The sequence below is a fragment of the Heterodontus francisci genome, chromosome 6 (genome assembly GCF_036365525.1).
Source record: "Heterodontus francisci isolate sHetFra1 chromosome 6, sHetFra1.hap1, whole genome shotgun sequence".
Lineage (NCBI taxonomy): Eukaryota > Metazoa > Chordata > Chondrichthyes > Heterodontiformes > Heterodontidae > Heterodontus > Heterodontus francisci.
In genome coordinates, this window is record NC_090376.1 from 80,673,582 (window position 1) to 81,827,014 (window position 1,153,433).

The 1,153,433-nt window shown below is 44.1% G+C and overlaps 1 protein-coding gene and 1 long non-coding RNA gene across 3 annotated transcripts; both read left to right on the forward strand.

Annotated features, from left to right (window-relative positions):
• Positions 1-23,868: 23,868 nt before the first annotated feature.
• Positions 23,869-592,800, forward strand: tmem135 (transmembrane protein 135). Of its 2 annotated transcripts, XM_068033973.1 has the most exons (15): positions 23,869-24,046; positions 41,800-41,927; positions 44,448-44,540; positions 124,531-124,564; positions 248,782-248,847; positions 385,927-385,973; positions 531,323-531,364; positions 533,012-533,176; positions 546,638-546,707; positions 550,085-550,252; positions 560,666-560,729; positions 561,291-561,367; positions 575,407-575,505; positions 582,304-582,371; positions 588,766-592,800. In XM_068033973.1, the coding sequence occupies exons 1-15, from the start codon at positions 23,906-23,908 to the stop codon at positions 588,887-588,889; spliced, it is 1,386 nt and encodes a 461-aa protein (XP_067890074.1). In that variant the 5' UTR covers positions 23,869-23,905; the 3' UTR covers positions 588,890-592,800. The 2 variants fall into 2 exon arrangements, with proteins under 2 accessions (XP_067890074.1, XP_067890075.1); XM_068033974.1 differs by lacking the exon at positions 248,782-248,847.
• Positions 592,801-690,667: 97,867 nt separating this feature from the next.
• Positions 690,668-694,040, forward strand: LOC137371412 (uncharacterized). The gene is made up of 2 exons (XR_010975216.1): positions 690,668-690,748; positions 692,436-694,040. It is a non-coding gene; the product is annotated as an uncharacterized lncRNA (long non-coding RNA).
• The last annotated feature ends 459,393 nt before the right edge of the window (positions 694,041-1,153,433 follow it).

The following is a 1,153,433-nucleotide window of genomic DNA, read 5'->3' on the forward strand; positions in this document are numbered from 1 at the left end:
TTTTTTATTCTGGGTGTAGGATTCTACCCATTGATCACCGTGTTATATGTTTGGTTCTTTATGCTGCCACCGTATTGAGTCTAGCCAGAGAGATTCTGTACCTGTAGTATTTAAAAATTAATCTTTGTTTCATTACAACTATATACACTCCACACTAGCCTGTGTGGCTCCTTCAAAGGCTATGCTATATCTGTTCTCGAGTCTTTTCCACATGACAGTGTACATCATCATGGTGGGCAGTATTCTTTACAGTCTCTCAAGATTAACCTTTTCAGACTCATATACTACAGAATGGAGTCGTTACAGAAGGCGGGGTGTGAAGAAGTATAGTCAAGGTAGCTGTGGGAGTTAGTCTGCTTATAATGAATATTAGTAGACAGTCTATCCCCAGAAATGAGACAGAGATACCGAGGAAGGAATGGGAAGTGTTGGAGATGGACCATGTGAAGGTGAGTTCTGGGGATAAGCTGTCTATTAATATTCATTTTAAGCCCACCGACTCTCACAGTTACCTGAACTACACTTCCTCACATGCCGCCTCCTGTGCAACCTTCCACAATAGCGCTTCTGATATATTTTTCTTTTTCCTCAATCAAGAATTCCGCCCCCCGCCCACCTCGCTGTGGTTGACTGGGCCCTTGACCATGAATGATCCATTTCCTGCACTTCTGCTGTCGCCCCTTGCTCTCCCACCCCACCAGCCTCCACATTCAAAGGATCATCCTCTGCCATTTCCGCCACCTCCAGCATGATGCCACCACCAAAAACATCTTCCCCTCCCCTGTCAGCATTCCAAAGGGATTCACTTCCTTCAAATAAAAGGTATTGCTATGGGTACCCGCATGGGTCCTAGTTATGCCTGTCTTTTTGTGGGTGTTATGACCAGGTGAGAAGGGGTCGAGGGGTTCACTCTCAGCCTTTGCCTGCTTTAACCGTAACAGGGTTTAATTTTAAAAACACCGTGTTTCTGGCTCCACCTCAGTGAATCCTTGTTCACTGTTTTCCAATTGTAAGGCAAAGAAATCTGACAGGTTTTCTTAGATTTAAACAAGAAAGGTGGAAGTTTATTAATCTCAAATTCTAATTTGGTAAACGACTACAAATATGTGACGCAAACAGGCTAGCATGCATACATGATAAATACACATGCAGTGAGACAGAAAAAGTAGAAAGAATAAAGGGGAAAAGTTTGAGGCAATATCTGGTAGTTATTTACAGTCCTTTGAGTTCACTGTAGAGTCTTTGGTTGCCGGTAAGTCTTGCTGTTCACTGGGGCCCGGAGCACGCTTTAACTTGTTTCAATGTAGGAGTCGTTTCTCTTTTATCTATTTTATTTAGAGATGCAGCACTGAAACAGGCCCTTCGGCCCACCGAGTCTGTGCCGACCATCAACCACCCATTTATACTAATCCTACACTAATCCCATATTCCTACCACATCCCCACCTATACTATATTCCCCTACCTATACTAGGGGCAATTTATAATGGCCAATTTACCTATCAACCTGCAAGTCTTTGGCTGTGGGAGGAAACTAGAGCACCCGGCGAAAACCCACGCGGTCACAAGGAGAACTTGCAAACGCCACACAGGCAGTACCCAGAATTGAACCTGGGTCGCTGGAGCTGTGAGGCTGCGGTGCTAACCACTGCGCCACTGTGCCGCCCATACTAAATTGAAAGAACTACAAGTAAATCGCTGCTTCACCCGGAAGGAGTGTTTGGGACCTTGGATGGTGAGCAGGGAAGAGGTAAAAGGACAGGTATTGCACCTCCTGTGATTACATGGGAACGTGCCGTGGGAACGGGACGAGATGTCGAGAGTGATGGAGGAGTGGACCAGGGTGTCGTGGAGGGAACGATCCCTTCAGAATGCTGACGGGAGGGGAAGATGTTTTTGGTGGTGGCATGGTGCTGGAGGTGGCGGAAATGGTGGAGGATGATCCTTTGGATATGGAAGCTGGTGGAGTGGAAAGTGAGGACAAGGGGGACCCTGTCGTGGTTCTGGGAGGGAGGGGAAGGGTGAGGGTAGAAGTGCGGGAAATAGGTCGGACACGGGTGAGGGCCCTGTCAACCACGGTGGGGGTGGGGTGGGGGGGTTCCTCGGTTGAGGAAAAAGGAAGATTTCAGAAGCACTGTTGTGGAAGGTAGCGTTATCAGAACAGTTGCGTCAGAGGCAGAGAAACCAGGAGAATGAGATGGAGTCCTTACAGGAGGCTGGGTGTGAGGATGTGTAGTCAAGGAGGCTATGGGAGTCGGTCAGTTTATAATGAATATTGGTAGACAGCCTATCACCAGAGACGGAAACAGAGAAGTCGAGGAAGAGAAGGGAAGGGAAGTTTCGGAGATATATCATGTAAAGGTGAGAGAAGGGTGGAAATTGGAAGCAAAGTTGATGAAGTTTTCCAGTTCGGGGCGAGACCAGGAAGCGGCATCAATACAGTCATCAATGTACCAGAAAAAGAGGTGAGGGAGGGGGCCCCGAGTAGGACTGGAACAAGGAATATTCGACATATCCCACTGTGATGAAGACCCTGTGCGGAGTTTGCAAGTTCTCCCTGTGTCTGCGTGGGTTTTCGTCGGGTACTCTGGTTTCCTCCCACCGCCAAAGACTTGCAGGTGATAGGTAAATTGGCCATTGTAAATTGCCCCTAGTGTAGGTAGGTGGTAGGGAATATGGGATTACTGTAGGGTTAGTATAAATGGGTGGTTGTTGGTCGGCACAGACTCAGTGGGCCGAAGGGCCTGTTTCAGTGCTGTATCTCTAAATAAAAAAAAAAATACTGTATTCACTGCTCACAATGCGGTCTCCTCTACATTGGGGAGACCAAATGCAGATTGGTGATCATTTTGGAGAACACCTCTGCTCAGTTCGCAAGCATGACCCTGAGCTTCCAGTTGCCTGCCATTTTAATTCACCATCCTACTCTCACGCCCACATTTCTGTCCTCAACCTGCTGCAGTACTCCAGTGAATCTCAACACAAGCTCGAGGAACAACACCTCATCTTCTGATTAGCCACTCTATAGCTCTCTGGACTCAACCTTGAGTTCAACAATTTCAGACCATGACTGCCATTTTGATTGCTTTTGTTTCCCCATTTGCCAGTCTTGAACTTGGTTTTTCATGCTTTTGATTTTGGACAGAACTGTTAATTGTTCTGCCATTAACTCGCTCTCTGGACAAATGCTTTGTCTTTTACTACGGCTAATATACTCACTTTGCCATTTGTTCCATGACATCTTTGATACTTAACCTCTCCTGCCCTCTGCCCTAGCACAGACATTCTCTTTGGTTGTTCTTCCTCCCACACCCCCTACTTACTCAAAGCCTATTACATTTCTGGCCTTTGCCAGTTCTGATGAAAGGTCACAGACCTGAAACATTAACTCTGTTTCTCTCTCCAAAGATGCTGCCAGACCGCTGTGTCTTTGCAGCACTTTCTGTTCTTATTTCCAGCATCCACAGTATTTTGCTTTTATTATAGAAAGATATTTTTCTCTTCACAAACATTTTGTTTCATTTTTGGTGCCAAAAGACATTTATCTGTAATATGCAAATATGCACATTCCCCATCTCAGTAACACAGATTTTTCAATGCTTATTTCTGAAAACCTGTTTTTCCTCTTCCACTTCCTTTGCACATTTCTCCTCCTTTTGTTTTTCCATCACTCTGTGTCTTTGCTGTGTCAGTCTGTTGTTTCATTAATTTGTATCTCATCTTGCCCATTTTCAAGTTCTTTATATTTGTGTCACTCTCTTCATTTGTATTTCCATTCTCTTTCATTTCTCTGCATTTCCCTTTTCTCTCCCTTTCCATTTCTTCATAGTTCTCATGCAACTTTTCCTTATATCCTCTATTTGTTTCCTTTCATTTCTGCATATTTTTCTTTGCAGTTCTGTTTATCTAGTGTTCAAGCATCTCCCTCTCTTTTAATTTCACTAATTGAAATTGACTAATTGATTTCCTTTATTTCCATATGCTTCCTCAAATTAAGGCGGACACTCTAGTGCAGTACTGAGGGAGTACCGCACTCTTGGAGGTTTCATCTTTCGGATGAGATGTTAAACTGAGGCCGCATCTTCCTGTTTGGGTGGATGCAATAGATCCATGGCACTACTTCAATGTGTTACCCCGATGTCCTGGCTAATATTTATCCCTCAATCAATATCACAAACACATTACCTGATCATTACTACACTGCTGTTTGTGGGGGTTTGCTGTGTGCAAATTGGCTGCCATGTTTCCTACATTACAATAGTGATTACACCACAAAAAACTTACCTCATTGGCTGTAAAGCGCTTTGAGATATTCGGTGGTTGTGAGAAGTGCTACATAAATGCAAGACTCTCTTCTCTGTTTGAATGTTGAATATTGAAGTTTCTCTTTAATTTCACTGGATTTCTCACTGTCACTAATTTTTCTGTATATTCTAACATTCATGTGGGCTGGATTTTACAGCACCCCGATGTCAGGGGTTGGGGCGGGGGGTGCAGAAAATGCCTCCGGCAGAGGCTCACCATAGCCCTCGACACTGGGAAGGCTCAAACTGATATTGCCGGCCGCCCCCGCCGTTTGGCAATGGGAGCCCTATTTAAATATTAAAATGTATTTAAATAAATGAACTTATTAACTTCCTGCTCCTGCCATCCATCCTGGAGCGATACTAGTGCTGGTGGACGGCACTCCTGGACAGCCGAGGCAGAACATTGGTGAGGAGGGGGGAGCAGGTAAGTTTTGCAGTGTGGGCGGGGGACAGCAGCATTGGAGTGATTTCGTTGGTGTATGGGAATGGTGGGAAGGGGTAAAGATTAAAGTTCATGAACTTTGGGGGGTGGGGGAGGACAGGTGGGCAGGGCAAGTTTTTTTTGGGGTAGAGAAGGCGGCAAGGAATTAAATATATGGTTTTTGGGGGGGTCGGTGGGAGAGGGACAAGATCAATTAATTTTATTTTTTAAACCCATTCTCCTTTAAATATTTAAAGTTATGGCTCAAAGCCCTTTAAAAATGGAGTCAGCGCCTGTGCTAAAGGCAGCTGATGCCATTGCCGGTGACGGTCTGCTCGCCCCCTCCACATCATTGGGGGAGGGTCGCCATTGATAACGACTGATTTCAGCCCTGTATTTCTCTAAATTTCCTGTGCCTCTATCCTTCCATTATATAATTTCTCTTTTTCCTTGTAGCTCTCCCTGTATTCTCTGTAGCTTCCCTTATTTCTCTTCCCTCTATTTTATGCTATGTTTTTCCCTCCATTATATCCTTTCCCTGTATCTCTCCATATAATCGTTCTGTACTTTTCTAACATATCCAGTGTCAGAGTTGTATTTTACTTGCTAATGGGATACGGGTGGTGCTGGCAAAGCCACATTTATTGCTCATCCTTTGTTGCCGTAAGGCGATGGTGGAAGGCATGTTTCTTGAACTCCTGCATTCTCATCATGATGTAAAGTAGGGTGTTCCAGCTTTTTGACACAGCAACGATGAAGGAATGCAGATATCTGCTAGTTCTGAAGAAGGGTCACTGACTTGAAACATTAACTCTGCTTCTCTCTCCACAGATGCTGCCAGACCTGCTGAGTATTTCCAGCATTTCTTGTTTTTATTCTACTGACAGAATAGTGAATTGTTGGAAGTTTTTGCAGAAAAGTGCCTTTGACCATGTGTCCATCAGGCAGTGGGCCACATGTTATGTCCTTGAGGTCCTGCGGGAAAAGCAGATGGTTAATCCTTTCGAATGGTTTCCTGAGCAGACTATCAAAATCATTTGGCAGAATGCCTCATCACCAGAACTTTCAAACATGTACCAAGACGTAGCTTGGTGGTGAGAAGGGATCCCCATGTGACCCTTCATGCACACCTGGAGTCTCAGCATCACTGTAATATTATGGAGAGGTGATAAGTAGTGTGGGTGGCTTCCACTTTTCATCTCCTGACTGACCGCAGATAGTGATTTGTTAAAAATGGTGTGTTAGTCCCTGGGTGTTTTTAGGGTGAAATAAACAGACAAACAACAGGTTTTCTCATAGGTTTTTAAAAAAGAAAACAATTTATTTTTAAACAATTTCCGAAATGGTCGCAACCTCACCCACACACACATTCACATGCGTACACAAGAATAGATAGAGAGAAAAAGGTAGAATGCAATTAAAATGCAAATTATAGTACAAGAGTCTGTTGCTTAAGTAACCTTCAGAGTTTCTGTCGGGAGAAAATTTTATAACGGTGTTGCAGGCCTGAATGTTCCTTGTCTTGGAGTTGCTGAAGTGTTGTAGTCTTCTGTGGTTAAAACTTAGCCCAAAGTTGGTGGTGTGAATCAGGTTTACTTTCACAGGTGGAGAGTCTCAAAGTCACCTTGCAATTTCTCTGCGGCAAGATTTGTTCAAGTTATTATTCAGCAGGGTGCTTCTGCTTAGCTGGACTGTATCTCACAGCCTCTGGCTGGAATTGGCCTTCTGTGATCTTTGGTTGATCTCCCCTCTCTCTCCAGAGGGCTATCTTTTAAGGTAACAATCTGCCACATTTTGAGTATGTCAGGTGACAAAGGGTCCTCTCCCCGGGTGTGACCACACAATAGTCCAGGATATGTAAACTGTTGGTATCTGGATGGGGACCATTCTGTTACAATGGTGCTACTTCACACATATTCATCTTGGTTTGGGCCTTGGTATCAGTCTGTCTACAGAACCTTTGATAGTTCATTCCTGTAGCTAGGATTCATCAATATGTAATGGGCTCCTTTCAATTTCAATTAAATCTCCCCAGAGCTAATTCAGATGAGGTTAATGAGTTTCATCATCAACAGATGGATGTGTTTATTGACAGTACAGGAGGGTCACCTGACCTCTACTCCATTTTGTCTGTGGGACAAATGTGCCCATTTTCTTGTGGTTCAGTTCAACATTTGACTTTTATTTTATAATTCCCCAGTTTATTATTTATTTCTTTTTGTTTACCTTCTTCTGAGCATGACACCTCCCTAAAAAAGAGAAAAAATTAAATTCCCTGGTATTTCATTTTTTGTTGGTTGTTGTTTTTCAGAAGAAAGGAAAGTAAGATATAGGATAGCACACATTTGTACACATTCATCCCATGCACTCCTCAGGCTTTCAGTTCTTCCCAGCGATATGTATAACTTTCAGGTTGAATGGCTGTACAAGTAACCTTCATCGAAACAAACTGGCATTTTTAATTTTTAATTTTTCCAGGAATGTTGGGGTGTTGTGATCAGCGTAGCTTTGAATTTCTCGGTGTCTGTTATTGGCATAAAATTTGAAATGTTGAAGGGCTGGTAGCAGCTTTAATGCTTCCTTTTCTATTGTGTAATATTTTCTTTGATGCTTGTTTATTTTTTTGAAAAATAGACAATTAGCCTTTCGAGGCCCGAATCATCATCTTGGAGTAAGACTGCTCCCACTCCGACATCACTGGCATAAATAGTCATCTTAAAGCGCTTGTTGACATTTGGGGCTGCCAATACTGGATAATTTGTTAAAATTGCCTTCAACTTTTTGAAAGTTAGCTGGCACCACTCTGACGATACCACTTTTACACTTTTCTTTAACTAGTCAGTTAAAGGTGCAGCTGAAGTGCTGAAATTGAGAACATGTTTTCAGTAAAACCCACACATTCCCAGGAAACCCATTATTTCCCTCTTTGTTTTGGGCATGGGGAAATCTACCAGCTCTTGCACTTTTGCTGCCCTTGGCAACACCCAACCTTAGCCTACAATGTGGCCTAAATAGGTTACTTTAACCTTAGCAAATTTGCTCTTTGCTAAATTGGTCACTAGGTGAGCTCCCTTAAATGGTTTAAGTGGTCTTCTCAGGTATCACTGTAAACTAAGACGTCATCCAGGTAGATGACACAATTGCTTAAACTAGCTACCACCTGATTCATTAGTCTTTGGAAAGTTGCTGGTGCGTTCTTTAAACCAAATGGCATTACTTGATATTGAAATAAATCATCGGGGTGACAAATGCTGAAATTTCTTTTGCTTGGGTGGTCATCGGGACTTTCCAATATCCTTTCAGTAAATTGATTTGACGAATGTAAGTTGAGTTTCCTACTCGGTCAATGCAGTCGTCAAAACAGGGAATTGGATAGGAATCTATTCTTGTTACTGCATTGACTTTGCAGTAGTCAATGCAAAGTCTGATTGATCCACCAGGTTTGGGCACTCGTACAATAGGAGAGCTCTAGCTGCTTTGGCTGGGTTCAATTAAATTGTTATCCAGCATGTATTGGACTTCCTCGCGGACCTGAGCCAATTTATCGGGGAGGGCCTGTATGGGTTCTGTTTATCGGTGGGGCCTCTCCTACACCTAAATTGTCTATTGTTAAGGATGTGCGACCTGGTTTATCCCTGCAAATTTCCTGGAACTCTCTTCGCAGTGTTGATAGGTCCTGTCTCTGCTGGTCAGAGAAATAATTGAATATGGTGTCTAGTCTCCTTAATATTTCTGTATTTTCCAATTTTATGATGGGGGTTTAATTAGAGAATTTTCAGGGTTATCTTCCTCGCTTTGTTCGTCTTCGGTGGGGCTGTCTTCCTCAACTGCTCTCACTGCCTGACATACTGGTCGATCAGGTTCCCGGCTGTGGTATTGTTTTAGCATATTGATGTGGCACAGTCTTTGCTTTTTCCTCTAGACTGGGGTATTAATCAAGTAATTTACACCATTTACCACCTTCCTTATGGGCCACTAAATCTGGCTTTTAGAGTTTGCTTTGCAATGGTAGCAGTAGCGGAGTCTGGTCCCCTGGTTTGAATTCTCGGGCAGCAGCCTTTTCGTCTGCATGCCTTTTCAGGTTTTGCTGCACTGCTTTCAGGGGTTATTTTGCGAAAGCACGGGCTTTAAAAAGTCTCTCATGAAAAGTGGACATATAATTTAGTAACGAGGTTTCCTCCCTTTGATCGAACAATTTTTTCTTGATCAATTTCAGAGGGCCTCTCACCTCATGTCCAAAAACCAATTAGAATGGGCTGAAACCTGTGGATTCATCTGGTGAATCTTTGGTAATGAACAGCGAGAAAGCTACTCCTTTATCCCAGTCATGGGGGTAATCATAACAATATGCCCTTATCATGGTTTTCAGAGTTTGATAGTATCATTCCAGAGCCCATTGAGACGGTGGGTGATATCACAGAATTGTTACAGTGCAGAAGCAGGCCATTCGGCCCATCGTGTCCGCACCGGCTCTCTGAAACAGCAACTCCCTCAGTTCCATTCCCGTGCCTTTTCCCCGTAACCCTGCACATTCTTTTCCTTTTCATATAACTGTCTAATTCCCTTTTGAATGCTTCAATTAAACCAGCCTCCACCACGTTCTCAGGCAGCACATTCCAGACCATAACCACTCGCTGCATGAAAAAGTTTTTCCTCGTGTCACTTTTGCTTCTCTTACCAAATACTTTAAATCTGTGCTCTCTCATTCTCGATCCTTTCACGAGTGGAAACTGTTTCTCTCTATCTGCTCTGTCCAGACCCCTCATGATTTTGCATACCTCTATCAAATCACCTCACAACCTCTCTACTCCAAGGAAAACAGTCCTAACTTCTCTAATCTATCTTCATAACTGAAATTCCTCATCCCTGGAACCATTCTCATGAATCGTTTCTGTACTCTCTCCAATGCCCTTACGTCTTTCCTCAAGTGCGGCGCCCAGAATTGGGCAAAATACTTCAGCTGAGGCCGAACTCGTGTCTTATATAAGTTCAACATAACTTCCTTGCTCTTGTACTCTATTCCTCTTATAATAAAGCCCAGGATACTAGATGCTTTATTAACCGCTCTCCCAACCTGTTCTGCCACCTACACCTAGGTCCCTCTGCTCCTGCACCCACTTTAGAATGGAAACATAGAAAATAGGAGCAGGAGTAGGCCATTCGGCCCTTCCAGCCTGTTCGCTATTCATTATGATCATGGCTAATCATCCAACTCAGTAACCTGTTCCCGCTTTCGCCCCATATCCTTTGATCCCTTTAAACCCAGAACTGTACCCTTTATTCTATATTGTCTCTTCATGTTCTTCCTACTAAAATGGATCACTTCACATTTCTCTGCATTGAACTTCATCTGCCACCTGTCTGCCCATTCCACCAATCTGTCTATGTCCTTTTGAAGTTCTACACTATCCTCCTCACAGTTCACAATGCTTCCATGTTTCATATCATCTGCAAACTCTGAAATTGTGCTCTTTACACCAAGGTCCAGGTCATTAATATGAGGAAAAGCAAGGGTCTCAACATTGATCCCTGGGGAACTCCACTACAAACCTTCCTCCAGCCCAAACAACATCCATTAACCACCGTTTGTTTCCTGTCACTCAGCCAATTTTGTATCCATGTTGCTACCGTCCCTTTTATTCCATGAGCTACATGTTTGCTCACAAGTCTGTTATGTGGCAGTGTATCAAATCCCTTTTGAAAGTCCGTGTACACCACATCAACAGCATTGCCCTTATCAACCCTCTCAGTTACCTCCTGCTGGCTTTCCTTAATTAACTCGTATTTGTCCATGTGACTACTGATTTTGTCCCAAATTATTTTTTCTAGACGTTTTCCCACCACCGAAGTTAAACTGATTGGCTTGTAGTTGCTGGGCTTATCTTTACACCCTTTTTTGAACAAGGGTGGAATGTTTGCAATTCTCCAGTCCTCTGACACCACCCTAGAATCTGAGGAAGACTGAAAAATTATGGCCAGTGCCTCTGCGATTTCCACCCTCACTTCCTTCAGTATCCTTGAATGCATCTCATCTGGCCCTGGTGCTTTATCCATTTTAAGTACAGACAGCCTAACTAATACTTCCTCTTTATCAATTTTAAACCCCTCTAGTGCCTGACCTACCTCCTCTTTCAACATTGCCTGGGTTGCATCTTCTTGCTTGGTAAAGACAGATGCAAAGTATTCATTTCGTACCTCAGCTTTGCCCTCTGCCTCCATGTATAAATTTCCTTTCTGGTCCCTAATTGGCCCCACTCCTGTTACTATTTATATGCCTTTAGAAAACTTTCCTTTAATGCTAGCTGCTATGCTGAAGAGAAAGAGCAAGACTCAGAGAATTTAAAAGAGCAGTGGTGGTGGGAAGGAACGAGAGAGCGATCAGAGCATTTAAAAGAGCTGGCCAGTCCAATCCACCAGAGCGGACCGACTGCGTTCTGCAAAAAAAAATCAAAGTGTGACGTCACAGGAAAACAGGTAGTTAATTGGTTGGTGAGAGTTTTCTCATATCTTCCAAAACTTGGATAATTATAGTAATTGTAAGGTTTTATTTATTAATAGTAAAGCTTAATAGTTTGGTTGGTGAGTATTTCCTATTAATTAAGTAAATAATTAATTAGTTATTTAAAACACAATAAGGATGACAGAGCAGGTGATGCATTGCAGCTGCAGTATGTGGAAGTTGGTGGACGCCAGTGTGATCCATGGCAACTACGTCTGCAGTAAGTGCCTGCAGCTCGAGGAGCTTCGGCTTAGATTTGATGAGCTGGAGGCTGAGCTACATCAGGGAGGGGAAAGTTACTTGGACACTTTGTTCCAGAAGGCAGTCACACCCCATAGGATAGGATCTTCTGATTTGATCAGTGGTCAGGGACAGGAGGGTGTGACTGCGGGTGAGGCAGGTAAGAGGATCGTGACAGCAGAAGTGGAGGAGCCTCTGCTTTGCAATGGTCCAAAAGTTTTGAGGTTCTTTCAGCTTTTATGCATGAGAACGAGGGCTGCAGGGTGAATGAGCAAACTGACCATGGCACAAGAAGTCATTCAAGTGAGGGGAGTAAATAGGAATGTAGTGGTAGTAGGGGACAGTATAGTCAGGGGGATAGACACAGTTCTTTGCAGCCAAGAGCCAGAGTCCAGAAGGCTGTGTTGCCTGCCTGGTTCCAGGGTTTGGGAATATCTGCTTGGGGCTGCAGAGGAACTTGCAGTGAGACAGGGAGGATCCAGTTGTCGTGGTCCATGTGAGTACTAACGACATAGATAGGACTAGTAAAGAGGTTCTGCATGGGGAGTATCAACAGCTAGAGGCCAAATTAAAAAGCAGAACCTCAAAGGTAGTAATCTGGATTATTACCTGACCCACAAGCAAACCCCCTGGCGTAGGGTAAATAAGATTAGAGAGTTAAATGCATGGCTCAAAGATTGGTGTGGGAGAAATGGGTTTCGATTCATGGGGCACTGGCACCAGTACTGGGCAAAGTGGGAACTGTACCGTTGGGACGGTCTTCACCTGAACCATGCTGGGACCAGTGTTCTGGTGAGTTGTATAACTAGGGCGGTAGAGAGGGCTTTAAACTAAATAGTGGGGACGAGGTGTCAAGTGAGAGAAGATATGATAAATTAAAGAGGACAAGGCAACAAAGCAAGGTAGCAATAAGGGAAATAATAATCAGATCCTGGCAGGAAGAGACAAAATGTACAAAATTAAGAGTGTGCAAGCAGCTAAGGCTAGAGATGGAATAAATAGTAAAAAGACAGAACTAAAGGTTCTGTATTTGAATGCGCATCGTATTTATAAAAAAACAGATGAACTGATAGCTGAAATAGAAAGAAATATGTTTGACCTGATAGCCATTACAGAGACTTAGCTGCAAGATGACAAAGGCTGGAACCTGAATATTCATGACATTTCGGAGGGACAGAAAACTAGGAAAAAGTGGAATGCTAGCTCTGTTAATTAAGGATGACATTAGTACTTGAGAGAACCTAGTTCTAAAAATCGAGATGTAGACTCAGTTTGGGTAAGAGATAAGAAATAGTAAAGGTAGGAAATCACTTGTGGGAATAGTTTTATAGGCCCTCTAACAGTAAACACAGTGTAGGACGGGCTATATGGGAAGAAATAACGGGGGCTTCTGAGAAAGGTATGGTGATAATCATGAGTGATTTTAATCTACAGATAAATTGGATGAATCAGAGGCAAAGGTAGCCTGGAAGATGAGTTCATAGTCCGTTCAGGGCAGTTTCTTAGAGCAGCACCATTCTAGAGCCAACCAGAGAGCAGGCTACTCTAGCTCTGGTAATGTGTAATGAGACAGGATTAATTAATGACCTCATAATAAAGGCACCCCTAGGTAGCAGTGATCACAACATGATTGAATTTCGCATTCAGTTTGAGGGTGAGAAGAGTGGATCGAAGACTTTGTGTTTTAAACTTAAATAAGGGTAATTATGAGGGTTTGAAGACAGAGCTGGCTAAAGGAAACTGGGAAATTAGGTTAAGGAATCGATCAGTAGAGATACAGTGGCAGATATTTAAGGAGATATTTTATAACACTCAGCAAAAATACATTCCAGTGAGAAAGACTCTAGGGGAAGGACGCACCATCTGTGGCTAACTAAGGAAGTTAAAGATAGTATCAAATTGAAAGAAAAAGTGTACAATTCAGCAAAGAGTAGTGGCAGGTCAGAAGACTGGACAGAATATAAAAACAGCAAAGAATGACTAAAAGACTAATAAGACAGAAATTAGAGTAAGAGAGAAAGCTAGCTAGAAATATAAAAACAGATAGCAAGAGTTTTAACAGGTATTTAAAAAAGAAAAGAGTAAGTGAAGTGAGTGTTGGTCCTCTAGAGAGTGAGTGTGGGAAGTTAATAATGGAAAATAAGGAAATGGCAGAGGAATTGAACAGATTTTTTTGCATCTGTCTTAACTGTAGTGGATACAAATAATATCTCAGAAATAACTGTGAATCAAGAGTTGAAAGGGAGGGAGGAACTTAAAACAATTACTATCACCAGAGAAAGGGTACTGAGAGAAGTATCAGAACTAAAAGCTGACAAGTCCCCAGGTCCGGATGGACTTCATCCTAGGGTCTTAAAAGAAGTAGCTGCTGAGATAGTGGTGCATTGGTTTTGTTTTTCCAAAATTCTCTAAATTCTGGAAAGGTCACATCAGATTGTAAAATATCAGATGTAACTCCACTATTCAAGAAAGGGGGAAGATAGAAAGCAGGAAACTGCAGGGCAGTTAGATTCTAGCATTTTTCCCTATGACAAAATGTTAAGCTATCATTAAGGCTAGAGTAGGTCATTTAGAAAGTCTCAATGCAGTCAGGCAGAGTCAACATAGTTTTGTGAAAGGGAAATCATGTTTGACTACTTTATTAGCGTTCTTTGAGGAAGTAATAAGCAATGTGGACAAAGGGGAACCTGTGGATGTTGTGTTCTTGGATTTCCAGAAGGCATTTAACAAGCTGCCACATCAAAGGTTACTAAAAGTAAGACCCCATGGTATAGGGGGTGACATATTAGCTAGCCAATCCTCTATTCATGCTAACAGGAAACAGACAGTAGGCATAAATGGGTCATTTTCAGGTTGGCAAGCTGTAACTAGTGGATAAAGGCCTGCTACCCGACCCGAAACCAACGGGACCCGACGACATGTGTCGGGTTTGGATCGGTTGCACTTCCGGTCCGACATTCGGGCTTGGGTCGGGCCGGATTGGACACGCTCCACCACCACCTCAGGTAAGTGAATCTAATGTTAATTTACTTTTTGGACTTTAAAGGCGGTTTTGTTACAGTTATTTTAAGCTTTTGCAGGTAAGGAACAAAGTGAAAAATGGAAGGTAAGTTAACTGATGGTCGGGTCGGGCACGGGATAAAATGGAAGGACTTGGGCCGGGTCGGGTCTCATTTGCAGACCCGAGCCGACCTTTACCAGTGGAGTGCCACAGGGATCAGGGGCCTCAACTATTTACAATCTATATCAATGACTTGGATGAAGGGACAGAATGTATGGTTGCTAAATTTGCTGATGGCACAAAGATAGGTAAGAGAGTAAGTTTTGAAGAGGACATAAGGAGTCTGCAAAGGGATATAGATTGGTTAAGTGAGTGGGCAAAGTTTTGGCAGATGGAGTATAATGTGGGAAAGTGTGAACTTGTCCACTCTGGCTGGAAGAACAGAAAAGCAACATATTATTTGAATGGAGAGAGATTGCAGAACTTTGAGATGCAGAGGGATCTGAGTGTGCTAGTACACAAAACACCAAAAGCTAGTATGCAGGTACAGCAAGTAATTAAGAAGGCAAATGCAATGTTGTTATTTATTGCAAGGGGAATGGAATATAAAAATGGAGATGTTTTGCTACAGTTGTACAGGGTATTGGTGAGATCACATCTAGAATATTGTGTACAGTTTTGGTCTCCATACTTAAGAAAGGATATAATTGCATTGGAGCAGTTCAGAGAAGGTTCACTCGACTGATTCCTGGGATTAGAGGGTTATCTTATGAGGAAAGGTTAGACAGCGGGTCTGTATTCATTGGAGTTTAGAAGAATGAGAGGTGGTCTTATTGAAACATTTAAGATTCTGAGGGGACTTGACAGGGTGGATGTTGAAAGGATGTTTCCCCTTGTGGGAGAGACTAAAACTGGGGGGCACAGTTTAAAAATATGAGGTCTCCCATTTAAGACAGAGATGAAGAGAATTTTTTTCTCTTGGAGGGTTGTGAGTCTGTGGAACTCTCTTCCCCGGAAAGCAGTGGAGACAGGGTCATTGAATGTTTTTAAGGCAGAGACAAACATATTCTTGACAAACAAGTGAGTCAAAGAGTATCGGGGATAGCCAGGAAAGTGGAGTTGAGTCCACAAACAGATCAGCCACGATTTTATAGATGGCGGAGCAGGCTCTAAGGGCTGAATAGCCGACTCCTGCTCCTAGTGCGTCTGTGTCCAAATGCAGCAAGACCTAGACAACATTTAGGCTTGGGCTGATAAGTGGGAATTAACATTCGCGTCACACAAGTGCCGGGCAATGACTATCTCCAATAAGAGAAAATCTAACCATCTCCCCTTGACGTTCAACAGCATTACCATCACTGAATCCCCCACTATCAACATCTTGGGGGTTACCATTGATCAGAAACTGAGCTGGAATGGCTACATAAATATGGTGGCTATAAGAGCAGGTCAGAGGCTGGGAATTCTGTGGTGAGCAACCCACCTTCTGACTCCCCAACGCCTGGCCACCATCTACAATGCATAAGTCAGGAACGTGATGGAATACTTTCCACTTGCCTGGATGAGTGCAGCTCCAACAACAACCAAGAAGCTCAACATCATCCAGTACAAAGCAGCCTGCTTCATTGGCACCCCATTCAGCACCTTAAACATTCACTCCCTCGACTACCAATGCACAGCGTCACCAGTGTGTACCATCTACAAGATGCACTGCAGCAACTCACCACACCTCCTTCGACAGCACCTTCCAAACCCGCAACCTCCTCCACCTAGAAGAAAGAGGACAGCAGAAGCAAAACAAAAAGTGCTGGAAATACTCAGCAGGTCTGGCAGCATCTGTGGAGACAGAAGCAAAGTTAATGTTTCAGGTCTGTGACTTTTCATCAGAACTGGTAAAGGTTAGAAAATAATTAGGTTTTAAGCAAGTGAAGGGGAGGGGAGTGGGGAAAGAGAACAAAGGGGAAGGTGTTTGATAGGGCAGAGGGAGATTAAATAACAAAGCTGTCCTGGGACAAAGGCAATGTGTGTGTTAATCCTTGTGGTGAAAGACAAAGCATAAGTCCAGACAGAGTGTTAATAGTGGAATAATGAGCAGCTCTGACTGCATGAAAAGCAGGCACATGGTTAAAAAATTGAAAAAAGGCTCTGAAGTTATTGAACTCAATATTATAGAGTCATGGAGTTATACAGCACAGAAACAGGCCCTTCGGGCCATCGTGTCCATGCTAGCTATCAAGCACCTATCTATTCTAATCCCATTTTCCAGCACTTGTCCCGTAGCCTTGTATGCTATGGCGTTTCAAGTGCTCATCTAAATACTTCTTAAATGTTGTGAGGGTTCCTGCCTCAACCACCCCTTCAGGCAGTGTTCTCCAGATTCCAACCACCCTGTGGGTGAAAATGTTTTTCCTCAAATCCTCTCTAAACCTCCTGCCCCTTACCTTAAATCTATGCCCCCTGGTTATTGACACCTCCGCTAAAGGAAAAAAGTTCAGTCCGCAAGGCTGTAAAGTGCCTAATCGAAAGATTAGGTGCGGCTCCTCGAACTTGCGTTGATGTTCACTGGAATACTGGAGCAGGCCAAAGACAGAAATGTTGGCATGAGAGCAGGGGTTGTATTGAAATGGCCAGCAACCAGAATCTCGGGATCATGCTTTCAGACTGAGCAGAAGTGTTCCACAAACCCAATCTGCATTTGGTCTCCCCAATGCATTGTGAGCAGCGAATACAGTATACTAAATTGAAAGAAGTACAAGTAAATCGCTGCTTCACCTGAAAGGAGTGTTTGGGGCCTTGGATAGTGAGGAGGGAGGAGGGAAAAGGGCAGGTATTACATCTCCTGCGATGCATGGGAAGGTGCCGTGGGAAGGGGATGAGGTGTCGGGGGTAATGGAGTGGACCAGGGTATCGAGGAGGGAACGATTCCTTCGGAATGCGGACAAAGGAGGGAAAGGGAAGATGCGTTTTGTAGTGGCATCATGCTGGAGGTGGCGGAAATGGCGAAGGATGATCCTCTGGATGTGGATGCTGGTGGGGTGGATAGTGAGGACAAGGGGAACCCTGTCATGGTTCTGGGAGGGAGGGGCAGACGTGAGAGCAGAAGTGTGGGAAATGGGCCAGACACGGTTGAAGGCCTTGTCAACCACATTGGGGGGGATTCCTCAGTTGAGGGAAAAGGAAGACATATCAGAGATGCTGTGTCGAAGGTTGCATCATCAGAGCAGACGCATTGGAGACAGAGAAACTGGGAGAATGGAATGGAGTCCTTACAAGAGGCAGGGTGTGAGGAAATGTAGTCGAGGTAGCTGTGGGAGTTGGTGGGCTTATAATGAATATTAGTGGACAGCCGATCTCCAGAGATGGAAACACAGAAGTTGAGGAAGGGAAGTGTCGGAGATAGAGAGAAGGGTGGAAATTGGAAGCAAAGTTGAAGTTTTCCAGTTTGGGGCGGAAGCAGGAAATGGCACGGATACAGTCATCAATGTACCGGAAAAAGAATTGGGGGAGGGAGCCCGAGTAGAACTAGAACAAGGAATGCTCGACATATCCCACAAAAAGGCAGGCATAACTAGGACCCATGCGGGTCCAAGCATTAACACACGCTTTGCCTTTGTCCCAGGAAAGCTTTGTTATTTAATCTCCCTCCGCCCTATCAAACACCTTCCCCTTTGTTCTCTCCCCCACTCCCCTCCCCTTCGCTTGCTTAAAACCTAATTCTTTTCTAACCTTTGCCAGTTCTGATGAAAGGTCACAGACCGGAAATGTTAACTTTGCTTCTCTCTGCACAGATGCTGCCAGACTTGCTGAGTACTTCCAGCACTTTTTGTTTTGTTTCAGATTTCCAGCATCTGCATTATTTTGCTTTTAAGGACAGCAGAAGCATGGGAACACCACTACCTGCGAGTTCCCCTCCAAGTCACACACCATTCCGACTTGGAAATCTATCACTGTTCTTTCACTGTCACTGGATCAAAATCCTGGAACTCCTTCTAACAGCACTGCTGGCGTACCTGCACCAGATGGACTGCAGTGGTTCACATAGGCAGCTCACCGCCACCTTCTCAAAGACATATAGGGATGGACAACAAATGCTGGCTTTGCCAGGAAAGTCCACATCCCATGAAAGAATAAAATACAGCATTGAAAGGAATTGAACTGTATTACACTCTGTCAGCTTTGAAATGTTATGTAATGTACTTTTATAAATTATGAATAAAGTATATTTTTTCAAAAGAAAGGTGAATTGTGAGACATACCATCCTTCAAGTGAGATTATTACATTTTTCAGTTTCTTATTTCCTTCTACTCTAGATATTTTTGACTTCCCATGTTTCAGAGAATACTCATAAGTGAGGCTGAGTTCTTAACATTCTTGAAAATATTTTCATGTCCTAAAATTCAAGCAAGTTTAGTAGTGTGCCTGGATCAATGAATATTGAAATCTTTTTTAAAGATTACTTCAGCAACTGCTTCTATCCCATGTGTTGGTTAAGCTATATTTTGTGTATAATCTAGTTCTTTTTCTTTACCATTTTGTCATCAAAGAACAAACAAAGAACAAAGAGCAGTACAGCACAGGAACAGGCCATTCGGCCCTCCAAGCCTGTGCCGATCTTGATGCCTGCCTAAACTAACACCTTCTGCACTTCCGGGGCCCATATCCCTCTATTCCCTTCCTATTCATGTATTTGTCAAGATGTCTCTTAAACGTCGCTATCGTATCTGCTTCCACCACCTCCCCTGGCAGCAAGTTCCAGGCACTCACCACCCTCTGTGTAAAGAACTTGCCTCGCACATCCCCTCTAAACTTTGCCCCTCTCACCTTAAACCTATGTCCCCTAGTAACTGGCTCTTCTACCCTGGGAAAAAGCTTCTGACTATCCACTCTGTCCATGCCACTCATAACTTTGTAAACCTCTATCATGTCGCCCCTCCACCTCCGTCGTTCCAGTGAAAACAATCCGAGTTTTTCCAACCTCTCCTCATAGCTAATGCCCTCCAGACCAGGCAACATCCTGGTAAACCTCCTCTGTACCCTCTCTAAAGCCTCCACGTCCTTCTGGTAGTGTGGCGACCAGAATTGCACGCAATATTCTAAGTGTGACCTAACTAAGGTTCTGTACAGCTGCAACATGACTTGCCAATTTTTATACTCTATGCCCCGACCGATGAAGGCAAGCATGCCGTATGCCTTCTTGACTACCTTATCCACCTATGGAAATATCTGGCTTACAGCATAGAAAGAGGTCTTTCAGCCTCTCAAGTCCATGCTAGCTCTCTAAGAGCAACTCAGCTTGTCCCACACCCTGAATTTTCCCCATAGCCTTGCAAATTTTTTCTCTTCAGGTAATTACCCAATTCCCTTTTGAAAGGCATGACTGAATTTGCCATCACCGCAGTCTCAGGCAGTACATTCCAGATTGTAACCACTCGTTACGTAAAAAAGTTTTTCCTCATGTCGCCTCCAGTTCTTTTGCCATTCACCTTAAATTAGTGTCCTCTGGTTCTCAACCGTTCCGCCAATGCGAACAGTTTCTCCCTATCGACCCTGTCCAGACCCCTAATGATTTTAGCAAACACTCTTCAGAAGTGCCAGATAGATTCACTTCAAAGACTACTGATAGTCTCTTTGAAATTCCAGATACGCTCACTGATTTACATAGAATTTACAGTATAGAAAGAAGCTAGAAAGAATTTACAGTATAGAAAGGGGCGGCACAGTGGCGCAGTGGTTAGCACCGCAGCCTCACAGCTCCAGGGACCCGGGTTCGATTCCGGGTACTGCCTGTGTGGAGTTTGCAAGTTCTCCCTGTGTCTGCGTGGGTTTTCTCCGGGTGCTCCGGTTTCCTCCCACAAGCCAAAAGACTTGCAGGTTGATAGGTAAATTGGCCATTATAAATTGTCACTAGTGTAGGTAGGTGGTAGGGAAATATAGGGACAGGTGGGGATGTTTGGTAGGAATATGGGATTAGTGTAGGATTAGTATAAATGGGTGGTTGATGTTCGGCACAGACTCGGTGGGCCGAAGGGCCTGTTTCAGTGCTGTATCTCTAATCTATAGGCCTATGTCAATGCTTATTCTCCACATGAGGCTCCTCCCACTTTACTACATTTCTATTTGAATTGAGTGGCTTGGCTCCTCACTCAGTTAAACTTCTCCGTAGCCAACCGATTCACTGTTACCCCATTTATCAAGTTAAGCTGGGAAATGGGGCTGGATTTTCAAAGGGCTGCGGGGTCGGGACTCAATCCGGGTGCGATTTCAAAATCACGGGCCCAGAGGTCGTCTTGGGATCCTGATGCCTCTGGAACAGTTTCTAATTTTCAAAGGGCCAGCAGGGGGAGGGAATGGGAAATTCACCCACTACCAAATAACGGCTCCTTAAGGAACTTGTGATGGGGCCTGTACGGTGCAGAATGGAATTTTTAAACTTTATTTCGTGGAACCCGAACAGTCTGGTGCATGTTAGTGCGCAGCCGTCGGGTTCGCCATGGGGCCAAATAAAGGTTATTTATCTTTGTCTTAAACCTGTTTTTTAATGGATCTTCTCCCACACATGCTGGCCCTGGATCTTCATTTATCCTGCATGGCCCCTTTCATCCTCGTCGATGCTGCTGGTCCTGTAAGGAGCTGCCTTCTCTCTTTGGCAAGGTAGTGGCAGCCCCCTACGTGGCTGCCACCTGCCTTTGCTGCTGGTGGCAGGCAGGCAGCTGCCGCCTGTGAGCTATAGGGGTTTTTAACTCCTTATGTACGTTAACAGAAATAAGAAGCCAATACCATACTCTATCTTAGGAAAAATGCTTCATTTTTTCACAAAGGTAAGGTATGAAGGCTATGTCCACTAGTTCAGGGGGAAATGAAAGATCTAGGTCATAGTCATTTAGGGCACAGAAGGAGCCCATTCGGCCCATTGAGTCCATGCCAGCTCTCCATGGAGCCATCCAGTCTGTCCCACTCCCCTGCTCAATCCCTGTAGTCCTGCAAGTCTATTTCCTTCAAGTGGCCATCCAATTTCCTTTTGAAGTAATTGATTGTTTCCACTTCCACCACCCCTGTGGGCAGAGAGTTCCAGATCATCACCCGTGTAAAAAAAGTTCTTCCTCACATTCCCCCTGCATCTCTTGCCCAAAACCTTTAATCTGTGCCCCTAGTCCTTGTGCCTTTAGTTAATGGGAATAGCTTTTCCTTGTCTAACTTATGCAAGCCTGTCATAATCTTGTACACCTCTATTAAATCTCCCTTCAATCTCCTTTGTTCTAAGGAGAACAAACCCAGCTTTTCCAACCCAAACTGGTAACTAAAATCCCCGATCCTTGGAAGCATTCAGGTAAATCTCTTCTGCACCCTCTCAAGGACCCTCACATCCTTCCTGAAGTGTGGTGACTAGAACTGCATGCAATACTCCAGTTGGGACCTAACCAGAGCTTTATAAAGCTTCAGCATAACTTCCCTGCTTTTGCACTCAATGCATCTATTTATGAAGCCCAAGATCCCATATGCTTTACTAACCACACTCTCAATATGTCCTGTCACCTTCAAAGATCGATGCACATGCACCCCTCGGTCCCTCTGTTCCTGCACATTCTTTAGAACTGCACCATTAAGGTATATTGTCTCTCCCTATTCCTTCTGCCAAAATGCATCACCTCACACTTCTCAGTTTTAAATTCCATCTGCCACCTGTCTGCCCATTCTGCTAACCTATCTATGTCTTGTTGCAGGTGGTTTGTGTCATCCTCACTGTTCGCCACACTTCTAAGTTTGGCGTCATCAGCAAATTTTGAGATTTTACTCTGTATTCAAAGATCCAAATCATTTATATATCGCAGTGGTCCCAGCACTGACCCTTGGGGAACACCACTATCTACCATCCTCCAGTCTGAAAAACAACCATTTACAATGACTCTCTGTTTTCTGTCCTTAAGCCAATTTTTTTATCCAATTGGACACTGACCCTCAATTTTGTTAACCAGCCTTTTATGTGGTACTTTATCAAACACTTTAAAATCCATACAAAGAACATCCACCACATTCCCTTCATCAACCTTCTCTGTTATTGCATCAAAAAATTTAATTAGATTAGTCAAGCATCATCTGCCTTTTACAAATCCATGCTGACTATCCTTAATTAACTCAAAACTCTCCAAGTATCTTGATTTTTTCTACTGATTAGTGTTTCTAAACACTAATGGTAAACTAACTGGCCTGTAGTTGCTAGGACTATCCTTACACACTTTCCTGAATAAGGGTGTCACATTTGCCACTCTCCAATCCTCTGGCAACTCCCCGTATCCAGGGAAGATTGGAAGATTATGGCAGACCCTTCCGCTATCTCCATCACCACTTCCTTTAGCAACCGGGGATGCAAGCCATCTGGATCAGGTGACTTATCTCCCCTAAGCATAGCCAGCCTTTTTAGTACCCCCCCTCAATTTTTACCCTATCTATTGCCTCTGCTCTCTGCCTCTACCAATATTTTATCAGATTCCACTTCCTTAGTGAACACTGATACAAAGTACTCGTTAAGTACATTAACCTTGCCCTGTGTAATAAGCATATATTATCTTCTTTGTCCCTAATAGGCCCCATTCCACCTTTTACTACCTGCTTACTATTTACATGCTGGCGCAAGATTTTTGGGTTCCCTTTTATGTTGACTGCCATTCTCATTTTCTCTCCTTCCCAGTCTTCTTTTCCACTTCACTTCCCCTCTCAATTTATTGTATATGGCCTGGTTCTCACTTGAAGAATACACCTGACATGCATCATACACCCTCTTTTTTTGTATCATCATAATCTCTATCTCCCTTGTCATCCAAGGAGCCCTGTTTGTAGTTCCCTTAACTTTTGCCCTTTTTGGTATGTACCTAGCCTGTACCTGAACCACCTCTTCCTTAAAGATAACCCATTGATCCGATACAGCTCTTCCTGTCAGTCCTCGGTTCCTCTCATTGCGTTGAAATTAGCCCTCTTCCAATCTAGACGTTCTACCTTATATCGTTCCTTGCTTTACTAGTCTAAACCTTTGACACAATGCTTGGAGTGTTCTTTCATTTCATGTTAACATTCTTCCCCAATAAAGACCACAAAAACAGATTCACTGCTCATTTCACTGCAGTTTGTGGGACCCTGCTATGTAAATTAGTTGCTCCGCTTGCCTACAAAACAATAGTTTCTACTTTTCAAATCTGAACAATTGGAGCTGACGCGCTATAGGTTGTTCTGAGGCGGAGAAGGCGCTACATAAATGCAAACCCCTCCTTATCGAACTTCTTGCACACCTCTGTCATTGCCCTGTCTATCCTCCTACCTCACCTTCTGCAACTTCCTTGTACCGCTGAGACTTTGGGCTTTATCTGGATTTGACCGGGAGTAACCTCCGCCAGCGCCGCTGACCTTTGCACCGCTCGTGTGGCGCTGGCGATTCCGTCATCACTATGGCTGCCTTCAGTAAGAGTATCCCGCACAACTGCTATGAGATTGGTCACACATGGAGCACCTCTTGCATCATGTCCACGGTCCATGTCACTGTTGGGGCTTTTGAAGAGTCCCTGAAAATTTATGCGCCTCTATACATCGTGAGTACGGCTGCACTCTGTAAGAGAGCGGGGCGCAGAGAGGCGGAAGGCCCAACTGGCAGCAGAGGGTTGGGGGAGGCCTGCTGGATCCAAAAGGAAACAGATTCCGGAGGTGGAAAAGGGCAGTGAGGCTTTTTTTTAAAACCTTCAGTAAGCGACTTGCATACTTTAACAAACTCTCCCAGCTCCTCACTGAATCGACAACACTAGCGGGACTGCCATTAAAAAAGTAGAAGGCGCTGAGTTCAAAATAACATTAAACGCGACAAAAAACTGTAAGGCATTACGTGATCAGGTAGTAGGAATAAAATTGTCTTAGGAGAGATGACCTTTAACTAGCACTGTACAATCTCATTAAATATTAGCCAACATAATCTTGTTCCCATATATAGTACTTTTTTTTGTTCCATGTTGCTGTTCATTCCTTTAAGTTTTAATCCAAAGCTGGCACTGGCAGGTGGAAAGAGGATATGTAACTGGATGTGTGTACTGTTTTATTGAAATATTATAGTATTGTGAATGTTATGTGTACAGTAAATATGTAATGATTTTGGACAATGGAAAATGAACTGTTGTAGTGTAATTGTTTATCTGTGGGCTGTTTTGTGTTGGCTGAAGCCTTTTTAATAACAAACAATTGCATTATTGCTTATTTCCAATATTTATTTTTTTTTAGAGATACAGCACTGAAACAGGCCCTTCAGCCCACCGCGTCTGTGCCGACCAACAACCACCCATTTATACTAATCCTACATTAATCCCATATTCCCGACCACATGCCCACCATTCTCCTACCACCTACCGACACTAGGGGCAATTTACAATGGCCAATTTACCTATCAACCTGAAAGTCTTTGGCTGTGGGAGGAAACCGGAGCACCCGGCGGAAACCCACGCAGTCACAGGGAGAACTTGCAAACTCCACACAGGCAGTACCCAGAACTGAACCTGGGTCGCTGGAGCTGTGAGGCTGCGATGCTAACCACTGCGCCACTGTGCCGCCCAAATATTGTAAGCAGACTTGTAATTAGTACAGGATTGTTTGGTCTTGGTACTCGCACAAAATGTCAACAGTCTTTTTTTTGTACATTTCAGTAATTAAACAGTGCTGTATGTATTTCACTCCACTTCTATTTTGAATGTTTCAGTATTCTAAGCTTAGTCACATGTAGTCTTAGTCTTTGGCCTCCTTATCTCGAGAGACAATGGATACGCGCCTGGAGGTGGTCAGTGGTGTGTGGAGCAGCACCTGGAGTGGCTATACAGGCCAATTCTAGAGTGACAGGCTCTTCCACAGGTGCTGCAGAAAAGTTTGTTTGTCGGGGCTGTTACACAGTTGGCTCTCCCCTTGCGCCTCTGTCTTTTTTCCTGCCAACTGCTAAGTCTCTTCGACTCGCCACACTTTAGCCCTGCCTTTATGGCTGCCCGCCAGCTCTGGCGAACGCTGGCAACTGACTCCCACGACCTGTGATCAATGTCACAGGATTTCATGTCGCGTTTGCAGACGTCTTTAAAGCAGAGACATGGACGGCCGGTGGGTCTGATACCAGTGGCGAGCTCGCTGTACAATGTGTCTTTGGGGATCCTGCCATCTTCCATGCGGCTCACATGGCCAAGCCATCTCAAGCGTCGCTGACTCAGTAGTGTGTATAAGCTGGGGATGTTGGCCGTCTCGAGGACTTCTGTGTTGGAGATACGGTCCTGCCACCTGATGCCAAGTATTCTCCGGAGGCAGCGAAGATGGAATGAATTGAGACGTCGCTCTTGGCTGACATACGTTGTCCAGGCCTCGCTGCCATAGAGCAAAGCAAAGTACTGAGGACACAGGCTTGATACACTCGGACTTTTGTGTTCTGTGTCAGTGCGCCATTTTCCAACACTCTCTTGGCCATTCTGGACATAGCAGTGGAAGCCTTTCCCATGCGCTTGTTGATTTCTGCATCGAGAGACAGGTTACTGGTGATAGTTGAGCCTAGGTAGGTGAACTCTTGAACCATTTCCAGAGCATGGTTGCCAATATTGATGGATGGAGCATTTCTGACGTCCTGCCCCGTGATGTTCGTTTTCTTGAGGCTGATGGTTAGGCCAAATTCATTGCAGGCAGTCGCAAACCTGTCGATGAGACTCTGCAGACTCTCTTCAGTGTGAGATGTTAAAGCAGCATCGTCAGCAAAGAGGAGTTCCCTGATGAGGACTTTCTGTACTTTGGACTTCGCTGTTAGATGGGAAAGGTTGAACAACCTGTCTCCTGATCTTGTGTGGAGGAAAATTTTGTGGAGGAAAAGTCACTTGTAGTAGTTCACTGTTATGACAGTGAAACAAGAAGAGGATCCTTTTGTTTGACCTTTAATGGAATAGTGCATTTTGAATCATTATTTAGTAATCAAGTGCACTGCCATTTATAGAACTCATCATTATTTTTCACCTGAAAATTTCCTCCTTGTATCAGATGCTTCAGTGTTAAATATTTTTCTAGGTACTTGTATTGGTTGTGCATTTTTTGTTTGTTTTCAGGATGTGGGTGTTGTTGACAAGGGTGCCATTTATTGCCCATCCATAATTGCCCTTAAAAAGGTGGTGGTGTCCCTTCTTGAACTACTGCAGCCTGTGTGGTGAAGATACTGTCCATTAGGTAGAGATTTCCAAAATTTTGACCCAATGATGATGGAAGGGCAGCAATATATTTCCATAGCAGGACCGTGAATGGCTTGCAGTGGAGTTTGGAAGTGTTAGTGTAGCCATGCACCTGTTGCCCTTGTTCTCGGGCTTGGGAGACACAGTCGATGAAGCTTTTGCAGGCTGCTGCAGTGCATCCTGTGGATAGTACACAGTGAAACCACAGAGTGCCAGTGATGGAAGAGGTGAGTGCTTAGGGTAGTGGATGAAGTATCAATCAAGTGGACTGCTTTGTCCTGGATAGTGTCAAGCTCCTTGACTGTTCCAGCTGCAACCACTCAGGCAAGTTGAGAGTATTACAGCACACTTCTGATTTGTGCCTTGTAGGTTGTGGAGAGGCTTTGGGGAATCAGGAGGTGATCCTTTACAGCACATCTGTTCTCTCGTTCCTCTAATTTCTTGACTATTGCTCAAGGCAGATGTCTGTCAAACAGTTAATGTGGAAACTCTGAGGCTTTGAATGACATTTGCTGGAAAGCATTACCTGGAGACCAGGTATCGGAACGTGTGCTCATATGTTCAGGCTTTTGTGTCCTTGATTGGGTATAGAGGCAAGCAGTTGCTGCTGATGTTTTATAGCTTCAACTGGTGGAATTACCAATCAGTTGGTACAGTATGAGTTCGTACTGTGGTAAGGCATGTTGACAGTGCACTTACAGAAGTTATCATGAGTTCTGTTAATTTGCTGCTGAGGAAGAACTTTGTGTAGCTGAAGGGCTCAGACTTTTAGTAAGTAGTTTTTTTTGGGTACAGATGGGGGAGGTGAACACAAGATGGGGTCAAATTGGGAATTAAATTAGAACTGTAGACTAGTACCTGTGCCAAGCAGATTCGCGACCATTCTGCAAGCCTGTATAATTGATGAAACTAGGAGAGTAGATCTGTCATAGGGATGGGAATCTACCCAGAGTTGAAAAGTTTAGAAGTGGGAAAGCGCACGGATATGGAGGGTTTTAATAGGAACTGGAATAGGCACGTTTAGCTCCATGAACTTGTTTGCCATTCAGTGAGATCATGGCTGGTTGTTAACCTAACTCCATGTAACCACTTTGCTGCATATCCCTTATTACATTTTGGAAAACAAAATTCCTTTTGCGATTAGCTGAGGAGGGGGTCACAAAGCTCCCCTCTTGTCGTCCTCCTGGTTTGACCACAACATGGTCTATTACTTTTTAAACAGTGGTTGTGCTTACCACTTCATTGAGTTTTTTTACCTTTTACCTTTGTTGTGATCATAAAGAGCCAATTAGACAGGTTTTCTTGAGTTTAAACAAGAAAGAGGTGAGTTTATTGTACTTGAAAAAAAAACTAAACCCGATCTAGATCAAGGGGCGGCACAGTGGCGCAGTGGTTAGCACTGCAGCCTCACAGCTCCAGCGACCCGGGTTCAATTCTGGGTACTGCCTGTGTGGAGTTTGCAAGTTCTCCTTGTGTCTGCGTGGGTTTCCTCCGGGTGCTCCGGTTTCCTCCCACAGCCAAAAGACTTGCAGGTTGATAGGTAAATTGGCCATTATAAATTGCCCCTAGTCTAGGTTGGTGGTAGGGGAATATAGGGACAGGTGAGGATGTGGTAGGAATATGGGATTAGTGTAGGATTAGTATAAATGGGTGGTTAATGGTCGGCACAGACTCGGTGGGCCGAAGGGCCTGTTTCAGTGCTGTATATCCAAATCTAGATAAAATACTAAAATTACACTACACATTCACTCACGTATGCACACGAGAATCTCACACACACAGAGTACAGAGTGATAAGAAATAATTTGGCTTAGATTAGAGTCCCGAATAAGTAAAAATTAATACACAGTCTGTGGGGTTGGGTGATTCCGTTGTCTTCCGGCTGAAGTTGTGATCCTGAAGTTCTGGGTTGATAGTTGTTCTCAGAGACAGTTGAGCAGAGGGTATCCTTCCTGGGGTCTTTGTCTTGGATCTCGCAGCCAGCATGAGGTCTTCTGGAGAGAGAGACACACACACAACCTTTCTGGCTTCTGTACAGCGAGTCTCTGGCTTGTCTGCTGTGTGTAACAAAACTCCCAGTTTTAGAGAGTCTGGGGAGATGGTCACATGGTTCTCTCAATCCCCTTTGTTTTTAATGAGGTCCAAAGTCTAAAGCCTGAAACCTCTCAGGTGGTATCATTGTATACTCCTGGAGGGATGTCTCCACTTATGAATGCCTCAAGAAAGCTTTGAATGTCTTTCTCATGAAAGAAGTCTCAGGTAGTTCAATCAATAGGGCATGCCCGCGTTTTGGGTAAAGGCGAATCAGACATGTGTCTCCACTTTGATGCCTTGGTGTGAAAGGTATTCAAATGCAAATGGAGGTGGCTATTTTTAGCTGTGGCAAAGTCTTTGTAAAAGTTGAGTGTAATATTCCAACTTTCCTTTTTAATGTGGGTTTCCAATCGATGAATTAAAAAATCCTCATTTGGCATAGCAGGTTTTCTTGACACCCCACCCCATGCAGTATGCAATGTGAGCATGGGAACATTTCATTACAAGTTTGTAGATAAAAAAGAACACACGCCATCATTATCAAACACTTACTTCTCAAACTCTCTCTGCCATAGCTAGGCTGTGGTTTAAATTTTTGGAGTTTTGTCAGCAATCTTCCTTTGGATGAGGTACCATTTAAAATTTTTTATTTCTTTTGGGTTATTTGTTGTCAAATGGGCTTAAAGTTTACCAGCATCAATTTGTAGTACTCTGGGAATGTTCATCTCAATAAACATGTGGTTGTTGGTGAAGCTTGGAGTATGCAAATTTCCATTACTGCTTCTGGCAAGTTCTCCTGTACGTAAAAGCAAAATACTGCGGATGCTGGAAATCTGAAATAAAAACAAGAAATGCTGGAATCACTCAGCAGGTCTGGCAGCATCTGTGGAAAGAGAAGCAGAGTTAACGTTTCGGGTCAGTGACCCTTCTTCGGAACTGACAAATATTAGAAAAGTCACAGATTATAAGCAAGTGAGGTGGGGGTGGGGCAAGAGATAACAAAGGAGAAGGTGTAGATTGGACCAGGCCACATAGCTGACCAAAAGGTCACGGAGCAAAGGCAAACAATATGTTAATGGTGTGTTGAAAGACAAAGCATTAGTACAGATTAGGTGTAAATACACTGAATATTGAACAGCAGCAAGTGCAAACCTGAAAAAAAACAGTGGGTAAGCAAACTGAACAAACTAAGATGAAATGAAATAAATGCAAAAGAAAGATTGTAAAAAATGTAAAAAAGAATGTAAAAACAAGGAAGAAAAAATAACTAAAAATGAAAGTAAAATGGGGGGCTGTCTTGCTCTGAAATTATTGAACTCAATGTTCAGTCCGGCAGGCTGTAGTGTGCCTAATCGGTAGATGAGATGCTGTTCCTCGAGCTTGCGTTGATGTTCACTGGAACACTGCAGCAATCCCAGGACAGAGATGTGAGCATGAGAGCAGGGGGGAGTGTTGAAATGGCAAGCAACCGGAAGCTCAGCGTCCTGCTTGTGGATTGAGCGGAGATGTTCCGCAAAGCGGTCACCCAGTCTGCGCTTGGTCTCCCCAATGTAGAGGAGACCACACTGTGAGCAGCGAATACAGTATACTACATTGAAAGAAGTACAAGTAAATCGCTGCTTCACCTGAAAGGAGTGTTTGGGGCCTGGGATAGTGAGGAGAGAGGAGGTAAATGGGCAGGTATTACACCTCCTGCGATTGCAGGGGAAGGTGCCCTGGGACGGGGACGAGGTGGTGGGGGTAATGGAGGAGTGGACCAGGGTGTCGCGGAGGGAACGATCCCTTCGGAATGCTGACAGGGGAAGGGAGGGGAAGATGCGACTGGTAGTGGCATCACGCTGGAGGTGGCGAAAATGGCGGAGGATGATCCTTTGGATATGGAGGCTGGTGGGATGAAAAGTGAGGACAAGGGGAACCCTGTCAAGGTTCTGGGAGGGAGGGGAAGGGGTGAGGGTAGAGGTGCGGGGAATGGGTCGGACACGGTTGAGGGCCTATCAACCACAGTGGGGGGAAATCCTCGGTTGAGGAAAAAGGTCATATCAGAAGCACCGTCATGGAAGGTAGCATCATCAGAGCAGATGCGTCGGAGACGGAGAAACTGGGAGAATGGAATGGAGTCCTTACAGGAGGTAGGGTGTGAAGAAGTGTAGTCGAGGTAGCTGTGGGAGTTTGCACTTGCTGCTGTTCAATATTCAGTGTATTTACACCTAATCTGTACTAATGCTTTGTCTTTCAACACACCATTAACATATTGTTTGCCTTTGCTCCGTGACCTTTTGGTCAGCTATGTGGCCTGGTCCAATCTACACCTTCTCCTTTGTTATCTCTTGCCCCACCCCCACCTCACTTGCTTATAATCTGTGACTTTTCTAATATTTGTCAGTTCCGAAGAAGGGTCACTGACCCGAAACGTTAACTCTGCTTCTCTTTCCACAGATGCTGCCAGACCTGCTGAGTGATTCCAGCATTTCTTGTTTTTATCTCTTGTATGTACAAGCTTTAACCCTTCAACTGCTGTTTCTGCAACACATGGCTTTAACCATTCAGGTTCCAGCACCTTGATAATTTTCTCTTTATAGTGCCAGTGGGTAAGAAATTGTTTTTTAGTCCCTGTGAGGTGTCTGGAATTTCCTCTGGGCCCTTGTACTTGCTGAGTTCTGAATTGAAATTGTTGGGTTTGGTTCGGTTTGGATTTGGGACTGATCATTAGGTTCTTCAGTGGGGAGATCCACACTAACTTCACTTTTAGTTTTCTGATGAGTTGCACAGGTGCTGTTTACTTTAGGGCATTTTCCCTTCTCTTTTCCCTTTGTTGTGGGGAGGGTTTTTTTTCCGATCTGCCCCATGTCCTCTGGGACATTACTGCTCTAATGTGTCTGTCCAGCTTTAACTACATTCCACTGCGGCACTTCGACTAGGTGAGGCATCTCCCTCACTTTTGGCCTGCCCTTTTGAGAACTTTCCTTGTCCCTGCAGATTTCTGTAAATGTTGTTAGCAGCCTTTGTAGGGTGTTCCTTTGTCCTGCATTTCAGTATGATATCGTGGTGTCCACTTGTTCTAATATTCTGGTGTTGGCTAACCGGACAGTAGGGGGTTTGATTTGGGAACCCTCCAGGCCCCCCTCTAACTTGTGCTCTGTCTTTTTTGTCGTCCTCGGTCCTAACTGCCTGACAGACCTGGGTTTCGTTGTCCCCATCCCGACTGTGATAATGTTTTAACATGTTTCTGTGGCACAGCCTTTGCTTTTTCCTTCAGTTTGGGGTGTCAATTAAATAATTTACCTGGCTAATCCTTTTTGTTACTGTGTATGGGCCACTGAACCGGGGTTTTCAGGGGTTTATCCCGAATTGGGAGTAGTACTAGCACGTGGTCTCCAGGCTGAAATGTTCTGCCCTTGGCATGTTTACCTGCCGGCCTTTTCATAGCTGTCTGGGAGGTTTATAGCTGCTCCTGAGCCACTGCACAGGCTTTCATGGGCTGCTCCCAGAACATGGAGATGTAGTCTAACATGAAAGACTCATCCCTGTGTCCCAAAAACCTCTCCTTGATTAGTTTAGAGGACCTCTCACCTCGTGTCCATAAACTAATTCAAAGGGACTAAAACCAGTGGACTCATTGGGCGAGTTCCTGGTGGCAAACAGGAGAAATCCCAGCCCTTTGTCCCAGTTGTGAGGGTATGCTTAGCAGTATGCCCTTATCATTGTCTTTAGGGTCTGGTGGTACTGTTCCAAAGCCCCTTGTGACTGTGGGTGGTACTTTAGCTGGGTTATGCTCAGATTATCCATGACTTTTTGAAAGATCCCAGACATGAAGTTTGTACCCTGATCCGACTGGATCTCAGCAGGCAGCCCATATTGGGTAAAAAATTGGGTTACCTTGGCAGAGATTGTTCTTGGGGGAATGGCCTCTGGGAATCGGGTAGCTACATCCATAATGGTGAGAAGATACTGGTAGCTTCCTTTTGTCCTACACAATCCACCAGAATGCTGCTGAGGGTTCCCCAAAAGTCGGTATGGGAATTAAAGGTGCAGGTTTTATTGCAGGTTGGGGCTTCCCCATAACCTGGCACATGTGACAAGTTTTACTGAACTCCACCACATCTTTGTGGAGTTTTAACCAGTCAAAATGCTGTCTTATGCAGGCTTGGGTCTTTCGTTTCCTGACTTGTCTAGCCATTGGAAGTTTGTGGCCTATTCTTACGATTGCCTTATGGTACCTCGGCAGCACCACTATCTGGTGAACCACTGTCCATTCTTCATCTGCAGATCTGTGAGGAGGTCGCCACTTCCTCATCACCTCATCCTTTAAGTAGTAGCACTCTAGGACTTCCTCTGCTTCGGCTTTGGTTTGGGCAGCCTAGGCTAACTTTTTTAGGACTTCCTCTGCTTCAGCTTTGGTTTGGGCAGCCTAGGCTAACTTTTTTTAATACTGGGTTGGCTTGCTGAGCCTTGACCATGGAAGACCTGTTTACCCCATTCTTTGGGTCCTCTAACTTCCCAAAGAAGGTTTCAGAAAACCAGACAGTAGGGTCATCTGTCTGCAGTGCCAGTTCAACAATCTCTGTTGGAGTTTGTTTGACCATGGGCTGAGCCACCATAGTCAGGGAAAATGCCAGGGACTTTCCTGCAACTGCTGTCTCCCTGACCTTTTTCGGTCTCTCTAACACCACTGGGGAGACAACCACCTTTTCCCCCACCAGAACATTACCCAGGAGCAGGTCAACCCCATCCACCGGTAGACTAGGGACAATCCCCACGGTTACCGGTTCGAAACAAAGTCGCACTCCAGGTGCACCCGGTATATAGGTATGGGTGTATACTTTCCTCCGATACCATTCATTAGCACGCTAGCATACAATACACTCTCTGCGGGAAAGGTCATACCTTTTTCAGCAGAAGGGATTGGGTGGTCCCTGTATCCCTAAGTATGATTATGGGTTTGCTTGCCTCGCGCGAGGGCTATGGGGTTACTTTTCCTTGGAACACAAAATCCTGGTAACTTTCAGAGATTTTGTTAGGTTTTGTCACACTCTCAGTGATAGATTTACTGGGTCTTGCTGCCACAGCCTGCTCTGCTGTACTTTCCATCAGGTCTGCACTGGTCTGGTGTGCCCTGATTAATCCTGCAGGTTTCGCCCCATAATTTTCAGCAGTCAACTTGAAGGTGACCTGCCTTGTTACAATGGAAAAACACAGGTTTTCGGGCATTGCTCCTGCTCTCAGAACCATCCTTTTTGGCTTGAGGAGGGCCCCTGTGTGTCCAGCTTTCCCTTCTCTCCCATAACTGTTCAGGCTCCTACTGCCACCTGTTATCCTTTTCGTGTTTGTGGGGGTGACTAGGGAAGGGTTTCACTTGGCAAGGGCTTGTGTGCAAAGCATTAACTCATCAGGCGGGATTGCTGCCTGCCTGGCTATTGGAACGTTTTGTTCCTCTATGTGGGTTTTAATGGGAAGGGTAAGTGAGTTTTTAAATTCCTCGAGAAGGATCACCGCTCTGAGGTTTTCATATGTGGGCTGTATCTTGTGTGTCCATATCCACGGTCAAAAGTAAGCTGCTTAACTCTTTCAAACTCGAGGTAAGTTTGTTCAGGCTGCTTTCAAAGTGTTCGGAATTTTTGGCAGTACACCTCCGGTACTAGCTCATATGCGCCCAGGATAGCATTTTTAGTCATCTCATAATCTGATGAGCTCTCATCTGGCAACAGTGAATAAACCTTATGAGCTTTTCCTGTTAGTTTGCTTTGCAATACTAACATTCAGCTCTTGGCTGGCTATTTCAGCTTTTTTGCAAGCTTTTCAAAAGTGATGAAAAATGCTTCCACATCCCCCTCATTGAACATTGGAATCAGCTGGGAGAACTTTAAGAGCTCAGCACCTGGTCCAGAGCTAGGTGTAGCTCCCTCACTAGACGGGAGGTGTATTGCTGGGTGTATTGGGTCTCCCCTAGTTAGTTCCAGCCGCCTTAACTCCCTTTCCTCCTCCTCCTTCTGGAAAGCTCTTTCTTTTTCCCTTTCCTGATGCACTCCTCTTTCTCTCTCTGGAAAGTTCTTTCTCCTTTTTCTTGGAATTCTAACTCTAGTCTCCTCTCTTATAGTTGTATCTTAGTTAACATTACCCTGTCTGTTTCTGACTCTAAACTTGTTTGAGTCCTCAGGTTCAAGTGCAAAATGGCTGGCTACAAGTTTTAGGATTTCAGGTTCCCTCATTTTTGGATGTAATCTCGAAATGCTAAGCTGCATTCCTCAACTCTTCAATAGATTGGCCATTTAACCTGTCCCAAGTTACTTCACTCTGGTGTAGCAAGGTACTGGCCTTGAATGTGGGCATGTTAGTACTCCAGCAGTGAAACCACAAGAAAACCTGTATTTAAGTTTTTAAAGAGATCAATTTGGTTTCCTACTTCCAATTTATCGTTTGTCTTTGGGTACGACCATCGATTGGAAACCCACATTAAACTTAAAAAAAAAAGTTGGAATATTACATTCAACTTTTGCAAAGACTTTTCCACAGCTAAAAATAGAAGCCACCATTTGCATTTCAACGCCTTTCACATTCCAAGGCATCAAAGTGGAGACGCATGTCTAATTAGCCTTTACCCAACATGTGGGCTTGCCCTATTGATTGACATTGCTTTCATTAGCAAGACATTCAAAGCCATCTCAAGACATTCATGAGTGGAGACATCCCTCCAGGATGTAAACAATGACAAGTTCCAGTAAATGGTCATTTGCTGATAAATGTTGGAGTTCCATTACATCTGAGCCCAGATCACACATGCAAACATCTAGCAAGGGTATTGGATCAGGAGCTTGCCTGAGTTATTTCTTCCCTCAGCTTGATGTTAAAGCCAATTATAGATCCCTCAACAGTGATTATTTTTGTTTATGAAGAAGATAGGTTTGAAATGTACTCATAATTGACGTTAAAAATTGATGTGATTTCCCTGGTATCACCCAACAGTTTATCTTAACTACAAATCTAAGATTCGTCTGATGGCTCATGGGGCAAGTAGTGAGATACTGAGCCATACAAAGCTCCCTATTTTGATCCTTGGCCTGAGGTGAATTAGCTGATCTTAGCTGGGTAATCGCAAGGGTTTAATGTAGCTTCTGTATCTCTGGCTGTGAAAGGTTAAAATCAGCTAAGGTACCTGTGCCTGACTGCTGAACATCCACTTTCTCTTGTGAGGTAGGTATAGGTTTGGGTTTGGCTGTGTTGTGTCGAATGTATAAATAGCCTGCTGACACTCATTGCTATGGCTCACATATAATGAAAATCTACTTAAATAGGGTAGCGGAGAACTCTCAGCATCCATGAAACCGTACACTAGTATGAATCATTCTAGTCAGGAGGGAAGGGAAATGAAAATTTGTGGCAGATTACACCAATTTCAAAATAGCATCAAGATTTAATGGTGCATAAAACAGCACTGGAAAATAGAGGTGCAGTAATAATTACAATTGGCGAAGAGACAACAATGAGAAATTCCAGGTAATACACAGTTAATCAGCAGAACACCAGAATTACAATTTAAACCAATAAACACGATGAACTGCAATGTGGAAGGTATTGGAATCCCAAATACTGTCTATTGATATACCTGCAGAAGAAGTTAGTGACACATAACAAACTTGCCACAATTCTGTACCTTGAATCGATAAAAGGAGAAACACTGAAGTGGAATACTTTCTAAGACTTGTAAGTGCAACAGCCAGCTACCACAGGAAAAAAAGAAATCAAGCACCAAAATTGTAATGATTGGATTGGGGAGTGGTCAGGCCAATCAATCACTTAAGAGATTCAATTCTTCAACTACTGTAGACAGTCTCATCAAGATGATATCAGTGTGACTCAACAAGATGTAGCCTAGAACAGTAGTATGTCAAAGTATGTTAGTGAAAACTGAATATGAACTCCATTTTCTCAAAATTATCGCTTTCCATGGTATTTGGAGCTAAATTCAGCCTGCGGGGTGTTGGGAAGAGGTAACATTTGATGCCACACAAGAGATGCCTCTCTAAACAGTGAACACAAGATATTAATCAAATGCTCCATAGTGGGATGAATGGAATCCTGAGATTTGATAGGGGAGACTCGAGGCTGGAAAGTGAATTTAAGTTGATCAGTTAAAGCAACTCCGATTATAAATTTAATGCTCGTGCAATAGCATTCGGTTTAGCTGGAACAGAAGATTAGGAAGAAGCTGCTGACTCCAAAAACCCTGTTACATATATCAAATTATATGCGAGTCACTGGACACTATAAAAACTGTGTTCAATTCTCAACCTCCTTGAATATAGTCATATCGTACATGGCATCCCACTATTTGTTGGCCCAAGGTGCTGTTTTTAGGTGGTGGGTGCTTCCTGACTGCATGGAAAGTTAGAACAGAACAGCAAAACTAACTTCTCTTCACAGTTCTAAAGTGATTCAATGTTGGAAGCAACTGAGTAGGTTGTACTATTGTGGCGGACAGAAAATTATTTGGCAGAAATGAATCTTAACGATCAATGTTTGGGAATACTGGATTGAGATGTAGGTTTGTTCATAGGGATTTTATATGTGATACATAATGTAGCGCTTGAGTTAATTCACATTAACCAACTCAATTAAAAGGATTCATTTAACTCTTGGATTATCCCAGTGAAATTAAGGGCTGAACAGGGCAGGTTTAGGTAATGAATTATCATTACTCCTATCCAGGATAAAATGGTTGCCATGCGCCGAATAATAACTTGGTTTTGGAATTAGTTGTTCTATACTTAACAAAGCATTGCTCAGTTTAGAATTACTGCTGCAGCCATACTTTGATTCAACTTTTTTGAGGATTATAGTATGTGCTTGTAATAGTTTATATAGCAAAGTCTTGCATAGCAATTGTGCCATTTCTGTTTGTTCACATTTTGGGCATTACCACACAGTTGAACTAGTATATATTGGAAATATTTTTGTCTTCAGGAATAGGCCTTGGAATATGTTTGTGGTGCTCTCCCTTCCAGGTTTACTTTTCTCTTCTGACTTCATCCAGCATTTTACAAGTACTTGTACTATACTTTAAATTGCCTCAACTGTTGAATTTCTCTTTCTGACCTGAAACGAGTGAAGAATAATTCTGGATGCATTTTTAATTCAAACTCAACTTCACTTCTGAATTGAAGCTACTAGTCTAGTTTTGAAAATCAAGGCATAAAGATCGCTTTGGATCAAGGTTAAAATATGTATTGCAGGCAGTCTTGTCCATTTATTCACTTTTCACCAAGTCTGTAACTTCATTAAAACAATCTGTCCTTTTTCAGCCAATGTTCTTTCCACCCAAGACAGGATTTACTCCCATTTGGCAACAAACAAACTTATTAGTGAGAGGCAGCATGGTTTTGTGAAGGGGAGGTCGTGTCTCACTAATTTGATTGAGTTTTTTGAGGAAGTGATGAAGATGATTGATGAAGGAAGGGCAGTGGATGTTATCTATATGGACTTCAGTAAAGCCTTTGACAAGGTCCCTCATGGCAGACTGGTACAAAAGGTGAAGTCACACGGGATCCGAGGTGAGCTGGCAAGATGGATACAGAACTGGCTCTGTCACAGAAGACAGAGGGTAGCAGTGGAAGGGTGCTTTTCTGAATGGAGGGCTGTGACTAGTGGTGTTCCGCAGGGATCAGTGCTGGGACCTTTGCTGCTTGTAGTATATATAAATGATTTGGAGGAAAATGTAGCTGGTCTGATTAGTAAGTTTGCGGACGACACAAAGGTTGGTGGAGATGCGGATAGTGATGAGGATTGTCAGAGGATACAGCAGGATTTTGATCGGTTGGAGACTTGGGCAGAGAAATGGCAGATGGAGTTTAATCTGGAAAAATGTGAGGTAATGCATTTTGGAAGGTCTAATGCAGGTGGGAAGTATACAGTAAATGGCAGAACCCTTAGGAGTATTGACAGGCAGAGAGATTTGGGCGTACAGGTCCACAGGTCACTGAAAGTGGCAACGCAGGTGGAATGGCAGAACCCTTAGGAGTATTGACAGGCAGAGAGATTTGGGCGTACAGGTCCACAGGTCACTGAAAGTGGCAACGCAGGTGGATAAGATAGTCAAGAAGGCATACTGCATGCTTGCCTTCATCGGTCGGGGCATAGAGTATAAAAATTAGCGAGTCATGTTGCAGCTGTACAGAACTTTAGTTAGGCCACACTTAGAATATTGCGTGCAATTCTGGTCGCCACACTACCAGAAGGACGTGGAGGCTTTGGAGAAATTTACCAGGATGTTGCCCGGTCTGGAGGGCATTAGCTGTGAGGAGAGGTTGGATAAACTCGGATTGTTTTCACTGGAACGACGGAGGTGGAGGGATGACATGATAGAGGTTTACAAAGTTATGAGTGGCATGGACAGAGTGGATAGTCAGAAGCTTTTTCCCAGGGTGGAAGAGTCAGTTACTAGGGGACATAGGTTTAAGGTGAGAGGGGCAAAGTTTAGAGGGGATGTGTGAGGCAAGTTCTTTACACAGAGGGTGGTGAGTGCCTGGAACTTGCTGCCAGGGGAGGTGGTGGAAGCAGGTACGATAGCGACATTTAAGAGGCATCTTGACAAATACATGAATAGGAAGGGAATAGAGGGATACGGTCCTCGGAAGTGCAGAAGGTTTTAGTTTAGGCAGGCATCAAGATCAGCGCAGGCTTGGAGGGCAGAATGGCCTGTTCCTGTGCTCTACTGTTCTTTGTTCAGCCCCCCCAAACACTTTCCCTGAAGGTGTTCACTCCTTCCTTGGGTAAGGTTCACATGGGCATCCTCCAGTATATTGTTGAAGTAGCGATTCTTCATTTGAGAGACAACTCAGTTAATGCTAATGGACTTTTTGATCATGAGGGGCATCAAATTCTGACCAGTTCTTGTTCTTTCACGACATCCATAAGCAGGCACCTCCTGCCGGTAGAAGTGAGTTAATGAGGAACGGAAGTGGGTGACCATACATTGTGGTAGGAAGAGGAGACAGTAAAGTGACTGAGAGTCCTGAATTGGGAGAGGTGTCCTGGATTTATAAGAAAATTCTAACAGTTTGGAGTAGGGCAAATGCAACTTGACATCATGGAGCAGGTGGTTGCCAAGAAGGATTGGGCAGGAGTGGGTGGGGGGAAACATTGTAGAAGAATGAAGTGCAGTAGTAATAGGGGATTTCATGGTCAGAGGAATAGACGAGACACTTCTTTTTTTAGCTGCAGCCAAGAGCCCCAACTAATATGTTGCTCTTAGATGTCAGGCTAATGATATAATGGAATAGTTACAACAGATTTTGAAGGAGGTTTGATTCTATGACACCCTATCATGACGTATGTTCTATATTAAAAACATTAGATTAACTGATTTAAAAAAAAATTGCGTCATTAATAAAGTGACAGTATTTTTGAATGAAGAGAATTAAGTCTCTTTTTAGAATGTCTTTCTTCCTTCACTTTAACTTAACTTGTAGCTTCTGGTCCAATGGAAGGATGAAAACCTTGTAGCTACATGTGCAATGTTTTAATAAAAGCAAAATACTGTAGATGCTGGAAATCTGAAATAAAAACAAGAAATGCTAGAAATACTCAGCAGGTCTGGCAGCATCTGTGCAGAGAGAAGCAGAGTTAATGTTTCAGGTCAGAGACCCCCCTTCAGAACTGACCAATATTAGAAATGTAAAAGGTTTTAAGCAAGTGAAGTGGGGGTGGGGCAAGAGGCAACAAAGGTGAAGGTGTTGATAGGACAGAGTCTCAGAGAATAACTGACCGGAAGGTCATGGAACAAAGGCGAACGGCATGTTAATGGTGTGCTGAAAGACAAAGCGTTAGTACAGAGAGGGTGTGAGTGACTGTAAAGTACAGAGCACTCCAAGCACAATCGTAAAAAACCACATTAAAAAAAAAACAGTGGGTAAGCACAGTGGAAACAAACTAAACCAACTGAAAAACCTAAAATAAAATAACCAAATAAAAAAGGAAAAAGAAAAAAAGTAAAAATAACTAAGCATAAAAAGGGGGCCCGTCATGCTCTGAAATTATTGAACTCAATGTTTAGTCTGGCAGGCTGTAGTGTGCCTAATCGGTAAATGAGGTACTGTTCCTCAAGCTTGCGTTGATGTTCACTGGAACACTGCAGCAATCCCAGGACAGAGATGTGAGCATGAGAGCAGGGGGGTGTGTTGAAATGGCCAGCAACCGGAAGTTTGGGGTCATGCTTATGGACTGAGGGGAGGTGTTCCGCAAAGCGGTCACCCAATCTTGTTTTAACCTCGGCTGAATTAGAAAAGAAGCATGGCATAGAAGTGATTCTATCTGAATGATCCTATGAATCCTTCAACGTTGCTAGATATTTAATTGTAATCATAGATGAGCTGGCAAAAACTTGGTTTAATATTTCCATCAAACAATGTGCTAATTTTCTTGCTTTGTCTGTGTCATTAATTGTACAAATCCCGATGCAACACTTGCAACCAAACATGTGGGTTTATGTATGAGTACTGCCAGTTAAGTCATTTTGTCTAACTCTCCAGTATTGTGTGGCTGTGGTTGCCTAAAGTGTAATCACATGGGTAGAAGTAGATGGGCTATTGTTTGTCCAGTGTTTTCCCACTGTAACTTAGCAAAAATACAGTTTTTGTTAATATATTTAATTTACAAAATACTTCTAACTGCGCGGAATTATAATGCATCCTTGTTTTATTTCTTCTGTATTTGCCTTGGACTAGCTTATTTCCTGGTTTAATTGCCACAACAACATCTCAGTAAAGATGGATTGTTGAAGCATATTGCTGACTTTGCTCCTTTGTTCACAAACTACTGTGCACCCTTTATTTTGGGAATGTTTGCCCGTGAATGAGTTTAACAGGAAAGTACCAGTTATATTGACATTAATCTATTTCATTTATGTTTAATCTGAAGTTTTTAAGAACATTATTTTTGTTACTGTTATGGATGAACCTGAAAGATGTTACTTACAATTTCATGAAGGCTAAACAATGTAGTAATAAAAAGAATCAGATATGACATCAGTGAATGCACCTTATTCTCAATTTCTGTCATGTTTTAAAAAAGAAATCATACCATGTTTGTTTTAGATTGCAGCAATTCTTCGAAGGCGGAAGTTAGACTACTACATTCACAAACTGCTTCCAGAGATCCTCCAGTCGACCTCGTTTCTTACTGCAAATGGTGGCTTCTACATAATGTTTTTCTGTATCCTCAGGTGAGGGGTTTACTAATCCACAGATGACATTGATTTTGCAGGATCTGTCATGAAGTTGTCACAAGCTTTATTCATGTGCTTTACAATACTTTGTTATGTCCAATCAGTTACAGGCAATTGCTGCATTAAAATGATAGTTTTACAAGTGGAGCCAAATAGTGCCTATTAAACTTGTTGGAAATGTGTTAAATGCACTTGTTTGTGCACTATGCTGCATGCTACTTAGTTAATGTGACCTACATTCTCTACCTCCATTGAAATAAGAAGCAATGTGTTTAAACGGAGCAAGTGAAATTTATTTTGATTTCAGTGGCTGTGTTTGCTGCTTGTGGTTGAGTGAGTGAGTGTAAAAGTACAAGTGGAGTGACTGACATTCAGACATTACCAGTACTTTGGATCATCTCAATTCTGTTGCAAGAACTCCCTCTGTTCTAAATTGTATCAAATGCCATGATACATTATAAGGGTGATGCCTTGATTTTTGTATGTTGGCCATTTAGCTAAAATTCTGACCCTGCACAGTAAATATGAATACCTATTACTGATTTTCGAAAGAAAAATGAGGTAAAGGAGAAATAAAACACTGGCTCAAATATTTCTGTACACTGGCTCAAATATTTCTGTACACTGGCTCAAATATTTCTGTACATGCACCAACAACTTGCATTTATATAGCACCATTTACATAGTATAACATCCCAAGGTGCTTCACAGGAGGGCTCTCATACAAAATGTGGCACTGAACTATTATATTAGGACAAGTTCCCAAAAGCTTGGTCGAAGAAGTAGGTTTTAAGGATCTACCTTAAAGATGAGAGGTAGAGATGCCGAGAGGTTTAGGGAAAGAATTGTAGAGCTTAGAGCCAAGGCAGCTGAAGGGACAGCTGCTGTTGGAGGGACAAAGGAAATTGGAGTTACATGAGTCCAAAATTGCAGGATTGCAGAGCTCTGAGGGTTTTGGGGCTGGAGGAGGTTACAGACATTGAGAAGCTTCACATATAATACAGTCAAGTTGGCATAGTATTAAGTTGCCTATTCTTAGCTGCAGAATGTAATACTGGCAGCCAGTTCCTGCTATACTTGGTATGTTTTGTACATATTTAAGTTTGTGTATTGCAATAGGCATATGATATAATTTATCTAATGTTGCGCCAAGACCCTTGTTATCCCGCGTGCCTGCGTCGCTCCCAATGTACGCCAGCGTCCTTCGCTGTCTTGTGTGTGCACTGCCCCCTCCTCGACACCTCATTCGCGTGGGCGTGGCCCCCCTGCTTGTGCGGCCCCCCCCCCCCAGCCCCTCGCTCGTGTGTGTGTTTGTGGCATGTGAAAATTTCAATATCATGCTTCTTAAAGCAAGAAAGATTCTTCCGGCTTCTTATTGATCTTAAAATGTGCCTGAGAAATTGGTATCTAATTGACCTTGGGAAAGTGCAGCAATTGGACCTTGTGGCCTTGAAGGGACATCAGGTTACCACATCCGTACAGTAAAATATTATGCATGATGTCTTTTTTTTTTAAATAGCATTTCCTCTGGCTTACCATGACCATTACAATGGGAGCCTAAAATGGGTGCTATATTTTTTCCAAGTTCAGGTTATTTTGGGATGTACAGTTGTGGCATCATACAGCTTTAAAATAACACAGTTAAATGAAGTGAGTCTTTAGCTAACCTGAACATGCTGCCTTTTTTTCTACTTTGAATATTTCTTCCATCCTCCTTCTCTTTTCCCTCCTACCAAGGATGTTGACTCAAACTGCAGTGTATTAGCTCGATGAGCGCTCATTGTACTTTTGTACCTTTATGGTCATTCTTCATGTCTAAACTTGATTGTAAGTGTCAGCAGACTATGGAGGTTGGGTGAGATAGGATTAGGCTGGCCAGTGGGGGCCATTATGATAAAATAGCTTGCTGATGTGTGTTTATTGTCTAGGCTTGTTTGTGAAGAATGACCCCTTGGGGGAGGTGCAAAAAGCTTGCCAATTGCATGGGACCCATTCCCCCAGCATGAATGACTACCCTCAGGAAAGAATAGGGGGAATGTTTAGTCTTGTTGAAAAGGATATGTAATTTAAAAAAAAACTAGTTTGGTTTACATTAACCATTACTTTATATCTTGGTTTACCATATATTTTTATGCTAATTGTCGATCATGGAATTCAGTGGTATTGCATTAGTTGTTATAAACTTTTAGCAAAACAATACATTTTTCACTCATGAAATCATTCATGAACAAATGTAAAATCTTGCTGCATAAAATGTGTTTTGCGTATATTTTAGTAAGTCATATTTATCCTTTGGCTATAGAATTAAGGAGAAGTTGTAGCTTTGCAAGTAACAAAGCCCAACCAGCAGAGGCTTTTGTGAACTTTCACTTGGCAGCTAGACAGGAGCTTGCAATTCTCATGTTCTTCATTTTTATTTAATTCTGGTAATCGGTATGGCTGTGGAGTCAAGATAGATTATCTAACATTGCTAATAAAGCTAGTTTAAGTGTTGGCTTTTTTTTTCTCCAAATCCAGGAAACTTCTTGGGAAATTCTACATGTGGTCTGCAGGATTTGGCGCAGCTTTGCCTGCTTCCTATTTGGCTATTCTGATTGAGAGGAAAAGCAGGTAATTTTTTGAAATAGCTGTTCCTATAAACCAGTGCTTGATGTACAAAGGTGTAAAGTGCTTATGATACCTGCGCCTGTTTGCAGTCTCTTTCTTAAAATAAAAATATTACAATGGTATTCTGAAATATCGAATACACAACATTTTTGAATGGTTGTGCTCATCAAGGAATATTAATGCTGTGAAAGACTTTTTCGCTTTTGTGTTTTAGCTCCGTTTGCATCATTGTGTATTTTTCCCACTTTCTTCTTGACAACTTTCTCCCATCTCCTATCCTGGAAGCTTTTCCTCCTTGCTGCTGGTTGCTCTGGTGAATTTAGCTCACTCAGATCATGTGTGATGATAGGTGAGTGTCAGCAGACTGTTCAGCTGTGTAAGACATCAGCTGATGTCGACATGTGTTCTTATGGCAGGAGGAGTTGGTTAGCAGAAAGGATTGGAAACTCTGGCCTATTTTCCTCTCTCTACCCAGGGGTGCTGAGGCAATTGTAGCATTCCTATGAGCATCTGATCTGAGATCGGGCAACTCAGCAGGAATCCTGGGATGTGTTGAGTTGCTCTCAGGATAAGCTTGCTGAGCCATTAGGAAAGCTGTCACACACTCCTGAGTGTAATGTGGATTGAATCCACTATGCATGTCTGCACTATCACATTTTGTCTAAATCTTGCACCCTTAAATTCAGATGTTAATTGGGTGGTTTTGCGTACTGTGCATCCTCCTCTTCTAATTATTATTACAGGGTACTTTCTTGTAAAGAGAATAATTCTCTATCCCTGTTGTAAGAGGCTTGTGAGATTGGCTGTTTTCAGCCCCTATATTCTCAATTGCTGGTTTAATCAAAGTCTTCCTAACAAAATTAGAAAATTTGCTTTCCTGCTTTTCCATCTACTCAGCTATGCCAGCATACTACCTGGAATTAGTACAACTCGCCAGAATAAGTACCTTGATGTTTACAGTTTACAACATACAGAAATTTAGGAAAAGAAAAATGCTCTTAGTAAGGCTGGCATCTAGGCAGTAAGTAACTCATTCATCTTCAAATGTGAAGACGGTATATAAAACAAATCCTTACTCTAAATTACTAATAAAGTATTTTTAAGCACTATGAATGAAAAAAATTGAAATCTCACTTTTAAAATTAATAGTTTAATTTGTATTCTTGAGCTTGCATTTGGAAGTGTTATTCCTATTTGATTTTTTTTTTCATTTGTCTGAACATTTTATGTCCTTTTTCTGTTTATCATCTCAAACTGCATTCTTAAAAGTTTTGCTTCCATTGTGGGTTGAATAACCGAAATACAGTGTAACCAACAGTGTCCAAACTTGGCATATTTAAACATGGTTACTGAATCAATGCCTGTGGAACAGTTTGTCTGTTATGTGGTCATTTTGGAATAGATTCATTATGTATAATCAGCAGAGGGGATGGTAACGTGGTGATAGAGAAAAAAAGGGGCAGTGGTGATAAGAAAAGTCAGAATTATTTAAAGCTATACTGTGGTAAGGGAGCAATGCCAGATCACATAGATTGAACAGAAAGTTTGATCTTTTAGTGCTGATTATGATTTTCCAAAGTACAAGGAAAGATCATACATTGACAGCAGGCCAATTTCAAGTTCCATATAAGGTTCCATACACAGGTACAATGGGAGAAAAGGGAACATTATTATCTGTACCTGTTTTGCAAGAGAAACCAAAATTCAATTTTTAAAAAATTCTTTCATGGGATGTGGGTGTCCCTGGCAAGGTCAGCATTTGTTGCCCATCCCTAATTGCCCTTGACAACTGAGTGGCTTGCTAGGCCATTTCAGAGGGCAGTTAAGAGTCAACCACATTGTTGTGGGTCTGGAATCTCATGTAGGCCAGAGCAGGTAAGGACAGCAGATTTTCTTCCCTAAAGGACATTAGTGAACCAGATGGATTTTTATGACAATCGATGATAGTAATGATGTCATGAATCTGACTGACACTAGCTTTCAATTCCAGATTTTTATTAAATAATTGAATTTAAACTCCTCCGGCTGCTGTGGTGGGATTTGAACCCATGTCTCCAGACATTATCCTGGACTTCTGGATTACTAGTTTAGTGATATTACCACTACACCACCAGCTCCCCATGTTAAATCACATGAGGCCAGTCATGGTTCTGTTTTAAAAAAAGAAATGGAATTTGGCAATTAAAATGGACTGAGTGCTAACTGAATGTGAACTTAAAAACGTTTGGTACAGCAGTCCTGTAAAGCTCAGTTTAAGCAGGCTACTTTTTGTTTGCACTAAAACAACTTCAGGTTGGAGTTTGGCCAAGTTTAGATCAGTGGTTCAACTGCTTCAACCTTTAAAGTCATTAGAATTCTGGTACTACTTGAATTCTTCCACTGCACGAGTTGTTTAAAGTTCACATCATATGCTGAAGTGGAAGAAATGTGAATAATATAGCAATAATTCTACTAAGATGTTAAGAATAGCTTGGTTTCTACAATGTTGTATTAAAATATGTACTTGAGAATTTTTTTCAGAAATTAAAAGGCTTTGAAAAATTACTGCTGCTCTGCTTGTTTCTTTCCCTGCCATAATCTTTCATAGTAACCATTTTGTTATCTTTGTTTTACATTACCTTTACCTCCCATGATATATTGTCCATTTTGGAGGCAAGATGCATATCTTTAACACTTGGACTCTTGCTGCAAGCTAGCTTTGGAGGCTTTTTCCCCGATTAGGGAGCAACAACCCGGTCATGTTGGAGCAGTGTGGTGAAACTGTTTATCTTTCCTGTGCTGACCAAGCCCCTATTGAGCTTAACTCATTGGAAGTCTGGGTAGCTGCTTGTATCAAAACAAATTATTTAATTGGTGACACTTTTCAGTAAGATTAAAATGTAACATTTTATAACATGACATTTAATCTTGCAGGTTAGTATTGCAACTGTCTAGCATACTTGTGTGCTACGATTTAGTACATATTCCTCCTAAGACTAAAAATATTTCACATTTTAAGTTTGATTAAAAATTTTAATTAATTTTCCAATCTTCTGTCTGTCCTTTTTCTTCTCCAAGTGTCCATTCTTTGTGTTTTAAGTCTAGCTAGTGAATAATGGCAGCATATTGGTCATGGTAAGCCTGATCTTCACAAACCACTGACCACCTCCAGGCGCATATCTATTGTCTTTCGAGATGAGGCCCAAGGATTGGTCATGATAAGCCTGATCTTATTCCTGCTTAGTGGACCAAGTGGCTCTAGTACACAAAGTGCTTCAGTACCGGTCAGCCAGCTGGTTTCACTATCAATGGCCTGCAACTGGTCATTGAGGAAGTTACTTCTCTAGAAAAATGTTTGTGATTTACAACTGCTCATATATAAGCTTGTGTAGTCATTTTGAAAATCTACCTGCTGTAGAAATAGCCCTGCAATATAGATGTTGTAATTTCTATAGGAGCAGTAGCCAGTAATGCAGAACAATTTCAGGAGGTAGTTCTCCAGTATAATGCAGCATTAGTTTTTGTGATTGAAATGTTTGTGCTGAGCAAGGCATCTCTGCTGTCTTTCAGGGCAATGTATTATATGCACATTAACTTTCTTAAAATAAATACATTGCTGTTAAGCAACTGTAATAAAGTTGTGGCTTTTTCGATGTAGTGTTAGCAGAAAATTATTTATGTTACACGTGCAAATTCAAGTGGCATGTCTCATTTGTCAAAAATAGCACTCAGTTGTTGGGAATGATTGGAGAAATGGAGGCGCTTGCCATTTTTAGAAAGAAATACTCTTAATTATAGATTCTACTTCTTTCAAAGCTACTGTTTTATTTCTAATTTTACTAGGAGAGCCAAATGCAACAAATGTTTCATAGCACCTTAGTCTCTAAATGTTAATTTAAAAATTCTTAAAATGCCTATTTTGGGGAAGAGAGAAAATTCAGGAACTACAGGACTAGGCTGCAATTATATTTTTACTTCAAATGTTGATGAGCAGCATTTGCCATATGTTTGACTGATGATCAGATTTGCCTGGAAGCCATGTAACCTATTGGGAGAGGCAAAAACAAAATCAGAAGCTAACTCAGGCCAATTAGGGGAAAAAAAAATCTGGAAAATTCTCCTCCAACCCTCATAGATGATTAAAACTTGTTCAGACCACTTTCTGTCCATGATTATTGTTATATGGTACCTACTTCTTGCACGAGCTGATTTCTGCCTTAGCCAGAAACTTGCTTGAAGGAATTGAGTGAATCAATGTTCACTGCATATGCCAGCAGCCCGTTCCACAGGTCCACTATTCTCTGGGAAAAGAGCCACTTCCTAAAATGTAACATAGCTCTGCCTTTAAATAGCTTGAGATTGTGACCCCTGATCCTCTCTAACCTATTCAGTTGAAGCATGGTTTTAAACCCATTATTTAATCCCATTATCTTGTAAATGTTGAGCAAAACATCCTCCAAGTTTGTAGTTTATCTAAATTGTAGAGTTCCAGCTCTTTGAACCTATCTTGGTCATTAAGATGCTTTAGACGGTGAATTAATTCTGTGGCCCTGGATGCATATTTGAATAACCAGTGTGAGGCTAGAGCCAGTGAGGCTAGAAACAGGAGGATAGTGCAGCTAAACACGTGGCTGAACAGCTGGTGTAGAAGGGAGGGTTTCAGATATCTGGACCATTGGGATTTCTTCAGGGACAGATGGGACCTGTACAAGAAGGACGGGTTGCATCTAAACTGGAGGGGCACAAATATCCTGGCTGTGAGGTTTGCTACCGTCACTCGGGAGGGTTTAAACTAGTGTGGCAGGGGGGTGGGAACCAGAGCAGTAGGACAGCAAGTGAAATAAATGAGGGGGAACTAGTAAATAAGGCCAGTAAGACTAAGAGGAAGAGCAGGCAGGGAGATGTTGCGGAGCACAGCGGGACTGGTGGTCTGAAGTGCATTTGTTTCAATGCGAGAAGTATAAACGGTAAAGCAGATGAACTTAGAGCTTGGATTAGTACTTGGAACTATGATGTTGTTGATATTACAGAGACTTGGTTGAGGGAAGGACAGGATTGGCAGCTAAATGTTCCAGGATTTAGAAGCTTCAGGCGGGATAGAGGGGGATGTAAAAGTGGTGGGGAGTTGCATTACTTGTTAAGGAGAATATCACCGCTGTACTGCGGGAGGACACCTCGGAGGGGTCGTGCAGCGAGGCAATATGGGTGGAGCTCAGGAATAGGAAGGGTGCAGTCACGATGTTGGGGGGTTTACTACAGGCCTCCCAACAACCAGTGGGAGGTAGAGGAGCAGACATGTCAACAGATTTTGGAAAGATGTAAAGGTAACAGGGTTGTAGTGGTGGGTGATTTTAACTCCCTATATTGACTGGGACTCACTTAGTGCGAAGGGCTTGGATGGGGCAGAATTTGTAAGGAGCATCCAGGAGAGCTTCTTGAAACAATATGTAGATAGTCCAACTAGGGATGGGGCCGTACAGGACCTGGGATTGGGGAATGAGCCAAGCCAGGTGGTTGAAGTTTCAGTAGGGGAGCATTTCGGGAACAGTGACCATAATTCCATAAGTTTTAAGGTACTTGTGGATAAGGATAAGAGTAGTCCACGGGTGAAGGTGCTAAATTGGGGGAAGGCTAATTATAACAATATTAAGCAGGAAGATGGCAGGATGCCCAAAGACACATTGTACAGCGAGCTCGCCACTGGTATCAGACCCACCGGCCGTCCATGTCTCCGCTTTAAAGACGTCTACAAACGCGACATGAAATCCTGTGACATTGATCACAAGTCGTGGGAGTCAGTTGCAAGCGTTCGCCAGAGCTGGCGGGCAGCCATAAAGACAGGGCTAAAATGTGGCGAGTCAAAGAGACTTAGTAGTTGGCAGGAAAAAAGACAGAGGCCCAAGGGGAGAGCCAACTGTGCAACAGCCCCGAAAAACAAATTTCTCTGCAGAACCTATGGAAGAGCCTGTCGCTCTAGAATTGGCCTGTATAGCCACTCCAGGCGCTGCTTCACAAACCACTGACCACCTCCAGGCGCATATCCATTGTCTCTCGAGATAAGGAGGCCCAAAAGAAAGCAGGAACTGAAGAATTTAGATTGGGGGCAGCTGTTTGAGGGTAAATCAACATCTGACGTGGGAGTCTTTCAAACGTCAGTTGATTAGAATCCAGGACCAGCATGTTCCTGTGAGGAAGAAGGATAAGTTTGGCAAGTTTCGGGAACCTTGGATAATGCGGAATATTGTGAGCCTAGTCAAAAAGAAAAAGGAAGCATTCGTAAAGGCTGGAAGGCTAGGAACAGACGAATCCCTTGAGGAATATAAAAACAGTAGGAAGGAACTTAAGCTAGGAGTCAGGAGGGCAAAAAGGGGTCATGAAAAGTCATTGGCAAACAGGATTCAGGATAATCCCAAGGCTTTTTATACGTGTATAAAGAGCAAGAGGGTAACTAGGGAAAGGGTTGGCCCGCTCAAGGACAGAGAAGGGAATCTGTGTGGAGCCAGAGGAAATGGGCGAGGTACTAAATGAGTACTTTGCATCAGTATTTACCAAAGAGAAGGACTTGGTGGATGATGACCCTAGGGAAGGGAGTGTAGATAGTCTCAGTCATCTCATTATCAAAAAGGAGGAGGTGTTGGGTGTCTTGCAAAGCATTAAGGTAGATAAGTCCCCAGGGCCTGATGGGATCTACCCCAGAATACTGAGGGAGGCAAGGGAAGAAATTGCTGGGGCCTTGACAAAAATCTTTGCATCCTATTTGGCTACAGGTGAGGTCCCAGAGGACTGGAGAATAGCCAATGTTGTTCCTTTGTTTAAGAAGGGTAGCAAGGATAATCCAGGAAATTATAGGCCGGTGAGCCTTACGTCAGTGGTAGGGAAATTATTAGAGAGGATTCTTTGGGACAGGATTTACTCCCATTTGGAAACAAATGAACCTATTAGCGAGAGGCAGCATGGTTTTGTGAAGGGGCGGTCATGTCTCACTAATTTGATTGAGTTTTTTGAGGAAGTGACGAAGATGATTGATGAAGGAAGGGCAGTGGATGTTGTCTATATGGACTTCAGTAAAGCCTTTGACAAGGTCCCTCATAGCAGACTGGTACAAAAGGTGAAGTCACACGGGATCAGAGGTGAGCTGGCAAGATGGATACAGAACTAGCTCAATCATAGGAGACAGAGGGTAGCAGTGGAAGGGTGCTTTTCTGAATGGAGGGATGTGACTAGTGGCGTTCCGCAGGGATCAATTCTGGGACCTTTGCTGTTTGTAGTACATATAAATGATTTGGAGGAAAATGTAGCTGGTCTGATTAGTAAGTTTGCAGACGACACAAAGGTTGGTGGAGTTGCGGATAGTGTTGAGGATTGTCAGAGGATGCAGCAGGGTATAGATCGCTTGGAGACTTGGGCAGAGAAATGGCAGATGGAGTTTAATCTGGACAAATGTGAGGTAATGCATTTTGGAAGGTCTAATGCAGGTGGGAAGTATACAGTAAATGGCTATGAGGAGAGGTTGGATAAACTCGGATTGTTTTCACTGGAACGACGGAGGTGGAGGGGCGACATGATCGAGGTTTACAAAGTTATGAGTGGCATGGACAGAGTGGATAGTCAGAAGCTTTTTCCCAGGGTGGAAGAGTCAGTTACTCGGGGACATAGGTTTAAGGTGAGAGGGGCAAAGTTTAGAGGGGATGTGTGAGGCAAGTTCTTTACACAGAGGGTGATGAGTGCCTGGAACTTGCTGCCAGGGGAGGTGGTGGAAGCAGGTACCATAGAGACGTTTAAGAGGCATCTTGACAAATACATGAATTGGATGGGAATAGAGGGATACGGTCCCCGGAAGTGCAGAAGGTTTTAGTTTAGGCAGGCATCAAGATCGGCACAGGCTTGGAGGCCTGAATGGCCTGTTCCTGTGCTGTACTGTTCTTTGTTCTTTGTCTTATACGCGGACAAAATAGTATGCTTTGTTTTACAGTGAATTGTCCTGTAAATACAACTTAGCACTCCTGTTTGCTTCAGTTATTACATCACGATATTGGTCAATACCTTTAGAGCTCTGTGCATTAGAAGGCCTGGATCTGTCATTGTCCCTGAAGGGTGTATATGTAGCATTTAAGCATGCCCACATAAGTAATACTGAACTTTTTCCAAGTTTGCCTGTCATGAACCTAATCCCTGGTGCATCTATATCTGCCTGTCGTAATCATGGATTGTTTATCGTCCTGACTTTTGCAAACATTCTCCCAACAGCTGCATTTAGATAATTAGTGAAAATAACAATGGTCCAAACACTGATCCCAATCATCTACATATCCATCTAAAACTACTTCCTGCCTACAGGTTTTATGACTGTTCTCAAACCCGTGCAGTGTGTTACCACTAATATCTGAGGCTTCAGTTTTGTAGAGAAGTATCTTTAGTGGTGCCTTATCAAAATTTTTTTGAAAGTTTCATCCACTATCTTGATCATTGCTTCAAAAAGCATAATCAAGTTAAGAAAGACAGGATCTCCATTATCGCAAGCCATGTTGGGTGTCCCTGATATGCCCTTCTCTGGCTTAGTAATTATATCTGCATCCCTAATGATTCCCTGTAGCATCTTCCCTATTACTGACTTCAAGATAACGAGCCTATAGTTAGCTGGATTGGTCTTAGCTCCCTCCTTTAAAGATTGGAATTACATTAGCCTCCTTCCAGTCTAAGCGAACAGTCCCAAACTCCAGGAAGCTATGGAAGAGACAGACAAAGGTCTCCTGCAGCAGCTGACCCATTTCCTTGAGGACATTCTGGTGAATATCAAGCTTTTGGGGTTAGATTTGACTAGTCGTTGAGGAAGGTACATTCTCCAGGAAATTTCTTGTTTGTGAGTTTCAAACAATTGCATGCACAATGTGCAGACTTATGTATATGTTTATTATGTGGGGAGAGGTTTTTGAGAAAAATTATGATGCATTTTGTAGATGTGCTTTTGGTGACATTGATGGCAAAATGATGTTCAATGACATTTTGATACTTGGCTTGTTGCTTGTTAAATGGATGAACAAATGCTTACTAAAACCTGCATATTTACAAAATATTCATCTTAAATTATCTGCTGGTCTTAGTTAACAGTGTGTTGACCATAAAATATGTATTTGATTTGGACAGTACTTCTGTTCAAAATATTTTTACATCTAAGTATTTTAAAGAATCTAAGTGTAAGGGTGAATGTAGTGAGAAATCAGAAAATATCGGGAAGGACTTTTTCAGTACAAATGCATTTATGTGACAAAGCTGGCTGTCCCCTATCTGGTACCTCAGAATAAACTCCAAACTCTCCAAAACTGTCTAATTCCTCATGTTTTGCTTCTCTTATTAGTTTATCCTCAAGTTTATTGGCGACCACTAAAACTTCACGGTCCTGAAGACTTTTGCTTCTAGTTCTATTCCAAGACTGCTTTCTAGTCTTCGTTTCATTGTGGAATCTGCTCGCTCAAACTACGGCCGCTATTAGCACTTTGATGTCTTTTGGGACTACTGCTAGAAGATCTTCCTGGCACATTATCGGAGGCTCTTTCTCCAGTACGTGATCACTTGCTTATGCAAGAGTCACTTCCAGACCCACTATTAGAACTTGCACTGCGCTTTCTTCCCCTACACTCTTTCACCCCATTCTTCCAGTCTAGGGCCATTGCTTTTTGGTATTCATTTTGAACACCAATATTTAAACTTGCTTGTAGGTTTTCCTGCCTGTCCCACAATTGTTGCATCCCTCCAACTATTAGACCCATCTGGAATATATGTTTCCCTGAGTACCTACTTGGCACAATTGTACTTTGGATGCAGTAGCTCTTTGTTGAGCGTCATGGAGTCATAGAATTTTACAGCACAGAAACAGACCCTTCGGCCCAACGAGCCTGCGCTGACCGTCAAGCACCCGTCCTAACTAATCCCATTTCCCGCACTTGGCCCGTAATGATCCCTCATCTTACTATCCCACTCTTGATCCACCTCATTCTGTTCCTCAGGAGCTTCATCACTAAACACTTGAGTATTTGAGGTACAAGGTGCATCGTCTCCCTCTATCAGCTGGTCTGATTTTGAGATTTTGTAATCAACCCCGATCAGTCACGAGTAATGAACCTTAATAGTTTGCTTTCCATACTTGGTAACTTCTGTCTTACCATCATTTCTGATTACCTTACCAGGGCCCTTCCATTCCCTATGGCCCTCTCTTTTCCAATACACCATATCTCCAGAATTAAATTCTGCCTTAGATGGCCTTATACGATGCCTCAGAGCTCTCTGAATTTTCTCCGAGATCTCAGCCTTGATGAAAGTCCATCTCCCTGCATGTAAAGCATTCAAATATGCAGAAACAATTGAACTAATTGTCGTACCGTCTAGCGCAGGAGGACTGCCACATAGTAAGAAGGCAGTTTGGGATTCTGCCCATAGACCAATTGATAGGGACTATATCCTCCAACCATTTGAAGCGAATTCTTCACATGAACCACCCATGCCAGTTCACTTGTCAACTTATGATTTGGCTGGTTAGCTAAGATTTTATGCAACGTTTCATCAACCACTGCGTGATGCCTTTCACCGAGCCCATTGCTGAAAGGACTTTCAGCTGCAGTATTCATAGTCATAATGTTTATGTTTTCTCGCATGTCTCTGAACTCACCATTGGCAATTTCCCCACCATTATCAGTCAGTACCTTAGCTGGTGCCCCATGTCCAGTCCCTTTCTATTTCTCAATAATTTTGTCAATAATCACCCTTTGTCTTTGCCATTTATTATTGTAGAAATACTAAATCTAGTTGCTCGGCCTATAAATGTAGAATGAAAATATTCTTCTCTTTGTCCCCGACCTTTAAATCCATGGCATCTACCTTGTTAAAGTCCCATGCTAATGGAAGGCTGACAGTAGGACATGATGGTGTCCTCAGATACCTTTTACAGATTTCACACTTTTCACTAATCTCTTCTACTATCCGCGTATATTCTTCATCAATCAGACCTGCATCCTTTAGCAGGGTTTTTAATCTTTGACAGGAGGGTGAGCAAATTGTCTGTGTAACTTTAAGACAATTTCCTTTTTATCTCTCTGATTCTTAACACCTGATACCATTAATACTGTTCTAACACTCTTTGTTTAGGTTATACAATAATGCCCTGACGGGGTAAACTGCAAATTCACTGACTTTCCACAAAACAATTGCCTTATCATGCTGCATATCAAGTTTCATTTGTTCCTTTTTCATTGAAGGCTTTTTTTCTTCTTCTTTGGCCTCCTTGTATTGAGAGACATTGGGTAATCGCCTAGAAGTGGTCAGTGGTTTGTGGAGTAGCACCTGGAGTAGCTATAAAGGCCAATTCTAGAGTGACTGACTCTTCCACAGGCGCTGCAGATAAAATTGCTTGTCGGAGCTGTTACACAGTTGGCTCTCTTCTTGCACTTCTGTCTTTTTTCCTGCCAACTGCTGAGTCTGTTCGACTCGCCACTCTTTAGCCCCGCCTTTATGGCTGTCCGCCAGCTCTGGCGATCACTGGCAACTGACTCCTACGACTTGTGGTTAATGTCACAGGACTTCATGTCGCGTTAGCAGACGTCTTTCAAGCAGAGACAAGGACGGCCGGTGGGTCTGATACCAGTGATGAGCTCGCTGTACAATGCGTCCTTGGGGATCCTGCCATCTTCCATGTGACTCACATGGCCAAGCCATCTCGAGTGCCGCTGGCTCAGTAGGGTGTATATGCTGGGAATGTTGGCCGCCTCGAGGACTTCTGCGTTGGAGATACGGTCCTGCCACCTGATGCCAGGATTCTCTGGAGGGAGTGAAGATGGAATGAGTTGAGACATTGCTCTTGGCTGACGTACATTGTCCAGGCCTCGCTGCCGTAGAGCAAGGTACTGAGGACACAGGCTTGAACCACTCGGACTTTTGTGTTCCGTGTCAGTGCGCCATTTTCCCACACTCTCTTGGCCAGTCTGGACATAGCAGCGGATGCCTTTCCCATGTGCTTGTTGATTTCTGCGTCAAGAAACCGGTTACTGGTGATAGTTGAGCCGAGGTAGGTGAACTCTTGAACCACTTCCAGAGCGTGGTCGCCGATATTGATGGATGAGGCATTTCTGATGTCCTATCCCATGATGTTCGTTTCTTGAGGCTGATGGTTAGGCCAAATTCGTTGCAGGCAGCCGCAATCTTGTCGATGAGTCTCTGCAGATGCTCTTCTGTGTGGGATGTTAATGCAGCATCGTCAGCAAAGAGGAATTCCCTGATGAGGACTTTCCGTACTTTGGTCTCCGCTCTGAGGGGCAAGGTTGAACAACTTGACATCTGTTCTTGTGTGGAGGAAAATTCCTTCTTCTGAAGACTTGAATACATGTGAGAGCAGCAGGGAGAAGAAGATCCCAAACAGTGTCGGTGCGAGAACACAGCCCTGTTTCACACCACTCAGGATAGGAAAGGGGTCTGATGAGGCACCTCTATGCTGAATTGTATCTTTCATATTGTCATGAAATGAGGTGATGATACTTACTCAACAGTAAAGGTATCTCACTGGAAACAACATCAGTACTGATAAAGTGGCTTACTGCAGCTATTTTACATGGAATTATTACTATCTCCGGTGACTTCAATGTGTTGTCATCACCAAACCTAAAGCTGGTAGTACTTTTCTAGTCCTTAACCTTGCATCGATCCTCACTACTAAGTGAATCCAGATAACATTGTAACCAAACAGTTCCACATACTGTTGACGTGCAAGCACTATCCATTGCAGCACAGTTGAACAAATCCGCAATTAAAACATTCATCACAGGACTGAAACTCGTTGTGACTAGTACAATTCATTCAGATTCATCAGTATCTTCCTCTTCTACCTCACAATTTTCTGCATCGAGTGTTATTTTGAAGAGTCTGCCCCTTCGCTTAGGGCACTTTATTGCATAATACTTTTTGTCACATCTGAAGCACCTACTGTTCTTTGGACATTACTGGGATTCATTCGCCTATGATTGCTGTTACAATTCTGTCTTCCACTAATAATCAGACGTGCTAAAGGTGCTTTCATCCTCGTTCCTCCTGTCTTTAATTCTTCCATAGTACTTATGCCTGCTTCCAATATCTGGACCATTTTGAAATCTCGTAAACATTGAGTCCTCCATTCTTTGTGTTACAGCAGAATGCCTTGTTTGTTCTACCAGGGGGTGCAGGAAGTGAATGTTTCCCCAGGAACTTCTTTAAGGCAGCAGACATTTGATCCAACAGGGAGTCTTTGTCCAAGAACTGAACTCCAGTTAGAATCAGGAGCCTGTTCATATGTGACACCCAAGTGCAATCTAACAATTTAAATGCTAGCACTGAACCAGGGATCTCCAAATTGAATTTCTTCAGTCTTCTATACAGTCTGTTAAAGTCCATGATAGATTCTGGATATTCAATGCAGGAATATATCAAAGTCTGACCATGCCTCATAAACATTCAATAGGTCATCTTTCTTGTAAATTTCATCCACGAATTCTAACAGAAGATCCAACACTTCATCAGTATCCAACTGACGAGCATCCAGTTCACAAAATGCTTTACTTCTGATTTTACTTTTGGTAGAAAATGACAACGCCAAGGCCATACCTTGTTTCCTCTTTGGTAGAGATGTAACCCATGTCCATATATCCAATTCATTCTTCCACTGGTCATATGGTTAAGACTTAGAGAACATTGGAGGATATTCACACCCTGACAATTTACACTTGCTTTTTACCATATTTTCCACAATAGCCTGTGAGAGTTTAGTTTTCTGTGTTGTAAAAAAAAAAAAATTCCTACTTTCCAACCTTCAGCTTTAGGCAACCATCCTCTGCTACCATGCTAAACTCCAGAAAGCTTGTTATGGAAGGTTAATGCTGGAGGCTATCTTTACTCAGTTTCACATTTATTGTGCAGAGTAAAAGGATTACAAACATATAGCTCCTCACACAAAACCCTTCACTAGTCTCAGTATGTGTCTGCTTATAAGTGCTCAAGTAAGACCCCAATTAACACTTGCATATAATCAAACAATTGATACACAATTAACAGATTAACACATGGCACTATACTGAGGAAAAGCAATCCATACACAATAAGTTGAGAGGAGAAGTGAAGAGGAAAATAAGACTGGCAAAGAGAGAATATAAGAATAGAATGGCAGTCAATGTAAAAGGGAACTCAAATATCTAGTACCGGCATGTAAATGGTAAGCGAATAAGAGGTGGTGTGGGGCCTATTGGGGCAGAGAGGACATTTTTTGTTTAGGGTTGCAGGGCAAGGCTAATATACTTAATGTGTACTTTGTATCAATTATCACCAAGGAAGTGGAATCTGACAAAATATTAGCAGAAGCAGAGAGTAGAGTCAATGGATAGGATAAAAATTGAGGGAGGAGGTACTAAAAAGGTTGGCTATGCTTAGCAACCTATCCGGATGGCTTGCATCACCTGTTACTAAAGGAAGTGGGGATGGAGATCGCGGAAAGGCTTTCCATAATCTTCCAATCTTCTCTGGATACAGGGGGAGGTGCCAGAGTGGCAAATATGACACCCTATTTCAGAAAGTGTAATGACAGTCCTAGCAACTGCAGGCCAATTAGTTTAACATCAGTGGTGGGTAAGGTTTTAGAAACAATAATCATGGAAAATATCAATGGACACTGCGAGAGGTTTGAATTAATTAAGGAAAGCCAGTATGGATTTGTAAAAAGCAGATCATGCTTCACTAATTGAATTTTTTGATGAATGGGATGTGGTGGATGTTGTTTGTATAGATGTTAAAGTATTTGATAAGGTATCACATAAAAGGCTGGTTAACAAAATCGAGGCTCATGGAATAGGAGGGTCGTCCAATTGGATAAAAAAAATTGGCTTAAGACTGTAAAACAGCAAGTCGTAGTAAATGGTTGCTTTTCAGACTGGAGGTAGACAGCGGTGTTCTTCAAGTGTCAGAGCTGGGACCACTGCGTAATATATATATCTTGGAATACAGAGTAGAATCTCAATTTGCTGATGACACCAAACTTGGAGGTGAGGCAAACAGTAAGGATGATACGAACCACCTGTAACAGGACATAGATAGGCTAGCAGAATGGGCAGAGAGGTGGCAGGTGGAATTTAATACTGACAAATTTGAGGTGATGCATTTTGGCAGAGCGAATAGGGAGAGGCAATATATACCTAATGGTATAGTTCTAAAGAGTGTGTACGAACAGGGGGACCTGCATTTGCATGGATCTTTGAAGGTGGCAGGACATACTGAGAGAGTGGTTCGTAAAACATATGGGATCTTGGACTTCATAAGTAGGGGCATTGAGTACAAAAGCAGGGAAGTTATGCTGAACCTTAATAAAGCTCTGGTTAGGTCCCAACTTGAGTATTGCATCCAGTTCTGTTCACCACACTTAAGGAAGGATGTGAGGGTCCTTGAGAACGTGCAGAAGAGATTTACCAGAATGGTTGCAAGAGTGGAGGATTTTAGTTACAAGTTTAGGTTGGAAAAGCTGGGTTTGTTCTCCTTAGAACAAAAGAGATTGAAGGGAGATTTAATAGAAACTTATGACTGGCTTAGATAAGTTAGACCAGGAAAAGCTGTTCCCACTGACAAATCGTACAAGGACTAGGGGACACAGATTGAAAGTTTTGGGCAAAAGATGCAGGGGGAATACGAGGAAGCACTTTTTTACACGGTGGGTGGTAATGACCTGGAACTCGCTCCCCACAAGGGTGGTGGAAGCGGAAGCAATCAATGACTTCAAGAGGAAGTTGGATGGCCACCTGAGAGAAATAGACTTGCAGGGCTATGACGTTCGAGCTGGGAATGGGACTGCCTGGATAGCTCAGTGGAGAGCTGGCATGGGCTCGATAGGCTGATTGGCCCCTTCTGTGCCGTAAATGACTCTGTGACTATGAGTTATTCCCCAGTGTCCTGGCCAGTATGCATCCCTCAAACACCATCACCAAAACAGATTATCTGGCCAGTATCACGTTGCTGTTTGTTGTGTGCAAGTTGGCTGCCATATTTCCGACATTAGAACAGTGACTACACTTCAAAAGTATTTCACTGGCTGTAAAGAACTGTAAGATGTCTGGTAGTCGTGAAAAGCGCTATATAAATGCAAGTCTTTTTACTGAGTTGAATGAAATCTTGTTTACTGGGCAAGACAAATATTTGCCACACTCGAAACAAAGCAAGTGTGTGTTTACTTATATGCAACACAAGTTAGTGGATACCAGTGACCTGATTTGCAAAGAAAGTACTGAATTGTGCCAAAGTCCATGATGTTTAAGTAAACACTTATTGATAAGAACAATTATATCACTCTTTGGAGTTTTTCCTTTGACCAATGAAAAGCACTTCTAAGAATGTAGCTTTGTAAGAACATTCCAATCATCATACTTTTTCATTTGTTCATGGGATGTGGTGTCACGAACAAGGCCAGCATTTATTGCCCATCCCAAGTCATGATTTTCCCCCTCCTTCCATTAACCCACATATTATTTCAGTTGGGCAAACTAGTTTGACACCAGTTAGTAGCTGATTTTTAAATGCAGCTGAAAGGCCTCACATGATCTTTACTTTGAAGTGTTCCAAATAAAAAAAAATTCAGCTTTAACCTCAATAATTTAAAATGTTGCAGTGATGTTGAATTTGTTTGCAAATAATGGAAAGTTCAAATTGGTTAGTACGTAGGCTACACAGTCTGCCAACTTTCTTCTCAATTATAATGTTGCTCTGTGTTCTCTGCAGTTGACCCCAAAATTCTGCATTTACTATTGGCCATGGAGTGTGATTAGAGCTGGTTAGTTACTGAATTTTATATATATGTATGTGTCTTGTTATCTATTTGTAAAATCAGCACTATATATGCCTTGGATAGATTTTCATTGATACAAGAATCTGTAATTACGTTGTCAAAAACACAAAGTTTCCTAGTCCTTGGACTGGAGCGACAGACAGGTATTTATTGCATCTTTGTGTGATCTTTGTCTTAACTTTCTTTTGTGATTTCTAACCATGTCATTGCTTCATACAGTTTATATTTAGCTGGTTAGTGCTTTTAATTCTCCCTTTACTACTTCAGGTGTCCCTTCTTTATCTAATATTCCCTGTCCAAGAGTGTGAGGAGGTTGATTTCATTTCTGGCATTCTCTTAATGCTGGTTTATAACTGGCAACTGGAAAGCATTCAAGAAATGTTTGGGGTGAGTCCTCTTCAGTTTTCTTGCAACTATGCCTAGTGTCTTCCTGTTGAGGTAACTGCTGACAGGAAGTCATTGAGGAAATTGAAGGCTTGCTGTGGCATAGTGCGTTGGTGTTCCAATACACTGCCAGTGAATCACACACCATTTAAATTGTCATGAACATTCTTCTGTGATATGAACTTATAAAAACGAAAGACAGAAAAAGACTAACTGGTTCATTGACCCTGTCCCATATAGTCATGATGCAACTTATACACATCATGAACCCAGTCGGGTCCCACTATTTCCTGAACCCCACCTCAATCAACTAGCCAAGCCATCTGGGAGAGGTAAAATACCTTATGCCAAATTAGGGACATAGAACTCTGGGAAATTCCTCTTTGCCTACTAAAGGTGATCAAGCAAATTACAGGAGCCCATGATGACTAGGAGACACGTTTCCCGATACCCACTGATCATCTTTATGTGGTTATGTCAGGCACACTCAGGAACCCATCCAGCTGTGAATGATTGCAGTGAATCCACATTCGTTGCACGAACTCGCAGTTTGTTCCATAGACTAACGTCTTTGTGGAAAGAAATGGGCTAGCTTTTGTGGTCAGCAATGAAGCAACAGTGCTCGCCATTGACCTCGAAGAATCCTGCCCAAAAAGATCTCTGTGGCAGTTTACCAGTGTCAGTTTAAATCTGGTGCCAAGTCAAGGGGATCTGTAGGCCTGCAGCAGCAGTGATGTCCGTAGGCTGGGTAAGCAGCCAGTCACAGTGGATTATTCTCTCAGACAGCAAACCAGGAAATTAAAAGCAATTGGTCCTTCACTTATAATTTTTCAGTAGTGAAATAAATGGTTATGCTTGATTTTAGAAATATGTGGAATTTTTAGTCTTAATGAAGAAATTTGACATTCCACAAATATAAAATTAGCTTTTCAGGGCCAGTGCGCAGTAAATATGAAGGTTGTACACTGTTTAAAACAAAGTTACAGCTCATTCAACGAAGTGTGACTTTTTCAAGGGTTTTTACAATGAGACAAACAACGTAAAAGTGGAAGTTTAAGTTAATTCACTGATTGCTTAGGGATTGCACTCTGAGGGGATCGCAACAGCGAAACCAATGGAGGAGCATAGAATCACTGACAGCGATGTTAACGACCAGGTGAGAAATGTGCCTTCACCTGGTATTACCGTAACAGGGTTTAATTTTAAACACACCGTGTTTTCAGCTCCCCTTTGGTGAATCCTTGTTCACCGCTTTTCAATTATAAGGCAAAGAAGCCAGCACAAACAGGTTTTCTTAGGTTTAAAGAAGAAAAGTTGAAATTTATTAAACTTGAAATTAAACTCAAATTCAGTTGACGCCCAAGGATACACGGCGCGCCCACACTAGCTTGCATACGCGATGCACACGTGCAAATAGAGACAGAAAAGAGCAGAAGAAAAATAAAGTGGAAAAGTTTGAGGCAATATCTGAAGAGTTTTGGTTACGGTTCTTCGAGCTCACTATAGAGTCCTTGATTGTAGGTAGATCTTGCTTTTCGTTGGGGCCCAGTATTCTTCTTAAAGCTTTTTCGCTGTAGCAAACTTTTCTCTCTTGGGGTTCATTTGTTTTCAGTGGATTCAGAGGCTTGTGAGGAAGAGATGGGAATGGACAGGAGAGATCTTCTCAGTTCAGGAGTAAGCAAACTTTCTGCTTTCAAATTCTCTGTGGCCAGTTCAAAAGAAAACCCTGGAACAGCCAGGTAGTCATGTGACCAGCTGGTCTATCCAGTCCTGTTGATTGTATCCTCCTTAGCAAGCCCTGGAATGCACTTCCTCACCTTCAATGTCTGTTAGTATGTAAATGTTTTTTCCCAGCCAATGTTCATGATAAAATTGATGTGCCTCATTCTTGGCAGGTGAGGGCCTGGCATGACAGTGACTTTTGGATTTTTGTGTTGTTCCACGCTTGTTAGGGACTCCTGAAGTTGGTTTCAGTGAAGTAATAGCAGTGAACACTGATAATTTTGCCGTCATTACCACTGCAAAATCCCAGCCATTATCTCATGACGTTTAATGTAGTTCTGTGCTTGCATAACTTATACTCTTGTCCTTGGTTTTCCCTTGCCTATCTAACTCAATTAGCCTATCTATATGGACTGAATCATTGTTTTCAGAAACTCAATTGGATTTTTCTTGAATTCTGCACTTTTTAAGGTAAAACGCCTCAACTCAGTCAGTGTATCATGATAACTACGTGACTCTGCATTTGTTATCAATCTAGTGGTAGAAAAAGGCAAATGGTATGCTGGCCTTCATAGCGAGAGGATTTGAGTACAGGAGCAGGGATGTCTTGTTGCAATTATACAGGGCCTTGGTGAGGCCACACCTGGAATATTGTGTGCAGTTTTGGTCTTCTTATCTGAGGAAGGCTATTCTTGCTATAGAGGGAGTGCAGCGAAGATTTACCAGACTGATTCCTGGGATGGCGGGACTGACATATGAGGAGAGATTGAGTCGGTTAGGATTATATTCGCTGGAGTTCAGAAGAGTGAGGGGCTATCTCATAGAAACCTATAAAATTCCAACAGGACTTGACAGGGTAGATGCAGGAAGGATGCTCCCGATGGTGGGGGAGTCCAGAACCAGAGGTGATAGTCTAAGGATACGGGGTAAACCTTTCAGGGCTGAGATGAGAAATTTCTTCACCCAGAGAGTAGTGGAATTTGCTACCACAGAAAGCAGTTGAGGCCAAAACATTGTATGTTTTCAAAAAGGAGTTAGATATAGCTCTTGGTTCTAAAGGGATCAAAGGGTATGGGGCGAAAGCGGGATCAGGTTACTGAGTTAGATGATGAGCCATGATCATAATGAATGGCGGGGCAGCTCAAAGTCCGAATGACCTACTCCTCCTATTTTCTATGTAATGCTTCTGCTCAGAGCCATTTCCTTTGTTTCTATCACCCACTATGTGAGGTGACTGTTACGGCCATATAGTGCGGTGTGGGTGTTCCCATTGATCAACTCCTCACCTGACAGCAGCAAGTATGTTTTGTTATTAGAGTTTAACCCCTTTGGTGTTTTATTTTTCAAATAAACAGACAGCAACAGGTTTCCTTGTAGATTTACAAAACACAAAATCAGTTGTTTATCGATCAATATGCCTTATTCCAAAATTGTCACATTTGCTCACACACACACACACCACACACACACCCACACACCACACACCACACACACACCCATACACACACACACCCACACACCACACACCCACAAGAAGAGACAGATAGAGAGGGAAAAAGGAAAGTGATTTGTAATGGAGGGGGGGGGGGGGGGGGGGGGCGCGGCGGGCAGCGGGAGGAGGAGATCATGATTAACCTGTTGAATTCTCTTGGAAATCAAGTTTTCGATGGGTGCAGGCCTGAGATGATTGTACATTTCTCTCTTGATTTTAAGTTTAGTAGAAGATGGTGGATCACTTCTAGTTCACTGATGTCAAGTGTACAGCAGAGTGCATGCCTTCTGGCTGCTGGAAAACAAGCTGCTGAATGTTACTCTTTCTCTCTCTTTCTGTGTGGCTGTCTTTTTTTTTAACGGTAAAGCTGTGTTACTTCTCACCTCCTGTTGGGAGACGCTCTGGTCTCTTCCCCATAGTGATCGCACAATGGCCCAGGCCGTGGCTGCTTCACATCTTCTTTGTTTCAGAAGAAGACATTCAGTTCTGGAATGTTTTAGGATGGGTGTAGAATGGGTTCAGTTGGCACCTCTTAGCTGTGAAGATTTGTCCTGTGTTCTTGTCAGACAGTTTGAATACACATAGGCCAAGCTTTTTTCTTTGGCCATTTTGGATGCGTTATTGACTTTTAACAATGAAGGTTTTTTTTTAAAGTTAACGTCAGTTTTTATAACTCTCCAGAGTTTGTTAATGATTGTTATGTCATCACATTTCTGGTGTGCATGACATGACCAACACTGGACACAGAATTCTAAATAAGATCTAGCCAAGGCCTTATATGTATAGTGTTAAATAATGCTCTCTACATTTAAATCCAAACTTCTTTCTTTGCACCAAGTATCATTGTCAGAAACTGAAAATTATTTGTTTCATGTAAGTGGATCATTTATACATTTTCTTTTTTTTTAAACAGTGCCAACTTAGCTCAGTTGGTTGCATCCTTATCTCTGCATGAAATGTTGTGCGTTCACGTTCTACTTCAGTGTATGATTTAGGCTGATTCTGCAGTACAGTGCAGTACTGAGACCGTGCCACATTGACAAAAGTGCCATTTTTCAGCTGTTAAATAGAGGCCCTGTTTGTCGAATCAGGTGGATGTGAAGACCCTTTCGCAGAAGGGCAAGGGGTTCTTCCAATGTCCTGGTGAACATTTCTTTCTTAACCAATGCCATGGAAAAAAAGAGATCAACTTTCATTTGCTTTTTGTGCAGCCTCACTTTGTGCAGGTTGGTTGATGTATTCGTCTACAGAACATTAGTTGTAAAATACTTTGGGACATGTAGTAAGGCAGCATATAAATACAGGTTCCTTAATATGTGTTACCAAGTTTGGACAGTTTTTTAAAAAATTCAAAACTGAAGCTATTTCTTAAGACAGCACATTTCTGCAACCTGTGGTGTCCCAAATGTTAACTGCAAAAGAACTGACGGTGTAATTTGATTGTGTTTTTAATTGTATTGTTACGACCAGGCGAGAAAGGTGTGTAAGGGTCCCTCTCAGTGTTCACCTGGTCTTACCGTAACAGGGTTTAATTTTAAACACACCGTGTTTTTAGCTCCCTCTTGGTGAATCCTTTTTCACTGCTTTCTAGTTATAAGGCAAAGAAGCCAGCACAAACAAGCTTTCTTAGGTTTAAAGAAGAAAGGTTGAAATTTATTAAACCTAAACTTAAACTCTAATTCAGTTGACGCCTACAGATACACAATGCGTCCATGCTCGCATGCGTACCCGATACATGCATGCAAATAGAGACAGAAAAGAGCAGAAGAAAAATAAAGTGGAAAAGTTTGAGGCAATATCTGAAGAGTTTTTGTTACGCTTCTTCAAGCTCACTGTAGAGTCTTTGATTGTACATAGATCTTGCTTTTTGTTGGGGCCCAGTATTCTTCTTAAACCTTGTTTGCTGTAGGAGACTTTTCTCTCTTGAGGTTCATGTGTCTTCAGTGGATTCAGAGGCTTGTGAGAAACAGATGGGAGCGGACAGGAGAGATCTTCTCAGTTCGGGAGCAAACAGTCTTTCTGAGTTCAAACTCTCTCTGGCCAGTTCAGAAAACCCTGGGACAGCCACACATAGGCTTCTGACAGTCAGCTGGTCCAACCAGACCTGGATTGTATCACCTTAGTGGTCTCTGGAATGCTCCTCTTACACACAATACTTGGTGTTCAAGGTCCATTCTGGGTTGAATGTGTCAGGGAATGGGCCTTTGTCCTTCCAAGCACTGTCTGTTAATATGCAAATGTCTTTTCCAGCCTCAGCTGATCTGTTTAACAAGTCATTTCCTCGCTCCAGCAACAGTTTAAAATCAATGTTCATGACAAAATTAATGTGCCTCATTCTTGGCAGTTGTGGGGGCCTAGCATGACCGTATAAACATTACGTCATACATTTTACTAAGTGAAGTAAATTTTAGCTTACTGCCATCTGGAAATCCTTGCTCAAAATTGCAGGGATTTGGACATCAACTGAGAACAGGAGAAAGCATGTTTGTGATGCCACATGTAGGCTCCTGACATTCAGGCTGGATTTTTCAGCATCTGCATTTACCTGCCCAGGATTTTCCTTTCATTTTAATGGATATAAAATTGCATATTGGTGAGTGCAGAAGCAGAAAACCCCAACTTCACCACCTAGTCTTGTCGATGAAAAATAGATATTTCTTTGAATTGCCAGAAGGATTTTTGGTCTCACAGAGCTGCACTTCAGAATCAGTGCTGGTGTTCAGGATAACAGTTGAAAATAAGCTTGCCCAGAACAAATTTTGGAACCTATTTATTGGCAGTTATTGCAACAAATAGCATCCTGGCTGCTGTTCCCAACATGAATTTTGCTTTGAAAAGGTTAATGATTTTGTGTGTGATAAACATAAGAAGAAAAGGCCTTCTCCTTGAAATGCACAGTTCAAATGAATATGGTAGACGCTCACCATTATACTCTACTGAAATTGTAATATCGTAAAAACCAACTTACTATATGGTTGTGTGAATATTTTGAACATTCGTCATTAAAGGCTATTAAGATAACGTTATTTAAAAGGAAAGACTTGTTTTTTTATAGGAACTTTCATGACCTCAGGCTGTCCCAAAGTGGGTTACAGGCAGTGAAGTACTTTTGAAGTGTAGTTACTGTTGTAATGTAGGAATTGCGTAGTTGTTTCATACTAACTGTGGTAACAGTTTGAAGCCCTCATATTTGGTTCTATTTGTGATTATAGTGCCTTACCCAAACTATTCAGTGAAATTGTTTAAATTCGAAGTACAATTATTGTAATGCGGTAAGTCAGAGTAAAAATTGGCACAAATAGCAAATATTTGTCTCTGGAATTTTTGCAATTGTTTATTCCACTCTTTTCCTCCTCCCTTCCACTCTTTCCCCCTCCCTTCCACTCTTTCCCCCCTTCCCCCCTGCAGTGCCACTGATGCTGAGGGAGCATAATTTCAACATAAGTTTACATAGGTTTTTTCCCATATAAATATGATCAACACCAATAATTTATCTTTGCACTTCATAGACATTGGACAAAAAGTGACATAAGGATTTAGAATAAAGATATTTTAAAAAATTGTGGACTGAATTACATCTGTGTACCTTAGTCCAGTTATCTCCTGCCATCAAATATAGAAACATAGAAAACTTATGGCACAAAAGGAGGTCATTTGGCCTATTGTGTCTGTGCTGGTTCACCCTGCCTCACTTTAAGCTGACATTTGTTCTCGACTCCCTGGTATGCAACACTACAGTAGATTTTATTAGTTATTTCTTAATCTGCTGAATACCAATGAAATTTGAAATGATTTGTACCACCTTTTAAGTATTATTTTATTTCCTGAAGTCTTCTAACATCACACAGTTTTTCTGACAGTGGACCTGCTGTTAGGAATCTGCCTGGTTGCTGGCAAGAACAACCTGGGGAAACTGGCTGTATGATTTAGCCTCCATTCCTCCCGAAGGGAATTTTTTTTTTCAGTTTGCTTCTCCATGAAGAAATGGAGATCTAAAAATTTACTGTGAGGAATTATGGATTTGAATCAAAGCCCTGCAAAGGCAAGGAATAGTGTGCAATATATCCAGTGCTGTGAATCACTATCGTGACACTTCCAATGCTCCTTTTCCAGAAATAAAATGTATACAGGATTTAGAAAAGTTTATAGCGTCTTGACAAGACTTTTCCAATGGCTCAGCAGTTGAATATGCCCCATGCTTGGGACTGGGTAAGATCAGACTTTTCCAGTTCTGACAAAAAGTCATCGACTTGAAATGTTAACTCTGTTTCGCTCTCCACAGATGCTGCCAGACCTGCTGAGCATTTATAGCATTTTCTATTTTTATTTGATTTCCAGCATCTGCAGTATTTTGTTTTTGTAAGATTGCAATTCTTGATTCCTAGTCTGTGCTGCATTAACTGGGACAATGATGGGTTCATTATGATCGACCTCAGCGTATGAGGCTGGAGAGGTGAGATATAAGAAAGCATCTGCTCCTATCTGTTGCCTTGTAACTTCTAATATAAAGAGTGTGTGTGGACGTTGAGTGAGGCAGGATGAACCTCTGTTGTGATGCTTCATGTGACTGCACAATTTGTTGATACTGGCTAAGGTTTTCTCTTCCGTTGCTTAATAGCCTTTGACTTTCTGGTTGTTCACTTCAATATGCAGAAAATCATAGCCTGGTGAGTATGGAAGTAGGAAAATCCAGCTGTATGACCTTCTCTAAAAATCCATCTCCTTGATGAAGCATTTGGCCAGCCCTCTTAATATCTCCTTCTTTGGCTCTGTGTTTGTTTTGTTGATTTTGTCATTGTGAAGTACATTTGACCATTTTTCTACATTAAGGGTACTCCATAAAGATAAATTGGTATCTTACACCTGAAAAATGGCCACTTGGGTGAAGTACTGGAGGGCTCCTTGTGCCTACGGAACTGTACATTAACTTGAGTTTCGTATTCATTTTTGTTTAACTGGATACTTTCATCATTGTCCCTCTGATGCCAAAATGTTGAATTTTCTTTGTAATTTCAATGACTTTCTGTTAGGAGGCAGGCTTATTTTTCCCTTGTTTGTCAATATTTCTATATTTTCCAGTAGTTGATAGAGTACGATCAAAAATTGTACAGGTATTCTCTTTGACATTTAAATATCTTTCGGATCTGTAATTTTTCAGCAGTATTATTAATGAATGGTATATCACAGAACAGCACCATTCAGCCAATTGTACCTGTGGCAGCTCTTTGGTTACAAGGCTTTTGAATGTAAAAAGGAGGATTTAACAGTTTCCAGGTTTGACAAATGAATCTTTATAGATGTGTTAGGATAACACTGGTAAGAAGTGTGCTTGGTTCTGCACTATTTCTTGACCTGAGTAATCTGGTAGAAACATCAAATGTGATTGTTTTGGGGGTGATACCACCTGGTTATTACTTTCCATCAGGAAGATGATATCAGACTGAACCATTACATTGCAATTCAAAAGAAAATTGTCCAGCTTGTCAGAACAACCTCCATGTTCGCTAAGCTTATGCTCGCCCATTTCTTGAATTTCTCCAACAAAGAGCAGGTGCAGACACGATGGGCCAGTTGGTGATCTCCTGGTGTTGTAAACTTTTTTGGTACTGTTATTCAATGATGAAATGTTGCGGCTTTGTTCATCAGGTTGCAGAGAAAGTCCATCCTCTGCTCCAATACTGCTTGCTGTTCAAAGGTATCCAGACCAGCGGCATAATCAATGCCAACGTCCGCTCTGAACAACATTGGAGTGGTTTGATTGGGTTGTCAGTTTTCTACAGGAGGAATTTGCTTTTAAAACACCATGTTTTTCTAGGAGCACTAGAGGTACTGCAGCTAAACGTCGATGTTTTATATCAATATAAAAAGTCCATAAAGAATACAAGTCATTAAGCTCCCTGCCTATTCCAGATATTGTGCCTGCAGCTCTGTTCCTTGTACACATACATTGCTATCTGTCACATGCTGGAGTGTGCCTTAGGCTATGGGAAGTAGGTGATACGGTTCCAGCAACAGCCAGGATCAAATTTGAGATACATCTGTGCTTGGCAGTTATCTCTGGCTCCACCCTGCTTTTTCACCACACATACAATTGAAAAAAGATATTTCCTATGCTCTTAAACCTATTGAAGTGTGTTCATGTGGAGCCCTCCCAATCATAATGTCTCTTTTGCTTGATGAATCTGTTTAATTCATTCCCTACTTTAAATCCCCTGATGACAGGCAGAGGCTGGGTTGGAATTCTAGTGGAAAGTATGGCTGAAAAGTTAGTCTGGCACTGCAAAAATATAACACCAGTTATTCATAAAAGTTCTCCAAGGGTGTCATGGTGGAGTTGAAAGATTCAAGTAGAATCAAAAGCCTATGTCATATATTAACAGAAATTGTTAGCATTTTCCCTAAAATGACAACCTTAAAGTAAAGAGAGAGAACACCAGAACTTTTAAGGTTTATCGTGTGTTGAGGCCTTATTTTTCTTTCTGCAACTCTGTTTTTCTCTTTCCTTGTGTGAAGAATCTTGTCTCTATGCTGTGGTGTAGTAGTGTTACGACCAGGTAAGAAAGATATCTCGGGGTCCCTTTCAGCCTTCACCTGGTGTTACTGTAGCAGGGTTTTATTTTTTAAACACACTGTGTGTTTTGAGCTCCCCCTTGGTGAATCCTTATTCATCGCTTTCCATTTATACGGTAAAGAAATGAGAACAAACAGGCTTTCTTAGGTTTAAAGAAGAAAGGTGAAATTTATTCAAACTTAAACTCTAATTCAATTGATACCTACGGATACACGACACGCCCACTCTAGCATGCATACGTGATATGCACATGCAAATAGAGACAGAAAAGAGCAGAAGAAAGATAAAGTGGCAAGGTTTGAGGCAATATCTGAAGAGTTTGTTACAATTCTTCGAGCTCACTGTAGAGTCCTTTTGTAGGTTGATCTTGATTTTCGTCGGGGCCCAGTATTATTCTTAAACCTTGTTTGCTGTAAGAGACTTTTCTCTCTTGGGGTTCATGTGTCTTTAGTGGGTTTTTGGAGTTCCGTAAGAAAGAGATGGGAGCAGACAGGAGAGGCTACGGCGAGCCAGCCAGGAGAGATCTTTTCAATCCAGGAGCCAAGAGCTTTCTGTCTTCAAACATACTGTTTCTCCAAATTAAAACTCTCAGTTCAAAACTCTGCAACAGCCAGTTAGTCATGTAACTAACGTCCGTCCTGTGTATTGGGAGCAGGGACTGGTTCCTTTGTTCCAGCACTGTCTGCTGGTATGCAAAAATGTCTTTCCGGCTCGAGGCCTGGCAATTCCTTGTAATAGGCCCTCTTTTCTTTCCAGCGACAATTTCAAGTTTAATGTCCATGTGGCAAAATTAATGTGCCTCATTCTTGGTAGGTGGGGGCCTGCATGACAGTACAGATTGGGCACTAGTGAGGAGTAAAAGGCTGCCTTATTGTTTTAATTTCACAGCATTAGCTCTGATAACAATTGAAGATTTTTGATACTTGCTTTATTGTGAGTTCGCTCAGAAGTGTTTGTTCTTTTTCCCTACCTGTAATGTTCTTCCCTTCCAAAAATGATTTTCTTGTAAATAGTTCAGTGACTCTTAGTACCAATACTGAATCAGTATTACAATCTTGATAGGCTTTGAAAAATCTTGGTTGACATTAGCAATCAATGAGAACAATATTTTGTATATCCTGATATGTCTGCCTAAACAAGCTGTCCTGGAAATGAAGGGTGAAGGATGGAGCTTTATAATTTATTGGACTCCAAAATAAACATGCAAATAATAAAATACTTCATTGGACTAGCCTGTCTTGTTTAAAGTCTAGAATTATAAATCACTTGGGTCAATTCATATTGACATTTGAGATTAACAGTAGTAATATGTCCATCACCAAGAGTGGCACAGTAGCACCACGACTGACTAAACTGGCTGAGTGCTGAAGGGCGTATCTGCCAGACTGGGCCTGCGGCAGATGATGACAACAAGAAGGAAAAATCTGCTTGCCCTTGTCCTCACCAATCTACCTGTTGCAGATGCATCTGTCCATGACAGTATCGGTGGGAATGTCCACAGCACAGTCCTTGTGGAGATGAAGTCCCGTCTTCACCCTGAGGACATGCTTCATTGTATTGTGTGGTGCTACCACTGTGCAAAATGGGACAGACTCAGAACCAATCTTGCAGCTCAAAACTGGGCATCCATGAGGTGCTGTGCACCATCAGCGACAGCAGAATTGTATTCAACCGCAATCTGTAACTTCATGGCCCGGCAAATCCCTCGCTCCATCAAGCCAGGAGGTCAAACCAGGTACAATGAGGTGTGTAGAAGAGAGTGCCAGGCATGCCCAAAAATGAGATGCCAAATTCATGGTGAAGCTAACACAGAGGACTACATGCACGCTAAAAAGCAAGCAGCATGCCATAAACAGAGCTAAGCGATCCCACGACCAATTGATCAGATCAAAATGCTGCAGTCCTGCCACATCAAGTTGTGAATGATGATGGACAATTAAACAACTAAATGGAGGTGGAAGTTCCATCCTCAATGATTGGGGAACGCAACATGTCTGTGCATAAGGCAAGGCTGAAACATTTGCAACCATCTTCAGCTGGAAGTGCTGAGTGCATGATTCATCTCTGCCTCCTCCTGAGGGCCCCACCATTATAGATGCCAGTTGTTATGAGAGGCGTTTTAAAAAAAATATGTTTTTAAGGACTCATATTTAAATTGTGGAAATGGATTCATTTGGAAGCCTGAAGAAATGCTGGACTTTGTTTTTTTTTTATCACTGAGGTCATTGAAAGGACACTTGACTGAAAACAACTACTGGAAGAATCTAGGAGTGTTAAAAACAAACTGTACTGGAGATCATCTACTTTATGATAAATAAACAACAAGAACCTTGGACTAAGGGGTGATGTTTATAGAGAAGCCACATGTCAAGGTTTATGGAGGTCAGGAGGTTGACTTTCTGTTTTGGGGTTTGGATTGTTTTCAGTTCAGTTGGGGTGTGAACTGTTTTGAAGACATGTGTTTTGCCTGCCAAGAAAAATTAAGCTCCAAGCTCATTTTGCCTACATCTCCCAAAGAGACTCTGAGAAGTCCAGTGTGTCAGCTCCTCTTTCCTCCTGCCTTTGGGAAAAACTCTGCAATTCAAGTGTGTGCTGGCTGAAACCCCTGATGCCACATTTTCCTGAAAAAACCTGCCAGATTAATTCTCGACGCTGCCTGAAATAAATTGCTCCAGAAAAGATCTAATTGACCCGTCACCGTATACCCAGATGCCAGACCAAACGAGACAACTGACTTCCTTCCTTTTTTTTTTCTTCGAGAATTGGCAAGTATTTAGCCAAAGTTTTTTTTTTTTTTGTCTTTTTCTTGTAACAGACCTCTGTAGAGAGAATTTCTGTATTTTTTTTCAGTGTTTGTGTGTATGGGATTTTAAAAGGGAACTTTCATATTTCAATTTGTGTGTTAATGCTTTGCTTCGTTACTGGATAAGTCTTGTTTTATAATAAACTGATAATTTTGTTTATTAAAGAAACCTGGTTGGTGTAGTTTATTCTGGGATAAAGAGGAGAGCATATGATTGACCGCATTGGTAACAGGGTAACCATTTTAAATATATGCTGTAACCTATGGAGAAGTGGAACTAGATAAGACAGTGCACTCCTCCCACCTCGATCATAACACAGTGTTCAGATAATTCAATTCATTCTACCTGATATCAAGAAAGGGCTGAAGGCACTGAATACAGCAAATACTATGGACTCTGACATCTTGGCTATAGCACTGAACACTTGTGCTCCAGAACTAGTGCCCTTAACCAAGATCTTCCAGTACAGCTACAACACTGGCATCTACTCAACAATGTGGAAAATTGCCCAGGTGTGTCCCTTCCTTAAAAAGCAGGACAAAATCCAATCCGACCAATTACCGCCCCATCAATTTACTCTCAATCATCAGCAAAGTGATGGAAGGTGGTGTTGACAGACCCAACAAGTGGCACTTACTCAGCAACAACCTGTTCACCAAAGCTCAGTTTGGGTCCAAACAAGGATGAAAGAGCTGAATTCCAGACGTGAGCTGAGCATGACCGCCCTTGCCATCAAGGCAACATTTGACCAAGTGTGGCATCAAGGAGCCCCAGCAAAAATGAAGTCAATGGGAATCAGGGAGAAAACTCTTCACTGGTTGGAGTCATACCTAGCATAAAGGAAGAGGGCTTTGGTTGTTGGATGTCAATCATCTCAGTCCCAGGATATTACTGCTCAAGTTCCTCATGGCAGTGTCCTAGGCCCAAACATCTTCAGCTGCTTCATCAATGACCTTCCCTTTATCATAAAGTCAGATGTGGGGATGTTTGCTGATGATTGTACAATGTTCAGTACCATTCTTGACTCCTCAGATACTGAAGCAGTCTATGCAGTAAGAGCTGGACAACATTGAGGCTTGGGCTGATAAGTGGCAAGTGGCATTCATGCAACGCAAGTGCCTGGCAATGACCATTTCCAGCAAGAGAGAATCTAACCATCTCCACATCCCTCCTTGATATTCAACAGCATTACCACAGCTGAATCTTCCACCATCAACATTCTGGGGGTTACCATTGACCAGAAACTTAACTAGACCAGTCATATAAATACTGTGACTACAAGAGCAGGTCAAAGGCCAGGAATTCTGCAGCAAGTGACTCACCACCTGACTCCCCAAAGCCTGTCCTCCATTTACAAGGAACAAGTCAGGAGAGTGAAGGAATACTTTCCACTTGCCTGGATGAGTGCAACTCCAACAACATTCAAGAAGCTCGATACCGTCCAGGACAAAGCAGCCTGCTTGGTCAATACCCAATCCCCCACCTTAAACATCCACTGCCTCCACCACCAGTGCACAGTGGCAGCAGTGTGTACCAACTACAAGATGCATTGCAGCAACTCGCCAAGGCTTGTTCGACAGCACCTTCCAAACCTATGACCTCTACCACCCAGAAGACCAAGGGCAGCAGATGCATGAGAACACCACCACTTGCAAGTTCCCCTCCAAGTCACGCACCATTCCTGACTTGGAACTATATCGCCGTTCCTTCACTGTTGCTGATTCAGAATCCTGGAACTCCCTCCCTAACAGCACTGTGGGTGTTCCTTCACATGGACTGCGGCAGTTCAAGGCAGTGGCTCACATCACCTTTTCAAGGGAAATTGGGGATGGGCAATAAATGCTGGTCTTGCCAGCAACGTTCACATCCCCAGAACAAATTTTCAAAAAATGAATAGAATCAATCACTGAAACTAGTGTTGCTTTTGAACATGGGCTAAATTATGCGTCAGAGTAAAAGTTACGTGACCGAGAAGTGTTTGGCTTGTGCAGTAAACTGAAATCATGCCAGTTGGGTGTGCTTTTACTCCATTGCATGGGGAAATTTTTTTTTTCAAATTCTAATACTTTATTACTCTGATATTTATGCATTATATAGTCTAAGTGCTGAATCTTTTGTAATATATAAAGCATTTGGTAAAATAATGGCAAATTTTAAAATATGAAGTTGTGTTCATGAGCTAAAAATATCATGCCAGAAGGGTTGCTGCAATTGCTCATGTATTAAACCTGATCTCAGAGCCTGATTTTTTTTTTAAAAAGGAATTAAGCCTGAGTCAGAGGATTGTGGGTTCAGGTTTTATTCCAGAGAATTGAGCATGCAATCTAGGCTGGTACTTCAGTGCAGTACTGAGGGACTGCTGCCCTGTTGGAAATGCTGTCTTTTGGATGAGAGGCCTATGGCTCAGTCTGCCCATTCAGGAGCACATTAAAGATCCCATGGCACTATTTGAGGAAGAACAGGGGAGTCCTCCTGGTGACCTGGCCAACATTTATCCATCTGCCAGCATTATTAAAACAGATTATGTGGTCATTTATTTGATTGCTATTTTGGGGAAATCTGTAAGCAATTTTGCTGCTGCATTTTTTTACATTACCACAGTGACTGCTTCAAAATACTTCATTAGTTATAAAGTGCTTTGGGCCATCCTGTGGTCGTGAAAGGTGCTACAGAAGTGCAAGGTCATCTCGTGACATTCAGTGGGGCGCAGAGAAATAATGCATGTGTACGCTTTTGGAATCAGTCTATCTTTATTCAGGTCTGGATTGCTCAGAATATTACTAGACTATTACTATTTACCAAAACACAAACTTGTCACCACCACTTTACATGCAAAAATTTGTTGTCAGTTTGCTTTATGCAGTGCCTTAGATTATGGAGCCTATTTGTATGTTTCAAAGCACAGAAAGGGTTTTGCTGTTCCCTCCCAGCACAGAAATTGTGAAACAAGGCATCAAAATTGATGCACAGTCGTCTTCTCCAATAGAAATTTTTGGCAAGCTGAAACAGATCCCTGCTGTCACCCTCCCAAGCCTGGTCACCACTACTACCACCCAACCCCTGCCGCATTCCCAAGTCACAGAGGACCGTTCCTGGCAATGCCCAATATTCAAGACATCTTTTCCAGCAAGCTGTCTGGGGACCCGCAGCTTGCTGAGGCGCAGCACTCATTTTTGGGTGCAAACAAACTTCTCCCACTCGCAGCTTCAAAATCTTGATTATTCATATATTAATTCCATAATGCAACACCTTACAAAATGACCAGACTAAAACAGGATTCATCCTTTCTGCCCTATTGCATCCAGGAGTAGAAGGCCTTGCAGAAAAAGACTAATTCAGAAAAATTAAAGAAGCAATACTGGCCCTATTGAGTCCCAAACTGGATAAATCACATTTTCCTGTTCATTTGCAAATACATTTAATATTCATTTGTGGATTACTTGGTATCAACTATAAGAAAGTACAAAACACTTGTTTATTGTGTTCCCATTGCCTTGTTAGCAATCTTCACAGTTTGATTATACAGATATAGAATTTGTGATGACTTAAACATGTTTTGAATGGGAAGTACATAAATACACTCTAAGTAATTAAGTACCCATCAACCACCAGAATGCTCACCAAAACAAGCAACTTTTTTCCTAAATCTGAAGCGCTTCCACTCTCATCTGGCTGAAATTGGAACTGAAAGTGGGAAACTTTAGCCTCTTATTAAAGAAAAAAGTTATACAACATTATTCAGTTATCAGTGCAGGGATCCCCAGCATGTTTGCCCTATTTAGTCAGCGATGACTCCATTGGCTGGGTCACGTGAGCTGAATGGATGATGGCCGCATTCTCAAAGACATGCTCTATGGCGAGCTTACTATTGGCATGAGACCGATGCCTCGCCCATGTCTGGGATATAGGGATGTCTGCAAGCGAGACCTTAAGTTGACTTGGATCGGAGTCGATGCATGGGATGTCCTTGCTGCTGATCGGAGCGCCTGGAGGCAAGCAGTCAGGAAGGTCGTAGAAAACGCAGAGGACAAAAGAAATGACCAGCTGGCGGAAAAGAAAGCCCGGTGGAAGGAAGAACATCAGTTGACCTCAGGCAACGCTATTCATCTGTACCAGCTGCGGAAAGGATTTTAAAAATATTTGTTTATGTGATGTGGGCGTTGCTGGCTAGGCCAGCATTTATTGTCCATCCCTACTTTCCCTCGAAAAGGTGGTGGTGAGCTGCCTTCTTGAACTGCTGCAGTCCTTGGAGTGTAGGTTCACCCACAGTGCTGTTAGGAAGGGAGTTCCACGATTTTGACCCAGCGACAGTGAAGGAACAATGATATAGTTCCAAGTCAGGATGGTGTGTGGCTTGGAGCGGAACTTGCAGTTGGTGGTGTTCCCATGCATCTGCAGCCCTTTTCCTTTTTGGTGGTAGAAGTCACGGGTTTGGAAAGTGCTGTCGAAGGAGCCTTGATGAGTTGCTGCAGTACATCTTGTAGATGGTGCACACTACTGCCACTGTGTGTCGATGGTGGAGGAAGTGAATGTTGTAGGTGGTTGGGGTGGTAATCAAGTGGCCACTCACGAGTCGGTCTCTACAGTCACAACAGATGATGTTCAATCCAGAAGTGATATACACCCCGGGTGCAGTCCATCGTCTCCCGAGACAGACGGATGCCATGATTTGAGTGACTGACAGCTTCTACACTGTGACAGACAAACACAAAATAGATTCTTCACGTCATTTCACAAGCTGTTTGAGTCCAATCATCACTCCCATTTGATTGTGCTAGACTGCTAGTTCACATCTGGACTACCAGTCGATTCTCCATTTCAATGCTTGGGTGTGAAAACAACTCGAGGTATGAACTAGTGAGGAGAGAAAGTCAGTCAGTAAAAGACAATGGGCAGAATTTCTTTTACAGTTCCCTGCTCAGTGTCCTTCTTACAGTTGTTAGTGAAATAGAATACTGTAGATTGATATCCATCTTAAGAAGCCTCCCTACAGTGCAAAGCTGGAAACAAATGCTGACAGGATCAAAAAAGTAGTTAACCATTCTTATTGTCTTAGCACTAAATTAAAAATGTTTATGCATTGATACTTTTGGATTTCTGTTGGTAGATAGTATGATAATTGAAGCAGTATGGACAGGAAGCAGATTTGAAAGAGTGGCCTTCAGACATGTCATTGCTTGGAATTGTGGCCCCTGACCAAAAGTTAATGAGCACACTTGATTTAGCTCTATTTGCAATCATTAACTACTGACTAATGGACATAATGGCAGTGCTAATGTGTGCCTTTCAGATTATCTGAGTGGATTGTTACTCCACAATTTCAATACTTTTTTTAACTTCAGCTGAGGCCTAAACCATAGCTGATGATAGATGACTAATGCATGTGGTGTAGTTATAGACCTTTCTGTTCCGCTGTACGTGACAGAATAAGCTGTACTTGTCCAGAATGCAGTGAAGTGAGAAATCTATATGACTGGGGTTCATTGTGAAAAGGACTCATTAGAGGTTTTCTGTGTTTAACAAAAATGAAGTGTGATTGGACTTTGGCCAAAATCAAGGCACTGCACCTCACCAGTAAATTTCTGTAGTCGGTTTTCCCTGTGGGAGATGTTTTGCTGGTGAGAGCATCTGACACAATTAATGTTAAAAGAACAAAAAAAAGCCCAAATCACTGGAATTGCAGCATTGGACAGGGTTATTGCCTTTTTTTTTTGCTTTATGGAGGAGTCAAAGTAATTGAGTAAACTATTTCCACATCACCAATTTCAGAAAGGGAAAGCTAGTTAGCTGTGAAATAGTTCAAATATTTTGAATGCCTTTTGCAATTTTATGGGGATGAGAAGGCATCAGAAGTACAATCTAAAAAATGAAATGTTACTTTAATTACATTTATCCTACAACTAATTTTCTTCATTTCAAAGGATATCAGGGTTATACTGAATTTTCGTGCGCCCTTTACTGGTATCAGTTAATGGTTCAACAACTAGAAAATGTATCGGCTAGATTTGAGAAAGTCTAGGAAATTAAACTGTGTTTAAATTCCAATACTAAGTCATATTCTTGTACGAATTAGTGCCAACTGATTGTTTCCAGACTTTAGCAGTTTCCATGAAGTGCTATGAAAACTGATAACTGTTGTGTAGTGAGATTTTCAGTTTTCAATATGCAAAATAATTGCTTGCAAAGTTTTAAAAGTTAGCAAAGACAAAAAAGCTTAGTATTATGACAAGCAAAATAATTGTGATCTTGTTCCAATTTCAGTGATGGAAAAAAATACTGTCGGCCTTTAGAAAATGCAGAGAAACAGCCAGCTGGAAAAGCACAGATGATTGCAGTCATTACACGACTTTAAGTGTATAAAAGCATGAATTTGGTATAAGCTTTCAGTATTCCCTTTTGATAGGCTGTGCATTGCATGCTGAGCTCCTTAAAATCAGGGAGTACAAGCTCAAAGTTAACTTGCAGAGCAACTTTCCTGAAAAAAAATTAATGCAATAGATTGTTTCCTTTTGATTTGTTAACCATCTGTATGATGTATACCATTTACCTGAAAAATTGCTGAGTCAAAATCCGTCAGCGGGTGTTTGGGTTTCAGTTCTGCATACTAGTCTATTGACTAAAAATAATGAAGTTATGTAAAATTTTACCGAATCATTATTATGAGTGCTCGCTGCTAGAAGGCCTTTTTCGAAGTTGGGAAGGAAAATGAGATGGCAGGCCTCCCTAGTGCACCTGAATGAATATAGGTTACATGGCCCTCTCAGTGCAACATTAGTATATAATACTAAGGGATGGAAAGGGGGAAAAGAATCTTAAATGACAAATATCTCTTGAATTGCTACATCTGAAGATTACTCTGACATAGCTCGACTAGTTTCTGTTTAACCTTAAGCACCTAGAAATTGAAACTCTCACAAGAAATTCCTGCTAATGTACAGACCTTTAAATAGCACCACAGTATACAAGCTTGCACTTTAAACATTTGACAATATTCCCTTCAGTATATTAATGGTGCAGTTATCCTTTTTAAAGTCTAATTTCAGTTCTTTAATCAGATTTTGAACCACTAAGTAAAATTGGAAGAAAACGACTGTATTTCAACATCTTCTCATTACTCGCTTTTTAAAAACTTTTCCGAAGCAATGCTGCAGTGGTATTAATTTAATAGATGTATTTGATTAGTATATGGCCATTCTTTAGTAGTCTGTTCTTATTGCTGGCACATGAACTTTTGCACCAGTGACTTCACTGCTGGGGGCCAACTGTCTGTAGGAAATCAGTGAGTCTAACAGATTAACTGCAAATTAAACAGCAGCTACAGCAGGTTTGTTATTTCAGTGCTCTTAATCTGTGCCTGTAGCTAGGCCTTGTAAGAAATCCATCCACAGCTCTATGCATGTGTCAGTTGTGAAAAAGTGTGCTTTGATAGTTAACCATATATTTAGTTTTGTACTTTTATTATTGCATCTGCCATTGTTTGACAGTGTAGACAATGTAAAGAAATGGTTTCCTGTTTTTGCTGCTCTGGGATGCATTGGGATGTTATTGCAACTTCTTAGCCTCGTGCTGCTGAGAGGGTCCAAAACAGATCTTGACTCCAGCAGCAATATATTATTGATTGGCTCGTTGGATAGACACCAGCAATATGATATTGATTGCTTTATTTGATAGACATTGTTCTGCAAACTTGTAATAAAGCCAATGCAGTTTTGGGGGAACATGTTCCATTTTATGACAATGCTGCACACATCCCACATCGCTCTAAAATTTAATTTAACTTATATTTGATACATCAATTACTTAAATTAAAATGGCCAATTTATTTATGTTTTTATTCTGGAGCAGATTTAACAATGGTTAAAGACAGCTGTCTAGTGCGTTAGTGTACAATCATAACACATGATGGATGTAGCTATGCACTTGAGATTTCTTTACCCAGTCTCTATATTGTGCAAGGCCGTGGGGAGCAGTGTGGTTTTAGCTACACAAAATAATTTTAGTTGGCAGTTGTTGCAAATGTTTGCTTACAAGGGTTCTGGGATGTTGGAAGCTGTCAGGATTTAGGTCTCCAGGCCAGTAATTAGATTACATTTCCAGATGTGTAGAACAGGTTTAGGGTAACAGTTTTGTACAACTAAAATGTAAAATTTTTAAATGAGCAACGTAATCTTGAGATAATTGCATTGATATGGAATCATGACAATGTCTCATCTGCACAAGAACATGTAGGATCATAGGAGCAGGAGTAGGTCATTCAGCCCCTCGAGTCTGCTCCAGCATTCAATTAGATTATGGCTGATCATCTACCTCAACGCCATTTTCCTGCACTATCCCCATATCCCTTGATGTCATTAGTATCCAGAAATCTATCGATTTCTTTCTTGAATATGCTCAACGATTGAGCTTCCGTGGCCCTCTGGGCTAGAGAATTCCAACGATTCACCACCCTCTGAGTGAAGAAATTCCTCTTACTCTCAGTCTTAAACGGGCTACCTCTTATTATGAGACTATGACCCCTGGTTCTAGACTCACCAGCCAGGGGAAACATACTATCTACGTCCACCCTGTCATGCCCTGTAAGAAGTTTGTAAGTTCAATGAGATCGCCTTTCTTCGAAACTCCAGAGAATACAGGCTCAGTTTCCTCAGTCCTTCCTCATAAGACAATCCCGCCATCCTAGGGATAAGTCTGGTGACCGTTTGTTGCACTCCCTCTGTGGTAAGTATATCCTTCCTTAGATAAGGAGACCAAAACTGTACACAATACTCCTGGTGTGGTCTCACCAAGGCTCTGTACAATTGCAGCAAGACTTCTTTACTCTTGTACTCAAATCCCTTTGAGATGAAGGCCAACATACCATTTGCCTTTCTAATTGCTTGCTGCACCTGCATGCTAGCTTTTAGTGATTCATGAACAAGGACACCCAGGTGCCTTTGGACATCAACATTTCCCAACCCCTCTCCATTTGAGAAATACTCTGTCTTTCTGTTTTTTCGACCAAAGAGGATAACTTCACATTATATTCCATCTGCCATGTTCTTGCCCATTCACTTAGCCTGCCCACGTCCCTTGAAGCCTCCTTGCATCCTCCTTACAACTTATATTCCCACCTAGTTTTGTGTCATCAGCAAATTTGGAAATATTATATTTGGTCCTCACATCCAAATCATTTATATAGATTGTAAACAGCTGTGGCCCCAACACTCTTCCTTGCAGTATCCCACTAGTAACAGCCTGCCATCTTGAGAATGACCCATTTATTCCTACTCTGTTTTCTGTCTGTTAACCAATTCTCAATCCATATCAGTATATTACCCCAAATCCCATGTGCTCTAATTTAGTTTACTAGCCTTCAGTGTGGGACCTTATCAAAAGCCTTCTGAAAATCCAATATACCACATCCACTGGTTCTCCTTTATGTTACAAGTGCTTCAAAAATTGTTTTGTTTATATTTTGGTTTTCTATAATACTTCCATGAGTCTAGTTTAAAGCTGAAACAATTTGTGTGCATTTGTGCTTTTAATGAGCTTGGCTGCTGCGATTTTATTTTTGTGTGAATCAAATTTTACTTGAACCACAAGAAGCAAGGAAAGAATAGTATAAATGTTTCTAACCCATGTATAGTATCAGCATATGTAAATATGGTACAGTTGTTCTGCTGAAATGAAAGCCATACCCAGCCCTCCACCTTTCATGCAACCCAATAACCAGGGGGAGAATGCTCCTTTCCATCCTTGAATGGCTGCAATATCAACTATATGGATTCTGAGTACACTTCTGGTCTCGGGAAGGGACAGAGGTTATTTTCTGAAATAGTACTTCCCACCCTCCACCACCGCACCCCCCCACACACACACACCCCCTGAAAGTAAATCTCCACTCAGAACGAGATTCCTAAAAAATTTTCTTCAGATTTCTGAACTTTAATAGCACTACCACATCTTCCCTGCATTACTAAATTGTAGTTTCTTGGTATTCTAGAGGGTTGTATTTACCTAGTGATTGAATACAAGTGATTCTCTTAATAGGTCTGCCAGGAAAATAAGTCTGTGTGCTATTAAGAATGTTGTGAGAATCATTCTGTATGAATACTGTGGAACTTTAACTTTCAACCTTTTGATAATTGTTAGCATAATTTTCAATGGATAACCAATTTGTCCTGGCTGTAGTGCTCAATACTTCTTCCTAGCAGGGATAGATAAAAAAGCATCACAATATGTGGAGTTGTCTATCTTTGGCTGGATTATGCTAGCTGGGGCCCAAGCACTGATTCTTGCAGCAACCCTCTAATCACATCCTGCCAACCTGAGGATGATCTGTTTATTCCTACTCTCTGTTTTCTGTCTGTTAACCAATTCTCAATCCATGTCAGTATATTGCCCCCATTTCCATGTGCTCTAATTTTGTATACTAACCTCTTGTGTGGGACCTTATCAAAAGGCTTCTGAAAATCCAAATGCACCACATCCACTGGTTCTCCCTTATCTATGCTACAAGTAAAAAAACTCCAACAGGTATGTCACACATGATTTCCCTTTCATAAATCCATGTTGACTCTGCCCAATCATATTTTCGAAGTGTCTAGTTATCTTTATAATAGATTCTAACATTTTCCCTACTACTGACGTCAAACTAACAGGTCTGTAGTTCTCCATTTTCTCTCTCCCTCCCTTCCTTATATAGTGTGGTTACATTTGCTACTTTGCAGTCTGCAAGAACCTTTCCAGAATCTATAGAATTTTTGAAGATAACCACCAATGCATCCACTATCTTTATCGCCACCTCCTTGAACACTCTGGGATGTGGCTCATCTGATCCAGGGAACGTACCAACCTTCAATCCAGTTAATTTTTTGAATACTACCTCTTCATTAATACTAACTTCTTTCAGTTCCTCATTTTCACAAGTCCCTTGGATCCCTAGTATTTCTGGGATATTTTCTGTATCTTCCTCCATTTAGAAATATACCTCCACTCATAAACCCACTATTGTTAGCAAAGTGGAGTTTCCTATTTAATAGAAAAAAAGGATTTAAAAAAATGTCCCTATTGATGGAAGCTAATTGGGCAGTCTAATTGTATTTTCATCTTTCAGGAAAAATATTTTATGTAGCAAGGGTTAGAATCTGGAATGCACTGCTTGAGAATGTGATGAATTCAATCGTGGCTTTCAAAAGGGAGTTGGATAATTATCTGAAGAGAAACGATTTGCAGGGCCACATGAAAAGGCAGGGGAATGGGACTAACTGAATTGCTCTTAGAGCATGGACATGAAGGGCCGAAAAGCCTCCTGTACTGTAATCATTCTATGATTCTATTCTAACCATTCTAACTTCTACAAGTATATAAAAAATAGAGCAGCTGAAGTAAATGTTGGTCCCTTTGAGGCAGAGACACAAGAAGTAATCATGGGGAATGAGGAAATTGCAGCGACGCTGAACAAATATTTTAGGCCTGTCTTCACAGTAGCAGACACAAATTACATACCAGAAATAGGGGGTACCCAAGGGGCTGATAAGAGTGAGGAATTTAAATTAATTAATAACAGCAGAGAAAAAGTATTTGAGAAACTTAAGGGACTAAAAGCGTTAAATCTCCAGGACCTGATGGCCTGTATCCGCAGGTTGTAAACGAGGTAGTTGCAGAGATAGTGGATGCACTGATTATGATTTTCCAAAATGCCCGAGATTCTAGAACAGTCCGAGCAGATTGGAAGTTAGCAAATGTAACAATGCTATTCAAGAAAGGGGGGAGAGAGAGAACAGGGAACTACAGTCCATTTCGCCTGACATCAATTGTGGGGAAAATGCTGGAATCTATTATGAACGAAGTCTTAACAATGCACTAAGAAAGTCATAGTGTGATCTGGCAGAGTCAAAATGATTTTACGAAAGGAAAATTGTGTTTGACAAATTTATTTGAGTTTTTTCAGCATGTAACGAGTAGTGTAGATAAAGGGGAGCCAGTGGATTTGGTATACTTGGATTTCCAAAAGCCATAAGAAAGAGATTTAAATAGTAAAATAATTGAGACATTTGTATGCTGCGGTGCATTTTAAATAATTCTGTGGATATTGTGAAAAAGAAAAGGGATGCGTATATTTTGAAAACTAAACAGTCTTTAAGTATGGAGGTAGGATCAGTTTGGTTCTGTGGTAGCATTATTGCCTTTCAAGTCAGAAAGTCGAGGGTTACAACTCCATTCCAGTCACTTGACCACAAAATCTAGGCTGAAACTTCAAATATAATGCTGAAGGAGTGTTATATTGTTGATATCATCCTTGGTAGGTGAAGTTGAACCAAGGCTTCATCTGCCTGTTAAGGTAGATGTTAAAAAAAAAAAAAACCCCTGACACCATTTGAGAAAAAGCAGGGGAATTATCCTTGTGTTCTGCACAACACTTATCCCCCAACCACCACAACCACCAGATGATCATTTCCATCATTACTGTAATTGGTGCCTTGCTGTGTGCAAAGTGGTTGCTGCATTTGCTTGCATAATAGTGACTGCATTTCAAAACAAATCAGTGGATGTGATATGCTGACGATGTGCAAGGAATTATATTAATACAATTTGTTCATTTGTTCTTTTATTTTTTGACTAGCTAAGGTTTCTTGTCTGAAATAATAATTGTGGTGTCCCTCACTGTGGTGGTGAAAATAGCTTTCTACCTGATCAGGCACATTTCCTGAATTTGAAGGTTTGCTCAATACAATTTTAGTGCTTTAAAACTAAGATCTTTTATTTTAGATGATGTACATTTGGTTCACCAGAGTATCAACCTTTATGCTGAAAAACATGACCCTACTTGTAATTCTGTAAGTTGGCATTGACTAATTCTACATAATGCCTATTGCATTTATCATTTAAATACTGGTCATCAATTGGTCCTATACCTGGGGGAGCTTTACAAAATGTTGAGCTTAAAAAATTGTTTGTTGTAATGCAGTGGGAAAGCAGTGGTGATAGCCTTTTCTGTGAGTAGTTGTGAATTGCTTTTACTGTGAATGTTTTGTCATAGAACAGTAATTGGCAGAACTGGAGCTGACTTACTGGGCAGAATTTTTGATACCTGTTGGAGGCAGGACTGGAGACAGGAAGGCATGAAAATTGGCATTGGAAAGCAGCGTGCTGGGCTGTTGGCACGTTTCTGCCCTGAACCATGTTTGTTATGCAAGTGGCGGATAGCCAATTAGGTCAATTAGGTAGCCTATAATATTTTCCTTTTACTTCCTTTCCCCTTTTACCTCCTCTCTCCTCACTATCCAAGACCCCAAATACTCTTTTCAGGTGAAGCAGCAATTTACTTGTACTACTTTCAATTTAGTATACTGTATTCGCTGCTCTCAATGCACTCTCCTGTACATTGGGGAGACCAAATGCAGATTGGGTGACCGCCTTGCGGAACACCTTCGCTCAGTCTGAACAGGTGACCCCGAGCTTCCTGTCGCTTGCCATTTCAACACTTCCCCCTGCCCCCCCCCCCCCCCCCCCCCCTCAAGCTCTCATGCCCACATCTCTGTCTTGGGCTTGCTGCAAAACGCAAGCTCGAGGAACAGCATCTCATTTACCGATTAGGCACACAACAGCCTGCCAGACTGAACATTGAGTTCAATCATTTTAGAGCATGATTGGCCCCCCCCCTTTTTTCTTTTTCTTTTTACTTTTATCTTAGTTTATTTCATCACTTTTTTTTTTTACTATGTGCCTGCCCACTGTTTTTTTCATGTTTGTGCTTTTGGCCAGGGCTGTTCATTATTCTGTCATTTAACACCCTCTCTGCACTAATACTTTGTCTTTCACCACACCATCAACGTATCCTTTTCCTTTGCTCCATGACCACCTTGTCAGTTATTCTCTGTGACCCTCTGTCCTATCAACTTCTTCCCTTTTGTTATTTCTTGCCCCAGCCCTGTTTTATTTGCTTAAAACCTATTACATTTCTAACCTTTGCCAATTCTGATGAAAGGACACTGACCTGAAACGTTAACTCTGCATCTCTTTCCACAGATGCAGCCAGACCTGCTGAATATTTCTAGTATCTTTTGTTTTTATTTCAGATTTCCAGCATCTGCAGTATTTTGCTTTTATAAAATGTTCCAGTTGGCTTGTGGGCCTCCGCAGTGAGACCGAAGCACGGGCAGTGGATGGAGGCTGCCTCCTAGCGGTAGACCCGTGGGAGGCGGGGAAGCCAGCACTCCATCCCTCTAGGGTTCCCCGTCCGCCAGCACCTGCCATGGCAACAGGCCACAGCTGCGGCCGCTGGCTGCCCAGTGGAGGGGTTGCCTTTCCATGATGACAGCCTGCCAGCTGCAGCCTTTTTAAATTGAAAATTTTTTACCTTTTTCGCTCTTTCTTAAATGCATCGGCAGTTTCCACCTTGGACGATGGGGCTGCCGATGTCATTGCTCGAGTGTTCGCCTGCTGTCCTTAAGATGAACCCCTCATATCTGGAATCAATCTCGTGAACCTCCTCTGAACTGTCTCCAGTGCAACTACATCCCTCCTCAAGTAAGGGGACCAAAGCTGTACACAATACTCCAGGTGCAGTCTCGCTAATGCCTTGTACAATTGCAGCAACACTTCCCTACTTTTATACTCTTTTCTTTTAGCAATAAATGTCAAAATTGCATCTGCCTTCCTTATTACATGCAAACTAGTTTTCTGCAATTCATGCATGAGGACACCCAGACACTGAAGCACTCTGAAGTTTCTCTCCATTTAGATAATTTGCCTTTCTATTCTTCCGACCAAAATGGATAACCTCACACTTATCCACGTTAAACTCCATCTGCCAAATTTTGGCCCTTTCACCTAACCTATCCATATCCATTTGTAAATTTCTTATTTCTTTATTGCAACTTACTAACCCACCTATTTTAATGTCACCTGCAAATTTGGCTATAGTACCTTCTATCCCTGCATCCAAGTCATTAATATAGATTGTAAATAGTTGGGGCCAAGGACTGAACCCTGTGGCACCCCACTAGTTACATTCTGCCAACCAGAAAAAGACCTATTTATCCCGACTCTCTGTTTTCTGTTGGTCAGCCAATCCTCAGTCGGGGTGGCGCGGTGGTTAGCACCGCAGCCTCACAGCTCCAGCGACCTGGGTTCGGTTCTGGGTACTGCCCGTGTGGAGTTTGCAAGTTCTCCCTGTGACTGCGTGGGTTTCCACCAGGTGCTCCGGATTCCTCCCACAGCCAAAGACTTGCAGGTTGAGAGGTAAATTCGCCATTGTAAATTGTCCCTAGTGTTGGTAGGTGGTAGGAGAATTGAGGGAAGGTGGGGATGTGGTAGGGAATATCGGATTAATGTAGGATTAGTATAAATGGGTGGTTGATTGTCGGCACGGACTCGGTGGGCCGCAGGGCCTGTTTCAGTGCTGTATCTCTCCTATGACTCTATCCAAGCTAATAAATTGTCCCTAACCCCATGTAATCTTGCCTTGTGTACTAACCTTTTATGCAGCACCTTATCAAATGCCTTCTGGAAGTCCAGATATACTACATCTACAGGATCCCTATTATCCACTTCACTTGTTACATCTTCGAAGAACTCTAGCAAATTAGTAAAACACGATTTACCCTTCATCAAGCCATTCTGACTCCAATGGATTGCGTTTTGACTTTCTAAATGTCCTGTTATTACTTCCTTAATAATGGATTCTAACAATTTCCCAACGACAGATGTTAAACTAACTGGTCTACAGTTTCCTACTTTCTGCCTCCCTCCCTTTTTGAATAAAGGTGTTATATTAGCATTTTCCAATCCACTGGAACTTTTCCTGCATCCAGGGAATTTTGGAATATTATAACCAATGGATCCACTATCTCCGCTGCCACTTCCTTTAGGACCCTAGGATGTAGGCCATCAGGCCCTGGGGACTTGTCTGCCTTCAATCCCAATAGTTTGCTCAGTACTTTTTCCCTAGTGATGGTGATTATTCTAAGTTTCTCCCTTTCTATAACCTCTGCATTACCTGTTACTATTGGGATGGTACTAGTGTCCACCATGAAAACTGAGGCAAAATACTGATTTAGTGTCTCTCCCATTTCTATGTTGCCCACTATTAACTCCTCAGTCACATCCTCCAAGGAATCAACATTCACTTTAGCTACTCTCTTCCCTTTTATATACTTACAGAAGCCTTTGCTATCCATTTTTATATTTTGTGCTAGTTTTCTTTCAAAATTTTCCTTTGCTCTTATTACTTTTTTAGTAACCCTTGATTGATCTTTAAAAGTTTCCCAATCTTCCAGTCTACCACTGGCCTTTGCAATATGGTATGCCTTAGTTTTTGTCTTTGTTATCCTTAACTTCTTTGCTTAGCCATGGATGCTTTGTCCCCCTCTTACAATCTTGCTACTTCTCTGGAATATATTTTAGTTGGGAGGAATTGAATATCTCCTTAAACATCTGCCACTGATCATCAACTGTCCTACCTTTTAGTCTTCCTGCCCAGTCCACAAGGGCCATATATGTCTTCATGCCGATGTAATTACCTTTGTTTAACTCCAGAACACGAGTGTGGGACTCCAGTTTCTCGCCCTCAAATTGAATTTGAAATTCTAGCATGCTATGATCACTCTTCCCTAGAGGATCCTTAACTATGAGATCATTAATTAATCCCACCTCATTACATCATACCAAATCTAGAATAGCCTGCTCCCCGGTTGGTTCCACAACATATTGCTCCAAAAACAATCTCTAATACATTTATTGAAACACTCCCTTGAGGCTACCCTTGCCAATTTGATTAATCCAGTCTATATGCATAATTAAAATCACCCATGATTATTGCCTACCATTCTTACAAGCCCCCAATATTTCCTGGTTTATACTGTGCCCCACTGCGGAACTACTGTTTGGGGACCTATAGGTTCCTCCTACCAGGGTCTTCTTTCCCTTGTTATTTCTTATTTCTACCCAGACTGATTCTACATCCCTTGGATATTCAATTCCCAAACCTGGTTTCCCTGCAACCACGTCTCAGTAATTGCCACTAAATCATACCCATTCATCTCTATTTGTGCTGTTACCTCATTAATTTTATTCCGAATACTTCGTGCATTCAGATACAAAGCCTTTAAGTTTGTTCTATTATCAAATTTCCCTACTCTTGTATGATTCCTGAGTGCAATATGACGTTCACACGTTCTGTCCCTACCTTTTATTTTCTGGTAACAATCAGCCTCTTCACTAACCTGCAATCCTACCTTCTCCTTTAACTTTGACTTCCTAATTTTCCATGCAACTGAATCCTCCCCCCCACTATTTAGTTTAAAGCCCTATCTACAGCCCTAGTTGTGCGATTTGCCAGGACTCTGGTCCGAGCATGATTCAGGTGGAGCCTGTCCCATCGGAACAGCTCCCTCCTTCCCCAGTACTGGTGCCAATGTCCCATGAACTCGAACCCATTTCTCCCACACCAATCTTTGAGCCACGCATTTACCTCTTTAATCTTATTGACCCTGTGCCAATTAGCTCGTGGCTCAGGTAGTAATCCAGAGATTATTACCTTTTTGCTTCTGCTTTTTAATTTAGCCCCTAGCTGCTCATATTCCCTCAGCAGAACCTCTATCCTCATTCTACCTATGTCGTTAGTACTTATGTGGACCTTTCCCCTACCACTGCAAGTTCCTCTGCAGCCCAGATGAGCGATCCTGAACCCTGGCACCAGGTAGGCAACACAGCCGTCGGAACTCTCGATCCTGGCTACAGAGAACAGTGTCTATGCCCCTAACTATACTATCCCAGAATACAACTACATTTCTCTTTTCTCACCCCACTTGAATAGCTCCCTGTACCATGGTGCTATGGTCAGTTTGCTCATCCTCCCTACAGTCCCTGCTCTCGTCCACACAGGGAGCAAGAATCTCAAACCTGTTGGACAAGGACAAGGGCTGAGGCTCCTGCAACACTACCTCCTGGATCCCTCTACCTGCCTCACTCATAGTCATACCCTCCTGTCCCTGACTACTGGCCAAATTCAAGGTAGTTAATCTAAGGGGTGTGACTATCTCCTGCAACACAGCGTCCAGGTAACTCTCCCCCTCCCTGATGTGTAGCAGTGTCTGAAGCTCAGACCCCAGCTCATCAACTCTGAGCCAGAGTTCCTCGAGCAGCCAACACTTGCTACAGATGTGGTCATTAGGAATCACAATGGGGTCCACCAGCTCCCACATCATGCAGGTACAACATATCGCTTGGCCCTGCATCTCTATTTTATTTCATTAGATTTTAATTTGTTTTTAAATTTCCTACTGGTCTTTAGTTTGTAATCTGTAAAATATTTCTCCTGTTCACCTTTTAATCTGAAATCAACTTAGAATAGGTAATTCAAATTAGCAGTTACTTACCAACCAATGAACTTGCGATTTTCCTGCGATGTCACTCTTTGTTTTTTTTTCTCTCTGTTTTTACTCCCTTAAAATCCCCTCTCTCTCCCTCTGGTCTCCGACCAGTAGTGAGAAATTATTTGCGTGCTATATTTTAAATTTATAAAAGCAATCAGTAATGTTTTTTTCTAAAAGGGAAATTTGCTTGTTCACCTACTGCCCTTCTTATGTTTGAAAAGATTTTTAATGGCTGTTGCAATAACTATTGAAATAGATAACATTTAGATTGCTGATTAGTGTATTTGAATAATCAGTGGGTGGCGGCCAGATGGACATAAATAAATGTCTGCAGCAGTGCAAAATATGGAAAAGAAATAAAATGTTTGGTTTTCACTCGTATACGTAATATGAGTATGTTTGCTGAAGTTTTATGGAGGCCCTAATTTAGGACTGGGACTGGTTTAGCTCTTCCTGCTGTTTAATACCTTTGATAATCTACATCCAGGCTTGATATATGTAATAATAAACCTTTTAATTGATTTATAATTGCACACTCAGCTATGCCTGTTTTTTTTTTGAAGGATTCTTTATTCCAGTCCCAGTCTCCTAGACTTCCTCTTCCATTTCATTGATGACTATTGTGAAGTCTGCTTATTGGTCTTACTCTTGATCTTGCAAATTTCATCAGCAGTGTTTCCAATTTCCAACAACTCCCTTACCTTCACATGATCCATCTTTCGTCCTTCCTTCCCTTCCTGCACATCTGTCTTTTTATCTCTGGTGATGAGGTTTCCACTGACATCTATCATAAACTCAACAATTCCCACCACAACTTGGAGTATGTTTTTTTCCCATCCTGCTTCCTGTAAAGACTCTGTCTCTTTCTCCCAGTTTCTCTTATCTCTACTGCATTTGTGGTGATGACTAGAGCTTTTGAAAAATTATACTTCATCATCTTTAGTCAGACATTTCCTTCTGCAGACATTTCCATTGACCTCCTCCAGCACAATTCCTTCAATTTCTAGTTTTCTGCTCATTAAGGGCCAGTCGTCAATTTTTGAAATGAGGCATGGGAACCACGCTGGATCTTAAGCATGTCTACGAGGAGGAGATGGCAACACATTTGGGAGCGAGTCATAATCACGCCATTCAATGATATGAGCTCATAAAGGGTGGAAGGCTCAATGAGGCACTCATCTATTGGCATATAGGTGCCATCACATGAGCAGAGTTCTCTGAGCAAGTTGTCTGAGAGTGCTGTGACAGTTGGGTGGGGGTGGGTGGAAGGGTGGTTGTGAGCCTGCACGGGGCCATAAAGTGGGTTGGGGAGGTGGGGGTGGAGTCCAGGAAGCAGTGCTCGTGCAACTGACCACAAGCAAGGGAATTGCTGGACACGGGATTAAGCTACTCAGAGATGAGGGCGAGTAGCAATGAGGATCACTATCCTCACTCAGCAGCAAATATAGACCCCTGGGAATGAGGAGGCTACACGAGAGGAACGAGGGCCAGGAAGGCAATGAAGGCGATATTGTCAACATAGAGTATACCGCTGAAGAATAAACTACTTCAAAATGTCAGAGAATCAGTGCTGTAGGAGGCTGTGTCAATCCAGGCAGATACTTTCTGACATTTATGCCCTTGTTGAGGAGGACCTCTGCTCACAGGATTGGTGGCCATGCCCTGCCAGTAGCCATGAAAGTCACTGTGGTGTCATGTTAGGCCCCCACCTGCCAAGAATGAGGCATATTAATTTTGTCATGAACATTGATTTTAAACTTACTGGAGTGAAGAAAGGACTTGTTAAACAGATCAGCCGTGGCTGGAAAAGATATTTGCATATTAACTGACTGCGATTGGAAGGACAAAGGACCATTCCCTGACACATTCAACACACAATGGACCTTGATCACCAGGTATTGTGTAAGTGGAGCATTCCAGAGACTGCCTGATAAAGGGACCCCCGAACAGCACAAGCCTCCCCCGCCAGTGCACCTATCCCCACCGTCCTGATTGACCCCCACCCCCTTGCCAGGGCCCAGCTGATTGTCCCTGACAAGGCCCGAAATGCCACTTGCCTTTCTTGGGGCTGGCATCCATACTGCTCCTCACACTGTGTGCAGTCCCAGCAGTGGCCACTGCTCCCGGTGGCGCTGCTGGGACTGAAGAGCTTCAGGCCCGCTGATTGGTTGGCAGCTCTTGGAGGTGGGACCTCTTGCCTCAAAGGGGCAGAAGCCCCGCCCAACGCCAATTAAGGGCCTGGGCCGCGCAAAATCGCTGCGTGGCTTCCAGGCCCGGCAGAGTTGAGTTCATCCCCCACCAGCCCCACTGACTTCCAAGCTGGTGGGTGGGGCCTCCGCCTTCAAATAAAATTCTGGCCACGATTTCGTTGCTTTGGGTTGCACCGTCCAATACACTTCCTCAAGGGTGTTGAGAATAGCAGTGGTCGTCTGTGCTCTCCATAACGTGGCCCTGCAACTTTGAAGAGGGTGAAGCACTGGAGCGGCACAGTTCATAGGAGGAGGAGGAGGAAGATGCGGAGCAGAATTGTGAAACAAGCTGGGATTTGTTTTCTGGAATGGGAGAGTGCCAGCATTAGCTGATGGAGTGAGTAGATAAGAACTGGAGGCAGGGGTGGGGGTAAGGGGGAACAGTTGCTGGAAAGAAAGAGAAGAAAAAATGCCAGCTTGAGTTGGGCTGGAAAGGAAGAAGGAGTTGAATGGGGAAGGGGGGAATTGGATACTAGTGAGTCTGCGGAAAAAATGAGGTCTGGAACTAGTGAAGTGCCTCTTTGAACTGAGTAGGGAGGTGTGTAGTTTACCTTGAACTGGAGTAATGGAGTTGGATGTGGGAGAGTAATTGTTGGATAACCTTTGAGGAAGTTATGGCCTGTTGAAAATCCAAATGTCACTTTGTTTTTCTTTTTATAAGGTTAAAAATCTGACAATTGTGAAGTGTGTGCATGCTTACACTTAACCAGGATGCTTTATTTTCATGTTAAATTTCCAAGTGCCCCACTAATTTTGTGTCTTCATTTATAACTTCTCTTTCAGGCTTTTATGTCCTTTTGCTTTTCTTTCAATCGATCTGTTGAACGCTGGACTGAGTTCTGAGGTGGTTGTTAATATCATTTTAAAGCTGTACCTGGATCCACTCTGTCAGGGCATGGAAAGCAATGAAGTGTAACCATGGGCTGGATTTTTGAAGCCTGATGGGGGTGGGACCGGAGGGAGGGGGGCCTGGAATTTCCCGAGATAGTTTAAAAAAAAAAGGCTGGATATGGGAAATAGCTACCCACCCACAAGCGGCAGGTAGCCGATAAAGGTAATTAAGGGGCCTATTAATACCCCTCTTCTGCTATTTTCCAGTCGGTAGGCGGGCCCGCTGCAGTGGCTGAAACACAACCAGTGGCTCCAGTGGGCTTTTTACCCCGCTAACCCCCCACCATCAAGTGTTCAGAGGGTGCCTCAAGATGGAAGCGACCTCTCTTTCTCTCTGTCCTACATACATCAGCAGCTCCCACATTGAAATGGTGGGGCTGCTGATGAGCCAACAGGAGGCCCTCCAGAATTGGCACAACCGCCTCAGACACCCGACCGCCATCCTTTATTAGATGGTGCGCGTGCCCTATTGCCATTAATTGGTCTTGCACGAGAAAATCGTGTCGGTGTCTACTTCCGACGTGGTGGGGTGTGTCGGGACTCGGAAGTTCTCCTGACGTTGGGTTCGTGACCCTAGAAGGAAGATCCAGCATTCCAATTCTGCTGGCAGTTGGCACAATCGCCTTAAAATGCACACCACATATGCCTAGTTCCAGCTGTGTCTGTTAAACTATTCACTGTGTAATTTATAATTAGGCAAGCAGTCCTTACTGACTGTACCTTTTTATTAAAATAAATGGGATTACTGGCTTGACCTATGGCTGCAAATTGTAGAGTAATGTACTAAAACACACAAAATTGCACAATATGCTATTTGTTTATTATACTGTTGTCAAGTTAAATTACATTTAGCTTTAACTTGAAATGTTGTACAGAGCCATGTCCCTTTCCCCACCCCCTCCACCTGCACTAATAAGTCCAACTCTTAAATTTTAATCCCTGTTCGGAGAATTTTGTGACTGACTGTTCCTTGCTCTGAATTTTAAAAATAATGTATTTCACATCTCTGTGTGCCACCAGTTGTAAGTTTTAGTCTACATTGGGAAGAATTGAGAGCCAGTAACCCTGTGATGTTACAGTGCTGCCTACATGCCCAATGAACGAAATGCACTGGCCAGGCATAATTTCCTTTCCCCCACTACGTCAGACACGTTTTTGTGGCCTTGTGACACTCAGGCAGTTGGCATTTTAGTTTTTTCAGTTTGGCAAAATCATGCTTTGAATATCAAGTGAGGTTCAAAGTTTGGCTGATCTTTTATTTATCAACATTGGGAAATCATCACAGAGGCTGGGCACGGAGGTGGGTGGGTGTGGAATTTCACGCCATTGGCCTGCCTGCTGGTTCCCTGGCTCCATCCTGTCTCCAGGCCATTGTCCCAGTTAAAGGCCTATTGAAGCCAATTAAAGAAGACCAACTGGGGGTTTCAGTCGGCTTCCAGGTTCCAGGAGGCGGTGGGAGCCAGTTTAGCTGTCTGAAGGTAGCCCCTGGCGGGGTACAGCAAAAGCCACAGGCTGCCCTGCAGAGGGGCTCCCCCCCCACTCCAGTAATGGCCTGGCTGCAAATGTCATTTTTTAAAATTTCAGATTTTAAGAAGTTGGAAAGAGGGCGCCTCCGTATTGAAGGGCCCTCTCCCTCACTTACCTGCCATGGCATCCGGCTACTCCTTTCAAACTGGAAGGCCTTTGCTTGACCTTATAGCTTCCAAAGCCCGCCCGTCATCCTTAATTGGATGGCGAGCCCATCTCCAGGCCAACTAAGGGTGTGCGCCTCCATTTTAAAAAATTGGGGCTGGGTAATTGTTTTCCCTTTGGGGCTGTGAAACAGAGGTCAGGACACTTCTGAAATGGTCCTGACCTGTTTCCCAGCCTCAAAGGGACAATCCTGCCCTTGGTGTCTGCCATGTGCCTTCCACAACTTCAGTCACCTGCATTGTTCGGTGATTTTTGTTCCTAACCCTGTCGTACATCCTTTAAAATTGAATTTTTGTATGTGTCCTTTTGCCTCTAATTTTGGACAGCTGTCATTTACCCCATTTTGTCTGTGGCAGTGGTGATATTACCCAGGCAATTGGAGTCTTCAGTCATTTTTTTGAAGCCTCCAGTGTCCCACTGGATACTAATTGACCTGCTTTACATGTACAGCATTCATGGTTTTCTTATTTCTCCACTTACTGGTTTTTAACCAGACAATACTTTTCTAATCTGTACTCATGTCATGGCTTTTTGATCATGAATGCTTCCATTAAGTAGCTGGTGTAATACACGTTGCATTTATTAGCCTCTTGTTAGCAAAGAAGACTGGTCGAGTTTGAACAGTCATTACTGGGATCAAATGAAGAGTCTTTCTGAATTTTTTCATATCTTAAGAACCATGTCAAAAGACACCTATGATAGATCAGAACATATTTTTGACAATTCAGATGAATGAAAGGGTGACGTTTTAGGACAACCAGTACTCAAGTTTAAAGTACTAACGTTTTGAGCATGAGGTAATTTTAACTTTGATTCGCTATTACCAGTGATAAATCACTCATTTTACATCTTGCCTGATTTTCTTTTCTATTTGAAGGCAATAGAGGGGCTGTAAAAAGGGTGACAGTTTCCTTATTACTGTGTTTGGTCCGGTGATAAAAGATAAAATAATTCAGTTCTCCCATAATCTTGAATTAGTTAACAGCTCAAGATTATGGGAGAGAGTGAGTAAAATACCCTCTTTTAGCCAGAATGTACTATAACGCCTGTGTGAAGCACATTTCTGGCAGTCTCTTCAGTGGTTTTCCAGTTTGTGTGTAAATATAGGAAGTTATTCCTTCAGAGCAAAACAGTTTGTTTCGACAAGGAGTCTAAATGGATAGATTTGTTGGGACAGAGGAACTGTTTGCAGAATATTCTCCAGTTGTAGTGTTAACTTAATTGAGTTAGATTGTAACATCATAGAGCTTCCATTTTCTTTGTTTTAACATAGTATCATCTGTAGGCGACTTTTTTCCCCTTGTGTCGGTTGAGGAGCAACAAGATGCAGTTAATTTTTGGTCTGTTGCTGTTGGTATTATGCTTCAGTGCAAATTTCAGATTTCCCTAATGACCTGCAAATCAAGCTGTTTTCAGAGGTAAGGGTTTGTCTGCTTAACAGATTCAGGAAAAGCTGGAGTTAAATTTATTTCACTGCAGATTCAACCATTGTTTCCAAGTGCACTACCATTACTTAGTAATGACCTCTACTGTTTCCTTCTGGCTCCTGGTTATGATTGGCAGGAACCAGGATTGTAAGGCTGAGGTCAGCAAACCATATGCTTCCTGATATTATTTTCCTCCTATTCCAACTGGAAATGTGAAATTGCTTAAATAGGATTGAATTTTAACCATTTTTTGACAAGAAACTTGCCTAACTCATTCCTGACTGTGCAATAAAGAAAATAAATTATGTATGGTGGCATATTAAACACTAACCTTCAGGAAATGATTCTTGACTCTGTTGCATGTTTGGGTAGTCTGCCACCGTTTATATATTTATATATAGCTAGGCGAGATTACTGAGTCTTCAGTGATTCTAACATTGTCATTTATTACATGCCTATACACAGCTTAATATAAGCCCGTGTGACTCTTCTGAAGGCATGCTGCTTTCCCCCCCAGTCTCTCACGTGACCTCTTATATCATGATGGTGGGAGGTATTCCTCACATTGTCTCAAACATTAACCCTTTCAAACCCTTAAACTACATCTCCCCTCCCTCCAAGTCTTTATCCATATATATATTTATGCATTCACATGCCCCCAAGACCCTGACATCACGGATTCAATCTGTCAGGAGGCTTCACAACTCTCCTTGATTGTGTTGTTGTCAGATGCGGAATATACATATACATATTATGTGATATACATAAATGATTTGGAGGAAAGTATAGGTGGTCTGATTAGCAAGTTTGCAGATGACACTAAGATTGGTGGAGTAGCAGATAGTGAAGGGGACTGTCAGAGAATACAGCAGAATATAGATAGATTGGAGAGTTGGGCAGAGAAATGGCAGATGGAGTTCAATCAGGGCAAATGCGAGGTGATGCATTTTGGAAGATCCAATTCAAGAATGAACTATACAATAAATGGAAAAGTCCTGGGGAAAATTGATGTACAGAGAGATTTGGGTGTTCAGGTCCATTGTTCCCTGAAGGTGGCAACGCAGGTCAATAGAGTGGTCAAGAAGGCATATGGCATGCTTTCCTTCATCGGACGGGGTATTGAGTACAAGAGTTGGCAGGTCATGTTACAGTTGTATAGGACTTTTGTTCGGCCACATTTGGAATACTGCGTGCAGTTCTGGTCGCTACATTACCAAAAGGATGTGGGTGCTTTGGAGAGGGTGCAGAGGAGGTTCACCAGGATGTTGCCTGGTATGGAGGGCGCTAGATATGAAGAGAGGTTGAGTAGATTAGGATTATTTTCATGAGAAAGGCGGAGGTTGAGGGGGGACCTGATTGAGGTGTACAAAATCATGAGATGTATAGACAGGGTGGATAACAAGAAGCTTTTTCCCAGAGTGGGGGATTCAAATACTAGGGGTCACGAGTTCAAGGTGAGAGGGGAAAAGTTTAGGGGGGGATATGCGTGGAAAGTTCTTTACGCAGAGGGTGGTGGGTGCCTGGAACGCGTTGCCAGCGGAGGTGGTAGATGCGGGCACGATGGCGTCTTTTAAGATGTATCTAGACAGATACATGAATGGGCAGGAAGAAAAGAGATACAGACCCTTAGAAAATAGGCGACATGTTTAGATAGAGGATCTGGATCGGCGCAGGCTTGGAGGGCCGAAGGGCCTGTTCCTGTGCTGTAATTTTCTTTGTTCTTTGTTCTCCATTAGTAGTTTTTCTCTAAACTCTTCTTTCTTGATTTGGATGGCCTTCATTGCGGTTTGTAGTATCCGGTGATTTCTGAATTTCAGGTTGCACTTCTGGTTGGTCCAGTTGTATGATTGATTGATGCCTTTGATGAATAGAAATAAGATTTATCCTGTTTCTTGTTATAGTAACTTCTGAAGTATGTACTAAATAAGATGGTGCGAGGGGGAGCCGGGAGGGGGGCTGCATGGGGCAGGGGAGAGGGGTGTGAGGGGGGGAGCTGGGAAGGGGGTGCAAGAGGGTGGGGGGAGGGGGTGCAGGCAACAAAACACATCACCAGCTCCCACCATCGTCCCCCCACAATGATGCACCGCCACTGGGATCACTATCTCTGATGGTGGCGTCCGTGCGGTGGATGCGTGGGGCTGGGGGGGGGGGGGGGTTCGCTGCAGGGAGGGGGTGGACAGCTGGCTGTCCGGGGGGGAGGTGCTGGTGGGACCCTGCCTGTGGCTGCCGGGTTTGGCCGGCTGGATGGGGGGGGGGGCCGTCCGCGGCGGCGGTCAGGGGGAGGAGCGGCCGCGTGGTCCCGGTGGCGGCTTCGCTCACTTGGCGGCTCCGCGCCATCTTCCCCTGCACCCCTCTCCCCTACCCCCTGCAGCCCCCTTCCCAGCTTCCCCTCGCACCCCCTCGCTCCAGCTCCCCCTCTGCCCCCTGCAGCCCCATCTTCTCTCCCCCCCCCCCCCCTCCCCTCCCCCCCACCCACTGCGTAGTGGCCCTAACAACCCCATGCCTTGTGGGCATCTCGGGAGAGACCAAGGCTAATGGAATAAACCCTAACAGAAAATCCGGAGTAGAACCCCGAAGGTGGTCATGTGTCACCTTTGGCATGTTCCGGCAGTTCCTGCAGCCATACTGGTGCCAAACGTCGTGCTCTGCACTCCTTTGCACCCCACCAGGAAGGCCGAGAGGGGGGCTTTGACGCTTGGGCAACTCACAACCTCCATACATCCGCCCAGGCATGTGCCATGGAGAGGTCACTCCATAGTCGCCTCACAGCGACCAAATCAACACGGAAGGCAGCAGTTACGGGTCATAAGTCCAGCTCAATTGGCATAGAGATTGGGCGCCACGGGCTGCCTTTGCCAGTGGGAGAGGCCATCGTATCTCACTTGACAGCTACCGCCCGCCTCATACTGGGCAGCCCCCGGTCAGTAAGGTTCTGTCCCGCCACAGTCCACCTGCTTCAATGGGTGCTTGGAGCTCGGGGTCATTGCCCGACAAGTGGACTGCAACACCGCACCACACAGCACGACCAAAAAAGGAAAGAAGGTACCAGCCCTTCGTTTTGCAAGCTGGAACATCAGAACTATGTGTCCTGGCCTGTCGGAAGACCTTAGACAAATCAACGATTCTCGGAAGACTGCCATCATGAACAACGAGCTCAGTCGACTCAATGTAGACATTGCAGCACTTCAGGAGATACGCCTCCCTGCGAGCGGATCTCTAAGACAGCAAGACTACACCGCCTTCTGGCAGGGTAGGGATCCTGAAGAACCAAGACAGCATGGAGTGGGCTTCGCCATCAGAAACTCTTTGCTCAGCATGATAGAGCCACCCTCAAATGGCTCGGAACGCATACTGTCCATCCATCTGTTCACCGCCTCTGGTCTAGTACACCTACTCAGCATCTATGCTCCAACACTCTGCTCTGCACCTGAAGCTAAAGACCAGTTCAACGAGGAACTCCATAATATCATTTGTAGCATCCCCAACACCGAACACCTGTTCCTGCTGGGGGACTTTAATGCCAGGGTTGGGGCCGACCATGACTCATGGCCCTCCTGCCTTGGGCGCTATGGCATTGGAAGGTTGAATGAGAATGGACAGACTGCTTGAGTTGTGTACCTATCATAACCTCTGCATCACCAACTCGTTCTTTCACACTAAACCCTGTCACCAGGTTTCTTGGAGGCACCCAAGATCACGTCGTTGGCACCAGCTGGACCTCATCGTCACAAGGCGAGCCTCTTTAAACAGCGTTCAAATCACACGCAGCTTCCACAGTGCGGACTGCGACACCGAGCACTCCCTGGTGTGCAACAAGGTTAGCCTCAAACCAAAGAAGCTGCATCACTCCAAGCAGAAGGGCCACCCGCGCATCAACACTAGCAGAATTTCTCATCCACAGCTGTTACGCAAGTTTCTAAATTTACTCGAAAAAGCCCTTCAAATCACTCCCACAGGGGATGCAGAGACCAAGTGGGCCCACATCAGAGACACCATCTATGACTCAGCAATGACCACCTATGGCAAACGTGTAAAGCGGAATGCAGACTGGTTTCAATCTCACATTGAAGAGCTGGAACCTGTCATAGCCGCTAAGCGCATTGCACTGCTGAACTACAAGAAAGCCCCCAACGACTTAACATCCGTAGCACTTAAAGCAGCCAGAAGCACTGCACAAAGAACACCCAGGCGCTGCGCAAATGACTACTGGCAACACCTATGCAGTCATATTCAGCTGGCCTCTGACACCGGAAATATCAGAGGAATGTATGATGGCATTAAGAGGGCTTTTGGGCCTACCATCATGAAGATTGCCTTCCTCAAATCTAAATCAGGGGACACAATCACTGACCAACGCAAGCAAATGGACCGCTGGGTGGAACACTGCCTCGAACTATACTCCAGGGAAAATGTTGTCACTGAGACTGCCCTCAATGCAGCCCAGTCTCTGCCAGTCATGGATGAGCTGGACGTACAGCCAACAAAATCGGAACTCAGTGATGTCATTGATTCTCCAGCCAGCGGAAAAGCCCCTGGGAAGGACGGCATTACCCCTGAAATCATCGAGTGTCAAGCCTGCTATACTTTCAGCACTGTACGAACTGTTTTGCCTGTGCTGGGACGAGGGAGCAGTACCACAGGACATGCGCGCTGCCAATATCATCACCCTCTATAAAAACAAAGGTGACCGCGGTGACTGCAACAACTACCGTGGAATCTCCCTGCTCAGCATAGTGGGGAAAGTCTTTGCTTGAGTCGCTTTAAGCAGGCTCCAGAAGCTGGCTGAGCGTGTCTACACTGAGGCACAATGTGGCTTTCGAGCAGAGAAATCCACCATTGACATGCAGTTCTCCCTTCGACAGCGACAGGAGAAATGCCGTGAACAACAGATGCCCCTCTACGTTGCTTTGATTGATCTCACCAAAGCCTTTGACCTTGTCAGCAGACGTGGTCTCTTCAGACTACTAGAAAAGATTGGATGCCCACCAAAGCTACTAAGTATCATCACCTCATTCCATGACAATATGAAAGGCACAATTCAGCATAGCGGCGCCTCATCAGACCCTTTCCTATCCTGAGTGGCGTGAAACAGGGCTGTGTTCTCGCACCTACACTGTTTGGGGTCGTCTTCTCCCTGCTGCTCTCACATGCGTTCAAGTCTTCAGAAGAAGGAATTTTCCTCCACACAAGATCAGATGGCAGGTTGTTCAACCTTGCCCGTCTAAGAGTGAAAACCAAAGTACGGAAAGTCCTCATCAGGGAACTCCTCTTTGCTGACGATGCTGCATTAACATCTCACACTGAAGAGTGTCTGCAGAGACTCATCGACAAGTTTGTGGCTGCCTGCACTGAATTTGGCCTAACCATCAGCATGAAGAAAACGAACATCATGGGACAGGACGTCACAAATGCCCCATCCATAAATATCGGCGACCACACGCTGGAAGTGGTTCAAGAGTTCACCTACCTCGACTCAACTATCACCAGTAACCTGACTCTCGATGCAGAAATCAACAAGTGCATGGGAAAGGCTTCCACTGCTATGTCCAGACTGGCCAAGAGAGTGTGGGAAAATGGCGCACTGGCACAGAACACAAAAGTCCGAGTGTATCAAGCCTGTGTCCTCAGTACCTTGCTCTACGTCAGCGAGGCCTGGACAACGTATGTCAGCCAAGAGCGACGTCTCAATTCATTCCATCTTCGCTGCCTCCAGAGAATTCTTGGCATCAGGTGGCAGGACCGTATCTCCAACCCTGAAATCCTCGAGGCGGCCAACATCCCCAGCATATACGCCCTACTAAGCCAGCGGCGCCTGAGATGGCTTGGCCATGTGAGCCACATGGAAGATGGCAGGATCCCCAAGGACATATTGTACAGCGAGCTCGTCGCTGGTATCAAACCCACCGGCTGTCCTTGTCTCCGCTTTAAAGACGTCTGCAAACGCGACATGAAGTCCTGTGACATTGATCACAAGTCGTGGGAGTCAGTTGCCAGCGTTCGCCAGAGCTGGTGGGCAACCATAAACGCGGGGCTAAAGCGTGGCGAGTCGAAGAGACTTCGCAGTTGGCAGGAAAAAAGTCAGAAGCGCAAGGAGAGACCCAACTGCGTAACAGCCCTGTCAACCAATTCTATCTGCAGCACCTGTGGAAGAGTCTGCCACTCTGGAATTGGTCTTTATATACACTCTAGGCGCAGCTTCACAAACCACTGACCACTTCCAGGCGCTTACCCATTGTCTCTCGAGACAAGGAGGCCAAAGAAGAAGAAGACTAAATAAGCTCTCTGTCGATTCGTATCTCTCTGGCTAATTACTCCTTTGCCTTGGTCTCATACCCATACCTTTTCTCCTTCTATCAACTTAAGTAGGTTCCTGGTAAGATATTTTCTATTATATTTATAAGTTTTTTGCTTTTGTTAAGACTTTTCTCTGTCTTCAATTCTCTGATATATCTTGGACTTCTGGCCCTGGAAGGGAGGATAGGAAGTTGTGTTTTAAGTTTTCTCCCCATCAACAGTTCAGGTGGTGCTAGTCCACATAGCAGTAGAGTAGATCTCTAGTTCAGGAGTGCTGTTTGAAAATCTTCATTTTTCTTTAGCAATGCTTTGGTAGTTCTGACTCCTCTCTCAGCTTCACCATTAGATTGAGGATATCTAGGGGAACATGTAAGATGTACAAATCCACAGTTTTCAGCAAAGTGCGTGAAATAGTTATTTGCAAATTGTGTTCCATTTTCAGAAAGTGTCTGGTCAGGTGTACCATGTGTTGCAAAGATCTTCTGCAACACTCGAATGAAGTTTCAGTTGTTGTGTACAAATGTTTGACCACAATCCACCTTGATAATTAGTCGATGACACTCGGGTAGGATTTTCCATTAAACATGAATAGATCCATTGCCAGATGTTTTTATGGTATGGTTGGAAATTGGGTCAGTTGCAGAGATTCCCTCTGGATTGGTCTATGCACTGCGCATACCTGGCAATTTGAAATAATTTCTATTGTATGTTTCAATATTCCCGGCCACCAGATGGATGACCGAGCCTGTGCTCTGCATCAACCTTGCGTGCAATATTGGCATATTCAGATGCATTCCTCATCTTGCATCTGAACTGGACGAATTTCTTGGAGCTTTTTTGAACTTGCTGGCCATTTTGATGCAGTGAACTGAGAACATGACTCAATTTCATTAAAAAGTTAACCTCCTTTTGTGTAGAATGGTCAACAGTCGCTCTGGATAATGCATCTGCAGATGTTTGCTGTTTCGCCTGTACACATACCGTTTCATACATGTATTTCATTAGTCTCAACCGGAATCTCTAGATTCTCAGAGGCATCCTAGCAAGTTCCTTTTCATCAAGTGAGGAAACTAAGGGTTTGTGGTCTGTCTCTATGACGACCTTTAAACCGATGATATAATGAGAACTTTTTGCAAGCTCACGTTTTAGAATTTTAGAACATTACAGCGCAGTACAGGCCCTTCTGCCCTCGATGTTGCGCCGACCTGTGAAACCATCTGACCTACACTATTCCATTTTCATCCATGTGTCTATCCAATGTCCACTTAAATGCCCTTAAAGTTGGCGAATCTACTACTGCTGCAGGCAGGGCGTTCCACGCCCTTACTACTCTCTGAGTAAAGAAACTACCTCTCACATCTGTCCGATATCTATCACCCCTCAACTTGAAGCTATGTCCCCTCGTGTTTGCCATCACCATCCGAGGAAAAGGACGCTCACTATCCACCCTATCTAACCCTCTGATTATCTTATATGTCTCTATTAAGTCACCTCTCCTCCTCCTTCTCTCCAACGAAAACAACCTCAAGTCCCTCAGCCTTTCCTCGTAAGACCTTCCCTCCATACCAGGCAACATCCTAGTAAATCTCCTCTGCACCCTTTCCATAGCTTCCACATCCTTCCTATAATGCGGTGACCAGAACTGCACGCAATACTCCAGGTGCGGTCTCACCAGAGTTTTGTACAGCTGCAGCATGACCTCGTGGCTCCGAAACTCGACCCCCCTACTAATAAAAGCTAACACACCATATGCCTTCTTAACAGCCCTATTAACCTGGTTAGCAACCTTCAGGGATTTATGCACCTGGACACCAAGATCTCTCTGTTCATCTACAGTACCAAGAATCCTCCCATTAGCCCAGTACTCTGCATTCCTGTTACTCCTTCCGAAGTGAATCACCTCACACTTTTCCGCATTAAACTCCATTTGCCATCTCTCAGCCCAGCTCTGCAGCCTATCTATGTCTCTCTGTACCCTACAACATCCTTCGGCACTATCCACAACTCCACCGACCTTAGTGTCATCTGCAAATTTACTAACCCACCCTTCTACACCCTCTTCCAGGTCATTTATAAAAATGACAAACAGCAGTGGCCCCAAAACAGATCCTTGCGGTACACCACTAGTAACTAAACTCCAGGATGAACATTTGCCATCAACCACCACCCTCTGTCTTCTTTCAGCTAGCCAATTTCTGATCCAAAGCTCTAAATCACCTTCAACCCCATACTTGCGTATTTTCTGCAATAGCCTACCGTGGGGAACCTTATCAAACGCCTTACTGAAATCCATATACACCACATCCACTGCTTTACCCTCATCCACCTGTTTGGTCACCTTCTCGAAAAACTCAATAAGGTTTGTGAGGCACGACCTACCCGTCACAAAACCGTGCTGACTATCTCTAATGTACTTATTCTTTTCAAGATGATTATAAATCCTGTCTCTTATAACCTTTTCCAACATTTTACCCACATTTTACGTGATTGCGAGAGCTTCTTTCTGTATGACAGTGTACCTTGTCTCAGTCTCAGACGATGCTCAAGACGCATAATAAACCAGTCTTTGACATCCATCTGGCTGTTCTTGAAAAAGGACCACCCCTAATTCTTTCGAAGAGGCGTCTGCTGCAATTGTGGTTGGTTTTGAGGGGTTATAATGTGCTAAGATATCTGGCGAAATCAGCATCCCCTTGAACCTTTGAAATGCCTCTTCCTTAAGTGCATCCCAACACTATGCTTGAGCTTTCCTTAATAGTTGTCATAAGGGTTCAGTAACTTGCGCTAGATTGGGTGAAAATTTTGCCAACTGATTACCCATTCGAAAGGATTGTTGAAGATCTTGGACAGAAATAGGTAGTGGGAATTCACGAATGGCAGTTGTCTTTTGCGGGTCTGTCATTCTGCAGTTTTATTGACAATGTGTCCTAAGAAATGAATAGGTGATTCAAAACAGCTCTAACCCTCAGGTCATGTTCTTTAATGGATCCACCATGGACTAAGATGTCTTCCATATGGCATATTATTCCTTTAAGGCCCTGCAGGAATGTTCATCTTAGTTCTTTGGAATATTTCCAGTTCTGATATACCGAATGGTAAAAGATTAAAACAAAATCTTCTGAATGAAGGTCGTCAATAACCTTGACTTCTTATCCAACGGAACTTGCCAAAAGCCACTATTCGCGTCAAGCTTCATGAACATGGTACTTTTGGATAATTTTGCTAAGCTTTGGTCCGCTGAGGACATCGGTTGAACTACTCTTGCCACAGCCTTATTACGTTGAGTTAAGTCTCCACAATGATTACCGTTGGGTTTAGGAACTGGAACCGTTCCTGAACACCTGTCTGTAGGTTCAGTGGCAGGAGAAATGGCTCCCATCCTGGTCATCTCTTCTAGCTGAAGTTGGAATTTGTTCATTATTTATTTTATTTATTTATTTAGAGATACAGCACTGAAACAGGCCCTTCGGCCCACCGGGTCTGTGCTGACCATCAACCACCCATTTATACTAATCTTCCACTAATCCGATATTCCTATCACATCCCCACCTTCCCTATATTCCCCTACCACCTACCTATACTGGGGGCAATTTATAATGGCCAATTTACCTATCAACCTGCAAGTCTTTGACTGTGGGAGGAAACCGGAGCACCCGGCGAAAACCCACGTGGTCACAGGGAGAACTTGCAAACTCCGGTCGCTGAAGCTGTGAGGCTGCGTATCTTTCTAGGTATGAAAAGGCATATATTGGTTTAGCGTCTTTTCTCAAAGTAATGCTGTATTCGGTCTTCAGTCTTCCAGTTGTCTGATATAACCATTACACTTGCTGCAGTGTCCAGTTTAAAATTGGTGGACATATCTATCTGCATTCCAGAATGCATGATTAGGGTTATTGATCTCACCAAGGAATTTTTCTGATTTCTCTTCCAAAGGCGATAGTTCCACTTCATTAGTGGCTCTATATGTGAAGACTTTTTCTTTGAAACTTTTTAAATTAGAGATTTTACTTTGGGACATCTTCCCAAAATGGCCAACTTTCATGCAGTGAAAGCATTCTGCTTTGTTTGCAGGACCCTGTTCACTGTTTGTGCCTTTGGGTCTTTTTGGTGCCACATGCTGGCAGGATTTTAGTGGTGTGTTCCACCTTTTCTGGTGCTTCTTTTACAGCCCTGTGATTAAGGAACTGTATGGAGGGATGTGACTAGTGGTGTTCCGCAGGGATCAGTGCTGGGACCTTTGCTGCTTGTAGTATATATAAATGATTTGGAGGAAAATGTAGCTTGTCTGATTAGTAAGTTTGCGGACGACACAAAGGTTGGTGGAGTTGCGGATAGTGTTGAGGATTGTCAGAGGATACAGCAGGATATAGATTGGTTGGAGACTTGGGCGGAGAAATGGCAGATGGAGTTTAATCCGGACAAATGTGAGGTAATGCATTTTGGAAGGTCTAATGCAGGTGGGAAGAAGACAGTAAATGGCAGAACCCTTAGGAGTATTGACAGGCAGAGAGATCTGGGCGTACAGGTCCACAGGTCACTGAAAGTGGCAACGCAGGTGGATAAGGTAGTCAAGAAGGCAGACGGCATGCTTGCCTTCATTGGTCGGGGCATAGAGAATAAAAATTGGAAATTCATGCTGCAGCTGTACAGAACTTTAGTTAGGCCACACTTAGAATATTGCGTGCAATTCTGGTCGCCACACTACCAGAAGGACGTGGAGGCTTTGGAGAGGGTACAGAAGATGGTAACCAGGATGTTGCCTGGGCTGGAGGGCATTAGCTATGAGGAGAGGTTGGATAAACTCGGATTGTTTTCACTGGAACGACGGAGGTGGAGGGGCGACATGATAGAGGTTTACAAAGTTATGAGTGGCATGGACAGAGTGGATAGCCAGAAGCTTTTCCCCAGGGTGGAAGAGTCAGTTACTAGGGGACATAGGTTTAAGGTGCGAGGGGCAAAGTTTAGAGGGGATGTGCGAGGCAAGTTCTTTACGCAGAGGGTGGTGAGTGCCTGGAACTTGCTGCCAGGGGAGGTGGTGGAAGCAGGTATGATAATGACATTTAAGAGGCATCTTGACAAATACATGAATAGGATGGGAATAGAGGGATACGGTCCCTGGAAGTGCAGAAGGTTTTAGTTTAGGCAGGCATCAAGATCGGCGCAGGCTTGGAGGGCCGAATGGCCTGTTCCTGTGCTGTATTGTTCTTTGTTCTGGTTCTTTGTATGGTTGCTGGAGATTGACTGAACCAAGGTCTGTCTTCACCTCTCAGGATTGCTCTGATCTTCTTCCAGAACTCTGCATGTCTCACCTGCTGAATTGCTTTTGTCTGGGTGAGATCTTCCTTAGACTGCAGTAAATCTGAACGAGATTCATCAGTAATACTTACTACAATACGGTCTCTTATTAATTCTGCTTTTAGGTCTCCATATTCGCATCCTTCAGTGAGTCTGTAATGGTCATTAATAAAGGTATCAACTGTTTTACTTGGTTTCTGGACCCTTCTGTTAAATTATGCCCTTTCCAGAATCTTATTGCTCCTAAGGTTAAAATAGCTATCAAAGGCTTTTAAAACTTTGTCAAATGTTATCCCGCAGACTGCCGCGATAGTCAGTGTTTCTGCCTGTGAAATCTTGCTGCTAGACTCTATTTCTTTCTTTAAATGCAGTTTTGTAACGTTTTTCTGTACTCTTTTTGCTCCCTTCACTAGAGTATTGCGAATTTGCAGCCTTTTTTTTTGCTTGCTTGTGGTCGCCACGTGTAATGGCGCCAACCTCTGATTTGCCCTCGCTAAGGACTTTTGGTTTTCCCGGTGCTGCCTGCCTAGTGCCATTTGGAGCAAATTGTTTACCCTCTTTACGGGTTGCTCACCAGATCCCTGACCATTGCTCGGCTGTCCGACTTGAAGCTTGCGACCGAAGGACTGGAAGTTTTTCACAGACCCCCTGTCTTTGTGGTGCAGCCTGAGTGCCTCTGCACGCCGATTCCCCGACTGTCAGTGCCTCCTTTATCCACGGAGTAGCTCTGGAGCTTTTTCACAGCTTCTTCTCGAGTTCTGCAGTTCTGCTGCCTTTTTTTCCAGGTCAGCTTTCTTTAGAGTATTTTTCAAATTCTTCTGAGTGTTGTATGGTAAGAATCACTGCTGTTCACTATGTTGTATGTTTGGTTCGTCTGCCACCATTTGTATATTTGGTTAGTCTAGTTCGGAGAGATTACTGAGTCTTCAGTGATTTTAACATTAACTCATTTATTACATTTTAACTATATACAGCTTTACATAAGCCTGTGTGACTCCTCTGAAGCCACGCTGCTTCTCACCACCCCCTCCCGCAAGTGTCTCTCTCTCTCTCTCTCTCTCGTGTGATTTCTTAAATCATAATGGTGGGACATATTTCTCACATGGTCTCAAACATTAACCCTTTCAAACCCTTATACTACAGACTTCACTAGCTAGATCTTCAAAAGGTTACTGCACCAGTTTTTTTTTGGTGCTTGTGTAAATCAGGGTAATTTCTCTCACTGTTCATTCAAATTGAAGGTAACTTTTTATTAAGTGCTAAAATTTTATGTTAGGATTAATCATCTTGGTAACCGCTTATTGTATTCTTAAAGGATCTTGGCCACGTGATAAGCTAACCACATTTTACAAATTGAAAGTGGTAGTTTAATTGGGGGATCAGGAGGTGAGCTGACTCCTGGTATTCTTGCATTGCTTTGCATCAAGTGTAGGATAACTCCTTCCCAGTATGATGCCAAGTTTAAAGAGTCTCCAAGTGATCCTATGGGTCGCTTGGTAATTGTATAAACTTAGTTGGGGTTTTTGTAATGTAGTGAGAAAGCAGACACTATTATCTATGCTCTCTAAGAAAGAAATAACAAACCATCTACATTTTTATATTGTCTTATTCAGGTCTTCAGACTGTCCCAAAACATCTTGCAGTTAATGGGTTATTTTGAAGTGCAGTCACTATTGCTGCATAAGCAGATGTGGTTGTCGAATCCACATCATGGATTCAAACAGTAGATGAATGAATGGATGACCAGATTAACTGTTTTTGCTGATGTTGGTTGAAGCAACGCTGGGCCATCAGAAACTCCTTGCTCAGCATGATAGAGCCTCCCTCAAATGGCTCGGAACGCATACTGTCCATCCGACTGCTCACCACCTCTGGTCCAGTACACCTACTCAGCATCTATGCTCCAACACTCTGCTCTCCACCTGAAGCTAAAGACCAGTTCTATGAACAACTCCATAACATCATTAGCAGCATCCCCAACACCGAACACCTATTCCTGCTGGGGGACTTTAATGCCAGGGGTGGGGCCGACCATGACTCATGGCCCTCCTTCCTTGGGTACTATGGCGTTGGAAGGATGAATGAGAACGGGCAGAGACTGCTTGAGTTGTGTACCTATCATAACCTCTGCATCACCAACTCGTTCTTTCACACTAAACCCTGTCACCAGGTTTCATGGAGGCACCCAAGATCGCGTCGTTGGCACCAGCTAGACCTCATTGTCACAAGGCGAGCCGCCTCAAACAGTGCTCAAATCACACACAGCTTCCACAGTGCGGACTGCGACACCGACCACTCCCTGGTGTGCAGCAAGGTTAGACTCAGACCAAAGAAGTTGCATCATTCCAAGCAGAAGGGCCACCCGCGCATCAACACGAGCAGAATTTCTCACCCACAGCTTTTACAAAAATTTCTAAATTCACTTGTAACAGCCCTTCTAAACACTCCCACAGGGGATGCTGAGACCAAGTGGGCCCACGTCAGAGACGCCATCTATGAGTCAGCTTTGACCACCTACGGCAAAAGTGCGAAGAGAAATGCAGACTGGTTTCAATCTCATAATGAAGAGCTGGAACCTGTCAAAGCCGCTAAGCGCATTGCACTGTTGAACTACAAGAAAGCCCCCAGCGATTTAACATCCGCAGCACTTAAAGCAGCCAGAAGTACTGCACAAAGAACACCCAGGCGTTGCGCAAACGACTACTGGCAACACCTATGCAGTCATATTCAGCTGGCCTCAGACACCGGAAATATCAGAGGAATGTATGATGGCATGAAGAGAGCTCTTGGGCCAACCATCAAGAAGATCGCCCCCCTCAAATCTAAATCAGGGGACATAATCACTGACCAACGCAAACAAATGGACCGCTGGGTTGAGCACTACCTAGAACTGTACTCCAGGGAGAATGCTGTCACTGAGACTGCCCTCAATGCAGCCCAGCCTCTGCCAGTCATGGTTGAGCTGGACATACAGCCAACAAAATCGGAACTCAGTGATGCCATTGATTCTCTAGCCAGCGGAAAAGCCCCTGGGAAGGACAGCATTACCACTGAAATAATCAAGAGTGCCAAGCCTGCTATACTCTCAGCACTACATGAACTGCTATGCCTGTGCTGGGACGAGGGAGCAGTACCCCAGGACATGCGCGATGCTAATATCATCACCCTCTATAAAAACAAAGGTGACTGCGGTGACTGCAACAACTACCGTGGAATCTCCCTGCTCAGCATAGTGGGGAAAGTCTTTGCTCGAGTCGCTCTGAACAGGCTCCAGAAGCTGGCCGAGCGCGTCTACCCTGAGGCACAGTGTGGCTTTCGTGCAGAGAGATCGACCATTGACATGCTGTTCTCCCTTCGTCAGATACAGGAGAAATGCCGTGAACAACAGATGCCCCTCTACATTGCTTTCATTGATCTCACCAAAGCCTTTGACCTCGTCAGCAGACGTGGTCTCTTCAGACTACTAGAAAAGATTGGATGTCCACCAAAGCTACTAAGTATCATCACCTCATTCCATGACAATATGAAAGGCACAATTCAACATGGTGGCTCCTCATCAGAGCCCTTTCCTATCCTGAGTGGTGTGAAACAGGGCTGTGTTCTCGCATCCACACTTTTTGGGATTTTCTTCTCCCTGCTGCTCTCACATGCGTTCAAATCCTCTGAAGAAGGAATTTTCCTCCACACACGATCAGGGGGCAGGTTGTTCAACCTTGCCCGTCTAAGAGCGAAGTCCAAAGTACGGAAAGTCCTCATCAGAGAACTCCTCTTTGCTGACGATGCTGCTTTAACATCTCACACTGAAGAGTGCCTGCAGAGTCTCATCGACAGGTTTGCGGCTGCCTGCAATGAATTTGGCCTAACCATCAGCCTCAAGAAAACGAACATCATGGGGCAGGACGTCAGAAATGCTCCATCCATCAATATTGGCGACCACGCTCTGGAAGTGGTTCAAGAGTTCACCTACCTAGGCTCAACTATCACCAGTAACCTGTCTCTAGATGCAGAAATCAACAAGCGCATGGGAAAGGCTTCCACTGCTATGTCCAGACTGGCCAAGAGAGTGTGGGAAAATGGCGCACTGACACGGAACACAAAAGTCCGAGTGTATCAGGCCTGTGTCCTCAGTACCTTGCTCTATGGCAGCGAGGCCTGGACAAACTATGCCAGCCAAGAGCAACGTCTCAATTCATTCCATCTTCGCTGCCTCCGGAGAATACTTGGCATCAGGTGGCAGGACTGTATCTCCAATGCAGAAGTCCTTGAAGCGGCTAACATCCCCAGCTTGTACACACTACTGAGTCAGCGGCGCTTGAGATGGCTTGGCCATGTGAGCCGCATGGAAGATGGCAGGATCCCCAAAGATACATTGTACAGCGAGCTCGCCACTGGTATCAGACCCACCGGCCGTCCATGTCTCCGCTATAAAGACGTCTGCAAACGCGACATGAAATCGTGTGACATTGATCACAAGTCGTGGGAGTCAGTTGCCAGCATTCGCCAGAGCTGGCGGGCAGCCATAAAGACAGGGCTAAATTGTGGCGAGTCGAAGAGACTTAGTAGTTGGCAGGAAAAAAGACAGAGGCGCAAGGGGAGAGCCAACTGTGCAACAGCCCCGACAAACAAATTTCTCTGCAGCACCTGTGGAAGAACCTGTCACTCCAGAATTGGCCTTTATAGCCACTCCAGGCACTGCTTCACAAACTACTGACCACCTCCAGGCGCGTATCCATTGTCTCTCGAGATAAGGAGGCCCAAAAGGGAAAAAAAAGGAAAGGTTGAAGCAACACTGGGCCTACTGTTGTTTGAAAATTGCCATAGGATCCTTTATGTTAACTGAGAAGGCAGATGGGGCCTTGGTTTGATGTCTGATCCAAAAGACAGAACTTAGGACAGTGGAACATTCCCTCAGAACAGTTCCCCTAACAATAAAAATAATGCCTCCCCTCACCTCCAGGGGTTCCACCCTTTTGTGCAAACATGCATGTTGAGGATTCTATGTCGAGTTAATGCAAGCTGCAGCTGACAATGCACTCAGACCTTCCAGCTGTGCAGCACACTATATAGATACTGGTTTCAGCCCACTAATTTTGGTATAACAGCAGCCTTGGATTCATAACCATATGTGATTGGTTTTAAAAGTGATTGCTCTTGGTTTCTGTATTACATGTTGTCATTAAGTTTTGTTAATTGATCCATTAAGTTTCTTTTGGTTGGCTTGCATGTGCCTATAAAAGCAATTTAATCTAATGCAGCTGTTCTGTCTGTATGTTTATAGGTTCATCTACAAATGACTACTTGAACAAATTGGAATTTCTTAACCAGCGTTGTAGAGTGCCCCGACAAGTAGATACATGGCTATTTGTTTTGGAGGAAGTGTGTAAATTTCTAATGTTACATTTACATATGATCATCTGCAAAACTCAGTGTTACGACCAGGTGAGAAAGGTGTCTAGGGGTCCCTCTCAGCCTTCACCTGGTCTTAGTGTAACAGGGTTTTATTTTTAAACACTGTGTTTTGAGCTCCCCCTTGTTGAATCCTTGTTCACCGCTTTCCAATTATAAGGTAAAGAAATGAGCACAAATAGACTTTCTTAGGTTTAAGGAAGAAAGGTGAAATTTCTCAAACTCTAATTTGGTTAACGCCTACAGATACACGGCTCCCCACGCTAGCATCCATGCGTGATACACACATGCAAATAGGGACAGAAAAGAGCAGAAGAAAAATAAAATGAAAAAGTTTGAGGCAATCTCTAAATGGGGTTTGTCACTGTGCTTCGAGCTTGCTGTAGAGTCCTTGATTGTAAGTAGTCTTGCTTTTCATTGCGGCCCAGTATTCTTTTTTCCTTCTTTCTTTGCCTCCTTATCTCGAGAGACAATGGGTAAGCGCCTGGAGGTGGTCAGTGGTGTGTGGAGCAGCGCCTGGAGTGGCTATAAAGGCCAATTCTAGAGTGACAGGCTCTTCCACAGGTGCTGCAGAAAAATTTGTTTGTCGGGGCTGTTCCGGTGAGGTGCGATGACCTCTCCCACCGACAAAGGCAACCCGTGGCGCCCAATCTCTACGCCAATTTAGCTGTTTATATGTCTTCATTGGATTCCGAAGCTGATGAGAGCAGACAGGAGAGGCTGTGGCAAGCCAGTCACGAGAGGTCTTTTCAGTTCAGGAGCAAACCGCTTTCTCAGTCCAAGTTCAAATAAAAATCTCCAGCCAGTTAGTCATGTGACTAAACTGGTCTGACCACATCTTTTGTGTATTCGGCCATCTTAGCAGTCAACCTGGAATGCTCGCTCCTCCACCTTCAATGTCTGGTAATCAAAAATCCATAGTGGATTGAAAATGTCTCAGGGAATGGTCTTTTGTCCCTTTTAAGCACTGTCTGTAAATATGCAAATGTCTTTCCAGTCAAGGATCTGCTTTTTTAAAAAAACAAGTTCTTTCTTTACTCCAGTAACAGTTTAAAAATCAGTGTTCATGTGGCAAAATTAATATGCTTAATTCTTGGCAGGTGGGGGCCTGCATGACACTCAGCCACTGACGAACAGCCTCCAAAAAACTGACCCAGCCCCAAAAAAGCTGATCGCTCAAAAAACAATGTCGACCTAAAGTACTTTTAACTATTGCACTGGCTGATTTTGTTCATGGATTTCTTCTGTTCAGGGATTTTCTTTCTTTCAATCGATGGTGTTACCTATCACTGCTATGAGTAGAGATAAAGCTGTTTGGTCAGCCTTGTATTTTGTTAAGGCTTATTGGTCTCCTTTCTTTAGTTAAGCTAGTCTGCAGGTATTCCTGCTCTTGTGATCCACAACCACGCATTCATCTGCTCTTTGCTGCACAGCAGTTAGTCACTTTGGTAAAGAACTGACTATTGATTCAAATGCAGCATGTACTTTTCCTCATAAAAGGATATCTCTCCCACCCTTATGTAGCAAAAACTTGAATGGGATTTGCAAATGGGACTGAAAAGACTATCTTTGGTAGCAAAATATAAATGATGAAGTGCTGAATTATATACAAAAAAGGGTGAAAACTGAATAAAATTTTTAAACAGAAATTGGTTTAAGTACCTTTTAACTGATACTGTTCTTGAAATGTAGTTGGAGGGTATTGCAGCATTATTCTTTGGTAAAGCTTTAGTATATATTATATATTATAAATTATATTATTACCCACAAACTATTAGAATATATGTAATCCAACATTGTTCTCAATATAAGCAGTCCACCAGACCTGAGCCTGAAATGGGGTGAACTGGAGCCTAATTTAGGGCTTCATCAATAATTTATTTCAAATCTCTCAAGCTTAGTTACTTGACTAAGGTCTGGTTTGTGCCTGCTTTATTTCAATGTATCTTGTATGTTGTGGTTGGTTCAAGTATTTTGTAGCAGAAGCTTCATGATTGTAATTCCATCAATTGCCTTCAACCAGCAGCCTAAGGAATTTCCTGGACACATGCTAAATAGGGTGTTACGACCAGTTGAGAAAGGTGTCTAGGTGTCCCTTTTAGCCTTCACCTAGTCTTATTGTAACAGGGTTTATGTTTTTAAACACACTGTTTTTGAGCTTCCCTGGGTGAATCCTTGTTCACCGCTTTCCAATTATAAGGCAAAGAAATGAGCACACCAGGTTTTCTTAGGTTGAAAGAAAAATGAAATATATTAAAACTTAAACTCCAATTTGGTTAACGCCTACAGATACACGCTGCGCCCCATGCGAGCCTGCCTACGCGATATGCACATGCAAATAGGGACGGAAAAGAGCAGAAGAAAAAATAAAATAGAGAGGTTTGAGGCAATGTCAGAAGAATTTCTTGTTTACTGTGCTTTGAGCTCACTGTAGTCCTTTTATAAGTAGTCTTGCTTTTCGTTGGGGCCCAGTATTCTTCTTAAACCTTGTTCATTGTAGGAGACTTTTCTCTGTTGGGGTTTATGAGGGTCTTCAGTTTTGTAAGAAGGAGATGGGAGCAGACAGGAGAGAGGTGTTCTCAGACCAGGAGAAAAAAGCTTTGAGTTTCAAACACTCTGTGGCAAGTTCAAATTCAAGCAGCCAGTTAGTCATGTGACTAAACTGGTCTGATCAGGTCTTCTGTGTATTGGAGAAGCAAGGACTGGGTCCTTTTGTTCCAACATTGTCTGCTAGCACGCAAAAAAGGGCTTTCCGGCGAGGGGCCTGGCAATTCCTTGTGATAGGCCCTCTTTTCTTCCCAGCACCAATTTTAAGTTTTAATGTTGATGTGGCGAAATAATGTGTACCTCATTCTTGGCAGGTGGGGGGCCTGCATGACAAGGGTCATAGGAGATTTGTGCAGTACACACACTACATCTTGATGCATCACAGCTGAGAGTTTATTTTGCATGGGTGGATTTGTGCAAATATGCTTTTAGTCAGACCTGGTACCATTCAACTGGATTTGGAATGAAATTGATTGATTTACATTTGATTTGTTTTAGGAACAGGAAGGAGTAGGTTGCTTACCTCCTCTAGCTCGCTCCACCATTGAATGAGGACATGGCTGATCTGTGACCTAATTCTATATACCTGCCTTTGCCCCATATCCCTCAATACCTTTGGTCAACAAAACTCTTATCAATCTCTGATTTAAAGTTGATCTGGCATTAATTGCCATTTGTGGAAGAGTTTTCCAAACTTCTACCACGTTTTGCATGTAGAAGTGTTTCTTAACTTCAGTCCTGAAAGACTGACTCTAATTTTTAGTCTATGTCGCTTCGTTCTAGACTCCCCAGCCAGCAGAAATAGTTTCTCGCTAGTTACTCTATATATTTCCCTTAATATCTCGAAAATTTTAATCAAACCACCCCTTAAGCTTCTCAATCCAGGGAATACAACCCTAGTTTGTATAAATTTTCCTTGTAGTTTAACCATTGGGATTCAGGTATCATTCTGGTAAATCTACACTGCACTCCCTCTAGAACCATTCACTTAATCGATTAATGTCCCCTTATAATTTTAGGCTTCTATCTACACTGCTTACAATGCCTCCCATCATTGTGTGATCAGCAAACTTAGATATGTGGTGCTCTATCCTAGTATCTTAAGTCACCAATAAAAAGGTTGAATAGTTCGTGAATTTTCTTCTCGCTGTTTTAGCAGTGAGAAGTGGTGATTCCATAGAAAAATAGGAGCAGGAGTAGGCCATTCTGCCCTTTGGGCCTGCTCCGCCATTCAAAAAAGATCGTGGCTGATTGTCTAATTCAATACCCTGTTCCCCCTTTCTCCCTATATCCCTTGGTCCCTTTGGCATTAAGAAAGATATCTATCTCCTCTTGAATATATTTAATGACTTGCCCTCCACTGCCTTCTGCGGTAGAAAATTCCACAGGCTCACCACCCTCTGAGTGCAAACATTTCTCCTCATCTCAGTTCTAAATGGCATACCCCGTATCCTGAGACTGTGACCTCTGGTTCTGGACTCCCCAGCCATTGGGAACATCCTCCCTGTATCTAGCCTGTCTAGTCATGTTAGAATTTTATAGGTTTCTATGAGATCCCCTCTCATTCTTCTAAACTCTAGTAAATATAGGCCTAGTTGACCCAATCTCTCCCTATATGTCAATCCTGCAATCCCAGGAATCAACCTAGTTAATCATCTTTGCACTCCCTCCATGGCAAGAGCATCCTTCCTCAGATAAGGAGACCATAACTGCACACAATACTCCAGATGTGGTCTCATCAAGGTCTTGTATAACTGCAGTAAGACATCCTTGCTCTTGTACTCAAATCCTCTTGCAGTGAAGGCCAACATACCATTCGCCTTCCTAAATGCTTGCTTTCAAAGACTGGTGTACAAGGACACCCAGGTCTCGTTGCACCTCCCCCTTTCCCAATCTGTCACCATTCAGATAATCTGCCTTTCTGTTTTTACAACCAAAGTGGATAACCTCCCATTTATCCACGTTATACTGCATCTGCCATGCATTTGCCCTCTCACCCAACTTGTCCAAATCACATTGGAGCCTCTTTGCATCCTCCTCTTACTTTCCTCTCCAGCTTTGTGTCATCTGCAAACTTGGAAATGTTACATTTAGTTCCCTCACCCAAGTCATTAATATATATTGTGAATAGCGGGAGCCCAAGCACTGATTCCCTGCGGTACTCCACTAGTCACTGCCTGCCACTCGGAAAAAGACCTGTTTATTCCTGTTCTCTATTTCCTGTCTGGCAACCAATTCTCAATCCATGCCAGTATATTACCCCCATTCCCATGTGCTTTAATTTTGCACACTAACCTCTTATGTGGGACCTTATCTAAAGCCTTCTGAAAATCCAAATACACCATATCCTCTGGTTCTCCCTTATCTATTCTATTAGTTACATCCTCAAAAAATTCCAGTAGATTTGTTAAGCATGATTTCCCTTTCGTAAACCCATGCTGACTTTGCCCAATCCCGTTTATGCTTTCCAGGTGTTCTTCTATCGCATCCTTTATAATAGACTCTAGCATTTTCCCCACGACTAATGTAAGGCTAACTGGTCTGTAATTCCCTGTTTTTTCACCCTCCTTTTTTAAATAGTGGGGTTACATTTGCCACCCTCCAATCTGTAGGAACTACTCCAGAGACTATAGAATTTTGGAAGATTACCACCAATGCATCCACTATTTCCAGGGCCACTTCCTTTAGTACTCTGGGATGTAGATTATCAGACCCTGGGGATTTGTCAGCCTTTTAACCCCATTAATTTCCCTAGTATTTTTTTACTCTTATTGATTTCCTTCAGTTCCTAACATTTACGGGAGGTTATTTGTGTCCTCCTTTGTGAAGACAGAACCTAAGTATGTGTTTAATTGTTCTGCCATTTCTTTGTTCCCCATTATAATTTCCACTGTTTCTGAGTGTAAGGGACCTACATTTGTCTTCACTAATCTTTTTCTCTTCACATATTTATAGAAGCTTTTACAGTCAGTTTTTATGTTCCCCGCAAGTTTGCTCTCATACTTTCCCCTGCTTAATCAACCTCTTTGTCCTCCTTTGCTGAATTCTAAACTGCTCCCAATCCTCAGAATTGCTGTTTTTTCCGGCAATTTTATATGCCACCTCTTTGGATCTAATACTATCCCTAATTTCTTTTGTAAGCCATGTTTGAACCACCTTTCTGGTTTTATTTTTGCGCCAGACAGGAATGAATAATTGTTGTAATTTATGCCTACGTTCTTTAAATATTATCTATTGCCTATCCAACATCAACACTTTTAGTAAAGTTCCTCAATCTACCATAGCCAACTCGCACCTCATACCTTCGTTGTTTACTTTATTTAGATTCAGGACCCAAGTTTTGGGTTCAACAACACAGGCGGCACAGTGGCCAGCACCGCAGCCTCACGGCTCCAGTGACCCGGGTTCGATTCTGGGTACTGTCTGTGTGGAGTTTGCAAGTTCTCCCTGTGACCGCGTGGGTTTCCGCTGGGTGCTCCGGTTTCCTCCCACAGCCAAAGACTTGCGGGTTGATAGGTAAATTGGCCATTGTAAATTGCCCCTAGTGTAGGTAGTTGGTAGGAGAATTGTAGGAATATGGCAGGGAATATGGGATTAATGTAGGATTTGTATAAATGGGTGGTTGATGGTCGGCACAGACTTGGTGGGCCGAAAGGCCTGTTTCAGTGCTGTATCTCTAAGCTAAGCTACTTCACTGTCCATCTTAATGAAGAATTCTATCATGTTATGGTCACTGCTCCCCAAGGGACCCCGCACAACAAGATTGTTAATTAATCCTTTCTCATTGCACAATATCCAATCTAGGATAGCCTGTTTTCTAGTTGGTCCCTCAACGTATTGGCCTAAAAAACCATCATGTGCACACCAAGAAATCCTCCTCCACAGTATTATTGCTAATTTGGTTTGACCAATCTGTATGTTGATTAAAGTCATCCGTGATTACAGTTGTACCCATGTTGCATGCATCTCTAATTTCCTGTTTAATGCCATCCCTTACATCTCCATTACTGTTTGGGGGCCTATCGACAACTCCCACCAATGTTTTCTGTCCCTTGGTGTTTCTTAGCCCCCCCCATACAGATTCCACATCATGATTTTCCGAGCCAATATCCTTCCTCACTATTGCATTGATTTCCTCCTTTACTAACAATGCTACCCCACCTCCTTTCCCTTTTTGCTTGTTCTTCCTAAATGTTGAATACCCCTGGATGTTCAGTTCCCATCCTTGGTAACCCTGCAGCCCTCCATAATCACAATTCTATTATAACTGTTCATATCTATTTGTGTTGTTAATTCATCTACCTTATTGCGAATGATCCACACATTAAGACACAATGCCTTTAGACTTTTTAATGTTGTTAGTCATCTTGGCTTTATTTTGCACTATGGCCCCATTTGTTTCTTTCCCTTGTTTTCTCTGCCTTCCACTTTTGCTTCTTACCTTTCTGTCTTTCATTACTGCCTTTGTTTCCCCCTCCACTGTCTCCCTGCTCAGATTCCCATCCCCCTGCCATTCTAGTTTAAACCCTCCCTGACAGCACTAGCAAACACCATCCCCCCCCCCCCCCACCCCCACCCCGAGGAAATTGGTCCCGGTCCTGCCCAGATGCAACCCGTTTAGCCATTGTACGTAGCAGCAACCCATGGTACAATTACTTTTTAACCAGGATTCGGCAGGGTCTGATCACACGTGTACAATATAGCCATTTTATTTCTTTGTGACTGTAACTGAGAGGCTGGCTCATTCATTCATCTCAGGTATGCCTTAAATTCTCAGGCTTTTTCTCTTTTTTTAGCATTTACAATTGCTGGGCAACCATCTGAAAACAGAACTGTTAAGTTTAAAAACTGAACAGGTCATCCTCGTCACTGCCCAGTGTTGTGAATTATCCGTCGTAAACAGCACAGCCCACAACCTTGTCACACAAGCAGTCTGAATTTCACGCAAAAATCAGTGCATGTGCAAAAACTTTCGGTGCATCCTGGGGGAGATAGCTTGGGCTGATGGAAGCTATTAAAGAAAAAGATGACTTTAAAAGAGAACAGCTGATTAACAGCACTCCAAAGTCACTGACCATGCTAAACTTGAATGGTTGTCAACCATCAACATTTGATCAATTTAACAGCTTTTTGATGAAATGCAATGTTAGTTTCAGCCCTCACAGGAAATTAAAATTGACAGTAGAGAAGTAAAATCTTGATGAGATGTTGCCTGACTTAACGGCAAGGGAATCAGTGACCTTGTGATTTGGCTTTGTTTGAATGTCAAATATATATAGACTCATGCTGTTTGTATATTGTAGCTACCTTTTGTGCTGCTAGCTCATGTCTCTGTTATACTGTTGGATCTGCATTGTTGTGAAACTGGGAGAAGGTACAGCACTGTGTTTGTTCTTAAATGGACAGGCAGAGCACTGCTTGGTTGTGTCTGAAAGCCAGTGAAACTTCAAATTTTAGTAGGAGCTGAGGTGATGAATGAAGACATGAAATTTTCTTGAAGGGAATGAGCAACAGTTGAACCCATCACACACCTTGTAATGGCTGAATGTTGGGCACTTTTGACAGTGACAGGATCACAGCCTTACCCAGGCAAGGATTATGGGCATGGATGAAAATGTTATTTTTCAAATTTTATTTTTGTGTATTCATTTCCCCCTCCTCATTTGTCATATATTTTCTGGGCCAGAGAGCCCCTTCTACTGCGGTGCAAATGCGGCTGTGTAATTCTTCATTTAAAGGTACGCAAGAGTGATCTGGGTGACTAATCCTATGATTTTGCTTGTCGTCCTCCTTTCTGATCGGAAAGCCCCTGGCTTCAGCACCTCTCTGCAGTAATGTGATTCAGATTAGAAGCTTGCCAATGTTCATGACCTAGCCTGTACCCATTTCATGTTGCAGTGCCATCCAAAAAAACAAATTTAAAAAAGCCCTTGATGCTTTTGACTTTTTTCCAAGTATACTTGGCTAATACAGTGTAGTATTATATAGGAATATTTGCTAAATGTCTAATGCTTATGTGCCTTATTAAGTTTTTTTTTGGTTTACAGGCGAGGCCTATTGACAATTTATATGGCTAACTTGGTAAGTAATTTCTTATTCTGGAAATTATGTTTTGTCAGTGTTTTTTGCTGCAAACTCTTTGGTTGATTTTTATTTTCATAAGATTGCAAAATGTCATTTTGTTCCACTTATTTCCGAGCTAGTTTTGTGATAGGTGGTTGGCCATGCGCTCTGGAACATGGTGACACTGGTTGTACTAAACATGATCTTTGCCCCTCCTTTCCTGCATGCAATGTGTTAAACACCACTGAATAAAAGAAAAAAATACTTACAGTTGCAGCCACTTTGATAGCATTAGAATGAACATTAAAAAATAATCAGTTATATATATATTTCATCTTTTCATTTTCAATTTTATTTTGAAAATTGATTTCAATATAGTTTGGCTGTAATATCTAACCAACTAATAGTGTTCAGTTATTGAAAGGAAAAAGGCATTCTCCTTATTTCCTTGCTACCCAAGAATGGTCGCTTGCTTGGTTTGGTGTAACCTGCTTAAATTTAGGGCATGCTGTATATATCTTAAGCAGTATGGCATGGCTCTTAGCTGCCGTTGACCTGCACAGATTATGGCATGTTTTGTGAGTGGCCAGTTAACCCAGCAGTTGCAGAAAATTAGTGTATATTACTCAAATATACTGCACTGCCTTACAGATCAAGAAGGTGCTAAGTTTGATCCTTGATCAGTGCTGAGTTAACTAACTTCAGCCACATCATGGTGTGGGCAATATAATTGGTGTTGGTGCTCCTGGCTGAGAAAAGAATAATGTGCCAGTGCTCTTGTTTCCAATCACTTTTTGCAATGACTCCTGCTGGCAAGTGCTTATGTATTGATGTTGAGTGAGGACAGGATGGACTTTTCCACTCCACAGTTGAACAATCTGCCAACAACATCTCAGTCTAGGCTCTCATATCGGAGTACTGGAGGACAGCCAGTACAACATCTTCAGGAAGGGAATGTTTTTAAATACCCAGTTAAAATACTTTTATATTGAAACTGTATGAATTAAAATGAAAGAAAAAATTACTGGCCTAAATGAAATAAAGTTGAGAATTTGTTGAAATTAAGCTTGTACCTTGGGAAGTCAAATATTTCCATAAATATATGCGATATCCAGACCTGTCTAACCTGCTATGTTTTAATTATTCTAATTCTGCTAATTGAAGTTGAACTTGCATTCTTTTTAATGAGATACAAATCTGCAAACAAATCTTTTTTTTGGTGTGAGATGTCGTTTAATCCAGTGAACGTGTGAAGATTCATTCTTACTGGAAGTGAATGGAGAAGAGTGAGAGATCTCCCACGACTCCCAAACTAATTACTATGCCTCATTGCATTCACAAGTTATGTAGGATAATATTTCTCGTGCTAAATGATGTGGAAAGGGCAAAGCTTTTTAGTGTTGAAATATAGTTTTGTACAGAAATAAAGAGGGTGAAGCAGTTTGTAGTATTTGCCTTCCTTCTACCTCCAACCTCAACCCATCTGCCATTTTCTTGAAATAAGGATCGTAATTTTTCAGGATAGGAGATACATTGTTACTGACTTTTAAGATATTTTTAAAAATTGCCTTATGTACTGGGGTGATAGTGTAGAAATAGAAAAATTGCTCATGCATGTGATTATGCAACTTATGATAGGCAATTGATATTTGGTATAAAAGCACTTTTTACCTGAAGGTAGCAGTACAGGTTGATAGGTGGTGAAGAAGGCGCATGGAATCCTTTCCTTTATTAGCTGAGGTATGGAATATTAGAGCAAGGAGGTTATGCTGGAATGGTATAACTCATTGGTTAGGCCACAACTTGAGTAATGTGTACAGTTCTGGTCACCTCATTACAGAAAGGATGTAATTGCATCAGGGAGGGTACAGAGGAGATTTACAAGGAAGTTGCCAGGACTGGAAAAATGCAGTTATGAGGAAAGATTGGATAGGCTGGGGTTGTTCTCCTTGGAACAGAGAAGGCTGAGGGGAGATCTGTTTGAAATGTACAAAATTTTGAGGGGCCTGGATAGAGTGGAGGTGAAGGGTATATTCATCTTAACAGAGAGGTCAGTGCGAAGGAGCATAGATTTAAAGTGATTGGTAGAAAAATTAGCGGGGAGATGAGGAAAAACTTTTTCACTCAGAGGGTGGTGGGGGTCTGGAACTCATTCCTGAAAGGGTAGTTGAGGCAGAAGCCCTCAACTCATTCAAAATGAGTCTGGATGTGCACCTCAAGTGCTGTAATCTGCAGGGCTGCAGACCAAATGCTGGAAGGTGGCATTAGAATGTGTGGATTGTTTTTTGGCCGGCACAGACAGGATGGGCCAAGTGGCCTCTTTCTGTGCCTTTAAAATTTCTATGATTCTATTCTAAGTATTTCTTAGTGATGAGTAATGAGCCTGAATTATTCAAAAATCTGAATGGTAAGGGAACACCTAGAGGGGAAAGGGTGAGTCATGAATGAAGGTTTTAGTTTAGGTAAGACTGACATTGGAGGGATGAGACAGGAATTGACCACAATAGACTAGAGCGAACTATTAATCAGTAATATTATAAATAACCTGCAAGTTCCCCTCCAAGCCACACACCATCCTCACTTGGAACTATATCACCGTTCCTTCACTGTTTTGCAGGCTCAAAATCCTGGAACTCCCTTCTTAACAGCACTGTGGGTGAACCTACACCCCAAGGACTGCAGCGGTTCAAGAAGGCAGCTCACCACCACCTTCTCAAGGGCAATTAGGGATGGGGAATAAATGCTGGCCTAGCCAACTGCGCCCACATCCCATGAATGAATAAAAAAAAATCAACGCTAATATATTTTAATTCACCTGACAGCTTTTCCTAAAATGTTTTCATTAAAATCTAGTTATTCATTTTTAGCGCGCACAATAGCTTTCGAATAATAAGTACCCAAATAATTGTCCCTGCTATTTTGCCACACTTAACCAATTCCATCATCTCATCCATGCCTCTCATGTCATCCCCATGCCATCCCTGTGCCCCCCCATCCCCCGCCATGACATCCCCATCCCCCGCCATGACATCCCCATCCCCCGCCATGACATCCCCATCCCCCGCCATGACATCCCCACCCCTCCCATCAATCCATTTTCAACCCTCATGGAAGCAATCTCTCCATCCAGTGTAACTTTGTTGTTGGGCTCCCATTACTTTCTGCTGTTTATGTTCTCCACCAACCCCCACACCCCACTGCCAACAACTATTGGCAGCTGTACGAGCATCACATGCTCCAGTTTTCCACATGCCCCATGTGCCTCTGCGGGTGCCAGGCACAGCTCACCAAATAAACTCATCAACAGACGCACCCCTTAAAATTGACCAATCCAATAGTCCAGACAGACAGGGGATAACAGACTTACTAAATATCTACTTTGTATCAGTCATCACTGTAGAGGATGTGGATAAGGTACCATAAATGCAAGGAAAGCTAAAAATAAATCAAGGGGAGGAACTAACTAGATTGAATACATGTCAAAAAAATAGTGATGAAGAAATTAATTATTAAGGATAGACAAATCTCTGGGACTTGATAAATTCCCCCTGAGGTATTAAAAGAAGTAGGTGAAATTTTTGATGCATATACCCCCTCAATTCAGGAATTCATAGAATTGTTACAGAAGGAGGCCATTCGGCCCACCGTATCAGCGCCGGCTCGCCGAAAGAGCAGTTTACCTAGTGCCAGTCCTCGGCCTTCTCCTCGTAGCCTTTTTGCACATTTTTCTTTTTCAGATAATCCAATTCCCTCTTTAATGCCTCGATTGAACCTGCCTCGAGCATACACTCAGGCAGTGCATTCCAATGTCGTCGTTGCTGCTTTTGCCAATTACCTTAAATCTGTGCCCTCGTGTACTTGATCCCTCCATCTATGGGAACAGTTTTTCCATATCTACCCTGTCCAGATACCTTGGATTGGAAAACTGCCAATGTCACTCTATTATTTAAGAAGGGTAGGAGAGATAAACTAGGAAATTTATTGGCCTATTAATCTAACACCAGTTGTGGGGACGTTACTCGAATCTGATACTATAGGCAGAGTGCCTGAGCATTTGGACAAATATGAGCTGATCAGAGAGAACCAACAAAGATTTGTAAGTCATATCTAAAGAGCCTAGTTTAATTTTTTAAAGAGGTAATGAATGTGGTAGATACGCGAGTGCCTATAGATGCTGTTTATATGGATTTCCAGAAAGTATTCGTCAAGGTTTCCAATAAGAGACTGTTAACAAAAATAAGAGTGCATGCAATTGGAGACAGACTATTGACTTGGATAGAGAATTGGTTAGGAGGTAGGAGACAGAATAGGGGTAGTGGATATCTACTCAGATTGCCAGGATGTGACGATGGTGACCCAAGTTAATAGTATGGATGGAAGAATGAAATTGCAAAGGAATATTGATAGATTAAGTGAATGGACAAAACTGTGGCAGATGGAATTCAATGTGGAAAATTGTGAGATCATCTTTGGACCCAAGAGAGATAAATCGGAGTATTTTCTAAATGGTGAGAAGTTCAGAACTGTTGATGAGCAGAGTGTTTATGGGTTCAAGTACAGAAATCACTAAAATGTATTGGAGTCGTACAAAAAGTAATTTAAAAGGCCTTTATCTCAAATGGCTGGAATACACAGGGTTGGAAATAATGTTACAGCTGTACAGAGCTCTGATTAGACCCCGTTTAGAGTTCTGTTTTCCATTCTTGGTATCGTACTTTAAGAAAGATACACTGTCTTGGAGTGGATGCAGTACAGATTCACCCAATTGATACTAGGGCTGAAAAAGTTAAATTATGAGGACAGCTTGCACAGACTAGGCTTCTATTACCTTGAATATAGTTGATTCGGGGTGATCTAATTGAGGTGATTAAGATGATCAAATGAGTTGATGGGGTAGATAGAGAGGAACTATTTCCTCTGTTGAGGGAATCCAGAACAAGAGGGTGCAGCCTAAAAATAACAATTCTGCTGTTCAGGGGAGATGCCACTTTACACAAAGGGTAATGGAAATCTACTGGCCACAGTTCAGTCACTCCTGTGCGACATCCCAACATTAAATGTGGTTTAGTCACCCAATCATAAGTTAGTTTTGCAATACATATTTCCTCTGTGGCAGAGTGACTTTAATTTTAAGTTAAAAATGAATTTCCTTGTGGTTGCCAGCCCCAGAAATCAGTACCTACCTACGATGGAAAATTAAATAAATCACCATAATGCTGTTGTCCTTTGGCTCTGTAATACTGAAGTAAGTTTAAAAAAAAATCAGTCCTGAATGGGGAAAGCATCCAGCTAGATAACTTTGGCCTGCTAAGATAAATTAGTCACTGGTTGCTCCAGTGTTTTAATAAATCAATGAATTATTTATTTTATTTAGAGATACAGCACTGAAACAGGCCCTTCAGCCCACCGAGTCTGTGCCAACCAACAACCACACATTTATACTAACCCTACAGTAATCCCATATTCCCTACCACCTACCTACACTAGGGGCAATTTACAATGGCCCATTTACCTATCAACCTGCAAGTCTTTGGCTGTGGGAAGAAACCGGAGCACCCGGTGAAAACCCACGCGGTCACAGGGAGAACTTGCAAACTCCGCACAGGCAGTACCCAGAATTGAACCGGGGTCCCTGGAGCTGTGAGGCTGCAGTGCTAACCACTGCGCCACTGTGTCACCCATCCTAATATTGCTTTCTTTGGCTCAGTGCCCAGTTTTTGTTTACTGCTCCGTGGGGTGCCTTGGGATATTTAAATTAAAATCACTATAGAAACGCAAGGAGTGTTAGTAGTAACAATGTAGCTAATGTAAAAGCATTGGGCTGAATTACGGTAGTGGCCGTAAAAAATGGCAGCCCGCATATGCGGGCTTTACTCCACGGCACCGCCGTGATATTAAACACGGCGGCTCATTTACATGGCCGGGGCAGACCGTCCCCCACTGATGGTGCAACTCCGGCAACGCCATCAGGTGCCATTGCACAGGCACCGATGCCATTTTGAAAGGGCTTTGAGCCCTTACATTGCATTGGCATTTTTAAAAGAAATAGTGAGTTTGGTTTTATTAAAACAGTTAAATTAATTAAATTATACCATGTTGAATCAAAACTGGTGTAGGGCGCCACTGCATTTTTACAATATAATAACCAGTCTCTTGTGGCATTGCACATGGGTAGTAAAGACCAGTTTGAATTTTTCAGGTCAAGCAGGGTTACAGGGTATGAGATAAGGGTACTATTTAGTTTAGTTTAGTTTAGAGATACAGCACTGAAACAGGCCCTTCGGCCCACCGAGTCTGTGCCGACCATCAACCACCTATTTATACTAATCCTACACTAATTCCATATTCCTACCACATCCCCACCTGTCCCTATATTTCCCTACCACCTACCTATACTAGGGGAAATTTATAATGGCCAATTTACCTATCAACCTGCAAGTCTTTGGCATGTGGGAGGAAACCGGAGCACCCGGAGGAAACCCACGCAGACACAGGGAGAACTTGCAAACTCCACACAGGCAGTACCCAGAATTGAACCCGGGTCGCTGGAGCTGTGAGGCTGCGGTGCTAACCACTGCGCCACTGTGTGATAAGATGAGGAAAGGAGAGGAAGTGAATGGTGGGGAGGTGGAAAGGGAGAGGGGAGATGGGCAAAGGATGAGGGGATGGGAGGGAAAAAGGCGAGGGGACAGAGATTGAGAGATGAGAAGGAGATAAAGGGGAATGGTGAATGGCTACAGCAAAATCATTTCAGTTGGTTGTGGGTGGGCAGGGGACAGTGTTAGGGCTGCCAAAAGTTTGGTGGAGCTAAGCAAGTTTAAATGTGACCGCGTTGGACACAGTCTCAGGATTTTTACTGCACTGTTCTGCAGTGGGACTTTACACTGTGCTTGTGAGGCACTATCAGTTCACAGAGAGCTTTAAAATTGTAGTGAGTTCCTTAAAAAGGACATTGAAGTGAATGGAAAATTATGAATTGATTATTATTTGTTTTCTTAAAGTATCACATGACGTGACCATTGCAGCATCACCTATAGGTGCTATACCATTAGAATGCTGTAAGCACTCAATGATATGATATTTGCAGTGAGGTTGGGAAGGTGAGAGAGAGGTTGAAAATGGCAAAGGAACCTGGCGAGGCTGGGGATGCAGAGGTTCTGTCGAATTTAATTGCAGGATTTCAGTCATTTTCTTTTCCTCCATTTTCTGCCCAGCTGCTGGCCAAATTGACAGCCTGGCCACCTGCCAGGTGGAGAAGCTGGTGGTTCTTGGAAATAGTGTCTGGCATTTGGGGGTGATGGAGGGAGATGAAGTGATTATGGCATGGATAAAGAGGGCTTGGGGAGTGGGAATTTGGTTGTTGGGGGTGGGGGTGGTGGAGAAAGGGGCAAAGATCATGGGGGGGAGGAGAAATGTTCCCTTGAAGGGCATGGGGGGAGCAGTCCTGCTCCTCATAGCACACAATGAATGCCGAAAAAGGCTTACCTTGTGGAGCCAGCGGCTCCTGCCTCCCTTTCACTGCTGGGTTTCTCAACTGTTGGGAAATCTGTGCAACAACTATAAAATTTAAATCCAGTTGCTGATTGCACTGTGAGAGCCTGATCTAAATATATAATGAAGTGCACCACCTTTCCATGGGCGCATACCAGATAGATTGAGGACGTGTCCCTGTTTTTAAAAAATAATTTTTAACACCCTTTAATGCTCTTTGCAGACTGTCAGGAGGTTAGTGTTGAGGCCAGTGCTCCTGTGATGTTGCATATGTGCAGTTAAGGTAAAGGGCATGCTTCATTTCAAGATGAATTGCTGAGCAATAATGAGACAAAAGGTGAGGAGGCTGAGGAATAGTGAAGGTATGGAGTGGGGCAGAGGGCTTAGGAGGAATAGGAGTGGGAGGGTAGCAGAGCATTGGAGACTCCCTCACTACCTAGGAAATTCTGATAAGTTTAATGAGTGCCGGGGTGAAGGAAGGTGGGGGGGGGGCAGAGGGTTGGGGCTGGCACATTGCCAATGACCGGTACATTCAGCTTACGTGTGGGGCTGGGGGGGAAGGTGGAGGAAGAGGGTGGCAAGTTCAGTAGAATGCAGTCAATGGGAACCCAGCCTGGGGTGGGGGACAGTGGATATGTGGGCAATGGGTGAGGGGGGAGGGGAAGTAAGATCAGTAACTGGAGGGACAGCTAATCAGTGGGGGGGGAACAGTGCAATTTATGTTGGGAAGATGTTGCTCTGCATGGGAAGCGTTGTTACAGGGCACCGTTACTATGTCATGGGAAATGAAGGGCTATAGGGGTAGCCTGAGAGGGATATAATTGCAGCGGGTGGGGAGGTGAGGCATTGGCAGCCAGCTCATGCATTGGAAAGTAAACGGCTTCTTTGAGTAAAATGGGTGGAAGGGGAGGATGAGGATAAGATGCGAGAACCTATTGCCTCTGGTCCTTGAGAGCAAGTGAAGGGAAAGTTAAGGGTGAAATGAGTAATATCTGGATGGAGAATACTAGGACACAGAGGTTAAGCTCATGTTCTAATGGCATTAAGGTAGACGTAGCGATTGGAGTGAAGGGTAGTGGGAAGGGGCTGGTATTATTGTGAGGGCAATGGGTTAAAAGATGTAATAAAAGTGAATGGGGGGGGGGGGGGCGGGGCGGGGTGCGCGCAGTGCCCAATATGAGTGTTGGGGATAGTGAATTGATAAGAACTGCTGAGGGCTGCTGGCCACATTTTCCCCACAATCCCACCTATAATCTGAGAAGTTATGATTTGTCTTTCCTCTTTGCAGATGCTGACTAACATGCTGTGTATGTCCAGCATTTCTGTATTTATTTTGGAATTCTAGCATTTGTTTTCCTTTTTGTTGCTGGTCATTTGTTCAAGAAACATAACCTTGCAGTAACTAATATTTTTATGTTGGGTCATTCAAATACTTTAATTGTGTTTTTTGAAAATGCTGGGTGTCACTGAAGATTGATGATGGGACTTGAATTTAGATTGACCTTTTCTAATAGGATAAAAGTAATCGATGATCATAACCCATTAACAGGCAAATGGAGAAATTAAGAAAGAATTGGTTCAGGTGCTTTGTTTCTGACTGTTTGTATAGTTTAAGGTTTAATACGTAATTAGATAATTGGCTATTGAGAAAACAGCTACTTGGTTAATCTGTTGCAGGATATATGAGAGTCCACTATATATCATACAGAAAGCTATATGGTTATAGCAGTATTGTACTGATCTGTGTAGAGAGATGTATTTTTACATTCAAATTACATGACTGGTGACGAGTAAGCAGATAACTTCACTGAGTAATTTTGATGGTTCTTTTCTCTTGAGCACTGGAAATGCAAGTTTGAATTACTGTACTGCCTTTCAGCTTATTTAAGCTTCTGGTGGTGAGGGAGCATGTTGTAGGTGAAAAGGTTATAAAGAATTCAATTTGTTCTGAAGGTAAATGGCATTTTGTGACAGATGGCGTGGTATTGAGTGCCTAATGACAGTGGATTGGGCAGGGGCTATACCCATGCAGCTATGTTCTTCCAGTGTTTTTTTACTTGCTGGTTTTCTATTCTCCTCACCTGAAGACTTTGACCCTTTGGGAAAACAGCTTTGTTGGTACCAGACAGTTTTCAGGTCTTGTCCAAATGAGAATTATTGGTATGTGAGTTGTGGTGGTGAATACTGGCAAGATATTCAACTTGGGGGAAATAACAGCTGAAACAATCCTGGCTCAAATCAGTGTTTGCACGTGGGCTTTCCAACTGCATTATTAGTTGATAATCAAGCAGAATCTTGCATGATTGTTCTCTCCCTAACCCAACAATGCTGTGCCATTTACATCACACCATGTCACCTTGGCTAAGATTTTCTAACTCAAAACAGACTGGGCATCAAACCTGTGACCTTCCTGATCTATATTTATTAGCTACTCACTGGATAAATTTACTGAACTAACAGACGAGATGAGTTCTTTTATTCTTAATACAATTTTTAGGAAGGTAACATCTGTTTTTGGCCAGACCTGTAGATTTGTTTTTTTTCATACTCTTTCTATCGCTCCTGGGAGTGGAAAACATAGTGAACCTAATATTGTTTTTACTAACTCAATATAAAAACATTGGCTCAAAGCATTTCTATAAATTAAAGAAAATAAGCAAACTTATTTTGAGTTACATTGCTGACATGATTCAAGACCAGAGCATTTTTCAGTGCTGCTAACTCCATGTAAATTGACTAATGGCCCAAAAAATTTCTGTAACCGTTCAACGAATAGTGCCTCCTGTTAGTTAGACTTCGACTTGCCTGTCTGATGATGATGATGATAGCATCCATCTGACTTGGGAGATGATGGACTGTGCTGGGGGTGTATTTCACTTCTGGATTGAACATCATCTGTTGTGGCTGTGGAGGCCGACTTGTGTGTGGCAGTCCCTTCCAGATGGCACAGATGAATAACGTTGGCCCGAGGTTGACTGATGATTTTACCTTCTGCCAGACTCTCTCTTCTGCAATCCGGTTGTTTCTTTTGTTGTCTGTTCTTTCCACGCCCTTCCTGACTGCTGGTCTCCAGGCACTCCAGTCAGCAGTGATGACTTCCCATGCATCAACTCCAATCCCAGTCAACTTAAGGTCTCGCTTGCAGACATCCTTGTATCACAGACGTGGGCAACCCATTGAAGCTCACCGTAGAACAGGTCTTTGGGGATGCGCCCATCATCCATTCGGCTCACATGACCCAGCCAATGAAGTCGCTGCTGACTTAAGAGGACAAACATGCTGGGGATCCCTGCATGTTGGAGTACTTCCATATTCAGCACTCCGTCCTGCCAAGAGATGCCCAGTATTCCTCTGAGGCAGCGAAGTTGGAAGGTGCTCAGCCGTTTTTCTTGCATAAGTTGTTCATACTTTGCTACTGTAAAGGATGGTGCTGAGAACACAAACCTGGTACACGCAGAGCTTTGTATTTTCGGTTAGTTTGCTATTGGTCCACACTCGCCTTCTCAACTTTGACATGATATCAGTTCTGATGAAAGGTCATTGACCTGAAATGTTAATTCTATTTGCTCTCCACAGATACTGCCAGACTTGCTGATTGTTTCCAGAATTTTCTGTTTTCATTTCTGATTTCCAGCATTCACAGTATATTGCTTTTGTAACTGTATATCTCCTTAGCCAATCGATTGTGAAATTAACAGCACAAGCTATGAACAAGGAAGTGTAACTTAGAATGGTGAATTCAATGTCAAATCGAGTACAGAAAGAGAAATAGAGGGGGAAAGAAAAATTGAATTATGAGAGGCAGGAAAAAGAGACAGAGAATAAGCAAAACTTTTAATTTAATTTCAAAAAAAATTCCAACAGTAGTCAAAGCCTTGAAGGAATCTGTAATAGTTAATTTTCAGTGGCAGGAGGTTGACTGGCAGTAATTAACACATCACCTTTTTGAAAGCGTACTTAAGACTTGAAATGACTTGCTTAACTTTCTGTGATGAAGCTACTTCATATCTACTGTTATGACTGAGGTGGGAGGAGTGCACTGTTAAATCAGTCCCACTTCTCCACAGATCACAGCATATATTTAAATTTTCCCAGTTACCAAAACTGTTAATCAGATACTCTATTTTTCCCCTAGAATAAAGCACACCAACCAGGTTTCTTTCATAAATAACTAAATTATCCATTTATTATAAACCAAGTTTTAACTAATAATGAAGTAAAACATACAAATGGAAATGCTAAAGCCCCTTATCTATCCTAGACCGCTCGCATGCAGGCACGCGCAAACACAACTGGTTAACTGGGGGAAAAAAAGGGATTTTTGTTTACAGCTGTTACAAAGAAATAGAAGGAATAAAAAAAAAACCCAATTAGGCTTAAAAGAAGGTATGGAAGGAAGTCCTTTGTTTTGGCGAGGTGTCCCAAAGGTGAATAGGTGGCTGTCAATGGGATCTTCCTAGAACAGTTCTTTTCAGGTGATGTTGATGTTCAGTCTGGGTAGGCTTCCAAGAGATGCAGCATAGAAAGCTCCAGTCAGGCTTTCAAGCAGGAAGCAACAACAAGGATTTTCTTAGGTCTTAAGTAGCAGTAAAGGTTTCATCAAATACAGGAGGAAATAGTAAACACTTAATATAGGAATTGTTCAAAGATGCAGGGATTCTTCAGAGAGAGAAAGATATCAGCTGCCTTCTCCTGGCAGGCACACAACGACGTTTCCTCTGTTTTCAGGCCAAACATCAACTGGCCTTTTTAACAGTTCAAAATGAAACTAAAACTGTTCAAGTCGCATGACAATCATAAATCTTGGCTTGTCACTCCTCTGCAGCCCCTGTGTTTTTACTTGAAAACAGATGCCTTCCAGTAAGACTTGTTTATAAGCCAAACCTTCTGTTGACCATCCTTTTTTGAAAAAAACATGAAGTTCAGCAATCTCCAGATGACTCAATATCCATAATTCAAATATAAATTCTTTCAAACATATTTTACAAAAGAAACAGAAGAAATCTTATCACACTACAGTGCATGTACTGCAACTTCATGCAGCTCAATGCATTTCATTTTGGAGCCAGACAGCAAGATGCTGTTTTTTGCAAAGCTAGCAGTGGAGCAGCGAAGCTCAGACAGCAACTTTTGGATATCCATGTTTAATCATGTGTTAACTGTGCCTCTGCCATTCGCCTGAAGTTGCTGTGGCATTTGCTGTTAAATAATGGTGACCGCTATTAACCCTGCTGTTATTTTGACAGCAATTTTTGGGCCATTATCTTTTCAGATACAAAACTTGATACTCAAGGGATGCTGAAATAATGAGATATTGAAATGCTAAGAATTACGTTTTGTTCCCTGACCCCAGTGTCACACATTTGGAATCATTTAGTTGAGACATTTGCTTGTATTTGATCTATGATGTGAAATTTGTCTGCTTCAGTACTGTTTTAGACTGTAACTCTAAGGCTTGGCTCTGTTTCCTTTGTGGCTAATGAGCTTTCTCTTTTATTTGAATATTCTTGTGATGAATTTATATTATGTAGAGATTAGGCAGGGTCCATGTAATTTATTCCAGAGATCAGTATCTGTTTGCGTAAGTCACTTGGGTAACATTTTATTTTCAATACCTACCTGCACTCACCCGCCACCTCCCCCCCATCCCATTTACTTAGGTTTTTATTCTTTCTCCATAAGCCAGAAAGGTGGAGTGTGTTGGGAGACAGAATTCACCTCAGTTGGCATTAACATTGCTCTGTCATTGGTCATTCACAAAGTTTTGGGGCAGGGCAGTTTCTGCCAGATTGGCCTCTTCTGACTGGTTCTTTATTCCAGAAATTGAGTAATTGGTTGTTGTGAAGTACAGTGTGCAAGAGCTTGGCTGCAGACTGCTATTGAGGGCAGGCAGCAAAAGCTTGCTCACTCTACTCTTTGAACTGTGAGCAAGCAGGAAATTAAAAATGCATATACTTCTGAAGATTATAAAGTAGCGTGACCCTGCTAATGAAATTATGAACTTTAATAGTTTATTCATAATGCAAATCCTCTGCTCTCTGTCCTGAACTTTGTACAACTGTCACCTGTTGTAGAAAAATCCAGCTTGTAAAATTGAGGTTTTTGTTGGATTGTGATGTCTTCATGATGGAAAAGTTTGTTGGTAGAAAAAAAGTTCCCACATGGGACACATTTGAAATAATTTATTACAACTATTGGCACCAACTAGACCTAGTCATCACAAGGATGCACAATCTGCCCAGTGTATTTCACAACTACACCTACTGTAGCCCAGATTGCGACACCGACCACACTCTTGCCAGCAGCAGAGTGAAGGTGCACCTTGAAAGTTTGACAGCTCCAAAGTTGACGTCCCACCAATCATTGACACCCCTTGAAAATGCAGCGATGCCACATACCAGCACTTCACACTGTCGCTAGAACGCTTTCTACCCACCAAAGCCTTAACGGGAAGCACTGATGCTGACATTGCTGAAGCTTGGAAGTCACTAAGCTCAATTGTCTATGAAGCAACATTTGGTGAAGGAGGAACCCGCAACAAGGACTAGTTTGAGACTTACTCAGCTGACATGATATCTGTCATTGATGTAAAAAACAAAGCCTACATGAAGCACGACATAAACCCAACAGCAAAGACACTGTGTGACCTGAAAGTAGCCAAGACAGTTGTGCAAAGGACAGGGAGATACTGCATGTACAAACACTGGATCAGCTTATGTCAAGAAATCCAAACTGCATGTGACAAAGGAAATCTACGAGCTATGTACAAAGGGATCAAGAGGGCACTTAGAATGCTATCACCAAAGTTTCTCGCCTGAAGTCGGCAGATGATGAAGTACGCATCGACTGAAGTAAACTGATGTCTCGCTGGGCTGAACAGTACTGAGAGTTGTACTCCTGTGAGTCGGACATCTCCCAGTCCATGCTTGACGCTCTCCTGCAACTTCCTGTCATGATGAGTTAGATGAAGAACCCTCATCACTGGAGTTCGAGAAGGCCATAGACAGCCTAGCGAACAGAAGGACATCTGGCAAGGACAGAATCCCAGCCGAACTATTCAAGCATGGAAAGTCCACACCTTTATGACCACCTCCTCCTCTGCTGGAAAGTAGGCTTTTTTCCACAGGAGGTATGTGACACCAAAATCATCACGCTATACAAAAACGAAGGCAACAGAGAAAACTGCAGCAACTACACAGGCATCTTACTCTTAGCGTCACAGGGAAGGCCTTTGCTAGGGTCATACTTAAAAGATTCCATTTACTTGCAGACCGAGTGCACCCGGAAGCACAATGGTTTCTATGCCGGCAGGTCCACATATTAGCTTAGGGCCCCTGCTCAGGGGTACAATAACTCCACTGCCTTGTGGGCGTCTCAGGAGAGGCGAAGGGAATAAACCCTAACAGAAAATCTGGAGTGGAGCCCCTAAGGTCTTGTGTCACCTTTGGCATGTTTCTGACAGTTCCTGCAGCCAAACTGGTGCCAAACGTCATGCTCTGCACTCCTTTGGACCCTACTAGGAAGGCCGAGAGGGGGGTTTTGACGCTTGGGCAACTCATAACCTCCATATGTTTCGCCCAGGCATGCGCCATGGAGAGGTCACTCCATTGTCGCCTCACAGCGACCAAAACAACACAGAATGCAGCGATCTACTGCATACACTAGCTACAAGAGAAGTGTTGGGAACAGAGTTATACCCTTTTAATAAAAACAGAAAGCAGGTCTGGCAGCATCTGTAGAGAGAGAAAAAGAGTTAACGTTTCAGGTCTGTGACCTTTCATCAGAATGGCTACAGCAACTTGGTAACAGGCGCCAGCGTCAAAAACAACAACTCACAGTTTCATTTGGCAGCCTCACGTGCAGCACTTGTGGCAGAACCTGCCTCTCGAGGATTGGTCTTCAGAGCCATCAGCAAAGGTGCACCAAGAGAAGACACCCCACCTAAGTGGATTGTTTGCTGTATGTCCCTCATCTTTCATAGATGGAAGGCTGCCAACCATTTCAACTATTGTCGAAGCTTTTCATCTTGCACTCATCAGGACAATCACAAGAATAACCAATATAAGGGAAAACAACAACTTATACTGCATGAGAAGAGAATGCTGATTGGTTGGAACGTGAACTCTGGTAGAGGTGTTGCCATGGCAAATGCTGCAGTTTACAGTGACTGACAGTTAACTGCCAAGCTTTGTTTGAAATTTAACCCATTTCAAAGGTGAATTTGAGCGCAGGATGGAGCCCATTAAGAAGTGTAAGGAAATTATTGCATGTAGCTGCGGATTCAAATATAACAAACATATCATCTACATATTGGAAATATGCAAGAGATAGGAGGTTAGGTGTCATTCCATCAAAGACATGTTTCTCATGGAACCCAACAAAGATGTTTGCGAGAGCCGGGACTAGAGGGGATCCCATTCCTTTGAAAGGAGCAGTCAAATGCTCTCTCTTTCCTTGACCTACTCGTTGAGAAATCTGTTAAGGAGTTCTCTACCACGGTCTACCGCAAACCTACCTTCACTGGTCAATACACGTGTTGGGATTCTTACAGTTCCACACACTGTAAGGTTGGCCTTACCGGCAATCTCATAAATAGGGCCTGAGCCATTTGCTCACCATCAAGCTTGATGTTGAAATAGGGTGAATCAAAGACATCCTGCATGACAGTGGCTACCCTGATCAATCATTTCTCACTGTATATCGCGCAAACTTATGAATGGGCCTAAGGCTGTCTTTTTCGGCACTGAAAAGTGCCCAGTCTACCTCAAATTCCCTGGAAGAGTAATGTATCCCAAAAATTTGAGCAACAGGTAAAGCTAGCTGTTTCACACTGCTACTGTGCAGTAACAACAGGTGTGGTGTTTGTCACTAACAGGATGCTGCCGTCAAGCCAAAAAGACATTCTGCCTATCACACAAATGAGTAATGTGATATATAAATTTCAATGCCAGTGTGATGCTAGGTATATAGGCCGTACATCCCAAAGATTGGCGGATCGTATCAAACAACATGTCACTTCTGCTGTTCGCAACGGGTAAGGTATGGGCCATACCCAACCAGCCCGTGCTTGCAAAACTCAAAACAGTGTCCAACATTTGATGTGATTCCACGATTGGACAACATTTGCTAAATAATCCTCAGTGTGCTAAGAATTACGCTGACAGCCAATTTAAGATTGTCAGTCGGGCACATTTGTGCCTACTGGAAGCTACATATATTAATACACAGGGCCCTCTTTGCAGACAGAAAGACTATGTACAAACATTGTGCCTGTTTCAGCAGGACAAAATAAGTGACAGCCATTCACTGGTTCACTCCTCAGGGCAATGCCTTGATCAATCAGAGTTAAGCTGCCTGGTTTAAATTTTAAACAAAGCTTGGTAGTCAAAATTAAAGAAAAAGCATATAATTGCACAAAGATAGGAGGTAGGTCAGAAGATTGGACAGAATATAAAAAGCAGCAAAGAATGACTAAAAGATTAATAAGGAGGGAAAAATTAGAGTACGAGAGAAAGCTGGCAAGAAATATAAAGACAAACAGAGTTGAGGGAAAATAAGGAGATGGCAGATGAATTGAACAGGTATTTTGCATCAGTCTTCAAGGATCAGTCTTCTAGAGGATACAAGTAACATCCCAGAAATAGCTGTAATTTAGGAAATGGAAGGGAGGGAATGCAAGAAAATTACAATCACCAGGGAAGTGATATTGAGCAAATTGTTGGAGCTGCAGGCTGACATGTCCCTGGGTCCTAATGGACTTCATTCTAGGGTCTTAAAAGAAGTGGCTAGTGAGATAGTTGACTTCTCTTTTCACAGATGCTGCCAGACCTGCTGAGTGGTTCCAGCATTTCTTGTTTTTATTTCAGATTTCCAGCATCTGCAGTATTTTGCTTTGAGATAGTTGATGCATTGGTTTTGATTTTCCAAAATTCCCTAGATTCTGGGAAGGTTTCATTAGATTGGAAAATAGTCGATGTAACTCCTTTATTCAAAAAGGGGGAGAGAAAGCAGGAAACTATCGGCCAGTTAGCTTAACATCTGTCATAGAGAAAATGTTAGAAGCTATTATTAAAGACGTTATAGCAGGGCATTTAGAAAAATTGAAGGTAATCAGGCAGAGTCGACGTGGTTTTTTGAAAGGGAAATCATGTTTAATCAATTTATTGAGTTCTTTGAAGAAGTAACGTGCTGTGGATAAAGGGGAACCAGTGGACATACTGTACTTGGATTTCCAGAAGGCATTTGATAAGGTGCCACATCAGAGGTTATTGCGGAAAATAAAAACTCATGGTGTAAGGGATAACATTTTGGCATGGATAGAAGATTGGCTAGCTAACAGGAAACAGAGAGTGGACATAAATGGCAAGATGTAACATGTGGTGTTCCACAAAGAATGGTGCTGGGGCCTCAACTTTTTACAGTTTATATAAATGACTTGGATGAAGGGATTGAAGGTATGGTTGCTAAATTTGCAAATGACATAGGTAGGAAAGTAAGTTGTGAAGAGGGCATAAGGAGGCTCCAAAGGGATATAGGTAGGTTAAGTGAGTGGGCAAAGATCTGGCAAATGGAGTATAATCTGGGAAAATGTGAAATTGTCCATTTTGGTAGGAGGAATATAAAAGAAGAATATTATCTAAATGGTGAGAGATTGCAAGAGCTCTGAGATGCAGAGGGGTCTGGGTGTCCCTATTGCATGAATAGCAAAAGGTTAGTGTGCACGTACAGCAAGTAATTAGGAAAGCTAATAAATTTAATCATTTATTGCGAGGGAAATTGAATACAATAGGGAGGTTATGCTTCAGTTATACAGGGCATTTGTGAGACCACATCTGGAGTACTGTGTACGTTATTGGCCTGCTTATTTAAGGAAGGATGTAAATGCGTTGGAAGTAGTTCAGAGAAAGTTTACTAGACTAATACCTGGAATGGGTGGGTTATGTTGTGAGGAAAGGTTGGACTGGCTAGGCTTGTATCTGCTGGAGTTTAGAAGAGTAAGAGGCAACTTGATTGAAACATATAAGATTCTGAAGGGTCTTGACAGGGTGGATGTGGAAAGGATGTTTCCCCTTGTGGGAAAATCTAGAACTAGGGGTCACTTTAAAAATAAGGGGTCGCCCATTTAAGACAGATGAGGAGAAATGTTTTCTCTCAGAGGATCGTGTGTCTTTGGAATCCTCTTCCTCAAAAGGCGATGGAAGCAGAGCTTTTGAATATTTTTAAGGCAAAGGTGGATAGATTCTTGATCAGAAAGGGGGTGAAATGTTATTGGGGTAGGTGGGAATGTGGAGTTGAGGTTACAATCAGATCAGCCATAATCATATTGAAAGGCGGAGCAGGCTCGAGTGGCTGAGTGGCCTACTCCTGCTCCTAAGTGGTATGTTGATTCTAATTTTACATGTAAAAAAAAACATACCTTTTTGCTTGCCTCAGCACTATACAGTGAAATTAGATCAATTTAATTGGATTAAAATGCAGTGAAAAATCTCACTAAATCATTAGGTACAAATGTGAAAGTAAAAAGCTGATGTTTGCAAAATTTTTAAATAATTATGTTTCCATTTTGTGTAAGAACCTCTTGGACAGGATTGTAATAAGGGAAGCATTAAGTTATTAAACCTAGTATAAGGTCCATACCATCTAAAATAGGATTCCTATTTTATACCCAGTTGATGTATTCCTTCCAGATAAGTCCTGTCCACCTGTCTGGAACATTTAAATTGTTAGTAAATGGTAAAAGTAAGCTGACTGTTCCCTTTTATTCCCAAGTAAGAAAGATATCTAGTTTCTGCTTTGAAGAGTTAAAAGCATATTGAATATATAATTATTTGCCCAAATTTTGCTAGCTACATTTGAATTATTGTGATAACTTAGTTGACTTTTAATGAGATGAATGACATAACTAGGATATTAAAAATGTGTAACTTATGGAAAATACCATCAAGGTGTTTGTGCAAGAAAAATATGTTTTGGTGGGGGAAAGAAAGCGAACCCAAAATGTTTCATGGATCTCTATCTCTCTCATCATAAACCTATATTTTAGTTATTTTTTAAAGAAATTCTCCCCATCTCCTGAAGGCGGAATCTCATGTTGGTATTAGCACTAGCAAGCTCTCTAATACCTCAACTAAATAACCATTATTAGTGTGAGAACCTTGGAAATGAGCATCAGCAAATGTTCAAACATGGAGCCAATACACTAAAGTAGTGTACTTGATGCCTAGAACATGTAATTTCCAGTAGGGGGCACTGCAGAAGTTACAGCCCTGCCTATTTTATCTTCAAGGCAATTGTAATATTTATACCACTGCCTCGACGGAGATGAGCTAACTCAACATAAGGTTCGATTATGGGATATTCTTGATCTACATCAATGTCGCACATCAGATGAGTAGTTTTACCCACAAATCTTTATCAGTGAGTTTTGCATCTCATTAAAAGCTCTTAAAAGATTGAATCATGATCATGGGGCAGAAGTTTGCTTCCACCCTGCTTCAAGGGGAGAGATGTTGATCTCAGCCATGCTAATAAGAAGGCACCAACTAGAAGGCGGAAGTAAGGGAGAAAAGGAATAGCTGATTTCATTAGCAAAAGGTTGAAGCAAAAATTGTCAGGCCATTTTTAGACTGAATATTGCAGCTGTCTACCTGGCCCTGATACTACCACATTCAGATTTAGATTCAGAGTTAGTTTATTATAGTGGAGGTTTACCATAATATAAAGCTCGCGGCAGTATTATATGTAGATATTACAATCCAATGAATTTACAATGTTAACATTTTAAATAGTTTCTCAATGAAAATTTCCATTTGATTTGTGCTGAAAATTTACATCTTGATGGGGTTGCATATTAAAAGGGCAATATTAAAATGAGCCACAGTATTTCTAAATAGCCACAATTGGTTTCATGAAATTTTCGAGGGATCAAGATAATGGCCAAAATGCATGGAAGATCCACAGTGACTGCTACATACTTTCTTCCTAAAAGTTCCTTTTAGTGTTACAAAAATAAAATCTGAACTGGTGTAGTCACCAGGCTCCAACTCTCGGCTAAACTGGGGCTGATAATTTGCTTTTCACATTTCTCACGTGTTTTATATCCTTTTTATTCCACTAACAGTCAATTTAAAATATACAGATATATCTTGCAGCTGCACCTCCACCTTGGAATAGTGTGTTAAAATACTTCATACTTATGGGGTACCTTTTTTCTCAATAGAAATTGTCTCTTTAAATAGCCCGAGATTCTGTCCAGGCATCTTTCATTCTTCTTGCTGTCTTGGTAATTGCCTTTGAAAGATCTGTTGCTTTACTTATGGAGCCAACTCGGGGGGGCGTTTTGTATAGGTTCTGGAGACATTTTCTCTGCCAGCACAGCTGCAGTGGCTGAGTTGTGTCCCTGTAGTAATCAGTCTCCCAAAGATTTTGCCCCCTTGCTGTAATCAGTTTTCCTCTGTACACCAGTGATGAACTGAGTCTGAGTGATGTGTTATCAGAGGCATGTCAACTGCTTGAGTCAAGGAACAATAAACAACGAAGAACCAAGCAGTTTCATGTCAATTTACAGTTCACTGGTGATTTCTCAGTGAGTGGATATCAGGGTGGCTGGAAACTGGTAGTTATGAGGTTGTTTCTTGCTTCCTTTGTACGTTGCTCAAGCTGTCTGGCCTCCAGTGCCATATCTTCACCATCCATTGCTGCTTGCCCCTCTCCCTCCTCTGCGTTATCCTCGTTGGTATATGAGTATCGCTCAGGCATCTCATCGTCATGTAAGGCCTTCCCCCTCTGCAGTGCTAGATTGTGCAGACCACCACCACGATTGGCAAGTCGCTCACAGGGGCATACTGCAGGGCTCCACCAGATTGATCGAGGCAGCGGAATATGATCTTCAGTAGCCCGATGGTCTGCTTGATGGTCGCTCGGGTGGATCCATGGCAATTGTTGTACTTCTCCTCTGCTGCATTGCGAGGGTTCCTCATTGAAGCCAAGGTTTCAATGGGTAGCCCTTGTCCCTGAGAATCCATCCCTGAAGGCAAAGGCAAGCGGGGGGGACCCGAAAAGCTCTGGCACCTGGGACTGTCCATGTATGTAGACGTTGTGGCCGCTACCTGGGGAGCGGGCACACACCTGCAGGAAACATTTTTGGCGGTCACAGACCAGTTGAAAGTTGATTGAATGGAAGCACTTCCTGTTGATGGAGTTGGCTGGTTGGTCCATGGGAGCCTTGGTCACATGCATGCCATCTATCACACCTTGCAACTGGGGGAATCCAGCAATGGCCTGCTCAACTTGACTGTCAGCTTTGGTCCAGTAGTGCACACAGTCAAAGGCCCTCTAGTTAGGGCATTGGTCAGTGGTGGGCTGCTGCCTGGGAGACCCCACGCATGTCCCCGATGGATCCCTGTAAAGATCCAGACGCGTAGAAGTTTACCGCCACGGTGATATTCAGGGGCACTGGCATAGGGTGACCAAATCCCAGAGAACAAAGAACAGTACAGCACAGGAACAGGCCATTCGGCCCTCCAAGCCTGCGCCGATCTTGATGCCTGCCTAAACCAAAACCTTCTGCACCTCCGGGGACCGTATCCCTCTATTCCCATCCTATTCATGTATTTGTCAAGATGCCTCGTAAACGTCGCAATCGTACCTGCTTCCACCACCTCCCCCGGCAGCAAGTTCCAGGCACTCACCACCCTCTGTGTAAAGAACTTGCCTCGCACATCCCCTCTAAACTTTGCCCCTCTCATCTTAAACCTATGTCCCCTAGTAACTGACTCTGCCACCCTGGGAAAAAGCTTCTGACTATCCACTTTGTCCATGCCGCTCATAACTTTGTAAGCCTCTATCATGTCGCCCCGCCACCTCCATCGTTCCAGTAAAAAACACTCTTGAGTTTATCCAACCTCTGCTCATAGCTAATGCCCTCCAGACCAGGCAACATCCTGGTAAACCTCTTCTGTACCCTCTCCAAAGCCTCCACGTCCTTCTGGTAGTGTGGCGACCAGAATTACACATAATATTCTAAGTGTGGCCTATCTAAAGTTCTGTACAGCTGCAGCATGACTTGCCAATTTTTATACTCTATGCCTCGACCGATGAAGGCAAGCATGCCGTAAGCCTTCTTGACTACCTTATCCACCTGTGTTGCCACTTTCAGTGACCTGTTGACCTGTACGCCCAGATCTCTCTGCCTGTCAATACTCCTAAGGGTTCTGCCATTTACTGTATACCTCCCACCTGCATTAGACCTTCCAAAATGCATTACCTCACATTTGTCCGGATTAAACTCCATCTGCCATTTCTCCGCCCAAGTCTCCAGCCGATCTATATCCTCTGACAATCCTCATTACTATCCGCAACTCCACCAACCTTTGTGTCGTCCGCAAACTTACTAATCAGACTAGCTACATTTTCCTCCAAATCATTTATATATACTACAAGCAGCAAAGGTCCCAGCACTGATCCCTGCGGAACACCACTAGTCACATCCCTCCATTCAGAAAAGCACCCTTCCACTGCTACCCTCTGTCTTCGATGACTGAGCCAGTTCTGTATCCATCTTGCCAGCTCACCTCTGATCCCGTGTGACTTCACCTTTTGTACCAGTCTGCCATGAGGAACCTTGTCAAAGGCTTTACTGAAGCCCATATAGATAACATCCACTGCCCTTCATCAATCATCTTTGTCACTTCCTCAAAAAACTCAATCAAATTAGTGAGACACGACCTCCCCTTCACAAAACCATGCTGCCTCTCGCTAAGAAGTTTGTTTGTTTCCAAATGGGAGTAAATCCTGTCCCAAATAATCCTCTCTAATAATTTCCCTACCACTGACGTAAGGCTCACCGGCCTATAATTTCCTGGATTATCCTTGCTACCCTTCTTAAACAAAGGAACAACATTGGCTATTCTCCAGTCCTCTGGGACCTCACCTGTAGCCAATGAGGATGCATAGATTTCTGTCAAGGACCCAGCAATTTCTTCCCTTGCCTCCCTTAGTATTCTGGGGTAGATCCCATCAGGCCCTGGGGACTTATCTACCTTAATGCTTTGCAAGACACCCAACACCACCACCTTTTTGATAATGAGATGACTGAGACTATCTACACTCCCTTCCCTTGGCTCATCATCCACCAAGTCCTTCTCTTTGGTGATTACTGATGCAAAGTACTCATTTAGTACCTCGCCCATTTCCTCTCGCTCCACACATAGATTCCCTTCTCTGTCCTTGAGCGGGCCAATCCTTTTCCTAGTTACCCTCTTGCTCTTTATATACGTATAAAAAGCCTTGGGATTATCCTGAATCCTGTTTGCCAATGACTTTTCATGACCCCTTTTTGCCCTCCTGACTCCTAGCTTAAGTTCCTTCCTACTGTCTTTATATTCCTCAAGGGATTCGTCTGTTCCTAGCCTTCCAGCCTTTACGAATGCTTCCTTTTTCTTTTTGACTAGGCTCACAATATCCCACGTTATCCAAGGTTCCCGAAACTTGCCAAATTTATCCTTCTTCCTCACAGGAACATGCCGGTCCTGGATTCTAATCAACTGACATTTGAAAGACTCCCACATGTCAGATGTTGATTTACCCTCAAATACACCCAATCTAAATTCTTGAGTTCCTGCCTAATATAATTTGCCTTCCCCCAATTTAGCACCTTCACCTGAGGACTTCTCTTATCCTTATCCACAAGTACCTTAAAACTTATGGAATTATGGTCACTGTTCTCGCAATGCTCCCCTGCTGAAACTTCGACCACCTGGCCGGGGTCATTCCCCCAATTGCAGGTCCAGTACGGCCCCATCTCTAGTTGGACTATCTACATATTGTTTCAAGAAGCCCTCCTGGATGCTCCTTGCAAATTCTGCCCCATCCAAGCCCCTAGCACTAAGTGTGTCCCAGTCAATATAGGGAAAGTTAAAATCACCCACCACTACAACCCTGTTACCTTTATATCTTTCCAAAATCTGTCTACATATCTGCTCCTCTACTTCCCGCTGGCTGTTGGGAGGCCTGTAGTAAACCCCCAACATCGTGACTGCACCCTTCCTATTCCTGAGCTCCACCCATATTGCCTCGCTGCATGACCCCTCCGAGGTGTCCTCCCGCAGTACAGCTGTGATATTCTCCTTAACAAGTAATGCAACTCCCCCACCCCTTTTAAATCCCCCTCTATCCCGCCTGAAGCTTCTAAATCCCGGAACATTTAGCTGCCAATCCTGTCCTCCCCTCAACCAAGTCTCTGTAATAGCAACAACATCATAGTTCCAAGAGGGTCGCAACTCGTCCTGTAGCAGGGCGCATAGATCGGTGATGGCCTCCCTGGACAGCTGTAGTCTTTGCTGACAATGGCACTTGGACATTTGGAGGTAGCTGATCTAATTCTGGTACACACTGAAGCGTACACGGGCCCTATTGGCATGGCCGGCTGCTGTTGCTCTTGTCTTTGAGCTTCACAGACAGGCGCAGCTGCCTCTTGGCCCTCCCTCTGTCTCAGGCGCCACATCAGGCAACGGGGGTCCAAAATAACAAGGTGTATGAGACCTATGCTGTGGGCCTACAGATCACTGTTGATGCAGAGATGACCCTGCCTTGGCAACTGTGCTTTTGACAATTCTCTTGCCATAGTCCCTGATGGCCCTCAAAGCCCAACCTTGCGGCCCACCTAGCAGTGTGAGTGACCAAACACGTCTCACAACAGTTTGGTAACCCAGTACAGCTTCCCAAGCCCACACTGAGCCCTTTCAGAGCCCCCGAGACGCCGAACCCCCTTGCAGAACACGCAACAACACAGTCCAACAATGGCCTCCGAACCCCACTCTTCCCCTTTGCAGCAATGCTCAGGCTGCCTCCTCATCACATCAATGTGGCATCTCGCCTCGGTGTTGCCAGCTTTTCACAAAATTAAGGGCCAATCATTAAATTGGAAATAATTATATTTAAATGCGCTTAAACAGTTCAGCAATTTAAAATAGCTTCCAGTTGCATCAGAGTGTTGACAACACCGTGGTGCTTTCCCGCCGCTGGCAAAATCTGGAACTGACGTCACGATGCTGGATTTCTGGACGGATGGTTCCGACGCAGTTCTCCATCCCCCACATGCCTTTTTTGGCTGCATTAAATTCTGCCCTTGATGTGTAATGCAACTCTGGACTCAAGTTTTGCTGTGAAAAGAAACCAAAACAGTGCATTTTTGATTTTGTTTCTTGTAAGATATTGACTGTGTTGTAGATTATTAACTTTTGAGGAGCTTGAACGTCAAAATATTTTACATTACAGTATTGAGTATCCTTTTAATAAGCCATCCTACTCTCTTTCTTTGGCAGCAATTTAATGTACTCCTTCTAGTAGAACTTGATTGTCATGTATTCTGTTACTTCCCAAAGCACTTTCTGGCCACCTTGGTCAGTTATTATGTTGCCTTTTTACTCAAACTAAATGTCCATTTTTGCCCAGATCAAATGCATGTAAGACATAGGCTTCTGTTTCAGTTTATATTTCTGCAAAGGTTCATGTAGCCTAAACCAAATACTCTGTGTATGCATCATTGGGTAATTCAGCTTCTGAATTCTACCTGTATCTGCTGAAACTTCTTAAAAGAAATGCAACTTGATAATTTCAGTGGATGGAGAGCCACCACACCAAATCCTCTTCTGAGGTTTATGCAAACCAGTAGGTAATATCTGATGATCACTGCTTACTATCGCCATTTTATTAAGTGAACTAAAATGTTTCCTTCCTTAAGTTAAGGAAATCCTTTAAATTTGATAATTGTACACAGTCACTTTCAGAGATTGGATTTGCTGTACTCGGTATGTGGCTGTGTATCTCCTTTGTCTCATACATACGCTGTAAAAACATTTCCAATGTATAATTAAATGGACAATGGTGATGAGGCCAGCCTGACAAGATCTCAAAGTATAAACTTGCTGTATCTTCTGAAATGTTTGTTAGATACTATAAATAGATTTGATGAGTCATTGAGTGTAGAAAATGCTCACTGACCTCCTCTATATCCTGTTTATGCTATATCCCAGCAATATAGAGTCCTGGAACTTTCATTTCATATAAAAATTGAGAATTTTTAGAAGATTGGCCGACCCAGTTCTTTTCGATCTCCATATTCCTTGTTGAGCAGGTGACCTGTTTTGCTGCCTTCTGACAATGCTGTTGTTGAGCTATGAGAATACTGAATATGTTGATTTACTGCCGATTGTTTTTATTTAGCTTTTCCCTCCATGCTTCTGGAAGTTCCTTACTATATGACTTGGATCAAGAACTTGCTGTGTGGAAGATCTTAGCAATGAACTCCACCTCATCACTGTAGAGCCGTACATTAGTATAACCGGCAAACTGCCGTCGATTTTAAAAAAAATTTACAATCTTGCTTAGTGAAGTAAGAATTAGTTGATGGTGCAATTCAAATCATGCCATTGGGTCTGAGAGGATATTCTAAACAAATTAAATGGTTTTACAGCATTTTATACCTTTTGAAAAGATGCTCAGTAAAATGCAGCTAACAGGAATAAGTACAGAAATGAAGACAAAAATATCTTAGCATTTTTGTAATTCTTTTGTGCAGTTAGTTGTATGAAGCAGATAAATGTTTTCACCTTTCTAAGGTAGTGGCCATGGAGTATTTTGTTTTGCTCATGTGTAAATTTGAAACTTTTGTAAATACTGGTGAATTTGATTCGTTCAATCATTTGTTCAGCCTTTTGTTTGTGAAGGTTATCATGTTAGTTTAAGTATGCTTGAACAACAGCTAGCACCTAGAGCTCACTTACTTAGTTCAGAACAATGCAATCAAGAGTACAGATTTCCAAGTAAGGAATTTACATACTCAAGAATATGCTATGTTCAAAAGGAGGATGTAAATGGATTCACATCCATTTCTAGGTATCATACAATTGGATTTGTTATTGTGGCATTTAAGATGTTGTCAAGAAAATATGTTGTGCTGAATGAAGATTTTTAATTAATCGGTTGGAAACCTACATTAAACTTTTTTTGAAAAGCTGGCAGCTAAGATGGCCACCACAATTTGTCTTGAAATACCTCACATTCCAGGACATTGAAGTGGAGACGCATGTCTGAAATGGCTCCCATCCAGGGCATTGGCTTGAACAGTTGAGTAGATTATCTGAGATCACCCTTGTTAGCAGGACATTCAAAGCCATCTTGGAGCATTCACTAGTGGAGATATATCTCCAGGGGGTAAGCATTGACACAATACAACCGGAGAGAGATTTGGGTCTTAGACTTTTGACCTCATTAAAGAAAAAAAAAGGGACTGAGAGAACCATGTGACAGTCTCCCCAGTCTGTGTAAACTTGGAGGTTTTTTGTTGCACACAGCAGACAAGTTTTGGGAGCTAACACGTGCAAGACCCTGGTGAGTCTGTGTGTGTGTGTGTGTGTCTCTCTCTCCAGGTAACATCGCAAATTTGGAAATCTGTCGGCAACTGCAGACCATCCAAGTCTATCATTGCTCCAGACAGAGACCCCGGGGGAGAAAGCCACCTACATCACTGTCTCCAAGAAAACGCTGGACCAGGTGGACTAGTTACATGTGCCCTTCTACCAGCCAGAGACTTCGGAACCACTAATTCAGCCAGAAGACAACTGAATTACAAGACCCCACAGACTGTATATTATTTTTACTTGTTCTGAACTCCAATCCAACCCAACAATTCTTCATCACTTTGTAATCTATTTGTGTGTGTGTGTGTGATTCTCGTGTGAGTGTGAAAGTTGGAGCATAGTTTATTGTTTTACTTAGATTGGGATTTGGTTTCAAGTACAATAAACTAACCTCTTTCTTGTTTAAACTCAAGAAAGCTTGTCTGGTTGGTTCTTTTATGATGAGCACATAAAGGGTTAAACACTCACTGAATTGGTAAGCAGAATCACTGTTTAAAAGAAATAAACCCTGTTGCGGCCAAACAAGGAGAGGGACAAGAGGGTAGCCTTTCGACCACTCCTCACCTGATAGTAACAATGTTTAAAAGCATTCTGAATTTCTTCTGCATTAGTGTGTTTTGATGGTGATTGCAGTTTTCCAATTTTATTTGTAGAAAAGTTCTTTTGAAGAATATCCTCCTCTTTGTCATTACATTCACCAACCTGCTGTTATACTCCAGAAAGCCAGGTGGTGAAGGATAGAACTGGAGCCAATCTTTGCACACTATTATAGCATTTATTTACAAAGATGCACATTACAAGCATGCACTTGCTGACCTAACAGCCACAGTTTCTGCCTGTTCCTATTTATAATGGCACAAGTGAATCCCCAGTTAATGCCCACAGTTAAATACAATTAATATACAATTCACCTGCCTCCAGATTATGGTCTGGTTCTTGTCATACTCATGCAACCACTTTTCCAACCTTGGTATTGGTGCGAGTTCTGATTCTTTATATCACAATGCCAGGAAGTGCTGGTCTCCGCCAGATAAGTCAGCATATTTCAAGTGCAAGCATCAATCTGTACATTTAATCTGGCATAATTACTAAGTGAAATAGTAAGGTATTCGAACATAAGAACTAGGAGCAGGAGTAGGCTATTCAGGCCCTCGAGCCTGCTCCACTATTCAATACGATCATGGCTGATCTCATCTTGGCCTCAACTCCACTTTCCTGCCCGTTCTCCATAACCCTTCAACCCTTTACTAATTAGAAATCTGTCTATCTCCTCCTTAAATTTACTCAATGTTCCGGCATCCACCGCACTCTGAGGTAGTGAATTCCACAGACTCTGGACCCTTTGAGAGAAATAATTTCTCCTCATCTCTGTTTTAAATCTGCTACCCCTTATCCTAAAACTATGACCTCTCGTTCTAGATTGCCCCACCAGAGGAAGCATCCTCTTTGTCTACTTTAACAAACCCCTTAGTCATTTTATATACCTCAATTAGATCTCCTTTCATTCTTCTAAACTCTATAGAGTAAAGGCCTAAACTGCTCAATCTCTCTTCATAAGGCAAACCCCTCATCTCTGGAATCAATCTAGTGAACCTCTTCTAAACTCCTCCAATGCAACTACATCCCTCCTCAAGTAAGGGGACCAAAACTCTGCGCAGTACTCCAGGTGCGGTCTCACTAATGCCTTGTACAGTTGCATCAGCACTTCCCTACTTTTATACTCTCTTCCTTTAGCAATAAATGCCAAAATTCCATTTGCCTTCCTTATTACCTGCTGCACGTGCATACTAGTTTTCTGCGATTCACGCACAAGGACACCCATATCCCTCTGCACCGAAGCACTCTGAAGTTTCTCTCCATTTAGATATTTTGCCTTTCTATTCTTCCGACCAAAATGGATAACCTCACACTTATCCACGTTAAACTCCATCTGCCAAATTTTGGTCTATTCACCTAACCTATCCATATCCGTTTGTATATTTCTTATTTCTTTATTGCAATTTACAATCCCACCTATTTTAGTGTCATCTGCAAATTTGGCTGTAGTACTACAGCCCTGCATCCAAGTCGTTAATATAGATTGTAAATAGTTGGGGGCTGAGGACCGAACCCTATGGCACCCCACTAGTTACATCTTGCCAACCAGAAAAGGACCCATTTATCCCGACTCTCTGTTTTCTGTTGGTTCGCTAATCCTCTATCCAAGCTAATAAATTGCCCCTAACCCCATGTGATCTTACCTTGTGTATTGCATAGGGTCAGTCTAAGAGGAAATGCACCAAGATCTAATTCAGGTTTGCAGTGCATGAATGTCAATGCATAAAGCGTGGTAAATAAGGTTGGTGAGCTGCAGATGCAGACAGCCACATGGGAATATCATATTGTGGCGATAATCGTATATTCCAGTAAGAAAAAAAGAATCTAGGAGAAGGATGTACAGACTAACTAAGGAAGGTAAAGATGGTAACAAATTGAAAGAAAAAGGGTACAATTCTATGAAGATTAGTGGTATATCAGATGTTATGAAAGTGCTTTTATTTTTAAAAATATTTTTGAGGATTCATATTTTGGAATCATGGACATTGGTTTATTTGGGAAAACTGAAAAGACTCCATAGATGTGTTTTTTTTTTTACAAAGGTCACTGAGAGGTCTTGTTTGAAAGCAAATCTTTACTGGCTGTCACATGCCTTAAGCTTGCATAGAAACATAGAAAATAGGAGCAGGAGTAGGCTATTCGGCCCTTCGAGCCTGCTCCGCCATTCATTACGATCATGGCTGGTCATCCAACTCAGTAACCTGTTCCCGCTTTTGTCCCATATCCTTTGATCCCTTTAAACCCAAGAGCTATATCTATCTCCTTCTTGAAAACATAGAATGTTTTGGCCTCAACTCCTTTCTGTGGTAGCGAATTCCACAGGCTCACCACTCTCTGGGTGAAGAAATTTCTCCTCATCTCAGTCCTGAATGGTTTACCCTGTATCCTTAGACTATGACCCCTGGTTCTGGACTCCCCCACCATCAGGAACATCTTTCCTGCATCTTAATAATCAACAGAAATCTTGGTGACTTGGAGGATATATTTACAGAAAAATGACATCAGGATTTCTGAGGGGGGAGTTGATTTCGCTTCTGACATATTGTTTTGACTTTCTGATTGGGGTGTGGACTATGTTGAAAAGCATTTAGAGATCAATCTGCCAAGGGAGAAACACCCAGCTCATCTTTCCTGCACCTCTAAGAGACTGGAAAATTCCAGTGTGTGTCAACTCTTCTTTCTCTCCCTCTTTGAAAAACCTGTGAATCCAGAGAGGGATAATTGAAACCCTTGATGCCACATTTCTCCTGGAAAGCCTACCAGACTACTTCTCGACATCTCCAGAACGAACTACTCCAGAAAAGATCCCAGTGATCTATCTCCGTATACTCAGACGCTGGACCAAAAGGGACAATTGGCATCCTTCCATATCTTTTTTTTTTCTTCCAGAATTTACAAGTATTTGGCCCAAGTATTCCTTTTTTCTTTTTTGTACAAGATCTCTGCAGAGAAAATCTCTATTCTGCAGTTAACCTGTGTGTGTGGGGTGTTTAGAAGGGAATTTTCATATTTCCGTCTGCGTGTTGATGCTTTGCTTCGTTACTAGATAAGTCTTGTTTCATAATAAACTGATAGTTTTGTTGTTTATTGAAGAAACCTGGTTGGTGTATTTTATTTGGGGAGAAAGAACAGAGTATATGACTGACAACTGGGTAAACATTTAAATACAAATGAAAAAGGGAGAAATTAGAGTATGAGAGAAAACTAGCTAGAAGTAAAATAACAGATAGTAAGAGTTTCTACAAGTATTTAAAAAGAAAAGAGTAACTCTTTTCTAGAGAGTGAATCTGGGGAAGTAATAATGGGTAACAAGGAAATGGTGGAAGCGTTGAGCAAGTATTTTGTCTCTGTTTTCGCTGTAGAAGACAACATCCCAGAGATACTTGAAAATGAGGTAAAAGTGGGGGAAGAACTTAAAACAATTGCAATCATTAGGGAAAAGGTGCTGGGAAAACTATTCAAACTAAAGGCTGACAAGTCTTCAGGACCTGATGGCCTGCATCTTAGGGTCTTAAAAGAAGTGACAGCACAGATAGTAGATGCATTAGTTGTGATCGTCCAAAATTCCCCAGATTCTGTAAAAGTTCCAGTGGATTGGAAAATAACTAATGTAATACCTCTATTCAAGAAAGGAGAGAGATAGAAAGCAGAACACTATATGCCACTTAGCCTAACATCTGTCATAGGGAAAATTCTGTTATTAATGAGGTCATAGAGCATTTAGAAAGTCATAATGTAGTCAGGTAGAGTCAAAATGGTTTTGTGAAAGGGCAGTCGTGTTTGATTAATTTATTAGAGTTCTTTGAGGAAGTAACAAGCAATGTGGATAAAGGAGAACCTGTAGATGTGATGTACTTGGATTTACAAAAGGCATTCAATAAGGTGCCACATCAAAGGTAACTACATAAAGTAAGAGCTCAGGATGTAGGGGGTAACATATTAGCATGGATAGAGGATTGGTAAGGTAACAGGAAGCAGAGAGTAGGGATAAAGAGATCATTTTTGGGTTGGCAGGATGTGACTAGTGGAGTGCCACAGGGATCAGTGCTGGGGACTCAACTATTTACAATCTATATCAATGACTTGGATGAAGGGACTGAATGTATGGTGGCTAAATTTGCAGATGACAAAGATAGGTGGGAAGGTAAGCTCTCAACAGGACATATGGAGTCTACAAAAGGATATAGACAGATTAAGTGAGCAGACAAAAATTTGGCAGGTCGAGTATAATGTGGGAAAATGTGAACTTTTCCACTTTGGCAGGAAGAATAGAAAAGCAAAATATTATTTAAATGGAGAGAGACTGCAGAACTCTGTGGTACAGGGGGATCTGGGTGTCCTGGTACATGAATCACAAAACGTTCATATGCAGGTACAGCAAGTGACTCGGAAGGAAAATGGAATGTTGTCGTTTATTGCAAGGGGAATAGAATATAAATGTAGGGAAGTTTTGCTACAGGGTCTTGGTGAGACCACATCTGGAGTACTGTGTATAGATTTGGTCTCCTTGCTTAAGAAAGCATCAAATTGTATTAGAAGCAGTTCGGAGAAGGTTCACTTGACTGATTCCTGTGATGAAGGGCTTATCTCATGAGGAATGATTGAGCAGGTTGGGCCTATACCCATTCGAGTTCAGAAGAATGAGAGCTGATCTTATTGCGGCATATAAGATCCTGAGGGAACTTCACAGGGTGGATACTGGAAGGATGTTTCCACTTATGGGTGAAACTAGAACTTGGGCATAAAGTTTAAAAAAAATTTAAGATGGAGATGAGAATTTTTTTCTTTCTGTGGGTCATTAGTCTGAGGAATTCACATCCTCAGAGAGCAGTTGAGGCAGGATCATTGAATATATTCAGGCTGAGTTAGATAGATCCTTGATAGACAAGGGAGTCAAGTGTTATGGGGTGGGGGGGGAGACAGGAAAGTGGAGTTGAGGTAAGATATGGCTATAGGGAGGTGCCAGCGGATTGGAGAGTGGCAATGTGATGCCCTCATTCAAGAAAGCATGCAGAGACACACTTAGCAACTGCAGGCCAGTTAGTTTCACATCAGTGGTGGGTAAGGTTTTAGAAACAACCATCAGGGAAAAGGATCAACAGGCGCTTAGAGAGGTTTGAGTTAATTCCGGAGAGCCAGCACAGATTTGTACAAGGCAGATCATGCTTAACTAATCTAATTGAAATATTCACAGAATTGTTAAAGCACAGGAGGAGGCCATTCGGCCCTTTGTGTCTACACTGGCTATGAGTGAGCAATTCACTTTGTGCCATTCCCCCGTCTTCCCCCCATAGCCCTGTACATTCTTCCTTTTCTAGTAACTGTCTAATTCCCTTTTGAATGCCTTGATTGAACCTGCCTTCACCACACTTTCTAGCAGTTGTTAAGATAAGGTGAGGAAGGGTCACAAGGCTCCCCTCTTGACCTCCTTGTTTGACTGCAACAGGGTTTATTCCTTTTAAAACAGTGGCTGTGCTTACCACTTCACTGAGTGTTTTACCTTTTACCTTTGTAGTGATCGTAAAAGAACCAATCAGATGGGTTTTCTTGAGTTTAAACAAGAAAGCGGTGAGTTTATTGTACTTAAAAAAAAACCTAAACCTGATCTAGAAAAAAATAATAAAACTACATTACACTTTCACTCTCACACGCACATGAGAATCACAAACAGGTTACAGAGTGATAAGGGTTCATTGGGTTGGGTTGGATTAGAGTCCAGAACAAATAAAAATAATATACAGTCTTTGGGGTCTGGTAATTCCGTTGTCTTCTGGCTGAAATTGTGATCTTGAAGTCTTTGGCTGGTAGAAGTGCACTTTGTGGCTGGCCCACCTGATTCAGGGTTTTCTTGGAGACAGAGTTGTGGTGGCTTACCTCCCCAGGGTCTCTGTCTGTAGCAATGGTAGATTTGGGTGTCCCACAGTCGCAGATAGGTTTCAAACTTGCCATGTTATCTGGAGAGAGAGAGAGACATACGCACACAGCCCCCGCTGAGGTCTTGTTTTGTTAGCACGCCAAGCTTGTCTGCTTCAAAGTTTCAGGAGCTTGTCCTTATTGCAAAAGACTCCTGGTTTTCCACAGGTGGGGAGGCGGTCACGTGATTGTCTAGTGTCCTCGTTTGCAGTTTAATTAGATTCAAGTCTAGGTATTTTTCAATCTCTCTCGAGTCTCATTGTTTGTGTTCATTTCCTGGACGTATGATTCCACTGTAAATGTTCCAAGATGACTTAGAATGTTTTGCGATTAGAAGTGAAACTGCGAGCTGTTTCCAAATTCATGAGGTATTGTCCTGGATGCAACCTCCTTAGACATGCATCTCTGATTCGGTGTCCTGGAACGTGAGGTATTTCAATGCATATTGTGGTGGCCATCTTGGCTGCCAGCTTTTTTAAAAGTTAACTGTAGGATCCCAGCTCCTTTTTAAAAGTTTACTATAAGTTTCCAGCTGATGAATTAAAAATCCTCATTTGGTATAGCATGTTTTCTTGACATAGTACATTCACGATCGTAACCACTCACTGCGTGAAAAAGTTTTTCCTCATGTCGCCATTGCTTCTTTTGCCAATTACCTTAAATCTGTACCCTCTCATTCTTGATCTTTTCAGGAGTAGAGAATAGTTTGATGAAGTAACAGATAAGGTTGATAAACGGAATGTGGTGAATGTTGTCTATATGGATTTTAAGCAAGTATTCAATACTGGTATCAGACCCACCGGCTGTCCATGTCTCCGCTTTAAAGACGTCTCTGCAAACGCGACATGAAGTCCTGTGACATTGATCACAAGTCGTGGGAGTCAGTTGCCAGTGTTCGCCAGAGCTGGCGGGCAGCCATAAAGGCGGGGCTAAAGTGTGGCGAGTCGAAGAGACTTAGCAGTTGGCAGGAAAAAAGACAGAGGCGCAAGGGGAGAGCCAACTGTGTAACAGCCCCGACAAACAAATTTTTCTGCAGCACCTGTGGAAGAGCCTGTCACTCTAGAATTGGCCTTTATAGCCACTCCAGGCGCTGCTCCACACACCACTGACCACCTCCAGGCGCTTACCCATTGTCTCTCGAGATAAGGAGGCCAAAGAAGAATTCCATAAAGTACCACATAAAAGGCTGGTTAACAAAATTGAGGACCATGGAACAGGACGGTCAGTGTCTAATTGGTTAAATAAATTAGTTTGACAGTAAATAGCGAGTCATAGTAAATGGTTGCTTTTCAGACTCGATTATGGTAGACAGTGGTGTTCCCCAAGGGTCAGTGCTAGGACCACTACTTTTTTTGCTATATATAAATGACTTGGAATACAGAGCAGAATTTCAAAATTTGCCGATGATACCAAACTTGGAAGAGTGGCAAACAGTGAGGATGATATGAAACTCCTGCAACAGGACTAGGATAAGCTAGCAGAATGGGCAGAAAAGTGGCAAATGGAATTTAATACAGACAAGTGTGAGGTGATGCATTTTGGCAGAAGGGATAGGGTGAGGCAATATAGATTTAATGACAATTCTAAAGAGTGTGCAGGAACAGAGGGACCTGGGGGTGCATGCGCATCAATCTTTGAAGGTGGCAGGACATAGTGAGAGAGTGGTAAGCAAAGCATATGGGATCTTGGGCTTCATAAATAGTGGCATAGAGTACAAAAGCAGGGAAGTTATGCTGAACCTGTATAAAGCTCTAGTTAGGCCCCAACTGGAATATTATGTCCACTTCTAGTCACTCTGAATACCTCTGTCAAACATTAGGAAGGATGTGAGGGTCCTTGAGAGGGTGCAGAAGAGATTTACCAGAATGGTTCCAGGAATCTCAGAATCATTACAGTGCAGAAGGTGGCCATTCAGCCCATCGTGTCTGCACCAGCTCTCCGAAAGAGCAATTCCCTCAGTTCCATTCCCCTGCCTTCTCCCTATAACCCCGCGCATTTGTCCTTTTCATATAACTGTCTAATTCCCTTTTGAATGCTTCAATTGAACCTGCTCCCACCATGTTCTCAGGTAGCGCATTCCAGAGCTTAGCCACTTGCTGCGTGAAAAAGTTTTTCCTCATGTCACTTTGCTTCTCTTACCAAATACTTTAAATCTGTGCCCTCTTGTTCTCGATCCTTTCACGAGTGGGAACCGTTTCTCTCTATCTGCTCTGTCCAGACCCCTCATGATTTTGAATAGCTCTATCAAATCACCTCTCAGCCTCTCTTCTCCAAGGAAAACAGTCCTAACTTCTTCAATCTATCTTTATAACTGAAATTCCTTACCCTGGAACCATTCTTGTGAATCTTTTCTGTGCTCTCTGCAATGCCCACATGTCTTTCCTCAAGTGCGGTGCCCAGAACTGGACGCAATACTCCAGCTGAGGCTGAAGAAGTGTCTTATACAAGTTCAACACATCTTCCTTGCTCTTGTACTCTATGCCTCTATTAATAAAGCTCAGGGTACTGTCATGCTAGGCTCCCACCTGCCAAGAATGAGGCACATTAATTTTGTCATGAGCATTGATTTTAAGCTGTTACTGGAGTGAAGAAAGGACTTGATAAACAGATCATACATGGCTGGAAAAGACATTTGCATATTAACAGACAGTGATTAGAAGAATAAAGGACCATTCCCTGACACATTGAACCCACAATGGACCTTGATCACTGGGTATTGTGTGTAAGAGGAGCATTCCAGAGATTGCTAAGGTGATACAAGCCAAGACGTGGTCAGACCAGTTAGTCACATGGCTAACCTGCTTGGCAACCTGGGGTTTTCTGGATTGTACAAACAGTTAGAATTGACAGTGTTTTTTGCTCCTGGACTGAGAAGATATCTCCTACCTGCTCCTATCTCTTTCTTACAAGCCTCTAAATCCACTGAAGGCACATGAACTCTAAGAGAAAAGTCTCCTACAGTGAACAAGGTTTAAGAAGAATACTGGGCCCCAACAAAAAGCAAGATCTACCGACAATCAAGGACTCTATAGTGAGCTGGAAGAGCCGTAACAAAACGGTACTGTATACTTTATTAACTGCTCTCTCAACCTGTTCTGCCACCTTCAATGACTTATGCACATATACGTCTAGGTATCTCTGCTCCTGCACCTCCTTTAGAATTGTGCCCTTTATTCTATATTGTTTCGCCATGTTCTTCCTACCAAAATGAATCACTTCACATTTCTCTGCATTGAATTTCATCTGCCACCTGTCTGCCCATTCCAACAATCTGTCTGTCCTTTTGAAGTTCTACACAATCTTCCCCACAGTTCACAATGCTTTCATGTTTCATATCATCTGCAAACTTTGAAATTGTGCCCTGTACACCAAGGTCTAGGTCATCAATATATATCAGGAAAAGCAAGCGTCCCAACACTGATGCCTGGGTAACTCTACTACAACCCTTCCTCCAGCCCAAAAAACATCCATTAACCACCACTGTTTGTTTCCTGTTACTCAGCCAATTTCATATCCATGTTGCTACCATCTCTTTTATTCTATGAGCTACAAGTTTGCTCACAAGTCTGTTGTGTGACACTCTATCAGACGCCTTTTGAAAGTCCATGCACACCACATCAATAGCATTGCCCTCATCAACCCTCTCTCTTATCTCCTCAAAAGAACTCTAGCAAGTTAATTAAACATGATTTTCCCTTAAGAAATCCATGCTGGCTTTCCTTAATTAGCTCACATTTGTCCATGTGACTATTGATTTTGTCCCGAATAATTTTTTCTCCAAGTTTTCCCACCACCGAAGTTAAACGTGTGAGTCAGCAGGGATTGAGTGGGGGAGTGGATCTGACTGGATTGCTCTGTGGAGAGCCAGCATGGACTAGATGAGCCGAATAGCCTCCTCCTTTGCCATAAATGACTCTATGAGGAGGCACAATTTTGCAGGGAAATTACAGAGAGGTGCAAGAACTTTAGAGCTGTTATAATGGAGGACTTTAATTATCCTAATTTAGACTAGAATAGTAATAGTGTAAAGGGAAGAGAGGGGGAAGAGCTTTTGAAATGTGTTAGAGAATTTTCTCGAGCAATTGAAAGCGAGCACAGTGAGGGAGGAGGCATTGCTCGATCTGGCCCTGGAGAATGAGCTGAATCAAGATTCAGTAGGGGAACATTTAGGGAACAATGATCATTGTATCATGAGGTTTAGTTTCGCTGTAGAAAAGGGCAAGGAGCAATCTAGAGTAAAAGTATTTAGTTTGCGGCGGGCCAGTTTCAGTGGGTTGAGAATGGATCTGTCCCGAGTAAATTGGAATCGAAGATTGGCACGCGAAACTGTAATCGAACATTGGGTTGCCTTTAAAGAGGAGATGATTCAGGGACAGTTGAGGTGCATCCTCAAGAGGGGGAAGGTGGGGCTATCAAAGCTGGAGCTCCCTGGGTGAAGAATGAGATAAAGAGCAAGATCAAGCAGAAAAAGGGGACGTGTGACATATGTTAGGTTGTTAATACCAATGAGAACAAGGCTGAATATAGGAAGCTTGGACGGGAAGTGAAAAAGGAAAAGAAGGAGGCCAAGGAGAGAGTATGAGAAGAGACTGGCAGCTAATATAAAAGGGAATCCAAAAGTCTTCTACAGGCATATAAATAGTAAAGCAGCTGTAAGAAGAGGGGTGGGGATGATTAGGGACCAGAAAGGAGACCTACACGTGGAAGCAGAGGGCATAACTGAGGTACTAAATGAGCACTTTGCCATTGTCTTTACCAAGGAAGAGGGTACAATTAAAGCCATAGTGAAAGAGGAGATAGTTGAGCTAAAAATTGATTAAAACCAAGGTGTGAGAAAGACTGGCTGCACTTAAAGTTGATAAACCAGCAGGACTGGATGGCATGCATCTGAGCATGCTGAGGGAAGTACAGGTGAAAATTGCAGAGGTACTGGCCACAATCTTCCAGTCCTCCTTAGATACAGAGGACTGGAGAATTGCAAATGTTACTCTCTTGCTCAAAAAAGTGTGTATGGATAAACCCAGCAACTACAGGCCAGTCAGTTTAACCTTGATGGTGGGAAGTGTTTAGAAATGATAATCAGGGGCAAAATTAATAGTCACCTGGACAAGTGTGGATTTGTTAAAGGCAAATCTTGCTTTACTAACTTGATTGAGTTTTTGATGAAGTAACATAGAGGGTTAATTAGGGTAATGGTATGTGACTTTCAAAAGGTATTTGATAAAGTGCTACATAATAAGCTGGTTAGCAAAGTTGAATCCCATGGAATAAAAGGGAAAGTGGCAGCATGGATACGAAGTTGACTGAGTGACAGGAAACGAGCATAGTTCGGACTGGAGGAATGGATTCAGTGGTGTTCCCCAGTGCTTTGTACTAAGAACACTGCTTTTTTTGATCTATATTAATGACTTTATACTTGGGTGTACAGGCCATAGTTTCAAAATTTGCAGATGACGCAAAACTTGGAAGTATAGAGAATTGTGAGGAGGATAGACTTCAAGAAGACAAAGGCTATAGGAATGGACGGACAAGTGGCAGATGCAGTTTAATCAGAGAAGTGCAAAGTGATAGATTTTGATAGGAAGAACGAGCAGAGGCAATATAAAATAAAAGATACAATTGTGAAGTGGGTGTAGGAACAGAGAGACCTGGGGATATACGTGCACAAATCCGTGAAGGCAGCAGGGCAAGTTGAGAAAGTGGTTATAAAGGCATAGGGGAGCCTGAGCTTTATAAATTGAGGCATAGAGTACAAAAGCAAGGAGGTTATGATGAACCTTTATGAAACACTGGTTTGGCCTGAACTGGAGTATTATGGTCCAATTATGGGCACAGCACTTTGGGAAGAGTGAAGGCTTTAGAGAGGCTGCAGAAAAGATTTATGAGAATGGCTTTTGGGATGAGGTACTTCAGTTACATGGATGGACTGGAGAAGCTGAGGTTTTTCTCTTCAGAGAAGAGAAGGTTGAGAGGAGATTTGATGGAGTGTTCAAAATTATGAAGGGCCCGGACTGAGTAGATAGAGAGAAACTGTTCTCATTGGCGGAAGGGTCAAGAACCAGAGGGCACAGATTTAAAACAATTGGCAAAAGAGCTAAAGGTGACATGAGGAAAAACTTTTTTACACAACAAGTGGTTATGATCTGGAATATGGTGTCTGAAAAGGTTCTAGAGGCAGATTTAATCGTGACTTTCGAAAGGTAATTTGCAGGGCTACAGGGAGTGGGTCTATCTATAATAAAAACAAGAAATGCTGGAACCACTCAGCAGGTCTGGCAGCATCTGTGGAAAGAGAAGCAGAGTTAACGTTTTAGGTCAGTGATCCTTCTTCGGAACTGACAAACATTAGAAATTTCACAGGTTATAAGCAAGTGAGGTGGGGGTGGGGCAAGAGATAACAAAGGAGGTGTAGATTGGACAAGGCCACATAGCTGACCAAAAGGTCATAGAGCAAAGGCAAACAATATGTTAATGGTGTGTTGAAAGACAAAGCATTAGTACAGATGAGGTGTTAATGGACTGAATATTGAACAGCAGCAAGTGCAAACATGAAAAAAAAACAGTGGGTAAGCAAACTGAACAAACTAAGATGAAATGAAATAAATGCAAAAAAAAAAGATTGTAGAAAAAAAAAATAACTAAAAATGAAAGTAAAATGGGGGGCTGTCATGCTCTGAAATGATTGAACTCAATGTTCAGTCTGGCAGGCTGTAGTGTGCCTAATCGGTAGATGAGATGCTGTTCCTCGAGCTTGTGTTGATGTCCACTGGAACACTGCAGCAATCCCAGGACAGAGATGTGAGCAGGGGGAGAGTGTTGAAATGGCAAGCAACCAGAAGCTCAGCGTCCTGCTTGCGGACTGAGCGGAGGTGTTCCGCAAAGCAGTCACCCAGTCTGCGTTTGGTCTCCCCAATGCAGAGGAGACCACATTGTGAGCAGCGAATACAGTATACTACATTGAAAGAAGTCCAAGTAAATCGCTGCTTCACCTGAAAAGAGTGTTTGGGGCCTGGGGTAGTGAGGAGAGAGGAGGTAAATGGGCAGTGGGTCTAGCTAAATTGCTGTTACAGACAGCTGGCAAGGCCTTGATGGGCTGAATGGGATCCTCCTGTGCTGTAACCATTTTAAGATTCTTTGATCCTTACATCACACTGCAAAATCTGATCAAAGGTGAAGAACTTGTTCCATTACTTTTCATGTCCTATAGCATGCCTACTTGTGGGACTGACTTAAAACAAAATCCAATGAAGTGGATTATGAATGTATTCTTCTTTTCAACAACTGCCAACCTTTAGGTAACCTGAAAGATTGTTGTGCCAGAACTATGTTCACATCCCAGTTAATCTTGAAAGTTTACCTTCAGCTTCTGCAGAGCATCTTCACACAAATATCATCATGTCTTGGCTTAGCTGGCAGAACTATCTGCAGTTCGATAGATTTGTTTTTAAGAGGCCCAGTTCCTCCTCCAACTTCTCTTCCTGGATGTTATTAGCCTAGTTTTCTGTGGTATGTGGAAAATGCCATAAAGAAGAAATATAGATTACTTGCCTTGTATATTTTTCCTCATTCTTTGAGTGGAAGCATGTTTATTGTATTAAAATTGCCCCTTCTCCACACAGTGTTTTTGAAGAAATTTAACTGTTGTATTTTGTTTTCTGAATTCTGTCCCCTTTCTGCCTAATGTCACTGTGTATTACTCAAGTGTAGTCCCACAGATGGTGGTAACCTTCCTCTACTTGCCCAATGACCATTTTGAATGTGTGAGCCCAGACTGAGAGTTCACAGACTATTTCATTGAAGACATTGTAGCTGAACCTGTTCTTGTTCTCATCTCATGTTTTTGTTTGCAGTTTCCAACATGCATTGCTGGATAGTAATATCTGGATAGAGGAGTAGCAATATTGGGTTAGAAATTGGGATGGGGTGGGGAGAATGAGGAGGAGAACAGGGGACTGATAAACACAGTCCAGCAGCCCGAGGTCGTGCTTATATTAAGACAAGTTAAAATTGAGGCGCTTACCTTTTTGCTGGTAGCCTTTAACAGCCGCTGAAGTTGCAACAAGAAGTTGAAAAACTCAAGGGAACATGCTCAGCTCAGTGCTGACAAATTTCTGAGGTGGCCTGAAATGGGCATTGAGTGCCTCATTAGTATATTTAAGGGGCTTAACGTGTGTTTTGCATGGCCATCTGGGTTGCCTGTATATGATCTAAGGCAATATGGCATGGAGGTATTTTCGACGTCCCTTGGGCATAGGACATAGCCTCACAAAATTGTTCATTTTCTCCCCCATTTTGTTTCTGATAAATGGTCACAAATAGAAAAAAAATTCCACATAGTTTTTTTTTGCATTCCCTCTTCTTAGCCAAGAGCCACTGAGCTTAATTGTAGCACCCAGCTGCTGTCTTTAGTTGAGGTCAGCTCTCACACACACCAAGAATTGAAGCAGTAATGTTAACATTTAGTGTTAGATTTTTTTTTAACCCATTACGGTATTGCGTGTTTTAATACCACTTGATTTGAACCATTTTCATGCCTATTTTTACTGATATGGAGAAGAAAATGCCATAAGGATTCCTGGACAATTATACCGTCAAGATCTTTCAGACAAGTTTAGAAACCGATTAGTTTCAGCATACAAGGGACTATTTTAGTACAATAATAGCTCACCATTTGAGTTGCCTCAGGATAATTTTTCCCGTTAAAAATAAAAATGTGACATTTGAATATGTTAATTCCATTGTAACAAAGATGTATTTAATTCTGGTTCCTGCTTTTAAAGATTTAAAAAAACGGCATCACTGTCTGTGGATTTTGGCTTCACACTAAACAATCTGAAACTTTCAAATCGATGGGTATTGTCCATTAACAATTGATGATCCTTGCTCATTCCCTTTCCCATTTTTGTATGGGAGTCATTCTTGTTAACTGTGAATGAAATCATGCAATTTGTTTCAAATAATTTTTCTTGGAAAGGACAGCATCACATGAGACAATTGGTACTGTAAGTTATGATGCTTTGTATGGCCGATGGCAGCAACTGTGGTGCCTTGTTTACATTGCTGAAACTGCAGTTAGTACAAGCCAGCAATGTGAATATGGCATTAGAACAAATAGAACTGGAAGAAGTGACCTGATTGTATGCAAGCAGTTTAAAATCACGATATTTATGATTTTCAACATTTATTAGAAGAACTCTGACCCTTTTGTCGGGGTAAGCTTTGGAACCTGAGACTGGATGCTTGTGGAACATTGCACAGGCTTTCAAAACCTTGGGCTTCCATTTCTGTTTCTCATGGAGACAGTACAAACAGTCATACAAAATTATCAGCTTGGGCAGAAAAATATTACACAGTTGTAAACTGATGGAAGTGTGTGAAGAATCCGGTTTTATAAAATATGACTTTAATGAACTTCGTGAAGTCTTTGGTGGTAATGGCGTTGTGCGGATAATTAGAACGTGATGGTTATTGTGGCTTGCTGTTCAGCATCGAAAGAACTAATTTTGAGTATTTAAACAATTGTTTTTATTGGCCAGCTCAATTCTAACATGAAAATTTAAAAGTAGCCAAAATGGAAAAAGAAACCCACATTTAACATTAGATTTGTTTGCCTCTGTGCACTAACAGCTGAACTAGTTATTAATAGAGTTACCTGCTTAGCCACTTATTTATGCAATAAATGTAACTGATGACGGGATCGGGGTGGGGGGTGCGTCTTTACTCTTGAATATAAACATGATGACATACTAGCTTGAGCACTTTTTCTTAATAAATGTGTAATTAGTATTGAATAATTGAAATGGAGGAAATTTAATGTACATTTCCCCTGAATGGCTGCAAAGCTTTAAGAGCATATCTGTGATTTGTCAAAGGTCTGCACTAAAAATGTTTGTGACTGAATTCACAAAACAGCTCTAAAGTGATTTTATGTGTTCATAATTCCTAGGCAATTTGGTCCTAATTAATACCACCATATCTTGGTTTATGTTTAGTACTAGATATTATTCCTGAGATTAATCCTAATATGCTCAAGTTGCTGTAGTTTGATGTTTTCCAACGCCTGTTTTATTGGGCACAACTTTTTTTGAAATCCATTAGAAACTTTTGAAAAGGACTTAGCCAGGACTGTTTTTGTGAACATGGCCCGTTGTGGCCTCTATGCCCTCAAATCTTACAGTAATAAACCTATTTAAATTCTGGCAGCTGGTGTTCTTGTGGATTGACATGGCTAATTGGCTTTGGCATGTCAGTTCTAGGAAACCTCATCCATCACTCCAGGGCAGGAAGTTTGGCAGTGGCTGGGGGAAAAGTACACGGACTAGTACAGCTCTCTGGCTTTTACAATAAAGCTGATGTGATAGTCAACATGTCTGGAGACCTTTACGCTATGCAACAGTTAGTCGTATAAAGGAGATTGCAAAATTGCCTTTGCATTTTATTTCAGTATTTTTATCTGTAACCTGATTTATAGCTATGTAGACATCAACTTTAATGCAACAGTGTTTCACAAGTGTTTAGAGTAACACTTGTTAATATTTGGCTTGTAGAATAATTTTTCTACTGCATAGAAACAATTAAGCAAAACTTGATTTGTAAACAAGGATTTGCATTTATATAGTGCCTTTCATTACCTCAGGACATTCCAAAGCACTTGACAGCCAATGAAGTACTTTTGAAATTTAGTTACTGTTGCAATGTTGGAAACACGGCAGCCAGTTTGCGCACAGCAAACTCCCACAAACAGCAATGTGTTAGTGACCAGATAATCTGTTTTTTTTTGTGATGTTGATTGAGGGCTAAGTATTGGCTTGGACACTGGGGATAACTCCACTGCTCTTTTTAGAAATAGTGCCATGGAATCTTTTATGTTCATCTTAGAGAGCAGATGGGGCCACAGTTTAACATCTCATCCGAAAGACGGCACTTCTGACCGTATAGCACTACACTGGAGTGTCAGCCTAGATTTTTGTGCTCAAGCCTCTGGAATGGGACTTGAGCCCACAACATTCTGACTTGGGTGAGAATGCTACCAACTGAGCCACATCTGACACCTAACAGTTAAAAGTTAATGCTTTAAGGTTTTCTGATTAGAAATACTTTTTATGATTAGCGATTGAGACCAATTCATTTAGTACATTTTTTTATCCACAGGCTCTTATTTTAGATATGGCCTTTTGTTGAGGATTATTTTTGTTGTAGATAGAGCCACTTGAGTGAGAAGAAAACTTAAAATGGGGTGCAAAATTTAAGATCATGAAAATGCTGTTGGAAAGAATAATCAGTATATTTATCCAGTGCCTTTCACATCTCCGGGCCATCCAAAGTGCTTGCAGCCAATTGATTATTTTTGAACTCACAGTTGTTATGTCAGGAAATGTGGCAGTCAGTTTGCACACAGCAAGGCCCCTCAAATATTAAATGAGGTAAATGGCAGTGGTTGTTAAGGGATATATGTTGACCAGGACATTGGGAGAAAATTCCTGCTTTTCTTTATATAGGCAGACATTTGTTTATTATCTCATCTGAATGACATGTGTCAGCTGTGGCTCAGTTGGTAGCACTTTTGCCTCATAGTCAGAAGGTTCTGGGTTCAAGTTCCAATCCAGGACTTGAGCACAAAAATGTAGGCTGACACTCCATTGTAATACTTGAAGGAGTGCTGCACTGTCGGAGGTGCCGGCTTTCGGGTGAGATGTTAAACCGAGGGCCTGTCTGCCCTCTCAGGTGGTCATAGAAGATCCCATGGCACTATTTTGGGGAAGAACAGGGGAGTTATCCCCGGTGTCCTGGTCAATATTTATCCCTCAATCAGCATCACAAAAACAGATTATCTGGTTATTATCATATTGCTGTTTGTGGGAGCTTGCTGTGCACTTATTAGCTGCAGTATTTCCTACATTACAACAGTGACTACACTTCAAAAGTATTTCATTGGCTGTAAAGTGCTTTGAGGCATCTGATGGTCGTGAAAGACGCTGTACAAATGCAAGTCTTTCTTTGCAACAGCACCTAGTGCGCTCTCAGTACTGCAATGGAGTGTTAGCTGAAATTATGTATTCATATGTATTCGGGCGGCACAGTGGCGCAGTGGTTAGCACCGCAGCCTCACAGCTCCAGGGACCCGGGTTCGATTCCGGGTACTGCCTGTGTGGAGTTTGCAAGTTCTCCCTGTGTCTGCGTGGGTTTTCTCCGGGTGCTCCGGTTTCCTCCCACAAGCCAAAAGACTTGCAGGTTGATAGGTAAATTGGCCATTATAAATTGTCACTAGTATAGGTAGGTGGTAGGGAAATATAGGAATAGGTGGGGATGTTTGGTAGGAATAGGTGGGGATGTTTGGTAGGAATATGGGATTAGTGTAGGATTAGTATAAATGGGTGGTTGATGTTCGGCACAGACTCGGTGGGCCGAAGGGCCTGTTTCAGTGCTGTATCTCTAATCTAATCTAATCAAATGATTGAGTGGGGCCTTAACCTATGGCTCTCGGACTCCAAGATTTTTTTAAATTTCCAAAATATACTTTATTCATAAAAATCTGTTTAAAAAAAAAAAATACATTACCAAACAGTTTCAAACAGCACCAAGTCCAAAAAATACAAACAGTGCAAGGGAGATCAGTTTCCTTCAATACAATCATGAGTTGCCTCACAACCCTTCCATTTCATGTTTCATGTCAGATGCATTTGTACATTTTACAGCAAACGAAAAATTTCCCAATACAGTTCGAGGGGTTTCCCATGGATCCAGCCCCTCAGTTCAGCTTGGCAGGGGGACCTTACACAGTGGTCTTTCCCCATTGAGACTTTGCTGCAGCTGCCCCAAGCTTTAGTGCATCCCTCAGCACGTAGTCCTGTACCTGGGATTGTGCCAGTCTACAACATTCGGTCGTGGAAGACCAGTAGGTTTCGGGCAGACCAAAGGGCGTCTTTCACCGAATTGATAGTCCTCCAGCAGCAGTTGATGTTTATCTCGGTGTGCGTCCCTGGGAACAGCCCGTAGAGCACATACTCCTGTGTTACAGAGCTGCTTGGGATGAACCTCGACAAAAACCACTGCATCTCTTTTCACACCTGCGTTGCAAAGACACATTCCAGAAGGAATGCAACAGTCTCTTCCCCGCCACAGCCACCGCGGGGGCATTGTGCGGAGGGGGTGAGACTTTGGGCGTGCAGTAAGGATCTGACGGGGAGGGCTCTTCTCACCACCAGCCAAGCTACGTCTTGGTGCTTGTTTGAAAGTTCTGGTGATGAGGCATTCCGCCAAATGACTCTGGCGGTCTGCTCGGGGAACCATCCGACAGGATCCACCGTCTCCTTTGCCCGTAGGGCCTTGAGGACATTCCGTGCAGACCACTGCCTGATGGACCGGTGGTCAAAGGTGTTTTCCCGCAGAAACTGCTCCACGAAGGATAGGTGGTACGGCATGGCCCAACTGCATGGAGCGTTCCGCGGCAATGTGACCAGGCCCATCCTTCGCAACACCGGGGACAGATAGAACCTCAGCACGTAGTGGCACTTGGGGTTTGCGTACTGGAGGTCTACACACAGCTTGATGCAGCCGCACACGAAGGTGGTCATCAGGATGAGGGCCACATTGGGTACATTTTTCCTGCCCTTATCCAGAGGTTTGAACATCGTGTCCCTCCGGACCCGGTCCAGTTTGGATCCCCAGACGAAGCGGAAAATGGCTCGGGTGACCGCCACAGCGCAGGAGTGGGGTATGGGCCAGACCTGCGCCACGTACAGCAACAACGTGAGCGCCTCGCACCTGATGACCAGGTTCTTACCCACAATGGAGAGAGATCGTTGCCCCCACATGCTCAGCTTGTGTTGTACCTTGGCTACTCGCTCCTCCCAGGTTTTGGTGCTTCTGACTCCAAGATTTTTTTTTTATTTCCAAAATATACTTTATTCATAAAAATCTGTAAAAATTACATTCCCAAACAGTTTAAAACAGCATCACGTCAAAGAATACAGACAGTGCAAAGGTGATCAGTTACCTTCAATACAATCATGAGTTGCCTCACAACCCTTCCATTTCATTGTCATGCCATATACATTTTTACATTCACAGCACACACAATTTCTCCGATACAGTTCGAGGGGTTTCCCATGGATCCAGCCCCTCAGTTCAGCTTGGTGGGGGGACCTTACACTGTGGTCTTTCCCCATTGAGCCTTTGCTGCAGCTGCCTCAAGCTTTAGTGCGTCCCTCAACACGTAGTCCTGGACCTTGGAATGTGCCAGTCTGCAACATTCGGTGGTGGACAACTCTTTGCGCTGGAAGACCAGCAAGTTTCGGGCAGACCAAAGGGCGTCTTTCACCGAATTGATAGTCCTCCAGCAGCAGTTGATGTTTATCTCGGTGTGCGTCCCTGGGAACAGCCCGTAGAGCACAGACTCCTGTGTTAGAGCTGCTTGGGATGAACCTCGACAAAAACCACTGCATCTCTTTCCACACCTGCTTTGCGAAGACACATTCCAGGAGGAGGTGGGTGACCATCTCTTCCCCGCCGCAACCACCGCGGGGGCATTGCGCGGAGGGGGAGAGACTTCGGGTGTGCATGAAGGATCTGACGGGGAGGGCCCTTCTCGCCACCAGCCAAGCTACGTCTTGGTGCTTGTTTGAAAGTTCTGGTGATGAGGCATTCCGCCAAATGACTTTGACGGTCTGCTCGGGGAGCCATCTGATAGGATCCACCGTCTCCTTTTCCCATAGGGCCTTGAGGACATTCCGTGCTGACCACTGCCTGATGGACCGGTGGTCAAAGGTGTTTTCCCCCAGAAACTGCTCCACGAAGGATAGGTGGTACGGCACGGCCCAACTGCATGTGCTTCTGACTCCAAGATGAGTATGTGCCACTGAGCCATGCTGACACTTGAGGAATATTGACCATGACACCCTGAGTACTCCCTGCTCCACAAGACCTTTTACTGTCATCATGACAGACAGGTGAGTTAAACATACTTAAACTATTCTTGCCAACCACACTTTCAACCGCTGTGCTTTTTTGCTTTATTTTAAAGATGAGATGAGGTTGGAGCTGAGTAAGATATCAAGATAGAGAGTAGATTACAAATTTAAATTTGTGAATTTCACATTGTAGTTTTGCTAAATTAGCAAGAGTACAAGTTAATGATTTATTATATTTTACTGGATTGTGAGACCTTTGCAATATTCTATATGCAGCTGCCATGACAATGCAGGCTAGCTTTCTAAAATAAGCAACATATTGATTTCGTACAGTCTTCAAGTACATAATAACTACCACACCATTTAATGAGTTATTTAGCATGACAGAGGAAAAGAGAGTTTAGTTGTATAATTGACTGAAACTCTGTTTATTCACCTGGTCTTACCATAACAGGGTTTTATTTTTAAACACACTGTTTTTAGCTCCCCCTTGTTCATCGCTTTCTAATTATAAGGCAAAGAAACTAGCACAAACAGGTTTTCTTAGGTTTAAAGAAGGAAAGTTAAAATTTATTAAACTTGAACTTAAACTCTAATTTGGCCCATTAGGGAACAAATTTGCAATCTGTGTGTGGAGCCGGATGAAATAGGCGAGGTTTTAAATGATTAATTTTCATCTGTATTCACTATGAAGAAGGACGATGTAGGTGTAGAGATCAGGGAGGGGGATTGTGATATACTCAAACAAATTAGCATTGAAAGGGAAGAAGTATTAGCTGTTTTAGCGAGTTTAAAAGTTGATAAATCCCCAGGCCCAGATGAGATGCATCCTATGCTGTTATGTGAGGCAAGGGAGGAGATAGCAGGGCCTCTGACACAAATTTTCAAATCTTCTCTGGCTACAGGAGAAGTGTCAGAGGACTGGAGGACAGTGAATGTGGTACCATTATTCAAGAAGGGTAGCGGGGATAAACCAGGTAATTATAGGCCAGTGAGTCTGACTGACATCAGTGGTTGGGAAACTATTGGAAGAAGTTCTGAGCAACAGGATTAATCTCTACTTGGAGAGGCAAGGATTAATCAAGGATCGTCAGCATGGCTTTGTCAGGGGGAGATCGTGTCTAACAAACTTGATTGAATTTTTCGAGGAGGGGACGAAATGTGTAGATGAGGATAAAGCAGTTGATGTAGTCTACATGGACTTTAGTAAGGCTTTTGATAAGGTCCCGCATGGGAGATTGGTCAAGAAGATAAGAGCCCATAGGATCCAGGGCAAATTGGATCCAAAATTGGCTTAGTGGCAGGAGGCAGAGGGTGATGGTCGAGGGTTGTTTTTGCAAGTGGCAGCCTGTGACCAGTGGTGTACTGCAGAGATCGGTGCTGGGACCCTTGGGATACCCTATGGGATACTTGCCTTTATTAACTGAGGCATAGAATATAAGAGCAGGGAGGTTATGATGGAGCTGTATATAACGCTAGGTAGGCCTCAGCTGGAGTACTGTGTACAGTTCTGGTCACCACACTATAGGAAGGATGTGATTGCACTGGAGAGGGTGCAGAGGAAACCTGGGCTGGAGCATTTCAACTGTGAAGAGAGACCGGATAAGCTAGGGTTGTTTTCCTTAGAGCAGAGAAGGCTGATGGGTGACCTGATTGAAGTATGCAAAATTATGAGGGGCATTGATAGGGTAGATAGGAAGAAACTTTTTCCCTTAGCAGAGGTGTCAATAACTAGGGGACATAGATTTAAGGTAAGGGGCAGGAGGTTCAGAGGGAATTAGAGGAAACATGTTTTTACCCAGAGGGTGATAGGAATCTGGAACACACTGCCTGAAGGGTTGGGAGAGACAGGAACCCTCACATCACTTAAGTATTTAGATGAGCACCTGAAATGCCATAGCATACAAGGCTGTGGGCCAAGTGCTTCAAAATGGGATTAGAATAGATAGGTGCTTAATAGCTGGCATAGACACGATGGCCCGAAGGGCCTGTGTCTGTGCTGTATAACTCTGACTCTAATTTGGTTGATGCCTATGGATACACAACGCACCCACGCGAGCATGCATACGCGATACACACATGCAAATAGAGACAGAAAAGAGAAGAAAAATAAAGTGGAAAGGTTTGAGGCAATATCTGAAGAGTTTTTGTTATGGTTCATGGAGCTCACTGTCGAGTCCTTGATTGTCGGTAGATCTTGCTTTTCGTTGGGGCCCAGTATTCTTAAACCTTGTTCGCTGTAGCAGACTTTTCTCTCTTGTGGTTCATGTGTGTTCAGTGGATTCAGAGGCAGACAGGAGAGATCTTCTCAGTCCAGGAATAAACAGTTTTTCTCACTTAAAACTCTCTGTGGCCAGTTCAGAAGAAAACCCTGGAACAGCCTGTTAGTCATGTGACCAGCTGGTCTAACCAGTCCTTGCCCTTGTGGATTGTTTCCTCCTTCGTAGTCCCTGGAATGCGCTTCCTCACCTTCAATCCCTGGCAGTATGCAAATGTTTTTAGCCAGCCACGGCTGATCTGTTTAAAGTCATTTCTTCGCTCCAACAACAGTTAAAAATCAATGTTCATGACAAAATTGTTGCGCCTCATTCTTGGCAGGTGAGGGCCTAGCATGACACTGTCAAAGCATGAGGGCTCACATCAGATCTGTGGCAAAAATTCAACTTCTAATTAGAGTTTTGGAAATATCTTGCATTTTATTTCCGGTTGGTTTACAACAGTAAGTTGTTCAGAGGTGACTGAAAGATTATAGGCTTTTTTCCAGTATATTGTACTGATAACAACCTGACTGGTATTGTTTCCTATTCGACAATAGTATTTCCCTCTGCCCCCCCGCCTCACCCTTGACCTCTTCCAACAGTATGGCCATTTATATGCAAATATTATGCTCCTCGTGGATTACATTGAGAAAGTGTTCTTATTATGCTGCTTTAGATTCCTCAAGCTGAAGGGCAGCAGTCCTGTAGTAACTTCATTTCATTCTTTGGTGTAAATCCTTTCAGATGTTAGGTTCAGCATATGTCATGGCGTATTACTTATCATTATCAGACATTAATCGGAGATGGTTTTTGAATATGAGAATTTTGATCCCAAAGGTTCAAATCACAGCTTTGCAATTGTATCTGCGTACTTATTTTTCCCCTTCCAAATATAGTAAAGGGCAAATGTAGACTGTTGGGAAAAGTTGCCAGAAACATTTTTTGTGTGCATTTTATGCATCTAAATCTATCTACAACTAAAAAAAACTTGCATTTATGTAGGGCCTTTTAACATAGAAAAACACTCCAAGGCGATTCACAGGAGTGTAATCAACCAAAAATTGGTATGGAACCAAAGAAGACGACATTCGAAAAGGTGATTAAAAAGCTTAATTCGAGCTAGGTTTTAAGGAGTGCTTTAATGGAAGAGAGAGAAGCAGGTGGTTCAGGGAGGGAATTTTTGAGCTTGTGCCTCGACAACTGAAGACATAGCCGCCAGTAGTGTAGCGAAGAAGCAGGGATGCACAAAAGGCCAGAGTTGGAGGAATATAGAGTTCTTGGAGGATTGTAGGACTGGCAGAGGTTAGAGAGCTAGGGAAAGGCGAGGCCATGGAACAATCTGAACACAGGATGAGAATTTTACAATCCAGACATTGGTGGACCAGGAGCGAACATGAGTGATGGGTGAATGGGACTGGGTGCAAGTTAGGATACAGGCAGCAGAATTTTGTATGAACTTAAGTTGATGGAGGGTGATAGATGGGATGCCAGCTAGGAGAGCATTGGAATAGTCAAGTTTAGAGGTCACAGAGCATGGATATGGGTTTCAGCAGCAGATGTGTTGAAGTAGGGGTGGTGATCGGTGATTATTACGGAGGTAGCCAGTCATGGATGAGCTGGATGAACAGCCAACAAAATCGGAACTCAGTGATGCCATTGATTCTCTAGCCAGTGGGAAAACCCCTGGGAAGGACGGTATTACCCCTGAAATAATCAAGAGTGCCAAGCCTGCTATACTCTCAGCACTCCATGAACTGCTTTGAATGTGCTGGGATGAGGGAGCAGTACCACAGGACATGCACAATGCCAATATTATCACCCCCTATAAGAACAAGGGTGACCATGGTGACTGCAGCAGCTACCATGCAATCTCCCTGCTCAGCATAGTGGGGAAAGTCTTTGCTCGAATCGATTTAAACAGGCTCCAGAAGCTGGCTGAGTGTGTCTACCCTGAGGCACAGTGTGGCTTTCGAGCAGAGAGATCGACCATTGACATGCTGTTCTACCTTCGCCATCTACAGGAGAAATGCCACGAACAAGAGATGCCCTTTTACGTTGCTTTCATAGATCTCACTAAAGCGTTTGACCTCGTCAGCAGACGTGGTCTCTTCAGATTACTAGAAAAGATCAGATGTCCACCAAAGCTACTAAGTATCATCACCTCGTTCCATGACAATATGAAAGGCACAATTCAGCATAGCGGCACCTCATCAGACCCCTTTCCTATCCTGAGTGGCGTGAAACGGCTGTGTTCTCGCACCTACACTGTTTGGGATCATCTTCTCCCTGCTGCTCTCACATGCGTTCTAGTCTTCAGAAGAAGGAATTTACCTCCACACAAGATCAGATGGCAGGTTGTTCAACCTTGTCCTCCTTAGAGCGAAGACCAAAGTGTGTAAAGTCCTCATCAGGGAACTCCTCTTTGCTGACGATGCTGCATTAACATCCAACACAGAAGAGTGTCTGCAGAGACTTATCGACAGGATTGCAGCTGCCTGCAACGAATTTGGCCTAACCATCAGCCTCAAGAAAACAAACATCATGGGACAGGACGTCAGAAATGCTCCATCCATAAATATCGACGACCACGCTCTGGAAGTGGTTCAAGAGTTCACCTACCTAGGCTCAACTATCACCAGTAACCTGTCTCTCGATGCAGAAATCAACAAGCACATGGGAAAGGCTTCCACTGCTATGTCCAGACTGGCCAAGAGAGTGTGGGAAAATGGCGCACTGACACGGAACACAAAAGTCCGAGTGTATCAAGCCTGTGTCCTCAGTACCTTGCTCAACGGCAGCGAGGCTTGGACAATGCATGTCAGCCAAGAGCAACATCTCAATTCATTCCATCTTCGCTGCCTCCGGAGAATCCTTGGCATCAGGTGGCAGGACCGTATCTCCAACGCAGAAGTCCTCGAGGCAGCCAACATCCCCAGCATATGCACCCTACTGAACCAGCGGCGCTTGAGATGGCTTGGCCATGTGAGCCGCACGGAAGATGGCAGGATCCCCAAGGAGACATTGTACAGCGAGCTCATTACTGGTATCAGACCCACCGGCCGTCCATGTCTCTTTAAAGACGTCTGCAAAAGCGACATGAAATCCTGTGACATCGATCACAAGTCGTGGGAGTCAGTTGCCAGTGATCGCCAGAGCTGGCGGACACCCATAAAGGCGGGGCTAAAGAGTGGCGAGTCGAAGAGACTTAGCTGTTGGCAGGAAAAAGGACAGAAGTGCAAAGGGAGAGCCAACTGTGTAACAGCCCCGACAACCAATTTTATCTGCAGCACCCGTGGAAGAGTCTGTCACTCTAGAATTGGCCTTCATAGCCACTCCAGGCGCTGCTTCACAAACTACTGACCACCTCCAGGCGCTTACCCATTGTCTCTCGAGACAAGGAGGCCAAAGAAAAGAAGAGGTAACAGAAGCATGGATATGGGTTTCAGCAGCAGATGTCGGGGTGGTGATCGGTGATTATTACGGAGGTAGATGTAGGCAGTCTTTATGATGGAGAGGATAGAAGATCAGCTTAGGCTAATGTAGGAATCAGCCTGAGACAGTGGCCAGGGCAGGATATAAGAATCGGTGGTGTTGGAGCAGAATTTATGGCAAAGGCCTTAGAGACGATAGCTTCGGTCTTCCCAATGCTTATTTAGAGGAAATTGCAGTTATTTCAGGACTGGATGTCAGACAAGCAATCTGACAGTAGTGACGAGAGTGGAGGGGTAGTGGGTGAGGTAGAGCTTAGTGTATTCAGTGTATTTGTGAAACCTGACATCTATAGATGCTGTCACTGAGAGCAGCATGGAAATGAGAAATAGGGGTCTAAGGATAATTTGAATAGTGTTCTTGCGACCCATTCATGGCATTTGCCGATACACTCTGAGTGAGAATAACCTCAGAATGGATCTGGACTATCCCTCACTGACCTCCATCCCCTCCATCCAACCTCTGTCCTCACTCCAATTGGTAAGCAAAACTCATTGTCCTGGTTCACACATGAATAATGGCCGATGGTTGAGCTGCTGGAGCGTTGTTGCTCCTTATGGGACAGCATCTCATTGACAGGTTCTGGGTTAAGGAAAGGAGGTATAGGGATTTTTTTTCTGCATATTGGAGGGGTGGGTGTATAACGGAAAGAAAGTATGGTACAAGGATTATTTCACAGTTTTGTAACAAATCTCATGGAAAAAATGAACAGGTCTTCACATTTTGTAATGCTGTCAGCAGGATATTTGCCCTTTACAGGCAGGTTTGATGCTGACCTTTTCTTATGTTCGCATGCTCACACAAATAAGAAAGGGGTCGGGGATTTTGACCAGAAGTAAGAACATTGGCAAATTTTATAATCCTTCCTCTTGTTCAAAGGCTATTTGTAACACCTCCATTGCTATCCTGGCTAAGTTGATATATGTCAGAGACCGAAACTGGGAACTTTCTGATTTGTATTGCTAAACTTAGTTATTTGAATGCCCTGAAAGATTTTTCTCTTTATTATTGTGGCTTTCTATCTCGGTCAAGTAAAATTCAAAATATTCCAGCTCCTGTAGCTTGATTTCTAATTGAACCTGAGCCATACAGAGGAAGCATGTCCCACTTTCGGTTCCTGGTTTTTGCTGTCATAGAACCACGGTATTACTCGGTTAGAGATGGGAGAAAAAACAACCAGGGATCCAGCTTTTAAAAAAAATTTGTTATTTAAAAAAAAAGGTTTTCCAAATGTAAGTGTATTGAATCAAAAGGTGAAATTAAAGGAAGTGTATATTGGTGGTGTTGTCCAAGATGCTTCCTATGAAGTTTTCAAATGTGGGCCAGTTCCTAATGACTGTGGAATGTTTTTGTGGGAGTTGCGGAAATTGTTGCAAACGGCCTACAGGAGCCTTATAAATCAACTGTTTTTGTATGTGGAGCGAAAATCTCCAAACTTTGTTTTGGTTACTGGCATTAGCACTCAAACAATGAATCATCTTGCTGCAGAGAATTTGAGTCAAACTCTTGATACGAACTTTAAAAAAACACTTAGAATGGGAACAAACTCTTATGCATGTGGCCTTGATGAACACAACAAACAGAGCAGAAAAATTTAATGACAGAGTTTCCCTGGAACAAACCTGACAAGTCACTTTGTGCAACAGAAATGAATTTAAAGTATAAATGCAAGAAAGCACTGCTACAGCAACACAAAAGCAAAAAGCTGGAAACCGAAAATAAAATAGAAAATGCTCAGCAGATCAGCCAGCATCTGTGTAGAGAGAAACAGAGTCAATGTTTCAAGTCGATGACCTTTCATCAGAGCTAGAAAAGGTTAGAAATGTAATAGGTTTTAAGCAAGTGAAAGGGCGAGTGGAAAAAGAGCAAAAGGGAAGGTCAGTGATACGATGGAAGACAGGAGAGATTAAATGACAAAAGGGTTGGTGGTGCAGGGCTAAAGGAAGAAGTAATGGCACAAGTAAAGAAATAAAAGATGTGTCTAGATCAGGGTTGACCAATATATGGCCCGCGGGCCAGGATCCGGCTTGCCAAAGGATTCCATCCAGCCCGTGGTTGTAAACTGCACCCGGCCGTTGCTCATCCTCACCAGGGTTCCGTGACTGGAGATGAGAAATTTTCTATTGGCTTCTTCCGGACTGGCTTTTTGAAAAAATTGCGGTCAGTTTTGCAGCTGACAGATACTTGGAGCGAGAACGGCAGTTTTCCAACTTTGGGTAGATTTGGGGTTTTCCAGAGGGCTTTTATAAAATGCTATATCCTGTTACAACCTGCCGGAAAACCGCAAACCTGCACGAAGTTGGGAAACTGCTGTTCCCGCTCCAAGCACCTGACAGCGTGATTTTTAAAAAAGCTGACCGACCACAAAGCTGCTCTGCTGAGCATTCCAGCTCCCTACCACTTGCAGCTGTCAAAGAGAGAGAGGTGGCGGTGCGGACAGAGAGAGAGAGAGAGAGAGACGGTGCGGACAGAGAGAGAGAGAGAGACGGTGCGGACAGAGAGAGAGAGAGAGACGGTGCGGACAGAGAGAGAGAGAGAGAGAGAGACGGTGCGGACAGAGAGAGAGAGAGAGAGAGAGACGGTGCGGACAGAGAGAGAGAGAGAGAGAGACGGTGCGGACAGAGAGAGAGAGAGAGAGAGACGGTGGGGACAGACAGAGAGAGAGAGAGAGACGGTGGGGACAGACAGAGAGAGAGAGAGAGACGGTGGGGACAGACAGAGAGAGAGAGAGAGACGGTGGGGACAGACAGAGAGAGAGAGAGAGACGGTGGGGACAGACAGAGAGAGAGAGAGAGACGGTGGGGACAGACAGAGAGAGAGAGAGAGACGGTGGGGACAGACAGAGAGAGAGAGAGAGACGGTGGGGACAGACAGACAGAGAGAGAGAGAGAGACGGTGGGGACAGACAGACAGAGAGAGAGAGAGAGACGGTGGTGACAGACAGACAGAGAGAGAGAGAGAGACGGTGGGGACAGACAGAGAGAGAGAGAGAGACGGTGGGGACAGAGAGAGAGAGAGAGACGGTGGGGACAGAGAGAGAGAGAGAGACGGTGGGGACAGAGAGAGAGAGAGAGACGGTGGGGACAGAGAGAGAGAGAGAGACGGTGGGGACAGAGAGAGAGAGAGAGACGGTGGGGAGAGAGAGAGAGAGAGAGACGGTGGGGAGAGAGAGAGAGAGAGAGACGGTGGGGAGAGAGAGAGAGAGGGAGACGGTGGGGACAGAGAGAGAGAGAGAGAGAGAGACGGTGGGGACAGAGAGAGAGAGAGAGAGAGAGACGGTGGGGACAGAGAGAGAGAGAGAGAGAGACGGTGGGGACAGAGAGAGAGAGAGAGAGAGACGGTGGGGACAGAGAGAGAGAGAGAGAGAGAGACGGTGGGGACAGAGAGAGAGAGAGAGAGAGAGAGACGGTGGGGACAGAGAGAGAGAGAGAGACGGTGGGGACAGAGAGAGAGAGAGAGACGGTGGGGACAGAGAGAGAGAGAGAGAGAGACGGTGGGGACAGAGAGAGAGAGAGAGAGAGACGGTGGGGACAGAGAGAGAGAGAGAGAGACGGTGGGGACAGAGAGAGAGAGAGAGAGAGACGTTGGGGACAGAGAGAGAGAGAGAGAGAGAGACGGTGGGGACAGAGAGAGAGAGAGACGGTGGGGACAGAGAGAGACAGAGACGGTGGGGACAGAGAGAGAGAGAGACGGTGGGGACAGAGAGAGAGAGAGAGAGACGGTGGGGACAGAGAGAGAGAGAGAGAGAGACGGTGGGGACAGAGAGAGAGAGAGAGAGACGGTGGGGAGAGAGAGAGAGAGAGAGAGACGGTGGGGAGAGAGAGAGAGAGAGAGAGACGGTGGGGAGAGAGAGAGAGAGAGAGAGACGGTGGGGAGAGAGAGAGAGAGAGAGAGACGGTGGGGAGAGAGAGAGAGAGAGAGAGAGACGGTGGGGAGAGAGAGAGAGAGAGAGACGGTGGGGAGAGAGAGAGAGAGAGAGAGAGACGGTGGGGAGAGAGAGAGAGAGAGAGAGACGGTGGGGAGAGAGAGAGAGAGACGGTGGGGAGAGGGAGAGGGAGAGAGAGGGAGAGAGAGGGGGAGAGAGGGGGAGACAGCGAGAGAGAGGGGGAGACAGCGAGAGAGAGAGAGGAGAGGACAGCGAGAGAGAGAGAGGAGAGGACAGCGAGAGAGAGAGAGGAGAGGACAGCGAGAGAGAGAGAGGAGAGGACAGCGAGAGAAATGGGAGTTCCCACAGAGGGGGGGTAACAACACAGTCGTGGGGGGAGACACAGGGAGAGAGAGACAGACAGAAAGGGAGAGAGAGTGATCAAGATCATTCTTGACGGATGAACATCCATCCGGAATACTCTGCATCGCTACAAGTGTGCAGACAAACACTGACTACTTGTACAGGCAAAAAAATGCCAGGTATCTCACTAAATCCATGTCCAACATAGTGACGAGAAAGTAAGCCAATAAATTAATCTTCTCATTTAAAGCTTCGTTGCAAAAATGCATTTGTTGTTTTGATTAATAGTAAGATACATTTTTTATGCCTTTATCTTTCCAAAATTGTCTCACCGTCCCCCAATGTGAGACAAAAGTTGTAATATGCCCCCGCCCCCCCCTCCCGCCCACACGCACACAAAAAGGTTAGACAGTCCTGGTCTCGACGAAGTGTCAATAGAAGAATGCTGAAGAGCTGCCATCCAAAAGCAAAAATAAGAGAAAAGCAAGGGAGTAAAACCAAAATCAGCAAAGAAAGCGTAAACAAAATAGGGGCAGATGTTGTGGTCTGCAATTGTTGAACCCAGTGTTGAGTCTGAAAAGCTATAAAGTGCCTAATCAAGCCTCTGTTGAGCTTCATTGGAACACTGCCGGAGGCCAAGGACAGAGAGGTCAACATGAGAGCAAGGTGGAGAATTAAAATGACAGATGACCGGAAGCTTGGGGATCATGCTTGCGGACTGAACAGAAGTGTTCTGCAAAGCAGTCACCCAATCTGTGTTTGATCTCCCCAGTGTAAATCAGGCTGCATGGTGAGTGCGAATGCAGCATACTAAATTGAAAGAAGTGCATGTAAATATTTGTTTCACCTGGAAGGAGTTTTTACGGTCTTGGACAATGAGGAGAGAGGAGATAAAAGGGCAGGAGTTGCATCTCCTGCGCTTGGATGGAAAGGTACTGTGGGAAGGGGAGAGGGTGTTGGGAGTGATTGAGGCGTGGATCAGGGTGTTGCAGAGGAAAGCGAACAGGAGGGGAAGATGTGTTTGGTGATGGTCATGCTGGAGGTGGCAGAAATAGTGGAGGATGATCGGTTGTGGTGGGGTGGAAGGTGAGGACAAGAGGAACCCTATCATGGAAGGGGTGAGAGCAGATGTGTGGGAAGTGTAAGGACTCCATTCCATTCTTCCAGTTTCTCGTCTCCGTTGCAACTGTTCTGATGGTGTAACCTTCCACAGCAGTGCTTCTGATATGTCTTCCCTTTTCCTCAGCTGAGGATTCCCCCCCACCATGGTATTTGGGGCCTTCGACCATGTCCATTCTATTTCCTGGATTTCTGCTCTCACCCCTTCCCTTCCCTTCCCTCTCAGCACCATGATAGGGTTCCAATTTAGTTAGATTTTCTGCTGGTGTGTGAATTCAGAGCAAAGGGGCATAATTTTAGAATTCAAACTAAGCCTGTTAAAACTAAAGGCTGAAAAATGCCTTCATATTATGGGTTGCATATTGTGCAATGTACTGACTTAGAAAGCCAAGTTGTGGAAACAATTCAGATGTTTCAAAGGGAAATCAATGCTTACTTTGGAAGTAAGGGTAATAAGGGATGTGGAGAAGGGCGGGCAATTGGGATTAAAAAGATAAAGAGCTGCCATGGCCAATAAAAATTATAGAGTGGGCCAAATGGCCAAATCCTGTTTCTGTGTTCCCACAAGATAGTTACTTCAAACTCTGTTCATATCTCAAATGTTTCTGAAATCTTAAATATTCAAATCTCTATATATGTATTTTTCCCTTCTTGTCCAAAAGGTGCTGACATATGATGGGATATGCTTCCCTGGTGCCAGGCACCCTTGGTTATCTTGCTGAAGCCAATCTTCATGGGTGAGCTGAGGCAGCAAGTGTTACCAGGCTATTTAGTAGTTGGAGGGCATTACAGCTGAATATGAGCTTGTCATATAAAGACATGCACACTTTCTAGCATGAGCTGCAGGATAGTAATCAGGAGTGGCTGTCTTGACTGATGGTTTACTCTTCTCTACCCAAGTGATATTAAGGCCATCTCTAGTACACACTCTAACAGTCTAACTGAGATTAGCTGATTCAGTACAGTCTAGGCATCAAACCTGGATATTTCCTAGTATTTATGGCTCCATTCTACACTGCATAAGGACATTTATCAATGCAGCTACCAAAGTGCCTGTGGAGCTCTTTGTTTCCCCCATGCATTTGACCTTTGGCTGAGTGCAGACTATACTAACATCACTGTAAAGTTGGTTGCTAGATGAGCAAGAACATCTTGTAGTGACTCTTCCTTTAATACTTCCCTCCCATCCTGTAGGAAATAGGTGTGGCATCTACTTCATACTTCACTAGTTCCCAATCTTTCATAAGTAAGTGATTGAATAGCTTTTCTGTTGTGTGCAATTGTCCATTCATACCTTGCTTGGAATATTGCTGATTTTAAGAGTACAGTTATGAACAATTAAGTTCACTTTTGGTTACAATCCATTACTAACTCTTAATCTTATTCTGACATAGATTGTATACGTTGATAAGGAAAGGCCAGAATTACTGGTTTAAAAAAAAAATCAAATTAATTTTATAGAATCTTTGATTTTTTTTTCTGAACATGAAAACATTGATTCAAGCATAGTTCTGATCACGCATCAGTTAGAATCCTATGTTAAAATGCGACGTGCAAAGAGATGTCATTATTATTAGCATACCCCCATCCTGTTTAGGTAACTGCACAATGTACTATTCCCTGCAAGTAAGGAAAAGCAAGAGATCTACTTCTATATCTGTGTCAGTAGTGTTAATACATCTGTAAATTGTCCAAGGTGACTAGCTTTTGCATTTTTGTTCCTTGGGGCAACAGTCTAGCTTTTGTCTCCAAAATTAGCAACTTTTCTTACTCTTGTGCTCAGCAATTTTAACCAAGTTAATCCACCTTGAGAATGTACACCTTTGGGATTTTGTTGATTACTTTTTTTATGTCCCATAAAACTTTTAAGCCTGCATTCAACAGTTCCAGGTTCTATAAATTTGTCATTTTTATCTAATGCTAATGTAAATCCTGTTCCAAGCAGAAAACATCATGACAAAGTGCATATTTATCAGGATACAGCTCGTTAAAGAATTCATTTTGAATACTGTATATTGTTTTTGGCATTACAAATAGCAATGACTTTATGCCAAAGCTCTCACAATAAATCAGGTTTTAGGGTAGCTTGCAATATTGATGATTTTCAGCTGCAGGACCCTGTTTATTCTAGTTCTACTCATGAGACAGCTTCTGCAATCAATAACTGAAAATTTCCTTTTGGTTTTGCGAATATTGTTGATTTACTTGTGCTCACAGTATACCTCTGTATTGTGTGTACACTGCAAAAATGATCTTGGCAGAAAGAATATTCAATCCTAAATTGTAATACCTATTTCAGACGGGAATTTTCTTATTTTGATTGTTTTTTTTATCTTCAAAACTGAGTACATGCTGTCTCAATTAGTAATTCAAAGCAATATGAAAAGTATTGAGCCATGAAAATCTAAGCTTTAACCTTCTTTCAATGTGAGCCTCTCCAAAACTGTTGCTTTTTAAGTAAAGACTGACACACAGTATTGCTCCCAAGATATTTTCCATTATTTTGAGTTTTCTCAAATTTTGAAGATGATTGCAAGCATTATTGTGGAATGTAATTGTAAAAAAAAAAGTAGCGAGAAATAGGATTTCTTACAAATTGGGGCATGTGTTTGAAGAACTAATTATCTTGTATTCATGGTGAGTCGAAAGCAATACCATCGATTACGTCGTATAAGTCGACCTTTGAAGCCTCCAAATATCATTCCAAAAACAGGGGTCGACTTTTACACCCATTTTGAGAGAATCGGTGATACTTACATCATCCCTTACACTGATCTTGTAATTGTAGTACATATATCCTGGATAAAATCCAAGTTTGAGCCAAGCATTTCCATAGCTTCCAGCAGCCTCGAGAGCAGGATGAGGCACTCAGTTGAAAGTCTTAATGAAAATCATTGCAAATAACATAAGTGGCTTCCCACTGAGGTGTACAATTTTCTGTGTTCTTTATAAAGTCACAACCTGCCCATGCCTTCCTCTTGAGAAAAGAAAATCCAGTCAGTTCCTCTTTGGTTACACCACAGGCCTTTGTATCTGATATGCATCTGGTGACAGCCTAAAAAGCCACTTTAACAGCCATTGAGATCCCTTAAAAGCTTTCTGCTACTAGGATTCTCCCTTCATTAGGGTAGAAAATCATGAGTACTGAGGCCACTGAAAGTAAGATCAGGTGAGGGCATGAGAATTGATTCGACACAAGCTGCAAATGTTCTATATAAGTTTTTTGACTCAGCTTTTACCAAGGATAAGACAGGGGCTGGACTTAGCAGAGGTAGCAGGGGTCCTGCTCCCGGGGTCAAAAGCAGAGGATGATGCTGCATTTTGCTGGTGGCAGCCAATTAACTGGCTGGCGTCCCTATTAAGGATGGTGGCCCACCCCAAGAGCTGCCAGCCCAATCAAAGGGCCTGCAGCTCAGCAACCTCAGCAGTGCCACTGCTGGGGCTGTACCTGGAAGATAAGGGTGCATCAATGGCTGTGCGCCCTCAAAGTGAGGTAAGTGCGGTCTGGGGACACTGGGGCAAGTCAGGCAAGCCTCAGTGAGGGTCATTGACCTTGGGGGTGGCCATTGCCATCAGGGGGCTGCTTGTGGAGCAAAGAGTGCCCAAAAAGGATTCCCCCCCCCCCCCGCCCCCCCAGCTCCAAACCCCCCCCCCCCTCCACACCCTCCCTGGAGCCCGCTGGGAGGGTACCGGGGTTTACCTGGTGGTCTCCCCATACAGCAGTGGGCCCCACAGATGTTGGTAAAATGCCAGCGAAGGTGGGAAGAAGCCCTAATAGGTCACTTAAGTGGCTCAATTGGGCCCCGGGCAGGCGGGCCATCTGCCAGCTTTCCCGCTGTTGCTAAAATGGCAAGGTGGCAGGAAGATGTCAGGCATGCCATCCGATGCCAACCCGTACCATTTTGCCAGCCTTCCTGCTTCCCAGCCCAACCTCTAAGGGCTAGTAAATTTCAGCCCAGGTAACCTATTTGGTCCGGAAAGGTAGCGAGAGGGTACTGCGGAGGTACGTTGTGACACTGTTCACATTACTGCCAGCATAGTTGTCAAACATCTGTGAAAACTTAAAGTTAATAAATCTCAAGGGCTAGACAAGACACATCCGACAATCCTTAAGAAACTTAGGAAGGAAATTGCAAGAAATCTGGCATAAATCTTCCAGAAATCACTGAATATTGGAGAGATGCCTGGGAACTGAAGACAGGGAGATATTAATCCTATGTTTAAAAATGGTAGCAATGATGAACTTGACAGTCATTATGGAAACCCTTATTAAAGATAAGATCATGGACCTTTTGAATAGAAATAAAATCATAAAAGGTAGCCAATATGAGTTCATAAAAGGGAGGTCTTATCAATCTAATTTTCTGGTTTTATAAATACAAACATATGAAATCACTGGGCAGGAAAGGGCCAATGTATCCATTGAGCCTGTCACAGTCAACTATGATGCCTGGCGCATAATTATTAGGCATTCATAGTTAGCAGCATACACATCCACCATCAATCATGTAATCCGTTGGAAGAGACGTAAAAACCCAAGAACAGTTGAGTTTTCGGGGGGAGTGGGGGGAAGGTGTGTGCAGCAACGAACAACTTCCTTAGACAATCAAATCTAGTTCATGAAACCACATAGACCACAAATATAGCACTTGGTATTTTAACCTCCTATTATAAGACTTGATCTTTTCAAACAGGAATTAGTGCAAAGCTCTCTTGAAATCACAGAGTTTGTGCTCACCACATGAGCCACTAACTTGTTCCATAGGTCTATGATACACTGGGAAAAGAATAGTTTAACATCTAACCTATATTTGTTTCTTTGATAGTGTAATGAAAGAGCTTAGAAGAGTTAAGTTAGTAGATTTTTTTTTATGGGATCAGAGCGTATCTGGAAAGGCCAGCATTTGTTAACCTTGAGAAGGTTGTGGTGAGCCAACTTCTTCAACTGCTGCAGTCCATGTGGTGTAGGTACAACCACAATGCTGTTTGGAAAGGAGTTCCAGGTTTTTGACTCAGTGACAGTGAAGGAGTGACGATACAGACCCAAGTCAGGATGATGCGTGACTTGGATGGGAACTTGCAATTGGTGGTGTTCCCATGCACATGCTGCCCTTCTCCTTCTAGGTGGTAGAGATCGTGGGTTTGGAAGTTACTGTCGAAGGAGGCTTGGCGACATGCTGCAATGCATCTTGTAGATGGTACACACTGCTGCTGGTGTGGAGGGAGTTAATGTTGAAGGTGGTGGATGGGGTGCCAGTCAAATGGTAGATGGTGGACAAACTCTGGGGAGTCATGAGGTGAGTTACTTGCAGCAGAATTACCAGACTCTGACCCGCTCTTGTAGCCGCAGCATTATTTATGGCTGGTCCAGTTCAGTTTCTGGTCAGTGCTAAAGCCCAGGATGTTAATAGTGGGGGATCCAGCGATGGTAATGCTGTTGAATGTCAAGAGGAGATGATTAGCTTCTCTCTTGTTGGTGATGGACGTTGCCTGACACTTCAGTGGCGCAAATGTTCCTTGCCACTTCAGCCCAAGCCTGAATGTTGTCCATGTCTTGCTGCATGTGGACATGAACTGCTTCAGTATCTGAGGAATCGCGAACGGCACTGAACACTGTGCAATCATCAGCAATGGGGGCGGCACAGTGGCGCAGTGGTTAGCACCGCAGCCTCACAGCTCCAGGGACCCGGGTTCGATTCCGGGTACTGCCTGTGTGGAGTTTGCAAGTTCTCCCTGTGTCTGCGTGGGTTTTCTCCGGGTGCTCCGGTTTCCTCCAACAAGCCAAAAGACTTGCAGGTTGATAGGTAAATTGGCCATTATAAATTGTCACTAGTATAGGTAGGTGGTAGGGAAATATAAGGACAGGTGGGGATGTTTGGTAGGAATATGGGATTAGTGTAGGAATAGTATAAATGGGTGGTTGATGTTCGGCACAGACTCGGTGGGCCGAAGGGCCTGTTTCAGTGCTGTATCTCTAATCTAATCTAAGCATCTCCACTTCTGACCTTATGATGGAGGGAAGGTCATTGATGAAGCAACTGAAGATGGTTGGGCCTAGGACTGAGGAACTCCTGCAGTGATGGCCTGGGACTGAGATGATTGACTTCCAACAACCACAGCCACTTCCTTTGTGCTAGGTATGACTCCAGCCAGTGGAGAGTTTCCCCCCTGATTCCCATTGACTTCAATTTTGTAAGGGCCCCTTGATTCCACGCTCGGTCAAATGCTGCCTTGATGTCAAGAGCAGTCGCTCTCCCCTCACCTCACCTCTTGAATTCAGCTCTATTGTCCATGTTTGGACCAAGGCTGTAATGAGGTCTGGAGCCTAATAGCCCTGGCGGAACCTAAACTGAAAATTAGTGATCAGCTTATTGCTTTGTAAGTGCCACTTGATAACACTGTTGACCACACCTTCCATCACCTTGCTCATGATCGAGAGTAGACTGATGGAGTGGTAATTGTTTGGATTGGATTTGTCCTGCTTTTTTGTGGACAGGGAATAGCTGGGCAATTTTCCACATTGCCAGGTAGATACCAGTGTTGTAGCTGTACTGGAACAGCTTGGGTAGGCACACTGCTAGTTCTGGAGCATAAGTCTTCAGTTCTACTGCCGGAATGTTGTCAGGGCCCATAGCTTCTTTATATCAGGTGAAGTGAATCGAATTGGCTGAAGTCTGGTTTCTGCAATGCTGGGAACCTGAGGAGGAGGCTGAGATGGATCATCCAATTGGCAGTTCTGGCTGAAGATGTTGCAAATGCTTCAGCATTGTCTTTTTCACATGTGCTGGGCTCCCCCATCATTGACGATAGGGATGTTTGTGGTGCCTCCTCGTCTGATTAGTTGTTTAATTGTTCAGCACCATTCACGACTGGATGTGGCAGGACTGCAGAGCTTGGATCTGATCCATCGCTTAGCTCTGTCTATCACATGCTGCATCAGCTGTCCAGCATGCATGTAGTTCCCTGTTGTAGCTTCACCAGGTTGGCACCTTATTTTTAGGTATGCCTGGTGCTGCTCCTGGCATTGTCTCCTGCACTCCTCATTGAATCAGTGTTGATCCCATGGCTTCTTGGTAATGGTAGAATGAGGGATATGCTGGGCCATGAGGTTACAGATTGTGATTGAATACAATTCTGCTGCTGCTGATGGGGCACAATGCCTGATGGATGCACAGTTATGAGCTACTAGATCTGTTCTGAGTGTATTCCATTTAGCACGGTGGTAGAACCCCACAATACTTTGGATGGTATCCTCAATGTGAAGTCGGGTCTTCGTCTCCACAAGGACTGTGCGGTGGTCACTCCTGTCAGTACTATTCTGGACAGATGCATCTGCGACAGGTAGATAGGTGAGGACGGGATCAAGCACGTTTTTCCCTCTTCATTCCCTCAACACCTGCCGCAGATCCAGTCTAGCAGCAATGTCCTTTAGTTCTCGGCCAGCTCGGTCAGTAGTGGTACTACTGAGCCACTCTTGGTGATGGACATTGAAGTCCCCCACCCAGAGTACATTATGTGCTACCCTCAGTGCATCCTCCAAGTGGTATTCAACATGGAGGAGTATTGATTCATCAACTGAGGGAGGGCAGTAGGTGGTAATCAGCAGGAGTTTTCCTTGTCCATATTTGACCTGATGCCAAGAGACTTCATGGGGTCCGGAGTCAATATTGAGGACTCCCAGGGCAACTTTCTCCCAGTGTACAGTACTGTGCCACAAAATCTGGTTGGTTAGTCCTGTCGGTATGAAAGGACATACCCAGGATGGTGACAGAGCAGTCTGGGACATTGACAAAGATATGATTCAGTGAATATCACTGTCAGGCTGTTGCTTGACTAGGCTGTGGGACAGCTTTCCCAATTTTGGCACTGTATGCTTGGATTTAGTAAGGTTTTGATTGAGTACTCCTGGAAATTCTTGTGCTGAAAATAAAACAGGAATCAGTGGAAATATTTCACAATGATCATGCAATTGGTTGATTGATAGGACCTCGACGATGATGCTACAGGGTTGTCATCAACCTCTGATAATGTTACCGGTGGGGTCTGTTTTAAGGCTTCTTGTTTCGTGTCTTAAATGGGCAACCCCTTATTTTTAAACAGTGACCACTGCGCCCCCTCTTCCCCCCCCCCCCACCCACCCACAGTTGTAGATTCTCCCACAAGAGGAAACATCCTTTCCACGTCCACCCTGTTAAGACCACTCAGGATCTTGTATGTTTATATCAGGTCGCATCTTACTCTTCTGAACTCCAGTAGATATAAGCCTCGCCTGTCCAACCTTTCCTCATAACACAATCTGCCCATTTAATTTAGTCTAGTAAGTCTTCTCTGAAATGCTTCCAACACATTTGCATCCTTAATTAAAGAAGGAGGCCAATACTGTACACAGTACTCCAGATGTGGTCTCACTAATGCCCTGTATAGCTGAAGCATAACCTCCTTATTTTTGTATTTAATTCCCCTTGCAATAAACAATAACATTCTATTAGCTTTCCTAATTACTTGCTGTAACTGCATACTAACCTTCTGCGATTCATGCACTAGGACATCCAGATCCCTCTGCATCTCAGCTCTTCAATCTCTCACCATTTCGATAGTATGCTGCTTTTTTATGCTTCCTGCCAAAATGGACAATTTCACATTTTCCCACATTATACTCCATTTGCCAGATCTTTGCCCACTCACTTAACCTATCTATATCCCTTTGTAGCCTTCTTATGTCCTCTTTACTTTCCTACCTATCTTTGTGTCATCAGCAAATTTATTAACCGTACATCCGGTCCCTTCATCCAAGTCATTTATATAAATTGTAAAAAGTTGAGGCCCAGCACTGATCCCTGTGGCACACCACTCGTTACATCTTGCCAACCGGAAAATGACCCATTTATGCCTAATCTGTTTCCTGTTAGCTAGCCAATCTTCTATCCATGCCAATATGTTACCTTCTACACGATGTGCTTTTATTTTCCACAGTAACCTTTAATGTGACACCTTATCAGATGTCTTTTGGAAATCTAAAGGACACTACATCCACTGGTTCTCCTTTATCTACAGTACATGTTACTACTTCAAAGAACTCCAATAAACATGATTTCCCTTTCACAAAAGCATGTTGACTCTGCCTGATTACCTTAAATTTTTCTAAGTGCCTTGCTATATCATCTTCAATAATAGCTTCTAACATTTTCTCTATGACAGATGTTAAGCTAACTGGCCTGTAGTTTCCTGCTTTCTGTCTCCCTCCCTTATTGAATAAAGGAGTTACATTGGCTATTTTCCTATCGAATGGAACTTTCCCCAAATCCAGGCAATTTTGAAAAATTAAAACCAATGCATCAACTATCTCACCAGCCACTTCTGTTAAGACTCTAGGGTAAAGTCCATCAGGAACTGGGTACTTGTCAGCCCGCAGCTCCAACAATTTGTTCAGTACCACTTCCCTGGTGATTGTAATTTTCTTGCGTTCCTCCCTCCCTTCCATTTCCTGATTTACAACTATTTGTGGGATGTTACTTGTATCCTTTGTAGTAAAGACCGATGCAAACTACCTGTTCAGTTCATCTGCCATCACCTTATTTTCTCTTATTAATTCCCCAGTGTCACTTTCTATAGGATTAAGGCTCACTTTGTTAACTTTTTTAAGTATCTCGAACCTCTTGCTATTTGTTTTTGTATTTCTAGCTAGCTTTCATACTCTAATTTTTCCCTCCTTATTAATCTTTTAGTCATTCTTTGCTGTTTTTTATATTCTCTCCAAACTTCTGACCTGACGACCATCTATGTACAATTATATGCATTTTCTTTAAGTTTGTTGCTATCTTTAACTTTTTTAGTTAACCATGCATGGTGGGTCCTCACCTTGGAATTTTTCTTTCTCGTTAGAATGTATTTATTCTGTGTATTCTGAAATATCACCTTAAATGTCTGCTACTGCATCTCTGTTGCCCTATCCCTTAACCTAATTTGCCAGTTCAGTTTAGCTAGCTCTGCTTTCATGCTCTTATAGTTGCCCTTATTTAAGTTTAAAGTACTAGTCTTAGACCCACTCTTTTTCTCTCCCTCAAACTGAATGTATAATTCAATCATATGATCACTGCTGCCGAGGGTCACCTTCACAATTAAGTCATTAATTAATCCTATCTTGTTGCACAATACCAGGTCTAGTATAGCCTGCTGTCTGGTTGGCTGCAGAATGTGCTGTTAGCCATAGTCATACAACACCGAAACAGGGCCTTCGGCTCACCGAGTCTGCGCAGACCATCAACCACCCATTTATACTAATCCTACATTATTCCCATTATCCCTCTCACATCCCCACCTTCCGTCAATTCTTCTTCTGCCTACCTACACTAGGGGCAAATTTTTTTTTTACAATGGCCAATTTACCTATCAACCCGCAAGTCTTTGGCATATGGGAGGAAACCGGAGCACCCAGAGGAAATTCACACGGTCACAGGGATAACTTGCAAACTCCGCACAGGCAGTATCCAGAACCGAACCCGGGTCGCTGGAGTTGTGAGGCTGCGGTGCTAACCACTGCGCCACTGTGCTGCTGTTCTAAGAAACTATCCCAAAAATAGTCTATAAACTCCTCATCTAGACTACCTTTGCCCATCTGATTTTTCTAATCTATATGTAGATTAAAATCCCCCATGATTATTGCTGTACCTTTCTGATAAGCTCCCATTATGTATGTCTTTATACTCTGTCCTACCATATGGTTACTGTTAGGGGGCTTGAACACCACTCCCACAAGTGACTTTCTTGCCTTTATCGTTTCTCATCTTGACCCAAACTGCTTCTACATCCTGGTTTCCTGAACTTCGGTCATCGCTCTCTATTGTGCTGATACCATCATTAATTAACAGAGCCACCCCTCCACCTTTTCCGAGTTTGCAGTCCTTCCTAAATGTCATGTACCCTTCCATATTCAGGTCCCAATCTATGTCGTCCTGCAGCCATGTCTCTGCAATGGCTATCAGATCGTACTTATTTATTTATTCCTATTTGCTCCATCAGTTCATCTGTTTTGTTCAAATGCTACGTGCTTTCAGATACAGAGCTTTTAGTTTTGTCATTTTATTATTTTTGTACCCTTTAGCCTTACCTGCTGATTTACTCTTAGATTTGTACTCTCTGTCCCTTCCTGTTACAGTCTGTTTACCATTTCCCATATTAATAGCTTTCTCTCTTGCCTTGTCTCTATTCTTTGACTTACTACCTCTTCCCAAGTTTGATCCCTTGCCCCCACTATTTAGTTTAAAACCCTCTCTACTTCCCTAGTTATGCTGCTCGCTAGAACACTGGACCCAGCACGGTTCAGATGTAGTCTGTCCCAATGGTACAGTCCCCACTCTCCCCTGTACTGGTGCCAATTCCCCATGATCGGAACCCACTTCGACCATGCCAGTCTTTGAGCCATGCATTAATTTCTCTAGTCTTATTTGTCCTATGCCAATTTGCGCGTGGCTCAGGTAATAATCCAGATATTGTTACCTTTGAGGTTCTGTTTTTTAATTTAGACCCTAGCTGCTCAAATTCCCTGAACAGAACCTCTTTCCTAGTTCTACCTATGTCATTGGTACCTACATGGGCCACAACCATTGGATCCTCCTCTTCCAACTGCAAGTTCCTGTACAGCCCTGAGCAGATGAACCATTTAGACAATTGCAAAGGCTGAGGCTCTTCCGCTTCTACGTTCTGGGTCCCTATACCAGCCTTACTCACACTCTCCTGTGGGGACCAAATCAGAAGATGCTGTCCTAAGGTGGGGTGACTACCTCCTGGTACAAAGTGTCCAGTTAACTTTCCCCCTCCCTGATGTGTCACAGTGTCTGCAGCTTGGCCTCCAACTCATTAACTCTAAGCCTCGAGCCGCAGAGACTTACTGCAAATGTGGTTGCCGTGGATCATACTGGTGTCCACCAGCTCCCACATACTGCAGCTGCAACACATCACCTGCCCTGTCATCTTTATTGTGTTTTAAATAACAAATTCATTATTTAGTTAATTAATGTTTTAGTCAATGGCTGTCCTCACCAACACTTACTACGCCCATTTAAACCTTGGTAATAAAATAAATCTTACGGCTTAAAAGTAAACAGAACAGTAAACTCGCCAGCTTCTTACTTGTGTGCCTTAATTATTAATCAAGTTACATAAATTTCAATTTTTCTTTTTTTCTAATTTCTATGTATTAACTCTCAGCACTACATGAACTGCTATGCCTGTGCTGGGACGAGGGAGCAGTACCCCAGGACATGCGCGATGCCAACATCATCACCCTCTATAAAAACAAAGGTGACCGCGGTGACTGCAACAACTACCGTGGAATCTCCCTGCTCAGCATAGTGGGGAAAGTCTTTGCTCGAGTCGCTCTAAACAGGCTCCAGAAGCTGGCCGAGCGCGTCTACCCTGAGGCACAGTGTGGCTTTCGTGCAGAGAGATCGACTATTGACATGCTGTTCTCCCTTCGTCAGATACAGGAGAAATGCCGTGAACAACAGATGCCCCTCTACATTGCTTTCATTGATCTCACCAAAGCCTTTGACCTCGTCAGCAGACGTGGTCTCTTCAGACTACTAGAAAAGATCGGATGTCCACCAAAGCTACTAAGTATCATCACCTCATTCCATGACAATATGAAAGGCACAATTCAACATGGTGGCTCCTCATCAGAGCCCTTTCCTATCCTGAGTGGTGTGAAACAGGGCTGTGTTCTCGCACCCACACTTTTTGGGATTTTCTTCCTGCTGCTTTCACATGCGTTCAAATCCTCTGAAGAAGGAATTTTCCTCCACACAAGATCAGGGGGCAGGTTGTTCAACCTTGCCCGTCTAAGAGCGAAGTCCAAAGTACGGAAAGTCCTCATCAGAGAACTCCTCTTTGCTGACGATGCTGCTTTAACATCTCACACTGAAGAATGCCTGCAGAGTCTCATCGACAGGTTTGCGTCTGCCTGCAATGAATTTGGCCTAACCATCAGCCTCAAGAAAACGAACATCATGGGGCAGGATGTCAGAAATGCTCCATCCATCAATATTGGCGACCACGCTCTGGAAGTGGTTCAAGAGTTCACCTACCTAGGCTCAACTATCACCAGTAACCTGTCTCTAGATGCAGAAATCAACAAGCGCATGGGTAAGGCTTCCACTGCTATGTCCAGACTGGCCAAGAGAGTGTGGGAAAATGGCGCACTGACACGGAACACAAAAGTCCGAGTGTATCAGGCCTGTGTCCTCAGTACCTTGCTCTACGGCAGCGAGGCCTGGACAACGTATGCCAGCCAAGAGCGACGTCTCAATTCATTCCATCTTCGCTGCCTTCGGAGAATACTTGGCATCAGGTGGCAGGACTATATCTCCAACACAGAAGTCCTTGAAGCGGCCAACACCCCCAGCTTATACACACTACTGAGTCAGCGGCGCTTGAGATGGCTTGGCCATGTGAGCCGCATGGAAGATGGCAGGATCCCCAAAGACACATTGTACAGCGAGCTCGCCACTGGTATCAGACCCACCGGCCGTCCATGTCTCCGTTATAAAGACGTCTGCAAACGTGACATGAAATCGTGTGACATTGATCACAAGTCGTGGGAGTCAGTTGCCAGCATTCGCCAGAGCTGGCGGGCAGCCATAAAGACAGGGCTAAATTGTGGCGAGTCAAAGAGACTTAGTAGTTGGCAGGAAAAAAGACAGAGGCGCAAGGGGAGAGCCAACTGTGCAACAGCCCCAACAAACAAATTTCTCTGCAACACCTGTGGAAGAGCCTGTCACTCCAGAATTGGCCTTTATAGCCACTCCAGGCGCTGCTTCACAAACCACTGACCACCTCCAGGCGCGTATCCATTGTCTCTCGAGATAAGGAGGCCCAAAGAAGATGTATTAACTCACACACCCTAACAGCAGTGTACTGACGTAACTATTTACAGATACTCCCTAACAGCAGTTACTCACCAACCAATCACCTTACAGCTTTCCTGTCAGGTCACTGTTTGAATTTTCTTTCAAACTCAGTCAGTGCGCTGAAGCTGTCGAGGTACTCTCTTGCAGGTCCGACTGCTCTCCGCTCCCGGAGGTAATGGCAATATTGACTTAAAATAGGAACTTTGAAACATAGGAACAGGAGTAGGCCATTTAGCCCCTCTAGCCTGTTTGGCTATTGAATGAGATTGTGACTGATCTGCGACCTAACTCCATGTACTCACCTTTGCTCCATATCCCTCAATGCCTTTGGTTAATCAATCTGAGATCTAAAATTAACAATTGATCTAGGCACCAATTCCTATTTGTAGAAGAGATTTCCAAAGTTCTACCACCCTTTGTGTGTAAAAGTGTTTCCTAACTTCACCCCGACATGTCTGATTCTGATGTTTAGGCTTTTCACTCCCTGCGCCCGCCAGTCTAGGGCTCCCTAACCAGCGGAAATATCTACCCTATCTGTTCCCCTTAAGATTTGAAAACTTCACTCAAATCACCTCTTTACTATCTAAATTCCAGGGAATATGATCCTAGTTTGTCTAATCGTTCCCATAATTTAATCCTTGGAGTCCAGATATCGTTTTGGTAAATCTACATTGCACTCATCCTCAGGCCATTATATCCTTCATAAGGTGTGGTGCCCAGAAATGCTTCCAGTACTCCAGGTGTGGTCTAGCTAGGGCTTTGCATAACTATAGCATAACGTCCATCTCCTTGTATTTAGTCTTCTAGGTATAAAGGCCAGCATTCATTAGCATTTTTGATTTTTTTTGTAATTGTTCATGACATTTTATTGATCTATGTATCTGGACCCTCAACTCTCTTTTGACCTCCACTGTTTCTAGCATTTCTCTATTTAGATAGGACTCTGTTCTATCCTTTTTAGGTCCAAAGTGGATGACCTCACATTTGCCTACAATGAAATCCTTTTGCTACAATTTTGCCCATTCATTTAATATATTAATATCTCTTTGCAATTTTATGCTTCCATCTACACTGCTTACAACACTGCTTATCTTTGTATCATTGGCAAACTAGGACATGTGGCTTTTTATGCCGCCATCCAAGTCGTTGACAAATACAGTGAATAGTTGAGGCCACAACACCAAACCAGCGGGACACCGCTAGTCACATCCTGCCAATTAGAGTACCTACCCATTATCCCAACTCTCTGTCTGCTGCCATCAGCCAATTTCTGAACCAGATTTATAAAGTTGAAGTTCATGCAAACAGTCTCCTTTGAAAGACTTTATCAAGTGCGTGTTGGAAGTCCATATAAGTAATATCCATAGACATTTCTCTGTCCACTACGTAAGTCACCTCTTCAAAAAAAATTCATCAGAATCATCAGGCATGATCTACCCTTTAGAAATACATGCTGACTCTGGCTGATCAGCTGAAAAGTTTCAAGGTATAGATGCACCCTATCCTTAATTATAGACACTAGTAATTTCCCAACAGCAGATGTTAGGCCAATCTATAATTCTATGGGGTGGCCCCCCTCTCCCCCTCGCTTTTCTTAAATAGCGGAGTGACTTGCGCAATTTTCCAATCTAAAGGAATAGATTCCAAATTGAGAACTTTGGAAAATAATAGTTAGGGCATCTGCAATGTTCTCACCGACTTACTTTAAATCCCTGGGATGAAAACCATCTGGCCCTCGTGATTTGTCAGTCTTTTATCTTCTTCATTACTGTTATTTTGTTTGCATTAATTTTTCTGTGTCCCTTGATAATTTCCTTGACATCGGGCATATTACCCTCTTCCTCTACTATAAATACTGACACAAAGTAATTATTCAGCATGTCCGCCATGTCCTTATTTTCATTGACAATATCGCCATTACCAGTTTTCAAGGAACACACATTGCTCCTGACCATCCTCTTTTACCTGATAAAATCGTTAAAAAAAACTTTGTGTTAACTTTGACATCCCTTGAAGGTTTGATTTCATACTCCCATGTGTAGCTCTTACTACCTATTTTGTCACCCTTTGCTGTTCTTTGTATCGCTTCCAGTCACTAGGGGCTGTTATTTTTTGCTTTTTCATGCTTTCTCTTTTAGTTTTATGCTGTCTCTTACCTTTATCAGTTGTTGATGGTTGTTTTATTTTCGACAAAGTGGCGCTATTGCCCCTAGGGGTATAAACTGGTTCTGTATGTTATGTCCCACGGATCTTCTTTCGTTTGTACCCATTAAGAGATTTTCTCAGTTTACTAAGGCCATCTCAGTCTCATCGTGTTGAAGTCAGCCTCAGCTAAATCTAGAATCATAGTTGCAGTTTCTCTTTTCTCCCTTTCAAACATTACATCGAACTCGATCATGCTTGCTATTAAATAAATGCTTATGCACTGTTAGGCTGTGAATTAAATTTAATATGGCATGCCCCCTTGTTGGTTCTAGGACATATTGTTGCAGAAAACGATCCAGAACACACATGAAATTCACTACCTTTCTGACATGAGCCGGTCTGCCTATCCCAATCTATATTCACGTTAAATTCCCCATTAAAACCACTCTACTTTTGCTTCATGCTTGTCTAATGTTTGCATTTATGAAATTTACCACTTCACAGTTGCTACCAGGGGGCCTATACACAACTCCCACGACAGCCTTAAATCCTTATCACTTTCTTAATTCTATCCATAAAGTCTCCACTGCCTGCTTATCTCTCATTATATCCTCTCTTATCATTGAAGTGATTTCATTCTTAATCGCTAAGATTTCTCCTCTCCCTCTACCATTGTCACTATCTTTTCTGCAGACCTTATAGCCTGGTGTATTTAGCTCCTAGCCCTGACAGTTTTGCAACCATATCTCAGTAATGGCTAACATGTCATACCCTCCAAGTTGAATTTGTGCTTGCAATTCATTCAGTTTGTTCCTTATACTTTGTGTGTTTGTATAAAGAACACTTATTTGGGCCACACACCCTGCTCTAATGTTTTACTCACACGTTTCCTATTTCTCTCTCCTGGTTTAATTACTTTACATCTCTTAGTTTTCCCTTTACCTTTAGTGCCTAAAACACAATTTCTGACTGTTATTCTACTCTCTTCACTTTCATTTATTTTCAAACTATTATTTATATCACCTTTTCCACCTGAGCCTTCCCCTCCCCTCCTGTTACACCAATGTGTTTCGTTGAATTGTAATTTTCTTTAATCCGCTGGCTGGAAATCTGAATTTATATTTTTTTAAAAGACACTTTTAAAAGACAGTAAAGTCATCCTTTCAGCTTAAGATGATCACCTGATTTGCAACACTGTATCCTACACTGCAATGCATGTGAGGAGAGAGACAAAATGTCTGCTAAGTCCCCAGCAAGAACCAAGACCTAGGAAGTTTAAAGGAGCTATCTGGTTCTCTCAGCAAGCAGAGAAATACTGCTAACTGCTATGTTTGAATGACTAAGTGACTGTCATGTGACAAACCCCTCCCCATCTGTGGTTTTAAGCTGGTGTTTGCTCTGCAATAGAGGAGAAGCAGCTGTGGGGGGCCCCTCTCTCGTGTGTGTGAGTGAAAGTTGGCGTGTTGTTTGTTATTTTTATTAATTCAGTTTAGTTTAGGTACAATAAAGTTAACCTCTTTCTTTGTTAACTCAAGAAAACCTGTCCGATTGGCTCTTGTTATGATCATAGCAAGTAAGCAGTGAAACACCTGCTGAATTGGCCAGCACATCCACTTTAAGAAAGAATTAAACCTGTTGTGGTCAAACAAGGAGAGGGAAAAGAGGGAAGCCCTTCAACCCTTCTCACTTGACCGTAATACCTCTCAATTTATTAGTTTCAAATCCTCATGAACGGCCTATTCTGTTTGCTAGGACCCTGGTCCCAGCCTGGTTCAGGTGGCGCTCTTCCCAACGATAGAGTTCCTTTCCGCCCCAAAACCCTTCCAGAGGAAGCAGATAAATAAAAGTTAGATATTAGAAGCATTGAGCCCAACACTCAGCAGATCCAGTGGGAGCAAGGTATGAACCTGATTGGGGGAACCCAACTGGATTTTCAGTGCAACTCCTTAACCATGTGGCCATCACTGCTCCACACAGTGTCAATTTCATCCTGTCAATTTCTAAATTATTGCAATAGCACTTGAAATACTGTGTACAGTTCTGATAGAACAGGATATTGTAACTGTTGAGAGCATACTGAAGAGGGCAATCAGATTAATTGCAAGGATGGAGGGATTGGATTAGGAGCAGCAATTATGCAAATCAGGCATGTGGTCACTGGGAAAGTGAAAGGTATAGAGGTATATCATTGCTTTAGGATTCTAAAGGGACTAGATAGACCACGAAGTTATTTCATTTTGTTCAGAACAGTAGAACCAGAGGACACAGCAGGCATTTGAAGAGGCTTAAATACAAAACACATTTGCAGAAAGACGATTTCAGTGAACAAATGGTAAATCTATGGAATATGCTCCCAATGAAACAGAATTCTCTTCCAAAACCTCATTCAGGTAGCTCCATTGTAAATTGCCAGTTCTCACAATGGTCTCTGTGACTGTTTTTCCCACGTTGCTTAAAGCAGGCTTGAGAAATTTAGGTAAGAATATTGTCTGCATCTGTTATACTCCTATTAGTCAGGCAGCACTGTCCTCAAACTCCCAGAGAATTGGTTTATTTGCTGGCTTTTCCAACTTGGTAAAGTACTGCTTCCAGTCCCCTAAAGTATCCTTAGATTTGTTCAAGAATGTCAGTCTTAGGCAGTACTCCAGAGGAAGCATTCTGATTGACAACAGACTTTAGCCCCAAAACTGATCCTTGCAAATTATTTTCTTTCCATTGTCGTGTTTTTCTTTATCTGCTGCTGTTGAAAAAGCGTATAATGGGAGTGAAATGCACTGAATTTTTAGTGAATTATTAGTAGAGACCCACAAAACAATTTCAGTGAAATTAGTATCTCTATTGCAGCAGTACTTCTTTAAATCCCCGTCCCATGTTATTCCATCCTTCCTATGCATCCTCTCATGCCACACCCATCCCATTTTTTCATCCCTCTCATATTATCCCCATCTCATATCATCTCCAATTCCACCACTTCTCCCTATGCCAACCCAACCCCATTCCATGTCCCCCATGCCGTCTCTCTCATACCGCTGCCAATCCCCCAGCCCATGCCGCCCCCCCACTCGCCCATCCCATGCCGCCCCCCCACTCGCCCATCCCATGCAGTTGTCCTCAACCCTCCACTCCCCCATCACAAGCCGACCACCCCACCACCCCACCCAACCCCCCCATCCCATGTTGTCCTCCCTTCCCACCCACCCAACACCCTCCCCCCCCCCATCCCATGCTGTCCTCGAACTCCCCATCCCATACCGTCCTCCCTACCCAACCCCCCCATCCCATTCTGTCCACCCTATCCAACCCCCCCATTCCATTCTGTCCACCCCACCCATCCAAACCCACCCATCCCATGCCGTCCTCCTCACCCACTCAACCACCTCCCCATCCCATGCTATCCTCCCCACCCAAATTCCCCCATCCTATGCCGTCCTCCCCCAATCCACTCAGCCACCCACCCCCCCATCCCATGCCATCCTCCCCAACCCATCCGATACCGTCTCCCCCTCGTATCCCCCTCGTATCCCATACCGTTGCCCCCTCCCACCCAACTCCCCCATCCCATGTCGTTCCTTCTCTGTCCCACCACCCAACCCTCATCCCATGTCGTTTCACCCACCCACCCCCCATCCCATGCCATTGCCCCCCCCAACTCACTCCTCATCCTATGCCATTTCCACTCTCCCAACCCACCCCCCCCATCCCATGCCGTTTTTCCCCTCCCAACACACCCCCTCTTCCCCGCTTCCTGCGTCACCCCACGCCATCCATAATCCGTCCATACAGGATAACTTTGGGCTCCCCTTTCCTTCTGTTGTTTGTTTTCTTCAAGTTCCCCACACTGTCACCATAGCTGCCACCAACCTTTCCTCCCAGGATGTTCCCCCCCTTGGCTGGGCTAGTGTAGCACTGATGGGAAGCTTGTATTTACTGTGAGGCAATAACCTGATCTCTGTTCCACTTGGTGACACTATTGGTCCTGCAACTCACTGTGAAGAACTAGGCATCACCAGGTAACTTGTATCAGATGGATCAAAAAATTGTTATACTCATTAAACTTAGTACCAAAATGTTACAATAAAGTTTTAAAATATATAATTAACCAATTTTACTCTCACGGGTGCAGAACAGCAGAGCTAATTAACCCGCTGACCAATCAGAAAAGTGCAGACAAACAAAAATTGCATATTGTTCTAGATAGTGAAATTGACCATTGTCCATCTATTAAATGTGCACTGTTATAGGCAATTCATTAGTTGCTACTTAAGGAGGTTTAAATTGAAATCAAATTAATGTAATTTGGTATCGCAATCCAATCTCGTGAACCAACAAATTAGATGGATACTTTATCTAAAGTAGGACACAAATTGTGATAAATTTCAGTTATGGGTTTGTGCTGGAGCGTATGTTGTGTAGATGTAATTTGCGGAACCCTTCCCTATAAATCTGCATGCTGACCTCACTGTCTTTTATTTCTATAAAATATTTCGTGTTCTGGTGAAATTGGTTTCTGAAAGCATACTGAACAACAAATATTGAAAAAACAAGTCTTCAAAATGGTGAAATGTAATTGCTTTCCATTTAGGAATTATGTCCTGGTCCAACTGCATTGTTGTGCATATAAGAATGATGATTGAAAAGACTCTGCAGGTAAAAATCACTTTCGGCAGTGGCACAAAGCGGGTGATAGTGGATTGGCCGCTTGTTGTACAGCTCATTTACTTTTAATTTCCATTGACTTCATTTGAAAGTAAAATCAGGTGGGGGTATCATCCATTTTGTCAACCTGCCGAAGCTGAATTTTATCCCCTTTATGTTCAAGGTCAGCCCACTGACACAGTCTCTTAAAATCCGTCCTCAGCAGCTCTCAGCCATGTATCTGATGTAAAGCTTTACTTTTACTTCACTTATTTTTAAAAACATTTCGTAATATATATTTTTGTCTAGGTCTTAGTGAAATTGGTATTTCTGGAACTAAAATGTATCGGACATTATTTTGAAGGCACTTCCAAATTAAATTTCCAGAGTAATGTCAAAACAACCATTTATTGTCAGGTTGTATTTTCTGAAATTATGCAAAAAAATTCTTGTGGGGATTTAGCCAATGGCAATATTTTGCTAAAACCTTTAGTTCAGTTGATAGTTCTAATATAAAATGGCTTTTTCCAATTGAAAATAACTTACAAAAATTGAAGTAGACAGGACAGAATATAATGCATAACTGGTGAGGTAACCATAGCAATTACATAATAAAAACAGAATGTGCTGGAAATACTCAGAAGGTCAGATAACATCTGTAGAGAAAAACAGAAGGAAATAACAGGGGTGGAGAGCAAAGTGAGAAGGGAGCAAAGCAATTGAATCTGGTGTGTGGGGATCTGATTTGGCTGGAATTGGGCATGTGAACAAATGGAGCTAAGAGAGCAGGGTTCCAAAAGCTGAGTAGGTGACCAAAGCGAGTTGAACGAGATTGTGCAGTCCTGAAAACTCTTGTGGGGAAAACAAAGTTTCAACTAATAAAACAATTTGAGTTGATGGAAGCATAAGGAAAATGCTCATAGTGCCTGAAAATTAATCTTCCAATTCAGCAGAAGTTGACTACTACAGTGCACATTGTTGTTGCAACGGAACCATTCGCATTGCCAGGCTTTATGCTCCCCAGCACTGGAAAGAGCAGGAACAAGGAGCAAAGAGAAAATAATTTGGTTGGCGTATGTTGTTTGGGAATTGATGATGCTGTAGTACAGCCATTTGGAGATGAAAGTTTGGGAATGTCCCAGGTAGGGCAGGGCAGAGAAGAGGCTGGCTCAGCTACCAACAGGCAGGACAGAGAGGTTCGTTTTGGTCAGAGCTGAGAAGCTGGGTTTGGGTTGGGACTTCAGTGTGTGGCCATGCTCGTTGGAGAGATCTGGGTCCTGTGGAACAGTGGTGCTGGGGTCTGATTGCATGAAAAATTGTGAAGAATGCTAGAATATATATATTTAGAATAACTAAAAGTAATGGCACCCTGAATTGTTATTGTGAGGATCTGATTGATCATTGGACCACACTAAATACGTGACATCAATGTTAGGACCTGATTGATCTGTGGTTGGACCTATCAGCAATGCTGAGGGCTTGCTGTAATACTGCATTATACAGATATAAATATTTAATATTACAGGTGATTGTAATGTTTCAAATTTCTAGTTCAATTTAATTGAATAGATCATGTAAACTGATATTCACTAGTTTAATGCACATAATATGACCATAGCATCAAAATGGTCCTCAAAACGTAGTCTTGCAATGGCTATACATTTAGGGTTTAAATTTGGAAAGACTTCTCAGTTGTTAGAAAAGGAGTTAAGTTGCCTTTTCTTTGCTCCTCTTTGTCATATTTCAAGGGAGAACAGTTCTGTGCTGTGCTTGTAAAAATAACATCAAACTCCTTGATGAATTCTGTCATTTCAATTTCTGCCTGTATGATCCTGGTATCACAAGCTTGGTAGTACACTCATTTTTTTTTCTCTCCGTATTCTGTCCAATCTCGCTTCCATTTTCAGGGTGCTGTTCTGCATGTTAAAATTTCCATTTTCTCCCTGGGGTATAAGAGTAAATGACAAGAGTGCCAGCAATCTTATGGGTCATCCAAAATTATCATCCCACTGGGACTGGGGCATGACCAGTATTTGAAGCGAAAATGAGATCTGGAATAATTATCCTCACCTTCCCCCCCCCCCCCCCCCCCCCCCACCCCACCCCCGGTAGTCTAAATAAGCAATTCTCTAAAATCGTGTGCTCTTGCTTCGGATGGCAAGAGTGAAATTTATTTTTCTGTATAAGTGAGCACATGACCAATTTTTCAATAATAGAACTGTCTTAAATGCAGAGCAGGAAATATCTACGATGGGGAAAACCTTACCTAAGCCGATACTGTTTTCGTACATTTCCAAGTTGTCCCTCTGCTCCCCATACCCATGCATTCACATCTGGCTGGAACAGAACAAATAAGGATTGATTTTAAGTGTAAATCTGGTCTGCGATTGTTTAATTGGAGGCATGTGGGGAATTAAAATAAATAATTTTGTGGGTTTTTCCTTCATCGAGGCAGAATTGACAAATGAAGGATTAGGTTTTGATATTCCTGTACCAGTAGGGTTTGAAGAGTTTACGTCTCATGGTGCATTTACACAGCTGAGCTGGTTGCAGCTCCCAGTGCTTAAAAATTTATTTTGTTTATATTTTGGTCTTCTACAATCCTTCCATGAGTACAGTTTAAAGCTGAAACAATTTGTGTGCATGTGTGCTTTTAATGAGCTTGGCTGCTGTAATTTTTTTGTGTGAACCAAATTTTATTTGAACCACAAGAAGCAAGTAAAGAATAGTATAAATGTTTTTAGCTCATGTATACTATCCGCATCATAAAGTGTGGTACAAATGTTCTACTGAAATGAAAACCATACCCCAGCCTCCCACCTTTCATGCAATCCAACAACCAGGGGGAAAATGCTCCTTTCCATCCCTGAATGGCTGCAATATCTACTGTATGGATTCTGAGTATACCTTTTGGTCCCAGGAAGGGACAGAGGTTATTTTCTGAGATAGTACTCCTACACCAACTGCTACCACCCCCCCACCAACCAGAAAGCGAATCTCCACTCAGAACTATATTCCTAAAAGTTTTTCTTCAGTTTTCTGAATTTTAATAGCACTACCATGTCTTCCCTACATTAAAAAATTGGTATTCTAGACGGCTGCATTTACCAAGTGATTGAACAAGTGATTCTCTTAATTGGCTCAAACTGGGGTCTGTGGATTTCTGGGTGTCCGTGGAGTCTTTCTGGGAGTTCGCAAAATAAACCATCTCCATCACAAGTTTCATATGAAACTTATTGAAGTAAAAAGATTTCTAACCGGAAACCGGTTCAAAAACTCACCACCACTCACCACCAACCTTGCTAAGCACCACCACTCTCCGCACTGGTTCGAACGTTCCAGTCAGACACAGACTTTCACCATTCATTGGTTCTTGGGGAAACGTCGATCATAAGACATGCTAACATTCGGTTTGTGAAAAATAGATAGAATTATACTTTAAAACCAGCTTAGGTTTTATCCAATGGCAACAACTTTGGAGTGCATTGATCTATAATTAATTTTTAATTATTGTAATACACAAACTGATCCACACACAGCATTAATATGGTTTTTAAAAATCCATTGGTGAAAGACCAATCATTGGAAGCATTGAATAGACAAACTAGCTGTCAAAAATGAGTCATTTAAATGAGTCATTGTCAAACATCGTGCAAAGGACAGATGAACTCTGCAGTGAGAAGCAGGTACATGCTTCTCACTGATATCTATGTAAATACTGGCTTTCTTAAAGCATTATTAAAACATTCTTTACATGCAGCTCTTCTATATTGTGAATTTTAACGTATTGTAATTTAAATGGGGCTCAGTAATTACTAATCCATTTGAAAAGGGCCCTCCAACCCAAAAAGTTTGAGAACCATTGTTTTAGAAGTTGGTAATATTTTGCTATATGTCTGTTGATGTGTTAACTTGGATCGTGAATATTGTGCAACTCAATCATAGAAAGCTTCACAGTTGAGTCCAGTCTGGTCTGATCCTGTGATTACCAAAGATGCACGTTTCTATGGAATAGAAACTGATAGATTTTACCTTTTGCTCCCCGCCCCCAACCCCTCATCTCCACTGTAGTGTATTGTTTATTTATTGTTCATTTGATATGTAGTGTATTGTTTATTTGTGGCCACCATATATGCCTGGTGTAGCATACGGCGTGTGCCACTAGAGGGAGTCAATAATAAAGGTTCATTTTACAGCAGCAATCCAGAAGGTTGTGCCGTATGTTTCTTCCTGAGATTTACAAGAGCAGATCTACAATGTGAGATCTTACATTGGCTACGAGGATGGAATCTGCATTTATTTTATAGCCAGGTATAATTCACTCTGTTTTCAGTCATGAACTGCAGTTAATGCAGATTGTCAAATGCGGACAGTGTTGCGGTTTGTGCACAGCAGGCCTTGCATCTTTGTTCAGCTAATGCAGGACAGCCATTTTGTCTCAAACACCAATGTAAGAATTTAATGCAGGATTGTAGCACCCCACGAAATGTGCATTTGCTTCTTCCACCTGCCATTATTACTTTTGACAACGTCTGTGTGATTGTGTCTGCGGAAGACTATCCTGGATCCGTGATCACAAACTATCGATGCACTGATGATCAAGATGATGATGACGATGCCCAACCTATCACATTTTGACTTGCACTCTGAACCCTTGTTGGCAGAAGTGGCTGCGGCGATTCGAGGGCGCAATGGTAGGCTTTGGAATCACTGATGATAAGAGACAAAAAGGCCTTACTTCTCCACTTGATCAATATTGGACATGATTGAGACAACTGGCAACCAAATGTGACTTTGGTGACATTGAATATGTCGAATGGGAAATCAAAACTCAAATAATTGAAAATTGCCTCTTTAGTCAAATACGCAGGAAAATATTCGAGAAAGACAGAAAGCTATTGGAACTGCTGGAGTAAGCAAGATTGCTATCCCTTTGAGTCCAGAGCTGCTGAAGTTGAAGCTGCTAACAGCAACTGCCACACTTCAAGCTCAACTCTGTGAACAGTGTTCACCGCTCACGTGCCAGGCCACCATCTGCAAAGCAATTTCATAAACAGGATCATGACTTGGCGAAGCAATGCTTCCATTGTGGCGATACTTATCCACACCAGACAGTATGCCCTGCTGCTGGCAAACAGTGTAAAGCTTGTGGGAAATTCAACTATTTTACTCGCATTTGCCGCTCATCAGCAAAATCAACTGTTAGAACCAATACTACCAAAAGGGTGTCACACATGCATACCACACCAAAAGGGCGATACAATGTAGCCAATGTAGAGATAGACGACCCTGAATATACTTTTGTGCTTTCTTCCAGACACAGCAAGCAGCCACGTATGATAGTGACCATTGGCTACTCAAAAGTAGATGCTCTCATAGATACAGGAGCATGTGTCAACGTCATGGGAGATAAAATGTTCATCAAACTTCAGGACTGCCCCATCCTTTGCAAACGAGGGAATACAAAAATCTTCCACTACCATAGTAACAAACCACTGAAAGTTCTTGGAACTTTTGAAATGCCAGTCACATTTGAAGACACCAGAGCAAATGCTGTTCTATGTCATATCTGGAGAAAGTGACATGCTCGTCACTTTCCACACAGCAACAGATCTATGCATGATTGCAGTCACGTATACAGTTCCTACACATACCAGCAGTGTTCTTGAACTATATGCTGACTGCTTCACTGTTATCAGCAAACTGAAGGGTGCAACATACAAGCTGCATGTAGTTGCCAATGTCTTTCAGATGAGGAAGAGAGACAAATACTTTTTTGCTGTTAAACATTTGTACATGTTTATTTGTACAAGGTTGAGAAGTAAGTTTAATCTTTCTGGTATTACTTTGCTAATATGGCATTCCTGAGATCTATCCTTGCACCTGATCAATTTTTGAAAATGGAGCTCAGTCTCGTCTTGTTTGGATTATATTAACTCTCGCTCCATTTTGTGACTTGTAGAAATTAAAGGTAATGCTCATGTCAGTACTTACAGTTTTGGCTGCAAAACAAAAAATAGGTTGCAGTCAAGTTGCTTTAGTAATAAAAGCCCCATAAATGCTATATTTATGATTAATACTGTGTTCTGTAGTGTGTTCGCTGCTTATTATACTGACCAGAAATTCATCGGTACAAAAGACATTCTGTGCCTTTTTTAAATTTAATTTGAATTTTTAGGAACATAAAGCTTGTAACAAGATTCCATAACAAATGAAAATCTCCAGTTATTGCAGCTCCCTGTACGTTATAGTGAAGTGCCGTTTCTAGTGCAATCTGTGGTTCATGCATTCTGTTTTGCATGTGTTCCCCAAACAGTGACAATATAGTTGTTGAACAGTTTGATGGATAATTAGTAAATTGGAGGAGGAAATGTATATTTTCAGATGAGGCAATAAATCAAGAACATTTTAATAAATGGTGTAGCTGTAGGTCTAAATAACTTCTGTGACTTGAGTTTCTGGGAAATAAGCCTTAGGTCTAAGTGTTCTTTATGTTATCCTTTTACAATGAAATCCTTGCCTTTAAACTTAGTACTTACAGCAAGCACAGTCTGAATTGTGTAAATAGTCATCATTTTGGCATCTGAGGGGAGGCTGAGAGGGTGAAATCTCATTTCACTAATATGCTGTTGGTACACATAATGAAGTTTGTAAAGGAGTAGAGTGCAGAGATAACATGGCTTGTAAACGTCATTCTTGATGGAAGACAGCAGTAACAAGTATGCATGATAATGAGATCTGTGGGGGTAGGAAAGGAATGTTTCGTAATAGAACTATAGGACCGTAGAAGTTTACAGCACAGAAGGAGATCTGTCAGCCATTTTGTCTGTGCCGGCTTTTGGTTAGAGCAATCCGAAACATTGCCATCTGCTTGCTCCATGGCCCTGTATATTTCTTTGCTTCAAGTATTTATCCAATTTCGTCATAAAATAAGCAACCTCCCTGTGGCAAAGTAGTCCATGTTCCAAACACTCTTGATCAAAAATGTTCACCGAATTTCACCCTTCTCCTTATGCACTGAGGGACCATTTAAACTGATATTCCCTCATTATTGACTTCCCAACTGAAGGAAATGATCTTTTCATTCGCAAGAATGATACAGCACCTTAAAGTGTTAAATTATAACGAAAGATTGCATAAATTGGTTTACATTCTCATGAAGGTTGAAGGGTGATCTAATAGAGGTATTTAAAATGATAATGGAATTTGATAGGGAAGATAATGAGAAACTATTTCCTCTGGCGGGCGAAATAAAAATCAGATGGTATGATCTTAAAATTAGAGCTAGGCCTTTTAGGAGTGAAATCAAATAGCATATTTTCCCCACAAAGTGTAGTACAAATCTGGAGCTCCCTCCTGCAAAAGGGTGCGAATGTTGAGTCAATAGTGACTTTTTAAAGACGTAAATAGATTTTTGTTGGGTAAGGGTATCGAGGGATATAGAGAAAAGGCAGTTAAATGCAGTTGAGGTATGGATCAGTCATGAGCTAACAGAATGGCAGAACACGCTTGAGGGGCTGAATTGCCTTTCCCTGTTGCTATAGTTTAGTTTAGAGATACAGCACTGAAACAGGCCCTTCGGCCCACCGGGTCTGTGCCGACCATCAACCACCCATTTATACTATTCCTACACTAATTACATATTCCTACCACATCCTCACTTGTCCCTATATTTCCCTACCACCTACCTATACTAGGGGCAATTGCTAATGGCCAATTTACCCATCAACCTGCCAGTCTTTGGCATGTGGGAGGAAACCGGAGCACCCGGAGGAAACCCACGCAGACACAGGGAGAACTTGCAAACTCCACACAGGCAGTACCCAGAATTGAACCCGGGTCGCTGGAGCTGTGAGGCTGCGGTGCTAACCACTGCGCCACTGTGCCGCCTATCCTATCAAAACTCTTAATTTTAAGGAGATCTAGAAATTTCATTATAGCTTTCTCTGCTCCTTTAAAAATAGTCCTCGTATTTCTAGTCTCTTTTCATAACTATAGTGTCCAATCCCCGGCATCACCCTGTTGAATCTGTGCTGAACCCTCTCTTTGGCTTTAACTTCCTTTTGTATAATTGGGTACCCAAAATAGCATACAATAGTGGCTTAACCAATGGTACATATGAATTCATCATGACTTCTTTGTCTTTGTACTATGTGCCCCTACTTATAAAACCCCAAATTGTATTGACCTTTATTATATTTTTCTACCTGTGTTTTTCACTTTTAAAGAATTATGCATTTGAACCCCTAGGTCTGTTTATCCACATCCTTCAGTGTTTTTCATTAAATGTACAGCCCCATTCATTATTTTGTCACTCAAAATATATTGCCTCACACTATCCACATTAAATTGCATGAACCCCTCTATTTGCCCATTCTGCTAACTTGTTGATGTCTTCCTGGAGTATCTAAGTCTTTGCTGTTCACCAAACCTCATATTTTTGTGTCATCAGCAAATTTCGAGATTGTATATGTGGATAACAAAAGTGGGCCCAGTACTGACCTTGGGGTACACATCTCAAAATGCTGCTCTGGCCCAAAGAGTATATATTTCCTGTAACTCTTTGGTTCTTGTCTGTCAACTGTCTATCCATGCTGCTAGATTTTATCTAAGACCGTACACCTGAATGTTTCCAATAATCGTTGTGAGGCACCTTATCAAACATATTCAGAAAATCCATACAGTCTACATCTACTGGATTCCTTAAATTTGTCTAGGGTGAATTGCCTTCAAAAAAAATCTGTACCTTTCTTTCAAGTCTCAGTTTAATTTTAATCACTCCTTATCCACTGAACTTTGAAACCCATTTTCACCTTATAGGGATATATTTATTTTCGATATTGAATTCACATTTCCCACTGCTCATTGGTTGTCCTGTTTGCTAACTTTTCTGCATATTAATTTGGGCTCGATTCCCTTCAACTCCACTAAACGTTGCATTTTTTTCAGTCTAGCACACTTACTTGTGACTCTTCATTGCTATTTTCTTTTCTTATATTGAACTTAGCTTTATGCGACCACTACTTCCCAGTTGTTTTCTACTCTGAGCAATTATTTGTCCATTATAATGAACATAAAATGCTGGAAACACTCGGCAGATTGGGCAGCATCTGTGGAAAGAGAAACAGAGTTAATGTTTCAGGTCGATGACCTTTCATTAGAACTGGAAGAAGTTAAAAATTTAACAGTTTGCAAGCAAGTACAGAGCCAGGGAGAAAAGTAGGAGTGGAAAAAACAAACAGGAAGGTCTGTGATCTCATGGAGGGCAGGAGTGATTAAACTACAAGAGGGATGTTTGTGCAAAAGAGGGCAATAATTGGATAATAAAGAAACAAAAGATGGGCCCAGAGGAGGTCCAAATTGCTACCTGAGAAGCAGGAGTAGTCCATAGGGGCCCTCGAGCCTGCTCCACCATTTAATGGCTGATTCTCAACATTCGCTCCACTTTCACGCCTGATTCCCATATCCCTTGATTCCTCAGAGTACAAAAATCTATCAATCTCCGTCTTGAATTTACTCAACAACTGAGCATCCACAGTCCTCTGGCTAGAGAATTTCAAAGATTCCCAACCCTCTGAGTGAAGAGATTTCCCCTAATAGTCTGAAATGGCTGTCCCTTTATCCTGAGACTATGCCCTCTAGTTCTAAATTCTCCAGCCAGGAGAAACAGACTCTCAGCATCGACTTTATCAAGCCCTCTTAGATATTTTTATTCGTTCGTGGGATGTGGGCGTCGCTGGCTCGGGCAGCATTTATTGCCCATCCCTAATTGACCTTGAGTAGTTGGTGGTGAGCTACCTTCTTGAACCGCTGCAGTCCTTGGGGTGTAGGTACATCAGCAGTGTTGTTAGGAAGGAATTCTTATCTGTTTCAATTAGATCACCTTTCATTCTTCTAAGCTCCAGAGAGTATAGGCCCATTCTACTCAATCTCTCTTCATATGACAACCCTCTCATTCCCACAAATCAATCTAGTGAACCTTAATTGCACCTCTCTCAGGCAAGTCTTTCCTTCCTTAGGTCTTCTTTGGCCTCCTTATCTCGAGAGACAATGGGTAAGCGCCTGGAGTGGTCAGTGGTGTGTGGAGCAGCGCCTGGAGTGGCTATAATGGCCAATTCTAGAGTGACAGGCTCTTCCACAGGTGCTGCAGAAAAATTTGTTTGTCGGGGCTGTTACACAGTTGGCTCTCCCCTTGCGCCTCTGTCTTTTTTCCTGCCAACTACTAAGTCTCTTCGACTTGCCACACTTTAGCCCCGCCTTTATGGCTGCCCGCCAGCTCTAGCGAACGCTGGCAACTGACTCCCACAACTTGTAATCAATGTCACAGGACTTCATGACGCGTTTGCAAACGTCTTTAAAGCGGAGACATGGACGGCTGGTGGGTCTGATACTAGTGGCGAGCTCGCTGTACAATGTGTCTTTGGGGATCCTGCCATCTTCCATGCGGCTCACATGGCCAAGCCATCTCCAGCGCCGCTGACTCAGTAGTGTGTATAAGCTGGGGATGTTGGCCGCCTCGAGGACTTCTGTGTTGGAGATACGGTCCTGCCACCTGATGCCAAGTATTCTCCGGAGGCAGCGAAGATGGAATGAATTGAGACGTCGCTCTTGGCTGACATACGTTGTCCAGGCCTCACTGCCATAGAGCAAGGTACTGAGGACACAGGCTTGATACACTCGTACTTTTGTGTTCCGTGTCAGTGCGCCATTTTCCCACACTCTCTTGGCCAGTCTGGACATAGCAGTGGAAGCCTTTCCCATGCGCTTGTTGATTTCTGCATCTAGAGACAGGTTACTGGTGATAGTTGAGCCTAGGTAGGTGAACTCTTGAACCACTTCCAGAGCGTGGTCGCCAATATTGATGGATGGAGCATTTCTGACGTCCTGCCCCATGATCGTTTTCTTGAGGCTGATGGTCAGGCCAAATTCCATGCAGGCAGCCGCAAATCTGTCGATGAGACTCTGCAGACACTCTTCAGTGTGAGATGTTAAAGCAGCATCGTCAGCAAAGAGGAGTTCCCTGATGAGGACTTTCCGTACTTTGGACTTTGCTCTTAGACGGGCTAGGTTGAACAACCTGTCTCCTGATCTTGTGTCGAGGAAAATTCCTTCTTCAGAGGACTTGAACGCATGTGAAAGCAGCAGGGAGAAGAAAATCCCAAAAAGTGTGGGTGCGAGAACACAGCCCTGTTTCACGCCACTCGGGATAGGAAAGCGGTCTGATGAGCCACCATGTTGAATTGTGCCTTTCATATTGTCATGGAATGAGGTGATGATACTTAGTAGCTTTGGTGGACATCCAATCTTTTCTAGTAGTCTGAAGAGACCACGTCTGCTGACGAGGTCAAAGGCTTTGGTGAGATCAATGAAAGCAATGTAGAGGGGCATCTGTTGTTTGCGGCATTTCTCCTGTACCTGGCGAAGGGAGAACAGCATGTCAACGGTCGATCTCTCTGCATGAAAGCCACACTGTGCCTCAGGGTAGATGCGCTCGGCCAGCTTCTGGAGCCTGTTTAGAGCGACTCGAGCAAAGACTTTCCCCACTATGCTGAGCAGGGAGATTCCACGGTAGTTGTTGTAGTCACCGCGAGATTCCACGGTAGTTGTTGCAGTCACCGCGGTCACCTTTGTTTTTATAGAGGGTGGTGATATTGGCATCGTGCATGTCCTGAGGTACTGCTCCCTCGTCCCAGCACAGGCATAGCAGTTCATGTAGTGCTGAGAGTATAGCAGGCTTGGCACTCTTCCTTAGGTACAGAGACCAAAATTGCACAGTACTCCATGTGTAGTTTCACCAAAACTCTGTACAGTTGCAGCAAAACTTGCTTACGCTTGTGCAATAAAGGCCAACATACCATCTGTTATAGCAGAACTGTTATCAACACCTGCTGTTGCGAAAATGTGAGCAGTGGATAGGATCTGAAATTGTTAAACTCAGTGTTGAGTCTGGAATGCTGTAAAATGCTTTGTTGAAAGATGAGTTGTTGTTCCTTGAGCTTGCGTTGAGCTTCATTGGAACAGTGTACAAGGCCGAGGATAGAGGGGTCAGAGTGGGATGGAGAATTCAAATGACGAGCTATCGGAAGCTCGGGGTCATGGGGACTGAATGGAGATGTTCAGAAAAGTGATCACCCAATCTGCATATGATCATCTCATTGCAGAGGAGACCACATCGTAAGCAGCGAATACAGTATGTACTAAGTTGGAAGAAGCAATAACAAATCGCTGTTTCCCCTGGAAGGAGAGTCTGGGGCCGTGACGGTGGGGAGGGAGGAGGTGAAAGGGCAGAATGTTGCAGCTCCTGTTCTTACATGGGAAGGTGTTTTGGGGGGGAGGGGTGGGGGGCGCGATGGAAGAATGGACCAAGGTGTTGCGGTTGGGTCAGTGCCTTCAGAATGCTGGGAGGGGAGATGTGTTTGGTAGTGGCATCGTGCTAGAGGTGATGTAAATGGCAGAGGGTGACCTATTGAATATGAAGACTGGTAAGGTCAAGGAGGACCCTATCATAGTCCTGGGAGGGAGGGAGTGGAAGGAGTGAGGTCAGAAGTGTAAGCAATTGGATGGATACAGTCGAGAGCCCTGTCAATCACAGTGCAGGGGTATCCTCAGTTGAGGAAAAAGACCTATCTAAAGCACTGGTGTGGAAGGTGGCATTGTCAAAACAGATATGATGGAGAAACTGGGAGAATGGAATAGAGTCCTTCCAGGAAGCGGGGTGGGAGGACGTGTAATCAAGATAGCTGTGGGAGTCGGTGGGCTTATAGTAGATATTGGTGGAAAGCCTATCCCCAGAATTGGAGATCAGGAAGTCAAGGAAGGGAAGAGTTGGAAATGGACTGTGTGAAGGTGAAGGAGGGGTTTAAATTAGAAGCAAAGTTGATGACATTTTCCAGTTTGAGTGCAGCAAGGTGAGGGAGGGGACCTGAATCGAACTGGAACAAAGACCATTCCATGTACCCCATGGAAAGGCAGGCTTAGCTAGGACAAATATTGTCCTATTGTGACACCTTTTATTTGGAGGCAGTGAATGGAATCAATGGAGAAGTGGTACAATATAAGAACAAATTGAGCCAGGCAGAGGCAGGTGGTGATGGATGGGAACTGGTTGGGTTTCTGTTCAAGGAAGAAGTGGAGGGCCCACAGGCTGTCCGAGTGGGGGATACAGGTGTCCAGAGACTGGATGTTTCTGATGAAAAGGAGATTGTTAAGGCCAGGAAACTGGAAATCTTTGAAGTGGCGGAAGGCATTAGAAGAGTCTTAGATTTAGGTCGGTTAAAGTGATAAAGGGTTTCGGAAGACATTTGAATGTAGTTCTGAAGTGACTGAACAAGGGGAGAAAAAAAAGTCAAGATAGGAAGAAATAAGTTCCATGGGACGTGAGCATGCTGAAATGATCGGTCTACAAGGGCAATCCTGTTTGTAGATCTTGGGAAGGAAGAAGAAGCTGGTTGTGTGGGGCTGGGGAATTATGAGCTTGGCGATTGTGGAGGGAAGGACTCTAGAGGAGATGAGGTCAGTGGTGGTCTGAGAAACAATGGCTTAGCGCTTGCTGGTGTGGTCATGGTCCAGGGGAAGGTAGGAGGCGAGGTCGGAGATTTGCCATGCATCCTCCAAAAGGTCGAGGTCTGTTTGCCAAACAACAACAGTGCCACTTTTATCTGTGGACCATGACCTCATCACGAAACATCAAGCCATTGCTTAGATCCAAGGGATTCCACTAGTGACAGCCTATTACTAGCTATTACTAATTATGTCGTACCTAGTATTTCCTAAAGAAAATCGTTACACTTATTCTTGACTCTTCTCCCTGCTTATACTTTCTCCAACTCCTTGATGTCAGCAACAGCTGTATTGTTGTGCTACCCTGGTTAAACAATTTCTAAATATTTTAAACTTTTGTCTGGCAGTTATTATGTTCTCATACCACTGGGTGCTGCTTTATTTCTAATTTGTTTACTTTTAAATGAATTTTGTTATTTTCAGTGCAATATTTTCCAGAAAACATGAACAGTTTTGAATTTCAAAGGAACATTACTCGGGTGGAAGGTGTGCACATATTAAAAATAAATTGTTCTCAGAATGGAATGATGGCAAATCCTCAATTATTACACCTCTTTAGTTGTACTCAGAAGGGTGACGGGTGGGCCTTCTTGAACTACTTCAGTCCTTGTAATGATGGTGCTTGCACAATGGTGTTACATAGGGAATTTCAAGATTTGATGAAGGAGTTTGATGGATGGTATGTGACTTTGAGAGGAACTTGCAGGTGATGGGGTTTCCATTACAATGCTGGTCTTGTCCTCCTTGGTGCTTGAGGTCATCGGGGAGGGATGTGCTATTCAAGTAACCCTGGTAAATTGCTGCATTGCATGCTGTAGATCATACATACTGCATTCACAGCAAACTGGTGTTGGAGGGGGTAAATATTGAAGATTGCTAGTCAAGCAAATTAGTTTCTCTTGGACAGTGTTATGTTCCTTCAGTGTTATTGTGACTGCATTCATCCTGGCGCGTGGTGAGCATTCCAACACAATTATCATTTGAGCCTTGTAAGTGGTGGCGAGGCTTTGAGAGGTCAGGCAGTGAGCCATTGATCAGAATATCCAGCCTCTGTCCTGCTCTAGTAGCTATGATGTTGATCTGGTTGGTTCAGTTAAGTTTCTGGTCAATGGTGACCTGCCAGTTGTGGTTAATGGGGGAGTTGGCACTGGTGCTCCCTTTGAAAGTCAAAGCGAGATGGTTGGACTTTCATTCAACATGGTTATTACAATGAACTTATGTGGCATGATTATTACCTCGCTACTTGTTAGCCCTAGCCTGTATCATACCCAGGTCCTGCAGCATGGGGTGCTTCATAATTGCAGGAGTTAGAAAAAGAGTTAAATATGCTAGATTTGCCAGTGTGGATTTGAATAGTGCCAGTCCTGACCTTATGCCAGAGGGATGGTCCTTGATGAAGCAGCTGAAGATGGCTGGCCTGAAGATGCTTCCCTCAGGAACTCTTGGGACTTGCTGAGTAGTCTGTGACAACCAGCATCCATCTTTTTTTGCATATGCCTTCAGCCCCTGGAGGATTATCCCCTTGATCCCACTGACCTCTGTTTTGCTAGTACTCCTTGGTGCTGTATTTGGTTGAATACTGATTGATATCTCGTCTCTCTTTTGGCATTTAGCTCTTGCATTATGTTTGGATTAAGACTGTGATGAGATTTGGAGTTGCTGTCTCCTCGCCTGCTGTACAAGCAAAATATATCAGGCACAGGGTTGATATTGATATTTCTTCTAGTTTTCAACCAGAAAAGGGCTGATCTAGTGACTGGTATTGTAAGAAACAGAAAGGTTCAGTTGTGGCTGAAACTGAACTTTAAACTTTGTTGACACTGAAGTTGGCACCTGCGACCAAGTAAGATTGCACTGCTACTTTAGTTTTGTGATAACCATCTCTAGACATGTCTATCTAGCATGTTTTCTGGCTGTGAGATTGATATTTAATTCCCCATAATGTTGATTTCACTCTTAACATGGACTATACCTCCTCTAATGGAGGAGACACTTAGACTTACATTGATTTCCTCCGTCACCCCCACCCCTTTTGTGTTTTGCTTTATTAGCGTTATTGTTTGATCTTGGATGTTGCTTATTTATATTTTATTAACTTTATGCTGTCTAGCCTATGTTGAGGATGGACCACATTGCAGTGCTGTTTCCAGGCAAGATCACTTGATGCAGAAAAAAAAATTCTGTGAGGCATTGTTGGCCTCAGTAATTTCACCAGTTTGCCTGACCTAGCCAGGATAGGTGAAAGATAATTTCATTTGAACAATAAAAAATATAACAGCACATCTTAGGTTAAAAATAATTTTTTGATCTACTGGCCAATACCAATATATATAGAAAACTGCCTGTTCTGGAGCATAACAGCAGTGGCGTTTTTGATCCTTTTATGTTACTTTATCTGTGTCCTAAAGACATAATACACCATAGTGTCAGCCATGGCTGAGTTGGTACACTCTTGCTTCTGACTCAGAAGGTGTGGGTTCAAGTTCTGCTCCAGAGACGTGAACACAAAAATCTAGTCTGACACTCCAGTACAGTATTGAGGGAATGCTGCACTGTTGGAGGTGCCTTCTTTCAGATAAGATGTTAAACTGAGGTCCCGTCTGCCTATCTCAGTTGGACGAAGCACAGGGGAGTTATCTCTGGTGTCCTGGCCAATCCCTCAGTCAACATCACAAAAAAAGTTGTCATTATCATATTGCTTTTTGTGGGAGCTTACTGTGTGCAAATTGGATGCTGTGTTTCCTACATTACAACGTTGACTACACTTTAAAAAAAAAAAGTACTTTGTTGGCTGCAAAGCACTTTGAGGCGTCCTGAGGTCATGAAAAGCACTATATACATGCAAATCTTTGTTTTGTTGCCATTGATGTGGGCCTCTGACATGGTTACAGGGTGGGAGGGTAACTAGTCTGAACTAGAATCTGGGCCCAAACTAGTCAAAAGCATGAGGTGATAGCCAAAGTTCTAATTTTTGCATTGAGTACACCATCAACATTCTATGTTAGCAATCTGTCGAGATTGTAATTATGCTGAAGTTTTTACTTTTCATTTTTCAGCTGGTATGTCTTTTCCATGTTTTTGCCCACTTAAAAATATTTCCAGATGTGATTCCCAGAAGGATTTCATTTTCAATCCACATTTCACTAGCATCTTAGGGTTGTGAGCTCTAAGATAAATTCTCCTTTTTATCTCTAGAGAGTGCTCTCTGAGGTATAGTAGAATTTGCTAAACTGTGAAACATTGGGTTGGATTTTGCTGGAACAATAATGGTGTATTAACGATGCATGCTGTTGTTGATGTATAAATCGGCCACCTTGTTCAGAGGATTAAGAGATACAGCGTGAGTTGCGAATATTTAAAACTTGCTGGTTGATTTACACGAATGGAATCACCCTCTTTGTCTCCCTATTATTTTAAACAACTTGCTGGATTTATACCTTAACTGCCCATTAAATTTGCCACCGAAAATTCACTCTGGTAATTAAGAGTGTAAGTAATGATGTGATAATTGTTAGTGCAATGCCAATCAGGCCCTCTGGCCTTAAAAGGGAACAATTTAAATGGTTCAGTATCATTCCTGCATTTATCAATTATTAGTGATTTTAAAATTGTCACATTTAGAATTTTTTTTTTTACTTTTCCTTTCTGTCTCTTCACTGTGTGTCTCAATACAATCTTTCTTTCCCACTCTTTATTTCCCACTATTTCTGTTTCTGTGTAATACATCCTCCTTTTTCATGGTTCCTTAAATCTCATTGGTGAAGAAGTTACACTGTTGGTCCCACCATTCACTAAGGCCCCGGATGTCCTGTTGCCCTCACCATACTGTTATCTGTTTGTTACGGTGCAAAATACACTTGAGCTGAAGGGTGCAGAAAAAAATCTAACGGGGCATGCCATAAGATGCCCTACTTCAGCAACATCCAACCCAAAAACCTTTAGCCACAAACTACATTTTCTCTCAGTGTGGAATTTTGGGTGTCATTTTAACCAAACTGCACAGATGGGAAGTTGACGTGATTGGATTAGCCGTCTGGAAAGTAAAGTTGGGCAGTGTGTAAAATGGGCAGCTGATGTGATCATGCCAGCTTCCTGCCTGGGCGAGTTAGGTTAAACAACCCCCTTTGTTTCCACACTAATTATGCCTGAGGATTGTTTGAATGAGATTACAAATTAGCGCTAAATTATAGGTAGGCCTGTGCTCAGAATTTGCGACCATTAAGAAGTTGCTGGAAGCTTCATCAAATGTTTCAATTTGGCGTCTTTGAGCCAGCGCAGTGATTTTTACTTTTATTGGTCTGAGCTGGATTCAAGTCTAGGTTGCAGAGGTAAAAAGACATGGCCCTTTTGAAGTTTGATGTCATCAGTTACTTGGCTAAATCTCTGCTTTGTAACCCTCTGCAAGTCTTTCAGAATCTATTTCACATATACGGTACTGTTTAACTGCACATCCTGTTGCCAAACAGATTTAACCTGGAAAAAAAGGTTCGTGTACTCCATGTGATGAAACTAGCCAGATTGTACTAAAGCAAGCATGTCATTGCTAAAAGCTACAAATACTGAAGAGCTGCTTGGACATATGTTACTCATTTCTGTTTGATCAAATGTGGAAATCATTACCAAGACATCTGAAACTGAGGTATCAATAAAAGAAATTATCACAAATGGAGCAGTGGCTACAAATTATTAATCGTTTTTCAGTGGGTGGTCAATTTGAGTTATTGTAGCGCATGGTGGATTACTGTTACCTGTACATTATACATGGTTTTTAATTTTTAATTTAGAAATTACACAGTTCCAAAACATTGCAGAAATAACAATGGCTGAGTTTGTGAGTTTTTGTGCGATTGTGCAAGCAATATAGGGTCAAATAGCTAAATCTAATGACTGCTCTTGTATACTGCTCTAGAAGGGAGAGAGGGCCGCAAGGAAGTGAGAAGTTGGATTTGAGTGGAAAGCTTAAAAGTTCTCAGTCTAAAAGGGTGAAAATAATGTTAACTTTCATGATTGAACTTGAAGCATTTCTTTAGGCTGTTTATCCTGAAAATTGAAGAAAGGGTAGTACTTTCACACATGTAGAGTTTGAATGTTTTCCAGCATGCTGTCAACACTTTTTCTTCTCATTGTTTTACAGTCTCAAAACCGTTCACATCCTGGCGTGAAGTTATTTAGAGTCCTTGTATTTCAGAAATACTGTCTGGTCTATTTCTTGTCATCTAACTTGTCAGTCACCACTGCTTCGATTGCATCTTCCTGTTTAAATTTTTTTCTCATCATTTGGATAACATTCAGCATTCCACATGGGAACGAAGCTACAGCAACAAGAATTCCTGTTCTGGCCCTTCAGCAGCTCTGGTGACGTGTGTGTTTTTAACAACTTATTTTGGCATGCTATGTCTTCCCAGAATTAAAAGTTCACATCTGGACTTCTGACCACTGCTTAGGGCTGATTGCAACCTGGAAAAAAAATCTGTTTTTCATTGACCTTTTTTGAATGTGTAAATAAATACCTGAAAGGTTTGGTCATGTCTTGAAATGCTAGAACTACTAAAATGCATTGTCCCAATGCATGTATCATTAGCTATCTTATCCACTAAATTGTTTCAGTCAGTTGAACAAGATGTTATTGTTCAGGCATTTCACTTTATCTGGACTTCACAAAATGATGGATTTCAGGGGGGGAAATGGCAACAACAGTGACTGGCAGCCTTGCCCTGTTTTAATACTTAGATCCTTTTTTTATATAGAGAGTGCTAGGAAGCAATAAATTTTCTGTATCTTAACTGGGAACAAGTAGATTTAGTGTGCTTGCTGAACCAGGAATTTAGATGTTGACTATTTACAGCACATTTTATTCTCCATAATTAACCATTTTAATGACTCAGAAAATCATGTCATGACTTCAGAAACGGATGTGTTGAATATTTTATGGCTAATTGCTGAAAATTCTTTATGAAGTTCTCTGATGGAAATTATAAAACATTCAATACTCATGAGCCCTGAAGTCTTTGCAAATCTCCAAGTTCAGAAATCACTAGTGCATTGGAGAATTTGTGGTCAGTATTGGCGTGTATCCCATACATTACCATTCTTTGCAGCTGCTTTCTAGGTCAAAAAGTATAAAGAAGCTTTTGCACAGTTAGTTTAGCTCGAGCTGTTGTTAGGACTGTCAACTTTGGCTGGAAGAACTCCTGGAGTCTGATCATGTGACATCTGCAAAAGTTATTGCATTTACCTTAGAAAGGTTGATCAACCTTGTAGTTGTGTGTCGTTGCTCATACCTTTGCAGCAGTTGTGTGTGAAGTTCAGGAGACTGACTGTGAGCAGGCAAAGAAGAGAAACTGAAAGTAGGAAACCAAAACGAAGGAGAGATTTACAGGTGGGAACCAGAGATGGGAGGAACTTTGATTCCACCAGTAACTAGTAGTAACTTAGTAAAATTGCACTTATAATGAATAGTAATATTTGTACCACTCTGATTCCCCACATACCTAGGGTCCTACCAAATTCACAATCAAATTTTGCAAATTCCACAGTCATGGCATTTTAAGAATTGTGATTTTTCACAATTTCACAAATTTAAATTGTAAATTTCACAGTGTCGCAACAAGCCATGAAAATGATCTGTTTAAAACAAAAAAAAAAGGCAAAAGAGGTTTCTGGTATCAAATGGCATTTATTGTATACTCAAAAACTATTGTAAAAAGCTGACTATAAACAGGTCACATTCTTTACTCTCTGAAGTCACTGGTTGAATGTGAGCATGGAGCAACCTGCAACTGTCTCTTTCTTCATTACTTGTCTCTGTGCTGTGAACACCTGCCTGTGTTTAGACACAGTTCTCTGCGTGTACACAGAGTTTGTCAGAATTGTCCTCTCAATGTGTAGCAAAAACTTTAAATAGCTAGTATACTGTGGTAATTTATTTGCATTTGGCAAGTCACCATCATTTTGCACATTACATTGAATGAATACCGACTCATGATGAAAGGTCACAGACCTGAAATGTTAACTCTGCTTCTCTTTCCACAGATGCTGCCTGACCTGCTGAGTATTTCCAGCACTTTCTGTTTTTATTTCAGATTTCCAGCATCTGCATTATTTTGCTTTTAATTTATTGAATGAATACCTATAGTTTTGGGTGATCAAATTTTTCCAGTGATATGTTGGCGCTTGCAAAAGCATCGGCAAGTTCAATTGTAACCATCTGTTGACTTTGAGTTCTCTGTCGACTTAAAAAGAGATGAAATTGTTGCTTGGTTTTTTTTTGTGTTAGTTTTCCAGCAGTGCGGAGTTGGATACTCTGCAGCGATGGCTTTCAGACTCTTAAGTGACGCTGAACTGTTGCCCGCCGTGTGTAATCTAATAAAACATTGCAGTTTGTACAAAACAGTATACCGCCATCGGCATGCAGAATTTGGCCTCCAAATTCTTTCACTTGATGTGCTGCAGTAATGGTTGTGCCCGTTGTTCATTTGCTTATTTTGCCATTCTCACTTGTCTACTACTTCTTGAGACTGCTTCTCTCAAATTGCACTGGAATCACCCTCTCATCTACCAGTCAGCGAGTTGAGTCTTGTGTCAATCAGTAAAACGCGTGATGTTCGCAAATTGCCAGCAATCTGAGAGTTCAACCTTGTGTCAATCAATAAAATGCGCAAAGTTCGTGAAATGACCAATTTCACAGAGGACCTGAAATTTCACAGCCTGTGATACATTTTTCACAAGCGTGAATTTGGTAGGGTGCTGCTCCTAACCAACAGTTATACAACAACTTACTAATAGTTTTGTTTTAATTTGCCCATGGACTTTGGGCATTGCTGGTGAGGCCAGGGTTTATGGCCCATCCCTAATTGCCCTTGCAAAGGTGGTGAAATGCTGCAGTCCATCTGGTGTGGGTACACTCACAGTGCTGTTAGGAAGGGAGTTCCAGGATTTTGATCCAGTGACAATGAAGGAGCGGGGATATATTTCCAAGTCAGGAGGGTGTGTGATTTGGAGGGGAACTTGCAGTTGATGGTTACTTGCCACTTGACAGTCCAAGCCTAAATGATAGGTAACTGACAGTGCCTCAATATCCTACCTGTAACTAGTAGTAAGCCTATGACCGACTGATATAAGCTTTGTGTTCTCGTAGGGCACATCATCCTAAACTTAACTCAGCACCAACTCCCTAGGCTTGAACTTGGATAAAGGAGAGTTTTCATAAAAAGGTAGAAATTCAGCCCCCGGTGACAGTGGCCCCTCCTGTTAACCCATTTCCCCCTAGATCCCTTGAAACTTACTAAGGTCCTCAGCCTTCATTCCTTCCTTTACTGGCTGTTCTTCTTATGGCTTTGCTCCTGCTTCCAGGAACATTCCTCCCAATTTTTTTGGAAGTGTGCGGCCGGTTTATTTAAGCGTGCAGCCACTTTAAATTTTTTGCATGGCTACTCACGTGCAGTAATTTAAAGAGGCTGACTTGTGAGCGGCCTGCATGGGAGACTTCTGGGTTGCCGTGCGGCTGTGCAGCTTAAAAGGAACATTGGGTCCCACCCCATCCCCCATTCTGCAAGCCACCCCAATCCTGACCTGCTCGAGCCACAATCACTTTGATCCCCACTCTCATTATTGCTCCAGTCTCGAGCTTCTTCACTCTCCTACCCCTCATCCCAAGTCTCCATCACTCTCACTGATCCCACATCTCAGGCTCCCTCACTCCTTTTCCTGAGCTATCCTCAGTTTCACTCTCTCCCTGGCCAACCATCCTGCCTTCTTGTCTCCTCATCTCTCTATCTTTCCCTGACCCCTATTCCCCAGTTTCTGTCTTTCTCCTGAACTTCCCCATCTTCAACTCCGTGCCCCCTCTTTGACTTCCAAGTCCTGCCCCTGAGCTAAGCCTCCCATTGACCACCACTGACACTTGACTCCCACCCCACTGAGGCCCCCACTGACTCTCAGCCTATCCTCTTGCCCCTCCCCCGAGGCCCCCACTTTACATGATCCCTCTCATCTCCCTAACCCCTCTCCCCACCTCCACCAGGATGTCGCCAACTCTCCCCTGTAGTCCCCACTGATTTGCTCTCCCTGTGAGGCCTCCAGATTGTTCCCTGCACACTAGCTCTGCAGTAATGGGAATGACATTACAGAGGGGTGGGGGCGCTTCTTGCTGGGAAAATTTAAAGTGTGAAGATCTGGGTTGCCAGCAGCGGCCAAGAAACCTTGCCCCATTCCTGGCAGCACACAGGCAATTCAGGAGGGTTGGCAACCCTGGATGTCACTGGCCTCCCTTGAGTATATAAATGGCAAATTGGTTTAGTTTTGCATTTGAAGAGTATTTAGTGACGTGGAATGTAGCTATCAGCTTAACCTTGAGTGCAGTACAAGATCAGGTGGGCATTGTACTCTATTGACACTTTAAAATAAAAGGTTACTCCAGTTTTTTTCTCTGCCTCCAGGATGCATGACACACCATATCCTCCAAAAGTGAGCACAAGATTTTCTCAATTGGCATCAGGAAGGACAGAGCAAGTTATTTTTGCTTCTCAGATTTGAAATACCACTTTACTATGGTCTTTTGTGCTACAGCTGAGGTTGAAGCAAGTAGTTCGACTTTGAATAGCAGGGAACAAAATTAAAATTTATGACCTATTTTGCAGGAGAGTACTCAACCATGAGCTACCAGACAATTTATGTGCAGTGTCCTTTACTTGACCATGGTAGTCATTAATCTCTCTGGGAAAAGAGCCATATCTATGTTGTCACACTTTGGAAAAGGTGATCTTTTTTCTTGAAGAGACCTTAAGGATGAGTTATGTTTGAGATTGTGTTTTCAAACAAAGTACATTTACACAGGTTTAAAAAGATAGAGGCTGCAGCACTGAGGCAGGAAGGATTGAGGTGTTATTTGAGTCAAGAATCCCAATTATCTAAAATGACTGGGGCTCAAAGCAATTTGTTCTCACTTATTTGATAGTGTAAAAGCAACCACAATTGTTATGATGGGGATAATTCTATTCAAAAGAACCTAGCATGAGATGTGTGCTGAGAATATATCTGCCTTGCTTGGCAGGTCTGTTGGTGAATCCCTCACTGGGGAAGGAGTTTGAGTCTCTGCCCTTCTGCTTCCTGCAGATACTGGGGTGAGAAAAAAACACAACTGGGCAATCGGTCAGTTAGGCTAGAAGGAAGCTTGGCCTATTGAGGGAAACGTAGTCATCTTGAGCCCACAGCTGGTCAAAATCAGAAGCCTGGAAAAGTAATTAATGGGGATAATGCAGTGTATGACTGGAGGACGGTAGACAGTGGTATTCCCTAAGGGTCAGTGTTAGGCCCACTACTTTTTTTGAGATATAGAAATTAATTGGATATTGGAATAAAGAGTAAAATTTCAAAATTAGCTGTTGATGCTAACTTGGGGGTGTGGCAGACAGTGAGGATGATCCTAATCGACTGCATCAGGGCATAGATAGACTAGCAGAATGGGCAGACAAGTGGCAGATGGATCAATACAGAAGAGTGTGAGGTGATGCAATTTGGCAGAAGGTATAGGGTGAGGCAGTACAGACTTAATGGCACAGTTCTAATGAGTGTGCACGGATAGAGGGACCAGGTATTCATGTGCATAGATCCTTGAAGATGGGCGGACATATTGAGAGAGTAGTTAGCAAAGCACATGGGATCTTGGGATTCATAAATGGAGGTATTGAGGACAAAAGCAGGGAAGTTTTATAAAGCTTTGGCTAGGCCACTACTAGTGTTATGCCTAGTTCTGATCACATTTTAGAAAGGATGTGAGGGTCCTTGAGAGAGTGCAGAGGAGATTTACCAGAATGGTTCCAGGAATGAGGGATTTTAGCTACAAAGTTAGGCTGGAGAAGCTGGGGCTGTCCTCCTTGGAGCGAAGGAGATTGAGGGGAGATTTGATAGATACATGTGTACAAGATTATGACAGGTTTACATAAGGTAGACAAAAAAAGCTGTTGCCATGAAGGTGCTCATATTTAAAATGTTTTAAGGACTTGTGTTAAAGATTATGAACATTGTTTCATTTAGAAAACTGAAAAGATTCCTTGAATGTGTTTTTTTTTACAAGGGTCACTGGGAGGACACTTGAGGTTTTGTTTGAAAACAAACCTTTGCTGTTGTCACATCCCTTAACCTAAATAAACAATAGAAGCCTTGGTGATTTGGGAGAGTTGTTTACAGAGAAGTGACTTGTCAAGAGTTATGATGGTTGAATTGTTTTCGCTTTTGGGATATTGTTTTGGTTCAGTTGGGGTGTGAACTGTTTTGAAAGCAGTTGGAGGTCAGTCTGCCAAGAGGGAAGCACCCAGCTCATCTCTTCCCTCCTGTCTCTGAGAAGCCCTGCGTATCCAATGTGATATCTGAAACCCCTGATGCCACATGTCTCCTGGAAAGCCCACCAGACAAATTCTCGACCTCGCCAGACCGACATGGTTCTGCAAAGATCCCAGTGACCCGTCTCTGGGTACCTGGATGCCAGACCAAAGGACAACTGAGAGCCTTCCATGCCTTCTCTTTTTCCTTCAAGAATGAACAAGTATTTGGCCAAGGTAAATTTTTTTTGTCTTTTTGTAAAGTGAATCTCTGCAGAGAAAACTTCTTTATTTAATTAAAAGCAAAATACTGTGGATGCTGGAAATCTGAAATAAAAACAAGAAATGCTGGAAGCACGCAGCAGGTCTGGCAGCATCTGTGGAAAGAGAAGCAGAGTTAACGTTTCGGGTCAGTGACCCTTCTTCGGAACTGACAAATATTAAAAATGTCACAGGTTATAAGCAAGTGAGGTGGGGGTGGGGCAAGAGGTAACAAAGGAGAAGGTGTAGATTGGACAAGGCCACATAGCTGACCAAAAGGACATGGAGCAAAGGCAAACAATATGTTAATGATGTGTTGAAAGACAAAGCATTAGTACAGAAAAGGTGTTAACGGACTGAATATTGAACAGCAACAAGTGCAAACATGAAAAAAAACCATGCGTAAGCAAACTGAACAAACGAAGATGAAATGAAATAAATGCAAAAAAAAAGATTGTAGAAAAAAAAAACTAAAAATGAAAGTAAAATGGGGGGCTGTCATGCTCTGAAATTATTGAACTCAATGTTCAGTCCGGCAGGCTGTACTGTGCCTAATCGGTAGATGAGATGCTGTTCCTCGAGCTTGCGTTGATGTTCACTGGAACACTGCAGCAATCCCAGGACAGAGATGTGAGCATGAGAGCAGGGGGGAGTGTTGAAATGGCAAGCAACCGGAAGCTCAGGGTCCTGCTTGCGGACTGAGCGGAGATGTTCCGCAAAGCGATCACCCAGTCTGCGCTTGGTCTCCCCAATGTAGAGGAGACCACATTGCGAGCAGCGAATACAGTATATTACATTGAAAGAAGTACAAGTAAATCGCTGCTTCACCTGAAAGGAGTCTTTGAGGCCTGGGATAGTGAGGAGAGAGGAGGTAAATGGGCAGGTATTACACCTGCAATTGCAGGGGAAGGTGCCATGGGAAGGGGACGAGGTGGTGGGGGTAATGGAGGAGTGGACCAGGGTGTCGCGGAGGGAACGATCCCTTCGGAATGCTGACAGGGGAATGGAGGGGAAGATGCGACTGGTAGTGGCATCACGCTGGAGGTGGCGGAAATGGCGGAGGATGATCCTTTGGATATGGAGGCTGATGGGGTGGAAAGTGAGGACAAGGGGAACCCTGTCAAGGTTCTGGGAGGGAGGGGAAGGGTTGAGGGCAGAGGTGCGGGAAATGGGCCGGACACGGTTGAGGGCCCTGTCAACAACAGTGGGGGGGAATCCTTGGTTGAGGAAAAAGGAGGTCATACCAGAAGCACCGTCATGGAAGGTAGCATCATCAGAGCAGATGCGTCGAAGACGGAGGAACTGGAAGAATGGAATGGAGTCCTCACAGGAGGTAGGGTGTGAAGAAGTGTCGTCGAGGTAGCTGTGGGAGTCGGTGGGCTTATAATGGATATTGGTAGACAACCTATCCCCAGAGATGGAGACAGAGAAGTCGAAGGGAAGGGAAGTGTCAGAGATGGACCATGTAAAGGTGAGAGAAGGGTGGAAATTAGAAGAAAAGTTGATAAAGTTTTCCAGTTCGGGGCGGGAGCAGGAAACGGCACCGTTACAGTCATCAATGTACCGGAAAAAGAGTTGGGGGAGGGGGCCTGAGTAGGACTGGAACAAAGAATGCTCGACATATCCCACAAAAAGACAGGCATAACTAGGACCCATGTGGGTACCCATAGTGACACCTTTTACTTGAAGTGCGTGGAGTTGAAGGAGAAGTTGTTCAATGTGAGAACAAGTTCAACCAGGCGGAGGAGGGTGGTGGTGGATGGGGACTGGTTGGGCCTCTGTTCCAGGAAGAAGCGGAGAGCCCTCAAACCATCCTGGTGAGGGATGGAGGTACAGAGCGATTGGACATCCATAGTGAAGAGGAGGCAGTTGGGACCTGGAAACAGGAAATTGTCAAAATGTCGTAGGGCGTCAGAAGAGTCGCGGATGTAGGTGGGAAGAGACTGGACCAGCGGAGAAAAGATAGAGTCAAGATAGGTAGAAATAAGTTCAGTGAGGCAGGAGCAGGCTGACACAATGGGTCTGCCGGGACAGTCCCGTTTGTGGATTTTGGGAAGGAGGTAGAAGCGGGCTGTCCGGGGTTGCGGGACTATGAGGTTGGAAGCTGTAGGGGGAAGATCTCCGGAGGAGATGTTAGTGACAGTCCTTTGGACGGTGGCTTGATGTTCGGTGGTGGGGTCATGGTCCAGAGGGAGGTAGGAAGAAGTGTCTGTGAGTTGGCGTTGAGCTTCTGCAAGGTACGCCATACAACAACAGCACCACCCTTGTCTGCAGGTTTGATGTCCATGTCGGGGTTAGACCTGAGAGAACGGAGTGCCTCAAGTTCAGAGGGGAACAGGTTGGAGTGAGTGAGGGGGGCAGAGGAATTGAGATGACCAATGTTTCGCCGACAGTTTTCAATGAAGAGATCAAGAGCGGGTAAGTGGCCTGGGGGAGGGGTCTAGGTAGAGGGAGAATGCTGGAGGCAGGTGAATAGGTCTGCTGGTCGGGAGGAGGACTCCTGGTCAAAGAAGTGAGCCCAGAGGTGGAGGCGATGGAAGAAGAGCTCAACGTCATGCCGAGCGCGAAATTCATTGAGGTGGGGGCGTAAGGGGATAAAACTGAGATCTTTGCTGAGTACAGAACATTCAGCATCAGAGACTTCTTTATTTGTTTGTTTAACCGGTGTGTGTGTGTTGGGTATCTAGAAGGGAATATCTGTTTGAATTCATATTTCAAACTGGTGTGCTAATGCTTTGCAACTTTACTGGATAAGTCATGGTTTATAATAAACTGATAATTTTTTTGTTTATTGAAGAAACCTGGTTGGTATCTTTTATTCTGAAATACAAAATAGAGTATATGATTGACCATATGGGTAATTGGGTAAACATTTAAATATATGTTGTGACCTGTGGAGAAGTGGAATTAGCGAACTATAGAGCACTGACGCGGAACGCAAAAGTCCGAGTGTATCAGGCCTGTGTCCTCAGTACCTTGCTCTATGGCAGCGAGGCCTGGACAACGTATGCCAGCCAAGAGTGGCGTCTCAATTCATTCCATCTTTGCTGCCTCCGGAGAATACTTGGCATCAGGTGGCAGGACCGTATCTCCAACACAGAAGTCCTCGAAGCGGCCAACATCCCCAGCTTGTGTACACTACTGAGTCAACGGCGCTTGAGATGGCTTGGCCATGTGAGCCGCATGGAAGATGGCAGGATCCCCAAAGACACATTGTACAGCGAGCTCGCCACTGGTATCAGATCCACCGGCCGTCCATGTCTCCGCTTTAAAGACGTCTGCAAACGCGACATGAAATTCTGTGACATTGATCACAAGTCGTGGGAGTCAGTTGCCAGCGTTCGCCAGAGCTGGTGGGCAGCCATAAAGACAGGGCTAAAATGTGGCGAGTCGAAGAGACTTAGTAGTTGGCAGGAAAAAAGACAGAGGTGCAAGGGGAGAGCCAACTGTGCAACAGCCCCGACAAACAAATTTCTCTGCAGCACCTGTGGAAGAGCCTGTCACTCTAGAATTGGCCTTTATAGCCACTCCAGGCGCTGCTTCACAAACCACTGACTACCTCCAGGCGCATATCCATTGTCTCTCGAGATAAGGAGGCCCAAAAGAAAAAAGAAGAGCACTCCTCCCTCCTTGGTCGTAACACTGTTCCCATTAGCTGATGGTACAAGAGCTAGGCGGCACAGATTTATGGTTTGGTCAAGAGATGCAGGGTGGTGTGAAGAAGAACTTTTTACGTAGCGAATGGTAATGACCTGGAACTCGCTGCCTACAAGGGAGATAGATGATCAATGATTTCAAAAAGAAACTGGATGGCATTTGAGGGAAATAAACTTGCAGGGCTACGGGAATGGAGCGGGGGAATGGGACTGACTGAATTGCTCTACAGACAGCAGACATGGAGTAGATGGGCCGAATAGCCGCCTCCTATGCCGTAACAACTCTGTATTTTTAAATGATTTTTCTTGTTCTGGTGGAGCATTTTATAGTTAGGTAGATTTAAATAGGAATTGATTGTAGCTTTTAATCTGTATGTTCAGTTATTGCATTTAGTTGACTAAGTCCTAGCTCTGGAATTCCCTGTCTAAACCTCTCCACCTCTCTGCTTCTCTCCGCTTTTAGGTTGCATCTTTGATCAAACATTTGGCCATCTGTTCTAACATCTCCTTCTGTGGCTTGGTATCAAATTTTGTTTGATAGTGCCCTCCTGTGAACCATTTTGGGATATTTTACTATTAAATGTGTGATATAAATGCAAGTTATTGTTGTAATATCAAGCAACTTAATGATTTACATTAGACCTTGCTTCACTGAAGTTCTCCTCAGTCTGTCTAATGTAAGATTGCAGAAGTGCATTTTCGGGCACTTGACACTATCCAATTCAGATTTACACCCCAGGGATATATTATTACTAGTTACTGGGCAGCAAGGGCACACTTCTGAATGTAAGACACTTAACACTGCTTATGGGAGTAACCATCACTATGGACTTGCAGATCTGCAACTTTCAGCAGCTATGTAGACTGATGTTGTCTTAGTACTTTTGTGTTCCATCTGTAGGAAAAGAGCAGGGAAACTGAATTAATTAATTCTGATGTGCACAGTCACAGTGGTGTTGCCAATGTTTTGCAATTTCATTGATTCTAACTTTGAACATTATTGAGAGTAGTCTTAAGTAATTGTAAATACCACATGGGTGAAACAGACACAGTATAGTTTAACAAATTTCCATGAAAGTTTGTGGCATAATAAATTGTGGGCTGAATTTTCGCCACTGAGGCGGGTAACAGGAGCCGGGTTTGTTTTCACATCAGAAACCTGCCTCCAGTGAGAAACTCATTAAAGTTAAGATTTTCACATGGTGTGCCTTTAATTGGTATGGAGGCGGGTTTCCTGTCTAATTAAAGCCTGTGGGGCAGGAACAGAGGTGGGTCAGATGAAGTGTGGGACTGACTTAGACTCCCCATGGCAGCTGTCACTGAAGCTGCTGGTTGTCCTGAGATAGAGATCTGCAGATTTTGCCAAAGCTTTCCACAGTACCAGAAGGAAGTGAGATGTCACAGGAGAGCCGAAGACCTGGCACCTAGGACAGGGCTGCCCCTCGCTTCATCGGTGTGGACACTGATCTCAATGCTGGAGGCCGTGAGGGAGAGGAGGGTGGCAGGAGGAGGCCACCTTGTTGTGTAGAAGGGGCACCTTTCTGTTTAGTGTCATCACCCTCATCCTCCTCATCTCTTAGCTCTTGCTCAAGGTCCCTACCTTTCTGTAGGGCCATGTTATGGAGAGCGCTGCAGACCACCACAGTGACCGAGAAGACTTTTGCAGGAGGGTACTGGAGGGCGCCACCTGACCGTCCAAGCAGTGGAATCATATTTTCAGAGGTCCAATTGCTTGCTGTATGGTTGTCCTACTGAGCAGGTAATTGGTCGTATCGTCTCTGTGCCTCTGTCTGAGGCTCCCTTAGAGGGTGAGTAGCCATGTCTTCAAGAGAGGAATCGTCCCTCAGATCCATCCATGCCCTTTGGGGGTTGGAATGAAGATCTGGGGCTGCTTGGACTGCCAGAAAATGAAGGCGTCATGACAGCTGCCAGGAAAGCGAGCGCAGACATGGAGGAAGCGCTTGTGGTGGTCTCAGACCAGCTGAAAGTTGAGGAAGTGGAAACCCTTTTGCTTGATGAATCTGAGGGCAGTTGCTGGGTATCTTGATGGACACATGGGTGCAATTGATGATGCCCTGAACCATTTTCCTGGAGAGTCGCAGTCTATTGTGGCACTGGGCCTCAGTCATCTCTGGATACCTCCATCTCCGGCAGTAGATCCTGTGGCAAGAGTATGATCTCCATGGCTTTTCTGCACCTCTTTCCTCTCCTAGGCCCTCTAGCAGCTCTAGGTTCTGCCTTGTCTGTGGACGGTGTTGCCCCTTATTGTCATTGGGCTCAAAGTCTGCCAGTCGTACTTCCATTGTCAGCTGAAGCCTTCCTTTTGGACAGGTGGCTGCCCAATTGTCCTTGGCATCCTTGCTCCCTGCTCCTCCTGTCTTCACGGTCAGGGGGATGACGACCTTGTTCAGTGCCCAGGCACTGAGTGCCCACCTTCCCCACCTGTGGTACAGCACCAAGGGCATCTCCTTATCAAATTTTGAGTCCCCCTTTGCCCTGCTGACCCTCTTAAGGGGCAGGGGTGATGTCCTGGGCAGTCATGACTGGCTCCCCACTCTGTACTTGCCCCACTTTAGCAGATCTACAATGGACACTTCTTGAAACCTGTGCGCCCCCTTTAAAATTGCACCCTCCCCCTCCAACTGGGAATAAGAGCGCGATCCCTGTCCTGCCCTGGTACCAGGAATGGTGTCCTGAAACTGACATGCTCACCACACCGGTGTTTTCGGCCCCCCGCCCCCCCCCCCCGCCCCCCGCCTCCGTTCCTGATTTTGGTCAGCCTGTGATGTCACAAATTGCTAGTTGTTGTTCACCATGAGTAAATGAAAGTAAAGTCAACAATCCAGGGCGTGAAAGAAAGTTTAAAATTGGTGTAATACTTCATCTAGCAGTTAGTCTACAGATTAGCGTTGGCAGAGATATGGGAGAAGGATTTCTCAACTTGTGGAATGTTGCATGGGTTATGAAGGGAATGTGGAGGAAGAGGGAGGGAAGGGCAGTCTGTAAAGTCTCCACAGTATGTAATGTCTCCACAGAGTTACAAAATTTATTTCAGCTTGTTTAATAGTTTTAAATACAATTTCATACGCACCCAAACTCAGGATTGTTGAGAGCTTTTGACTAGGACTGTTAAAGAAATAACTTAAAAAAAAATTCTCCCATATATGTAACCCAGAGAGAAACTTATGTGTTTCACTTCCTTTGTGTAGAGCAGATGGAAACTTTGAAAACATTTTTCAAAATGTTAGAAAGTAAGCAATAGTGAAAACTGAAGCACAGAGTTTGCAGTAACTGTCTTGGGAGGAAATTCTTATCTTGATGTAAACAGTCACAGCATTCTTACATAAACTGCTTTTCTTTTGGCAAGGGAGGGGGAGTGAGGAAGTTTTGAATTTCTCAGAAGGGTTATAAATACTGTAATTGACAATTTCCTTTTTGTGTGAGGCAGGGTTCTTAAGTTGAATTTTTGAGTAAATTTGCTTAAATGTTGCCAGCACATACTTGAAATTCTGGAGGAAGAGACATTTATGAAATATGCCCTACTTCATCTCTCTCTCTCAACACACACTTCAAAAAAAATATTTATTCTATTGATTTTAATGGGTGCCATGCTTTTGACTAACCTCGAGGCCAAATTAAAACTGACTGACCTTTGCATCTGAACATACGAAGTACCCAGTAAATGGAGAGCTTTTAGGAGCCAGCCTCATAATTTGAAGAGAAATGGAGTAAGTACATAGTATAGAAAATGCTCTATTACCCCTTTTCTCCAACTTGAAAGACTTTGCTTCCTATTTGAAATTTGAAGGAAAATTAAAATTTGGTAACAACTAAGGAAGGAGCATTTGCCACCACATTGTTCACTTAAATTACACTTTTACGTGTGAAAACAAAATTTATGCACTAAATAGATATTCATTTGTTTGGGCTTTTGTTTTTAAATTGATTTTTTTCATATTGTCGCTAAATCCCTGGGTATAATTCTTTCAAAGTTCACAAAGGGGATAACTGGTTTACATTCTACCATTGGCAGGAAGGCCTTACAGCTTCTGAAATAGGTCTTCACACTTGTCAATCCTGCAGAAGTTATTCTGCCATAAGAGATTCCTGATAATCTGTAGCTTCATTGCATGAAGAGATTTGTATCCAGGAATGTGTCTAATTTTTGGGAAGAATAGGAATAATTTCCCATTTGAAATAGGTATCAAATTTTCATCATAAAAGCAAAATACTTCAGATGCTGGAAATCTGAAATAAAAACAAAAAGTGCTGGCACATACTCATCAGGGCTGGCAGCATCTGTGGAGAGAGAAGCAAATTAATGTTTCAGGTCAGTGACCTTTCATCAGAACATCAGATCAAATTTTCATCTTAATTATACCCTCCAGATAGGGAGTTCTTTGTACCAATTAACACAAGTGCATTTGCTAAAATTTGCTCTTTTGAATTTATATTTTAAGGTGACTATATGTTGATCAAGGGGAAGGTAATTTATTTTAGGGAATGTAACTCTGGTTCACTTTGCTTAATACTCCCAGGTAAGGTGCAGTATGGAAAAGATGCATATTAAACCTCTGTCCATTATGTCAATGAGAGTTTTCCTCTGTATATATGTTACAACATCGTAAACCTGTTGGTAAACTATTTTTGATTGTATTACACATAACGCATAGAGAAAATCTTACTTCCACGCCTCTTAACTTCAACAGCTCCAGTGTGTATTTTTCCTCATCAGTTATCTTAGTAGCCTCTGAGTAAGATCACCAATCTGTGCTCAATTGCTGACAATTTTGAGATTATCAACTCTTAAAGGTCCCTTACAGCTAGAAGAGGAAATCAGCTTGAGTTAAATTTGAATCCAGATGAATGGAATGGTAAATGGACCATTCCATTGCGATACCCAGTTCATTCTGATTTTATCACATAGGGTATTTTTAAGGTGGTTTTCACTGATAACTGGATGGAATTATGGTTTGTGTTTCATAAAGTTCCAGAATCTCATGCAGTGAACATAGTTTATGGTTGCTTTAATGAATCAAATTCTAACATCTTGAGAAGTGAGTGGACTGTGGCTCTCTGTGTTCACCTAGTCTGGGTTTCCATAGAACCATAGAAAAATTACGGCACAGAAGGAAGCCATTTCATATTGATTTAAAGGAGATAAAGGGGATTGAATAGAAAAAGCATTCTACCGAAAACATTTTTCCTCATAAAATCAGAGCGAATATTTCAGGTTCACGACTTGCCATTTTGAGCATTGTTTCTTCTCCTGTGTGATTCTCCGAGAAGCTCCTTGGATTTTCTTGCGACAACGTTTTAAACTGGTATGGGGCCAAAGCCTACAGGTGCATGGCCTGTTTTTTTCAGTGTGCGGATCCTTTAAGTTTTTTTTGCACAGCCTGGCACACGTGCTATTTCTCACAGAATAAGTCCTGTGCAGTACCTTTCAGGCTACTGCGCAGGTTTCGCAGGAACATTGTTCTCAACCTACTGTGGTTGACTTTACATTCAGTGCTCGTTCTGCCCCAACCCTATGGATGTCTTTCATTTTCATCTCCAATGTCCACTTTAAGCCTTGTTCAATGCCCTGCGATATTTATTTTCTGTGAGGCACACCATATACATGCAAGCTTTTGTCTTTTTTTCAACACTGCATTGTTTGATTAGATTATCTGCAAGGAAACAGGAACATAAGCCAAAGGGAGTAGAACTGGAAGAAATGTGTGGACTCTGCTGTTGGGTCTACAGCTAGGAAAATGCATTAATCAATTTTTTTTTCGTTCATGGGATGTGGGTGTCGCTGGCTTGACCAGCATTTATTGCCCATCCCTAACTGCCCTTGAGAAGGTGGTGGTGAGCTGCCTTCTTGAACCACTGTAGCGGTTTGATACATCTGAGCGGCTTGCTAGGCCATTTCAATAGGCATTTAAGAGCCAAACACATTGCTGTGGATTTGCAGTCACATGCAGGCCAGACCAGGTAAGGGCAGCAGATTTCCTTCCCTGAAGGGCATTAGTGAACCAGATGGGTATTTACAACAATTGATAATGGTTTCATGCTCACCATTAGACTAGCTTTTTTTAAAAAAATTCCAGATTTATTAATTGAATTCAGATTTCACCACCTGCCATGGTGGGATTTGAACTCATGTCCCCTGAGTATTTGCCTGGGCCTTTGGATTACTAGTCCAGTGACATTACCAGTATGCTACTGTCTCCCCATAATACTGGAGTTTCACAGCCCATGTAAATTTGCTAGATATTGACTTATGCCTGTTTAAAGTGAAAACTGCATTTACTTGCTATGGTTGAGGCATCATGACAGACCTCATTGTATGAATTATGTGTAAGCTGGAATGTTGATCTCTGCCAAGATTCAAACCATATAGATTGCAGACAAATAGCAACCAAATTACAGGGTAGCTCTGCCTGCTCCCCTACTTTGATGGTTTAAGGAAGGAGAATGGGTCTAATGCAGCGGTGTCCGACCTTGTCGTGTGAGGCGCCACATTACAATTTTGCCCTACAAAGGGGGCCGGTGAGCAAATTTCAGAAAGCTAAAGGCTTTGTAAAATTTTCTTACTATTAACCAAAACAATAAAAAAGTGCATTTTTGTGAACAAGCTTTAACTGAGAAGGCTAATAACCAACTTTCTCGTTACTGTGTTGAACACTGATTTCATGAGATATCTGGCATTATTTTTGCTTGCACATGTAGTCAGTGTCTGTCCCCAGACTTAATGTAGCAATGCGGAGTATACCGGATAGATGTCCATCTGTCAGGAATTATCTTGATCTTTTCCTCTCACCTCTCTGTCCATCCCTCTCGCCTCTCTGTGTCCATCCCTGGTGGAAGAGGTGGTGGAGGCAGAAACCCTCAATTCTTTTAAAAAGTACCTGGACATGCACCTGAAGTGCTGTAACCTGCAAGACGATGGACCAGGTGCTGGAAGGTGGGATTAGATTGGGCGGCTAGTTTTTTCAGCTGGCACGGACACACTGGGCTGAATGGCCTCCTGTGCCGTACTTTTTCAATGGTTCTATGTCACCAGGACAGAGTGGGATGCCCCCGAGGATACTGAGGGAAGTAAAGGTGGAAATTGCGCCAACAATCTTCCAATCCTGCTTAGGTACAGGGGTGGTGCCAGAGGACTGGAGAATTGTAAATGTTAGATCCTTGTTAAAAAACGGGTGTAAGGATAAACTAAGCTAGGATAAACTACAGGCCGTCAATTTAACCTCTGTCGTGGGAAAGCTTTTAGAAACGATAAAATGGGGACAGAAGTGACAGTCATTTGGACAAATGTGGATGAATTAAGGAAAGCCAGCACAGATTTCTTAAAGGCATCTAACTTGCTTGAGATTTTTGATGAGGTAACAGAGAGGGTTGATGAGGGTAACGCGATTGATGTGGTATATATGGACTTCCAAAAGTGCCACATAACAGGGAAAGTCAAAGCCCTTGGAATAAAAGGGACAGTAGCAGCTTGGATACAAAATTGACTGAGTAGCAGGAAACAGACAGCAGTGGTGAATGGTTGTTTTTCAGACTGAAAGAAAGTGTACTGTGGGGTTCCCCAGGGGTTGGTACTCTGACCATTGCTTTTCTTGATCTCTATTAATGACCTAGACCTGGGTGTGCAAGGCACAATTTCATAATTTGCTGATGACACCAAACTTGGAAGTATTGTGAATTTTGAGGCGGATGGTGATCGACCTCAAGAGGACATAAAAAGGCTGGTGGATGGGCAGACAAGTAGCAGATGAAATTTAATGCAGAAAAGTGTAAAATGATACATTTTGGTGGGAAGAATGAGGAGAGGCAGTATAAAACAAAGGGTGCAATTCTAAAGGGGGTTCAGGAGCAAAGGGACCTGGGGGCATATGTGCACAAATCACTTCAGGTGGCAGGGCAGGTTGAGAAAGTGGTTAATAAGGTGTATGGGATCCTGGGATTTATAAATAGAGGCATAGAGTACACAATCAAGTTCCCTCATTGTACAGACCCAGAGAGTCCACATATTCAGAAGATGGGTGGACCACTGAGGAAGATAAGTGTCCTTCAGCTCAGCAGCCACAACAGGAGGGACAGCATTCTCCACAGCCACATGCCACTGGCCGGATCAAACCAGATGACCACAGGGCAGCACCTAGAAGAAGAAGGCGATACCCTGAGCACTGGGTCTACAGGTCAAAGGTCAGCTTCCAAGACACCTCCGAGCAGCAGTGCCACTGAATGCGGCGGCTCTCGCAGCAGATGGTTGCAAACCTTATGGGCTCTTTTGGAGGATGACTTAAGGCCAATATGAGTAGGTGGCTACCCATTGCCCGTGGCAGTTAACGTGACCACAGCCCTCAATTTCTTGCATCTGGTTCATTCCAGGGATCAGCTGCTGACGTATGTAGGATCTCGCAATCTGCAGCCCACACATTTATCAGCCAGGCCACTGATGCATTGTTTGTGAGAGCTTCCGATTGTATCGGCTGTGAGACTGAAGTGGCCAGCCAAGTACAGAGGGCTGTCGGCTTTGCCTTTCTTGTTGTATTTCCACAGGTCCAGGGCATTGTAGACTGCATCAATGTGGTGATCAAGGTGCCATCGGAACAACCAGGTGTTCTTATCAATTTGAAGGGATTCCACTCCTTCACTGCAAGTGTGTGCAAAATTTCTAAGGAACTGCCATGACGTGTTCATCCTTTAGCATTCTCAGGTCCCGCAGCTCTTCTCTCCACCAGCATGCCTTAGTGGATGGCTCCTGGAGATGAGGTATACCCATTCTGACCCCAGTGAGGAACCCCACAACAGAGGCATAGGTAAGGTACAGCTGGAGCCATCTTGCCACCAGGTCCAGCCATCTTGTTGATCTCCGGGGCATCCTCTTCCATCGCCGTCAGGATGACCATGAATGCACCTCCACCCCAGCTTCTCTGTCTCTCCCAGCAGTTGTAGGCTGTCTTGTCCTGCAATAAGAAAAGGCAGAGTTAGGGCTGTGAGGTGTTAAGAATGAAGTTAAGATATTTGAGAGGGATGACCCTGGGGTTGGGGAGTGAGAGGGCAACAGGTTGTAGGTGAGTGTTAGTGCTTGTCTGTTGAGATGGAGACTTGAGGAGGAGCCTGGGGGGGAAATGAATATATGTGGCAACAGAGTGCATGGCTCAGATAATAGCTGAGCAGAAGACTGGAAAGGAGGTGAGAGAGTGATGACTGTCAGCTGGGAGTTGCAGAGCACTTGCCTTGCTGGACCTCAGGGGGCCATTTAAACATTTACGGCACTGGATCCATGACCTCCGCACCACACTCCAGCTGCTCACTTCCTCTGCAACCTCACCTCTGGAAAGAGAACTCCTTTGTGTGTCCTGACTGCTTTCAGCATTACTGTCAGGGAACCGGAGGGCAGCCTTTCCACGCCTTCTGTCCATTTTTCCTTCTCTTTATGGCCTCATACTGAGTGAATCACACCACACAGTGCTGCCACTGCGACTGCTGTGGGGTCCCTTTAAGTAGAGATCCTTCATTGCTGTTATTGAGCAGCCATCCCACCCGCTCCCCGTAATTGGACGGCAAACCTGGAGGTGGACTGTTAACTGGTTGGCTCTGGAAAAGAGCAACTGGAAGGCCCACTATTCGGTAAGTTGGGTTTGTGACTCGGAAATGGACCTGCTGCCGTTGCTCCAGAGTCTAAGGTGATAAGGTTCCACCCTCTATCTGTGTAATCTCCTGCATCCTTACAACCCCCTGTGATATCTGCACTTCTCCAATTCTGGCCTTTTTACCATCCCCAATTTTAATTGCTCCTCCATTGGTGGCTGTGCCTTCAGCTGCCAGGATCCTAGGCTCCGGCATTCCCTCCCGAAACCTTTCTACCTCCTTTACTCTTTTAAGACGCTCCTTAAAACCTATCTCCTTGACCAAACTTTTGGTCATCTGCCCTAATATCTCCCTAATGTGGCTTGGTGTCTTTATTTTATTTGTTAACACTCCTGGGAAGTGCTATGGGATGTTTTACTATGTTAACAGTGCTATATAAATACAAGTTGTTATTTTTTTTTATTTAGAGATACAGCACTGAAACAGGCCCTTCGGCCCACCGAGTCTGTGCCGACCAACAACCACCCATTTTATACTAACCCTACAGTAATCCCATATTCCCTACCACCTACCTATACTAGGGGCAATTTTATAATGGCCAATTTACCTATCAACCTGCAAGTCTTTGGCTGTGGGAGGAAACCGGAGCACCCGGCGAAAACCCACGCGGTCACAGGGAGAACTTGCAAACTCCACACAGGCAGTACCCAGAATCGAACCCGGGTCCCTGGAGCTGTGAGGCTGCAGTGCTAACCACTGCGCCACTGTACCGCCTCTGAATGAAGATTAATCACTGTGCCAAATTGCTGCACACAATGTTTATATTCTGTGTAGACTCTCTTTCCGATTCAACTTCTGATACAATTTGCCCCACGCAGCGCTAACTTTTTCATCCACCTCATTACAAGTAAGTTTTTAAAAAAAACTTCCCTTTGTTCACAATCCAGCTCATCCACAAAGATAGTCGGTGTTTATTTGCAGTAATGTGTTGGTATGCAATCACTGCACTCAAAGTCTTTTTTTAATTGCTGGAAGTATAGGTTTGCATTTGAGTGACTGAACCAAAAGGTAATTCATGAATAAAATATAGGCAAAGAAGATTGTGAATACTCAAGATGTTGTTGTTATAGAACTATTTTGCTTTCGCCCTTCAAAATGAATGATTTTTGGTTAACTGTAAACAGTCACTGAACAGGAAATTTCTCTGAGGCTGACCTTGTCATATGCAGGAAAGTTTTATTGCCTATTCATTTGCTTGCTTGTTTTCTACATATCAGAATTTTATGCCACTCCCTTTGACCTAATGAAGTTATCACAGCCGTTAGATGCTTATCCTTTGTCAGCTTGTAATGGGTCCAGGTGGCCTCTTCTCTCTCTCTTTTCAGAAAGGAAGCTATACTTGTTGTGTTAATCTTCTTAGTGACACGGAACACATCAAGTGTGCAGTTTCTATCAAGAATCTGTGGTACCAACCTTTCAAGGGCTGCGGATTCGCTTTGTATTTGAATGGCTTTGACATGTGGTGGGGTTGTATAAGTACCAGTGTATTAAAAAGATCTCTTGCTTGTGCAGAAAGAAAAGCCCACACATCAGTGATTCTCAATAGAAAAAAGAAGCTTAACTGGATTCACAGACTACTCTGTTTGGCTGCTGAAACATCCTTAAAAATGTTAGTGGGAAGACTGATGAAAGAAAGCAATTCCAAGGAATACAAAAGCTTGTATAACATACTCCCTCCCCTTTTCTGTTGCGGAGGGTATGTAAGAGAAATAGAGCTTGAAGTTGCTATGGATGTTGGATAATTTAAGCGAGTTCACATCAGCCCCATTAAGATTAGCTGCCATTGTATAAGGAGTGTTCTGCCCTCAGACAGGTGTATAATTACTTGTGTTATGTTACTTAGATTCAGTAGAAAACAATTGTTCTTCTGTTTTCAGTTGCTGCATTTACTTGGTGTGACCCTTCTTCATGTTCCGTTTGTTTTTAGTTGTGAGGTTGCCTATGTCATAGTTACAATTAAGAAGAACCAATGAACCTTAAATTAGACAAATCTGGGAACATGACCTTAAACATACAGTCGTGCTTTTTGTGACCTCATGTGCTGTGTATTAACTTCTAAAGAGCTGCAATGAGAATACTTAACAATGAAATCCTATTGTAAGTCCCAATCAGTTCACCCTATTTTCTTCCTTTTCGTCAATTCATGCTAATGTATATTGTCCATCCTATATCTTTATGGAAGTTATTCAAGAACTAACTGATGATGACGACAAACTTCCCTTCTTGGTGAGGCCTAAGCATGATTGCCTGCCAGTCAAGATTTGTATTCAGATTTGTACTTTTAATTGGGTCCCTATAATGGTTACATTTATAGATATCTTTCTGTGTCTAAATTGAGAACATTTTAACTTCAATTATGATGCAGAATAATTTTGTGTATTTAGCAATGTGCAAAGTTACAGATATATGCAGATGAGCATTTATTCAAATTATTTTTAACTGACTTAAAAGTTTAATGAAAGTTGTTACCTTAATCCATTCCAGAGAAGTTAGTTATTAAACTGTCAGAAAATCACTTGTTCAAAATGACAGCATAATTTCTGTAGGTAAATGAATTTTTAAATCAGAAAAAAAATTAAGTTCTCAGGAGGTCCCAAAGTGGTCTGATGGTTTATAACAATAAATACGTGGAGTACTGTATTTTTTAAATTAACTAGTTGAATCATGACTTGTTCTTCATATTGTTCAGAAATGTGAACATTTATCTTGTAGTTGCATTGCTTCTCTCCACCTCCCATTTCATCTTCGTCTTGCTTCAAGAAACCAAATCTAACGGGCATAGGTTGCAAGTTGAAGTAGGAAAGCTAGCTAAAATATAACAAAGATCCAGCATAAAATATTATAATGTTTCGGTGCCCCATTATAGAAGGAACATTAACTGTACACAGCATGGATTCACCTGGATGATGCCAGGGATGGGGAAGACTTGATATATATGAACTATTTCTACTGAAGCATAGAAGGCTCAAGAAAGGTTTTTAACATATTGCCCAGAGTTTCCAATTGTCATAACTGAAAGTCTGTCAGCGCTCACCGTTATTACTGGGTAAAACTGACAGCAACTTCTGGCATCGGCATATGCGCAATTAAATGTGGGAATCCAGAAGTTGCTGTCAGAAATAACCCGTTCCTCTACCGGGTGTTTTGGTCTTCGATGATTGAAAAAGCATAGAAATCATTGTTAAGACGCGAACTTCAACTAATTATCCACTATTCTCACTGTAAAGACCGGTATAAAAAGTCAAGCCTTGTTCTATCAGGAATAACTGAATTTTTCATGGCCTAGTAAGTCATAGTGATGAACAACCTTTCTAGCCCTGAAAGTGTCGAAATCTATTCCTTCAAAAAATAATTTTAAACTCTGCAGTTTGAAAAAAAATAATTATATTTGTGTTTTGCTATTTAAGTTTCAATTTTTTCCCCATGTATTTGTCTTAATTCTTATTTCATTTTCTGTACACTGATTTAAATGTGATTTCTGTTCTCAGCTTTTTATTTCCAGCTTTGCCTGTGAGAATTCTTCAATATAATTTGTTGTTCAATTTCCCTGCTGCCTTTCCTGTTCCTTGGTGCCACAGAACTCCTGCAGAAGGGGCGAAATTCAAACTGACATTGGAATGAAAAGGGGAAGTCTGTGCTCTGGAGCCTGCTAAAACTTTGTGGGAAGCTTTTTTCGAGGTCAGAGGCGAGCCCTGTTCCTTTGCCACTGACAGCAAAATCTAGGCCATTATAGACTTGGAATGAATAGGAAAATACTTTTCCCTCAGGTTGGGAAGTCACTAATGAGGTGTGAACAATTTAAAACTGTCAGCACGAGAGTGAGATGATGTTTGGAGAACTTACTTTATGAAGAATATCGTTGGAGTGTGGAATGCTTTTCCATGTGGAGTAACAGTGGCAGGAACTATTGCATTGCATCTTTTAAGGGTAAAGTGGATAAATATTTGAGAAAGGAAGATTACAGGGTTATGGGGAGAGTGCAGAACAGGTGGATTAGTCCTAAGAGCATTCTAGATGCATAAAAACATAGATCTAAAATTCTGCCATCTGGGCGAGAGCCAGTTTTTCTGTTGAGGGGAATCTGGCCCTGTTCATTTGAGTTCCTTGTTGGTCTTCATAGTCAAGTTGGACTCTCAGACCTTGCTTATGGAGACTGACTCTCCACTATGAATGTACAAGCAGGAGAGCAATACGTGCTGTTGTTCTTCTGAAACAGGATGAGGTGTCTGGCACAAATATATAAGTACCTGTATCCTAATTAAGAGTGTTCTAATAATCCCTGGTGGCTGCACTATGATAGGGAATGTTACTATCATTGTATGTGTAGTTCTAGAGTCGTTAATCAAGTTTATTTTAGTGGGAGGGGAATGGAAATTTTAAAAAGTTTTTATAAAATACGTAAGATTTCTGGAAAGTGTTCGTAGCAACATGCAGGGGGGATTATGAAGCTTTTAAAATCTGGTTTATCCTTCACCCACTGAACAATCAGAATTTCAAAAAAAAAACTTTTCTCATCATTTAAGGGCAGACATGTGTACAACATGAGAATTTTCTTGCTAAGAAGGTTGTTTCTAAGACATAATTAAAGTGCCTACTATTGAAAAGTTGCTGAGTGCCGTGAGTACTATTTTAGAATGGTACCTATTAAATATATGTGCATTCTTAAAATTGTCTTTCTTTACAGGCAACTGAGAGTATATTTCGAATGGCTTTAACAAGGGGTCTTGTCACACCAGTTAAACATGGAGAGGTGAGAATTTATTACAATATCTGTCTATTATCATTGAAAATTAAAATTTAATTATTTTCATCTGCCAAAGATGTTGCATCATTAACTAAGATAAATTATAAAGCAAAACTCAAAGTGGGTAAAACTAATTACCCTCGATTTACACAGAGGGGTGGGGGAGTGTTAATAATGTTAGAAATGAGGAATATGACAATTTGGGAGTGGCATTTTGATTTTCAAGATTTTAAACCCTTGCCTGACCTTTTTCTGCCTGATGGGGATAGTGTTCAAATCAAGGCCGTGGCATCCTCAACCATTATGTTGCAGACTTTTGTGTGATCATTTCATGTATCTAGTTCACCGACAGTTTATGTGCAGCATGTCTTTAATTCAATCCTATATGATCAGAATTACTTTGGTTTCCAACAAGAGCAATGAATATGAGCTGTATCGAAAATCCGACAGGCAGTAAATAGATGTAGCCACATTTTATGGACTAGGTTGTGTTAGAGCATGAAACATTTCTGTAAAAATGATGTGGTGGCTGGCTTTCCCAGGGTGAATTCAATTGGGTATCATTCTTTACTTAATTCTGAGCCTTGTGCCATGCAGTCTCTGAATGATACCTGTACAAGTTGGACATGAGGAAGTCTAATTTGATTTATTAATGCATGTCATTAAATTACAAATAATGGGTGGATTGACCACAGTCTTGACGGAACAGCATCAGAATTGTGGTTGCAGTGTAAAATATGGCAGAGGAGTTAAAAGGATTTAGCAGACCTGCGATTAACATGATATGGTAAATGGTTAGCTGCAAAGATCAAAGTGAAAGGAGTATGTGACCGTGTGCCCAAGTTGCGTTATCGAGTGAGGACAGGGAAACATGCCCGTATTCTACGGAACATATACTGTTCTGGAAAGCATCAAAAGCACCATTTATTACTCACAAGAAATCTGAAAAATGGAAATTGTCACTCAAAAGAACACTCCTGAGTGATCAGACCTGAATGCAATATTGAAGGTATTGTCTGATGAGAGCAGTTTCAGTATAACGGCCTAGACTGAAAAACAGTGCTGGCTTGATACAACTTGACATTCTGTGAGCTTTGTTAATTGCTACTTTTTATTGACTAGACAATCGCCTGTCACTTTTCAGATTTCTTTCAGTCTCTCCGCCCCAGCAGATCCCCATTCATTGAATAATTCATTTACGTGTTAGCCTTGGCTCAGGATAGCATTCTTACCACTATTCAGAAGGTCATGGGTTCAAGCCCTACTGCTCATAATCTACTTGAGTGCAGTACTGAGGGAGTACTGTATTGTCTGAGGTGCTATCTTTTGGATGAAACGTTAAATCAAGGTCCCGTGTGCCTGTTCGGGGATTTAAAAAAATCTATGGCACTAGTTGAGGAAATAGTTAGTGATCAAAGATTTAAAAAAAAATTTGGTTGTGGGTGAGCATTTGAGATTAGTGACAGTATTATGATTAGATGTAAGGTTCAAATAAATGGTTTAAAAAAGAGTGGCATCAGATTGGATTAAGGCTGATATTAGAAAGATGATTTGTGAGCTAACTTGAGAGAAAGAAATTGGCGCACAGGACTGTAGACCAGTGGTTCTCAAACTTTTTCATCTGCGGACCACTTAGGCGGGGCAAAAGATCTCGCAGTCCGCCGACCAATCCTACCCTACCCGCTTTCACTTGCCACCTGAAAAAAACCCATAATTAATGGGAATTTATGGAAACTACAAATATTTTGTTGCTTTTTCGCTGCTAAATGTAATTAATTCTTGTGCATTCATCTTTTACATATAATATCATAGGTAAATTATTAATTCATGCCAGAAACAAAAGTATTAACATTTTCATATTATCAACATTAATACTGCAAGAGAATACATTTATTTGAAACATTCTAATATGTGTTATAACATCACCATGTTAATGTTCTTCTGAGAAACTAATACTTATCTTACATTGGTGTTACCCAAACAAAGTCAACAGTAACAAAATTCTTGCTTATTGCTACATTGTTGCTTGCCCTTATGACGATTTGTGCTGTGCACATAGGAGCCAGTCTGGTTAAGTGACGTCACGTGAGTGGTGGGGATGAGGGTTCTGGCCTGTTCTCTTGTATGGCTGCGGCTGTGGCGTTGCTCATAAGTGATTTGCATTTTGGACCAGCCTGTGGACCACCTGAAATGGATCCTCCCACTGGCAGTTCAGGTAGACATCGGACCCAGAGCCTCCATTCAATGTGGAAGGCGCTGCTTCAAAAATCGTCTGCGACCGTGGCAGTGCTTGTTACTGTGGACCGGGGGGGGGTGGGGTGAGGGGGATTTCCCCGCCTGTCCTGGCCCTTTTATTTACCCCTTTTGTGACTAGCGACTGGGAATGGAGGTGCCCTCGTGCCTTGTGACATATTTCAGGTGTGCCCCCTTCTGACGGTGGGGCTGCCAATCTGTGACTGCTGGACTGCCTTCTATTGGCCCTCCAGACTTGGGAACCCTCCCATGGTCCTTAATTGGACTTAGCTCCCAGAGGCGGCCACGTAATTGGTCACCTCCTTTAAAATTGCCCTCTAGGTCCTGCCGCCGGCATGTGTGGGTTCCCAACTTGCATTTCATCCAGATGGTGGGATCAGGACCCAGGCACAAAAATCCTGCCCAATGTTTCTGGTCAATGACCTTTCAACATTTGCTCTTTCAGAAATGGTGTTGGCTGTCTCTTACTAGGTTATTTTCATATCGACACTCCTTCAAGTTGGGCCTTAGGGTATGACCAGTGTTACGCCCATGTGCTTTGTTGAATGATAATTTTCTTTGATCCACTGACTGGAGATCTGAATTTATACTTTTTTTTTAAAAGACATTTTTAAAAAGTCAAGCCTCCAGAAAAGTCATCCTTTCAGCTTAAGATGATCACCTAATTTGCAACACTGTATCCTACACTGCAATGCTTGTGAGGAGAGAGATGAAATGTCTGCTAATTTCCCAGCAAGAACCAAGACCCAGGAAGTTTAAAGGAACTACCTTTTCTCTCAGCAAGCAGAGAAATACTGCCAGCTGCTATGTTTTAATCACTGAGTGACTGTCATGTGACAAGCCCCTCCCCAACTGTGATTTTAAGCTGGTGTTTTCTCTGCAGCAGAGGAAAAGCTTTTGGACTCTGACATGAGCGGACCCCAGGTGGGGGTCCCCCTCTCTCTCTCTCACTCTCCCCATTCCAGCTTGAAAGCTTTCAAATCTTGCCTGTTGTTTGATCACCTCTGCATACTCTGGCTACAATCTGAAACCCCATTGCAGGAAATCATCAGCATCGCTATCTCCAAGAGACTCACCAAACTAGGCATCTACTTCTTTGAACTAAAAGCCTCAGGACCACTGAATTCAGCTAGAAGCCAGCTGAATCACCAAACACTGCAGACGGTATACCCCTTTTTTCTATGTACTCTAACTCAACCAATCTACCTTTCCCTCCTTTGTAACGGATTTGTGTGTGTGCAAATCTCTAATGTATGTATGTGAGTGAAAGTTGGCACGTAGTTTATTATTTTAAGTAGATTGGTTTAGGTACAATGAAGTTAATTTCTTTCTTTGTTAAACTCAAGAAAACCTGTCCGATTGGTTCTCGTTATGATCATAGCAAGTAAGTAATCAAACACCTACTGAATTGGCCAGTACAATCACGTTAAGAAAGGATCAAACCTGTTGTGGTCAAACAAGGAGAGGGAAAAGAGGGCAGCCCTTCGACGACTCCTCACTTGACCCTAACACAGTGTAGTCCAGAGCAGAAGTGTCCTCCTGATGTTGAGAGAACTCCAAGAATTTGAAGCCACGTTTGAGAGAAGATCCAGATCTTTCCACAGCTCACAGATCAAAAAGGCCAGCAGATTATAGACTGAAGCAGAGTCTCATGGCTTATTCCAGTGTAGTCCAGTGCAGAAGTATGATCTTGATGTCCAATGAAGTCCAGGAATTTGCAGCCAGGTTTGAGAGAAAATCCACATTCAGGTCTTTTCCAGATCTTTACCAGAGCTCACAAGGTCAGTTTGGGGGGTGGGGGTGGTTGAACTAACACCAGAAGCTGTTTAAACTAACAGTTAACTTGAAGTTTGGGCTAAAATGCACCCACTGTTAGAATCCGAGGAACATTAACAGCAGAAGAAAGGATTTTGTGGGGTGGGGGGGAGGTGGGGAAGGGCAGATGGCCATGGATGGGCGTACACAGTGAGAAGCTCCCTAAGGAGCTGACTGTCCAGGAACTATCTCCTGCTGAACTTTTGACAGGCCACTTGTTATACTATTTTTCAGCTTCAGTCTGTTCCTGGCCAGAAAATCTTTTCCCCTGTGCTGAAGAACGAACCTCTGCTGCCTCTGGATTTTTGGTGTCCTCCAACTCCAAATGGAAGCAGCCAGGGCTCGGGGGGCTGGAAGCAGCCAGGGCTCGGGATGGAGGAGGCAACCTGGAGGTGGGAATCAGTGACCTGGAGCTGCTCTCTTGGTACACCTGGAGGACAAGATCACACCTACGTCTGTGGTGATCTGCGTTTGCCGGTTGGTGCCTTTCAACCTTTCAACATTAACAACAACATTGAGAGCTAACAGCTAAGGGAATAAACTGGACAAAATCTGGAGTGGAATCCCATTAGGTGGTTGGTGTTCCTTCAAGTTAGCACTTCCGGGAACTCCGAGTAGGCCCCAGACATATTGACTTTCGTCTTTCCTCTGGATACCAGCCTGTGAGGTCGAGAGGAGGGTACAGATGTAGGTGAGCCTGCACCTCCTAAAACCATGCCTAGGCTATGCAGCAAACAAAGAAAGGTAACCTTTTGGTTTGGAAGCTGATATGTGTCCTGGAATGAACAACGACCCACACTCTAGCAAGTGTACGCAAGACAGCTCTGATTGAGCCGTGAGCTGCACAAGCTTGGTGTTGACATTGCTGCTCTACAAGAAACCAGACGAGCTGACATGGGCTGTATTTGGGAGGCTAATTACACCTTCTATTAGCATGGAAAGAGTGTTGAAGATTGCTGAGAGTATGGTGTAGGCTTCGCAGTTGAGAAATCAGCTCACACAATTAATTGAGCCACCAGTAGCAATCTCAGAGCGCCTCATCTCCCTACAGCTATCATATGATGGAGGTGCAGTCAGCAGCATATGCGCCTATGCATCAACTTTGAATGCCAGCATCTCAGATAAAGAGTATTTCTGTGACTCCCTAGGTAATGTTCTGTGGAACACTCCAACTGGCAAGAGGCTATTTAGCCTGGGTGACTTCAACTCGTGTTGGGGCAGTGAGTCACGGCCGATGTGCCTCGGTCATCATGGGGTGGGCAAGACCAATGATAACGGATAACGCCTTCTTGAGCTTCGTGCCTTGAATGAATTCTGCATCACCAACACCATTTTCCAGGGCAGGCATTGCCACAAGGTATCATGGCGTCATTCGAAGTCTGGACATTGGTACCAACTAGACTTCGTCATCATAAGGAGTCGTGATCTGCCCAGTGTTCTCCACACCGTACCTACCATAGCACAGACTGCGACACCGATCACTCTCTTGTCAGCAGCAGAGTGTGAGGAGGGGGTCTCAGGCTCCCCTCTCACCCTTCCTCATTTGACTGCAACAGGCTTTATTCCTTTTTTAAACAGTGGTTGTGCTTACCGCCTCAGTGAATGTTTTATTGTTTCCTTTTAATGTGATCGCGAAAGAACCAATCGGACAGGTTTTCTTGAGTTTAAACAAGAAAGAGGTTTGTTTGTTATACTTAACACTCTAACCCCGATTTAAAAATAATTAAAAATACGCTACACATTCATGCACACATTTACACGAGAATCACACGCACACAAATAGATTACAGAGGGAAAAATAGATTTAGTGGTTGGATTAAAGTCCGAATAAATGGAACCTAAGTACACAGTCTGTGAAGTGGATGATTCGATAGCCTTCCAGCTGAAGCTGTATTCTTGAAGTCCTCGGCTGATCAAAGTGCGCTTTGTGGTTGGCCTGCTTGGCTCAAGGCTTTCTCGGAAGCAGAACTGTAGTTGGCTCTCTTCCCTGGTCTCTGGCTGTAGCACTTTGTAGGCTTGGAGGGTCCACAGTTGCAGATGGTTTTCAAAGTTGACTTTTTCTGGAGAGAGGAACGGAAGCACACAGCTTTCTCTGCTGCTGCACACTCAGATACCGCTTGTCTTCAGTGAGTGTAACAAAACTCCTGTTTTTTCAGAGATGGACAGACGGTCACATGGTTCTCTCAATCCCCTTTTGTTTTTAATGAGATCCAAAGCCTAAAACCCAAAACCTCTCTTCGGTGGGGTTGTCAGTGTTTATCCCCTGGAGGGACGTCTCCACTTATGAATGCCTCAAGATAGCTTTGACTGTCCCACTAACGAAGATGATCTGCATAATCTACTCAGTTAGCCAAAGTATTGTTCTGTCTGGGCTTCTTGTTAGACTTTGTCTCCAGTTCAATCTCCTGGTATTTCAGATGAAAATTGCAGAGGTCATCTTGGCTGCTAGTTTTTTTAAAAGTTAATTGTAGGATTTTTTCCCATTAAAAGTCTAATGTAAGTTTCCAGCTGACGAAATGAATATTTCTCATTTGGCATATGGGGTTTTCTTGACAAGTTCCACAGCTCCAAACACGACGGCCCTCTACGCATCAACGTCCCTGCATAAGCAATGATACCAAATGTCAGCATTTGCACTGTTGCTAGAATGATTGCTCCCCACTAAAGGTTCACCGGGAAGTGCCGATGCTGGTATTTACGAAGCTTGGAAGTCACTAAGCTCGATCACCTTTTGAAGCAGCAGAAGCATTATTTGGTGAAGGTGGAACCTGCAACAAGGACTGGTTTGAGACCTGCTCAGCTGAGATGATATCTGTCATGGATGCAAAAAACAAAGCCCACATGATGCACTGCATAAACCCAACAGCAAAGACACTGCACAACCTGAAAGCCAAGACAGCTGTGCATAAGACAGGGATATGCTGCGCCAACAAACACTGGATCAACTTATGTCAAGCAATCCAAATTGCCTGTGACATTGTAATCTACGATCTATGTATGATGGGATCAAGAGGGCGCTTGGCCCTGCCATCACCAAATTTGCTCCCCTGAAGTCGGCAGATGGTGAAGTACTCACCGACAAAAGTAAATAGGTGTCCCGCTGGGCTGAACGCTACTGTGAGCTGTACTCCTGCGAGTCGGGCATTTCCCAGTTCATGCTTAACACTCTTCCGCAGCTTCCTGTCATGGATGAGTTATATGAAGAACTCTCATTACTTGAGCTCGCAAAGGCCATGGACTGCCTAGTGACCAGAAGGGCACCCGGGAAGGGCAGAATCCCAGCCGAACTGCTCAAGAACAGAACGTCCCATCTAATGCCACACCTTTATGACCACCTCATTCTCTGCTGGAAGGTAGGCTCCGTTTCACAGGAGATATGTGATGCCAAAATCATGACATTATACAAAAACAAAGGCGACAGAGGAGACTGTAACAACTACAGGGACATCTCACTCCTTAGCGTCATGGGGAATGCCTTTGGTAGGGTCATACTTAAAAAACTCCATTTATTTGCAGAGCAAGTGTACCCAGAAACACAGTGTCATTTCTGTGCTGGCAATCTACATGTGGACATAATTTTCTCCATATACCAGCTAGAAGAGAAGTGTAGGGAACAGTGTGTATCCTTTTACCTTAGTTTTCTAGATCTTAGTAAGGTATTTGACACAGTCAGCAGAGCAGGGCTGTACAAGATTTTGGGGAAAATTGGCTATCCGCTGTAGCTCCTCAGCCTCACCTACTCCTTCCATGATGACATGCATTGCACTGTACAGTTTGATGACTCCATTTCCGACAGTTTTGGAGTGAAGAGTGGAGTGAAACAGGGTTGTTTCGTAGCCCCCACTCTGTTTGGCATCATCTTCTCCACGCTCCTGACCTTTGCCTTCCTTGCAGATTTGGAAGGAGTCTACTTGCACACCAGGTCAGACGCCAAGCTCTACAATCTATCAAGACCGAAAGAAAAGACAAAAACACATCGCGTCCTGTTCAGGGTACGCCTCTACTCTGATGATGCTGCGCTGGTCGGTCATTGGGAAACTCAGCTACAAAGACTCATGGATTGTCTCTCCCATGCCTGTAATTTGTTCTGCCCAACCACAAGCGTCAAGAAAACTGTGGTCATGGGATAAGGTGTTGCATATCCACCCCTGCTCAGACTAAATAATACCCCACTGGAAGTGGTTAACAAATTCTGCTACCTCAGGTCCACGGGTCTGTCCCTTGTTGCAGAGCTTGATACATGGATAGGGAAAGCAGCTACCACCTTTGGCCGACTCACGAAGCGCACCTGGGATAACACCAAGCTGACCCTCAGGACCAAGCTGATGGTTTATAAGGCCTGTGTTCTCAGCACCTTGCTGTATGGTTGTGAAACATGGCGACTTAGTTACCGGGAAAAGAAGCTCAATAATTTCCATTGTTGCTGTCTACGGCGCATTATGGGTATCTCCTGCCAGGACAAAATCACAAATCCAGCAGTCCTTGCTAAGGCAGAGCTCTCGAGTGTGTTGGCATTCATCTTCCATCCTGCGGCTTCGGTGGATTGGGCACACCGCAGGATGGAAGATGGTCGCATACCCAAGGACCTTCTGTACGGTGAGGTAGCCGGAGCCAGACCGCCAGTGGGGCGTCCAAAGCTCAGTTTCAAAGATGCTTGCAAGTATGACATGAAGGCCCGAACCATCAACTATTGCACCTGGAATTCACTAGCTGACGAAAGAGGGAAATGGCAATACCACCTGTGGGCTGGTGTGTACCACCACCATGACCAAATGCTACAGCAGCTTGGCAACAGGTGCCAATGTCGAAAACAACAACCGAAAATGTTACTTGGCATCTTCATGTGCGACACTCTGGCAGAACCTGTCTCTTGAAGATTGGCCTGCCCGGCCATCAGCAAGGTGCAACATATGAAAATACCCCATCTAAGTGTACTGTTTGCTGCGTGTCCATCATCTCTTGTAGATAGAAGGATGCCAACAAACTCAACTTTGTTCCGAGTTACTCATTCTGTTATCAGTTAGCAGTATCAAAATAATAGGTTTGTAATTATTTTGGTTTCGTTCATAATCTTTCTTGGAAATGTGTATCATGTTGGCTTGTTTCCAATCAGTGGGACCTTCCCTGTTGCTGAATGGCCTCCTTCTGCACTGTAACGATTCTGAGATTCTGTGAAGTAATTCACTATTTTGAATACTTTTGCACTGAGAACATTAATAAATCCACAAAAAATTAAACAAGTTCAAGCTGATTTCTCTTTCCAGTTGAATAACCTGTTTTGCAATTAAATAATTCAACTGTGCAGTTTCAGTTTAAGATGGTGTCAGTCAGAACTGTAAATATTACCAGCAGCTATATCTGTGAGGAACTACTGCCTGCTTTGACAATAGGGTTTATGGGACCATAATTCAGAAGTCACTTGTAATTTACAGTACTGTACACGGCATTGATTATGTTTAGAGATACAGCACTGAAACAGGCCCTTCGGCCCACCGAGTCTGTGCCGACCATCAACCACCCATTTATCCTAATCCTACACTAATTCCATATTCCTACCACATCCCCACCTGTCCCTATATTTCCCTGCCACCTACCTATACTAGGGGCAATTGCTAATGGCCAATTTACCTATCAACCTGCAAGTCTTTGGCATGTGGGAGGAAACCGGAGCACCCGGAGGAAACCCACGCAGACACAGGGAGAACTTGCAAACTCCGCACAGGCAGTACCCAGAATTGAACCCGGGTCGCTGGAGCTGTGAGGCTGCGGTGCTAACCACTGTGCCACTGTGCCGCAATTAGTAAATTGCCTAAGCAACTGAATTGGGTATATTGTAAGGTAAAGAGGACCATACATAATTACATTGTCTTTCAAGAGCAAGTTCAGCAGACCAACATGCTTAGTTTTTAGCTATCCTTTCCTACATACTTTATAGAACATCATCCTAAAGAAAATGAAAATTTTCAGAAGAAATGATTACTAATATTTTCATCATTTTTCTTAAATTATTGTCCTGTGTATTTTAAATGATGAACTCTTAAGTATGAAACCTTGCCAGATGTTAATTATTCAAACGGAATCATTTGTAATGAAAATGCATATTAGTTACAGATTCTAGTACCTGACTTCAAGTATGTGATAACAGGTTAGTTGGTGAGAGTTGATTGACAATTTGCAGTTAGTGTCTCAAGACAACTGTTGTCAAATTCTCTAAAGTTTGCAGTCTGGGTGCTGTGCTTGCTTCTGCGTCATACTGAAGGGATGTTGAGATGTCAAATGGCTCATGGGTGGAGAAGATGATTTTGAAACGGTCTTAGTTCTCTAGCACAAGTGGATTACCCCATAATGTTTAAATGCAACCTTACAAATGAAAAAGATCAATGCAAACTTGTATTTTTTAGACGTGTAATGATGCAAATGCTATAATCTGCTGCTGTCAGTAATAACAGGTTGATATGGATTTTAATTGATACAAACCAGCAGGTGATCATACATATGAACATCTGGACTTGGACTTTAGTTAGATTGAAAGATAAGCATTGATGCAATTAGTCACAGCAATGCCATTATCTATCTTATTGAACTGAAAAGGTTTGTATTTTAATTTTTTTTTAATGCAGAAATATTCATTTTAAACAATTTATTCTTAAATCAAAAGCATCTTTATACCTTGTTTTTAAAATAGTTGGTGTTACATTTACTCAAAATTACCTGCAGTTGCCCGTTAGCCACTGTATGAAAAATGGCAACAGTTTTGCCACGACCACCTCTGCAGTGCCGATGTTAAACTTTATAGAACATCCAAATTTAAGAAAAGACGTGGATGCATATTGAAAGTTTGTGTTTTGTTATTCTGTATTTATTATATACATTCAATAGTTTATAAGTAAAAGCAGGATTTTAAAAAATAGGTCTGTGGCTATCAGCTAAATTAATGTTTGCAGACAATAGAGACTGTCATTCCATTGATAAATAAGCATTGTCATGCTATGCACATACTTGACCAAGCCAAAAGGAAATGTGTTAAAGAATCATATATATTGGTAGTTTCTGTAAGTGATACTTGTTTTATATTTCATTATATTTTATATTATATGTATTTTTACAGTGCTTCAAACCATCTATTTGATATTGAATCTGTTAACAGCGGCTAAGAGCTGTCTGTAGTATTTCACCAATATTATTTAGTTTGTTGCCGTATTAGACTATCAATGAAATTATTCCTCTGTTATGTTAAGGGCAAAATATAAATGTTCTTGACCAGAAAAAAACTAACGGACATTGAAAAAAATGTAAACTATTTTCAATTAAAACAACTCTTGATATATTTATATTGACACTGTTAGAACATTCCCATTCGACAGACTTTTAAACATCTTCCATAAAAGTGTCAGTTTAAGGTGTATTTGGTTCACATGTATTTAACTCAATAGGTGAGCATAATGTTACGACTGAGGTTGGAGGAATGCACTGTCTTTCTCTGGTTCCACTACTCGATAGTCACAACATATATTTAAATGCTTGACCCAATTACTGATAAGGCCATTTATATACTTTATATAAGTTTCAGAATAAAAATCCATCAACAAAATTGTTGATTTATTATAAAACAAGACTTATTCAATAAAAATGCAAAGCTTATTCACACAGTTTGAAACATGAATGAAAGTATAAATATCTACCCTTCTAAAATAACCTAACATTAACACACACACGCAGCAGTTAAAGAAAAAAATAAAGAAAAATGAAGAAAATGGCTCTGCAGAGATCAACTTAAAAAAAAAAAATTCTTTGGTCAAGTTATTGTCAGTTCTTGAAGAAAAAGGATAAGATATGGAATGGTCCTGATGGCTTTTGGTCTGGCGTCCGGGTACATGTAGATGGCTGTCACTGGGTTCTTTCTGGAGCAGGGCTGTTCAAGAGACGTTGAGGAGTAGTCTTGCAGGCTTTTCGGGAGAATTACTGCATGAGTGGTTTCAGCTTTCGCACTGGATTCTCAGAAGATTTTCCAAAGCAAGTGGAAAAGGATGAGTTGGGTGACTTCTCTCTTAGAATGCTCAGTTGGTGTATATCCTGCTAACAGTCCACACCCAAATCCAAAAGCCGAAAACTCTTGACAACCATAAACCTAGACATGTGACTTCTCTGTAAATAACTCCAAAAGCCAGCAAGGCTCCTTACGTTTATTTAGCCCTTCATTGTCTTTTTCAGTAAGTGTGTTTTAAATAAAATCCAAAGTCTCCTTCCAGTAACTTTTATAAAACAATACAAATCCAGGCATCTCCTTAGTCTTTCAAATGAACCAATTTTCACAATCTTTTAAATATGAGTCCTCAAAAAAATTTACAATGGAATCACCTTCATGACAATAGCCAGCCTTTTCAGTACCTCCCTCTCAGTTTTTACCCTATCCATTGCCTCTACTCTCTCCGCTTCTACCAATATTTTGTCAGATTCCTCTTTGTTAGTAATAACTGATGTGAAGCACTCATTAAGTATTTTAGCCTTGTCCTGTGCCTCTAAGCATATATTACCCTCTTTGTCCCCAGTCCACCTCTTATTACCTGTTTACTATTTACATGCTGGTAGAATATTTTTGATTTTCCTTTTATGTTGACTGGCATTCTATTTTCATGTTCCCTCCTTGCCAGTTTTATTTTCCTCTTCACCTCCCCTCTAGACTTATCATATATGGCTTGGATCTCACTTGAAGAATTCATCATATGCCCTCTTTTTTTTTTTGTTTCATCATAATCTCTACCTCCCTTATCATCCACGGAGCCCTGTTTTTGGTTTCCCTACCTTTTGCCCTTGTTGAAATGTACCTAGCCTGTACCTAAAGCATGTCTTCCTTAAAGATAACCCATTGTTCGATACAGCTCTTCCTGTCAGTCTTTGGTTCAATTTTACTCTGGCTAGATCCCTTTGCATTGTGTTGAAATTAGCCCTCTTCCAAACTACATGTTCTACCTTATGTCATTCCTTGCTTTTCTGCATTACTAATCTAAACCTTATAATACGATGATCACTCTTACCCAGGCACTCCCAAGATGGGATTGAGAGAAAAAGAGAAAGAAAAAGTCAAAAACAAAATTAAATCTTTTTATTGTTTCTAATCTCCAACAACGATAATTAAGATTTGAAAGAATGAGAATTCATGCTTGCAAAAGCTAATTTTTTGTGCCAGAGAGGTTGCTTAGCAGTAATTAATATTTATCATGCCATTAAAAATTTACTTAAATAGAATGGACAAGCCCTAACTTTAGTGGGTACCTGTCACACAAATACAGCAACTTCATGCCATTTCAAATATTTCAATGCTGAGTCTTTCGGTGAGGTACTGGTATAGTGAAGCTTCTGAAGAAATAGGACAAGTTGGACAACAACTTCCTGATTTCCATGTTTTTAGGAGGAAACTGTAGAACTGATAAAACTAGATATGCTTGTTTCAGTAATACCGGTAGTAAGAACACTAAATATAATCTCATAACCTTTTACTGGATGAAACAGCTTGTCACTGCTCTTTAATCTGCAGTTCGTTGTCTTTGGGTGACTATGGACACTGCTGTCCATTTTGTGTGCCATTGAGGCTGTAGATGCTGGGCTTATTTCAGTAACCAACTGTGAGTCACACCAGTTGCTCAGTTTGTAAGTGTAAATGGAAATTAGGTCACTCATATCTGTTCTACAATGTAGCATAGCTGTGTAGAATCAGGAAAATTGACTAAATCATCCATGACATGATCTTGTGCAGGCCATTATGAATTGCATGTTAGGTGGAGAACAGTACACAGATTATTTCAAACATTTCTGTCTAGTATCATGAAGATGGTTAAATAATATGCTAAGACCTTACACAAGGTTAAAATTATATCCTTTATTTTATATATTATGAGAAAATTGTTTGTTCAGAGTTCATAGAAGAAAGTGCCTCTCAGTTCTATTTGCCTCATGTAGAACTGTAAATGAGTAACATGTCTTTCATGCTGTGAAAACAGATTAGTCTTTTCTTGCTGCCACAGCTAATTATTTGTCAAAGGAGCCATCAGTCATGCACCATAGTCCTAAACTGGCATGTCTCAAATGCAGCAGTACTCTATTCTTTTGCATTTGAATGACTGGGGAGGGGGTGGGGTGCGGTGACACTGGGTGTTTTTTTTTCATTCCCCCATGGCGAGTTTGAAGGCACGGAGGGCATTTAACCGGGTGGGATGGTGGCAGGTGGGGACCACACCACCTACCTGCCTACACCCTGAATAAGTTTGTGGCGGGAAGGCCCGTGGAAGACATTCCTGCCCTGCTGCCAATTGAGGCCCTTACATGGCAATTAATGCCCATTTCAGGGCTCCTTCCCATTGCCGCTGGTATTCACCCAGTGGCAGCGGGCCTATCGCAACGCGGGGAACACAACATGCAAACCTGTGGGGGTTGCTTGCGGTCTCTTGGGCGGAGTTCCTTGTTCAAAGGCACTCAGTGCCTTATCGAGGAACCCGACATTGGGAAAGAGGGTGCCCACTGAGAACCATCCCCCTGCCCTTGCTGCTGATTCCCCTACACCCTCCCTCTCCTGCAACCCCCACCCTGCGAAGCCCCTCCTGCCTTCACTTAACTCTGGCCTGGGTTGCTCCACGATCCTGGGCCTCTGGTGGGTGCCATTTTGGCAGCAGCCAGTGCCTCCCCGGTGACACTATTGAGCAAAAAAAGCTGCTGGCATCTGATTGGCCAGCAGCTGTCGGATGGCAGGACTGTCTCCAGGGTCCTGATCCCAGGAAAGGCCTGTCGGTGGCCTCTCAAGTGTCTGAGTGCTTCATAATATGGTGGGCCTTCCCCAAAGAAGGCAACGCAGATCTCTTGACGGTTCTCCAGCTGGTGGCCGAGACCCCTGTCACCTCCATAAAATTCCATCCACTGAATTGTTATTCAGCAGTAATCTTCTGGCGCATATTTAAATTAATTAAGGACAGTTGTTGGTTCAGAATATTGATTCACCATACCTTAAAATGCAGTGGCGTACAAATTTATATTCCTTACACAAGTTCATTCTTTCTATATCATCTAGAAGAGACTGCTCATTAGGATCACAATATGCAGAGAGGGAGAGAGGTCGCCCTTTGGTACAATGGCATTGTTGGGGATCAAGTGGAGGGTTGCATGACTACAAAACAGTACGCAGACCTTTTTGAAAAATTGGGCCACAGGTGACTATCTACGCTGAGCTACCTTCCCAGACTTCATTGTGTGACTTCCTGATCTGAACCACACTTGAAGGTCAGGGCACAGAGAGTAGGCTTAATGCTTTTCCAAATAAGGCTTTATAGAGATTAGAGTATGAGTCACACTTGTGCCCTTCTTAGCACTCAAACTAACAATAGTAAGGGCACTTGTTTTCTTAGACTGGTGGAGTGGGCATATTAAAAAATGATAAAGAAAAAAGTGTGCATTTTTTTAATAAACGGCACCGTGGCAATTTCTAAAAATTGACACAAAATCATTGTAGAGATCCAATGCCTTTGAGCTTCTAATTTGTAAAGGTAGATCTTCCTCATGGTAACGTGGCATGTTCTGGAGCTCGAGTGCATAATTAGAATAGATCTTTGGATTAATGTAGTACAGAGAAGTTCTGTAGCATGAATAAACCATTAAGATTAATAGCTAAGTAACAAAATTTGATTAGTTTTCTTCCATATTGAAAACTGAATTAAATGAATCCTTATTTTCTCCAGTTGCGTCTGCACCTTCAAAAGACATGATTAATTATATCTGTGGTTGTCTCTTTCCAAATTTTGTATGCTGCTTTTTTGAACACTTCTCTGCATCAAGGATATTAACTGAACAACAGTTGATGAATGTATTAGTTGGCATAAAAGCAAAATACTGTGGATGCTGGAAATCTGAAATAAAAACAAAGTGCTGGAAGTACTCAGCAGGTCTGGCAACATCTGTGGAGATCTTTCTTTTGGGCCTCCTTATCTCGAGAGACAATGGATACGCGCCTGGAGGTGGTCAGTGGTTTGTGAAGCAGCGCCTGGAGTGGCTATAAAGGCCAATTCTGGAGTGACAGGCTCTTCCACAGGTGCTGCAGAGAAATTTGTTTGTTGGGGCTGTTGCACAGTTGGCTCTCCCCTTGCGCCTCTGTCTTTTTTCCTGCCAACTACTAAGTCTCTTCGACTCGCCACAATTTAGCCCTGTCTTTATGGCTGCCCGCCAGCTCTGGCGAATGCTGGCAACTGACTCCCACGACTTGTGATCAATGTCACACGATTTCATGTCGCGTTTGCAGACGTCTTTATAACGGAGACATGGACGGCCAGTGGGTCTGATACCAGTGGCAAGCTCGCTGTACAATGTGTCTTTGGGGATCCTGCCATCTTCCATGCGGCTCACATGGCCAAGCCATCTCAAGCGCCGCTGACTCAGTAGTGTGTATAAGCTGGGGATGTTGGCCGCTTCAAGGACTTCTGTGTTGGAGATATAGTCCTGCCACCTGATGCCAAGTATTCTCCGAAGGCAGCGAAGATGGAATGAATTGAGACGTCGCTCTTGGCTGGCATACGTTGTCCAGGCCTCGCTGCCGTAGAGCAAGGTACTGAGGACACAGGCCTGATACACTCGGACTTTTGTGTTCCGTGTCAGTGTGCCATTTTCCCACACTCTCTCTTGGCCAGTCTGGACATAGCAGTGGAAGCCTTACCCATGCGCTTGTTGTTTGTAGAAACAAAGTTAATGGGCTGAATTTTATCAGTCCCTCGACGCCGCGAGTCGCGGCGGGGGGACCGGTAAATTCTGTGGGGTGAGGCTCGCCTCGACCCACGACGTCGTGAAAGGACTGCCGCATGTTACTGGCAGCGGGGGGCCCTTCATCTCCATATGTAGATTTCCATTAAATATATTCAAATTAACTTAACTGCTGTCCCAAGCTGATTTTACAGCCTCCGTTCGACCTTCGCGTGCTTTTGGAACTCTGCACTGAGTTCCGAGGGGAGAACCTGGTGGGGTGGGGTGGGGGGGGGGAGTGATAAAAATTTCAGGGGTGCAGGAGTGGGGAAATCAATTTTTATTGGATGTGGGGATGGTGGGAAGGAGTTGAGCAGCAAAAGATTGAAGGTTTTGTTGTGGGGGTGGGGGGGGGGGGGGTGGAATTTGGGTATTTGAAAAATCAATTGATGGTCATTTCGAGCAATGAAATGACCATGGTGGGAGGGGGGGCGGTTGGGGAAGGGCCTCCATCACTTAATTTTATATTTAATAAAATCAACAATGTTTTCCCTTTAAAAATTAAAATTAATTATAAGGTCTTAAAACCCTTTAAAAATGGTGCCGGTGCCTGCGCGGTGGCACCAGATGCTCTTGCCGGAGATGTGGCGGCCGCCCCCTCTATGTCACCGAGGGCGGCCGCTCCACTCCCTCTATTTAAATGAGTAATATTGCGGGCGCTCGGCAGTGGCTGCTGAATGTGGGCACGCCACTGTGTTTAAAGGGCACCGCCATAGAGGGCGGTGCCTGAATAAAATTCAGCCCAATGTTTCAACTCTATTTCAGTATTAACTCTAACATTTCAGATCTGTGACCTTTCCTCAGAACTGAAAGGTCACAGACCTGAAATATTAACTCTGTTTCTCTCTCCACAGATGCTGCCAGTCCTGCTGAGTATTTCCAGCACTTCCTGTTTTTATATTAGTTGGCAGCATGTTGTATTATAACGTGAGTCCTGCCTCTCATCACAATACTTTTCTTAATTAGTATTGATTGACAGTTACTTATTCAGAATTTGAAAGTGATCTGATGCGTGAAATTTAAAGCATCAGCAATTAGAGGGTTTCTTGCAGTAATACATTGGTTCTTAGTTAGAGATACAGCACTGAAATAGGCCCTTCGGCCCACCGGGTCTGTGCCGACCATCAACCACCCATTTATACTAATCCGACACTAATTCCATATTCCTACCACATCCCCAACTGTCCCTATATTTCCCTACCACCTACCTATACTAGGGGCAATTTATAATGGCCAATTTACTTATCAACCTGCAAGTCTTTTGGCATGTAGGAGGAAACTGGAGCATCCGGAGGAAACCCACGCAGACACAGGGAGAACTTGAAAACTCCACACAGGCAGTACCCAGAATTGAACCCGGGTTGCTGGAGCTGTGAGGCTGCGGTGCTAACCACTGCTCCACTGTGCCACCCTATTTTCAGGCAGGGTCTCCAGAGCTTGTGTCCCACTAGCTCGGCATACTGGTGAGTTTGCCAAATAGCCATCTGAAAGATTGTAGAATTCTGTAATTGCTTTATGCAAGGGGACTTTAAATTACAGTATGAAGATATACCAGGAACAATTCCAAAATGAACTTAATTGCACTGTAATTGATTTTGCTAATGCTTGATTTGTATCACTAAATTTAAGGCCATTATCCGAATGGTGTGTGAGTGCGTCTGATCTATCTTTCTTCTGTCTGTAGAAGTCTATTTGTCTCCCTCACTTGCTGTTGGAGGGGCAATAGTAAGGGAGTGCTGAACTGTTGGAGGGGCAATACTGAATGGGTTTTTGGGATGTACAAGGGGTGGTGGGGGTGGGGGGGGAATGGGTCCTTGGGATATCATACAGGGTGGTGAAAGTATCTTTGGGATGTCTTGGGGGTGGTGGGGGGGTGGGTAGTGAAAGTGCCTTTGGGATGTCCTGGGGGGTTGATGAAAGGGTCTTTGGTTGTTTGGGGGGGTGGGGGGGCAGGTGGGGGAAATGGGTCTTTGGGATGTGCTGGGGGTGGCGGGGAGTGTGGTGAAAGGGTCTTTGGGATGTCCTGGGGGAGGGGGTGATAGGGTCTTTGGGATGTCCTGCGGGGTGAGAGTCTCTGATGAAATGGGAGTTCCTCCTTCCTCCTTTTGGGCAGTGACTGAGTTTAAACAGCACCCTTTGCTCCCTCTGAGTGTCTGGAGGAGCAGCCAGGGTCCTGGAATTTTCCTGTGCACTGGATTCAGTTTAAAATAAACACAGACACAGCAAAGTATTTGCACCTAACTGGCCAGTGAAAAGACAAACATTACATATATTAAATGTGTTTTTTTTTAAACTGCAGTAGGTCTGTCTGCTCAGGACTGTCAGCAGAAAGTCAGCTGCCAGCATCCCTCACCATATTCCACCCCACCCCTAGGTGCATGTGAACTTGCTTATGACCAGCTGCGGTGAAGCTCGGAATCAAACTTCAGGTCCTGATAATGCCTAAATTTAGTTGCTACCTGACTTAGAATGTTAACATTTTGATATCTCAGTTCTAGAGATAATGGATTTCACCCTTTTAAATCTACGGCTCCTGCTGCAAATCTTCATAAATGCATTTAATTTTGGACTAATTTCCACATATCCTTTAGTTGTCAAAGCACCATGATCTATCTGAATGCAAACCATTTAATTCATATCAGTGATTTACATTGATTTCAATCCACTAAATGTTCGCATGCAGTTAGGATTAATGTTTCATAAAACATTTAATCGATGTAATGTTCCCCATCTATCTTAAGTCTCTCCTTTTCAGCACTGCAATTCAAGGGGTGTTGAGAGGGAGGTAGTAGTAGATTGGGAATCAGGAAATTTAGACGATAATAGCGTCTTAAGGATTGGTACATCATGCTGCTGCATTAACTACTGATTTGATAGTAAGTAAGTCCCTTGTCACATCTCACCCAGATTTTCCCCATGTCCTACCAACATTTGACACCACATGGCATATCAACAGGATGAAACTATTATTAATATGATTGGCTAAATTCCAGTGCAGTGGCTGATTTGCTATATGAACAACTAGGTTGGAAACTCACTTTTGGCCACTGTGCCAAAATGCAGTATTCGTTGCCTGTTGGTGCTGGTCGACAGTGCAACATTTTGTCAGATTGGTCAATAAAAGTAATTATTTTGCTTACTATTGGATGATGCACATCATTCGAGCCTTGAGGTGATCTCGAAATTACATCACCAGGTAATCACCAGCCCAGCTCCCTTGTATCTGTTCAAGGAATGTACAAATCAGCTTGAAGGCTTGACGGTTGCAATTCTGCACCACCCCCCCAATTCCTCATTTTGCCTTTTCTTTCATCTCTCTCATTGCCCTTCAAAATCAAAACTGCAGTTGCATTGATCTTGTATGGTTGTTGTAAGGTGAAAGAAAAATCTGTTCATAGTGAAATTTGAGCAAATTTCAGTAGATGTATTTGTCAGTTGGAAGCCTGATGTAAACCTGGTTGATGAACAATTATGCAAAGCAGGATTAGATTAGAACCTTACATAAAGGTGCTTGATATTCTCTGCAGACGGAATGAACCTTGCCAGTTGCTGTCAGTCAATGTAATATGATAATTAGAAATACAGCATGTGAGGAGACTTCGAAAGGTCGCATTTTATGAACATGTTGATGCGAAGCATATTACTTAGTGTTAATACATCAGCTGGGTCCTTTGGAGGGAAGAAAAAGAACTGGACAAATTTTATTTGCAGGAAGAGGAGCTGCACTTTAAACACAATGAAACAAGATTTAAAACATTTTGATTTATTCTTAGTCTAGTACTCCTTTAAACTCTCGTGCAAATATGAATGGGCATGCTATTTTTCTTCCAGTTTTCACTTTGCCCTATGTTGATTTTCTTAGATAAGTGTCAGAGGTGATTCTATTATGAGACTCTAAAGTTGTGTTTTGGAAAGTTGTAAAGTTACCGTAAAGCATTTTTAATATTAACTGTAGCCATCCAGTTTTATTTATACAGATACAAAAAGGTTCACTATTTTTAAGCAATTTAGTTTTATTTTTCTATAATCTATATATTTGCTTTGGCCAGTTGGTTTTTCATTTAATTACATTGCCTACACCCTTTACTATGTTGCTTGAAAGGAAGGAGCTGATAATTTTACACTTTAAACTTTTCAATTGCGAGAAATAGTGGAACAAACTGAGTAACATGCCTCTTTATATCTGCTTGAGTGTTAAAAATATTTGTCTGACAAGCAAGCATTCAATTCTTCCCAGGAGCATTTAACTCCTGGAATTATAATTCTGGAGTCCACTTTGGGTAACTTTCTCATTCTAAAGTCATGCTTTCTTCTCTTGGGAAAGAAATTGCATATTTAGCTGTTCCCCACTGTTCTGCATTTTCTGTTTGTCATGGTGCTGTCATCTATAACGCTTGTTCAAAAATGCTTATCAGAAATTCAGTTGTGCCAAGTTATGGACAGCCGTAAAATGAATGTCATGTCTTGTTTATCGCGGTTGGAATTGACTCATGCCCTCTTTATATTATAGTGCTGCTTTAAGTGTGGGTTAGATTCCAAAATTTAGATTCCAAGTCCAATTTAAAACACAGAACATCAAAGGTAATCATCTCGGGATTGTTACCTAAGTCACACGCCAATTGGCATAGGGTCAAGCAGATTAGAGAATTAATTGTGTATAACTAAGACTGTGGATAGGGCTTTAAACAAGTTGGGTGGGGGGGACGATGGGAGAGGGTGGGGGTGGGGAGGAGGGTTCGAATGATGGGAGATTTAGAAATCCAAAGAAAAAAGTTGAGGCAATAGAACAGTCTATGGGTAAAGACAAGCAGAGTGAGACAGGAAGGGACAGAGCTTAACAGAAATTGTGCATCAGTGAGTAAGGTGAATGCAGGGAAGAGCAGTAAAAAAAAAACTAAAGGTTCCTTTTCTGAATGCATGAACCATCCACAATAAGATAGATGAACCAGTTTAGATGGTTTAGATCTAGTCACCATTACAGAGACATGGTTACCATGGGCTGGATTTTACAGCCCCTTCTGACGTTGTGGCTCGTGGGGTGGGGGAAGCAGAAAATGCCTCTGGCAGAGGCCTGCCACGGGCTTCGATGCTGGAAAGGCCCGGCATGATATTTCCAGCGGCTGCTCGGCGACGGGAGCAGAATTTAAATATGTAAAACAATGCAAATTACCAAATTAATCACTTACCCGCTCCCGCCAGCCGTCCCGCTCTGATATTGGTGCCGGTGGCTGGCACTCCCGTGCCTTCGGATCTCTGTCTGGGACACGGGTGGGGAGTGGGGAGCAGGTAAGTATTTCAGTGTAGGGGGAGCGGGGCCACCCTATTCTGATTGGTCTAGGGAAGGGGTTGAAGTTATAAGTTTATAAATTTATTGGGGAGGAAAGGTCATGCAGAGAAGGTAAGTATTTGGGGGAGGGGGCACAGAGGGCAAGGAATGAACTGTACGGTTATTGGGGGTTGGGAGAGGGGCCAGAAACATTTTTAAAAAATTAAATTTAAAATGCCAATTTCTTTGAATATGTAAACTAAATGGAAGTGCTGGAAGCCCTTTAAAAATGGCATCGGTGCCTGATGCGGTTGCTGGGGATGGACCGCCTGCCCCCTCCGCGTCAAGCTGATGTCGGCGAGTATTTAAAATCCAGCCCAATGTGACCAAGGTTGGGAAATAAATATTCCAGGGTATGTAATATTTCGAAGTAATGGTATAGGAGGAGGGGTAGCCCTGATAGTAAAGGATGACACAAGGACATTAGTGAGAAAGGACCTTGGCTCAGAGGATCATGAAGTAGAATCGATATGGGATGATTAGGAATAGCAAGAGTCAGAAAATGCTGGTGGGAGTAGTTAATAGGCCCCCTGACAGCAGATATACCACTGGACTGAGCATTAAACAAGAAATTATCAGAGCTTGTAACAAAGGCAATGTAATACTTTTGGGTGACGTTAATCTGCATATAGACTAGACCAATCAAATTGACTAGTGTGGTCTAGAAGATGAGTTTGTGGAATGTTTCATGTCAGTTTCCTGGAGTAATATGTTGTGGAATCAACTAGGGATAAAGCTATTTTATTAGTATTGTGTAATGACTAATTAGTAAGGCTGTGTTTGCTGACAATGCAGCCACTAGGTGGCGCAGTACTTGCACATGTGCAAATGCAGTCTCTTCAACTGGAACGTCAGTGTCTGCGATGTTCAGGCAGCTGTCAGGATTAAAGATGGCGCTGCTCAATTTATCACAGGAAATGCTTATAGCTAGATTGTTCTAGCAAACTAACCTTACATTAAATTGGATGGAAGCCCAGTAAAATGCCAGTATGTAGTTCTTGGATACTAACTGTAATCCTTAGATCCATTTAATATTCCAGTAATCCTATTAAATATAAAAGGAATTTTATGATTGAATTTCCATTGGAAGATAGTGAATTGGCACCCCGATTGATGGAAAAGAAAATCTGGCAGGGTATAAAATGTGCTGCCAATTCGTTATTGTGATTCATTTATATGACTGAACAGGACTGATTTCACCCGAGTGCAGCTACTAGTTCCCGTGCCACTGGCCGCTCTCCCCCCTCGGCAACTCGCTTTCTCCCCTTCCACGCCCCCCCCCCCCTCCCCCCCCCCCCCCCCCCACATCAGTCGCACACTCCAGACCTCGATGCTTCCTCTCCTCAGCCGCTGGCTCCAGACCTCGCTGCTCCCCCTCACTCCGCTGTCCGATTGTTCTCTGCTTGCGCCACCCTGCTCTCTGGTTGGCTGCTCGCTCCCCGCTTTCGCCCGTCCCTCCCCCAACTCCAGCCACTAGCTCCAGGCCGCACCGCTTCCCTCCTCTTGGCTACTCGCTCCCACGTTTGATCAGTCTCCACGCACCGCCCAAAGAAGCAAGGGGTAATGGGGCGACATAGGAGCAAGTGGCCAGAGAGCAGGGTGGCGGGAAGTGAGGAACAACTGGCCAGGGGAGTGGGGGGGAGCAGTGAGGTCTGGAGCGAGTGGCTGAAGGGAGGGAGCTCCAACCTCAAAGTCTCCCATTCAGCTGCTTCCTCCAGCCGAGTGGGGGAGCTGGATACCCGATGACGCTTTATCGCGCATGCACGAAGATGGACCAGGAGTGGATACGCAATGACTTTGGCGCTGCGCGATGACCTCATCCCACGCGTGCTCCACTTAGTCCTGGCAAGATGTAGCTGCACATGTGCGCAGCTTGGCGCACTCTGATGATGTCAGCGGGGGGAGGCGACGTTGTCAGGAGTCACTTTGAATTAGTAATCTCACAGTATAAGATCCTTTGGGAAATAGTGATCATAATACAATTGAATTTCTTAAGTTTGTAAGCAACATAGTTAAATCACAAACAAGAATCTTAAACTTAAGCAAAGCTAATTACATAGGTATGAGGAGAGAGCTGGCTAAGGTTGATTGCGTAAATAGACTATAAGATATGGCAGTAGATAAACAGTGGGAAACAGTAGAAGAAACAATTCAAAATGTTCAACAAAAATACATTCCATTGAAAAATAACGACTCAGCAAGAAAGATCCCTGCATGGCCTACTCAGGAATTTGAGGATAGTATTAGATTAAAAGAAAAGGCGTATGATGTTGTAAAGAATAGTAGCAAGTCTGAGGATTGGGAGTAGTTTAGAAGCCAGCAAAGGGTCAGCAAAAAGTTGATAGAAAGGGGAAAAATAGAATACGCGAGTAAACTAGCTCGGAATATTAAAACAGATTTTACAAATGTATAAAAAAGAGAGTAGCTAAAGTAAACATTGGTCCCTTAGAAGCAGAGACAGAAGAAATTATCATGGGAAATGAGGAAATGGCAGAGACATTGAACAAATATTTTCTGTCTGTCTTCACAATCGAAGACACAACTTGCATAGCAGAAATGGAGGGTAACTTAGGGGCTAAAAAGAGTGAGGAAGTTAAGGTATTAATATCAGTAGAAAAAAGGTATTGGAGAAACTTAAGAGACTAAAATCTGACAAATCCCAGGACCTGATGGCTTACATCCTAAGGTTCTAAAAGAAATAGCTGCAGAGATGGTGGATGTGCTGGCTATGATTTTCCAAAATTCCCTGGATTCTGGAACAGTCCCAGCAGATTGGAAGTTAGCAAATGTAACATTGCAGTTCAAGAAAGGACAGAGAGTAAACAGGGAACTACAGGCCAGTTAGCCTGATATCAGTCGTCGGGAAAGTTCTGGAATCTATTATTAAGGAAGTCTTAACAATGCACTTAGAAAATCATTGTATGATCAGGCAAAGTCAACATGGTTTTATGAAAGGAAAATAGCGTTTAACAAATTTATTTGAGTTTTTTGAGGATGTAACTAGTAGGGTAGATAAAGGGGAACTAGTAAATGTAGTCTGTCTGGCTTTCCAAAAGGCATTTGATAAGGCGCCACACAAAAGGTTCATAGGCAAGATAAGGGTTCATAGAGTTGAGGGTAATATATTAGCATGGACTGAAGATTGGTTAACAGACAGGAAGCAAAGAGTAAACATAAATGGGGCATGTTTAATTTGGCAGGCAGTGACTAGTGGGGTGCCGCAATGATCAGTGCTGGGTCCTCAGCTATTTACAATCTATATTAATGACTTAGATGAAGGAACAGAGAGTAATGTATCTAAGTTTGCTGATGATACAAAGGTAGGTGGAAATACAAGCTGTGAGGAGGACACAGAGGCTGCAAAGAGATATAGACAGATTAAGTGAGTGGACAACAAGATGGCAGATAGAGTATAATATAGCGAAGTGTGAAGTTATTCACTAAAGTAAAAGCAGTGAAGTTTATTCACTTTGGTCGTAATAATAGATGGGCAGAATAAGGTGTGAAACTTGTAAATGTTGATGTTCAGAGAGACTGGGGTGTACTTGTACAAGGAACGCAGAACGTTAGCATGCAGGTACAGCAAGCAGTTAGGAAGGCAAATGGCACGTTGCCTTTATTGCAAGGGGATTGGAGTACATGAATGAAGAAGTCTTGGTACAATTGTACAGGGCTTTGGTGAGAACACCTGGAATACTGGCTGGAATTTTACTGCCCCCCAACGAGCTGGCTGGTGGCGGGGGGTGGGGGTGTAAAATTGAGTGGGAGGCAGAGGGGGACTGTTCCCAGCCCCCTCCCGCCCCGTTGCGATTTTACGCAGGCTAACAGCAGCGAGAAATGGCACGCCCGCCCCAGGCCAATCAAGGCCCTTAAATGGCTAATTAACTGCCAGTTAAGGGCCTCCTCCTGCCACAGCGGCAGCCAGACAGCAAAGGCCCAAGAGCCCTGCCTGGTAAAACCAGGTGGCCGCCTTGCAGGTTGGGCGGGTGCGGTGGGGAGATCCTCCTAATCAGACACCCTGTGCCCCACGGAGGGCTGCCCCCGAAGCCCCAACCAACCCCCATTGCACAACGCTCCCCACCAGCCCCCCACCTGCCTTGCAGGGGCCCGGCCGATTGTCCCCGGCGAAGCCCTAAAAACTTACCTGAGATCCGGGGCCGTTCTTGTTGCCTCCGATGGCTGGATGTAGTCCCAGCAGTGGCCACCGCTCCCGCTGATTGGCTGGCAGCTCCATTAGGCGGGACTTCCTGCCTTCCGTCCAATGAAAAATTCCAGCCACTGTGCAGTTTTGGTCTCCATATTGTAGGAAGGATATACTTGCAGTGGAGGCAGTACAGTGAAGGTTCATTAGATTGTTCCTTGGGATGAGAAGATTGTCTTATGATGAGAGGCTGAATAAATTGGGTCTATATTCTCTGGTGTTTAGAGGAATGAGAGGTGATCTCATTGAAACTTATAAGATTCTGGAAGGGATTGAGAGGGTAGGTAAACATTGAGAGGTTGTTTCCACTGGCTGGGGAATCTAAACCACAGGGGCGTAGTCTCAGGATAAGGCCATTTAGGATTGAGATGAGAAGAAATTTCTTCACTCAAAGGGTTGTGAATCTTTGGAATTCTGTACCCCAGAGGGTAGTGAATGCTCCATCATTGAATATATTGAAGGCTGAGATGGACAGATTTTTTGTCTCTCAGAATCAAGGGATACGGGGAGCGGGCTGGAAAGTGGAGCTGAAGTCCAAGATCAGCCATGATCATATTGAATGGCGGAGCAGGCCCAACGGGCCATGTGGGCTACACCCGTTCCTATCTCTCATGTTCCTATGTTCGTAATATTGGCAGCAACATTGAAAAACTGCACTTGTGCAAGAGTGTGCTTGAGTAGCTGTTTGGTTGCAGCTCTCATTTCCAGCTGATGGATCTTCTTTGATGTTTGTGGAAATCCATACAGGCCTTCGATGGGTAAAATATATTATTGGCCTGTAGTCGTCGGATGTGAGCTCAACCACGTGCAGCTAGAAGAATTTAATTCATGTATATGAGCAACAGGATAACAGCACCTGATTGTGATTGCAATGGAGAGGGTGCAGAGGAGATTCACCAGGATGTTGCCTGGGCTGGAGCATTTCAGTTATGAAGGTAGGCTGGGGTTGTTTTCCTTGGAGCGGAGAAGGCTGAGGGGGCACCTGATTGAGATATACATGAGGGGCATTGATAGGATAGATAGGAAGAAACTTATTCCCTTAGAGGAGTGGTCAATAACTAGGGGGCATAGATTTAAGGTAAGGGGCAGAAGGTTTAAAGGGGAATTGAGGAAAATTTTTTTCACCCAGAGGGTGGTTGGAATCTGGAACACACTGCCTGAGGAGGTGGAAGAGGCAGGAACACTCACAACATTCAATAAGTATTTAGATGAACACGTGAAACGCCATAATATACAAGGCTACGGGCCAATTGCGGGGAAATGGGATTAGTTAGGATGGGTGCTTGATGGTTGGCGCAGGCGTGTTGGGCCGAAGGGCCTGTTTCTGTGCTGCAAGACTCTATGACCTCTTGCAAAACACTGCCTGAGAGGGTGGTGGAGGCAGATTCAGTTGTGGCTTTCAAAAGGCTTCGTACCTGAAAAGGAAAATATTTGCAGGGAAAGGGCAGGGGAGTGGGACAAGCAGTGTTGCTCTTGCAGAGAGCCGTCATGGTCGGGATAGGATGAATGACCACCTGTGCTGTAACCATTCTGTGAATCTATAAGAATAATCACTGCGTTAAATTCAAAAAGGTAAATGGAAACTCAAATTCGGATTAAGCTGTTAGAACTTATTATTTAGCACTTAGAATTCTGTGGAATGGAGGAACGATTCAATTTATCAATATTCTTTCCTACCCTTTCCTGAAGCTGTTGAATACTCACTGTTGTAAAGTTACATCTGTATTGGTTCCACACCCAAGTGAACATTACTTTTCTGTGAGTCATGACAATTAGGAAAGGGATGCTGACCATTTTTCCTTCCCCCTAACTCAAGTGTGCTAAGGCCAGTTGTGATGCCTCAACTGCCCTTGCTCAGTAGATCTGCAGCTCAACAATGCAAGAGCTAAACTTATTGAGCCATTGGGGAAGCTTTGAACCATATGTATTTGAAGCTATGAACCATATGTATTTGAAGCTATATAGCTTTGTCTGTGTGTAGTCTTGTTTTCTTCTTTGCTAGCATGGTAACTAGAATGAAAATATTTTCAGTCCACTAAAGGATGTGTATTCTGTGCTTCAAGCTCAGGACTTAGAAAACACAGTTTTATAGACTTTCTGGCATCTTTCAGTGCTGATGTTCCCTCTATTATCTCACACTCAGTCGATGCTGGCTCAGCTACACACTCCAATTCCGTAATATATGACAGAGTTTCTGCTTTGGGCGCAATTGGTGATTCTGCTGCAAATTACGCCCATTTTGAAATGTTTTTCTCCCCACCTCCCCAAGTTTCTGCTGAAACTCATTTGCATTTTGCCAAACCTAAAATCTGCCATAAACCAGTGCAATTGGGCAACGTTTTACCTTGCTTATACAGCGCAGAAACCAGTCCATGCTGACGTTTATGTCCGCTCAAGTCTCCTCCCATCTTTCCTCATCTAAATCTATCAGCATAACCTTGTATTCCCTTCTCCCTCATATGCTTGTCTAGCTTCCCCTTGAATGTATCTATTCCATTCGCTTCAACCACTCCCCATGGTAGAGAGTTCCACATTCTCACCACTCTTTGGGTATATAAGTTCCTTCTGAATTCCCTATTAGATTTCTTGGTGACTATCTTATATTGATGGTGTCTAGTTATACTCATCCCCACAAGAGGAGACATTCTCTCTGAATCCACTCTATCAAAATCTTTAGTCATTTTAAAGAACTCTATTCGGTCACCCCTCAGCCTTTTTCCAAGTGAAAAGAGACCCAACCTTTCAATCCTTTCCTGCTATGTATGCCCAGGCATTTCTGGTATCATGCTTCTAAATATTCTCTGCGCCCTCTCTTGTGCCTCGACATCCCTTTTATATTGCAACCAGAACTGCACGTGTGGTCTAACCAAAGTTCGATATATGTTTAGCATAACCTCCCTAACTTTTCAATTCTATACCTCGAGAGATAAAGCCTAGTGCTCGCTTTGTTTTTTTTGTGGCCTTGCTAACCTGTGGTGCAGCTTTTAGTGATTAATGTATTTGTACTCTGAGATCCCTTTGTTCCTCTATCCCACCTAGATTTGCAGCTTCCAAATAATAATTAACCTCTCTATTCTTTTTACCAAAATGTACTACTTCACATTTATCTGTGTTGAAATTCATTTGCCAATTATTTACACATACTGCAAGTTTATTAATGTCTTCCTGTAATTTGCTGCAGTCCTCCTCAGTATTGACTATCTCCCCCAATTTGGTGTCATTTGCAAATTTAGAAATTTTATTTTTGATTCCAAAGTCCAAATTGTTAATGTAAATTGTGAACAGCAGTGGCTCCAGCATTGATCCTTGTGGAACACTGCTTCCCACCTTCTGCCACTCTGAATAACTACCCTTTACTCCCACGCTCTGCTTTCTGACTTGAAGCCAGGTTGCAATCCATTCTGTCACTTGTCCCCTAACTCCACATTCTCTGACCTTATTCCTTAGTCTATTATAGGGCACCTTATCGAAGGCCTTTTTGAAAATCCAGATAAATTACATCTAATGCATTACCATTGTCTACTCTATCTGTTACCTCCTCAAAAAATTCACTAAGGTTGGTCAAGCATGATTTTTCCTTTTGAAATCGTTGCTGACTATGCACTATTATATTTTCATTTCTAGATGTTCTATTTTCTCCTTTAGTAAGGATTCCATTATTTTTCCTACCACTGATGTTAAGCTGACTGATTTGTAATACCCTGGGCACGTTGTGTTTCCCTTCTTAAATATAGGAATTACATTAGCTATCCGCCAGTCTTCTAGCATTACCCCTTTTTCCAACAAATGATTAAATATGTGTGGTAATTTCTCTGCTATCTCTTCCCTAGATTCTTTTAAATTACGTGGATGCAATCAATCCAGACTGGGGCTTTATCCTCTTTGAGCTTGATTAGTTTATCCAGTAAATAATTTTAATTTTAAATGCACCTATCTCATTGCTCGTCTCATCATCCCATATCATGCCTACCTGTTCTATCTCCCCAGTAAAGACCGAAGCAAAATAATTAAATATTTCTGCCACCTATTGTTACCTGTGCTATTTTTCTGTCCATCTCTTAATGGTCCTATTCCCATCCCCACTCAGCCTTCCTTTTTATTCATGTGCCTATGAAATATTTCACTCTTTTGTTTTTTGTTCCTTGATAATTTAAGTTCATAGTTCCTCTTTGCCTTCCTATTTTTTTTTGACTTCTCTCCTAATCTCTTCGTATTCTCTATCATACACTCCTCTGCTATCTATGTACTTAATGTATGCCTCTTTCCTTACCCTGAATTGTTCTCATGTCTTCATTCATCAATGGAGTCTCACTAGTGTTTAGTTTGTTCTTTCCTTTCAACAGAATATATTTTTCCTGCACTCTGTTGAACACCATTTTAAATGGTTCCCATTGTTGTTCTACATGTTGTTTACCAATATTGTTGCCCATGTTATTTTCCCAAGTTCTATTTTCAGTCCGTCAAAATCAGCTTTTCATCAATCTATCAGTCTGGTTTTAGTCATACTTATGTCTTTCTCTGTCAGCACCTTGGGACATAATTTTTAAAAAAGTGCTTTAAAAATACTACTTGATATATTTGAATAGTAACTTGGCAAAATTTGCTTATTACAGCTGAAAATGAGTTTATCACAAAAATAAGCATTTTAAATCATGGTGTCAATCCATCACTTGTGAGTAACCTGATTTTAAATTACTTAAAAAAAAAAACCCAGAACCATTTCTCAGTTATATTGGGGTACAGTAGCCAGTTCCTTAGTAATTAAAAAAAAAAATCATTCAACATGCACCTATTCGTGTCCTTGCACCTAAATGATGCAACTTAATTTTTGAAGCCTCCTCAAAGGCCTAAACAAGTGCAATTCGTCCAAACTCCCCATGGTGATTAATTCACCCTGGAGAGCAAAAGATCACAAATGGAATTTGTGCTTAAAATTATGTGATCTTTTCCATTGGTTACACTGATATCAGGGGAATTGCACGCCAGTACAAACGGGTGGAGACACCAGGCTGATATCCTGATACTCAGTGATGATGACCATAATGAAAACAATTAGTATTTTAATCCCTCAGAAAATAAGTTCCGAATATCAGATGAACTGAACTGGCGATAGCAAGAGAAAAGTGCTCCCTATTTGTAAAATTTCCTTGACATTATTGGGAACTTATCAGGGATTAGTAGTTCTTAATAAAAGAACTTGATTTGAATGTGCACATACTGGTACTCTGCTGGAATATATTGTACTCTACATCTCCTTTATGTATGGGTTATAATATAGTACACACTGTCAGTTAAATGGCAATTTTGCACGAAAACAATGTACTGATGGATTTGCACTATAAATTGAATTGTATTGATGCTGTTGATTTAAAAAAAACACTGGCAGCCTAATTGATTTATGGAGATTAATATAGGCTTGACAGTTAAGTTATCACTTATCATTATCATTATAACTGATTAATGTTACAGAATATTTATACATATGTACATGGCAAACAGGTTTCTCAGTAACACTCAGTTGTTAACTTAGGTGGATTCAAGAGTTTTGGATCATTTACTGTTCAAAACTAGAATATAGTGCATATCTGAATTGGAGGTTAACCTATTGATGTCAAAATGTTAATCAGTTTAGACCATCTGTATATTGTGGCTAGTTAATTGACAGCAACAGGTACCTTTCAGGTGTAATTAGTTTTTTTTTAAAACAAAAAACAGTTGACCTTTTGAAACCCACCACAAAGGTGAATGTTTAAGGTAATGTGGCAGAACAGCTTTAGAGAGATGTAAGGAAAGACTTTGGAAAAGATACTTTCTGTAGCTTTATTTCAAGCTACTCAATTGCTGGCTCTTTTCTTTTATAAGTTCATGGCCTGATAGTGAATTATGATGGCTTTTAACCAGATTATAAAATTAAATGGTGTACTACCAGTGACACATGTTTGCCATCTGGATGACTTTCCAATACTCGACAAACTGGAAACCATAATGGACTTTCTTTCTGCAATTTTAGAATAAATCATAATAATTGCCTGAAGCAATCTTCATAATATTGCAGTTTCCTCTAAATGGTAATTGCCTAAATACGCAGATGGTAGTGGAAATCTGGAACTTTCTTGCACAAAAGGCAGATGTTGGATCAATTGAAATTTTCAAGACTTAGATCAGTGGGTTTTTTTTAGGTGTCAAGGGATATAGAACAAAGACAGGTAAGTGGAGTTGAGGTACAGATCAACCATGATCTAACTGAATAAGGGGCATAACGGCCTATATTATATAATTGTGTGCCATTCTTAAATTAAAGCTGCGTGGTATGGCAGGGGCCCCTCTAACTTGTCACTGTATTGCACAACCTCTAAAGGTACATGATCCAAGAGGAAGTAAGGGGGATATTATATGCATGAGATGTAATTTGTTTTGAATGATGAGTGAAATATGGTGGGGTATGATGATATTATTAGTGGATTTGACTCTGGGAACTTATTGACCTTTCAGCTTTCAAAACTATGCATAATGCCCTTCAAAATTGTTTACTGTATTTCTAATGGTGTTATAAAGAAAAAATGTACGAAACTTTAAAGCATATCTTAAATTCTCATAGAATCCTTGGAATAAAGCAAAATATTGTAATCTGACTTTGTAGTATTTGTATATGCTAATACAGGAATGTAACTCTGGTTCTGAGTTCATAGTACATTAGTCATTAAAAAGATAAATGAAACATAAATTTGCAAAAGTAATTACATTGATTTCTAAATAAAAATGATTCACTGCTAAATAGGCAGTGGTTATAACTAATTTATTACTGAACCTGTTCATAGTGTGATGCTTGTACACAGTAGTTAAGTCCTCCAAGCAGTTTATTTTTAAGAATTTTCTGCAAGCACTTATGATTGTAAAAGCAAATGTTTTACAGTTTCAGTTTTTAAACTATTTGTCAGAGAAGCTAATATTTTTGTATTTTCTCATTGTTAATTTTATTCATTTCTCTAATTGTAAATTGCTTTAAATTTATTTCTGCAAGGAACTATTATATGTTCATTGACTGTTAGGAGGAAATAAAGACTATGTGCTGTGCACTTGACTAGATTAAAACTCAACAGAGAAACAAAACAGAGCCTGAGAAAATGTTAAAGACTGAAAGATAGGGTTCATAAAGTACATTACTTGAACAGTGTATGAAAGCAGGGGTGAAATGCCTAAATGAGATTTAAAACTGTGATCTTCCAATTTCATTACAATTAGTGTCATTTGGACGCAGTTGCTTCCTATGATTTTAGCTTACGGGCATGCCAGGCATAATCACTCACAGGCACATTATGTAGAAAATAGTGATGTGATACCAGCCATACAACTTTCCCTTGCCTTCAAATTACAAAGATGTTATTATTGTCAAGGGTTCAAAAGTTCTGTTCACATGAGTTGTGAGGCATCTCCAATTTCTAGTTTTCTATCCAAGTTTCTAGTCCCTTTTGAATAATTTCTTGTATATTAAGTCCCTGGGGTAGAGTTTTGTTAGTTGTATTCTATACAAGGTAGGTCTTACAGGTCTGAGCTGTATATCAAACTGAAATGTATATCTGTGGTACAGTTTAGTCTTTGAATAGACAAAATAATGTACACTATATCTCATGGCAAAGCAACTTTGTTTCTGTGGAAGAAAACAAATAATATTGTATGAAATTACTGTGAACAGAAGAAAAAATCTTTAAAATTCCCAAGAACGGCTTTATAAATGTTGTAATTGCTAACAATGTGAAAGAGCTAACTGGATTGTTTATCCTCTGTAATAGACAGTGTGGTGGACATGACGAGATCAGCTTTAAATGAAACTTTACAGGCTTGAAATACATACTTAAAGGAAGTAGAAAGTTGGTGGGTGCTTATTCAAAAATAACATTTATCTATCTAAATTCCATTGTCGTCTTTTGATTAGTCTATCTGAAACATGTAAGTGTTAATTCTTCCTTAGAGTTTACCAAGATATGTTCCATCTGACCGTGTGGCCACAGGAGTCTGTTTTGTGCACTCCTGGCCTGCACCTGCTGTTTGGCCAGCCTGTACATGTTCAGATAGGCCAGTACCATCGAGGTCATGGGTTCAGATCTAGCATGACAGCAGGGTCAGAGCCCTGAGTCTGGTTGCAGATCTGATCAGCAGATGAAAGGGAAGAGAAAAGGAACGTACAGAGTTAGAAGGAGAAATAGTGTCTGTGTGTGTGAGAGAGAAATGAATACAGAGAGAAACATAGATGCATAGAGAGAGAGACAGATGTAGTGTGTTTGACAGAATGATGTGCATAGGGAAAAAGGGATGTACACAGCGAAAAGAAACACAAAGAAATACAGACTGTATTTGTGTGTATGTATGTGTATGTGGCATAGGCAGCGAAAGAGCAGTATCGCACCACGCAAAATGATGGCACTGGAGAGCAGTCTACATAATTGCCCTAGCCACTTGCCTGCACTGAAAACTGGCTCAAACTATTTGCTATCATCGATAACAAAGTTAATCTGACTTAGTAATCCTCAACATTTTTCAGATGGGGTCCCATTGTAAAATCCTCTAGCTAATTGGTAAGTCTGCTAAACAAAATTCTTCCTTTTCTTTCTCAGTTCAACAACCACAACATGGATTTAAATAGTGCCTTTAACATAGTAAAATGCTCCAAGGCACTTAAAATGTAAACTCCCCATCAGGAAATTGAACCCTGGTGTCTGACATGATAGGTGAAGATACACTTTTGAAATAAACTGGAAATTGACTTCTCACAGTTTTGTTTTATCTGTTCTACGCTTAACGCAACAATTGCTTTTTTATTATGAATGCTTAATTTCTGCCTCTCACAGAGTTGGGTAGCACCTGTGACTTCCATTGCTGACATAGAGAAAGCAGAATGAAAATTGCTCATCCGGAATGGATTTAATCATCATCTATAGCAAAGTTAGCTTGCAGTTAGGGCTAAAATGAACTGATTAAAGAGCCAGGGGAGTTTAAACAGTTTAAGAGGGTAGATTGGGGGAAAAAACACTAAGAATGGGAGCAGATGGCCATGGATAGAGTTGAACAGCAAGGGAGCTTCCAGCCCAGGAGCCATCTTATCAAAATCTCATAATGAAGAGCCGGAACCTGTCATTGCCGCTAAGCGCATTGCACTGTTGAACTACAAGAAAGCCCCCCAGCGAGTTAACATCCATAGCACTGAAAGCAGCCAGAAGCACTGCAGAAAGAACAGCCAGGCGCTGCGCAAATGACTACTGGCAACGCCTATACAGTCATATTCAGCTGGCCTCAGACACCGGAAACATCAGAGGAATGTATGATGGCATTAAGAGAGCTTTTGGGCCAACCATTAAAGAAGATCGCCCCCCTCAAATCTAAATCAGGGGACATCAGGGGGTGGCGCAGTGGTTAGCATCGCAGCCTCACAGCTCCAGTGACCCGGGTTCAATTCTGGGTACTGCCTGTGTGGAGTTTGCAAGTTCTCCCTGTGTCTGCGTGGGTTTCCTCCGGGTGCTCCGGTTTCCTCCCACATGCCAAAGACTTGCTGGTTGATAGGTTAATTGGCCATTATAAATTGCCACTAGTATAGGTAGGTGGTAGGGCAATATAGGGACAGGTGGGGATGTGGTAGGAATATGGAATTAGTGTAGGATTAGTATAAATGGGTGGTTGATGGTCGGCACAGACTCGGTGGGCCGAAGGGCCTGTTTCAGTGCTGTATCTCTAAACATAATCACTGACCAACGCAAACAAATGGACTGCTGGGTTGAGCAGTACCTAGAACTGTACTCCAGGGAGAATGTTGTCACTGAGACTGCCCTCAATGCAGCCCAGCCTCTACCGGTCATGGATGAGCTGGACATACAGCCAACAAAATCGGAACTCAGTGATGCCATTGATTCTCTAGCCAGCGGAAAAGCCCCTGGGAAGGACAGCATTACCCCTGAAATAATCAAGAGTGCCAAGCCTGCTATACTCTCAGCACTACATGAACTGCTATGCCTGTGCTGGGACGAGGGGGCAGTACCTCAGGACATGCGCGATGCCAATATCATCACCCTCTTTCAAAACAAAGGTGACCGCGGTGACTGCAACAACTACCGTGGAATCTCCCTGCTCAGCATAGTGGGGAAAGTCTTTGCTCGAGTCGCTCTAAACAGGCTCCAGAAGCTGGCCGAGCGCGTCTACCCTGAGGCACAGTGTGGCTTTCGAGCAGAGAGATCGACCGTTGACATGCTGTTCTCCCTTCATCAGATACAGGAGAAATGCCGCGGGCAACAGATGCCCCTCTACATTGCTTTCATTGATCTCACCAAAGCCTTTGACCTCATCAGCAGATGTGGTCTCTTCAGACTACTAGAAAAGATCGGATATCCACCAAAGCTACTAAGTATCATCACCTCATTCCATGACAATATGAAAGGCACAATTCAACATGGCGGCACCTCATCAGACCCCTTTCCTATCCTGAGTGGCGTGAAACAGGGCTGTGTTCTTGCACCCACACTTTTTGGGATTTTCTTCTCCCTGTTGCTTTCACATGCGTTCAAGTCTTCTGAAGAAGGAATTTTCCTCCACACAAGATCAGGGGACAGGTTGTTCAACCTTGCCCGTCTAAGAGCGAAGTCCAAAGTACGGAAAGTCCTCATCAGGGAACTCCTCTTTGTTGACGATGCTGCTTTAACATCTCACACTGAAGAGTGCCTGCAGAGTCTCATCGACAGGTTTGTGGCTGCCTGCAATGAATTTGGCCTAACCATCAGCCTCAAGAAAACGAACATCATGGGGCAGGATGTCAGAAATGCTCCATCCATCAATATTGGCGACCACGCTCTGGAAGTGGTTCAAGAGTTCACCTACCTAGGCTCAACTATCACCTGTCTCTAGATGCAGAAATCAACAAGCACATGGGAAAGGCTTCCACTGCTATGTCCAGACTGGCCAAGAGAATGTGGGAGAATGGTGCACTGACACGGAACACAAAAGTCCGAGTGTATCAAGCCTGTGTCCTCAGTACCTTGCTGTATGGCAGCGAGGCCTGGACAGCGTATGTCAGCCAAGAGCGACGTCTCAATTCATTCCATCTTCGCTCCCTCCGGAGAATGCTTGGCATCAGGTGGCAGGACCATATTTCCAACACAGAAGTCCTTGAGGCGGCCAACATCCCCAGCTTATACATATTACTGAGTCAGCGGTGCTTGAGATGGGTTGGCCATGTGAGCCGCATGGAAGAAGGCAGGATCCCCAAAGATACATTGTACAGCGAGCTCGCCACTGGTATCAGACCCACCGGCCATCCATGTCTCCGCTTTAAAGATGTCTGCAAACGCGACATGAAGGCCTGTGACATTGATCACAAGTCGTGGGAGTCAGTTGCCAGCGTTCACCAGAGCTTGCGGGCAGCCATAAAGGCGGGGCTCAAGTGTGGCGAGTCGAAGAGACTTAGCAGTTGGCAGGAAAAAAGACAAAAGCGCAAGGGGAGAGCCAACTGTGTAACAGCCCCGACAAGCAAACTTTTCTGCAGCACCTGTGGAAGAGCCTGTCACTCTAGAATTGGCCTTTATAGCCACTCCAGGTGCTGCTCCACACACCACTGACCACCTCCAGGCGCTTACCCATTGTCTCGAGATAAGGAGGCCAAAGAAGAAGATAGCAAATTTCAAAAGGCTTCCAGTTTTTCTTTGCAGACCAGTGATTGTAAAACTAGCTGGTAGATGAATTTGAGTCCCTTCTGATTGGTTGTTGTCCATGGCAACCATGATAATTCTAAATTTGGTTAAAGAGTTTTCTCGTAGAATGTTGGGAACCATTTTTGTGGCTTAAATGGTTTTATTATACAAAAAATTGGAACTTATGTAAACAATTACCTTTTGAACTTTTTGAGGTATGTTCATTTTTAAAAAAATACAAATTTGTTTTATGAAATGCTGTATATGCCTGCAGACACACTAAGACACACATGCCAGGACTTTATCTGGGCGACGTGGATCTCGACCACCGGCAAAAGCGCTGGTGGGAGCCCCGGGTCGCCTACTCTAGGGAAGGTCCACCAGATCAGGTGCCAATTAGGCACTTAAATGGACATTGGCGGCCCTTCCCCAGGATCAAGGACCCCGGCGGCAGAAGTCCTGCCTGTTGAGAGCTACCGGCCAATTTAACTGAGCAGCGCCTCATCAGAGGCTATGGCTGCTGCTGGTGGACCACTCACCCGAGGCCCTGGACCCAGGCCACAGAAAAATCTCAGTGGGAGGCGTTTCACGGGGTGGGGGTCACAATCGCGCGGTAAGGAGGTGTAGTGCGGGTCGGCAGCCAGGGCAGGGGATGGCTGTCAGCGGGCCCCATTCATCCCTCCTGATGCCAGGTCCGTCGTTCAGGCACTAAGTGCCTTCTAACGAGGGACTCCCCTGGAGCCGGCAACAACCCACATGGGTTTGCTTGACGTGCTCCCCGTGCGGCAATAGGCCCACCCATCGCTGGGCTAATTCCAGTGGTGGTGGGATGAGGCCCTTAATTGGGCATTTAAGGACCTCAATTGGCAGTGGGGCAGGAAGGCCGTTCACAAGCCTTTCTGCCCTGGACTTAATTTGAGTGGTGGCAGGAAGGTGGCGGGGTCATCCCGCCCTATTATATGTTCTCCCCGCCTCCAAACCTGATGTAGGGGAGAGCATAAAACTCCCCCACAGTGTTTTAAAGCTGCTGACGTTAGGGAAAAGAGGAGGAATTTCCTGATGGCTTGAAAAGGAGCTCAGGTGGATCAGGGAAGGAAGCTGACTGGTTGAAAAGGGAATGGGATGTCTAAAAAAAGTAGAGTATCAAATCAGCGTGTTGTTTTAGAATATGAGTTTGTATAACTAAGATCAGAAAAGATTTAACTAATTAACATCTTTCATTCATCAGCTGTTATTTTTGCAACAGTATTTGTGTTACTAAGAGGTTCTGTTGAATCTAAACAGATTTATTTAAAGATTTTTATTCAGAACCACACTCCAAGCATGAATAATATTATACTACTTCTAGAGTTTCTTGATCCTATATTAACTTTTTTTGCTGCTTGTTTTGAGTTCTCTCAAAATACAACTGCTCTAACCATTTAAGGTTTAATATAATCGACATATTGCAATTAAACAACAACAAATTTCAAAATGCTAAGTTTTAATCACCACCCATAATCCCTTAATTATAATTTACAGTGCTTTTCTGTCAAAGGTTTACTTTGTCTGAATGTTTTAATCCAAAAATAAACAAATTCCTGTTACCTGTACTCCTGATAACTTCCTGGCTGTTGGTGCTGTCAGCAATAATTTATTTTGCATTGTTTGACAGGAGGGGAGGAAGTGGCTTGCAAACAGCAAATCCTAGCATTCTCTGTGAATGACCATTCTTGCTGTTAATCATAAACCAGGATTTTGGGGGTTATAGTGCACAAATGATTGGGAGAGAATTACATACATAACATAGAAACAGGCCATTCAATCCAACTGGTCTGTGTAGGTGTTTATCTTCCACATGAGCAGTCGTCTTAATCCTATATGTCCAGGCTGTTCCCTGTATCAATTTATCTCTTTTCCTTCAACCACCAATCTAACAGAGTGACACATGTATATGTTCGAGGTGAATCCTTGTTGTGCCTCTTAGCTGACATGGAAACCATTGATAGAGACACCATACACATCAGATACTGTTATATGAATGTAATAATTATCCTGTAAATTTTGCAATTGTTTGAAGTCTTTATTATACTGTGAGCTTTATTTCCACATCGGGATAGCAGCCAAGAGCATTATGAAAAAGGATTTGAGCAATTGCATGGGTTCTCCGCCTTCTTACCATTGCTAACCATTGATTGTCCATTGTTGAAGTGTTTGAGCTTGTGACTTCCTCACACATTACTATCATCAGTAGTAAATTATTGCTGTTACTTAACATGACAGTTCAGCCAGTCAGATGTGGCATGTGCTTTGCATAAGCATGTACTAGGCACCAAGATCTTTTTCTATGTATATAGCTTTTACACCTAGCTGTGAGTTATTTATATGAATTTTGTTCTTGGAGATGTTTCACCATAAGATGGAGAAGCACTGCATTGCAGTGCAGTTGGTGAAGAAGATAAAATCTTGTTCCTGCATCATGATGCAATTGCTAACAGCAATTTTTAATAGAATTGAAGGATTTCAGAAACTATTTTGCAGTTTGTTTATCATTGGGGAATAATACTTGACAGCACCACCAACAGTATAATGTACCAACATTATTGGGTTCACGCGGATGTGAACAAAAGTTTCAGCCACTACTGTAACTTGAATTACTCTCCCCGCTCATCCATTTTAGAGTGTGACAATATTTGTCCAACATGGAAAGCAGTTCTCATGTCTGAAAGATGGAAAAAGGGAGACAATGTTTGCCTTTTGTCCAACTAAATAATCTGAGGATGCAAAGTTGAATTATCGAAGGAAATTTTGAGATAGGTCACTTACTACAGCATTTTTGACAATGTTTCATAAGAATAGATTTGTGATAACCACTAAAAAGCCCATACACCAGTGTGAACTTTTACAAGTAACCCTGATAAACAAAGGAGAAAAAGGAAGGGGGTAATTTTACCTTAACCTGCTTGGTGGGAAGCTGATCTAATCAGATGAGTCACTCGTTTACACAATCTGATCTTCGTTCCCATTAAAACCAATGGAAAGTAAAATCGGGTTTCCTGGTGTATTGTTTAAACTGACAGGGTTAGTGAATTTATTTCTTATTTATCAAGTCACACTGATGCTTTGTTTCATTATTTACCTTAAACCCAAACGATTGCATTGTCGAAAAAAATCACAAACTAAAGTCTCAATCTTCGTAAATGTAAATATTACTTTCATAATCTAATGTGTTTTTAATAGCACAATAATCTTTAGCCTAAAGTGGGCAGTTTTTGGGCTGTAAAGCATTTCTGCACCAGGAGCAAAAACATTCATGTTGTTAAAAGTATTTTAACTGACAATACAACTCTCCATTGGTGCAATTTTTATGGAAAGAATTAAGTTTTCACAAATATAACAAGTTATCATCCCAGCATAAGGAGGACTGCTTATCTTTCAAAGTTTTAGTTTGAGGGTATTACATTTTATTAGACAATGGCAAGTTTCCGTAGGTCAAATAATTGACAAATACTCAGGGATCAGCTATTACTATTGTATACTTGTCCTTTCACTAGATCCACTTGGGGCCTCTGACTGTTGCAAAGAGTCTTCCCAGGTTGGATTAAGCAAATTTAATTGATTATATATGGAACATAAGAAAAGGAGTAGGCCATTTAGCCCCTTGAGCCTGTTTCGCCATTCAATGAGACGAAAAAAATCTGTTCTGAGACCCAACCTCATATACCCGCCTTTGTCCTATATCTAGGGCCCTACCAAATTCACGGACCGTGAAATCTTGGGTCCTCCATGAAATCAGCTAGTTTGCGAACTTCAAGTGTTTTATTCATTGACACGAGGCACACTTCACTGATTGCTGGACATGTTGCGAACATCATGCATTTTAGTGATTTGACACGAGGCTCAACTTGCTGATTGGTAGAAGAGGGAGGGCTTCTGGTGCAGTTTTGAGAGAAGCAGTCTCAAGTATTAGCAGACAAGTGAGAATATCAGAATGAGCAAATCAAAAACGGCTACAACCATTACTGCAGCACATTGAGTGAAAGAATGGTGGAATTCTGTTTTGTACAAGCTGCAATGTTTTGTTGGATCGCTCACAGCGGGCAACGGTTCAGTACCACTTACAGTCCGAAAGCCATAGCAGCAGAAAGAGAGTAACTGACACCAAACTGCTGGAAAATGAACACGCACAAAAAAAGCAACCATTTCATCTCTTTTTAAGAAGCCGACAGAGAGCTCAGAAAATCATCAGATAGTTACAATGGAACTTGTGGATGCTTTTGCAAGCACCAACATATCTTTGGAAAAACCTGATCACCCAGAGTTGTAGGTATACATTCAACGTAATGTGCTAAATAGTGGTTGCTTGCCAAGCGCCAATAAACCATGACAGAACTCCCAACCAAAGGTTTTTGCTACACATTGTGAGATGAAGTCTCAGATTAACACATGTGAATCTTTTGCAATTATTTGTGATGAATCCACCGATGAGCAAGACAACTGTGTGCTGCATGTTTTGTTTGATTTTATGTCGTTAAGGCTGAAGATGTACAGTCAGAAAAGCTAACAACAGTGCTCACAGGCTGCGTCCACTTAGAAGTTGTAAGTTCCACCAAAGTTTCTCAAGCGATAATCAAAACCGTAACCATTTCAAGATACAGTGCAGATTTCAACAAAGTGTCTGCTTTCATTAGTGAAATCTTTAAATTTGTGCTTGAAGGTGTAATTCCTAATGTGGTCCATATTATATGTAATGCACATGTAGGGCAGGATTTAGTAAAGCCGGCGGGTCTCCCGGCGTCGTGTTGAAAAGGTGGTGGAACTCCGCCTCGGCCTTTCAGAGATCCCTCTGCTCTATTTAATGGCGCTCGGGCAATTAACAGCCCGGCGCTGGGATCCCTGTCCCTTTAAAGACGTGGATCCCACCTCCAAGAATTGCCAGCCAATCAAGGCTGGCAGCTCAGTTTATCGGCAGCACCACCGGGAATGGTGGCCACTGCCAGTACTACAGGAGGCCTTGGAGCCAGGCCCCAGCGCTGGAGCCCTGGACCTCAGGTAAGTGAGGGGAGGGTGAATAGGCTTGAGTGCAGCAGGAGGTGGGGTTAAGGGAGGTGGGTTGGTTTCTGCTGGGCCCCTCCGTGGGCCACAGATTGCCTTCTGAGTCTGACCCCCTCCCCCAAGGCCACTGGGAGGTTGCCTCGTTTCACTGGGAAGAGGCCTTTAAATAGCTGATAATAGATCTCTCAAGGGCCTCAAGTGGCCTCTGGGTGGGAAGGCTGCCATTGGCCTGGCCTGCCCCTGACTAAAGGTTTATAGGTAAATTGGCCATTAGCAATTGCCTCTCGTATAGGTAGGTGGTAGGGAAATATCGGGACAGGTGGGGATGTGGTAGGAATATGGAATTAGTGGAACGGCTGTTCCCACTCCCAGCACCTGTCAGCTGTGAAACTGACATTGCAATTTAAAAAAAAAATGACCAACCACAAAACTATGCTGAGCATTCCTGCTCTCTGCAACTATCGGGGGGTGGGGAGGAACAGAGAGGGGGAACAGGGAGAGAGTGGAGAAACAGAGATGGGGGGGGGGGGGCTGAGAGAGAGAGGGGGAACAGAAAGAGAGAGAAGGGGAGGCAGAGAGAGAGAGAAAGGCAAGGTGACAGAGAGGGGCAGACACAGAGAGGGGGGCAACAACACAGAGAGGGTGATACAGGGAGGGAGAGAGAGAGAGATCAAGATCACTCCTGACAGATGGACATCTATCCGGAATACTCCACATCACTACAAATGTGCGGGGAAAAAAGGAAAAAGCATATAATTGCACAAAGATGAGAGGCAGATCAGATGATTGGTCAGAATATATTGACCAGCAGAGAATGACTAAAAGGTTTATCAGGAGAAACAAATTAGAGTATGAGAGGAAGCTAACTAGCAATGTAAAAACAGATAGCAAGAGTTTCTACAGGTACTTTAAAAAGGAAAAGAGTAAGTAAAGTGAGTGTTGGTCCTCTAGAGAGTGAGAATGGGGAAATAATAGTAGATAATAAGGAAATGGTGGCTGAAATGAACAAATATTTTGCTTCTGTCTTCACTGTAGAGAATACAAAAAACATTCCAGTAATAGCTGTAAATCAAGAGCTGGAAGGAAGAGAAGAACTTGGCGAAATTACAATCACCAGAGAAGCGGTACTGAACAAACTGATGGAGCTGTGGACTGACAAGTCCCCAGGTCCCTGATGGACTTCATCCTAGGGTCTTAAAAGAGGTGGCTAATGGGGTAGTAGATGTGTTGGTGTTAATTTTTCAAGATGCGCTAGATTCTGGAATTATAGGTCAGTTAGCTTGAAGTCTGTTGCGGGGAAGGTGTTAGAATTGATTGTTAAGGAGGCTATAGCTGGGCACTTAGAAAAACTCAAGGTTATCGGGAATAGTCAGCATGGTTTTGTGAAAGGGAAATCATGATTAACCGATTTGTTGGAGTTCTTTGAAGGAGTCACATGCGCTGTGGGTAAATATACTGTACTTGGATTTCCAGAAGACATTTGATAAGTGCCACATAAAAGGTTATTGTGCAAAGTAGGAGCTCATGGTGTAGCATGGATGGAAGATTGGCTGGCTGGCAGAAAACAGAGAGAATACATCCTGATTGGCAGGATGTGACGAGTAGAGTCCTGCAGGGATCTGTGCTGGGGTTTCAACTTTTTACAGTTTATATCAATGATTTAGATGAGGAGAGCAATGGCATGGTAGCTAAATTTGTAGCTGACACAAAGGTAAGCAGGGAAGTATGTTGTGAAGAGGACATAAGGAGGTTGCAGATAGGTTGAGTGAGTGGTCAAAAATCTGGCAGATGGAGTACAATGTGGGAAAATGTGAAGTTGTTCACTTTGGCAGGAAGAATAAAAAAAAAGCAGTGTATTAATTAAACAGAACTGCGGAATTCCAAGGTGCAGAGGGACCTAGGTGTTCTAGTGCATGAGTCACAAAAAGTTAGTATGCGGGTACAGCAAGTAATAAAGAAGGCTAATGGAATGCTATTCTTGATTCCGAGAGGAATTGAAAATAAAAGTAAGGATGATATGCTTCACTTATACAGGGCATTGGTGAGACCACATCTCGAATACTGTGAGAAGTTTTGGTCTCCTTATTAAAGGAAGGATGTAAATGCGTTGGAGGCGGTTCAGAAGAGCTTTCCTAGATTGATACCTGGAATGAGCAGGTTGTCTTATGAGGAAAGGTTGGACAGACTGGGCTTGTTTTCACTGGAGTTTAGAAGAATGAGGGGAGACTTGATAGGGCGGCGCAGTGGCTAGCACCGCAGCCTCACAGCTCCAGCGACCCGTGTTCAATTCTGGGTGCTGCCTGTGTGGAGTTTGCAAGTTCTCCCTGTGTCTGCGTGGGTTTCTTCCGGGTGCTCCGGTTTCCTCCCACATGCCAAAAGACTTGCAGGGTGATAGGTTAATTGGCCATTATAAATTGCCCCTAGTATAGGTAGGTGGTAGGGAAATATAGGGACAGGTGGGGATGTGGTAGGAATATGGAATTAGTGTAGGATTAGTATAAATGGGTGGTTGATGGTCGGCACAGACTCGGTGGGCCGAAGGGCCTGTTTCAGTGCTGTATAACTAAACTAAACTAAACTAAAGAAGTATGTAAGATCCTGAATGGTCTTGACAAGGTGGATGTGGAAAGGATGTATCCTCTTGTGGGTGAGTCCAGAGCTAGGAGGCACTTCTAAAATTAGGGGTCGCCCTTTTAGGACAGAAATGAGGAGAAATATTTTCTTTGAGGGTTGTGCGACTTTAGAACTCTGCCTCAGAAGGTGGTAGAGGTAGGGTCATTGAATATTTTTAAGGCTGTTGGAGATAGATTCTTGTTAGGCAAGGGAATCGAGGGTCATCGGGTAGATGGGAGTGTGGAATTCGAGACACAAACAGATCAGCCATGAACTTATTGAATAGCGGAGCAGACTCAAGGAGCCGAATGCCCTACTTCTCCTAATTCGTATGTTAAACATTGACTACCTGTGCAAAAATAATTGCCAGGTATCTCACTAAATCGGTGTCCAACATCGTGACGAGAAGGTAAGTCAATAAATTAGTCATCTCATTTAAAGCTTCTTCACAAAAATGCGCATTAGTCATTTTGATAGTAAGATAAATTTTTAGTTCCTTTACCTTTCCGAAATTGTCTCACCAGCCCCCATGTAAGATAAAAATTGTAATATGGCCCCCCCATGTGAAAAGGTTCGACACCCCTGGCCTACATTGAAATCCATTTGTCACAGTTTACCTATTCACTTAATGTGTTTTATATCTCTCTAAAATTTTGTGCATCCATCTACACTGCATGCAATATTGCCTCTTTTTATATTAATGGCAAACTTGGATATGAGGCTTTCTATCCCATCATCTAACTCCTTCATAAACACGGTGAATAGTTGAGGCCCCAATACAGATTGTTGCGGGATACCACTAGTCACATCCAGGCAATTAGAGTATCTGGCCATTCTCCCTATTGCCTGTCTCCTGCCACTCAGCCAATTTCCTAACCAGGCCAATAATATGCCTTCAATTGCATGAGCTCCAACTTAAGCTGACAGTGTCTTATGAGGGACTTTAACAAATGCCTTCTGGTAGTCCATATAAATAATGTCCATAGACATTCCTCTGTACCCAACTTAGTCACCTCTTCAAAAAATTCAGTCAATTTTGACAGGCTTTTTTCAACTCCATGCTGGTTCTCTCTGATCAGCTGCAAATTTGCAAGGTGTTCAGTCACTATTCTTCGTTATAGACTAAATTTCTCGACAACAGATGTTAGGCTAACTGGCGTATAATTCCCTGATTTCTCTCCCTCACCTTTCTTAAAATAGTGCCATGACATGTGCAATTTTCCAATCTAAAGGAGCGGTTCCCAAATCGAAGGAACTTTGGAATATTGTAGTTTGAGCATCTGCAATGTACTCGGTTACTTCCTTTAAATCTTGGGATGGAAACCATCTGGTGCTGGGGATTTGTCATTCTTTAGTGCTATTATTTTCTTCATTATTGTTATTTTGCTTAAGTTAATTTTGCTGTGTCCCTTGCCCGATTCAATATAAGGCCCATTTATGATGGCTGTTGAAAAAAGCTATCCACTTATGCCAATTTCTCATGCTCTTTTCCCATTTTTCTTTCAAAAAGGAAGTTCAGGCAAGCCCCCACCTACTAAGACTGAGGATCCGTTATTTCGCCACATGAACATTAAAGCTTAACTGGAAAGACATTTTGGTGTAGTAATTAGCAATGTTGGAACAAAAGGGACCCAGTCTTTGCTTCCCCAATACACAGAAGAAGTGGTCAAACCAGCTTTAGTTACATGACTAGCTGGCTGGAGTTTTTTTGAATTTGAACTCCCAACAAAGGATTTGAACACAGAGACAAAGCAATGTTCTCATGGAGTAAAGATCTCTCCTGGAAGCAAGGATTACAGCCTCGCCTGTCTGCCTGCTTCCACCTCCTTCCCACAGAACTGAATCTAAAAGTCTCCTACATGAACAAAGTTTTAAGAAGACTACTGGGCCCCAGCAAAAAGCAAGACTATTTACAAAAGGACTACAGAGAGCTCAAAGCACCGTAACAAGATATTGCCTCAAATCCCTCTCTACTATATTTTCATCTTCTCTTTTTTGTCCCTATCTGCATGCGATATCGCATGTGCATGCTAGTGTGGGCGCGTCATATATCCGTAGACGTGAACTGTATTAGAGTTTAAGTTTTAATAACATTTCATCTTCTTTAAACCTGAGCCTGTGTGAATTGGTTTCTTTGTCTTATAATTGGAAAACTGTGAACAAGGATTCACAAAAAGGGGAGCTCAAAACACAGTGTGTTTAAAATTAAACCCTGTTACAGTAAGACCAGGTGAAGATAGTAACATTGTTCACCTGGTCGTAACAAAGTAGTTAAATATTTGAAAAATGTTACGGATTCTGCTTTCTTCACTCTATCCTTTCCAAGGCATTAACATCCTTTCTGATGTGTGGTGCTTAGAATTGGACATAATATACCAGGTGAGGCCTAATCAGTGATTTATAAAGGTTTACCATTACTTCCTTGATTTTGTACTCGATGCCCATATTTATAAAGCCAAGGATCCAGCATTTTTTTTAAAACAACTTTATCAACTTGTCCTTCCAGCTTCAAAGATTTGTGTAAGTGAAGCTTCCAGGTCTCCCTGTTCCTGAACTCCCTTTAACATTTATGATTTAGTTTATGCTGCCTCTCCTCACTTTATCTTCCAAAATGCCTTACTGCATTTCGAAACTTTGTGTCATCAAACTTTGAAACCTTCTGTAGTTCACAAAGGCGCTTTCCCTCTAGATCACAGAGAACTGCTTCATCCCTCCTGTTCAGAGTCATTCTATCTCAATTTCCTGCTCGCAAGTTCACAGGAACATTTTTCTCTAATACCTTCTCTCCTAGTTCCCAGAGAGGCAGTTCCCTTAATTATATCAGTCCTGTTTCTAACTCCTACCTGACACAGTCTCATTGCTTTTGGGATGGGTTCTCTAGCCCAAGCTAAACACAAGAAATCTCATCCTGCAGAAATGCCCATGAAATCAGGAAAGCTAGCATGTAACTTGATTCACAGAAAAAGAAAAACTTACATTTATATAGTGCTTTCCATGATCTCAAGATGTCTCAAAGTGCTTGAAAGCTACTGTAGTACTTTTGAAGCATTGTCACTGTTGTAATGTAGGAATCTACTCCCAGAACAAAGCAACAGTGTCAGGTATGAGTTGGAGCCAAGACTGATGGTGAGAAAAGCAATAGGGAGCAGAGCAGTAGTTATTTCCCAGCAAATTAGGTGGTGAAGTTCCCCAATGGGGTAAAAAGTACATGTATTTGCGAACCGTGCATACTTCGTCTCACTTTATTTATATACGTACATGTGGACCAATATTATTGTTAAAAATAAGCATATGAATAGGATGGGAATAGGGGGATACGGTCCCCGGAAGTGCAGAAGGTTTTAGTTTAGGCAGGCATCAAGATCGGCGCAGGCTTGGAGGGCCGAATGGCCTGTTCTTGTGCTGTACTGTTCTTTGTTGTACTTGTCTCATTGTGGGTCTTTAGCTCTGACAAAAGATGATTCACGATCTTCATTATTGCTGCATGCTATTTTCTGTGCATTCTGTAAGGTCTTGGTAAGAATTATTTAGAAACTCTTGGCTTTTTGCTTGAGTTGCCATAGAGTCATTATGGCACATAAGGAGGCTACTCGGCGCATCTAGTCCATGCCAGCTCTCTGTAGAGGAATCCAGTCAGTCCCATTCCCCCGCTCTATCCGCGTAGCCCTGCAAGTTTATTTCCCTCAAGTGCCCATCCAATTTCCTTTTGAAATCATTGATCGTCTCTGCTTCCACCAACCCCATAGGCAGTTCCAGGTCATTACCGCTGGCTGTGAAAAATCACATTCCCCCCCCCCCCCGCCATTCCCAAAACCTAGTCCTTGTAATGGGAACAGCTTTTCTTTGTCTACCTGTCTAAAGCTGTGATAATCTTTTGCACCTCGATCAGATCTTCCCGCAACCTCCTTTCGTCCAAGGAGAACAACCCCAGCTTTTCCAATCTAACCTTGTAGCTAAATTCCCTCATCCCTGGAATCACTCTGGTAAATCTCCTCCACACCCACTCAAGCACCTTCACATCTTCCTTAAAATGTGGTGACCAGAACTGGACACAATACTGTAGTTGTGACTGAACAGGAACTTTATAAAGGTTCAGCATAACTTCCTTACTTTTGTACTCCGTACTTCTATTTATGAAGCCAAGATCCTATCTGCTTTGATAGCTACTCTCTCAAAATATCCTGCCACGTTCAAAGATCTATGCACATCTCTCTGTCTCTGTACACTCTTCAGAACTGTGCCATTAAGTCTGTATTTCCTCTTCCTATCCCTTCTACCTAAATGCATCACCTCACACTTCTCTGTATTAAATTTCATCTACCACTAATATGTCCATTCTGCCAGCCTACTTATGCCCTGTTGCAGTCAATTGGTATCATCCTCGCTGTTTGCAACACCTCCAAGTTGGGTGGTGTCGGCAAGTTTTGAAATTTTACTCTGCATCTCAATATCCAAGTCATCTATATCACATAAAGCAGTGGTCAAAGGACTGACCCTCGGGGAACACCACTGTCTACTATTCAGTTTGCAAAACAACCATTTAAACATACTGTTTTCAGTCCTTATCCAAGCTGACACTGACCCTCCTATTCCATGAGTCTCAATTTTGTTAAACAACCTTTTATGTGGTACCCTGTCAAACTTTTAAAATCCATACGGACAACTTTCATTGAACTTCCTTCTCAACTTCCTCTGTTACTTCAAAAAATTCAATTAGATTAGTCAAAAACTATCTACCTTGTACAAATCCCTGGTGGCTCTCCTTAACTAACTTTAAACCTCTCCAAGTTCATATTAATTTTTTCCTTAATTATTGTTTCTAAAACCTTACCCACCGCTGATATTAAACTGACCGGCCTGTCACTCGGATCAGTTTTATCTTTCCATGAGAATGGTATGTACTTATATTGATCAGGGTTGCAAAAGACTTCTGAAATTAGTTCAACCAGTTAACTTTTTTTTCCTGGCATAGAGATTTTCATTGTTTTCCTTTGTTTTGGGCACTCTGCAGAGTTTGCCAAATTATTGATTGTAATATGGTTGTGAGGGCAGTTTTACATACCTTATGAATATCTAGGCTCTGGGTTAAGACTCTCCAATTGTAGATTCATACTTGGATATTTAAAAGAAAATCATTGTAGTCAAAATCTGTATTTAATGTTGCGCTTTTGAAATGTTCTGGAGTGCATTTTCCAGATATTCTGTGGTACATAGTCTGAGCAATTTTTATTGCACTTTGTTTTTTCACAATACAGTAGGGTGAAAAGTACTAATCTGGGCTCAGTCCATGAAGCCACAAATGTCAATTCAGCCCCTCAGAAGTCCACTGATTCTCTCTTTGTGAAATGCTTACTAAAGAGATTTTAAAAACAGTATTGCATATGTGCAAACATCGGTGAAGTCAACACATTGGATATAACAATCTGAGCAAAACTGTCCATTTTTCATTGAGCATTTTTTCCTTTGCCCAATTCCTGTCCCATGTCACACAGCATCCACAACAATTAAGTCCAGAATAGGAAGTGCACAATGTCACTCCAGGAATGGCTTCCTTTGATTTTCCCCCTTCTTGTTGGAAAGTGCCTGCCATCTATTCGACATTTTCTCACAGTAATGCAGCTAAAATGGGTGAAAGTAATTATATAACAGTCTGCTTTCTTATGTTTCCTTAAACTATCATCTCTCCTTTGTTGAATCTAAATCATTGTACTTTTCTAGTCATGTACCATTATAAGCCATGACCAAATCATGAATTTTTAAACAAAACTGCAGTTTTTCTTTCCAACTAAGGGCTTTTCATTTACAGTTAAAATGTCTTTTTTTTCCTCATCAACTTGACTGAATCTTTGAATGTTCAGTATTTTGTAAGAAGCAATTGGTACCTGCTGATATTTGGATAGTGGGAGATTACATTTCTCTGCTTGCCTCATTTGTCAGTTTGGAATTATTACCCTAGGTTTGCAGATTAACTGTCTGTACCAAAGCAGATTCTATAACCACTCCATTTTGAATTATCTTATAATATTGTTTTATAAGTAAAAGTACAAAGTGAGAAGTGCACACAATCTATTTTTACTAAATGAGGTCACACTGCCTTGTCCAAAATCAGTATTTAACAATTCAAAGGTTAACTGATGCTATGGCATTCGGGGAAATATGATGCCTATTTCAACTGTTGCTGGATCACATGAGTATTATAAATTTGACACTTGTACTCTTGATGTAGTACGTAAAGATATGAAGTTACTAGTTAAGGCAAACACTAACAGAAATCAGTCTCGGTTAAATAAAATGAAACATTGTACAACACAATGAAACATTTAGTTCTAAATGACTTCCATATTGCTACTGTTGGTTAAAAAAAAATTCAATGTGGTTCAGTTAAACTATAGTAGCCACTTTAAAAAAAAAATGGATTTTTGCCCTTGAGAACATAGCCAGCTTTAAGTACAAGATACTATTCATGAAAATATTTTCAGTTGCCTCGTGTAAAAGCTGTAGGGATAGCAATCTATAACTTTGTAACAGGGAGTAGCAGGATGCTTTGATAGCAAGTCTGCAAACACGATTTCAGTATTTATAGTATTCTAACATATACATTAATGTAAAGCATTTTCATTACATTTGATGCCAATTCATAATATTTTCCATATTTTTTCAGATGGCTATTTACAAATACACTTGAAAAAATAATTCTTTGAATCTGGTAAAGTGTTATATGAATACAAGTTATTTTTAACTCCATTCATCCTAACATGGAATTCACATTCACCACATCACTTCCCATTCATCCCTACTTTATAGAATTGGAATGATCTGTTCACTCAATTTACAACCATTCAACATAGAATCTTGATCCAAATATTTATTGATATCCCTTCATCAAATTTTACAGTATCAGTTTCATATTATTCAATCCAGACTAGTAAGTCTTATTTGGCAAAAAAACAAACAGGTTCTCTGCAAATGACAGTTGCAGCTACTACAGGTTATGATACTTAATATGCTTTTCATTCAAGTAAAAAAAGACTTTGCTGGAAATACAAACAAGACAGTGATGCCATTCGTACGGTTGTGTGATAACTACTCGATTTGAAAGAAAATATTAATTTTCTAACATGACAGTCGACAGTGCTATCAAGCAGCACTTACTCAGCAATAACCTGCTCACTGAAGCTTGGTTTGGGTTCCACCAGGGTCACTTGGCTCCAGACCTCATTACAGCCTTGATCCAAACATGGACAAAAGAGCTGAATTCCAGAGGTGAGGTGAAAGTGACTGCTGTTGGCATCAAGGCAGCATTTGACTGAGTGTGGAATCACGGAGCCCTACTAAAATTGAAGTCAAGGCGAAAACTCTCCACTGGTTGGAGTCATACCTAACATGAAGATGGTTATGGTTGTTGGAGGCCAATCATCTCAGCCCCAGGACATTGCTACAGGAGTTCCTCAGGATAGTGTCCTGGGCTCAATCATCACCTGCTTCATCAATTACCTTCCCTCCATCATAAGGTCAGACATAGAGATGTTTGCTGATGATTGCACAATGTTCAGTACTATCAGAACTCCTCAGATACCTGAAATAGTCTGTGCTTGCATGCAACAAGCCTTGGGTATCATTCAGGCTTGGGCTGATAGGTGACCAGTAACATTTGTGTCACACAAGTGCCAAGCAATGACCATCTCCAACAAGAGAGAATCTAACCATTTCCACTTGATGCTCAACAGCCTTACCATCGCTGAATCCCCCACCATCAACATCCTGGGGGTTACAGTCGACCAGAAACTTAACTGGACCTGCCTTATACATACTGTAGCTGCAAGACCTGCTCACCACCACCCTCCCAAGGGCAATTAGGGATGGGCAATAAATGCTGGCCTAGTCAGCGGCGCCCACATCCCAGGAACAAATAAAAAAAAACAGGTCAGAGGCTGGGAATTCTGCGGAGAGTGACTCACTTCCTGATTCCCCAAAGCCATCTACAAGGCACAAGTCAGGAATGTGATGGAATACTCTTCACTTGCTTGGATGAGTGCAGCTGCAACAACACTCAAGAAACTCGACATCATGCAAAGATAAAATAGCCTGCTTGACTGACACTATGGCCGGAATTTTATGTTGGGCAGGAGGGCCTGCCCACTGGCTGAAAAGTTGGGAGTGAACCCCCTCTGTCGGACCTGGGGAGCCATGCTGAAATTTTTTGCTTCCCAGGCCCTTAATTGGCCTTGGGCTGGCCTTCCACCTCTTTGAGGCAGGAAGTCCCACTTAATGGAGCTGCCAGCCTATCAGTGGGCTGGCAGATCTTAGTCCCAGCAGCTCACCACTGCCTTCTCAAGGCAATTAGGGATGGGTAGTAAATGCTGGCCTTGCCAGCGACCCTCTTGTTGCATGATCAGATAAATAAAAAATCTTGACCTTTCAAACCTGTGCTTCTGTACTCAGTGATGGTGAACTTATTTGAAAAAAAAATGATGGCTTCTACAGGGTTTTCTCATTAGGTGCATTTTGCACTGCAGCATATCACTGAATGCCGGGTTAACATGCTGAGCTAATCATTGCATCAGGATTCTTTCAAGCACCCACTTTGCGCTAACCTGTTCAAATGTTGTTTCACCAAAGTTGCACAATATGAACCAGTAGTTGAAGAACTTCTAACATTGGTCACTTTTAATCTTGGTAATCTTTAAAGCTAGTCTGTTGTTTTTGCATACTAACCATATGGAGCTCTTGTTTGTTCAGCTGGGTAAGGGTTAACATAGCATCAACTCCCTAGCATACAACAAAATCATTGTGCCCTTCACCTATATCGTATACAAAGCACCACGATGGACAATCTGTATTTGTTTTCAATGTACATCACTTACTATTTAAACCAGCTTCTTAAAATAGCAGTTACAGTTGGATTTGCTTTGGTGTTGCAATATGAAACTATTAAATTTACACATGCAGTTGATTCCAGTGAAATTTATTTCATTACCCAACATGGGCAGTAATGAGCTTTGCTTTACTTTGACCTTATTGACTTTACTTGAATCATACCACGGTTGGTAGATATAGCTGGGTACGTCCCTCAGGTGCCATGGCTTCCTGGAACTTGTTTGAGAATCTTTAAGGTCAGTGTGGAATTTCCAAAGGATTTCTTAACACGGTCGCAAAATATTTCACTTTTTTTGCTTCTTCCAGGGGGTCGTATGGCTTGTGTGTGTGGGTGTATTGGAGTGATGTTGTGTGGAAGCTACGCATGATGGTATGGGACAGGCGTTAGCTTTTTTTTACTCATTCATTGAATGTGGGCATCGCTGGCAAGATGAGCATTTATTACTCACCCCTAATTGCCCTTGAGAAGGTGATTGTGAGCTGCCGACTTGATTCATTGTAATCCATGTGGCGAAGGTACTCCCACGGTGCTGTTAGGTAGGCAGTTGCAGATTTTTGATCCAATGATGATAGAATGATGATATATTTCCACGTCAGGATGACTTGTGACTGGGAGGGGAGCTTGCAGGTGGTGGTGTTCCCATGCGCCTGCTGCCTTTGTCCTTCTAGATGGTGGAGTTCATGGGTTTGGGAAATGCTGTCGAAGAAGCCATGGCAAGTTTCTGTAAGTTGTAGTTGGTACACGTGGCAGGCAGCCACTGTGCACCAGTGGTGGAGGGAATGAATGTTTAAGGTTGTGTTTGGGGTGTCAAGTCAAATGGGCTGCTTTCTCCTGGATGGTGTCGAACTTCGAGTGTTAGTGGAGCTACATTCATCCAGGTAAATGGAGAGTATTCTATTACTGTTCCGATGAAGGGTCACTGACCTGAAACGTTAACTCTGCTTCTCTTTCCACAGATGCTGCCAGACCTGCTGAGTGATTCCAGCATTTCTTGTTTTTATTTATTCTATTACTGTCCTGACATGTGCCTTCTAGATAGTGGACAGGCTTTGGGAAGTGAGTTACTTGCTGCAAAATACCTAGTCTCTGACCTGTTCTCGTAGCCACAGTATTTATGTAGCTGGTCCAGCTAAGTTTCTGGTCAATGGTAACCCCCAGGATGTTGATGGTGGAGGATTCGCTGAAGGTATTGCCATTGAATATCAACGGGAGGTGGTTAGACTCACTCTTGTTGAAGATGGTCATTACCTGCCACTTCTGTACCATGAATGCTACTTGTCACTTATCAGTACAAGTCTGAATATTGTCCAAGTTTTGCTGAATATGGGCATGGGGTGACTCATTATCTGAGGAGTTGCGAATGGAACAGAACATTGTGCAATCATCAGCGAACATCCTCACTTCTGACCATATGATGCAGGGAGGGTCATTGATGAAGCAGCTGAAGATCATTGGTCCTAGGACAATGCACTGTGGAACTCCTCAGCCATATCCTGGGATGAGCTGATTGGTTTCCAACGAACACAGCCATCTTTCTTGAAAGAAAAATAAAAGATCTGCATTTATATTGCTCCTTTCTTGACCTCCGGGTGTCCCAAAATGCTTCACAGCAAATGAGAGACATTTGAAGCGTGGTCATTGTTATAATGTAGGAAATGTGGCAGCCAATTTATGCAAAATTCCCACTAACAACAAGGTGATAATGACCAGATAATCTGTTTTTGTAATGTTGATTGAGGGATAAATAAGTGGCTGGTACTTGGCAAGTAACATTCGAGCCAAACAATTGCCAGAAAATGGTGATCTCCAATAAGAGATCAAGTGACAGTGAAGAAACGGCAATATATTTCCAAGCCAGGATTATGTGCGACTTGGAGGGGAACTTGCAGGTGGTGGTGTTCCCATGCGCTTGCTGTCCTTGTCGTTCTTGATGGAAGAGGTCACGGGTTTGGAAGGTGCTTTCGAAGGAGACGTCGTGAGTCGCTGCAGTGCATCTTGTATATGGTACACATTCCCTTTGACATTCAGCAGCATTACATCACTGAATCTGCCACCATCAACATCCTGGGCGGGTTACCATTGACCGGAAACTGAATTAGAGCAGCCACATAATACTGTGGCTATAAGAGCAGGTCAGGGACTGGGAATTCTGCGGCAAGTAACCCACCTCCTGACTCCCCAAACCTGTGCACCATCTACAAGGCACAAGTCAGGAGTGTGATAAAATACTCTCCACTTGCCTGGATGAGTGTCGCTCCAACAACACTCAAGAAGGTCAACACCATCCAGGAAAAAGCAGCCTGCTTGATCGGCACCCCATCCACCACCTTCAACATTCACTCCCTCCACCATCGATGCACAGTGGCAGCAGTGTGTACCATATACAAGATGCACTGCAGCGACTCACTACGTCTCCTTCGAAAGCACCTTCCAAACCCGTGACCTCTTCCATCTAGAAGGACAAGGACAGCAAGCGCATGGGAACATCACCACCTGCAAGTTCCCCTCCAAGTCGCACATAATCCTGGCTTGGAAATATATTGCCGTTTCTTCACTGTCACTGGATCAAAATCTCGGACCTCCCTCCCTAACAGCACTGTGGGTGTACCCGCACCAGATTGACCGCACTGGTTCTAGCAGGCTGCTCACCACAATCTTCTCAAGGGCAGTTAGGGATAAATGCTGGCCTTGCCACATCCCATGGAAGAATAAAAAATAAAATCCACCTTCAAATTATCCGTATAACTGAATTCTCTCATCCCTGGAACCATTCTTGTAAATCTAATCTGCACCTAAAGCCTTCACATACTTCATTAAGTGTGGTGTCCTGAATTGAACACAGTACTCCTGTTGAAGCTGAACCAGTGTTTTATAAAGGTTCATCATTACTTCCTTGCTTTTGTGCTCTGTGCTATGTTTATAAAGCCCAGATGCATTTTTAACCACTTTGTCAATCTGCCCTGGCACCTTCAATGATTTGTGCAGATTTACTCCCAGGCCTCTCTGTTCCTGCATCCCTTTAGAATTGTACCCTTTATTTTATGTTGCCTCTCCTCATTCCTCCTACCAAAGTGTATCATTCACACTTCTCTGCTATAAATTTCATCTGCCATCTGTCCATGCATTTCACCAGCCTGTGTCTGTCCTCTTGAAGTCTATCACTATCTTCTCATAATTCAAAGTACTTTCAAGCTTTGTATCATCTGCAAATTATTAAATTGTGTCCAGTACACCCAGATCTACGTCATTAATATGCATCAAGAAAAGCAGTGGTCCTAGTACTGACCCCTGGGCAATCTCAACTGGCCCCAGTCCAAAAAACAACCGTTCACCACTACTTCCTGTTTTCTGTCATTCAGCCAACTTTGCATACGAACATACAAATTAGGAGCAGGAGTAGGCCACTTGGCCCTTCGAGCCTGCTCCGCCATTCAATAAGTTCATGGCTGAACTGATTACTCCACATTTCCACCTAACCCCGATAACCTTCCACCCCCTTGCTTATCAAGAATCTATCTACCTCTGCCTTAAAAATATTTATAGACTGTTTTTTTTTTAGCTTTACTCTCTATCCAACCCCGTGCTGTACCTGTCCTGGGAGTGTTAGTTTGGGGACAGTGTAGTGGGAGCTTTACTCTCTATCCAACCCCGTTTTTTTTTTCTTTTTTTTCTTTTTTCTTTTTGGAGGGAGCTTTACTCTGTATCTAACCCCGTTTTTCTTTTTCTTTTTTTTTAGGTGGCCTTTATACCCCAGGCCCCTTTTATATAATCTATGTCGAAGGGGCCTTTATTCCTCAGGCCCCCTTTATATACATGATTTTAAAATAACTTTATTAAAACCAGATAAATAAACAAAACTCAAATTAAAATGCCATTCTCGGCGTCGACAATGCACTCCAGTCCTTGCGGTGCCCACCGGTCGCGGAAGGCCTCAAGCGTACCGGCGGACACCACATGCTCCTTTTCCAGGGACACCCGGGCGCGAACGTAACTGCGGAAGAGGGGCAGGCAATCGGGGAGGACGGAACCCCTGACGGCCCGCAACCTGGACCTGTGAATTGCCACCTTGGCCAGGCCCAGGAGCAGACCGACGAGGAGATCCTCCTCCCGGCCCAAGCCCCTCCGCACCAGGTGCCCAAAGATCAGGAGCGTGGGACTGAAGTGCAGCCAGAATTTGAGGAGCAGCCCCTTCAGATACTCAAAGAGGGGCTGCAACCTCGCACACTCCGTATAAACGTGGAACACAGACTCGTCCAGGCCGCAGAAAGTACAGGCGGCCTGAGAGTCCGTGAACCTACTTAAAAGTCTATTGCACGGGACTGCTCTGTGCAGCACCCTCCACCCCAGGTCCCCGATGTAAAGGGGGAAGACTCCCGCATAGAGAGACCTCCATCGGGGTTTCCCCTCGCCGCCCATCGCCTTTTGAGGGAGAGAATTCCAAAGACTTATGACCCTGAGAAAAAAAAATTCTCCTCATCTCTGTCTTAAATGGGCAATCCCTTATTTTTAAACAGTGACCCCTAGTTCTAGATTCTCCCACAAGGGGAAACATTCTTTCCACATCCACCCTGTCAAGACCCCTCAGGATCTAATATGTTTCAATCAAACCGCCTCTTACTCTTCTAAATTCCAGCGGATACAAGCTGAGCCTGTCCAATCTTTCCTTGTAAGACAGCCCGCCCATTCCAGGTATTAGTCCAGTAAACCTTCTCTGTACCGCCTTCAACGCATTTACATCCTTCCATAAATACGGTAACTAGTACTGTACACAGTACTCCAGATGTGGTCTCATCAATGCTCTGTAGAGCTGAAGCATAACCTCCCTACTTTTGTATTCAATTCCCCTTGCGATAAACTGTAACATTCTATTAGCTTTCCTAATTACGTGCTGTACCTGCATACTAACCTTTTGCGATTCATGCACTAGGACACTCAGATCCCTCTGCATCTCAGAGCTCTGCAGTCTCTCACCATTTAGATAATATGCTTATTTGTTATTCTTCCTGCCAAAGTGGGCAATTTCACACTTTCCCACATTATACTCCATTTGTCAGTCTTTGCCCACTTACTTAATCTATCTATATCCCTTTGTAGCCCCTTATGTCCTCTTCACAAGTTACTTTCCTATCTATCTTATGCTGCCAATTTTGGATTCCTTTTCATGTTAACTGCCCGTCTATTTTCATGCTCCCTCTTTTCCCCTCTTATTCCCCTTTTCATTTCCCCTCTGAACTTTCCATATTCAGCCTGGTTCTCACTTACATTATCAACCTGATGTCTGTAAAAAAACAAAACAAAAAAAAAAACCCTTTTTCTGCTTCAACTACTCTCCATCACTTTTCTAATCCTGGGAACTATGGTTTGGTTTACCCTACCTTTCCCCCTTATGGGAATGTACTTCAACTGTACCCAAATCATCATCTGTTTAAAGGTGGTCCATCATTCCATTACCATTTTGCTGGCTAATCCTTGATTTCAGTTTATCTGGGCCACATCTGTTCTCACCCCACTGAAGTTCAACCTCCTGCAATTAAGTATTTTTGCTCTAGATTGCGCCTTGTCCTTTTCCTGAGTTAACCTAAACCTTTTGATCCTACAATCACTGTTCCCTCAATGTTTCCCAACTGACACTTGATCCTCTTGACCCACTTCATTCTCCAGAACGAGATCCAGCAATGCCGCCTTCCTCATTGGAACGTAAACATACTGATCAGAAATGTTCTCCTGAGCATACTTCAAAAACTATTTCCCCTCTCTGCCCTTGACACAATTACTATGTTAGTTTATATTAGGATGATTGAAGACCCCCATTACCACTACTCTATAGTTCTTGCACCTCTCTGTAATTTCCCTGAAAATCTGCTCCTCTATATTTTTCCCACTTGGCCTATAGAATACACCCACTGGTGTAATGCTAACTCCATTGTTTCTTAACTCTAACCAAATAGATTCTAGTCCTTGACCCCTCTAGCATAGATTGACTTGAAGATAGATTGGAGAAGTTAAGGCTGTTTCCCCTGGAGGAGAAGGCTGAGAGGTGATTTGATAGAGGTGTTCAAAATCATGAGGAGTTTGGACGGAGTTGTTAGAGAAACTGTTCCCACTCGTAAAAGGATCGAGAACGAGAGGGCACAGATTTAAAGTATTTGATAAGAGAAGCAAAAGTGACATGAGGAAAAACTTTTTCACGCAGCGAGTGGTTAAGGTCTGGAATGATCTACCTGAGAACTTGTTGAAGGCAGGTTCAATTGAAGCATTCAAATGGGAACTAGACAGTTATATGAAAAGGAAGAATATGCAGGGTTATGGTGAGAAGGCAGGGGAATGGAACTGAGGGAATTGCTCTTTCGGAGAGCCAGTGCAGACATGATGGGCCAAATGCCCCCTGCTGCACTGTAACGATTCTGAGATTCTCTCCAGCACTGTAATCTCCTTAATCAAACTGCCACCCCTCCCCTATTCCTTCCTTCCTGATGTTTACTGAACACCTTGTATCCAGGAATATTTAGTACCCATTCCTGCCCTGTTTTGAGCCAGGTCTCTGGTATCGCCCTGTCATCATATTCCCATGTCTGTGCCTACACCTCACTGTCCTTATTTATCACCCTTTGTGTATTTGCATACATGCAATGTAAACCTTATTTTGGATGTTATTGCATTCCCTCTTCTCTGACCTCATGTAATACCTCACTATTTCTTAGCCTGATGCTATCTGCCTCCCCCAATCCTTTGTGCACCTTGTAATACAAAACATTTCAAAGCATGTAAGAATAACAAATATTTAGACCAGTTTAAGTATTTTAAAACTATTTCACAATAGCATGAGAAAATCTAAGTTAGTGTACAACCTACCCACCACCCCCCACTCATGCCCCACCCTCTTTGGCTGGCCTAAGTATATTTTTTTAAGTCTATTTATTTGTAGTGAATTCTGTGCTTAAAGTGAGGTTTGTCGGTGCTTGGGGAAAAGCATATTTTACTTCTGCGTTTTACACACAAGTTCAGCAGCACACCTCCAGTCTTGTGCAGCATGGGTGGCGCAGTGGTTAGCACCGCAGCCTCACAGCTCCAGCGACCCGGGTTCGATTCTGGGTACTGCCTATGCGGAGTTTGCAAGTTCTCCCTGTGACCGCGTGGGTTTTCGCCGGGTGCTCCGGTTTCCTCCCACAGCCAAAGACTTGCAGGTTGATAGGTAAATTGGCCATTATAAATTGTCCCTAGTATAGGTAGGTGGTAGGGGAATTGAGGGAAGGTGGGGATGTGAGAGGGTAATGGGATTAATGTTGGATTAGTATATATGGGTGGTTGATGGTCGGCACAGACTTGGTGGGCCGAAGGGCCTGTTTCGGTGCTGTATCTCTAAATAAATAAAATAAATCTCCAACCCCATCCATCTGCTAAGACGCATCTGGCGAAGAGCACTTCCCAATGTAGAAATGACTTTCCTATTGCACATCATTGTGGTTTCTCTGATCAACAATGTCAACTTGTTAATAATAATTACCTTCTTTATTTTGGGGACTTGTTCCAACTTGAACTGGGATTGAAACTGCTCAAATTATCTTCACTGTGCACTTTTAAAGCTGTCATTCAGCAATCTTGTCTCATCAAGATTGGTAAATTTGATCCCAGAGGTGAAATGATGAAATTCTAACTTAGTACTTCAATGGCATTGGATGAATTAAGAACTATTACATAAGTCACAGGTTGCAGATGTTGTAAATCATTCAGTTACATGTGCAGTTTGTGACATCATCTGAAAGCAACTTAATTGCCTTGTAACTTCATGAAAGCACTGTTCTAGGTGGCTACATTTTGAATTTTATTGAAATGTAGTAAGTCAATCATTAACTTACTACCAAGAATTACAGCAATATGCTGGAGTTCAATTATCTGGCATGGTTCTTGCTTCAAAATAATATAATTTGCTCTGAACTGCCATGAAAATCCAATTTCTTGTCCACCCTTGTGTCCAGCTGTTCCCTGCTTGCACACTCTCTGACCTACTTGTCTCTACATACAAACTGCAACATCTGCCCAGCAGGCAAACATAAAGGTCATTTTCACCCTCATTACATTCCTGCTTTTGACCATCCATCAATGTCACTGTGACCCTGATGGCATATACAGCACTGGCCTTTCTAAAGATTTTGGTATATTACTGTCTCTCAAAATCCCACCTAGCAATAGGTTTAGAAGGTTTATTCATCACAAAAACAAATATTTGTCAGCCAGCAAACCAGTCCATGACTATTGTAGCAAGAGGAGGGGGTTTCTAAACTTTTGGAGCAGGGAGTCGGAGCTACATGATCCAAATATTGCGGCGGTTGCATATAAAAAAAAATAAAGCCAATTAAGTTGAATCTCCTGGCCCATATAGATAAAATCAAGACTCTCCCTTGATGATAAAATACATAATTCCCATGTGTTAAATTTGAATCCTACTCCCACAAAGAAAAACTGCACATTTTTTGCTTTTCTTGGTCTGGCCTGCTTCTTATTTGACAGCCTGTCTTGATCCAATATCATCTGTCTCCTGCTGCTCTGCCTGCTATCCCACATTTCATAAGGTTCAATATCTCTTGGTCTCTTCAAACTTGTTGAGTCTGCATGCAGCTTCTTGAGTGTAAAACGTTGCCCTTATTCTAATCACAAATCAACTTCTCTAACCTTCAAGCTCTGAAGAGTTGTGATTCACTTGACATGCAAGCAGAACTGCAGTTCAGGTTAAAGGTCCAGTGGGCCATATTTAACCTGTGGGCCTCAGCATGGATACTGCCGAGCTACGTTATGTGTGAATCATCTTCATCATTGCAGTCATCACTTATGATGATGACCACTTCCAAATAAAACAGAAAGGATTTATTCAGAAATGTCAGATATAGTATTTTATTAACCATGGTATGCAAAATTCTCATTTAAAATAAACAAAAAATAATCGTGACCGGGAGTTGCAATTTTGTTTCACATTCCCATTTTCCACAAACTTTGTTCAAATTCCTCAGTGCTTTACTGCATTTCTATTGTTAATGAAAAATGAGAGATGATTCAAAACTGCAACTACATTGCCTAGCGAGGCAATCCAGCTAAATGAAATCAAAGTGTTGTGGGTTATCTATTAGTGCGGTAATACTGTAAACCTCCTTCATCTTAGAATCCAGTGGCAAAATGTCGAAGAGTGATAAAATCAAGCTACTACTTCAGTATCCTCTCTTATTTCCTGGAAACTAACGTTTTTTAAGAACGGACTCTGGTATCACTATAGAAAAGCAATTCAATAAAGATCTTTACCTTCAGTGCTGGAAGAGACGTTTTTATCCGAAATAATTTTCACTGGAGATACAAATGGAAAAAAATGAAATTTATGGTAGTTTAGAGGTATATATAAAATATGCTGTCCTGAAATATTTTTGAATGGCTATCCCTCATTTCTGCTATCCTGCCATTGGATTTAATCTGAAACTTGTTGGATAAAGTTCATCCAGTGTATCTTTACTCCTCTTTTGTAACTTGTATATTACTGTATCAAGCATCCAAATTCTCATTTTTTCTCAGGAGGTACACAAATCTTCCACCGAATGGGAGACTTCTAATATCTCTCAGAATTCACAAAAGGGGAAGTAAGTTTTTCTCTAAGGTCGCTGATACTTTGTCCAATCTCATTGGAGCTGCAGTAAATTGATCCCAATCCTTCTAAACTGAAGACCTTGGCAGATTTGAGCACACAGTGATAAGTAAAGAAAGCAATAATGTGTTTACATAGCACCTTTATCATCCTCTGACATCCCAAAATGCTTTATAAATCATAACCAGTAGATCATTTTTAAGGTGCAGCCAATTTGCATACACTTTGGCTGTACAAATAGCAAATGAACGTATTTTGTGGTATTGGTTCAAGACAGAATATTGATCAGGGGGCTGGGAGAATTCCCTGCTTTTCTTCAGTTAGTGACACCGGTCCTTTACACACATCTGGTCATTTAACTCAGTCGAATGTCTCTTCTGAAAGATGGCACCTCCAATGTTACAGCACTCCTTTTGAAGTCCAGGGCCAAGCTCATCCTTAACCACAACTTGTAGCTGATTCGATGCAATGAAATATACAAATATCCATCTTGATATGATAGTTCATTTGAGTACACCTTTGCGTCCAAACAGCATTTAATAATTGTATTTTTTGCTAGGGTATGGTTATGCCCCTTGTTTTCCCTAGGTAAACACCTCAGTCATGAAGTCAGAGAAACTGTTCCCCAAACCATAGGTTGTGTCATAGAGTCATAGAGAGATTCAGCACTGAAACAGGCCCTTTGGCCCACCGAATCTGTGCTGACTATCAACCACCCATTTATACTAATCCTACATTAATCCCATACTCCCTACCACCTACCAATACTCCCTACCACAGTTTGACATGCCTTTTAAAATGGCCTAGAAATGACCCTTCCTCCTATTAACTATAAGCCCTATGCGGAGGTTTCCAGCATTGCGACTGCAGTAAAATGACATTTTTCTGTTTTTTTTGCCACTTGGTTAATTTTCTTGATTTTCTTGTTCATTAAATAAGTAGTACTGATGAAGGGTTTGAAGAGGTCAGTTACCCCAAGGATCTTTCTGTCTTGACTGAGTTATAGCATTACAGCAATAAATGTGGTAGTTTGAGAGAATTGAAAAAAAATGACTCAATTTTTCAAGAAAAAAGCAGTTAACATTACAGTAGTTCAGTTTAATAATCCCAAACAGTGTAGGTGCGAGAACACAGCTGCATTTATTTTCAACCATTATAGGTTACATGTTGATTTTGTACAGTATGTATTTATAAACACTGCTAGATACTTATGCAGAAAAAAAATCAATATTTAACCAGCTTCTTTGTTGAAATACAACTGTTAAAAGTTCAGAAATAAAAACAGAATATGCTGGAAATACTCAGGAGGTCAGGCAGCATCTGTGGGAGAGAAACAGAGTTAGCGTTTCAGGTCGATGACGTTTCATCAGAAACTCTTTCTCTCTGCACAGATGCTGCCTGACCTGCTGAACATCATCACTAGTGGTGATGTTGGGAATGGCATTAAACAGGAAATTAGAGATGCATGCGATAAAGGAACATCTGTAATTATGGGTGACTTTCATCTGCATATAGATTGGGCAAAGCAAATTAGTCACAATACCATAGAGGAGGAATTCATGGAATCTATATAGGATGGTTTTTTGGACCAACACGTTGAGGAACCAACTAGAGAACAGGCCGTCCGAGACTGGGTATTGTGTAATGAGAGAGGAATAATTGACAGTCTAATTGTGTGAGACCCCTTGGGGCTGAGCGACCACAATTCTTCAACAAGGTGGAGAGTGACGTAGTTGATTCTGAGACGAGGGTCCTGAATCTTCGTAAAGGAAACTACGAAGGTATGAGGCGCGAGTTGGCTGTGATGGATTGGGAAACGTTACTTAAAGGGATGACGGTAGATAGGCAATGGCAAACATTCAAAGAGCGCATGGATGAACTGCAGCAATTGTTTATTCCTGTCTGGCGCAAAAGTAAAACGGGAAAGGTAACCAAACCATGGCTTACAAGGGAAATTAAATATTGCATTAGATCCAAGGAAGAGGCAGACAAATTTGCCAGAAAAAAACAACAGACCTGAGGATTGGGAGCAGTTTAGAATTCAGCAAAGGAGGACCAAGGGATTGATTAAGAAGGGGAAAATAGAGTACGAGAGTAAGCTTGTGGGGGACATAAAAACTGGCTGTAAAAGTTTCTATAGGTATGTGAAGAGAAAAAGATTGGTGAAGACAAATGTAGGTCCCTTACAGTTAGAAACAGGGGAATTTATTATGGGGAACAAAGAAATGGCTGACCAACTAAATGCATACTTTGGTTCTGTCTTCACAAAGGAGGACACAAATATCATACCAGAAATGTTGGGGAACACAGGGTTTAGTGAGAGGGAGGAACTGAAGGAAATCAGTATTAGTAGAGAAATGGTGTTGGGGAAATTGATGGGATTGAAGGCTGATAAATCCCCAGGGCCTGATAATCTACATCCCAGAATAAGGAAGTGGCCCTAGGAATAGTGGATGCATTGGTGGTCATCTTCCAAGATTCTACAGACTCTGGAACAGTTCCTACAGATTGGAGGTAGCTAATGTAACCCCACTATTTAAAAAGGGAGGTTGAGGGAAAACAGGGAATTATAGACCAGTCAGCTTGACGTCGGTAGTGGGGAAAATTCTAGAGCAGAGTACTTGGAGAACAGTGGTAGAATCAGACAGAGTCAGCATGGATTTACGAAAGGTAAATCATGCTTGACAAATCTACTAGAATTCTTCGAGGATGTAACTAGTAGAGTTGACGAATGACAGCCAGTGGATGTGGTTTATTTGGACTTTGAGAAGGCTTTCAACAAAGTCCCACATAAGAGATTAGCGTGTAAAAGTAAAGCGCATGGGATTGGGGGTAGTGTATTGCGATGGATAGAAATTCGGTTGGCAGACAGGAAACAAAGAGTAGGAGTGAAACGTGTCTTTTTCTAAATGGCAGGCAGTGACGAGTGGGGTACCACAGGGATCGGTGCTAGGACCCCAGCTATTCACAATATATATTAATAATTTAGATGAGGGAAATAAATGTAATATCTCCAAATTTGCAGATGACACAAAACTGGGTGGGAGGGTAAGTTGTGAGGAGGATGCAGAGAGGCTTCAGGGTGATTTGGACAAGTTGAGTGAGTGGGCAAATGCATGGCAGATGCAGTATAATGTGGAAAAATGTGAGGTTATCCACTTTGTTAGCAAAAACAGGAAGGCAGATTATTACCTGAACGACTATAAACTGAGAGAGGGGAATGTGCAGCGAGACCTGGGTGTTCTGGTACACCAGCTGCTGACGGTAAGCATGCAGGTGCAACAGGCGGTAAAAAAGGCAAATAGTATGTTGGCCTTCATAGTGAGAGGATTCGAGTGCAGGAGCAGGGATGTCTTGCTGCAATTATACAGGGCATTGGTGAGGCCACACCTGGAATGTTGTGTGCAGTTTTGGTCTCCTTATCTGAGGAAGGATGCTCTTGCTATAGAGGGAGTGCACCGAAGGTTTACCAGACTGATTCCTGGGATGGCGGGACTTATGTATGAGGAGAGATCGAGTCGGTTAGGATTATATTTGCTGGAATTCAGAAAAGTGAGGGGGAATCTCATAGAAACCTATAAAATTCTAACAGGACTTGACAGGGTAGGTGCAGGAAGGATGTTCCCAATGGAGGGGGAGTCCAGAATCAGGCGTCATAGTCTGAGGATACATGGTAAAGCTTTCAGGACTGAGTTGAGGAGAAATTTCTTCACCCAGAGAATGGTGAGCCTGTGGAATTTGCTACCACAGAAAGCAGTTGAGGCCAAAACATTGTATGTTTTCAAGAAGGAGTTAGATATAGCTCTTGGGGTGAAAGGGATCAAAGGATATGGGGGGAAAGTGGGAACAAGTTACTGAGTTGGATGATCAGCCATGATCACGTGCAGGAAGTGTGTTTAGCTGCAGCTCTTGTTAGACCGCATGACGGCTCTGGAGCTGCGGGTGGACTCACTTTGGAGCATCCGCGATGCTGAGGAGATCGTGGATAGCACGTTTAGTGAATTGATCACACCGCAGATTAGGATTGCTGAGGGAGAAAGGGAATGGGTGACCAAAAGGCAGAGAAAGAGCAGGAAGGCAGTGCAGGTGTCCCCTGCGGTCATCTCCCTCCAAAACAGGTATACCGTTTTGGATACTGTTGAGGGAGATGGCTCACCAGGGGAAGGCAGCAGTAGCCAGGTTCATGGCACCGTGGCTGGCTCTGCTGTTCAGAAGGGCGGGAAAAAGAGTGGAAGGGCTATAGTCATAGGGGATTCGATTGTAAGGGGAGTAGATAGGCGGTTCTGTGGTCAAAAACGAGACACCCGAATGGTATGTTGCCTCCCAGGTGCACGGGTCAGGGATGTCTCAGATCGGCTGCAGAACATTCTGAAGGGGAAGGGTGAACAGCCAGTTGTCGTTGTGCACATAGGCACCAATGATATAGGTAAAAAACAGGATGAGGTCCAACAAGCAGAATTTTGGGAGTTAGGAGCCAAGTTAAAAAGTAGGACCTCAGAGGTAGTAATCTCAGGATTGCTACCCGTGCCACGTGATAGTCAGAGTAGAAATGAAAGAATAGTCAGGATGAATGCGTGGCTTGAGAGATGGTGCAGGAGGGAGGGGTTCAGATTTTTGGGACATTGGGACCGGTTCCGGGGGAGGTGGGACTATTACAAATTGGACGGTCTACACCTGGGCCGGACTGGAACCAATGTCCTTGGGGGTGCTTTTGCTAACGCTGTTGGGGAGGGTTTAAACTAATGTGGCAGGGGGATGGGAACCAAATGAGGAGGTCAGTGGACAGTACGGAGGTAGTAACTAAAGCCTGTAAGGAACTAGATAATGAAGTCAGCGTGACTAAGGGAAAGAGTAGGCAGGGAGCAGTTGATGTGCGCAAAGGGACTGGTGGTCTGAGGTGCATTTGTTTTAATGCAAGAAGTGTAGTAGGTAAGGCAGATGAACTTCGAGCTTGGATTAGTACCTGGGAGTATGATGATGTTATTGCTATTACTGAGACTTGGTTGAGGGAAGGGCATGATTGGCAACTAAATATCCCAGGATATCGATGCTTCAGGCGGGATAGAGAGGGAGGTAAAAGGGGTGGAGGAGTTGCATTACTGGTCAAAGAGGATATCACAGCTGTGCTGAAGGAGGGCACTATGGAGGACTCGAGCAGTGAGGCAATATGGGCAGAACTCAGAAATAGGAAGGGTGCGGTAACAATGTTGGGGCTGTACTACAGGCCTCCCAACAGCGAGCGTGAGATAGAGGTACAAATATGTAAACAGATTATGGAAAGATGTAGGAGCAACAGGGTGGTGGTGATAGGAGATTTTAATTTTCCCAACATTGACTGGGATTCGCTTAGTGTTAGAGGTCTAGATGGAGCAGAATTTGTAAGGAGCATCCAGGAGGGTTTTCTAGAGCAGTATGTAAATAGTCCAACTCGGGAAGGGGCCATACTGGACCTGGTGTTGGGGAATGAGCCCGGCCAGGTTGTTGAAGTTTCAGCAGGGGACTACTTTGGGAATAGTGATCAGTATTCCGTAAGCTTTAAAATACTCATGGACAAAGACGAGAGTGGTCCTAAAGGAAGAGTGCTAAATTGGGGGAAGGCCAACTATACCAAAATTCGGCAGGAGCTGGGAAATGTAGATTGGGAGCAGCTGTTTGAAGGTAAATCCACATGTGATATGTGGGAGGCTTTTAAAGAGAGGTTGATTAGCGTGCAGGAGAGACATGTTCCTGTGAAAATGAGGGATAGAAATGGCAAGATTAGGGAACCATGGATGACAGGTGAAATTGTGAGACTAGCTAAGAGGAAAAAGGAAGCATACATAAGGTCTAGGCGGCTGATGAAAGACGAAGCTTTGAAAGAATATCGGGAATGTAGGACCAATCTGAAACGAGGAATTAAGAGGGCTAAAAGGGGTCATGAAATATCTTTAGCAAACAGGGTTAAGGAAAATCCCAAAGCCTTTTATTCATATATAAGGAGAAAGAGGGTAACTAGAGAAAGGATTGGCCCACTCAAGGACAAAGGAGGAAAGTTATGCGTGGAGTCAGAGAAAATGGGTGAGATTCTAAACGAGTACTTTGCATCGGTATTCACCGAGGAGAGGGACATGACGGATGTTGAGGTTAGGAACAGATGTTTGATTACTCTAGGTCAAGTCGGCATAAGGAGGGAGGAAGTGTTGGGTATTCTAAAGGGCATTAAGGTGGACAAGTCCCCAGGTCCGGATGGGATCTATCCCAGGTTACTGAGGGAAGCGAGAGAGGAAATAGCTGGGGCCTTAACAGATATCTTTGCAGCATCCTTAAACACGGGTGAGGTCCCGGAGGACTGGAGAATTGCTAATGTTGTCCCCTTGTGTAAGAAGGGTAGCAGGGATAATCCAGGTAATTATAGACCGGTGAGCCTGACGTCAGTGGTAGGGAAGCTGCTGGAGAAGATACTGAGGGATAGGATCTATTCCCATTTGGAAGAAAATGGGCTCATCAGTGATAGGCAACATGGCTTTGTGCAGGGAAGGTCATGTGTTACCAACTTAATAGAATTCTTTGAGGAAGTGACCAAGTTGATTGATGAGGGAAGGGCTGTAGATGTCATATACATGGACTTCAGTAAGGCGTTTGATAAGGTTCCCCATGGCAGGCTGATGGAGAAAGTGAAGGCGCTTGGGGTCCAAGGTGTACTAGCTAGATGGATAAAGAACTGGCTGGGCAACAGGAGACAGAGAGTAGCAGTCGAAGGGAGTTTCTCAAAATGGAGACGTGTGACCAGTGGTGTTCCACAGGGATCCGTGCTGGGACCACTGTTGTTTGTGATATACATTAATGATTTGGAGGAAAGTATAGGTGGACTGATTAGCAAGTTTGCAGACGACACTAAGATTGGTGGAGTAGCAGATAGTGAAGGGGACTGTCAGAGAATACAGCAGAATATAGATAGATTGGAGAGTTGGGCAGAGAAATGGCAGATGGAGTTCAATCAGGGCAAATGCAAGGTGATGCATTTTGGAAGATCCAATTCAAGAGTGAACTATACAGTAAATGGAAAAGTCCTGGGGAAAATTGATGTCCAGAGAGATTTGGGTGTTCAGGTCCACTGTTCCCTGAAGGTGGCAACGCAGGTAAATAGAGTGGTCAAGAAGGCATACGGCATGCTTTCCTTCATCGGACGGGGCATTGAGTACAAGAGTTGGCAGGTCATGTTACAGTTGTATAGGACTTTGGTTCGGCCACATTTGGAATACTGCGTGCAGTTCTGGTCGCCACATTATCAAAAGGATGTGGATGCTTTGGAGAGGGTGCAGAGGAGGTTCACCAGGATGTTGCCTGGTATGGAGGGCGCTAGCTATGAAGAGAGGTTGAGTAGATTAGGATTATTTTCATTAGAAAGACGGAGGTTGAGGGGGGGACCTGATTGAGGTGTACAAAATCATGAGAGGTATAGACAGGGTGGATAGCAAGAGGCTTTTTCCCAGAGTGGGGGTTTCAATTACTAGAGGACACGAGTTCAAAGTGAAAGGGGAAAAGTTCAGGGGGGATATGCGTGGAAAGTTCTTTACACAGAGGGTGGTGGGCACCTGGAACGCGTTGCCAGCGGAGGTGGTAGATGCGGGCACGATGGAGTCTTTTAAGATGTATCTAGACAGATACATGAATGGGCAGGAAGAAAAGAGATACAGAACCTTAGAAAATAGGCGACATGTTTAGAGAGAGGATCTGGATCGGCGCAGGCTTGGAGGGCCGAAGGGCCTGTTCCTGTGCTGTAATTATCTTTGTTCTTTGTTCTTAGATACAGACCCTTAGAAAATAGGCGACATGTTTAGATAGAGGATCTGGATCGGCGCAGGCTTGGAGGGCCGAAGGGCCTGTTCCTGTGCTGTAATTTTCTTTGTTCTTTGTTCTTTGATCATAATGAATGGCGGGGCAGGCTCGAAGGGCCGAATGGCCTACTCCTGCTGCTATTTTCTGTGTTTCTATTTCCAGAATTTTCTGTGTTTATTTCAGATTTGCAGCATCCGCAGTATTTTGTTTTTGTGTTACAATTCCAGGTCTGCAATAGATAACATTATCCGGCTCACTGGTGCCATGAGTGGACCTCATATTTCATCTTCTGGAGTTGATGCACTGTGTCCAGTTCTTGCCTATGGCGATCAAGTAATGCAGGCGTTGTAACAAGGCATCCCACTTGACATGTCTTTTGCAGGTGGCTCATGTATGCTTCTGGTTGGTGGACACTGTTTCAGTCAGACAAAATCAGAACAAAACATTAAGTTGTTTTATTTCAGACAGAAAGTGAACATACAGAGCAATGATTATGATTAGACTCAATTATTGCAATCATTGCAAATTGTCTTTGCATGATCCAATGCAATTGATTGCACTTCTCTATGCCAGCACATAATCTTGCTTGAAAAGAAATTTCTGACTACTCATCTGCATCCTGCAGTCCTGATACAAATACTATGGATGCTGGAATGAAAACAGAAAATGATGAAATACTCAGCAGGTCAGGCAGCATCTGTGGAGAGAGAAACGGAGGTAGCGTTTCAGGTCAATAACTTTTCATCAGACCATTCTGCTTAGGAACATACAAAATTAGGAGCAGGGGTATCCCATTAGGCCCATTCATGCCTGCTCCGCCATTTAATCTCATGGCTGATCTGTTTGTGACCTCAACTCCATTTTTCCGCCTACCCCCGATACCCTTTGTGTCCCTTGTTAGTCAAGAATTTATCTACCTCTACCTTAAAAGTATTCAATGACCCTGCCTCCACCACTGTCTGGGGAAGAGAGTTTCAAAGACACTCAATCCTCAGAGACAAAATTTCTCCTCATCTCTGTCTTAAATGGGCAACCCTTATTTTTAAACTGTGTCCCCTAGTTCTAGTCTCTCCCACAAGGGAAAACGTCCTTTCCACATCCACCCTGTCAAGTCCCTCGGGATCTTATATGTTTCAGTAAGATCACGTCTCATTCTTCTGAGCTCCAATGGATACAGAACCAACCTGTCCAACCTTTCCTCATAAGATACCCCCCACCCCCAATCCCAGGTATCAGTCGAGTGAACCTTCTCTACACTGCCTCTAGTGCATTTATATCCTTTCTCAAATAAGGAGACCAGAATTGTATACAGTATTCCAGATGTGGTCTCCCCAATGCCCTGTTCAACTGTAGCGAAACATCCCTACTTTCTCTTCCATTCCCCTTGCAATAAACAACAACATTTCATTTGCCTTCCTAATCATTTGCCATATCTGCATACCAACCTTTTGTGATTCATGTATCAGGACACCCAGACCTGTCTGTTCCTTAGAGTTCTGCAATCTCTGTTCATTTAAATAAATCTGCTGCTTCACTATTCTTCCTGCTAAAGTGGATAACTTCACATTTTCCCACATTATATTCCATTTGCGAAATTTTTGTCCACTCACTTAACCTAACTATATCCTTTTGTAGACTCCTTCCCTCCTCTTAGTGTCATAAAGTTATACAGCACAGAAACAGGGCCTTTGGCCTATCGTGTCTGTGCCGGCCATCAAGCACCTATCTATTCCAATCCCATTTTCCAGCAATTGGCCCATAGCCTTGTATGCTATGGTGTTTCAAGTGCTCATCTAAATACTTAAATGTTGTGAGCATTCCTGCCTCTACCACCTGTTCAGGTAGTGTGTTCCAGATTCCAACCACCCTCTGGGTGAAATTTTTTTCCCTAAAATCCCCTCTAAACCTGCCCCTGGTTATTGATCCCTTCGCCAAGGGAAAAAGTTTCTTCCTATCTATCCAATCAATGCCCCTCATAATTTTGTATACCTCAATCAGGTCCCCCCTCAGCCTTCTCTGCTCTAAGGAAAACAACCCGAGCCTATCCAGTCTCTCCTCATAGCTGAAATGCTCCAGCCCAGGCAACATCCTGGTGAATCTCCTCTGCACCCTCTCTACACTATAGGAAGGATGTGATTTCACTGGTGACCAGAACTATACACAGTACTTACTCCAGCTGTGGTCTAACTAGCGTTTTATACAGCTCCATCATAACCTCCCAGCTCTTATATTCTATGCCTCGGCTAATAAAGGCAGGTATCCCTTATTCCTTCCAAACCACCTTATCTACCTGTGCTGCTGCCTTCAGTGATCTTGATAACTTACTTTCCTGCCTATCTTTGTGTCATCAGCAAATTTAGCAACTATGCATTCAGTTCCTTCATCCAAGTCATTGATATAGATTATAAATAGTTGAGGCTCCAGTACAGATCCCTGTGGCACTCCACTAGTTACAGCTTGTCAACCGAAAAAGACCCATTTATCCCTACCTCTGCTTGCTGTTAGCCAACCAGTCCTTTATCTGTGCTAATATGTCACCTTCTACATCATGAGCTCTTATTTTGCTTAGTAAACTGTGATGTGGCACCTTATGAAATGCCTTCTGGAAATCCAAGTGCACCACATCCACAGGTTCTTCTTTATCCACCTTGTTTGTTACATTGTCAAAGAGCTCCAATAATTTAGTCAAACATGATTTCCCTTTCATAGAACCATATTGACTCTACCTGATTACATTGAGATTTTCTATATAGCCCCGCTATAACCTCCTTAATAATAGATTCCAGCAGTTTCCTTATGTCAGATGTTAAGCTAACTGGACTGTAGTTTCCTGCTTTCTTTCTCCCTCCTTTCTTGAATAGAGGAGTCACATTCACTATTTTCCAATGAGACGAGACCTTTCCAGAATCTAGGGAATTTTGGAAAATTAAAACCATTGCATTTACTATCTCAGCAGCCACTTCTTTTAAGACCCTAGGATGAAGTTGATCAGGACCTGGGGACTTGTCAGTTTTTTTTCCTAATAATTTTCCTTTCCCTGGTGATTGTAATTGTTTTAGGTTCCTCTCTCCCTTTTGTTAAACTCCAGATAGCTTGTTATGGAAGGATAATGCTGGAGCCTATCTTTACTCAGTTTCACATTTATTGTACAGAGTAAAAGAGTTACATACATGTAGCTCCTTACTCAAACCCTTCACCAATCTCAGTAAGTGTCTGCTTATTAGTCCTCAAGTAAGACACCAATTAACACCCTCCACCTGCATATAATCAAACAATTGCAATATGATTAACAGAGTCCCTTCTTTCTTTTATAATACAACATGGATTAGCATGCTCAAAGAACATTTCAAAATAAATTTCATATTTTCCTTTGGTAGGAAGTGACAATGCCAAAGCCATACCTTGTTTCCTCTTTGGTAGAGATGTGACCCATGTTCACATATCCACTTCATTCTTCTACTGGTCATATGGTTCAGACTCAGACAACATTGGAGGATAATCATACCCTGACAATTTACACTTGTTTTCTGCCATATTTTCCACAATAGCCTGTGAGATTTTAGTTTTCTATGTTTAAAAAAAAAATCCTAGTTTCCAACCTTCACCTTTAGGCAACCATCTCTGCTACCATTGTTAAACTCCAGAAAGCTTGTTATGGAAGGATAATGCTGGAGCCTATGTTTACTCAGTTTCACATTTATTGTGCAGAATAAAAGGATTACATACATGTAGATCCTCACTCAAACCCTTCATCAATCTCAGTAAGTTTCTGCTTATAAGTGCTCAATTAAGACCCCCAATTAACATGCTCCACCTACACATAATCAAACAATTTGATACACAATTTACAGATTAACACCTTTCACCTCTTGATTCACAATTATGTCTGGGATGTTATTTGTCAAGTCCCCTCAGGATCTTAAATTTTTTAATATGATCATCTCTCATTCTTCTAAACTCCAGTGGATACAGACCCAACCTGTCCAACCTTTCCTCATAATATAAACCCCTCTTCTCAGATATCAGTCGCGTGAACCTTCTCTGCATGGCCTGTAATGCATTTATATCATTTCTCAAATGAGGAGACCCAAACTGTACGCAGTACTCCAGATGTTGTATCACCAATACCCTATACAAGTGTAGCACAACATCCCTACTTTTATAAAAGCAAAATACTGCAGATGCTGGAAATCTGAAATAAAAACAGAAAGTGCTGGAAAAACTCAGCAGGTCTGGCAGCATCTGTGGAGAGAGAAGCAGAGTTAACATTTCAGGTCAGTGACCCTTCTTCAGAACTGGCAGATATAAGAAATTTAAAAGATTTTAAGCAAGTAAAATGGGGATGGGGCAAAGAGATAACAAAAGAGAGGACAAGGTCACAGAATAGCTGACTAGAAGGTCACGGAGCAAAGGCAAACAATATGTTAATGGTGTGCTGAAAGACAAAGCATTAGTACAGACAGGGTGTTAATGGACTGAAAACTGAACAGCCACAAGCACAAACATGAAAAAAGTGGGTAGGCATCATAGAAACAAATTGAACAAACTAAAATAAAATAAACACAAAGAAAAAAGAAAAAATAACTAAAAAATGAAAGTAAAATGGGGGGCCCGTCATGCTCTGAAAGGATTGAACTCAGTGTTCAGTCCGGCAGGCTGTAGCTTGCCTAATTGGTAAGTGAGATGCTGTTCCTCAAGCTTGCGTTGATGTTCACTGGAACACTGCAGCAATCCCAGGACAGAGATGTGAGCATGAGAGCAGGGGGGTGTGTTGAAATGGCCAGCAACCGGAAGCTCGGGGTCATGCTTTCGGAATGAGTGGAGGTATTCCGCAAAGCGGTCACCCAGTCTGTGTTTTGTCTCCCCAGTAGAGGAGATCACATTGTGAGCAGCGAAATACAGTATACTACATTGAAAGAAGTACAAGTAAATCGCTGCTTCGCCTGAAAGGAGTGTTTGGGGCCTTAGATAGAGAGGAGGGAGGAGGTAAATGGGCAGGTATTACACCTCCTGCACTTGCAGGGGAAGATGCTGTGGGAAGGGGACGAGGTGGTGAGGGTAATGGAGGAGTGGACCAGGGTGGACCTGAGTAACTTCCCAGTTAGTTATTAAGCAACAGTGTTGGGTGCTGCATTTAGTCTCAGCATTCTCTCTCACAAACCCAGCCCCCACTGCCACCACCACCATCTCCCTCTTAATCACAATATACACCATCATTTGCCTTAATCCATGTTGACCAGGAAGGTCTCTGGTTTGATCCCGATTCTGTGCTCAATTAGTTGATCTTGGCTGGGACAATCATGTTAGGCTATAATCGACACAAATATTATTAGACTTGGGCTGGGAAAATGGCCAAGGGTTTTCACACCTGATTGTAATCAATTTGCCTCAGCTGAAAGGCTGTTAACAAGATCAGGCTTAACTCTGATTTACTCCATGGTTGTATAAACTGTGATACTGACCATGTTTATACATGAGTGGCGATCTTACAAATTTGTGTTCCCAATGCATGCTAGCAGTGTATTATTGAAAAATGGGTTTTGCATTCTCCATGATGTTCAATCTAATAACTATAAAGGGGCGGCGCAGTGGTTAGCACTGCAGCCTCACAGCTCCAGCGACCCGGGTTCAATTCTGGGTACTGCCTGTGTGGAGTTTGCAAGTTCTCCCTGTGTCTGCGTGGGTTTCTTCCGGGCGCTCCGGTTTCCTCCCACATGCCAAAGACTTGCTGGTTGATAGGTAAATTTGCCATTATAAATTGCCCCTAGTATAGGTAGGTGGTAGGGAAATATAGGGACAGGTGGGGATGTGGTAGGAATATGGAGTTAGTGTAGGATTAGTATAAATGGGTGGTTGATGGTCAGCACAGACTCGGTGGGCCGAAGGGCCTGTTTCAGTGCTGTATCTCTAAATAAAAAATAAAGCTTGGGCAGTTTTGCAGTGTGCATGTCTGAATTCCTGATATGCAATCCCATGCTCAGTGCTGAAATTGTGAATTTGTAAACTTACTCATATGGAGAAGCCCGACTTGGGTGAGATACTGGAAAGCAGCAGCTGCTTGTGAGACCAAATCCTAGCATGAAATGCTACTTTCCGGAGGGGAGAATGCCGGAAGAAAACTGGAGAAAAATAAATATGGACTGGGAATTGTTCATTCTAAGAACTATGTTTGCCTTGAAATGATGGTATCTAGTGTTGAGCAGTGCAAATTCAGTCTCCCATAAAATAGAATTATTTCTCCAGATGTCAGGTCAGACCTTGAGCGCAGACCCAGTTACTTTCACCATGACAGCCTGCTTATTGAAGGGAAGTGATTATTAGCAAAGAGTTTGAAAGAAAGAACTGGCATTTGTATAGTTTTTCCTTCTGTGTTAAATAGTCTAATTGTGTTCAGGAAGTTTTCCATAAATTTAATACAAGTAGGGCAGGGAGTTTGTTTCTTGCACATTCTACCATAGATTTGAACTCTGGTATCAGAGTACCTCCACCAGCATCTTTATTTCGAATTGAAACTGTTGTTGTGTTTCTTGGAGCTATTGCAGTTCTTCATGATTTGTTTCATTATGTTTTTTCTTAGTGATCATCCCTTTGTTTCTCGAGTTTTGAATTTCAGTGCTCCATTTGTTCATTCGTCTTTAGGATTTAAATGCAGTACTTTGTAAGCTCATGGATCCTCTGTTTGAACCTGGTGCGTTCTTGGAAGACTGTACTCTTGATAATTTGGTGTCGATCAGAAGCTTATAGGCATTGGTATTCAAACAACCTTATCTTACCTGTCACACACTGAAGCTTGCCCTTAGGCCTCCTTCAAAGATTTCTGCATGTAATATTGGCATTTCATTTGTAGCAGGGGCTGAATATTCCTTCCTTGTACTTTCCACTGTGATCTGGAGTGGAGATTCTACTGTGTGGATGCTAAGACGATCCATGTGGATAGAGCAAATGTCCAATATGACGTGCTATTGAACTTTCCAACATTCTTCATTCTGTGCAGTGATGACAAAGGCCATATTCAGAGATATGATCCAGTTCAGTAGGTTTGGGGAAGCTTGTGCTGAACATAAAGATAAAAACATAAAATGTTGTAGCCAAGTGGTACTGTATGTTGTTTTCGACTGCTATTTTATGTAAAGTCAGAGGAGCTGCACAAGTTTGTGTAAGAATTATTCTTTATTTCCTGTATTGGACTTATTGATCTTAGCTCCAGTATTCTTATCCAAGGAAACTTCCTAGTTTTGTTTTGGTAGCTGGCAAGATGGATACAGAACTGGCTCGGTCATAAAAGACAGAGGGTAGCAGTGGAAGGGTGCTTTTTTGAATGGATGGATGTGACTAGTGGTGTTCCGCAGGGATCAGTACTGGAACCTTTGCTGTTTGTAGTATATATAAATGATTTGGAGGAAAATGTAGCTGGTCTGATTAATAAGTTTGCGGATGACACAAAGGTTGGTGGAGTTGCGGACAGTGATGAGGATTGTCAGAGGATACAGCAGGATATAGATCGGTTGGAGACTTGGGCGCAGAAATGGCAGATGGAGTTTAATTCGGACAAATGTGAGGTAATGCATTTTGGAAGGTCTAATGCAGGTGGGAAGTATACAGTAAATGGCAGAACCCTTAGGAGTATTGACAGGCAGAGAGATCTTGCCGTACAGGTTAGTGTAGTGGCAACGCAGATGGATAAGGTAGTCAAGAAGGCATACGGCATGCTTGCCTTCATCGGTCGGGGCATAGAGTATAAAAATAGGCAAGTCATGCTGCAGCTGTACAGAACTTTAGTTAGGCCACACTTAGAATATTGCGTGCAATTCTGGTCGCCACACTACCAGAAGGACGTGGAGGGTTTGGAGAGGGTACAGAAGAGGTTTACCAGGATGTTGCCTGGTCTGGAGGGCATTAGCTATGAGGAGAGGTTGGATAATCTCGGATTGTTTTCACTGGAACGACGGAGTTGGAGGGGCGACATGATAGAGGTTTACAAAATTATAAGCAGCATGGACAGAGTGGATAGTCGGACGCTTTTTCCCAGGGTGGAAGAGTCAGTTACTAGAGGACATAGGTTTAAGGTGAGAGGGGCAAAGTTTAGAGGGGATGTGCGAGGCAAGTTCTTTACACAGAGGGTAGTGAGTGCCTGGAACTTATTGCCGGGGGAGGTGGTGGAAGCAGGTACCATAGAGACGTTTAAGAGGCATCTTGACAAATACATGAACAGGATGGGAATAGAGGGATACGGACCCCGGAAGTGCAGAAGGTTTTAGTTTAGGTAGGCATCAAGATCGGCGCAGGCTTGGAGGGCCGAATTGCCTGTTCCTGTACTGTACTGTTCTTTGTTCACTTGCTCCATTCTCTGTCATATGAGTAGGAAATGAAATCTTATTTTCACTATGTAGGCCCTTGTAAATATGGAATGAGAAGGAAAGATCGTGTGGGTGACATCATGATGTAGTTGATAGTTGAAGTCTTAGAGATTATGGCCTGGATTTTCCTGTTAAGAGAAAACATGTGTCAATGTTCAGGCTGTTTTCAGGTAGCCTAGCAAACAAAATAGAAAGGTTGTTTAAATTATGTGCTTAGAATGGCTGTCGCAATTTCCATCCTGATCTGCCAGCTGGAAGCAAATTTATTTAGTTCCACATGGACACAACCAAGTAGACAGAGAGAGCTGCCAACTTTTTCCCCAAATGGCTGGATTCCTACAAGTGCAGGGTGTTATTGATGCCACCCGTTAGACGACAAAGATCCTGAATGAAAACCTCATCAACAGAATCTGTTTGGGCACTGGTGACTTAACTTACATTGACCATCCGGTGAAGTAATTAAAATGTTTCCAGTACTGAATAGCTGTTTATGGTGTTGTAACAACCAGTGCCACATCTCTCCATACTGTCTTCACGTCATTTTACTGGGGTTAACTGCCTGGGGCCCAAAGGGACATTCTTCTTCCCTTGTATCTGCCAGCTTTATAATCCACTGCAGTTTATCTAGAGGCCCTGGTTATTGCAGACCACTCCACCTTTCCTGAGATGTTGCATCTCCTTCTGCCATTGCTATTCCATGTTCAAGAGCAGCTCTTGCACATGTCTTTCCTCCTCCTCACGCTCTCGCTCCTGTCCCACAGTTTCTTGCCTCTCAACACGTTCTCCCCCTCCGCATGCTTTCTACCACCACATATTCATTCACCCTTCTCATCCCCACGATCTCCTCCCAACACATTCGCCCCCACAATGCTCTGGCCCCGCCGCAAATTTCTCCCCCCGAAGTTCTCCCCCCACGTTCTCCCCCTCCCCCACTTTCTTCCCCCGCAACAATCTCTCCCCCACAACCTTCTCCCCCCCCCCCCAATGTTGTTCTTCCCTCCCCCACCCACGTTCTCCCACCCTTGATCTCCCCCACTTATTCTCCACCCACTTATTCTCCACCACAAAGTTTCTTCCCCCCCCCACCCCACAAACTTTCTTGCCCCCCCTCCCCACCCCCACAAACTTTCTTCCCACCCCCACCCCCACACATATCTCTTTCCCCACACATTGGGTGCAATTTTGTGTTGGTGGGGCTCGACGTCGTGGGAAACAGACCTTGCCATTGCTGCGATCCTTGCGCCAGCTTTTGTACGGAAGGCCTGCCAAATTTACTGCTAATCAGGCACTTAACTGCTCAGTGGCGCCAGACGCCGCTGCCAGGGACGGAGCGCCCACCCCTTCCACATTATCAAGGGGCAGTCCGCCCCATTCGTGTAAATGAACTGCCGTGCTAAATATCGCGGTGGCTCTGCGGAGAAACTCTTCTGAAGCTCGCCACTGAGATTGGCAGTGAATTGGAAAAATACAGCCCATTATCCCACCCACCCCCACCCCTCCCCCCTCCCACCCCACAAATTGTGGCTCGCCTCCCACACATTGGGTAGAATTTTTTGTACCCCCAGGAGACAGGTTAGGAGGCATGGCGGGGGCCATAGAGTTCGGATGGAAAGGGTGGGGTGGGGTAGAGAGGGCCCGTCACAGTCTTGATGTACCACAATTAAGTCAGAGACGGGAACGGCTGAAGACAGCCTTCCTGCCCAGAGGCTGATTGAGGCTCTTAAGTGGCCAATCACTAGCCACTTAAGGGCCTCTTCCTGTCGCCACTGGATTAAACCAGTGGCGGGATGTGCCTCTGTCACGTGGGAAGGTCGCCCAGTAAAACAAGGCAGCCTCCCTGCGGATTTGGGCGGGGGGGCTGGGGGTTGGTCCTCCGGTGGGCTATCTGTGGATCATGGAAGGCTCGAGGTGGCAAAGGCTGTCCCTCCAGTAACACCCCCCCCATGTCGTCCACCCTGCACCCCACCCTCGTGGCCCAACCTCCCCCCGTGCCCTACCCCATTGTCGGGGCCTGCTGGACTGGACCTAGCAACCCTGCCTCACTCACCTTTGGTCCAGTGCTCCAGCGCTGAGCTTGATCCCAGGCCTCCTGTCGTATCAGCAGTGGCTACCGCTCCCATTGGAGCTGTCAGTACTGCTGAGCTGCTGGGCATCTGATTGACCGACAGCTCTTGGAGGCGGGATCCCCACCCATAAAGGGACAGGGACCCTGGCGGATTAGGGGGCTGCGGTGGTTCTGAAGGGCCAAGACAGGGTTCCCCTCGCCTTTTCGACCCAATGCTGGGAGCCCCAGAGGCACGACTAAATTCAGTCCATTGTATCTCTACCCTCCACACACTGGGCTGGATTTTATGCAGCTGATGGGGGTTTTGACACTGGGCAAAAAAGGCGTAGGAACCCTGCCTCAGCCTTCCCTTCCATGGACTAAATTCCATGACGTTGGGAAGGCAACGAGCACTCTGCCCCACTCTGCCCCTCATAGTTTTATCGGCATCCTGCCACCCTGCCTGCCCCGACAGGGCTCATAAAAGTCAGGCCATTGTATCCCTCCGACACGTTGTCTCCAAGGACACATTCTCTTTCTCCCCCCCCCCCCCCCCCCTCACAACATTCTCTTCCCCCCCCCCGCCCCAGCCTTCTCGTGCCCCCCTCAATCTTAGTGCAATCCCTACTATCTCCCTCTAACACAACCCCACCACATACTCACCCTCCTATCATACTGCCCCCACCATGTTCTCGCTCCCCCCCAGTTGGCTACCCACCCAACATTCTCTCTCCCTTATCATTCTCTCTGCCCTACATTCTCTCTTCCCCCAAATTCTCCCGCTGCCCTACATTCTCCCCCACAACCTACCCTCTCTCCTACCCCTCCCTCAATACCACCCATCTCTATCTTCGCAGTTCCCCTCCCTCTCCCCACCACTTTCCCCCATCTCTACCTCTCCCTTCCTTCCTCCCTCTCCCTTGCTCCCCATTTCCCCCTTCCACATCCCCAACCCCCACCCTCCCTCGTCACCTCTTTGTCTCCTTGCCACCTCTTTCTCCCTCTATCCCCCATCTCCATCTCTTTCCCTCCGCATCTCCCCACCTGTTTCCCCCTCCCCACCTCTCCCCCCCCCTCCCCACCTCTCCCCCCCCCTCCCCACCTCTCCCCCCCCCTCCCCACCTCTTCCCCCCCCTCCCCACCTCTTCCCCCCCCTCCCCACCTCTTCCCCCCCCCTCCCCACCTCTTCCCCCCCCCCTCCCCACCTCTTCCCCCCCCTCCCCACCTCTTCCCCCCCCTCCCCACCTCTTCCCCCCCCTCCCCACCTCTTCCCCCCCCTCCCCACCTCTTCCCCCCCCTCCCCACCTCTTCCCCCCCCTCCCCACCTCTTCCCCCCCCTCCCCACCTCTTCCCCCCCCTCCCCACCTCTTCCCCCCCCTCCCCACCTCTTCCCCCCCCTCCCCACCTCTTCCCCCCCCTCCCCCCTCTTCCCCCCCTCCCCACCTCTCTTCCCCCCCCCTCCCCACCTCTCTTCTCCCCCCCCTCCCCACCTCTCCCCCCCCCCCTCCCCACCTCTCCCCCCCTCCCCACCTCTCTTCCCCCCCCCTCCCCACCTCTCTTCTCCCCCCCCCTCCCCACCCCCCCCACCTCTGTCCCCCTCTCCCCACCTCTTTCCCCCCCCTCCCCACCTCTTTCCCCCCCCTCCCCACCTCTTTCCCCCCCCTCCCCACCTCTTTCCCCCCCTCCCCACCTCTTTCCCCCCCTCCCCACCTCTTTCCCCCCCTCCCCACCTCTTTCACCCCCCTCCCCACCTCTTTCACCCCCCTCCCCACCTCTTTCACCCCCCTCCCCACCTCTTTCCCCCCCCTCCCCACCTCTTTCCCCCCCCTCCCCACCTCTTTCCCCCCCCTCCCCACCTCTTTCCCCCCCCTCCCCACCTCTTTCCCCCCCCTCCCCACCTCTTTCCCCCCCCCTCCCCACCTCTTTCCCCCCCCCTCCCCACCTCTTTCCCCCCCCCTCCCCACCTCTTTCCCCCCCCTCCCCACCTCTTTCCCCCCCCTCCCCACCTCTTTCCCCCCCCCTCCCCACCTCTTTCCCCCCCCTCCCCACCTCTTTCCCCCCCCCTCCCCACCTCTTTCCCCCCCCCTCCCCACCTCTTCCCCCCCCCCTCCCCACCTCTTTCCCCCCCCCCTCCCCACCTCTTTCCCCCCCCCTCCCCACCTCTTCCCCCCCCCCTCCCCACCTCTTTCCCCCCCTCCCCACCTCTTCCCCCCCCACCTCTTTCCCCCCCCCTCCCCACCTCTTCCCCCCCCCTCCCCACCTCTTCCCCCCCCACCTCCCCCCCCTCCCCACCTCTTCCCCCCCCTCCCCACCTCTTCCCCCCCCCTCCCCACCTCTTCCCCCCCCTCCCCACCCCTCCCCACCTCTTCCCCCCCCTCCCCACCTCTTCCCCCCCTCCCCACCTCTTTCCCCCCCTCCCCACCTCTTTCCCCCCCTCCCCCCCCCACCTCTTTTCCCCCCCCTCCCCACCTCTTTCCCCCCCCTCCCCACCTCTTTCCCCCCCCCTCCCCACCTCTTTCCACCCCCCTCCCCACCTCTTTCCCCCCCCCTCCCCACCTCTTTCCCCCCCCTCCCCACCTCTTTTCCCCCCCCTCCCCACCTCTTTCCCCCCCCTCCCCACCTCTTTCCCCCCCCTCCCCACCTCTTTCCCCCCCCTCCCCACCTCTTTCCCCCCCCTCCCCACCTCTTTCCCCCCCCTCCCCACCTCTTTCCCCCCCCTCCCCACCTCTTTCCCCCCCCTCCCCACCTCTTTCCCCCCCCTCCCCACCTCTTTCCCCCCCCTCCCCACCTCTTTCCCCCCCCTCCCCACCTCTTTCCCCCCCCTCCCCACCTCTTTCCCCCCCCTCCCCACCTCTTTCCCCCCCCTCCCCACCTCTTTCCCCCCCCTCCCCACCTCTTTCCCCCCCCTCCCCACCTCTTTCCCCCCCCTCCCCACCTCTTTCCCCCCCCTCCCCACCTCTTTCCCCCCCCTCCCCACCTCTTTCCCCCCCCCTCCCCACCTCTTTCCCCCCCCTCCCCACCTCTTTTCCCCCCCCTCCCCACCTCTTTTCCCCCCCCTCCCCACCTCTTTCCCCCCCCTCCCCACCTCTTTCCCCCCCCCTCCCCACCTCTTTCCCCCCCCTCCCCACCTCTTTCCCCCCCCTCCCCACCTCTTTCCCCCCCCTCCCCACCTCTTTCCCCCCCCTCCCCACCTCTTTCCCCCCCCTCCCCACCTCTTTCCCCCCCTCCCCACCTCTTTCCCCCCCCTCCCCACCTCTTTCCCCCCCTCCCCACCTCTTTCCCCCCCTCCCCACCTCTTTCCCCCCCCTCCCCACCTCTTTCCCCCCCCCTCCCCACCTCTTTCCCCCCCCTCCCCACCTCTTTCCCCCCCCTCCCCACCTCTTTCCCCCCCCTCCCCACCTCTTTCCCCCCCCTCCCCACCTCTTTCCCCCCCCTCCCCACCTCTTTCCCCCCCCTCCCCACCTCTTTCCCCCCCCTCCCCACCTCTTCCCCCCCCCTCCCCACCTCTTTCCCCCCCCTCCCCACCTCTTTCCCTCCCCTCCCCACCTCTTTCCCTCCCCTCCCCACCTCTTTCCCTCCCCTCCCCACCTCTTTCCCTCCCCTCCCCACCTCTTTCCCTCCCCTCCCCACCTCTTTCCCTCCCCTCCCCACCTCTTTCCCTCCCCTCCCCACCTCTTTCCCTCCCCTCCCCACCTCTTTCCCTCCCCTCCCCACCTCTTTCCCTCCTTACCTTCCCACCGTCTCTCACTCCCTCCCTTTCCACCTCTTTACCCCCTCCCTGCCTCAGCCCCCATTCCCCACCTTTCCCCTCCTTTATTTGGATAAACATTATTCTGTATTATTGGTTCCAACTTCACATTGAAGAACAGTCATGGAACTTGAATGAGTATGCTACCTACTGTTGTGCATTGACAGTTATCATCTGACATATGGTGTTGTTGCATCACTTCACTCCGCAATAGTGAGACCAGTGTGAAGGGCTTTAATGTTGTCATGCAAGGCCCCCATCAGCCAAGAATGAGGCACATTAATTTTGTCATGAACTTTGATTTTTAAACTGTTAGTGGAGTGAATAAAGAACTTGTTAAACAGATCAGCCGTGGCTGGAAAAGATATTTGCATATGAACAGACAGTGTTTGGAAGGGCAAAGCAGCCATTCCATGACATTCAACCCACAATGGACTTTTGAACACCAGATGTTGAAGGTGGGGAAGCTTGCATTCCAGGTTGACTGCTAAAATGGCCGAATACACAAACGGACCCATGATCAAACCAGCTAGTCACATGACTAATCTGTTGGGCAACCTGAGTTTTTCGAATTTGTCCAAACAGTTTGGGCAGAAAGCTTTTTGCTCCTGGACTGAGAAGATCTCTCCTGTCTTCTGCCACCTCTGTCTCACGAGCCTCTGAATCCACTGAAGACACATGAACCCCAAGAGAGAAAAGTCCCCTACAGCAAATAAGGTTTCAGAAGAATACTGGGCCCCAACGAAAATCAAGATCTATGTACAATCAAGGACTCTACAGTGAGTTCGAAGAACCGTAACAACAACTCTTCAGATATTGCCTCAAACCTTTCCACTTTATTTTTCTTCTCTTTTCTGTCTCTATTTGCAAGTGTATCACGTATGCAGGCGAGCGTGCGGTGCATCGTGTATCCATAGGCATTAACCGAATTAAAGTTGAATAAATTTCAACTTTTTCTTCTCAAACCTAAGAAAGCCTTTTTTTGCTGGTTTCTTTGCCTTATAATTGAAAAGTGGTGAACAAGAATTCACCAAGGGGGAGCTAAAAACATGGTGTGTTTAAAATTAAACCCCTTACGGTAAGACCAGGTGAAGTCTGAAAGGGAACCCTAGACCTCTTTCTCACCTGGTCGTAACAATTCCAAAAGTGGAATTGTACATTTTTTGTTGGTAGGCCTGTTGACCTGTGGGTTATATTTCAGGCTCTCAAACATGTGGTATTCCCCACATGAACAGTAATGACTGCAGGGAATAAAGAATTTTTCACTGAGCAAGTATTGTTTTTCTGGTAGAGAGATTTAGAATAGGTAAAAATGACTTCAGTGTGATTGATTTTGGCTATTTATCGTGCTAAATTTTTTTTGAATGTGGTGCACTTGATGGATCGGACTGTCTAACATTGGTGAATGATTTCTTCTGCTGCTGTACACTGTCTAAAAAACTTTATGACCTCCCCAACGGGTAAATACATAGCTTGTTGGTACTGTGCCAAATATATCAGGAAGTTTCAGATCTGGGTTTGAGTATGTGTTACATAGCCAGACTCAGCTGGGATTGCAGTGGGGCTGCTAAAATTGGCATTAAACATCTCTGTGCTGGAAAAGGGAATCGTAGGTGAGAGGTTTTGCTGATTGCTGTCCAGTGAGTATATTTGGAAGTTGGATGTTCATGAATGCCTTAAATATAGGATTGAGATTGGCTGTCAGACTGCCGCACAGTTGCTGGCACTCAGTGTTTAGGCTTCTGTTGCAGTATCTCTTCTTGGATAAATTATCAAAAGTCTGCCACTGCCATAAATTGTACAGCAGTATGCACTACCCTTTTCAAGCGAGGTTGGCTAATGGGATAAAATAGGAGGTGGGGGGGGATGCAGATTACATTTTTGGTTCATGCAGACTATATTATTAAAGTGTAAGATGAGTTGAGAGCAAATTGACTTTCTGAATGCCAGTGACGTAATTAATAAAATTTATGTGGACTTCATGCAACTCAAATTGTCATGCAAGTAACACAACCACTAAATTAGTACCTTAAGTTAAGGGGTTAGTCATCTCAAGCTTACACAGTTATAACAGATGAGGAAAAACATCTAGCCTATCTTAGTTCTTCTATCCAGAGGGGTTCTAATACCAAGCCCCCTCCCCCCCCACCCCCCCACAACCTTGACTGGAGCATCCAATTGTTAAATGATTTTGACTCCACCATAAAATCACCTTTCAGACACTGCTTTCGGATTCAGACCTTAAGAATCAAAAATTTCTGGATAGATACGTGAGTAGTTTGGATATGTGCATGGCATAGCACAAGAATTTGCACAAATTAACAAATGTATTAACAAATTTACTGAAATTTTTCGGGCAAAAGATCCCTTTATTAAGTGTTTACCATCTTTTTATTTTAGATTTTGGCAGGGAATCATTTGCTACTTACCTGGAATTCTCCTACTGTCAAATGAATTGTAGAGTGTTGCTTAATAAGTTGTGAGAAGTTGACTGTTGGTACTGACTGGAGATTAGGTGAAACAGTTGTGCACTTCATAAAATAATTACATGAAGAAAAAAAAGACTTGCATTGATAAAGAGCCATTCACGACCTCAGAACGTCCCAAAGCACTTACAGCCACTGAATTACTTTTCAAGTGTTGAGTTGGCATCCTTCCATTTACGAAAGATGATGGACACGCAGCAAACAATCCATTTAAGTGGAGTGTCTTCTCTTGGTGCATCTTTGCTGATGGTTGTGAAGGCCAATCCTTCAGAGGCAGATTCTGTCACAAGTGGTGGCATGTGAAGCTGCCAAGTGACACTGTGAGTTGTTGTTTTTGAAGTTGGTGCCTGTTGCCAAGCTGCTGTAGCAACTGGTCGTCGTGATAGTGCACACCGTCCACAGGATGTGTCGCCATATCTCTCTTTCACCAGCTAGTATCTCCCAAGTCCGATAGCCGACATTTAGGGCCTTCATGTTATGCTTGCAAGCATCTTTGAAGAGGAGTGTTGGGCATCCCACTGGTTGTCTGGCCCCTGCTACTTCACCATACAGAAGATCCTTCGGTATGCGACCATCTTGTGTCTGATCTACCGAAGCTGCCTCGGTTTGATTAGTGCTAACACACTTGGGAGCTCTGCCTTTGAGAGGACTGCCAAATTTGTGATTTTATTCTGCTAGGATATATCCAGAATGCGCCACAGACAGCGAAGATGGGAGCTTCTTTTCCTGGTAGCTGTAAGTTGCCCATTTTTCACAGCCATGCAGCAAGGTGCTGAGAACACAGAACCATGAGCTCGATCCCAAGGGTCAGCTTGGTGTTATTCCATGCACGTTTTGCAAGTTGGTCAAAGATGGTAGCTGCTTTCCCTGTGCATGTATCGAGCTCTGCATCAAGGGACAGATTGTCTGTCACTGTGGGCCCAAGGTAGCAGAATTTGCTAACCACTGCCAGTGGGGTGTTATTTAGTGTGAGCAGGGGCAGAGATGCAACACCTCGTCCCATGACCATGATTTTCTTTACTCTTATAGTCAAGGAGAACAAGTTACAGGCATGGGAGAGACAGTCCATGAGTCTTTGTAGCTGAGTTTCCATGTGAGCAACTAGTGCAGCATCATCAGCATAGAGGAATTCACTGATCAGGACGTGACGTGTTTTTGTCTTTGCTTTCAGCCTTGATAGATTATTGAGCGTGCCTGACCTAGTGTGCAAGTAGAGTCCTTCCATATCTGCAGGGAAAGCGAAGGTCAAGAGCATGGAGAAGAAGATGTCAAACAGAGTGGGGGCTAGGACACAACTCTATTTCACTCCATTCTTCACTTCAAAACTGTTGGAAGTGCAGCCATCAAATTGTACAGTACAATGCACATTGTCATGGGAGGAGCAAGTGAGACTGAGGAGCTTCGCTGGACAGCCAATTTTTTCCGAAATCTTGTAGAGCCTGCCCTGCAGACGGTGTCGAATGACTTAGTGAGATCTACAAAAGTAAGCTGTTCCCTGTACTTCTCTTGTCATTGGCGTATAGTGAAGATCATATCTACAGAAGATCTGCCAGTCCCTATGTTGGATGGCTCCTTGGCAGTCAGCTCCCCAGGGAGCTCCTCACTGTTAACATCTATCCGTGCCATCTGCCGTCCGTTGCTCTTTCTCCCCACTAAATCCTCTCTTCTGCTGTTTAAGTTCCCCTGATTCTAACAGTGGGTGCAGTTTTAGCCCCAAACTTGAAGTTAACTGTTAGTTTAAGCAGCCTCTGTCTGATGCTATAAACTCCATTACCCGACCTTACATTGTGAGCTCTGGTAAAGATCTGGATGAGATCTGGATGTAGTTTTTCTCTCACGTCTGACTTCAAATTCCTGTCTTCACTGGATATCAAGATCATGCTTCTGCATTGGACTACATTGGAAAAATGTAAAACTCTGCTTCCGTCTATCATCTGTCTTTTTTTTGTTTTTCTGATCTATGAGCTGTGGAAAAGATCTGGAAAAGTCCAGATCGAGATCATTTTTGAGCATCAAATTTCTAGACTTAACATCAAGAGGACACTTTTGCTCTGGACTACACTGGTTATAACTTAAGACCCAACTTTGTCTCTGAATTGCTGCTCTGTTGTGATGTTTAAAGTAACTTTGATCAGTTTACTGCCCCTCCCCCACCACTGATGTGATTGAGAGATTTCAATATCCTGCTGAGCCTGTGACTGGCCACTGGTTATACTGGTTTTTCTGCTTCAGCCTATTCCTGGCCAGAAAAACACTCGCCGTGCTGAGTTCCCTCCTAAGCGACCTACAGTCATCTCAGAATGACCACCTGAGGGCATAGTGGAGAGTTCGGGGGATGGAGGGGGCAATCTGCAAGTGAGAAGCAGCGACCTGTGACTGCTCCCTTCGCACACCTGGAGGACAAGATCACATCTACTTTTCTACCAATCTTAGGCCGCGCCGGTTAGTGCCTTCAACGTTAACAACAGCAAGAACTTTTCAAATGTAGTCACCGTAGAAATGTAGGAAATGTGGCAGCCAATTTGAGTGCAGCAAGTCCCCACAAACGACAATTTGATGATGACAAGATAATCTATTTTTGTGATGTTGATTGAGGGCCATTTAGTCTGTTTTTGGTAGTAATATTTAAGGGAAGAATATTGGACAGACCACCAGGAGCACTCCCTTTTCTTTGAATAATGCTTTGGGATCATTAACATTCATTGAAATGGATAGACATGGACTCAGAACTGCGGCACTGCCTCAGTACTGGAATGTCCACGTGTGCAGTCAAAACTACAAATTTCTGATCCTGTGGCAGTGTTCTACCAGCTGAGATAACATTACAATATATGGAATAGTGACACTGCTGTCAGTGGAACAGTCTATATTGAACTATGTTTTCTCTTTTTTTTTGCTATATTCCAACTTAAAATGTTTTAATTTTAAAATCCCAGCAGAAGCACACCATACAATGATTTGAGCAAATCAACGTCAGTACGCTGTGCAAGAAATGTGATGTACAGAAGTGATGGATAAAGTGAATCAATTCAGCATAGCAGTTTTCTGAAAAATTATACAAATGTGTAAAGAAGAAGAGCTTGCATTTATACAAGAACACAAGAAATAGGAGCAGAAATAGACCATATGGCCTTTCGAGCCTGACCCGCCATTCAATACGATCATGGCTGATCTTGGGCTTCAATTCCACTTTCCTGCCCGCTCCCCATATCCCTTGCTTCCCTGCGAGGCCAAAAATCTATCTTTCTTTGGCCTCCTTATCTCGAGAGACAATGGGTAAGAGCCTGGAGGTGGTCACTGGTGTGTGGAGCAGTGCCTGGAGTGGCTATAAAGGCCAATTCTAGAGTGGCAGGCTCTAGAAAAATTTGTTTGTCGGGCCTGTTACACAGTTGGCTCTCCCCTTGCGCTTCTGTCTTTTTTCCTGCCAACTGCTAAGTCTTTTCGACTCGCCACACTTTAGCCCCGCCTTTATGGCTGCCCGCCAGCTCTGGCGAACGCTGGCAACTGACTCCCACGACTTGTGATCAATGTCACAGGACTTCATGTCGCGTTTGCAGACGTCTTTAAAGTGGAGACATGGACGGCCTGTGGGTCTAATACCAGTGGCAAGCTCGCTGTACAATGTGTGTTTGGGGATCCTGCCATCTTCCATGCGGCTCACATCGCCAAGCCATCTCAAGCGCCGCTGACTCAGTAGCGTGTATAAGCTGGGGATGTTGGCCGTCTCGAGGACTTCTGTGTTGGAGATACGGTCCTGCCACCTGATGCCAAGTATTCTCCGGAGGCAGCGAAGATGGAATGAATTGAGACGTCGCTCTTGGCTGACATACGTTGTCCAGGCCTCGCTGCCATAGAGCAAGGTACTGAGGACACAGGCTTGATACACTCGGACTTTTGTCAAAAATCTATCTATCCCACCCTTAAATATAATGAATGATGGAGCATCCACAACCCTCTGGAGTAGAGAATTCCAAAGATTCACAACCCTTTGAGTGAAGTAATTTCTCCTCCTCTCAGTTCTGAATGATCGACCCCTTATCCTGAGAATGTGTCCCCGTGTTCTGGATTCCCCGACCAGTGGGAACAATCTCTCAGCTTCTACCCTCTCAAGCCCTTTCAGAGTCTTGTATGTCTCAATTAGATCACCTCTCATTCTTCTAAACTCCAGAGAATATAGGCCCAATTTACTCAGCGCCTCATCATAGGACAACCCCCTTATCCCAGGGACTAATTTAGTAAATATTTGCTGCACTGCCTCCAGTACAAGTATATCCTTTCTTAAATGTGGAGACCAAAACTGCGCCCAGTATTCCAGGTGCTGTCTCACCAAAGCCCTGTACAATTTTAGTAAGACTTCTTTATTGCTGTACTCCAATCCCCTTGCAATAAAGGCCAACATGCCATTTGCCTTCCTAATAGCTGCTGCACCTGCATGCTAACTTTGTGTGTTCCTTGTACGAGTACCCTCAAGTCTCTCTGAACATCAACACTGACCAGTTTCACACCTTTTAAATAATATTCTGCCTTTCTATTTTTACGACTAAAGTGAACAACTTCACACTTCCCTACATTGTATCATTTTCCATCTTGCTGCCTCCTCACTTAACCTGTCTACATCTCTTTGCAGCCTCTCTACATCCTCCCCGCAGATTACCTTTCCACTGAGCTTTGTATCATCAGCAAACTTAGATACATTACTCTCTGTCTCTTCATCCAAGTCATTAATATAGAGTGTAACAAGCTGAGGTCCCAGCACTGATCCTTGCGGCAGTCCACTATTCACTGCCTGCCAACTTGAAAATGCCCCATTTATGCTCACTCTCTGCTTCCTGTCTGTTAACCAATCCTCTATCCTCACTAATATATTACCCACAACATCATGAGCCCCTATCTTGCCTAATCTTCTGTGTGGCACCTTATCGAATGCCTTTTGAAAATACAGGTATACTGCAACTACTGGTTCCCCTTTATCTACCCTGCTAGTTAAATGCTCAAAAAACTCTAATAAATTTGTCAAACATGATGTCCAATTGGTAAAACCATGCTGACTTGGTCTAATCATACTATGCCTTTCCAAGTGCAATGTTAAGACTTCTTTCATAATAGTTTCCAGCATTTTCCCAGCGACTGATGTGAGGTTAACTGGCCTGCAGTTCCATATTTTCTCTCTACCTCCTTTCTTGAAAAGCGGCGCAACATTTGCCAACTTCCAATCTGACGGGACCATTCCTGAATGTAAGGAATTCTGGAAAATCATAGCCAGCGCATCCACTATCTCTGCAGCTATCTCTTTTAGAACCCTAGGTTGTAGGCCATCTGGTCCTGAGGACTTGTCAGAATTTAGTCCCTCAAGTTTCTCCAATACTTCTTCTCGACTGATATCAATATCCTTAATTTCCTCACACTTTTTAACCCCTAGATTACTGCCTATGTCTGATATGGAACTTATGTCTTCTACTGTGAAGACAGACACAAAATATTTGTTCAATGCCTCTGCCATTTTCTCATTCCCCATGATGATTTCTTCTGTCTCTGCCTGTAAAACTGCTCTTACAATCTGTTTCTATATTGCTGGCTAGTTTACTCTCATTCTATTTTTTCCCTTTTTATCAACATTTTGGTGACCCTTTGCTAGTTTCTAAAATAATCCCAATCCTTAGACTTGCTACTATTTTGTACAGCATCGCAAGCCTCTTCTTTTAGTCTAATACTCTCCTTAACTTCCTGAGTGAGCCACGATGGGTCTTTCTGTACCAGTTTTTGTTTTTGAACGGAACGTACTTTTGTTGAACCCTTTGAATTGTTTTTATAAGTATTTCCCACTGTTCATTTACCGCCATACCTTACAGTCTATTTACCCAATTAATCTTAGCCAGTTCTCCCTTCATACCTTCGTAATTGGCTTTGTTCAAGTTTAAGATTCTTGTTTGTGATTGAAATGTGTCACTTTCAAACATAACATGAAATGCAATGATATTATGATCACTGTTTCCCAGTGGATCTTTTACTATGACATTGCTTATTAACCCTGTTTCATTACACAATACGAGATCTAAGATAGTTGGTTCTACAACGTATTGCTCCAAGAAACTGTCATGAAAGCATTCTACAAATTCATCTTCTGTTACCAATTTGATTATCCCAGTCTATAGGCAGATTAAAATCCCCCACAATTAATACATTACCATTTTTGCATGCTCCAATAATTTCCCGTTTAATGTTCTGTCCTATAATATAACTATTGTTAGGGGGCCTGTAAATTATTCCCACCAGTGTTTTCTGACTCCTGCTATTCCTAATTTCTCTTCTTAGTAAAGGATGACATAAGGACTTTAATATCAGAACTACCCCTCCTCCTTTGCCATTCTGTCTGTCTGTCTCTGAAATATTGTGTACCCTGGAATATTTATTTCCCGACCTTTGACCTCCTTGTAATCATGTCTCGGTAATGGCAGTTAGATCCAGATCATTTACCTCTATTCATGCCGCTAGTTCATCTATCCTATTACAGATGCTTCCTGCATTCAGATAAAGGAACTTCAATCTCATTTTTTTACCTCTCTTCCCTGCAATGATCTTATTGCCTATGTACAATTTATGTTAAACTCTCTGTCCCATCGTTCTGTAGTGCCTTTCATGACTTCAGGACATCCCAAAGCATTTTACAGCCAATATAGTACATTTCAAGTGTAATCACTGAATGGGTATCATTGGCACCAATTCCACGCACACAATGTGGTGACTGATACTATATATTAGAGAATGGGTTGCAGTTGAACAAGGTGCCGATCAACCCTTCATCTCTGAGGGCATTAAATTCACCAATTACATTGTTTGCATTTACAGATTTCCTTTACATTTATCTTTATTACCATTTTAGTTTGTATTTCCATTGATAGTTCAGCATTCCGTATCTTATAAGATCGGAAGTTATATTGAAGTTGTGACATAATAGTTGAGAGAATTTTTAGATGTTTCATGTAAGGCTTAAAGGAGTATTGGATCTGACCATACATGCTACATCACAGAGTGCACTTCCCTCCTCTCAACATTGCTACAAGAGCCCTGCTAGTTGACGTGGTTCTCCTCACTGCAACCTGTAGTTGGGAATGCTTGTGAGAATGATCATTCTGACCTACAGTGTGTAACAACCAGAATCATTTAAAGTAGCAACAGGGGGCAATAGATGGCAATGAAGGGCGTGGTGGGGGGGTGGTGGTTGGCGCTGGAGAGGAGAGAATATGAGGGCAGTGTTTGGAGGTGGGCAAGCCCTTTGTTAACTGAGATAGTGAGAAGGGACAGTAGCAACATGAACTAGGGGTGGGGCGTAGAGGTAAAGGCCTGCTCAGGGCAGGGAATAAAAACCGGACCTGAACCCGAGAGGACCACATCGGACCCCAGCCCGAGTCCCTCCAGCTTTTCCCGCGCCCGACCTGGCCTGAGACTGACCCCGACCCGGCCATTGGAATGTTCCCTTTGCCTACCTTGCGACTCCAAATCTGCAGGAAGCTGCAGCATGAGTGTGATGATGTCATAGAGATACTCACTCAATCTGCGCAGACTCAGAGTTTCCCTCCTTGACGTCCCAGACTCTCAGCTCAGGTAGGTTTTTGAACTTTTCACACTTAACAACAGAGCAAAATGCAAGACTTTTGTGTGTCCGACCCAACCCAACCTGAGCCCAAAAGCCGGACCTGGCCCGACCTGACCTGAGCCCAAATGCCGGACCCGGAAGAGCGACCCGACCCGATCCCGATACATGTCGTCAGGTCCCATCGGGTTCAGGTCGGGTAGCAGGCCTTGAAGTAGAAGGCCAGTCGGAACTGGGAGAGTTGGAGGAGGAGAAAGTCCCTGCAAAAGGGTGAGGAAATGTACAGGGTTCAATGGTTCTCTGAACTGGAAAGTATTTGCTAAATATGGGAGGTGATGGTCTGGTTGATCCATTAAAAATTCTTTTTTTTTGTTTCTTTTAGATTAAAAATCCTATTGATTGTGAAGTATCCAGGGAGTGCAGTTTAGATTTACCAGAATGATAACCTGGACTCCAAGGGTTAAATTGTAAGGAGAAATTACACAAACGAGGGTTGTATTCCCGAGAATTTAAAAAAAAGTTGAGGAGTAATTTGATCGAACTTTTCAAGATATTAAGAGGAACAGATAGCGTTGATAGAAACTATTTCTGTTGGTTGGGATGTCTTAGACTAGGGGCCATAGTCTATAACATAAACCTGGACCTTTCAGGAGTGAAATCAGGAAGCCCATTTGAGTACCTGTTTTCACGTATCATGAGATTATATTCAGGGTCAAAGTTGTCAACTTTTGGCGTTGTTTTTAATTTGTTGGCTGGTTTTTGCTAGTTTTCTAGGTTGGCATATCTGTTGATGGCAGAACCAGAAGAAGTGCCACTTTTTTAATAAGACTAGAAAAAATATTGAATTTGTGAGATTTGGCACACAGTATGACTGTTACGATCTGGTGAGAAAGAGGTCTAGGGTTCCCTTTCAGACTTCACCTGGTCTTATTGTAACAAGGTTTTATTTTTAAACACACCATGTTTTTAGCTCCCCCTTGGTGAATCATTGTTCACCACTTTCCAATCATAAGGCAAGGAAACCAGCACAAACAGGCTTTCTTAGGTTTAAAGAAGAAAAGTTGAAATTTATTAAACTTAAACTCTAATTTGGTTAAAGCCGACGGATACACGACGTGCCCCACGCTAGCATGCATACACGATACACACATGCAAATAGAGACAGAAAAGAGCAGATGGAAAATAAAGTGGAAAAATTTGAGGCAATATCTGAAGAGTTGTTGTTATGGTTCTTCGAGCTCCCTGTAGAGTCCTTGAGTATAGGTAGATCTTGCTTTTTGTTGGTGCCCAGTATTATTCTTAAACCTTGTTTGCTGTAGGAGACTTTTCTCTCTTGGAGTTCATGTGTTATTAGTGGATTCAGAGGCTTGTGAGAAAGAGATGTGAGCAGACAAGAGAGATCTTCTCAGTCCAGGAGCAAACAGCTTTCTGCCCAAACTGTTTGTACAAATTCAAAAAACTCGGGTTGCTCAACAGGTTAGTCATGTGACTAGCTGATTTGACCATGTCCATTTGTGTCTTCGGCCATCTTAGCAGTCAACCTGGAATGCAAACTCCTCCACCTTCAAAGTCTGGTGATCAAAAGTCCATTGTGGGTTGAATGTCAGGGAATGGCTGCTTCGTCCTTCCAAATACCATCTGCCAATATGCAAACGTCTCTTCCAGCCACGGCTGATCTGTTCAACAAGTCCTTCTCTCACTTCAGTAACAGTTTAAAATCAATGTTCATGACAAAATTAATGTGCCTCATTCTTGACAGGTGGGGGCCTAGCATGACAATGACCAATATTTTCTCACAGTGAAACATAAGCTAAAAATTAAATGTTACTGTGAACTATACTTGTTTAAGCACGGCATTACACAGGGGAGCTATGTGGAAAAAGCAGTGAGGGAACCTCATGGATTATGGAATTCACCTGGAAATAGAGCTATAGTGTGAGGTACCCTACTGAAGGAATCTTTTGTTTATTAGGACGTTAGGAAAACTTTCTTTAAAAAAAGCTTTCTTTAATGTCTGGACAACATAAAGTGTTTCTCTACATGTGTGTCTCCTATACACTTTTGACATGGCTCAAGAGATGAGAGTTTTGGGACTGAGCAAAAACTTACAGGAAGACATTCTGTAAACTTGCAGGAAACAGGCCAGAACATAATTGTGCACAAACTGCTGGGTTATTTAGTGCTTCCTGCCTGTCGACAAAAGACAAAGAAGTTTACTTAATTGTCAGAGAGGAATTTTTGCAAAACTGCTTCCAATCATACAGTAACTCCATTTTTCTTAGTCTGTCAGGAACCCACTGGTGTAATCAGGGCATCATTAGCTCAAGTATATTGACAAATATTTTCCACAGATGACTTAAATAACTGGCTGATGAGTATCACAGAATCATTACAGTGTAGAAGGAGGCCATTCGGCCCATCGTGTCTGCACTGGCTCTCCGAAAGAACAATTCCCTCAGTTCCATTCCCTTGCCTTCTCCCCATAACCCTGCACATTCTTCCTATTCATATAATGGTCTAATTCCCTTTTGAATGCTTCAATTGAACCTGCCTCCACCATGTTCTCAGGCAGCGCTTTGCAAGCCTTAACCACTCGCTACACAAACGAGATCTTTTCTCAAGTCACTTTTGCTTCTCTTACCAAATACTTTAAATTTGTGCCATCTCGTTCTCAATCCTTTCGTGAGTGGGAACAGTTTATCTCTATCTTCTCTGTCCAGACTCCTCATGATTTTGAATACCACAATCAAATCACCTCTCAGCCTCTCTACTCCAAGGAAAACAGTCCTAACTTCTCCAATCTATCTTCGTAACTGAAATTCCTCATCACTGGAACCATTCTCGTGAATCTTTTCTGTACTCTCTCCAATGCCGTCATGTCTTTCTTAAAGTTATCCAAACGTGGACTGTTTGGATAATAGTAGTGCTATGCACGCAGTACTGCAGTTGAGGCCGAACTAGTGGCTTACACAAGTTCAACATAACTTCCTTGCTCTTGTATTCTACGCCCCTATGAATAAAGCCCAGGATATTGTATACTTTATTAACTGCTCTCTCAACCAGTCCTGCCACCTTCAATGACTTATGCACAAATACACCTCGGTCCCTCTGCTCCTGCACCCCCTTTAGAATTGTACCTTTTATTCTATATTGTCTGGCCATGTTCTTCCTACAAAAATGAATCACTTCACATTTCCCTGCATTGTTCTTCATCTGCCACCTGTTTGCCCATTCCTCCAGCTTGTCTATGTCCTTTTTGAATTTCTACACTATCCTCCTCACAGTTCACAATGCTTCCAAGTTTCGTATCATCTGCAAGCTTTGAAATTGTGCCCTGGACGCCAAGGTCTAGGTCATTAATATATATCTGGAAAGGCAAAGGTCCCAACACTGATCCCTGGGGAACTCCGCTACAAACTTTCCTCCAGCCTCACAAACAACCATTGATCACTACTCTTTGTTTCCTGTCACTCAGTCAATTTCGTATCCATGTTGCTACCATCCCTTTTATTGCATGAGCGACAAGTTTGTTGTGTGGCACTGTATCAAATGCGTTTTGAAAGTCCATGTACACCACATCAACAGCTTTGCCCTCATCAACCCTCTCTGTTACCTCCTCAAAAAACTCCAGCAAGTTAGTTAAACATGATTTTCCCTTACGAAATCCATGCTGGCTTTCCTTAATTAACTCATATTTGTCCATGTGACTATTGATTTTGCCCTAAATTATTTTTTCTCGAAGTTTTCCCACCACCGAAGTTAAACTGACTGGCCTGTAGTTGCTGGGCTTATCTTTACACCCTTTTTTGAACAAGGGTATAACGTTTGCAATTCTCCAGTCCTCTTAAACCATCCCCGAGTCTAAGGAAGACTGAAAAATTATGGCCAGTGCCTCTGCGAATTCCCCCCTCACTTCCTTCAGTATCCTTGGATGCATCTCATCTGGTCCTGGTGCTTTATCCACTTTAAGTACAGACAGCCTAACTAATACTTCCTCTTTATCAATTTTAAACCCCTTTCGTGTCTGACTTACCACCTCTGTCAACATTGCCTGGGTTGCAACTTCTTCCTTGGTAAAGACAGACGCAAAGTATTCATTTAATACCTCAGCTATGCCCTCTGCCTCCATGTGTAATCCCCTTTCTGGTCCCTAATCGGCCCCATTCCTCCTTTTACTATTTATATGCCTATAGAAAACTTTGGGATTTCCCTTTAATGCTAGCTGCCAGTCTGTTTTCATGCTCTCTCTTTGCTTGTCTTATTTGCTTTTTCTGGACCTTATATATTCAGCCTGGTTCTCAATAGTATTTTCTACCTAGCATCTGTCATAAGCACACCTTTTCTTCTTTATCTTTATCTCTTTTGTCATCCAGGGAGCTCTGGATTTGCCCTACTTTTCCCCTTCATGGGAATGTACTTTGACTCTTCCTGAACACACTCTTCTTTGAAGATAGCTCATTGTTCATCTACTGGTTTTCCTGCCAGCATTTGACACCAGTGTATTCGCCCCAGCTCCATTCTTAATCCATCAAAATTGGCCTTCCCCCAGTTAATTATTCTTGCCCTGGATTGCTCTTTGTCCTTTTCCACAGTCAGCCTAAACCTTATGATACAATGATCGCTATCCCCTAAGTGCTCTCCTACTGATACTTGATCCACTTGGCCCATCTCATTCCCAAGATCCAGGTCTAGCAGTGCATCCTTTCTCGTTGGACTAGCAACATACTGTTGTAGAAATTTTTCCTGAACACACTCTAGGAACTCTTGTCCCTCACTGCCCTTTACACTACTATTATCCCAGTCTACATTTGGACAATTTAAGTGCCCCATTATAACTACCCTATAATTTTTGCCCCTCTCTGTAATTTCCTTGCAAATTTGTTCCTCCACATCCTTCCCACTAGCTGGTGGCCTATAGACAACAATGAGCAATGTAACCTCACCTTTTTTGTTCCATAGCTTTAGCAAAATTGATACTGTCCTCGACCCCTCTGGGACATCCTTTTTTTCCAGCACTGCAAGGCTCTCTTTAATCAGTCTCGCACGCCTCCCCCTTTTTTTTCCCTTTCCCATCTTTCCTGAAACCTTGTATCCAGGAATATTTAACACCCAATCCTGCCCTTCTTTGAGCCAGGTCTCTGTTATAGCCATAACATCATATTTCCACATGGCAATCTGCGCCCGTACCTCTCCCGTCTTATTAACTACACTCTGTGCATTCACATACATGCACATTAACCCTGATTCAGACTTTATTACTTTCTGCCTTACTCTGACCCCACCTAATAACTTACTATTCCCTATTTTGAAAGACATGAGGATAGATAAGTCCCCGGGGCCAGACGGGATATACCCAAGGTTATTACGGGAAGCGAGGGAAGAGATTGCCGCGCCTTTGGCGATGATCTTTGTGTCCTCACTGTCCACTGGAGTAGTACCAGATGATTGGAGGGAGGCAAATGTTATTCCCTTGTTCAAGAAAGGGAATAGGGATAACCCTGGGAATTACAGACCAGTCAGTCTTACGTCGGTGGTGGGCAAATTATTGGAGAGGATTCTGAGAGATAGGATTTATGATTATTTGGACAAGCATAATTTGATTAGAGATAGTCAGCATGGCTTTGTGAGGGGCAGGTCATGCCTCACAAGCCTTATTGAATTCTTTGAGGATGTGACAAAACACATTGATGAAGGAAGAGCAGTGGATGTGGTGTATATGGATTTTAGCAAGGCGTTTGATAAGGTTCCCCATGGTAGGCTCATTCAGAAAGTAAGGAGGCATGGGATACAGGGAAATTTGGCTGTCTGGATACAGAATTGGCTGGCCCATAGAAGACAGAGGGTGGTAGTAGATGGAAAGTATTCAGCATGGAGCTCGGTGACCAGTGGTGTTCCACAAGGATCTGTTCTGGGACCTCTGCGATTTGTGATTTTTATAAATGACTTGGATGAGGAAGTGCAAGGCTGGGTTAGCAAGTTTGCCGATGACACGAAGGTTGCTGGAGTTGTGGATAGTGTGGAAGGCTGTTGTAGGTTGCAACGGGACATTGACAGCTTGCAGAGCTGGGCTGAGAAGTGGCAGATGGAGTTCAACCTGGAAAAATGTGAAGTGATTCATTTTGGAAGGTCGAATTTGAATGCAGAATACAGGCTTAAAGACAGGATTCTTGGTAGTGTGGAGGAACAGAGGGATCTTGGGGTCCACGTCAATAGATCCCTCAAAGTTGCCACCCAAGTTGATAGGGTTGTTAAGAAGGCGTATGGGGTGTTGGCTTTCATTAACAGGGGGATTGAGTTTAAGAGCTGCGAGGTTATGCTGCAGCTCTATAAAGCCCTGGTTAGACCACACTTGGAATATTGTGTTCAGTTCTGGTCGCCTCATTATAGGAAGGATGTGGAAGCTTTAGAGAGGGTGCAGAGGAGATTTACCAGGATGCTCCCTGGACTGGAGGGCATGTCTTATGAAGAAAGGAGCTAGGGCTTTTCTCATTGGAGCGAAGAAGGATGAGAGGTGACTTGATAGAGGTGTACAAGATGATGAGAGGCATAGATAGAGTGGATAGCCAGAGACTTTTTCCCAGGGCGGAAAGGGCTATCACCAGGGGGCATAATTTTAAGGTGATTGGAGGAAGGTTTCGGGGAGATGTCAGAGGTAGGTTCTTTACACAGAGAGTGGTGTGTGCGTGGAATGCACTGCCAGCGGTGGTAGTAGAAGCAGATACAAAAGGGACATTTAAGCGACTCTTGGATAGGTACATGGATGATGGTAGAATGAAGGGTATGTAGGCAGTTTGATCTTAGAGTAGGTTAAAGGTTCGGCACAACATCGTGGGCCAAAGGGCCTGTACTGTGCTGTACTGTTCTATGTTCTATTGTCGTGCTGTCTATATCTCCCAGTATTCTGTGCTGCTTGGTATTTCTCTGTGATACTTGCTCCTGGTTCTCACACCCCGACAAGTTACCCGTTTTGCTTCCCTCCAATCTGAGCTCCCTCTCGGGTTCCCATCCCCCTGATAATTTAGTTTAAATCCTCCCCAGCAGCACTAGCAAATCTCCCTGCGAGGATGTTTGTCCTGCTAAGATGCAACCAGTCCTCTTGTACAGGTCCCACCTACCCCAGAACCGGTCCCAATGTCTCAGAGATCTGATGCCCTTCCTCCTGCGCCAGTTCTCCAACCACATGTTCAATCGCTCAATACTCCTATTCCTATGCTCACTTGCACGTGGGACTGGGAGTAATCCTGAGATTACTGCTTTTGAGGTTCTGCTTTTTAATTTCCTTCCTAGCTCCCTAAAATCTGCTTTCAGGATCTCATTCCCCTTCTTACCTATGTCATTGGTACCAATGTGGACCACGACCTCTGGCTGTTCACCCTCCCCCAGAATTATGTCATGCAGCTGCTCCGTGACATCCTTGACCCGCACCAGGGAGGCAACACACCATCCTGGAGTCACGTTTACTGCCACAGAAATGCCTGTCTGTTCCCCTAGCTAATGAGTCCCGTATCGCTACTTCTCTTCCACTCTTCTTCCCCCACCTCCTGTGCAGCTGAGCCACCTGTGGTGCCACAAACTGGGCTCTGACTGCACTCCTCTAAGGAACCATCACCCTCACCAATATCCAAAATGGAAACCTGATTAGTGAGTGAGATCATATCAGGGGACTCCTGCAGTACCTGCCTGGTTCCCTTAGACTGCCTGGTGGTCACTCATTCCCTATCTGCCTGCATACTCCTAGCCTGTGGTGTGACCACCTCCCTAAACGTGCTACCCACATAGTCCTCCGACTCGCGGATGCACGACAGTGACTCCAGCTGCCACACGAGTTCCGAAACCCAGAGCTGAAGCTTTTGCAGCCAATGACACTTCCTGCAAATGTGTTTGTCTAGGACACGTTGCGTCCATGACTTCCCAGATCCCACACTTGGACACATCACAGTTAAACACTTTTTCCTCAGATGTAAAAAGAAACACTTGCATTTGTGCAGTGTCTTTCATGACCACCGGATGTTCCAAAGCATTTTGTAGCCAACGAAGTACTTCTTGAAGTGTAGCCACAGTTGTAATGCGGGAAACAATGCAGCCAATATGCGAGCAGCAAACTCCCACAAGCAGCAATGTGATAATAAACAGACAACCTGCTTTTGTGATATTGATTGGAAGATAAGTATTGGTCAGCACACCGAGGATAAACTCCCCTGCTCTTCTTCGAAATAGTGCCAATGGGACCTTTTACATCTACCTGAGAGAGCAGACACAGCTGACACTAAGGGTCACTGACCCGAAACGTTGACTCTGCTTCTCTTTTCACAGATGCTGCCAGACCTGCTGAGTGGTTCCAGTATTTCTTGTTTTTATTACAGCTGACACTAAAGTATCTAAGTAGAACATAGAATTTGGTAAGTTATTGCATTAAGTAGGAGAGACCAAACAGTTATTTACATCAAGATTTATAAATGGCATCTTCTGTTTTTAAAGTGGAATGCTACTATTTAGATTTTTAACTATAACTTTTCACGAATTTAGTAATCAATGTCAGGAAATCTAAAATGTGTTTCACTGTATTTTATGTTATCTAGTTTGTTGCTTTGCTTCCTGAATACTAGGGCTGGATGTCAACCATAGATCAGTGATAGCACTCTTGCATTTGAGTCACTGGCCTTGTCTTTCAGAGGCGATGTTAATTCAAGGTTTTGTCTGCCCTCTCAGATGGATGTGACAGATCTCGTAGCACTAGTTGAAGAAGAAAAAGGTAGTTCTTCTGGTGTCGTGGCCAACATATGCCCCTCAACTACACCATTAGAAAAGTTTAATTGCTCAGCTGTACACACAGCAGCACAGGGTTAAAAAAATAATTAAAATAGCAGTTATGGTCTGAAATCATTGAACTCAATGTTGAGTGCTGAAGGTTGTAAAGTGCCAAATCAGAAGATGAGGTGCCGTTCCTCGAGCTTGCATTGAGCTTCATTGGACACTGCAGCAGGCCGAGGACAGAAATGTGGGCATGACAGCAAGGGGATGAATTAAAATGGCAAGCTACTGGAAGCTCAGGGTCATGCTTTCAGACTGAGTAGAGGTGTTCCACAAAGCGGTCACCCAATCTACATTTGGTCTCCCCAGTGTAGAGACCACCTTGTGAGCAGCGAATACAGTATACTAAATTGAAAAATGTACAAGTAAATCGCTGCTTCACCTGGAAAGAGTGTTTGGGACCTCAGATGATGAGGAGAGAGGAGGTAAAAGGGCAGGTGTTACACCCCCTATGATTGCATTGGAAGGGGACAAGGTCAAGGTGATGGGGGGGGATGGAGAATTGGACGAGGGTGTCATAGAGGGAATGATCCCTTCAGAATGCTGACGGGTGGGGAGGGGAAGATGTGTTTGGTGGTGGCATCATGGTGGAGGCGGAAATGGCAGCAGATGATGCTTTGGTTGTGGAGGCTGGTGGGGTGGAAAGTGAGGACAAGGGGGATCCCGCTCATGTTTCCGGGAGGGAGGGCAAGGGGTGACGGCAGTAGTGCGGGAAATGGGTCGGACATGGTCGAGGGCCCTGTCAACCACAGTGGAGGGAAATCCTCGGTTCAGGTAAAAGGAAGACATATCAAAAGCGCTGTTGGGAAAGGTTGCATCATCAGAACAGATGTGATGGAGACAGAGAAACTAGAAGAATCGAATGGAGACCTTACAGGAGGCAGAGTGTAGTCGAGGTAGCTGTGTGAGTCGATGGACTTATAATATGTATTAGTGGACAGCCTATCCCCAGAAATGGAGACAGAGAAGTCGAGGAAGGGACATGTCAGAGATGGACCATGTGAAGCTAAGAGGATGATGGAAATTGGAAGCAAAGTTGATGAAGTTTTCCAGTTCTGAGCGAGAGCAGGAAATGGCACCGCTACAGTCATCAATGTACCAGAAAAAGAGTTGCGAGAAAGGGCTTGCGTAGGACTGGAACAAGGAATTTTCGACATACCCCACAAAAAGACAGGCATAAATAGGACCCATGTGAGTATCCATAGCAACACCTTTCATTTGGGGAACAACTACTACCGCCCCTTTTGTCTTATGTTCCATGACATTTTTGTCATTTAATCTCGACTGCCCTACACCCTGTCAGATCTTTCCATTTGTTGTTCTTCCCTCCTCCCCGCCCCCCCTTTCATTTGTTCAAAACTTATTACATTTCCAACCTTTACCAGTTCTGATGAAAGGTCATCGACCTGAAATATTAACTCTTCTTTTCTCTCCACAGTAGCAGCCAGACCTGCTGAGTATTTCCAACACTTTCTGTTTTTACTTCCTCTTTTTATCCCTTTTGGATCTGTGCTTCTTAATTTGCCACTGATGTTTGGTTGTGAACAATTGAGTAATACTAGCACTTAAACAAAAGTATGCTATTTAAGTGAAAAATTAGAATAGCACCAGGACACACACTGTTCTACATGGGTGAGTTTAGGTGATAATAGTTACAGTCTACTATCTGCATCCTCACTCATTTTGCAGGTAGCATGTTAAACGTTCTTGGATGCAATGAGCTTGCTATCCTGTTTCTGCAGTAGACAAAATGATGGGAGGTGGCACTAGATGGACAGGATATTTCCTGACTTAGGAAAAGTTAAAATGTTAACTATTTTAAGAAAAAAAAATCCCCCCCAAAAATGATGAGGTAAAATGTGGAGAGCTTTTTTTTCTACGTGCAGTTTCTGAAAAATACAAATGTACTTTTTTGACTTTTGTTGGTGCTTTTATAAGGAAAGTGACCTTATCCTTAATTACTCACTTATATAATACATCCTTGCCATTAGTTTATTTTATGGATTGTTTAAGAGGCAATATTTGCTTTTGGCCTTATAGCGAAGGCCGCTGGTAGGTCACGAATGATTCCTGAAGCACGTTTAGATATTGATAGAGTAAGTGAATGGGCAAAACTGTGGCAAAGAGATTTCAATGCGGGCAAATGTGAAGTCACCACTTTGGATCTAAAAAGGATAGAACAGAATACTTTCTAAATGGTGAAAAGCTGGAAACAGTGGTGGTCCAAAGAGACTAGGGGCTTAATTTTACCATAGGCGGACGGAACTTTGCCACCGACGTAAAAGTCGGCGGTGAACCCGCTTCCGCCTAGCCAGAGGATCCGTCCCGCATTTTACAGGCCCCCGGGCTTCAGTTGTCCTGAGGCGGGACTTCTACCCGTTTGAGGGAGGAGGTCCCGCCTCAGTAAGCTGCCAGCCAATCAGCGGGCCCCTGCTCAAGGCCAATTAAGTGTACGTAAAATCCCAGTGGAAGCGGGCTCACGCCCGACTTTTTGACCAGTGACCGGGGCTCCCAGCCCAATGTAGAATTCTGACCAATGTTTCAGGTCCGTGACCCTTCATCAGAAAAATTGCTGCCAAACCTGCTGTGTTTTTCCAGCACTTTTCTGTTTTAATTTCAGATTTCCAGCATCCGCAGTATTTTGCTTTTACCTTAGGAAAATGTATTGGCCATGAAGGGAGTACTGGTATGATACCTCGACTCCAAAGGTTTAATTATGGTGAGAGATTATACAAACTAATGTCGTCTTCCCTGGAATTTAGGGGTGATTTGATCAAGGTTGTCAAGATATTAAGCGGAACAGATAGGCTAGGTACAGATAAACTATTTCCACTGGTTCAGGAGTTTAAGACCAGAGGGCATAGTTTAATAATTAGAGCCAGACTTTTCAGAAGTGAAATTAACAAACACTTGGTTACACAAAGGGTGGCAGAAGTTTGGAAACCTCTTCTGCAAATGACAATTGATACTAGATCAATTATTAGTTTTAACTCTGAGATTGATAGATTTTTGTTAACCAATGATATTGAACGATATTGCTAGGTCACAGCCATGATATCATTACATGGCAGAACAGGCTCGAAGGGCTAACTGGCCTACTCTTATCACACTTCAGTGCCCAGCTTGTAAATGGAATGAAAACCATGGCTCAAATTTGATTTCATCCATTGATTGAAAGGTGCAGATACATTTTTACAAACTTCTAAATCCGTTTTGATAAGTAAATGCATATTTTCTAAATAAATCCTTAGGGACTAAGTTACATTAGGGCTTTATCATGGATTTAAAAAAAATCTATATGTATATTACCAAAATCTTGCATATAATGTGTACTTGCTGTGCGCAAATGCTACTTCCTGTAATGTTGTTTGTCAGGATTTGTAATGGAAACTCTCAATGTAAGCATTTATAATGGGAGCACCCTAACTAAGCTTTACAAAATTTATAATTGGAAACTTGTATGCAAACATATTACCTCCATGCTTTATTGAATAACCTCTTTGAATTGCTCAAAATGCTTCTTGGAAAAAGTATTTTTTTTCCTAGTAGCTTTCTATAATATAATTTTTATTTTTAAAAGTGGTGATTAGATTAGATTAGATTAGAGATACAGCACTGAAACAGGCCCCTCGGCCCACCGAGTCTGTGCCGACCATCAACCACCCATTTATACTAAATCCTACACTAATCCCATATTCCTACCAAACATCCCCACCTGTCCCTATATTTCCCTACCACCTACCTATACTATTGACAATTTATAATGGTCAATTTACCTACCAACCTGCAAGTCTTTTGGCTTGTGGGAGGAAACCGGAGCACCCGGAGAAAACCCACGCAGACACAGGGAGAACTTGCAAACTCCACACAGGCAGTACCCAGAATCGAACCCGGGTCCCTGGAGCTGTGAGGCTGCAGTGCTAACCACTGCGCCACTGTGCCGCCCAAAATGTCACAGCATACCTTGTATCCGCTATTCTATATACCCAACTTACTATCAAAAGTTGTGAAACCATCACTTATGTTTGCAACAGCAGGCTGGATTGTCAGGGTGGTAGATAAGTGGAGTTGATACAGTTTTAAAAATGTAATCACCATTCATATAAATCTGCTAAAAAACAAAACACTAACCTCTTTTCATATATCAGCAGACTGTTATAATGTGTTATCGTTTATAAGAATGCTTTTAAAAGAGGCACAAAGTCTTTGTTTTTTAGACCAAGGGTAGTAGTTCACTAAGATAACAATATGGTTAAAATAGGTTTGTTACACAAGACTCTTTCTGTTTGCCTAAAAATAGAGATTTTGTTTTAGAACACACTGCAGCAAAACAAGTACTAATTTGTGATTTATGTGAAGCATCATGTGAGAATGCCCTTAGGGTTAAGGGTGGAGGTCAGGTTAGCTAAATCTAACTTGCTGTGAACTCGGATGAACATAATACCATGGACCAATGATAATCAGAAATGAGCTGTGAAATTGGGTATGCATGCTGCAGATGTTACAAATTAAAAATAACCAGAATTACAAAGATTGAAAAATAGTCAAAATATTAACTACCCAAAACAAATAAAACTAAATAGTTTTCTTGTTTGAGGATTTTATCTAGATTCCTGCTTTTCTTTTATTATTTCTGAGTTGAATCCTAAAACAGAATTCTAACAAATATATACTGTAAAATATCATATTGCTTGAAGGAATACAGCTGACTGCAGTTAAAAATGCAAGGAGGTATCAGGACTCAGCACTGCAACTTAATCAGTTGATCTGTAGAGGACTCCAAATATTGGGTAATGTGCCAGTGCTTCACAATCTTTCTAATTTTTGAAGCGGTTACAAGCTGGTAACACGTTATCTAATGTCGATTTTGAGAGAAAATATTTCAAAGCATAATGTTGGAGTATTTTTAAGACAAAAGGCTGTATGCACCAATAAAGTGAAGGAAGCCACCATTGGCTGGGTAAAATGGTCCACTTGTATATGCATGAACATGAAGAGAATCTTTAGGTTTGCATATGTATGATTGGTTTCAATTTTGCACATTCACGATCGGCCTATTATCTTGTCTTTTTAAAATCCAGTATAGTTAAACTAAACTGTACTATCTGATTTTCATCTGTGTGGATTACTGGATGGTCACCGTTGAAATTGGACGGGAGGCTAGGATTGCCAACCTTCTTGGATTGTTTAGGTGTCTCCTGGAATTGAGGATTGATCACCCAAGCGCTGCTGTGAGCAACCCAGAAGAAAAATAATTCACGCTTGCCTGGTGATCACTACAGTTTTTTCCTTCCTGTTGCTTTCTGATTTGGTGCAACTGCTCCAACAGCCAACCAGTGCAACCATTTGTGCGCAGCCACTCCGTGCACATAATAGAGCGATTTTCGTGGTGTGGGGCAGCGTGGGTATTCAATGCCACCATTGCCATCTTGCTGTTTTTGGTATTAGAAAGTGCTTCAGTGATGGAGAGAAAGTTTATTTGAATGTGGGAAGAAGCGGTACTCTGCTAAAACATGATCAACTTCTCTCTGACTGAAAATTAGGGAGTGACATTATCTCCAGCATTCTTTTTTTATTTTTATTTATTTAGAGATACAGCACAGAAACAGGCCCTTCGGCCCACCGAGTCTGTGCCAACCATCAACCACCTATTTATACTAATCCTACACTAAAACCATATTCCTACCATATCCCCACCTGTCCCTATATTCCCCTACCACCTACCTATACTAGGGGCAATTTATAATGGCCAATTTACCTATCAACCTGCAAGTCTTTGGTGGTGGGAGGAAACCGGAGCACCCGTCGGAAACCCACGCAGACACAGGGAGAACTTGCAAACTCCGCACAGGCAGTACCCAGAATTGAACCCGGGTCGCTGGAGCTGTGAGGCTGCGGTGCTAACCACTGCACCACTGTGCCGCCCTGGATGCAACTGTAAGTAGCACAAAACTCATAAATCACTGCTTGTACCTCACTCACATCGTCTGCATTGCTGAAACTACCCCTACCCTGGATCTCAGCTCCTTCTCCCTCACCAAACAATTCTTTTCCTCTTAACAGATCTGCAGTCTACAGATTCAATACCTTTTGATGTGCTCCTAGACTGGAATCAACAATTAGGTCTCCAGCTTATCTCTGACATCCCATTCTCCATTACATCCTTACTTGTCTTCAGATTGCATCAAAACTGTTGTGTGGATATCAATGTTCCTGTTCTTTCCTAATTCCAAATACATCTGCACACACTTAATCCTGCTTGTATCCTCCTTGTGCTGCAAGCAAGCCTCGTCTCCAAGTCTCCCACTCAACCTAATTCTTTCCCCAAACTTCATGACTTTGGAGCTTCATGCCTGTGGTTTGCACCTGTACACTTTGTGCACCTGCTGATGGGCAATCTTCTGGTTCTCTGAACAACATATGTGACAACTGCTAACACAAAACCATGAGCAGATATTCAACAACAGGGGACCCAACCTTCACAATAACAGTTACAAACTGTGGTCAAGTGTCATGTGATCAGACATCACGTGGTTAAATATTATGTGATCAAATCTCCAGGAGTATGTGCAACAAGAATTGACAACCCAATGTGAGGTCAACCTATGTAGGAGATGGAAGATGATGGCAGTATCCACTCTAAGCAACCTACAGATGCCATAAATAGAGAAGTTGTACTTATTACCAAATGGGATTCTTAACATATGGGGGATTTAAAAACCAGGCTGGCAGTGTTTTTTTTTCAATGTTAGGTTCTGTTTCTGAACATCCTATTGAATTTTGATGCTGGTACTAGTGCAACTTTACTGCTTTGTCAAATTTAGTTGCATGTGAGTGCCTGTTATTTATTAATGAGCATGTCATTAGCATTTTAGTTGTCTAGTGTAGACTCGGTATGTGGCTGATCATCATTGAACGACTGAGCTAAAAAGGAAGTTATTTCTTTACTGATTCTAGCAGTACAGTTTTGGCATGCTTCAATCAACTAAACCTTTATTGTGTTGTTTTTACTTTTATATTTGTGCAGCTATGCAATTCTGCCCAGTGTATTTAGTATGTCTTCTTCTTAAGCTGGTGTGATCCCTATACAGTGAGTGTGTTTTTTCCCAGTTATGTCTTTTGCTGAGGTGTTCACTTATCAAATTTTATTTGATCAGCTGTGGCATTTTTCCTTGTGAATGTTAGTCATATGGGATTTAAAGCTACTTGTTGGTATATTTTTGTCTGATCTTAAGTTTTGTCTCTGGAGATTGGAACATGCATGTGATTTGTGTGACCCTTCAGACTTCTGGGTAAGAATGTGGACATTGCTGATTTTAGGAAAATTCATTTATTTATGTTTGCTTTTAGAGGCATCAGATGATTAGACTTTGAGGTCATTCAAAAGGTCAAATGAATGTTGATTTATTGTCTCGGATTTTGAAGTCAGCGACAAAGCGACAGCACTCACCGCTGTCCTTGACCTAAAGTGCCCACTTACTTAATGCAATGGTGGGGATGAGAATTTCACTTAGGAGACAGGAGAATTTCCTCATAGTGTGGAGTCTGGAGTAGCTCTGCAGTGTTCTCTAATGTGGGCATAAAGGACAGATCATATGGTGCAGTGAATAGAATCCATGCCCACAGAATTTGTCAAAACTAAACTGCTGCAATATCTGTCAAAATAGATTCATGCGAAATGTCATTGGAACAAAATTTAAAAACGTCAAATATATATGAGAAGAATCATTTTAACTGGTCATAAATTTGTGGTGCTTAATTTTTAAAAAGTCAGAAATATACCAGAATCATGGTAAGCCATTTAAATTTAATAATTTAAAAAGTCGATTAATGTTATCAGAAACATAAGTATTTTAAATTAAATCATTTAAAAAGTCAGATAAATATTCAAACTCTCTCAGCCATTTTGAGGGTTGAACTGCCTTTGTGTTGATCTCATTGACCCAAATGTTTTAATCATTTGTGAACTAATTCTGGAGGCTCTTTCACCCTGGGAACACCATCCCTAAAATGTATTGGTGAGAAAACTTGGTTATAAGTGGGTAATTATCCAAAATTCTCACCAGTGCCATTTTTTCCCTGTTAATCTTGACGTCGGTGAGGTAAAGAGCGAACCCTCTGGAGCAGTGCAGAATGGCCCACCACAACTTGAGGAATTCTGCACAATACCCTGAAGTTGCTGCCAGGGTCAGCAACGTGTCCGTGCACGGACACCAGTGTCCATGGTAAAAAAATTTTGAGATCCGTGACTGGTAATTTCAGGGACGAGAAATTTCCCATTGGCTTCTTCTTTCCAACCAGACCAACTTGAAAAAAAATCGCAGCTGTCAGTTTCGCTGCTGACAGCAGGAACAGTGGTTTCTGAACTAGGGGCAGCTTCGGGGCTTTCCAGTGGGTTCCAGTTTTTTTTAAAAAGCCCGCTAGAAAACACCAAATCTGTCCAATATTCAGTAACTACTGTTCCCGCTCTCAGCAACGGTCCGGGGCACAGGGATGGAAGGAGGAGGGGGGGGGGGGTGGCCATGAAAGAGAGAGGGGGATAAGAGAGGAAGGGGTGGGGGGGGGAGAGAGAGAGAGAGGGACCGAGAGGGGAGACAGAGAAGGGGGAAGACAGAGAGGGGAGCGAGCGACAGAAAGAGGGGGAATAACACGGAGGGGGGAACATAGAGAGGGTGGGGGAGAGAGCGTGGTCAAGATCACTCATGACAGATGAACATCTATGCGGAATACTCTGCATCGCTACAAGTGTGCGGGCAGACATTGACTACTTGTACAAGTAAAACAATCCGTATCCAACATAGTGACGAGAACCTAAGTCAATAAATTAGTCTTCTCATTTATAGCTTCTTCATAAAAATGCACATGTGTTGTTGTTTTGATTAATAGTAAGCTAAATTTTTAATGCCTTTATCATTCCAAAATTGTCTCAGCGGCCCCCTATGTAAGCCAAAAATTGTAACGTGCCCCCCCACCAGGCGAAACGGTTGGATACCTCTTTCTCTCTCTGTCCCCCCTTCCCCGCCTCCTCTCTCTATCCCCCTCCCTCCAACTCTCTTTCTTCCCCCCTTTCTCTCTCTCTCTCTCCCTCTCTCTCTCTCTACCTCTGTCTCTACCTCTGTCTCTACCTCTGTCTCTCTCCCCCACTCCCTAACATCTAGGTTATTTCAAAACACAATTTTAAATGCTTGTGTTATGCAAACTCATTTTAAAATGGCAAATGTCACTTAGGGAATGCCTAGATTTCTATTCTCTGGCATGCATTACTTTCACTTGGGGCACAAGCTCAGTGGCATGTTCACAGTTGCTGGACATTTGCTTCCATATAAATTTCAGAATTCCACTGCGATCCATTTGGAATCACGTTGTTCTAGAACTTATATTGAGGGGAAAACAGGCAAAAAAAATCCAAGGAATCTCCAGAAGTCCGCACTGTATGCTCCTCATGAATGCAATGGTATGATATAATGGGGCTGAGTGGTATTGGCAAAAACAGAATGCTGCTGACCCGTATATAATAGTAAATAAAATGTAATGGATCGATTTAATGGATAGACCTTAAACTGTGATGAAATGTTGACAATTCCTTAGCAAAATCAATGCAGCATTTGCAGTTTTAAAAACTGTCAGGGCAGACACAGTAAAAATTTATTATATTTCAATGACCATGTTAGAAAGAGTCATTAACTGATTTTTTTTTGGCTGAGAATTGGATTTAAAGGTCAAGTTTTACAAGTATGCCATAGATTAGTAACTTCAATGTGCATCATTGACTATGCCGTTTGAGGGCAGATAACCTGAAATAATTTGAAAGCTGTCTGTATCATATAATTGCATTACGTTAATAGTACATCTATGCTAACAGGTAAGAGATTTGGCTTGGACATAAATTGGTTAGTCTGGAGTACAATCTTACAGATCGCGACTAAGCATTTTATGACTGAATAATACATGCAGTAACAACCACTAAACTTTATGCAGCAAATCTTTTTGTTAATTATCTTGTCAGAACCGAATCAGAATTGACAGTGATAGACTGATAGAGATACATAAGTGAATTTAAGAGGATTGCGTTATTGGAGGATCTGAAGGGTGCTCTACATTTGTAATTGTGTTCATCTAATTTTGTCACTAGCTTTAGTGAATAAATTACATTTTGGCCATGAGAGATGCTGTTGTTTCTGTATTTTAGAATCCGGGACCTGGTTTAACAGCCTGTCAAGATGAATAAACTAGTCTTGGCTACCTACATTAATCTCTCTGTGCCTTCCTGCCCTACTCTGCTTTTACATGAATCATCTGAAGTACTATCTACTCCACCTATACAATTTCTCTGGTTTGGCGATCACTGCCCTTTAGTTGTCTGCCCTGTCTTCAGACACATATTACAAGCAGCTGGAGAAGTTGCACAAACATAGACCATCGCAGATTAAATTGTGTTGTGACAATAGCAGTGTAAGAAATGGTCTGCCTTCCTATTGCTGATTTTTCTACTGTCTCACCTCAGTAACCACAATAACTCTCCTTGAGTTTTGTGATTTATTGGATGTATTTGCACCCCTGACACAGTGTGAATCCACAGAGGTCATCCGATAAGGTCCATGGTGACATGCTCTATTCTGTCAACAAAAGTAATTTGCATTGGCATTACATGCTATTTTGCTTGCTAGCCAGCTAATACAGTTGTGCTGCTCACCACTGATGTTTGTATGCCTCGCTACTTTATTTATAGGGAGAAATGTGTTTTAAATTGGACTGTGTTTTGATGGCATTAGATTGGCTATACATTTTATGTACAGATAAATTGCCCCATGTCCGTGGCTGAGTCAATAATTTTGTCAAATGTTCATGGTGCAACATGTTGGTGCCTATCCCTGGTTGCTGGCCATCTCACTGCTGTAATGACAGTGAATGCTAGCAGCTTCGCTGTTATTAACGCGACATAATCCGGGCCAATAAGTAGAGTTTATCCCTGCAACTCTGTGAAGCACTTGATATAGAATATTGCAAAGTACAAATAGATTACAAAAATGTTTCTAGAAATAAAAGCAAAAATCTACTAATTCTCAAAATCTGGTATAAAAACTAAAGATACCAAGACTGTCTTTCTCTGTCAGACATATTGTGTATTTGCAGCATATGCTATTGTGTGCAGAAATTTTCTAATTAAATGCATTTTTTCATTCATTCATGGGATGTGAGTGTCAGTGGCAAGGCCAACGTTTATTGCTCATCCCTAATTGCCCTTGAGGAGGTGGTGGTGAGCTGCCATCTTGAATCCTGCAGTCCATGTGGTATAAGTACACCATAGTGCTGTTAGAGAAGGAGTCCCAGGATTTTGACCCACGATAGTGAAGGAGTGGCGATATATATATATATATATATATATATATATATATATATATACACAAGTCGGGATAGTGTGTGGCTTGGAGGGGAGCTTGCAGGTGGTGGTGTCCTCATGTGTCTGCAGCCCTTGTTCTTCGAGGTGATACAAGTCGTGGGTTTGGAAGGTGCTATCAAAGCAGCCTTGGCGAGTTGCTGCCGTGCATCTTGTAGATGGTACACACTGCTGCAACAGTACGCTGGTGGTGGAGGGACTGAATGTTTAAGGTGCTGAATGGGGTACTGATCAAGCGGGCTCCTTTGTTCTGGATGGTGTCAAGCTTCTTGAATGTTGTCAGAACTGCATTCATCCAGGCAAGTGGAGAGTTTTCCACCATGGTCCTGACTTATGCCGTGTAGATGGTGGACTGGCTTTCAGGTCTGAGTTATTTGCCGCAGAATTCCAAGCCTCGGACCGGCTATTGTAGCCACAGTATTTATGTGGCTGGTCCAGTTAAGTTTCTGGTCAGTAGTAACCCACAGCAATGGTAATGCTATTGAACGTTAAGGGTGAATGGTTAGATTCTCTGTTGTTGGTGATGGTTATTGCTTGGCACTTTTTTGGCACTAATATTACTTGCCACTTATCAGTCCCAGCATGAATGTTGTCCAGGTCTTGCTATATGCAGGCAAGGGCAGCTTCAGTATCTGAGGAGTTGTGAATGGTGCTGAACATTGTACAATCATCAGCGAACATCCCCATTTCTGACCTTATGTTGGAGAGTAGGTCATTCATGAAGTAACTAAAGATAGCTGAGCCTTGGACACTAACCTGAGGAACTCCTGCAGCTATGTCCTGGGACTGAGATGTTTGGTCTCCAACAACAACCACAACTATCTTCCTATGTGCTAAGTATGACACCAACCAGTGGAGAGTATTCCCCCTGATTCCCATTGACTTCAGTTTTGCTGGGGCTTCTTGATGCCATACTCAGTCAAATGCTGCCTTGATATCCAGGGCAGTCACTCTCACCTCACCTCTTGAGTTCAGCTCTTTTGTCCATGTTTGGACCAAGTCTGTAATGAGGTCAGGAGCTGAGTGGCCCTGGCAGAACCCAAACTAAACATCAGTGAGCAGGTTATTGCTGTTTAACTGGTGCTTGATAGCACTGTCGACAACATCTTTCCATCACTACCTGGGCAATTTTCCACATTGTCAGGTAGATACCAGTGTTGTAGCTATATTGGAACAGCTTGGCTAGGGGCATGGCTAGTTCTGCAGCACAACTCTTCAGTACTACACCTGGGATGTTGTCAGGACCCATAGTCTTTGCAATATCCAGTGCCTACAGCCGTTTCTTGATATCACATGGAGCGAATCAGGTTGGCTGAAGACTGGCATCTATGATGCTGGGGGTCTCAGGAAGAGGCTGAGATTGGTCATCCACTCAGCACTTCTGGCTGAAGGTGCTTGTGAATGCTTCAGCTTCTTCTTTTGCACTAATGTGTAGGCACCCCCATCATTGAAGATGGGCAAAATTGTGGAGCCTCTTCCTCCTGTTCGTTGTTTAATTGTCCACCACCATTCACAACTGGATGTGGCAGGTCTGCACAGCTTTGATCTGATCCATTGGTTGTGGGATTGCTTAACTCTGTCAATTGCATGCTGCTTCTGCTGTTTGGCATGCAAGTAGTCCTGTGTTGTAGCTTCACTGGGTTGACATCTCATTTTTAGGTATTTCTGGTGCTGCTCTTGGCATGTTCTCCTGCACTCTTCATTGAAGCAGGGTTAATCCCTGGCTTGATGGTAATGGTAGAGTTACCATTATGAGGTTACAGATTGTGGTTGAATACAATTCTACTCTTGCTGATGGTCCACAGCACCTAATGGACGTCCAGTTTTGAGCTGCCTGATCTGTTCTGAATCTGACCCATTTAGCACAGTGGTAGTGCCACACAACATGATGGGGGAGATCCTCATTATTAAGATGGGACTTTGTTTTCTCAAGAATTGTGTGGTGATCACTCCTACCAATACTGTCATGGACAATTGCATCTGCAACAGTTAGATTGGTGAGGACAAGGTTTAGTAGGTTTTTCCCTCTTGTTGGTTCCCTCACCACCTGCCGCAAACCTAGTCTGGCAGATATGTTCTTCAGGACTTGGCCCACTAGATCAGCAGAGGTGCTACCGAGCCACTCTTGGTGATGGACATTGAAATCCCCTACCCAGAGTGCATTCTATGCCCTTGCCACCCTCAGTGTTTCTTCCAAGTGGGTGTTCACCATGGAGGAGTACTGATTCATTAGCTGAAGGAGGCCAGTAGGTGGTAATCAGCTGGAGGTTTCCTTGCCCATGTTTGACTTGGTGCCATGAAGCTTCCTGGGGTCAGGATTTAATTTCACCATTACTGACTAGTTTTCAATTCTAGATTTTTCATGAATTGAATGTATTAATTAAATTTAATTCCACCAGCTGCCATGGTGGGATTTGAATCCGTGTCCCCAGAGTATTAAGCTCGGGCTTTCGATTATTAGTACAGTGACATTACCACTACGCCACAGTCTCCCCCTTCAATGACTTTGTTGTGAAGTGCTTATGCATTCAATTGAATGGTCACAGGTATTCTGCCTTATACTTTCAATGAGATGTGCAAATCTGTTTTGAGAGAATGACTTGCACAAGCCAAACTTCATTTTTTCAACTAAATTGCAACTGAACACTTAACTTCATTCTTATTCTTGGCTGATGAACTAGGGTGCACTGACCACGAGGGATTTCTGGAGAGTCTGAAGCCTGGAATTGTTCTGCTTTACAAAATGACAGTTATTAATAGCTTCTGAACAATGAAATATACAGTCAAGCACTGCCAGTTTATTTTTAGAACAATATGTTTCGTCGTTCTTGAGGTTCTTTATGGTTTGTATGTATCAGACCTGAGTAAAAGTTCTGATTCCTGAGACTATTGAGGACAGTAAGCAAAAATACTCTCCTTTCACCTGGAATTGAATCCAGCATGGACTGGTGGGATAAAATCTCTTGCCTTTGCTGGTTCCAAGAATTCTACATGAATGAACTTGGAACAACGTTCAACAGTTTATTCATGAGCATGGGCCCACAGTGTAACATCCCATAATTTAAAATAAATGAGCAATCTCACTCAGGCCCCAAGGGTAGTTAATTAAAAGCAAAATACTGCAAATGCTGGAAATCTGAAATAAAAACCAAAAATGCTGGAAATACTCAGCAGGTGTAGCAGCATCTGTGGAGAGAGAAGCAGAGTTAACGTTTCAGGTCAGTGACCGTTCATCAGAACTGGCAAAGGTTAGAAATGTAATAGGTTTTAAACAAATAAAGCGGGGATGGGGCAAAAGATAACAAAAGTGAAGGTGTTGATAGGACAGAGGGTCACAGAGAATAACTGACAAGAAGATCATGGAGCAAAGGCAAAGGGTGTGTTAATGGTGTGGTGAAAGACAAAATGTTAGTGCAGAGAGGGTATGAAATGACCGAATAATGAACAGCCCCAGCTAAAAGCACAAATCTGAGAAAAACAGTGGATAGGCACATGGTAAAAAAAAAGTGAATGATGAAACAAACTAAAATAAAATAAAAATAAAAATGGGGGGGGCTAGTCGTGCTCTGAAATTATTGAACTCGATGTTCAGTCCGGCAGGCTGTAGCATGCCTAATCAGTAAATGAGATGCTGTTCCTGGAGGTTGCATTGATGTTCACTGGAACACTGCAGCAAGCACAGGACAGAGATGTAGGCATGAGAGCAGGGGGTGTGATGAAATGGCAAGCGACAGGAAGCTCGGGTCATGTTTTTGGACTGTGCGAAGGTGTTACGCAAAGCAGTCACCCAATCTGTGTTTGGTCTCCCCAATGTAGAGGAGACCGCCTTGTGAGCAGCGAATACAGTATACTACATTGAAAGAAGTACAAGTAAATCGCTGCTTCACCTGAAAGGATTGTTTGGGGTCTTGTATAGTGAGGAGAGAGGAGGTAAAAGGGCAGATATTGCACCTCCTGCGTTTGCTTGGAAAGGTGCCATGGGAACGGGACGAGGTGTCGGGTAATGGAGGAGTGGACCAGGGTGTTGCGGAAGGAACGATCCCTTTGAAATTCTGACGGGGAGGAGTGGGGGGAAGGTGCATTTGGTAGTGGCATCCTGCTGGACGTGGCGGAAATGGCAGAAGATGATCCTTTGAATGTGGAGGCTGGTGGGGTAGAAAGTGAGGACAAGGGGAACCTTGTCGCAGTTCTGGGAGAGAGGGAAAGGGGTGAGGGTAGAGGTGCAGGAAATGGGCCGGGCACTATTGAGGGCCCTGTCAACCACAGTTGCGGGGTGGGGGGGGAGTCCTCGGTTGAGGAAAAAGGAAAACATATCAGAAGCGCTGTTGTGGAAGGTTGCATCATTAGAGCAGATGCATCGGAGACTGAGAAACTGGGAGAATGGAATGGAGTCCTTACAGGAGGCAGGGTGTGAAGAAGTGTAGTTGAGATAGCTGTGGGAGTCGGTGGGCTCATAATGAATATTAGTAGACAGCCTATTCCCAGAGATGGAGACAGAGAAGTCGGGGAAGGGACGTGTAGGAGATGGACCATGTAAAGGTGAGAGAAGGGTGGAAATTGGAAGCAAAGTTGATAAAGTTTTCCAGTTCAAGGTGGGAGCAGGAAATGGCACCGATACAGTCACCATGTACCGGAAAGAGAATTGGGGGAGGGGGGCCTGAGTAGCACTGGAACAAGGAATGTTCAACATCCCACAGAAAGACAGGCATAACTAGGACCCATGTGGGTACCCATGGCAACACCTTTTACTTGAAGGATCTGAGCGGAGGTGAAGTTGCTCAAGAGAACAACTTCCGCCAGGCAGAGGAGGATGGTGGTGGATGGGGACTGGTTGGGCCTCTATTCAAGGAAGAAGCGGAGAGCCCTCAAACTGTCCTGGTGGGGGATGGAGGTGTAGGGAGATTGGACGTCCATAGTGGAGGAGGCGGTTAGGGCCAGGAAACTGGAAATTGTCAATATGACGTAGGGCATCAGAAGAGTCACGGATGTAGGTGGGAAGAGACTAGACCAGGGACCTCTACCCTTACCCCTTCCCCTCCCTCCCAGAACCGTGACAGAGTTCCCCTTGTCCTGACTTTCCACCCCACCAGCCTCCACATCCAAAGGATCATCCTCCGCCATTTCCGCTGCGTCCACCGTGATGCTACTACCAAATGCATCTTCCCCTCCCCTGTCAGCTTTCCGAAGGGATCATTCCCTCCGCGACACCCTGGTCCACTCCTCCATTACCCCCAACACCTCATCTGCTTCCCACAGCACCTTCTCATGCAATCGCAGAAGGTGTAATACCTGTCCTTTTACCTCTTCTCTCCTCACTATCCAGGGCCCCAAGCACTCCTTTTAGGTGAAGCAGCAACTTGTACTACTTTCAATTTAGTAAATTGTATTTGCTGCTCACAATGCGGTCTCCTCTACATTGGGGAGACCAAACACAGAATTGGGTGACCGCTTTGCGGAACACCTTCGCTCAATCCGAAAACGTGACCTCCAAGCTTCTGGTCGCTTGCCATTTCAACACCTGCCCTGCTCTCTAGCCCATATCTCTGTCCTGTGCTTGCTGCAGTGTTCCAGTGAGCATCAACGCAAGCTCGAGGAACAGCATCTCATTTACCAATTAGGCACGCGACAGCCAACCCAACTGAACAATGTGTTCAATAATTTCAGAGCATGCCTGGCCCACCTTTTTCATTTTTAGTTTTATTTTTTATTTTTATTTTATTTTAGTTTGTTTCATCATTTTTTTTAACCATGAGCCTACCCACTGTTTTTTACATGTTTGTGCTTTTGGCCGGGGCTGTTCATTATTCGGTCATTTAACACTCTCTCTACACTAACGCTTTGTCTTTCACCGCACCATTAACACACCCTTTGCCTTTGCTCCATCACCTTCTGATCAGTTATTCTCTGTGACCCTCTGTCCTATAAACTTAGCTTTTGTTATCTTTTGTCCCACCCCTGCTTTATTTGTTCAAAACATATTACATTTCTAACCTTTGCCAGTTCTGATGAACGGTCACTGACCTGAAACATTAACTCTGCTTCTCTCTCCACAGATGCCGCCAGACCTGCTGAGTGTTTCCAGCGCTTTTTGTTTTTGTCCCAAGGATAGTTAATGTGGGAACTTGATACAATTGAGGAATTTTTGTACCTTTTCGCATACAGTTAAGATGTAGCTTTCAGATAAAATTAAAGCTGCTGTTCTGACTGTCAAACTGGAAACCTGGAGTCTACTGGACCAGGACAGAAGGCTGAATTTTCATTGTGGAGGTGGAAAACAGGAGCTGGGTTTGTTTTCAGGCCAGAAGCCCCCCCTCAGGTGGGAAACGGATGAAAGTTAAGATTTTCGCATGGGGAAGCCGTTAATTGGTTTGGCGATGGGGTGTTGTGTCCACTTAGAGCTACTGGGGGCAAGAGCAGAGGCAGGTCAAATGAAGTGCAGGACTCATTTAGACTCCCACAGCAGCCATCACTGAGGCTGCTGGTTGGTCTGAGGGAGTGATCTGCAGTTTGTGCTTAAACCTTCCACGATACCAGAGGGAAGTGAGATGTCACAGGGGAGCTGGAGGCCTGCTACCCAGGACAGGGTAGCCCCTCGCTTCATTGATTCTGAACAGGATCTGATGCTGGAGACCATGAGGGAGAGGAGGGAGGTCCTGTTCCCGGAGGGTGGCAGGAGGAGGCTACCTCATCGTGTAGCATGGGCACCTCGCCGTTTAGCGTCATCTCCCTCCGTGTCCTCTTCCTCTTCCTTTTGCACTTTCTGTTCCTGCTGTTCTCTGAGCTGTCTCCTTCCAGGACCTCATTGTCCTCAAGGCCCACACCCCTCTAGAGGGCCATGTTATGGAAAGCGCAGCAGACCACCAGCAGGAGGGCATTGGAGGACACCACCCGACCAATCCAGGCATTGGAATCGTATCTTCAGTGGGTTGTCCCACTGAGCAGGTAGCATTGGTTATATCGCCTCTGTGCCTCTGTCTGAGGCTCCCATAGAGGGATCAGTAGCCATCTCTTCAAAGGATGTCTCTTGTCACCTAAGATCCATCCATGCACTTTGGGGATTGGAGTGAGGATCTGAGGCACCCTGGACGGGCGAAGGCTGAAGGAGACATGTCAGCTGCCAGGAAAGCGAGCACACACATGGAGGAAGCCCCTGTTGCGGTCGCAGAGCAGTTGGATGTTGAGGGAGTGGAAGCCCTTGCTGTTGATCGATCTCACTGGTCAGTCGCTGGGTATCTTGATGGCCACATAGGTGCAATCGATGATGCCCTGCACCTGGGGAATCCAGTGATGTCGGCGAAACCCAATGCCCTGTGCGGCCACGTCTGTCATGAAGTGAATGTACTGTTCATCTCTGGCAAAGAGGACATCAGCGACCTGAAAGATGCAGTAGTGTGCAATTGTTTGCAAGATGCTACTAATGTCTGCGGCAGATTGTTGGATGAAGCCAAAAGTGAAGAAGTTCAAGGCCACGGTGATTTTGACGGCTGCTGGCAGGGCATGGCGATCCTGTGAGGTGTGAGGTCTTCGGCGACAGGGTCACAGATGTCTGTGACCATCTGCCTGGAGAGATGCAGTCTCCTGCAGCACTGGTTCTCCTTCATCTCCAATTAGCTTTTTCTTCAGCAGGAGATCCTGTGTTGAGGGGATGTCCTCCTGCTGCTTGGGGTTCTGCTTTTTCTGTGGAGGCTGTCTCCCCTTATCACCATTGGGCCCAAAATGAAAGCCCTGCCCCCATTGGCAGCTGCAGTTTTCCTTCTGGACAGGTGGCTGCCCAACTGTCCTTGGCAGTCCTGCCCTCTGCTCCTCTGTCCCCGTGATGCCAGGGGGTGCTGAGTGCCCACTCTCCCTGCCGCCTGTGCCGTGCCAAGAGCACCCCTTCAAGAGCTGAGTCCCCGTTTGCCTCGCTGACCCTTTTGTGGGTTTGCGGTGATTGCCTTGGGCAGCCCTGACTGGTTCCGCACTGTGTACCTGCCTCCCCTCAGCACATCTGTTTTAGTAGGTGCGTGTCCCCTGTGCGCACCTTTAAAAATTTCAAATTCAAATCCCGACTTTTTCTCACCAATAATATACTTTATTCACAAACATTTCTAAAAGTACATGAGTTAACAGTTCAAATTTGAAATTGCATAAAGTGCACTACAGATCAGTTTCTTTCGTTATAGTACAATAGGCGCCTCACCACTCTTGCTGTCACAGCTTATATTTACAGTGTACATTTACATTTCATGTCAAACATTCTCTGGTGCATACAGCCCGAGGGGGGTGTTACATGGTTTCCAGCCCCTCGGTATACCATTGCGGAAGGGCCTTAGACAGTGGCCTATCGCCATTGAGCCTTTGTGGCGGCCCCAAGCTTTATGCATCCCTCAGAATGTAGTCCTGAACCTTGGAGTGTGCCAGTCTGTAATACTTGATCGTCGACAGCTCCTTGCACTGGAAGATCAGCAAATTGTGGGCAGACCAAAGAGCGACTCTCACTGAGTTGATGGTCCTCCAGATGCAGTTGATCTTGGTGTGCATCCCTGGGAACGGCTATAGAGCACAGAGTCCTGTGTTACGGAGCTGCTCGGGATGAATCAACAAAAACCACTGCATCTCTTTCCAGACCTGCTTTGCAAAGACACATTCCAGTCGGAGGTGGATGACTGTCTCTTCCCCACTGCAGCCACCCTGAGGGCACTGTGTGGAGGCAGAGAGACTCGGGGCATGCAGGAAGGATCTGGCAGGCGGGCCCTTCTCACCACCAGCCAAGCTGCATCTTCGTGCTTGCTTGAAAGTTCTGGCAATGAGGCATTCTGCCAAATGAGTTTGACAGGATCCACCATCTCCTTTTTCCACAGGGCCTCAAGGACATGACGTGTGGATCACTGCCTGATGGACTTGTGCTCAAAGGTTTTTTTCTGTACACACTTTTCCATGAGGGACAGCTGGTACGGCATGGTCCAACTGAATGGAGTATTCTGCAGTAACATGGCCAGATCCATCCTTCACAAAATAAAAACAAAATACTGCGGATGCTGGAAATCTGAAATAAAAACAAGAAATGCTGGAACCACTCAGCAGGTCTGGCAGCATCTGTGGAAAGAGAAGCAGAGTTAACGTTTCGGGTCAGTGACCCTTCATCGGAACTGACCTTCAGTTCCGATGAAGGGTCACTGACCCGAAACGTTAACTCTGCTTCTCTTTCCACAGATGCTGCCAGACCTGCTGAGTGGTTCCAGCATTTCTTGTTTTTATTCCATCCTTCACAACACTGGCACGTAGTGACATTTAGTGTTTGCGTACCAAGGGTCTATGCACAGCATGATGTAGCTACACATAAAAGTGGCCATCAGGATGAGGTCGACGTTGGTTACTTCCCCCCCTCCCTTTATCTAGAGGTTTGAACAGTGTGTCCCTGCAGTCATGGTCCATTTTCAATCTCCAGCTAATGCGGAAGATGGTGCGGGTGATCGCCATGGCGCAGGAATGGGGTGTGGGCCAAACCTGCGCCACATCGGGCGACACTGAAAGCGCCTCGCACCTGATGACCAAGTTCTTAGCCGCAGTGGAGAGGGAGCGTCTCTCCTACATGCCCAGTTTCTGTTTCACCTTGGCTGTGTGCTCCTTCCAGTTTTTGGCGCACACCCTGGCCCCTCCAAACCATATCCCCAGCACCTCCATGTAGTTTGACCTGACGGTGAAGCGAATAAAGGTTTGGTCAGCCCAGTTCTCACAGAACATGGCCTCGCTCTTGCCAATGTTTACTTGACTCCCAAGGCCAGCTCAAGCTGGTGGGTGATGCTTGTCAGTCTGCAAACCAACAGCGGATCTGAGCAGAAGATGGCGATGTCGTTCAAGTACAGGGAGGCTTTGATCTGAGTGCCTTTGCTGCTTAGACTTGTCACTCCTCCTATGCCCATATTCCTTTCTGATGGACTCAGCAAAGGTTCGATAGAGCACAGAAACAAGACAGGGAATAGAGGACAGCCCTACCTAGCTCCATATTTGAACGGAAAACTTTCCAATTCTTACCTATTGATTTGAACTGCGTTACTGATTGTGTAGAGCAGTTGAATCCAATTTCGGATTCCCTCCCCAAACCCCAGTTTGGAGTGCACATCCATCATGCAGGTGTGTGATATTCTGTCAAAGGCCTTCTCCTGGTCCAAGCTGATGAGACAGGTGTCCAACCCCCTGTCCCGCACAAAGACCATCATATCCCTGAGTAGCACAAGGCTATGAAAATCTTCCTGTCCGGGACAGTGCAGGTCCGACCGGCGTGAATCTCCAGCTCCAGAACAGACTTGACTCGATTGGCGATGACATTGGACAGAATTTTGTAGTCCACGTTGAGCAGTGAAATGGGCTGCCAATTTCTGTTTTCTCTCTCTCAGACTCCCACTTTTAGATGAGGGTGATGCCTTTCCTCATGGATTCTGACATGTTGCCAGCCAGCAGCATACTCTCCTAAACTTCCAGCAGGTCTGGGCCAATCCAGATACACAGAACCCAATACAACTCAACTGGTAGCCATTGCTGCCGGGAGTTTTACTCGTCTCGAAGGACCTGATGGCATTTGTCAGCTTTTCCAAAGTTATCAGTTTGTCGAGACCCTGCTGCATACTGTCGTCTAAGACCTGTGTGATAGATGATAGGAAGGTCTAGGAGGCAGTGCTGTCGTTTTGCTTCCCATTGTACAGTTCAGCGAAAAAGGATTTGCTGATCCTTAGTATGTTAGGCTGTGATGACATTACCGAGCCATCCCCTTTCTTCAGGCTACTGTTTACAGTGCTCTCTCTGTGTACCTTTTGGAAGAAGAAACTCGAGAACATCTCATCCTACTCCACTCAGGGGACACTGGACTGGAAGATGATCTTGGAGGCCTCTGCGGCAAAGAGCCAGGCCTGCTGGCTTTTCACCTCTTGAAGATCCTCCTTGACTTTGACCCCCATCAATTGCAGCAGGAGCAGATTCTACTATGCTTTTCTGGCATTGGGACATTTCCCTCTGTCTCTCTCTTGCCTTCGGAACACTTGAGGATGTAGAACCTCTTGGTATTCGCCTTGATCTCTTCCCACCAGTGCGTCAGGGACTGAAAGAGGGGTTTCACGGTTTTCCAAACTTTGTAATCCCTTATGAGTTCCTCGATGTTTTCTGGGGTCAACAGTGTCATGTTCAGCTTCTATGTCCCTCAGTTGACCTTCTGGTCTTCCCGTAAGTAACAGTCAGCCAGTAGGAGGCAGTGATCAGAGAAGAACACCAGTTTGACATTGGTGGATCTGACCGTGAACACTCCTGACACAAACAGGAGCTCTATCCTGGAATGGATGGACCCATCTGGCCTTGATCAGGTGTATCTATGTCATGCTCTGTCTGCAGGATTGTCGAAGACGTTGTGCAACCTGGCTTCTTTTACCATTTCTATCTGGAGTCTGGACGTGGTGTCTAGTTTGCTGTCAGCCCTGCTGGGTCGACCAGCTGTATTGAAGATGCAGTTGAAGTCACCACCTGGAATGATCGGCCTGGACATCGTCAGCAGCAGTGGGTGCTGCTGGAGGATGGTCAGCTGCTCGCTGTTTAGAGCTGAGGTGTGCATGTTGATTAACCAGAGCAGAGTGTTTTTGTACATTATGTCTACTACGAGGAGACAACCACCCACCACCATCTTAACTCTGAGGTGGTGAAGTTGCCTCCCAGCAGCAGAATGCCCAGGCTAGGAGAGCGGGAATGGCTTCCCCTTGACCAGATCGATGACCCATGGGGCTACCATCATGACCATGGCCTGTAGGTGCTGAGGTGAAGTATTCCACACACCTGTAGATACAGCGTCAACTTTGACTTTGGTGAGGTACCCCAAGGTTGAAACACATCGAGTAGTGGCCTTAACTCAATGCATATTAATGGAGGCAATCTTCAGACCCATTAAAACTTTATGTTGCTTACCAGTCCAGTTGTCTGTGCTGGTCCTGGCCCATGGGTATGTTTCTGCATACCCATAGCATTCACAAACTGTTGCACTGTTGTTGGGCTGACAAAAACCTCCTGGTCTCCCAGGGGTAAGTTCTTGTGCAGGGGTGACATTGGTTAGGGGGAGGGGGTGGTTTGTGCAAGCAGGGAGGTTTGGACTGTTCTCCGTTGGCTGTCTTTCCCCTCTGTTCCTTATCGAGCAAGCTGCTGCTCCTGGCTTCCTGGAGCTGGGGTTTGCTGGGCGCTTCACAACTCCCGACTTTCTGGAGCTGGGGTTTGCTGGGTGCTTCACAACTTCTGACTTCCTGGAGCTGGGGTGCACTAGCCCCTTTGCTGCTTCTAGTGTTTCAGAGCTGGAGGGTCTTCTCTAGCTCCTTTGTGTTTTGCCACTTTTGCTGGTGTCATCTTTTTTGTCCTTCCTCATCCGACGAGGAGCCGCCACTGTAGTACGTTTCAGACTTGAGCTGCCTCTTACCATTGGTTTGGGTGGTGGTCTGTTCCCTTTTCCCAAGTTGTCATAAAGGAAATGTGCATAAAAGCTTGGTACACATTGAGCTTCACTTTATTGTTGTCTCTTATTGCAACCAGAGAGTGATAAATGAAACAGTGCTTATAAGCAGTACATTCAGGGAAGTGGTGATTTCAAAATTAAATACAGGAAGAAGTGATAATTTGTCACACTCAGATGGCCAGTAATAAAAAAAAAAATGCTTTTCAAGGATTGTTTAATGTCCTTAGGAATTTCATATGATTGCAGAACTTTATTTTCATGAGCTAAAATGGTATAGCAACAATGGTTCACAAATGAAATCAATTGGAAATCTGGCCTATGTAGTAAGTGCTCTAATTCCAAGGGAAGGAAAGTCCAAGAGAGTATTATGTTAGCTTGACTGAATTGTTAGGTGTTTTATGTCTAAGTCAGAACATTTTGGGTTCAAGCTCCACTTTAGTACACAATCTAGTCTGATATTCTGGTATACTACTGAGGGAATGGTTCATTGCCATTATTAGGATTGGCTTTTAACCTGCCTGTCTGGAAGTTGAAGATCGCGTGACATTATCCTCTGCTAGGTTTGACTGTGTGCTCTGGAGTGGCTCCACAGTAAAAGCTGGGGCCAAATTCACACTGGTTTGAGAGCTGCTCCACAGCCGGACTCCAGCTAGTGATTTGGTTCTGAATTGGTTTTCAGATCAGTTTGATGTTGTAGCATCTGCTTATTATTGATGGCAAGAAAACAGCTTTTCCAAAAATTTACAATTTTCGTAAGTATATCATTTTTTATATAAAATTGGGAGTACTTTGAATAAACTTCCCTTGTAATAGGGATGAATAATGAACCACTTGAAATGCAAAAACAGACATAAAGTACAATAATTAATCTGGATGTAAGACGGCTCTTTTGATAGAACAATAGTAATTATAAGCAAATATAAAAATGTGTGTTGGTGAGTCATATAGATGAGGAAGGTCCTATGTTTGATCTTGTTCATTGATCTTATCCAGAGCAGCAGTACAGGAGTTAGTTGGCCTCAATACGCAACTCCGAGTTTTGTTAGGCAGGTGCACTTAAATGTGTGCAAGGCTTGAAGCAAATTAAAAAGCAGAGTAGTGCAGATGCTGGAAATCTGAAATAAAAACAGAAAATGCTGGAAAACACAGCATGTCAGGCAGCATCTGTTCAGAGAAAAACAGAGTTAACGTTTCAGGTTAATTTTTTGTCAGAAACAAATTAAATTCACTTTATTTTGCAGTAAAGATGAAATACTTGCATTTTTAAAATGCCTTATCATGTTGTCAAAGTGTTCCAAGACAAAAACTGTTACAGGAAGAGGAAAAATATGTGGGGAGAGGGAAATAGGTATTTTGTGTTTCTAAGGTAATTGTAGGGTCATGTCATGCATCGAGTACCTTGGGATGTTTTTCTACATTAAATGCAGTATATAAATGCAAGTTATAATGTTGAGAGTGGGAGGTGGTTTGCTGGCTGTAGAATACCATAGGGATCGGGTTGGAGGGGCAATAGGGAGGGTCAGGGAAGCGAGGATTGGGTTACAGTCCATTGATTGATTTTGGCTTGTTCATTTCCAGGCCAAATACTTGCTGAGGTTGGACTTTTTAAGTGGGCAATCTGCCAGCGCAATTCTTCAGTTATTGCATGACAGCAGCAAGCTTGTGTTTGTCCCTCTTTGATTTTATTCTCTCTTTCTAACCTGAGGTTTCTAACTTAATGCACTGCAGGTGAGACACAGGCAACTAAACATGATTAAACTTGCAGCCCTTCAGCGAGGGCTTTTACTAGATTAAGGTCTATCAGCTGCTTTGTTGCCAACTTGCCGCTAGTGAAATGTACGGTGATCTAATAATTGTGAATTAACTTAAAGGAATTTATTTTGTCTGTGTTTGTCTTTATTTGTACAGCAAAATGCATCTTTTGTACAGCTGGAATTTTTTCACAAAGTTATACATCCGCAGCTCAAATTTCAGTTCTGTGTAACATAATCCCTCAAGTAAGCACTCAGCATTTGTGTTTGTTGTACTTTTTCAATGCTTGTGCACTGCTGATTTGAGTTGTCAGATTTCACAATCCTACCTGAAGAATATTCGATTCATTTAGGTACTCAGGCCATCTGCCATACCACTATTTGTAAATGTCACAGGAAGTTGAAGCAATTGAACTTATAGTTTGCTGATATGTACTTGGCATATTTTTGTCTGATGGCAGGCTGCATGGAGCAGTTCATTTTGTTTGACCTACCCATGTCTAAATTGGGGGGAAATACAGGTCTTTAACCTGTGAAAGGATATCTGCCTGTCGACAACAGGGCTGTGTTTTGGCCCTTACCTGCAAAGTGTAGACATGGTGATGGCTCAGGGTTCTCCTTTCGCATAAATAATTGTCAGAGGCTTTCAAAATAAATGTTTTCAATGCCATCATTGTGAATTGGTGCTAGAGTAAAATCTGAATTTACCAATTCACAGTTCAAGGGGTAAAGTTTCAGTTTGGGGCACAAATTGCCAATCTGAATGCAAATTGCACTCAAAATTACTTTAGCCTTTTCAATTGAATTTTTTGCTCAGGTTTCCACTCAAATTCACCGGCATATCACCGAATGAAAAATCTTCCATGGACAATGGAATTGGACAGCGTTTTAGAACATCATTTTTTGTCCCCTTATAGTAAAAAATATTCTTTGGTATATTTAGGAGTGGTAACCTGGTGCAGTTTTATTAACAGCTGAAAATGGATTTATAACAAAAATATAAGCATTTTTACTTGATGTCCGGTCTGCCACCTGTGGATGAGCTAATGCTAAATAACTAAAAAATAACTTGAAAAAATCTATACAGAACCATTTACTAGTTTCATTAGTGTACAATTCTGTGACCTTTTGCACTAGTCTGGTTGATTTTGAGTGAATTGCACTGGAAAAACCAATGCAACCTAGCAGAAACTCTATCCCAATGTGCAAATATATGTATATTTTGGACATTGATGTTCCTTCAATTTAGCCAGTCTGCATAACTGGAAAGACTGATTTCCAGGTATGAGGTACAGTCAGTTCAGTTAGTTACTATCTTTTTTTAACAGTTTGTTTTGCTCCTCTTAAAATTCTTGGATTGCTTGGCATATTATAGAATCACACAGCTAAAAAGGGCATTCTGCGTAATTTGCATGTGCTAGCTCTTCGAAAGAGCTACTCAATTAGTTCAATTCCCCCTGCTCTTTCCCTTTTCAAATATATATCCAATTCCCTTATGAAAGTTACAATTAAATCTGCTTCCATCATGCTTTCAGGCAGTCTATTCCAGGTCACAACAACTTGCTGTGTAAACAAAAGTTCTCATCACCCCTCTGGTTCTTTTGCCAATTATGCCCTCTGATTACTGCCCCTGCTACCAGTGGAAACAGCTTCTCCTTATTTACTCTTTCAAAACCCTTCATGCTTTTCAACACCTCTATTAATCCCCCTTAAACCTTCTCTGTCCTAAAAAGAACAATCTCTGCTTTTCTAATCTTTACACAGGAAGGAAAAAGGAAAGAAAGAAGGAACTTTTGTTTATATAGTTTAACGTCTCTCAGCACATTGATTTTATAGTGTTCATCTTCGTTAAAATTCTGCAGCGTTTCACTATCTGAATTAGCTTGCATCATTGTTTTCTCCACATGTACTCTTTGCTGCTCTACACTGGATTACTTCACATTCTCCACCCCTTCTTCTGAGGCACTACACATTACCCACCAGAGCAATTTTCAAAATCCTTCAGCTTTTTCCTTCACTGCCAAGAAAACATTTCTCTTCAGTTTTACCTTTTTCTCCTCCTTTCTTTCCTCCTGTACAGCTGCTAGGTGACCACTTGCTTCCGGTCCTGTAAAGTCTTCTGAGATATTTTTCTTTAATGGAGTGGTCATTGGAGCATCTTCTCATCACCAGATTTATGACAGTTTTAGGCTTTGTTTGGCATAAACCTGCAATAATGATATCCACCTTCTTAGCCAGTGTGATATTGTGACTTAAAATTTCTGATGCAGACAATAGTCATTCTACTAATTCAGTATAAGAAACGCTTCCTGGTTTGACAGTAACAGAATAAGACACTTGTGGAGGCGTAACAATTTTCTAAAATAAAAACTACAAGTAATCCTGTTGCAAAACACAGATGGCTAAGAATGCATACTGTACTTCTATTACTTGGTGGAATTGGAACCTCTGATATCTTCAAAAGCTAAATCCACAGCCTTGGCCTCTGTTGACTGAGTGATTCTGGAATGCAACTGGCTATGGCTGCTAATTATTGGTTTACAGACCTTTACTATGCGGTACTGTCTATATTGATAGTTCACAATGTCAGGTTATCATCTCGATCTTAAGATTGACCTCCATCCTTGTAGGGTTCAAAATGGAGTAATATCCTAATGTATGTAGTGGAGAATAAATAGGTAATTCAATGAAGAACAAAAACTTTACTAAAGGTAACAGTGATCAGCTTCTCAACTGAAGCTGTGCTGCAAGCATTTATCTCCCAGCCCGGCTTAAAATATGGGTTATTGACTTTGTAAAAAAAATTAGGTAAAGGGATTGTTGAATAGGATCTTTCTTATTGTGTTAACTGGGGATTTAGAATATATTATAGTGTGGGAGGGTGGAGCACTACCTAGAACTGTGCTCCAGGGAAAATGTCACTGATACCGCCCTCAATGCAGCCCAGTCTATGCCAGTCATGGATGAGCTGGACGAACAGTCAACAAAATCGGAACTCAGTGATGCCATTGATTCTCTAGCCAGTGAAAAAGCCCCTGGAAAGGATGGCATTACCCCTGAAATATTCAAGAGTGCCAAGCCTGCTATACTGTCAGCACTCTATGAACTGTTGTGCCTGTGCTGGGATGAGGGAGCAGTACCACAGGACATGCGCGATGCCAATATCATCACCCTCTATAAAAACAAAGGTGACCGCGGTAACTGCAACAACTACCGTGGAATCTCCCTGCTCAGCATAGTGGGGAATGTCTTCGCTCGAGTCGTTTTAAACAGACTCCAGAAGCTGGCCGAGCGTGTCTACCCTGAGGCACAGTGCGGCTTTCGAGCAGAGATCCACCATTGACATGCTGTTCGCCCTTCGCCAGCTATAGGAGAAATGCCACGAACAACAGATGCCCCTCTACGTTGCTTTCATAGATCTTACCAAACTTCTTGACCTCGTCAGCAGACGTGCTCTCTTCAGACTACTAGCAAAGATCGGATGTCCACCAAAGCTACTAAGTATCATCACCTCATTCCATGACAATATGAAAGGCACAATTCAGCATAGCGATGCCTCATCAGACCCCTTTCCTATCCTGAGTGGCGTGAAACAGGGCTCTGTTCTCGCACCTACACTGTTTGGGATCTTCTTCTCACTGCTACTCTCACATGCGTTCCAGTCTTCAGAAGAAGGAATTCTCCTCCACACAAGATCAGATGGCAGGTTGTTCAACCTTGCCCGTCTTAGAGCAAAGACCAAAGTACAGAAAGTCCTCATTAGGGAACTCCTCTTTGCTGACGATGCTGCAGTAACATCCCACTGAGAGTGCAGAGACACTCTCATCGACAAGACTGCGGCTGCTTGCAACGAATTTGGCCTAACCATCAGCCTCAAGAAAACGAACATCATTGGACAGGACATCAGAAATGCTCCATCCATCAATATCGGTGACCACGCTCTGGAAGCGGTTCAAGAATTCACCAACCTAGGCTCAACTATCACCAGTAACCTGTCTCTCGATGCAGAAATCAACAAGCGCATGGGAAAGGCGTCTGCTGCTATGTCCAGACTGGCCAAGAGCATGTGGGAAAATGGTGCACTGACACGGAACACAAAGGTCCGACTGTTTCAAGCCAGTGTCCTCAGTACCTTGCTCTATGGCAGCGAGGCCTGGACAATGTATGTCAGTCAAGAGCAACGTCTCAACTCATTCCATCTTCGCTCCCTCCAGAGAATCCTTGGCATCAGGTGGCAGGACCGTATCTTCAACACAGAAGTCCTCGAGGCGGCCAACATTCCCAGCATATACACCCTACTGAGCCAGCGGCACTCGAGAGATGGCTTGGCCATGTGAGTTACATGAAAGATGGCAGGATCCCCAAGGACACAGTGTACAGCGAGTTCGTCATTGGTATCAGACCCATCGGCCATCCATGTCTCCGCTTTAAAGACGTCTGCAAACGGGACATGAAGTCCTGTGACATTGTCCACAAGTCGTGGGATTCAGTTGCCAGTGATTGCCAGAGCTGGTGGACAGCCATAAAGGCGGGGCTAAAGAGTGGCGAGTCGAAAAGACGTAGTAGTTGGCAGGAAAAAAGACAGAAGTGCAAGGAAAGAGCCAACAGTGTAACATCCCCGACAACCAATATTATCTGCAGCACCTGTGGAAGAGTCTGTCACTCTAGAATTGGCCTTTATAGCCACTCCAGGCGCTGCTCCACAAACCACTGACCACCTCTAGGCGCTTACTCATTGTCTCTCGAGACAAGGAGGCCAAAGAAGAAAAGAGGGGGTAGGAGGTGTATTCTCATTTGCCTGTGATACCAACATTATTAAAGAGATAGGTGTGTCTATAGAATCGTTGAATTTACAGCCCGTTGCACCTACACTGGCTCTCTGAAAGAGCTATCTGATTGGAACCATTCCATTACCGTTTCTCCATACATAAATAAATGAAAAACTCACATTTAATGTAGTTGCTTTCATGACTGCAAGATGTCCCAAAGCATATCAATGAATAAAATATTTTGTTGAAATGTAATCACTTACAAGGAAACATAGTAGCTGATTTGCACATGGCCAAGTCCTACAAATAATACAACAAATAAGATAAATAGTCAGATAATTTATTTTTTAGTGATGTTCGTTTAGAGAGAAGTGTTAGCCAGAACACCAAGAGAACTCCCCTATTCTTTTTCGAATAGTGCCTTGAGATCTTTTGCACCTACGTGAAATGGCAAGCAGAGACATGGTAAAGTCACGTCTGCCATTAGCAAAGTATCAACAGTACACATTCCGTTGTTGATACTTTGTTTTTCTCAGCTATTGTTACTGACTGTTCCAGTTTACAGTAGGGTACAGAAACATGCTGATTAAAATAATACCACCTGGAACTGTCTTAATATTATACTTGAAGAAACATACTTGGCTAATCTTGTGATATATTTTGGATGTGGTGCACATATGGTATGTGCGTTTGCAGAGAATTAAACCGAATCAGGTTTGTTTCTTTTTCCTCACCATCAGTTTGATTTTTTTCTTTAATTTTTCCTTAGCATTCTGGGCTACTTGTGCTGCAAATGAGTAAGAGGGCAGATAATCTCTCTCCAGATCACCTACCAGTCAGCAACTGAAGAGTGCTGGAGAACAACCCAAAATGTACTCCTACATATGTTTCACACATCTCTTATTAATTGGACATCTTGGCTTCATTTAGTGGTGTTCCTGTAAAGCTCAGGGGGTACTGAAGCCAACAGTTTCTGATAACTAACTCAGTAAAAACCAAAGCCTCAACCTGGCATGAATTGCTCAGTACTGTACAGGGCTGTCTATTTACTCCGAGGCATTGGAAAGTGCAGGGTGGCTTATTTATAAAAACATAAATAACAATATATTAACCAAAAAATAGTTTAGTTTTGTAAGTGGTTTGAATCTTGGTGTTATCTATTGATTCTTTAAAGCTCTTAAATACAGTTGTCACCATGAAAATATTTGAGTCCTGTGGTTGCAGAATTTTGATGAGAATAAGATTATCAAGTAAGCTATTTTATCCAATTATTGAGTGAACGACATGTGCTGGTCACATGAGATTTAGGATTATTGGTTACGAGTTGTTTTTCAAAAGTGGTTTGGCCGCACAGCCAAGTTTTTTTTTGCCTGCGTGGAACATGACTGCTTGTGATTCAAAATAAAGCACTCAAATATGTGTTTTTTAACCAATAAATATCTGGTCAAATGAACTTTTCAGAAATGTTGTATTTAATTTTATTGCAAAAGAAAGGATGCATACTAGAATGTTTAGCCAGATCGACTATTTTTTGAATTACAATTTGATAAACCATTTCATATTTTCAGTGCACAAATGTGAACTGCATTTTCGGGAGAGAGTAAGTGGATGAAGTATTTATGCATTCAGAATAACTTTCTTCCTATCTGTTTGGTTTTGTATAGGTCCTGTTGTTTTGCTTCACAGCTGCCCTGTACATGTTCTTCTTCAGGTAAGTGTATGGTCTCTGTACTTCTCAGTCCTCCTTAATTACTGTCTTTGCTGTCCTCTGTAGCCTTATGGCTCATTGATCTAATGCTCCCACTTATTGGGAGGTTTGCTCAAATTTTATTGCAGCCCATGAGAAGCCCAGATAAAGCTTTGAAGCCTTGTCACTCCTTTGAGCCCCCTCGGTCAGAGAAGTGAGTTTGAATATGTTTGCAAAAGACTTGGGCTGATCCAACCAGATAGAATGGCACCACAGGTCAGCTCATTTTTCTTCTGAACAAAACCATTTAGAGTAGTCTGATGTACGTACAAGACAAGACACAGTGAAGTACAAGTCATGGTTCAGTGGTAAACCACAAAGAACATTGACAGGTTATGTTCAAATGGAAAGATGCACACTGACAGTTTTAGATGATTACTAATCATTTCTGTATTGTTTGTTAGAAGTAGTGGTGAACAATCATAACATGACTACTGCTGCTTTTATGCTGTATGCAATTTAATCATCCTCACTAAATAATACCCAGCTTTAATCAGCATAACAAAGATCGCAGACTCGATAAAATAATGAATTGTTTTTTTGAAAAAAAGCATTAAATAACGTACTGTGAGATGGGAATAAAAAACTTGAGTTTTGTGTTCCAAAACTTACCTGTGGTCAACCAGTAATTTTACTTGAAAATGTGTGAGCAGAAAGCTGAGTGCAAGTTACCATGGTGATTAATCCTGCTTCTCTATTGTACAGGCCCACAAAAGTTTTGTCTCAATTCATCTGATCTAAATATTGGATACTCTAGTGAACAGCTGTAATTAAAATGCAAGGTATAAATAAATAGCAGTCCAAATCAAGGGAAAACATAAGTGGCACTGCTTTCTCTTTCATAACAATAACGTTGGAAATGTCTTTGTGCTGTGCACGTACTCAATTCTGTTGAGTCTTTTTAGAAGGTGAATAGATGAATGTAGTGACTACCATCACTTATAAAATTTGACAAACAAATTTCTTGAATCTGGAATGAATGTTACTCTTAGTTAAATATATAAGCATAATACTTGTCCTATTCCTTTAGATTGAAGGATCTTTGTTCTTCATTGCCCTTTTGTAGCCCTCCTTTTGTCTGTTTAAAAAAAAAAGTAATTTCTTTCAGGAAAAGAAATAATACTACCATGATTAATTCTGCAAAGCAAGTGAGAAATTGCTTAAATTGTTACCAAAAGAAATGTGGGAATAATGATGGTAGTTATTTCGAATGGTTATTGGACTGTTTTATTTGGGAGTTGTTACAAAGCTTAATCTACAGAAGATTTAAACAAAACCTGCTCAGATTCCCCAAGAGCTCAGTTGACAAAGCCAGTGTGTTGCTGAGCTATACAAGCCCAAAGATCTTGGTCTCAATTTCCAGTCTATGCTGAGTTTACTGATCCTTGTCAGGGTTGTGATAAGTATGCTACAATTAGCCTCAGTATCCCAAAGCTCGGGAAAGGTTACCAAGCCAGGGGGCTAGATGTGCGGGCCCCCGCAAGGTTGTGATCGGTGGGGGGGGGGGGGAAAGAGATCGGGCAGGGTGCGAAAATACTGGCGCCAATCAACATGTCAGTTTCAGGATGCCCTTCCTGTCGACAGCAATATTAAAAAGGACAGGGAAGAGGGTGAGGGAGGGATCCTGCTGTCGTCCCTTTTGAGACTAATTTAAGTTGGTTTAGGGCTTGTTCAGTGGGGAGGATGGAATTTGAAGGGATTTCAGGAGATGTTGCAGATCAGCTGAAGGGAGGCTGGTACAGACTGGGGAGCCAGTCATGGCTGTCCCAGTCAATCACCCCGCCCCCACAAGCAGCTCGGTAGGGAAAAGGGGGACTCAGCATTTGGTAAGGAGGTTCCCTTGGCACTGTGCAGGTGGCAGGGAGAGTGGACACTCAGTACTCAGGCATTGATTGGCATCGTCACCCCCTTGGCATCATGGGGGCAGAAGAGCTGGAGGCAAGGCTGCCAAAGACAATTGGGTGGTTACCTGTCCAAAAGGAAGACTGCGACTGGCAAAGGGGGCATGACTTAGATTTTGGGCCCAGTGTTGATGAGGGACAATACCCTCCGCAGGAAAGGCAGACCCCTGAGCAGGAGGACGACATGGGAGAGGAAAGAAGGGCAGGATGGTAATGGAGGCTATACTCTCAAACACGGGATCTACTGCCAAACACTGAGCTGTCTGGAGATGATCAAGATCCAGTGCCACAGGAGACTGTGACTCTGTAGGCAGATGGTCACAGAGATCTGTGACCTTGTCACCAAAGACCACACACCTTGCGGCACTGGTCATCATGCCCTGCTAGTAGCCGTCAAATTCACAGCGGTTTTGAAATTCTTTGCTTCTGGCTCCTTCCAAGGATCAGCGGTGGACCTTAGTGGCATCTCAAAAATGGCAGCACATCATTGCATCTCACGCCACTGGTGCCCTTTTTGCCAGAGTTGGATAGTACACTTATTTCACTGCAAAAATGGCCTCGCAGGAACAGAGGGCATTGGGTTTAGGTGCTATCGCTGGATTCTCCCAGGTGCAGGGCAACATTTATTGTACCCACGTGGCATCAAGGCATCCATTGACCAGCCAGTGAGATTCATCAACAGGCAGGGCTTCCACTCCCTCAACGTCCAACTGGTCTGCAACCACAACAAAAGATCCCTCCATGTGTGTGCTCACTGTCCTGGCAGCTGAAATGACTCCTTCATCCTCTGCCAATCCAGGCTGCCTCAGATCTTTACTCGAACCCCCCGCATTGCGTGCATAGATCCTAGGGGTCAGAGGATATCCCTTGAAGCGATGGCTTCTGACCTCTGTACAGGAGCCCCAGACAGAGACACAGAGGCGATACAACCAATACCACCTGCTCGGTAGGGCAACCATTGAGCATGCCATTGGGCTTCTGAAGAAGCAATTTTGGTGTCTGGGTGGCACCCTCCAGTACTCTCTCGCAAAGGTCTCTGTCATTATGGTGGTCTGCTGCACTGTGCATAACATGGCCTTCCAGAGAGGTGTGGACCTTGAGGATGGTTAGGCCCTGGGGAAGAGCAGGAGGTGAGAGAGGAGTAGTCTGAGGGCGATGACACTGAACAGAGAGGTGCTTCTGCTGAACAACGAGGTGGCCAGGCTCATGAAGATGCATGACTATCAGGGATCTCTTGATTCAGGAATGTTTCAGCTGAGCCCCTCTGATCCAGCCTGAGGGACATGGCATGGAAAGGAGTCTGAGATACCTGTGCTAACCTATGCATTGAAGACGCAGCCTGGAACATCTAATCAGTCACCAAAAATGAAGGAAATGCATCTGCCTAGAGGCTTTTCCCTCACCTTGGAGGATCCCGTTTTCTCTTTCGCCACCTCATACCACTTTCCCTGTCACAGCAGCAATATAAGGAGTCTCAGATGTCCAATTATAGTGTCATCTTTTATACAGTGCAAAGAGAGAAAAACAGTTCACGGAAACAGTAAGAGGACACCCCAGTGATCTGCTTTGTGCATCACACAATGTGTTGGCCACCTCCTGCCACCCTCTGGCAAGGAGGACCTCCCTCCTCTCCCCCACGACCTCCAACATTGGATCCAAGTTGTCATCGATGAAGTGAGGTGCAGCTATGCCCTGGGTGCCAGGCTTTCCTGTGACATCTTGCTTCCCTCTGGTGGAGTGGAAGGCTTTGGCACAATCAGCAGTTTTCTCCCTTAGGACAACCAGCAGCCTCAGTGATGCTGTCTTGGGGAGTCTAAATCAGTCCCACACTTCATCTGACCTGCCTCCGTTCCCACCCCCATGGGCTCTAATTGGACAGGAAACACATCTGCATATCAAATAAGGGCTCACCCATGTGAAAATCATAAATTTCCCACCTGTTGGCAGGTTTCTGAACCGAAAACAAACCTGGCTCCTGTTTGCCACCTCCGTAGGGAAAAATTCAGCCCAGGGTTTCAGCTCCAGGTTACTCTCTATTAATTCTTGCTGGAAGTATATCTGTAGATGCTTGGTGAGGGCAGAATCAAGCTCAACAGTGATGCTCCGCAACCGCCGCCATCACTTGGCCAAAATACCTGAGGGTGCCTGGCGCGGGTAGAATCAGCATCTTCAAGAGATGAGGGTTGGAGAGAAAATTGACTAAAAAGGCCACCTGTAGTTCTTGAGAATCTGAGAATGTGATTTGTATTATTTTTATTATCTAAATCCCTCATAACATTAATGTTTTGATGCAGGATTTCAATAGCAAGTGTTAAATTAATCATTTTTGATACTTAATGAAGGGCCCCCTGCCTCTTTTTCCCCCACCCTCCCCACAAATAGAATTTCAATAACGTTATGAGGACTCTACAGACATCTCCCATGAGGCAATATACGAACAACAGTTTGTATTTATAAATAGTCGTTTGGTAGTACAGAACTTGAGTATTGCTAAAAATAGAGACATTTGTTGAAGCTTTTCGTCTTGCAATCATCAGGACAATCGGCAAGAATACCAATGTAAAGGAAAACAACAATTTTATACTGTATGAGAAGAGAGTGCTGATTAGTTGGCAAGTGAACTCTGGTAGAGGCGTTTCATATAGAAGGCACCAGTTTACGGCGACTGACAGTTAACTGCCAAGCTTTGTTTGAAATTTAAACCAGGCAGCTTGACTCTGGTCAAGGCATTGCCCTGAGGAATGAACCAGCGAATGGCAGTCACTTATTTTGTTTAACTGAAACAGATGCAATGTTTGTACATGTTCTTTCTGTCTGCAAAGAACAAGGCCCTCTGTATTAATATATGTAGCTCCCAGTACGGGCAAATGTTTGTATTTATATAGTACTTTTAATGTAATGAAACGTCTCAAGGCACTTCACCTGAGTGATTATTTAAAAAAATTTGACACTGAGCCATGTAAAGCAATAATTAGGACAGATGACCAAAAATGTAGTCAAAAAGGTAGGTTTAAGGAGCGTCTTAAAGGAGGAAAGGTGTAGGGAGGGAATTCCAGAGCTTGGGGCTGAGGCAGTTGAATGCATGGCCGCCAACGGTGGAGCAAATAAAATCAGGATGCTGAAGAGGCCAGGCTTGGATGAGCATAAATATCTTGGAGGGTTGTGGGACTGGAGGAATTATAGAGATAGCGAGGGGCGAGGTCATGGATGGATTTGAAAACAAGGATGAGAATTTTAAAATCGAGGCATTGCTTAACCAGGAACCATTATAGGTCAATGAGCACAGAGGTGATGGATGAACAGGACTTGATGCGAGTAAGGACACAGGCAACAGAGGTTTGGATGACCTCAAGTTTACAGATGGCAAAATGTGGGAGCCTGGCTTTGAGTGTGGTTGAAATAGACAAGTCTAGAGGTAATAAAGGCATGGATGCAGGTTGTGGCACAAAATGAGCTGAGGTAGGGGTGGAGTTGGGCAATGTTATAGAGGTGGAAATAGGTAATCTTAGTGATGGCTTGTTGGTCTAGGGCATGTCACTGCTTCCAAGTGTCTGTGGGGGAAAACTTGGGTAAGAGTGATCGTTGTATCATAAGGTTTAGATCAGCAATGAGAAGAGCAAATAACAATTTAAAGTAGAACTTCTAAATTGGAAGAGGGCTAACTTCAATGGCATGAGAGGGGATCTAGCCAAGGTAAAATGGAACCCAAAGGTTAACAGGAAAAAATGTAACGGAGCTGTGGGTGACCTTTAAGAAGGAGATGTTTCAGGTGGGCAAAGTACATTCCAACAAGGGAGAAAGGTAAGGGAACCAAAGCCAGGGCTCCATGGACACCGAGGGAGATGAGAGAATATGATGAAACAAAAAAGATTGTGTATGCTGCATGTCAGATGAGTCCTTTAAGAAAAAACCAGGCCAAATCCAATATGTTGAGTGGGAAGTGAAGAGGAAAATACAACTAGCAAGTAAGCACATGAAAATAGAATGGCAGTTAACATTAAAGGGAACCCAAAAATCATCATCTGGCATGTAAATAGTAAGCGGGTAGTAAGTGGTGGAATGGCGGCTATTAGGGACAAAGTGGGTGATATATGGTTCGAGCGCAGAACAAGGCTAGAATACTTCGAGTACTTTGTACAGCTGTTTACTAAGAAAGAGGATGCTGTCAAAATATCAGTCGAAGCAGAGATGGTAGAGGTAATGATTGAGGTGAAAATTAATAGGCAGGAGGTACTGAAAAGGCTGGTGCTGCTTCGAGTGGATAAGTCTTCTGGTCTATATGGCTTGCATCCAAGGTTGGCCAAGGAAGTGCGAGTGGAGATAATGGAAGGCCATAGATCTTTGAAGGTGACAGGACATATTGAGAGAGTAGTTAGCAAATCATATGGGATCTTGGGCATCATAAATAAAGATATTGAGTTCAAAAGCAGGGAAGTTATGCTGAGCCTTTATAAAGCTCTGGTAAGGCCACAAATGGAGTATAGCTCCCAGTTCTGGTCGCCACACTTTAGGAAGGATGTGACGGTCCTTGAGAGGGTGCAGAGTAGAGGCCTGCTACCCGACCCGACGACGTGTCGGATTCGGGTCAGGTCGGGCCCATCTTCCGGGACCGGTTTTCGGGCTCGGGTCGGGTCGGGCCGAGTCCAGGTCGAGTCGGGTCGGGTCAGGCCAGACACACACGGTAAGTGGTCTGCCACTAAGTATTAAAATTAAAAGACTTACCTGAGCTGGGAGTCCGGGACGATACTGAGTCTGTGCAGTGAGCTAGTGACATCATCATACATGCGCTGCAGCTTCTTGCAGGTTCGGTGTCAGGAAGGTAAGTAAATGGATGGTTGCGTCGGGTCGGGTTCGGGTCGGGCTCTGGACAAAATCGGAGGGGCTAAGGCAGGTCGGGCTCGGGCCCGCTGTGGTTCGGTCGGGTTCTTTTTCCCAATCTTAAGTAGGCCTCTAGTGCAGAGTAGATTTACCAGAATGGTTCCATGGATGAGGGATTTTTGCTACACAGTTTGGTTGGAGAGGTTGGGGCTGTTCTCCTTGGAGTAAAGGAAATTAAGGGGAGATTTGATAGAGGTGTACAAGATTATGACAGATTTGGAAAAGGGTAGATAAAGAAAAACTGTTCCAATTTGCTGACGGTACAAGGACAAGGGTGTACAGATTTAAGATTTTGGGCAAGAGATGCGGGGGTGGGAGAAGCGGAGATATGAGGAAGAACTTTTTTATGCAGTGAGTGGTAATGACCTGGAACTTGCTGCCTTCCATGAGTGGTGGAAGCAGCGACAATCAATGATTTCAAAAGGCAATTGGATGGGCACTTGAAGGAAATAAACTTATAGGGCTACGGGGATTGAACGAGGGAATGGGGCTGATTGGATTGCTTTACAGAGAGCGCTAATGGATTCTATGGGCTGAATGACTTCCTTCTCTGCCATTATGTCTGTATGACTATTTGTGATTGGCAGCTCATCTTGGGGTCAAATATTTACATCAAGGTTGCGAACAGTCTAGTTCAGCCTTAGAGAGTTGTCAGGGAGAGGAATGGAGTCGGTAGTTAGAGAACGGAGTTTGTAGTGGGGTCTGAAGACACTAGCTTCGGTCTTTCCAATATTAAATTGAAGGAAATTTCTGCTCAACCAGCACTGAATGGAAGATGAGCAGTCTGATAATTTAGCTACAGTGGACTCGTTGAGAGAGGTGGTAGTGAGGTAGAGCTAGGTGTTATAAGTGTGCATGTGAAAATTATCAGGAAAATTAGGGTCCCCTAATTTATTCAGACTGTCCTACGTAAAACCATATTCTTAACATTTCTAACTATAATTCTTCATATGTTACAATTTCGATTTCTATTTCTGGGATGTGATCCTCAAAAATTTGACTGTTAGTCGCCTTGGGCAATTCTCGAGCACTTCCTGGTTGCACAAGTGAGGCTGGATTTGGAAGCACATCACTTACCCGCTTTCATGATATGCAGACCAAAATAGAGAGAGCAATTAATAAATTATATTGTACAGTAGCAAAATTACTCACTTTTTGCATAGTCCACTAAAGAGCACCTGTCTTCTGTGATTTCAGTAAGCACAACCAAGTGTAATATGATCCATGTTTTTCCTATTCTACAAAGTTTAAATTCCAGTAATTTTGTTAGTCCATAAAGAACCAGCTTTGTTATTATGAGTGCAGTAACAAAGTAATTTTTTATGCTTTTGTTGCTTGTGCTTACCAATTGTATAATGAAAGCCATTAGTTAATTTGCTTTTATCTATTTCCCTACAGTTATTAAATTTAATTATTTAGTTGGTTGCTCCAGCAATAAATTGAAGTAAGGAAACTTTTCATAATACTTCAAAATCCCAATCAGGTTTTCATTAGAAGCAATCTAAGAATGTTGTAGGATGTTTAATATTTTGGTGTGTTTGTTTTTGTTCAGCATACTATTCATGCCAATATAATTGCACATGTATGAGCCAGCAGATTCTTGATTTATTTACTAGCTGTACATATTAAACTGCTCTTGATTAACTTTTTTGATCAGTGCATTTTTGAGACTATAAAGGGACAATTGTTTTCCTGCGCTGTCTTCACTGATAAAAGGGGACTATTCCGTGCTTTGCCATTCCCCCAGTGGTTTTGAAATATAACTTATTTGCAAGTGCATCTTTAAATTAATCTATGATGTAACATGTGAGAGCTACTTAGTGGTATGAAATGAAATAATAGTTAATAAATGTTAAACTGAGGCCCAGTTTACCTGTTTAGATAGTTGTAAAAGATCCCATGGCACAATTAGAAGAGGAGCAGGAAGTGCTCCCAGTATCCTGGCCAACACTTATCCCTCAATCAACACCACAAAACAGATTAGCTGGTCATTCATCTCTTACTGCTTATGAGACCTTACTGTGCACAAATTGCCTGTCTACATGACTAGTGAGTACACATCAAAATTATTTGTGTATGGGACACCTTGGGACATGCTAAGGATGTGAAAAGTGCCATATAAACAAGCTGTTTATTTTAACAAGCTCAGTGTGTACTTCAGTTGCAAAATAATTGTGTGTTTTGAGAAGTGAAATGAATGTATTAAAATTGTTTAAAACAAATTAACATACAGTTCTATTTGGGCAGTGGCAGCACATGATATGAAACAAAAGTGAGAAATTGGGTAATATATTTCATAAGAGGTCCAAATTTATCAAGTTGCTTATAATTTATAGATTAACATCATGAGCATACCCAGTTGTAGCACATGCAAATAGTCAAATAAATTTCTAATGTTGTCAGATTAAACTGATATTCACTTACTGTTATTTTTGATGGCATTTTCCATTTCAACTTTTTTTTTATTCATTCATGGGATTTGGGCGTCGCTGGCCAGGCCAGCATTTATTGTCCATCCCTAATTGCCCTTGAGAAGGTGGTGGTGAGGTGCAGTTGGTAAATTAACACATTTCCTTTTAAATCTGGCCTTGACTATATCATTTGGAAACAAATGTCCAATGTAAGAGGCTGAATTTTCCGGCCCTCTAAGGTCAGATACGGAGGAGGACGGAGCCCAAAAACACCCATGCTGGCCTGCATGTCAGTTTCCAGACACTGGCACCAGCAATGTTCACCAGTGTGGGGGAGAGCGGTCCATCCACCTCCCAACTGAGCCCAATTAAAGCAGTTAAACAGCTCATTAAGTGCTTGTTAGAGGGGGAGGTGGAAATTTTCACGGGGGCGCACCGGTTACACATGCTGTCTCTCGCTGACCAGCTGAAGGGAGATGGGTATGGAGCATCACCTGAGCCCCTTAAGAGTGTCAGTGGGAAAAAGGGGGACTTGGCATTTGGTAAGGAGTTGCCCATGGCACTGCATAGGTGACAGGGAGAGTGGGCACTCAGTGCTGGACATTGAATGGAGTCGTCACCCACCTCCCTCCCCAGCATTGCGAGGGCAGAACAGCAGGGGGCAAGGCTGCCGTTCACAATAGGGCGGCAGCTGTCCAAAAGGAAGGCTGCAGCTGGCAATGGGGCATGACTGTCAGATTTTGGGCCCAGTGTTGATGAGGTGCAACACTGTCTGTCGGAGGGGAGGAACCCCAAGCAGTAGGAGGGTACGGGAGAGGAAAGCGGAGAAGGAAGGATAGGGTGCAGTTGACACCTCTTAGCTTTGAAGATTTGTCCTTTGTCCTTGTCAGACAGTTTGAATACGCAAAGGCCAAGCCTTTTTCTTCAGTTGCCATTTTGGAGTATTGTTCAGTTTTTTAAAAAGAAATATTCATTGTTTCAAAGACAAAGTCAGTTTTTATAACTCTTCAGATTTTTTTCATGATTTTTGTATCGTCACACTTCTTGTGTGCCTGACAGCCATGGTTGTGAGCCATTCGGCGGGGTAAGTGGCTGGGCGCGCACATCTCCCATGTTCAGGAGCAGCATGTGCCCTGAGGCTCCTCAGGTGGTGTGCCTACTGGAGGGTGTAAGCCCTGACACTTATCCGGAGGGTTAGGAGTTGTGCTCACCTTGCCAGAATGTATGAGATTTTTTACACTGAATCCAAGTTCTTCTAATCTTGCTTCTGCCACTGGTGGCGGTAGCAATCTGCACCCTGGCCTCTTTGGTTTCAGCTGGTGGCCTCCTCCTGCCACACTCCGGGAAAAGGACTACCCTTCTCTCCCTCGCAGCCGCCAACATTAGATCCAGGTTGGCATCAATGAAATGAAGGGCAGCCTTTCCCTGGGTGCCAGGTCTCCGACTCTCCTGTGATATCTCGCTTCCCTCTGGTGCTGTGGAAGACTTTGGCACAACCAGCAGATTTCTCGCTTCAGACCACCAGCAACTTCACTGATGGCTGCTCTGGGGACTCTAAATCAATCCCACACTTCATTGACCCACCTCCGTTCCCACCTACACAGTTTCTAATTGGACAGGGAACCCTTTTCCTTATCAGTTAAGTGCTCACCAGTATGATTTAATCGGTTTCCCACCAGAGATGGGCTCGGGACCCACAAACAATCCCGAACCCTGTTTTCTGCCTCCCTGGGGAAAATTCAGCCCAAGAAATTTGTACATTATCTCTCTAACTCAGCCACACAGCCCAGAAAAATGATAAATTTGATCTCCAGTCTGTGTAGGATGTCAGTAAAGGTCCTATAAATGATGTCAGAACCCCAGATTGGGAAGTGGAAAAGGACCAGGATTCCCAAACCTGGTTCTTATCCAGTGGTGGAAGTCTGTGAATGTCTATGGATGTTAGGTGCTGTGCTGCCCCCGCCCCCACCCCCTGAAATTATATGTATGTGAACATTCACTGCCCCGACTCACACTTGGAAGAAAGAATGTGAGGGAAGAAAATTGTTGGGAAAGTGGAGGAAGGGAAATTCTGTATGAAGCAGCAGACTGAGTTTTCTTCCAGCCTACTCGGCATCTAAAAAACAGTGATTGCCTCCCTGCTCTTTGCAAGTGTTGTTTACCATTAGCATAACGGACCTCCTATCTCAAAAAGAACTGCACTAGAAATTACTGTCATCCAAAAAGGAGAGGCCTCTTCGGTTTCAGGTCAGCAAATGCCTTCCAAATTAGAAAAATGTTAATGTGGAGGTGGTGGAGGGAACATAATGGAATTGTTGAGCAATACCATTTCCACACATGTGAAAATTAGTGATCATTCACCAACTCTGGAGTCACATAGTTATTGCACATGCTTTTTAAATACATTTTCCATTGCACCAGTTTTTAATTGTTAGTTATGTACTGTGGGCCTGATTCTGCCAAAATTTGTTCACTGAGCAAGCTAAGCAGCTGAAATAGTGGAATCTTTCATTTTATCATATTCTTCTTTGTCTCCTTGTCTTGAGAGACAATGGGTAAGCGCCTGGAGGTGGTCAGTGGTTTGTGAAGCTATGCCTGGAGTGGCTATAAAGGCCAATTCTAGAGCGACAGACTCTTCCACAGGTGCTGCAGATAAAATTGGTTGTTGGGGATGTTACACAGTTGGCTCTCCCCTTGTGCTTCTGTCTTTTTTCCTGCCAACAGCTAAGTCTCTTCGATTCGCCACTCTTTAGCCCCGCCTTTATGGCTGTCCGCCAGCTCTGGCGATCACTGGCAACTGGCTCCCACGACTTGTGATCAATGTCACAGGACTTCATGTCGCATTTGCAGACGTCTTTAAAGAGACATGGACGGCCGGTGGGTTTGATACCAGTGACGAGCTCACTGTACAATGTGTCCTTGGGGATCCTGCCATCTTCCATGCAGCTCACGTGGCCAAGCCATATCGAGCGCCGCTGGCTCAGTAGGGTGTATATGCTGGGGACGTTGGCCGCCTTGAGGACTTCTGCGATGGAGATACGGTCCTGCCACCTGATGCCAAGGATTCTCCAGAGGCAGCGAAGATGGAATGAGTTGAGACATCGCTGTTGGCTGACATACGTTGTCCAGGCCTCGCTGTCGTAGAGCAAGGTATTGAGGACACGGGCTTGATACACTCGGACTTTTGTGTTCCGTGTCAGTGCGCCATTTTCCCACACTCTCTTCGCCAGTCTGGACATTTTATATCTCGGTGAAAATGAAGGACATTTTAAGTCATTTTTCTACAAATAATTCCATATTTAAACTAAAAAATGTGCTATATGGATTCTGCAACAACTGTAAAACCTGTTTTAACCTAAACAATTTTCAAATTTGCTTTGTATTCAAGACTACAGAGTTGGTCACCCTCTCTGGGTAAATGCACTAGGTTGGTATGGCCCATAACCTCACAAGTTCAGTCTAAAGTCCATGCTGAGTTGGCTGATCAAATTTGTTAAAATTATTGGTGTGTTTTGTAGTGTTAGTAGTGCACACTCCTAATCAGCATCCGGTAATCCCCACTTACAGTGTACATGTATAGCTGCCAATTGAAGAAAGTTGAAAGGCTCTAAGTGTTTGTGTAGGTTTATGTGGGAAGAAGGCCAATTTGGGTGAGGTAATAAAAGGCAGCCACTACCTGTTGAATTGCATCTTCAGGAGAGAGGATTAAGGACGAAATTGGAGGTTGGGAGGAAGCAATTTTTCTAGAATTTCAGCAAACTGAACAAAATGCAAATAAACAGAAATTGGAAAACTAAGCCGATTATAAGATATAGTGAAAGCAAGAGCCATGGAAACCTGTAATTGGATCCAAGTCTGCCATTTATACATTTCCCCTTCGTCACGCATCTTCAGCAAAGGTTGCCTCCTTTTGTATAACAAAGTATAGGACATCCATCTATACAGGCATATGCATGTACAGTGTGTATATGGTACAGATGTGTGGTATCAAGTTTCCAAATTTTTGGGGGGTTCATGGGAGGGCGTGGGTCACAGTATTGCAGTTTGGGCAGTGTGCTCATACCGCACATTGAAGTGAGTGACATGGACAAATAATTTATATGTACCAATGTGCATTCAACAAGCTATCCTTAAAATTCTATTTAGAGAATGCGAGGACAGCATATACTTGAGGGCATCCTGGTTGTTTCGACTAGAATCTCCTGCGGGAAGCTCAAAGTCTTTGTTTCCAAAGAGATCAGGCTAACTTGTTTTTTTTGCTTCCCTTCCTCAAATCTCACAGGGGTCCAATTCCATAGTTGCTGTTAGCTCTCTGCAGTTTGCCCAAATGGAAATTCTGCATGTTTTCAGTGAGGGAGAGAGTATCAGTCAGCTATTTAACTGTGGAGGGTTTCACAGCTGAGCCCAATCTTGTCTTCATCGTACGTGCATGCAAGCATAATTTGCAGCAGGTGGTCACTGGATAACAGTTAAGCGCATGAACAATGGCTGATTTATTTTTGTTTGTTTTCTCCAAACCTCTCCTTAGCCCAGGGTAACTGAGGCCTTTTGTATTATCCCCAACTACTGCCTGGCTATGATCAGCACCTGGGCCCTTGTGGTTTGTAGTGCTGCAAAGAAGAGCTGCATTACTGGGCCTTAGGAACCCAGGTTTAAATTGGTAAGAAGTTTTGTGTCAAGGATTTGTGTTCAATCAACACCAAATTAAACGTTCCAAGAATTAATGTACGTGTGGCTATTAATATCTGATTTGAATGCTGGTCCCCACATAAACAAACTACCCTATTTCCTTCAATATTAGTACTCTTGTCCAAGGGACTGCTTTCCCTTTAAAGTGCACTGGTTATTGTCCCTTATTTAATTCCCAATTCCTAGCACAAAGGCATCTCTTGTGAAGGATCACTCAGTCTGGCAGAGGGTATGTTTTGTAAGCGCTGGTGCCTTTGGTATCTTGAGTTGTTAAATAGTAGCTTTCTGAAGATAATACCAAATGCTGACATTTATAGTGGATTGCGGATTAATACACATCCCATTTGCGACTATAAAATGGAGTTTAACTTAAAAACTGTTTTCTTAGGAAAGGCATTCCAGATTTGATTGGTTCAAATGCACCCAGCATTCGAAGTTTGATGTTTCATTGTGTTTGACATTACATTGAGATTTAAAAATTATTTTTGTTGCTTTTAGCTATACCAAGAATTCATTGAATCTTATTTTTATTAGCCAGCCTTTTCATATTCTTTCTCTTATCTTCACCATTCTAGAACTTTGCCTTTAAGGGGCTAAAAATTCATTTTATAAATCTGCAGGTGCTGTCAGTTCAGTGAGAGCCTGTTATTTAATTAATTCCATTGCTTTTCATTCCCAACTGGAGTGTATGTACAGAGATCTTTAGTTTCTTTTAATTATATTTCTTTTTGTGAATGTGTGAACAAATGGAGACTATTAAGAATTGAGATTGCTTGATTTTCATATTCCATGGTTCTCACCTTTCTGAAAAAAGGATCAAAGTACACAGATTATTTTCTCCAGCTTTTACTCACCGATGAATAGATCTAATTTTTCACCATATAAATAAATGTGTATTGATGGACTGTTTGTGCTGATTGTATTTGAAGTTAAATTAAGATTTCTGTTTACAAGCAAATGAATCAAAACTTGAAAAAGGTGACTCTAACTTGAAATTGTGATCTGAAAAGAAAAAATGTGACCCACTTTTTCCCTTCCCCTCAATCCAGCAGAGGTTGTGTTTTCTGCTAGAATCTAACTGCACCAAAGCATCTAGTCATGACAAACTTTCCTCCTTAAAAATCTTTAATAGCAGATTATGAGGAGCTGTTTGCACTGATTGTTCTGTCCTCATGTGGGACTCAACAGCCACAGAGGGCTATTGTGATAAGTGCAAATTCCTAAATGCTCCACAATATTTTCAGTCAGCTGTATTGAGCCATCTGTACAGCACACTAGTAACTACAATTTGAGGTCCTTTGCAGTCAGAGTACTTCCTTTTCTGCGAAATGGTATGATTGTGACTGTGTGCATGCTTAAAGTGGCTTGTCATTGACATTGCGACATGTTTTTGGAAATGTCCTCCAACTTGCGGTAGTAATTATATTTATTTATGTTATAATCATAGTGATAACATGATATTAAAGTGCTTTTAAATGAATGACTGAGAATTTGGCACTCAATAGCCATAATATCAATTCACATATTCAGCATGCTCAGTGAGATTTCCTTTGATTAATAGGTCCTATTTTTATAGGATAACTGAGATGTTTTATTCATGTAAGTATTGTTGACAGCAGCTAATGTTATGCTACCCTTTCATTTCAAAATCGATATAATGCTGGGCTAATAACTTGCATTTTTATACTGCCTTTAGTTCAGAAAAATTACCAGAGTACTTCACAGAATCATAATAAATAAATGAGTCAAAGAAGGAGCTATTAGGTGGGGTGGCTCAAGGCTTGGTCAAAGAGGTGGGTTTTCAGACAGGTCTTAAAGGGCAAGAGGGAAGTAGAAATACAGAGGAACTTGGGGAGGGAATTCATGAGCATGGAGTCTAGGAGCATATGAGCATACGAACATATGAATTAGGAGCAGGAGTAGGCCACTGAACCACTCGAGTCTGCTCCACTGTTCTATAAAATCATGGCTGATCTGATTGTAACCTCAACTCCACAATCCCGCCAACCCCCGATAACATTGGCAACGGGATAAATGGTCAGAGTCAGTGCAGTGAAGAGTTTGGTGGGGCACGGGGAATGTTGTAGGGTTGGATGAGGCTGTAGAGATAAAGAGAGGCGCTGTAGTGAAGGATTTAAATACAAGGATGAGAGTTTTAAATTAGAGGGGTTGGGGACCAGGTCAGTTAACAACAGGTGATATGTGAACAGGTCCTGGTGCAAGTGGAATATAGGCAGCAGAGCTTTAGATACACTGAAGTTTATGAATGGTGGATGATAGGTGGATGGTCAGGAGAACATCGGGAAGTTGAGTTTGCTGGTGAGAGAGGCATGGATGAGTGTTTTGGAGCAGTCAACATTATGGAGGCAGAAGTAGAGGAGGATTATAGGACCAGAAGCTCAGTTCTAGGGCCAAATAGACAGTTGAGGCTGTGACCAATATGGTTCAATCTGGGACAATGGCCTCTGAGGAGGATGGAATCAGTGGCGAGTCCAGAGTTTGTGGGGAAAGGCCAAAGACAATGGCTTCAGTCTTCCCATTGTTTAACTGGAAGAAATTGTTGGGTAAATACATTGTTTGTTACATTTGTGCCTTATTTCTTGAACTTGATTTTAATAATTTCATTTGTGTGCTAAGGCTGTTTGATTACTTACATCTCATTTAGCGCACATCACTGCACCAAAAGTAACCTTTTTACTCCGGTTCCACATTTTTCTTCCGATTCACGCTCCATCTCTTTTTCCACCTAAACTCTCTCCTCTTCCTCCATGCCTGTTCTCCCTTCCTCTCTTCTTTGTCCCCGGGTGAGAAAGGGGTCTAGGGGTTCCCTCTCAGTCTTTGCCTGGCTTAACGGTAACAGGGTTTAATTTTAAAAGCACTGTGTTTTTAGCTCCCCCTTAGTGAATCCTTGTTCACTGCTTTCCAATTGTAAGGCAAAGAAATCAATCAAACAGGCTTTCTTCGATTTAAACAAGAAAGGTGGAAGTTTATTAATCTTTAACTCTAATTCGGTTAACGACCACGAATACGCAATGCGACAAGCTAGCATGCCTACGCGATAAACATACACGCAGATACAGACAGAAAGAGTAGAAAGAATAAAGGGGAAAAGTTGGAGGCAGTAGCTGGGTGTATTTACAGTCCTTTGAGTTCGATGTGGAGTCTTAGGTTGCCAGTAAGTCTTGCTGTTCTTGGGGCCCGGTGCACGCTTTAACTTGTTTCGATGTGGGAGTCTTTTCTCTCTTGAGATTCAAGCGACTTCAGTAGGTCTGGAGGTTTGTGAGAAAGCGAGAGAGAACCAGCCAGGAGAGAGGCTGTCTTGTTCTAGGTTCGGTTGAAATCGGCAGTTTGTCTTCAAACTGTCCTGTGTGTAGTTCACAAAAAGCCTGGACCAGCAGGTTAGTCATGTAACCAGCTGGTTTAACCACTCCTGCGTTAGTGGATTCTATCATCTAGGCAGACCCTGGAATGCGAGCTTCCTTACACCTTCAGTGTCTGGTGATCAAAATCCATTTGGGTTAATTGGACCAGGGAGTAGTTGCTTTGTCTCCACAAGCACTGTCTCTTAGTATGCAAATGTCCTCCAGCCAAACGTCTGGTGATCTCCTTAAACGTCATTTCTTCACTCCAGCAACAGTTTAAAGTTAATGTTCATATGGCGAAATTAATATGCCTCATTCTTGGGACTCTTCATGACAAAATGGAAAGTGGAAAAATTGAAAATGGGGGGGGGGGGGGGGGGTGTGGAATCACAAGGGCGTAAACCCAGAGGTGGGAGGAACTTTGATTTAGCCAGTAACTAATGTTAACTCATTGAAATTGCATAATTGCATTAATAATTGGTAATGCTCAGATTTTTGACCTAACCACATATAATATAATAACTCTATACATATATATATATATATATATATATATATAATTGGCAGTAATAGCTGTAACACTATGATATTCTATGTAACCTGCTGATATTCAATCTGAAACTACAGCCAGAATCGTCGAAGCGGCACTGCACAAGGTGTGGTCAGGCTGCTCAGTTGATGCTACTTCTAACACACCTCATCTCTTTCCCTATTTCCTTGATTCTGGTTCTGTGTGAAGGTGACAACTCTAAACTGTGAGTCAGTCTGCTCTTGAAATTAACACTTCAAAACTGGCCCACACAGACTGGCCTGAACCAAATCAAGAGATCACACAAAGGGCAGTGGATGCTTCTTACAGGGCTCACCATCCTAAACTCAACACGGCACCAACATTTTAATGCCACTTCCCCGACTCAGACTCAGTAAAGGAGAGTTTTCATAGGCAGCCATTTGGGCCTCAGTGCTGGAACTCTCTCCTGTAACTTCATTTAAAAAAAAAAAATTATCTTGTTTCTGCCTCAATGGCCATTTGCGGTCAAGCATCCCTTGGCTTAATAGTCCTCAGTTTAAAAACCTTGATTCACCCTTTCCCCTTTGTTCTCCAGTGAGAATCCTTGGTCTCTGTCCGCTCGTTCCCATTCATCCATCAGTAAAAACCCAGAGTAAAAGTCTTCAGGTTTCAATACCCCTTTAATGGCTGCTCCTCTCAGTATCATTGCCACTCAGCACATTGCTGCTGCTTCTTCCAGCTCTCAGGAAATGCTGGGCCCAACCCATTCACCAGTCTGTATCTCCCAGCCCTGCACAAGCATGCAAGTGCCATCCCCTGACCCTCAGTCCTCTGGTGCACTCCTGTTAGTCCCCCCAGCCCCTTAATTCCATGTTCCCTAGTCTCTGTTCACCCTCTTCCAACTCAACCCCAAAACTTTCCCCACTCTGCCTCAGTTTCACACCCCTCCTAGACTCCCAGCTGTTTTTCCATGCGCCGTTGCCAATTCTGGTCACCCCTAAGCACAGGCCGGTTCTTTGTAGTGAGGGGTCTTCTCTAAGGTGGTAGCCAGAGGTAACATCGGGTCGAGGGGGGAGGCTGGCAAACTGATGTAGCTTGAAATTTAAAGGGCAAAATTCTCCTGGATGCTAGCAGCAGTGTCCAGGAGGATCATGCCCTGGATCAACTAGGAGAGTTGACCCTCTTTTCATCTCTCTCCTTTCCTGCTCTCCTTTTCCTTTCCCCCTCGCCCTTTCTCCCTTCCCTCTCCATCCTCCCTACTCCTTACCAAGCAATTTCATGATTCATATGATTTGTAGAAAGAAATGTTGTCATGAAACTGTTTTTAATGAGCAGTCAATTAAACCCTATAGTGACCACAATAATTGTTTCTACTATATCAGAAACTGCCATTCTAAGATTTTTGATAGTTTTAGAAATATTTAGTACTATAGAATAGTTGAAGGTCATTTTAGGGCTATGTTAGGAATGAGACAGAATTAACCACTCTACAATAAGCCCTTTAGTTCCTTGGGTCACTGCATTCCTGGGGAAAGGAGTTACAAGGAAAGCTTTATCAAATTTGTCAATTATCAGAGCAAAAGAAAAGATTTTTGTGTCAGAAACTTGCAAACTCAACATATTTCAGCAGTTAATTTGTAGTTTTCTTGGGGGTTGCATAATTAGTATCAAATCTTCATTGACTTCATTTTTAGGTAACTTGCACCTTGCCTCAAATTCACTATGGAATAGATAGATAAAGAAGGTTTTCAAATTTCTGACACCAGTATTGGTATTGTCAATGTGCTCACATTAATTTCTTCTTTAAATTTCTTTATGTATTGACAGAGAACCATTTTACCAATGTGATGCTCAAGTATAGTTTCAACATGACATACATTTTCAGGGCATCGCTACAGCTCAAGCAGTGGGGACATCTGAGTCCCAATTTAAGAAATAATTTTTAGGCGGAAGAATTCTCTTCAGGGCCATCTTCTGGCAGGTTGAGACTTGTGTCCCAGCCCTGCCTGATTTTCCTGGGTCGGAGCACGTAGGCATGGTTGATTCCTTGTTGAGCTTTCGTTGTCAAAGTGGAACCTGCCAACGTGAGTAAGAAAATTCTGGCAGCAGAAGAGGTGATGAGGGACTTAAAAAAAAAAGGGGCAGAGATACCCCAAAAATTTTTCATAAAACTCTACTGAATTTTTTTAACTGTGAAGTATTTAGGCCAAACTGGATGGAGAGGAGGCCACCAAGTCCCGTTCACCTATCACCCCGTGCTCCCTGACCTACATTGACTCCCAGTAAAGCGCGCCTTGATTTTAAAATTCTCATCTTGTTTTCAAATCCCTTTGTGGCCTCCACCCCTCCCTATCTCTGTAATCCCCTCCACTCACGCAGCCCTCTGAGATATCTGCGCTCCTCTAATTCTGGCTTTTTGAATGCCCGATTTTAATTACTCCACCACTGGTGGCCATGCCTTCAGCTGCCTAGGCCTGAAGTTCTGGGATTCTCTATCTATACCTCTCTGACACTCTACCTGGCTTTCCTCTTTTAAGACTTTCCTTAAAAACTACCTCTTTGACCAAGCTTATGGCCATCTGCCTTAATATCTCCTTCTGTGGCTCTGTTTTTAATTATGTTTTATAACAGTCCTGTGAAGCACTTTGGGATGGTTTATTATGTTAAAGGTGCTATATAGATGTAAGTTGTTGTTGAGGCTGTTGAAAGGCTTCACCCTCCTTTTGGGAGAATTTTGGACCTTCACTGCCACCTCCCAGATGTTGTCTCTGTGAAGTAGCGCTAAGCAGGGTGGAGACCCAGGCCTGCCTCTGCCACTATTTGTGTGTTGTGATTGAGGGAAATCTCAGTCAGCTTCACACCTGAATTTTCTGATATTATCTGCTGTGATCTCACCTGATTGTAGGGGAATTGCAATGGAGAATTTGCCCATGACTTATTGAAATTGTTGGGCTCATTCAGGTGAGATTTGTTTACTTTAGGTCAGCTACTGGATGGGTTGCTGTAAGGGTTTTTTTTACATTTTGGAAGGATGACAATCAGACCTAGGCTGTTCTGTATTTCTTGCATCATGCCTCTTGCAGGCTGAGTGCAAAACAGGATTATTAACTGTTTTGAAAAAGGGTTTCCTGCATTTCAAGCTGCAAAGAGCATTATTGTGACACCACCTAGGGAAGAAAAATGTTGGGTAAAAATTCTAAATTAAAAATAATCAAAGCCATTAATTTTGTTCTGCCTCCAAAGTAAATATTCTCATATCTAACAAAGTTTGTAATCTTAACTTGGAACAGCGATTAAGTTTACTTACTTTTCCTCTGAGGTTTGTAAATTAGTTAATATGGTATATTTGTTTTCCATTTAAAAATCAGATAATCAGTGAGGATTTTTACCCCGTGCATATGTGTAATTTGGTTGAAACCAGTAACTAGATATTATGGCGGGGAAAGTAGCTGATCTTTTAGTGTTGGTCTATAAGTAACACAAAATATAAACTGACTAATGCTTAATTGGTTTTGTTCTACACTTGCTTTCAGTTTATAAAATCTTTCACAGTCCTTTTTGAAAACAATGTTAAAACATCTTAAATCTTTCTATGCTTTACCTGAGGTCTTTATAACTCAACTTTGTTTTATTTTTAAGTGATATCTTAATTAAAGGATATTTTGTAGGTAAATGGGGATGACGAACATTTTTAGAATGAATCCAAGTTAAACTAAATATTCAAAAAACATCAGTCTTTGGGTATAATTTAAGGAGCCAGGTTCAATTAAGTAAATATTCTATGTGCACAAAGATTTGTTTTGTGTGCCTGCAGTTATTACTATATTGTCCATACAATGTAAGTTTACACCAGAGCTTTTTCTCCACATGAGCCAGGTAGTCTGATCCCACTTTCCTATTTGATCTTCTTACATTTTAATAATCCCATTTTTTCAAATAAATATCTAATTCCTCTTTAAAAAGAATTTATGGACTCTGCTTCTATGATGGTTTGTGGTAGAAAATTCCACATTAAGATTATCTCAAATTTTTGCTGCCATTACAATTTTGTCAACCAGTGAAAAGCATGGCCTCGATTTCCCGGAAATCATTGTACAACTCCGGTACACGCCATTAATCAAGACTGGCGATGACAGGGAATGATGGTGTACGTGTGTCATGCCATTATTTACATCTTGTTATATTTTCCTGGGATTTCTGGGCTACTCCACCAATACCTTTTGCAGAAACTCCAAAAAGTTTATTATTAAAATTCCTTCCATCTAAACTTTGCGAATTTTCTCGAGTTACATCAGTTTTGCTGCAGCCACTTAGACTTTTCGGCAGGGGAATAGCTGAGGTATTAAATGAATACTTTGCATCTGACTTTACCGAGGAAGAAGATGCTACCCAGGTCACAGTGAAAGACAAAGTAATTAATACATTAGAAGGATTTAAAATTGATAAGGAGGAGGTATTGGATAGGCTGTCTGTACTTAAAGTTGATAAAGCACCAGGACTGATGAGATGCATCCAAGGATACTGAGGGAAGCGAGAGTGGAAATTGCAGAAGCATTGGCTATAATTTTCCAGTCTTCCTTAGACTCGGGGGTGGTGCCAGAGGACTGGAGAATTGCAAATGTTACATCCTTGTTCAAAAAAGGATGTAAAGATAAGCCCAGCAACTACAGGCCAATCAGTTTAACTTTGGTGGTGGGAAAGCTTCTAGAAACAATAATTCAGGACAAAATTAATAGTCATATGGACAAATGCGGGTTAATTAAGAAAAGCCAGCATGAATTTGTTATGGGAAAATCATGTTTAACTAACTTGCTGGAGTTTTTTGAAGGGGTAACCGAGAGGGTTGATGTGGTGTACATGGACTTCCAAAAGGCATTTGATACCGAGCCACACAACAGACTTGTGAGCAAAGCTACAGCTCATGGAATAAAAGGGATTGTAGCAACATGGATACGAAATTGGTTGAGTGACAGGGAACAGAGAGTTAATGGTTGTTTGTGAGGCTGGAGGAAGGTTTGTAGCGGAGTTCCCCAGGGGTCAGTGTTGGGACCTTTGCTCTTCCTGATGTTTGTTAATGACTTAGACCTTGGTTACAGGGCAGAATTTCAAAATTTGCAGGTAGTATAGAACTTCAAAATAAGTGGTGGAATGGGCAGACAAGTGGCAGATGAAGTTCAATGTGGATAAATGTGAAGTCATTCATTTTGGTAGGAAGAACACGGAGAGACAATATAAAATAAAGGGTGCAATTCTAAAGGGGGTTCAAGAACAGAGGGACCTGGGTGAATATGTACATAAGTCATTGAAGGTGGCAGGACAGGTTGAGAGAGCAGTCAATAAAGCATACAGTATCCTGGGCTTTATTCATGGGGCATAGAGTACAAGAACAAGAAGGTTATGTTGAACTTGTATAAGACACTAGTTCGGCTTCAGCTGGAGTATTGCGTCCAGTTCTAGGCACCACATTTAAGGAAAGATGTGAAGGCATTGGAGAGAGTGCAGAAAAGCTTCATGAGAATGATTCCAGAGATGAGGAACTTCATTTACGAAGATAGTTTGGAGAAATTGGGACTGTTTTCCTTGGAGAAGAGAGACTGACAGGAAATTTGATAGGGGTATTCAAAATCATGAGGGGTCTGGACAGAGTAGATAGAAAAAAACTTCCAACTCGTGAAAGGATCAAGAACAAGAGGCACATATTTAAAGTAATTGGCAAAAGAAGCAAAAGCGACATGAGGAGAAACTTTTTCAAGCAGTGAGTGGTTAGGATCTGGAATGCACTGCCAGAGAGTGCGATGGAGGCAGATTCAATCGAGACATTCAAAAAGTAATTAGACAGTTACCTGAAAAGGAAGAATATACAGGGTTATGGGGAGAAGGCGGAGGATGGCACTAAGTGAATTGCTCACTCGGAGAGCGGTGCAGACAGAATGAGCCGAATGGCCTCCTTTTGCGCTGTAACAATTCTGTGATTCTGTGAAATATCGACACAGGCTATTGCAAACTCTTTCATGGAGGAAACCTACAACTGTGTCCAAAGGAAGTCCTACCATACTTGCCGCTGAGCACTTGAGACTGGTGACCGCCCTCCACCCCCCCCCAAAGAATGAGTGTGAGGTGTATGTTGATTGCCGAGACAAGCTAAGAAATTTCTTATTTCTAGCCTATGAGGAAACATCATCAAAGCTGGCTGCCTGCTTAAATTGATTCTCTTTTTTAAATTTGCTCGAGTACAATATACTTTAAAGCACAACCTTTAAGGTAACTGGTGTTTTCTTTGAAAAACTGATCAAAAGAGCAGCATGCCTGTGAAATTCATATTCAGTAGTGTACAGCAAACACCTAAGTCCAAATTTTAAAAAAACGTATCATTGATGAAAGGTTTAAGGATTTCCTTTACTGAGTAGCACCTTTGCTGTTTTTTTTCCCCCTTCCTGAAGAAACTGACTTTTGCTCGGCTATGGTTCCATTGATGGAGAGTGTTCCCCCGTGCGTTGTCCAAGTGATCATTCCAAGGTGCGACCCTCAACAGTAATTTTTGGTAGGCAATTTCAACATGGGAGACATCACAGCTGCGCCCAATCCTGTGAAATGATTATCACCTGATAACTATTTTCAGTTGGAGTTTCAGCAAAGTAATAAGAAATATGAGCCCTGGTTAATTTCCCCTGTCCTTTACATAATCCAAATTCCAATTTAATTGTTGCCTTGGCTGAGCTGAGTTAACTTACCGAGAAATAGGAACTACTGCCATGTAATGCATTTATCTACTAAACCTCTGGTTACTTGCAATCAACTATAATTGTTACTGTGAACATGAATCGGTTTGACCTGCTGTGTTTCAACACAGCTGCAGTGATGTGTAACTATCCTCGTCAAGCTAACGTGGCATTGCATAATTCTTCTGGTAAGGTGGAAAATAGGATTTGATGAATCATGGCACACTGATACAGTTCAGGCTCCATTTTGAAGTTGTGCATACTGTCCTTATTTTTATTTAATGCTTTTGATTTAATATTTATTATTAAATGGCAATACTTGCAGTGGTTTGGGAAGCAAAGTGGGTTGGAGCATTTTCTGTACACTATAGGCCAAAGAGCGGGAATGTAAAACTGCAATTTGACAGAACCATTGATGGGATGTAATTACAGTCTGGCAACTTTACATAGACAGTTTGCATTATAAATGTGGACTTAAGAAATCATAATTGAAAAAGGTGATACAAAATTGGATAAAATGAGGCAACAGGATGTAAAAGAAAGATACAAAGACTAGGATTTCTGTAGCACCTTTCATGACCTTAGGACGTCCCAAAGCGCTTTACAGCAAATGCAGTCATTTGAAGTATAGTTACTATTATAATGTTTGTTAGACAGTATTTCTTAGAAATGTATCTGTTAGTTGCATTGTAGATAAGTATATATAGAAGAGCTATGGGAAGGATTAAGTAGAAAATGGAAATAAAGTGAGGCTGAAAATGAAATGCTTTAATGACCTTTGCTAGAAATCTGGCAAAAAACAAGGGGATTTAGAACTTTATGCTATGAGGAGAGACTCATAAAAGCAGATTGTTTTCCCATTGGTGAAAGGAAGGGTTGGCATGTTCATATGTTTAAAATTCTGAATGGCACATTGTAAGCTGGCTATTTAATATATTTGTAGAAGTCTGCTTAAAATTAATAAGCTTTAAATGTGATAGAAATTAGAATCCTTTTGCCACTGAGTAGTGAGAATATAGAGGAGGATATGATGGTTTTTGCTCAGTAACGGGCATTATCTATAAAAATGTATGCTTGCTCCCTGCTTTGTTTTTAATTTTGATCTATTACATCAACCATTCTTGTATTGTGTGTTCTTATTATATTATATCTGAAAAAAATTAAAGGTTTTGTGACCAGTATGAATCTGCAGCATAACACCATTTAAAAGCATCACATCTAAAATATGGTCACAGAGGCACTGCAGCTGTCTGGCATCATATCTTGGACATGAGTTTTAATTTGAGAAATAATCACAGATTGGTTAAATTACCATATTTATTATTCCACGCAATGATAGTCTCCGAAATTGCAGCAAGAGTCCTCAAGTTACTCAATCAGGCCTGCTTGGATTGTGCTCCATTAACAGAAGCATCAACAAGGGCTACAAATCCATTGTGAGAAGTAAGGTGGGATAAGGATGAAATTAATTGAAGTTCAAATGTCAATTACTGAGAAAGAGATGCAATTTTAGGAAGGATAAACAAATCACTTGCATGTTACGCAAATACACCAGTACTATGGGTGCTATTGTGCCTCCAAAATGGCACCCGCGGCCCAGCAGCACACTTCTGGTACGAGGTGCACTGGACGCCGTTTTGATGAGTACCTCAGCGTGTGTCAGAAGTATGCAGAGTAGGCTGATCGTGACGTCAGTCACTGTGTAACACTGATTTGACACTGGCACTGCCATTTTGGAGCTCATCACTCCAGCTAATGCCCTCTCTTAATCTCACGTAACTGGACTTGCATTCAGCAGCAGCAAGGACCCCCGCTGATACTATTTAAAGGGATCATCAACTACTTTCAGGTTAGTTGCTAATTGATTTCCACTGGTGCTTGCTGTGGTGTTTGGTGATTTCCAGAGTTTATCTAAAGTTACTAAAGTCTAAAGGGAGCAGTGTGGCACATAATGAAGGACTTTTTCCTAACTTCAAGGATTCTGCACAACCCACTTGCTCCCAGACATGGGTGCAACAGTTTGCAACCCCCTTGAACTACAACATGACGAGCAGAAGAGCTGAGGTGTCACAGAGCAGCACAAGTTGCTTGAAGAGGGAGGGGGAGAAGGAGGTCATATCCAGCCGGAGTGTTCAGGGAGCAATTCTCTGACCTCAACCTTGGTGAGGAACATTGTGCCAAATGTCTCCGCTTCACTAAGTTGGTCTCACTGAAATTTACTACCTCCTGCAACCACAACTGTAACCTCAGAGCAGGGCAAGGGCTGCATTGCTAGCAGCTGTGAAAGTGACTGCGATAATGATTTTTATGCATCTGGCTCCTTCCAGGCAGCAGTAGGCAATATTTGCAATATTTATCAGTTCACCATCTACTGTTGCAGAAGGGAGGTCACTAAGGCTCTGTATTCCTAGACAGCTGAATACATTTTATTCTCTTTTTACAGAGATAAGCAGGCGACACACATCACTTTGCAAACGCTGTATGTCAACTCTGAGATATACTGCAACCAGAAGGGATTCCACTCCCTTAACATCCAGTTGGTGTGCAACCATATGCAGCGTATCATGCAGATTAATGCTTGGTATCCTGGCAGCAATCATGATGCCTTCATTCTGTGCCAATCTGCTGTTCCATCTCCAGTTGAGCCATCATGACAAAACAGAGGGTGGCGACTGGACAACAAAGGCTTTCTACTGACCATCTGGCTCATGGCACTGGTGTGCAACCCACGCACCAATGAGCAGCATTTATATAATGACAGCCATGTTGCCACATGACATCGGATCAAACAGATAATTGGGGTGCTTAATCCACATTTGCACTGCCTGGACCATTGAGGAGGAGCTGCAGTATGTGGCAGAATGCATTGCAGTGGTCTGCTGCATGGTGCATAACCTTGCCATCGTGAGGGTACAGCCCTTGCCACTAGGTATACCGTGACCGGAAAAGGGAGAGGAGGCAACCAGCACAGCCCCTTTCTGGCCAGGCTGCCGGGGGTGGACTTATTTGAATGTGGTACCAGTGAACACAACCTCAATTCTCCATTCACCAACAGCCCCACACCATACCTTCCTTCTGTTACTGACCATCACAACCTTCTCTTGGCCACAATGCTAAACTAAAAGCTGCCACAAAACAGACATTCCAAACCAAATGTTTAAATCAAACCAAGCCATATAGTTGCGGTGAGAGTGACTGCCCTTGACATCAAGACAGCATTTGACTGAGTGTGACATCAAGGAGCCCCAGCAAAATTGAAGTCAATGGGATTCAAGGGGAAAACTCTGCACTGGTTGGAGTCATACCTAGCACAAAGGAAGATGATTGTGATTGTTGGAGGTCAATCATCTCAGCTCCAGGACATCACTGCAGGAGTTCCTCAGGGTAATATCCGAGGAATCTTCAGCTGCTTCATCAATGACCTTCACTCCATTATAAGTAGGGCCCTACCACACTGACAGTGAAATTTTGCATTTCAATTCTGAATTTCATGATTTAATCAATTTAAGTCATAAATTAGAATTATTAGAACATTACAGCGCAGTACAGGCCCTTCGGCCCTCGATGTTGCGCCGACCTGTGAAACCATCTGACCTACACTATTCCATGTTCATTCATATGTCTATCCAATGACCACTTAAATGCCCTTAAAGTTGGCGAGTCTACTACTGTTGCAGGCAGGGCATTCCACGCCCCTACTACTCTCTGAGTAAAGAAACTACCTCTGACATCTGTCCTATATCTATCACCCCTCAACTTAAAGCTATGTCCCCTCATGTTTGCCATCACCATCCGAGGAAAAAGACTCTCACTATCCACCCTATCCAACCCTCTGATTATCTTATATGTCTCTATTAAGTCACCTCTCCTCCTCCTTCTCTCCAACGAAAACAACCTCAAGTCCCTCAGCCTTTCCTCGTAAGACCTTCCCTCCATACCAGGCAACATCCTAGTAAATCTCCTCTGCACCCTTTCCATAGCTTCCACATCCTTCCCATAATGCGGTGACCAGAACTGCACGCAATACTCCAGGTGCGGCCTCACCAGAGTTTTGTACAGCTGCAGCATGACCTCGTGGCTCCGAAACTCGATCCCCCTACTAATAAAAGCTAATACAACATATGCCTTCTTAACAGCCCTATTAACCTGGGTAGCAACCTTCAGGGATTTATGCACCTGGACACCAAGATCTCTCTGTTCATCTACACTGCCAAGAATCTTCCCATTAGCCCAGTACTCTGCATTCCTGTTACTCCTTCCAAAGTGAATCACCTCGCACTTTTCCGCATTAAATTCCATTTGCCATCTCTCAGCCCAGCTCTGCAGCCTATCTATGTCCCTCTGTACCCTACAACATCCTTCGGCACTATCCACAACTCCACCGACCTTAGTGTCATCCGCAAATTTACTAACCCACCCTTCTACACCCTCTCCCAGGTCATTTATAAAAATGACAAACAGCAGTGGCCCCAAAACAGATCCTTGCGGTACACCACTAGTAACTAAACTCCAGGATGAACATTTGCCATCAACCACCACCCTCTGTCTTCTTTCAGCTAGCCAATTTCTGATCCAAAGCTCTAAATCACCTTCAACCCCATACTTCCGTATTTTCTGCAATAGCCTACCATGGGGAACCTTATCAAACGCCTTACTGAAATCCATATACACCACATCCACTGCTTTACCCTCATCCACCTGTTTGGTCACCTTCTCGAAAAACTCAATAAGGTTTGTGAGGCACGACCTACCCGTCACAAAACCGTGCTGACTATCGCTAATGAACTTATTCTTTTCAAGATGATTATAAATCCTGTCTCTTATAACCTTTTCCAACATTTTACCCACAACCGAAGTAAGGCTCACAGGTCTATAATTACCAGGGCTGTCTCTACTCCCCTTCTTGAACAAGGGGACAACATTTGCTATCCTCCAGTCTTCCGGCACTATTCCTGTCGACAATGACGACATAAAGATCAAGGACAAAGGGTCTGCCATCTCCTCCCTAGCTTCCCAGAGAATCCTCGGATAAATCCCATCTGGCCCAGGGGACTTATCTATTTTCACACTTTCCAAAATTGATAACACCTCCTCCTTGTGAACCTCAATCCCATCTAGCCTAGTAGCCTGAATCTCAGTATTCTCCTCGACAACATTTTCTTTCTCCACTGTAAATACTGACGCAAAATATTCATTTAACACTTCCCCTACCTCCTCTGATTCCACACACAACTTCCCACTACTATCCTTGATTGGCCCTAATCTAACTCTAGTCATTCTTCTATTCCTGATATACCTATAGAAAGCCTTAGGGTTTTCCCTGATCCTATCCGCCAATGACTTCTCGTGTCCTCTCCTTGCTCTTTTTAGCTCTCCCTTTAGATCCTTCCTGGCTAGCTTGTAACTCTCAAGCCCCCTAACTGAGCCTTCACGTCTCATCCTAACATAAGCCTCCTTCTTCCTCTTGACAAGCGCTTCAACTTCTTTAGTAAACCACGGCTCCCTCGCTCGACAACTTCCTCCCTGCCTCACAGGTACATACTTATCAAGGACACGCAGTAGCTGCTCCTTGAATAAGCTCCACATTTCGATTGTTCCCATCCCCTGCAGTTTCCTTCCCCATCCTACGCATCCTAAATCTTGCCTAATCGCATCATAATTTCCTTTCCCCCAGCTATAATTCTTGCCCTGCGGTATATACCTGTCCCTGCCCATCGCTAAGGTAAACCTAACCGAATTGTGGTCACTATCACCAAAGTGCTCACCTACATCTAAATCTAACACCTGGCCGGGTTCATTACCCAGTACCAAATCCAATGTGGCATCGCCCCTGGTTGGCCTGTCTACATACTGTGTCAGAAAACCCTCCTGCACACACTGGACAAAAACTGACCCATCTAAAGTACTCGAACTATAGTATTTCCAGTCAATATTTGGAAAGTTAAAGTCCCCCATAACAACTACCCTGTTACTCTCACCCCTGTCGAGAATCATCTTCGCTATCCTTTCCTCTACATCTCTGGAACTATTTGGAGGTCTATAAAAGACTCCCAACAGGGTGACCTCACCTCTCCTGTTTCTAACCTCGGCCCATGCTACCTCAGTAGACGAGTCCTCAAATGTCCTTTCTGTCGCTGTAATACTCTCCTTGATTAACAATGCCACACCCCCCCCCTCTTTTACCATCTTCTCTGTTCTTACTGAAACATCTAAATCCAGGAACCTGCAACATCCATTCCTGTCCCTGCTCTAACCATGTCTCCGAAATGGCCACGACATCGAGATCCCAGGTACCAACCCATGCTGCAAGCTCACCCACCTTATTCCGGATTTGACAGTGTTACAAGAAACCATGAAAATTATCTATTTAAAACAATAAAAAGATGAGGGGGGAATTCTGGTTTCAAATAGCATTTATTGTATGCTCAAAAACTGTTGTAAAAAGCTGACTGTAAGCAGGTCACATTCATTACTCACCGAAGTCAGTGGTTGGATGTGACCATGGAGCAACCTGCAACTGTCTCTCTCTTCATTACTTGTCTCTGTACTGTGAACATCTGTCTGTGTTTAGACAAAGCTCTCTTTGCGTCCACAGAGTTTGTTGGAATTGTCAGACAACGGCGTGCTAGCCTTGCAAGGTGGAAGTTATTTGCTAGAGAGAAGGAAGTGGTGTTTGATTGGTGGTATAGGTTGAGGGAGATTGAGCAAGATTTTGAGAGCCTTAGGGAAGTAGTCCCAATTGAAGAATTTAAAAATAGTATCTCTTCAGGAATAAGGTCCCACCTGGAAGAACATGAAGTTGGCAAAAGAAGGGTTGCCGCAGTAACGGCAGATGATTATGAATTGACCCACAAAAGCAGTAATTATAGGCCCCAGTTTGGAAACTTTGAGAGAAGCTGGAGAGATAGGAAGGTTGATAATGAAAAGCGACCTGATTTTAGTGAGAGAAAGAGTAAAAGAGAGGATATAGGCAATCCTCCGAATAGTCAGCAAGATAATCGAGACTAGAGTTGAGTCAAAAGGACCAATGTGTTATTTTTGTAATAAGAGGGTATATAAAATTAGAATGTTGGAAGTTAAAAGGAAAACTGGTATCTGTGGTAGGTTTACCAAAAGCCTGTTCTGAGAAGGATGCCCATTGGAGGTGCTGCTGACAAGCCTTGGCGATTTTGAATAATGAACAGAGGTGTTCTCTCCTGTCTGAATTAAATCAGGTCCCTGAAGGTTGCAGAAGTTTTGTGTTCAAGGGTAAGGTCTGCGCATATCTGTCTGGTGACACAGACAAGTCGATTGTTCTGCTTAGAGATACAGTCGTTAATGGTCGCAAAGGATATGAATTTTTCCCCAAGTAATTCAATAAATGTGTAAGTCCTAGTGCTGGGTATTGAGGGAGGTTATTTATCCGTTCCTTTTGTTATGACCATGGCAGGAGGAGTGCACTCTCGTTTCTAGTTCCACATCTCCACAGGTCACAACATATATATTTTTAAATGTTTACCCAGTTACCAATGCAGTCAATCATATACTCTACTCTTTATCCCAGAATAAAATACTCAACCAGGTTTCTTTAATAAACAACAAAAGTATCAGTTTATTGTAAAACAAGACTTAACCAGTAACGAAGCAAAGCATTAACACACAGATTGAAATATAAAAGTTGCCCTTTTTGAGTACCCCACGCACCAACACACTCTCTCACTGAAAAAAATACAGAAATTCTTTCTGTAGAGGTCTGTACAAAAAAAGACAAAAAACATACTTTGGCCAAATACTTGCTAATTCTTGAAGAAAAAAGAGAGAAATGGAAAGATGTCCCTTTTTGGTCTGGCATCCCAAATATGCGTAGATGGCTGTCACTGGGATCTTCCGAGAGCAATTCTTTTCAGGTGACATTAAGGATCAGTGTGGCAGGCTTTTCAGGAGAAATGCAGAATCAGTTTCTCTATTTCTTACACTTGATTCTCAGGAAGTTCTCAAAGAGATGGAAGAGGGTGAGTTGATGGCTGCTCTCTTGGCTGGTTTTCTCCAACTGTTTTCAGACAGTTCACACCCCAACACACTGTCCTAAGCGAAACCAAAATCAATATCTCAAGAGTCAAGCCTCCTGACCCCTATAAATCCTCACCTGTCACTTCTCGGTAAACCTCTTCCCCAGGTCACCAGGTTTCTGTTGTTCATTGCTCAAATCACATCACTTCCAGCAAGGCTGTTTTTAAACAACATCTCGGTGTCCTTACAATGAACTGTCAACAACAAAGCAAAGTCCAGCCTGTATGAAATCTTCAGCCTTCCAATAAATCCATCTCCACAATTTAAATATGAGTCCTCAAAAACATATACTTAAAAAATATAGAAGCCCTTTCGTAACACATTGTATAAGGTTGCTTTACAATGTGATTTGGTCACCGGTCCTGTAACAGTGAGTCATCCCTGATTTTCAGATTGAAGGGGTGGATTTGTTGCTAGGAAATGACTTATCTGGAGATAAGGTAGTTTTGGAAAAGCCAGGTGAGATTGCTGAAACTGAAGTTTTGCAGGAAAGAATCCCTGGAATATTCCCAGGCTGTTGTGTAGTGACTAGGTCCCAGGCTCATCAGGCTGAACAAGACAAGGCAAAGTCGTTAGTTATAAAGGACAAACCGGATGTCTGGCTGGCTGAAACTTTTTTTTCAGGAATTTGAGTAGCGAGGCTGAATTGTTCAGCAGATTGTCTTTGATTGAAGCACAACTGTCAGACCCCGATTTAAAGAAAATATCTCAGACAGCGTGTTCTGAGCCGGAGGCTGAGAAAATCTGAGAGTACTATAATGTTAAAAGTGACATATTGATAAGAAGACCTCTCCAGAGGCCCACTGATGAAGATTGGGCTCGAGTCGTTGCCTCTCCTTGCTACCGCAGTCAAATTTTGAGAATTGCCCAGAGATTCATTTGGATATTTGGAAGACACACACTAGGGTCATGATGCATTTTTGCTGGCTGAAGTTGCACAGGGATGTGGTCGACTTCTGTAAGATATGTCACACATGTCAGATGATTGGGAAGCTACAGCCTTTGATTTAGCCAGCCCCATTAATACCAATACCTGCTTTTGATGAACTGTTTTGTAGGGCTATACCTACTAAGTACTGTTTAGCTAATGCTGATTTTTTGTTTACTTTATGTACAGCAGAAGTATTAAAACATGAAATCTTGTTGTGTAATTCATCAATCGGTCTGGGAAGTTCATATCTCTTGTTTTAAAGTTAACGGTCTCTACTGAGGTTGTAACAACTGCCGCAGCTATTAGTCCCATTGCCTTTGCACAATTTGTCTGGGGGGCCTTCTGGGCCTCTGTGGATAGAGGACCTTTCTCCTCCTGTCCATCTCCTCCATCAAAATGTCCAATGTAAGAGAACCTTGGAACATGCTGTCTTCCCTCTTGCACCAAAATGCAGTGTTCTTCTTGCTCACATTCTCCTCTTAACCAGTTTTAGCACCTGCTGCACCTCCCCTTGAAGAGGTGCAGGCTACCTTTAAGTACAACAGGTTAGCTTTAAGTAGTGCTAAAGTCACATGAACTTGGGCCCCCTGCTGAGACGTGCAGCCGCTCAGCAGCACACTTAGCATTGGCTGCATGCAGCTGTTGTGAAAATTAGCAGGCAGCATGAAGTTTGCATGCTGCCTGCATCGGAAGCAGTGGGTGCAGGTTAATTACGCATTGCGATACCCTCGCCCGTTTTTTGAGCGCTGCCTAATTTTGCGGCCTAAGAATCTTAAATTTAAGATTAAATGAGTGAATGAAAAATTTTGTTTTTACGAAGATGTATTGCTTTGATAAAATAGAAGTAATGCAGTAGGTATTGTGTGTGTGGATTTTTAGAAGCAATTTAACAAGGTGTCTCGAGACATGTTAGTAAAATTACAGGCATATTGTACAAAGAAATGGGGCAGCATGGATAGAAATTTGGTTGATGAACAGTTAAGAGTTATGGTAAATGGGTGTTGCACAGATTATAGAAAGATTGGAAATGATGTACCCCAAGGGTCAGCGCTCGGTCTACTTTTGTTCTTGGTATTTACAGATGATTTGACGTTGGGCATAGGGAACACTCTCCTGTAATTTTCAACCTTAACTCAGACATGTGATGTAGTGTAATGACGTCTCATCCAAAATTATGTGATGAAGTCCGAGAGTGGGGCTGGGACCCACAACATTCTGACTTGAAATTGAAAATGCTACTAAGTGACCCAATCTGACAGTAGACTGTAGCAGGATTACAGTAAGTATCAGGAACCACACTTCAGATCTTGGTCTATCTGTGATGAATGCCACAGAAAAATCACTATTATAATTAGCAAATTAAAGGAATACTAGTAGATTTCCGATGGTATTTTTTGTTACTGTCTTGTGACAGCAGAGTGGCACAGTGGCTAGCACCGCAGCCTCACAGCTCCAGTGACCCGGGTTCGATTCTGGGTACTGCCTGTGCGGAGTTTGCAAGTTCACCCTGTGACCGCGTGGGTTTTCGCCGGGTGCTCCGGTTTCCTCCCACAGCCAAAGACTTGCAGGTTGATAGGTAAATTGGCCATTATAAATTGCCCCTAGTATAGGTAGGTGGTAGGGGAATTGAGGGAAGGTGGGGATGTGGTAGGAATATGGAATTAGTGTAGGATTAGTATAAATGGGTGGTTGATGGTCAGCACAGACTCGGTGGGCCGAAGGGCCTGTTTCAGTGCTGTATCTCTAAAATAAAAAAAAAAGAAAGTGGCATCAATCTATTATTAATTTAGAACTAATGATGAATTGGTGGAATTGAATTTTATTATAATCTTGTTTAACAGCATCCAGTATTGGGAAGCTCTCAACAGCTGTATTGCACTGAATATTATTGTGAATATTATTGTTCTATGAACAAGTTCTATGAACAACTCCATAACATCATTAGCAGCATCCCCAACACCGAACACCTATTCCTGCTGGGGGACTTTAATGCCAGGGTTGGGGCCGACCATGACTCATGGCCCTCCTGCCTTGGGCGCTATGGCGTTGGAAGGATGAATGAGAACGGGCAGAGACTGCTTGAGTTGTGTACCTATCATAACCTCTGCATCACCAACTCGTTCTTTCACACTAAACCCTGTCACCAGGTTTCATGGAGGCACCCAAGATCACGTCGTTGGCACCAGCTAGACCTCATTGTCACAAGGCGAGCCGCCTTAAACAGTGTTCAAATCACACGCAGCTTCCACAGTGCGGACTGCGACACCGACCACTCCCTGGTGTGCAGCAAGGTTAGACTCAGACCAAAGAAGTTGCATCATTCCAAGCAGAAGGGCCACCCGCGCATCAACACGAGCAGAATTTCTCACCCACAGCTGTTACAAAAATTTCTAAATTCACTTGTAACAGCCCTTCAAAACACTCCCACAGGGGATGCTGAGACCAAGTGGGCCCACATCAGAGACGCCATCTATGAGTCAGCTTTGACCACCTACGGCAAAAGTGCGAAGAGAAATGCAGACTGGTTTCAATCTCATAATGAAGAGCTGGAACCTGTCATAGCCGCTAAGCGCATTGCACTTTTGAACTACAAGAAAGCCCCCAGCGATTTAACATCTGCAGCACTTAAAGCAGCCAGAAGTACTGCACAAAGAACAGCTAGGCGTTGCGCAAACGACTACTGGCAACACCTATGCAGTCATATTCAGCTGGCCTCAGACACTGGAAACATCAGAGGAATGTATGATGGCATGAAGAGAGCTCTTGGGCCAACCATCAAGAAGATCACCCCCCTCAAATCTAAATCGGGGGACATAATCACTGACCAACGCAAACAGATGGACCGCTGGGTTGAGCACTACCTAGAACTGTACTCCAGGGAGAATGCTGTCACTGAGACTGCCCTCAATGCAGCCCAGCCTCTACCAGTCATGGATGAGCTGGACATACAGCCAACCAAATCGGAACTCAGTGATGCCATTGATTCCCTAGCCAGCGGAAAAGCCCCTGGGAAGGACAGCATTACCCCTGAAATAATCAAGAGTGCCAAGCCTGCTATACTCTCAGCACTACATGAACTGCTATGCCTGTGCTGGGACGAGGGAGCAGTACCCCAGGACATGCGCGATGCCAACATCATCACCCTCTATAAAAACAAAGGTGACCGCGGTGACTGCAACAACTACCGTGGAATCTCCCTGCTCAGCATAGTGGGGAAAGTCTTTGCTCGAGTCGCTCTGAACAGGCTCCAGAAGCTGGCCGAGCGCGTCTACCCTGAGGCACAGTGTGGCTTTCGTGCAGAGAGATCGACTATTGACATGCTGTTCTCCCTTCGTCAGATACAGGAGAAGTGCCGTGAACAACAGATGCCCCTCTACATTGCTTTCATTGATCTCACCAAAGCCTTTGACCTCGTCAGCAGACGTGGTCTCTTCAGACTACTAGAAAAGATCGGATGTCCACCAAAGCTACTAAGTATCATCACCTCATTCCATGACAATATGAAAGGCACAATTCAACATGGTGGCTCCTCATCAGAGCCCTTTCCTATCCTGAGTGGTGTGAAACAGGGCTGTGTTCTCGCACCCACACTTTTTGGGATTTTCTTCTCCCTGCTGCTTTCACATGCGTTCAAATCCTCTGAAGAAGGAATTTTCCTCCACACAAGATCAGGGGGCAGGTTGTTCAACCTTGCCCGTCTAAGAGCGAAGTCCAAAGTACGGAAAGTCCTCATCAGAGAACTCCTCTTTGCTGACGATGCTGCTTTAACATCTCACACTGAAGAATGCCTGCAGAGTCTCATCGACAGGTTTGCGTCTGCCTGCAATGAATTTGGCCTAACCATCAGCCTCAAGAAAACGAACATCATGGGGCAGGATGTCAGAAATGCTCCATCCATCAATATTGGCGACCACGCTCTGGAAGTGGTTCAAGAGTTCACCTACCTAGGCTCAACTATCACCAGTAACCTGTCTCTAGATGCAGAAATCAACAAGCGCATGGGTAAGGCTTCCACTGCTATGTCCAGACTGGCCAAGAGAGTGTGGGAAAATGGCGCACTGACACGGAACACAAAAGTCCGAGTGTATCAGGCCTGTGTCCTCAGTACCTTGCTCTACGGCAGCGAGGCCTGGACAACGTATGCCAGCCAAGAGCGACGTCTCAATTCATTCCATCTTCGCTGCCTTCGGAGAATACTTGGCATCAGGTGGCAGGACTATATCTCCAACACAGAAGTCCTTGAAGCGGCCAACACCCCCAGCTTATACACACTACTGAGTCAGCGGCGCTTGAGATGGCTTGGCCATGTGAGCCGCATGGAAGATGGCAGGATCCCCAAAGACACATTGTACAGCGAGCTCGCCACTGGTATCAGACCCACCGGCCGTCCATGTCTCCGTTATAAAGACGTCTGCAAACGTGACATGAAATCGTGTGACATTGATCACAAGTCGTGGGAGTCAGTTGCCAGCATTCGCCAGAGCTGGCGGGCAGCCATAAAGACAGGGCTAAATTGTGGCGAGTCGAAGAGACTTAGTAGTTGGCAGGAAAAAAGACAGAGGCGCAAGGGGAGAGCCAACTGTGCAACAGCCCCAACAAACAAATTTCTCTGCAGCACCTGTGGAAGAGCCTGTCACTCCAGAATTGGCCTTTATAGCCACTCCAGGCGCTGCTTCACAAACCACTGACCACCTCCAGGCGCGTATCCATTGTCTCTCGAGATAAGGAGGCCCAAAAGAATTATTGTGAGAATGTTAATTGTTTTGATCACAAAAATAATCAATCAGAAACTATAGGAATAATTATAAGTATTGAAATAGTCAAAACGATCAGAAATGGACAGGCAGTAAAAAATGTGTTTATCGGCATTCCAGAAATTGAGCCTACATTGTATGTTTTACCATCAATTATATTTGTCATTAGCAGAGGAAGCCTTTCCCATGCGCTTATTGAATTCTGCATCTAGAGACAGGTTACTGGTGATAGTTGAGCCGAGGTAGGTGAACTCTTGAACCACTTCCAGAGTGTGGTCGCCGATATTTATGGATGGGGCATTTCTGACGTCCTGTCCCATGATGTTCGTTTTCTTGAGGCTGATGGTTAGGCCAAATTCGGTGCAGGCAGCCGCAATCCTGTCCATGAGTCTCTGCAGACACTCTTCAGTGTGAGATGTTAATGCAGCATCGTCAGCAAAGAGGAGTTCCCTGATGAGGACTTTCTGTACTTCGGTCTTCGCTCTTAGACGGGCAAGGTTGAACAACCTGCCACCTGATCTAGTGTGGAGGAAAATTCCTTCTTCTGAAGACTTGAACGCATGTGAGAGCAGCAGGGAGAAGAAGATCCCAAACAGTGTCGGTGCCAGAACACAGCCCTGTTTCATGCAGCCCTGTCCAGACTGGCCAAGAGAGTGTGGGAAAATGGCGCACTGACACAGAACACAAAAGTCCAAGTGTATCAAGCCTGTGTCCTCAGTACCTTGCTCTACGGCAGCGAGGCCTGGACAACGTACATCAGCCATGAGCGACGTCTCAATTCATTCCATCTTCGCTGCCTCCGGAGAATCCTTGGCATCAGGTGGCAGGACCGTATCTCCAACACAAAAGTCCTCGAGGCGGCCAACATCCCCAGCATATACACCCTACTGAGTCAGCAGCGCCTGAGATGGCTTGGCCATGTGAGCCGCATGGAAGATGGCAGGATCCCCAAGGACACATTGTACAGCGAGCTCGTCACTGGTATCAGACCCACCGGCCGTCCATGTCTCCGCTTTAAAGACGTCTGCAAATGCGACATGAAGTCCCGTGACATTGATCACAAGTCGTGGGAGTCAGTTGCCAGTGATCGCCAGAGCTGGCGGGCAACCATAAAGGCGGGGCTAAAGCGTGGTGAGTTGAAGAGACTTAGCAGTTGGCAGGAAAAAAGACAGAAGTGCAAGGAGAGAGCCAACTGTGTAACAGCCCCGACAACCAATTTTATCTGCAGCACCTGTGGAAGAGTCTTGTCACTCGAGAATTGGCCTTTATAGCCACTCCAGGCGCTGCTTCACAAACCACTGACCATCTCCAGGCGCTTACCCATTGTCTCTTGAGACAAGGAGGCCAAAGATAAGAGATATATTTGTCATTTTATGATATAAAATATTTATCAGGACTCCTAATGGAAATATCAAATCCACAGCTTTTGAGGTAGACACTAAGATTTGATGTTTCTGCACTGTGTCTTCCAGCTCCCCCTGCTGCTCCACTCCAAATATTGAACAGTCTCTAATCTGCTGAGACATGTTAAGTGAAACATGGTTTTAAAGTAGACGAAACCAAATGTACGATGAAGATGTTTTTGAGAATCCTATTCCACAATGGGTTACCTGGCCTCAACAAGTCCCACTTTTTCAATACTTAATGTACACATTACAGGATAAAAAGCAAAATATCAAAGCTTACATCGAAAAGGGTTCTTGTAAGCTGAGTCTCCACAGGTATTTTCAGCACTCCAGTGTCCTTTGGGCACGATTTTTCCATGGAGGCAGAGACAGGTGGGCAAGCCGGCAAATTGGCGCTGCATGTTTAATGAGTGGAACCCCTTCCTCTTGATGAATGCTCTGGCCTGAGACCGGTTGTCCAATGTGTTGCTGCCTCTGCGCGATTTTTCTGGCGGTAGCTTCTTGCGCAGGACGGCCACTTGCCCGGTAATGGCGGGCAGGCAATTAGGGTGATAAGTATGTACTTGAGAGGTCATTTGAGTCAACATTTCAATATTCTCAGAGGCGCACGGGCCCCATGCTGTGTCAGCACCTCGCCCAAGCAGATGAGGCGACTGCAGAGCAGAAGCCCCTTGGCTAAAGCAGCAGACATTAAATTAAAGCACACAGGAGCTCATGCCCAGCCACTGACCTGCCATGATATTCGCAGAGCTGTAGGATTGGGAGTGCTGACTGAGAGGATGGGTCTTGGAGAATGGCTCGTTCATCAACATGCAATCGAAATTTGGCAGCTGAGGTCCTAGTGACTGAGGCTGTATCTGAATATGGGGGCCACCTACTCAGGTAGGCAGGAGCAGCGGCCCCAGCAACACAGGCAGTCACCTGCTGTACATGGATGCAGAGGTGCTGGTCGAGGGGCAGGAGGGGCCTAAAGGTGACACCCACAGAATCTAGTGTACCGCCAGAGGATCAGCTTCCTGAATGTGTCTGAGCAGCTTGGGTCGCCAATGGCTGTGCCAATCAAGGCAGACGGTGGCTGAGTTGTGCAGTCCTGGAGGATGACCTTAAGCCACAAGACACAGGAGGACACCCTATGCCAGTAGCTATCAAGTTGACAGTGATCTTGAACCTTCTAGCCTCAGGCTTGTTTCAGGGTCGGCAGCTGACTTACGTGGGATCTCGCAATTGGCAGCTCACAGGTGGCGGATGCACTTTTTTCTGAGGGCATCTGCGTTCATCGCCTTCAACACAGATGTGGCCAGTCAGGCACAGAGGGGCGTGGGGTTTGCCTCAGTGGCAGGATTCCTGAGATATAGGGTATATTCGGCTGCACGCATGTGGTCATCAAAGACCTGTCGTCTCAGGCTGGAGCATTCATCAACAGGAAGAGGTTCTATCATTAAGCATGCAGCTGGTGTGCGGCAATCATAAGCATTTCCTTCAGGTGTGCACTAGATTTCCTGGCAGCTGTCATGATTCATTCATCCTGAGGCAGTCATAGATGCCACAGTTGTTCATGCTGCCAGACAGCCTCTATGGATGGCTGCTGGCGGACAAGGGATTTTCAGTGAGGAGATGGCTGCTGACCTCTGTGCAAAACCCCACAACTGAGACACAGGAGTGATAGAATAGTTGTCATCTCAGCACAAGGGCCGTCTTAGAACAAACCATCAGCCTTCTGAAGATGCAGTTCTGGTGCCTTGACCAGTCGGCGGCCACCTTCGAGTATGGCCTTTCAGTGGTTTTCCACATCATTGTGGTCTGCTGCACTCTGCACAACATTGCCATTCAAAGATAAAGAACAAAGAACAAAGATAATTACAGCACAGGAACAGGCCCTTCGGCCCTCCAAGCCTGCGCCGATCCAGATCCTCTCTCTAAACATGTCGCCTATTTTCTAAGGTTCTGTATCTCTTTTCTTCCTGCCCATTCATGTATCTGTCTAGATACATCTTAAAAGACTCCATCGTGCCCGCATCTACCACCTCCGCTGGCAATGCGTTCCAGGTGCCCACCACCCTCTGCGTAAAGAACTTTCCACGCATATCCCCCCCTAAACTTTTCTCCTTTCACTTTGAACTCGTGTCCTCTAGTAATTGAAACCCCCACTCTGGGAAAAAGCCTCTTGCTATCCACCCTGTCTATACCTCTCATGATTTTGTACACCTCAATCAGGTCCCCCCTCAACCTCCGTCTTTCTAATGAAAATAATCCTAATCTGCTCAACCTCTCTTCATAGCTAGCGCCCTCCATACCAGGCAACATCCTGGTGAACCTCCTCTGCACCCTCTCCAAAGCATCCACATCCTTTTGATAATGTGGCGACCAGAACTGTACGCAGTATTCCAAATGTGGCCGAACCAAAGTCCTATACAACTGTAACATGACCTGCCAACTCTTGTACTCAATGCCCCGTCCGATGAAGGAAAGCATGCCGTATGCCTTCTTGACCACTCTATTTACCTGCGTTGCCACCTTCAGGGAACAGTGGACCTGAACACCCAAATCTCTCTGGACATCAATTTTCCCCAGGACTTTTCCATTTACTGTATAGTTCACTCTTGAGAATTGGATCTTCCAAAATGCATCACCTCGCATTTGCCCTGATTGAACTCCATCTGCCATTTCTCTGCCCAACTCTCCAATCTATCTATATTCTGCTGTATTCTCTGACAGTCCCCTTCACTATCTGCTACTCCACCAATCTTAGTGTCGTCTGCAAATTTGCTAATCAGACCACCTATACTTTCCTCCAAATCATTAATGTATATCACAAACAACAGTGGTCCCAGCACGGATCCCTGTGGAACACCACTGGTCACACGTCTCCATTTTGAGAAACTCCCTTCGACTGCTACTCTCTGTCTCCTGTTGCCCAGCCAGTTCTTTATCCATCTAGCTAGTACACCTTGGACCCCAAGCGCCTTCACTTTCTCCATCAGCCTGCCATGGGGAACCTTATCAAACGCCTTACTGAAGTCCATGTATATGACATCGACAGCCCTTCCCTCATCAATCAACTTTGTCACTTCCTCAAAGAATTCTATTAAGTTGGTAAGACATGACCTTCCCTGCACTAAACCATGTTGCCTATCACTGATGAGCCCATTTTCTTCCAAATGGGAATAGATCCTATCCCTCAGTATCTTCTCCAGCAGCTTCCCTACCACTGACGTCAGGCTCACCGGTCTATAATTACCTGGATTATCCCTGCTACCCTTCTTAAACAAGGGGACAACATTAGCAATTCTCCAGTCCTCCGGGACCTCACCCGTGTTTAAGGATGCTGCAAAGATATCTGTTAAGGCCCCAGCTATTTCCTCTCTCGCTTCCCTCAGTAACCTGGGATAGATCCCATCCGGACCTGGGGACTTGTCCACCTTAATGCCCTTTAGAATACCCAACACTTCCTCTCTCCTTATGCCGACTTGACCTAGAGTAATCAAACATCTGTTCCTAACCTCAACATCCGTCATGTCCCTCTCCTCGGTGAATACCGATGCAAAGTACTCATTCAGAGAGGAGTGGACCTGGAAGAGGTCCATAGGGAAGAGTGTGCTGCCTCATTGGTGGAGGATAATTTTAATGAAGACCAGCTGGAGGTGCATCAGAGCCACCCAGAGATTGGACTCATGTGGCAACACATTGACCAGGATGGGAGGGAAGTTTGGGATGCCTTGATCCAGGAACGCTTCTCCTGAGCGTGACAGATCCTCCAATGAACGCTTTTAATCTGGACAGCCAGTTTATACATCATGACCCCTATCCGGAGTCTGAGAAAGATTCCCTTCTGATGGGATTTAGCACTTTTTGGGATTTTCTTCTCCCTGCTGCTTTCACATGCGTTCAAGTCCTCTGAAGAAGGAATTTTCCTCCACACAAGATCAGGGGGCAGGTTGTTCAACCTTGCCCGTCTAAGAGCGAAGTCCAAAGTACGGAAAGTCCTCATCAGGGAACTCCTTTTTGCTGACGATGCTGCTTTAACATCTCACACTGAAGAGTGTCTGCAGAGTCTCATCGACAGGTTTGCGCTGCCTGCAATGAATTTGGCCTAACCATCAGCCTCAAGAAAACAAACATCATGAGGCAGGATGTCAGAAATTCTCCATCCATCAATATTGGCGACCACGCTCTGGAAGTGGTTCAAGAGTTCACCTACCTAGGCTCAACTATCACCAGTAACCTGTCTCTAGATGCAGAAATCAACAATCGCATGGGAAAGGCTTCCACTGCTATGTCCAGACTGGCCAAGAGAGTGTGGGAAAATGGCGCACTGACACAGAACACAAAAGTACGAGTGTATCAGGCCTGTGTCCTCAGTACCTTGCTCTTTGGCAGCGAGGCCTGGACAACGTATGTCAGCCAAGAGCGACGTCTCAATTCATTCCATCTTCGTTGCCTCTGGAGAATCCTTGGCATCAGGTGGCAGGACCGTATCTCCAACACAGAAGTCCTCGAGGCGGCCAACATCCCCAGCTTGTACACACTACTGAGTCAGCGGCGCTTGAGATGGCTTGGCCATGTGAGCCGCATGGAAGATGGCAGGATCCCCAAAGACACATTGTACAGCGAGCTCGCCACTGGTATCAGACCCACCGGCCGTCCATGTCTCCGCTATAAAGACGTCTGCAAACGCGACATGAAATCCTGTGACATTGATCACAAGTCGTGGGAGTCAGTTGCCAGCGTTCGCCAGAGCTGGCGGGCAGCCATAAAGACGGGGCTAAAATGTGGCGAGTCGAAGAGACTTAGTAGTTGGCAGGAAAAAAGACAGAGACGCAAGGGGAGAGCCAACTGTGCAACAGCCCCGACAAACAAATTTCTCTGCAGCACCTGTGGAAAAGCCTGTCACTCTAGAATTTGCCTTTATAGCCACTCCAGGTGCTGCTTCACAAACCACTGACCACCTCCAGGCGCGTATCCATTGTCTCTCGAGATAAGGAGGCCCAAAAGAAAAAGAAAGATGCAGTAAGTCTTGTGGCAATATTCACATGACATTCTCGTACCTCACACACAGACAAAACCTAACGATGAGATTGCATGAGACATGTTAGTTTTAGCCCACAGCCCTTTTAGTCACATTAACATGCATACATTGAACAAAAGGTTTGTAATCTGCACCTGAGTGAAACCCTATTTGATGCCACCGCTGCTTCTCTGCCCCCTTACAAGAGCTCCTCCTGTGGCTGGAGCAGATGTGGAGGGAGGCTGCTCGAGAAGTTTCCCAACAGCTGAGAAGCCCGTAGCGTCCTTCCTTCAAGTCACAGTGCACATGATGGTATAGCAACAAGCTGTGCCAGCTGCATCTGTGCAGCGACAGCCTCGGTCGTGGGGTCATGAAGCCTATCATGTGTCTCAGTCAGAGGGTCCGATGGGTGGGCTTCAGCAGATGAGATCCTTGAGTCGTGGAACCATCAACATCATCCCTTTCTGCCTCACCCCTTTCATGGCCCAGCTGCACATCTGCATTTACCAGGTTCAGAACAGCTGATTGAGCATGCATGCATCTGTGCACCATCATTACCATGGACTGGTCAATGCTACAATATGCATCATACAATCTGTTCATGCTGCTCCTGCATCCATTCAGTGGACCGCTGCATATGATTCTCCATGAAGATGGCTATTCTTTCAATGGAGCAGTTCATGCACTCATATCCCTGAGACATTGCAGTGCTCATGTCATGAATGGACTCCAACATTCTCTGTGCAAGGGAATGCCCTGCCTCAGGAAACTGACAGATGTCCAAATATCTCCCGTTGCTGTTCCACAAGTACCCGCTTTGTATATGGCCCCCGAGGCTCAGCATCTCCAGCAAGGTTAGCATGGCTTGAGCTATCCTATGTCCTTCGATGGGGATTGCCCACAGCAGCCTCTGCCTCCATCTCTTGCTCCTTTTCACCTGTGCCATGATGCTCACCTTGGGCCATCTGTTCTAAAGTCACCTGATGCCCCACTGAGGTGTATGCATTTGCACTGACGGAGGGTGCGCTTGGCTCCTGTGACTATGGTTCCTCAGAGTGGAAGTTGCTTTCTCTGAGGTCGCCGTGGCCTCCACACTCTTTACAAGGTTGGAAGCTGCTCCAAGGCGCATTTATGGAGCATTGCATAAACTTTCACCCTCTGTCTGCTACACACAAATCTTGCCATTGATGACTGCCTGCACTGCTTCTACCCTTCCAAGGTCATGGGCCTCCTTCTCCATAGATGTTAATATTGCCAGGTTGGCCACTCCACCCCCTGAACAACTCCTCTCGCAGGCATTATGTGATCTTTTCTCCTGCAATTTGAGGATGAAATGTTTAGCTTCAGTTAACCTTCTCATTTGACCATCATAATCCACGATCAGATGTGATGATCCTGGAATTGTGTTAGCCCTGGGCTTACATTATCATTCTTCCAAACCTACGTAGCTTTGAACTTTCCCTTAGGTGAGGGTTGGCATTGGGCACCCATTTTTGTGTTCCTAAAAACAGCAATGGCTTACTTGCAGAGAGTGGAACTGATCAGTATGTTAAAGGGCCTTGAAGCCCTCCTTTTCAGAGGTATGCTGTTCCTTTAAGACCTCTTTGAATGATTGTTTGGCTTTGCATGTCACTCACCTTGCCAGACTTCGGAAGGTCATTGAAGCATTTCCAGCATTGGATCCAATTCCTGCTAACCACACTGCAACTGGTGACTGCCAGCCTTGCCGCCTTTGTTTGCCTGGCTGACCTCCTCCAACTGCTTTCCGGAAATAAAATGTTGCTCTTGGCTCTCACTGCCTCGAGCATGACCTCCAGGGAGGCATCACAGAGCTATAGGGCTGCCCTACCTCAGCAGACTGCCATGTTAATGCTTTGAAAGCCTGTTCCCTCAGTGCATAAGAAATAGGAGCAGGAGTGCCAATAGAGCCTGCTCCACCATTCAATAAGATCGTGGCTTCAACGCCACTTTCCTGCCGACCCCTCCATAACCCTTGACTCTCTTGTAGATCAAAAATCTGTCTAACTCAGCCTTGAATATATTCAATAACCCAGCATCCACTGCTCTCTGGGATAGAGAATTCCAAAGTTAATGACTGTCTGAGAGAAGAAATTCCTCACTTTTCCATCTTGAATTAAATCCATCCTTATTTTGAAACTCTGCTCCCTAGTTTTAGATTCTCCCACGAGGGGAAAAATTCTCTCAGAATCTACCCTGTCAAGCCCCTCAGAATCTTATATGTTTCAATAAGATCACCTCTCATTCTTCTAAACTGTAATGAGTATCGACCCAATCTGCTCAACCTTTTCTCAAGACAACTCTTTCCCCCCAGGAATCAACCTAGTAATCCTTTTCTGAACTGCCTCCAATGCAAGTATATCTCACCTTAAATAAGAAGAACAAAACTGTACGCAGTATTCCAGGTGTGGTCTCACCAATGCCCTGTACAGTTGTAGCAAGACGTCACTCCTTTTATACTACATCCCCCATGCAATAAATGCCAACTTTCCATTTACCTTCCTAATTACTTGCTGTACATGCACGCTAACTTTTTGCGATTCATGTACAAGGACACCCAGATCCCTCTGGACTGCAGCATTCTGAGGTCTCTCTATTTAAATAATGTTCTGCTTTTCTAATCTTCCTGCCAAAGTGGATAACCTCACATTTTCCCACATTATTCTCCATCTGCCAAGTTTTTGCCCACTCACTTAACCTATCTATATCGCTCTGCAGACTCCCTGTGTCCTCCTCACAGCTTGCTTTCCCACCTATCTTTGTCTCATCAGCAAATTTGGCTACAATTCTCTCGGTCCTTTCATCCAAGTCATGAATATAGGTTGTAAGTAGTTGAGGCCCTAGCACTGATCCCTGTGGCACCCCACTAGTTAGAGTTTGCCAAGCTGAAAATGCCCATTTATCCTGACTCTCTGTTTCCTCGTGGTTAGCCAGTCCTCTATCCATGCTAATATACTACCCCCAACGCCATGAGCTGTTATCTTGTATAGTATGTGGCACCTTATTGAATGCCTTTTGGAAATCCCAATACATTACATTCACTAAGTTCCCTTTTATGCATGCTGCTTGTTACATCCTCAAAGAACTGTAAAAAAAATTGACAAACATGATTTCCCTTTCATAAAACCATATTGACTCAGCTTGATTGTATTATGATTTTCTAAATCTCCTGCTATTTCCTTAATCATGGATTCCTGAATTTTCCCAATGACAGATGTTAGGCTAACTGGCCGATAATTTCCTGCTTTCTGTTTTCCTCCTTTCTTGAATAGGGGCATTACATTTGCGGTTTTCCAATCCACTGGGACCTTTCCAGAATCCAGGGAATTTTGGAAGTGTCCTGCTAGGCCCCCACCTGCCAAGAATGAGGCACGTCAATTTTGTCATGAACATTGATTTTTAACTGTTGTTGGAGCGAGGAAATGACTTGTTAAACAGAAAAAAGTATTTACATACTAACGGACATCGAAGGCAAGGAAGCACATTAGAGGGCCTGCTGAGGAGGATACAATCCACAAGGGCCAGGACTGGTTAGACCAGCTGGTCATATGATTAACTGGCTGTTGTAGGGTTTTCTTTTGAGCTGGCCACAGAGAGTTTGAACTCAGACTGTTTGCTCCTGGACTGAGAAGATCTCTCCTGTCTGCTCCCATCTCTTTCTCACAAGCCTCTGAATCCACTGAAGACACACGAACCCCAAGAGAGAAAAGTCTCCTACAGCGAACAAGGTTTAAGAAGAATATTGGGCCCCAACGAAAAGCAAAATCTACCAACAATCAAGTACTCTGCAGTGAGCTCGAAGAACCGTAACAAAAACTCTTCAGATATTGCCTCAAATCTTTCCACTTTATTTTCCTTCTGCTCTTTTCTGTCTCTTTGCACGTGTGTATCATGTATGCATGCTAGCGTGGGCACATCGTGTATCCGTAGGCATCAGCCGAATTAGAGTTTAAGTTTCAAGTTGAATAAATTTCAACTTTTCTTCTTTAAACCTAAGAAAACCTGTTTGTGCTGGTTTCTTTGCCTTATAATTGGAAAGCGGTGAACAAGGATTCACCAAGGGGAGGCTAAACATATGGTGTGTTTAAAATTAAACCCTATTACGGTTACACCAGGTGAAGGCTGAAGGGGAACCCTAGATACCTTCCTCACTGGGTCGTAACAGAAGATTACAACCAATGCATCCACAATCTCTGCAGCCACTTAATTTAAGACCCTAAGATGCAGGCAGTCAGATCCAAAGGGCTTGTCGGGCTTCAGTCCCATTAGTTTTCCTTGTATTTCTTCTCTATTTATCGTGATTGTTTTAAGTTCCTCCCTCCCTTTTGCCCCTTGATGTTCTACGATTATTGGGATGCTTTTATTGTCTGCTATTGTGAAGCCAGATACAAAATATTTGTTCAAAATCTCTGCCATTTCCTGTTTCCCACAATTAATTCCCCAGTCACATTCTCGAAGGGGCCAACGTTTACTCTCTATATATTTGTAGATTCTTTTACTATCTCTTTTCATATTTCGTGCTAGTTTACTCGCATATTCTATTTTTTTTTTAGTCATCCTTTGCTGGTTTCTAAAATGTTCTCAATCTTCTAGCCTGCCACTAATTTTCACAGAATTGTACACCTTTTCTTTCAATTTTATACCATCCTTAACTTCCTTAGTATGAGAATGCATCTTTCTCATAGAGTCTTTCTAAATGTTGTATATCTTTCTTGAGAGTTATGAAATATCTCCTTCAATATCTGCCACTGCTTACCTACTGTCTTATCTTTTAACCTATTTTCCCAGGACACTTTAGCCAACTCTATTTTCATATCTTTGTAATTGCCTTCATTTAAGTTTAAGACATGAGTTTCAGACCCAGGTTTCTGACCTTCAAACTGAATGTGAAACTCGATCCTGTCATGATCACTTTTTCCAAGAGAATCCTTTACCATGAGATCATTCAATAATCCTGTCTCGTTGCACATATCCAAGTCTAAAATAGCCTGTTCTCAGGTTCCACAACATATTATTCAAATAAATTGTTGCAAGTGCACTCTATAAACTCATCGTCAAGGCTGCCTTTGCCAATTTGATTCATCCAATTAATATAAAGATTAAAATTGCCCACGATTATTGCAGTGCTTTTCTTACGAGCTTCCATCGAGGTGGTGGTGAGCTGCCTTCTTGAACCGCTTAAGTCCATGTGGGGTAGTTACACCCACAGTGCTGTAGGAAAGGAGTTCCAGGATTTTGACCCAGCAACAGTGAAGGAACGGGGATATAGTTCCAAGTTAGGATGGTGTGTTGCTTGGAGGGGAACTTGCAGGTCGTGGTGTTCCAATGCATCTGCTGCCCTTGTCCTTCTAGGTAGTAGAGGTCGAGGGTTTAGAAGGTGCTATCTAGGGAGCATTGGTGTGTTGTTGCAGTGTATCTTGGAGATGATACACACTGCTGTCACTGTGCGTCCATGGTGGAGAGAGAATTGTTTGTGAATGAGGTGCCAATCAAGCGGGTTGCTTTGTCCTGGATGGTGTCGAGCTTCTTGAGTGTTGTTGGAGCTGCATCCATCCAGGCAAGTGGAGAGAATTCCATCGCACTCCTGATTTGTGCCTTGTAGATGGTGGATAGACTTTGGGGAGTCAGGAGGTGAGTTACTCGTCGCAGGATTCCCTGCCTCTGATATGCTCTTGTAGCTACAGTATTTATATGGCTACTCCGGTTCAGTTTCTGGTAAATGGTAACCCCCAGGATGTTGATAGTGGGGGATTCAGCGATCGTAATGCCATTGAATGTCAAGGGGAGATTGTTAGATTCTCTCTTGTTTGAGATCGTCATTGCCTGGCACTTGTGTGGCGTGAATGTTACTTGCCACTTATCAGCCCAAGCCTGGATATTGTCCAGAACTTGCCACATTTCTACACGGACTGCTTCAGTACCTGAGGAGTCGTGAATGGTGCTGAACATTGTGCAATCATCAGTGAACATCCCCACTTCTGACCTTATGATTGAAGGAAGGTCATTGATGAAGCAGCTGAAGATGGTTGGGCCGAGGACACTCCACTGAGGTGCAGTGATGTCCTGGCACTGAGATGATTCCCATTGACTTCAGTTTTGCTCGGGCTCCTTGATGCCATACTCGGTCAAATGCTGCCTCGCTGTCAAAGGCAGTCACTCTCGCCTCACCTCTTGAGTTCAGCTCTTTTGTCGATGTTTGAACCAAGGCTGCAATGAGGTCAGGAGCTGAGTGGCCCTGTCGGAATCCAAACTGGGCATCAGTGAGCAGGTTATTGCTAAGCAAGTGCTACTTGATGGCACTGTTGACGACACCTTCCATCACTTCACTGATGATCAAGACTAGACCGATGGGGCGGTAATTGACCGGATGGATTTGTCCTCCTTTTTGTGTACAGGACATACCTGGGAAATTTGCCACATTGCTGGGTAGATGCTACTGTTGTAACTGTACTGGAACAGCTTGGCTAGGGGCGTGGCAGGTTCTGGAGCACAGGTCTTCAGTACTATTGCCGGAATGTTGTCAGGGCTCATAGTCTTTACAGTATCCAGTACCTTCAGTCATTTCTTGGTATCTTGTGGAGTTAATCAGATTGGCTGAAGACTGGCAGCTGTGATGCTGGGGACCTCAGGAGGAGGCCGAGATGGATCATCCACTCGGAACTTCTGGCTGAAGATTGTTGCAAATGCTTTGACCTTATCTTAAGCACTGTTGGGCTGGGCTCCTGCATCATTGAGGATGGGGATATTTGTGAAGCCACCTCCTCCTCCAGTTAGATGTTTAATTGTCCACCACCATTTGCGACTGGACTGCAGGCTTAGATCTGATTCGTTGGTTGTAGTATTGCTTAACTCTGTCTATCACATGCTGCTTATGCTGTTTGGCATGCAAGTAGTCCTGGCTTGTAGCTTCACCAGGTTGACAGCCCCATTTTGAGGTATGCCTGGTGCTTCTCCTGGCATGCCCTTCTGCACTCTTCATTGAACCAGGGTTGGTCTCCTGGCTTGATGGTAATGGTATAATGAGGGATATGCTGGGCCATGAGGTTACAGATTGTAGTTGAGTACAATTCTGCTGCTGCTGTTGGCCCACAGCGTCTCATGGATGCCCAGTTTAGTGTTGCTAGATCTGTTTGAAATCTATCCCATTTAGCACGGTGGTAGTGCCACACAACACGATGGAGGGTATCCTCAATGTGAAGACAGGACTTTGTCTCCACAAGGACTGTGCGGTGGTCACTCCTACCAATACTGTCATGGACAGACGCATCTGTGACAGGCAGATTGGTGAGGATGAGGTCAAGTAGGTTTTCCCTCTTGGTTCCCTCACCACCTGCTGCATACCCAGTCTGGTAGCTATGCCTTTAGGACTCAGCCAGCTCGGTCAATAGTGGTGCTACTGAGCCACTCTTGTTGGACATTGAAGTCCCCCACCCAGAATACATTCTGCGCCTTTGCCACTCTCAGTGCTTCTTCCAAGTGGTGTTCAACATGGAGAAGTACTGATTCAGCAGCTGGGGGAGGGTGGTAGGTGGTAATCAGCAGGAGATTTCCTTGCCCATGTTTGATACCATGAGACTTCATGGGGTCCGGAGTCAATGTTGAGGACTCCCAGGGCAACTCGCTTCCAACTGTATACCACTATGCCGCCACCTCTGCTGGGTCTGCCCTGCCGGTGGGACAGGAACTACCCAGGGATGGTAATGATGGTGTCTGGGATATTGTTTGTAAGATATAATTCCTTGAGTATGACTATGTCAGGCTGTAGCTTAACTGGTCTGTGGGACAGCTCTCCCAGCTTTGGCACAAGCCCCAGATGTTAGTAAGGAGGACTTTACAGGGTCGACAGGGCTGGGTTTGCTGTTGTCATTTCTGGTGCCTAGGTCGATGCTGGTTGGTCCATCCGGTTTCATTCCTTATTGACTTTGTAACAGTTCGATACAACTGAATGGCTTGCTAGGCCATTTCAGAGAGCATTTAAGAATCAACCACATTGCTGTGGGTCTGGAGATACATGTAGACCAGACCAGGTAAAATCAGCAGATTTCCTTCCCTAAAGGACATTAGTGAACCAGATGGGTTTTTACGACAATCGACAATAGTTTCATGGCCATCATTAGACGAGCTTTTAATTCCAGATTTTTATTAATTGAATTCAAATTCCACCTTCTGCTGTGGTGGCAGCTAAGCTATAAATTTAATACAGTACTTACATCTCCCTGCTCCTAGTTTAAACGACTGACTTAATTTAGTGAAAAAGAATTTCAAAACTCACCAACCTGATCACCTAAATAATGCCTCTGGACTTCAGCTCTTGGTCTCGCGTCCTTTCTTGGATCACTCCTTGTTTTATGAAAAGACAGAAGAGCACTCTTTCCTGTCCTGCACCAAATTCCCACGCTCACCAAATTCCCAAATTAAGTACTCCATAGACGCATACTCCGTAGTGGCAGTCGCTTGTTGCATCCACTTTGAAGGCTGATGGATGCCTTTAAAATATGGCCTGTCACTTCTATCTGTTGTCTCCTGATCACACTCGCCATCTGTAATTGGACAGATATTACAAGGCAGCAACTTACTAATTGGTCGCCTCCTGCAAAATGCTGAGGCACATCACCAGGGTAGGGACTTGGGAGTGGTCACAATGTTGGCGTGCTGGCGATTCTGGTGATATCCCATCCCTTGTTTCATGCTTGAATCCCTGGCCAGCCTGATTGATACATAGAGTGGTTACAGGTTTGCAGGAGGGTTGCTTTTCAGCTAATTGCTATGAGATATGCAAGGGTGTGTCTGATTTTTCACTCCCTCATTTTTTGGCAACCCACACAATGTTACAGATGGGCATATTAACTCTGTTGTGAAGATTGTGGCTGCAAATCTGTCTCCCACAGAGCCACAGCACATTAGGGTTACATAGTTAACAAATATTTGCGTTTTCCGTGTGCTGTCAATATTGTTGGTCCCTGTTCGTAATGCTCAATTGTGCACAATTGTCCACTCAACTTGGGAGTTTAAATTGAACTTTGGCATCATGGGTTACTTCAATGTTCCAAAAAAACACCAGTTGAATTGTAAAACCAGATCAGTGTTATACATGCAGTTTGTTGACATAAGGCCAGTGTTAATGGTTTATACCTATGAGACCAAAAGTCTAATTTTTAACATCTAACAGACCATATATGGAGACCAGAACAGCATATACCAAGTATGGTCTAACTAAGGTTCTATACAAGTTTAACATAACCTCTCTTTTTTTTAATTCTATCTATCTGGATAGAGTGCTTTGTTTGTTTTTTTTATGGCCTTATTAACCTTTGCTGTTACTTTTAGTGATTTCTGTAATTTCAATAACAATTCCCGAAGAGAAAATGATACCCTTAAACCAGTGAGCCTTGTTAATTAATTTTGGTTTGTGCCAGCTCTCTCAAAATGGTGCTAATGCTTGGTATGATCAGTTTGCCCTGCTTTGGTCTACAAGCTCTGTTTATACCATTTTATAAGTACGATAGTTAAATCACGCCAGCAGTGTAAAATCTAATGAAGTAAAACTTTGACACCTTCCACATACTTAATTGGGATTTTTAGGCAAACTCTCATTGATGAATGGTATTGTTGCAGTCACACTGTAGCTCCATGACTAAAGCTTTGTATATTCATATGCTGCAAGCACAGGCAATTGACAATTTTTATGTTTGGCATTTCTGGTTAAAGCATTTCAGCTGCAATATTCTACTTCCAAGTAAGTTTCAACACATAAAGGCTAGCCCAGGAGATGGTATTACTTTGAGCAAAGATAATTTTTTTTTCATTTGGTGAGATTCTGGGATTTTTACTGCTGTTTTGGTCGGGTGGGGAGTGGGGGTTGCATTGTGCGTCCTCTGTGAAAACAGAAAACCACCTCTAAAATGTACAAGGGAGAACTGCTATTTCCTATAATTAGTGCAATGACTGAATTAATCAAATTCCATTTTTGTTATCTGGGATTTCTACTGGTGTTTTCTTTTCTGGAACTCTCTGTTTGAATCCCACCAATCCAATTTCTGACCCTGCCACATACCGAAATGGCTGTTATCAAAGTCACAAATGACATGTGACTGTGACAAAGGTAAACTATCCCTCCTCATCCTTCTCGATCTGTCTGCAGCCTTTGGCATGGTTGACCACCATCCTCCTCCAACACCTCTACTGTCATCCAGCCTGTTTCCATTCTTAACTATCTAATCGTAGCCAGAGCATCACTTGCGTCTCTTGTCGCTCTCACACTGTTAGCCCTGGTGTCCCCCAAGGATCTATCCTGGGCGGCCTCATATTTCTCATCTACATGCTGCCTTTTGGTGACATCATCCAAAAGCAGAGTGTTAGGTTTCACATGTTTGCTGATGACACCCAGCTCTACCACACCACCACCTCTCTCAATTCCTCCACTGTTGCTAAATTATCAGACTGCTTATCTGACATCCAGTGCTGGATGAGCAGAAATTTTCTCCAGTTAAATATTGGGAGGACATTGTTTTCGGTTCCTGCTACGAGCTCCGTTCCCTAGCCACCGGCTCCATTCCTCTCTCTGGCAACATCTGAAACTAAATCAGACTGTTCACAACTTTGGTGTCAAATTCGACCCCCGAGATGAGCTCTTACCACATATCCACGCCATCACTAAGACTGCCTATTTCCACCTCTGTGACATCGCCCTTGTCTCAGCTCACCTGCTGCTGAAACTCTCATTCATGGCTTTGTTACCTCTAGACTTGACTGTTCTAATGCACACCTGGTTGGTTGCCCACATTCTACCCTCCGTAAACTTGGGGTCATCAAAAATTCTGCTGCTCACGTTCTTGCTCACATCAAGACCTGTTCACCTATCACTGCTGTGCTCAGTGACCAAATTGGCTCCCAGTCCAGCGATGCCTTGATTTTAAAATTCTCATCTATATTTTCAAATCTCTCCATGGCCTCATCCCTCCCTATCGCTGTAATCTCTTTCCAACCCCAAAACCCTCCGAGATCTCTGTGCTCATCTGGTTCTGGCCGTTTGAGCATCCCCGATTTTGAATTGCTTCATTATCGGTGGCCTTGCCTTCAACTGCCTCGACCCTAAGCTCTGAAATTCTCTCCCTACACCTCTCTGACTCACTAGCGCACTTTCCTCCTTTAAGGCACTCATGACCAAGCTTTGGCCATCTGCCCTAATATCTCCTTATGTGACTCGGTGTCGTATTTTGTTTTAGAATGCTCCTGTAAAGTGCCTTAGGATGCTTTATTACGTTAAGAGCACTATATATATATATAAGTTGTTATTTTGCAGTTGATATTTCTGTTTCTGTCCGTTCATACATCGAAACTGCAAGTGATACTGGCTTGAAGCCCAAATTTCAGTCCAACAAGATAAAAGATATTAAGATTAAAACTAATTTCATATCTCGCTGAAATAAAATGACCTTGACTTTCACACCTAATGTCAGTTGGGCGTGGAAGTATGAAGAGGAAACATTGAGCAGTGATTAGTTGGATGTTTAAATTAGAATAGCTATATTTTTGTGTTCAGTCAGTGATTTTTGCAATGTAAGCATATTGGGTATTGCACCTATAAGGTGAATTGACAAATACATCATTTTCATCTGTCAAGTGTGTACAGTGTCAAAAAGCAACCAGAACAATATGGCTTATTTCTTGAAAATAACTTTAAAACAGTATGTCCAAAAGTTGAACTTCAGACAGGGTGAACCTTTTTTCCCAGTTATTTTTCTGCATTTAGATGTGCAATTAATTTAATGGATGCTAGTTTGGTTAAATGTGCATTCTCTAAAAGTGCATATAACTTGCACCATATGACCAATATGAAATGAAACCAGTAGTATGTATCTGTGGAGACATATATATGTGTGCCTGGGTGTAATGGTTGTTGAATTTTTGTCCTTCATATTGTGACACTCCTTTTTAATTGTCCCATACTTTTGGACTTCACATGGCACTAATATACAATTTTCCTCTCCCACCACTAGTGACTAATGTCTTCCTTCGACCTATCTTAAGTTTGTGCCCAGAGTTATTCATAACTATTTAAATTAACTTTAGATAAGGCAATTGAATGAGTGAGTTTTCAAGCAGGAATAGCACCTGTTCCGAACCATTAGGACTGACTGAAATGAAGGCAAAAACTATCCCCAACATTTCTGCAGTGGACACACATGATGTTGGCACAAGGGCAGTTGCTTAGGGATGCTTGCTCAGGCTGCTCCCTCAATTTGTTTGGATCCATTAATTGCTATTCGAGTAGCTATTGCTAATGCCATTTGATAGGAAGCTACCCTTTGTGAGACCAATCACTTCACCTACACTTCAAGACAGGACCACCCTGGTGGTCCTATACTAACAGATCCTGTACTCCTAGTCGGTGATGTAACAAGTTTGAATCCTGACACCAGATTACGATTTGCAACAACTCTTTATTTATATGTGACTTAAGTCCAGATACACACAATATCTTTATGCAGTAGACATATAGAGACATAAAACAATACAACTATGTTTTATTTCTCCAGGTAGAGCTGTAACCTCTTGTTCCTATCCAATCCTGATTTTTCTTTCTGTGCAACTTGATCAGAAAAGCTTGTGATCTTTAAAGTATGAAGAAAGGTTGAGTGAAGATTTGATAGAAGTGTTCAGAATCACGAGGGGTCTAGACAGAGTAGAGAGAAACTGTCCCCATTGGTGAAAGGGTTGAGAACAAGAGGACATTGATTTAAAGTGATTGGCAAAAGAACTAACAGTGACATGAGGAAAATCTTTTCAACACTGAGTGGTTAGGATCTGGAATGCACTGCCTGAGGTGGTGGAAGCAGATTTAGTCATGGCTTTCAAAAGGAAATTGGATAAGCATCTGAAGAGAAAAGTTTGCAGGGCTCAGAAGAAAGGATGAGGGAGAGGGACTAACTGAGTTGCTCTTGCAGAGAGCTGCCACGGACATGATGGGCCGAATGGTGTCCTTCTGTGCTACAACCATTCAATGATTCTATGATAATTGATTATCGTGTGACAAATGTTATTGTGACAAGATCTCCAGAATGACTGCATTTCCTACAAGTAACATAACATTTTCCTAATGTGGGCATGAAAATACATCGAGACAAGAACCATACATCCTTTTGTTTCAGAAAACAATTAAAGCAGTGTCAGCAAAATTGTACCCTGTCAAATCAAATCCTAAAGCATCCTGGTGATGAAAACATTTAACCATTTCAATATTTGTATCTACAGTACAAATCTACAAGCTATAAGTAAAAAGAAACAAAAACCTCAATCATATGTGATGAAACCAAATCTTTGTGCTCTGTATATACGTATTCGCAACTAGGATATCTTACAGGGATCTAGACCAGGTACAACATGAGGCCAAGTCCAGCTGCAACCTTCTTTCCTACCAAACCATGAAGCACCTGGGTGGGCAGCATTTTAAAGCACTTGTGACCATATGGGAATGTATCATGACTGATGCTTACTTCTGTCACCTGGAGTATTCAAACAGGTCCATTCAGTCAGGAAAAGGATATCTTTCAAGTACATCCATGGTTTCCAAAAATAATTGGAAGAATATAATTTCATTTCTCAATTTCAGAGCACTGACCAGTTCCTTTATAGTATATCACTATCTCAAGTCATTCAGGAGACTAGTCACAATAGGTCTCCAACATTGCTATTTGGTGGTAGTATCTTGCATTAATTTTTAAGTCTCAGCTGTCCATATAAAGTGTTCCTCTTCACCCTGGATGCTTTAGGATTTGATTTGGCAGGGTACAATTCTATGATATTCATGAAATGCCTACATTGGAAGCATACAACATTTCCATGTCTATCCATATTTAAACAACTGGCTCATGAGATATTTTAATGTCAGACAGCCTTTCAGCAATTTCAGCCTTATGTCAGTAGTGAAGCTTCATTTTCAACTACAAGTCGTCTTATTTAAAACCAAATCAAGATATAATGTTTGTTGTTGTCTTTACTTGCTTTAAGTAAAGTTATCTTGTCCGAGGCAATTTGTAGTCCTTCAGCAACTGATCGTTACTTCCATCATCTTGGACTGTTGGTGCCAGTCACCTTTATTGTCTGACATCCTGAACTGCGCATGAACACTCTAAAGTTAATCCTGCTCCACCAGTGATTTTCCTCCAAATCACCCTTATTTCAGTTGCTTGAGATAGATTAGGCCTGTGCTCTATATCTGAAGTGCTGGCATCAGAAGCTTAATGTTCTCTAAATTAAAAAAAAATGTTCCAATCAATACTTCCTCAACTGATAGCAATAGATGCTTCTTTGTATGGCTGAGGGCCTCGCTGACAAAATGTGTCAGAACATGTGTACTGTGGATGAGTTTACTTGGCGTATCAACGACTTGAATAGTGAGCCGTACTTTTAACCTGGAGATATTTTTGCACTCTGATGCAGGGCATGTCATCTGGTAAAATAAAGAATTTGCATTTATATAGTGCCTTTTGTGACCTCAGAGTCCCAAAATGCTTTACAGCCAATGAGGTACTTTGAATTGTAGTCAAGGTTGCGATATAACAAGTATGGCAGCCAATTTGCGCACAGCAAGGTCCCATGAACTGTAATGTGACAGACAAACAATTCAGGGCAGGACCTATTTTCAATTCCTGTGTTCAAACTATGCTTTTCTTTCTCATTAATGGAGAGAAAGGACAAGTTGATGTTTCAGATGTGAATCCTTCATCAGAAATGTCAATTTGTCTATTCTCTTCCCAGATGTTCATAGAATTATAGAAAGTTTATGGCACAGAAACAGGCCACTTGGTCTGCAGCCCTGCAGATTACGGTACTCAAGGTGTATATCCAGATTCCTTTTGAATTAGTTGAGGGTTTCTGCCTCAACTACCCTTTCAGGCAGTGAGTTCCAGACCCCCACCACCCTCTGGGTGAAAATGTTTTTCTTCATCTCCCCTCTAATTGTTCTACCAATCACTTTAAATCTATGCCCTCTTGTCACTGACACCTCTGCTAAGTTGAATAGACCCTTCACTTCCACTCTATCCAGGCCCCTCAAAATTTTGTACATTTCAATCAGATCTCCCCTCAGTCTTCTCTGTTCCAAGGAGAACAACCCCAGCCTATCCAATCTTTCCTCATAGCTGCATTTTTCCAGTCCTGGCAACATCCTCGTAAATCTCCTCTGAACCCTCTCTCGTGCAATTGCATCCTTTCTGCAATGAGTCATAGAGTTATACAGCACTGAAACAGGCCTTTCGGCCCATCATGTCTGTGCCGACCATCAAGCACCTATCTATTCTAATCCCATTTTCCAGCACTTGGCCCATAGCCTTGTATGCTATGGCGTTTCAAATGCTCATCTAAATACATCTTAAATGTTGTGGGGGTTCCTGCCTCTACCACCCCTTCAGGTAGTGTGTTCCAGATTCCAGCCACCATCTAGGTGAAAAAAAATTTCCTCAAATCCCCTCTAAACCTCCTGCCCCTTACCGTAAATCTGTGCCCCCTGGTTATTGATCCCTCTGCTAAGGGAAAACGTTTCTTCCTATCTATCCTATCAGTGCCCCTCATAATTTTGTATACCTCAATCAGGTGCCCCCTTAGCCTTCTCTGCTCTTAGGAAAACAACTCTAGTCTATCCAGTCTCTCTCCATAGCTGAAATGCTCCAGCCCAGGCAACATCCTGGTGAATCTCCTCGGCGCCCTCTCCAGTGCAATCACATCCTTCCTATAGTGTGGTGACCAGAACTGTACACAGTACTCCAGCTGTGGCCTAACTAGTGTATTATACAGCTCCATCATAACTTCCCTGCTCTGATATTCTATGCCTCGACTAATAAAGGCAAGTATCCCATATGCCTTCCTAACCACCTTACCTACCTGTGCTGCTGTCTTCAGTAATCTATGGTCAAGTACACCAAGGTCCCTCTGACCCTCTGTACTTCCTAGGGTCATACCATCCATTGTATATTCCCTTGCCTTGTTAGTCCTCCAAAAATGCATCACCTCTCACTTCTCAGGATTAAATTCCATTTGCCACTGCTCCGCCCATCTTACCAGCCCATCTATGTCATCCTGGAATCTGAGGCTTTCCTCCTCACTATTTACGACACCACCAATTTTTGTGTCATCTGCGACCAGGTGACCAGAACTTTACACAGTACTCAAGTTGTGGCCTAACCAATGATATATACAGTTCCAGCATAACCTCTCTGCTCTTATATTCTGTACCTCGGCTAATAAAGGAAAGGATTCCATATGTCTCCTTAACCACCTTATCGACCGTCCTGCTACCTTCAGGGATCTCACTTCCTCTACACTTCACAGTATTTTCCTTTTAATTGTGTATTCCTTTGCCTTGTTTGACCTCCCCAAATGCATCACCTCACACTTCTCCAGATTGATTTCCATTTGCCATTTTTCTGCCCATCTGACCAGACCATCAATATCTTCCTGCAGCTTACAGCTATCCTCCTCGCTATCTACCAATCTTTGTGTCGCCTGCAAGCTTCTTGATCATGCCCCCTACATTTACGTCCAAATCATTAATGTTTACCACAAAAAGCAGGAGACCCACGTCCAAATCATTAATGTTTACCACAAAAAGCAGGAGACCCAGTACTGAGCCCTGCAGAACACCACTGGAAACAGCCCTCCAGTCGCTAAAACACCCGTCAACAATTCTGATCATTCTGACTTCTGGTTAGAGAAATCCAAGCACCTGGTTATTAATCAGCCTTTCCGAATTTGGTATGCAGATCATGGGATACACCTGACACACTCAGGCTTTAATCTTGTCTTGTATCTTGTTTTCATGTCAGAAGTTGCAAGCTTGTCCATCTGTCCTGAGCCGCACAACAATATGGATGTCCATATGGCTCTACAAAATTACATTGACCTGTCAAATCCTTTCATAAATCCTGTTAACTATTTGTTTTGCTTGGTATAGTCAGCTGAATTGCTGGAATATTATTCTTTTATTTCTAGCAGGTTATTCTCAGATGTTTTTCAAAATTAATTGAAGAAAAGCTAAAGGAAAAATTTTGAGAGCTTTACACAGGTAATGTCAATTTCAGAGTGCCTTTTTTTAAAACAGAGCGATTATACGTGAGAATATAAAATATATGGTTGTTCAAAAATAATGGCTTGTGAAATACATTCCTTATTGCTACTCTTTCCTTGACAGTAAATCTGTAAGATGTCCACGCTTACCTGTTGCATTTCCCTATAACACCCAATATGTGGCATTTTTATCACTTGTCTGTCATGGATCTTTGTCGCACCACAACTTGGGCCACTATTGTCTCTGCAAATGACTCAATAATTTCTGGAAAAAAAATCTACCATTTTTCTTCAGTAACCCAAATTTCTAATGCTCAACATAAACATTTGTATAAATCGCATTTCAGAGTAGCAAGATTTCTTTCCGAAGAAGGGTCACTGACCCGAAACGTTAACTCTGCTTCTCTTTCCACAGATGCTGCCAGACCTGCTGAGTGGTTCCAACATTTCTTGTTTTTATTTCAGATTTCCAGCATCCGCAGTATTTTGCTTTTATTCTGCACTGACTTGTTGTTTGTGCCTTTTAATGTCTGTTAAAGCTTTGATCTCAAACAATTCTCAAAAGTCTGGTTTTTACTTGATATTTTTGTCCAGAACTGTGAGCTAAATGTGGATTGTCCACTGAGCTTGTGCAGGGTACCTAACTTCCCAGGATGCATGAACATTGTTCAGTCAGCTGAATTGCTGGAATATTATTATTCTATTTCTAGTAGGTTATTCTCAGATGTTTTTCAAAATGAATTGAAGAAAAGCTAAAGGAAAAATTTTAAGAGCTTTACGCAGGTAAAGTCGATTCTGAGTGCCTTTTTTAAAACAGAGCAATTATATGTGAGAAAAATGACTGTGTTCTGATTTCATACCTATCGTAGTTTTTGTTTAAACCTGACAGTTTAATGCGCTGAGAGAGCTTCTTTCCTCGTGGTAATTTTACTTCATTTTCAAAAACAATTGATGCATTTAAAAGAATATATTCAGTGTTTTTCTTGGACAGCACATACAAATAGTAAGAGCGAGGTGATGTGTGTTGATTTTGCTCTCTATCTTTTGCAGACATATGGTAGATGGCAAAATATCGAGAAGCACCTGGTGCTAATTGAAAGGTGCCCTCTGCTTGTAGCAATGATTCATATCTGTTGCCGAACAGATGATTGCTTTTCATGCAGTAAGAGCTGATTGTTGAGGCAGATTGAGAGGAAAGTGCTTAGCCTTTGGACAAGTACTGCATAAATTACAGCAGCAGAGCAGAATTGAAAGTTTTTGCTTGCCATTATCCATTTTCCCTGGGTGTTTGGTTTCCCTTTTGTGACTGCAATCTGGCGAACCAGGAAGGTGTTTACCTGCTAGGTGAGCAGATGGTAAAAGGAGAGGCTTTTAATGTCTAAAATTTCAGACATCTCTGTTCAGAGACATCCCTTGAGGAAGGAAAGAGGAGACCCTCCCAGCAGCTCCTTCTGTCAATCACAAAGCGTCTTTGTCATGGAAGCTCATTGATGTTACAGTGTCTTGGCTGTTTATCATGTTCCTGTCATCTGGAAGCACAGAATGGGGAAAGTGGCTGTGTGGTTCTCAGGGCACAGAGAATAAGTTGCTTGTTGCTGCGGGGACTTCTGTGTCCCAGCTGCCCTGGAATGATTTCTATAGGGATTTGATGACTAAAATGTATTACATCCCATGGATTCAAGTTTTGTAGGCAGTGTCCCATTTTAAAGTGATATTACACACTAGATGACGTGAAAGAAGTTTCAGCAATAAGGTTTTCCCCACTTTTTTAAGGAAACAAATGTCTGAATATGCCAAATCATGAAAAATCTCTAGAGAAATGTTGACCAAACAAATACAAAATCACCATGGTGAGAAATAGCTCTTTTAGAAATTTGTTTTCAGTATTTTCAGTTAACTGGTAACCTGTGGAATAAGCACTTTGTCTCTATTATCAGTATATCTGCAATAGAAATTGATATGCTGAACTTAAAAAGAATCCAACTAAGGTCATAATTTTTAACAGAACTATGGATAATGTGCATTCAATGCAAGAAAATTAAATGCAAAATTCCATGTAAATTTTGATAAGGTTATATACTACTTTCTAACAATAATTGAAACATTTTGAATGAGAGCATCTGAAGTGCTGCAGCCAGGCACTTTTCGTCACTCATGAAGTCTGACATGAAACTTGAATACAGCCTATTGTGGCGTTAAAATTTTAACCTTTTGGAGATAGCAGTTAAGCCTTACTTTAACTTCTGTTATGAAATTTATCTTGTCTTCAGCAAAGGCAAGACACTTAAAGGAAGATAGAAAGAAATAGCATTCTAAAATAATGCAAAGCTAAGTAAGAATCGCTCTTTCCCCTGACTGAACATAATCCAACCCCTCCACTGAGCAAGGATCAGGCATCCCAGTTTCCCACTCAGCCAAACTCCCAATCCTCTATTTTCTCCATCTCCTCTCCTTACTCCTTCCCTCTCTCTCTCCTTGCCCCCCACTCCCACTCCCAGCCCCCTCCCCACCCCCCACCCAGCCCCTTCCCTCTCCCTGCTGGCTTACCCTCCCACCCCCAGTTGCCTTTCACTCCAGGCCGGCCCTGTCCCTCAGGCAACATTCTCCCTCAACCAGCCACCACCCACTTTCCTCTTCCTCTCTCCCTGTCCCTCTCTTCCCTCCCCCCCCGTCTCTCTTTTTCCCCCAACCCCCCCCCCCCCCCGTCTCTCTCTTTCCCCCGCCCCCCGTCTCTCTCTTTCCCCCGCCCCCTGTCTCTCTCTCTTCCCCCCCCTCCCTGTCGCTCTCTCTTCCCCCCCCTCCCTGTCTCTCTCTCTTTCCCCCGCCCCCGTCTCTCTCTTTCCCCCGCCCCCCGTCTCTCTCTTTCCCCCGCCCCCTGTCTCTCTCTCTTCCCCCCCCTCCCTGTCGCTCTCTCTTCCCCCCCCTCCCTGTCTCTCTCTCTTTCCCCCGCCCCCTGTCTCTCTCTCTTCCCCCCCCTCCCTGTCGCTCTCTCTTCCCCCCCTCCCTGTCGCTCTCTCTTCCCCCCCTCCCTGTCGCTCTCTCTTCCCCCCCCCCTCCCTGTCTCTCTCTCTTCCCCCCCCCTCCCTGTCTCTCTCTCTTCCCCCCCCCCTCCCTGTCTCTCTCTCTTCCCCCCCCCCTCCCTGTCTCTCTCTCTTCCCCCCTCCCTGTCTCTCTCTCTTCCCCCCCTCCCTGTCTCTCTCTCTTCCCCCCTCCCTGTCTCTCTCTCTTCCCCCCTCCCTGTCTCTCTCTCTTCCCCCCTCCCTGTCTCTCTCTCTTCCCCCCTCCCTGTCGCTCTCTCTTCCCCCCCCCCCTCCCTGTCTCTCTCTCTTCCCCCCCCCTCCCTGTCTCTCTCTCTTCCCCCCCCCTCCCTGTCTCTCTCTCTTCCCCCCTCCCTGTCTCTCTCTCTTCCCCCCTCCCTGTCTCTCTCTCTTCCCCCCTCCCTGTCTCTCTCTCTTCCCCCCTCCCTGTCGCTCTCTCTTCCCCCCCCCCCTCCCTGTCGCTCTCTCTTCCCCCCCCCCCCCTCCCTGTCGCTCTCTCTTCCCCCCCCCCCCTCCCTGTCTCTCTCTCTTCCCCCCCCCCTCCCTGTCTCTCTCTCTTCCCCCCCCCTCCCTGTCTCTCTCTCTTCCCCCCCCCTCCCTGTCTCTCTCTCTTCCCCCCCCCTCCCTGTCTCTCTCTCTTCCCCCCTCCCTGTCTCTCTCTCTTCCCCCCTCCCTGTCTCTCTCTCTTCCCCCCTCCCTGTCTCTCTCACCCCCCCCCTCCCTGTCTCTCTCTTCCCCCCCCCCCCCCGTCTATCTCTTCCCCCCCCCCCCCGTCTATATCTTCCCCCCCCCCCCGTCTATCTCTTTCCCCCCCCCCAGCCCCCCCCCCCCGTCTATCTCTTTCCCCCCACCCCCTCCCTGTCTCTCTCTTCTCTCTCCCCCCCCCCCCCCCCCCCCCCCGGCTCTCTCTTCCCCCCCCCCCCCCCCCCCCGTCTCTCCCCCCCAACCGTCTCTCTCTTCCCCCCCCCTCCCTGTCTCTCTCTGCCCCCCCCTCCCTGTCTCTCTCTGCCCCCCCTCCCTGTCTCTCTCTTCCCCCCACTCCCTCTCTTCCCCCTCTCCGTCTCTCTCTTTCCCCCCCCCCCGTCTCTCTCTTTCCCCCCCCCCCGTCTCTCTCTTCCCCCCCCCCCCCGTCTCTCTCTTCCCCCCCCCCCCGTCTCTCTCTTCCCCCCCCCCCCCGTCTCTCTCTTCCCCCCCCCCCCCCGTCTCTCTCTTCCCCCCCCCCCCCGTCTCTCTCTTCCCCCCCCCCCCCCGTCTCTCTCTTCCCCCCCCCCCCCCCCGTCTCTCTCTTCCCCCCCCCCCCCCCGGTCTCTCTCTTCCCCCCCCCCCCGTCTCTCTCTTCCCCCCCCCCCGTCTCTCTCTTCCCCCCCCCCGTCTCTCTCTTCCCCCCCCCCCGTCTCTCTCTTCTCCCCCCCCGTCTCTCTCTTTCCCCTCCCCCCCCGTCTCTCTCTTTCCCCCCCCCCCCCCGTCTCTCTCTTCCCCCCCCCCCCCCCGTCTCTCTCTTCCCCCCCCCCCCCCGTCTCTCTCTTTCCCGCCACCCGTCTCTCTCTTCCCCCCCTCCCCCCCCGTCTCTCTCTTCCCCCCCCGTCTCTCTCTTCCCCCCCCGTCTCTCTCTTCCCCCCCCCGTCTCTCTGTTCCCCCCCCCGTCTCTCTGTTCCCCCCCCGTCTCTCTGTTCCCCCCCCGTCTCTCTGTTCCCCCCCCGTCTCTCTGTTCCCCCCCCGTCTCTCTGTTCCCCCCCCGTCTCTCTGTTCCCCCCCCGTCTCTCTCTTCCCCCCCCGTCTCTCTCTTCCCCCCCCCCCGTCTCTCTCTTCCACCCCCCGTCTCTCTCTTCCACCCCCCGTCTCTCTCTTCCACCCCCCGTCTCTCTCTTCCCCCCCCGTCTCTCTCTTCCCCCCCCCGTCTCTCTCTTCCCCCCCCCCCCGTCTCTCTCTTCCCCCCCCCCCCCCCCCCCCCCGTCTCTCTCTTCCCCCCCCCCCGTCTCTCTCTTCCCCCCCCCCCCGGTCTCTCTCTTCCCCCCCCCCCGTCTCTCTCTTCCCCCGCCCCCGTCTCTCTCTTCCCCCCCCCCCCCGTCTCTCTCTTCCCCCCCCCCCGTCTCTCTCTTCCCCCCCCGTCTCTCTCTTCCCCCCCCGTCTCTCTCTTCCCCCCCCCCGTCTCTCTCTTCCCCCCCCCCGTCTCTCTCTTCCCCCCCCCCCGTCTCTCTCTTCCCCCCCCCGTCTCTCTCTTCCCCCCCCCCGTCTCTCTCTTCCCCCCCCCCGTCTCTCTCTTCCCCCCCCCGTCTCTCTCTTCCCCCCCCCGTCTCTCTCTTCCCCCCCCGTCTCTCTCTTCCCCCCCCCGTCTCTCTCTTCCCCCCCCCCGTCTCTCTCTTTCCCCCCCCCCGTCTCTCTCTTCCCCCCCCCCGTCTCTCTCTTCCCCCCCCCCGTCTCTCTCTTCCCCCCCCCGTCTCTCTCTTCCCCCCCCGTCTCTCTCTTCCCCCCCCGTCTCTCTCTTCCCCCCCCCCCGTCTCTCTCTTCCCCCCCCCCCGTCTCTCTCTTCCCCCCCCCCCGTCTCTCTCTTCCCCCCCCCCCGTCTCTCTCTTCCCCCCCCCCCGTCTCTCTCTTCCCCCCCCCCCCCCGTCTCTCTTCCCCCCCCCCGTCTCTCTTCCCCCCCCCCCGTCTCTCTCTTCCCCCCCCCCGTCTCTCTCTTCCCCCCCCGTCTCTCTCTTCCCCCCCCCGTCTCTCTCTTCCCCCCCCCCCCCGTCTCTCTCTTCCCCCCCCCCGTCTCTCTCTTCCCCCCCCCCCGTCTCTCTCTTCCCCCCCCCCCGTCTCTCTTCCCCCCCCCCGTCTCTCTCTTCCCCCCCCCGTCTCTCTCTTCCCCCCCCCGTCTCTCTCTTCCCCCCCCCCGTCTCTCTCTTCCCCCCCCGTCTCTCTCTTCCCCCCCCGTCTCTCTCTTCCCCCCCCCGTCTCTCTCTTCCCCCCCCGTCTCTCTCTTCCCCCCCCCGTCTCTCTCTTCCCCCCCCCCCCCGTCTCTCTCTTCCCCCCCCCCCCCGTCTCTCTCTTCCCCCCCCCCCCGTCTCTCTCTTCCCCCCCCCCGTCTCTCTCTTCCCCCCCCCCCCCGTCTCTCTCTTCCCCCCCCCCCGTCTCTCTCTTCCCCCCCCCCCCCGTCTCTTTCTTCCCCCCCCCCCGTCTCTCTCTTCCCCCCCCCCCCCCGTCTCTTCCCCCCCCGTCTCTCTCTTCCCCCCCCCCCCGTCTCTCTCTTCCCCCCCCCCCCCGTCTCTCTCTTCCCCCCCCCGTCTCTCTCTTTCCCCCCCCCCGTCTCTGTTTTCCCCCCCCCCCTGTCTCTCTCTTCTCTCCCCCCCCGTCTCTCTCTTCTCCCCCCCCCCCGTCTCTCTCTTCTCCCCCCCCCCCGTCTCTCTCTTCCCCCCCCCCCCCGTCTCTCTCTTCCCCCCCCCCCCCGTCTCTCTCTTCCCCCCCCCCCGTCTCTCTCTTCCCCCCCCGTCTCTCTCTTCCCCCCCCCCCCGTCTCTCTCTTCCCCCCCCCCCCGTCTCTCTCTTCCCCCCCCCCCCCCCCCGTCTCTCTCTTCCCCCCCCCGTCTCTCTCTTCCCCCCCCCCGTCTCTCTCTTCCCCCCCCCGTCTCTCTCTTCCCCCCCCCGTCTCTCTCTTCCCCCCCCGTCTCTCTCTTCCCCCCCCGTCTCTCTCTTCCCCCCCCGTCTCTCTCTTCCCCCCCCCCGTCTCTCTCTTCCCCCCCCCGTCTCTCTCTTCCCCCCCCCGTCTCTCTCTTCCCCCCCCCCCGTATCTCTCTCTTCCCCTCCCCGTCTCTCTCTTCCCCTCCCCGTCTCTCTCTTCCCCCCCCCCCGTCTCTCTCTTCCCCCCCCCCCCGCCGTCTCTCTCTTCCCCCCCCCCCGCCGTCTCTCTCTTCCCCCCCCCGTCTCTCTCTTCCCCCCCCCGTCTCTCTCTTCCCCCCCCCCCGTCTCTCTCTTTCCCCCCCCCCCGTCTCTCTCTTCCCCCCCCCCCCGTCTCTCTTTCCCCCCCCCCGTCTCTCTCTTCCCCCCCCCCGTCTCTCTCTTCCCCCCCCCCCCCCCGTCTCTCTCTTCCCCCCCCCCCGCCGTCTCTCTCTTCCCCTCCCCGTCTCTCTCTTCCCCCCCCCCCGTCTCTCTCTTCTTCCCCCCCGTCTCTCTCTTCCCCCCCCCCCCCGCCGTCTCTCTCTTCTCCCCCCCCGTCTCTCTCTTCCCCCCCCCGTCTCTCTCTTCCCCCCCCCCCGTCTCTCTCTTCCCCCCCCCCCGTCTCTCTCTTCCCCCCCCCCGTCTCTCTCTTCCCCCCCCCCCGCCGTCTCTCTCTTCCCCCCCCCCCGCCGTCTCTCTCTTCCCCCCCCCCCGCCGTCTCTCTCTTCCCCCCCCCCCGCCGTCTCTCTCTTCCCCCCCCCGTCTCTCTCTTTCCCCCCCCGTCTCTCTCTTCCCCCCCCGTCTCTCTCTTCCCCCCCCGTCTCTCTCTTCCCCCCCCGTCTCTCTCTTCCCCCCCCGTCTCTCTCTTCTCCCCCCCCCCCCGTCTCTCTCTTCCCCCCCCCCCCCGTCTCTGTTTTCCCCCCCCCCCCGTCTCTCTCTTCTCTCCCCCCCCCCCGTCTCTCTCTTCTCCCCCCCCCCCCCGTCTCTCTCTTCCCCCCCCCCCCCCGTCTCTCTCTTTCCCCCCCCCCCCGTCTCTCTCTTCCCCCCCCCCCGTCTCTCTCTTCCCCCCCCCCCCGTCTCTCTCTTCCCCCCCCCCGTCTCTCTCTTCCCCCCCCCCCCCCCGTCTCTCTCTTCCCCCCCCCCCCCGTCTCTCTCTTCCCCCCCCCGTCTCTCTCTTCCCCCCCCCGTCTCTCTCTTCCCCCCCCCCGTCTCTCTCTTCCCCCCCCCCCGTCTCTCTCTTCCCCCCCCCCGTCTCTCTCTTCCCCCCCCCGTCTCTCTCTTCCCCCCCCCCGTCTCTCTCTTCCCCCCCCCCCGTCTCTCTCTTCCCCCCCCCGTCTCCCTCTTCCCCCCCCGTCTCTCTCTTCCCCCCCCCCCCGTCTCTCTCTTCCCCCCCCCCCCCCGTCTCTCTCTTCCCCCCCCCCCCCCGTCTCTCTCTTCCCCCCCCCCCGTCTCTCTCTTCCGCCCCCCCCGTCTCTCTCTTCCCCCCCCCCCGTCTCTCTCTTCCCCCCCCCCCCCCGTCTCTCTCTTCCCCCCCCCGTCTCTCTCTTCCCCCCCCCGTCTCTCTCTTCCCCCCCCCGTCTCTCTCTTCCCCCCCCCGTCTCTCTCTTCCCCCCCCCCGTCTCTCTCTTCCCCCCCCCCCGTCTCTCTCTTCCCCCCCCCCGTCTCTCTCTTCCCCCCCCCCGTCTCTCTCTTCCCCCCCCCGTCTCTCTCTTCCCCCCCCCGTCTCTCTCTTCCCCTCCCGTCTCTCTCTTCCCCCCCCGTCTCTCTCTTCCCCCCCCGTCTCTCTCTTCCCCCCCCCGTCTCTCTCTTCCCCCCCCCGTCTCTCTCTTCCCCCCCCGTCTCTCTCTTCCCCCCCCCCGTCTCTCTCTTCCCCCCCCCGTCTCTCTCTTCCCCCCCCCCCCCCGTCTCTCTCTTCCCCCCCCCCCCCCCGTCTCTCTCTTCCCCCCCCCCCGTCTCTCTCTTCCCCCCCCCCCCCGTCTCTCTCTTCCCCCCCCCCCCCCCGTCTCTCTCTTCCCCCCCCCCGTCTCTCTCTTCCCCCCCCCGTCTCTCTCTTCCCCCCCCCGTCTCTCTCTTCCCCCCCCCGTCTCTCTCTTCCCCCCCCCGTCTCTCTCTTCCCCCCCCCGTCTCTCTCTTTCCCCCCCCCCTCCCTCTCTCTCCCCCCCCCCTCTCTCTCTTCCCCCCCCTCCCTGTCTCTCTCTTCCCCCCCCCCCCCCGTCTCTCTCTTCCCCCCACCCCCCTCCGTCTCTCTCTTCCCCCCCCGTCTCTCTTTCCCCCGCCCCCTCCCTGTCTCTCTCTTTCCACCCCCCACCCAGTCTCTCTTTCCACCCCCCACCCAGTCTCTCTCTTCCCCCCCCTTCCCTGTCTCTCTCTTCCCCTCCCTTCCCTGTCTCTCTCCCCCCCCTTCCCTGTCTCTCTCTCCCCCCCCCCCCTTCCCTGTCTCTCTCTTCCCCCCCCTTCCCTGTCTCTCTCTTCCCCCCCTTCCCTGTCTCTCTCTTCCCCCCCCTTCCCTGTCTCTCTCTCTTCCCCCCCCTTCCCTGTCTCTCTCTCTTCCCCCCCCCTTCCCTGTCTCTCTCTCTTCCCCCCCCTCCCTGTCTCTCTCTTCCCCCCTCCCTGTCTCTCTCTTCCCCCCTCCCTGTCTCTCTCTTCCCCCCTCCCTGTCTCTCTCTTCCCCCCTCCCTGTCTCTCTCTTCCCCCCCCCCCCGTCTCTCTCTTCCCCCCCCCCCCCCCGTCTCTCACTTCCCCCCCCCTTCTCTCTCTTCCCCCCCCCCCTTCTCTCTCTTCCCCCCCCCCCGTCTCTCTCTTCCCCCTCCCCCCGTCTCTCTCTTCCCCCCCCCGTCTCTCTCTTCCCCCCCCCGTCTCTCTCTTTCCCCCCCCCCCGTCTCTCTCTTCCCCCCCCCCGTCTCTCTCTTCCCCCCCCCCCCCGTCTCTCTCTTCCCCCCCCCGTCTCTCTCTTCCCCCCCCCCCCGTCTCTCTCTTTCCCCCCCCCCGTCTCTCTCTTCCCCCCCCCCGTCTCTCTCTTCCCCCCCCCCCCCGTCTCTCTCTTCCCCCCCCCCGTCTCTCTCTTCCCCCCCCCCCGTCTCTCTCTCCCCCCCCCCCCGTCTCTCTCTTCCCCCCCCCCCGTCTCTCTCTTCCCCCCCCCCCGTCTCTCTCTTCCCCCCCCCGTCTCTCTCTTCCCCCCCCCGTCTCTCTCTTCCCCCCCCCGTCTCTCTCTTCCCCCCCCGTCTCTCTCTTCCCCCCCCCGTCTCTCTATTCCCCCCCCCGTCTCTCTCTTCCCCCCCCCCGTCTCTCTCTTCCCCCCCCCCGTCTCTCTCTTCCCCCCCCCGTCTCTCTCTTCCCCCCCCCGTCTCTCTCTTCCCCCCCCCGTCTCTCTCTTCCCCCCCCCCCGTCTCTCTCTTCCCCCCCCCGTCTCCCTCTTCCCCCCCCCGTCTCCCTCTTCCCCCCCCCCGTCTCTCTCTTCCCCCCCCCGTCTCTCTCTTCCCCCCCCCGTCTCTCTCTTCCCCCCCCCCCGTCTCTCTCTCCCCCCCCCGTCTCTCTCTTCCCCCCCCCCCCCCGTCTCTCTCTTCCCCCCCCCCGTCTCTCTCTTTCCCCCCCCCCCGTCTCTCTCTTTCCCCCCCCCCCCGTCTCTCTCTTTCCCCCCCCCCGTCTCTCTCTTTCCCCCCCCCGTCTCTCTCTTTCCCCCCCCCCCCCCGTCTCTCTCTTTCCCCCCCCCCCCCGTCTCTCTCTTTCCCCCCCCCCCGTCTCTCTCTTTCCCCCCCCCCCGTCTCTCTCTTTCCCCCCCCCCCCGTCTCTCTCTTTCCCCCCCCCGTCTCTCTCTTTCCCCCCCCCGTCTCTCTCTTTCCCCCCCCCGTCTCTCTCTTTCCCCCCCCCGTCTCTCTCTTTCCCCCCCCCGTCTCTCTCTTCCCCCCCCCGTCTCTCTCTTCCCCCCCCCGTCTCTCTCTTTCCCCCCCCCGTCTCTCTCTTTCCCCACCCCGTCTCTCTCTTCCCCCCCCCCCGTCTCTCTCATCCCCCCCCCCGTCTCTCTCTTTCCCCCCCCGTCTCTCTCTTCCCCCCCCCCCCCGTCTCTTTCTTCCCCCCCCCCCGTCTCTCTCTTCCCCCCCCCGTCTCTCTCTTCCCCCCCCCGTCTCTCTCTTCCCCCCCCCCGTCTCTCTCTTCCCCCCCCCCCCCCGTCTCTCTCTTTCCCCCCCCCCCCCCCGTCTCTCTCTTCCCCCCCCCCGTCTCTCTCTTCCCCCCCCCGTCTCTCTCTTCCCCCCCCGTCTCTCTCTTCCCCCCCCAGTCTCTCTCTTCCCCCCCCCGTCTCTCTCTTCCCCCCCCCCCCCGTCTCTCTCTTCCCCCCCCCGTCTCTCTCTTCCCCCCCCCGTCTCTCTCATCCCCCCCCCCGTCTCTCTCTTTCCCCCCCCGTCTCTCTCTTCCCCCCCCCCCGTCTCTTTCTTCCCCCCCCCCGTCTCTCTCTTCCCCCCCCCGTCTCTCTCTTCCCCCCCCCGTCTCTCTCTTCCCCCCCCCGTCTCTCTCTTCCCCCCCCCGTCTCTCTCTTCCCCCCCCCGTCTCTCTCTTCCCCCCCCCCCCGTCTCTCTCTTCCCCCCCCCCCCCGTCTCTCTCTTCCCCCCCCCCGTCTCTCTCTTCCCCCCCCCCGTCTCTCTCTTCCCCCCCCCCGTCTCTCTCTTCCCCCCCCCCCGTCTCTCTCTTCCCCCCCCCCCGTCTCTCTCTTCCCCCCCCCCCCGTCTCTCTCTTCCCCCCCCCCGTCTCTCTCTTCCCCCCCCCCCGTCTCTCTCTTTCCCCCCCCCCGTCTCTCTCTTCCCCCCCCCCGTCTCTCTCTCCCCCCCCCCCGTCTCTCTCTCCCCCCCCCCGTCTCTCTCTCCCCCCCCCGTCTCTCTCTCCCCCCCCCCGTCTCTCTCTCCCCCCCCCGTCTCTCTCTCCCCCCCCCCGTCTCTCTCTCCCCCCCCCCCCGTCTCTCTCTCCCCCCCCCCCCGTCTCTCTCTCCCCCCCCCCCCGTCTCTCTCTTCCCCCCCCCGTCTCTCTCTTTCCCCCCCCCGTCTCTCTCTTCCCCCCCCCCCGTTTCTCTCTTTCCCCCCCCCGTCTCTCTCTTCCCCCCCCCGTCTCTCTCTTCCCCCCCCCCGTCTCTCTCTTCACCCCCCCCCCCTGTCTCTCTCTTCCCCCCCCCCCTGTCTCTCTCTTCCCCCCCCCCGTCTCTCTCTTCCCCCCCCCCGTCTCTCTCTTCCCCCCCCGTCTCTCTCTTCCCCCCCCGTCTCTCTCTTCCCCCCCCGTCTCTCTCTTCCCCCCCCGTCTCTCTCTTCCCCCCCCGTCTCTCTCTTCCCCCCCCGTCTCTCTCTTCCCCCCCCGTCTCTCTCTTCCCCCCCCGTCTCTCTCTTCCCCCCCCGTCTCTCTCTTCCCCCCCCCCGTCTCTCTCTTCCCCCCCCCCGTCTCTCTCTTCCCCCCCCCCGTCTCTCTCTTCCCCCCCCCCGTCTCTCTCTTCCCCCCCCCCCGTCTCTCTCTTCCCCCCCCCCCGTCTCTCTCTTCCCCCCCCCCCCCCGTCTCTCTCTTACCCCCCCCGTCTCTCTCTTCCCCCCCCCCGTCTCTCTCTTTCCCCCCCCCGTCTCTCTCTTCCCCCCCCCCCGTCTCTCTCTTTCCCCCCCCCCCGTCTCTCTCTTCCCCCCCCCCCCGTCTCTCTCTTCCCCCCCCCCCCCGTCTCTCTCTTCTCCCCCCCCCCCGTCTCTCTCTTTCCCCCCCCCCGTCTCTCTCTTCCCCCCCCCCCCCCGTCTCTCTCTTCCCCCCCCCCCCCCCGTCTCTCTCTTCCCCCCCCCGTCTCTCTCTTCCCCCCCCCCGTCTCTCTCTTCCCCCCCCCCGTCTCTCTCTTCCCCCCCCCCCCCGTCTCTCTCTTCCCCCCCCCCCCCGTCTCTCTCTTCCCCCCCCCCCGTCTCTCTCTTCCCCCCCCCCCCCCGTCTCTCTCTTCCCCCCCCCCCGTCTCTCTCTTCCCCCCCCCCCCCCGTCTCTCTCTTCCCCCCCCCCCCGTCTCTCTCTTCCCCCCCCCCCCCGTCTCTCTCTTCCCCCCCCCCCCTCTCTCTCTTCCCCCCCCCCCGTCTCTCTCTTCCCCCCCCCCCGTCTCTCTCTTCCCCCCCCCCCCGTCTCTCTCTTCCCCCCCCCGTCTCTCTCTTTCCCCCCCCCGTCTCTCTCTTCCCCCTCTCTCTCTCTGTCTCCCCCCTCTCTCTCTCTCTCCCCCCTCTCTCTCCCCCCCTCTCTCTCCCCCCCTCCCTCTCTCTCCCCCCCTCCCTCTCTCTCCCCCCCTCCCCCTCTCTCCCCCCCTCTCTCTCTCTCCCCCCCTCCCCCTCTCTCTCTCTCTCTCCCCCTCCCCCTCTCTCTCCCTCCCCCCTCCCCCCCTCTCTCCCTCCCCTCTCTCTCTCTCTCTCTCTCTCTCCCCTCACCCTCACACTCCTCCTCCTGCGCCGCCGCCTCCTCTCCACCCCTCCCCCCGCCTCTCCACCTCTTCCCCCCCCCCCCCCACCCCCTCTCTTTCTAGAGAGGGAGACGGGGGAGGGGAGGGAGAGGTCCTTGCAGCTTGTATGGAAGTAAATGAACAGAGGAAAATCTTTAAAGAAACAATTCAAAATGTTCAACAAAAATACCTTCCATCGAAAAACAGAAATTCAGCAAGGCTCACTCAGGAAGTTAAGGATAGTATTAGATTAAAAGGTGCGCCTGCAATGTTATAAAAAAGAGTAGCAAGTCTGATTATTTGGTGTGTTTTAGAAACCAGCAAAAGGCCTCCAAAAAAAGGAAAAAATAGAATATGAGAGTAAACTAGCCAGTAATATATAAACAGATTGTAAGAGCTTTTATAGGTAAATCAAAAGGAAAAGAGTAGCTAAAATAAACGTTGGTCCCTTAGAAACTGAGACAGGAGAAATTATCATGGAGAATGGGGGAAATGGCAAAGGCCTTGAACAAATATTTTCTGTCTGTCTTGGAGAAACCTAAGGGACTAAAATCCAACAAATCCCTGAGATCTGACGGCCTGCACCCTAGCGTTTTAAAAGAGATAGTGGCAGAGAACATGGATGCGTGAGATATGATTTTCCAAAATTCCTTCGATTCGGGAACAGTCCATCAGATTGGAAGTTGGCAAAAGTTACACTGCTTTTCAAGAAAGAAGGGAGAGAAAAAACAGGGAACTACAGGCCAATTAGCCCAATAACAGTCATTGGGAAGATGCTGGAATCTATTGTTTAAGACTTCCTTAATAATGCACTTAGAAAAGCACGGGGTTTTACTAAAGGGAAATCCTGTTTCACAAATTTATTAGAGTTTTTTGAGGATGTAATTAGTAGGGTAGATAAAGGGGAACCAGTAGATGTAGTATACCTGGATTTCCAAAAGGCATTTGACAAGGTGCCACGCAGAAGGTCAATAGGCAAGATAAGGGCTCGTAGAGTTGGGGATAATATATTAGCATGGATAGAGATGGTTAATGGATAGGAAGCAAAGAGTGGACATAACCAGGGCATTTTCAAGTTGGCAGGCAGTGAATAGTAGAGTGCCTCAAGGATTAGTGCTGGGGCATCAGCTATTTACAATCTATATTAAAGACTTAGATGAAGAGACAGCGAGTAATGTATCTAAGTTCTGTGGGGAGGATACAGAGAGGCTGCAAAGAGATATAGACAGGTTAAGTGAGTGGGAAACAAGATGACAGATGGAGTATCATGTAGGGAAGTGTGAAGTTATGCACTTTGGTCACGAGAATAGAAAAGCAGAATATTTTTTTAAAGGTTTGAAACTTGTAAGTGTTGCTGTTCAAAGAGACTTGGGTGTGCTTATACAAGGAATGCAGAAAGTTAGCATGCAGGTACAGCAAGCAATTAGGAAGGCAAATGGCATGTTGGCCTTTATTGCAATGGGTTTGGAGTACAGGAGTAAAGAAGTTTTACAATTGTACAAGGTTTTGGTGAGACCATATCTGGAGTACTGTGTGCAGTTTTGGTCTCCACATTTGAGAAAGGATGTACTTGCATTGGAGGTGGTACAGCAAAGGTTCACTAAATTGATCCCTGGGATGAGGGGGCTGTCCTGTGATGAGAGACTGAATACATTGGGCCTATATTCTCTGGAGTTTAAAAGAATGAGAGGCGATCTCATTGAAACAAACAAGATTCTGAAGGGGCTGGGTAGGGTAGACACTGAGAGATTGTTTCTGCTCGTCGGGGAATCTAAAACACAGGGGCACAATCTGATAAGGGGCCTATCAATTAGGACTGAGATAAGGAGAAATTACTTCACTCAAAGGGTTGTGAATTTTTGGAATTTTCTATCCCAGAGAGTTCTGGATGCTCCATTGTTGAATACATTTAAGGCTGGGATAGACAGATTTTTGGTCTTGGAATCAAGGGATATGGCGAGCAGCCTGGAAAGTGGAGTTGAAGCTTAAGATCAGCCATGATCGTACTGAATGGCGGAGCAGGCTCGATGGGCCATGTGGTCTACTCCTGCTCCTATTTCTTGTGTTTCCTTCTCGCACGTATGCTCTCCTTCTCCCCTTCTCACAGGCGCTCGCTCTCCCTTTCTGTCTCTCTGGCCCTCACTCTCTCACTGCCTCACCTACCTCGGTTGACCCCCTGTCTCCCTCCCAGGCTGTCCCCCTCTTTCCCTCCCTGGCAGACACCACCCTCTCTGGCTCCCTGGCAGATACCACCCTCTCTCGCTCCCTGGCAGACACCACCACCTTTCGCTCCCTGGCCGAGCCCCTGTCTCGCTCCCTGGCCGACACCCTATTCTCCCTCCCTTGTTGATTCCCCTCTGTCCCACCGTCCTTCGCTGGCCCCCTCCTTCTCTCCCTCCCTGACCCTCCTCTCTCTGTCTCTTGCTGACGCCCACTCCCTCGCTGACCTGTTCTCATCCTTTGCCCATCCAACTGTCTCTATCCCCTTTAGTCCAATTTAATTTTCTCCTTTTTCAATCCCGCTTGCCCTGAATTCTGTTCTAGGTCTCGACTATCCATACTCAATGCTATGGGAGATTAATTTGCAAAACTTGCCAATGCAATCAAGTGTGCTTGTCAGCACATCGACTTGGTTGGATTTCTGAGCCTGGACTGTTAATATTTCCTGAGTCAGGCAGGACTCTTAGCAGTCCTGTCTGCTTAGTTGCTTTGGAGCAATGGGAGAAGGGGTTCCTGGACTGAGATTAAGTGGCATGCGCATATTTGTGTGCCAGACTTTGGAAGGAGCTTGAAAGTACCTCAATAAAAGCATTGTGGGTCTTGGCAGGACTCTTTCTTCAGTATGTAAACCTTATCATTATAAATACATGACAATTATTGCTTAACTTGAGCTCTTTAATTTGCATGCAGCTTTCTCATTATCAGATGAGAAGTACGTTGTATGTCAGATAAGTTTCCAAACTTCAATTCAAATTAACAGTTTCAAAAATGTTTTGAACTATGAATTTAAAGTCCAAGTGATTCCTGAACAGCATAATCAAGAGGCGAGCTCACTGGCAGTTATTTGGCATTCCAAACAATGTATATCATGTAATTTGCTACTTACTTTTCTTGCCGTATCCATCAGGAAAAATGAGGGATTAATCTAAAATTAATTAATAGTGACCAGGTTGAAAGGCGAGTTAAAATACTGAGCCAGAATTTACTAGAGCCGGCAAAGTTTGTTAGACTTGCCCTTGCCTGTTTAATTTCTATTTTTGCGCTGGCAGTTGCTTTAAATTAGAGATCAAAATGGTATGGTGCTCTCTACAAACATCTGGGGCTGGATTTTTCTTTTGGGGTTGGGGACCCAGGTCCTGACCCCGACCGCCTCGGAAGTAGACCCTGTAGTGCTTCTGGGAGGAACTGGAGAAGGGGTGAGAGCAGAAGTCGGGAAAATGGAATGGACTCAGCTGAGGTCTCTGTCAACCACAATGCACAAGAGTCCTTGGTTGCAGAAAAAGCAGTTTTGTAAGTCAGTCTGCATATTTGCATTTCCTCATACTTCACAGCATTGTAGTGAATCTGTGTTGCACCTTCTCTAAAGCCTCAATATCCTTCCAATAATTTGGAGGCCAAAACTGCACACAGTACTCTAATTAGGTCTTATTATGGTTTTATATGGGCTAGTTATTTTTGGCTTTTAAATTCTAAATCTCTTGAGCTAAAGCCTAGATTTCCATTAAGTTTTTTTTCTAATGACTTTACCAACCTGAGGAGGTGTTGAAGTACAAGCGCTGTCTAGTACTGCATAATTAAAGGAGTTTGTGACTAGCACATTCATCACAGGACTGAAACTCCTTGTGGCCAATATAATTTGTTTGCATTCATCATTATCTTCATCCTCTTCCTCAGAACTCTCTTCTTCACATATCATTTCGAGGACCCTGCCTTTTCACTTTGGGCAGTTCATTACATAATGATACCCACACCTGAAGTACTTATTAAATGTTCTTGGGAATTCCTGGGATTCAGTCGCCCACGATTATTGTTTCAATTTTGTCTTTTGCTGTAATAGCCAGATCTGCTAAAGGTGGTTTCATCCTCATTCTGCCTGTTTTCAATCCTTCAGTTGTATTGACTCCTGCGCCTGATATATAGACTATTTCAAAGCTGCCTCACTTGTTCCATAAAGACTGAAGGAAATGACAATTTCCCCAGAATTTCTTTAAGGCAGAAGGCATCTGATCCAACAGGGTCTCCTTCTCTGAGAACCAAACACCAGTTAGAACAGATTTCCTGTCCATATAAGACACCTAAGCACAATCCAGCAACTTAAGCACTAGTACCAATCCAGGGATCCCCAAATTGAATTTCATCAATCTTTTGTACAATCTGTTAAAATCCATGATATATTCTTCCATGGAATGACCATCTGTTTTCTGAAATCTATCAAATTCTGACCATGCCTCATCTTTCATGGAGATTTCATCCAAGAGCTCCAATAGAAGGTCCAAACCTTCACCACTATTGAACTGATGGGCATCCAGTTCACAAAATACTTCTGGTTTTACTTCTTGGAAGAGACAACACCAAGGCCATACCTTGTTTTCTCTTTGGTATGGATGCAACCCGTGTCCACATAAGATTCATTCATCTGCTGGTTGTATAGTTCAGTCTCCAGGAACGTCAGAACCCCTTTAATTTACTCTTGCTTTCAGGCATGAGGATTTTTTTTTTTTGCCTGAAAATTTTTTCTTTGTTTCCAACCTCTGCCTTTGGGCAACCATCTTCTGCTACCATGTTCAATTCCAGAAAGCCAGGTGGTAAAGGATAGGATTGGAGCCAATCTTTGCTCATTATTACAGGCATTTATACAGAGATACACATTAGAAATATGCACCTCCTAACCCAACCACCACAATTTCAGTCTGTTCCTATTTATGGGAGCCCCAGTGAATCCCCAGTTAATATCCACTGCCTGCATACAATTAAATACAATCGTCATGCGGGCCCCCACCTGCCAAGAATTAGGCATATTAATTTTGTCATATGAACATTAATTTTAAACTGTTGCTGGAGTGAGGAAATGACTTGTTAAAGAGATTACCAGACCTTTGACTGGAGGAGATTTGCACACTAAGAGATGGTTTTTGTGGAGTCAAAGATCTACTCCCTGGTCCAATTAATCCAAATGGATTTTGATCACCAGACATTGAAGATGTAAGGAAGCTCACATTCCAGGGTCTGCTAAGATGATACAATCCACAAAGACAGAACTGGTTAAACCAACCGGCCATATGACTGACTGGCTGATCCAGGCTTTTGAACTACACATAAGACCATTTGAATTGAGACTGCTGTTTGCAACTAAATCTGGAACAAGACAGCCTCTCTCCTGGCTGGCGCTCTCTCGCTTTCTCACAAGCCTCTGGACCCAATGAAGCCACGTAAACCTCAAGAGAGAAAAGACTCCGACATCGAAACTCGTTGAAGTATGCACTGGACCCCAACGAACAGCAAGATTTACTGGCAACCAAAGACTCAACATCAAAAGCAAAGGACTGTAACTACCAGCTATTGCCTCATACCTTTCTTTCCCCTTTATTCTTTCTGCTTTTTCTGTCTCTATCTGCGTGTGTGTTTATTGCGTATGCATGTTAGCGTGGTCGCATCGCGTATACGTAGTCTTTACCCGAATTAGAGTTTAAGATTAATAAACTTCCACCTTTCGTGTTTAAATCTAAGGAAACCTGTCTCGTTGATTTATTTGCCTTCCAATTGGAAGGCAATGAACAAGGATTCACTGAGGGGGAGCTAAAAACAGTGTTTTAAAATTAAACCCTGTTATGGTTAAACCAGGCAAAGGCTGAGAGGGGACTCCCTAGACCCCTTCTCACCTGGTCGTAATACAATTAATATGCAATTAACATCTCAGACTTAGATTTATTTTTCAATAATTATCATAATATATCCTTAATATCTTCCGATTCATTGCAATTACCTCTTTTTTTTGGTGATTGCACATTGCTCATGTCTTCCCTTGTGAATACTTGAAGGAAGTAATCACTGACAATATTTATTATCCACAATTGCAAATCCATTTCTCACTTTTGTGGTTTCCATCTCTTCCCTAACTGCCCTCCTACGGTTGCAGCACTGAAAGGACTATTACTGTTACATTTACATTTCATTATAGTGAAGGAGTGGGATAGAGTATAAAATGGATAGAAGAAGCATGGAAAGAGGGAAATAAATGTCCAAATAAAGGAGACTGGCAGGCTGAATTTACCAAACATCATTTTTTTGCTGATGGGTACATTATCATTTAGCAGACAAAATGTATTTTATTGATACATTAGGTACACATGTAGACCTTCTACTATGTCCTTGTCAATTGACAGCATGCGCTGGGCAAACAATTAAACTCTTAAAGCCCAAATTCTCTGATTACCTAATGCCAAAATTCAAGCTGTTTGGAAAGTTTGGGTGTAAGGCTTCAACTAACAGTAAAGCAACTATTGTTTTGAGAATGTTCAAAACTTCTATATTTATTCATTCATAGGATGTAGGTGTCGCTAGCAAGACCAGCATTTATTATCCATCCTTAATTGGCTTTGAGAAGGTGATGGTGAGCTGGCTTCTTGAACACTGCAGTCTTTCATTTATGAGCCCATACTTTTCCCCACCACCGACGCTAGACTGACTGGCCTTTGTTGCCAGGTTTACCCCCTCTTTTTTTAAACCGGGATGTAACCTTTGCATCCCTCCATTCCTCTTGTACCATCCTGATACTGAAGGCGGATTGGAAAATTGTGACCAAAACCTCCACAATTTCCATCCTTACTTGCCTCAGTAACTTAAGATGCAGTCCATCCAAACCGGAAGACTTTTCTACTTTGAGGACTGCCGACCTTTAAAATACCTCCTTTTAAATTTTTTTTTACCCTATCTAATATTGCTACTTCGGTGCTGTAAACATTTTATGATTCTATGACTATCTGCTCATTTACTGCAACATTGGCAACATCCTCTTGTCTCGTGAAGGCAGATGCAAAGTACTCATTTAGTACCTCAGTCACGTCTTCTGACGCCACAAGAATGTCTCCTTTTTGGTCCATAATCTGCTACGCCCCTTTTACTAACGTCGTACTATTTATAAATTTATAAAAGACTTTTGGGTTCCCTTTTATGTTAGCCACTAATCTATTTTCATACTTTATCTTTGCCTGTCTTATTCCCTTTTTTGGATGATCTCTATATTTTCTTTAATCAGCCTGGATCTCTATAGTATTATGAATCTTACATTTGTCATGAGCCTCCTTTTTGGATTTCATTTTAATCTTTTGTAAACCATAGAGCTCTATCTTTGGCTGCTCTTACTTCTGTTACCCAAATGCTCCCCACTTCATTCCCCAGAACTAGATCCAGCAGAGCCTCCTTCCTCATTGGGCTGGAAACACACTGATCAAGAAAGTTCACTTGTACGCATTTTAGGAATTCCTCTCTTCCTTTGTCCTTTGCACTGTTACTATCGCAACATATGTGAGGATATTTTAAGTGCCTCATTAGTGCTTGCATCTTTCTGTAATTTGCCAGCAAATTTGCTCCTTTATCTCTTTGCCACTATTTGGTGGTGTGTAGTATACACCCAGTAACGTAATAGCTCCTCTGTTGTTCCTTATTCTAAACAAATATATTCTATCTTTGGCTCTTCAACTACATCATCCCTTGCTAGCACTATAATAGTTTCTGTGATCAATGCTGCTAACCCGTCCTTTTTTCCTTCTCTATCTTCCCTGAATTATTGAAATGTGTACAGCAGAACTTTCCTCATCATTGTGTTTCCAGTCCAATGTGGAAGGAAGCAGTGTTGGATGTAGATGATAAATTATATTTCCTAAAATTTAAAGTACTTTGTAATAGTATTAATCGGGGAAGAAAAATCATGAAAAGTAGGTGGGCTGAAACTCCACATTCGTACATTGAGAAATTAGTTAAGTAGGAACTTGAGCGCATTTCGCACTTAGCTCCATTGGTCATCCATCACCAAATCTTGCTTGACTATATCATGCATCAGCTCTCTTTTGCCAAAGCCACTCACTGCTCGAGGATCATTTGGATAGCATTGATAACCCCAGCTTTTTTTCTAGACCACACCCATCTTCCGAGGCCGATCTCCCCCTCTTTTTGAAGAAGTGTGTAGAGCTTATGGACTTCTTTATCAGTAGTATTGATAATCCCAGCTTTTTTTTACTAGACTACCCCTGTCTTCCTAGGCCTCTCTCTCTCGCCTTCTCTTTTCAAAGAAGTGTGAGGTGCTTATGGACTTCTTTGTCAGTAGGATTGAGACAATCAGTTCAGATGCCACTGCTGAACTCTCGCTTTCCCTTGTCCAACAAGACAAACATTCCCAAGGCTCCCTCCTACCCTAGCCCTGAACCGTCTTCCATTGGTTTCTCTCCTATCTCCCCTCATGGCCTCTCTGAATCCATCTTGTCCCTAAGACCCACCGGCTGCACACTTGACCCCATTCTTACTAAAGTATGAATAACTAACTTCCCTTTCTGGTCTGCATGCTAGTTGACATGGTGAATGCTTCCTTTTCCTCAGATACCATCTCCCCTCCTTTCAAAACCAAAGAAAGCCCTCCCTCCTCAAAAGACCTACTCTTGACCCCTATATCCTGGCAACCTCCCTTTCAACTCCACAGCATTTGAACATTTTGCCAGCTCCCAAATCAGGGTCCATCTTTCCTACAACACCACGTTTGAAATTCTCAATTGGATTTCCGACCCTGTCACATTACTGAAGTAGTCCTAATCAAAGTCATAATGGCATCCTTTGTAACTGTAACCATGGTGTATCATCCTTCCTTGATGTCCTTGGTCTCTCTCTAACCTTTGATTTTGATACAGTTGACCATAGCATTCTGTAAGATTTAGGTTTGGGAGTCACAGATTACCCAAAATAGGCGGTCGCGAACGCATAAGTGATTTTAAAGTAGTTTATTCAGAAGCAACAGTTTAGATATGATGCATAAGCTAAATAGACAGGAAATGTATAAGATCCATGACAGATGAGAACGGTTTACCGATCCCAGAGAATGAGCAAGCGAATGTAGCTGATCACTGCGGCTGTGAGTGGCAGTCTTTTGGAGCCAACCTCTGCGGCTGGAAGTGGCGGCCTCCAGTCTGTTAGCTAACAGCCATCTTCTCTCTTTTTTTGCCTTTTTCCTCCTCCAGATGGTTGAGGTTTAGGAAGCTCCCTGCCTTTTGTCAGATGAGGCTGCCCTCTCCCCTCCGAGCATTCATTGATATACCTTATTTTTTGGGGGCTGCTCGTTCACCCTATGTCAATCACTTGTTCAAACCCTTCTAATCAATGACTACAGGACAGGTACCCAAGGTGTCAGGGGTGGTCACCTCCCTCTTGTCCATCACTTTAGCGTGAGGTCAGTTTGTTGATCTTTCTGTTTACCCCATGCTGGGGGCCGTTTGTTGGCCATTACTAGGCACTTGTATAAATAAGAGGGTACGCAAGGTATCAGAAGACTCCCTCCTATTAGCTTAGGAATGGCCATAGTGTCTAGTGGCTTCTATATGGCCTTCTCAGAAACATCATATCCCTTGGCCCATGTCTTTGTTTATACCAGTGATGTTCCTGGCTGCTAAGAGCTGCTTCTCTGTCCCATGGAGAGAAAGCGGAAACAGCTTTTCTGTGCTTGGTCTCATACTACGCCGACTATTTCCAAAATGAAAAGTATAATTTATTAAAGGTCCCATTTCTTACAGTTTCTCCCCCACCCCCACCCCACCACCTCAAACCCGGAGAAGGAAATACTCTTATTGGCTTATCACAGTTGGCCCCTGTCTAACTTAGTTATTTCTAAGCTGCCACCAAGAATAAATGTAAAAACTTTTCCAGGAAAATGTGCTCACTATCAACTTGGATTGGTGCTCCCCACCTGCAGATCTCACACTCAAAACTAATTTATTAACGTCATAAATGCATATGGTTCAAAAAAAAGAATTTGTATGCATTTAAAAAGATTCCCCACTTTCCTTTTATCTGTAAGCACTTTGTTGATAATTCTTAAGTATTAGACCTAGCCCTCTATTATTTGAATACAGATTCTGTAACCCTCTTTACATTTATTTTACTCCCTCAGACAGGTACCATTCTATCCTGATTATTTTAAAGTCAGTTTCTCACTGGAGTATGTATCAATGTCTTGACGTTTTAAAATGTTCTCCCTACTGGCCATAGTAACCATTTCAGGATGTCCTGTTGTCAAGTAGCTGAGTATGTCTGAGACCTATTCTTTAGTGCATGTTAGTGATTTTACATGCAACAAATCACATCTTCACACTTGCACTATTATCCCAATATCATGCCACATCATCCATCTGATACAAGCCATTCTTGGACTTCGAGGTGATCGTATCAAAAGATCAAGGTAGGTGTCTGAAGATCTTTGCTTATCTCCTCCTGCATGGTCCCAATGTCTTGGGTAGTGGCCAGACTATCAAATGCTATTCTATGCTATTCTGGGAAGTATCATTTATTAAAGGCCCCATTTCTTACAATTCTCCTCCCATTGCCACTCTTACATTGTCTAGCCCTTGCTTGCTTCCACTCTTAGCTATCCAATTGCAACAGAACCTCTTCAGCAATGCCTTCTCTTCCTGTCCTTATACGATTATCTGCACAACCCCGCAAGGATCTGTCCTTGGCCCATTCTTTTTCCTCATCTAAATGCTGCTCCTTGGCGGCATTAGTTAGAGAGATAGGGTGGAATTTTGCGCTGGCGGCAGGGGTCTCGATGTCGGGAGAAAACGACGGCAAAAACCCCGCGTAGGCTCTTGTATAGAAGACCCACTGAATTTAGTGCCAATCAGGGCATTTAACTGGACAGTGGCGGGCCTTCCATACAATTCAGGACCCCGCCACTGGACATCCCAGCCTTGCAGAGCTGCTGGACAATCAGAGGCCGGCAGCTGCAGCACCACTGCAGAGGTAGTGGCTGCTGCTGTGGCTGCAGACCCAGACACCGAGGAGCGGCACTGGAACCAGGCTCAAGGTAGGTTAGGGTAGGAGGGGTCTCACGGGGTGGGGGTCGTGGGAGGGGTGAGGGCGGTTGGCAGCAAGAGCAGGGCAGTGGCCCTCGCCGAGTCCTTCGTTTAGGCACTGTGCTTTTGCCCACTTGTCCCTGGCAACCCGCATGGTTTTTCATACCGTGCTTCCCGTGCGGCAACAGGGCCGCCCGCCGCGCAGATATCTACGACTGCAGTTGGGAAGAGGCCCTTAATTGGGTTAATTACTCAGTTAAGGCCCTCAATTGGCAGTGGGGCGGGAAGGCCATTCACAGCCTTTCCAGACTAAATTTCGGCAGAGGCCGATTTTATGTCTCCCTGCCTCCAAACCTGTGACACCTAGCTCTACCTCTCTACCATCGCTCTCCACTCCTCCCTGCCGCTGTATTGTCAGACAACTTGCTGGACATCCAGTCCTGGATGAGCCACAATTTCCTCCAGTTGAACACTGGGAAGACTAAAGTTATCGTCTACAGTCCCCGTCACAAACTCTGTACCATTGTCACAGATTCCATTCCCGTGCCCAGCCAGTATTTCAGGTTGAGCCAGACTGTTTGCAACCTACGTATTCTATTTGACCTCAAGCTAAGCGTCCAAACCAATAGCTTCCCCATGACGTAGACTGCCTACTTCCGTCTCTGCAGCATTGTTCACTCTGCCCTTGCCTCACTCCATGTGCTGCTGAATGCTTTGCCACAGGAAGTGATTGAGGCAGAGAGCATGCATCTTCAAAGGGGAAATTGTATAAACATTTGCAGTGATAGAGGGATATGCAATGTCATTTAGGTAATGGGCTTTGCTCTGAATTGCTGCAACATGAGTTGCATGGCCTATTTCTATGCTAAAACATAAATGGTTCTAAGAGGTATGAAGCTAGCTCCAAGTTTAGTAAAAAAAAAAGATTGCAGCCTCAATGTAGCCATCTTAAGTGGGGCATGCATGAGCAAAGCTGTGCTTGCCTTAGTACAGAATGGTGTAACAATGGCAGCCTATAATGGGCCAGACAACTTGTGCCATTCTGCATAGAGAAAATTATAAAACTGCCTCATGCAGCTTAGCAAAAAATGGAAGCATTTTAAATGTTCGACACAATCCCTAAATAGAAAACCATGTTGGCATGGATTTGTTATATTGTGCCTGTTGAATTGATTTCTTTTCCCCACAAACATGAAAAGTTAACATAAAAGCAAAGTTCTGAAGAAGGGTCACTGACCTGAAACGTTAACTCTGCTTCTCTCTCCACAGATGCTGCCAGACCTGCTGAGTATTTCCAGCATTTCTTGTTTTTATTTATGAAAAGTTAACAGTTCTCTTTCCAAGGCTATAGTTATATCTTTTTCAAAAGTTTGAAATTACAGTATCCATTTAATGGAAATTTAAAGAACAGAATTTTACAGCACAGAAGGAGGCCATTCAGCCCATTGTGCCAGTGCTGACACTTTGAAAAAAACTATCCAATTAGTCCCATTGCCCTGCTCTTTCGCTATAGCTCTGCAATTTTCTCCCCTTCAAAGATTTTTCAAATTCCCGTTATTGAACAGATAAATGATAGTTGATATGTCAACTGGACTTCAGATTGAAAGAAAATTAATTTTATTTTGAATTTCAATGACTGCTTTGCAGAAAGAAAGATCACTTTTTGTTCTTTTAACTGCACCAAGTCCTTGAGGGCTTGTTAACATTACCCGTCTAAAGTACAACCTGGCATTGCTTTTTCAAAAAAAAGAAATGAAAAGCCTACAACAGGAAAAAGACTGGCCAGACTATGCGACTTTTTAAACAATATGTGAATAATTCCATTCTTGTGAACAATGTTGGATCATATGTATTTCTGCTTTGTTGAGAATAAATGACTATGTTTAGCATTCTCTCTTGAGAGAGGTTAGGATTCTCTCTGTAAAGGAAATCTGCTTTTCGCACTGTAAGGTGATCTTTTTGTCATGTATGTACCATTCTATTGTGGAAAATATGAAGGCCAGTTTAGATGGAGATTTAATGAAAAGTTAATGGATTTTCACAGAATGTCTTGGAAGAGGAGGAAGGTGGGAGCATGTTCTGAGGTTTCCGTTTTCTAGGTAAGTATCCTTTAGCAGAAGAACTTGAACTCCACATCCTCAGGATTTCCCAAAGCATTTTACAGGCAATAAATCAGTTTTCATCTGTAGTTGCTGTTGATTTGTAGGCAAAATGGCAACCACTTTACAAGATCCCACAAACAGCTAACTGTTTTTACTAGTGTGGTCAAGGGATATGTGTTGGGCAGAATACTGAGAGACCTCCTGCTGTGTTTTGACTTGTGCTATAGGATGTGTGATGTCAAGCTGAGAGGGCCTGGCTTTAACCTATCTGAAAGCTAGCACCGCTGACAATGAAATACTACCTCCGGGTTGTTCAACATATGGCCTGCGGGCCAGAGTCCGGCCCTCTAAAGGGTTTCTAAAGGTTTCCATCTGGCCCATGCATGTAAACTGCTGGAATTTCGTGCATCTTGCCAGGCAGCATGGTTTGTTAGGACCCCGCTCCCAGACAATATGTCTGCGGCCAGCAGAGAGGTGGCGTTCATTTTGCACATGTAGGGTGAGTGCACGAGTGAGGAGAGCGAGGAGTGGAGAGCAAGGAGCGGCAAACGTGGAGAGAGAGACACACAGAAAGTGGGGGGAGGGAAAGAGGGATGGAGGAACGGGGCGGGAGAGGAGAGCGAGACAGAGAGAGGGGGAGAGAAAGTGATCAAGATCACTCCTGACGGATAGATATCTATCTGGAATACTCCGCATCGCTATATCAAGTGTGGGGGCAGAGATTGGTACTAATGCAAGCACAAACCATGCCAGGTATGTCACTAAATCAGTGTTCAACATAGTGATGAGAAAGTAAGTCAATACATTAGTCTTCTCATTTAAAGCTTCTTCACAAAAATGAACATTTTTTGTTTTGATTAATAGTCAGATAAATTTTTAACGTCTTTATCTTTCCAAAATTTTCTCACCGGCCCCATGTGTAAGACAAAAACTGGAATGTGGCCCCCCACGCGAAAAGGTTGGACACCCCTGTGCTACCTCATACTCAAGTAGGGCTTGAACCTATGATCATCTGATTTAGATGTGAGAGCCAAGGCTAATGTTTTCAGTGCCATGCGCATTATATCACATAATGTGATAGCTCAACTTCATATACCTTCAGATTATTTATATATATATCTGTTATATTTTATATATCTACATGTTGAACTTTTTATTTGGGCTCAAGATGTGGCATGTCAGTGTGACGGAATAGATGTTGAAAGTAAGGGAATGTTAATATGACTGGATTCCAGGCTCATTAGACTCCTAATTTTAATGCAGATTTGGCAGTCTCAGTCACATAATGTCTGTTTGGACAGGGCACTGATGGGGCAGTTGACATTAAAAGATTTAAAAATTTGACAGTACTATGGAAGAAATAGGAACAGGGATAGGCCATTTGGTCCTTTGAGCCCATTCTGCTGCTACTACAACCCCTGCTCCCCAATTCTTTTTTCCATTTTGCAAAGATGGAAAATTGCTGGGTGCATAACAAGCAGCCAGCTGACTATTGGTGCCCAACATTAGAGCCCTGAAACTCCCAGCATGGCATGAACCACTATTAAACTATGCAGATGGGTTGATATTGTATTATTTGCACAGGTCAGCTTATTTGCACATAGGTCTGTCTTGCAATGTACACATACCAGCTTTAGATCAGTATTTGTATTATAATGGCATTCTTAAACAACCAGCACTTTAGCACAGCTAACACTGAAGTCATGAAGTCCTCTTCAGTTGCTAAACTGTGGAGCTCAACTATTTCAATAGTTCAATTGTTAAAATAGGGTGAGTTTTACAGACCCCCCCCTCAATGTGGGGTGTGGTGGCAGTAACAGTAAAGGCCTCCGGGAGAGGCCACCATGGATCTCGATGCGGGGAAGACCCAGCCCCATATTGCTGGCGGCGGCGAGGCCTTGTGGCGGCAGCATCAATATTTAAATATTTATATTTATTAAAAATAATGATTTAAATTCTTATCCGCTCCTACTGTCGGTCCCCCTGCGATATTCATACCGGTGGTTGGAACTCACGCGCCTTTGGATCTCCGTCCAGAGATCCGAAGCGTAACACTGGTGGGAAAGGGAGAGAGGGTACGTATTTTAGTGTGGGAGGGGGGAGCAGGGTCATACTAAAATGATCGGTGTCGGGGATGGTTGGAAGGGTTAAAGATGAGAGTTTCCGAACTTTGGTAAGGTCAGGTTAATGAGGTAAGTATTTTGGAGGGGTTGAGGGCAAAGAATTGTGTTTGGTTATTGTGGGGGTGGGGGGGGTGGTGTTTGAGAGGGGCTAAGAAAATTAATTTAATTGTTTTAATAAAACCAAACTCACTATTTCTTTTAAAAATGCCAATGCAATGTAAGGGCTCAAAGCCCTTTCAAAATGGCATCGGTGCCTGTGCAATGGCACCTGATGGCGTTGCCGGGGTTGCACCATCAGTGGGGGACGGTCTGCCCCGGCCATGTAAATGAGCCGCCGTGTTTAATATCACGGCGGTGCCGTGGAGTAAAGCCCGCATATGCGGGCTGCCATTTTTTACGGCCACTACCGTAATTCAGCCCAATGCTTTTACATGAGCTACATTGTTACTACTAACACTCCTTGCGTTTCTATAGTGATTTTAATTTAAATATCCCAAGGCACCCCACGGAGCAGTAAACAAAAACTGGGCACTGAGCCAAAGAAAGCAATATTAGGATGGGTGACACAGTGGCGCAGTGGTTAGCACTGCAGCCTCACAGCTCCAGGGACCCCGGTTCAATTCTGGGTACTGCCTGTGCGGAGTTTGCAAGTTCTCCCTGTGACCGCGTGGGTTTTCACCGGGTGCTCCGGTTTCTTCCCACAGCCAAAGACTTGCAGGTTGATAGGTAAATGGGCCATTGTAAATTGCCCCTAGTGTAGGTAGGTGGTAGGGAATATGGGATTACTGTAGGGTTAGTATAAATGTGTGGTTGTTGGTTGGCACAGACTCGGTGGGCTGAAGGGCCTGTTTCAGTGCTGTATCTCTAAATAAATAAAAACATGTGGGTTTTTAGCAGGCTGTTAATAAAAGGGGAGCGAGAGATTGAGAGGTAGAGGGGCTTAGAGGTAGAAATCCACAGCCTAGGCAACTGATGGCATGACTTCGATGATAAGGCAACGGGATAAAGGATACACAAGATTCATGTAGTGACTATGTAGTACAGGTTTCTTCCCTCTAGAGTTGCCAAACTGTCTGGATGAATTGCTGCAGCCTGCTGTCACATTTCAGCACCATCAAGTTTAAATATTAGGAATTTAATTTCATAAAAGTGTTACTGATGTGCTAACTAATGCTTTGGTACAAATCTGTTGAAATTCTGAAAGGGATACTAAGAACAGGATGGGTCACAAGGATATTTTTGTGCAATGTGTGAGTTATATTGTATTTAGAATTTTTGTTATTTTGTGACATCTCTGTCTACACAGGGATCGCTACTGAAATTTAACTTTTTATTTTCTTGATTAGTAGACCATTGTTTTTTTTTCTAAATCAAACATAAATATCTAACCTTTACAGCTTTTGTGAAGTTGATTTAAATATAATGACCAATGTCGGAAATAACTATTCTCAACAGATGAACATGTCAGCCATGCTGAATTTCTTCTCAGTTGTTGGGACTGAGAAGATGTCATTATTTTACAATTATATATACTATAAGCTGATCTGTAAGTGTCTATTGACACTTGCTGACATTTAGAGCCAATAACTCTAATGTCTGCCAACTGTTCCTTTCTGCATGTTGTATTGAACTATACCCATATATTTGTTTCAGGAACAAAAATAGCTCCCTCAATACAATCCAGTTCATTTATGTTAAATTATAAATTAATTGATTTCTTCGTGAGCAAAATTGAATAGCTGAGCCTTTCCACTTTTAGTGTTTGTTTTACTCTGAGAGTGGTCTCTCTGAGGCATTTCTTTACTGAGTTGTGATTTGACAGGCAGGAATCTGCATTAAGTCTAAAGTGTGGCATATATGTGCCTGGATCCCATACCTCTAATTGGCTAATCATATTCTAAGTATAAATACACCAGAACTATATGACTAGTGCTGTCAATGCTGCTTATTCAATTAAGGTGTGTTTACTGCAAGAGGGAACAATATTGTCATCCAAGAACCCCCGCTCTGCACTTGTTTATGGTGCTTAATGTGGTACTTTTGAGAATTATATCATCAGCCATTGGGGGGAATAGATTCTATGACCATTGTGTCATCACATCCCAGGCATTCTTACACATTGTACAAGAGTCCCTGGTATCTATTCTACCACATTTTACTTGATGTAGACATCTCCAGCAGAGGTCAAATAAAAAGCACTGTCAACCAGGATTAATAGACATATTTATTATTCAATACTGTTACTGTTATTTTTGAGTAAATTCTTTAGTACATGAATACTTAATACCAATTTCAATGCTGCAATTCCTGATTCTGGTTGCCTGACCTTCAACTAATGTCATTGTATTTTGTGTACTGTAATGTGTCTGACAATTGTCTAACCATATTGAAAATTTCCTGTTATGTAAAGCTATTATAATGGCCACCTTAAATAGTGTCACTGTGCTCAGGGCAGATATTTTTGAATGTTACTTTGGGTGTACAATACATGGGCCAGAATTTTACCTTTGGCAGATGGCAGCCGTCCACCGACTGAAAGGGCGGTGGCGAACCTGCCTCTGCCTGGCCTGGGGATCTGATCCCCATTTTGCGGTCCCCAGGCCTTTAATTGATCTGAGGCAGGACTTCCACCTCATTGAAGCAGGATGTCCCACCTAATGGAACTGCCGGCCAATCAGTGGGTCGGCAGCTCTCTGTCCCAGCAGCGCCGCCGGGAGCGGTGGCCACTGCTGGGACTACATGCCCAGCCATCGGAAGATGTCGGGGAGCCACGGAACTAAGGTAAATTTTTGGGGCCTCACCAGGCGTGATTGGTTGGGCTCTGGCAAGGCAAGGGTGGTTGATTGGGGGGACGGAGGGCGTGCTGGAGGTATTTGGGGTATCGGGTGGGCCTCCATCGGGCACAGGGTGACTGATCATAAGGGCACCCCCCCCCCCCCAAGGCCGTCAGAAAGCCGCCTACTTTTGTCAGGTGACTTTTCTCAGGCCTGGGCCGCCCGACAAACCAAGGGTAAAATCCCCGTGGTGGTGGGCGGAGGCCCTTAAGTGGCTGTTAACTGGCCACTTAAGGGCCTTGATTGGCCTGGGGCGGCCGGGCCATTTTTCGCCGTCGCCATCCTGCGTAAAGTGGCGGCAGAGGCAGAGTGGGTTGGGAATGGCCCCCCAAGCCTCCCGCTCCATTTTAGTCCCTCTCCCCACCGCCATCCCACTCTTTGGGGGGGACGTAAAATTCAGGCCCTGGTCTCTTTGTATCACTTATATAATGCATGTTGTGGGTACAAGTAGTCGTTCTGAACTTGGCTCTAATACAACATTCCACATTTGTTAACAAATTATGTCTGATCTTCCATGTCAAGTATTTGAAGAATATCATTATTGACAGTTGAAGTGTGTTGCTCTGCATGTCATACTTTAAGCGATATACATTGTTGTCACATACTATGTTATCTAAATAACTCAAAACTCAGATTTTTGAACTGATTTGTTGGTGCCATCACTTATTATTTCCTATATTGCAGCTTTAAAGCTATCTTCTTTGACCTGTTTTTACATAAACATTTTTTTTCTTGTTCCACAATTGAACATTCATGTCTATATTTGTGCTCATAACACCATTGTGTCATGCCAAAAAGAACAGTAGCAATGGTCATGACAGATTGAGCACTCTGAAGCTTAAGAGGACTGCAGCATTGAATATTTATAAAATTCACAATCTTAAATAAATTTGATTTTTCAACTTGGATCTATCTTTGGTCTGTTTTCAGTTTTCCTCCCATTGATCTGAGCAGAAAGTAAAGCAGTTAATTTTTTTGTTTGCTGAACTGGAACATTTTTGTAACTCCAGTTCTGAATTCTACTTTATTGTGATAATTGTGCATTTTTTGAAGGGAAGAGTAAATTTTACTGATTTTTATTTCAACAAAATGTTAGTATATTTTATTTTGAACCTTGTAAACTATGTATTTTTTATTTCAACTAATGCACTTCAGTATATTTGATTTTTGCTAGAACTTTGAAAAGGTGCAGATCGAGTTCAATTGAATTTGCTCTTTGATGCAATGTAAATGAATATAACTTGAAAATGATAAAATGTTGAAAGCAGCCTGAGACGTCATTCTTTGTTATTAGTTTAGTTTAGTTATACAGCACTGAAACAGGCCCTTCGGCCCACCGAGTCTGTGCCGACCATCAACCACCCATTTATACTAATCCTACACTAATTCCATATTCCTACCACATCCCCACCTGTCCCCATATTTCCCTACCACCTACCTATACTAGGGGCAATTTATAATGGCCAATTAACCTATCACCCTGCAAGTCTTTTGGCATGTGGGAGGAAACCGGAGCACCCGGAGGAAACCCACGCAGACACAGGGAGAACTTGCAAACTCCACACAGGCAGTACCCAGAATTGAACCCGGGTCGCTGGAGCTGTGAGGCTGCGGTGCTAACCACTGCGCCACTGTGCCGCCCCAAAGTTATCTAGCTTAATAGATGGTTACATGTGAAGGACTGTAAAGATCATATATTGAATAAAATTACTGTAAACTTTATATTTGGATTCATATATTATGTGAATCGTGGAAAGCAGAAATTATATCTTGGGAAAGCAAAACACTTAAGTAGACTGGCTTGAAGCAACAAGCAGATGGCGGACTTGGTTAACTGTAGGAGTCTGCAACAAACCTCCAGGGCAGATCAAGGAAGATGATAGCATCTTGTATCCCTATTGAGGTCGGATATCTCAGCAGTGACCAGGGATCAACTGGAGACTTTTCTGAACTGTATAGTTCATTTATTTACTTCCTTAGCTTGGTATTCTTCATACTCCTCCTACCTTGTGAAGCAGGTGTATTAAAACAAGAGTGCAGAATCAATAAATTGCAAATGTTGAGCAATGCTTTGAACAGAGCAAATTTGTTAGATCTTTAATGACGTTTTGAGTTTGCTGTTAATCTGCAGACATAATTGGAGGCTGATAGTTCCTGTCTAATAAATAAACCAAAGACTAAAAATGTACTTCAGCACCTATAGAACAGAACCTGAATGGCTAAGTCACATGTATGTCCAAGAGTTGTGATATCCACATCGATCATTGCAGATATCAAAAATCCATTTGAATTTTTTTAATGATTTAAAGTTTGTAACCCTTGATTGTCACTAGGCATAGAATACAGTAATAAATAACTTTAAGGACAACTGACTTAAAGCCATTTAGAAATTTAAGTAGAAGGGAGAAGGTGTTATAGGTAGTCATCCTTTTTATAAGGCTTTCACTTGTCATATGCACACAGTTCTATTTTCTCACCACCTTGCAGTGGTTAGGTGGCTGTTCCATTTATTTATTTATTTTATTTTTCTGTAAAGTGCTTTGAGCCATTTTCTATATTAAAGGTAATATGCAAATGTTTACATTAAAATGTGATGTTTTAGTAATAGTCTGCCATTGGATGGAGCAAGCATTTAAAGATGTATTTCTGAATTATGTATTTGGGCAAAATATAGTTTATTGTAGACGTTAGCTGAAAAGGCATCATTTGCAATATGTACGAAAGCATATAAAAACTACGAAGTTGGAGAATTCTTTCTTTGCTAGGCTCATTGAAGTACATTCAATTGGCATTTACATGCACTCATAAAAGGTGCTGGTGAGCCATCACTTTTATTTTGTGCGTGATGTGGAATGCAAAATGAGATGAACCAAATCCTGTGGAGGCTGAAATCCCAGTGCAGATTGATTTGCTATGCTTGTCATTTGTAGGATAATACTTCCATTTTCCACCTCTCTGAAGTACTAGCTCACAGTGTTATCTGTGGCAGGAAATTAGTTGATTGGATTTTATGTGTTTTATATGCAGGATCTTTTTGAGAACTTCCATCGCATAAATGTTTTTAAACCAATTCATCATACTGCACTTTGTTGGCCTGCTGATTTTGACAGGCAAAGTTTAAACGTGCTATTCTTGAACTCCTGTCAAACAAAAGAATAAACAAAAAAGGGTCATGTTCTGTGAAAGAACACATTCCTGTCCTTTGCATTTCCCATGAAACAATTTAATATCTGCTTTGTTTCTGTATGGCTGGAATATGCAAGGATCCCACAGTATATGCATAATTCTGTCAAAAATCAGTCAAAAAAGTCTTGTGTACATTGAAAAAATATCAATCTGGTAGAGAGATTACTTTGAACAGCCTAAACTGTTGGCTCACTCCAGGCAGGTGTCAAAATACCTCTCAACCTATTCTGCAGTATTTACCTGTCACTGATCGTTCTCCAACTATGACAGCAGTCTAGAGAAGCACCTTATGAGGTCCTTTTCCTTGCAGTAAAATAAGTGCAGGAACATAGATAGCTGCCAGCATTTTGGTTCGACTGAACATATCGACCATTTCACCACATATATTTAGTACTTGACAGGGGTGGGTGTTAGTTGTAAAATAAGCCAGTCATGGTCTTTACATTAAATAGTTTTTTGGAGAATTTCTCAAGTGCAATCTTGATGTAATGGTTTTATATGAAAATGCTGAAGCTCTGTATACGCCTTTGATATAAAGATCATAAATAGTTTGCCGGGTAGTTAGAATGACAGAATATTCAGCTTCCAACTAAGTTGCAAATTTGTATCTGAGAATGAGTTGTTGCTTCCGCTCAGACTTCCCATTAAGTAGTTAATTTTAGCACTCTTAGCCAGTGGAATTGTGGGAGTGAAGAGTTCTCAGTTGCAAAGGTTGTACCTGTCTATTGGTCAGTCTGCCAAAGAGCAGAATTGGCAGCATCAGTGAAAATTCTCCTTTTTCCCCTGACCAAGGAAGATAGTGGAGGTCTAAGGAACTAGCAAAGGAGACGGAACAATATTGTACAAGACTATACTTCTCTCTGTCCTTCTTAAAATCACAATTGGCCACTTTGTTTAAAAACAGGAATTTCTGATGTAATTTGGGCTTTACTGAAGGCTCCAATGGCATTAAGTGATAGCTTTAAAATTGTTGCATTTTGTTACTATTACACAGTGAAGTAATCTTTCACATAAGAATGTAAAACAGTCCCAACATGCCAATGTGTCTCAAGTATTTAGTTTGTAAACGCATGTGATTACAGCAGCATATTTTCCAGTACAAGTCACCCTTATTCAAATAATAGATTATGCTGAGGTGATCATTTGCAATGTTGTACTGTGGCATAAAATCATTCGGAAACACTAAACAGTTGATGAACATTTTGAGATGATCTCAGTTGGAGATAACAAAGTTAAAAAGATTGAGAAAATATAAGTATTAGAACATAATTTTGGCAAATATTTGCTTCCTAGGCTACAGTTGCCCTATTACAATATCACATTACCTGACCAATTGCTATTTTTGTAAATGTGCATATTTCATAGTGTAAATGCTACATTTACATAGTGCAGAAAAACATGTCATTGACCAATGCCTAAACTGTGTTGGAGATTTTCTACAGGAGGAGGAGAGGAGAAAAACTGAACCATATTTAGTCAGCTATACTTGTTTTAGAGCAACTGTCTGCTTTTGTTAGCCGAAGTTAATGTGCTTGTATATGACAAGCACACTGTGCTTTTATAATCAGATTGGTATCAGGGCTTAAAGGTTTAAATGATGAGGACAGTTTGGATAAGCTTAGTTTTTTAGTCCCTTGAGTTTAAAAAGTTAAGGGGTGATCATTGAGTTTAAAATGATAAAATAATTTGATAGGATGAATACAGAGAAACTATTTCCTCTTGGGGAATCCAGAACAAGAGGTACAATCTTAAAATTAGAGCTAGGCCATTCAGGAGTAAAACCTGGAAGTGCTTCCTCACACAAAGCATTAATGAACACATGTAATTCTCTCATCCAAAAGACTGGAAGCTGGATCAGTTGAAAATGAAATTGACAGATTTTTGTTAGGTAAGGGTATCAAGGGATACAGATCAAAGGCAGGCGCATAGATTTGAGGTATAGACTAGCCGTGATTTAGTTGACTTTGCTGACTTAGCTGAATGGCTTACTTTTATTTTATTTATTTATTTATTTTTATTTAGAGATACAGCACTGAAACAGGCCCTTCAGCCCACCGAGTCTGTGCCATCCAACAACCACCCATTTATACTAATCTGACATTAATCCCATATTCTCTACCACATCCCCACCATTCTCCTACCACTTACCTACACTAGGGGCAATTTACAATGGTCAATTTACCTATCAACCTGCAAGTCTTTTGGACGTGGGAGGAAACCGGAGCACCCGGAGGAAACTCACGCAGACACAGGGAGAACTTGCAAACTCTGCACAGGCAGTACCCAGAACTGAACCCGGGTTGCTGGAGCTGTGAGGCTGCGGTGCTAACCACTGTGCTGTTTTGTTTGTTTGTAGGCCTCTAAGAAAATTCATTTCAGTTGCATTATTTACCATATAATCTTACAATTCTCAACTGTTTCTATATTATATCACAGGTTGATTAAATGGATGAACAGAAGACCATAATGAAGTTGTGTACAGTATGATGAAATTCTTGGTTAGTTTAATTTGTGTTTAAATTCTGCTTCAGACAGCAGAGATTCAGGTTCTTAGAGGCTTAGAATTTAATGCTGGATTATAGAAGACAAAATGCCTGCAGTCCCCACTCATGATCCTTGATGTGCAGCTAAATGTTGTTTTATGGAGTTGTTTTACCAACTCCAAAAAGCTATGGTAGGTGGGGAGAGGTGGTGTAGTGGCAATGTCACTGAACTAGTAATCCAGAAATCCAGGCTAGTGCCCTGGGTACATGGGTTCAAATTCCATCATGGCAGCTTTTAAATTCAATTAATTAATTAAAAAAAAGACTGGAATTGAAAGCTTGTCGCAGCCAAGAAACTATCATCAATTGTTGTAAAAACCCATTTGGTTCTCTAATGTCCTTTAGGGAAGGAAATCTGCGGTTATTACCTGGTCTGGCCTACATGTAATTCCAGACCCACAGCAATGTGGTTGACTCCTAACTGCCCTCTGAAATAGCCTAGCAAGCCACTCAGTTGTCAAGTGCAATTAGGAATGGGCATCAAATGCTGGCCTTGCCAGTGACGCCGACATCCCATGAAAGAATTAACTTTTTAAATGTTATGAGGGTTTCTGCCTCTACCATCCTTTCAGCAGTGAGTTCCAGATCCCCACCACCCTCTGGGTGAAAAGAAAATTCCCCTGGAATCCCCTCTAAACTTCCTACCTCTTACCCTAAATCTGTGCCTCTTGGTTTTGGACCCCTCAACCAAGGGGAATAGGGCCTCCCTATCCACTCTATCTAGACCGCTCATAATTTTATACACTTCAATTAGGTCTCCTTGTTACCTCCTCAAAAACGACTCTAGCCAATCCAATCTTTCCTCATAATTAAAATTCTCCAGTCCAGGCAACATCCTCATAAATCATCTCTGTATCCTCTTTAATGAAATCACATCTTTCATATGGTGCGGCGACCAGAAATGCGTGCAGTACTCCAGCTGTGGCCTAACTAATACATCCCAGAACTTATATTCTATGTCTCGGCTAATAAAGACAAGTATCCTGTATACATTATTGCCCACCGTATCTACCTGCCCAGCCACTTCAGGGAGCTGTGGACATGCATTCCAACGTCTCTCTCTTCCTCTACGCTTCTCAATACCTACTATTTATTGTGTATTTTCTTGCCTTATTAGCCTTCCCCAAATGCATCACCTCACACTTCTCCAGATTGAACCCCATCTGTTCCGCCCACCTGACTAGTCCATTGATATTTTCCTGCAGTTGATAGCTTTCTTCATTATTAACCACATGGCCAATTTTGGAAATTTCTTAATCATACCCCCTACATTTATGTCCAAATCATTGATATATACCACAAAAAGCATGAGACTCTGTACTGAGTTTTGCAGAAGCCCACTGGAAACAGCCTTCCAGTCACAAAAATGCCCATCGACCATTACCCTTTGCTTCCTGCCTCTGAGCCAGTTTTGGATCCAACTTGTCACTTTGCCATGGATCCCATGGGCTTTTACTTTTGTGACCAGTCTGCCATATGCACCTTATCAAAGCCTTGCTAAAATCAATATAGACTGCGTCAAATCCAGTACCCTCATCGACCCTCCTTGTTACCTTCTCAAAAAAATCATTCATTTTGATCAGACACAACCTTCCCTTAACAAATCTGTGCTGACTGTCTTTGTGTCTTTCTGAATGAAGTTTTATCCTGTCTATCAGAATTTTTTCCAATAATTTTTTCACCACTGAGGTTAGGCTGAATGGTCTGTAATTTCTTGGTCTATCCTTTCTCCCTTTTGAAAGAATGGTAAGCTAGTATCACACAGCATAATTTCAAGACTAGTGAAAAACTCATCATGACCAGTTGCCTCCATCATAGAGTAAATGATCAGGTTAGCTTTAATATATTTAAAAGCTTGAATTTAGATGAGTGAAAGGAAGAGCAAAAAGAGAGGGGCTGTAATGGTACTTGTTTGAGGGGAAATTAGTAGTTTTAATTAGATTAAGCAGTGTGAAGATTTCAATCTGGAAATGTTGCATCTGTAGATGGACCAACAAGAACAACAACTTGCATTTATAGAGCACCTTTAACATAGTAAAATATCCCAAGGTGCTTCATGTGACCAAGATGGGGTGGATATCTGAAACATAATAAATAGCATTCTCCAGAGCAGTGTGACAGCAGAAAGCAGCATCAATGCAGTCAACAATATAATGGAAAACTTGGACTGATCCATCTATTGCATTGGAAATTGGTGGGCTGTTTGGGAACTTGAAGTTTTAATGGAAATCTAATGTCCAAGTCCCAGGCTTGTCTGTCATTTGGATTTTTTTTGTCTCTGGTGAATGAATTTGTTAATTGCTCTGTTGGGCTGGCATGGAATACTATATAGACTCAAGTTCCTCCTGCTCAAAGGAAGAAACAAATCTTACAATGTCCAGGTTCTCCTGGCTGAATCATGTTGCTTAATACATCTTTGAGTGGTACTGAAAGTGAATTCGATGACCCAGGATGGTCTGGTCTGTCAGACTACCAGTAACACTGCCTTAACACAATGACACTTCTCTCAATGACACCTGCTTGCTTTCACCAGGTTACTATTTTTCATCAGTTGTTGGAAAGAGTTTAACACTGAAGGCATAAGCTTGCAAGCACAGGTGAACCGATACTTTTGCCTAGAGTACTTCTGTTTTCCATTTTTGATTACATGCAGCGTAGATATGCTTCACTAGTCAGTAAAAAGAATTTTTGTGGGAATGTTTCATATATTTTAAGAGGTGCTGAGCAAGAGTGCAGTCTGAATAAGCGGCTTCAGAATAATATGAAAAGTTCACATCTGTGTTGAGTTGGATGCTTTTCAAGGTAAATATAACTTCCAAAATGTAATTAGTATTAGATTTATTGAAACCTTGTAATTAATCCTGGCAGCCTATTTTTATTCTCCAATTTGACGAGTTTTTTTGGAGTTTATTTAAAAATTATAATTGCAGACTTAGCTCCAGTTTTTTTCTTCTGCCACCTGATACATCAACACCATTTAAGTTGCAGCACCATTACTCTATGATTAATACTTACTGTATAGGTAATTCTATATAACACTTGATCTGATCTTAACCCACATTTCATAACTGTCAATAAGATACTCGGGCTGGAATTTCGTGCCCCCCCCGCCCCCCTGCAGGAGCAGGCTGGAGGCGGGAGTTGCCGTTACCGTCGCCTTCCCACCCCGGCTACAATTTTATCAGCAGCGGGGGAGGTGACAAACGGCCTGCTGGCCCCAGGCCAATTAAGGTCCATAAGTGGCCAATTAAGGGTGTCCTCCCATCACCACTGGTATATTACCTGCGGTGGACAGGTGGTTCAGTAGCTCAGAAAGCCATCTAGTAAAACCTGGCGGCTTCTTGCGGGCCGTTGGGGGGCCCCTCCTGATCGGGCACCTGTGCCCACTGGAGCAACTCTCCCCCACCCCACCCTCGTGCGACCCCTCCTGATTAGCCAGCAGCACTTGTAGGTGAGATTTCCTTCCTTGGAGAGGCAGAAGTCATGCCTGAGGCCAATTAAGGGCCTGAGCCATATAAAATTACAGCGTGGCTTTCAGGCTTGGAGGAGGTGGGCTTGCCACCGACCTCTTGGGATTTGGGTATCATTGACAAAGCCAACATTTAATTCCCATTCCTAGCTATCCTGAGAAGATAATGGTGGCCACCTCCTTGCACCAGTGCAATTCATGTGATGAAGGAGTTCCAGAATTTAGACCCAGCAATGGTGAAGGAATTGTGATTTCCGTCCAAGTGGGTTATTAATTAAAGCCTTTGAATTACTACTCCCGACCCAAAATATACTCTTTTAATTTCAAGCACTGGTTAATGTATGACATGCAATAGAACTTAGCTTTAATTTAATGAAATAGTTCAATAATTTTTTGTATCTCACTGCTAGATTTGTATGAGCTGCTATGTATATTGCAGTGATTACAATCATATGTTTAAAAGAAAGAAACACTTGTATTTATATAGTGCCTTTCAGGGCCACCAAACGTCTCAAAGTGCTTTACAGCTAATTAAATATTTTTGAAGTGTAGTCACTGTTGCAATGCAGGAAATGCAGCAGTCACTATACATACAATAAACTCCCACAGGCACCAATGTTATAATAACCAGACAATCTGTTTTTGTGATGTTGATTGAGGGATAATATTGACCAGGATACCAGGGATAATTCCCCTGTGTTTCTTTGGAATAGTGCCATGGAATCTTTTACATCCATCCAAGCAAGGGGTTGGGCTTTGGTTTAAAGTCTCATCTGAAAGACTGCACTTACGATAATGCAGCACTCCCTCAGTACTGCACTGCAGTGTCAGCCTTGATTTTCATGCTCAAGCCCTGGAATGGGACTTGAATCCGGAATCTTGTGAGTCAGAGGCGAGGGTACTACAGCTGAGCCACAGCTGACAATACTGTTTGATGACGAGCAATCACATTCAAATGGACACCACCTTGCAATTGCTTGCCTTCTCTGGATCATCAAGTAGTCATTCAATGCAGTCACTCAGGCATGAAATAGCCAATGGGGGAAATCACTGTGGGTTATATATGCACGCCTTCCATTATAGGCCTATAAACAGACCTTAACAGTGTCTTATAGAGGGAGAAAATAACTGAGGGACTAGGATCTTTTATTGAAGAGGCAGGGTTGAGGATCTGTGAGTGTTTTTAATTTGGTATGTAAATTAGTTTCCCATATTTCTTAGATAATAAGTAATCAATTTAGAGGCCAGATTGAACTGTGATTTTGTTGAGAACAAATTTACCTTGTGTATAAATCTACTTTTTTTTCATGCTGTACATATACAGATTGAGTTCCAGTCTTATTAGCATGAATAAATAATTCTGTGTATGGCTTTCATGTCAGAATTCAGAGCTTCAAAAAGATTGAACAATTGAATTGAGTCTAGAGTAATTGGTCTAAACAGGATACAACAAAACTTTAGGCAATTCAGTAACACCTTTCACTTTATATGGTGATGTAAATGTAGAAATAAATGTCTGAAGGTACTTCAAAAAGAAAAAAAAATGGATGTTGCTGAGTGAATGAGGAAGGTATTAAAGGAATGATGAAAACGTTTTGTCATAGAGTTTTGTTTTCATAGGGAAGGGAGAGCCAGATGGATTTATATAGGCAATTCCAGAGTGTGGGGCCTAGGCAGTTCAAGGCACGACTAACAATGATGGGGTAAAGGGAGTGGGGGTGGATGCACTAAAGGTTGGACTCAAGGAATCAGAGAGTTTGGATGAGTTGTAGGACTGGAGGGATTTACACTAATAGGGAGGGATGAAACCAAAGAACCTGTACATAAAGATGTAAATTTTAGATGTAAGGCACTAGGGAATAGTTGTCAATGAAGGATAGCAAGCAACGTGATGATGGGTGAGCAGGACTTGGCGTAGAGTTTTGGATGGGTTGAAGTTTATAGAGGGTGGAGGACAGGAGAATCTTTAGGAAAGTATTGGAGTATATAGTGTTTATATGACTTGGATATTGGAATATAGAATAAAATTTCAAAATTTGTTGATACCACATAGTGGCAAACCGTGAGGATAATACAATTTGACTGCAACGGGACCTGGATAGGCTGGAAGAGGCAGCCAAATGGCAGATGGGATTTAATACAGAAAAATGTGAGGCAAGGCAGTTTGGTAGAAGGGGTAGGGAGAGGCAATATAGACCTAATGGCACAGTTCTTAAGAGTGTGCAGGGATCGAAGGACCTGGGGGGATTCATTTGCACAGATCCTTGATGGTGGCAAGACATATTGAGAGAGTAGTTAGCAAAGCATGTGGGAACTTAGGGTTCATAAATAGAGGTATTGAGTACAAAAGCAGGGAGGTTATGCTGAACCTTTTTTAAAAGCTCTGTTAAGCCACAACTTAGAGTATTGCCTCCAGTTCTGGTCACCACCGTTTAGGAAGGATGTGAGTGTCCTTGAAAGGGTGCAGAGGAGATTTACCAGAATGGTTCCAGAGATGAGGGATTTTAGCTGTGAGGTTAGGTTGGAGAAGCTGGGTTGTTCTCCTTGGAGCAAAGGAGATTGAGGAGAGATTTGATAGATGCATGCACGATTATTACAAGTTTAGATAAGATAGATAAAGAAAAGCTATTCTCATTAACTGATCGTACAAGGACTGGGGACACATTTAAGGTTTTGACCATAAGATGCAGGGGGATGTGAGGAAAAACATTTTTGTGCAGCGAGTGGTAATCACCTGGAACTCATGTCTACGAGGGAGGTGGAAGTGGAGACGATCAATGATTTCAAAAGGAAATTGAATGGGCAACTGAGAGAAATAAACTTGCAGGGCTATGGGGATTAAGCGGGAGAATGGGACTGTCTGGATTGCTCTACATAGAGCCGGCATGCACTCAATGGGCTGAATAGCCTCCCTCTGTGGCATAATAACCCGATGGCTTTGAGCGACAGAAGCATGGGTGATGGTTTCAGTGGCAAATGTGCTGAGGTAGAGGTGGATGTTAGTTTCATTATCGAGGTGGAAGTAGGCAAAAATGTGATGGCAAAAATATTATGTTGGAAACTCAGCTCAAGGTTAAAACAGATATTAAGGTTGTGAACAGTCTGGTTCAACCTAAGACAGTGGCTAATAAGGAGCATGGAATCAGATGGGGGTCAAAGACCATGGTCCGAAAATTGCTGTCAAAATAATGGCGCGGCTAATAGCATATGCTGCAGCTTATGTGCAAATGCCACAGCAACTACAAGTGAGGGCATATGCACAGTCAGACTTGGAAATTACAGCCAAATTGTTATATACCAGTGCAAATTTCACTTTGATCAGAAACTAAAATCACTTCTCGTTCATTGTGTAAAGCACTATGAAATGTTTTCATCTGATAAGGTGCTATATTGATTCAAGTATTTTTAACCATATTGCTATGATATTATTCACTATTTGCTCTGTGCATATTTTATAATAAAATACAATGAAACTTAATTACATTGTTTATATATTAAGTATGAGCTGAGCCTCCAGTGCCAATGTGGTAAAAATGTCCAGTACAAGAAACCGTAAGCAAAGTGGAGACGACAATGCCTATTTAAGAATGTTATGTATAACGACTGGCTTTAAATAAACAGCAGAGGAATTTTTCAACTATTAAACAGTTTTTTAAAAAAGTGTAGTCATAATAGAGTAATAGTGAAAGTAAGTCAGATTGCAAACATGCAATATTTACCGCAATATCAGAGCACAAAGTTTAAAAAAAGTCCAGTGTTCGCAAATTACTGCCTGTGTTCATTTCTTGGAGCCAATCCCATGAAAAGCAACAAAAAAAGATAATTTAGTGGGACTAAAATCCTTCACTTGCTCTTTATTAGAAATGCAAAAACTTCCCACCTATAGTGGGATGATAGTGTGGTATACATAAACTACTGTTGAGTAATATTTATTAACCCTTCCCATTCCAACATTGGTACAGAACGAGATAAGTTAACAACTCACAGAACACATACAGTGGTCTGGATTTTGCTGTACTAATAACTGTCAGCACTCACCGCTATTACTGTGTAAAACTGACAGCAACTTCTGGTATCTGCACATGTCCAGTTTTTTTTTATCCGTTTATGGGATGTGGGCATCACTGGTAAAGCCAGCATTTATTGCACATTGCCAGTTGTCCTTGAGAAGGTTGCGATGAATCACTTCTTGAACCACTGCAATCCTTGTGGTGTAGGTACACCCACAGTGCTGTTAGGGAGGGAACGCCAGGATTTTGACCCAGCGACAATGAAGGAATGACAATATATTTCCAAGTCAGGATGGTGTGTGACTTGGAGGGGAACTTGCAGGTGGTGGTATTCTGCTGCCCTTGTCCTTCTCGATGGTCGAGGTCCTGGGGTTGGAAGATGCTGTCGAAGGAGTCTTGCTGCAGTGCATCTTTTAGATGGTACGCACTGCTGCCACTGCATTGGTGGTGGAGATAGTGAATGTTTAAGGTTGTGGATGGGGTCCCAATCAAGTGGGCTGTTTTGTCTTGGATGGTGTTGAGATTCCTGAGTGTTATTGGAGCTGCATCATCCAGGCAAGTGGAGAATATTCTATCGCACTCCTGACTTGTTCCTTGTAGATGGTGGACCGGCTTTGGGGAGACAGAAGGTGAGTTATTCACCACAGAATTCCCAGCCTCTGACCTGCTCTTGTATCCACAATATTTATATGGCTGGTCAATGGTAACCCCCAGGATGTTGATGGTGGGGGATTTAGCAATGGTATAGCCATTGAACGTCAAGGGGAGATGGTTAGATTCTCTCCTGTTGGAGATGGTCATTGCCTGGTACTTGTGTTGTGCGTAGCCTGAATATTGTCCAGGTCTTGCTGCATGCAGGCACAGACTGCTTCATTATCTGAGGAGTTATGAATGGTACTGAACACTGTGCAATCATCATCAAACATCCTCACATCTGTGCTTATGATGGTGTTACGACCGAGGTTGGAGAAGTGCACTGTCTCCCTCTTGTCCCACTACTTCACTGGTCACAACATATATTTTAAAATATTTTCACCAGTTATGGATATCGACAATTATATACTTTTATATGGAAATACTCAGCAGGTCTGGCAGCATCTGTGGAGAGAGAAGCAGAGTTAACGTTTCAGGTCAGTGACCCTTCTTCAGAACTGAAGAAGGGTCACTGACCTGAAACGTTAAGTCTGCTTCTCTCTCCACAGATGCTACCAGACCTGCAGAGTATTTCCAGCATTTCTTGTTTTTATTTCACATTTCCAGCATCCGCAGTATTTTGCTTTTATTATATACTTTTATCTATCCGTTTCAGAATATAAATCCACCAACCAGGTTTCTTTAATAAACAACAGAATTATTAATTTATTATAAAACAAGACTTATTTGATAAAGATGCAAAGCTTATTAACACACAAGTTGAACTATGAAAGTATAAATATATTCACTTCTAAATAACCCAACACAAGTGCGCACACACACACTGGCTAAAGAAAAAGTAAGCAGAGATCAGCTTTACAAAAGGAAAAATCTTTTGGCCAAATACATGTTAATTCTTGAAGGAAAAAAAGGATAAAATACAAAATGTTCAAGATGACTTTCGGTCTGGCGTCCAGGTACACACAAACAACTATTACTGGGATCTTTCTGGAGCAGTTCTGTTCAGGAGACGTTGAGGAAAAGTCTTGCAGGCTTTTCGTGAGAATTACTGCATCAGTGGGTTCAGCTATCACACTGGATTCTTGGTAGATTTTTCAACACAGGTGGCAAAGGATGAGTTGTGGTGGCGCTACTCAATGGAAGAACTGCCAGCCTCTGATTAGTCAGCAGCTCTCCAAGGGTAGGACTTCTGATGATGGGGTCCTTGATCCTTGGAAGGCCCATCACTGTCCTCCTAACTGCCTGATTGGCATGAGATTTGGTGGGCCTTCCGGCGATGAGGGGATCTTAGTGTTGCTTTTTCCGGGCATCAAGACCCCCATCGCTAGCATAAACTCCCAGCCAAAGTGTCTGCAAAGCGATATAGATAGGTTAAGTGAGTGGGAAAAAAATTGGCGGATAATGGGGGAAATGTGAGGTTGTTCACTTTGGTGGGAAGAACAAAAAAGCAGAATATTATTTAAATTATTAGAGACTTTCAGAATGCTACAGAGGGATCAGGGTGTCCTTGTACATGAATCACAAAAGATTAGCATGAAGATACAGCAGCTAATTAGGAAGGCAATTGGAATTTTCGCCTTTATTGCACGGAGGAAGGAGTATAAATGTAGGGAAGTCTTAGTACAACTGTATAGGGCATTGATAAGACCGCACCTAGACTAATGTGTACAGTTTTGGTCTCTTAATTTAAGGAGGGATATATTTGCATTGGAAGCAGTTCAGAAAAGGTTCACTAGGTTGATTCCCGGGATGAAGGAGTTGTCTTGTGAGGATTGGTTGAGCAGGTTGGGTCTACATTCATTACAGTTTAGAAGAATGAGAGGAGGTCTTATTGAAACATAAATTCTGAGGGGGCTTAACAGGGTAGATGCTGAGAGAATGTGTCCCCTCATGGGGGAATCTAGAACTAGGGGCACAGTTTAAAAATATGGGGTCTCTCATTTAAGACAGATGAGGAGAAATTTCTTTTCTGAGGGTCATTAATCTTTAGAATTCTCTTCCCCAGAGAGCAGTGGTGGCTGGGTCATTGAATATATTGAAGACTGAGCTAGACAGATTTTTGATCGACAAGGAAGTCAAGGACTACTGTGGGATGGCAGGAAAGTGAAGTTAAGGCCACAATCAGAGCAGCCATGATTGTATTGAATGACGGAGCAGGCTCGAGGGGCTGAATGACCTACTCCTCCTATTTCTTATGATCTAACGCTTCTATATTGTGTCCCCCGCACTGTCAGTTGAGGTGGAGGCAGGCTGATGACCTTGGCTGCCGTCCTCTGGCTATCTGAGGTTTGGAGAGCCCTGGCATATTGAATGCCTCCTGCGTAGGGCAGGAGCCTCCTCTGTCCTCACAGCTACATGAGGCTGGTTTCACTGACGAGGGGCCAAAAGGTCACTGTCCATGCCAGGAACATCTTGAGAGGAACCCCCAGATGTATCAGACAGCCACTCCTCTCCCCTTTGAAGGCACACCTGTACCTTCCTGCGCCCCTGAGGAGTGTGAGAATCTGGCGGTGAATCCAGATGCCTCACCCCCTCTCGCCCAGCCATTGCTGTACAAAGATTATGAAGTTGGCGATGACATGCAGGGCTGCGCATATCTCTGGGATCCATTGAGTAGTTTGTTGATATAGCTGTCCATGAGGATCGCCAGTCTCTGGATGGAGGAAGCCAAGCGTGAACACTGCAGAGACATGATGGTACTGAAGCCCTTAATGGACTTCTCCATCATCCTTGTCACGTAGCCTCTGGAAGCTCTGCCACCTTACGCTGTAGCTTTAGCATCTGCCACCTTGCTGATGACTGCAGAGGCATGTCAAAAGTCTGAGGCTCAGCATCGCTGGGTCCTCCCACAGTCCTCTGAGTTTTGGTGGCTTCAGCTGTCACAGCCTCCGTCAGCTGCTCGGGCGCATCTTTGGTGTGCTCACCAGATTGTGATGCCAGATGTACTCGCAAACAGATACCCACTGACGTGACAGTATCTGCGCTGCTGGTGGGTTGGGGGGCACAATGTGACGGTTCTTCCTCTGAGGATCCATCCTCCTCAGAGGTGAACATCTGTCCTCCAGTCTCAGGAGCTGTCTGCTGGGTGATGCGCATTCCATCACTCACTTCAGATTATGTCTAGTATGGAGCTCCATGTGACCTGTGGTGGACACAAGAACACTATGCATCATATTCACCAGAGGTTCTCTTGTGCCTATCCATGTGGCCACTCACACTCTCATGTCTCCACACTTGTCTCACCAGCAGTGATGAAATGGTCCTCATGCTGTCCTCCAAGTTCGAGTGCCGCCTCCTCCTCCCCCATGGAAGTCAGGATTACGAGAAATGGGACGCCACCATTGGTCTTCGCCTTTTCCTTGGCATTGTGGGCTATTGTCTCCTGCAAGCACATAAATGAGCATTGTTAGTTGCCAAACAAAGACTCGCACAACAACTATGCTGATTGTCCAAGATGGTGCCACTGGAATGCCTCCTACATGCAGCCACTCAAAAGCGGCAGTCCCAGAGTAAACACCGACGGATCGGGCCATTCACCGAGATGCTACCATACCTATGACGGGCAATAATTTTTTTATTCGTTCATGGGACGTGTGCGTCGTTGACTAGACCAGCATTTATTGCCCATCCCTAATTGCCCTTGAGAAGGAGGTGGTGAGCTGCCTTCTTGAACCGCTGCAGTCCTTGGGGTGTAGGCACACCCACAGTGCTGTTAGGGAGGGAGTTCCAGGATTTTGATCCAGCGACAGTGAAGGAACGGCAATATATTTCCAAGTCAGGATGATGTGTGGCTTGGAGGGGTATTTGCAGGTGCTGATGTTCCCATGCATTTTCTGCCCTTGTCCTTCGAGGTGGTAGAGGTCACGGGTTTGGAAGGTGCTGTCGAAGGAGCCTTGGTGCACGGCTGCAGTGCATCTTGTTTATGGTACAGATTGCTGCCTGGCTCCATTGCCAGTGACTGGTTTGGTATTTCTTTTCCAGCAAGCTGACTCTCATGCATAGCCACGTGTCAGCCCCGAAGAAAAGCAGTGTATCATGCATTCACCTTGGCCGATTCCATAAGGGCATTCACCCGCTTGCGGCACTGCAGCTAGGTTCTGGTGACAGCCCCACAGCTGCTGGCCTCCTCTGCGATCTCTGACCAGGCTTGTGGGCAGGTCTACTCCTCCCGTACTTGGGGGAAGAGGACCTCCTGCCTTGCCCGAGCAGCCTGGAGGAGAAACTGCAGGGAGGCATCGCTGAACCCTGGGGCCAGTTGGGATTTTGCCTCTGCCATTCTTTGACGGGCCTTCTTTCACAAGTTTTCCACTCAAGCTTCTTTATGTGTGGGTCGATTTTATAGGGCTGCTGGCACTCTTTTAATATGGCACCAGCACTTTCAATGGCATGACCTCACACAACTACTGATGGCTTACTGGGCGCCTCCTCCGCCAGCCGGCATTTAATTGGCTGGCCAGCACAGAATGCTGCAACCCAGCCTGCTTCCTGCCCCATTTCCAGTCCCAGTGGTGGGACCTCAGGCCTTGCCAAAAAATTCAGCTCTAAATATTCCAACACATGACCAACCATACTCCCTTTCCTACAGTTATGTAAATAATTCATAGTGTATGAAACTAAACACTGAGCGTTGGCATGCCATTTTAAAATGGGGCATTACAGGCAAGCCTGATACTGTTTTCAGCTGATGTTTGCAACAGGTATTGCTGGACAGGAAACAAGTGTGGGAACCCTGGTTTATTTTATTTCCTCGAAAGCTCAGGAGTGCAGAGAAGAATTCTAGTGCCCCTACCACTGCTTTGGCCACGATCAGCTAACTCAGCAGAGTCTGGGGATTCATCACGGTATTGTCTTAGTCTTTGGCTTGGTTCCACATTGGGAGATATACTTGCTGCCTGAGCTATTGGGGGAGCTGTTTATAGATATTTGATCAATGGATATTCTTGGTTGGTGTAAATTATCAGAAATTTTCTCTATCAGTATTCTCAAATGAGTGTCGAGGGTAATTTGCTTTCCCGGATGCCGATGAGCCTTTGGACACAAGACAATTGAAATAATAAATGCCTACAAAACAACCTTGTTATAATTAGTAATGTGAATGAAATTCCTGATAAGGCCAAAGGGGTTAATGAGCAAGGATGAATATGTGTCTAAAAGAAAGTCTGGAAATAAAAAGCGGGGGGGGGGGGGGGGAAGGAACAGGCAGATTTCAACTGGGATAATAAGTTTACTGTAATTTTCTTTATATAGTTTGCTTGATTGAAGAAAGCTAATAATTGAACCCAAAAGACCCTGATTGATGTTATTTTTCTGTGGTTCTGATGTTTAAAATGAGTCGGGGAAGTAGCTTAGACATGTCCAGAGGGCAGTTACTTTTGTGGCAATGTAGAATTTCTGTAATTCATTACGATGAATTTCTAAACAGTTACAATTTATGTACTTTGTCAAATGGAAAATGTTTCACAGTTCAAAATACAAGTTGATACTGTATGCATGAAGAAAATGTGCATGCTTACTTATCTACCAGGGAGTAAGCGTTGAGATTGTTTTGACAGATTGCACATTTTATCCCCTTTAGATACTGGTTCTTGTTTTAGAACATAGAACAGTACAGCACAGTACAGGCCCTTCGGCCCACGATGTTGTGCCGAACCTTTAACCTACTCAAGATCTAAGTAACTACCTACCCTTCATTCTACTATCATCCATGTACCTATCCAAGAGTCGCTTAAATGCCCCTAATGCATCTGCTTCTACTACCACCGCTGGCAGCGCATTCCACGCACCACTCTCTGTGTAAAGAACCTACCTCTGACATCTCCCCGAAACCTTCCTCCAATCACATCAAAATTATGCCCCCTGGTGATAGCCCTTTCCACCCTGGGAAAAAGTCTCTGACTGTCCACTCTATCTATGCCCCTCATCATCTTGTACCCCTCTATCAAGTCACCTCTCATCCTTCTTCGCTCCAATGAGAAAAGCCCTAGCTCCCTCAATCTTTCCTCGTAGGACATGCCCTCCAGTCCAGGCAGCATCCTGGTAAATCTCCTCTGCACCCTCTCTAAAGCTTCCACATCCTTCCTATAATGAGGCGACCAGAACTGAACACAATATTCCAAGTGTGGTCGAACCAGGGCCTTATAGAGCTGCAGCATAACCTTGCGGCTCTTAAACTCAATCCTCTGTTAATGAAAGCCAACACACCATACGCCTTCTTAACAACCCTATCAACTTGGGTGGCAACTTTGAGCGATCTATGGACATGGACCCCAAGATCCCTCTGTTCCTCCACACTGCCAAGAATCCTGTCTTTAAGCCTGTATTCCGCATTCAAATTCGACCTTCCAAAATGAATCACTTCACACTTTTCCAGGTTGAACTCCATCTGCCACTTCTCAGCCCAGCTCTGCATGCTGTCAATGTCCCGTTGCAACCTACAACAGCCTTCCACACTATCCACAACTCCAGCAACCTTCGTGTCATCGGCAAACTTGCTAACCCAGCCTTGCACTTCCTCATCCAAGTCATTTATAAAAATCACAAATCGCAGAGGTCCCAGAACAGATCCTTGTGGAACACCACTGGTTACCGAGCTCCATGCTGAATACTTTCCATCTACTACCACCCTCTGACTTCTATGGGCCAGCCAATTTTGTATCCAGACAGCCAACTTTCCCTGTATCCCATGCCTCCTTACTTTCTGAATGAGCCTACCATGGGGAACCTTATCAAACGCCTTACTAAAATCCATATACACCACATCCACTGCTCTTCCTTCATCAATATGTTTTGTCACATCTTCAAAGAATTCAATAAGGCTTGTGAGGCATGACCTGCCCCTCACAAAGCCATGCTGACTGTCTCTAATCAAACCATGCTTTTCCAAATAATCATAAATCCTGTCTCTCAGAATCCTCTCCAATAATTTGCCCACTACCGACGTAAGACTGACTGGTCTGTAATTCCCAGGGTTATCCCTATTCCCTTTCTTGAACAAGGGAACAACATTTGCTACCCTCCAATCATCTGGTACTACTCCAGTGGACAGTGAAGACGCAAAGATCATCGCCAAAGACGCGGCAATCTCTTCCCTCGCTTCCCGTAATATCTTTGGGTATATCCCGTCTGGCCCCGGGGACCTATCTGTCCTCATATCATTCAAAATTTCCAGCACATCCTCCCTCTTAACCTCAACCTGTTCAAGCATATCAGCCTGTTCCACGCTGTTCTCACAAACGACCAGGTCCCTCTCACTAGTGAATACTGAAGCAAAGTATTCATTTAGGACCTCCCCTACCTCCTCCGACTCCAGGCACAAGTTCCCTCCACTATCCCTGATCGGCCCTACCCTCACTCTGGCCATCCTCTTGTTCCTCACATAAATGTAGAACGCCTTGGGATTTTCCTTAATCCTACCCGCCAAGACTTTTTCATGTCCCCTTCCAGCTCTCCTAAGTCCATTCTTCAGTTCCTTCCTGGCTACCTTGTAACCCTCTAGAGCCCTGTCTGATCCTTGCTTCCTTCTTCCTCTTGACTAGCTGTTCCACATCTCTTGTCATCCAATGTTCCTTCACCCGACCATCCCTTCCCTGCCTCATCGGGACAAACCTATCCAGCAGTCGCAGCAAGTGCTCCCTAAACAACCTCCACATTTCAGTCGTGCATTTCCCTGAGAACATCTGTTCCCAATTTATGCTCCCCAGTTCCTGCCTAATAGCATTGTAATTCCCCCTCCCCCAATTAAATATTTTCCCATCCCGTCTGCTCCTTTCCCTCTCCATGACTATAGTTAAGGTCAGGGAGTTGTGATCACTATCACCGAAATGCTCTCCCACCGAGAGATCTGCCACCTGGCCTGGTTCGTTGCCAAGCACCAAGTCCAACATAGTCTCCCCTCTAGTCGGCCTATCTACATATTGAATCAGAAAACCTTCCTGGACACACCTGACAAAAACTGCTCCATCCAAACTATTTGCACTAGGGAGGTTCCAATCAATATTCGGGAAATTGAAGTCACCCATGACAACAACCCTGTTACTTCTGCACCTTTCCAAAATCTGCCTCCCAATCTGTTCCTCCATGTCTCTGCTGCTATTGGGGGGTCTATAGAAAACTCCCAACAAAGTGACTGCTCCTTTCCTGTTTCTGACTTCCACCCATAATGACTCAGTAGACAAACCCTCCTCGACGACCTCCCTTTCTGCAGCTGTGATACTATCCCTGATTAACAATGCCACTTCCCCACCTCTTTTATCTCCCTCCCTATTCCTTTTGAAACATCTAAACCCTGGAACATCCAACATCCATTCCTGCCCCTGTGATATCCACGTCTCCGTAATGGCCACAACATTGTAGCTCCAAGCACTGATCCATGCTCTAAGTTCATCACCCTTATTCCTGACACTTCTTGCGTTAAAATAGACACACTTCAACCCATCATACTGGCTGCAACTTTGCCCTGTCAACTGTCTAACCTTCCTCACAGACTCTCTGCACTCTGTATCTGCCTGTTCAACAGCTACCCCATCCACTGATCCGTGGCTCCGGTTCCCATCCCCCTGCCAAACTAGTTTAAACCTTCCCGAAGAGCTCTAGCAAACCTCCCGCCCAGGATATTGGTGCCCCTCCAGTTCAGATGCAACCCGTCCTTCTTGTACAGGTCCCACCTTCCCCAGAAGGTATCCCAATGATCCACATATCTGAATCCCTCCCTCCTACACCAGTTCTGTAGCCACGTGTTCAGCTGCACTCGCTCCCTGTTTCTAGCCTCACTAGCACGTGGCACCGGTAACAATCCTGAGATTACTACTCTGCTCGTCCTGCCTTTCAGCTTCTAACCTAACTCCCTATATTCGCTTTTGAGGTCCTCATCCCTTTTCCTAGCTTTGTCATTGGTACCGATATGTACCACGACCTCTGGCTGCTCCCCCTCCCCCTTAAGAATCCTATAGACTCGATCCGAGACATCCCTGACCCTGGCACCCAGGAGGCAACATACCATCCGGGAGTTTCGTTCGCGACCACAGAATCTCCTGTCTGTTCCTTTAACCATTGAATCTCCTATCACTATCGCTCTCCTATTCTCCCCCCTTCCCTTCTGAGCCACAGAGCCAGGCTCAGTGCCAGAGACCTGGCCACTGTGGCTTACCTCTGGTAGGTCGTCCCGCACAACCGTATCCAAAACGGTATACGTATTATTGAGGGGAACGGCCACAGGGGATCCCTGCACTGTGCGCCTATTCCCTTTCCCTCCCCTGACGGTCACCCAGCTACCTTTATCCTGTAACTTAGGTGTCACTACTTCCCTATAACTGCTCTCTATCACCCCCTCAGCCGCCTGAATGATAGAAGTTCATCCAGCTCCAGCTCCAGTTCCCTAACGCGGTCTGTGAGGAGCTGGAGTTGGGTGTACTTCTCACAGGTGAAGTCAGCAGGGACACAAGTGGTGACCCTCACCTCCCACATACTGCAAGAGGAGCATGCAACTGCCCTAGCTTCCATACCCTCCGCACTAAATGGACAACAGAGATTTTAAAAAAAAAGGAAAACCTTACCTTACCAAACCCTCCACACGAGAGTCCTTTTTTTTGGTAAGAGGAGGAGGATGTTTTATTAAGTAAGTTTTTGGGATGTATTGCTGCCCAGCCACTAGAAATAAATTAGTTTCATTGCACATCCCCTATGACTTCAGCTCATTTCAACACTTCAATTTTCCATTCATCCCTTGCCAGAATCTATATAGTGGATGATGTAACCAAAATACAATTGTGTTGTTACAGCTCTTTCAATAATAAACTATGTATTAGAATTTCTGTTAGTTAAATCCATTGTTGATGTCTGTGGGAGATGGAAAAAAGTGTAAACTATCTTTAACTAACAAATGCCATTCATTATTTTGATATACATACCCAGCATACTCATATTATAAAGTCTATATTTTAAATGTATCAGGTATTATTACCAAACCTTCTGGTTTGTGGGTGCATTTTTGGTGCATTCTTTCTCTACACTGTAATAGTCTCAATTTTTCCTCCATTTGTGAGATTCCATCGTGTAATTTTAACAGGTTTAATAATTTGATGACTGCTGTTTCATGACAAAACGTCTGTTTAAGAGAATCAATGTTTAAGGGAATCAAAATGAAAAACCTAAATTACTCAAATTGGCAGTAATGTTAATTTTTTCCATTTCAGAAAATTAGAGGTTTCTGTTTAAGGAAATCCATCAAACTACAAATGCACACTGACAAGACACTAATCATTGTTCCTCGGTATGTTAGTGGGTGTAAGCACAATGGACACAGCAAGCTTACCAAAATCAGTAAAGTGTGCTCAAAACATTATATTCTGTATTTGCACCTTAAACTTACTATATTTCTGATGTCACAGATTGGGGATGGGTAATTGGTTTCTACCAAGCCTCGTGCATTTTTTCTGTGGCTCACTTGCGACTTTGAGAAGGTCTGTGCAGGCGATTTCAGAATATTTCTGTGCACTCTTCTTCCTTACTCAAAAGTACTTACTATTTAAAACTAGCAGAGATCCACAAAACATTTGTGGTCAAATTAGTATCTTTATTGCAACAGTACTTCTTTAAATACAGGATTTTGAGTTATTCTTTCACCAAAGACTTTAACAGAATCAAAACTTTTACTCTGGTAAAACCTACATAAAACTGGCCATGTGTAAAAACAGGTTTAGAAGTATAAATATGAATTTTGTCAATAGTCTGGTCTTGTGACATGTTTATGGTCTTAGAATATGAAAGTCTAATTGGGAACTCTCTTCACCTGAGTTGAAAAAGCAGGCTTACATCTGATGCGCTCAATATTATTCAAGGAATAAATACTCTGGCTGGAATTTTACGCCCCCCAAAAGAGCGGGCTGGTGGTGGGGCATGGGGGTGGGGGGGCGTAAAATGGATCGGGCTGGGGGACCCTTCCCGACCTGCTCCCGCCTCTGTTGCAAATTTACACACGGCGGCAGCGAGAAACCGCCCGCCCCAGGCCAATCAAGGCTGTGGTCTATTAACTGGTACTTAAGGGCTCTACCCGCCACCACGGGTATTTTACCCTTGCCTGGCAGGCTGCTAAGGCCTCAGAAAGCCCATCTTATGAAACTAGGTGGCCTTCTTATGGGCACACCCTGTGCCCCACGGAGGGCTGCCCCGAAGCCCCAACTTCCCCCAATGCACAATTCGACCCCCGTCCCCTTACCAATCCCCCACCCCCTCCCTTGCGTCGCTCGGGGCCCAACCGATTGTTCCCAGCGAGGCCCTAAAACCTTATCTTTTCTCCAGGGTCGTCCTTCATCTTCCACCTGAAGCTGGTTGCAGTCCCAGCAGTGGCCACCTCTGCCAGCCTGCTGATTGGCCGGGAGTTCCTACCTCAGTGAGGTGGAAGTCCCGCCCAAAACCAATTAAGGGCCTGGGGAGCATAAAATCCGGTTTGTATCCCCAGGCCCGGCGGAGGTGGGCTTGCCCCCCAACTTTTCAGCCGGTGGATGGGGCTTTCTAACTATCTTGTTCCATGATAAAGTCCTTGTTTAGGATTCAAATTTTGTAGCAACGTTATAACTGCTCCTTCCTTGAGTCTAAGTTTTCATGGTGGCATTCCCATTTCAGTTAGACTGTATAGAAACTCTGGAGGGTATAGACTGTTGTCATCATCCTTGTCTATGCTGATGTGTTCTTTTAATTCACCTGACAGCTTTTCTAAAACTTTTTCATTCAAATCTAGTGAATTTTAATTTTTAGCACAAAGAACAGCTTTTGAAAAATTTGTATCAAATAAGGTTGCATTTGTTGACAACACAACCACTAGATGCCGCACTACTCGCACATGCGCAAATGCAGTATCATTGACTGAAACGTCACTGTCAGCAACATCTCAGGCAGTTGCCTTTAATAAAGATGGCACTGCTCAACCTTACACAGAGAAACGAATAAACTGTACATTGGCAAATAAATTGTCAAAAAAATTGCAAACACACCCCCCCACCCCCCGGCCTCCATGGTCACTTCTATGCCCACTTTCTCCCACCTGCCCAACTGCTCACCGCTCCTCCTCCATGCTCCCACTCGCCCACCTGCTCATCGCTCCTCCTCCATGCTCCCACTCGCCCACCTGCTCATCGCTCCTCCTCCATGCTCCCACTCGCCCACCGCTCCTCCTCCATGCTCCCACTCGCCCACCTGCTGATCGCTCCTCCTCCATGCTCCCACTCGCCCACCTGCTCACCGCTCCTCCTCCATGCTCCCACTCGCCCACCTGCTCACCGCTCCTCCTCCATGCTCCCACTCGCCCACCTGCTCACCGCTTCTCCTCCATGCTCCCACCTGCTCCTCCTCCATGCTCCCACCCGCCCACCTGCTCACCGCTCCTCCTCCTCCATGCTCCCACTCGCCCACCTGCTCATCGCTCCTCCTCCATGCTCCCACCTGCCCACCTGCACATCGCTCCTCCTCCATGCTCCCACCTGCCCACCGCTCCTCCTCCATGCTCCCACTCGCCCACCTGCTCATCGCTCCTCCTCCTCCATGCTCCCACTCGCCCACCTGCTCATCGCTCCTCCTCCATGCTCCCACCTGCACATCGCTCCTCCTCCATGCTCCCACCTGCCCACCGCTCCTCCTCCATGCTCCCACTCGCCCACCTGCTCATCGCTCCTCCTCCATGCTCCCACTCGCCCACCTGCTCATCGCTCCTCCTCCTCCATGCTCCCACTCGCCCACCTGCTCATCGCTCCTCCTCCATGCTCCCACTCGCCCACCTGCTCACCGCTCCTCCTCCATGCTCCCACTCGCCCACCTGCTCACCGCTCCTCCTCCATGCTCCCACTCGCCCACCTGCTCACCGCTCCTCCTCCATGCTCCCACCTGCTCCTCCTCCATGCTCCCACCCGCTCACCGCTCCTCCTCCATGCTCCCACCTGCTCCTCCTCCATGCTCCCACCCGCCCACCTGCTCACCGCTCCTCCTCCATGCTCCCACATGCTCCTCCATGCTCCCACTCGCCCACCTGCTCATCGCTCCTCCTCCATGCTCCCACCTGCCCACCGCTCCTCCACCATGCTCCCACTCGCCCACCTGCTCACCGCTCCTCCTCCATGCTCCCACCTGCCCACCGCTCCTCCTCCATGCTCCCACCTGCCCACCGCTCCTCCTCCATGCTCCCACTCGCCCACCTGCCCACCGCTCCTCCTCCATGCTCCCACCTGCTCCTCCTCCATGCTCCCACCTGCTCACTGCTCCTCCTCCATGCTCCCACCCGTCCACCGCTCCTCCATGCTCCCACCCGCCCACCTGCTCACCGCTCCTCCTCCATGCTCCCACCTGCTCACCGCTCCTCCTCCATGCTCCCACCCGCCCACCTGCTCACCGCTCCTCCTCCATGCTCCCACTCGCCCACCTGCTCATCGCTCCTCCTCCATGCTCCCACCCGCCCACTTGCTCACTGCTCCTCCTCCATGCTCCCACCCGCCCAACTGCTCACCACTCCTCCTCCATGCTCCCACCTGCTCACCGCTCCTCCTCCATGCTCCAAACTGCTCACCGCTCCTCCTCCATGCTCCCACCTGCTCACTGCTCCTTCTCCATGCTCCCACTCGCCCACCTGCTCATCGCTCCTCCTCCATGCTCCCACCTGCTCACCGCTCCTCCTCCATGCTCCCACCTGCTCACCGCTCCTCCTCCATGCTCCCACCCACCCACCTGCTCACTGCTCCTCCTCCATGCTCCCACCCGCCCACCTGCTCACTGCTCCTCCTCCATGCTCCCACCCGCCCAACTGCTCACTGCTCCTCCTCCATGCTCCCACCCACCCAACTGCTCACGCTTCATCGCCCTGCTCCTTTCCACCCAACCGCTTGCTTCAATCACTGCTGTCTCCCACCCAACCGCTTGCTGCTTGTCCTCCCTGCTGCTTCTCGCCCAACTGCTTACTGCAATCACTGTTCATTCCTCGCTGCCGCTCATTCCTTACCTCCCAAACAACCTCCCTCCCCAATTGGTTGGTTGGTCAGGCATTGGGCGGTGACACCAGTGCACATGCATACCTGTGCAGATTAATTTTGGCAGGTGTTCGGATGCACTCGGATGCACTTGGATGACATTGATGATCACTCTGTGCATGCGCGGATGTTGCGCACATGTAGGCTGTGGTGTCAGGACACACTGTGATCATTGTCCTTGCCATTTTTCCACACTTAACTAATTCCATCATCTTATCCACCCCTCCCGTGCCATCCCCTCGCTCCCGTGCCATCCCCTCGCTCCCGTGCCATCCCCTCGCTCCCGTGCCATCCCCTCGCTCCCGTGCCATCCCCTCGCTCCCGTGCCATCCCCTCGCTCCCGTGCCATCCCCTCGCTCCCGTGCCATCCCCTCGCTCCCGTGCCATCTCATCCCTCCCGTGCCATCTCATCCCTCCCGTGCCATCTCATCCCTCCCGTGCCATCTCATCCCTCCCGTGCCATCTCATCCCTCCCGTGCCATCTCATCCCTCCCATGTCATCCCATCCCTCTCATTAATCCAATCAATTCTTCACAGAAACCATCTCTGTAGCCAGGGTAACTTTGTTGTTGGGCTTCCCTTACCTTTCGCTATTTTTGGTCCCCACCCCGCTGCCTCCCCCAACCATTGTCAGTCGCACCTGCGTCATGTGCCCCAGATGCCTCGACGTGCACTAAACAGCATCCAATAACATTGGCCACCAACAGAACGCGCCCCTTAAGTTGACCAATCAAAACAGTCCGGACAGAAAAAAAAATGAGTATTGTTATTATAGATATGTGGCTGTCTCAAATTATCGGCCTTGGAACCTTTCTGGCTGTTATAGGGCATCAGAACTTCATGAACCAAAGCATTTTTTAAAAATGGACTTCACTATAATTAACTGTAGATTATTCTTTGATAAATTTGTAGAGATTACATTGTAATGACTAATCCTTCAGTTAGTAACATGAAGTGTTATAGCAATTGATGTTTCGCATTGACATTTGCTGATGTTCCTTAGTATATTTTTTGATTCAGCCTCTTTCATTTGATACAGTGGATTTCATACTGTAATTTTTAATGAACTTTATTATAAAGCATTAGAAGACAATTATGGCTTATCCTTACATTTCTCAATGGCTTTATTTTCTGCTCTGTCTCTCGTACTCCTATCTCCTCCTGCAGCCAGAAGGTGAGACATGTCACTTGCTTCCAGATTCCATTCACTCTGGTCTGATCACCCCAAATTCTCCATAAACCTGCATGATTGGGGAGCTTTTTAGAAAGTAATTGTTTACTTTTGTCCCTTGCATTAAACAGTTTTATTAATATAGCTGAATGTGGGTTTATCACAAAAAATCATTTTTAATAAAAGCGTGGCCAGTTTTGTCAGCTGGGGTGGCTTCCAGCATGATGTTTTTAAACAGGAGCAAAAGATCACGGAAGTTTGATTTGCATTGGATGTAATTAGCGCTTGAAATTTCTTGAACTTTTGCTAGTTTGGCCGACTTCAGGTGAATTGTGTTGCAAAAAACAGCGCAACCAAATTTACAAAAGAATTTTCAATGCATTTTTGGACAGGCCGAATTCCTTTACTGTTGCCTCTAAAATGTGGTTTCTGATCTGTTATATTACCTTCAGAAAATTTGCAGCATAACAGATATAGCTTTAAATAATGAGTTTTTTGTCCAGAACTCCTCCCGCCCCCACCACTCCCCCACCCAATTTTCTTTCCTTTCCCTTATGGTCACTGATGCTATTTTACAGTTTCACGGGGAGACCCAAAACATGTTTATAGATGTGGTCACCCCAAAGCTTAAGGGTATGCAGGCAGAGAGGGAATGAGTGACTGCTAGGCAGTCAAGAAGGACCAGACAGGTTGTGCAGGAGTCCCCTGAGTACATCTCACTCTACTATTCAGTTTTGAATACTGGTGAGAGTGATGGTTACTCTGGAGAATGCAGCCAAAGCCAAGTCCATGGCACCACAGCTGGCTCAGCTATACAGGGAGGCAGGAGGAAGATTGGAAAAACAATAGTGGTGGGGAATTTGATGTTTAGGGGAACAGACAGCCAATTTTGCGGCCGCAGTCATGAATCCAGCATTGCATGTTGCCGCCCTGGTGCCAGGGTCAAGGATGTCACTGCACAGCTGCAGAGAGGGAGGGTGAACAGCCCGCAGTTATGGTCCATATTGGCACCAACAACTAGGTAGAAAGGAGGATGAGGTCCTGAAGGGAGAGTTGAAAGTGCTAGGAAAGAAACTAGCAAGCAGTACCTCAAAGGTCTCCAGATTACTCTCACTACCACATGCATGTGAGTACAGAAATAGGAGGATAGAGCAGATGAAAGCGTGGCTGGAGAGATGGTGCAGGAGGCAGGGCTTTAGATTCCTGGGACATTGGGACCAGTTCTGGAGAAGGTGGGACCTGTACAGGCCAGACGAATTGCACCTGAACAGAGTCGGAACCATTATCCTTTCGGGGTGATTAGCTCGTGCTATTGGGGAGGATTTCAAGCCTGTGTCCTCAGTACCTTGCTCTACGGCAGCGAGGCCTGGACAAGTATGTCAGCCAAGAGCGACATCTCAATTCATTCCATCTTCGCTGCCTCCGGAGAATCCTTGGCATCAGGTGGCAGGATCGTATCTCCAACACAGAAGTCCTCGAGGCGGCCAACATCCCCAGCATATACACCCTACTGAGCCAGCGGCACTTGAGAGAGCTTGGCCATGTGAGCCGCAAGGAAGATGGCAGGATCCCCAAGGACACATTGTACAGCGAGCTCGTCACTGGTATCAGACCCACCAGCCGTCCATGTCTCCGCTTTAAACACGTCTGCAAACGCAACATGAAGTCTTGTGACATTGATCACAAGTCGTGGGAGTCAGTTGCCAGTGATCACCAGAGCTGGCGGACAGCCATAAAGGCGGGGCTAAAGTGTGGCGAGTCGAAGAGACTTAGCAGTTGGCAGGAAAAAAGACAGATGTGCAAGGGGAGAGCCAACTGTGTAACAGCCCCGACAACCAATTTTATCTGCAGCGCCTGTGGAAGAGTCTGTCACTCTAGAATTGGCCTTCACAGCCACTCCAGGCGCTGCTTCACAAACCACTGACCACTTCCAGGCGCTTACCCATTGTCTCTCGAGACAAGAAGGCCAAAGAAGAAGATTGGGGAGGGTTTAAACTAACTTGGCAAGAGTGTGGGAACCAGGAGCTAATATTAGAGTGGAAACCCAAGGTGCACAGAGAATATGAAGAGACAAATAGCACTAGAGTATGAAATAGTAAGCTATTAGGTGGGGTCAGAATAAAAGGAATGTGACGCGGCCTAAATTAGTTGACTGTGCATGTTTGTGAATGCACTGAGTGTGGTAAATAAGGTTTGTGAGCTGCAGATGCAATAACAGAGACCTGGCTCAAAAAAAGGGCAGGACTGGGTACTAAATATTCCTGGATACAAGGTGTTTAGGAAAAATAGGGAAGGAAAGAAAAGAGGAAGGGTAGCTGTATTGGTTAAGGAAAAAATTATGATGCTGGAGAGAGAGGATGTCCTGGAGGGGTCAAGGACTGAATCCATTTGGTTAGAGCTAAGAAACAAAAGAGGTACCCTTGCTGGGTGCATCCTATAGGCCACCAATTAGTGGGAAATGTGTAGAGGAACTGATTTGCAAGGAAATTACAGAGAGGTGCAACAATGGTAAAGTAGTTATAATATGGGACTTTAATTATGCTAATATAAACTGGGATAGTATATGTAAAGGGCAGAGAGGGGTAAGAGTTTCTAGAGTATGTTCAGGAGAATTTTCTACATCAAATTATTTCCAGTCCGATGACGATGGAAAGGCATTGCTGGATCTGGTTCTGAGGCATGAGGTGGGTTAGTTGGATCAAGTGGTAGTAGGGGAGCATTTAGAGGAGAGTGATCATAGCATCATGAGGTTTAATTTGGCTATTGAAAAGAACGAAGAGCAATCCAGAGTAAAAATAGTTAATTGGGGGAGGGTGAACTTCAATGGGATGAGACTAGATCTGGCCCAGGTAAATTAGAATCAAAGATTGGCAGTAAAACTGTCACTGAACAATTAGTTGCCTTTAGAGAGGAGATAGTTTGAGTACAGTCAAGGTACATTCCCACAAGGGGGAAAGTCGGGCGAACAAATCCAGAGTTCCCTGATCACAAAAGAGATGAAGAGTAACATGAAGCAGAAAAAAGGTGCATTTGACATGTCAGGTAGATAATACAATTGAGAACCAGGCTGAATATAGAAGTTACAGAGGGGCAGTGAAAAAAGAAATAAGAAGTAGAGCGAGAGCATGAGGAGTGATTGACAACTAAATAAGAGGGAATGCAAAGTCCTCTATAGGCATATAAATAGTAAAAGCGTGGTAAAAGGTGTGAGGCCGATTAGGTACCTAAAAGGGGGTTTGCACATGGAGCCAGAGGGCGCGGCTGAGGTACTAAATGATACTTTGCATCTGCCTTTACCGAGGAAAAAGATGCTGCACGAGTCATAGTGAAAGAGGAGGTAATTGAGACAAAATAAAAGATTAAGAGGAGGTATTAGATAGACTGGCTATACTTAAAGTTGATAAGTCACCAGGACCAGGTGTGATGCGTCCAAGAATACTGAGGGAAGTAAGGGGTGAAAACTGCAGAAGCACTAGCCATAATCTTCCAATCAACCTTAGCCACAGGGGTGGTGCCAGAGGACTGGTGAATTGTAAATGTTACACCCTTGTTCAAAAAAGGGTGTAAGGCTAAGCCCAGGAACTACAGGCCAGTCGGGTTTAACTTTGATGGTGGGAAAGCTTTTAGAAATGATAATTTGAGACAAAATTAACAGTCACTTGGACAAATGTGGATTAATTAGTTCCCAGCCTTGCTCGCCTTACAGCACATCTCTAATGTCTGCAAAGCTGAGGTCCCTGGAATAAAAGGAACAGTAGCCACATGAATGCAAAAATGGCTGAGTGACAGGAAACAGAGAGTAGTTGTGAACGGTTGTTTTTTGGACTGGAGGAAGTTATAAAGTGGGGTTCCCCAGGGGTCGGTGTTAGGACCACTGCTTTTTGTGATCTATATCAATGAGCTAGACATTTTTGCAGATGACATAAAACTTGGAAGTATTGTGAACTGTGAGGAAGATATTGATGAACTTCAAGAGGTCATAGGCTGCTAGAATGGGCGGACAAGTGGCAGATGAAATTTAATGCGGAGAAGTGTGAGGTGATTCATTTTGGTAGGAAGAATGAGGAGAGGCAATATGAAATAAAGGATACAATTCTAAAGGGGGTGCAGAAGCAGAGGGTATATGTGCACAAATCATTGAAGGTGGCAGGGCAGGTTGAGAAAGTTAATAAAGCATATAGAATACTGGGCTTTATAAATAGGGAATAGAGTACAAAAGCAAGGAAGTTATGATAAACCTGTACGAAACACTGGTTCAACGTCAACTGGAGTATTGTGTCCAGTTCCGGGCACTACAGTTCAGGAAGGATGTGAAGGCATTAGAGAGAGTGCAGAAAAGATTCACGAGAATAGTTCCAGGGATGTGGAACTTCAGTTACATGGATAGATTGGAGAAGTTGGAGCTGTTCTCCTTGGAGAAGAGAAGCTAAAGAGGAGATTTGATAGAGGTGTTTAAAATTATGAGGGGTCGGGACAGAGTAGATAGAGAGAAACTGTTCCCATTGGTGGAAGGATCAAGAACCAGAGGACACCGATTTAAGGTGATTGGTAAAGAAAGCGATGGTGTCATAAGGAAGAACATTTTTATGCAGCGAGTGGTTTGGATCTGGAATACACTGTCTGAGAGTGTGGTGGAGGCACATTCAATCGAGGCCTTCAAAAGAGAATTGGATAATTTTATGAAGAGAAAAAATTTGAAGGACTATGGGATACAGGCAGGGGAGTGGGACTAGGTGAGTTGCTCTTGCAGGCCGAGTGGCCTCCTTTGCTTCTTGTAACATGTCAGTTGTTACGCAAGATCATGAACAAATGTATATTTCTAACCATATGCCAGCTAACTGAACTATGCTTTATGGTTTGAGCAACCAAAACATTTAAAAATGCTGTCATATATATTCTTATTTTACCTGCATTTTTTTATCTACTCTCATTGAAACCACAATATGAGGGAGATATATTTCTAATGGTCCTTCTGACAGTCTATTTCATATATTGGTTCTTTTCATGCATTACAAATTGCCTTATTATTTAAATACAGTCATAGAATAATACAGCACAGAAGGAGGCCATTTGGTCCACTGTACCTGTGCCAGCTCTTTGGTAGAATTATCTAATTAGCCCTGGTCCCCTGTAGTTTCCCTATAGCCCTGTAATTTTTTTTTCCACTTTCCATACTTATCTAATTCCCTTTTGAAGTTACGACTGAATCTGCTTCCACTATCCTTTCTGACAACAAAGTGATACTTGACAACGCGGCCGGCCGCAAATGTCATCAGACTGCGCCAAGCTGCGCACATGCGCAAACGGGCTCCTGCTTTAGGCGTGTGCGCGTGCAGCGTTCTGCATTGCCAGGACCGGTTGGCGTATGCGCAGATTATGTCATCACGTAATGTGGGGAAGCAGGGAGAGAGTGTGGGAGAAAAGGGGAGAGAGTGTGGGAGAAGGGGGGTGAGAGCGGGGGGTGGGAAGCAGGGAGAGAGCACCCTCCGGCCACTGACTGCAGGCCGCTCCCTCCCCCTGCCCGCTTGCTCTGGCCACTCACTTTCCTCCCCACCCCCGCCCGCTCGCTTCCCGTTTCCGCCCCCGCCCGCTCGCTCGCTCAGGCCATTGTGTGCTGCCATTGGTTTACGTTGCCTTTCTGTGATTATTTGATCAGCGCCATCTTTAGTCCTGGCAGCTGCCTGAACGTCTCAGATTGTGACGTTTTAGTGGAGCAGGCTAAGTTTGCGCATGTGCCAGTACAGCGCCACCTAGTGGTTGTGTTGTCAGCAAATGCAGCCTTCTGACAATGCATTTCAAATCACAACAACTCATTATGTTAAAAACAAGCTTCTTCAAGTCACCTCTTGTACTTTTGCCAATCACCTTAAATCTGTGTCCTCTGGTTACTGACCCTTCTGCCACTGGAAACAGTTTCTCCTTATCAAAACTGTTCATGATTTTGAACACCTCTATTACATCTCTTCCTAACCTTACTTCCTCTAAGGAGAACAACCCCAACTTCTTGAGTCTCTCTGCATAGCTGACGTACCTCATCACTGGTATCTTTCTCGTTCTCATCTACATGCATTCTAAGACATTGACATCCTTCCTAAAGCCCAGAATTGGTCACAATAGCCCAGCTGACGCCGAACCAGTTTCTAAACGTTTAGCACTATGTGCCTCTATTAATAAAGCCAAGGATCCCAACAGCTTTTTAACAGCCTTCTCAACTTGTCCAACCACCATCAAAGATTTGTGCACATAGATTTCCATGTCTCCCTATTCCTGCACCCCCCTTTAAAACTGTACCATGTCTTTCATATTGCCCCACCTCATTCTTCCTGCCATAATGCATTACTTCACACTTTGCTGCGTTAACTTTCATCAGCCATGTGTCTGTAAGAACCTGTCTGCACCTTACAAGCTACTGGTGCTGATAGAACAACCCTTCAGATCAAATAAATTCAAATGTGATGTACTCATGTCAGCAAGTCTAAATTCTTAACAACCCTTTAACTGCCTCAACATGTTGCTTGAAAGCAAAGAATTGACCCACCCAAAATTGATTGTACTAGAAGTCACTTCCGATTCCATTTCCAGAGGCTGATGACAAATAACAAATGAAGGTAATTCCAATTTCTAGAGTACCCCCAAAAAATACACACTTTGGCTGGAATTTAATGCCCCCCTGAAGCCCTCCACCCCCGTGAGCAGACCAGGAGACGGGGGGCACGGGGGAGACGTAAATTATGTGGGAGGTGGGGGGGAGGCTATGCCCGTCACCTACCCGTCCCGTTTCTATTTTACCAGCAACAGGAGAGGTGGCAAGCGGCTCGCCCAGGCCTATTGAGGCCCTTAAGTGGCCAATTAATTGCCACTTAAGGGCCTCCTCCCACAGCTGAGGGGCATTTCACCTGAGGGAGATGCCCAGTAATAACGGGCAGCCTCCTTGGGGGCTAGGATGGGGGCCCACCTGATCAGGCAGCCTGTGCCCACACAGGGCCCTCCCAACAGCACAGGCCCCTACTGTTAAAACTACATCCTCCCCCGTCTCTCTGACTCCCACCTCCCTTGCTGGGGCCCAGCCAGTTGTCCCTGTCAAGGCCCAAATCCCACATCGTTGTGAAGGCTCACGTCCATCGTTCCTCCTCTTGCTGGGTGCAGTCCCAGCAGTGGCCACCACTTCACTGACACTGCTGGGACTGAAGAGCTGCCAGCCCTCTGATTGGCTGGTAGCTCTTAGAGGCGGGACATCCTACCTCAGAGGAGTAGAAGTCCTGACCAAGGCCAATTAAGAGCGTGGGCTACATAAAGTTACAGTGTGGCATCCAGGCCCAGTGGAGGCAGGCTCGCCCCTGACTTTTCAGCCAGTGGGTGGGGCCACTGCCAATAATTAAAAGTCCGTCCTATAATTTTCTTTGGCTCTGGTATGCTTTGTTCAGTTAGAGGGAATATTCTCACCTTCAGAAATGCAGCAGTGCAGCAGATTTTCGGTCTAAGCATTTCTCTCTCAAATGTTTGTGCAGGATGCACACTTTCCAGCAGTGGTCACTGGCTAATTTCCCAGCCTAGAGATGTTGATGTAAATTGTAGCATCCACATCGTAGCATCAGCTGAGGCCAGCTAACTTGACATGAGACCAAACCTGGCAACTTCCTTGTGTGTCTGGCTCAATACTATATCACATGTTTCCCACTTAGCCATTGGGGAATCTACAGGCGGTATTTTATGCTCTCCCCCGTGGCAAGTTTGGAGGTGGGGAGGGCATTTAATCAGGTGGGGTGGTGGCAGGTGGGGACCCTGCCTCCAGCCTAATTAAGTCCGTGGTGAGAAGGCTCGTGGACAGCCTTTCCGCCCCTACTCTATTTGAGGCCCTTAAGGGGCAATTAATGCCCAATTAAGGGCCTCTTCCCGCTGCTGGTTGGAGGGGAGGAGGTCCCTTCTTCAAAGGCATTCACTGCCTGATCAAGAGACCCGGCATCATAAAGTGGGGGTGGGGGTAGGGGGGGGGGAGAAACAGCTGAGAGCTGCTGGCCTCTGATTGGCCGGCAGCTCTCAGTGGGCAGGACTTCACACCCCAGTGGTCCTGATTCCAGGGAAAGCCCACTGGTGGCCTATTACTTGCCTGATAGGGCCTTCCCGGAGGAGACAACAGGGGTCTCTCGCCAGCTCTCCAGTTGGTAGCCGAGACACTATTCGCCTCCATAAAATTCCACCCTACATGTTTCTTTTCTAATTTTAATAATTATGACATTATTATTGAAGAATTGTTGGTCTGAAGATTTTATTCCCTATATCTAATTCTAAAATCTCAAAGGCGATTAATCTAAAACTATATCATCCTTCAAAGTGCAGCAGAATCCCCATTTACTATGATGGAGTGACAACAGCTTGAAGGAAATACGTGTCAGGAGTATCATTGACAGGTGTTGGTGACTCTATACCTACTGAACAATGAGGGCTCAGGAAGCTAAGGGTATGTGTCAAAATGTCATATTTTATACCAAAACTCAGACATGCTAAAAAGATAGTGATCCTAATGGGTATTTTGACCACCCTGTGAGTTTTGTGGGTATAGAAGATAACAACTACTACTTGCATTTATATAGTGCCCTGAACATAGGAAAATGTAGCAAGGCACTTCACAGGAGCATAATATGACAAAAATTGACTCCAAGCCAAAGCAGGAAATATTAGGACAGGTGATGAAAGCTTTGTCAAAGTAGTAGATTTTAAGGAAGGTCTTAAAGGAGGAAAAAAGAGCTGAAATGGTTTAGGAAGGGAATTCCAGAGCATAGGCCGAGATGACTAAAGCTCGGCTGCTATAGTGGATTGTAGGGAATGAGGAATGATAAGGCATGATTCTTTTAATGCTGTGACTTTATTTTCCCTTTTTGGGTCATTGACTAAATCCATATTATTGTTCGTACATATTTAACAAACCCTCCAACTTTCTGGCCTGAGAATATTTTGATGTTCTTCTCTATTCGCTAAGGTTGTTCAGACATGCAGGACATCTTTCTTCAGGAAAGACCTTTTTTTCTCTTCATTTATATAGAAATCCAAAGAAGCAGCATTTTTAACTAAAATAGGACATAATGCAAATATTGTTTGGCCTAAATAAACTGAGATAGAAAGATTAATCAACAGTTGAGGTTCAGTTAGCATGGTACAATAGTGACTGATTTTATGTATAATTCTATCTGTTTTGACAGAGATTAAAGCAAAATTCATGGTGCATTGAAAAAAATGAAAGCAATGTTGAGTTTATTTTCTTTCAAATCATAGAATATGATCCTTGTGGTTAGACAAGGAATTAAAAAACGAAGAACAGTTGAATGGGGACCTCTTTAGGCAAATTATAGTACTACAGTAAAACAATCAAATGGAAAATTAAAAAAGTGTTCACTTTAGATATTTCTTTCTTTTCTTTTGGGCCTCCTTATCTCGAGAGACAATGGATACACGCCTGGAGGTAGTCAGTGGTTTGTGAAGCAGCGCCTGGAGTGGCTATAAAGGCCAATTCTAGAGATATATAGTTTCACAAAATTAACATGAAATATAATGCATAATTCATGTTTTAAAAGTAAAATTACCGAATGTTCTTTGTGGATTAACTGTTTTCTCCCAATTATATGGCAATCACATCTTCATCACTTGCCAATTTCCTCCTGCCTGTAATAAACCTGTTAAATTTTCACTTGTACTGTTGCATACTAAATTTGGCTCAAAAGTTATGATCAGCCTTTACTTCAATTCTGTCTCCAATGTGAATACCCATAGACTTTGAAACTGCTTTCGCTATATTCAATGTATCATTCCAATTGTAACCTATTTTGATGCATGTCTTCTCAGCTATTGTCATTGCCACAGTAATTTAGCTGTTAACTGAAGGGCAAATTCCAATGACTACTCATTTACAACATTTGTCTACAACAAAAATCTTCTCACTGCATTTAGGTCATAAGTGAAATAGCACTTATGCTTTATATTTCCAAAGTGTTTTTACACAAATCGCTTCTTTGGAAATGCATTATCTACTGTTATCTGGGTAAACTTTAGACATACTTTGCAATGATTATTTTGGCATAACCAAAACCATCTATTTCCATGCCCAGAATATTGCCTACCTCCTTCCGTACATCATTTGCATTGCTGCTCATCTCCAGGCTTGACTTCTCCAAAGCTGTACTCTTTAGCACCCTGAGTTCCTCCCTACACAAACTCAAACTTGTCTCACACTCTATTGTCTGCATCCTTGACTGCACTAAACCCCCTCATCTATATGCTCTATCCTGACCAGCCTCCATTGGTTTGTTTTTCTCCAGTGCATTGAATTCAAAATCCTTGTCCTCATTTACAAATCTTTTCTTGGTCTTGCCCAACCCTATCTCTGTAATCTCATTTAGTTCTATATCCCAGTTTGATCCCTCTATTCTCACTCTGGCTTGCTGTGCATCCCTTCCCCCAGTGTGTCCTTGCTACATCTGTCCCCACATTCAAAAGCATGCTCAAACTTATTTAAATAAGCCTTCGGTAATTTCTCCCAAATTCCTGTGCGTTATCTACATTCCACATCCATTTTGTAAAGAACATTGGAATTTTTTCCTTTGCTACATTAAATGGACTATATGAGTGCAGATTTTCTGTTCTGCCTGCAATTGACCATGGTACAACAGTGGGATTTTAACAGGCTCACCCATGACCACAGCTATTTACTTTTACCTTTGGAAGTATGTATGCCACCTCATTTAAATTGCAGCTTCGCCTTCTGTCTGGAATTTATTTTCAGTGTTTATGTCATCATAAAGACTTTCTGCCATGTGGCAAAATTAGGTTCCTGTAAGCCTGAAGGTTAACTGATTACTTTTCTGGTGATAAAAATCAATTTATTTAGATGAAGTTGTAGTTTTGAGTTTGTAAGTGATAAGTGGGGTGATTGGCTGTGTTGTACATGGAGGTGAAATTTTGTACAGTTTGTTGTCTAGCAAGATGTTCAACAAATTTATAGCAACAAATAAGATCATAAGTCAGAATTAACATAATCAGGGAATTCAAAACACCTAACTTTCAACTCTTGAAATTAGCACTTTTATCCTCGACACATGGCAAAAAAGTAGAAAATGATAACCAGCATTGGCCCACAACAGAGGTGAGCATTTCATTGAAAATACTAGCAACAGTATTGGATGCCAAGATTTATTTCTGAGTACAGTATTCCAACCACCAACAGCTGAAACTCATCAAATCTGTTGGTGTTAGAAAGAGTTAAAATATATAAAGTTAGTAGAATGCCAAAAGAATGCATGAAGTAAATGACCAGGCAGATTTGGATTTGAAAGGAGCAAAATGTGACAAAAATGGAAAGATTGACCGGAGCAAAATTGAGACGATGAGGGCAATAATAATGATTAAATGCTCAGTCAAAAGATTTAGAAGAGGCTTTTAAAGGCAGAGACAGAGGTAGCAAAGCAGAGAGTTTTAGGGAATGACTTTCGGAGGGTAAAATCGTAGAATGATACGGCACAAAAAAGGATGTCATTCAGCCCATCGTGCCTGTGCTGGCTCTTTGAAAGAGCAAGGAGACATAGACAACTCTACCAGTGAGTGAAGAGCACTGGGAGATGGGGATGCTCTGGAGTCCAGAGGTCAGTGACTGCAAAGCAACAACTAGGATGTAGGGAGGAAGGTACAGAGATAGATTGGGCTAGACCAGCAGTTCTCAAATCTTTTTGGTTGAAGGACTCCTTTTCAAATGGATTAGTAATCACAGATCCCCAATCAAAATTATAATACGACAAAGCACTCAATACGAAACTGATGAATGTATAGAGTATTTTAATAAAGCTTTTAAGAAAACAGGCAATTACTTAGAGTAGCAATTTAAGGATTATTTCACCGATGAGAACAGTAATGAAACAGAGCAGACAAACCAGAGATAATGGAAAAGTGGGACTCCACTAGCATTCTAGTGCATGCCAACTGAACTACTTTTAATGTAGTTAAAAGACTGCCTGTTAGTGGCATACAGACCCAATCAGTTCACAAACAATATCCCTGACCAGTGGTGTGCTGCAGGGATCGGTGCTGGGCCCTCTGTTGTTTGTCATATATATTGACTTGGATGTGAATGTAGGGGGCATGATTAGTAAGTTTGCAGATGACACCAAAATTAGTATAGTGGACAGTGAAGAAGGTTGTCTAAGGTTACAACAGGATATAGATAAACTGGGAAAGTGGGCAAGGGATTGGCAAATGGAATTTAACACAGACAAGTGCGAAGTGATGCATTTTGGGAAGTTAAACCAAGGCAGGACATATACAGTGAATGGCAGGGCCCTGGTGAGTGTTGTTGAGCAGAGAGACCTTGGGGTGCTAGTACATAATTCCCTGAAAGTGGCAGCACAGGGTGGTGAAGAAGGCGTATGGCATGCTTGCCTTCATCGGCCGAAGCATTGAGTACAAGAGTTGGGACATCATGTTACAGTTGTACATAATGTTGGTTAGGCCGCATTTGGAGTACTGTGTGCAGTTCTGGTCACCGTACTACAGGAAAGATGTGTTTAAGCTAGAGAGGATGCAGAAAAGATTCACAAGGGTGTTGCCTGGTTTGGAGGGCTTGAGTTATAAAGAGAGATTGGATAGGCTGGGTCTGTTTTCCCTGGAGCGAAGGAGGCTGAGAGGGGACATGATAGAGGTATATGAAATTATGAGAGGCATTGATAGGGTAGATAGCCAGAGTCTGTTTCCCATGGTAGGGGTGACTAAAACTAGAGGGCATAGATTTAAGGTGAGAGGGAGGAGGTTTAAAGGGGATCAAAGGGGTAGATTTTTCACACACAGAATAGTGGGTATCTGGAATGAGCTGCCAGAGGAGGTGGTGGAGGCAGGAACAGTAGCAACATTTAAGAGGCATCCAGACAGGCACTTGAATGAGCAAGGCATAGAGGGATATGGAATTAATGCAGGCAGGTGGGATTAGTATAGATAGGCATTACGGTCGGCATGGACGCGGTGGGCCAAAGGGCCTGTTTCTATGCTGTACGACTCAATGACTGTATGACTATTGGCCACATCTGTATTAACAGCAGCCTCACCATCTCTAGATGTTGAACAGGCTCATAGGTTACTGCTTTATTTTAAAAAAAAACTTCCCATAAACATACGAGTTTCATTCCCTCCAATTCTATTACAGAGTACTCAATTAAATGTGATATTCTTAGGAATATTTTGCAAAAATCGGAACTCAGTGATGCCATTGATTCCCTAGCCAGCGGAAAAGCCCCTGGGAAGGACAGCATTACCCCTGAAATAATCAAGAGTGCCAAGCCTGCTATACTCTCAGCACTACATGAACTGCTATGCCTGTGCTGGGACGAGGGAGCAGTACCCCAGGACATGCGCGATGCCAACATCATCACCCTCTATAAAAACAAAGGTGACCGCGGTGACTGCAACAACTACCGTGGAATCTCCCTGCTCAGCATAGTGGGGAAAGTCTTTGCTCGAGTCGCTCTGAACAGGCTCCAGAAGCTGGCCGAGCGCGTCTACCCTGAGGCACAGTGTGGCTTTCGTGCAGAGAGATCGACTATTGACATGCTGTTCTCCCTTCGTCAGATACAGGAGAAATGCCGTGAACAGCAGATGCCCCTCTACATTGCTTTCATTGATCTCACCAAAGCCTTTGACCTCGTCAGCAGACGTGGTCTCTTCAGACTACTAGAAAAGATCGGATGTCCACCAAAGCTACTAAGTATCATCACCTCATTCCATGACGATATGAAAGGCACAATTCAACATGGTGGCTCCTCATCAGAGCCCTTTCCTATCCTGAGTGGTGTGAAACAGGGCTGTGTTCTCGCACCCACACTTTTTGGGATTTTCTTCTCCCTGCTGCTTTCACATGCGTTCAAATCCTCTGAAGAAGGAATTTTCCTCCACACAAGATCAGGGGGCAGGTTGTTCAACCTTGCCCGTCTAAGAGCGAAGTCCAAAGTACGGAAAGTCCTCATCAGAGAACTCCTCTTTGCTGACGATGCTGCTTTAACATCTCACACTGAAGAATGCCTGCAGAGTCTCATCGACAGGTTTGCGTCTGCCTGCAATGAATTTGGCCTAACCATCAGCCTCAAGAAAACGAACATCATGGGGCAGGATGTCAGAAATGCTCCATCCATCAATATTGGCGACCACGCTCTGGAAGTGGTTCAAGAGTTCACCTACCTAGGCTCAACTATCACCAGTAACCTGTCTCTAGATGCAGAAATCAACAAGCGCATGGGTAAGGCTTCCACTGCTATGTTCAGACTGGCCAAGAGAGTGTGGGAAAATGGCGCACTGACACGGAACACAAAAGTCCGAGTGTATCAGGCCTGTGTCCTCAGTACCTTGCTCTACGGCAGCGAGGCCTGGACAACGTATGCCAGCCAAGAGCGACGTCTCAATTCATTCCATCTTCGCTGCCTTCGGAGAATACTTGGCATCAGGTGGCAGGACTATATCTCCAACACAGAAGTCCTTGAAGCGGCCAACATCCCCAGCTTATACACACTACTGAGTCAGCGGCGCTTGAGATGGCTTGGCCATGTGAGCCGCATGGAAGATGGCAGGATCCCCAAAGACACATTGTACAGCGAGCTCGCCACTGGTATCAGACCCACCGGCCGTCCATGTCTCCGTTATAAAGACGTCTGCAAACGCGACATGAAATCGTGTGACATTGATCACAAGTCGTGGGAGTCAGTTGCCAGCATTCGCCAGAGCTGGCGGGCAGCCATAAAGACAGGGCTAAATTGTGGCGAGTCGAAGAGACTTAGTAGTTGGCAGGAAAAAAGACAGAGGCGCAAGGGGAGAGCCAACTGTGCAACAGCCCCAACAAACAAATTTCTCTGCAGCACCTGTGGAAGAGCCTGTTACTCCAGAATTGGCCTTTATAGCCACTCCAGGCGCTGCTTCACAAACCACTGACCACCTCCAGGCGCGTATCCATTGTCTCTCGAGATAAGGAGGCCCAAAAGAAAGAATTTTGCAGACCTGTGCAAACCTAGCCCAGTTTCTCCATGTTATTTAATCATATAAGTATTTTACATTTTTGCAACATGGTTGAAGATGTAAGTAATTCAAACTGACAGCTTTTCCACAATTACAAGAATCAAATCAACAAAAGATTAACTGAAACAGAAAATGCTGAAAATGCTCAGCATGCCAGGCCGCATTATAATGGCACACGCTCACTGCATGAGTCCAAATTGAATGCACACTAGTATCAGAGCAGCAGCTGGCCTCCCACCTCCCATTCCCTCTCACCAAAATTAAATGCGCGACTCACCACTGAAAACCATGGCAACAAGGCGGACATCACTGCGAAGAACGGTGAATATTTTGGAGCTTCAGGGATGGACATCCTATCAGCTACTTGCGTGGGACTAACACCAACTGGTGGCTTGCAATGTTTTTCTTCCTTCTCTTCCTCCTCCCCCAACTCCTTTATGGTTTTCTCTCTCTCACTCCTCTCTCACCTGCTAGAGGGATTATTTTGTAAACTCCATGGAAAGTCTCCAAGGACCCCAGTTTAGAAATCACTGGGCTAGACCACAGAGGAACTTGTAAACCATGACAAAGCATCCTTGGTGACATAGCGATATTGGAATGTGCGAGGGCAGAGGTCAGGGATAAAAGCAATAGTTCAAGACAAGATATGAGTTGAGTTGGAATTTATGTTGGGGACAACTCGGAAAGCTGACAAAGATGGTGTTGGATAATTTGAATTTTGAGGTAATGAAAGCTGAGACAAGGGTTTCAGCATTGGTAGGGTGAAATAAAGATAGAGGTGGAAACTTTGTAGAAATAAAGGTGATGATTATGATATGAGTTTTGAATCTTGGCTCACTGTTGAACATGAAACTGAAGGTGTGCACTGTCTGTCTTGCCTCAGCAAATAGCTGATGAAAGAGGCGGTGAAATCAGGGCCAAGGCTATCGATCTTTTGGTGGGGGTCGACTAAGATGCTTTTGAGTTTCAGTATTCAGTTGGAGAAAGTTATGTCTTATCTACCATTTGACATCAAATAGGTAGTGTGGCATAGATATTCATGGAAAAGGTAGAGCTGGTGTCATCAGCATACAAGTGGAAGCTAGTCAGTAAGTAAACTGTTGTGGTTAAGAGAGACTTGGAAACAGAAGGCATGAAGCAAAGTCCTTGTCAAGAGTATGTGTATATTCTGGAGGGGGAACAAATCAGAGGCCTCGGGGGTTGGTGGTGGGGGAAGGGGGCGAGTGACACGGGTGAAGAGATTGGAGACTTCATTGGTGGAGGAGATTGAAGGTCTCGGGGTTGTGTGGGGAGCTTGGAAGGGCTGGTGGTGGAGAAGATCGAAGGCCTCGGGGTCGGGGGTTGGTGGTTGAGGGAGGTGGGGTGAAATCAAAGGGCATGGGTTGGGGTGCAGCAGATGAATCGGCGATGAAATAAATCAGAGGCCTTGGGGGTGAGATTCGAAGGGCCTTGGGTGGGGTGTTTGGTCACAGGTGCTGGGCGAAGCAGGTATACTGAATCCAGCAGGTACGTGGAAAGAACTCAACTGCTGAATTCAGCAGTTCTTGCCTCCCTTTAGCTAACGAGTTTCCCGAAGCCAAGGAAAACCAGCCAGCCAGGGTTAAATTTAAATGATTAATTCTGAGGCCTGCAGGCTCATTATAATATTTAAAAGACCAACCTGCCTCCTACAAGTGCGTTGGTTGCCCCCACCCTTCCGTCCCGCCTCCGTTAAAAACCAGAAGTGGGCGGGTTGCAGTTGGGTTTCAGATTTTTTTGCCTTCTTACATGTCACCCAACCCAAACCCTTCTGTTTTTGGTGTTAAAATTCCCCTCAACATTACTGTAAGATCCTTGATAATGTGGTGCTATTTCTCCTTGCCATTGAGCTGGTGAAGAAATTCAAGCAATGATATATAAGGTCTGACTTTAACCTTCTGTGCCCGTGAGAATGGGCTGTGTGAGGTGTTTAAATATTGGCTGATCATAATCTTCTCTGCATTGTTAGTTGTTTCCTATCAAAAGGCTTTATTTTGTGTGTCCATCATGTCCAATAAGTCATACTGCTTTATTCTACGCATTACCCCATCAGCTCCACCCCAAGGAATTCATTGTTTTTCATCTCTTTCATTTTGTAGACACTAGGTAACTGAATCTAGATGAAAATATGTGCATTATCTAGTAGGTTTCTGTATCTCTAGTATCAACACTAACTGATTTTTACATTCTTGAAACTTTTATCTTCCCTTTTCTCTCCTGGTGGTAAGGTTAATAAAGTATATTAAAAAAAAAAGGAAAATGAATAATTGAATAAAATAATTAAGTAGTTAATCAAAACACATTAAAGATGGCAAGACATGTGGGAGCTCCTGGATCTCAGAGTGATCCAGGGCAAATACGTCTGCAGTAAGTGTTTGTGGCTTGAGTAGCTTCGGCTCAGAGTCACTGAGCTGGAGGCCGAACTACAGATACTGCGACACATCAAGGAGGGGGAAAGTTACCTGGACACTTTATATCAGGAGGTAGTCACACCCCTTAGGATAGGGTCCTCTGATTTGGTCAGTGGTCAGGGATAGGAGAGTGTGGCCGCAACTGAGGCAGGTAAGGTGACCTAGAGTGCAGGAGCCTCAGCCTTTGCGATTGTCCAACAGGTGTGAGGTTCTTTCAGCTTGTTTGGATGAGAGTGGGGGCTGCAGGGTCGATGAGTGAACTGACCATGACACCATGGTACAAGAAGCCATTCTAGTGGGGGAGCAAAAAGGAATGTAGTGATAAGGGACAATGTAGTGAGGGGGATTGACACTGTTCTCGGCAGCAAAGAGAGAAAGTTCAGAAGGCTGTGTTGTCTGCCCAATGCCAGGACTTCTGCTCAGGGCTGGAGAGGAACTTACAGTGGGAGGAGGCAGATCCATTTGTTTTGGTCCATGGAGGTACCAATGACATCGGCAGGACAAGGAAAGAGGTTCTGCATAGTCAGTATGAGGATCTAGGCACCAAATTAAGCAGCAAAATCTCAAAGATAATAATCTCTGGATTATTACTTGAGCAACATGCAAATTGTCATAGGGCAAATAGGATTAGAGAAATGAATGTGTGGTAGAAGTGGGTTCCAGTATGTGGGGCAATGGCACCACTGCTGGGGAAAGTGGGGGCTGTACCGTTGGAACGGTCTACACCTGAACCGTGCTGGGGCTGGTGTTCCAACGAGCCACATAACTAGGGACGTAGAGAGGGTTTTAAACTAAACAGTAGGGGCAAGGGATCAAATTTGTGAAGATGTGGTAAATTGAAGATGTGGTAAATCAAAGAGTAGAGACAAGGCAAGAGAGAAAGCCATTAATATGAGAAATGATAAACAGACCATGGCAGGAAGGTATAGAGAGTACAAATTTAAGAGTAAATCAGCAGTCAAGGCTAGATGTTACAAAAATATTGAAAGAACAAAACTAAAGGCTCTGTGTCTGAATGCACATAGCATTCAAAACAAAACAGATTGACTGATAGCGCAAATAGAAATAAATAAGTACGACCTGATAACCTCTGCAGAGATATGACTGCAGGATGACATGGATTGCGAGCTGAATATTGAAGGGTACACAATATTTAGGAAGGATAGGAAGCGAGGAAAAGGTGGAGGGGTGGCTCTATGAATTAAGGATGGTATTAGCACATTGGAAAGGGATGACCTAAGTTCAGGAAGCCAGGATGTAGAAGCAGTTTGGGCAGAGATGAGAAATGATAAAGGCAAGAAGCCACTCGTGGGAGTGGTGTACATACCGCCTAAGAGTAACCAAACGGTAAGACAGAGTGTAAAGGAAGAAAGAATGGGAGTATGTCAGAAAGGCAGTGCGATAATCATGGGGGATTTTAGTCTACATATGGACTGGAAAAATCAGATGGGCAAAGGTAGCCCAGATGAGTTCATAGAATGTTTTTGGGATAGTTTCTTAGAGCAGCACATTCTGGAGCAAAGAACAGTACAGCACAGGAACAGGCCATTCGGCCCTCCAAGCCTGCGCCGATCTTGATGCCTGCCTAAACTAACACCTTCTGCACTTCCGGGGCCCATATCCCTCTATTCCCTTCCTATTCATATATTTGTCAAGATGTCTCTTAAATGTCGCTATCGTATCTGCTTCCACCACCTCCCCTGGCAGCAAGTTCCAGGCACTCACCACCCTCTGTGTAAAAAACTTGCCTCGCACATCCCCTCTAAACTTTGCCCCTCGCACCTTAAACCTATGTCCCCTAGTAACTGACTCTTCCACCCTGGGAAAAAGCTTCTGACTATCCACTCTGTCCATGCCGCTTATAACTTTGTAAACCTCTATCACGTCGCCCCTCCACCTCCGTCGTTCCAGTGAAAACAATCCGAGTTTATCCAACCTCTCCTCATAACTAATACCCTCCAGACCAAAACCTCCTCTGTACCCTCTCCAAAGCCTCCACGTCCTTTTGGTAATGTGGCGACAAGAATTGCACGCAATATTCTAAGTGTGGCCTAACTAAGGTTCTGTACAGCTGCAGCATGACTTGCCAATTTTTATACTCTATGCCCCGACCGATGAAGGCAAGCATGCAGTATGCCTTCTTGACTACCTTATCCACCTGCGTTGCCACTTTCAGTGACCTGTGAACCTGTACGCCCAGATCTCTCTGCCTGTCAATACTCCTAAGAGTTCTGCCATTTACTGTATACCTCCCACCTGCATTAGACCTTCCAAAATGCATTACCTCACATTTGTCCGGATTAAACTCCATCTGCCATTTCTCCGCCCAAGTCTCCAACCGATCTACATCCTGCTGTATCCTCTGACAATCCTCATCATTATCCGCAACTCCACAACCTTTGTGTCATCCGCAAACTTAATAATCAGACCAGCTACATTTTCCTCCAAATCATTTATATATACTACAAACAGCATAGGTGCAAGCACTGATCCCTGCGGAACACCACTAGTCACATCCCTCCATTCAGAAAAACACCCTTCCACTGTTACCCTCTGTCTTCTATGACCGAGCCAGTTCTGTATCCATCTTGCCAGCTCACTTCTGATCCCGTGTGACTTCACCTTTTGTACCAGTCTGCCATGCGGGACCTTGTCAAAGGCTTTACTAAAGTCCATATAGATAACATCCACTGCCCTTCCTTCATCAATCATCTTCGTCACCTCCTCAGAAAAACTCAATCAAATTAGTAAGACACGACCTCCCCTTCACCAAACCATGCTGTCTCTCGCCAATAAGTTTGTTTGTTTCCAAATGGGAGTAAATCCTGTCCCGAATAATCCTCTCTAATAGTTTCCCTACCACTGACGTAAGGCTCACCGGCCTATAATTTCCTGGATTATCCTTGCCACCCTTCTTAAACAAAGGCACAACATTGGCTATTCTCCAGTCCTCTGGGACCTCACCTGTAGCCAATGAGGATGCAAATATTTCTGTCAAGGCCCCATCAATTTCTTCCCTTGCCTCCCTCAGTATTCTAGGGTAGATCCCATCAGGCCCTGGGGACGTATCTACCTTAATGCTTTGCAAGACACCCAACACCACCTCCTTTTTGATAATGAGTTGACTGAGACTATCTGCACTCCCTTCCCTAGGCTCATCATCCACCAAGTCCTTCTCTTTGGTGAATACTGATGCAAAGTACTCATTTAGCACCTCGCCCATTTCTTCTGGCTCCACACATAGATTCCCATCTCTGTCCTTGAGTGGGCCAACCCTTTCCCTGGTTACCCTCTTGCTCTTTATATATGTATAAAAAGCCTTGAGATTTTCCTTAATCCTGTTTGCCAATGACTTTTCATGACCCCTTTTAGCCCTCCTAACTCCTTGCCTAAGTTCCTTCCTACTGTCTTTATATTCCTCAAGTGCTTCATCTGTTCCTAGCCTTCCAGCTAGGCTCACAATATCCTGTGTTATCCAAGCTTCCCGAAGCTTGCCAAACTTGTCTTTCTTCCTCACAGGAATATGTTGGTCCTGGATTCTAATCAGCTGACGTTTGAAAGACTCCCACATGTCAGATGTTGATTTACCCTCAAACAGCCGCCCCCAATCTAAATTCTTCAGTTCCTGCCTAATATTGTTATAATTAGCCTTCCCCCAATTTAGTACCTTCACCCGAGGACTGCTTCACCCGAGCCAACCAGAGAGCAGGCTATACTAGACCTGGTATTGTGCAACGAGATAGGATTAATTAATTACCTCATAGTGAAGGCACCCTGAGGTAACAGTGATCGTAATATGATTAAATTTTACATTCATTTTGAGGGAGAGAAGAATGGGTCTCAGACTAAAGTTAAACAAGGGCAATTATGAGGGCATGAAAGCATATAACCTTGTTATAAGCAAGTGACAGGTTATGTATAACCTGTGACATTTTTAATATTTGTCAGTTCCGAAGAAGGGTCACTGACCCGAAACGTTAACTCTGCTTCTCTTTCCACAGATGCTGCCAGACCTGCTGAGTGGTTTCAGCATTTCTTATTTTTATTTTAGATTTCCAGCATCCGCGGTATCTTGCTTTTATATTATTGTCTTATGAGGAAAGGTTGGACAGGCTCAGTTTGTATCCACTGGAGTTTAGAAGAGTAAGAGGCAACTTGATTGAAACATATAAGATCATGAGGAGTCTTGACATGGTGCATGTGGAAAGGATATTTCCCCTTGTGGGAGAGTATTGAACTAGGGGTCACTGTTTAAAAATAAGGATCGCCCATTTAAGACAGAGATGAGGAGAAATTATTTGTCTCAGAGGGTCATAATTCTTTGGAACTCTCTTCCTCAAAATGCATTGGAAGAAGAGTCTTTAAATATTTTTAAGGCAGAGTTAGATGGAGTCTTGATGAGCAAGGGGTGAAAGGTTATCGGGAGTAGGCGAGTAAGTGAAGTCGAGGTTACAATCAGATCAGCCATAATCTTATTGAATGGCGGAGCAGGCTTGAGGGACCGAGTGGCCTACTCTTGCTCCTAATTCGTATGTTCATAGGTCCTCTTTCTCAACTGAAGACATCCTGCTGGTGTATGATTCTGTTGGTTCTAGGAGTTCTGCAGTACCTGGCCGAGGGGAAGGCAAATTCCGGTGCAAGCCTAAATTGTCATTGTCTACAGGCTATTCAGCTGGAGGGGGCATTATATTTGACATTGTTCTTACCACCTTTCCCTAACATGCACTTTCCAGCAGAAGTTTAAAGAAACAGAGATGAAAGATGGAATTACTGGCTGATATTTTTTCTCTTATTCTATCTCCACCCACTTTACTCCTGGCCCATGAATGCAGCTTCTCAATTGCTGCCCCATTTAAAATCAATTAACTCACCACAGACCAGGAATAACATTGGAATATGAAAGGTAATTATCATTGTTATTCCTGGTATATGTCTTTAAGGTTATGAAAGGGTTTGTTAGCATAGATGTAGAGAGGATGGCTGGGAGTTTATGGGCCCCCCTGAAGTGGGGTTGAAGGCGGGGGAGCGGAGAGCCCATCGGCAAGCAATCTTCCTGGGGGTGGAATAGGCAGATGACGGCCTTCCCACTCAGAGGTCATTTGAGGCCCTTAGGTGGCCAATTAATGGCCAATTAAGCTCCTCTTCCCGGCGCCGCTAGGATCCTACCAGCGGTGTGGTTGGGCTTCTGCCACGCAGGGAGGTCGCCTTGTAACATGAGGCACACTTCCTGTGGACTTGTGGTGTTGGGGGGAGGTGGTACCTCCCCTGGACCACATGATGACCCACGCCCCCACCCAACCCCCTTAGCTTTAAAGGGATGGGGATCCTGGCGCGGGACACTTGCTCCAGGGTGGTGGTGGGGGACTTGGGCATTGGTGGGGTGTATGGTGGTGGTGCTCGAAAAGGCTTTCCCCCACCTTTTCAGCACAGCGCCAGGAGTCCTGTCTCCAGCACAAAATCCAGCCCAATGTTTCCATTTGCGGGGGAGACCAGAACTAGGAACCATAATTCTCAGATAGTCACTAATACATCCAATAGGGAATTCAGGAAATACACATCTTTACCCAAAGTGTGGGTAGAATGTGGAACTCACAACCACAAGGAGCATTTGAGGCAGCTAGTATAAACGCATTTCAGGGGAAGCTAGGTAAACACATGAGGGAGAAAGGAATAGTAGGATGTGTTGTTAGGATTCGATGAAGGCGGGTGAGAGGAGGCTTGAGTGGAGCATAAACACTGGCATGGACCTGTTGGGCCAAATAGGCTATTTCCGTGCTGTAAATACTATGCAAAATTATGTAAATTACCAGGCTGCTAGATATACATTTTCTGCATGGTGCAGAATATGCAGATTTTATGGTAGTTTTGACTGCATGTATGAATCAAGTGGCATTTGTTTTCCAGATGCAAAGATGGCCTCAAGGGATTTGCTTTCTCAGCACTCAAGTAAGTAGGAAAAAATACACGTTTTCTAAATTTTATCGAGTTGTTTATTTTCTGCTTTCGAGACTAAAAACTTAATTACGCATTGAAGATGAGTTTTTTTTTGAAAAAAAGTAGCTTGCCATTATGGACAGCTTCAATTTGGGTCTCAAGACTGTACAACCTTGATGATGTCATATATTGAATCAAGGCAAATTTTGTTTCAAGACATGTACATGTGTTGCATGATTGGCAAAGCCTTCTTCCATTGTTGCAGCTAGTTGTCCTCACTGCTAGACAGGCTTGAAGCAGGAGAAACTCCTGTCCACAATTATAATTATAAACATTTCTGAAGAAAAGCCAGATGGATCTGTCCTAGGCTCTCAAGAAATGAATTAATTAGAGTGTAGTTCCAGACACCACTGGGACGGATTAAAATAGACTTATCAGCTTGCAGATGATTTTATTTTGAGTTGAATTTGCTGTACCATTATTTGAGCAATGTCAGACAGATAGAACTTTTTTTAAAGGAAGTAAAAACAGCTGTTGCCAAACAACACCACTCATTAACAATTATGTAAAAACTGAAGGAAGTATAAATTGGAAGCCAAATTCAATTTTATAGCAATGTTGAAGTTTATAGTAAAGTCTGTTCTGATCTTGGCAAGGGAACATGGACTGTAAATAGGAATCATTGATTCAGCCTTCACTAAAGTATACATAAAGCATGTACACTTTGAAATATTACTACTCATGATACCAATGACTGGTGTATTTATTGTAGATATTGGGTTAGACCAGTGGCAGACATTGTCACACTGTCAATCTTTGTTGTGAGGCCTACAAATGAAACCTCTCTGAGGCAGAAGTGCATGACTTCTTAAGGTTTGACAGCTGAAGTACAAGAGATGTTCGGCTTTGGTACCTCTAATATATCATATTGTGTACCATTTATGCTGCAAAGTCCAAGAAATAGCATCATCAGTGTAAATTATAGATATTGTCAATTGCAAATCACTGATGTGTTCCTAGTGCTTTTGAAGCAAAGATTTGCCAGCTTTCTGATGGCCTGGTTCATTTTTTGAATTATGACAATTTTAAGTAGCTAATTTATATTTTTAGATTTCTAGGGGTTTCAATGTTATTTATTTTTAATTTCCTTCCCTTCTGCATTGGAATTTCTGATTCATGCTATGGGAAAATACTGCACCAGCCAACAATCCTGTTGTACATCACTCAAGGGGCCATTCTTCACTTGTAAGGCTAGGCACTGAATGTTGACAGGTTATTCTGTCCTCACTCAATGTTAACACTTGCAGTTTCCAGCAGGGCCACTAGGCAATGATCTGATTTCAGAAACTTGGGTGATTGTTTCCTCTCCCTAACCAAGGGTAGTCATAACCAAAAATAGCATCTCAACTGCTATTTAGATCAGCTAAATGAAGACTGATTGAGAATCAAATAGTCCAAGTGGTGATTAATTTGCCCACAAAGCCATCAAGGAGCTTTAAAATTAAATTTCAAGATTAAATCAGTTCCAGTTTCATTTCCTGATTTGTTTTTCTTAAGGAATGGAATGACTCACTAAGTCAAAAATTAAAGCCATTTAAAGAGTACACAGTGTTGTTCACATTTTATTTCGTTATAACGTTATTGATTCCCATATCTTAGGTTTATTGTTGGAAAGGAAGAAATTCTAACACATTCAGTTTTGGCAGAACCACGGAATATCAGTACACCAAGTAGTTACACTACAGAGCACCAGGCAGTAGAAGATCCAAACAAGAAGCCCACAAAGTCTTTGCTAGCTTTGACTAGACGCCTTGTTGACAGAATGTAAGGAAATCTTTTAATTACTAATCACAATTTTTTCTACATGAAATGTTTCTTCCATTTACTAACAATGTGAGCATGAGACCGCAGGAAAACTAATTTTTGAATAACTAAGATGACCTGTGGCACTGTTGGTTACATTATCTTCAGAGAGAGAGCACAAAGTTTCAGTAGACACTATCTGTGCAACCAATTATCAAATGATTAGATTTCACCGTCTAAAACTAAATACTACCAGAATCTAAACTAAGAATTGGAGAGTTTTCAGGTTTATTTGACTGAGTTAATGCAATAGGTGCTCGAACAGATCAGGGAAGAATTTCAAGGTTACATCAATGACATGCTTCCATGAAGATAATGTGATAACCAATCCAATTTTGGCATTAATAAAAGAAATAAAAGATTTGCATTTATACAGCGCCTTTCATGACCTCAGGATGTGCCTAAGTGTTTTACCTTTTTTTGAAGGGTGGTCATTGTTGTAATGTAGGCAACCCGGCTGTCAATTTGCGCACAACAAACTTCCAAAAACAGCAATGTGATAATGACCAGATAATCTCTTTTTGTGATGTTGATTGAGGGATAAAGATTGTCCAGGTCACCATGAATAACTCCCCTTCTCCTTTTTGAAATAGTGCCATGGGATCTTTCATGTCCACCTGAGGGGGCAGATGGGGCCTCAGTCTAATATGTCATCGGAAAGGCGGCACCTCCAACAGTGCAGCACTCCCTTAGTATTGCACGAGTGTCAGCCTAGATGTTTGTGTTCAAGTCTCTTCAAGTAGGACTTGAACCCACAACCTTCTGACTCAGAGATGCAAGTGCTATTAACTGAACCAGGGTTACTCTATAAATACCCACCAAAAAAGGTACTATGCTGGCCAGATTCTTGTAATATTTAGGAAAAGGAGAATTACTTCTGTTAGATCTTACTTTAGATGTAGGTATATCAGCTGTAGGAGGCTTACAACAGTTTGGGGTATTCCTTACGGCCTAGCTAAATAGGTCATTTCTAGTGCAAGGTAACTCTTTTATCTATTTCATATACTTTTGTAGAAACATTGAAGTGCTTGCATCTTTGGTGATTAAGTCAGCAGGCTTCATTCTCTGTGCAATGCACTAATTTTTCTTTAAATCTGGTCAAAGAAACTTTCTTTCTCACATTCTTGAGAGGAAAGGGGGTCAGAATGAAAAATTTAAATGCAAGGAGTTCAGACAATCGGGGAGAGGAGAGAAAGAAGTTCACAAGTTGCATATGAGATCATGTTAAGCTGAAAAATTAGTTAAAGGGATCAGTGTTACAGAACCTTTCACTCTGACCTGTGAATTAAATACAGACTTTTAAACATTACTCATGCATGAAAAAGGCAGTACAAATTTGTTTTTCTGCAAGAATATTAATTTACCATACTAAATAGAAAGTTGTTGCTGTGTAATTTACAGAACATGGGATGTTAAGTGAAAAATTGACAAGACCCTTGCAAATAACAAAATGAGAAACAGAAATAATTTGGGATACAGTTGTGATTACATAAATACCGAATTGAATCAGGTACTTTGTATTAGAACATATCTGAAAAGATAGTCTGGGCAATGTATCTTAATTATTCTAGTGGAGATAAAACAGGCTTGAATGGTAAATCATTACTAAATAACAGACAACAAGACCAGGAGGCAATATTATTTGAGTTTTCAGAAGCTGCTATTGCCTGGAGAAAGAAGTGCTAACAGACCAACTATCACTATCATAAAGTATACACTCACAGTGAAATTTTGGAACAAAAAAGGTACGGCTTTATAACTGCCACCTGAGACCAGCAAAATAGTAGCAGAAGCAGTTAAAGAAAAAGCCGATGGTAACTGACATAGGGATAAGATTTTCTATTATTAACTACAGCTGTTCTAACCTTGGCTGTAGCTGGGTACTGACAATAGATATGTGGATAAAGTTACCAATAAGGGTAGGATCCTTTGGTAATATGGAAATCCTACATGCCAATTGACCTGCCAAAGGACTGTTTTCCATCTTTAATAGTTCAAAAGTAAAGCAGATCACTATCTTGCAAGTAAGAGTAGTTGTGTGTCTTCCTGCTTCAAATCTGTCTTTACTGCATTCCTGATTTCTTGCTGCAATTTTAGCTTTTGTCAAAAATAAAATACAGAAAATGCTGCAAATACTCAGCAAGTCAGGCAGCATCTGTGGAGAGAGAAATTGAGTTAACATTTCAAGTTGATGATCTTTCATCAGAACTGGGAAAAGTTAAAAATGTAACAGGTTTTAAACAGTTGAAAGGGGGAGGGTGGAAAAAGAACAAAAGGGAAGGTCTGTGATAGGGTGGAAGACAGGAGAGATAAAATGACAAAAGAGTTGGTGGTGCAGGGCCAAAGGGAGTGGTAATGGGACAAGTAAAGAAACAAAAGCTGTATCAAGAGGAGATGACAATGGCAGAATGTTGAACAGCTGCCACCCAAAAAGCAAAAACACAGGTGTCCTGCACAGCCACATGTGCAGGATGTGTCATCAGCTGGAACAGCTCGAGCTCCAGATTTTGGCGCTCGAGCAGCAACTGGTGTAACTACAGTACATCAGCGAGGCTGAGGGCTGCATGGATAGCATGTTTCTGGATGTGGTCACCCCACAGATTAAGGTCATGCAGGCAGGTAGGGAATGGGTGACCACCAGGCACAAAGGAGGACTAGGCAGATAGTCTAGGAGTCCTAAGAGTGCAGCTCACTCCCCAACCAGTATTCTATTCTGAAAACTGGTGACTGTGATAGTTCCTCTGGGAAGTGCAGTCAGAGCCAAATCCACGGTGCCACCGCTGGCTCAGCTATATGGGGAGGCAGTAGTGATAGGAGATTTGATAGAGGAACAGACAGACATTTCTGCGGCCGCAGATGTGAATACAGCATTGTATGTTGCCTCGCTGGTACCAGTGTCAAGGATGTCTCTGAGTGACTGCAGAGCACTCTGAGGGGGGAAGGTGCAGTTGTGGTCCATATCAGTACCAACAACATAGGTATTAAGAGGGGTGAGATCCTGCAGGCAGAGTTTAAGGAGCTGGGAAAGGAAAATGCAAGCAGGACCTCAAAGGTGATAATCTCCAGATTACTCCCACTACCATGCACAAGTGAGTATAGGAATAGGAGAATGGAGCAGATGAATGAGTGGCTGGAGGATCTTTAGATTCCTGGGACATTGGGACCTCTTCTGGGGTAAAAACGACCTGTATTGACCAGATAGGTTGCACCTGAACAGAGCCGTGACCAAAGTCTTGCGGAGTGGATTTCGGTTGCTGTTGGGGAGGGTTTAAACTAACTTGGCAGGGGGATGGGAACCAGGCGGTAACATCAGAGAAGAAAAACAAGGTGTACAAAGAATTGGGAGAGACAGATCGCACTAGAGTAAGAAATAGTAAGACATTAAGTAGGGTCAGAGCAAAAGGGAATACAATAAGGTCAGCATTCGGTTTACAGTGTATATATGTGAATGTATGGATGTGGTAAATAAGGTCGTTGAGCTGCTGGCACAGAGAGCCAAGTGGGAACATGATGTTGCGGTGATGGAGATCTGACTCAAAAAAGGGCATGAGTGGGTACTAAATATTCCTGGATTCAAAGTGTTCAGAAAAGATGGAGAAGGAACGAAAGGAGGAGGTGGGGGGTGGGGGCTGTAATGATCAAAGAGAATATTACAGTGCTGGAGAGAGAGAGGATGTCCCGGAGGGGTCAAGGATGGAATCTATTTGGTTAGAGTTGAGAAACAACTGGGTATATTCCATAGGCCACCAACTACTGGGAAAGATATAGAGGAACAAATTTGCAAGGAAATTACAGAGAGGTGCAAAAAGTATAGAGTAGTTATATTGGAAGACTTTAATTATCTTAATATCGCTGGGATAGTAATAGTATAAAGGGGAGAGAGGGGGAAGAGATTCTGAAGTGTGTTCAGGAGAATCTTCTAGATCAGTACTTTTGCAGTCCAATACGGAAGGAGGCATTGCTGGATCTGGTTGTAGGGAATGAGGTGGGTCAGTTGTCGGTAGGCAAACATTTAGGAGACAGTGATCATAGTATCGTAAGGTTAAGGTTGGCTATGGAAAAAGACAAGGAGCAATCCAGAGTTAGAAATAATTAATTGGAGGAGGGCCAATTTCAGTGAGGTGAGAAAGGGTCTGGCACCGATAAATTGGAATCAAAGCTTGGCAGGCAAAACTGTTTCTGGACAATGGGCTGGCTGTAAAGAGGAGATAGTTCAGGTACAGTCAAGGTACATTCCCACAAGGGGGAAAGGTAGGGCATACCAATCCAGAGTTCCTTGGATGACAAAAGAGATGGAGAGTAAGATGACACAGATAAAGGTTGCATATGACAGTTGTCAGCTTGATAAAAGTGAGACCCAGGCTGAATATAGAAAGTTCAGAGGGAAAGTGAAAAAAGAAATGAGAAGCCAAGAGAGAGTATGAAAAGAGACTGGTAACTAACATAAAAGGGAATCCAAAAGTCTTCAATAAGCATGTAGATAATGGAAGGATGGTAAAAGGAAGAGTGAGGCCGATTAGGGACCAAAAAGGGGATTTACGAATGGCGGTAGAGGGCATAGCTGAGGTACCAAATGAATGCTTTGCATCTGTCATTATCAAGGAAGAAGATTCTGCCCAATTCATAGTGAAAGAGGAGGTAGTTGAGACGCTGGATGGGCTAAAAAATGATTAAAAGGAGATATTAGAAAGCCTGCCTGTACTTAAAGTTGATAAATTACCAGGATAAGATACATCCGAGCATACTGAATGAAGTAAGGTTTGAAATTGCAGAAGCACTGGCTGTAATCTTGCAATCTTCCTTAGATTTGGGGGTGGTGCCATAGGATTGGAGAATTGCAAATGTTATACCTTTGTTCAAAAAAAGGGTGTAAGGATGAGCCCAGAAACTACAGGCCAGTCAATTTAACCTCAGTGGTGGGAAAGCTTTTAGAAACGATAATCTGGGCCAAAATTAACATCCACTTGGACAAATGTGGAGTATTTAAGGAAGGCCAGCAGGGTTTGTTAAAGGCACATCATGATTAACATAATTGAGTTTTTTGATGAGATAACAGAGTGTTGATGAGGATAATGTGGTTGCTCAGGTGTACATGGACTTCCAAAAGGTGTTTGATAGAGTGTCATATAACAGGCTAGACAGGAAAGTTAAAGCTCAAGAAATAAAAGGGACAATTGCAACATGGATATGAAGTTTGCTGAGTGACAAGAAACGGAGTAGTGGTGTGAACGGTTGTTTTTTTTTCAGGTTGGAGGAAGATATATTGTGGGGTTCCCCAGGGATTGGTATGAAAACCACTGCTTTTCTTGAGCGATATTAACTACCTAGACTTGGGTGTGCAGGGCACAATTTACAAATTTGCAGATGAGACAAAACTGGGAAGTAGTGTGAACTGTGAAGAGAGAGATAGACTTCAAGAGGACGTATGCAGACTGGTGAAATGGGCGAACACATGGCAAATGAAATTTAATGCAGGGAAGTGTGAAGTGATACATTTTGGGAGGAGGAATGAGGAGAAGTGATATAAAATAAAGGATACAATTCTAAAGGGTGTGTAAAAGAAGCAAGAGAGGAAATAGCGGAGGGTCTGACCATCATTTTCCAGAGCTCACTGGTAACAGGTGTGGTGCCGGAGGATTGGAGAGCTGTTAACATTGTACCTCTGTTTAAAAAGGGAGCGAGGGATAGACCGAATAATTACAGGCCAGTAAATCTAACCTCAGTAGTGGGCAAATTATTGGAATCTATTCTGAGAGACAGGATAAACTGTCACTTAGAAAGGCACAGGTTAATCAAGGATAGTCAGCATGGATTTGTTAAGGGAAGATTTTGTTTGACAACTTGATCGAATTTTTCGAAGAAGTAACAAGGAGGATAGATGAGGGTAGTGCAGTTGATGTGGTCTACATGGATTTTAGCAAGGCTATTGACAAGGTCCCACATGGCAGACTGATTATAAAAATAAAATCCCATGGGATCGAAGGAAATGCAGCAAGGTGGATGCAAAATTGGCTCAGTGGCAGGAAACAAAGGGTAATTGTTGACGGTTGTGTTAGCGACTGGAGAGCTGTTTCCAGTGGCGTTCCGCAGAGCTCAGTACTGGGTCCACTGCTTTTTGTGGTATAAAGTAATAATTTGGGTGTAAGGGGCGTGATCAAGACGTTTGCAAACAACGCAAAGATTGGCCGTGTGGTAGATAGCGAGGAGGATAGCTGTCGGCTGCAGGAAGATGTTGATGGTCTGGTCAGATGGGCAGAAAAGTGGCAAATAGAATTCAGTCTGGAGAAGTGTGAAGTGATGCATTTGGGGAGGTCAAACAAGGCAAAGGAATACACAATTAAAAGGAAAATACTGAGAAGTGTAGAGGAAGTGAGGGACCTTGGAGTGAATGTCCTCAGATCCCTGAAGGTAGCAGGACAGGTCGATAAGGTGGTTAAGGAGGCATATGGAATCCTTTCCTTTATTAGTCGAGGTATAGAATATAAGAGCAGAGAGGTTATGCTGGAACTATATAAATCATTGGTTAGGCCACAACTTGAGTACTGTGTGCAGTTCTGGTCACCTCATTACAGAAAGGATGTAATTGCACTAGAAAGCATACAGGGAGATTTACGAGGATGTTGCCAGGACTGGAAAAGTGTAGTTATGAGGAAAGATTGGATAGGCTGAGGTTGTTCTCCTTGAAACAGAGAAGGCTGAGGGGAGATCTGATAGAAATGTACCAAATTTTGAGTGGCCTGGATAGAGTGGAGGTGAAGGGCCTATTCAGCTTAGCAGAGATGTCAGTGATGAGGGGGCATAGATTTAAAGTGATTGGTAGAAAAATTAGAGGGGAGATGAGGAAAATCACTTTCACCCCAAGGCTGGTGGAGGTCTGGAGCTCGTTGCCTGAAAGGGTAGTTGAGGTAGAAATCCTCCAGTGCTATAATCTGCAGGGCTACGTACCAAATGCTGAAAGGTGGGATTAGAATAGGTGGAGTGTTTTTCAGCCAGCACAGACACGATGGGCCAAGTGGCCTCTTTCTTTGCTTTAAACTTTCTATGACGAAAAACGTTTTTATGCAGCAAGTGGTTAGGATCTGGAATGCACTGCCTGAGTGTGTGGTGGAGGCAGATTCAATCGTGGTTTTCAAAAGAGAATTGGATAATTATATGAGAGAAAAAGTTTGCAGCACTAAGGGGAAAAGGCAGGGGAGTGGGAACTAGATGAGTTGCTCTTGCAGAAAGCTGCCATAGGCGCGACAGGGTGTTATGGACAGTGGGATAAGTAGTAGGGATGGTTTCCCTTTTTCACCTCTCAACTGCCCAAAGACAGCGTTTTATTAGAAATATGTTTTAACTCCTGAGTGTTTTAATGGTCAACAAACAGACAGATGATAGGTTTTCTCATAGGTTCAAAGAAAGCTGAATGCTTATTATACAATAATTGAGAATATTCGCAACTTCACCCACACTCTCACACATACAGAGACACACATACACGCAACCAAAAGATAGAGATTTGGAGATAACGTGCATTTAGGTCTGATGGTTTTTTTAAAGAGTTCACTGTAAACATTGAGTTTTTCCCTGGGAGTGGTGGGGGGGTGAAGATTTAAAAACAGTGCAGGTCTGTTTTTCTTTTTTTTCTGGTTCATGAAAACAAAACTTGAAACGTTTCAGGAGGGTGAATGCGTTGTTGCAGATTTTGTTTTGTTGTAATTCAGTCACAGTTCAGTGTCAAACCCTGGTATGATTTCTCAGGTAGGGAGTATCAAAGACACTTCCAGTCACTACCTACAAATAGTTTAAAGATGGTGTTCTAGGCAGGGTCCTCCTTTTTCTGCTGGAGCAGGTGAAATCTCTCACTTTCTGGCTCTGCCTTTGTCTTCCAGCATATACTTTTATTAAGCACCTTTCAGACCCCTAGTTTCTATCATGTGACCATGGTTTTTCTTTACCATTGTCCTCATAAATGGTGTCTGATGCTGGGGCCATTGTAAGACAATGGGGTCTGGGTGTCATCCGTCTTCATTTCATTTTGATAAAGTGGAGTTTTTTCACATTCATTTGAGTTTGAATTTGGAGACACCAGGCTGAATTTTACTAGCCATCTGACATCAGGGGTTGTGGCGAGGGGGCCTGGAAAATTCTTCCGGGAGAGGCCCGCTACTATCCCCGACACCTGGAAGGCCTTTCCGCATTTTACTGGTGGTGGTAAGGCCTCAGTGTGGCTCCCCCTCCTGCTCAGCAGCGGGGCCTTCATTTTAATATGCAAAGGATATTGCAATTAAAGAATAATTACCTACCTGGTCGCGACAGCCATCGCATGCTGATATTCCGGCCAGCGGCCGGAACTCCCGTGCCTTCGGAATTCCGTTCAGAGTGCGGGGGGTGTGGGGAGGGGCGGTAGCGGGGAAAACCGCTCCGATTGGGTGTGGGGATGGTGGGAAGGGGTTGAGGGTCAAAGGTGCTGAAGTTGGGGCGGGTGGGTGTAGGTTCGTCATTTTAAAAAGTTGGTTTTCCGGGGGGGTAGGTTATTTTATTTATTAACTCAGTGTGGGGGATGAGAAAGGGGATTGAAAGTTTCACTAAAATTTAATTTCCCATTTCAGTGTGACGTCACATTTAAAAATTTAAATCTACCTGAAGGGCTTGAAGCTCTTTAAAAATGGCTCCTGACGGTGACGCCAGACGCTCTTGCTGCCCCCTCTACATCATCGGGGGTGGCCGCTCCGCCCCCTTCATTTAAATGAGCCCCCACGCGAAATATCATGGGGGGTTAGCACTGGCAGACCCGGGCGTGCAGACCACCGAGATCAGAGCGGCCACCACGATTTGCAGCGTGCTCATTAAATTCAGTCTACCATGTCTGCCATGCCATTATTAAACCAATTTGTTGAAGACATGTAGCCATTAACACAAAATGATCCATTTACATTTTAATGCCTTCTCCAAGGCTGGTCCAGAAATGAAGATTGACTCAGCTTTCTTGTAGTTTCCATGTTTATTGACGATACAGGATAAGGTCATCTGACCTCTTGACTCCGTCTTGTTTTTCAGAAAAGTGTCCGTTTATGGGTTTGTTTCATAACTTCATTATAGAATCCATAATTCCATCTTGTGTGAGCGTGACACAGGCCAAATGGATTCCTTCTGTGCTGTAACCATTCTACGATTCTATTAATTAGAGTAAAATCAAAATCTCCAAAGATAAAGAAAACAAAATGAAAGCAGGAGATTATGGTCTGTAATTGTTGAACTCAATGTTGAGTCCACAAGGATGTAGAGTGCCTAATGAAAGATAAGGTGCTGTTCCTCACTGAGTTTTAGAGATTACCTTTGGCCTGTTAGCATTTCACCTTAGCCCACTATCTTATCTACACTAAAGGAGTACGTTACTCTCCTTTTAAGATCAATTTCCTTTTACGTTTCAACAAGAGATTTCCGTTGCAATTTATGCCAAATTATCTACATTTATGCAAATTCAAAGTATGTATCATCAAACAGCAAATTATTTTTATAGTATTAATGAGGCAGAGCCACATATATATTTTTAATTTGTGATTTCTATGGTGCTCATTAAGATGAAGTATGATAGCCCTAAAGGAAAGAGCACATTTCTGTTTTGGGCATTCATTGTCAGCCTTAGGTATCCCCAGATTAGCATGGGTTTGTAGCAGGATAAAGCCCTGGCCTTTGCTTAGATCAAAGAATGCACCTTAAACTCAGCTTCAGAACAGAACGTCCCTGTTGCAAATTTCTTTCTGTTTCACAATTGGTAAGCCACTTCTGAGAGAAATTGCTGATTTCTGTTGTGTTGTGACCCACACCTACACCCAGTGGAAAACAAGTTAAGAATCCCTTGGCTCATTACACATCATTTAGCATGGATTTGAACCCAAGTTTCAAATGTGGAAAGAAAGTCAAATCTATTGGGTCCCAAGATTTCTTCTTCCTAAAGTTGATTTAACCAGCAGTTTTGGAAGTGGGTTGACCACAGGGTGACTAATTTGACCCCGGCAGGAAGAGCAAATACCATTTCCTTGTTACCTGAGTGGAAGTCTTGCACCAGCAACTGCATGCCACCGCTACTAAAATATTCAAATTCTAAATGAAACAGGATATGTGTGGTATGATTATCAGATTTAACTCCTACTTTCCTTAGGTCGCCATCTGGAGCCATGTTGTATGGAAATCATCCAACAAACACCATGGAAAGGGGTGAAAAAGAGGGAAAATCAGAAGAAATGTCATTTTTCTTGCCAGTTGACTATCTGGAGTGGGGGAGGTCACCGCAGCAGCCTGGTTATAGGTGGTGTGCCCACTCTCTCTGCTGCAGGCACAGACTAGTTAGAAAAGGAATGGGAATACAAATATAAAAGGGGAAAAATTACCAAAAAAATTTATAAAAGTGTTTTTAATTTTTTTTAAGCCAATCGGAGTTTCACATCTGTATAACCCTAACTAAATTTTGTCTTATATTGAAGTCAAAGTCCTACATATACAAAATACCTGACTGTCACCACTGTGTAAGAGCAAGCCTTGCATATCTGTGCCTATCATGTGATTAATCCTTCAGTTACTCCACTGTGTTTATCCAAAGGATTGTAACAAGTTCAAATAGATGATGTAAAGCCCCATTGTAAAATTACTTTTGTTTATAATTTTATATATTGTTTGGTTGGTTGACATTTTACTCAACTGTATCATGTGTGCATTCAGTTCATGGAGCAGCTCACAAATGTTAAACATAAACATTTACTGGTACAAATATGGAAGTACATGTTGCCATAGGACATGGTGTTCAAGTTTTTGCCAGTGAAATTCTTAAATGGTCAGTTCTGACACTGCAGTTATAATAACTCTGTTTATCTTGGATAAAACTGGCATCACAAGGGGCTTGATTCTGTGAAGCATGCCAGCCATCATTCATTAAACCAACTAAGATCATTTGTACTAACAAGAAAAAATTACATTTTGTGGCGCAGGCAGACACGTGAACAAGGTTGATTCTTCGAACTTTTAGTGCAAAGCCTGAATCATGAACATGACAGTGTCTTGTTTTCTTGGTTAGACAAGGTGACATGATTTTTCTTCAGCCTGCTCCACAAACTCATGAATTACTGATAGGCTGAATTTACATGATATGTCTGTTAAATTCCAGAAAGCTTGTTAGGCTCCAGCATTATGCTTCCCTATCTATACTCCGTTTCACATTTATTGTGCAGAGTAAAAGGATGACAACATATAGCTCCTCACTCAAACCCTTCACCAGTTTCCTTGTAAGTGCTCAAGTAAGACCCCAGTTAACACCCTCTATCTGCATATAATTAAACAATTGATGCACAATTAACAGTTCATTTTTCACTATTTAAATCACCAAAAGTGTATTCTTAACAGTTCTAATGTGGTGATTAACTGTATACAGCAATGGATAGGGGCGGCGCAGTGGTTAGCACTGCAGCCTCACAGCTCCAGCGACCCGGGTTCAGTTCTGGGTACTGCTTGTGCGGAGTTTGCAAGTTCTCCCTGTGACCGTGTGGGTTTCCGCTGGGTGCTCCGGTTTCCTCCCACAGCCAGAGACTTGCAGTTTGATAGGTAAATTGGCCATTGTAAATTGCCCCTAGTGTAGGTAGGTGGTAGGAGAATTGAGGGAAGGCAGGGATGTGGTAGGGAATATGGGATTAATGTAGGATTAGTGTAAATGATGGTCAGCACAGACTTGGTGGGCTGAAGGGCCTGTTTCAGTGCTGTATCTCTCTGACTATGACTCTCTATGATATCCAGTTCAGTATTCTGCTGATTTCCATCACTTTTTAATACTTAATGTAAACACAAGACAGTGTATTCCATCAAATGTGAATGGAGGCTTCAAAGGAAAGATAGAAATCTGAGTGTTAGTAAGCCTAAATTGCTCTCAAATCTCCAAGCCATCATTTACATAACAGCATTGGAAGAAGCCTGGAAGAGAAGGAAGACTCATTTTCTTGGTTTGACAACAATGTTAGCCCATAACTGTGTTGCAAAGCACACATCCTATGCTCACCCTACCACCATCAAAATCTTAGCCATGCTTTTAGCACCTCTAGAATTGACTTCACTATCATGCTCCTTGCTGGCTTTCCATCCTTCTCCCTCTAGAAACTCCAATTTGTCCTTATGTGATGTAAATTCCTGAAGCACAGCCAGCTGTATTTTTTGATGATCTACACTGCCTCTTGTCCACCAACGAATTGAGTTAAAAATTCACGTCTTCATCTTCAAATCCCTCTATTTCCTCGCATCACGTTACCACTGCAACCTCCTGAAGATCAGTGTTTCTTTCTGAATTCTTAGATCCTCCTAATATCTTTTCTCTCCATCCCCCTTCCTGTTGCTTACTATTGGGGACAGAATCTTAAATCACCTTGGCCTTGCTCTCTGGGACTCCTGTATTAAAGACCACCACTTCTCTACGCAGCTGATTTTAATTTGAGGTGCACATCAGTGAGTGGTCAGCCACTGGAGTGCTCCTGCCCGGTGATACCACAGTGAGGCCAGAGCCAACTTGAAGCCTGGATGTAACTTACATGCAGCTAAGGCACTTCTGGTCTCCTGACTCATGGAAATAGAAGTTTTTTTTTTAAAAGATCTTTGGCCACTTTTCTGAGCCCTCTCCATTGGCCTTGTTTGGAGTTGCCTTGGTTTGGAAGGATGACTGGCATGAAGGAAAATGTGCATGTCATTGGTAAGCCTCATTATCTGCATCACGGCTTATGGTACAGCATAACTGTCTACTTCTGCTCATTTTTCTATATTAGGAAAAGATTAACTGAGGTCAGAAATGGGACTGCAACATACCAAAGGATACCTTCCAGTGAAACACATTATGCAAGCTGTTGATACAGCTGTGTGGAGGAAACTCTGACTTTGACAATGAGGCTGGAAACATGAAGTAATCTCACATTGTGAAGCTTGAGAGCTTTTCAGTTGACCTTTAAACACAAACTGAGTGCGCTGCTTGTAACGTGATGTATGACCCAATATTTTACTTCCCTGATTTAATGCCTGCATGCATTTAATTTATTACTGCTGTCAGTGGAAATTCAGCTGGTACAGTGCTGCTCATTCATTTTGTTTTATGGAGTGCATTAAATTGTCATGTATTTAATAACCAACCATGTATAATGAGCACAATGGAAGTCTGATGTGGAGTCCAGAATATGTATTGACCCTTCCATAGTATTTCAGCAATTATCGAAACTCTCAAAACTGTAGGACATTGTAGTGTGATCTGTGTTATAATACACATTGCTTATTTCACTCTTAGTAACAGGAAAAACCATAAAACACTTCCTTTATCATTGCTGTTGGGATTTCTCTTAAAAATAGTACTAATAAAACAGCATGTGTTGTATTTGAAGGGATTAGATGTTTAAACCTGCTTTTTTTTCTGTTTAGCTGCAAACATGGCCCAAGACACAGATGTTGCAAACATTATGAAGACAACTGTATCTCCTACTGCGTTAAAGTGAGTCATTCTTTTCCAATAAAACCAGAAATCGTTCATTAGCGTAAGTCACATACCATGGCCATTTTGCTATCAATTATTTATAAAATGGGTTGATGTTGTTTCAACAAAAAAGAATGGTTATGTGAGTCTAAAATCAGGAATGCTGGAAAAGTAGTGATTTGGCGCGGAATATAATACGTTTGAAATCTGGCTCACGTCCAAACTTTTGTTACACGAGATAAGTTATTTCAGTCCCTTAACTTTGTGTACAATACTTCTGTTTTTTGTAAAAGATAATTGACTTTGTTTGGTAATATTAAAGGAGACCCATTTTTAACTTCAACCATGTTCTCCATATTTTGTGGTACTTTTTATCCCTGAATAACTTCTAACCAAAATTAATGACATTGTTTTTATCAAATTTTAATCGTTAAGCATTATCTTTTTAACCATCTTCCATTTGCACATCTCTTTTTTAAAAAAAAAAGTGACAGCACGTTAAAATAGCTTTAAAACAGTTAATTTGATCTTTCACCAACTTCATTGCTGCCCTAGCCTCATCAGACAGCAAGTTCTCATTTCATTGATATTTGCCCTTTTTGACTGGGGGAAGAGATTGAGCATGTGAGCCATTATTTTTCAAGTTATTTTCTTTGTCGCTCTAATCTCCATGGTTTTTTTTGCCAAATCCAGTCAAACGAGCAAGCCAGCAGTCCCTCCTAGTCCTGTTCTGAGTTGTTTGCCATGTGGTTTGTGCTAGATGACTATTGAGGGCTCTCTCTCTCTGAATTTTCTCTGTCCATTCCAGTCAGAGACAAATTCCAGCAATCCATCTCACACCACTCATACTTGCATCCCTCATGAACAGTTGTTAGTTTGCTTATTTGAATGATGTTGCTTTCCTAATTAGTTGAGTGCCACCTCTCTTTGGTTTGTCTTACAAGAACCACTTGCAAGGTATCTTGCAACATTAACTCTGTTTCTCTCTCCACATATCTTGCCAGACCTGCTGGGCTGGATTTAGCGGAGGTGGCAGGGTTCCTGTCGCTGGGAGCGAAAGTTGTTGGGGGGGTTGGCGGTGGTGCATGGACTACCCTACTTCGGCAGGACCCCGGGCCACCACATTTTGGCAGGACCTGGGGCCGCATTTTACCAGCAGCAACCAATCAAGTGGTTGCTACCAGGACTGCCATCCCCGTTAAGGACGGCGGCCTGCCCCAAGAGCTGCTGGCCATATCAGAAGACCGGCAGCTCAGCAGCGGCATCGCTAGCGATGGCCAATACTGGGACTACACCTGGCGGATGAGGGCACATCGATGGTCTTTCACCCTCAAAGTCAGGTAAGCAGGGTCTGGGAGTGCCAGGGCCAGTTAGGCAGGCTTCTGCAAGGGGTTTGGGGAGAGGGGTGTCGCTGAAGGCAGATGGCGCCATTGCCACTGGCGGGACCCTCCGTGGGTCAAAGAGGGCTCAAAAAGGAGGGCAGCTGCCCCACAACACCCCAACCCCCCAGAATCCGCTGGGAGGCCATCAAGGTTTACCTGGTGGTCTCCCCACACAGCAGTAGGCCCCCCAGCTGCTGCTAAAATGCCAGCAGAGGTGGGAAGAGGCCTTTAATTGCCCAATTAAGTAACTCAATTGGGTTCTGGGCAGGCAGGCCATTTGCCAGCTTTCTCGCCGCTGGCAAAAACGGCATGGCAGCAGGAAGACATCGGGCCTTCCACGCCATTTTGCCAACTTTCCTGCCTCCCAGCCTGTCCCAAAGGGCTGGTAAAATTCAACCCACTGAGTGTTTCCAGCTTTTTCTGTAGGTTGGTCTGTAGTAGAGTACTGCTTCAAGGCTGAAATAGGAATTCTGAAAGCTCAAGATAGGGCCTGTGGGAAGTATCAAGAACTCTGGACTGGACTCCAAACTACCCTGATTGCCATGGGAGATCAAAGTAAAATATCTAAATGCACTTTACAGCCTTTATCATATAAAATAACTTTTTGAAAGGGAGGATTACATTGCGGATACCACAATTTAGAAGGACAAAATCAAAATACTGCAGATGCTGGAAATAAAAACAGAAAATGCTGGAAGCACTCAGCAGGTCTGACAGCATCTGTGGAGAGAGAAGCAAAGTTAATGTTTCAGGTTGATGACCTTTCATCAAAATTCAAAAGAATCCCTGTATCCTCCAGTAGTCCTAGGACCAAATAACTAAACTGATATTTTAAAAGGACAGCTCATTGGTCACGGTAAGGGATGTCCATGAAAAGACTGAGTAGAGTGTTAAGGTAAAACATTCCATAATGCCGGGTCATAAAATCCAGTCCTAAAGCAGTGCAGGTATATGGAAGAGGAGCAGAGGCTGAGCAGCACACCAGAGTACACATAGTTTGCTGATCAGCTTTTAAAGCGCTAATCATAAATATTCTGCTGTCCAATAACACTGCTCATTGACACTTCAAACAGTCAAGCAGCACTTTCTTAATGATGTAGCTTTTGAGCTAACTGCTGCCTCGCACAGCATCAGAGATCATTTGGGAATCTATCCAAGTCCGTCACAATAATCAAATTAAAACCAGAAATTGCTGGAATTAAACAGTACATCAGCCAGCATCGGTAAAAGGGAAAGAGACTGTGATGCTTTGAATGCGTACCCTTCGTCAGAACAAGTATGTACCTAAAGCGTCATATCCTGTCTTAAAACAAATTTTGACTGTCTGCCTCTGTGTTTATATTAAATTTCCAGCATTTACACATTTACCTTTTTTATTTTAATATGGTTAGTTGTGTAAATAAATGCATGGTAGAGGAATTCAAAACACGACATTATTTGGGTCTGGGAGGGTCATGATTTAGTTACTGGATTTGAAGAGACAACTATGTCAGAAGTGGATTGAAGCCACTTATAGACCAGACCAGGTAAGTATGGCAGGTTTCCCTCCCTAAAGGTCATTCGTGAACTAGTTGGGTTTTTATGTCAGTTTGACAGCTTCATGGTCACTTTTAGTGATTTTATTTTTAACTGAATTTAGATATTTAAACTTCTATAGTGGAATTTGAACACCCATTCTCTGGTTTGCAATCCAGTGACATAACCATAACACTATCATAATCATTTGGATAATGTCAAAAAGTGATACTTTTAAAAAGTTAAAATAAGTTCAGCAACATTCCATTTGAGATTTCTTTAAAGATTATGTGTAAGACTGCATAGGTTAAATAAATTATGAAGAACACTGATCTCAGCCTTTTGGTTGTTTAATGAAGCGCCCATTATTTATTTTGCGTTTGCTTTCTGCAATTTTTAATTTTACAATGGAACTTCAATCCAGAGATAAATAAAATGTAACCAGATGCCTTGCATGTCATGTTATTTCTAAAACAATTAAACATATATTTTTTCCAGGGTTTTATACGGATGTTCAGTGTTGGCTACCTGATTCAGTGCTGCCTTCGTATTCCATCAGCACTTAGACACCTGTTTACAAAACCATCTCGGCTGCTGTCTGCTTTGTACAATAAAGAAAACTTCCAACTTGGAGCATTTCTAGGATCTTTTGTCAGTATTTACAAGGTAATAATACACAAAGCCTGTATTACTGGTTTACTCCATTGTGAGATTGAGATACTGGAAAAGCTACAGTTTGAACAACACTTGAGCATCAATAATCAGAATGTCATTGTTTACGTTATTTCACAATATTGAATCAATGAAAATAAAATGGATATATTCTATATTTCAGGAGAGCTGACTTAGAAGGAATTATAAATTGGGAAATTTTGGGGGTGGGGGCAAAGAGTAAAGACTTTTGAGGATGCATTGAAGAATAGACAAAGATTGGTAAATGTATAAAACATATGCAAAAACAAATTTAGGCAATATGATTACTGTAGAAAAGCACTAACATGAAGAAAAATAGAGATTCCATTGAGCCTGTTATAGGAAATGTGCATGGAAGTACGAGGGTGCATTCAAGTTCCTGGAGATTTAATAGTGAATTTGTTATTTAAAGGTAGAAATAATATAGTTATTGTGTACCAGAGCCATAGAACTTTAAAGCACAATAGCAAGTCTTGTGGAGCATATAACATGTATTCATGAGGATGATAACAGGGAGAGATATAGTTATGAAGAGTTAGGGTTGTCCTCCTTGGAACTGAGAATGCGAAGAGGTGACTTAATAAAGGCTTTCAGGATAATGAGAGGTTTGGATAGAGAAAAGATATTCCCTCTGGTGGGGTGGGCCAGTTAATAGAGGTCATAGATTCAAAATCATTGGAAAAGATCCAGAGGGGAGATGTGGAGAAATGTTTTACTGAGAGTTGTTGGGATCTAAAATGAACTACCTGAAAATTTGGTGGAAACAGATTCCATCAATACTTTTAAAAGGGACAGGAATTTGTTGATGAAGAGTTTGCAGGGATACGGACAAAAAGCGGAAATGTGGGGCTAAGCATGACTGCTCTTGCAAGAGCCAACACAGACACAATGGGCCGAATGGTATTTGACGTACTCTATTTGCTCTGAAGCAAAGAAGACTAAGCTGACATTTAAGATGTTTTCAAATTATTTAAAAGGTTTTGATTGTCTTATCCCATACATCCTACTTCCTCCGGTTGATGAGTAAGAGTCAAATGGATCTTTTTTTAAAAATTGTCACAAAAAGAGAGGAGAGGGATTAAGAGAATTTTTTTAATATAAAGAGTAGTTATAGGATGAAATGTTTTGCCACAGGGAATAATTGAGGTAGACACTATTGCATCTATTGAGGGAAGAATAGATAAATATTTAAATAATGTCGGATGGAGGATTATGGGAAATAAGCAGAGCTTTCAGGTCAGTTAGCTATTGCTCCAGGGAAGAGTTGGCACAAACATGATTAATTTAGTGACCTCCTGTCTGTAAATCTCAATGGTTTCTATGGTTCTGTGGCGTGACTAAAATTGGGAACTGAGCAGCATGAGGGTTGAGCCTGCATCCTCTCATTCCAAAGAACTAATTATTTGTGCTACAACATTCAGTGCCACCAGACCACTCCTCTCAAATCCAGCTAAACCTTTCAATTTGTGATACAAGAATAATAAGTTTTCTCATCACCATCTATATATATATATATATTGTTAAAAATGTTGTATCTGTACATTTCATGTCAACTTCTCATGCTGCTCTTTCACTCTCAGCAGTACTCGCCACTGTTGTGTGGCCATTAGAGGTGGGGGGGGGGGGCTATAATTACAGTATGAAACAATTATAAAATCATTTTCCATTATAAATGTGGACATACAAATTTACATTGGAAATATATAAAACTCGGGACCGCATATGTGACTTTAAAATGAGGGCTGAATTACACCGACATACCCTAGACCAGTTATTCCCTGCCCTCTAACTCCAGTTCATCTGAAAACTATTTTTGATCTTGACACCCTATGTGTAATACTGTAAATGATCAATTAATTATGAGATTAAAAATGCAAGATAAACAGCAACTTTGGCAAAAGTATTTTGTAAATTTGATCACGTTATAAGATTATATAAAATATATTCAAGGTATAAATAGAAAATACATATCGCAGTAAAATGGAGAAAGCAGTTCCCATATTCAGTGAAATGTCCTATTGTCATGATACTTTACCATGTTTCAGATTTGAATAGTTCAAAATATTATGAAAAATTATTTTATACCACAAAAGGTGTGATTCACCATTTCAAAAGCTTGTGCAGAGTCAGGCCTGGAATCACTGTAAAATGACAGTTTGAACGCAGCAGTAGGCAGTCAAATGTGTGCTTGCGTTAGTTTTTTTTGGTTTTACTAGGATTACCATCCTAGGCTGGGTATTGTGTAATGAGAGAGGAATAATTGACAATCTAGTGGTGCGATACCCCTTGGGGATGAGTGACCATAATATGATAGAATTCTTCATCAAGATGGAGAGTGACGCAGTTGATTCTGAGACCAGGGTTCTGAATCTTAGTAAAGGAAACTACGAAGGTATGAGGCGCGAGTTGGCTATGATGGATTGGGAAACGTTACTTAAAGGGATGATGGAGGATAGGCAATGGCAAACATTTGAAGAGCGCGTGGATGAACTGCAATAATTGTTTATCCCTGTCTGGCGCAAAAGTAAAACGGGAAAGGTAGCCAAACCATGGCTTACAAGGGAAATTAGAAATAGCATTAGATCCAAGGAGTCATAGAGAGATACAGCACTGAAACAGGCCCTTCGGCCCACTGAGTCTGTGCCGACCATCAACCACCCATTTATATAATCCTACTTTAGTCCCGTATTCCCTACCACATCCCCACCTTCCCTCAATTCGCCTACCACCTACCTACACTAGGGGCAATTTACAATGGCCAATTTACCTATCAATCTGCAAGTCTTTGGCTGTGGGAGGAAACCGGAGCACCTGGCGGAAACCCACGCGGTCACAGGGAGAACTTGCAAACTCCGCACAGGCAGTACCCAGAACTGAACCTGGGTCGCTGGAGCTGTGAGGCTGCAGTGCTAACCACTGTGCCACTGAAGAGGCATACAAATTTGCCAGAAAAAACAACAGACCTGTGGATTGGGAGCAGTTTAAAAGTCGGCAAAGGAGGACCAAGGGATTGATTAAGAAGGGGAAAATAGAGTACGAGAGCAGGCTTGTGGAGAACCTAAAAGCTGACTGTAAAAGTTTCTATAGGTATGTGAAGGGAGAAAGATTGAAGACGAATGTAGGTCCCTTACAGTCAGAAACAGGGGAATTTATTATGGGGAACAAAGAAATGGCTGACCAACTAAATGCATACTTTGCTTCTGTCTTCACAAAGGAGGACACAAATATCATACCAGAAATGTTGGGGAACACATGGCTTAGTGAGAGAGAGGAACTGAAGGAAATCAGTATTAGTAGAGAAATGGTGTTGGGGAAATTGATGGGATTGAAGGCCGATAAATCCCCGGGGCCTGATGGTATGCATCCCAGAGTACTTAAGGAAGTGGCCCTAGAAATAGTGGATGCATTGGTGGTCATCTTCCAAGATTCGATAGACCCTGGAACAGTTCCTACAGATTGGAGGGTAGCTAATGTAACCCCACTATTTAAAAAGGAAGGTAGAGAGAAAGCAGGGAGTTATAGACCAGTCAACCTGACGTCGGTAGTGGGGAAAATTCTAGAGTCCATTATCAAAGATTTTATAGCAGAGCACTTAGAGAACAGTGGTAGAACTGGATTTATGAAAGGGAAATCATGCTTGACAAATCTACTAGAATTCTTCGAGGATGTAACTAGTAGAGTCGATGAGGGGGAGCCAGTGGATGTGGTTTATTTGAACTTTCAGAAGGCTTTCAGCAAAGTCACACATAAGAGAGTAGCATGTAAAATTAAAGTGCATGGGATTGGGGGTAGTGTATTGCGATGGATAGAAAATTGGTTGGCAGACAGGAAACAAAGAGTAGGGATAAATGGGTCTTTTTCCAAATGGCAGGCAGTGACTATTGGGGTACCGCAGGGATCGGTTCTAGGACCCCAGCTGTTCACAATAAACATTAATGATTTAGATGAGGGAACTAAATGTAATATCTCCAAATTTGCAGATGACACAAAACTGGGTGGGAGGGTGAGTTGTGAAGAGAATGCAAAGAGGCTTCAGGGTGATTTGGACAAGTTGAGTGAGTGGGCAAATGCATGGCAGATGCAGTATAATGTAGATAAATGTGAGGTTATCCACTTTGTTAACAAAACCAGGAAGGCAGATTATTATCTGAACGGCTATAAACTGAGAGAGGGGCATATGCAGCGAGAACTGGGTGTTCTCGTACACCAGTCGCTGAAGGTAAGCATGCAGGTGCAACAGGCGGTAAAAAAGGCAAATGGTATGTTGACCTTCATAGTGAGAGGATTCGAGTACAGGAGCAGGGATGTCTTGCTGCAATTATACAGGGCATTGGTGAGGCCACACCTGGAATATTGTGTGCAGTTTTGGTCTCCTTATCTGAGGAAGGATGTTCTTGCTATAGAGGGAGTGCAGCGAAGGTTTACCAGACTGATTCCTGGGATGGCGGGACTGACGTATGAGGAGAGATTGAGTCGGTTAGGATTATATTCGCTGGAGTTCAGAAGAGTGAAGGGGATCTCATAGAAACCTATAAAATTCTAACAGGACTTGACAGGGTAGATGCAGGAAGGCTGTTCACGATGGTGGGGGAGTCCAGAACCAGGGGTCATAGTCTAAGGATACAGGATAAACCTTTCAGGATGAGGAGCAATTTCTTCACCCAGAGAGTGATGAGCCTGTGGAATTTGCTACCACAGAAAGCAGTTGAGGCCAAAACATTGTATGTTTTCAAGAAGGAGTTAGATATAGCTGTTGGGTCTAAAGGGATCAAAGGGTATGGGACGAAAGCAGGAACAGGTTACTGAGTTGAATGTTCAGCCATGATCAGAATGAATGGTGGAGCAGGCTCGAAGGGCCGAATGGCCTACTCCTGCTCCTATTTTCTATGTTTCTGTGTTAAACAACTGTGCATTTGAGAATTGCTGAAAATAGAGACATGTTGTCGCAGCTTTTCGTCTTGCACTCATCGGAACAATCTGCAAGAATAACCAATGTAAGGGAAAACAACAACTTATACTGCATGAGAAGAGAGTGTGCTGATTGGTTGGCAAGTGAACTCTGGTAGAGGTGTTGTCATGGAGAATGCACCAGTTTACGGTGCACGACAGTTAACTGCCATGCTTTGTTTGAAATTTAAACCAGGCAGCTTGACTCTGGTCAAGGCCTTGCCCTGAGGAATGAACCAGCGATTGGCTGTCACTTATTTTGTTCAGCTGAAACAGGTGGAATGTGTGTACATGTTCTTTCTGTCTGAAAAGAACAGGGCCCTGTGTATTAATATATGTAGCTTCCAGTATGCGCAAATGTGCCACAGTGTGAGCCCTACTGACTATCTTAAATTTGTTGACAGCGTAATTCTTGGCACACTGCAGATTGGTTAGCAAATGTTGTCCAGTCGCGGAATCACATCTAACGTTGGACACTGTGTTTTGAGTTTTGCAAGCACGGGCTGGTTGGGTACGGCCTGTACCTTGCCCGTTGCAAACAGCGGAAGGGACATGTTGCTTGATACGATCTGCCAGTCTTTGGGACGTATGGCCTATACATCTGGTATCACACTGGCATTGAAGTTCATATGTCGCATTACTCATTTGTGTGATAGGCAGGATGTCTTTTTGGCAACAGGTAAAGCTAGCTGTTTCACGCTGCTGCTATGCAGTAGTAACACCTGTGGTGCTCGTCACTAACAGGATGCTGCCATCAAGCCAAAAAGACATCCTGCCTATCACACAAATGAGTAATGTGATATATGAATTTCAATGCCAGTGTGATGCTAAGTATATAGGCCATACGTCCCAAAGACTGGCGGATCATAACAAGCAACATGTCCCTTCTACTGTTCGCAAAGGGCTAGGTATAGGCCATGCCCAACCAGCCCGTGCTTGTAAAACTCAAATCACAGTGTACAACATTGGATGTGTTTCTGTGAAAGGACAACGTTTGCTAAATAATCTGCAGTGTGCCAAGAATTACGCTGACAACCAATTTAAGATTGTATGTCGGGCTTGCAGTAGGGCACATTTGCGTGTGCTGGAAGCTACATATATTCATACACAGGGCCCTGTTCTTTGCAGACAGAAAGAACATGTACACACATTGCGCCTGTTTCAGCTAAACAAAATAAGTGACAGCCATTCGCTGGTTCATTCCTCAGGGCAATGCCTTGACCAATCAGAGTCAAGCTGTCAGGTTTAAATTTCAAACAAAGCTTGGCATTTAAATGGCAGTCACCTTAAACTGGTGCATTTTCCATGGCAATGCCTCTATCAATCAGCGTTCACTTGCCAACCAATCAGCACAATCTCTTCTCATGCAGTATAAGTTGTTGTTTTCCCTTACTTTGGTTATTCTTGCATATTGCCCCTCTGAGTGCAAGACGAAAAGCTTCGACAACATGTCTCTATTTTCAGCAATTCCCAAGTTTTGTACTACCGAACGACTAACTGTGCATTGGTTGTAATTTAAACTTCGAGCTCCAGTAAATAATTGACACGTTAGCGTTTCTAAGGAGACATTGGATCACTGATGCACAGGCTGCTTCGTGTTCTCCGTTTACATCTAGATGCAATTACATTGCATTTTGGCAACTTAAATATGAGTTGTATTAGTTCAGAAGCAGTCTGGTTGGTAAGAATCTAAACATCCTATTTGCAGCAGAAGGTAAATATTAAAAATTCCATCATATGTGCTCTTTCTGTCTTAAGACCTGGCCAAGGAACAAATTTAAATTTAAAGCTTCCAAGTGTTCCAGCGTTTTGGAACCCCAGTGTCTGTTATGCAGTGTTAGAGCATGTTTTCACACTACTCCACATTCTAAGTTCCGAATTTTAGCTGTGCTGTAATGGAGAGATGTCAAGTGAACATCAGATGCTTCCTTGGAAAGAAGGGCAAGTCCCTTTGGACTACACAACAGGCAATTCCAGGGCAATTTTGGCAGATGCCTGGGCCGGGTTACCTGCTTGTCCGCTTGGCTGGAATGTATGAGAGATCTGGTGAGATCCCAAAGAACGAAAGGACATGCCTGTATTTAACAACAGTAACTTAAATTTATAGTACCTTTAATAGAACTTTAGAACCATAGAAAAGTTACAGCACAGAAAGAGGCCATTCAGCCCATTGTGTCTGCGCTAGCCAAAAAAAATATCCACCCAATCTAATCCCACCTTCTAGCACCTGGTCTGTAGCCTTGCAGGTTACAGCACTTCAGGTGCATGTCCAGGTACCTTTACTGCCTCCATCTCTGTTCCTGGCAGTGAATTCCATCACCCTCTGGGTGAAAACATTTTTCCTCATGTTCCCTCTAATCCTTCTACCAATTACTTTAAATTTGTGCCCCTTGGTAATTGTTCTGGTAAAAACAATCCGAGCAAATCCGATCTTTCCTCATAGCTGCAACTTTCAAGCCCTAGCAACATTCTTGTAAATCTCCTCTGTACTTTCTCCAGAGCAATTATGCCCTTCCTGTAATGTGACTAGAACTGTACACAGTACTCCAGCTGTGGCCTAACCAGCATTTTATACGGTTCCAGCATTGCATCCCTCTGCTATACCTTGGCCAATAAAGGAAAGTATTCCACATGCCGCCTTCATCACTTTATATGGTAAAACATTGCTGGGCGCTTCACAGGAGTGTAATTGGACTAACACCAAGCAAAAGTAGGAAACATTCGGACAAGTGACCGAAGAGATAGGTTTTACGGAGCACCTTAAAGGATGCAGAGAGGTTTAGGGAAGGAATTCCAGAGCTTGGGGGCTAGGCAGCTGAAGGCATGGCTTCAAATGGGACAAAGGAAGTTGGTGATGCAAAGAGGCCAGAACTGGAGAAATGCAGAGTTCACAGAGAGTTGCAGGGTTGGAGGAGGTTTCAGAGATAGAGAGATACCATGGAGGGATTTCAACACAAGGATGAGAATTTTAAACTTGAGATGCTGGTGGACTGGGAGTCAATGTAGATCAGCGAGCACATGGTGATGAGAAAATAGGATTTGGTGCTCGTTTGGATATGGGTAGCAGAGTTGATGAGCTGAAGTTTATGGATTGTGGATGATGCGAGTCTGAACAGGAAAGCATTGGAATAGTGGTAACGAAAGCATGGATGAGGGTTTCGTCAGCAGATGGTCTGAGGCAGGGATAGAAATGAGTGATATTACAGAAATGGACTTAGGCAAACTTGGTGACGGAGAGGATCTGGGATTGGAAGCTCAGCTTAGGGAAAGAAAAATGAAAACAATTATAGCTATCAGTGCAGAGAAGAAGAAAACTTATATGTATTGAAATCAATACATTATGGATCAAATTTTGCTCTTGAAATAATGGTAAGACTAACACCGCTTACCATTATTAAAGTATAAATTGGACAGCAACTTCCAGCGACTGCACAGTTAAATGCAAAAGTCAAGTTCCCTTGCTCCTCCAGAGGCAGCACGATGGTATCTCGATGAGAGACTTAGCATTGAAATACATGGAGCAGCGAGAATTTGCTGCACTTACTTGATACCTACCCACGGAACCCGGCAGAAAATTATAGGGCTTATCTATTTCAGTGCAAGTAGATTTTTAAAAGTGTGATGAATCTTAATTACTGCTCAAGAATTTCTCCGCACCAAAAATTTTTTTTTTTTAGTAGTGTGGACTCTTATTCCTTCAGCTTTTAATTATTGTTGACAATTTTTTTTACAAAATTAAGTCAAAGTTTTTTTTTAAACTTACTGTCTCTTCTCCGGAATCGCATCTTTCTTTTCCTCCTTATTTCACTTCCCGTACATATCTTAGCATTGAATTAAATATTCCAACTGATATTTCCTAGTTCAAACTACACAGCTCAGGAATGAATCTTCAATCTGCTTGGTTAAAGAGATACACATTTGCTTGCCCTGTTCGCATAGATATCCCAGATGCTCTATAGAAGGCACTGCACTAAAATGGCTTTCTAATCACAGTAAGTTCCAGTGCAAACTCCCATTGAAAGTCTGTGGGCAAGTCTAAGTGGACCAGAAGGACGTGGAGGCTTTGGAGAGGGTACAGAGGAGGTTTACCAGGATTTTGCCCGGTCTGGAGGGCATTAGCTATGAGGAGAGGTTGGAAAAACTCGGATTGTTTTCACTGGAACGACGGAGGTGGAGGTGCGACATGATAGAGGTTTGCAAAGTTATGAGTGGCATGGACAGAGTGGATAGTCAGAAGCTTTTTCTCAGGGTGGAAGAGTCAGTTACTAGGGGACATAGGTTTAAGGTGCGAAGGGCAAAGTTTAGAGGGGATGTGCGAGGCAAGTTTTGTACACAGAGGGTGGTGAGTGCCTGGAACTTGCTGCCAGGGGAGGTGGTGGAAGCAGATACGATAGCGATGTTTAAGAGACGTCTTGACAAATATATGAATAGGAAGGGAATAGAGGGATATGGGCCCCGGAAGTGCAGAAGGTGTTAGTTTAGGCAGGCATCAAGATCGACGCAGGCTTGGAGGGCCGAATGGCCTGTTCCTGTGCTGTACTGTTCTTTGTTCTTGTTCTAATGAATGGGTAGCTGCATTGGTTCACCACTGCGAGCAAAGTCTTACCCAATGACATGGCTGGAGTGGAGAGTCTCAGAACTGATAACGGGAGGGTAATAAGGCATCTGGTATCTTAGTGAATGGCGAGACCAACAGACTGTATCTCCATAACAATTGAGATTGAAGGATTGAGAAATTGATTAACAACTAAGAAGGAGGGTGAATTACAATCAAATTAAGTACAGAAATAGAAAAATGAGAGGGAAAGTTAGATTGGTTTAAGAAAGAGAAAAAAAGTGACAAAGGAAATGCAAGATTTTTTTTTTAAATGTGATGTTTTTAAATTCTCCATTAAGAGTTCACTACCTGTCGGAATGAGGCACCACAGTTTAAACTGCTCACTTTCTGTGGCAGAGTTTGAATGGCAATCATTAACAATTATCACATTGTTCATAAGGTACTTGCACCACTACTTACTAGACTTAATTTTTCTGGGCAATTAATGTGCACATCCAGCACATTCTTAAAAAGAAAGAGGCTAAGGCCAAGATGCATTTTGTGTGAAGCAAACAGCAGAGCAGTGTAAATCGCTAAGCAAGTTCTGGAGATTTGCAACTCATGATATAGCTCTTAATCCCCTGAATATGCTGACTGATTTGCACCCAAGTAACAGCATGTTTCATTCATACAGCACTTTTTTTTTGGCAATTTCCAGCCAATGTATGGCAATTTCAGAACTTTGTTCAATTCTTATCTCTCTGAAGCTTTGCTGACAGATTTATATTTGTGTTAACAAGATGTTAGGTAGAAAAGACATTTACCAAAGTAATAGTTATGACAAAGTGATTTGCAGTACTTGAGGCACATGTCATTTGATCCTGGTGTTATTTCATGTCAAGGGTACAAGTTGCTTCCTCCGATGGGTGAGAAATTTGGACGATGAACTTCATGCACTGATTGCTGGTGAGAGTTATATTTTTTTCAACTCTTTCTTACAAAGGCTTTCACAATCCATTCTGCACATTTCTGCAAGATGATAGTTTATAATATGATACAGCTTGAAAGGAAGGGTAATAAACAAAAGTCCACCAAATGCTTTTTAATTGTATTCTTTTGAAAAATGAATGAATTTCAGCTCCGTAGTATCTTAATTCTTGCACGAGGTGTTTATACTCACAATTTGAGTGACTGCCATGTGCTCCACAATTGTTCTACCTATATTTTGAGAAAATCTAAGATCCTATATGTATTTGAAAGTGGAAGAAAAAATAAAACTGAACAATGTCCTGTCTAATCCCCAGTGCATGTGATTTCAGATGGAAAACTACGCATGAAATCATTTTCATAGCCAGCTTGATAAATATTGTGCCTTCCACATGTGGCTTTCAGTGTGAAAGTGTACATTTCACAGTTCAAATATTTTTATAATGCTTTATACAGTGCAACCCAAGCAAACGTTTTATATTTGATTACTGTTGCCATTTGTAAGTATGTGCCAATCACATTCTTAATATTTTTATGTAGGTTTCTTAGCAGGAATGTCCATGATGTTTTACAAAAGCACAACCATCTCCATGTACCTGGCTTCTAAACTTGTGGAGGTAAAAACAAAAGTTTGTATTTATCATAAATGTCAGTTTGGATGTTGTTTTACTTTACTGTTTGTAGACCATAGTATTTTGTTAGCTACATTTAGAAAATGTGATGACTGTATCTTTGTCTGTCTCTTCACTAATTGGGGCAGATTTTCCTCTTGTATGTGTCTTGGGGGCAGTCAGTACTCAGACACAGAAGAGTGAAAGGGTTGGAAGCACACAATGCCAGGTCTCCATACTCCTTATATTGCTCGTGAGGGATTATATTTCCTGAGGGATTCAATCACTTCATTTTCCTCTAACTTTCCAGCGGGGCACTCAGGAAAATATTGGTTTTAGGGTTTGCACCTGGCCCTCTTTGAAACAGAGGATCTGAGAGAGCAGGCACAATGCCAGAGAAGACCAAAAGATAAGTGACACATATTATTTTCTAGGGATCTCCATTGGATTTATGGGGCCAGACAGCTGCCAGAAGGCCCTGTCAGTGGCAGCCATGACCTGCAACTGCAGCTGGTTTTTCATCCCCGCGTCTGGGCACAAGCCCTTGTTGAGGGGTAGACAATGTCCTATGCACTCCAGCTGAACAGTTCCTGGGCATGGGAGAGAGGCGAGTGAAAAGATAGCAGGCCATTGTTTCTGTTTTTAAAATCAATTTGAGTCCATTCATTTGTGAGCCCTTGTTAAAATAGCTAATGAGATGTCATGTTTTCCTTCTTGAGCTCCTATGCCATAATTAGACTTCTAAAATCATAGTAATTACAGCACAGAGGAAGGCCATTCAGCCTGTTTTGCCTTTGTATGTGCTGGCTCTTTAACTGGAACTGATACTTTAATTTCCCTGCCCTTTCTTCATATCTTAGTCATTTTCGTAAATATATATCCAATTGCCTTTAAAATAATGTTATAAACTATTGACTATTCTAAACTATATAAACTGTTATAAATCATTGACGCAACCACTAATAAACATGATGGTTGGAACATGAACACCTGCCCATATCCCCTCACTCAAGGCTGGCTCATGCCAATTGTCATTCTTTACAATAAATTTAAACAGAACTATCTGATTCAGTGGTTCTAAAACTTTTTCAGGCTAGGTCATGCCAAAAATTTCACAGCCCTCTAGCTGAGAATACTGATTGTGGTAAGTCTGCAAAAAAAACTTTCCCTCTGTTTCTCTATGTCTCTGTGCTCCTTTATGTATGTTTCTCTCAGTTTACCATTTTGCTTGTTCTCCTCCACTTCAGTTTTACTTTCAACAACAATTTACGTTTATATAGTGCCTGTAATATACAAAAATTTCCAAGATACTTTACAGAGGGGAGATAAGGGAATGATACAAAAGCAAAACACTGCAGATGCTGAAAATCTGAACTATTAACAGAAAATGATAGAAATACTTAGCAGGTTTGGCAGCAGCTATTGAGAAACAAATGGAGTCGATGGACTGGATTTTAGTTCTAGGGTCAGGACCCTGATGTCAGGCGCATTTCTGGGTCCCATCGGTGCGTGATGCTCGACGTGTTTTCTGATGAGCTGGCCAATTAGTAGCCAAGGAATGTGCTCACTATCCAATTAAGGATGGTGTGCGGGTACCAAGGCTGGAGGGCCAATCGGAGACCGGAGAACCCTGAGAGCTCGGCAGCCTCACCATTACAGGTGGGAGCTGCTGACGTATGTAGGAGAGGGAGGGCACCTCAAGATGGAGGCACCACTGAACACATTTTGAAAAGTTGAAAGTAAAACTGGCCACAGGCACCAGACTGCAACTGTGGGGGAACCTCTCCCCAGGGCAGCTTACAACTGCAGCTGTGACCATCTCAAGATCGCAGCCCCGGGGTGGGGGTCAAAGCTGGTAGATGGAGCACTGTCGCTGGTCTGCTGTCAGGAGGCCGCCTCCATCCCTAGGCCATGTTTCAGCCTCAGCAGGGGGCTCACATCCACAGTCAGTATCAGCAGAGTGGCCTTAATAGGGTGACCTTGTGGGCAGGTTAGCCATTCCCTCCTGAACTGTCATGTTCCAAATGGCCCCGAGGCGAGAACATGCTAGTACGCCGGCCAATGGCAAGAAATTGCGGACCCATCTGCCTCTGGTCCCACCTTCGTGGCCGTTTAAAAATTCGGCCCAAGGTTTCAGGTCTGACTTTTCATCAGAACCTCAGACCTGAAACGTTAACACTCTTTCTGTCTGCACAGATACTCTTTCTGTCTGCACAGATGCTGTCAGACCTACTGAGTATTTCCAGCATAAAGGAACAATGCTGAGTCATGATGAGTGACCAACAACTTTATTGATGAAATAGATTTTGATAAGGTTTTTGGGGGAAAAGAAGGAGGCAGGTAGAGGAGTGCAGTAAGGAGGTTTTACAGAGTAGGGTCAAAGCAACTGAAGCTGTGCCATAAATATGGGATAAAAGTTGGAAGAGGTGAATAGAAGGCCTAACTTTGGGATCTTGAGGGTATAGGAGAAATAAGACTAGCGAAGATTGCCAAGAATAGATGGGCAAACACATGGAGGGATTTGTAGATGAGGATAGAGATTTTAAATTCAATACATTGGGTTAGTTAGATCAACAAGGATGGGGATGATGGCCAAGCAAGATTGAGTGCAGGACAGATACAATTGTTTGAGTCCTTCATGAGTTGCAGTTCATGAAAAATGAGATTGGGCGGCTAGCAAAGAGGACATTAGATAAATTGAGTTTAGTGCTAACAATCAGGGCTTTTATGGCAGTGGGATTGAAGTAGGACAGAAATGGGGGATGTTGCAGAAGTGGAACGTAATCAATCTTTGATACTGAATAGGGTTTGAAATGCTGAGATTTTGTGTAGCCTGATTCTGCCTTAGTGAATGGCCAAGGAAGCAAGATGGAGTTTGTGGCAAAAGAGTGAGGTTTATGACAAGTGCTGAAAATAATGGGTTATCACTTGGACAAAATTTTGATTCATTCATAACTTATTGTGAGACATGGATCCTGAGAGCCCTGAGGTGTTGTATGTTGATGACATCAGCCTCTCCATGTTGAAATTGACCACTAAAATAGAAGCAAAACACCGCGGATGCTGGAAATCTGAAGTAAACACAGAACCTTTCAGGTCAGTGACCTTTCATCAGTTCTGATGAAAGGTCACTGACCTGAAACACTAACTCTGCTTCTCTCTCCACAGATGTTGCCAGACCTGCTGAGTTTTTCCAGCACTTTCTGCTTTTCTTGTGGAAATAGACCCTTCATTTGAATTATCACCAAATGAAGCATTTAGATGATGAAAAATAGTGGGTGAAGGATGGGGAAAAGGGAACTCCAGAGGTGATTGTGTGAATGAAAGAGAAGCATTTGGCGTATTGGGATAGGTAGGAGTGGAACCGTGAAAAGATAAGCCCATGAAGCTGGACACTAGAGGGGATGAACAAAATATAATTCCAGTCACAGAGGATGCAATTTGGTTCTTTGTACAAGATTGTGAAAGGAAACTTGTGGGAGAGACGATGACACATTCAAGGACCTTGGAGAGAAAGGGAAGTGCGAGATGGGTTGTTAGTTGGAGAAGGCAGATAGGTCAAGGGGGGACCATTTTGAGGACAGAGGGCGGTGATCGCAATTTTAAAAGGGAGAGGTATGGGATTGAATTTTCCCAGTCCTGTGGAGGCAGCTTAGGAATTGGGATCAAGTGCAAAGTTGGAAAAAAGCACGTTGGGTCGGCCACCCAATGCAATCTTTCCGGAAATGGGGTCAACATGGCACAGGCTACCCAGCCGGCAGCAGGCACCCAATTAGGGGAAAGGTGATGGTGCCATGGGATCTTCCCGACGGTGGGCGGGTTCTCTGCTGAGACTGGAGCGCAGCATTTAACCAGAGGTGGCCTCCCGGCAGCAGACTTGAAAGCTATTGATGCCTCTTCTCAATAACTCCAGCATGGACCTGTTGGAACCTGACAGCTGCGGTCACAAGCCATCCTGTAGGGGGCTCCCTCTCTCACACCACCACTGCCCCCCCAAAACCCCCGCCCAATTGTGGCCATGCATGGATTTTTTTTTTTTGCAGTGCCTCCGTTTTGAGGCACCCTCGCAGACTTCTGCCTGCCTTAGCTGTGCCCACCTCTCCCAGGTAGTACTGCCAGCTGGACATCGCAGCGGGCCCTCTGATTGGGTCTCCTACTTCCCTAATGTGCCTGCCGTCCTTAATTGGATGGGCCTTCCAGAGGCAACTTCTTAACTGGCTGCCTCTGGGAAAATTGTGAGTGATTCCCTGGCTACAGCCACATCTGGGTTCCTGACCCAGAATTGAGGCCAACGTCAGGATTGTGACCCAGCTGGGAAATTCCAGCCCATGATGCCTGAGTAAAGGGAGCCATTAACAATGTTAACTCGAGAAGTTTTGTGGGAAAGTGCTGGATGGAAAGCAAGGTGCAAAAGAGTAAGTGAAAAGGCAGGGCATTTTTGGTGTGTATAACGTGGTAGAAGGCTTCAGAAAAGGAGAAGTTATTGCTACTTTGGCCTAGGTTTCTGTCAAGGTCAGTAGATTATCCACAATGAGGTTGTCGATGACGAGAGCTTTGTTCACTTTCTGCCTATGCACAATTATCTCCAGAGACCGCCAAAAATATGGCCTTAACCTCCTTTTCTTTCTTCTCTCCTAACTGTTCCCTGGCAACGTTTGCTACAGACTTGGGGTCAGGTTTCACATCTGTGCTGACTACCTCCAGCTCTACCTCTTCTCTCAACCTCTCCACTGAATCTGTGTTGTCAGACTGCTTGACTACTGGCCACTTTCAGAAGAGTTGTAATTGCCTTTGTTTAAACATTGAGAAGATTGAAGCCATCATCTATAGCCCCCAACATAAATTCCGAACCCTTACCACTGGTTCCATCCTCTTGCCTGGTCATTGTCTAGGCTGAACCATACTGTTCACAATTCAGCCTCGAGCTGAGCTTCAAACCCCATTTACTCTCCATTGCAAAGACCGCCTACTTGTACATCTGTAGCATGACGTTCCTCCATCCCTGCTTCAGCTGTCAGCGGCTAAAACTCTTGTCAATGTCTTTGTCACCTCCAGACTCAACAATTCCAATATTCTCCTGTCTTGCCTTCCATCCTTCACCCTCTGTAAACTTCAGTTTACTCAAAACTCTGCTGCTCGTATCCTGTCCCGCACCAAGTTCCACTCAATTCTCACCCTTCCCCTTGGTGATCTACATTGGCTTTGGTCCCCCAACATCTCCAATTTGTAATTCTCTTTCTTATGTTTAAATCCCATCATGGCCTTCATATGAGGCAAATGTTTTCCAGCTTTACAACCTCATCAAACTTAATGTTTCCTGATTCTGGTTTTTTGAGCATTCCCTTTGCCCCAGCCATGACAACCATGTCTTCAGCTGTCTAGGCCTATGTTCTGGAATTCCCTCCCTCATCCCCTTCTGCATTTCCATCTACCTCTCCTCCTTTAAGGCCCTTTGTAAAATCCAACTCTTTGAACATGCTGTTGGTCACGCCTATATATCCTGTGGCTCGGTGATTATTTTGTCACATTATGCCTCTGTGATGCACTTTGGGATGTTTTATGTTAACATTTCTATAGAATTTCATGTTTTTAAGGGAATGCCTGCAATATTCCATTGAAATAATGTCCTTAAATTAAACATCATTTCCTTGCTTTTATATTCAATGGCTGTATGCATAAAACCCAGATTCTCAGTTGCCTTTTTTACAGCCTTGTACACTTGGACTCTATATATCAGACATCTCTGTTAAAAATACTGCCATTTATGGTATAATTCCTTATACTCTTTATTTTGCCAAATGCATCAACTCCCTAGGAAAGATTCAGTTTAAGTCTGTTAAAATTCAGACTAAATGCTTCTTGATCCCAGCTAAACAAGAAAGGTTTCTGTTTTACCTCTTTAAGTTTACTTAATATACTTCTATCATTCAGTAAAGCTGTATTGTGTGAAACAGAATGCTTCTTGCAAGTGCGTAGCAATAGATTTAAGGCTTCCGTTTAACTTTTCATTTTTTGTGGTTCTAAATAGGTTCATAAACCACCGTAATTTAGTGTAAGGGATAAATACAAGTTGTTGTAGTTTTAAAAAAATACATTTCTGTGATTCTATTCCTCTTTCTAACAGTATTTGATCGTAGGAAAGTTAAAAGGAAAATAAATTAAAATGCTAAAAATATGAAATTTAAACTGAAAATGTAGGAGATACGTAACAGGTACATCAGTATATCAAAAGAGAAAAAATGATATAGTGGAGCCTTTACATATTAAATATCTTAATATATTGAATTTTGAGCTGCTAATGGCCCCTTGAATAAAGTTATATTGAATCTCATGGTGATAATCAGAATAAAACCTCTATATCTCAAATATGTTTGTAAGTCCACTCATTTTCTCCTGGCCCAGTCATGATCTACGATTACTTCATCAGCTCGTTTCCCACTTTCTCCGCTTGCTATTATTGATGTACCTGCACTGTGAAAACAGGCCTGGATTATAGTCATTCATTACTATCTAATGCCAGTCTGCAGCTGTCTCTATCCCTTCTTTCAGACTCTCAGTCAGCACACAGAGAAGCCAGCACGAGATTGTGAGCAGGAACTGTCTGTCCACGTGCTCAGTATGCCGCTGGGTTCTTAATTTTGTATTTGGTGGGCCTACCAGCATGGTATTGACATCAGGGGTGTGGGAACCAGGAGGTAATATTAGACAGGTAAACCAAGGTGCACAGAGAATTGGGAGAGACCAGTAGAACTACAGTAGGAAATAGTAAGGTAATAGGTGGGGTCAGAGTAAGAGGGAATGTAATAAGGTCTAAATTAGAAGCAAAATACTGCAGATGCTGGAAATCTGAAGTAAAAACAAGAAATGCTGGAAATACTGAGCAGGTCTGGCAGCATCTGTGGAGGGAGAAGCAGAGTTAACGTTTCAGGTCAGTGATCCTTCTTCAGAACTAGCAAATATTAAAAATGTAAAAGGTTATAAGCAAGTAAAGCGGGAGTGGGGCAAGAGATAACAAAGGAGAAGGTGTAAATAGGGCAAGGTCACAGAATAGCTGACCAGGAGGTCATGGAGCAAAGGCGAACAATATGTTAATGGTGTGTTGAAAGACAAAGCATTTGTATAGATAGGGTGTTAACAGACTGTAAATTGAACAGTCGCAAGTACAAACATGAAAAAAAACAGTGGGTAAGCAAACTGAACAAACTAAGATGAAATAAAATAAACACAAAAAAAAATTTTCTTTTAAAGGAAAAAGAAAAGAATAACTGAAAATAAAAGTAAAATGAGGGGCCGTCATGCTCTGAAATTACTGAACTCAATGTTCAGTCTGGCTGGCTGTAGTGTGCCTAATCGGTAAATGAGATGCTGTTCCTCGAGCTTGCGTTGATATTCACTGGAACACTGCAGCAATCCCAGGACAGAGATGTGAGCATGAGAGCGGGGGTGGGTGGGCGGGCGGGAGTGTTGAAATGGCAAGCAACCGGAAGCTCGGGGTCCTGCTTGCGGACTGAGCAGAGGTGTTCCGCAAAGTGGTCACCCAGTCTGCTTTTGGTCTCCCCAATGTAATGGAGACCACATTGTGAGCAGCGAATACAGTATACTAAATTGAAAGAAGTACAAGTAAATCGCTGCTTCACCTGAAAGGAGTGTTTGGGGCCTGGGATAGTGAGGAAAGAGGAGGTAAATGGGCAGGTAATACACCTCCTGCGCTTGCAGGGGAAGGTGCCATGGGAACGGGACGAGGTGGTGGGGGTAATGGAGGAGTGGACCAGGGTGCCACGGAGGGAACGATCCCTTCGGAATGCTGATAGGGGAAGGGAGGGGAAGATGCGTTTGGTAGTGGCATCACGCTGGAGGTGGCGGGAATGGCGGAGGATGATCCTTTGGATATGGAGGCTGATGGGGTGGAAAGTGAGGACAAGGGGAACTGTGTCGTGTTTCTGGGAGGGAGGGGATGGGGTGAGGGTAGGGGTGCGGGAAATGGGCTGGACACGGTTGTGGGCCCTATCAACAACAGTGGGAGGGAATCCTCGGTTGAGGAAAAAGGAAGACATATCAGAAGCACTGTCATGGAAGGTAGCATCATCAGACCAGATGCGTTGGAGACGGAGAAACTGGGGAATGGAGTCCTTAGAGGAGGCAGGGTGTGAAGAAGTGTAGTCGAGGTAGCTGTGGGAGTCAGTGGGCTTATAATGGATCTTAATAGACAGCCTATCACCAGAGATGGAGACAGAGAAGTCGAGGAAGGGAAGGGAAGTGTTGGAGATGGACCATGTAAAGGTGAGAGAAGGGTGGAAATTAGAAGAAAGGTTGATAAAGGTTTCCAGTTCGGGGCGGGAGCAGGAAACGGCACCGATACAGTCATCAATGTACCGGAAAAAGAGTTGGGGGAGGGGGCCTGAGTAGGACTGGAACAAGGAATGTTCGACATATCCCACAAAAAGACAGGCATAACTAGGACCCATGTGGGGTACCCATTGCAACACCTTTTACTTGAAGGAAGTGAGAGGAGTTGAAGGCGAAGTTGTTCAATGTGAGAACAAGTTCAGCCAGAGGGTATTCACTATACCCTCTGATCTCCCCCTCTCTGACGCTGAAAGTTCTGTACTCAGCAAAGGTCTCAGTTTTATCCCCTTACGCCCCCACCTCAATGAATTTTGCGCTCGGCATGACGTTGAGCTCTTCTTCCGTCGCCTCTGCCTCCGGGCTCACTTCTTTGACCAGGAGTCCTTCCCCCGATCAGTAGACCAATTCATCCACCTCCAGCATTCTCCCTCTACCTGGACCCCTCCCCCTGGCCTCTTACCCGCTCTTGATCTTTGCATTGAAAACTGTCGGCGTGACATTGGGCGGCGCAGTGGTTAGCACCGCAGCCTCACAGCTCCAGGAACCCGGGTTCGATTCCGGGTACTGCCTGTGTGGAGTTTGCAAGTTCTCCCTGTGTCTGCGTGGGTTTTCTCCGGGTGCTCCGGTTTCCTCCCACAAGCCAAAAATACTTGCAGGTTGATAGGTAAATTGGCCATTATAAGTTGTCACTAGTATAGGTCGGTGGTAGGGAAATATAGGAACAGGTGGGGATGTTTGGTAGGAATATGGGATTAGTGTAGGATTAGTATAAATGGGTGGTTGATGTTCGGCACAGACTCAGTGGGCCGAAGGGCCTGTTTCAGTGCTGTATCTCTAATCTAATCTAATCTCAATTTCTCTGCCCCTCTCACTCGCTCTAACCTGTCCGCCTCTGAACTTGAGGCACTCGTTCTCTCAGGTCTAACCCCAACATGGTCATCAAACCTGCAGACAAGGGTGGTGCTGTTGTATGGCGTACCGACCTCAACCTTGCAGAGGCTCAGCGCCAACTCTCAGACACTATTTCCTACCTCCCTCTGGACCATGACCCCACCACCGATCATCAAGCTACTGGCCACAGGACTGTCACTGACCTCATCTCCTCGGGAGATCTTCCCTCTACAGCTGCCAACCTCATAGTCCCATAATCCTGGACAGCCCACTTCTACCTCCTTCCCAAAATCCACAAACAGGACTGTCCCAGCAGACCCATTGTGTCAGGCTGCTCCTGCCCCACTGAACTTATTTCTTCCTATCTTGACTCTATCTTTTCTCCTCTGGTCCAGTCTCTTCCCATCTACATCCGTGACTCTTCCGACGCCCTACATCATTTTGACAATTTCCAGTTTCCTGGCCCCAACCGCCGCCTCTTCAGTTGGCTTACCCACTGTTTTTTTTCATGTTTGTACTTGTGGCTGTTCAATTTTCAGTCTTTTAACACCCTATCTGTACTAATGCTTTGTCTTTCAACACACCATTAACATATTGATTGCCTTTGCTCCACAACCTCTGGTCAGCTAATCTGTGACCTTGTCCTATTTACACCTTCTCCTTTGTTATCTCTTGCCCCACCCCCGCTTTACTTGCTTATAACCTTTTATATTTCTAATATTTGCTAGTTGTGAAGAAGGGTCACTGACCTGAAACATTAACTCTGCTTCTCTCTCCACAGATGCTGCCAGACCTGCTGAGTGTTTCCAACATTTCTTGTTTTTATTTAAGGTCTAAATTAGGTTTATTGTGCATGTATGTGAACGGACGAAGTGTGGTGAGCTGCAGGTGCAGCCATGTGGAAATATGATGTTGTGGCAATAACAGAGACCTGGCTCAGAAAAGGGCAGGACTGGCTACTAAATATTACTGATACAAGGTGTTCGGGAACGATAGGGAAGGAAAGAAAAGAGGAGAGATAGCAGTATTGATTAAAGAGAACATTGCAGTGCTGGAGAGAGAGAATGTCCTAGAGGAGTCAGGAACAGAATCAATTTGCTTAGAGCTAAGAAACAGTAGAGGTACCATTACATTGCTGGGTGTACTCTATAAGTCACCAACTATTGGGAAAGATATAAAGGAACAAATTTACAAGGAGATTATAGGGAGGTGCAAGAATTATTGAGTAGTTATAATGGTGGACTTTAATTATCCTAATATAGATTGGAATAGTAATGGTGTAAAGGGCAGAGAGGGACACGGGTTTCTAGAGTCTGTTCTGTAGAATTTTCTACATCGGTATGTTTCCAGTCTACAAGGACGCAGGCATTGTTGGATCTTGTTCTGAGGAATGGGGTGGGTCAAGTGAATCGAGTGTCAGTCGGGGAGTATTTAGGGGACAGTGGCCATAACATCATAAGTTTTAGGTTAGCTATGGAAAAGGACAAGAAGCAATCCAGAGTAAATGCAATCAATTATAATTAATTGGTGAAGGGGCAACTTCATTGGGATGATACTGGATCTGGCTCAGGCATATTGGCATCAAAGATTGACAGGCGAAACTGTAACTGAAGAATGGGCTGTCTTTAAAGAGGAGATAGTTCAGTTACAGTCAAGGTACATTCCCATGAGTAGGGCAAACAAATCCAGAGCTTTCTGGATGATAAAAGAGATAGAGAGTAAGATGCAGCATAAAAAGGGTGCATATGGTAGATGTCAGGTGAATAATACAATTAAAAGCCAGGCTGAATATAGAAGGTTCAGAGAGGAAGTGAAAATAAAATAAGAGAAGCAATGAGAGGTATGAGAAGAGACTGGCAGCTATCATTAACAGGAATCCAAAAATCTTTCATAGGCATATAAATAATAAAAGGGTGATACGAAGAGGAGTGGGGCCAATTAGGGAGTTAAATGAGGATTTACACATAGAGGCAGAGGGCATGGCTGAGATACTTAAGTGAGTACTGTGTACATTGTATCTGTTTTTACCAAGGAAGAAGATGTTGCCCAAGTCATAGTGAAAGAGAAGGTAGTTGAGACACTGAATGGGCTAAAAATTGATAAAGAGGAGGTATTAGATAGGCTGGTTGTAATTAAAATTGATAAGTAACCAGGACCAGATATGATGCATCCAAGGATACTAAGGGAAATAAGGGAGGAATTTGCAGAGGCACTGTCCATAATCTTCCAAACCTCCTTAGATAAAGGGGTAGTGCCAGAGGACTGGATAATTGCAAATGTTGCACCCTTGTTCAAAAAAGGGTAAAAGGACAAGCCCACCAACTACAGGCCAGTCAGTTTAACCTTGCTGGTGGGAAAGCTTTCAGAAACGATAATTTGGGACAAAATTAACAGTCACTTGGACAAATGTGGATTAATTAAGGAAAGCCAGCATGGATTTGTTAAGAGCAAATCGTGTTTGACTAACTTGCTTGAGTTTTTTCATGAGATAACAGAGAGGGTTGATGAGGGTAATGCGGTTGATGTGGTGTACATGGACTTTCAAAATGCATTTCATAAAGTGCCACATAACAGGCTTGTCAGCAAAGTTAGAGTCACATGGATAAGGACAATAGCCACATGGATACGGAATTAGCTGAGTGACAGGAAACAGAAAGTAGTTGTGAATGGTTGTTTTTCGGATTGGAGGAAGATATATAGCGGGGTTTCCCAGAGTTGGTGTTAGGAACCCTGCTTTTTTGATATATATTAATGACCTAGATGTGAATGTACAAGGCACAATTTCAAAATTTGCAGATGACACAAATCTTGGAAATTCTGTGAACTGTGAGGAGGATAGTGATAAACTTCAAGGAGACATAGACAGGTTGGTGAAATGGGCTGACAAATGGCAGATGAAATTTATTGCTGGACAGTGTGAAGTGATTCATTTTGGTCAGAAGAACAAGGAGAGGCAATATAAAATAAAGGATGTAATTCTAAAGGGGGTACAGGAGCAGAGGGACCTGGGGGTACATGTGCACAAATTATTGAAGGTTTCAGGGCAGGTTGAGAAAACATTTAATAAAGCATGTGGGATCCTTGGCTTTATAAATGGGGACATAGAGTACAAAAACGAGGAAGTTAAGATAAACCTGTATGAAACACTGGTTCGGCCTCAACTAGAGTATTGTGTCCATTTCTGGGCACCGCACTAAGGAAGGATATGAAGGCATTAGACAGTGTGCAGAAAAGATTTACGAGAATGGTTCCAGGCATGAGGAACTTCAGTTACGTGAATAGTTTGGAGAAGCGAGGGTTGTTGTTCTTGGAGAAGAGAGGATTAAGGGGAGATTTGATAGAGGTGTTCAAAATCATGAGGGGTCTGGACAGAGTAGGTGTAGAGATACTGTTCCCACTGGTGGAAGGTTCCAGACTAGTGGGCACAGATTTAAGTTGATTGGCAAAAGAAGCAACGGTGGCAGAGGAAAAACTTTTTTACACAGTGAGTTGTTAGGATCTGGAATTCACCGCCTGAGTGTGTGGTGGAGGCAGATTCAGTTGTGGCTTTTGAAAGAAAATTGGATAATTACCTTAAGAAAAGAAAATTGCAAGGCTATGGGGAAAAGGTGGGAGAGTGGGACTAGCTGAGTTGCTCTTCCAGAGAGCCAGCATGGACAAGATGGGGCAAATGGCCTCCTCCTACGCTGTAACCATTCTATGATTTTGTGATTCATAGGCCTCACACCTCAGAGCAGCTCCTTCAATTCACTTAGACAATTTTCAGTGAATGCAGTTGATGCAAATCCTTAGAAATTGCACATTCAAGTTGGAAAGGGATACTGTTAGCAATTCTTAAAAAAATATGTCAAAACATAACAAGTATACTTTTTACTCTGAAATAAAAACAAGAAATGCTGGAACCACTCAGCAGGTCTGGCAGCATCTGTGGAAAGAGAAGCAGAGTTAACGTTTCGGGTCAGTGACCCTTCATCGGAACTGAAGGTCAGTTCCGATGAAGGGTCACTGACCCGAAACGTTAACTCTGCTTCTCTTTCCACAGATGCTGCCAGACCTGCTGAGTGGTTCCAGCATTTCTTGTTTTTATTTCAGATTTCCAGCATCTGCAGTATTTTGCTTTTATATACTTTTTACTCTATTCATTCCATCTTTTTCTTATTTTAACTTTGTGCAACAGGTTGAGTAAACTGACAAGTTTTTCTGCCAGTTTTCTCCTCTCTCCTATTGCTGGGTGTGTTTCCAGGGTGTCTGGCACCCTTCAGTACCTTGTCCGTGTTAGCATTTCCCATATCTGAGACTTGACAGTGTGTGTCAGCAGGCTATTCTACCATGAAGCTTCACAGTTGAGCACTTTCCTGTCTACCTTCAATGTCCACACCTGCACTTCCAGGAGGGCTCATTGGATAGCTATCAAGAGTGTGAGCTCTAGTCATTTTCTCTGCCCTAATTCTGGTGCATTGAGGCCAATTGTCACAAAAAAGACTGTCAATGATATTCAATTATCAATGGGTTTCCTGCTGGTAAAAATTCTTATTGCTGCCAGATGCTCTGTTACCTTGCACAAGGCTGCAGTCATTTCAGGAGTCACCGTTATACTTTTTCTAAATGGCCACTGACATTATTGGTCATTTGGACCTCACATGAGGGGAATGCCAGCAGGGTTTTGTGATGAGTTCAAATATGTAAAATATTTCAGGATATTGGACCTGTTCAATAATTATTGGAATACTGCAAATTACAGTTTTAAAATTAAAATGATGGTGGTCATATTACTTCTATAAATAATTGGTATTCATTTTTGCTGACAGACGCTGTATTTCAAAGGCATTGAAGCAGGAAAATGTCCATACGTTGCACATGCAGATACCATCATCTATGCGATTTCCACAGCCATATGTTTTCAAGCAGTAAGTACTAAGTGATGCAACAGATTTGAGCACATTCGTATTCAGAAGAGCCCCTCTCAGTGCATTTCAAATCAAGAGTTACACTATTAACTGAAGTGACTCAAGACTCTATTTTATGATGTAACAAAACGTTGGTGTATATGCAATAAAAATGATAGATATAAATAATATTTCACAGGCAGTCTTTGAAAATCTGCAATCTGAACATGTGCCCTTTTACTATTTTTGTTCATGATCCAGTTCAACTGAAATTGATAATAAGGAATTCGATGGCAGATATTTTCTTTACTATGGGCCCTGGTTTCAAATCTAGGCAGGCTTATTGTCTGCTGGCTATAATGATCGTGGGTGAAATAAAGCTCGTGGACTTGGGTACGCAGCATAAAAATGGTCACAAGTTGGCAGTAAATTGGTGATATTTATAGAGATTGACCATAAGGATGCGCGATTTGTGAAATGGGGAATGACGCACAGTTTCAGTACAGTATTCTCCTTGGGGGTTGACGCAGAATCGAGGAAGATTTATCCTGTTGTTACACATACGTGAACACCAGCTAGCATGAGGCGTATTATACACCAGCACAGTGTACCTGCTCATGGGTAATGCCACTCCAATTTACTCAGAGTTTCATGCATTTTTGGTAATACAGATACCATGATGTGACATCATAACTTGCTTGAATTTTGAAGGACTTTCTGTTCACCCATTATAATTATACTGCAATTAATGTGCGATGAACCTATTGTCAGACTATCACTTTCTGTTTATCTGCCAAGTAGTTGTAGATGCATTGTGGCAGCACTCAACAACAGCATTAATTCATTCCCGAAGTTCTAGCATAACAGCAGTAGTTAGCATCTGACAATGTAATGCATATCCTGACTTCATGTACTTGATGTGAAAAAGTACCCAACACTAACATTCATCATCTGATGAGCACAAGGAAACACAATTGATTACTTAGGTTTATATCATGAGTCAGACATTCAAAATTACATCTTTTTCCAGCTCAATATGTGCATGAATGCATTGCATTGCTCCTGTTATTTATCTAATTATACAAAAGCATAATTTTGAGCAATTCTACCTATCCAGTTATTAACCTTATGGTTTCACTGCTACTCGTGAAGATGACATTGGGTGCTTTTTAGATCAGAGAAGGAGAGCTCAGGTTCTTTTACTACTTATTTTGTTCATGCTGTCAAACACAGTGTAGCCATTCAGGGGGCAGTAGAAGACCAAACTGGATTAGCTGGAAACATTCAATATTCCTCACCAATACTTGCTCTCAACTATACATGCAGTTATTTTCTAATTGCATTTGGCCACAAAGCAACCCCACACACCTGAGTAATTTTGAAGGATAGCAGCTGTTTGCTAATCCCAATTGCATTGATCATTCTCAGGAAATAAAACTAAGTAATGTTTTGCCAAAGCAATAACTTCAAGTCACATGTATAACCTAAGGGTTAGGAACATTATTTGACACAGTAGATCTCCGTTTCTACAGAATGACTTCTATACTAAAACCGCAAGAAAATCAACTCAAATCTCAACAATCTCAGTAAAACCAAGTTTCTCACCAAAATATTAAATCTGCCAAATTGTTCAATTATGCATCTGCTGTGGCTGTATTTGTTCTGAATGTAAGAATTCAGTCTTGAGCAATGTTGCTTGAAGCAGTGTATAGTGACATCAAATGTATTTGTTATTAAAGTTGAACGATTACACTGTTCAAGTGTTGGGGAGAATTACAGAATGCCTTGCCAGTCTAACCAAAATTCCCCCACTCCCATCTAGAAATCACATGCCAACCCCCGTCCATATTGCTGTAGACAAGACAATGGAGTAGAGCATTGAAAGCGTCAATTCACAACTTTGATTTGGATAGTTAATCTAGGAACTTCTTGGATAGATGAGGTAATTGATAAGATGCTTATATCAGGAAGACATATAACTGATGATCAAATGATTATTATTTATATAGAAGAATAAATTAACTAGAAGGGACAGTAGATCAGTTTTAAAGTAACTACATAGACTGGAGTTTTAAATATGTGCAGCAATATATTGTTTAGTATGGCTCTCTTTTCCTTTTGATTGACCTCATTTCTCACCCAGTGTAATCGCACAATGTTGTCTTTTGATTGCGTGACACAGGCGCACAAAAAAAGTTACGGCTGTGATGGCAGAGCTAATAGAAGGCACAAACTCAGGAAACATCAGAAGCGGTTAGGATGTGGCACCATATGAAAAACTGTAAAACTATGTTGAGCTATGTTCAGGCAGGAATGCACTCTGGTTTTAGTTGAACTGTATCCTTGCACTTTACGTTATCATCCAAATTGGTGAAGAATAGAACTATCTTCTAACAAACTCCCAGTTGATGTTGATTCTCTACGGCTTACAGCTGCACTTTCAAGTTCCCAATTGCCTATCCTTTGGCCTTCCAGTCATCATTGCACTTTTGCAGCTGTTAATTTGAACCAAATACTCCTTCACTTCTACCTTTGATGTTCTTGTCCCCAGGAAAACATTTACTCTCTCCCATCCCAGTTATTGCCCATGGTATGGACCCACCTTCATCCCTCAAGTCCAAAGGACTGCAGACTTCAGTTTATCGAGTGTACAGCTAATTTGGTCATCCAACACCAGATCTGAATTGACCACATCAAAATAACCCATTATTCTAGGATCATCCTAAAGAGCAAAGGTAGCTTCCAGCTTCTATTTTCCGCTACCAGCTGCCTCCTTAGTCATTTCCCTCTGCCCTCTGCCCCCTCATCACCAAAATAGAGACCAGCCATTCAGCTCCCTCTAAATGCTTCCATCTTTTTCCTAACCTACCAAGCCAATACTCCCTCCAACTCTAACACTGAACTTTAAAGATAAGAGAGAAGTAGCTGAGCCACTGTTCTGCTTCCTTATCCCCCCACTTAGGTGAATATTATTGCAGTTTATCAAACACAGTACGAATGTTTACAATGCAGTCACTGGTTGCAATGCTTGTGCGGCAGTCTGGAAAGTTGCTGATTTTGAGGCCCTGTGTGAACAGCAGAAATGAGGCTTGGAAAAGCTGTTAGTCCACACAAAAGGCAGATAATTGACAACTATGAAGAATTTGGATCTAGGTCAGTCAGGTACTGGATTTAAGAAATAAGAACAGGATTTAAAGTTCAGAGCATCAATGGAAGGTAATTAATTTCCACCACTTTTTTAGTGAAGATAATTACCAGTGAAGTGGTGGATCAGAAAGCTATGCAGGTTTTAAAGCAAAGACTGGATAATTCCTATTAGTAAGGAGAATAAGCTAGATGGGCCAATGGTCTTTTGCCTAAAAGGTTACTCTGTTGCTAACACTTTTTTTTTCAAAATACTAGTTAGCGTTAGCTTTAAACATATTTAATTTTCCTCAATGAAATATTGGGAAGATTGAAGCTATTGTTTTTGGTCCCCATTCCAAACTACATTCCCTAGCTACCGATGGCCCTCTCCCTGGCAACTGTCTGAGATTAAACCGGTCTGTTTTCAACCTTAGGTGTCGTATTTAACCCCAAGTTGAGCTTGGGTTACTGTTACTGTTATGACCGACCGCTCCAGTCAAAGCTCCCAATCAAAATATACGATTCTGATTGTGGTGGGAGAGACGCACTGTTAATTCAATCCCGTCGCTTCACAGATCACCTAACATATCATTTAAAACTTTCCAAATTAAAGAAAGACCCAGCCAAATTGTACCATGTATTAACCCCCAAATGAGGCTAACCAAACCAGGTGTCTTTAAATCAACAAATTAACTCTTTAATTAGAAGAACTAAATTCTTAAGCACTATGAAGATATAAACAACATTTAAAATAGAAAAATTAGAGTCCTTGCAAATTTAGAGTCCAATGTTGCTTGAAGTCCTCACAGAATGTTGCTTGAAGTCCTCACAGCCCCGTCCAATACGGAAAGAAAGGTTCTTCCACAGTAGAACAGTCCATAGTCCAACTCCAGCAGCAGGTGATGCTTTCTTTCTCCAGTGAATTTCAACAAACAATGACTTGCAAACACTTTCAATAGAATCAATCTGACTTTAGAGTTTTTGAGGGATAAACGATTGTCACAGTCTAATTTCCCTTCCTTCAGTTTAAATTAACAGAGATCTCTCTTTTGGCTTGACTTTTTTTTAGAATTTTGAGAGATAATAATTAAACAGACTAAAATCCTATTCCTTCAGTTTAAATGGTTAAGAACTCTTTTTCCAGGTGCTGTCACCACAGCTGTCTGTGTGTCCTTAGTCTGAGTTCTGTTAGAACAAACTGTCTTCAACTAAAAAGCCAGTTCAAAATGGAATTGTAACAAATGTATCGCTTAATACTCACTCCCAGTGGTTGTATCTATGGTAACGAGAATGCACCCTTTGAATCGCAGTCTCCAAATGGCTGTTTCTAAGGCCATGAAAATGCACCTTCCTGTAACTCCTGAGGCTTGCTGGTTCTTAAAGCAATACTGATCCTTTGCAAGTCTTAAAGGCAAATCGCATATTCTGAAAAATAAAATTACAGTACCATCACTAATACCGCCTATTTCCACCTCTGTTGTATCACCTGATTTTGTCGCTGCCTCGGCGCACCTGTTGCTGAAACCCTCATTCATGCCTTTGTTACCTCTAGACTTGTATATTCTAATGCACTCCTTGTATTCTACCCATATTCTACCCTCCGTAAACTTGAGCTCATCTGAAACTCTGCTACCCATGTCCTAACTCGCACCAATCCCATTTGCCTATCACTCCTGTGCTCGCTGACCTACATTGGCTCCCAGTCAAGTAACATCATGATTTTAAAATTCTTGTTTTCAAATCTCTCCATGGCCTCGCCCCTCCCTACCTCCATAATCTCCTCCAGCCACACAACCCTTCGAGATATCTGTGCTCATCTAATACTAGCCTCTTGAGCATCCCCAAATTAAATCACTCCGCAATTGGTGGCTGTGCTTTAGGTGTCCTAGGCTCTAAGCTCTGGAATTCCCTCACCACACCTCTCCGGGTCTCTACCTCTTTTCCGTCCTTTAAGATACTCCTTAAAACATCTTTGACCAAGCTTTTGGCCATCTGACCTAATGGGCTGGATTTTCCCAGCCCTGTGGAGATGGGGTTGGAGGCAGTGCCGGGGGTGGGCTGCAATGGGATGTCTCCTCGATGCATTCCTGTCTCAGGAGGACTGTCCCAAGGCCAGGTTGGGAACCGGCTTGGCTGTGTGCTCCACAGAGATGGGCAGCCAATTTGAGCCCAACTTAGGGGCCATTTTGTGCCAGCACCGGTATTTTACCAGCAGCTCAATGGAGGCGGCAGGCTGGGTGGCCATCAAAGCTCGAGTCTCCCGGCCCCAAAGACTGCGCCGTGGGGATGAAAGGCCACGAGGCCGCAACCCCGTCTGTGAATAGGCCTGCAGTGGGGTTTCCCCTCCAACCCGATGGCCCTATGGTCTCAGGCCTCTTCAATTTATCACTTCTGTACAGGCACCCAAGTGCACCTCTAAGTTGAGGCACCCTCACGCTCGCCTGCCTGCTTCGCCAGCACCTACCTCTCTCAATGGGGCTGCCTTAATAGGACAGTGAGTTCAGAGGTGGCCAATAAGGAGGCTGCCACCCAGAATTTTGTGCCGGTGGGTACATTGAGGACATGGGCGGTCTTGGGATCGCCTTATGGGCCCGATGTCAGGGTTCCAACGCCTGCCAGAAAATTCAGCCCAATATCTCCTTGTGTGGCTCAGTGTCATATTTTGTTTTATAACGCTCCTGTGAAGCGCCTTGGGAAGTTTTATTACATTAAAGTGCAATATAAATATAAGTTGTTGTTATTTAAGGGCCCCACTGATTGATACATTGTTAATTTCTGCATAAGAATAAACGTTCAAGAATATTTCAACATTGCACAAAACAAAACACAATGATGGTGAAATTAACCTTTAGGATGTTAGTGTACAAATGAACACATTTGTTTCTTTGCTATTTTAGCGGAGTCATTTATCAATTTCAGATAGATGGATTAACATCTTGGCTGTAGCACTGAAGTGAGGAGTTGGCCATCAGATTGTTAAGCATTTACATGTTGGTATCTCTCGGTCTAATTCAGGGTTAATGTATTTTTAAATTGTATAATGCTGCCATTCTGCTATAAGGAGATGCAAAGAATCAGAAGTTTATTATTGAACTGTGTATATGGGTGGCCTGTGGTCCAGTGTGCCAATGCCCTGAAATGCTGTGCCATGGAATGATCGAAAGTGGGTTATATTCCCCTTGTGGTGAGCTCCGTTTTTTTCCTGATCTTCTGGGAATGGAGGGTGAAATCAAAAACCATAAACATCATAAATCAGCCTATGCAACCTTCGCCCATTCTGAATTCTAGTTCTGAACAACATTATAAGCATTGTTGGAACTGATTAGGAAATGATAGCAGTCACAAGGAATCAAAAGGAGATAGAAGAAAACAATTGTCACAGTGAGAGCAGCGGACATTTCTATTCTGTGCAAACCCATATAGTGTTGTAAGATTCTTATAGTGAATACTAGGAGGAAGAAAAATGCAGTTAACAGAAAGGGTTCTTTAGCATGTACAGCAAAACGGGAGTCATTAAATGGTTCACTTAGAAAATGGAATGTGATGCACTTATCAAAGGAATGCAGGTTTGAAAAGCACTGCTGTGGAATCAATATAAAATGTTATTCACTGAAATGATCCCTTATATTCAGGTCCGATTGCTTTTCATTGAGTGTTTGAAATATCGTGATTAACTTTCCCCATGACTTTTAGGCAGTGATGGAAGTACAGAACCTACGGCCTTCCTACTGGAAGTTTCTACAGAGGCTTACAAAGGGAAGGTAAGTGTCTCAGTTGACTTCAATTGCTTAGTTCAGTTGTTTTTAGAAATCAATCTTTTAGATTTCTGTTTTAAAGCCATTTGACATGAAATATTATCTGGCTCCCTTTTGAAACTGTCACAATTTCTGATAAAGTACATATTTTTCAAAATGAAGCATCATTTAAGTAAGCTTATGTTTCCCAAAAATACAAATAATGATAGATTTGTCTGACATAACACACTGTCCGGGTTTGTGAATTTACTTATAAAACTTTTGAACTCTGAAACATAGAAACATAGAAAATAGGAGCAGGAGTAGGCCATTTGGCCCTTCAAGCCTGCTCCACCATTTTTTATGACCATGGCTGATCATCCGACTTAGTAACGTCTGGTCAGAGGGTCAGCAGCAGACGTGCAGTAGTGTGGTTTGAGGAAGTCTGCTATGTGTTTTGGTACTTCTGATGTCAGATAATTCTTCAAGAGACTTGATATAAATTGCCCTTGAATGTGTAAGCCCTAACAACTCATTAGTCTCTTGATTTCAAAGAATCATAGATGGTTACTGCACAGAAGGGAGGCCATTCGGCCTGTTGAGCTCGTGCCAGCTCTCTACAAGAGCAATCCAGCTATTCCCATTCCCTTGCACTTTCCCTGTAGCCCTGCATTTTTTTTTCCTTCATATACTTAACTAATTCCCTTTACAAAGCCTCGATTGAATCTGCTTCCACCACCCTTTCAGGAAGTTCATTCCAGATCCTAACCACTCATTGCATAAAAAAGTTTTTCCTCGTGTCGCCTTTGATTCTTTTGTCAATTACTTTAAATTTGTGTCCTCCAGTTCTCAATCCTTGCATCAGCTGGAACGGTTGCTCTCTAACTATTCTGTCTAGACCGCTCATGATTTTGAACACCTATTAAATCTCCTCTATCTTCTCTGCTCTAAGAAGAACAACCCCAGCTTCCCCCAATCTATCCACGTAACTGAAGTCCTTCACCCCTGGAACCATTCTAGTAAATCTTTATTGCACCCTGTCGCAGGCCTTCACATCCTTCCTAAAGACCAGTGCCCAGAACTGTACACACTACACCATTTGAGGCCAAACCAGTGTTCGATACAGGTTCCTTTATAATTTCCTTGCTTTTCTACCCTGTGCCTCTTTTTTTAAAGCCCAAGGTCCCGTATGTATTTTCAACTGCTTTTTCAACCTGCCCTGTCACCTTCAACAATTTGTGTACATATACCCCTAGGTCTCTCTGTTCCTGCAGTTTGCCATGAGAGAGTGATTACCTTATTGTAGACTAAGAATTTGTCAGTGGTGCGAAAGCTAAAGCTTTTCCACCTGGCCATAATGCAGCTTATCTGCTGACAATTGAATTGCAGCCTGATTTTGTTATTTTTGTGTCAGCTGTGGCTCAGTTGGTGCCACTCTTAGAAGGTTCTGAGTTCAAGTCTCACTCCAGGACTTGAGCACAAAAGTCAAGGCTGACCCTCCAATGCAGTATTGAGGGAGTGCTGCACTGCCGGAGGTGCTGCCTTTCAGATGAAATGTTAAACCAAGGCCCCATGGCACTATTGCGAAGAAGAGCAGGGGAATTATCCCTGGTGTCCTGGCCAATATTTATCCCTCAATCAACATCACAAAAGCAGATTATCTGGTCATTAGCACACTGCTGTTTATGGGATTTTGCGGTGCGCAAATTGGCTGTCGTGTTTCATACATTACAACAATGGCTACATTTCAAAAGTACTTAATTGGCTGTGAAGTGCTTTGAGATGTTCAGTGGTCGTGAAAGGCACAATATAAATGCAAGTGTTCCTTTTTCTTTATTTTCAGTATAAATTGGATAGGAATATCAGATACTAGTGTACTGGATAATATTCTGAGGTTTATCAATAGTATTTTAGATTTCCTTCAGCAATGTACAAGTGTTGTAAACCACAAGTAAAGAAAATTTAAATCCTATTATATTGACCTAATGAAGTATTCTGAAGTAAAAATTGCTTTCTACCTTAATCTGCAGTTTATTAAAGGCGATTCATTGGCGCCTATAAGATTCGGTTTTAGCTGTCCAACTGTTTGCAAAGCAGTTTCAGACAGTAATATCAACTTTCTGATTTTGAAAATTGAGTACAGTTCATCAATGCTTCAGTGCCATTTTAACATTTTGAAGTCTTCTTCCTTTGAAGCCTGCTGTTATTCTGAAAGGCTCTTGACGGTGTCCAGAGTGTGATTCTGTATATATTGTAGATAGCATACAATATTCATACTATTATAGATTTTCTTCTTTAACGACCTTTGTGTTGATCAAGGCGAGAGATGATCATGCTGGGGAAAAGAACATTTTTTGTTTTTGGCATCAAGCCTTCTCAGGCCAGGTACTGCACGGCAAGATCCAAAGTAAAGATCCTCTACTCTGGCCCAACATGGTGTGTCTGCCCCAACCTCAGGAAAGTTCTCCCTGCGACAAAACAACAGCAAATTGCATTTATATAGTGCTTTTAACATAATAAAACACCCCAAGATGATTTGCAAGTGTAATCAAACACAACTTGAACCGGTTCACATAAGGAAATATTAGGCCTGATGACCTAAAGCTTGGTCAAAGAGGTGGGTTTTAAGGAGAATCATAAAGGAGGAAAGAGAGGTGGACAAGCAGAGAGATTTAGGGATGGAATTCCAGAGCTTGGGTCCAGGTAGCTGACGGTATGGCCACCAGTGATGGAGTGATTAAAATCAGGGAGAGTCAAGAGACCAAAGTTGGTGAAGTGCAGAGGTCTCGGGGGTGCTGTAAGGCTGGAGGAGGTTTCAGAGATAGGGAGGGGTGAAGCCATGGAGGGATTTGTAAACAAGGATGAGAATTTTAAAATAGAGGCATTGCTTAACTGGGAGTCAAACTATGTCAGTGAGCACAGAGGAGATGGGTGAGCTGGACTTGGTGCAAGTTAGGACATGGGCAGCAGAGTTTTGAATGACCTGAAGTTTGCAGAGGGTAGAACTCAAACGCTGGAATAGGTAAGTCTGAAGGTGACAAAGGCATGGATGAGCGTTTCAGCAGCAGATAAGCTGAGGCACAGGCAGAGTCAAGTGATGCTACTGAGATGGAAATAGGCAGTCTTAGCGATGGTACAGATACGTGGTAGGGAGCTTATCTCGGCGTTAAAGGATAAATACACTTGAGATATTTTCCATTTCTTACACCGATCATCTTTAGGCCTGTCTGACAGACATTCCGAACGAGTGCTGGTTTAATGTTAAGGCCCAAGCGCCCACGGAACTGAATTGAAACAACACAGATTTATTTCACATTGGGATCTTACAATCAGCGGTTAGAGGAGACTTTCATCCGTCAGCCTGAACTAAATTTAGAACCTATAGCTGAAAGGGAGAGTCTGTCACACTTCACTGCATTTTATAAATCATTTCTGTAATGCTAAATATATTTCACAATTTTTTTTCATATGTCTCAAAACATTATAGTGGTTGGGTCATTATCATCCATTTCAGAATGCAGTTGAAACCTCTATGTCAACTGTGTTTATATATTTTCCTATTATATTTACCTGCAAACCTGTCAGGTCTGAATGTTTGACTGAAGGGAGGTTTTTTTCAATGGAGATGCAGAGGGTGTCCTAGTGCATGAATCGCAAAAGGTTAGTTTGCAGGTACAGCACGTAATTAGGAAAGCTAATAGAATGTTATTGTTTATCGCAAGGGGAATTGAATACAAAAGTAGGGAGGTTATGCTTCAGCTATACAGGGCATTGGTGAGACCACATCTGGAGTACTGTTTACAGTACTGGCCTCCTTATTTAAGGAAGGATGTAAATGTGTTGGAGGCAATACAGAGAAGGTTTACTAGACTAACAACTGGAATCGGCGCGCTGTCTTACGAGGAAAGATTGGACAGGCTTGTATCCACTGGAATTTAGAAGAGTAAGAGGCGACTTGATTGAAACATAGAAGATCCTGAGGGGTCTTGACAGGATGGATGTGGAAAAGATGATTCCCCGTGTGGGAGAATCTCAAACTAGCGGTCACTGTTTAAAAATAAGGGGTCGCCCATTTAAGACAGAGATGAGGAGCAATTTTTTTTCTCTGAGGGTCTTAGGAATTCTCTTCCTCAAAAGGTGGTGGAAGCAGAGTCTTTGAATATTTTTAAGGCAGACTTAGATAGATTCTTGATAAGGGGGTGGAAGATTATCGGGGGTAGGTGGAAATGTGGAGTAATCAGTTCAGCCATGATCTTATTGAATGGCAGAGCAGGCTCGAAGGGCCGAGTGGCCTGCTCCTAATTCATACGATCGTATGATATGTTGGCTACTGTTAGTCATACCAAGCAGCAGTATTACCTGAGGTGCTGAAAGGAATTGCTGCTATTTTAAGTCTGCTTGCAGCTGCAGTCGCTGTCCACTTGGCGTTGCCATGGAGCAGTCTGAAATTCTGAACTTCCAGCAATGGCAACTTTTTTTGATGAAGATAAATGAACAAGGAAAGGAGGAAATTGTAAATTTAAATGAATTCTGCAAAATTTTGCCCACACACAGGTTACCTTAAATTTCCCTTCCAACTGACCTGCCTGTCAATCCTCAGGTTTAGTTTCTGCACTCTTTAGGCCAGCAGGACCTCCTGGTTCCCACCAGTCAACTCCTTATCAAGTCAACATGGAGATGACACCAGGCTGTATTCCGTTTTCTATGCCTGCTACGGTACCGCCTTCTCCACTAGCCTAATTTTCACATTGGTGCAAACTCCTCTTTATGAACGCAGAGTTGCTCTGACATCGAGGCATTTTACAGGCCTTCAACCAGGCATTTGAAATCCTCTGGTCTGATCCCTGTACATTGCCCTCCTCCCTCTCCTCCCACAACCCCTCTCCCCTCCCTCTCCCCCTCACTCTCCCCCTTCTCCCCCTCCCGCTACCACTGCTCCCTCTCCCACTGCTCCCTCTCCCCCTCCCTCTTGCACTCCCCTCCCCCCTCCATCTCCCTCCTCCCCCTCCCACTGCCCCTCCCTCCTCACCCTCTCCCTCTGCATCTTCCCCCTCCCCCCCCATCCTCCGCCCTCTGTGCCCTCCGCCCTTCTCCCTCTCCGCCCTCTCCCTCCCTCCCCCTCTACTCTCCCCCACACCCTACCCTCTCCCCCTCTCCCTCTCCCCCTCTCCCTCTCCCCCTTCCCCTCTCCCCCTTCCCCTCTCCCCCTTCCCCTCTCCCCCTTCCCCTCTCCCCCTTCCCCTCTCCCCCTTCCCCTCTCCCCCTTCCCCTCTCCCCCTTCCCCTCTCCCCCTTCCCCTCTCCCCCTTCCCCTCTCCCCCTTCCCCTCTCCCCCTTCCCCTCTCCCCCTTCCCCTCTCCCCCTTCCCCTCTCCCCCTTCCCCTCTCCCCCTTCCCCTCTCCCCCTTCCCCTCTTCCCCCTTCCCCTCTTCCCCCTTCCCCTCTCCCCCTTCCCCTCTCCCCCTTCCCCTCTCCCCCTTCCCCTCTCCCCCTTCCCCTCTCCCCCTTTCCCCGCTCCTCCCACCTCCCCGCTGCCCCTCCCCCTTCCCCCCCAGCTCTCGCTCCCCCACCCCGCTCTCGCCCCCCCCACCCCGCTCTCGCCCCCCCCACCCCGCTCTCGCCCCCCCCACCCCGCTCTCGCCCCCCCCACCCCGCTCTCAGCCCCCCCCACCCAGCTCTCGCCCCCCCCACCCCGCTCTCGCCCCCCCCCACCCCGCTCTCGCCCCCCCCCACCCCGCTCTCGCCCCCCCCACCCCGCTCTCGCCCCCCCCCACCCCGCTCTCGCCCCCCCACCCCGCTCTCGCCCCCCCACCCCGCTCTAGCCCCCCCACCCCGCTCTAGCCCCCCCACCCCGCTCTAGCTCCCCCCCTCCCCGCTTTCGCTCCCCCTCCCCGCTCTCTCCCACTCCCCTTCCCCGCTCTCCCCCCTCCCCTCTCTCCCCCCCTCTCCCCCCTCCCCTCTCTCCCCCCTCCCCCCTCCCCTCCCCTCTCCCCCTCTCCCCCTCCCCTCTCCCCCCTCCCCCTCCCCTCTCCCCCCTCCCCTCTCCCTCCTCCCCTCTCCCCCCTCCCCTCTCCCCCCTCCTCTCTCCCCCCTCCTCTCTCCCCCCTCCTCTCTCCCCCCTCCCCTCTCCCCCCTCCCCTCTCCCCCCTCCCCTCTCCCCCCTCCCCCCTCCCCTCTCCCCCCTCCCCTCTCTCCCCTCCCCTCTCTCCCCTCTCTCCCCTCTCATTTCTCCCCCTCCCCTCTACCCCTACCCCCTCCCCCCTTCTACCACCTCCTCCCTCTCCCCTTCCCTCTTTTCCAACCTTTTCAGCTCCCTCTCCTCTTACCCCTCCCCCGCTTCTCAACCCATCCCTCCATCTCATCTCTTCCCCTCCCACTGGTGTATTTTTTCAGTATTAACCCTTATAATTTTGTTTTAATCAGGTTTGCTCTGATGAACAGAAGAGCATTGGATGTTTTTGGCACACAAGCCTCTAGAGACTTCAAAGGATTCATACCAAGACTGGACCCAAGATATACTGTCGTAACACATGAACTCCATTCCTGACTGTCTACTGCTTTGATTGACAAGGATAAACATTCAGTGCAGTGGTTCAGGTTCCTATGGCAAGGTTAACCTTCAAAAATATTTGTCAACAATCATATTCTTGCTGATTCCCTTACGAGAAGGGCTATTTAATTGAGTCCCTCTTATATTAAAAAAATGTGAATGCTTAAAGCACTTATATTTTGGAACATCAGTAGCTTCTGTTAATTGATTGATCCAGATTTTGTTGCAATTTTTGCTTGTTATTTTAAATGTGATGCATATAAATTCAGGTGTTTTACAAATCTCATTTATGCCAACTGCTTGTTGGTAGGATATCACTCATTTTATACACTGAATCTAATGGATTTGTTTCAGAAATTGACTGTTTTCTCTTTCATAAAGTCTACAGTATGGTTTCATTCCTTTTAGCCAATGGTTGACAGACAAATGAAATAAACAGAATTTGATGGAAAATAAGTTACATCCTGCTGTGTAAATTAAACCACCCACTTGCACTGCTGAAGAAACATCATTTTACCATTAAATTGCTCTCTATCATTTTTGATCAACAAAGCCCTATTCCTTTCTATTAAATAAGTAACCTCTTTACTACAAAATTCTACCCATTCTGATAACTTAAGGAATGTCTTAGTAGTAATTTCTGTTGCAGAATTTGTTAGTTCTCTTCTAACTGAATGGAAAATTTTCATACTCTGATATATTATAGGAATTATAAAGAAGATGACGAATTTTGGCTGTAAATGCAATAAAATGTGTATTTCAGGCAAAAGTTATTCACATCACAGGAGTTTAACACACATAAGGCTGTTCAATTAGAAATGTTACTTAGAAATTAATCCTAGAGGCTTTTATTGCATTAGGCTGCACTAACCCTTTGGGAGCTGAAGAACATTTGTTTCTGAGAATCAAACAATTGTCATCAGTAATTTGTTCACAAAGGATATAGTGCAACGATTGAAATTCCAACTATTAACATACAGTAAGGTTGAAAACTTACCAATTAAATCTTCTGCTTTATACTACACTGAACAAAATAGAAAGTTTCATTTTGAACATAGTCCATAATAGCGTGAAATGTCTTTTATTTGCAGAAGAAAGCATGTGTGTTGGATCTGTACGAAGCCGCCTTATGTCTACAGCTGATGATGTGTAAATTGAGCTATTTTAAAAAGTTGCAATAAAAAGCAGATGTTTAACAAGTGATATGCAGACGATGACACAAACTACTGTAATACACTACATATGATGTAAGTTTAGAATAGTGATTTCTTAGATCCATATATGTACTGATTATTAAAGATGCTTTGGTTGCAGGTTTAATCTTGAGATCTCCTAACTATGGCCTAAGCTGTTCAACTGGACCATCTTCATCAGTTTGAGTGGTAGGTCAAATTAGAGTGGGAGGTGCTATTGTTTCTGTAGTCTTATGCAAACATTACAGGTTCCTGGGAAACTTCAACTTTTTTGATATTTTACTCCCAACACAAGTGGTTGGTATTGACAGAGCTGTGACTTGTATTCCATCAAATAATGGCATGTGTCTGGTTAATAATCAGTATATTTACAGGTGTTAATTACCTCATAAAGCAGGACCTATCACAAAATGTGATGTGAGTTTCTTTGGTACCTTTGATCAAAACTGTGAGTATTCGAATTATTCCAATGAAATGGAAAAATTAACATTTTCCCTAGTATATACTGGAAAATTATTGTGGAAGAATTGCTTCGGCAACATGTCAAACTTTAAAAGGAATTCATGTCTTTTGTGAAAAATTGGTTTATTACATTGGTCTATATGTATTGAGCTACAAAGGGCCTAAAGGGCAGTTTGTACTTGTGTATGTATGGCTTACTAGTGCAAAGAGCACTGTTTGTTGCTTTTGTTACCATTCCATTTGTCCATTCTGCCTTAAACCTCTGCCTAGAAAACTTGAGTTTGAAACGCAAACATAAGAAAACAAAGGGCATGAACCCCTTCCTTTGTCAACAGACTCCTCCAGTGGTTTGTATAAAATGTCTTCACTGCAGAGAGTGGCAAAGCAAATCTGGAGTTTACACCATGTAATCACATTCATTTTTGTAAGAAAAATTAGAAAACTCAAAACATGTAAATCATGTGATAAATTTAAGGCTGCATCTTAACAAGTTTGTATAGTAATATAAATATCCTTTAATTTTAACAATTAAAATACAAATAAAACATCAGTGAGACCAAGTATATTTTTACTTGTAATGATGAAGGAAAATAGTATTATTGTCAGTTTTTATTTATCAGAAAGATGCTTTTTGGAAATATAGCAATGTAGTTCAAATAACAAATGCAGTTTAGAAGTGTATGCAAACAGTGGTTCTGACTCAAAATGTGTTAATCTCTGGTTGGTTTTAGTAACCCAAAGCCATTAATAATAGTTTCTTCAAACTTAGAGTATTTAAGCAAATGTAAGATGCAACAAGGATATCTATAATGATCCAATATTATGTAACAGTTATGTTGCCATAATATCCCAATTGGGTTTGAGATTTCAGTTGGAAATAAAAGACTAATGGGCTTCCATCTCCACAAGTGCACACAAAGCAACTGTATTTCAATTTTACAATTTAAAGTTCCAGTAAATGGTGAAAGTTGTGTAAACATTCTCTATATTGTGTGTAGTGATCAACTACAACAGGTTTTGTACTGCAATTTTTTGCTAGCCATCTCCTGCTGCATTATTATTCATAGGTGCGGAAAGTAGGAATAACTGTTCAGTAATGTTTTGTGTGCTATTCTGTGTATCTGTATGTAGACTTTCATAATATTGTGCATTCAACCATGGTGATTGATGCTGTAGTACCTCTTCAATTACCTTTCATTTCTTTTCATGGCATATAATGGACAGGTCTCCTTTAACATTCCTTCAACCAGTTTCAATTATTTAACTACTACCTGAAACTTTTCAAGTACAAGGTACTTTAAAACCAAAAAATTGGCCAGGACCAGGATATTTCAATTGAAAGAAAAATAATATACATCAATATATATGATATGCTTATTTCAAATATGAAGAAATGGCCAATTATTCCCTGGTGCTTGAATTCCAAAACGTCTTTGTCCTGCTTGCTTTTTTAATGATTTTTTGCCATTATGTTATTCAAGTTATCTCTTTTCTACAACTCCCAAATGCTGATGTTAGCAGAAAGAGGAGCGATGAAAAACCATTCATTTTAAATATTCTATTGCAAAAAAAAAAGGAAATAAAGTACATTTACTGTTTGCGGATACTTGTAGCAGTATTAAGATCTTGCTCCATCTTTGAATTGTTGTTGGAGAACTCTGACATAGTATTCTTTCATAGTTCGGGCCCGGATTGGAATCCAGCTCACATTAATGAGATGCAAGAGTTCTTTGTGAAATGAGCTTTGGTATTGCCCCCAGATTACCACTGGCCTTGGAGCTGCAGTATAAAACTACCAATTTGGGTCTAATTGGTACTGTGAAATCACAAGGGTGTCAGATTTTTTTTTAAGTCAGTAAATGTCTTACTGGTGCAGGAAGGGGGCATTCTGTTATGAATAGGATTATGACATATTTCCTGGGCCATTCTACTGGCAGTGCATTATGCTTACACCATGACAAATGTTTTCTCTTCAGCATTTCTACCCTAGTGAGCACAAAACAGTGACAAAAAGATGAAGATCAGAAAATGTTTTTATTACTCAGTGATTTCTGCATCCTGGACAGTAATGCTAATTTTACTGGAGGAGCCCTACTCAGTGATTCTGAATGAGTTTGGTTTCTTTATATTAAAATGAATCACATTTGGGTGCAAATTCTAAAATTCCTTCAGAAATACTACAAAATTGTATTATGTAGGTGTACTTATGTAAAATCTTTAACATGATAAAACATCCCAAGGTGTTTCTAAGGAGAGATGGACTGAGTGGCTATGTTTTATTTTGTAAGTTAATTAGAAGAGTTGGCTGAAGGCCAGAATAAAGTTAGCTTTTGAGGGGCTTTTCAAAAATGGGGGTGGGTAGTAGGAAAGAGTGTGATGGAATACTCTCCAATTGCCTGGATGAGTGGAGCAGCAACAACACTTAAGAGGCTCAGCACCAGCCAGGGCAATTGATTGGCACCCCATCCACCACCTTAAATATTCACTCCCTCCACCATCGGCACACAGTGGCTGCAGTGTGTACCATCTACAGGATGCACTGTAGCAACTTGCCAAGGCTCCTTCGACAGCACCTTCTAAACCTGTGACTTCTACCACCTAGAAGAACAAGAGCAGAAGGCACATGGCAGCACCACCACCTGCAAGTTCCCCTCCAAGTGACACTTCATCCTGACTTGGAACTATATCGCTGTTTCTTCATCATTGCTGGGTCAAAGTCTTGGAGCTCCCTCTCTAACAGCATTGTGGATGTATCTTCACCACATGGACTGCAACAATTCAAAAAGGTGGGTCACCACCACCTTCCCAAGGGCAATTAGATAAGGACAATAAATGCTGGCCTAGCCAGTGACCCCCATATTCCGAGTGAATGGCCCGAATTTTGCGGTCAGCGGCACAGAGAAATACTAACTTAGCTGGTTCATTGGCTGCAGCATGGTCCACTGACAAAACGATCTGAGACCCAGCAGCTAGGCACATTGCTGGCGAAGGCTCATTCCCTAATGATGTCACAAGCCTAAGACACATCCCTTGAGGTCAGTCTTCAGCTCAAAGGCAGGTAATTGTTTTAATATGATTTTAAATACTTTTGGACACTTCAAACATTTTTTTAAACTTTTATTTTTAAAATACTTTTAAACACCTTTCCAATGACTTGGAGAAGGGTGATATTTGTATTCACTCTTCGAACCTGCTGCAGAATCTTGTATTGTGATTATTCACAGCTCTTTTGAAATTTAAAATGTTGATTTAAAGATATATAAAGATGTGTAAGTTGATTATCGTATGGCGCTAGCTGTTGCAGTGGGGGATTTGTTGGTGTTTCTAAAAAGCACTTTATTTTAAAAAAGAAACACTGCCACACTTGCATCTGGCAGACTTAAACACCTCATTAAGCATTTATACACCTGGCCTTGGTGATGTGGTTGGCATTTCCCCTTCCTCAGCCGAACATTGGGCTGGATTTTGTTCTCCACCAGGCGTCTGATTCCGTGGCCAAGGGTGTCTGAAGGTGCTTCCAGGCGAGGGCAGCCACGTACCCTGACGCTGGGAGGGCCCTCAATTTAAATACATTAAAATGAATTAATTAATGAAACTCAGGTTGCCGCCTGATGTCCTGCTACAATCTTCGACTCGGTGGCCAGCATTCCTGTGCCTTCGGATCCCCGTCCGGGGAAACGAGGCACCACACTGGTGGGGAGGGGTAAGAAGGGAAGTTTACCAGTGCGGGAGGGGGAGATGGCAGGAAAGGTTGGAGTTGAAAATTTGTGTAGTTTAGAGGTTGGGGGAGGTCAGATGGTAAAGGTAAGTGTTTTGGGGGGAAAGGGCAAATAATTAATTTAAATGTTATCGGGGGCTGGGAGAGGGGCAAAAGAAATGTATTTATTTACTTCACCTTTAAATATTTAAACTTCCTGGTAGGGCTGACAGCCCTTTAAAAATGGCATCAGCAACTGTGCACAGGCAGCTGATGCCATTGCCCAGGCCAGACAACCCTACCCTCCAAATACCGCATGAAAGATTGTGGCAGCTTTGCGACATGCAGCCCGCATGGGCAGGCTGCCATTTTTTTTGCTCACCACCAAAACCAGCGGCGAGCACATAAAATTCAGCCCATTAATTGCATCCTTAAGGCTGGAATGAACACTCTTCCAACGCTGTTTAAGGCAAATATGTTGAGGAATGCAGAAACAGAATCCAAAATATCACTAGCTGAGAAAACAGAGTGTACCAGCCCACAGAATGAGATAAGATTTGTTAGACTAAAGTCTACCAAGTAAAATAGAAGCACTTCATAATTCCGATTATGGTGATTCAGGTTTATAATTGATAAAATGATAATACATAGGTTTTTTTCCCCTCCACCCCCTCCTCTGTCACATAGGTTGTTTCCCCATTGAGGCCCCAAAATGACCTCACATCATCCATTTGGAATATAAAAAGAAATTGATCTCTGATCCAATCATTACTTTTGTGATAACCACAACCTGTTCACAGTTGCCCTAAAAACAAACATTAAACGTCACATTGGGACAACACAGGGACCATTAATGCAACACCATGTTCTGACCACCTGTAATCCGATGTTGTCATTTTGAACATGAAATGCTGGTCGGGTTACTATGTGAAAATAGATGAATGGCACAGTATTGGATTTGAACAGATGTGTAATTAATATTCGCACTTTAATGCAAGACTCTTAACAAATTACAGCAATCAGACTAGAACAGATTCAATCGAAATGAATAACCTCTTCAAAAAAAGGTCAAACAACACTAAAGTGTTACCACTAAAATTCTCTCTCTTAGGGGGAAATCAAGCGAAGGCACCAAGTAAAAGTTAAACAGAAGCAGTTGTAAACGGTGTTTACAGATGTGGATGCACTCCCAAACAGGCTCTGCCACTACTTGGCAACTTAATAACAGTCACTGAACTTCAAAAAATACTTTTTTGGCTTGAAGCATTTTGTGGTGAGCTAAGGACATCAAAGATGCTGTATAAATGCAAGGTGTTTCTTTCTTGACTGCTAATATCGACTGCAACAATTTATAGTCCAACATCTGCACTTGCATTTGCATGAGTAGCTTAAGCTCAGATGGACTCATGTTTTGGGGGTCTCCTGAGCCCAGGAGACGGTGGTTTTCTTTGGTTCTTCCTGAACTCCGTCACCCTGAAAGCCTTTATTACAACAATTGTCACAGCACTAACACAGGACACTTCAGCTCTTCCTCAGTGAGAGAACACCCAGTATCACTGGTGCCTATTGTTTGTTGTTTGCTGTGTATAATAAAATTACCTGCATCTAAAACAACTGAATGTAGTCTCTTGTGAACCAAATGACTTTAAAACACTGTTCTTCCCATGTGCCAGTGTACTGCACCAAGGAACTTGTGAGCATCATATAGACCATTTAACTAATCATTGTGTTCGAATAGAATCATAGGAAAAGCCCCTATTCAATTAGTGCATGGCAAATTTGCACTCAATTCCAATTAACTCAACTTTGCTCCATATCCTTTGATACTTTTACCCCACAAAGACCCATCAACCTGAGTCTTGAAAACTCAAATTGAAAAAATATCTGCAGCCTTTTGGGTGAGAGCATTCCAAATATCCACTGCCTTGTGTGAAAAAAATTGTTTCCTGCTGGAGGGACATGAGGAAAAACGTTTTTACGCAGTGAGTGGGTTGACCTGGAACTTGCTGCCTACTAGGGTAGTAGAAGCAGAAATGATCAATGATTTCACAAGGAAATTGGATAGGCACTTGAGGGGAATAAACTTGCAGGGCTGTGGGGACAGAGTCAGGAATGTCACTGACTGGATTGCTCTACAGAGAGCCAGCATGGGCTCAAAGGGCCAAATGGCCTCCTTCAATGCTATAATAACTCTATGACTTCTCTGTATTGAATTCCGTTTGCTATTTTTCTGCCCACCTGATCGATCCATTGATATTTTGCTGCCATCTATGCTTTCTTCCTCGCCATCAACCATCCGACCAATTTTTGTATCATCTGCAAACTTTTTAATCATGGCTCCTACATTTAAGTCTCCTGCAGTGGAGAGTTTTCCCCATGATTTCCATTGACGTCAATCTTACTAGGACTCCCTGATGCCACACAGACAGCTGGATTTTATGGTTCCCACGCCCCCCCCCCCCCCCACCCCGAGGTGGAGTTGGAGGCGAGGGGTGCCAATTGAATCGCGGCAGGAAGTGAAGGGCCCATTGTCACCCCGTCACCAAGCGATTTTGCTGGGGGTGGGATAAGGCTGATGACCGCCTTTCCATCCAGAGGCCAATTGAGACCCTTCAGTGGCCTATTAACGGCCATTTAAGGGCCTCTTCCCGCTGCCGCAGGGATCTAACCAGCAGCGGGCATGCCTCCGCCATATGGGGAGGCCACCACGTTGTCAGGCAGTGCATTCCAGGTCTTAACCACTTGCTGCGTGGAAATGTTTTTCCTCATGTCACTTTTGCTTTTCTTACCAAATACTTGAAATCTGTGCCCTCTCGTTCTCAACCCTTTCACGGGTGGAACGGTTTGTCTCTATCTACTCTATCCAGACCCCTCACAATTGTGAATACCTCTATCAAATCACCTCAGTCTTCACTTCAAGGAAAACAGTCCTAACTTCTCCAATCTATCTTCATAACTGAAGTTCCTCATCCCTGGAACCATTTTCGTGAATCTTTTCAGCTGAGGCCGTACTAGGTCTTATACAAATGCAACATAACCTCCTTGCTCTTGTACTCTATGCCCCTATTAATAAGGCCCAGGATACTGTGCTTTATTAACCGCGCTCTCAACCTGTCCTGCTACCTTCAATGACTTATGCACATTTATACCATGGTTCCTCTGCTCCTGCACCCCCTTTAGAATTGTACCCTTTATTTTATATTGTCTCCCCATGTTCTTCCTACCAAAATGAATCACTTCAGATTTCTGTGCATTGACCTTCATCTGCCATCTGTCTGCCGGTTCCACCAACTTGTCTATGTCCTTTTGAAGTTCTACACTATCCTCCTCACAGTTCACAATGCTTCCAAGTTTCATATCATCTGCAAACTTTGAAATTGTACCCTGTACACCAAGGTCTAGGTCATTAATATATATCAGGAAAAGCAAGGATCCCAACACTGACCCCTGGGGAACGCCACGACAAACCTTTCTCCAGCCTGAAAAACATCCATTAACCACTACTCTTTGTTTCCTGTCACTCAGCCAATTTCGTATCTATGTTGCTACCGTCCCTTTTATTCCATGAGCTACAAGTTTACTCACAAGTCTGTTGTGTGGCACTGTATCAAACGCCTTTTGAAAGTCCATCTACACTACATCTTCGGCATTGTCCTCATCAACCCTCTCTGTTACCTCCTCAAAATCTCCAGCAAGTTAGTTAAATATGATTTTCCCTTAAATCCATGCTGGCTTTCCTTAATTAATTCGCTTTTGTCCATGTGACTTGATTTTGTCCCGAATTATTTTTTCTAGAAGTTATTCCACCACCAAAGTTAAACTGACTGGCCTACAGTTGCTGGGCTCATCTTTACACCTTTTTTTGAACACGGTATAACATTTGCAATTCTCCGGTCCTCTGATGCCACCCCCGAGTCTAAGGAATACTGAAAAATTATGGCCAGTGCCTCTGCGAATTCCACCCTCACTTACCTCGGTATCCCTGGATGCATCTATTCGGGTGCATTATCCACTTTAAGTGCAGGCAGCCTATCTAATACTTCCTCTTTCAGTTTTAAACCCCTCTAGTGTCTGACTTGCCTCCTGTTTCAACATTGACTGGGTTGCATTTTCTTCCTTGGTAAAGACAGATGCAAAGTATTAATTTAATACCTCAGCTAAGCCTTCTGCCTCCATCTGTAAATCCCCTTTCTGGTCCCTAATCAGCCCCACTTCTCCTTTTACCACCTTTTTACTATTTATATGCCTATAGAAAACTTTGGGATTTCCTTTGATGCTAGCTGTCTGTCTCTTTTCATGCTCTTATTTGATTTTTCACTTCCGCTCTGGACCTTCTATATTCAGCCTGGTTCTCAGTAGTATTTTCTACCTGTCATCTGTCATAAGCACACTTTTACTTCTTTATCTTAATCTCTAACTGTGAACTGGAAAAAAAATCCTGCCATTCAAATGTGTGCTGGCAGAAAAGTCTTGATGCCATATTTCTCCTAGAAAGCTTACTAGACTAATACTTGACAAGTCCAGAATGGACTGCTTCTGAAATGATCGTAGTGGCCCTTCTCCGTATAACTGGATGCCAGACCAGAAAAGGGACAACTGACTGCCTTCCATATCTTCTTTTTTCTTCAAGAATTAGCAAGTATTTGGCCAAAGTAGTTTTTAAAATTTTTTTTTTGTAACAGACCTCTGCAGAGTGAGCCCAAATCACAGTTGGCCTCCAGCACAGGTGGTTTTCAAACAACATCTTGTCCTGTCGGTGAACTTGGTCAAAAATAAAACACATCCATGGAATCTTTTTTTCCTGTGTGTGTGTGGTTGGGGCACTTTTAAAAAGGGAACTTTCATAATTTAGTCGGTCTGTTAATGCTTTACTTCGTTACTGGTTAAGTCTTGTTTTGTAATAAACTGATAATTCTGTTGTTTATTGAAGAGGCCTAGTTGGTGTATTTTGTTCTGGGATAAAAAAAAGAGCATATGATTGAATGTATCGGTAAACATTTAAATAGATGTTGTGACCTGTGGAGAAGTGGAACTAGAAAAGTCAATGCACTCCTCCCGCCTCGGTCGTCACAGCCTTCAAATGATCTGCACTCTCACCAAGCCATAAAACCTTCTGCACCTGAAGTAGAGTGTATTTCAAATCTGTGCCATTTCACAATTCACTTAGCGGTGGGAATTGTGGAGCAGAGGTTAATCAGTTCGGGGCTTTCCACAAGTAGAATATAAAGTGGGTTATTTATTAGGGCTAGAAGTAACAGGATGAAGGCCTGAGCAGGAACAGCAATCTAACAGGAATTAGCATCAATCAGTGCAAAGTGACATTCCTTCATTAGCATTAAGGAAACAAGCAGCAGAACAGAATGAAATGCTAGGTGGAGCAGTGGTAAAAGTGACTAACATCAGAGGCAATGCATAGCGAACTATGTCCTGAGCAGTGGAAGCAGCACCCTCAGCAATGAGTTGTCAGGATACTGTTCTCGGGAAAGTTCCTGATGGGATGCTGGAATCCCAGTGGTGACCTGATACTGAAGATAGGGACAGAAGGAACAAAGCACTGATTTACCTTTTGGCTTTAAAACTATAGGCCAGTATTTTTTTTACTAATAATAGTGAGGCTCTCCGTGCTCACCTTTATTACTGGGTAAAACTGACAGCAAATTCTGGCATTCACACATGTAGTTATATGCGGAATTCTGGAAATTGCTTTCAGTGATATTCTGCGTCTCTATAGGCTGCGGCGTCATGGTCTTTATTGATGGTATCAATATAGAAATCACTGTTAAGGTGTGAACCTAGGCTAATTACCCTCTATAATTACACCAAAGACTGATGAAAGCTTAAGCCTTATTCAGTCAGAAGTAACTGAGATTTTAATGGCATAGTAAGTCATTATTACTGCTGAACATCCTTTCTGGCCCTGAAAAATTTATTTTACAAGCATGCAGTCTCATTCCATCAGAGGAAAATTAAAGTTGAAGAGTTTTTAAAAAAAATAAATATTTTTATATAGCTTTATGTTTTGCTCTGTTATGTCTTTCACTTAATCCCATGTGTACGATCCAATCTTTATTTTGCTTCATGTACAGTGATTTGAATGTAATTTATATTTCTGAGTTTTACCGGCTGTGAGGATTGTTCAATTTGGTTAAACAAATTCCTTGCTGGTTGACCCAGACATGGAAAGCACAGATCCCTTGTAGAGGGTAACAAATTCAAACAGACACCAGACAGCTCACAACAATATCAGGGCCATAATCTTTTTAAAGAGGTATGGAAGCTTCAAAAAGCAGGGGGAGAGGAAACTGCAAAAAAGTGGCAATGATGGCCATACATAGAGGTGGGGGGAGGAGAATTCAACAGGTGCCATCTTGGTAATCTAAAGGAGCCAATTGAAACAAGGTCTTATGTGTAGATCATCCATATTCTGGAGACTATCTGATCTTTCAGCTTGGCTCAGTTGATGGCATTCTTGTATCTGAAGCAGAAGTTTGACCTTCAGTGTGTAATCTAGACTGAAATTATAAGTAGTGCATTGGTGGAGGTGATGTCCTTTGAATGAGACATTATAATGAGGTTCTATCGTTATACAGTGATTTATATGAATTCTAATGAGCCTTGGCATAATTCAAAGAAGAGCAGAAAGTTATCCAATTATCAGCATTCATCCCTCAATTAAAAACAAACTACATTTGGAAGTGTCTCGAGACTTACAAATTTGGATCTGCTGAAGATACTTTTTTTTTGTTCAGTCCTGAGATGTGGGTGTCATTGACAAAGCCAGAATTTATTGCCCAGCCCTAATTGCTCTTGAAAGGTGGTGGTGAACCACTGGTTTGATCTGCTGTGGTCTGTGTGGTGAAGGTACAGCTACATGTGGTGAATAGTGATATATTTTCAAGTCAGATGGTCTATGACTTGGAGGGGAACTTGCAGGTGTTGGTGTGCCCATGCGCCTGCTGCTGTTGGGCTTCTAGGTGATGCAGTTTTGGGATGTGCGATTGAAGAAGCCTTGGCGAGTCGCTGGAATACATCTTGTATATGGTATCCACAAACAGGACTGTCCCAGCAGACCCATTGTTTCAGCCTGTACCTGCCCCACTGAACTTATTTCTTCCTATTTTGACTCTATCTTTTCTCCCCTGGTCCAGTCTTTTCCCACCTACATCCGTTACTCTTCTGACGCCCTACGTCATTTTGACATTTTCCAGTTTCCTGGCCCTAACCGCCTCCTCTTCACTATGGACATCCAATCCCCCACCACAGCAGTTTGAGGGCTCTCGGCTTCTTCCTTGAACAGAGGCCCAACCAGTCCCCATCCACAACCACCCTCCCCTGCCTGGCTGAACTTGTTCTCACGTTGAACAACTTCTCCTTCAACTCCATTCACTTCCTTCAAGTAAAAGCTGTTTCTGTGGGTCCTAGTTATGCCTGTCTTTTTGTGGGATATATCAAAAATGTCTTGTTCCAGTCCTACTCAGACCCCCTCCCCCAACTCTTTTTCCGGTACATTGATGACTGTATCGGTGCCGTTTCCTGCTCCTGCCTGGAACTAGAAAACTTTATCAACTTTGCTTCTAATTTCCACCCTTCTCTCACTTTCATATGGTCCATCTCCTACACTTCCCTTCCCTTCCTCGACTTCTCTATCTCCATCTCTGGCGATAGGCTGTCTACTAATATTCATTATAAGCCCACCTACTCCCATAGCTACCTCGACTACACTTCTTCACATCCTGCCTCCTGTAAGGATTCCATTCCATTCTCCCGGTTTCTCCATCTCCGTCGCATCTGCTCTGATGATGCTACCTTCCATGACTGTGCTTCCTTTTTCCTCAACCGAGGATTCCACCCCACTGTGGTTGACAGGGCCCTCAACCGTGTCCGGCCAAATTTCCCGCACCTCTACCCTCACCCCATCCCCTCCCTCCCAGAACCGCGACAGGGTTCCCCTTGTCCTCACTTTCCACGCCACCAGCCTCCAGATCCAAAGGATCATCCTCCGCCACATCCAGCGTGATGCCACTACCAAACGCATCTTCCCCTGTCAGCATTCCAAAGGGATCGTTCCCTCCGCGACACCCTCTTCCACTCCTCCATTACCTCCACCACCTCATCCCCCTCCCACGGCACCTTCCCCTGCAATCGCAGGAGGTGTAATACCTGCTCATTTACCTCCTCTCTCCTCACCATCCAAGGCCCCAAACACTCCTTTCAGGTGAAGCAGCGATTTACTTGTACTTCTTTCAATTTAGTATACTGTATTCGCTGCTCGCAATGTGGTCTCCTCTACATTGGGGAGACCAAACGCGGATTGGGTGACCACTTTGCGGAACACCTCCGCTCAGTCCATAAGCATGACCCCGAGCTTCCGGTTGCTGGCCATTACAGCACCCTCCCTGCTCTCATGCTCACATCTGTCCTGGGATTGCTGCAGTGTTCCAGCGAACATCAATGCAAGCTCGAGGAACAGCATCTCATTTACCAATTAGGCACACTACAGCCTGCTGGACTGAACATTGAGTTCAATAATTTCAGAGCATGACAGCCCCCCCCCTCCCCCTTTTTATGTTCAGTTATTTTTTCTTTTTTATTTGATTATTTTATTTTAGGTTTTTTAGTGTGTTTAGTTTGTTTCTACTGTGCCTACCCACTGTTTCTGTTTTTAAATTTTTTTTTAATGTTTGTGCTTTGTGCTTTACAGTCTATTCACACCCTCTCTGTACTAACGCTTTGTCTTTTGACACACCATTAACGTACAGTTTGCCTTTGTTCCATGTCCACCTGGTCATTTATTCTCTGTGATCTTGTCCTATCAACACTTTCTCTTTTGTTACCTCTTGCCCCTGCCTTACTTGCTTAAAATCTTTTAAGTTTCTAATATGTGTCAGTTCTGAAGAAGGGTCACTGACCTGAAACGTTAACTCTGCTTCTCTCTCCACAGATGCTGCCAGACCTGCTGAATATTTCCAGCATTTCTTGTTTTTATTTCGGATTTGCAGTGGTAAATGGGGCACCAATCAAACAGCTTGCTTTGTTCAGAATGGTATCGAGCTTCTTGAGCGTTACTGGAGCTGCACTCATCCAGGAAAGTGGGAAGTATTCCTTTACGTAATAGTACTCCAGAACTTGCCGTGTCCCTAGCCAAGCTGTTCCAGTCCAGCTACAGCACTGGCATCTACCTGTCAATGTGGAAAATTGTCCAGGTATCTCCTGTAAAGAAAAAGCAGGACAAGTCCAACCCGGCCAATCACTACCCCATCAGTCTACTCTTGATCATCAATAAAGTGGTGAAAAGTGTCGTCAACAGTGCTATCAAGCAGCACTTGCTTAGCAGTAACCTGCTCAGTGACGCTCAGTTTGGGTTCAGTCAGGGCCACTCAGCTTCTGACCTCATTACAGCCTTGGTTCAAACATGGACAAAAGAGCTGAACTCAAGAGGTGAGGGTGAGAGTGACTGCCCTTGACATCAAGGCAGCATTTGACCGAGTATGGCATCAAGGAGCCCTAGCAAAACTGGAGTCAATGGAAATCGGGGAAAATTCTCCGCTGGTTGGAGTCATACCTAGCACAAAGGAAGATGATAGTGGTTGTTGGAGGTCAATCATCTGAGCTCCAGGACATCACTGCAGGAGTTTCTCAGGGTAGTGCCTTAGGCCCAACCTTCTTCATCAATGGCCTCCTTCAATCATAAAGTCAGAAAAGGGGATGTTCGCTGATGATTGCACAATGTTTACCATTCGCGACTCCTCAGATACTGAAGCAGCCCCTGTAGACATAGAGCAAGACCTGGATAATATCCAGGCTTGGGCTGATAAGTGGCAAGTAACATTCGTGCCACAGAAGTGCCAGGCAATGACCATCTCCAACAAGAGAGAATCTAACCATCTCCCCTTGACAGTCGATGGCATTACAATTGCTGAATCCCCCACGATCAACATCCTGGGGGTTACCATTGACCTGAAACTGAACTGGAGTAGCCATATAAATACCATGGCTACAAGAGCAGGTCAGAGGCTAGGAATCCTGCAGCAAGTAACTCACCTGCTGACTCCCCAAAGCCTGTCCACCATCTACAAGGCAAAAGTCAGGAGTGTGATGGAATACTCATCACTTGCCTGGATGAGTGCAGCTCCGACAATACTCAAGAAGTTTTACACCATCCAGGATAAAGCAGCCCGCTTGATGGGCACCCCATCCACAAACATTCACTCCCTGCACAGTGGCAGCAGCGTGTACCATCTACAAGATGCACTGCAGCAATGCACTAATGCTGCTTAGACAGCACCTTCCAAGCCCGCAACCTTTACCACCTAGAAGGACAAGGGCAGCAAATGCATAGGAACTCCACCACCTGCAAGTTCCCCTCCAAGCCACACACAATCCTGACTTGGAACTATATCGCCGTTCCTTCACTCTTGCTGGGTCAAAATCTTGGAACTCTCTTCCTAACAGCATTGTGGGTGTACCTACCCCACATGGACTGCAACGGTTCAAGAAGGCAGATCACCACCATCTTTTCAAGAGCAATTAGGGATGGGCAATAAATGTTGGCCAAGCCAGCATCACCCACATCCCATGAATGAATAAAAAAAATCACGCTCCTGATTTGGACCCTGTAGATGGGGCTTTCGGGAGTCAGGAGGTGAGTCATTTCCACAGAATATCTAGCAACTAACCTGCTGTTGTAGCCACAGTATTTATATGGTGGCTCCAGTTAAGTTTCTGGTCTGTGGTCACCCCAGGATGTTGATGGTGAGGAATTTACTGATGGTAATGCTGTTGGCACTTGCATGGCACAAATGTTACTTGCCACTTATCAGCCCAAGCCTGAATGTTGTCCAGGTCTTGTTGCATGCAGGCAAGGATTGTTTAATTATCTGAGGAATTGTGAATGGAACTGAAGACTGCAATCAGCAGCGAATATCCATACTTCTGACCTTATGATGGAGGGATGATGATTGATGAATCAGCTGATGATGGTTGGGCCTAGGACACTGCCCTGAGGAACTCCTGCAGCAACCACAATCATCATCATTTGTGCTAGGTATGACTCCAGCGAATGGAGAGCTATCCACCTGATTCCCATTGACTTAATTTTACTAGGGATAGAATCTAGAGTTATACAGCACAGAAACAGGCCCATCATGTCTGTGCCGGCCATCAAGCACCTATCTATTCTAATCCCATTGGAAGCCACACTGGGTCAAATACTGCCTTGATGTCAAGGGCAGTCAATCTCACCCCACCTCTGAAATTCAGCTCTTTCGTCTATGTTTGGACCAAAGCTGTAATGAAGTCTGAAACTGAGTGACCCTGGTGGAACGCAAACTGAGATTCTGTGAACAGATTATTGCTGAGCAAGTGCCACTTGATAGCACTGTCAATGACACCTTCCATCACTTTGCTGATGATTGAGAATAGACTGATTAGGTGATAATTGACTGAATTGGATTTGTCCTGTCATTTGTCTTCAGCACTACAGCCAGGATATTAGATTAGATTAGATTCGAGATACAGCACTGAAACAGGCCCTTCGGCCCACCGAGTCTGTGCCGACCATCAACCACCCATTTATACTAATCCTACACTAATCCCATATTCCTACCAAACATCCCCACCTGTCCCTATATTTCCCTACCACCTACCTATACTAGTGACAATTTATAATGGCCAATTTACCTACCAACCTGCAAGTCTTTTGGCTTGTGGGAGGAAACCGGAGCACCCGGAGAAAACCCACACAGACACGGGGAGAACTTGCAAACTCCACACAGGCAGTACCCAGAATCGAACCCGGGTCCCTGGAGCTGTGAGGCTGCAGTGCTAACCACTGCGCCGCCCTTATTGGGGCCCATAGCCATTGCTGTATCCAGTGCGCTCAGCCGTTGTTAGCACATGAAATGAATTAAATTGGCTGAAGACTGACATCTGTGATGCTCGGGACCACGGGAGGAGACCAAGATGGATCATCCACTCAGCACTTATGGTTGAAGATGGTTCTGCCATTATTGAGAATGAAGAAGTTCATAGGTCTGCCTCCTCCCATTGTCCACCACCATTCACAACTGGACTGCAGAGAGTTGTGGAATCGGTTAGCTATGTCTATAACATGCTGCTTCCGCTGTTTAGCATACATGTAGTCTTGAGTTGTCGCTTCACCAGATTGGCACCTCATTTTTAAGTATGCCTGGTGCTGCTGCTGGCATGCTTTTCTACATTCATTGAACGAGCATTGGTCCTCTGCCTTAAAGGCCTGCTACCTGACCCGGACCCGACGACATGCGTCGGGTCGGGCCCTTCTTCCGGATCGGCTTTCGTGCTCGGGTCGGGTCGGGCCAAGTCTGGGTCGTGGTCGGGATGGGTTGAGCCGGAAACACACGTTAAGTGCTCTGCCGGTAAGTCGAAAATAAAAAACTTACCTGAGCTGGGTGTCCAGGATGAAACTGAGTCTGCGCAGTGAGCGAGTGGCATCACTATGACGTCATCACGCACGCATGCAGCTTCCTGGAGGTTCCGAGGCCGAAGGTAAGTAAAGGGATTGTCGGGGCAGGCTCGGGGCGAAATTGGAGGGACTCGGGCCGGGTCGGGCTTGGGTCCGCTGTGGATTGGTCGGGTTCTTTTTCCCGACCTGAACAGGCCTTTACTCTGCCTTGATGGTAATGGTAGAGTGAGGGATATGTCCGGCAATGAGGTTACACACTGTGGTGGTGCACAACTCTGCTGTTGATAGCCCACAGCTCCTCATGGGCGCCCATTTATGAGCTGCTATATCTACTCTGAATCTAAAAGCAAAATACTACAGCTGCTGGAAATCTGAAATAAAAACAGAAAGTGCTGGAAATACTCAGCAGGTCATGCAGCATCTGTGGAGAAAAAAACAGTTCATGTTTCATTAACTTTCATCAGGCTGGGAAAGGTTTTAAGCAAGTGAAAGGGGGAGAGTTGGCAAAAGAACAAAAGGGAAGTTCTCTGATAGGTTGGAAGCCAGGAGAGATTAAATGACAAAAGAGTTGCTGGTGCAAGGCCAAAGGGAATGGTAATGGGATAAGTAAAAAAACAAAATATATATCTAGAGGAGGTGCAAAAGGCAAAATGCTGAACGGCTGCTGCCCGAAAATAAAGAGAATAATAAGACAGTAAAACCAAAATCTGCAAAGATGCAAGCAAAATGGGTGCAGAGGTTATGATCTGAAATTGTTGAACTCGATGGTGAGTCCAGAAGGCTGTAAAGTGCCTAATCATCGACATTAAATGGCGAGCAATTAATAAAACCTGTTTATCTTTCCACAAAGTTTCGTTAAAGGTGATCAGACTTGTAAACTATCATGGATGGGTTTCAGAATACGCTCTGATCTTTAAGAGAAACATGTCCCAATCTTATACAATTTGGCTACCTTGGACTGGATCTATGCACAGCACATGCATAGGTGCACATTTATATTGCTTCTAATCTTTCATCCTTCTCTCTTTTGCAAGCTTTGTTTTTGGTACTTTAAATGTGTAGACCAAGTTGCCTTGCAGGCTATTCAAATGTGCTGTCTTAGCAACTGTCCCCTTATCCCAGTAGGGGCCATCTCTTGACCTAGGTGTTTATCATGCTCTGTCTTTTGAGTTTCCACACTCTTTGTTCATACATTTCCCCTCTCTTCCATATCCATGGCCTGGCTAAAATACTAAAGCAAAGCATGCTGGGATATTTTGACCATTTAAAGTTATTCTAACAGTATTCTACACACAAATAATAACAAAAAAATTAAGGTAAGGATAGGCCACCCAGTGGTGCTCCAGATGAACTTTCATGAAATGACAGTGAAGTGCAGAAATATTGAATAATTACTTTGCCTCAGTATTTACCAGACAAATTGACAGGATGGGCATGTATTAGAAGAGATCAAAAAGTTATAAAGACATTTACGGTAGAATAGCGGAAGACAATTGATCAACTAGACACTTCGGATAAAACCCCTGGTTCATATGGATAACATCCACACATACTGAAAGAAACTAGGGAAGAGATAATAGAGGCCCTATTATATTTAAAATCTAATCAGAAAAGGGTGGTTCCAAAGGACTGATTGTCAGTTAATGGAGTCATGGAGTCAACTACGGTATAGATGGAGGCCATTTGGCCCATCGAGTTCATACCTGCTCGATCACCGTAGCCCTGAAAGTTTGTTTGCTTCAAGTACCCATCCAATTTCCTTTTGAAATCATTGATTGTCTCCACTTCCACCACCCATGTGGGCAGCGAGTTCCAGGTCATTACCACTCACTACTAAAAAAGTTCTTCCTCACATTCCCCTTGCATCCCTTGCCCAAAACCTTCAATCTGTGTCCCCTAGTCTTTGTACCATTTGTTACTAGGAACAGTTATTCCTTGTTTAACTTATGTAAGCCTGTCATAATTTTGTACATCTCTATCAAATCACCCCTTAATGTCCTTTGTTCCAAGGAGAACTATACCCCAGCTTTTCCAATATAAAAGCAAAATACTGCAGATGCTGGAAATCTGAAATAAAAACAGAAGTTGCTGGAAATACTCAGCAGGTCATGCAGCATCTGAGGAGAGAGAAGAAGAGTTAACGTTTCAGTTCTGTGACCTTTTATCCGAACTGAGTCCTGATGAAATTTCCCTGCTTTTGTACTCTATGCCTCTACTTATGAAGTTCAGGAACCCATATGCTTGACTAATCACTCTCTCAATATGTCCTGCCACCTTCAAAGATCAATGCATATGCACCCCCAGGTCCCTCTGTTCCTGTATGCTCTTTAGAACTGCACCACTAAGTCTATATTGCCTCGCTCTATCCCTTTTGCCAAACTGCATCACCACTTTTTTTTTTACAAAAAAGGAAAATGAAACAAATCCAGGGAACTAGAGAACAATTAGCTTAATATCAGCAGTAGGCAAGATATTGGAATCTTTACTCAGAGATGCAATGGAAAAAATCTAGAAATGAAAAATATGACAGAATAGCAAAAATTTCAAAAGGGAAGTTCATGCTTGATTAACCTTATTACATTTCTTTGAAGAAATAACAGAAAGTAAATAGGGTAATGCAGTGGTTGTTATTTATATGGACTTGGCTTTGATAAGGTACCACATAGTATGGTCAGAGTATGTGAAGTCAGGAGTTAAGTAACAGAATGGATAGCAAACTAGCTACAAAACAGAAAACAGAGTGGGGTTTAAAGGCAGTTACTCAGACGCATGGAGGGTGGGAAGAAGTCTTCAACAGGAATCGGTACTGGGGCCATTGTTGTTCACTATTTACATAAATGATTTGGACTCAAGAATCAGAAGTAAAATATCAATTCTTGGAAGACCCCAAATTGGATGGGGGGGGTGGGGGGGGGATGGTGATTATCAATAATATTGAGGAAGATTGCGACAAGGTGGAAGAAGACGTGGTGCATTTTGGTAGGAGGAATAAGGAGGTCACCTACTCCTTGAAAAATAAGTGTCTAAATAGGGTAGAAATGCAAACAGATATGGGGTACAGATTCACAAATTATTAAAACAAACAATGCAGGATAACAGACCCATAAAAATGCAAAGCACTGAGGCTCATTTTGAGAGGAATAGAATTCAAAAGCAGAGAAGTTACTTTAAACATATGTAAAACTTTTGTTCGACCATGTACTGTGGACAGTTCTAGTCTCCATGGGTTGAATTTTAATTGCACGCAGCGCTCCGCGATGGTATGCTTTCAACTCGGCAGCCTTCCGATATTGCCGCGGGGGCTCAATTAAATAGAGGAGTCGGAGTGGCCGCTCCCAATGATGTGTAGGGTGCGTCCCCGGCAATGACGTCCAGCGCCATTTTTAAACGGCTTTTAACGCTTAGAATGAATTTTAATTTTTATGGGTACATAATCCGAAATTTTTTATTAACAATTAATAAAGATGTGGAGGCCTTCCTCAACTGCACCCCCCACAATGGTCATTTAGGTGGCACTTATTGTCAAAAAAATACTTGATTTCCTTCCTGAACTCCCCCCCCACCCCCCCCCCCCCCCCCCGGCCAAACCTTCTAACATTTGGCCTCGAGCCCCTTCCCACTATTCACACAACCAATTAAATGTGTTTTCCCCGCTCCCCCACCCTGAAAATTTTCTTCTTTCCCCCTTCCCCACCAGGTTCTGGCCTCGGACCTCCAGAGTTCTGAACGCGCGCAAAGCACGAATGGCGGTAGTCGCCTGCTGGTAAGTTTATTTGCATCTCATTTAGTGTAATTACATATGTATATGAAGGGCTCACCACCAGGCGGCGGTGGGGCCCGCACCGAAGTCCTCACGCCGCTGCTAATATGCAGCAGGCCCTTCTCGATGTTGTGGGTCGAAGCGAGCCTCTACCGGCCCCCACGCTGCAGTCCGCGCCGTCAAGGAGCCAGTAAAAATCAGCCCCATATTACAAAAAAACGTATAGACGCACTGCAGAAAATGCAAAAAAGATATATAAAGATGATCCAGAACTGACAGGATACAATTGTAAGGAAACCCTGAGCAGGCTGGGGCTCTTTAAGAAGAGAGGACTGAAAGGTAACCTAATAGAGCTCTTTAAGTCATGAAAAGTACCATTGAGGTAGATGTAAAGAAGATGTTGCCACTTGTGGGAGAGTCCAAAACTAGTTCAACAGGTGCAGCTTACATCATATTCTTTTGAAGTCAGCCTTACTTGAACTATAAATCTCAGTTAGTGTGTGATCTTCTATAGGCCATATTAGATTTAATAATCAGTAATGAACCAGAATTAATAATCTGACAATAAGGGAGCACCTTGCAAACAGTGACCATAACATGGTAGAGTTTGGTATATTGGCCTGTATTTTGCAGTCAGCAGCAAAGGAACAGCACTCGCCATTCAACTTGCTGACAACTGCCCACAAAGTTTTTGCGGGCTTTTAAGTGGAGACTTGCTTGGATCTGGCATCTAATCCAGTGCAGTGCCCTCTTTAGGGGATCTGAAGCATCTGTGAGCAGGACAAGAAGCAGTGTGGCTCTTCAATCAGACTGAAGAATCCTCCCTGAGATATGTAGGCTGGAATTTTACCAGAACGCAGTGTGTCCCGCCACTAGGATCAAATGTGGGTCCAGAGCCTGTGAGGGCGAACAGCGGGACTGAGGAGGAGGAGATTTTACCGGCGGTGGCCTATCACCGTCCAATTAAGGACAGTGGCCTGCCTCTCAGCTGATAGAGGTGGCTGCTGCTGAGGCTGCAAGGAGAAGGCACCTCCGTGTTGAGGTGCTCTCGAAGGTCAATAAGAAATTCCTTGACATGCCACAGGCAGGCAGGCCCCAGTGACCAGAGGGGGTGAACCCTCCAGCAGCAGCATTGGAGATGCAGGGGTGGCCATTGCCACTGAGGGGCCCTTCTGTGGGACATGGAGCCTCTGGGAAGGAAAACAGTCCCTCTAGGAAACATCTGGAGGGCCGCCTTGAACTAGCTGGCAGTCTCCTGGCATGATGGGGAGCTGTTCGGACACCAGTAAAATCCAGCATCGTGGTAACGTGGTTGTCAATAGGTCTATTAATTGGATTATTTGGCCACCCACTCCGAGCTGCTGCCATCCCCACTATTGATAATATCCAACGGCAGTGGGAACATGTCAGGCTACCGCAGTGGGAACATGTCAGGCTACCCTCCCGATGCCTTCTGCCGCCATTTTACCACCTCTTCCACCTCCCAGCCCATTTCCAGAGGGGAGCACACAAAGTCTACATTAAATTATATTTAAATTATGTACAAAAAGTAAAATAAAAATTGGGAAAGTTTGGATAAAGAAAAATAGATGAGACAGAATGTTTTTTCAAAAATTAAATCTCCAAGATTAATTAACTTCTGATGGAATGAGACTCCACATTGTAAAATCAAATTTTCCAGGTCAGAGAGATGGGTTGGCAGTAATTACTACTTATCATGGTTTTAAAAAATAACTTGCTCCTGGAAGTATGAGCCCAAACTTTTTTCTGACATCTTCAGTGGGAAACTATTGGTCAAGTACCCTCAGGTTCACACCATTACAGTGCCTAATCTATCAGCGAGGACTTTTGACAATCGATTCTGTGGAGCAGCGGCGTTCCTAGAACAGAAACTTCCAGATTTCTGCATTTTACAGTGCATATGTTGTCACAAGAGCTTTGTTTTTTTATTGAAAGCTGGGAGTTCTGTGAGCTTTTGAGAACACTGAGAGAAAGGATTTTCTGTGAACATTGAATGCTGAAACTTGGTATTTGAACTGAGTGCATAGACTGCAAGACACCTGTTTCCAAGCAACTCAACAGGGAAATGACAGGAAGATTTATGGCTGTCACATGACTTATTGTTAGAGTTTCAGTTTTGCAGGGTGAAAAAGACCAGGGAGCTGGAAGCAGCTAGCAGTGAGCTGGCTGGGATTTTTATTAGACCAGAGAAAAGACCTATTCTCTGAAAAAAGGTTTGCCTCTCTTGTAAAGAGAAATTCTACATTTGAGGTGTGGCTGTACTCTGCCTGGAGAGAGGAAAAGACCCCTGGAGAGAGAGAAGACCCAGGAAAAGAGCAGTTGCTACACTCTGTGGAGAAAGGCTCCTTTGCTGAGTGGAAGCCCTGCATTTTAAAAGATAGCAAATTCCTATTGACTCCAGTCTCTGAAAAATCTGTGCCTCAGGAGTGATTCCTGTTGTCTCATGATTTGGGAGATCCTAAAAGCTTCTACTGTTAGTCTGCTATTTCAAAACCCAAGTAGACCAGTTGCTACACCCTTTTCTGAAAGATCTGCATGGCGCCTGCGGAAAACCAAGTGCCATCAATGCCTGCACTTCACTGATTTTTCAACAACCTCGTCTGGGGAGACTTCAAGTGGCATCCGACTATTCGACTTGGGACACTTCACCGACCGGGAAGTATCCTACCAGAACATTACAACCCAGTTATTTTAATATTCCTAAGAAACAGTTGTAATCCAAAACATCCTTTTAAAACTGGTTAACCATTTTTTTAATGTATGTGTGTGCATGAGGGTTAGGAAGAATAAGATGTTTTAAAAGACTCTTTTCACATATAGAGTTATCTCATTATTGTTTAAGGCTTAGTTTATTAAATAGTTAATTTAGTTGTTCAAAGAAAGCTGGTTTGGTATGCTTTATTCTGGGGCACAAATAGTGTGTTTAATTTGACTATTTTCCAGTTGGTGGGAAACTTTACTAATATGCTATGACCTGTGGAGTAGTGGGACTGAATTAACAGTGCATTACTCCCACCTTGCTCATAACAGTGTGGATGTCAGTAGATGCTGACAGATTTTTCATTTTAATGGTGATCATTGTTAGCCTCACTGCTATTGTCTATGCAAAATCCACGCCTGTGTTTGACAAGGAGAAAGATCACACACACACACTAATACTTTAAGCTCAAGCAAGGCTGCTTTCAAAAGAATGAGATGTAAGCTGCACCTGTTAAACTGGGCTGAGCTGTTAATGGATAAACTCACAGAAAGACAATGGGAGGTATTCAAAGAGGTAATTAGTACCATAATAGTAATAACAGCTTGCTTTTAATGAAGTAAAACATCCCAAGGTGCTTCACAAGAGCATTATGAAACAACATTTGACACGGTCATATAAGGAGATATTAGAACATGACCAAAAGCTAGGTCATTGAGGTTAGTTTTAAGGAGCATCTTAAAGGAATAGAATAGAAAGAGGTGAAAAGTTTCTGAGAGGGAATTCCATTGTTTTACGGTCTAGGCAGCTAAAAGCATAGCTGCCCATGGCAGAAGATAAGGGAGACATGAGAGACTGGAATTGGAGATCAATACATATCCCTAAAGTCCAAAAGTTCCACTTGAGCAGTCAAGTAGCTATGGCCAACCTGTGAGGTAAGACACAATATAAAGCCAAAGAAAATGGCTTGCACAAATGCTAACAAAAGTGGTAATTCACCACCCTGCTCTCTCACCCAAATTTCTGTCCTCAGCCTGCTGCAGTGTTCCAGTGAAGCTCAACGCAAGCTTGAGGAAGAGAACTTCAGCTTCCAATTAGGTACTCAACAGCTCTCGGGACTCAACATTGAGTTCAATATATTCAGACCATAACCGGCATTTTGATATTTTAACCATGTCCCAGTCTTAAACTTGTTTTTCATGTTTTTGCTTTCGGACAGAGCTCTCATGATTATTGCTGAAAACAGAGACATTTGTCAAAGCTTTTCATCTTGCACTCATCAGGACAATGCGCAAGAATACCAATGTAAGGGAAAGCAACAAATTTATACTATATTAGAAGAGAGTGCTGATTGGTTGGCAAGTGGACTCTGATTGGTAGAGGTGTTGCCATGGAGAATGCACCAGTTTACGATGACTGACAGTTAACTGCCAAGCTTTGTTTGAAATTTAAACCAGGCAGCTTTACTCTGGTCAAGGCATCCTGCGTGACAATGGCTACCCCGATGAGATCATTTCTTGCTGTACATTGCCCAAAATTATGATTGGGGCTAAGGCTGTCATTTGCGGCCCTGAACAGTGTCCAGTCGACTTCAGATTACCTAAAAGGGTAATGTATTCCAAAATATTTGAGCAACAGGTGAAGCTAGCTGTTTCATGCTGCTGCTATACAGTAGCAACAGGTGTGGTGCTGTTGAGCCAAAAAGACGTTCTGCCTATCACTCAGATGAGTAATTTGATATTTGAATTTCAATGCCAGTGTGATGTGAGGTATATAGGCCATACGTATTCAACAACATGTCCCTTCCGCTGTTCGCAATGGGCAAGGTACAGGCCGTACCCAACCAGCCTGTGCTTGCAAAACTCAAAACACAGTGTCCAACATTAGATGTGATTCCACGATTGGACAACATTTGCTAAATAATCCTCAGTATGCTAAGAATTACGCTGACAACCAATTTATGATTGTCAGGCTTGCAGTGTGGCGTATTTGCAGGTACTGGAAGCTACATATATTACGACACAGGGCCCTGTTCTTTGCAGACAGAAAGAACACGTACACACATTGCGCCTGTTTCAGCTAAACAAAATAAGTGACGGCCATTTGCTGGTTCTGGTCAAGGCATTGCCCTGAGGAAATCAGAGTAAAGCTGCCTGGTTTAAATTTCAAACAAAGCTTGGCAGTTAACTGTCAGTCACCATAAACTGGTGCATTCTCCATGGCAACGCTTCTACCAATCAGAGTCCACTTGCCAACTAATCAGCGCTCTCTTCTCATACAGTATAAATTTATTGCTTTCCCTGACATTGGTATTCTTGCAAATTGTCCTGATGAGTGCAAGACGAAAAGCTTCGACAAATGTCTCTATTTTCAGCAATACTCACGTTCTGTACTACCAAACGATTATTTATCATGATTATTCTGCCATTAATTCTCTTTGTCTTTTACTATAACTATTACCACTCCCTTTGCCTTTTATTCTATTACATCTTTGTCATTTAATCTCTCCTGCCCTCTGCCTTATCACAGACTTTCCATTTTGTTCTCCTCCCCCCCCCCCCCCCCTTCCCCCCTTTCACTTGCTCAAAGCCTATTACATTTCTGACCTTTACCAGTTCTCACGACAGGTCACAGACCTGAAACGTTAACTCTGTTTCTCTCTCCACAGATGCTGCCAGACCTGCTGTGTCTTTCCAACACTTCTATTTTTATTTAACAGTGTTTTCTTTAACACACTGTTTTTAGCAACTCCTTGGTGAATCCTTGTTCACTGCTTTCCAATTATAAGGTAAAGAAATGAACACAAACAAGCTTTCTTAGGTTTAAAGAAGAAAAGTGAAATTTATTAAACTTAAACTCTAATTCAGTTAACGCCTATGGATACACGACCTGCCCATGCTAGCATGCATGCAAGATGCACACATGCAGATAGGGACAGAAAAGAGCAGAAGAAAAAATAAAGTGGAAAAGTTTGAGGCAACCACTGAGGAGGGTTTTTTGTTACTGTGCTTTGAGCTCGCTGCAGAGTCCTTGATTGACGATATGGTCTTGCTTTTCATTGGGGCCCAGTATTCTTATTAAACCTTGTTCACCATAGGAGACTTTTCTCTCTCTTGGGGTTCATGTGTCTTCAGTGGGTTTTGGAGTTCCATGAGAAAGAGATGGAGGCAGACAGGAGGAGAGGACGTCTTTTCCGGTCCCAGAGCCAAGAACATTCTACCAGTTCAAACACTATCTCTACAATTTAAAACTCCCCAAGTTGGCCAGCAGGGTGGTCACGTGACTGACTGGTTTGATCGGGTCTTTTCTGTCTATTGTATGGGAGCAGGTGATAGCTCCTTTGTTCCAACACTGTCTACTAATATGCAAACATGTCTTTCCAGCCAGGGACCTGGCAATTGCTTATAACAGGCCGTCTCTTCTTCCCAGCAACAATTTGAAATTTAATGTCCATGTGGCAAAATTAATGTGCCTCATTCTTGGCAGATGGGGACCTGCATTACACCTCCACAGCCAGGGGAATGAAATGCGATTTGAAAAAAAGGCGCACTTCATTAAAAGGGTTGAGAGAAAATATATGATACAGAACACCATGCATCTCTCTCATTCATTCCATTCATTCATGAATCCTAAAACTTACTAAAACTGTCTTTTCTTGGTGCCAGTGCTGCTTTAATTGTCCCCCTTTTTGGCATCCCAGTAAACATCGGGTTCTTTGGGGAAGTTTTTCTTCAGTTTGCCCATCGCCATGACTGCCTAATGTCTGTTCCTGCATAGGTAATTTTTTTTCAGGAGTGGGCAGGTCTATACTAAACACTCTTTCAGTGCTTTGCTGAGTCATGCAAAGACTTTTGAATTCAGGGGATGGGTGGTTCCCTTTTTCTCTGACTGTGGGCGATTAATGTATTGAAATTGACAACACACCTTTCCCGAGGGGGTTGTTGGCATGCAGCCTAACTCATGGCTATTAAATTCAGAAATTGCCAGGTTGGAGCTAGCTTCCCGACGCGCTGTCAATTTCCTCATTTTTAACACCCTCCACGGTCCCAAACCTATGTGCTTCTGCAAGTTAAAATTCACCCCAATTTGCTCAGGAAGCTTGTGTAATTTACAGAAGTGAAAATTTGTCAAACATTCTTTTTCGTGTTAATTTAAATATCCCAGTTTGAGCTCTTTTTTTCTCTCCATTTAAAAATTAAGGAAAAAGGCACATTAGACCCTAACATTGGTGCAGCATAGTGCAGTTGCATATTCATCATTATCATTGATTATCAGCAGATGACTATTATTTACATTGAGAAGATTTGAATCATAGACTATTCAATCACAAGGAACCACAATAGCTAAGCCTGATGTTGTCAGTTGTATATTTGTTTGGTACACTGCCACATTTGTTCATCTGGCTTAGAGAGATTCTGTAGTCTAGAGTAGTTAGAACATCAATATTTGTTATTGTATAACTATGTACATCTTCACACGAGTCTTCACAAAGCCACGCTGCATCCAGCTTCAAGTCTCTCTCACATAATCTCTTACATCATCGGAGGTATTCTTTACATTCTCTCAAGATTTAATCCTTTCAGACCCTTATACTACATCTCCCCCCAAGTCTTTATCCCAATATATATTTACATACATCCACTTTTTATTACATATTACCCCATCTCCCCCCAAGTCTCTGACTTCATAGATTCAATCTGCCAGGAGGCTTCACAACTCTCCCTGATCTTGTCTTCAGATGTGGAAGATTAGTAGTCTTTTTCCGATCTCTTGTGCTTTGACTTGGATGGCCTTCATTGAGGTTTGTAGCATCCTGAGCTTTCTGAATTTCAGGTTCGATATCTGATTTGTCCAAATGTATGACCGATTGACATCTTTGATGTAAAGGAATAAGATTAATTCTGTTTCTTCGTATAGTACCTTCTGAAGTTCTCAGAGAATAAGATCACTGTTGATTCTCCTCTTTCTGGAGAATTACAGTTTTGGTCTTGTACCCATACCTTTTGCCCTTCTGACAACTTCAGTTGGTTCCTGGTATGGTATTTCCTGTTATAATTATGAGCTTGTTACTTCCTATAAGACTTGTCTTTGTCTTGAACTGTGATAATCCTGGATTTGTATTTACCTAATTTCTGAGGTGAAGTTGCGTCCTCAGTTTTCTTCTCATTTACATTTCGGATGGTGCTAATCTGCATAACAATGGCAGAGTTCTGTAGTTCAGAAGTGCTGATTGGAAGCCTTGATTTTTCTTTTGCTGTGCTTTAATGATTCTTACTGCTCACTCAGCTTCTCCATTAGATTGTGGATGCCTAGTGGAACTTGTTATATATACAAATCCACTGTTTTCCACAAAGTTTTTGAAGTAATCATTTGCAAATTGTGGTCCATTATGGGACACTATCTGATCAGGTATACCATGTGCTGCAAAGATTTATTGTAACACTCGAATCTCTGCATCAGTTATTGTTGTGTACACACATTTCACATCAATCCACCTTGAAAAGTAATCTCCTACAATTAGATACGATTTTCCATCAAAGATGAATAGATCCATTGTCAAACATTTCCACGGTCTCATTGGGAACTGGGTCTAGATAAGAGGTTATCTCTGATCCTATTTGTGAATTGCACAGACGTGGCAATTTGAAATCATTTCTTCTATACCTTTCAGTATTCCTGGCCATCACACGGATGCCTGAGTCAGTGCTCTACATTTAGTTATGCCCATATGACCCTAGTGTAGTTTCTCCAATATATCTACCTGGAGTGACTCTGGAATCACCAATGCCTCGTCATGTACCAGAATATCATCCACTATGGTAAAGTGTCGTCTTTGTTCAAAGAAGATATTTATCCTCTTACCACGAAGATCCTGTTGTGACCAACCTTAACACAGATACATTCTTCATCTTACATCTGTGCCTGATGAATTTGTTGGTCCGAAATAGGAAGTAGAAATTTGCTAAAGGCTCTTGTTACTGCCGCCAATGTGTCCTAAAAAAAATGAATGGAGGTTTTTGAAAACTCAGACTTCTCATTACGTGTTAGGCCTCTGTCCTGCAGACAATTCATAACTGCTCTAACCCTTAGGTTATGTTCTCCAATGGACTCTTCATGAACTAAGATGTCATCCATACAGGACCTTCAAGGCCCTGTAGAATATTCAACATAGTTCACTGGAATATTTCCAGTGCTGACGTGACACCGCATGGTAGGCAGTTCAAACAAAATCTTCCAAAGGGAGTAATGAAGGTTGTCAATAACCTTGACTTCTTATCTGATGGAACTTGCCAAAAGCCACTATTTGCGTCAAGCTTTGTGAACACTGAACTTTTGGATAACTTTGCCAAGCTTTCGTCCACTGAGGACATCGGATAGACTTCTTGTGCCACAGCCTTATTAAGTTGAGTTAAGTCTACACAAATGAGGAGATCTGGAATGTGCTGGAACCATTCCTGAACACCACTCTGTAGGTTCAGTAACAGGAGAAATGACTCCCATCCTGGTCATCTCTTCCAGCTGATTTTGGACTTGCTTCATTAGTGGCTGTGGAATATTCCTAGGCATGGAAAGATATACTGGTTTAGCATCTTTCCACAGTGTAATACAATATTCAGTCTTCAGTCTGCCTAGACCTGTAAACAATTTTGGGAATTCCTCTTGGAAGTGACTCCCAGATTCTTCTTGTTTAGCTTCTTCTATTTTCTCTAAGATGTAAGTCAATACAAGCTGTTCTACTTAGAGAATTCCTGATGCTTCAAAACATACAGTGTTTCTAATATTTGCTTCCCCTTGTAGTGGAGTCTTTCCTGTAGCTTCCCCTTTACTTTGAGTTCAACCCCCTCCTGGGCCACGTAACTGAGTTTCTGTTGATTGCAGAAAATGTATTGATAACCACGACTATTTGTCTGGTAACACTTGCTCTGGTGTTGACTTTAAAATTAGTGATCTGTCCATTGCCGTATCTGTCTGCAGACCAAAATGCCTGATTCTGATCATTGATCTCACCAAGAAAGTAGTTTGGTTGTTCTTAAGGGTGGTGTTTAATTTTGTTAACCACTCTATTCTTGAATACTGTTTCTTTTACACCGTGGGAGTATATACTTTAGTTTGGCACATTTTACCAAAATGCCCTATTTTCTTACAGTGGAAGCACTCTGCTTTGTTTGCAGGACAGTGTTCGCACCTGTGGGCACTCTTGGCACAACATCGCTGGCAGCGTTTAATGGCGTCTTTCACTCTCCTTGTGTATCTATTTTTTCTGGTGCCTCTCTCACAGTGCTCTGATTAAGCAACTATACAGTTGCTGGAGGTTTCTTGAACCAAGGTCTATCTTCACCTCTTTGGATTGCTCTGTTGTTCTTCCGGACCTCTGCTTGTCTCACCAGCTGATTTGCTTTGCCAAGGGTGAGGACTTCTTTAGACTGCAATAAATCTGATAGGAATTCATCAGCAATACCAACTACAATGCAATCTCTTATCAATTCTGCTTTAAGGTCTCCATATTCACATCCTTCATCTAGCCTGCATAGGTCATTGATGAAAGCATGAACTGTTTTGCCCGGTTTCTGGACCCTTCTGTTGAATATTGCAGTTTCTAAAATCTTATTGCTCCGCAAGTTAAAAAAAGAATCAGAAGCTTTTAAAACTTCTTCAAATTCGACATGTCTCATTAATACCTTGGCTTATAATAACATCATCTGCTATCGCCCCAATAGAATATAATAAAGTATTAACTTGTTCTGCTTCAGACTGGCTGTCCAATTTAGAAGCAATTCTGTATCTGAGAAACCTTTTTCTCCAGAGTGACCAATTTTGGGTTTGATTTGGTCCTTCCATTTGTCCAAATTTCTCTGGAATTGAGAATTTAAGCTTCATTGCTTCAATTTGTTTTTCTTTCACTTTTGCGTTCTTCCCTCCAGTATCGTAATTTTCCCATGCTTTTTCAGCTCCGCGCTAATACCCGCAATGGCCAATGTTTTATCCTTTAAAATCTTGCCGTTAGACTAAGGATTAGTTCCCTCCTTACATTACACTCCGTTTTATAGCATTACTGCTGTACTCTAACTTCCTTCTCATAGAGATTCGAGTATTTGCAGCTCGTTGCTTGCTTTTTTTCTCGCTCCAGACACCACGTGTAATGGCGTTGATCTTGGATCAGCCCTCACCAAGGACTTTCCCAGTGCTGCCTGCCTAGTAGCGTTATGGGACGTATTTTTTACCCTCTTTCAGGGTTGCTCACTAGGTCCTCGAACTTTGCTTGGTTCTCCGACTCAAAGTCTGCGCTCACCAGACTGCATTTGTACTGCCGATTTCCCAACTCTCTGTGTCTGGAGCTCTGGAGCTTTTCTATAGCCTCTTCTCAAGTCCTGCAGTTTTGGTGCTTTTGTCAGATCAGCCCTCCTTAACTTCTTTCAAATTCTTCATCTGGGTGTAGCATGTTAAGAACCCCCCCTTGGTCTCAGTTTCACCGATGATCATATTGTATTGTTTGGTACGTTGCCACCTTTGTTAGTCAACCTTAGAGAGATTCTGTAGTCAAGAGTAGTTAGAGCGGCGATATTTATTGTTGTATAACTATGTACATCTTCACACTAGTCTGAGTGACTCCTCCAACACCACACCCAGCTTCAATTCTCTTTCACATGATCTCTTACATCATCATGGTAGGAGGTATTCTTTACACACACTCAAGATTAACCCTTTCAGACCCTTATACTACGTTGTCCTCCCCAGACATTGTGACATGTGCACTGCCAACATGGGTCAATGAACAATGAGCAGCAAGGTACCCTGGCTAAATTTTCTCCTTTGCAGCCTAGAGACACCTGGATCAAGTATTGTGTTTCCATCACTTCAAAACTGAAATAAGTAAATTCAGCACAGACCAAGGATTGAACTTGGTCAATCAGAAGATTAAGCATATCAAATAGAGTGGCATTCTGGTGAATCTGCACTGCAACTTCTCCAAGTCCAATATATCCTTCCTGAGCTGTGATACCCAAAACAGAACACTGTACTCCAGCCAGGGTTTTTAGATTTTTAGATTTAGAGATACAGCACTGAAACAGGCCCTTCGGCCCATCGAGTCTGTGTTGACCATTAACCACCCATTTATACTAATCCTACACTAATCCCATATTTCTACCACATCCTCACCTTTCCCTATATTCCCCTACCACCTACCTATACTAGGGGCAATTTATAATGGCCAATTTACCTATCAACCTGCAAGTCTTTTGGCTGTGGGAGGAAACCGGAGCACCCGGAGGAAACCCACGCAGACACAGGGAGAACTTGCAAATTCCACACAGGCAGTACCCAGAATTGAACCCGGGTCGCTGGAGCTGTGAGGCGGCGGTGCTAACCACTGCGCCACTGTGCCGCCCACTGGGTCTGACTGAGGCTCTATGCAAATATAGTGTAACCTCTCCCCATTGTATTCCAGCCCACATAAGATAAAGGCTAACATTCTATTCACCTTTTTGATTGCTTTTCGTCTGACTAACAGTTTGGAGACTAAGGTTACCCACTTAGAACGTGGTTGATGAAGCCACATAATAAGCAGATATGTCATTGAGCAAGCTATCGGCATGCTGAAAAAGCACTTCACGTGTCTGGACAGATCCTTTTATATACACTAGTCAGAGTCTCCAGAATGGTTGTGGTGTGCTGCACTCTGCACAACATTGTACAGCAGCAAAGTTTGGACCTGCAGGAGCAACGAGATGCAGAGTACCAAGCCTATTCAGATAATTCTGAGGAGGAGGGGAAATGTAATGCAGTTGAGGCCCAGCAGCGGCACCCAGACTGCACTCCACTCATCAGACAGCCACATGCAAATTCCACTTACACCACCCAGCCTCCCACCTCTCCCCAGCACAAAGCAGTCACACAAACAACCATGCATCCATTTCGCAGCCCCGCTTTGTTCCGCAACAATTCTTGTCTTACCGATCATCACAAGTGGAAAGGTCTTATGCCAGGCAGCAACCAAAAATGGGAATCACGGGGGAGTAGTGGAAACAAATAATATTTATGTGGCTCAAAAATTAAACAGTAACTTAACATTGTAACATTGTGTAACATGTCCATACCCATATAGAACTACAAATCTTTACTCTTTCTCTTCCTAGTACTTGTAAGTGGTGCAACCCCAGTGGTTTCAGCAGGGGGAGAGGCTGGCTGCTCAAATCCCTGCACTGACTGCTGAGATGCTCTTGACCAGTGTCCTCTGGACTTTGGAGCTCATGAGGGCCTCATCAAAGACTGCTTCACCTGTACCCGTGCAGGGGCAGACCCAGCCATCAGGACACAAGGCAGCATATGGGGTATTGGCTGAGGGTGGGGGCAAAGGGTGAGAACAGAAGTGCTTTGAGCTAAGTCCCCATTTCCATGACCCCTTTCACCATCATCCCTTTCGTGGTCCACCCGCACTTTCCTGCTACTAACAAACTAGAGAGCACTTTGCTGCAGATCAGTGGAGTGATGAATGGTCAAGGCTAGAGTTTCATCACTCCTAGTCCGGGTGGAATTCATAATATGCAAACCATCGGTGAGGGCCTGCATGCACTCATTTGATTGCCGTGTTTAATACTCCACGCTAGTGACTGCTTTTTTTATGGATGAAGACAACATCGCAAAGGCCTGCAATATCATGTCACTCAAGCTTGAGGCAAACTCCTCCAGTCTTTCTGCTGCATGCACAGTATGACTGCAAAGCCTGCCAGTACATTGCAAATTCTTTACTGCTGTTCCAGAAGAATCCTGTTCATCAATGGCCCCTGAGGTTCAATGTTGCGTACAGCTGAGCAGAGGTCTCTGACACGGACTCTCACTGCTGTCCCTGTCTCCAACATCTTCTCTTGCTCACTTGTGCGATGTGAGTCGCTCGATGAAAGCCCAACCCTCTTCCTTACTGGTCCCACCAAAGAGTGAGTATCTGAGATGGTTCATGGTCTGCATGAGCCCTGTGACGGTACAGCCTCAAGAGTGCATGACCTCCTCTGAGGTGTTGTCACCATCCTCCAGAACTATCACCTGTGGGATGCTTGAAGGCCCTGTGGGAGATTAAAGGCATGAATTAAAACTGTCAAGGTAAAAATGTTTTAAGTGATTATTATGTCTGTGATCATATTTCACTCGTGGCTGACATCATGATTATGCGTTGTATACCATGTAGCTGTCTGGTCTTTAATTCTGTCACCAAGTAGCTGGGAGGCCCCCATCTCTGATCAGGCACACCGAGACTCCATTGATGTCCACTGCCTTCTCCTCTGCAGCTGTCAGTTGCGAGTTGCGAGTTGTGAGAACCTCTGGTTCTCTGCCTCTCCTTTGTGTTCTCTGTTCTCTTCTCTTGCAAGGAGGGAAAGAAAAGAGCGATGAGTGAGAGTAATGGCATGTTGTTGGACAGATGGATGGAGAGCATTTGTTGAAAATGACTATGAGGGAGAGGCATGACGTTTCATGAAGATGAGTGAGAGTGCCAGTGATGGACAGACAGATGGGGATGTGAGGAAGTGCCTAGACAGAGAAGGAAGGATGCATCTGCAGTTAAGTTGATGTGAGGAGTGATGTGCTGGAGTAAATTTGACATGGCAGAGTGAGGAGGTTGGGCTGATTCACACATCAGGACTCACCTTCCTGCCCTGCTTATATCATTCAACCACTTTTGGAATTGAATTCAGGAGCATGGCTCCTTGCTCTTGCTGTTGACCTCCTCCACTACCTCCAGCCATACCATTTGTCAGTTCTGATGAAGGGTCACTGACCTGAAACGTTAACTCTGCTTCTCTCTCCACAGATGCTGCCAGACCTGCTGAGTATTTCCAGCATTTCTTGTTTTCATTTCAGATTTCCAGCATCTGCAGTATTTTGCTTTTATTATTCCAGCCATACCTTCTTGTTTAACTGGCAGGTTTCTTCCTCCAGTCAGTAGGAAACTGTATGTCCTTGCCGGCCCTTACAGCCCTTGCATCACATCTAGGAAGGCATCAATAAGAAACACGCAGCCTTTGAGTGTGTGTATTCCATTCTGTCACTTCTTCTTTGTGTTCTGCTCCAACTCCAGAATCCATCAAATTTCATGCTTGCAATGTTCATTTAAATGGAAGAGTTGAAATTGACTCATGCGGGTCGTCATCACGCATGCTCAAGTTAATTGGTGGGGAAACCTGGAAATAATAATGTTAATGTCGTGGCTGGGTTAAAAAGCCACTGACAGCCATGCTACACTTACAGGTTTCCTGCAACCTACTGGACCCCCGTCCCAGAGTTAGTCACGCAAACCAATACTATGAACAAAAATTGTTTCGGTTCTGGAGATGCCTTAATTCTTTCCAACATTAACAGATCAAAACAATTCTTCAGACATTTAATAAAGCTCAAACCTATCTTTGCACTTCTCTAGCTAGTTAAATCATGTGCACAAAATGTGAATTTTATACAAGTCTAGTGGCTGGCTGCCCTCTGGTGATAGCTGCACGTCGGATGGAAACCATGAGGATTGCAAAGATCCCTGCACATCAGTAAGCAAAAATGGCAAAAACCTGAATATATTTCAGTCTTGTATGTTTGAACTTCTCTATTGAAAATTTTGGAAAGAAAATGGTGAGCATAATTGATGCAAAATTGTCTGATAAACAATTTCCCTGAAACTGGAACTTGGTTTCATAATAAACTCTCACAGAAACATGATAGATCAGTGAAGCAAAATGAATATGTAGATCTCTTTCTATAATATATGTATTATCTCGATATATCTTGTGACAAGTTGGGTTCACAATTCAGGCCTCAGATGTCTCTCTAATTTCATTGGATTATATTACTGTTTTATACCTTCTAATTGGGGATTTCTTTCAAGGATTTTAAATGGAATTGTATTTAATTGCTTTGAATTATCATGTAAATTCACAAAAGATAAGAAATATAAAGCCCACACTTTGAAATGTAAATGCTAGAGCTAGAAAATTCCGTAAAATGATCTTTTCCAATGTCTTGTTTGCATATCAAATATATTTAAAACTAATGTTAATGCATGAACTGTAGTCATTGAACACTGAAGCGCTTTGATCTTTGGTTACTTTACTTTTCTTGATCAGTAGCAGATCTCTCAGACCTTTGCACGTAGATGTCTGAAATTGAGTAGAAGATTGTGGCATAAGAGCAGCATTGCACCTTTTCTTCCCCAAGGAATTTTGTGTGCAACTGAATTACGCTGGTTTTACACTGAAACATCACTACGTGCGAATTTCCTCACAATTCCTAAACATGTAATGAAACAGTTTCTTTTGGCTTGTGTAAGATCCAGGTTGATGCTGTGAGGTGGCTATGTTGCAAAAAGGAAAACAATTGCAGGGAGGCATGACTCTGGCCTACGCTAACCTGCTATTGAGTACCCTGGAGGGTGAGTCAGGTTTACAGTAGGCTGATGAGTAGAAATATGAGACTTGATACAACAACTGTTGGAAGGTGTTATCTGGAGGCCAGGTATGAGAACATGCACTCATATCTGCATGACAGTATTGTAGAGCAGGAAGTTGTGCACCTCCAAAATATGGAACCACCATTTGATGAAGTGTGGCATATCCATGCTGTGGTCAATGCACTCACAAATTTTATGATGACTTGTGCTGTTTGAAGGAGTGCTGGTTGGAAAATTGGTACCTGGTGTCCTTGATTTTCCATCAATTCACTGCCAGTGGACTATGTCTGTGGAAACTGCCATCCAGGTTTAGATAGCCAGAGTGATTTGTCTTGATTGTTCACCAGCTGCATAAATACTTGTAGAGTGATGGGAGTGCTGACTGAACTTTATGCCATCACTAATGGAATCATATAAAGGAATGTACTTGTACTTAGCTGTTTGCACTCTTCTTCATTGACCACACTTGATAACATAGAGCAATTCAGCTTCTACATCTTCTGTACATCTGAGAAGCCCTTCTAGTGAAAAAACTACAAGCTACAACTAAGATGAAAGAGCATTTCATACATGAAATATTTTTGCTGATGACTTCTCTCTAGTTGCACACTCAAGAAGACTTGGAGCTCATTAGTGACCACATGGTAAGCAAGTACAGTCATACAAATCTATCTTGCAGGGCAAGTATCTATCATAACTTGAAGAGAGCTGCACCAAGCTAAATGTTAAAACCTTGTCTGGGCTGTGTGTTAAATTATGAGACTCTCTAGTATAAGAAAAGCCAGCAGTACATTTGGAAGAGTGATAAAATGAGGATAATTTTTTGAATCCATACTGCCAGTGAGGAGCCTCTGATTTTTCTAATACAATTTGACAGTGGATGAGGCTCCCCACTGGAAACACAAACTCAGCAATGAGCAAGCTGGTGAGATGGAATACGTGGCAATATTAGCTGGTATGATTATCAATGCTTTTATATGAAGCCGTTGCTGTGACAGCGATAATGTGAACAACAACAGTAAGCTGTCGATCTGATGCAAACTGGGGGCAGCATTTTGTCTGGCCAGCAGGAGCGGGAATGGAGGCGCGGGGCCGAAAAATCAGAACGGACATTCTCGCCCAGAAACCTGACGTCGTGATATTGGTTCTGGATTTTTGTCAGTGGCAGGAAAGCTCCAAGGCGGTGTTGCCAACCCGTGTAGCGAGACTACAATTTAAATTGGTGAACAGTTTGCTTTTACTACATTTGCATGGACGTAATCTCACTTTTATCGTGGGTTTTTAAATTTAGCCAACAGTGTGCAGGGATCACGTGCCTTCTGATTCCTGGCTGTTTAAAGTTGGCTGCACCGAGGTGAGGCCTCAGTGATGCTGCAGGAAGGCAGCCATGGGGAGCAGTAGTTAAAGGGAGCGGAGGCCATTGACGGCCAGTGGTGCTGGGCATTCTGCTTAGGTGGGTTATGTGTTGGGTGGGCGGTCTCTCAGGTGGGCCATATCTCGCATGGAAAGGTCTGGTGGGCTATATCTGGGGTGCAAATATCGTGTGGGTTTTATCTCGGGTGCTGGGCTCTCTGCAAGGGTGGACACAGAGGGGCAATAGCGCATATTCCGAGGGGCCACTAATCAGCTGGCATGGGTCTCATACACCCCATCTTTGTGGACCTCCATGCCACGCAGCAGCGGCTCAGAGGGAGGGAGGGAGGGCCAGGATGTCGTAGCGCCTGTCTGTGAATCTCCAATAGAAAAGCGGCAGCAGCCAACCACGTCAATAAGAGCCTATCCGCATCAGAGAAAGTACCAGAGTCACCTCAGCTCCCTCCAAATGTCTGAGCGGCAGTGTCAGCGAAGACTGCAGCTCTCCAGGCAGGCCAAGAACGACTTATGCACCATGCTGGAGCATGAGTTGCGACCCATGGGCTTTGGTGGACACCCAATGCCCATGGTCCTGAAGATCACCATGGCACTCAACTTCTATGTTTCGGGCTCTTTCCACTGGGGACATATGCTGGGTGCCCCAGGCAGCAGTCCACTGTTGCATCAAGACGTGACCAATGCCTTGTTCTAGAGGGCCGGCAACTATCCCAAACCAACCCTGACAGTCAGGCAGAGAGGGCCATCGGCTTCAGGGCCATCGCTGGATTTCCCAGGTGCAAGATGTCATCAACTGCACTCGTGGCCATCAAGGCTCCCACAGAGCAGTCAGCGGCCTTCATCATCAGGAAGGACTTCCATTCAATCAACTTTCAACTGGTCTGCAATCACCAAAAGTGTTTCCTGCAGGTGTGTCTCCGTTTCCCAGGCAGCTACCATGATTCCTACATACTTGGACAGTCCCAGGTGCCACAGCTTTTCAGGTTCCTCCTCACCTTCAGGAATGGATTCTCAGGGACAAGGGCTATCCATTGAAAACATGGCTACTAACACCTGTGAGGAACCCTTGCACAGCAGTAGAGGAGAGGTACGACACCTGCCACTGCTCCACCCGAGCAACCATAGAGCAGATGAGATTCCACTGCCTTGGTCGATCCGGTGGAGACCTACAGTATGTCCCAGCAAGGGTGTCGCATATTGTGGTGGTCTGCTGTGCTCTGCACATGCTAGCATAGCAGAGCGGGGAGGCCTTGCATGAAGATGAAATGATTGGATGAGGACCGGTGATCAATGGAGGAGGGTACTGAGCAGGCACCACTGGATGTTGAACCCCTTGTATCGGAGACCAGGACCACTGAGAGACGGGCAAGGAAGGCAAGAGACAATATCATACATACCCAGTTCCTTCCATAATGATGGCCTTTCAAGGTGAACTCAGTAAAGACTCACCTCACCGTATTCCACCTGTTGCCTTCTCTCTGCCTCGATTCCGTGCCTAACGCCCAGTTTCATCATGCACTTTGGTACATCTCAGATGCTTACCATAGGCGGCCTGTGCCTATACTGGCTGCCCATTGAGGGAGAAAGGGTGAAAGCAGCATCTCCCACTTCAGGCATGAAAAAAATAAGCATTTTGCAACAGTGAACGTGAACTCTATAACACTAATCGCAGAAAGAAAAGTAAAGGCCAAATGTAATACACCTGTGAATCCCCAACTGTATGTAGGCGCTCTTTATACGTTTTCGTATGCTTCTGTGTGGTCTGATCCCTGACAGCTGAGATGGAGGCAGGCTGCTGATCAGGCTGCCCCTTGGCCTGGGATGACTTCGGCGGCCATCTTCTGGGTGCCTGAGGCCTGGAAGGCCCTGGTCGCCTGAGGGGTTCCTGCATGGGTGTAGGAGCCTCCTCAGTCATCACGACTACCAGAGCTGAATGCCCTGAGTGGAGCCCCTGGATGTGGAGATCAGCCCTTCCTCCTTTTTAAGGCTCATTTGAATCTCCCTGCTCCCCAGAGAAGGATAAGGAGCAGGGGAAGTCTCCAGGCTCCTGTTCCTTCTCTCGTCTTGCCACTGCTGCATTGAGCTTATGGCCAAAGCAATGGTGTGTAGGTCTGCACGTATCTGTGGCATCTGGCTCTCCATGAGGGTCACCAACCTCTCAATGGAGGAAGCCCTGAGCTTACATGACTGAGACATGGCAGCACTCATGGCATGGATGGACCCCTACATCGTCCGCTCATAGCTGCCTATGGTCTCTGGCAGCTCCATCAGATGTTGTCTTACCTCTCGCTGCAACTCCAGCATGCCCTGTTTTGCTGGCACCAGAGGCTGGCCATCAGCCTGGGCCTCAACATGGGCCTGTACTCCCACAGTCCTCCAACTGTCAGTGGCCTCAGCTGTCACAGCTTCCGTCAGCTGCTCAGGCACGTGTGTGGTTCTCTCGCCAGCTTGTGACCATGAATCTAATCCCAAGCGCATCCCCAGTGAGATGAAAGTATCAGTGCTGGTGGATGATGCATCCTCTGTCTGCTCCTCTGCCTCCTCAGGGGTCGATTACAGCCCCCATCTCACCAGCTGCACTTGCCTGTGGCGTTCGATGACCTCCATGAGAAAACAGAAACATGTGTTGGTTTGGTTGTGCAGATCTCCTCATGCCATCCATGTGTGATGTGGATCTCCAGAGATGTGGTGGAGGTCACATGCACACAATCCTCACTCTCTTGTGCAGATATTCCAGTCTCACTGCCTGCGATTGAACGGCTGCCCATGGGCCCTCTTGCTCCAGAGCCTCCTCGCCAGCCGATATCAGAGGGCAAAGATCAGGGATCCCTCTGCTGGTCCTTGAGGTCTCCCTGGTATTATGGGCCCGTTTGTCCTAGAGTCATAGAGTCATACAGCACAGAAGCAGGCCCTTCGGCCCATCGTGTCTGTGCCGGCCATCAAGCACTACCTATTCTAATCCCATTTTCCAGCACTTGACCCGTCTTAAATGTTGTGATGGTTCCTGCCTCTACCACCTCTTCAGGCAGTGTGTTCCAGATTCCAACCACCCTCTGGGTGAAAATATTTTTCCTCAAATCCCCTCTAAACCTCCTGCCTCTTTCATAAATCTATGCCTCCTGGTTATTGACCCCTCTGCAAAGCGAAAAAGTTTCTTTCTATCTAATCTATCAGTGCCCCTCATGATTTTGTATACCTCAATCATGTTCCCCCCTCCGCTTTCTCTGCTCTAAGGAAAATAACCCTAGCCTTTTCAGTCTCTCTTCGTAGCTGAAACACTCCAGCCCAGGCAACATCCTGGTGAATCTCCTTGGCACCCTCTCCAGTGCAATCACATCCTTCCTATAGTGTAGTGCCCAGAACTGTACACAGTACTCCAGCTGTGGCCTAACTAGCGTTTTATACAGCTCCATCATAACCTCCCTGCTCTTATATTCTGTGCCTCGGCTAATAAAGGCAAGTATCCCATATGCCTTCCGAACCACCTTATCTACCCGTGCTGCTGCCTTTAGTGATCTATGGACAAGTACACCAAGGTCCCTCTGACCTTCTGTACTTCCTAGGGTCCTACCATCAATTGTATATTCCCTTGCCTTGTTAGTCCTCCCAAAATGTATAACCTCACACTTCTCAGGATTAAATTCCATTCGCCACTGCTCCGCCCATCTTACTAGCCCATCTATATCGTCCTGTAATCTAAGGCTTTCCTCCTCACTATTTACGGCATCACCAATTTTCATGTCATCCGTGAACTTACTAATCATACCTCCTATAGTCACGTCTAAATCATTAATGTACACTACAAACAGCAAGGGTCTCAGCACCGATCCCTGCAGTACACCATGGCCACAGGCTTCCACTCACAAAAACAACCTTCGATTATCACTCTTTTCCTCCTGCCACTAAGCAAATTTTGGATTCAATTTGCCAAATTCCCCGGATCCCATGGGCTCTTATCTTCTTAACCAATCTCCCATGCGGGACCTTATCAAAAGCCTTACTGAAGTCCATGTAGACTACATCAACTGTTTTACCCTCATCTACACATCTAGTCACTTCCTTGAAGAATTCAATCAAGTTAGTTAGACACGATCTCCCCCTGACAAAGCCATACTGACTATCCCTGATTAATCCCCGCCTCTCCAAGTGGAGATTAATCTTGTCCCTCAGAATTTTTTCCAATAGTTTTCCAACCACTGATGTTAATTACCTGGTTTATCCTTGCTACCCTTCCTGTAAGTGGAAGGAGGGTCATAGTAAGACTTTGCAGGAAGTGTAGTAGAACAGTTATGCTGGTGGCAGCTACTTGTCTGCTGATGGTGTTTCCGACATGGCTCCTCCCCAAGTCCGCTCTCTGGGGAGGTAATGGGTCTGAGCTGTGAAAGGAGGCGGCCTGTGGCCAAGATGGATCCATGCATCTGCCAGGATGTGGTGATGCCTAACCCCCTTTGTGGTCACTCCCTCCCCATGTAGCGCTCCTTCCCACATAACCACATGCAAGCCCCGCCCCAAAGAAGAGAGAGGTATGGAGGACTCACCTTGGCAGAGCGAAGAAGGTCATTGACCTTCTTGCGACACTGGACCCAGTTCCAGGGGTGACACCAGGCTGCAGACCTCCTCTGCGATCTCCATCCAGGCTTTCTTGATCAGACGGGAGGATCTCTTCCTGCCATCCCGTGGAAAGAGGACCTCCCATCTTTCCCTTGCAACCTGGAGGAGGATCTCCAAGGAGGCATTGCCAAACCGTGGGGCTGCCTGGGGTCTTGCCTTGGACATGGTCCCAGCTCGCTCACGTTGTATCCCGATGGTCGGCAGTCCTGGTGCAGGGGGGTCCAGGAGTTACAGTCCTTGCAAGCAGCTACAGCGGTGGTGCGGGGGGTCCAGAAGTTCAAAATAACATCAGAGGGGTCCAATAGCACTCCAGTTTCACTGCTTCACTGGAAGGCTGCAATACAAGCAGAGTTGGCAGCGCTTTAATAATGCCGCCAGCACCTGCGTTGGAGTCATCTGATGCCGCAATCAGTGCCTCGGAGCCCTCATGCAATTGGACAGGTCTCACGCTTCCAATATGTTAAGTGGCCGGCCAGCTGCACAGGTCACATGCGGCGATGGCATCTGCTTCCAGGTCTGCTGCTAGGACCCACGACGAGCTCACAAAATTCAGCCCTGGGTCTGGGAAATGTGTAGGAGAACTTTCCTCTGTCTTACTGGTTTTAACAGGCAGGACAATTTTAAAGACTCCAACAAGATTGACCATCTTCAAGCACAAAGAACCACCAGTACAGTACAGAAATCTCCCTTTATAACATTCAGAAACTTCAGTACATCAGAATTGTACTTTTCATTTAAGACAAACTAGGAAGTGACCTTTCGTCGCTTCATGATCATTAGTGACATATTGATGTCATGTAGGCCTGATGCAACTTGTGTAACTGGTAAAATCTGGAAATATCTCAAAATGATGACTGAAGAAGTTAGAAATGATGAAATGAGCCAAAGTTTATATTTGTATTTATATACCAATCTGTACACACACAAATCATTGCAATAAATGATACATTTTCTCTGTGTACCAACTTATAACCCAGTCTGCTCATTGCCAGCAGGGATGTATAGCCTGAGGCCCATATAGCTGAACTTTCCCATTAATGCAAAGTTAACTTCTTCAAATATCTTTGTGGTGCTTTGGGTGCTTCTTCAAGAACACTCTGGAAGTGCTAAGGGGGTCAGGAGATGTGCCATCAGGCCCCAGCAGTTATCAAAGGTTTCTGGATGCCCATCAAGAGTTGGAGATTAAGCAAAGATAGGACCACCCTTTGCTGCTGCACCTATTAGAAGGAAATAGCCATCCAGGAGGAAAATCTTCAATTCTTTTCCAAAGCCTTCTCCAAAATGTTCATTACAAATGAAATCTGATCATTTACGGGACTTCCTCGGTGCAGTGAGACACTTTATTGCCATCTCTGCAAGTACTGTAATGAACTGCAAAATACAACAATGTTACAAATATCTTTTTTTGTATTTGTTCATGGGATGTGGGTGTCAGCGGCAAGGTCAGCATTTATTGCCCATCCCTAATTGCTCTTGGGAAGCAGCTGCTTACTTGAACTCATTGGAGATGGTCAGTGCTTGACATTTGTGTGGCATGAATGTCACTTGCCACTGAGCAGCTCAAGCCTGAATCTTGTCCAGGTTGCGCTGCATGTGGGCATGGTTGTTTCATTAAGGTATTGCAAATGGAACTGACCACTGTGCACTCATCAGCGAACATCCCCTCTTCTGACCTTATGATAGAGCAAAGGGCATTGAAGAAACAACAAAGATGTTTGGACCTAGGATGCTGCCTTGAGGAATTCCTGCAGCGATACTGTGGGGCTGAGATGATTCATCTCCAACAACTACAACCATCTTCCTTTTGTGTTAGGTTTTCCCCCTGATTCCCATTAACTTCAGTTTTACTAGGACTACTTGATGCCACAATCAATGTTAAAAGCAATCAATCTGGAGTTCAGTTCTTTTATCCATGTTTGGACCACGACTGTAATGAGGTCTGGAGCCAAGTGGTGCTGGCAGAGCCCAAACTAGGCATCCGTGAGCAGCTTATTTGTGAGTTAAGTGCTTCTTGATAGCACTGTCAGCGACACCTTCCATCACTTTGCTGAGAAGAAGCTCTCTGGATTACCTGGACAATTTTTCACATTGTCGGGTAGATGCCAGTGTTATAGCTGTACTGGAACAGCTTGGCTAGGGGCACGGCTAGTTCTGGAGCACAAGTCTTCAGCATTATAGCCGGGATATTATCAGGGCACAAAGCCTTTGCTGTATCCAGTGTTTCTTGGTGTCAAGTGGAGTGAACTGAATTGGTTGAAGACTGGCATCTGATGCTGGAGATTTCAGGAGGACACCAAGATGGGTCACCCACTCAGCACTTCTGGCTGAAGATTGTTGCAACCGCTTCAGCCTTGTCTTTTGCACTCATGTGCTGGACTGTGCCATCATTGAGGATGGGACTGCTCATGGAGCCTCCTCCTCCAGTTAGTTGCTTAATTGCCCACCACCATTCACGATTGGATGTGTCAGGACTGCAGAGCTTTGATCTGATACATTGGTTAGCTTTGCTTAGCTCTGTCTAGAGAAGGCTGCTTCTGCTGTTTAGCATGCATGTAGTGCTGTGTTGTAGCTTCACCAGGTTGGCACCTCATTTTTTGGTATGCCCAGTGCTCTGGTCATGCTCTCCATTATAATGCTAGCAAGGCCTAGCTGAACATCTTGAAGAACTCTGATAAATCTGGAACATCAACATGCTTAGGATACAGACATCAGCGTTGTGCAATACTAACTAATCTATCAAAGTACATGTGGAAATAGTAATATGATATTTTTAACTTTGTAAATACAATCCAGTCAGTTTCCATAAATACTTATACAGCCATCAGGATTTTGCCAAAGTACATGCTCATGCTCATGAAGCTCATGCTTCAATCTACAAAGAGAGAGAGAAGGAAAACAATTGCACAACTATGGCAACTTGCATTTATATAGTGACATTAAAAAAGCAAAAACATCCCAAGGGGCTTCGCAGGAGCATTATCAGACAAAATTTGACGCTGAGCCATATAAATAGATAGGATATGTGATCAAAAACTGAGTGAAAGAGATAGATTTAAGGAGCAAACTAAAGGAGAGGGAGCTGGAGACATTTAGTGAGGGAATTCCAGAGCTTAGGGCTTAGGTAGCTCAAAGTATGCCAGCCAATGATAGGACATTTGGGCAAGTTCAAGGGGTCAGAATTGGAGGAATGCAGATATCTTGGTGGGTTGTAGGGCTAGAGAAGGTTACAGAGCTAGGAAGCAGTGTAAAAGAGAGAAGAGTGGGTCTAAGACTAGTATTTTAAACTTAAATAAGGGCAACTATGTGCACATGAAAGCTGGGTTAGCTGAAGTGAACTGGGCTACTAGGCTAGGAGATAGATCAATAGAGAAGCAGTGGCAGACATTTAAGGGGATATTTCAGAATGCTCAGAATAAGTATATTCCTACTATAAAGAAAAACTCTAAGGGGAGGACCCACCATCTGTGGTTAACTAAAGAAGTTAAGGAAAGCATCAAACATAAGGATAAGGCATATAATTGCTCAAAGATGAGTGACAGTACAGATGATTGGTCAGAACAGCAAAGAATGACTAAAAGGTTAATCAGGACAAAGAAATTAGAGTACGAGAGGAACCTTCACAACAGCGGGCGGGGAGGCAGCAAGCCGGTATCTATAGGCCAGTTAGCTTGAAGTCTGATACGGGGAAGGTGTTAGAATTGATCATTAAGGAGATTGTAGCTGGGCACTTAGAAAAACTCAAGGTAATCGGGACTAGTCAGCATGGTTTTGTGAAAGGGAAATCATGTTTAACCAATTTGTTGGAGTTCTTTGAAGGAGTGACATGCACTGTGGATCAAGGTGAGCCTGCTGATGTACTCTACTTGGATTTCCAGAAGGCATTTGACGAGGTGCCACTTAAAAGGTTATTGAGCAAAGTAGGAGCTCATGGTGTAGGGGGTAGCATATTAGCATGGATAGAAGATTGGCTGGCTGGCAGAAAACAGGGAGTATGCATAAATGGGTCCTTTTCTGATTGGCAGGATGTGACCCGTGGAGTCCTGCAGGGGTCTGTGCTGGGACCTCAACTCTTTACAATATATATCAGTGACTTAGATGAGGGGAGCGATGGCATGGTAGCTAGATTTGCAGGTGACACAAAGATAGGTAGGAATGTATGTTGTGAAGAGGACATAAGGAGGTTCAGACCAACGTAGGTTGAGTGAGTGGGAAAAAATCTGGCAAATGGTGTATGATGTGGGAAAATGTGAAGTTGTTCACTTTGGCAGGAAGAATAAAAAAGCAGAGTATTACTTAAACGGAGAACAACTGCAGAATTTCAAGGTCAGAGGGATCTAGGTGTTCTAGTGCATGAGTCACAAAAAGTTAGTATGCAGGTACGCCAAGTAATAAAGCAGGCTAATGGAATGCTATCCTTTATTACAAGAGGAATTGAAAATAAAAGTAAGGATGTTATGCTTCAGTTATACCGGGCATTGGTGAGACCACATCTCGAATACTGTGCAGTTTTAGTTTCCTTATTAAGGAAGAATGTAAATGCGTTGGAGGCAGTTCAGAGGAGGTTTACTAATTGATACCTGGAATGAGCGGGTTGTTTTATGAGGAAAGGTTGGATAGACTGGGCTTGTTTTCACTGGAGTTTAGAAGAGTGAAGGGAGACTTGATTGAAGTATATACGATCTTGAATGGTCTTGACAAGGTGGATGTGGAGAAGATGTTTCCTCTTGTGGATGAGCCCAGAACTAGGGGGCACTGTTTCAAAATTAGAGGTCGCCCTTTTAGGACAGAGATGAGGAGAAATATTTTCTCCGAGGGTTGTGTGACTTTGGAACTCTGCTGCAGAAGGTGGTGGAGGCAGGGTCATTGAATATTTTTACAGCGGAGGTAGATAGATTCTTGTTAGGTAAGGGAATCAATGGTCATTGGGGGTAGATGGGAGTGTGGAATTCGAGACACAAACAGGTCAGCCATGATCTTATTAAATGGCAGAGCAGGCTTGAGGGGCTGAATGGCCTAATTCTGCTCTGAATTCCTAAGTTCATATGTTCGTATGACCATGGAGGGGTTTGAAAACAAGGTTGAGAATTTTAGAATAGATCTGTTGCTGGACTGCAAGCACAGGGCTAGTGGATGAACAGGGCAAGTTAGACAGCAGAGGTTTGGATGAGCTCAAGTTTATAGAGGTTAGAAGATGGGAAGCCAGTCAGGAGAGCATTGGAATAGTCAAGTCTGGAGGTAACAAAGGCATACATGAGGGTTTCAGCAGCAGCTGAGCTGTGGCATGGGCAGAGATGGGCTCATAACAGTTTCAGTAAGTTTGTCTAGTGGATGGCTAAGCCTTACAGACCAGGAAAGTCCCTGTTTTGATCCTTGGCCAGTGCTGAGTTAACTGGTTTTACCAGGTGTTCCTGGCCATCAGTCAGTTTTCTCTGAGTTTGCAGTGGCTATGTGAGATCTGCACCAAATGAGCCAGCACCACTAGAATGGGGTTTTGCACAATATAAAAGTACCTTGGTGGGGTAGCAATTATAATTTATTTCAGCACTGAGGGGTTGTGGAGGCATCTTAAGGTTCCCACTTCTGGCCACTATCCAAGTATTCCTGGTATTCATTTGGATGTCTTCTCATGTGTAGGTCAGTCAGGATAGTGTTAGATTTGGTTGTATGGCCTGTTACAGTAGACTATTCTCCTATCTTGGCTCAGCATGAATAATAGCCACTTGTACAAGATATCAAAGGCTCCCTAAAGGCAATGAAACTGTGCCCCCAAATATGAAAGAACAGCAACAGTAAGCAGCCAATGTGTTTTAGAAAAAATATTGAACAAGAGAGTTCCAAGAATATGCACTAGAGGACAGTGTGGGCACATTTAGAAAATAACCAGCACTCGATTGGTAAATGGCTTGCCAGTCCATTCTAAAATTAGATTTGAACACAGTAAAATTATTTTGTTTAATTGTAGTGTGTATAAGGATGTAGAATATCAGATGCTCGGCCCTGTAGAAGTGAAAGCAAATGATGAATCACTGTGAAATGCACACTATGGAAACATAGAAACATAGAAAATAGGAGCAGGAGTAGACCATTCAGCCCTTCGAGCCTGCTCCGCCATTCATTATGATCATGGCTGATCATCCAACTCAGTAGCCTGTTCCTGCTTTCGCCCCATACCCTTTGATCCCTTTAAACCTAAGAGCTATATCTAACTCCTTCTTGAAAACATACAATGTTTTGGCCTCAACTGCTTTCTGTGGTAACGAGTTCCACAGGCTCAGCACACTCTGGGTGAAGAAATTTCTCCTCATCTCAGTCCTGAAAGGTTTACCCCGTATCCTTAGACTATGACCCCTGGTTCTGGACTCCCCCTCCATTGGGAACATCCTTCCTGTATCCACCCTGTCAAGTCCTGTTAGAATTTTATAGGTTTCTATGAGAACCCCCCCCTCACTCTTCTGAACTCCAGTGAATATAATCCTAACTGACTCAATCTCTCCTCATAAGTCAGTCGGCCATCCCAGGAATCAGTCTGGTAAACCTTCGCTGCACTCCCTCTATCACAAGAGCATCCTTCCTCAGATAAGGAGACCAAAACTGCACACAATATTCCAGGTGTGGACTCACCAAGACCCTGTATAATTGCAGCAAGACATCCCTGCTCCTGTACTCGAATCCTCTCGCTATGAAGGCCAACATACCATTTGCCTTTGTTACCACTTGTTGCACCTGCATGCTTACCTTCAGTGACTGGTGTACGAGAATCTTGCTGCATATTCCCCTCTCTCAGTTTATAACCGTTCATATGGAGCCTAAATTCATTAGCAACCCAAACTGGGCCCGATTCTGATTTCACACAGGCTACTTACCAGAACAGGGAGCCACAAGGACAAAAATAAAAATGCCTTGGGCCTCACCACCATGATGCAGGCAAGTTGTCGGTGCTTTGATGCAGCACATCTTTCAGGGCCAAACAAATTTTGGCTTGTGCCAAGGCCCATTGCTAAGTCAAGAAAGTTGGCATGTGGTGGGTGGAAGACGATCGGAATATGTGTGAGGGCAGCCCAGCAGAGGCCCACAATTATTTTGTGGAGGCAGAAGGAGCATTCCATAATGTTATGAAAGCAGCATCCAATGATCCTTTTTAGGATTGTCGGTTATGTGCCTCAGGATCCAGAAATATGAAACTAATTTAGCAATCTGTTTCTGAAATGGATAGATGAGCCTCACTGAATTGAATTGAGACTTGTGATCAATTCAGACAACCACCAGGGGCACCTTTAAAAAAAAAAAAATGCCCACAACCTACTTAGCCTGGCCCCAATACCCATGCAGACTGCGTGCAGGCTACTGCCCTCTAAGTTACTCATCATTGAGTCCATTTTCCTTGTAAAATGGGTTTAAGAGTGTTGAATTTAGATCCAATGATCCCCGTCATAGGCCTTCTTGCTGTTTACTAAAAGGTGAGGAAGACCAGAGTGAAAGCAAGACTTGCATTTGTATAATGTTTTTCACAACCTCAGGACAGCCAAAAGTGTGCTACTCAAGTACTTTGAAGTGTAGTCACTGTTGTAATGTAGGAAACATGGCAGCCAATTTGTGCACAGCAAGATCCCACAAACATAAATTATAGATGACCAGATAATCTGGGCTAATGATTCCACTTGGTTCACTTTACCTAATATTCTTTCAAGAACAAAGAACAGTACAGCACAGGAACAGGCCATTCGGCCCTCCAAGCCTGTGCCAATCTTGATACCTGTCTAAACTAAAACCTTCTGCACTTCCGGGGACCGTATCCCTCAATTCCCATCCTATTCATGTATTTGTCAAGATGCCTCTTCAACTGCTTTATCATTTCTGAAAGAGATCATGTCACTTTTTTTTTTGGATTGGTTAAGAATGAATATCAGTGTTGACATTCAGAATATTGATACTGAACCTCAAGATAATAGAAATGGATATAAGCAGTGTAATTCCAGAGCAGGAATAGATGGGCTGGGGAATTGGGGTGTCCTGTATAATCTGTCCTTGAACCTGAAAAGGGACATTTCTAACTATATACCCAGGTCTGGCCACATTACTGCAGGAGTGGATATTAATGCCATCAATAGCTATCTTTTAGGTGTGACGAGGTTACCATTTTTTTGCTAAAACTCGAGAATCTGTATTTTTAAAAACTGAAAATGATTTCATGGACATTGAATCATCTGGAGATTGCTGAACTTTGTGCGTGCTTTTTTTTTAAAAGGAAGATTGACAAAAGGTTGACCGGTAATCAAGTTTTTTCTGGAAGGCACATGATTTCAAGTAAACATAGCAGGGGTTTGTGTTGTGAGAAGACATGATTTACGATTATCATAGAACTTGCCTGAAAAAAGCTGGTTTCATTTTGAACTGTTAAAAGTCAGTTGGGTTTTGGATAAAAAGAAGCAGTTGGAGTTTGTTTATGGACCTACCAGGAGATCAGAAGAAAATCCAGACAACGGTTACCTTTCTTTGAAGAGTCCTTGCTCTTAAAACGCAAATCTTGTATGAAGTTGTACTGTTGCCTCCTGTATTTTGAAGAACCCTTGCATTTTTAAAAGGATTTTGCATTGAATGTGTAAGAACTGAAACCTTTATTGCTGCACACCTGATGGAAGACCTATGAGAAGCCTTCTGTAGTTGAATTTCTTTGAATGCCTACCCAAATAGACTGTTCATTAACATTGCCTGGAAAGATTCCTAGCGGCAGTCACCTATTCACCTTTGCGACACCTCGCCAAACCAAAGTACTTCCATATCTGCTATCCAGTACAAGTTTTTTTTTAGTCCTTCTATTTCTTTGTAACAGCTGAAAACAAAAATCAATTTTTTCCCAGTTAACTGGTTGTGTATGTGAGTGACTGTGTGCGTGAGGGCTAGGATTAAAAAGAGGCTTTAATATTTCAGTTTGTTTATATATTTGCTTCATTATTGATTAAGATTTGGTTTATAATAAATGGATAATTTTGTTGTTTATTAAAGAAAGTTGGTTGGTTTCCTTTATTCTGGGGACAAATAGAGTATCTAACTGACTTTTTCAGTAAGTGGGAAAATTTATTGATATGTTGTGACTTGTGGAGAAGTGGGACTAGATTAACAATCCCACCTCGGTCGTAACACAGGGTCAACACAATTATGCTGTAAATTAAGTTGTCTGACCTTGAATATTATGTTGATTGAAATTAAGAAGTGTGGACTGGGCTAGTTGGATTTATCAATCATTGCAAAATCCAACATCTCCGCCATGTCAGAAGTTCTCAGCTCCACTTCGATGATTGACGTGGTGCCCAATTGAAGTAAGTCAGGCAATGAGAATAAGAAACAATACAAATTTATTGATTGGGTACATTAGAACGGACAATTCTTTAATCCTTTTCCTACCATCGTGTTCAATGTAGCAAAACAAGCTCTTAGACTGTAATAGTTTCCAAAAGGTACCGTAGCTTCATATGTTTGCAGCAACAGGGGTAATATACGTTGTACCACAATGATTAGTTCAGAACTTTGTAGGCTTTGGTGTTGACGAGGGGAGTTTCCTTTCATACTCTTTGATCAGATACTCTATCCAGGAATGAGCTGTAAGTTTAACTGTGTACCGCGGACTTCAGAATTTTAAGTACAGCACAAACATTTCTATTTCTCTCGCACTTTCTGTCTACATATATCCATAGTGCCTTGAAGGGAGTTTTTTTTATTCATTTCATGGGATGTGGGCATAGCTGGCAAGGCCAGCATTTGTTTCCCATCCCTGATTGTCCTTGAGAAGATTGTGGTGAGCCGCCGCCTTGAACTGCTGCAGTCCATGTGGTGCGAGTACACACACAGTGTTGTTAGGAATCGAGTTCCAGGATTTTGATCCAGCAACAGTGAAGGAATGATATATTCCCAAGTCAGGATGGTGTGTAACTTGGAGGGAAACTTGCAGATGGTGGTGTTCCCACATGTCTGCTGCCCTTGTCCTTGGTGGAAGAGGTTGCGTGTTTGGAAGCTGCTGTCGAAGGAAGCGTGGTGAGTTGCTGCAGTGCATCTTTTATATGGCACACACTGCTGCCAACATGCGCTGGTGCTGGAGGGAGTGAATGTTTATGATGCTTGATCGGGTGCCGTTCAAGCCGGCTGCTTTGTCCTGGATGGTGTCGAGCTTCTTGAGTGTTGTTGGAGCCGCACCTATCCAGGCAAGTGGAGAGTATTGCATCACACTCCTGACTTTTGCCTTGTAAATGGTGGACAGGCTTTGGAGAGTCAGGAGGTGGGTTACTTGCTGCAGAATTCCCAGCCTTTGACCTGTTTTTGTAGGCAAAGTATTTATATGGCTGCTCCAGTTCAGTTTCTGGTCAATGATAACTCCCAGGATGTTGATAGTGGGGGAATTCAGCATGGTAATGCCATTGAATGTCGAGGGGAGATGGTTAGATTCTCTCTTGTTGGAGATTCTCATTGCCTGACACTTATGTGGCGCGAATGTTACTTGCCACTTATCAGCCCAAGCCTTAATGTTGTCCATGTCTTGCTGCATATGGATATGGACAACTTCAGTATCTGAGGAATTGCAAATAGTACTAAACATTGCGCAATCATCAGCGAACATCTCCACTTCTGACCTTATGATGGAGGGAAGGTAATTGATGAAGCAGCTGAAGATGGTTGGGCCTAGGACACAATCTTGAGCTCCTGCAACAATGTCCTAAGGTCGAGATGGTTGTCCTCCAACAACCACAGCCATTTTCCTTTATGCTAGATATAACTCCAACCAGTGAAAAGTTTTCCCATTGATTCCATTGACTTCAGTTTTGCTAGGGCTCCTTGAATGCCATACTCGGTCAAATGCTGCCTTGATATCAAGGGCCGTCACTCTGACCTCACCTCTTGAGTTCAGCTCTTTTGTCCATGTTTGAACCAAGGCTGTATTGAGGTCGGGAGCTGAGTGGCCCTGGCGGAAGCCAAGCTGAGCATCAGTGAGCAGATTATTGCTAAGCAAGTGGCGATTGATAGCACTGTCGATGATACCTTCCATCACTTCGCTGAAGATTGAGAGTAGGCTGATGGACAGCACATACCTGGGCAATTTTTCACATTGTCACGTAGATGCCAGTGCTTGTAGATGTACTGGAACAGCTTGGCTAGGGGCACAGGTAGTTCTGGAGCATAAGTCTTCAGTACTATTGCCGGAATGTTGTCAGGGTCCATAGCCTTTGCAGTATCCAGTGCCTTCAGCTATTTCTTAATATCACATGGAGTGAATCGAATTGGCTGGAAACTGGCATCTGTGATGCTGGGGACCTCAGGAGGAGGCCGAAATGGATCATCCACTCAGCACTTCTGGCTGAAGACGTTCGCAAATGCTTCAGCTTTGTCTTTTTCACTGATGCTGGGCTCCTCCATCATTGAGGATGGGGATTTTTGTGGAACCACCTCCTCCAGTTAGCTGTTTAATAGTCCACCACCATTCATGGCTGGATGTGACAGGACTGCAGAACTTTGAACTAATCCGTTGGTTGTGGGCTCACTTAGCTCTGTCTATTGCATGCTGCTTCCACTGTTTGGCATGCAAGTAGTCCTGTGCTTTTGCTTCACCAGGTTGACACCTCATTTTTAGGTATGCCTGCTCCTGTCATGTTCTCCTGCACTCCTCATTGAACCAGGGTTGATCCCTTGGCTTGACGGTAATGGTAGAATGAGGGATATGCCAGGCCATGAGGTTACAGATTGTGGTTGAGTACAATTCTGCTGCTGCTGATGGTCCACAGCGCATCATGGATGTCCATGAGTTGCCAGACCTGTTCGAAATCTATCCCATTTAGCACGGTGGTAGTGCCACACAACACGACAGAGGGTATCCTCAATGTGAAGACGGGACTTCATTTTCACAAGGATTTTGTGGCAATCACTCCTACCAATATTGTTATAGACAAATGCATCTGAAACATGCAGATTGGTGAGGACAAGGTCTAGTAGGTTTTTCCCTCTTGTTGGTTCCTTCACTACCTGCCGCAGGCCCGATCTGGCAGATATGCCCTTCAGGACTCGGCCAGCTCGGTCAGTAGAGGTGCTACCAAGCCACTCTTGTTGATGGACATTGAAGTCCCTCATCCAGAATACATTTTGTGTCCTTGCCACCCTCAGTTCTTCTTCCAAGTTTTGTGTCCTTGCCACCCTCAGTTCTTCTTCCAAGTGGTGTTCAACATGGAGAAGTACTGATTAATCAGCTGTCGGAGGGCAGTAGACAGTAATCAACAGGAGGTTTCCTTGCCCATGTTTGGCTTGATGCCATGAGACTTCATGGGGTCCGGAGTCAAAGTTGAGGACTCCCAGGGCAACTCCATCCCGACTGTATACCACTGCGCCATCACTTCTGGTGGGTCTGTCCTGCCGGTGGGACAATACATACCTGAGGATTGTGATGGTGGTGTCTGGGACATTGTCTGTAAGGTATGATTTGGTGAGTATGACTATGTCAGGCTGTTGCTTGACTAGTCTGTGCGGCAGCTCTCCCAACTTTGGCACAAGCCCCCAGATGTTAGTAAGGAGGACCTTGCAGGAATGCAATGTAGATTTACCAGAATGATACCAGGACTTGAGGAATTAAATTACGAGGAGAGATTATACAAACTAGGGTTGTATTCCCTGGAATTTAAAAGGTTAAGGGGTGATTTGAACCAAGTTTTCAAGATATTAAGGGGAACAGATAGGGTAGAGAGAGAGAAACTATTTCTGCTGGTTGGGGAGTCTAGGACCAGGGAGCACAATCTAAAAATCAGAGCCAGACCTTTCAGGAGTGAAATTCAGAAACACTTCTCTGCACAAAGGGTGGAAGAAGTTTGAAACTCTGACAAATGGCAAATGATGTTCGATCAATTGTTAATTATAAGTCTTAAGATTGATCGAGTTTTGTTAGCCAAAGGTATCCAGGGATTTGGGACAACGTTGGGTTTTTTTTGTATTCATTCATGGGATGTGGGTGTCACTGACAAGGCCAGAATTTATTGTCCATCCCTAATTGTCCTTGAGAAGGTGTGGTGAGCTGCCTTCTTGAACTGCTGCAGTCCATGTCGGGCAGGTACACCCACAGTGCTTTTAGGAAGGGAGTTCCAGGATTTTGACCCAGCGACAGTGAAGGAACGGCGATATAGTTCCAAGTCAGGATGGTGTGTGACTTGGAGGGGAACTTGCAGGTGGTGGTGTTCCACCTGTCTGCTGCTCTTGTCCTCCTAGGTGGTAGAGGTCGCGGGTTTGGAAGGTGCTGTCTAAGGAGCCTTGGTGCATTGCTGCAGTGCATCTTGTAGATGGTACACACTACTGCCACTGTGCGTCAGTTGTGGAGGGAGTGATTTTTTGTGGATGAGGAGCCAATCAAGCGGGCTGCTTTGTCCTGGATGGTGTTGAACTTCTTGAGTGTTGTTGGAGCTGCACCCATCCAGGCAAGTGGAGAGTATTCCATTGCACTCTTGACTTGTGCCTTGAGATGATGGACAGGCTTTGGGGAGTCAGGAGGTGAGTTACTCACCATACGATTCCTAGCCTCTGACCTGCTCTTGTGGCCACGGTATTTATATGGCTACTCCAGTTAAGTTTCTGGTCAATGGTCACCCCTAGGATGTTGATAGTGGGGGATTCAGCGATGGTAATGCCTTTGAATTTCAAGGGGGGATGGTTAGATTCTTTCTTGTTGGAGCTGGTCATTGCCTAGCACTTGTGTGGCGCGAATGTTACTTGCCACTAATCCGCCCAAGCCTGGATATTGTCCAGGTCTTGCTGCATTTCTACATGGACTGCTTCAGTATCTGAGGAGTCACGAATGGTGCTGAACATTGTGCAATCATCAGTGAACATCCCTACTTCTGACCTTATGGTTGAAGGAAGGACATTGATGAAGCAGCTGAAGATGGTTGGGCTGAGGACACTACCCTGAGGAACTTGTGCAGTGATGTCCTGGAGCACAGATGATTGACCTCCAATAGCCACAACCATCTTCCTTTACATTAGGTACGATTCCAACCAGTGGAGAGTTTTCCCCCTGATTCCCATTGACTTCAGTTTTGCTAGGGTTCCTTGATGCCATACTCAGTCAAATGCTGCCTTGATGTCAAGGGCAGTCACTCTCACCTCACCTCTTGAGTTCAGCTCTTTTGTCCATGTTTGAACCAAGGCTGGAATGAGGTCAGGAGCTGATTGGCCCTGGCGGAACCCAAACTGAGCAGGTTATTTTTAAGGGTATATGGAGTTAGGTCATAGATCAACCATGATCTTATAACATGGCTAAATAGGCTGGAGGGGCTAAATGACCTACTCCTGTTCCTATGTTCCTAACTTGGTACAACCCCTAAAGTCACCAACCCTTAAAGGAGCTACTGGTTATCAAGTGGCGGTGCAGTGGTTAGTACCGCAGCCTCACAGCTCCAGCGACCCGGGTTCGGTTCTGGGTACTGCCTGTGTGGAGTTTGCAAGTTCTCCCTATGACCGTGTGGGTTTCTGCCGGGTGCTCTGGTTTCCTCCCACAGCCAAAGACTTGCAGGTTGATAGGTAAATTGGCCATTGTAAATTGCCCCTAGTGTAGGTAGGTGGTAGGAGAATATTGGAGATGTGGTAGGGAATATGGGATTAATATAGGATTAGTATAAATGGATGGTTGTTGGTCGGCACAGACTCGGTGGGCCGAAGGGCCTGTTTCAGTGCTGTGTCTCTCTATGGCTCTAAGAACAAGGCCTGGGTCAGAAGAAGGAAACAGAAACACTATTCTTTCAGTCTTGGGCACAAATTGAGTAAGTAAATTTAGCTTTCATCGTTCCTATGTACTTAAGATAAACAAGTTCATTTACATGGAATAATAGTGTTAGTGATATGAACAGACCATTCTGCTGCAGGGAAAAGTATTATTTCAAAAATATCATCAGATCTCCTGGGGTGTTTCTACAGGTTGTGTAGCCACAGCTGTACAGCTGCTGTACCGATTGCATTTTTATGTAATAAAACAAAACAGTTTTACTTAGATTATAGTTCAATGTCTTTGGGGGGAAAATGTCCTTTTACATGCATACCCAAGCTGTCTGGGAAGTAGACCAGTGCCGAAGAATATTCAATCAGGATATAGATTGCTGTGTTGCACTGATGTTGTAGTGCTGAAGAAGGAAATATAAAATATTATTTGGAGAGCAGTGCACCTGGGTACGTCAAGAATAACTCCTTTCGCAAAGAAATCTCAATAAATACATTGATACCTGCTGGCTGCATTTGTACTTTTGTGCATGGAAAAATACAATTGATCATTGTTTAAGATGGCAAATTGGTTGCTTTTATTGGTGAAAGAAAAATATCCATTTGTAATGTAGGTTCAGTAATGCCTCCATTTTTAATCACTGCTTTATTTTTTTTTCAGATGCATTTGTTGATATAATACTGACAGGAAGAACTTCAAAATGAAACTGGCAGAGATTAGATAAAAACAGAAAATGCTGGAAATACTCAGCAGGTGTGGCAGCATCTGTGGAGAGAAATAGGACTGGATTTTATCGGTTCTCCAACACCAGGAATGTTGGGAGGGGTGGGGTGGGGGGGGGGGGGTGGCGGTGGGCATGAAGATCGGAACTGATGAGGCCCACCACCCACCCCGAAGCTGGCAGGGACCATCCCAATCTCTGTGGCAAGGCCTCATGGCAGCACCACCACCCCCTCCCCCCCGCCGCTCGGCAACAGGACCCGCATTACAATATGCAGATGGGGACTTACCATTCATTAATATGCAGGCAGCAGGTTGAGATCTTCATTCTGTAGGAGGTTCCATTCCCGCACCCACTCATTACAGTTCTTGGACTTTGGGAATTACAAGAACAAAATTGCACATGACACACGGTCAGGCTGAACCACAAATTTGTTTATTTAAAAAAACAAAAGCCCTCCTAACACCCTGGTACAAAGACCTCTCAACTAATTTAAATGTTTTTTTAAAAAAAACACAGGGAAAACCCCACGTTGCTGTTCCAAATTCACTCAATTCAAAACCGAAACCCTCCCAGGATTTGGTTGCTACACTTAAAATTATTTTAAAACGATCAGCCTCTTATTCCCCTTGGATTTGGCTGATAACTTATAATCCTCCACATGGTTGGTCCTTCCGGTGAGAATTTGTAGGTCCACGAGCCAGGTTGACCGTTCCTGACCCTCCTTCTCGACTGCAGCCCCCACAGTACAGACCCCTTCAAGATTTGACTAAAAACCTACTATCACCCACAGGGCGAGTCATTACCAATGTTAATTGTAGGCCTGGACCCGAGATGACCAGTCCCCGTCCTCCTTCACCTAACTGCAGTGCCAATCCCTTCAATCTTGTTCTTTTTGTGATGATCCTTATCGAAATATCATGAACACATCTGCTGAAGCCATTCTGCTGGATGGTCAGCACTTAGCACCTTTTAATCTCATAGAAACATAGAAAATAGGAGCAGGAGTAGGCCATTCAGCCCTTGGAGCCTGCTCCGCCATTCATTATGATCATGGCTGATCATCCAACTCAGTAACCTGTTCCTGCTTTCGCCCCATACCCTTTGATCCCTTTAGACCCAAGAGCTATATCTAACTCCTTCTTGAAAGCATACAATGTTTTGGCCTCAGTTGCTTTCGGTCGTAGCGAATTCCATAGGCTCACCACTCTCTGGGTGAAGAAATTTCTCCTCATCTCAGTCCTGAAAGGTTTACACCGTATCCTCAGACGATGACCCCTGGTTCTGGACTCCCCCACCATCAGGAACATCCTTCCTGTATCCACCCTGTCAAGTCCTGTTAGAATTTTATAGGTTTCTATGAGATTCCCCCCTCACTCTTCTGAACTCCAGCAAATATAATCCTAACCGACTCAATCTCTCCTCATACGTCAGTCCCGCCATCCCAGGAATCAGTCTGGTAAGCCTTCGCTGCGCTCACTCTATAGCAAGAACATCCTTCCTCAGATAAGGAGACCAAAACTGCACACAATACCCCAGGTGTGGCCTCACCAAGGCCCTGTATAATTGCAGCAAGACATCCCTGCTCCTGTACTCGAATCCTCTCGCTATGAAGGCCAACATACCATTTGCCTTTTTTACTGCCTGTTGGACCTGCATGCTTACCTTCAGCGACTGGTGAACGAGAACACCCAGGTCTCATTGCATATTCCCCTCTCTCAATTTATAGCTGTTCAGATAATCTGCCTTCCTGTTTTTGCTACCAAAGTGGATAACCTCACATTTATCCACATTATACTGCATCTGCCATGCATTTGCCCACTCACTCAACTTGTCCAAATCACCCTGAAGCCTCTTTGCCTGCTCCTCGCAACTTGGGGCGGCACAGTGGCGCAGTGGTTAGCACCGCAGCCTCACAGCTCCAGCAACCCGGGTTCAATTCTGGGTACTGCCTGTGTGGAGTTTGCAAGTTCTCCCTGTGTCTGCGTGGGTTTCCTCCGGGTGCTCCGGTTTCCTCCCACATGCCAAAGACTTGCAGGTTGATAGGTAAATTGGCCATTAGCAATTGCCCCTATTATAGGTAGGTGGTAGGGAAATATAGGGACAGGTGGGGATGTGGTAAAAATATGGAATTAGTGTAGGATTAGGATAAATGGGTGGTTGATGGTCGGCACAGACTCGGTGGGCCGAAGGGCCTGTTTCAGTGCTGTATCTCGAAAACTAAAAACTAAAAAAACTTACCCTCCCACCCAGTTTTGTGTCATCTGCAAATTTGGAGATATTACATTTAGTTCCCTCTTCTAAATCATTAATATATATTGTGAATAGCTGGGGTCCTAGCACCGGATTCCTGCGGTACTCCATTAGTCACTGCCAGCAATTCGGAAAAAGATCCATTTATCCCTACCCTTTGTTTCCTGTCGGCCAACCAATTTTCTATCCATCGCAATACACTACCCCCAATCCCATGCGCTTTAATTTTACATATTATGTGGGACTTTGTCGAAAGCCTTCTGAAAGTCCAAATAAACCACATCCACTGGCTCCCCATCATCAACTCTATTAGTTACATCCTCGAAGAATTCTAGTAGATTTGCCAAGCATGATTTCTCTTTCATAAATCCATGCTGACTCTTCCCGATTCGACCACTGTTCTCTAACTGCTCTGCTATAAAATCTTTGATAATGCACTCCAGAATTTTCCCCACTACTGACGTCAGGTTGACTGGTCTATAACTCCCTGCTTTCTCTCTACCTTCCTTTTTAAATAGTGGGGTTACATTAGCTACCCTCCAATCTGTAGGAACTGTTCCAGAGGCTATAGAATCTTGGAAGATGACCACCAATGCATCCACTATTTCTGGGACCACTTCCTTAAGTACTCTGGGATGCATACCATCAGGCTCTGGGGATTTATCGGCCTTCAATCCCATCAATTTCCCCAGCACCATTTCTCTACTCATACTGATTTCCTTCAGTTCCTCTCTCTCACTAAACCCTGCGTTCCCCAACATTTCTGGTAGGATATTTGTGTCCTCCTTTGTGAAGACAGAACCAAAGTATGCATTTAGTTGGTCAGCCATTTCTTTGTTCCCCATAATAAATTCCCCTGTTTCTGACTGTAAGGGACCTACATTTGTCTTCACCAATCTTTTTCTCTTCACATAGCTATAGAAACTTTTACAGTCAGCTTTTATGTTCCTTGCAAGCTTGCTCTTGTACTCTATTTTCCCCTTCTTATTCAATCCCTTGGTCCTCCTTTGCTGAATTCTAAACTGCTCCCAATCCTCCAATTGTTTTTTCTGGCAAATATATATGCCTCTGTCTTGGATGTAATGTTATCTTTAATTTCCCTTGTAAGCCATGGTTTGGCTCCGTTTCCCATTTTACTTTTGCGCCAGACAGGGATAAACAATTATTGCAGTTCATCCATGCGCTCTTTAAATGTTTCCATTGCCTATCCACCGTCATCCCTTTAAGTAACATTTCCCAATCCGTCATAGCCAACTCGCGCCTCATATCTTCGTAGTTTCCTTTACGAAGATTCAGGACCCTAGTCTCAGAATCAACTACGTCACTCCATCTTGATGAAGAATTCTATCATATTATGATCGCTCATCCCCTAGGGGTGTCGCACCACTAGATTGTCAATTATGCCTCTCTCATTACACAATACCCAGTCTAGGATGGCCTGTTATCTAGTTGGTTCCTCAACATATTGGTCCAAAACATCATCCCGTATACACTCCAAGAATTCCTCCTCTACGGTATTGTGACTAATTTGATTTGTCCAATCTATATGCAGATTAAGGTCACCCATAATTACAGATGTTCCTTTATCGCATGCGTCTCTAATTTCCAGTTTAATGTCATTTCCAACATCACCACTACAGTTTGGGGGTCTATATACAACCCCCCACTAACATTTTTTGCCCCTTAGTGTTTCTCAGCTCTACCCATACAGATTCCACATCGTCAGAGCTAATATCTTTCCTCACGATTGCGTTAATTTCCTCTTTAACCAGCAATGCAACTCCACTGCCTTTTGCTTTTTGTTTGTCCTTCCTAAATACTGAATACCCCTGGATGTTCATTTCCCATCCCTGGTCACCTTACAGCCATGTCTCCGTAATCCCAACTATATCATAACCATTTACGTCTATTTGCGCCATTAATTCATCCACTTTATTGTGAATGCTCCGCGTGTTAAGGCACAAAGCCTTAAGGCTTATCTTTTTAACATTATTTGTCCCCTTCCCACTATTTTTCACTGTGCCCTGTTTGATTCTGAACAAAGAACAGTACAGCACAGGAACAGGCCATTCGGGCCTCCAAGCCTGCGCCGATTTTGATGCCTGCCTAAACTAACACCTTCTGCACTTCCAGGGCCCATATCCCTCTATTCCCTTCCTATTCATGTATTTGTCAAGATGTCTCTTAAACGTCGCTATCGTATCTGCTTCCACCACCTTCCCTGGCAGCAAGTTCCAGGCACTCACCACCCTCTGTGTAAAAAGCTTGCCTCGCACATCTCCTCTAAACTTTGCTCCTCGCACCTTAAACCTATGTCCCCTAGTAACTGACTCTTCCACCCTGGGAAAAAGCTTCTGACCATCCACTCTGTCCATGCCGCTCATAACTTTGTAAACCTCTATCATGTTGCCCCTCCACCTCCGTCGTTCCAGTGAAAACAATCCGAGTTTTTCCAACCTCTCCTCATAGCTAATGCCCTCCAGACCAGGCAACATCCTGGCAAACCTCTTCTGCACCCTCTCCAAAGCTTCCACGTCCTTCTGGTAGTGTGGCGACCAGAATTGCACACAATATTCTAAGTGTGGCCTAACTAAGGTTCTGTACAGCTGCAACATGACTTGCCAATTTTTATACTCTATGCCCCGACCGATGAAGGTAAGCATGCCGTATGCCTTCTTGAGTACCTTATCCACCTGCGTTGCCACTTTCAGTGACCTGTGGACCTGTACTCCCAGATCTCTCTGCCTGTCAATACTCCTAAGGGTTCTGCCATTTACTGTATACTTCCCACCTGCATTAGGCCTTCCAAAATGCATAACCTCACATTTGTCCGGATTAAACTCCATCTGCCATTTCTCCACCCATGTCTCCAACCGATCTATATCCTGCTGTATCCTCTGGCAATCCTCATCATTATCCGCAACTCCACCAACCTTTGTGTCGTCCACAAACTTACTAATCAGACCAGCTACAATTTCCTCCAAATCATTTATATATACTACAAGCAGCAAAGGTCCCAGCACTGATCCCTGCGGAACACCACTAGTCACATCCCTCCATTCAGAAAAGCACCCTTCCACTGCTACCCTCTGTCTTCTGTGACCGAGCCAGTTCTGTATTCATCTTGCCAGCTCACCTCTGATCCCGTGTGACTTCACCTTTTGTACCAGTCTGCCATGCGGGACCTTGTCAAAGGCTTTACTCAAGTCCATATAGATAACATCCACTGCCCTTCCTTCATCAATCATCTTCGTCACTTCCTCAAAAAACTCAATCAAATTTGTAAGACACGACCTCCCCTTCACAAAACCATGTTGTCTCTCGCTAATAAGTTCGTTTGTTTCCAAATGGGAGTAAATCCTGTCCCAAATAATCCTCTCTAATAGTTTCCCTACCACTGACGTAAGACTCACCAGCCTATAATTTCCTGGATTATCCTTGCCACCCTTCTTAAACAAAGGCACAACATTTGCTATTCTCCAGTCCTCTGGGACCTCACCTGTCGCCAATGAGGATGCATAGATTTCTGTCAAGGCCCCAGCAATTTCTTCCCTTGCCTCCCTCAGTATTCTAGGGTAGATCCCATCAGGCCCTGGGGACTTATCTACCTTAATGCTTTGCAAGACACCCAGCACCACCTCCTTTTTGATGCTGAGATGACTGAGACTATCTGCATTCCCTTCCCTAGGCTCATCATCCACCAAGTCCTTCTCTTTGGTGAATACTGATGCAAAGTACTCATTTAGCACCTCGCCCATTTCCTCTGGCTCCACACATAGATTCCCATCTCTGTCCCTGAGTGGGCCAACCCTTTCCCTGGTTACCCTCTTGCTCTTTATATATGTATAAAAAGGCTTGGGATTTTCCTTAATCCTGTTTGCCAATGACTTTTCATGACCCCTTTTAGCCCTCCTAACTCCTTGCTTAAGTTCCTTCCTACTGTCTTTATATTCCTCAAGTGCTTCGTCTGTTCCTAGCCTTCCAGCCCTTACAAATGCTTCCTTTTTCTTTTTGACTAGGCTGACAATATCCCGTGTTATCCAAGCTTCCCGAAACTTGCCAAACTTATCCTTCTTCCTCACAGGAACATGCTGGTCCTGGATTCTAATCAGCTGACTTTTGAAAGACTCCCACATGTCAGATGTTCTGGCCCTTGATTTCTCTACCTATCACTTTTCTTATTCCCCTTACTGTCTTTTGTTCTTGTCTTTGATCCCCCCTCCTCTGACTCCTTGCAAAGGTTCCCATCCCCCTGTCATTTTAGTTTAAACCCTCCCCAACCATTCTAGCTAATATTCCCCCTAGGACATCGGTCCCGGTCCTGCCCAGGTGTAACCCGTCCAGTTTGCACTGGTCCCACCTCCCCTCGAACCGGTCCCAATGTCCCAGGAATCTAAAACCCTCCTCCTCACACCATCTCTTCAGCCACATATTCATCCGATATATCCTGCTATTTCTACTCTGACTAGCACGTGACACTGGTAGTAATCCTGAGATCACTATCTTTGAGGTCCTACTTTTCAACTTACTTCCTAGCTCCCTATATTCTGCTTTTAGGACCTCATCCTTTTTTTTACCTATGTCCTTTGTACCAATGTGTACCACGACCACTGGCTGTTCACCTTCTCTCTTCAGAATGTCCTGTAACCGCTCTGAGACATCCTTGACCCTAGCACCAGGGAGGCAACATACCATCCTGGAGTCTCTTTTGTGGCCACAGAAACGCCTATCTATTCCCCTTACAATTGAATCCCTATAACTATTGCATTCCCACACTATTTACTCCTCCCCTGTGCAGCGGAGCCAACCTTGGTGCAACGAATTGGGCTGTTGTTGCTTTCCCCTGAGAGGCCTTTCCCCCCCAACAGTATCCAAAGCAGTATATCTGTTTTGCAGGGCAATAGCCACAGGAGATTCCTGAACTGCCTGCTTAGTCCTCTTGCTCTGCCTGGTGGTCACCCATTCCCTTCCTGCCTGTGGAGTCTGAGCCTGCGGTGTGACCACCTCTCTATACGTGCTATTCACGATACTCTCCGCCTCGTGGATGCTCCACAGTGTCCCCAGCTGCCGAAACCCAGGCTTCCAGGAGCTGCAGCTGGAGACACTTCCTGCACACGTGCTGGTCCCAGGCACTGGAATTGTTCCTGGCTTCCCATATAAAGAGCGACGAGCACACCACGGCTTTGCTCTCTCCTGCCATGACCTAACCCTTTAAATTAACCTTTTGTAAGATCTTAATGTCAAATAATATCAGTTACCCTCGGGCCCTTCTTCCCTGGTCCTCATTACTACAGAACTCCCTAAAAAAAAACACAACTTACTATATATGCAATAAACTGTAAACCTTTCTTACCTTCGATACTTACCCAGCTATTTACAGCTATTCCTTAACAGCAGTGACTCACCAGCCAATCACCTTGCAGCTTTCCTGTGACATCACTGTTGGCTTTTTCCTCTGTTACCTGCCTGGTCCAGACAGATCCATTTAGTGCTGATGTGATTTCCCTGACAGAGAACAATGAACTCCACCAAGGTGAGGTAACCCAGGCTCCAAAGCTAATATCCATGAAAGAGGTTTCTCTCCTGTCTTGTCAGGAGTGAATGCTGTGGTCTGGGGCTGGTTAGTTGTAACAATGGCCTCCGCAGTTACTTAATTGGGTTACATGATGGCAGTTATGCTGTGTGACTGTTATGATAATGTCCCAAATTCCAGTCCTTTAACAGTATCAGTTCTATTGTAATGTTGGGATGTTTGAAAATTGACTCTTCGGAATGCAGCCTGTCTCTGTGTGCTTTGTGGTGGAGGTTTGGCTCTTATTCACAGTAGTAGTGTCCATGGGGGTTGGGGTTCCTTCCCCATACTCCACAAAGTCCAGTTGGGGTGGGAGGAATTCCGATCCCACAATTCATGTGCCTTTACGTTCATGTCTGTGAAAAACTGGCAGCAACGAAGCATCAATCCTTGGAGCAGGCGAATGTGGGTGGGGAGCTGCAGTGACCCATGAAACTGCATGAAAGAAGGGAGGTACCCCGTGCCCTTCTACCATAAAGGGGGTCACTCTGCGCATGCCAACATTTGATGGGGGGGGTGAAGGGGGCTGACCCTGCAATCAGCCAATGCTGTTTGGGGAAAGGGGGAGCAACAGCACTCCATGACCCTTTTGTGTGGGGTATGTGCCAAAAATAGTATGGAGTCGAAGGTCATATGGCCGATGGTTGCATCCACGCACTGTCAGTAACATGACCATGCTCATGCTGCCCCGCTTTCATGCAAAGCTAAGATGGGCGATGTCATGCCATATCATATAGGTGATGATGGAATGCAGCTGAAGCACCAATTTACTTTCTACCCTGATAGTTGCCATTGATCTACTGAAGGCACTGAGCTCATCTGCAGTGTTCTGATGGGGCTGGTCCATCCTGTCTCTCCTGGTCTGGCCAGCGACAGACACATCCCTGGAACAAATAAAAAGAAAAGGAGCAGGAGACATGCTCAGATGATAAGGACACAGGAGGTGCAGCAGCATACGAACATATGAATTAAGATTCTGCTTCCACCGCCTTTTGAGGAAGAGAATTTCAAAGACTCGTGACCCTCTGAGAGAAAAAATCTATCCTCATCTCTGTCTTAAATGGGTGACCCCTTGTTTTTAAACAGTGACCCCTCGTTCTAGATTCTCCCACAAGGGGAAACATCCTTTCCACATCCACCCTGTCAAGACCCCTTAGGATCTTATATGTTCTGATATATGCCTCTTACTTTTCTAAATTCCAGTGGATACAAGCCTCATAAGATAGTCCGCCCATTCCAGGTATTTGTCTAATAAGCTTTCTCTGTACTGCCTCCAACGCATTTACATCTTTCTTTAAATAAAGAAACCAGTACTATACACGTGACTCCATATGTGGTCTCACCAACGCCCTGTATAGCTGAAGCATAACTTCCCTACTTTTGTATTCAATTCCCCTTGCAATAAACATTAACGTTCTATTAGCTTTCCTAATTACTTGCTGTACCTGCATACTAACCTTTTGCGATTCTTGCACTAGGATGCCCAGATCCCTCTGCATCTCAGAGCTCTGCAATCTCTCACCATTTAGATAATATGCTTTTTTATTCTTCCTGCCAAAGTGGACAATTTCACACTTTGCAACATTATACTGTATTTGCCAGGTCTTTGCCCACTCACTTAACCTATCTATATCCCTTTGTAGCCTCCTTATGTCCTCTTCACAACTTACTTTCCTACCTATCTTTGTGTCATCAAATTTAGCAACCATAATCATCTAAGTCATTTATGTAAATTGTAAAAAATTGAGGCCCCAGCACAGATCTCTGTGGCACCACTCGTTACATCTTGCCAACCAGAAAATGACACATTTATGCCTACTCTCTGTTTCCTGTTAGCTAACCAATCTTCTTTCCATGCCAATATGTTACCCCCTACACCATGTGCTTTTATTTTCTTTAATAACCTTTGATGTGGCACCTTATCTGGAAATCTAAGTACAAACATCCGCCTGTTCCCCTTTATCCACAGCAGATGTAACTCCCTCAAAGAACTCCAATAAATTGGTTAAACATGATTTCCCTTTCACAAAAGCATGTTGACTCTGCCTGATTACCTTGAATTTTTCTAAATGCCCTGCTATTACATCTTTAATAAGAGCTTCTAACATTTTCCCTATGACCGATGTTAAGCTAACTGGCTTGTAGTTTCCTGCTTTCTGTGTCCCTCCCTTTTTGAATAAAGGAGTTGCATTCAGTATTTTCCAATCGAATGGAACCTTCCCTGAATCTTAGGATTTTGAAAAATTAAAACTAATGCATAATACACGCATGGGAGGATGAATATCATTGAGGCATCGCAGGCAGGGCGAACAAAAAAGCAAGGGATGCACGGCAATACGTTATTGCTGAGCTCTTCCACTATTCCTGAGGTGCAGAATATGTTCCCCATGTTGCACATCACCATTCTGCATCTGGTAGGCAGTCTCCTGCATCTGTGACATCTGTGTCTCCACCATTACTGGCAGCAGCTGACTGAGCCATTGCCCATGTGACTGCACCCGTGCAGTGCAATCATCATGCACATTGGCATGGTGGTGATGTTTTTCCGTACGCTGACATTGCTCCAGGTCAATGATGTAATAGGAGGAGACATCGTCGGCACATGCTGGCATGCATCATTCATACAGTAAAAAGGAGACACCTGTTAGATGAACACATTTAATGAGAAGTGAACAAAATATATATGTTGCACACGTGAAAACCCATATGTGTCATGTTGTCTTTTTGAAATGTTTGCAGGTGCTCCTTCGCGGTGCTACTTCTGTGCTAGCAGCTTGACTGGACGCCTGTTCGCTTTGGATGACTTGGGCGGTTCTCCTCTAGGCGCATGAGGCCTGGAGGGCTCCGGCTGCCTGAGGGCCTCCTGCACCAGTGCAGGGCTCTCCTCACACATTGTGATTGCTGGAGCTGGACTCACTGGTGGAGGGGCTGAGGAGCTGGTGTCCACATTGGAATCACCCTGAAGGGCGACCCCACATATGGTTGGATGGCTGGCTCGCCTCCTCCCTCTCGAGGCTCGTAGGAACCTCGCTGCTCTCCTGAGAAGGACCAGGTGCAGAGACTGTGTCCAGGCTAAAGCCTGGCCCGGGTATAAAATTAAAACCTGGCCCGGGCCCAACCCGGCAACAGCCAACTCGAACACAACCCAGGCCTGAGTCCTTTAATTTTTTAAATGCCCAACCTGACCCGAAAATAGCAAAAATATTATTGAAACAGAATAAAATCATAGATTAAAACGAAAGCAATATGAAACAAAACAGTACTGTCCCGCCCGACCTGAGCTGAATGCTGGACGCAGAACACAGACCCGACCCTAACCGAACCCGACACGTGTAGTCAGGTTTGATCGGGTTCAGGTCGGGTAGCCAGGCTTTAGTCCAGGATCCTGGTCCCCCTCTCGCCGAGCCACTGCTGCATTCAGCTCATGGCTGAGGCAAGGGTTTGCAGGTCAGCGTGCATCTGTGGAATGGGCTCTCCATGAGGATCGCCGTCCTCTCCATGGAGGAAGCCATGCACTAATTTGCCCGGGACATGGCAGCTGTCATGGCCTGGATGGACTCCCCCATCATCTGCTCATGGCCTGTGGCATCTCTGCCAGATGTTGCCTTGATTGTTCCTGGAGCTCCAGAATGCCCTGTGCTGTTGACACCAGAGGGTCATCATCAATCTGGGGCTCAGTATGGGCCTGGCCACCCACAGTCCTCCGACTCTCAGAGGCCTCGGCTGACTCAGCCTCAGCCAGCTACTCGGGTGCGTGTGTTGTGCTCTCACCTGCTTCTGATCCAGACTCTAAAGCTGAACACATTCCCACTGAGGTGAGTGTCTCTGCGATGGTGCAAGGTGCGGGAGTGTCATGGGATGCTGCTCCTCTGAGTTCATCTCCTCCTCAGAGGTACTGGCACTCTCCGGGGCCTCTGATGCCACCTTGGAGCGTCACCCTGCAAGATACAATGTGAAGAGCACAGTTTTAGGCTCACTGGTCTACATATCACTAACATGACAGCATTGTGTCCACAAAGGAAATCTTTCAAATCACTACGTTTGTCAAAGAAATGTATGTTCACCCTGGAACCCAAACTCCACTTCTGAAATTGGACGTCCTCCCTCACCGCCACGTAGTTTGAGGTCCTCCTCCTCAACTTGGGTCAGTGGTCGGATGTCTGGCACTCCTCCTCCAGTCCTGGAGGACTCCCTCGCATTGTGCGCGCACTCTTTGCCTGGAAGAGCAAGGATGCAGATTTTAAACATTGCCATACAACAACATTACGCTTTGCACAACAGGGGTGCTACAACAGAATATGGGGACAGTCAGTGTGTCAGACGGACTCAGCCTATCATGTCGGTGCCATGCTCTGGGGTGCAAATGAGTGTTGATTCTTTCACACATGGAGACACCCATGTGGCATCAGTCCTCCTCACTCAGCCTCCATGTGTTTGACATGGTAGTGGTACCCATGTGCCACTCTGTGTGGGCAAACCCAGGTCAGATGGGGCCCCCCAAAAAAGTGCCACTTAATGTTGCCGTGCGAATGAGATCATTCATCCTCTTGCGGCACTGGATCTCCCGCCGTGCCCGTGCAGCCTGCAGGAGAGTGAGCAGGGAGGCATCGCTGAACCGTGAGACCACCCTTCCTCACTCCTCTGCCATCTCCTGTGCCTTGCTGGTGTCCTGATTTCAATTTTTCATTCAAGTGCTCCTGTGCTGACTTCTCAGCTCCAGCACCAAGGTTTTCAGGTCACTCCTGTCTGATTGCAGGGCTGGCACCTGATGAATCGTCAGCTGGCGCCATTTACGATGTTGTTCAGCCTGTCCCCTCCACATCATTTGTGGGGGTGGGGGGGGGGCACCCCGGGCATGCTAATGAGCCGCTGAGTTCAGAATCGTGGCAGCTCTATGACGTGCGGCCCGTGTGTGCAGGCTGCCATTTTTTCACCCGCTGCCAATTCCGTCTGCGGGCATATAAAATCCAGGCCATAGAGTTAACGTTTCAGGTTGATGACCTTTTGTCAGACTGGAAAAATGTAGAAATGTAACAGATTTTAAGCAAATACAGAGGCACGGAAAGGGGTGGGTGGTAAAGAACAAAAGGGAGGATCTATGATAGGCAGGAGAGATTAAATGACAAAAGAAGTTGGTAATGGAGCAAGCAAAGAAACAAGTGATGGGAAGGTATAAATGGGAATAGCAGATTTTATTACCAACAGCTACTGTCCAAAAAAATGGGGGAAGAGGTTATGATCTGAAATCGCTGAACTCAATGTTGAGTTTGAAAGGCTGTAAAGTGCCTAATTGAAAGCTTATGTTGAGCTTCCTTGGAACAGTGTAGGAAGCTGAGGTCAGAGAGGGAGCAGGGCAGAGAAATAAAATAACAGGCAACTGGAAGCTTGGAGTCACGCTATGGACTGAATGGGGGGACTGGATTTTACTAGTCCTCTGGGGAGGGGCTGGGAGGCAGGTTGTGGGGGGGGCATGACTATTGTCTTCCACCACCATTGTCTTGCCAGCGGCAGGGAAGGTGGCAGACAACTTCCCACCCAGAGACCAACTGAGCCATTTAAGTGGCCAATTAAGGGTTTCACAAAAATACGCTGTGCTGAATGATGATTTTTTTAAATCTACCAGCTGGAAACCTGAATTAATTTTTTTTTGAAAGGAGAAAAGGAGCAGTTAAGATGGCCACTGCAATTTACATCAATATACATGAGAAGCAGAATGCAGACTCGTTTCGATCTCACTTTGAAGAGCTGGAACCTGTTAAGCAGCTGCACTGTTGAACTACAAGAAAATCCCCAGCGAGTTAACATCCGTAGCACTTAAAGTAACCAGATGCGCTGCACAAAGAACAGCCAGGCGCTGTGCAACACCTATGCAGTCGTATTCAGCTGGCCTCTGACACCAGAAACATCAAAGGAATGCATGATGGCATTAAGAGAGCTTTTGAGTCAACCATCAAGAAGATCGCCCCCCTCAAATCTAAATCGGGGTAACGATCGCTGACCAACACAAGCAAATGGACAGCTGGGTTGAGCACTCCCGAGAACTGTACTCCAGGGAAAATGTTGTCACTGATACCGCCCACAATGCAGCCCAGTCTCTGCCAGTCATGGATGAGCTGGACGAACAGCCAACAAAATTGTAACTCAGTTACGCCATTGATTCTCTAGCCAGCGGAAAAGCCCCTGGGAAGGACGGCATTACCCCTGAAATAATCAAGAGTGCCAAGCCTGCCAAACTCTCAGCACTGCATGAACCTCTTTGCCTGTGCTGGGATGAGGGAGCAGTACCACAGGACATGCGCAATGCCAATATCATCACCCTCTATAAAAACAAGGGTGACCGCGGTGACTGCAACAACGACCGTGGAATCTCCCTGCTCAGCATAGTGGGGAAAGTCTTCGCTCGAGTCGTTTTAAACAGACTACAGAAGCTGGCTGAGCATGTCTACCCTGAGGCACAGTGCGGCTTTCGAGCAGAGAGATCCACCATTGACATGCTGTTCTTCCTTCATCAGCTACAGGAGAAATGCCGCAAACAACAGATGCCCCTCTACATTGCTTTCATTGATCTCACCAAAGCCTTTGAACTCGTCAGCAAACGTGGTCTCTTCAGACTACTAGCAAAGATCGGATGTCCACCAAGCTACTAAGTATCATCACCTCATTCCATGACAATATGAAAGGCACAATTCAGCATAGCGGTGCCTCATCCTACCCTTTCCTTTCCTGAGTGGCATGAAACAGGGCTGTGTTCTCGCACCTACAGTGTTTGGGATCTTCTTCTCACTGCTGCTCTCACACGCATTTAAGTCTTCAGAAGAAGGAATTATCTCCACCCAAGATCAGATGGCAGGTTGTTCAACCTTGCCTGTCTTACAGCGAAGACCAAAGTACGGAAAGTCCTCATCAGGGAACTCCTCTTTGCTGACGATGCTGCATTAACATCCCACACAGAAGAGTGTCTGCAGAGACTCATCGACAGGATTGCAGCTGCCTGCAACTAATTTGGCCTAACCATCAGCCTCAAGAAAACGAACATCATGGGACAGGACATCAGAAATGCTCCATCCATCAATATCGGTGACCACGCTCTGGAAGTGGTTCAAGAGTTCACCTACCTAGGCTCAACTATCACCAGTAACCTGTCTCTTGATGCAGAAATCAACAAGCGCATGGGCAAGGCGTCCGCTGCTATGTCCAGACTGGCCAAGAGGGTGTGGGAAAATGGCTCACTGACACAGAACACAAAAGTCTGAGTGTTTCAAGCCTGTGTCCTCAGTACCTTGCTCTGTGGCAGCGAGGCCTGGACAACGTATGTCAGCCAAGAGTGACGTCTCAACTCATTCCATCTTTGCTGCCTCCGTAGAATTCTTGGCATCAGGTGGCAGGACCGTACCTCCAACGCAGATGTCCTCGAGGCGGCCAAAATCCCCAGCATATACACCCTACTGAGCCAGCGGCGCTTGAGGTGGCTTGGCCATATGAGCCCATAGAAGATGGCAGGATCCCCAAGGATGCATTGTACAGCGAGCTCGTCACTGGTATCAGACCCACCGGCCGTCCATGTCTCCGCTTTAAAGACGTCTGCGACATGATGTCCTGTGACATTGACCACAAGTCATGGGAGTCAGTTGCCAGTGATCGCCAGAGCTGGCGGACAGCCATAAAGGCAGGGTTAAGGAGTGGCGATTCGAAGAGACTTAGCAGTTGGTAGGAAAAAAACAGAAGCGCAAAGAGAGAGCCAACTCTGTAACAGCCCCGACAACCAATTTGATCTGCAGCGCCTGTGGCAGAGTCTTGTCACTCTAGAATTGGCCTTTATAGCCACTCCAGGCACTGCTTCACAAACCACTGACCACCTCTAGGTGCTTACCCATTGTCTCTCGAGACAAGGAGGCCAAAGAAGAGAAGATACCCTACATTTCAATGCATTGAGGTGGAGACGGATTGTCTGGCCAATTCCCTCCAGAACAATGACTTGGGGAATTTTGAGTGAATTACCTGGCCTATTCCCATTAACAACACATTAAGGCATTACTTGGAACATTAAACTGGTGGAGACGAACCACTCAAATCTGATCAGAAAGCAAAATACTGTGGAGAGAGAAGCAGAGTTAACGTTTCAGGTCTGTGATCTTTCTTCAGAACTGGCAAAGGTTAGAAATGTAATAGGTTTTAAGAAAGTGAAGGGGTGGGGGGAGAGCAAAAGTGAAGGTGTGTGATAGGGCAGAGGGCAGGAGAGATTAAATGACAAAGATGTCATGGGACAAAGGCAAAGGGAGTGATAATAGTTGCAGTGAAAGACAAAGCATTAGTCCAGACAGAGTGTTAATGCAGAATAATGAACAGCTCTCTCCAAAAGCACAACCATGAAGAACCAAGTTTAAGCCAGACGCATGGTTAAACAATAATAAAATAAAATAATAATAAAAAGGCCAGTCATGCTCTGAAATTATTAAACTCAATGTTGAGTCCAGATGGCTGTAGAGTGCCTAATTGGAAGATGAGGTGCTGTTCCTCGAGCTTGCGTTGATGTTCACTGGAACACTGCAGCAGACCAAGGACAGAAATGTGGTTATGACAGCAGGGTGCTGAATTGAAATGGCAAGGACCCAGAAGCTCGGGGTCATGCTTGCGGACTGAGTGGAGTTGTTCTGCAAAGCGGTCACCTAATCTGCGTTTGGTCTCCCCATTGTAGAGGCAACTGCATTGTGAGCAGCGAAACAGTATACTAAATTGAAAGAGGTACAAGTAAATTGCTGCCTCACGTAGAAGGGGTGTTTGGGGCCTTGGATTGTGATGAGAGAGGAGGTAAAAGGGCAGGCATTACACCTCCTGCGATTGCATGGGAAGCTGCTGTGGGAAGAAGACGAGATGTCGGGGATAATGGAGGAATAGACCAGGGTGTCGTGGAGGGAATGATCCATTTTGAATACTGATAGGGGGGGAAGGGAAGATGTTTGGTGGTGGCATCACGCTGGAGGTGGCAGAAATGACAGAGGATGATCCTTTGGATATGGAAGCTGGTGGGGTGGAAAGTGAGGACAAGGAGAACCCTGTTGCAGTTCTGGGAGGGAGGGGAAGGGGCGAGGGCAGAAGTGTGGGAAATAGGTCAGACACAGTTGAGGGCCCTATCAACCACAGTGGTCGGGGGGTGGGGGGCGGAAATCCTTGGTTGAGGAAAAAGGGAAGACTTATCAGAAGCGCTGTTGTGGAAGGTTGCATCATCAGAACAGATGCGGCAGAGATGGAGAGACTGGGAGAATGGGATGGAGTCCTTACAGGAAACAGGGTTTAAGGAAGTGTAGCTAAGGTAGCCGTGGGAGTTGGTGGTCCTTTAATGAATATTAGTAGACAGCCTATCCCCAGAGATGGAGACAGGAATGTCAATGAAGGGAAGGGAAGTGTCGGAAATAGACCATGTAAAGGTGAGAGAAGGGTGGAAATTGGAAACAAAGTTGATGAAGCTTTCAAATTCCGGGCGAGAGCAGGAAGTGGCATCGATGCAATCATCAATGTACTGACAAAAGAAGTGAGGGAGGGGGCCTGAGGAGGACTGGAACAAGGAATGTTCGACATATCCCACAAAAAGATAGGCATAACTAGGACCCATGCGGGTACCCATAGCAACACCTTTTATTTGAAGGAAGTGAGTGGAGTTGAAGGAGACATTGTTGAATGTGAGAACAAGTTCAGCCAGGTGGAGGAGGGTGGTGGTGGATGGAAACTGGTTGGGCTGCTGTTCAAGGAAGAAATGGACAGCCTTCAGACCGATTGGTAGGGGATGGAGTTGTTGAGAGATTGGACAGCCCTAGTGAAGAGAAGGTGGTTAAGGCGGGAAGTTGGAAATTGTCGAAATGTATCAGAAGCACTTGTATGGAAGATAGCATTGTCAGAACAGATGCGATGGAAAAACTGAGAGAATGGAATCAAGTTCTTACATGAAGCAGGGTGAAACGCAATGCAGTCAAGGTAGCTGTGGGAGTCAGTGAGCTTATAGTAGACATTCATTGATAGCTTATCCTAGGAATGAAGTCAGAGAAGTCAAGGAAGAATCGGAGATAGACCAATTGCATGTGAGGGAAGGGCAGAAACTGGAATCAAAGATAATTAAATTTTCCAGTTGGGGCAAGAGCAGCAAACAGCACCGATACAGTCATCTATGGACTAGAAAAAGAGATGCGGGAGGGGACCTAAGTAGGACTGGAACAAAGAATGTTCCACATCTCCCATGAAAAGGTAAGCATAGCTAGGACCCATATAGATGGCAACACATTTTATTTGGAGGGACTGAGTGGAGTCAAAGGAGAAATTGTTCAATGTGAGAACAAGTTCACCCAGGCGGAGGAGGGTGGTGGTGGATGGGGACTGATAGGGCCTCCGTTCGAGGAGGGAGTGGAGAGCCCTCATGCCATCCTGCTGGGGGATGGAGGTGTGAGGGATTAAACATCCATGGTGAAAAGGAGACGGTTAGGTCTAGGAAACTGGAAACTGTTAAGTGGTGGAGGGTGTCCGAAATTAAATAATATTTGAAACTCTGTTAACTGAAGTCTGGAATAAAATGAAACACATTTTTCCCTGTAGAAGACTCAATAAATGTGCTCCAAACTACATGGGAGTAATTAAAATGATAAACACTTTTGTTGCATTTCATTTCATATTCCAATGTTGACATTTAGTAAGGAATCATTGGATGAGCACCAACACGATAAATAAATAGCATTATTTGTGCATGCTTAAGTAGAGCTATTCTGTACAGCTATACATGATTAATTTAATTTTAATATATTATATTTCACATGATAAATGATTTTTTTTTGAGCTGTTAGTAATTTGGCCTTCTACTTAAAGACTTTCTGATATTGAACTATAAACAGCTCAGAAACTCTAGATGCTCTTTGTATGCTTTTGTGTGCTTCTACACGGTATGACCCCTGCACTTGCAGCTGAGGTGGAGGCAGGCTGCTGATTGGGCTGAACCTTGGTCTGGGTTGACTTTGGAGGATGTTCTCTGGCTGCCTGAGGGGTTTTTGCACAGGTGCAGGAGCTCCTCAGCTACAGGTTTGGGGTCACTGGTGGAGGGGCTGAGGAGCTGCTGTTCACACTCAGAGCACCCTGAGGGGAGCCCCCAGATGTGGAGGTCAGCTGTTGGCTGCTGCCTTTCAAAGCTCACTTGAACCTCCCTGCTGACCTCAGATGGACGAGGACCTGGCGGAGACTCCAGGCGTCTTTCCCCTCTCTCACCTTGCCACCGGTGCATTGCGCTCATCTGCAGGTCTGAGTGCATCTGTGCGATTTGGCTCTCCGTGAGGGTCACCAACCTCTCCATGGAGGAAGCCATGGGCTCACATGCCTGAGACATGGCAGCACTCATGGCACAGATAGACTCCTCCATCGTCTGCTCATTGCTGTGCATGGTTTCTGGCATCTCCACCAGATGTTCCCTTCCCTCTCTCTGCAACTCCAACATACTCTGTGCTGCTGACAGCAGAGGATCTTCATCAGCCTGGGGCTCAGCATGGGCCTGGCTACCCACAGTCTTATGAATGTCAGTGGCCTTGGCTGTCACAGCCTCCATCAATTGCTTGGGTGTGTGTGGTGCTCTCAACAGCTTGTGACCCTGAATCTAAGTCCAAGCACATATCCACCGACATGAGAGTATCTGCACTGGTGGAGGGTGCAGCAGAATAATGTGATGGTGTATCTTCTGGCTGATCCCCCGCCCCCCTCCTCCTCCTCAGAGGTCAACAGCACGTTCCCTGTCACAGTGGCTGCGCTTGCCTCCGATGTGCCATGAGGAAATAAACTTGCATATCTACAGGGATTGAGCAGGGGAGTGGGATTGAATGGCTTGTTCCGTGAAGAGCTGGCATGGACTCGATGGGCTGAATGACCTCCTTCTATGCTGTAAATGACTCTATGACCCGCATGAGAACACAAACATTTGTGGATTTGGTTGTTCAGATCTCCTCATGCCAACCATGTGTGATGTGGACCTCCAGAAGTGTGGTGGAGGAAACACGAACACAATCCTCAGTCCTGTGTAAACACTGCAGTCACTCCATCTGGGCTTGCATGGCCGCCCTGGGCCCCCACTAGCTCCAGAGCTCCCTCCTCTGCCAATGTCAGAGTGTGCACATCAGGATCCCACCACCAGTCCTCGTGTCTCCCTGGTGTTCTGGGTCTGTTTCTCCTGCAAGTGGAAAGAGGGACACAGTTAGACTTGGCACAAAGAACAACGGGTCATTGCTGCTTGTGGCAGCCCCTTGTCCCTTGATGGGACCTCTCAAATGGCTCCTCCCATGTCTGCTGTCAGGGGACTTAATGAGCTGTGAAAGAAGGCGGCCTGTTGCAGAAATACAGCCATACATCTGCCAGGATGCGATGATGCCTCACCCACATGCCACTGCCTTTCTAGTTACTCTCTCCCCTTGTGGCCCTGCCTCCGATGTAGCCACATGCAAGTCCCAAACAGGCAATGGATATGGAGGACTCACCTTGCGCCATTGAAGGAGGTCATTGACCCTCTTATGAAACTGGACCCAGTTCTGGGGGTTGACCCCAAGGCTGCTGACCTCTGCAATCTCCGTCCAGACTTGCTTGGTCAGGTGGGAGGATCTCTTCTTTCCATCCCTTGGAAAGAGGGCCTCCTGCATTTCCCTTGTAGCCTGGAGGGGAATCTCCAGGGATGCGTCGCTGAACTGTGGGGCCATCTTGCCTTGGACATGCTGCCGCTCCATCCGGTCAGTTCACAGTCTTGTGCAGGGAAGTGCAGGAGTCATAACAGCAGTAGCGGAGGAGGGGTCCAGGAGAACAGCAGCAGAGAAGGCGGGGAGTGGGTGGGTCCATCAGCAGTAGCAGCAGTAGTAGAAGGGAGTTCAGGAGTTACAGCTACAGCAGCAGCAGAGGGGAGTCCAGGAGGTACAACAGCAGCAGCAGTGGTTGAGGGGAGTCTGAGAGGTATAGCAGCAGAAGCAGTAGAGGGGAGCTGAGGAGGTGCAGCGGTAGAAGGGGATCCAGGAGGTCCAGCAGCACTCCAGAGTCACTGCATCAGTGAAAAGCAACAGTACGGGCAGCGCTGGGAGCGCTTTAAGATGGCGCCAACACCTGCATTCTCGTCAGCTGATGATACCACTAGCAAAAGGATGGGCCCTGGGCCTCGGTTATGTTAATTGGCCAGCTGCCGTGTGATCACGGTCGACCGGCCACACAAGGGACATGCAGCGACAGAACCCGCTTGCAGTGCCAGGACCTGTGACAGGCTAACAAAATTCAGCACTTGTGTGTGCAAATTGGCTGTTTGTCTACTAATCAATAGTTCATTGATTCGGAAGTGTTTTGGGATGTTCTGAGGAATGAAAGGTACTATGTAAATACAAGTCTTCTTTTCTATAATTCAAGCTGTGTCAATATAAAAATACTGCAGTTAGCCCTGGAAACTACCTAGTGTCTATTACAGTGCTCCATAGGATTGAGGAGATTACAAAATTTGCACCCAAAAGGAAGCTTCCATTTCACTGACTCTTCCTAATCTAGTTTAAAAAATAATAATTGCAATCCAGTATTGAGTTCAAGCTATTCCACATAAGCACAACCAACACTCAGTAGCTCGCATGTTCCCAGCCTCTGCGCAATTAGTGCCCTGTGATATATGCATATTGTGCATTTTGCTTCCAATGTGTACCTTTATTACTTATTTGCCAACAAGCAACCATTTCTGCCTTTCAAGTTCATAATTGTCTGTGAAGTACTTTGTCATTTTTGAGCAATGTGTTAAGGTATTGTATAAATGTAGGTTTTTATATTTCTTTTCCCTTGGTGTACTATGATCATAATTGGAGCTTTACTCAATGGAGTAAATATAGCAATGCTGCAATCCTGGCACAAAGCAACACTTGATAGCAACATAGGTCACAGAATTCAGCTGTATAATGTTAAGAGACCCAAGCGCGGTCTGTGCTCTTATTGAGCCAGGCTGTGTGCTGAGAATGCAGCATGCTTGAATTTACTCTTATAGTTCAAAAGTAATGGATGCAAATGCTGTACTAGATTTAGCTGTAGAATAATCAGTGACTAAGTGGATGAAAATGCATGCTTTTGTGCAAAGCTTAAAATGGTCAGCTATTTTTCAACAAATACCAACATTAAAATCTGTTGACTCAATCAATAATTAAAGGTTAAAAAAAAAGTAGAACAGCAATTTCCATTCATCATCTAAACCTTCCGGAGAGTCTTTCAAATACAATGTGCTGCATATAATGTATACAAGTTCTGGCCAGAATGGAGAGGATTGAGTAATTCTCCTATCAATCATTGCTGTAAGTAACTGGGATTGATTTTACCCACATAATTTGTATTATGTAACTATCCTCTACTCACTACATTTTGCTGCAGAAAGGATCTTGTTATACTAGACTCTGTAAATGAAAACCATAAGACTTGCCTATTCGACAAGTTATTGCCTGACAGCAGTGTCAATATTCACTCTAAAACAAATACTTTGAGAAACGTGTTAAGCATTACCAGAATAATGAGATATTACTGTACTTTATCCACAATAATACAAGGTTCAGAAATTTGAAGATTCTGGTAAAAGTGGTCAGCAAAGAACTGCTCTGAATTATTTGTTGTAACACAATGGTATATACCATTGGGAACAGTGAAGGAAGACCTGAATGTTAATATAAAGGCACAGTCGAGTGCACTTTTTTGTATTCTTTCATGGGATGTGAGCGTCGCTGGCTGGGACAGCAATTATTGCCCAACCCTAATTTCCCTTGAGAAGGTGGTGGTGAGCCACCTTCTTGAACTGCTGCAGTCCCTGTAGTGAAGGTACACCCACAGTACTGTTAGGAATGGAGTTCCAGGATTTTGACCCAGCGGCAGTGAATGGTGATATAGTTCCAAGTCAGGATGGTGTGTGTCTTGGAGGGAAACTTGCAGGTGGTGGTGTTCTCATGCATCTGCTGCCCTTGTCCTTCTAGATGGTAGAGGTCATGGGTTTGGAAGGTGCTGTCGAAGGAGCCTTGGTGAGTTGCTGCATTGTAGATGGTACACACTGCTGCCGCTGTGTGTCAGTGGTGGAGGGAATGAAGGTTGAAGGTTGTAGATGGGGTGGTAATCAAGCGGGCTGCTTTGCCCTGGATGGTATCAAATTTCCTGAGTGGTGTTGGAGCTGCACTCATCCAAGCAAGTGAAGAGTATTGCATCACACTCCTGACTTGTGCCTTGTAGGTAGTGGACAGGCTTTGGTGAGTTACTCGCTGCAGAATTCCCAGCCTCTGACCTGCTGTTTGTTTGTTTATTTTTTTTTTTTTAGAGATACAGCACTGAAACAGGCCCTTCTGTGCCGACCAACAACCACCCATTTATACTAACCCGACAGTAATCCCATATTCCCTACCACCTACCTACGCTAGGAGCAATTTACAATGGCCAATTTACCTATCACCTGCAAGTCTTTGGCTGTGGGAGGAAACCGGAGCACCCGGCGAAAACCCACGCGGTCACAGGGAGAACTTGCAAACTCCGCACAGGCAGTACCCAGAATCGAACCCGGGTCCCTGGAGCTGTGAGGCTGTGGTGCTCACCACTGCACCACTGTGCGGCTGTGTTGTAGCCATAGTACTGATATGGCTGTTCCAGTTCAGTTTCTGGTCAATGGTAACCCCCAGGATGTTGATAGTGACGGACTCAGTGATGGTAGTGGCCATTGAATGTCAAGGGGAGATGGTTGGATTCTCTCTTGTTGGAGATGGTCATTGCCTGGCACTTGTGTGGCACGAATGGAACTTGTCACTTACCAGCCCAAGCCTGAATGTTGTCCAGCTCTTGCTGCATATGGGCACTGACTGTTTCAGTATCTGAGGAATCGCAAATGGTGCTGAACGTTGTGCAATCATCAGTGAACATTCCCACTTCTGACCTTATGTTGGAGGGAAGGTATTGGTGAAGCAGCTGAAGATGGTCGGGCCTAGGACACTACTCTGAGGAACTCCTGCAGTGATGTCCTGGGACCGAGATGATTGACCGCCAACAACCACAGCCATCTTCCTTTGTGCTAGGTATAACTCCAACCAGTTGCATTGCAGCAACCAAACCATGTCGAGAAATAGTGGCACACATTTAAGAACAATAGATTGCATATCATAACATCTAGTACTGTGCATGTTTAATGAACAACTCGAATCACCTTGTATAATAAAAAAAAAACAAATGTTAAGCCAATAAAATTATACAATACATGTGAACACTGGAAGTGCACATTCAAATGCTTCCATACTTTAAACTGTGACTAGAACAATTCAAGGCAAATATTTTAAAATTACTACTTTTCACCATCAACTCTTTACTTGTAACATAGCAAGAAACCATGCTTTTGCTTCTGATACAACTGAGAGATTTTTACAATATAATCATAACCCTGGTCTCAGCATATCGTCTGGATTGTTTGGAAAGCCTTTCTACTTACCACATTGGAGTAGCAGGCCACCTAGGTGCACCAGGTACTTTTAATGCTTCTTTCACTCTCAATAGACTGTGCAGTTGTGGTTATTGGTGCTCTGATAATGACTCGTCGTAGAGTAGCTGTGGTAGTATGGATGAATACAGGCTGAGTTTGAAAGCGTTAACCAACAATTGCATCCAATTCAATGTAAAATTTGTACTTCAACAGGTTATTGTCACGCTGATTGGTGTGGTCTCAGCACTGCATGTAATGTCTTTGGAGCAATTTGATACGTATGTAGCAATGTATTGTACCCTCGCAACCTATTTTGCCAGCAATTTCAGTGTAAATATGTCTGTTGTGATTGTGTGCAGCAAATTCCAATTAAACAGAAAATACTGGAAATACTCCATAGGTATGGAGAGAGACACTGAGTTAATGTGTCAGGTCAATGACGTTTTGTCAGAACAGTTCTGAAACTTTAATTTTTTTTCTCTCTCCACAGATGCTGCCAGACCTACGAGTATTTCCAATATTTTCTGATTTTATTTCAGATTTCCAGCATCTGCAGTATGTTGTGAGGAGGGGTTGAAGGACTTCCCTCTTTTCCCTCTCCTTGTTACACAACAACAGGTTTAATTCTTTCTTAAAGTGGATGTACTGGCCAATTCAGTAGGGGTTTGATTATTTACTTGCTATTATCATACCAAGAACCAAACAGACAGGTTTTCTTGAATTATCAAAGAAAGAGATTAACTTTATTGGACCTAAACTGAACTAATAAAATAATAAACAATGCACCGACTTTCACTCTGTCACACACACACACACTAGAGATTTACACACACAAATAGGTTACAGGATGGGGAAAGGTAGATTGGTTGAATTTGAGTCCATAAAACAAGATATACAGTCTGTGAAACTTAGTGATTCGGCTGAATTCTAGCTGTTTTCAGTGGTCCTGAGGCTCTTAGTTTGAAGAAGTAGATAACTAGTTTGGTGAGTCTCTTAGAGATAGTGATGCGGATGATTTCCTCCAATGGGGTTTCGGATTGTAGCCGGAGTATGCAAAGTCAACAAGTTGGATTTGAAAGCTTTCAAGCTGGAATGGAGAGAAACTGAGAGAGGGACACCCACTTAGGGTCTGCTCATGTCAGAGTCCAGTTGCTTCTCCTCTGCTGCAGAGAAAAACCCCAGCTTAAAAACCACAAATGGAGAGGAGCTTGTCACATGACAGTCACTCAGTGGCTCAAACATAGCAGCAGTATTTCTTCTTCTTGCTAAAAGAAAGAGAACAAACAGTTCATTTAAACTTCTTGGGTCTTTGTTCTTGCTGGGGAATGAGCAGACATTCCGTCTCTCTCCTCACAGTCCTTTGCAATGTAGGATATAGTGCAGCAAGCTAGGTGATCATCTTAAGCTGAAAGGATGACTTTGCTGGCAGCTTGTATTTTTAAAAATGTCTTTTAAAGGAAAATACAAATTCAGATCTCCAGTCAGTGGATTAAAGAAAATTGTCATTTAACAAAACACATTGGCGTAACAAGTATTTTGCTTTCTCAATACATGTTAAAACTATGTGTACGCTGAGCTGTGTCCTCTTTAGGGTGAAATGTTAAACTCATGCCCCATCTGTCCACTCAGGTGAACTTATAAGATACTATGGCAATATTTGAAGAAGAGGAGGGGAATTCTCCTGATGTTCCAGCCAACATCTATCCCTCAACCAGGACCACTTAAACAGATTATCTGGTAATGTCTCTCATTGCTGTCTATGGGGTCTTGCAGATTGACTGCTACACTTACTGTATTACAAAAATAACTACATTGCAAAAGTACTTATTTGGCTGTGAAGACATTCTGAGGCCATGAAAGGTGTGATATGAAAGCAACTTTCCTTCTTTATTTCCATTCATCCATTTCTTCCTTCCTTTCTATCTTTCCTTCCTTCCAAAGCAGAAGTAGGCAATGTGCTTTATTCTTGCTTCAGTTGGTTTCAAGTCCTTGTATTGCTATGCTGAATCATGGATGAAAGGAGAACAAATGCATGAATATACAATAATTATTGTCAGAAGTAGGAGAAATGCGTCATGCTCTATAGTCATCAACTGTTGAGGTTTTATTTTTAGAGCCCACATGTTTCTACACCCCAACTTTGGTATTGCAACAGGGTTCCATCAAGGTTGGTGTGTAAATGGATCAAAGTCATTAATGCATGGGAGTGACTCACTGAATAAACACAGTATCTTGATAGGTCTTTAGTGTGTTCATTTCAAAAAGAAGTCTTGATAAATTACCTTGACAGCTATTAGTTTCAAAATGGAATATGTTAGAAGATGGTAGAATTTTGTTCAATTTAGATCCCTGGTTGTATCTGTCTGGCTCATTTAGTGTCTTAGGTATTGACCAATTAGTTTTATTGCAGAATATTCTTCCAAGACTTGGATATTCTCTCATTGTTATATCCCATTGCTTATGACAGAACATAATTTATTTTGAATATGTTCCTGGGAAATAAAGAGAATGGCCCCATGAAAATGTACTGTAATTCTGTAACATGAGGATAACCCATCAAACAGACTTAGTGTCCTCATTTCCAGCTGCTAATGCTGCGGCTGGCAGAAAACTGGTATAATAATGGCTACCATTTGTGAGTCATATCACCTCATTTGGAAAAAAATGGAAAATTTTGCAAGTTTCCTCTGCCAAAGGGGAGCCTTGATGGTGACAAGTACAGGCCAGAGCAGAGTGTTGTAGCCTTATTCTTTAATTTGGGTGAAATGCCTTTTAATATCCACATAATTTGATTTCATATTTACTTAATTTTTTTCTAAAGAAACTTCAGGTAATAACCACAACTTTGCAAAGAAAACAATCATTTATTATATACTAGACAAAAAAAATTGACTTTAGAATTAAACATCATTGGTTCATGCACATCTAGAATTGCTTTAACAATAATAAAAGACATCTCTTACATCCCAAAATGCATACTCTTTTGGAAAACAAAAGTCTATCTAAGATTACCCTATTAGTTTTTAGTTTAGTTTGCTTTAGAGATACAGCACTGAAACAGGCCCTTCGGCCCACCGAGTCTGTGCCGACCATCAACCACCTATATATACTAATCCTACACTAATCCCATATTCCTACCACATCCACCACCTGTCCCTATATTTCCCTACCACCTACCTATACTAGGGGCAATTTATAATAGCCAATTTACCTACCAACCTGCAAGTCTTTTGGCTTGTGGGAGGAAACCGGAGCACCCGGAGAAAACCCACGCAGACACAGGGAGAATTTGCAAACTCCACACAGGCAGTACCCAGAATTGAACTTGGGTCGCTGGAGCTGTGAGGCTGCGGTGCTAACCACTGCGCCACTGCGACAGCCCACCCCCTCCATGTGATCGGGGGGTGCGGACTGCCCCGCGATTTAAATGAGCCGCTGCGATCTTCTTTGGCGTGTGGCCGCCCATTTTTTGAGCTCGGGCTCGTAGAATACAGCCCATAGTTTTTCACAGACTTGGAGAGGCCCTTGATAGATATGAGTTTTGGTGTAGCATATTTTTTCTTGTAGTCAGGTCAGCATTCCAGGAGCAACCGATAAGCCGGCATCCGGGTAGAAATTGGTGTGGTAGAGCAATAATTAACAACAATAACTTGTATTTATATTGTGCCTTTAATGCAATAAATTGTCCCAAGATACTTCACAGGAGCATTATAAAGTAAAATTTGACATTGAGCTATATGAACTGATATTAGGGCAGTTGGCCAAAAACTTGATTAAAGTGGTAGGTTTTAAGGAGCATCTTAATGGGGCAAGAGAGGTAGAGAAGCAGAGAGATTTAGGGAAGGAATTCCAGAGCTTAGTGTCTTGGCAGCTGAAGGCACGAGCACTAATTGTGGAGCAATCAAAATCGGGGATACTGAAGAAGTCAGAATTAGATGAGTACAGATATCATGGAGGCTTAATGGGCTGGAGGAGACTACAGCGATAGGGAGGGGCGAGGCCATGGAGGGATTTGAAAACAAGGATGTGAATTTTAAAGTTGAGAAGTTACTTAAGTAGGAGCTAATGTAGGTCAGCGAACACAGGGAAGATGAGTGAACAAGACTTGGTGCGAGTAAGGATACAGGCAGCAGAGTTATGGATAACCTTAAGTTTACGGAGGGTAGAATGTGAGAAACTTGTCAGTTGTTTGTTAGAATAGTCTTGTTTAGAGGTAACAGGGTGAGGGTTTGCGCAGCAGATGAGCTGAGGCGGGGTGCAGTCAGGTAATGTAATGCATCTGGAAATAAACGGTTTTAGTGATGCTGTGGATATGTGATCAGAAGACCATCTTGGGATTAAATATGCCACCAAAATTGTGAACAGTCTGGTTCAGCCTCAGCTAGTTGCCAGGGAGAGGGATAAAGATGGTAGCTAGGAAACAACATTTGTAGCAGGGTCTGAAGACAATGGCTTTGGTCTTCCCCATACCCAATTGGAGGAAATGTCTGCTCATCCAGTATTATATGTCAGACCAGTAGTCTGATAATTTCACAACGGTGGAGCATTCAAGAGAGGTGGTGGTGAGGTAGAGCTGGTTAGAGCATAGAGGAAGCACACCCTTCTTTACATGGTTGTGTTTTTTAGCCCTTTTAATATTGAGCCACATCTCTGGGGTGGTTGCTTGCCAACAGTAGGCTTCATCAGGTACAACTCCAGCATTGATTGATATTCCATTTGTTCTTTTTCGGGTAGCTAAGTTAAATAAATCGCTAGCTGATTTTTAACCACGTTCTGAAAGTTGCTATGGTGATCTGTTCTGCTCATGTGATCTTTAACAAGGTGTAATTTAACAGTACTTTTTGTTTCAACCTGCATGAAGCCCATTTTCCATTTATATAACTTCTGTTCTTGGCTCCAACTATGTTTTTTGCCAGAAAGGCTCCACTCTGGGTGGAGGAGCCTCGCAAAATTAATCCTTAATGATATGTTAATATTAATAAAGTAAGTACTTGACCATTAGTTTTCTTTATCCCTCTTGTTTCTTTGTGTGAGGTTAGATAAATTCACAAGCCACATTTCATTGCATTGATTTGATTTTGAGCATTAATTGTACTACACATGTAAATAAATGAGTCAGATGTTACTCTTGACCAAGCTCACAACAGGCTATTATTCTCTGCATGTTGAATGTTGTATTTTTCCACACTATCATTGTTTAGTCAACTTTCAATGTAGTAAGAGTACTGCACTTGTCCATTGAAAGGATTATGCTTTATCGTATGTTCTGTTTCTCATAAGTAGTTTGAAAGTGAAAATATGAATTTAAAGCATATTCAGATAGCATTAAGGAATCTGCCAAAATGAGGATTTGGCAAAAGGCTGTTTGCAAAATGTTTGCATTAGTGGGCACCATTCCCATCGGTAAAGCTGTGTATGTCTTTTCAAGGGATGGCCACTGGGTCAGATGTTAGACCCTCTTAATATGCGGATTGGGGTCTGATGACACACAAAGGACCCTGATTGTCATTTTAGGAGAATATTGGGCAGAGTTTGCAGCTAAGATTTAATTCATTTTTGTGGTGCCAGGAGGAGCAGGAATGGTCCCCTTTCCTGAGCACAAACCCACCCCAAGCCCCAACTCGCCCAGATCGAATCTCTTCCCACCCAGGCCAGCTCTTGGGTCAGCTGATATTCTGCTGGACTGGAGCCAGCTGGCTGCCTCAGGTTGCCCGTTTCCACCCAAAGTCTGCCGCTGTTATGGCCATGAAGCCCAGCCTTTTGTCAGAATTATCCTAGAACCTTCTGCCAACCAGTCACCTGAACACTACTCGGGAAAAATCTACCCCAGATTCTAAGGGGGAATTTTTACCTGCATTGGGGGTGGGGAGGGGGGTTGTCAGGTGTTGGTGCGTGTGGGGTGAGGGGGTTAAAGATGAAAAAATGCCAGTGTTGGAAACCTGACATGATCCTACTGACTTCTCGATTTAATAGGTTCATATTTGGAAGGGCACAGGAAAGCCCTGTTTAACAGGTAGTTCAGCAATTATAATAAACAAAGTGGCAATTGATTGAAGATTTAACCCTGCATTCTGACCATAACTGCCAACGCACAGGTTTCCCGACCTGCAAGAAACTCACCAGTGTCAGCAAGGCCAGAACACAATGGGGATTGTCAGGTCTGTTAAACTAACAGGCTGGAAAGCACTTAAATACTGAACTATGACAGCTGCTTCCTTCTAATTGAAAGGCTTTTGCTCACAGGACTTGTTCTGAGAGTATACTTTCACTACTCTGTAGGTGATTTCCAAGACCTTGGAGGTCTTTTCTGCTATCTTGGACTTTTCTGACTTGAATCTGCACTTTCCAGCTGCCAGTCCACTGCAGCCTGGGAACAGCTTATGTCATTCTATCTTGGATCTCTGCTGAGGGACAGGAGAAGCAACACCAACAATACCAACAGCAGGAGCAGCAGCTGCCATCTCTTCAGCCACCTGCTGCTCCAGAAGACAGTGGAGATGAACACAAAGGTGATACCCCCAACACTGGGTATACAAACAGAGGATCAGCTTTCTGGACATGACTGAGCAACAGTGCCTCAGGAGGCTCAGCCTTTCTCAGCCAGTTATTGCTGACATTTGCAGCCTCTGGAAGAGGATCTCCAGTGGATCAGGTGGGCATGCATCGTCAGTAGTCATTAATGTCACCACAGCCCTGAATCTCTTTGTCTTTGGCTCCTTCCAGGATCTGCTGGTGATATCTGTAGAATCACAGAATCTGCTGCGCACAAATGCATCTTCCAGGTGACCCATGCTATTGATGTCCACTTTACAACTGTTAAATTCAATCAGAATGAGAGGTCCAAGAAATCATAGACTGCTCACAGGTGGCAATCAAGATGCCCTCAGATCATCTAGGAGCATTTGTCAAGCGAAAAGGCTTCCACTCCATCAGTATTCAACTGGTATGTGACCACTGGAAGGTTTTCATGCATATCTGTGAAAGATATCCTCGAAGCTGCCATGATGCTTTCATTTATTTTTTTTATTTTTATTTATTTAGAGATACAGCACTGAAACAGGCCCTTCGGCCCACCGAGTCTGTGCCAACCAACAACCACCCATTTATACTAACCCTACAGTAATCCCATATTCCCTACAACCTACCTACACTAGGGGCAATTTACAATGGCCAATTTACCTATCACCTGCAAGTCTTTGGCGGTGGGAGGAAACCGGAGCACCCGGCGAAAACCCACGTGGTCACGGGGAGAACTTGCAAACTCCGCACAGGCAGTACCCAGAATTGGACCTGGGTCCCTGCAGCTGTGAGGCTGCGGTGCTAACCACTGTGCCACTGTGCCGCCCATTCTTCACCAATCTTCACTAACATCAAGGGCTTGTGCTAAACTTGGGAGAACTGTACCACAGACTAATCAAGCAACAGCCTGACATAGTCATACTCACCGAATTATACCTTACAGCTAACGTCCCAGACTCTTCTATCATCATCCTTGGGATATATCCTGTCCCACCGGCAGTACCAACTCACCAGATGTGGCAGCACGAGTGAGTGGCCCTGGGAATCCTCAGCATTGACCCCAGCTACCATGAAGTCTCTGGCATGAGTTCAAACACGGGCAAGAAAACCTCCTGCTGATTACCGCATAGCGTCCCACCTCAGCTGATTGATCAACACTCCTCCATGTTGAAGGCTTGGCAAAAGCACTGAAGGTAACAAAGGCAAAGAGTGTACTCTGGCTGGAAGACTTCAATATCCATCCTCAAGAGTAGCTTGGTAGCACCACTACTGACCAAGCTGGCTGAGTCCTGAAGGAAATATCTGTTAGACTGGGTTTGCAGAAGGTAGCGAGTGAACCAACAAGAGGGAAAAACCTATTTGACCTTCCTCACATATCTACCTGTTGCAGATGTATCTGTTCATGACAGTATTGGTAGGCATGACCACCACACAATCCTTATGGAGATGAAATCCTGTCTTCACCCTGAGGACATCCTCCATCATGTTGTGTGGCACTACACCATGCTAAATGGGATAAATTAAGAACAGGTCTAGCAGCTCAAAACTGGCATCCATGAGTCACTGTGGGCCGCCATCAGCATCAGAATTGTATTTAACCACAATCTGTAACCTCATGGCCAGCATATCCCCAACTCTACCATTACATTAAAGCCAGGGGATCAATGAGGGGTGCAGGAGAGCATGTCAGGAGAAGCACCAGACATACCTCAAGATGAGGTGCTACGTGATGATGTGCCAACACAGGACTACATGTATGCTAAATAGCAGAACAGCATGTTATGGTCAGAACTAAGCGGTCCCACAACCAACGGATCAAATCAGAGCTCTGCAGTTCTCCCACATCCAGTGGACAATTAAACAACTAACCGGAGGAGGAGGATCCACAAACATCCCCATCCTCAATAATTGGGAGCTCAGCACATCAGTGCAAAGGACAAAGCTGGAGCATTAGCAACCATCTTCAGGTAGAAGTGCCAAGTAGATGATCCATCTCGGCCTCCTCCTGAAGTCCCCAGCATCACGGATACTAGTCTTCAGCCAATTCGATTCTTTCCATGAGCTCTCAAGAAAAAGCTGAAATCACTGGATATAGCAAGGCTATGGGCCTTGACAACATCCTGGCTGTAGTACTGAAGACTACAGAGCTGCTCCAGAACTAGTTGCACCCCTAACCAATCTGTTCCAGTACTGTTACAACACTGATATCTAACCAACAAGGTGGAAAGTTGCACAGGTCTTTCCTCTCCAAAAAGAGAAGGACAAATCCAATTTGGCCAATTATCACCCCATCAGTTTACTCTCAATCATTTGCTAAGTGATGGAAGGTGTCCGATAGTGCCAGCAAGCGGCACTTACTCAGTAAAAACTTGCTCACCGATTCTCAGGGCCACTTGATCCCAGAACTCATTGCAGCCTTAGTCCAAACGTGGACAAAAGAGCTGAAATCGGGAGGTGACTGCCTTTGTCGTCAAGGCTGCATTTGACCAAGTGTGACTACAAGGAGCCCTTGTAAAATTATAGTCAATGAGAATCAAGAAGAAAACTTCCCACTGGTTGGAGTCATACCAAGCACAAAGGAAGATGGTTATGGTTGTTGGAGACCAATCATCTCAGCTCCAGGACATCACTGCAGGAGTTCCTCAGTGTAGAGTTCTAGGCCCAATCATCTTCAGCTGCTTCATCAATGACCTTCCCTCCATCATAAGGTCAGAAATGGGGATCTTCGCTAATGATTGCACAATGTTTAGTACCATTCACAACTCCTCAGATATTTAAGCAGTCTGTGTTCACATGCAGCAAGACCTGGACAACATTCAGGCTTAGACCGTTCAATGGCAAGTAATATTCACACCACCTAAGTGCCAGGCAATGACCATCTCCGACAAAAGAGAATCTAACCATCTCCTCTTGACTTTCCACGGCATTACCATCGCTGAATCCCCCACTGTCAACATTCTGGGGGTTACCATTGACCAGAAACTTAACTGGGCCAGCCATATACATATTGTGGCTACAAGAGCAGGTCAGAGGATGTGAATTCTTCAGTGAGTAACTCACCTCCTGACTCCCCAAAGCCTGTCCACCATCTACAAGGCACAAGTCAGGAGTGTGATGGAATACTCTCCACTTGCCTGGATGACTTCAGTTCCAACAACACTCAAGAAGCTCGACACCATCCAGGACAAAGCAGCTCACTTGATCGCCACCCCTTCCATCACCTTAAACATTCACTTCCTCCAACACCAGCACTCGGGTGGCTGTAATGTGTACCAATGCAGCAACTCGCTAAGCCTCCTTCAACAGCACTTTCCAAACCCACGACCTCTACCACTTAGAACAAGAAGGGCAGCAGGTACATGGCGCCACCACCACTTACAAGTTCCCCTCCAAGCCACACACCATCCTGACTTGGAACTATATCGCCATTCCTTCACTGTTGCTGGATCAAAATCCTGGAACTTCCTCCCTAACATCACATGAACTGCAACGGTTCAAGAAGGTGGTGATGATCTGCTTCACCACCTGCGATGCTCACATCCCATGAACAAATAAAATAAAACATCTTTGCACCTTCAGAGCCAGTCAATGGCTACTCTCTAAGGACATGGTGATGACACCTATGAGAAACCCTACAACTAATGCCCAGGCAAGGTACACCCAGATCAACATTAGCATAAGAGCAGTCATTGAGCAAGCCAGTGGGTTGCTGAAGATGTGATTCAGGCGCCTGGACAGATATGGGGGTGTCCTTCAGTATGTATCAGCAAGGGTTTCCAGAATGGTAGTGATCTGTTGTGCCGTGTAGAACACTGCACTGCAGACAGAACTAGAGATGTAGAAGAAGGAAGGTGATGACTGCTCATCACTCACAGTGGAGGCAGAGGAGGAGCAGGATGAGGTGGAACACGATGTGTCCAGGGCTTCTGCTCTAGCTCACTTAGTTCCCAGAGAAAGCCACGACGGATCCATCCAGGCACGGTTCAGAGTGTGAACCCAAGTGTGTAAATCCTTATGGCACAACAATGCCAAACTCACTGCCTCCCCCCACTCCACCAACACAAATCATTCTCACAGTCAAAAATCCTTCCATCTGATTGCCACCCATTGCTTCTTTTCTACTCTGGTCATACGAGTTTCCTGAAGGCTGATGGCCAGCTGGCATATGAGAGGCAACAATGGAGATGGCTGGACAATGGAATCTTGAAATTAAGTTCAAAGTTCTTTAACATTTACAATAAAATTGACACAGTGATATTCTTGGTGCTACCCCTGTGGTTTCAGCAGAGCTCGAGGCAGGCTTCTCCTCTCATTCCTCTGCTCTGACAGCTGAGATTCTTGTAGCCAATGTCCTCTGGGTTTTGGAGCCTGTGAGGGCCCCACCATAGACTACCCACAGGATCACAGAATTGTTACAACACAGAATGAGGCTATTTGACCTGTCGTGCCCACGTGCACCATGCAAGAACAGACTCAGCCATCAGGACAGCAGTCAGCATGTGGGGCTCTGACTGATGGGGAAGAATGGGAGAAACATGAATAGGTTCTCCACTTCCATGTTCTGTTTAGAGTCATAGAGAGATAACAGCACTGAAACTGCACTGAGTTTCCTGCTTTCTAGAATCCACGCTTATCATTAGAATATTTACATATGGCCTCAATAGACCTAGGGCAGAATTTTAACATTTAGGCTCACTCTGCTAGAGTTATCTAGAGATACTTGTCCGATTCAAAGGTAACATGTCATCTACATTAGATACAAAACAAAGGGGACAGTCCCTCAGGAAAGCACTCCCTCAAATTTCAGGTTCAGAATTTCAATGAAATTGAATATTCTGCAGTTACATTTTCAAGGCAATTCAATATGCAGATAAATCACATCCCTGATTTGTAGTCAAGAAAAGACAATTGATCACCTGTGGAATTGGAGACCTATTCTAGCAGCTAACATGATGGACTTTCAGCAGGGATTATACATTGTTTTAACCTTACACCATCTCCTTGATGTTAACGTATGCACATCCTTTTTAATGAATGTAAAATCACAGTGTTTCTGCATATTCATGAACATATATATAAGATTGAATTGAATGTATCAGGTCACCATTTGCATATAATAACAAACCCAGTTTGACCTCTAAGTTTGACCACTATGATCTGGGCAACCAATTGGCCACAAAAGAACTATAGCAGACAAGGTTCATTACATCAAACACAAACAAAAACAGAAAATACTGGAAATACTCAGCAGGTTAGGCAGCACCTGTGGAGAGAAAAACAGAGTTAATGTTTCAGGTCCATGACCCTTCATCAGACCTGAGAAAAGTTTGAAATGTAATAGGTTTTGAGCGAGTGAAAAAGGGGCAGGGGGGGAAGAAGAGCAAAAGGGAAGGTCTGTGATAGGATGGAGGGCAGGAAAGATTACATGACAAAAGGTTTCATGGTACTAAGCCCCTCCCCTCCCCTTTCATCATTCTGAATGGACCGTTCCCTCCGTGACACTTCGGTTCACTCCTCAGTCACCCCAAATGCCTCCTCACTTTCTTACAGCACTTTTCCATGCAAATGCAGAAAATGTAACACCTGTTCTTTTGCCTCCTCCCTTCTCACCACCCAAGGCTCCAAACACTCCTTCCAAGTGAAACAGCAATTTACTTGTACTTTTTCAATTTAGTGTACTGTATTTGCTCCTCACAATATGGTCTGCTCTACATTGGGGAGATCAAACATGGATTGGGTGACCGCTTTGCAGAACAGCTCAGTTCTGTCTGCAAGTCTAACCCGAAGCTTCCTGTTGCTTGTCATTTTAATTTGCTACCTTGCAATCACTCTGACCTTTCTGTCCTTGACCTGCTATGGTGTTCCAATGAAGCTCAATGCATGCTCGAGGAACAGCACTTCATCTTACGACGGGCACTTTACAGCCTTCTGGACTCAACACTGAGTTCCTTAAGTTCAGATCATAACCTCTGCTCCCTTTTATTTTCTTTATCGTGCTGTTTTTTGCTGGTTCTTTTTTATCCCCTCTGGTTTCTTTCTTAATCCCTTTACTTTGTATTTGGATGACTGCTATCGTGCCATTCGTACCTCATCCAGACACATCTTTTGTTTCTTTACTTGTCCAATTACCACTCCTTTGGCTTTGTACCATGAAACCTTTTGTTATTTAATCTCTCCTGCCATTCACCCTATCACAAACCTTCCCTTTTGTTCTTCTTCCCACCTCCCCCCTTTCACTTGCTCAAAACCTGTTACATTTCTAAGTTTTGACAGTTCTGATGAAAGATTACAGACCTGAATCGTTAACTCTGCTTTTCTCTCCACAGATGCTGCCTGATCTGCTGAGTGTTTCCAGCAATTTCTGTTTTTGTTTCAGATTTCCAGCATGCACAGTATTTTGCTTTTTTATTAAGGTTCATTGCATAGCAATTCCCCAAGATTCATTTTCTTATTAAAGAACCATTATCCTTGCCTTAGGTAGGCTTCGTTTCTGGAACAATCTGATGCACAAAGATGCCTTTCACAATCTAGAGAACAATCATGTTTCTGTAGACACTACTTGCACTTTTTAATCTTTCCAATTTAAAAACAAATATTTCTTTAACTTCAGCTACTATTAAATATTTCTGCTTTTGCAGTCAATGCTACAATGCTGTCATCATAGATACAATGATGTCATTGCACATCTTCTTTACAAACTAAATTATTTTCTGGTAATCCATGAATACACCTTTATTAATACATATGACATCATATTGATACCTACGCAGAGTTTGCAAATTGATACTTAAAGTTGAGTGATAGAACCTGGAAAGCACAGTGGGCGGCACAGTGGCGCAGTGGTTAGCACCGCAGCCTCACAGCTCCAGGGACCCGGGTTCGATTCCGGGTACTGCCTGTGTGGAGTTTGCAAGTTCTCCCTGTGTCTGCGTGGGTTTTCTCCGGGTGCTCCGGTTTCCTCCCACAAGCCAAAAGACTTGCAGGTTGATAGGTAAATTGGCCATTATAAATTGTCACTAGTATAGGTAGGTGGTAGGGAAATATAGGGATAGGTGGGGATGTTTGTTGGGAATATGGGATTAGTGTAGGATTAGTATAAATGGGTGGTTGATGTGCGGCACAGACTCGGTGGGCCGAAGGGCCTGTTTCAGTGCTGTATCTCTAAAACTAAATAGGACACTGATCATTTGATGATGCATAAGATACATTAGAATTGAAAAATGTAGGTAACTATTAACATCACCAAGAGCTATGAAGAATTGTTTTGATTCAAGCAAGCAATTCTGAGTCAACGTTGTACGTACAAGTCCCACACCAGAGACTTAAACAAAAAGACTTGCATTTATATTGTTGTTATGACCAAGGCAGGAGGAGTGCACTGTTAATTCAGTCCCACTTTTCCACAGGTCACAACATATTTCAAATTTTCCCACTCAATCAGATACATTATTTCTCCCAGAATAGAACACACTAATCAGGTTTCTTTACTGAACAACAAAATTAACAATTTATTATAGAACAAATCGTAACTAGTAATAGGATAAAACATAAACATACAGATCGAATTTTTAAAGTTCCAACATTAAATTTTTTAAAGTCCCCTTTCTACCTTAACCAAATTTTAAAGTCCTTTTTTGTTTTACCTTAGTCCCTTCACACTTACACATATACACTGGTTAAACTAAAACATAAAAAAGGGATTTTTAGATTAGAGCTTTATTACAGACAAAAACACACGCAGGTAGATCACTTGCTCACCCCTGAAGAAAATAGCAGATGAGACATGCTGCACCAAACTGTCACACAGTCCAATCTCCGAGCACGCACAGACAGGCCACCAATCTTTTCAGGCGGAGTTAAGAATTATTTTTAGCAGGCTTTCTTCAAATGCTGAAGTATTTCATCATAATAAAGATCATAAATGTTCATAAGAATAAAGAATACCTGCAAGTTCCCATCCAAGCCCCACACCATCCTGACTTGGAACTATATCGCCGTTCCTTCACTGTCGCTGGGTCAAAATCTTGGAACTCCCTTCCTAACAGCACTGTGGGTATACCTACCCCACATGGACTGCAGCGGTTCAAGAAGGCAGCTCACTGCCACCTTTCAAGAGCAATTAGGGATGGGCAATAAATTATGGCCTAGCCAGCGATACCCACATCCCATGAATGAATAAAAAAAATACAGGAAACAAGGCGAATCGACACAGTGAACATCACAGAATCTTTTACGGAATTGCGGGAAAGTGAGCTGAGTTGTAGTCTTCTGTTCTTCCTTGGAATTCTCTCCTCCTTCTGTCCTTTTTTGACACTTCAGCAGCACTTGACTTTTATCTCCTTTTGGAAGGTAAAACCACGCACACTGCATCACAACCAGAAAACTTCAGTTTTTTTCTGCCCATCCAGGTGCTGTTACTACTAGGCTTGTCTAATCAAACGAGCATTTGTCGCTTTTCTACCCATTACCAGGGTTTCTGTTCAAAGCCTAACCTGAGCCATGTGACAAACAGCAACACTGTTGCCAATCCAGCTCCCTCAGTGTCCTCTTGATTAAAATACTGATCCAACATTTATTTAGCTTAACTATAAATTCCTTTAAAAATATCTTTTAACAAAAAAGAATCACCTTCATAATACTGTGTCGCTCATGACCTCAGGATGTCCCAAAGTACTTTACAGCCAATGCAGTACTTTTTGAAAAGTAGTCACTGTTGAAATGTAGGAAACACTGCAGCCAATTTGCACACAGCAATCTTTCATAAACAGCAATATGATAACGACCTAGTAATCTGTTTAGTGATGTTGATTGAGGGATAAATATTGGCTAAGACACTTGAGTACATCATCTTGGCCAACAATTTAGTGAAGTACTGAGGGAATTCTGCAATTTTGGAGATGCCACCTTTTAGATGAAACATCAAACCAAGGCCCTGTGTAATGAGGGTTTCCATTTTTTTGTTAAAACTTGAGAATCTGTATTTTAAAAACTGAAAAGGATTTCATGGATGCTGGAATCTTGAAGAAACTAAACTGTGGGCGTTTTTCTTAGAATGAATTTCAACAGAATGTTGACCAGTAAACAAATTTACTGGAAAGCATCTGATTTCAAGTAAACACAGCAGGGGGTTGTGTTTTGACCTGAAGGGATAGATGTTTACAAGGAAATGACAGACCATAATTTATAGATCTCATAGGATTGCTGCTGAACAGTTTTTGTTTTATTTTTAACTCTTAAAAAAGCCAGTGGGTGTTTGGCCAAGAACAGAAAAAAGTTTTCTTCCTGAACTGCCAGGAGAACAGAAGAAGACCCTGTTTATCTTTCTCTTGAAAAGCAAAATCCTGTATCAAGTTGTACTGTTATTTCTCTCTTTGAAGACATTCTGCATCTTTGAAGGAACTTTGCATCAAATGTGTGAGAATTGAAACATTTGTTGCTGCACACCTGATGTAAGACCTATGTGAAGCCTTCTGTAGCTGCATCTCTCGAAAGCTTACCCAGACTGTTCAAGAACTGTTCTTGGAAGATTCCTAGTGGCAGCCACCTATTCACCTTTGGGGCACCTCGCAAAACAAAGGACTCCCATACCATTTCTTCATACTAAGTTTTTTTTATTCCTTCTATTTCTTTATAACAGCTGTAAACAAAAATCCCTTTGTTTTCTGGTTAACCAGTTGTGTATGTGAGTGTGTGCGTGAAAGCTAGGATAAATAAGCGGGCTTTAATATTTCGATTCATATGTATTTTTACTTTATTATTGGTGAAGAGTTGGGATATAATAAATGGATAGTTTTTTGTCTATTAAAGAAACCTGGTTGGTGTGCTTTATTCTGGGGTAAAAATAAAGTATCTGATTGACGGTTTCGGTAAGTCGGACCTGTGGAGAAGTGGGACTGAATTAACAGTGCATGCCTCCTGCCTCCATCGTTACACATGTCTTTCTTCTCGGGTGGACATATTGGAAGAAGTGCAGGCGGTTCTTGCTGGTGTCCTGGCCAATATTTATCCCTCAATCAACAGCATTAAAACTGATTATCCAATCTGTATCTCATTGCTGTTTGTGGGGTCTTGCTGTGTGCAATTTGACTGCCATGTTTCCCACATTACAACAGTGACTACATTTCAAAGGTACTTCACTGGTTATAAAGCACTTTGGGACGTCCTGACGTTGTGAGAAATGCGATATAAATGCAAGTCTTTCATTCTTAATGATAAAATATTACTGAAATGAGTTATGCCTCTGAATGTGAAATGTAGCTCAGCAAGAGCCAATTTAGGTAAGTCTCCAGTGATAGTGCAAAGGTCATTATTCCACGAATCTGTGTGGTAATTGGTACTGTTGCAGGGATGGAAAATTTCCTTCTTTGAAAGTCAGAACTGCTGATTTATGTTTTTTTCTTATAGTTTAATGGTGCTGGACGGCATTCTGAAATGAGCTTAACAAATACTTGATGCTTATCTGGAGGAGGCAGGTCTGATGAATGGCTGAAATATTACACCATTATTGGTGAAAGTAAGGGCCAAATGTTCCTTTATTTAAACAAGAGGCATGATGACAAGACAAGGTTGTTTAGAAAAGAAATATCCAGATCGCAATTAGAATCTATTTAAAAGTGCTGGTAGTTCTCAAGTTTACGGTGAAAGATTCAGCTTCAATTTCCACTCAACGCTGAGCTATCAGATCTCAGACAGGAGCCCTGCTGTTAGTCTCCCAGATAATCAGCCAAGATTCCTGCTCCTGGACTATCCAGTGAATCCTGTTGGAAAATACATGTGTGGCTACTTCCTGAGGTCAGGATCAGGCTAGCGTGTGATGCTCCTCATGATAAAACAGCCTGACAAGACAAAAGGGGAATTTTGCAATTTGCAAGCCTGGCAGAAGCACCATCAAGAATGGAAGAGAGAAAGGGGTTGTGATTGAGGGGCAGGGGGGAGTTGAAAGTGCACTTTGTCATGTTATACTGAACCCGCTGGCATTATTGCTACATCATTATCTGAAATAAAAACAAGAAATGCTGGAATCACTCAGCAGGTCTGGCAGCATCTGTGGAAAGAGAAGCAGAGTTAACGTTTTGGGTCAGTGACCCTTCTTCATTATCTGCATCAGTAAGTATGCTAATGACTTCCCACGCTACTCTGGGGAGAGGGCGATGGAGCTCCACTCATCTACAAATAAAGTGCAATTCACCAGCCTCCAGAAATGCCAGTAAAATTTCAAGTGATTTGAAAAAGTTGTCACCTTTTCCAAACAGTAGGAAACAAAAGAAATGAACAGCAGGTGTTGTGTCAGCTACAGTTGTGCTGAGGGTGAGAAGTAATATCCCAGTGTTTGGAGGATTCCTTCCAGACGTCAGGATGGGGCTTACACTTTCAGTGTTAGATCACAGTGTGATCACAGTGAAATCTTCGCACAACATCAATGCTAACAACGTAGTACAATGGCAGTGGAGATCTGGAAGTAAGATTTACTCTGCTATTTTTAGCAAAATTATAATGTGTTCTTCACAAACACATTTTATAATTTTAATACAAATAAAAATATGGAGGAAATTTCTGGTCTGTTCCCACTGCTTGGCATTTCAGAAACTTTCAGTCATTTTCTCAATCATTGATGGCTTTGGAACATTAAAATTCTCTGCTGGAGTGAATGATCTTCAAGTTATTCCTTTCTCCGTTTGGACTCCGTGAAGGATTATTGATAAATTAGTATTCTCAATGGTTCATCACTGCTGATTACTGACAGAAAGTGTTGTTGCATGTCTGTGTAAAAGTCCAAATAAATGATTTATGCAGAAGATTTAACATTATTTTCAAAGACCATAATTGGAATTGTCCTTTCTTTTCTCATATTTCTGTGAAGTATCTTCAGATGTGTTTCTTGAAGTCAAGTTCCTGTAATAAGTGTGAAAAAACTGGACAGGTAAATTGAAAAAGGCATGAGCTTGGCTGATTTGGAATCACTGAAAAATTACCTAAAAAAAGTCACTGAATCATAATGCTTGCAAAATGACCTCTATTGCTGCTGTGTGTGAATTGTGGCATTTCACAGGAAACCTTTTTTTTCAGCATATATGGGTGAATTTTATGGGGCCTTCGTGGCGGGCGGGGTGACCTAATTAGGGGGGAGGTGATATTTTGATTACCCGACGGCAGGCTCAATTTTAGAGATTAAGTCAGTGGCTTGTTTATGGTGGGTTGGGCCTCACGCCGTGATCTGGCGGGTTCCAACTTATCATACATTTTCATTACATGAATGCTTATTACCTTATAATTATTTGAAATTAAGTCCTACCTGCCAGATTAAGTCAGTGGCGCACGGGAATCTCATAGCACCCGTTCATGTTCATTTAAAGGTGGCGTACACCAGTTGGCTTTGTGCAGTTATATCTGAGTTCAGTGGTTTTCTTTTTTGAACACTTCAGCACAAGGAAGGCCAACATTAGAATGGATGCTTGGGACCAGCAAGTGCGGTTATTTTTGTGGGGGGGGGGGGAGCATTTGGAGAGGGTGGTGTTTCGGGTTACTGGAGTTGCGGAGGAGGGAAGCCAGGGAGGGCAGAGGGTTAGAGATCAGGGAATGGTTGAGTGTTCAGACTCGTGGTGATGGTGGTGGTGGGGTTGTGTTTGGAGCAGATAATGTATGTGAGGTGCATGATGGGCCTAAAGGGAGAGGTGAGTACTGTCAATGTTCCGAAGAAGGGTCACTGACCCGAAACGTTAACTCTGCTTCTCTTTTCACAGATGCTGCCAGACCTGTTGAGTGGTTCCAGCATTTCTTGTTTTTATTTCAGATTTCCAGCATCCGCAGTATTTTGCTTTTATGTCAACGTTGGTGTCCTGTGGGGCAAACTCAGGATGCTGGCTGGCGGAGGGAACGGTCACAGTCACGGGGGCAATTGGATTCGGTAGTGGGGGCAGGTCCAGAGTCAAGGTTGGGAATTGGAAGGAAACATAGGGTGGGGCACAGGATTGGGTGACTACATTAAGGTGGATAACTGGAGGATCTAGGGTGAGAGCAAGCATATAAATGGTGACAGGTGTAGGCACAGGGGTGAGAGAGGGAAGGTTCAAAGTAAAAACAGAAAGTGCTGGAAGTACTCAGCAGGTCTGGCAACATCTATAAAGAGAGAAACAGTTAACGTTTCTGGTCTGTGACGTCTCATCAGGACTGGCAAAGTTTAGAAATGTAACAGGCTTTGAGTAAGCGAAAGCAGGGAGGACAGGGGGAAGAACAACATAAGGGAAGGTGTGTGATAGGGCAGAGGGCAGGGGAGATGTTGGGTGGGTCAAGTGTGATGGGTGCAGGCTGGAAGGTGGCAGGAGGAGGGTGGAAGGTGGAGGAACTTGCCTTGAATCTGATGAGCACCATCTTTCAAAATGAGGTGCTAAATCACATGGGGCGTGGAAGGACTGCAGATTGAAGTGGGAGGAGGCCAGTGTTGGGTGGGTGGAATTGCAGCACTGCACAATGGTAGGTGCAGACAGCCTATGTGCTCATGAGTTCAATGGTTGAGCATCGTGGGCAAACAAGGTTTAGGTTTAATGCTTGTCTCATTACAAAGTTGCAATGACATGGGTCTCATACATCCAATATTCTTGCTACCTCAGGAACAAGAGCAGAGGATGTGACTGAGGAAGGCTCTCACCACTCAGCGGCTGATGCTACAATGCCAGCAGCACAAGTGGGGGAGGCTGCTCAGAACGAAGCCATCCAGGGAAGGCATAATAGATGATTGTGCTGGCATGTCAGTGCATCCTCAGAACAAGGACAAATTACCTTCAGATGTCAGAGAGGCAATGCCAAAGAGGTCTGAGGATGTCACGTGAGATGGTCACTGAAATTTGTGGGGTCATTCAGTAACCATGTGGTTTTGATGGGAGCCCCATTACAGTTGCCCTCATGGTGACTGCAGCACTTAAATTTTTTGCAAGTGGTGCTTTCCAGGGCTCAACAAGCGACGTGTGGAATTTCACAGGCTGCCACTTACTACAGGTGCATAAAAGAGGTGACGAATGCCCTATTCTGTCGTGCCAATGATTTCATCTATTTCCCAGTAGACGAGGACAGCCGGGCAGCAAGGTCAGCGGCCATCGGCACCATCGCTCATTTCCCTAGAGTGCAAGGGGTGATCGACTGCATTCGTGGCCATGAGAGCTCCCTGGGAGCATCCAGCTGCATTTGTGAATCCCAAAGGCTTTCACTCTTTGAATGTGCAACTGGTCTGCGACCACAAGTGAAAAATCATGCAGGTCTGTGTTCGTTTCCCATGGAGCTGTCGTGACATGTACATTTTACAAAATTCACAACTAATGGGAAATTTTGAAGCACCAGCCCAAATTGACGGTTGGATCCTGGGTGACAAGGACATAGTTGATGACGCCAGTGAGGCATCCCCAAAGCGCAGCTAAAGAGCCTTACAATGCAGCTCCACCAGAGCCATAATCGACCACAGCACTGGCTTGCTGAAAAAGCGCTTCTGCTGCCTTGACCGGTCAAGAGCGGCTCTGCAGCACACACCACAGAGAGTCTCATACCATAGTCGTTTGCTGCTGTGCACTTCACAACCTTGCAATGCAATGCGGACATATTTTGCAGGAGGAGGAGGAGAAATGTGAGGAGCGCCGCTCCTCCTCACAGGAGGATGATTTGGATCATTCTGAGGAGGAAGCCATTAATGTGAATGAGCCTTTAATGGATGCCATGGACATTGAGAGACGTGCACAGGACATTGGGGAGTACCTTACATTTGGACGTTTCAGCCAAGAGAGTGAGGCACATACATGTTTACAGTTTGAATGCAGGAACTACATTGCCATCCTGGGATGTTGACCTGCCCCTGTCAGCCTAACCATTGCTCCAATCTAAAAGCTGGCGTCCACTGCCATCTATTATTACATGTGGAGTTGACTCTATGACTCTATGGAGTGGAGCTTTGCTGAATGCACTGACTGTTGAATACTGAATCAGAAAAAACCTGTGGCAAACTTGAACATTTGTCTGCTACTCAGCCGTGACCACTCAGTCAGAACCAGCTACACCATAATAGCACTTTGAGTGCACCGGCACCTTCTAACATCTCCGAGTTGTGACTGAACTCGGACAAACTCCTTTGCAAGGCATAGACGGGAGGACCAGCTGAGCCTACATATGAAAGCATATGGCAACGACTGACTATTATAAAACTTCAAACTACAACTAGCAGTCAGTGAAAACTCCAGGATGAAACCTCAAAGTTAAAAGAAGAATGGCCATGTCTGTCACTCCTTTGAAAGTATCAAAGCGTGCCAGCCATGAGGCGTGCCATTATATTTTGCTTCTTTACTTGGCAAGTCTCAATGAATGACGATAATGTATCAAATAATAAAGCAAATAAATGTATTGATAAATATTTACATGTGTAACAAGTTTATTTTGACCACCCATGCCGCCTTTGTGCTCATAATTCTTTGATCTTTCTCTTCCGGCCACTATGTCTTGGTGCAACCCCCACATTAGCTGAGCTGGAGGCAGTCTGCTCAATGCACTGCCCCATTGCCCTGGATGACTGTGCCTGGCATCCTCTGGAGGAATGGGGCCTTGAGGGCTCCATCCTACTGGAGGTCTCCAGCACCGGTGCAGGAGCAACCCCTGGGCTTGCTTGCTGGAGGTAGAGGTGGGGGGGGTCAATGTCGGGGCGGGAAGTGGAGATGCCGCTTACCTTGGGGTGTCCAGGCCCCCAGGGCAGCTAGCATGCACTCCTGCTCCATCTGGGTGTACGATGGCACCTGCCTGTCTTCCTGAGGGGAAGGGGCACCCGGACAGAGGTATAGGTTCCCCGTCCCCTCTTGCTTAGCCACAGCTGCACAGAGTCCATGGCTACAGCGATGGAATAGAGGTCAGAACGCATATGGGTTGAGTGCTCAACCTGGCTCTCATGGCGGTTGCTACCCTCTCCATGGAGGAAGCCATATGTTCCCATACCTGGGACACGGCAAATGTCATGGCTTACATGAACTCCATTGCATGCGCAAAGCCACACATGACCTCAGGCATCTCTGACATATTTTCCCCATAAACTTGCGGCATTTCCAGCAGACGTCTTGTGGCCTTGAATAGAACATCATCAATAGTTTGGGGGTCAGCAGGGGCCTGGTCCCTAGCAGACCTCCAATTGTCAGGGTACCCGGTTGACACATTCTCCCTCAGCTGCTGGAACGTGTCTGTGTCATGCCCACCAGATTGTGACCTTGATTCTCTGCGCAACACCCCCCCCCCCCCCCCCCCCCAACCCCACCCCGCGGACCGTGAGGATGTAACTGTGCTGGCGGAGGTTGCAGAAGAGGCAGGTGATGGTACACCCTCTGGGACATTGGCTTCATCTTCCCTAGAGTTAGAGTCATCATTTTGTTGGCATCCTGTCATGAGAGTGCCAGCACCTGCAGTAGAGAACAACCAGAAGCCCATTAAGCATCATCACAGCATGAGCTCGTCACATTTTCACATGATCCTCCTGTGTTCCCATATGGCATCAACAGTAAGGCTGACACTTCATCCTGATGCTTTGATGATCCAGCCTTGTTGTCCGCGATGATTCTTCCTCACTCCTCTCCGTCCATCTGCACCGCCTCCTCCTCTGCTGGGGTCAGGAGTCTGACTTCCTGCACACCTCCCCCTGTCTTGGTGTGCTTACACTCATTGTGGGTCTGCTTGTCCTGCATGAGAAAGTGCTGAGTTAATTACATGTCTAACAGCCCTTGTCTTCATGAATCGCCATCACTCACTCTGGCTTGTCAGTTGCATGCTGCATCCAAACGCTACCAGACGCCAAACTTGCACATTCACTAGATACAATTGTAGCAGCAAGGTTGATCACACATTCAAAAGCATGGCATGGCTGCCCACTGACAGACAAAGTTTTACGGAGCCCACATGATATCATTTGTAAAGCTTCGGATGCATCACTTACCCGCGCCGATCTGAGCAGGTCATTAACCCATTTCCGACACTGCACCCAGATTCGCCATGTCACCCCATGGTTTGAGACCTCCTTCGTCCAGGCCATCTTGGTCTGGCAGGAGGGTCTTCGAAGGCCATCTGCAGGGAAGGGGACCTCCCGCCTTTCCCTAATAGCCTGGAGGAGCACCTGCAGGGAGGCATCACTGAACCGTGGGGCTGGTCACTGCCTGCTGGCTGACATTCTGGTGGTGGTGGCAGTGATGGAGAGATGACAAATAAATAAAAGGGAGGTAGTGATGGTGTGGGAGAGGATGAAAATTGGATGAGGGTGGGTAAGAAATTAGAATATTGAAGAGAAAGAACATAAAAATATCTGTATCATGGAGAAAATTGTCCAAGATTGTCATCCTCCATGATTGCAATGCAGAATGATTTATAGCTCTGCTGTTAGTGATGTTTTGCAGGATGATGGTGGGTTCCACCAATGAAAAGCCATCCCCGCTGCACGATAGCATGTCTCTCCCGTGCCCGCTGTTGAAACTTAAATTTTAATTCATAATCACAAGGGAACTGGTAAAAAGGGCAGGAATGGAAGTACCGCCAACTTCCGGTTCTGTTGTCGAGACACTGTGAGATGCATAAAATACTGCCTTCTAAGCATTGTTGGAGCAAACAGGCCTTTTGAGAATCAGCAAAGTAGGGCAATTTTGTAGAATGAGTTAATTTCATAATTGGGTTACTAACCTGATTATGGAGGAACCAAAGGTCTGAAAATGCATATCGTTATGAATGTGCCTCTGTGTTTTGTTCAATATATTTTTTGAGGATTCATTTTTGAAAGATTGAAGAAATGTTAAACTTTGGGTTTTTCAAAGGGGTTCATGTTAAGACTACTTGACTTTGAAGAACAGTCCCTGGAAATGTCTTTTAAAAGGGGCACTGAGAGGTCTTATGAGGAAAATGAGCCCTTCCGGGAAACCACCTGACTTTCAGCAACAACAACAAGCCTTTCCGGGAAACCACCTGACTTCCAGCTCAATAAAAAACAGAGAACTTTGGGCACCTGGAGAAGTTGTTTACAAAGAAGTGACTGGTCAGGATTGATGGAGGTCAAAAGGTTGTCGGTTTTGCTTTTGAATTGTTTTTGATTTGGGGTTGAACTGTATAAAAAGGAAGAGCACTTCCAAGGAGAGAATTCCTAAGGAAGGAGAGAGGACCACAACCCAGCTCAATTTTCTAGCACCTGTCTAAAAGACCCTGAGAAGTCCACTGTGTCAACTCATCTCATCTCCTGACTTTGAAGAAAAGCTTGCTGAATTAATTCTCAATGCTGCCTGGAAAGATCTGTTCTAAAAGATCCCAGTGATCCGTCGATGTGTACTCAGAGGCCAGACTGTATGCTAGTTTTGGAGCACACCATATCTCATCTGCTGTTTCTTCAAGAATGAGCAAGTATTCGGGCCAAGTGTTTTTTGTTTGTAATAGAGCTCTAAAAACAAAAATCCCTTTATTTGTCTTGTTAATCGGTATATGTGGATGTGTGGGGCTAAGGTAAAAAGGGAACATTTATATTTTGATTTGTGTGTTTATGCTTTGCTTCATTACTGGTGAAGACTTGTTTTATAATAAACTGATAATTTTGTTGTTTTTTAAAGAAACCTGGTTGGTGTGTTTTATTTTGGGATAAAAATAGAGTCTATGATTGACCGTATTGGTAAGTGGAAAAAAATTTAAATATATGCTGTGACCTGTGGAGAAGTAGAACTTGAATAAATAGTACACTCCTCCTGCCTCGGTCGTAACATATAATTGGGGACTCTTCACGGGATAAACCCAATGCCGACGATGTACAATTGTAACTGGGGTAATCATAATTGAAAAAGGCAAAATAAAAGGAACCAGGTTTCTTGTGTAATAGAGTAAAGTCTACACCACCAGAATGTCTTTAACAGTTGCTGTGACTTTTCTGGGGATGGAGGATGCATCTCTGAATGATTTGTGGAACTTAACCAAGTTTAAGGCAATAGCATTGGCAGCAAAATTGGGTTAGAGTTAAAACCAGGAGCTAAGAACAATCATAGAGATATACAGCACTGAAACAGGCCCTTCGGCCCACCGAGTCTGTGCTGACCACCAAATGGGTGGTTACCCATTTATACTAATCTTACATTAATCCCATATTCCCTAACACATCCCCACCTTCCCTCAATTCTCTTACCTACACTAGGGGCAATTTACAATGGCCAATTTACCTATCAACCTGCAAGTCTTTGGCTGTGGGAGGAAACCAGAGCACCCGGCAGAAACCCATGCGGTCACAGGGAGAACTTGCAAACTCTGCACAGGCAGTACCCAGAACTGAACTGGGGTTGCTGGAGCTGTGTGGCTGTGGTGCTAACCACTGCGCCACCCTACATAATTGAAGTAATAGCACATTTGTGATTGGAAGAAGAAGAAAGCAAACCAGAGGGTAGTGCAGTTGAATTAGCTAAAATTCAGTTACAGATGAAGCAGCTTGAGCTTGAACAGAAAAAGGAGGAAAAAGAATTGAAAAAACTTGAACTTCAAAGAGAATTGACCATGAAGAAACTTAAACTTGAGGAAAAGAAAAGGGAAAGTGCAAGAGAAAGAGAAGGAAAGGACTTTGAAGTAAAAAAGCTAGAACTAAGCCAAAAGAGTAGCCTTGGCTCCAAGGAAAGTTCTGGTGAGGAAAGATATGACTCCAGTCCAGGACCCAGTGGAGAGTTGTTTAAATTTGCACAAGCCTTCCTTAAGTTTGAGGAAAGGGGTGTAGAGGCATTTTTCATTTCTTTTGAAAGATAGCCAAGAGATGAAGTGGTCAAAGGAAAGCTGGACACTGCTTATGTCAAGCAGGTTGATGGGCAGAGGTCATGAAGTTTATACCATGCTTCCTCAGAAGGCTTCTGCAGATTATGAGATGGTCAAAAAAAGGCTATACTCACTGTGTATGAGTTAGTTCCTGAAGCGTACAGGCAGAAATTTCAGAACCTCTGGAGATTGTCTGGGCAGACTTATATGGAATTTGCGAGGGTAAAGCAAATGAATTTTAATCATTGGATACTGGCACTAAAAATGGAGGCCATGTATGAAAACCTTAGGGAACTAATTCTCCTGGAAGAATTTAAAAATTCACTGCCTGGGCTGAATTTTATGAGGCTTCTGGTGCTGGAGGTCGTGGCGGGGGGGGGGCCCAGAAAATTCTCCTGGGAGAGGCCCACCACGACCCCCGATGCTGAGAAGGCCCTACTGCATTTTATCGCTGCCGGCAAGGTCTCGGTGCGGCCGCCACCGCCGCATGGCGGCGGAGCTTTCATTTCCCTAATACAATTAATGCAAACACATGTAAATGATCTTACCTGGACCAGGTGGCCATCCCATGGCGATATTCCGGCCTGTGGCCAGATGTCCCACGCCTTCCAATCCCTGTTTGGGGATTCAAGGCAAGAAACCTGTGGGGACGGGGGAGGAGTAACATTATCAGGGCGGGAGGGAAGCGGGATAAACACTTTCCATTGGCTGTGGGGATGGTGGGAACGGGTTAAAGGGCAAATGTGATGAGGTTGGGGGGTAAGTTTGGGTTGGGAATAAAGTAAATTTTCGAGATATAGACCAATAGAAATAACATTGGGGGGTTCAGGAAAGTGCCTTCATCTTTTAATTATTTTTATGAAGAGAATGCACATAAATGTAACTTTAAAAATTCATTTTTTCCATAAGGGCTTGAAGCCCTTTAAAAATGGCGCCGGACACCGTTGCTGGGGATGGAGTGGCCACCCCCTCTACATCATCGGGCATCCGCGCCTGAAGGCCGTCAATTTCAAAGCACGCCACTGCGATTTGCAGCGCGCTAATAAAATTCAGCACCCTCTGTTAGTAAGCACCCATGTCGAAAACCAGAAGGTTTCAATGGCCAGACAGGCAATGGAAATTGCTGATGATTATAAGCCTTTGTCCGTCACCCCCACAAACCCGAGAAGGATAGTTGGTGGGAAGATGAAATGAAGGCAAGTAGCCAGAGATAAGGAGGGACAGCTGGGAACGTCCTGGGATCTCCTCCTCAGGTCAGAAAGGAAGAGACTGAGGGTGGAAGTGTGATCCACAAGCCTAAATGTTACAATAGTTACAAGGTGGGAAATCTTTGTGCAGAATGCTGGAAGTCGCGGGGAAACCCATTGGGATACACAAAGCTAATGTAGAGAACGGGGCCCTGACTGAGAATATGACAGGTCAGGCTGTAGCTCTGACTGCAGCTGTAAGGCCAAATAGAAAAACCAATGTGAGTGCAGGGATTGTGAATATGATATCTGAGAATTCTAGGGAATTCTTGTTGAAAGATAAAGTAACTCCTTATCCCTCAAGTGAGCAGGTCAACCTATCGTTATACTTAGGGATACAGGAGCCACCCAAACTCTTGCTGGGGAAAGGCATAACATTTCACTGAATGCTAAAGTTTTAATGAATGGTATTGGCAGGGAGTATATACCCGTACTTTCATATCGGGTCAGGCCAACATCCCCAGTATCAAGACACTGGTCATGGCTAGTCAGTTACGCTAGGAGGGCCACATCGTCTGCATGCCTGACATAAGACTCCCAAAACAAGCTTTCTACTTCGAGCTCCATCAAGGCAAGAGGCTACCAGGAGGGCAGAGGAAACGCTACAAAGTTGTCCTTAAAGCCTCCCCGAAAACATGTAACATCTCTACTGATTCATGGGAATCTCTTGCCTGAGACCGCCCAAAATGGAGAAAAAGCATCCGCAAAGGTGCCAGCCAGTTCAAACAACACCGACATGCCGAGGCAGTGACCAAGTGCAAACAACAGAAGGAGTTTTCGGAATTTCGAGCATTCCAGTCACTCACCTCACCAAAGACACCTGCCCCACCTATGGCAGAGTGGTCGGATCCAGAATTGGACTGTTCAGTCACTTAAGGACCCACAACCCTGGAGTGGGAGAATATCATGCTCGATCCCGAGGGACTGCCTAAAAAAAGAGAAGACCTAGAGTGTGACCTAATGTCTGAAATGGTAACTGTCGGAGTTGTCCAAAGTTTGTCAGTAGAAGGAGTTAACTGGGGAATGATGTGGCCAGAGTGAAAGTAGTAGCTTCTCCAGTAGTCACAGAAAAACCAAGTGAAGTTAAAGAGTCAGAATAGTTGCAGGAAAAGGTTCCAGTAATTTTTCCTTCATGTGTAGTAACCCGAGCAATGGTTGAACAAGTTCCATTGTTTGAGGTAAAATTGGCGCCGTCAGATAGTTGAATATTTGAAACTTTCTTCGCGAATTTAGATAATCCGAAGGAAATGTTTAATATATCTTCTCCGATCACGGCTCAGCAAGCTGATCCAGGGTTAAGTAAAGTGGCACAATCAGCTACAACAGAAACTTGCAAAAGGAGTTCCAGAAGGCGATCATATTTAAAAATGGGATTCTGATGAGGAAGTGGAGACCTCCTCATGGATGTGTGGATGAAGAATGGATGGTAGTTAATCAGATAGTGGTATCTCCAAAGTATCGCCGAGAACTATTAAGGATAGCGCATGAAATTCCTATAGCGGAACATGTGGGGATCCGGAAGACCAAACCATGTATAGGTCAACATTTTTACTGGCTAGGTCTTTCCAAGGACATGGTGCAGTCTTGTAAAATGTGCCATACGTACCAGATTTTGGGAAAACCGCAACCTGCCATAAAACCAGCAGCTCTAATTCCCATACCCATTTTTGGGGAACCTTTTAGTCAGGTATTCGTAAACTGTGTAGGACCTTTACCGAAAACAAAAGCGGGACACCAATATATACCATGGGCGGCACAGTGGCGCAACGGTTAGCACCGCAGTCTCACAGTTCTAGTGACAAGGGTTCTGTTCTGGGTACTGCCTGTGCGAAGTTTGCAAGTTCTCCCTGTAACTGCATGGGTTTCCTCCAACATGCCAAAGACTTGTGGGTTGACAGGTAAATTGGCCATTGTAAATTGCCACTAGTGTAGGTAGGTGGTAGGAGAATTGAGGGAAGGTGGTGATTTGAGAGGGAAATGGGATTAATGTAGGATTAGTATAAATGGGTGGTTGATGGGCAGACTTGGTGGGCTGAAGGGCCTGTTTCTGTGCTGTATCTCTATGACTCTATATACTCACTATCATGGATATGGCTACTTGGTTCCCAGAGGCCATTCCCTTGAACAATTTCTGCTAAGGTAGTGGTAGAGAAGTTAACCTATTTCTTCACTCGATATGGATTACTGATTGAGGTTCAGTTAGATCAAGGTTCCAATTTTATGTCTAAAATTTTTCAGGAAGTGATAGGTAATTTGGGTATAACACAGTTAAATTCTTCAGCATACCACCCACAGACACAGGGGGCTTTAGAAAGGTACCATCAGACCCTCAAAAAGATGATCAGGGCATATTGCCATGAATATCCCCATGATTGGGATAAAGGGCTAGAATTTCTTTTGTTTGCCACTAGGAATTCACCTAATGAGTCTATTGGCTTTAGTCGTTTTAAATTAGTTTATGGTCATGCGATGAGGTCTTCTAAAACTAATTAAAGAAAGGTTCTTAGAACCGAGGGATGAATCTTCTATGCTAGATTATGTACCCATGTTCTGGAAATGGGTCACGAGAGCTTGCAAAGTGGCTCAGGAACACCTTAATTCTTCCTAAGCAATTATGAAGAAATGGGCAGACAAGCATGCTAAGGCCCAAACATTTCAACCAGGGGATGAGGTGTTAGTATTGCTACCTTTACAGGTGAACCGTTGAAAGCAATGTTCAGTTTTCCATATAAAGTGGTTACGAGAATTGGTAAAGTATATTAATTGCTTGACAGCCCAGATCGCCGGAAAAAGAATCGGCTGTATCATATCAATATGTTGAGACAATATCATCGCCAAGAGGAGGATAAGCAAGCACAGGTATGTCAGGTAGTAGGGACAGTGAAGGATGAAAGGGATAATGAGGATGAGGCCGAAGGAGGCCTAGACAATTTTCAAATTGAACCTCCTACTATCCGGTTAGCTAATACTGAATTGTTAGGGAGAATGGACACTATGCTTTCATATTTAGATGCAGAACAATGAGAAGACCTAACAAGGCTACTCAGAGCATTTAAAAGAGTCTGAAGGGATAAGCCAGGATTTACAACCTTAGCCACACATGATGTGGATGTAGGAGAATCCTTCCCTATAAAATAACATCCTTATTGCTTAAGTCCAGAGAAACAGGCCCAGGTAAAAGCAGAAATCCAATATATGCTGGAAAGCCATCTATTAGAACGCAGTCAAAGCAGCTGGAGTTTACCAGTGGTATTAATGCCTAAACCTGGTGGTTCAACTAGACTTTGCATAGACTACAGAAAGGTTGATGCAGTAACAAAGGCAGACTCCTACCCAATACCTCGCTTGGAAGACTGTATTGACAGAGTGGGCAGTGCCATGTTTCTTACAAAAATAGATTTGTTAAAGGGATACTGGCAAGTTCCTTTAACACCCCAAGCTGAAGAAATATCGGCCTTTCTCACACCAGTTGGTCGTTTCCTGTGCTGGGTTATGCCATTCAGGCTAGGGGATGCCTCAGCCACTTTTCTGAGACTAGTGAACCAAGTGGTAGCCAGTGTTCTTAACTGTGTGGTTTAGCTTGATGATGTACTGGTCTACAGTGACACTTGGAAGGACCACTTGGAACAACAGGGGGTCTCTGGAAGGATGCATATGGCTGATTTGGTGATAAACTTTGTGGAAAAATTCAAAAACCAGAATGTCCGACTATTCCGCTGAAGTTTACTATTGCAACCTTATAATTTATAGATTATGCACATTGCGGGCAAAAATAATGTAATTTTGTTTTGTTGGTTTCAATAGATGTGGGCGTCACTGGCCAGGCCAGCATTTATTGCCCATCCCTAATTTCCCTTGAGAAGGTGGTGGTCAGCTGCCTTCTTGAACCGCTGCAGTCCATGTTGGGTAGGTATACCCACAGTGCTATTGGGAAGGGAGTTCCAGGATTTTGACCCAGCGACAGTAAAGGAACGGCGATATAGTTCCAAGTCAGGATGGTGTGTGGCTTGGAGGGGAACTTGCAGGTTCCCACACATCTGCTGCCCTTGTCCTTCTAGGTGCTAGAGGTTGCAGGTTTGGAAGGTGCTGTCTGTGTAGCATTGGTGCGTTGCTGCAGTGCATCTTGTAGATGGTGCACACTGCTGCCACTGTGCGTCGGTGATGGAGGGAGTGAATGTTTGTGGATGGGGTGCCAATCAAGCAGGCTGCTTTGTCCTGGATGGTATTGAGCTTCTTGAGTGTTGTTGGAGCTGCATCCATCCAGGCAAGTGGAGAGTATTCCATCACACTCCTGACTTGTGCCTTGTAGATGGTGGACAGACTTTGGGGAGTCAGGAGGTGAGTTACTCAACACAAGATTCCTAGCCTCTGACCTGCTCTTGTAGCCATGGCATTTAGATGGCTACTCCAGTTCAGTTTCTGGTCATTGGTAACCCCCAGGATGTTAATAGTGGGAGATTCAGCGAACGTAATGCCGTTGAATGCCAAGGGGAGATGGTTAGATTCTCTTTTGTTGGAGATGGTCATTATGTGGCACTTGTGTGGCGTGAATGTTACTTGTCATTTAGCAGCCCAAGCCTGGATATTGTCCAAGTCTTGCTGCATTTCTACTTGGACTGCTTCAGTATCTGAGGAGACGCGAATGGTGCTGAACATTGTGCAATCATCAGCGAGCATCCTTACTTCTGACCGTATGATTGAAGGAAGATCATTGATGAAGCAGCTGAATATGGTTGGGCCTAGGACACTGCTTTGAGGAACTCCTGCAGTAATGTCCTGGAGCTCAGATGATTGACCTCCAACAATCACAACCATCTTCCTTTGCCCTAGGTATGATTCCTACCAGCGAAGAGTTTTCCCCCTGATTCCCATTGACTCCAGTTTTGCCAGAGCTCCTTGATGCCTTTTTCGGTCAAATGCTACCTAGATGCCAAGGGAATTCACTCTCACCTCACCTCTTGAGTTCAGCTGTTTTGACCATGTTTGAACCAAGGCTGTAGTGAGGTCAGGAGCTGAGTGGCCCTGATGAAACCCAAACTGAACGTCACTGAGCAGGTTATTGCTAAGCAATAGCTTGATAGCACTGTCAATGACACCTTACATCACTTGACTGATGATCGAGAGTCGACTGATGGGGTGTTAATTAGCCGGGTTGGATTTGTCCTGCCTTTTGTGTACATGACATACCTGGGCAATTTTCCACATTGCCAGGTAATTGCCAGTATTGTAGCTGTACTGGAACAGCTTGGCTAGGGGCAGCAAGTTCTGGAGCACAGGTCTTCCAGTACTATTGCCGAAATGTTTTCAGGGCCCATAGCCTTTGCAGGATCCATTGCCTTCAGTCGTTTCTTGACATCACGAGGAGTGAATTGAATTGGCTGAGACTGTGGTGCTGGGGAATCACAGAATCATAGAAGGTTTAAGGCACAGTAAGAGGCCAATGGCCCATTCTGTCTGTGCCAGCCGAAAAACGATCCACCTATTCTAATCCTACCTTCCAGCATTTGGTCGGTAGCCCTGCAGATTATAGCACTTGAGGTGCATATCCAGATCCCTTTTGAATGAGTTCAGGGTTTCTGCCTCAACTACCCTTTCAGCCAGTGCATTCCAGACCCCCAACACCCTTTGGGTGAAAAAGTTTTTCCTCATAACCCCTCTAATTTTTTGACCAATCATTTTAAATCTATGCCCCCTCGTCACTGACTTCTCTGCTAAAGTGAGTAGACCCTTCACCTCCACTCCAGACAAGTGGTAGAAGTGTCAGTGGGGGAGCATTTCAGGGATAGTGACCGTAACTCTGTACGATTTAAGGTAGTTATGGAAAAGGTCAAAGATGGACCGGAAATAATTGGGGGAAGGCCGATTTCAATATGAAAAAACAGGACTTGGCCAAAGTGGACGAGGAGCAGCTACTTGTAGGAAAATCTACATCAGACCAGTGGGAGTCATTCAGGCCGAAGGGCCTGTACTGTGCTGTACTGTTCTATGTTCTAAAAAGGAAATAGTGAGAGTTCAAGGCCAACATGTTCCCATAAAGGTGAAGGGTAGGACCTACAAGTCCAGGGAACCCTGGATGTCATGGGAAGTAGAGGATTGGATAAGGAAAGAAAAGGAGGTTATGGCAGATTCAGAGTGCTGAAATCAGCAGAGGCCCTAGAGGAGTATAGAAAGTGTAGGGGGGTACTTAAAAAAGTAATTAGGGGAGTGAAGAGGGGATATGAAAAAACACTGGCGGGCAAGATAAAGGAAAATCCCAAGGCGTTTTATAAGTATATTAAGGGCAAGAGGATAACCAGGGAAAGAGTCGGGTCCATTAGGGACCAAAGTGGCAATCTGTGTGTGGAACCAGAGGACATAGGTGAGGTTTTAAATGATTACTTTTCATCTGTGTTCACAATGGAGAAGGACGATGTAGGTGTAGAGATCAGGGAGGGGGATTGTGTTATACTTGAACAAATTAGCATTGAAAAGGAGAAGTATTAGCTGTTTTAATGGGCTTAAAAGTGGATAAATCCACAGGCCCAGATGAGATGTATCCCAGGATGTTATGTGAGGCAGGGGAGGAGATACCAGGGGCTCTGATACACATTTTCAAATCCTCCCTGGCCACAGGAGAGGTGCCAGAGAACTGGAGGACAGCAAATGTGGTACCATTACTCATGAAGGGTAGCAGGGATAAATCAGGTAATTACAGGCCTAACATCAATGATAGGGAAAATATTGGAAAAAATTCTGAGGGACAGGATTAATCTCCACTTGGAGAAGCGAGGAATTAATCAGTGATAGTCAGCATGGCTTTGTCAGGGGGAGATCGTGTCTAACAAACTTGATTGAATTTTTCGAGGAGGTGACTAGATGTTTAGATAAGGGTAAAGCAGTTGATGTGTCTACATAGACTTCAATAAGGCTTTTGATAAGGTCCCGCATGGGAGATTGGTTAAGAAGGTACGAGCCCATGGGAATCAGGGCAATTTGGCAAATTGGATCCAAAATTGGCTTAGTGGCAGGAAGCAGAGGGCGTTGGTTGAGGGTTGTTTTTGCAAGTGGAAGCCTGTGACCAGTGGTGTACCGCAGCGATCGGTGCTGGGACCCTTGCTGTTTGTAGTGTACATTAATAATTTAGACGTGAATATAAGAGGTATGATCAGTAAGTTCGTAGATGATATGAGAATTGGTGGTGTCGTAAATAGTGAGGCGAAAAGCCTTAGATTACAGGATGATATAGGTGGGCTGGTAAGATGGGTGGAGCAGAGGCAAATAGAATTTAATCCTGAGAAGTGTGAGGTGATGCATTTCGGAAGGACTAACAAGGCAAGGGAATATACAATGGATGGTAGGACCCTAGGAAGTACAGAGGGTCAGAGGGACCTTGATGTACTTGTCCATAGATCACTGAAGGAAGCAGCACAGGTAGATAAGGTGGTTCAGAAGGCATATAGGATACTTGCCTTTATTAGTCGAGGCATAGAATATAAGAGCAGGGAGGTTATGATGGAGCTGTATAAAACGGTAGTTAGGCCACAGCTGGAGTACTGTGTACAGTTCTGGTCACCACACTATAGGAAGGATGTGATTGCACTGGAGAGGGTGCCGAGGAGATTCACCAGGATGTTGCCTGGGCTGGGGCATTTCAGCTATGAAGAAAGACTGGATAGGTTAGGGTTGTTTTCCTTAGAGCAAAGAAGGCGGAGTGGGGACCTGATTGAGGTATACAAAATTATGAGGGGGATTGATAGGAAGAAACTTTTTCTCTTAGCGGAGGGGTCAATAACCGGGGGCATAGATTTAAGGGGCAGGAGGTTTAGAGGGGATTTTATTTTTTATTTTTATTTTATTTTAGAGATACAGCACTGAAACAGGCCTTCGGCCCACCGAGTCTGTGCCGACCATCAACCACCCATTTATACAAAGCCTAAATTAATCCCATATTCCTACCACATCCCCACCTTCCCTCATTTCCCCAACCACCTACCTATACTAGGGGCAATTTATAATGACCAATTTACCTATCAACCTGCAAGTCTTTGGCTGTGGGAGGAAACCGGAGCACCCGGCGAAAACCCACGCGGTCACGGGGAGAACTTGCAAACTCCGAACAGGCAGTACCCCGAATCGAACCCGGGTTGCTGGAGCTGTGAGGCTGCAGTGCTAACCACTGCACCACTGTGAGGAAAACTTTTTTCAACCAGAGGGTAGTTGGAATCTGGAACATACTGCCTGAAGAGGTGGTAGAGGCAGGAACCTTCACGACATTTAAGAAGTATTTAGATGTGCATTTGAAACGCCATAGCATACAAGGCTACGGGCCAATTGCTATAAAATGGGATTAGAGTAGGTAGGTGCTTGAAAGCTGGCACAGACACGATGGGCTGAAGGGCCTGTTTCTGTGCTGTATGTCTCTATCCAGGTCCCTCACAATTTTGTACATTTCAATCAGATCTCCCCTCAGCCTTCTCTGTTCCAAGGAAAACAACCCCAGCTTGTCCAATCTTTCCTCATAGCTGCATTTTCCCAGTCCTGGCAGCATCCTCGTAAATCTCCTCTGTACCCTCTCTCATGCAATTACGTCCTTTCTGGATTGAGGTGACCAGAACTGCACACAGTACTCAAGTTATAGCCTAACCAATGAGTTATACAGTTCCATCATAACCTCCCTGCTCTTATATTCTATACCTTGGCTAATAAAGGAAAGGATTCCATATGCCTTCTTAACTACCTTATCGACCCTCACTTCCTCCACACTTCTCAGTATTTTCCCATTAATCATGTATTCCTTTGCCTTGTTTGACTTCCCCAAATGCATCACCTCACACTTCTCCAGGTTGAATTACATTTGCCACTTTTCTGCTCATCCGATCAGACCATCAATATCTTCCTACAGCCTACCGCTATCTCCCTCGATATCTGCCACACGACCAATCTTTGTGTTGTCTGCAAACTTCTTGATCATGCCCCCCTATATTTACGTCCAAATCATTAATATATACTTCGGGAGGAGGTAAAGATGGATCATCCACTCGGCACTTCTGGCTGAAGATTGTTGCAAGTGCTTCAGCCTTATCTTTTGCACTGATGTGCTGAGTTCTCTCATCATTGAGGATGGGGATATGTGTGGAGCCTGCTCCTCCTGTCAGTTATTTAATTGTCCACCACCATTCAGGACTGGATGTGGTAGGACTGCAGAGCTTAGATCTGATCCGTTGGTTGTGGGATCGCTTAGCTCTGTCTATCGCATGCCGCTTGGCATGCAAGTAGTCCTGGGTTGTAGCTTCACCAGGTTGACACATGCTGCTCCTGGCATGCCCTGCTGCAGTCTTCATTGAACCAGCGTTGATCCCCCAGCTTGATGGTAATGGTACAGTGGGGAATATGCCGGGTTACGAGGTTACAGATTGTGGTTGAGTACAGTTCTGCTGATGGTCCACAGCGTCTCATGGATGCCCAGTTTTGCATTGCTAGATGTGTTTGAAATCTATCCCATTTCGCATGGTGGTAGTGCCACACAACAAAATGGAGGGTATCCTCAATGTGAAGACGGGACTTTGTCTCCACAAGGTGGTCACTCCTACCAATACTGTCATGGATAGATGCATCTGTGGCAGGCAGATTGGTGAGGATGAGGTCAAGTATGTTTTTCCCTCACCTGCTGCCACTGACCCAGTCTAGCAGCTATATCATTTAGGATTTGGCCAGCTTGGTCAATAGTGGTGCTACTGAGCCACTCTTTGTTATGGATATTGAAGTCCCCCACCCAGAGTACTTTCTGCACCCTTGCCATCCTCCGTGCTTCTCAATGTAGAGGAGTACTGATTCATCAGCTGAGGGGGAGCAAGGTAGTAATCAGCAGGAGGTTTCTTTGCCCATGTATGACCTGATGTCATGAGACTTCATAGGATCTGGAATCAATGTTGAGGACTCTCAGGACAACTCCCTCCCGACTGTATACCACCTCTGGTGGGTCAGGACATACCCAGGGATGGCGATGGTGGTGTCTGGGACATTATCCGTAAGGTATGATTCGGTGAGTATGACTATGTCAGGCTGTTGCTTGACTAGTCTGTGGGACAGCTCTCCCAATTTTGGCACAAGCTCCAGATGTTAGTAAGGAGGACTTTGCAGGGTCAACAGGGCTGGGTTTGCCGTTGTCGATGCTGGGTGGTCTGTCCGGTTTCATTCTTTATCGATTCTTTAGGGGTTAGGTGCAACTGAGTGGCTTGCTCGGCCATTTCAACAACATTGCTGTGAGTCTAGAGTCACATGTAGGCCAGACCAGGTAAGGACAGCAGATTTCCTTCTCTAAAGAACATTAGTGAACCAAATAGGTTCTTGGGACAATTGACAATGGTTTCATAACCATTATTTGACTAGCTTTTTTAAGTTCCAGATTTTTTTTATTAATTGAATTTAACTTCCACCTTCCACCATGGTGGGATTCAAACCCATGTCCCCAGAAAAATACTCTTGGTTTCTGGGTTATTAGTTTAGTGATAATACCACAACGCCACCACCTCCCCCTAGATGTTTTGTCTTGGATCTAACTCTGTTTTGAGCTATCTGAATGCAAAGATGGTACAAAGCAGAACTATATTAACTGCAGGTAAAGAGTGAATGGGTATGAGTCTGAAAATATGTTTTAAAATGTTTCCATCTTTTTTTTGCACTTTGTAATGAAATACATTTTAAAAATGGTGTTTCATTCCTCCAAGGATGGAGGTGTTACGAAAGTGCCTCTGTGTTTTGTTTAATATATTTTTTGAGGACTCATTTTTGAAAGATTGAAGAAACGTTAAACTTTGGGGTTTTCAAAGGGGGTCTTGTAAAGACCACTTGACTTTGAAACACAGTCCCTGGAAATGATTTTTAAAAGGGGCACTGAGAGGTCTTATGAGGAAAATGAGCCCTTCCGGGAAACCACCTGACTTCCAGCAACAACAACCAGTCTTTCTGGGAAGCTACATGACTTCCAGCTCAAAAAACAACAGAGAACTTTGGACATCTGACGAAGTTATTTACGAAGAAGTGACAGATCGAGATTGTTGGCGGTCAAAAGGTTCACCTCCTGTTGTCGGTTTCGCTTTTGAATTGTTTTTGATTTGGGGTTGAACTGTATAAAAAGGAAGAGAACTTCCAAGGAGAGAAGAGAACTCCCAAGGAAGGAGAGAAGACCACAATCCAGCTCAGCTTTCCAGCACCTCTCTAAAAGACCCTGAGAACTCTACTGTGTCAACTCATCTCATCTCCTGTCTTTGAAGAAAAGCCTGCTGAATTAATTCTCAATGCTGCCTGAAAGAACTGTTCCAAAAGATCCCAGTGACCCATCAACGTGTACTTGGAGGCCAGGCTGTGTATCACATCTGCTGTTTCTTCCAGAATGAGCAAGTATTCAGCCCAAGTGTTTTTTTTGTCTGTAATAGAGCTCAAAAAACAAAAATCCCTTTATTTGTCTGGTTAACCGGTGTATGTGTGAGTGTGAGGGGCTAAGGTAAAAAGGGAACATTTATATTTTGATCTGTGCGTTTATGCTTTGCTTCATTACTGGTTAAGACTTGTTTATTAAAGAAACCTGGTTGATGTGTTTTATTCTGGGATAAAAATAGAGTCTATGATTGACCGTATTGGTAAGTGGAAAAAAAATTAAATATATGCTGTGACCTGTGAAGAAGTAAAGCTAGAATAAATAGTGCACTCCTCCTGCCTCAATCATAACAATATTGTCTTTAGCGTATTATTGGATAACAATTTTATTTGCTTGATATGATATTGTCAATAATGACCATTGTCAAACTGCATTGAGATATTGGAAAGGCAGAAAAATAACATGATTCCATCCCAGTTATTTACAGTCACGTTATAATATTAAAGAGTTTTCTCAGAAACTAGGGGAAGATATAATTCATAGTTGACACTTATTGGCTTGTGTTTTTCAGCCAATGCTTATTACAAAGCATTTGCAGCACTGCAACAGGCTGACCAGGTCCATGTTGGTGTTTAGGCTACACACAAACCTCCTCCTACCATTCTTCTTCTAACCCATTTAACATATCCTTTTATTGCTTTCATCCTCAACTGCTTATCTAGCTTCCACTAAATGCATCTACGCTATTCAGCTCAACTACTCCTTGTGATAGCACCTAACCACTCCCTGGGTAAAGATGTTTCTCCTGAATTCCCTATTATAAGTGACTATCTTATATTTGTGGCCCCTAGTTTGCAAGTAAAAACATCTCTATACCTTCCCTATTAAATCCTTTTATAATAAAGACCTCTGTCAGGCTACCAGTCAGTCTACTCTTTCCTAGAGAAGAGTCCCAGGCTGTTCAATCTTTCCAAATGGGTATGGCCTCTCAGTTCTGGTATCCAGCTGATTGTTCCAAAAGAAAAACAAAGCAAAAATGTTGTAATTTTAGTGTTGATAATAGCTAAAAGAATTGTCATCCTGGACTAGGGATTGAAGGCGAAGCTCATTTGTAACTGGAACTGATATAACTAATAATAGATTACCATCTTATTAATTTAGTGTGAAGTATAACAATCTGTAGGTTTTTAAATTAAACTACAGCAGTTAACTACTTCATGTAATAACTATTCAAATATTCAATCACATTACCTGTTGGATTGTTTGGTAGATGCCGGTGTCGGGACCTGAAGTGGGTCCTTGTAATACGTGTCTGAAGACAGGGCAGCCAACAAAACAGCCATCATCTCCAAATGAGGAGAATTTTATTGGGTGAGGCAGATAGTACTTTAGAAGAGTCATGAAAAGCAGAGTGCGACAGGAAGGGACAGAGAGATTAACAGACTAGTTTATTTGTCTTGACAGGCTGTTAAACCAGGTTCTGGATTCTAAAATACAGAAACAATCGCATCTCTCATGGACAAAATGTCATTTACTCACGAAAGCTAGTGACAAAATTAGATGAACAGTATTACAAATAAAGAACACCCTTCAGTTCCTCCAATAAAGCCATTCTCTTAAATTCATTTATGTCGTGATCTCAGTCTAACACTGTTGATTCTGATATAGATCTGACAAGATAATAATTAACAAAAAGCTTTTCTGCATAAATTGAGCAGTTGTTACTGCATGTATTATTAAGTTACAAAATGTTTAGTTACTATTTGTAAGATTGTACTTCAGACTAACCAATTTATGTGCAAGGCAAATCGCTTGCCTGTTAGCAAAGGTGCACTTATAACGTAATGTAATTATATGACACACACAACTTTCAAATGAAATTGGCCACTCAGGTTATGTTTAGTTTAGTTTAGTTTAGAGATACAGCACTGAAACAGGCCCTTTGGCCCACCGAGTCTGTGCCGACCATCAACTACCCGTTTATACTAATCCTATACTAATTCCATATTCCTACCACATCCCCACCTGTCCCTATATTATCCCTACCACCTACCTATACTAGGGGCAATTTCTAATGGCCAATTTACCTATCAACCTGCAAGTCTTTGGCATGTGGGAGGAAACCGGAGCACCTGGAGGAAACCCACGCAGACACAGGCAGTGCCCGGTATTGCCGCCCTCAAACTGGATAGTTAATGATGCACATCGCCGTTATTGATCAAGTATTGACATACTTGTAAAACTTGTCCTTTAATCCAATCCACAGCAAAATAAATCAGTTAATGACTGTTTCTAACATGGTCATTGAAACATAATAAATTTTTACTATGTCTTTCCCCGACAGTTTTTCAAACTGTAAACGCGGCATAGAGTTTTGTTAAGGAGTTGATGACAGTTCATCATAGATGAAGGTTTATTAAAGCTATCTGTTACATTGTATTTACTAACTATTGTCTATGGATCAGCAGTATCCCTGTTTTGCCAATATCACTCAGTCCCATTACACTGTTGTATTCACGACAAACTTACACTACTGACTTCTGGAGATTCCCTAGATTTTCTTCCCTGTTTTCCCTTCAGTACAAATTCTGGAACAATGTGATTCCAAATGGATAGCAGTGGAATTTTGACATTTATATAGAAGTAAAAGTCCAGCGACTTTCAACAGTCACTGAGCTTGTGTCCCAAGTGAAAATAATGCACACCAGAGCATAGAAATCGAGACATTCCCTAAGTGACTTTTTGTAATTTTAAAATGAGTTTACATAACATAACACAAGCCTTTAAACTTGTGTTTTAAAATAACCTATCTGCTAGCTTATTTTAAAGCACAAGTTTAAAAGGTTGAAGCAGGGGTGTCCAACATTTTCACAGTGGGGGCCAGATTACAATATCTGTCTGTCTTAGAGGGCCAGTGAGACTATTTCATAAAGATAAAGGCATGACAAATTTATCTTGCTATTAATCAAACCAACAGCAAATGTGCATTTTTGTGAAGAATCTTTCAATAAGAAGACTATTTTATTGATCCATTTTCTCATCACGATGCTGCACACTGATTTAGTGAGATACCTGGCATATTTATGTCAGCACAAGCAGTGAATGTTTGCCTGCACGCATCTTGTAGTGATGCCAAGTATTCCAGATAGATATCCATCGGTCAGGAGTGATCTTCATCGCTCCCTCTCCTTCCTCTATCTATCTCTCTCTCTGTCTGTCTCTCTCTGCCTCTCTGTCTTGTCCCCCTCTGTCTCCCACTCTCTCGGTCCCCTCTCTCTCTCTCCCCCCCTCTCTCTCTCTGCCTCTCTCTCTCCCACTGCTCCCTCTGCCTCTCTCTCTCCCACTGTTCCCTGTCTGTCTCGCTGCCTCCCTCTCTCACTCTCTCCCCTCTCTCTCCCCCCTCTCTCCCCGCTCTCTCTCGCCCCCCTCTCCCTCTTTCTGTCTCTTGCTTCTCTGTCCCCTCTCTCTCTCTGTCCCCTCTCTCTCTCCTCTATCTCTCTCACACCCCTCTCTCCCTCTCCCCCCTTCCCTCTTTCTCTCTCCCCTCTTTCTCTCTCTCCTCTTTCACTCTCTGCCTCCCTCTCTCTCCCCCTCTCTCTCTGCCTCCCTCTCTATTCGCAGTATCTCTGTCTCTCTCTCTCTCTCTCTCCCCTCCCTCTCCCTCTCCCTCTCCCTGTCCCTCCCTCTCCCTCCCTCTCTTTCCCCTCTCTCTTTCCCTCTCTCTCCCCTTCACACTCTCCCTTTCTGCCCTCTCTCTCTCCCCTCTCACTCTCCCCCTCTGTCTCCCCCTCCCTACTCTTTCTTCTCTCTCCCCCCTCACCTCTCTCTCTCTCCCCTCTCTCGCTTCCCCTCTTTCCCCTTGCTCTCTCACTCACACCTCTCTCTCTCCCTCTCCATTCTCTCCCTTCTCTCTGTTTCCACTCTCTCTCCCCACACTCTCTCTTCCCGGTCTCTCTCTCCCACCTTCTCTCTCTCTCCCCCCTCCTTTCTTTGCCTCTGCCCTCTCCCCCAACTCTTACCCTCTCTCTCCCTCTTTCCCTTGCTCTCTCTCTCACCTCTCTCTCTCCCTCCTCTCTCTCTCCCTCTCTCTCTCTCTCCCCCCTCTCTCCCTTTCTCTTGTCTCCTACGTGCTAGCCCTTAAGTCTGTTTGTGGTAATGAAAAGGTTTGTACTGGCCCCGGCGCCACGCCTCACTTACCTCCTGTCCGGGTCTCCAGCGCTGGGCCTGCTCCCAGGCCTTCTGTAGTTCTGGCAGGTATTGTCTGCTACAATATGAAAGCATCATGCCAACTCCCAGGAAATCTGATGCACACTAGCAAGAACATCATCTTGTGGGTACACACCTAGGGCTGGATTTAATGGAACTCCCAGAGATGGACTGGAAGGTGAGGGAGCCCATAGAATTGCAATGGGGGGGAGGGGCGTGAGGGAATGGACGGCCCATTGCCTTCCTGTTGCAACATGATTGTCAGGGGTGGGAAAGGCTGAAGATGGCCTTCCCACACAGAGGCCAATTGAAGTCCTTTAGTGGCCTATTAGCCACTTAAGGCCCTCTTCTTGCCGTTGCTGGAATTAATTTAATGGTGGTGGTGGGGGGTGGGGGGAATCTTCCGCTGTGTGGGACGGTTGCCCAGTAAAACAAGGCGACCTCCCTGCGGGCTTGTGGGGGGTCCTCCTCCATGGGCAATCTATGGCCCAATGAGAGTTCCCACTGGCAAACACTGCACCTCCCATAATAACCTCCCCTGCACTCATCATTCTACGCCCCCACCCGCCATCACTGGGGTCTGCTGGACTGGCCCCGGCACCACACCTCACTTAAATAAAAGCAAAATACTGCGGATGCTGGAAATCTGAAATAAAAACAAGAAATGCTGGAATCACTCAGCAGGTCTGGCAGCATCTGTGGAAAGAGAAGCAGAGTTAACGTTTCGGGTCAGTGACCCTTCTTCGGAACTGACAAATATAAGAAAAGTCACAGATTATAAACAAGTGAGGTGGGGGTGGGGCAAGAGATAACAAAGGAGAAGATGTAGATTGGACAAGGCCACATAGCTGACCAAAAGGTCACGGAGCAAAGGCAAACAATATGTTAATGGTGTGTTGAAAGACAAAGCATTAGTACAGATTAGGTGTAAATACACTGAATATTGAACAGCAGCTAGTGCAAACCTGAAAAAAACAGTGGGTAAGCAAACTGAACAAACTAAGATGAAATGAAATAAATGCAAAAAAAGATTGTAAAAATTGTAAAAAAGAATGTAGAAAAAAGGAAGAAAAAATAACTAAAAATGAAAGTAAAATGGGGGGCTGTCATGCTCTGAAATTATTGAACTCAATGTTCAGTCCGGCAGGCTGTAGTGTGCCTAATCGGTAGATGAGATGCTGTTCCTCGAGCTTGCGTTGATGTTCACTGGAACACTGCAGCAATCCCAGGACAGAGATGTGAGCATGAGAGCAGGGGGGAGTGTTGAAATGGCAAGCAACCGGAAGCTCAGGGTCCTGCTTGCAGACTGAGCGGAGATGTTCCGCAAAGCGGTCACCCAGTCTGCGCTTGGTCTCCCCAATGTCGAGGAGACCACACTGTGAGCAACGAATACAGTATACTACATTGAAAGAAGTACAAGTAAATCGCTGCTTCACCTGAAAGGAGTGTTTGTGGCCTGGGATAGTGAGGAGAGAGGAGGTAAATGGGCAGGTATTACATCTCCTGCGATTGCAGGGGAAGGTGCCCTGGGACGGGGACGAGGTGGTGGGGGTAATGGAGGAGTGGACCAGGGTGTCGCAGAGGGAACGATCCCTTCGGAATGCTGACAGGGGAAGAGAGGGGAAGATGCGACTGGTAGTGGCATCACGCTGGAGGTGGCGAAAATGGCGGAGGATGATCCTTTGGATATGGAGGCTGGTGGGATGAAAAGTGAGGACAAGGGGAACCCTGTCACGGCTCTGGGAGGGAGGGGAAGGGGTCAGACACGGTTGAGGGCCCTGTCAACCACAGTGGGGGGAAATCCTCGGTTGAGGAAAAAGGAGGTCATATCAGAAGCACCGTCATGGAAGGTAGCATCATCAGAGCAGATGCGTCGGAGACGGAGAAACTGGGAGAATGGAATGGAGTCCTTACAGGAGGTAGGGTGTGAAGAAGTGTAGTCGAGGTAGCTGTGAGAGTCGGTGGGCTTATAATAGATATTGGTAGACAACCTATCCCCAGAGACGGAGACAGAGAAGTCGAGGAAGGGAAGGGAAGTGTCAGAGATGGACCATGTAAAGGTGAGAGAAGGGTGGAAATTGGAAGCAAAGTTGATAAAGTTTTCTAGTTCGGGGCGGGAGCAGGAAACGGCACCGATACAGTCATCAATGTACCGGAAAAAGAGTTGGGGGAGGGGGCCTGAGTAGGGCCTGAGTGGAACAAAGAATGCTCGACATATCCCACAAAAAGACAGGCATAACTAGGACCCATGCGGGTACCCATAGCGACACCTTTTACTTGAAGGAAGTGCGTGGAGTTGAAGGAGAAGTTGTTCAATGTGAGAACAAGTTCAGCCAGGCAGAGGAGGGTGGTGGTGGATGGAGACTGGTTGGGCCTCTGTTCCAGGAAGAAGCGGAGAGCCCTCAAACCATCCTGGTGGGGGATGGAGGTGTAGAGCGATTGGGCGTCCATAGTGAAGAGGAGGCGGTTGGGACCAGGAAACTGGAAATTGTCAAAATGACGTCGGGCGTCAGAAGAGTCACGGATGTAGGTGGGAAGAGACTGGACCAGCGGAGAAAAGATAGAGTCTAGATAGGAAGAAATAAGTTCAGTGGGGCAGGAGCAGGCTGACACAATGGGTCTGCCGGGACAGTCCCGTTTGTGGATTTTGGGAAGGAGGTAGAAACGGGCTGTCCGGGGTTGTGGGACTATGAGGTTGGAAGCTGTAGAGGGAAGATCTCCAGAGGAGATGAGGTCAGTGACAGGATAGTTTGAGGGCTCTCCGCTTCTTCCTGGAACAGAGGCCCAACCAGTCTCCATCCACCACCACCCTCCTCCGCCTGGCTGAACTTGTTCTCACATTGAACAACTTCTCCTTCAACTCCACGCACTTCCTTCAAGTAAAAGGTGTCGCTATGGGTACCCGCATGGGTCCTAGTTATGCCTGTCTTTTTGTGGGATATGTCGAGCATTCTTTGTTCCACTCAGGCCCTACTCAGGCCCCCTCCCCCAACTCTTTTTCCGGTACATTGATGACTGTATCGGTGCCATTTCCTGCTCCCGCCCCGAACTAGAAAACTTTATCAACTTTGCTTCCAATTTCCACCCTTCTCTCACCTTTACATGGTCCATCTCTGACACTTCCCTTCCCTTCCTCGACTTCTCTGTCTCTGTCTCTGGCGATAGGTTGTCTACTAATATCCATTATAAGCCCACCAACTCCCACAACTAGCTCGACTACACTTCTTCACACCCTACCTCCTGTAAGGACTCCATTCCATTCTCCCAGTTTCTCCGTCTCCGACGCATCTGCTCTGATGATGCTACCTTCCATGACGGTGCTTCTGATATGACCTCCTTTTTCCTCAACCGAGGATTTCCCCCCACTGTGGTTGACAGAGCCCTCAACCGTGTCCGACCCATTCCCCGCACCTCTACCCTCACCCCTTCCCCTCCCTCCCAGAGCCGTGACAGGGTTCCCCTTGTCCTCACTTTTCATCCCATCAGCCTCCATATCCAAAGGATCATCCTCCGCCATTTTCGCCACCTCCAGCGTGATGCCACTACCAAACGCATCTTCCCCTCCCTTCCCCTGTCAGCATTCCGAAGGGATCGTTCCCTCCGCGACACCCTGGTCCACTCCTCCATTAACCCCACCACCTCGTCCCCGTCCCATGGCACCTTCCCCTGCAATCGCAGGAGTTCAGTGTAATACCTGCCCATTTACCTCCTCTCTCCTCACTATCCCAGGCCCCAAACACTCCAGGTGAAGCAGCGATTTACTTGTACTTCTTTCAATGTAGTATACTGTATTCGCTGCTCACAGTGTGGTCTCCTCTACATTGGGGAGACCAAGCGCAGACTGGGTGACCGCTTTGCGGAGCATCTCCGCTCAGTCTGCAAGCAGGACCCTGAGCTTCCGGTTGCTTGCCATTTCAACACTCCCCCCTGCTCTCATGCTCACATCTCTGTCCTGGGATTGCTGCAGTGTTCCAGTGAACATCAACGCAAGCTCGAGGAACAGCATCTCATCTACCGATTAGGCACACTACAGCCAGCCAGACTGAACATTGAGTTCAATAATTTCAGAGCATGACAGCCCCCCATTTTACTTTCATTTTTTAGTTATTTTTTCTTTTTTCTTTTTGACATTTTTTACAATCGTTTTTTTGCATTTATTTCATTTCATCTTAGTTTGTTCAGTTTGCTTTCCCACTGTTTTTTTTTTCAGGTTTGCACTTGCTGCTGTTCAATATTCAGTCCGTTACCACCTAATCTGTACTAATGCTTTGTCTTTTAACACACCATTAACATATTGTTTGCCTTTGCTCCATGACCTTTTGGTCAGCTATGTGGCCTTGTCCAATCTACACCTTCTCCTTTGTTATCTCTTGCCCCACCCCCACCTCACTTGCTTATAACCTGTGACTTTTCTAATATTTGTCAGTTCCGAAGAAGGGTCACTGACCCGAAACGTTAACTCTGCTTCTCTTTCCACAGATGCTGCCAGACCTGCTGAGTGGTTCCTGCATTTCTTGTTTTTATTTCAGATTTCCAGCATCCGCAGTATTTTGCTTTTATTGAACTTGTCTGGGTATGGTCTCACCAATGCCCCGTCCAGTTATAGCAAGACTTCCCTACTTTTAAACTCAATTTAAATAATATTCTGCTTTTCTATTCTTCGTACCAAAGTGGGTAACCTCACATTTTCCCATATTATACTCCATCTGCCAAATTATTTGCCCACTCATTTCACCTATCTTTATCTCTTTGCAGACTCTTTGTATCCTCCTCATAACTTGCTTTTCTACCTATTTTTGTTTCATCAGCAAAAGTGGTTGCAATGCACTCAGTCCCTTCATCCAAGTCATTAGTATAGATTGTAAATAGCTAAGGTCCGAACACTGATTCCCACTAGTTACAGCTTGCCAACCAGAAAATTATCGATTTATCCCGAGTCTCTGCTTCCTGTTAGCTAACCAATCCTCTATCCATGCTAATATAATACCCCAACACCATGAGCTCATATCTTGTGCTTATCAAATACTTTTTGGAAATCCCAATACACTACATTTACTGGTTCCCCTTTATCCACTCTACTTGTTACATCCTCAAAGAAGACTAATAAATTTATCAAACGTGATTTCCCTTTCATAAAACCATGTTGACTCTTGGCTGTGTTATGATTTTCTAAATTCCTTACTATTACTTCCTTAACAAACTAACTGGCCTATAGTTTCCTGCTTTCTGTCTCCCTCCCTTCTTGAATAGGGGCGTTACATTTGTGTTTTTCCAATCTGCTGGGATCTTTCCAGAATCTAGGGAATTTTGGAAGATTACAACCAAGGCATCCACTATCTCTGTAGCCACTTCTTTGAAGACCCTAGAATGCAGGCCATCTGGTCTTTAGTCTGTTAGCCTTTAGTCCCATTAGTTTTCCTGGTACTTTTTCTCTAGTGATTGTTTCAAGTTCCTTCCTGACTTTTGCATCCTGATTTTCTACTATTCCTGGGATTCTTTTAGTGTCTTCTACCATGAAGACAGACACAAAATATTTGTTCAAAGTCTGTGCCATTTCCTTGTTTCCCATTATTAATTCCCCAGTCTCAGCCTCCAAGGGGCCAATGTTTACTTTAGTTACTCTCTTTGTTTTATATACTTGTAGAAGCTCTTCCTAGCTGTTTTTATATTGTTTGCTGGTTTACTCTCATATTCTAATCTTTCCCTCTTTATTATGTCGTTTAGTCATCATTTGCTGGTTTCTAAAATTTTCCCAATCTTCTAACCTATCACTAATCTTCACAGCATTGTACACCTCTTTTTTCAATTTGATACTATCTTTCACTTCCTTAGTTAGCCATGGATGGTTCATCCTACTTGTAGAGTCTTTCTCAATGGAATATATCTTTGTTGAGGGTTATGAAATATCTCCTGAAATGTCTGCTACTGCTTATCTACCATCTTATCTTTTAATCTATTTTCCCAGTCTACTTTAGCCAACTCCATCTTTGTATCTTTGGAATTGCCTTTATTTAAGTTTAAGACACTAGATACATCGGCAAGTTTCTCACCCTCAAATTCAATGTGAAATTCTATCATATTATGATCACTTTTCCCTAGAGGATCCTTTACTATGAGATCATTAATTAATCATGTCTCATTACACTTTCTCAGGTCTAAAATAGCTTGTTGCCTGTTTGGTTCCACAATGTATGTTTTAAGAAACAGTCCGGAATACACTCTATAAACTGATCCTCAAAGCTATCTTAGCCAATTTGATTTGTCCAATCTATATGAAGGTTAAAATCACCCACCATTATTCCAGTACCTTTCTTACAAGCCACCATTATTCCTTGACTTATCCTCTGTCCTACAGTGTAGCTACTGTTCCGGGCCTATAAACTACCCCCATCAGTGGCTTCTTTCCCTTGCTATTTATTATTTCCACCCAAACTGATTCTACATCTTGATCTTCTGAGCCAAGTCCATTTCTCACTACTGTACTGATCTCATCCTTGATTAACAGATCTACACTACCTCCTTTTCCTTTCTTGCGATCCTCTTGAAATTTCAAATACTCTTAAATATTCAGTTTCCAGCCTTGGTCGCCTTGCAACCATGGGCTGAATTTTATGAGACCTCCGGTGTTGGGGGTTGTGACGGGGGGCCCGAAAAATTCTTCTGGGAGAGACCCGCCACTACCCCTGACACTGAGAAGGGCCCACCACATTTTACCAGCAGCGGTGATGCCTCAGTGTGGCCCCCCCACCCCCACCGCTGAGCAGTGGGGCCTTCATTTGCATATTAAAATCAAGGGAAAGAAATTTAAATCAACTTACCTTGTCCCAGCGGCTGTCCCACGCCGATCTTACAGCTATCGGCCGGAAATCCTGCGCCTTCGGAGCTCCATTCGGATTTCCGAGGTGTGACACTTTGGGGAAGAGGTAGGAGTGAAATTTTCATGTCAGTGGGAGGGAGCGGGGAAAATGCTTTGGATTGGTGTGGGGGATGGTGGGAAGGGGTTGAGGGTTATTAAACCAGGCAAGAACCTGGTTTAAAGTGTGTCTACTTCAACGCCAGGAGCATCCGGAATAAGGTGGGTGAGCTTGCAGCATGGGTTGGTACCTGGGATCTCGATGTAGTGGCCATTTCGGAGACATGGGTAGAGCAGGGGCAGGAATGGATGTTGCAGGTTCCGGGATTTAGATGTTTCAGTAAGAACAGAGAAGATGGTAAAAGAGGGGGGGGTGTGGCATTGTTAATCAAGGAGAGTATTACAGCGACAGAAAGGACGTTTGAGGACTCGTCTACTGAGGTAGTATGGGCCGAGGTTAGAAACAGGAGAGGTGAGGTCACCCTGTTGGGAGTCTTTTATAGACCTCCAAATAGTTCCAGAGATGTAGAGGAAAGGATAGCGAAGATGATTCTCGACAGGGGGCGAGAGTAACAGGGTAGTTGTTATGGGGGACTTTAACTTTCCAAATATCGACTGGAAATACTATAGTTCGAGTACTTTAGATGGGTCAGTTTTTGTCCAGTGTGTGCAGGAGGGTTTTCTGACACAGTATGTAGACAGGCCAACCAGGGGCGATGCCACATTGGATTTGGTACTGGGTAATGAACCCGGCCAGGTGTTAGATTTAGATGTAGGTGAGCACTTTGGTGATAGTGACCACAATTCGGTTAGGTTTACCTTAGCGATGGGCAGGGACAGGTATATACCGCAGGGCAAGAATTATAGCTGGGGGAAAGGAAATTATGATGCGATTAGGCAAGATTTAGGATGCGTAGGATGGGGAAGGAAACTGCAGGGGATGGGAACAATCGAAATGTGGAGCTTATTCAAAGAGCAGCTACTGCGTGTCCTTGATAAGTATGTACCTGTGAGGCAGGGAGGAAGTTGTCGAGCGAGGGAGCCGTGGTTTACTAAAGAAGTTGAAGCGCTTGTCAGGAGGAAGAAGAAGGCTTATGTTAGGATGAGACGTGAAGGCTCAGTTAGGGCGCTTGAGAGTTACAAGCTAGCCAGGAAGGATCTAAAGGGAGAGCTAAAAAGAGCAAGGAGAGGACACGAGAAGTCATTGGCGGATAGGATCAGGGAAAACCCTAAGGCTTTCTATAGGTATATCAGGAATAACAGAATGACTAGAGTTAGATTAGGGCCAATCAAGGATAGTAGTGGGAAGTTGTGTGTGGAATCAGAGGAGATAGGGGAAGTGTTAAATGAATATTTTGTGTCAGTATTTACAGTAGAGAAAGAAAATGTTGTCGAGGAGAATACTGAGATTCAGGCTACTCGGCTAGATGGGATTGAGGTTCACAAGGAGGAGGTGTTATCAATTTTGGAAAGTGTGAAAATAGATAAGTCCCCTGGGCCAGGTGGGATTTATCCGAGGATTCTCTGGGAAGCTAGGGAGGAGATGGCAGACCCTTTGTCCTTGATCTTTATGTCGTCATTGTCGACAGGAATAGTGCCGGAAGACTGGAGGATAGCAAATGTTGTCCCCTTGTTCAAGAAGGGGAGTAGAGACAGCCCTGGTAATTATAGACCTGTGAGCCTTACTTCGGTTGTGGGTAAAATGTTGGAAAAGGTTATAAGAGACAGGATGTATAATCATCTTGAAAAGAATAAGTTCATTAGCGATAGTCAGCACGGTTTTGTGACGGGTAGGTCGTGCCTCACAAATCTTATTGACTTTTTCGAGAAGGTGACCAAACAGGTGGATGAGGGTAAAGCAGTGGATGTGGTGTATATGGATTTCAGTAAGGCGTTTGATAAGGTTCCCCATGGTAGGCTATTGCAGAAAATACGGAAGTATGGGGTTGAAGGTGATTTAGAGCTTTGGATCAGAAATTGGCTAGCTGAAAGAAGACAGAGGGTGGTGGTTGATGGCAAATGTTCATCCTGGAGTTTAGTTACTAGTGGTGTACCGCAAGGATCTGTTTTGGGGCCACTGCTGTTTGTCATTTTTATAAATGACCTGGATGAGGGTGTAGAAGGGTGGGTTAGTAAATTTGCGGATGACACTAAGGTCGGTGGAGTTGTGGATAGTGCCGAAGGATGTTGTAGGGTACAGAGGGACATAGATAGGCTGCAGAGCTGGGCTGAGAGATGGCAAATGGAGTTTAATGTGGAAAAGTGTGAGGTGATTCACTTTGGAAGGAGTAACAGGAATGCAGAGTACTGGGCTAATGGGAAGATTCTTGGTAGTGTAGATGAACAGAGAGATCTTGGTGTCCAGGTACATAAATCCCTGAAAGTTGCTACCCAGGTTAATAGGGCTGTTAAGAAGGCATATGGTGTGTTAGCTTTTATTAGTAGGGGGATCGAGTTTCGGAGCCACGATGTCATGCTGCAGCTGTACAAAACTCTGGTGAGACCGCACCTGGAGTATTGCATGCAGTTCTGGTCACCGCATTATAGGAAGGATGTGGAAGCTTTGGAAAGGGTGCAGAGGAGATTTACTAGGATGTTGCCTGGTATGGAGGGAAGGTCTTATGAGGAAAAGCTGAGGGACTTGAGGTTGTTTTCGTTGGAGAGAAGGAGGAGGAGAGGTGACTTAATAGAGACATATAAGATAATCAGAGGGTTAGATAGGGTGGATAGTGAGAGTCTTTTTCCTCGGATGGTGATGGCAAACACGAGGGGACATAGCTTTAAGTTGAGGGGTGATAGATATAGGACAGATGTTAGAGGTAGTTTCTTTACTCAGAGAGTAGTAGGGGCGTGGAACGCCCTGCCTGCAACAGTAGTAGACTCGCCAATTTTAAGGGCATTTAAGTGGTCATTGGATAGACATATGGATGAAAATGGAATAGTGTAGGTCAGATGGTTTCACAGGTCGGCGCAACATCGAGGGCCAAAGGGCCTGCACTGCGCTGTAATGTTCTAATATCAAAGGTTGAGGGGGAAAGGTCAAGATCTGAATAGAAGATTTTTTGGGGAGGAATGGGCTATTAATGAATAGATTATTCCTTGGGGCTGTTGGTGAGGGGAGTGAAGATCTTATTTAATGTATAACTTTAATTTCACACTATTCTTCCCTTTAAAAATTCATACTTCTTCTAAGGGCTTGAAGCCCTTTAAAAATGGTGCCCGTGCCTGCATGGTGGCGCCGGACGCCATTGTCTGGGATGGAGCGGCCGCCCCCTCTACGTCATCGGGAGCGGCTGCTCCATCCTCTCCATTTAAATGATTTCCCACACAAAATAGTGTGGGGCTCAGCGATGGCGCATCTGTGCCTGAAGACCACTGACTTCAATGCGCACCACTGCGATTTTCAGTGCGCTAATAAAATTCAGCCCCATGTCTCTGTAATGGGTATCAGATCATACCCATTTATTTCTATTTGCACCATTAATTCCTCTATCTTGTTATGAATGCTATGTGCATTCAAATAAAGAGCCTTTAATTCTGCCCTTTTACCATTTTTCCCTACTCTGACCTTATTTGCTAGTGCACTCTTATATTTGTCTGCCCTGTCCCTTCCTGCCACACTCTGGTTATCATTACTCATATCACTATCTTGCACTGTTGTCTTGTCCTTTCTCTTTAACATTCTAAATTACCCTTCACCTGAACCCTCCACCAACCCCCCCCCCCCCCCCCCCCACTATTTAGTTTAAAGCCCTACGGCCCTAGTTATTCAATTTGCCAGGTCTCTGGTCCCAGTGCCTCTTTTTCACGAAGTCTGGGAAACATGTGCCGGAGGCATTAAATACATAGGAATGTTAAATTCTTTTGCAAACCTCCTCATTTGCATGTAATTTTGAGGTTAATTGCTGTGTTAATTGCCAGCCCGCCTGCTGATCACGCTGAGCAAGTTGCCGGCATACTGTCAAAAGCACCTCAGTTAAACCCAGAAATGGGCACATTGGAACTGGGTTTCTGACATGCTGCAATTGTTCTCTGATTATTACTCTCCACCTGACCCCAAACTACCTGTCCTTGGGTTTTAAAATTCCCCTCGGAAGTCAGCATGTAAAAATAAAATGACAGGCACATAGCTAATGAATACTTGTGTTTAATGAATAAAATATGCACAGTTGTAGGCTGTAAGATGATGGATGAAACTGTATGACTGAAGATATTTATCAATGAACTAATATGTTGAAAGTCTTTTAAATTGGGTCATCCCTTGCACTTCATTACTACTCAGGGATTTATCTATTATTTGTTGAATAATATTAGTTGAAGTTTAATTTCTACCTTGAGCAAATTTCTGTCTTAAACAGCAAAGTTATGCTTGAAATACTTCAAAGCTAGCAATAACAATCTCAAAAAACAGACTTAGAGCTTTCAAGGTATACGATCTCATTTTGCTGCTCTGAATGTTTATACCATTTTAGTTTTAATTCACCTATCTTCATTCCAATTCATTCGAATCAATCCTCAAGCACCCTGATACAGTAAATGCACTTGCTGCTAGATTCCCTGAATCTGATTTTTTAATGATTAATATTACATGCATGGCTTGGAAAGCAAGCAAACATATGCTACAAATCCCATAGCCAAGTATCAGATTTATAGGAGTTTTAATGTTTTCAATATGCAACTGTAGATTACACGACATGTGCTGTTAGAATATTTATTAAAAAATCAGCTCCTCCAAAGAATTAATGGATAAATGGACTGCATGGTGCAGTATTGAGCCATGTAGATCAAGACAATTCTGATTTGATCCTAGCCTTGTGCTGTGTTACGTACTTTCAGTAAGGATGGAAATAGGCATACAACAATTGCCTTTATATCCCACGGCGAGGAAATGTGTGGTGTGTGTATAGTGGGGCAGTGGTAAATTATCTCTTTGCTGTTAACTGTCGATTAACATCTACTGGAAGATGTGTGTACATGAACTTCAGGCAATGATGTAACTGAACTTAACTGTAATGCCTCCACAGTCAAATAGACTGTAAAAATTACTCATTGTCTAGACTCACATATGAAAAATGTCTTCCTGTGTGAAACACTGGAAGACTGCCTGTACCTCAAAATCAATCATCTTCAGGAGTAAACAGGGAAAAGTACAATATTGAGTGGGTATAAAATAACGTCAATTAAGATTTATTTATCATGACTACTTTGAGCCTCCCTCCAGCTGCTCAATAGCAAGGATTATTTTTTTTAAATGATGACTGTTTTATTCCAAATATTATACTGTAATTTCATGGATAGAAATGGAGTTAGTGAATTCTTTCAGCTCTGTGGCTAAAGTATAGCTAAAAATTGTTTAAAGTATTTTCACATTGTATTTTGAAACATAAATGCTGGATATGTAACATTGCGTGAAGATAGATTAAAATAATTGGGTCTCTTTAAACATAGATTGTTTACATCAGGACAAATGTGAGTGTAGGGAGTGATAAAATCTAATTTGAATTTTTAAGCACCAACTTTTATTCCTCAGGGTTCTCTTAATTATCAGGACCCTCAGTTTATCTTGCATCAACATCCTTACTTTGCCTCATACCTATCACTTTGAAAAACGTGAGGTAGTCTCGAGAGGTTATATCTGGTTGGGATATAATCATACTCCATCTCTATTCTCCCACCGCAGGGCTGCTCACTTCTGTCTGGGGCATTCAAAAAGCAAGCAGTATTTTCTAATGGAGACCAATATAACCATTATAGTGATGAACCACATAATCAATAGAAATTCTGACTTAAAATCTGTTGAAAATCTGGAATTATATTACACTGTACAATAATATCAGTGATATGGAGGATACACTACAAAGACCCAACAGTTGGGATTTATATCTCAGTGAGCTGAGTTCATAACTCCCAAGTAAGAAAGAATTGGAATTAGGTAAAGTTAATTGGGTAAAGAGATAAAAAAAACGTTTAATGATGTCTTATGTTCCTTTGTGATTTGTTTTCAATATAGCAGGCATGCTAATTAGACTGTTGTTGTGGGATGTGAATTTCTATTCTTCACATGCAACATTCTTCTCGAATAAATTTGCAAATGGAATAAAGCACCATTAATGCTGGATATATGGGGCTGGATTTTACCTGAGGCGGACAGGAATTCGCCACAACGTAACAGTCAGTGGCGAACCCGCTTCCGCCTAGCCTGGGGATCCGTCCCGCATTTTACAGGTCCCCGGGCTTTAATTGTCCCGAGGCTGAACTTCCACCCGCTTGAGGGAGGAAGTCCTGCCTCAGTGGGCTGCTGGCCAATCAGCGGGCTGGCAGCTCTTAGTCCCAGCAGCACCAACGGGAGTGGTGGCCACTGCTGGAACTGCAGCCCAGCCGATGATATGGAGCCAGGAGTGAAGGTAAGTTGGGCATACCGCACCAGGGGGATCGTTCATGTCCTGGTGAGGGTAGGGTGGTTGTTTGGGGGGAGGGGGGGCATCTTGGGGCCCGGAGGTGGGTTGGGAGGTGGGGGCAGCCCTCAATCAGGCACCCTGTGCCCGACTGCCATGGCACCCCCCCCCAGCACGTGGAAAGGCTGGCAGCTATCGCTGGGTGGCCTTTCACATCCCCAGCATGCCCGCTTGCCACGGGTAAAATACCCGTGGAGGCGGGTGAGGGCCCTTAAGTGGCTACTTCAGGGTCTTGATAGGCCTCCAGCGGGCAAGCTATTTCGCACCCCCCCCCCCCCCTCCCCGCCATAAAGTTGACCGGAGGTGGGAGTGGAGCAGGAAGGCCTCATGGAGCCTCCCGCTCAATTTTACACTGACCCCATCTGACCCACTGGGGCGGCGTAAAATTCAGCCCATGAAAACTATTCAGTAGAGATGATGCAAGGAGAATATGCATGATGCAGAGCTACAGATTTGATTTGTATTCCAAAGGGAGCTGAGGTGATAATGGTTGAATGACAAAGTTAATAGTTTGTTATGGTCACCACTACAAGTGTGCACTCCTCGGATAATCTATTTTATACTGCATTTCCACTAAACTGCTCTTTGTAGTTGCCATGCTATTTTAAGTGATTCATCCTCATCAGACACTGTCTTCCTTCCTGCTCCTCAAAAAACCCATCCCTGACTCCTCTGTCTTTGCAAACCTCCATACCATTTCTAACCGTCTCTGACCCTTAGCCTAATTACCCTACATGTAAGACCCCTTTCCGATCCTCTGATTGAAGAGGGGCTGGGGTCTAGGTTGCAAAGCCTGCTTCATCTAAGCAGTTCATCAATGACTCTACAGAAATATGAGATAAGAGATAAGGGAAAACTGCCTCCTGCCTCATTTTCATGGCAACATGGTGCCATGCCTATTGCACATCCCTTCAGGGAAGGCCCATAAATCCTCAGCCTGCATAAAGAGGGTGGAGACCAGATGTCATTGATTTCTGCCCTACTTATTCACTAAGTGCTAATGACAGGAAATGGGGCAGCAATCCATGATATCTGAGCGGGGAATTTTATGCTCTCCCCCACGGTGGGTTTGAAGTGAGGACAGCATGTAATTGGGTGGGATGGTGGCAGTGGTGTACCCGCCTCTGCCGAAATTAAGTCCAGGGCAGGAAGGCATGCCCTTCCCGCCCCGCCAGCAATTGAGGCCCTTAAGTGGGCTAAGAGCCTCATCCTGCTGCTCTTGCAATTAGCCCATTGGTGGGTGGGCCTGTCACTGCACGATGGTTGCTTGCCAGCTCTGGGGGGCTGGGGTATGCCTGGTGAAAAGGCACAGTGCCTGAATGACTGTTGTAGGCTATCAGGTCAGATTAATAAGTATGCACTAATTAACTCAGTTATTATGTTGATTTTGTTTCAGTTATATGTATGTGTTATGACCAGGTGAGAAAGAGATCTAGGGTTCCCTTTCAACCTTCACCTGGTCTTACTGTAACAGGATTTTATTTTTAAACACAGTGTTTATAGCTCCCCCTTGGTGAATCCTTGTTCACCACTTTCCAATTATAAGGTAAAGAAACGAGAAGAAACAGGCTTTCTTAGGTTTGAAGAAGAAAGGTGAAATTTTATTAAACTTAAACTCTAATTCGGTTGACACCTATGGATACACGACGCGCCCATGCTAGCATGCAAACACAATACACACATGCAGACGGGGACAGAAAAGAGAAGAAATATATTGGAAAAGTTTGAGGCAATATCTGAAGAGTTTGTTACGCATCTTCGACCTCACTGTATAGTGACTTCAATTTGGGGGAAGTGGGCAATTGCCTCATCATTGATTGTTGAGGGCTCATTCAGAACATTGTTAAAATGCTCTGCCCATTTCTCCAGGAATTTGATCTTGTCTGTAATCTGTGTGGTTCCATGGGCGCAGAGTGGAAGAAGCCTGAGAACCGTAGATTGTCTACAGAGCACCATTGAAGCATTTAGTTTCATTTCTGTCTGTTTATGATTGTATTTCTTCTGCTTTTTTGCTTAGCCAGTGATCCTGCATCTCTCTAAGCTTTGATTGGATGATTTTGCAGATGTTGTTGAAGGCAGATTTCTTTGAAGCAGATGAACTGTCATTTTGGTAGGCACTCAGGAGATGATGTTTGTCATCCAACAGAGTCTGAATCTCCTCATTGTTTTCATCAAAGCAGTCCTGGGGGCTTACAGTCCCATGTTATGTAGGGCAGTAGAGAGCACCAGGTGTCTGAAAGCTGTCCAGTCATCCTCCACACTATGAGAGACAAATCCAAGACCATCTAGCTGGCAGTCCAAAACCTCAGAGAAATTTTACCTCATGGTATCCACTTTGAGTCTCGAGATGTTGAGTCTCTTGTTGATTTTTTCCCCCTGGGGGCGTCTCTTGGGCTGAATATGGATCTGAGCTTTGAGACAATGAGTCTGTGGTCAATACAACAATCTACTCCACACATGGCTTTGGTCACTCTGACATCCCACCTGTCTGACAATAACATAATCAATTAGATGCCAGCGCTTAGAGTAAAGGTGCATCCAGGATGTTTTGTTTCAGTTTGGTAGATGGAATACAGTGTTCGTAATGAGGAGATCATGCTCTGCACTCATCAGACTGGATTTTATGGAGCTAGCGGTGGCCCCGATGCTGGGCCCAAAAGGTGAGGGGAATCCCAATTCAGTCTTTTAGAGACACCCCCCAGCTCTAATTAACGAAACTTGGGCAATTAACTGCCTGGTGCTGGGGTCCCCATTACTTTAGGGATGGAGAGCACATCTCCAAGAGCTGCTGGCCAATCAAAGGGCGGGCATCTCAGTAGCATCAACAGCCGCCACTGCTGGTACTGCAAGAGGCCTGAACCAAGATCAGTGCTGAAGCCCCGGACCCCAGGTAAGTAGGCCGGGCTTGGCAGGACCAGTCCTGCAGGTCCTGTCAAGGAGGATGGGAGGGTGCTCTTTGAGAGTTGGGGGTGGTAGTGGAGGGGGGGCCTTTGCCACTGGGGGCCCTCCGTGGGCCATCAATTGCTCATGGAGGAGCCAAGCCAGCAGGGAGGCCACCTTGTTTGACTGGGTGACCTCCCCATGTGGTGGGGCTCCCACCAGCCACTGGCCAAATGCGAGCAGTGGTGGGAAGAGGCCCTTAATTGGCTATTAATTGGCCACTAAAGGACTTCAATTGGCCTCTGGGTGGGAAGGCATCTTTGGCCTTTCCCGCCCGCCCCTGACAATATTGCATGACGACAGGAAGACAACGTGCACTCCACCCGCTGCCTTCCCATTACTATTTTATGGGCCTTCCTGCCTCTCAACCCAATTCCCAGGGCCCATAAAATTCAGCCTGTCTTCAGCAGAAGAAGGCTGTTGCGAACTCCATTTCTCCCTATAATTCCCTTCCAGGCCTGATGTTCTGTGCTAAGTCTGGCATTGAAATCACTGCGGATGATGAGTTTGTCTGATCTTGACACTGCAGCGATCAAAGATTCTAGCTGTTTGCAAAGTTTATCTTTCGCCTCTTCTGGAATTGTCATTGTAAATGCATAAGCACTTACAATGGCGGCATGATTTTTCCTGTGAGGGAAAGATGCAATGCCATGAATCGGTCGTTTGTGCCTTTTGGGAGGCTGGCAGGTCTGTCTGCTCTGGTATAGCCCAAGAGCGTTTGCATGTTCCACGTGCCGATGGTAAACGATGTTACCTTTATCTTCTTTATACTTGTTCGACCGCTGTAACAGGTTCCCCATCAGTCATGGTAAGCTGGCCAGGGTAGGTGAAGCAGGCAATGTTTAGGGCACCTTTTCTAGCCTCTTCATAATGCCATGGATGTGAGCAGTGCACTCCTGAAGAGGGCTGCTCAGTCACTCGGGGTTGCCGAAGTCACTGCCGATCCAATCTGGTGAAAGACAACCCTATGGCCTGAGCCTCCTGTGTGCAGGGTTGCAGCTACAGATTCCAGGGTATCCTCACCTTCTGCTTCATCACTTCCCCAGTACCACAGGACTTGAAGGCTATATGATGAATGAATTGGCGGGTGATATTATGATTTGCACATGAAATAGATTATAGTGAGACAGAGTTGCACTGCATCAACTTCACTGTCTTCCAGGCATATCTGAATCCAGTGACATGACAATGTCAAGATGGCTGAAGATGATTTTGGATGCAGTGGATGACCTTGGTACCCTTGGTGCCTGACCACACTCTTAGTGCTCCACAATGCTTTGTTTAATCGCCCTTATGGCCGTTGAATTTGTATTGAGCTCTTCTGCCCGTTCCACTGAATAAGACCTCACATGCAAGGATAGGTAAATCCTAGCTCTGTGATGGGGAGACACATCAGCTACCCTCACCTGGTTTTGCCTGCCTCTTGAACAGTTTGCCAGAGTGTGGCTGCTGTTGTATGCAAACAACTACTTGGAGCCACAGATGAGAGCTGGGTGCTGATGAGGACCAACAAAAGGTGACCACTCCGAAGAGTGCAACAAGTCCCCCCTTTTCAGAAGTACTACCCCTCCCAGACACACCCCGTGTACCCTCCCAATTCTAAATGCACATTAATAGGCAGTTCGAAATACTCTAGTTTGGATACAGTTAGCAAAAACCCTTATTTGTGAAAGCTATTTTAGACCGACATACGCTTGATCTTGTTAAGCTGACACTGACCTATGGGGATTGTAAATCCTGTTCCATTTTCCAGAAAATCAATCTAACCTTTCTTGCCCTATTCCTATGCAAAACCTTTAAAATGTTCCAACATTTTATGCTGAAATGTGAAACCAGAAATGTGCACAGACAGGCTATAACAGTATGGTGTGTCCAGTCTACAACTTAGTTCTGTCCATTCAACAGGCCATTGGTGAATGGTGGAAGCTCTCATCTGAAACAAGTGGGAGATTCATTAAGATATAGGGGCGGCGCAGTGGTTAGCACCGCAGCCTCACAGCTCCAGCGACCCGGGTTCAATTCTGGGTACTGCCTGTGTGGAGTTTGCAAGTTCTCCCTGTGTCTGCGTGGGTTTTCTCCGGGTGCTCCGGTTTCCTCCCACAAGCCAAAAGACTTGCAGGTCAAGCCAAAAGACTTGCAGGTTGGTCGGTAAATTTGCCATTATAAATTGCCACTAGTATAGGTAGGTGGTAGGGAAATATAGGGACAGGTGGGGATGTGGTAGGAATATGGGATTAGTGTAGGATTAGTATAAATGGGTGGGTGATGGTCGGCACAGACTTGGTGGGCCGAAGGGCCTGTTTCAGTGCTGTATCTCTAAACACATAAACACTAAACATATAGAATGGGGGCAGGTACCTCCTGATACAAGTTCCTGATGTGCAGGTTTACCAAATTTGTCAGGATGTGTAGGCATGGCTGGTGGCATGTAGGCAATCAGCCTATGCTGACTGGCTGGGGAATGTGAATACTTGACTAACCATGTTGTCAGACGATTCCTCAGATGCATACAATCATAATATGTAATTTTTTAATGAAAGAAGGCGAGCTGGATGATCAACAAGCAGCATTGACTCATTTCCTGCACTTGCTTAGATGCCACCAATCATATCTTCAGATTCTGGTGCAATAACCTGGCAATGAGCATGAGAAACAGTTCATACAGGTTCTGGGTCAGCAGTGAGCTAGATTGAGAAGAGTGGCATCTGTTGCAAGGACAACTCAGCTATTATGCAACATACAGTAGGCAACTCTGACCTGAAACAATGACAAAGTGTGCTGGAAATACTCAGCAGATCAGGCAGCATCTGTGGACAGAGAGCAAAGTTAACGTTTCAGGTCTGTGAACTTTCATCAGAACTGGCAATGGTTAGAAAAGGATTAGGTTTTAAGCAGGTGAAGGGGAGGCGGGTGGGGGAGAGAACAAAAGGGAAGGTGTTTGATAGGGCAGGAGAGATTAATTAAAACAAAGCTGTCCTGGGACAAAGGCAAAGCGTGTGTTAATGCTTGTAGTGAAAGGCAAAGCATTAGTCCAGAGAGAGTGTTAATAGCAGAATAATGAGCAGCTCTGACTACATGAAAAGCAGGCACATGGTTAAAAAAAACATATTAAAAAAATGGTATGACCTGAAACTTGGTTCACTTCCATAAGGGTATCCAGCAATGCTGACCTATGTGGATGATGCCACAGAAGGAAACCACTTTTAATTCAGCATCCATCAGATGGGGGATTGATTGCTGGCTTGCTCTGGTACTTGCCTGAAGATGCGTGCCTGCATCTTGACTTTTCTTTCTCCTTCATGTTTGATTCTCACTTCGTAGTCTCCTGCCCCATCAGCTTAGACAAAGTCCGTTTTACAGGTTAGGATGTTTTTTTTAATGTAAAAATAAATTCTTACCCCGTTAAATAGGCTTCAAAAATCTTCTGAAGGGTCACTAATCTGAAACGTTAACTCTGCTTCTCTCTCCACAGATGCTGCCAGACCTGCTGAGTATTTCCAGCATTTCTTGTTTTTATTTCAGATTTCCAGCATCTGCAATATTTTGCATTTATTCATAAATCTTGCATTCAATTTCTCATCACTGACATGCTCCCTATACCCTTCAAAGTTTGCGTTTTGACCTGTGAATAATTATACAAATGAGCTTACCCCAGAAAATGGAATGTTATTAGCACTTCTGGATTAGTTTTTAACCATTCAGAACCAACTTACACCTGCACATGGAACTCATCATAATATTGCCTGTGATCAAAAAGGTGTTCTTGGTCCTGCCTTTAGCAGATGATTGATTTGCAACAATAAGAAGGTAGAAATGAGCATAGATTCTACATGACAAAGTGTACAGAACTGAACACTATCTAATAGGATTCTATAGCAAATGTACAAAACAATGGTGCAGGCAGAGATGCAAGATTTTCAAAATCCCTCACTTGGATTTTTTTTAATTGAAAGACCTAGTAGGAGGACCAAGGCATAACTGTTTAAGCAATTTATGCTAACCATCAGAGTTCTGGGGCCTCTGATTACTCATCCACGTTTGTAGCTACTTACAGCTTGCTCCTTGTAATTAGTCCAGTTCTACCCTTCACCACCACTTCTGGCTCCTACCTAATGCTAAAGCTATTGCTTCAGTGGCTGTAACTCTGCAGCATATTGTGTGTAGGAATTCTCTCAATGGTTTTGAAAAAAAAAATTCCTGCTCATTCTGTGCAGCAGAGTTGCTAACTGAACAACATAGAAACAAATTATTTTTTAAGAGAGATTTTGCAGCAGAGGTTATTTTTCTGGCTTTGAGAAACTAAATAAAGAATAAAAGCAAAATACTGCAGATGCTGGAAATCTGAAATAAAAACAGGAAATGCTGGAAATACTCAGCAGGTCTGGCAGCATCTGTGGAGAGAGAAGCAAAGTTAATGTTTCAGGTCAGTGACTCTTCTTCAGAACTGACAAATATTAGAAATGTAAAAGGTTTTAAGCAAGTAAAACAGGGGGTGGGGTGGGGCAAGAGAGAACAAAAGAGGTGATGATAGGACAAGGTCACAGAGAATAACTGATCAGAAGGTCATGGAACAAAGGCAAACGGTATGTTAATGGTGTGCTGAAAGACAAAGTGTTAGTATAGAGAGGGTGTGAATTGACTGTAAAGCACAAAGCACTCCAAGCATAAACATTAAATTAAAAAAAAAACAGAAATGGTGGGTAGGCACAGTAGAAACAAACTAATCAAACTAAAAAAACTAAAATAAAATAACCAAATAAAAAAGAAAAAAAGAAAAATAACTAAACATAAAAAGGGGGGCCTGTCATGCTCTGAAGTTATTGAACTCAATGTTCAGTCCGGCAGGCTGTTGCGTGCCTAATTGAAAAATGAGATGCTGTTCCTTGAGCTTGTGTTGGTGTTCGCTGGACAACTGCAGCAATCCCAGGACAGAGATGTGAGCATGAGAGTCGGCGGGGGGGGGGGGGCGGTGTTGAAATGGCTAGCAACAGGAAGCTCAGGGTCCTGCTTGCGGACTGAGCGGAGGTGTTCTGCAAAGTAGTCACCCAATCTACATTTGGTCTCCCCAATGTAGAGGAGACCACATTGTGAGCAGTGAATACAGTATACTACATTGAAAGAAGTACATGTAAATAAAGAATAGTCCAGTTTGTGCTTAAAGTGCATGGAAGCTGATGGAATTTAGTTAATTAATCAATAAAAAGTCTGGAATTGAAAGCTAGTCTCAATAATGGTGCCATGTAACTATCATTGATTGTTGTAAAAACCCATCTTGTCCACTAATGTCCTTTAGGGAAGGCAATCTGCTGTCCTTACCTGGTCTGGCCTACATCTGACTCCAGATCCACAGCAATGTGGTTGACACTTAACTGTCCTCTGAAATGGCCTAGCAAGCCATTCGGTTGTCAAGGGAAATTAGGGATGGGCAACAAATGCTGGCCTAGCAGCGATGCCCACATGCCATGAAAAAATAAAAAAAAAGTATTGGCAGCAAATCACAATTGTACAAAAACTGGGCAGGATTTTCCCTTCAGGGGCAGGAAACAGAGATTGGTAGCGTTTCTGGGTACCGAACCCTCTATCATGGGGTGATTTGCACGGGGGCATGCCTTTAATTAGCCTGGAGATGGGCATTGAACTAAGGACAGCGGGTGGGCATTTGAAGCTGGAGGGCCAATCAGAGGCATTTCAGTTTAAAATGAGCAGCAGGCTGTGATGGAAGGTAAGTGAGAGGCCACTTCAAGATGGAGCTGCCCTCTCTCCAACTTTTATAAATCTAAATTTATAAAATGGCTTTTGCAGCCAGGCACCAATGTTGGGGGGAGGGCGGGGGTTGGTGAGGAACCTCTCTACAGGGTGCCTGTGGCATTCCTGCACCCTGGCAGGCAGGGAGGACCTCTAGGCCTGCCTTGAGGCAGCCTCCCGGTGACAGACCAGGGGGCCAGCATCAAACTGGCCCCTGCTGCCTGCAAGAACCTGGAGGCTGACTGGAAAATCTCAGTTAGCCTCCTTTAATTGGCCTTAAATGGCTCTTAACGAGCTGTGTTGGCTATCTGCCGCGTGCGGGTGGGTAGCCCTGCTGCCCCCACATCCCGCCACCACAAAGGTGGTCCGGAGACGGAATGAAGCTTGGGAACTGGCACACCAGCTTCTGGGGCTATTTTTAGCTCCTGCACACCTCCAGTCCTGGTCCTGACAGGGACAGAAAATCTAGCCAATTAATCTACAGTAAAGGGCAATATGAAGTGGAGAGTAGAAATAGAACTGTATTATGATAAAATATGAGTCTGCTTCCTTTTTTCATAAATCTTGTGCTGTACATTCTTATTTCCAAAATAAATCTGTATACCCTTACTTGTTAGATGTCTTATATAATTAATATATGCTTGTTTATTAGCAGAAATGCTAATGTCATGAGGGTTTAACATTTGTTGTGCATTTGGTTTGGAAAATATCTATCTCTCATGCTTAATTTAGCTATATACAAACAGATTTATTCGCATCCTTGTGCCAAGGGAGAATCAGATTTGTTTTGTTCGAAGTGCACTGAATGTTAAAATTCCACATATGATCACTGACCCTGACTGGCCCCTCTTCTCACTTGCTGCAGATCGATCAGCTCTGTAATTATTTGAGCTCTGTAATTATCTGCACATGTTAATGTTTCATTCACACACATGCACACATTCACTGGTTGTTTTAGGTTTTGGTAAACTGCCTTGTAATGGCTAAATTCAGGGCAGCTAGCAATAGTACTTGCTGGATTCTTCTTGAAGCATTGTCTCGATGTTACCATTCATCGGACTCAGTGACTGATTTGTACACATCTGCTCACCTAGAAGTTTTGCAATTTTCTTGGGACTGAACATAAAGGTTTTGCAAAATATCAATTTGATAAGAGCACTTTGGGGGAAACTGTTTCATCACATTAAGTACTGTTGAGGTACAGAATTAAATTTTTGCAAACGTATTGTGGAGTTTGTTGTTATTAAACTCATTTAGTAACTGGCTAAAAAGGACTTCAGAGCTTCAAAACATGTACTTTGTGTTAAGTAGTCATTTTAGTGCAAAATATGTATTTATCAATCCTATAAACATTTCCAGGTCAGAGGGAACAGTCAATAAACTTCCTGTACTTAACGATGGATGCAAAGTCACAGCAATATTAATATATCTCCCACCTCAAAGGAAATTGAACTTGTATATAAGACCACTTCACCAACAATGGTAAAATCTATATCAATTATAGAGTCCAACATTTCTGCTGTTAACAGCTCAACTAAACACACTGATGCATCAAATTGTTGTTAAATGTTTTTTTTTGCTCTAGTCTGCATCAAATTGTTGTTTCATTGTTTTTGATCTAGTCTGCCACTCAATGTGAGGGTAGCAGTTGATAGGACCTTCTTCCATCTGAGGTTCCAGTTGTGCTGCGGATCTTTGATTTATCATTTGCCAGCCACGGTCTTCTGTTACAGCTGTGGTTTTCATATTGTGGGCTGGCTATGCAGCTCCACTTATGTTGCAGAATTTACAACTGGGCTCTTAGGCATCTCCAGAAATGAGGATCCTGTTTTCTGCAGGCATCTCCAGTTCCTTTAAAACACTTTGCTCTCTATGATTCTTTTTTTTTGCGATATCCACCTTATGCTGGACATTTTCCTTCCCCTGTTGTCTGAGAGAGCTGACAATTTCTTATTTAAGCGTATCAAGCTCTCTGGTCTTTTTAGTGTAAAACTGTCAAGTTGGGCTTTTCTTGGTGTAGCTTCTGTTTACATCACCTAACAATTCAGTTGCAGAAGTTAGGGAGAACTTCCTTGGTTTTAATTGTAAATTGCATCTGAGCTGCCCAGTATTTCTGTTGGTGTATTTTACCAATCAAGAAGAACAAGTTAAGTGTCTATGCCAGATAATCAGCCAACATTGGGGAAAACTATAAAGGAATTTTGGAACAATTGTGAGATTGCATTGCAATTTTTAAAACAGCCAAAAAATGTCAGAACGGCTACACAGATTAACTTTATGGACAGAGAACATTGCTGAAATGGTAAACTCACTCCTGAGAAAACAATATGAATCTGGCATAGATGCTTAACTTGCAACAATTTGTACATTTTGAATTTTAGGTCTGTAGAACTGAGCAATAACTGAATTCCATTTTAAGATGTCTTTTCAGTTAATATAATCACACAAAGCTGAACATGGTCAAGTTAAAAAATTACAGGATTTGTATTGTATCAGTTTAAAATACATTTATAACAACAACAACTTGCATTTATGTAGCAGTTTGGTACTAGGCAAAAATAAATTGATGCCGAGCTAAACAAGAAGATGTTAGGCGAGATAGGTGGAGAGGCAGAGGGGTTTAGGGAGGAAATACCAAAGTTAAGGATTTAGATAGCTGTAGGCACCGCTGCCAAATGGTAGAGTGAAGGAAATTGGGGATGCACAAGATGCCAGATTTGGAGGAACGCAGAGTTCTTGGAGGTCATACGGCTGCAGGAGGTTGGGAAAGATGACGTTATAGAGGATGAGAATTTAAACTTGAAGGTGTTGGTGGACTGCAATCACATGTAGGTCAGTAAGCACCAGTCTGACAACCTCATGAAAATGGCAGCTCACCCTCAACCTCCTTATCAGTTGCAAGACATTTGCTTTTGCGTATTAGCTGCTAGTGGAACTCATTGCAGAAAGCTAGGACTGGTACTTAACAGCATAAGTAACTTTTTTAATGGTGAGATTTATATTCTTAGACAACATCACTCAAACTGTCCTGCAAAGGAAGGAAACTATTGAAACTGGGGGCTGAAGTTTATCAGCCTGTCACGGTTCCTGGTGGTGACACCAGCTGAGGGTGACACTGCTGCACGTCACTTGTGTGGCTGGCCAACCGTGATCATGCAGTGGCCAGCCCATTTGAATACAGGAGGTGCGGGGCCTGTCCCATTGGAGGATGGGGGGCCGGCAATGAGACTCCAATGACATTGTCAGCTGAGATGAGCGCAGCTGGTGGCACCATAGTTAAAGAACTGGCTTGAACTGCTGCTTCACTTGTTGAGTTTGATGCTGGTTTGACTTTGCACTGCTGTGCTGTTGTATTGCTGTCTGTACACCCCATGCTGCTGTGCTGTTGTATTGCTGTCTGTACACCCCATGCTGCTGTGCTGTTGTATTGCTGTCTGTACACCCCATGCTGCTGTGCTGTTATGTTGCTGTCTGTACAGCCCGTGCTGCTGTGTTGTTGTGCAGTTATGCGTTGACAATGGAGGAATCCATCCATGCCATTAGTGCTGCCATGTCTCAGGCATGTGAGCGCATGGCTTCCTCCATCGAAAGGTTGGTAACCCTCCTGGAGAGTCAGATCCCAGAGATCTACGCAGACCTGCATATACTCGCAATGGCAATGAAATCAATTCAGCAGTGCCAAGGTGAAAGGGACACGAGTCAAATTGAGTCTTCTCCAGGTCCTCATCCTTCTATGGTGAGCAGGGAGGTTCAAGTGAGGCTTGAAAGGGAGGAGGACAGGCTGATCTCCACTTTTGGTGGCTCCCCTCAGGGCACCCAAGTGTGGACACTGGCTCCTCAGCCCCTCCGCAAGTGAGCCCAGCTCCTATGTAGCTGTGACGACTGAGGAGGCTCAGGCACCTGTGCAGGAACCCCTCAGCCATTCATGGCCCTCTAGGCCTCAGGCAACCAGAGAATACTTGCCAAAGTTATCCCACATCACAGGGCAGTGAGTTCAGCAGCCTGCCTCCAGTTCAGCTGCCAGCGCAGGGGGCGCACTTCATAGAAGCTCACAGAAATGCGTTAGGAAGAGCTACTAGACACACTTGGGGTTTCAGGGGTGTGTGAAACATGGTCTATTATTGGGTATTGTGAACATTTAAATAAATGGAGGTTACTTTCATTGCTGAGAATCTCTCATGCTTTCCCTGCTGCCCTGTCAGATTCCAACTTCATGTGTGCTCCCTCAATGGGCTGCCTGTACAGGGGAAGGTCACGTATGGTCACCTTCTCAGCTCTGTGAGTGCAACTGGTGAGCCTGGACACAAGGCATAGGAGTGCGATAGGAAAGAGGTGACACACACTGAGGTGAGTGTTTATTAAGTTCACTTGGAATGGGCTTCATGGTGGCAGAAGCTGGGTATATGAGATTGTCCCAAGCCTCCCTTACGTGTCTCTCAATGACCCTTATCTCTAGTACAAGGGCTTCATCATCCTGTGCTGCCTGCCCGGCATCATCCTCCATGTCCTCTTCGTTGGATGCGGACTGGCAATCAATCATGTCCTCTTGATGCAAGGCCTCTGCCCTCTGCAGTGCTAGGCTGTGCAGAGCACAGCAGAGCACCGCAATATGCACGACCCTTGCTGAAGCATACTGCAGGTCTCCATCAGATCAATCGAGGCACTGGAATCTCATTTTCAGCAGCCCAATGGCTTCCTCGATGGTTGCTAAGGGGGACCTGTGGCAAGTGTTGTATCTCTCATCTGCTGCAGTAAGTGTTCTTCACAGGTGTCAGTAGTCATGTCTTCAATGGGTAGCCCTGGTCCCCGAGAATCCATCCCTGAAGGCGAGTGGGTGGACCTGAGAAGCTTTGGCACCTGGGATTGCCAAAGTATGTAGGCACCGTGGCTGCTTCCTGGGAAGCAGGAAATGCTTTTGGTGGTCGCAGACAAGTTGAACATTGACTGAATGGAAGCCCTTCCTTTTGATAATGGCCGCTGGCTGTTCCGTGGAAATCTTGAGAGTGACGTGTACAATTGATGACACCTTGCACCTGGGGAAATCCAGCGATGGCCCTGAACCCAAAGGCCCTTTCCTCCTGACTTTCAGGGTTGGTCCAGTAACGTACATAGTTGCCAACCTTCTTGAACAACGCATTGGTCAACTCCTTGATGCAATGGTGGGCTGCTGCCTGGGGCACCCCACACATGTCTCCAGTGAATCCCTGGTAAGATCGGAGGTGTAAAGGTCGAGTGCCATGGTGTTCTTCAGGCCCGCGGGTAGTGGGTTTGCACCACGTCCCATGGGTTGCAGCTCATCTTGCAGCATGGCACATGGTGACAGCCTCCCTGGGGAGCCACAGTCTTTGCTGAAACTTCTGCTTGTACATTTGGAGGTAGCTGAGGCGAGTCAAGTACACACTATTCATGTTTGGCCCTTCTTGGCACTGTCGGCAACTGTGGCTCCCCTAGCTGATCTTCAGCTTGCCCAACTGCCATCTGGCCCTGCCTCCCTTTGAGCCTCTGCTGTGCAGTGTGGAGATCCACAAAGACTGGGTGTATGAGACCCATTCCAGCTGGTCGCTCCCCCTCATGTGCACTGTCCCTGGAGAGAGGATCTTGGCTTTGGAACCTTCCCCTTGTCACTTTCCTCTGATCGCGGACTCATGCCCCTCTGTACCTACCCTTGCTTCAGGGGTTGCAACCTAACTGCACCCACCCTTGCCATGAGGGCTACAGCGCCTCTGACCCCACCCTTGCCTCCGGGGCTGCATTGCTCTCAGGCAATGGCTGCCGCATCCCTTCCTACAATCATCCAAAAATCTCCATGGCTGCTTTCCATGGGCATCGTTGAGGCCTTACCTCGGTACTGCCACCTTTAACCAGGTGGAGATCAGGAGGCACGTGATTCCCTTGCACCATTGATTAAATTCAAAAACCTTCATAAAATCGGAGTGAGGTCCATGCAAATGCATATTAAGTACCTGCTCAGCAATTCAAATTGCAATCCAACCGCATCATAGCGGCAACTCCACCTAGCACCTTTCTCGCCACTGACAAAATCCAGAGCCAAAGTCACGCATAGAGTTTCCCACTCCCAATTTTTTGACCCCCCCATGCCTTCCATCCCACTCCTGCTGACTGGATAAAATTCAGTGCATGGAATCTCATTCCTACAGGTAGTAAATTGTTGTTAGAGATGTTGTAATTCTTTTGTTTTCTCTTTCTGTCCCTTTTCTCCCACTTAATCCAATCTTTCTTTCCCTCACTTTATTTCTCTTTCTGGACTTAATTTAACTCTAATTCTTTCTCTGTTGTTCATGTTTCTTTCTCAATCTTTAAATCACATTGGTTAAAGAGATAGACTGTTGGTCTTGTCATTCATCAAGGATCCAGGTGCCCTGTTGGCCTTACTGTGCCATTATCAGCTCACACTTCCAGAAGCCCGCAGCAAAAGCATTTTTGAGCTGGAGGGTGATTGAAATAAGATCCTGAACGGTCTTGACAAGGTGGATGTGGAAAGGATGTTTCCTCTTGTGGGTGAGTCCAGAACTAGGGGGCACTGTTTTAAAATTGGGGGTCGCTCTTTTAGGACAGAGATGGGGTCTCTTGGAAAATTAAAAAGTCTGAAATAGAATAGGGCATCTTAGGTTACTCAGGGCCTGGTTTGATATCCAACTGATAGGCCAATATCATAGATGTTATCTTTGACACCACTGAGGAGAAATTCCTAGCTTTGCGCCCTGATACTCTGGATATCCTGGATGCAGTGAATGTTGGAAAGTCAGACAGGTCTATACATGCTCCTGTCTAGAAACCTGGCTGATTTTCCTTCCATTAATGTAAAAGTAGGGAACATTGGGCAGATTGCTTGATAGAGGTGCACTCCAAACTACTTGGCTTGGTTTTCTGCTATTTGCCGTACCCAAATGATTCAAGTCACACAGCATGCAAACCCTGGAAAATCCTCCCTCGGTCCGCATTGGGCAACAGAGATCAGCCTGAAAGTTTCCCCATGCTCAGATTGAAAATGTCAGCTCTGATATATAAAAAAAAGTTCATGCTGTTGGAAAATTAAAAGATAATAAAATGATAATTTACCCTTTATTATATTTAATGGTTTGTTGGCAGCAAAAGCACTATATCTGTAATCACTGTAGCTAGAATTATAGGCTTCTGTAATTAGTTGAAGTTTAATTAGAGTCAAATATATCACTTATTCTTCCTACCAAAATGAATAAGGACTAAAAAGAATGTGCTAATTATTCTCAAATAATTCGTCATTCTTTGGGCATTCGACCTTGTCTATCATGAAGAATAATTAGCATTTAGGATGGCAAGGGCACAGAATGCATTCTAGGTGGAGGACTTCAATGTCTTTTAACAAGGGTGGCTCCGTAGCACCAATACTGATCAAGCTAGTTGAGTCCTGAAGGGCATAGCTGCTATAATGTTGTGGCAGGTGGTGTGAGAACCAAAATGAGGGAAAAATTTACTTGTCCTTGTCCTCATCAACCTACTTGTTGCAGATGCATCTATCTATGATAATATTGGTGTGAATGACCACCACACAATCCTTGTGGAGATAAAGTCCCATCTTCACACTGAGGACAGCCTCCACCGTGCTAAATGGGGTAGATTCAGAACAGATCTAGCAGCTCAAAACTGGCATCCATGAGGTGTTATCAGCCATCGGCAGCAGCAGAATTGTACTCAACAACGATCTGTAATCTCATGGACCAACATATCCCTCACTGAAACATTACCATGAAGCAAAGGGACGCATCCTGGTTCAATAAAGAGTGTAAAAGAGCATGCCAGGAGCAGCGGCTAAAAATGAGGTGCCAACTTGGTGAAGCTACAAAACAGGACTACATGCATACTAACAATGGAAGCATGCTATAGATAGAGCTAACCAATGGATTAGTTTTTCCACATGCAGTCATGAATAGGGGTGGACAATTAAACAAAATAATGGGAGGAGGAGCCTTCATGGACATCTCCATCCTCAGTGATGGTGGAGCCCAGTACATGAATGCAAAAGACAAGGCTGAACCATTTGCCATTCAGCCATATCGATTCACTCCACCTGATACTAAGAAATATCTTGGTGCACTGGATACAGCAAAGGCTATGGGCCCCAACAACATCTGGGCTGTAATGCTGAAGACCTGTGCTCCAGAGCTAGCCGTGCATTCAGCCAAGAGGTTTCAGCACAGCTACAACACTGGCATCTACCCGACAAAGTAGAAATTGCCTAGGTATGTCCAGTCCACAAAAAGCAGTACAAAACAAATCAAATCTGGACAATCAATGCTCCATCAGTCTATTCTCAATCATCAGCAAAGTGATGGAAGATGTCAACAACAGTGCTATCAAGCAACATTTACTCACCAATAACCTGCTCAACAAAGCTCAGTTTGGGTTCTGCCGGGACCACTCGGCTCCAGACCTCACTACAGCCTTGGTCCAATATGGACAAAAGAGCTGAATTCCAGAGGTATGGTGAGAGTGACTGCCCTGACATCAAGGCAGCGTTTAACTGAGTGTGGCATCATGGTACCCTGGTAAAATTGGAGTCCATGGGAATTGAGAGGAAAGTTCTTCACTGCCTGGAGTCATTCCTAGCACAAAGGAAGATGGTTATGGTTGTTGGAGGCTAATCACCTCAGCCCCAAGACATCATTGCAGGAGTTCCTCAGGGTATTGTCCTTGGCGCAACCATCTTTAGCTGCTTCATCAATTACTTTTCCTCCATCATTAGGTCAGAAGTGGGGATGCTTGCTGATGATTGAATAGTGTTCAGTTCCATTCACAACTCCTCAGCAAACAAAGAAGTCTGCACCTGCATGGAGCAAGATCTGGACAATATTCAGGCTTGGGTTGACAAGTGGCAAGTAACATTCGTGTCACACAAGTGTCGGGCAATGACCATCTCTAACTATCTCCCCTTGACATTCAATGGCATTTCCATCGCTGAATCCACCACCATCAACATCCTGGGTGTCACCATCGACCACAAAACATCACTGGGCCAGCTACATAAATAATATGCATACAAGAGCATGTGAAGGGTTGGGTATTCTGTGGTGAGTGACTTATCTCCTGACCCCCCCAAAGCCTTTCCTTATCTACAAGGCACAAGTCAAGAGTGTGGTGGAATATCGTCCACTTGCCTGGATCAGTGCAGCTCCAACAACACTCAAAAGCTCGACACCATCCAGGGCAAAACAACCTGTTTGATAGGCATCCCATCCACCACCTTAAACATGCACTCCCTTCACCAGCAGCACACAGTGTCAGCAGGATGCACTGCAGAAGCCTGCCAAGGCTTCTTTGACAGCAGCTCCAAAATGGTTGACCTCTACCATCTAGAAGGACAAAGGCAGCAGGCACATGGAAACACCACAACATTCAAGTTCCCCTCCAAGTCACATACCATCCTGACTTGAAAATATATCACCTTTCCTTCATCGTCTCTGAGATGAACATTCTGAAACTCCTCACTAATAGTACTGTGGGAGTAACATTACCACACACACTGCAACAGTTCAAGAAGATGGCTCACCACCAGCTTCTAAAGGGCAATGGGGGATGGGCAATGAATGCAGTCCTTGACAACATCATCTTCATCCTGTGAATAAGTAAAACAAATAAATAAAATGTCTCCAATCAAGGCATGAACTTTGAAAATATGTAGGCTATTTATCAATCTAATTTTTTTTGAAGAGCATCATAGATGACAAATAAGCACCAGCCCTAGCTGGTTCACAAAAGTTCCTGAATTCAGCTTTGCAGTGCCAATCAAGGGCCAGGCACTTTCCCAAAATCAATGGAAGAGTCACCTTTGGCTGGCAGTTTTAGTTGCAATGGAGGATATCTTGACAGCAGGTCATTTGCCTCCATCCTTGTCTGGGGATGGTGTGTGACACAGGAAGGTTAGAAAGAGGAAGGGGTGAAATGCTTTTAAAAGATTTTTTTTTTCTTTATTCATTTGTGGGATATGAGCATCACCTGCTAGGTCAGCATTTATTGCCCATCCCTAATTGCCCTCGAACTGAGTGGCGAGCTAGGCAATTTCAGAGGGCATTTTTAAGAGTCAACTACATTGCTGTGGGTCTGGAGTCACATGTAGGCCAGACCCAGGTAAAGATGGCAGATTTCCTTCCCTAAAGGACATTAGTGAACCAGATGGGATTTTATGACAATTGACAATAGTTTCATGGTCACCACTAGACTAGCTTTTAATTCCAGATTTATTAATTAAATTTAAATTTCACCATCTGCCATGGGGGGATTCAAACCCTTGTCCCCAGAACATTAACCTGGGCTCTGGATTATGCATCTAGTGACATTACCACTATGCCACCACCTCCCCTCAAGGTCTTAAAAATCATTTAAAAATAAACTGCAGAGTGAGAGTTACGTGAGCAGAGTTTATACAAAGTGTGGGATGATCGCATAGTCCTGTGGCTTTTTTTTTCCTTTCAATACTGAACTAGAATTAAGCCATTCACTATTACGACTAGGTAAGAAAGGAGTCTAGGGTTCCCTCTCAGCCTTCACCTGGTCTTAGAGTAACAGGGTTTATTTTTTAACATGCCATTTTCTTTTCTTTCCCTTCGTGAATCCTTGCTCACTAACTTCCAATTATAAGACAAAGAAACTAGCCAAACAGGTTTTCTTAGGTTTAAAGAAAAAAGGTTGAACTTTATTAAACCTAAAGTCTAATTTGGTTAACGCCTATGGATACGCGACGCGCCCATGCTAGCATTCATACGTGATACACATATGCAGATAGAGACAGAAAAGAGCAGAAGAAATAAAGTGGAAAAGTTTGAGGCAATATCTGAAGGTGGTTTTGGTTACTGTTCTTTGAACTCGCTGTAAAGTCCTTGATTGTAGGTAGGTCTTGCTTTTTGTTGGGGCCCAGTATTCTTCTTAAACCTTGTTTGATGAAGGAGACTTTTCTCTCTTGAAGTTCATGTATCCTTAGTTGGTCCAGAGGCTTCTGAGAAAGAGATGGGAGCACACAGGAGAGATCTTCTCACTCCAGGAGCAAACAGTCTTTTCTTAGTTCAAACACTCTGTGGCTAGTTCAAAAAATCCTGGACCAGCCAGTTAGTCATGTGGCCAGCTGGTTTAACCAGTCCTGGCTTTTGTGGATTGTATCACCTTAGCAGTCTCTGGAATGCTCTTCCTTACACCTTCAATGTCTGGGGATCAAAATCCATTGTGGGTTTAATGTGTCAGGAAATGGTCCTTTTGTCTCCACAAGCACTGCCTGTTAGTATGCAAATGTTTTTCAGCTAACTGTCTGGCCGCCCTTATAACAGGCCTTCTCTTCCCAGCAAGTTTAAAATCAATGTTCATATGAAAAAATTAATATGCCTCATTCTTGGCAGGTGGGGGCCTGCATGACACCTGCTGCTAATAAAAGTGAGATGACCCTGTGTTTGACCTATCCTGGATTTTAGATTTGGGCTGCCTTTTGTTTTAAAACTTCTTTTTATACAGAAGAATATATTGGTTTTATTGAAAATGTCTTCTGTGCTTTTTAAAAGCATCAATTTTATTCCTAGCATGAAGAACCACTAGCAGGTCATCTGCTTCACTGCTCCCTCACTGCTGGGATGTCAATCTCCAGTGAAGTCTATCCAATTGGCTCCATCGTAAACAGCACAACATCAATTTCAACCTGCTTGAGGCCTGCTCTGGAACCACCAGCCCCAGGAAACAACACTACAGGCTGGGAAATTTGTTTTTGCTATTGCTCAGCAAGGAGCCACTCCAGGATATTTTCATAATTGATGTGACTAGAGCAAACAACGAGACCTAATACATGGATCTGCGTGTCAATAATAAATCGCATGTGTTTCATTTTTAAGAAAAACAAATAAATATCTGGTAGTATATTATATCTTCTATTGAAAGGGGTCTACTTTGAACAGAAAGACTCCCTTACACTTTGTCCATCTTTATTGAGCACTGCACTTAACAGCCACAGTGAATATACGTTGGGATGTTTTTATATGATTTTTTTGTGCTGGAATACAACCTTGTGATGAGGGTGATCTTGTATGTTGTGTCAATGAGTGCTTTTTATGAATATATACAGTTTTATTTACTCTGGATGTATTTTTTAAAATGTTCTTATTTTCCTTCTCTTCCAAAGAATGTGATACATCATGGAGAATGATTCCAATGGCACTGATAGCTGGTACTTCACCTAACTGTCTATTCTATATGTATAAGCATCAAGAGAGTGCCAACAAACTATTCAACCAGAAGTAGATATCATAGCTAAACTAAATCCTGGTTAATTTTATCACTTTTTTTCTCCCATGCCCAAAGGGTGTATGGGTTGGAAATGAGAGTTCCAATGTTGTAGTGCTACCTTTGATTATTGCTATCAGTCAGTGCGGTTCCACACTGATAGCACCAGATCACTGAATTATTTGGAATTTGAGTAGAGTGAAGGATCAAACTCATATTCTGCTATACTTTACTAGAATTTGTCTCTCTCTAGGTGATTGATCCTATTATGGTTGCTACTTCTGTGAATTTTCCTCTTCTAATATTGAAGGTTTGACTAACCAATCTTACAAGGTCGCTCTCCTTCCTGCATCCTTACTGTGTTGAAACCAAAGGAGAAAAATTCAACACTGTTGCACCTGTGATGACCGAGGTCTGAGGAATGCACTTTCTTTCTCTACTTCCACTACTCCATTGGTCACAACATATATTTAAATGTTTTAGCCAGTTACTGATATGGCCAATTATATACTTTACCTATATTAGTGTCATGCTAGGCCCCCACCTGCCAAGAATGAGGCACATTAATTTTGTCATGAACATTGATTTTAAACTATTACTGGAGTGAAGAAAGGACTTGTTAAACAGATCAGCCGTGGCTGGAAAAGACATTTGAATATTAACAGACGGTTATTGAAAGGACAAAGGACCATTCCCTGAGATATTCAACCCACAATGGACCTTGATCACCAGGTATTGTGTGTAAGAGGAGTATTCTAGAGACTGCCAAGGTGATGCAATCCAAGACATGGTCAGACCAGGTAGTCACGAGACTAACCTGCTTGGCAAGCTGGGTTTTTCTGAATTGTACAAACAGTTTGAACTCAGGAAGACTGTTTGCTCTTGGATTGAGAAGATCTCTCCTGTCTGCTGCCATCTCTTTCTCACAAGCCTCTGAATCCACTGAAGACACCTGATCCCCAAGAGACAAAAGTCTCCTACAGCGAACAAGGTTTAGGAAGAATACTGGGCCCCAACGAAAAGCAAGATCTACCTACAATCAAGGACTCTACATTGAGCTCGAAGAACTGTGACAAAAATATGAAAGTATAAATATATTCCCTTATAAATAATCCAATACACACGCACACACACACCGGTTAAAAAAAATGAGTAGCAGGAAGATGGATACAAAATTTCTCAACATGAACTGGAAGGCCATGGATATCCTATCTGAGTTCAAACTGTTCCAACAAAGAATGCAATTATGCTTTACAGACCAAATGATTGCAGAAACTGGAAAACAGGCTCCAAAAATGCTAATAGCAATTGGAAATAAGGGATTACATAGAATCAGCACCTCAGGAGTGCTCCTCCTGTGCAATGTGGAAGTCAGGGACACTTTCAGCGTCCAGGGCAAACACGTGCAGGAATTGTCTTCAGCTGCAGCTACTCGAAATCCGCATTTCGGATCTGGTGCGTTGGCTGGGGACACAGTGGAGCATCCACGAGGCTGAGATCAACGTGGATAGCATGTACAGGGAGGTGGTCACACTGCAGGTAAAGATTGCTCAGGCAGAATGGGTGACTGCCAGGCAGAGTAGAAGAACTAGGCAGGTAGTGCAGGAGTCCCCTGGTCCATCTCCCTATCTAACAGATTTTCCGCTTTGGATACTGTTGGGGGAGATAGCTTCTCAGGAATGCAGCAAGAGCCAAGTTTGTGGCACCATGGGTGGCTCAATGCACAAGAGGGGAGGAAAAAGAGTGGGAGAACTATAGTGATAGGGGATTCTATCATAAGGAGTACAGATAGGCGTTCCTGTGGCCGCAAATGTGACTCCAGGATGGTATGTTGCCTATAATAATAATAAAAGCAAAATACTGCAGATGCTGGAAATCTGAAATAAAAACAAGAAATGCTGGAAATACTCAGCAGGTCTGGCAGCATCTGTGGAGAGAGAAGCAGAGTTAACGTTTCAGGTCAGTGACCCTTCTTCAATATGTTGCCTCCCTGGTGCTCGGGTCAAGGATGTCATGGAGCGGATGCAGGACATTCTGAAGGGGGAGGGTGAACAGTCAGAGGTCGTGGTTCACATTGGTACCAATGACGTAGGTAGAAAGAGGGATGAGGTCCTGCAACAAGAATTTAGGGAGCTAGGTAGCAGATTAAAAAGCAGGACCTCAAAGGTTGTAATCTCTGGATTACTCCCGATGCCATTTGCTAGTGAGTATAGGAATAGGAGGATAGAGCAGATGAATGTGTGGCTGAAGAAATGGTGCAAGAGGGAGGGCTTTAGCTTCTTGGATCACTGGATCTGTTTCTGGTGAAAGTGGGACCTATACAAGTTGGATGTGTTGCACCTAAACCAGAACAGGACCAACATCCTTGCTGGGAGATTTGCTAGTGCTGTTGTGGGGGGGGGGGGGGGGAGGTTTAAACTAATTTGGCAGGGGGATGGGATATAGAGTGGAGGTACAGTAGGGGGTGATGCACAGTCAAATATAGACGAGAAACTAATTCGTTCTGGAAGGCAGTGCAAATATAGACCTGTTAAGGCACAAGCGAATAATGCAAGGCTGGATTGCATCTATTTTAACGCAAGGAGTCTTACTAGTAAGGCAGATGAATTGAGGGCATTGATTAACACATGGAAATATGATATTATGCTATCACAGAGACATGGTTGAGGGAAGGGCAGGACTGGCAGCTCAATATTCCAGGGTATGGAATCTTCAGGCATAACAGGGGAGGGTGTAAAGGAGGGGGTGACATTGCACTTTTGATTAAGGAGTCAATTACTGCAGTAAGGAGGGATGATATCTTAGACGGTTCCTCAAATGAGGCCATATGGGTAGAACTTAAAAACAAAAAGGGGGCAATCACTTGGCTGGGAGGATACTACAGGTCTCCAAACAGTCAGGGAGAGATAGAGGAGCAGATATGTAGGCAAATCTCAGAGAGGTGTAAAAATAATAGGGTAATAATAGTAGGGGATTTCAACTTCCCCAATATCAACTGGGATAGTCTTAGTGCAAAAGGCTTAAAGGGGGCGGAATTCTTAAAGTGCATAGAGGAGAGCTTTTTGAGCCAGCACATAGAAAGTCCTAAAGAGAAGGGGCGGTACTGGATCTAATCCTAGGGAATGAAGCCGGACAAGTGGTAGAAGTGTAAATGGAGGAGCATTTTTGGGATAGTGACCATAACTCTGTAAGATGTAAGGTAGTTATGGAGAAGGACAAAGAGGGACCGGAAATAAAAGTACTGAATTGGGGGAAGGCCGATTTCAATATGATAAAACAGGATCTGGCCAAAGTGGACTGGGAGCAGCGACTTGTAGGAAAGTCTACATCAGACCAGTGGAAGTCATTCAAAAAGGAAATAGTGAGAGTTCAGGGCCAACATGTTCCCGTAAAGGTGAAGGGTAGGACCAACAAGTCCAGGGAATCCTGGATATCAAGGGGTACAGAGGATTGGATAAGGAAAAAAAATAGGAGGCTTATGGCAGATTCAGAGCACTGAAAACAGCAGAGGCCCTAGAGGAGTATAGAAAGTGTAGGGCGGTACTTAAAAAAGTAATTAGGAGAACGAAGAGGGGACATGAAAAAATACTGGTGGGCAAGGTAAAGGAAAGTCCCAAGGCATGTTATAAGTATATTAAGGGCAAGAGAATAACAAGGGAAAAAGTAGGGACCAAAGTGGCAATCTGTGTAGAGCCGAAGGACATAGGTGAGGTTTTAAATGATTACTTTTCATCTGTGTCCACTATGGAGAGGACGATGTAGGTGTAGTGATCAGGGAGGGGGATTGTGATATACTTGAACAAATTAGCATTGAAAGGGAGGAAGTATTAGCTGTTTTAGTGGGCTTAAAAGTGGATAAATTCCCAGGCCCAGATAAGATGTATCCCAGGCTGTTATGTGAGGCAAGGGAGGAGATAGCAGGGGCTCTGATACAAATTTTCATATCCTCTCTGGCCACAGGAGAGGTACCAGAGGACTGGACGACAGCGAATGTGGTACCATTATTCAAGATGGGTAGCAGGGATAAACCAGGTAATTACAGACCAGTGAGTGGTACCCTTTATTAGCCGAGGCAAAGAATATAAGAGCAAGGAGGTTGTGATGGAGCTGTATAAAACGCTAGTTAGGCCACAGCTGGAGTACTGTGTACAATTCTGGTCACCACACTATAGGAAGGATGTGATTGCACTGGAGAGAGTGCAGAGGAGATTCACCAGGATGTTGCCAGGACTGGAGCATTTCAGCTATGAAGAGAGACTGGATAGGCTGGGGTTGTTTTCCTTAGAGCAGAGAAGGCTGAGGGGGGACTTGATTGAGGTATACAAAATTATGAGGGGCATTGATAGGATAGATAGGAAGAAACTTTTTCCCTTAGCAGAGGGGTCAATAACCAGGGGGCATAGATTTAAGGTAAGGGACAGGAAGTTTAGAGGGGATTTGAGGAAAAAAATTTTCACCAAGAGGGTGGTTGGAATCTTGAACACACTGCCTGGAGGGGTGGTAGAGGCAGGAACCCTCACAACATTTAAAAAGTATTTAGATGAGCACTAGAAACACCATAGCATACAAGGCTATGGCCAAGTGCGGGAAAATGGGATTGGAATAGATGGGTGCTTGATGGCTGGCACAGACACGATGGGCTGAAGGGTCCGTTTCTGTGCTGTATAACTCTATGACTATGACTCAGGCTTATGTGAAGAGGACCAGAAAGATCCCACAAAGATATGGAAAGTGTTGGAAGAGCAACTCCGATTAAGAGCGAATTTTAGAATTCAGCACCTGGAATTGATGGTAGTACAGGCAAAAGACTAAGGAATCAATAGACCAGTTCATCAGTAGATGCCATAGGGCAACAAATGCGACTTCTTAGAAACTGAGCTGTTGGACTGAATAATGGAGCTGATGATTGTATCAACATCCATTGAAGTGTTTCCGAAAGACCTCTTGGGGAAAAAAGAAAGGTCACCGCATTGATGCGCTGCAGGAAGATAGCAGGAAATATGAAACCATTGGAGCTGGACAACGGCACCTGCAAACACAAGAATCAACCAACAGTATCAGCACCATAACCAAGTCGAAAAGAGCAAGCAAGCTGTATGATGAGCGTGGTCTGTCCCACTCTCCCACCTAGAAGGACGAGGGTAGCAGATGCATGGGAACACAACTGCCTGCATGTTCCCCTCCAAGCCACACACCATCCTGATTTGGAACTATATCGCTGTTCCTTCACTGTTGCTGCGTCAAAATCCTGGAACTCCCTTCCCAACAGCACTGTGGGTGTACCTACACCCCAAGGACTGCAGCGGTTCAAGAAGGCAGCTCACTACCACCTTCTCAAGGGCAATAAATGCTGTCCTGACCACCAACGCCCACATCCTGTGATCGAATATAAAAAAAGCTCAATGCGAAATTGCCCTGCATTTCTTGACCTGTGCAAGGCGTGCAGTGAAAAAGGACACTGGGCCCGCCTATGCAAGAAATATGACTCCAAAGACGTGGCCAGAAGCCACAGCAGGACACAAACAAACAGAAGACAGGTGCAGCAACAGCAACAAAGAGACCTGCGTAAGTGCAAGTCTATACACAAAGTCCACAGTGAAACAGACCTGAGACAAGACTCAATGAGGAGTAATTCTCAGCCAAGACTGACACCGGCATTAGTGCAAATATCTTACCAATCCGAGTACTCAAAGATATGGACTGGAGTTGTTGGAAATCAATGATACAATCAACAACTGCCAAGTTATCTGCATACAACGGGTCATCCATTCCTTGCAGTGGCACACTAATAATGGAATGCAGCTATGGCAAGTCGGCATGGAAACCACAAACATTCTACCTTGTAGACACGAGCGGATCAGCAGTGGTAGGACGACCAGCATGTAAGGACCTCAACATCATAAACATCCATGAGAGCATTGCCAAGGGGAAATCTTCAAGGACTGGAACCCACTTGCAGATTCTGACCAACATCAAACAGTGCAGTCCGAAACCCAGTAACAGCACAACTATGCTGTGTCTTCACTTCTGCTCTGTAGAGAATCGCCAGCACCACAATGAGCCAGTACAGGTAGGTACCTCCATGAGATCAAGTACTCCTCCCCCAACAAATCCTCAACCCTGAACCCAGGCCTTCAGACACAGAGAATGAGGAGAGGCGATGGACATGCAATGTTCTGAGGAGGCAGAGGAGGAATGAATTGAAGCAATGTCTATTGGTTCTTTGAGATGAGGTAGCGCAACTTTCCAAGTATGACAAGGCCTCAACAGTGGTCATCTTGAGAAAAGCAACAGAGTATGCTAACAGGCTGAAGGCAGAGCAACAGAAACTGAATGCAGAGAGGGAGAAACTTCAGAAAGAACAGCAACAGATAAGATGCAAATTCTCCAAGCAAGAGTTGTCAAACCACTAAAACGATATATGGATTTTTGTACCTCTCTACTTGTAAATTTCGCAATATCTATACCTCTGTAAATAATTTTGGTGTTATGTAATTTTATGTGTTTTTACTTTTATCATACGAGACTTATCTTTGGAAAGAAGGGGAATGTTGTATGATTGCCTTTAAGAGCGATGTCTCTTTAAGATCTTAGTATGCTAATTAGCCAAGTACCAGGACGCAGTCATGTGACTCAGAGCCAGAGTGACTCTGCAACTGTAACACCAGAGTAAGGCTCTGTAAATAGTTAGCTCTGCACTGTATATAATATTCTAGCTGCAAATAAACCTGTTTGAGACTTTCAAAGAATTGGACTCCACGCATCTCATTTATGTTGCATCAGACAACATAAAAGAACTCATTACAGCAGTTATTGATCAAAGCTCAATAGAAAATGAGCTAGTACCCCAGGAAAGCACAACTGCATTTGGTTCAATGTAACTTGATGCTGAATGTTACAGGTTCAGTGAGTTCAAAATATAAGCACAGCATCTATCAAATAGGGAAGGAATTAAAAAAGGCAGCAGTAAAGAATTGAAGATGACATTGAAAATAGCTCTTCTACACTCAGAAGAATTAGCTATTGCCAGATATCTCACTGAAAGTTTGTCATGATCTCCAGAGCAGATGCAATGGCCTGGACAGTAAATGGTGCCCCGCCCATTTTTCATGAGCCAGGCCAGCTGCATTCAGGTAAATTTGGTCTGCATGAGGCCAAACTAGCAGTCCTTAAACGGATCATGATAGGCCACCACCAAATAGGTAAGTTTTCAAAACATTTTAAATAGTTTCTAAGACTGTGGAGCCAGAAGGTGCAGAAGTGCTCCTCCCAGTTCCACAACAGTCCTAAAGAGTATTGCCGGTTCCTGTTTGCACTACCAACCGCCCCCACCAACCCCCCCCCCCCCCCGCCCCCAACCACCCCCCCCCCAACCCCCAGGACCTATTTAAGAGTCACTGCCAGCAATGCAGCAACACAAAATTAAAATCCTCTTTGTCAACAAGCTGCCTGGGGTCACCTAGGAGACGTCTGCAGCTCACCGGCCTGAGATCCATAATTGGGTGTGGCTCAGGCCTGCACCTTCTAGCCCCAGGATTGTCCCCTGTGTCCCATTGAGGCTGGCAGACAGGCATGAACCAATTTCAAGGTTAATCTCTGCTGTTATAGGAACTTTTAATTTTTATTGTATTTTTTAATACTTTCATGGACTGTCCCTCCCATGCCTATAACTTGTTCTCCTTGAATATAAGCACCAAGAAAACCAATGTCATGGGATGAGGTGTTGCATCTCCGTCCCAAAATAACACCCAACTGGAAGTAGTTAGAAAATTCTGCTACATTAGGTTCACGGTGACAAATAATCTGTCCCTTGATGCAGAGCTCGATACTTACATAGGAAAAGCTGCTAACACCTTTCGCCGAAACACACATGGGATAACACCAAGCTGACCCTTAGGACCAAGCTGATGGTTTATAAGGCCTGTGATCTCAGCACCTTGCTGTATGACTGTGAAACATGGGTGACTTACAGTTACCAGCAAAGGAAACTCAATAATTTCCATCTTCGCTGTCTGTGGCGCATTATCGGTATATCCTGGTAGGACAAAATCACAAATGCAGCAGTCCTCTCAAAGGCAGAGCTCGCAAGTGTGTTGGCACTAATCAAACAGAGGCGGCTTCGGTTGATCAAACACATCCGCAGGATAGAAGACGGTCACATACCCAAGGGCCCTCTGTATGGTGAGGTAGCTGGGGCCAGACGATCAGTGGGGCGCCCAAAGCTCTGCTTCAAGGATGCTTGCAAGCGTGACATGAAGGCCCTAAATGTCGACTATCGCACCTGGGGGTCACTAGCTGGTGAAAGAGGGAAATGGCGACAACCTGTGGACTGGTGTGGTACTACTATGATGAGTTGCAACAGCAGCTTGGCAACAGGCGCCAACGTCAAAAGCAACAACTCACAGCATCACTTGGCAGCTTTATATGCCAGCACTTATGGTAGAACCTGCCTTCACAGCCATCAATAAAGGTGCATCAAGAGAAGTCACCCCACCTAAATGAATTGTTTGCTGCCTGTCCAACATCTTTCATAGATGGAAGGATGCTAACCTATTTTTAATACTGTTGGTCGTGCTAAAGTGGAATAGCAATTTTGATTCATTAGCAGGCTAAAACTTTGTTCAGGTAGTGCTGCTTCAAATGGCCAACTCCTGTTCACACGTTCTTCTTCTTCAGACTGCTCTCAGGACTTTCTCTGAATACTTTCTTTCACTAGCTCTAATTGTTGCGCTGGCCATCTTTACTACACTGAAGGAACAGGGATTTCTCCCATGCTGTCTCCTGCAAAAGGACTCCCCATCGGCAGTCTCATTGTCATCAATGGGGAAGCCCTCCTGTGGAGCTGTTGCCCCCGAGGAATCTACATCGTCTATGTAGCACTGCTTTGAAACAGCGCTACCCACCAAACCTTTAGCCCAATAAGTTTATAAAGGTAAATTTATGAGTTTATGCTCCTGGTGAGAAGCTTTGTCTGCTGGGAGTGCACGCTGATTTAAATTGTCAGAGAGACATGTTTCGTACATGCTTATATGCCCAATATATGCTGCTGATGTGTCAAGTTCCTCATAGTGACGACAAAGTCAGGAAATTACCCCTCATGCTTTTCTCTGTTTTCTGTTGGGTGTGGATTAACATTATACCATGGGGCTAATAATGAGATGCTTGGTGACAGTAGTGCTGATGCATATTGAGTGCAGGCTTCCCCTATGGAAACTTGCTTTGTGCCTGGTACACATAGCGCATGATAATTCAATGTGTTGTCAAGGATCTGCAGTCCAGGAAGGCTCTAAAATGTTAATGAGATTCTTGCCTCATAATGGAACTCTATTACCTCATAATGGAACTCTATTACCTTAAAGAGCAGCTGGGCCTTAGAACCCAGGTAACATTGGCGCTGGATGTTTAACCTGTTCAGTCATGTTGCTTCCTGTCCCTTAAAGGGGAGTCTGCTTGGAAGTTGCATAAAATAGTTGCATGTTGATCTTACAGTTTATATCATAGCAGCCACATGGTCAACGAGACTGCCCATGGGGAGTCCTTTTACAGGAAACAGCATGGGAGAAATCCCTGATCCTTCAGTGTAGTAAAGATGTAGTGAAGAGGCGCTACAATAGGAATAGCCCAGCAAGTGGAAGAATGTATCCACAGAAAGTCCTGAGAGCAGTTTGGAGAAGCAGTTTGGAGTAGGCCATTTAGCTGCTCAAGCCTGTTCTGCCATTTATGGCTGATTTGCGCCCCATATCCCTTATTACCTTTGAATCATTGAATGGTTGCAACACAGAAGGTGGCCATTGGGCCCATAGTGTCTGTGCTGGCTCTCTGGGAGAGCAACTCAGCTACCTCCACTCCCCTGCCTTTTCCTGTGGTCCTAAAAATCTTTTCTCTTCAGATAATTAGCTATTTACCTTTTGAAAACCACAATTGAATCTGCCTCCACCACATTCTCAGGCAGTGCATTCCACATCCTAACCACTTGCTGCATAAAAAGGATTTTCCTCATGTCACCTCTGGTTCTTTTGCCAATCACTTTAAGCCGGTGTCCTCTGGTTCTCGACCCTTCCACCAGTGGGAATAATTTCTCTCTATTTACTCTGTCCAGATCCCTAATGATTTTGAACACCTCTATCAAATCTCCTCACAACTTTCTCTAAGGAGAACAGCCCCAGCATCTCCAATCTATCCTTGTAACTGAAGCCCATCATTTCACAACCATTCTCATAAATCTTTTCTGCAGCCTATTCAATGGCTTCACATCCTTCCTAAAGTGTGGTGCCTGGAATTGGACACAATACTCCATTAAAGCCGAACCAGTGTTTTATAAAGATTTACCATAACTTTCTTGCTTTTTTACTCTATTTCTATGTCTCTATTTATAAAGCCCAGGATTCTGCATGTCTTATTAACCACTTTATTAGCCTTTTGTTAACAAAATCTATCAATTTCAGTTTCAAAATTAACAATTGATCTCGCATCAATTGCTGTTTGCTGAAGACAGTTTCAAACTTCTACCATCTTTTGCATGAAGAAATGTTTCCTAATTACACTCCTGAAAGGGCTGACTCTAATTTTTAAGCTATTTCCACGGTCCTAGACTCCCAAACTAATGGAAATAGTTTCTCCCTATCTACCCTATCTATTCCCCTTAATATCTTGAAAACTTTGATCAAATCACCCCTTAACCTCTAAGTTCCATGAATACAACCCTAGTTTGTGTTATGAAGGTGTTTCCATGTTTTAATATTTTTGAGGACTTGTGCGTAAAAGTCTGTGGAAGTAGCTGAGGAGCTACTGGACTTTTTTTTAAAAATAGGTCACTGGAAGAACTTGGGGCTTTGTTTAAAAATGCACTTATTGGAAGTCACATGTCTTAAGCTAAATAAACAGCAGGAGCCTTCTGACTATGGGAGCTGTTTACAGAGAAGTGACTTGTCAAGATTTATGGTGGTCAAGAGTTGGTTTCATTTTTGGATATTGTTTTGAGTCATTTGGGGGCAAGCTTGCTAAGAAAGAGTAGCCACCAGCTCATCATTTTCCACCTCTTTGAGAAGCCCTGAGAATCCAGTGTAAGAAATAAATAAACTGATGCTGCATTTCTCCTGTCGAGCCTGCCAGACTAATCCTTGACATCGCCTAAAGAGAACTGCTTCAAAAAGATCCCGGTGACAGCCATGTACTTAGACGCCAGACAAACTGGCCAGCTGGGGACATTCCATATCTTATCCTTTTTCTTCAAGAATTAACAAGTATTTGGCCAAAGTATTTTTGTTTTTGTAAAGTGAATCACTGCAGAGTGAACTTTGTTTTTTCTTTAACCGGTGTGCGTGCGCATGTATGTTGGGGTTATCTTAGAAAGGTGAACATTTATACATTCATATTTCAACCTGTGTGTTAATAAGTTGTGCATCTTTATTGAATGAGTCTTGTTTTATAATAAATTAATAATTTTGTTGTTTATTAAAGAAACTTGGTTGATGGATTTTATTCTAAAACTAAAATAGTTTAAGTAGATAATTGGCCGTATTGGTAACTGAGTAAAACATTTAAATATATGTTGTGACCTGTGGAGAAGTAGAACTAGAGAAAGACAGTGCCTCAAGCCTCGGTCGTAGCATTTGTTTAATCTCTCTTTGTAGCTTAACCCTTAGAGTCCAGGTATCATTCTAGTAAATCTATGCTGCACACCCTCCAAGGCCAATATATCCTTTCTAAGGTGTGGTGCCCAGACTGCTTACAGTACTCCGGGTGTAGTCTAGCCCGGCCTTTGGATAGCTGAAGCATGACTTCTAACCCCTTGTATTCTAGACCTATAAGATATAAAGGCCAGCATTCCATTCACCTTTTTGATCATTTTCTGTACCTGTTCATGACATTTTAATGATCTGTGTACCTTCTCCCCCAAGTCATTTTGGACCACCACTGTTTCTAGCTTTTCACCATTTAGAAAGTGTCCTGTTCTATCTTTTTTAAGTCCAATGTGGATGTCCTCACAGAGAGATCTAAGAGAAGCCAGACTTGTCCAAGTTTGAAGATGACATTGGCAACTGAATCCTTTGGGCTTTCGATATAGTTTGTGTACTTGAAACCTGCACAAATAAAAGTCTAGATCTGGAAATAAGGTATAGAAGGTATGGAACTACGTTCAGTTTGTAACATACTTAGGAAGGATGAATAATGTGTTCTGAACTAACAATTCTGTAGCGAGCTGCGGGGAGGGGAGAAGGTCAGCCGGGTTAGCATTGAGATGGCTTTAACTTTAAAATCCCCACTGACAGAAGCTTGGAGCAGAAGCTGCCTCAAAACTCGTTTATGATAGCCTGGACTTTAACCTAATGCACCCAGTGACAATAGGAAATTTTGGGCAGGACTCCCATTTTGCACCCTGTCTAATTTTACTTTCCATTGACTTCAATGGAAATGAAAATCGGGCGAGGTGTAAGATCTGATCCGAACCCACTCAGTTCCCGTTGAGTGTGTTCAGGACAGTTTTCTGCATGTCTGAGAACCAACAAGGAGGCAGACCATATTAGATTTAATAATGAGTATTGAGCTAGATTTAGTTAACACCCGAATAGTGCATGAACACTTATCTAAGAGCGATCATAATTTGAACGAGTTCAACCTTGTTTTGAAAGGGAGAAAAGTAAAACAGCTACTAAGGGCAGAATCTTGCCACCTTAGCCTCCGGAGCGACAGCAGCGACAGGAACTGAACTCCTCGATGTGCATGCTTTGTGGTTGCTCTTTCCCAGAGCAAACTAACAGCCTGCCTCCGGGATCCCGACCAATTAGAGAGGGAGGGAGGGATGGCGTGTCCAGTCTAGCAAAGGAGAGATTGCTACTTAAAGGGACCATGACATGTTTCAGAAAAGCTCACCAGCACTTGGATTTTTCAGGCTATCGGAACCCACACAATGGAGAGGAGACATAGGAAGGCTGTCCCCTGGGTCTCTCACTCTTATCCGGAGGTCCTGCTATGGGAACTTAAGGGCTGCAGTGAGATGATCTTTCCCAAAGACAGGAGGAGGTCAGCCTCTCCAACCAAGCAGGCATGGATGGAAGTGACCGAGGAAGTTAGCAGCAGGTGTGTGCACCCTCCAACCTGGAGACAGTGAACCAAGAGCATCCAGGACCTCAGGTGGGCAGTTAAAGTGAGTGGCATAGTAATTTCAGCTACCAAACCCCATACTCTGACCCGCCCAGCATTCCCCTGCACTTCACTCCTTAGGATAACATGTCTTGCAGCTCCACTCATTCCTCTCTCTACAGGCACCTCACATTCCCATCTGAAAAGCCACCCCTCACACTCACCCTCAGCCTATTTCCCTCTCGCACCCAAGGCTCACAGTCACTCTCCACAAATGGGGCTGGATTTTATAAGCTTGCCGCCTTCAAAAATGGCAGGTTGCTGCTGACATCTGCAGCCTCCTGGAACAAGACATCTTGCCCAGTGGAGCAAGGAGGCACACATTGCCAATGGCCAACAACATGCCTGTCACTGAAGGACCATTCCCCATCACCTCCCCCTCACTGCCCCGAATCTCTGCCTCTCGTTGAGTTATGTGCTCTCTTCTCCTGCAAGGAGAGAAAGCAGAGGGAAGTGAGTGTTAATAATGGCTTGAGAGGAGGGAAGGAGACCATGGGATGGATTTTACAGCACTTCCCATTCCGCACTCTCTTCTGATTTACAGGCACCTTCTGGCCCTGCCTTCCCTCACCACAACCTTATCCTTACATCTTTCTCCCTTCAGATATCCAAGAACTGCCACCTGGTCAGTGCAGGAGCAAGAGGTGGAAGAACAGGAAGACAGTGATGAAGAAGAGGTACAGTGATGAAGGGGCAGCACAGTGGCGCAGTGGTTAGCACTGCAGCCTCACAGCTCCAGGGACCCGGGTTCGACTCTGGGTACTACCTGTGTGGAGTTTGCAAGTTCTCCCTGTGACCGCGTGGGTTTTCGCCGGGTGCTCCGGTTTCCTCCCCTAGCCAAAGACTTGCAGGTGATAGGTAAATTGGCCATTGTAAATTGTCCCTAGTGTAGGTAGGTGGTAGGGAATATGGGATTACCGTAGGGTTAGTATAAATGGGTGGTTGTTGGTCGGCACAGACTCGATGGGCCGAAGGGTCTGTTTCAGTGCTGTATCTCTAAATAAATAAGAAATCCCGATACTCGCTCTGCACTTGTGACCACCTGCTCAGATACAGACACTGTGTATATTTTAGAGGGTAGCATAGAGGGGGGATCTGCATGTGACAAGACACTGGGGATGAGTGGCCTCCAGTCAGGGAAGGGGACAAGGGTAGAGCCAGTGCCAGCTCTCCGGAGGGCAAGGTCACACACGAATTCTGCTGTAGAGGACTCAGATGAGGACTTTGATGGAGCCCCCTACAGAACAAGGCTGATGCATTGGGAGGCTTGCCAGAAATTTTGCAGTCAATGTAAAGGATCATGGAGGAGTCCGGCACCAACTTGGCACAGGGCTATGAGCAGAGCTTGGAGCCCATGCTTTCCAGCGTGTAAGTGGTGGCCAATCCCAGGAGTACACTTGCAGACTCGAACATGATGCAGTGTCTGATGGCACAAGCAGCTGTCACACAATATCAGATTGAAGTCATGTAAGCTCAGCTTTCTGCCATGCCAGCTCAGAATGCTGCAATCATAACTGCAGATGTCAGTATGCAACGAAGCTTGCAGGGTGTCACTGCAATGCAGAAATCTGTTTTTCAAGACATTGCTAAGATTGCTGAGGTGCCGCCACGGGGAGTGGCAGTAGCTCTGTGGGGAATGAACCTGCTGTCCTCTCTCAGGATGACAGCATTCATCCTTCCACCACTGCCACTTTGCCAGTCCTCATATTGTTGGCTGCCAGTCAGTCAGCCAGCCCAGACTGCTGCTGCCTATGTCAAGCTGGTGCACTTCGAGCCTGGGCTTTCTAGGGCCAGAATTGTTCAAATTCGTCCTGCAAGACCATCTGCAATCTCCCATACTGAAATTCAGCAGCCTTCATGCATTCATTCTGCAGCCAATAAAGTAGCACCGCATAGGAAAACTGAGACATGCAAAGGTATAGGGAAGACAGGCATTAAGAGAATACACAAGGGTGATTAGTTGACTTTGTATGGAATATTGGATGGTTCGATTTATAAAGTTGGTTTGGAATGTTTGTTTTGTGGTGGCTTTTGTTTCAGTATTATGGCCAAGAGGATGCTGTGACAGTCAGTAACAGGGGAAAGATAATGTGTGGGACTGTTGGTAAATAGGGAATTGGGGCTGAGTTCATTGGTAAGTCAGTTGGATGAGTCAATCACAGACAGCCAGGCCAAAAAGGGATATGTTGATTACCTCCTCCCTTCCTCTTTCTCCTCCTTCTCAACTGCTGGAGGCAAGGACTGAGACCACATGATAGTTGTGTAGTTGTATAGCTTGCAGCAGATCATGACAAATCGTGACATGTGCTCTGGAGAGTACTGCAGGACTCCTCCAGAGCAGTCCTGGCAGCAGAAGCATTGTTTAAGCAACCCATTGGTCTGCTTGATCACATTTCGTGTGGCAGCATGGCTCTCATTATATGCGTGCTGCCCATGAATGCGTGGGTTGTAAATGGGAGTCATGAGCCAGGTGGTCAGTGGGTAGTCTTTGTCACCCTGTATCCATCCTCTGGTTTCTCATGGTGGTTCAAATGTAGCTGGTACAGCAGACTGCCGCAGAATGACAGCATCACGACTGCTTCCAGGATACCGGGCAGGAGTATGGTTGCACACCAGCTGGAAATTGAGGGGAATAGCTTCCATTTGTGGTATATCACATTATTTACCAGGGGCGCCTGCAAAATGATGTGTGTCCAGGCAATGGCACCCTTCACCATGGGGAAGCCGGCAATCCAAGTGATATCACCTGCTAACTCCGCCTGCTTCTCTTTGGCAAGAGAGAATGAAATGTATACAGCTCTCTTTGAATTCAGAGCTTCAGTGACTTCCCTCACGCAACAGTGGATAAGGAACTGAGAAATATTGGAAATATTGCCTGCTGCAGCCTGCAAGTAGCTTGATGCATAAAAGTGCAGGTTCACCATGTTAGCGACTAACAATGCCTTATTTTGAGGCTACAGTTTGGGCTGTAGCAACTGAAGTATTTGCATCTATCTTCAGCCAGAAGTGCCGAGTGGATGATCCATCTCGGCCTCCTCCTGAGGTCCACAGCATCACAGTTACTAGTCTTCAGTCAATCTGATTCACTCCACGTGATATCAAGAAAAGGCTGAAGGCACTGGATACTGCGAAGGCTATGGGCCCTGACAACATTCTGGCAATAGTACTGAAGAGTTGTGCTCCAGAACTAGCTGCGCCTCTGCCAAGCTGTTCCGGTACAGCTACAACACTGGCATATACCTGACAATGTGGAAAATTGCCCAAGTATGTCCTATACACAAAAAGCAGGACAAATCCAACCTAGAAATTACCTCCCTATCAGTTTACTCCTGATCATCAGCAAAGTGATGGGAGGTCGTTGACAGTGCTATCAAGAAGAACTTGCTCAGCAATAACCTCAGCAATAATGTTTGACATTTCTAATATTTGCTAGTTCTGAAGAAGGGTCGCTGACCTGAAATGTTAACTCTGCTTCTCTCTCCACAGATGCTGCCAGACCTGCTGAGTATTTCCAGCATTTCTCGTTTTTATTTCAGCAATAACCTGCTCAGTGACGCTCAGTTTGGGTTCCGCCAGGGCCACATAGCTCCTGATCTCATCACAGCCTTGGTCCAAACATGGACAAAAGAGCTGAACTCAAGAGGTGATGTAGAGTGATTGCCCGTGACATCAAGGCAGCACTTGATTGAGTATGGCATCAAGGAGCCCCAGCAAAACTGGAGTCAATGGGAATCGGTGGAAAAGACCCCACTGGTTGGAGTCATACCTAGCACAAAGGAAGATGGTTGTGGTTGTTGGAGGTCAATTATCTCAGTCCCAGGATATCACTCCAGGGGTTCCTCAGAGTAGTGTCCTCGGCCCAACCATTTTCAGCTGCTTCATCAATGACCTTCCCTCCATCATAAGGTCAGATGTGATGATGTCCGCTGATGATTGAACAATGTTCAGCACCATTCACGACTCCTCAGATACTGAAGCAGCCCATGTCCAGGTGCAGCAAGACCTGGACAACATCTAGGCCTGGGCTGATAAGTGGCAAGTAACATTTGTGCCACGCAAGTGCCAGGCAATGACCATCTCAAACAAGAGAGAATCTCACCGTCCCTTGACGTTCAGTGGCATTATGATCGCTGAATCCCCCACTATCAACATCCTGGGGGTTATCATTGACTAGAAACTGAACTGGACCAGCCACATAAATGCTGTGGCTACAATGGCAGGTCAGAGGCTGGGAATTCTGCGGCGAGAAACTCACTTCCTGACTCCCCAATCCCTGTCCACCATCTACACGGCACAAGTTAGGGGTGTGATGAGATACTCTCCACTTGCCTGGATGGGTGCAGCTCCAACAACACTCAAGAAGCTTGACACCATCCAGGACAAAGCAGCCTGCTTGATTGGCACACCATCCAGCACCTTCAACAGTCACTCCCTCTACCACCGACGTACCGTGGCAGCAGTGTGTACCATCTACAAGATGCACTGCAGCAACTCACCAAGGTTCCTTCGACAGCACCTTCCAAACGCGTGACCTCTACTGCCTAGAAGGACAAGGGCAGCAGGTGCATGGGAACACCACTACTTGCAAGTTCCCCTCCAAACGACACACCATCCTGACTTGGAACTAGATCACCGTTCCTTCACTGTCACTGGGTAAAAATCATGGAACTCTCTTCCTAACAGCACTGTGGGTGTACTTACACCCCAAGGACTGCAGCAGTTCAAGAAGGCAGCTCATCACCACCTTCTCAAGGGCAATTAGAGATGGGCAATAAATGCTGGCCCAGACAGCGACGCCCACACGCCTGAACAAATAAAAAAAAGATTTTAGTAACGACCTCTTTGTTGAAGCAGAGGCATTTGATGCACTGTTCTTCGTTGAGTTTAAGGTGGGAGAATTACTCCTTGAAGACCCTGAAGCTATGGTCTCCTGCTGACAGCTGTTTTCCCCCTCGTCCTCCCTCTTCAAGCAGCTTGTCGAACTCTGTGCCACTTCATCTCATTCTCCCTGTTGTCATGCTGTAGACGAGCTACTGTGCCTGTGTCTGAGCGGAACCCTTGAAGTCACAACCAAAGGCTTTGACTTGTGCCTCACCACTTCCTATAGACTTCAGAAACTTTACATAGCAGTAGAAACCACCAAACTCTTCTACAGACTCAGAAGAGCCAGTAGAAATCAATCAACAGTTCACTTGAAAGTAATTGATGATCCCTTCAAAAAGCATTGATGGAGCAGGGGGGGGGGGTTCTCTCCTGCTGCTGGAAGTGTATTCAGCTGTGTGAAGTTAAGATGGGCGTTAGCTGGAGCATTCAGGTTGAAAATGACATTGCTGGCATCAAATCAGCATTACAAGCTGACTGATGCCATGATCTGCCTACTCTGCATACTTGCAGCGCACGCTCCCTGCACCTATGATAATCCCCTTAAAAAAATGTCATCCGGCATGCCAGCACCAACAGTGCGCAATCATTTAACTCGAAGCACCACCTGTACCTCAAAAAAATACAGGCACTATGCAGCCAAATTTTGTGCCATAAGGGTTAAATTACGAAGAGAGGTTCCTCGAACTAGGATTGTATTGCTTGGAATTTAGAAGGTTAAGGGGAATTTTGATTAAAGATTTCAAGATATTAAGGGGAACTGACAGGGTAGATAGGGAGAAACTATTTCCATTGGTTGGGGAGTCTGAGACTGCGGGATGTAGCCTAAAATTAGAGGTAGGCCTTTCAGGAGTGAAATTAGTAAACACTTCTGTAGTATAAGGGCCTGAAAGGGTTAAGATTTGAGATGGTGAGAGTAAACCCCTCCCACTATCGTGATGATGATGTAATAGTCACACAGGTATTATGCTGGGAAGAAGCTCGAAGCAACATGAGGTGTGCTGGCTAGACAGGCTTGTGGAGAGTGTAAATAGTTATATCTGTATATAATAAATGAGTTATTCTTTTTGCCCCATAAAGACTTTGAGACTTCTGTAGACAACACTCGATCTGCGCTACAACAATGCAAAACAACTTTTACATGCAAAGGGTGGTAGATATTTGTAACTCTCTTCTGCAAACTTGATGCTATATCAATTGTTAATTTTAAATCGAAGATTGACAGATTTCTGTTAACCAGGGGTACTAAGGGATATGAGGCAAAGCAGGTCTGTGGAGTTAGGTTATAGATCAGCCAGAAACTCAGTGAATGGCAGAACAGGCTTGTGGGGCTAAATGGCCTACTCCTGTTCCTATGTTCCTAATTTTGGAGCTTTTCAAACAGGCACCAGCAGAATGGAAGGTGCCTTGGAGGCTGATGACACTACTTTGGACAAAGAAGAGAATCCCCATCCATATCAGCAACAACGTGCCGTGGTGGGATTGGCAGGTGCAAGGAGAAAGGTGCACAGGAGAGAGGAGAACAACAGAGAGGTCGAGGTCACAGGATACACTACTCATGTTACAGGGTGTAGAGACAGACGCTCAGCTTCCTTGACCTCTCAGCAGAACAGTGCTTCTGCAGGCTGAGATTGTCAGGTCAGGTGCTGGCAGACATCTACAGGCTTCTAGAAGACCTGCTCCCTGCTGGATCTGGTGGCCACACATTACCAGTGGCTATGAAAGTTACCACCAACAAATCTTTTGCCTCTGGCTCCTTTCAGGGCACTACCGGAGGTGCCAAGGATTTCCCAGTCCGCTGCATATAAATGCATAAGAAAGATGATAAATGGACTGTTTGCCAGAGCTGGGAGTTATGTAAATTTCCCCTGTGATGACAATAACCAAAGTGAGTGGGCATTTGCATTTGCCTCACTGGTTGAATTCGCCCACGTACAGGGTGCCATTGACAGGACACACGTGGTTATCTGAGCACCATCACAGGAGCCATGAATTTTTATCAACTGCAAGGGATATTATTTCTGTTAATGCACAGCTGGTATCCAACCACAAGAAAAGGTTGATGCAGATGTGCACCAGATTCCCTGAGAGCTGTCATGATGCGTTCATACAGTGACAGTTTGGCATTTCAGCACTTTTCATTGTAGGAAGCAGACTTAAGGGTAGGTAAGAAGGATACCCCTTCAAACTTGGCTCATGATACCTGTGAGGAACCCCACCAATGAGGCGCAGGAATGCTACAAAAACAGCCACTAGGTGCATCATGAAGCAAGCCACCAGAATGTTGAAGATGTGCTTCAGGTGCTGGACAGGTCTGGAGGTGGCCTTCAGTACTCGCCAGTGAGGGTGTCCAGAATCACAGTGGTGTTCTGCGTCAGGCCCAACAATGTGGAGCAGAGACGATTTCAGGTGGAGCAGACAAAAGTATTCATCAGGCATCTTTAGATGAGAACAAGAGGAGGGAAAGCAGGGATATGAAGAATGGGCACCCATCGCCAGAGCTGTATACATTGCTGCCCCGGATGCCCTGATGGCTAGAAGGTTCAGTTAATTAATCTAACTGGAACAAATAACAAATGAAAGGCAACAGCTGCACCCTGTAACATGAATAGTGTATCCTGTGGGTGTTATTAAAAAAAAGGAAACTTAACAATATACATTTTGCCAAACACCCATGTACGTACCCTTAGTGAGTTACAATTGCTTTAACTTATGCTTCCCACTGTTTCTATGTGGTGCAACCCCTACGGCTTCAGCAGAGGTACAGCCAGGCTGCTCAGATCCCAGCCCTAACTGCTGAGCTGCTTTTGGCCTATGCCTTCTGGGTTTCAGAGCCTGAGGGTCCCACCAAAGACTGCTCCACCTGCACCTGTGCAGGGGCAGACTTGGTCTTTGGAGAACGAAGAAGAGACTGGCTGGGGGTAGAGAGTTGTGAGGGGAGGGGGCAACAGGTGAGAAGTGGGAGTGCTTTGAGTGTATTTCCTGCTTCCATCTCTCCTTACACCATCATCCCTCTCCTCGGCCAATGCCATATCATTCCTAGCATAAGAACATAAGAAATAGGAGCAGGAGTAGGCCATTCAGCCACTCGAGCCTGCTCTGCCATTTAATAAGATCATGGCTGATCTTATTGTGCCCTCAACTCCACTTTCCTGCTGGCCCTCCACAACCTTTCACTCCCTTGTAGATCAAATCTCTGTCGAACTCAGCCTTGAATATATTCAAGGACCCAGCCTCCACTGCTGTCCGGAGTAGAGAATTCCAAAGATTAACAACTCTCTGAAAGAAGAAATTCCTCCTCATCTCTGTCTTAAATGGTTGACCTCTTATTCTGAAACTGTGCCCTCGAGTTCTAGATTCCCGCACAAGGGGAAACATTCTCTCAGCATTCACCCTGTCAAGCCCCCTCAAAATCTTACATGTTTCAATTAGATCACCTCTCTTTCTTCTAAACTCCAGAATATCGGCCCAACCTGCTGAACCTTTCCTCGTATGACAAACTGCTTCATCACAGGAATCAGCCTAGTGAACCTTCCCTGAACTGCTTCCAATGCAAGTATATTCCTCCTTAAGTAAGGAGACCAAAATTGTGCGCAATACTCTTGGTATGGTTTCACCAAAGTCCTGTACAATCATAACAAGACTTTCCTACATTTATATTCCATTCCCCTTGCAATAAAGGCCAACATTCCATTTGCCTTCCCAGTTACTTGCTGTTCCTGCATGCTAACTTTTTGTGTTTCATGGACGAGGACACCCAGATCCCTCTGTACCACAGCATTCTGTAGTCTCCCTCCATTTAAATCATTTTCTGCTTTTCTATTCTTCCTACCAAAGTGGACAACCTTACATTTTCCTACATTATACCGTATCTGCTGAATTTTTACCCACTCAATTAACCGATCTATATCTCTTTGCAGAACAGCTTGGTGGCAAGCAGTGACATGTGGAAAGGCTACGGATAATGTATCTGTTGTCCTCCTTAAGGTGGCAACAAGTGTACATCCAAAGTCTACATGGCTGTGCTCATGGTCTACATTGACTAATGTGAGAACTGTACTTGAAGCTGTATGGAGCAGGCCACTCTCTCCACAGTTGACATTCTTGCAATTCCCTGCACCACCAATCCACTACTGTTCCTTGGCCTCCTACACTGTTCTCATGAAGCTTAACATAAGCTGGAGGAACAGCACCTCATCTTTCAATTCAGCACTTTACAACCATCCATATTCAACATTAAGTTTAATAATGTCAGATCATAACCACTGTCCCCATTTTTTTTGGCTAGCAGCTATTGGTAATGATTCTGCTGTTGCCATTTGCACCTCTTCTGGACCCATTTTTTTTTCTTTGCTTGTCCCATTACTGGCCCCTTTTGCCTTGCATCATCATCCCTTTTGTTATTTAATCTCTTCTGCCTTCAACTCTATCACAGACTATATCATTTATTATTTCCTCCCCTCCCTGCTTCCCCTACCTCTGTAATTGTTTAAAACCTGTTACATCTCTAACTTCAGATGAATTGACCTCAAACATTGGGCTAGATTTTATCCAACCTGCAGGACTAGGATTGGAGGCATAGTGAATGGTGCATGGGGATCATGTGCTTTTAGATCCTTGGCAGTTCAAAGGTGGAGGCACCAAGGCAAGGCCTCAGTGCGTCAAGAGAAGGCAGCAATGGGGAGTGTTGCATGAATCCAGAAAGGGAAACAAGGGGGTGCAGTGGCCATTGCCTGACAGTGGGGCAGCCCTCAAGACAAGGGTGGGTGTAAAGAGGCATTAGCCCGTGATCGGAGGGAAGTGGCAAGGGGATGTTTCCAAAGGCAAGCTGATCTCTCCAGGGACAGTGCACAGGAGGAGCAGTGACCAGCTGTAATGTGTCTCATACACCTAGGCCAGGATTTTACGACAGGGCGGAGGCCACACCCACCAGCTGAAAAGATGGTGGAGAGCCCGCCTCTCCTGGGCCTGGGAGCCAGGCAGAGATTTTACGTGGCCCAGGTCCTTACGTGACCTTGGGAGAGTCTCCCACCCTTCTGAGGCAGGAAGTACCATCTCTGGGAGCTGCCAGCCATTCAGAAGGCTGGCAGTTCCTCAGTCTCAGCAGCTTCATCAGGAGTGGTGGCCACTGCTGGGTCTGCACAGCTTCAGGAGGAATTTGGACGCCAGCACCGTGAAAGGTAAGTGGGGTTTTGGGCCTCACGAGGGACAGTTGGCCAGGCCCCAGCGAGGCAAGGGGATGTCAGTTGGGGGGGTGGGGGGTGATATGTAGTGCAGTGTAGGTGGCTTGTGTCATGGGGGGGAGTCAGTGGGGCGCAGGGTGCCCGATCAGGAGGGCCCCTCCCAGCCTGCAAGGAGGCCGCCAGGTTTTACTGGGCGGCCTCCTGAGGGTCCTGAGCTGCCCGCCCACCACTGGTAATATACCAATGGTGGCTGGAGGAGGCCCTTAAGTGGCAGTTGATTGGTTACTTATGGACCTTAATTGGCCTGGGGCAGGTGGGTCGTTTCTTGCCGCTGCTGCTCGTAAAATTGCAGTGAGGGCAGGAAGGCAATGGGAAAGGCAGCCCCCGCATCCCAATCAATTTTATGTCCCCTCCTGCCTCCCGCCTACTCCTGTGAGGGGCGTAAAATTCTGGCCCTAGTCTTTTTAGATTCCCGCGCTGCACAGCAGAGACTCAGAGGCAGGCAGGGCCAGCTGGTGGCTGGTCACAGCAGCTGGCTGCACCAAGAAGGGCTTATCTGCGGCAGAGTGTACCAGACGCACCTTAGTTACCTCCAGATGTCTGAGCGGCAGTGTTAGCAAAGACTGTGGTTCCCCAGGGAGGCTGTCACCATGTGCCATGCTGCAGGATAAGCTGTGAACGATGGGCTTTGGTTGACATCCTATGCCTGTGGGCCTGAAAATCACAGTGGCACTCAACTTTTATGCCTCCGGCTCTTTCCCGGGATCCACTGGTGTCATGTGTGGGGTGTCCCAGACAGCAGCCCACCGCTGCAACAAGGAGGGACCAATGCCTTGTTTGAGAGGGCTGGCATCTATGTGTGTTACCAGACTGACCCTGACAGTCAGGTGGAGAGGGCCATCGGATTCAGATCCATTGCTGTATTCCTCCAGGTGCAAGGTGTCATTGACTGCATGCATATGGCCATCAAGTCTCCCATGGAGCAGACAGCAGTCTTCATCAACAGGAAGGACTCCCATCAACGTACAACTAGTGATTTGTTGTCTTACTTCCTCACGATCATTTGGCGAATGTTTCCTGCTTGGTAGAGTTGTCTTGTATTTTCTGCCATCCAATCACTCTGCAGGTGATTTCATGTTGACCTTGAGAGGTGTTGCTAGGAGTGACAATAAGGCAAAGTTTTGGTCTTCCTTTGTCTCTCAGCATTTTATGAGGGTCTTCTTGACAGTCCGAATGTGTCTTTCTATAAAACAGTGTCTCCTTGGTTAATGTGGTGATGAGGTTATGATGTTGAATCCATTTTGTTCAGCAAACTCCTTAAATTCTCTGGAGGTGAATTGGGTTCCATGATCAAGTATGACCCTTTCTGAAATCCCTTACTCAGCAAACAGGACTCATATTGCTGTGGTGATTGTTGTCGCTCTCAAATAATTTACCCTTCTGATGAATGGGAACTTTGATTAATAATCAGCGACTATAAGATACCATTCTTGGTTGTTCATGAATAAGTCAGCTCCCGCAGTATGCTATGGTCTGGGTGGTATCTCACTAACCATCATCTTCTCTTTTGGCTGTACGTTTCTATACTTCTGGCATACACTGGTTGAGTCATAACTAGCACATAGGACGATGGCTGGAGTTGTTGGAGGCCAATCATCTCAGCCACAGGACACTACTGCAAGTGTTCCTCAGGGCAGTAACCTAGGCCCAACCATCTTCAGCTGCTGCATGATGACCTTCCCTCGATCATAATGTTAGAAGTGGGGTTGTTAAGTGATGATTGCAAGGTGTTCAGTTCCCGTTGCATCTCCCCAGAAAATCATGCAGTCTGTGCCTGAAAGCAGCAAGACCTAGGCAACCTTCAGGCTTGGGCTGATAAGTGGCAAGTAATATATGTACCAGGTAATTGCCAGACAGTAACCATTTTCAACAAGAGAGAATCTAACCACCTCTCCTTGATATTCAACAGCATTACCAATGCCGAATCCCCTACCATCAACAACCTGGGGGTCATCATTGACCAGCAGCACAGTAGTACATCAGCACAGGCACTCCAGGCAATGGGGTCAGCAGCACAGTAGTACACCAGCACAGGGACTCCAGGCAGTGGGGTCAGCAGCACAGTAGTACACCAGCACAGGGACTCAAAGCAGGGGGTCAGCAGCACAGCAGTACACCAGCACAGGCACTCCAGGCAGTGGGGTCAGCAGCACAGTAGTACACCAGCACAGGGACTCAAAGCAGGGGGTCAGCAGCACAGCAGTACACCAGTACAGGGACTCCAGGCAGTGGGGTCAGCAGCACAGCAGTACACCAGCACAGGGATTCCAATGGGGTCAGCAGCACAGCAGTACACCAGCACAGGGACTCCAGGCAATGGGGTCAGCAGCACAGTAGTACACCAGCACAGGGACTCCAGGCAGTGGGGTCAGCAGCACAGTAGTACACCAGCACAGGTACTCCAGGCAGGGAGTCAGCTGCACAGTAGTACACCAGCACAGGGACTCAAAGCAGGGGGTCAGCAGCACAGCAGTAGACCAGTACAGGGACTCCAGGCAGTGGGGTCAGCAGCACAGTAGTACACCAGCACAGGGACTCCAGGCAGTGGGGTCAGCAGCACAGTAGTCCACCAGTACAGGGACTCAAAGCACGGGGTCAGCAGCACAGCAGTACACCAGTACAGGGACTCCAGGCAGTGGGGTCAGCAGCACAGTAGTACACCAGCACAGGGACTCCAGGCAGTGGGGTCAGCAGCACAGTAGTCCACCAGTACAGGGACTCAAAGCACGGGGTCAGCAGCACAGCAGTACACCAGTACAGGGACTCCAGGCAGTGGGGTCAGCAGCACAGTAGTACACCAGCACAGGGACTCCAGGCAGTGGGGTCAGCAGCACAGTAGTACACCAGCACAGGGACTCCAGGCAGTGGGGTCAGCAGCACAGTAGTCCACCAGTACAGGGACTCCAGGCAAGGGGTCAGCAGCACAGTAGTCCACCAGTACAGGGACTCCAGGCAAGGGGTCAGCAACACAGCAGTACACCAGTACAGGGACTCCAGGCAGTGGGGTCAGCAGCACAGTAGTCCACCAGTAGAGGGACTCCAGGCAAGGGGTCAGCAGCACAGTAGTCCACCAGTACAGGGACTCCAGGCAAGGGGTCAGCAACACAGTAGTACACCAGCACAGGGACTCCAGGCAATGGGGTCAGCAGCACAGTAGTACACCAGCACAGGGACTCCAGGCAGTGGGGTCAGCAGCACAGTAGTCCACCAGTACAGGGACTCCAGGCAAGGGGTCAGCAGCACAGCAGTACACCAGTACAGGGACTCCAGGCAAGGGGTCAGCAACACAGCAGTACACCAGTACAGGGACTCCAGGCAGTGGGCTCAGCAGCACAGTAGTACACCAGTACAGGGACTCCAGGCAAGGGGTCAGCAACACAGCAGTACACCAGCACAAAGGCAAAGCAGCAGCAAAGTCACTCAGTGAAGCAGCAGTTTAAGCAGGGTTGGCAGTGTTTTAAATATGGCGCCAGCATCTGTGTTAGTCTCTGCTGACAATGCCATTGGCATCTCACAGCCTGCCCCCATCTCGAATTCAAATGGGCCAGCCGCTGCGTGATCGTGGTTGGCCGGCTGCACACATGACGAGCAGTGACGCCACCCTCATCAGGTCCCACCCCGGGACTTGTGACGGGCTGATAAAATTCAGCTCATTAACTTTGGTTCTCTCTCCACAGACGCTGCCTGACCTGCTGAGTATTTTCAAAATTTTCTGTATTTAATACACTAATGTTTGAGTTGTTGTCCTCCATCCTCTCTGCTATTGTGGAGGGTGTGCATGGCATGTCTGTCAGTAACTGGCCAAGTTGTTGATGCACCTCTAGCATTCTCCTTCTCAATGACATCTGCATCCAGCTGAGTGGAACTTGGAGAGGATTGTACCCTCTGATGCGGACTCTACATAGTTGTGTCTGCCAATAGTAGCTGCTCGTGCTCACTTAAAAGTTGTGAATCACCAGGTGAAAATCCAACTAACTGTTTAACTGGATCCACTGAATTATAATTGTTGCACTGGTGCATGACAATTGCTGTACATGTGAAGGCCCTGGGGGAGAAAAGAAAGGGATATGAATTAGTCTTGGCAAAGTCACAATCTTGATAATCACTATACTTAGTCTTCTGATAGTTCAGTCATTGATGAAATAAAGTCAGCATGTGTGTGTCAAAGATATTTGTAATTATGTTACCAGCCAGCTGCGAGTTCCCAGTCTCTTCATCCTATTGCAAGGGATGCAGATGTGCTACTTATCTCCATTGTATCCTCCTCTGCATCTGGGATCTGGACTATTTGTGACGATTCACCTCCAGTCTTCTCCCTTGCAATTTGTTCTGTCTTGTTCTACAATGGCAATAAAACAGACCTGTGAGTGAATGAAGGTCGCATATTCATCCAGTGGATGCAGTGCATTGATGAGCATGACTCTGAGACAAATGCAAAACACTGCATAAGGATTGGGGTGAGTGGCAATGGCAGATAGATAACTGGGGAGGTGAAGGAAAGAAAGACTTGCATTTATATAGCACTTTTTACAACCACCGGAAGTCTCAAAGCACTTAGCCTTTTTGAAGTGTAATCACTGTTGTAACACAGGAAATGTGACAGCCAATCCGCACACAATGAACTCCCACAAACAGCAATGTGATAATGACCAGAAAAATCTGATTTTTTGTGCTGTTGATTGAGGGCTAAACATTAGGCAGTACTCTAGGGATAACTCTCCTGCTCTTATTCAAAATAGTGCCATGGGATCTTTTATATTCACTCAAGCAAGAAGGTGGGGCCTCAGTTTAACACATTGTCTACAAGACAGCACCTCTAACTACTGAGGGAGCACTGCACTGTCAGCCTTAATTTTTGGGCTCAAGTACTGAAATGAGACTTGAACGCAGAACATTGTTATTCAGAGGCATGTGTACTACCTGCTGAGCCACAGCTGATGCTGTCTACATAGAAAATGAAGACAGGGGGTGCTGCTGAAACTTAAGTGAGTGTGAGAAGTGATGTGATGGAGTACATTTGGCAACACAGAGTTGCAGGGGAACAGGGGGTTGCTTTACACACTAGGATGAAGGTGAATTAGGAACTGTTCTGATTTTTCCTGACCTGGTTAGGTCATTAAACCACTCCTACACTGCTTTCAATGCTCCGCTGCTCACCTTTTCAAACACCTCCAACCACACCTTCTTGAAGACAGCAGGAGGTTTCTTCCTCCCATTGTTGGTGAAAAGTATTTCCCTCCTGCTCCTGCCTGCACCCAGCAGGAATTCCAGGGAAGCATCATTAAATCTGAGTGCTGCCCTTACATTCATCCTAAACAGCTCCTTTTTTCTCCAAATTCCATTTTTGCATTGACCCTTGAAATACTGGACATCATGTGGTTGCACATCAGACCCGCTCTGCAGCTTGGAGATACAAAACCTGCAAGTCAAAATTCATTGCCTCAATCAAGTTGAAATTGCAGAATACGACTCGCTAACTTTACTTCCAGGTTTTGTGCACACAATTTCCTCCTCCCCGCAGAGTTTGGAATCTGCCCTTACATTAATACTGGGGCCTTTGCCATTTTCCCATTCACTGTTTTCCTCATTTTGTGGTCTTAACCCGCAATCAGGATTTGCTCAGTGTTACCTCAATTTGGTTGGTATTTTTTTAAACTTTGTTCCCACTATATGGAACATGCTTGGAAGAATTGGCAAGAACATTTTGAATTTGTGTCCGACGCCATTCCTTCTGTCAGTTTGCAAATCTGGCTCTGACTGTAAAGTTTCATAAAAATGTTAATTTGGGTTTGTAACTGAAAATATGGCATCTCCATAGAGATTAAAATCCTTAATTATCTGTTACTTTTGTCAGTATCACATCCTTAGAAATACCATGAACACATAATTGTAAATAGATTTGTTTTTGTACAGAACCATTAATGGATGTGGCTTAGGCATATTTAGCACCAAAATTAAAGAAAGCTTTGTACTTAACAGGACATTCCAGAGCACTTTACAGCCAATCAAATACTCTTTGAATTGTAGTCACTGTTGTCATAATATTAAACACATATTTAAGATAGTAGCATCATAATCGAAGCACGACAGCCAAGTTGTGCACAGCAAGCTTCCACAAATAGCAATGTAATAATGGCTAGATAATCTATTTTTGTGATGATGATTGAGGGATAAATATTGGACAGCACACTGGGAATAACTCCCCTGCTCTTCTTCAAAATAGTCCACCTGAGAAGGCAGATTGGACCTTGTTTCAACATCTCATCAGAAAGACGGCACTTCCAATAGGGCAGCACTCCGTCAGTGCTGCACTGAAGTTTCAACCTATATTATGCACTTAAGCCACTGGAGTGGGACTTAAACCCAGATGTTCTGACTCAGAGTTTTACTGACTGAGCTACAGTTGACAATGTCAGAAGTGTAATAATTTCTCTACTTCCAAGATTCATCCACCAAACTTGGATGGTATGATTACCACAGTGCACAGGAGCTGATGGATGTGAAAGAACCTGGAAAAAAGACGTGGTATTATGTAGTGAATAGAATACTTGAAATGAAAAGAATATTTTGGCTGTGGCCTGAATTCAATAAACATGAGAAGTGGACTTGCTTGCTGTTTTCCTGCTCTGGCCTTCAGTAAAAATCTAATTAAAGTTATGCTATTTGTTATGACCAGGTGAGACAGGGGTTCCCTCTCGGTCTTTGCCTGGTTTAACCGTAAAAGGATTTAATTTTAAAATGCTGTGTTTTAGTTTCTCCTCAGTGAATCCTGGTTCACTGCATTCCAATTGTTTGTTAGGGCCCAGTGCACACTTTAACTAGTTTCGATGCCGGAGTCTTTTCTTTCTTGAGGTTTACGTGTCTTCAGTGGGTCCAGAGGCTTGTGAGAAAGTGAGAGAGAGCCAGCCAGGAGAGACGCTGTCTTGTTCCAGGTTCAGTTACAATCTGCAGTCTGACCAAATTGTTCTGTGAGCACAATTCAAAACTCCAAAATAAAAGCAAAATATTGTGGATGCTGGAAATCTGAAATATAAACAAGAAATGCTAGAAATACTCAGCAGGTCTGGCAGCATCTGTGGAGAGAGAAGCAGAGTTAACGTTTCAGGTCAGTGACACTTCTTCAGAACTGGCAGATATAAGAAATGTAAAAGATTTTAAGCAAGTAAAGTGGGGGTGGGGCAAGAGATAACAAAAGAGGTGGTGTTGATAGGACAAGGTCACAGAATAGCTGACCAGAAGGTCATGGAACAAAGGCAAACCATATGTCAATGGTGTGCTGAGAGACAAAGCGTTAGTACAGAGAGGGTGTTAATGGACTGAAAACTGAACAGCCATAAGGACAAACATGAAAACAAAAACACAATGGGTAGGCACAGTAGAAACAAACTGAACAAACTAAAATAAAATAAACACAAACAATAAAAAAGAAAAAATAACTAAAAATAAAAGTAAAATGGGGGGCCCATCATGCTCTGAAATTATTGAACTCAATGTTTGGTCCAGCAGACTGTAGCGTGCCTAATCGGTAAATGAGATGCTGTTCCTCGAGCTTGGGTTGATGTTCACTGAAAAACTCCAAGTTGGCAAGCAGATTAGTCATGTGACTAACTGTTTAAACAACCTCCTGCATTTGTGAATTCCAAAGCTCTCTGTGGGCGGGTGCAGTACTGTCACCCACCCCAACAAGATGTGAATCACCATTGCCCAGCCCAATCTCTGTTAATTGCATCAGTGAGCAATTCTTTTGCCTCTCCAAGCACTGTCTCTTACTATGCAAATGTCTCCAGCCAAGTGTCTGGTGATCACTTGTAAAATAAGTCATATCTTCACTCCAGCAAAAGTTTAAAATTAATGTTCATATGACAAAATTAGTATGTCTCATTCTTGGCAGGTGGGGGTCTTCATGACACCTCCACATCCAGCAGAATGAAATGCAATAATATAAAAGCAAAATATTGCAGATGCTGGAAATCTGAAATTAAAACAAGAAATGCTGGAAATATGGAACAGGTCTGGCAGCATCTGTGGAGAGAGAAGCAGACTTAACATTTTAGGTCAGTGATCCTTCATCAGAACTCGCAAATATTAGAAATGTAATAGATTATATGCAAGTAAAGCAGGGGTGGGGCAAGAGATAACACAAGAGAAGGTGTTGATAGGACAAGGTCAGAGAGAATAACTGGAGCAAAGACAAACGGTATGTTAATGGTGTGGTGAAAGATAAAGTGTTAGTGCAGAGAGGGTGTTAACTGACAGAAAAATGAACAGCCCTGGCCCCAAGCACAAACATGAAAAAAAACAGTGGGTAGGCACAGTAGAAACAAATTAAACAAACTAAAATAAAATAAACAATAAAAAAAAGAAAAAATAACTAAAAATAAAAATAAAGAGGGGGATCCGTCATGCTCTGAAATTATTGAACTCAATGTTCAGTCCAGCAGGCCGTAGCATGCCTAACCGATAAATGATGTGCTGTTCCTCGAGCTTGCGTTGATGTTCAATTTTTATTAATTTCATTAAAAGGGACTAGAGAGAAGATAAATACAGGAAAACACACATGCATCTGTCTCATTCATTCAGAAATCCTAACAGTTGTAACAGCCTGTCTTTTCTTGGTAGCAGTGCTACTTTAAACTGCCCTTTTTGGCATCCCAATAAACATATGGTTTTCGGGGAAGTTTTGCAATTTGCACATTTCCATGACTGCCTAGGATGTCTTTGTTCTTGTTGAGGTCTGCAGTGGGGGGGGGGGGGTTAGATTTAATTAGTCCTAGGTTGGAGTTCTGCTCATGGGTGTCGGCAGTGGGTGATTCCACTCTGAACTCTTTTTCAATGCTCTGAGGAGTCATGCAAGGGCTTTTCATCTGAGGGGATGGCTGGTTCTCTTTTTTCCTGACTGTGGGGGAAGATTCTTGCCCTCTGGGACACTCCTGCTTGCAGATATTTGCCTATATTCTACTGCACTCCCCATGTGGCATTTCAACTAGGTGAGGCATCACCCTCAGGGTTTCTCTGTCTTCTTGAGGACTTTCTTTGTCTCTGCAGGTTCCTGTAAGTGCTGTTAGCCACTCTGGTGGGGTGCTTCTAGTGTTGGCATTTACATAGGAAGATGTGGGATCTAATTTTTCAAATATTTCAGGGTTGGCTGACCGGACAGAAGGGGTTGCCATTTGGGATTCCTCCCGGACTGCCTTCAACCTGCCCTCTTGGTCCATTTTTCCCCTTTCTTTTCTAACCTTTTGCCAGTCTTGTGACTGCCTGTCCCCTTTTGTTCTCAGCGGGGTCCCTTGCAGTTCACCAGCCTTCTGCTGCAGGGTCCTCCAAACTCCAATATAGGACTTAGGGGTGCAGATTTTACTACAGGTTGAGGTTTCCCCTCAACCTGGAACATGTGGCAACTCCTACAGTAATCCACCACATCTTTGTGGAGTTTTGGTCAGTCAAATTGCTCTCTTATGCAGGCTTTGGTTTTTCGTATACCGACATGTACAGCCACTGTAATCTCATGGACCATTCTTAATATTTCTCTCTGGTACCTCTGCGGCACCACTAACTGGTGAACTACTGTCCACTCCTTGCTCTCAGGTCTGTGAGGAGAACTCCATTTCCTCATCAGCACCCCATTCTTTAAATATTAGCAGTCAGGGACTCCCTCTGCTTCAATTTCAGACTGGGCAGCCTGTGCTAACTCTTGCAATACTGGGTCAGCTCACTGAGCCTCAGCTCGGGAAGATCCATTTAATCCATTCCCTGGGTCTTCTAACTTTCCAAAGTCTCAGACAGACAGATCTCATAATCATCTGCCTGCAGTGCCAATTCAGACTCCTCTGGGGGAGCTGGTTTGATCATGGCCTCATTCATTACACATTCAGGGAAACTGCAGGGGACTGTCTCCTACCGCTGCCCTGTCTCTCTGACCTCTTGCGGTCTGTCTTTCTACTGGGGAAGCTACCATCTTTGTCCACGCCAGATCATTACCTTGGAGCAGGTCAACCCCGTCCACAGGCAAACTAGGGACAATCCCTATGGTCACCGGTCCCGAAACTAGGTCACACTCCAAGTGCACAGGGTGTACAGGTACAGGCATACACTGCCCTCCAATACCATTCACCACCATTTTGGTGTTTACTGCACTCTCTGGGGAAAAGGTCAGGCCTTTTCCCAGTAAAAGGGATCTAGCGGCCCCTGTGTCCCTGAGAATTACTATGGGCTTGCTTGCCTCACTCGAGGGGTATGGGGTTACTCTCCCTTCAGACACAAAACCCTGATAACCTTCAGGAATCCTATTAAATTTTCCTGCACTTGCAGCTGTAAGCTTCCTGGGTCTCACTCTTATTGCAGTTAAAGCCACAGCTTGTTCTGCTGTGCTTTCCATCAGGGTCCCTTCTCCTTCACTGAGCGGGTGTGCCCTGATTAACCCTACAGGTTTTCTCTTTAGTTTCCAGCAGTCAGCTTTTAAATGCCCTGCTTTATTACAACGGAAGCACACAGGTCTCCGGGTCTTACTCCTACTTACAGCACCTTCCTTTTTGGCTGGAGGAGGGCTCCCTGTGTCTCCTGCTTTTCTTTCCCTCCCGAGGCTGCTTGGGCTTCTATCACCTTCCCACCCTTTGTCCTTTTCGGATTTGTGAGGGTGATTAGGAAAGGCTTTCCCCTGGGAAACCGACTTATAAACGAGAGCAAACTCATCAGCCAGAACTATGGCTTGCCAGGCTTTATGAACCTTCTGTTCCTCTACATGTGTCTTATGGAGAGTGGGAGAGAGTTTTAAATTACTCTAACAAAATTACTGCTTTGAGATTTTCATAGCTGAGCTGTACTTTAAGAGCCCTCAGTCACTGGTCAAAAGCCAACTGTTTATTTCCCTCAAATTCCAGGTAAGTTTGATCAGTTGTTTCTTGAGTGTTCTAAACTTTTGGCGATAGGCTTCTGGTACTAACTCATATGCCCCAAGGATAGCATTTTTTGTCAGTTCATAATTGGATGAACTCTTATCTGGCAACATGGAATAAAGCTCATGGGCATTTCTGGTTAGCTTGCTTTGTAGCAGGAGAGTCCAAGCCTCAGCTGGCCACTTTAACTGCCTTACCAGTTTTTCAAAAGACAGAAAAAATGTTTCCACATTTTCCTCATTGAATTTTGAGATCAGTTGGGAATGTTTCAACAATTCTGTACCCAACCCTGAATTACGCTCCTCCATATTGGCCATGCTTCCACTGGGGTTACTCTGTTGTCCCCTAGTTAACTCAAGTCACCTTAGCTCTCTCTCTTCGCAGTCCTTCTGGAAGGCTCTTTCTTTCTCTTTCTCCTGTCTCTTTCTTTCTTTATCCTGTCTCTCTCTTTCTATGTCTTCTAATTCAAACTTCCTCTGTTTCAGTCCACTTCTAACCCTGTTTCTGCTTCTTCTGATTCAAGGGAAAAATGGTTGGCCACTTGTCTTAGGAGTTCAGACTTTCTAGCCTTGCCACGGACGGTGATCCCACACTGCTCAGCCATTTTCCTCAATTCCTCCATAGACAGTGCTTTTAACTTATTCCAAGTTACTTCACCCTGGCTTGCAGAGCTACTGGCTTCAGTCACAGACATGATAGTATCCTAGCACACACAACCACAAGAAAATCTATATTGAAATCTTTTCTCTTTTATGATTGGGATCAATTTGGCTTCCCACTCGTTTGTGGGTCAAATCCAGGATGCTAGCCCCCAAATTTCTGTTATGACCAGGTGAGACATGGCTCTAGGGGTTCCCTCTCAGCCTTTGTCTGGTTTAACAGTAACAGGATTTAATTTTAAAAACACTGTGTTTCTGGCTCCCCTGAGTGAATCCTGGTTCACTGCTTTCCAATTGTAGGGCAAAGAGATCAGACAGGTTTTTTTTAGATTTAAACAAGAAAGGTGGAAGTTTATTAATCTTAAAGTCTATTTCGAGTAATGGCGACGCAACCACGCTAGCATGTTTACGCAATAAACACACAAGCAGATAGAGACAGAAAAATAGAAGGAATAAAGGGGAAACGTTTGAGGCAATATCTGGTAGTTATTTACTGTCCTTTGAGTTCAATGTGGAGTCTTTGGTTGCCGGTAGGTCTTGCTATTCGTTGGGGCCCAGTGCACACTTTAACATGTTTTGATGTAGGAATCTTTTCTCTCTTGAGGTTTACGTGTCTTCAGTGGGTCTGGAGGCTTGTAAGAAAGCAAGAAAGCAAGAGGGAGCCAGCCAGGAGAGAGGCTGTCTTGTTCCAGCTTCAGTTACAGTCTGCTGTCTGCCCAACTGTCCTGTCAGCACAATTCAAAACTCTGAGTTGACCAGCAGGTTAGTCATGTGACTAACTGTTTAAACAAACTCCTGCGTTTGCGAATTCCAAAGCTCTCTGTGGGGGAGGGGGGCGGAGTGTAGTGCTGTTTTCCAACCCGACAAGATGTGGATCACCATTGCCCAGTCCAATCTCTGTTAATTGAATCAGTAAGCAATTCTTTTGTCTGCCCAAGCACTGTCTCTTAGTACACAAATGTCCTCCCTCCAAGTGTCTGGTGATCTCTTACAAAACAAGTCATTTCTTCACTCCAACAAAAGTTTAAAATTAATGTTCATATGGCAAAATGAACATGCCTCATTCTTGGCAGGTGAGGGTCTTCATGACATATTTTGAATAAAAGGTAACTTGTGTGTAAATCTATAAACGATATGTGATTGTGTGTTATTTTATGCTTCTGTGAAATGTTTTGCAATGTTTTTCTATGCCAAAAACTCTATATAAATGTGAACTGTTCTTATTGTATATATTGTTACTATGATAATACAATATATAAGCCAACTCAGTGGTTTTATGGAAGAATAATTGTTCTGCCACTTCCTTGTGGGACTTGAGTTGAGGTAAAGGTCAATATTTCTTCGATGGATCATTGTGTGCAGCCAAGACATTTTTCATTATTTGAGTCCCTTGATGTACCAATAGCAATGTCAACATTTTCTAAGCAGATCAACCTAGCAACAAATATTAATTCAAACAAGATGTTGAAACCTTTTCAAATGCAGTGCAGGAGTACAAATGTAACAATTTCGCACTTTCTGCAGAGAACAACATTAAAGGCCCTCCCACGAGGGATGTTTGGAGAGTGGTGCAATTATCGTATTTATAAGCTGTTACCATAACAATGTTGTCTGTCTGCACAATGTCATCTCTATCCACTGCTATCAGTAAAATCAAATGGTATTCCTCAGGCTCCTTTTTATGCAAATTAAACACATTTTTAAGATAGTAGCATCATAATTGACACTTATTTACTGAATGTTTATGGAAAACTCACATTTAGAAAAATATCTGGCCTCAAAAATATTTCACTTGCTTTCCCTGCCAGCATTCTAATGACAGTTTTCTAAATAGCAACACTGATGACATCTTTTTTAAATTCTTTCATGGGATGTGAGAGTCACTAGCAAGACCAGCATTTGTTGCCCATCCTTAATTGCCCTTGAGAAGGTGGTTGTGAGCCGCCTTCTTGAACCGCTGCAGTCCATCTGGTGCAGGTACATGCACAGTGCTGTTCAGAATGGAGTTCCAGGTTTTTGACCCAGGGACAGTGAAAGAATTGCGGTAAGTCAGGATGGTGTGTGACTTGGAGGGGAACTTGCAGGTGGTGGTGTTCCCATGCATCTGCTTCCCTTGTCCTTCTAGGTGATAGAGGCTGTGTCTTTGGAAAGTGCTGTTGAAGGAGGCTTGACGAGTTGCTGCAGTGCATCTTTTAGATGATACACACTGTTCTGCTACAGTATCTGTTTATAAGCAACCTTTGATGCAATCTAGAAACTTCTGAGCTAATAGAACTTTGGCTAAAGATAATAACTCGGAGTTGTTTTGGGAGTAGGGTGGTGGGGTGGGGTGGGGGGGGGGGGGGTGGTTGGTGGGGGGCACTGGTTCTGATATCATCTGGCAAACCCAGAAGTAAGTACTACACGTCTGTCTGTGGCACTTTAATGCAGACAGCTCATTATCATTTTACTTCTGAGCTTAGCATCAATTGCATGACAGTGGGTGTGATAAGGACAAGATCTCAACTTAAGAGTTCAAAGGGACAATCCAAAAATGGAATTTGAAGAAGTTTAGCAAAAAGAAAAGACTAGGTGTGACGATGCATTCTGGGCACGCAAACGTTCCACCCTGCTTCAATGACCCTTCCCTTGATATACTGCTTGGGGTAGCGAGGATAAGAGAGAGATATTTTTTCCAGCAATGGTAGGTAGAAACCTGCTGCTGCAACAAAGAAGGTGTGGCTGAAAGTTACCGAGGAGGTCAGCAGCAGCAGGAGCATAGTGCCACAGTCCTGGATTCAGTGTTGGAAATGATTTAATGACCTAACCAGTCCAAAAATGATCAGAGCTGTTGCACATGCACCGAAATCCTGCTGTGAGCATCACCCCACCCATTCACTCTGCTTTGTCACTATGCCACCAAATAATTTTTCACACCAACTTAACTTGCAAGTGCACTCATCCGTTTCTTTCTACGCACTTCCTCACATCCCCAACTATGTTTCGGCATTGCCACTCACCCTCATTCTTATGCAATGTCACGCCTGTCCCTGATAGTCACCCACACCAAATACACTGCATCCATCGGGTAAACACAAGCCATTACAGTCATTCACAGGTCTGTTCTTTCTCCCATTGCAGGAGATCAGAGCACAGGACACTAGGAAAAAGGAGAGGACTGGGAGCAGTCCTCCACAGATTTCCCAGCTAACAATTGCAGAGGAGAAAGCACTGGGTTCAGTGGCGTTTTGACATACCTGACCATAGGAGATGGGGAGATTAAGACCTCCCACTACCTAATGATAAATTAAATACCAGAGACCCACATGTTATACAACACTCCATCATGTTGAGTTGCTTTCAGCAGCGAGTGAAATATGATCATAGGAACATAGGAGCAGGAGTAGGCCATTGAGCCTGCCCCACCATTCAATATGATCATGGCTGATCATCCACTTCAATGCCTTTTTCCCACACTATCCTCATATCCCCTTCTGTCATTTGTATTTAGAAATCTATCAATCTCTGCTTTAAACATACTCAATGACTGAGCTTCCACAGCCCTCTGGGGTAGAAAATTCCAAAGATTCACAACCCTCTGAGTAAAGAAATATTTCCTTACAGTCATAGAGTCGTACAGCATACCGCGTCCATGCCAACCATAATGCCTATCTATACTAATCCCACCTGCCTGTGTTAATTCCATATCCCTCTATGCATGGCTCATTCAAGTACCTGTCCAGATGCCTCTTAAATGTTGCTACTGTTCCTGCCTCCACTACCTCCTCAGGCAGTTCATTCCCGATACCCACTATTCTTTGTGTGAAAAATTTACACTTTTGATCCCCTTTAAACCTCCTCCCTCTCACCTTAAATCTATGCCCTCTAGTTTTAGTCACCCCTACCATGGGAAACAGACTCTGGCTATCTACCCTACCTATGCCTCTCATAATTTTATATACCTCTATCATGTCCCCTCTCAGCCTCCTTCGCTCCAGGGAAAACAGACCCAGCCTATCCAATCTCTCTTTATAACTCAAGCCCTCCAAACCAGGCAACATCCTTGTGAATCTTTTCTGCACCCTCTCTAGCTTAATCACATCTTTCCTGTAGTGCGGTGACCAGAACTACACATAGTACTCCAAATGTGGCCTAACCAACATTATGTACAACTGTAACATGATGTCCCAACTCTTGTACTCAATGCCTTGGCTGGTGAAGGCAAGCATGCCATACGTCTTCTTCACCACCTTGTCTACCTGTGTTGCCACTTTCAGGGAACTATGTACTTGCACCCCAAGGTCTCTCTGCTTAACAACCCTCCCCAGAGCCCTGCCATTCACTGTATATGTCCTGCCCTGGTTTAACTTCCCAAAATGCATCACTTCACACTTGTCTGTGTTAAATTCCATTTGCCAATCCCTTGCCCACTTTCCCAGTTGATCTATATCCTGTTGTAACCTTAGCCAACCTCCTTCACTGTCCACTATACCACCAATTTTGGTGTCATCTGCAAACTTACTAATCATCCCCCTACATTCACATCCAAGTCATTAATTTATATGACAAACAACAGAGGACCCAGCACCGATCCTTGCGGTACACCATTGGTCACCGGCCTCCAATCTGAAAAACAACCCTCCAGTACCACCCTCTGCTAGCTCACCCTGGATCCCATGTTTTTGAACCTTCTGGACCAGCCTACCATGCAGGACCTTGTCAAAGGTCTTGCTAAAGTCCATGTAGACAACGTCCATCACCCTGCCCTCGTCAATCCTCTTAGTCACCTCCTCGAAAAACTCAATCAAATTCGTGAGACATGAATTCCCACACACAAAGCCATGCTGACTATCCCTAATCAGACCATGCCTTTCCAAATGCATATAAATCCTGTCTCTCAGAATCCCTTCCATTAACTTTCCCACCACTGATGTAAGGCTCACCGGCCTGTAGTTCCCTGGCTTATCCCTGCTGCCCTTCTTAAATAAAGGCACAACATTAGCTATCCTTCAGTCTTCCGGTACCTCACTCGTCGCTAATGATGATACAAAAGTCTCTGCCAGGGCCCCAGCAATCTCCTTTCTTGCTTCCCGTAGCATCCTAGGATACTCCTGATACCCACATTTGTCTTAGCCAAACATTTCCTTTTTATGTACCTGTAGAGGCTTTTACATAATGATAAGTTTTAAAATACTTACTCTGACTATGCTAATTCATATCTCTTCTCTTCACCAGGGCTTTCATGTGTGCAGCAGGGACAGCTGTGTATAGTCTGTGTTGGCGGGCACAGCCTTCTCCAACCTCTGCTCAGCTGGACACAGAGGCTGTAACCCAGGGGCCATTGAGAAAAGGGAGGAGCAGCAGAGAATGTGTGATGTACTGATGGGCCTTTCTAGCACACTGACCACAATTGTAGTGGGAATGGAGCAGTCTGCCTCAAGCCTGAGTGGGATGATGTTGCAGGGCATTGCGACAATGTGTCTTCTTGCATGGATAGAGTGGCCAACTCCGTACAACATCAATCACAGAAATAAAATGATTCCATGCTTGATCATGGCCATGCAGACTCTGCATGCCAACATCTCTGAGCCTTCAATAGGTTGACAGATACCTTAGACTTGGCCTCACAGTGCTTCACTGATCTGAACCAAAGTGCTCTCCAGCAGTGGCAACAGTGAAGTACAGTTAGTCTATGAGAGGGATGATGATGATGAAAGAGGACATGGAAGTGGAGAGTCCACTCAAAGTGCTTCCAGTTCTTACCCCTTTCTCCCTCCTCAGACAGTACTCCCATATGCTGCCATGTGTCCCAATGCCGAGACTGTACCTGAACAGTTGCAGATGGAACAGTCTTTGCCGGGGCACTCGCGCGTTCCAAAATTCAGAGGTCATTGGCTAAGAGCGTCTCAGTAGTCATAGCAAGGATCTGTGCAGCCTACCTCTACCTCTGCTGAAGTCATAGGGGCTGCACTATGTAGGAGCAGTAGAAAAAGGACAAGTAAAGCTTTGTAGGGTCATTGCAGGTGAGGTTGACATAATTGCTGGCCCTGGCAAAGAATCTATGAATGACCTGTCTTATGCATTGCGGGCTTTCCGCTGGGAGATCCTGGATATGTCTCCAGCATAGCCCTGGAAGGATCTGGAGGCAAAAAAGTGTAGGGCACTGGTCACTTTGATAGCCATTGGTAATGCATGGCCCAGAAGGGAGCAGGTCTTCTTACAGGGTTCCTCCGTGAGCTCCTATTATTCCTCGCTTTACCTGGTGAGAAAAGGAATGATTTGCATTTTATTGAGCATCTTTCTCAGAAAAATCTCAAAGCATATCACATACGAAGGTCTAGAAATTCAATGTTGCGTGCCATTTTTCAGTCAGTAAACATCCTCTTAATCATCTAATATGGCAGTGGGGCACATACGCTCATTACAAGCTTGAGGTTTAATGTCAGCATATTGGTAAAGGCAGAAAATGTGCATCCAAGGGCCTGGGCCCGAATAATAGATTTCGCATATGCAAGGGACCCAAAACTTGTATGAGGCCCCTTTGCAAAATTGGGCATCCCTGAAAGCAGCAGGATTTCAAGGTCTCTTACCTTCCAACTGAGCAATTTTTTTGTGAAGGAAATACCTAGCTTTTTCATGATAGAATACCTAAGACTGGAAAATTCCTATGCGGGTTTGGATTACTAAAGTCACTAAATGCATAAATGCATTGATTAAGATTTCCACTGGTTGTATATCCACTGAAGTCATAGACATGATCAAAAGTTTACAATGTGACTAGGAATATTGATTTGGAAAATCTTCATGAACCCATTTACCATGGAATGCCATTACAGTGTTCATCAAAAAAACTACCAACTTCAGAGAAAAGGATACCATGCATAGACCCAGGATTTCATTGGAGCTGCTCCTGTTCCACCATAGTAACGTTTCCAGAAGTGTGTTTTATGCACAAGGGAATTCTGAGCCATAGGTGCCAGAGCAATTCTCTTAATGTGGTGAATCATTGGCATAAACCCATTATCACCATATTGAACTATCAGTGCTTTTCACCTCCTATAAACTTTTTGTAAAGCAGTTTAATTTTTTTAAGTGCATTTCTTGGTTGATTGAATAAAGCATGAATTTAACAGATACAAAATAAGATCCTAAAATGCCTACCGTCAAAGTTGTTAATAAAATTCTTTAGTTATTCCAATAGATGTCACTGTGGTATTAGCTCAGAAAGATGTTGCCACTGACTGATGAATCAAGAATACGTTATCACATTTTATCATCGTGATGATGATCTATACGAGTCTCTACAGTTGCATGACAATAACTATTAAATTAAGGAATTCTGTTCAATGTTGTTGTCACATTTAATGAAGGTTTTTATTTGTGTTGCTATGTTACCTGTTTTTTTAAAATGCGCTGAAAGCTAAAACAAATATTTATGTTTCAGAAAACACAGCTAAAAATCTTTAAAATATTTTGTGTAAGAAAATTTGAATCTTATTGCTCATCTGTTCATGCTGTGGCTGATAATCATTCAGTTGATTGATTTGAACAGCATGTAAATATTCACAGCACTTCATGCTGACTGTCAGCTGCAATGCTATTGTCGCTGCTGAAGCCAATAAAACAATTGCACTATAACTAAGACAACTGAGATCCTGGAGTACACTTTGCTTTGAGAAACATAAAATGCTGCTGAATTTGGTTCTATAAATTTTGCCTCTTGACTTGTTAGTTAATAATAATCCCTGCTGAACACTTAGGGATTTAAATTCAACATTGTTATGCCCATTTTCCAGGCATGAATCAGGCACAATGATAGCCAATTTAGCAGGACGTTTATGCCATTTCTAAATTGGTCAGTTCTGACTAGTATTTTCAGGTCTTCAACTACCAAACCAACAGTCCTTAAAGGGACTGTTTGAGGCTGCTCATAAAAAGGCCCGAGAACTTCCTGAAATCTTGTTTTCTGTGCAGTGTCTGTGAGTGAGGCATGTTGATCTCTAAGCCTGAATTCTCAATATGTGTTTCTGTTGTAGGCTAAATTGTGAACAGTTAATCTGTAGTAGGCAGTCCAACTGAAATTCCCTTATATCCTTATATCCCTCATCTGGAATGAGGAGTGCATGCCGGGGGACATCAGGGAAGCTGCAATGGTGACTATATTCAAGAAGGGAGACAAGACCAATTGTGGCAACTACAGAGGAATCTCTCTGCTGTCTGCCACAGGGAAGGTCATTGCAAGGATCCTCCTCAATCACCTCCTCCCAGTGGCTGAAGAGCTCCTTCCAGAGTCGCAGTGCAGTTTTCACCCTTCGAGAGGCATCACAGAACAAGATCTTCACTGTATGGCAAATCCAAGAAAAATGCAGTGAACAATGCCAACCTCCGTATATGGCCTTTTTCGACCTCACAAAAGCCTTTGACTCTGTCAACCGTGAAGGCTTATGGTGCATCCTGCTCAAATTTGCCTGCTCTCTGAGGTTTGTCACCATTCTCCGTCTACTCCACATGACATGCAAGCTGTAACCCTCACCAACAGAACCACCACAGACCCTATCTCAATCAAGACCGGGGTCAAGCAAGGCTGTGTCATTGCACCAACCCTCTTCTTCATTTTCCTTGCTGCAATACTACACCGCACCTCCAGCAAACTACCCGCAGGCATAGAAATAATCTACAGAACAGACAAGAAACTATTCAACCTATGCTGCCTTCAATCCAAAGCCAAAATCACTCCAACCTCAGTCTTCAAACTTCAGTGTGCAGGTGATGCTTGCATGTGAGTTCACTCAGAAACAAAGCCCCTGATCATTATTGGCTCCTTCTCTGAAGTATATGAGAAAATGGGTCTCTCATTAAACACTCGGAAAACAAAGATCCTCTTCCAACCAGCTCCCGCAGCACAACACCTGACCCCCCCCACCACCCCACAGCCCATCAATCAAGATCAATAGTGAGATCCTGGAAAATATGGACCATTTTCCATATTTTGGGAGCCTCCTCTTGGCGAAGGCAGTCATAGACGACGAGGGTCATCATCGCCTCCAATGTACCAGCTCAGCCTTCGGTCGACGGAGGAAGAAAGTATTTGAGGATCAGGATCACAAACCTGAGACTGAGATCATGGTTTCCCAGGCAGCAGTGATCCCTGTGCTCCTATATGCTTCAGAGACTTGGACAACCTACAGCAGACATGTCAAAGCACTGGTCAAGTACCACCCAGAGGTGCCTCTGTAAGATCCTCCAAATCTGGTGGTAAGAAAGATGATCCATCAGCAGCGTCCCCTCCCAAGCTGGCCTGCCCAGTATCGGAGAGCTAATCACCCAAATCCAGCTCTGCTGGTCAAGACGTGTCGTTCGCATGCCTGACACCAGACTCCTGAAGCAGCTGTTCTACTCAGAAATTTGTCGCGGCAGGAAACTCCCAGGAGGACAGTGGAAATGCTTTGGAGATACCGTCAAAGAATCCCTGAAGAGATCAAACATCTCCATTGACTCGTGGGAGTCCCTGGCTCATGACTGTCCTAGATGGTGAAAGCTCATTTGGGAATGCATTGTACACCTTGAGGGACTTCATCGGGAACATGTGGAGGTGAAGTTGAGGAATCGTAACGAGCGCACAAACCTCCAAACTACTCACCTTCCTGACCCTTCAAGCACCACCTGCCCCTCATGTGGCAGAGTCTGCAGATCACTCACTGGACTTATCAGCCATCTCAGAACCCATCAAACCAGAGTGGAGGCGAGTTATCCTGGATCCCGAGGGACTGTCTAAGAAGAAGAAGAAATTGTAAACAGTTAATCTGTAGTAGGCAGTCCAACTGAAATTAGCAAAAAAATAGGTGTTGTATGAATAGAATATATGATTGGGATTTGTGCTTCATGGAGGATATCTGACTCTTCCTCCAGGCATCATAACTCATGAGTTTTACTGGGCTGTTAAGTGAAAGCTTTATTCTGCAGTGCTTGTGAATTACGCAGCGAGAAACACTTGGCTCATTTCCATAAACCATCAGTCCCTGACATTTGCCCACTCTGTTCAATTTTATTATATTCAACTATATTGTACATAATTGATGGGGTTAATTTTTATTTAGAGATACAGCACTGAAACAGGCCCTTTGGCCCACGGAGTCTGTGCCGACCAACAACCACCCATTTGTACTAACCCTGCAGTAATCCTATATTCCCTACCACCTACCTATACTAGGGGCAATTTACAATGGCCAATTTACCTATCAACTTGCAAGTCTTTGGCTGTGGGAGGAAACCGGAGCACTCGGCGAAAACCCACACGGTCACAGGGAGAACTTGCAAACTCCGCACAGGAGTTCCCAGTACCCAGTACCCAGAATCGAACCCAGGTCCCTGGAGTTGTGAGGCTGCAGTGCTAACCACTGCGCCACTGTGCCGCTCTTTGAAATTTTTTTTTTGTATTTATTCCACTGCTAAATACGTAATGTTGCTGCAATTAGCTGTGGTACTAGCAAAATTTAGCACCACACAAACTGCGCACTAAGGGCTGAATTTAGTATGACCATTTGGAGTGGGAATGGTGGTGTGGGAAGGCCAGAGAATCGTGTTGGAAACATCCGTCCAGAAATTCGACATCGCGACGTCGGTTCCAGATTTAGCCAGCAGGAAACATTGCTGCCCCAACACAACAGGAAAGCAATTTAAATTGCTGAGCAGTTGCTTGTAATACATTCGCATATAATTACTTGTGATTCAATGGGGGGCTTGGATTTAAGTGGATGACAGGCGGCTCTCGCGTGCCTTTGGATCCCTGACTGTTGAAAGCTGGCGGCACTGAGGCCTCAGTGCTGCAATGGGCAGGCATCCATGACCAGCACTGCATAGATGAAGAGGGGGGAGTGGAAGCCAATGTCGGCCTACAGTGCTAAGCGCTCTGCAAGGGGGCTTGAGGTCTCAGGTGCTCTGCAAGAGGGGTCATAATCTCAGGCTAGGAGTACTGCCTGAGCAGGGTCTCGGGTGGGAGTGCCAGCTGAGCAGGGTCTTGGGACAGAGTGTCAGCTGAGCATGGACTCAGGTGCTAGTACCGGGTGAACAGGATCTTGTGTACTCTGCAAGGGGATTGGGTTTGGGTGGCTGTGTTGGGTGTCCAAACTGTAGAGTGAGATGATTGGATGTCCATACTGCTGGATGAGAGGTTCGGCTATCACAAGGGTGGGCGCCGAGGGGCAGCAGAGAGTCTTCCAGGAGAAGTAGGAAGGGGCACAGCTGCCATGGCAGGTTAGTCTCTGCATTGACAGCATTCAGGAGGCTTACTGATCACCTGGCATGGGTCTCATACATCCTGTCTTTTTAGACCCCCGTGGCGTGATGTGGCACCTCCACCAGAGGGAGGGCCAAGAGGCAGCTGTGCCTGCCAGTGAGGTCCATGACGAGAACAGCAGCAGCTGGGCATGCCAAGATGGGCCCACCTGTACCAGAGAATGTACCGGATTTGACTCAGTTACCTCCAAATGTCCGTGTATCATTGTCAGAGAAGACTGCATCTCTCCAGGGAGGCCGTCATTGACTTATGCGCTCTGCTGCAGGATGAGCTGCAATCTAGGGGATTTTGAGGTCACGGTATGCCAGTGGCCCTGAGGATCACTGTGGCACTAAACTGCTACGCATCTGGATCTTTCCAAGTCTCCACTGGTCACAAGTGTGGGGTCTCTCCCACTGCACCAAGGAGGTGACCAATGCCCTTTTCAAGCGGTCCGGTAACTTTGTGTGCTACCTGACCGACCCTGACAGTCAGATGGAGAGGGCCATTGGAATCGGGGCCATCGCTTGATTTGCCCGAGTGCAAGGTATGATCGACTGCATGCATGTGGCCATCCAGGCTCCAACAGACCAACCAGCCGCCTTCATCAACAGGAAGGTCTTCCATTCCATTAACATGCAGCTGGTCTACGAACACCAAAAGTGTTTCCTGCCATCCATCTGTCAGGATGAGCTGAAGCCTAACCCCCATGCAAGAGAGTGAGGATCGTCTTCCATTGACATTCAGTTCACTTCTGGAGACCCAAATCATGTATGGTTGCCATGACGAGATCTGCACAGCCTAATGCACACATGTTTGCGTTCTCTCATGCTGTTCGGTGTCCACAGGAAACTCAAGCAAAAGGGGGACAGTTGTCAACCTCTGAGGAGAAACCGCAGTCAGAGGATGCACCGTCCCATGACTCTCCTGCACCTTCCACCAGTGCAGATACTTTCACCTCGGTGGGTTTCCGCTCAGCTGTAGAATCAGGATCACAATCTGGTGAGAGCACCACACATGCACCCAGGCAGCTGGCTGAGGCTGAGATAGCCAAGGCCTCTAACAGTTAGAGGACTATTGTTGGCCGGGCCCATACCGAATCCCAGGCTGATGCTGAGCCTCTGATGTCGACAGCACAGGGCAGGTAAGGCAACATCTGGCAGAGATGCCATAGGCAATGTGCAAATATGACTGGATAATGGAGGAGTCCATGCATGCCATGAGTGCTGCCATGTCTCAGGCATGTGAGTGCATGGCTTCCTCCATCGAGAGGTCGGTGGGGGGGGGGGTCTAGGAGTCACTCCAACACCAGTCTCAGCCATGAAGAGCAAACTGCAAATGAGAATAATTCAACAATGCAAGCAGCCCTGGCAGGGTTTTAAATATACTGGCAGCACCTGCTCCAGAGTCGCTCACATGACTAGCGGGAATGGTGTACATTTCCAGGTTTATTTATTTATTGATACAGCACTGAAACAAGCCCTTCAGCCCACCGAGTCTGTGCCGACCAAGAACCACCCATTTATACTAACCCTGCAGTAATTCCTATATTCCCTACCACCTACCTACACTAGGGGCAAGTTACAATGGCCAATTTACCTATCACCTGCAAGTCTTTGGCGGTGGGTGGAAACCGGAGCACCCGACGAAAACCCACACGGTCACAGGGAGAACTTGCAAACTCCGCACAGGCAGTACCCAGAATCGAACCCGGGTCCCTGGAGCTGTGAGGCTGCGGTGATAACCACCGCGCCACTGTGCCGCCCTCAGCACGACGGGCTCACTAAATGCAGCCCTCACCGTTTGTCTGCTCCTCTAATAACCAACAAAGTATGTAGAACTTTTTGTGATAGACTGCAATGGTGAGCTTGTATTGAATCAACATGTTGCTATAAAACTCAGTGAAAGAGCTTGTCTTATTTAACCAACCTTGGCACCATGCCACAACACATAAAACCCACTAGTAAAATAATGCACCCACATTCTACACCCTAAGGCAGTCATACCATTTCACTGCTTGTTTTGCTTCCATTGGTATATGACTGGAATAAAATGACACTTTAAAATTCCAGCAGAGAGTTCAGACCAATTTCTCTGTGCACAGTCATTCTCTCAGAACCAAACCTCCTCAGAAGTGATTCTGGATAGTGCTGCAAAAAAGAGATACATTTTGTACCAAGGGGCACAGAATTACATTTTGCTTGTGTAAATAAAGTTTGGCGAACAAAGAAAGAGGTTTTGTTTGAAGGATGGCTTGTCAAGGTCACCTGTTGAGTAGGTTTTATCTGTTCTTAGCTGAATGGCTGCTTTACCTCAAGGGTTGGAGATGCTGACTGTTGGCTTACACTGTCCACCTCATGCTTTCCATCATGTGTGGACCCGAAGGTTCTACCTCACTCCAGGAGAAGGATATGGGATTAGTGAGAAAATGAGGAATGAGAAAAAACTGAGTTATAAAAAATTATAAAATCATGCTGGATATTTAGAAAAATGCATTCTTTTCATTTTGGTTATTTAGCATCAATATGTACATTTCAAAATGTCCACCTTCTGTAGTTCTGCATGTAATAACATTAGATAGGAACTTGCTTTCTAACCCTTCAAATAATTCAGCTTCTATTTAGTAGTCTGCTACTGCAGATAAAGATAGCTCTACCATTATTTGGATGTTGCAAAGATAATTAACTGGATTTGCCATAAACGGTCACAGTGAGTGGGATTATTTCGCCCACACAGGAGCCAGGGATTCTTTGTGGTGGCCTTCGTGATTAGAATTCTGATACTGGTAGCAAAGATTAAAGCAAACAAGAAGAAGGATGCCCTATTGTTACCTCCGCCAGATGAGAGGAACAGGGCAGATTCCCAATTAGCAAAAGCTTTCTGTTAGAGAATAATGTACAACATGTAATGAGATGTTTCAGCAGATCAGAATTGCAAGGCTGCTTGTTATTTCTATTCTTGCCTGTTAAATACAATTTCACTTTTTCCGACTGAAAATATATATTCGAAATGAATATGGGACTGAAAAACATTGTCAGATAAAATAGGCCTTGAAATTTATCTGTATTATTGTATGAGCAATTCATGCATTTATGTGCAATTCCTTTATCTGGTTTTTCAACAGAGGTACTATGCATTTATTTTAAATAGATTAATGTGACTGCTAAAATAATGGACGAAAGGAATTGCATATGGACATGTAATTTTATTGCCATAATCTTTTAAGACAAAGTAATACCACTCTTTGCTTGCTTAGAGTCCAAATCCATAAAGTCACATGTTTACTGCTTTTAAGACCTGTTCTACTGCATTGTGCTGAAGTGTGCTGTTGAATGAACAAATCTGCAAGGGTGCAGATGACGCTCTAAAATGTTGACGAGATCCATACGAAAAGTTCATTGCAAATGGGCACTGCTTTCTTGACCAATCATGAATGCTATTTTACAAAGACAGGTGACACCAAATAGCCTGTGAAATACTTGGAAAATATATTTTGTGGCAAATAGTCTTCAAGTTGGACTCCGAAGCTCAAGAATATTTTTCTAAATCTTAAGTTTAGAGTATGTAACTAGTAAGATAAATGTGCATGGTTTCACCCATGAAACATGTTTTCTTTCCAGAAAAACGGCAATCCATTAATTTTGCTGAGAATTATTAATGGATAGGCTAAAAAGACAGCTAGAGCTGCTAATAAAGTTAGCTGCAAAAACTGTGAGAAAATTGTAAAAAGCTAAACCAGGAGGAATTTGAGAATAAAGCCTTAATCATTCTAGTTATGGTTTTATGTTTCTGGATTCTATTACATTAAAAAGAAGATTTCACTTATGACAAAATCTGATATCACACTAAAGCATTTTGTAGGTGTTCTATTACAGGTCTGTCTTATGGCTAAATAATTGTGCAGTTCAGCAGTTAAGGGCAGGTTGAAAAGGACTGAAAGAGAAAACATAATAGGTGGAAATGAGGGAGCATGTAATCTGAGGCTGGGACATAAAATGGTTGGGGTAGGTTTTCTTTTATTAGGTTATAGAAATGCAACTGATGTAAGAAATACAAGACTCCGTCTCTTGATTGTTCTCCACAGTATAAGTGTCCCTGTTCTCAGACAAAGAATGTCATGAAGACTTGAAAATATGGGCCTCCAAAAGCATGTGAATTGAAAGCATGTGTTTTGAATTTTATATGGTTGAAGACCTGCTTGTGTGTGTTGAAGCGCCAAAGGATGTGGTTCCACGGGAAATCACCAAATCTATCGCTGGGCTAATATTTGACATTTTATTTGCACTGGGATTGCAAAACCCAGAAGCAAATGTAGAAAGGAATACCTTTTTTGTTAAATGAGAAGAATCCCTTATCTGGCATTGAGATGATAAGAATTGTGATTCTACCACGAAAAATCTACCATTTAGAAATATATAGGATAGATTTTTCAGCCATTGGGATAAGTCCAAAATGTGCAGGATTCATTAATAATAAGAATACTATACAAATGAAGGGAAATTATAGAAAGTGTTTTCCTGATTTTTCTCACTGGGAATATGCTGTGAATTCAGCATGCACATATAAATGGGTGATAAGGGGGAAGCAAGTCCTGGGAAGCGAGCATGCAAATCTATTACTACAGACCAACTTCTTGAAATAGATAAAAGCAAAATACTGCGGATGCTGGAAATCTGAAACAAAAACAAGAAATGCTGGATTCACTCAGCAGGTCTGGCAGCATCTGTGGAAAGAGAAGCAGAGTTAACGTTTCGGGTCAGTGACCCTTCTTCGGAACTGACAAATGTTAGAAAAGTCACAGATTATAAACAAGTGAGGTGGGGGTTGGGCAAGAGATAACAAAGGAGAAGGTGCAGATTGGACCAGGCCACATAGCTGACCAAAAGGTCACAGAGCAAAGGCAAACAATATGTTAATGGTGTTTTGAAAGACAAAGCATTAGTACAGATTAGGTGTGAATATACTGAATATAGAACATCAGCAAGTGCAAACCTGAAGAAAAACAACCTGAAAAAAACAGTGGGTAAGCAAACTGAACAAACTAAGATGAAATGAAATAAATGCAAAAAATGTAAAAAGGAATGCAAAAAAAAGGGAAGAAAAAATAACTAAAAATGACTAAAAATGAAAGTAAAGTGGGGGGCTGTCATGCTCTGAAATTATTGAACTCAATGTTCAGTCCGGCAGGCTGTAGTGTGCCTAATCGGTAGATGAGATGCTGTTCCTCGAGCTTGCGTTGATGTTCACTGGAACACTGCAGCAATCCCAGGACAGAGATGTGAGCATGAGAGCAGGGGGGAGTGTTGAAATGGCAAGCAACCGGAAGCTCAGGGTCCTGCTTGCGGACTGAGCGGAGATGTTCCGCAAAGCGGTCACCCAGTCTGCGCTTGGTCTCCCCAATCCCACCAGCCTCCATATCCAAAGGATCATCCTCCGCCATTTTCGCCACCTCCAGCGTGATGCCACTACCAGTCGCATCTTCCCCTCCATTCCCCTGTCAGCATTCCGAAGGGATCGTTCCCTCCGCGACACCCTGGTCCACTCCTCCATTACCCCCACTACCTCGTCCCCGTCCCAGGGCACCTTCCCCTGCAATCGCAGGAGGTGTAATACCTGCCCATTTACCTCCTCTCTCCTCACTATCCCAGGCCCCAAACACTCCTTTCAGGTGAAGCAGCGATTTACTTGTACTTCTTTCAATGTAGTATACTGTATTCGCTGCTCACAGTGTGGTCTCCTCTACATTGGGGAGACCAAGCGCAGACTGGGTGACCGCTTTGCGGAACATCTCCGCTCAGTCCGCAAGCAGGACCCTGAGCTTCCGGTTGCTTGCCATTTCAACACTCCCCCCTGCTCTCATGCTCACATCTCTGTCCTGGGATTGCTGCAGTGTTCCAGTGAACATCAACGCAAGCTCGAGGAACAGCATCTCATCTACCGATTAGGCACACTACAGCCTGCCGGACTGAACATTGAGTTCAATAATTTCAGAGCATGACAGCCCCCCACTTTACTTTCATTTTTAGTCATTTTTAGTTATTTTTTCTTCCCTTTTTTTTGCATTCCTTTTTACATTTTTTGCATTTATTTCATTTCATCTTAGTTTGTTCAGTTTGCTTACCCACTGTTTTTTTCAGGTTGTTTTTCTTCAGGTTTGCACTTGCTGATGTTCTATATTCAGTATATTCACACCTAATCTGTACTAATGCTTTGTCTTTCAAAACACCATTAACATATTGTTTGCCTTTGCTCTGTGACCTTTTGGTCAGCTATGTGGCCTGGTCCAATCTGCACCTTCTCCTTTGTTATCTCTTGCCCAACCCCCACCTCACTTGTTTATAATCTGTGACTTTTCTAATATTTGTCAGTTCCGAAGAAGGGTCACTGACCCGAAACGTTAACTCTGCTTCTCTTTCCACAGATGCTGCCAGACCTGCTGAGTGAATCCAGCATTTCTTGTTTTTGTTCTTGAAATAGATGATTGATTGCGTATGCTTCTCTGCTTAAGTTCTTTCATGATAGAAGCAAAAGATGAAAGGGGGAATGTGAGGCAGGTTTGTTTACACCAGAGATAGATTGCTCTCACACATGGTTATGCATGCATTCATCTGTACAGACCCAAAATCACATACCTGGGCATGTCTTAGAACAAGTGCCTTCATAGCTACTGCTTCTCCATCTGTTGGATCAACCTACAGATAATGATAATATTGAGATGAAACTGGTTCCGTGGTAGTACTGCTTCCAGCTCTTTCCAAGCTTCCAAACTGCAGGAATCTCCGAAGTCCAGAGCATTATCTGGACCCCTTTATACGACATTATCACACTCACAAAATGCAAAGGCTTCAGTGTCCAGGTGGTGAGTAAACAGAATCACAGCATTATGCAGGTGATTGCTCACTTCCTAGGCATCAGTCATGATTCCTCTGTTTTTAAGGCAATCCTCTGTGCCTGGGTTATTTGAAAGAAAAGCCAGAGGGGCAAAATGCAGTGAGCCTTATGCAGCCACCAGGAAGATTATTGAGCAACAATAGAATTTTTGTTAGCATGGGGTGAATTACAGAACAATCCATCAGGGTGTCTGAAATATTTCTTGTCTGTTGGAGTAGGCATTGATGAAGCTGTTGTCTCTCAAGCTGATGCCACATCCAACTCATTTAACTAGCTTGGCCTTCAATGGAAGCCTGATTAGGGAGAAGGTGGAAGACAGCCACCTAAAGTCAAGGCAGCACATGATACTGACAGTGACACTGAAAGTATATTTGCTGAAATACCAGTGCTACGAACCAGACCAGTATGTTAGGCTCTCATTAATGAAACCTTACCTGAACATCCAATTCACTAACAAGTCATGTGCACATGTATCAATGTCATGGTCCAAACTACCTTCATCAACATTGTCCTCTGCATCATTTCAACTATTGTGGATGCCCAGATTTTGACACTGCAACCTTTTAGTAGACTATCAAAATTAAACTTCCTGGACAAAGTTGAAATAAACTAAAGCTAGATTTAATGCTTATAAGTGCTAAATGATCTCTTCAAATCTGCTTAAAGGAAAATGTTTTTGGGTCTATTTTCCTTGTGATTTGTCTACTTGTTGGTTTAAATATAATGTAAAAAGGGAGTCCAAAAGTCTGCTATAAGCATACTAGCAGTAAAAGTTTTGTCAGAGGAGTGGTGGGGCCAATTAGGGACCAAAATGGAGATGCAGTGGTGGAAGCACAAGACTGGCTGAAGTACTGAGTACTTTGCATTGATGTTTACCGAGGAAGCAGAGTTTGCCAAAGCTATGGTAAACAAGCTGCTTGCCCGGTAGCTGGTTGAGATAAAAATAGATAAAGAGGAGGTACTAGAAAGACTACAAATACGTAAAATAGATAAATAATAAAAACAGCAAGTGCTGGAAATACTGAGCAATTCTGGCAGCATCTGTGGCGAGAGAAGCAGAGTTAACGTTTCAGGTCTGTGACCATCCATCAGACCTTCCAGCATCCGTAGTAATTTGCTTTTATCTTAAAGTAGATCAGTCATCTGGTCTAGATAGGATGCATCCTAGGTTGCTGAAGGAAGTAAGGGTAGAAATTGTGGAAGTGCTAGTCACAACCTTCTAAAAATTCTCAGATACAGGGGTGGTGCCAAAGGACTGGAGGATTACAGCTGTTACACACTGTTCAAAAATGGGGAGTAGGATAAACTTGGCAGTTGTTGACCAGTCAATTTAATGTCAGTGGTGGGGAAGCTTTTAGAAACAAGAATCTGGGAGAAGGTTAACAGCCACTTGGAAAAGCATGGACTAATAAAGGAGAGCCAGCATGGATTTGTTAAGGGCAAATCGTGTTTGACTAACGGAGAGGGTGAATGAGGTCAGTGCAACTGATGTTGTACACATGGACTTTCAAAAGGCATTTGATTAAGTACTACATATTAGCAAAATTAAAGCCCATGGGATAAAAGGAGCAGTAGTGGCATAGATTCAACAGTGTCTCAGGGATAGAAAGCAAAGAGTTGTGGTGAATGTTTTTTTTTACTTGAGGGCAGTATACAGTGGTGTTCTACAAGTTTCAATACCAGTAGTACCACTGCTGTTTTTCATATATGTTACTGATTTGGATTTAGGGATATAGAGCACAATTTTGAAATTTTCAGATGCCACAAAACTTGGAAGTGAGGAAGATAGTGATAGACTTGAAGAGGATATAGAAAGGCTGATGGACAGGCAAACACATGACAAATGAATTTCATCTTAGAAACATGTGAGTGATGCATTTTGGTAGGAAGAATGAGGAGAGACAATACATGCTAAATGGTACAATTTAAAAGGGGGTGCAAGAAGTCCTGGGGGTATTTGTACACAGATTTTTGAAGGTGAGAGGACAGGTTAACAAAACGGTTAATAAAGCACATGTGATCCTGGACTTTACAAAGAGAGACAGAGAATATAAAAGACAGGAAGTTACGCTAAACCTAAGTAAAACACTAGTTTGGCCTCAGCTGGAGTATTGTGTCCAATTCTTTGCACCAGACTTTAGACAGGCTGTTAAGGTTTTGGAGAGGGCACAGAAGAGATTTACTAGCATGGCTCTACAGATGAGGGATTACAGTTACATGGGTAGACTAGAGAAGCTGTGGTTCTGCTTGAGCAGACATAGGTGTTCAAAATCATAAAGGTTTAAATAGAGTAAATAAAGAGAAATAATTTCCAATGGCTGAAGTGTTGATAACTGGAGGGTGCAGATTAAAGATTGGTAAAAGAATCAGAGGCGACAAGAGGGGAAATAATTTTGCACAATGCATGGTCAGGATCTGCAATGTACTGCTTTCCTGGGGTGGTGGATTCAATAGCAGTCTTCAAAAGGGAATTAGATAAATACATGAAGGGAAGAAATTGCAGGGTTCTGAGGAAAGAGTGAGTGAGTGGGACTAATTGGTTTGCTCTTTGAAAGAGCCAGTGCAGACTTGATAGGTTGAATGGCTTCCTTCATGCTGTACTGATTCAAAGGGTTGGATTTTTGCTGCAGAGGCGGGAAATGAAAGTCAGGACTGTTTCCAGGTCACAAACCCACCCCCTAGGGGAGGAACAGTCATCGGCCCCAAGTTTCACAAGGGCAACCCTAATTGGCATGGAGACAGGTTTAGCGGCCAATTAGTGGCCGCGTAGGCAGGAATGGAGGTGGGACTATTCAAGTGCAGGCCCAATTTAAACAAGTCACAGCAACCATTATGTGTCTGCCATTTCACTCGTGTTACTTCAGAGTGGAAGAGCAGAGAAGATTGGAATTCAAGAATGTTTCAGGGGAACCTGGGGCAGGGCAGCCCCTCAATTCCCTGATATGGGCCTGGAGGTCCTCCGGAAGAGCATAAGGGAGAGGAGGGAGGTCCTCTTTCCGGAGGGTGACAGGAGGAAGTCACCCACCCAGGCTAAGCAGGCATGGTTGGACATAGCTGACACAGTCAGCAGAAGAAGTGCATCCACAGAAGCTGAATCCAGTGTTGGAAGGGGTTCATTGACTTGATGCATTCTGGCAAAGTGAATGTAACCCCAACCCTCAGGACAGGCCTCTGCATTATTCACTCTCTGGCAGACAAACCAGCTGAGGAGCCTCTGGGCACATGCTGCTCATGAACATGTGAGGAGTGTGTGCCCAGGGCACTTAATGACCCCTCAGAAAGGCTCAGAGCCATAGTGCTGTTGAGAACCTGCCAGCACTGAAACATGCAGCTTCTACTGAATTGGAGCAGCTGGCATTGGCCATAGTAGCCAGCAGTGCCTTATCATTTGTCCTTGCAGGAGAAATGGGCTCAAAATGCCCATGAGAGGGCCCAAACTGGTGGAGGGATCCCCTAACTTCATGTGATCACAGCCATGGAGAAGGGAAAGATAGAAATAGCCAGGATCACAGACCACGAGGAAGTTGGACAAGGAGAGATTAGCACTCATGGTGGAAATGGTGATTAGAGAGTGCAATGCGCTCATTATGAAGTAGTCTTGGACTCCACCTGTCTGACAGTATACTGAACACTAAGTTGCTTTAGGATGCCTCAGCACTGCAAAAGCTTCTGCTCTCCAAGGCTACCTCTCATGGTCTCTTCTTGTCTCCCACAGGTGTAGATGTCGAGCCAAGGAGACCATCTCCCTCATTATCACCTGGCCAAAAGGGGCAGCAGAACTCTGAAAAAGCACCGACATAGCTTCGAAGTGCATCATCCACCAGTGCAGATACAATCATCTCGGTGGGTTCTTGCACACATTTATATTGGGTGGCACTGAGTGAGGAACATGGCACTAGTGCGCAGGAGTAGGTGCCAGAGGCAGAGACAGCTGTGGGCAGTTCCACTGAGAGGAGGGAGGACAGACACAGCCCTGCTCAGCTGGGCACAGATGCAGGGCCTTCAGGAGTCACAGGAAGGGAGGCTCTACTTAGACCAGCAGCAGCAGATATGCTCCCACATGTCGGAGTTCCCTAAGGCAGTACAGGGTCATGGGCTGAGAATGGAGGAGTCCATACAGATCATGTGCACCACAATGGCGCAGGTCTTTGAACATATGAGCTCCTCCATTGAGAAAGTGGCCAACCTCGTGGAGATCCATATGCGGCAGCACCTGGAGTGCATGCAGGAACCACGCACTGATGTGCACAGGATGCATGCCACACAATCTAGTATGGACCGGTCATTGGTGCTGATGGCACAGTGATATCTGGAAGGGATGCCAGTTGCACCACAGCCGGTGCTCCCCTCCAGCCACTTGGAGTGCCAGCCACGGACTGAGGCTGTCACTGAAGAGGATGAGGGTGCCACGGCTTATGGGGCGCCATCATCTTCTTCATTCTTCTTGGTCCTTCTGACAGTGGGAGCATCTGTGCAGCAGGGCCCAGTGATGGAGTCTGCCTCTGAAATGATGCAGGTACAGTTGCCTCTGGAGATGCCCCAACAGGCACCTCCATGATGAGGATGACCGCCATGTGCATCTCAGCCACAAGCTGAGAAAAGTGAGCAGGCTGCCTCCATCTCCTCCGATGCCACAAGGGCAGTACAGGATAGATGTGGCCGAGCATGGAGGCCACCGTGTCATGCAGAGCACTGAGTGGGTTACTGGAGGGACTTCTTCCTGTAACTGTGCACTGTTTTCCTTTATGAGCACCATGTAAATAATGACACTTGAAGCCACACGTGTGAGACCCCTTTTATTGATGGTAGGACAAGAAAAGAGGTATGAAGTTGTGAAAGAGAGCAAGGTTTCATCAATGGTGACGGTGAAACCTCTGAGCAGATGTACCTCCTTCATTGGCAATAAGAGTTTACATGTTCCAGGCTGCGTCTTCAATGGAATTGATAGCACAGGCAGCTAAGAGTTACTGCCATACAATGCCATTCATCCTGGGTCAGAGGGGCGAAGTTGAAAGATGACTGAATCAGATGATCCCTGATGTTGATGGCATCCTGTCGAGACCCTTGAGTCATGTGTTTAGACTGGCCACCTCCCTGTGCAGCTGGGGTGCCTTGGAGTTCTTCATCTTGCCCCTCCGCTGCCACCTCCTCCTTCTCCTCTTCTTCCACATCCTCCTCCTCTTCTGATGAGCTGTGCCCTTCCAGGGCCTCACTGTGCTCAAGGTCCGCACCTCTCTGGAGGCCATGCTATGGAGAGCGCAGCAGACCACCACAATGAGCGAGACACTTGCAGGAATATATTGCAGGGCGCCACGCAACCATTCCAGGCAATGGAATTGCATCTTCAGAAGCCTGATATTATGCTCAATGGTTGTCCCAGTGAGCAGATAGCTTTGGTTGTATCACATCCGTGCCTCTGTCTGGAGCTCTAATTGAAGGGTGAGTAGCCATCTCTTCAAGGGATATCACTTGTCCCTTAGGATTCTTCCACAGACTTTGGGGGTTGACGTGAAGCTGCAGCAGCCTAGACTGGTGGAGGATGATGGAGTCATGGCAGCTGCCAGGAAAGTGAGCGCACACATGGAGGAAGCTCTTGTTGTGATCGCAGACCAGCTGAACGTTGAGGGAGTGGAAGCCCTTCCTATTGATGAATCTGACTGGCTGGTCACTGGGTGCTTTAATGGCCATGTGGTTGCAGTGAATGATACCCTGCACCTGAGCAATCTAGCTATGGTGACAAAACCCACTGCCCTCTGTGCCTGCAGGGACCCATCTGTCTGAAATTGAATGTCCTGTCCAGTTCTGGCAAATAGGGCAACAGTGACCTGCAAGATGCAGGGGCGTGCTGTTGTTTGCAAGATGCCACCAAACTCTGCAGCTGATCCTTGGACGGAGCCAGAAGCGAAGAAGTTCCAGGCCACAGTGGCTTTGATGGCTAATGGTGGGGCATGGCGACCAGTGGTGCAAAATATGGCATTTGCCACGACGATGTCTGTGACCATCTGCCTGGAGGGTCGCAGTCTCCTGCGGCACTGATTCTTGGTCATCTCCAGGTTGCTCCATCTTCGGCGGTAGATCCTGCAGTGAGAGTATGGCCTCCATTGCCTTCTTGCCACTTGTCCCTCTCCCCTGCTCTCCTGATGCCTGGGGCTGCACCCTGGCGAAGCATACTGCTCCTCATGCCACTGGGCCCAAAATATGAAAGACATGCCCTAATTGTCAGCTGAAGCCTTCTTTGTGCTCAGGTGGCCCCATCCTAATTGTGTTTGGCAGCCTTGCCCCCTCCTCTTATGCCCCAGTGATGCCAAGAGGGTGACGACCCCCTGCACTGCCCAAATGCTTACCACCCACTCTCCCCACCACCTGCACTGAACCAATGGCACCTTTCTCTCAATAGGCAAGTCCACCTCTGCACTGTTCACTCTTTTATGGGTCCCAGTTAATTGCCTGGGGAGGCCATGACTTGCTCCCCACTGTGTGTGCGCCTCCATTTAGTGCGTGCAGCCATGCGCCCCTGTTCAGAACATGCCCCTGAACGAGCTATCAATGAGCTCTTTAACCATCTTAATTGGTCTTTATAATGGATTGGGTTGGATCCTCCACTCCTGGTGAAAGGTGCTGGGAAACCTGCATGCCAGCTGGCACCAGTATATTTGACAACTGCCTGCCTCTGTTTCCGCTGCTGGCGGAACCTGAAAAATTTCACCCCATGATTCTATACATATAGTGTCTCTGAATATAATTTGGGTTCAGGCCTGGTGAATTAGCCTTAATAATATATTTTTTAAAAATTCAATGTAATCTTTGTTTTTGATGGACTTTAAGTACTAGCAATGCAGCAATATGATCACAGCTGTAAGAGGACCCTGCATTACCTTTCCACTATGAGGCAACCTTGCCAAAGGAACACAGAGATTATCTCCATTCTGGGAGCTATGCCAGCTGTGATTTTCTTTCCTCTGTGGAGGATTTGTCATAGCTCCCTTAAAAGCTGTAGACGATCGCCCTTGATGCCTGTTCTTATCCTTACAATGTGACAGCTCTGCTGTAAATCTCCTTTGTTCTTCATTTTTCCCATGAACTTTATCACACTTATCTAAACAGATGGCATCTCTCTGCTGTGGATGTCTTTGCAATTAGCGCTGCTAAACATTAACTGCGTTTGATCTAGCATATTCTTTCCCTTTCTGAAGGCAGTGTAACTTTAGGAGCCATGCCATTGACATGTTCACAGATTTCTTTCATAAATCTCACCTCAGCATTTTCCACACAGGCATCTGCCTGCCATCTTATTTATTTTCCCCCACACAGGATCTACTCCAGGCCTCTCAGACTTAATGAACTATTTCAAAATAATATAGTTCAAAAGTGCATAAATTACATTGGACCAGATCTTGTTGGAGTGGGGCATCTTGTGACCACCTTGTGAAGGTGTCCACCCTTCAACTCAAAATTTATTTGTGTCTTAATTTGTTGGAAATGCAAGCTTATAATGAGTCCAGTGGGGAATCTGGGACCTCAGAGAATGTAGGGTCAACAGTGTACCACCTTAATCAATGAAATTTAAGGATTGAGAAAGGATGAGATTGACATCAGGTACATAAAGAGAAATAAAAATAGAAAGATTGGATTGAGTAAGCGAAAAAGAGACAGAGGAAAAGTAAGAAAAAATTTAAAAAATAAATTTGACTTTTTGTAATCTCTAACAACTATTTACTATATGCAGGAATGAGACTGCACAGTTTAAATTGTTCCTGTTCTGGGCCCGGGAGGTTGACTGGCATTGCATTAACAATATTACATCATTAAAAAGATACTTATGCTGTTAAGTTCTAGCCCTACCTTTCTGTGGCAAATTTAATGGCCATTTAATATACAAATCCAGTAAGTTCTTAAAGTGAAAGTAAAGACTAAGGGTGAGATGCCAGTTGTGTAAATTCAACTGAAGAGCAGCGTAATTTGACCAGCAAGTTCTGAAGATTTGTAATTCATGACATATCTCTTAACCTCCTGAACTTGCTGGCCAATTTGCACAATAATAATGGCATGCATCATTCACACGCCATAATTTTTCCAGGCAGATTTGGCCCAACATGTATCTTAACGGTAAAGTGAAACTTTGAATGTTACAATTAAAATGGCAGTACAGTAATGTTATACCACCAAATTGTTTCAGAGAATCAGTTTATATTTGTATTATATTTGTGTTTTTGTGTCAGTAGAAATTTGCAGAGGATATTTATAAATCCTGCAAAAACTTTTGATAGAATATCATTGAGCATCTCCAATGATTTTAAAACAGTTTTCTTTCAATAGTAAAAGCTACTTGCCAGCATTAATGGAAATGCAACTTTACCAAATAAGCAATGGCTCCAAATCATCATACTTTTATGCATAAATGTATTTGGTACCAAGTATTATTACTACACTTCAGCTTCAACACTGTGACACTGGGAGCTATGATTTTATCATTTATCTATATTGGAAAATCCAAGACTAAGCATAAAGTCCTTCATTAGTGTGTTGGCTCAAGTTCCCATCTTCCAATTTGGTTTTTATCCTTCTCTCATCCAAGTCCAATCAGACTCTGACAAAATAATCTATCAAGTAGTAGAACCTCCTGATTGACATATCCTTGCATGCCAAAAGTTTGATTATAGAGCAGTTTCACTCTCTCTAAGGAACATGGCTAAACTCTTGGCTCATTTGCTGCTAGGTAGAGCAGCCAAATCAACATCAGATGTAAGTGGAGGGTACATTATATTCCATGAGCAGGATGTCCTGAAAGTTCAAACTTGCATATGAGCTCTAATAGGTATCATAAATGGAATATAATTTGCATCCCATGGATGCTCATTATGTATGCCATATATACCATACATTGAGACACATGGAATTGGAAATAGTCATGTAGCATGGATAGGAAACTGGTGTGGAGTTAGGAAGCAGAGAGATGGAACAGAAAGAACACTCTTGGATTGGCAGGAGTGACCAGTGATGTGTCCCAGCAAATGATCATAGCTTCTTGAATTTGGGGACAGAGAGACTATATCAAGTGCTTAGATGATACTCAGCTAGGAACAACAGTAAATTATGAAGACAAAAGCAGAAAATAGCAAAATTTACATAGATGAGACAAATATAATGTAAATTTTATATGCAGCAATGAAAGGGGGCATAATGTAAATAGGGAAGCACTGAGTGGAATAGATGAATGAAGGATTTCGGGGTCCGACAACATCAGTCATTTAAAAGTATGTCCCTGTTTTTTTTATTCATTTGTAGGATGTGGGCGTCGCTGGCTAGGCAAGCATTTATTGCCTATCCCTAATTGCCCTTGAGAAGGTGGTGGTGAGCTGCCCTCTTGAACCGCTGCAATTCTTGGGGTGTAGTCACACCCACAGTGATGTCAGGAAAGGAGTTCCAGGATTTTTACCCAGTGCCAGTGATGGAATGGCAATACAGTACCAAGTCAGGATGGTGTGTAGCTTGGAGGGGAGTTTGCAGGTGGTGGTGTTCCCATGCATCTACTGCCCTTGTCCTTCTAGGTGGTAGAGGTTCTGAGTTTGGAAGGTGCTGTCAAAGGACTTGGTGAGTTGCTGCAGTGCATCTTGTAGATGGCACACACTGCTGCAACTGTGTGTCTGTGGTGAAGGGAGTGAATGTTGAGGGTGGCGGATGGGGTGCCAAGCAAGTGAGCTTCTTGAGTGTTGTTGGAGCTGCACCCATCCAGGCAAGTGGAGAGTATTCCATCACACTCCTGATTTGTGCCTTGTAGATGGTTGACAGGCATTTGGGAGACAGGAGGCGAGTTACTCGCTGCAGAATTCCCAGCCTCTGACCTGCTCTTGCAGCTACAGCATTTATATGGCTGGTACAATTCAGTTTCTGGTCAATAGTAATCCGCAGGATGTTGATAGTGGGGGATTCAGCGATGGCATTGCCTTGAATGTCAAAGGTGAAGGTTAGATTCTCTCTTGTTTGAGGTGGTCATTGCTTGGTGATAGGTGGGGTGAATGCTACTTGCCACTTATCAGCCCTGGTTGTTGTCCAGGTATTGCTGCATCTGGACCTGGGCTGCTTCAGTATTTGAGGAGTCGTGAATAGTACTGAACATTGTGCAATCATCAGCAAACATCCTCACTTCTGACCTGATGATGGAGGGAAGCTCATTGATGAAGCAGCTGAAGATACTGGCGTCCAGGAAACTACCCTAAGGAACTCTTACAGTGATGTCCTGGGACTGAGATTATTGACCTCCAACAACCACAACCACCTTCCTTTGTGCTAGGTATGACTCCAACCAGCAGAGTGTTTTCCCCCTGATTCCCATTGACTCCAGTTATGCTAGGGCTCCTTGATGCCATACTCAATCAAATGCTGCCTTGATGTCAAGGGCAGTCACTCTCACCTCACCTCTGCAGTTCAGGTCTTTTGTCCATGCTTGGACCAAGACTGTGATGAGATCAGGAGCTGGGTGGCCCTGGTGGAACACAAACAGAGCATCAGTGAGCAGGTTATTGCTGAATAAGTGCTGTTTGATAGCACTGTCAACAACCCCTTCCATCACTTTGTTGATGATTGAGAGTAGACTGATAGGGTGGTAATTGGCCGGGTTGGATTTGTCCTGCTTTTTGTGCACAGGTCATACCTGGGCAATTTTCCACATTGCTGGGTAGATGCCAGTGCTGTAGCTGTACAGGCACAGCTTGGTTAGGGGTGCTGCTAGTTCTGGAGCACAGGTCTTCAGTGCTATTGCCGGAATTTTGCCAGGGCTCATAGCTTTTGCAGGATCCAGTGCCTTCAGCCGTTCTTGATATCATGTGGAGTGAATGGGATTAGCTGAAGACTGGCATCTGTGATGCTGGGGACATCAGGAGGAGGCCAAGATGGATCATCCATTCGACATGTCTGGCTGAAGATTGTTGCAAATGCTTCAGCCTTGTCTTTTGCACTGTTGTGCTGGGCTCCCCCATCGTTGAGGATGGGGATATTTGTGGAGCCACTTCCTCCTGTCAGTTGTTTAATTTTCCACCACCATTCACGACAGGATGGTAGGTAGGACTGCAGTGCTCAGATCTGATCCATTGGTTGCGGGATCGCTAAGCTCTGTCTATTGCATGCTGCTTCCACTGTTTGGCATGCAAGTGGTCGTGTGTTGTAGCTTCACCAGGTTGACACCTCATTTTGAAGAATGCCTGTTGCTGCTCCTGGCATTCCCTCCTGCACTCTTTTTTGAACGAGGGTTGGCCCCCTGGCTTGATGGTAATGGTAGAGTTGGGGATATGCCAGGCTATAAGGTTACAGATTGTAGTTGAATACAATTCTGCTGCTGCTGATGGCCCTCAGCGCCTCATGGATGCCCAGTTTTGAGCTGCTAGATCTGTTCAAAATCTATCCCATTTAGCATGGTGGTAGTGCCACACAACACGATGGTGGGTACCCTTAATGTGAAGTCTCCACAAGGATTGTGCGGTGGTCACTCCTACCAATACTGTCACTAACAGATGCATCTGCAACAGGTACATTGGTGAGTATGAGGTCAAGTAGGTTTTTCCCTCTTGTTGATTCCCTCACCACCTGCCGCAGACCCAGTCCAGCAGCTATGTCCTGTAGGACTCGGCCAGTTTGGTCAGTAGTGGTGCTACCGAACCAGTCTTGGTGATGGACATTGACGTCCCCCACCCAGAGTACATTCTGTGCCCTTGCTACCCTCAGTGCTTCTTCCAACTGATGTTCAACATGGAGAAGCACTGATTCATCAGCTGAGGGGGGTAGGTGATAGTTGTTAATCAGCAGTAGGTTTCCTTTCCCATGTTTGATCTGATGCCATGAGACTTCATGGGGTCCAGAATCAACGTTGAGGACTCCCCGGTCAGCTCCCACCCGACTGTATACCACTGTGCCACCACCTCTGGTGGGTCTGTCCTGCCATTGGGACAGGAGATACCCAGGGTTGACAATGGTGGTGTCAGGGCCATTGTTTATAAGGTATGATTCTGTGAGTATGACTATGTCAGGCTGTTGCTTGATAAGTCTGTGGGATAGCTCTCCCAATTTGGCACAAGCCCCCACATGTTAGTAAGGAGGACTTTGCAGGGTCGACAGGGCTGTGTTTGCCATTGTTGTTTCTGGTGCTTAGGTTGATGCCGGGTTGTCCGTCAGTTTCATTCCTTTTCTTAGACTTTGTGGCAGTTTGATACAACTGAGTGGCTTGCTAGGCCATTTCAGAGGACATTTAAGAGTCAATCACATTGCTGTGGATCTGGTTTCACATGTAGGCCAGACCAGGAAAGGGTGGCAGATTTCCTTGTGGAAAGGACATTAGTGAACCAAATGTGTTTTTACAACAATTGACAATGGTTTCATGGTCACCACTAGACTAGCTTTTTTTTAAAATTCCAGATTTATTAATTGAATTCAAGTTCCACCGTCTGCCATGGTGGGATTCAAACCCATGTCCCCAGAGCATTAGCCTGGGGCTCTGGGTTACTAATCCAGTGATATTACCACTATGCCAATGCAAAATAAACTATCAAAAAGACCAATGGGATGCTTCACAATGGATTTAAAGTATAAAAATAAGAAAATAATACCTATATTAGACATAGCACTGATCAGATCTCATTTGGAATTTTAGAGGTAATTTTACAGACTTGTGCTCCCCATCACAGACTTTATCCACTAGAAAGGCATACTGAAAAACGAGATGTAACTTTTTCCCCATTCTTTACTGCTTAGTAAATTGCACCATGAGCGTTAATGAGCCTATTGCTGTGGGATGTGTTTTGGGAATGTTTATACTTGAAGGTTGCGGATTCAAGTCCCACTTCAGAGACTTGAGCACAATATCTAAGCTGGCACCCCCAGTTGTACTGAGGGAGTGCTGCATTGTCAGTGGTCCGATCTTTAAGACAAGCTGTTAAGTTTTGGCCCCGTTTGCCCTTTCTGGAGAGTTTTGTCTGGTGTTCTGACCAATATTTATCCCTCAACCAACAACTGAAACAGATTAACTGAAACAGTTCTATTTTTTACTGTACTCCAGGGAAAATGTTGTCACTGAGATCACCCTCAATGCAGCCCAGTCTCTGCCAGTCATGGATGAGCTGGACGTACAGCCAACAAAATCGGAACTCAGAGATGCCATTGATTCTCTAGCCAGCGGAAAAGCCCCTGGGAAGGACGGCATTACCCCTGAAATAATCAAGAGTGCTAAGCCTGCTATACTCTCAGCATTTTACGAACTGCTTTGTCTGTGCTGGGACAAGGGAGCAGTACCACAGGACATGCGCGATGCCAGTATCATCACCCTCTATAAGAACAAAGGTGACCGCGGTGACTGCAACAACTACCGTGGAATCTCCCTGCTCAGCATAGTGGGGAAAGTCTTCGCTCGAGTCACTTTAAACAGGCTCCAGAAGCTGGCCGAGCGTGTCTACCCTGAGGCACAGTGCGGCTTTCGAGCAGACAGATCTACCATTGACATGCTGTTCTCCCTTTGTCAGCTACAGGAGAAATGCCGCGAACAACAGATGCCCCTCTACGTTGCTTTCATTGATCTCACCAAAGCCTTTGACCTCGTCAGCAGACGTGGTCTCTTTAGACCACTAGAAAAGATCGGATATCCACCAAGGCTACTAAGTATCATCACCTCATTCCATGACAATATGAAAGGCACAATTCAACATGGTGGCTCCTCATCAGAGCCCTTTCCTATCCTGAGTGGCGTGAAACAGGGCTGTGTTCTCGCCCCCACACTGTTTGGGATCTTCTTCTCCCTGCTGCTCTCACATGCGTTCAAGTCTTCAGAAGAAGGAATTTTCCTCCACACAAGATCAGGTGGCAGGTTGTTCAACCTTGCCCGTCTAAGAACGAAGACCAAAGTACGGAAAGTCCTCATCAGGGAACTCCGCTTTGCTGATGATGCTGCATTAACATCTCACACTGAAAAGTGTCTGCAGAGACTCATTGACAGGTTTGCGGCTGCCTGCAACGAATTTGGCCTAACCATCAGCCTCAAGAAAACGAACATCATGGGACAGGACATCAGAAATGCTCCATCCATCAATATAGGCGACCACGCTCTGGAAGTGGTTCAAGAGTTCACCTACCTAGGCTCAACTATCACCAGTAACCTGTCTCTCGATGCAGAAATCAACAAGCACATGGGAAAGGTTTCCACTGCTATGTCCAGACTGGCCAAGAGAGTGTGGGAAAATGGCGCACTGACACGGAACACAAAAGTCCAAGTGCATCAAGCCTGTGTCCTCAGTACCTTGCGCTCTACGGCAGCGAGGCCTGGACAATGTATGTCAGCCAAGAGCGACGTCTCAATTCATTTCATCTTCGCTGCCTCCGGAGAATCCTTGGCATCAGGTGGCAGGACCGTATCTCCAACACAGAAGTCCTCGAGGCGGCCAACATCCCCAGCTTATACACCCTACTGAGCCAGCGGCGCTTGAGATGGCTTGGCCATGTGAGCTGCATGGAAGATGGCAGGATCCCCAAAGACACATTGTACAGCGAGCTCGCCACTGGTATCAGACCCACCAGCCGTCCATGTCTCCGCTTTAAAGATGTCTGCAAACACAACATGAAGTCCTGTGACATTGATCACAAGTCGTGGAAGTCAGTTGCCAGTGATTGCCAGAGCGGGCGGGCAGCCATAAAGGCGGGGCTAAAGTGTGGCGAGTCAAAGAGACTTAGCAGTTGGCAGGAAAAAAGACAGAAGCGCAAGGGGAGAGCCAACTGTGTAACAGCCTGACAACCAATTTTATCTGCAGCACCTGTGGAAGAGCCTGTCACTCTAGAATTGGCCTTTATAGCCACTCCAGACGCTGCTCCACAAACCACTGACCACCTCCAGGCGCTTACCCATTGTCTCCCGAGACAAGGAGGCCAAAGAAGAAAAAAAAAGATTTTTGGGACCTCACTGTGCACAAATTGGCTGCCATGTTTCCTACATTACAACAGCGACTACACTTCAAAAATAATACTACATTAGCTGTGAAGTGTTTCGGGATGTCCCGAGGTCGTGAAAAGCTCCATAGAAATGCAAGTCTTTCTCTGTATTTGATTTTTTTTTGATTTAGAGATACAGCACTGAAACAGGCCCTTCAGCCCACCAAGTCTGTGCCGACCATTAACCACCCTTTCTCTGTACTTTGAACTTTCTCCTAAAACAAACTATCAGAGGAAAAGTCATTTCAGAAATTGAAGTATGAATTGATATTGTCTGATTTTCTGTGCTTTACGTATGTTATAAACTGAGATTAAAAACAACCAGATAAAAAAACTGATCCACAGAAACAACCACAATGAAAATATACTGTTCTATCTTATTTGAGAAATTTTTGTTTATAAAAAGTTGAATGATTTTCCCTTCCTTGTTCCAGAATGATCTTGCTGCCTCCTAATTTATGTAAATGAATGGTTTGTGTCTCTGATCTCTCTTGCTGACGCTCATTACTAGTCCTCGATTTGTGTTCCTCTTCCTTCCCAGCCACCCTTTGCTTTTGATAATTACCCTGTTATGTTGCAGCTGACAGCTGAACTTGGTAAGATTCATTAGATTTTCTTTTATAGGGGGTTAAAGGAAAGGGTCACAGGAGCAAGTGCAATCTGTACTTTATGGGTATGCTTTAATTTGACATACTTGGGACAAATTTCAGTGTTGCAAATAAAAGCCTGGTCAGTATTTCGGAGATCTGAATAGCCAATAATATGCTGAAGAGCACTGTGATTCATCTTGTTGTTTTGCTGTTCTTCATAGTTCAGTGTCACCAAGCAATTTAGAAGGGGATGTGTGCACGAAACTGATAATAATGAGATCACAAGTGCAATTAAATCTTTTAAAAAACATTTATTTTGAAAGGAAATTGATGGGAGTGAAATGAAAGGTTGAGGGAGCATTTGTTCTCAGGTAAGTGAGCATTTGTTTCATTAGTGAAAGAAAACTGCCTAATATAAGTAAAGTTGAAGTCAGTGATAAACTTGTGCAGCCACTTTACTTAAAAAAACATTTTCAATTCACAGGTTAGGATCAATTGGTTGATGTTGCACCTCTTTTCATTTGAGAGCATATAAATTTTATGCATGGATAGGCTATGTTCTATTGGTTCCCTTTTTAACAGAAGTACTGTTAGATAAAGGGTTATGAAAATGGCAATGCAGTTACATTCTCATGCACAATTTTCAGACACAAAGGGCTGGATTTTACTAGTCCTCTGGAGCCAAGATGGGAGGCAGGAGGCCTCTTAAAACGATGGCAGAAGGCATTGGGAGGGTAGCCTGACAGCTTTCGCCACCATGGAATATTTTGAATGGTGGGTTGGCAGCGACGCAGCTACCTGCTGACGACAGGTGGGTGGCCAATTAAACCAATTAACGGCCACTTCCTGCCCCTGCCAGCATTTAACTGATGTTGGGACAGTTGTGTGGGGAGACATCTAGGTACACCAGGTGGCCTCCTAGAGGGTTCCTGAGGAGGTGGGGGGCTTCCTTAATGCCTACTCAATGGCTCACAGAGGGGCCCCCAGCAGCAATGGCTGCCCCTGTGGCACTGATGCCACTGCTTGAGGGTTCATCCCTCTGATTGCTGGGGCTGCTTGCCTAAAACTTACCTGGTCTTTGAGAGCACCTCAACATGGAGGCACCCTCTTCTTCCTGCAGCCTTGGCTGTGGCGCTGCTGAGGCTGCCATACTGCCAGCCCTCTGGTTGGACTTTCAGAGACGGGTCCCATCCTCAATTGGATGGCAGTTCTAGCAGCAGCCTCTTAATTGGCTGTTGTGAGTAATACCCTGCCCATTGTCCCGCCATCCAGCTACGCTGGCTTGGAACCTGCTTTTGGTTCCAGTGGAGGGACAACCTGGGACTTGGAAAGACTCTGACCAAAGAGTCAATTAGAAACATTCAGCTGATAGGTGCTGTTCTGCTGATAAATATTTTAACTGTGCTTTGCATGCATTACATAAAGGAAAAAAAGCTTCCATTTCTGAAATGTCTTATCAAGCAAATAACGCTGTGTATGATGAATTATTTGGAGAAGAACTGGCAGACAATTTTCAAAAGCACTTTATTTTCATTAATATTTTTGTAATGTTTTGTATTTTTTTTAAATGGAGAGGTTGTAGGTTTGTATGTGCACACATACGCATGTGTGTGACAGAGAAAAAAAATGACGTTCTGGTTTCTGTCTCAAACTTCCTGTGGTGAATTGTTTCTGACGTGCTGTAACAGTTATGTAGGCAACACAGCAGCAATGCTCCAAAAACAATAATGAAATAACTCTCCTGTTAAACTGTTAATTAGTATATTATGGACAAGTGGTGAGTGGCTTCCACTTTTCACCTCCCAGTTGTCCGCAGATAGTGTTTTGTTAAAAATGTTGTGTTAGTCCCTGAATGTTCTTGGGGTCAAATAAACAGACAAACAACAGATTTTTTCATAGATTTAAAAAGGAAGATTAAATTTTTATTTAAACAGAAAAACCCAAATTGTTCGCAATCTTCACCCAATCACACATTTATACACACATGCATACATAAAAATAGATAGATAGAGAGAAAAAGGTTAGGATGCAATTAACGTCCAAAGTGATGTAAGAGTTTGTGGTTCATGGAAACCTGTTGAATCTTCTTGGGAGCCAAGTCTTTTCAAAGGTGCAGGCCTGAATGTTTGCAGTTGTGAACGTGCTGGGGTGTTGTAGATTTCTGGTGGTTAAAACTTCAGTCCGGAGGCGATGGTCACCTTTTTCGTTTTCTGCTACACCAAGTTGAAGTATAGTAGCAGCAGCAAGGCTTCTTCTTTGGCTGGACTGATCTCACAGCCTTTGACTTAACTGACTTTCTGTGGTCTTTGCATGATCTCCCCTCTCTCTCTCTAGAGAGCTACCTTTTAAGGTAAAAATCCATCACATTTGAGTATCTGCCAAGTGACACTGGCCAGTTCCGACGAAAAGTCACATACCTGAAATGTTAACTTTGCTTCTCTCTCCACAGATGCTGCCAGACCTGCTTAGTATTTCCAGCACTTTTTGTTTAGTTTATTGACAGTACAGGAGGGGTCACATGGCCTCTACTCCATTTCGACTGTGGTACAAATATGCTCATTTTCTTGTGGTTCAGTTTAACAGTTGATTTTTTTATTTCATAATTTCTCCAGTTCATTATTTCATCAAGGCTCTTTCTGAGCATGACAGGTGCGAGACTCAGTTGTGAAAGAAACATTGGCCAGCATACTTGGATGACGTGCTGCTTTTCTTCAAATAATGCCACGAGATCTTTTACATCGGCATGAAGCGACAAACCTGTTTTCATGTCTTATCCAAAGAGAATTATCTATGATGAACAAGACTCTCCTTGCACTGCAGTTGAGCACAAGCTTGATGCTTGGGGTGGTACTAGATCTTATCAACTTTTGACCCAGAAACAAGTATCATACCAACTTATGTAAAAGTGCTGGTAATATTTCGTAGCAGGCTAACAATACTGTGCTAAAGTTTTATGAAATTAATATGCCACTCAGTTTCAAAATGTTGACTGCTTTGGAATTTTAATGTCCACAGGGTAATTAGACACAGAGTCACTTTGCTTGGACATCAAAATGAATATTCTAAGATGTTTCAAATGATGAGGAGTTCCATCTAATTTTCTCGTTATTTCAGAATGTGCTCACATTTTATTCTTTATTAACCATAGTTAATCTAATAATATATACCAATGTTACAGTAAAACAATGGCCTATCCCCATGAAGGTTCATTTCCCAGTTGGTATAGAGTAAATATTTTATAGCAATATCTGTACCACTGGTAATTATTATGATGAATCAGTCAGTAGTTTATTCGGTACACACCCTGCAGTTTGACATTATTTGATGATAACAAAAAGCTGATGATCTCGCCAAAGATGATTTGGTACTAGAGATTACATGAATTGCTGTCCCATGGTGTTATACAAAGACATGCAAGCCACGTGTAGTCTTCAGGTTTTTTTATTGGTTCATGGGATGTGGGCATTGCTGGCTAGGCCAGCATTTATTGCCCATTCCTAATTGTCCTTCAGAATGTGATGGTGAACAGCCTTCTTGAACCACCGCAACCCATGTGGGGTAGGTACATTAACAGTGCTGTTAGGAAGGGAGTTCCAGGATTTTGACCCAGCGACATTGAAGGAATGGTAATATAGTTCCAAGTCAGGATGGTGTGTGGCTTGGAGGGGAACTGCAGGTGGTGGTGTTCCCATGCATTTGCTGCCCTTGTCCTTCTAGGTGGTACAGGTCGTGGGTTTGGAAGATGCAGTCTAAGGATTCTTGGTGCATTGCTGCAGTGCATCTTGTAGATGGTACATACTGCTGCCACTGTGCATCGGTGGTGGAAGGAGTGAATATTTGTGGATGGGGTGCCAATCAAGCAGGTTGCTTTGTCCTAGTTGGTGTTGAACTTCTTGAGTGTTGTTGGAGCTGCACCCATCCAGGCAAATGGAGAGTATTCCATCACACTCCTGACTTGTGCCTTGTAGATGGTGGACAGGCTTTGGGGAGTCGGGTAAAGTGAAGTTAGAAGGCGGGATCAGAGAATGCAGACGTCATTTATTCCTTATTTTTAAAGTCATATATTCTGTTCTTATTTTTATTTGTCCTTTATAAATTCTTGTGTCCTGACTTATATTTGAAAGTGTATGTAAACTTGTCAAGCTATAATTATGCCCTCCTGCACAATTTAACTGATGTTTTTTCTTTAAAGATTGAACTATTAATATGAGGAAAGACTTCCATTATTTCTTACTGTCTTTCTCTGAACCACTCTCTCACTCACCTTTTTACACCTTCTGAAGTTCCTAGAACACAAAACAGAAGGTACAAATACGCAATCAGAGCGTGATCTTTTTTGTTCTTCTCACATGACTGCAAAAATGCATACTCAGCCTCCCTTTTTAAAAATAATACCCAATGTACGTTTTTTAAATAAAGCATTTGAAAGATGTTTTCCAGATTTTCATTCAATTATGTTACATAAAAGTACATGGAGAATACAGCACAGAAACAGGCCATTCAGCCCAACTAGTCTCCACATTCCATTTATCTCATCTTAGCCTTTCAGCATCTTTCGATTCCCTTTTCTGTCATGTACACATCTAGTTTCCTTTTGAAAACATCTGTTTACCTCAACCACTTCCTGGTAGGGAATTTCACATGCTAACCACACTCTGAGTAAATAAATGTCTCCTTATTTCACTATTGAATTTATTAGTAACTATTTTGTATTTATAGCTGCTAGTTTTGGGTTCTTCCACAAGTGTAACATTCTCTCCACATCTACCCATTCGTATTTTTGAACACCTCTATCAAGTCAACTTTTAGTCTTTTCTAAAGAAAAAACCGTCAACCAATCTTTCCCGATAGCTGTAATCTCTCAGTTCTGCTGCCATCCTCCATTTTGTAAATCCTTTTAGCGCTTTCTTCAATGCTTCTTTTTATAGTAAGGAGACTAGAACTGTGTGCAGTGCTCTAAGTGCGGCCTGACTAGGGTCTTATACAATTTAAAATAACTTCACTAATTTTTAATTCTATATTCCTAAAAATGAATCCCACTGGTTTGTTAGCATTTTTAATTACTTTGCGGATCTGAGATGCTGCTTTTAATGATCTGTTCACCTGTCTCCCTAGATCCCTTTGCTCTTTTTTCTCAGTCAGTTTCTTACTTTTGAGGGTGTAAAGTGATGTTTCTATTTTTCCTGTTGATGTACATCACCACACATTTATTTATGCTAAAGTTCATTTGCCACTAAACTGCCCAGTCTGCACATTTTCAAATGTCTTGTATTATGTTACATTCTTCCTAAATTAGCTATAGCCCCCATTTTGATATCATCTGCAAATTTTGATATTGAATTACTTGCTCCTAAGTTCAAATCAATAATGTAAATTATGAATAACAGTGGTCCTAGCACTGATTTTTGTGAAACACTGCTTTCTATCATCCTCCAATCTGAGTTTTGGATGACCTCCAGTTAAAGAGGATAGAATGTGGGAGGCCAGCCAGAAGTGCATTGAAATAGACATTTCTATAGATAACAAATGCATGGATGAGGGTTTTGGCAGCAGATGAGCTGAGACTATGGTAGAGTTTTGCAATGCTACAGAGGTGGAAAAAGGGAGTCTTAGTGATAGAGCAGATATATGGTTGGAAGGTCATCTCATGGTCAAACATGACAGTAAGGTTGTGGACAATCTAGACCAGCCTCAGACAGTTGCCAGGGAGAGAAATGGATTTAGCAGCTAGGGAACAGAGTTTGTGGCTTCGACTAAAGACAACAGCTTCAGTCTTCCCAATATTTAATTAGAGGAAATTTGTGCTCCACTAGTACTGGCTGCTGGGAATGCAGTCTGATATTTTAGCAGTAGTGGAGGAGCTGAGAGGGGTGGTGGTGAGGTAGAGCTGCATGTCGTGAGTATACACGTGAAAACTAATGCTGTGTTTTTGAATGATGTCCGCCCGATGCGGTGGAGACCCTCCCCCACTGCTGATAAGATCCCAGCAGCGGCAGAAAGAGGCCCTAAAATAGCCCTTACAGGCCATTTAAGGGCCTCAATTGACCTCTGGGTGGGGATGGCCGTCAATGGCCTATCCGGCCCCCAGGAAGATCGCTGCACGACGGGGAAGCAATGGGCACTCCACACCCCCCCCAACCCGTTGCAATTCTCCAAGCCCCCCCACCCTGCCTCCGACACCGCTTCAAGGGGGAGCCCATAAAATCCTGGCCTTTGTTACCTTTACAAAGAATTTTACCACTATCAGGTTAGTTAAACATGACTTAGTCTTTTAAAATCCATGCTGACTATTTTTTGCTATATTTTCCGTACCTAGATGTTCTGCTATCACTTATTTTCATATAGGTTGCAGTATCTTTCTCATCAGTGACATTAAACCAACTGATCTATAGTTCTCAGGTTTTGCTCTATCTCATGTTTTGTATATTGGAACAACATTAACTGTCTGCTAGTTATCTGGCACTATCCACTATTGTATGAAACTTTGTTCATAAATTTTCCTTTAGTATGTGTACCTTCCTGACCAAGGGATTTATCCACTTTTAGTTTTACTAGTTTCCCAATTATTTTCTCCCTTTCTATCCCAACTGTATTGATATTCTTTTGAAGCTCATCTTCGAGTGATGTCTCTACTTTGTTATCTTCTTTACTAAAAACTGAAGCGAAAATAGTTGTTCAATACTTCTGCCATTTCTCTCTCATTACCCGTGAATTTAGCTTCCTCATCCTTTAGAGGCCCTATCCCTATTTTAATTTTCCTTTTGTTATTTATGTGTCTATAGACCACTATTATTTTGTTTATATTCCTTGTTAATTTGATTTTGTATTTTCTATTTGCCTTCCTGGTGTTTTTTAACTTTTCTCCCAAGTTCTTTGTATTCCCTTTTGTCCACCTCTCCTTTATTATCTATTTAATTCTTACAGGTCTTTTTCTTTAAATGCAATTTTCCCTTAAGTTCTTTATTCATCCATGATTCCCCATAATTAGCTCGATTGCTTTCTGGCTTTCAGTGGAATACATTTCTCGTGAACTCTATTGATTACCCTTTTAAAGATTTCCCACTGTTTTTCTGTCACTCTGTTTTGCAAGAGTTTTTCACAGTTTACCTTCTTTCATTTCACCCTCACTTCCTCACCATTTGCTCTTTTCCAATCTATTAACTTTGTCTTTGTCCTACTTATGTCACTCTTGATCCCAATCTTGAACCACACTATGTTGTAATCATTACAATTGTGATGTTCTTCTACTCTGTTCTAGTTCATTACCAATACAAGATCCAGCAGTGTTTCTTTTTTTGTTGGGTTTTTTACATATTGAGTGAGAAAGGAGTCCTGAGTACACACTGTAAAAACTCAGTTCCCTTTTCTCCTTTTGCTACTTTTTCCTGCTAGTTTATTTGGGTGTAGTTACAATCTCCCTTGATTATTAATCTATGTCTGCTACTCACCTTGTAGATTTTCCTGCATACTTCTTCTTCCTATTCCCCTCCACTATTTGGTGGTCTATAGTATACCCCTATTAGGATGATGGATCCCTTCTTATCTTTCACCTTAATCCAGATGGATTCTGTATCTATCTTACTGCTAGTTACATCCCTTTTTTCTACTGCCATTATGTTATCTTTAACTAATACAGATACTACACCTCCCCTCCTTGCCTTTCATTTCTAAATGTGTTACATTCTGCAATATTTACTTGCCAATCTGTTCCCTTCGTGGCCACATTTTGGTCGTCCCTGCTATATCCAGATCCTTTCTACAAATTATTGCCTCCAGTTCATCCATTTTGTTTTGAATACAATGCCCATTGTTGTATCAACAGTTTCAATTGTTACATTTATTATTCCTCTCTCCTTTCTTTTAATAGATATTTTATTTTTATTTTCTACCCTTTGAATTGATCTCTGTCTATTCATGTTATCCTAATTTCTTCCTTTAATTTGTCCTTTATTCTCTTTTCTAGCTGATCCCTCCTCACCATGTTATTAGCTTAAAGTCCTATTTACAGCAATGGTTATCCTTTCACCATGACCTTGGTTCCACATACAGCCTGTCCCAACAACTCCTTCCTGTCTCAGTACTGGTGCCAGTGTCCTGTGAAATAGAAGACCTCCTTCCCACATCACTCATTAAGCCATGTGTTGACTTTCTTACTCTGTTGCCCCTAAACATGTTTGTACATGGCAAGCGTAATAATCCCAAGATTATTACCTGTGAGGTCCTGCTTTTTAATTTTGGTCCTAACTTCTGATGCTCCCTTAGCAGGACCTCTTCCCTAATCTTTCCTATGCATTGATTATGGCATGCACCTGGATCCACACTGGGTCCTCCCTCTCTCTTTGCAAGTTCGTTCCAAGTTGTTTTGACTTGTCCCTTCCCCTGCAACACACCCTTCAGGACTCTCGATCCTGAATACTATGTATCCCTTGTCATGCTAGGTCCCCACCTGCCAAGAAAGAGGCACATTAATTTTGTCATGAACATTGATTTTAAACTGTTACTGGAATGAAGAAAGGACTTGTTAAACAGATCAGCCTTGGTTGGAAAATACATTTGCATATTAACAGACAGTGTTTGGAAGGACAAAGCAGCCATTTCCCTGACACATTCAACCCACAATAGACTTTTGATCACCAGAAGTTGAAGGTGGGGGAGCTCGCATTCTAGGTTGACTGCTAAGATGGCCGAATACACAAACGGACATGGTCAAACCAGCTAGTCACATGACTAACCTGTTGGGCAGCCTGAGTTTTTTGAATTTGTACCAAAAGTTTGGGCAGAAGCAGAATGCTCCTGGACTGAGAAATCTCTCCTGGCTGGCATGCCACAGCCTCTCCTAATTGGCTGCTCCCATCGCTTTTTCACGGAACTCCAAATTCACGGAAGACAGATGTGACAGATGACATCACAGGAAAGCTGTGACCTGATTGGCTGGTAGGGAATCTGTACTGAATTTGAAAAAAAACCCCAAGAAAGAAAAGTCTCCTACAGTGAACAAGGTTTAATACGAACATCAACGCAAGCTCGACGAACAGCATCTCATTTACCGATTAGGCACACTACAGCCTGCCGGACTGAACATTGAGTTCAATAATTTCAGAGCATGACAGCCCCCCATTTTACTTTCATTTTTAGTCATTTTTTCTTCCTTTTTTTTTTACATTCTTTTTTACATTTTTTTCAATTTTTTTTTTGCATTTATTTCATTTCATCTTAGTCTGTTCAGTTTACTTACCCACTGTTTTTTTCAGGTTTGCACTTGCTGCTGTTCAATATTCAGTATATTAACACCTCATTTGTACTAATGCTTTGTCTTTCAATACACCATTAACATATTGTTTGCCTTTGCTCCGTGACCTTTTGATCAGCTATGTGGCCTGGTCCAATCTAGACCTCCTTTGTTATCTCTTGCCCCACCCCCACCTCACTTGCTTATAACCTGTGACTTTTCTAATATTTGTCAGTTCCGAAGAAGGGTCACTGACCCGAAACGTTAACTCTGCTTCTCTTTTCACAGATGCTGCCAGATCTGCTGAGTGGTTCCAGCATTTCTCGTTTTTATTTCAGATTTCCAGCATCCACAGTATTTTGCTTTTATTTTAAGGTTTAATACGAATACTGGGCCCCAATGAAAAGCAAGATCTATCTACAGTAAAGGACACTTCAGTGAGCTCGAAGACCCGTAACACTAGAAACCTCCTCAGATATTGCCTAAAATTTTTCCACTTTATTTCTTCTGTTTTCTTTCTGTCTCTATCTGCATATATGTATCGCGTGTGCATACTAGCATGGGTGCGTCATGCATCCGTAGGTATTAACTGAATTAGAGTTTAAGTTTAATAAATTTCAACTTTTCTTCTTTAAACCTATGAAAGCCTGTTTGTGCTGGTTTCTTTGCCTTATAATTGGTGAACAAGGATTCACCAAGGGGGAGCTAAAAATACAGTATGTTTAAAATTAAACCCTGTTACAGTAAGACCAGGTGAAGGCTAAGAGAGACCCCTAGACACCTTTCTCACCTGGTCGTAACACCCCCTAATTATAGAAGCCCATATAATTACAATCTTTCTACTCTGCAACTCCTTCCCTTGGACAGCCTCCTGTTCCATGGTGTCCTTCCCACAGCCTTTCTCCTTTATTCTCACTTTGTACCTGTTGGACAGGAGAAGTGTCTGCTGGACCTCTTTCACTATCTCTCCTTAAATAGCTGACTGGGTACAGTATTTCCTTCCTGTACCTGTGTTTTCCTCTGGTGTGTGTCTGTACTCTGAAGTAAATCAGCCAGTAATTCCTGCTCCTCCTCCATTATGTGCTAGGGGTCTCTACCTTGAACTCCAGCTCAATAACTCTGAGCCGGAGTATCTCAAATGTGGCAGTCTGTGACAGTCTCATTGCCCACAAACTCTCTTCCTAAAATATCAACTCACTGCCTGGACTTCCATGCTTTATTTTATTTATTTTGTTATCTGTAGTTTTTTTTCTTGAACTGATTGGTCACCTGAGGGCTAGATTTATTGAGCAGGTGGATGTAGTATAATAGTTTGAAAGGGTTAATGTCTGGGACAGTGTGATTAAAACCTCCCACTATGATGATGTAAGAGATCACATGTAAAAGAGACTCGAGAAGAAGAGGAAGCATCATGACCGTCAGAGCAGTTGGACATGTTTAAGCAAAGTATATATAGTTCCTTAAATGTAACAAACAGTTATGGTTCAACCTTACTGCAGACTTGGAAATCCCTGCGAGCCAGACTAAACCAAATATACAACAGTGGATTTAGCTTGAAGTTCAATAATTAGGAATTAGTCACTGTGATTAAGTACTTAACTATTTATCAATTATAATCTTTAAATGTAGTTAGAATATTAATCACTAGGATCATTTTCCTTTGATTTACACTTATTGCAAGTAATTTTCTGACGAAAAAAATGTCATCAGAATTTTTCAGGAAACATTTTGATCAAGTGTGGGGAAAATATGATGTAAAGATTGACATTGGGAAGCAAGGTGTTGTGGACAGCAAGTCATTTACATTCAGTTAAAAATGGGTCACAACCTTTTACTTCAAAATGCATTGTGAAAGCTTGGCCCTGAATTCGCTGGGCAAGTAACAGCAAATTTAATGCGCTCACTTATTAATGCATGAAAAAACAGCAATTTGTGGTGAGGAAGAGATACAACTTAAGTTACAAAGTGCCACAAATTGCTAGATGCTTTATATTGCTCTGCCATTAGCCTTGCAAAAATGGCAGTTTGCCCTTGACCTCCTCATGAGTTTCAAGTAGCTGCTGGATTTGCGCCGTAAATATGAATTAAACCAGTTGCAGAAAATTAGGGTTGTTATTTCAGAGCATAATTGACCTGTTAATGGGGTGATTAATAGTCCTGACATGCTACTCAACCTTGGAGGTGCAGAAAGGGAACAATTGAAACTGCAGAGTCTCATTCCTATAGGTAGTAAATTGTTTCTGGAGGTTTTGTTAAATTTTAAATGATTTCTTACTTTTCCTTCCTGTCATTCATTCCGCTGAAAGTGAGGGTGGATGCTGCCTGTCCCAAACCTCCTCCATCCAGACATCACCCAAAAAGGCAGATCAAGCATTCCAGAACTTGATCCTGGTGTAAGTGAGGCCCAGAATTGTTTAAAAGGCAGATTTCCATTGGAGAATAGGTTGCAGAGTAATTAATGCAGCAAATTTAAAATTGTACTTTACAAAATCTTATGGGAAGTTCAGTCAGCATAGTCACACCTTTTATGCTGAGGCAATGTGTTACAGTGAAATTGCTCCCCCTTCTGCTCTGAGGTAGTGCTCTAGTAATATTGAAATGGATGAGCTTCTTCCACTTACATTATGAAAATACCATTGACTGTGTAAGTTGGGACAGGTTGAGTGCATCCATGCTGGCAGAAGAAAATGAGCACCTCACCAGATCCTTTCCCATAAAACCAGAAGAGGAATTTTGGATAAATGCAAAATACTGCAGATGCTGGAAATTTGAAATCAAAACAGAAAGTGCTGGAGATACTCAGCAGGTCTGGCAACATCTGATGGAAGTTCACAGACCTGAAACGCTAGCTCTGTTTCTCCACAGATGCTGCCAGACCTGCTGAGCAATTTTGGATTTAGTTATTTGGAGTCATAATATTTCCTTTAAGGTTTTCAGGATATATCCTTCTGGAAAATAAAATGTATTGGCTAACTCTTTCAATAATCATTATTCAGGCTGATTCCTTGCAATGCAAAAACTTCATCGAATCATACAGCACTGAAGAAGGCCATTCGGCCCTTCATGTCTGTGACAGCTCTTCTAGTATCATCTGGTATAGTTTGAGTGGGATAATGTTACTCTGTGCTCCAGTATCCATCTTCACCTTCAGATTTGTCTTTGTGGGCTTATTTATCACACTTTTCCTGATCTGAATGGTTGTGTGAATTTATTTTCTGTGGGAACTGTCACATCCAGACATTTCATGCAGTTGATGGTTCCTACGTCTACTGTGTTCTCAAATTCATTGCCATCTTACAGGGTATGGCTGTTTTGGTTTCTTTTCCTACTCATTCACCCTGTTGTTCTATCTTTGGTGACTTGTCTACCACCTTCTTCATTTGTTCTGCACATCTTTTCCCAGTGATTGTCCTTTCTGCAAGCTCTGCAGATTGATCCATATGCGGGACATTTCCTTCCTTCTGTCTGTGAATTTGTGTGCTTATCCACAGCTCCTGGACGTCTTTCTCTGGCGTGCATACTTTCATTGCTCCTTGACTGCATCAACCCTGCTGCCTTTCTCTTGGCTTAACTGAAGGCTACGCGTTTGGGTACAGTACCTTCATTTGTCTGCTTGTGGCTTCATCTACTCTGGCAGTATCTACAACCTGCAATATTGTGAGCTTACCCTTTCTAATTAGAGCTTTTTGTACCTCAGGGTGTGCAGAAATCCAAATTAGCTGATCTATCAGCCTTTCATCTGTGCCCTTAAATTTACATTTTCTGGCTACATTTTCCAATCCTGTAACAAAATTGTCAATAGGCTCACCTAATTCCTGTCTGAGGCCTAGAAATTCGTATCAATAGATCTGATGATTTGATTTTGGCTGGAGATGTCTGGGTTTCTGCTGTTCTCTTCACTCAGCTCCCAGCTATTAAATAAATTTAATCCTTTATCTCACAGAAGGATATAGCTGATCCTTTCTTCTTTGCTCATGCCTTTTAGAAAACTACCAAATATCAATCTATGCTTTTGTTTAGACTTTTTCAAATGCCTTTACAACATCATCAACTTCCCAATTCATTATGGGCTGTTGCCGTGCATTCATTGCTGTGGCGGTGACCATTTTCTTTTTGCACGATTCGCGCAGTTTTTTTCCTTCTCTCTCTGGCATTAATTTGGGTCAATTATTTTCAATCTAAGTCAGCATGAAATCTGTTTAAAATATTTTAGGCTTCCTCACAGACACCTGCTGCCACCATATTATTAGAAATAATCACACTTTAGACTTAGAAATGTTGGAGTTCTTTGTGTATTTCATACAGCTCTCCATGCTGCTTAGTGAAACTGGTTTTAGACCAGGGCAGTGTTAGCATCACATGACTCCAGTGCAGTAGTGAATGTGACACACTGGAACACACTTACACATAACAATTAGTTCCTAGCTCTTTATGTATAATAAAGGAATATATAACACCACAAATGCCGTAACCTGCAGGGCTACGGACCAAATGCTGGAAGATGGGATTCGACTTGGTTTATTTATTGGCCGGCACAGACACGATAGGCGAAGTGGCCTCTTTCTGTGCTGTTATCTTTCTATGATTCTATAACACATGCTTCTTTCCTTCACTATGAATTGAATCCTTAAATCTGTCTCCCTGCTTTCTCCATCCTCACCTCCAATAACCCATGAACTTTGTCACTAAATTAGAGGGTACTTATTCACAATTTCCTATAACTGCATAATGGACATAGCACAGAAAATGGAGCTCTACCCAACAAAATCAATTAATACATGGGACAAAATGGTATCCAGGGTATATAAAGACACATGCAAATAGAGGGCCTCAGGCCTGTTTGAGGCCCACTTTCTGATATTAGTTAATGACTGACTGTTGCATGCGCCGTGCATGCTGCATTCAGTATTCTCAGGTTCTTGGCAGCTAAACCACCACCCCTTAAAGAAGCCACTGGAGGCTGCCTTCTGGAAGATATAGTTTTATATTTTTACTTACCTTATCATTGTTAGCCAGCCAATCTCTTTTCTTGCATGGACCAGTGAGCTGCGACTGGCAACCCACAGTTTGCCACAAGAAAACAGATGAGACCCGTGGACCAATTCTGCATGGTCCAGCCACTGGTCTCATTCGACATGTGCACTGCACCAAGATTGTGCCCCAATTCAGGCATGATCAAATTTCTAGGCCGTGATGCTCTAAATTGTCATTTGCAATAGTGTAATAGTGTCATATTGGTGACATTGAAGACTTTCAAATATAGAGAACATGAACAGCTAATGAATGCTCTCCTTTCAACTCTAATCTTTTCACTTGCACATGTGCTGGATACTGCTTCATGCCACATCAAGAGATAGTAATTGTGCAAAGGCGGGCTCATATCATCAGGACAACTTGATCAAGACAGGAATTTCTTTTAGTTGCAATTATTCTTCCTACTATGGTCTTAGAACCTTCACTGGTTTGTATATCAAACACCAGGTTCAAACTGACGAGCAACAATAAAACAGTGGAGGGAATCTGGGTAATGGATAGAAATACAGGAAATCCTTATACTTCTCTATTGTTCAAAATGTTGTACATCTGTGTTTTCTACGCATTTGTTTATAACACACTTAGTAAAATTTTAACCAGAAAAATTGACAAATAGTACTTTAATACTGATGTTGAAATTAGAACATGGCTTTAACCATCCAAAGTCAGAACTCCCACAAGTATCAAGGTTTCTGTTTTGAATGGCACAACCAGGAAAAAAAGCATAAAAGGCAGGAACTCATGGGGTAGATTTTTAACTTGCTGCATGGGCATAAAACTGGCGTATGGATTGATTGTTCATTATCAATTAATCGATGGAAATGAGAATTAGGCGTTTTTTATAATGCGCGGCTGATCTGCCATGACAGTTGTATACTTGATTGGCAAGTTGAAAATCCACCCTGCTGTGTCTTATTCTGTTTGTTTAATATGATAGCTAGCTCTTGCACTTCATTTTCCCATGCTTTCTGACTATTGAGTTCTGCCTCGCAACTTGGCCACTGTCTGTGTCTTTTTCCAATTAATTCAGGCAGTATTTCTTTTCTCCCTCATCTAGTGCGCTAGATTTAGTGAATGCTTTAGATGTCAGGGTTATCATAGCCCTTTATAACATTCCTGAAATTGCGTTGTAAACATTAATGGCTTTGGCAAGACACTCTGGATTAATTCACAGTCCAAGTTTAACCTTCCTCACTCCCGAGGAGGTGTGGAGAGCATGAGATCAATAACATACCGTATTCTTTTGCAGATATGTTCAGCAACAAGAAAACAAAAATTAATGCTGGTGTGCTGTACCTTTGGTAATTTCTGGCAAAACGTTCTTCCAGCTTGATCATTTGTTAAATATTTGTATTTAAAATCTCAAAAAAAGCTTTTCAAAATTGCCAATATATTTATCAAATACATGAAGGAAATTGCATGGCCCCTTTCTCTGCAGTGCAATACTCTGTTTCAGAAATACACTAACACTGGACCACCAACAAAGCAGGGAGCTTCATAATATAGTTAAAATGGTCAGAATAAAAATTAAAACACATCTCACCTTTTGCAAACTGCATCGTCGCAAGTGACAAAAAATGAACTACTTAACTAACAGGAGCAAAAAGTATGACTGATAAAATAAATTACAAATAAATAAAAACAACTTTATTGCTTAGGTAACCCAAATTAAAGTGGATACATTCTCGCCTCTGAATCAGTGGTCATCAGTCCAAGCTCCACTGTAGGACTTGAGCGCATAATCTAGGCTGACATCTCAGTGCAGTACCGTGAGACAGCTGTATTACCAGAGGTGCCATCATTCGGATGAGATGTTAAACTGAAACCCCGTTAGCACATTGAGGTGGACATAAAAGATCCCATGGTACTAGTTGAAGAAGAGTAGGGAGATGTCCGAGCTAACTTTTAGATGTCAAGGAGCACCACGAAAAGCAGATTAACTTGGCATTCATCTTATTTCTTGTTTGTGGGACCATCCTGTCTGCAAATTTGCTGCCACATTTGGCTACAACACTTTAAAAGTAGTCGCGATATAAATACAAGTTTTCAAATACCAGCAAATTATTAATAACTTTAAGCTTCAGGAGTCACTGCCTACAAGAGGATAAAATTAGACTATCATCTTTATCATCTTGTGACCTTTTAAACTAATTTTGTCTTTTTGTACTCTTTTCCAAATAACGCTGTTGCTGGTGGCAACCTCTTTTGATGTCCCTATTGAATATCAATTACCACTGAAAAACATTTGTCTATCATGAAGAAACTCTTTTAGGTCAGTCTAGTTGTCAAAATGTTCTTCAAATGTCATGCACTAATTTCTCATTTAAAAAAAAATAAGGGGCAGATTTTTCTCTATGGTGCATGGAAACAAAGCATCACATGGGTGGAATGCATAAATAAAAATTGGCCATGGAGAATGGCACACCATCTGCTCTGACCCTTGTTGATTTTCTGGCCTTAAGTCAAATAATAATCTTGCCAGGGTCTCCAGCCTCTGCCGGGTTATCAGCCAGGAGCAAGGGCAGAGTTTTGATTGCTACAACATATCTTTGCCACTGGGAAATAGAAGAAAAGCAATCCTCTTTTTAAAAAATGGTGCTCAGTCTCTGTAATTGATCATTCTATAATAATTGCTTAGAGTTTTGGCCATTTCAATTTTAACCATCCTCTCCACCAGCATTGCTGGCCAGGGACAAGCAGATGTTGATTGTGTTCGGCATTGTTATGGTGCAAGTGATGGAAAATATGTTGGATGACGTATTTCTAGGACTTGTTTAGCATCTGAACTCAAGCAGAAAATCTAGATGCGGTCTCACCATCAGGTCTATGACTGAAGTGAACTTTCATTTTGTTTTCTGTCCATTTTGGAAAATTCAAGAGCACTTGGGTTGGAAGAGTTACTGAGCCAGACTCTGGGGAAAAAGCTGAAGTTTCTCCGTATGAAGTTAATACTAAAACAGCCTTGGGTTATTAACTGTGTCTGCTTTAAAGTTAATTTCTTCACACTCTCATCCTCTGTAAATTCTTCAAGCCATACACTCCCAAATTTGATCAGCTCTCCTTGTTTAAACAAAGATATTCAAAAAATCAACCAAAAAGAACAAAAGGATAGAAAGATACCAAGGCAAGATTGTCTCTCTAAGGTCAGTGCACGGGAGGGGCAGAGACCAGCTGGCATAGGTCTCATACACCCCGTCTTTGTGGACCCTCGTGCTGTACAGCAGTGGCTCAGAGAATGAGGGCCAGGATCTGGCTGCGCCCACCCATGAAGCTCCAATAGGAGAGCAGGAGCAGCTGGCCATGCCAAGAGAGCCTATCGGTGTCAGAGAGTGTACCAGATATGCCTCAACTACCTGCAAATATCCAAGCAGCAGTGTTCGCAAAGACTACAGGGTGGATGTCACCAACTTATGTGCCATGCTGCAAGACGAGCTGCAATCCATGGGCTTCAGTGGGCACCCAATGCCTGTGGCATTGAAGATCACCGTGGCTCTCAACTTCTATGCATTTGGCTTTTTTCAGGGATCCACTGGGGACATGTGTAGGGTATACCAGGCAGCAGCCCATTGCTGCATCAAGGAGGTGACTAACGCCATGTTCAAGAGGGCTGGTGACTATGTGCGACAACGGACCGACCATGACAGTCAGGCGGAGTGGGCCATCAGCTTCGGGGACATCGCTGGATTCCCCCGGGTGCAAGGTGCAATAGATTGTACATATGTGGCCCTCAAGGCTCCAATGAACCAACCAGTGGCCTTCATCAACAAGAAGGGCATCCATTCCATCAATATACAACTGGTTTGTGACCAAAGAAGCACATGCTGCAGGTGCGTGCCCGCTTCCCAGGAAGCAGCCATGAAGCCTACATACTTCGACAGTCCCAGGTGCCACAGCCTTTTCAGGTCCCCTGCTCACCCTCAGGGATGGATTCTTGGGGACAAGGGCTACCCATTGAAGACGTGGCTACTCACGCCTGTGAGGAACCCTCGCAATGCAGTGGAGGAGAAGTACAACATCAGTCACGGATCCATCCGAGCAATCATTGAGCAGGCCATGGGGCTGCTGAATATGAGATTTGGGTGCCTTTGATCGATCCAGCGGAGCTCTGTAGTATGCCCCAGCGAGGGTCTTGCGTATTGTAGTGGTCTGCTGTGCTTTGCACAATCTAGCACTGCAGAGTGGGGGAGGCCTCATCCATTGAGGAGGATGTGGAGGAGGCCAATGAGCAGGCACCACTAGATCTTGATTCCCTTGCACTGGAGGCCAGGGCCGTTGAGAGTCGTGCAAGGGAGATATGGGACAATCTCATGCATACCCACTTCCTGCCACCATGATGGCCTCTCAAAGTGAACTCCATAAAGATTCACTTCACTATATTCCACCTGTCGCCTCGTTCTTGTTGCATTCCAGTGCCTCGTATCCGGGTTCACCATGTGCTGTGACGAATCTGAGACAAACACGGCCAGTACCTACACTGGCAGCCCATTGAAGGAGCAAGGGTGAAGACTGCATTTGACAAGGCAGCAATAAAAGCATGAGTCATTTGCAGCACTGATTTTGACCTCCATTAATTCACACAATTAGAGCAGCAAATGACAAGGCCACAATTAACACATCCATGAAAGTGCAGCTAGGTGCTTTTCTTTATACACTTTCATGTGCTTTTACGTGGTGCAACCCCCTGCACTGGCAGCTGAGGTAGAGGAAGGCTGCTTATCGAACTGTCTCTTGGCCTGGGATGACTTTGGTGGGCGTCCTCTGGATGCCTGAGGCCTGGAGAACCTTGTCTGGCTGAGAGGGTCCAGCACAGGACCAGAAGCCTCCTCAGTTGTCGCAGCTAGTGGAGCTGGGATCACTGACAAAAGGGCTGAGGAGCCACTGTCTACACTTGGAGTGCCCTGAGGGGAGCCCCCAAATGTGGAGAGAAGACTCTCCTCTTTCCTTTCAAGGCTCACTTGAACCTCCCTGCTCACCAGAGATGGATGAGGACCTGGCAGAGACTCCAGGCACCTTGTCCTTCTCTTGCCTTGCCACTGCTGTGTTGAGGTCATGGCCAAGGTGATGGTGTGCAGATCTCAATGCGTCTGTGGGATATGGCTCTCCATGAGGATCACCAACCTCTCGATGGAGGAAGCCATGTGCTCACACACCTGAGACATGGCAGCACTCATATGGCATGGATGAATTCATCCAACGTCTGCTCGTGGCTGCACATTGCTACTGAACCACCACAAATGTTCGCTTACCTCTACCTGCAACTCCAACATGCCCTGTGCTGCCGACACCAGAGGCTCGTCATCAGCCTGGGGATCAGCATGGGTCTAGACACCCACAGTCCTCCAACTGTCAGTGGCCTAGGCTATCACAGCCTCCATCAGCTGCTCGGGTTCATGTGTTGTGCTCTCACCAGCTTGTGACACTGAATCTAAGCCCGAGCGCATGCCCACTAACATCAGTGTATCTATGCTGGTGGAGGGCAATGATGTGCCAGTGCATCCTCTGACTGCTCCTCCTCCTCCTCCTCAGAGGTTGATGGCAGGCCCCCTGTACCAGCAGCTGCGCTTGCCTCCGAAGTGCCATGACCTGCATGAGAGAATATAAACATTTGTGGGCTACGTTGTTCAGATTTCCTCATGCCAGCCATGCATGATGTGGATTTCAAGAAGTGTGGTGGAGGACTCATGAAAACAATGTCTGCTCACTCTCTCTCCTGTGCAGACACTCCAGTCTCATTGTCCACCATTGTTGCCCCCCCCGGACACTCCCAGCTCCACAGCCTCCTCCTCTGCTGGCATCAGAGCACGCACATCAGGGTTCCCACCTCCAGTCCTCGATGTCTCTCCGGTGATATGGGACTGTTTCTCTTGCAAGCGGAAAGAGCGAAACAGTTAGACCTCACACAAAGAACACCAGAACATTATTGGTAGTGGCAGCCTCTCATCCCCTGATGGGGTTTCCTACATGGCTCCTCCTCACATCTGCTCTCAGGGGATGTAGTGGGGATGAGCTGTGAAAGAAGGTGGCCTGTCCCTGAAATGCAGCCAGGCTTCTTTCAGGATGTGGTGGTAGCTCACCCCCTTGTCCCTTTGTGGTCACTCCCTCCCCATGTAGCACTCCCTCCCCCAAGGATTTTTTTAAATTTTCACATCCCATCCAACCCCAAACCCACCTGTATTTGGGGATTATAATTCCCCTCAATGAGACAGAATGGCACCAGTCCAAGTTGTAGTAGGTCTTGCAGAGGGGTTGCTTTTTTTTTAGAGCATAGGGAACATCCTCAATTTTCTAGGGTCAGTCCAATATTTATGGCTGCTCTTTGTGGGATTCCCACCTTCAGTTGGGAGCTTGCTTTGTAAGGGATTTAGCAGAATAGCTGCACTAGGCCTTAGACCAGTCATAGTCCAGCATGGCTATAAACCTCCTGTATTGGCCTAACAAAATCTTCTCAAAATGCTTTCAAAAATCTGACCTTGGCCAATGTGATGGATTGCACTTGCAATTTAAAAGAAAAACCCCTTCCACCCAGAAATCAACTGCCTGGAACCCAGCGTTGCTATAGCAATGGGAAAGATGTCTCCTCTTTCAATCATCTTTTGAATACAACCACCCACATGGGGTAGAAGCAATTTACGTCCACTGTTATTTCTGGTGGAAGTTCTGGGAAGCGATAGGTCAATGGAGTTATGCTGGGAAGCCAACATAATTCCAGGAAAAAATCCCACTGAGTATTTCCAGCATTTTCATTTTTATTTCAGATTTTTAGCAACTGCAATGTTTTGCTTTTGCTAAAATCTTTGATTCCTGTCATAGAGAGGGCACTACAAATTATAGGTGTAAATGCATTGAAGTGCATGGGACAGGGTGAGGTTGAAGGCTGTACAATTCTTAGCATTTCCTTTGTTATCTTCTTACTCGATCACTGACTCCTTCACAAAAAGGCAGATGCTACAGCACAGCAACATGGTACACAATGTATCGTTGTGCCATGTAAGCTGTTTCTCAAAGGGTGTTTTACTGACAGCATTGTGAAATACGTTCTTTGATCCTCTAAGTCTTTTTTAATTCTTTCATGGGATGTGAGCATTGCTGGCAAGGCCAGCATTTATTGTCCATCTCTAATTGCCCTTGAGAAGGTGGTGGTGAGCTGCCTTCTTGAACCACTGCAGTCCATCTGGTGTGAGTACACCCACAGCACTATTAGGGAGCGAGTTCTTGGATTTTGATCCAGTGACAGTGAAGGAACGGCAATATATTTCCAAGTCAGGATGGTGTCATTTGAAGGGGAACTTGCAGGTGGTGGTGTTCCCATGTGTCTGCTGTCCTTGTCCTTCCAGGTGGAAGAGGTTGTGTGTTTGGAAGGCGCTGTCGAAGGAGGCTTGGCAAATTGTGCAGTGTATCTTGTAGATGGTACACACTGCTGCTACTGTGCATCGGTGGTGGAGGGGGTGAATGTTTGTAGATGGGGTGCCAATCAAGTGGGCTGCTTTATCCTGGATGGTGTTGAGCTTCTTGAGTGTTGTTGGAGTTGCACCCATCCAGGCAAGTGGAGAGTATTCCATCACACTCCTGACTTGTGCCTTGTAGATGGTGGACAGGCTTTGGGGAGTCAGGAGGTGAATTACTCGCCTCAGGATTCCTAGCCTCTGACCTGCTCTTGTAGCCACGCTATTTATATGACTACTCCAGTTCAGTTTCTGGTCAATGGTAGCCCCCAGGATGTTGATATTGGGGGATTCAGCGATGGTAATGCCATTGAATGTCAAGGAGAGATGGTTAGATTCTCTCTTGTTGGAGATGGTCATTGCCTGACACTTGTGTGGCACGAATGTTAATTGCCACTTATCAGCCCAAGCCTGGATATTGTCCAAGTCTTGCTGCATTTCTACACGGACTGCTTCAGTATCTGAGGAGTCACGAATGGTGCTGAACATTGTGCAATTATCAGCGAACATCCCCACTTCTGACCTTATGATTGAAGGAAGGTCATTGATGAAGCAGCTGAAGATTGTTGGGCCTACAACACTACCCTGAGGAACTCCTGCAGTGATGTCCGGGAGCTCAGATGATTGACCTCCAACAACCACAACCAGCTTCCTTTGCGCTAGGTATGACTCCAGCCAGCGGAGGGTTTTCCCCCTAATTCCCATTGACCTCAGTTTTGCTAGGGCTCCTTGATGCCATACTCGGTCAAATGCTTCCTTGATGTCAAGGGCAGTCACTCTCACCTCACCTCTTGAGTTCAGCTCTTTTGTCCATGTTTGAACCAAGGCTGTAATGAGGTCAGGAGCTGAATGGCCCTGGCGGAACCCAAACTGAGCATCACTGAGCAGGTTATTGCTAAGCAAGTGCCGCTTGATGGCACTGTTGATGACACCTTCCATCACTTTAGTGATGATTGAGAGTAGACTGATGAGGCGGTAATTGGCCGGGTTGGACTTGACCAGCTTTTTGTGTACAGGACATACCTGGGCAATTTTCCACATTGCCAGGTAGATGCCAGTGTTGCAGCTGGACTGGAACAGCTTGGCTAGGGGCGTGGCAAGTTCTGGAGCACAGGTCTTCAGTACTATTGCCGGAATATTGTCAGGGCCCATAGCTTTTGCAGTATCCAGTGCCTTCAGCCGTTTCTTGATATCAGGCGGAGTGAATCGAATTGGCTTCAGTCTGGCATCTGCGATGCTGGGTACTTCAGGAGGAGGCCGAGATGGATCATCAACTTGGCACTTCTGGCTGAAGATTGTTGCAAATGCTTCAGCCTTATCTTTCGCACTGATGTGCTGGGCTCCCCCATCATTGAGGATGGGGATATTTGTGGAGCCACCTCCTCCAGTTAGTTGTTTAATTGTCCACCACCATTCACGACTGGATGTGGCAGGACTGCAGAGCTTAGATCTGATCCGTTGGCTATGGGATCACTTAGCTCTGTCTGTTGCATGCTGCTTACGCAGTTTGGCACGCAGATAGCCCTGTGTTGTAGCTTCACCAGGTCGACATCTCATTTTGAGGTATGCCTGGTGCTGCTCCTGGCATGCCCTCCTGCATTGAACCAGGGTTGGTCTCCTGGCTTGATGGTAATGGTAGAGTGGGGGATATCCCGGGCCATGAGGTTACAGATTGTGGTTGAGTACAATTCTGCTGCTGCTGATAGCCCACAGCGCCTCATGGATGTCCAGTTTTGCATTGCTAGATCTGTTTGAAATCTATCCCATTTAGCATGGTGATAGTGCCACACAACACGATGGACAGTATCCTCAATGTGAAGGCGGGACTTCGTCTCCACAAGGTCTGTGCGGTGGTCACTCCTACCAATACAGTCATGGACAGAAGCATCTGCGGCAGGCAGATTGGTGAGGACGAGGTCAAGTATGTTTTTCCCTCGTGTTGGTTCCCCCACCACCTGCCGCAGACCCAGTCTGGCAGCTATGTCCTTTAGGACTTGGCCAGCTCGGTCAGTAGTGGTGCTACCGAGCCACTCTTGGAGATGGACATTGACGTCCCCCACCCAGAGTACATTTTGTGCCCTTGCCACCCTCAGTGCTTCCTCCAAGTGGTGTTCAACATGGAGGTGTACTGAGTCATCAACTGAGGGAGGGTGAATGTTCAAGCGTGTGGATGGGGTGCTGATCAAGCGGACTTCTTTGTCCTGGATGGTGTTGAGCTTCCTGAGTGTTGTTGGAGCTGCACCCATGCAGGCAAGGGGAGAGTTCTCCATCTCCCTCCTGACTAGTGCCTTGTGGACAGACATTGCAGAGTCAGGAGATGGGTTACCCACCACAGAATTTCCAGTCTCTGACCTGCTCTTATAGCCACAGTATTTATGTGGCTGCTCCAGTTAAGTTTCTGGTCAATGGTAATCTCCAAGATGCTGATAGTGAGGGATACAGCGATACCAATGCCGTTGAATGTCAAGGGGAGATGGTTAGATTCTCTCTTATTGGAGATCATCATTGCCTGGCACTTGTGTGGTGTGAATGTTACTTGTCACTTATCAGCCCAAGCCTGAATATTGTCCAGGTCTTGCTGCATATGGATAAGGACTGCTTCGGTATCTGAGGAGTTGTGAATGCTGCTGAACATTGTGCAATCATCAGCAAATATCCCCACTTCTGACCTTATGATAGAGGGAAGGTCATTGATGAAGCAGCTGCAGATGGTTGGGCCTAAGCCACTACCCTGAGGAACTCCTGCAGTGATGTCCTGGGGTTGAGATGATTACCCTCCAACAACCACAACCATCTTCCTTTGTGCTAGGTATGACTCCAACCAGTGGAGAGATTTCCCCTTGATTCCTATTGACTTCAGTTTGGCTAGGGCCCCTTGAGCCACACTCAGTCAAATGCTGCCTTGCTCTCCAGGGCAATCCTCTCACCTTACTTTTTGAGTTCAGCTCTTTTGTCCATGTTTGGACCAAGGCTGTAATGAGGTCAGGAGCCGTGTGACCCTGGCAGAACCCAAACTGAGCATAGGTGAGCAAGTTAATGCTGTTTAAGTGGCGCTTGATAGCACTGTTGACTGATGATCAAGAGTAGACTGATGGGGCACTAATTGGCCAGATTGGATTAGTCCTGCTTTTTGTGGATAGGACATGCCTGGGTAATTTTCCACATTTTCAGGTAGATGCCAATGTTGTACCTGTACTGGAACAGCTTGGCTAGGGGTGCATCTAGTTCTGCAGAACATGTCTTCAATACTACAGCCGGGATGTTGTCAAGGCCCATAGCCTTTATAGCATCCAGTGCCTTCAGCCATTTCTTGATATCATGTGGAGTGAATGGGATTGGCTGAAGACTGGCATCTGTGATGCTGGGGACCTCAGGAGGAGCCAAAGTGGATCATTCACTCGGCAGTTCTGGCTGAAGATGGTTACGAACGCTTCAGCCTTTTCTTTTGCACTGATGTGCTGAGCTCCCCCATAATTGAGGATGAGGATATTTGTGGAGCCTCCTCTTCCTGTTAGTTGTTTAACTGTCCACCATCATTCACGACTGGATGTGACAGGACTGCAGAGCTTTGATTTGATCCATTGGTTGTGGGATTGCTTAGCTCTGTCTATTGCTTGCTGCTTCCGCTGTTTGGCATGCAAGTAGTCCTGTGTTGTAGCTTCACCAAGTTGACGCCTCATTTTTAGGTATGCCTGGTGCTGCTCCTGGCCTGTTCTCCTGCACTCTTCATTGAACCAGAGTTGGTCTCCTGGCTTGATGGTAATAGAGTGAGGGATATGCTGGGCAATGAGGTTAAAGATTTTATTTGAGTACAATTCTGCTGCTGCTGATGGTCCACAGTGCCTCATGAATGCCCAGTTTTGAGCTGCCAGATCTGTTCTGAATCTATCCCATTTCGCACGGTGGTAGAGCCACACAACACAATGGACGGTATCCTCATTGTGAATACAGGACTTCATTTTCACAAGGATTGTGCGGTGATCGATCCTGCCAATACTGTCATGGACAGATGTATCTGCAACAGGAAGATTGGTAAGGGCAAGGTCTAGAAAGTTTTTCCCTGTTGTTGGTTCCGACACAACCTGCTGCAGGCACAGTCTGGCAGATGCATCCTTCAGGACAGGCTAGCTTGGTCGGTAGAGCTGCTACCAAGCCGCTCTTGGTGATGGACACTGGAGTCCCCCATCCAGAGTACATTCTGTACCCTTGCCACCCTCAGTGCCTCTTAGTGGTATTCAACACAGAGAAGCACTGATTCATCAGCTGAGGGAGGCTGGTAGTGGGTAATCAGCAGGAGGTTTCCTTGCCCATGTTTGACCTGATGTCATGAGACTTCATGGAGTCTGGAGTCAATGTTGAGGCCTCCCAGGGCAACTCCCTCTTGACTGTATACCACTGTGCCGTCACTGCTGGTGGGTCTGTCCTGCCGGTGGTACACGACATACCCAGGGGTGGTGATGGCGGTGTCTGGGACATTGCCTGTAAGGTATGATTCTGTGAGTATGACTATGTCAGGCTGTTGCTTGACCAGTCTGTGGGACAGCTCTCCCAACTTTGGCACAAGCCCCCAGATGTTAGTAAGGAGGACTTTACAGGGTTGACAGGGCTGGGTCTGTAGTTGTCATTTCCAATGCCTAGGTCGATGCCGGGTGTTCTGTCCAATTCTATTCCTTTTCAACTTCTGTGTAGTGATTTTGTACAACTGAATGGCTTGCTAGGCCATTTCAGAGGGCACTTAAGAGCCAACCAAATTGCTGTGTGTCCAGGGTCACATGCAGGCCAGACCAGGTAAAGACGGCAGATTCCTTCCCTAAAGGACATTAGTGAACCAGATGGGTTTTTACAACAATCGATGCTAGTTTCATGGCACCATTACTGAGACTAGCTTTCAATTCCAGATTTTGCCAAAGAAGAGGAGGCGGAGCCCAATTTTCAGCATAAATTGAGCACGTAACACCCTAGAGTCAATATTAACCACTCCCCAACACCCCCATCCTCAAACATTGGGCAGGAGTGGGTCATGAGGGGGGGAGGGAGTTAAAAGTTTAAAATTGTGAAACATGATCCCAACCCATTGTGAATATACCAGTTGCAACTTTTACATCAGCAAGTTGTGAGATATAGGAGTGTCCCATCTTGGAAAGGTAGCACACTTCTTTATAATACTTCAATCAGGTTCTCATGGTGCAGTTGGGAGCCTGACTTAAATTTAACAGCTACTGGCTTGGTTTCTCAGGACTTGGAACCGGGGCAGTGAAATGGAGGAGAGAGCAGCTGGTTAATGCCTTTTAGTGCACTCCTTGTGGACCAGGCAGAGCAGGGATGCTTCCTCCATCTCCTCAAGAAAACCGTTGTCCTCCTTCCTGCCAATTGCAGTCTCTCCTCGATGCCATGATTCAACCTCAATCTCCGGCCTGCACCATTTGGCTGACACTGCCATTTCTAAAATCCCGATTTTCCTGTCCCTCCCTTGCCAGCCTCTGATCTCTTCCACCTCCAAGCCAAGTCCCAGTCTTCCCCACCTCCTGATTGCCAAGCTCTGACACCCTCTCCCCACCATGCCCTGGTTTCTCTCATTTGTTGTGTTCCCTTTTAAATGTTGTTTACCTGTAATATCTCCAAGTTCTGAGAAAGGACCAATGGCTTGAAATGTTGAGTGTTGCTTTTCCATAGATGTGGCCTGACCTCCTGAATGTTTTGCGCCTCTTCTGATTTATATCCAGCAATTGAAGTGTGAATTTGTCTTTGGGAGCACCCAAACTCTGCAGACTGCCTGACACGCTATAAATGGCTGTGAAAAAATCTGATGCTGAGTCATCAAACTGCATTTGTGTGTAGGCCCCATGAGCCCAGGAGTTCAGCCAATGCACTGAACTCCTCCAATTCCACTTTCACTTGCTGTCCTCAATTACATGCAGTGATGCACCAATACATCCTCTTGCAACTCACTAACTGATCCCTTTCCAGAGAAGGTGCTCCTACACAGGTGCTTGGCACTAGAAGGTGACTGACACAAGGGCTCTGATATTTATGGAGAGGGGTACAGGGGAGAGCGGTAGTAGGTTGAACCCAGAAATCTCACAGATATGAGGGCCCATCAAATTTAATGCCAAGACCTCATTATCATTTTCTTTTTCTGTTTCCCACCCAGCAACTGGCCTGATTGAAATCCTGACCAGTACCAGACAGGAAAGCCAGTGGCAGGAGGCCATGGCCATTGTGGGAAGAGAGAGAGAGAACACAACAAGGGAGAAGGGGAAAGGACAGCAAGCATAGACACCCAAGAAAATACATACAGTGACCTCTGGAAATAAGTAGCACAGCTGTGTCTCTCTCAATAGGAGATGAAGAGACTGGGAACTCGCAGCTGGCTGGTTACAGAATTACAAATATGTCAGACACACATGCTGACTTTATTTCATCAATAATTGAGCTATGAAAAGATTGAGTATGGTGATTAACAAGATCGTGACTTTGCCACGACCAAATCATATCCCTTTCTTTTGTCTTCCAGGGCTTTCATACATACAGTAAGTGTCACTGATGTCCCGTCATAGGCTGTACATCCACGCATCCGTGCAAATACTCTCACTCCGGTGGGTCCACTTAAATAGTTGGATTTTCACCTGGTGATACACAGGTGAGCATGAGCATACACTGGTGCAGGGACAGCTGTGGAGAGTTAGTGTCAGAGGATGTATCCCTGTCCATGCTTTGCTCAGCTAGACACAGATGCTGAGCTCCAGGGGCAATATTCCCTGTACAATGTTGTTGTTCTGCACGGCCTTTTTTTCACAATGCGCGATATTTAACCTGGAACAAGGCTTACTAAGTACCTTCCGGGCTGCTGTGCGGCTGCACACACAAGCAGCTTAGTGGGAACAATGCTTGGGGTCTATCGTTGAGATGCAGAATTCTAGAGGTGCATCAACAATTTAGCTAAGTACTGACAAGGGTACCATGCACACGGTAGCAGGGAGGATGGAGGAGTCTAACTCAATCACTAGGGAAGTAGTGGAGCAGGGATTTACGAGAATGTCTTCCATGGAGAGAGTGGCCATCTCTATGGACCTTCACATGAGTCTATGCAGGCCACGTCCATGGCCATGCAGACTTTTAGGTCAACATGTCTGTTGCTCTTCAGCAGGATGGCAGTTACCTTACCCGTGGCCTTACAATATGTCACTGATCTTCACAAACTGGTCTGCAGCAGATTGGTTATGAGTGCCTAAACCCTAAGATCTGGAATTCCCTTCCTAAACCTCTCCACTCTCTACTTCTCTCTCCTCCTTTTAAAGCAATCATTAAAATCTACCAAGCTTTTAGTCATCCGTCCTAAGATCATCTTATGTGGCTCAGTGTCAAATTTTGTTTGATGATGCTCCTGTGAAGCATGTTTTAATTTAGTAACGGTCCTATAAACCTAAGTTATTGTTGTTGAGTGATGTGGCACTGGCCCAGGAGACGGATGATGGTGGAAGGGAATTCGGAACTCCATTCAAAGTGCTTTCACTTCTCACCCATTGCACCTGCGCCACCCCCCCCAACACTCCCCCACCCTCAGTCAATACCTCACATGCAGCCTCTTCACCCAATGGCCGAGTCTGTCCCTGCACAGGGACAAGTGGAGCTGTCTTTGGTGGGTCACTCAAGCTCCAAAACCCAGAGATCATAGGCTAAAAGCATCTCAGCATTCAGGGCTGGGATCCAAGCAGCCTGCCTCTACTTTGCTGAAGTCACACAGAATGCACCATATAGAAGCAGTAGGAATACCCACTCTGGCCTTTCACTGTGTTAGATCTGTCCCGTGGGTCATGATCACTCACATTACCACCCTCCAGTCCTTGATCTTCAATATTCTGTTCCTCAGGACTTTTATCACAGAGCACATGAGCACTTGAGGCACAAGGTGCCTCGCTTACTTCTATCAGGTGTTCAGAGTCGTGATTTTGTAATTAATTCTGATTAATCATAAGGAATGAACCTGAACAGTTTGATTGCTATGTTTAATAAATACTGTCTCAACATCACAACCTTTTACCTTACCAAAGCCTTTCCATTTTCTATGACCCTCTCTTTCATAATACACCAAATCTCCTGAATTAAATTCTGTCTTGGATTGTCTTATGTGTCAGATCTCTCCGAATTTTTCTCCGACACCTCAGCCTTGATGAAAGCCCATCTCCCTGCAATGCAAAGCATTCAAATGTTCAGGAATAATGGAACTAATTGTCATACATTCTAGAGCAAGAGGATTATTGCACAGCATAGAAGGCAATTTGGGATTTCACCCATAGACTAATAGATAGGGAGTACATCCTCCAGCCATCTGGCATGAATTGTTTGCATGAACCGCCCATGTCAGGGCAGTTGTCAACTTGCAGTCTGGTTGATCAGCTAGAAGTTTATGCAGCATTTCATCGATCACTGTATGATTCCTTTGAGAGTCCTTTAAAGGACTCTCAGCTGCAGTATTCATGGCCATGTGTTCATGTTTTTACACATGGGTCTGAACTCATAATTGGCAAATTCCCCTCCATTATCTGTCAGAAACATCACTGTTGCCCCAAGACTGGCTCCTATCCATTTCTCCATGATTTTTTAGATAACAACCCTTTCGTCCTTACTGTGTATTATTGTAGAAAGAATAAATCTGGTCACCTGGTCTACAAAATATAGGATGAAAATATTCCTGTCTTTCTCCCATACCTTTAGATCCATGGAAACTATCTTGTTAAAACCACGTGCCAATGGAAAGCTTACAACAGGACATGGTGGCATCTTCCAATACTTTTTACATATTTCACAATTTTCACTAATCTCTTCTATTAACCTGTTACACTCATCACCAATTGCAGCTGCATCTTTAAGCAGGATTTTTAATCTTTGACAAGTAGGATGAGCAAATTACCTATGTAACTTTAAGACAATTTACTTTTTTTGACTTTTTTAAGATGGAGATGAGAAGGAATTTCTTCTCCCAGAGGGTCATGAATCTTTGCAATTCTGTCCCTCAGAGAGCTGTGGAGGTGGAGTCATTGAATATATTCAAGACTGAGATAGACAGATTCTTGAACTACAGGGGACTCGAGGGTTATGGGGAACAGGCAGGAAAGTGAAGTTGGAGACAAGATCAGATCAGCCACCATCTTATTGAATGGCAGAGCAGGTTCGACAGGCTGTCAACTTTGTTTTTCTCTCCACAGATTTTGCCTGACTTAGTGGACCATTTACAATTTCTAGCTGATCTCCTGTGGTGTTGTTTCAAATGAATCATTACATAAGGAATAGAGTATCATCACATATCATACAGTATTATGCAACAGAAGAAAAACATCACCTAAGAATATGTTTTGCAGAATTTAGCAAGAAATAAAATAATAAACAAACACAAAAATAATACAATTGCAGAAAACCCTTGCTGATCCTACAGACAAAATTAAAGTCCCTCCACCCTCTGGTTGAACAAAAAAAATTATTCTTTGAAAAGATTTGTCCAGTGACATTAAAATGATGCTAAAGAGTTGCTTGGAAAATAAACTGTGAAGTAATGCTTTTGTTAAAGGAAGAAAAATATGACAACAAAATCATGAGAAGAGGGAGCCCAACAAATAATCCCATCCTCAATGATGGCGGAGCCAGCACATCAGTGCAAAAGTCAAGGCTGAAGCATTTGCAACCATCTTCAGCCGGAAGTATTGAGTGGATGATCCACCTTGGCCTCCTCCTTAAGTCCTCATCATTACAGATGCCAGTCTTCAGCCAATTCAATTCCTATTCCTACCTGTTTCTTATGTTATGTTCTCTCTGATTCTTATCACCTGATGCAATTAATACTTGTCTAACCCTCTGATGAGGAACATTAGGTTTTGTTAAGGGGATACTACAATGTCCTGATTGGGTAAACTGTAGATCCAATGACTTTCCAAAAATAATTGCCTTATCATGCTTCATGTTAATTTTAATTTATGCCTTTTTCATAGAAGGTTTACTCAACAGGATAGGTAGCACTTGTGACTACATCAGTACTTGTGAAATGGCTTACTCCAGTTATTTTAGATGGTATTACAACTCTCTTTAGTGATCTCAATTTGTTGTTATCACCAAACCTGAAGCATATAGTACTTGATATTCCATAGCATTACATTGATCTTCACTACTTAGTGAATCAAGATTACATTTTAACCAGTCTGTTCTACATACTGTTGAAGTGCAAGCACTATCTAGTACTACACAGTTAAAGGAGTCTGTGACCAACACATTCATCACACAACTAAAACTCTTGCTGTCTAGTATAATTTGTTTGGATTCATTATTTACTTCATTCAATTCCTCAGAGTTCTCTGCATCATGTGTTATTTTGAGGAATTTGCCTCTTCACTTTGGGCAGTTCATTGCATAATGATAGTTCGAGTCACACCTGAAGCATGTATTAACTGTTCCTTGGACATTCCTGGGATTCATTTGACTATTATTGCTGTTCCAATTCTGTCTTCTACTGTAGCAGCCAGATGTGCTAAAGGTGCTTTCATCCTCATTCTTCCTGTCTTTAACCATTCCATTATAATGATGCCAGCATCCAGTATCTGGATCATTCCAAAATTTGGCAATCATAGAGTCCTATATCCTTTGTGTCACTAAGGAATGTTAGGGCGGCACAGTGGCGCAGTGGTTAGCACCGCAGCCTCACAGCTCCAGCGACCCGGGTTCAATTCTGGGTACTGCCTGTGTGGAGTTTGCAAGTTCTCCCTGTGTCTGCGTGGGTTTTCTCCGGGTGCTCCGGTTTCCTCCCACAAGCCAAAAGACTTGCAGGTTGGTAGGTAAATTGGCCATTATAAATTGTCCCTAGTATAGGTAGGTGGTAGGGAAATATAGGGTCAGGTGGGGATGTGGTAGGAATATGGGATTAGTGTAGGATTAGTATAAATGGGTGGTTGATGGTCGGCACAGACTCGGTGGGCCGAAGGGCCTGTTTCAGTGCTGTATCTCTAAACTAAACTAAACTAAATGTTCCATTTGTTCCATGAAGTCTGAAGGAAACGACTGTTTCCCCAGGAATTTTTTCAAGTCAGCAGATATCTGATTCATCGGGGTCTCCTTCTCTGAGAACCAAACACCAGTTAGAACCAATTACCCATCCATATGAAACACCTTAGCACAATTTAAACACCAGTACTGATGCAGGGATCCCCAAGTTGAATTTTGTCAATCTTTTATACAATATGTTAAAGTCCATAATATATTCCTCCATGGAATGGCCATCTGTTTCCTGAAATCTATCAAAGTCTGACCTTATAGGCATTTAACAGAACATCTTTTTTGTAGGTTTTATCCCAGAGCTCTAATAGAAGGTTGAAACCTTCATCACTATCCAACTGACTGGCATCCAGCTCACAAAATACTTTGCTTCTGATTTTGCTTCAACAACAAAACAACGCAACCTTGTTTCCTCTTTGGTAGGGTCATAACCCATGTCCACATAGCCACTTCATTTGTTCACTCCTCATATGGTTCAGACTCTGAGAACATCAGAGGGTAACTGTACTCTGACAACTTATACTTTCTTTCTGCTATTTTTCACAATGGCTACTATCATTTTAATTTTCCGTCTGAAAATGTTTTCTTCGCTTCCAACCTTCACCTTTATGCAATTATCCTCTGCTACCATGTTCTATTCCAGAAAGCCAGTTGGTGAAGGATAGAACTGGAGCCAATCTTCACAAATTTTTATATTTATTTGCAGAGTTATATATTACAAGCATAAATCTCCTAACCCCAACCAGCACAGATGCAATCTTTGTGTGTTTATAGGGGTACAAGTGCATCCCCAGTTAATGCCCACCACCTGCCTACAATTAAACATAATAGTGTTATGCAAGAAGAAATTATGAACTATAAAATGAACAGATGAATTGAATTCAAAACAGACACCTTGTGCTGCAAAGCAAGATGGAGTAAGATCCTGTATAGCGAATACACATGATAACTGCTGGAACCTAGAACCAATCATCATGTCTGGTCATGTGTTGAAGAAAGCATGAGAAATGTAAATAGCCCATTCAATGTTAATGGCTGCCCCTTGTCAACAAGTTGGACTAATAATGACTTGGCAGACAATAGAGACTCCAGCCTCAAACTCAGGATAAAGGGTGTGAAAAAACATTACTTTATCAAGATGATATTGAGATGAGCAACATCCAAAACCATTGTCTACCATTGGTTACACCATTAAACGCCATTTATGAAAACACAATGGGAGAGAAACATGGGTCACCTGAGAAATCAAGGCCATGATTTTACAAACTTCCCCAAGACGGGATTGCAGGCGGGCGGGTGGGGGGGGGGGGGAAGAGTGTCGAGGCATGGAGAATCACGACAGGTAGTGGGGATGCGGCGGGGCGGAGGGCCCATCACCTCCCCATCGCCCAGCAATCTTCCTGGGAGCGGTGACAGCCTTCCCGCCAGAGGCAAATTGAGGCCCTTAAGTGACCTAATAAGGGCATCTTCCCGTCACCACTGGGATCTTACCAGTGGTGGGGGTGGGGGGCTTCCGCCACATGGGAGGACACCTTGTAAAATGAGGTGCCCTCCCTGTAGGCTTGGAAGGAGTATCCCTCCTTTATGGGAAATTTGGGCCCCATGGAGGACCGCCACTGGGAGCGCAACTTTACACCTTGGAACCCCCCACCACCCAGAACTGAACAAACCACCCCACTGACCCCACTGGCTGCGGCCTTCCGGACTAGCCCCGGAACCCCCGCCTCACCTACCTTGGTCCGGGGGTTCCACTGCTGGGCTCTGGTCTGAAACCTCTGCAGTACCGGCAGTGGCCACACCTCCTGGTGGCACTGCCAATACTGTTGAGCTGCCAGCCCTTTGATTGGCCGGCAGGTCTTGGAGGTGGGATCCCCATCCCTTTAAAGTCTTTAAAGGGACAGGGATCCTGTCTCCTAAAAGTTTGACACAAAAAGACCGGATCGCTCCGGGTTGTTGGGGGGGTGGGGGTCCGGTGTTGGGGGTGAAGGCAGAGGTGGGTTTCCCTCAGCCATTTTGGCCTGGTGCGGGGGCCCCAACTCCAGCACAAAATTCAGTCCCAGGTCTCTGAAAAGGAGTTTTTAAATAAGAGAAATTGGGCTGGATTTTGTGCAGGAGGTGGGCCGAAAAGTCAGGGGAAACCCCACTCTGCATTTTTTCAAGACCCCTGTGGCGATCTTCCAGTCCACGTTTTAGGAGGCGGGATCCCTGTCCCTTTAAAGATTTTACCAGGACGGGGATCCCGCTTTCAAGAGCTCCTGGCCAATCACAGGGCCGGAGCTTAGCAGTATCAGCAGCGTCACCAGGAGCGGTGGCCACTGCCAGAAATGCAGAAGCCTTGGACCCATGCCCAGCGGTGGAACCCTGGAGAAGAGGTTGGTGAGGCGGTGTCAACAGGGCCGGTCCAGAAGGCCCCTGCGAGGGAGGATGGGGATGTGGCGTTCAGTCTAGAGAGAGGGGGGTTCCCGGAAGGTACAGTTGTTCATGGTGGGTGTTCTACATTGGCCACAAATTGCCCATGAATGAGGAACCCACACCAAGCCCACAGGGAATGCGCCTCGTTTTCCAAGGTGTCCTCCCAATGTGGCGAAGGTCCACCTGCCACTGGTAAGATTCCAGCAGCAGTGGGAAAAGCCCCTTTTTTGGCCTCTGGGTGGGAAGGTCATTATCAGCCTATCCCACCCCCGGGAGAATGAGAATCGGAACCGGGAATCCCGGCATCGGGTTCCGTGGCGGGCAATTCTGCCCAGATTCTCCGGCCGCCCCACCACAAAACCCGCTGTTGAGATGAGAACAAAATCCAGCCCATTTTCTGTGCAGAAAGTCAGAAGGAAGAGAGATCCATCTCAGCATGAAGAAGGACCCTGCTAGAATACCATCTTAAAACTACCCAGAGGCAGAGACAAAAGGTGACCTTGAAGCTCCCTACTTGAGAAATTGTAACAGGATTTTGCCATTGAACTGTGACTGAGATTTAACAAAAGAAGTCTGTCACAAAGCATCCGTCCACCTGAAACTTTCCAAGTTTGACGTCAGTGAACCAGGAAAGAGGAAAAACAGGTTTTCACCATTTTAAATTCTTCCTCCTGGGGAAACAACAAACGACAAACTTTTTATTTTAAAACCATCAGACCGAACTGCATGCTAACTTCTAATCTCCATAATTTCTTGTGTGTGTGTGTGTGTGTGTGTGAGAGAGAGTGGGTGAAGTTGCAAATTTTCAGTTATTGTTTAATAAACATTTATCTTTCTTTAAACCTGTGAGAAAACCTGTCATTTGTCTGTTTATTGACCATTAAAATGCTCACGGGTTAAAACACAATTCAAATAGAACAAACTGTGTGGAATTTTATCCTTTCCCCCGCACCGGGTTTGGGGGCCACCCTCCCCTGCCCTTGCTGCCGACCCCCTCCCCCACAACCCATACCCCGCGAGACCTCTCCTGCCCTGACCTACCTTAAGCCTGGTTCCAGCACCGCTCCTCAGTGTATGGGCACTGCAGCTACAGCAGCAGCCACTGCCTCCTCTGATTGGCTGGCAGCTCTGCAAGGCCAGAACCTCCAGTGACAGGGTCCTAAATCTTATGGAAGGCCAGCCACTGTCCAGTTAAGTGCCTGATTGGCACTAAATTTAGCAGGCCTGCCATAAAAGAGGCAACGTGGGGATCTCAGCGTCAGTTTCCCCTGACAACAAGACTCCCGTCGCCAGCATAAAATTTGACCCACTGTCAGTTGAGAGGTGAAAGTGGAAATCATCCCCATCATTTCCCACCAGTCCGTAACAATATACAATTAACAATGATTTTCCACTTTTCATGTATTGTCAAACGCATCCAACACACCTCCCATTCTGAGCTTGTCAGTTTGATAGCTCCAAAGTTTTAAAAAAGCTGAGATAATACAGGAAATCTTTGCTAGAGGGAACTGACAGACCAGCTGTGATAACTGAATTTATAGTGAGATGGGTGAATCATAACAAATAAAAAAAAAGAACAAAGAAAATTACAGCATAGGAACAGGCCCTTCGGCCCTCCAAGCCTGCGTCGATCCAGATCCTCTATCTAAACATGACGCCTATTTTCTAAGGGTCTGTATCTCTTTACTTCCTGCCCATTCATGTATCTGTCTAGATACATCTTAAAAGACGCTATCGTGCCCGCATCTACCACCTCCGCTGGCAACGCGTTCCAGGCACCCACCACCCTCTGCGTAAAGAACTTTCCACGCATATCCCCCCTAAACTTTTCCCCTTTCACTTTGAACTCGTGACCCCTAGTAATTGAATCCCCCACTCTGGGAAAAAGCTTCTTGCTATCCAACCTGTCTATACCTCTCATGATTTTGTACACCTCAATCAGGTCCCCCCTCAACCTCCGTCTTTCTAATGAAAATAATCCTAATCTACTCAACCTCTCTTCATAGCTAGTGCCCTCCATACCAGGCAACATCCTGGTGAACCTCCTCTGCACCCTCTCCAAAGCATCTACATCCTTTTGGTAATGTGGCGACCAGAACTACACGCAGTATTCCAAATGTGGCCGAACCAAAGTCCTATACAACTGTAACATGACCTGCCAACTCTTGTACTCAATACCCCGTCCGATGAAGGAAAGCATGCCGTATGCCTTCTTGACCACTCTATTGACCTGCGTTGCCACCTTCAGGGAACAATGGACCTGAACACCCAAATCTCTCTGTACATCAATTTTCCCCAGGACTTTTCCATTTACTGTATAGTTCACTCTTGAATTGGATCTTCCAAAATGCATCACCTCGCATTTGCCCTGATTGAACTCCATCTGCCATTTCTCTGCCCAACTCTCCAATCTATCTATATTCTGCTGTATTCTCTGACAGTCCCCTTCACTATCTGCTACTCCACCAATCTTAGTGTCGTCTGCAAACTTGCTAATCAGACCACCTATACTTTCCTCTAAATCATTTATGTATACCTTTAAATATTCATTCATAGCTTTCATAACAATACTCTAACTGAGGCCCTAGAATCTTTGGCTCCACCTTACAGCAGTCTGTCCTATTTGAATTTATCATATTGGGGATTTAATTACCCATATACGAGGCTCCATCAATCTCCCAGGACAGCTATGCTGTGTGCCCAGCAGCAGACTAATGGCAGGAGCTGGCACAGATAAGATAGAAGTCTATCAGGGTGAAGGCTCATCAACAACATCTAGTTGACCTGCTTAAATGACTCGGTGCCAGCTATCTCCTCTATCTTCTCTTTTTATTACCTTGTTTACTTCTGTAGTCCCTAGTACCTATTCATTATTAAAATCTTCTGAGCTGCTTCATAGGTTTTCTTACCTTGCTTGCTAGTTTCCAACATTAATCCATCCACTATCCTCATTTTCTTGATTTTCCTGAATATCTGTCTCCTTTTCTTGGCAGCCTTGTGTCTGGTTGTACCTTCTGTCCCTGTTGACTTGCTCTCAAGGTCCAGTTCTTGCCCATCTACTTCATTCACCAAGTCTACCAGAATCATAGGACTGAATTTTGTCAGCCCCAAAGAAGTCCTGCCGCCGACTCTGAAAGCAGGAGCCGACCCTGCTGCAGTGGGCGGCAGGGCCTGGGTGGCACTTTACCAGCGGCTGCCTCTTAATTGGCTGCTGCCAGGACTTCCGTCCAATAGAAGACTGAGGCCTGCCTTCCAGAGCTGTTAGCCCAATCAGAGGGCTGGCAGCTCGGCAGCCTCAGCAGCATCACCAATGCTGATGTGCCCTTGAAGATGGGTAAGCTTCTTGCAAGAAGCCAAGGCCAGGCAGGTAGATCACAGCGATCAGGGGCAAGGTGGTGGTGGGTGGTGATGTAACATACCAGCAGCGATGCCTCAGCCGTAAGGGCAGCCATTGTTAGTGGCAGGCCCCCTCCATGGGCCATGGAGTGGCAATTAAAGAGGGCATCCCCCTCCCGCCCTTCCGGGAACCTGTTTGGAGGTCACCAGGATTTACCTGGCGGTCTCCTCATGTGACGACAGGTGCTCCCGCACGGACAAAATGCCAGTGGTGCGGGGAAGTGGCCCTTAATTGGGCAGCCATGTCGATGATATTCCTGACACTGGTAATATGCCATGGCAGTGGGAAGATGTCGGGCTCTCCTTCTGACACCTACCCCTGCCATATTACCAGCTTTCCTGCCTTCCTGCCCATTGCCATAGGGCTGGGAAAATTCAGCCCATACAATCATACAGCACAGAAGGAGGCCATTTGCCCCACCTTACCTGTGCTGGCTCTTTGAAAGCAGTATTCAATTCGTGCCATTCCCTTGCTCTTTCCCCATAGCCCTGCAAATGTTTTCTTTTTCAAGTATATATCCAAATTCCTTTTGAAAGTTACTATTGAATCTGCTTCTACAATCCTTTCAGGCCCTTCATTCCAGATCATCACAACTCACTGCAGAAAAAGAATCTCATCATCTCTCGTTTGGTTCTTTTACAAATGATCTTAAATCTGTGTCCTCTGGTTGCCAACCTTCCTTATTTTTTCTATCAAAGCCCTTCATAATTTTGAACACCTCTTCTAAATCTCCCTTTAACCGTCTCTGCTCTAAGGAGAAATATCCTAGCTTCTCTAGTCTCTCCACATAACTGAGGTTCCCATCCCCAGTACTATTCTAGTAAATCTCCTCTGTAAAGCCTCGACAACCTTCCTAAATTGTGGTTGCAGAATTGTGGTACTCCAGCTAAGGCCTAACTAGTGATTTATAAATGTTTATCATAATTTCCTTGCTTTTGCCGTCCATGTCTCCGTTATAAAGACGTCTGCAAACGCGACATGAAATCGTGTGACATTGATCACAAGTCGTGGGAGTCAGTTGCCAGCATTCGCCAGAGCTGGCGGGCAGCCATAAAGACAGGGCTAAATTGTGGCGAGTCGAGGAGACTTGGTAGTTGGCAGGAAAAAAGACAGAGGCGCGGGGGGAGGGCCGGCTGTGCAGCAGCCCCAGCGGACAGGTTTCTCTGCAGCACCTGTGGAGGAGCCTGTCACTCCAGAATTGGCCTTTATAGCCACTCCAGGCGCTGCTTCACAAACCACTGACCACCTCCAGGCGCGTATCCATTGTCTCTCGAGATAAGGAGGCCCAAAAGAATACGCTATGCCTCTATTTACAATGCCAATACTCAGTATGCTTTTTTTTTTTAGCAGACTTATCAACCTGTCCTACACCTTCAAAGATTTGTGGGGGAATTTTATTCTGGCGGCGAGGGTCTCAGCGTCTGGAGAAACTGATGTTGAGATCCCTGCGCTGCCTGTTTTCCAGAAGGCCCGCTGAATTTAGTGCCAATTCGGATCTGGGACCCTGTACTTGGAAGTCCCACCCTTGGAGGGCTGCTGACCAATCAGAGCGGAGGTGGTGGCTGCTGCTGGAGATGACCATACTGGAGGCTGAGGAGCGTTGCTCGAGCCAGGACACAGGTAGGTCAGAGCGGGACAGATCTCGCAGGGTAGGGGTTGCGGGGGTGGGGATAGTGGGGTCAGTAGGAAGGGCAAGAGGTGGCCAGGGTGGCCCTCGGTGGCAACCCCCCTTCCCGATGCTGGGTTCCTCGTTCAGGCACTAAGTGCCTTTTAACGAGGGTGCCCCTCCCGCCTCGGCTCTGGAGCCAGGAAGCAGCCCGCATGGTTTTCTGTGCCATGCTTCCCATGCAGCGACACGGTTGCTCACTGCACGGCTAACTGTGGCTGCGGTGGGAAGAGAGGATCAATTGTCCAATTAAGGGCCTCAACTGGCAGCGGGGCAGGACGGCTGTTCACAGCCCATCCCACCCCGGATTAAATTTCGGCGGAGGTGAGATGGTGGCGGGGAACACACTGCTGAGTGGGTGCACACTCAAGAGGGGGCCCAGGTGTGTGCAAGGCTAGCACCAATTAAAATTAGACTGCACTTCTTAAAACCAGTCTGCATCTCTTCAAGGGGAGGTACATTCTGGCTGCAGCAGGTACTGGAAGTGGATGGGGAAGAGTCTCTGAGTCGGAAGAAACCAGAGCAATGGAGCAGCAGGCCAGAGAGAGGGCTCCAATGTTCTCAGATGCAGCACTGGAGGCCATTGCGCAGAAGATGGAAAGGAGGCGAGGGGTCATCTTTCCACATAAGCCAGGAGGCCCTCCAGGCAACCACTTAGAAGAGAATGGGAGCAGATGGTCATGGAGGTCAATGCCTCGAGGACCTGGATACCTTGCTAGAAAAAGTTCAATGGCCTCACACAGGTGGTCAAGGGCAGTGAATACCATCTCCTATCAAATGCACCACCAACCTCACATACTGCTCAATGCACCGTAGCCCCATCACTCACCCATCAGCAGTCTCTAGCAATCAGGACTGAAGTCTAACATGCTCCAGCTCACCCTCACACACTTGCCACTGCTGCAAGCCTCACACCTACATCTTACTGCTTCCACATATGGCTAGTTATTCAGCTATGACAGACACATTACCCAAAGACATTGGATCATAATCACTGGCATTCTTCCATCTGTCTTGCAGGACAAGGTGTCACTTCACAGGAGGGAGCAGCTACATTCTCGGAGCAGACTCGGAGGGCGGAGTTCCGGAATGGTAAGTATAAAAAACTTACCTCGGGGATTCGCGGCCTACATTCTCGGAGAAGACTCAGAGGGCGGAGTTCCGGACCGGTAAGTATAAAAAACTTACCTCGGGGATTCGCGGCCTACATTCTCGGAGAAGACTCAGAGGGCGGAGTTCCGGACCGGTAAGTATAAAAAACTTACCTCGGGGATTCGCGGCCTACATTCTCGGAGAAGACTCAGAGGGCGGAGTTCCGGACCGGTAAGTATAAAAAACTTACCTCGGGGATTCGCGGCCTACATTCTCGGAGAAGACTCAGAGGGCGGAGTTCCGGACCGGTAAGTATAAAAAACTTACCTCGGGGATTCGCGGCCTATATTCTCGGAGAAGACTCGGAGGGCGGAGTTCCAGACCGGTAAGGATAAAAAACTTACCTCGGGGATTCGCGGCCTACATTCTCGAAGAAGACTCGGAGGGCGGAGTTCCAGACCGGTAAGTTACCTCGGGTGGGGAAAAAAAACTGAAAAAGTGACATCACAGGAAAGCTGTGACCTGATTGGCTGGTAGGGAATTTGTACTGAATTTGAAAATAAAACTGATAAAAATTGATTAAAACCCTGATTAACTAATTAATAAGTAGAGTAACTGAACCAGAGGGAGGCGATTACTGTATTTAGTTAGCGTTTAATATCTATAGTAGGAATCTAGCACTGGGGACCATATAGAACATAGAACATAGAACATAGAACATACAGCACAGAACAGGCCCTTCGGCCCACAATGTTGTGCCGATCCTTTGTCCTCTGTCAAGGACAATTTAATCTATACCCCATCATTCTCCTTTATCCATATACCTATCCAAAAGCCTTTTGAAAGTCCCTAAAGTTTCTGACTCAACAACTTCCCCGGGCAAGGCATTCCATGCCTCGACCACTCTCTGGGTAAAGAACCTTCCCCTGACATCCCCCTTATATCTCCCACCCTTCACCTTAAATTTATGACCCCTTGTAACGCTTTGCTCCACCCGGGGAAAAAGTTTCTGACTGTCTACCCTATCTATTCCCCTGATCATCTTATAAACCTCTATCATGTCACCCCTCATCCTTCTCCTTTCTAATGAGAAGAGGCCTAGAATGTTCAGCCTTTCCTCGTAAGACTTATTCTCCATTCCAGGCAACATCCTGGTAAATCTCCTCTGCACCCTCTCCAAGGCTTCCACATCCTTCCTAAAATGAGGCGACCAGAACTGCACACAGTACTCCAAATGAGGCCTTACCAAGGTCCTGTACAGCTGCATCATCACCTCACGGCTCTTAAATTCAATCCCTCTGCTAATGAACGCTAACACCCCATATGCCTTCTTCACAGCCCTATCCACTTGAGTTGCAACTTTCAATGATCTATGCACATAGACCCCAAGGTCTCTCTGCTCCTCCACATGCCCAAGAACCCTACCGTTAACCCAGTATTTTGCATTCATGTTTGTCCTTCCAAAATGGACGACCTCACACTTTTCAGGGTTAAACTCCATCTGCCACTTTTCAGCCCAGCACTGCAACCTATCCAAGTCCCTTTGCAGACGACAATAGCCCTCCTCGGTATCCACAACTCCACCAACCTTTGTATCATCTGCAAATTTACTGACCCACCCTTCGACTTCCTCATCCAAGTCGTTAATAAAAATCACAAACAGGAGAGGACCCAGAACTGATCCCTGCGGCACGCCACTGGTAACTGGGCTCCAGGCTGAGTATTTACCATCTAAGACCACTCTCTGCCTTCTATCAGTTAGCCAATTCTTAATCCAACTGGCCACATTCCCCACTATCCCATGCCTCCTGACTTTCTCCATAAGTCTACCATGGGGGACCTTATCAAATGCCTTACTAAAATCCATGTACACCACATCCACTGGTTTACCCTCATCCACTTGCTTGGTCACCTGCTCAAAGAATTCAATCAGGCTTGTGAGGCAAGACCTACCCCTCACAAAACCGTGCTGACTGTCCCGAATCAAGCAGTGTCTTTCCAGATGCTCAGAAATCCTATCCCTCAGCACCTTTTCCATCAACTTGCCTGCCACCGAAGTAAGACTAACTGGCCTGTAATTCCCAGGGTTGTTCCTATTCCCTTTCTTGAACAGGGGCACAACATTTGCCACCCTCCAATCACCTGGTACCACCCCCGTCAGCAGAGAAGATGAAAAGATCATTGCCAGCGGCTCTGCAATTTCATCCCTTGCTTCCCATAACATCCTTGGATATACCCCGTCAGGCCCGGGAGACTTGTCTATCTTCAAGTTATTCAAAAACCCCAACACATCTTCCCTCCTAACGAGCACTTCCTCGAGCTTACCAGTCTGTTTCACACCGTCCTCTTCAGTAATACACCCCTTCTCATTCGTAAATACCGAAGAGAAGTACTCATTCAAAACCTCACTTATCTCTTCCGGCTCAACACACAGTCTCCCGCTATTGTCCTTGACCGGACCTATGGTCCCCCTAGTCATCCTCATATTTCTGACATACGCGTAAAAGGCCTTGGGGTTTTCTTTTATCCTACCCGCCAAGCATTTTTCATGCCCTCTCTTAGCTCTCCTAATCCCTTTCTTCAGATCCTTCCTGGCCATCTTGTATCCCTCCAGAGCTATGCCTGTGCCCTTTTTCCTCAACTTTATATACGCATCCTTCTTCTTCCTAACAAGACTCTCAACCTCTCTTGTCAACCACGGTTCCCTCACATGACCATCCCTTCCCTGTCTGACAGGGACATGCTTATCAATGGCCCCTACTATCTGCTCCTTGAAAAAGTTCCACATTTCGACCGTGCCCTTCCCTGCCAGCATATGCTCCCAACTTATGCTCCTCAGTTCCTGCCTGACAGCATCATATCTACCCTTCCCCCAATTGTAAACCTTGCCCTGTTGCACATACCTATCCCTCTCCATTACCACAGTGAATGCTACAGAATTGTGATCACTATCTCCAAAGTGCTCGCCCACCAACAGCTCTATCACTTGCCCTGGTTCATTACCTAGTACCAAATCCAATATTGCCTCCCCTCTGGTCGGGCAGTCTACATACTGAGTCAGAAAAGCTTCCTGGACATACTGCACAAACACTACCCCATCCAAACTATTCGATCTAAAGAGTTGCCAATCAATATTTGGGAAGTTGAAATCCCCCATAATTACTACCCTGTGACTTCTGCTCCTTTCCAAAATCTGTTTCCCAATCTGCTCTTCCACCTCCCTGCTGCTATTGGGGGGCCTATAGAAAACTCCCATCAAGGTGACAATTTAGTAAGGATTTAATAAGTATTTATTTATTTTATATTAATTAACTAATTAGTGCTAGAAATGTCAGTTAGAGGGGTGAAGTGCTTCACCTGTGAGATGTGGGATGTCCGTGACGCTTCCAGCATTCCGGATGACGACATCTGCAGGAAGTGTACCCAGTTGCAGTTCCTCACAGACCGCATGGATCGGTTGGAGCGGCAACTGGATGCACTTAGGAGCATGCAAGTGGTGGAAAGCGTCATAGACAGGAGTTTTAGAGAAGTGGTTACACCCAAGGTGCAGGCAGATAGATGGGTGACTGCTAGACGGGGCAGGCAGTCAGTGCAGGAATCCCCTGTGGCTATCCCCCTCTCTAACAAGTATACCGTTTTGGGTACTGTTGGGGGGGATGGCCTATCAGGGGAAAACAGCAGCAGCCAGAGCAGTGGCACCACGGCTGGCACTGTTGTTCAGCAGGGAGGGACAAAGCGCAGAAGAGGGGACTCTGTAGTCAGGGGGACAGATAGACGCTTCTGTGGACGTGAAAGAGACTCCAGGATGGTATGTTGCCTCCCTGGTGCCAGGGTCAAGGATGTCTCTGAACGGACAGGGGGCATTCTGAAGGGGGAGGGTGAACAGCCAGAGGTTGTGGTACACATAGGTAGCAATGACATAGGCAGGAAGAGTGATAAGGTCCTGCAGGGGGAGTTTAGGGAGTTAGGTAGTAAGTTAAAAAACAGGATCTCTAGGGTTGTAATCTCGGGATTACTCCCTGTGCCACGTGCCAGTGAGGCTAGAAATAGGAAGATAGTGCAGCTAAACACGTGGCTGAGCAGCTGGTGTACAAGGGAGGGTTTCAGATATCTAGACCATTGGGCTCTCTTCAGGGACAGATGGGACCTGTACAAGAAGGACCGGTTGCATCTAAACTGGAGGGGCACTAATATCCTGGCTGCAAGGTTTGCTAGCGTCACTCGGGAGGGTTTAAACTAGTGTGGCAGGGGGGTGGGAACCAGAGCAGTAGGACAGCTAGTGAAATAAATGAGGAGGGCATAGTAAATAAGGCCAGTAGGACTAAGAGGAAGAGCAGTCAGGGAGATGTTGCTGAGCACAGCGGGATTGGTGTTCTGAAGTGCATTTGTTCCAATGCGAGAAGTATAACAGGTAAGGCAGATGAACTTAGAGCTTGGATTAGTACTTGGAAATATGATGTTGTTGCTTATTACAGAGACTTGGTTGAGGGAAGGGCAGGATTTGCAGCTAAATGTTCCAGGTCTTAGAAGCTTCAGGCGGGATAGAGGGGGATGTAAAAGGGGTGGGGGAGTTGCATTACTGGTTAAGGAGAATATCACAGCTGTACTGCGGGAGGACACCTCGGAGGGGTCATGCAGCGAGGCAATATGGGTGGAGCTCAGGAATAGGAAGGGTGCGGTCACGATGTTGGGGGTTTACTACAGGCCTCCCAACAGCCAGCGGGAGGTAGAGGAGCAGATATGTAGACAGATTTTTGGAAAGATGTAAAGGTAACAGGGTTGTGGTGGTGGGTGATTTTAACTTCCCCTATATTGACTGGGACTCACTTAGTGCTAGGGGCTTGGATGGGGCAGAATTTGTGAGGAGCATCCAGGAGGGCTTCTTGAAACAATATGTAGATAGTCCAACTAGGGATGGGGCCATTCTGGACCTGGTATTGGGGAATGAGCCCGGCCAGGTGGTCGAAGTTTCAGTGGGGGAGCATTTCGGGAGCAGTGACCATAATTCCATAAGTTTTAAGGTACTTGTGGATAAGGATAAGAGTAGTCCTCAGGTGAAGGTGCTAAATTGGGGGAAGGCTAATTATAACAATATTAGGCAGGAACTGAAGAATTTAGATTGGGGGCGGCTGTTTGAGGGTAAATCAACATCTGACATGTGGGAGTCTTTCAAATGTCAGCTGATTAGAATCCAGGACCAGCATGTTCCTGTGAGGAAGAAAGACAAGTTTGGCAAGTTTCAGGAAGCTTGGATAACACGGGATATTGTGAGCCTAGTCAAAAAGAAAAAGGAAGCATTTGTAAGGGCTGGAAGGCTAGGAACAGACAAAGCACTTGAGGAAGATAAAGACAGTAGGAAGGAACTTAAGCAAGGAGTTAGGAGGGCTAAAAGGGGTCATGAAAAGTCATTGGCAAACAGGATTAAGGAAAATCCCAAGGCTTTTTATACGTATATAAAGAGCAAGAGGGTAACCAGGGAAAGGGTTGGCCCACTCAAGGAGAGAGAAGGGAATCGATGTGTGGAGCCAGAGGAAATGGGCGAGGTGCTAAATGAGTACTTTGCATCAGTATTCACCAAAGAGAAGGACTTGGTGGATGATGAGCCTCGGGAAGGGAGTGCAGATAAGTCTCAGTCATCTCATTATCAAAAAGGAGGAGGTGTTGGGTGTCTTGCAAAGCATTAAGGTAGATACGTCCCCAGGGCCTAATGGGATCTACCCCAGAATACTGAGGGAGGCAAGGGAGGAAATTGCTGGGGCCTTGACAGAAATCTTTGCATCCTCATTGGCTACAGGTGAGGTCCCAGAGGACTGGAGAATAGCCAATGTTGTTCCTTTGTTTAAGAAGGGTGGCAAGGATAATCCAGGAAATTATAGGCCTGTGAGCCTTACGTAAGTGGTAGGGAAACTATTAGAGCGGATTACTCGGGACAGGATTTACTCCCATTTGGAAACAAATGAACTTATTAGCGAGAGACAGCATGGTTTTGTGAAGGGGAGGTTGTGTCTTACTAATTTGATTGAGTTTTTTGAGGAAGTGACGAAGATGATTGCTGAAGGAAGGGCAGTGGATGTTATCTATATGGACTTGAGTAAAGCCTTTGACAAGGTCCCGCATGGCAGACTGGTACAAAAGGTGAAGTCACACGGGATCAGAGGTGAGCTGGCAAGATGGATACAGAACTGGCTCGGTCATAGAAAACAGAGGGTTGCAGTGGAAGGGTGTTTTTCTGAATGGAGGGATGTGACTAGTGGTGTTCCGCAGGGATCAGTGCTGGGACCTTTGCTGTTTGTAGTATATATAAATGATTTGGAGGAAAATGTAGCTGGTCTGATTAGTAAGTTTGTGGACGACACAAAGGTTGGTGGAGTTGCGGATAATGATGAGGATTGTCAGAGGATACAGCAGGATATAGATCAGTTGGAGACTTGGGCGGAGAAATGGCAGATGGAGTTTAATCCGGACAAATGTGAGGTAATGCATTTTGGAAGGTCTAATGCAGGTGGGAGGTATACAGTAAATGGCAGAACCCTTAGGAGTATTGACAGGCAGAGAGATCTGGGCGTACAGGTCCACAGGTCACTGAAAGTGGCAACGCAGGTGGATAAGGTAGTCAAGAAGGCATACGGCATGCTTGCCTTCATTGGCCGGGGAATAGAGTATAAAAATTGGCAAGTCATGTTGCAGCTGGACAGAACCTTAGTTAGGCCACACTTGGAATATTGCGTGCAATTCTGGTCACCACACTACCAGAAGGACGTGGAGGCTTTGGAGAGGGTACAGAGGAGGTTAGGATGTTGCCTGGTCTGGAGGGCATTAGCTATGAGGAGAGGTTGGAAAAACTCGGATTGTTTTCACTGGAACGACGGAGGTGGAGGGGCGACATGATAGAGGTTTACTAAGTTATGAGCGGCATGGACAGAGTGGATAGTCAGAAGCTTTTTCCCAGGGTGGAAGAGTCAATTACTAGGGGACATAGGTTTAAGGTGCGAGGGGCAAAGTTTAGAGGGGATGTGCGAGGCAAGTTTTTTACACAGAGAGTGGTGAGTGCCTGGAACTTGCTGCCAGGGGAGGTGGTGGAAGCAGATACGATAGCGACGTTTAAGAGACATCTTGACAAATACATGAATAGGAAGGGAATAGAGGGATATGGGCCCCGGAAGTGCAGAAGGTGTTAGTTTATGCAGGCATCAAGATCGGCGCAGGTTTGGAGGGCCAAATGGCCTGTTCCTGTGCTGTACTGTTCTTTGTTCTTTGTTCAAAGAACCAGCAGGGTACAGGCACAGCTGCTTGTCCTCGCCCCCTTGGAGGAGACAGTGCTCGGCATCCTTGGTGCGGCCGTCACTGAGGCTATGGCAACTGGCGCCACTGAAGTCAGCCAGGATGATGGTGCCTTATACACCTTCTGAGATATCACTTCATCCTTATCACGCAATCTTCCTCTGCTGCAGAGGACTCAGATGAGGATTTTGATGGGGTGGCATACAGGAGAAGGCTTATGGGGTTATTTTGCACACCAAAATGCTTTGTGCATTGACAGGTCTGTCAGAGAGCTTCTTGTCACTGCTAAGGAGCATTGAGGAATCTATCTCCAACTTGGCGCAGGGCTTCGCGCAGAGCTGGGAGCCCTTCTTTCCAACATGGACGTGGTGGTCAACTCCATGAGTGCATTTGCAGAGCCAGACATGATGCAGCATCTGATGGCCAATGTCTCAGCTCCCATTGCAGCACAGGCAGAATCCACTCAATGTCTGAGTGCTCCAGCGGAAGCTCAGGATGAGGTCTTGAGATCTCTGCTGGTTGCCCAACTTGCTGCCATGTACACTCAGATATCATGCCATCATGGCTGTGGATACCAGTGCTCAAAGGGGTTTTCAGGGTCTCACAGCAGTCCAGCAATTTGCAGCAGATTACTAGGATTGCTGAGGTGCCGCCCCTGGGGAGAGCCAATAGCTTTGTGGAGCACAAACCTGTCCACCCTCAGGATGACAGCATTTGTGGTTCTCAGGGAATGGAACACTTTGCAGTTCCGGTACATCTTTCATTACGATGTGTCACCTGCAGAGCCATCGTGTCAGAGAATGATAGAATGGTTACAGCACAGAAGGAGGCCATTCGGCCCATTGCATCTGCGTTGGCTGTCTGCAAGAGCAACTTACCTAGTCTCATTCCCCTGCCGCCCTGAAAAATTTTCTCTTCAGATAATTATGCAATTCTCTTTTGAAAGCCATGATTGAATCTGCCTCCATTGCACTTTCAGACCTACACAGCAATAACCTGCTCGCTGACACTCAGTTTGTTTCTGCCAGGGCCACTTGGCTCCTGACTTCATTACACCCATGGTCCATACATGAACAAAAGACCTGAACTCAAGAGGGGAGGAGAGAGTGACTGCCCTTGACATCAAAGCAGCATTTGACTAAGTGTGGCATCAAGGAACCCTCGCAAAATTGAACTCAATGGTAATCAGGGGGAAAACTCTCCACTGTTTGGAGTCATGCCTAGCACAAAGGAAGATGGTTGTGGTTTTTGGAGGTCAATCATCTCAGTCCCGGGACATCACTGCAGGTTCCTCAGGGTAGTGTTCTAAACCCAACTATCCTCAGCTGCTTCATCAATGATCTTCCCTCCATCATAAGGTCAGAAGTGGGGATGTTTGCTGATGATTGCACAATGTTCAGCACCATTTGCGACTCCTCAGATACTGAAATAAAAGCAAAATATTGCAGACGCTGGAAGTTTGAAATAAAAACAGAAAGTGCTGGAAATACTCAGCAAGTCTGGCGGCAGAGTTAACATTTCAGGTCTGTGACCTTTCAACATTCACTCCCTGCACCACCGACGCACAGTTGCAGCAGTGTGTACCATATACAAGATGCACTGCAGCAACTCACCAAAGTTCCTTTGACACCACCTTCCAAACCCACGACCTCTACCAGCTAGAAGGACAAGAGCAGCAGATGCATGGGAACATCACTACCTGCAAGTTCTCCTATAAGCCACACACCATCCTGACTTGGAACTAGATTGCCGTTCCTTCACTGTCGCTGAGTCAAAATCATGGAACTCCCTTCCTAACAGCACTGTGGGAGTATCCACACCAGATGGATTGCAATGGTTCAAGAAGGTGGTCCACCCCACCTTCTGATGGGCAATTAGGGATGGACAACAAATGCTGGCTTTGCCAGCAATGCCCACATCCCATGAAATAATTAAAAAAACCTGAATACCTCATCTCTGGAACCATTCTGGTGAATCTTTTCTGCCTTAACATCCTTCCGAAAGTTTGGTGCCCAGAACTGGACACAATATTTCAGCTGAGGCTGAACCAATGTTTTATACAGGTTAATCATAACTTCCTTGTACTCTATGCCTGTATTTATAAATCCCAGAATCTCATATGCTTTGTTAACCGCTTTCTTAACCTGCCCTCCAACCTTCAATGATTTGTGCATTTATGCCCCCAGGTTCCTCTGCTCATGCACCCCCTATAGAATAATACCCTTTTATTAATATTGTGTCTCTTTGTTCTTCCTATCAAAATGAATAATTTCGCACTTTTCTAAATTAAATTTTACTTGCCGCTTATTCCGCCAATTCCACCAGCCTGTCTATGTCCTCTTGAAGTTTATCACCATCCTCCTCACAGTGCTTCTCAGTTCTGTGTCATTTGCAAATTTTGAAATTGTGCCCTGTACATCCAATCTATATCAAGAAAAGCAGAGGTCCTAACACTGACCCCGGGGAACCCTACTCTATACCTTCCTCTGGTCCGAAAAACAATTGTTCACTTCTACATTCAGTTCTGTGTCACTCATCCAATTTCGTATCCATGCTGCTGCTGTCCCTATTATTCCATGGGCTCTAACTTTTCTGACAACCCTGTTATGTGGCACTTTATCAAATACTTTTTGGAAGTCTATATACACCACATAAAACACATTACCCTCATCAACCCTCATTGTTAGCACATCAAAACTGTCAAGCAAGTGGGGTTGAACTAGGCACATTCAGTCAGTGGCTCTCTGCACCATTTGGAATCTCACTAGCCTGGCAAAGCCACATGGTCACTCCTCCTACTTAAGGAGAAGACTATAAAGTCTCTGTTTCTGGAGTACAGGGTCTGTGGGATGCAGTGATGGATGCCAAACTGCGGCATATTGGCAATGTCACCAGTTCCAGGCTGGAAGGATCCACTGGCATAGAAATTGAGCAGCATGGTGACCTTGATGGCCACTGGCAGCACAGTCCTCACCCTGCTTTGTGGCTACAGGTCATTCGAGGAGGTAGCACAGTTCTGTCACCACCTCTTTGGTGAAGTGCAGCCATCACAGACATTGCTCCTGGCTGAGGTGGAGTTAGGAGAAGTGCTCCCTGAAGACCTTTGTTGGGTGTGGTCTCCTACTGAGAGGCCTCCTCCTGCACTCTCTGTAGACAGCTTCTTCTATGTGCTGCCTCTGCTCCATCTCTCTGTTGTCCTGCAGCCCAAGAGGAACTGCAACTATAGACTCATGATTGGGAGCAAATGGTATGCTCAGAGGTCTTTTGTGGCCTAGATGTCTAATTACTTCTGGTTAAAAAAATATTTCCTGCTGTTTCCATTTTGATTGAACTATTAAATGAATTATATTGCAAATATTTTCCAAATGGCTATTTTTAATTTACACTTTACAGAAATCCTGAACAATGTAAAAAAGCTCTTCAGTGAAATATTTAGCAAGATGAAGATGCATTGCAGTGATTCACTGATAACCCTGATGGAGGTGATCCTCTACTTACAATCAAATATTGTTTGGCTGCAAAATTATTACGAATCTGTTCAAAGTAAAATATCCTAGTTCAGATAAATATGATAGCGTTTGAAAACATGGTATTCTGACTGGTCAAATGCTGTACACTCCAACTCTCGGTGCAGTAACCCTGTGATCGGCATATCACTGCAAAGCAGTTTCCATTTCACATTGATGCAAAAGTGGGGGTGACTGCCCAATTCAGAGATGCTGACAGAGATCGAAGCTCCCAAATGATGCATCTTGAGAAATGTGGCTGTGTAAATAGATTATTTTCTGTCATTGTAACCTCAATGTAGTGCTGATGTGGGTTTAAAAAAGGCACCTGACAGGGCACTTTATAAAGTGATTTTCATTGACTACTTTAGGTACTGGAGAGGTAAAGAGGTGACCAACAATGGGTTTGAAGTTGAAATCCCAGTTCAGCCACGTTTAGTGCAAGATGCCATCTTGGTAAAGGAGTTGAAGCCAGCATTAGGGATGGCCGCCCAGTGGTTCATTAAATCACTGATTACCAGTTAAAATCCCTGCTCCATGGCATTTTAATGGCTAGAGCTTCAACTAACACCCTCTCCTAACAACGACCAGCTATTTGGGAGTAAACACGTTTTCAACCGCTATTTAAAAAGATACTCACTACTTACAAGGATACTCACCATTTCTTGGTTATTGTTGCTGTTGCTGAAACTGTGAAGAAGGCTCTGAAACACAATATTTATTCTGGAAATTCTCTGAGGACTTCACCTAAAGAGATTGAGTGCTGTGCTACCGTACCTCATTGGACACTTTATAAGAGTCACCAGGAGAAGATAGGCAAGAAATTTGGTGCTGTGAGTGCTGTTAGGGAAATAAAATTATGTCCTAGTGCATGCGTACACTTCTGAAGTGCACCGGATGTCATATTGGTAAAGACCTTGGTATATGCGCAGTTTACATCTGCTGGAAGTATGCAGAGCAGGTAGATCATGACACTGATTTGAGGCCAGCACTGCCATTTTGGAGCTCCCCGATCCTACTGACGATCTCGCTTAAGCTCGCACAGTTTGACATGCATTAAGCAGGAGGACCCCGCACCAGTGCTAGAAATCAGTAACCACTTACAGGTTAGTTGCTGGTTGATTTCTTCTGCTGTTGTTACAATTATACATATTTTTGGTGCTTCCCATGCTTGTTTCAAGTTGCAAAAATCTACAGGGAGTCGTGTGCCATGTGCTGAAGGACTTTTTGTTGACTACACAAACCAGTTGTTCCCAGACAGGTGCACAGGTAGGTCTTCCTCTTAGAATTGAACATGATTGGGAGAAACAGCAGAGGCAACTCAGAGCAGGGCAAGCTGCTTGAAGCAGGAGCAGGAGGGGGACGAAGGGCTCTCAGCAGGAGACCATATATGTCCAGGGTGCTCAGGGAGCAATTCTTCTAACTGAATCTCCTTGATGACCAATATTTGAGATATCTGTGCTATGCTAAGGAGGCACACCCTGAAATCAGCCACCAGCTTCAGCCACAACTCCAGCCACAGAGTAAGGCAAGGACCACATTGCCAGTAGCTGTGAGGCTACAAACTGATACTTTTGGCTCCTTCCAGGCTGGTGCTAGAGATATTGGCACCATCTCTCAGTCCAATGTTGCATAAGGGGTCACTGAGGCTCTCTGTTGAAAAAAAGATAATTTCGTTTCACTCCCATTGCCAGAAACAAGCAGGTGGAGTGAGCATGAGGGTCTGCAAAGTTTGCAGGCTTTCCCTTTGGTGGAGTATGTCATTAACTCTATGCATATCATTTGCGGGCAACACTTGCCAACTGTGCACTATACTAGAACAGAAAGGGATTCTATGTTCTCAACATCAAGCTGATGTGTGACCACGAGCAGTGAATCATACAGAACAATGCCTGGTATCCTGTCAGCAGTCATGATGCCTTCACTCTGCAGCAGTCTGCTGTGCCAACTATATTTCAACCACCATGGCAGAACAAAGGGTGACTATTGTGTGACATGGCTTATGGCTCCAGTTCACAACCCATGCACACGTGCACAGCATGCATATGTTGAGAGCCATGCTTCCACAAGGTATGCGATGAAGCAGACTACTGACGTGCTGATGCAACGATTCCACTGCCTGGACCACTCTGGATGAGCCTTGCAGTACTTGGCTAAGCAGGTCACAAGATTCGTGGTTTTATGTTGCAGGCTGCATAACCTTGCCATCATGAGGGAGCATTCCTTGCCACCACCTATCAGGTGAGAAGCTAAAGAGTAGGAGCATGAGAAGGAGGAGGAGGTGGGAGAGGTTGAAGAGGAAGGGAGCCTGCAACCTGGACAGCTCCTTACTGCTTGGGCTGCCTTAGTGAAGAACCAATTCATGTGTGATACGAGTAACCTCAACCCCAATTCCCCATTCACTAACAGTCCCACACTCCTTACCTTCCCTGTGTCATTGACCATCACATCATCTTCTTGGCCTCCATGCAAAGATAAAAACCAACACGCTATCAACAGTCAAAACCAAATTTATTAATGAAACCATGCCATATTTCATACAAATATCAATTTATCACCCTTGTGCATTCTTTTAGTGTCTGCCTTCCATGAATCTTTGCCTGTCTTAGTGCTCCTTCACTGTGCTCACCCCAATGGATACATCATGGCTGGTGGAAGGTTGCTGACGTTCAGTGGGGGAGACTGCAAATGGTCTTACAGGATGACCTTGAGCAGCTCTGAGCCTAGAAGGCACGACTTCACACTGCAGGATCTTTGCATGGATGGTAGCAGTCTGGGCTGGCTGGCTGACAGGCAATAGCAAGGGCACTGGCAGATTGGCAGTGGTGGGAGGATAGAAACATAGAAAATAGGAGCAGGAGTAGGCCATTCGGCCCTTTGAGTCTGCTCCGCCATTCATTATGATCATGGTTGATCATCCAACTCAGTAACCTGTTCCCGCTTTCGCCCCATATCCTTTGATCCCTTTCACCCCAAGAGCTATATCTAACCCCTTCTTGAAAACATACAATGTTTTGGCCTCAACTGCTTTCTGTGGTACCAAATTCCACAGGCTTACCACTCTCTGGGTGAAGAAATTTCTCCTTATCTCAGTCCTGAAAGGTTTACCCCATAGCCTGAGACTATGACCCCTGGTTCTGGACTCCCCCACCATCGGGAACATCCTTCCTGCATCTACCCTGTCAAGCCCTGTTAGAATTTTATAGGCTTCTATGAGATCCCCCCTCACTCTTCTGAACTCCAGTGAATATAATCCTAATCGACTCAACCTCTCCTCATATGTCAGTCCTGCCATCCCAGGAATCAGTAATAAATCTGATAAATGCTGCCATCCTGAGAGAGGACAGCAGGTTCATGCTCCACAGAGCCACAGCCACTACACTGGGGCGACGCCTCTGCAATCTTAGTAATTTGCCGGAGCACAGATTGCTGAAATGCTGTTAAACCCTGCAAGCCATTTTGAGCACTGTTACCACAGCCATGAAGACAGAAACCTGCATTGCAACAAGCTGAGCTTGCATGAACGTAGCCCAAGCTAATAATATAGCACGGACAGTGGGTGGCTTCTGCTTATACTGCAATCATTGCATACACAAGTGTTCTGATGCGAGCACTTTCACGCTGAACAGGTGGGCTCCATGTTCTGCACAAAGCCATGTGCAAATTTGGTGCTGGACTCCTCCATGCTCCTTGATAGTCACTCCAGGCTTTCTGGCAGGCCTGCCAATGCACCAAGCATTTCTGTGTGCACACCCAGCAGGCTTGTTCACCGCCCCATTAAAAGCCTCATCTGAGTTGTCTACAATGGAACTTGTGTGTAACCTTGCTCTCGTGTGAGCTAGAACCTCGTGTTATCCTTGCTCTCTCCCATGGCTGCAGCATACTTGTGCCCAGTGTCTCACCACATGCAGGTGCCACCTCTATGCTCTCCTATAAGATCCACACAGTGACAGTATCTGAGCTGGCTGCTGCAAGTGTGAAATCAAGCGGTGGTGTGTCTTCATCATTCTCTTCTTGGTCTTCCTCCACTGTCTGGCCAGGTTGCAGTTCTTGGGCATCTGAAAGGAAAAAGGAACAAGGGTAGTGTTGTGGTGAAGGAAGGGGGAAATGTAAGAGGTGTATGCTTTCACGATCTACAGCTTGTAAGTTAGAAAAGATTGCTGGGTAAGGGAGAAGTGGGATGTGAGAAGGAGGATTATGTATGACAATGCCGTCATCTTCAATTGAGATAGCCTCATTACTGACCACGGCCTCAGAAATGATGGCTGGCCCCGTCCCCTCCATGGTGAGGGTTAGAGCATGCAGGTGCACCTCTCCCCCTCCTATTAGTTTCTGCAGCCTACAATTGTACATCATCTTCTCCCGCAAGAGAGATGAATGTATGTATTCTCTAGTTCCATCACTGGTGATAGGCTGTCTACTAATATCCATTAAAAGCCCACTGACTCCCACAGCTACCTCGACTACACTTCTTCGCACCCCGCCTCCTGTAAGGACTCCATTCCATTCTCCCAGTTTCTCCATCTCCGACGCATCTGCTCTGATGATGCTACCTTCCATGACAGTGCTTCTGATATGTCTTCCTTTTTCCTCAACTGAGGATTCCCCCCACTGTGGTTGACAGAGCCCTCAACCGTGTCCGGCCCATTTCCCGCACCTCTATCCTCACCCCTTCCCCTCCCTCCCAGAACCCTGACAGGGTTCCCCTTGTCCTCACTTTCCAACCCATCAGCCTCCATATCCAAAGGATCATCCTCCACCATTTCCGCCACCTCCAGCGTGATGCCACTATCAAACGCATCTTCCCCTCCCTTCCCCTGTCAGCATTCCGAAGGGATCATTCCCTCCGTGGCACCCTGGTCCACTCCTCCCTTACCCCCACCACCTCGTCCCGTTCCCATGGCACCTTCCCCTGCAATCGCAGGAGGTGTAATACCTGCCCATTTACCTCCTCTCTCCTCACTATCCCAGGCCTCAAACACTCCTTTCGGGTGAAGCAGCGATTTACTTGTACTTCTTTCCATGTAGTATACTGTATTCGCTGCTCACAATGTGGTCTCCTCTCCATTGGGGAGACCAAAAGCAGACTGGGTGACCGCTTTGCGGAACACCTCCGCTCAGTCCGAAAGCAGGACCCTGAGCTTCCGGTTGCTTGCCATTTCAACACTACCCGCCCCCACTCTCATGCTCACATCTCTGTCCTGGGATTGTTGCAGTGTTCCAGTGAACATCAACGCAAGCTCAAGGAACAGCATCTCATTTACCTATGAAGCACACTACAGCCAGCCAGACTGAACATTGAGTTCAATAATTTCAGAGCATGACGGGCCCCCCATTTTACTTTTATTTTCAGTTATTTTTTTCTTTTTCCTTTTTTTAAATATATATATTTCTTTGTATGTTTATTTTATTTTATTTCATCTCAGTTTGTTCAGTTTGCTTACCCACTGTTTTTTTTCATGTTTGTACTTGCGGCTGTTCAATTTTCAGTCCATTAACACCCTATCTGTACTCATGCTTTGTCTTTCAACACACATTAAAATATTGTTTGCCTTTTCTCCACGACCTTTTGGTCAGCTATTCTGTGACCTTGTCCTATTTACAACTTCTTCTTTATTATCTCTTGCCCCACCCCCGCTTTACTTGCTTATAACCTTTTACATTTCTAATATTTGCTAGTTCTGAAGAAGGGTCACTGACCTGAAACGTTAACTCTGCTTCTCTCTCCACAGCTGCTGCCAGACCTGCTGAGTATTTCCAGCATTTCTTGTTTTTATTTCAGTTTTCCAGCATCTGCAGTATTTTGCTTTTATTGTATGGTTGTATGTCAGTAAGTGTTGTGCAATATGTTTGGATAATGTGCCTGTCATGGTTGAATAGCTGGCAATTTGTGCAAGCTGTTAGATGTAGATGTGAGGCTTGCAGCTGTGCACCCATTGCCTTATCACCATGCACTTGGAGGGTCTCCTGGTTCCTTGTGGATACAGAACATCTCTCCTCATTTCCAACTCCTCCACCAAGACCTCCAGTGCAGTGATGGAATATCTGAGTGTCCATTCTCTCCCGTGTTCAGCAATCCTTCTCCCTTTCCCAGGTCAAATTCAGCTCACAAAGGGCTTCCAGCGCTTGCTCCAGCCACAATGCACCTTCCCTTTAAGAGTTGCAGGTTAGTTTTAAGAGGTGCAAGCAAGTTACAATTTTTGGGCCCCTGTCAGTGCATGTAGCCAATCAACGGAGGAGGTGGCTCCACAAATATCCCCATCCTCAATGATAGGGGATCCCAGCACAACAGTGCGGAAGATAAGGCTGAAGCATTTGCAACAATCTTCAGCCAGAAGTGCCGAGTTGATGATCCATCTCGGCCTCCTCCTGAAGTCCCCAGCATCACAGATGCCAGTCTTCAGCCAATTCGATTCACTCCGCATGATATCAAGAAACGACTGAAGGCACTGGATACTGCAAAGGCTATGGGCCCTGAAAATATTCAAGCAATAGTACTGAAGACCTGTGCTCTAGAACTGGCCGTGCCCCTAGCTAAGCTGTTCCAGTACAGCTACAACAGTGGCATCTACCCGGCAATGTGGAAAATTGCCCAGGTATGTCCTTTACAGAAAAAGCAGGACAAGTCCAACTTGGAGAATTACCGCCCCATCAGTATACTCTTAATCATCAGTAAAGTGATGGAAGGTGTCATCAACAGTGCCATCAAGCAGCACCTGCTTAGCAATAACCTGCTCAGTGACACTCAGTTTAGGTTCCACCAGGGCCACTCAGCTCCTGACCTCATTACAGCCTTAGTTCAAATGTGGACAAAAGAGCTGAACTCAAGAGGTGAGGTGAGGGTGACTGCCCTTGACATCAAGGCAGCATTTGACCGAGTATGGCATCAAGGAGTCGGAGCATAATTGAAGTCAATGGGAATCAGGGGGAAACTCTCCGTCGGTTGGAATCATACCTAATGCAAAGGAAGATGGTTGTGGTTGTTGGAGGTCAATCATCTGAGCTCTAGAACATCACTGCCGGAGTTCCTCAGGGTAGTGTCCTAAGCCCAACCATCTTCAGCTGCTTCATCAATGACTTTCAATTATAAGGTCAGTAGTGGGAATGTTTGCTGATGATTGCATAATATTCAGCACCAAGAAAATATCTCAGATAGCGCATTCTGAGATGGAGGCTGAGAAAACTCCTGAGTCCTATTATGTTAAGAATGACATTCTAATGAGAAAGTGGAGACCTCCCCAGGGCCCACTGATGAGGATTGGGCTGTCGTCCATCAAATTGTTGTCCCATCTTGCTACCGCAGTGAAATTTTGAGAATTGTCCATGAGATTCAATCGCAGGTCATTTGGGTATTTGAAAGACACAGGCTAGGGTCGTGATGCATTTTTACTGCCCAAAGTTGTACATTGATGTGGTCAACTTCGTTATATCTCACACATGCCAGGTGATTGAGAAGCCACAGCCTTCGATTAAGCCAGTCCCATTAATACAGATACCTGCTTTTGATGAACTGTTTCGTGAGGTTCTTATGGATTTTGTTGGAGTCTTACTTACAACTAAATCACATCACAAGTTTCTGTTCACCATCATGGAATTGTCCACTCACTTGCCAGAGGCAATACCCTTGAAAAATATCAAATAAAAGTTGTGAGTGAGGGTTTGATTCAGATTTTCACTCGATATGGATTGCCAAAAGAAATTCAGTTGGATCATGGGTCAAATTTTATGTTAGGGGTATTTTAAGAGGTCATGTGTAATTTGGGAGTGAGACAGCTCAAATCGTTCACTTCGCACACGCAGTCACAAGGTGCTTTGGAAAGGTATCACCAAACCCTAAAAAGTATGATAAAGGTTTATTGTTTTGAGTATCCCCATGATTAGGATGAGATGATATCATTTTTACTATTTGCCACCTTCTTCTTCTTTTGGGCCTCCTTATCTCGAGAGACAATGGATACGCGCCTGGAGGTGGTCAGTGGTTTGTGAAGCAGCGCCTGGAGTGGCTATAAAGGCCAATTCTGGAGTGACAGGCTCTTCCACAGGTGCTGCAGAGAAATTTGTTTGTTGGGGCTGTTGCACAGTTGGCTCTCCCCTTGCGCCTCTGTCTTTTTTCCTGCCAACTACTAAGTCTCTTCGACTCGCCACAATTTAGCCCTGTCTTTATGGCTGCCCGCCAGCTCTGGAGAATGCTGGCAACTGACTCCCACGACTTGTGATCAATGTCACACGATTTCATGTCGCGTTTGCAGACGTCTTTATAACGGAGACATGGACGGCCGGTGGGTCTGATACCAGTGGCGAGCTCGCTGTACAATGTGTCTTTGGGGATCCTGCCATCTTCCATGCGGCTCACATGGCCAAGCCATCTCAAGCGCCGCTGACTCAGTAGTGTGTATAAGCTGGGGATGTTGGCCGCTTCAAGGACTTCTGTGTTGGAGATATAGTCCTGCCACCTGATGCCAAGTATTCTCCGAAGGCAGCGAAGATGGAATGAATTGAGACGTCGCTCTTGGCTGGCATACGTTGTCCAGGCCTCGCTGCCGTAGAGCAAGGTACTGAGGACACAGGCCTGATACACTCGGACTTTTGTGTTCCGTGTCAGTGCGCCATTTTCCCACACTCTCTTGGCCAGTCTGAACATAGCAGTGGAAGCCTTACCCATGCGCTTGTTGATTTCTGCATCTAGAGACAGGTTACTGGTGATAGTTGAGCCTAGGTGTGCCACCAGGGCACACTAAATGAGTCTACTGGTTTCAGTCCATTTGAATTGGTCTGTGGGCATGAGTTTAGGGGTCCCCTTAAACTCATTACAGAGAGATTTTTAGCACAGGAAAAGGCAATTGTGTCAGAGTTTTGGGAGAGACTCTCAAGAGCTTGTGAGATAGCCAGAGAATATCTCAAGGTTTCTCAGCAAGTGATGAAAACCCAAGCGGATAGAACAGCTCAGGCATGCAGTTTTCAACCCGGGGACAAGGTGTTAGTCGTGTTGCCTTTTCCTGGGGAACCATTGAAATCTAGGTTCAGTGGACCTTACTTCATTAAGAGGAAACTCAGTGAGGTGAACTATTTAGTTAGTATCCCAGACAGATGGAAAAGTCAAAGAGTGTGTCTCATGCATATGTTGAAAAGATACTATGACCATGGACCTTGTCAGCCAGTAAATGTATGCCAAATGGCAGAAGATGAGAATAAGGATAGTATTACTTTTAACGAACTGGATGAAGGGGCAGAGACGGAGAACTTTCAGATTGAACCCCTGCGGTGAAACTAGCAAACACAGAAGTGTTAGAAAGTTTAGATACAGTTTTACACTATCTTTCTGAACAATATGAAAAGGACATAGCTGAGCTGTTAAAAGAAGTTAAAGCAGTATGTGCAGACAAGCCAGAGATCCTGTGGCTATTCATGGGGTTGATGTAGGAACAACTGCAGCCATTAAACAGAATCCTTATTGATTCAATCCTGATAAATTGGCTCAGGTCAGAGAAGAGGTTCAATATATGCTAAAGAATCATATAATTGAACCTAGTCAAAACAGCTGGAGTTCTCCAGTTATGCTGGTTAATGACATACCAGAGGCAGGTTAAAAGGAGAAAAAAAGAAAAGTTAAAAAGACCCACAGCAAAAGTTACAATGCTGTGAGAAAGGGAAGAAAAAACAACTTGGAGATATGATAATACTGTTAATACCTGTGTGATATAAAAAGTGTTAGTGATTGAAGTGTTTACAATGTTATAGGTTGATGATGTTGTTGAGAAAACATTACTACAGTAATGAATTTTCTATTTTTGGGAGGTGTTATGAACACTGGACTTTGTAGTATGATTATGCTTTAAAAACTGTGATTTTTAATATAGTGTAAAAAGGATTCAGAGGAGACTTGTGACCACACACCAACTTTGCCGAGAGACAAGGGATCTTGGTTACCATGACCACAAGGAACCCAGATCAAGGACCCTTTTGAATGTAGAGTGCAAGGTTGTAACACCTGAAGGACAATGGGTTTCACTCTCCCAGACTCTCAGATCGTAAACAAAGGAAGGACAGGTGGTTTTGCTATGGCCAGACTTAAGGACTGTTGAGAACTGTAAAAGGCAAACGACTATTGACTTTTGATTCTGGATCAATTCAATTGACTTTCCTAAGTCTGACAGGTGCTAAGGAAGAAAGGAAGAGATCAAAACCAACAGTGGCAGCCTCAGAATTGAGAGAGAGAAAAAAACAACTGCACTCAGATCACAGATACAGCAAAAGGCTGCTAAGACTTGAACACGATTTCAAAATTGAGGTTTTCAGAGAGAAAAAGGCCAAAAGGATCACCAGAGTTTGCCTTATTAACGGAACTCCAGGTTGAAAAGTGCTTGGAGAATTGAGCAAAGTAGACATTGGCTTTGATAAGGACTGGGAAATCTAACCCATTGCAACTGGGAGGAGTTTGGGACTTCTTTCTGAAAAGATATCGTTTCAACAAGAACACTGTGTAACATATAAATGTAGTGTGGTGTTTTTGAGTGTTAATATGTTAATGGGAAATACCTTACTCTGTAATCTAGTGCATTAGCTACCACTACGTACTGTTTAGTTAGTGTTGATGATTAGTTTAGTTGTTATATTAAAAGTCTTAAAACATGAAATCTCATGTAATTCTTTAATCAGTCTGGGGAGTTCATTTCTCTCGTATTAAAGCTAACGGTCTCAATCGTGGTTGTAACACGAACATGATTGAATTTTTTGAGGACGTAACAAGGAGGATTGATGAGCGTAGTTGCATTTGATGTAGTCAAAATGGATTTTAGCAAGGCTTTTGATAGGGTCCCACATGGCAGACTAGAAAGTGAAGGGCATGGGATCTATGAGAAAGGCCAGAATTTAACATGGAGGTGGTGGCCCTCCCTCCACCGTGCCTGGAGGTCAGGCTGTCATCCTGTATGACTCAGGCACTTAAGTGCCTGCAGTCAGAGCTTCCGCCCCTCTGAGGCAGGATGGCCCACCTCCAAGAGCTGCCAGCCAGTCAGAAGGGCGGCAGCTCTTCATTCCCAGCAGCATCACTGGGAATGGTGGCCACTGCACTTAGCAAGAAGTGCCATGATGGACGCTGGCCTTGGAAAAGGTAAGTGGGTTTGGGCCTCACTGGGGACAATCAACCAGGCCCTGACAAGACAAAGGATAAAGTCCGATGGGTGTTTTTGTGATAAAAAGGTTATTTCCAGTGTGGTTCTCCAGGGCTCAGTACTGGGTTTCTTGCATTTACACAAATGTACATATGCACCAGTAGATTGACAAGAAACAAATACAGATGCAAGTATTTCAGTTGTGCGCTCAGATAATGCTCACAATACTAGGAATTAACACCCCACTCGTGGATTATTCTGTTCATACAGTTAAAAAAGACTACAATGTTAAACAAAACCATCCTTGTTCACATGTAACTAGGCACAGATAATCATCACTTGTCCATCACAATGATGAGAAGCTGATGGTTACTACTTGAGAAATGTTGGCATGCATGTGAAAAATAACTGATGATGCTGCAGGAATTCTTCAAAGAAAAGCATAAATTGCCACTGTGCCATTTCACTGGAAGTTCCACCAGAAAATTCCACATAATTTCATGGCTGTGTTCATTTTTAAATAGGCAGACTAACCTAAACCTGAAATAATCTGAATTTGGCAAAAATTGAGGTGTTTGCAAATGAATCCCAAATAGTTCGACTTGGGTCCTTTAGGCTACAAATTCAACTTCATAATTTGTTCAATGGGACCATGGACTTGAGTTGGCCGCAGAATCTGTAATGCTCTTCCTCCTGTAAACTGTGATAAGTTCTGTCATTTCTCAGCTAGGTCACTGGGGAAAGTATCCTGCCTTGAGAAACAAATGAGCTGCTTGAAAAGCCCAAAATAGGAACTGAGCTTCTTATCACTCAGACCAAAAGAACAATTTTAATCTAAGAATCGGAAGAGAAATTATTGGTCTGATTTGTTGATATTCAGCTACTGGGGTAGCACTACCTAGGAGCACTAGGCCAGGCAAAGGCAAGATAGGTATTTAAAGGAACTTTATTCAAAAAGGAAGGGAGACAGAAAGCAGGAAACTACAGGCCAGTTAGCATAAGATCTGTCATAGGGAAAATGTTAGAAGCTATTGTTAAAGACGTTATAGCAGGGCACTTAGAAAAATTCAAGGTAATCAGCCCGAGTCAACATGGTTTTGTAAAAGGGAAATCATGTCTAACAATTTATTGGAATTCCTTGAAGAACTAACATGTGCTGTGGATAAAGGGGAACCAGTGGATGTCCTGTACTTAGATTTCCAGAAGGCATTTGATAAGGTGCCACATCAAAGGTTATTGCAGAAAATAAAAGCTCGTGGTGTAGGGGATAACATATTGGCATGGATAGAAGATTGGATAGCTAACAGGAAACAGAGAGTAGGCATAAATGAGTCATTTTCTGGTTGGCAAGATGTAACGAGTGGGTTACAGTGGATCACAGGGATCACTGCTGGAGCCTCAACCTTTTACATAGGAACATAGGAATTTATATTTACAATTTATATAAATGACTTGGATGAAGGAACCAAAGGTATGGTTGCTAAATTTTCTGATGACACAAAGATAAGTAGGAAAGTAAGCTGTGAAGAGGGCAAAAGGAGGATACAAAGGGATATAGGTAGGTTAAGTGAGTTGGCAAAGATCTGGCAAATGGAGTATAATGTGGGAAAATGTGAAATTGTCCATTTTGGCAGCAAGAATAAAAAATAAGCATATTATCTAAATGTAAGAGATTGCAGAGCTCTGAGATGCAGAGGGATCTGGGTGTCCACTGCATGAATCACTGTTTAAAAATAAAGGGTCGCCCATTTAAGAGAGAGATGAGGAGAAATCAGCTATGATCTTATTGAATGGCAGAGTAGGCTCGAAGGACCGAGTGGCCTACTCCTGTTCCTAATTCATATGTTTTTAGGAATGAGTAGGGGTGAGTAGTTCAGTTTTATATGTATTATTGGATATGTTGTTGAATAAAGTTGTTATGGAAAGGTTTTTTGTTGGTGTGTTTTATTTCAGGATTTTGACCAAGAGGATGCTGTCATGGTACACAACAGATGGATTGAAAGGTTGGGAATTGTGAAACAATGCTGATGAAGGGTGACCAATTAGGGGAACAGGAGTCTCAGTGACTGTGTCATGGACAGCCCGTCCAAAGCAAAGATGTCTGGGAACTTCCTCCTTGCCTCCTCTTCTTTTTCCTCCTCTTCCTCCTTCTCCTCCTCCCAACCAAGATGGCCTCCAAATGCCTGGTGGTAAGGGCAGTGCCCTAGTGCCCTCATGTGAGCGAGGTTGTGGAGCATGCAGTAGATCACCATGAACTGGAACACCTGCTGTGGTGAGTACTGGGGGGCTGCCCGCTAGCAGTCCAGGCAGTGGAACCATTGCTTCAGGACCCTGAAGGTTTGCTCCATGATCTTTCTTGTGGCTGCATGGCTCTATGTATAGACGCATTGTCCTTGCGTGATCGGGTGGCAGAAGGGAGTCAATAGCCAGCTGTATAGAGGAACCTGGCCTCTGGTTCATCTTAGCGGCCCAAAGATGGCAAGAACGGCTGACTGATTCAGGATGAAGGCATTCTGGCTGCTGCCAGTATAGTGAGAATTCACCAACATGATGTTCTGTGCATGGTTGCACAACAACTGCATGTTGATGGAATGGTAGCCCTTGCGGTTCCAGTACATCTCCCGGTTTACATGTGAGGCCCACAGAGCCACATGCATGAAGTCGATGGCTCCCTGTACCATTGGGAATCTTGCCAGCCTGACAAAGTTACATGCCTACTCCCTGTCCTGTTGAAGGAGGTGGCACAGTTCACTGACCACCTCCTTCGTGAATCATAGGTGCCTCACACATTGCTTCTGGCTGAGGTGGAGGTAGAAGAGTTCACTGACTACCCTTGGTGGATAGGGCTTATTGTTAAGAGTCCTCCTCTTTCTCCCTCTGCACATAGCTTCCTCCTCTGCAGCCTGTTCTACATATCAGTGTTATATTGCAACCCAAGAGGGGCTGCAACTATAACTGCCATAACTCTAGTAGGCTTCTGTATACAGGGCAGAAAACGCCTCCAACCTCCCTGTCAGTATACCTCAACACTGTCTTCAAAATCCAATAAGTCAGCAAAATCCATCCAAGAACACACCACACTGCTTCCACAAACTTTGCAAGAGCAAACGTAAGTCAAAAGCACCTCACCTGGCTGTTGGATAGATGGCCCTTTAAATAACACTAATGGGAGGGGTTCTCATGTAGCTGAACATATGTTCATCTGTGAATGTATAGGAGAGGGTGTTAACTGTACCTGCACAGCCCAAATTGGCAGAAGATGCATCAAATTAGCCGAAGATGCTGATTAGCATCATGATCTGCCAATGCTGCCCGCTTCTGGTGCATGCAGGGCACACCCACGCTAGCACCCTGTCAGTCAGGGTGACTGCACGGGCTGTGGCTCCAGCAGCAGCAAAGCTACACAGCCCAACTTCACAGGCAACGTGTCCACTCACCTCTTTTCTAAAGTAAGGTTGCCATTTTGACAACTTCCTTAAAAATACATTTTTCTTCTCTAACTGCTCAACATTGTGCGTCATTCAAAATGGTATCAGTTATTACGCATGATCTATAGTATAAATTATCCCTTTCCCCAAATCCATAAAATTTAAAGGATGATTTCACTTACACGTAGGTGATAGATGTGAGTGCCTGAATAAAATAAAGATGGCAAAGACAAGAGGGGGGGGGGGGGGGGAAATTGATAAAGTGTAATGTATTTTTATTTTGCGTTGTTAAATGGTTATTTTAGATCATCAAACTTTAAATGTTGGCATTCAAATGGTTGCTGCCTGCTATTTTATTTAAACAAAATGTCACACATAGATTAGAAGCACATTGCATATATTTAAGTGATAAGTGAGAAGGCCCAAGCTTTCTCCACAATGAATCCCATGGTGAGAGATATTTGGGAAGGACCTCAGCAGGAACATATCCCTTCCCATGTCAACACTTGTCATTTCTGCAAAATTGTTAGCAACTGGTTTCATACGAGCAGGTTATACAGCACAGATTAAGTTAAGAGAAGATAAAATAACTTTCATGAAAAAAATGGAAAAACACCTTAGATTTAATGGAGTATTTTTTCAGCATCATTTTAGTTCTATTATCACTTGTCAAGAAGATAAATCATGTTGCAATGCAACACTCTTTCACCTTTCAGTGATGCCTGTGTTATGTAACATTATTCAGCCAATTCCATGAAAGAGAATACACCAAAATGGGAATGAAAATTACTTTTCAATGTCAAAGAAACTGTACATTTGAGGTGGTGTGGGCTGTGGGCAACATGCTCAAAAAAGAGGTAACTTATGACAGCAATCAGTTTTGAGGCAAATTTACTGTAAATTGTTATTATTAGTCATTCCATTAAAAAGGTCTGCTCCTATTTCTCTTTTCTCCATCCTCTTTCAGGCTCATTCAGCTGGGAAAATACTTACACCTTCATGGGAACATAGGAACAGGAATAGGCCATCCAACCACTCCAGAGGAACAGGAATAGGCCATTCAGCTCCTCCAGCCTATTCATCATTTGATGAGATCATGGCTGATTTGTATCCTATCTCCATCCACCCACCCTGGCTCCATATCCCTTTATATCCTTCACTAAAAATTATTGATCTCAGATTTTAAATTAATTATTGAGCTAGCATCTACTAGTGGGAGAGAAGTCCACACTTCTATGACCCTTTGTGGAAAGAAGTGTTTCCTGACTTCTCTTCTGAATGGTCTGGCTCTAATTTTAAAGTTATGTCCCCTTGTCCTAGATTCCCCCACCAGCAGAAAACATTTCTCTCTATCTACCCTATCAATTTCTTTTAAAATCCTAAGCACCTCAATCAAATCACCCCTTAACCTGTGGAATTCTGTGGAATACCAGCCCAGTTTATGCACTCCTTGATCATAATTTAACACTTGGATCCCAGTAACATTCTGGTGGATTGCGCTGCACTCCTTCCAAGGCCAATATATCCTTTCGAAGGTGCGGTTCCCAGAGCTGTACACATTATTCCAGATATGGTTTCACCTGGGCTTTGTATGGCTGTAGCAAAACTTCCTCCCCTTTATATTCTAGCCCTAAATATAGCGAATAGTTCAGGTCCCAACACAGCTCCTTGTGGGACTCCACTAGTCACTCCATCCAATTCGAGTACATACCCATTATCTCTACTCTCTGTCTTTTACCACCTAACCAATATCCTAACCAGCTCTGGGCCTTGAGGGCCCAGCTTTGGACTGCAACACCTCAGGGTGTGCGGCAGCAGTCTGGGTTTTCTGGCTGGCAATGACACTGGCAGAGTGGCAGTTGTGAGAGGTCGGGAGGGTTGTGATCTACAGTGCTACTGGCACTCCCCTGGGATGACCCCTCAGTGCCATTATGATCAAAACATAAGATTTGCCAGCATACAGTTTAAACTAATTGTGATCTACTCGTATGGTTTAACCATAATTTCTACATTAGCCGTTTTGTCTTTGTTCTTTATTAAAATAATGTAAAAGCATATTGATATTCTTACAACAGGGTTGGCAGATCTCCCTAACTCCTCTTTGAGTAGTATCATAGAATCTGTTACATTCACCTGACAGAGAAGACAGAGTATTAATTTAATATATACTAAATAATATATTTAATAATTAAATTACATAGTTTTTGTTATATATAAATGACTTGGATATTGGAATACAGATTAAAATTTCAAAATTTGCCAATGATACCAAACTTGGAGGTGTGGCACCCAATGAGGATGATACCAATCGACTGCAACATGTGTTATAATGGTGCTTCTATATTTTTTGTTAAGTATATTTTTTTGAGGACTCATGTATTTTAGAATTACGGACATTGTTTTATTTGGGGAAACTGAAAAGGATTCCATGGATGTTTTTTCACTGGGGCCATTGAAAGGACTGAGAGGTCTTGTTTGCAAAAAACATGTAGTGAAAATCACCTGTCTTCAGATAAATACCCAGCAGGGGCTTTTTGCCTTGGGGGAGTTGTTTACAGAGAAGTGACTAGTCAAAATTTATAGGGGTCAGGAGGCTTGACTCTTAAGATATTGGTTTTGTTTTCACTTTGGACAGTGTGTTGGGGATGTGAACTGTTTTGAAGGCAGTTGGAGAAAACCAGCCAAGAGAGCAGCCACCATCAGTTCACCCTCTTCCATCTCTTTGAGAATTTCCTGAGAATCAAGTGTAAGAGATGGAGAAACTAATGCTGCATTTCTCCTGAAAAGCCTGCCAGAAACCCCTGATGCTGCATTTCGCCTGGAAAACCTGCCAAACTGATCTTTAACGTCACCTGAAAAGAACTGTTCTGGAAAGATCCCAGTGACAGCCTTATTTGGTTTGCCAAACCAAAAAAGGGACAACTGACATCTTTCCATATCTTCTCTTTTTTCTTCAAGAATTAGCATGTATTTGGCCAAAGAATTCTTTTTTGTCTTTTTTTGTGTAACAGAGCTCTGAAGAGAAAATCTGTTTTTTTTAGGTTAACTGGGGGTGGGGGTGGGGTGGGGTGGGTGTGTATGTGCTTGTGTGTGTGTGTTTGTGTATGTGTGAGGGGCTAGGGTAAAAGGGAGTTTCATATTTCACTCAGTGTTTTAATGCTTTGCTTTGTTATTGGTTATGTCTTGTTTTATAATAAACTGATAATTTTGTTGTTCATTAAAGAAATCTGGTTGGTGTATTTTATTCTGGGATAAAGAGTAGAATTTATAATTGACTGTTTCGGTAACTGGGTAAATGTTGAAATATATGTTGTGACCTGTGGAGAAGTGGAACTAGAAAAGTCAATGCACTCTTCCTGCCTCGGTCGTGACACAGGACATAGATAGGCTAGCAGAATGGGCAGACAAGTGGCAGATGGAATTTCGTACAGAGAAGTGTGAAGTGATGCATTTTGGTAAAAGGGAAAGGGAGGGGCAATATAGACTTAATGGACTTAATATAGACTCCTAAAGAGTGTGCAGGGACAGAGGGACCTGGGGATTCATGTACATAGATCTTTGAAGGTAGAAAGACATATCGAGAGAGTAGTTAGCAAAGAAAATGGGATCTTGGGCTTCATACATAGACACATTGAGCACAAAAGCAGGGAAGTTATGCTGAACCTTTATGAAGCTCTGGTTAAGTCACAACCAGAGTTTTGCATTCAGTTCTGGTCACCATACTTTAGGAAGCGTGTGAGGGTCCTTAAGAGGGTGCAGAGGAGATTTACAAGAATGATTCCAGGGATGAGGGATTTTAGCTACAAGGTTAGGTTGAAAACGCTGGGGTTGTTCTCCTTGGAACAAAGGAGATTGAGGGGAGATTTGATAGAAGTGTAGAAGATTATGACAGGTTTAGATAGGGTAGTCAAAGAAAAGCTGTTTCCATTAGCTGATGGTACAAAGACTAGGGGACACAGATTTCAGGTTTTGGGCAAGAGATGCAGGGGGAATGTGAGGAAGATCTTTTTTAACTTTTTGACGCAGCAAGTGGCAATGATTTGGAACTCGCTGCCTACCAGGGTGGTGGAAGAGGAGACAATCAATGATTTCAAAAGGAAATTGGATGGGCACTAGAGGGAAATAAATTTGCAGGGATACAGGGATATAGCAGGGGAATGGAACTGATTGGATTGCTCTACAGAGAACTGGCATGGACTTGATGGGCCAAATGGCCTCCTTCTGTGCTGTAATGACTCTACCATTCTCTGACTCTGGAACTCTATGACTAATATCTGATCCAAAAGTCAACACCATGAACAGTACAGAACTCCTTCAATACTATACTCATGCCAGCCTAGATTATTTGCTCAATCCTCTGGAGTGGGGGCTAAACCTGCAGCCTTCTGACCCAAAGATAAGAATGCAACCATTGAGCCAAGGCTGGCATTGTGGCAAAATATATAAATATTAATACCTAGAATTGCTTATGGGGGTAGACCTGTTCGATAAACTTGGCTTCAAACTTGCAGACCCCATCAGAGGACACATTAATGTGAACGATGATACAGACTATGCACAACAGTACCCTTCCTTATTCACCAGTTTGGGAAGATTAAGGAGTGCTGTCATGTTCCTTGCATTGACTGTTTCGCAAAATTTAGACAGTTGCTACTCGCAATCCATGCCAAAGTCACACAGGAGCTGAAACAATTGGCAGCAGACGGTATCATTGAGCGAACCAACTCATCCCCATAGGTATCAAACCTATCCATTACGCGACGCAAAAATGAAAAACCTAAACTATGCACTGACCTTATTCATTCAACAAAGCAATTATTCCTGAAAAGTACCTACTCCCTATGATCCATCATTTCATGACTCCAGTTTTCACGTAGCTCGACATGCGAAGGAACTATCTTCAGCTACAACTAGTGGAGCGAAGCTAACATCTTACGGCCTTTGTTACATATGACAGCATGTTTCAGTACTGCAGAATGCCTTTTGCACTAACTTCAGTACCTAGCGCGTTCCAGACGATTGTTTCTTCAGTCTTGTCAGACGTTGAGGGGATGTTCAACCTTCTCGATGACGTTGTCGTCCAAGGAAGGGACAAAGCAGAACACAATCAATGGTTATCCACAGTGATCATTTGACTTGCACAACCCAATTTGTCACTTAACAAGGACAAATACAAAGTTGGGGCATCCGAGATTGACTTTCTTGGGTACAAAGTGACAGCGGTTAGATTAAAGCTTACATACGATAACGTCAAAGCCATTCATGCTCTTCCAGCACTGTTTGACGTGAAAGAGTTGGCATTGTGCCTTGGCATTGCCAACTTTTATCACAAATTTGTGCCCTAGTACACGAAGATCGTGGAGCCTTTTCGAAAGCTACTGCACAAAAATGCACAATGGGAATGGACAACAAATGGGAATCGCACAGCAAACAGCGTTTGACACAGTAAAGGTGGAGATAACATCTCCGCCAGTCCTCACGCATTTCAACCCACATGCGGAAGTGTGCGCCACAACAGACACATCTGTAAATGTGTTAGGAGCTGTACTGTCACAGTACATTGCAGGAAGTGGACGACCGATCATGTATGCATCATGCCCATTGTTTGAAACTGAACACAACTACTCCACTGGAGAGCAGAAAGCATAAACCTGCATCTACACTTGTGAACATTGGCACATGTATCTCTATGGTAGGAAGCTCACCTTCTGCACCAATCACCAAGCGCTGACTACATTGTTAGCCACGTCAGGATCTGGTCATCGACCTCTACACATCTATTGATGGTCTGATTGCCTTCATCAGTACAACTTCAAGCTCGTGTATCTCACAGGTTCACACAACAGAATAACTGACGTACTTAACTGTACTGCTATCGCTGACAGTGTTTGCAATAACGAAGCGACTTGCAACATCTGCTAAACCATTTCCTGTACATTTACAACCGATCCCATGGCCAACAACCATGGCAACAACTCCAAGTTGATATTTTCGGAGAAGTGCATTCAGCCCCTAGCAATCAACGTTTTTGCTTGTTGTTCATGATCTACATGTGACCAGAAATTACTACAACAAATTGCACAACCACAAAACTTTGGTCATTGACATTCTCGACAAGTTGTTTACATAGTGGGGTTTGCCAGAGACTATCACTATGGACAATGGACCACAGTTTGTTTCTAGTCAATTGATGGAGTTCCTAGCAAGTTATGGAATTCACCACTATCTGACATTGCGATACAACCCGAAATCGAATGGTGGTGTCGAACGTTTAAACAGGGTGATCATGGACAGTTTGAGAGCTAGCCCGTCGGAGGGGAAAACGTTTGAACAATCCATTTATATCCTTCTTCACACTTATCGATCCATGCCACACTCTCTGACTGGAAAGACACTGGCCGAACTTATGATAGGTTGCAACATTCACATGCTATGACCATTTTTCAGATGTCACCACCATCCAATGCAATGGTCAGAGTGAAAGCAGAAGAAATCACGAAGCAACAAGGTAAAGTAAAAGTGCCATTAGAGGAGATTATTTGTGTACTTAGAGGCATAAACAGACTCTAAGAAATGACTCAATATATACCTGTCTAATGCTTATGAAAGTTGAATTCAAAAAAAGCTCCTTAGTCTACAAAGGGGGAAATATGCAGTGTTTGATTGCTCAGTGATTGATTGCTCTGTTCTCTGATGTAAGACTGCTTACAATGCTGTCAGTCAACCCTGAGGGGGCGCAGTTTCAAAAGTGAAACTAAGAAGGAGCTGGGCAGCCATTTGAATAAAGCCGGCACACACAGAAATCAAGAGACTAGTTTCTTCATGTTTGGGGTACAAAACTGCTGCAAGTCCTGCCAAGGACCCTACAAAGACTTGAAAACTTTCACAATCATAACTAATTGATCCTAAGGGAGTGAAAATCAATTACCTGCCACAAGAGCCCTGTTTGTTCCATTGGGAGCAGAAGAATTAAAAAGAACATTTTCACTGTCTGGTTCTTTCCTCTGCTTTCTCCCTGCTATTACAGCAGTATGCCAGTGCTTTATTTTATTTATTTAGAGATACAGCACTGAAACAGGCCCTTCGGCCCACCGAGTCTGTGCCGACCAACAACCACCCATTTATACTAACCCTACACTAACCCCATATTCTCTACCACATCCCCACCATTCACCTACCACCTACCTACACTAGGGGCAATTTACAATGGCCAATTTACCTATCAACCTGCAAGTATTTTGGAGGTGGGAGGAAACCGGAGCACCCGACGGAAACCCATGCAGACACAGGGAGAACTTGCAAACTCTGCACAGGCAGTACCCAGAATCGAACCCGGGTCGCTGGAGCTGTGAGGCTGCGGTGCTAACCACTGCGCCGCCCAGGCACTGCTGGATCCACCCTACCACACTTCTGCTGATGGAGTAGCCCTATAGAATTTTCAGTCCTTTCTTTTTATGGTGTGGTCCGATTGGATTGTCCTACGTGATCTGTGACACAATATGGTTAGCAAGGATCAATCAGCAATACTTTAAGATCTCTACAACCCAGAAATACTAGGGAACCAAGGGACTTGTAAAAATGAGGAATTGAAAGAAATTAGTACTTTAAAAATGAATTGGATTGAAAGTTAATAAATTGCCAGATGAGCCACATCCCAGAGTGTTGACAGAGTTGGCTATAGAGATACTGGATGCATTGGTGGTTATCTTTCAAACCTCTAAAGCTTCTGGAAGCATTCCTGCAGACTGGAAAGTAGAAAATGTAACCCCACTATTTAAGAAGGGAGCGAGAGAGAAAACGGAGAACTACAGACCTGTCAGTTTGACGTCAGTAATAGGGAAAATGTTAGAATCTTTATAAAGGATGAGATAACTGGACACTTGGAAAATAATGATATGATTGGTCAGAGTCAACATGGATCTCTGAAAGAGAAATCATATTTGACAAACCTGTTGGAGTTTTTGAGGATGTTACTTATAGCATAGATAAAGGAGAACCAGTGGATGTGGTGTATTTGCATTTTCAGCAGGCTTTTGATAATGTCCCACACAGGAGGTTAGTAAACAAAATTAGAGCACATGGGATTGGGGATAATATACTGCAATGGATTGTGAAGTGGTTAACAGACAGAAAGCATAGAGTAGGAATAAATGGGTCATTCTCAGGATGGCAGGCTGTTACTAGTGGGGTACCACAAGGATCAGTGCTTGGGCCACAGCTGTTCACAATCTATAGAAATGATTTGGATGTGTGGACCAATTGTAATATTTCCAAATTTGCTGATGACACAAAAATAGGTGGGAATATAAATTGCAAGGAGGTTTCAAGGGGATTTGGACAGGCTCAGTGAATGGGCAAGAACTTGGCAGATGGACTATAATGTGAATAAGTGTGAAGTGATCCACTTTGGTGGAAAAAAACAGAAAGGCAGAGTATTTCTTAAATGGTGAGAGGTTGGGAAGTGTTGATGTCCAAAAGGTGTCCTTGTTCATGAGTCACTAAAGGCTAATATGCAGGTGCAGCAAGCAATTAGGAAGGCAAATAGTATGTTGGCCTTCATTGCAAGGGAATTTGAGTATGGGAGTAAAGATGTCTTGCTGCCTTGAGACCGTACCTGGAGTATTGTGTACAGTTTTGGTTTCCTTATCTAAGAACGATATACTTGCCATAGAGGGAGTGCAATCGAGATTCATCAGACTAATCCCTGGGATGGCAGGATTGTCTTATGAGGATAGATTGCAGAATCTGGGCCTGTATTCTCTAGTGTTTTGAAGAATGAGAGGTGATCTCATTGAAAGGTACAAAATTCTTACAGGACGTGACAGGGTAGATGTGGATAGGGTGTTTCCTCTGGCTGGTGAGTCTAGAACCAGGGGACACAGTCTCAGAATAAGGGGCAGGCCATTTAAGACTGAGATGAGGAGGAATTTCTTTACTCAGAGGGTGGTGAATCTGTGGAATTCACTACCCGAGAGGGCTGTGGAAGCTCAATTATTCAACATGTTCAAGACAGAAATTGATAGATTTCTGGATACTAATGATATCAAGGGATATGGGGATAGTGGGGAAAAATGACGTATAGGTAGATGATCAGCCATCATCCACTTGAATGGCAGAGCAGGCTGGACAGGCCGAATGGCCTACTCCTGCTCCTATTTCCTATGATCCTAATCATATAGAGATACAGCCCTGACATTAACTCAAAGGCACGCTGGGATAACCCTACCCTCCACAACCCACAGTGGAGGGCCTGATATCATGTGGAAAACCCAGAAGTAAGTTCAGCAGGTCTATTTATGGCTTTTGAACACAGCCACTTACAGGTTTGGTGTTTTGGTGACACAGCAGTGGGCATGATAAAGACCCTCATGTTACAATCTCAACCCCAGTATTTAAAAGGCTAACCCAAAGATGGAACTCGGAGGAATTAAAGTTGGAAGCAACAGAGGAATAATTCACAGTATGGAATGAAGGTGATCATTTCCGTTTTAATGACGGCTTGCTTGATGTGCTGGTGGGGGCTGCGAGGTACTGGAGAGAGATGTTATTCCCCAGCAATGAGAGGATAAGAACTGATGCTGGCACAAATAAGGTGTGGCTGGAGGTGACCCAGGATGTGAACAGCTGGAGCATTATGCCAGGCCCTCGGCTTCAGTGCAAGAAGCATTTTAATGACCTAATCAGATCAGGAAAGGTGAGTACAGTTGCACATCCATCTACATCCATCAGGTGAACATGTGCCATTACACTCACTCATAGGTCTGTTCTTTCACCTATTACAGAATAGAATACAGAACAAGAGGGAGAGGGAAAGAACCAGTGGTGAAACTCCATAGATCTCACAGCTCACAACTGCAGAGGAGAAGATGCTAGATGGTGTCACTGGTCATTGGAGATGGAGAGATGAGGGCCTCGCAGCTACTTGGTGACACGATTAAATATCAGTGATTCACATGTCATACAAAATTCAGTCATGTTGCCTTGATTTCAACAGTGAGTGAAATATAATCATCTTCATAATTATAAGTTGCAACATCCCTATCTAGCCGGTAGTAACTTATATCTGATGGCCACAGACCTGAAACATAAACTCTGTTTCTTTCTCTACAGATGCTGGCAGATGTGCTGAGTATTTCCAGCATTTTTTATTTTATATCTTTTCTCTTTGCCAGGGCTTTCACACATACAGCAATAGGTGGTGGATGTGGTGGACAACAATTCCTCAGAGATGTTGGATCGTTCTGAGGGTGCACCATCACAGGAATCAGGCTGACCATGCACCAGCTCAGATAGTCACATTTTGTTGGGATCTGTTAGACAAGTAGTTAAGTTTTCACCTAGTGATTCACAGTTCACAAGTGCGTAAGAGCAGATGGTGTTGGTAGGGACAGCAGTGGAGGGTCGGCATTGGAGGGCACAGACCCTCCAAGCTCTGTTCAGCAGGATATCAGTAGGTAAGAAAGCATCTGCATATAATAAGTATTTAGTGCAGTATTTCCATGAGTTTGAATCAGCCCCCTCAATTGCCGTTGTGTTCTCGCCTTGTTTTCACCGGTGAGTTTCAGGAAGCCTCGGAGACCATGAATGCACCATTAAATTTGAAAGTCAGTTGAAATATCACTCCAATTGAGTGATTAACATCTGTTAATAGGCAACCTGCCTCTCCCAAGTGGGTTTCTTGCAAGCAGCCTAACACGCTCCAGTATCATTCTATGATTTTATGATTATGAACAATGGGTTATAACATCGCTGGTAGTGATTCCCTGTTTGAACTGCTTGGTGCCAATGACATTTAGAAGAGACTGTAGGAGTGATTCTGCAATCTGACACTCTTGGCATCTCAGAAAATCACCGACATGTGGGCCACAAGTTCTGGACCATTGGTTTGAATAGAAAATCACTGGCTGCTTGTTTGCAATAACACGAGATGTGCTCTCTATGAGTGCTGCTGAACGCTAGAATTGGTGGATTGTGTAATCACTCCTTGTATGCTGACTAAAGTAACTGCAATGCATCTTTTAATTTAGGCTCTAGTGCAGAATTTAAATTGGAGAGAATTTGAGTTTTTAGTTTCGCAATTTCAATTCTGACTTCTGCAGCACATAAACTCAGAGTGCGACCATTCGAGTCATTACTGTGCATTCTCATCTATTATAAACAGGAAGCTTTACAGGGCTAATGCAAATGGATTAGTGAGTACTGATGTTAATAAATACTGAAACATTAACTTGTTACAATTTGAACGGTGAATTTTTAAAAATCAATTTGTGTTTCTCTTGGGAAAGAATCTCTTTGCTTAACATTTCTAATCAAATCGTGGAACACAGTAACTTCACTTCTAGCCCTTAGCTGAGTGCTATTGTTGCTTATGTACACCTTAATTTCTGAAGTTTATTCATCCATGTTGTAAATTGCAGTTATAAGCAAGTTAGACATCACTATGTTGGAGCGAATTAATGATATGGTTGCAGTTTTGAAGAGGTTTGTGTTTACCCCTATGGTCCTGGTTATTTCTTACAGTAATTATCATTCATTCCATCCTGTACGACTTTTGCTTGGCTCAAATCATGGGTCTCTGCATCACAGAAGCTGCAGATCTCAGTGTCCTAAATAAAATAGTTTATTTCATTAAGAAACTAGAGGACTCTTGATTCCAGCAGTCATCAGCAATTCTTACTGGTTCTTGACACTATGGAGCTCACATAATGAAGCATTCTGCAAACACAAAGACTGGGTTTTATTCATTACCACTTTATCTTGCATCTTTTATATGCCTTTATAACCCTTTAATGTAATTTAAGAGATTAATTTAAAGTACAACAGTATAAATCATATCTTTTTAAAAATGACTTAAAATCTAGGCAGACACAGAAAATGGCTCATGCTTCACATACACACAAATAAGACTATGCAGAAGGTAGCTGTGGAATATCAAAAATATTCAACAAGTTACCTGAGTGCATAAACCCATGAGTGTTGAGAGCTGAAACAGTCATTTCAAAAGCTGAATATATTTGCCAACACGCTCAGATGCTGTTGAGTATAATCATTTTGGACAATTTAAAAAGAATGGCATTAATTATCATATGGGCATTCACTTCTGCAGGGTTGATGCAGTGTCTGATAATATCACTTAGAGAGTTGAGTCAATGTTCCGGACTGTCGTCTGATGTTGAGTGGTCTCTTATATTAAGCAGGTTTTATTCAGTGGGTGTTGGATTCATATGTGTACATGTGGGATAAATTCTGATTTCATTTAAAAAATCCTTCTTCAGGCAGTAGAACTGTGTGTGGGCTGTGTATTAGATTGGACAATGGGATTGGGTTTGATGTGGAATTTGAAAGGACATTTACAGCTTGTTTTTACTTTCTACCAGTTTCTGTGTCTCTGTGCTAAGATAAAAACTATATTTGATTTTTTAACAAATAAAATAACATCACAGCAAATCCCAATTACTCAAAATATTGATGCAAAACAGTACAAAGGTTTTGATACTAAGTATAGCACCGAATTAAAAGCACAACCTAGTATTTGAGAAATATTTGTGTGACACCTGGCTGTTCTTCTCTATTGCGATTGGTGTGCTGAAAGTCAAGATGATGCTTTCCTCAATACTGATGGTGTTTTTAGTTTTGCTTGTTGGAAGTCTAGCACGCTAACAGCATTGTCACCATAAATGGATTATTAAAGTCAATATGCAATTTTGTACCTAAACAGGTGAGGGAAACTGTGAACATCTCTCAATTTAAATATGTGTGGTCCCTGTTTATTTCAGAGGTACAGGTGCAGTTTTGCTTCCAAAATGGAGTCTGTGGCATGCTTGCACCTTTTCTCACACTGGCTATGTGGATGAGGGCGTTTGCGCGTGCAAAGGGTCTGTCCCCTAGAAGTATGCATAGTAAGCAGGTGTGATACCAATTAGAGTAGAATGCTGATTGACACTGGTGCTACCATTTTTGAGCTCAATGTTCCAGCTACTGCCTTATCTTAACCTCCCACAGTTGAACATGCATTCAGCAGAACACCAACCAGAATTGTTTAAAGAATCATCAACAACTTTAAAGTTAGTTGCTGATTGATTTCTAATGGCTCTTGTTGTGATTGTAGAAGTGTTTAGGGGTTTCTAGAATTATTTAAAGTTGCTAAAATCCACGGGGAGTGGTATGACAAGTGTTGTGGTATTAATTTCAGGGGCGTATCTAAAAAGGCTGTCCATCACCAGACAGGATGTGATGTACAGACTCATGTGATCTCTAGGCAGTTGTTGGAAGCAACCCAGAGATAAGTTAGTGTATAAGTTAGCATCTTCAATAATCTTATATGTGTGATTGGTGTGTTTGTGTTAAAGTAAGAGGAACACAACAACATGTGCTGAAAGATCCAATCATGGGTGCAATATTTTGCATGCCCCTTGGACAACAGGATGACAGGGAGGATTAGCAGAGGTAACACAAAGCAGGCCAAGTTGCTACAAAAGGGAGTAGAATAGGCTCACGGGGGCTAAATGCCTTACTCCTGTTCTTATGCTCCTGTTCCTTGTGAGGAAGACGAGGTGGAGAAGGGCTTTCAGTAGGAGGCATTATCCACCCAGAATGTTCAGAGAGCAATTTTCCTACCTGAACCTCAGCAAGGAACAGTGTGTCAGATGTCTTCGCTTCACTAAGGAGGTCCTCACTGAAATTTGCCACCTGTTACAGCCACTACTGTAGACTCAGAGCAGGGCAAGGACTGCATTGCCAGTGGTTGTGAAGGTAACCATGGCCATGAACATTTATATGTCTGGCTCCTTCCAGGCTGGAACAAGCAATATTTGCAACATCTTCCAGTTTGCCAAATACTGTTGTGTAAGAGAGGTCACTAACGTTCTGTAGCCTTGGAGAGCTGACTACATTTAATTTTCTCTTGCCAGAGAGAAGCAGGCAGAGTGAGCACGTGGCTTTGTGAGGATTGCAGGCTTTCCCATGGTGCAGGGTGCCTTTCACTGCATGCACATCACTTTGCAGCTGCCTCGTGTCAATTCTGAGATGTACTGTAAGGGGAAGGGGTTCCACTTCCTCAACATCCAGCTGGTGTGTGAGCATAGGCAGCATATCATGCAGATCAATGCCTGTATCCTGGCGGCAGTCAGGATGCCTTCATTCTGTGGCAGTCTGCTGTCACATCTGCATTTGAGCCATCACGACAAACCAGAGGATGGCTACTGGACAATAATAGCTGTCCGCGGCCCACCTGGCTCATGACTCTGGTGTGTAACTCATGCACATGTGGGCAGCCAGTCCACAATGAAAGCTAAGCTGCCGCACAAAATGTGATTCAGCAGATCATTGGGGTGCTTAAACAATGCTTCCATTGCCTGACTGGACTAGAGGAGCCTTGCAGTACTCAGTGGAGTGTGCGTCAAGATTTGTCAGGGTTGGATGCATGCTGTACAACCTCGTCAAAATGAGGGCACAACCCTTGCCACCAGCTGTACGGCAACCAGCTGAGGATGATGAAGAGGAGGAAGAGCAGGAGGAGGAGGAAGAAGGGAGGAGACAAGCAACACAGTCCCTTTGTGGCTGAGCTGTCCGTGATCAACTCATCTGACTGCGGAACCAGTGAATGCTACCCCAATTCACCAACAGTTCCACACCTTATCTTCTTTTGGTTGCTGACCACCAGAATGTCTCCTTGGCCACAACGCTGAAATAAAAGTTACCAAAAAACAAACATTTCAAACCAATTTTATAATTCAAACGATCCCATATTGCATACAAAAGGTCAACTTATCACCCTTCTGTATTCCCTTAGTGCTGGTCTTTCATTATCATTGCCTGTCTTAGTGCTCTGAAGCAGTGCTGCCCCAGTGGCTACAGCATGGCTGGTGGAAGGCTGTTTACTTTCAGTGGGGGAGGCTGCAGATGGCCTTGAATGATAACTTTGAGCAGCTCCGGCCCAGAAGGCCCGGCTTCAGACTTCACCATCTTGGAATGGGTAACAGCAGTCGTGCTCGCTGGCTAATGGGCAACAACAAGTGTACTGGCAGAGTGTCAATGGTGGGTGGGTAAATGCTGTCTTCTTGAGAGAGGACAGCAGGTTTGTGCTCCATGGAGCCACTGCCACTTCCCCAGAGCGGTGCCTCAACAATCCTAGGAATGTGTTGGAGGACGGATTGTTGGACTGCTGTGACAGTCTGCAAGCCCTTTGAGCTCTGATATCTGCAACTCTGATGGCAGCAGTCGGAGCCTCCGTGGCAGTTAGCTGAGCTTGCATAAGAGCAGTCAGAGCTTGTGTGGCTGAAAAGCGAGCTTGCATGACTTCAGTCTGAGCTTCCTCCACACCATCCAGATGTTGGGCAGCTTCTGCTTGTGCTACAATGGAAGCTGAGCCATCAGCCATCAGGCGTTGTACCATGGTTGGGTCAAGGGTTCTGGAGCACTCATTTAGGGAATCAGACCTAGGTGGGTGTTCCAGGTGAGAGATGCTGCTCAGTAAGTAAAGCACGCTCACACAACTTGAGTTTACATGCATTTAAATTAACTTCCCAACCATTGCTCCCTCCAACTGCCACTCTTCATCAGGAGCACCTGTTAGGCAATGAGCAGGGCACATATAAAGCATTATAGATTGGAAATTACTGTCGCTGACATTAGTGGTCAAATATTAATGCATTTGGATGACATTTCTTTGCCCATATACAAATTCGTTAAGTTCTAACATTGCAATAGCAACTTATTTTTATCTTTTACGCCTTTTCTGCCTGAAATGAAATGGGAAGATCAGATGTTTCTATCAGGGAGAAAGCGGGAACAGGTTACTGAGTTTGGATGATCAGCCATGATCGTATTGAATGATGGAGCAGGCGCGAATGGCCTAATCCTGCTCTTATTTTTCTATGTTTCCAAAGGGACATACCACATTTTCATTGAGGCTTCATCTGAGCAATTGGTATCTCTTATTGGACAGCTGTGTTTCATCCACAACATGAAAATATAGAAGCCTGGATATTCTTCACCTTACTGTCCAATTGGGTGGTACTTGGACAGCACAAAGTGGAAAACTGGTGATGGTTTGCCCTGGCAGAGATCCACCCAGGTTGCAGCTCAAAGCAATTCGAATGAATCCAATGATGGAGGAAGAATCCCTTTGGAGGGAGACACTTCCTCCATCATTGGTCAAAAACAGAAGAGCAGTAATCAGAGCCACCCTGATATTTAAATTTGAAAATGCCTCCAGTTAAGTGCACTGCAGGTCATGGAATGCACATACTCCCGAGATTTGAGCATCTAATCTAAGCTGACACTTCAGTGTAATACTGAGAGAATTCTGAGCAGTTGGCGATGCTGTTGGAGTTTCAGATAAAAATTTAAACCGCAGGTGAACATAAGAGATCCCATTGCACAATTTGTAAAAGAACAGGAGAGTTTTCCTGATGGTCTCAGCCAAAATTAATCCCTCAACACGCGCCACCAGAAACAGATTTCTTGATCAATTATTTCATTTTTTCTGCCTGCACTGAGGATTTTAAAGGTTTTTGGGCCAATTATTGATTTTTATTTTGATTTCAGCACCAATGGAACTTCTCATCAGATGTGATTGGAAGAAGAGGACTAATAAGGATTTACCATCCAGGTCAGGCTACCTAAAGATGCTCTATGACTACTACCTAGTACTTGTGCACCTGCATCTGCAGACGAAGGTAAACAAACTCGCTTTGGCAGATGATTCAAGTATGTTGTCTTCTTCCTTGGAAGTACCCCAGTCAAAGTGCATCCTGCTTTCAGAGGTATTACATGAAAGGAGGCATGCCTGGGCAATCGAGAGCCAGAGTAGTCTGGTCTCACCCGCTAAAACGCTACCAACCATTCTGCAGGCTCTTAATCAACTACCTAGAAATTACTATGGGCAACTCTTTTCTTGGGTCTGTCATTCTTGCATGTGCTTCATGCCACACCACCTCCTTTTCAGCAGTGCTAAGCTGGTCTGTCATTTGCCTGTAAATTCATGCCTGCACTTGGAATTTCCTTTCTTTTTTTATTTGCACATGGGATGTGAGCATCGCTGGAAAGGCCAGCATTTATTGCCCATCCCTAACTGCCCTTGAGAAAGTGGCACGGCTAGTTCAGGAGCATAAGTCGCCAGCACTATAGCCAGGATGTTATTGGGCCCATAGCTTTTCCTGCATCCAATGAGTTCAGTCATTTCTGTAATGAGTGCTTTATGTTGTCTTCTGTAACATAAATGAGATGTGTGGAGTCCAGTTACGCTGACGATCTAAAGGGGTCTGTGCTGGGGCCTCAACTTTTTACAATTTATATCAATGACTTAGGTGAGGGGAGTGATGGCATAGTAGCTAAATTTGCAGATGACACAAGGATAGATAGGAAAGTATGTTGTGAAGAGGACATAAGGAGGTTGCAGAACACTATAGATAGGTTAAGTGAGTGGGCAAAAATCTGGCAGATGGAGTATATTGTGGAAAAATGTGAAGTTGTTCACTTTAGCAGGAATAATAAAAAGGCAGAGTATTACTTAAATGGAGAACAACTGCAGAATTCCGAGGTGCAGAGGGATCTAGGTGCTCTAGTGCATGAGTCACAAAAAGTTACTATGTAGATACGGCAAGTAATAAAGAAGGCTAATGGAATGCTATCCTTTATTACGAGAGGAATTGAAAATAAAAGGAAGGATATTATGCTTCAGTTATACAAGGCATTGCTGAGACATCTCGAATACTGTGTGCAGTTTTGGTCTCCTTATTTAAGGAAGGATGTGAATACATTGGAGGTGGTTCAGAGGGCGTTTACTAGATTGGTACCTGGACATTCTGTTAGGGTCCCTTTGGAGTTATGTTGGGAATACAGTTAAGCTTGTGAGATAATTTGGGGCCAATGTTTATAACAACATAAGATGGGGATCCCAAAGAAGATTGTTACTGACTGGTTTCACTGAATTCATATTTTAAATGAAGGACTTACACCTTTTATTGTAAAACAATGTGATAATGAAATTAAACCTATCCAGTCACAAAACTCTCAATTCATATTAATTGCTGTATCGTCTTCTCCCCAAATTGTAACTGTCAATTGTGCACCAATATTAGTGAATTATTCTGCGTTGTATTGGAACCAGAGATGTTTGTACTTTTATATATAAGGTACTGTAAGGCTAAAGATGATGTAATATATTTCTTCAGTGCACCAGGAATGCTTCATTGCTCTAAGCTGCCAGAGAAGCAGGATTCTGTAGTGCATGAAGATTGCTTTCACTCTAGTTTACAACATTATAACACAGTCTTCCAGCAAAGAATCACTGTTATTCATCCAGGCATACAATGGGAAGAGGAAGAACTCTGTACCACTATAATTTAACACTGTCTAATCAAAACAAGATTGCACATCACATTGTGATTAAAGTGAAAAATGGTTGCAGAGCTCAGGCGAGTCTCCAAATGATAATCTGTGTGCTTGCAGGTGGAAATTTGGTGTCAGTGTGACAAAATACTTAATATTATTTCCATGTCTTATCTCCTGCCACAATGAGGCAGGTCTTAAGAGCTGAAGTAATACTGCACTTTATACACTGCAAGTTGTCATTTAACGGGATGAAAAGAGGAATACAAATCATAAAGAAAGTATAACACAAATTGATAACATAGATGGGGATACATTTTTTACAACCTTTTTTTGCATTTATTTCATTTCATCTTAGTTTGTTCAGTTTGCTGACCCACTGTTTTTTTTTCATGTTTGCACTTGCTGCTGTTCAATATTCAGTCCGTTAACACCTATTCTGTACTAATGCTTTGTCTTTCAACACACCATTAACATATTGTTTGCCTTTGCTCCATGACCTTTTGGTCAGCTATGTGGCCTTGTCCAATCTACACCTTCTCCTTTGTTATCTCTTGCCCCACCCCACCTTACTTGCTTATAACCTGTGACATTTTTAATATTTGTCAGTTCCGAAGAAGGGTCACTGACCCGAAACGTTAACTCTGCTTCTCTTTCCACAGATGCTGCCAGACCTGCTGAGTGGTTCCAGCATTTCTTGTTTTTATTTCAGATTTCCAGCATCCGCAGTATTTTGCTTTTATCCAATACTGTGGTATATTTTACATTTCTGCTCCTGATATTTATTATTTAGATTTCAGTCACTGACTTTATTGTAGTGGCATTTTACATAGTAGCCTTGCTGAATAATTTTCCTACTGCAATAAAACTTAACTTCCATGCACAGCCAATCACAAAAGAGAGTAATACATTGCACATTACTAATAACAAGTTAGAGAAATGTAAAGTTCATAATTATGGTACATTTTACTCCAGCACTTAATTTCTTGGTCATGACTTAATTAAAACCAATATTGCAAAATGAATTTTAAATTGGCTATTTTCTCAAAGAATATTATCTATACATACATTCACAGTAAACATGAATTAGATCTTATTTTATGTCCTCTTAGTCTGACCCCATGTAGTACCATACTATTTCTTATTCTAGTGCTATCTGTATTTCCCAATCCTTTATGCACCTTGTTTCTCCTTTCTAATGCTACATCCTGGTTCCCATCCCCCTGCTAAATTAGTTTAAACCACCTCCCACAGCTCTAGCACACCGGTCCCAGTTCTGTTGAGGAGTGACCAGTCCAGTCTGGACAGGTTCCAGCACCCCCAGAATCGGTCCAACGTCCCAGGAGTCTAAAGCCCTCTGTCCTGCACCCTGTCTCCAGCTATTCATTATTCTGCTCTATCCTCCTATTATGGTTACCTGCCCTTGTATCTCCGAATCACTTCTTTTCAGAAGCATGAGCAATCCCTTGGGATTGAGGATAACTGGCTTCCATTCTGATTCAGTGGAGTCTGAGATGGCTGATAAGTCCAAAGCATGATCTGCAGACTCTGCCACAGGAGGAGCAGGTGGTGCTTGAAGGTAGATGAGTAGTTTGGAGGTTAGTACGCTCCCTTCGAAGTCTCGACTTCACCTCTGCATGTTCCTGATGACGTCCCTCGAGGTGTACGATGCCTTCCCGAATGAGCTTTCTCCATCTAGGACAGTCATGAGCCAGAGACTCTCAAGAGTCGACGGGGATATTTGATCTCTCAAGGATGCTTTGAGGACATCTCTAAAGCTTTTCAGCTATCACCCTGGGAGTCCCCCGCGACAAAGTTCTCAGTAGAACAGCGGCTTCGGGAGTCTGGAGTCAGGCATGCGATGACATGTCCCACTCAGCGGAGCTGGTTTCGAGTGATTAGCGCTCCGATACTGGGAAGGTTGGTTTGGGAGAGGACTGTGCTGTTGGTCCGCCTTTTTTGAAACTAGATTTGGAGGATCTTGCAGAGGAACCTCTGGTGGTACTTCTCCAGTGCTTTGAGATGGCCCCTGTAGGTTGTCCAAGTCTCCAAAGCATGTGGAGTGCAGGAATCACTGCTGCCCAGTAAACTATGATCTTAACCATAGGTTTGAGATGCTGATCTTCAAATACTCTTTTCCTTAGTCTGCCAAAGAATGAGCTGGCTCATTGGAAGTGATGATGAGTCTCATTGTCTATGTCTACCTTTGCTGAGAGGAGGCTCCCAAGATATGGAAAATGGTCCATGTTTTCCAGGATCTTGCCATTGATCTTGATTGACATGGGGAAGTGTTGTGCTGTGGGAGCTGGTTGGAAGAGGACATTCGTTTTCTGAGTGTTTAGTGAAAGATCCATTTCCTCATTTGCTTTGGAGAAAGAGTCGACAACGATCTGGAGCTCAGTTTCTGAATGAACATGCACGCATCATCTGCATACTGAAGCTTGACAACTGAGGTTAGAGTGATTTTGGTTTTGGATTGAAGGCAGCATAGGTTGAACAGTCTCCTGTCTGTTCTGTAGATTATTTCCATGGTAGTTGGCTGGAGGTGAGATGTAGCATTGCAGTGAGGAAAATGGAGAAGGGGGTTGGTGCGATGGCACAGCCTTGCTTGACTCTGGTCTTGATTGTGATAGGGTCTGTGGTGGTTCCATTGGTGAGGATCATAGCTTGCATTTCATCGCGGAGTAGACGGAGAATGGTGACAAACCTCTGAGGGCAGCCAAGTTTGAGCAGGGTGCACCATAAGTTTTCACGGTTCCAAAGTCTTTTGTGAGGTCGAAAAAGACAAAGTACAGTGATTGGCGTTGTTCCCTGCATTTTTCTTGGATTTACTACACAGTGAAGATCATATCTGTGATGACTCTCGATGGGTGAAAACTGCACTGCGATTCTGGAAGGAGCTCTTCAACCACTGGGAGGAGGTGATTGAGGAGAATCCTTGCAATGATCTTCCATGTGGCAGACAGCAGAGAGATTCTTCTGTAGTTGCTGCAATTGGTCTGGTCTCCCTTCTTGAATGCAGCCGTGATCACAGTGTCCCTGAAGGCCCCCGGCATGCACTCCTCAACCCAAATGAGGGATATGAGGTTGTGCAGTCGTGCCCAGAGTGTATCTCTGACATGCTTCAGGATTTCGGTAGGGATTCCATCTGCTCCAGAGGCCTTGTTGTTCTTCAGCTGTTGAATGGCTTTTTCAACCTCACTCCAGACTGGTGTAACAGCAAGACTGAGCCAGGTGGGTATTGAGGGATGGAGTCCAGCACATTCAAGTCAAAGACAGAGCCTCAGTTGAGGAAATGATCCCTCTCGCGAGCACTGACGGTCTCCCTGTTCTTGATGAGTTCTCCTCCATGCTTGGCTCTCAGTGGGGTGGCCCTTGAGCCCTTGGGGTGGCCATAGATTGCCTTGATAGCACTGAAGAAACTGCGCATGTCGTTATCATAAAAATAAGTTTCAGGTCAGTACTATTGTAAAGAGCTATGCAATAACACATAAAATAGGGACTTTAAACATTTATGTAAAGAAGAAGCAAACTTAAAATGCCACATGCAATGACTTGTTTAAAGATTATCTCTTTGCTGCTTTATCATTACAAGCTTTTTCATTTAAAACCAAATTTCACTTACCAACTATTCTAATTTTATGCAGTATTTTCCCATTCATTTCCACATGTTATATACCTAGGAGTTGTGCCACTCAAGCAGTCTTTTTCTCAACTGTGGTCTGAGGTGACCTTGCATCTTTTTCTTCTACAGGGACTTTCAGTATATATCCATTAATCCTGCACAGTCATGTAACAATGGCTTCAGAGTGCGTTACTAGCCAGGAACTTAGTGTGAAGTGAGTTCGCAAAGGTGTGCTCTTCTGCTAGTAACTGTTTACTTTTACAGCTTGTGCAAGCTTCTTCAGTTTTAAACTCATACTAAGGGAAGTCTGAACTGCTATACTTTGGGTCAAATCATCTGCTGAATGGTGTGCACTCAGTTCTGCAGCTGGATCTTCAGATACTTTTAGTTTCAATGTTCATACCATACAGTCGTATCATTGAGGGAGCTGATCAGAATTTACATCTGAGGAGGGGAGATCATTATGCTTTGCATGGTCAGTGTGTGTCTGCAGTTTTCTCACTAATTCCAGAGCATCCTATGAGCGCTTCCAAATTTCTGGAATAATTTTCTATGCAAAAAGCATTATATAAATCCAAGCTGTTGTTGTTTGACTTGCCAGGCAGAAGATTGCTGCCTGCCAATAGTAGTAAACTGCTGGAACTATTCTGTGGGAGTTTCATGCTTGGGGAGCTGAGTCCACGTCAGGGGAGGTTCACTCTTGCTCGTCCTGGTCCCACAAGGAAAGTGAAAAAATAATAAAAACTTACCTTTTGGGCTTCTTCTGATCCCAGTCAAGATTCAACACTGCATTGGCCTGGCAGAAACCTCATTCGCACTTCCGCCCAGGCCAGCAAGTTAAAATTGCAGTCGGGTCCTGATGGCATCATTTTTACAGGTATATTTTAAAAGGACCCCATTGGCTTTAGATGGGCATCCTTGGTACCTGCTCAGTTTATCCAAAAGATGGCATCTCCAATAGGGCAAGCCTCTCTCAGCACTGCACTCAGCCTAGTTTATGCATTCATATCTTGAACCCACAACCTTATGACTGAGATGCAAGGTTGCTGTAACTGAGCCAAGCTGCCATTCAACCAGTCTGTAGCTCATACCAGCATTAAGCAAGCCACCAATGGCCATTTTGCCGAGGTAGATCACTTCATCATTTTCCGAGGGAAAAGGGGCAGAAATTGGAAAGAATCCAGAACCTCTATCAACTCACGACTCCTCACCACAACCTTAATACACACAGGAGCAGGAAGGGGTCCCACTCTATTAATGTGGAGCTTCTTTCAACAATGTTACAACAATGTTAATTACATCTCTTGGAAGCATTCAAAATTCTATCATTCAACTTCTATTACATACATAGAGTCATATAGCACTGAAACAGGCCCTTCGGTCCACCAAGTCTGTGCTGACCATCAACCATCCATTTATACTAATCCTACATTAATCCCATATTCCCTACCACATCCCCACCTTCCCTCAATTCTCCTACTACCTACCTACACTAGGGGCAATTTACAATGGTCAATTTACCTATCAACCTGCAAGTGGGAGGAAACCGGAGCACCCGATGGAAACCCAAGCGGTCACAGGGAGAATTTGCAAACTCCGCACAGACAGTACCCAGAACTGAACCCAGGTCGCTGGAGCTGTGGTGCTAACCACAGCGCCACTGTGCCGCCACTCACACAGAAGTGTGTCCACACTCCCGGCATTTTTTGAAGTTGGTGACAGAATGTCCACATAGCTCTTGGGAGACCAGGGTTACCAATGCAACCAAAGGGTCCTGACACCAACTTGAAAACCCCACGCAGCACCACAGTCCTGTTATAATGAAGCTCATGCTGTCACCCAGACACAGCGGAGAACATTGTCAGGATGGTCAAACGAGAGCTCTATTGTTTAGGCCATTTTAGCAAATGTGCGGTTACAATATAGCCCAAGCAGCCATCACCATCTGCTCCATGATGTATATTTATACTCCACAAAGAGAAATGAACATGCACCTGGAGGATGAGGAGACCAATGGAAGCAGGAGTAAAATGGAATTATCATATAGGCATTATTTAAAACAGGAATATTTTAACCAGGCAGTTCATAATACTCCTATTTACACAATTAACATTTGACTGCAATTTTGGCATTTTTAAAAATCCTTAGTAATATTAAATGCATTCATTACACAGCAAATGGAGTTTCAGTGACTTTAATTGTAACATGTGTGCTGTTATCCTGCAACTGGCAATTGTCTTAATCCACTAGCTCTAAAGAGGATGGACTGATGTGCAAATTCAGTCATTAAATGACAATAGCAAACCATTTATTTGTGAGCTGGCTCACTGTGCATGAGAGATGGAGGAGAAGATGGATGCTCTACGCAGAAAAACAATGGCCCTTGCAATCACCACCTAATTCTTTCTTGGTAACAGCACAGCTGGCAGATTAGATTCAGCACACATGGTAATCTGCTGCAAATGGCACAGGATTAGGAATAGAGTCTTCCAACACCATAGCTTTACCTTTAACAGTGAAAGTAACCACTAATATCACATTCTATAATACCAGCATTTTATAAACTCCAGCTGCCGTTTACATCAGCATCATTAAATTCATAGTCCATCAATGTATCCAGCAGATTACATCTGCATTGGTAAAGAGAACAGTAAGACAGCTGCTCATATGAAACCCAGCAAAAGCAAACAGTTCTGTGACATTTTGCTATGAACTTTGAAGTTGTCATCTGTACACAATCCCTGAGGTTGTATATCATAATCAACATGGCATAATTAGATCAGCTTTCAGGTGGCGTAATGATAACAATCTCAACATGCGTCCATATATCCTTTATTTTCCTAAAATCTATCAAAAGCAAGGCAATCATGGGTCGTGGGTGACATGAGAACAAGAGACCATTCATCCCCTCAAGCCTGTTCCACCATTCTATGAGTTCATTGCTGATCTATATCTTAATTACATTTATACAACCTGGCTCCACATACTACTACCTAGGAAAAACTGATTTCAGTCTTGAAAATTTCAGTTTATCCAGCATCCATAGCCTTTTTAGGGATGGGGTTAAAAGATTTACACTATCATCTGAGCAAAGAAGTATTTTCTAATTTCACTGATAAATAGCCTAGCTCAAAGATAAAGATTATGGGCTTCAAATGTGTCTGCACCTACTTCGAGTGCAGGGATTACGATTCGCAATCCACCCGCATCTGGTCCCATTGAGGAAAACCACACTCAAACTTTGTGCTGCCTCCTCATTTGCCTGATGATAACGTGTAGCGAACCAGGACCTGCTGGCTGTCTGCATGCTCAACAGGAAGCGTAATAGTGTGCGAGACCAGCATGTGTTCCAGCTACCCTCCAGTTTTTAAAGGGGAGCTGCACTGACTGAAAAGAAGCTGCTGCTGACTGCCAGTACTGCAAATTGGCTGCAAGGAGAAACAAAACAACTGGTACAACATGCCATAAAGAGGACTCCCAGGTTCACGGATATAGTGCTAAAGGCCTCAGTGTTGGAGATCAACAGGAAGAGAGAAACCAGGTTTCTGCAAGGTGCTTGGAGGCTCTCATGAAATGCCCTCTGAAGGGAACGGGAGCAGGTGACAAGGGAGGGCAATGCAAGGAGTCTGGCCTTGAGGACATGGCAGCAGTGCCGCAAGAAATTCAAAACATCACATGCATGGTTGAGGTCAGTAAATGCATCTTCACATGACATCTCTGACCCACCACACCACCAAACTCTCATGTTACTCAATGCACCACACGTACATCACTCACCCAGCAGCACACCCTAACAGGACTCAGGCCCAACATTCAGATGCTCCACCTCACCCTAACACATCTTCCAATGCTGCCAGCCTCAAATCCACCTCTCGCAGCTTCCACATACCTCCAGCTATTTGGCTATGGCAGGCACATCATGCAAACACACTGCTACACAACCACTGGCATTCTTCGCTCTCTTTTGCAAGACATGATGGCACACAGTAGAAGGGAGCAGATCAGAACCAATGGGGCACAGGCATGCCTATGCCACCTAAATCCTATGGAGGAGATGGTGCTCCACATCATGGGGTCAACTGCAACAGAGCCCGTTGCATCTGGCGTCAGAAAGAACATTGAGGATTAAGGCATGTTCCTGCCTTATGCCCCTCTCAACTCGCAGCTCACTCATCCTGTTGTCTGGCACGAAGTGCAAGCTGCTAATGGTATGACCATGCACCTCTTGCTGTCCACTCCAACCACACTCCCTTCTCCCCAATCCTCCCCTTTTGACTTTCTGCTTTCAAAAACCTAAGAACTGCTACAGCAGTCTCAGGAAAAGGGTGAGACCAACATCACACCATGGATGAAGAAGCGCTCTCACTTGATCTGACTTTCACAGCCATCTGCTCATACACCGGCACTGCGTAAACTTTAGAAGGTAGTATAGAGTCAGGATCTGCACATGGTGAGTCACTGGGCATGAGTGGACTGCAGTCAGGCCAGAGGGAAAGGATTGCTCGTGTGTCAGATCACTGGAGGGTGAGTTTGCACATGAGTTCTGCTGCAGAATCAGTTGAGGACTTTGATGAGGTAATCTACAGGAGAATGCTGATGAACATGCACAATAAGATGCTTGGTGCATTGACAGAGCTGCCAGACTGCCTCCTGTCACTGTCAGGAAGCATGGAGGAGTCCAGCTCCAACGTGACACAGGGTAATGCACAGATTTTGGAGCCCATCCTTTCCACCATGGAAGTAGTGGGCAACTCCATGGCAACACTTGTGGACCCACCCGTGATGCGCGTCTGGTGGCCTCAGTCTCAGGTGAGCACAGGCAGCAGCCACCCGTCAGAAGCTTTTTCCCAGGGTGGAAGAGTCAGTTACTAGGGGACATAAGTTTAAGGTGAGAGGGGCAAAGTTTAGAGGGGATGTGCGAGGCAAGTTCTTTACACAGAGGGTGGTGAGTGCCTGGAACTTGTTGCCGGGGGAGGTGGAAGCAGGTACCATAGAGACGTTTAAGAGGCATCTTGACAAATACATGAATAGGATGGGAATAGAGGAATACGGACCCCAGAAGTGCAGAAGGTTTTAGTTTAGGCAGGCGTCAAGATCGGCGCAGGCTTGGAGGGCCGAATGGCCTGTTCCTGTGCTGTACTGTTCTTTGTTCTTTGAAATTCAGACTGAGGTCATGTGATCCATGCTTGCTGCCATGCAGGCTTAGACCGCTGCCATCATGGCTGCAGATATTTTTGCTCAAAGGGGCATTCAGGGTCTCACTGCAGTCCAGCAATCCATCCTCCAATAGATTACTAAGATTGCTAAGGCGCTGTCTCAGGGGAGTGGCAGTGGCACTGTCAAGTACAAATCTGCTGCCCTCTCTTAGGATTCCAGCATTTGTGCTCCTACCATTGTCACTCTACCAGTGCCCCTGCTATTGCTGTTAGGCAGCTAGCCCAGACTGCTGCTGCCCATGCCAAGGTGGTGCAGTCTGAAGCTGGGCCCTCAAGGCCCAGAGCTGCTCGAGGGTATTCTCCAAGGCCAAAGTCAGCTGCCTTCCACCAGCCATGCTGCAGCCACTGGGATAGCATGGCTTAGGAGCAATGGCATCATCCAGCCAGGCATTAAGAGAATGCACAGGGGTGAATAGTTCATTTTTGTTTGTATAAGTAATAAGTTTGTGGATAATGATATCATGGAAAGGTTATTGATGTTGGCTTTTATTGCAGAATCTTGGTCAAGGGGATGCTATGATGATATGGATGATAAGGTGGGAAATGGTGGAGCCATGGTGATGAAGGAATGCCCCCCTAAGGGAAGCTGAGTCTGAGCAGGTGCTCTCAGACAGCCCATCTGGAGTGAAGGGATCTCGGCTGCATCTACCCTGCCTTGTCCTCTTCCTCTTCCTTTTCCTCTTTCTCCTCCTCCCAAGGTGGCCTCTGGATGCCAGGTGGCAATGGCTGTGCCTTCATGATGGCCAGGTTGTGGAGGACACAGTAGACCAATAGAAACTTGGAGACATGGTCTGGCAAGTATTGTAGGTCTCCGCCCGAGCATTCCAGGCAATGTAACCATTGCTTGAGAATGCCGATTGTCTGTACCATGTTTTCTGGTGGCTGCATGGTTTTCATTGTATGCCCGTTGTTCTCATGTGGTCAGGTGGTGGAGAGGAATCCTCAACCATGTTTAAAGGGGTATCCATTGTCTCCAAGCAGCTGGTCTCTGATTCTTCTTCAAAGCATTAAGACAGTGGGAGAGGCAGACTGCCTCAGGATGAAGGCATCATGGGTGCTGCCAGGATAGTGGACATTCACCGACATGATGGATTGTGCATGGTCGCATGTCAACGGCACATGATGGAATAGTAGCCTTTGTGGTTCCTGTACCTATCCCTGTTGACAGCTGGGGCCTGCAGAGCCATGTGTGTGCAGTCGATGACTCCTGCACCATTGGGAATCCGGCTATCCTGGCAAAGCCACCTGCCCATTCCTCCTGCTTCTCGCTGCTGAGTGAACACAATGAAATCACCTCTCTTGGAATATAGAGTCTCCATCACCTCCTGGTTGCAGCGATGGATGGTGTACTGGGAGATATTTGTTATGTCTCCCACTCACATCTGGAATGATTCAGTCGTGCAGATGTTTAATGTGACTGTGACCTTTACAGCCACTGGCAGCACTGTCCTCACCCTGGTGTGAAGCTGCAGTCCTCTTGAAGGAGTTGGCACAGTTCTGTGATGACCTTCTTGTTGAATCTGAGTCACTTCAGACATTGTTCCTCGGTGAGGTGGAGGTATGAGAAGTGCTCTCTGAAAACCCATGGCAGGTAGGGTCTTCTGTGGAGAACCCTCCTCCTCCCTTCCTCCCTCAGCACAGAGCTTCCCCTCTCTGCAGCCTCTGCTCCATTTGTTGGTCATGTTGCAGACGCAGAGGCAGCGCATCAGCCCCCCCATACCTTTTGCATACTTATTGTGGACAAGTAACTAAATCCTCTGCCTTCTCTGAATGGATGCACCAGCTCACCAAAAGACCTCCAAAACAAGCCACGGCACTTCAACAAACTTTGCCATAGCAGAAGTAAGTCAAAAGCTTCTCACCTGCAAGTTGGATTCCTGTCCCTTTAAATAGTGCAAGTTGGGGTATTTGTGCAGCTGAACATATGTGCGTGATTAACACAGGTGTACAGGGGATCTGTGCTGTTCAAGTTTCCACAATGTGCGGCAAGTGAGCCCGAATGGCTGTGTGATGTCACAATCCGGCCACTCCTGATGGTTCGGCGCACATGTTGCAGGCCCATGCTAGTGCCCTACTCCAAGAAATCTCATACCTCAGAGAATATCTGTAACACTAAGGAGAGTCAAAGTGAATTCCAGAGAGCTGCGGCATGTCCTGGATTGGTTCCAGAAGTGAATGAACCCTCCAAATCCTTGCGTGGAAGTAAAAATCAAATGGGAAGTGTTCTATTGAGATTTTGGGTTTAAAGTATAAGTGATTACAAATTATGGTGTTTAGTTAGGAGCGCTTGTTTTATTTAACTCTTGTACAGAAAGATTTGTTTGAAACATTGAATTTTGTGTCGCGATTCTTTCAGTGAATAACAGGGAGGTCGAATTTCTCTTTTAAAAATTTACTGGTCTCAAATGGGATTGTATCAGCAGTGTTGCCATTTTCTGTCGGAAACATTTAGATCATCTTCAGCTGGAACAAAGCCTCAACCTCCTGCTGCGCAGCCACCTCCTCTCACTTTCCGGTGTGTGGACACAGCGGGAGGCCCGCACGACACTGGAAAAACTGCTGTGCTCCGCAATAATCGCCATTAAGTGGCTCTTTAATTAGCTTGACTGCATTCGCATCGCTGCTGGGCAGTTTGCCATTACTGCTGCGATCCCACCTCTGGGAAAAGCGTGAGGAGGCAGTCGACACTTTTTCCCCCCTGATTTTTACAGCCCTCTGCCTCTAATGTCACCTCCACAGGGCTGGGAAACTTCTGCCCCTAATGTGGTGTCATCTGTAATCTTGGATATACAACTCTCTATTCCATCAATCAAGTCTTGAATGTGTATGGTGAAAAGCTAAAGCTCCAGTTCTGTTTTCTGGGGAACACCGCTTGTCACATTCTACCAATCAGATCACATTCCCTCTATCACTACTCTCTATCTTCTATCTCTCAAACAATTACCAACCCATGTCACAAGGTTGCCTCCAATTCTGTGCACTTTAATTTTTGCTAATAATCTCTTGTATGGTAATTTATCAAATGCCTTCTGGAAGTCTATATAGACAACATTCATATACACTTCCCTCTCCACCAGGCTGGTGACCGCCTCAAAAATTGTAATTAAATTAGTCAGACATAAGCAACCCTTCACGAATCCGTGCCAACTCTCTTTGATCAGCTTATACTTCTCCAATTACTGAGTCATTCAGTCCCTGATGATAGATTTCAGTATCTTCCCTACAACTGATGTTAAACTGACAGGTGTGTAGTTATCTGCTTTCTCCCTCTCTCCTTTCTTAATTAATAGTGGCATTCACAAGTTCCCAATCCGAAGGCACGGTCTGAATTTTACAGACTCTCCGACATCTGGGGTCGTGGCTGGGGAGACTGTAAAATGTCTCCGGAGGAGGACTGCCATGGACCTCAACACCGGGAAGGCCCGGCCCTATATTGCCGACAGCAGCGAGGCCTTATGGTGCCCCCCGCACCCCCCGCCACTTGGCAACAAAAGCCTAATTTAAATATTTAAATTAATGTAAATAAAGGAATTAAATACAGTGACGCTCCTGCCGTTGGTCCTGGTGCAATCTTTGTGTTGGTGGCCGGCACTCCTGTGTCTTTGGATTGCTGTCCAGGGAACCAAGGCAGAACACTGGTGGGAAGGGGGGGAGCAGGTAAGTTTCTCAGTGTGGCTTGGGGGAACGGGGTCAAAATAATATCATTGGTGTAGGGGATAGTGGGAAGGGTTAGAGTGTAAAGTTTATGTACTTTGGGGGGGAAGGTCAGGTGGGAAGGGAAAGTGTTTTATGGGGGGAGAGGGCAAGTAATTAATTTTATGTTATTTTAAAATTAAATTTACCTTTAAATATTTTATTTGAATGTTAGGGCTCAAAGCCCTTTAAAAATGATGTCGGTGCTTGCGCAGAGGCAGCTGATGCCATTGCCGGGGATGGACAGCCCACCACCTCCACATCATCGGGGGGTGGTGGGTGGGGGGGCCAGTCCGTCCTGGCTATTTAAATGAGCCGCCGCGCTTAATATTGCAGCCGCTCTGCGATGTGCGGCCCACCCATTGTTTTCGTCCACCGCCAAAGTATAAATTTCAGCCCACTATTTCTGAATTTAAGATACTTTAGAAAATTCTAAGTAGCATATCTGTAATTTTATTATCGATATCTTTTAGTACCCTGGAGTGGAAACTGCAGGTCATAGCAGTATGCGTACAGAAGATGTTGCTGGTGATTTGCACCTGAACTACAGACTCTTACACAAAAAGAATTGAAAATAATAGAAAGGGATATTGGGATGCCCAAAGTATTATTTATTTTACAAGTATTATACGTTTGTATAATTAAGTCATATGAGGACAGGATTATATGTTTTGTTTTCCAAGAGGTAACTGATTTCTATAAATCAGTTCTTTACTCTTTGTCTGAATGGGCCAGATGATTTGAAATAGAAAGATGGTTCAGGAAATATAAATGCCATGGAGTGGATTAAGGCATTTGATTGTGACTTATGGGAAAGAGAACTAAGTTCTTGTAAGCTGTAGCAACAACTCCTTTCGGATCAAGTGTGGAGATAAAATCTCAAATTACAGCCGCCCGTTTTGTGCCCATAAAACAATTGTTCGGTCTCCAAATTTTGTGTTGTGATCAGTTATGCTTGATCTGGACCAAAGGTGCACAGTCTTTGGTTCAGGCAACAGTCAGTCAATCAGGGCACTTGTCTAAAAATTGCAAACCGTAGTCCGATACAAGTCGTATCTGAATGCAATATTCAAACATAATAGGTGGAGCTTGCTATGTACAGTCTTCTGCCTAGTTATTCAAGTCTGGAGCAGCCTAACAAGCAGTCCTTAAAGGAACATCGGAGGCTGCTCAAAAAACGCCTAGGAAATGTTCAATTTTATTTTTGTGAACCCAACAGAAGCAGAAGCGTTCCTCTTGAACCCTTCCAAAAATTCCAACCTGTTGCCAGCACATTCAAGGAACCTTGTGCCCTCCTCCCCAACACTTCCTGGAATAAGCTCCCCTAGCCACCTGTCCCATCCTGCTCCTGGCAGAATCTGGATGATATCTTGTGCTCCCCAACCAGCAAGGTGCAGCAGGGTACCCATTTATTGTGCACAGCTTGCCACTGGGTTTTAAATAAGGCCTGAAGTCAAATTTTGCTCCCATCGCCAGGATGCACAGCAATTACTCTGTCAACTTTGCGAGCGCAAATTTAATTTTTCCCCCATAAATTCTGAACTGATACATGTTTCATGCAAGCCATTCTGTATTCACTATGTTTTAAGAGCCATTTACACATCAATATGTTAAAATATATACATGTTCCAACAGATGGCAATCTAATGAGTATTTTAATTGGCCCTTACATGTTTTAAGGAGCGTGAAATTGATACCTATCAGAATATTCCTCCCTCGTTAGATCATCAGTTCTCCTCCTTCGAGGAAAGCCTAACAGGGAGGCAGGTGAGGGGGAGTGCGGGTGGTGGTGGAGAACTGGGGTGGGTGTTGAATGTGGCAAAAATCTCTTTCAATAACTCACTAGCAGCAGAGAGTCAATTTCTGAAGACTTTCCCTACTTTTCAGCGTGGATACATCATTAAGTCTGTTTTACATTGTTTCTGCCTTGAGAAAGATTGCCTTTCATTTTCCCTGTATATTACAATGTACAAACCATACAAAGTACTTAGTGCTGAAACAGGCCATTCAGCCCAACAGGTCAATGCTGGTGTTTATGATCCACATGAGCCTCCTCCCACCCCTCTTCATCCAGGCCTGATCAACATATCCTTCTTTTCCTTTCTCCTTCATGTGCTTATTTAGCTTCCACTTAAATGCATCTATGCTACTTGCCTCAATTACTCCCTCTGGTAGCAAGATGAACATTATATCCACTCTCTGGGTAAAGAAGTTTCTCCTTTCCTTTTGGATTTATTAGTGACTGTCTTATATTTATAGACCCTACTTCTGGTCTTGCCCACAAGTAGATACAACTTCTCTATGTCTACCCTATCAAACTCTTTTCAAGCTTGAAAAGCTCCACCAGGTCACCCCTTAGTTTTCTCTTTTCCAGAGAAAAGAGCTCTAGCAGGTTCAATCTTTCTCTCTTTATATATTTCTTATATCTTTATAAGGATGTCCCTCAATTCATTACAATCGTTCAGCACCCTGGCTTAATCATCCTATCAAAATTATGCTTTTACAGATAAAAGTAAAGGCGGTGAAGTAAACCAGTTGAAGTGTGGCAATGTTCAAGGAAGTCTGGCTACTTGCCATCCAAGGCACAATGGTAACATATCACTTCTAATTCAGAAGATTATAGATTCAAGGCCCATCCAGTAACATGAGTCCATAATCCAGGCTGACACTTCAGTGCAGTATTGAGGGAGTGCTGCACTGTTAGAGGTCGGTCTTTCAGATGAGACATTAATCCGAGGCCCCATCTGCTCTCTCAGATGGGGGTAAAAGATCCCACAGTATGGAAGAAGAGCAGGGGAGTTCCCCCTGGTGTCCTGGTTAATATTTATCCCTTGACCAGCGTCACTAAAACAGATTATCTGGTCATTATCACATTGCTGTTCATGGGACCTTACTCTGCACAAATTGACTGCAATGTTTCCTTCATTGCTAAAGTGACTACACTTCAAAAGTACTTAATTGGGTGTAAAGCATTTTGGGATGTCATGAGGTTGTGAAAGGTGCTCTTTAAATGCAAGTCTTTCTCTCTACCTGTTGGCATTGACAACTTTAGCATTCTGCAAACCCTATTTGATGGAATATAGTTGTCAGACTGAAAAACATAATTTTTTACTATTGAGTCTCAGTACAGGCCAGTTAACTAAAATTAACCTACCTCATACTGGAGTCCTTTCTGTTTAACATCACACAGATGTGACCAGACTATTAAATCTCTGCACAACTTTGGAAAAAGTAGCATTAGTAGGAAATGTCTCCAGCTGCTTCAGATCAAGCTTAGGATTTCTGAGCTTAAGAGGCAGCTGGAATCATTATGGAGCATCAGGGAGCAGGATAGTTTCCTGGATCATATGTTCCAGGAGGCAGTCACCCCACAGACAGTAGGAGTTCAGGATAGTAGGTGGATGGCTACCCAAAAGAGTAGGAAGAGGCAGGAAGTGCAGGAGTCTTCAGGGTATGTGCCACTTTCAAACCAGTACTTAGCTTTGGAGACTACTGGGAGTGGCAACCTTGAAGGAGTGCATTCCAAACCATGGCACCAATGGACATGGGACTGTACAGGAGGGAGCAGTAAAGTGCAGAAATGCAGATGTTCTAGGTGATTGCATTGTCAGGGGAACAGACAGGCATTTCTGTAACTGTTATCGTGAGTCCTGCATGGTGTGTTACTTCCCTCGTGCCAGGGTAAAGGATGTTACGGAGAGGGTGCAGAATATTTTTCAGGGGGAAGGGAATGAGCAGACGTTGTAGTACACCTTGGTACCAATGACATAGGAAGGGCAGGTGTTGAGGTCATAATGTCAGATTTTCAGGAACTAGGGAGAAAGTAAAAGAGTAGGACATTGAAGGTAGTAATATCTGGCTTACTCCCAGTTCCATGCACTAGCAAGAGTAGAAATAGGAAGAAAGGGAGGATCAATGTGTGGCTTGAAGCATGGTGCAGGAAGGAAGGCTTCAGGATAGAAGGCATATATTCAAAAGGGACAGGTTGCATCTCAACAGGACTAGGGACAATGTTGTTGCAGGGAGATTCACTACTGTGATTGTGGACATTTTAAACTAAATTGGGAGGGGGATGGGCACCAGCATATAGAAGTAGAAAAGAGGAATAAGGTGCATAATGTGAGAGTGTTGGACAGTACTAGAGAAGGGAGTAGTTCCATTTTAGATGGGAGTAGACTGAGGTGGACTACGAGCAATGCAAAGACAGGATTACAATGCATGTGTGTAAATGCACAAAGTGTGGTGAATAAGGTTGCTGAGCTACAAGTACAAATAGCAGTATGAGAATATAATGTAGTGGCAATAACAGAAACATGGCTTAAAAATGGCAAGGCTTGGGTATTTAAGAAGGATATAAAAGGCTGAATATTATGAGCCCCCCGAGATAGGTTTGGAGGCGGGGGTCCCATAGAATTGCGACAGGAAGCGGGGGCAGAAGGCCCGTTGCCTTCGCATCACAACGCTATTTTGATGGGGGTAGGATAGGCCAAAAATGACCTTCCCACTCAGGGGCCACTTGAGGCCCTAAAGAAGCCTATTAACAGCCACTTAAGGGCCGCTTCCCCCTGCCGTTGGCATTAAGCAATCTGTGGCCCAAGTATGGCCCCGTCATCAAGCAAACCAACACCCTGGACTCCTTCCTCCTGCACTAAATGCCCACCTTCCCCCACTCCCCTCCAGTCCCCGGTAACCTGGCCTCACTTACCCTGACATCCAAGTCTCCAGCGCTAGATCTGGGTCCAAGGCCTCTGCAGCACCAGGTGGCCATCGGTCCCAGTGGTGCTGCCGATACTACTGAGCTGCCGGCCCCGTGATTGGCCGGCAGCTCTTGGAGGCGGGATCGCTGTCTTTAAAGGCCAGGGATCCAGGCGCTGGGCTGTTAATTGGCCTGGCACCACAGAATTGTGCCAGCGTGTTCCAAATGGCCGAGGCAGGATACCCCCTGCCTGTTCGGCCCAGTACTGGGAGCCCTGCCATCGGCAGAAAATTCAGCTCAAGGTGTTCAGAAAAGATCGAGAAGGAAGAAAGGGAGATGGGTTGGTAGTACTAATTAGGGAAGACATTGTAATGTTTCAACGCAATGAGAAGGGATCTAGCCAGGGTAAAATGGAACCAAAGACTGACAGGAAAAGTTGTATGGGAACAATGGGTAATCTTTAAGGAAGAGATGCTTCAAGTGCAGACGAGGTACATTCCAAAAAGGGTGAAAGGTAGGGGAACCAAAAACAGGGCTTCTTAGATTACGGGGGTGATAGAGATTATGATGAAACAATAAAAGAGGGTGTGTGATGCATCGCAGGTGACTTATTCAAGTGAGAACAAGGCCATTTACAATAAATTGAGAGAGGAGGTGAAAAGGAAAATAATACTGGCAAAGAGAGAACACAAGAATAGAATGGCAGTCAACATAAAAGGGAATCCAAAAATATTCTACCAGCATGTAAATAGTAAGTGGGTAGTAAGAGTTGGAATGCGGTCTATTAGGGACGAAGAGGGTAATATATGCTTAGAGGTACAGAGAAAGGCTAATATATTTAATGAGTACTTTGTATCAGTGTTCACTAAGGAAGTTGAATCTGATAAAATATCGGTAGAAGCGGAAAGAGCAGAGGCAATGGATAGGGTAAAAATTGAGAGGGGGGAAGTACTAAAAAGGCTGGCTATGCTTAGGGGAGATAAGTCACCTGGTCCAGATGGCTTGCATTCCCAGGTTGCTAAAGGAAGTGGGGATGGAGATAATGGAAGGGCTTGTCATAATCTTCCAATCTTCTCTGGATAAGGGGGAGGTGCCAGAAGATTGGAGCGTGGAAAATGTGACACTCTTATTCAAGAAAGGGTGTAAGGATAGCCCTAGGAACTACAAGCCAGTTAGTTTAACACCAGTGGTGGGTAAGGTTTTAGAAACAATAATCAGGGGAAAAAATCAACAGACACTTGGAGAGGTTAGAGTTAGTTAAGGAGAACCAACATGGATTTGTAAAAGGGAGATCATGCTTGACTAATCTAATTTAATTTTTTGATGAAGTAACAGAGAAGGTTGATGAAGGGAATGCAGTGGATGTTGTCTATATGTATTTTAAGAAAGCATTTGATAAAGTATCCTACAAAAGGCTGGTTAATAAAATTGAAGCTCATGGAATAGGAAGGTCAGTGCCCAATCGGATAAAAAAAAATTGGCTAAAGGACAGAAAACAGCGAATAGTGGTAAATGCTTTCTTTTCAGACTGGAGGATGGTAGACAGTGGTGTTCCCCAAGGGTCAGTGCTGGGACCACTGCTTTTTTTGCTATATGTAAATGACTTGGATCTTTGAATATAGAGTAAAATTTCAAAAATTTCCACTGACGCCAAACTTGGAGGTGTGGCAAACAGTGAACAATGAACCGCCTGCAACAGGGCATAGACAGGCTAGCAGAATGAGCAGACAGGTGGCAGAATTTAATACTGACAAGTATGACATGATGCATTTTGGCAGAGGGAATAGGGAGAGGCAACATGTACTTAATGGCACAGTTCTAAAGTGCGTACAGGGACAGAGGGACCTGGGGCTGCATGTGCATCGATCTTTGAAGGTGACAGGACATATTGAAAGAGTGGTTAGCAAAACATATGGAATCTTGGGCTTCATAGCTAGAAGCCTTGAGTACAAAAGCAGGGAAGTTATGCTGAACCTTTATAAATCTCTGGTTAGGCCCCAACTGCCGTATTGCGTTCAGTTCTGGTTACCACACTTAGGAAGGATAGAACATAGAACATAGAACATTAGAACATTACAGCGCAGTACAGGCCCTTCGGCCCTCGATGTTGCGCCGACCTGTGAAACCATCTGACCTACACTATTCCATTTTCATCCATATGTCTATCCAATGACCACTTAAATGCCCTTAAAGTTGGCGAGTCTACTACTGTTGCAGGCAGGGTGTTCCATGCCCCTACTACTCTCTGTGTAAAGAAACTACCTCTGACATCTGTCCTATATCTATCACCTCTCAACTTAAAGCTATGTCCCCTCGTGTTTGCCATCATCATCCGAGGAAAAAGACTCTCACTATCCACCCTGTCCAACCCTCTGATTATCTTATATGTCTCTATTAAGTCACCTCTTCTCCTCCTTCTCTCTAACGGAAACAACCTCAAGTCCCTCAGCCTTTCCTCATAAGACCTTCCCTCCATACCAGGCAACATCCTAGTAAATCTCTACTAGGTCCTTGAAGGGCGTGCACAGGAGATTTACATGAATAGTTCCAGAGATGGAGGATATTAGTTACAAGGTTAGGAGGGAAAAGCTGGGATTGTTCGCCCTGGAACAAAGGAGATTGAGGGGAAATTTGATAGAGGTGTACAAGATTATGACAGGCTTAGATATGTTCGACAAGGGGAAACAATTCCCATTAATTAATGGTACAAGGACTAGGCAATACAGATTGAAGGTTTGGGGCAAAAGATGCACGGGGAATGTGAGGAAGATGTTTTCTACGCAGCGGGTGCTAATGACCTGGAACTTGCTGCCCACAAGGGTGGTGGAAATGGAAACAATCAATGATTTCAAAAGGAAATTGAATGGGCAGTTGAAGAAAATAAGCTTGCGGGAATTGAGCGGGGGAATGAGACTGATGGATTGCTCCGCGGAGAGTCGGCATGGACTCGATGGGCTGAATGGCCTCCTTCTGTGCCATAAATGACTCTAAGACTCTGTGACAATTACAAATCTATTGATATGGTCTTAATATTAAAAACAATCACACACTTTAGAAAAATATTTTTACAAATTGTTTCAATATGTCACTCATTTCTGGAACATTGAAAAAATATTCTGAAATAAATTTACTTGCACAAAATACAAGAACACAAGAATTAGGAGCAGAAGTAGGCCACTCGGCCCCTCAAACTTGTTTTGCCATTCAATAAGATCATGGCTGATCTGAATGTGGCCTCAGCTCCAATGACCTATTTGTCCCTACTCTCTGCTTCCTGTTAGCTAACCAATCTTCTATCCATGCTAATATGTTACTCCCTACACCATGAGCTCTTGTTTTGTGCAGTACATAGAATATGTATAGTAAATTTAGAATATAAAAAATCAAATGATGAAATTTGTGCCAATAATGTGCTGCGTTATTGCCCCAGGTTCTAAAGTGCTCATCCCAGTTTGAACAGTGATAAAGATTATAAATAGTAAATGAGGGAGGCCGTATCTCAATTTTTTTTGAGTAAGCTGAGCTTTGATTTAACTTTAATTATTGAATTAACTCATGATTATGTGTGGTGCCATCTTAGAAATATTCACTTAGCTTTATTAATTGATTCTTATGTCACAATATGATCATCATGTATGCTACCACTTTCACAAACTTTGTTTAAAGTGTTGTAAGTGACATGACAATCTGGGGATATGGAAGTGAACAATACATAGGTCTGATGGTTTAGAATGTATGTAAATGCATAAAGTGTGGTTAAAAAAAAAAAGGTTGGTGAGCTGCAGGCATAGATAGCCAGATGAGAATATGATGTTGTAGTGATAATATAGACCTGGCTCAAAAAAGGGCACAACTGGGTACTATATATTCCTGGATACAAGGTGTTCAGGAAGGTTAGGGAAGGAAAGAAAGGATGAGGGGTAGCAGTACTGATTAAGGAGAATAATGCAGTGCTGGAGAGAAAAGATGTCTTGGTGGGGTCAAGGACAGAATTTCTTGCATTACAGTTAAACAATAGAGGTGACATGATGCTACTGGGTGTATTCTATAGGCCACAAACTAATGGGAAAGATATAGAGGAACAAATTTGCAGGGAAATTACAGAGAGGTGCAAGAACTATAGAGTAGTGCTAATGGGGGTGATGGGGGGCTTTCAATTATCCTAATATAGACTGGGATAGCAAAAGTATAAAGGGAGGAGAGGGGGAAGAGTTACTGAAGTGTGTTCAGGAGAATTTTCTCGGCCCAACGAGGAAGGAGGCATTGCTGGATCTGGTTCAGGGAAATGCGATGTGTTAAGTGGATCAAATGTCAGTAGGGGAGCATTTAGGGAATACTGATTACTGCATCATAAGGTTTAGATTAACTATGAAAAAGGACATGGAGCATTCTAGAGTAAAAATACTTAATTGGAGGAGGGCCAATTTCTATGGTTGATAATGGATCTGTCCTGGGCAAATTGGAATTCAAGATTGGCAGGCAAAACTGTAATTGAACAATGGACTGCCTTTCAAGATGAGATAGTTCAGGTACAGCTGAGGTACATTTTCACAAGGGGGAGCCTGAGCGCCCTGGATGATGAAAGACATAGAGAGTAAGATGAAGCAAAAAAAGGGGACATTGGTTGTTAATACATGTGAGAATCAGGCTGAATAAGGAAAGTTTAGAGGGGAAGTGAAAAAGGAAATAAAAGGGGCAAACAGAGAGTAGGAGAAAAGACTGGCAGCTAACAGAAAAGGGAATCCAAAAGTCTTCTATAGGCATATAAATAATAAAAGGGTAGGTAGTGAGAGAAAGGGTGGGCTGATTTGGGACCAAAAAGGAGACATACACATGGAAGCAGAGGGCATGGCTGAGGTTCTAAATGAGTACTTTGCACTTGTCTTTACGCAGGAAAAAGATGTTATCAAAGTCATAGTGAAAGAGGAAGTAGTTGAGAAACTGGTTGGGCTAAAAATTGATAAAGTGGAAGTAGTAGAAAGGCTGCTGTACTTAAAGTTGATAAGTTACCAGGATCGGATGGGATGCGTCTGAGGATGCTGAGGGAAGTAAAGGCAGAAATGGCAGACATACTGGCCATAATCTTCCAATCCTCCTTAGATACTGGGGTGGTGCCAGGGGACTGGAGAATTGCAAATGTTACACCCTTGTTCAAAAAAGGGTGTAAGATTAAACCCAGCAACTACAAGCCAGACAGTTTAACCTTGATGGCGGTTATAGTTTTTAGAAATTATAATCTGGGACAAAATTACCAGTCACTTGGACAAGTGTGGATTAATTAAGAAAAGCAGCATGGATTTGTTAAAGGCAAATCTTGTTTAACTAATTTGATTGAGTTTTTTGATGAGATAACAGTGAAGGTTGATGAGGGTAATGTGGTTGATGTGGTGTATATGGACTTCCAAAAGGTGTTTGATAAAGTGACACATAATAGGTTTGTCAGCAAAGTTGAAGCCCATGGACTAAAAGGGACAGTGGCAGCATGGATATGAAGTGGGTTGAATTACAGGACAGAGAGTAGTGGTGAATTGTTTTTTGGACTGAAGGAAGGCATTAAGTCATGTTCCCCAAGGGTCAGTATTAGGACCACTGCTTTTCTTGATCTATATTAATGACCCAGACTTAGGTGTGCAGGGCACAATTTCAAAATTTGCAGATGACACAAAACTTAGTAGTAGCGTGAACTGTGAGGAGAATAGTGATAGACTTGAAATAAAAACAAGAAAGGCTGGAAATACTCAGCAGATCTGGCAGCATCTGTAGAGAGAGAAGCAGAGTTAATGTTTCAGTTCAGCGACCCTTCATCAGAACTGACAAATATTCTTCTTCTTTGGCCTCCTTGTCTCGAGAGACAATGGGTAAGTGCCTGGAGGTGGTCAGTGGTTTGTGAAGCAGCACCTGGAGTGGCTATAAAGGCCAATTCTAGAGTGACGGACTCTTCCACAGGTGCTGCAGATAAAATTGGTTGTCGGGGCTGTTACCCAGTTGGCTGTACAATTCTAAAAAGGGTACAGAAACAGAGACCTGGGGTATACATGCACAAATCGTTGAAGGTGGCAGGGCAGGCTGAGAAAGTGGTGAATAAGTCATATGGGTTCTTGGGCTGTATAAATACAGGCAAAGTACAAAAGCAAGGAAGTTATAATGAGCCTTTATGAAACACTAATTCGGCCTCAACTGGAGTATCGTGTTCAACTCTGGAATCGCACTCTAGGAAGGATGTGAAAGCTGTAGAGAAGGTGCAGAAAAGATTTATGAGAATTGTTTCAGGGATGAGGGACATCAGCTCTGTGGATAGACTGAAGAAGTGAGGTTGTTCTCCTTAGAGAAGAGGGGATTTGATAGAGGTGTTCAAAATCAAGGGGTCTAGACAGAGTAGATGTAGAGAAATTATTCTCATTGGCAAAAGGGTCGAGAACCAGAGGACACAGATTTAAGGTGATTGGCAAAAGAGCTGAAGGTGCCATGAGGAAAACCTTTTTACGCATAGAGTGGTTATGATCTGGAATACACTCCTAAAAGTGTGGCGGAAGCAGATTCAATTGTGGCTTTCGAAAAGGAATTGGATAAGCACCTGAAGGGAAAACAATTGCAGGGCTATGAGGAGAGAAACTAGCTAAATTGCTCTTGCAGACAGCCGGCATGGATTTGACAGGCCAAATGGTCTCCTTCTGTGCTGTAACCATTCTGTGATTCTATAAGCGATTCCCCGGAACTGTGGAGCAAGTAGTTACCTAGTGGGGCATAAAGAAAGCAGAGAATGTAATGGTGGGAGATTCACATATTAGAAAGATAAACAGCTTATTTTTGCATCTGTGATCATGAATCCTAAATGGAAAAATGGACGTTGTGGTCCATGTAGGAGCCAATGCTGTATGGAAAACTTGTGCAGGCAGTATGAGGAGTTAGGTTCAAGTTTGAAGAGCAAGACCACAAGGATAGTCATTTCAGGATTACTTCTTTGCCACGGACTGGCAGGTTAGCCAAAGACAGATTAGATCTGTTAATGCGTGGCTTGAGAAATGGTGCATGAGGGAGGGTTGCTGATTCCTAGGCGATATGAACATACATAAATATGAACATATGAACTAGGAGCAGGAGTAGGTTATTTGGCCCCTTGAGCCTGCTCTTCCATTCTATAAGATCATGGCTGATCTGTTTGTGAATTCAACTCCACTTTCCTGGCTACCCCCAATACCCTTTGCCTCCCTTGTTTGTCAAGAATCTGTCTACCTCTGCATTAAAAATATTCAATGACCCTGACTCCACCACTCTGTGGGAAGAGAGTTTTACAGACTCACGACCCTCTGAGAGAAAACATTTCTCCTCATCTCTGTCTTAAATGGGAGACCCCATATTTTTAAACTGTGCCTCCTAGTTTTAGTCTCTCCCATAAGGGGAAACATCCTTTCAACATCCACCTTGTCAAGTCCCTTCAGGATCTTATATGTTTCAATAAGAGCTACTAGAGCAGGTCAGAGGCCAGGAATCCTACGGCGAGTAATTCACCTCCTGACTCCCCAAAGCCTGTCCACCATCTACAAGGCACAAGTCAGGAGTGTGATGGCATACTCTCCATTTGCCTGGATGAGTGCAGCTCCAACAACACTCAAGAAGCTCGACACCTTCCAGGACAAAGCAGCCCGCTTGATTGGCTCCTCATCCACAAACATTCACTCCCTCTACCACCGATGCACAGTGGCAGCAGTGTGTACCATCTACAAGATGCACTGCAGCAATGCACCAAAGCTCCATAGACAGCACCTTCCAAACCCGCGACCTCTACCAACTAGAAGGACAAGGGCAGCAGATGCTTGGGAACACCACCACCTGCAAGTTCCCTTCCAAGCCACACACCATCCTGACTTGGAACTATATCGCCGTTCCTTCACTGTCCTTCAAAATCCTGGAACTCCCTTCCTAATAGCACTGTCGGTGTACCTATCTCAACTGGACTGCAACGGTTCAAGAAGGTAGCTCACCACCACCTTCTCAAGGGCAATTAGGGATGGGTAATAAATGCTGTCCTAGCCAGCGATGCCCACATCCCATGAACAAATCACCTCTCATCCTTCTAAATTCCAATGAATACAGATCCAACCTGTCCAACCTTTCCTCATAAGATAACCCTCTCATCCCAGGAATCAGTCTAGTGAACATTCTCTGAACTGCTTCCAGTGCAGTTATATTGTTTCTTAAGTAAGGAGACCAAAACTGTATACAATACTCTAGATGTGGTCTCACCAATGCCCTGTACAATTGTAGCAAAACATCTCTACTTTTATATTCCATTCCCCTTGCAATAAATGACAACATTGCATTTGCCTTCTTAATCACATTTGGAGTACTGTGTACAGTACTGGTCTCCTTATTTAAGGAAATATGTAAATGCGTTGGAGGCAGTACAGAGAAGGTTTACTAGACTAATACCTGGAATGGGTGGGCTGTCTTATGAGGAAAGATTGGACAGGCTAGGCATGCATCCGCTGGCATTTAGAAGAGTAAGAGGCGACTTGATTGAAACGTATAAGATCCTGAGGGGTCTTGACAGGGTGGATGTGGAAAGGATGTTTCCCCTTGTGGGAGAATCTCAAACTAGGGGTCACTATTTAAAAATAAGGGGTTGCCCATTTAAGACAGAGATGAGGAGAAATTTTTTCTCTCAGAGGGTCATGAATCTTTGGAATTCTCTTCCTCAAAAGGCAGTGGAAGCAGAGTCTTTGAATATTTTTAAGGCAGAGGTAGATAGATTCTAAATAGGCAAGGAAGTAGAAGGTTATTGGGGTTTGGTGGAAATGTGCAATAATCAGTTTAGCCATGAAATTATTGAAGCAGGCTCGAGTGGTTGAATGGTCTACTCCTGCTCCTAATTTGTATGTTTGTATGTTCGTATCACTTGCTGTACCGGCATACTAACTTTTTGTGTTTCCTGTACTAGCAGACTCAGATCCCTCTGCATCTCAGAGTTCTGCAGTCTCTCTCCATTTAAATGATATGTTGCTTTTCTATTTTTCTGGTCAAAGTGGACAAGTTCACACTTTCCCACATTATACTCCATCTGCCTAATCTTTGCCCACTCACTTAACCTATCTATATCCCTTTGCGGACTCCTTACTCTCCTACCTATGTTTGTGTCATCAGCAAATTTAGCAATCACGCATTCTGTCCCTTCATCCAGGTCATTGATATAAATTGTAAATCGTTGAGGCCCCAGCACTGATCCCTGTGGCACTCCACTAGTTACAGCTTGCCAACCTGAAAATGATCCATTTGTGCCTACTCTCTGTTTTCTGTTAGCTAACCAATCCTCTATTCATGCTAATATGTTACCCCCTATACCATGAGCTCTTATTTTGTTTAGTAACCTTTGATGTGTCAAATGTCTTCTGGAAATCCAAGTGCACTACATCCACAGTTGCCCTTTATCCACATTGCTTGTTACTTCCTCAAAGAACTCTAATAATTAGTCAAACACAATTTCCCCTTCACAAAACCATGTTGACTATGCCTGATTACATTAAGACTTTCTAAATGACCTGCTATAACCTCCTTAATATTAGATTCCAACATTTTCCCTATGACAGATATTCAGCTAACTGGTCTGTAGTTTCCTGTTTTCTGTCTCCCTCCTTTGTTGAATAGCAGGGTTACATTCACTATTTTCCAATCTGATGGGACCTTTCCAGAATCTAGGGAATTTTGGGAAATTAAAACCAATGCACCCTATCTCAGCAGCCACTTCTTTTAAGACCCTAGGATGAAGTCCATCAGGACCTGGGGACTTGTCAGCTTTTAGTTCTAATAATTTTCTCAGTACCCTTTCCCTGGTGATGGTAATTGTAACAAGTTCCTCCCTCCCTTTCAACTCTTGATGCACAATTATCTCTGGGATGTCATTTGTATCCTCTACAAAGAAGACAGATGCAAAAAAATCTGTTCAATTCCTCCACCATTTCCTTATTTTCCATTATTAACTCCCCAGACTCACTCTCTAGAGGATCAACACTCATTTTACTTACTCTTTTCCTTTTTAAATACCAGTAGAGATTCTTACTATCCATTTTTATATTTCTAGCTAGCTTTCTCTTGTACTCTAATTTCTCTCATTTCTCTGTGTCAGAGATCATGTTTCATTTCTGTGACCTTTCATCAGAAATGCCCTAACGTGAAACATTTACTTTGTTTCTCTTGCCACAGATGCTGACAGATCTGCTAGTATTTCCAACATTTTCTGTTTTCATTTCAGAGTTCCAGCATCCAAAGTATTTTGCTTTTATAAAGGAAAACCTGAATCGTGCTGATATGAGTCAAGGAGTCTAAAGAATAAAATGGATGAACTCTAAGTGCTGGTATACAGGAGGAAATATCTGTTGCTTGAGCATGGAAATTGTTTCTGGTGGTGGCATGTGGTGGTAAGTCGACTTTGTAACTGTGCCTGGGTTCTGACAGTCATGAGCTCTGCATACAGGGGATCGCCCTTGGCATCCAGTAGTCACCCTGTAGCCTGATGACCTGGTTGGAATAAAAGCAGTACTGAGGACTGGCACAGGATGAATGAGTCATGACCGCTGCCAGAAAAACAGGCACAGACCTGCATGATGCATTGCTTGTGGTTGCAAACCAGCTATACATTGAGGGAGTTCCTCCTGGTGTAGACAGCCTACAGTGGTAGATTGCGAACTGTGATATATTGTTGATGTCACCTATTACAGCTGGAAAGTGGCCCATGGCATAAAAGTTAACGGTCACAATGACCTTGACAGCCACAGGAAATGCTGTTCATACTCTGGTGCAAGGCATCAGGGGACATACCCAGTGACAGACACCTTTGTGCCTCTTTTATTGCTCTTCTGAAGAGTTAATGTAGATGTGCTCCCTGAAGATGCACCATTGGTATATCCTCCTGCACAGTGTCCTTCCCCGATCTCGCTCGTCACAGCTGTGACAGCTCCCTGCTCTCTTTCTTGATGTTCCTCCTCCTCCTCCAGCCGTAAAGGCATCTCTATCAAACCAGCCGTGACTACAATGAACTGTTTAGAAGGCAGCCAAAATCTGTGCAATGCCACCTAAATCTTCTTTGCAGCTGTCAATATTAAATTTCCAGAGTCAGATAACAGGTCAAATAATGGCCAGCAGCCTGAAGTGAAAAATCAGCAACTTGCCTGTTAGTACTGCATGGTCCTTTAAATACCACTGGTGAGCAATACTTCCTGCCTATTATCACCTCAGGTTATTGGGTGGATTTATCAGGAGGCGAGTCAGACTCTGGGAATACCAAGATCAGAAAAGGATCCTCTAACAAGTGCAAGACCCTAATTTGAATCTTTTATTCAGTTTTTTCCAGAGTTTTGGTGTGTGTCCTGGACGCCTACGGAGAAGTCCGGTCAAATATGACAGATGATGCACTTCCAGCTTGTAAGTAGGGTGTGCTTCCTGCCTGCAATATTGAATGCCTATGCACCTATTTAGCACCTGAAAATCAGCCAGAGTCCCTCTACTGATAGACTGTGTATTGAGATCCAGAGACCAATGATAAAACAGATCTTTTGGAAGATGTATGATAGAGGCAGTTCTCCAATTGCCTATATTAGGCCTGTATTAGTCTGCCACTGGTCGAGAGTATAAGATTTCATTGCATAGTGAATATGCTTATCATCCTAAACATGGTCTTAGTCTAAGCACTTAGGAAAGGGTACAGGGCTATGTTTTTGATCCTTAATAGTCTAGAGGTGAATAAGGGGTCACCTATTGGCTTTCGGTTCAGAGGAAGGGAAAAATATCTGTTCCTCTGGTCTAGGATGATCTCCCAGTTGCATGTACTTTAGAACACATTTAGAAATATCTACATTTTAGAGCATCCCTTGAACAAAGCCCTAAGTTTTATAAACTCTTTAATGATAGATACATTTCTTGCTGTTCTTGTATCTGTTCAGCTACGCTCTGCTACAGGATCTAGGCTGCAAATTTATACACTGATCAATACCCTGCAAAATGTAAAATCACTTATGGAATAAAGAAAAATACGAGGCAAAGCCTTAAGAGGAAGATTATTCTAAGACTTTAGTGAAAAGGATTATACTGCAAAATTAGATTGCATAATGCCCGTATTTTCATTGCTATAGGTGGTGCATCAGTAACATAATGGCATCCATGCCACCTGGGCACATTTCTGGTGTGCCTTTGTCTATCTAGTGCTCCTAAGCAGTGCCACCCCAGCAGCTGCAGCATGGCAGGCAGAAGCTGCTGACATTCAGAGGGGGAGATTGCAGATGGTCTTGCAGGGTGACCTTGAACAGCTCTGGCCCTAGAAGGTCCGCCTTTGGACTGCCCCACCTTGTCATGGGTGGCAGCCGTCTGGCCTGGCTGGCTGACAGGCAACAGCAAAGACATTGGCGGAGTGTCAATGTGGGAGGACGAATGCCATCATCTTGAGAGAAGACTGTGTGCTTGTGCTCATGGAGCCACTGTCACTCCCACAGGCAGCCCCACTGCAATCCTAGCAATATGTTGGAGGACAGATATTCATAGCGTTGATGGGAGCAGTCTGAGCTTGTGTGGCACAAGCTGCACTTTCATGGCAACAAGCTGAGTTTGCATGACTTCAGCCTGAGCTTCCACTGCAACACTCAGACATTGCATGGCTTCTGTTTGTGCTGCAATGGAAGCTGAGACATCTGTCATCAGAGGCTGCATCATGATTAGGTCCACAAGTATGGGAATGCAGTTGGCTACCATTTCCATGCTGGAAATGATATACTCCAAGTTCTGTTCAAAGCGTAAGCAAGGTTGGGGCTGACTCCTTCATGTCACTTGATAGTTACCACAGGCGTTCTGGCAGGCTTGCCAATGCACCAAGCAGTTCTGTGTGAATACACATCAGCTTTTTTCTGTGCACCATCTCATCAAAGTCCTCATCTGAGTCCTCTGCAGTAGAACATGTGTGTGGCCTTGCCCTCCGGCAAGCTGGCACTTGTGTAACCCTTTCCCCCTGCCCTAGCCACAGGCTACTCCTGCCTGGGGTCTCATCACGAGCAGATTCCACCTCTAAGCTGCCAGCTAAAGTATGCGCAGTGTTAGTATCTGAGTTGGTGGCTGCGAGTGTGGGATTGAGTGATGGCCTTTCATCATCATCAGTCTCTTCTTCCACTTCTACTTTTTGTTCCTGCACCACTGCCTGGAATGCTGCAGTTTGTGGGTATCTGAAAGCATACAGACACAAGGCAAGCGTTATCATGATAGGAAGGGGGAAAGTAAGAGGTGCATGCTTACAGAATCACAGAATCGTTACAGTGTAGAAGGAGGCTATTCCGCCCATCACGTCCGCACTGGCTCTCTGAAAGAACAATTCCCTCAGTTCCATTCCCCTGCCTTCTCCCCATAACCCTGCACATTCTTCCTTTTCATATAACTGTCTAATTCCCTTTTGAATGCTTCAATTGAACCCGCCTCCACCACACTCAAACGCATTGCATTCCAGACCTTAACAACTCACTGCGTGAAAAAGCTTTGCCTTATGTCACTTTTGCTTCTCTCACCAAATACTTTAAATCTGCAGCTTGTAAACCAGATGAGATTGTGGAATGAGGGGGACGTGGGAGGCAAGAAGGACGATTATCATCATCTTTGATGTTTTCATCTGGCTGCTGGCCATGGCCTCATTCATGGCTGTTCTGATGATGGAGAGCACCATCTCCTCCATTGACAGAAGTAACTAAGGACATGCAGCTATGCCTGTCCACTGCCTGTTAGGTGCTGCTGCCTTCATTTGTGCACCACCTTGTCCTGCAAGAGAGAGGGAAGTGTGTGAGTGCATGTGGTGCGATGTGTTTGGGTGATGTGGGTGTCATGGTTGAATAATTGGCAATGAGTGCATGTGAGATGTGGGTGTGAGGTTTATAGCTGTGCTAAGTGTGTGAGTGTGAGGTGAAGCTATGAATGTGAGGCATAAATAATGGTTGCTAGAGACTTTTGGTAGGTAAGTGAAATTGGAGGGGAGGCGGTGTGAATTGAGCAGTATGTGAGGTTACTGGTTCAGTTGTAAGGATATGGCATTTGCAGAAGTATTCGCTGATTCTGACCACTTGTGTGAGGCCATTGAACTTCTTGTTGCACAGCATCCAGGTCTTCGGGGTTACACTGCTGGCATTGACTGCAAAGGCTTTCTGCTCCCACTGCCTTCTCAGTGTCTGTCTGGAAGATCTTATGGTCTTCTATGGATAGAGGACCTCTCTCTTCCTGTCCACCTCCTGCACTAAGGCCTCCAGTGCTGCTTTGGAGAATCTTTGATCATGCTCTCTCCCCATTTGCTCAATTATTCAATGTTCTTCCTAGTCAGACACTCTTCCCCAGCCATTTCCAGCACCTGCTGCAGCCAGAATGCTCCTTTCCTTTAAGAGGTGCTGACTGGCTTTATGTGTTGCTAGCCTTGCAGGTATTTCAGTCCCCTGCTGAGGTGTGCAGCCACTTAACAGCATGTTTAGTGTTGGCTGCAGGTGACAATCTTGGTAATGAGCAGGAAGTACAAAGCTAAATGCTGCCTGCATTAGAAGGAACAAGTGCGGGTTAATTGTGCATCACGATCCCTGCATCCATTTTCGGGGGCTATCCAGTTTGCTCCATTAAACTCTACAAAGTTCATTCCCATCAGCAGAGTTTAATTATTCTCAGTTGTTCTCCAGAGATTTGTGTAGCATTTTATAGCACCAGATTTTGTCCCATTAATGTACCAGATAACTGAATTTTACTGTAATATGTTCCAGAGATGCCCATTTAGCATTTTGTGATGCATTGAAACCCTGAGTTTTAAACATGCATATTTCTCCATTGACAGAATTCCAAATCATGGCACTATATTTAATCTATTTAAACAAGATAACAGCCAATGATGTGTTGACACCCCTCCGCTGTGGAATTATTAGAAGAAAATTCAATCCAGAAATATTCTACCTTTGCATTAGCAATGTAAGAAAATTAAGCCATTAAGCCATTCGATCATGTTCCACTATTCAATTAGATGATAGTTCGTCTGTATCTTAACTCCAATTTCCCACCTTTGTCTAAGATCACTCATAGAAATGAGAATAAAAAAGCAACATATCAGAAAAAGCAATACACAGTACATATCCCTTAGTACTAAATAGAAAATCTAAAAATCTCAGTTTTGAAATTTTCAACAGCTTTTTGGAAGTGAGAGTTCAGCTTTCTACTAAATTTTGAATGAATAAGTGCTTCCTGATATCACCCTTGAATGGCCTAGCTCTAATTTTAAGGTATGTCCCTTGGTCTGGATACCCAGAGGGAATAATATCTCTCTATCTACCCTAGCAAATCCTTTAATCATAGAATTATAGAAATTTATGACACAGAAGGAGGCCATTCAGCCCATCATGTCTGTGCTGGCCAAACAGGAACTAAGGAACTATCCAGCATAATGCCACTTTCCAGCTCTTGGTTCATAGCATTATAGGTTACACAACTTCAAGTGCATATCCAAGTATTTTATAAATGCGTTGAGGGTTTCTGCCTCTACCTCCCTAGTGAAGTGATTTATGAATTTAACCCCTTATAGGAACTAAACCAAATCAGGAGTACATCCTTTAATTAAGTTCAAACCAGACAAATTCTCAGACACCAATTTGGGTCCAAAGAACTGCAGTAGCTTTCCCTCAAAGAAAGAAAAACAACAAAGAATTTTACCATCTTTCAGATAGCCTATTTCTGATATTTTATGGTTAAGTCATAAATATCCTAGATATTGTAGGGTCTGGGAAACTCTCTTCAATACGTATCTCTCCACTTAAAGAGACACAGAGAGGGGGTTCTTGCATTTGTATACAGAATACTACATGAGGCGATTTATTAACTTTTATATATTTATTAAAGAATTTAACATGCAATAAACTTCTTAAGTGGATAAGTATGTCACAATATCAAATATTACTGAGAGATGTAACACATATTCTTATTTCTAACATAGAATCCAAACGTTTAACCTTGCTAATGTTACAGCAAAATTATCTTAGAATATCCAGAATATCCATCAAAATTTAAAGTAAACTTGTACCTTAAATCCCCGAATAAGGCATGGATGAGAAGTGTTGTTTGAGGATACAACACCTCTAAGTGTTTGCTTCAAAACCATGTATTTTTAAGGTGTCATATGACTTTTGCATTAGATGTGACCTTCCTGTGTTCCTTTTAAAATCCATATTTTTAATTACCATTTCCACTTAATGTTTTACGGGAATTTGAAATTGTGAGCTTTTATCTGGTCAAAATGTTTATAATTGTGTTTACTTGACCCCTTGTTCCTGTGAGTACATTCTCATTTATTGTTAATTGCCCTTTCCATGACACTCCAAAGCAACCGACGGAGCTGATTTGTCTGCATCAACAACCCTATAAACCAATTAAGTTTATTACTACCTCTTACTGACAGGATATTTCAATGTATGTTTTTATCTTCCAAGTCCCTGACAGCAGAGATTCTATTCTAACAGGTACCTTGAAATATTTAACTCTACCATCTTAAAGGAGAACTTCAGTGAGCTCTGAAAACTAACCATTTATTCAATCTTTAACTCTAAAGGCATAATACACTAACTATTTCCAAATTCTACTTAATCAAGCCTATTATACCTACATTCCATCACACTTGCAGGTAGTGGGATCCAGACACCCATCACCCTTTGAGTGAAAAGAAAATTCTCCTTAACTCCCTTCTAATCCTTCTACCAATTACTTTAATAATATGATTCCTGGTTATTGACCTCATTGATAAGGGAAAAAGGGCCTTCCTATCCACCCTATCTTGACCCCTCATAATTTTATATACCTCAATTAAATCTTCGCTCAGCCTCCCCTGTTCCATAGAAAACAACCCCAGCCTATGCATTTTTTTCTCACAGCTAAAATTTTCCAATTCTGGCAACAATAAATAAATCTTCTCTGTACCCTTTCTCATACGATCAAATCCTTCCTGTAATGTGGTGTCCAGAACTGTACACCGTACTTTAGCTCTGGCCTAACTAATGTTTCACGTGGTTCGAGCATAACCTCCCTACTCTTATATTCACTGCTTCAGCTAATAAAGGAAAGTATCTCATATGTCTTTTTAACCACCTTATCCTGTTAATTTTAGGGATCTGTGGACATACACTCTTTGCTCTTCTACACTTCTCAGTATCTTACCATTTATTTTGTATTCCCTTGCCTTGTTTGTTGTCCCCATTCTTTTCCGCACTGAATTCCATCATAAATACCTTAACTATATCACCTCTTTAAATTTCTACACTCTAGATAACACAGGGCTGGACTGTGAAACTGTCCTCATAATTTAACTCTTTTAGCCCTTGTGGTGAATCTGCACTAGGCCCATTCTTAGGCCAATATGTCCTTCCTGAAGTGTGTTGCTCAGAACTGAGCACAGTACTGCAAATGTGGTTTAACCAGAACTTTATATAACTGTAGCATAGCTTTCACCCTTGACTATGAAGGCTAACATTTTGGAAATAGTCAACAGGTCTGGCAGCATCTGTGGAGAGAGAAACAGAGTTAATGGGGGGAATTTTATGCTCGTCTCCCCACGTGATTTTGGAGGTGGGGAGAGCATATAATCAGGTAGGATGGTGGTGGGGGGAGAACTCTGCAACCTTCCCGCCTCCACCAAAATTAAGTCCAGGATGGGAGGGCCCATAGACAGTCTTCTCGTCCTGCTGTCAATTGAGGCCCTGAAGTGGGCAATTAATGCCCAACTGAAGGTCTCATCACACTGCCGCCAGTATTAGCCCAGTGGTGGGCAGGTCTGTCACCGCACGGGGAACACGCCAAGCAATCCCGTGTGGGTTGCTTGCTGGTTTCAGGTGCGGGGGGTCCCTCGTTAAAAGGTCGTTCGTGCTTGATCGAGAGACCCAGCATTGGGAAGGGGGGGGGGGGTGCCCATTGAGAGCCACTCCACTGCCCTTGCTTCCAACTCCCCTCTACACCCACCTCCTCCACAACCCGCATCTGCGAAACCCCTCCCACCCTGATTCACCTTTGGCCTGGGTCCAGTGAGTCCAGTACCGACAGCAGCCACCACCTCCGCACGGGCACTGCTCAGTTAAAGAAGTGCCGGACTCTGATTGGCCAAAATCTCTCAGCATGAAGGTATTCCATCACCGGGGTCTTTAATCCTGGGGAAGGCCCACTGCTATCCACTTAAGTGCCTGATTGGCAAGTGTTGTGGTGGGCCTTCCCCAGAGGAGGCGACAGGGGGGAGGGGGGGGGGCTCTGTCTGGTGCTTTAGCCGGTGGCCGAGACCCCCGTTGCCCAGATAAAACCCTGGCTAACGTTTCAGTTCTATCACCCTTCATTAGAACTCATCTGTTCTGATGAATGTCATAGACCTGAAAAGTTAACTCTATGGGCTGAGCTTTATGGGACCCCTAGGGACATGAACGGATTGTGGGGGGTGCCATAAAATTGCTTGGGAAGGTGGGGGGTGGACTGCCTATCACCTTCCTGATGCCTTCCAATTTAGTCTGGGGTGGGGAAGGCCAAGGACAGCCAATTCATTGCCACCTAAGGGCCTCTCCCCCCCTCCACTTCAATTTAATTGAAGGCAGAAGGCCTCGTCACCATGGGGTGATGCCATTGGGTAAAACCTGCTGGCCTCCTAGCGGGGTTGGGGCGGTCCGTCCTTTGAGGGCAATCAAAGGCCACCGCCCCCCCCCCCCCCACCCACTCCAGCTGGGTGACCTCCCCCACCTCACGCCGTTGCCAGAATAAAGTTCAGCCCTATGTTTCTGTCTCCACAGATGCTGCCAGACCTGCTGAGTATTTCCTGCATTTTCTGTTTTTTATTTCAGATTTCCAGCACCTGCAATATTTGGCTTTTGTATTAAGGCTAACATTTTACGAGCATTTTTACGTATTGTTTTGCCTATCCACTAGTTTTAAGTGATTTCTATACATGGATCCCAAAATCTTTCTGTTCCTCCAGTTTCTAGCTTCTCACCATTTCTTAGGTCCAAAGTGAATGGCCAAACATTTCCCCATGTTGATCTCCATCTATCACCGTTTTGCCACTCAATCTATCAATGTCTCTTTGTAACTTTCTGCTCCCATCTATACTAATTACTGTGCCACCTAACTTCGTGGTGTCGGTAAACATGGATATAGAGCTCTCTATTCCTTCATCTAGGTCAGGGGTTGGCAACCCGTGGCTCTGGAGCTGCATGTTGGTCTTTAACATCTCATTTGCTGCTCTCAGCCTTTTTAAGTTGGATCGCATTATCATGAACAAAGCTTTAAAAAAATTCGGTCAAGGAACTGAGAGATCAAAGAAATATATGGCAATGCAATTTTCCTTATTGAGTTATTCATTTGCTTAACGAAAACTGTAGTTTCTCTGCTATCAGGTTTCAAAAGTGGTATGGCACTTGAATAACCTGAACAATCACTATCACAGATGTTTTCATATGCATATACCTCTGATTTCCAAGAAAGTTCATCAAAAAATGTTTGGTTACAAAAATATTTGCAGGGAAAAGAGGGTTATAAGCATCATATTTAGAAAAAATTATTTCAATCACAGAAAGCAAAAGGGTTGAATGGCATTGAAACAGAATCATCAAAAATGAAAACAGTGTCTTTAGCTTAGAGATAACTAGATTTTGTTTTGCTACCAAGCCAAACAGGACTCGGATGTTTCTGATATGGGATCAAATGTTTCATGTAATCAAAATATCGAAATCTTCCCGGCAACTGCCAGCAAAGCTCAAAACCTTTGCTGAAAAATAGCAACCTAGAAGTGAAAGAAATCTTGCCTTTTGATTATCCAGGAAAAAATAAAGCTGAAGGCAAATTTAAAATTTGGGTAGCATCACGATTTTCAACTATGCAAACACTAAAATGCTTTTTACCTGTTCCTGGGATGGAGAAACTGTTCTGACCTATATGTTATGTTTATGCCGGGTTGCTGGATATATTATGTATATCTTATTTATCTCAAAGCAATGGAGATATCACACTTGTATTAAATCACCAACTGGTTTATTTACGGTACTTTAAACTATCTCTGTTCTTACAAAATCTCAAAACAATGCTTACTCAGAACAGTCATTGTATCATAGAACATTTTAGCTCTGGCTCTTTTTAGTTTCAGTTTCAACTCTTCAGCTCCACCCTTAGGCTTAAGCAATCAAACATAGTGAACACACATAAGTGGACAGACTAATACAATCAAACCCAGATCAATCAAACACCACACTATAAATAGGATTGAAATTATATGAAATTCTGTCGTAATTGTGGTCATTCTTATAATTGTCAGAGAGAAGTCAAAGCAAATGACTTTTTGCAGCATCAAATAAGAACATAATGTTCCTTAGATTCTCGATAAACAATATTTTTCTGTTAAGGTATGCTAATGTCTTTACTCCATTCTTTATTTTTTTCTTCTTGCGGCTCCCAATAGTAAAAAGGTTGCTGATCCCTGATCTCGGCCATTGATAAATATTGTGAAAAGCTGAGGCCTCATAACAGATCCCTAGGGGAAACAACTAGTCATATTCTACCAATTGGGGTACATATCCATTATTCCTACTCTCCGGCCACAAAATTGGGTTCAGTAGTGCCATTGGTGTTGGGGCTATAGTAGCTTCAAAAACGGCAGCCAATCCACTTCTGGCATGGCCCGCGTGTGGTGCCATGCTTGTAGAGGCGCTAGTGCAGGCCTGACGTGCTTGCACAGGAAGCATGCAGGGTAGGCAGTTTGTGACGTTACTCAGTATCTAATGCTGATTTGTTGACCGACCTGCTAGTTTGGGCCTCACAGGTCCTGTTAAATGCCTCTCTTAAACAGGCACAGCTGAACATGCATGCAAATGCAACCAGAAACCACCCCTCCCCCCCACTCCCTACTAGCACTAGTTAAAGGCATCAGTATGGAACTCTCAGATAAGGAGCATTTGATTTTAAATAAAAACAGAAAGTGCTGGAAATACTCAGCAGGTCGGGCAGTATCTGTGGAGAGAGAAGCATAGTTATTGTTTCAGGTCTGTGACCTTTCATCAGAACTGGCAAAGGTTAGAAAAGAATTAGGTTTTAAGCAAGTGAAAAGGTGGGACTTTGGTGGAGAAGAGAACAAAAGGGAAAATGTGTGATAGGGCAGAGGACAGGAGAGATTAAATAACAAAGCTGTCATCAGACAAAGGCAAAGAGTGTTAATGCTTGTGGTGAAAGACAAAGCATTAGTCCAGAGACAGTGTTAATGGCAGAGTAATGTGCAATGCTGTCCACATTAAAAAAGAGGCACATGGTCTGACCTGATGAGTATATCCAACACTTTCTGTTTTTATTTCAGATTTCCAGCATCTGCAGTATTTCGCTTTTATTTGAGCATTTGATTTTCTTTTGCTGATGCAATGTTAGTGGAAGTACTGTGCATTGTGCTTTTGGAGAAGTTCTGATAAGTTATTGGAGTCAGCAGAGAGTGCTGTCGGATATTTCCAAGGAGTTCAGTTGAGTTTGAAGGCCTGTCAGCAGGTAGAATGCTGTCACTTATGATGGCTATGGTTGCAGTCCCTCTTGGTCTGTAGCATGACAGGAACGTGGAGCACAGGCAGCAGAGAGGGGAGGCTGTGCACAGAGGGAGGAGAAGGGCTCCCAATAGAAAGCTGTACTCACCAAGGGTCTTCAGGGAGCACTTCTACCTCCACTTCAGCCGGGAGCAGTGTTTGAGGTAGCTTTGATTCACCAAGGAGGTGGACACTGGCTTGTGATGCCTCCTTTAGCTGGACCTGCAGCCACAGAGCAGAGCAAGGACAGTGCTGCAAGTGGCAGTGATGATCGCCACGGCCTTCAATTTCTACACCAGTGGATCCTTCCAGGCTGGAGCCAATGATATTGCCAAATCTCACAGTTTGCCATTCACCACTGCATCAGGGAGGTAATAGGGGCCTTGTACGCAACCTTGTAACTGGAGAGAAGCAAGAGGAGCAGGCATGCAGCTTTGCCAGCATCACAAGATTCCCAATGGTGCATGGAGCCATTGATTGCATGCACATGGCTCTGCAGGCAGTACATCTTATTGAACCACGAGGGGTACCATCTCTCAATGTAGAGTTGGTGTGCAACCATACATAGAGCATCATATCAGTGATTGCCTGCTCTCCTGACAGTAGCCACAATACTTTCACCCTACGCCAAACAGCTGTTTCCGTATTACTGGGAACCTCCAGCAGCAGAAGCATCAATGTTATTGATGGGCGGTGGTGGGTGGGTTAATGGGGACTGAAATTTCTCTTAATGTATAGGAATGCATTCATAGGTTGGAATTTTACTGGGCCACTGAGAGTGTACTCGGCAGTGGAGGTGGCCGTAATATGCAGTCGGGCGCATTTTCCCAGAAGTCCAACGTTGTGTCATTGCTTCCAAAATTTATGTGCGGCAGGAACCATGGGAGGTTGACTTCTCACTGTGATGCAGCAGGATATCAATTAAGGGAGTTAAAATGCAAATTAACTCAAATTTTACAGTGCTCTTAGAATTTTATGAATGGTGCTCAGGAACCACGGGGCTTCAGAGCCCCACCTGGTTAAAGGAGGCGGCAAGGAGGCAAGAATTCAGTGTTGCCTCTGTCAGCCAGTCATACTGCGAGCCAATGTGTAGTGGAAAGGAGGCTGGGGAATGAAGGCCATTGCTGCATGATGTCAGAAGGGAGGATAAAGATGACAACACCAAAGGAAGGGGCATGTTGCAAGGTTCACAGAGTGGCAGTGGCACTTGCTCCAAAAGGACTAGCCAGGGATAGGGGTTGGGGAGGTGGTTTGCAAAGAATGCGTCAGATCCACCCAATCTTGCCCCCCCACCCCGAGGAGGAGGAGCAGCGCAGAGGGAGGGAAGGCCAGGCACTGGCAGCAGCATAGCAGGAATGTCAGGAGCAGCAAGTGGGGTCAGCTTCTGGGTGGGCACGCCAAGAAAGACCACAGTAAGGCGTGCCACAGCCTTGCGCACCAAGAAGGGCCTATCCCAGGAGAGAGTCAACCGTACAAGGCTCAACTATCTTCAGATGTCCGAGTGGCAGTATCAGTGCAGACTGAGGCTCTTCAGGGAGGCCATCACTGATTTATGTGCCATGCTTCAGGATGAGCTGAGACCCATGGGGTCTGGTGGACCAATGCCAGTGGTACCGAAGATCACTGTGGCTGTCAACCTCTACACTATGGATCTTTCCAGGGATTGACTGGGGATACATAGGATCTCTCAGGCTGTGGTTCATTAATTCATCAAGGAGGTGGCCAATGCCTTGTTCAAGAGGGCTGGTGAATATGTGCATTACTGCACCGACCCAGTCAGGCAGAGATCTATTGGATTCGGGGCCATTGCTGGATTCCCCCAGGTGCAAGGTATGATCGACTGCATGCATGAGGCCATCAAGAATCTTATGGACCAACCAAAGACCTTCATCAATAGGAAGGGCTTCCATTCCCTCAATGTACAATTGGTCTGTGACCACTGAAAGAGGATCCTTCAGGTGTGTGCACGGTTCCCAGGAAGCAGCCATGATGTCGACATACTTGGGCAGTCCCAGGTGCCAGAGCTGTTCCAGCCACCCCTCTCGCCTACAGTGATGGAATCTCGGGGGCAAGGGCTATCCATTGAAGACATGGCTACTCATGGCTGTGAGGAACCTATGCACTGCAGCAGATGAGAGATATAACACCTGCCACAGATCCACCCATGAGATGATCGAGCAGGCCATTGGGATGCTGAAGATGAGACTCATGTGCCTAGATCAATCCTGTGGGGCCCTGCAATATGCCCCAGTAATTGTCTCATGTATTGTAGTGGTCTGATGTGCACTGCACAACTTGGTGCTGCAGGGCAGGAGCCGATAAGCAACGAGGATAGCGAGGAGTGTGATGCCTCCTCGGATGTGGAAGGGGCAGATGGGAAAGCAATGCCAGATGAAGGACCCCAGGGAAAACAGGGGAGTGGCCTTGAGATATGTACAAGAGAGGCTCACGATGCCTTTGCACGTTCTCGTTTCATTTGATCCTTACTGCCAGTTGTAGCTTGACCAATAAAGACATACCTTTACACAGCCATATTGCCATCTTCCTTCCTTCCTTCAGGAGGCACTCACTCATCGATCATTCATGCAGCGCTGAGCTGGCCAGGCTCCAGTGTTGACCCTTTGCAGCATGGTCCTTCACAGAGGCAGTACTGCAGTGAAGGGCCAAAGACCTGACGGAAGAGGTTGGAGGTTGTCCATGCTTTAGAGAAACAATTTATTCACATTTACAACAGACCCTACTCTCCACGTAAAGGATACAATCACCCATGATAACCCTGTGATTCTAAGTGTTCTTCTTTATTGTCTTGCATGAACTCCTATGCGGTGCTCCCCCTGCACAGTCAGCTGAGGTGGAGGCAGGCTGCTGACCTTGCTGTCCCTTGGCTAGGGATGACCTTGGCAGTTGTCCTCTGGAGGGCCTCGGCATGGTGAGGACCTCCTGAAAAGAAGCAGTAATGCTCTGTGTCGGCAGGGATGGAGGAGGATCTGGCAACATTGGCAGAGGGACAGAGGAGCAGCTGGCCGAACAAAGAACACCCTGAGAGGAGTCCCCGAGATGCGGGAGGTAGCCACTCCTCCTCCCTAGCAAAGGAGACTTCTGCCTCCCTGCTGACCTAAGCGTGGCAAAGGACCTGGTGCTGACTTCAGGTCCCCTATCCCCCTCTCACCTTGCACTGCTCCTTTGCGCCCATGGTCAAGATGAGAGTATACAGGTCTGTACAAATGTCCTGCAGACACTAAGTGCTCTGCTGAATGTGGCTCTCCATCAGAGCCACAAACTCTCACAGTCCTCCGACTGTCAGAGGTCTGGCCTGTCACTGCCTCTGTCAGATGCTCGGATGTGACAGAGGCTGTGTCCACCAGGTTCTGTGCCTGAATCTAACCTTGAGTGCATACCCACCAACGTGAGAGTATCAACGTTGATGGAGGGTGCCAGGGTATGAGGTGATGACGGACCCTCTGAGGTGCCGTCCAACCCCTCAGAGATGGCAGGCTCCCCCGCAGTCTTGGAGGCTGTTTGAGTTGACACTGGTTGACCTACATTAGAGAACAAAGACATGTAAGAGTAAATAGCCTGCCCTCCGGCTATAGCACACATCCCTACAATGTGGACCTTGTGGGTACTGAATGCCTGATGAGCAACATGGCTCCATCCCTGCAGATGCAGTTTTCTGCACCATGGCAATCTTATTCAATGTCTTGGGAAAGTGCCCTGCCTCTCCGTCCGTGATGTTCCAGCTGTCCTGAGGCCCAGCCAACTCCATGACCTCCTCCTCTATCGGAGTCAGGACATGGAGAATCGATAGCCTACCACCGGTCTTGGCCCACTCTATCGGATTGTGTGTCATTGTCGTCTGCAGACAGAGAGAAGGAAGCTGTGGTCCCCCAGCGAGAACAATCCCAACACATAGGCTGGTGATAGTCCAGCTGCCACTGATGGGGGCACACAGATGCATCCTGCATGTAGCTCATTTCCAGGGGCTTCGCAAGGGTCTGCTATGACAAGGGACCTCCTTTCATGGCCACTTTGCCATGCCACAGTCAGTTTACATGCATCCCCTGATCCTTTGCCCACATCTAGGTGGTTAAACCCTCTCCTGCGAATGCACCTTCCTGCTTTGCTAGATGCAAAGCCCAAGAGGATGAAGGCATTAAGAGGTACTCACTTTCACAGCCCAGATGAGGTTATTGAGCCATTTGTGGCATTGGATCCATGTCCTTAGCATTACCCCACAGCTGCTGACCTCCTCTGTTATCTGGAGCCAGGCTTGTTTGGTTAGGCTCCTCCTTTCATGCCGTGAGAATCGAATATGACTGTTCTCCCTGGCAGCCTGTAGGAGCACCTGGAGGGAGGTATCAGGGAAGTGTGGGGCTGCCTGGAGTCAACTGTCAGCCACCTCCAAATAACTTCAATGACCTCCTCCTCTTCCAGCCCTACAGACTGCAAAATTAACTGCAGGACTGGCAGCCCTTTAAAAATGGCACCAGCACCTGCTGAGGCATCAGCTGGCACTGCACTCTCTGCCTCTGGACCCGACTCTGACCACATTATTGATCAGGTCCTATGCATCATTGAGCTTAATTGGCCGGCCACCGCTGGATTGGGTGCAGCCGGCGGCACCTGCCCCCGACGCGTCTCGCACCTGTTTCCAGTCCTGACAGCAGGACCGGCGGCTACCCCATGACATTTAGTCCATTCTCTTATTGATGGGAACAAGCAAACAGCAGGTACAATTAGGCATGTAAAATTGTAGCGAAGCCATGTAAAATTGTAGCGAAGTGTACTCTACCATGTGAAAAGGAACCTAGGTGAAAATGCAGAACACCACCAAAGTTGGCAAGAAGACAAAAAAAAATACATATAAGATTAGATGACATCAACCTGAGTTTTAAAAGGTTGAAAATTGTAGGAGGAAAATAAGATCTAAGTATTTCTACAGTATTAAGGACCTGGGAAAAATAAATAAGGAGATGTTTGCTGGACATAAAGTGAAGAGAGAGCCCCCACAACCAATGGCCATTTCAACAAAACCAAGCTGTGTTTAGGTCGACAGGAGTCCATCAGTATTTCCACCAGAAGTGTGGAGGGTGTTCCTTATGCCTACCCAACCCTCTGTGCAGGCATCATTGAAACAGGCAGCAATGGTGTGATGATCACTTTCCACAGAATTCTTACCAATTTTTTGTTCATTACCCCCAATGCCATGCACGCTGTAAAGTCCCCATTACTATGCATAAAGCAAGCATACTAGCGTGGAAGGACCTGCTGGAAGTACAGTCCACAAGATTTTGAAAGATCACTTTCCTTAAGCTAACATACCACAGAGTGATGTAACGGAAATAAGCCACTTTGTTTTTTACATTTTGGGAAATATTCAGTTGGCGCTCCAAAGCTGCAGCAAGGTTCTGCAGAGAGTTGACTTTCCCACACCAAGCAGGCGCACCATCTGTGCACAACTGGCACCTAATTTATGCAAATACCCCTAATTCCAGGAGTTCAAACAGGGTGAAGGACCCAACATACTTACCAGTGATCAAAAGACAGAGTGGAACTCACAAATTTTCGGGGTCAAGATGCCCAAAGGTCATTTTCCGTATGTTAAATAATTGTGTTAAAATATGATCAGAAACATGTACAAAATAGTTCAATGTGAAAATGTTAGAGTACAAGAAACTATGAAACAAGGTCAAAATTAGTATAGATTGCATCATTTTAAAAGAATCCTTACAAAGTGAAACTTTTCACTAGGTAAAATTTCAACTGACCTGCATGATTTCTGTTTTTGTAATTGTCTAACATTCTTTATTGCTTCTAATGTTATATTTAGAAAAGAGAAGTAATGGTGTTATCATTATGCCAGCTTTCAAACTGGCAATTTTTTCAATGTTTCTAATTGAAACAAAATCTCTTCAAAATGGGTTGTCACAATGGGAGTGAACAGAGAATAAATGCATCTGCCTACACTGCCTCATTAATAATCACATTTGTGACAAATAGATATCAATGATACGAAGGTGACTAAAATATAGCAAATGGAATATATTTTAGCAACAGAATACAATACATAATTAAAACAGTTTATCAGTGCAGATTATCTCCCTCATCAATGTTTTATCCTAACGCACAACACATCCATGTAATATTTGTTATGTTTAGTATCCAAGCATGAAGACACATGATTTCTGTGTATGTGTAGGTTTTATTCAGGATGGCTGCCCGGATCTGTATTAGTTTCACTTTTGGAACCACACCCCCTCAGGGTTGATTGACAGCATTGTGAGCAGCCTTACAAACACAACGCAGATCAATCACTGAGTAATCAAACACAGCATATTTTCCCCCTCGTAGACTAAGGAGCTTATTTTGAATTAAACCTTCATAAGCATCAAACAGGTATATATTGAGTTATATATTTCTTACAGTCCGTTTGTTCCTCTGAGTACACAAATAATCTTTGAAATATGGAGGTCGCTGATATGGCATCAAGATCAACGAAGATATGGTGTGGTTCATCTTGATGAGGTAGATGATCAACATCACGATCGCTAATCAGAAAAGGCAATGCATCCTCATAGTCATGATCGTCGAAATCGCCAGGTCTGCTTGCAATCAAGGGTCTTGCATTCCACTTGGTGTTGCCATCCAAGAGATAAACGTTGGTACCGAGCATTCTCTTGATTTGCTTCGGCTGCAATAGAGACAACACAAGCTTGTGGTTGCGATTTGGACATTTGATGTGAACCCAATCTCCAACTGAAAATCATGGTTTCTTTGTGCGTGTTCGCTTAGCGGAGTATAATTTTACTTTACCATGTCGCTTCGCAATTTCTTCTGTTTTCACTCTGACATTCATGTTGGGTGGTGGTGACAGTTGAAGAATGGTCAGCGCTGTGCAAATGTTGCAACCAATTCTAAGTTCGGCTGGTGTCTTTTTGGTCAGAGTGTGTAGGGTGGATCGATATGTACGACATAGGATAAGAATGGATTGTTCAAATGTTTCCCCTCCGACATGCTAGCTCTCAAACTGTCATTGATCACCCTGTTGAAAAATTTGATGCCACCATTCGATTGCGGGTTGTATCATGATGTCAGATGGTGGTGAATTCCATAGCTTGCTCGGAGCTCTGACTGGAAACAAACTGCAGTCTGGTGTCCATAGTGATAGTTTTTGGCCAGTCTCATTTTGTAAACAACTTGTCTAGAATGTCAATGACCAAAGTGGTGGTTATGAAAATTGTTGTAGCAATTTCTGGCCATTTGCTATGTAAACAACAAGCAAAAATTATTGATTGCTAGGGGCTACATGCACCTCTCCTAAAATATCTACTTGGAGTTGTTGCCATGGTTTAGTTGGCCAAGGCGTCCATTGTAGAGGTGCGGGACATGGTTTGGCAGATTTCTCACTGAGTGTATATGCTGCCCAATTTCTGATGAACTCTTCTATGTAGCAATCTATTGCTGGCCACCAGACTGCATCCTGGGATTGTTGTTTCATCTTAGCGACACCTGGATGTCCTTCATGGGCAAGATGCAACACCCATCACTGCAGCACTTTCAGAATAACTGCTTGAGTTCCACATGCGATACAGTTGTCATCAAACAATGCAAGCTCATTGCGTACTCTGTAGTACAGAACCAGTTATTCCTCTATTTCACGAGGCCAGTCAGTTTTTAGGTACTGGCTTACTTTGTGCAGTATGCTGTCTGCCGCCAACTCTGCCTTCAACTCCACTTGCATCACAAGATTCGCGGTTGCGTGCGGAATCACCGTGACTACGTAGTCTTTGATATCGCAAGTCACTTCGCTATCGCTAATGCTGTCTGCAACAGTAGTATGGCTAAACTTGTCAGCTGTTCAGTTGCATGAACCTGCAAGATACTGAACCTCGAAGTTGTACTGATGAAGACAATCAGGCCATTGGCAAATGCGTAGAGGCCGATGACCAGATCCTGACGTGGCTGACAATGTAGTCAGTGTTTGGTGATCAGTGCGGAAGGTGAACTTCCTACCATAGAGATACATGTGCCAATGCTCACAAGCGTAGATACAGGCTAGTGCTTCCCGCTGTCCAGTGGAGTATTTGCATTCAGTTTCTGACAACGGGCGTGACGCATAATCAAGTGATTGTTCACTTCCTGCAATTTACTGTGACAGTACAGCTCCTATCGCATCTCCTGATACATCTGTTGTGGTGTATGTTTTTGCATTTGGGTTGAAATGTGTGAGGACTGGCAGAGATGCTATCTTCACCTATAACATGCCAAACACTGTTTGCAGTGAAATTGTCCATTCCCATCGTGTATCTTTGCAGAGTATCTTTCAAAGAGGCTCTGTAATTCCCACGTACTGGGGCACACATTTGTGATTAAAGTTGGTAGTGCCAAGGAACAACACCAACTCTTTGAGTTGGAAGTACATGAATGGCTTTGACATTGTCGTATGTTGGCTCTACTCCAGCCGCTGTCACTTTGTTCCTAAGAAAGTCAATCTAGGATGCTGCGAATGTGCACTTTTGAGCACATTCCTTGTTGAGCATCAAATTATCTTGTGCGAATCGAGTGAGCACATGGACAACCACTGATCATATTCTGCTTTGTCCCTATGTTGTGTTTCGTTCGCCCAGCTAATTTGGGGCACTGCGAAGTACTGGAGATTGGTATGCTGAGCGAGATGAGCCATCTGTGCCACCTTATGATATAATTGGGCAAATTTTTAATTGTTTTTATTTATTCATTCATGGGACGTGGGGGTTGCTCCCAAGGCAAGCGTTTATTATCCAACCCTAGTTGTCCTTGAGAAGGTGGTGGTGAGCTGCCTTCTTGAACTGCTGCAGTCTGTGTGGTGTAGGTACACCCACTGTGCTATTAGGGAGAGAGTTCCAGGATTTTGACCCAATGACAATGAAGGAATGGTGATCTAGCTCCAAGTCAGGACATTGTGTGAATTAGAAAGAACCATAGAACCACAGAAAAGTTACGGCACAGAGAGAGGCCATTCAGCTCATCATGTCTGCACCAGCTGAAAAAACAAGCCAACCAACCTAATCCCACCTTCCAGCACCTGGTCTGTAGCTTTGCAGGTTACAGCACTTCAGATGCAGGTCCAGGTATCTTTAAAGTGAGTTGAGGGCTTCTGCCTTCACCATCGATCCGGGCAGTGAATTCCAGACACCCACCACCCTCTGGGTGAAAACATTTTTCCTCATGTCTCCTCTAATTCTTCTACCAATTGCCTTAAATCTGTGCCCCCTGGTAATTGACCTCTCCACTTGGGGAAACAGGCCCTTCTTGTCTACTCTATCTAGGCCGCTCATAATTTTGTACACCTCAATTAAGTCACCCCTCAGCCTCCTCTGTTCTAAGGAAAACAACCCTAGCCTATCCAGTCTTTCCTTATAGCTGCAACTTTCGAGCCCTGGCAACATTCTTGCAAATCTCCTCTGTACTCTCACCAGAGCAATTATGTCCTTCCTGTAATGTGGTGACCAGAACTGTAAGCAATACTCTAGCTGTGGCCTAACCAGCATAATATACAGTTCCATCATTACATCCCTGCTTTTGTATTCTATACTTTGACCAATAAAGGAAAGTATTCCATTTGCCTTCTTCACCACTTCATCTACCTGTCCTGCTACCTCAAGGACCTGTGACATGCACTCCAAGGTCTCTCATTTCCTCTACCCTTCTCAATATCCTCCTGTTTATTGTGTATTCCCTCGCTTTATTTGCCCTCCCCAAATGCATTACCTCACACTTCTCCAGACTGAATTCCATTTGCCATTTTTTCGCCCACTCAACCAAACCATTGATATTATTCTGGAGTCTACAGCTATCCTCTTCACTATCAACTATACGGACAATTTTTCTGTCATCTGCAAATTTCCCAATCATGCCTCCCAGTTTAAGTCCAAATCATTAATATATACCACAAACAGCAAGGAACCCAACACTGAGCCCTGTGGATCACCACTGGAAACTGCCTTCCATTTGGAAAAGCATCAGTCAACCATTACCCTTTGTTCCCCGTAACTGAGCCAATTTTGGATCCAACCTGCCACATTCCCCTGTATCCCATGGGCTTTTACTTTTCTGACCAGTCTGCCATGTGGGACCTTGCTAAATGCCTTAATAAAATCATGTAGACAACATCCACTGCATTACCCTCATCAATCCTCCTTGCTACTTCCTCAAATAATTCAGTTAAGTTAGTAAGATATGCCCTTCCCTTCACAAATCTGTGCTGACTATCCCTGACTAATCTATGCCTTTTTTAATGACAGTTTATCCTATCTCTCAAAATTGATTCTAATAATTTGCCCACCACCGAGGTCAGACTGACTGGCCTATAATTATTTGGTCTATCCCTTGCACCCTTTTTAAACAATGGTAAAACTTTTGCAGACCTCCAATCCTCTGGTACCTCGCCTGTATCCAGCGAGGATTGACAATGATCCTCAGATCATCCACTATTTCCTAAAAGCAAAATACTGCGGATGCTGGAAATCTGAAACAAAAACAAGAAATGCTGGAATCACTCAGCAGGTCTGACAGCATCTGTGGAAAGAGTTCCGAAGAAGGGTCACTGACCCGAAACGTTAACTCTGCTTCTCTTTCCACAGATGCTGCCAGACCTGCTGAGTGATTCCGGCATTTCTTGTTTTTGATCCACTATTTCCTCCCTGGCTTCCTTTAACAGTCTGGGATGCAATCCATCCAGCCCTGGTGATTTTTCCACTTTCAAGGATGTCAGACCCTCTAGCACTTCCTCTCTCATTATGCTTATCGTATCTAATATTTCACACTTCTCTTTAACTACGATGTCTGCATCATCTCTCTCCTTTGTGAAGACAGAGACAATGTACTCATTAAGAACCCTGCCCACATCTTCTTCATCCATGCATAAGTTACCGTGTACATCTCTGATAGGTCCTAACCTTTCCTTAGTTATCCTCTTGCTCTTAATGTACTGATAAAACATCTTTGGGTTTTCCTTGATTTTACCTGCCAATATTTTGTCAGATCCTGTCTTTGCTTTCCTAATTTTCTTTTTACTTCACCCCTGCACTTTCTATACTCCTCTAGGCTTTCTAACGTATTAAGTTTTTTTGTGACTGTCATAAGCTTTGTTTTTTCTGCTTTATAATTACCCTGTGTGCTTCTAGGGGGCTTTGATTTGGCAGTACCACCCTTTCTCTTTGTGAGGACATGTCTACACAGTGCCGATAGAATCTTGCTTTAGAATACCTCCCACTGGTTTGCCACTGATTTTCCTTCAAGTATCCAGTCCGCTTTGCCAAATCACCTACCAGCATCGTAAAATTTGCCTTCCCCAAATTTATAACTTTTACTCCTGTTCTATCCTTGTCCTTTTCCATAATAATTCTAAATATAACTGTATTATGGTCACTTTCTCCAAAATGGTCACCCACTGCTACTTCAATCAATTGTCCAGCTTCATTTCCGCAGACTAAATCTCGAATTGCACCCCTTCTCGTTGGGCTTGTTACACGCTAGTTAAAAAATTTTTCTTGAATGCAGTTCAAGAATTTTGTGCCCTCTGTGACCTTCACACTGTTTGAATCCCAGTTGATATTAGGGTAGTTGAAATCCCCAACTATTATTGTCCTATTGTTTTTGCACTCAGAAATGTGCTTACATATTTGTTCTTCTATCTCTCTCTCACTATTTGGGGATCTATAGTACACTCCTAGTAGTGTGGCTGCCCCTTTTTATTTCTGTGCTCAACCCTCATTTGATGATCATTTAGCATATCATCCCTCCTCACAGCTGTAATTGATTCTTTAACCAATAATGCTACGCCCCCTCCTTTATTAATCCTCTCTCTATCCAGCCAGAAAACTCTATATCCAGGGATGTTCAGCTGCCATTTTCTCCCTTCTTTAAGCCAAGTTTCTGTGATAGCAATGGTCTCACGCTGCCATCTGTCTATCAGTGCCCTCAGTTCATCAGCTTTATTTACTCTACTCCTTGTATTTAAATAAATACCTTTTAACATTGCTAAATTCCTGTGCTGCACACTTTTGAACCTTTGCTTCTTCTGTCTTTCAGAGTCACTCACTAATTTTCTGCCTTCTGTTCCCTGCCCTGAATTTGTCCTATCTGAAACTGCCCTTAGGTTACCCATCCCCCTTCCAATCTAGTTTAAACCATCCCCAACAGCACTAGCAAACCTTCCTGCAAGGATATTCATCCTGGTCCTGTTCAGGTGTAGACAATCTGGCTTGTACAGGTCCCTTCTTCCCCAGAACTGGTCCCAATGCCCCAGAAATCTGAAGCCCTCCCACCTGCACCATCTCCAACAATGCATTCATCTGGTGTATTCTCCCATTTCTATACTCACTAGCACGTGGCCTTTGGAGTAATCCGGAGATTACTACCTTTGAGTTCCTGCTTGCTAATCTCTTTCCTAACTCCCTAAACTCAGCCTGCAGGACCTCATCCCTTTTTCTATTTATATCGTTGGTATATACGAACATCTCTTTGGCCTCCTTATCTCGAGAGACAATGGGTAAGCACCTGGAGGTGGTCAGTGGTGTGTGGAGCAGCGCCTGGAGTGGCTATAAAGGCCAATTCTAGAGTGACAGGCTCTTCCACAAGTGCTGCAGAAAAATTTGTTTGTCGGGGCTGTTACACAGTTGGCTCTCCCCTTGCGCCTCTGTCTTTTTTCCTGCCAACTACAAAGTCTCTTCGACTCGCCACACTTTAGCCCCGCCTTTATGGCTGCCCGCCAGCTCTGGCGAACGCTGGCAACTGACTCCCACGACTTGTGATCAATGTCACAGGATTTCATGTCGCGTTTGCAGACGTCTTTAAAGTGGAGACATGGACGGCCGGTGGGTCTGATACCAGTGGCGAGCTCGCTGTACAATGTGTCTTTGGGGATCCTGCCTTCTTCCATGCGGCTCACATGGCCAAGCCATCTCAAGCGCCGCTGACTCAGTAGTGTGTATAAGCTGGGGATGTTGGCCGCCTCGAGGACTTCTGTCTTGGAGATACGGTCCTGCCACCTGATGCCAAGGATTCTCCGGAGGCAGCTCTTGACTGACATACGTTGTCCAGGCCTCGCTGCCGTAGAGCAAGGTACTGAGGACACAGGCTTGATACACTCGGACTTTTGTGTTCCGTGCCAGTGCGCCATTTTCCCACACTCTCTTGGCCAGTCTGGACATAGCAGTGGAAGCCTTTCCCGTGCGCTCATTGATTTCTGCATCTAGAGACAGGTTACTGGTGATAGTTGAGCCTAGGTAGGTGAACTCTTGAACCACTTCCAGAGCGTGGTCGCCCATATTTATGGATGGAGCAGTCCTGCCCCATGATGTTCGTTTTCTTGAGGCTGATGGTTAGGCCAAATTCATTGCAGGCAACCGCAAACCTGTCGATGAGACTCTGCAGGCACTCTTCAGTGTGAGATGTTAATGCAGCATCATCAGCAAAGACGAGTTCCCTGATGAGGACTTTCCATACTTTGGACTTCGCTCTTAGACGGGCAAGGTTGAACAACCTGCCCCCTGATCTTGTGTGGAGGAAAATTCCTTCTTCAGATACAAATATACGAATTAGGAGCAGGAGTAGGCCACTTGGCCCCTGAGCCTGCTTGGCCATTCAACAGATCATGGCTGATCTGATTGTTATCTCACTCCACATTTCCGCCTGCCTCCAATAACCTTCCACCCCCTTGCTTATCAAAAATCTATCTATCTCTGCCTTAAAAATATTCAGAAACTCTGCTTCCACCGCCTTTTGAGGAAGAGAGTCTCAAAAGCTCACGACCCTCTGAGAGAAAATATTTCTGCTCATCGCTGTCTTAAATGGATGACCCCTTATTTTTAAACAGTGACCCCTAGTTCTAGAATCTCCCACAAGAGGAAACATCCTTTCTACATCCATCTTGACCCCTCAGAATTTTATATGTTTCAATCAAGTCGCCTCTTACTCTTTTAAACTCCAGCGGATACAAGCCCTAGCCTGTCCAACCTTTCCTCATAAGACAGCCCGCCCATTCCAGGTAATAGTCCAGTAAATCTTTTCTGAACTGCTTCCAACGCATTTACATAATTCCTTAAATAAGGAGACTAATACTGTACACAATAGCCCAGATATGGTCTCACCAATGCCCTATAAAGCTGAAGCATAACCTCCCTACTTTTGTATTCAATTCCCCTCGCAATAAATGATAACATTCTATTAGCTTTCCTAATTACTTGCTGTGCTTGCATACTAATATTTTGCAATTCATGCACTAGGACACCCAGATCCCTCTGCATCTCAGAGCCCTGCAATCTCTCACATTTAGATAATATGCTTCTTTTTTATTCTTCCTGCCAAAATGGAAAATTTCACATTTTTCCCATATTACACTCCATTTGCCAGGTCTTTGCCCACTCACTTAACCTATTTATATCCCTTTGTAGCCTCCTTATGTCCTCTTCACAAGTTACTTTCCTACTATCTTTGGATCATCAGCAAATTTAGCAACCATACCTTTGGTCCCTTCATCCAAATCATTTATATAAATTGTAAAAGGTTGAAGCCCCAGCACTAAATGCTGTGGCACATCACTTGTTACATCTTGCCAACCAGAAAATGACCCATTTATGCCTACTGTCTTTTTCCTGTTCGCTGGCTAATATTCTATCCATGCCAATATGTTACCCTCTACACCATGAGCTTTTATTTTCCGCAATAACCTTTGATGTGGCACCTTGTCAAATGCCTTCTGGAAATCTAAGTGCAGTGCATCCACTGGTTTCCCTTTATCCACAGCACATGTTACTTCTTCAAGAAACTCAAATAAATTGGTTAAACATGATTTCCCTTTCACAAAACCATGCTGACTGCCTGATTACCTTGAATTTTTTAAAGTGCCCTGCTATAACGTCTTTAATAATAGCAATGTGGACCACGACCTCTGGCTATGCACCCTCTCCCTCCAGAATGCTCTACAGCCGCTAGACGATTACCATGACCCAGGGAGGCAACATACCATCCTGAAATCACGTCTGCGAGCAAAGAAATGCCTATCTGTTCGCCTAACTATAGAATCCCCTACCACTATTGCTCTCCTGTCTTTTCTCCTCCCTCCCTGCACAGCTGAGCCACCCATGGTAGTCTGGTCATCAATCTCGCTGCACCGTCCAAAGGACCCCTCTCTCCCATCGATACTCAGAACTGAATACCGGTTAGAAAGTGGGATGCCCTCTGGGATCTCCTGCACTACCTGCCTTGACCTTCTTGTCTGTCTGGCAGCCACCCAATCTCTTTCTGTCTGCGCTCTGTTCAACTGCAGGGTGACCACCTCCTGAAACGTGCTATCCGTGTATCTCTCATCCTCGCAAATGCACCTCAGTGACACCAGCTGCTCCTCGAATTTCAAGATTCGGCGTTCGTGTTTTTGCATCTGTTGGCACTTTCTGCACATGTAGTTGTCCTGGACAGGGGTAGGGTCCTGGAGTCCCCACATGACACAGGATGTGCATCCGATGGGTGTGAGCTGCCCTGCCATGCCTCGAATTATTTATTTACTGCACTAAGATTGGAGTTAAATAAGCACAATACAATGGTTATAGATTAAATGAACAAATGGGTAACCACCTGCCAACTACTGGTTCGGAGGATTGGTTTTTGGCTGGGGAATTTCTGACACTGAATTATGAGCAAAAATAAATGTTAAACACTTGGAATGCTAAAATCCTTTCGAGTTTACGTTAATCCTATACAATATCATCCTCACTATCTCTTCCTGTATGTTCACAGCTTCATTAGCCCATGTCCACCATTTACAAGGCACAACACAGAAGTGTAATAGAATACTTTCCATTTAATTGGATGAATGCCACTCCAACAACACCCAAGAAGCTCGACACCATCCAGGGCAAAGCAACCCGCTTGATCCGCCACCACCTTAAACATTCACTTCCTTCACCACCAGTGCACAGTGACAGCACTGCATACCATCTATAAGATGCACTGCAGCAATGCACAAAGGTTTCTTCAGCAGCAACTCCCAAACCCTTGACTTCTACCACCTAGAAGGATGAGGGCAACAGGAGCATGTGAACGCCACCACCTGCAAGTTCCCCGACAATTATTTAAGTCTATCTACTAAATAGAAACTGAAACACCAATAGTCGGTAGGTGGTTATCCATTTGTTCATTTTATTTATAACCTGTCAGGAGGTGAGTCACTCACCCCAGAATATCTAGCCTCTGACCTGCGCTTATAGCCACAGTATTTATGTGATCTCAAGGCCCAAGGAAAGGATTTTCTTTTTCAGTTTCTTCATTGGCCTCTCGCCCATGGGGACATGAATAGGATCTGGGAAGACTTCTGCCCAGTGATAGGCAAGCGCAGAGTTTCTGGCTGCATGAGACAAATGGATGTCAAGGATCCACCCGCAAATGTCACAGGTGCCTGCCCTGTCCCATGCAAGCTTATTTTCTTTCCACTTATCACAGATTCCAACAGAACCAGCATCGGAGGGACCAGTAAGTGTACTCCTTTCATAACCTCTGGAAATATGTCCCATGGATACATTTATTTTCTACAGTCATGAGTTTGTGTCTGATCCCTCATGGTCATGGTTTACTAGTGAATTACTGACCTTGGTTCGGAGGATTGGTTTTTGGCTGAGGAATTGCGAGCAAAGATAAATATTAAACGCTTGTAATGCGAAAATCCTTTCCGGTTTACGCTAATCCTATATAATATCATTTTCACTATCTCTTCCTGTATGTTCACAGCGTCATTAGCCCATGTCTTTCCTGCTCTCTGATTGTTTCCACAATCTAGGTCAACCTGACTAAGGTCTACACAATTGCCTCCCCAACTTGAAATTCAATAAACTAGAATTCTTTTCAGTCCTTTTCTTCATTGATCAAACATCATATCTCTGTAGCTTTGAACAGAATATCTCGCTCCAATGACAGCCTTTGTGGAAAGTGTCCCATCCAAAGGTTTCCCTGAGTTAGGATTATCCCTAAAATCAAAGCAAAATACAGCGGATGCTGGAAATCTGAAATAAAAACTGAAAGTGCTGGAAATACTCAGAGGAAAGATATTTCCAGCACTTTCTGTTTTTATTTAGGATTATCCTTATTGTTTTAAGTATTTCAGGTTTACTGACCACATCACTGCAGGAGCTTATTTCGACTAGACTTCTCCTTTGTTGGTTCCCAAGTTTCCTAATAGTACTTTGGACTAAGCCTTGCAGACAGATCTTAAAATGCATCCTTCTCTTATATAATATAAAAGTAAAATATTGCAGATGCTGGAAATCTGAAATAAAAACAGATAGGGCTGGAAATCCTCAGCAGGTCAAGCAGCATCTGTGGAGAGAGAAGCAGAGTTAATGTTTCAGATCTGTGACCTTTCATCAGAACTGGCAAAGGTTGGAATGTATTAGGTTTTAAGCAAGTGAAGGGGGGTGGGGGGGGAGGGGTGCAAAAGAGAACAAAAAGGAAGGTGTGTGACAGGGAAGAGGGCTGGAGAGATTAAATGAAAAATATGTCATGGGACAAAGGCAAAGGGAGTGTTAATAGTTGCAGTGAAGGACAAAGCATTAGTCCAGAGAGAGTGTTAATGACAGAATAATGAACAGCTCTATCCAAAAACACAACATGAAAAACCAAGTTTAAGGCAGGCACAAGGTTAAAAAGTAAAATAAAATAAAATAATAAATGTTTTTTTTGAAAAAGGCCAGTCATGCTCTGGAATCTTTGAACTCAGTGATGAGTCCAGAAGGCTGTAGAGTGCCTAATTGAATGATGAGGCACTGCTCCTTGAGCTTGCTTTGATGTTCACCAGAACACTGCAGCAGGCCAAGGACAGAAATGTGGGCATGACAGCAGGGTGGTGAGTTGAAATGGCAAGGAACCAGAAACTCGGGGCCATGCTTTCGGACTGAGCAGAGGTGTTTGGCAAAGCGGTCACCCAATCTGCGTTTGTTCTGCCCAGTGTTGAGGTGATCACATTGTGAGCAACGAACACAGTATAGGCGTGTTTGGGGCCTTGGATGGTGAGGAGAGAGAAGGTAAAGGGCAAGTATTACACCTCTTGCAATTCCATGTGAAGATGCTGTGGGAAGGGGACAAGATGTCGGTGGTAATGGAGGAGTGGACCAGGATGTCACGGAGGGAATGATCCCTTCAGAATGCTGACAGGGAGGGGAGGGAAGAGGAAGATGTGTTTGGTGGTGGCAACATGCTGGAAGTGGCAGAAATGGTGGAGGATGATCCTTTGGATGTGGAGGCTGGTGGGGTGGAAAGTGAGGATAAGGGGGAACCTGTTGCAGTTCTGGGAGGGAGGGGAAGGGGTGAGGGCAGAAGTGCAAGAAATGGGTCGGACACGATTGAGGGCCCTGTCAACCAGAGTGGGGGGGAATCCTTGGTGGAGGTAAAAGGAAGACATGTCAAGCACCATTGTGGTAGTTTGCATCATCAGAACAGATGCATCAGAGATGGAGAAACTGGGAGAATAGGATGGAGTTCTTACAGGAAATAGGGTATGAGGAAGTGTGGTAAAGGTAGCCGTGGGAGTCGGTGGGCTTATTATGAATATTAGCGGATAGCTTATCCCCAAACATGGAGACAGAGAAGTCGAGGAAGGGAAGAGAAATGTTGGAGATGGACTACGTGAAAGTGAGAGAAGGGTGGAAATTGGAAGCAAAGTTGATGAAGTTTTCCAATTCAGGGTGACAGCAGGAAGCGGCATCAATACAGTCATCAATGTACCAGAAAAAGAGTTGGGGAAGGGGGCCTGAGTAGGACTGGAACAAGGAATGTTCGACATATCCCACATAAAGAGAGGCATAACTAGAACCCATGCAGGTACCCATAGCAACACCTTTTATTTGAAGAAAGTGAGTGCAGTTGAAGGAGAAGTTGTGCAATGTGAGAACAAGTTCAGCCAGGAGGGTGGTGTAAAGCCTGGCTAGGGTATAAAATTAAAACCCGACCCGGGCCCGACCCGACCACAACCAACCCAAACCTGACCCGAGCCCGTGTCTTTTAATTTTTTTCGCACTTGACCCGACTCGACACGAATAGCCTTCATCCGTTCTGGCAGCAGGATATTCCTGGAGATGGGGTTGTGGGGAATTATGGGTAAGCCTGATCTGGTGACTTCCCGGAAGCAGTACCATCCAGCCCAACCTGAGCCCGAATGCTGGACTTGGGATATAAATCCGACCCAACCCCGAACCCAACACATGTAATCAGGTCTAGCTGGGTTTGGGCCGTGTAGCCGGGCTTTAGGGTAGTGGTGGATGGGGACTGGTTGGGTCTTTGTTCAAGGAAGAAGCAGAGAACCCTCAGACTGTCCTGGTGGGGGGTGGAGGTGTAGAGAGATTGGACATCCATAGTGAAGAGGAGATGGATAGGGCCAGGAAACTATTAAAATGCATCCTTCTCTTCCCTTGTCCAGCTACTCATGATGTTTTGCACTTCTATACCGAATGCTTCTGTTCAGAAATTGGCTTGCGCTTGTTTCCCATTCCAGTACTTTAGTCATTGTAACTTCCTGTAAGAAATAGTAAGGATAGAACTAAGCGTTTGGTCGTAAAGTTATATTCCTACCTTGTTTGGGCAAATAGAACAAATCCACACGCTCCTAATAATTACGGCAGGGAGCAAAAATCATGCTGAGTTGAATGTCAAGTGTGATGTGTGGTAGTAAATGACTTCAAAGCAATTAAGGGAAGCCATGCCATTGGCAGATCAATCAGATGCTGATTTTCTTGAACTGATTTAACATGCCCACTTTTTTGATTTCTGTGCCTCTCACAGATCAGGCTTATATTCAAGAGGTCATTATGGTGCAGTTTGGAGATCACAGCTCTGATGTGTTTATTCAGTACAGGGCAGTAGTTGAGATTTTCTGTGATCTATGTGGGTGGGGAAAAAGGAGCTATTAAGGAATTACAGCTTCAGAGAAAATATCATGTTGTCGCACAAAGCTTTTTGAGTAGGTGATTCAGTGCTTGTTTCAGTTAATAACAGGCTCTTAAGTATTTAATGATGATTTTACTGTCAACGTAAGAAGTAGAGATTGAGGCTTTGGTGAAGACATTGTTATAAATTCTGAATTTACAGAAAAATACTTTGCCATTTATATATATAAATATATATATAATTCATAAATAGTAAATATATGTATATATTTATATCAAATGTACTTAATTCAGATAACAATTTTGTAAGTAGATGAGATTTCATTATTTTCTTATTTTGATTTGAACATGTAAAGGTTAATTCTGCACAGCCAATTATTTTCTTCATGACATTTTACTTTCCCCATATCTCTGGCTCAAAGGATGAATAGGAGAGAATTACTCCAGGATTTCTTGTCCATTCTATTCTCCAGCCTGTCACTATCAGATGCACAAAAGCATTTCAGTATGGTATAATTTTCTATCTTTCCTTCTGTAGAACCGCCTAGCACTGAATAGAGCAAAGACTTTGTGCCCCAATAACATCCTAGCTATACTGTTGGAGACTTATGCTCCAGAACTAGCTCTCTCGTCAAGCTGTTCCAGTACAGCTACACTACTGGCATCTACCTGACAAAGTAGAAAATTGCACGGGTATGACCTGTCTACAAAAAGCAGGAAAAATTCAATCCAGACAATTAGCACCCCATCAGCCTACTCTCACACACCAGCAAATTGATAGAAGGTGTCCTCAAGAATGCTATCAAAGAAAACTTACTCAACAATAAAATAAAAGTAAAATACTGCAGATGCTGGAAATCTGAAATAAAAACAAGAAATGCTGGAAATACTCAACAGCATCTGGCAGCATCTGTGGAGAGAGAAGCAGAGCTAACGTTTCAGGTCAGTGACCCTTCTTCAGAACTGAATACTGTGGCTTCAAGAGCAGGTCAGAGGCTGGATATTCTGCAGCAAGTGACTCACGTCCTGACTCCCAAAGCCTTTTCATCAGCTACAAGGCACAAGTCAGGAGTATAATGGAACATTCTCCACTTGCCTGGATGAATGCAGTTCCAAGGACATTCAAGGGGCGGTGGTGGTCCAGGAGTTACAGCAGCAGTAGTAGATGCAGGTGGAGTATACTGTAATAGCTGAGCATTCTATTATACTGCCCTCTGCTGCTGTCTCTGTTGGGGAGGTGTAAATAAAGTAAGTTCAATAATGGCTGCTTTTTGTGAGTACACGTTAGTCTACTCATTGCAATACACCATAGAAAGATGACGACGAGGATGGGATTGAATTCTTTTTTACATTTCATTTGCGAAATTACAGTGTCATGCAGGCCCCCACCTGCCAAGACTGAAGCACACATTATTTTGCCACATGAACATTAAAACTTAAAATTGTGCCTGGGAAGAAAAAAGGGCCTAGCACAAGGAATTGCCAAGCCCCTGACTGGAAAGACATTTGCATGCTAGCAGACAGTGTTGGAACAAAGGACCCAGTCCCTGCTTCTCCAATGCACAGAAGACCTGGTCAGGCCAGTTTAGTCACATGACTAACTGGCTTTTTTTAAAACTTGCCACAGAGTGTTTGAAAGGCAGAAAGCTGTCCACTCCTGGACTGGAAATGACCTCGCTCCTGTCTGCTCTTATCTCGTTCTCACCAGCTTCGGAAACTATTGAAGACACATAAAGTCAAAGAGAGACAAGTCTCCTACGTGAACAAGGTTTAAGAAGAATACTGGGCCCCAACAAAAAGTAAGAGCTGTCTACAATCAAAGACTCTATGGCGAGCTGGAAACACAGAAACAGTAACAAGAAACCCCCTTCAGAGACTGCCTCAAATCTCCCTCCTTTAGTTTTTCTTCTGCTCTTTTCTGTCCCTATTTGCATGTGTGTATCGCGTGTGCATGCTTGTGTGGGCCCGTCGTATATTCGTAGGTGTTAACCGAATTAGAGTTTAAGTTTAAGTTTTAATAAATTTCACTTTTCTTCTTTAAACCTAAGAAAACCTGGTGTGCTCATTACTTTGCCTTATAATTGGGAAGTGGTGAACAAGGATTCACCAAGAGGGGAGCTCAAAACACAGTGTGTTTAAAAATCAAACCCTATTACAATAAGACCAGGTGAAGACAATAAAAGACCCCGAGACACCTTTCTCACCTGGTCGTAACAACAGTCTGAAGAACATTGTTTTTGGAACTCTCAAAGTTGATACTGAGGATGTTTTGAGCAATTTGAAAGATTGCTCCATGTGTGTATATACATTGGGCTGTATTTTATGGTCCTCCTGGAGATGGGTTTGGAGGCAAAAATACCCATAGATTTGCAACAAGCGGTGGGGGCAGAGGGCCCATTGCCTTATGTCGCACCGCAATTTTGGTGGGGGCGAGCTAGGCTGAAGATGGCCTTCCTGCCCAGAGGCCACTTGAGACCCTTAAGAGGCCTTTTAACAGGTAGTTAAGGGTGCCTTACCCCTGCCATTGGTATTAAACCAGTTATGGAGGGGGCCTCCTCCAGACGGGGAGGTCAGCCAGTAAAACAAGGCAAACTCCCTGCTGGCTTGGTGATGGGGAATCCTCCATGGGCAATCTGTGGCCCATGGAGGGCCCCGTCAGCAATCAACCCACCTCCCTCGACCCCCTCCTCCTACAGTCAACATCCACCATCCCCCCACCCCACCCCCATCATCAGGGCCTGTCAGACTGGCCTCAGCAACCCCGCCTCGCTTACCTGAGATCCTAGTTTCCTGCACTGGGCCTGGGTCCAAGGCCTCTGCAATACTGGCTAAGGTCACTGCTCCTGGTGGTGCTGCCAATACTACTGAGTTGCCGGCCATGTGATTGGCTGGCAGCTCTTGGAGCAGTCCCCCTTTTTAAAGGGATGGGGATCCCTGCACTGCACTGTTAATTGCTCAAGTGCTGTATTGAACTGGGGGGTCTCCAAATGACTGAGACGGGGCTGCCCCCCTGCCTTATTGGCCCGCGCCGGGAGCCCTGGTGGCACCACAAAATTCAGTCCATCATGTTCAGGTACAACTCAGTGTGTCAGCACGGTACGCAAGTAATAAAAAAATGGCACTGAAGACATATTTTGAGATAATGGCGGAATTCAACTCTAATAAAGAGGACTGGTGTAATTACGAACAAAAGTTATACATTTGGCTGAAAGAAAATAAAATAGGAGATGAGGATAATGTAATGTTTTCCTCACCATGATAGGGTCAGAATCTTTTGAGGTGGCGTCTAACCAATGTTGCCCGGTACTATGGACTATTCTGAAATTACCGAGATTCTGAACTCATATTATGGCATGACTAAGAATAAAATTGCACTGTGAGTTGCATTTCATGAAAGGAAGCAGTTGCCAAGTGAGACTATTACATACTTGAATTAAAGAAACTCTCTCATCACTGTGGGTATGGCATGAACTTAGAAGACAACCTTAGAGACACATTCGTTGGAGGTCTGAAGAACAGTAAAATCCAGGTCAAGCTTTTGAGTAAAGGCAATATGCTGATCTGGAAGGAAGCCTGAGGTAAGGCTACAGCCATGGAAATGGCAGGAAGAAATAATTGCAAATTGCAAGGAAGTTCTTTTCCTGAGACGGCAGGGGAGGTCTATTGGAGATCAGCGGGAACCAGGTCACGGCAGCCAAATTCACAGACTCAGAGTCAGAAATTTAGATGCTACCATTGCCATGGTAGCCACTAACTATCGAAATGCCCCCATTTCCAGTCAAAATGCTATGCCTGTGGGAAAGTCAGTCATATCCAGACAGCATGCAGGAGTAGAGTAAACAGTAATGCTTCAGGTCATGATAAAGCTCCAGGTCACAGCAATGCACTAGGTCGAGGCCATGGTAGAACTAAAGCTAGTACAGGAGCCGGGAAGTTCTCGAAAGTGCATAGGATGGATATGGAAACAGAAGTTGATGTTACCGAGCAGGAAGATCAAGCATTGTATTCAGTCAGAGAGCAAGGAAAACAGCACATGGAAGATGGAAGTAAAAGGGTGGAAGATATACTTCCAGTGCCCACAGTAAAAATGAAAGTCAGAGATTCACAATTTACTTTCATAGTTGATACAGCTGCAGCAATGTATGATATCTCAGAAGGAGAGTACAAGAAGTCCCTAAGTCACATTCCCTTCTGTAAAACTGGTGTGAAACTGACTAGTTATTCCAATAACAGTATTCCAGCATTTGGTGAAGTTTGTGTTACGATGCATCATCGTATTCCACCTTATTACTTGTCATAGGTAGTAGGAAGGAACAAAGCCTCCCTGATGGGAAGGAATTGGCTTAAGAAAATGCAATTAAACTGGGCCGAGTTATTTAAGTAGGGATCAGTACGAGTACGCCTGATGTTGAGGGTGCTAAGAGAGCACAAAATGGTCTTTGAGCGAGGAGGACCAAATGATAAAATTAGCCATCAGTATGATATTAAATATGGTAAGTCAGCAGTTCATGCAAATGTGGATTTTCTTTCAAGATTTCCTGTGAAGACTGATTCATTTTTAGCCAATGAGCCACCTATGAATTACTTTATATACACAAATGACATGCCAGTGTCTGCCAGGGAAATTAGTGAAGAAACTTGCAAGGATGTGATGCTCAGGAAAGTGCTCAATTATGTCAAGAATGTCTGGCCTAAAAGTATGATGATGAGAAATTGCAGGAGTATTTCACACACATAAATTAACTGAGTGTAGATCAAGGCTGTCTCCTAAGGAGTTTAAGAATCATTATTCTGCCAAGGTTTAGAGAGAGATTGTTCGAGGAACTTCATCAAGAGCACACAGGGATAGTCCATATGTAAGCAGTAGTGAGAAGCTATTTTTGGTAAACAAATGTAGCTAGAGATACTGAAGAGTCGGTGAAAATTTGTGAAGTGTGTCTCAGAATGAAAAATGATCTGACCAAAGTTCCTTTCATTCCATGGTCAAACACAAGAAAAGTATGGGAATGAGTATGTCAATTTTTTGAAGTGGAAAGGAAAGAGTATTTTGTTTCGGTCAATAGCTATAGCAAGTAGATAAATGTTGAGTCTATGGCCAATGCCACAAGTGCCAAAATATTGAGGTTTTGTGAAGTTGGTTTGCAACTTGTGGGTAGCCAGAGGTGTTGGTGTCAGATATCCCATGAATGAACAAAAAAATTGATAATGGTCTACAGTTTACATCACAGACATATGAAATGTTCCTGAGTAAGATTGGAATCAAACACTCTGTAATACCACCATATCACCCAGCATCGAATGACGCTACAGAAAGCAATGTACAAATTGTAAAATGGTCTTTGCAGAAATATTTGCTAGGTGCTAAGCTAGGCAGTAATTTCTGTCTTTCTCATTGACAATTTTCTGTTCTCTTACAGAATAACCCCAGAGTCTACAATAGGTTGCTCACCTTGCGAGTTAGTGATTAAGCATGCTCCTAAGACAAGGTATAGTTTGCTTAAGCCTGATGTCAATAACAAAGTAAGAGAAAAGCAAGACAGAGTGAAGATGAGTCATAATATACAAAGCATAAAAATTGGAGCGTTCAGTGCTGGTCAGAAGGTTGTGGTCAAAAACCACCAAGGTGATAAGGAGAAGTATAAGTTTTGAGTTGTTGTAAAAGGATGAGGTGCATTCTCATATCTAGTGAGGATTGGAGAGAGACTCCATCAGTATCATGTTGATAATTTGCTTGAAAGAGGAAATCTGACAAAGGGAGAGCATGAGACAACTCCTAAGTCCAAGTTCCGACAGTTCCAAATTAAAGTCAGAAAGAAAGTGAAAGTTACAAAGAACTGAAAGTTTGCGGAATCACAGAATCCACCGTAAAGCATAGTGATTCAGGATCTTTGATTAAGACTAATCAATCAATTTCACAGTCCCAACCATTACGTGGAGTTCACAGATTCACAGAATCACAGAATAGTTATAGTGCAGAAGGAGGCCATTTGGCCCATCGCGTCTGCACTGGCTCTCTGAAAGAGCAATTCCCTCAGTCCCATTCCCCTGCCTTCTCCCCATAACCCTGCACATTCTTCCTTTTTTTTTTAGAGATACAGCACTGAAACAGGCCCTTTGGCCCACCGAGTCTGTGCCGACCATCAACCACCCATTTATACTAATCCTATATTCCTACCACATCCCCACCAGTCCCTATATTTCTCTACCACCTACCTATCCTAGGGGTAATTTATAATGGCCAATTTACCTATCAACCTGCAAGTCTTTGGCATGTGGGAGGAAACCAGAGCATATAACGGTCTAATTCCTTTTTGAATGCTTCAGTTGAAGCTGCCTCCACCACTTTCTCAGGCAGAGCATTCCAGACCTTAACCACTCGCTGCGTGAAAAGTTTTTCCTCATGTCACTTTTGCTTCTCTTACCAAATACTTTAAATCTGTGTCCTCTCATTCTCGATCTTTTCACGAGTGGGAACAGTTTCTCTCTAAATACTCTGTCCAAACTCCTCATGATTTTGGATACCTCTATCAAATCACCTCTTAGCTTTCTCTTCTCCAAGGAAAACAGTCCTAACTTTTCCAATCTATCTTCATAACAGAAAATCCTCATCCCTGGAACCATTCTCGTAAATCTTTTCTGCACTCTCTCCAATGCCCTCAAGTTTTTCCTAAAGTGCAGTGCCCAGAACTGGATGCAATACTCCAGCTGAGGCCAAACTAGTGTCTTATGCAAGTTCAACATATCTTCATTGCTTTTGTACCCCATGCCTCTATGAATAAAGCCCAGGGTACTGTATGCATTATTAACTGCTCTCTCAACCTGTCCTGTCACCTTTAATGACTTTTGCACATATACACCTAGGTCCCTCTGCTCCTGCACCCCCTTTAAAATTGTGCTCTTTATTCTATATTGTCGATCCATGTTCTTCCTACCAAAATTAATCACCACATATTCCTTTGCATTGAACTCCATCTGTCACCTGTCTGCCCATTCCACCAACTTGTCTATGTCCTTTTGAAGTTCTGCACTATCCTCCTCACAGTTCACAATGCTTCCAGGTTTCGTATCATATGCAAACTTTGAAATTGTGCCATGTACACAAAGGTCTAGGTCATTAATATATATATATTTTTAAATTCGTTCATGGGATGTGGGCGTCGCTGGCTAGGCTAGGGATAGGCAATAAATGCTGGCCTGGCCAGCGACGCCCACATCCCATGAATGAATTAAAAAAAAGTATATTTTGGTCGTCAAAGTCCAACTTCAGTTTTGACAGAGTCTGAGATTGTGGGAGAGCACAGTCAGGCAAACGGAAATGGAAGAAGATACCCAGACAGAAAGAGAAAGAAGCCAGACAGGTTGATGGAAAGCTTGTAGGAAAGAAGAGGAAACAAGTTGTTCTTTTCATTACCTTTCGTCAGATGATATTTTTTGTTAAAGACATGCTGTGTTAAGGAAAAACAATTTTTTTACATGTAAATTTCTCTGAAAATATTGGTCATACGTTTATTTGTGATTACAGTTAACAACATGCTTGCAATCTAACCTGTGAAATTCAGGTATTGTTATTGTATTCTGGGAAATTGTGTACTTGTACCATTTTACATTTTAAATGCATAAGTTTTTCTAAGTGGGGAGGGAGTGCAATATATTGTAATAGCTGTGCAATTTGTTATACTGCCCTCTCTGTTGGGGAGGTATAAATAAAGTTCGTTCAATAATGGCTGCTTGCTATGAGTCCACATGTTAATCTACTCTGTGCAATATACAACAAAGGGTCCAGGAGTACAGCAGCAGCAATGGTAGAGGTGTTCCAGGAAGTACACCAGCAGCAGTGGTAGAGGTGTTCCAGGAGGTACAATGGCAGCAGTGGTAGAGGTGTTCCAGGAAGTCCAGCAGCAACAGTGGTAGAAGGAGGGTCCTGGAGATCCAGCATTAGCACCAGTAAAGGCAGGGTCCATGAGTTACACAGCAGCAGTGGTAGAGGGGGATCTAGGAGGTGCAGCAGCAGCAGAGGAATCCAGCAGTATTTCAGGTTTACTGCATTAGTGAAAGACAGCAGTACAAGCAGGGCTGGCAGTACCTGTGTTTTGGTCATCTGATGCCGCCATCAGTGCCTCGAAGCCGACCCTCATCCTGCAATAGGGCAGGCCCCACACTGGTTATATTAATTGGCTGGCTGCCACATTATCGTGGTCAGCTGGCCACACACGTGACATGCAGTGATGGCACCTGCTTATGGTGCTGCTGCCGAGACCCACGACAGGCTGACAAAATTCAGCCCAATGAACTCATCCTACACCTGTGTAGGGGCCCTAACAACCCCACTGCCTTGTGGGCATCTCCGGAGAGACCAAGGCTAAGGGAGTAAACCCTAACAGAAAATCTGGAGCGGAACCCCGTAGGCGGTCAAGTATCACCTTTGGCATGTTTCCGGCAGTTCCTGTAGCCATACCGGTGCCAAACGTCGTGCTCTGCACTCCTTTGAACCCCACAAGAAAGGCCGAGAGGGGGGTTTTGACGACTGGGCAACTCTCAACCTCCATACATTCGCCCAGGCATGCGCCATAGAGGGGTCACTCCATAGTTGCCTCACAGCGACTGAAACAACACGGAAGGCAGCAGTTACGGGTTATAAGTCCAGATAAATTGGCATAGAACTGGGCGCCACGGGTTGCCTTTGTCGGTTGGAGAGGTCATCGCACCTCACTGGACAGCTACCGCACGCCTCAAACCGGGCAGCGCCTGGTCAATAAGGTTCTGTCCCCCCACAGTTTTTTTTTTAAATTCATTCACGGGATGTGGGCGTCACTGGCCAGGCCAGCATTTATTGCCCATCCCTAATTGCCCTTGAGAAGGTGGTGGTGAGCTGCCTTATTGAACCGCTGCAGTCCATGTGGGGTAGGTACAACCACAGTGCTGTTAGGAAGGGAGTTCCAGGATTTTGACCCAGCGACAGTGAAGGAACGGCGATATAGTTCCAAGTCAGGGTGGGGTGTGTGACTTGGAGGGGAACTTGCAGGTGGTGGTGTTCCCATGTATTTGCTGCCCTTGTCCTTCTAGTTGGTAGAGGTCGCGGGTTTGGAAGGTGCTGTCGAAGAAGCCTTGGTGCGTTGCTGCAGTGCATCTTGTAGATGGTACACACTGCTGCCACTGTGCATCGGTGGTGGAGGGAGTGAATGTTTGTATATGGGGTGCCAATCAAGCGGGCCGCTTTGTCCTGGATGGTGTCGAGCTTCTTAAGTGTTGTTGGAGCTGCACCAATCCAGGCAAGTGGAGAGTATTCCATCACACTCCTGACTTGTGCCTTGTAGATTGTGGACAGGCTTTGGGGAGTCAGGAGGTGAGTTACTTGCCTCAGGATTCCTAGCCTCTGACCTGCTCTTGTAGCCACGGTATTTATTTGGCTACTCCAGTTCAGTTTTCGGTCAATGGTAGCCCGTAGGATGTTGATAGTGGGGGATTCAGCGATGGTAATGCCGTTGAATGTCAAGGGGAGATGGTTAGATTCTCTTTTGTTGGAGATGGTCATTGCCTGGCACTTGTGTGGCGCGAATGTTACTTGCCACTTATCAGCCCAAGCCTGGATATTGTCCAGGTCTTGTTGCTTTTCTACACAGACTGCTTCAGTATCTGAGGAATCACGAATGGTGCTGAACATTGTGCAATCAACAACAAACATCCCCACTTCTGACCTTATGATTGAAGGAAGGTCATTGATGAAGCAGCTGAAGATGGTTGGGCCTAGGACACTACCCTGAGGTACTCCTGCAGTGATGTCCTGGAGCTCAGATGATTGACCTCCAACAACGCAACCATCTTCCTTTGCGCTAGGTATGACTCCAGCCAGCGGAGGGTTTTCCCCCTGATTCCCATTGACCTCAGTTTTGCTAGGGCTCCTTGATGCCATACTCGGTCAAATGCTTCCTTGATGTCAAGGGCAGTCACTCTCACACCTCTTGAGTTCAGCTCTTTTGTCCATGTTTGAACCAAGGCTGTAATGAGGTCAGGAGCTGAGTGGCCCTGGCGGAACCCAAACTGAGCATCACTGAGCAGGTTGTTGCTAAGCAAGTGCCGCTTGATGGCACTGTTGATGACACCTTCCATCACTTTACTGATGATTGCAATTAGGCTAATGGGGTGGTAATTGGCCGGGTTGGATTTGTCCTGCTTTTTGTGTACAGGACATACCTGGGCAATTTTCCACATTGCAGGGTAGATGCCAGTGTTGTAGCTGTACTGGAACAGCTTGGCTAGGGGCGCGGCAAGTTCTGGAGCACAGGTCTTCAGTACTATTGCCGGAGTATTGTCAGGGCTCATAGCTTTTGCAGTATCCAGTGCCTTCAGTCGTTTCTTGATATCATGTGGAGCGAATCGAATTGGCTGAAGTTTGGCATCTGTGATGCTGAGGACCTCAGAAGGAGGCAGAGATGGATCATCAACTCGGCACTTCTGGCTGAAGATTGTTGCAAATGCTTCAGCCTTATCTTTCGCACTGATGTGATGGGCTCTCCCATCATTGAGGATGGGGATATTTGTGGAGCCACCTCCTCCAGTTAGTTGTTTAATTGTCCACCACCATTCACGGCTGGATGTGGCAGGACTGCAGAGTTTAGATCTGATCCGTTGGTTATGGGATCGCTTAGCTCTGTCTATCGCATGCTGCTTATGCACTCTTCATTGAACCAGGGTTGGTCTCCTGGCTTGATGGTAATGGTAGAGTGGCAGGACCGTATCTCCAACACAGAAGTCCTCGAGGCGGCCAACATCTCCAGCTTGTACACACTACTGAGTCAGCGGCGCTTGAGATGGCTTGGCCATGTGAGCCGCATGGAAGATGGCAGGATCCCCAAAGACACATAGTACAGCGAGCTCGCCACTGGTATCAGACCCATCGGCCGTCCATGTCTCCGCTTTAAACACGTCTGCAAACGCGACATGAAGTCCTGTGACATTGATCACAAGTTGTGGGAGTCAGTTGCCAGCGTTTGCCAGAGCTGGCGGGCAGCCATAAAGGCGGGGCTAAAGTGTGGCGAGTCGAAGAGACTTAGCTGTTGGCAGGAAAAAAGACAGAGGCGCAAGGGAAGAGCCAACTGTGTAACAGCCCCGACAATCAACTTTTTCTGCAGCACCTGTGGAAGAGCCTGTCACTCTAGAATTGGCCATTATAGCCACTCCAGGCGCTGCACCACACACCACTGACCACCTCCAGGCGCTTGCCCATTGTCTCTCGAGATAAGGAGGCCAAAAAAGAAATGACAGTAAAATGGCAGAAATATTAAATAATTATTTTGCCTCCGTATTTAATAGAGAGACTAACATGGCAGACATGACATTAGAAGAAGAGATCAAAGAGAATATAAAAATATTTAATTCGAAAGTGGGGAGGTAATTGATAAACTAATCAATCTTAGAGAAAATAAACCCCAGCTCCACAGAGATTGCATCTGCACATCTAAAAGCAGTTAAGGAAGGGATAGCAGAGGCACTATGACATATATATTTTTTAAAAATCACTAGAAAAGGTAATAGTGGCAGCTAATGCAATTCCTATATATACAAAGAGAGATAGAGCAAGCCCAGGGAATTATAGATCACTTAGCATAATCTTAGTGGTAAGGAAATCCTTAATCAAAGATGCAATAAAAAAAATCTAGAAACTAAAGCCATAATAAAGTGTTGTCAGCATGATTACAAAAGGGAAAATCATGCTAATCTAACCTTGTTGAATTCTTTGAAGGAGTAACAGAAAGGATACATAAGGATAATGTAGTAGACGTAATATATTTGGCTTTCAAAAAAGCCTTTCTTAAGGTATCACATAGCAGACCTATGGCTAAGTTTAGAACATGTGAATTCAGGGGATACATAGCAGAATGGGTAGCAAGCTGGCTACAAAACAGAAATCAGAGTAGGCATTAAATGTAGTTAATCAGATTGGCAAAATGTGGAAAGTGGTGTTCCTCTTTGCTCAGAGAGTGGCTATAATGTGGAACTTGCTACACAGAGGGAATAGTTGAGGTAAATTGCATAGATGAATTCAAAAGGGAGATAAACAGATGAATGAGAAAGGCATAGAGGAATATGCTGATGGGGTTACACAATAAAAGGTGGGAGGAGGCTTGTGTCGATCATGAACGTGTTGGACTGAATGGCACGTTTTTGTTCTATCAATACTTTGTAACATTTTGTAATTTGTAAACTCTGTAAACTCTAATTTTGCTGATTCATAGCCAGTAAATATTAATTCCCAACCTAACATCATGTGGGAGCATCATCCCCATTAGGAATGCAGCAGTTCAAGGAGTAGGGTCCACTTCTCAGGGCAATTTTAGATAGACAAGAAATGTATCTGTGACGGCATCACCCACATCCTCAGAACAAATAAAAAACACAAGCTGGGAGCAATGCAAAGATATTTAAGTAGGTTAATCTTGCATAAACATGCAGAATGTCTGACTGGGGAGCACTTGAGCACCAGCATCATTCCTGGTGCTGCTGGTGGGAGATTACATTATCCACATGATAATCAGACAGTACTGATCTCCTTCCCTATACTATTATTATTTTTGTATCTGTAAGAATATATAAATGAAGAAATGTAGAGGGGGATTAGTAATGATGTAGAAATTAAAAATGTCCTTGATTGGTTCATGCTATCATGTGATATTGCCCAGCCTCAATGAATCTATCAGATCCTGACATTTAAATTCACAAAATACTTAGGCAGTCATGTTGGATTTTGTGTGTTGTTTCACATTCACTTGGAAATTCCTTGCGGGTTGTCCAATTGGCTGCCCTAATTTTGCTGAAAGATTGTTGGAAACCTTGCCTACTCATCCATGCAAGGTTTCTGACAATCATACACCGAAGTTAAGATGGCCAATCATGAGAAAAGCTGAAGAAATTCCTGCTGATTATTTTTAAATTAATTCCCTTACCTAATTTTCTTCCTGCTGCACATGAAAACTGTCTTCCTTTATCCACAGCTATTTATTTTCCCCACCTGTTCCCATTGCACTGCCAACAATCATCCTTGTTTTTTCCCTGCTGCTGGGCCTTTTCTTCTCACCAGGACCTGCCTTAGTCTCACCCTTGGCCTAGATCAATTGCCTCTTCTGGACCTTTTCCTTTAACTTTGACCTTGACCTAATGACCTTTTCTTACCTCTCACTCCATATAGCTCTCTGAAATGTCTTAAGTCACTTCACATACATTGAATTACAGGTACATGTGGCAAAGTGAATGAAAACTTAGAACATAAAAGCAAAAAAAAAATCAAAAAGTGCAAAGAAAGGCAGATGTATGAAGTTGAACGTGAGCTGCTGAAAACCCCAAGTACATAGTAGAAATTGAGTTTTTTCATCATTTTATATGTCTTTGTATAAAATCAATGAACACTTAATTGATACTAAGTAGAAAAAGCTATTGTCTGAGATCAATCAGAGAAAGTCTACTGAATCTAGCCAATATATGTTTTAAAAAAAGACCTCAATAAATTTTGCAATAAATTGATACCTCTATGAAAACAGAAAATTGCATCAAAGGTGGCCTCACATTTTTGTGCACATTTAACAATGGTACAAAGATGTACAGAACTGCATTTGCATTAAGCTAATTTTCCTCTTGTGTGCACTCTATCAGCAAGAACATATGCTAGCTATACTTAAACCAGTACAATCCATCTTTCTTGACAATTTTATTGAATTGTTCTTTACAGTGCTGAAAATAAAACAAGACTTACCTCACCTTGCCATCCTCCTTTCTGGAAGGCAGTGTTTGTGGAAAATATTAAGAGCTACACTTTCACTTTGTGCTTGGCACTGAGATAATCTCACTATTTCTAAACCATAATGTTGAAAATATCAAAAGTTGGCTAGATATTTGTTTGTCATGAAAGACATGTTGTAGTCAGTAAATTTAGAAAAATGGGTTAAAGGTACTCCCACACATATATGTCTCACATCTGTCAGGGAGTTGAAGATACTCCCTCACATCTGCGAAGAAGTAACAGAAATTTTGATAAGGGAAGTTTCAACTTTTGTGCTGTATTTCCCAAGTCTGACTTAGCACTGAGCTGACACAGATGTCTCTGTTGAAATCTTCAACAACTGCCTTCTCCCCTCCTTTGATGCCACTGCCTCACTAGATCATGGGCAGTCGTCCATCTGTGCTACCCCAAGTACAATAGTCACCTGTGCGGCCTTGAATTAATGGTTGTGAACTCGAGTGCTCTTGATTACTCATTGCCAAATATGGCTTGACACTTTAAGGTCCACTGGTAATCCTGTTCCACAGGCAAGTTCTCTTATTCCTTTCAGATTATCCTTCAAAGCAGGAACAACTTCAAACACCTCTTCTACACAAAAAACATTTCCTGCAACCACTTCCTTCAATTTCAATCCTCAGCTTTGACATCAAAACTGGTCAGCTCATGAACTTTTTCGTGCCCAGAATTAAGGGCAAAATGTTATTGTGCAGAACAAAAGGTAGAAGGTGCCATTCCTGATGTTGTCCGGGCCCCCTGCCATTTTGCAGGGCCTGCCTGAAACACTGACCCCACTCACCTATCCTGGGGTCTTCTCTCTTCTCAGTACTGCAGGAACTCCTGTACCAGCAGTGGCCAGTGCTCCAACTGTGCTGCCAGTACTGCAGAGCTGCCGGCCTTCTGATTGGCTGGCAGCCCTGGAGGCAGGAGCTCGTCCCTTAAAGGGAGGGCATACCTGATGGCAGGCTGTTAATTACCTCCCCGCCATGGAGTGACTTTGGGGGTCTGACGGAGAGCCGTGGCAGGTTCTCCCCCCACCTTCTGGCCTGCTGCCAGGACGTCTGTCTTCAGAATAAAATGCAGCTCAAAGTATAATAAAAGCAAAATACTGCGGATGCTGGAAATCTGAAACAAAAACAAGAAATGCTGGAATCACTCAGCAGGTCTGGCAGCATCTGTGGAAAGAGAAGCAGAGTGAACGTTTCGGGTCAGTGACCCATCTTCGGAACTGACAAATATTAGAAAAATCACAGATTATAAACAAGTGAGGTGGGGGTGGGGCAAGAGATAACAAAGGAGAAGGTGCAGATTGGACCAGGCCACATAGCTGACCAAAAGGTCACGGAGAAAAGGCAAACAATATGTTAATGGTGTGTTGAAAGACAAAGCATTAGTACAGATTAGGTGTGAATATACTGAATATAGAACAGCAGCAAGTGCAAACCTGAAGAAAAACAACCTGAAAAAAACTTTGGGTAAGCAAACTGAACAAACTAAGATGAAATGAAATAAATGCAAAAAAAGATTGTAAAAAATGTAAAAAGGAATGTAAAAAAAAAGGAAGAAAAAATAACTAAAAATGAAAGTAAAATGGGGGGCTGTCATGCTCTGAAATTATTGAACTCAATGTTCAGTCCGGCAGGCTGTAGTGTGCCTAATCGGTAGATGAGATGCTGTTCCTCGAGCTTGCGTTGATGTTCACTGGAACACTGCAGCAATCCCAGGACAGAGATGTGAGCATGAGAGCAGGGGGAAGTGTTGAAATGGCAAGCAACAGGAAGCTCAGGGTCCTGCTTGCGGACTGAGCGGAGATGTTCCGCAAAGCGGTCACCCAGTCTGCGCTTGGTCTCCCCAATGTAGAGGAGACCACACTGTGAGGTCACCCAGTCTGCGCTTGGTCTCCCCAATGTAGAGGAGACCACACTGTGAGTCACAGTGCTCACAGTGTGGTCTCCTCTACATTGGGGAGACCAAGCGCAGACTGGGTGACCGCTTTGCGGAACATCTCCGCTCAGTCCGCAAGCAGGACCCTGAGCTTCCTGTTGCTTGCCATTTCAACACTCCCCCCTGCTCTCATGCTCACATCTCTGTCCTGGGATTGCTGCAGTGTTCCAGTGAACATCAACGCAAGCTCGAGGAACAGCATCTCATCTACCGATTAGGCACACTGCAGCCTGCCGGACTGAACATTGAGTTCAATAATTTCAGAGCATGACAGCCCCCCATTTTACTTTCATTTTTAGTTATTTTTTCTTCCTTTTTTTTTTTACATTCCTTTTTACATTTTTTACAATCTTTTTTTGCATTTATTTCATTTCATCTTAGTTTGTTCAGTTTGCTTACCGACTGTTTTTTTCAGGTTGTTTTTCTTCAGGTTTGCACTTGCTGCTGTTCAATATTCAGTGCATTCACACCTAATCTGTACTAATGCTTTGTCTTTCAACACACCATTAAAATATTGTTTGCCTTTTCTCCGTGACCTTTTGGTCAGCTATGTGGCCTGGTCCAATCTGCACCTTCTCCTTTGTTATCTCTTGCCCCACCCCCACCTCACTTGTTTATAATCTGTGACTTTTCTAATATTTGTCAGTTCCGAAGAAGGGTCACTGACCCAAAATGTTAACTCTGCTTCTCTTTCCACAGATGCTGCCAGACCTGCTGAGTGATTCCAGCATTTCTTGTTTTTGTTTCAGATTTCCAGCATCCGCAGTATTTTGCTTTTATTTTAGTGTTTAATTCACTGCCACTTCTCTTCCAGGAATGCCTACCTTGAAGAAGTTCTGCTCTTCTCTCCGACGGGATTTTCGTTTGTCTCTTTTACCTTGTTCACCTTCATTGCTTTCTATTTCCCTCCTGGTGTTTGATAAGGTATCTACCAAAACTCGTTTTCACAGCCACATCTCCTTCCTCAGTGACTGTCTCCTGCTCCGACTTATTCCACGTGGATTCCAACTGCAGTTTCACCCATCATGCTTTGAAACCACCCAGGATCACAGGTATCTCCGAGAAATACAACGTTCCTCGGACTGCTACTCTCGTCGCATCCTGAGATCCACACTCAGTGCTATGTGCCGCCACATGCACACACTGGACCTCTCTCTCCAGCAGCACCGTCTCACCTTATCTCAAAGCTGTTCTACTCCGCAGTTTCATCTCATCTTACGTCTCATCCGACGCATTAACAAAAAACTTTTTTTCTTCCTTTCAGGTGTTAAGGAACGCAAGCTCCAGCAGCTGATGGGGACTAATGCCCCTCCAGATCCTCCTTCCGCTTCACTTCCCTCTGACCCCACCCCTTCTGATCTGACCCCTTGCCGTGTATTCACTATACCCTCTGACCTCCCCCTCTCTGATGCTGAGCGTTCTGTACTCAGCAAAGGTCTCAGTTTTATCCCCTTACGCCCCCACCTCAATGAATTTCGTGCTCGGCATGATGTTGAGCTCTTCTTCCGTCGCCTCCGCCTCCGGGCTCACTTCTTCGACCAGGAGTCCTCCCCCCGACCAGCAGACCCATTCACCCGCCTCCAGCATTCTCCCTCTACCTGGACCCCTCCCCCTGGCCTCTTACCCGCTCTTGATCTCTTCATTGAAAACTGTCGGCGAGACATTGGTCGTCTCAATTTCTCTGCCCCCCTCACTCACTCTAACCTGTCCCCCTCTGAACTTGAGGCACTCCGTTCTCTCAGGTCTAACCCCGACATGGTCATCAAACCTGCAGACAAGGGTGGTGCTGTTGTTGTATGGCGTACCGACCTCTACCTTGCAGAAGCTCAACGCCAACTCACAGACACTTCTTCCTACCTCCCTCTGGACCATGACCCCACCACCGAACATCAAGCCACCGTCCAAAGGACTGTCACTGACCTCATCTCCTCTGGAGATCTTCCCTCTACGGCTTCCAACCTCATAGTCCCACAACCCCGGACAGCCCGCTTCTACCTCCTTCCCAAAATCCACAAACGGGACTGTCCCGGCAGACCCATTGTGTCAGCCTGCTCCTGCCCCACTGAACTTATTTCTTCCTATCTAGACTCTGTCTTTTCTCCGCTGGTCCAGTCTCTTCCCACCTACATCCGTGACTCTTCTGACGCCCGACGTCATTTTGACAATTTCCAGTTTCCAGGTCCCAACCGCCTCCTCTTCACTATGGACGTCCAATCGCTCTACACCTCCATCCCCCACCAGGATGGTTTGAGGGCTCTCCGCTTCTTCCTGGAACAGAGGCCCAACCAGTCCCCATCCACCACCACCCTCCTCCGCCTGGCTGAACTTGTTCTCACATTGAACAACTTCTCCTTCAACTCCATGCACTTCCTTCAAGTAAAAGGTGTCGCTATGGGTACCCGCATGGGTCCTAGTTATGCCTGTCTTTTTGTGGGATATGTCGAGCATTCTTTGTTCCAGTCCTACTCAGGCCCCCTCCCCCAACTCTTTTTCCGGTACATTGATGACTGTATCGGTACCGTTTCCTGCTCGCGCCCCGAACTAGAAAACTTTATCAACTTTGCTTCCAATTTCCACCCTTCTCTCACCTTTACATGGTCCATCTCTGACACTTCCCTTCCCTTCCTCGACTTCTCTGTCTCCATCTCTGGGGATAGGTTGTCTACCAATATCCATTATAAGCCCACTGACTCCCACAGCTACCTCGACTACACTTCTTCACACCCTACCTCCTGTAAGGACTCCATTCCATTCTCCCAGTTTCTCCGTCTCCGACGCATCTGCTCTGATGATGCTACCTTCCATGACGGTGCTTCTGATATGACCTCCTTTTTCCTCAACCGAGGATTTCCCCCCACTGTGGTTGACAGGGCCCTCAACCGTGTCCGACCCATTCCTCGCACCTCTACCCTCACCCCTTCCCCTCCCTCCCAGAACCGTGACAGGGTTCCCCTTGTCCTCACTTTTCATCCCACCAGCCTCCATATCCAAAGGATCATCCTCCGCCATTTTCGCCACCTCCAGCGTGATACCACTACAGTCGCATCTTCCCCTCCCTTCCCCTGTCAGCATTCCGAAGGGATCGTTCCCTCCGCGACACCCTGGTCCACTCTTCCATTACCCCCACCACCTCGTCCCCGTCCCAGGGCACCTTCCCCTGCAATCGCAGGAGGTGTAATACCTGCCCATTTACCTCCTCTCTCCTCACTATCCCAGGCCCCAAACACTCCTTTCAGGTGAAGCAGCGATTTACTTGTACTTCTTTCAATGTAGTATACTGTATTCGCTGCTCACAGTGTGGTCTCCTCTACATTGGGGAGACCAAGCGCAGACTGGGTGACCGCCTTGCGGACCATCTCCGCTCAGTCCGCAAGCAGGACCCTGAGCTTCCGGTTGCTTGCCATTTCAACACTCCCCCCTGCTCTCATGCTCACATCTCTGTCCTGGGATTGCTGCAGTGTTCCAGTGAACATCAACGCAAGCTCGAGGAACAGCATCTCATCTACCGATTAGGCACACTACAGCCTGCCGTACTGAACATTGAGTTCAATAATTTCAGAGCATGACAGCCCCCCATTTTACTTTCATTTTTAGTTATTTTTTCTTCCTTTTTTTTTACATTCCTTTTTACATTTTTTACAATCTTTGTTTGCATTTATTTCATTTCATCTTAGTTTGTTCAGTTTGCTTACCCACTGTTTTTTTCAGGTTGTTTTTCTTCAGGTTTGCACTTGCTGCTGTTCAATATTCAATGTATTCACACCTAATCTGTACTAATGCTTTGTCTTTCAACACACCATTAACATATTATATTAATATAAAAGCAAAATACTGCGGATGCTGGAAATCTGAAACAAAAACAAGAAATGCTGGATTCACTCAGCAGGTCTGGCAGCATCTGTGGAAAGAGAAGCAGAGTTAACGTTTCGGGTCAGTGACCCTTCTTCGGAACCATTAACATATTGTTTGCCTTTTCTCCGTGACCTTTTGGTCAGCTATGTGGCCTGGTCCAATCTGCACCTTCTCCTTTGTTATCTCTTGCCCCACCCCCACCTCACTTGTTTATAATCTGTGACTTTTCTAATATTTGTCAGTTCCGAAGAAGGGTCACTGACCCGAAACGTTAACTCTGCTTCTCTTTCCACAGATGCTGCCAGACCTGCTGAGTGATTCCAGCATTTCTTGTTTTTGTTGCAGCTCAAAGTATATCCAGCCTGCCATCACTGATCCCTGCTCACTCTCACTCTGGAGTTTCTATTTCCTCCTATTCCATAGTTTCCCCTTTCATCACCTCCACCACCATCACTAACTTACTTTGTGTGAAGCCCACCACATTGTTTTGTGATCCCTTCCCATTCCGACTGCAGTCCACCCAAATTCCTCTTTTCAGATCCACAATTGCTAATATTAATTTGTTCTTATCCTTTGGCTCAGTCCCAAAGTCTTTCAAAAGTACAGTTCTCAAGCCTTCTCAGAAAAACCTTATTCTCTATCGTTCTATTCCCTCGACCTTCCCTTTCTTTTCAAAGCCCTGAAATGCATTGTTGCCAGGCAACTACACTCACGTATCTCCTTGTTCTGAGCACTCCAATCAAGCTTCCATTCTGCTCATAGCACTGAGACCAGACTGGTAAAAATCAGTAATAACATTCTGTTTATTGCTATCAACAATGACAACAACTTGCATTTATATAGCACCTTTAATATAGTAAAACATCCCACGGTGCTTCACAAGAGCATTACAAAACAAAATATGACACCAAGTTACATAAGGAGATATTAAGTCAAATGACCAAAAGCTTGGTCAAAAAGGTAGGTTTTAAGGAATGTTTTAAAAGTGGAAAACAAGGTAGAAATAGAGAGGTGTAGGGAGGGTATTCCAGAGCTTGGGGCCTAGGCAACTGAAGGCACAGCCACAGCCACAGCGGTTAATATCTGGGATGCTCAAGAGGCCAGAATTAGAGGAGCGCAGATATTGCAGAGGGTTGTTTAGCTGGAGGAGATTATAGAGATAGGGAAGGGTGAGGCCATGGAGGGATTTGAAAATAAGGATGAGAATTTTAAAATCAAGACGTTGCTTGACAGAGAACCAGTGTAGGTCAGCGAGCACAGGGGCAATAGGTGAACAGAACTTGGTACACGTTAAAACACAGGCAGCAGAGTTTTGGATAACCTCAAGTTTACGGATGTGGGAAGCCAGCCAGGATTATGTTGCAATAGTCAGGTCGAGAGGTACCAAAGGCATGAATGAGGGTTTCAGAAGCAGATGAGTGGAGACAGGGACGAAGTCGGGTGATGCTACGGAGGTGGAAATAGGCGATCTTAGTGATGGCATGAATATGAGATCGGAAGCTCATCTCGGGGTAAAATGTGACACCAGGGTTGTGAACAGATTGGTTTAATCTCAGACTGTGGCCACGGAGAGGGATGGAGTCAGTAGCTATGGGAGGGAATTTGGAGCAGTGGCTTCAGTCTTCCCAATATTTAATTTAATCAGGACAGGTGAGCAAAAGCTTGGTCAAAGAAGTAGGTTCGAAGGACTAGCTTAAAGGAGGGGAGAGAGGTGGGGACATTTAGGGAGGGAATGCCAAAGCTTATGGCTTAGACAGCTAAAGGTATCACTGCCAATGGTGGGCTGCAGGAAGTAAAGGGTGCACATTAAGCCAGATTTGGAGTAACACAGAGTATTTGGAGGGTTGCAAGGCTGAAAGAAGTTACAGAGATAGGGAGGAGTGAGGCTATAGGTGGAATTGAAAATAAGTATGAGAATTTTAAAATTGAGATATTGTATCAGAAACTAAAGTCAGTGAGCATAGGGGTGATTGGTGAATAGCCTCGGCGTGAATTAAGTAGTAGAGTTTTGGATGAGCTCAAGTTTCTGGAAGGTAGAAATTGGGAGGCCAGCCAGGAGAGCAAATCCTTTCTTATCGATCTCTCTGCTGCCTTGGATACTGTTGACCACTATTTCCTCCTTGCTTGCCTCTCCTCCACTGCTCACTTCTGTGGTATTACACTGTACTGGTACCACTCCTACCTGTCAAAATGTGGATAAAACATCATCTCCAATGTCCTTCTCCGGTGGGTGCATAGTCGCCTGTGATTATACCCCAGGGTCCTATCAAAGGCTCCATCTTCTTTATTATTTACATGTTATTCTTGGTGACATCATCCAGAAACGTATGGTCAGTTTTCGTAACACTGAACTGAGGGTGAAATTGGACATGGATGGGGTACAAAACAGACATTATCACATTTATTGACCATTATACGATACACTTAATATTCAGTTTTATTGAAGTTAATAGAACTGAATGTCGGGCGAAGCGTATAACAGGTGAGCAATGCGTTAGCCATAAAGGCGGGGCTAAAGAGTGGCGAGTCGGAGAGACTTAGCTGTTGGCAGGAAAAAAGACAGAAGCGCAAGGAGAGAGCCAACTGTGTAACATCCCCGACAACCAATTTTATCTGCAGCACCTGTGGAAGAGTCTGTCACTCTAGAATTGGCCTTTATAGCCACTCCAGGCGCTGCTTCACAAACCACTGACCACCTCCAGGCGCTTACTCATTGTCTGTCGAGACAAGGAGGCCAAAGAAAAAAAAAGAAATTAACCCGAGAGCTGTTTTACTCTCAAACTGTCTATCTTACATTCAGACCTTGTTGAGCCAAACCTTCCTCCAGCTTAATGCTGATAAAATAAAGCCATTTTCTTTGACTCCGGCAAACATTTTTGTACCAAAGGTCTTGGCATCGTTTCCCCCCCACCCCCCGCCTCAGCTGTCACCACAGGGTACATACAGAGGTGCAGAAGCCTTGTATAATATTTGATTCGAAGCTTAACTTCCTCTTGAGCTCACCAAAGCGGTTTTATTTTCACCTCTGAAACATTGCCCCTCCACCCCACTTCTCTCCATCATCACCAAAATCCTAATTCATTCTTTTGTCACCTTCTTCAATACTCTCTTGGCCCTCTTCCCTGTATTCATCATCCATAAATTACAAGTCATTCAAAATGCTGCAGTCTGTGTTCTCAGCATGCTAATGCCTGTACCTTCATCACCCCACTCGCTAGCAAGCTACACTGTCATTCCATGTCCCATTGATATGAATTTAATATTTGCATCATCACCTTCATATCCTTCTATTGCCTTTCCCCTCCCCACACATGATCTTCTCCAGCTCTATGCCCGTTTATTCATCTCCATTCCCCTGACAACAGCCTACTTCTTGTTTCCTGCTCCTCCCCTCTGTTCCACCAACACTGATTGATCCTTCAACAGCTATGATCGCCATCCTTTGGAATTCCTTCCCTCCGTATTTATACCTTGCCAGTTTCCTCCCTGCCTCTAATAACCTCCTTAACGCCCTTCTTTTTGATTCTGCTTTTGCCACCTCCTGATGATATTCCCTTACTTCCTCCTGATACTGTTCTCTTCCCATTCACCACCCTGTAAAGTGCTCTGTGAAGACGCTCTGCATGTAATTAGTGCCATGTAAATGTTATATTTATACGATTCGTATAGCAAAACTGTTAACAAATCTCCCTGGATAAATCAAACATAGGAACAGGAGTAGGCCATTCAACCACTCAAACCTGTTCCACCATCCAGTGGCCTGTGCATCAACTCCATTTATCCACCTTACATCGATATTCCTTGATACCGTTATCTAATAAATACTGGTCTTGAAAATTTCAATTGACACAGCATCTACAGCCTTTTGGGAGAGAATTCCAAACTTTTACTGCTCTTAGAATGAAAAAATTCTTTCTGATTTCATGGAAACATAGGAAACTTGTGGACCATCCAGTCCCTTGAGTCTGTTTCTCCATTCAATTAGATCATGGTCGATCTGTATCTTAATTCCATCTACCTGCCTTGGTCCTGTAACTTCAATACCATTGTCTAACAAAAAAATGTATCAATCTCAGCTTTGAAATTTTCAATTGACATAGCCTCAACAGCTTTTTGAGGGAGAAAGTTACAAATTTCCACGACCCTTTGTGTGAAGAAGTGCTTCCTGACACCAGCGTCGAATAGCCTAGCTCTAGTTTTGAGGTTATTCCCTCTTGTTCTGCATACCCCCCACAAGAGGAAATAGTTTCTATTAAACCTATCAACTCATTGACCATTTTAAATACCTTGCTTAGATCACTTCTCAATCTTTTAAACATTTTTTAAAACTTGGCTTGTGGTTCCTTGAGCTGGCATCTGCATAAAAATATACCAAATACATGCTTAAAAAGAGATCTTGAAGTATAATTATCTGTCAGTTCAAGCTTGATGTCTTCATGCACTCCATGTTCATGGAGGTCTACTTATAACATCTGAACATTCAAGGTGACCTTTGTTACCCCATGATAGGTATTTATTTTAGAATTACTGAAAAGGCCCTTGGTCTATATTATAGTGCCCTCATCCTTTCAGCTTCAATCCTGTTGACTTCAGAAATCTTCAATTATTGCAGCAGTGTACTCTTTGACGTCTATTAACTGTGTAAGCATTCTTTCTATATTACATGTAGGTTAAAAATTTGAAATGCAAGTTATGATTTTTAATTTCACATTATCTATGCAAATATTTGAGTGTTTTTTTTTCTGTGCGCTGCAAGTCTTTCCTCATTGCCTTTAGAAATTATTTATTTATAAGTAAATGTTTCTAGTTTTGAAGTCAGAATGAGATTGTTGGCTTGTGAGTAGACTTTGATTGATGGTGCTGTTTGGCACAGTGTAATTACCGCTTCTTTGTCACGAGGACAGGGTGAAATCCACATCTGCTACAGTGATGTACTTATCAAAGTCTGATCAAGAATATAACATTAGTCTGGCACATGGGACAAATCCATATTCTCAAATTTTGAAAATGTTATGACTCTCTGCTGTTTTATGAGATTGAAAGCTACTTGTGGCATCAAATCATGTCCTGGCAGCTTTTCCCCAGTCTCCATTTTAACTGCAATGGCCATCATAGAGATAGGATCAACTGGATGGAAATAAGAAGCAACTGCTGCAGAGATTCTAGGAGTATTGTAAATTATAGCCCAGTACAAAGACACAGGCCTGAAATTTCCTTCTTTTTATCACCAGCTTTCAGGTGGCATTTGGGGTGCTTACTGTCCCAATAGACAATATGACTAAAGCACTCTTAGACAGGAAGAGCTGTGGGTCATCTACTGACTCCTCATGAATAGAGGGTCATGAAGAATTTGGATATAGAGGTAATAAAGGGAGTTGGAGGCTGGAGGCTTCCCTCAAGCTCATAGCTAGTATCCTTTCTTTCCATTCCTTAGCTCCTAATTCACTCACATATTTACTCCCTCACATAGGCAGATGTTGTAGCATATCAGCTTAATGCACTTCAACCTCTTGTCATGGAAAGCAATATTTCATGAGGTATCTTACTGCCAGCATTCTAAAATAGATTCTTCGACCCTTTTAGGTAAAGAAGAATACTTTTCATGGCCCTTCAAATGATGCTGCCCTTGATGACCTTTGTAAGATGAGGTAATGATGCATAATTCTTTTCCTTTGGTTAAAGGCCAGCAGAACATTCATGCAGTGGTAGATTTTTTTGTTCAGGAATAGAGTAGCATTGTGGTAGGCATCACATGAATACAATCAATTGTACCCTGCACTCTGGAGAATCTTGCTACATGATAGAAGTCGAGTTCTTCCCTGCTGCTTGCTGTTTTCTAAAGGGAAACTGATGAATTTACTGGCTTTGGAAAACAATGCATCAGAGATCTATGTGCTGAAAACGCTGGGAGATGTGACAGACATCCCCTGCAGTTGCGTGGAAAGTAAAAGCATTTGTAATCCTGATAACCACTGAGAGCTGTCCTCTCCTGGAAGCATTTCCCACCTCTAGTTGCAGAAATGAACATATTTCTATTGTGGCTTCCTTTGCAAATCTTAGTTTCCACAGGCAGGTGCATTAAGATCTGTCAAAATACAATAGCCTGGCCGAGTACACAAAAATTTGCATTTATACAGCACCTTGAATGTATTAAAACATGCCAAGGCGCCTCGCACGAGTGTTATCCAACGAAGTTTGACAGTGAGCCACATAAAGAGATATTAGACAATATGACCAAAGGGTTAGTCAAAAAGGTAGGTTTTAAGGAGTGTTCTTGAAAGAAGGAGAGAGAGGTGGAGAGGCAGAAAGGTTTAGGGAGGGAATTCCAGAGTTTATAGTCTATGCAGCTGAAGGCACAGCCACCAATGATGGAGCAATTAAAATCAGAGATGTGCAAGAAGCCAGAATTAGTGGAGTGCAGATATCTTGGAAGGTTGCAGGGCTGGAGAAGGTTACAGAGTTAAGGAAGGGTGAAGCAATGGAGGGATTTGAAAGCAAGGATGATAAATTTCAAATTGAGTTGTTGCTGGGCCAGTAGCCAATTAGGTCAGTGAGCATAGGGCTGATGGGTAAACAGGACATTGCTGCAGGAGTTCCTCAGGATAGTGTCCTAGGCCCAACCATCTTCAGCTTTTTCATCAATGATCTTCCCTCCATCATTAAGTCAGAAGTGGGGATGTTTGCTGATGATTGTACGATGTTTATATATACCATTCGCAACTCCTCAGATACTGAAGCACTTCGTGTCCATATGCAGCAAGACCTGTACTATAATCAGGCTTGGGCTGCTAAGTGGCAAGTAACATTCACGCTACATAAGTGCCAGGCAATGACCATCTCTAATAAGACAGAATCTAACCATCTCCCCTTGACATTCAATTACATTACCATTGCTGAATCCCCCACGATCAACATCCTGGGTGTTACTATTAACTGGATACTGAACTGTACCAGCCACATAAATACTGTGGCTACAAGAGCAGGTCAGAGGCTGGGAATTCTGTGACGAGTAACTCATCTCCTGACTCCCCAAAGCTTGTCCACCATCTACAAATGCACAAGTCAGGAGGCTGATGGAATACTTCCCACTTGCCTGGATGAGTGTGGCTCCAACAACACTCAGGAAGCTCAATACCATCCAGGACAAAGCAGCCCACTTGATCGGCACCCCAGTCATCACCTTAAACATTCACTTCCTCCACCACCGATGCACAGTGGCAGCAGTATGTACCATCCATAAGATGCACTGCAGCAACTCACCACGGCTCCTTCGACATCACCTTCCAAACCCGTGACCTCTATTACCTAGAAGGACAAGGGCAGCAGACAGGTGGGAACACCACCACCTGCAAGTTCCCCTCCAAGCCACACACCATCCTGACTTGGAAAAATATCGCCGTTCCTTCACTGTCGCTGAATCAAAATCCTGGAACTCCCTCTCTAACAGCTTTGTGGACCACATGGACTGCAGCAATTCAAGAAGACAGCTCACCACCATCTTCTCAAGGGTAATTAGGGATGAGCAACAAATGTTGGCCTTGTCAGCGATGCCCACATCCCATGAAACAAATAAAAAAAGGATGTGGCATGAATTAGAATATGGGCTGCAGAGATTTGGATGAGCTCAAGTTTATGGAATAGTGATAACCACTGAGAGCTGTCGTCTCCTGGAAGCATTTCTCACCTCTAGTTGCAGAAATGAACATATTTCAGAAGTATCGGAATAGTGAAGTCATGGATGAGGGTTTCAGCAGCTAAGGCAGAGGTCAGACCAGGTGATGTTATGGAGGTGGCAGGCTTAATCGTGGAGCAACTGCACCTGTCTTGCTGGCTCTTCTAGTTCTATTGAGGATATGCCCATACTGATAACCATAATTCCATCCAGATCAGCCCAATAAATTAATTGGGCAATAAACGCTGGCCTTACCAATGACATGCACATTCTGTGAACAAATAAAGAAAAATGAGACACAAACAGATACAGAGGGAGGCAGTGGCGTAGTGGTATTGTCACTGGACAGGGTATTGCTCTGGGGACATGGGTTCAAATCCCACCACAGCAGAAGGTGGAATTTGAATTCAATCAATAAATCTGGAATTAAAATGCTAGTCTAATGATGGCCATGAAACCATTGTCAATTGTTGTAAAAGCCTATCTGCATCACTAATGTCCTTTATGGAAGGAAATCTGCAGTCTTTACCTGGTTTGGCCTACATGTGACTCCAGACCCACCGCAATGCGGTTGACTCTTACATGCCCTCTGAAATGGCCTAGCAGGCCACTGAGTTGTATTGAACCGCTACAAAGTCAATAAAAAGGAATTAAACTGGACGGACCACCCGGCATCGACCTAGGCACTGGAAACAACAACGGCAAACCCAGCCCTGTCGACCCTGCAAAGTCCTCCTTACGAACATCTGGGGGCTTGAGCCAAAATTGGGAGAGCTGTCCCACAGACTAGTCAAGCAACATCCTGACATAGTCATACTCACAGAATCATACCTGACAAACAATGTCCGAGACACTGCTATCACCATCCCTGAGTATGTCCTGTCCCACTGGCAGGATAGACCCAGCAGAGTTGACGGCACAGTGGTATACAGTAGGGAGGGAGTTTCCCTGGGAGTCCTCAACATCGACTCTGGACCCCATGAAGTCTCATGGCATCAGGTCAAACATGGACAAGGAAACCTCCTGCTGATTACCACGTACAGCTGATGAGTCAGTGCTCCTCCATGTTAAACAGCACTTGGAGGAAGCACTGAGGGTGGCAAGGGCACAGGGGGACTTCAATGTCCATCACCAAGAGTGGCTCGGAAGAGCCACTACTGACCGAGCTGGCCGAGTCCTAAAAGACATATCTACTAGACTGGGTATGTGGCAGGTGGTGAGGGAACCAACAAGAGGGGAAAACATACTTGACCTCGTCCTCACTAATCTGCCTGCTGCAAATGCATCTGTCCATGACAGTATTGGTAGGAGTGACCGCCGCACAGTCCTTGTGGAGATGAAGTCCCACCTTCACACTGAGGATACCCTCCTTTGTGTTGTGTGGCACTACCACCGTGCTAAATGGGATAGATTTTGAACAGATCTAGCAATGCAAAACTGGGCATCCATGAGGCAATGTGGGCCATCAGAAGCAGCAGAATTGTACTCAACCATAATCTGTAACCTCATGGTCCGGCATATCCCCCACTCTACCATTACCATCAAGGCAGGAGACCAACCACGGCTCAATGAAGAGCGCAGGAGGGCATGCCAGGAGCAGCATCAGGCATACCTCAAAATGAGGTGTCAACCTGGTGAGGCTACAACAGAGGACTATCTGCGTCCCAAACTGCATAAGCAGCATGCGATGGACAGGGCTAAGTGATCCCATAACCAACAGATTGGATCTAAGCTCTGCAGTCCTGCCACATCCAGCCGTGAATGGTGGTGAACAATTAAACAACTAACTGGAGGAGGTGGCTCCACAAATATCTCCATCCTCAATGATGGGGGAGCCCATAAGGCTGAAGCATTTGCAACAATCTTCAGCCAGAAGTGCCGAGTTGATGATCCATCTCGGCCTCCTCTTGAAGTCCCCAGCATCTCAAATGCCAGACTTCACCCAATTCGATTCACTCCGCGTGATATCAAGAAACGACTGAAGGCATTGGATACTGCAAAGGCTATGGGCCCTGACAATATTTCGGCAATAGTACTGAAGACCTGTGCTCCAGAACTTGCCGCACCCCTAGCCAAGCTGTTCCAGTACAGCTACAACACTGGTATCTACCCGGCAACGTGTAAAGTTGCCCAGGTATATCCTGTACACAAAATGCAGGACGAGTCCAACCCGGCCAAGTACCACCCCATCAGCCTACTCACAATCATCAATAAAGTGATGGAAGGTGTCATTAACAGTGCCATCAAGCGGCACTTACTAAGCAATAACCTGCTCAGTGGCGCTCAGTTTGGGTTCCACCAGGGCCACTCAGCTCCTGACCTCATTACAGCCTTGGTTCAAACGTGGACAAAAGAGCTGAACTCAAGAGGTGAGGTGAGAGTGACTGCCCTTGACATCAAGGAAGCATTTGACCAAGTATGGCATCAAGGAGCCCTAGCAAAACTAAGGTCAATGGGAATCAGGGGGAAAACTCTCCACTGGCTGGAGTCATATCTAGTGCAAAGGAAGATGGCTGTGGTTGTTGGAGGTCAATCATCTGAGCTCCAGGACATCACTGCAGATGTTCCTCAGGGTAGTGTCCTAGGCCCAACCATATTCAGCTGCTTCATCACTGACCTTCCTTCAGTCATAAGGTCAGAAGTGGGGATGTTCGCTGATGATTGCACAATGTTCAGCACCATTCGTGATTCCTCAGATACTGAAGCAGTCCGTGTAGAAATGCAGCAAGACTTGGACAATATCCAGGCTCGGACTGATAAGTGGCAAGTAACATTCGCGCCACACAAATGCCAGGCAATGACCATCTCCAACAAGAGAGAATCTAACCATCTCCCTTTGACATTCAATTGCATTACAATCGCTGAATCCCCCACTATCAACATCCTAGGGGCTACCATTGACCAGAAACTGAACTGGAGTAGCCATATAAATACCGTGGCTACAAGAGCAGGTCAGAGGCCAGGAATCCTGCGGTGAGTAACTCACCTCCTGACTCGCCAGAGCCTGTCCACCATTTACAAGGCACAAGTCAGGAGTGTGATGGAATACTCTCCACTTGCCTGGATGGGTGCAGCTCCAACAATCCTCAAGAAGCTTGACACCATCCAGGACAAAACAGCCCGCTTGATTGGCACCCCATCTACAAACATTCACTCCCTCCACCACTGACGCACAGTGTCAGCAGTGTGTACCATCTACAAGATGCACTGCAGCAATGCACCAAGACTCCTCAGACAGCACCTTCCAAACCCGCGACCTCTACCAATTAGAAGGACAAGGGCAGCAAATGCATGGGAACATCACCACCTGCAAGTTCCCCTCCAAATCACATACCATCCTGACTTGGAACTATATCGCCATTCCTTCACTGTTGCTGGGTCAAAATCCTGAAACTCCCTTCCTAACAGCACTGTGGGTGTAGCTACCTCACATGGACTGCAGCGGTTGAAAAAGTCAGCTCACCACCACCTTCTCAAAGGCAATTAGGAATGGGCAATAAATGCTGGCCTGGCCAGCAATGCCTACATCCCAAGAATGAATTAAAAAAAGATAACATTTCTGGTATAGCTGTAAAATATTCAGGAAGATTTTATGAAGTTCTATTCCTTAACTTTATCCAACAATTCCAATACAGCATAATAATAGTAAACTGCAAACAGCTACATCCAAAAGAAAAATCTTTCAGAGTAAGTATTCATTGTAAAGGAAGAGGGCTTCTTTGCATCAGCTGATTTAGATACTGTCAAGCCTGCAGGGTGTTGTTCAGGATGTGCAACAAGGGGACCTTACCTCACTCATTTGCATCAAAATTGGGGCTTTAATGAATTTTAAAGGTATTTCCAGGTTGCACTATTGAGTTCCATGGCAATTCGGTGCTCTACAGGCCTCGGGCCTAAGTTCCTCCATAATATTGGGAATGCAAACTCAAAAGACTACCCCTTATGTGATTTCAGTCTGTGATTTCAGTTCATGGATAGTAATCTGTAGGCAAAAGTCCCAAATTTTTTTGGGATGTGCTAGGAACATTGAAGTAGAACATTCCCGACTAATGCTTTGGTATATAACTCTTTTTAGAGTTTATTCTGCTAACTGACTTGAAATGTCAATTTCTTACATGTTAATTTCCTTCATACTTTTTTCAAGGCTTAAAACAGAAGTCATGATAATTAAATTCAAAATATCAGATGCTAAATATAATACAAGAATCCTATTCCATAGAATAAAAAAATGACAATTTTAATTGCCAAAAAATGTATGTTATGATCTAAAGTGAATAACGATCAAGTGAAGCAATGGTTATGTAATGATGACTGCCCACAAAATGCTGGATTGCCTAATGGATAAAAACGCCATTGAGTGCAACATTAAACTATGTACACAGGATGGTCCCAGGCTCAATTCCAGTTTGCTGCTGACATAGCTGTCCTCAGCTGGCCATAGCAATTGTTGTGTATTCACTGAGTAAGTCTAAAATGAGTCTGACTGTGGACAATCATTGTGCATCTTTTTATTTATACCTCCCTAACAGAGAGGGCAGCAGAGAGACAGTAGACAAATACTTAGCTATCACGATACACTAGCTCAGCCACTTCAATACAATACGCTACACTCCCTCCCCACTTAAAAAAAAACTTATACAGTAAATGTAAAATGGGACATTGTAACATAGGAAATAGAAGCAGGAGTAGGTCATTCGGCCCGTCGAGCCTGCTCTGCCATTCAAACAGATCATGACTGATCTTCTACCTCTATGCCATTTTCCCCCACTATCCCCATATCCCTTGATGTCATTAGTATCCAGAAATCTATCATACGACCATATGAATTAGGAGCAGAAGTAGGCCATTCAGCCCATCAAGTTTGCTCTGCCATTTAATTAGATCATGGCTGATCTGTTTCTATCTCGAATTCCACACTCCCATCTACCCCCGATAATCTTTGATTCCCTTGCCTAACAAGAATCTATCTAACTCCGTCTTAAAAATATTCAATGATCCCGCTTCCACCACCTTCTCAGGCAGAGAGTTCCAAAGTCGTCCAACCCTCTGAGAGAAAAAAATTTCTCTTTGTCTCTGTCCTAAAAGAGTGACCCCTAATTTTAAAACAGTTCCACTTAGTTCTGGACTCACCCACAAGAGGAAACATCCTTTCCACATCCACCTTGTTAAGACCGTTCAGGATCTTATATACTTCAATCAAGTCTCCTCTCATGCTTCTAAACTCCAGTGAAAACAAGACCAGTCTGTCTAACCTTTCCTCATTCCAGGTATCAAACTAGCAAACCTCCTCTGAACTGCCTCCAACACATTCACACCCTTCCTTAAATAAGGATACCAAAAGTGCACAGTATTCGATTTCTATCTTAATTTTTATCTTGAACAGGTTCAATGATTGAACTTCCAAAGCCCTCTGGGGTATAGAATTACAAAGATTCACCACCCTCTGAGTGAATAAATTCCTCTTCATCTCAGTCTTAAATAGTCTGACCCTTATTCTGAGAGTATATCCCCTGGTTCGAGACTCACCAGCCCGAAGAAACATCCTCTCCACATCTACCCTGTCACGCCCTGTAAGAATTTTGTAAGTTTCAATGAGATCACCTCTCATTCTTCAAAATTCTAGAGAATACAGGCCCAGTTTCTGCAATCTCTCCTCATAAGACAATCCTGCCATCCCAGGGATTAGTCTAATGAACCTCCATTGCACTTCCTCTATGACAAGTATTTCCTTCCTTAGATAAGGAGACCAAAACATGAACATAATTTTTCCCAGAATACAATAACAATACCCTGAATTTTACAGCATGGGTTGCATGCTTGTTACTATAATCACAACTAAAACATATATAATCAATATTTCTAGAGTAATTTATATGTTAAAAAATATTTCCTTAACACAACATGTCTTTAACAAAAATATCATCTGACAAAAAGCAATGAAAAGAACAATGTATTTTTTCTTCCCTCCTACATACTTTCAATTAACCTATCAGGCTTCTTTTTCTTTCTGTCTGGATAACTTCTTCCATTTCTATTAGCTTGACTCTGATCTCCTGTCATCTCTGACTGTGTCGACCCTGAACTTTGACTTTGACTACCAACTCCACTTAATGGTTGGAACTGTGAAATTGATTAATTAGTCTTAATCAACGACCCTGACTCACTTTGCTCTACCGGTGGATTCTGTGTTACCAACAAACTTTTAGTTTTCTTTGTGATTTGCACTTTCTTTATGACTATCTTTTGGGACTGTAGGAACTTGGACTCTAAAAGGTTTTCATGCTCTCGCTTTGCCAGATTTCCTCTTTCAAGCAAATGATCTGCATGACACTGACAGAGTCTCTCTCCAGTCCTCACTAGATATGTGAATGCAGCTAGTCTTTTTACAGCACCTCAGTGGTTTTTGTCTATGGCCTTCTGACCAGCACTGAACACTCCAAGTTTCATGCCTTGAATATCATGACTCATCTTCACTTTGTCTTGCTTTTCTTTTACTTTGCTGTTGATATCAGGCTTAAGCAAAGTAAACCTTGTCCTACGAGGGTGTTTAAACATTAACTCGTAAGGTAAGCAACCTGTTGTAGACTCTGAGGTTATTCTGTAAGAGAAAAGAAAATGGTATAGCCTCTGTCCAACAGAAAGGTGGAAGTTACTGCCCAGCTTGTCACCAAGCAAATAATTCTGCAAAGACCTCTTCACAATTTGTACACTTCTATCTGTAGCATCATTTGATCTTGGGTGAAATGGTCACATTAGAGTGTGTTTGACTCCATTTTTACTCAGAATTATTTCAAATGACTCTGACATAAATTGTGGGCCATTATCTGACACCAACACCTCTGGCTACCCACAAGTTTAGTTTAGTTTATAGTTTATAAATACAGCACTGAAACAGGCCCTTCGGCCCACCGAGTCTGTGCCGACCATCAACCACCCATTTATACTAATGCTGCACTAATCCCATATTCCTACCACATCCCCACCTGTCCCTATATGTCCCTACCACCTACCTCCACTAGGGGCAATTGCTAATGGCCAATTTACCTATCAACCTGCAAGTCTTTGGCATGTGGGAGGAAACCCACGCAAACACAGGGAGAACTTGCAAGTTGCAAACCAACTTCACAAAACCTCAATATTTTGGCACTTGTGGTATTGGACATTTCTTCTTTGGTCTCCTTATCTCGAGAGACAATGGGTAAGCGCCTGGAGGTGGTCAGTGGTGTGTGGAGCAGCGCCTGGAGTGGCTATAAAGGCCAATTCCAGAGCGACAGGCTCTTCCACAGGTGCTGCAGAAAGATTTGTTTGTCGGGGCTGTTACACAGTTGGCTCTCCCCTTGCGCCTCTGTCTTTTTTCATGCCAACTGCTAAGTCTCTTTGACTCGCCACACTTTAGCCCCGCCTTTATGGCTGCCCGCCAGCTCTGGCGAACGCTGACAACTGACTCCCACGACTTGTGATCAATGTCACAGGATTTCATGTCGCGTTTGCAGACGTCTTTAAAGCGGAGACATGGACGGCCGATGGGTCTGATACCAGTGGCGAGCTCACTGTACAATGTGTCTTTGGGGATCCTGCCATCTTCCATGCGGCTCACATGGCCAAGCCATCTCAAGCACCGCTGACTCAGTAGTGTGTATAAGCTGGGAATGTTAGCCGCCTCGAGGACTTCTGTGTTGGAGATACGGTCCTGCCACCTGATGCCAAGTATTCTCTGGAGGCAGCGAAGATGGAATGAATTGAGCTGTCGCTCTTGGCTAATATACATTGTCCAGGCCTCGCTGCCATAGAGCAAGTTACTGAGGACACAGGCTTGATACACTCGGACTTTTGTGTTCCATGTCAGTGCGCCATTTTCCCACACCCTCTTGGCCAGTCTGGACATAGCAGTGGAAGCCTTTCCCATGCGCTTGTTGATTTCTGCATCTAGAGACAGGTTACTGGTGATAGTTGAGCCTAGGTAGGTGAACTCTTGAACCACTTCCAGAGCGTGGTCGCCAATATTGATGGATGGAGCATTTCTGACGTCCTGCCCCATGATGTTCATTTTCTTGAGGCTGATGGTTAGGCCAAATTCATTGCAGGCAGCCGCAAACCTGTCGATGAGACTCTGCAGGCACTCTTCAGTGTGAGATGTTAAAGCAGCATCGTCAGCAAAGAGGAGTTCCCTGATGAGGACTTTCCATACTTTGGACTTCGCTCTTAGATGGGCAAGGTTGAACAACCTGCCCCCTGATCTTGTGTGGAGGTTAATTCCTTCTTCAGAGGACTTGAATGCATGTGAAAGCAGCAGGCATAGACTGAGCATTTAGCTACTTGCTATATCTAGTGACTGAAACAAAATACTCTTTCCCTTCCACATCAAAGAAATTGACATACTCTTTCCCACAGTTTTCTTGTGTTTGACCATGGAATGAAAGGAACGTTGGTTGGATCATTTCTCATTCTGAGACACACATGACAACTTTTCACCAACTCTTCAATATCTCAATCTACATTTGAACAACGAAAATAGCTTCTTGCTACTGCTTACATATGGACTCTCCCTGTTTGCTCTTGATGAAGTTCCTCTCACAATCTCTCCCTTAACCGTGGCGGAATAATGGCTCTTAAACCCCATAGGAGATACCTTGATCTACACTCAGTTAATTTCTATGTGTGAAATACTCCTGCAATTTCTCATCATCACTCTTTTTAGACTAGCTATTCATAATATAATTGAGTAATTTACTGAGCACCATCTTCTTGCAAGTTTCTTCAGAAATTTCTCTGGCAGACACTGGCATGTCATTTGCGCATATAAAGTAATTCAGAGGTAACTAATTGGCTAAAATTGAATCAATCTTCAATTCCTCAATATTAGATGTACTGTTACTGATCCCTACTGTAAATAACTCAGCCCAGTTTAACTGTATTTTATTAAGCCAATTTCTTCCCATCAGGGAGACTTTGTTCCCTCCTATTACTACCACAAATGGCAAGTAATAGAATGCATCATTGTATTCCACTATATCACTAACTTCAGCTAATACTAGAATACTGTTATTGGAATAACTAGTCAGTTTCACATCAGTTTTGTGTAAGGGAATGTGACTGAGGGCCTTATTGTGCACTCCTTCTAAAATAACAAACACAGCTGCATCTGTATCAATGATGAAAGTAAATTGTGAATCTCCAACTTACATTTTTACTGTGGGCACTGGAATTATATCTTCAGCTCTTTTTCTCTCAACTTCCATGTGCTTTTGTTTTTTGGCTTTATCTTCCTGCTCGATAACATCAACTTCTATTTCCATATCTATCATATGTACATTCAAGCACTTCCGGGCTCCTGAACTAACTTTAAGTCTACAACAACCTTGACCTAGTGCATTGTTGCGATATGGAGCTTTACCGTGACCTGAAGCATTACTGTTTCCTCTACTCCAGCATGCTGTCTGAATATGACTGACTTTCCCACAGGCATAGCACTTTGACTGGAAATGCGGGCATTTAGATGGTTGCTGGCTACCATGGCAATGGTAGCATCTACCTTTCTGACTCTGAGTCTGTGAACGTGGCTGCTCTGGTCTGGTTCCCGCTGAAATCCAGTGGACTTCCCCAGCTGACTCAGGAAAAGAACTTCCTTGCAATCTGAAACTATCTCCTCCTGCCATTTCCATGGCTGTGCATTGATCGCAGGCCTCCTTCCACATCAGCTTATTGCCTTGACTCAAAAGTTTGGCCTGGATTTTACTGTTCTTTAGACTCGACCAAATGTGTCTCCAAGTTTAACTTCTAAGTTCATGTCATACCCACAGTGACAAGAGAGTTTCTTTAATTCAGGAATATAATCTGCAATAGTCTCATTGACAAAGGCTTCCTTTCACGAAATGCAACTCGCAATGCAATTTCATTCTTCGTCGTGCCATAATATGAGTCCAGAATCTCATTAATTTCAGAATAGTCCATAGTACTGGGGTCTCGCAGGCAACATGGTTAAACATCATCTCAAAAGCATCTGGCCCCATCACTGTGAGGAAATCATTAACTTTATCCTCAGCTCCTAACTTATTAGCTTGCAGCCAAATGTATAACCATTCATAATTACACCAGTCCTCTTTAATAGAGTTAAATTCTCCCATTGTCCCAAAAAAAGTCTTCAGTGTTATTTTTTACCATTACGCACCATGCTGCAGACACAACCAGAGCAATCTTTCAAATTGCCCAAACTTTCTCAAAATCAACTTTGGGAGGTCCAAAATGAATGTCGCATTATTCTTCAGAGTGTAGTCTCTCAAATGAATGTAAAGAAATTTCAATGCCATTCTTGTCACCATCTTTCTGTTGTATATTCACTGAGTAAGTCTAAAATGAGTCTTATTGTAGGCAGCCTTTGTGTAATGTTTTATGAACATCTCCCCAACAGACAGGGCAGCAGAGAGGCAGTATAGAACATAGAACAAAGAACAGTACAGCACAGTACAGGCCCTTCGGCCCATGATGTTGTGCCGACCCTTTAACCTACTCTAAGATCAAACTACCTACATACCTTTCATTCTACTATCATCCATGTACCTATCCAAGAGTCGCTTAAATGTCCCTAATGTATCTCCTTCTACGACCACCGCTGGCAGTGCATTCCACGCACCCACCACTCTCTGTATAAAGAACCTACCTCTGACATCTCCCCTAAACCTTCCTCCAATCACCTTAAAATTATGCCCCCTGGTGATAGTCCTTTCTGCCCTGGGAAAAAATCGCTGGCTATCCACTCTATCTATGCCTCTCATCATCTTGTACACCTCTATCAAGTCACCTCTCATCCTTTTTCGCTCCAATGAGTAAAGCCCTAGCTCCCTCAACCTTTCTTCATAAGACATGCCCTCCAGTCCAGGCAGCATCCTGGTAAATCTCCTCTGCACCCTCTCTCAAGCTTCCACATCCTTCCTCTAATGAGGCGACCAGAACTGAACACAATATTCCAAGTGTGGTCTAACCAGGGCTTTATCGAGCTGCAGCATAACCTCGCAGCTCTTAAACTCAATCCCCCTGTTATTGAAAGCCAACACCCCATACGCCTTCTTAACAACCCTATCAACTTGGGTGGCAACTTTGAGCGATCTATGGACGTGGATCCCAAGATCCCTCTGTTCCTCCACACTGCCAAGAATCCTGTCCTTAAGCCTGTATTCTGCATTCAAATTCGACCTTCCAAAATGAATCACTTCACACTTTTCCAGGTTGAACTCCATCTTTTTTTTTTCATTCACAGGATGTGGGCGTCGCTGGCCAGGCCAGCATTTATTGCCCATCCCTAATTGCCCTTGAGAAGGTGGTGGTGAGCTGCCTTCTTGAACCGCTACAGTCCATGTGAGGTAGGTACACCCACAGTGCGGATAGGAAGGGAGTTCCAGGAATTTGACCCAGCTACAGTGAAGGAATGGCGATATAGTTCCAAGTCAGGGTGGTGTGTGACTTGGAGGGGAACTTGCAGGTGGTGGTGTTCCCATGTATTTGCTGCCCTTGTCCTTCTAGTTGGTAGAGGTCGTGGGTTTGGAAGGTGCTGTCGAAGGAGCCTTGGTGCATTGCTGCAGTACATCTTGTAGATGGTACACACTGCTGCCACTGTGCGTTGGTGGTGGAGGGAGTGAATGTTTGTATATGGGGTGCCAATCAAGCGGGCTGCTTTGTCCTGGATGGTGTCGAGCTTCTGGAGTGTTGTTGGAGCTGCACCCATCCAGGCAAGTGTTCCATCACACTCCTGACTTGTGCCTTGTAGATTGTGGACAGGCTTTGAGGAGTCAGGAGGTGAGCTACTCGCCTCAGGATTCCTAGCCTCTGACCTACTCTTGTAGCCACGGTATTTATATGGCTACTCCAGTTCAGTTTTCGGTCAATGGTAGCCCCTAGGATGTTGATAGTGGGGGATTCAGCGATTGTAATGCAATTGAATGTCAAGGGGAGATGGTTAGATTCTCTCTTGTTAGAGATGGTCATTGCCTGGCATTTGTGTGGCGCGAATGTTACTCGCCACTTATCAGTCCGAGCCTGGATATTGTCCAGGTCTTGCTGCATTTCTACACAGACTGCTTCAGTATCTGAGGAGTTGCGAATGGTGCTGAACATTGTGCAATCAAGAGAGAACATACCCACTTCTGACCTTATGATTGAAGGAAGGTCATTGATGAAGCAGCTGAATATGGTTGGGCCTAGGACACTACCCTGAGGTACTCCTGCAGTGATGTCCTGGAGCTCAGATGATTGACCTCCAACAACCACAACCATCTTCCTTTGCGCTAGGTATGACTCCAGCCAGCGGAGAGTTTTCCCCCTGATTCCCATTGACTTCGGTTTTGCTAGGGCTCCTTGATGCCATACTCGGTCAAATGCTGCCTTGATGTCAAGGGCAGTCACTCTGCCACTTCTCAGCCCAGCTCTGCATCCTGTCAATGTCCTGTTGCAACCTACAACAACCCTCGACACTATCCACAACTCCAGCAACCTTTGTGTAATCGGCAAACTTACTAACCCAGCCTTCCACTTCCTCATCCAAGTCATTTATAAAAATCACAAAGAGCAGAGGTCCCAGAACAGATCCCTGCGGAACACCACTGGTCACCGAGCTCCAGGCTGAATACTTTCCATCTACTACCACCCTCTGTCTTCTATGGGCCAGCCAATTCTGTATCCAGACAGCCAAATTTCCCTGTATCCCATACCTCCTTACTTTCTGAATGAGCCTACCATGGGGAGGCTAAAATCCATATACCCCACATCCACTGCTCTTCCCTCATCAATGTGTTTTGTCACATCCTCAAAGAATTCAATAAGGCTTGTGAGGCATGACCTGCCCCTCACAAAGCCATGCTGACTATCTCTAATCAAACTATGCTTTTCCAAATAATCATAAATCCTGTCTCTCAGAATCCTCTCCAATAATTTGCCCACCACCGACATAAGACTGACTGGCCTGTAATTCCCAGGGTTATCCCTATTCCCTTTCTTGAACAAGGGAATAACATTTTCCACCCTCCAATCATCTGGTACTACTCCAGTGGACAGCGAGGACGCAAAAATCATCGCCAAAGGCGCGGCAATCTCTTCCCTCGCTTCCCGTAATAACCTTGGGTATATCCCGTCTGGCCCTGGGGACTTATCTATCCTCATGTCTTTCAAAATTTCCAGCACATCCTCCTTCTTAACATCAACCTGTTCGAGCATATCAGCCTGTTTCACGCTGTCCTCACAGATGACAAGGTCCCCCTCACTAGTGAATACTGAAGCAAAGTATTCATTAAGGACCTCCCCTACCTCCTCCGACTCCAGGCACAAGTTCCCTCCACTATCCCTGATCGACCCTACCCTCACTCTGGCCATCCTCTTGTTCCTCACAGACGTGTAGAACGCCTTGGGATTTTCCTTAATCCTACCCGCCAAGACTTTTTCATGTCCCCTTCTAGCTCTCCTACGTCCATTCTTCAGTTCCTTCCTGGCTACCTTGTAACCCTCTAGAGCCCTGTCTGATCCTTGCTTCCTCAACCTTAAGTAAGCTTCCTCCTTCCTCTTGACTAGCTGTTCCACATCTCTTGTCATCCAAGGTTCCTTCACCCTACCATCCCTTCCTTGCCTCATCGGGACAAACCTATCCAGCAGTCGCAGCAAGTGCTCCCTAAACAACCTCCACATTTCTGTCATGCATTTCACTGAGAACATCTGTTCCCAATTTAAGCTCCCCAGTTCCTGCCTAATAACATTGTAATTCCCCCTCCCCCAATTAAATATTTTCCCATCCCGTCTGCTCCTATCCCTCTCCATGACTATAGTAAAGGTCAGGGAGTTGTGATCACTATCACCGAAATGCTCTCCCACCGAGAGATCTGCCACCTGGCCTGGTTCGTTGCCAAGCACCAAATCCAACATAGCCTCCCCTCTAGTGGGCCTATCTACATATTGAGTCAGGAAACCTTCCTGGACACACCTGACAAAATCTGCTCCATCCAAACTATTTGCACTAAGGAGGTTCCAATCAATATTAGGGAAGTTGAAGTCACCCATGACAACAACCCTGTTACTTCTGAATCTTTCCAAAATCTGCCTCCCAATCTGTTCCTCCGTGTCTCTGTTGCTATTGGGGGTTCTATAGAAAACTCCCAATAAAGTGACTGTTCCTTTCCTGTTTCTGACTTCCACCCATAATGACTCAGTAGACAAACCCTCCTCGACGACCTCCCTTTCTGCAGCTGTGATACTATCCCTGATTAACAATGCCACTTCCCCACCTCTTTTACCTCCCTCCCTATTCCTTTTGAAACATCTAAACCCCGGAACATCCAACATCCATTCCTGCCCCTGTGATAGCAGTATACAAATGCTTAGCTATCACAATACACTATCTCAGCCAGTACAATACACTAGACTACAGCAACTATGAACTTACAATTGGCCTCAGCATTCTTGGCTTTGGAATGGGAAATAAATCAGCAGTATCTCCACTACTGCTTGATGTCTGGGAACTCCCGTTTGACATGTTGTCATCAGTTGCACGCTAAGCACTGCACCAACATCAACAGGATTAGGCTTAGCTGTAAAGTCCTCATCAACAAATAGTCTGATAATTGTCCAGGATCAATATGAAAAAATGCCACATGAATGAGTTACTGGAAGGTTGTCAATGGAGCCCTAACCCAGCAAGAGTCAGCATTTTCAGGAGGCTATAGTAGAAAACAGGAAAAACTAAGGGAAGAATCACAATCTACTCTACAAACCACACCCATATATTGCCAAGGCAGTAAAAAACTTGCTCAGCAATGGATGACCAAATGTTTGTTCTTAAACATTCCTAAGCAACATGTCTCAACAGCAGACTAATTAGCCTTGTCTCTGGAATCAAATCATGAAGTAATCTAGCACAGTAGTAAACCCCTTTATTACTTCTTTATATAATCAGATTTATATAATTCTTTAACTTTTTTTTTACTCAGTGATGCAAAAAGAAGACATTTTAAAGATCAGTGAGCTATGAATTATATCCCACACTTATGCTAATCATACTCCACATGTGGTTTCAGCACTTGTGAATTATCAGCTCAATCTGCTTATAGGGTATGAATCACTTTCTATGGTTCTTCAGAATCTGTCCTCTAATAATAAACAGAGAAAGAGAGAATAAAAAAAAAGGAAATGAAACAAACTATGATTCTGGCCAATTTTCCTGGGTTTGGGACAATAAAACATGTGGCAAAAGATTCAGGGTCAGGCTGTCCATGCAGCAGCATGAAGGTGGGGACTGCAGCAGGTCCTAAGGCTTGGCTTCAGTGACATGAGTGCCACCACAGACCGAGGGGGCCCCTATTGCTACACAGCAGAAAGTTACCCCACATTCGGTCAAACATGGGCAAGGAAACCTCCTGATGATTACCACCTACTGCTCCACCACCCCCTTCACCCACCCACCCCCTCGGCTGATATATCAGTGCCTCTCCATGTTGAATGCCAATTGGAAGAAGCACTGAGGATAGCAAGGGCACAGAATATACTCTGGGTGGGGGACTTCAATGTCCATCACCAACAGTGGCTCAGTAATACCACTACTGACCGAGCTGGCTGAGTCCTAAGGGACATAGCTGCTAGACTAGGTTTATGGCAGGTGGTGAGGGAACCAAGCAGAGGGGAAAATCTACTTGACCTCGTCCTCACCAATCTAACTGTCATAGATGCATCTGTCCATGACAATATTGGTAAGAGTGACCATTGCACAGTCCTTGTGGAGATGAAGTCCTGTCTTCAAACTGAGGATACCCACCATTGTATTGTGTGGCACTACCTGTGTGCTAAATGGGATAGATTTTGAACAGATTTAGCAACTCAAAATTGGGCATCCATGAGGTGCTGTGGGCCATCAGCAGCAGAAGAATTATATTCAACCACAATCTGTAACCTCATGGTCCGGCATATGCCACACTCTACCATTACCATCAAGCTGGGGGGAGACCAACCCTGGTTCAATGTAGAGTGCAGGAGGGCATGGCAGGAGCAGCACCAGGCACTAAACATGAGGTGTCAGCCTGCTGAAGCTACAACACAAGACTACATGCATGTCAAACAGCAGAAGCAGCATGCAATAGACAGGGCTAAGTGATCCCACAACCAACGGATCATATCTAAACTCTTCAGTCCTGCCACATCCAGTCATGAATGGTGGATGTCATTTAAACAACTAACTGGAGGAGGTGGCTCCACGAATATTCCCATTCTTAATGATGGGGGAGCCCAGCACATCAGTGCAAAAGAAAAAGCTGAAGCATTTGCAACAATCTGCAGCCAGCTGTGACGAGTGTATAATCCATTTTGGCCTCCTCCTGTAGTCCTCTGCATCACAGATGCCAGTCTTCAGCCAATCCGATTCACTCCATGTGATATCAAGAAATGGCTGAAGGCACTGGATACTGCAAAGGGTAAGGGCCCTGACAACATTCCGGCAATAGTACTGAAGACATGTGCTCCAGAACTAGACGTGCCCCGTGCCAAGCTGTTCCAGTGGCAAGGGCGCAGAATGTACTCTGGGTGGGACCCTTCAATGTCAATTGCCAAGAGTGGCTCGGTAGCACCACTACTGATTGAGTTGGCTGAGTCCAAAAGGACACAGCTGCTAGACTAGTTATGCGGCAGGTGGTGAGGGAATCAACAAGAGGGAAAAACATACTTGACCTCGTCCTCACTAATCTGCCTGCCGCAGATGCATCTGTCCATGACAGTATTGGTAGGAGTGACCACTGCACAGTCCTTGTGGAGACGAAGTCCCACCTTCACATTGAGGATACCCTCCATCGTATTGTGTGGCACAACCACCATGCTAAATGGGATAGATTTCGAACAGATCTAGCAATGCAAAACTGGCATCCATGAGGCGCTGTGGGCCATCAGCAGCAGCAGAATTGTATTCAACCACAATCTGTAACCTGATGGTCTGGCATATCCCCCACTCTACCATTACCATCAAGCCAGGAGACCAATCCTGGTTCAATGAAGAGTGCAGGAGGGCATGCCAGGAGCAGCATCAGGCATACCTCAAAATGAGGTGTCAACCTGGTGAAGCCACAACACAGGACTACATGCATGCCAAACTGCGTAAGCAGCCTGCGATAGACAGAGCTAAGCATTCCCATAACCAACGGATCAGATCTAAGCTCTGCAGTCCTGCCACTTCCAGCCGTGAATGGTGGTGGACAATTAAACAACTAACTGGAGGAGGTGTCTCCACAAATATCCCCATCCTCGACGATGGGGAAGCCCAGCACATCAGTGCGAAAGATAAGGCTGAAGCATTTGCAACAATCTTCAGCCAGAGGTGCCGAGTTGATGATCCATCTCGGCCTCCTCCTGAAGTCCCCAGCATCTCAAATGCCAAACTTCAGCCAATTCAATTCATTCCGCGTGATATCAAGAAACAACTGGATACTGCAAAGGCTATGGGCCCTGACAATATTCTGACAATAGTACTAAAGACTTGTGCTCCAGAACTTGCCGCACCCCGAGCCAAGCTGTTCCAGTACAGCTACAACATGGGCATCTATCCGGCAATGTGGAAAATTTCCCAAGTATGTCCTGTACACAAAAAGCAGGACAAGTCCAACCCGGCCAATAACCACCCCATCAGTCCACTCTCAATCATCAGTAAACTGATGGAAGGTGTCATCAACAGTGCCATTAAGCGGCACTTGCTTAGCAATAACCTGCGCAGTGACGCTCAGTTTGGGTTCTGCAGGGCCACTCAGCTCCTAACCTCATTACAACCTTAGCTCAAACATTGACAAAAGAGCTGAACTCAAGAGATGAGGTGAGAGTGACTGCCCTTGACAGCAAGGCAGCATTTAACAGAGTATGGCATCAAGGAGTCCTAGCAAAACTGAAGTCAATGGGAATCAGGAGGAAAACTCTCTGCTGGTTGGAGTCATAACTAGCACAAAGGTTGTGGTTGTTGGAGGTTAATCATCTCAGTCCCAGGACATCACTGCAGGAGTTCCTCAGGGTAGTGTCCTAGGCCCAGGCATCTTCAGCAGCTTCATCAATGTCCTTTCTTCAATCATAAGGTCAGAAATGGGGACATTTGCTGATGATTGCACAATGTTCAGCACCATTCGCAACTCCTCAGATACTGAAGCAGTCCGTGTCCATATGCAGCAAGACCTGGGCAATATCCAGGCTTGGGTTGATAAGTGGCAAGTAACATTCGCACCACACAAGTGCCAGGCAATGACCATCTCCAACAAGAGAGAATCTAACCATCTCCCCTTGACATTCAATGGCATTACGATTGCTGAATCCCCCACTATCAACATCTTGGGGGTTACCATTGACCAGAAACTGAACTGGAGTAGCCATATAAATACCATGTCAACAATGGCAGGTCAGGCACCAAGAATCCTGCAGCGAGTAACTCACCTCCTGACTCCCCAATGCGTGTCCACCATCTACAAGGCACAAGTCAGGAGTGTGATAGAATACTCTGCACCTCCCTGGATGGGTGCAGCTTCAACAACACTCAAGAAGCTTGACACCATCCAGGACAAAGCAGCCCGCTTGATTGGCACCCCATCCATAAACATTCACTCCCTCCACCACTGAACCATAGTGGCAGCAGTGTGTACCATCTATAAGATGCACTGCAGCAACTCACCAAGGCTCTTTAGACAGAACCTTCCAAATCTGCGACCTCTATCAACAAGAAGGACAAGGGCAGCAAATGCATGAGAACACCACCACCTACAAGTTCCCTTCCAAATCGCACACCATCCTGACTTGCAATTATATCGCCGTTCCTTCACAGTCACTGGGTCAAAATCCTGGAACTCCCTTCCTAACAGCACTGTGGGTGTTCCTACTTCACATGGACTGCAGCGGTTCAAAAAGGCAGCTCCCCACCACCTTCCCAAGGGCAATTAGGGATGGGCAATAAATGCTGACCTAGCAAGCGACGCTTACATCCCATGAATGAATAAAAAAAAGTACACCCAGCAATGTGGAAAATTGCCCAGTAATGTCCTGTGCACAAAAAGCAGGACAAATTCAACAGGGCCAATATAATAAAAGCAAAATACTGCGGATGCTGGAAATCTGAAACAAAAACAAGAAATGCTGGATTCACTCAACAGGGCCAATTACTGCCCTATCAGTCTACTATCGATCATTGGCAAAATGATGGAAGGTGTCGTCGACAGTGCTAAATAACAGCACTTATTCAGCAATAACCTGCTCAGTGACGCTCAGTTTCGGGTCCACCAGGGTCATTTAGCTCCTGATCTCATTATAGCCTTGTCCAAACATAGGTAAAAGAGTTGAACTCCAGAGTTGAGGTGTGAGTGACTGCCCTTGACATCAAGGCAGCATTTGACCGAGTATAGCATGAAGGAGCCCTAGCAAAACTGGAATCAATGGGAATCAGGGGGAAACATCCTGGGGGGTTACCATTGACCAGAAATTGAACTGGACCAGCCACATAAATGCTATGGCTACAAGACCAGGTAGAGACAGGGAATTCTACGGCAAGTAACTCACCTCCTGTCTCCCCAAAGCCTGTCCACCATCTACTCTGTTGGAGCTGCGGGCTGACAAGTCCCGGGGTCTTAAAAGAAGCAGCTAATGAGATAGTTGATGTGCTGGTTTTAATTTTCCAAAATTCCCTAGATTCAGGGAAGGTTCCACTAGACTGGAAAATAGCAAATGTAACTCCTTTATTCAGAAAGGGAGGGAGACAGAAAACAGGAAACTACAGGCTAGTTAGTTTAACATCTGTCTTAGGGAAAATATTAGAAGCAATTATTAAAGACGTTATAGCAGGGCACTTAGAAAAATTCAAGGTAATCAGGCAGAGTCAACATGGTTTTTTTTAAAGGGAAATCATGTTTAACCAATTTATTAGAATTCTTTGAGGGAGTTAAATGTGCTGTGGATAAAGGGGAACAGGTGGATGTATTGTAGTTAGATTTCCAGAAGGCATTTGATAAGGTGCCACATCAAAGGTTGTTGCAAAAAATAAAAGCTCATGCTGTAGGGGATATTGGCATGGATAGAAGATTGGCTAGCCAGCAAGAAACAGAGAATGGGTCATTTTCTGGTTGGCAAGATGTAACGGGTGGTGTGCCACAGGGATCTGTGCTGGGCCTCAACTTTTTACAATTTATATAAATGACTTAGATGAAGGGACCAAAGGTATGGTTGCTAAATTTACTGATGACACAAAGATAGGTAGGAAAGTAGGTTGTGAAGTGTACATAAGGAGGCTACAAAGGGATATAGATAGGTTAAGTGAGTGGGTTTAAAACTGGCAGATGGAGTATAATGTGGGGAAATGCAAGAAGAATAACAAAGAAGCATATTATCTAAATGGTGATAGATTGCAGGGCTTTGAGATGCAGAGGGATCTTGGTGTCCTAGTGCATGAATCACAAAAGGTTAGTATGCAGCTACAGCATGTAATTAGGGAAGCTAATAGAATGTTATCATTTACCATGAGGGGAATTGAATACAAAAGTTGGGGGGTTATGCTTCAGTTATACAGGGCATTGGTGAGACCACATCTGGAGCACTGTGTACAGTATCGGTCTCCTTATTTAAGGAAGGATGTAAATACGTTGGAAGCAGTTCAAAGAAGGTATACTAGAATGATACCCGGAATGGGCGGGCTATCTTATGAGGAAAGATTAGACAGGCTAGGCTTGTATCTGCTGTAATTTAGAAGAGTAAGAGGCGACTTGATTGAAACATATAAGATCCTGAGGGGTCTTGACAGGTTGGATGTGGAAAGGATGTTTCCTCTTGTGGGAGAATCTAGAACCAGGGGTCACTATTTAAAAATAAGGGGTCGCCCATTTAAGACAGAGATGAGGAGAATTTTTTTTCTCTCAGAGGGTCGTGAGTCTGTGGATTTCTCTTCCTCAAAAGGTGGTGGAAACAGAGTCTTTGAATATGTTTAAGGCAGAGATAGATAGATTCTTGATAAGCAAAGGGGTGAAAGGTTTTACGGGGCTAGGTGGTAATGTGGAGAAATCAGTTCAGCCATGAACTTATTGAATGGCGGAGCAGGCTTGAGGGGCCGAGTGGCCTACTCCTGCTCCTAATTCGTATGTTCATATGTACAAGGCACAAGTCAGGAGTGTGATGGAATACTCACCACTTGCCTGAATGGGTGTAGCTCCAATAACATTCAAGAAGCTCGATACCATTCAGGACAAAGCAACCTGCTTGATGGGCACCCCATCCATCGCCTTCAACATTCATTCCCTTCACCACCAACGCACAGTGGCAGCAGGGTGTACCATTGGCAAGATGCACTGCAGCAACTCACCAAGGCTCCTTCAACAGCACCTTCCAAACCTGCAACCTCTGCCGCCAAGAACGACAAGGGCAGCAGATGCATGGGAACACCACCACCGGCAAGTGCCCCTTCATGTCATGCACTACCCTGACTTGGAATTATATCGCTGTTCCTTTACTGTCGCTGTGTCAAAATCCTGGAACTCCCTTCCTAACAACACTGTGGATGTACCTGCACCCCAACAACTGCAGCGGTTCAAGAAGGCAGCTCACCACCAACTTCTAAAAGGGCAATTAGGGACGGGCAATAAATGCTGTCCTAGCCAGCAGATCCCATGAACAAATGAATAAAAATAAACACACACTTCTGTCATTGATATAACATCTAGGAAAAGCACAAGGCTTAAATTAAAAATAAATACTTTGTATATCGGCACCAAGGAAAAGGTTTGTAGTGACAAACAATAGGTTTAGGACTGTCTGGATTTTGCTCAGGGTCACTGGTGGGTTCACACTTGCTCGCGGAGCTCCCACTAGGAGCCTACCAAAAATTGTTTACTAGCCCTGACCCAGGAAACTGGGCCACAGTAATGCCAGCCAGGGGATTCCACCCTAATCCTACAGGGGTAGAATCTTTCTGTTTATGTCGGTTATGGTATTGAAAAAGGGAACACAGAGCATAATATGGAACTTTCTGACTCCTTGGAGCTTGAGATTCCTGCCACTTTATATAATTTCAGTGTCCTGTTATGCTACTGATCATCCAACAAAAAGATGAATTTACTTGCTCTAGTAAATCAATGAACCCATCACTAACTTAGTACAAAACTGATTGGCTAATGATACTAATGTCCCGGCAGTAAACTGGAATGATCCACAATATAACATTTTAGGGTGGTTGTGACCTTAACAGCCACTGACAGTACAGTGTCCATGGTGGAGGTGGGCTGTTGCAGCATGTGAAAGCTTCTTTTGCAAAACAAAACCTTTAAGTTACTACTGCTCTGTCAAATGTAGGTGTGTGCAACTTTGCTTGCATATTCTGGAATGGGGATAACAGTGAATGAGTACCATGCACTTCTAGTACAGCATGATCAGCCTGGCAAACTTCCATTGTTTCTGCTATTATTCTTCCAAAAGACATGGATACATGGGAATTCCTAATTGGAAACCTATTTTCACCTGTCGGAAGTAATGCAACACAAATTGGCAACCCAAAGGAAATGGCACTGAGGCAGACGTCAAAGAAGTTGGTGCCAGAAAAAAGCAAGAAAGCTCCCTATTAACACAAATGCTTTAAATTCTCTTCCAGTTTCTCCACAATGCCAAGTAGCCCTAACCCTAAAAAAACAGAGGAAGAAAGAAGATGCATTTATGCAACACCTTTCATGATTTCAGGATGTTTCAAATTGCTTCACAAACAATTGAGTATTTCTTTGAAGTATAGTCATCATTATAATATGGGGAAAATGGCAGCCAATTTGCACAGCTTCACGAATAGCAATGAGATGATGACTAGATAATCTGTTTGAGTGATGTTGATCGTGTAGTATAAGGATCAGAAAGGGTTAATCTTGAGAGAGTGTAAAGAATACCTCTTTACATGATGATTTAAGAGATCACATGGGAGACAGACTAAAAGCTGGGATGCAGCATGGCTTTTGGAGGAGTCACACAGACTATTGTGGAGTGTAAATAGTTATAATATAATAAAGATTAATGTTTAACAACTACAGACTAAAAATGTCTCTAGCTAGACTAACTAAGGTGGCAGCATACCGAACAAACATATAATATGGTGATCAGCAGCAGGATCGAGAACAACAGAAGTTCTCACTATCCTTTATACCCAGAAGAAGAATTTAAGCAACTAGCTGAAAAGGCCTGACCTGGAAAAAAGCGCCAAAAAACTGCAGATCTTGAGAAGGGGATGAAAGAAGCTCCACAGCTGTGGTGAAAGCCAGGCTGCTCCACAGAACGGAAACATGGTTGCCTGCAAATAAATTTCAGCGATCGGGTGAGTTACAGTGTTGAAGGTCGAGGAATTACATTAAAGGCCTTTGAAGGGCTTAAAGTTATTTTCTGACGGTATCATGCTGGAGAAAAAACAGGGAGAAACCTAATCCTTTACTCAGGGAATGTAAGGGTGAAGACCAGGAAACCCCTGAAAAGTATGTGAACTGCCAAAAAGTGCTAGGAACCCTGAACACAGCAGGGACATTCCATTAAGACAACCAAGCCTGAAGAAAAACAAATAAACTGAAGTTCTCAAGCAAAGGGGAAACCCTAAAACAGCCTATGAAAAACAGCAGGGAACTCTCAAACAACTGTTTCAACTCCATTAAAGAATGCAAGCCTGAAAAAAACAGGAGACACTCAAAAAAAGTCTATAAAACAAAGCAACATGGATTAAAAATTGGGAATACCAGAGAGTTTCCAAAATCAAGAGGGATCCAATCAGATTCAAAACTGGGTATTATGGAGAAAAAGGTTTCTCAGATACAGAATTGCATCTAAGTTCAGCAGCCAGTCTGAAGCAGAGCAAGTGAATACACTATTGTATTCTATTGGGGCTATAACAGATGATGTTATTTCCAGACAAATTCTTAATGAGGCATCTACCAAATTTGAAGAAGTTTTAAAAGTTTTTGATTCTTATTTCAACTTGTGGAATAATAAGATTTTAGAAAGAGCAAGATTCAACAAAAGGGTCCAAAAATTGGGCAAAATAGTCTATGTTTTTATCAATGACCTTTACATATTAGCTGAAGGATGTGAGTGTGGATACCTTAAGGCATAATTGATAAGAAATCATATTGTTGTGGGTGTTGCTGCTGAATCCCTATCAGATTTATTGCAGTCTAAAGAAGACCTCACCCTGGATAAAGCTAATCAGCAGGTGAAGCAAGCAGAAGTTTGGAAAGAACAACAGAGCAATCCTGCGAGGTGAAGACCAAACTTGGTTCAGGAATCTTCCTGCAACTGTTCGGTTCCTTCACCAGAGGACTGAAAAAGAGGCACCAGGAAAAAAGGTACAATGGGCGGGATTGGGGAGGAGGGTGTTGTGGGTGGTGGGGGTGGGGGGGTTAGCAAAAGATGCCATTGAACCTTGGTGCAAGAAATACCCACAGACATGAACAGTTCCTGCAAATAGAGCAGAATGCTTTTATTGTAGAAAAATAGGGCATTCAGTAAAATGTGACAAAATAAAATCTCAACTACCTCAAGTTCTAAAGGAAAAGTATTTAAGAATAGAGTGGTTTATGAAGTTAAACAACCTCCTGCAGCAGTGCAATCGAAACATTTTCTTTGCGAGATCAATGATCTGAATCAGGAATTTTGGTCTGCAGATACATATGTCAACGGACATATCACCTATTTTAAACTCAACACTAGAGCAGGTGTAACTGTTTTATCAGCCAAAGAGCCATGGCTTTCCACACACTTTCTGCAACCAACAGAAACTCAATTACATGGTCCAGGAGAGGTTGAACTTGAAGTAAAGGAAGCTACAGGCACCACTTCAGTACAATGGAAAGCAGATATGAGAAACAGTGTATGTTCTACGAAATCAGGAGTTCCCACTCTTAAGTGGAAGAGCTTGTTGTTAACCTTCATTTTACAGAGAAAGTAGAAGAAGTTAAACAATAAGAATCCAGGAGTCACTTTCAAGAGGAATTCCTGAAATTGTTCACTGATCTAGGGAGACTGAAGACTGAATATAGTATTACTTTGCAGAAGGATGCTACACCAGTTAGTCTTTTCATGCCTAGCAAGATTCCACGCCCATTAATGAAGCAAGTCCAACAGCAACTAGAAGACATGACCAGGAGAGGAGTCATTTCTTCTGTTACTAAGCCTACAGAATAGTTCAGGAATGGTTCCAGTTCCTAAACCAAATGTTGATCTTTGCATTTGTGTGGACTTAACTTAATAGGGCTGTGGCACGAGAAGTCCAAAATTTCAGTGTTCATGAAAATTGACGCAAATAGTGGCTTTTGGCAAGTTCCATGAGATATGGAGACTAGCAGCATAATGGCAGACCTGCAAAAGATGAGAGCCATTAGCGAATTTCTACTTCCTGTTTCGGTCCAACAAATTTGTCAGGCTCAGATGCAAGATGAAGAATGCATCTCTGTCCGCCATATTGCAAGCAAGGTTGACCACAATAGAGTCCCAAGGGTAAGCGGATGAAAATCTTCTTCGAACACTGAAGACACTTTACCATAGTGGATGATTTGCTGGTAGATGATGAGAGGCTGGTGATTCCAGAGTCACTCCGGCATGATACCTTGGAGAAAATACATCAGGGTCATATGGGCATAACTAAATGTAGAGTACCTGCTCAGGCTTCCATGCGGTGGCCAAGAATCTCAAAGGATATCTAAGAACTGATTTTGAATTGTGATGTATGTGCAGTTCACAGACAAGATCAGAGAGAACCTCTAATTTCGACCCAATTCCCAACTAGACACTAGATTCTTCTTCGATGGTAGATCCTATCTAATTATAGTCAATTACTTCTCAAGGTGGATTGAAGTTAAACGGATGTACATAATAACAATTGATGCAGTCATTAGAGTTTTACAAGAAGCTTTCGCAACACATGGTATACCAGATCAGATAGTTTCCGATAATGGACCACAATTTGCAAATGATTACTTCACAGACTTTGTGGAAAAATGTGGATTTGTTCATCTAACAAGCTCTCCTAGATATCCAAAATCTAATGGAGAAGCTGAGAGAGCAGTTAGAACTATTAAAGCAATGTTGAATTGAAATCAAGATTTCAAATTAGCACTTCTGACCTACAGAACTACTCCATTATTATGCAGATTAGCACCATCCGAACTCTTAATGGGAAGAAAACACCAAACACAACTTCCAATTTTACCCAAGAAATTACTTCCAGGGTTACAAAGCAAGGATTATCAGAGATTATAAGACAAAGAAAAGTCTTACTGAAAGAAACAAGCCCATAATTATAACAGGAAATACCGTACCAGACACCTACTGAAGTTGTCAGGAGGGCAAAAGATATGGGTACGAGACCAAAACAGAGAAGGATTAATTCTCCAGAAAGAGGAGAATCAACAGTGATTTTATTTACTAAGAACTTCAGTTAATACTATAAGAAGAAATTGAAGGAATCTTATTCCTTTACATCAAATACATCAATCGGTCATACATTTAGACGAATCAGATGTTGAACCGGAAATTCAGAAAGCACTGAATACTATAAACTTCAATGAAGACTGTCCAAGTCAAGACACAAGAGATCAGAGAAAGACTACCAATCTTCCACATCGGATGACAACAGGATCAGTGAGAGTTGTGAAACCTCCTGATAGATTGAATCGATGAAGTCAGAGACTTGAGGGGAGATGGGGTAGTATGTAAATAAGAAAGTGAATGGATGCAAATGGATATTTGGATAAAGATTTGGGGGGAGCTGTAGTATAAGGGTCTGAAAGGAGTAATCTTGAGAGAGTGTAAAGAATACCTCCTACCATGATGATGTAAGAGATCACGTGGGACAGAGACTCAAAGCTGCGATGCAGCATGGCTTTTGCAGGAGTCACACAGGCTAGTGTGGAGTGTAAATAGTTATAATGTAATAAGGATTAATGTTTAACTACTAAAGACTAAGAATCTCTTGAGCTAGACTAACTAAGGTAACAAGACAAGGGAATATACAATGGATGGTAGGACCCTAGGAAGTGCAGAGGGTCAAAGGGACCTTGGTGTACTGCCCATAGATCACTGAAGGCAATAGTACAGGTAGATAAGGTGGTTAGGAAGGCATATGGGATACTTGCCTTTATTAGCCGAGGCATAGAATATAAGAGCAGGCAGGTTATGATGGAGCTGTATAAAACGCTAGTTAGGCCACAGCTGGAGTACTGTGTACAGTTCTGGGCACCACACTATAGGAAGGATGTGATTGCACTGGAGAGGGTGCAGAGGAGATTCACGAAGATGTTGCCTGGACTGGAGCATTTCAGCTATGAAGAGAGACTGGATAGGCTAGGGTTGTTTTCCTTAGAGCAGAGAAGGCTGAGGGGAGAACTGATAGAGGATTACATAATTATGAGGGGCATTGATAGGATAGATAGGAATAAACATTTTCCCTTAATGGTTGAGCCAATAACCAGGGGGCAGAGATTTAAAGTAAGGGGCAGGAGGTTTAGAGGGGATTTGAGGAAAGATTTTTTCACCCAGAGGGAGGTTGGAATCTGGAACTCACTGCCTGAGGGGGTGGTAGAGGCAGGAATACTCACAACATTTAAGAAGTATTTAGATGAGCACTTGAACCGCCATAGCATACAAGGCTATGGGGAAAGTGCTGGAAAATGGGATTAGAAGATAGGTGCTTGATGGCCGGCACAGACACGGTGGGCCGAAGGGCCTGTTTCTGTGCTGTATAACTCTATGACTCTATGACATTGTATCTAACAAACACATAATAGGTTGAGGCATAAATCTTAGGTAAGACACCAAGAGCACTCCCCCACTCTTCTTAAAATAGATATAGGCACCAATATTTATGGGGAGATGCAAGTGTTTGCAAGGATGGGGGAACCGCGAAATGCCAAGGACATGGTATTCTTGCCGAATTTAATGCAAGAGCTCATTATCATTTTTCACCTATTTTCCACCTGGCAATCAGCCAGATTGACAGGCTGGCTGGCTGCTGGGCAGAAAAAGCCAACAGTAGAAGACTGTAATGAGGAACTGTTGGGGACATTGTGGAAATATAATGAGAGGGGAGTCGGACTGGCAATTTGAAGGGAGTGGGAACCGGCAAAGATAACAGTATTGGTGGTAGGGGGCTGGTGGTGGGGCGGGGGGGGGGGGGGGTGCTGGCAAAAGCCACTTATAGCTAAAGACTTGCTTGAAGGATTGAGGGGAAGCACACTTGTTCCTCCTGGCCCACAAGCAGTGCTCGAAAAAGCACTTACCTGTAGGATCCGGCTGCTCCCACCTCTTTAGCTATCGGTTTCTGAACCCCAGGATACCTGGCCAGCTAATGTTAAATTTAAATAGCTGCCAAAATCTGAGGAATGGAGCCTCAATAACATATTATAATCGTGGACCCGTCTCCTCACAGCGTGTTATTTGGACACCCCAAACTCACTGCAGTTAAAATGGAAATAAGCATGATCGTGAGGGGATGAGTTCGGGTTTTCACATATTTGTTGGTTTAATCCCCCGCACAATCCCCTCCCACCCATTGTGGGTGTGTTAAAATTCACCCCTTAGTGCCTTCCTAATTTTTCAATTGAGTCTGCCCAATTTATCTCCATTTACTATCTTTTCAGTTTGCACTGACAGAGCAAAGATTTCATATTAATTTTTTATTATAAAACTGTAGCTTGTTGCGTTTCACATGTATATCAAACATTTGAAAACATGATTTTTTGAGTTTTTTTGTACAGAAGTCCAAATTATGAAATTAAAATGCTAGATAGATAGGAATAAACACAAACAATGCCAAGTTATAGCCTGTAGTGATAGAACTTCTCATTTTGTCTGTCAATTCCAAATATAATAAGGACTTTGTGATATGTGAGTGCTTTGAAAATCATCATGCCCTTTGGGAGCACTATACTTTCCTGCTGCTTTAAATTCTTTCTCATGTTTTTCTCTCACCATGTCAATCATTCCTTCCCTCACCTGCTGTATAATCCTATTTAACATTCCTACGCTTGTTTTAATTTCTGCTGTTGGTCATGATAATAAAAACAATTTGGTGAGATAGGACATGGTCCTTCCTTCCTTATATTTGGAAGTACCTCATTAATGATACTGCATAGTACATAATTACTAGGAACATTCATCTTGCTCCACCACCATCGTCCTGAATGAACAGATAATATGAAAAGCCTTCAGGCTGAAAACACAATCTTCTGTTAAAATTGCACCATGGTTTCTTCATAACAGAAAGTACTATATGTACTCCCATATGCCAAGGAATTTAGGTCACTACTTGTCGGTGGAATCAAGTGGTCTTGTTTTATATGCAAATTGTTACAGTGGATGATAGTGTTATTCACTCTAAGCACATATACTCACCTGCTCCTCAACCAGTCCTGTTGCATTGTTTATTCTCCAGCATTGGTCTCTCACTCCCCTTTCTCAAGCTTCTGGTCTCCCTCTTGTATCTCTCTCTAACTCTCAGTCTTTCTGCCTCTCTTTTTCTCTTTATGTCTCAAAGACACACATCTCTATGGCTTCTTTTGTCCGCTCCAATCTCACTTTCCTGGTTTGCTGCTCCACTCAGATTCTTGATTTTTCATACTCTTCTCTACTCCCTTCACTTCCACCTGGCTCTTGATCTTCCTTTGCTGCTGTCTGGTTTCTAGTCTCCTGTTCCTCAATTGTGTGTTGAGCAGTAGTAGCAATTTAGCCCATGCATTAAAGTCAAATTTTCCCCACGATCTGGAGTGCACATTTTTCTGTCCTATATCTAGACTTAAGCATTGTAACAAAAGACACTTACTTTGTGTTACTGGAATAAATTATGTGCAGCAATATATTTCTCTTCCCTTCAGAAAGTAAACTGATTTCACACTTTTACCACCGACACACAGTGGCAGCTGTGTGTACTGTCTACAAGATGCACTGCAGCAATGCACCAAGGCTCTTTTGACAGCACCTTCCAAACCCGCAACCTCTACCACCTAGAAGGACAAGGGCAGCAGATGCATGGGAACACCACCACCTGCAAGAACTCCTCCAAGCCACACACCATCCTGACTTGGAACTATATCGCCGTTCCTTCACTGTTGCTGGGCCAGACACCTGGAACTCCCTTCCTAACAGCACTGTGGGTGTACCTACACTCCAAGGACTGCAGTGGTTCAAGAAGGCAGATCACCACTATATTTTCAAGGGCAATTAGGGATGGGCAATAAATGCTGGCCTAGCCAGCAATGCCCACATCCCATGAACGAATAAAAAAAAATCCAGAGACAGGCTCTGAACCTGTTGTGTGATTGCCTTTAAGAGTAATGCACCTTTAAGATCTTAGTATGCTATTGAGCCAAGTAGCAGGATGTTGTCATGTGACTACATGCCAGCCTCACTTTATAATTGTAACAGCAAGAAGCAAGTCCTGTAATACTTAGCTGTTTAATAAACCTGTTTTGAGATCTTCAAACAACCTGAACTCCTCGCATCTCATTAATATTGCATCAGACAACATAAAAAAAGCTTCTCATTACATAGTGTTGGTGGCAGCTGTGATGAGAAGAAAAAAATCAAAATTTGAAGACCACAGGGGTAACAGCGCTGAAAATGACTTTCCGACAGCCACTGGAGAGAGAATGTTCAAAAAATATTGGCTCAAACAGTAAGATAAACAGAAGAACTTACCCCAAGCTATAGAAGGCAGAGCGCTGAAAGACAGGCTGCAAATCAATCACTGCGATCTGGTGAGTCAGTCTGCCGTCGGTAGAGGAATCCCCAGTTTTTAAAAAAAGAGAAGCCTTGAAATCCTTAAAAAAATTGATTTTTTTTGTCTCTCCAACGCTCCCTAGGAGAGTAAAAAATTCGGGGAAAACCCTATTCCACCCCCACACGGATTAGGTCTGCACCATTACAGGAGGCGTCCGACAGCAAAAAGCATGGGAATCCTCCATTCACGCAGCTTGCAGCTGAAGCCATAAAGAGGAACCCCACTAAATCACTACAACCCTGAACGACTTTTGTTCACTCAATCTGAGTTAAAAAAACCTCATAAAACCACTCAGCCGTGAAGAATTGCTTCTTGAACGGCTGTATAAACAAACCCTAGTTAAAAAGGCACACTTGAAATACCTGTTGTGCAGCTGTGTAAACATAACAGGCTTAGTGCTGGAAGCAAGACAAACAGACAAGCTGCTGCTGTCAATCATATCAGCCAAGAGAGTTTCTTAAAGGGGAAACAAGTACAGAGTCTTAAAACAAGTCCTTAAAGCAAGTTTTAGAGCAAAAAGAACAGCAGAGAGATGATTCCAAGTTACCCAGCATGAATTGGAAAGCCATGGATATCCTATCTGAGTTCTAACTGTTCAAACAGAGAATGCAGTTTTGCTTCACAGACCAAATAATTGCAGAACCAGAGAAGCAAGCTCTAAAAATAATGATAGCGATTGAAAATGAGGGATTGCACAGAATCAATACCTCAGGTGTTTCTCAAGGGGATGAGGAAGATCCCCCAAAGCTATGGAAAGTGCTGGAAGATCAGCTCAAATTAAGAGTGAATTTTAGAATAACTGCCTGGAATTAATGTCCTAAAGACAACAGCCACAGGAATCAATAAACCACTTTGTCAGTAGATGCCGTGATAAGGGCAACAAATGCGGTTTCTCAGAAGCTGAGCTGTCAGACCGAATAATGAAGTTGGTGATTGTATCAACGCCCATTGAAGTATTTCAGAAAGACCTCCTGGGGAAAAAGAAAAGTCACAGCATCAATGTACTTTTGGAAGATGGATGGAAATATGAAGCCATTGTACCTGGACAACAGCACCTACAAGCATTGGGTGCAACCAACGGTATCAGAACCATAACCAGATCAAGAAGAGCACACAAACTGTGTGTACATGTGGTTGGTCCTACTCACAGCGAAATTGTCCTGCATTTCAAGACCTGTACAAGGTGTGCAATGTAAATGAACACTGGGCCCACCTATGCAGGAATTCTGGCGTCAAAGTTGCAGCCAGAAGCCACAGTAGGACACGAGCCAACAGAAGACAGGCACAGCAGCACTGCAACAGCAACAAGAAATGTGCCAGAGACATGCATAATCACAAGCCAATACATGAGGTTCACAGCAAAACAGACCTGAGACACACCCAGACAGAAGTAAGTCTCAATCAGATGACGAGCAAGCATTCCACATTGTGAACCTAACACATCATGTTGATGAAGTCAAGCAACTGGAAGCTTTCACCACCATCAACAACACGTGCCCAAAGAAAGCTGGAAAACATATACTCAAGGTCAAGATTAACACTGGCGCTAGTGCAAATATCCTACCAGTCTGAATCCTCAAAGGTATGTATCGCAGTCATTGGCGATCGATGATACAACTGACAACTTGCAAATTATCTGCATATAATGGGTCACCCAACCCTTGCAGTGGCACATTAACAATCCAATGCAGATATGGCAAGTTGGCATGGAAACCACAAACATTCTACCTAGTAGACATGAGCGGACCAGCAGTGGCAGGACTACCAGCGTGTAAGGACCTCAACATCATCATCATTCATGAGAGCATTGCCAAGGGGAAATCTCCAAGAACTGGAACCCGCTCGCAGACTCCGACCAGCATCAAACAGTGCAGTCTGGAAACCCAGCAACAGCACAACTATGCTACACCTTCACTTCTGCTGTCTAGAGAACTGCCAGCACCGCGATGAGCCAGAACGGACAGGTATCGCCATGAGACCAAGTACTCTTCCCCCAACAAATCCTCGGCTTTGAGCCCCAAGCCTTCAGACATGGAGGATGAGGCGAGGCGAAGGACACACAATGTCCTGAAGAGGCAGAGGAGGAATGAGTTGTAGCAATGTCTATTGGTTCTTCGAGATGAGGTGCCGGAACTTTCCAAGAATGACGAGACCCCAAAACTGCTCATCTTGAGAAAAACAACAGAGCATGTTAGCAGGCTGAAGGCAGAGCAACAGAGACTGAATGCAGAGGGGAAGAAACTGCAGAAAGAACAGTAACAGATGACATGCAAAGTCCCTGTGCAATAGTTGTCAAACCACACAAACCACATAAGACGACCTATGGACGTTTGAGCCTCCATTCTTGTAACTGTCATAATCTGTAGCCATGTGTAAATCATTTTTATTTTATCTATAGTTATGTGTTTTTACTGTTAGCATACAAGACTTATATTTGGAAAGAAGTGGGATGTTCAAGGATGGACCAACCAGCGACGCCACATCCCATGAACGAATTAAAAAGTGGTTTTATTTACATAACACAGATGAATGAACAGTAAATGTTTTAACAAAATGCAATATGCATCTCTGTACTCTCCAGATGCATAAAATTATAAACATGGCAGTAACACTTGCTTGCCCTCAAAACACAGACACAGATTTTAACTTTCTTTAACTCTTTTGAATGGATCAGTACCAAAGTGACTCTAAAACTCACCTTTTGCTGCTGAGAACAGGTCCAGAATATTTTAAGTCCTGGGCCTCATTATAATGTGACTGGCAGGGTTACAATTTCCCGCGGGTCATCCTGTGGCCGATTTAAAGTGAGAAGGCAGCTTTTAAAGCAAGTTTGCATTCTCTTCTGGCTTGTTTTGTTTGCAAGGCAGCGGAAGAAGAATCTTATGAGAAATGAGTAGAGGCAGGTGTTGAGGATTTTAGAAGTCTTCCAGGAAGTGTTTCTGGAAGAGGTGTGGGTGAGGAATGAACTTTTCTTCTCCAACCACGCTAGGAAGGCTGCGAAACATGTTGTCGATGAGGTACGGAGAGAGATTGCAGAAGTCATGGACCAAAATCTTGGATCCCCCTACCTAACAACATTGCGGAAGTTCCTTGATTACACGCTCAACAACGGTTCAAGAAGAAGACATACCACCACCTTTTCAAGGGCAACTAGAGATGGGCAATAAATATCAGCCTTGCCAGTGACATCCATATCCCAAGAATAATTTTTAAAAATAGAATGGATAGACAATCTTTGACAATAGCAAAGATACTCGTAATTGAGCATATTGAACCTAGGGCAATTTGAAAATTAAAGTTTTAAACAAGCCACTGTGTAAGCCCCAGAAGCTTGTATCCTGTGGAGCCCTTTGCAACCAACCCATGTAGCCTGAGCTGATGGCTTTTTTGTTGAAACATATTTTGGATGCTAAACCCATGCATGCAGTTTCTAGCAATGCAAAATGCAAGTTAAAAAATTCCATGTAGATAATGCTTTTGGGTTGATTCTAACTCAGAAGCAGTTTCGGGTGTGCAGGGAGGATGGAGCGGGCACAAAAAGCGGTCACTGGGCTGAATTTTGTCGGCGCGGTGGAGGTCCTGATGCTGGGCTGGAAAGTCGGGGTTTGGGGAACCTCACCTCAACTATTCGGGGACCCCTGACTTAATTTCTCAGTGCTCAGGCAATTAACTGCCTGGTGTCAGGGGTCCCATCTCTTTAAAAGACAGGAGCCCACCTCCAAGAGCTACCAGCCTATTGGAAGGCCAGCAGCTCTTCAGTCTCAACACCCCCACCAGGAGCGGTGGCCAGTGCTGGGACTGAAGCTGTCAAAACTGGACACCAATCTTCCCACAATTTAAGTGGAGTTGGGGGGGTGGTGGTCTCTGGGGTTAATATGACATGCCCCTCTCTTTCTCTGTCCCCCCTCTCTTTCTATTCCCCCTCTCTCTCTCTGCCCCCCCCCGCTCCCCCTCACTTTGTCTCTGTCCTCCCTCTTGCTCTCTGTCCGCACTCCCCATCTCTCCCTCCCTCCTCTCCTCTCTCCTTCTCCTCTCTCTCTCTGTCCCCTTTCTCTGCCCCCCTCTCTCTTCCTTACCCCCTCTCTCTCTGTCCTTCCCTCCTTCTCTCTCTCCCCCTCCCCCCCTCTCTCTCTCCTTCCCCCCTGCCCCCTCTCTCTCTCCTTCCCCCCCCCCGCTCTCTGTCTCTCCCTCCCCTCTCTCCCACCCTCCCTTCTCTCTCTCCTTCCCCCCCTCCCTTCTCGGCCTCACTCCCTCCCCCATCTCTCGCTCCCTCCCTCCCTGCCTCTCTTCCCCCCGCTCTCTCTGTCTCTGCCTGTCTCACCCCCAATCTGTCTCTGTCCACCCTCTCGTTCTCTGGCCCCCCTCTCGCTCTCTGTCCCCCCTCTCACTCTCTCTGTTTCTCCCCCATCTGTCTCTCTCTCTATCCATCTATCCCCCCTCTCTCTGTCCCCCTTTGTCTCTCTCTCTCTCTCCATCTATGGTGGGCTTTTACAAAAAAAAGTCGGAACCCGCTGCAAAACCCTGAATCATTCCGAAGTTGGGAAATGGCTGTTCCCGATGTCAGTACCTGTCAGCTGTAAAACTGACTTGCGATCTTTTTTAAAAAGCTGGTCTGAAAAAAGACAGCAATGGAAAATGGCTCATCTCCAGTCACGGACCCCTGGTGAGGATAGGGAATGGCTGGGTGCAGTTTGCATCCGCGGACTGGATGGAAACCTTTGTGGGGCTGGATCCTGGCCCGCAGGCCTTATGCAGGACAACCCTGATATAGAACCTTTAACTTATTCCACAGCACTTCATAAGGTGTAATTAAACAAAAAAAGGACATGCAGCCAAAGGAGGGGCAATTGCGGGGGAGGTGTGGTGATCAAAGGCTTGGTTAAAGAAGCAGGTTTGCAGGAGGATCTTAAAGGAGGGGACGGAAGTTGGAGAGTCAGACAGGGAGAATTCCAGAACAGGGGCCTAGGCAGGTGAAGGCACAGCTGTCAGTGGTGAGGAAATGAAAGGGTTGCACAAGATGGCAGAGCCAGAGGTAAGAAGAGTTTGGAGTGGAGAGTTTGGGTTATAAAAAGTTAAAAGATATAGGGAGGGACAAGCCTATGTAGAGATTTAAACAGAGGATTAAAATTTAAAATGTGAGGCATTGTGGGACTGGGAGTCAATGTAAGTCACCAAAGACAGGGATGATGGGTGAGAGGGACTTGGTGTGGGATGCAGTATTGAATGGATCAATATCACAACAGTTTTTTTGGCAAGAAATGGGTGGCTGACAGTTGAAAATTGCTCCTATTGGGTTAAGGGGGAGGCAGTGGCAGAGTGGTATTGTCACTGGGCCAGAAACCCAGGGTATTACTCTGGGGACATGGGTTCGAATCCCACCACAGCAGAAAGTGGAATTTGAATTCAATTAATAAATCTGATGGCCATGAAAGCACAACTGGTTCAATAATACCCTTTAGAGAAGGAAATCTGCCATCCTTACCTGGTCTGGCCTACATGTGACTCCAGACCCACAACAATGTGGTTGACTCTTACATGCCCTCTGATATGGCCTCGCAAGCCACTCAATTGTATCTAACCACTACGAAGTCAATAAAACAGAATGAAACAGGATGGATCACCTAGCATCTACCTAGACACCAGAAACAAGAATGGCAAACCCAGCCCTGTCGACCCTGCAAAGTCCTCCTTAACTAACATCTGGGGGCTTGGGCCAAAGTATCGAGAGCTGTCCCACAGACTAGTCAAGCAACAGCCTGACATAGTCATACTCACGGAATCATACCTTATAAACATTGTCCCAGAGACTGCCATCACTATCCTTGGGTATGTCCTGTCCCACCGGCAGGACAGACCCAGCAGAGGTGGCGGCACAGTGGTATACAGTCGGGAGGGAGTTGCCCTGGGAGTCCTCAACATTGACTCTGGACCCCATGACGTCTCATGGCATCAGGTCAAACATGGGCAAGGAAACCTTCTGCTGATTACCACCTACCACCCTCCCGCAGCTGATGAGTCAGTACTCCTCCATGTTCAGCACCACTTGGAGGAAGCACTGAGAGTGGCAAGGGTGCAGAATGTACTCTGGGTGGGGTATTACAATGTCCATCACCAAGAGTGGCTTGGTAGCACCACTACCGGCCGGGTCCTAAAGGACATAGCTGCTAGACTGGGTCTGCCGCAGGTGGTGAGGGAAAAACATACTTGACCTCGTCCTCACCAATCTGCCTGCCACAGATGCATCTGTCCATGACAGTATTGGTAGGAGTGACCACCGTACAGTCCCTGTGAAGACGAAGTCCCATCTTCATACTGAGGATACCATCCATCGTGTTGTGCGGCACTATCACCGTGCTAAATGGGATAGATTTCAAACAGATCTAGCAGTGCAAAACTGGGCATCCATGAGGCGCTATGGGCCACCAGCTGCAGCAGAATTGTACTCAACCACAATCTGTAACCTCATGGCCCGGCATATCCCAAACTGTACCATTACCATCAAGCCAGGAGACCAACCCTGGTTCAATGAAGGGTGCAGGAGGGTATGCCAGGAGCATCACCAGGTATACCTCAAAATGAGGTATCAGCCTGGTGAAGCTACAACAGAGGACTACTTGCGTGCCAAACTGTGTAAGCAGCATGCAATAGACAGAGCTAAGCGATCCCATAACCAACGGATCAGATCTAAGCTCTGCAATCCTGCCACATCCAGCCGTGAATGGTGGTGGAAAATTAAGCAACTAACTGGAGGAGGTGGCTCCACAAATATCCCCATCCTCAATTATGGGGGAGCCCAGCACATCAGTGCGAAAGATAAGGCAGATGCATTTGCAACAATCTTCAGCCAGAAGTGCCGGGTTGATGATCCAACTCTGCCTCCTCCTGAAATCCCCAGCATCAGAGATGCCAGACTTTAGCCAATTCGATTCACTCCGCGTGATGTCAAGAAATGACTGACGGCACTGGATACTGCAAAGGCAATTGTCCCTGACAATATTCTGGCAATAGTACTGAAGACCTGTGATCCAGAACTTGCCGCACCCCTAGCCAAGCTGTTCCAGTACAGCTACAACATGGGCATCTACCTGGCAATGTGGAAAATTACCCAAGTATGTCCTGTACACAAAAAGTAGGACAAGTGCACCCTAACCAATTACCGCCCCATCAGTCTACTCTCAATCATCAGTAAAGTAATGGAAGGTGTCATCAACAGTGCCATCAAGCAGCACTTGCTTAGCAATAACTTGCTCAGGGACGCTTAGTTTGGGTTCCACCAGGCCACTCAGCTCCTGTCCTCATTACAGTCTTGGTTCAAACATGGACAAAAGAGCTGAACTCAAGAGGTGAGGTGAGAATGACTGCCCTTGACATCAAGGCAGCATTTGACTGAGTACGGCATCAAGGAGCCCTAGCAAAACTGAGGTCAATGGGAATCAGGGGGAAAACTCTCTGCTGGTTGGAGTCATACCTAACGCAAAGGAAGATGGTTGTGGTTGTTGGAGGTCAATCATCTACGCTCCAGGACATCACTGCAGGAGTTCCTCAGGGTAGTGTTCTAGGTCCAGCCATCTTCAGCTGCTTCATCAATGACCTTCCTTCAATCATAAGGTCAGAAGTGAGGATGTTTGTTGTTGATTGCACAATGTTCAGCACCATTCGCGACTCCTTAGATAGTGAAGCAGTCCGTCCAGAAATGCAGCAAGATCTGGACAATATCCAGGCTTGGGCTGATAAGTGGAAAGTAACATTTGTGCCACACAAGTGCCAGACAATGACCATCTCCAACAAGAGAGAAACTAACCATCTCCCCTTGACATTCAATGGCATTACCATTGCTGAATCCCCCACTATCAACATCCTAGGGGCTACCATTGACCAGAAACTGAACTGGAGTAGCCATATAAATACCATGGCTACAAGAGCAGGTCAGAGGTTAGGAATCCTGCAGTGAGTAACTCATCTCCTGACTCCCCAAAGCCTGTCCACCATCTACAAGGCACAAGTCAGGAGTGTGATGGAATACTCTCCCCTTGCCTGGATGGGTGCAACTCCAACAACACTCAAGAAGCTTGACACCATCCAGGACAAAGCCCGCTTGATTGGAACCCCATCTACAAACATTCACTCCCTTCACCACCACTGCACAGTGGCAGCAGTGTGTACCATCTAAAAGATGCACTGCAGCAATGCACCAAGGCTCCTCAGACAGCACCTTCCAAACCCACGACCTCTACCAACTAGAAGGACAAAGGCAGCAAATGCATGGGAACATCACCACCTGCAAGTTCCCTTCCAAGTCACACACCATCCTGACTTGGAAATATATCGCCATTCCATCACTGTCGCTGGATCAAAATCCTGGTTCTCCCTTCCTAACAGCACTGTGGGTGTACCTACCTCACATGGACTGCAGCGGTTCAAGACGGCAGCTCACCACCACCTTCTCAAGGGCAATTAGGGATGGGCAATAAATGCTGGCCTAGCCAGCAATGCCCACATCCCATGAATGATCAGAGTTAAAATCCAGACCATATTGACGGGATGGAGGTCTCTTCGCTTTGCCAACTCTAAGGGCTGAATGTGAAATGAGTTTGTATAGTTTGAACCCAATTCATGTGCGCTTAGGTCTACTGCATTAAAGTGTTCATAATTTTGCAATGGCAAGCATCATTTTACCTGGTGGACAAGTGAACAGGGAATATTTTTATTCTCTCTATATTAACCTGATCAATTTAGAAATACTGGTATTTTTAGGATTTAAAAACATAACTTATTTCTGAGTTAATATATTATGTACTCCAGTTTGGTATATGATATCATTTGGGTAAGAAATGGCTGGAAATGTTCAATATAAACAGCGTGAAAAATGTCTATAAGGCAGCCATTGAAACTGTATGAGCTTAATTGTGAAGATTAATAGAAGCACTATTGACCAGAATACCGAGAACTATTACTCTTTACTGGACTCTGAAGCAGTTTTCTACTTTCCGTTGGTAGCTGCACACCACTGTCCCCTGGTTCCAGCATTTTCTCCGATTCCTGTTAGATTAGAGATACAGACACTGTACTGGATCAAAAAAACAGCCTACCCATAATGATTTACTGATTAGCTAAAAATGTTTTCCATAACTTGATACAAATGATGATCTGTAGAAATCCAAGAATATTATTGTACAGATATTTAATTAGCGAGTGTATTTTTTTAGTAAGAGGGAGTTGGTTCTGAGAAATAAAAAGCACATCATGGCAGCATTCCACACTTTCGCACATTCTATTATTGTACATAGCCCCAAACACTAGGAAACACCAAATTGTTCTTATTCTTAAAAGATCCCAAATGCCCTATGATATAAGACTCCTTTCTTTCCTTTGCTTGTTTAATTCAGAATTTTCCAAATTATACAAAAATGAATCGTGTATTCAATTCTTGTAACCATAGACTAGGATGATCTATGAATTCCTTTGTCACATTTCAGAATTTCTCATCATTTATTTCATGGAAAGGATTTACAAATGAATTATGTTTAAGTATTGTGCTTCAAAAGCAAATTTGCTCAGATTTAAAAAGCCATAGCCTGCAGCCACTGAGAGGAGGAGGGGATTACTGGGTCTGGAAGTTAATACCCATTAGTCAGTTTTTGCAGTTAGCACTTGTCTTTAAAAAAAGTAAATTAGACCACAAAAGGAACAGAGTGCATTGTTTATTTTTTTCCTTATTTTTCAAGGAGAGACATGAAATTGTGCAAAGAAAGTGAGGTTTGTTTACAGCTGTTACTCCATATTCTCATTTACCGTTCGTAAAATAAATAGGTTAATGATTTGAGTCAAGCTTCGTCTTACTGAAGTGTTTGTCAGTCCGGCAACTGAAAAATTGGAGAAGTGTATATGGACATATGCGAAAGACTTAGGGAACATTTCTATACTATGTAACTTGAGAAATGTGATCTAAAGTGGCAGAAAGATACAATATCTAGTTCTGATCACAAAGGGGTCCTATTCTTCCGCTCTAGATTTCATCATATAATTAGATATTGTGCAGAACAACCACACTGCTTGATGTAAGACATTCTGACTGTTTAAGGGAGTAACCAGCACTACTGTATCCGAGAGAATATCTAAGCCATATTGGCAACTGGTAATAGGTCCTAATACAAAACTGCAGTACTGACAAGACTTCTGTATGAAACTTCTATCAAGTAGCCCCCATAGAAAATGTAACATTTTAACAGCACTTGTGGAACAAAAAGGTTTATATGATATTAATTATCTTAATTAATGCAAACCAGATGAAATTAGCAATTTAAGTAATATGCAGTAGTTAGACTCACTACCCATGCTAATCATTCCATACCTCCATGTACAACCAACAATCTCTAGCTGAAGGTAAAAGATAAAAGCAGGATAAAGAGAGATCTTTCATCAAAATCTGTTCACAACTTTATCCTCAAGGCAAGCCTCTTGTTGTGATCTAAAATAAGATTTTATGACACAATGAGTTTGATTATTCCGTGCAGAACTTTGTAGGTGGTGTGATGGCAAAGGAATTTTTTATATCAACACACTGCCATATTGTGGTAGGAAACTACAATTCCTCACACTGAATTCAGCTGAATTCTCCTTAGGGAGGAGGGGAAAAGGTGGCAAAATGTAGAACAAGGTAATATTTCGATTGGTCTGATGGCTGATTTCAAATTGTCATCTGTAAAGCTTGGGAAAAATATGTCAATCTTCCCTAGTAGGTGGGGAAGGCAAGGGAGTTCAATGAGAGCAAAAAAAATTAAAAAGGGAGAAAAATAGTATAGTGACTATTTGCATAAAGTTATATGCAACAGGTTTGTTAAATTACTTGTTTAGCAGAGAATTTGCAAATGCATAATTCTGTGAATGTACAAGGGGGTAATTGAACAGTGTTTAAAATGTTATCAAAAAATTAGAACTTAGTTACATTTATCAAACATTGACAACCAACTAATTGAAGGGGAAAATAATCTTGGGGGAGCACTTTTTTGTTCAATTTACTGGCCCTCCATATTAGAAGGAATATACAGACCAGAAATATTCTTGTTGGCATGGAAATACATTTGGGCCCAAGCAAATCTCTAGGAAACAACTTTTACTCAAACAACAAAAGAAATTTCTAGACCATGTATATTATTTTCTTCTGAAAAAGGGGGAATGCATTGGAAAAAAGTACTTAGACTCTCCCCTTTACTTTGTGATTAAAATTTGCCAAAAAACTGCATTTATGTGCACTTTAGTTCTGCACATTCATTCCATATATTGCAATAGATCTAGTCTTTGTGATTGTCAAACCTTACCCCATCCTCTTTGACTTTTTTGGCATCATCCAGTTTTTTCTTCTTACTTTCAGGCATTAGAGCATCAAGCCAGCTAGTTCATGCTTCAGGAAGCAAAGGTCCAGCAATTTTCTAACAAATACTAGAGCTGATATCTGCAATATATCATCAGAGATCAGATTAAGAATATTGAGGAAAAATACACAACTTATTTGAAAAAGGTTCATTGTTAACAATTAAAATGTATACCTGTACTAAAGCATGCAAAAGTGCGAGGAGATTTCATTGTATTTCCAGATAGTGCTAAATATAGGATATATATATATATATATGAGATATTATAAATATATTATATATATAATGTATATAATTTAGTTACGACCGAGGCGGGAGGAGTGCACTGTTTATTCTAGTTCCACTTCTCCACAGGTCACAACATATATTTAAATTTTTCCCTCAACGATGCGGTCAATCATAGACTCTATTTTTATCCCAGAATAAACATACCAACCAGGTTTCTTTAATAAACAACAAAATTATCAGTTTATTATCAAGCAAGTCTTAACCAATAATGAAATAAAGCATAAACACACAGACTGAAATATTAAAGTTCCCGTTTTACCTTAGCCCCTCACACTCTTACTCATACACATACATTAACCGGAAAAATAAAGGGTTGTGCATTTTAGAGCTATATTACAAAAAAAAAGGACAAAAAAACACTTGGGTTAAATACTTGCTAATTCTTGAAAAAGAAAGAGAAGATATGGAAACATGTCCTTTGTTTTGATTTGGCGTCCCAAATGCATATAAACAGCTGTCACTGGAATCATCCTAGAACAGTTCTTTTCAGGGGACGTTGAAGATCCAAGAAATGCAACAACAGAGGTTTCAGACACAGGCCTTAAAGGAGGGATGCAGCCATAGTTTCAGTCTGCTTCTTACACTTGCTTTTCAGCTCCTCGAGAGATGGAAAACTGGCAGGCTTTTTCTAAACTGCTGGAACAGACTGAGTTGGGGTGGTTTGTTCTTCTTGGCAAGATGACTCTTTAACTCCTTTTCAAACCATTGTTCAATCACAACTGCCTTTTGTAACAATTCAAAGTGAAACCAAAAGCATCCCAGAAGTCAAGCCTCCTGACTTCTATAAATCTTGACCTGTCACTTCTCCGTAAACATCTTCCCCAAGTCAAAAACAACCCCTGCTAGGTAATTATCTGCAGACAGGTACCTTCCAGTAATTGTTTGTTTTCAAGCTCAGTCCAAAAACCTGCTGGTGACCTCCATTTAAAAAACCACACACAAAGTTCCAGCATCCATGGAATCATTTCAGTTTTGAAACACAAATCCTCAAAATTTACCAAAAAAAAGGAGCACTTGTAGCAATATATATATTATATAAATGGACATCACACTCCTGGTTAATCATCTGTTGTGCAACCAGATTGGGTATTCTAACACTCTCAGAATCTAGTTACTACAGAGGACCAATGTAAATATTAATATGAACCCCTGAATATTAGCCATATACATTTTGCATCAATAAAATTCATAAATGCAAGTAAATAAATAGTAAACAGTATTAAGATTCAAAATTAGTTTATAACTAGAAATATTAGAAGTTGCAAGGTGACCCAATAACGTAAGGGCCTATAAATTCTTCATTTTGAACTCAAAACGCATTAAATTTGTGTGTAATCCTTGCATTTTAAAACAAGTATGCAGAAATAAGCAATTTTGAAAATATTTATGGGACATTGGATTTATTGCAATGGACAATGATTAGCTAACTTGCAAGCAAGGCGCGAATTAATGAGTAAGAGGCACTTAACGCGTGAAAGAAATGCATTTTTCACAAATCCAGCCATGAAGCAAGGAACTTATTCAGAATGTGTGTTGAAAGTCTAAAATGCCAAGCCTGCCCAGCAGTGCACTAATAAAAAGTACACCAGGTGCAGGAAGAGATCTCGGTGAATGCAATGTTGTGCACCCACTATATTTGGATAGAAGTGAAGTTGCATAACCTTAAGTGAAAGGTGAACAGTTAATATTAATATGAAATCCTAAATGAAGTTACAGGTGTTAAGAGATATATAATTTTTACAACCAGGAGAGAAAGGTGTCTAGGGGTCCATCTCAGTCTTCACCTGGTCTTACTGTAACAGGGTTTAATTTTAAACAAACTGTGTTTTTAGCTCCCCCTTGGTGAATCCTTGTTCAGCACTTTACAATTATAAGGCAATGAAACCAGCAGCACAAACAGGTTTTCGTAGGTTTAAAGAAGAAAAGTTGAAACTTATTAAACTTTAACTTAAATTCTAATTTGGTTGACACCTATGGATACATGACATGCCCATGCTAGCATACATACGCGATACACACATGCAAATAGAGACAGAAAAGAGCAGAAAAATAAAGTGGAAAAGGTTGAGGCAATATCTGAAAAGTTTTTGTTACAGTTCTTCGAGCTCACTGTAGAGTCCTTGATTGTAGGTAGTTCTTGCTTTTCTTTGGGGCCCAGTATTCTTAAACCTTATTCGCTGTAGGAGACTTTTCTCTCTTGGGGTTCATGTGTCTTCAGTAGATTCAGAGGCTTGTGAGAAAGAGATGGGAGCAGACAGGAGAGATCTTCTCAGTCCAGGAGCAAACAGTCTTTCTCAGTTCAAACTCTCTGTGGCCAGTTCAAAAAAACTGGAATAGCCAGTTAGTCATGTGACCAGCTGGTGGAACCAGTCCTGGATTGTATCACCTTAGCAGTCTCTGGAATGCTCCTCTTACACACAATACCTGGTGATCAAAGTCCATTGTGGGTTTCATGTGTCAGGGAATGGTCCTTTGTCCTTCCAAGCACTGTCTGTTCATATGCAAACATCTTTACCAGACACGGCTGATCGGTTTAACAAGTCATTTTCTCGCTCCAGCAACAGTTTAAAAATCAATGTTCATGACAAAATTAATATGCCTCATTCTTGGCAGGTGGGGGCCTAGCATGACAATACCCAAGCAACAACATTCACAAAGCATTTAGCATAGGAACAGAAGTTGGCCATTTAGCCCGAGCCTGTTCTGCCATTCAATGAGATCATGGCTGCAGTAAGAGTGGGATCCAGGAAGTCTACCATTGCAAGTGCAGGAAAATTTAATAGGATTCCTGAAGGTTATCAGGGTTTTGTATCTGAAGGGAAAGTAACCCCATACCCCTCAAGTGGGACAAGCAAGTCCGTAGTAATCCTTAGGGACACAGGGGCCACTTGATCTCTTTTACTGGGAAAAGGCCTGACCTTTTCCCCAGAGAATGCAGTAAACTCCAGAATGGTGGTGAATGGTATTGGAGGGCAACATATGCCTGTATCTTTGGAGTATGACATAGTTTCGGGACCGGTGACTGTTGGGATTGTCCCTAGATTGCCTGTGGATGGGGTTGACCTTCTCCTAGGTAATGATCTGGCGGGGTTGAAGGTGGTAGATTCCCCAGTAGAGAATGAGAGACCGCAGGAGGTCAGAGAGACAGTGGCAGGAGATGGTTCCCTGCAGTTTTCCTGAATATGTAGTGAATGAGGCCATAATCAAACCAGCTCTCCCAGAGGAGACTGAATTGGCACCGCAGACAGATGACCATAAGGTCTGTCTGTCCGAGACTTTCTTTGGAAAGTTAGAAGTCCCAGGGAATGAGTTAAATAGATCTTCCCTAGCTGAGGCTCAGTGAGCGGACCCAGTATTGAGAGAGTTAGCACAGGCTGCCCAATCTGAAATTGAAGCAGAGGGAGTCCCTGATTGCTGTTACTTAAAGAATACGGTACTGATGAGGAAATGGAGTTCTCCTCACAGATCTGAGAGCAAGGAGTGGAGAGTAGTTCACCAGTTAGTGGTGCCGCAGAGGTACCGGAGGGAAATAGTAAGAATGGCCCATGAGATTATAGTGGCTGTACATGTCGGTATACAAAAAACCAAAGCCCGCATAAGACAACAGTTTGACTGGTCTAAACTCCACAAAGATATGGTTGAGTACTGTAGGAGTTGCCACATGTGCCAGGTTGAGGGGAAACCCCAACCTATGGTGAACCCTGCAGCACTAAGTCCTGTATCAGTGTTTGGAGGACCCTCCAGCAGAGGGCTGGTGAACTGTAAGAGACCCCAGCCGAGAACAAAAGGGGACAGACAGGCACAAGGCTGGCAACAGGTTAGAAAGGAATGGGGAAAAGGGACCAAGAGGGCAGGTTAAAGGAAGTCCGGGAGAAATCCCTACTGTCTGGTCAGCCAACCCTGAAATATTTGAAAATTTAGACCTCACATCCTCCTATGTAAATGCAGACACTAGAAGCACCCCACCAGAGTTGCTAACAGCATTTACAGGAATCTGCAGAGACAAAGAAAGTCCTCAAGAGGGCAGAGAAACCATGAGGGTGATGCCTCACCTAATCGAAGTACCGCAGGGGTAGTGCATCAGAATTTGGACAAGTACCTGCAAGCAGGAGTGTCCCAGAGGACAAAGGGAGGATTAGCAAAGAACCCACCCCACAGTCAGGAGAAAAAGGAACCAACTATCCCCTGAAGTGAAAAGCCCTTGAATGACTCATCAAAGCACTGAAAGAGAGCTCAGAGTGCCGCCCTGAGCATAACTCTAACCTAGGGCTAATTAAACCTAATCCTCCCCCTGCAGACCTCAACAAGAACAAAGATACCTTAGGCAGTCATGGAAATGTGAAAACTGGAAAAAAAAAACTTCCCCAAAAACCACATGTTTATTGGGATGCCAGATAGGGCTGTTTAGAGCAGCACTGCTACCAAGAAAAGACAGGCTGTTGCAAGTGTTAGGGTTCTGAATGAATGAGAGAGATGCATGTGTGTTTTCCTGTCCTTATCCTCTCTCCAGTCCCTTTTAATGAAATGCTCTTTTTAAAAAATCACATTTCATTCCACTGGGTGTGGAGGTGTCATGCAGCCCCTACCTGCCAAGAATGAGGCATATTAATTTTGTCATATGAACATTGATTTTAAACTGTTACTGGAGTGAAGAAATGACTTGCTTGAAGATCACCAGACACTGGGCTGGAAGGACATTTTCATATAAAGAGACGCTGCTTGTGGAGACAAAGGGCTAATCCCTGCTCCAATTAACCCAAATGGATTTTGATCACCAGACATTAAAGGTGTAAGGAAGCGCATTCCAGGCCCTACTAAGATGATGCAATCCACAGAGTCAGGACTGGTTAAACCAGCTGGTTACAGGACTAACTGGCTGGTCCAGGCTTTTTTACCTAACCACAGGACAGTTTGAATTCAGAAGGCTAGAACCTGGAACAAGAAAACCTCTCTCTCCTGGCTGTCTCTCTTGCTTTCTCCCAAGCCACCGGGCCTATGGAAGTCATGTAAACCTCAAGAGAGAAAAGACTCCTACATCGGAACAAGTTGAAGTGTGAACTGGGCCCCAACGAATTGCAAGACTTACCGGCAACCAAAGACTCCTCATTGAACCTAAAGGACTGTAGCTACCAGTTATTGCCTCAAACTTTTCCCCTTTATTCCTTCTACTTTTTCTGTCTCTACCTGCGTGTGTGTTTATTGCGTAAGCGTGCTAGCATGGTCATGTCGCATATTCGTAGTCATTCACTGGATTACAGTTTAAGATCAATAAACTTCTATCTTTCTTGTTTAAATCTAAGGAAACCTGTTTGATTTCTTTGCCTTATAATTGGAGCAGTGAACAAGGATTCACTAAGGGGGAGTTAAAAACACGGTGTTTCTAAAATTAAACCCTGTTGCAGTTAAACCAAGCAAAGGCTAAGAGGGAACCCCTAGACCCCTCCTTACCTGGTTGTAACAAGCTTGATTAGATTACCCCTGAAACTTCCAAACTCGAGGGAATATAATCTAAGTTTATGCAACTTGTCATCATAGTTTAAGCCGAAGCATCATCTTGGTTTATTTGCCCTATACCTCCTCTAAAGCCAATTCCAGAGGTTCAGTGCCCAAAACTGAACACAGTACTCCAGATGGGGTCTGACCAAGGCTCTGTACAACTGAATTACTTGCTTACTTTTGAATGCCAACCCTTTTGGGATAAATCATGACATTCCATTAGCCATTCTCATCATTTATTGAACCTGTGCATTAGCTTTTAGTGATTTGTGTACATGAACATCTAATTCCCTTTGCTTACCCACAGCTCCTAGAGTCTCATCATTAAGAAAATATTCCAATGTGTCTTTCTTTGATCCAAAGTGGATGACCTCACACTTTCTCATATTGAACTCAATCTGTTATAATTTTGCCCACTCATTTAGTTTGTTTATGCCCCTTTGTAACTTTCTGCTCCAATATACACAACTCCTATCATAGTGCCATCGACAAACTCACTGGGCAAGAAACTGGGCTCATTAACACCCATTTTTTGGGTGTTACAGGTGCCCTTAGAACTCCAAAATGGCATCGCTGGCTGGTACTCTCACTTGTGGGGGGAATCGTGCCAGATGCCATATTGGTGCAGGCATTAGCATGTGCACAGTGAACGTTCACGTTGCAGAACAAGTAGATCATGATATCAATCAGCAGATAATGCTGATTTGATGTCAGCAGTGCCATTTTGGAGTTCAATGCTCCCATCAACACCCTGTCTTAACTTCACATAGCTAAACAAGCATTCAGCAGCAGGAAGGATCTCCTGCTAGTACTATTTAAAGGAATCATCAATTACTCACAGGCTATTTGCTGGTTGATTCCTTCTGACTATTTCTACAATTATACAAGTATTTGGTGCTTTCTATAGATTCTTCAAGTTGTAAAAGTCCACAGACAGTGGTGTGGTAGGTGCTGAAGAATATTTTGCTGAATTCAAAATTTTTGTACAAACCAATTACTCCAAGAAATGGGTGTACTAGTGAATATTCCCTTAGAACAGCATGACTTGGAGAATAAACAGAGATGACACAGAACAGGACAAGCTGCTGGAAGAGGGAGAAGGAGTTGGAGAAAGGCTGTCAGTAGGAGGCCATATCCCGTGGTGCTCAGGGAGCAAATCTCCGACCTGAACCTCAGCGAGAAACATTGTGTCAGATGTCTGCACATCAATAAAGACGTCCTCACTGAGATCTGCCACCTGCAGACACAGCTGCAACCTCAGAGCAGGGCAAGGATGATATTGCCAGTGACTATGAAGGTGACCATGGCTATGGCCTTTTATGCGTCTGGCTATTTTGAGACTGGAGCTGGAAATATTTGCAACATCTTGCAGTTCACATTGGTGCATAAGGGAGATCTACTCTATTCAAAGAGAAATGACTACATTTCATTTTTTCTTGCCAGAGGGCAACAGGAGGAGCGAGCACTCGGCTTCGCTAGGATTACAGGATTTCCCATGGTGCATGGTGCCATTGACTGCACACACATGTCTTTGTGGGTGCCGCATGTCAACTCTGCCCTATACTGGAACTGAAGGCGATTCCACTCCCTCAATGTCTGGCTGGTGTGCGACCACAGGACATGAACCATGTCAGTCAGTAACCTGGAAGCAATCATGGTACCTTCCTTCAGCTCAGTCCGCTGTGTCAGATGCATCTGAGCCACCATGGCAAATCAAAGGGTAGTTACTGAGTGGTAAGAGCTACACGCTGATGTCGTGGCTGATGACTTGGGTGCACAACCCACACACACATGCACAGCATGCATACAAAGAAAGTCATGCTGCCAAACAAAGTGTAATAGTGCAGACCATTGGCAAGCTGAAACAATGCTTCCACTACCTGGAACACTGGGGAGAAATCCTGCAGTGGTTTTCAAGATTTGTGGCTTGTTGCACAGCCTCACCATCATGAGGGAACACCCCTTACCATCAGCTAAAGGGCGAGCAGTGGAGGAACGGGAGAATGAGCAGGAGGAGGAAGATGAGGAAAAGGAGTGTTTGGCTAAATACCTTTGTACACTCTGGCTTACCATAAATATGTGATCTCTGATGTCAATGAATGCAAAGGATTTTGCCATTTTGATGCACCACATGGAACACAGAGGAAGAGTAATGGAGGAGACAACCTAGAAAGTTTCTTTATGCCTGGGCTGTCCACAAAGAATTCAACTGAGTACAATATAAGTAACAGCAACCACAATTCCCCATTCACCAACAGGCTTCCGTCTTACCTTCCCTGTGCCATTGAACATAACAGCATTCTCTTAGCCACACTGCAGAAATAAAATCCAACACAAAATAAACATTCCAAATCAAATTTATAAATAAAATCATGCTATGTTGCATAAAAAGTCAACTAATAACCCTTGTGCATTTCCTTAGTGCATGTCTTCTATGTGATTATGCATTTCCTAGTGCTCCTATGCAGTGCTACACAAGTGGCTGCAACATAGCTAGGGACAGGCTGCTGTCTTTCCATGGGGGAGACTGCAGATGGCCTTGGAGGACAACCTCAAGCATCTCTGGGCATGGCATGAGTGGCAGCAGTCTGGGCTGATTGGCTGACAGGCAACAGCAAGTGCACTGGTGTCGTGACACGGGTGGTAGGATGAATCCTGAGAGTGGACAGCAGGTTGGTGCTCCATGGAGCTATTGCCATTCCCCGAGGGCATTTCATCAGTAATCTTAGTAATCTGTTGGACGCAGATTGCTGGATTGCTGTGACACCCTGCCAGCTCCTTTGCACACTGTAATCCACAGCCTTGATGCCAGCTTTTTAAGCGTATACAACAGTGGTCTGAGCTTCCAGTGCAGCACTGCTGTACATGGGTGACTGCTGCTTGTACTGCAATGGAAGCTGTGACATTGGTCATCAGATACTGCATCATGTTTGGGTCCTCAAGTGTGCAAATAGAGTTGGTCATCACTTCCACTGTAGAAAGGATGGGCTCCAAGCTCTGCACAAAGACCAGTGCTAAGTTGGTTGCTGACTCTTCCATGCTCCTTGACATTGACAGCAGACTTCCTGGCAGGCTTTCGAATGCACCAAGCATTTCTTGGTGAATACCCATCAATCCCCTTCTGTAGGTTGCCCCATTCAAGTCCGCATCTGAGTCCTCTGCAGCGGAACCTGTGTGCGACTTTGCCCTCCAACAAGCTGGTACTGGTGCTACCCTTGCCCCCTGCCTTGGCTGCAATCCACACATGCCCAGAGTCTCAATACGTGCAGATCCTGCCTCTAATCTTATCTATCATCTAAGAAACACACTGCGTCAGTGACTGGGATTTTGCTGGTCGGTCTGAGATCCCACCGCCGGGACTAGAAGCGGATGATGCTCCCACTTCCAAGATCAGTGACCAGGAGGAAGCATTATTGAGCCAGCTAGCCAAATAACTGCCAAATAAAGGACCCAGAGTGGTGGCGGAATTTCCGTCCTGGCCATCCAACCACCTCTGGAGCAGAAGGCACTGGAATTGGCAGGCCAGCCCGCCAGCTGCTCCATCGTGGATGGTGAGACCAGAATGCATTCACAAGAGAGTGAGTCGTCTCATGGATGGGCACAAGAAGGCCTTTGGCTACTATAAGGAATGGTGATCCAATGTCCTCCACTGGACACATGGACATAGTAGTAGCAATTGGGTGTGGTGGGCAGAACCCTTTAACCTATCTTCTCCCTTAAGCAGGTCATCAAAGAGAGCAGAGTGCTGTGGTGACGGGGTCATCTTCCCACCTCTGAGGAGGAGCAGGGATTCCCAGAGGACACACAGTCAAATCATTCCCTTGCACCCTCCACCAGAGCAGATGCATTCATGTTGATGGGTATCCGTTCGCATTTAGATTCTGCATCACAACCAGGTGAGCACATCTGACGGAAGCTGTGACAGCTGAGGCCACGACAGTCAGAGAACTGTGGGAGGGCCCAGCAATGCTGAGCCCGAGGCTGATGACACCTCTGGAGTCATCAGTAAGGCTGCAGTTGCTGGAGGTACACCATGAAGTGTGAAGATCTGGTGGAGATTCCAGAGGGCATGCGCATGATGGAGTCCATCCAGGCCGTGAGTGCTGCCATTTCCCTCTTGTCTGTGCACGTGGTCTCCTCCATTGAAAGATTGGCAAATCTCATTGAGAGCTAGATCCAGTAGAGCACTCAGTGAATGCCGGAGATGCGCACAGACCTGCACAGCATTACCGGGTCCATGAGCCTTGTGCATCCATAGCTGGATGAGAGGGGGAATGAGACAACTGGCTTAGCCAACAAGTCCTTGGACTACTCAGGTCAGCAGGGAGGTACGTGTGTACCTTGCGAGGGAGGAGAAGTGGCAGCCTTCTGCATCTGGGGGATCCTCTCAGGGCGCTCTTGGTCTGGACAGCGGCTCCTCAGCCCCTTTGCAGGTGACACCAGCCCTTCGAGATGTCGTGATGACAGTGGAGGGTCCTGCACCTCTACAGGAGCCTCCTAGCATACTTGGGTCCTTCAGGCAGCCATAGGACAACCATGCACACACCTGCAAGATCTGTTTGTGGTGATTTCAGAGCAGTTGTACATTGAAGGAGTGGAATCCCTTTCTGTTGATGAAGGTCGCTGGCTGGTCTGTGGGAGCCTTGAAGATGACATGCATGCAGTCGTTCACACTCTGAATCTGGGGGAATTCAGCGGTCCCGAACCCAATGGTTCTTTCAGCCTGAGTGTCCATATCAGTGCGAAAATGAATGTATTGGCTGGCCCTCTTAAAGAGGGCATCAGTCACTACCTTGATGCACCAATACACTGTAAACTGGCAGATCCGACAGATGTCTCCAGTAGGTCCCTGGAGTGAACCAGAGGTGTAGAATTTTAGCACCATGGTGACCTTCAGCGCCACTGGCATCGGGTGACCACCAACTCCATTGGAACTCAGCTCATTCACCATCATGGCATACAGATCTGTGATGGCCTCTCTGGAGAGGCACAGTCTTCGGCGACACTCAGACATCTGAAGGTAGCTGATCTTCTGACAGTAGACGCTCTCTGCAGGGTACTTCTTCTGTAGGTAGGAGGCTGCTTGTGGTCCCCTCTAGGCCCTTCTCCTTCTTCCCCACCCCAAGGCTGCTGCTGGCCCACTGCCCGAGGTTGCAGCTCTCCTCCCTCTCTGCTGCTCCCCCTTACCAGAGCTTCTGCTTCCTGAGTGCACGATGCCCATGGCAGGTGGGCACTCTGAGTTAACAGGGCGTATGACCGATGCGCTTCTTCCACCTGCACCATGCCACCCCCTTTTCCTCCCCATTTGAAGCACAGAATGACCCTCTGGCAGTTCCCACCCACTGTGCTGGCACCTTAGCCCCCACTCCTGACTTCTCCTGATCCTTGCACTGCTCTAGCCTCGCTTCCTGAAGCCAACCCTCACCTTTAGCTTTCCAGATGCCTTTATGTACCTGGTGCGGCTCTGACAGCACATGGGCCTATCAGTTCACATTCGGCAAAATTCCAAAAATCACTTAAAATTGCCATCACATGGCAATTGCCTGTCTGAAGCATTGATGCTGCTGGTCCTTGGAAAATACAGATCTGACGTAAAGACGTCAGACTACCATTCCGATGTCTTCTGTCACAATGTTCCCACCCCCGCCTCCAAACCCATCCTCAAAGGTCCTGGCCAGTATCTCGGCTGGTGGATGTGAGTGTGAAATCAAGTGATGGTGCACTGTCTTCATCATCACTCTCTCCTTGGTGTTCCTGCACTGCCTGGCCAGGTTGCACCTCTTGGATATCTGAAAGGAAAAAGACACAATGGTTGTGGTGTGTGGAGGGGGCAAAAGTAAGAGGTGCATGCTTACCTCATCTAAAGCTTACAAATCAGAAGGGAGTATAAGATAGATGGGATGTGTTGAATGAGGATTAAGTATGAGGATATTGCCATCCTCGATGGCTTCAGCCCTGCTGCTGGCCATGCCTCAGCTATGGGCATCCCAATAATGGCCAGTGCTGTTTCCTCCATGGGGGTAGGACTTGCAGGCCTGCCTGTCCCACTCCGGTTAACTCCTGCTGCCTCCACTTGTGTGCTAGCTTGTCCTGCAAGAGAGAGGGACGTATGTCTGTGCGTTGTGTAATCCAGCTGATGTGGCTGTCATGGTTGAATAGCTGGCAGTGTATGCAACATATGAGATGTGGGTGTGAGGCTTGCAACAGTGCTAAGTGTATTTGGGTGATGTGAAGCATATGAATATTAGGCCTGATTGATAGAGATTATTGGTAGGTGAGTGAATTGAGCAGTGTCTGAAGCTACTGGTGCAGTTGGTAAGATATGGCTTTTGAAGACGCATTCAGTGACTTTGACCACGTGTGAGGTTATTGAACTTCTTTCAACACTACTTTCAGATCCTTGGGGTTTGACTCCTGGCAGTGACCTCATTGCTATCTGCTCCCACTGCCTTTTGACCACATGTCTGGAGGGCCTCCTTCCCCCCAAAGATACAGGACATCTCTCCTCGTTACCACATCCTCCACCAAGACCTCGGCTGAATATTGTTTTGCCCTTGGAGACGGGCAAACAAAATGGCAGGGGACACTATTCCTGATGTTGCCCAAGCCCACTGCCATTTTGTCTGGGGCAGGGAGGGCTGAGGGCGGCCATCCTGCCCCAGGCCAATTAAGGCCCTAAGTGGTCAATTAATGGTCACTTAAGGGCCTCTTCCCACCTCCACTTCAATTTTGTAGAAGGCTGAGGGGCCTGTTGCTGCGGGCAGACACCGCCGAGTAAAGCCTGGCAGCCTTCAAGTGGGGTCCGAGGGTCCCTCCTGTGGCAGAAATCCGTAGCTCCCAGCAAGTCCCCCCCACCACCCTCACCAACCCACCAACCCACCCCATTGCTGGGGCCTACCTGAATGGCCCCAGCGACCCTGACCCTACGTCCCAGGGTTGTCTTCCGGTGGCGCTGCCAGTACTGCAGAGCTGCTGGCCCTCCAACTGGCTGGTAGCTCTGGAGGCAGAAGCTTGTCCCTTAAAGGGATGGTGTCCATGACGGCGAGCAACTAATTGGCTATGGAGGTGCGATGGAAGGCCAAGGTGGGTTCTCCCCCCAGCCTCCACCCTGCCACCCCATTACCAGAATAAAATCCAGCCCCTCCAGTGCAGCACCTGAAAATACTAGAGCCCACACTCCTCTGTTGTGCCATTCCTCATTCTTTCCCAGGTAAGATTCTGTTTAACTATGACTCCCAGTGCCTGCTCCAGCCACAATGCCTGTTCCCTTTAAGTAAAAGCAAAATACTGCAGATTCTGGAAATCTGAAATAAAAACAAGAAATGCTGGAAATACTCAGCAGGTCTGGCAGCATCTGTGGAGAGAGAAGCAGAGTTAACGTTTCAGGTCAATGATGGTTCTGATGAAGGGTCACTGACCTGAAATGTTAACTCTGCTTCTCTCTCCACAGATGCTGCCAGACCTGCTGAGTATTTCCAGCATTTCTTGTTTTTTTTCCCTTTAAGTAATGCAGGATAACTTTAGGTGTTGCTAGCCACTCACTCTACTGCTGATGTGTGCAGCCAATGAATAGCAAGATTAGTGTCAACTAGACATGTAGACCATTCAAATAAGCAGACAGCATAAAGTTGGTGTGCTGCCTGCATTGCAATCAATGGGCACAGGTTATCATGCATCAGGATTCCCATGTGCTTTTATGGGGGCTAACCAATTGAACACTCTTTATTCCTTCATCCAAATAATTAAAAAATAAAAGTGAAAAGCTGAGGCTCTATTACAGGTCCTTGGGTACATCATTTTTCACATCTCACCGATCTGCATCCGTTTATCCTTGCTCTCTTTCTTCTACCTTCCAACCTATTACCAGCCCATCTCACCCGGTTACCTCCAGTTCTCTTCACTTTCATTTTTTCTAATGATGTCTTGTGCAGAAACTTAGCAACTAATCTGGAAGTCCATATAGATAGGATCCATAGGCACTTCCCTATCCATCATTCCAGTGACCTCCTCAAAAAATTCATCTAGAAGGGTCAGACATAACCTACCCTTCACAAACCCATGCTGACTCTCTTTGATCAGCTGAAACTTTTTTTGTTCTTTCATGGGATGTGATCATCACTGGCAAGGCCAGCATTTTTTGCCCATTTCTAAATGCCCTCGAAATGGTGGTGCTGAGCTGCTTTTTGAGCTGCTGCAGTCTATCTGGTGTAGGTGTGCCCACAGTGCTGTTAAGAGAGCTCCAGGTTTTTGACCCAGTGACAGTGAAGGAACAGTGATATAGTGCCAAGGCAGGATGGTGTGTGGATTGGAGGGGAACTTGCAGGTGGTGGTGTTCCCATGAATCTGCTGCCTTAGTCCTTCTAGGTAGTAGAGGTCACTGGTTTGGAAGATGCTGTTGAAGGAGGCTTGGCCAGTTGCTGCAATGCATCTTGTTTATGGTACACACTGCAGCCACTGTGCACCAGTGGTGGAGAGTGTGAATGTTTAAGGTGGTGGATGGGGTGCCGATCAAGCAGGCTGATTTGTCCTGGATGGTGTCGAGCTTCTTGAGTGTTGTTGGAGCTGCATTCATCTAGGCAAGTGGAGAGTACTCCATCACACTCCTGACTTGTGCCTTGTAGATGGTGGACAGGCTTTGGGAGTCAGGAGGTGAGTTACTCATAGCAGAATTCCCAGCCCCTGACCTGCTCTTGTAGCCACAGTATTTATCTGGCAGGCACAGTTAAGTTTCTGGTCAATGGTAACCCCCAGGATGTTGAAGGTGGGGGATTCAGCGATGGGAATGTTGTTGAATATCAAGGGGTTATGGCTAGATTCTCTCTTGTCGGAGATGATCATTAGTTGGTACTTGTGTGACACGAATGTTACTTGCCACTTATCAGCCCAAGCCTGTTGTCCAAGTCTTGCTGCATGTGGACACAGACTGGTCGAGTATCATGATTGGTACTGAACATTGTGCAATCATCAGTGGACATCTCCACTTCTGACCTAATGAAGGAGGGAAGGTCATTGATGAAGCAGCTGAAGAAGGTTGAGGCTAGGACATCTACTCTGTGAAACTCCTGCAGCGATGTCATGGGGCTTAGATGTTTTGCCTCCAACAATCACAAGCATCTTCCTTTGTGCTAAGTATGACTCCAACCAGTGGAGAGTTTTCCCCCTGATTCCCATGACTTCAATTTTGCTAGGGCTTCTTGATGCCATACTCTGTCAAATTTCACCTTGATGTCAAGGGCAGTCACTCTCACCCCACCTTTTCCAAGTGCTCAGTCAATGTCTTTGATTGTAGATTCAGTTTGAATCAACCAACTTGAGGAGAGAAATGATCAGCAGTGTTTCGGTATGAAGGTTTAATATACGAGAATCATGTTCCTATATGTGCTAGTTTGACACCAGTGTATACTCAAGATGTCCACATCAAAAACTAGAGATGAAATATATTGTAGTCAATGTAAAAGTAAAATATGCTTGTGAAGAGAACCTGGACCAATCATCCAAGGAATATGGGTTCATATTCAGTTTAAAAATATATCTGTAAATAAAAAGCTAATACCAGTATAAGTGCCTATGAAAGCTGTTGGTTTGCTACAAAGGCTAAACTGGTTCACTAATGTCCATTAGGGGTGGCAGTTTAGGGAAGGAAACTTACTTTCTTACCCGATCTGGTTATATGCAACTCCTCATCCACACCAATGTGGTTGACTCTCAATTTCCCTCTGAAGTAACTTAACAAAAGACTGAGGCTGGAATTTTTCGCTTGTCAGACGGGAGCCGTCCACCAACCGAAAAGTCGATGGCGATCCTGCCTCCTCTGGGCTTGAGGATCCATACCGAATTTTACGGTCCCTAGACCCTATGGCGGTGGCGGGAGCGAGTCGGGAAGTACCCCCGAGCCTCCCACTCCATTTTACATCCCTCCCCCCCCAAACGCCACCAGCCCGCTCTTTGGGGGTGTAGAATTCCGGCCTCAGTTTTATTCAAATCGCTTCTATAAGTATCACCATTATTTTCTCAGGATAATTAGGGATGAACAATTAATGCTGGCTTTGCCAGCAGCACCCACATCCAGAGAATGATTTTTAAAAAAATACCAGACAAGTAATATAAGGGTAAATTTTGCCCACTATTTTCTGATATACACTAGCTGCACATGAAGCTCCACTAATAGCATGACACTTCACAAAATGTATCCTGTAATAAATGTCTGATAAATAAGCTTTTAGAGAAAACGTGTTACAGCAACAACAAAATCTATCTATGGTCATATTTTCTTTCTTTGCTAATCTAAGTGCAAAGAAATACGTGAATAAAAATGGTATCATATCCTTAGAAAGTGCTACATGACTGTTCATCCCTGTTTAATACATTGAGAAATCCTTTGTTGAAAAGTAATTAGAGGATTGCTGAAAATGAGAATAGTAATCAGCTGGAAGCCATAAATGAAGAGAATTTCTGTGGTGTTCCACAGATGCACAATTACATTGAAAAGTAAGCATTTTTTTCAAGGTCAAATCTGGCAACTCTGATTTTAACAAAGGGAAAGATTTTAAAAATCACCACAGTGATGGAAGAAGTGAACAGTACAGAGGTTTTTGTGTCCACAAGAATAGGTATGGTGAGCCTTTGGTGGGCATATCACAATGAAGTAAGGCAGTGGGAGAGGATGGCCCAAGAGTGCATGAAGCATTGGAGATGTATGTCTCACAGTAGATGCTATTCCAGTAAACGATATACTGTGACAGACACGGAAAATGGCAGAGGACCAGTATGCAAGAAACATCAGCTTCACTAGGGAGGCTGTGACTGAAACATTTCACTTGGGCTGTGAAAACCTGCAGAAACAGCCAACTACCTGCCAGATACTAACAATATCAGTGAAGGTCACTACTGTTCTCAATATTTACACCACAGAACCTTTGTGCATTTGAACTTTCTTGAGTTGCTTGTTCATGCATCCTATCTTTCCTACTTGAAGGAACAGCACCGGTGAATGGCGACAAGCCAAATTGTGAATTGCATGAGATGGACGGCATCTGTGACTAACATTGATTGTCCTACATCAGCGAAGTTGCTACGGACTCACTGCTTTCAAAGATGGAACCTGCTGTCACTTGCACAGAACTACATGACACCACTGACATGCGCGCCAACAAGTTGTTTCCAAACTGCAAGGTGCAGTGATGACTGGCTTCAACTTTATTGGAGGATAGAGGGATTCAGAAACCTCATTGATGCCCAATAGTCAATGTTCAGATAGGACTGTAGTATTGTGAAGTGGCTTCCAGGTCCAGGTCGTAATTGTCAGACAGGTGATTGGAGGGTATAATTAGGGGAGGCATTAAAAATAAAACTGGGTGTTGTCAATATACATGTGTAAGGATATTGGCAAAGTGAAAAATGTAAATGATGAAGAGAAGAGGTGCACTTGGGGTACACCAAAGGTGGCCATGTGTGCAGGGAAGAGCAGCTCTTGGTGATAGGATAGTAGTTCTAGAGAATGGAAAGGCTACCTTTTTGAGTAGTGTCGTGATCATTATAGTCTTGAGGAAGGTAAGGATAGCACTGAAAGATAGGCAGGTTGAAGATATCAATGAACGTAGGATGGGAGCAAGTGCTGAGCTTCATGGATGAGATGAATGCACCAAGTGATAAGCAGAGATGGGGAGAAACTGCAGATAATGGGATGGATGAGGCTCATTCAGGAGGAAAAGCAGGGAGTTGATCAGGCATGGGAGGGAGTTAAAGGATTAACATTTCAGGTGCATCATGATTGCAGATATTTCTTAACACTAAAGAAATTTAATTCCTAGGAAATGCACCTTTTAAAACTGATTTGATTAGTGGATCATAAACTACCTTGAAAAACAAGTGTTTGAAAGAATAGGAAAATCCAACTTTGCAAATAGCTTCGGTATTTACTCATTCTTAAATGTTACTGTTTCAGGGGACCTAGTTTTAAAGTTATGTTAATTCTGCTTTTTTCTCTGTTGGTGGATGACAGAAACTACTTTGTGCTTTCTGTGTAACCTGCCTTTTTCTTGACTACCAATCCTGAGACTGAGGGAACAGGTAATGGCAGAGATAATTCAAACTGTATTACCTGTCATTTGATAGACATGGTAAAAAGACAACTATTTTGTCTGATTAAATTAATTCCCAGAAACTTCACAGTGCCAAAGTAGCCACAACTCAATATCATTTAGGTGATCTCATCCCAACAACGTATAGGAACAGATGTTGTGGGAAATAGAATTCTCATGCGAAAGGGAAGGATAATGGAAAGCAGATGTCAGATTAGAATGCTCCTAATCTTTTTAAAATAGTGCTCAATTTGGATTAGGTCCAAACTTTGTAACATTCATTAACAAGAGTGGTTCAAGGACATCAATAAGGAGCAGTAACTGAGAAGTTCTGCTCTGTCCCGATCACTATTTAACTTGGCTACTTCCCAACACCTATTGCTGCAGGTGTTGGTATTCTTATAATGTGTTTAAAACAAAAATACAGGAGTAGATTTTGGCCTTTACTACTTGCCATTAAGCATCACCTGGGGGGAGTGCAAAGAAGGAAATTCAGTGGGAGGATTGTATGTCCCGAACAGCACCTGCCTAAGTTTTTCCACTTACACTGGAAGGGAATTTGGGTGATGTGTCATTCTCTGCACCCAATATTTCCTGCTACGCTCCACCTAGACAATGCTTAAAGGCAGGCGGTAGAGATGAAAATCTACCCCTGCATTTTTGTAGGGTTTTAGAACAGTTTTTCAGGATTATTATTTAATTTTTTGTTAAGGAGCCGAATCTAAGTATTTGCCAAATGTAGAATTTGCTCAACATTCATTGCAAACAGTCCTTTAGTAAACTTGCCTTCAGAGCAAGGACATTATAAAGTGCTTTGCATTCATGCCACTGCCCATTGGACAGAGCGATAAAGTCAATATCTGTTTTAATGGCCATGATTTCTATTTGCTATAGATATTACAGGTGTAAGACATTATACGTACATCTATAGTAAAGCAACTTAGATGGATGTTGCTATTTTGTAATTTGTCGAGCAAGCCCCCCACTTGCCAAGAATGAGAAAAATTAAATTTGCCACATGAACATTGATGTTAAACTATTGTTGTTGAAGAAAGAACTTGCTTTAAAAACAATTGGAGACTTTGGCTGAAGAGAGACATTAGCATATCAACAGACAAGTACTTCAAAGGACAAAGGAAATATTCCCTGCTCTAATTTAATCCACAATGGATTTTTGATTACCAGACGTTGAAGGTGGAAAGGCTAGCATTCCAGGATAACTGCTAAAATGACCGAATATGCAAACAAATGTAGTTGGACCAATTTGGCCACATGACTGGCTGACTGTTGGCTTTTTTTTTAATTTGAACTTCCAACAGGGATTTTGAACTTAGAAGGCTGTTAGCTCCTGGACTGAGAACACCTCTCTCCTTTCTGCTCTTATCTCGCTCTCACCAGCTTCAAAAACCATTGAAGACACATGAACCCCAAGAGAGAAAAGTCTCCTACAGTGAACAAGGTTTAAGAAGAATACTGGGCCCCAACAAAAAGGAAGACCACCTGCAATCAAAGACCCTACAGCGAGCTTGAAGCACAGTAAAAAAAAAACACTTCAGAGATTGCCTCAAACCTCTCCATTTTATTTTTCTTCTCTTTTCTGTCTCTATTTGCATGTGCATATCGCGTGTGCATGCTAGCAAGGGTGGCGTGTATCCGTAGGCGTTAACCGTATTAGAGTTTAAGTTTAAGATTTAATAAATTTCACTTTTCTTCTTTAAACCTAAAGAAAACTTGGTGTGCTCATTTCTTTGCCTTATAATTGGAAAGCTGTGAATAAGGATTCACAAAGGGGGAGCTAAAAACACACTGTGTTTAAAATTAAATCCTGTTACAATAAGACCAGGTGAAGGCTGAAAGAGACCCCTAGACACCTTACTCTCCTGGTCTTAACAGGAATTTGGGTGCTAGCGTCTGGAATTTTACCCACAGACAAATGAGAGAAATTGGAAGTGGGAAGCCAAGTTGTTCTCAATCAAAAAAAAGAGCAAGTTTTCAATACAGGTTTTCTTGTGGTTGTGTGTGATTGAATGCTAACATGTCTGCAACTGAAGCTAGCAGCTATCCAAACCAGGGTGAAGTAACTGTTAAAAGCACTGTCTATGGAGGAGTTGAGGAAAATGGCTGAGCAGTGTGGGATCACTGTACATGGTAAGGCTAGGAAGTCTGAACTCCTAAGGCTAGTAGCCAACCATTTTTCCCTTGAATCTAAAGAAGTAGAAATAGTGTTAGAAGCAGATTCCGACAGGGTATTGTGAGCAAGGATACAATTAGAATAGAAGACACTTGAATTAGAGGAAAGAGAAAAAGAGAGAGGCAGGAGAGAGAAAGAGAGCCTTCCAAAAGGAATGTGAAGAAAATGAAAGGCAGGACAGAGAGAAAGAAACAGGAGAAGGAAAAAGAGAGAGGGGAGAGAGAGAGAGAGAAAGAATATTCTGGAAAGAATGCAAAGAAAGAGAGTTGAAGCAGCTTGAGTTAACTAGGGAGCGACAGAGTAACCCCAGTGAAAGCATGGCCAATATGGAGGAGCAGAATTCAGGGCTGTGTACAAGATTGCTAAAACTCGCTCAATTAATTCCAAAATACAACGAGGAAGATGTGGAAGCATTTTTCGTGTCTTTTGAGAAACTGGCAAGTCAACTAAAATGGCCAACTGAGACCTGGTGTCTTTTAATGCAAAGCAAACTAACCAGAAAAGCCCATGAGGGTTATTCCTTGTTGCCAGATGAGAGTTCATCAAATTATGAACTGACCAAAAATGCTATCCTTGGGGCATATAAATTAATACCTGAAGCCTATCGCCAGAAGTTTAGAATCCTCAAAAAGCAAGCCAGTCAAACTTATTTGGAGTTTGAAAGAAGTAAGCAGCTGGCTTTTGATCAGTGGCTGAGGGCTTTAAAAATACAGCTCAACTGTGAGACTCTCAGAGAAGTAATCCTGTTAGAGGAATTTAAAAACTCTCTCCCATTCGCAATAAAGACCCATGTAGAGGAGCAGTGGGTTCAGGGAGCTCGGCAAGTGGCCGTTCTGGCCCATGAGTTTGCTTTAATTTATAAGTTGGTTTCCCAGGTGAGAACCTTTCCTAATCACCCCCACAAATCTGAAAAGGACAAAGGGTGGGAAGGTGATATCCGCCCAGGCAGTTCTGAAAGAGAAAGGAAAGCAGGAGACACAGGGGGCCCTCCTCCAGCCAAAAAGGATGGGGCTGTGAGCAAGAGTGAGACCAGGATACCTGTATGCTTCCATTGTAATAAGGCAGGACATTTAAAAGCTGACTGCTGGAAACTAAAGGGGAAACTGGTAGGGTTAATCAGGGTACACCCGCTCAGTGAAGACGACGCCCTGATGGAAAACACAGAACAAGCTGTGACTTTAACTGCAGTAAGAGTGCAACACAGGAAGCTTACTATGGTCAGTGCAGGAAAAGTTAATAGGATTCCTGAAGGTTATCAGGTTTTGTGTTTGAAAGGAAAGTAACCCCATACCCCTTGAGTGGGGCAAGCAAGCCCACAGTAATTCTCAGGGACACAGGGGCCACCAGATCTCTTTTACTGGGAAACGGACTGACCTTTCCTCCAGAGAGTGCAATGAATACCAGAATGGTGGTGAATGGTATGTATGCCTGTACCTGTACACCGGGTGCACCTGGAGTGTAACCTAGTTTTGGGATGGGTGACCATAGGTATTGTCCCTACTTTGCCTGTGGACAGGGTTGACCTGCTCCTAGGTAATGATCTGGCGGGGGTGAAGGTGGTAGCTCCCCCAGTAGTGAAAGAAAGACAGCAGGAGGTCACAGAGACAGGGCAGTGGCAGGGTACGGTCCCCTGCAGAGTCCCTGAATGTGTAGTGGGTCAGGCCATGATCAAACCAGCTCCCCCAGAGGAGACTGCATTGACACTGCAGGCAAATGAACCTGAGGTCTGCCTGTCCGAGACTTTCTTTGGAAAGTTAGAAGACCCAGGGAATGAATTAAATGGATTTTCCCTAGCTGAGGCTCAGCAAGCTGACCCAGTGTTGCAAGAGTTAGCACAGGCTGCCCAGTCTGAAAGTGAAGCAGAGGGAGTCCCTGACTGCTACTATTTAAAGAATGAGGTACTGATGGGGAAATGGAGTTCTCCTCACAGACCTGAGTGCAAGGAGTGGACAATAGTTCAGCAGTTAGTGGTACCACAGAGGTACCTGGGAGAAATATTAAGAAGGGCCCATGAGACTACAGTGGCTGTACATGCCGGTATGCTGGTGTGTGCAAGATGAGAGCAGCCAGGAGAGAGGTGTTCTCGGTCCAGGAGCTAACAGCCTTCTGAGTTCAAAATCCCTGTTGGAAGTTCAAATTCAAAAAAACTCCAACATTCAGCCAGTCATGTGACCAAACTGGTCCGACCACGTCTGTTTGTGTATTTGGCCATCTTCGCAGTTAACCTGGAATGCTAGCCTTTCCACCTTCAACGTCTAGTAATCAAAAGTCCATTGTGGATTAAATTAGAGTAAGGAATAGCTCCTTTGTCCTTTGAAGTACTTGTCAGTTGATATGCTAATGTCTCTCTCCAGCTAAAACCTCCAACTGTTTTTTAAAGCAGGTTCTTTCTTCACCAACAATAGTTTAAAATCAATGCTCATGTGGCGAAATTCATTTTTCCTCATTCTTGGCAGGTGGGAGGGCTTGCCTGACACATGTAGGGGACACGACCGAAAAAGGATCCCACAGGTGTGTGCAATGTTCCGGTGAAGCAACAATGATGCCTACATACTTTGCCAGTTCCAGGTGCAACAGCTTTTCCGGAGCCTCGCATGCCTTCAAGGATGGATTCTGGGAAATAAGGGCTACCCACTACTGATATGGCCACTCAAGCATGTGAGGAACCCAGGCACAGATGCAGAAAAGAGATACAACACCTGCCAAGGGACAATCTACGTGACCATATAGCAGGCCTTTGAACCATTGAAGATGCAATTCAGGTGCCTTGATTGATCCGGTGGAAACCTTCAATATGCTGCACTGAGGGTGTCACATATCATGATGGTCTGCTGTGCACTGCATAACCTAGCACTGCAGGGGTGGGGGGGGGGACGGGGGTTGGTGTTAAACAATGAGGACATCCGTGATTGCGACACCGCCTCTGACAATGAGGATGTGGAGGAACCAGCTGACCAGGTGATGCAAGATGGGAACCTTTTGGACTGCAGGAAAGCTGAAAAGTGATACATGCAAGTGAGGCTTGGGATACCCTCATACAGAACCATTTCCTGTGATCCTTGTGTCCTTTCAGAAAATTGAATAGAGCCTTCACTTGAATCCTGGTGCACAAGGGCGTATGTGGCACAAACGAGCCATGGTGCTCATGTGCCCACCACTGGATACATGGAGCGCCCCAGTATAGGTGATTCGAATGGTATGATGGGAAGCCCATAACCCTTCAATCTGTCTGTTCTCTCATGAATACCATGCTCATCAACAGGAGCAAAGAGCTGAAGAGACTGGGGGAACAGATAGCCGCCTCTGAGGAGGAGGACAGAGACTCAGAGGGTGCACCATCACATCATTTTCCTTTGTTGTGTATGCAGTGTTACGACCGAGGTGGGAGCAATGCACTGTCAATTCCGTCCCATCACTCTACAGGTTGCAGCATATTATTAAAATTTTCCCACCCAACCAGAAAACAGCCAAATTAAACACTTTCGTAACCCCCAGAATAAAACAGACCAAACCAAGTATCTTTAGACAACAACAAATTAACTATTTATTAAAAAAACTAAATCTTAAACACTATTAAGATAAACCTATTTCTAAAGACCTTATAACTAAATGCCTGCTCAAGTCACAAAAAAAAACCCGACCCGAACCCGATGGAACCACATCGGACCCAAGCCCGACCCAGCCCAGGTCCCTCCATTTTCCACCCGAGCCCGACCCGACTTGAGCCCAATCCGACCCGAGCCTGACCTGACCACCGCCATGTCCCCTTTACTTACCTTCCGACTCCCAATCTTCAGGAAACTGCAGCATGAGCGTGATGATGTCATAGAGACGGTCACATGCTCACTGCGCAGACTCAGAGTTTCGCTCCTTGACACCCCAGACTCCCAGCTCAGGTAGGTTTTTAACTTTTAACACATACCTTGTTGTGTGTGTCCGACCCGGACCCGGCCCAACTTGGACCCGGCCCGACCCGACCCGAGCCCAAAGTCCGGATCCGGAAGAGTGGCCCGACCCAACCCGAACCCGACACATGTCGCTGGGTCTCGTCAGGTTCAGGTTGGGTAGCAGGCCTTTATTTATAACTTCTTGTTTTAACCTAATTCCCCCATTCACACACATACATTCAAAAATCAATGGTTAACCGTTATTTTAAAATAACGTTTTAAAAATTTAGCTGTTTCTTAAGAATAAATAAAAAACTAGGATATAAGTTTTGTGGTTATGTTCCTGATGGGTGAGGTATCCTAGTGTAAAAATAATTAGATGCCACTCTAAGTCACCACATGGATTTGATGAAACAGTCGTTTCTGGGTAGGCATTCAAAGCACTTCGGCTGCAGCAGACGTCACACAGTTCTTTCAACATGGGGTATAATGACAGGTCTATGTTTGCATTTTAAAATTGGTAGATTTCAGTCGAAGCTTTATTGCAAATTCCAGAAAACACAATCAGTCAACCTTGAAGCAAAGGGCTGGTTTTTATTCGCATGCCGCGCTCCGCTTTTTGAACGCGATATTACGCACGGGGGCTGATTTAAATAGCGGGGGCAGAGCGGTAAAGGGAGCGGTCGTTCTGTCCCTGGTGCCACCATGCAGGCACCATTTTTAGAGGGCTCAAGCCCTTCAGTTACATTTTAAAATGTAAAGGTCCCGATCTCAGGGAAATAAAAATAAAATGTTATTTTAACTGTAAATGACGTCTCCCATCCCCCAATGGATGATTTATATATTAATTGCCCTCTTCCCCATAATATTAGTATCCCGAACTTTCCCCCCTGAAATTTGTTCCCTTTGACCCTCAACCCCTTCCCACCATTCCCACAGCTAATGACAATTATTTTACCTGCTCCCCCACCCCTCCCGCCCTGAAAATGTTATTCCTCCCCCGTCCCAAAGAGGTTCTCACCTCGGAACTCTGTATGGAGTTCCGAAGGCACGCGAGCTGTGTTCGGCAGCTGTAAAATTAGCATGGGACAGCCACCGCCTGCAGATTAGTTAATTTACAGCTCATTATTGTTCATTTGAATATTAAGATGAAGGGCCCGCCGCCAGGTGGTGGGGGGCTGCACCGAGGTCCCCCCACTGCCGGTAATATGCAGCGGGCCCTTCTCGATGTCAGGGATCGAGGCGGACCTCTCCTCGCTGAATTTTACAGCCCACACCTCCCCATCCCTCGCCACAACCCATGGCGTCGAGGGGCTGGTAAAATTCAGTCCTTAGATTGGAAGTAAAGAAAAGGAATTTTGCTACCTCCAGCAATACTGGAGTGGCCCAGTGGTTAGCACCACAGCCTCACAGCTCTAGTGACCTGGGTTCGGTTCTGGGTACTGCCTGTGTTGAGTTTGTAAGTTCTCCCTGTGACCGTGTGGGTTTCTGCTGGTTTTTTTTCATTCATTCATGGGATGTGGGCATCACTGGCTATGCCAGCATTTATTGCCCATCCCTAATTGCCCTTGAGAAGGTGGTGGTGAGCTGCCTTCTTGAACCACTGCAATCCACTTGGGGTAGGTAGACCCACAGTGCTGTTCGGAAGGGAGTCCCAGGATTTTGACCCAGCGACAGTGAAGGAACGAAGTTCCAAGTCAGGATGGTGTGCTCCAGTTTCCTCCCACAGCCAAAGACTTGCAGATTGATGGTTAAATTGGCCATGGTAAATTGCTCCTAGTGTTGGTATGTGGTAGGGAATATGGGATTAATGTAGGATTAGTATAAGTGGGTGGTTGTTGGTCAGCACAGACTCAGTGGGCCCAAGGGCCTGTTTCAGTGCTGTATCTCTCTATGAATACAAATGTTCTCTTCAAAAGGGATTTTTTTTTCTCCTTCGGCAATTAACTTTGCCCATGGCTCATGGTAGAATTTCTGCTGAGAGAATTTTCTTCTTTCAAGGCAATCATGCTTCGCTGGTGTCTCGCAAAACTGGTTTTAGCTGGTTTTTACAAACAGTTAAATTGTTACAGTACACCATGTGACCTCTCTCTCACCTGCTGTTGCCTAGGTAGCAGGTGCAGCTCTAACACACTGTGCCTCTTAGTTTTTAAAGACACACTGTTTTTAAGCAGCACACTGCCCCAATCAGAGAAGGAAAAAAAACAGTTCCGTGACAGTAGATATTACTTCAAGAGTCTATTTCATGTGGTTAAGAGTTCTCTACACTGCAACAATGTTTGTATTTAATGGAGCACTGTTCTTGCTCCAGGGGATCTTTGTGTGTGTGTCCAGTTGGAACCAGTTATGTTTCTCGTTTAATGGTTCTCATACTAGCCTGGAAACCACCTACAATCGGTGTCCTATGTCATTCTTGGTAAGATACGATCCCATCAAATTGGCGACAAATCGGGATTCAAAATAGATGTATAACGAATTGGACAAAATGCAGGGCACAGCAGATTCAAATCGGGTGCAAATCCATCAATTTTTGCCACTGTTTTCGGAAAATTATAATGGTGAAGACTGGGATGGTTATATTGAACAGGTTGAGTTGTATCTCATTGCAAAATGTCTTGAAAGGGCCTAGTGCAGACAATAATGCAAACAATGCACAGTTATAGAGAGATACAGCACTGAAACAGGCCCTTCATCCCACCGAGTCTGTGCTGACCAACAACCACCCATTTATACCAATCCTACATTAATCCAATATTCCCTACCCCATCCCCACCATTCTCCTACCACCTACCTACGCTAGGGGCAATTTACAATGGCCAATTTACCTATCAACTTGCAAGTCTTTGGCTGTGGGAGGAAACAGGAGCACCCGGCGGAAAACCACACGGTCACAGGGAGAACTTGCAAACTCTGCACAGGTAGTACCCAGAACCGAACGCAGGTCGCTGGAGCTGTTGTGCTAACCACTGCGTCACTGTTAGCTGCTATTCTGTTGAATTTGTTATCAGCACACTACTATGGAGTAGTACAAGACTTAGTTTCACCAGACAAACCCAGCAGGAAATCGTATAATGATTTGATGACAATGCTATGGAAACACCTGAAGAAAAGCCGTGACAGTGGTAGAAACAAAAATTTATTCATCGAGATCAAAGGCAGGCAGAGTCTCCCAGTTCAATAATTTCAGAGCATGACAGCCCCCCATTTTACTTTCATTTTTAGTTATTTTTTCTTCCTTTTTTTAACATTCTTTTTTACATTTTTTACAATCTTTTTTTTGCATTTATTTCATTTCATCTTTCTTTGTTCAGTTTGCTTTCCCACTGTTTTTTTTCAGGTTTGCAATTGCTGCTGTTCAATATTCAGTGTATTTACACCTAATCTATACTAATGCTTTGTCTTTCAACACACCATTAACATATTGTTTGCCTTTGCTCCGTGACCTTTTGGTCAGCTATGTGGCCTGGTCCAATCTAGACCTCCTTTGTTATCTCTTGCCCCACCCCCACCTCACTTGCTTATAACCTGTGACTTTTCTAATATTTGTCAGTTCCGATGAAGGGTCACTGACCCGAAACGTTAACTCTGCTTCTCTTTCCACAGATGCTGCCAGACCTGCTGAGTGATTCCAGCATTTCTTGTTTTTATTTCAGATTTCCAGCATCCGCAGTATTTTGCTTTTATTCTCCCAGTGATTATGTTGTGCAGTTAAAATACTTACCGCTAAATTGCAACTACAGGGCCAGATTGACCGAAAACCTGCGAGATTGTTTCATTAGTGATCTATGTAGAGAATCCATGTCACTCAAGCTTATGGAAAAAGTAAGTGAGAACCCAAGGCTAACGTTTCGAGCAGCAGTGGACCTTGCATGGGTGGGAGTTGCACTCATGCAGGGAGGATCAGGCGCCATAGTAAACACCGTGTATCGAAAGTCACAAAGAAATTTGCAGAACAAAGCTAAGAGCTTCATCTATTAATACACAGGGCCCTGTTCTTTGCAGACAGAAAGAACATGTACAAACATTGCCCTGGTTCATTCCTCAGGGCAATGCCTTGACCAATCAGAGTCAAGCTGCCTGGTTTAAATTTCAAACAAAGCTTGGCAGTTAACTGTCAGTCACTGTAAACTGGTGCATTCTCCATGGCAACGCCTCTACCAATCAGCGTTCACTTGCCAAATAATCAGCACTCTCTTCTCATACAGTATAAAGTCATTGTTTTCCCTTACATTGGTATTCTTACAGGTTGTCCTGATGAGTGCAAGACAAAAAGCTTCGACAACATGTCTCTAATTTTAACAATACTAAAGCTAAGAGCTATTACAAGCAAAAATCATGCTTTCGCTGTGGAAAGAATCACCACCCTGATATGTGCTAGTTTATATCAGCTACTTGCAGACAGTGTTCAAAAACTGGACACATTGAGAGGAAATGCTGAAGCCCAAGAAAAGATTCACAGCCACAACAGAACCACACAATTAATCAGAGGCAAAGACAGAGTAAACAAAGACACAATACAAGAATTCACAAATCCACAAATTTGAAGAAGGTACATGTGGCAGTGAGAGTGAGAATGATGGTAGAGATGAATATGCCTGATTCATTTTGAAGTTGTATGATGATGTAAGTTTTAACAAAGGGACAATAGTAACTTCAATAGAGATAGAGGTAGAGTTGTTACCATGGAAGTTGATACAGGGTCCAGTGGTAACTTTGGCTTTCTATGAAGCCAACTTAGCTATGTTGGAGGCAGGTAAGTCATTTGCCAGCTTCACAGGGAAAGTATCAAGCCCATTAAAAAGTTTAAGATGAAGGTTAGGTATACTAACTTCAAAGGTGAGCTGAGTTTGCATGCTGTAGAGATTGGTTGTAAGTAATTTCTTTAAAGTGGGAGTGTCTAGTCAGGTCAGTAGATCAGAAGTCTATGATGAATGGAGAAGTACATAGGCTTCGTGAGTATGTGTTGGGAAAAAAACTCAATGTTGTTCGACAGGAAGTTTGGTGAATTCTCGCATGTCAAGGCAAAGGTGACTGTGAAAGAGGATGCTCTTCCAGTCAGAACTAAGTCACATAAAGTTCCTTATGTAATGAAAGGGCAAGTGCAACAGGACTTGGGTAGACTCCAAAAATGCAGAATCTTCACACCAGTCCCACACAGTGGGCTGGATTTTAAGGAGACCTCGACATCCGGATCAGTGGTTGTGGGTGCCTGAAGATGGCCTCAGCTGAGGCCTGCCATGGACCTTGAGGCCAGCAGGGCCCAGCACGATCCTCCCAGTGGCGAAAAAGCACCGTGGCGGCCTCCCCACCTCTGGGCAAGAGGACCACAATTGAATAGTCAAATCAATTGAAATAATGAATTTAAATATACTCACGCCTCCTCTTGATGGCTCGCCATGATCTTCGGCCTGGCGGCCAGCACTCCCACACCTTCGGATCCCTGTCCGGGCAAATGAGGTGCAACACTGGTGGGGAGTGGTGCGAGGTAAGTTTATCAGTGCGGGGGGGGTGGCGGTGATGGAGTTTAATTAGCATCATGAGCGCAGGGGATGGTGGAAAGAGTTGTAGTTTAAAGTTTGTGCAGCTTAGGAGGGGAAGGTCAGATGTAAAAGTAAGTGTTTTGGGGGGGGGGGGAACGGCAAATAATTAATTTAATTGCTATTGGGGGGGGGGGGAGAAGGGAAAAAGCAATGTATTTATTTAATTTAATTTAATCTATCTTTAAATAAGCCGGTAGGGCTAACAGCCCTTTAAGAATGGCGTTAGCGCCTGTACAGCCCGCCCCGTCCACATGATTGCGAGGGGGGGGGGCGGCCTGTCCCATCTATTTAAATGAGCCGCCACTCTTGACATCGTGGTGGCTCTTCGAGCTGCTATTTTTGAAGCTCGCTGCCAAGATCGGTGGCGAGCTTATAAAATGCAGCCCAGTGAGTCGAGTGCAGTCATTGTTACAGTCCCAATAAAGAATGGTATGGTTTGACTGTGCGGCAATTTTACAAGACTATTGTTAACCTGATATTGAGCCCAGTGGCAGCCCCAAACATAAATGTTGAAGGCATACTGTCAAGTTTGAGTGGAGGAGTAGCATTTTCCAAGTTAGACCTAGTGCATGCCTACAGTCAGTTCGAGCTAGATAAAGAGTCAAAGAAGTGCTTGGTTCTTTCCATCCATATAGGTCTGTTCCAACAGAATAGATTGGTATTTGCCATTACAACTGCCGCAGCTATTTGACAGAACGTAATAGAACAGGTTCTTCAAGGACTACCTAGGTACAAGAATACCTGGATGATATTTTGGTCATAGGTTGGTTGCAAGAGGAGCACATGACAAATCTAGATGGAGTGCTAACATGCTTCGAGGAGTGAGGTCTAAATCTCAAGAAAGAGAAGTGAAAATTTATGCACATCTTGGTAGTGTTCTTAGGACACAGTATAGATGCACAAGGGGTACACAAGTCAGAAGAGAAGGTACAGCAAATTGAAAACATGCCTCAACCTACAGATGTGTTGCAGTTGAGGTCCTACCTGGTCATGCTTAATTAGTATCATAAATATGTAAAGAATCTAACACATAAAATTGCGCCATTGGCCACATAGCTGGAAAAGACTTGGAAATACGAGTGGTCACAAGAAACAGAGAATGCATTTGTGCGATCGAAGCAGTTACTTAGAGGGTTTTTGATGTATTTTCACACAGAACTGTCGATAACAATTGCTACTGATGCAAGTCCTATTGGGGGAGGAGTGGTTCTTTCACATGCCTTTCCCAATTGGGATGAAAGGCCGATACAATTTATGTCAAGAGCGTTATCCAAGACTGAGTGGAAATATCCTCAGATTGAACATGAAGCTTAAGGCATTGTGTTTACACTGAAAAAGTTTTACATGCATTTATATGGACACAAGTTCACATTCATTAAGGTTAACAAACCGTTCACTGCTTTGCTGGGTCCACACAAATAGTTACCAGTACTTGCAGCCGAGAGAATGCAGAGATGGACAATGTAGCTCGTAGGATTTGAATATGATATTAAATACCTGAAATGGGACTGGTAGAGCAACATTAGTAGATTATTTAGCATTAGGATGTGTGAATAGTCTTAGAATTAAGATGGAAGCACGGTAGATGTGGGGAACCAGGGCATGATGGGATGCGTGGCAATGGTCAAGGGAAGCTGTACAACCTAGAAATCTAATTGCTTTCCCATCTGTGTAAACATGCTATCCTTGAGATAAGAATGCGACTGCGGGATGCCAAAAACTGTGAAAACACTGAGCCTCAAGGATGGAGAGGAGACGACAGGGAAATGTTTAGTGAGACAATACAATCCAGTTTATTAATCAAGCTGCAGCTTTGGAATGTGTCAGGGGAGATAGTGTGGACAAATGAGCAATGGTGATTGTGTTCTATAAATGTGAGTTTTAAATTTGATTTTGTTGAGAAGCTTTTTGGCTGAACAGAGAGATTCTCCCCTGCACAGTGCTTGAAATAAACTTTTATTTACTTTAATCCCGTGGACTCGAGACAATTATTTTCTCTGCAACATTTTGGTGTAGTTGACCGGTGCCCGGTCGAATGTTGGCCTCAGAGAGCAGATGAGTACATTTACTTTACCACCCATTAGATAGGGAGGTCAGCGTTTGGGACATGAAGCTGGTGGGCCCAGTTGAGGATCCGAACCAAAGGATGGGCCCATGGGTGAAGTAACTAAAGGCAGCACAGCTCCAGGATCACGGTTCCTTGGGTAAACGAGGAGATAATATCATTCTCGGGGTTAACCAGACTGAAGTAAGAATAATTGGAGCGGAAACGAGAGGTCCGTTTCCCACGTAGGAACGATCGTAGGGTAGTGAGAGGTCCGTACACACACAAGTAGCGAATGGACATGGAGGAGTTCCGCTTCCCGCAGAGAGGAAGTAAGAACGATCGGAGAGGAAATGAGGGTCAGAATTTTACGTCGCCCCAGCGGGTTGGATGGTGGCATAGGGGCGGCGTAAAATTGAGCGGCAGGCTCCTGGAGGCCTAACCGCCCCGATTCCGCCTCTGACCAAGTTTACGGAGGTCTGGGGGGGGTGGTGCAGGGGGGTGAGAAGAAGCAGCCCGCCCGCCCAAGGCCAATCAAGACCTTTAAGTGGCCACATAACGGCCACTTAAGGGCCCTGGCCCACCTCCATGGGTATTTTATTCGTGGCAAGCGGGTGTGCCGGGGACGTGAAAGGCCACCCAGCTATAGCTGTCGGCCTTTCCGCACCCCGGGGCTGGTGGGGGGCCTGATTGAGGGCCGCCCCCGCCTCCCAACCCAACCCCGGGATCCAAGACGCCCCCCTCCCCCCAAACGACCACCCTAGCCTCACCAGGGCACGACCGATTCCCCTGGTGAGGCTGCCCGAACTTACCTTCTGTCCCGGTTCCATTGCATCCTCCTCCGTCGGCTGGGCTGCAGTCTCAGCAGTGGCCACCGCTCCCGGTGACGCTGATTGGCCGGCAGCTCACTGAGGCGGGACCTCCTCCCTCAAGTGGGTGGAAGTCCCGTTTCGGGCCAATTAAAGCCTGGGGATCTGTAAAATACGGGACGGATCCCCAGGCTGGGCAGGAGTGGGATTGGCACAGACATTTACGTCGGAGTCCTGCTCCCGTCCGCCCAACGTAAAATTCTGACCTAGAGGTCTGTTCCCCACATAGGAACGATCGTAGGGTAGTGAGAGGCCCATACCCACACAAATAGTAACAACTGTCAGACTATAAAACATCAGCCATGGCAAATAAGGATCTGGAGTGGGGACCCAAAGGGTCACTCACCAAATTTTTGGTAGCCAAAAACAAGAAGCACTTTAGATAAAATGAACAGGAAGGTTGGGATCCCTCGAGTCATAGAATCATACAGCACAGAAACAGGCCCTTCGGCCTATCATGTCTGTACTGGCCATCGAGCACCTACCTTTACTAATCCCATTTTCCAGCACTTGGCCCGTAGCCTTGAGTGCCATGGCATTTCAAGTGCTCATCTAAATACTGTGTTAAATGTTGTGAGGGTTCCTGCCTCTACCACCTCTTCAGGCAGTATGTTCCAGATTCCAACCATCCTCTGGGTGAAAAAAATCTTTCCTCAAATCCCCTCTAAACCTCCTGCCCCTTACCTTAAATCTATGCCCCCTGGTTATTGACTCCTTCACTAAGGGAAAAAGTTTATTCCTATCTAATCTATCAATGCCCCTCATAATTTTGTATACCTCAATCATGTCCCCCCTCATCCTTCTCTGCTCCAAGGAAAACAACCCTAGCCTTTTCAGTCTCTCTTCATAGTTGAAATGCTTCAGCTCGGGCAACATCCTGGTGAATCTCTTCTGCACCCTCTCCAGTACAATCACATCCTTCCTATAGTGTGGTGCCCTGAACTGTACACAGTACTCCAGCTGTGGCCTAAATAGCATTTTATACAGCTCCATCATAACCTCCCTGCTCATATTCTATGCCTCGGCTAATAATCGAGGATACTTCTTCCTACCTCCCTCTGGACCACCGAACATCAAGCCACTGTCCAAAGGACTGTCACTGACCTCATCTCTCCTGGAGATCTTCCCCCTACAGCTTCCGACCTCATACAGTGGCGCAGTGGTTAGCACTGCAGCCTCACAGCTCCAGGGACCTGGGTTCGATTCTGGGTACTGCCTGTGTGGAGTTTGCAAGTTCTCCCTGTGTCTGCGTGGGTTTTCTCCGGGTGCTCCGGTTTCCTCCCACAAGCCAAAAGACTTGCAGGTTGGTAGGTAAATTGACCATTATAAATTGTCACTAGTATAGGTAGGTGGTAGGGAAGTATAGGGACAGGTGGGGATGTTTGATAGGAATATGGGATTAGTGTAGGATTAGTATAAATGGGTGGTTGATGGTCGGCACAGACTCGGTGGGCCGAAGGGCCTGTTTCAGTGCTGTATCTCTAATCTAATCTAATCTAATCTAGTCCCGCAACCCCGGACAGTCCGCTTCTACCTCCTTCCCAAAATCCACAAACGGGATTGACCCGGCAGACCCATTGTGTCAGCCTGCTCCTGCCCTACTGAACTTATTTCTTCCTATCCTGACTCTATCTTTTCTCTGCTAGTCCAGTCTCTTGCCACTTACATCCGTGACTCTTCTGATGCCCTACGTCAATTTCCAGTTTCCTGGTCCCAACCGCCTCCTCTTCACTATGGACGTCCAATCGCTCTACACCTCCATCCCCCACCAGGATGGTTTGAGGGCTCTCCGCTTCTTCCTGGAACAGAGGCCCAACCAGTCCCCATCCACCACCACCCTCCTCCGCCTGGCTGAACTTGTTCTCACATTGAACAACTTCTCCTTCAACTCCACGCACTTCCTTCAAGTAAAAGGTGTCGCTATGGGTACCCGCATGGGTCCTAGTTATGCCTGTCTTTTTGTGGGATATGTCGAGCATTCTTTGTTCCCGTCCTACTCAGGCCCCCTCCCCCAACTCTTTTTCCGGTACATTGATGACTGTATCAGTGCCGTTTCCTGCTCCCGCCCCGAACTAGAAAACTTTATCAACTTTGCTTCCAATTTCCACCCTTCTCTCACCTTTACATGGTCCATCTCTGACACTTCCCTTCCCTTCCTCGACTTCTCTGTCTCCATCTCTGGGGATAGGTTGTCTACTAATATCCATTATAAGCCCACCAACTCCCACAGCTACCTCGACTACACTTCTTCACACCCTACCTCCTGTAAGGACTCCATTCCATTCTCCCAGTTTCTCCGTCGTCGACGTATCTGCTCTGATGATGCTACCTTCCATGACGGTGCTTCTGGTATGACCTCCTTTTTCCTCAACCGAGGATTCCCCCCCACTGTTGTTGACAGGGCCCTCAACCGTGTCTGGCCCATTTCCCGTACCTCTGCCCTCAATCCTTTCCCTCCCTCCCAGAACCGTGACAGGGTTCCCCTTGTCCTCACTTTCCACCCCATCAGCCTCCATATCCAAAGGATCACCCTCCGCCATTTCTGCCACCTCCAGCGTGATGCTACTACCAAATGCATTTTCCCCTCCCTTCCCCTGTCAGCATTCCGAAGGGATTGTTCCCTCCGCGACACCCTGGTCCACTCCTCCATTACCCCCAACACCTCATCCCCGTCCCATGGCACCTTCCCCTGAAATCGCAGGAGGTGTAATACCTGCCCATTTACCTCCTCTCTCCTCACAATCCCAGGCCCCAAACACTCCTTTCAGGTGAAGCAGCGATTTACTTGTACTTCTTTCAATGTAGTATACTGTATTCGCTGCTCACAATGTGGTCTCCTCTACATTGGGGAGACCGAGCGCTGACTGGGTGACCATTTTGTGGAACACCTTCGCTCAGTCCGCAAGCAGGACCCTGAGCTTCCAGTTACTTGCCATTTCAACACTCCCCCCTGCTCTCATGCTCACATCTCTATCCTGGGATTGCTGCAGTGTTCCAGTGAACATCAATGCAAGCTCGAGGAACAGCATCTCATCTACCGATTAGACACACTACAGCCTGCTGGACTGAACATTGAGTTCAATAATTTCAGAGCATGACAGCCCCCATTTTACTTTCATTTTTAGTTGTTTTTTCTTTTTTCTTCTCTTTTTTTCTTTTTTACATTTTTTACAACCTTTTTTTGCATTTATTTCATTTCATCTTAGTTTGTTCAGTTTGCTTACCCATTGTTTTTTTCATGTTTGCACTTGCTGCTGTTCAATATTCAGTCCGTTAACACCTAATCTGTACTAATGCTTTGTCTTTCAACACACCATTAACATATTGTTTGCCTTTGCTCCATGACCTTTTGGTCAGCTATGTGGCCTTGTCCAATCTACACCTTCTCCTTTGTTATCTCTTGCCCCACCCCCACCTCACTTGCTTATAACCTCTGACATTTTTAATATTTGTCTGTTCCGAAGAAGGGTCACTGACCCGAAACATTAACTGTGCTTCTCTTTCCACAGATGCTGCCAGACCTGCTGAGTGGTTCCAGCATTTCTTGTTTTTATTTCAGATTTCCAGCATCTGCAGTATTTTGCTTTTATTGTAATAATCGAGGACCCTGGCTAAGTATGAAGAATGGTGGAAAGAACAAACAAAAGGGAATAACTATGTTATGCAAGTGCTATCTTACCATATGTCAATCTGGAAAGTCTGAATTAGCTGGGTTACTCAGGGCAAAAGAGACAGGTTACAAGTGTTAGTAGGGTGAGAGCCAGAGTGGAAAAGTGAGATGTATCAGGTTGAGGTAAGAGGGGCAAATTAAACAAGATGCTTTAGTGAAATTTAAAAGTGAGTAAAAACAAGTTACTGTTCGAGTCTGTATGAATGTTGGAAGCTTCCATGACTTATGTTCTTGTCTGTGTAGCTTGTGTGCTGTAGAGCTGTATGACTCTGTTACTTGTTCCCTTGTATTACTCTTGCACATGTGTATTTTTTGTGAACCTTGAGTCATGTTTTGGGTGTGAACTGGTTGAACCTGGGTGTGTTCCTTGGGTTTTGGACTGGGAATTTAATGCAGAGTTTTGGTACTTTGAATTCATAACCCATTACAGGAATCAATATTTCTAAGTTGTATGGAATTAAGGAAGGGTGACTGTGATTGCTGAGTGTGTTCATTTCAATTTAAGACTGTGCACTCATAAATGGGATATAAAAGCTGAATTATATTTTAAATTAAAAATGGTGGTCCAGTGTTTATTTTTATTTTAAAAGTCAGTTTTGAGACTGTGAAAAGGCAATGCACAATTTTGTAAGAGATAAGCTTCAGCCTTGAAGGATTGGAAATGCCTGGCAGAAATCCAAGTTGAAGTTTTTAAACACTTTGCTTGAATTGGACCAAAATTTAAAATCTACAATTGCTTTTTTTTGCAGTTTAAAGACATATCATACTGACTGTTAAAGGATAAATAATGGAGATATTGAAAAGATTTTTAAATTAATTTAAGAGGCTGGTGTTAAGTCTTCATTGTAAGAATGTTAAATAACCATTTCTTTACTTTTTGGTTTATTACAATCATTTGAAAAAGCACCAGAAGTAAGAACATGAAAAAAGAAAGTAATTTACCTTTCTTTTAAAAGAGCATGTATTATTCTGTTCTATGTGTAATTAATAAGCATTGATTTGAATTAAATTTAAATTCTTAAGGTTAACTGACCTGTTAAGTTGGGAAGACTGGAATTTCATTACTGACCTTCCAGATATAAGGCTCGCTCGGATATAACATTGGCAGTTTTGACTTTTAAATGTTTAGTGCCGTGAATTGGAATTTGAAATCATCTTTGCTGTATTAAAAACATCCTTGAGTTAGGAACCTCTTACCAAATGTTAAAAGTTTGGAAACAATTGAAGTTTAATCTAAAATGTTGTCTTCCCTGATACAGATATTTTGAAGTTTAAGGGAAAATCAAATTTAGACAAACTAAAAACAAGCATTCTAGGTGGTTTCTATGAATATAGGGAAATGTTTCTTTTGGGAAGAAATCAATGGAACATTAACAAAACCTTTCACCCCAGCAACACAGTTATTTGAATTTGGGATAACTTTGCGATGCAAAAAGTCAAGTGTAATTTAGCAAGTTACTTTTAAGGAACTAAAATGTCATCTAAGATAAAGAACAAAGAAATAGACAAAGGCTAAAAAGGAAGAGGGAATTGTAGCTCTGTGTCATGGGCACGTAAGGCCAAGAGAGTGAGTGAGTGGTGTGTAGCAGTCATGAGGAAAGATAAATGATCTAAAAAGGTCGGCAGTAAATAATATGGGGTTGTTTTATCATTTTAGGGAAATGTGCTGAACAGATACAGACAGGAGCCAGAGAAGGGTTAGGAGGAATTAAGTTGGAAGCACCAAAGTAAATTAAAATGCTGTCAGAAAAGATAAAAGAGGAAGAAAACTTGTGTGTGCATAGGTTTCTGTTTGTGTATTATGTTAGTGTACTGTGATTTCCTTGTCTGTCTGCGTGAGCTTTGGCTGCATCATCAAAATAATGGCTTATTAACCTTCAGTGGCCTGGTCCTGCATGATGTTCTAAGATTTTGATAGTTGTATAGAATGGATGACGCACTGTTTTAGCAAGGGGAGAGAGAAAGGTTCCTTCAAGGGGGTACAATAGGTTATGATACTCAGCACTGTCAATTTAATTGTTCCTGTGGGTGAAAAACTAGAAGACCACCTTTTCCTTCCTCCCATACATGTGAGAGTCTGCTGTTTGAAGTTTAGCAGATTTAAATGAAGAACCAGACCACTGATGCACATGATTTCCTTTGTTTTCTTTCTTTCATCTTAAGTTGCTAAGTTGAATGAGTGTTGCAGAAATTGTGTGCATAATGTCTGTGTGTACGTTTTAATGTGCTTTCTTCCCTAAAGGATGGTTGCGCAAAAGGGTGTCAGCACATTTAAAAAAAGAATTTCACAATGAGGAATATAGCTCATGGTTTGTTCTGTCTTCATAGGAAAAGGGGTGGTGATATCATCACTAGTCCATCTGAGAACATTATGCCCCACTGTCCTTTCAGACTGGCAGAAAGTTAACCCTTTCCGCTAGCAGTTTAAGCTAACTATACAACTTTCAAAATTTATTGGAACAAGATTGCTGACAGCTTCAGGAATTTGATCAGATATCTACAATGAATTGAAGATGATGAATTAAATTAAATTAATTTGAGTTGGTATTCTAACCTGAAATTTAAAGAGATTCTAGAAAAACAATAAAATCACACACTGTTTCAGTGGTTTCTGCTTGAACAACAGTAAATATTGGACTAAATAAGAAAACAACATGACTGTGTATCAGCTCAGAGATTTGGTACAAGTTTATTCTGAACAGATTGAAAAAGAAAAATCTTAAAGTAATGGGATTGGTATTTTATTTTCCATGAATGTTGCATGGGTTGACACCACTCCCAGTGGTCTCAAGTCAAACTACATGACTCACATTCTGTTTCTGCCAACAGGAGGGCCACCAGCAGATCTCTTAATTATTTTGTTTCAGGTAAACCACGAGAGCAATGGAAGCCTGATTACCCTCCTGGTAACCGTGGCAACATGGCAGGCGCCAACTGTAAATTTCAACAGAACCACTTGCCTGTATCCAGGACAGTATGTGCAACTACCAAAAGGAGGGAGCACCATGAGGGCGTCCAACACCAGACTGAACATCACCACTGGATGGACTAATCTGCCTCCATTTGTTTGAGAACTCAAAGGGAAGGGCCTGTGACATATGGTTCGGGACTTGGTAGATAGCGTTGTTTCAGATAGTGAAGATATAAGATTTGCTATGGCCCCCCGACACATACATCAGGCTGTGAAACGAGTATACCTTATTAATTTGCACGAAGAAAGACAAGAACTGGTAGTCATCTGGCCTATAATGGGAGGAGTGGGGAGTACAATCAAATTTCTGATGATTATACCTCAAGAACATGCCAATGGAACTTATTCAGGGGGATACAAATTCATATCCCCGGGAGTGGTGAGGGACGGGCTAGCGTATCAGATGGGATCCCAGGTTTAAATGGTGCTCTTTTGATGACAATATTGGAATGTTGTACTGAGTCGAGGCATTACATCATCTGCTCTTGTAATACTCTAAGACCCATCAGTAATGATCCTGCCATAGTGGTATCGATCAGCCCTCTCGAGAAAGCCTTTAAGGCAGTACAAACATCCCCTACACAGTGGTGTTTTTAACGGACCAGACAAGGTTCTTATACAGAGGATTGGAGTATGATAGTAATCACAACTTCTGCCTACAGATCACTGACTCCTTTATGTTGGGGGATTTTCACCTCACAGGCAGGGCCCTCGTGCAGATGTATTCAGCCCATGGTGGGATGGTTCGCTAAATATTGACTATGTCCCAGAAAGAATAGCCTGGGAAGTGGTGGAAAGGGCCCTAGCCACCACTAGGAGGTTTATGGAGCAAAGCCATCAAGCAATTGCGAGGGGCAATGTGCAGGTGAACCTAGCCAAATGAGTGGCTGGAGTAGTGGAGGACTTGGCTAGCAATCAAGCTGAGATGGCAAGAATGCAGTATAACTGGTGGGAAGTGGGAAGGATTGCTGCAGCCGTTGTGGTCCGGTTAGTTGGTCTCTGTATTTGTTGCTGCCAAAGACTGATGATATCCCAAGTGGTGCAGATGGTAATGCTGGCCAACAAAGGGTCGGGGCACCTCTCCCAGGGAATATGAAACTTGTGAATATTTATAAAGATTACACTATATAACGGGATGGAGGTTCCAGGCCCAGCCCAGGTCAATAGGACTTTGGTGAAGCTGTAAGAGAACGCTAGGGTAGGAGATCATAAACTCCAGTAGGATCCCCGGAACAGTGAATGGAGGATTTTGGGAATTTCCCGCCTGGGTCAGGTGGTGCACCTGACCAGGGGTCCAAAAGGAGGGATTGAAGTGGGACCAGTAGGGCAACTTTAGTAGATTATTAAGCATTAGGATATGTGAACAGTCTTGGTAGAATGATGGAAGCACTGTAGTTGTGGGGAACCAGGGCATGATGGGATGTGTGGCAATGGTCATGGGAAGCTGTACAACCCAGAAGTCTAATTGCCTTCGCATCTGTGTAAACATGCTATCCTTGAGATAAGAATGCGACTGCAGGATGCCATAAACTGTGAAAACACCAAGCCTCAGGGATGGGGAGGAGACGACAGGGGAATGTTTAGTGAGACAATACAATCCAGTTTATTGATCAAGCTGCAGCTTTGGAATGTGTTGGGGGAGATAATGTGGACAAATGAGCAATGGTGATTGTGTTCTATAAATGTGAGTTTTAAATTTGATTTTGTTGAAAAGATTTTTGGCTGACTAGAGAGTTTCTCCCCTGTACAATGCTTGAAATAAACTTTTATTTATTTTAATCCCGTGGACTCGAGATAATTTATTTTCTTCACAACATACTGCAGCTCAGAGGAAAAGGCCAATGCAGATTGCTTATCAATGTTGCCTGATACTAGCGCAGATCAGGTAATATGCAAATCAGATGTGTCAGTATGCCATGTTGATGTGTTGCTGTGCACTAGGGAAAAAATTCACAATCAAACGTGCAATGACACCATCCTTTCTAATGGCATGAGGTATACCTTAGATGGATGGCCAAAAAAGCTCTCGGAAGAAGAAAGATCATGTTAAGTCATACAGAACAGGAATCCTTGCACACTTGGATCCCTGCTTTGAAACCTTGGCAACATGTCCATGTTGATTTTGCAGGTCCATTTGAAGGTGTCATGTACATGGTACTAGTGGATGCTTTTTCGAAGTGGCCAGAAATGTTTATCATGCAGAGCTTGATATCAGAACGTATTTTGCTACGTACATTGCTACATTGTTTGTTCAGTAGATATGGATTACCTCAGATTTTAGTGTCTGGCAATGGTAGTCAGTTCATGTCAGAAGAATTTCAATGGTCCATGCACATGAATGGTGTATAGCACAAGTTCAGCAAGCCACACCATCCAAGCACAAATGCACAAGCAGAGCATTTTGTTCAAACATTGAACAGGCAATGTGAGCAGCTAGTCAGGACAGAGGACCAATCTAGACTAGGCTTGACAAGATCTTGTTAGTGTACAAAGACGCTACTCATTCTGTCACAGGGAAATATCAATCCACCTTGTCCATGGGCAGATCCCTGCACATATGTCTAGACAACTGTCACGGAACTGTTTCTTTTTTTCCTCCTCAGATTAAAAACAGTGTGTGCCTTTAAGACTGAGCACAGGGTGTCAGCTGTACCTGTCCCTAGGCCACAGCAGGAGAGAGAGGTCACATGGTATAATGTTTCGATTTGACTGTGTGCAAAAACTGGTCTGTGCCAGACACCGACGAAGCGTGCTTACTGAAAGGAAACTGCTGTCTACAAGGAACTCCAGGCAGGGTTAATTGCCTAAGGAGAAAATAACCTTTTGAAGAGACAATTTGTATTGCTGAAATAAAGTTTCGACTGAGAGATGTCGGTTTTAAAATTCACGTTGACCTATTGCTGTGCTCATCATTGAAAGAACTGTTTGATGCCTGCTGCAGTCAAAAAGTTTGAATGCCTATCAAGAACAGACAGTTTAATCAAATCCGTGTGAAGGCTTGGAGAGGCATTTGATTATTTGTACAATAGGATACCTCACTCATCAGAAATGTAACCCACAAAGACTTATTTATTTATTTATTCTTAAGAAACAGTTAATTTTTAAAAACATCAGTTTTCAAACTGGTTAACTGTTAATTTTTGAATGTATGTGTGTGTATGGGGGTGTTAGGTTAAAATAAGATGTTATAAGGTCTTTAGACATAGGTTTATCTTAACAGTGTTTAAGGTTTAGTTTTTTTAATAAATAGTTAATTTGTTGTTGTCTAAAGATACCTGGTTTAGTCTGTTTTATTCTGGGGGTTACTAGAGTGTTTAATTTGGCTGTTTTCTGGTTGGGTGGGAAAACTTTAATAATATGCTGCAACTTGTGGAGTGATGGGACTGAATTGATGGTGCATTGCTCCCACCACGGTCGTAACAACATCTGCCTAAACATTAATGTTCGATATAAAGAGCAATTGTACAAATAGATATGTGATGAAGATAAACATAGCAGGGTTGGCAAACTGAGAGAGTGCTTAGAAGGAGAGTTGGTTCTTGTTATAAATTATATAGGCAAGCAGAAGTAGATCGCAGGAACCATAGTCAGCAGGGAAGTTCCACTCAATTATAAGGTTCAAATGCAGCTATCTAGAAATGCCATGTAGAACAACTCTACCTAGGATATCTGAAATGCCAGAAATGTCAGAAAAGTCAGAGTTCAAACCAACAAGTGAACCTGAAGTTGCACTTTCCCAGACCAATGATACTAATAGTGAGAGGTTTGCTAGCTTAAAAGATACACTGATTAATCCTACACACACTTTCATTCCACCTAAGAGTCTAGATGCTGATACTCGCAATATGACTCAAGTGCTGATCGAGGTAGAGTTGTTAGGAAATCCAGAGGGAGAGGATAGGTCAGAGGTGAGGCAGGGTTCACCCATCAATGGGTCTCTTAGAAGGGTGAGAAAAGGAAAATAAAACCTCCTGATAGACTTCCTTTGTAAACTAGGTGTGAGAGGGATAATAAACAGTTTTGTTATATAATTATATGTGCCACTTCAACTCCATTGACGGAGATTGGTTGAATCATATCTATCTTTTTTGAGAAGTTTTGGATATTACTGGTTTTAAGCTGATCTATGTAACAAAGCAGAAAGATATTTTAGTTAACTATACTGGTATACAAAATATCATATAGTGCCAACCTGCCCTGCATCGGGGCGCTAATCAGCCAAGATAAATTCCGCTGGGCAGGACATGTCGTTTGCATGCCTGACACCAGACTCCTGAAGAAGCTGTTCTACACAGAACTTGGTCACGGCAGGAAACTCCCAGGAGGACAGTGGAAACGCTTTAGAGATGTCCTCAAAGTATCCCTGAGAGATCAAACATCCACTTCAAACTAATGGGAGTCACTGGCTCGTGGCCATCCTAGATGGAGAAAGTTCAGTTGGGAAGGCATTGTGCACCTCAAGAAATTTTGTTGAGAACATGTGGAGGCCAAGTCAAGGTGCTGGAGGGAACACACAAACCTCCAAACTACTCATCTACCTGACCCTTCAAGCACCTCCTGCCCCTCAAGGATGAGAGTCTGCAGACCAGGCATTGGACCTATCAGCCATCTCAGAACCCATTAAATCAGAGTGGAAGCAAGTCATCCTCGAGTCTGAGGGACTGCCCAAGAAGAAGAGGAGTGTTATTTGAAAACTATACACCTTGTACTTTAAATTGATTCAAAGTTAAAGGTTTTAAAGCAAACATGCATTATACAGCCAGATTTGTTGTGAAAATAACTGAGCATTTGGTAGGGGAGAATAGTTGTGTACGTAGATATCACTTAAAGTGTCAAAGTCATGTGATTAACAGTTCCCTACATTGCAACAGTTAATGTATTTAGTGTGGCACTGTTCTTGTTCCAGGAGGTGTGTGTGTGTGTGTGTGTGTGTGTGTGTGTGTGTGTGTGTGTGTGTGTGTGTGTGTGTGTGTGTGTGTGTGTGTGTGTGTGTGTGTGTGTGTGTGTGTGTGTGTGCTACAACAATTGGTGTCCTGTGTCATTCTTGGTAAGATACAAACCTAACACCCTCCACATGGTTTGTAGATGGTGTGCCAATCAAGCAGGCTGCTTTGTCCTGGATGGTGTTGAGCTTCTTGAGTGTTGGTGGTACTGCACCCATCCAGGCAAGAGGAGAGTATACTGTCACACTCCTGACTTGTGCGTTGTAGATGGTGGACAGGCTTTGGGGAGTCAGGAGGTGATTTACTCGCCTCAGGATTCCTAGCCTCTGACCTGCTTTCCTAGCAAGGGTATTCATATGGCTACTCCAGTTCAATTTCTGGTCAATGGTAACCACCAGGATATTGATAGTGGGGGATTCAGCGATGGTAATGCCATTGAATATCAAGGGGAGATGGTTAGATTCTCTCTTGGAGATGGTCTTTGCCTGGCACTTGTGTGGCGCGAATGTTACTTGCCACTTATCAGCCCAAGCCTGGATATTGTCCAGATCTTGCTGTATTTAAACAGGGACTGCTTCAGTATCTGAGGAGTCACGAATGTTGCTGAACATTGTGCAATCATCAGCGAATATACCTACTTATAACCTTATGATTGAAGGAAGGTCATTGATGAAGCAGCTGAAAATGGTTGGGCCGAGGACACTACCCTGAGGAACTCCTGCAATGATGTTCTGGAGTGGAGATGATTAAACTCCAACAATCACAACCATCTCTTAAATGCCCTTGACTCTTAAATGCCCTTGAAATGGCCTAACAAGCCACTCAGTTGTATCTAACCACTGCGAAGTCAACCAGACGAACCACCCGGCATCGACCGAGGCAACAATGACGGCAAACCCAACCCTGTTGGCCCTGCAAAGTCCTCACTACTAACATCTTGGGGCTTATGCCTAAGTTACTTGGTGTGGGTCAGAGAACACAGAAGGGTGCCTCCCACTGAAAGGCAGCCATGCCTCAGGCAGGATGTCCTGCTGCCTGAACATCTTGCCACCGACTGCATGGTCACTCCCTTGGCATCAAGCCAACCCACTCACGATATCACATGCAAGCCCCAAAGGGAAAAGAGGTATGGAGTACTCACCTTGGCAGACTGATTGAGGTCATTGACATGCTTCCAACACTGGATCTAAGTTCTGGGGGTGGCCCCATGGCTGCTGACCTCCTCTGCAATCTCCATTCAGGCTTGCTTATTCAGGTGGGCCGGTCTCCTCCATCCGTCCCTTGGGAAGAGGCCCTCCCGCCCTGCCCTGCCCTGCCCTTGCAGCCAGGATGAGAACCTGCAGGGAGGCATCACTGAACTATGGGGCCACCCAGGATCTTCATTCTGCCATTGTGTGTTGCCTCCTAGGGAGCTCCTTGGTACCTTTAAGTCTTGAATGAGGGGAACAGCAGCAGGATAAATTAAGGCAGCAGCAGCAGATTGTCTCCAGGCAGCAGTGGCAGGATAGACCAAGGCAGCAACAGCAGAGTCTTTCCACAAGAACACAAGAAATAGCAGCAAGAGTATAGCATATGGCCCATCAAGCCTGCTCCATTATTCAATACAATCATGACTGATCTTAGGCTTCAACTCCACGTTCCTGCCTGCTCCTCATATCCCTTGATTCCTTGAGAGACCAAAAATCTGTCTATCCCAGCCTTAAATGTATTCAATGATGGAGCATGCCCAACCCTCTGGGGTAGAGAATTCCAAAGATTCACAACCCTTTGAGTGAAGTAATTTCTCCTCATCTCAGTCCTGAATGATTGACCCCTTATCCTGAGACTGTGTCCCCGTGTTCTAGATTACCTGACCAGCAGAAACAATCTCTCAGTGTCTATCCTATCCAGCCCCTTCAGAATCTTGAATGTTGTATGAGATCGCATTTCATTCTTCTAAACTCCAGAGAATAATGGCCCTATTCACTCTCCCTCTCATCCCAGGGAACAATTTAGTGAACCTTCGCTGTACTGTCTCCAATGCAAGTATATCCTTCCTTAAATACGGAGACCAAACCTGCACACAGTATTCCAGATGCAGTCTCACCAAAACCCTGTACAATTGTAGCAATAAGTCTTTATTCTTGTGCTCCAATCCCCTTTCAATAAAGGTCAACATGCCATTTGCCTTCCTAATTGCTTGCTGTACCTGCATGCTAACTTGCTACGTTCCTCGTACAAGCATACCCAAGTCTCTTTGAACATCAACACTTACAAGTTTCACAACTATTAAAAAATATTCTACTTTTCCAGGCAACAGTGGTAGATTACACCAAGGCAGGAGTGTTTCCAGGCAGCAGTGACTGTTTACACCAAGGCAGCAGGAGCAGGAAGGACTCCTTTGTTCATGCAGGAATGAATGCATGGCTGGCTGCCTTTTAAATATGGTGCCAGCACTTGCTGCTGTGTTAGCTGATGCCGACCTTGCTGCCTCTATTCCCTCCTTGGGTAATGGATTGGACATCCCCGTCCCTCGTGCTCATTATTTGGGCCCTCCAGGCGCCGTGCGCTCCTTAATTGGCTGGCCACGGAGAGATTGTGTGCAGCAGGCTGCTGAACTCGATAACGGAAACAGGAGCTGCTTCCGGTGCCACAAGCCATGACCTGCGCCATCGCCATAAAATCCTCCCTCTTTGTGGAATGACAAGGGAGATTGAAATGGTATGTGGGTCACAAAATTCCTTGCTATACATCTTACTGATGCTATGATAGGGCATCTCAAAGTTAAAATGTAATTTTACAAAGTTTTAAAATCTTGCAATGGTCTACTAGCTATTCAGGTGTCATATAGTTGCTATACTAATTTCTATTACTTCATACCAGAGGCATAGCAACTAGAATCAGGTGCTTTATGTTATGAATTTTTATAATATAATTAAATATAATTTTTTTTTGATCTAGCCGTCTCACTATTTTACATCATTTCCTTTCTGGATTCTCTCTCAGATGCATGTCATAATTTAACATAGGAACAAGTGTAGGCCATTCTGATCCTCCATTCAATGACCTCATGGCTGATATGTGACCTGATTCCATAGACCTGCCTTTGCCCCATCTCCCTTAATACCTTTGGCTAACAAAAATCTATCAATCTCAGATTTAAAACTAACAATTTCTCACACATCAATTGTCATTTACAGAAGAGAGTTCCAAATTTCTACCACCCTTTGTGTGTAGAGGTATTACTTAATTTCACTCCTGCTTTCACTTCTGATTTCCTTTCAAGCCACAGTTTCTAATGTCTCCTCCCTGCCTGATATCCCCTTCATTCTCTTTTTAAAAATCCTGCCAAATTCCATGCTTCCCACCCCACGCAACAGTGCTGAACAAGGCTATGCATTTGCTTATTGTTACCTCTGCCACTCTCCCCACTCATATCACTTCCCAACGAGAAAAAGAAAACTTGCTCTGTAGCTAGCAGGAAAAGTGCTGGAAACTACGAAAGGAAAAGTAGCAGGCTCCAACCTCTCACCCTCCTGCTGACACCCATCCACCCCCTACTCCCCACACTGAGAAAGAAACCTGTTGGTGTGAAAGTGAGTTGACAGAAATTCCCCTCCCCACTATTGACCTTGGTCTTAACTCCTCCTGTGCTATGCCAAAGGAGATCAACTAGTTATAATTAATGTTGTGAGATTTAGGATTTCCTGAATTGGATTTTTAGAGCTATTTTTGTTCGTTGGATTTAAAAATTCGTAACACGTTGACTCAGACTACCTGGGTCCAAATCTGAATCAATCATTGCAGATGGTCCTTACTGGAGGTGTAATATCACACATGTGATTTCGCATTGTAAATATGTCAGGACCAGATAAAATAACAATGTGACGTTAAAGTAAGGCCCAGACAAAGAGAAAAAAAAGGATTGTTATTATGGACTGTTTTTCACAAGTGGATTGAGATATCATTTGAAATCAGTAACACTTCTAGCTGCTGACTAATTGTCATTTCTTCAAAGCCAGTATACTCATTTTTGAATGAGGTTGCTTGGACGGATTTCAGAATGCACACATTGTTGCCAAAGGGATTTTTGTCACTTTGTGCAGATGCTGGGGGAATAGTAATTAGCCTGCAACCAAGGAATAACAATTGAAATACTCGACTCTGTGAGCTGATGAATGGATTAAAGAGACGCTAAGGGCTTTACAGTGTATTGATAAATTGGCCTCAAATGTAAACATTTGTGCTTTGCATAATAAAGGAAATAGGTGAATTTTGATCAAGAGTTTAATCAACGGCATCCCTGAGCTACATCCTTACAGTATTATTTTTCACGGTTCAGTAGTAGGAACTTTCGCCTCTGAGCTAGAAGGTCGTGGATTCAAACTCCATTTCAAAGACACGAGCCCATGGTCTAGGCTGACACTTCAGTGAGTACTGAGGAAGTGCTGCACAGCTGGAGGTTCTATCTTTCAGAAGGGACATTAAACCTGTCTGCCTTTTAGATGGGTGTAAAAACATCCCATAGCACTTTTTCAGAAGAGCAGGGGAGTTCTTCTGGTTTTAGTTTAGTTTAGAGATACAGCACTGAAACAGGCCCTTCGGCCCACCAAGTCTGTGCCGACCATCAACCACCCATTTATACTAATCCTACACTAATCCCATATTCCTATCAAACATCCCCACCTGTCCCTATATTTCCCTACCACCTACCTATACTAGTGGCAATTTATAATGGCCAATTTACCTACCAACCTGCAAGTCTTTTGGCTTGTGGGAGGAAACCGGAGCACCCGGAGAAAACCCACGCAGACACAGGGAGAACTTGCAAACTCCACACAGGCAGTACCCAGAATTGAACCCGGGTCGCTGGAGCTGTGAGGCTGCGGTGCTAACCACTGCGCCACTGTGCCGCCCAATGTGTCTTGGCCAATGTGTACCACCCAACCAACAGCACTAAAAACAGATTATCTTGTCAGTATCTCATTCTAATCATGGCTTGACAGGAGGCATTCATTCACTAAATTTGGTTGTGCCTTCAAGTCCCACTTAAAAGATTGGCACAAAAATGTAGGCTGATGCTCCAGTGCAGAACTGAGGGAGTGCTACAAGGTTGGAGGTGCTGTTGTTTGGATAAGACATCAAACTGGGGCCCTTTCTGCTCTCCAAGGTAGATGTAAAAGATCCCATGGCACAATTTTGAAGAAGAGCAAGGGAGGTATCCCTGGTGTCCTGGCCAATATTTATCCCTCAATCAAAATCACTAAAAAACAGATAATCTGGTTATTATTACATTACTGTTCATGGGGGAGGTGATTAGACTCTCTCTTGTTGGAGATGTTCATGACTTGGTACTTGTGAATGTTACTTGCCACTCGCAGCCCAAGTCTGAATATTATCCCGGTCTTGCTGTGTATGGGTATGGGGTGCTTCAATGGGCAGAATCTTACCGTCTTTGAAAATTTTCTAAGGTTGCTGATGGTGATGCACGACCGCCTGCCTGCACAACTTACCAAAGTGAGCCTCCAGGAGCACCATCCTATTAAGGGCAGCAGGCAGGACATGCACTCGTTTGGGCCAATGGGAGGGCCCACAGCAATGTCCTGCCAGTAGCCCGAAGGGGAGAACTGGGCGATGTTGCAGCAGGCAAGAGAGTTGAGGCGCTCTCTGAAGATGTTGGAAAAGTTTAAAATTATTTGTGGTTACAGCTGCCAGGCCATCATTGTGGAGGGGGACCCTGACCTATGGCTGCAGCTGTGGCCCTGTGGCAGAAGGGGCTCCGGGGATGGGGGATAAATAAAGGAGGCTTCTGTGGCCCCCTGGCCTGCTGCTGGCAAGCAACGTCCAGGGACATGTTGGGCACAGCTTGAGGCCCTTCCCACTGCCAGTAAGATACCGACGGCATCCCCAATCTGGATCTAAGTGGCCAGTTAATTGATACCAATTGGCTACCCATCACTGCCGGGCGGATAGCTGCTTCCATTGCTCACCCGCCTGTGGCAAGATCAGACGGAGGTGGGAACACATCAGGTAGCCGATTCGACGTGCCATTGAAAAAAAATTTCCCCCTCTTTCTGCCACCAAAGCCACCTCCATGCGGCTGATAAGATTCCGCCCATTATTTGAGGAATTGCGAATGGTGCTGAATATTGTGCAATCATCAGCGAATATCTCCAATTCTGACCTTATGATGGAGGGAAGGTCATTGATAAAGCAGCTGAAGGCAGTTGGGCCTAGGACACTGCATTGAGGAACTCCTGGAACAATGTTCTGGGACTGAGATGATTGGCCTCCAACAACCAGAACCATATTCCTTTGTGCTTGTATGACGCCAGCCTATGAATAATTAATCCCTGATCCCAAATGACTTTAATTTTACTAGGGCTCCTTGATGTCACACTCGGTGCCTTGCTGCCTTGATGTCAATGGCAGTTACTCGCACCTCACCTCTGCAATTCAGCTCTTTTTCCATGTTTGTACCAAGGTTGTAATGAGGTCTGGAGCCAAGTGATCATGGCAGAAACCAAACTGAGTGTCAGTGAACAGGTTATTGGTGAGTAAGTACCACTTGATGGCACTGTCGACAACACCTGCCATCAACTTGGTAACGTGGGTGGTAATTGGCTGAATTGAATTTATCCTGCTCTTTGTGGACAGGACAAAGCTGGGCAATTTTCCACTTTGTTGGGTAGTGTAAGGTTTAGGTTCGGGAGTCAGATGCCGAAAGAAAAGGGTCAAGCTCATCATGTGAAATTGAAATACTTCATTAAAAAGCAGCCATTGATAAGTATGTACCTGTCAGGCAGGGAGGAAGTTGTCGAGCGAGGGAGCCGTGGTTTACTAAAGAAGTTGAAGCGCTTGTCAAGACGAAGAAGAAGGAGGCTGTTAGGATGAGACGTGAAGGCTCAGTTAGGGCGCTTGAGTGTTACAAGCTAGCCAGGAAGGATCTAAAGGGAGAGCTAAGAAGAGCAAGGAGAGGACACGAGAAGTCATTGGCGGATAGGATCAAGGAAAACCCTAAGGCTTTCTATAGGTATATCAGGAATAAAAGAATGACTAGAGTTAGATTAGGGCCAATCAAGGATAGTAGTGGGAAGTTGTGTGTGGAATCAGAGGAGATAGGGGAAGCGTTAAATGAATATTTTTCGTCAGTATTTACAGTAGAGAAAGAAAATGTTGTCGAGGAGAATACTGAGATTCAGACTACTAGGCTAGATGGGATTGAGGTTCACAAGGAGGAGGTGTTAGCAATTTTGGAAAGTGTGAAAATAGATGAGTCCCCTGGGCCAGATGGGATTTATCCTAGGATTCTCTGGGAAGCCAGGGAGGAGATTGCAGAGCCTTTGTCCTTGATCTTTATGTCGTCATTGTCGACAGGAATAGTGAGACTGGAGACTGGAGGATAGCAAATGTTGTCCCCTTGTTCAAGAAGGGGAGTAGAGACAGCCCTGGTAATTATAGACCTGTGAGCCTTACTTCGGTTGTGGGTAAAATGTTGGAAAAGGTTATAAGAGACAGGATGTATAATCATCTTGAAAAGAATAAGTTCATTAGCGATAGTCAGCACGGTTTTGTGACGGGTAGGTCGTGCCTCACAAACCTTATTGAGTTTTTCGAGAAGGTGACCAAACAGGTGGATGAGGGTAAAGCAGCGGATGTGGTGTATATGGATTTCAGTAAGGCGTTTGATAAGGTTCTCCACGGTAGGCTATTGCAGAAAATACGGAAGTATGGGGTTGAAGGTGATTTAGAGCTTTGGATCAGAAATTGGCTAGCTGAAAGAAGACAGAGGGTGGTGGTTGATGGCAAATGTTCATTCTGGAGTTTAGTTACTAGTGGTGTACCGCAAGGATCTGTTTTGGGGCCACTGCTGTTTGTCATTTTTATAAATGACCTGGATGAGGGTGTGGAAGGGTGGGTTAGTAAATTTGCGGATGACACGAAGGTCGGTGGAGTTGTGGATAGTGCCGAAGGATGTTGTAGGGTACAGAGGGACATAGGTAGGCTGCAGAGCTGGGCTGAGAGGTGGCAAATGGAGTTTAATGCGGAAAAGTGTGAGGTGATTCACTTTGGAAGGAGTAACAGGAATGCAGAGTACTGGGCTAATGGGAAGATTCTTGGTAGTGTAGATGAACAGAGAGATCTTGGTGTCCAGGTACATAAATCCCTGAAAGTTGCTACCCAGGTTAATAGGGCTGTTAAGAAGGCATATGGTGTGTTAGCTTTTATTAGTAGGGGGATCGAGTTTCGGAGCCACAAGGTCATGCTGCAGCTGTACAAAACTCTGGTGAAACCGCACCTGGAGTATTGCGTGCAGTTCTGGTCACCACATTATAGGAAGGATGTGGAAGCTTTGGAAAGGGTGCAGAGGAGATTTACTAGGATGTTGCCTGGTATGGAGGGAAGGTCTTACGAGGAAAGGCTGAGGGACTTGAGGTTGTTTTCGTTGGAGAGAAGGAGGAGGAGAGGTGACTTAATAGAGACATATAAGATAATCAGAGGGTTAGATAGGGTGGATAGTGAGAGTCTTTTTCCTCGGATGGTGATGGCAAACACGAGGGGACATAGCTTTAAGTTGAGGGGTGATAGATATAGGACAGATGTTAGAGGTAGTTTCTTTACTCAGAGAGTAGTAGGGGCGTGGAACGCCCTGCCTGCAACAGTAGTAGACTCGCCAACTTTAAGGGCATTTAAGTGGTCATTGGATAGACATATGGATGAAAATGGAATAGTGTAGGTCAGATGGTTTCACAGGTCGGCGCAACATCGAGGGCCGAAGGGCCTGTACTGCGCTGTAATGTTCTAAAAAAATATATATAATGTATATTCGGAAGCAGCAGTTTAAATATGATGATGCATAAGTTAAATAGACGGACAAGACATCCCGATATAAATCGGAAAATAATGGAAGTGTGTAAGAAGGGCGCTACAATTGTCATGGGTGATTTTAATCTGCATATTGGCTGGACAAATCAGATTGGCAGAGGTAACATGGAAGACGAATTTGTAGAGTGCATCAGGGATTGTTACTTTGGGCAATACGTTGCAGAACCTACCCTGGAACAGGTTATTTTAGATCTAGTAATGTGTAATGAGGTAGGATTAATAAGAGATATCATAGTTAAGGATCCTCTAGGGGGTAATGATAACAACATGGTAGAATATCAAATTCAGTTTGTGGGCGAGTGACTCGGGTCTCAAACCAGTGTCCTCAACTTAAACAAGGGCAATTATGGAGTTATGAAGAAAGAGTTGTCTAAAGCGGGCTGGGGAAATAGGCTAAGGGGAAGGTCAGTGGATGAGCAGTGGCAGACATTTAAGCAGATATTTCATAACGCTCAGCAAAAATTTATCCCAGTCGAAAAGAAGGACTCGATGAGAAGGATGAACCACCCGTAGTTAACAAAGGCGGTCAAGGAAAGTATCCAGTCAAAAACTAAGGCATACAAAATGGCAAAAACTAGCGGTAGGCCAGAGGATTGGGAATTTTTAGGAACCAGCAGTGGATGACTAAAAAGCTAATAGAGAGAAAATTGATTATGAAAGTAAAAACAAACAGCAAAAGCTTCTATGGGTATATAAAAAGAAAGAGAGTAGCTAAAGTGAGTGTGGGACCCTTGGAGGATGCGACTGGAGAATTGATAAAGGGGAACAGGGAAATGGTAGATAATTTAAACCAATATTTTGCATCGGTCTTCACGGTGGAGGACACTATGAACATCCCACAGATATCAGATAAGCAAGGAGCTAATGGGAGGAAAGATCTTGTAACAGCCTCTATCACGAGGGCCAAAGAATTTAACAAACTAAAGGGATTTAAGGCAGACAAGTCGCCAGGACCTGATGGCCTGCATCTAAGGGTTTTAAAGGAAGTGGCTGCAGAGATAGTAGAGGCATTGGTCGAAATATTCAAGAACTCACTGGATTCCAGGAGGGTCCCAGCAGATTGGAAAACCACTAATGTGATGCCCCTGTTCAAGAAGGGAGGGAGACAAAAAGCAGGAAACCATAGGCCAGTCAGCCTAACATCGGTCATTGGGAAAATGCTAGAGTCCATTGTAAAGGAAGAAATAGCAGGACATTTAGAAAAGCTTAATGCAATCAAACAGAGTCAACATAGTTTTGTGAAAGGGAAATCATGTTTCACAAATTTGCTAGAGTTCTTTGAGGATATAACAAGCAGAGTTGATAAAGGGGAACCGGTAGATGTAGTGTATTTAGATTTCCAGAAGGCATTCGATAAGGTGCCACATAAAAGATTATTGCACAAGATAGGAGCTCATGGTATCAGGGGTAATGGATTGAGGATTGGTTAACTCACAGAAGGCAGAGAGTCGGGATTAATGGGTCTTTTTCAGGTTGGAAAGATGTAACTAGTGGAGTGCCACAGGGATCGGTCCTAGGGCCTCAATTATTTGCTAGCTATATTAATGAGTTGGAGGAGGGGGCACAGTGTAATATATCCAAATTTGCTGATGATACAAAAATAGGTGGGAGGGCATGTTGTAATGAGGACACAGGGAATCTGCAAGGGGATATAGATGGGTTGAGTGAGTGGGCAAAAATCTGGCAGATGGAGTTTAATGTAGGAAAGTGTGAGGTCGTGCACTTTGGTAGGAAGAATCAAAAGGCAGACTATTATTTAAATGAAGAGAGACTCCAAAAAGGTGCAGCACGGAGGGATCTGGGTGTTCTTGTGCATGAAATACAAAAAGTTAGCAGGTGCAGCAAGCAATTAAGAAGGCAAATGGAATTTTGGCCTTAATTGCTAGGGGGTTGGAGTTTAAAAATGGGGAAGTATTGTTACAACTGTACAGGGTGTTGGTAAGGCTGCACCTGGAGTACTGTGTACAGTTTTCGTCCCCGCATTTAAGAAAGGATATACTGGCATTGGAGGCAGTTCAAAAGAGATTCACTGGGCTGATTCCTGGGATGAAGGGGTTGTCTTATCAAGAACGGATAACCAGGTTAGGCCTTTATTCATTAGTGTTGAGAAGACTGAGGGGTGATCTTATTGAAACGTACAAGATTCTGAGAGGGCTTGACAGGGTAGATGTTGAGAAGATGTTTCCACTAGTGGGGAATCTTGAACTAGGGGCCATAGTTACAGAATAAGGGGACACTTATTAAAACTGAGATGCAAAGGAATTTCTTCTCTCAGAGGGTAATGCATGTCTGGAATTCTCTACCCCAGAGAGTTGTGGAGGCTAGATCACTGAAAGTATTTAAAGAGGAGGTAGAGCTGAGGGCTGGCACGAAAGAGGAGTTGAGGTCTGGGGCAGATCAGCCATGATCTTATTGAATGTCGGGGCAGGCTTGAGGGGCCGAATGGCCTACTCTTGCTCCTATTTCTTATGTTCTTATGACCTGTAACAGATTGAATAGATTACCAATCCCAGATCATATGGTGGGGCAGAACGGTGTTCGCAGTCTCCCCGATGGATGAGGCAGGCGAGGTGTTGGTGATCTCTTCCACACTTGTGATCCTCAGACTTCTTCGGCTAACCAAAATGTAGGCCAAAGCCAGCATGGATCCATCTTGAGAAGCTCTTTTCCATCTGAAGAAGACTATTTCCCTTCCAAGTACCTGTTTATATTCTTTATTTCTAGGTGCTGGTAGTTTACCCTATGTCAATCACTTGTTCGATTCCAATTGCCCAATTGTCAAGGGACAGGTACTAAAAGTAAATGCCTCCCATGCCCATCACTCTGACCCCGATGTCGCCTTTAACATTATCTTGTGCTTGGCATTGTTTGTAAATCTGCCAGACACTTGTCCAGAGTGTGTACGAGGCTCCATCTTATCAGCTTTAGGAATGTTTTGTTTCAGAGATGGTGCTCGAATCATGTGCTTGGCAGAGACAGCAGGTCTATGCTGTCCTAGCTGCCTGTTATTGAATCTTTCTTAATAGGAGAGAGAGAGAATAAGATACAATTAATTTCTTAAGATTTTCTAAGATTATTAGACAGCCATTTCTTACAGTAGGTGCCAGTGTTGTAGCTGTACTGGAACAGCTTGGCTAGTGGCCTGGCTAATTCTGGAGAATCTGTCTTCAGCAGTACAGCTGGGATGTTGTCAGGGCCGATAGCCTTTGCTGTATCCAGTGCACTCAGTCATTTCTTGATACTGTGAATCAAATTCACTGAAGACTGGTTTCTGTGATGATGGAGACCTCAGTAGGAGACGCAGATGCATCATCCATTCAGCATTTCTAGTTGAAGATGGTTGCAAATGATTTAGCCTTGGCTTTTGTACAGATATGCTGGGCTTTGCCATCACTGAGGTTGGGGATTTTCATGGAGCCTCCTCCTCCCGTTAGTTTAATTGTCCACCACCATTCCCAACTGAACGTAACATGACTGCAGAGCTTTGATCTGATTGTCAGATCTGCATGTCAGCTGTGGTTCCGTTAATCGCACTCTTGTTTCTGAGTTAAAAAGTTTATGTATTCAAGTCCGGGACTTGAACACAAAAATCAAAGCTGACACTATCACTGAGAGAATGCTACACTGTTGGAGGTGGCATCTTTTGGATGAGATGTTGAACTGCGGCCCGTCTGCCCTCTCATGTGGATGTAAAAAAATCCCATGGCATTGTTTCGAAGAAGAGAAGCTATCCTCGGTGTCCTGGAAAATATTTATCCCTCAATCAACATCGCAAAAACAGGTTATTCAGTATAATCCCATTCTGTTTGTGGGACCTTGCTGTGTACAAATTGCCTGCTGTGTTTCCTATGTTACAATAGTGACTACACTTCAAAAGTACTTCATTGGCTGTAAAGTGCTTTGCCATGTTCTGTAGTCATGAAAGGCAAGTCTTTCTTATTTTTCTTTTTGATCCATTGGTTGTGGGATTGCTTAACTTTGTCTATTGCTGCTTTCACTGTTTAGCATACTTGTAATCCTGCGTTGTAGCTTCACCATGTTGGCATCTCATTCTTAGGTACTCCTGGTACTGCTCCTGGCATGCTCTGCTATACTCCTCAGTGAGCCAGGATAGATTCCCTGCCTTAATGGTAATGAAAGAGTGAGGGATATGCCAGATGATGAGGTTACAGATTGTGGTGGAATACAATTTTTTTTTCATTCTTTCATGGGATTTGAGCATCGCTGGTAGGGCCAACATTTGTTGCCCATCCATAATTGCTCTTCTGAAGGCGGTGGTGAGTGGCCTTCTTGAACTGTTGCAGTCCATGTGGTGTAGGTACACCCACAGTGTTGTTAGGTAGAGAGTTCCAGAATTTTGACCCAGCGACAGTGAAGGAACAGCAATAAATTTCCGAGTCAGGATGGAATGTAGCTTGGAGGGGAACTTGCAGGTGGTGGTGTTCCCATGTGTCTACAGCCTTTGTCCTTCTAGGTGATAGAGGTCACAGATGTGGAAGGTGCTGTTGAAGGAGGATTGACAAGTTGCTGCTGCTGATGATCCACAGTGCCTCATGGATGCCCAGTTTTGAGCTACTAGATCTGTTCTGAATCTATCTCATGTAGCATGCTTGTAATGTCACACACACAATGGAGGATGCCATCAATGTGGAGATGGCACTTCATTGCCATAAGTACTGTGCAATGGTCTCTCCAACCAATACTCTCATGGACAGATGCACCTGTGACAGGTAGATTGGTGATGGCCAGGTAAAATAGGTCTTCCTCTTTGTTGGTTCTTTCACCACCTGCCGTAGGCACAGTCTGGGAGCAATGTCCGTCAGTAATCAGCCAGCTCAGTGGTGAGCTTGGTGATGGACACTGATGGCCCCACCCAGAATAAATTCTGTGGCCTTGCTAGCATCAGTGCCTCTTCCAAGTTGTGTTCAACATGAAGGAGTACTGATTCATCAGCTGACGTAGGGAAGTAGGTGGTAATCAGCAGGCAGTTTCCTTGCTTATGTTTTACTTGATGTCATGAGACCTCATGGGGTCCAGAGTCAATGTTGAGGACTCCCAAGGACTCACTCCCCTACTGTGTACCATTATGCCCCCACCTCTTGTGGTTCTGTCCTGCTGGTGGGACAGGACATTCAGGGAGGGTGATGGAGCAGTCTGGGATGTTGATCAAAAGGTATGAATCTGTGAGTATGGCAATGTCAGGCTGTTGCTTGACCAATCTGCGGGACAGCTCTCCAAATTTTGGTGCTAGTTCTCAGATGTTAGTGAAGAGGGCTGACAGGGTCAACTGGGCTTGTTGTGCTTTTGTCATGTCTGAATCTGGTGCTTGGTTTGATACCAGCTGGTCTGTCCGGTTTTATTATTATACTTTGTTGTAGTGGTTTGGTACAACTGAATGGCTTGCAAGACCATTTCCGAGGGCAGTGGGACTGGGGGGAATGAAAGTCAGCAGCTATGAAGAGTTCTACATTAAAGAAAACCCAGTTTCTATAATCCCAAAAAACAAGGCCGCCTTTAAGTGGGTCTAAGTTGTAAATCTCATAGAGGTATGCAAACCTGAATAATGTCATACTCATGTAGTAGGGTTAGAGATTCTGATGTGATGATACCAAATCTCAGCAAGTCATGTCCACCTCCAGTAAGTTCCCTTGAAATAACTATTTCTATTCTGTGAATAGACAATGAAAATATATTTTGTACCGAACAAAGTGTATTGTTTTTTCCTATCAGATCCATGAGGTGAGAGTGACTGCCCTTGACATCAAGGCAGCATTTGACCGAATATGGCATCAAGGAGCCCTAGCAAAACTGGAGTCATTGGGAATCAGGGGGAAAACTCTCTGCTGGTTGGACTCATACCTAGCGCAAAAGAAGATGGCTGTGGTTGTTGGAGGTCAATCATCTGAGCTCCAGGACATCACTGCAGGAGTTCCTCAGGGTACTGTGCTCAGCCCAACCATCTTCAGCTGCTTCATCAATGACCTTCCTTCAATCATAAGGTCAGAAGTGGGGATGTTCACTGATGATTGCACAATGTTCAGCACCATTTGCGACTCCTCAGATACTGAAGCAGTCCGTGTAAAAATGCAGCAAGACTTGGAAAATATCCAGGCTTGGGCTGATAGGTTGTAAGTAACATTTGCGCCACACAAGTGCCAGGCAATGACCATCTCCAACAAAAGAAAATCTAACCATCTCGCCTTGACATTCAATGGCATTACCATCGCTGAATCCCCCATTATCAACATCCTAGGGGCTACCATTGACCAGAAACTGAACTGGAGCAGCCATATAAATACCGTGGCTACAAGAGCAGGTCAGAGGCCAGGAATCCTGCGACGAGTAACTCACCTCCTGACTTCCCAAAGCCTGTCCACCATCTACAAGGCACAAGTCAGGAGTGTGATGGAATACTTTCCACTTGCCTGGATGGGTGCAGCTCCAGCAACCTCAAGAAGCTTGACACCATCCAGAACAAAGCAGCCCGCTTGATTGGCACACCATCCACAAATATTCACTCCCTCCACCACCGACGCACAGTGGCAGCAGTGTGTACCATCTACAAGACGCAATGCAGCAACGCACCAAGGCTCCTTAGACAGCACCTTCCAAACCCATGACTTCTACCACCTCGAAGGTCAAGAGCAGCAGATGCATGGGAACATCACCACCTGCAAGTTCCCGTCCAAGTCACGCACCATCCTGACTTGGAAATGTATCGTCGTTCCTTCACTGTCGCTGGGTCAAAATCCTGGAACTCCCTTCCTAACAGCACTGTGGGTCTACCTACCTCACATGGACTGCAGCGGTTCAAGAAGGCAGCTCACCACCACCTTCTCAAGGGCAATTAGGGATGGGCAATAAATGCTGGCATAGCCAGTGACGCCCACATCCCATGAATGAATTAAAAAAAATTTTTTGCCTAGTTGACATATTTGATTACTTGAGAATTGCTGAAAATAGAGACATGTTGCCGAAGCTTTTCATCTTGTACTCATCAGGACAATACACAAGAATAACCAATGTAGGGGAAAACAACAACTTATACTGCATAAGAAGAGAGTGCTGATTGGTTGGCAAGTGAACACTGATTGGTAGAGACATTGCCATGGAGAATGCACCAGTTTAGGGTGACTAACAGTTAACTGCCAATCTTTGTTTGAAATTTAAACCAGGCAGCTTGACTCTAATTGGTCAAGGCATTGCCGTGAGGAATGAACCAGCGAATGGCTGCCACTAGTTTTGTTCAGCTGGAACAGGTGCAATGTGTGCACACATTCTTTCTGTCTGCAAAGAACAGGGCTCTCTGTATTAATATATGTAGCTTCCAATATGTGCCACACTGCGAGCCCTACTGACAATCTTAAATTGGTTGTCAGCGTAATTCTTAGCACACTGCAGATTATTTAGCAAATGTTGTCCAATTGCAGAATCACATCTAATGTTGGACCTGTGTTTTGAGTTTTGCAAGCATGGGCTGGTTGGGTACGGCCTGTACCTTGCCCATTGCGAACAGCGGAAGGGACATGTTGTTTGATACGATCTGCCAATCTTTGGGATGTGTGGTCTATATACCTAGCATCACACTGGCATTGAAATTCATATATCACGTTGCTCATTTGTGTGAAAGGCAGGACATCTTTTTGTCTTGATGGCAGCATTCTGTTAGTGGTGAACATCACACGTGTTACGACTACATAGTAGCAGCTTGAAACAGCTAGTTTTACCTGTTGCTCAAATTTTCAGGGTAATTTGAGGTAGACTGGGCACTTTTCAGGGCCGAAAATTACGGCCTTAGCCCCCTTCGAAAGTTTGCATGATATACAGCGAAAACTGATCTGATCAGGGTAGCCATTGTCATGCAGTATGTCTTTGATTCGCCCTATTTCAGCACCAAGCTTGCATGGTGAGCAAATGGCTCGGGCCCTATTTATGAGGTTGCCGATCAGGTAATGCGATCTGTGACTTTCAATGCCAGTGTGCTTGTCAGTGACACCGCTATCATAGAGTCATCGAGTCGTACAGCATAGAAACAGGCCCCTCGGCCCACTGCATCCATGCCGACCATAATGCCTATCTATATTAATCCCACCTGCCTGCATTAATTCCATATCCCTCTATGCCTTGCTCATTCAAGTACCTGTCCAGATGCCTCTTAAATGTCACTACTGTTCCTGCCTCCACCACCTCCTCTGGCAGCTCATTCCAGATACCCACTATTCTTTGTGTGAATCCCAGGAACAAATTTTTAAAAAAAATCTCTGGGCTGAGGAGTGAAGCATGGAAGTGAATTGTATTTTGTTAAAAATCTTACATTTGCATATATTTTCTGTCTGCAAAACCTCACTTCATATTATTGCATTTTTATTCTATTTTCTGGTCTAGTTTTGACATTATAAATTCCTATGCCCATCTTTATAATATGAACTTGTTACTGCAACTGTACAACCTAGCCACCAGACAGTGCTGTGGGGCATTTTCCTGAACTTTGTTTTGTTGTTCCATTGCTATGTTGTTTTTTCCACTAACCTTCCAGAAGATAAGCTGTATAGTTTTTATTTAAACTTGTAAATCTTTTTAACTTTAATATTTTAACTATTTAAATTTTTTATATAATAATAATGATGTAAAATAATGCCATTTCATGGTCACTGGTCTGTTCATCCCTCAATAACAATAGCTTGTATTTATAAAGCGCCTTCAATGTAATAAATGTCCCAAGGTGCTGCACAGGGGCATTATAAAACAAGATTTGCCATCCAGCCACACAAGATGATATTACGGCCAATGACCAAAAGCTTGCTTTTAAGAGGTGCCTTAAAGGAAGAGTGATAGAGAGACAGAGAGGTTTAAGGAGAGAATTTGAGCGCTTAGGGCTTAGCTGAAGGCATAGCCACTTATGGTGGAGCAATTAAAATTAGGAATGCTCAAGAGGCCAGAATAAAGGAGTGCCGATATCTCGGAGGGTCGTACAGCTGGAGGAGATTCCAGAGATAGGGAGGGTCAAAGACATGGAGGTATTTGAAAGTAAGGATGAGAAATTTAAAATAGATGCGTTGCTTAGGTGAGAGCCAATATAGGTCAGTGAGCACAGGGATGATGGTTGAAATGGAACTTGGTGTGAGTTAGGACACGGGCAACAGAGTTTTGGATGACTTCAGGATTACAGGGGTAGAATGTGGGAGGCGGGCAGCAGTGCATTGGAATAATGATGTCTAGAGGTAACAAGGTATGGATGAAGATTTCCGCAGCAGATGACTGAGGCAGAGATGGAGTCTGTTGTATGATTGCCTTTAAGAGTGATGTCCCTTTTAGATCTTAGGATGTTGATGAGCTAAGTACCAGGATGTAGTCATTTGACTAAAAGCCAGAGTCAACTGTGGTGAGAAGACAAAGTTTTAGTTGAAGACCACAAGTAAAACAGCTTTAAAAGCTACACTTCCTACAGCCACTGGAGAGAAAGTTTAGCAAAAATGCTAGCCCAAAAAGTGCAAAGAAGAAAGAACCTACCTCCTGCTGTAGAAGACAGAAGACAAATGGAAAAGTCCTGGGGAAAATTGATGTACAGAGAGATTTGGGTGTTCAGGTCCATTGTTCCCTGAAGGTGGCAACACAGGTCAATAGAGTGGTCAAGAAGGCATACGGCATGCTTTTCTTCATCGGACGGGGTATTGAGTACAAGGGTTGGCAGGTCATGTTACAGTTGTATAAGACTTTGGTTCGGCCACATTTGGAATACTGCGTGCAGTTCTGGTCGCCACATTACCAAAAGGATGTAGATGCTTTGGAGAGGGTGCAGAGGAGGTTCACCAGGATGTTGCCTGGTATGGAGGGCACTAGCTATGAAGAGAGGTTGAGTAGATTAGGATTATTTTCATTAGAAAGACGGAGGTTGAGGGGGGACCTGATTGAGGTGTACAAAATCATGAGAGGTATAGACAGGGTGGATAGCAAGAAGCTTTTTCCCAGAGTGGGGGATTCAATTACTAGGGGTCACGAGTTCAAAGTTAGAGGGGAAAAGTTTAGGGGGGATATGCGTGGAAAGTTCTTTACGCAGAGGGTGGTGGGTGCCTGGAACGCGTTGCCAGCGGAGGTGGTAGACGCGGGCACGATAGCGTCTTTTAAGATGTATCTAGACAGATACATGAATGGGCAGGAAGCAAAGAGATACAGACCCTTAGAAAATAGGCGACATGTTTAGATAGAGGATCTGGATTGGCGCAGGCTTGGAGGGCCGAAGGGCCTGTTCCTGTGCTGTAATTTTCTTTGTTCTTTGTTCAGAACAACAGGCTGCAAGTAAATCGGGTGAGTCATTGTGCTGACAGTCGAGGGTTCTCCATTTAAAAAAACAAGCTTTGAAGTCCTTTAAGAGTTGATTTTTTTTTCAAAGTCTTTATAAAAAAATGGGGTGAACCAGACTCCTCTCCCAGGCTGATTGAGGTCTGCGCCATTACAGGAGGTGTCCGATTGCAAAAGCATGGGAAAACCCCGATAATGGCAGAGCCTCATCCACACAGCCAAAGTTTAAAAAAATCTCATTAAATCACTTGAGCATGAAGACATGTTTCTATTCATGCAGCCACAGCTATAAAAATACCATTAAGCTACTTGAGAATGAAGAACATAAACAAATTCTAGCCAAAAAAGCAGTTGAACTGACTAGTGAACAGCTGTGTAAACAGACAGGCTTAAGTGATGCAAGGAAGATAAACACAGAGCACCGTCAAACACCAACTCCTCTCTATCCAAGCAACCAGTCTAAATAACAGAGAGTTTCTTAAAAGTGAAACAGTGCAGAGTCATAGAATAAGACTGTAAGCAAATCTTAAGCAAAAAAAAGCAGGAAGATGGATACGAAATTTCCCAACAGGAACTGGAAGACCATTGTTATCCTATCCGACTTCCATCTTTTCAAGTAAAAAATGCAGTTATGCTTCACAGACCAAGTAAAAGGGCGGCACAGTGGCGCAGTGGTTAGCACCGCAGCCTCACAGCTCCAGGGACCTGGGTTCGATTCCGGGTACTGTCTGTGTGGAGTTTGCAAGTTCTCCCTGTGTCTGCGTGGGTTTTCTCCGGGTGCTCCGGTTTCCTCCCACAAGCCAAAAGACTTGCAGGTTGATAGGTAAATTGGCCATTATAAATTGTCACTAGTATAGGTAGGTGGTAGGGAAATATAGGGACAGGTGGGGATGATTGGTAGGAATATAGGATTAGTATAAATGGGTGGTTGATGTTCGGCACAGACTCGGTGGGCTGAAGGGCCTGTTTCAGTGCTGTATCTCTAATCTAATCTAATTGTGGAACCAGAAAAATAGGCCGTGAAAATACTAATAGCAATTGGAAATGAGCAGTTATACAGAATCAATACCTCTGGCTTATCTGAAGAGGACCAGAAAGAGCCCGCAAAGATATGGAGAGTGCTAGAAAATCATCTCCAATTACAAGATAATTTTAGAATTCACCACCTGGAATTCATGTCCTACAGGCAACAACCATGGGAATCAATAGACCAGTTCATCAGTAGATACCATAGTAAGGGCAACGAATGCAATTTCTCAGAAACCGAGATGTCAGAGTGACTAATGGAGCTGGTGATTGTCTCAACACCCATTGAAGCATTTCAGAAAGACCTCTTGGGAAAAAAGAAGTCACAGTATTGATGCACTGCTGCAAGATGGCAGGAAATACGAAGCCATTATAGCTGGACAACAGTGTCTGCAAGCACAAGGTGCAGCCAACAGTATCATCACTGTAACCAGGTCAAAAAGAGCAAGCAAGTTGTGTGGTAAGTGTGGTTGGTCCCACTCATTGTGAACTTGTCCTGCATTTCAAGACCTATGCAAGGCGTGCTACTAAGAAGCAAAGACTGGCAGTGGGGAGCAGTGCCAAGGGGAAAACTCTAAGGACTAGAACCTGCTCGGCGACTCTGGCCAGCATCAAATGGTGCAGTCTGGAAACCCAGCAACAGCACATCTCTGGCGTGCCTTCACCTCTGCTATACAGAGAAACGCCAGCACCAACATGAGCCAGAACAGACAGGTATTACCACGAGGCCAAGTACTCCTCCCCCAACAAGTCCTCAACCTTGAGCCCAAGACCTTCTGTTGTAGAGGATGAGGAGAGGCGATGGACACACAATGTCCTGAGGTGGAATGAGTTGAAGCATTGGTTCTTCGAGATGAGGTGCCGGAACTTTCCAAGAGTGAGGAGACCTTAAAAGTAGTCATTTTGAGAAAAGCAACAGAGTATATTAGCAAGCTGAAGGCAGAGCAACAGAAACTGAAAGCAGAGAGGGTGAAACTTCAATAAAAACAGCAACAGCTTAGAAGCAAATTCTCTGACACATCACCAAACAATATATGAACTTGTAAGCCTCTGCAATTATAAATTTCACAATCCCTATCCTTGCACCTGTAAATTTTATAGCCTCTACCCTGTATAACTAGTTTTGATATTATCTAATTTTGTGCTTTTTTATTTGTCGCAGATGGGACTTATCTTTGGAAAGAAAGGGGATGTTGCCTTTATGAGTGATGTCCCTTTAAGATCTTAGGATGCTAATGAGCTAAGTATCAGGATGTAGTCATGTGACCACAAACCAGAGTCACTCTGCAACTGTAACACCTAGAGGAAGGTTCTGTAAATAGTTTATTCTGTATTGTACATGATAGTTTAACTGTAATAAACCTATTTCAGATCTTCAATCAATTGGACTCCATGCATCTCATTTATGTTGCATCAGACATCAAGAACACTTTACAAAGTCGGGCGACATTACGTAGGTGGAAATTGGCAACCTTATTGATGGTGTGGATAGAAGCTCATATCGGAGTCAAATATAACACCAAGGTCAAGAACAATCTGCTTCTGCCTCAGTCAGATGCCGGGGACAGGGGTGGAGTCAATAGCTAGAGAATGGAGTTTGTTGCAGAGACCAACAACAATGGATTCAGTCTTCCCAATATTTAGTTGGAGGAAATTTCTGCACATCCAGTACTGGATGTCAGACAAGAAGTTTGATAATTTTGCAACAGTGAAAGGATCGAGAGAGTTGGTGGTGAGCTGAGTGTGATCAGTGTACATATGGAAACTTACTCTCTGTTCATTGTGTTGCCGTGGGACAGCATGTAGAAGAGAAATAGTCGGGACCAAGGGCAGATCCTTGGGGGAAACCAGAGGTAACAATGCAGGAGTGGGAAGAGAAACCATTGCAAACGATTCACTGGCTACTATTAGATAGATAAGAATGGATCCCAGATGAGTGCAGTATCACAGAGCTCGACAATGAAGTGGCCATGTAGAAGGATGGTCTGGGAAACCCTGTCAAAGATTGCAGACAGGTCAAGAAGGACAGGAAGGAATTGTTTACCTTTGTCACAGTCACATATGGTGTCATTTGTGACATTGATAAGAGTCATTTCAATACTGTGGCAGGAGCGGAAACCTAATTTGAAGGGAGTCAAACGTGGAGTTCTGGAAAAGATGGGCACAGATTTGGGAGATGACAACCTGCTTAAGGACTTTGGAGACGAAAGGGAACTCAGATAGGCAGGTGGTGAAGGGTAGAACACTGGAGGCAAGTCTTTATACATTTACAAGCTTTTATTTAGAGAGACATACATTGCATATTGTGCACCTCCAACCGACAACCACAGTTTCAGCCTGCTCAATATATATACGAGCACAGGTGAATCCCCAATTCATGCCCATGACCTGAACACAATTAAACATCCAATTAATATACAATTATCAAAGGAGGTTGGAGATGGGGCAGTAGTTTGCAAGGATAGATGGGTCAATAGTTGTTTTTTTGAGGAGAGGAGTGATGAAGGCAGATTTGAAATTGGGTGGGTACAGTATCTGAGGAGACACAACTGTTGAGAATATAAGCTAACATGGGGGGTCAGGAAGGGAAGATGGGTGGTCATCAGTTTAGTGGGAATAGGGTCAAGGGAGCACAAGCTGTGTCACATGGACAAGGTGAGCTCAGCCAAGGCATGATGGGAGATAGGAGAAAAACTAATGAAAGATGAGAGTTCAGGGCCAGGGCAGGGAAAACCTGGTGGGCTAGGGGAAGGGAGAGAGGTGGCAAAGACTGATTGGATGGTCTTAATCGTAGTGACAAAGAAGCCCATGAGCTCCTCGCACTTTTTGTTGGAGGTGAGAGTGGAGGAGCCGGGGACAGGTGTTTACGAAGATGTTTTGCAGTAGAGAGAAAGAAAATCGGGGGTTATCTTGCATTCCAGCAGATGTTTTAGTAGATGACAGCAGGATCCAATAGTGCTTCACATAGTCCAACCATATCTGGTAGTGAATGGCTAAACCAGCTGTTCGCCATATCCATGCAAGCCTACATCCCTAGGACTTAAGGAGGCGGAGATAAGGGCCATATTGGGGGAACAGCCAGGGTGAGACAGAATAATCATATTAATGAGGACTAGGGCATCAAAGGTGGAGGTGGGAGTGTGGTTAAGCAGATTGGTAGCTGGACCTGTACCACCTATAAATGTCCTGTACCTTCACCTGCTTCTGATCTTCTACGTTTCCAGGTTTCCTTTATTTTAAAATAAATATGATTGTATTTTAAAATCTTTAGCTGAAGGTGTTTAATTTAAAAATTGTTCTGTTTTTGCAGCCCTTGGGCAGTCCTGACCAACCCCACCTCCCACCCACCCCCCCCCCCCCCCCCACCCCCCACCACCACCATGATTTCTTTGTGGATGGCTTGCTATGCCATTGTTATGATCCGCTTGGTGACCATACAGTCATACAGTCATAGAGTTATACAGCACAGAAACAACCCTTCGGCCCATCATGTCTGTGCCAGCCATCAAGTACCTATCTATTCTAATCCCATTTTCCAGCACCTGGCCCATAGACGTATGATATGGTGTTTCAAGTGCTCATCTAAATCCTTCTTAAATGTTGTGAGGGTCCCTGCCTCTCCCACCCCTTCAGGCAATGTGTTCCAGATTCTAACAACCCTCTGGGTGAATTTTTTTCCCCTCAAATTCCCTTTGAACCTCCTGCCCCTGACCTTAAATCTATGTCCCCTGGTTATTGACACCTCCGCTAAGGGAAAAAGTTTCTTCCTATCTACCCTGTCTGTCCCCCCTCAGCCTTCTCTGCTCTAAGGAAAACAACCCTAGCCTATCCCATCTCTCTTCATAGCTGAAATGCTGCAGCCCAGGTAACATCCTGGTGAATCTACTCTGCACCCTCTCCAGTGCCATCACATCCTTCCTATAGTGTGGTGACCAGAACTGTACACAGTACTCCAGCTGTGGCCTAATTAGCATTTTATACATCAACACACAAAAAGAAGCAAATCCACCGGAACAGCCCAATTTAGGAAACAAAAGCCAAACGGACAAGATTTCACCTTTATAATTTTTACTTTAATGCTCAAAACAAAAGCGGCATAAATTAAACATGAACTACAAGTTAAATCATGATCGATGTATATATCTTGATGGTTGCACGTTAATAAGCGGATGCATCAAAGATAGTCTTTACATTCTGCTAAATAGACTAATCAGCAAAATGCCATTGAACAGTTCCACAGTACAACAAGATCAGGATCTTCCTCAGATAGTTTTTCAAGTTTGGTCCTCCAGGATGCAGAAATGGAAGTAATGATATCCCATCGATAGCGAGCGATGCAATCTTCTCTTTGACAGTTCGGTCTTGTCGTCTCTTGAACCACCTGGACCTTCACACCACTGTCCTGACAGCATGGCACCATGGATAACCAGTGGTCAGCTCCTTTAACAACCACTGCAGACCTTTACAATTCTGAAAGCCTTCTTTTAAAAACACACCCAACTTTTTTAGCTGGCTCCAACACTCTCTGGTGTTTTCTTGAACAACTGAAACTAAAAATTTCCAGTCGCATGTCCTTGGTGAAAAAAAAAACAAGCTGTTTGTTTTCCTCTCAGTCACAAGAATGTTTGATGGTTTAACCTGAGTTTGACCTTCCAGAACCTGGAAACTCCCAGCCTCAAATTAGGGATCTTCTCAAAAGCACAAACACAAGTTGTGCAGCATCACACCATCACACCATCAATCCTCTGCCTACTCAGTCCCGCTGTGCTGCTCCCGTTGTCTTTAACCCCAATATAACCGGACTCTTGGTCAGCGTGCCCCACTCCATCCTTTAGCTTTCTGCTAAGCTAAGGTTCCCCTGCTGCTGCTAATATACCAGACCATGGCCCCCTTCAGTCCTCCTGCTGGGTGACCCGCTGTCTTCAAAAGCTTATTTCCCATGTGTTATGATCCCCGTGGAGATCAACAAACAAAAGAACCTAATTTACCCAACTACCCCAATAAAACAAAAAAAAGGGCAAGATTTCACTCTTATAATTTTTACTTTGACAATCATACCAATATCAGCATAAGGTAAACATGAGTTAACAGACAATTCACGGTCAATATACATTACAAATTACACATTAACTCTCTTAAAGATAGATCTCATGGATTTACTGGACAGTCCACTCAGCATATATGGTATCATTACAGCCACAAAGTTCAAAGTTCTGAATTTCCTCAAGTAGATCTCCAGCTTCTTTCTTCAAAGATGTATCCTCCAATTCTCATCCAACAGCAATTCCCCTTCAACCCAAACTCCATGGGTACGGTCTTTACCAAAAGGCACACTTCTCCAGAACCTCCTCAGCTCTGCTCATGACAGTCTAGATGGCATGGATCCACCAGTATTACCTTTATCCGAGCCCTTCAGTGACAACCCTGTGCACTTTATAGCCGGGTCTGGTTAATCAGTGACTTTATGTCACAGGATTTAGTCTTCATTTTCTTCAGCTACTCCACTCCTCAGCGATCTGATCTTAGATGGCTCTGTGTCCCTTTTATCTGGTTCCAGCCAGTTTCTGTTTCCCCAGAAACTTGACGTTTTAGTTGCAGTTTCTGTTTCAGTTTCTGTTTCAGTTTTAGTTTCCCTTTCAGTTAGGGTCTGTCTCAAAAAAAACGTTTTGAAACCAGGGTCGATGCATCTAACAGAACATTCAGCAAGTCATCTGTTTAGACAACAGCTTGAACATGTTCCCCCACTGGTCCAGCAAACTGCAGATTCTATCACACATGGTTATGTTTCTGTTACATTTTGGTTACTTTCAGATGCACTTCTGGATACAGCTTCCAATGTTTTCTCTGGTGATATTTCAATTTCAGTTATGATGCTTTCTTCACTCTATACATTAAGAGTAGCAATTAGTTTCTAAGACATCAAAACCAGAATGGTGGAAAGTTGTCCACTAATTCTTCTCTATTAAGCATCAAACATTCTAGCTAACTTTATATTACAGTTGAGTCAGTTAGTTAAAACAGGAAATTTAAAGGTTGATCCCTCCCAGTCCTTCTATTGCTTTCTGTTTCTTCTCTCCCATTCTCCCTCCCCATTTCCCCTCTTCCCTATCACTTCATCTCCCACCTCTCCCACCTTTTCCACCCCTGCTCCTCACCTTCCTATTCCCTCCTTCCTGTCCCATCGCATTAAGCTAAAAATATCAGCTCTGTCTGAAGTACTGTTTAGTTTAGTTTAGTTTAGAGATACAGCACTGAAACAGGCCCTTCGGCCCACCGAGTCTGTGCCGACCATCAACCACCCATTTATACTAATCCTACACTAATCCCATATTCCTACCACATCCCCACCTGTCCCTATATTTCCCTACCACCTACCTATACTAGGGGCAATTTATAATGGCCAATTTACCTACCAACCTGCAAGTCTTTGGCTGTGGGAGGAAACCGGAGCACCCGGAGGAAACCCACGCAGACACAGGGAGAACTTGCAAACTCCACACAGGCAGTGCCCAGAATTGAACCCGGGTCGCTGGAGCTGTGAGGCGGCGGTGCTAACCACTGCGCCACTGTGCCGCCCGTTATCTGTTGTTATCTGTATATAAGAAGATTGGGCCTCAAATTTAGAGAGGGCGTAAGGCTCTTTACAAAAACCTTTTAATGATTGAGGGAAATGAATTTTACATATAACACTGGTCCCATCTGTTTTCACTGATTGGGGACAAGGGGTCAATTTAGTTAATACTTTCTTATGTTTTTAATTTCTTTGTGAGAGATTAAGGTTAATTGTTGGGCCAGAGGGTGATTGGTAACAGTGGAACTATACCCCAGCTAGGAATAAATGTGGGAAAAGAGGTTTTCTATTTCTATTTAGCCCAAAATTTAGTCTTGAGCTGTTTTGCTGACACTGGTGAAGCCTCACTTATTGACCATGCCTAGTTGCTTTGAAGCATTGGCATTGGGCCTTTGCTTTGAATCACCACAGCTCTTATGGTGATGATGCTTCGAAAATGGTGTTAGGTAGGGAATTCTAGGATATGAACCAGCAATGGTGAAGGAATAGTGGCACTTAGCCAAGGGTTTGGTAGTACAGTGGTTATGTGGTTGGGCTAGTAATTCAGGGACCTGGGCTAATGATCCAGAGACATGGGTTCAAATCTCACTATACCAGCTAGGGAATTTCAATTCAGTCAATTAATTAATCTTTCATATAAAGCTGGTATCTCTAATGGTGACTAAAAACTGCCATTTTGTCATCAAACCCATCTGATTCACTCATGTCCTTTCCAGGAAGGAAATCTGCCATTCTTACCTAGTCTGGCCTACATGTGACACCTGATGCACAGCAATGCACTCTGAACTGTCCTAGCAAGCCACTCAATTGCATCTAACCACTTCAGAAAAAGTCTAATAGGAATAAAACAGGATGGACCGCCCAGCAGTGACCAAGGCACCAGACACGAAAAGGCACACCCAGCCCATTTGATGCAGCAAAGTCCTCCCAACTAACATGTAGGGACTTGAACCAAAATTTGGGGAGCTGTCCAACAGACTAGTCAAGCAACGGCCCAACATTGTCATGCTCACAGAATCATACCTTTCCACCAACATTCCACTCTCCTCCAATACCATCCCTGGATATGCCCTGTCCACCGGCAGGATTGACCAATGAGAGGTGGCAGCACAGTTGTATACAATCAGGAGGGATGGCCCTGGGAATCCTCAAGGTTGACTCTGGACTCCATGAAGTCTCATGGCATCAGGGCAAACATGGGTAAGGAAACCTCCAACTGATTACCACCTACCATTCTTCCTCAACTGATGAATAAATACTCCTCCAGGTTGAACAACACTTGGAAGAAGCACTGAGGGTAGCGAGGACACAGAAAGTACTCCAGGTGGAGGACTTCGATGTCCATCACCAAGAGTGACCTAGTAGCACCACTACTGACCGAGCTGGAAGTGTCCTGAAGGTCATATCTTCCAGACTGAGCCTGCAACAGCTGGTAACAGAACCAATACATGAGAAAAACCTACATTACCTTGTCCTCACCAATTTACCTGTTGCAGATGCATCCGCCCATGACAGTATTGGTAGGAGTGACTACCACACAGTCCTTGAGGAGACGAAGTCCCATCTTCACACTGAAGACATCCTCCATCATGTTGTGTGGCATTACTGCCATGCTAAATGGGACAGATTCAAACAGATCTTGCAGTTCAAAACTGGGCATCCATGAGGCCCTGTGGGCCATCAGCAGCAGAATTGTACCCCATCACAATCTGTAGCTTTGTGGTTTGGCATATCCCTGACTCTACTATTATCATCAAGCCAAGGGACCAAACCTGGTTCAATGAGGAGTGTAGAAGAGAATGTCAGGAGCAGTGTCACGATTACCTAAAGATGAGGTGCCAGCCTAGTGAAGCCACAACATAGGACTACATGCATGTTTACAGCAGAAGCAGCAGGCAATAGACAGAGCTAAGTGACCCCACAATCAACAGATCAGATCAAAGCTCTGTAGTCCTGCCACACCCAGTTGTGAATGGTGGCGGACAATTAAACAATTGACAGGATATTCCCATCCACCTTCACGACAGAGACCGCCACGTGAGAGCAAAAGGCAAAACTGAAGTATTTGCAACTATCTTCAGCCAGAAGTGCAAAGTGGATGATCCATCTTGGCCTCCTGTGGAGGTTCCACCATCACAGATGCCAGTTTTCAACCAATTTGATTCACTACATGTGATATCAAGAAATGGTGAGTACACTGGATACAGCAAAGGCGATGGACCCCGACAACATCCTTGTTGTAGTGCTGAAGACTTGCACTCCAGAACTAGTTGTGCCCCTAGCCAAGCTGTTCCAGTACAGCTACAATACTGGCATCTACCCAACGATGTAGAAAATTACCCATCCACAAAAAGCAAATCAAATCCAATCCAGTCAATTATCGCCCCATCAGTCTACTTTCAATCATCGGCAAAGTAATGGAAGATGTTGTCGACAGTGCTTTTACAGCCACATGGGCACAAGTGATGATGCCCTGCAACTGGGGGAATCCAACGATGGAGGCTGAACCTAACGCCCTCTGTACCAGCGCAGGCGCATCTGTGTCAAAGTTAGTGTGTAGTCCCTGCTATCCTGAAAATGGCATCCGTGACCTGCTTGATGGCATGACGAGCTGCCAACTGCAAGATGCCAACTAGAACCACAATTGATTTCTGGAATGACCCAGTTATATAAAAATTCAGGGCGATGGAGAACTTAAAGGCTGCAGGTAGGGCACTACCAAAGCGGCTGTGAGGCCTCAGGTCATTGTAGAACCGAGACCATCTGCCTGGACAGACGCAGCCTTCTACAGCACTGGCGCTCTCTCATTTGCAGGCGGTTAACTCTTGGATTGTGCATCCGATATCTTGGGTAGCGCCTTCCTCCCCTTGCAGCCCCCGTTGCGCTCCTCTGAGCTCCTGCTGTCTGGGAGGCTGCATCTGTCCAATGTCAAAGTAGCCTGATCCCATCTGAACTCCCTCAGCTGGGCTTTGTACATTCACCAGGCCTTTCCCTGTCAATCCCTGCTGTCCCTGTGATGCCAGCATCCTCACGTCCTTCTCTGGTTTCCTGTCACTCGCCACTGAGAAAAGTCTTACAGCTGCAGCAATGGCCACTCTGTGGCATATTTGAAGCAACTGAGCATTTCTTTGTGCCTCTGCAGTGTTTTAATCAGCTCTTCCCATAGCCCTCATAGCCTCCTGCTGTGTTCACGTCTTAAACACCCTGTTATCTTCCTCCCGTCTTCCACATTCCCAGCCTTTAAAAATTAAAACTTGCCGCTGACAAGCCTGTGAATGAGCTCTTCAATGAGCTCAACAGGCAATTAATTTCAGGCGGTGCCCGACCTGTTCCCTCACTGCCAGTGTCCCTTTAAAAATGGTGTTGCGTTCCGAAGGTGGCGGGTCCCACTGGCAACCTCTGTGAACGTGATTTTCAAATCGTGCTCACCTTCATACTCACACTCAGTGAGCATTAAAAAGCTGGCCCATTGAGTCTCCTGGCACCAATCAAACAAACTGCTCTCTCCTGGATGAGTGATGAAAATTGGATCACATTCCTATAGATGGTGCAGAGGCTTTGAGAGGTCAGAAGGTGGCCCATTCACTGGTGAGCACCCAGGCTCAGCCTGGCTGAACCAGTTATGTTTCTGTCATTGGTAACCCCCCAGAAGTTGATGATGTTGGTTTTAACAATGGTGTCTCTGTTGAATGGCAGGGGAGATTGCTGGGCTTTCCCCTGTTTGAGAGATGGTCAATACATAGCATTTATGTGCCGTGAATGTTAGCTGTTGCTCATTAACCCAAACCTGGATGTTATCCAGGTCCTGCTAAAGGCTAATATGGGATATTACATTACTGGAGGAGTTCTGCATGGAGCTGAACACTGGAGTAAAATGAGAACATAGGGCAGCATAAAACATGATAAACAATTCAGCCCATCGATAATGTTCAGAATATTCATTGTCATGCACTCCACTGAACATATTTAATCTCTCTGAGGGCAAAAAGTAATCACAAGCATAACTACTACGAGATAAGACTCTGTGAACTGGCTGTGAAAAATAATTGAATAAAATGCCAGATATTAAACTATCTTTGCTGTTAATATTGTAGAGAAGTGCAAAATGATACATTTTGGTACGAAGTGTCATATGTTCTTTGTGTTATCTTACACAACACAATGAAGTATGTGGATTCCAGTGCCTTGAAGATCTCTAACAGATATATTGACAGCTAAGCTAGTATATACAATACAGAGCAAACTATGTACAGCACATTTGTCTAGGGTGTCACAGTTGCAGAGTGACTATGGCTTCTAGTCACATCACTAAGTCCTGGTATTTAGCTCATTAGCATACTGAGTTCTTAAAGGGACATCACTCTTGAAGCGATCATACAACATCCCTTTCTTTCCAAAGATTAGTCTCATACGTTATAAGTAAAAACAGATAAAAGTAAATAACATCAAAATTAGTTCTACAGGGATAGAGATAATAGAACTTACAAGTATGAGGATAGGGGCTGTGAAATTTACGAGTGTAAGAGCTATATCATTTCAGTGGTTTGACAACTCTTGCTTGGAGAATTTGCATCTAAGTTGTTGCTGTTTTTATTGAAGTTTCGCTCTCTCTGCATTCAGTTTCTGTTGCTCTGCCTTCAGCCTGTTAAAATATTCTGTTGCTTTTCTCAGGATAACCACTTTTGAGGCCTTGTTATTTTTGGAAAGTTCCCGCACCTCATCTGGAAGAGCCAACAGACAATGCTTCAACTCATCCCTCCTCTGCCTCTCCAGGACATAGTGTATTTTTTACCTCTCCTCATCCTCTGTCTCTGAAGGCCTGGACTCAAGGTCGAGGACTTGTTGGGGGAGGAGTACTTGGCCTCATGGAGGTACCTGACCATTCTGGCTCATTTTGGTGATAGTAGTTCTCTAGAGAGCAGAGGTGAGGGCATGGCATAGTTGTGCTGTTGCTGGGTTTCCAGACTGCACCGTTTGATGTTGGCCAGGGTCTGCGAGTGGGGTCCGGTCCTTGGGGATTTCCCCTTGGCAATGCTCCCCACTGACAGACTGTGCTTCTCAATAGTTACAACGTCAGTCTCTTCTTCTGACTTGCATAGAAACACAGCCTGTTGACAAGGAACTTTCACCATCTAAATTTGGATCTTCATTCTCTTGATGTGGCATCTGTGAGAAGGGGCTGATACTCTCCAAACCAGGACTACTGAGATCCTGGAAGAACTGTGACTCAATTTCAGACATCAGGGGACTGGACACATGGAGTGCATCCTCTCTGAGGTGCACTATGCCTTTGAAGTCTCCCATGGTGTCGAACATGTCCGGGTACATTTGTTGTAGGTCATGGACTGACTCAATGCGGGTACCCTTGGTATCTTCTGCTGTAATGGGTACTTTGGTGACTTCATGTATAGTCACAATGTTAAAGTCCTTACATGCTGGTAGTCCTGCTACTGCTGGTCCGCTCATGTCGACCAGGGAAAATATTTGCGGTTTCCATGCCGACTTGTCATAGCTGCATTGCATTGTTAGCTTGCCACTGCAATGGGTGACCCATTGTATGCAGTTAGCTTTGCAGTTGTTGATTGTATCATTAATGTCCAATGACCCCAGTACCTATCCTTCAGGTTTTCGGGCTGGTAGGATATTTGCACTAGCTCCAGTGTCAATCCTAATCCTGAGTGTGTGCTTGACAACTTTCTTTGGGCACATGTTGTTAATAGTAGCAAAAGCTTCCAGTTGTTTGACTGCATCAACACAATGTGTCAGCTTCACAATGTGAAATGCCTGCTCGTCTTCTGGCTGAGAATCGCTGTACTCTGAGCCTTGTCTCGGGTCTATTTTGCTTTGGACTTTTTGTATCGGCTTGCATTTATGCAGGTCGCTAGCGCTCTCCTTGCTGCTGTTGCCATGTTGCTGTGCCTGTCTTCTGTTTGTTTGTGTCCTATTGTGACTTCTGGCTGCATCTTTGGAGCTAGATTTCTTGCATAGGCGGGCCCAGTGTCCTTTTGCACCACACACCTCACATAGGTCTTGAAATGCAGGACAACTTTGCGTTGAGTGAAACAAACCACACTTACCACATAGTTTGCTTGCTTTTTGTGACCTGATTATTGTGCTGATACTGTCAGTTGCATCTAGTGCTTGCAGATGCTGTTGTCCAGCTGCAATGGCTTCACATTTCCTGCCATCTTCTAGCAGCGCAGCAATGCTGTGACCTTTCTTTTTCCCCAAGAGGTTTTTCTGAAATGTTTCAATCGGCAGTTTCCATATGTTTGCGGGATCTTTCTGGTCCTCTTCAGATAAGCCAGAGGTATTGATTCTGTATAAGCACTCATTTCCAACTGCTATTGGTATTTTCACAGCCTGCTTCTCTGGTTTGACAACCACTTGGTCTATGAAGCATAACTGCATTCTTTGTCTAAAACGTTTGAACTCAGATAGGATATCAGTGGCATTCCAGTTCATGCTGGGAAATTTTATATCTATCTTTCTGCTGTTCTTTTGCCTTCTGCTCTGTATTAACTTAGTTCAGCTTTGTGTGTGCCTGCAGCACTCTATTTGTTATGACTTTTCTATTTGTGGTTTGAAACTTGTTTTAAATCTTGTTCTATTGACTCTGCACTGTTTCCCCTTTAAGAAATCCTCTTTTATTTAGACTAGCTGCTTTTCTGGAGTGCAACAGGTGTTTGACAGTGTTCTCTGTTTATTTTTCTTTCAGCACTTCAGGCTGTATGTTTACACAACTGTTCGCGAGGCAGTTCATGGGTTTTCCCCTTTGCTTTTTTTTTTGCTAGATTTTATTTATCTTCTTCACGTTTGAGTGGTTTAATGATTTTTCAACTTGACTGCTTCAATGGATTCCAGATCCTTGAAGATCTGTAACAGGTTTATTAACAGCTAAACTAGTATATACAATACAGAGCAAACTATGTACAGAACCTTAGTCGAGGCTGTTACAGTTGCGGAGTGACTATGGCTTCTAGTCACATGACTATGTCGTGGTACTTAGCTCATTAGCATACTGACTTCTTAAAGGGAATCACTCTTGAAGCGATCATACAACATGAAAAATAAGGAGAGGCCATATAAACTAAAGGATACAATTCTAAAGCAGGCGCAGGAACAGACAGACCGCAAGGGAATATGTGCATAAATTGATAAAGGTGGCAGGGAAGGTTGGGAAAGTGGTTAAAAAGGTACACAGGATCCTGAGCTTTATAAATAAAGGCATAGAGTACATAAACTAGGAACTTATGATGAACCTTTACAAAACACTGGTTCAGCCTCAATTAGAATATTATGACCAATTCTGGGCAGTACATTTTAGACAGGTTGTGAAAGATTTAGAGAGGGTGACAGAAAAGATTTCTGAGAATGGTTCTGGGGATGAGGGACTTCAGTGACACAAATAGATTGGACAAGCCGGAGTTGTTCATCTTAGAGGAGAAGGCTGAGAGGATAGAGATATTCAAAAATCATAAGGGGTCTAGACAGAGTAGATAGAGAGAAACTGTTCCCATTGGCGGAAAGATCAAGAACCAGAGGATACAGATTTAAGGTGATTAGCAAAAGAACCAAAACAGCGTGAGGAAGAACTTTTCTACACAGTGAGTGGTTATGATCTGGAATGTCCTGCTGGAATGGTTGTGGAGGCAGATTGAATCATTGCTTTTAAAAGGGAATTGGTTAAGCATTTGAAGTTAAAAATTTGCATGACTTTGGGGATAGGGCTGGCATTTGATACTAGTTAAATCGCCATTGCAGAAAATTGGCATTGACTTGATGGACTGAATAGCCTCCTTGTATATTGTAACCATTCTGTGATTATTTTCAATCATAATGATTTGCATTACAGAGATGGCATTCCCTTGCTCTCAGTAGGATTGAAAGCATAGAGGGAGAATTCCATAGGGTTCTCCTGCTCATCTGCTATAACTACAGTGGAAGCTCAGTGGAAACCCTGGAGAAATGCCAACAGAGATTCTGCCAAAGTTACGGCACTAGATCAGAAGAATCCCAATGCAATTTCCAGGGAACAGTGTTCCACAGAGTAGTACAGAAACAGAAATTTCAGCACAAGAAGAGGCCTTTCCTGTCTGTACTGAATTTAGATTTCACCTGGAAGCTGATTTGCAAGCACATTTTCCATCGTTCTTCCCATTCCCTTTTATGTTCTATTTCTTTAAGTAATTACCCAGTATCTTTTTGAATGGTGTAGTCAAATTAACATCAATCATCACTTTTGGCAAAGCATTGCACATTTTAACTTTTTGTGTGAAAACATTTCTTCTTGATTCTTTCTTTATGTATGTCATGCTTATTTTGAAATCATGGGATGCTCGCTTTGATTTGCCTACTAATGGAAATACTCTATCTGGAGAAAGAACTTGTAAGTATAGAACATCTTCTTACATCCTCAAGAGAGCCCAAAGCACTTCAAAGTCAATGAATTGCTTTTAAAGTGTAGTCACTGAGAACGGCAAAGAAGTTAACATTTCCTCTGAAAGACGTACACCAATAAAGATTCAATACCTCCAGGAGAAGATGGGAATTATAAAAAAGCAACTTTCTTTACTCTGGCTGAGCAATTATTCATCCAGAGCCTCAAAAAAATCCTCCATTTCCATGTTCCACACCAATTAAGATCAACCAGTGAATTTCAATTTTTGCAAAATTGTAGTTTTAGAGTCATAGAAAGATACAGCACTGAAACAGGCCCTTTGGCCCACCAAGTCCATGCTGACCATCAACCACCCATTTATACTAATCCTACATTAATTCCATGTCCCCTACCACATCCCCACCTCCCCTCAATTCTCCTACTAGCTACCTATACTAAGGACAATTTACAATGGCCAATTTACCTATCAACCTGCAAGTCTTTGGCTGTGGGAGGAAAACAGAGCACCTGGCAGAAACCCACACAGTCACAGGGAGAACTTGCAAACTCCACACAGGCAGTACCCAGAACAGAACTTGGGTTGCTGGAGCTATGAGGCTGCAGTGCTAACCACTGTACCACTGTGCCACCCCAATAAAGATAATTTTCTGTTGTGAACTCACATCCACTTGGAAGTGAACTCAAATTGGCCAAATGTAACTCAGAATTTCACTGGAGGTCAGAGAAAGAAAATATTTGTTCCTTCACTTTGGACTACTCATCAAACCAAGTCGTAGATGCTGCTAACTGTTCAATAGCCTATTTAATTCTGCCAGCAGTGTTTAAATGATTGTCGTAAGTCTTCAGCCTATGATTTATCCTGAAAATTGACTTAATATTTTACTGCTCTTATACTGGGAAAAGATACATGGTGTATATACAGAAAGAAAGAATGTGGAAAAGAGGGAGGAAGGGAGAAACACAATGAGATAGAGCAGAACATACAAAAATGAACATAACACTTAGTATGACAGATGTACAATGTGGGCACAAAAGATTGAGGGCACATGCAGATTCCAGATGTAGAGAACATGAGAAGGACACACGTGTGTGAATTTATAGAGACTGGCAGAGTAAACATGGCAAAGACAAAGAGAGTAACATTGTTTTGCATTCTCTTTCATGACTCTGCCTTGGGAATTTTGTGTCTATCATAAAACCTGGCCCCAATTACAGTGGATCACAATCCCAACTCTTGTCAAAAGACATTATTAGGAACTGTAGATCCATTCCAGGTCAGAAATGGAGTGTAGAACTAAATCATATTTTATGACATGTTTTTACCATTCCCATTATGCATTTGGGAAGTTGATGTTCTGTATCCAGTCACTACAACATCTGACTATAAAAATGTGTCCTCCTCTTTCATTCCTCTGATCTCTCCAATCAAAAATAATAAACATTGCTATTGTTTAGAAGCCACAACTGAAGTAAACTGCAGAATAATTAGAAACATTTTTTTTTTAAAGAATAATAGGTTAGGAAAGATAGACTATTAGATTAACTGAAAAAGTAAAATTATCAGTTAAAAAAATAAAAATGGGGCAATAGAGCATGGTAAAAAGTAAGAACAGGTAGGGAAGACAGAGAAACATTTATTTAAAGATATTTAACTTAATATTTAAAGATATTGGCACTCTTGCCTCATCCAGTCGTGAATGGTGGTGGACAATTAAACAAGTAACTGCAGGAGGAGGCTCCACAAACATCCCCATCTTCAATGATGGGAGAGCAGCACATCAGTGCAAAGGACAAGGCTGAACCATTTGCAACCATCTTCAGCCAGAGGTGCCGAGTGGATGATCCATCTTGGCCTCCTCCCAAGGTCCCCAGCATCACAGTTGCCAGTCTTCAGCCAATTCAATTCACTCCACATGATATGCAGAAATGCCTGAAGGAACTGGATACAGCAAAGACTATAGGTCTTGACAACATTCTGGTTATAGTACTGAAGAGTTGTTCTTCAGAACTGTCTGCATCCCTAGCCAAACTGTTCCAGCACAACTACAAACTGGCATCTGGTTCTGAAGAATGGTCACTGACCCGAAACATTGACTCTGCTTCTCTCTCCACGGATGCTGCTGGACTTGCTGAGTATTTCCAGCATTTCTTGTTTTTATTTCAGATTTCCAGCATCCGCAGTATTTTGCTTTTACAAACTGGCATCTGCTGGACAATGTGGAAAATTGCTCAGGTATGTCCTGTCCACAAATAGCAGAACAAATCCAATCCAGCCAATTACTGCCCCAACAGTCTACTCTCAATCATCAGCAAAGTAATAGAACGTACCATTGACAGAGCTATCAAGTGGTACTTACTCACCAATGACCTGCTCACCGATGCTCATTTTGGGTTCCGCTGGGGCACTAGGCTCCAGACCTCATTACAGTCTTGATACAAATATAGACAAAAGAGCTGAATTCCAGTGGCGAGGTGAGAGGGACCGCCCTTGATATCAAGGTAGCATTTGACCGAATGTGGTATCGAGGAGCTCTAGCAAAATTGAAGTCAATGGGAATCAGGGGGGAAACTGTCCATTGGTTAGAATCATATCTAGCACAAAGGAAAATGGTTCTGGTTGTTGCAGGTCAATCAACTCAGCCCCAGGACATCGCTGCAGGAGTTCTTCAGGGTAGTGTCCTGGGCCCAACCATCTTCAGCTGCTTCATCAATGTCCTTCCCTAAATTATAAGGTCAGAAGTGGGGATGTTTGCTGATGATTCTTAGTGTTTAGTACCATTGGCAACTCCTCAGATAGTATGCATGCAGCATGCAGCAAGACCTGGACAACATTCAGACTTGGGATGCTAAATGGCAAGGAACATTGCGTCACTCAAGTGCCAGGCAATGACCATCTCCAACAAGAGAGATTCTAATTATCTCTACTTGGCGTTCAACGGCATTACCATCACTGAATCTCCTACCATCAACATCCTGGGGATTACCATTGACCAGAAACTTAACTGGACCAGCGATAAAAATACTGTGGCTACAATAGCAAAGTCAGAGGCTGGGAATTCTGCAGCGAGTAACACAATTCCTGACTCACCAAAGCTCGTCCACCATCGACAAGCACAAGTCAGGAGTTTGATGGAATATTCCCCACTTGCCTGATGAGGATGGGAATAGAGGGATACAGACCCCAGAAGTGCAGAAGGTTTTAGTTTAGACAGGCATCAAGATCGGTGCAGGCTTGGAGGGCCGAATGGCCTGTTCCTGTGCTGTACTGTTCTTTGTTCTTTGAGTGCAGCTCCAACAACACTCCAGAAGCTTGGCACCATTCAGGACAAAGCAGCCTGCTTTATTGACACTCCATCCACCATCTTAAACATTCACTCCCTCCAGCACTAGTGCACAGTGGCAAGCACCATGTACGATCTACAAGATGAGCTGCCACTGGCCAAGCCTCTTTCGACAGCACCTTCCAAACCTGCGACCTCTACCACCTGGAAGAACAAGGGCAGCAGACACAAGGAACACCACCACCTGCAAGCTCCCCTCCAAGTTACAAACCATTCTGACTTCGAACTATATCGCTATTCCTTCACTGTTCCTGGATCAAAAACCTGGAATTCCTGTCCTGACAGCACTTTGTGTGTACCTACACCACATGGAGGTTCAAGAAGGCGGCTCACCAGCACCTTTTCAAGGGCAATTAGCGATGCACAACAAATGCTGGCCTTGCCAGTGATGCTCAAATACCATAAATGAATTTTAAAATGTTTTTGTTGTTAAAGCTGTATTTTAAATGTATATTTTGCTTTAGAATTAATTTTACAGTAACAATTCCTGATGTTTTATTTTGTAAAACTCAGTGATTTTCATGCCATCATTTGTAAACTGGAAAATAATAACAATCCAGGGAGATGAGAATTTCCCCGGACTAGTTGGGAGTTAATGGTTAAGTTTTATTAAATTTTCATACCTGGCCTTATGGAGTTAGAGAGCAGCTGGAAAATGTAAGCATGTAATTATTACAGTTCAGAGGTGCCAGTGCTATAATGAAGTCACTGCAGTACAGACGTAGTTTTTTCTTCAAGTGTATCCTTGAACCCACTTTGCTGCAATGTATATCATTAACAGTTTTTTTTAACTTTTTTTGTACTGCGGACACCATCCTTACAGGGTTGGCATTGATGCCTGCTTAGCAACCGGCAACAATAATTAAATGTTACACATATAAATAGCACGTAAATAATCTATCTTAGCAGCACACAAAATGGGGAGAAAATCTCTCCTCTTTTGAAAATAGGGCACCCATAAACTCCATATGTAGTCTTCACAGTGAGTAAAAAAAATCTAAATGCTCTTGAGATGCATCTCAGTATGTTTTTTGGCCCAGCTGCCAGTCAGCTCACTGACAGCATTCAAACCTTTTGTCAGAGACTTGAGCACATAATTTAGGCTTTCAGATGAGATACCTGCTTGCCTGCTCTCTGAAATCCATGAAAAAGATACCATGACACGATTCAAAGACGAACAATGGTGTTCTCCCGGTGTCCTGGTCAACAGTTATTCCTCAACTAACACATGAGAAAGATAACTTGTCATTGATCGCATTGTGGCACCTTGCTATGTGTGAACTGGCTGCGCCTTTCCTACATTACAACAGTAATTACAATCTGAAAGTTATTCATTGGCTGTGAAATATTTTGAGACATCAAGGTCACAAAAGGTGCTATATAAATGCAAATTCTTTCTTTCCTGATACTTTACCAAATTGATGTGTTACTGATTATCTTTTTGTCATATAAATGGGGCACAGGTATATGCATTTAACAAGATGTTAATAGCTTCATTTTGAATGTATCAACTGTACCAGGATCTGAATCTTCTCATGCATTTTGTTTTGGTTTAAGGTTCATACAAGTGATTTGTTGATGTACAATCATAAGGGAAAAACAGACTAGATATAATTTGATTGCTGAGAGTTGCTTCTTTTAATTAAAAAGTCACCACAAGCTCATTAGCACTTTCTGTTTATGCAGAAACTAGTGGTTGAAATGTGCAAAGAAGCCCAGCTGTTAATGTAATTCGCTTTTGCAGCAAACAATGCAAGCTGTGTTGATTGATGAAACAATGCAGGCAAAGGTCCAACTAACAATGTGAATGTGTCCTCCAGTGAGACCAAACTTTGTGAAGTGATCCTCATCCATCATGAGACATCATGAAAGATGAAGTAGAACTCTTCAATGTGAATTACTTCATTGCATTGATTATTTCATATTGCTGGAAATGTCTTAAAACATATATGGCTGCATTTTATTCTTGCAATGGGGGACCCAGTGATGGGCCAGAAAGTGGGGAGCAGTGGACACTGCTGGTACTGCAGGAGGCCCTGCAGCACCAAAGACGAAGGAGACCCAGGGACAGGTGAGTGGGCCTGGGGTTGCTGGGGCCATTCAGGCAGGCCCTGGCGAGGGGGTGAAGGTGGGAGGCTGTCTTCCCAGAGGGCCAAGCTCACTGCCGGGGGGGCCCTGGATTGGAGTGACACTTCCCAACCCTGCCAGGAGGCTGCCAGGTTTTACCTGGCAACTTCTGCCAGCGGCAGATCCCTCCGCCTCTCTCAAAATTAAGGTGCTCTTAAGTGGCCATTAATTGGGCAATGTCGGGAATGGCATCCCCTGCCATTTTTCTTGCCCCCTCCCTCCGTGCCCGCCTCTAATGGCAGAATAAATTTCTGCCAATAGAATGAATTTTCTGCACGTGCACTTATTAGTGGGTAATTGAGCCTAGAAATTGATGTTGATGATATATCAGCAGATGAGGTTTAATGTGTTCATATGACATTCATCAGTCTGCTATTTTAGCTCATGCATTAACTTATTTAAGATGAAGTGTTTACATCTGTCAAATCCAAAAAAAGCATTCATTTACCAATACTTGATGATTTTGGTCCTTTAATCAATTTTTTAAGGATACTGCCACATTCGCTTTAATACTATGTGTTTTAATTTTATCAATGAATCTCCTATGCAGCACCTGATCAAACATCTTTTGAAAATCAATGAACATCCATCCTATTTCTTTTATCAGCAGAAAATGCTGATCAGATGAAAGGTCATCAACCTGAAATGTTTCTCTCTCTACAGATGCTGCTTGACCTGCTGAGATTTCCAGCGTTTTCTGTGTTTGTTTCAGATTTCCAGCATCCACAGAATTTTAATTTGGTATTTCTTTTATCCATACGCTCTGTTATTTCCGCACAGAACTCTACTAAACTTATCTGAAATGACTTGCCTTTTACAAACCCATGCTGGCTATTCTTTATTAACGCTTACTTAGTAATACTAAGTGTATGAAATGGACAGTAGACTACTGACTGCCATTAGAATCAAGTGAGCCACAAATTAGATCCAATTGTCCAATCTAACCTCCTGACAAGCAACGCTCTGCACCAAAGGGCATTAATCATAATTTTTACTCTCAGGTGAAATACAAATGTCAGCTGAGTGCAACTAAAATAATGGGTAAAAGATAAATAGAATGACAGATTTTCAATAGTAGAAACCAAGATCAAAAATGTTTTTCATTTGGGTACAAATTAGGCAGATTATTAAAAAGTAGATGAGTCTTTGAAGGATGATATATTGAATGAAAAAGAAATTAGGAAGTTAGGAATGTGTCAGAAATCCTTGACATCAGCTTTCAGTGCTGAAACTATGGCCGGAATTTTACACCGCTCCAGCGGGTTGGATGGTGATGTGGGGGCAGCGTAAAATTGAACGGCAGGCGCCGGGAGGCCTACCCACCCCACTTCCGCCTCCGGACAAGTTTACGGCGTCGGGAGGGGGGGGGGGGTGGGATACGGCCCGCCTGCCCAAGGCCAATCAAGGCCCTTAAGTGGCCACTTAACGCCAACTTAAGGGCCCTCGCCGCCTCCACGAGGATTTTACCCATGGCAAGCCGACATGCGAGGGACGTGAAAGGCCGCTCAGTGATAGATGCTGGCCTTTCCGCGCTCGGGTGGGGGGGCATGGCAGTCGGGCACAGGGTGACCTATTGAGGGCTGCCCCCACCTCCCAACCCACCCCTGGGACCCAAGACACCCCCCTCTCCCCAAACGACCACTCCAGCCTCACCAGGGAAGGACCAATTCCTCCGGTGAGGCATGCCCCTACTTACCTTCCCTCCTCGATCCATGGTGTTGGCTGGGCTGCAGTCTCCAGCAGTGGCCACCGCTCCCGGTGATGCTGCTGGGACTAAGAGCTGCCGGCCCGCTGATTGGCCGGCAGCTCACTGAGACGGGACCTCCTCCCTCAAGTGGATGGAAGTCCTGCCTCGGGACAACAAAAGCCTGGGGACCCGTAAAATGCGGGACGGATTCCCGGGCTAGGCGGAAGCGGGTTCGCCACCAACTTTCATGTCGGAGTCCGGCTCCCGTCCATTCACCATAAAACTCCGGCCTATAGACAAAATCCACATCCAGCCAAACTGGGTTAGAAATCTATAAGATGCATATATGTCAGTAAAGTATGTGCAATGAAGAAGCTCACAGTATTAAGTGCCATAAGGCATCTAGATCAAATGAGCGTACACCCACAAGGCTGCATAAACACAGAAGCTACAACTGCAGTCTGAAGGACACCTCACACAATCCCTATAATGATTTATGAGAGTGTTCACAGTGAAACAACTAAATGATCCCAGGACTATCACTTTATATTGTCAAAACACAATTTATTTGTTGTCTTTTGAAAAACACTTGAGAAAGCAATGAATCTGATTTAAAATGCAGAAATGAATGAATAATGAGTATATGGTGTAAAGTGATGATCTGTTAGCTTGTTTGGTTATGGAGCATAGCTGAGTTAGAGCCTTTATTCAGTAATATAGTTCAGTTTCATCCCAAAAATGCAAACAGGCACATTAGAAAAGTGAGTTATTTGATTTAATTTCTGATTGTTGAGTGGGAACAGAGAAAATTAGAAAGACTCACGAGAATGGAGATTATGATAAAATTCCCTTGTTTACAGTGTGCTAGATGTGTGAAACAAACAATACTAAAGAGCTTTTAATGTTACATTGATCATTAATTTTAAAATGAGCTAAACAGATAGAAAATGTGGAAAAAGGAAGTAACTTTTAATAAAGATAAACAGAGATGATGTATTGAGCTTTATGGTTGCAGTTTTGTTGGGATCATGAGAATATTGAGGCTGATTTTTCAAATACATGTTGCTAATATGGAGCTTTGTTCACCAGGCCATCTATTGAACAAAGTATTGGGACACTCGCCAGTACAACAAAATCCAGACCAATGTCCTTGATTGTGACATCCTCATAAAGGGTGAACTGCTTAATAGTTTGCCACTCTCTATCAGTCAATATATATTGCTGCTGTTCATTTTCTGTAAAGTATTGAATAGCATACAGGACATTGCAGGAGATTAAATCTTAGAGGGAAGTGGAGGCTGCAATATGTTTTATATATATAGTGAATTGTAAAATAAAATACTCATGAGCTAAAAACTAAATCAGCTAGTAAAAGCTACCTCAGCTGCAACTTGAGACATGTGTTTTTATTGTCTACATTTTCCTTACAACATATTTTTACTTCCTGTCTTTTCTGCAGCACTTGTGTTACACTGTTGGTTAGGTCTGGATTAACAATACTGATTAATGAAACTTGTGTCTTACTCATTCCTGACTACGACCTCTTTGGTTTGTCATTGACATCAATGTAATTTTGCACAATCTTATTCATTCATCCAATACCCATTTTCATGCCCATTTTATAACTATAATTCATGTAATACCCATTTATAGCTATGTCATATGATTGCAAATCAAACTTAAATATTGCAAGATAAGATAACTTTCCTTCAGACAAATGTACTTCTCAGTAAGGTAATTGTGGTGTAGACCTATAATAAGGTAATTGATAGTCATTCGACATAGTAAGGCACTTTGTTCTAAATCTGGCACCATCTTCTTTATATCTTTTAACATACAATGGATACAAAATATCGCTGACCTAGGGGGCAGGGCAATTGGCTCCATTGTTTAATTGTTCAATAACCTTCAGACCCACAAAGGATATTCTTTTTTTACTCATGCTATCAATTATAATTTGTAGGGTATTGTCAATAATACTGGCCTTTCTATGGCTTGTTATCTTCATGATACTCCCTGTGCGCTACTTATAAACCCTTAAATACCAATTGTGGTAATTAAGAAACTATACAGCGGATGCAATCAGATTGCTGCTCTGTTCTATATTAGGACTAATGTCTTAGAGCTCAAATATAGAGGCTGAATAAGATTTTGAAAGGATGAGTACAAAAGATGATTAAAAAGGCAAATAGAATGTTGGCCTTTATCTCAAGATGGCTGGAATACAAAGGATGTTACAGCTTTACAGAGCTCTGGTTAGAACCTTTCTGGAGTACTGCATTCAGTTCTCGGCACCACACCTCAGGAAGACCATATAGGTCTTGGAGGGGATGCAACAGAATGATATCAGAACATGAGAACATAAGAAATAGAATCAGCAGTAGGCCATACAGCCCCTTGAGCCTGCTCTGCCATTCAATAAGATCTGATCTTGACTTCATTCCCCAATGGCTCAAGAATCTGTCCCTCTCAGCCTTGAAGATACTCAATAACCCAGCCTTCACTGCTCTCTCGGGTACAGAATTCTAAAGATTCATGACCCTCTGAGAGAAGAAATTCTTCTCACATCCGTCTTAAATGGGCGAACCCTTAAGTGCCCTAGTTCTAGTTTCTCCCATAGGAGGAAACATCCTCTCAGCATTTACCCTGTCAAGTCTGAGCCACATGAAAATTGGAGTAGGGAAAATAAGATTAGATAAATGAATGTGTGGCTCAAAGACTAGTGTGGTACAAGTGGGTTCCAGTTGGTGGGGCACTGGCACCAGTACTGGGGAAAGTGGGGGCTGTACCATTGGGACGGTTTACACCTGAACCGTGCTGAGACCGGTGTTCTAGCAAGCCGCATAACTAGGGAAGTAGAGAGGGTTTTAAACTAAATAGTGGGGGCAAGGGATCAAATTTGGAAAGATGTGGTAAATCAAAAAGTAGAGACAAGGCAAGAGAGAAAGGTATTAATATGGGAAATGATAAACAGACTGTGACAGGAAGGGACAGAGAATACAAATTGAAGAGTAAATCAGCAGATAAAGCTAGAGGTTACAAAAATAAGAAAATGATAAAACTAAAGGCTCTGTTTCTGAATGCACATAGTATTTGAAACAAAACAGATGAACTGATAACGCAAATAGAAGTAAATAAGTACAACCTGATAGCCGTTATAGAGACATGGCTGCAGAAGGACATAGAATGGGACCTGAATATTTAAGGGTACATGACATTTAGGAAGGACAGGAAGCTAGGAAAAGGGGGAGGGGTGTCTCTGTTAATTAATGATGGTATTAGCGCAATTGAGAGGGATGACCTAAGTTCAGGAAACCAGGATGTAGAAGCGGTTTGGGCCAAGATGAGAAATGATAAAGGCAAGAAGTTACTTGTGGGAGTGGTATACAGGCCCCCTAACTGTAACCACATGGTAGGAGGTATAAAGGAAGAAATAATGGGAGCTTGTCAGAAAGGGGAGGTGATGGCGTAGTGGTATTGTCACTGGACTAGTAACTCAGAGGCCAAGGGTATTACTCTGGGAGACATGGGCTCGAATCCCACCACAGAAGAAGGTGGAATTTGAATTTAACTCATAAATCTGGAATTAAAATGATGGCCATGAAGCCATAGCTTCTTGTAAAAACCCATCTGGTTCACCTTTAAGGAAGGAAATCTGCTGTCCTTACTTGGTCTGGCCTACATGTTACTCCAGACCTACTCTTAAATGCCCTCTGAAATGGCCTAGCAAGCCAGTCAGTTGTATCTAACCACTACGAAGTCTATAAGGAATGAAACTGGACAGACCACCCAGCATCGACCTAGGCAACGGAGATGACAATGGCAAACCCAGCCTTGTTGACCCTGCAAAGTCCTCCTTACTAATATCTGGGGGCTTGTGTCAAAGTTGGGAGAGATGTCCCACAGACTAGTCAAGCAATCGCCTGATATGGGGCGGCACAGTGGCGCAGTGGTTAGCACCGCAGCCTCACAGCTGCAGGGACCCGGGTTCAATTCAATTCTGGATATTGCCTGTGCGGAGTTTGCAAGTTCTCCCTGTGTCTGCGTGGGTTTTCGCCGGGTGCTCCGGTTTCCTCCCACAGCCAAAGACTTGCAGGTGATAGGTAAATTGGCCATTGTAAATTGCCCCTAGTGTAGGTAGGTGATAGGGAATATGGGATTACTGTAGGGTTAGTATAAATGGGTGGTTGTTGGTCGGCACAGACTCGGTGGGCTGAAGGGCCTGTTTCAGTGCTGTATCTCTAAATAAAAATAAATAAATAAATAAAATACACAAAATAGATACATTCCAACAAGAAAGAAAAATTCAAAGGGAAGAATCCACCACCCGTGGTTAACTAAAAAAGTTAAAGATAGTATCAAACTTAAAGAAAAAGCATATAATTGTGCAAAGATGGGTGGCAGTCAGAAGATTGGACAGAATATGAAAAACACAGCAGAGAATGACTAAAAGATTAATATGGAGAGAAAAATTAGAGTACGAGAGAAAGTTAGCTAGAAATATAAAAACAGATAGTAAGAGTTTCTATAGATATTTTAAAAAGAAAAGAGTTAACAAAGTAAGCGTAGGTCCTGTAGAAAGTGAGTCTGAGGAATTAATAAGGGAAAATAAGGAGATGACAGATGAATTGAATATACTCCTTTGCAGATTCTTTGTGTCTTCCTCGTAACTGGCTTTCCCACCTATCTTTGTATCATCAGCAAATTTAGCTACAATACACTTGACCCCTTCATCCAAGTCATTAGCATGTAAATAGCTGAGGTTCCAGCACTGATCCCTGTGGCATCCCACCAGTTACAGTTTGCCAACCTGAAAATGCCCGTTTATCCTGACTCTCTGTTTTCTATTAGTTAGCTAACCCTCTATCCAAGCTAATCCCCAATACCATGAGCTCTTGTGCAGTATCCTTTTATGTGGCACCTTCTTGAATGCCTTTTGGAAATCCAAATACACTGCACTTACTGGTTTCCCTTTATCCACCCTGATTGTTACATCCTCAAAGAACTCTAATAAATTTGTAAACACCATTTCTCTTCCATAAAACCATGTCGACTTTGCTTGATTTTACTATGATTTTCTAAACGTTCTGCTACTAATTCCTTAATAATGGATTCCAGCATTTTCCCAATGACAGATGTTAAGCTAAGTGGCCTATAGTTTCCTGCTTTCTGACTCTCTCCTTTCTTAAATAAGGGCGTTGCATTTGCAATTTTCAAATCTGCTGGGACTTTTTCAGAATCTAGGGAATTTTAGAAGGTTGCAACCAAGGCATCCACTATCTCTGCAGCCACTTAGTCTTAGATCCGAGGATGCAGCCCATCAGGTGCAAGGGACTTGTTGGCCTTCAGTTCCATTAGTTTGCCTAGTACTTTTTTTCTAGTGATATTGATTGTTTCAAGTTCCTCCCTCCCTTTTACCCCCTGAAGTTCTTCTATTATTGGAATGCTTTTAGTGTCTTCTACCATTAAGACAGATACAAAATGTTTGTTCAAAGTCTCTTCCATTTCTTTGTTTCCCATTATTAATTCCCCAGTCTCATCCTCTAAGGGACCAACATTTATTTTAGCTACTCCCTTACTTTTTATATACTTGTAGGGGCTCTTGCTGTCTATTTTCATATTTCTTGTTAATTTACTCTCATGATCTAATTTCTCTCTTTTTTTTGTCATAGAATCATAGAAAGATTACAGCACAGAAAGAGGCCACTTGGCCCATTGAGTCTGTGCCAGCCAAAAAACGTTCCACCCATTCTAATCCCACCTTCCAGCATTTGGTCTGTAGCCCTGCAGATTATGGCACTTGAGGTGCATATCCAGACTTCTTTTGAATGAGTTGAGAGTTTCTGCCTCAACTACCTTTTAGGCAGTGAGTTCCAAACCCCCAACACCTTCTGGGTGAAAAACCTTTTCCTCATCTCCCCTCTAATCTTTCTACCAATCATTTTAAATCTATGCTCCCTAGTCACTGACCTCTCTGCTATGGTGAATAGGCCCTTCACCTCCACTCTATCCAGGCCCCTCAAAATTTTGTACATTTCGATTAAATCTCCCCTCAGCCTTCTCTGTTCCAAAGAGGACAACTCCAGCCTATCCAATCTTTCCTCATAGGTGCATTTTTCCAGTCCTGGCAACATCCTCGTAAATCTCCTCTGTACCCTCTCTAGTGCAATTACATCCTTTCTGTAATGAGGTGACCAGAACTGCACACAGTACTCAAATTGTGACCTAACCAATGATTTATACAGTTCCTGCATAACCTCCTGCTGTTATATTCTATACCTCAGTTTATAAAGGAAAGGATTCCATATCGACCTTATCGACCTGTCCTGCTACCTTCAGGGATCTGTGGACATTTACTCCAAGGTCCTTCACTTCCTCTACACCTCTCTGTATTTTCCCCTTAATCGTGTATTCCTTTGCCTTGTTTGACCTCCCCAAATGCATGACCTCACAATTCTCCAGGTTGAATTCCATTTGCCACTTTTCTGCCCATCTGATCAGACAATCAATATCTTCTTGCAGCCTACAGCTATCCTCTTCTCTATCTACCATACGACCAATCTTTGTGTCATCTGCAAACTTCTTGATCATGACCCCAATATTTACGTCCAAATCATTAATATATACCCCAAAAAGCAGGGGGCCCAGTAATGAGCCCCATGGAACGCCACCGGAAACAGCCCTCCAGTCGCTAAAACTCCCATCAACAATTACCCTTTGTTTCCTGCCACGGAGCCAATTTTGTATCCACCTTGCTGCATTTTCCTGGATCCCATGGGATTTTATTTTTTTAACCAGTCTGCCCTGTGGAACCTCGTCAAAAGCCTTGCCCAAATACACTTTATCAACTCGTCCTTAAGGCTACCTTTGCCAATTTGATTTGTCCAATCTATTAACTGCACTACCCTCATCTATCTTTCTTGTTACTTCTTCAAAAAATTCGATCAAGTTGGTTAGACAAGATCTGCCCTTAACAAATCCATGCTGACTATCTTTGATTAATCTGTGCCTTTCTAAGTGACAGTTTATCCTGTCTCTCAGAATCGATTCTAATAATTTGCCCACTACTGAGGTTAGACTGACTGGCCTGTAATTATTCGGTCTATCCCTCGCTCCATTTTTAAACAGAGGTACAACGTTAGCAGTCCTCTAAGCCTTCGGCACCACACCTGTATCCAGCGCAGATTGGAAAATGATGGTCAGACCTTCTGTTATTACCTGTTATGCTTTTTTTGACAGCCTGGGGTACATTTCATCTGGCTCTGGTGATTTATCAACTTTCAAGGATGCTAATCCCATTAATACATCCTCTCTCCCTATGTTGATCACATCCAATACTTCAAACCCCTCTTCCCTAACTATAATATCTGCATCGTCCCCCTCTTTTGTGAAGACAGACGCAAAGTATTCATTAAGAACAATAACAACATCTTCCACCCCTACACATAGGTTACCTTTTTGGTCCTTTATGGGCCATACTCTTTCCTTAGTTATCCTTTGCTGATTTCTAAATTTTTCCAAATCTTATGGCCTACCACTAATCTTCCCAGCATACCTTTTCTTTCAATTTGATACCATCTTTAACTTCCTTAGTTTGCCATCAATGGTTCATCCTTCTCATGGAGTCATTCTTTCCTTAAGTTGAAGACAGTAATTTCAGACTCAATTTGCTCACACACAAACTGAAAGTAAAATTCTATCACATTATGATCACTCTGCCCTGGAGGATTATTTACTATGAATTAATTAATTCTGTTTCATTACACATTACCAGACCTTAGATAACCTATCCCCTGCTTGGTTCCACAATGTATTGTTCTAAGAAATTGTCCCAAATACACTTTATCAACTCGTCCTTAAGGCTACCTTTGCCAATTTGATTTGTCCAATCTATATGAAAATCTTTCTCCTCCCACTCCATTATTGCAGTACCTTTCTTACAAGCCCCCATTATTTCTTGGTTTATACTTTGCCTTACAGTGTGATTACTGTTAGGGGGCCGAGAGACTACTCCCACCAATGACTTCTTTCCCTTCACATTTCTTATCTCCATCCAAACTGATTTTACATCTTGATCTTCCAAGCCAAGATCATTTCTCACTACTATACTGACCTCATTGTTCATTAATAGAACTACCCCATCTCCTTTTCCTTTCTGCCGGTCCTTCTGAATTGTCAAGTACCCCTGAATATTCAGATCCCAGCCTTGTTCAACTTGCAAACACATCTCTGTCATGGTTATCAGATCATACCCATTTATTTCTATTTGTGCCATCAATTAATCTATCTCATCATGAGTGCTACATCCATTCAGATAAAGAGCCTTTAATTATGTCTTTTTACCATTTTTCCCTACTCTTTCCTTATTTGCTGGTGGACTCTTACGTTAGTACCTACCACCCCTTCCTGTCACACTCTGGTTATTTCTTTGGCCTCCTTATCTCGAGAGACAATGGGTCAGCGCCTGGAGGTGGTCAGTGGTGTGTGGAGCAGCGCCTGGAATGGCTATAAAGGCCAATTCGAGAGGGACAGGCTCTTCCACAGGTGCTGCAGAAAAATTTGATTGTCGGGGCTGTTACACAGTTGGCTCTTCCCTTGTGCCTCTGTCTTTTTTCCTGCCAACTGCTAAGTCTCTTCGACTCGCCACACTTTAGCCCTGCCTTTATGGCTGTCCGCCAGCTCTGGCGAACGCTGGCAACTGACTCCCATGACTTGTGATCGATGTCACAGGATTTCATGTCGCGTTTGCAGACGTCTTTAAAGCGGAGACATGAACGGCCGGTGGGTCTGATACCAGTGGCGAGCTCGCTGTACAATGTGTCTGGGGATCCTGCCATCTTCCATGCGGCTCACATGGCCAAGCCATCTCAAGCGCCGCTGACTCAGTATTGTGTATAAGCTGGGGATGTTGGCCGCCTCGAGGACTTCTGTGTTGGAGATACGGTCCTGCCACCTGATGCCAAGTATTCTCCGGAGGCAGCGAAGATGGAATGAATTGAGACGTCGCTCTTGGCTGACATACGTTGTCCAGGCCTCGCTGCCATAGAGCAAGGTACTGCATACACAGGCTTGATACACTCGGACTTTTGTGTTCCGTGTCAGTGCACCATTTTCCCACACTCTCTTGGCCAGTCTGGACATAGCAGTGGAAGCCTTTCCCATGCGCTTGTTGATTTCTGCATCTAGAGATAGGTTACTGGTGATAGTTGAGCCTAGGTAGGTGAACTCTTGAACAACTTCCAGAGCGTGGTCGCCAATATTGATGGATGGAGCATTTCTGACGTCCTGCCCCATGATGTTCGTTTTCTTGAGGCTGATGGTTAGGCCAAATTCATTGCAGGCAGCCGCAAACCTGTCGATGAGACTCTGCAGGCACTCTTCAGTGTGAGATGTTAAAGCAGCATCGTCAGCAAAGAGGAGTTCCCTGATGAGGACTTTCCGTACTTTGGACTTCGCTCTTAGACGGGCAAGGTTGAACCTCTGGTTATCATTACCCATATCAATACCCTGCACTATTCCTTTGTCCTTTCTTTTTAACTTTCTAAATTTCCCCTCACTTGACCCCTTCCCTCCACTATTCCCACTATTTAGTTTAAAGCCATATCTATGGCCCCAGTTATTCAATTCACCAGGACACTGGTCCCAGCATGGTTTAAGGGAAGCCCATCCCAATGGGACAGCTTGCTCTATCCCCAGTACTGGTTGCAATGCCATATGAATTGAAACCCATTTCTCCCACACCAATCTTTGAGCCACGCATTCAACTCTCTGATCTTACTGACCCTATGTCAATTTGCTCGTGGTGCAGGTAGTAATTCAGATATTATTACCTTTGCAGTTCTGCTTTTTAATTTAGGCCCTAGCTGCTCATATGCCCTCAGCAGAACCTCTGTCATAGTCCTACCTACGTCATTGGTACCTACGTGGACCACAACAACTGGATCTTTCTCCTCCCACTCCAAATTCCTCCCCAACCCCGAGGAGATGTCCTTAACTCTCAGCTGCAGTGAACAGTATCCATCCCCCTAACTGCACTGTCCCCTACCACTACTACATTCCTTTATACTCCTCCAACTTGAATGGTCCCCTGTACCATAATGCTGTGGTCAGTTTGCTCATCGTCCTGGCAATCCCTGCTCTTGTCCACAAAGGCTGCATGAACCTCTGACAGTTTGGACAAGTGCAAGGTCTGAGGCTCCTCCAATGCTACCTTCTGGATCTCCATATCTGCCTCATTTGTAGTCACACGCTCCTGACCCTGACCATGGACCAAGTCTGAAGTACTTAACCAAGGGGTGTGACTTCTTCCTGGGACAATGTATCCAGGTAACCTTCTCCCTCCCCGATGCAAAGCAGTGTCTGATGCGTGGACTCCAGCTCATCAACTCTGAGCCAAATTTCCTTAAGCTGCAGACACTTATGGCAGATGTGGTTGTTGTGTTTCACGCTGGTGTCCAACAGCTCCCACATGCTGCCCTGCCATCCCTATTGTATTGTATTTAATGAATTCGATTTTCAAGTTTTGAAATATCACTCAATTGTCTATTTATAGTTTTTAATCTAGGTAATAACCTTGATAAATTTATTAAAATACTTATATGTTTTAGGTCTTTACTGTAACTTAGCCTACAGTCCTAATTTAACTCTACTTGTTTCTATTTACTTTTTATATATCACGCAGCACATCATAACCCCAGCTCACCAAATTCCTACACTGGTCAAATTCCCTTGCACTCTAGTGAAATCTGCACCCAGGTGAAGCTGCTCTCTGCCAATACTCATTATTAATTCACTTACTGTTTTATTTACCTCAATTGAAATGTTTAATTTCCAGGCTCATAGTTTAAACCAATGTCCTAGTTTATAGAGGGAAAAAAAAGAAAAAAGAAAAAAGGAGTACTTATTAACCAATTAACCTGCTTTCCTGTGACATCACACCTTGATTCTTTTTCCCCCTGTTTGTTTCAAATGCTTGAATTCAAAAGTGGTCCGTCTATTCTCACTGCTGCTCCCAACTAGATGATAACTGTCTGGCGGAGTTCAATTATGAGAACCAATTACATAGACTAGGTTTGTATTCCTTTGAGTATTGAAGATTAAGGAGAGATCTAATTCATGTGTGAAAGATGATTAAAGGATTTAGAATTAGAATTAGAACATTACAGCGCAGTACAGGCCCTTCGGCCCTCGATGTTGCGCCAACCTGTGAAACCATCTGACCTACACTATTCCATTTTCATCCATATGTCTATCCAATGACCACTTAAATGTCCTTAAAGTTGGGGTAGAGAGAGTGAAACTGTTTCCTCTGGAGGTAGAGTCCATAACAAAGGGGCACAACCTTAAAATTAGAAATAGGTTATTCAGGAGTGATGTCAGAAAGCTCTTGTTCACACTTCATGGAAATCTGGAACTCTCTCCCCAAAACACGAGGCCAGTTGAAAATTTCAAAATTGAGATTGATAGATTTTTGATAGGCAAGGGTATTAAGGGTTACGGACAAACAATCTTGAATTCCTTTTAGCACTGCAGCCTCACAGCTCCAGGGACCCGGGTTCGATTCTGGGTACTGCCTGTGTGGAGTTTGCAAGTTCTCCCTGTGTCTGCGTGGGTTTTCTCAGGGTGCTCCGGTTTCCTCCCACAAGCCAAAAGACTTGCAGGTGGATAGGTAAATTGGCCATTATAAATTGTCACTAGTATAGGTAGGTGGTAGGGAAATATAGGGACAGGTGGGGATGTTTGGTAGGAATATGGGATTAGTGTAGGATTAGTATAAATGGGTGGTTGATGGTCGGCACAGACTCGGTGGGCCGAAGGGCCTGTTTCAGTGCTGTATCTCTAATCTCTAATCTAATCTCTAATCTAAATCTCTCAGCCTTCCACCTCCCTCTCCTCCCTTATAATTCTCCTTAACACTCAGCTCTCTGACCAAGTATTCGGTCATCCCTCTTAATATCTCCTCCGTTGTTAATTTTTGTCTGATTATGTCTTTGTGAAGTACCTTGGGATGTTTTTCTATGATAAGCAGCTATATAAGTACAGGTTGTTGTTGTAAGAAGGCTAAGACTCAGCAAGGACCAAGCTGTGCAATCTCCTTAAGAAAAGATCAAATGTAATTAGAGTGCTGCCAAAGACATCGCCTTTAATTTTCGTGTTTTGGAGTTCTTCCTGTCTAGCATTGGAGACTTTTGTAATATCTGACCATTTACTTTCTAAACATGTATCAAGGAGGTGACAGATGTACTATTTAGCAGTCAGCAACTTCATCACTTTCACGATTGAACAGCTGAAGAAATGCAAGATGGCAGTACAATAGTACAGATCACAGATCGCTTAGAGTGCAGAAGGGGTCATCAATTGCACCTGTATTATTTTTCAGTCTGTTGTGCACAATCCTGTGTCTCATGAATTGAAAGGGAATTTATCTTATCAGTGTCCTGTTGGTAGATGATCACCAGCACAGATTCATGCAGGTGAATGCCTTCTTCATTGGGAATTCCCACAATGCCATCATTTCAAGTCAATCATCCATGCCACCTTGATTTCAAGAGAAGGAAAGAGTAGATTGGCTCCTGGGAAACCAAGGTTTCTCTGGTTCATGGTAATCTTGTATCAACCATGGAGGGAAACAGAGTGCAGATACAATGAAACTCATGGTGCAACTAGTATGATTATTGAACGTAATTGGAATCTTAAAGCAGGACTTCAGCTGACCTATTGGAGTGCCTTATGGTACAACCCTCCATCAGAATAGTTGGTTTTGCTCCATAACTTTACCATGTGCAAATGTCTCACCATGTAGATCAATGGTTGGAATGGTGAAGCTCTATCAGAGCAAGACAGCGACTATGTCAATTAGTTGCAGAACTATCAATGCAAGAAAGGTGTCTACTGTATCAGGAACCAATTGAATATGCCAACAATTCTAATTCCATTCCCTTTCTTTTTCAATATATAATCTTATATTATTTTCTAAATTTAAATCAAGTACAGAGATACGTAATGACTGACATTATAATGTATGTGGATAGTGTTCACTACTATGCCATTGCGCACACTATAACATCATGTGTTACCTTTTTGTAAACATGAGAATAAAATTAAAATATCAGTTTCTTTCCTTACTCACTAATGAACTCTCCAAAGTTAGGTGAAAGCAGCAGAAGTTGAAAATATTTAGGAACACTGCTTCTATTGGGCCAGATTTTGCTGTAGCAGGGCTTCTAACTGCACCTGCTGTCGGTTAGACTTGCCCCTGCACCCTTCAGCTCAAAACACTTTTACCCACAAAGCTTCTGAAAGTGAAAGCTGATAACGGCACTGTGAGGGAAACAGCGAACATGACACCTGTGTGAGCTGGGCAACCACTCGGGTATCCGCTGAACCAATCAAATTTAAGGAATGGGAAGCGAATAGCAGAAAGACTGAAAAGTAGGGTGAATTAAAGGGGATGATTTCAATGCCAATTCTAATATAAAAAGAGAAATAAAGGGAGGGAAAAAGACTGGATTAAGAGAGAAAGAGAGACAAAGGAAAATTGACATTTTTTAAATCTCCCTGAAAATTTCAAACCTGAAGGACTGAGACTCCACAATTGTAATCGTTAATTTTTAGGACTGAAGAGGTTGATTGGCAGTAATTAACAATTATCGCTAAATATCTGTGGTGCTTTTAATTCGTATCTATCATGCTAATATAGCAACTTCATGCATGTTAGGGTGAGGCAGCAGTGAAATGCCAGTTTTGTGAAGCTAACGGCCTAGTGGTGCAATCCAGACAGCAACTTTTGGATATACATATTTAACCATGCATCTGCTCCTTGCCTGAAGTTCTTGCACCATTTATGCATAAATAACAGCGAGCTCCAGAAAAACTCACCATTATTTTGGCAACAAAATCTGGTCCATTAAGTTAGTGCAAGAAAATGTTCTTTCCTTAATTGGCTTTTTAAGTATCTTAATTGGTTTCCAATACATCCAAGAGAGTTCCCCACTCACCTCAGAACCCACCCACCTCCCCCGGTGAATCCCGGAAGAGGGCGGGATGATGATGGCGTCCCAACCTGATGTCGCTTTTAGGAGATCTGACTTTCTGCACACACCCTCCCCTTGCCTGGAAAAAATACACCCTTAGAACCGAGCTCAAAAAGGAGCCACTGCAATCTCCCGCATGGTGGCTCATTTAAATAGCCGGGGCAGCCGCCCTCCCCAATCACGGGGAGGGGGTGGGCTGTCCATCCCCAGCTGTGGCGTCAGTTGCCTGTGCGCAGGTGCTGTTGTAATTTTTAAAGGGCATCCAGCCCTGTTGGTCAATTTGAATTTTTGAAGCAGTAGCCCCCCCAAAATTTATTCAATAAATTTCTAATGCCCCTTTCCCACCCTCCAATAACAATGACATTAACTGACCTTTCGCCCTCCCAACTGCGCAAAGTTTAAAGTTCATCCCTTCCTACCATTCCCTAGACCCATTATGTTTATTTGACCCCATTCCCCACCCCCTTTGCACTGAAAATCTTAACTCCTCCCCGCTCCCCACAATTTCATGCCAGCTTTTTCCGGACAGAGAATTGAAGGCGCAGGAGTGCCAGCCGCCCCACCAAAAATCATGGCAGGCCCAAAAGACTTCAGGTAAGTTTATTTAAATTTATTCACGTTATTCATTTCAATATTGAAATGCTGCTCTCGTCCCCCAGCAGCGGGAGTCCACCATGGAGCCTTGCCATCACCGGGAGTGATCGGGCCAGGTCCTCCCGGAGTCGGCCTACATGGCAAGCCGCTGCTGGACCCATATTCCGGCCCCCTCCCCGCCAACATCGTGGGCTTGGCAAAATCCAGCCCTTAGTGTTCAGATACCTGAGTGTAAAAGTAACCTTTACACTTTTGAGCCTGTCCAAGAGGAAGTGTCCCACCCATAGCAAGTATATTTGCTGATTTGGACAGTCTATCAATAACACTCCTGCTGCAGTAAAGTACAATGAATATAAATGGGTTGCTCCAACTGATCTGTATATTCCACATGTTACTTAATAGGGCTCTAGGCCAACAGTCCAGTGATCTTGGTCATGACAAATGCATAGCAGGGGTTTTCTGAGAAGGCAAATGATCATAAATATGCTGACAGTTTCCCAGCTCAAGAGAGTATTGGGCCTCTCAAACCAATATACACAATTACTGGGTGGACCAGGGGTACTATGACTTGGAATGCATCTTCCTGCAGAACCAATGATTGGAATTTGAAGTTGAAACATCATAAGAGATCAGAGGAGATAAGGAAGATCTAACAGTGATATAGTCACCAGCCATGGTAGAGTTGGTAGCACACTCACCTCTGAGTCAGAAGGTTATGGTTTTAAGTCCCACTACAGAGACTTGAGTGCTAAAATCCATGCTGACACAGCAGTGCAGGACTGAGGGAGTGCTGCACTGTCAGAGGCACTGTTTTTCAGATAAACCTAGGTCCTGTCTGCTCTCTTAGATGGACGTAAAAGATCCCATTTCGAAGAAGAGTAGGGGAGTTATCCCTGGTATCCTGGCCAATATGTCGCCCTCAATCAACATCACTAAAATAAAATGCAGATTATCTGTCCATTATCACATTGCTGTTTCTGGAGCTTGCTGTGCACAAATTGGCTGCTAGATTTCCTATATTACAACAGTGACTGGACTTCAAAGAAATAACTCCATATGCTGTAATGTGCTTGAGGATGTCCTGAGGTTGTGAAAAGCACCATATACATGTAAATGCAAGTCTGTCTGTGATCTAAAAAGAAGCACATGCATGACTGCAGATTATACTGGGTTTATCACCCTTTCCCCAATCCAGTACAACAAAGAATTAAAAGGTACATAACCACAAGTCATAGAGTTATACAGCACAGAAACAGGCTCTTCAGCACATCGTGTCTGTACCGGCCATCAAGTAAATATCTATTCTAATCCCATTTTCTAGCACTTGGCCCTTAGCCTTGTATGCTATGGTGTTTCAAGTGTTCATCTAAATCCTTCTTAAATGTTATGAAGGTTCCTGCCTCTACCACCCCTTCAGGCAGTGTGTTCCAGATTCCAACCACCCTATGGGTGAAATGTATTTTCCTCAAATCTCTTCTAAACCTCCTGCCCCTCACCTTAAATCTATGCCCCTGGTTATTGACCCCTCCGCTAAGGGAAAAAGTTTCTTCCTAACTATCCATCAATGCCCCTCATAATTTTGTAATCTTCAATTGGGTCCCCCCTCAACCTTCTCTGCTCTAAGGAAAACAACCCTAGCCTATTTAGTCTCTCTCCATAGCTGAAATGCTCCAGCCCAGGCAATATCCTGGTGAATCTCCTCTGTACCCTCTCCAGTGCAATCACATCCTTCCTATAGTGTGGCGACCAGAACTGAACACAGTACTCCAGCTGTGGCCTAACTATCGTTTTATACAGCTCCATCATAACCTCCCTGCGCTTATTTTCTATGCCTCAGCTAATAAAGGCAAGAATCCAATATGCCTTCCTAACCACCTTATCTACCTGTGCTGCTGCCTTCAGTGATCTATGGACAAGTACATCAAGAACCCTCTAACCCTCTGTACTTCCTAGGGTCCTACCATCCATTGTATATTTCCTTGCCTTGTTAGTCCTCCAAAAAAGCATTACCTCATACTTCTCAGGATTAAATTCCATTTGCCACTGCTCTGCCCATTTTACCAGCCCATCTATATCATCCTGTAATCTAAGGCTTTCCTCCTCACTATTTACGACACCACCAATTTTCATGTCATCTGCAAACTTATTGATCATACCTCCTATATTCACACCTGAATCATTAATGTACACTACAAACAGCAAAGGTCCCAGCACCGATCCCTGCGGTACACCACTGGTCATTCGTAAAAACAACCCTTGACCATCACCCTCTGCCTCCTGCCACTAAGCCAATTTTGGATCCAATTTGCCAAATTGCCCTGGATCCCATGGACTCTTACCTTCTTAACCAATCTCCCATGCGGGACCTTATCAAAAGCCTTATTGAAGTCCATGTAGACTACATCGACTGCTTTACCCTCATCTACACATCTAGTCACCTCCTCGAAAAATTCAATCAAGCTTGTTAGACTAAAGTCACTTCAGAGCCTGGCATGGGAAAGGCATTAGCAGACTTGACCAACTTCTTCATAGGGTGAGATTTTGTCCTTTCAATAAATAGTGGAAAAATAACCATCTCACTCAGCAGCATGTATTTAAGTACCTCCAAGTTTAACACTTCCTCCAGGGACCAGATATGCCCCATAAACTTCAGTGAAACCCAACCACTTGGAGTTGGAGTAGGAACAAATAAAGGCCATTTGATTCAACAAGCCCACACTATTTTAGTAGATCTCAGGTCTACCTTCTACCTCTTTCTTTCAATTCCTTCCTTCCAGAAGCAAATCTCAATGTCTCTCAATTATTGCCTGCAACAGCTATCCCTGCAACCTATTCCATGTGACTACTACCCTTTAGATTAATTCGTTCTTCATCAATTCAGGCTGAAACAAACTGTTGGTAGCCTATTTGACCCTGAGCTGAGCTCTAACCCCACATCCTCTCCATCACAAAACCACCTACTTCCAACTCCACAATAATTGCAGTCTCAATCCTTGCCTTAATCTATCTGCTGCTGAATACCTCATTCATTTCTTTATTACCTCCAGATCTGACGAATGGATCACTATCCTAGCCGGCCTCCTCGCCCTCCAAAACTCATCCTAAATTTTGCTACATGTATGCAAACTTGCAGCAAGTCCAGTTCACCCATCGCCCCTTGTCCTCACTGACATACATTGGTTCCTGGTCCACCAAAATCTTGACTTTAAAATTTTCATCCTCATGCTCAAATCCCTCCATGGCCTCACTGGTACTGAAGACAACAATGTTAGCGCTATGTGTTGCCTAAACTGCATAGTGGTACCACTGTGTTGCCTGAATTTATTTATTTATTTAGAGATACAGCACTGAAACAGGCCCATCGGCCCACCGAGTCTGTGCCGACCATCAACCACCTCTTTATACTAATCCTACATTAATCCCATATTCCTACCACATCCCAACCTTCCCTCGATTCCCCTACCACCTACCTATACTAGGGGCAATTTATAATGGCCAATTTACCTATCACCTGCAAGTCTTTGGCTGTGGGAGGAAACCGGAGCACCCGGCGAAAACCCACGCGGTCACAGGGAGAACTTGCAAACTCCGCACAGGCAGTACCCAGAATTGATCCCGGGTCACTGGAGTTGTGAGGCTGCGGTGCTAACCACTGTGCCACTGAATTTGGGTGGGCCTCATCATCTGCATGCCTAACACAAGGCTTCCAAAACAATCTTTCTACTCCGAGCTCCATCACGGCAAGAAGCTACCAGGAGGGAAGAGGAAATGCTACAAGGATGCCCTTAAAGCCGCCCTGATTCATGGGAATCTCTTGCCCGAGACTACCCAAAATGGAGAAGAAGCATTCATAAAGGTGCCAGCCAGTTCGAACAACGTCGACATGCCCAGGCAGCGACCAAGTGCAAACAGCGGAAGGAGTGTTCGGAAATTCGAGCATCCCAGTCACTCGCCTCACTAAACACCACCTGCCCCACCTGTGGCAGAGTGTGCGGATCCAGAATTGGACTATTCAGTCATCTAAGGACCCACAACTCTGGAATGGAAGAAAGTCATCCTCGATTCCGAGCGACTGCCTAAGAAGAAGCCTGAACTTGATAGTATTAGCTCTGTGCCTTCTCTAAACCCAGCCGTGATAGCACAGTGCATTTTCTAAACTCGGTCGTTTTAAGACTGTACATTCTCTGAACTCCAAAGTATTAGCGATGCACATTCTCTGAACTCGGTAGTGTTAACACTGTACAGTCTCTAAATTTAGTAGTGTTTGCTCTGCATTCTCTGAACTCCAGTGTTCACACTGTTCAATCTCTAAACTCAGTAGTGTTAGTGCTGTGTCTTCAAACTTGCTACTGTTAGCACTTTCTGTTCTCTGAAAGCAGTGTTAGCACTGTGTCATATCTGAAATCTGTAGTCTGCCTGACAATGACTAGATCAAATTCCACATTGCAAAGAACTTGAAATACTCTACAGTAGATTGGATCAAATTACACATTCCAGACAAAGTATTGGGTGTGTCTTGCCTTCTCACTTACTCTTGGTGAGAATAAGAAATTCAGGTATTTACCCCACAGTGGTGTCAACAAAAAAGCCAATGAGCTGCTTAATCATCACTTTCAAACAAACCATGAATATGCAGAAACCTTAGGTAGAATTTCCTCGGCCCTCGGGTGGTGCAGGTGGAGGTGGGGTGGTGTGGGGGTTGGGGTCAGAGGATGGAAATAATGGGGAGCCACATTGGGACATGTCGATCGGTTGCCTGTTCCACACAATGGGCAGGCAATCTGCATATTTAAGGCCCCAATTAGGGGCCATTTAGAGCATTTGCCCAGATTTTGCCGGTGATGGAGCAGCCCCCCCCTCCGCAAGGGGAGGCCGCGACCTCAGTGGAGGTGGCCTCGCTGCAGCAGTCTTGCAGGCCATTGGAGCCAGAGGACTCCATCCCTCAAAGAGGAGGCCGCCGCCTGCAAGGGCCACATCCATGGCCCAAACGCTGTCGCCATAGGGGTTTCCCCTCCGATTGCTGTGGGCTTGCCTGCTTGGGCCCTCTATAAAGTTTAATTATTTTGACCCTCCGAGGGCGTCTCCATTTTGAGGCAGGCTTGAGTTCTCCTACCTGCCTCAGCAGCACCTGCCTCTCTCGGTGGGGCTGCCGAGGCTCCAACTGCCGCTGTGATTGGGCCGGCTGCATCAGGAGCCTGCCTACCATCTTTAATTGGATGACGAGCTTGAAGCTGGCCAATTAGGTGGCTGCCTATGGGAAAGTAGCTCCCTAGGTGTGGATCCCATTAAGTGTGGACTTGGGACCCCTGTTTGGTCGCAATGTTGGGGTCCTGAAGACTGCAGGAAAATCCTGCCCCTTAAGTTTCCTGACCAAGATCACTTTCCTTTTTGATGGCATATATACAAACAAGATGATGGGACCAGGCTACCTGGACACTGGTTGATACTGTTTTTGCAATCCAAAAGGCATGAAAGGATGAGGAAGATTTGAGGAATGTTACCAAGGTCATATGGAAATGGAATACAAATGCTACTGTTTACTATGCATGGATACAAATGTTTCATTCCGATAGTTTTAAAAAAACTTATCCCAGTACTAGAGTAAAGATGTGACAATTATGGTGTTTTTTTTCAAAGCAGTCTCACAATATTTGCATTATCCATGACATATTATTTAAGCTTTGTGGAGCAGACCCTGTCAATAAAATCTACTCATAATTTGACTCAATGAAGCCTCTATTTGCAAACTTATTTTGAGGAAAGGATGCATAACAGCTGGCATGTTTCAATTTCAAGCTACCTTCTCCTGATTTGTTGAGCTGCTAACATCAACAGCAATGCCCTCACACAGAGAACATCCATTTTTTACATCATTACTTGAGTTGGTCAAGTGCATTAATGTACTTGTAAATGCTCTTGTTACAAATTATTTTCTGGGAAGCAATGGTGTTCAGCCAGTACTAGAGTAGTAAAATACTCTGACACATCTATAGTTCACAAGCCCATATACTATTATCATGCTAGGCCACCACCTGCCAAGAATGAGGCACATTAATTTTGTCATGAACATTGATTTTAAATTGTTACTGGAGTGAACAAAGAACTTGTTGAACAGATCAGCCGTGGCTGGAAAAGGTATTTTCATACTAACATATGGTGTTTGGAAGGACAAAGCAGCCATTCCCTGACATTCAATCCACAATGGACTTTTGATCACCAGTTGTTGAAGGTGGGGGAGCTCGCATTCCAGGTTGACTGCTAAGATGGCCGAATACACAAACAGACATGGTTAAACCAGCTAGTCACATGACTAACCTGCTGGGCAACCTGAGTTTTTTGAACTTGTACAAACAGTTGGGCAGAAAGCAGTTTGCTCCTGAACTGAGAAGTTCTCTCTCCTGTCTGCTCCCATCTCTTTCTCACAAGCCTCTGACTCCACTGAAGACACTTGACCCCAAGAGAGAAAAGTCTCCTACAATGAACAAGGTTTAAGAAGAATACTGGGCCCCAACGAAAAGCAAGATCTACCTACAGTCAAGGACTCTACAGTGAGCTCGAAGAACCATAGAGTCATCGAGTCATAGATTTATACAGCACAGAAACAGGCCCGTTGGCCCATCGTGTTTGTGCCGGCCATCAAGCACCTAACTATTCTAGTCCCATTTGGGAAAGCCTTAGATTACAAGACAATATAGATGGGCTGGTAAGATGGGTGGAGCTGTGGCAAATGGAATTTTATCCTGAGAAGTGTGAGGTGATGCATTTTGGGAGGACTAACAAGGCAAGGGAATATACATTGGATGGTAGGACCCTAGGAAGTACAGAAGGTCAGAGGGACCTTGGTGTACTTGTCCATAGATCACTGAAGGCAGCAGCACAGGTAGACAAGGTGGTTAGGAAGGCATAGGGGATACATGAAGAGCAGGGAGGTTATGATGGAACTGTATAAAATGCTAGTTAGGCCACAGCTGGAGTACTGTGTACTGTTCTGGTCTCCACACTATAGGAAGGATGTGATTGCACTGGAGAGGGTGCAGAGGAGATTCACCAGGATGTGGCCTGGGCTGGAGCATTTCAGCTATGGAGGGAGAACGAAAGGCTAGGATTGTTTTCCTTAAAACAGAGAAGGACATGATTGAGGTATACAAAATTATGAGGGGCATTGACAGGTTAGAAAGGAAGAAACTTTTTCCCTTAGTGGAGGGGTCAATAACCAGGGGGCATAGATTTAAGGGAAGGGGCAGGAGGTTTAGAGGGGATTTGAGGAAAATTTTTAACAACTCTTCAGATATTGCCCCAAACCTTTTCACTTTATTTTTCTTCTGCTCTTTTCTGTCTCTATTTGCATGTATGTATTGCATATGCATGCTAGCATGGGGCACGGTGTGTATCCGCAAGCGTTAACCAAATTAGAGTTTAAATTTCAGTTTAATAAAATTTCAGCTTTTCTTCTTTAAACCTAAGAAAGCCTGTTTGTCCTGGTTTCTTTACCTTATAATTGGAAAGCGGTGAACAAGGATTCACCAATGGGCAGCTAAAAACACGGTGTGTTTAAAATTAAACCCTGTTACAGTAAGACCAGGTGGAGGCTGAAAGGGACCCCTAGACCTCTTTCTCACCTGGTCATAAAACTATCATCTCAAAATTAACAAATATGAAGGGAGCAGGATGAAACACCATCTATGGGTTATGAGCTACACTAATCCTACTATGTAACTATGCACTGTGGGTTACGCTACTATGCAAATACAGGCTGTTGCCTACATTAACCCTGATTTTTATCTACAGTTTGTGGGCGATATTGCAGTTCTATGTATCTAAGAGTTGTAGGTTAAATTAACTCTGCTATAAGTTTAGGCCTTACTATACATTGGTGAGCTATGCACTACAGAAATCCTGGTATATGTTTACGGGCTGTGGATTACAGAAATGCTGTTATATGTTTATGGGCTGTGGGCTACAGTTATCACATAGGAATAAATAGGATTACGTAGGATATAAAGCACAGAAACAGGCAATTCAGCCCAACCAGTCCATGCTGATGTTTATGCTCCACTTGAGCCTTCTCCCATCTTTCCTTATCTAATTCCATCAGCATAACCCTCTATTCCTTTCTCCCTCAAATGCTTGTCTAGCCTCCCCTTAAGTGCATCTATACAATTTCCCTCAACTACTCCTGGTAGTAACGAGTTCTACATTCTCATCACTCTCTGGGTAAAGAAAGTTTATTCTATTTGATATCTTGGTGACTATCTTATAATGATGGCCTCTGGTTTTGTTCTTTCAAAATACTGGTGCCAGCTGGCATGCTGGTTTTTTGATGCTGTTCCCAGGGCAGGGGGAGGGCGAGATCACTGATTAAGGCCAATTAATGTACTTGGAGGTCTCATTAACGGGTAAAGTTGAGAGTTTCACGCGGGTGCACAGGATACGTACTGTCTGGGGCAGACCAGGTAAAAGGAGATGGGTACTGAGTGGGAAGCCAGTCATGGCTGTCCCAGGAAATTACTCCAGAAGCATAAAAATTGTAATGGTGCAGAGGGGAATTCGGCCATTGGGAGACCAGTGCTCTTGGCGTTGCGCAGGTGGTGGGGACAGTGAGGAGTAAGCGTCGAACAGTACAAGAGGTTGTCACCGTCCTGGCACTGCGGAGGAAGATGGGCAGGGGACACGATAGCCAGTGATAACTGGGCAACTGGCTGACCAGAAGGAAGGCAGCAGCTGGCAATGGGACCACGACTGTCAGATTTTAAACCCAGTGGTGATGAGGGGCAACACCCTCTGCAGGAAGGTCAGGGCTGTGGGCATCAGGAGGGCAGGGAAGTGGAACGAGGGGCAGGAATGACACGGAGGCCATACCGTCCACATAGGATCTACCACCTAAGAAGGAGCTACCTGGAGATGACCAAGACCCAGTGCGGCAGGAGACAGAATATACAGGCACAGAGGATCCTGGGGATTCATGTGCATAGATCTTTGAAGGTGCCGGGACATATTGAAAGAGTAGTTATCAAAGCGTGTGGGATCTTGGGCTTCATAAATGGAAGAATTGAGTACAAAAGCAGGTAAGTTATACTGAACCTTCATAAAGCTCTGTTAGGCCCCAACTAGAATATTGCATCCAGTCTGGTCACCACGCTTTAGGAAGGATGTGAGGGTCCTTGAGAGGGTTCAGAGGAGGGTTACCAGAATGATTCCAGGAATGGGGGATTTTAGCTACAAGGTTAGGTTGGAGAAGCTGATGTTGTTCTCTTTGGAGCATAGCAGATTGAGGGGAGATTTGGCATAAGTGTACAAGATTATGACAGGTTTAGATAAGGTAGGCAAACACTATTCCTATTAACTGATGGCACAAGGACTAAGAGACATAGATTTAAGGTTTTGGGTAAGAGATATGAGGAAGAACGTTTTTACACAGCGAGTGGTAATGACCTGGAACTCGCTGCCTACGAAAATGGTGGAAGCGGAGATGTTGAATGGCTTCAAAAGGAAATTGGATATTCACTTGTGGTAAATAAATTTGTAGGGCTATGGGGATACAGCAGGGGAATGGGACTTACTAGACTGCTCTACAAAGAGCCAGCATGGACTTGTTGGGCCGATGGCCTCCTTATGTGCCATAAAGATTCAATGACACTATCTGTGCCCTCATCGGCAAAGACCTCACATCTCGCAGAATTGGTTGCCATACCCTGCCCGTAGCTGTCAAAGTCACTGTGATCTTCACTTCTGGCTCCTTCCAAGGACAACTGGGCAACCAGCTGACAACAATGAATGCAGCAGCTGGCAATCGGTTGCACACTACTGCATCTCTCAGGTCACCGATGCTCTATATGCCAGAGCTGAACAATACATTCATTTCACAATCGATGAGACCTTGCAGGCACAGTGGGTAATGGGTTTCGCTGCCATCACTGGATTCCCCTAGGTGCAGGACATTATCGATTACACCCATGTGGCCATCAAGGCACCCAGTGACCAGCCAGTCAGACTCATCAACAGGAAGGGCTTCCACTCCCTCAACATTCAAATTCTCTGCAACCACAACATGAGCTTCCTTCATGTGTGCCCTTACTTTCCTGGTAGCTGCCATGATTCCTTCATCCTCCAGTAGTCCAGCCTTCTGCAGATCTTCACTCACCCCAAAGTCCATGGATGGATTCTAGGGGGAAAAGGGATATCCTTTGAAGAGGTGGCTACATACCCCTCTATGACAGCCAGAGACAGAAGCACAGAGGCAATACAACCAAATAAACCTCTGTTCATTAGGACTATCATTGAGTAGGCCATCGGGCTTCTGAGATTGTGATTCCGGTGCCTGGATCGGTCGGGTGGTGCCCTCCAATACACTCCTGCAAGGGTCTTGGTCATTGTAGTGGTCTGCTGCCCTCTCCATACTATGGCTCTCCAGAGAGGTGTGGACCTAGAGAATAGCGAGGACTTGGAACCAGATAGCTCATCAGAGGAAGAGAAGGAGCAAGAGCTGAGAGAGGAGGAGGAAGTGGAGGCAGAGGGGGAGAATGCAGATCATCGAGGTGCCCCAGCTGCACAAGGAGGTGGACGAGCACAGTGCGGGGTGCAAACATTTTGTCAGGATGCCATGAATGTCTGAGACTTTTGATTCAGGAATATTTCAACGGAGTCCTTCTGATCCAGGATAAAAGGCATGGGATGCAAGTCACTCTGAGGTGCCTGTGCTAACATATCCATTGAAGACAAAGGCTGGAGCATCTCAACACTTACTGTCAATGAAGAATGCTCATGTGGTCAGAGCCCTTGTCAGAGCTCTTTGATCGCACCCTTGATCTCCTTCACCACCTCATACCATTTTTTCTGTCATGCCGCCAATAAAAGGGGTCTCAGACATGTGCCTTCAATTGTAATTATTTATAAAATGGTAACAAAGGGAAACAGTACACATAGACAGTAAAAAGACACCCCAGTGACCCAGTCAGTGCTCCACGTGATGTGGTGGCCTCCACGCTCGGTCACTCCTATGTGATGCTCTGCTTGTGGACTCGGAGGAGGTAGAGGCAGCCTGCTCAGTGGCTGAGATGCATGTAATGGTTGTCCTCATTATGGAAGTGCCCTTGAGGGCATCCGCTGAGGCTGCTGAACAGAGGCTCACACAGAGGAGCCAAGGAGGCCACGAGTCATGAAGTGGTGGCACCCTCATCCTTCTTGGTGACATCCGCAGCCCTTGTCTGGTGCTCCAGCTGTCTGGAGACGGACACCAGCTGGGGCGCAATTGGAATCCACTCCAAGCATCTCTGCGCCACCTGTGCCACTGACTGCTTGAGGTACACATTGTTGCATGCATCCTGTCCATGTCAGTGTGCTGCTCCTGCATCCAGTCAGAGTGATGCCACATATGGCTGTCCATGAGGTTGGTCACTTTCTCAATGGAAGAGCTCATGCGCTCAAAGCCCTGAGCCATTATGGCACACATGAGCTGGACGGACTCCTCTATCCTTAGCCCATAACCATGCACTGCCTCAGAGAACTCTGACATGTGTGAGCAAATCTCCTGATGCTGTTCCAGGTACAGCCTTCTGTCCTGAGACTCCTGAGGCCCTGAATCAGTGCCCAGCTGAGCAGGGCTGTGTCTGTCCTCTGGATTCTGAGGGGAACTGCCCGCAGCTGCCTCTGACTCTGGAATCTCCTTCTGCACACTTGTGCCATGCTTCTCACCCAGTGCCACCCTATCTAAATGTGTGCCAGGACCCATCAAGGTGAAAGTGTCTGCGCTTGTGGATGGTGCGCTTGTAATGTGTGACAGTGCTTCCTCGGATTTGTGAGACTCCTCTTGGGGCATGGAGAGACAGGGAGAGGGTCTCAGTGGGTGGACACCTGCACCTGTGGGAGACTCGTGAAGGGATCATAAGAACCAGCCTGGGAGAGCAAAGGGCTGAGGCTACCCAATGCAATTCAGTGCTCAAAATGCTACCGGATGGGGTGGCTTTCACTGCAGCCCTGCTATTGGACACTTCACCTTCTGTAGTCACCACCATGGGTTTCCCATCCCGCCAGGCCTGACTTCCTCCTCGTCCGGAATCTTGGCTATCTCCATTGCTCTTTCCTTCAATGTCATTGTCCTTTGGTAGTAAGAAACCCCACGGCCTGTCATCGCCCTTTCCCAGGCATTATGCGCCTGTTTCTCCTGCAAGGACAAAAGCGAGGGAGTTAAAGCACTGATGTCGTCTAAGGCCAATGGCATCTGCCCCTATCCATTAGAAGCTGCATGTATCAGTGGGACAATTCCTCAGCAATACTATGGGCTGAATTTTACCAGCCCCTTGATATTGGGGGTCTTGGTGGGGGGGGGGGAGGCTGGAAAATACTGGCGGGAGCGGCCCACCACGTCCCCCGATGCCGAGAAGGCCTTGCCACATTTTACCAGTGGCGGTGAGGCCTCAGTGCAGCAGGGCCTTCATTCAAATATTAAAATTAATTAAAACAACATGCAAATCAACTCACCTCGTCCCGGCGGCAATCCCACGCCGATATTACAGTCGCCAAACACAAGTCCCGCGCCTTTGGAACTTGGTACGGAATCCCGAGGCGTGACACTGGTGGGGAGGGGGGACGAGTGAAAATTTCAGGGTGGGAGGTGGTGGGGGTGGGGGGGGGGGCGGCGGTGGGGAGAGGGGAGAACTATCGTAATTGGTTGTGGGGATGATGGGAAGGAGTTGAGGGTCAAAGGTTCTGAAGTTGGGGGGGAAAGCTCACAAAATGAAAGGTGCTTTATGGGGGGTTCTGTCACTGTAATACATGAGGACTCAGTGGGGGCGGGGTGTGGGAGAGAGAAATCTAAGTTGAAATAAAAGTGTTTGGCAGGTTCTGGTGAAGCGACACCTTTAATTATTGAAATGAGATTGAAGGGCTTGAAGCCCTTTAAAAATGGCACCTGCGTTGCGGAGAAGGAGAGGCTGCCCCCTTTACATCATGGGAGCAGCCGCCCTGCCTCCTCCATTTAAATGAGCCCCCGCTCAAAATATCACAGGGGCTCAGCGGCGGCGCATCTGCAGAAGCGGACTGCCGAGATGACAGCGCGCTGCCGTGAAATGCAGCATGCTCATAAAATTCAGCCCTATGGCTCTAAGCCATTCTGAGGGGTGAGTAAAGGCCCTGGGCACACACTCCTCCCACGTTCAGGAGCAGAATGCACCCACTTGTGCTCTCAGGTGGTGTGTCTGTTGGAGGGTGCAAGCCCTGAGACCTGTCCTGAGGGTTGGGAGTTGCACTCACCATGCCAGTGTCTCTACATCTTTTTTATGTTATGACAAACAGAATTGTACGCATTAATCCAGGTGCGGTTTAACCATTGTTCAATACCTGTTTAGCATAACTTCTTTACCTTTATCCCTCTAGAAATAAACCTTTATGCTTGGCTTGCTTCTTTTAAAAGTCCTTGTTCACCTGTCTCGCTTCTTTTAGTGATTTGTGCATTTGTATTCCCAGATCCCTTTGCTCCTCTACCCCATTTAGATTCTTATTTTCTAAGTAATATGCAGCCTCCTTATTTTTCTTCCCAAAATGTGATACCGAATAATTATTTATGTTGAAAATCATTTGCCAATTACATAGCTATTCTGCAAGTTTGTTAATACTTACTTGTAATTTGTTGCAGTCTGCCTCAGTATTGACTATTCACTCCAATTTGGTGCTATCTGCAAATTTAGAAATTGTATTTTTGATTCTAAAGTCCAGATTGTAAATATAAATTGAGAACAAATGTGGTCCCAACACTGATCCTTGTGGAACACCACTTCCCACTCTCTGCTTTCTGTCTTGAAGCCACTAACTATCCATTCTGGCACTTGTCCCCTGACTCCACATTCGTTAGTCTATTATGTAATACCTTATCAAAGGCTTTTTGAAAATCTAGATAAACTACTTCTACTACATTACCATTGTCTACTTTCTCTGTTACCTCTTCAAAAATTTCAATGAGCTTAGGCAAGAAATCAGTTTTAACCTTTTTTTAGAAATAGGAGCTGAAGTAGGCCATTTGGCCCCTTGAGCTGATCTGATTATGGCCTTAACTCCACTTTCCTGCCTGCACCCACCGCCCCCCCATAACCCTTTGTAGATCAAAAATCTGTCCAGCTCAGCCTTGAATATATTCAATGACCCAGCCTCCACTGCTCTGTGGGGTAGAGAATTTCAAAGATTAATGACCCTCTGAAAGAAGAAATTCTTCCTTATCTCTCTCTTAAATGGGAGACCCTTATTTTGAAACCCCTAGTTCTAGATTCCCCCATGAGGGGAAACATCTCTCAGCATCTACCCTGTCAAGCCCCCTGAGAACTTTCATGTTTCAATAAGATTACCTCTCATTCTTCTAAACTCCAATGAGTATAGGCCCAACTTGCTCAACCTTTCCTCTTAAGGCAACCCCTTCATCCCAGCAATCAACCTACTGAACCTTCTCTGAAGTTCCTCCAATTAAAGTATATACTAAGCAAACTAATGGAGCTGTGGGCTGACAAGTCCCTGGGTCCTGATGAGCTCCATCCTAGGGTCTTAAAAGAGGTGGCTAATGAGGTAGTTGATGCGCTGGTGTTAATTTTTCAAAATTCACTAGATTCTGGAAAGGTTCAATCAGACTGGAAAGTAGCAAATATAACCCCTCTATTCAAAAGGGGAGGGTGGGAGGGGGGGGGAGACAGAAAACAGGTAACTGTAGGCCAGTTAGCTTGGCGTCTGTCCTGGAGAAGGTGTTAGAATCAATCATTAAGGAGGCTATAGCTGAGCACTTAGAAAAATTCAAGGTAATCAGGAATAGTCAGCATGGCTTTGTGAAAGGGAAATCATGTTTAACCAATTTGTTGGAGTTCTTTGAAGGAGTAACATGTGCCATGGATAAAGGAAAGCCCGTTGACGTACTGTACTTGGATTTCTAGAAGGCATTTGACAAGGTGCCACATAAAAGGTTATTGCACAAAGTAGGAGCTCATGGTGTAGGGGATAACATATTAGCATGGATAGAAGATTGGCTGGCTGGCAGAAAACAGAGAGTATATATAAATGGGTCCTTTTCTGATTGGCAGGATGTGGCCAGTGGAGTCCCGCAGGGGTCTGTGCTGGGGCCTCAACTTTTTACAATTTATATCAATGACTTAGATGAGGGGAGCGATGGCATGGTAGCTAAATTTGCAGATGACACAAAGATAGGCTGGAAAGTATGTTGTGAAGAGGAAATAAGGAGGTTGCAATCTGATATAGATAGGTTGAGTGAGTGGGCAAAAATCCAAATGTGAAGTTGTTTACTTTGGCAGGAAGAATAAAAAAGCAGAGTATTACTTAAATGGAGAACAGCTACAGAATTCCGAGGTGCAGACGGATCTAGGTGTTCCAGCGCATGAGTCACAATAAGTTAGTATGTAGGTAAAACAAGTAATAAAGAAGGCTAATGGAATGCTAGCCTTTATTATGAGAGGAATTAAAAATAAAAGTAAGGATGTTATGCTTCAGTTATACAGGGCATTGGTGAGATCACATCTCGAATACTGTGTGCAGTTTTGGTCTCCTTATTTAAGGAAGGATGTAAATGCATTGGAGGCGGTTCAGAGGAGGTTTATTAGATTGATACTTGGAATGAGCGGGTTGTCTTATGAGGAAAGGTTGGACAGACTGGGGCTTGTTTTCACTGGAGTTTAGAAGAGTGAGGGTAGACTTGATTGAAGTTTATAAGATCCTGAATGGTCTTGATAAGGTGAATGTGGAAAGGATGTTTTCTCTTGTGGGTGAGTCCAGAACTAGGGGGCTCTGTTTTAAAATCAGGGGACACCTTTTCGGACAGAGATGAGGAGAAATTTTTTTCTGTCAGAGAGTTGTGTGACTTTGGAACTCTGTGCCTCAGAAGGTGGTGGAAGCGGGGTCATTGAGTATTTTTAAGATGGAGATAGATATATTCTTGTTAGGCAAGGGAATCAGAGGTTATCTGGGGTAGATGGGAGTGTGGAATTCGAGACACAAACAGACCAGCCATGATCTTATTGAATGGCAGAACAGGCTAGAGGGGCTGAATGGCTTACTTCTGCTCCTAATTTGCATGTTCATATGTTCGTATCCCTCCTTAAATCAGATTAGAACTGTGCTCAGTACTCTAGGTGTGGTCTCACCATCACCCTGTATAGTTGTAGCAAGACTTCACTACTTTTAGACTCCATCCCCCTTGCAATAAATGCCAAGATTCCATTTGCCTTCCTAATTACTTGCTGTACCTACCTGCAACCTAACTTTTTGTGATTCAGGTACAGGGACACCCAGATCCCTCTGTACCACAGCATTCTGTAGTCTCTCTCCATTTAAATAATATTCTGCTTTTCTATTCTTCCTGCCAAAGTGGACAGCCTCACATTTTCCCACATTATACTCCATCTGCCAAATTATTGCCTACTCACCTAATCTATCTATATCCCTTTACAGACTCTTTGTTCCTCCTCACAACTTGCTTTCCTAGCTATCTTTGTATTGTCTGCAAATTTAGCTACAATAGACTCAGTCCCTTCATCCAAGTCATCCCTGTGGCACTCCACTAGTTACAGTTTGACATTCTGAAAATGACCCATTTATCCCGAATCTGTTTTCTGTTAGTTAACCAATCCTCTATCCATGCTAATATATTACCCTCAACACCATGAACTCTTATCTCGTGCAGTAACTTTTTATAACTTTTGAAATTACAAATGCGCTGCATCTACTGGTTTCCCTTTATTCAACCTATACTCACAAAGCACTCTAATAAATTTGTCAAACACAATTTTCCTTTTACAAAACCATGTTGAATCTGCTTGATTGTACTATGATTTTCTAAATGTCATGCTATTACTTCCTTAATAATGGATTCCAGCATTTTCCCAATGATAGATGTTAGGCTAACTGGTCTATAGTTTCCTGCTTTCTGTTTTCTCCTTTCTTGAATAGAGGTGCTACAGTTGCAGTTTTCCAATCTGCTGGATCCTTTCCAGAATCTACGGAATTTTGGAAGAATACAACCAATGCATCCACTACCTCTCCAGCCACTTACTTAAAACCCTAGGATGCGGGTCATCAAGCCCAGGGATTTGTCAGCCTTTAGTCCCATTACTTTTCCGAGCACTTTCTCTCTAGTGATAGTGATTATTTTCAGTTCCTCCGTCCCTTTTGTCTCTTGATTTTCTACTATTGTTGGGATCGTTTTTGTGTCTTCTTCCACAAAGACAGAAACAAAATTCTTGTTCAAAGTCTCTGCCATTTCCTGGCTTCCCATTATTAATTCCCAATCTCATCCTCTAAGGGACCAATGTTTACTTTAGCTACTCTCTTCTTTTTTTCTATACTTGTAGAAGCTCTTACTGTCTGTTTTTATATTTCTTGTTAATTTGCTCTCATATTCAAACTTCTTCCTCTTTATTTCTTTGAATCATCCTTTGCTGGTTTCTAAAGTTTTCTCAATCTTCTGGCCTGACACTGATCTACACAGCATTGTATGCCTTTTCTTTCAATTTGATACCATCCTTAACTTCCATAGTTAGCCACGGATGGTGCATCCTTCTCATAGAGTCTTTCTTTCTCAGTAGTATATCTTTGCTGAGAGTTATGACATATCTCCTTAAATGTCTGCCACTGCTAATCTACCATATTATCATTTAACCTATTTTCCCAATCTACTGTAGCCAACTCTGTATTCATACCTTTGTAATTGCCTTAATTATGTTCAAGACACTGGTTTCAGACCCAAGTTACTCACCCTAAAACTGAATGTGAAATTCTATCATGTTGTTATCACCTTTGCCTGGAGGATCCACTACTATGAGATCATTAATTAAGCATGTCTCATTACACAATAACAGGTCAAAAATATCCTGTACCCTGCTTGGTTTCAGAATGTATTGTTCTAAGTAACTGTTCCTAATCCACTCCATGAACTCATCCTCAAGGCTATCTTTGCCAATTTGATTTGTCCAATCGATATGAAGATTAAAATTGCCCACAATTATTGGAGTACCTTTCCTACAAGTCCCCATTATTTCTTGATTTATATTATGTCCTACAGTGTAGTTACTGTTCGGGGGCCTATAAACTCCCACCAGTGACTCTTACCCTTGCTATTTCTTATCTCCACCCAGACTGATTCTACATCTTGGTCTTCTGAGAAAAGATAATTTCTCATGACATTACTGGTCTCTTTACTAACAGAGCTACTCCACCTCCTTTTCCTTTCTTTCTATCCTTCTGAAATGTTAAATACTCTTGAATATTCAGTTTCCACTCTTGATTACTCTGCAACCAGGTCTCTGTAATAGTTACCATATCATTCCCATTTATTTCTATTTGTGCTATCAATCTTCTTATGGATGTTACGTGCATTCAGATAAAGAGCCTTTAATTCTGTCATTTTACCATTTTTCCCTATCTGACCCTATTTCCTGGTGCACTCTTATGTTTGTACACACTGTCCCTTCCTGTCACATTCTAGTTAGCATTATCCATATTGCTACCTTGCACTATTGCCTTGTCCTTTCTCGTTAATTTTCTAAATCCCCCCTCATGTGAACCCTCACCCACCCCCTCCACCCCACTTTTTTAGTTTAAATTCCTTTCTACAGCCTTAGTTACACGATTTGCCAGGATATGCTGGTCCCAGCGCACTTCAAGTGAAGGCCATCCCAAAGATATAGCTCCCTCTTTCCCCAGTACTGGTGCCAGTGCCCCATGAATCAAAACCCATTTCTCCATCACCAATCTTTGAACCACGCATTCAACTCTCTGATCATATTTACCCTGTGCCAATTTGATCATGGCTCAGGTAGTAATCCAGGGATTATTACCTTTGTGGTTCTGCTCTTTAATTTAGTCCCTAGCTGCTCATACTCCCTCAGCAGAACCTCTTTCTTAGTCCTACATATGACATTGGTACCTACATGGGCCACAATAACTGGATCCTTCCCTTCCCAATCCCAGTCCCTCTCCAGCCCCGAGCAGATGTCCTTAACCTTGGCACCGGGCAGGCAACACAGCCTTCGGGACTCATGGGACTGCAGAGAACAGTATCTATCCCCCTAACTATACTGTCCCCTACTACAACTACATTCCTTTTTATTACTCCCACTTGAATGGCTACCTGTACCATGGTCCTGTAGTCAGTTTGCTCATCTTCCCTGTCGTTCCTGCTCTTGTCCACACAGGCTGCAAGAATCTCAAACCTACTGACAAGTGCAAGGGCTGATGCTCCCCCATTGCTTCCTTCTGGATTCCCATACCTATCTTACTCTTACTCACACCCTCCTGTCCCTGACCACGGACCAAATTTGCAGTATCTAACCTAAGATTTTTGACTGCCTCCTGGAACAAAGTGTTCAGGTAACTTTCTCTCTCCTGATGCATTTATTGAATGCTTGGCTTCCCCAACAATATCAACTACTGGACAAGGCTCAATACAGTTTGGTGTACAACTAATAATCATTTTGTGACACTGTTGCTATGTAGTCAGTGAAGATGGTTGTTAACTTAATCATCATGAACAGATATTCCAAACAAATGGCCAGCACTATGCAAGCTCTGAAGGCAGCAGTTTTGAGTAAGCTACTTAATGAGCTAGTTGATATGTGTAGCAAGTTACTCAATCTCATTTCCTACGGAAAAGTATCTTGACTTAATGAGGTCTATAGTGGTGCACTGAATATCAAGTAATGAGGATGAAAAAGTCTTCAGTGGAACGCCTTGTTAAACTACTGTCATTGTTTTTTTCAAGGAAATAAATCTATTATTGCGCTTCTGTTCATTAGTTGCCAAGAAAAGCTCATTAATTCCAAAGAAAGACTATGGAGCATAGACTGTAAATAATATGCAGGCCACCCTAGATACTATGATTGTTAATTACTATATAAGTGTATAAGCTGTTCTTACAAGATGTGATAGTATAGTGACTGAATATTCCTGTCAGGAGTAACAGAAAAATTGCTACTATAGTTAAACATGAAAACCATTAAGAAAATGGGATGTAAAATGAAGACAGTGTACATTCTCTGCATGGTTCTTGGAAGAATAACAACTTATTTTATTCTAGGAACATCTTCCCATTGCTATTTAAGTTCTAATGATCTCGGCAATGCCTGCCGGTCAGCATAGAGATCCAGATAAACAATGGCGCTGCATTACTACTGAGTGAATTTGGGTTTCAAGTTTTCATTTTTGGTTTTGTTTTAGGGGAGATTTTTTTCATGTTAGAAGAATGTGGAAATGAACCCATGAGCTAGAGTTCCAAGCTTTTTATGTGATCATTGATCTTCAATAAGATGCATTGTAGGTATTGGAATGTCCTGCTTTGTTCAGATAGAAATATTTTTCACAGTGGCTGAGGCCAGTGCGCCAATTGCTGTAGGCTGCAAGAGCCAACATGATCACATTAAGTATACAATTGTATAAGTGAGAAAAAGATTTTAAATCACCTTTGTTTCTGGTCATTTATCCTCATTTTATGTTATTTATTTATTGGCCCATCTGAGCCACATTCCTTTGTCACTGTAAGACAAGTGGGCAGCCTGCTATCAGACCTTACCCTGTGCTGCTCTTCACTGGCAGTAATATGAATGCATTCAAGAGCCAACTTGTGAAGAATCTCTTGTTAATTTGTCTCACCTGGCTTCACAAGGAGATATGCTCCTTATACTTGTCAACTCCCTATATAGCATATCTCAGAGAGAGCTAAACAAAATGAGCAATGAAACATATACCTTCATGCTCCATAGTGTTCCCAGTGCACAGTGTCACTTTGAATTTGATTAGTTCTTTAACTATTAATTTGAATTTAATTATTTCTTTGACTGAAATTCATTTTTTCATTGAAATGCTAAATCTGATTTGAAGCCTTTGTAATTGAATCTAATTATATTAATTAAAACTTTACAGGCCAACCTCCTAGTTGTTAAGGATTATTAGAGAGAATAGCCCACCTGCTCTGTAGGCTAACATATATTTACAGTATGCAGTATGTAATGCTTTAGATTTAAGCCTGTCCTTCCCCATAGGGTATCCCTGGTCTCAGGCAGGCTGTTGAAAAAAGTTGTCAAATTCTGATGAGGCACTTCTCTAAAATGTAGTCAAAATTAGAAAGTAAGACATCCTAAGCTGCTTGTTTGTGTCTCCTAATAATTTGCATAAATGCATTCTCAGACTATATGGGTGTGGAGAAAATAACTCACTGAATTATATAATGCAATCTTGAGCCAATCAGGAGGAACTTAGTCATTTGACTGACAATTCTTGTGAAAATATGTAACAGCAAACAAAGTAATTGATGTCTATGTGTTGGTGTCATTTGTGCGAGT

Bases quoted from the DNA above. Each gene is read 5' to 3' on its own strand.
- tmem135 (XM_068033973.1), top strand. From the start codon at position 23,906: ATGGCTGCCTTCAGTAAGAGTATCCCGCACAACTGCTATGAGATTGGT. The intron at 41,928-44,447 runs GTGAGGGGTTTA...CTCCAAATCCAG, and splicing joins ATGTTTTTCTGTATCCTCAG to GAAACTTCTTGGGAAATTCT. The intron at 550,253-560,665 runs GTAATAATACAC...TTTCATGTCAAG, and splicing joins CTTTTGTCAGTATTTACAAG to GGTACAAGTTGCTTCCTCCG.